Genomic DNA, 1,153,433 nt, shown 5'->3' with positions numbered 1-1,153,433 from the left:
TCTAGATAGCTTCACAATGGGGGGCTGGTCATCAGAAACACCAAGCCATAATTAGAAACTTGGAACTTTCAATCCCACCCCCATCATTTGGCAGGGGAGAGGAGCTGGTTATTGAGTTAATAATTGTTCATGTATGATGAAGCTTCCATAAAAATCCCTAAAGTATAAGGGTTTAGATTTCTTCTGGATTGGTGAAAACATCTACATGCTGAGAGGGTGGCATACTCCAACTCCACAGGGACAGAAGTTTCTGTGCTCAGGCCCCTTCTGGGTCTCTTACTACATATCTCTTCATCTAGCTGAATCCCTTATCATATTGTTTATAATAAAATGGTAATTGTAAGTTTTGAGAGCCTTTATAGTAAATAATCAAACCTGAGGAGCGGGATGTTGGAACATCCAATATATTGTCAGAAATACAGGACACAATCTGAGACTTGGGACAGGCATCTGAAGTGAGGGTAGGGGCAGTCTTGTGGGCTGTCCTTAACCACTGGGGTTTGTGTTACCTCGGGGCAATTAGTGTCATAATTGAATTATAAGACATTCAGTTGCTGTCCAGAGAGTTGGAGAATTGGTTTGTGTGGGGAAAAAAAAAAAAAAGAATCCCACATATTTGGTGTCAGAAGTATTGTGAACAGGGAAAATATTTTTTTTCTTTTTAATTAGTAAGAGAATATACGGAATAACTTAATGTCAATAAATTCAACAACTTAGATGCAATGGAGAAATTCTTTAGAAGACCCAAACTACCAAAACTCATGCGAATGGTAATATGTAACCTGAAAAGCCTTATATCTGTTAAATAAATGAAATCTATACTTTAAAATCTTCCCACAAGGACTCTGTGACTAGATGGCTTTACCTGTGAATTTTGCCAATTATCGAGGGAAGATAGCAATTTTTTCACCAATTCTTCATGAAAAATGGAAAGAACCCATCCCGCTTTATTCTATGATGCCAGAATCACCTTGATACCGAAATCACATGGACACACTTAAAGAAAACAACAGACCAAACTCCTTCATGATTTTCTTAAAATTCTAGAAATCAAGCAAATCAAGTAAGGATAATTTGTCATGACTAAGTGGGGACATGCATGGTAGTTCAATATTGAAAATCAATTAATGTAAATTACCATACTGAAGGTCTAATAAATATATGATCACCTTAATAGATGCGGAAAAATAATTTGACAAAATTTATTCGTGATAAAATTTCTCAGTGAACATACTTCCCTAAACTTATAGAAGGTTAAGGACCACTACTTTCTGATTTATTTTATTTCCTTGTTTTCCTTATAAAATTATCCACACTTTGTTGCTTAATTCTCTTTTTTAGTTAATCTAATGCATAGCATATTTTCTGTTATATAATTGACACGTGTTTGATAAGTTGCTAATGAGTGATTAACATCTGGTTCTTGGTTAACTGGGAGACTTACCACATTCACATAATGAGACTATATAATTCTTGGTTCTTATTGAGTATTTTTATGTGCCAGAAACGGTGCTAAGTGATTTACATGCAAAAATTTATTATTTTTACAACAACCACTACTCTTATAATTCCCATTTTACAGATGAGTAAACAAAGGCACAGAAATAGTAGCAACAGTATCCAAGGTGTCACAGAGGTGAGCTAGGACTCATCCCAGATGATACTAGAGCTAGGACTTGATCCCAGGTAATCTTATCCTGAACTCCACTTTCAACACTGTCCTCATTGACCCCCAAGCAGAGGAAAGTTGTAGACATGAAAAGGTTATAGAGGAAAGAGGATATGTTTAATCCTGGCCATAAGTTTAAACCTTTACAAAAACTTTCATCTAGCTGCTGTGTGTGACTAGAACATAAGTGGGCTGCAGTGTTTGCCCTCAATAAGATCAGAGGAAAGATACAAATGCAGCGATGAAGCTAACAAACATATACGTTGAGTAACTTTTATTTGCTATAACTGGACTGAGTGGGGATTTCAAAGATGAATAAAACATAATCCCGGTCTTTGAAGATCTCAAAGTCTATACAAAACTTGACAAATTAGGGAAGTATTTTTCCACCTCTTTATTCTTCTTATATTCTGACCTTATTTCTCTTTTGAATTTATAAGCATTAAGGTGATAATAAGAAAAAAATATTACTGTAGTTTTTCCCAGCACATAAAAATAACGTTTGTTTTTCTTCTTGAAAGTTGTGATAATTGAAATTTTCCAATGTGAGGAAGATTTAGATTGAAGGAAATAAAGCACATGCAGTTAAACATAGATCTTGTGACAATCATGTCACATCTCTGATTTTTCTTGGAAAAATATCTGAAAACTATACATCTGCTCAGAAAATCTACACATCTGCTAAAATCGACATCCCAAACTCAACTGATTCCCTTAGAGCAGTAGAATTCCATTTACCAACAGTTTTTCCTAATCACCCATAGACTAGTTAAATATCAGATGGTGTTTTCTACTGTTTCAAATTTTAAGACACTTATATTTCAGAGAATATAGAGAACAGACCTAAGAAAATCACTTGGTGCAAGAAAAATATAGAAAACTTACTGCTTCCTAAGACTTATTAACACTGAAACACATTGAGATGACCTCATATTGAGGGAATGGGGTTACCTGGGTCAACATCTACACTGGTATGTGTATTTACTTTCTTTCAGATCAGTTAGTTGAGATGACATCTAATTTGATCAGAGGCTTGTCAATGTAATTAGGGTAAACGATGCCCCCACTGCAGCTACACGACACAAAAATATCTGAATATATATGAATGTAGAGTGACAAATAGCACCCCAGATATTTGTTTAGTAAAAGCAACAAAACAAAAAAAAATGCCTGAGATGTTTAGATGAAAGATGTTTTGCTGTTTTGCTGGGATCAAGGAGCCAGAGATGGTATATTTTAGAGTTTTGGATTATAATCAGAAGGAAAGGACAACCCTTTGACAATTACTTGAAACCATATGTCTTAATATGAATGGTTGGAGTTGAAGTTTCTACTAGACATTGGGGATTTCAGAATTGGCAGAGAATATCTTGGAAGGAAGCGATCTGACTTTTATTGGAGAGGCCTGGATCCAGCAAAGTAGGTATTTAGCTATTTTGTGGACAAGAAACTTAGCAAGGTAATGCCCTCAGAAACTAGTAGATTCAAGGACAGAAGAATGGGTTTAGGAAAGACAAAGTGCCTAAAGTCATATTTACATCATGGGGAAAAATACAGTTATACTGACAAGACTTTGATTATGAACTTGGAGAGATATTTTGTGTGAGTTAGGAGAAAATACCATGTAACCAATACTCTAAAAAAAATGGCATAATTTGATTTCATATGTCCAAAAAATTTTTTAAATGCTAATATTCACTTATGCGTAGGTTTAATTGTATTGGTTCAAAATTCTTAAAAGAAGTCTTTGTTTTATTTTGTATACATTCTGCATATCTATGCATATGTATATTTATTATGTGTGTGCTTACATAGTTAAAAACATGCACCTTCCAGAGCCTATTCTTTTTTTTTTGTTTGTTTCTTTTTTTTAATATGAAATTTATTGTCAAATTGGTTTCCATACAACACCCAGTGCTCATCCCAACAGGTGCCCTCCTCAATGCCCATCACCCACTTTCCCTTCCCTCCCACCCCCCATCAACCCTCAGTTTATTCTCAGTTTTTAAGAGTCTCTTATGGTTTGGCTCCCTCCCTCTCTAACTTTTTTTTTTTCCCTTTCCCTCCACCATGGTCTTCTGTTAAGTTTCTCAGAATCCACATAAGAGTGAAAACATATGGTATTATGGTATTATAACTTATTTCACTTAGCATAACACTCTCCAGTTCCATCCACATTGCTACAAAAGGCCAGATTTCATTCTTTCTCATTGCCAAGTAGTATTCCATTGTATATATAAACCACAATTTCTTTATCCATTTGTCCGTTGATGGACATTTAGGCTCTTTCCATAATTTGGCTATTGTTGAAAGTGCTGCTATAAACATTGGGGTACAAGTGATCCTATATATCAGCACTCCTGTATGTATCCCTTGGGTAAATTCCTAGCAGTGCTATTGCTGGGTCATAGGGTAGATCTATTTTTAATTTTTTAAGGAACCTCCACACTGTTTTCCAGAGTGGCTGCACCAGTTTGCATGCATTCCCACCAACAGTGCAAGAGGGTTCCTGTTTTCCCAGAGTCTATTCTGACAATAAAGAACTTGCAAGTCCTCACCCCACACAAGAAAAAGGCTTAAAAAAAAAAAAAACAAAAACCTAAAACGACAATTCTTCTTAAATCTGTCAGTCGCAGGGCAAAGCATCATCCTCCAAACTACTTTTTATGGAGCCCAAACTGACACATCTATTCTTCGGAAAAACTGGGGCAAGTTTGGATTCCCTCTTTACATATGGGGAATAAATGATAGGGGAAGTCAGCTAGGTTAGGGATTCTTATTACAGAAAGATTGAAAGTAACAGATTCCACCCGATTAGTCAATTCTGTAGTATTTAGAATTTCTGTTTCTTCTTGCTTTAGCTAGGGGAAATTATATTTGTTAACAGTTTCTAATTTTTACCTAAAATTTATTTATTTTTTAACGTTTATTTATTTTTGAAGGGGGAGGGGCAAAGAGGGGGGGGCAGAGGATCCTAAGTGGGCTCTGTACTGACAACAGAGAGCCCAGTGTGGGACTCAAATTCATGAACTGTGAGATCATGGCCTGAACTCAAGTTGAACGCTTACCAGCTGAGCCACCCAGGTGCCCCATTATCTAAAATTTTAATTTAAATGGTATAAAATTGTTTACAGTATTATTTTATTATTTACTTAATGTCTGGTGAAGTGATGCCCAGTTTTTCATTCCTGCATTTTTATTCCCTGCTCTCTCCCTTTTTTCTTTAACCTGTCACCACCAATCTATTATTCCCTCCACCACTCTTCCCTACTGTCACAGTTCGGTCAGTTATTTTGAGGGGTTATCGATTTTTCTCGACATTTTCTAACAGCTAACTTTTGGCTTCATTGGTTTTCCCTATTATACGTTTATTTTCTATTTCGTTAATTTATCCTCATATTTCTTTGGTGTTGATTTGCTGTTCTTTTATCTAGCTTCACGAGATAGAAACTTAGATCGTTAGTTTTTCAGTCATTGTTTCTAACATATGAACATAAGACTATAAATTCCTTTCTGAGCACTGTTGTATTTTTCTTCATCATTAATCTGAAATATTGCTAAATTTTCCTTGCAATTTCTCTCTTAATTCATGAGTTATTTAAAAGTGTGTTGCTTAATTTCTGACCAACTGAGAATTGTGTATTTTCATTCACTTATTATTTTTTTCTTACTGTTTTCAATAATTTCTAGTTCATTTCCATTAAAGTCAGAATGTAATCTGAGCTTTTTATGTCTTTTAATATTTGTTGAGGTTTGCTGTATAGCTTAGTATATAATAATTTTAAATAAATATTCCACAGCCTGAGAAGAATTAAATTCTCTGTTTGTTGAGTGTAAGGTTCCTTAGATGCCAACTAGGTAAACACTTTGAAGTGTATTTTTTAGATTTCTATTTTTTCTGATGTTTTCTCTTTTTTTTCTGTTAGTCCTTTGAAGGAGATGTTAAAATCTCCATTATCTGAAGATTTGTTTGTAAGTTTGTCTACTTCTCCATTTAAGTCACCAAACTTTGGTTTAATATGTTTTAAACCAGTATTATTGTTGAATGATGATTTTCAGTTGTAAAAATTTTCTGTAGATTGACTTCTTTATCATTATGAAAGATATCTCTTTGTTTCCAGATTTTTTTTTGCCTAATCATTACTATGTTTTATATTACTATAAATACATGTCAGCTTTGCTTTGGTTAGTGTTTATACCACATATATACCTATCCCTTTACTTTTAACATTTCTGTGTTTTATATGTAAGATTTATATATTGTGAGCAGCATATAATTGAATTTTGTTTTTTAATCTAGTCTGACAATATTGGTCTTTTTCTTGAAAAATGTATTCCATTTAATATGATGTATTTACTGACATAGTTGAGTTAATATCTATAATTTCCCCTCCTTTTTTAAAAAATTTGAACCAATAGCTTTAGATTCATTTTGTCTTTCATTGCTTTTCTTAGACTAATAAATGTTTTTAAATTATTTTTCCCCTTTATTCATTACTTATTTTTGAATCATTCTTTTAATATGTATTTAGAGATTACAGTGTATGTCCTTAATATATTACATTCTTAAAAAAAGGTTTAGTTTTCCTAATATTAGCAAAACCTTAGAATGCATTAGCTTAGAATGCATTTACCTTGTCCCAACTTCTTATGGTGTAGTTGTTATGCAAATTTCACATAATTAAAATGTCTTATGACATAAGTGTTGTTTTGTATCATCAAAATTCACTTATATTTATTACATATTTGACCTTTCTATTACACTCTCTTTTATCCTTCATTTCTACATTTCAGTCCAAATAACTTTCACTAGTATTTCTTTTCAGTGCAAGAATGCTGGTGCTGAATTCTCAGAGTTTTTATTTTCCTGAAAACATCTGTATTTCACCTTCATTTCTGAACAGTATTTTTCTTTAGTACAGAAGTCTACATTTTCAGTTTTATTGTTTTTTACTACTTAAAAGATGGCTATCCATTGTCTTCTGGTGTTGCACAATTTCTGTTAAGATGTCAGAAATAAATCTTTTGAGGTGACTTTTCTCTCCCTGGCTGTTTTTAAGATTTTATCTTGGCTTTTGCTGCTCCTGCTACTGCTGCTGCTGCTGCTGCTGCTGCTGCTGTTTTTGTATGTTTGTTTGTTTTTTTTAGTTTTGAGAGAGAGAGAGAGAGACAGATAGAGGGCGGGGGAGGGGCAGAGAGAGAGGGAGACATAGAATTCGAAGCAGGCTCCAGACTCTGAACTGTCAGCACAGAGCCCGACGCGGGGCTCAAAATCATGACCTGAGCCAAAGTCAGACAATTAACGGACTGAGCCACCCAGGTGCCCCTTGGTTTTTGCTTCTGATTAGTTTTACTGAGTGTGCCTCAGTGTGGCTTTCCATTCTTTTTAGTTAGTGTGCACTTAATTATATATCTTCTATTATATGTCTCATTCACCAGTTTTGTGTTCTGGTATGTGTGATGTTATGTTAAATTTATCTATTACTTTCTTAATTTCTGTTATAGTTTTAAGGTCTAAGATTTTTTAATATTCAAATTATTTTGGGTAAGTTATCAAATATTTTTTTCTATTTTCTATCTTTTCTTCAATTGTCTTCAACATATTAATAATACTTATTTTAACATTCTTGTCTCTACTTCAATGTCTATATCGTCTATTGGTCTGTTCACATTCTGTGTTTTTTCTCTTGGTTTTCAGTTATATAGTCCTGTGTCTTGATGTAGTAGATTAAATATTACCACTTTTTTTTTTTTTTTTCTATTTATTCCATTCAAAGTTTGAGCCCAATTTCCTTCTCCCTGAATTCAGACTGGCCTTACTGATTGGCTTGGCCACTAGAAGTTGGTTAAAGTGACAGTCTGGGACCTTCAAAATTAGGTCATAAGAAATATTTCAGCTTCCTAGACCTCTTTTAACACCCCTGCAAGCTAGCAACCATGTTATGTGGAATCCCCACAACCCCATAGAGAAGTCCTTGTTGAAGAATCAAGACTTCCAACAGACTGTTGGAACTGAGTTCCCAACTAATAGCTAGCACTATTTGTCATGGTATCTGAGAGCCATCCTGGAAGTGGATCCTCCAGGCCAGCTGCCCTCACTGACACTGCGTAGTATCGAGATAAAGCATTTCTATTACACTATGCTCATGTTACAGATTAATGAGCACAATAAATGATTTATGAAGAATTTTAAACCACTGAGATTTAGGATTTTTTTAAATAGCAATCAATAACTGGAACATTTAGAAGTCTTTGTGATGTTTAAATATTGAACATTGTGTACAAAGAAATATAGATTCTCGGACCCTAGTCCTCATAAAGAATCAAGAAATGCCCCTAGAAGAAAATCAGCTCTATATCCTCAACTTGCTTTTCAGAGATTCTCCCCTCACTATAGCTTTGTTCCCTCTAGTCCTCATTACTTCCACAGTTTTGTGATTTTTGTACAGTAAAACCTGGGTTTGTGAGCATAATTCATTCCGGAAATATGCTTGTAACCCAAAGCACTTGTATATCAAAGCAAATTTCAAGAACCATTGGCTCAGTTGTGAACATGTGTTGTTCACTGTCATGTACTACTCGTATTACAAGACACTGCTCACTTATCAAGTTAAAATTTGTTAGACATGTTTGCTCGTCTTACAGAACACCCACATAAGAGTATACACTGAGTTCTTTACTACTAACAGTCTTGTGTTGATTTCCACATTTCCCCAGAATTCAGAGATTAATGTGATTTTCTATGCCTCTTCTCATCCCAAATGGAAATGGGCTCTTTAACATCTTGGAATTATTTAAGATGAAGTTTATAGAATACCATCGTAAGGCATTTGAAATAGCTTTTCTTAGATCAACCCATAGCTACTTATTCTTAGCCTTTTTTTAAAAAGGTATGTTTTATGTTATAATCTTTATTGTCAATACTTAGAGATCTTACAATTGAAAGGGTTTCGCATATCTCTTACAGTGGCAGTGAAACCCACTGCAGTTTTTGTGCAAATGTGAAAATACAACGTTAATAATACTTTTCTCCAAAATTAAAGTACAAATATAGAACCTAAAATTAATTTTTTTTTCAACGTTTTATTTATTTTTGAGACAGAGAGAGACAGAGCATGAACGGGGGAGGGGCAGAGAGAGAGGGAGACACAGAATCGGAAACAGGCTCCAGGCTCTGAGCCATCAGCCCAGAGCCTGACGCGGGGCTCAAACTCACAGACCGCGAGATCGTGACCTGGCTGAAGTCGGACACTTAACCGACTGCGCCACCCAGGCGCCCCTAGAACCTAAAATTAATACAAGTGTGCCATTACAAAGCTCATGTACATTGTCATTTCCTCTACTATCAATATGAGGTGCTACTCTGGGGTGCCTGGGTGGCTCAGCTGGTAAAGCGTCCAACTTTGGCTCAGGTCATAATCTCGTGGTTCATGAGTTTGAGCTCTGTATTGGGCTCTGTGCTGACAACTCAGAGTCTGGAGCCTACTTTGGATTCTGTGTCTCCCTCTCTGTGTGCCCCTCCCCTACTACCTCTCTCTCTTTCTCTCTCTCTCTCTCTCAAAAATAAATATTAAACAAATTTAAATATGAGGTGCTACTCACTGTGTATAGTGTATAAACCTATAAAGCAAAACTTTGGAAACAAATATATACATTAATGGAAAGTCTAAAATATTAAGAGCTTCCTGTTTTCTAATGGCAGGAGTTCTAAGAGGGTCTCTTCTTTGCCCAGATACTTTCTCTTTTTTCTCGCTGTTATCTGAAATTCTTCTGAAAAACGTCCATTTTTTCATGTTACCATTTTTGGAAAGCATTCATTTAAAGAAATGTGCTTCCTTGCCCAATCGTATTTTCAGTCTAAGTTGTTAAGTGGCCGATACCAAGTGGGAAGCAGGGATACATCCCAAGAATTCAGAAATATACCCGTGTCCCATGTGGCTTTCTTATCTGACATTTGGGTCTGTTAGGGAGGCCAGGAGGGTGCAGGGCCCTCAACCCACCGCTTTAGTTATAAGGGACTGAATGACTCCTGTTACAAAAGCTAATATATCCAGTTTATTTAAATATCTTTTTCTCAGTGGAGAGGTCCATTAGAAAATCATGTCTCTTCTCAGATGAATTTAGTAGTGATAGAATTGGATTAATCAAGGACAAAAAGTATCCAGGAAAAAACAAATCAAGTGAGATTAACAAAAAAAATATATTGAATGGTAAACAAGGAGATGTTCATATGGGCATGGCTCAGAAACGTATATGCGTTTAGTTAAAGCTTGGCCATCAAACAGAAATCAGAATCTGAGTGGCAGAGAAGGCACTTTAGGGTAAGAATCTCAGAGAAACACCAAGAATTTACCTAAAAGAAAAAGTTTGCTAGAAGTGACATATCCAATTTTTTATATCTAAAAATAGAAAAGTCTCTCTCATGTGCAACTCTTGATCTCTGGATGGTGAGTTTGAGCCCCACATTGGGTATAGACATTACTTTAAAAAAAGAAATTTAAAAAATTTTTTTAAAAAGAACAGTCTCTCTCTTTTTGAAAAGCTATTTACAAATTCCGGTTTCCTAGTATTAAAGACTACAGCTCTACCCACCCATGCTGTTAGTATTTTGATTACTTACTATTCCTTTATCATTTTGTGTGTCTCTTAGTTTTGTTTCAGATTCCCCCCATAAACTTTATTGTGATAATCGTCTTCATATCCCTCATTTTGTCTTCAAGCACCCAGTTAGATCTAGTCTTGCTTCACTCTTACTGTTATAGTGATATGCTTTAGAAACGATTCTAATAATTTTTACAACAAAAAAAAAATACAATTCTACAGTATCCGAAATATCTTTAACTATGCTTACTATGGCCAAAATCGTAGGCTGCCCATTTTATCATATTCTTAAATAAAAAATTACTGCACATGAATTCAACAAATATTTGTTTTATAGAACCTGTTTGCAGTAACACAGGAGGAAAATACAGAATAAATAATATAACACTGAATGCACATCATTAAACAGATTTAGAAGCTGGGGTGATGTGTATAGAAGTAGCATATGGCCAATATTACTGTAAGTGCTAGAAGAAAGATGATAAAAGTTCAGTGGAGTGTGAGATTTCATCTAGTTGGAAATGAGGGAGAAAGAATCTGTGGGAAGGTAATATTTGTTTTGGATCTTGAAATATGTGCACGATTTTGAAAACTGAACATGTTGGGGAATGTATTCCAGGTAAACATCACAGGAATAGGTGAGAATAGGAGTGCATGAGGCATGTCATTTTAACAGACTGGAGTTCAGTGCATGGATAGAATGTACTAAGGTAATTCATCCTAGTTTTTGAAGCAAATTCCAAATCTCAGTGACCTAACAAACCAAACGTCATTTGTTGTTCGCATCAGAGTTCTAGGATTTGTTTTATAGGCAGCATTCATTCATTATACATGATGCCTCAGGGGTGCTGGGTCCTTCCATTTTGATATGAAACTCTCTTCCAGGATCTCTGCAAAGAGTTCCGTTGTCTTAGCAATGAAAGCAATTAAAATAAAAAGAGTATTATTCAGAAGGTTGTAGATATCAGACCTGGATACACTGTGCATCATTTCTGATGCATATACTCCATTGATCAGATCAGATCAGATCAGATCAGAACTTAACCCGTGGTACTTCCAAATGCCAGGAAGTAAGGGAAATGACATTTTCCTATATATCTAAGAGTAAAAGGAAATGGTGTATTAAACACCTAGTGTTGTCTCTGCCACAGGGAATAATGGATGGTAGAAAGGAGAGTGTATTGAAATAATGAAAGGCACCGAATACCATGTTTGAAAACTTTTTAGTGATAGTTCTGTTTCTACTACACTATGTAGGTTCTACCCATAGCACAACATTGTTGGCTAAAATTATTTAATGATAGCAAGGTTGCTGGAAAAAAACTTATAGTATAACAATGAAGCTTAAGAAGGAATAATATGTGGAGCATATAAATTATGTGAGGTTATTATCTCTTCTTTTAGAAATCCCAGTCAGGAAATATAGGTATTTTAAAGCAATTATCACTCACTAATGATTCTTTTCAAGTCAGTTTAACTTACACTGGTTTCTCTCCTCCTTCTCTACATCTGAACAGAAATTTCTGTTCATATTTTCTTATTTTTCTGAAATTTATGAAATTTCTGCTGATTTTCATGTCTCATCACTGCTATGATATTAAATAGTCTTTTAATATAGAGCCTTTAACAATCAATCATTTTATTCACATCCAAACTTATGTCCAGTGCTTTGAAGATAGCAGACACTCAGTGAGTTCTTTTAATGAATAAATAACTCCATAACTGCCATATGAGAACTGCCTATCTTGATATTAACAACATTTTATTCTGTCTTTGTGACAATTATGGAAACAGCTAAAACGATGTCAAATTTGTTTAAACAGCAAACACTTAAGGAGCACTTGATATATGTCCGATACTATTATGTGTCTTAGGAAATCAAAATGAAATAAGGGAAAATAAAAAATAAAACAAGGAATGATGAAGAAATATGAAGAGATCTCTTTTGATATTTCAGGCCAAAGTTATAGCCCAAGAAGTTTGAAACACTCAATTTCTTTTTCCCCAAGCTTTCTCTGGATTCTATAGATTCCCCTGCCTGAAATGTATTAACTGATTTTTTTTTAAGGCATTATCTCAGGGGAAGGAATTGTGTCTTATTACTTCCAGTGAGGAAGAGTCATCCATGACTGAGAGTTTTTGGCTGTGCCTCTGCTGATAATAACCTATGGATAGTGGAGCAGGAACAAGAAATGAAAAAAGAAATTGGTGATAGACTTCCAACTTCCAGAAATTGAACAAGGTCATCTTCCCTTACATGTTTTAAAACTTTGATTATAAAACAGACTCCATTTTTTTTTGTTTTCTATTTTATTCTTTGATGTTCACTCCAGCCATTTTTTAATTGAATAGAAGCCATTTTCTTGTAGAGAAATGCTTAGTTTAGGAGCTTGAATAACCTTCAAGTTCATGGTTGCTGACTTTGCTGCAATTTAAATAACTCTTAAGTGATGTTACTGTCCCCATTTTCCATTGATAGTATGACCTACTGATGATTCATATTTCTGATAGTACTTTATAGTAAAGTCAGGTAGACAGTAGGGTATCAAGATTGTTACTATATATATTATTTTATCATTTACTATGATACTGAAAAAAAATATGATGAAAGATAAGGTTCCTAAGAACAAAATGAAAGATTTGTCTGGTTTTGTGAGATTATATCATTTGAGAAGATAGATATCTGAGGAATATTTACTGATCAGACAACTCTATCATAAGAAATTTAAAAGACATACTAAAATTTAAGAAGGAACATAGGATGGGTGTAAGTCTAAAAAAAAGGACAGATCAAAAAGAATGTGTAGGAAGGTCAGAGGTCAGACTAAGCATCAAAGAAAGAGAAAGAAAGCGTCCTTTACATGAAGAAAACTCCAAAATGGCTGAATGTCACCTTCTGCCAGTTTCCAGACTGGAGCTAAAACTCAGTGTCATTGTGATCCCTTCATTTTCTTTACCTCTAGATTAGATTACCTAATTAATCGTCAGTTTCTTTCAGGCTCAAAAATATATTTTCCTTTTAAAAAATCCTGCAGTCACTGGTCACTTTTCAGACTCATATCAGCATGTGACATACTACGTAATGAAGTTTCTCATAACTCACCTAACTAGCCTAATGGCTACAGAACCAGGCCTGTTATTGTTTGCAAATGCATCTCTCTAGAATTCATATCTACCACATCATTTCCTCAGCTTTCAAATATTGATAGGTCTCTTTCTTTTCCTCTTCTTTCCCTTCCCATTTACCTGTGTTTCCCTTCCTGGAAATTCACTCCTAAGGCCATTAGGTAGAACCTAGCAAGGACAGGATGCCCAGGGGTAGAGGGGCACTGAAGATTGGTGGGCAAGCTGGAGTAGTGAGCCCCCCCCCCATCTCCACAGGATATTGGAGACTGAGTAGGTAGGGTCTTGGAACTGTGGGGCATCCTGCTACCCATGTCAGGTAGGGTGGGTGTGGGAAGGCCAGCCAGAGGAGAGGTGTATGAGGCAGGGTAAGGTGAGGAGGAAATCTGTGCCATGTTGGGGGTCAGAGGGGATCCTGTTACCCAATGTTGGAAGAAGGTGAGGAAGGTAATGCTGAGGAAGAGATTTAGAGCTCAAGAAAGGTGATGGGAGCTTTCTTAACAGGGATGAGCCCAGCCATGTTTCTAAGCCTAGACAGAGTGGGGAGGGGACTTACCCCCATGGTTAGTGGTGGCCCCTGCAGGGGGCTGGAGTCAGAGTAGGGTAAAAGAGGATACTGGTAGGGTTGGTGGGGCAATTGTATGACAAAAAGAGAAGGGGTATGTGGGAAGATTAATAGAATAAGTAAAGATAATGATGGCCATGCTTATCAATCCCAGACAGTAGAACTACAAATAAGGAAAGGGGAAAAAAGAAAAATAAACAGAATGACCTCTGTGATACTGATTTGGAATTGGAGGTGGTGGTATATGCATGTATGCCCATACATATACAATTACATCCACACACATGTCTCCTGGCTCTACCCACTGAGAGGGCCTGGGAACAGCAGCACCCCAAAAGCCTGAGGCTTAGATCTTGATTAATAAATATAATTCTTCCCTAAAAAGAACTTGGCTGATTCCAGGTATGGGAAAGAGAAATCATAAGATCTCAGAATATCTTGTTTCTAAAACTAAGGAGACGAGTGCTCAAGGAATGGCAGGAACAAATAAAAGGACAGAGGGGCCAGTTTGTAGGGGCTCCCTCTGACAAAATATAGGGCAGCCTGAGCATCAAAATAAATAGTAAGAAGTTACAACCCACTGAATAAAATAGGACCCAGGGAAGACATTGAAATTTGATAAAGAATGGGAAATGTGCACAAATACACCTTCCTACAAAATATTTAAATGTGTTAATATTTAAATATCCTACAAAATAATTGCATAGTAATGAAAAAGAAATTTTATGATAGAAAAGCCTAGTAGGTACCACCTGGATGAAGTGATTAAAGTTAATATTTCCAGGCCGGGGACATATTTGAATCATGTATGCCTCTTTATAAGATGCAGTGAGAACAGTAGAACCGTGTTACTTACTTATGCAAAGATGCATAACCCAAAAATAGCCGTAAAGAGACCAAGGAGAACCCAGGTAAGAAACATTCTATGCAGTAACTGGCCCATACTCTTCAAAAGTGCTTGATTCAAGGAAATGAAAAAAAGACTAAGGAATTATTCCAAATTTAAGGAATCTAAAAAGAAATCTGGACAGATAAATGTGTTACATGATCCTGGACATGATTCATTTGCTGTAAAGGGCATTGACCAAATTTGGATGAGGTCTGAGGATTAGATGGTAGCAATGTATTAATGTTAATTTCCTGATTGTTCTGGTAGTATTTTCAGAAGAATACCCTTGTTTGTAAAAAATAACAATTAAAGGATTCAGAAGTATGTAAAAAAAAAAAAAAAAACCCAAAAAACCCAAAAAGATGGTTTTAATGATACAAAAGCATGTGGTAGGCACACGTAATGGCCAAATTTACTTAAAAAAATTTTTTTTTTTATTTTGAGTGGGAGAGAGCACATGGGCTAGTGGGGAAAGAAAGGGAGAGGGAGAGGGAGAGAGAGAGAGAAAGAGAGAGAGAGAGAAAATCCCAAGCAGGCTCTGTGCGTCATGATCCCATGAACCGTGAGATCAGGACCTGAGCCAAAATCAAGAGTTGGATGCTTAACCGACTGAGCCACCCAGGTGTCCCCAGTTTACTCTTTTAAGCTTCTATCTTAAACACATATCCTACTCTCCAGCCCGTACAACATGTCTTATAATAACATTTGATTTTGAGCGTGCAGTTTTACCTGATATTCCTCTGCTTTTCTAGTTGGAAAACTTTTGCTTTTTAGGGGACAACTCAGTGGTAATGTAATTGTATAACAACTTGCATGACTCCACTAGGCATGTTACATTGCTCTGTGCCTAATATAGACAATGCATTCTTCTCTAAAAATTAAGTTCACCTTGCTATTGCATTTTAATAATTTGTCAATGACACTTACCTCTCCTCCAGTACATAATGAGTCATTACTATTATTATTATTATTGACGTATTGTTACATTTCCAGTGCTCACTTCCCATAATATCTGAGTGTAGTAGGTGCTCAAATATATTTTGAATAAGTGAATATTCTGTGTTAACCTGATGTGTTTTGTACGTCACAGCTACCAGCCTTTCTGTGACAGTTATATTTTAATTAGATGAGCGTGTCGATATAATGCTGAACAAAATTGTGGATGTCAAAAAGGCTTTTAACAAGGATGTTATTTTATAATGCATTTTATCATTTTATACTTGAAGATCATAAAGAAATCCACCACTTTGTCTCCTGACCTTCTGCCAGCAGCAACCATCTCCTCAGGGTCCCTTTCGTATCCACAAATAAATCAAGAGATCACAGTGTCCCCTCCGCAGCCACCCTGGAATTGCAGAGGCCAGGGGTTCTCAGACTTGAGCATGTATCAGTATCACCTAGAGGGTTTGTTAAAAAAAAAAAAAAAAAAGAATTCTGGGCCCCAACTCCACAATTTCTGTTCCAGTAAATCTGGGCTGGGACCCAACAATTTGCATTTCTAACAATTTTACAGTTGTTAAAATGCTGCTGTCATGGTGACCACCCTTTGAGAACCACTGCTCTAGGTTTTTTCTCACAACTATGAGGTCAGCTAATTCTCAGCATGACTCCTATCATGAATCCTATCAGTCAACATGAAAAAGAGAATACTCCCCTGCCCCCCACAGGTCAGTCATACTTTCCCTAAGCAGTCATTTCCAATGGGTAAGCAGAAGTGATATCCACTGTACAAAATCTCTACTCCTCCATCATTTCCAGATTGTTCCACCAAGTTTTGGCTTAATCCCATAACAGACTTCCTAGGTCCTCCACCTAACTGGATATCGTTTGACTGGCTTGAAGCTCAGTTCTCCTTTCCACATCCATTCCTCCAAACACACGCTGAGAGACTAATCTTCCCTAAGGCTCAGTGTCTCAATTTCCAATAGGGCTGTTGCATCCCAGCAATTACTCCCTTATATTCTTGTATAAATCTTTGCTCCTTTAAGGCTCAAGACTTGATCATTTATCTACCACCTCTTTAGATATTGAAGACTTTGGCACACATTCTTCCTGTCTACTGAAGTACAGCTCTCCTAGCAGGAGACTTCATTGCCTAGGTTTTCATCAACCTGCTCAGTTCCAAGGACTCCTTACCCTGATTTACTTTAAGAGACTCCTTCCCAAAACCAAACTCTGAGCCTTCTCATCTCTGAAATTATAAAATCATGCATTCCATTCTCCAACAATCATGTCTGCTAATATGCTTCAGTTGCATTTAGAATAATGTCTACTGATGTCTCTACTATTTTCCCATAAAGAAGAATTAAAGGGCTTCCACCGTCTTATTTACCACTCCCTAGGCATACACCCCATATTTTGGGGCACCCTCATTCTTTTTCTTCCCTCCACAGTAAATGCCAAATGCTCACACTTTTTTTTTTTTAATTTTTTTTCCAACGTTTTTTATTTATTTTTGGGACAGAGAGAGACAGAGCATGAACGGGGGAGGGGCAGAGAGAGAGGGAGACACAGAATCGGAAACAGGCTCCAGGCTCTGAGCCATCAGCCCAGAGCCCGACGCGGGGCTCGAACTCACAGACCGCGAGATCGTGACCTGGCTGAAGTCGGACGCTTAACCGACTGCGCCACCCAGGCGCCCCTGAAAAGTTTACTTCTAATTGTGATACTTGTTCCTGACAATCTTCAATCCACATTCTTCCCCTCAAACGTCTGGCCACTACCCCAAAAAGGGTCCGAATACTCCCTTGACAAATATTTCTTGTGCATCTTCTATGGGTCAGACATTGTTCAGGCCACCGGATATCATATAAACGCAGTGTTCTTTTCAAGTTAAAGTCAAGTTCATTTCAAAATGAGAACAAGGAGATCAAGAATTGGAGGGGCGCCTGGGTGGCTGAGTCGGCTAAGTGTCCTACTTCAGCTCAGGTCATGAGAATTAAAGGGCTTCCACCGTCTTATTTACCACTCCCTAGGCATACACCCCATATTTTGGGGCACCCTCATTCTTTTTCTTCCCTCCACAGTAAATGCCAAATGCTCACACTTTTTTTTTTTTAATTTTTTTTCCAACGTTTTTTATTTATTTTTGGGACAGAGAGAGACAGAGCATGAACGGGGGAGGGGCAGAGAGAGAGGGAGACACAGAATCGGAAACAGGCTCCAGGCTCCGAGCCATCAGCCCAGAGCCCGACACGGGGCTCGAACTCACGGACCGCGAGATCGTGACCTGGCTGAAGTCGGACGCTTAACCGACTGCGCCACCCAGGCGCCCCATTTAAAAGATTTAATTAATATTTGTTAAATGCTTATTGGGTATCGGGTGCAGTGCTAAGCATTTTTATTTACTCTATTGGATATTTGGCTTTATTATCACTGGTTGCTCTAAGGATTCAAAATACGTCCTTAAGTTATTAGAATACACTTAGAATTGATATTATACCACTTGACCTAAAATATACAACAGTATAATTTCAATTACACACAATCCTTTGTGCTATTTTTGTCATGGTTTATCAGTGGATATGTAATAAACCCAAAATGTGGTATTGTGTTATTTTTAATAGTTCTTTGTCTTTTAAGAAGAAGTCAGTTTTTAATATTTACCCACTAATTTGCCATTTTAGGTGTTCTTGATTCCATCATGTCAATCAAAGTTTCCTCTATTATCATTTTCTTGTAACCACAAGAACACTTTTAGCACTTCTCATCATGGAGATCTTCTAGTGACAGATAATTTCAACTTTTATTTACTGAAAAAAACTTACATATTTCACACTCATACTTAAAAGACATTTTTGCTGGGTATAAAATTCTAGGATGGCTGGATTCCTCTTAGCAATTTTGTAATATCACTGCAATATCCTGTGGTGTCCGTTTTTTACCCAGTAAAAGTCAGTTACTGTTTGTTTTATGCTGTTTTCCGGTAATATGTGTAGGTGTGCTTTTTTTTATTTTTTTAATTTTATTTTTTAAAATTTACATGAAATTAGTTAGCATATACTGAAACAATGATTTCAGGAGTACATTCCTTAATGCCCTTTACCCATTTAGCCAACCCCCCTCCACAGTCCCTCCATTAACCCTCAGTTCTCCACATTTATGAGTCTTTTCTGTTTTGTCCCCCTCCCTGTTTTTATATTATTTTTGTTTCCCTTCCCTTATGTTCATGTTTTGTCTCTTAAAGTCCTCACATGAGTGAAGTCATATGATATTTGTCTTTCTCTGACTAATTCTACTTAGCTTATGATAAGTTCCATCCACGTAGTTGCAAATGGCAAGATTTCATTCTTTTTGATTGCCAAGTAATTGTTGATAGACATTTGGGCTCTTTCCATACTTTGGCTATTGTCAATAGTGCTGCTATAAACATGGGGGTGCATGTGTCCCTTCAAAACAGCACACCTGTATCCCATGGATAAATGCCTAGTAGTGCAATTGCTGGGTCGTAGGGTAGTTCTATTTTTAGAACTGTTTTCCAGAGTGGATGCACCAGCTTGCATTCCCACCAACAATGCAAAAGAGATCCTCTTTCTCCATATGCTTTTTAAAAATCTATTTATACTTCTTAAAATTTACTGAACCTCTGAAATTTGTAAGGGGTATTTTTTACACAATTTGAGGAAATTTTGACGTATGTATATTCCCATTATCTCTCTCATATCCTTATGCTATTCTTGTTTTTCACATTCAATCCTATGATGATGTTACACAGATCCCTGGGGCTCTGTTCATTCTCCCCCCCACCCTTCCTCCTCCTCCCCCTCCTAATCCTCCTTCCTCTTCCTCTTCTTTTCTTTTCCTTTTTAATGTTCTCATTTCTGACTCTGTATTTTCCATTTATTTGTTTCCAGTTCATTGATCCCTTCTTCCACAGTTATCATCTATTTTAGGTTTCCTTAGTTTATTTTTTTATTTCAGATATTTACATTTTAATTCTAGAATTTACATTTCATCTTTTCTTTATGTTTGCCTTTTTCTGCTGTAATATCTAGTCTAATTTTTCACCCTATACCTTCCTTTACATCTTTGAACATATTTATAATCTCTTTAAAATCCTTATCTATTAATTCCCTCTTAGGTTCAGTTTATATTGCCAAGTTCTTCCTTCCTTCCTTCCTTCCTTCCTTCCTTCCTTCCTTCCTTCCTTCCTTCCTTCCTTCCTCTTTCCCTCCCTCCTTTCCTTGATTATAGAACAATTGTATCTTGCTGGTTCACTGTCTTCCATTTTTTTTTTTAAATCTATCCTGAACATTATAGTTGAAAAATGAGCATACCAGAGCTATGTTGTCTTCCATTAAAGAATGCTGAGTTTTGTTCTTACATGTTCTTACAGTTGATTAAATTATTATGTTTTTAATCCTATGAGTTTTTAGTTATATTTGTTTTTTAGGTAGGTTCTCTTTTGGCTTCGTTGTTAGTCCTACCACATAGCTCTTGTATCTCTGTTCACCTTCCAGTCCTGCTGAAGCTTATCATTATTTGCATGCCTCAGAATACCAGCAGGAAATCTACACTAAGAATTCTATCATCCCTCTTTTGTGCAGATCCTTCTTGCCAGGGTTCTGCCCCACAAATAATTCTAATTGTTTCAATGGCCTAAATTCTGTACTCTCATCAGTGCCTCCTCAGCTTAGTGAGGTAATCATGTTCTGGTTGGGCTCCACCATCCTCTGCTGTGGTCAGGAAGGCACCCAGGCACAAAGCCAGACCAGATACGAAACATACCTCAGATGTCATCCTTCTCCACAGAAGTACAGTCTTGCTCTGCATGGAAAATAGTTACTTTATATATTTTGTCCAGACTGAGGGAAATTACTCTTATCAGATTGGGTTGCAGAAATCTGGCATTGAATTTTAATCCTCATTTGCTCTGTTACTGCTGGTGTACATTTTTGCAGAGTTTACCATTTTTTGATTTCACCAGTTTGAAAAGAGATTTTGCAGTTTTGTCTCTGCCATATTCCATTAGAAGTTTCCAGTTATTACTTTAATTTCTTTTATTTTAAAAAAAGGTTGACAGTATTTCCAGTATTTCCATGCATTTATAAAAAATGGAATTTAATGGGTATAAAATTTGATTTCCAATTCATTTTACTCAAAAGATTGTCGATATTTTCCCTTTGTCTTTTCTTTTCATATATAAAAGTCTGAAAGGCCTACCTAATTTTGTTTGCATGAATGTAACCTGTTTTTGCTACCTAGACTTTGATAGGATTCTTTCCTTGACTCTTTAAATACTTTTGTAAGGATATCTGGCTATATGCCAGTTTATTGATTTTTCTTGGCAAATGATAAATCTTATCAATCTTCATACACAAATATTTATTTGAATTGGGTAATATTTCACACATTAGATCTCTGTTGCATCCTCTCAGATGTTTTTCATTACATCTTTTTTGCTTGTTTTTGTGTTTTTATTTTAATTTGATTGTCAACTCAGTTATTATTGAATACAATATACATAAACGTTATCAGAGTAAGTGCCCAACCGGGATAGTGGGGTTTTTTAATATTTGTTTATTTTATTGTTTTTTAAATGAAATGTATTGTCAAATTGGTTTCCATACAACACCCAGTGCTCATTACATATTTTAAACAAATACAAAATCTTTATGTGTTTGTTCTTTTGTCCTTCATAACCATTGTTTCTCTATTTCTGTTGTTCTGTTCATTCTGATTCAGTTTTCTGAGGGATCAATCATGTTAATAAGACGATCCAAGTAGATCTTTGTTACACAATTGACTTATTTCCCCCCACATCCTCGGCATACCTTTCCATCTCCATTTTTTTTTTTTTAATTTTAATGTTTATTTATTTCTGAGACAAAGAGAGACAGAGCATGAGCAGGGGAGGGGCAGAGAGAGAGGGGGACACAGAATCCGAAGCAGGCTCCAGGCTCTGGGCTGTCAGCACAGAGCCCAACACAGTGCTTGAACTCACAGATAGCGAGACCATGACCTGAGCTGAAGTCGGAAGCTCAACTGACTGAGCCACCCAGGCGCCCCCCCCCCCCCCCCCGCCATCTCCTTCATTTCAACCTGATGACTTTGCAGGTCTATCTTTTACCTGTAGTTGACTATGTACTTTTGAACAGAAGTAGTTTACTTTCTCACATATGAGAAAGTAAAAATATAAAGGCAAGTTAGAAATTAGTAAACTAATATAATAAGGTTAATGAACATGTACAGGTCCTTAAATCCTTAAGAAGTAATAGACACAATAAGGAGAAAAATTTAGGCCTGTTTGCCATCACAAAAAAAGTAGAGAGCTGGTGTTTAGTCAAATGGAAGAAAAATTTCAAGTGAGATTTTTCAGAGCATGCTGCAGTGTGGATTGCCTTGACATTTGGATCTTATTACATTTTAAGCTTTGGTATAGCCAAGTAATGATTAAGATCAGTCTGATTAAAAAAAATAAAAAAGGAAACTCTAAGTAAAGCAAATAGTCTAAGTGGCCAAACACTATTTGGTCTAAAGCTCCATTGTGACGATTTTTTTTGGTTTTGTTTTTATTTTTTTTTTTTAATTTTTTTTAACATTTACTTATTTTTGAGAAGAGAGAGACAGAGCATGAGTGGGGGAGGAGAGAGAAAGAGGGAGACACAGAATCCGAAACAGGCTTCAGGCTCTGAGCTGTCAGCACAGAGCCCAACGCGGGGTTCGAACTCACGGACCACGAGATCATGACCTGAGCTGAAGTTGGATGCTTAACCGACTGAGCCTCCCAGGCGCCCCGTGATGATTTTTTTGATGTGTCAACTTGTGTAGTTTACAGTACCCAATTATCCAGTCAAACACTAATTGAGGTGTTACTGCAGACATAATTAAAATTTAACCAGTTGACTTTAAGTAAGATTATCCTAGATAATCTGCATGAGCCTGATTCAATCAGTTAAAATGCCTTAAAAGCAAAGCTGAAGCTTCCCCAAGAAGAAGAAATTCACCCTGTGGACAGTAGCTTCTGCCCATGCCTGTGAGTTTGAATCTACTCATGATACTCCCTTATCCCTTTTCTGGTGTCCTGGCCTACAGACCTCGGACATTCACAGTTGTTCTGTAAGCCAAGTCTTGGATTAAATCTCTCTATGTATCTGTCTGTTCCTCTTCATCCTTCATGTATAGGTATGTATGTATGTATATTATATATGTGTATATTTGGTTATATATCACATGTGATATATATAGCTGTGTATATGTGTAGATAGATAGATCAGCTGGGGTGCAACCAGAGAGGTAGAAAAATATATTCAGGAGTGTGCCTGGTTCATCCATCTTGAGGGAAGATCTTTGGATTAGATCCTTGGTTGTCCTGTAGATAGTCACTGAGGTTATGAAAAGAAGAATGGGTGTTAATAAATGAAAGGATTAAATTATACCTGCCTTCTCAAGAGCTCTCTGGGGGCTGTATTTATTGTTTTTCTACCTGATTTTGGTGGATCCACTCTAAAGAGTACAGCAGTTGGTGGATCTACAAATTGTCCTCAACCCCTCTCCCCACCTGGTACTGCACAGGCAAACACTTTATGGGAGCACAGCTGGGTATTACAACACACCCCTGTTTATTTTAAATCGTAATGATTCACAAAATCACTGTCACCTGATTATAGAAAAAAATTCCGGGGTACCTGGGTGGTTCAGTCAGTTGAGCGTCGGACGTCAGCTCAGGTCATGATCTCACAGTTCATGAGTTCGAGCCTCACATCAGGCTCACTGGTACCAACCTGTCAGCACAGATCCTGCTTCAGATCGTCTGTCCCCGTCGCTCTGCCCTATCCCTGCTTGCACTCCCCCCAAAAATAACTAAATATTTGAAAAAAAAGAAAAATATTCCACTTTGGATATTATAAACAATATGAGAAATAACAGTCAACTGAGAGTTTTCCCATTGAGCCATTTTTGAAACTATCTGATGCATCGATAGTAGTCTATTAAGGTTTATTAACCTAAAATTTCATTCATGAGGCATAGTGGAATGAGCTCTAAAGTTGTATGTTAATTACTGAAATATGAGTTTCTGTAAGCTCATTCGTTTTCACAAGTTATTTAGAAACCCTCAGGGGTTCCATTAACCCCATGCTGTAGCCATATTCTGAGGGCAGGGAGTAGGAACTGAGAAGACCACTTCTATTTATGTAACTTAAAGGTTTAGGGTCAGCCTTGAGTTTGAAGTCCAACTCTGCTGATTATTATCAGTCTGAATTAGTTAGAAAAATTCTGCTGTAGTATCATCATCTGCAAAAATGCAAGAAATATTTATAGTGCTGTGTGGATTAAATGCAATAGAGGCAACAGTTTAAAAGAAGTGAAATTTATCCCTTCTGTTATATTATGGGACTTTTCTAAGTTTTTATTTGCAAATGAAAAACCTTTCTTCTGGTTCTAAAATTATATTCATCTATGTAGATCTTTAGTATGTCACAAATCAATCAGCGTTTTTCCTAGTCAATTGAGGTATATATTTGTTTGTAAGAAGTATCAAAGCTTCTATAGAATGAGTGTGATCCCTCTATCCTAAAAAATCAAATATGAACACTTTTGTTTTAGTGGCAACATGTGTGATAAGGAACGTTTTTAGGGTAGTAGAGAATCTCAAGTACCACAGGTTAAGAGAATTCAAACTAAGGAATGTTGCCTTGATTTACTTACGGTTCATGGATATGTAAGGGAGACTGCTGTACCCTTCGGAAAATGTGGACTCCAAGGATAGGGTTCTTGATTTCCACCTCAGGAAAGCTGCAATATCTGATTGTTAATGTTCTTTATATTCTTCATTCTATTAAAGAAAACAATATTTCCAGAAAGTCAGAGGGAAGACTTGAGTACCTGCCTATATTTGTCAAATATCTTTTAATATATTAAAGATAATTATATGCCAGGGCTATTGTTTTTATACCAATTTCTTCTTTTTACATATTTACAACTGACATGTGTTCTCAGTCATTTGAAAATCTTCTGAATTACTCACGCATTAATTTTGAAATGAAACTTTCTCATGCACTCAGCCTACGTGTGTAAATCAGACCAGGAATTTTAGGTTTTATTTTTAAAAGCAGCTGTATCTTTGTGGTCTCCCAGTATTAGAAGTGGATCTTTGTGTAGTCTTTCAATGATATGAAAGTAGTGGACCTCAGATTTAAGGAGTGGTGGTAACAAGATCAATTAGAAAGGCACCATTGCTTCTTTGTTCTAGATGCAATGTATTTTCCAAAGTCATCCCACACTGCAGAGGCATTTCTAAGCCTTTGTCCATTTATTCAGAGAGGCAACATGGCTCAGTGGTCTGAAATAACAGGCTGGAAGATCAAGGACTGTGAGTTCTGGTGTTATATAGAAAAAAGAAAAGAAAAGAAAAAATGTTGCTTGGGCTTTTTAGATGCCTTAAAATGCTTCTTTAATATTGTGTTCCATTTATTCTTTCCTTTCTTGGTATTGTTGGGATAGCATTTATCGTATGGGTCATGGATACAAAAATAAAAGTCAAGGCTGTCCCAATGACTAAGAGACAGCATAGGAACACGTAGAGATGGGTCTTGCAGAGACAACAGCTGCCCCCCTGGTTTGATTAACACCTGGAAGATTCTCTAAACAGTTGAAAAGTAAGTATTGGTTGAACAGAAAGAATGAGATGCAATTAAGTAAGAAAGCTCCAGAAGCTGTCTTAAAAGCAATGCGTTATTGCAGAATTGAAACTATGGAGATATTTATGTAATGCTAATTTAAAATGGGGCATGAGGTTATGACCCAATTATGACATCCATTTCCTTCTGACTGTCAGAATAAGTCATTCCAATATCAAGTTCCCTTTTCAGATCATATGTAAATTTTAGTGTGTTCTGCTGAGTTATATCTGTAATCATACATCATTTTTTTTCCTCTTTCATGCTGGGTGTGGGCTTTCAACATTCTCAATTTCATGAAATTAAAAGTGGGGAAGCTATTTAATAATGTCATAAATTGAAACAGAGCCAAATAAACCCTGAGTAGAAATGAGCTTCAGTAGTTTCTGACAGATCAGAGTTGGATTTACAACCCTAATTTATAAGGCAAGGCCAATGCACTTCCTCCCTCCAACAATTTCTTCAGATAGTGGAGATTATTTACAAAACCGCAATATGAATCTTGCAAAGATTTTCTTTCTGCTGCTTTTGAAGGCCTCCTTTATGAGCCTAAAATATAATTAAACTCAGTTGCAGTCACGTGTATTTATCTGTCCTAGGCTAATAATGAGTTTTTATTTTAAAGGATCCACAGTAAGATTTCTGATGTGATTTTACATGCTACACATTATGAGGAAGAATTCTATTGTGTAAATATGATAGAAATTGCCGGTCAAGCTTTATCAGTGCAACACTATATATTTTAAAAGGGTAACTGTTTATACAGCTCAGTCTATTTTTTAATTTCAAAACAGGTGATTTTTTTTAATGTCAAAGAAACTTTAACCTGAAATAATTTAGGAACTGCAAGCAATAGGAAGTAGAGTTGTCATAGAACAGTAAACACTATGATTAACATGTTTGCTTCAGCCTTCCTCAGGAAAAAAATAAATGTGTGTAATTAAATGATGGATAATTTATATTTATTTGGAGTCCTGTCCCAGTGAAATCATATCACATTTCTCTTCTTAAATGTACCGTATTTTTCACTTTCGCCTTATAAGAATAAATGTATCACTTCTGTTAGTAATAGTTCATCAAAAAAATTTAATTCAGACTTATAAAATTTCAACATTTTGGCTGTTTTTGATCAGCGAACATCCATTGTGGAGCAGGTTGTCTAACATGCTCATGGTTGATTTCTTTTTCAGAAGCTCTAAAGCATAAAAATTATTTTCATGAACTATTTTAAAACCACAGACACTTTCATAGCTACAAAACAAGTTTCATTGGAAATGCTGACGTCATGGATCTTCATATTGAAATTCATAGAAGTTTTGTAAGACAGCAAAGTTTGAAATGAGTTCTTGTTAATCAAGTAATTTTATGTGGCTTAAACCAGTGTTACCTTCACAGGATAAGAGAAATCATTAATGATAAAAAATATTTTTAGACTGGTAAGCACTCAACAAGTATTAATTCTCTCCTCAGGCCCGGGAGGAAACTGATTAATCATCTTCTAATCGAATAATTTTCCAAATGTAGTAATTTCATTGCAGCATCTCTGATAGGTATCTTGGATATCAAAGGCATTCTATTTCAATCTTCTTGTTTTAGAAATGGAAAAACCACTTAGAAATGGTCCTATTGAAGTGATTAGGCCAAGATTACATAGCTAAGAGCTGATAAAAGACCATAATCTAGGTTGTTGTTGTTGTTGTTGTTTTTTCTTTCCCATAACAAATCTGCAACGTTATTTTCAAATCAGAGGATGCTTTTCTTTTGTCTGTTCTTTAAATAGCATTAAAACAGCTGAAAGTACCCTATTAGAACTAATGCAACCAAATGGATACAATGATCTGTTTCATTTTTATTATAAAATGTGTATATTTCCCTTTTTGGCAATTTGACAAGAAATATCTTTGTTCTGAGGCTATCTGCCATGAAGGTACACAACACATTCACACAGGTGTGCAGGCACACACTCTAGCCCAGCCTTCTTGTTAAAATTCTGTACTTAGACTAATCACTCCACCCTTCTGGCCTTTTGCTCTCAGTCCCTATCTCTCCTTTCCTCCCCGCTGCTTCCAGTTTAATATTTCTAGAATAAAAACCTGACCATGTGGCCCCTCCAATCAAAATTCTTCCAGTATCTCATCGATGACCTATAAAATCTTTTCTGACAAGGGCGTTAGTCTGCTGTCGAGCCAAACTTTGTTCCGATCTCTCCTTGATTTTTCTAAGCAGACTTTTATTTTGGAAAAAATTTAGATTTACATAAAAGTCGCAATGATAGTACAAGTTCTCATAGACATCCTCACCCAATTTGCCCCAAGGTAAACATCTCACATTATGGTGGTACAGTTAACAAAACTAGGAAACCAATATTGGTGCATGACTCTTCACGAAACTCCAGATTTTATTCAGATTGTGCTAGTTATTACCTAAGGTCTTCTTCTATTCCAGGATTCAATCCAGGATACTACCTTGCACCACAGCACCATCCTATCTCCCTAGTCATTTCTGGACTATTATAGTTTCTCAGTCATTATTTATTTGCCTTGACCTTGATGGTTTTGATTACTGGTCAAGTATTTTGTAGACTGTCCCTCAATCTGGGTTTGTCTGATGTTTCCCTCATGATTACACTGGAGTTGTAGGTTTGGGGGGAAGAACATTACAGAGATGAAGTGTCTCTTTCATGACATCATACATATCTGGAAGTATGTGATATCAAAATGATCTAGTTGACCTTGGTGACTTGGTCAAGGTAGTGTTAGAAAGGTTTCTGCCTGGGAAGTTATTATTTTTTCCTTTCCATACTCTATTTGATAGTGAGCTTTCCCATATTCAAAGAGGCTGGAAAGGGAGTTTATTAAACTCTATCTCCCAGAAGGGGAAATATCTACAGATATTTAGAATTCTTCATTTATATTAATATGGACTCACATATATCTGTTTCATACTTTGGGTTATAATCTAATACTATTTTATTTAATTTTTTGTTCAAATTGTCCAATCTTTGGTCATTTGGACCTCTTTTTGACTGGTGAAGGTGTCCATTTTACATGCCTCCGTTCTTTGGATTTTCTGGCCTGACCAGACCCTACAGGCTCGTCTTGTGTATTTCCTTCCCTAGCCCTAGACTCATCCTTTTCTCCAAGAAGTTTTGGGTCATTTTATTGGGAAATGAAGTTTAGTCCTGAACTATTTAGTCATGATTTGTAGCATTCCATCTCAGAATTTGTGTGCAGTATTTGTTTGTGCTACCCTCAACTTCATAAGTGTTTCCACGAAGCAATTAACATTTTTCATAGGATTTTCAAGTCTAACAGGATATTCTGTCAGAACTTTTCACTGTGCAGAAAATGTCTGCTAAAACACTATAAGGACCAAGATGCCCTGCATTTGAAATTGAGAGGGCCTCCAAGGATTTGTTATCATTCAGGATCAGGCATTTCACCACAGTTGTTGCTACAGTTGTAGGGCCGCTCCATAACCAAACTACCTAACTTCCCAGCCAACAAAAGAAGAACCCTGAGAAGAGAGGGGGCAGGGGAAGTAAGTAGAATTATTATAACACATAAAAATGTTTTCTTTCCTTTTAGATACTCCCTTTTCCCTCCCTGAAGCCAAGTTCAGGGAAGTCCAAGAAGATTCCTTGTGGCGTTCTGGCATACCAAGAAGAAGACAATGTGGCTGACATCTCTTCTGGTGCTTTCCCAACATACTCCGCCCATTTTTCTATCTAAAAACTTCCTACTCTGGTTTTACTTAAGTGTTTTGGTAATGTACTCATCCCCTGAGTATGAATCATGATGGTTCTAGGCTGGTTTGTCATTTCCTTCCCCTTTGCCAGGTATTGGTCTAGGTGTGGTCATGTGACTTAGTCATGTGGCTGTAGGTCCTCTATGGGACTCAGGGGCCTCCTTGACAAAAGTGAACACCCCATGAGAAGGCCCTCTGGTCCCCTTCTCTTGCAGATGGTTTCAAATGGATGCTATTATGTGAGAACACAATGCCTCATCCCGAGTCTTTCAACCATGAGGCAATAGTCATAAAGACAAAAATAAAACATGTAAGAAAAACAAATGATAAAAGATGTCTAGTTGCTTGATGATATTTTGAGTCTACTGGCCCCTGGATATCCTGTTATTTAAACAGTGAATGTTAGAATCATCCTCAGTGGGGGTTTCTGATTATTATAGATCAATAGAGAGAGATTGAGAGCTTTTCCTCTGGATGAGTGCCTGCTGAACTATAGAACCTGCTGGCTCACCTTGGTACTGCTTCCTGAGCAGGGATTAGTCGAAGAGAGTGTTCAAGGATTCCAGGAGTAGGTTTTTTGTCCCTCTTCAGTGGTTGGCATGTGTGCTGAAATTGGGGAGTATACTTGTACATATACAAGTGATCCTTTTCCGATCCACAGCCTTCTGAATGAAGGAGATCTACATTAGCATCCCATGACACAGGGCTTGAAGGAACTATGATATTTTGGATCTGGGAAGGGCATGGGGATACTCCTCACTCCATTCCAGTACTCTGTGAACAAGACAGCCTTATAGGTTCCTATGGCTCCACACAGGGGAGCCCAGAGGTACAGATGAGTATGAACCATAGGGATGTTCATATTATTACTCTGTCAAAACATGGCAAACCCAAACCTAGACAACAGATCGGGGATATCAGCTGCTGGCAGGGCTAAAGGGAGGTAATGGCTGCTTCTCTATGGAGGAGTTCCTCAGCCATGGGGATGCAAAGTGACGGGGAACAGCTGGTCCCCAGAATCAGACACATCCCCCCTACCTGGAGACAGTTCCTGCAGCAGAGGCCACGGGCACCAGATGGAACCAGCCAGACCAGCACAGTTAATTTCATAAGGGGGGGCCTCTGCCACCCAGCTGTCTGGCACATACCCTCCCTGTCACACCAAAGCTCTGGGAGCACAGCTCCAGGCTGAGCTCAGGAAAGAGAAGAGCTGTGCTCTAAGCTGATTATCACACATTAAATGACAGGACTGAGTGGTGGTACATCAATAAATGATTCCACTTGGCATATTTTTTTCCTGCTAGACTTGTTCATTGTTTGGAGTTAGGAACCATATTTTTTGTTTTGTATCTATAGCCTCTTGCAAGACTTCTCAACCTGGACGGGTGGGGTAGTGGTAGTTATTCTTCCTCCTCTAAATGGCCTGGACTGCAAGATACTGGAGAGATGATTGATTGAATGAATGAATGAATGAATGTATCTGTCTATTGTTCATATAATAAATTCAATGAAAGTTTTTTCTAACAATGGAAAACATACCTTCCAGAACAAATGTAAAGGGATTTTAAAGTCTTTAAAACACACATATTAATATAAAAATAAAGCCACACTTTATATAGAACAAAGAGGTAATCTACTTTGCGACCTTCTGTAGTTAACATTTTAATGTGAATTTTGTTAATTTGTTTACTAGAAGGCAGAAAATACTTTTAATCAACTAAAATTACAAATTTTCTTTCTTAAGTGTATCTCCCTAAGGATCTCCTCATAGTATAGCTCATACATACATACGCTGTTCTAAAAATAGAATTCCTATCCGATGTGCCCCTTTCTGCCACCTCCGACCTCTCACTCAGTGTCACTTCTCTGTGCCCTTCTTTAGTACTGTCTTCAATCCTCCCAGAGCTAACACTGCTGTATGGTTGCGATTAAGAGAGTGTGAATCCAAATAGAAGCTCTGCCCTGTGTTTTATTTTTGTTACTCAACATATTCAGCTTATTCCATCTGCATGATTGCCGAGCCTCTGAGAATGCTAATTCCTCACCCTATTCTTCTTAGTGCAGTGTGCTTTGGGAAGGATGTGGCTGCCCAACCCAGTAAAATGAGAGGAAGTAGAGGGAGTCGGGGAGCTGCGAGTGCTGACATTTCTTTAACAAAGTCACTACTGTCTCCTGTGAAGTGTCGATGCCTCGGTCTTTTTCTTCCTGCCAAAACTGTGCACGTATGTGACTCCAGCTTTCTTTACAAGGGGAGCCATGACCCCCATAGGGCCACCATCTGTCTGCCTGGAGCAGGTGGTCTCATCGGGATACCAGTTCGCTGTGGTTATAGTTCATTAGAAGATATGCTGACATTGATTTCAGGTCTTTGCATTCAATTATTTTCTTTAAGCTTGTTTACCTCTACATTGAGGGAATCTGTGGTATAATAAAAGGAAAAGAAGTATTCTGTGCTGAAAGATACTCTGGTACATAAATGTAAGCCACGGGTCTGACTTCCGAAGCAGCACTCATGTAGGGAACAAGTCTATTTCAGACATTTCTGTAATTTGAAATATTTAGCAGGCCTGTTCCCTGACTAGTAGCCACCACCTCCCAAATAAATAGGTAAGTATTTGGAAAGTCTTTGAAGTATTTCATGGTAAAGGTGTCTTTTTCTTTTCCTTTTTTTCTTACTTTTTCTCTCTTTCTTTTTCTTCTCCTTTTTCTTTTTGCCAGAATTCTAAATTCCATTTTCTTAGTTAAATCAGATTCAAGACGCGAATAGAAATAGTACAAGTACTGGCATACTGAGACATTTTAATTCCTAAAAGTTCTGGCTAGAAATTCAGCAAAATCTGTTTTCTCTTGGCACTTCCCAAGAGATGGCCCAGGTTTCAGTACAAAAAGTAGGGAACCCAACTACCTCCAAAACAAGTAGCAAGAACAGCCATTGAATGTTTTGGTATCTAAGGTTCAGGGGGGTTTTTTGTTGTTTTTTTGTTTGTTTTCTTTTTGTTTTTTTTGTTTTTTTCTTTTAGTTGCATCAGGAGAGTGGTCTTAGTTCCTGGGACTACAGATGGATAAAAACAGATTTGAAGAAAGGTGGAGACTTTCTTATTCCCTGGTTAGAAAACCAGCACCAGCGGGAGTATCTTACGTTATCCTAAAGCCTTTAATCCCCTGCCCGAGCCTCCCTGAAGCCCCTCGACAGTGAATTTGCATTGCTTCCCAGAATAGGTGGTGTGTAAATAGGGTCCCCTGAACACATTTCCTCCTCCTCCTCAGAACATCACGCTAGAGGAAGCACAATCGTTTAGTTCACAGCTCAAAACAGCCCTGGTCCCAGCTTCCCTGACCACTGGCTGTCCTCCGTGCCCCTCATAATTATGTATATCTGAATATCCTAAGAATCGAGTTTTAATGCTCTTGTCTTCATTGTTCCAAAGTACATTTGTACGTGGTATATCCTCAGCGTCACTTTTTTAAATATTAGAATACCATTCATTGTACTTAGATCCATTTCCTGGCCTGCTTTGCATGCTTGAGAAATCTTAAAGCCGTCATTTTTCTCTGGAAGTCTACCTTGCCCCCTCTCTCCTATTTTCCTATTAGACTTGAGTCGGACTTCTGTGGGCATGAGTGTGTGCATGCGTGTCTGTGTGTCTGTACATGTCTCCATGTCTGCTGGTCTGTGTGTGAGTGGCTGTGTGTCTGTGGGGGCGTGCCTATGTGTGGTGGAGAGTGGGGGGCAGAGAGGGGCATGGGAATCTGGACTGGGGATGGGACATAAGAGAATGTAAAACCATGGAGATGTTACGGATTCTCGGGTGGACTGAAATTCCACGGAGCTCCCCAAACAGATATTCTTTTCCGGTCAAACACATAAGGAAATACTCAGCAAGGCACTGCTTTCTCAGTCGAGAGAAGGAGTAACATTTCCCAGTAGGGTTGATGGTAATGGATCAGATGACAATGCAGCACAGTGGTTTTCTTACAGAAAATGCTCTGGAAAATTAACACTTTGCCACAATATAAAGAATAACCGCCTCAGTCCTTTGCCCTAGAAGGGCATAGGAACTCTGCATGTACACAGGCTGCTCTGAATCTCCAATAATGATTCCTCTGATGTGGTAATATTCCCGCTACCGTGGGCTCCAAGAGCGCAGGGCTAATTGTACGGTGTCAGATGGTAGGTGTGTCAGTGGTAAAATTTTAAGAGGCACATCAGTGAAGCTTTCTACAGCATAATAGCACTGATTAGCCAGCCTTGTGGTGTGGCCGCACCGCCGACTGCTCGCTGCCAGTGCTGGGCCAACCGGAGCGGCAGGAAAAAGCAACGATGCCCAGGGAGAAGGTAGCTGCCACTCCAGCGTTTTTCACGGGGGATTAGCTATTGCTCTGGGAAAAGATGAGGTGGGGAGCGATTGCAAAACTCCTCTGGCAGGGCTTCACAGATGCCTGATTGTTGCACTCTGGTCAGCTCTGACTGGAACAGAGGCCCCTTTCATGCTGTCCTCCCCGGGGCCTGCAATGCCACACCCGAATGGGGTCCTGTGAGACTGTCCAGTGCAGCCTCCTGTTCCCAGGCAAGGCTGTAGACAAACTACCGCAAATCTTTGACAAGGGTGGAAAGCAGGACTGTGGAGGGCTGTACTTACTGCCTCAGTCATAGGCAACCTTTCCTGATGACCCTGGTAGTGTAATGCCCCTGTTTGGCACGGAACCAGCGCATGGCTGTGGACGGGTACTGACTCCTTTCCTCATGCGTGTTTTACATGACGTCGCCCAGCTATGCCTAATGCTTCCTCTGTTGTTTCTGGTTTTGTTTTTGTTTTTCCTGACTTCCCCCATGCTTTCCGTTTCCAGAATTTTCCCCTAACCCCGGCCTTTGTACCCTGATTCCAGGCCCGGGAAATCAACCACACCAGAACTCACAACTGCCAAAACAGGGTTCCTTCCACATCAGGGGTCAGATCTGCCTTGTCTGCATTTCAGGCTGCATATCAACGATCTCCTTCCCTCTGCGTCCTCTGCCTCATCCCTTCCCCTACATCCCCCAGCAAAGCTTCTAGTACTGATAAGTCAGGCGATCTTCCTGTCTTGTACACAAGGTTTGCTGTCTTTCCATTGTGTGTCTCTGTTCTTGCTGCTCTAGTCCGTACGTGGAATACTGCTTCTCTGTTGCCTTCTGTGAAAGCTACAACATGGGCAAACTGTTCAAAACTTGTCTCCCTTAAAATCGTCTTTTCTGACTAGTCATTTTTATTGGAATAAGGCTGCATGCACTGTGGACTTCCAGGGGTTAAGAACCAAGACCCTGGCCTAGGTTTCTTATTTGGCGTATGTCTCAGATATCCGACCCATAGAACAGAGAAGACTGCATAGTATTGTAGAGAGGATTTAATGGAATGCCTTGTGTAAAATGTTTGACACGTGGCAAATATTCAAGAAACAGTACTGATCACTATTATTGTTCTTACTGTTGAGCTAGTCTTGTTATCCAGGTTTTTATAGCACTTCTGCACATGGGTTACACTTACTACCATTCATTAATAAAATATTCACATATGTAGATTCAGTTAAGCCTTAAATAGCCCAATGACAGAGACCATCACCCTGCATTCTTTGACTTTTTCCCCAAATCACATGGCTTTCGACTGTGCCCAGGGTCACCATTCAGTAAATGCAAGACGTATTGCCTGCTATTAAGAATTTGCAAATGGAAAATCATGCTCTACTTCCTCTGTTTATCCAAAAAATATAGTTGTTCGTTCATACCATTTTCATCTTGTCTCTTTTTATCTCAGAACCTATGAAAATTATGGGAAAGAGCTGAGTTGTATACATTTTCAAAAATTCAAATGTTCAATATGTGATAAGCCAGACTTCTTGTTCTTTTAATCTTCTAACATTTTTTCACCACGTCTCTAAAATCAGGATTTTAAATTTACATAAGCAAAATAAAAAAATTTAATCCCAACCATGGATTATAAATCATCCCTTATATGTTCTGTCGTTGCTGTTGTTGTGTGTATTTCGTAGTGTTTTTAAGTGACAATATTCCCTATGATAAGTGATTTGCTAAAGCTGTACATGTTTTCTCCTAATTTTGAATGTATATTCTGAATCCTCCCTACTTCCAAGTTTACCACTTTACCATTGTGTTTCTGGAATCTCCAATTTTAAGAATATAAAGACTATGAATAATAATAGCCAATATGAATCAAGCACTTACTCTGTGCTGAGCTCTTCATGTGTATTGTGTTACTGTGGGCTCTCCAAGATGGGATTAGACATGCAAGAGATTTATTGAGGAAACAGCTAGGAAGGATAAAGGGGAGGGAGTCAAAGAAAACAGGGAGAACCTTTATTGAGTGATACAGGAGATTGTGTAGCAGAGTCTCAAACTCTAAGGCTATCCTAAGGAAGACCCAGCCAGGAACTCTGAGAGGAGTTCTGAAGCCAAAGTTGTGCATTAAAGCTGTTCCTCATCTTATAGGCATTGGGTTTGCATTAGTACCTTTGCTGAACACGGGTGAATCCGGGAATTTGGCACCTATGGCTATCAGTCACTATGCTCCCTGCAGTGGGAGATCTGTGTGGTGCACATCCATGGTGCCTTCCTGCCCAAACTCAATCTGACAGCAGATAAAAAACTGGGAGGTTACACAGTTTACCCCAAGCCATACAGCTCATTTCAGAGCCCATAGCAGGTGGTAGCTAGTTAGCTAGAATCTTCACAAAACAAAGTAGTTATGGTAGATATGATATTCAGTGTTATCAAATTCAAATTTTAACTGAGTCTATTCCTTTTAGAAACATGATAAATCATTCTTAATCTCCTGAATTAGTCATGATAGGTCATGATCATTACTTTTGGAGAGGCCTGGTGCACTTCATTGTATTTTTATTTAGACCAAATGTTGAGATGTTTAGGAAGGAAATAAAACTTCAATCTCTTTCTTCTTTTGTCTTTAAAATCAGCCGCCTAGATGATAAATGGTAACATTTCATCCTTCAAATAAATGAATAACAGGAATTGCCTGAAATGATGCTGTATTTTTATCAACCAATTTCCTTTTGAAAATTATTATTTCTATGGCTTACTCATAAAGAAGGACAAGGTATTTCAGAAGGACCTCAGTATTTTGTTTGTTTGTTTGTTTCTTATCTTCATTTCTACTCTACAGACTTCTGTTGACTACTTGTAGTAGTTTGGATAAGCTAGGGTTAAGTAACAAAGAAATCCACACATAGAAGTAATCAGGTTGGCATAATTGTTCTCTTCCATGTGATTCTACAGGGATCCGAGCTCCTTACAGCTTGTGGCTACTCCTATGAGAAAAACTCATGGTGGTCTACAATCAGCGGATTTTTATGGATCAGATCTGGAAGTGGCACATGCTATCCTTGCTTACATCTCCTTTGAGGGTCCTAATTCATATGATCACATCTAACTATATGACAGACTTAGGAGATAGAGTTTAGTTTTAAGCCCAAAGGAGAGTCAACATGTTTTGGCTAGCTAGCTAGCATTCTCTGCCAAGCCTTTTATGATATTCCTGTAATCTCTTCAGTGCTCGGAGTTCTCTCAATTAGGACCCCCTTCCATCTTAATCTTCTCAGTTTGCAACAGATTCCAACAGCCTTTCTACACATATATGAAGCCTCATGTAAACATCTGGGTTAAAAAGTTATGACTGATTCAAGCAACTACAATATCCCTACCCATTATGGCGAACTATCACAGTTACTCCAGAAAATCTGGTTTATTCAGAAGTAGTTCTCATTCAAAAAGTGTTCGAAATTGGCCATTATGGGCAAAAGTCATAGTTTTCACTTATTATTGAACATTCCTATTTTTAACGATATTTTGTAGGGCACCAATAGGACTGTGGCCTCTTCAGGATAAAGACTATCTGTGTCATCACCAGAACACCATGAATGTGGTCGTTATTGTGTGTGATTCAGTAGAATGAAGACAAGATGGAAAAATTAGGAAAGAGTAGCACTGGTTTCAGACCTCCCTCTTGTTAGTCATGGAAACATAAAAATGTAATTGATCTCTCTTAGTTTATGTTCCCCCATCTGTACATGGGAATCTTGCCCCTCTAAGTTTCACAGTGACGGTGGGTTAGGTACATGAATGTGCTTTGGAAACCTTTACTCGGGTGCCAAGGCGTGGCAATCCTTGTTATATTCACATCAGAAGATAACAGATCACCCTTTGTTGAACTCCTAGTTTGTTCTGGTTCCGTACAAGGAACCGTAGAATGATAAACATGAATTAGGAGCCATAAGTTAAGTGTTCAAGATAAAAGAAACAGGCACAGAAATATGATAAAAGATAAAAGATAGAGGCTCAAAGAAAATATGAAAGCAATTGCAAACTAAACCGCTTGGCAGAGCTGAGAGGATGCTAGAGATAATCTTTTGATCAGTGTGGAATGGAATGAATTAGCAGAGCCTTGCTGATCACCTCTGCTGGAGTTTGTGGTCCATGCCTTGAAGTCACCAACACTGCTGAAGCTGCCAGTCCCACATCGGACTCCCTGTGTGTGTCCCTTGGGTTTCACAGACTCAGAATTTAAATCTTTCAAGTGTGCCACTAAAAGTTCTACCATTTGAAGGTGTGCTTCCAACACAGAAAAGCTGAAGATAACCACAAATATTAGAATAAAATAATATTGGCTAACATGTAATGATAATGCTTTATTGGCTAGGGCTATGATAGCTCCTGATCCAAATAAACTAAAAATTATCAATGCATTAACACAGTAGGGATTTAATTCCCACTTATATAAAGTCAGTTGGTAGCAGGAGAGGATGAGGACTCTGTTCCATGAAGTTATTCAGGTACCCAACCTATTGAAGGCTCTACCATTTTTTTCAATACATAGCTGACCTGGAGACAGAGAGACATGTATGGGATATTTCTTATCAGTTAGACCTGAAGGTACTCTGTGTCCTTTTGGCCCATCCCGTTGGTCATAACTCAGTTTTATGGACACACCAGACTTCAAAGGATGCTTTGGAATGTGACATATTTGAGCACCCCCCTCCCAAAACACACAGTTTTCAGGCTGAAACATTTAAGGTTTTGTTTTCACATAGGAACTTACATTTGTATAGTTCTTGTACCATATAGATCTCTTTTATCTACTGCGACTCATTAGATTACAAATGATTAGATTACAAAGAAGTAAAAATCCTGTGAATTCTTTTAGTCAACATCCCATTTTTTTTTTATTTTTTATATATTTTTTTTTATTTATATATGAAATTTATTGTCAAATTGGTTTCCATACAACACCCAGTGCTCATCCCAAAAGGTGCCCTCCTCAGTACCCATCACCCACCCTCTCCTCCCTCCCACCCCCCATCAACCCTTAGTTTGTTCTCAGTTCTCAACAGTCTCTTATGCTTTGGCTCTCTCCCACTCTAACCTCTTTTTTTTTTTTTTTTTTTTGTTCCCCTCCCCCATGGGTTTCTCTTAAGTTTCTCAGGATCCACATAAGAGTGAAACTATATGGTATCTGTCTTTCTCTGTATGGCTTATTTCACTTAGCATCACACTCTCCAGTTCCATCCACGTTGCTACAAAAGGCCATATTTCATTTTTTCTCATTGCCACGTAGTACTCCATTGTGTATATAAACCACAATTTCTTTATCCATTCATCAGTTGATGGACATTTAGGCTCTTTCCATAATTTGGCTATTGTTGAGAGTGCTGCTATGAACATTGGGGTACAAGTGCCCCTATGCATCAGTACTCCTGTGTCCCTTGGATAAATTCCTAGCAGTGCTATTGCTGGGTCATAGGGTAGGTCTATTTTTAATTTTCTGAGGAACCTCCACACTGCTTTCCAGAGCGGCTGCACCAATTTGCATTCCCACCAACAGTGCAAGAGGGTTCCCGTTTCTCCACATCCTCTCCAGCATCTATAGTCTCCTGATTTGTTCATTTTGGCCACTCTGACTGGCGTGAGGTGATATCTGAGTGTGGTTTTGATTTGTATTTCCCTGATAAGGAGCGACGCTGAACATCTTTTCATGTGCCTGTTGGCCATCCGGATGTCTTCTTTAGAGAAGTGTCTATTCATGTTTTCTGCCCATTTCTTCACTGGGTTATTTGCTTTTCGGGTGTGGAGTTTGGTGAGCTCTTTATAGATTTTGGATACTAGCCCTTTGTCCAATATGTCATTTGCAAATATCTTTTCCCATTCCGTTGGTTGCCTTTTAGTTTTGTTGGTTGTTTCCTTTGCTGTGCAGAAGCTTTTTATCTTCATAAGGTCCCAGTAATTCACTTTTGCTTTTAATTCCCTTGCCTTTGGGGATGTGTCGAGGAAGAGATTGCTACGGCTGAGGTCAGAGAGGTCTTTTCCTGCTTTCTCCTCTAAGGTTTTGATGGTTTCCTGTCTCACATTCAGGTCCTTTATCCATTTTGAGTTTATTTTTGTGAATGGTGTGAGAAAGTGGTCTAGTTTCAACCTTCTGCATGTTGCTGTCCAGTTCTCCCAGCACCATTTGTTAAAGAGACTGTCTTTTTTCCATTGGATGTTCTTTCCTGCTTTGTCAAAGATGAGTTGGCCGTACGTTTGTGGGTCTAGTTCTGGGGTTTCTATTCTATTCCATTGGTCTATGTGTCTGTTTTGGTGCCAATACCATGCTGTCTTGATGATGACAGCTTTGTAGTAGAGGCTAAAGTCTGGGATTGTGATGCCTCCTGCTTTGGTCTTCTTCTTCAAAATTACTTTGGCTATTCGGGGCCTTTTGTGGTTCCATATGAATTTTAGGATTGCTTGTTCTAGTTTCGAGAAGAATGCTGGTGCAATTTTGATTGGGATTGCATTGAATGTGTAGATAGCTTTGGGTATAGTATTGACATTTTGACAATATTTATTCTTCCAATCCATGAGCAGGGAATGTCTTTCCATTTCTTTAAATCTTCTTCAATGACCCTCATAAGCTTTCTATAGTTTTCAGCATACAGATCCTTTACATCTTTGGTTAGATTGATTCCTAGGTATTTTATGCTTCTTGGTGCAATTGTGAATGGGATCAGTTTCTTTATTTGTCTTTCTGTTGCTTCATTGTTAGTGTATAAGAATGCAACTGATTTCTGTACATTGATTTTGTATCCTGCAACTTTGCTGAATTCATGTATCAGTTCTAGCAGACTTTTGGTGGAGTCTATCGGATTTTCCATGTATAATATCATGTCATCTGCAAAGAGCGAAAGCTTGACTTCATCTTTGCCAATTTTGACGCCTTTGATTTCCTTTTGTTGTCTGATTGCTGATGCTAGAACTTCCAGCACTATGTTAAACAACAGCGGTGAGAGTGGGCATCCCTGTCGTCAACATCCCATTTTTTGATGAGGAATCAGAAGTTCATGGCTATATGAATTGCTGTGGTCACATCCCTGATAATTTGAGGTTGTGGTACTCACAGCCCACTTTCTTTATATTCCCTGCTGCACTTCCCCTTGTCACATGCTTTAGTGGGGAAAAAAGAAAAACCTAGGAATTAATCGATCCTACCTTAAAATTGTTTATAAAAAAGCACATAAACCTGCTTAGGAATGCTTATAAAGCAATATATACAGTAATACAACCTAATATATTAAGAAGCCAAAAGCAATGAGACTTGGTAAGATAATTCATCTAAGGCTACCATCCATATAGTATTTAGTCATTCTGAACCTGAGATTAATCTCTAGGTTTTCAGTAAGATTTCTTAGAAGTGGAGAATGTTCCAGACATAGCTCTGGAAGCTGTTTGTTGCCCTAATCCTGAAAATGGGTTCCACCAAAAACGATTTCCATTCCCGGCATCTGATATATCCTCAGGCACGATTCATAGAGCACACTAAAAGGAGAACAGTTCTGGAGGAAAACAACAAGAACAAAAAAATCCATAAAAATTAAAAAAAAAAAAAAAAAAACCTATGAGAAAAAAATAGGTTTTATAGTTTTAGATTCAGCCAACATATATTGAGTACCTAATATAAACTAGACACTGCAGATGATTTCACACATATTATTTTGTTGTTCAAATGAAATTATGTAGAAGCAAAATAGGATTTGTATTGTCTGGAGATATAAATTATTTATGTTATCCTTGGATCTCTTTAGTATGAGTAAATGGTATTTGGCTTTAGTATTTTTGCTAGGTTATTGCAAACTTTCCAAAAAGTTGGCTTTATTTTTTTTTTTAATAAAACCATAGATTATGCAGCAGGAGACAGTAAAAGCACATGTGTTTTGTTTTGTTTTTGTTTTTTGTTTTTTGTTTGTTTACCCCTCTGCCTTTAGAAAATGAGTGCTGTTTCCATACTCATTGGCTGTGAACAAGTCATTTATATGAGGCTCAGGATCTTCAAATGGTAAATGATAGTCCTAATCAACCTTTCCTGTCTCTGGTGCTGATTAGCTGTAAGCATCAAATGTTCACTGTGTTTTCTAAACTCTAAAGCATTATGTAGATATCAGGTGGTATCTGATTGCCATTGGACAGATGAGACAAGCGAGCCTCTGAGTGACATCAGGATTTGCTAGGTGTCACAGAGTCAGGTAGAAGACTGTGCCAACGTAGACTCCCTACTTCCAGGATGACCTTTCTCATTCATTTTTTTTACTTGAAATTTAATTGGTTTATATTCAAAGGACTTGAACAGAATGTTCATAGTTTCTTTTGATCTTTCCTAAGATTAAAGTGGATAAAATATCAAACCAGAAACATTTTGTTTAGTGGATAAAAGCAGCAGCAGCAACAGCTTCCCCCATTATACTGAGTGGCTGGCTCCATGAACCAGTGTTTGTGCATTTAAATCACAAAAAGCTCAAGGGGCCCCAACTTAGCTGTATTTGGTAATGAGCATTTGAACACAACACACACACATGCACACACTATTTAGGAAATTAGAGCTTTTCCCAGGAATGGCAAAATGGCCCACATTTGTATGGGGGCAAGTTTCAGGGACTCAGATGATAGGATTTTTGTCCTGTGATAAAATAAACATTAGCTCCTCCTTATATTCTCACCGCAGTTAGTGTCAGAGATCCATGTCTGAGGGTCAACTCTGAGAATTCAATTCATATTCTGGTAAGAATGAGCCAGTAACAATTTGGAACACAGAATGTTGGCTGAACAGATAGACACTCGAGGCAGGCTTTTTAAATAAATGGGGGGGAGAAATAGCACTGGTAAGTGTGCCCAGAGTCATTGTGGCATTAGGGGCATTTTGATCAATTGAAATAACAAAGTAATTAACACCTGCTGTGTGTTACAGCAGGGAATGAGGTAAGTTGCCATTCTCCCGGAAGCTTCTGCCTTCTACAAATGTTCTGTTAGAGGCACCCAGAAGAGCAATGTGCTTACATGCAGATCCCTTACAGAAAGAAGAGGCCTGCAGAACGTGTTTATAAATGTAAATATGCATGTATGTCTGCTCTTCCAAGAAGATTTTGGTCTCCAGGGATGAATTTAAAGGCTACGCCAAATAATACTTAATTCTCCTGGACAGCAGTTTCTCTCTTAGATGTAACATTTCCATCAATTTAAAAAAAAAAAAAAAAAAGAGGCTTCTTGTATGTCAGTAAATTGTTCCTCAAAAACCTGATGTTATGGGCTCACTTGTATCCCCCAGAGTGTATATATGTTAAAGTCCTAACCCTCAATGCCTCAGAATTTGACTCTATTTGGAGATAGGATCTTTAAAGAGATTATTACATTAAAATGAGACTATTAGAATGGGCACTAATCCAATAGGACCAGAGTCCTTGTAAAAAGAGAAGATTAAGACATAGATACACACAGAGGGAAGACCATGTGAAGACATAGAAATAAGAGAGACCAAGAAGAGGGGCCTTAGGGGAAACCAACCCTGCCAATACCTGGATCTGGGACTTCTAGCCTCCGGCATTGTGAGAAAATATTTTTTCTGTTGCTCAAGCCACCCTGTCTGCGTACTTTGTTGTGGCAGCCCTAGTGCCCTAGTAAATTAATACGTCTAGATTCCCAAGAAGAACACTAAGTTAGGTTCCTGGACCCAATTCTAATTGTTGGGGGGGGGGGGGCGGGGGAATGGGGGTTGTGCTCAACAACAAGCAGTGCATTCTAGAATTGAACTCAATTCTGACACTATCTAACCAAAGGTAGGATCTCATTCCATAGGTAAAGGGCTTAAAGGTCCCAATCCCAGAAGACTACCCTCCACTACAGAGGCTAGTCTCAAGCTCAGGTTGTTACTTGGGCTTCTGACTAACCAGCGACAACATGGAGATTCCCTTGACCTCCTCCCTAGGTTCAATTAAATGGCTAGAGGGACCACAGATGACCAGTTTATTACAAAGGATATTAAAGAACACAAATCCACAGCCACATGGAGATACATATGATCTGGTTCTGAACAAAGGGGCTTCTGTCCTTGTGGAGCTTGGGTCCAGGCACTGGCTCCCCAGTATGGAAACTCCCTGAAAACCCTCCTTTTGTTTTTCTATGGAGGCTTCCTTATGTAGGCATGACTGATTAAATAATTTGCCATTGGTAACTGATTGGACCTCCAGCCCCTCTCCCATCCTCTGAATCAGAAGGTGGGACTAGAAGTTCCAAACTTCCATTCATGGTTGGTTTGGCCAGCAACCAGTCCTCATTCTTAGGTGCTTCGCAGAAGACACCCTCATTAACATAAATCTGGTTGTAGTGGAAAGAGCTTGTTAGGAATAACAGTATATCCGTGTTACTTTGATGGATCTGAAGCGATTTGAGGAACTGATGTGTATATGTATAAAGAACAAAATAGTGACTTCAGATATGTCACTATATATGATATTGTGATTTATAAGAAATATATATACACATGTATATATACACCGTTTTGTTCTTTCGATTGAAATTTCTGGCATTATTTGAAAGATACCACTGAGGCATATAGGTCAGTGCTTGGGATGCATAAGCGAAAAGATGGTGTGTTTTTACCAAGACACAAACAGGTTATTAGAATCTGGCATCTCCATTATGAAGAGGAGTAAAAGTTAATTAAATAGCTATATTTTAAGATTCCATTATTCCAGAAATCATCATTGAAATTGTGGGGTAAGAAGAGAAATGAAAAAGCATGTTACATTATCAATTTAATAAATAAGCAAAAGATTGGATTTAGCATTGGGGTTGAAAAACTACCACCTTTTAAGTTAAAAAAAAAAAAAAAAAACTGAAGTTTTGCCCAGAGTCTAGTATTACATAACTACTGTGTCTTAGATAAATTTTGTCATCTTTTGGGCTTTAATTGACTCTCATACCCTTCAATCTGTTACAGTCTCCAACCCCTGACTTTCATCCACAAATGAATATTATGTTTTAAATATTAAGTTTAGGCCTGTATACTATTATACTACTGTGTACCTGCTCCTCTACTTGGAAAAGTGTATTTTCTTGCTTCTTATAAAAATACATACTCGTTGATGACACTTAAAAGTAAGGAGAAAAAGAAAAGTCGCCTATTCTGTAACTTTCCAGAAAAACAATAAAAACACAGTATTCATTCTGTGGTGTCTAAATGGGGTGTCTCTTCCAATGAGATGAGGGTCCCCAATGTGAGGTGAGTGGGTGGAAGTCAGTAGCAAGGGCAGTGAAAGAATTCACCTGAGGGAGAACAAAGGAGATAGAAGTTTACTAAATATACCACAAAAGAGTGGTGGGCAGGGCAGCAGGGGAGAGGCTGTCTGCAAGGAGGCAATGGCAGGGGGCTGTTTTTAGAGCAGGAAGGTGAAGAGGTATGGCCGCACATGGAATTTTCCCTTTTTTCAGTAACCGGGCCTGGTTGCAAGTAGCCCCCTGGTTAGTTGGGGCTTATGGATATTTTGAGGTGGGTCGCCCAACAGGCCTGTCTGGATTCAACCAGGTGGTAGCTGTGGACCCTTTCTACATTCCATTGCTCAACCCTGTTTGCCTCAAAGCAGCCTCTACACATTCCAGGCTCTTTTTTTATGTTGAGTATAGGTATACATTTCTGGTTTATTTTCCCATATTAATAGCACGGTGTTCTGTAACATGACTTATAACCTGATTTTCACTTATTATTATAGTACCCCTATTTTCAGTGTGATGAATAGTAATTAGTGCTGCTAACCAAATATTTCTAGTTTTCCTAATTCCACGTACAGGATAGGGTTCCTGAAGCCCTAAGGTTTTTGTGGATCCATAAGTTTTCTTTGGCCAGTGAAGTTTCAGTGGAAGTGACTTGTGTTACTTCTAGGAAAGAACATTTAATTTCCAGAGTATAACCCACCAAAGCTCTTTTTCTTTCTGCCATGATACTGGCAAGGACCAAGATGGTATCCGTTGGGTTAGCCTCTCTATGTGATTTTCATTGCTGCTGTAACAAATCATCACATGCTTGGTGGCTTCCCACAGCATAAATTTATTCTCTTATAGTTCTGGAGGCCAGAACTTCAAAATGAGTCTTACATGACTAAAATGAAGATGTCAGCATGGCTGTGCTCCCTCTGGAGACCGTAGGAAAGAACTCATGTCTTTGCCTTCCCCAACTTCTGAGATTACATTTCTTTACTCACGATGCCTTCCTCTTTCTTCAAGACCATCAGCAAAGCATCTCTCTCTGACTCTGCTTCTGTCATATGGCCTTCTTTTCTCCTGCCAGTAATCAAATCTCCCTTACCTCCCTCTTAAAAGGATATTTACAATTACATTTAGGACTCTCCTTGGATAATCTAAAGATAATCTCCCCATCTCAAGATCCCTAATGTAACTACCTCTAAGGAAGACTCTTTTCTGCTTAAGGGAATTCACAGATTCCATAGATCTGGATCTGGATACGATTGAGGCTCATTATCTAACCAACCTCAGGCTTTATTCCAAACTCAGGAAAAGTGGAGCAGATCTCCCATTGAGCCCACCATGGACATGCAATGTGAGCAATATACAAACCTATATTTCTATAATCCACTAAGATAAAAGAAGTTGTTGCTCTTCTCACAGCAGAATTTAGAACATGCTGACCGATAATGGTATTAGTTTAATATTTGTTGACAATATTACTTTTAATAGTTGAATCTATTTAGAAACTTGCCATATAACTATATCATATTTGATGTAATAAATACCCTACTGGAAGTTAAGTCACCTCTAATTTTTCAATGAATCTCCTAATTGATAAATTCATGTGCACATCTCTACTTACCCTCAGAGAGAAAAGTCCTAGATAATGAACTCCTGGATCAAAGGTCATATGAATTCCTAAGGATGTTTTGCCTGTGGTTAAAGGCTTTTCAGAAATGTTGTGCCCAGATTCCTTGACAGTAGGGTTTCAGGAGGATTGTTTTTCGTTTTGGTTTTGTTTTTACCCTCTCCTCAGGGAAACCTTTTGTTAACTAGTCCCATAAGATAAACTCAGGAAATTTAACTGATCAGTCCTCTGGGGAATTTCCCAGTTCTCTTGTGGGTTAGACTAAATAGGACAGAGGGTATATTTCATGATTAACCTTTTAAAAAGATCTACGCTGGTGCGCCTGGGTGGCTCAGTCAGTCTCGCAGTTTGTTTGTTGAGCTCGTCAGGCTCTGTGCTGACAGCTCAGAGCCTGGAACTTGCTTCAAATTCTGTCTTCCTCTCTCTCTGCCCCTCCCCCACTTGCACTCTGTCTCTCTCTCTCTCAAAAATAAACATTAAACAAAATTAAAAGAAAAAAAAGGTCTACACTGACATGTTTTCTGTCTATAGAAATCTTAAGAGCACTGGGATGAAAGTGGGGGTATTTATAAAAAAGAAGTAGGTGAATATATAACCTCGCTCAGGGAGAGAGTCTGACTGAAACGGGAAGCAGAGAGAACTAACATATATCAATCACATTTTAAGGGGGAGGCCCAGTGTTGCATACAGTCCCCTTCATTTGCAGTGGTTTCTCTTCTTTCCCCTTCCTTTGTAACTCTTGAATACCATCCACTTTTGTTTGCCGCACTGGTTCTCTGAGGGGAGGGAGAGAACAAGTTTGGGCCAATGGAGTGGTGACTTTGCCACCACCCCATCAATCACCAAGGTGGAACTGACAGCACAGCGACTCAGCCTCCAGCCCAGCAGGAACTAAGTATATCATCTGCCCAAGCACCTGATCTCCACTTGCCAGGGCTGAGAAAATCCAGGAGCCCTAGGAAGGCAGATGTCGAAAGGACATGCTGCCAGGTGGAGATGACAATAATTTTTCCATAAATTGACTATTTCTGCTTCTTTCCGCCTCCCCCATCCTTGTCACACTTTCCAGTACTATTTAGAACAGTCGTTTCAGCCTTAGTCTGTTTGATCACCTGCCCCCTTTGTCAGACCTGGTGAGCCATTTGGCGGGGATGGCATTGGCCATCTGTGCTGTTAGAATGAGGCTCTTTTTCATCACTTACCTGTCTCTCCCATTCCAGAGATTCTTGGCTTAAGGGAGTCAGGTGCCTCATTTTTCTGGGCTTCTTGCCACCAACTGGGTGGGTTTCAAATCTTAAATTGGCCTTTCAGGTAGGAAAATCTACAGGGGATTATGTTTTCTTGGCAATTTCCTTTCCATGCCCACAGTACTGAAATTCACTTGGCTGTCCCCATTGGCTCACTCTATCGAACCATCCACTTGAAAGGATTAGCTCTTATCTTAAAAGTCTAGTCAGCCAAAGTAAATGAGATTCCACATAATCTGAACAATAGAAAGTGATGAATGGGCTGCTTTCCATTTCTTGAGGTGAGGAGAGAAAAAAAAAAATATATATATACACACATATGTATATATACATATGTGTGTGTGTGTGTATATATATATATATCCGTGCTGAGGAGTGGAATTAAAATTATTGCACAGAGTTTTCCAGGTTTTAAAATACTATTAATATTAACAGATATTCAGGCCTGTGAGAATATCCTCACTTAAGTATGGACTACTTAGGCTGTTTTAGCTTTTCTTGGGTCACATACGCTTTCATTTTAAGTAAAAGGCAAACCTGGAAAACCAAAATGCTTCACTTATGGACGAAATAAATATAGGGGAGCCTATTTTGTAGAAATGTACCACCTGGGGAAAATGATCCTCACATAACCCGAAAACCACATGAGTTCAGCAGTTTTCTGCCACGGTTCAATTTTCTTTTTGAAGATATAGGCAAAAATCGGTAAAATTCATGATGGAGTTGGAATATTTTGGAATCTGTTTGGTGGAGTGGGAGCACGTGAAAGTAGCCATTCTAGGGCAAAGCACCGTAACCCAGGTTAAAACACTGTGTTCATGACTTGTCTCTATCTCATGAGGGGTCTTAACAAATTACTCCAAACCATCTATCTGTCCCTTTCTTTGTTTCTACTTAAACCAGGGGGAAATAATATTTCTCTTCTCCCTAGCTCATAGCAATATCTTAAGCATAAAAGTAATTAATGGTTATGAAGACCTTAGAAGGACTTCAGTGCCATAAAAAAGAAGAAAATGTATTGGATTGTAATAAATCCTCATTTATCTAGACACTTTTAATTTAGAATTTTGTGTAATAGAGAGAGACACACTTCTGAAATTTACATTTGTATTATATGGGAAGTAGTTTGCTAAGCAAATTGAAAGGGTAAATAGTCTTACTAGAAAAATATGTCTAAGAGATACACTCAATTAAAAGCTCTTGAGTAATTATTTAAAATAGAGGGTGAAAGATCTCCAAATGACAATCTATTGGCACAATTATACCTTTAAAAAGATCATTCTTTATTTGAAGTACATTAATAACATATTAGTCCTAGGCATGTATTAGTTTTGTTTCCCCCCTTTTCCCACAACCATTTTAGAACCTGGCTATACTATGACCCCAAAATTATGTTTTCATTTTTCATTAAAGTGTGAAGAAAGCAGGGCACCTGGGTGGCTCAGTTAAGGGTCCAACTCTTGGTTTCGGCTCAGGTCAGGATTGCACAGTTTGTGAGTTCGAGCCCCACGTCAGGCTCTGTGCTGACAGTGCAGAGCCTGCGTGGGATTCTCTCCCTCTCTCTCTGCCCTTCCCCCACTTGCTGTCTCTCTCAAAAATAACTAACTAAAAAAAAAAAAAAAAAAGTGTGAAGAAATCATGGCTCATGATTTAATGAAGGACAACCACCAATACATATGTAGTAAATATGGTTACAAAACAATATGTTATGGTAGTATGAAAAAGAGAGCATTTAATACTCCCTACTATGATTTAAATTGCACTTTAGAAATGAGTAGAATTTCAGTTACACAGATGGAAAAAAAGAGCATTCTGGGGGGCACCATAAAAAGACAGCATGGAAGTGCATGATGTATTCAGAAACTAGTAAATAGTTCACCATTGTTGAATAATAAGGTACAAAAAGTAAATCTAAAAAATAGACCATGTGACATAGACCTGATTTGGATACCATACTATGAAATTTAGAGTTCATGCTGAAGAAAAGGAGAACATCTGAGTATATATAAGAAGGGGATTGTATGAGATGTATGATTTTGGAAGAGCCTCAGAGTGACATTTTAGAATGGCCTCAAATATGGAGAGGAGTTTGGGGTTAGTATTAAGGTCAGGAATGAAGAATCGGCAAGGATATTTGTTGCAGACTTAGCTTAATAAAGTTTAATGGTCAGGAGCATGGGTGGCTAAGTCATTAAGCATCTGACCAGCTCAGCTCATGATTTCACAGTTCATGAGTTCGAGTCACACATGGGTGAACTCGAGCCCAGGTTTGGGTGAGCTCTGCTTCTCTTTCTGTCTCCTTTCTCTCTCCCTCTCCCTCTCTCTCTCGTTCTCTCTGCCCCTCAGTCACTTGTGCCCTCTCTCTTTCATAAGAAAGAAAGTAAAAGAGAGAGAGAGAGAGAGAGAGAGAGAGAAAGAAAGAAAGAAAGAAAGAAAGAAAGAAAGAAAGAAAGAAAGTTTGTTTAATGGTCTGCTGTGGAGGCTACCTCAAAGAAAGCCCTAAGATGAAGCTGTCCATCAAAACAACATCCAAATTTCATGTTTCATCCAAATTTCATGTTTCCTGTATTGAAACACTGAGAAATAGTTGAGAGTTTGTCTTTGTAGCTAGAAAGGGAAATAAAAATATAATTTGTGGCAATTAACTGAAAAATATTGTTTAAGTTCCAAAAATGTGTAAAATCAGGAGAAAAGAAGGTTGAGAACATACCAAAAAAGCTTAAAACAAATGGGATGTTAAGAAGAAGGGTCAAGGAAGGAGTCCATGAGGGAATCTTTATAGGGACTTTAAAAGCACAAGGTGCCTGGAGTGTTACTGAAGCCACGGAAAAATAGAATTCAGGAAAAAAACAACATTCTCAGAACTTCCAGATGCCACAGGTAAGGGTTAAGCCATTCGTATTTGATAAATATAAAGACGTTGATGACCTTTGAAAGTACAATTTCAGAGGAGAGAATAAGTAAAAATAGAGAACAAGGAGTAGAAAAAACAGTAAGAGGTTGAATGATAAGCAGCACAGGGAATAGACATTTTCCTTTAAAAAATAAAGGCAGAGAATGGAAGATGTTTATAGAGGATAAAGAGAAAACCGGTGAAGAGAGTTAGAGTAAAGATTGAAGAGATCAAAGAGGTAATTCATGGAGATAAGTCCTATGGAATAGAAGAGTAGATGGTTTTAAGAGTTCAGATGCAGGTGTAAATCTTGGAGAGAAAAATGGCTTCAAAGTTCTTGGAGGCATGAAAATACACAATATTACTGAAGCTTTGGAGTTCTGAAGTAATAACAAAAGAAACTGGAGGATTTCACATCAGTTGTACTTGCTTTTCTTCCCTGAAACCAAAACTCCATCAGTGGAAAAAAGTGAGCATAGGGTGGTTTGCAGATGCAAGGAAGATTACAAAGTATCAGATGTGGACAGGCTAGCGAATTAACTAGGGATGAGAAAGATGTTGGCTAGTTGCACCTTGAACAAAGCTAGTGTCGAATCACATGACCCTATCATTTCATTGTGCATAGTGATCTTTTTTTTTTTTTAATAAAAGTAAGACCTGATTAGCATGAAAGCATGGAAAAGATTAAAATAATCTTACTGTGTCTTTTTATCTACTTAACAATTTGTGTGTGTGTGTGTGTGTGTGTGTGTGTGTGTGTGTGTGTGTAAGGGTGATTATTATAAAGGTCATGGCAGGAAAAAGACAATGCACTACTCAAATGCAGTAATGGAAGAAAGTTTCACAAAGGTTCATTTACAAATGCATTGATAGGGTAAAGAGAAATCAAGAATTGTCAAAGTATCCTGGCGATGAGGTATCCTAGAGGTAACCAGGTTGGGGAGGGGAGGGCAGCTGAGGGGGTGATAGGAGAGAGCACCTCACAGAGCTGTAGTTTTAGGGGGAACCTTTCAGTAGGAGCTGTACTCCTTGGCAGACAGTAAGTGTGGGCGATCAAATCCAGGGAAGCCAGTCTCCAGCAGGACAGAGATGGCCCGAGTGGATCTGGAGGGAGCAGCAGACAATAAATACAAAATATGGTTTTCGCAATTGGAATTCAGCATTTCAGAGGCAGAAACAAAGAAATATATGGTTGAATTTTCCCAGTGTCTTAAATTGGGCAGTAGGGGTGTGTAGGGAGGAGCAGTAGTAAGATTTAGTGGGAGGCAAGGGAGTCTAAATTGTAATGTGAGAAGCTTGAATAACTCAAATCATAGCTCAAATATGTTCAAGGGACAAGTGTTCAAGTTCGATAAGACCAGAATTTTTTTTTCTCTTTATCATTAAATGGAGGGAAGAGCAGTAGCCTGCTGGACCCAGAAACTCTTTCACTGGACTGGAGAATGTCCTGAGTTATTTTGGGAAAAAAAGGAAAGACAACTCTGGTATGAGGTCATTTCAACATGTCAGGTAAAAATCTGAGTATTACTATAAATGCCCAATTTTTTCCATAGTTTTACTTTTCTGAATCAAAATGTATCTTACTGTGGAAATAATGTTTCTTTTTTCCTTCCTCTTCCAAAAAACCATTTTTACATTTATATTAACTCTTTTTTTTTTATTTTTTTTTAATGTTTATTTATTTTTGAGACAGAGAGAGACAGAGCATGAACAGGGGAGGGGCAGAGAGAGAGGGAGACACAGAATCTGAAACAGGCTCCAGGCTCTGAGCTGTCAGCACAGAGCCCGATGCGGGGCTCGAACTCACGGACCGTGAGATCATGACCTGAGCCAAAGTCGGACGCTTAACCGACCGAGCCACCCAGGCGCCCCTGTATTAACTCTTAAAATCAAGGACACTTTACCATATGGGAAGTATTGCGGTGGAGAAGTTATAAAAAAAAAGAAAAACAAGAAAGGCTGAGGTTGACATGATAATTACTAAAACAAACTTTCCATCAAAATGCTTCTAAATATTCTTTTGGCAGGTGCTTATTGATGCAAATTGAAAGGAAGATGGAGTAAGCAGATTGCCATTTAAAATTTAATTAAATTAAGACTTAAACATCAGTCCAGTCTCTTAGAGTTCTCAATAAACAGGGGACAAAACCAGGCTATAACCAATGAGAAGAGGAAAAACGTTAAGAAGCAGCTTAGCCTATTTTAAGTTTATCACTTCCAACCCAAATGAGAGTTGGGAAAAGGAAATAAAGAAGAGTTTCCTGAAGATTTTCTGGTGGCATCTTTGAAATTGCATCAATTCTGTTTATACCATCAGCATCCACTGCTGTCATCCACACAATGTAACCCCACACTTTTGAAGAAATTCCATATTACTCAGCTATGCATCTTTTAGAAATGCAAAGAGACCTTGTTAAAGGAACTCAACCCATAGGGACCTTGTTGGAAGGGGTGTATATTTGCTACAGAGACCTTGCTTTGAAATCTCCTGGGAATTGTGGAGTAGATGTGATCATTTTAGTCTCTTTACTTAATCAGGGTTCCTTATTCTGTTTCAGATACCAGGAAACTAGCCAGTGTAATGGTTGCCTTACATAAAATCTGTTTTAGGCCATCCAAGTGGTCTGTCACAGACTTTAAGTAGACTTAGGAGTTATCTCTGTCAGTCTGTAATGCTCAAAAGTTAAGTGACTTACCTGTAATAAGAATATGCCGAGGGGCGCCTGGGTGGCTCAGTCGGTTAAGCGTCCGACTTCAGCTCAGGTCACGATCTCGCGGTCCGTGAGTTCGAGCCCCGCGTCGGGCTCTGGGCTGATGGCTCAGAGCCTGGAGCCTGCTTCCGATTCTGTGTCTCCCTCTCTCTCTGCCCTTCCCCCATTCATGCTCTGTCTCTCTCTGTCCCCAAAATAAATAAACGTTAAAAAAAAAATTAAAAAAAAAAAAAAAGAATATGCCGAGCATCATTATAAACACTGCTTGCTGCAAAGCACTAGGATGATATAGATACAACAACATCTCTTTCCCTAAAGGAGTTTACATTCTGTTATTAAGAAGCAGTTGTGTAAATAAATAAATGTCACAAGGTGTATCACATGCTGCAATTACAGAGAGTTTGAAGTACTCTGGGAGGGTAACAATGGAGGAAGTGCCTGACCCTATCTAGGAATGCCTGCATAAGCTTTTTAAATGAGATGACACAGTCCTAGAACACCTGAGCAAAGTATGGCTTTTGGTCTCTATTTAAGCGCAGGTTTAGATTCTCTTTTATCTCTGTGTACTGGTAAAAATTCTTAGAGTTTTTGAAAGAAGTGGGTCAGAAAATTACTCCAACAGTATTTTTAATATAAATCATCACACCTGGGCACAGGTCTACTAATAATAGAAAATGGAGATATCTTCAGAAACTCTGAAGTAAAAATTGACATTGTTAAATTATATTTAATATACATGAATTGGAAGCTTGTGTGTGAAAATCTTGTATGAGGATATGTGAATATATTTGAAGAGACCTTAACCGCAGGGTTCTTCCCGTTTGAGAAAGGGAGATGTACACACACAGGAATAAAGACTATATCCAAAAACCTCTGTGAGATCAGTTTTGTGCAGATAAAAAAAGAGCTATAACCTGGTGATGGAAAGAGCAAAAATTCTATCAAAGAGAACTTCAGAAGTTTCTTAGAGGAAGTAAGGATTTCTGTTCACATAGTTTGAATTGTTTTCCCAACCATAGTGGCAGAATTGCCCCAGTGATAGATTGCTCTGATCCATATGTATCCAGGACCGACTTTGGAAAGATCATACATTTATAAATTGAGCATCCACAGCCATGTGTTCAATCCATAAGAAATGCAATAATGTGATGATCCTGTGCTGGAATCAGCTATGACCTTGATCTCAGTGTCTCATGCACGTGTGCATTTAACTTCACGTGTCTCTTTACACGATGGTACCAAGCCCTACCAACGAGGCCCAACCAGTAGAAGAGAGAGAATAGAGATACAGCCAGGTGTCTGTGAATAACACATAATATTCAAATTGTTTTATTTACTCAGAAAACTTCTAATCTAATGCAACAGAAGAGGGTGCGTTTTCTAGTCAATATTAATTTTTCAAGCAGGTATCAAGTGAAGAAGAGGGGTTGAGGATGACTGACACCAATTGACAACTAAAGAAAGTTTGAGGCCTGGCCAAGTTTCCTACCCAGCCTGTTTACTGACATTGGCAGGACATGGTCTTAGACAGCAGCAGACTTACAAGATCAAGCACTGGGATCCATATAACAATGTAGGGATTTCAAAATATCATAGTATCCTCAGCTGTAAAATGGGACCAATTGGCCTGTCAAAACTCATAGAGCAGATTAAAAATGACTGAGCAGAGTGATTTTTAAAAACAGCAAATAGAACGTGCCACATAAATGCTAAATAATCATATTAAATTTCTAAGCACTATGGAAAATGGCACTAGATAAATGCTGAGTAGATTAGGGCCTATTTGATTTGCATTTAACTTCAAGAAAATAGAGTTTTTGAAGTAATTTTGTTTTTTACACTATAGCTTCTAAAAAGCCATAAATCTTGTTTGTGTCTCCAAGGCTCTGTGAAACTCTTGATTGAAATGAAAGTATCATCTGGTTTCTGTGTTGATTTTTCTTGAGTAAAGAAAGTGAGTAGATTCTCCAGGCTGCAAAAGCATATGAGATAGAGCCACAGTTTTTCTCCTGCAAAATTTCACTGCCTGTTGCTGTGAGAAATGAAATTGTGCTTTCCTATAAAAACATAGAGTAGCATTCTAGTGTTTGGCAAGAAAAGACACAATTGTGAAAGGTGTGAACTAAATTCTTTTGCTGAATATGGTACGCTGGACCTAGTTTACCCCTGTGGAGACAGTGAACATGTGTTTGAGTGCAAGACACTCAAATGTATATAATCTCTCCCCTAGCAATTAGTTTATGGATATCCTTTGTATACATATTTGAAGCCAGCACTAAATTTAGTTGCCATATAAAGGACAGAGGCCCTGGAGAGTCAGCTGTAACCACACTGGGCAAGAGAAATAAGCTTTTGTTATATTTATCCTTTGCAGGATGGGGTCTATTTGTTTCTATAGCATAACCCTACCTATGCTGACAAAAACACCACCATTAAACTTTTTTTTTCTCATTAGAGCAAGATAAAATCAACAGATTTAAATTATTATCTAAATAAGGCATGCAGTTTTTATCTTGTACCTTTCAAGAATATTTAAACAATGAAGGAAAAGTTGAAAGTCTATTTTTTTCCCAATTATTCCCTCTTTTATGGAAATTATGCTTGCTTGCTTCTTTGCATTTCTATAAAGAAGTTTTTAATTCATCCCTAAAGCCCAAGTTTCAAATAGTAGCTTGGACAGAATTGTAGGGATTGCTGTAAAGCGTGGGCAATTCTGCCGTTCACATCTATTCTGTGAAAAAAAAATGTCAGCATTGGGCCTGAGGACCATGTGGACGTTTGAGAAATCCCCCCTTCAGGCAGTGAACTTGGGCAAGGCTGGCTTTATGGGGGTGTCAACTGTGTAAAGACACAATGCCCTATGCTTAGAAGAATCCCATAAATTGTTTAAAGCTCTGCTATCACTATTTTGAAATTCTTAATAATTTGCAAACAAGAGACCCTGCATTTCTAATTTGCCCTGGGAACTAAAAATTATGTAGCTTGTCCTGATTTGGAGTCACAGTTTGCATTGCCACACATTGCCTGGTACTTTATATTCTAGGGAATCCAAAATATGCTAAACTCTTTGTTAGATTTCTGTCTCTTGGAGTCCAGAAATTCTGTTCTCATTTTGATTTAGAAAGGCAAATTCTACTTTCCTCCGAAGAGGATAGGACACCTCAAGGTTGATACATACCTTATAAACCCACTTTATCTTTGGCATTTCAAACCTCAAAGAAAGGGAAAGAAATAAAATCTGCCTTGCATTTAGAATACCTAAGGCTTTGAAAAATAAGTATGGATATTTCTCAGAGTCCCTAGTATTATATGATTGATTTAAGTACTATAGTTAGAGAGCCCAGTAGCACAGTCTGCTGTTCAACTTGTACTGAAGCTGCTTACTCAGAAGCGTCATGGTAGACGCCATGAGTAATCAGTGGGGCTAATTGTAAAATAACAAAGTGAATTAGAGTAATCTTTGTTAAATAAGAAAATAAGTTAATGCAAGTTATCATTTACTGTAAACAAAGCATTTGAAATTGCCCCTTCATTGTTTTCAACTCCATATGAGTTGTTGCTAACTTTGTAGCCTCAAAATTGTGTTTTCACAGCACCAGACAGTTCCTTCCATCAAGTATGAGACGAGATGCCCAGGTTGCCGTTGTGCATTAAATTTAATTTTGAATCTTGTTTATTTAGATCTCTCCATATCGAATTTACCACTCCTCCTCCCTTCCCCTCCCGCCCCCTCCCCTCTCCTTCTCCTCATCCACACCCATACTGTTTTGCATTTCATGTGAATATTTGTCTCCTTCACTAGACAGTAAAACATCAAAGGTAGTAGTTTCTCATTCTTTATATTCCCACTTAATTGCACAGAGTAGCATTCAAAGAGTATTTGACCGACTGAATGAAACGTTTCCATTGTCAACTTAGGGAAACTGAGTTAATAGCCAGTGAAACAAATCTATGAAATTTTTGACAATGAAACAATATGACTTCATTACCAAGTCTTCCCTTCATTTCCTTTTATAAATATGCCATGTCTTTAATTACGGATGAATCAATCCTACTGGGTTTAAAAAATAAACCTAATAACTTTAAAGAGAAAAAGAGAAATATTTTAAGCACAAGAAAGGACAACCATCTGCCCGCTTAACAGGCACAGTGCAAATATTTAGGGAATGAATGGCTGAACAAAAACTATTGCTTTCACTTGGATTCTACTACTAATAATGATTGTGAACACATAGAGTATACCATGTGGCAGAGACATTGCTAAATGTTTCATCCGTGTTATCTCAGTTAATCCTTACAGTAACTCTAATAAGTAGGTAATATAATTATTGTAATTTTATAAAGGCATAAACTAATATAGAGAGAGGTTTAGTAATTTGCCTGAGGTCACCTAGCTGATAACTGGTAAAGACAAGATTTAAAGCTGACCAGTTCACCTCCATAGACCGTGGTCTTAATCAATAGGCAATACTACTAGGGGTAGGTTTTATTGTCAAATATTTGCTGTCCTTCCTTACCAGATGCACTCCTATGGCAGGATTATATTTCTCAACTTATTGAAGTCACATTTAGCCATATGAATTGCTTTGGTTAACTAAATGAGTGTAAGTGAATATGTGCTACTCCTAAGTCAATTTGAGAACCATGGTGGTGTTTCTCCATCCATCCCCCACACCCTTGAAGACTAGAAATGTTTTAGATAAGTATGCTTCTTCATCCTAGGATGGATCCTAAAATGAAGATTCAAAAATAGCCCATGATAACCATCTGTTAGAGAAAAATTATTCTTTGTTGTAAGCCACTGAGATGTGGGGGTATTTGTTACAAGAGGTTAATTTAGCTGATTAATACACTCCATTCCTTTTGTAAGTCCATTAAAATTTTACACATAGAAAAAGCAACTGACAATTCCATGCTCTATGTATAACAGCCTCTGTAGAAAGATTATTTTATGCACACAGCTTAAAGTAGTGTCTTCAGAAGGTGGGGGGAGAAAATAATGGGCTTGGAATAAAGAGATCAGAAATCTGACTTGAGCCAGTTGCTTCACATTGAGCAAGTCACTTAATATCTCTGATTTTTAGTTTATCCATTTGTAAAATGTGAGTGCCTCATAGAAAAGTTGTTTTAGGAACATTTTAGCTTTAAAATTTCATGAATAGCAAATTCAGTACAATCTCAATCAAAATTCCTGCAAGCTATTTCATAGAAATTTATCAACTGATTATAAAGTTTATATGGAATGTCAAAAGACACAGAATAGAAAAGAACAAAGTTGGAGAACTGAGACTACTCAACTTTAAGACTTACGAGTTATCTACAGTAGTCAAAGTGGTGTGGTATTGGTGAAAGAATAGACACATGATAGAGGGTAAAGAATCCAGAAATATATCGACTCAAATTTAGTCTATCTTGCTCCTTTGATAAAGGAGCAACAGCAATTCAATGGGAAAAAAAAAGATAATCTTTTCAACAAGCGGTGCTGAAACAATTGAACATTAATATGCAAAAAAAAAATCAGGAAAAAGATCTGACATTTGTCACAAAAATTAACTCAAAATGAATCATGCAACTAAATGTCAAATGTAAAACTTCTGGAAGAAAACAGGAAAAAATCTAGTTGACTTTGGATTTGAGATGATGAGTTTTTAAATATAACACAAAAATCAGAATCCATGAAAGAAAACATTTATAAGTTGGATTTAATTTAAAGCTTGTGTTTTGAATAATATACTGTTAAGAGACTAAAATGACAAGCCACAGACTAGGAAAAAATATTTGGAGAACAAACATGTGATAAAGGACTTGTATCCAAAGTATATAAGCAACTCTTAAAACTCAACAACAGGTGAAAAAAAAAAGTAGGCAAGGGATGCCTGGGTGGCTCAGTTGGTTAAGCATCCAACTTTGGCTCAGGTCATGATCTCACGGTTCGTGAATCCAAGCCCCACATTGGGTTCTCTGCTGTCAGAACTGAGCCCACTTTGGATCCTCTGTCTCCTTCTCTCTCTGCCCCTCATTTGCTCTATCTCTCTCTCAAAAATAAATAAACATTTTTTTAAAAATAGGTAAGAAAAAGAAATAAAAGATATCCAAATTGGAAAGGAAGAAGTAAAATTATCTGTTCTCATGGATGGCATGTCCTTATATAGAAAACTTCTTCCCCCTGCCTAAAGAAAACTGTTAGAATAAACAAATTCAGCAACATTGTAAGATACAAAATCAAGGCACAAAATTCCGTTGTGTTTCTATATGCTAACAATGAGTAATCCGAAAGAAAGAGAGAGAAAGTAAGCAAGCAATTTCATGTACAAAAGCATCCAAAAGAATAAAATACTTAGGAATAAACTTGAACAGGGAGAAAAGAATTGTACACTGAAAGAAATTAAAGAAGACACAAACAAATGGAAAGATATCACATGTTTATTAGTTGGAAGAGTTAATATTGTTAAGATGTAGATACTACCCAAACAAATCTACAACTGTAATGCAACCCCTATCAAAATCCCAATGATATCTTTTTGAGAAATAGAATTACCCATTCTAAAATGTATATGTAATCTCAAGGGAACCCAAATAGACAAAAGAATCTTTCAAAACAAGAACATGTTGTGCAGGTGACACCGGTTGCTTATTATCAGGAGTAAGAGTCTGAGCACTTCTACCCACCACATCTTGGTATCAAAGACGCCAAGGAAACACAACATGATCAGGCATTGAATGGAACAAGAACTTTACTCACGTACAGACAGAGCAAGGTTAGCTTCAGTAGTGGGAGTCAGTTCCTCATGGTTAGTGGGTCCCTCCCAGAAGCTGATGCAGGGCAGTTGGCCTGTACACACCCTTCTTGTGCCACTGCAGATGGACTCCACCCCCTCCCCACAAGGGAGAGTTATAGCAGTAGAGTTGGACGGATGCCATGTGATACACACACTTAAGCAGAACAAAGTAGTACACATTAAATCTGAAGCAGGGAAAGATGTTCCCACATAAGGTGGTAAGTTTGGCACAGACTGTGAGGATTCTTTGTCTATTAGTAAGGGAATATTCCAGGTCCAAGGCTCATTCTTACGTAGCTGAGTGTGGGTCAAACTTTATTCATGAGACTGCCTATGAAATTGGATGATTCACACTTCCTAATTTCAAAATTTATTTCAGAGCTACAGTAATTTAGTCAGTGTGGCACTGCATAAAGACGGACATATATACTAACAGAACAGAATAGAAAGTCTAGGAATAAACCCTTACATACATGGCGAACCCACAAAGCGTACGTATGATATGGAGAGGGAAAAGTGAGTAACTTTCCAATGGGGAAAACTTCCAAACTCTACTCAGCTGGTGAGCAAGGGCAACATCACAGAGATAAGTCATGATGCTAGTACATACTCTTAATGTGATGTGATGAAAATGGCACTATCTGTCTGATCCCCAAACAACCTATAGCTCCATCTAATCATGAGAAAAACATCTAAGATATTTTTCTAGTAGAGAAACATCTTACAAAATACTTGACCAGACTGTCTCCTCAAAACTGTCTAGTTCATCAAATACAAGAAAAGTCTGAGACACGGTCACAGTGCAGAGGAGCCTAAAAAGACATGATGACTAAATGCAATGTGGTGTCTTGGATGGAATCCTAAAATGGAAAACAAGGCATTAGGTAAAAACAAAAGCAATCAGAATAAACTGAACTGTAATGCTTTAGTATTGGTTTGTTTATTGTAACAAATAAATCATACTGGTATAAGATATTAGTAATAGTGGAAATGGTATATAAAGTGTATGGGAGTTCTCTGTACAATCTTAATTTTTCAGTAAATCTAACACTATCCTAAAAAATAACATCTATTTAAAAATAATAAAAATTAAAGTCTATTTTAAAAATTAAGCATCTGACTTGACACTGGCTCAAATCATGATCTCAACGTTGTGAGATTGAGCCCCATATTGAGCTACATACTGAGCAGTGGAGCCTACTTAGGATTCGCTCTCTCCTCCTCTCTCTCCCAGCCCTTCCCCTGCTCTCTCTTTCTCAAAATAAATAAGCACTTTTTAAGAAATCATTTTTTCTAGAAATATAAAATAGTTGTAAAAAATAAGGCCTCTGTAGAAATATTATTGTTTTAAATCCCATGATAGGAAGATGCAATAATTACAAATGGTTTACCTGGCACATTCCAAAGCTTTATTTTATTCACATTGTATTTGCATTTAGTAGTGGCAAGTGAACATATGATCTCAAATAACCCGAAAATATTGAAATCTTCCAAGATCATTCCATTTGATTTTCTCATGAATCTCAGGGACAGGAGTTCTCTTGGGTCAACCTAAATGTTTTAAGAAAAAAATGTTTTTCTTTTTGTTTTTGTTTTTTAAACAGGTCAATTCTTAAAACATACAAGATATCAGGTGCTCCTGGAAGGCTCAGTTGGTTAAACTGAGTTCATGAGTTTGAAACCCATGTCGGACTCTGTGCTGACAGCTCAGAGACTGGAGCCTGCTTCAGGTTTTGTGTCTCCCTCTGTCTTTGTCCCTACCCTTCTCGCACTCTGCCTCTCTCTCTCTCAAAAATAAACAAACATTAAAAAATAATAAAAATAAAATAAAATAAAACAAAAAATAAATCAAATTTAAAAAAACAAACAAAAATACAAGATACCAAAGTGTAACTTATAAATTACCCTGAACTTAGGAGTAAAATATTTAAGGTTTCTCCTACAAATCTGAAAATGACGTTAGTCAGTTTCCATTCTCCTGCATCAAAACCATCCTTCTTCCTCTCAACTTCTTCACCTAACTGGGCAAAACCTCAAAGTTCAGTGTTTGAAATCTTGGCAACTGAAAATGCCTGAACCCTACCTCTGCACACATGCACTCTGGAAACCTCACAACAAAACATATGGTTGTCGTTGGGAGGTAGTTGTAATCCTTTCCATTTTCTGAGAGTGGCTTCATTCTCTTCAGTGACTGTCATTTCCCAGATTTCAGATGTGCCAATTCTGCTGTTCTCCTACCCCACCATTTCTTATTTCAAATTCAGCATCTTATAAGAAATATAATTTGTATATCAGCAGGGTCAAAATTCAGTAAAAACTACCTTTGCTCCCATGTGCTTTGCTTCACATGTATTACTCAAGAAGGTTTTCCTCTTGTCTGTTTGATCCCTGATTATTGCTTTTGTAGGGGTCTGTTTGACCCCCAATTATAGCTGCATTTTACTCAACAGACTGGCCTTTTCCGCCATGTCATGTAGTTGGAAATCATACACTCTGTAGCTTTTTCAAATGGGCTTATTTCATTTAATAATATGCATTTACAGTTCCTCCATGTTTTTTCATAGCTTGATAGTTCATTTCTTTTTAGCACTGAGTAATATTTCATTGTCTGGATGGACCACAGTTTATCCATTCACTTACTAAAGTATATCTTGTTTGCTTCCAATTTTTGGCAATGATGAATAAAGCTGTCATAAACATCTATGCTAGGTTTTTGTGTGAAATAGTCTTCTGCTCCTCTGGATAAATACCAAGGAGCACCATTGCTGGGTTGTATGGTAAGAGTATGTTTGGTTTTGTAAGAAACTGTTGAACTGTCTTCCAGAGCGATTGTACCACTTTGCGTCGTTACCAGCAATGATTGAGAGTTCCTGTTGTTCCACATCCTCACCAGTGTTTGGTGTTCTTTCTCAGTGTTTTGGATTTTGACCATCCTAATAAGAGTGTAATGGCATCTCATTGTTGTTTTAATTTGCATTTCTCTGATGACATATGATTCGAAGCTTTTCAAGTGCTTACTTACCATCCATCTTCTTTGGTGAGGTGTCTGGTAAGGTCTTTGGTCCATTTGTTACTTGGGTTATTTTCTTATTGTTAACTTTTAAAAGTTCTTTGCATATTTTGGATAACAGTCCTTTATCAAATGTGTCTTTTGCAAATGTTTTCTCCCATTCTGTGGCTTGTCTTCTCATTCTCTGGATACCATCTTTCACAGAGCAGAAGTTTTTAATTTTAATAAATACTGTTTATCCAATATTTGTTTCATGTATTATATCTTTGATGTTGTATCCAAAAAGGAATCACCATGCCCACTTGGTGTTATCTTCTAGGGTTTTATAGTTTTCTGTTTTACATTTAGGTCCATGATCCATTTTGAGTTAATTCTTTTGAAAGGTGTAAGGTCTGTGTCTATATTTATTCTTCTGCATGAGGATGTTCAATGATTCCAGCACCATTTTTTGAAGACTATCTTTGCTCCGTTGTATTACCTTTTATCCTTTGTCAAAAACAAGCTGACTGTATTTATGAGGGTCTATATTTGGGTTCCCTATTTTGTTCCATTTACCGACCTATTTGTCCGTTCTCTAATACTACACTTTATTGATTACTGTAGTATTATAGTAAGTCTTGAAGTTGGGTGGGGTCAATCCTCCAACTTTCTTCTCCTTCAATATTGTGTTGACCATTCTTGGTCTTTTTCATACTCCAAATAAAATTTGCAATCAGTTTGTGCATATCCATAAAATAACTTGCTGGGCTTTGTATTTAGATTGAACTGAATCCAGAGATTCAAGTTGGGACAAACTATTGTTGTTGCAAATGGCAGGATGTCCCTATTTTTTATAGCTGAATAATACTCCACTGTACGTATACCACATTTTCTTTATCCATTCATCCATTGCTGGACACAGCTTGTTTCCATTTCTTGGCTCTTGTGAATAGCACTGTTATGAACATGGGTGTAGACATACATTTTCAACAGTATTTTCATTTCCTTTCCTTAGGAATTTCCTCAAATTCCCATCAGTGGAATTTTTGGATCATACAGTAGTACTATTTTTAATTTTTGGAGGAACCTCTGAACTGTTTTCTGTAGTGGCAACGTCTACTGGCAACCCTACCAACAATGCACACGAGTTCCCTTTTCTCCAAATCCTCACCAGTTTTTGTTATCTTGTGTTTTTTTGATGACAGTAATTCTAACAGGTATGAGATAGCTCATTAAGATTGATTTTATGTTCCTAATGATTAGTGAGGAGGATCTTTTAAAGTACCTGTTGGCCATTTGTAGATCTTTGGGAAAATGTCAAATCCAGTCATTGGCCTATTTTAAATTGGATTTGTTTTGTTTTACTTTGCTCTTAAGTTGTTTGGGGTCTTTATATGTTTTGGATATTAACCCCTTAACAGATATAATTTTCAAATATTTTTCCTATTCCGTTGTTTGTGTTTTCCATTTTGATCATTTCTTCTGTGCAGAAGCTTTCCAGTTTGACATAGTCCTACTTGTTTTATTTTGAGTTTTTTGCTTATATTTTCGGAGTCATATCCAAGAAGTCATTGCTCAGATCCATGTCAAGAAGATTTTATCCTGGATTCTTCCAGGAGTTTCATGGTTTTAGGTCTTACATTTACATCTTTGAGTTAATTTTTGTGAATGGTGTAGATATGGGCATAGTTTCATTCTTTTGCTTGTGACTATTTTTTTTTTAGCACCATTTATTGAAGAGACTGGCTTTACTGCATTGAACTTTCTTGGCTCCCTTGTCAAAAATCAATTGACCATCTGTGTGTGGGTTTATCTCTTGGCTATCAGTTCTTTTCCATTGTTCCATGTGTTGTTTTTATGTTAGTACTGTACTGTTTTGATTATTATACCTTTAAAATCTAGCTTGAAATCAGGAAGTGCCTCTCTGGCTTTGTTCTTATTTCTCAAGATTGCTTTAGATATTCAGGGGTTTTAATTTTTTCATATAAATTTTAGAATTATATTTTCTGTTTGTCTAAAAATGTCATTAGGATCTTCATAGGAATTGCACTGAATCTATAGATGGCTTTGGGTAGTATGAATATTTTAAGAATATTAATTCCTCTAATCAATAAACAGGGGGTGTCTTTCTATTTATTTGTGTCTTTTTTTGATTTATTTCATCAATGTCTTATAGCTTTCAGTGTACAGATCTTTTACCTCCTTGGTTAAATTTATTCCTAAGAATTTTATTGTTTTTGATGCTACTGTAAATGGGATTGTTTTCTTTCTTTTTCAGATGTTCTATTATTAGTGTATAGAAATGCAACTGTTCCTGTGTATTGATTTTGTATCCTGAAATTTTACTGAATTTGTTGATGTGCTCAGCAGTTTTTTGGTGGAGTCTTTAGGATTTTTTATACAGAACATGATACCATCTACAAAGACCATTTTACTTCTCTTTCCTATTTGGATGCCTTTTATATCTTTTCTTCCCTGGTTGCTCTGGCTATGATTTTCAGTACTATGTTGAATAGGAGTGGTGAGAGTAGACACCTTGGTCTTGTTCCTGATCTTATAGGAAGAGATTTCAACCTTTTACCATTGATTCTGATGTTGCCTGTGGGTTTTTCATATGTGGGCTTTAATTGTGTTGAGGTATGTTTTTTTCTATATCCAATTTTCTGAGTGTTTTTTTTTTAATCATGAAAGGATGTCATACTTTTTCAAATGCTTTTTCTGCATCTTTTGAGATGATTTTCATTTTTTATTCTATTAATGTAGTGTATCACATTTATTGATTTGCATATGTTGAACCACCTTTTCATTTCAGGGATAAATCCCACTTGATCATGGTGAATGATCCTTGTAATATTCACTGAATCTGGTTTGCTGAATTTGTTTAGAATTTTTGCATCTGTATTCACAGAGATAGGTCTATATTCTTGTAGTATCCTTATCTGGCTTTGGTATCAGGTAATGCTGGCTTCATAAATAAATGTGATAGTACTCTCTCCTCTTCAATTTTTTTGGAGGAGTATGAGAAGAAATGGCATTACTTCTTCATTAAATGTTGAGTGGAAATTCCCAGTGAGACCATCTGGTCTGGGGCTTTTTGTCCAGGGAGATTTTTTTTTTATTACAACATCAATTGCCTTACTTGATACTAGTCTGATAAGATTTTCTATTTCTTCATGATTCAGGTTGAATCATGTTCAGACCAAATATGCTGTATGTGGATTATGTTTCTAAAAACTTATCTATGTCATCTAGGTTATTTGGTTTGGTGTATGTTCTTAGAAATGTCTTAAGTTCCTTTGTCTTTCTGTGATATCAGTTGTAATGTCTCCTCTTTCAATTCTGGTTGTATTTGTGTCCCTTCTCCGTTTTTCTGAGTTTAGATGAAATTTTATCAATTTTGTTTCTCTTCTTTAAAAAATCTATTAGTTTTATTGATCTTTCCTATTGTTTTTTTGATCTCTTATTTATTTCTGCTCAGATCTTTGTTATTATTCTCCTGCTCACTTAGGGCTTAGTTCCTGTTTTTTGTTTTTTTTGTTTGTTTGTTTTGTTTTGTTTTTACTTTCTCGAGGCCTAAAGCAAGGTTGTTTATTTGAGATATTTCATGTTTCTTAATGTAGGCATTTGTCACTATAAGCTTTCCTCTTAGAACATATTTGGTAGCATCCCATAAGTTATAATATGTTGTGCTTCCATGTTCAGTTACTTCAAATAGTTATTGATTTCTCTTTTGATTTCTTCTTTGACACATTGGTTATGCAGGAGCCTGCGGTTTAAACCCATACATTTGTTAATTTTCTAACTTCCCCCTTGTTATTTATTTCTACTTAGCTTCTTGTTATTTATTTTTGTTTTGTGGTTGGAAAGAATATTTGGTGTGATTTGAGCCCTCTTAAATTTGCTAAGACTTGTTTTGTGACCTGTCATGTGATCTGTCCTGTGGGATGTTCCAGGTGCACTTGAGAAGAATGTATATTCTGCGGTAGTTGGATGAAACAAAAATAATATAAAAACAGGGAGGGGGACAAAACATAAGAGACTCTTAAATATGGAGAACAAACAGAGAGTTACTGGAGGGGTTGTGGGAGGGGGGATGGGCTAAATGGGTAAGTGGCATTAAGGATTCTACTCCTGAAATCATTGTTGCACTTTGTGCTAACTAATTTGGATGTAAATTTAAAAAAAATTTTTTTAAATTTTCAGTTGGGGGGAGGGGGGAGCTAAGATGGTAATGTAGTAGAAGGACTCTAGGCTTGCCTCGTCCCTCAAACATAGTTAGATAACTATCAAATCATTATGAATACCCAATAAATTGATCTGAGGACTGAGAGAACAAACTACAACAACAGGGAGAGAAGAGGCCACATCAAGAAAGGATAAGAAGTGCAGAGACATGATTTGGGGGAGAAATAGATCACAAGTACTTTGGAGGGAAGGGAGACTTGGTCACAGAGAAAGGCAAGAGAGTGTGGAGCACACAGGGACATACTTAAGGAGGACACTTCCCCAAAGTCATTGGCTGGGAAAACAAACAAGAAAGAGGGGCTGACTTTCATGAGTTTTTGCAACCAGCAAAGACTGGTGTTTTAAAGGTCCCCAGGTTTGGCTAGCATAGAGACCTGAGGACACCATCCTACTCCAGGAGAGAAGGCAGACAAGCAACCCCAGGGCAGATGGTTCTACCTGAGGATTGCCGTGCCTCACAGGGGAAGATGGTTTGCTCTTATTTGAGTGCATCTGTGACTGGTAGTGTTGCCTCTCTTGGGACAAAAGAACTGGCAGGTGCCATTCCCCGCCCCCACCACACACACACACACCCCTCAGCATAGGGGCAGAGACACTTGCTAAGGGCAGGTAACCTGGACACTGGCTCTTTAACCTGCTTTGTTCCAAATCCCACAACACTGTGTTCTGGCACAACTTCCCTTCTGGGTCAGACCTGCCCCCGTGCAGTGAGACCCTTTCCCAGAAGACCAGTGAAGGTCCCCACCACACCAGGTCCTTTAAGTTTAGAATTTAAAAGTCAGCAAGCGTGGCTGGGATAGAGCCCGGGGTGCACTATGCTGCTCCAGGCAGGCAAGAAACCCAGAGACAGACACTGTGAACAATGTGATCTGAAAAATGTCTGCAACACACTAGAGGAAATTATTTGCTCCTCTGAAAGTGCTTCCCTGAGAGTAGCAAGCATGGACTCCCCTCTCGGAGGACAAAGGAGCTGGCTGGCACCATTTCCCTCCCTCACCCCTCAGCATAAAACAACTTCAGTTATAGCACAGAGCCAACACTGACTGCTTATGCAGTGTCCTGCCTCACTGTGCTCTTCCAGTACTGCTTTTCTCAGGCAGGTATGCCAAAGTCCCAGAATAGTAAACCCCTTCCCCATAAGGCCAGCAGAAACCCCTGCATGAACCATGTCTACTGGCCGTAGAGTTCTACAAGTTGTAGCATCAGGTCTCATTTAATAAGCTGACCAGAGCACACCTATTTAAAACTCACCACACTCTGACCTAGGTCCAAACAGTCACCACTGCAGGCAAAGAGGAACTCTGCAGATGACTGGCCTGAAGGATAGGGTAGCCAAAACACACCAGCAGAATGCACGTAGCATACCCCAGCGACGCTGCCTGAAGTGCCAAGCCTTGACCATTATATGACCTCTTCTTCATAAAGCCATTACTCTCAGGAGCAGGAAACATAACAATCTTTTCTAAAACATAGAAGAAGACAGAGACCTAGACAAATGTCAAGATGGAGGAATTCATCCCAAAAGAAAGAATAAGAAAAAGTGTGGCCACAGAATTAATTGAAACAGATGTAAGTAATATGCCTGTTCCACAATTTGAAGCAACAATCATAAGGATACTGGCTGGGCTTGAGAAAAGCATGGAAGGCATCAGGGAGACTCTTTCTGCAAGGATAAAAGAGCTAAAAAAAACAGGCCAAAATGAAAAATGCAATAACTGAGATTGGAAACCAATTGGATGTAATGACCACAGCATAGAGGAAGCAGAGGAAGGAATAAATGATATAGAAGATAGAATTATGGAAAATAAGCTGAACAAACAGAGAAATAAAAATTATGAATCATGAGAGGAGATTTAAGGAATTCAGTGACTCCATTAAATGTAATAACAGTCTTGTCTTAGGAGACCCACAAGAGAGATAAACGGGGGCAAAAGGTTTATTTGAAGAAATAATAGGTGAAATGTTTCCTAATCTGTGGAAGGAAAGGGACCTCAAAATCCAGGAGGCACAGACTGCTTTCATCAAAATCTACAGAAGCAGGCCAATACCAAGCAGTATCAGTTAAATTTGCAAAATAATAGTGCTAAAAAAATCTTATAAGGAACAATACAAAAGAATTCCCTGAATTATAAGAGAAGACCCATAGGGCTAGCAGCAGATCTTTCTACAGAAATTTGGCAGGCCAGAAGAGACAGGCATGATATATTCAATGTGCTGAATGGAAAAATCTGCAGCCAAGAGTACTTGATCAAACAAGGGCTATCATTCAGAATAAAGGAGAGATAAAGAGCTTCCCAAACAAACACTAAAGAAGTTCATGACCACTAAACCGACCCTGCAGGAAATAATAAAAGGGATTCTTTGAGTGGGAATGAAAGACCAAAAGCAACAAAGACTAAAAAGTAGCAGAGAAAATCTCCAGAAACAATGACAAAACAAGTAATAAAATGGCACTAAATACATATGTTTTAATAATTACTCTGAATTTGAATGAACTAAATGCTCTAATCAAAAGACATAAGGTGTCAGAATGATAAAAAAAAAAAAAAGACCCATCTATATTCTTCCTAAAAGAGACTCATTTTAGACCTAAAGACACTGCAAATGGAAAGTGATGGAATGGAGAAATATTTATCATGGAAATGAACATCAAAAGAAAACCAGAGTAGCAATAGCTATATCAAACAAACTATATTTTAAGCCAAAGACTGTAACAAGAGATGAAGGAGGGGACTATATCATAATTAAGAGGTCCAATCAATAAGAAGATCTAACAGTTATAAATATTTATGCCCCCAACTTGAAATAACATCCAAATATGTAAATTAATAATAAACATAAAAGATCTCATTAATAATATTACAATAATAGTAGGGGACTTCACCCCATTTACATCAATGGACAGATCATCTAAGCAGAAAATCAACAAGGAAACAGTAGCTCTGAATGGCACACTGGACAAGATGGACTTAACAGATATATTCAGAACATTTCATCCCAAAGTAGCAGAATACACATTTTTTTCAAGTGCACTTGGGGCAATCGCCAGAACAGATCACATACTAGGTCACAAGGTCATACTAGGTAAAATCAGGCCTCAAGAAGTAAAAAAAAAAAAGATTGAGATTATACCATGCATCTTTTCTGATCACAATGCTATGAAAGTTGAGGTCAACCACAAGAAAAAACTTGGAAGGACCACAGATACATGGAGGTTAAACAATATGTTACAATCAATGGGTCAACCAGAAAATTGAATAATAAATTAAAAAATGCATGGGAAAAATGAAAATGAAAACAGGATGGTCCAAAACCTTTGGAATACAGCAAAGGCAGTCATAACAAGGAAGTGTATAGCAATACAGACCTACATAAAGAAGAAAGAAAAATCTCGAATACACAACCTAACCTGACACATAAAGGAGTTAGATATAGAAGAACAAATGAAGCCTAAAGCCAGCAGAAGAAGGGTAATAATAAACATCAGAACAAAAGAAAATGATATGGAAACTGAAAAAAACAGTAGAGCACATCAATGAAATCAGTAGCTGGTTCTTTGAAAAAATTAATAAAATTGATAACTCCCTAGCCACACTTAAAATGGCCCAAATAAATAAAACCACTAATGAGGGAGGAGAGATTACAACCAATACCACAGAAATACAAATTATAAGAGAACATTATGAAAAATTATATCCCAACAAACTTCCAAACAACAGCCTGGAAGAAATGGATGAATCCTTAGAAACATATAAACTACCAAAACTGAAACAGGAAGAAATAGAAAACTTGAACAGACCAATAACCATCAGAGAAATTGAATCAGTAATCAAAAAACTCCCAACAAACCAAAGTCCAGGGCCAGATGGCTTCACAGGGAAATTCTACCCAACATTAAAGAAGAGTCAATATATATTCTTTGCAAACTATTGAAAATAATAGAAATGGTGGGGAAACTTTCAACTTATCCTATGAGGCCAGCATTACCCTGATTCCAAGATGAGAAAAAGACTCCACTAAAAAAGAGAACTACAGGCCAATATCCTTGATAAACATAGATGCAAAAAATCTCAACAAAATACTAGCAAATCAAATCCAATAGTACATTAAAAGAATCTCTCACCATGATCAAGTGGGATTTGTTCCTGGTTTGCAAGGGTGGTTCAATATTCACAAATCAATCTATGTGAAATACCACATTAATAAAACAAAGGATAAGAGGATATCCTCTAAATAGAAGAAGAAAAAGCATTTTACAAAGTACGACATCCATTCATCATACAAAAAAACCTCAACAAAGTAGAAATAAAGGGACCATATCTCAGCATCATAAAGGCCATATACGAAAAGCCCACAGCTAATATCATCCTCAGGGAAAATCTGAGAGCTTTTTCTTTATGGTCAGGAACAAGAGAGGGATGTCCACTCTCATCACTGTTATTTAACATCATCCTGGAAGTCCTAGCCTCAGCAATCAGATAACAAAAAGAAATAAAAGGAATCCAAATTGGCAAGGAAGAAGTCAAACTTTCACTATTTGCAGATACACGATACTCTATTTAGAAAACCCAAAAAACTCCACGAAAAACTTGCTAGAACAATGCATTCAGTGAAGTCACAGGATACATAAAGAAATCTGTTGCATTTATGTACACCAATTATAAAGCAGCAGAAAGAGAAATCAAAGAATCAGTCCCATTTTCAATTGCATCAAAAACCATAACATACCTAGGTATAAACCTCACTAAAAAGGTGAAAGACCTGTACTTGGCAAACTATAAAACGCTGATGAAAGAAATTGAAGAATACACCAATCAATGGCAAAAAAAATTCCATGTTCATGAATTGGAAGAAAAAACATCATTAAAATGTCTGTACTACCCAAAGCAATCTACTCATTTAGTGCAATACCTATCAAAATACCACCAGCATTTTTCATAGAACTAGAACAATCCTAAAATTTGTATGGAACCACAAAAGGGCTTGAAAAGCCAAAGCAATCTTGAAAAAGAACCTGGAGGCATCACAATTCTGGACTTCATATTATTTATTACAAAGCTCTTGTGATCAAGATACTATGCAACTGGCACAAAAACGGACACATCGATCAATGGAACAGAATAGAAAACCCATAAATGGGTTGACTATATGGTTGACTAATAAATATTCAACTATACAGTTGGCTAATAAATATTCAACAAAGCAGGAAAGAATATCCAATAGAAAAAAGACAGTCTCTTTAACAAATGGTGCTGGGAAAATCGGACAGCAGCATTGCAGGAGAATTAAACTAGACCACTTTCTTGCACAATACACAAAAATAAATTCAAATAAATGAAAGACAGGAAGCCATCAAAATCCTAGACGACAATACAGGCAGTATCCTCTTTGGCATAGGCTGTACAACTTCTTACTAGTTATGTCTCTGGAGGCAAGAGAAACAAAAGCAAAAATAAACTACTGGGACTTCTTCAAGATAAAAAGCTTCTGCATAGGGAAGGAAACAGTAAAACAAAACTAAAAGGCAACCTTTGGAAAGGGAGAAGATATTTGCAAATGACATATCTGATAAAGGTTTAATATTCAAAATCTATAAAGAATGTATAAAACTCAACACCCAAAAACCAAGTAATCCAGTTAAAAAATGGGCAGAAGACATGAACAGACATTTTTCCAAAGAAGACATCCAGATGGCTAACAGACATGTGAAAAGATGCTCAACATTATTCATTGTCATGGACACAAATCAAAACTCCAATGAGATATCACTTCACACATGTTAGAATGGCTAAAATTAATAACACAGGAAACAATAGGTGTTGGAGAGGATGTAGAGAAAGGGGAACTCTCTTGCATTGTTGGTGGGAGTGCAAATTGGTGCAGCCAGTCTGGAAAACATAATGGAGTTTCCTCAAAAAGTTAGAAGTACCCTATGATCCAGCAATTGCACTACTCAGTATTTACCCAAAGAATACAAAAATGCTGATTCAAAGGAATACATGCACTGCAATGTTTATAGCAGCATTATTTACAATAGCCAAATTATGGAAAGAGCCCGAAAGTCTACTGACTGATGAATGGATAAAGTAGTGATATATACATATACAATGGAATATTACTCAGCCATAAAAAGAATGAAATCTTGTCACTTGCAATGACATGGATGAAGCTATAAGTCAGTCAGAGAAAGACAAATACCATATGATTTTACTCATACATGTAATTTAAGAAACAAAACAAATGAGGGGCTCCTGGGGTGGCTCAGTCGGTTAAGTGTCCACCTCTTGGGTTTGGCTCAGGTCATGATCTCGTGGTTTTGTGAGATTAAACCATTCATTGGACCCTGTGCTGTCAGTGCAGAGCCTGCTTGGGATTCTCTCTCCCTGCCCCTCCCCCACTTGTGCTCTGTCTCAAATAAAGAAACTTAAAAAAAAAAAAACAGAAACAAGACACATGAACGTGGGGGAAAAAAGAGAGGCAAACCAGAAAACCAACTCTTAACTATAGAGAACAAACTGAGGGTTTCTAGGGGGAGGTAGATGGAGGAATGAGTTAAATGGATGATGAGTATTAAAGAGTACACTTGTTGGGGTGCCTGGGTGGCTCAGTCGGTTGAGCATCCAACTTCGGCTCAGGTCATGATCTCACGGTCCATGGGTTTGAGCCCCTCATCGGGCTCTGTGTTGACAGCTCTGAACCTGGAGCCTGCTTCAGATTCTGTGTCTCCCTCTCTCTGCCCCTCCCCCACTCATGCTCTGTCTCTCTCTCTCTCTCTCTCCCTCTCTCTGTCAAAAATAAATAAACATCGGGGCGCCTGGGTGGCGCAGTCGGTTAAGCGTCCGACTTCAGCCAGGTCATGATCTCGCGGTCCGTGAATTCGAGCCCCGCGTTGGGCTCTGGGCTGATGGCTCAGAGCCTGGAGCCTGTTTCCGATTCTGTGTCTCCCTCTCTCTCTTCCCCTCCCCCGTTCATGCTCTGTCTCTCTCTGTCCCAAAAATAAATAAAAACGTTGAAAAAAAAAATAAATAAACATCAAAAAAATTTTTTAAATAAAAAAATAAAGAGTACACTTGTGATGAGCACCAGGTTTGTATGTAATTGATGAATCACTAAATTCTACACCTGAAACTAATGTTACACTGTATGTTAACTGTAATTTAAATAAAATAAAAACTTGAAAACAACAAAAAGAAATCAAGTGGTAATTAAAATTATCAATTATCGGGGCGCCTGGGTGGCACAGTTGGTTAAGCGTCCGACTTCAGCCAGGTCACGATCTCGCGGTCCGTGAGTTCGAGCCCCGCGTCAGGCTCTGGGCTGATGGCTCAGAGCCTGGAGCCTGTTTCCGATTCTGTGTCTCCCTCTCTCTCTGCCCCTCCCCCATTCATGCTCTGTCTCTCTCTGTCCCAAAAATAAATAAATGTTGAAAAAAAAATTTAATAAAAAAAAATAAATAAATAAGATTATCAATTATCAATAGTATTATCCTACTATTATTAGATTGTATTTTTCTCCTCTCAGATGTTAATATTTGTTTAATATATTCAGGTGCCCTGATAAATATATATGTTTATTTATAATTCTTTTATACTCGATTAGTTGATCCCCTTATCATCATATAATGAGGATCTTTGTCTCTTCTTACCATTTTTAGTTTAGAGTCTATTTTGTCTGATATTAGTGTTGCTGTCCCTGTTCTCTTTGTTTTCCACTTGCATGTAGTATCTTCATCCCTTCATTTGGAATCTTTGTATATCTTCAGAGCTGCGGTGAGTCTCTTGTAGGCAGTATAGTGGGTTTTGTCTTTTTCATCCATCTAGCCATTCATTACCTTTTGATTAGAGAATTAAATTCATTAACATTTAGAGTATTTTTTTTTAATTTTCAAAATTATTTTTTAAAATTTTTTTAAACTCTGTTTATTTTTGGAAGAGAGACAGCATGTGAATAGGGGAGGAGCAGAGAGAGGGAGACACAGAATGTGAAGCAGGCTCCAGGCTCCTTTGTAAATTCATAATTTTCCATAGTGGTATGCTGTGGTTCCCATGTCTTTATCTTTTGTGTACCTTTTTTAGATTTTTGGTTTGTGGTCCATGAGGTTTATATAAAACATCTTATAGATATAACTTTTTATTTTATGCTGATAATAATTTAACTCTGATTACACATAGAAAACTCTATTTTTTAACCCCTCTTCACATTTTCATGATACCATTTACATTTTTTATTGCTTATCCATTAACGAATTGTTGAAATTTTTGCATTTTTAATACTTTTGTCCTTTAAACTTTATTCTGTGTTTAAATAGTTGTCATTTTATAGTATTAGGGTATTAAGAATCTGATGGGGTTTTTCCAGTTTGAAAAGTCCTTTTAGAATTTCTTTTTTTTTTAATATTTATTTTTGAGGGAGAGACAGAGACAGAGACAGAGTGTGAGCAGGGGAGGGGCAGAGAGAGAGAGGGAGTCACAGAATCCGAAGCAGGCTCCAGGCTCTGAGCTGTCATCTCAGAGCCCGACGCGGGGCTTGAACCCAGGAACCATGAGATCATGACCTGAGCTGAAGTCGGACGCTTAAATCGACTGAGCCACCCAGGTGTCCCTAAAATTTCTTGTAATGCAGGTTTAGTGGTGCTGAACTCCCTTAGCTGCCACCATTATTATTAGTAGTAGTAGTAGTAGTAGTAGTAGTAGTACTAAGTCTTTATCTCACCTTTAATTATGAAGGAGAACTTTCCTATATAAAGTAGGTAAAGCATTCTTGGTTGGCCATTTCTTTCTTTTTTTTTTTTTTTCTTTTTTAATGTTTATTTTTGAGAGAGCCAGAGCATGAGTGGGGGAGGGGCAGAGAGAGAGAGAGAGAGGGAGACCCAGAATCCGAAGCAGGCTCCAGGCTCTGAGCTGTCAGCACAGAACTCGATGTGGGGCTCAAACTTAACAGACCCTGAGATCGTGACTTGAGCTGAAGTTGGATGCTTAGCCCACTGAGCCACCCAGGTGCTCCATGTCACTTTCTGTCTTTTAGCACTTTGAATATATTCTCATTCTTTTATGTCCTATAAGGTCAGTGCTGATAAATCTGCTGATAGTCTTATGAGAATTTTTTTCTTCTCTTGCTGCTTTTAAGATTCTTAGTGTTTGGTTTTAGACAATTTTATTATTATGTGTCTCAGAGAAGAATGTTTTGGATTGAAATTTTGAGGTGACCTATTAGCTTCCTAAACTTGTGTATTGAAATTTCTCCTGATGTTTGGGAAGTTCCCAGACATTATTTCTTCAAATCAATTTTCTTTCTATTCCTTTCTTTCTCTCTCTTTCTGAGACCCCAGTAATGCCTACGTTATTCTTTTAATGGTATCCCATACCCCCCATAGGCTTTTTTTACTCTTTCCTTTTCTTTTCTTTCTCTCCATCTTGTAATTGGGTAATTTCCGTTGATTGGTCTTCTAGCTCACTTAGACTCACTTCTGCTTGTTCAAGAATAATGGTCAGAGCTCTCTGTTAAATTCTTTAGTTTACCCATTATATTCTGGTCCAAAATTTATTTGGCTCTTTTTATATTTTCTTTTCTTTAATTTTTTAATGTTGATTTATTTTTGAGAGAGAGAGCAGGGAAGGGGCAGAGAGAGAGAGTGACACCGAATTCGAAGCAGAGTCCAAGCTCTGAGCTGTCAACACAGAGCTGGACACAGGGCTTGAACCCATAAACTGTGAGATCATGACCTGAGTTAAGTCAGATGCTGAACTGACTGAGCCACTCAGTCGCCCCTGGTTCTTTTCATATTTTCTGTCTTTTTGTTGAGCTTCTCCTTTTGTTCTTGCATTATTTTTCTCCTATCATTAAATTGCTTATCTGTGTTCTCTTTTATCTCTCTGAGTATCCATAGAACAATTAATTTTTAATTATTTCTCAAATTCTTTGTCTTTGGAGATCACTGCATTCCTTTAGTAGCATCATGTTTTCCTGATTTGTGTGTGGGTGTGTGTGTGTGATCCCTGTAGCGTTGCACAGTTGTCTGTGCATTTGAAGAAGCATCCACCTCTTAAAGACTTTATGGACTAATTTTGGTAAGGGAAGACTTTCCCTTTGAATGGGGGCATGCTGGCTTATGCTGTGACCCTGGATCTAGTGGTGTAGGGTGCCAAGTACAGGGTTGTGGGGCAGTATCAGGTGCAAGGTGTGGTGCCCCATTTGGGTCCATGGTGTCCACAGTTGTTTGGCTCTTGGCAAAAATTGTGGGGATTCTTCAGTAGCTACAAGTGCTGTTGGGCATCTAAGAGGTGCCTCCAGGACTTAGTTGGACCAGAACAGACATCAGTAGTGGCTACAGCCAGTGGTATGGACACACTTGGCTCGTGGGGCCAGTTTCAGCTGCCTGTGTGGTGGCAGAGGCCTCTCATAGACACATTCGTAGTGATGGAGGTCAGGAAAGGTAGCAAGGGCAAGGGCCAACTATGGGCTTTCTGGCATCTGCAAAGCTATGGATTTCAGTATGGTCTCCTATGCCTCAGAAAACCACAGACAGGGGTAGGGCTGGGAGGAATGCAGATCCCCATCTGGAAGGATCAGCTGCAGGTAGGCACTAGCCAGTGATAGAAGGCAGGGTCTGATCTGGACCTGCAAGCAGCTGCGAGGTCCCTGGATGTTACTGTGCTCTACTGTGGCTACAATCTCTCCCCCGGGACATGCATGCTGAAGTGGAAGCTGTTGACAAGAGTTGGGCAGACGGTTTGCAGGTGCACAACTTGAGGGGCTATTTACACGTGGGTGCAGTGGTGCTGGACAATGACAGAGGCAGGGCCTGATCAGCACCTGCTGTCAGCCGCAGGGTCCTTGGATGTTGGTGGGCTCTCCTCTGGTTGTACACTCTTCTTCCTGTGTGTGCACGGTATAATGAAGGCCAGTGATAGGTTGGATTGAGAGCACGCTGCAGTGAAGGTGAGGGAGGGGGTGCTACCCATAGGTGGACATGGTGTTGCCAGTCAGCGACAGAAGCAGGGCCTGATCTGGGCCCACAAGCAGATGTGGCTCTGGCTGTCAGTATATTCACCCATAGTTACTCTCTCCTCTATTTGTGTGTGTGTGCATGCACACACTGTAGCAGAGGCCAATGACGGATGTCATGCCAGTGGCATGCAGGTACACAGCTAGAGGAGGTAACAAGGCTGAGGGTCAGCCAAGAGCACCTAGGCTGGGGTCTTGTGCTGAGGCAGCTGTGGAAGCCCAAGCTGGCTGTGGGCATATCTCCCCAGCTCCTGTTGGGTCAAGGAAGGACTCAGGTGGCTTAGGTATTATACTTGCCCAGCCTTTGATAACTTGTCAGTTGGCTCCAGTGAAGTTGGTGGTGGCGGGGGGTGGTGGCGGAGGGAGGCAGCTATTGTTAATGAGCATATGTATGCATGGGTCAACTTCTTCTGTGGCAGAAGATTCTGAATTTGTCTGCAGGGCAAGTATCTGTGAACTGCAGTCATTCCCACTGTGTGTTTGCTAATAACAGCTTCTGCTTTTCTTCCTTTCTCCTATCCAGCTCTCTGATGACCTGGCTAGGGTAAAGCTCAAGTGAGACCTTCACACAGTGCCAGAGGAGGTTGGGTGTCTTTCACTCATCTCTTCCTGTCTTGGTGAAAGGAACCCTTGCTAGTTCAGAAATTTCGCCTTGGTGTTGAACAATGCAGCTTGTGGGAGCAGGGGATGGGCAGTGGGCAAAATGAGGTTTTCTTCTTTCTCTTCCGTGATTATTCTGTGTTTTGTGGTTGTTGTTGTCCCATGGCATTGTTAGAACTTTCTAAGTGGATTCTAGAGGTCTTCGGGAGCTGTTTGCTGTTTTCGTTTATGGTTAGCTATCTAATCATTGATCTTTGTTGGGGAACAGGAATGCTGGGATCTCCTACAGCACTATTACTTTCCTGAATCCTAAAACCTTAAAGCTTGTTTACCACAAAATCCATATATAAAAATCAACTGTTTTCTTACACTAGCTATGAGCAGTCAACAATGGATCATTTTAAAATGCTATTAACAATAATACTGAAAAGTATGAAATATTTAGGAATTAATCTGAACAATATATGCAAGACCTCTTTACTAAAAACTATGAAATTTTGCTGAGACAAGTTCAAAAGGGTCTTAAGAAATTGGAGAATATAACTTGATCATAAATTAGAGTGTATAGTATTGCTAAAATAACAGCTCTCCCCAAATTCATAGGTAGATTCAGTATAATCTCAGTCAAAATCTTAGCAGGCATTTTTTTTTAGAATTGTATGAGCTATAGTAATTTTTTTTTCTTTAATGCTTTTTATTTATTTTGAGAGTGAGAGAGTGAGAGAGAGTGCGCGCAAGCCGGAGAAAGGCAGAGAAAGAGGGGGAGAGAGAGAATCCCAAGCAGGCTCCACAGTGTCAGTACAGAGCCCGATGTGGAGCTCAAACTCACAAACTGCGAGATCATGACCTGAACTGAAATTAAGAGTCAGACGATAAACTGACTAAGCCACCCAGGTGCCCCAAATCTAGCATAAAATTTCTTATGGCAATATAGAAGACCTAGAGTAGCCAAAACACCTTTGAAAAAAAACAAGTTGTGTGTGTGTGTACAACTAATTTTTTAACAAAGTATAAAAGTAAATTGAGAATAGTCTTTTCAACAAATAGGGCTATAACATTGACATCCTTATAAAAAATGAAATTTCCTATCTTCATTGTACCATATACAAAAATTAACTCAAAGTGGATCATAGACCAAAATATGGCGTGCCTGAGAACAGAAATATAAAATCTGAAAGTTTAAAACTTCTATAAGAAAATGTGATAGAAAAACTTGTGGCACTGGATTCAGCAAAGATTTCTTGGCTCTGGTACTAAAACCATGATTCATAGAAGGAAAAAAATTGAAAAATTAGACTTCATCAAAATTAAAAATTTTTGTTCTTCAAAAGACATTGTTAAGAGAATGAGAGAAAAAAACAGAAGTCATGGAATGGAAGAAGTTATTTGCAAAGCATTTATGTGATAAAGGACTTATACCGAAGGTATAAAAAAAGAACTTCCACAACTCAATAATGATGAAACAGCCCAACTTAAAATTGGCAAGAACTGGGGCGCCTGGGTGGCGCAGTCGGTTAAGCGTCCGACTTCAGCCAGGTCACGATCTCGCGGTCCGTGAGTTCGAGCCCCGCGTCAGGCTCCGGGCTGATGGCTCGGAGCCTGGAGCCTGTTTCCGATTCTGTGTCTCCCTCTCTCTCTGCCCCTCCCCCGTTCATGCTCTGTCTCTCTCTGTCCCAAAAATAAATAAAAAAACGTTGAAAAAAAAATTAAAAAAAAAAAATTGGCAAGAACCTAAACACACTTTACTAAACATGATAGTTCTAGAGATATGGTACCTAAAGATTTGTTAAAAGGGTAGATTTCATGTGAGGTGTTCCTACTGCAATAATTTTTAAGTGAGAAGGATGTATAGTAGCAAAGGAGAAGATATTCAACACCATTAGTCATTAGGGAAATATAAATTGAAACTACTATATACTCCCTGTTGGAATGGCAGAAATCTAAAAGACTGATCATACCAAATATTGGTGAGAATATAGAGGAGCTGGGATTGTCATCAACTGCTAATAAGAATAGAAAGTAGTACAAGCACTATGAGAATCAGGGGACCAATTTCTTGAAGAGTTCAATATGTAGCTTCCATATGACTTAGACATTTTACTCCTGAATATTTACAGAGAAGAAATGAAAACAGACGTCCACACGAAGACTGGCACGTGATTGTTCATAACAACTTTGTCTCGTCACAAACAGAAAACAACTCAAATGTCCAGACATAGGTGAATGAGTAACCAAATTGTACTGTAACCATACAATGAAAAACTACTTGATGTGAAAAAGGAATGAAGTATTGATTCACACAACTATATGAATGGACCTCAAAAAAACACGCTTCATAGAAGAAGTCAAACGAGTACATGGTGTTTGATTCCATTCATATGAACTACTAGAAAATGCACACCAATCTGCCCAACAAGAAGCAAACCGGTGGTTGCCTAGGGCTAGGGACTAGTAAAGGGGAACATAGGCGTGAGGAAAGTTTGAAGATCATGAAAATGTTCATTATCTTGATTATAGTAATGACTTTGTGGGTATCTTTGTCTCTTCAGGCTGCTGGGAGAGAATACTATAGACTGGGTGGCCAATAAACGACAGAAATTGATTTAAGTTCTTGAGGCTTGGAAGTCCAAGATCAAGGCTTTGGCAGATTTGGTGTCTAATGAGACATTGCTTCTTTGTTCCTAGATGTCTTCTTGCCATGTCCTCACAGGGCAGAAGAGGTGAGGAAGCTTTCTAAGATCCTTTTTATAAGGGAACTAATTCTTTTCATGAGGGCTCCACGTTCATGACCTAATTGCCTCCCAAAGGCCCCACCTCCAAACACCACCACATTTGGAAGCATGTGTAATGCTCTGTAATAGAAGTCTGTAATAGAAGGCAAATGTATGAGTTCTAATTCATCAAATGTTACAGTTTAAATATCTGAAATTTATTGCAGTTCAATTATACCTCAGTAAAACTTGCAGGGAGGGGGATCACAAAAGATACAGCTTCCTGAATAACATATCCCTTTTTATAATCCTCAATTTTAAGTTATTAATTGTCCGGTTATTTATTTAGGGCCTACTATACTCCAGAAACTGTCCTCCTTGTGAAATATGGTCAAGGTCAAAACAGTCTCTCTGCTTCCATGGAGCTCTGTCTAGCAGCAGACGTGGAGACTGGGCGAGTCACTTCCACTTAGTGCCAAAAATGGGAAAAAAAAAAAAAAAAAAAAAAAAAACAGTGGGTCTCTACAATGGTGCCTGATTTAATCTAGGAGAGAGGACAGATCCCTGGCCAAGGAGTGATGTGTAAGAGAACTGTGAAAAATAAGTAGAATTTCCATCAGATGGGACAGCATGTAGGATGCCTTCTGATGAGAAAGAGGATGTAGTCTGGAGAACTCTGCTGGAAGGTGGAGACAGAGAGAAACAAAAGTGATGCTAGAGAATCAACCAGAGCAAAAATACATGAGGTTATGTTAGGGATTCAGGTTCGTATCCTAAAGGTGATGAAAATCACGTGGGACTTCAAAGTGACATAATTAGATTGGCTATAGAGGAGAGAGCTGTGCCCACAGCATTGCCGCAGTTCTGGAATTATGATCATAAATGCCATGTTGGGTCAGGGTCCACCTGGCTTCAGATTGTGTGTCTTACAGAGACATTTTCTAGGTGGGCATGGTTTGTGCTTGTCCACATATCAGAGATGCATCCCGATGGGATCTCTGTTTTCCCATATGTGTTTCCCATCAGGTAATTAACCTTTTCATGAAGCTTTTGTATGTCATGTTCCCGTCAGGGATATAATGCATTATATGTGCTGACTATAATATAATGTTTTGTGTTATTGATCCTTATAATACTTTGTTCCAGCTTGAATTGATGGTAATGAGTACTCTGATGTACTAGGAAAGCCTGTTCATCCTCTCTTTATACCCTTTGACTTAAACTCCGATTATGTCAGAAATAGTTGAATGGATGTCACCACCAGGCTAAACTTTACTCTTTCATCAAGCTTTGGAGGAAGTGAAAAGTGTCCTGTCCACAAACAGCTGCTGGGCACCCTGTCACTTAGTCAGTTACCTCCACATTCAAGCTGACCTGTAGAAATGGTTACTCTGCCAACACTTCCCTGCTTGCCCTTCTCCCCACTCCCCGCCACTCACTTTCCCCACTCCCAGCTTTTTTCCATGCATTCCACATTATCTGATTTACAGATAGGAAGAGATGAAAAGGGTAAATAAAAAACAACTTAAAATTTTAACACATCATTGTCATTTGGTATGAAAGCCAATGGTGTACTAAAATAACTAGATGCACAATTACCACATTGGTGAGTGAATTTTCAATGCTTGCTGCCCATTTCTGTTGGCATTTCAACCTTCTGCATGATGACATTCCATGATATGATATGGAATAGCAAACATTTTGCTTGCGTATTCATTATTGCAATTCTGAAAATCTAGGTATGTTCTCATGAATATTTAAAATTTTCACATATGACATTACATATTATTATTGTTATTACTATTATTATTTTAAATATTTATTTATCTTGAGAAAGAGAGAGAAAGTGCACATGCAAGAGCAAGGAAGGGGCAGAGAGAGAGAGGAGAGAGAGAATTCCAAACAGGCTCCTTGCTGTCAGCACAAAGCCTGATGCGGGGCTCAATCTCATGAACTGCGAGATCATGACCTGAGTCAAAATCAAGAGTCTGATGCTTAATGGACTGAGCCACCCAGATGCCCCAGCATTACTTACTATTTTTTAAGAGATAGTACATACTATTATATAAGATTAGATTATGTGATACAACTTGTTAATTATGTTTTAACTATTTATTGAATCATACACACCAAATTTGAAAGAAATCACATAAAAATTGGTTGGTGTTATCTAATGTGAAGAGATTGAAAAAGTGTAGTTCATGAGGACATTCTAATTATATTTAGAAAAATCAGTATTTTCATACTCTGCTTTGGTTGTTCCAAATTCAGAATATTTATCATGAGCCCAGCTTTCCCCCCATAATAATATGAATAGGATGGGAAAAGACAGAAGGACTTACAGGATTAGGGAGACTTCCCCCAAACCAATATTTGTACCTTTTTGGCTGCCCTTGAAACTTTGTAACCTAGCTAAGGATGCTATCATAAGATGTGGTATGGGTGAAGGATCTGCTTTCTTTTGAAAAGAAGAGAATTTTAGAAAAGAGGATGGGTCTAGAAACCAATGAGAAGATTATGCCGCCTGTCAAGTATTGTCTTTCCATGGCATATCCAAAAAAATGGGGAATGAAATCCAGATAAATTTGTGGACCCTCTGCATACATTGGGAAACAAAATCCAGAAGCCTGTTGATCACTCAACCATTGAAAGTCCCCACCTTGACTGATAGACTTCTTCAGGTTTAATGCCCCTTTAGAGTCAGGGTCCAGTAACCCCAAATATTTCCATTTCCCTTTCTGAGAGACACAATGACTTGAGCTAATGCCTCCAAGTCCCTTTGAGAAGGAAAGGAGAGAAGCACTGACAATCCACATCTGTGACAGCTTAGCAGGTACCTCCTCAAGAGGGCCTGTCATCATCCCATCCTACAGAGGATGTCTCCAGAGCTCTCAAAGGATGGCAGTGCTCCCCTCACCAAATACTGCTCCATGATTCTGTGGGAAGAGTGTCCTCTAAGTCCTCCCAGTTGGGTGAGTCAATCACACATTAGAAATCCATTCCAACATTCCTGTTTCCCTGAGCTGTTAGCTGTATTCCTCTGCATTATAGCAAGGAAATTGCACATTTTAGTTTCCTTTAATGTAGACAAATATAACTTCCAGGTTTTAGTCAACTATGTGAGCAAATTGTGAGGGCCTTTCTCAGTTGCTCAAGCTAACATATGGAAGCTAGAATTCCTCATAAGTGCACCCGTACTGATATAATTGGCCATTTCAAACTTATTTTCCCTTCACGCTGGACAAATATAGGTATAGTCCATTGATGTACATGTATATTAATTCCTGCTGATATAAACTAACCACATTTTGCACATTTTTCAAGGTGTAGGTGGACTCGTCCCAGGTCAGTCTTGGTACCCACTTCCCTGTGTCAGGTTGGATTTGACCCCAGTATGCATGTGGAGACCATGAGAGGTAGTGGACCTTTTGGGAACAAGCATCCCCTTGCAATGTAAGAGCATCACAGTATCCTTATGCTAGGAGAATCTATGTCCTCCTCAGAATGGAATGGAGGAGCACTAGCTAGCTGGTAAGGAAGGTCTAAAGGGACTTATAGGGAGGCTTCCTCTGAATCCACCTTCATTCATCTCCATCCCAATTCTTGGGCACCATCTCTCCCTACCAGTGCCCTAGCGTTCACATGAGAAACTTGGTAAGGATGAGAAATCAGTTTGAATCACAATTTGGAACTGAAAGAAATTATTTTATGCTAATCATAGAATTGCCTGTCCCAGATTCTCTTACAGGGTGCCTGGAGGTGTTCCTTTTTTCTTTCTAGCTCTCCAACACAATAATAAAAAGTGGTTAGCATGGTCTTTCTAAATGGCGACTTTGTTTTCTAAAGTGTTCTCTTTTATAAGCACATCATGTCAGGCAGCATTTGGGGCTTATGCCTTAAAAAAAAGTCCCCATTATGAACATTGTAGTAGGTTTCAGGAGATGATTAAAACAGTGAAGTAAAGGCTAGTGTTCTCTATTCAGAAGTTACCTATGTTAGTTTGTTAGGTTCTGGAAGCAAATTTTTCTTAGACACTTGACTTAAAATTGTGGGTTTTGCCTCCAAACAGTGAGACATTACTTTGAAGAGCCTCAACCTAAGTTCTTTGACTCAGTGTGAATATCAGAGAAAGCTCAAACTAGCACACAATTCAGTTTCTTGTATACTGACTATAATGCCTTAATTAAAAATATCCTGTTATTTTTAAGAGCAAATACAATTACTTAGCCAAAAAAGGGGGGGGGGTGGAGTTTAAGCAAATGCACCTGTGTCCTTGTTACTACCAGAGACCCCCCTGAAATGTTCCCTGAGTCTCTGGGCTTTCTGACTGTGCCCTTTGTCCTACTCCATCAAATTCTTTCTATTTCTGGCCAATTTAAGGTTTCAATGGATTATAAACAGCGCATTTTACTAGAAAGAAGACATTAATTTTCATCCTTGGCATTTCTAATTATCTCTGGAGTTGTTCTCCATTCATGTTTGACAAGGGATATGACTGGCTTTCTGCTTCTAGTCTCTATCTTCTATATCCCATCTCTGTTTTCTTTCCATTCCTTGGCGAGAAAAAAGAAGCCAATGCATTTTTTGTTTCTTGCTGAAAAATAGAAAAAAGCAGGATTGTGTCTGTAGACTAGCTTTCCTAATGGCGGTCTATTGATATCAATAGAGCATTCTCTTGCAAACTCGTCTACTTTAGGAGGTCACGCGTCTTACCTCATGATGCTCATCAATGTCACAATTTTACGTAGATGACTGAAGAAAACATAAGAGTAGTCTACAATCTCTAGTTAGTTTAATTCTGCCAACCAGTTTTCTCCTTTAAATATTTTTCAAGTAATTAAAACTAAAATGACTTAGATGTAAAATATAGAATTGTTTTATTAAAAATAAGAAAAATTGGCAAAACTCTGAGGTAAGATCATGTGAACAAAAATCTAGAAGAAACTTTCTGTATATATGTATTATTACTGGACTATTCTCTTGAATTATAAAAGAACATTTTTCAAGTTCTCATGATCTAGGAGATGATAGTTCAACCACTATGTATGTAACCTAGTCTTAAAGATAAAATCATGAAACATTTTGGATAAATTCATAAATACAAGCAGAATTATTAGAAATAAGAAGATGTTGCATATAAATAAGTAAACCAAAAACAAAAATCCTCACCAGTTAACTTTTCACTGCCACTTGCTAGACCTTCATTATCTTTTAAAGTACCTTCCAAAATGTGGTTTAAATGAGCCTGGAGTTTTCATTTTTTCCAAAGTAGTTTCCGGATTTAATTAGCATTCAATATAGTTCTTAAATGTTTGAAGAGTTTGGTTATGGGAAATATGTTATCTCCTTCCAAATCCAGGGACATAAAACAGTCTTTAAACACATTTAAATAAAATATAAATACTTTTAACAATTGCAACCCAAAGTGTATGTTTTTAAGAGCTGTGAGTAATTTAAGAGGCTCAGAGGCTTTGTCTTGAACAGATGCGTGAGAACCATCTGAAAGGGAGCACATCTAACAGGGAAACAGCGGATGATGAAATTATGTATGTATTTATAGTACTTATATTGTTCATGAGCTCTTTATATAACTACCTTTTCACTTGGGGATTTTTTCCATGGTGTGTGTTGTGATCTTATCTGTTTGCTTTTCTTTTCTTTAGGGACAATGGGTTATTTAGTATCTCTTTTAAAAAATGTGTTTAGGGGTGTGCATTTTAACAGCTTTTTCTAGTTGCATTATTTGCCTGATTTCCTCTCTGTGACATCTCTCCCTTATAAAGCAAACAAAGAAAATAATTTGGGGTTTGCATAGAAGAAAGAGAATATTGTGATATGAGTGGGTATAGAACAAACCAGAAGTTTTAAGTATCCTAAATGCGTTTTGCCAGAAATCTTTGCTTTTTTTTTTTGGATTTATCATAAAATTAATATTAAGTATTACTAATAGGAACTTTAAGTTAGTGTAAGCCTTCACTTTGAAGACCCCATTCTCAGTGCTTCCTATGCGTTTACATACATGCATTATTGTATTTAATCCTCGCAGTGACATAGAAGGCAGATGTTATTGTGCCCTTTTTTTCAGGTGAAGGAACTGAGACCCAGAGGCTGAACAGTTCCCCCGTAATCATATGGTCAGAGCATAAAAGAACTGAGAAGGTAGCCTGATTCTGTAGGACTGAAAACCCTGTGCAATTAATGACACTCAGACCATGTAAGCAGTAGTATAAAGATTAGTCCGTAGTCCTAGGTATAAGGATTTGCAAGGGCTGGAGGTAGAGAAGAAAACATGGTGAAAGTAGTAACAGAAGTAATAACGAGAATAATAACACTACACGATGGCCCTTAGAACCAATGAAAGGCCAGGAATCAACTAGGGACTTCACATAAAGTATATTTATGTTCCTAATGACCTAAGGAATGGGATTTTTATTCCCATCCTGAGATCACAGAATTAAAGTCAGGAAAATTAGGTATCTCATTCAAAGCTACATAGCTAGCACACTATAGGTGCACGAGTCCAACTGAGATCTTCGTTCCAAGTTCTATACTTAATCTGCTGCCTCATTGTAAGCTGCATTGCCTCCGTACCTATGATTTCATCTCAGAAAACCTGCTTGATGGAATAGCAGATTTGTGGGTTTTTTTTTATCTTAGTGTAATGTGCCATTTCTACAGCACAATGATTGGAGATATCATTGTATTTACAGACCTGTTCACCCCATCAATTTCCATTTAAAAGAGAAAGAAAAAAAAAAACACTTTCTGAATACAGTGGAGAGGGACTGGCCACAGGTGTGGAACTCTTCCATGTAAGCCACAAATCTCTTAGCAAATGACAATATTCTCACTGGACAAGGATAAAAAGTATGATACTAGGTCACCAAAATTTTGAGATTTCTCATAATACTAACAGAAAACAGAGCAAAAGAAATGTAAAGTTATCACTAAAAGCCTCATCTGAAGGCAGGGTTTAATTAAATGAATGATAGCACGCAGGCCAAATTATTTCATTGCAACCTAGAAATACTGGAGTTACCAAGGCCCAAGATCTGAATGAAGAAGAAACAGACCATTTTTTCTAAAACTTTCTTAAAGATCTGAAGGAAGTAATCCTTGAGTTACGCCGTTAATGTTTGGATTAAAAGTCATCAGATTGCATCTATGGATGCTTTCCATTTTGGATTAAACAAACAAACAAAAAGTATATCTGTATGTTGGTGTGTATACTGTATCAGTCTACTTGGGCTACCATAACAAAATACCCCAGACTGGGTGGTTCGAACAACTCAGATTTATTTCCCACAATTCTGGAGGCTGGAAAGTCTAAAATCAAGGTACCATCAAGGTGCGTTTTATTCTGAGTCCTTCTCTTAGCTCATAGATGGCTGCCACCTCCCTCTGTGCTCAAATGGCCTCTTCTTTCTTTGGTGTCTTATCTTATAAAGGCACTAATACCATCAGGAGAGTCCTATCCTTGTGACCTCATCTAACCTGAATTACTTCCCAAAGGTGGCATCTCCAAATGCTATCATAGTGGGGGTTAGGTCTTCAACACATGCATTTGATGGGGACACAAACATTCAATCCATCACGTCCTGACCCTGGCCTTCCAAAATTCATGTACTCACATGTAAAATACATTTATTCTATCTCAGCAGCCCCAAATGTCTTAGCTCATTCCTGATTCAGACAAAAGTTGAAAGTCCCCTCTACATATCATCTAAAATCAGATATGGGTGAGCCTCAGAGTACAATTCATCTTGAGGTAAAATTCCGCTGCAGCCATGAACCTGGGAAGTCAGACAACTTACGCATTTCCAAAATGCAAGGGACAAGCGTAAGATAGCCTTGCACACTCAAAAGGAAGAAACAGGAAAGAAGGAAGAGGTAGTGGATCTCACTCGAATCCAAAACTTAGCAAGGCAAATTCTATTAGGTTTTAAGGCTCAGGGATAATCCCCATTGGTTCTGTGCTGTCCACTGGAGGGCATCATCCTCAGGGCTCAGACCACATGGCTCTGTGAAGCCTCTGCCCATACACCTGGAATCAAGGTGGAGGTAGGCGGGCCACCTGTGCCTGGGAACTTTGGGCCAGTGTGGGGGTAACCCTGATGGTTGCTGAATCAGCTCTGGGATCTTTCTTTAGCTCTTGAAAGATAGGTCATATTCACAGCTAAAAAGCTCTACAGTCCCATCTTGCAAAATTCAGTAAGTCCAGGAGCCTTCCTTCCTTCTGTTTCACCTTCTCCTTTAGTTCAAACTGGCAGAGACTGCTGGTATAACCCCACCTCTATTCTTGACTTATTAATGAATCACACCCATAATTTCTTTATAAACTTGTTTTCTTTCTTTCTTTTTTTAAGCTTTATTTAAGAGAGAGAAAATATGAGCGGGGGGAGGGGCAGGAAGAGAGAGAGAGAGAGAGAATCCCAAGCAGAGCCTGATGCAGGATTCAAACCCACAAACCTTGAGATCATTACCTGAGCCAAAGTCGGACACTTAACCCACTGAGCCCACAAACCTTGAGATCATTACCTGAGCCAAAGTCGGACACTTAACCCACTGAGCTACCCAGGCACCCTTATCAAATGGTTTTCACCCATACGCTTAAGTGTTCTCTTCAGAACAAACTTTTCTCATTGTTTTGCAAAATAGAATTTTCCAAGTCCTGAAGTTCTGGTCCCCTTTTGCTTAACAATTCCTTCTTCAACTCCTCTCTCTCTCTCTCTCCCTCTCCCTCTCTCTCTCTCTCTCTTCATATTTTACTATAAGTGGTTGGGAGAACCAAGCCACATTTTCAACCCTTTATTCAGAAATCTCCTGAGCTAAATATTCCTGTTTCCTCACTCACAGCTGTCCCGCAATACATAAGCACACAGTTCAGCCAAATTCTTTGCTACTTTATAACAAGAATGGCCTTTCCTCCAGTTTCTGGTAGCGTATTCCTCATTTCCATCTGAGACCTCTCCAGAATCACTCTAAACATCCATATTTCCAGCATGCACCTCAAAACTCTCGCAGTCTTTACCCACTACCCAGTTGCAAAATGGTTCCCATGTGTTTGGGCATTCATTACAGCAGCACCCCACTTCTCAGGACCAAAATATGTCTTAGCTTGGGCTGCTGAAACAAAGTACCACAGACTTGGTGGCTTACGAACACAAAACATAGTTCTCAGAGTTCTGAACGTTGGAAGTCTAAGATTAGGTGCCAGCATGGTTGAGTTCTGATGAGAGCTCTCTTCCTGGCCTGTTGAGGGCCACCTGCTCACTGTGTTTTATATGGTGGAAAAGGAGCAGGCAAGCTTTCCACTATCTTGACTTCTAAGGACAGTAATCTCATCATGGAGGCCCCACCCTATGCCCACATGTAAACCTAATTACCTCCCAAAGGCCCCATCTCCAAATTCCACCGCATTGGAGGTGAGGGTTTCACCATATGCATTTTGGGGAGACACAGGCATCCAGTCCATAATATATACGTACATACGTACATAACTATTACGTGTGTATGTCTGTCTGTGTGTGTAGCTAGCTAGCTAGCTAGCTTGTGTAGGTTCTAACTACATATTCCAACTATAGATGCAGAAATACCATTAGTAGAATCAAGTATAAAAATAGGAATGATGGCACTTCCTTTCACTCTTAACTTGCATATTGCACCTAAGCTGTTTTTGAAACAGCTGGCAGAAGTGTTACCTTTTCTTCTTAGTGTGAAACTTAGCCGTGGTGAAACCAGCCATTTGTTTCTAATCAGCATCACAGATAGACTGACAGCGATAGCACCCAAAATTAAGCCTCCTGTGCCTTTTTAGAGAAGACTGGTCAATACCCCATTGTGTTATCTTAAGGTTAAAATCCACTGGTCACTGTCTACAAGCCGTCTCCATTTGTTACAAAGGGTATTAGGTAGTAATTTCATTTATAGTGTGCTTCTATGGGAGTAATTGTGGATATGTAAAAATGCATATCTCTTGAATTATGTCTACTCTAGTGTTATTCACATTGGTAAAAGATTTGGGGTAGCAAATGGTAGAGGATGTTTAAATAAACCACAGTGTAGTGACATACCCAATGTTATGGAGTTGTTAAAATGCTAATTTTATTTAAACCAATGAGAAAATAGAAATGTGGGGGGAAAAAGCATAACTGGATTGGGAAAATGTGGTAGAATGAACAGAAGTACCTAATTTCCCTGGCCACCAAAATTTCTCTGAAATGTCAGGTAATAAGTGGTTTTTAAGAAATTAAAGTCATAAGTTCACTGGAAAACAAGGAAAGACTGGTAGAAAAAAAGTTTCTGAGGAATTCCTAACAGTTAGAAATGAAGTGAGATCAGAGTCATAGAGAAACAAGAATAGAGAAGATGAATGTCCAACACGCATACAGGAAGAGACCATGGTGGCTTAGGGGGGTTTCCGGGAAGCTCAAAATTACCTAGACCAAGGGCAGGAGGGAACCATATTGAAATTGAACAAGGAAATGCAGTCTGACAATAAGCCATTGATTTGGTCACCCTTAAGCCATTTGGACTGAGCAGAGGGCAATGTGTCTGCATATGACCAAGCATCAGCTGTGACTCTTGGGTACAAGGCTCAGGCAGATCCCAGGGTGGGAGGAAGAGCTGTATGTCCAAGGCAGACTTTCCATCATGTTCATCAGATGCAGGTCCTTATACTGAGATCCAACCTCAACTAAACCTAGTGAGGCAAATGTCACAGAGAATCATGATACATGACCAAGAGTTAAACACACACACAGCATTAAAGAGACATGCAAACTGGCATGCCCAAAAAACCGTGCTTTCACTGCAAGTTGAATACCTCCAAATAAGGTCACGTACGATCCTTCTAACTTTTGTGTGACATATGGAAATTTAAACATATTTTCAAAATAAAAATCTCAGACTGAATTGCTGAAAATAACCAATGAAACCAGTCAATGAACTAGAATATCAAAGTATTTTCCCAGAATGTAGTACATTTCTTATAAAGTGAACTTAAAGTATCAAAGAAAAATAGACACCTAGGATATATCCAGAAAGTCCACCAACTATTCAGAAAGGCGATATTGTGTAAAGCTGTATGTGTATATACTTATAGCTACATTTATATGTATATTTAAAGACATACCTGACAGGCTAGAAATACGACTTTGAAAAAAAAATAGAATCTATAGAAGATTATGAAACAATTTTAAAAGCAGCAAACTGCTCTTAAACTGCAGAAATTCTCAGGAATAAAAAAATGACTGGAATAAATTCCAGTTAAACATGTATGACAAAAGAGTTAGGAAACTGATGAATGTAACCCAAAAAGTATACGATTTAAGAAGTCTAGAAAAAGAGATGGAGAAATATGAAAAAGATGAAAAATACAAATATGAAAAATAAAAATATAAAAACTGTGAAACACACAAAGTCAAAAAAAACAAAAAACAAAGAGTAACCAGTGTCTTGGAGTAAATTTAAAAGAGAATTGGACAAAGTGATATCAAAAATGTAGTAACTAAGAGTTTGCCTAGAATTGTTGAAATTCACCAGTATTCAAATCTTGGAACCCAAAAAAAAAATCCAGGGAGGAAGGAAGAGAGGAAGAGAGGGAGAGGTTGAGAGAGAAGAAAAGTCCCAATGTTCAACCTCAACTCATGCCAGTGAAGCCACAGAACACCAATGAAAAGTGTCATGGGCACTCACTGAGATTTCATTGATCATCTACCAAATTGATGCAGAATGAATGCACAAAGTACCCCTTTGCTTTGATTGCTACACCCACCAGAAGTGTCTTCCAAATATGAGGGTGACACAAAGATAATTTCAAACGACAACTGAGATATTTACTACCAGCAGAACAGTTTCAGTACAGGGACTCATGAAAGACATACTTCAGTCTCAAAGAAAAGTATTTCAGATGGAAAGTTTAAAGTGCAAAAAGGAATGGCAAACAAGGATGTTGGGAAATTTGTAGGGAAATCAAAATAAACATTGTACCAAACAACAAAATGTTAGGGGAAAAAAGTAGGATAGAACTAGAACACTAGACCACAATAGCATATGAATTGAGAAGGGGGTAGATGGAGCTAAAACTTTCTAAAGTCCTTAAACTCATTGAAAGTGAAGTAAAGGTACCTATAAAATTTAGATTATCTTAAATCTTTAGAAAACTGTAGCCTCCAACTTTCAAATGCATAAAAGAAGGGAAATGGACAAGAAAAAAATTGACAGAATCAATAGAGGAGAGAGCCAAGAAAGAAAATGACAAGCAAATGGAAAATGATAAGGAAGAAAAAATATCAGTCAAGAGAACATAAGAAAGGAAGAACAAAAAGAGAGAGGAAGGAAGGAAGGAAGGAAGGAAGGAAGGAAGGAAGGAAGGAAGGAAGGAAGGAGAGAAGGATATCAGGACAAGTAGAAAATGTTTAATGGTGGAAATAAATCAGAAATCAAATCAATTCAAATTCATTACAATGCTCTAGAGAAGAGACAAAGATTCTCTGAAAGGATTCAAGACAGTTAATTGATATTTCCAAATACAATTGTAGGATTCAGGTTGCTAACATTTATTTGGAGTTTTTCATCTTCATTCATGAGTTATGTTATGGTAATAAATTTTCTTTATTCATACTTTTTACTTGATTTTGCTAACAAAGTTATATTAGCTTCATTAAATGGATGTGTATGTGGTCCCCCTGCTCCTCACCACCTTTTTCTTTCCTGATCTTGGGAGTTTGTTTAATACTGAAATTCTCTCTCCCTTAAATATTTGATAGCAGATGCCTAAAACGTCATATGGGCCTGTAATGTTTTTGTTGAGTTTTTTTGCTGTTGTGGAGAGATAAATTCTTATCTATGGATTGAACATCTTTAGTTGTGAGACATGTCCTCAGGTTTTCTATTTTTCAGTATGTTTTGGTAAATTATATATTTTTATAAATGGCAATTTTCATCTATTTTCAAATTTGTCATAAAGGGATTTTTGGGGTATTTTCTCATGTAATACTTAAAACTTCTATAATTAATCACAGCTATAATTAATCCTTCTTTATATTTCTAATATTCTTTATCTGTGCTTTTTTTTTTTATCTTGATTTGGCATGCCAAAGATTTATCTACTTTATTAGCCTTTGAGAGGATCAGCTTTCAGCTTCTTGTTGATTCTTTCTTTTAGATCTTTATTTTTAATGTAATTAATTTCTGCTTGTATCTTTACAATTTCCTCTGCTCAACTTTTATTAGCTTTACTTTATCCTTTTACTGAAAGGACAAAAAACTTAGTAAGGACAGGGACACATAATGAAGTCCTAGCCCTGCGATTCTGCCACTCACTTGTCCTTGGAAAAGCTGGATACATGTTCTGGACCTGGGCTTTCTCATTATTCGGGAGAGGGTGCCATCCCTTCTTTCTGTCATCAAATTTAGACTTAATTAGAAAAGACAAATATGAATTTATCTGAGATTAATCATGCCAGTTTAAACCACAAAGTTTGGAAAGCCAATTAGAGTATTTATAAATTTTTAAATCAGTGTAACTCACTTGTAGATATGATCGAGCTCAAAGTGCCTTGACTAAACTTTTATAGTGCCTAAAACTAAAAAAAACAAACAAACAAACAAAAAAAAAACGGTTGCTACTAATTTCAAAAGTAATTGTTTTATGAGGTATATATTCAAAGAATTGATATTACTTGTTTCATACTAAGACACTAGGTTAACTTCACAAAGGAGTTATATAAAGTTATACAAATATAAAGGGAATAGTCTATTTCCATTCCATAAAAGAAAATTAAATGTTTGCTTGATAAGCAAAGTTCTTAGCATGATGTTTTTGCACATTTCTTGAAAGACATTTTATTAAAACACCATACAAATTAAATTCTTAAATTAACATTGATACCCCTTCCTTAAGGGAAGTATATTTAAAATTAAATTTGTGTGTGATTACCTCAAACACAGTCTTATTAACAGCCACCTAGATGTTTGTGGGTTTTCATGCATTAAATTTTTGTTCCAGATTATTCATGGTTTGTTAATTGGTGTGATACTTGATGAATATTGATGGTGCATATTGTGGAAATAATTTCCATATGAAAGGGGGTAAAAGCATTTCCTGCCTGAGCAAAACTCTGGAAATAGAAATAAAAGAATTCTGAAAGGCGGAATTTAGAATATGAGTTGACCCTCTTATTTAACAGTTAAGAATTCTCTATAACCAGGCATCCCAAAATGTATGTTATGCCAGATTATAGATGAATACTTTAATGATGTCCAAAACAAATTAGGAAATTAATTGATTCATTAAGGCCCTGTTTAAATGTCGAATGCAGAGGTTAAATGTTTGCTTTATTTAAATGAGATGTTCAGGCTTTAGAAAAATCTACTAGATTTAACTTCTAAAACACCATGTTCTAAGAGTGTTTATATTTATCATTTCACATATTTTATAAAAGATACATAGATTCAGCCAATATGTGTGTATAGGGAAGACCTTAACTCTTGGGATGTTCTTTAGCCAGCATATGATTATTATTTATCCAGCTGATAAATCCACAGATTATTGTATTTATAATAAGTAGTTTTGCAAATTTAATGAAATTGGAGTCTGTTCAATGTCTCTGTTTTCAAAGAACAACACATTAGGTGCTCAATAGATAGTTGTTGTTAGTTTCTCTCTTTGATATTTTTTTAAAGCGTTCTGACACTGTGGTAGGTGCCATTTAGACATTATTTCTTTTCATCTTTACCACTCCACTACCAAGTCAGTATAATTCTAACATTGCATGTGAAGAGACTGAGACTTGAGAAGTTGAGTTGCTCATTGTTTTATTCCAGAATCTTCTTTTTTAGGTAGCTATGACTTTCTTGGAATTTTCGGTAAGAGAACTTGAGATGTTTTAAAGGTATCTTTACTATTTTATTTGTCAGACTTGTGAGAATAAGGAAGAGATTATGATATGACACAGTCCCAGTAACCTCTTTCTTTGACATTGGATCGTACTTCCAAAGGATCCCATCCTTATAAATACACTACTTGTAATTTCATGTTAATTTTGTACCCTCGATTACTTTATAATACTCATGGAAGAGAGAATTGATGACAATGAAAAAAGGAGGGTGTATGTGGCAGGGAAGGAATATGTATTAAAACCGCTTCCCTAATTCTTTTTATTTTTGTAATGTGTATTTATTATTGAAGGAGTGAGAGACAAAGTGTGAGCAAGGGAGGGGCAGAGATAGAGGGAGACACAGAATCTAAAGCAGGTTCCAGGCTCTAAGCTGTACGCCCAGAGCCCGATGCAGGGCTCCAACCCAGGAGCTGTGAGATCATGACCTGAGCTGAAGTCAGAGGCTTAATCAATTGAACCACGAGGCGCCCCGAACACTTCCCTAATTCTTGCATGCATTTTGGCAGCAAGATCCCCTCTTGCAGACTTTTGCTTGATTTATGGTCAGCGTGCATTGCTTACCTTTGGCTTCTCTACTAGGCAGCTTCCTATCAGTTCAAGCACCTTTATTTTTTAATCATATGCCCATGCTTTGCCATTTTGTGCACTGTCTACTTTATCCTCTAACCAATAAAAAGTAATTAACCTCATGAATTCTACCCAAAGCAGCAACTAAATAGTTAAGCCAGGACTCAATGTCCAAGTCTAATTCTCTTCTCAAAAACAAACGTTCTCTTGAGATATCAGTCCTTTGGAGTCTAATCATATGCCTTGTTATTGATGTAAACATTATCTAATCTTGTTTTTCAAAAATCAACTATTAACATAAGCAAGAAGACTTGGTGCATTCTACATATCCTGAAATCATACTAGATTGGAAATGATTGAAGTACTCCAGACACTTTTCTGAATTTCAAACATAGTCCCCAGAGTTATACAAAACTCTGGAAATTTTTCTGCCCAAATCATCATCTGTAGATTTACAGAGTGCCCTAATCATTGTATAGTCTCCCTTGCTTCTGGTAAGGCAACTTTATTGCTGTCTAACAAACCACTTCAACACTTAGTGGGTTCCCAAAATAATCATTTTATTATCTTTTGCAAATCTGTGATTGATTTCTCAGTTAGGTAATTCTTCTGGTCCATGTGATGTCATTTGGTACTACAGCCGCTGGGCATTTCAACAAGCCGGAATGTCTAAGCTGTCTGTCACAGAAGTGGTAGATGTCTTGAGGGTGGGGGTCAGCTGCATGGCTGGACTTTTTTCTGTGTGTGTAGTTTCAAAATCGTGATTCTTCCTGTGGCCTTTCCACATGGCCTCTCCATAAAAGTAGCCCAGCTTCTTAGATGGCAGCTGAACACTCACAAAACAACAAAAAGAAAAAGTTATCATGTTTTGTTAAGGTTTAGATCCAGAACCACCTCAGATCATTTAAAGCATTTGCATGCCAGCCCAGTTTCAAGGGGGAAGAAAACAAATTCTGCCTCTAGAAGGGAGTAAAGACAAAAAAAATTGTTCCATCGTTAGTCCATCATAGGAAGGCATTCAAGGTCAAACCAAGAGCATTCGCCTCAATGCTAAGGAGAGACAAAGCACATTGTCTTTGAGAGCTTGGGTGTGGGAGGTGAGGAAAAGAATAGCGTGAGACTAGTCCAGAAAAATCCATGGTAATACAGGCCTCATTGAGTCTGTGAGACTTTATTATAGATGATTTGAAGGAAGTCATTAAAGAATTTGAGACAGGGTGGTTAAATAACTAGATTTTCAATTTTCGCAGGTTACGCTGGCTAGAATGGGAAATGGTTTGACAGAGAGTGGGACTGGAAGTAGAGAGACCATTCAGTAAACCACTGTGATAATATGGGAGGGGGGTGGTGGTTTCTTAGAATAGGGTGGGAAAGTGGAAATGGAGAATTTTTCTGCTTCAAAAGATATTTAAGCAATATAATCAACAGGACCTTCTGATTGTTTAAATGTAAGTATACCAGTCTTTGGCTTGAATCACTAGGTAGCTGATAATTCAACAGGAAACCTGCAGAAACAGGTTTGGAAGGGAATAATCATTAGTCCTGTTTTGGATTTGTTGTGTTTAAGTTCCTGTGAGATATCCAGATGAAAATGTTAAGCAGGCAATAATCTACTTGAGTTTGGAGCCCCAAAGAAAGGTCTAGGGTGTAGAGAAATGTGGTGGATGCAAACAATGAAATATAAAGTGGTCCAAATTGTAACAGATTCACAGTCAGTAGCCTAGTGGATCAGATACCTTTGGGGGGCTGCTCCCTAGTTGGTAGCTCTCACCAAGAACTCCAGTCACTGCTGGAACAACCACTTTTGCACTTAAGAGATTTGGCCAGCTACAACTTGACAGTTCCTGATCTTGATCCTTAAAACAAACCATTGTTTCCTGCCCTTCCTTCCCTTCCTTCCCTGCCCTGGGGCTTCTCAGAAGCTATGATATGGGACGTCTATGGGTATCTTCCCTGCAGGCGAGCAGGTCAATTCAAAAGTATCGGGAAATTAGTGCCTGTGAGATTCCACTTGCCCAATGGAGGACAAAAGCCAGTAGATAAGCAAGTGTTTCCCATTTTGATCCCCTGGGAATAAAATTCTGAACTTCATTTGATACAGTTCCTAAGAAGGCTGTGAGGGGTTGAGGGTCCATCATAGGGAAGAGCAGAGATGACTTGATAATCTGTCCATGTGGTGCACTTTCTTTCTCTGCTCACTCTTTTTGTCCCTCAATCAGTACTCAGGGGTTGTTCTCAAATAAACTGCACAGAAGCTTTTGTCTCAGCTTCTCTTTCAGGAGAAGTCAGTCTAAGATATATGAACAAATATTTAAAAACAAATTTAATGTTTATTTATTTTGGAGAAAGAGAGAGACAGCACATGAGTGGGGGAGGGCAGAGAGAGAGGGAGACACAGAACCTGAAGCAGGTTCCAGACTCAGAGCTGTCAGCACAGAGCCCGACACGGGGTTTGAACCCACAAACCGTGAGATCATGACCTGAGCGGAAGTTGGAGGTTTAACCTACTGAAATACCAAGGCACCCCTGGACAAGTATTTTTTAAAAATCACAATGTTGGGGCATCTGGATGTTTCAGTCAGTTAAGAGTCTGACTCTTGATTTCAGCTCAGGTCATGATCTCAGGGTCATGGGATCAAGCCCTGCATCCAGGGTCCACACTGAGCATAGAGCCTCTGTTTGAGTTGCTCTCTCTTCCCCCATGCTCCTGTCCCCCACTTGTGTGCTCTCTCTCTCTCTAAAAAAAATAATAATAATAATAAAAATAAATAAATAAATAAAAACACAATGTTGACTGAAAAGAGTAAGAAAAAAGAAATACATAGAACTGTACTATTTATGTAAAGTAAAAGTATATACACATACAACAGAAGTCCTGTATTTTAAAGGATATAAGTATATCCATATACAGATACACATACATAGGGATTTTTATATATGCACATATATGTTTATGAGACATTTCCATGTCTTTATATAAATATGTTTTTATATGTTTACATGTAAATTATGTTTATATATGCATAATGACATACGTTTTAAAGCATTACAGTGGAGATCTTTGAGGAGTTGGGGATGCAAGGAATTTAAAATAAAGGAGAGGGAAACAAAGTCATACAAAAGGGGGACTTATGATGATACCGAGTTGAGACTTGAAAAATTCTTTACTCATCTCAATACCCCTAAGGACCAATTTTTTCAATAGAAAAAGCAAGAGAGAAGCAGAAAGGTCGAAAAAGGTGGACATATTTCAAACAAAGAATATTTTATACCTAGAAGTATTCTTTAACTTCTTGATTATTTTTCAGAGGAACATACACTTAATAAGAAAATAAGAAAAACAGGAGTGATATGGGACTTTCTGGATGTCACTTACATTCGTGCTTCTCAGGCTTCTTTCTCTGCTTATGGAAGTACCGATTCCTGCTTAAGTATCTTGCTAGTCTTGATTTGCACTCTGGCTACAGCATAGAAGAGTTGAAAATGTAGAATGGGGATGTTGTTGACCTCCTAAATTCAAACCATTTACCTCATCTGTTTTTACTTATTTCATCTGCGTGTGCACGCTTTGTACTTGACCTGCTTGCTGAAAATATTGCTTACTGATGTTGGGGGATAGGACAAGGGAAAGACACTTTCTATCCTAAAATTAACAATGCCGCTTTGCTTCTTCATACATAAGCATTTTGAATTTTCATCCAGCCTCTCTGGGTATTTCAAGAACTACTATAATTATTTTGCCAGCATTTTTAAAATTTGCATTTGTTCTGCTTTTTTCTTAATGTGTGAAATGTTATCAGAAAAAGAAAAAAATCTTCAAGGCAAATGTGGCCCGTGCTTCTGGATTCATTGGTGAGATGCCCAGTTTCCACATGCTCTTTGGTTAAGTTCCTTCAAGAGTAGGGCATGTCTGGTGGTTGATTTGGCACAGATTCTATCTGCAAGAAAATGAGAGAGACTTCCGATCAAGAAAGATAATAGGACTTCCTATATCTATGGGGTGAGAGACCACATAGAGGGCATATGTATAATTTACAACAGCTCGATTGTCCTCTTGTAATTTTTCCTTGCCCCAACAAATTAAAGCCTTTTTCTGTCACCAGAATGAAGGGAAAGGAGGGGCCTGACCCTCAGTCACAGGTGTGAACAGCATGAACAGGTGAGCTGAGAGCTGAAAAATCTAAACCTCAGCAGGACTCATTCCCCAGGCAACTTGCCCCAGGGTGCAGGACTGCCATCAGGCAGGATCTCTAGTTCCAGTCACTGGCGTTTCTTGTCCCTAAATACTTAGTCACATGGCTAAAAATTTATAAGTTTCGAGAAAAAAAATTCCTTCAGCCTATTTAACATTAGAGTTTCCCTGCTAAAAGGCAGATGGCATAAGATTTCAATAAGCTCACCTGAAGTGTCTCAGACTTGCCTCATAATTGTTTCCCCCAGGGAGCACGAGACACTTTAGAGAGACAACCAGGGCTGGCAGAAAGAACAATAGTTTGTAGGAGAAGGCACTGTCAGAAATCTCATCTTTGCTGCTTATAAGCTGTATGAACATAGACAAATTTTTCATATCCTACAAGACTCTCCACATCTGTAAAAGTAGAGGTCATAGTATATATGTCTTTTAACACATAGCAGACCACCAGGCACATAGTAGGGTATTCTATTGTTATTTTTTCTTCTTACCTACAACCGCCTTGTCTCAATACCTAAAAGTTGAAGACTGCATTCCTATTGACTGAAAGCTTGTCGAAACTATTTATGATTCAGTACCTTATCGTCTCTCCTTTGGACTCTTTTTTAATAAACCCTTTATTCGTTGCATTTATGGGGGGGTGGTGGTCAACATAGTACCCTTCACACTAAAAGAGAATGAGTACGCAATGTGGATTTTTTTTTTTTTTTTTTTTTTTTTTTTTTTTTTTTTTTACTTTTAGAGAGAGAAAGACAGAAAATGAGCTGGGTAGAAGGGCCAAGAGGGGTGGGGAGAGAATCTCAAGCGGGATCCACACTCGGCACAGAGCCCAACACAGGGCTCAATCCTATGATCCTGGGATCATGACCTAAGTGGAAATCAAGAGTTGGACACTTGACTGACTAATCCACCCAAGTGCCCCTAGCAGACTTCACTTTGTAGCAGTGTGACCAAGATACATTAGATGGAAGTATAACCAAAAGAAAGAAAAATAAATAACAAATAATTTATTAGCTCTAAAATAACTGCTCAACATCTCCCAAAGAGTGGCTGATTCATTCATGAATAGAGAATCTATTTAAACCACATGTGCATGCCATTGCCTTTAATGGAATGGCCCATCCATGATATATTCTTACACGGTCGCTTTGCTATTGTCACTTCTGGCTCGGTTTCCCATGGCATACAAGTCTAGTGTCTAGTGTCTGATGTCTGATGAGTGTATCTTCAGTGATCCAGAATATCCACATAGAGTTCTGTGAGCACCCTAGATGGGGGGGGTACTTAAATATAGTGAATGGTATACCAGTCAGAAAACTGGAATTTTAGGGTGCCTACACTGTAATCCTCGTTCTTTTATTGGGTTGTATATACATTGGACAAATTACTAAATATGTCTGAGCCACGATTTCACGATCAGTAAGATGATGGCAATAACAACATCAATTCTCTAGGATAGTGTGAAGGTCAAATGGGTAATGAATGTAATTTATGCAGAGTACTCTGATCATAATATGTTAGCTATGGAAAAAAAAGAAGAAAGCATATACTAGTACAGCTGTTCCCTCAAAGCCCTAAATTCCTGTAGCAATTTAACCTGATCAGGGATCTCCTCTTCTTTGGGCTTATATCCTATGTTTTATATCAGCTTTCTTTTCTTCCTGGAGACTGCCCTAGAAATAGCTCTCCCTTAAAGTTCTTTATGTAATGTATCTTATTGGCTTCTCAAAGATCATGTATAAAAGGAAGACCTGTTTTCACTACAAAGGTGACATCTGGTCCCTCCTGGAATGAACTTTTGTGCAAGAGCAATTAAGGGTCATTGACTTGGTCTCTCCTGACACTTTGGATATATTGTCTTCAAACCCTGATTAAAATATTATAAAGGAATTGCCCCCCAAAAGAGCCAATTTTATGGCTCTCCTGAAGCCGTCAGATTTTTCCTTAGTTCTTAGTTCATGCCAGAGAGGCACTGGGGCTCATTATGCAAATTTAAATGACTTATACACAACCCAAATCACCTTAGGTTATACTAATGAGTTCTAGATAAGAAAGAATGAACACAAAATTGCATCAAGGGTATTTAGGAATAACTGCCCAACGGAAAGAATAATGAGGTAAATTGTAAAGGAGAGCTATGGAAAGATTTTTAAAATAATTTATCACACCTTCAATCATTTTTAAAAACATGTTCATCTGCTAATGCGTGGTACATCTAAACTGTATGTGTGAGTAGGAAACCTTTCAGAGTATTAAGCACCAGTGAGCTTGCTTAGGTGTGGTCTTGATTAAAAAACTGGATTTCGTCTTTTCCAGAACCAGCCTTGAGGGCAAGAGAGTCCCCTTCTACTCCCCAGAAACTGCAAAGTTGGAGAAAAGAGATTTCAGTAAGGTGATATTTCACTGTACCTAACTAAACAGGATGGAAACTGCCAATAGCTCTGGCTCTTCCAGAGGGAGGGAACTCTTCACTAACCCTATGAGTGCCCTGCCACATGGGAATGCAGACCTACATGAAAGTGCCCAGCACTCAAAAGAGCAGAAGGAACATGTGCTAAATTTATAACCAAAGAGCACAGAGATTTTTCAAAACTCTGCCCCTTCAGGAATTCTCAGTTTGGGGGTCTGCTTTAATGTTCCTCTCATAACATGTTAGGAAGGGTTCCATTTCTACGAAAAGAATCCATTTTAGAGAGTTTCCACCGAAAGAAATGTATTATCTAATGAAGTTTGAGCAGAAATGGTCGTAAATGACTTAAAACTAGTTCAGAGAGTGAAGAAACAAACTAAGCTGAGTTTCCAGGAATGGCTCCTAAATGCATACTGCAGAAGTGGGTCATTAGAGTGCTATTGCATCTACCATAATCAGAAAGCGGTAGGATTAAGAAAAAAAAAAAGTCAGGAAAACTTCCAGATCCAAGAGGACACTGTCTCAGCCTCAGTCCATTCTCAATGCATGCCCCTACTCCTGCCTCTGCCCTCATTTGACTCTTTCAAGTCCAGGACTCAAAGAGGAAATATGATTGGCAGAATCTCAAACTCACCGGGTCACTCTACCTTTAAGAGAGTGTTAGAAATAGAGGTTTTAGCCTGTCAGTCATTGTGTCCTAGAAGCCATCACACTGTGTGTTGAATGAGCAGGTTTCGTAGTATCTGCCAAACTGCCCTTGGAAACCCCAGATGGTCCTGATTTTACAGAATAGGATTCTAAGGGAGGGAGGAACAGCAGCATCTCTTGAGGGAAAGAAATAGTACAGAAGAAAATAGACCCTTCTGTGTATGAGAGGAGAGTATTTCTCCAAATGTGGATGTATACAGAAGTGCAGAAATATTTTTTTTTTGTCTTGTACTGTCTATTTCTTGTCATCTTTAGGTAGTTCTTTTCTCTGAGTTTGTTCTTATTACCCTACTTGTGGTTGTATTTGGGTATTTGTTAAGGCTAGGAAAGATGAACTTAACAGCTGTCCCTACCAGTAATGGCCTCCGCAGTGTGCCGAGCAGGTGTCCTGTACCAGGGTTCTTTCAGAGTTATTTGCAGAAAAACCTATTTGGGCACGGGAAAAATGTGCAGCGGGAGGCACTAAGGAAAAGCACTGGAACATTCTAGTGTTAGCTCATAAAGTGAAAATTTTGTGTAGTCAGATTAACCTTGAAAACTTCAAGTCACCTATAACATGTAGGATATTTGTATTTCGGCCCAGAGTCGAGTCTTTATGAACCCAAAGATTAATATCCACTGAGTTAGACCAAAAGAAGGAATAAAAGTAAAGGCTCCATTCAGATGTCTGGGCATTCAAACTACTGTCCTTTGGGAAAAATGATCAAATTCTAAGATGTGAATGGAGATTAGATAGAGACTTTTAAAATGTTTGCTGAGGGGCACCTGGGTGGCTCAGTCAGTTAAGCATCAGACTCTTGATTTTGGCTCAGGTCATGGTCTCGCAGTTTGTGAGATCGAGCCCTGCATCCAGTCTGAGCTGACTGTGTGGAGAGTGCTTGAGATTCTCTCTCAGCCTCTCTCTGTCTCTGTCCCTCCCCTGCTCATGCTCTCTCTCTCTCTCTCTCTCTCTCTCTCTCTCTCGCTCTCTCTCTCTCAAAATAAATGAATAAATAAACTCAAAAGAATAAAATGTTTGGCGCTCCTGGGTGGCTCAGTTGGTTAAGTGTCCGACTTCGGCTCAGGTCATGATCTCATGGTTCATGAGTTCGAGCCCCACATCGGGCTCTATGCTGACAGCTCAGAGCCTGGAGCTTGCTTCAGATTCTGTGTCTCCCTCTCACTCTGTCCCTCCCCCGCTTATGCTGTTTGTATCTCTCAAAAATAAATAAATGTTATAAATAAATAAATAAATAAATAAATAAATAAATAAATAAAAAACTTAAAAAAAATGTTTGCCTGAAAGGATTACTCAAATTGGTGTTTTTAAATTAAGAATGTTAATTGTAATATATGTTACTGTTTGGTATTATAAGGACTAATCAATACAAAAGAGTCAGCTCTTAGAAGTTTAGAAATGACAAAATCATTTCTAAAGTTATCATGTGCTTATGGAAAAACTACTAATTAGAATGGAGATGGAACTTAAAAAGTTTGGACATTATCCCTGATTCTGTCATTAATAACCTTAAAATAAGACATTTCCTTTAGCTTTCCATATCTTATTCTTCCTTTTGAGAAATGGGGTTTTAGCCATAGCTCCCGTCACCAAATACATTATTAGAGTGAATTTTCTAACCCCTCTGACTGCAAAGACCTTCTCCAACATGGCCATGCCACCAGGCTGCCCCTCATCCTTCATTACTTAGTTCAGTATTCACGTCTTCAGGTGACCTCCCACCTCTACTGATCCTGTAGGACATACTCTAATTACCTCTATTAAAGTTGGAACTGTTTATTTTCATTCTTCATTTGTTTATCTTCAGTCTAGGAAGTTCCTTGTGATTATTTACTGTTTCTCTACATCTTAATACAATGCTTGGTTAATTATAAATGCTTAATAAATGTACACTAAAGAAATAGAAGAGAAAATGATAGAAACTTAGGAATGAAAGGGGATAATTTTTAAATTTCTGATTCAGTGTTGAAATCTCTTTATCATATATTTTTAAAAAATTTTTAAGTTTATTTTAATTTATTTTGAGAAATAGATAGCAAGCAGGAGAGGGGCAGAGAGAAAGGGAAACAGAATCCCAAGGAGGCTCTGTGCTATCAGCACAGAACCCTATGTGGTGGTGCTCAAACTCACAAACCATGAGATCATGACCAGGGTCAAAATCAAGAGTCAGATGCTCAACCGAATGAGCCACTCAGGCACCCAATCATATTCTTGATATATGGTTTCTAGGCTTTTATATTTAATAAAATAGAAGCCCATACTTTTGGACAACTCACATTGTTACTTCTTCCTTAAATTAAATGAGGGTTTCCTTCCTTTAACCAAAAAGTATTTATCCAAGAAGATTGTGTTGGCCATGTTTTAGTTCTATTCTAGTTAATATAGGACCTTTCCGTTCACTTCAAGAAGCTCTAAAGTTAGTAAAGAAAATAGATATGAAAACGAGTAATAATTCATATTTACCAAGCTTTATATGATTAAAAAGTGAAGGTCTGTGCTGTAAGACCAAGGGGTTGCCTAAATATATTACTTCAAGTAGCACACTGAGTGATGACTAGCACATTACGTAGAAACTTCTACCAGATGGCATTCCAGATGTGTTACAGAGGAATACAAATAATAACAGTGTTTATTATATCCTAAGCACTATTCTAAGAAATTTACATTATTACATAATTTAATACTGACATAACATGGTGAGGCTCATATTAGGACACAAAGAAGCTGAGTAACATGCCCAAGGTCCCATAACTGGCATGCAGGAGGGTTGGAATGTCCACAGTAACAGTCTGGCTCTTGAGTTTGCACTCCTAGCCACCTTGCCACACTGAAAGACAGAAGCTCTTTCCCATGGGAGCTTCATGAAAAGAAAATGTCATTTTCTTGAATTATGCTATTACTTAGGCAAATGCAAAGTAGAAAAACAATATGTAGAATTTAGTAAATAAATATTCTATATGTTGGAAGTTTGAACAATTATATAAAGACAGAGATTCTCTGGGCTTTGCAAATGAACGCTGAACGGAGAGAGCATCCATATTAATTCTATTCTGAAAAGGAAGATGAACTAGGGGGTCCTGGGTTGCTCAGTCCACTGAGCATCTGACTCAATTTTAGCTCAGGTCATGATCTCACGGTTCATAATATTGAGCCCTGAGTCAGGCTCCAAGGAGCCTGCTTGGGATTCTCTCTCTCCTATCTCTCTGCCTCCACCACCCCCCCAACCCAGCTCATGTATTCTCTCTCTCTCTTTCTCCAAATAAATAAATAAATAAATGTTAAAAAATAAAAAGAAGATGAACTGAAGTAGAATCCCAACTGAAGGGAAAAGAAACTCTGGACAGAACAGGGCCACAGACAATGGTCACAGTCGCACCTACCAAATGATTGAGTCAGTGGAGATAAAGTGGGATGCATTTGCATGTATCTCACACACATACATGCATGATATATAGAGATTGCATCCATTGTTTTGAAAAATATGTATTAAATATTTCACAGCACTAATTCACTAATAGCCATGTAAAAGACCAGCATAAAAGAATGATAGGTAGCAGTCAAGATTCTGGTACCCAGAGAGGACAGGTCATGTAAGCTGCATGTCTCTTTTGAAGACTGAACAAAATCTTTCCTCCTACATGGTGTGCCACACTTTGTGACACCACATATCACACTATGTATATGTGATGTTGTGAAAATAGAGAGGAAGAAGGAGCCATTTGGAACTACAGATAAAACAAATGCATTTTCCTCCTGATGACCCTTCAAATATTATATCTCCCTGAGGCCCTTCTTTTCCAGCTTAATTGTTCTCTTGTTGTACAGGTTAATCCTTGATGGACATGATGTCTGAGACTTTTACCACCCTATTTACCCTCCTCTTAATGCATTCTCATTGGCAATATGCCACTTCAAACAACCCGGAATCGAATGCAATACAGCACATACAATGCATTCATGTGATGCCCAGAAGGCTGATTTATGCATTGACTTGGAATTCCTCACCCAGTTGTATTATTGGGGCCTAAAGTGTCTTTTACTATTGCTATCTGATGCACCGCTAGAGTAGATTGACCTTGTAGTCATTTTCACATGAATAACTATTAAACTGGGTCTCCCCCACTCTGTAACTTATTTCACCTTGTTAGGGTTAGCCTATCTTTCTGATCCAGGGTGATTATAGGCTGTTGGTTGGTAACTCTTTACAGTGATTCAATCAGCAATTCAAATTGGTAACCTTCTTAGTTTTCAGTCATTCATAAATGTGATAAGTAGATATTTACTATCAGTAAAGTCATTATTAAAAATGTCAACATGTGGTAAGTATTGCAAACATTTTTTTTTGAAACGTTTAGAGGAAAATATCATTACAAGTAAAAGGAGTATTTTGGTCTATTTACATTTAATGTAATTATTAATATGGTGGGGTTTAAATCTACCATTTTATTATTTTCTCATAGTCCTCTCTGGTTGATGTTTCTTTTTTTCCCTTTATTTTGATTTATCAAATATCTTTTAATAATTCATTCCATTCCCCTATTATTTTTTTTTATCCAAACTACTTTGTATAACATGTTAAAAATAGTTTCTTTTGGGTATATATATCTAGATTTAGATATAGATATTAATATTATACCACTTAGTGATTAATTTAAAATTTTTACAACAATTTAATTCCATTTATACCCCTTCATTCCTTTAAACTCTTATTGTGAGATAATTTATCATGAAAAAAAAAAGCTCTGCCTCCTCATGCTTGCAAATGTTCTACTGTAGGTCTGTTTTTGCACACTGGTTTTTCTCTTTATAGCTCCTTTAAAAAAAAATATGGATCATATCTTGTTGAGACTCTGGATTCTATGATCTCTCTCTGAGGAATCTGTAAAGTTTTATTCTAGTAGGTAGTTAAATTGCTGCAAATCAACTTGGACTGGTAGAAGCTTGATATTTTTGAACTTTATTAAGATAGGTCTGTTTTACTTTTGTACTTAATCCTAGCATAAATGCCTTAGTCCTTAGGTAGTACTCCTAACTCTTTTGGGATTTCAAAAATATTTACCAAGCCCCTCTAACTTTATGAGACTTGAATTCCTAATTCAATCTTCTATGTGATGTGCAGCTGCAAAAATCCCTACTAGCTCTCTTAGCCTTTAAGTGCTGTTACCTTCTTGAAGTCCTTGGTGCCTTGCTTCATGCATATACCATTCAGAATTTGAAGTATTTAAAGAGAGTTTGTATGCCAGTTTGGGGGCTTCTCCCTCTGTGACTCCATTCATTTTGGAATTCCCCTACCTCTTTTTGGAATTATCAGCTACTCTGCATCCCCAGACTTCATCCTCTTGTACATCAGGCTAATCAAACTCCCATCTGGGTCTTATTTATCCCTGGCTGGGAGAGGTTAGGAGTTCCCTTCAGGGGCAAAGCTATAGTACCAAGGTCTTACCCTCTATGGTTTCCTCCTGTCAAGTATTTAAGCCCCTCCAGTTTCTACCTGATTTTGGTCATTTTCCAGTGCTTCAAACACCTTATTTTATTTTATTTTATTTTATTTTATTTTATTTTATTTTTAATATTTATTTGTTTGTTTGTTTGTTTATTTATGACAGAGGCAGAGAGAGAAAGAGAGGGAGTCAGAGAGAGAAGGAGACAGAGAATCCAAAGCAGGCTCTGCTCTATCACCACAGAGCCCGACACAGGGCTTGAACTCACAAACCGTGAGCTCATGACCTGAGTCAAAGTCAGATGCTTAACTGAGTGAGTCACCCAGGTGCTCCAAACACCTTTTTAAGTATAATTGATATCAACAGGAAAAATAGTCCAACACAAGCTACTCTGCAATTACTGAAAATCAGAACCCAAAGATATTTTAAAGCATGTATTCATTTTTTATCTGAAAGAATGAATTATATATTTAAGGCAACAGAAGTACAGTCATACAGTATGAAGATCTGGCTCTGAATATCCATCTATCCATTCTACATCTGTGACTGTAGGCAAGTTGCTTTGTCTGTAGCCTTCATTTTCTTCCTCTTTAAAAAAAAATGGCCCTTTTCCTTGGAATGCCATGATTTTCAAAGGATATTAGTTCCTTATCCAGTCCCTCAACTGAAGGAGACCGAATTTAACATTTGGAAACAATATAAATACTACCTGGAGAGGGTAGAGCTCTGAGAGTTACTATAGCTCCCCAGGTTGCCTAACGCAAGTAAGGGAGGTGTATGAACTGTACGAATCTGATTCATTCAGTTCTACAAATAACAATGCTTACTTAGCCTTACTCATGTCTCACCCCTTGCTCTTGACTTCACCTCTTTCAGAGGAAAGGGGAAGGGAAAGAGAGATCCAGCTAAAAGTTACCTTACTCAGTAATTTTTAACTACAAGAAAAGGTGATGCTGCTGGCCTGTCTGCTATTGCTTTCATTAGATGCTCTTTGATAAAGAAGTTTAGAGAAATAGAAATTGGTGGGTGTTTTTGTTTTTGTTTTTGTTTGTTTTTTTGCTTGTTGTTTGTAGGAAAGCATAAGCCACAAAGAAAAGTATGGCAGAGAGAAGTTTAATAAAAAAGGAAGGGTTTTTTTTTCTGTTTGGATGTATCATGGAGAATTCTTCTCTTGATTGAAGCCAATAAATATGCCATGTGATTATCTTTTGGCTCACAAAGTTATTTTTCCAACTTGTGTATCGTGGTACTTTTTAGTCCTCTTAACTTGTTCCCTCAAATTAGTTGTATAATCTACTATTATAAAATACAATATTGCATCATCATTAACATTGCATATATACTAATCATCTTTACTACCAAGACAAATATCTACTTGTGAAATGTTGGATATTGAAGCTTTTAAACTAGAATTTGGATCTTTTATAAAATTCACATTCCGAAAATTTTGGAGTCTCTAGACCATGATTTTATTTATCTACCTTTATACAAAAGAAACAAATTAAAAAGGAACGTGGGAGCAAACCATGTATATTCCTACACTTACATTTAGGATTTATGCTTAAGTTTGTAAAGGAAGAGTTTCAACGATCATGAAGGGCAGTCCTGGAGTGAGGACACTACTGTGTTAGAGAAGAATCCCCCCTTCAGTTGAGACGGAAACCAGCAATGGCACCTCTCAAAAGTCTTTCCACATAAATTACTATACAAAATAAGTACCTAATACCAGATGGAAAAGGGAGGAACTTCAGGCAGGATAAATACACATGTGTGAAAAGACAGGGAGGGAGGGACTGACAGAGAAAGAGAGGGGAAAGAGTGGAGAATAGAGAATGCTGGGATTATAAAATTACTGTACTACTGGGAAGGTGAAGGCTCATTATATCATAAGCCAAAGTCTTATTAAAGAAAGACAATAGTGTCTGTTATTAGGCAGCTGAGTGTGAGTGAACCTTGATTCTGCCAGATTCTTCGTGTAATTGTGGAAATTGCTTCTCTGAGTCCTATCTGTAAAGATGGGAATAGTGTTTGAAAACCCACATATATTTCATTGTTGTTACGAGAATTAAATTATTTGACTGATGTGAAAATATGTGCCCTGATGTAGTATGGTGGAATCTCAACAGGGAGAATGCAGATGGGAATGAAATGAATGAGCCAGACTTCCAAATTCACTCTTGTTTAGACATGCGCTTTTGGCACTTTTTAAAAATTATTTTTAAAGAAAGAAGGATCAAAAAGATATTTGACTTCACCGTCTATATGGAAGAATAACTTTTTGTTTTATATAAATAGGTAATTGATCTGCACAATACAGATGTCACTAAAGTTATTTTAGCATTTTATGTATTTCAATAAACAAGTTAAAATTTCCATTTATAAGTTTTAAAGAGCAGGTTGAAAACCTGCTACAAAAGATACTTTTTTTTTTCAAATTACATGTTCCAACAAGGGTCAGATCTAAAGAGAGAGCTACAGTCACTAATGTTCAAATCCTAAGTGATGTTGCAGGTGGTAAAAGAATACATGAACTAATTCATTCACACATCCCATTGACCCAAACACTGCAAGGCTTAGCAGCATCATTCACTTGAGATGACCTCATGTGGATTGGAGCTACATGGCTCATCTCTTCATTAGCTACATTTTACTGAACATTTATTAACCTAAACAATCTTATCCACATAACCTCTTACACCTTCGTCAACAGTCCTCTAAGGCTGGTACTATTTTGTCTTCCTTACGAAAGAGGCACCTGAGGTTCAGAAAGTTTTCCCAAAGTCGCAGGATCAGCAAGAAGCATAGCTGGATTAAGAATCTCATCTTTTGTGTACCTTCCCCAAGTGGATGGTCATGGACATCTCAATCATTTCCATATTGGTTAAGAAGATCAGAGTAATACATATTGTGTGTGTTCCAAGTGTCCCACCCCGACCCTTTCAAAGTTTTATAGGCTGAAAGTATGTGAAACAGAGTACCAAGGGAGTCTTTGGTTGAGAAAGTAAGCCACAAAGTGATAGCCTCATGAATGTGTGAGTGGACGTGTACAAGTGTTGTCATCTGTGTAAATCAGGAGGGCTTCCAGATACTGTGCTTTGGTCATACTTTTGGTCATACTTGTTTGTGAAATAATTATCTATAAATACCGATCTCAAGTATTTGTTTCTGTAGGAAACTGTTAGATGGAATCCACATACTCCCCTGTCCCCCAACTTCATTCCCCATAATTGCTACCTGGACACATTGAATGAAAACCCTAAGGCTCTGTCAGCTCTCCAGAGTAAGCACTGTGAGAGTCCTCAAAGCATGTGGTCTAAGAGTATCTCTTGGGCATATTGGCCAGAGAAAGGCTTTGTCCACATCATTAAGCAAACAACATTAAAGAAGATTATTTTTCTACAGGTAGTTAATGGTTAGAATAGACACCAGGTGAGTTTTCAGGAGACATTTCAGTCTAAATTCTGGGAAAACATTACCTTTGTAGATGAGTATATGTTTGCTTACATCATACTCAACTTTTCAGCAGGTTTTTTTTTCACTCATACTTTGCAACTAACCCTCCCCCCCATATTACGTGAAGATTTCTTGTCATGCAATGTAATTTTGAAACGAAAGTAATATTGGACACATCCATAAGGTTAACTGCCAACAACTAGATTTTCAGTAAAGGAGATCAGAATGGACAAAACTGAAGAGATCGTCAAAGACTTCACAAGGCAACCATGAAGGAATAAGTTAAGGATTTCTAGTTAATGGTTTATTTTATGTACTGGTGTAGTTTCATTCACTTATGGCCCAATGCATATTTGTTGGGGGATAAAACAGTGAATTAAACTATAGGGTTTTGCCCTCTCACAATGAAGATAGCCAAGTAAATAGGCTATTACAATGCAGTAGGATACAGCCATTAATAATACAACATGCTTTGGGGCGCCTGGGTGGCTCAGTAGGTTAAGCGTCCAACTTCAGCTCAGGTCCTGATCTTATAGTTCATGGCTTTGGGGCCTGCATCAGGCTCTGTGCTGACATCTTGGAGCCTGGAGCCTGCTTTGGATTCTGTGTCTCCCTCTCTCTCTGCCTCTCCCCACCCCTCAAAAATAAATAAACATTAAAAAATAAAAAAATAATACAGCATGCTTTGATAACCCATAAGAGGGGGCCCCTGACTCAAGAAGGATGGGGTTCTTGAAGGAGTTTTGAAGAAAATGGACTGAAAGGACAAGTAGAAGATCTACTGAGAAGGAATCTATGGAAAGAAACACTTGAAGGAGAAGAGAGCTGAGCTTTGTACATGCTGTCTTTATGGTGTCTCAGCTACATACTAATAATAGCTAATGTTTCCACTGAGTGCTGAAAATGTGTCAGACAAGTTTTAAATGTTGTCTTCATTGCTCTCAACAGGCTGATGTGGTAGATATTTTTATCCCCCTTTTTACATCAAGGTTGAAATAAATATTTGTGAGTCATCACTGCATTGATAGTAATTGAAGCCACGGGAGGGCTGGAGGCTGCCCAGTGGAGATAGAAACTGGAAGAAGAAGAAGAAGGTTTACCAAATATCCTGAGGAATATGACAAAGTAGGCAGAGAATGAACAACTAAAAACATGGAAGAAAAGCAAAGAGAGTGCCATATAATGGAAACAAAGAGAAAATTCACAAAAAGAAGACATGAGTGGCCCACCATGCCAGAAGAGAAGTCAGGGACCATAACAACCAAGTCTGGTGACAGGGAGTGGGCGCCATTCTTGCAAGGAGCTAAGGACAGAAGAAAAAGTAAGGACATAGAGGCAGTGAGGAAAATAAAATTCACTCAAATACCAGGCTGAATGGAAAGGAGAGAGAAATAAAAGTACAAGAGTGGAACATGGGTTTGAGGGACTTTTTTGATTCGTTGGCATGGTCCTGTTAAAAGGTGCCAAAGGGTTCTGAAGAGGGAGGAAACTAAATCCAAGCAGGCTGGGAGGGGGAACATTTCTTTAACATAGCAGGAAGGAAGGAGAGAGAGAAAGTTGCCTCTGGATATGGGCAGGTGCATATATTTTTACCTTCTCTGTCATAATTCCTGCTCTTCACATAAGATTATATTATGGAATTTAGTCTGGTTATAGATTAGCCAGCCACAACTACCCCCACATCCTGTTGGGGTTCATGAACCCAATGATCTGTGTTTATTTCCTTTTTGTTTAGTCAATCACATACTAGTTAGTATTTACTTTCAATTATAAAGAGCATTTTTTTTATTTAGTAGTGAGCCTAAAATTAACATATTCCACACCTCATTTATTCATTTTTCTGATTTGGTCACTGTTCTTAAACATTGGGAAATGCTGTCAGGATCTCCTACCCATGTTAATCTTTTGAATTTAAGAGGGTGGTGGAAAAGTTTGGTGGCTTAGCTATAGCTTTGAAATGAACACGTCTACACCATCTTGGTTCTTGTATTGGAATCCTTTTTGTTCAGCATTGCTGCAGAAGTTATTTTCAGAACATCATATGGATTTTTCATTGAAACATCTGTGTTAACTTTTATTATCCCTGGTCTGCTTTGTAATTTTGGAAACAGATATAAAGAACGAGCAACCCAAAGCACAGTAATATAGTGGGAAGCATCCTTCATAAGTCAATTGAGGAATTTAATAATCTCTTTAGAAATAAGCTCTGTAGCTATGAGAAAAATGTGTGGGTTAAAGGCCTTCCAATTAAGAAAGGTTTCTCTGTGGATTTATAGGCTGGTGGTTCACTCTTCCTGTTCGTGTTTCCATAGCAACTGTCAGGTAGATTTTCTGCTACTTGCTAGGAAGTTGGAAATGTTGAGTCTGGTTGAGCCTTTTCAATTCAGTGAAGCTTAAATGAAATTCTTTGCAAGGAACTGGCATTTAGCCTGGGTCATTTATTCATATCTAGAAGAAAAAAATCAATTATAGTAATCAAATGTGCAAATTTTTTTATTGGGATTATTTTTGGTATATATTTTGTGCTGTAATCTATTTTTAATGCCAGGGTACTAAAGGTTTGAAGGGCTGCAGCTGGCCTCTTTGCTATCTGATGGCTTGTGGCTTTAATTACAGCCCAAGACATAGGAAAGCATGCCTTTTGCTGGTCTACTTTTGCAAGCTATAATCACCCCTGGTGATATTCAGAAGCAAACTAGGATCCAGGAGACTCATTAGGGTGAGACACATATACTGCACAAAACACAATGCAAACCTTTTATTCTTTTATTTTTTTCTGTCCCGTTGGTTATTTGAATTACATCCTGGGAAATAAATAATGTATGTGCTATTGTTTAATCTTCTTGGGAGTACAGTATCTTCATTTTTCCTTCAGATTACACCCACTTGGGCATCACTCACTGGTTCATATCAACCCACATTGACTGATGTGTGACAGCTCCATGTAGGATGGTGTCCTTTAATCCTTAAAAAAAAATCAAGACCTGTAGGTGGGTAAAGTGAGCACCATTGCCCCATATATAACGTGCATATATGCCATGGGAAGGACAGACATCTGAGGGACATTACTCAGTATATTCTTTTGTTACCATCTTTGCTTCCTGGCATAGAACTAGCAGCTCCTACAGAAAATAAGGCACAATCCTTATTTCACACTGTGGTTCTATTTATATATCAGCTCCCCTGTGGACACTTTTTATAAGATATATTATTTACAGCAATGGTTTTGAATGCATATTCCAGTTCATTTCTTTCTATCATTTGTTTCTATCGTTCATTTCTCCTGTCATTTGTATTTTTAAACGCCTTTAAATGTTTATCTTTTAAAATGCCTTTACCTATTATGGTAATGTTTCATATTATCCAGTATGATTGATTATTGGCAAAAACACAAATAAAACACACACACACACACACACACACACACACACACACACACACACACAGATTACTTTTTAAAAAGTCAGAGCTGAAACGTCTTTTACTTACTTGCCCTGCCTTGTCTTATTGTCTTCCCCTTTGGTCTGGAAAATGTGCTTTCTTCTAGTAAGCTAAATAAAAACTTTCTGAGAAAAGCAATTGAAGGTGAAGGAAGCTCAGTCTTCAGTCGCTACACTAGGAAGTAGAAATGAAGTCTCTCAGCTCTGCTCTCAGCTTTATTTACTCTAAAAGGTGGGCAATTTTCTCTTAAAATAAATCGTACTTGGAGCTGCATGGCTCCGTCCAAAAGATGCTCCTGTACCCAGGAGCAGAGAGAGAGAGAGAGAGAAGTGAGATTCTGAACATTTGTCTGGGTACAGTATACTGCAGAGGGAATGGACTTAGTTACAGAAATATATCAAAATGGATGCATGAAGGGATAAATCGTTGGCCACAGAGATCATTCTGACTCAGGCTTCGACCGTTCCGGGTAAAATAATGAAGTGAAAGCCTCTTGCTTTGGGAGAGCCCCAAGGATTAAATTTTGTCTGTCACCGCTTGGGAAAAGTGAGGCGGTCTCTGCTGCTGGTGTTTACACATTGGATCAGAGCTTTCTTGTGCCTTCTCTTCCTGCCAGGCAGGTGCCCCTTCTGCCACAAGTCCCTCTGGTCCAGCACGAGGCCAGGCTGGGCACCCGCTCATGGTTCTGAGGGGATCACTCACCCGGCCTCATGGTACTCCTTGGCTAAGTGTGGTTTTAGTTCAGTGGATGGGCTTTTCCAGGCTCTCCTGTTGTCCCTGACTTTAAAGTCCCTAGGTCCTTGAGGCCATAGCTCCTGCTGAATGTACCACTAGCCTCCACGCTAGCCTGCACTCTCTTCTAGACTTACTTCCTGGGTCTGATCGGGCCTCAGATCTACCACTTGGGTTTCACAGTGACACAGCAGCCAGAGGGCTGATGGCCAGTGTCTTACTTAGTGCTAAGAGAACTTTTTCCCAGCTTCTCACTTCTCTACTTCCCCACATTCACCCCATTATCCCATCCTGACCTCTTCTGCTTCCTTTGCTTTCCTTTGCTTTCCTTTACCCCGAGTCCTTCTGCTCGAGCTAGCTTGTCCTTCATTTTCTCTCTAACATCAGGTGCCCATTCCCTGCAGCTGGGGTCACTTCTCCCTACCCACACACCCTGAGACTTTGCTTAAATACCAATTCAATTCAGACATTAGTAAGAATCTCTCTTTAGTCCTAGCATGCTTCCATCTGATGTGTCTTCATCAGAGGTCTAAAAATAATTAGCTATGAGATGTTAGGCAAGTTTCTTAACGTCTCCAAGCCTCGGTTTCTGCATCTCTGAAATGGGTACAGTTGTACATAAATTATAAGATTGCCTTGAAGGTTAAATTAGTTAATACATGTGCAATCTGGAGTACAGTGTGTGGCACTTAGAATGTGCCTCATAAATGTTAGCTTTTATTACAGTTCTTGTGGGCTTTTTTGTTGCAAAGAACTCAAGATTTATAGTCTTTCCGTTATTTACCACCTATGTGACCTTGAGTAGGTTTTAAGAATTCACTAAGTTGGTTTCCTTTCTACTTGAAGGAGGAAGATCATAGCTGCCTTCTGGGACTGTCAGGGGCATTACCGAAGTGGAGGGATTTGTTGCATCCAGAACAATGCCCACTGCACAGTAATAGTAATAGTTTTCTTTACTCCCAAAGCACATCAACTGTCTCAACTTTTATGAATTTTCCTTACCTTTGACTCCCCATTGTTGTACCTGAAATACTTACTAGTAATCTTCCTCCACTGTACTCTTTTTTAAAAAAACAATCTCCCCTTCTTCTCTGATCCTTAGAGAAATCTGTTTGCCCAATGCCAAAAATCTTAAAATATCACAAGGCAAGCCATCTGCCCTCCAGCTGCTTCCCCCTTACAAAGCTGGGTAATATTTTTAAGAGGCTGCTTCCAAAGGCAAAAGAGCATCTTTGCTTCCTAAGGTAGGGTGGCAAGTTGTGAAGTGATTGTGTTTTACCATCGTGTGGGCAGTGAAGAGAAAGAGGGGTATCTTCTGAGCATCCCTAGCCCCAAGGAGCCTATTCCTGACTCCCAAGCATGAACGTATCCTACTGTTAGGCCTGGGAAGCACTGGGGGGTGTCCTATGTCCAATTTGTGGCCTCCTTGTCTCGGGTTCCTGTTTGCATTTCCCCCCCCCCCACCAATGCCGGATGTGGTCCTAATTTCCTTATTATGCCCGTGGTCCCTGGGAGTGCAAAATTTGAAATTGTTGTCAAATATACCCCTTCCAGATTGGCTAACTTGGAGATCAGAGCTTTCTTCACAAGAAAAGACTTTCTAGCTCAATGTGTCAGTTCCCTTTCATGTAGCTGGATCTTTCAATTTGTAGCATAACCCCTGCAGCACTATAGAGAAAAGATGATATGTCTGAAATGCTGAACCACAGTCACCCCTGCCTACCATTATGTTTCCACAGGCATTCTATAAAAAGCTGCAAAACCAAGGGGTCTGAGATCTGACACCTGAAAATGCCTGCAATCACTCAAAGGCACCCCTTTTCCTATCTCTTACTGATTGACCCCATCCCATTGTGCCTTTCAATACACAGCCCACAACTCTATATTTAGGGCGATGACCAACTGTACATACAGGCTCCAAATACTTCTCACTCTTCTCTTGGATAGCTTCCCCTGTGAGTTTGGTGTTAGACTCGGAAGAACTCCGTTCTTGTCTCAGCTCAGCCACTTGTGGTGTGATATTATACACTTTCCTTGAGCTTTCTGATGTTTCATGCCCTACACAATAATAAGCAGTAGTGACCATGAATATTGTTAAGTACTTGCTGCCTACCAGCTATTATTTTGGGTGTTTTCTGTGTGAGTGTGTATGGAGGCACCAATTCCTTTAAACCTCATCACAATATTATGGATGAGGTCCTTTTGCAAGAGAGAGAATTGAAATTCAGACCCAAACTCTTCCAGGTGGTAAGTGTGGAGCTGGAATTTGAACTCACATAGTCTTGCTCTAGAGCCTACCTGCTTAACCATGAGTTACGTGTTTGTAACATACACAGCTACAATTGAGTTTTATTATCCATATTATCTGTGTTCTATAAAGTCACTGTGAGCACTGAATTAGCAAATGCTGAGCACTGTTCTCAAGGGAAATACAGGATTGGGTTCCTGCAAGCCTCTGACCACATTTTCATCAACTCATCAATACATAACCATGTGTTATATGGGTTTCTTTTTAAACTCACCTCACTTAATATGTATTGTTGATTAAGTAACATTGAACTCACAGCCAGTGGCATTATAACTCATGCCTGAATGAAGCCTATTGAACACACCTCTGAGGCACATCACAGTTCCCTTAAGCTTGAGAATGCTATTGAGCATTTCAATAAAGCCATTTTAAACAGCAAAATCACCCAAAAAAGCACAAAATTGCAAAATATGTGCCATTAAATAGACCCCAAAAAGGACACTCACTTATATTATGAGAGCTGAAATAAGAAAGGAGAAGGTCGCCCTGCTGGACCTCAGCTGGGAATCTGTGCACATCAGGTGACTCCCAATTTTTTTGCTGTTCTGTGCATGTCCCTGAATGACCGGAAAAGCTCTGTAAGTTGTTGATTTGGAGGTTCAAAGAAATTTCAGTGGGTAGGTGAATTTGGAAATACAGAATCTGGACTTATGAGGATCAACAGTATACAGTGACCGGAAAAATAAATCTCAGAAAATCTTCAAACAAAAATAGAACTAGTAGATGTGGGTGACAGTCCAGTCCAGGTGGGGGCACCTCCATGCAAAGACCTGCCAACACAGGCTATGTTTCCCTGTCTCCCCAAATGAAAGAAAGAAAATGAAATATTCTGAGCAACTGTCCACAAATGAAATGAGCCTTTATATCCAAGAAGTATGTGTTTACCTTGAATTCTCATTTTGGAGATGTTTTCATTCATAGATATACAGCCTCGACATCTGCAACTTATATTTATCTTTCTCTGCAATAAATTGTAATGGCATATGGGTAGTAGACATTAAGGTATAAATTCTCCGTGGAGAGGGTAAATGATTGGTGGGATAAAGCGGTGGAGATTACTTCTTTCCTGTCCCACTTCTGGCTCTTGGTGTGCAGAGCTCTGGACTGTTCTGTAACCAGCACATCTGGCCATGTCTCCTCAGACATTAAAGGTAAAGAGATTTATAAACTGAGAAGTAGAGACGACTGAGCTGGAGGAAAAAAATCTGGGTTTCTGGAATGGTTTTTTTAACCTTGCTACTCCAAGATGGCACATGGGCCAGCAGCACTGGCATTACCTGGGGGAGCTTGTTAAAAATACAGAAGCCCAGGCCTTCACCCCAGACAGAGTGCATTTTTACAAGCCTAGGCATGTGTTTCATGTGCACATGGAAGTCTGAGAAGCAGTGCTTTTTGAGACCAAGCCTGGATCCCAGCTTCCATCTCTTCGTAATATTCAGCGCTTGCTAATTGTTTTCTTCTCCTCTCTGTAATCATAACTCTGGCCACAGCTTTTGCACAGTTCCAAGGTTACCAAAAACCTAGAACCCCTGTGGCTTTCTCACCAGGTCACCACTGAGTATCACACCCTTGGCCAACTTGTCCTGGCTCCTTTCATATTCATATATAAGTATATATTATATATTATAGATATTCACCCTTATTCTCAGGCACTGGTTGTGGTTTATTATCCATGACCAATACCTAAGCTGCAGTGTCTTCCATTTCAAAAAATCTCACTCTGACCTTTTGATCGACTATATGATGTTTTCCTTGTCATATATCCTAGATGTCAAATTGTGACTTTTTTAGCAATTCTGAAAAGAACACAGGTAGGAGAGTTTTTAATATTTCATTTTTTTTTAACCAAAGCTTCTATCCCCAATTTTTGCCTAACTCAGATGCCCTTGATGCTCAACACTAGGCAGTCATTAAGTATCAGAAGATTCAATGCAAATCTTAGCTTTTCCATTTAATCAGTCCTTTCTCCAATTTCCCATTCTGTAGGATAATAGGAATAGCAGTAGCCACTGCTCTATTTCACAGCTTCTATGTAAGGATCAAATTAGAAAGTGACAAATTACTTTCAGAAGCATAAAATGCTATGCAAATGTAAATTATTTTTATTACTGTTACTCCCAAGGATAACTCCCAGCACTAATGCTCTTAAAAGTCAGCAATTTACTAATCCACAGGAGAATATGCGTATATGTTCATTTTTAGGAAGGAAAATGTTTTTGGTATAATGAGTATTACACCTTTATAATCACTAGTTGAAGTTACAGAATCAGATCACATCTTGCCATTTGGATACTTGCTTTGACAGTGACTGGTAGACAATCAGAGCAGAGAGAAAGACACCCCACTTCTCTGTCTGTAATCCAAGGTTCATGCACTCCAACATGCAATGAAAGTATTTAGGCCATTTTTAATGGAAATGTCATCCTTGAAATTTATAAGACCGTCATAGAGATCAACCAACTCCCTTAAGCTTTTCTTTCAAGTTGCTTTTGCAAAGCACACTTGGTCCTTACATTAAATAGTCAGTCATGCAGCACACACAGCAACACATTTTCAAGCAAGCATATGGAGAGTTGTGATAGATAACCTTAACTCATCCGCACATTCAGAACCTGGTGGCCCCTCTGTTTTCAAAGGTTAAGTAAGATGTGTATCATTTGCAAGGCCGTTGTCTGGATAGATACTGAACATTTCAACTCCTGGGTACCCATGTAAGCACTGAACCCCTATTGGTTAAAGAGCAGAGGGATCCCTGGTGCCTAAGTCATTTCCTAGTGGTAAGTAAGTAAGGTTTGGTGGGGCATACTTACTCGTCGGAACCATTAGAATTCAATTTAGTGCCTTCTTGATTCTGGAGGGTAGAATGTAACCTGCATATCTGTCCATGTCTCCTCAAACACTAAATAGTGTCCAATGGAATGAAGTAAAAATGGAATAATGTACTTCCGCAAGCCAAGAATAGACTGGCAAACAGCCAAGTTTATCACTGGAGGTAACAGAACCCAGAAGTTGTTTTTTCTTGTTTTGTTGTTATTGACGGTTGGTCTTTTTTTTTTTTTTGTGTGTGTGTGTGTGTGTGTGTGTGTGTGTGTGTGTGTGTGTTTTACCTTTTTCTCAATACTGAAGGCACTGCTTTCTAGTTAATGCCATGTGTTTCTGGGGCTCGATATGCCCACCCAGCATGTGATTTTTCCACCCAGAAATGAGCATGCACACACAAAAAACATCCTGAAACTGCTCTTGTCTGTTCTGCAAGGAACAGGTGGATAGCATCTCCTGATGGTAGTCTTTTCTTCTCTTTTTCAGATGCTGCACACTGCTTTTATTCCAGGGTTCTGTTTGTTTTATTTTTGGTTTGGTTCAAAATGAGATGTCTAGTAAGAACTTTGTAACCATGTATTCTCTTTATTGAAAAAGAGCTGGCAGATAATTAATATCATATTAATAACATTAAATTTTGCTTCCTGGTATTTAAGCCTGTTAAAGCTCAGCCTTTTCTCCTCAGGGAAGTTTACTGCCAGACACTGAGGATTCAGAGATGGGAAAGACCTGTTTCTGACGTTAGAATGATTACAGTAGACGAAAGGATGGTTTCCAGTAGGGTGATGAGTACTTCTGTAAATGTTAAAATCAGTTGCTGCAGACACAGAAAGGGAGCTAGTGTGGAGGCTTCAGGGAGGCTTCCTGGAAGAGATGTTGCCTGCGTGTTAAAAGAATCAGCAGGAAGACAGCAGATGGAAGGGATGGGAAAGGAAATTCCAGGAAGGAGAAATTGCACAAGCCAAGGTGCAGGAGTGTGAAGAAACTTCATGCACAGTGAATGCCGAGCGGCTTGGAATTACTAGGTCATGGTAGTCCTTTGGAGAACAGAGGGTTGTTGAGGGTGGAAGGAAGGCAGCAGCCAGTAACACCATGTACATAGTTCCGGATTTAACTGTAGTCAGTTGGGGGAAAGGGGGCGGGGATGTTTGAAGACTTTGAGGAAATGAGGCGATGGGAATTTGTCAGACCAGCGCTGCCGGGCCATCACTCTGAGGAGCTGGAAATTTGTTGGGTGGCTTTGGAGGAGTGACAAGGGAGCCCTGAAGGAGAGGTTATAAAATGGCCATGATGTTTCCGGTTTCAGTCCCTGGGTGGGTGGTGCTTCCATTTATTGGAATAAGAAGTTCAGGAAGAAAAATTGGGGTGGTTGGAGACCCTAACTTCAGCTGTGGAGCCTGTGTAATGTCCAAAGGGAGTTGAGCATTTAGGGAATCCCTATGTCTAAAGCTTAAGAGTGTGAACTACGTTTTAAGACATTGTTAAACTCTGTATTGCTTGGTGGCTCTCCTAGTTTATCTGCATATTTTAATTAATATGTTAACCAGCTTAGACTCTCTGCCCTAACCGATATAATAATGATGCGGTGATCATTTCACTGCTGAAAATCTTGTGTTTTCTTGGGAGTTTCTTCCTTGTTTTCCTCAGTGGTTAATATTTCTTGCAATAAGGTAATTTTTGGTCATTGAATTCTTATTTATTTAAAAATGTAAAACATGCTCATTTGTGACTGCATATTATATCTAAAAAAGGAAAACATTTGGCATTCAAAGGTGTTATTCATAGTTCTAAGTTTTAGGTATTGTTCGCTTAAAATAAATCTGACTCCTTTTCAGATCCAAATAGCAAAAACAAAATATTACTCATCCTACACTGGAAGGTTTCATATTATTTGGAAGTATATGTCACTTGATGGTTTTTTGTGAATAGTTCAATGACTTTTTATTAAGAAAAAATCTTCCATTCCCATTTTAACATATTCTTTCAAATATCATAGATGATTGCAAAAATATTCCTCTAGACATCTATGGAAAAGTTTATTGTAAAATATTTCAGCTTCTGCTTATTTTTCTCATAATAAAAAACGAATAAGTGAATCTATATCTGTTGTTGCTATAGTAACTAACACATTTTATATATTGAGAAAGAACATGAACATTTCTAAACATATTTCCATCCTTCTGATATATGTCTCTGTATATACAAGACCATACACTTGGGGTGACTTTAAGTCCAGGAAGCTGTAGGATTTCACATCTAGTAGCTACTCTGAACCTTTGTCCCCACATAGAAACATGCTGTCAGACCTGGGTTTAGTTTGGTGCACACTAATTGTACACTTTGTGCGAGACAGGAATTGATCACTGTTAATTTGAAAGACGATTGTAAAACATTCCTAACAGAGTATTTATGTTTCAGCTGTTTATTAGGTTTCGTAAATATGTCAGATTTTTTTAATAGATTTCAAATCTGAAAATCCTTGGTAAACCACCTATCTACCTGAATCTTAGGCTGGCTCTAAATTAAGGGCATTGCACATGTATTCATTCATAAACAGATAGTTTTGACAAATGTCCCAGGTTAGCATTTGTGCTAGGTTAATAATCTAGAAGAGGTTACAAGTATATACCAGATAATTATACAAAGTGCACAAAGTAATAACTGTCAGCATGGAAATCTAGAGAAGGGTCACCTAAGCCTGAAGGAGTCAAGGAAGGTTTGGAGGAGGGTGTAGAGACGAGGCAATGCCTAAGTCACATCTTCAAGAATGAGTCTTAACCTAGAGGACATTCTTATCTAAAAAAATATAAAGCCTATATAGACAACTGAGCTAATATGTGGCAAATGCAACAAAGAACATCCACATGTACTTACAAACCAGTGTGTGTGTGTGTGTGTGTGTGTGTGTGTGTGTGTGCAATGAGAAAAAATCAAAGCGGCTGTATGATTGGATAATGAGAACTCAGTTTGCTTTAACTACATTTATTGAACTTCTATCAGGTATCAGGCACTCACTAGATTCAGAGGTGATTCCCAAGGGGTTCACCTTTATAAAACTTAAAAAACAACCTTAAAAAGGAATTATAATCTTGATCTACAATAAGACTTTAAAAATATGCCTATATTTAAAAGTAGAATTTCACTAAACACTTATTTTATGATAAATAAATTTAAATTCCCAGATCTTTTAAGTTATATTAATTTATTCCTTGAAAACAAGCAACCAAGTAAGGAGTACACAAAATCAGAAATCCTAGCATTTGCAGTGATGACCGGTGTGAGGACATATTTCTCTCTCTCTCTTTTTTTCTTTTGGTAGTCAAAGACTCAATAGAAATATGGCATCTACAGAAATAAATAAGAAATACAAGTGAACTAAAGAAGAAAGTCAAAGCAAAAACCACTAAACCACAAATCAAGAGACCTTGGAACTAATTGTTTCTCTGCTAACTTACCTATTTGCAGTGTGGCTTTAGGCAATGTCCTAATCTCATAAAATCAGGGATTTGGATAAAGCACCAGTACTTTGAGGGGCACCAAGGAATCTGGGATGGGTGAAAAGGGTGCTTGATCTTGAGACGCTTACATTCTAGTGTGGAGATAACAGGAATTTTCAATAGTGTAATGAGAAAACAGAAAACTTAAATCCGGTTTTTCCATGACTTCATTTCTTACACAAGATAAGACTAGACGAGCACTGGGATAATTTGACCTGGAAACCGTCTATTCACTCTAGGCTCATATATAAAATAAGAAAAAAAATAATTATATGGAACTTTGTATATTTATAATATTTAAAAGACTGTAACAGGAATATACAGAAACATCAATGGAAAAAAGAAACACAAAATGTTTTCAAAATGATGTTTTTACTATAAGTTTTATTCTAACCAATAAAAATGGAATATTATTTAATATATATCACTAACCAACTAGCAGAAACTGAAAAGAAAAAAAAAATTGACAAATGAAATACTCAAGACCATGAAAACTTTAAAAACCTCTCTAACATAAGAAGTCATAAAATTGAAAATGATTCCATAAACTGAGAAAATAATTGGAAAATGTATGTTAGGCAAAGTATTAAAGCCCTTACTAATTTTTAATGCATCCTATTTTCTCACCTATTAATTTAGCAATTAAAAAAGATTACTAATGCCCAGCATTGGTTTGCCCATGAAAAAACTGTCTGTTCAATGCATTACCCCAGGAGGTAAAAATTGACAAAATACTTTCGTGGAGTAATTTTTGAGTATGAATGGACAGTCTTTAAAAATATGAAAAAACTTATGTATATGTACCACATTTTCTTTCCATTCATCCATCGATGGACATTTGGGCTCTTTCCATACTTTGGCTATTGTTGACAGTGCTGCTATAAACATGGGGGTACATGTGTCCCTTCGAAACAGCACACCTGTATCCCGTGGGTAAATGCCTAGTAGTGCCATTGCTGGGTCATGGTGTAGTTCTATTTTTAGTTTTTTGAGGAACCTTCATACTGTTTTCCAGAGCACAACTACGTGGATGGAACTGGAGAGTATTATGCTAAGTGAAATTAATCAGTCAGAGAAAGACAAAAATCATATGACTTCACTCATATGAGGACTGTAAGAGACAAAACAGATGAACATAAGGGAAGGGAAACAAAAATAATATAAAAACAGGGAGGGAGACAAAACAGAAAAGACTCATAAATATGGAGAACAAACTAAGGGTTGCTGGAGGGGTTGTGGGAGGAGGGATGGGCTAAATGCGTAAGGGGCATTAAGGAATCTACTCCTGAAATCATTGTTTCACTATGTGCTAACTAATTTGGATGTAAATTTTAAAAAATAAAAAATAAAATTAAAAAAAATATGAAAAAACTTGATATAGCAGTTCCAGCTTGAGGAACATATTCTAATTAAATAGTTAAATAATCATGGATGTGTACGAAGATGCAGTCACCAGGGTTTTCAACACAGCAATATTAATAAAGGTGAAAAAATACCATTACCCAAAATGTCCCAAAATTAGGTGACCGTTTCAATAAATTATAGTATACATTATATATTGTTATGGAATAATTATTGTATAGATATTTAAATATTATATTTTTTCTCATGGATATATTTTCATCGAGTTTCACTGAACTAACCAAGCCCAACAGATATCCTATGCTTACATTTTTGAATTTTCTAAATTATGCGCTACTCTGAGATAACTATCATTGACATTGTCTATACTGCATTTTGTTTTTCTTTTTTGTTTTGTTTTATTTTTTTTAAATGTTTATTTAGTTTTGAGAGAGAGAGAGAGACAAAGTGTGAGCAGGGGAGGGGCAGAGAGAGAGAGGGAGACATAGAATCCAAAGCAGGCTTAAGGCTCTGAGCTGTCAGCACAGAGCCCACTAAGAGATCATGACCAGCTGAAGTGGGACACTTAACGGACTGAACCACCCAGGTGCCCTGCATTTTGTGTCTTTTTAATGAATTTTGTTAAGAAAACTGTGTTGAAATAGGCCAAAAACATCATGAAGAGGAAAAGGGAAAAGATTTGAACATGTGGCATGTTGGAGAAGAAAGTTGTAGCAATGGGTCAGGAGTCTCTTAGGAGAATTTATCTTGGAAGAGATTGTGATAGAACAGGTGTAAGAAAGATGGAGTCAGGAATGAGTTGCAGCTAAAGAATTAGGATAAATTTGCCTATGATCTAAGAAAACATGGCGGGAGTAGATGAAGGAAATGAGGACCAAGCAATTTATGCATCTAAGACTTCTGGTTTTGAAATTCAGTCATGGGATGGAAAAACTAGTTGGAAGAACAAAGATGGGTTCTCAGGCAGAGAGGAAAAAGACTTTCTGAGGAAGTGAAACAAGAGTCCTGTGGAGCCTCTAAAACAGAGGCTGGCAACTCTGACCTGCCTGTTTGTGTACACCCACAAGCTAACATTTTGTAATGGTTGGGGGAAAAAAATCAAAACAATATTATTTCTTCACATGTGAAAATATGAGATTCTGATTTCAGTGTCAGTAAATAAAGTTTTATTGGAAAGCTGCCATGTTCATCTGTTTGTGTATTGCCATGGTTGCTTTCACACCATCAGGCGGAATTGAGTAGTGTCAACACATGGCCTGTAAGGCTTAAAATATTTATAATCTGGCTCTCTACAGAAGTTTTTCTGACCCCGGATCTAAACACTAAAGGAGACATGAAGGAACAGGCAAATATTTAGGAAAGAAATCAAATGAGAATTGCTTACTTTGAATTAGGAGTAAAGGAGATTCTGAAAGGTTAATTGTTGTTCATGGTTTAGAAGACACGGACCATTAGAACCTTGGTTCACACGAGCTCTATCACCAGTTAGCTCCTCAGCAGCTCCATTCCACTTTGATGATACATTCAATCCCACATTGTCTCAAGGGTTCAACGCCTCCTGCTAAATCTCTAATACAATCAAGGCTCTTTTGGCTTCAAAAATCAGAAGTCATCCCTAACTTGTTCTAATGAAAAGTCAGATTTGTGAGAAAATTGTACAGTGAGCTTAAGGAAGTAAGGTTCAACTGGACCCTACAGGAACTGGAAAACCAACAGGTTCTGAGGGTTTCAGAGTTTCTCCATCCTCTTCCCTCCAGGGTCTGTATCTTCCTGCTCTTCCTCTCCTCTTGGAAGGCTGCCTTTCCCTGCTTACTCTCTAACTTTCACATGCCTAAAGGGAGCAGCTAACTCATTGTCTCTATAGTAACATCTCTACCTTAGAATCCAGCACCAAAACCGGACTGTCCTTCTTCAACCCTCTTCTCTCAGAATACTGGGGAGACACTAAGAAGCCTTATCCCAACATTTGATTGATTGCATTGGCAAAAGTGTGTGCCCCTGATCCTGTAGGTAGAGTGGCTGAATTACAAAGCCCACCTCACACTTACTAGGGCCTCACATTGGGTAAACAATGATAACTAAGTGTAGAAAATAGTAAAGTGTATACTACAAATATGTAGTGAGAAACCTTTCCTTCAAACTTCAGCATAAAGAAACACCTCTTCTGAAAAGCCTTTACTTACTATGCGATCTGATATAGGTGTCTTCTCTCTGACTTCTAGAACATCTTGTTCATACCTCAATCTTTGGCAAATACATTAATGGTAAAGTTGCATCTTTATCATTTGGGTCTTTGCTGCATTTCTAGCACATAATATGTGTTCAGTAAACACTCATTCAAAGGATTAATTAATAAGCAAATGAGTAACCCAAGCACTAATGGAGTTGAACACAGGCAAGGTTGATTAGGTAGATGAGACATAAGGGTAGATATTTTTAAATTTCTGTTTAATGTTTATTTATTTTGAGAGAGAAAGAGGGAGAGAACAGGGGAGGGGCAGAGAGAGAGGGAGAGAGAGAATATCCCAACCCAGGCTCCAACTCACAAACCATGAGATCATGACCTGAGCCAAAATCAAGAGCCAGATGCTTAACCAACTGATCCACCCAGGTGCCCCTAGGGGTAGATATTTTTTAAATGCAGGGATTTGATTGATTGTGAAATACCCTTTATATATTCTAAATATATATGAAATTATATATATATATATATATATATATATATATATATATATATATGTGTGTGTGTATGTATAGAAAGAGCACGCCATGATATATCTATATCATCTATATTTATATCTATATCTATATCTTTAACTATATCTCTGTATCTATAGATAACCAGATTGCACAATAGGCTTAACCCAATCCCAGTCAAAATCCTGTCAGGATTTTTTGTGAATATCACCAGCTAATTCTAAAATTTGTGTGGAAAAGAAAAGAAATTAACATAGTGAAAACAACTTCTGACAAAGAACTTGCATCCAGAATACATAAAGAACTCTCAAAACTCAACAAGAAAACATCAAACAAAAGTCCCAATTTGAAAAATGAGTAAAATATTTGAACATACCAAAGGAGATATACAGATGGCAAATGAGCTCATAAACAGATGCTCAAAATCATTAGTCATTTGGGAAATGCACATTAAAACCACAATGAGATACCATTATAAACATATTAGATTGGCTATTATCAAAAAACACTGACAATACCAAATGCTGGCAGGGATTTTGGAGCAAGCGGAACTCTTATATACACTGCCGGTAGGAATGCAAAATGGCACAACAACTTTAGAAAACAGTTTGGCAGTTTTTTAAAAGGCTAAACATGCACTCACCACATGATCCTGCCATTGCACTCCTCAATATTTACCCAAGTGAAGCGAAAACTTACATTCCCACAAACAAAAATTTACATCCCCACACTCACAAAAAAAAAAAAAAAAAAAAAAAAAGTTCCCGTGAGGGCACCTGGATGGCTCAGTTGGTTGAACATCCAACTCTTGATTTTGGCTAAGGTTGTAATCTCACGGTTCATGGAATTGAGCCCCTCTGTCAGGGCAGAGACTGCTTGGGATTCTCTCTCTCCCCCTCTCTTTGGCCCTCCCCTGCTCACACTGTAAACAGACAAACAAACAAATAAACTAACTGAGAAAATGAGTGAAGTCAGTATCATGCATAGCATAATTTGTCAATGTTTATATTTGATCAGAATAAATGAGGAAAATATATGAGGTAAATAAAATAATGGGAAAAATATTTGATATCATGTTTTCCTCAAAAATATATCTGTGAGACAGGAAGTAGAATAGTGATTGCCAGGGCCTGGGAGGAGGAAAGAATGGAGAATTATTGTTTAATGGATAGAGAGCTTCAATTTCACAAGATGAAAAGAGTTACGGAGATGGATGGTGATGGTGGTTGTGCAACATATAATCTCACAGAAGCGTGCACTGAAAAATAGTTAATAATTTTGTTATGTGTATTCTACCACAATACAAAAATTTAAAATATTCAAAGATACTAGTAATAAAATTCTAAAATCTCAAAAACTTTACAAACTAAAAACTCATTCAAAATTTAAAAAGTTACAAAACAAAAATTAAGCTGGGAAAATTTACCTTTATGTAGTGAAGCAGAAAACAAAGTTAATCATCTGGTTTGGCCCAGTAATTTAGATAAGTATCATTGGTATGGTAGATTCAAATTAAATTTAAAAATTCCTGATCTGTCACATGTCACATCATAGAAATATGAAGATACTTTACTGCATATCTCAAAAACAAATAGGCTAAGAGTTTGGTCATGATTTTTTAAAAATGTGCCCTGATTTAAAAAAAAAAAAAGAAGAGGAAAAAAAATGTGCACTGATTGAGACATTTTTGACCCTACCAATAATACAATGCATTATTCTAAAGAGTCTATGAGGGCTTTGAACTGTACCCAGCTGGGTTTTGCAGAACTGGGTATGTTCCACTTGCTTGTAACCTCGAGAGGTTACTAAAATGGTTTGCTTTATGAATTGCCATTTTGCTAATAGGGTTGACAAGGCTAATATCCCACCATGAATTCTTTCCCTGGCTTCAAGAGATTATAAAATGGCATTCAGTAGATTTTAGATGTTTAAACATACTGGTGCTTCTAACATTATTTTATTTTCCAGTTCCAAAGCTAACTGGATAAAAATTCCCAGGACCCTACCCAGGTTCCCATAAAGTAGAAGGAGAATTTGTTCCCCTGCCCCCATCTAATGTTCTTCTCCTCTTTAATGGTAAAACTTTCCTGTGCACTATTTCTCTATTTATAGCTCAGACAATTCAACTCCAGGCAGGTGGTTCTATTGAAAGATAAACAAACTTGTAATAAAACCCCCACTGGTTCCTAAATAGCCAGCTGTGCTGACAAAGCAGGCTACAGGTGACTGAACTCATCCAGAGATGTTGGTCATTTACTACAGAGCTGGGGACCCACAGCGACTTTGGCCAAGAAACAGCTGGTACTCCCAGCATTTTTATCTCTTAACAGAAATCAAAATCAATGGTCATCCAACTGGTTAAAAGTATCAGGTGGGTTTTCATCTGATATACCAAACTCCAAAAATGCCATATCATCTTTACTGCCTTTATATAATGTGCTTATTGATCTCTGAGGACTTTTCAGGAATTTTATTGAACATTCTTACCTTTGAAAATGTGATTTGGTCCAGTTGGAGTGGCCTCATGCATCTCAGGACACATGCCTCCTCACTTCCACATTGTTTCTTTTTCTGTCTGGGAAGAGATCTACATTCTTACATGATAAGATCTACATTCTTACATGACATGTCTTACATGACAAGAAGAATGACAAGAATTCCTCCCTCGAAGTGGATTTCCACAAACTCCCTTTTTCAATTTCCCATTTCCATCCACAGTCTCTTTGGACCTTTATACCACTCATTGAATGCACACTTGCATTGGCTCTTTTTATATCCTAATTAATTCAGTCTACTGCTATAGAATAAGCTATTCCTGTGGTCACAAATCTAGTCTTCAAAATTGTGGGTTTTTTTTTCCATTGAGATATAATTGACATAATTGAAACTAATTATATTAGTTTCAGGTGTACAATATGATTCAATATTTGCACAATGATCATCACAACAAATGTAGTTAATATCCATCATCATACACAGTTACAAATTTATGTTTTTCTTGTGATGAGGACTTTTAATATCTATTCTCTTAGCAACTTTCACATATGCAGTACGGTATGGTAACTGTAGTCACCATGCTGTCCATTATATTCCATGACTCACTTATTTTATAAGTGCAAGTTTATACCTTTTGACCTATTTAACCTACCCCCGACCCTACCCCCTGCCCCTGGCAACCACCATTCTGTTCTCTGTTTCTGTGAGTTGGTTTTGTTTTTATTTTGTAGAGTCCCCCTGCCCTACCCCCTGCTCCTGGCAACCACCAATCTGTTCTCTGTATCTATGAGTTGGTTTTGTTTTTATTTTGTAGACTCCACATATAAGTGAGATCATACGGTATTTTTCTTTCTCTGGCTTATTTCACTTAGATAATCCCCTTAAGGTCCATTCGTGTTGTCACAAATGGCAAGATTTCATTCTTTTTTTTAGGCCTGAATAACACTCCATTATGTGTATGTGTATTATTTTTTTTTAATTCTATTTATTTCTGTCTTTATCCATTCATCCATCATTAGACACTTAGGTTCTTTCCATGTCTTGGCTATTATAAATAATGCTAAAATGAACATGTGGGTGCAGATGTCTTTCTGAGTTAGTGTTTTTGTTTTCTTCAGATAATATCCAAAAGTGAATTGTTAGATCATACAGTAGTTCTATTTTTAATTTTTTTAGGAACCTCCATGTTGTTTTCCATAGTGACTGCACCAATGTCTATTCCCACCAGCAGTGCGCAAGGATTCCCTTTCTGCACAACCTTGTTACTTCTTGTCTTTTTGATAATAACCATTGTAACAGGTGTGAGATATCTCACTATGGTTTGGATTTGCATTTCCCTGAGACTTAGTGATGTTGAGCATTTTTTCATCTATCTGTTGGTCATTTGTATATCTTCTTTGGAAAAATGTCTATTCATATCTTCTGTCCATTTTTTAATTGGAGTGTTTGAGTTTTTTGTTGCTGTTGTTGTTTGCTACTGAGTTGTATGAATTCTTTATATATATTGAATATTAATTCCTTATCAGATATATGATTTGCAAATATTTTCTTCTATTCAGTAGGTTGCCTTTTCATTTTGTTGATGATTTACTTTGCTGTGCAGAAGCTCTTTAGTTTGATGTGGTCTCATGTGTTTAGTTTTGCTTTTGTTGCCTTTGCTTTTGGAGCCAGAGCCAAAATATCACAAAACCAATGTCAAAGAATTTATGACATATGTTTTCTTCTAGGAGTTTTATGGTTTTGGGTCTTATATTCAAGTCTTTAGTCCATTTTGAGTTAATTTTTGTGGGTGGCGTATGCTAATGGTCGATCTACATTATTCCTCTGTGGCTTTCACAATTACATTTTGGCTTCTCTCGTCCAAGACTTCTCATGTGTCTTTAAGTACGAAGAAGGTCTACTGGCCACTAGCATCTTTCCAAGGTATGGCCCAATTCAACACACAATTATTATTCATCAAGGAAATGGGGAATCTCTCCTTGAAGAGCATACAAGAGAAGTATTTAGACAATTAATTACAGTGTATTTGCCACATATGGATGTGACACATAAACAATACTTAGTGAAGCTGAGTACATTTTTAGACATGAAAGGGAGAAATAAACTGTGTCAGCAGATGAGGCTGTCAAGGTGTTGTAGGGGCCCAAACACAGAGGGTTTTATAGAATGATAGAGGAGCCTCTGAAATTTTATATCAGAAAGTCAGCATCATCAGATTTCCATTTTGAGAGTACACTCTAGTAGAAGTCTGGAGGCTGGGTTTGAGACAGATCAGAATCAGGTCAATAAAACCCTCCATTGGATTGCTGTCATAATTCAGGAGAGTATGTGCCAAGAGCAATGGATATGAAAATAAGTATCTGAAAGCTTTTTTGAGAAGTATTTGTTTAAATCCTAGGTTCTCAGTTCCAAAAGCAGTCTGTATAAGTAATAATAGATACAGGAACTTGGAAATCCCAGAACAAAATCTTCTGTCTTTTCATTTTTGCTTGTTAACTAAGATTACTTACTGGAGATATCAGAAGATAGTTTAGTAATGGTGTACAAATCCAGAGTGACAATGAAATGAATATTTATCAATTGTTGAGCCAATGTAGCTCACAACAGGAAGCATTTACATAAGATCTAAGATTTAAGACTGTTTGAATTTTTTAAACTTTTAATTACCAATATTACTGGGCAGTGAGAGATAGACATATACGTGCACATCGTTTCCTGCCTATCAGAATGTCTCACATTTAGATTTTTCTGAATAACAGGCAAAGCAACCTCTCATGTCCCCTTCATTATATTTTGAAAGAGAAGGAAAGAAGTTACATGTTTTCTAAAGACAAATTTTATTACATATGCTTCTTTTATTTTTCAGAGAGTAAGCTAATGTTTTGATTTACAATCCCATGCTTCTTGTTAAGTTTACATTGTTCTAATGCCCTTTCTGTGCTGCTTCAAAGTGGGACCCACTCACAATTTCTAAAAAGCAAACAAAAGTAAACCTACAATCCTTTATAGCTGGAGGTTTTATGGAACAAGGTATGGCACTACAAAGCTGTAATTGACATTCACCATCTTTCTGCACTTTCCATGCAAGTTGTCTCTCACCTTCAGCTATTCTTCTGCTGGTCTGTGTTTTTCGTCCCATAGAGTAACCCAGACTCATTTCTAAGGGAGCTAGCCCAGGCTACTATGTACTTCTTAAACCATGGCTGTTTCAATTTCCTATTTATAGCTATCACTAGGCATGGAAGCACCAAGATGTTCCCCCATAACTTCTGTGGATTGTAAACATTATTGTCCCCACTCTCATTGTATAGCAGTCCTATATCTTTATGATAATCAGGATCAGTGATTCCTGCCAATGTAAGAATTCTTCCTTTTCTACATGCTAGACTACAGGCATGAGGTGCCCCCAAATAACCACATGGTTAGTTTACTGATTTGGGTTTTGTGGAATTTTTTTTTGTGTACCCTGAAAGAAGTGTTCCCCTTCTACCAGGAGTCAGGATCTTTAATGCAGAAAAACTTAGACTTTTGTAGATGGCAAGCACAAAGTCTTCAAGTAAATTGATTAGAATTAATGATGAGGGTAGTAACTCCTCTTTCCATTCCTTGGATCTCAGATCCATATTGATCATTTTTATGACACAGCACCATGTAATGGCATCTGAAAGGATAGCACCTCCACTCACAGTGTCTTCTCCATGCTGTGGCTTAGCTCTGCTTTAAGATGGTTGGCTATCAGATTCCTGTTGATGCAATTCAAAGGAGGACAAGTGGCTCCATAGTCCTATGCCCATTGTCATATGAGCCTTCTGTCACTAAGGCACTGCAGGGAAGGAAGATACATCCATACTTTGGATATGTATCATTCTCAATAAAATGAATCATTGAAGGGTAGGGGCTGTCTAATATTACCAGCTCGCCAGAAAGTAGCTAAATCATCTCCTTGAATTGTGGGGGTAAATTTTTCAGTGGTAGCTAGAATAAACTCAGTGAGATGAATTTAATGCCAGTTCAACTATGCATAGCTTCCATCGCTGCATTCACGACTCCTTTGTTCATGGGAAAACAGTGGGAAAGCCAAGGACAGATGCTGACTAGCATCTCCTGAATGAGACATTCTGGACAGCTAGTATTCAGTCCTTTCTCTGGGATGAATATTCTCTGATTAGAATTGACATGAGACATGGAGTTCTACACACTTTCTGTCTGCTCCCACAGGTCCATCCATATACATCTCCTTGCCTCTGATCTCTAAGACTTTCACCACTGCCAGTGAGTCATGTTTATTCCTACCTCAGACTACTTCTTTCTTCAAAGTGCATGATCAAATGCACTACCCAGGCTACTGCTTCTGAGAAGATTTCCCCTAGTCACCGTTCTTTAGATACATCCTTTTATGGGTCTTTACTGGACCAGGAGCCCTTTATCACTTTGCATTAACAAACAAGCTGTTCTCATCATCAGCTGGTCATGGTGTGAACTGAGGTAAGGCATTGGTGTGACCCAGGTAGAAAAATGAAGTATGGACTCCTCGTTCCTGTAATTTATTTATACTCTGAAGACCTGAGTAGGAACAATTCTGAATGAAGCATTTCCATTGTTTAATGTATCACTGATGTGTACACTTGACCTTATGACTTAGTGATTATGCCAGTACTGGTTCATGAGGCTTAGCTCAGATCACATCATCAATTAAAATTGCCTGGTTAAGTATTCATTATTAGGTGCCAGTGGCGTGCTAGTAGTTGCCTTTCAAATTGCATAACTTGATTTCAGAATCCTATCCTTCTACATTGCCACTCTCCTATCCACATCTTTATCTGCCTTATTATTCACAATTCTCCAAATAAACAGAACAAATAGGTTGAATGAATGGATGGATAGATACGTTATAGAGATAGATGGATAGATAGATAGGTAGGTAGGTAGGTAGGTAGGTAGGTAGGTAGGTAGATAGATAGACAAGTAGGTAGGTAGGTAGGTAGGTAGGTAGGTAGGTAGGTAGGTAGATAGATAGATAGATAGATAGATAGATAGATAGATAGATAAACAAGTAGGTAGGTAGGTAGGTAGGTAGATAGATAGATAGATAGATAGATAGATAGATAAACAAGTAGATAGATAGATAGATAGATAGATAGATAGATAGATAGATAAACAAGTAGATAGATAGATAGATAGATAGATAGATAGATAGATAGATAGATAGATAAACAAGTAGATAGATAGATAGATAGATAGATAGATAGATAGATAGATAGATAGATAGATAGATAAACAGGTAGGTAGGTAGGTAGGTAGATAGATAAGTAGATGGATGGTTGATTGATTGATTGATTGATTGATTGTAGGTAGATAGTAAATAAATGATAGAGAAGATAGACAGAGCTTCCAAGAATTGGTTCATGCACACAGTTGTGACAGTGGAAAATCCAACATTTGTGGGCAGGCCAGCCAGCAGTCTGGAATTTCAAGGAGGATTTCTATGTTGCAGTCTTTAGGCAGAATTTCTTCTTCAGGAAACCTCAGTCTTTCCCTTAAAGCCTTCATTGACTGGATGAAACCCAAACGTATTACAGAGTCATTTGTTTCAATTGAATTTAACTGATAGTAAATGTATTGATTTATTTGAAGAAAAAAAATACCTTTATAGCCACACCTACACTAGTGTTTAAACAACTGGGCACCATAGCCTAGTCACATTGACATATGAAATTAACAGTCATATCCACTACATATTCTCTAGATCTTTGCATCTACCAGGCTACATTGACTAAAAAGAAGAACCGCTTTTATCTTTTATCATAGCCTAAAACTGGACTATAATCCTCTCTTACTCTCAGTTCTCCTAAAAAATGAACAGCATTCTGAGTTACTCAATGAACAGATCAGAAAAGAATTCCTAGGTATAGTACATGATACCTCCAAAACCAGAAAGAAGTTTTTAAGTGTTGTGTCCCCTTTTAGTGATAGAAGCTAAAAGATAGATTATCATGTCCTTCACATTGGGGGAAATGTATGTCACAGAACAATGGACTCCTAAAAACTCAAACCCAATGAGAAAGAACCCTTAATAATTGTAGATTTTTCTCTTACTCTCTAATACAGCGAGGCATTCAGAGTATTTGTCAAGTTTTCCTGTCTAGGTCTGAGTAGTAGGGTATCATCAATGTTGCAGACCAATATAATGAAGGAATGTCAAGTAGATCAAGTTCTCTTTGGACTGTATTGTGGCCCAAAGTAGGAGATGTAAGACAGCTCTGGATCAAGATTATAAACATGTACTATCATTCATCATAGTTGAATGTGAAAAGCTCTTGATTCTCTTCATCACAAGGATGGAAAATAACGCATTTTCAGGATGAATAGTCACACACCAAGTTCCAAAGGCTGTATTTATCTTTTCAAGTAAAAATATGCTATTTGACATGGCAGCTTTAATTGTTTAAGTATAATTTGTAAAGTTTATGCTTAGCCCAATGGTTTATAGAGGGCAATACCAGTGAATTACATTTTTCTGTGATGAAGAACACCACCCCAGCAACTTTGACTATAAAAGCAGTATTATTCAATACCATCCCACCTGATTTATATTACTGCTTTTGATTAATTCTTTGGTTGGTGGGAGTGGAATGTTCAGGGGCCTCCATATGACTTGCCTACTCTTTTGCCTCTTATTCTACAAGGAAAGTTATCACAGTCAGGAATTTACCCACTGTTAGGTACATTCATCCTAATTTTTCACTCAGATACTAGGGAAAAAACTATAGGTTAGGTGTGGGGACTCATTCAACTAAAGGTCAGAAAAACTCTTTCTCTAAAGGTCCAGAGTAAATATTTTAGATTTTGCAGATCATATGGTATCTATTGCAGTTATTCAAATCTGCTGTAGGAACACGGAGGCAGACACAGACATTAAAAAATAAATATGTCTGTGTTCCAATAAATCCTTATTTACATAAGTCGATGGTAGGCAGAATTTGGCTATGGGCCATAGTTTGTTGACTCCTGCATTAGACCTTTGTGAAATGAACTTGGGCCAGGACTCTATGTATCATCTGACCTCTATAGATTCTCACCTTAACAGGCAGGACATGGTGACATTTTGGTTCTAATATCGGTATCATCTCAGATCATATAAGCTATAGGCTTCAGAAGATCTGCGTATTCCCCTTTCCTTAGTATACTCTGCTAAATTGCCTTAGAGGAGAATTAGAGGGAAAGTACAATTATACTGTATGCTTTCTGTGATATTTCAGGGCTCTTCCTTTGAGGACTCCGGTTTCCTTTCAATAGATGGGCCCAGGATCTGAGAATGTGCTCATCTCTAGCATGCGGAGACGAGATCATGATTTTCCATTGCAACAATTAACATCTGCCTTCTGTTTCCTTGCTCTTGATATCTTGTCTTGTTATTATAAACTCAAGTATAGTACTCTTGCTGCTGGACCATCTATCTCATAGCACAGATTTTTGCAAGTCAAAAGGCTCTGGTTGCCATCCTGCCCTTGCTGTATGTTTCAGTATTTAAATCCATCTTGCTTTTGATAGTTAAATTTTGTCATTTGGCTTTGAATATTCTACACTCCTCTTATCACAAAGACAATAGAAAGTCCAGTTTCAAAGCAGCCTTTCCCACTATCAAGCTTGACTTACAAAGGACAGTCACCACTGATCTTTCTCCATATATAAAATGAGATTGAAAACAAAAGAGGTATGTCACTGGTTGATGTTTGTTTTAAAAGACAGGATTAAAACACTTGACTGAGTGTGAAGAAAGCAATTCAGTGTCTGTTACAAAACAAGTTGGGAGTGCTTCTAATCCATGTCTAGCATAACGGGGAAAAAAAGGTACTTAACATATTCCTCCCCCCCAGAAACCGTGAAGAAGTTACTTCTTGCTATCTCTCTTCATTTACTAGCCGAAGAATCACGTTTTCTTCCCCAAGTAGCATCTAACTGGTAGCATATATGGTGATGAAATTGGTTAGGTATGGAGTGTGAAGGCAATTTTAATACTGAATTTATTGAGTCCAGAACATTTCTTTTTGTACATGTAAGTGTAACTTAAACAAATCAATTCCATCTGATTAAACTCACTTTACATGGTTAATGTACCGTGGACACTCTTTCTCCTCTGGTGCTTTTCCCAAAGATCACAGGAAGAGCATTTAGATGTTTGTTTTGTATGTCACCCCAATGCACACAAAATCCAATAGATTCAAAAGGAAACATTGCATTAAATTAATTCAGCTTGATGTTCAAAGGCTCATCATGTATGATAAACAAAACCAAAGGAAATGATAAGATGCAGTGTCACATTTCATTTAATATCTAAATCCACTCACAACAAGGTAATATCTAATTCACTGTAGCCTTGCTGTACCCTCATATGGCACAGATCCTTGGGGAAAGAAAAAAGCTCAAAGAACCTGGAGTTGGCAAATATAATGTGAAGTTATAAATGATTTAGAGCCGTGGTTCTCCACCTTGGTTGCACTTTATAATCACCCAGGGAGCTAGTAAAATTCCCAATTCTCTGGCCTCACCCCAGACTAATTAATTCAGAATTTCTGGGGTTAAGACCAAGGCATCAATATTTTTTAAAGCTCCCCAGGTAATTCCAATGTGTGAGCAAGGTTGAAATCCTCTGATTCAGAGAGTGGTTCCCAAAGGTTGAGGAGCTTCAAATCACTTAGAAAGGTTGTTAAAACTCACATCACCGGGCCCCACCTCAAATTTCCCAATCAGTAGGTCCAGAATTTGCATTTTAAACAAGTTCCCAGGTGATGTTCTTGCTGCTGGTCTAGAGAGCACAGTTTGGGAACCACTACTTTAGAAGACAGCAGTGACTCTCAGATAAGAAGTAAATCCTATAATGTTGCCATTGATGTAGCCACAGAAAGATGACAAAAGATAACTCGCAGTAATTCTATGATGGGCATGGGTACATCTGCTACCTGTGAGTTCTATAGGAGGCAGATAAACTGGTGTATATAAATAAATGCCCCACTTACAAACCCCTGAAGTTCTATGGCAGAAAAAATTCAGCAAGCATGAGTATTTAACTATGAGTGTGGGGATGGAGAGGATAGAGGAATATATTGGTGATTCGAAATACGTGGCACATAAGTTTGGCAAACTGAGGAACAAATTATATATGGTTATATTATAGGTGGCTTTTATTATCAGTATTATCAGCATTAAGGGAACAAAATAAAACGGGAAATATGTCTTGATGATTACACATCTGAACTGGTCTTGGAATATATTTCACAAGCTATATTTGACTATTATGTTTTTGTGTTATACAAATTTAAAATATTTCATAGAGTATAACTATGGCTCGAACAGAAGAGGACCTAAATTAAACATTGATTTTTTTTTTCTTTTCCCCTATATGATACCAAGATTGGATAAAATTATCAGTATGGTGCCTATGTATATACTGACATGGAAAACAATCCAAGATATTTTGTTAACAAATAAATTATGTATAGTCTTGTATATTGCAATAGATATGAAATTGAAAGCATATGTGATAAACACAAACGTGTGTTTCTTTATGGTAAAGAATTTTAGAACTTCAGTCTCTTTTTTTCTATTTTGCTATTTTTGTAGTGTTTACTACAAATATACATATATATGTATATATATATATATATATATACATATATATGTATTTACTTTACACTATAGAAATAAAAAATACAACTTTTAAGATCACACTCACAAATTCTAAATAAAGAATAAGGATAAACTGAGAACACAGTTGCTAAAAGTAAAGACTAAATTTTACAGCCTCCTTTGCAAGGAATTATTGTGTGCCCAAACTCTGGTCAAGGAAATGTAAGCACATGTGTCATAAGTGCCTTTCATTGAGTATATTTAAAGGGACAGGGACATGTCTTCCTTCCTTCCTTCCTTCCTTCCTTCCTTCCTTCCTTCCTTCCTTCCTTTATTTGGTCCTTCATTCCTTCCGTCCATCCATCCTTTCTTCCATCCATTCTTTCTTCCTTCCTCCCTCCCTTCCTCCCTCCCTTCCTCCCTCCCTCCTTTTCTCCCTGTCTTCCTTCCCATTCATCCTCCTTTCCCTCTTTCCTTCCCTTCCCCTCCCCTTTGTTCTTTCCTTTTTTTATTCTCTTTTAAGTTAAAACTTATATTTTTTAGAGCAGTTTTAGGTTCACAGCAAAATTGAGAGGAAAGTACAGAGATTTCCCATATACTCGCTGCCCATACACATGCATAGCCTCCCCAATTACCAACATCCCCCATCTGTTGGTACTTTATTGCAACTGATGAACCTACATTGACACATCTTTATCAGCCAGAGTTTACATTACTGTTCAATTTTGGTGCTGTACATTCTATTGATTGGGAAAATGTATAATAATGTGTATCTATCATCCTGGTATCATTTAGACTATTTTCATTGCCCTAAACATCTGCTGTACCCTCCTCATTTACCCCTTCCCCAAACCCTCTGGCAACCAATTATCTTTTTATTGTGTCCACAGATTTACCTTTTCCGGAATGTCATATATTTGGGATTATATCATATGTAGCCTTTGTAAGATTGACTTCTTTCACTTAGTAATAAGCATATAAGTTTCCTCCAAGTCTTTTCATGGCTTGACAGCTCATTTCTTCTTAGCACTGAATAATATTCCATTGTCTGAATATACCACACATTATTTATGTATTCACCTACTGATGGACATTTTGGTTGTTTCCAAGTTTTGGCAATTATAAACAAAGCTGCTATGTGAAGATTTTTGTGTGGTCATTAATTTTTAACTTTGTTTGGTAAATACTAAAGAGTGAAATTTCTAGCTTTTATAGTAAGAGTATATTTAGTTTTGTAAGAAACTACTAAACTGTCTTCTAAAGTGGCTGTGCGGTTTTTGCATTTCCACCAGCAGTGAATGAGAGTTCCTGTTGCTCCATGTCCTTGTCAGCATTTCATGTTTTCGGTGTTCCAGATTTTGGGATTCTAACAGCTACATACTAATATGTCATTGTTTTTTTAACATATAATTTATTGTCAAATTGGTTTCCATAGAACACCCAGTGCCCATCCCAACAAGTGCCCTCCTCAATGCCCATCACCCACTTTCCCCTCTCCCCAACCCCCAGCAACCCTCAGTTTGTTCTCAGTATTTCAGTGTCTCTTATGGTTTGCCTCCATCCCTCTCTGTAACTTTTTTTCCCCTTTCCCTCCCCCATGGTCTTCTGTTAAGTTTCTCAAGGTCCAAATATGAGTGAAACCATATGGTATCTGTCTTTCTCTGACTTATTTCACTTGGCATAATGCCCTCCAGTTCCATCCACGTTGCTGCAAATGGCCAGATTTCATTCTTTCTCATTGCCAGTAGTATTCCATTGTATATATTAAACCACAACTTCTTTATCCATTCGTCAGTTGATGGACATTTAGGCTTTTTCCATAATCTGGCTATTGTTGAAAGCACTGCTATAAACATTGGGGTACATGTGCCCCTATGCATCAGCACTCCTGTATCCCTTGGGTAAATTCCTAGCAGTGCTATTGCTGAGTCATAGGGTAGTTCTATTTTTAATTTTTTGAGGAACCTCCACACTATTTTCCAGAGTGGCTGCACCAATTTGCATTCCCACCAACAGTGCAAGAGGGTTCACATCCTCGCCAGCATTTATAGTCTCCTGATTTGTTCATTTTAACCACTCTGACTGGTGTGAGGTGGTATCTGAGTATGGTTTTGATTTGTATTTCCCTGATGAGGAGTGACATTGAGCATCTTTTCATGTCTCTGTTGTCCATCTGGATGTCTTCTTTGGAAAAGTGTCTATTCATGTCTTCTTCCCATTTCTTCACTGGATTATTTGTTTTTTTCGGGTGTGGAGTCTGGTGAGTTCTTTATAGGTTTTGAATACTAGCCCTTTATCCAATATGTCATTTGCAGATATCTTTTCCCATTCTGTCTGTTACCTTTTAGTTTTATTGATTGTTTCCTTTGTAGTGCAGAAGCTTTTTCTGTAGATGAGGTCCCAATAGATCATTTTTGCTTTTAATTCCCTTCCTTTGGAGATGTGTCGAGTAAGAAATTGCTGCAGCTGAGGTCATAGAGGTTTTTTCCTTGTTTCTCCTCTAGGGTTGTGATGGTTTCCTGTCTCACATTCAGATCCTTCATCCACTTTGAGTTTATTTTTGTGTATGGTGTAAGAAAGTGGTCTAGTTTCATTCTTCTGCATGTTGCTGTCCAGTTCTCCCAACACCATTTGTTAAAGAGACTGTCTTTTTTCCATTGGATACTCTTTCCTGCTTTGTCAAAGATCAGTTGGCCATATATTTGTGGGATCAATTCTGGGTTCTCTCTTCTATTCCATTAGTCTATATATCTGTTTTTGTGCCAATACCATACTGTCTTCATGATTACAGCTTTGTAGTAGAGACTAAAGTCTGGAATTATGATGCCTCCCACTTTGGTTGTCTTCTTCAATATTACTTTGGCTATTTGGAGTCTTTTATGGTTCCATCCAAATTTTAGGATTGCTTGTTCTAGCTTTCAGAAGAGTGTTGATGCAGTAATGATTGGGGTTGCATTGAATGTGTAGATTGCTTTGGGTATTATTGACATTTTAACAATTATTCTTCTAATCCATGAGCATGGAATTTTTTTTTCCATTTCTTTGTGTCTTCTTCAATTTCCTTCATAAGCTTTCTGTAGTTTTCAGCATACAGATCTTTTACATTTTTGGTTAGGTTTATTCCAAGGTATTTCATCGTTTTTGGTGCAATTGTGAATGGGATCAGTTTATTTCTCTTTCTGGTGTTTCATTGTTGGTGCATAAAAATGCAACCAATTTCTGTACATTGGTTTTGTACCCTACTACTTTGCTGAATTCATGTACCAGTTCTAGCAGACTTTTGGTGGAGTCTGTCGGGTTTTCCAAGTAGAGTATCATGGCATCTGCAAAGAGTGAAAGTTTGACTTCATCTTTGCCAATTTTTGATGCCTTTGATTTCATTTTGTTGTCTGTCATCTGATTGCTGATATTAGGACTTCCAACACTATGTTAAACAACACTGGTAAGAGTGGACATCTCTATCGTGCTCCTGATCTCAGGGAAAAAACTCTCAGTTTTTCCCCATTGAGGATGATATTAGCTGTGGGTTTTTCATATATGGCTTTTATGATGTTTAAGTATGTTCCTCCTATCCCAACTTCCTTGAGGGTTTTTAATAAGAAAGGATGCTGTATTTTGTCAAATGCTTTTTCTGCATCTATTGACAGAATCATATGGTTCTTTTCTTTTATTAATGTGATATATCACATTGATTGATTTGCAAATATTGAACCAGCCCTGCAGCCCAGGAATGGATCCCACTTGATCATGGTGAAGAATTCTTTTTATATGCTGTTGAATTTGATTTGCTAGTATCTTGTTGAGAATTTTTGTATCCATATTCATCAGGTATGTTGGCCTGTACTTCTCTCTCTCTCTCTCTCTCTCTCTCTCTTTTTTTTTCTGAATCACTGTCTGGTTTGGGAATCAAAGTAATGCTGGCTTCATAGAATGAGTCCAGAAGTTTTCCTACCATTTCTATTTTTTGGGACAGCTTAAGAAGGTTAGGTATTAACTCCACTTTAAATGTCTGGTAGAATTCCCTAGGGAAGCCATCTAGTCCAGGACTCTTATTTGTTGGGAGATTTTTGATAACTGATTCAATTTCTTCACTAGTTATGGGTATGTTCAAATTTTCTATTTCTTCCTGTTTGAGTTTTGGTAGTGTGTGGGTGTTTAGGAATTTGTCCATTTCTTCCAGATTGTCCAGTTTGTTGGGATATAATTTTTCATAGTATTCCCTGATAATTGCTTGTATTTCTGAGAGATTGGTTGTAATAAATCCTTTTTCATTCATGATTTTATCTATTTGGGTCCTCTCTCTTCTTTTTGAGAAGCCTGGCTAGAGGTTTATCAATTTTATTTTTTTCAAAAAACCAACTCTTCGTTTCATTGATCTGTTCTACAGTTTTATTTGGATTCTATATTGTTTATTTCTGCTCTGATCTTTATTATTTCTCTTCTTCTGATGGGTTTGGGGTGTCTTTGCTGTTCTGCTTCTAGTTCCTTTAGGTGTGCTGTTAGATTTTGTATTTGGGATTTTTCTTTTCTTGAGAGTGGCCTGGATTGCAATGTATTTTCCTCTCAGGACTGCCTTTGCTGCATCCCAAAGGGTTTGGCCTGTTGTGCTTTCATTTTCATTTGTTTCCATATATTTTTTAATTTCTTCTCTAATTGCCTGGTTGACCCATTCGTTCTTTAGTAGGATGTGCTTTAACCTCCATGTTTTTGGAGGTTTTCCAGACATTTTCCTGTGTTGATTTCAACTTTCATAGTATTGTGATCTGAAAGTGTGCATGGTATGATCTCAATCTTTTATATTTATTAAGGGCTGTTTTGTGACCCAGTATGTGATCTATCTTGGAGAATGTTCCATGTGCACTAGAGAAGAAAGTATATTCTGCTGCTTTGAAATGTAGAGTTCTAAATGTATCTGTCAAGTCCATGTGGTCCGATGTATCCTTCAGGCCCATTGTTTCTTTACTGATTCTTTGTCTAGATGATCTTTCCCTTGCTGTAAGTGGAGTATTGAATTCCCCTGAAATTACCACATTCTTACAATAGGATTACTTATGTTTGTGATTAATTGTTTTATATATTTGGGTACTCCCGAATTCAGTGCATAGACATTTATAATTGTTAGCTCTTCCTGATGGATAGACCATGTAATTATTATATAATACCCTTCTTCATCTCTTGTTACAGCCTTTAATTTAAAGTCTAGTTTGTCTGATATAAGTACGGCTACTGCACTTTCTTTTGACTTCCAATAGCATGAAAAATAGTTCTCCATCCCCTCACTTCCAATCTGTAGGTGTCCTCAAGTCTAAAATGAGTCTCTTATAGACAGCAAATAGATGGGTCTTGTTTTTCTATCCATTCTGATACCTATGTCTTTTGATTGGGCCATTTAGTCCATTTACATTCAGTGTTATTATTGAAATATATGGCTTTAGAGTCTTTGTGTTATCTGTTGGTTTCATGCTTGTAAAGATGTCTCTGGGACTTTGTGGTCCTTGCAACATTTTGCTCACAGAGTCCCCCTTAGATCTCTTGTAGGGCTGGTTTAGTGGTGATGAATTCCTTCAGTTTTTGTTTGTTTGGGAAAACCTTTATCTCTCCTATTCTGAATGTCAGGCTTGCTGGATAAAGGATTCTTGGCTGCATATTTTTCCTGGTCATCACATTGAAGATTTTCTGCCATTACTTTCTGGCCTGCCAAGTTTCAGTGGATAGGTCTGCTACTACCCTTATGTGTCTACCTTTGTATGTTAAGGCCCGTTTATCCCTAGCTGCTTTCAGAATTCTCTCTTTATCCTTGTATTTTGCCAGTTTCACTGTGATGTGTCATGCAGAAGATTGATTCCGGTTACATCTGAGGGGAGTTCTCTGTGTCTCTTGGATTTCAATGTCTGTTTTCTTCCCCAGATTGGGGAAGTTGTTGGCTATGATTTGTTCAAGTATACCTTCAGCCCCTTTCTCTCTCTTCTTTTGGAATTCCTGTCATATGAATATTGTTTTGTTTGATTGAATCACTTAGTTCTCTAATTCTCCCACTCGTGATCCTGGATTTTTTTATCTTCCTTTTTCTCAGCTTCCTCTGTTTCCATAATTTTATCTTCTAATTCACCTATTCTCTCCTCTGCCTCTTCAGTCTGTGCTGTGGCCGCTTCCATTTTATTTTGCACCTCATTTATAGCATTTTTTAATTCATCATGACTCTTTTTAGTTCCTTGGTCTCTGCAGCAATAGATTCTCTGCTGTCTTCAATGCTTTTTTCAAGCCCACTGATTAATTTTGTGACTATTATTCTAAATTCTTTTTCAGTTGTGTTGCTTATATCTGTTATGATCAATTCTTTAGCTGTCACTTCTTCCTGGAATTTCTTTTGAGGAGAATTCTTCCGCTTCATCATTTTGGCTAATTTTCTGTCTCTTTAAAAGCTTGTTATGTGCTATGCACCTGCGAGTACTGCTATATTAAAGGGGGGGGGGGGTCATACACTGTCCAGGGCCTGCCCTTCAGGAGATGTTTTCTGGAGAGTGTTACTTGCTTTCTTTTGCTGTGACTTTGGTTGTTTTATTTCCCAACTCATAGTGATGTTTTGGACCCTCCACCAGGTGTGCTTTGATTTGTTCCTTGAAGTAGCCCTATGGCCCATCAGGTTGTCCCAATTTCTCCCTGGTAGACTCAGTCTCTTTTCCTCCCAGACTCTTGGGGTTCAAAGTCCTTTGGCTTCAGCCCTTATTTGTTTGAGAGATGCAGGAAGTACAGATCCCCCTACTTCTCTGCCATGTTGGCCCCTCTAATATGTCATTGTTGTTTCAATTTACATTTTGCTGATGACATAAGATGTGGGGCATCTTTTCATATGCTTACTTTTCGTCTGTACATCTTTTTTGCTGAGGTATCTGTTAAAGTCCTGGCCCATTTTTCAATTGAATTGTGTATTTATTATTGTTGAATTTTAAGAATTTTTTGTATATATTGTTTTTATTTTTTATTAAATATATTTTTAATATTTTATTTATTTTTGAGAGAGACAGAGACAGTGCAAGTGGGGGAGGGGCAGAGAGAGAGGGAGACACAGAATCTGAAGCAGCCTTCAGGCTCTGAGCTGTTATCACAGAACCTGATGCAGGACTTCAACCCTGAGATCCTGACCTGAGCTGAAGTCGGACACTTAACCAGGTGAGCCACCCAGGCACCCCAATTTGTATATTTTTATAACAGTCCTTTATCACATGTGTCTTTTTCAAATATTTTTCCCAGTCCATGGCTTGTCGTCTCATCATCTTGACATTGTCTTTTACAGAGCAGAAGTTTTTAATTTTAATCAAGTCCAGCTTGTCAATTATCTCTCTTATAGATTATGCCTTTTGTGTATGTATCTAAAAAGGCATCAACATACCTAAGTTATGTAAGTTTTCTTCTATGTTATCTTTTGGGAGTTTTATAGTTTTGTGTTGTACATTTAGGTCTGTGGTCATTTTGAGTTCACTTTTTTGAAAGCTGTGAGATCTGTATCTAGATGCATTGTTTTGCATATAAATGTCCAGTTGTTCCAGCACTATTTGTAGAAAAGTCCATCTTTGCTCCATTGAATTGCCTTTGCTCCTTTGTTAAGCACCAGTTGACTGTATTCATGTGGGTCTGAATCTTGGCTATTTAGTTCCAATTATCTATTTGTTTCTTCTTTTTGCAAATAACATATTGTCTTGATTAATGTAGCTTTATAGGAAGTCTTGAGGTCAGGTAGTGTCTGACCCACAGCTTTGCTCTTTTCCTTCAATAGTGTGTTGACTATTTTGGATTTTTTGGCTCTTTGTATAAACTTGAGAATCATTTTGCTGACATCCACAAAAAATGTGATATTGTTATATCCACAAAGTAATGTATTATCTATAGATGAAGTTAGAGAGAATTGACATTTTGAAAATACTGAGTCTACTATCCACAAACATGGACTGTCTCCCCATTTATGTAAGTCTTTGATTTCTCTCTTTCCTTCCTTTTTTAAGTTGAATTATAATTAACACACAATGTTGTATTAGTTTCTGGTGTACAATATGATGTACAAAGTTCTGTACATTACTCAGTGCTCATCAAGATATGTTTGCTCTTAATCCCCTAATTCTTTGGTTTTGTTCATCAGAGTTTTGTAATTAGCCTACTTTCGTCAGGTTTACTTATTTGTAGTATTCCTTTATTACCCTTTTAATACCCACAGGATTTGTATAGACACATCTCTTTCATTTCATTCATATTAGTAATTTGTGTCCTCTTTTTTTCTTAAACAGCCTGGCTAAATAAAGGCTTGTCAATTTTTTTTTTTTTTTTTTTTTTAAGGCTTGTCAATTTTATTGATTGTTTCAACAAACCAATGTTTGGTTTCATTGGTTCTTCTCTGTCAACTTCCTGTTTTTAATTTCATTGATTCCTGCTCTATTTGCTATTTCTTTTTTTTTTTTTTTTAATTTGCTCTCGTTTTAGTTTCCTAAGGTGGACACAGATTATTGATTTTAAAGTGTCTGTTTTAATATATGCATTCAATATGATAAATATCCCAGTAGATGTTGCATTTGCTGCATCTTACAAATTTGGAAAAGTTTATTTGTTTGTTTGTTTGTTTTTCCATTTTCATTTAGTTCAAATATTTTTTTAATTTTTTCTGGAGATTTCTTCCTTGACCCATGTATTATCTAGAAGCGTGAAGTTTAATCTCCATTTCTCTACAAATCAAAACCGCACTCAGATATCACCTCACTCCAAAGTGGCCAAAATGAACAAATCAGGAGACTATAGATGCTGGAGAGGATGTGGAGAAACGGGAACCCTCTTGCACTGTTGGTGGGAATGCAAATTGGTGCAGCCACTCTGGAAAACAGTGTGGAGGTTCCTCAAAAAATTAAAAATAGACTACCCTATGACCCAGCAGTAGCACTGCTAAGAATTTACCCAAGGGATACAGGAGTGCTGATGCATAGGGGCACTTGTACCCCAATGTTTATAGCAGCACTCTCAACAATAGCCAAATTGTGGAAAAAGCCTAAATGTCCATCAACTGATGAATGTATAAAGAAATTGTGGCTTATATACACAATGGAGTACTACGTGGCAATGAGAAGGAATGAAATATGGCCCTTTGTAGCAACATGGATGGAACTGGTGAGTGTGATACTAAGTGAAATAAGCCATACAGAGAAAGATAGATACCATATGTTTTCACTCTTATGTGGATCCTGGGAAACTTAACAGAAACCCATGGTGGAGGGGAAGGGAAAAAAAAAGAGGTTAGAGTGGGAGAGAGCCAAAGCACAAGAGACTCTTAAAAACTGAGAACAAACTGAGGGTTGATAGGGGGTGGGAGGGAAGGGTGGGTAGGTGATGGGTATTGAAGAGGGCATCTTTTGGGATGAGCACTGGGTGTTGTGTGGAAACCAATTTGACAATAAATTTCATATATTTTTAAAAAATCCCACAGAGTAAAAAAAAAAATCTCCATTTCTCTTACTGTTTTTTAGATTAATTCTAGTGTACTCCAAGAATAGACATAGGATTCATAATCTTTTAAATTTGGTAAGGTGCATTTAATGCCCCAGAATACAGTCTATCTTGGTGAATGTTTCACGTGAACTTGAGAAGCATGTGTATTCTGTTTTTGGATGAATTAGTCTGTAGTTGTTAATTATATCCAATTGATTAGAGGTGTTGTTGACTTCAACTGTGTCCTTACTGATTTTTCTGCCCACTGAATCTGTCCATTTCTGAGAGAAGGGTGTTGAAATCTCCAGCTATGCTAGCAAGTTCATCTATTTCTCTTTGCAGGTCTGTCAGTTTTTGCCTTGTGTGCATACTTTGTTGTTATACACATACATATTAAGGATTGTTATGTCTTCTTGGAGAACTGACCCCTCATTATGTAATGTCCTTTTTATCGTTGATAACTTTCCTTGCTTTCAAGTCTGCTCTGTTGGAAATTAGGATAGCTACTCCTGCTTTCTTTTGATTAGTTCCATCTTGGCATATTTTTCTCCATCCATTTACTTTCAATTCATATGTGTGTTTATATTTAGAGTGGGTTTCTTGTAGGCAACATGTATTTGGATCTTGTGTCTTGATACTTTATGACAGTCTCTGTTTTTCAATTCACATATTTAGATGATTTATATGTAAAATGATTTTCTATTGATATAGCTGGATTATTATTTACCATATTTGTTACAGTTTTCTATTTGTTGCCCTTGTGCTTTGTTCCTATTTTTATCTTCCAATGTTTTTTCTTTCGTGGTTTTAATTAATCATTTTATATGATTCCATTTTCTCACCTTTCTTAGCATATCAGTTATACTTTGTTTGTTTTTACCTTTTTCAGTGGTTACCTTAGGCTCTGCAAAATACATTCCCAGCTAATCCAAGTCCACTTTCAAATAACCCTATACCACATAATGTGTAGTATGAGTACCTTACAATAATGAATAATCCTAATTCCTCCCTGTTATTTTTTGTATCACTGCTGCTATTCATATAACATATACAAATACATATATACATAAGCGTACATAATTAAATATATTTTTGGTATTATTATTTTGAACAGTTATATTTTATAGCAATTAAAAATAAGAAACATAAAAGTTATCATTTTACCTTCACTTATCCCTTATTTGATGTTCTTTCTACATGTAGATCCAAATTTCTCTAAATAACTTCTTTTAACATGTCTTGCAAGACAGGTCTACCAGCAAAAAATTCCCTCAGTTTTCTTGTCTATGAAAGTCTTTATTTCTTCTTCACTTTTGAAGGATAATTACACAGGGTATAGAATTCTAGGTTTGTGGGGTTTTTTCTTGAAATGATTTAAATATTTTACTCCATTCTCTTCTTGCTTGCATGGTTTCTGAGGAGAAGGTGGATGTAATTCCTATCTTTGTTCCTCAGTCAGTGAGGTGTTTTTATCCTCTGGTATCTTTTTCCATTTTTTCTTTATCTTTAATGTTCTGTAGTTGGAAAATGATATGCCTTAGTGTATTTTTTTGGCATTTATTTTGCTTGGTGTTCTCTGAACCTTTTGGATCTGTAGTTTGGGTTTTGGCATTACTTTGAGAAAATTCTCAGTCATTATTATTTCAAATATTCTATTCCTGTCTCTATCTTCTCATTCTGGAATGTGCATTATTTATATGTTACACCTTTTGTAGTATCCCACAGTCTTTGGATAGTCTGCTTGGTTTGTTTGTTCTTGTTCTTGCTCTTGTTTTTAATCTTTGTTCTCTTTGCTTTTTGATCTTGGAGAATCCTATTTATACGTTGCCTAATTCAGACATTCTTTCCTCAGCCATGCCCATTCTACTAACAAGCCCATCCAAGGCACTCATCATTTCTGTTACAGTTGTTTTTGCATCTAACATTTCTTTTTTAGATCTTTATTTGGGTGTCCTTCCCTCTACTTACATCCCATCTACTCTTGCATGGTATCTACCTTATCCATCAGGAACCTTAGTGTATGAGTCATAGTTGTTCTAAGTTAACAATGATAATTCCAACCTCCCTGCCAATCTAGTTGTGATGCTTGCCCTGTCTCTTCAGTTTGTGCTTTTTCCCTTTTGTAGACCTTTTATTTTTTTCTTGATAGTTGAACATGATGGACCAGGTCTAAGGAGCTGCTGTAAGTAGACCTTTGGTCATGGTGAAGTGTGGGTGGAAGAGAAGTGTTCTATAGTTTATGATTAGGTCTCGGTCTTTTAGTGAGCCTATGCCTCTGGACTACAAATCTCACAAGTGTTTCTCAGATTTTTTCTTTCCCCTTCCATGGAACAGGATAATTAGAGTGGGCTAGAGCTGGTCATTGTTCTTCCCCCAGGTCCCTTAGGCTCTGATAATAGCCCAGCAGGTTAGGCTCTGGTTAACCAGATTCTCCTAAGAGCAGACCTTGTTAAGAACAGATCTTCTTGTGCATTCCACAATGGTTCTTTTCTTCTCCCCATATTGGAAATTTGAGGGTATTTTTTTTTCTCATAACCTTGGTTAAACTCCTGGAGTTAGATTTCACAACACTGCTGGGGGGTGGGGAGTGAAGGGGCCTATGACTGGGTTTCTCTGTTTTTTTTTTTTAACTCTCATACTTGCCCACACTGGGTCTCCAGTAATTTGTCAATTACAGTTCAGGTTTTCTTACCCTCAGCACTTGTTCCCACATTGCTTTCTGCTCCTTCATCCTGCATGAGTAATACACAACTCCCCATCTGTGTCGGCAGTACTGGGGAGAGTGATTTGCCCTGTTTCCTCACCTGTCTTACAGATTCAAGAAGAGTTGTTGATTTTCAGTCAGTTCAACTTTTTGCTTACTGGAAGGATAGATCGGTGACTTCTAAGCTCCTTACATGAAGAACTGGGAATGGGGGCATGTCTTTCTTTGCCCCTTCTTTGTAGGAATGAAGATTGGATGGCTGGAGCATGAGTAGCTAACAGACACCATGAAGCAAAAGCCACATGCTGAGTGAGGATGTTGGAGATATAAAAGAGAGAAGGAGCCTTGGTTTCTAAAACTGTGGCATGTCATTCTAGCCCTGCTTTACCTGAATCCAGACATCTTGAACATGAGACAAAAATGGACTTTAATTGCTTTTAGCCACTGTTTTGGGAGGTTTTGAGTCACTCGGAGCTGGAGCATATTCCAAATGTTACAATGATGAGGAATAAGGTTTATATTTCAAATCTTGGTTTCCAGGAGAATGATGATGAAATAAACATAAGTAAGGAAGTAAGGATATTACAACTAGGGTATGGCTTCAGCAGGGGAGGATAAACATTCTATGGTAATATCCGAAGTCCTGGTAGGACAATGAGGATTCTATTACTGTTTACAGAAGAGAAAAAAAAAATTCCTGCTGATGTCATGAGAGGATAAATTGAAAAGAGTCCTTTTGAAGCTGACTTCCAGATGTAGGAAGCAAGTCACACCTCTCTGTTCATTAAACAAGTTGCATTAACTTCCTAAAATACCAGAAAATTAATACAGAATGGAGGAAACTACCACCCAGTGACGACATTTAATTAGTAGAACTTTAAAAGTTACTTTCCTAGCTTTAGGTGTTTTTTTTTTCAATTTAGAGCTTTTCTGAACAGCCATTACACTATGTTAACAAGAATGTACAGAAAGTCAATAAACTGAAAAGTTCAATGTAGTATAATATGACTAAACTTGAAAATATTGTGCAATATGGTATTGCAGTGAGCTAATCCTACCAGATTTTTCCTTGTTACTACAATCCCTTTTAATGCATTGCAGCCCTTAGATAATGTACCTTTTGTTTTAAAGTCATTTCTGTACATCAGGGAATAATCCCTTGAGGCAACTTGATCTGAAATCCTTTTTTTTTTTTTTTTCTCCTTAGTAAAATGAATGTCAGGTAAAATTGTCTAGATAACCCCTAAAAAGTAAGGACTCATCCACAGTAAAATCTGTGATGTAAAATTAAGAATTAATGACAACATAAAACAATAAATATAACAGAGTTCTTTCTAGTGTAGTAAATAGGTTACACAATGCTGAAGTTTTAACTATATATATATATATATATATATATATATATATATACACTACATATACATATACATATACATATATATGCATACATATATATATTGCATATATATGTATATATATGCAGTATATATATATATGCAATATATATGCAGTATGTGTGTGTGTGTGTGTGTGTGTGTGTGTGTGTGTGTGTGTGTATTTCCCACTTCTTTGAAAAAGAGAGTTCTGCTCTTAAATTTTGAGGGAAAGTATTACTTTTATTATTTGAATTTGGAAGTAGTTAAATTTTACCTTCCTCTAAAATCAGCATGTTTGCCAGTGTAACTCATGGGTGACTCTCTGAATTACTGGACATTCACATATTCTCAGTTGCAAACCATTTCCTTCTTCCTTCAATACACCTCCCCCCAAATGTCAAGAAACTATTAAACTATTCAAAATCCTCAACTTTTTGGAATTTAGCCTAGCTGCTAGTAGTCCATTACATGTCAAGTTTGTCCAGGGTCACTCTATGTTGTCTCCCTAGACATAAAGTGGGACAGAGAAGCCAAGGTTCCACAGGCTTCCCTACTAGGATGGATCTGGAATTAAGTTAGCCGATCCTCCTTTGAGAAATGACAGCAAAGAAGTTACGAGGGGGAAATACATAATGCATGGTATATAGTTGTCTCAGAGCATGATTGTCATTGGTGTCTCTAAGTCAGGCAAGTGGAGACATCTGGAAGCTGGGTTCTGGCAAAGAAAACCAGAAGAGTAAGTGTGCCTAATACAAAGCATGTAGTTATTTCAAGTCATAATCATTGCTGGAAGCATTCAGAAGTGTGACTCATGTGTTTGAAGGCCAGGGGTAGTCACACAGGCCCTGAAGATAGACTGGAAAGAGCAGGACAACCAAGCTGTAAGAGATAGATGTTCTTAGGCAGGCAGTCAGACTGCCTGTCATTCCGAATGACAGTTTGTCATTCTGAAACACTGATAAAGGACAGATGTTCATTTGAACTTAAAGGGTTCAAGTTGAATAATTCTCCAGAACCCCCAACATCAAAATTGAGGTTAGCTTTGTCCAAGGGGTATCCTGAGACTTAGAACTAAATATGGAAACTTGGTGATTATGATAAAGAAAAAGAAGAAAACAGAAGTCAGAGAAGAGGAGGGACAGAGTTGGAGGAGAGGAAACGGAAGAGGAAAAATATTTAATGATTGACTGTCTTGTACAAGTAACTTTTCTAAGCATTTTATCTGTACTCACTCACTGAATTCTTATAATCCCATTCTATGGGTTGTTTGGTGGCTCCCTAAAAGGTATATCAGGTCCTAATCTCCAGAACCTGTAAGTGTTACCTTACTGGGGGGTAAAAAAAAAAAAAAAGCCTTTGCAGATGTAATTAAGGATCTTGAGGTCATTCTTGATGATCCAGCGGGCCCTAAATCCCCTGGCAGGTGTCCTTTCAAGGGACATACACAGGAGGCAAAGATCAGAGTGATACAGCCACAACCAAGGGACAATAGTAACCACCAAGATGCTGGAAGAGTCAAGGAACAGAATCTCCCCTAGAGCACCTAGAGGGAATGTGTCCTTTACAGTACCCAGATTTTGGACTTCCGGCCTTCAGAACCATGAGTAATTGAATTTCTGATGTCTAAGGCCACCAGGTTTGTGGTGATTTGTTATAGCCACCATAGGAAACTAATATACTTATGAAACAGAAAACATTGTCCATACTTTATAGATGAGGAAACTAAACCTCAGAAAGTTTGAGAGAGATACCCAAGGTGACCTAGCTATCCAGTAAAGGGGCAAAAATTGGAATCATTTTAGCTCCAGAGCCCACACCCTCATCCCTGCACTAGTCACTGATTCACAAACCATGAGACTTATACAGTATATAATCCTGTCAGGAGGTTGGAGCTTCCCTTCTACTTCCATCAGAGGTCAGGGCAGTGTAGGCTGGAACTTGCAAGTCAGGAGTGACTTTAGCTATGGGATAATGAAAATAGGAGATGAGGAAATGATTCAGAAAGATAGACAAATGATCCATTAATCAAACATCTGTTAGCTGTTTCTGTATTATCCTGTCTGGTTAACCTAATCCACAAAGAAAAAGCCAATAAGCATGATTTGGGGGATGTAATATAAAGCCAGAAAATGATAAAATATATAAATATTTTTTAAAAATATTTTAAAAAGTACAGGCTTTTAAAATACCATAAACATAGGGATGCCCGGGTGGGTCAGTCAGTTGAGTGTCAGATTTCGGCTCAGGTCATGATCTCAAGGCTTGTGAGTTTGAGCCCTGCATCTGGCTTTGTGCTGACAGCTCAGAGCCTGGACCCTGCTTCGGATTCTGTGTCTCCCTCTGTCTCTCTGCCCCTCCTCCTGCCCATTTTCTGTCTCTTTCTTTCTCTCTGTCTCTCTGTCTCTGTCTCTCTCGAAAACAAATATTAACAAAATTTTAAATACTAATAACCATAATGTAGTTATAGAGAGTTATCATCTTCTTTGTCAGAAGTACAATTTCTTAACATTACTAAACCCACTCAAAAAGGATAAAAATATCTTTGTGACTTCAGTTTGAAAACAGAAGATTAGAAATGAGATGTTTCAGTAGAACTGGGGTTTGGATTTAGGGGGCAGTAAGAGCACAGATTTCAAGTTCCAGATTCAAGATTCAAGAACCATGAACTGAAATGCAAGGTGAAGTCATGAAATTCAGCATGTGACTCAGCTCTTACAGGTGTTACTTGGTCCCTGGAGATTTTTTTTTTTTTTTTTTTGGTCCTCTAATTTCTTTCCCAACATGCCCTGGACTAACACTTATTGCTAAATCCTTGAATATCTTGTGTGTGAGCTGAGTAGTGAGCAGTGATTACTGGTAAATATTTAACAACCTGGCTTCCCAAAAAAATGTCTGATTTTTAGCATTTCAGTGTCCCTGGTGTAAATACTCCCATCATAGCCAATTTCAAAAACAAAATTTCAAATACAAAATTCAGGCACAGGAGTGCCTGGATGGCTCAGTCAGTTCAGCGTCTGACTTCAGCTCAGGTCATGATCTCACAGTCCGTGGGTTTGAGCCCCATATCAGACTCTGTGCTGACAGCTCAGAGGCCGAAGCCTGCTTCAGATACTGTGTCTCCCTCTCTCTCTGCCCCTCCCCTACCTCTCTCTCTGTCTCTCTGTCTCTCTCTGTCTCTCTCTCTCTCTCTCAAAAATAGATAAACATTTAAAAAAGACTTTCAAAATTCAAGCTATTACTGATTCTGTAGTGGAGAAGAGATGCATGATTGCACCCGCTTATCTTGTATTTCTACTATAGAGATACAGTAGACATAAATAAAATCTATAAATAATATTAAAAAGTACTAAAATTCTTAGGAAGTGATGTTTTGATTATTAATTACTTCTCTTTCAAATAGAATTTATTTAATTATGTTTATATAAGTTACTTTTAATAGTGACTAATTTTAATGAGACGCTCACAACATTTCTGAAAATTTAACAATCGACTCTCATGGACTGATCCCATCTTGGTTACTGTACCTACTGGCGGTAGTATATGTGTTCCTAATCATCTCGGTCTGTAAATTCCTATTTCAAAAGAATTCAAAGATGAGTCCACCTTCATACCTGCTGCTTCTTTGTAGCTCCACTCAACACTCATTCCGAACACTACCTGAATTCTTCATTCTCTAAGATATGACTGATATAATGCTATGTGAGTAATAGCTGCTTGTGGATATTTTGAGATGATGGGGCTTTTTATATTAGAACACTTGACATAACTAAAAACTGAATGTCAGAATACCTTTATTCTTAAAAGTTATATGGCCTCCCTGACCTTTGGAATTTCTCTCTTGACTTCCTATCTCCACAGGCTTTTACTTTTTTCTCCTTGATTAATGGACCACTTCCTTCTTGTTTCTCCTGTTTATTCCTGACTAAAAAAATCCTACTAATTTATTGTATAAGGTATATTTGTTAGCACTCTACCTCTAGTAACCTTTCAAGTCATGCCCACAAGTCTCAAACTTTCACATCTAAAGAAGTTTTATCATGGCATTTAAAAAAAAACACAAAAAACAACAGACAAACAAAAAAAAACATATTGATGGTTCTCAGTCTAAGAGGAATCCTAGAGTTATTGGGTAAATTAATATTGCTGCTCTTTGCCACAGGAACGAGCAAGGATAAGGACCACTTCATTACCAGAAACCATGACATGGTGGTCAGTTAGAGACCTTGATGGACACAGCAGGAATTAAGATACTGGGCATCATTAGGTGTTAGGGTAAATTGGAAGAAGGAAGGCATAGCAGAAGGTGGTTGAGTTCATGTAAACATCAGCACCCAGGAGTCCATGGGATAACCTCAAAATGGAGACACGATTCTAACTCAGAGAAGCACTTCTAATATGCTTCCTTTTAAAACAGAAACCATTACAAAACAAAGTCAACCCAAGCCTACAGATAAACAAAAATGGGATAACAGAAAAAGAGAAATGGGTAACCTTTGAAGACAAAAACTCTAGTCTGTGTCTATCTGTTCCATGATTCTAGAAGCCAAAGCTGTTACTGTTATCTTCATGCCTCCCATACTGCTCAGCATAAGTTGTTATTTAAGAACTCTGTAATTTCTAGATAGAGTAGTTAAATCAGACATTCAGAATGGCTGTGGGCACCACAAAGTTGCTACATTGCCCAACTCCCAGTATTGCCATTCAACGAGTCAATGACAGCATGGCAACCCCAGGCTTGCCACCATTCATTATATGAAAAAGTTATAAAACAAAAAATTAGCAACATATATTATTTCTATGGCTTTTATTATAATGTATAACTATGTCTCTGTGAGATAAATAGTAGTAATATTTCTAATGTCAGAGTGTAACAAACCTAGTGCAATGCTATACTATATTCACGTAGCCCATCGCATATTTTAACCCAAATTCTTGTTTTCCACAGTATAATTTTAACCATGCTTATTTTATGTCATTGAGATAGCACCAATTTTATATAAAAATAAATTAGTAGTCCTTAAGACTTGTGCTTTCTTGTTTCTGTAATCCCAAAGAGTATTGCAGAACATAAGCGTATTACCTGACTTCTGCGAAAATAACCCTGTCTTACTGTATTTCATGTAAGAGAAGAACATGCCATATTAGACATGGCATAATTGGCATATTAGTTTGAAATCCATTTAAGGTAAAACTTCCATTTTAGTAAGCTTGGTTGGATATCAAAATTGCTATAGTATAGTCAAACAGCATCAAAACAAAAGTTTATGTCTAAGGCCTACACAGGGGAGACTCCATTGTTTATTGGATCTTTTCTTATTTGTTTACATAAAGCAGATGTTTAATGCACACTCATATTACAAATAATAACACTTCTCTACCTCTCTTTGGCTTTTTAATGCCAAGAGGGGCATATTGTGGACTTATAAACTATGTTTCCTAGGAGCAAAAGTATATTTATATCTATATGGATCTAATTTTCTCTACTTGTATTTGAATGTAATGTGAGAGATTCTTAATGAAATTTAATGTTGTCTAAAATGCACTCTTGGTGATGTGTTCTTTTAAAATGTGCTATTATTTAAATTTGGTCTTTTAAAGCATGTTTTCCATATTTGCCTCTAGGCTGTGAGCTTTTTAGGCCAGGAATGCATCCTATTCATCTTTGTATCCAAAGATCTAGATATTTAATAGATGTTCATCATAAATTTTTGTTGAATGAGCAGGATTGCAATAAGTCTGAAGAGAACCCCAAATGCCAGAGCTGTTTGGTAGAAACCTGAAAAGTCGATAGGGCTCAAGGTCAAAGTTACCAGCTGAATGTGAGCATGTTGGTGGAGGGGAGGGAATGAGGGGTTGTAGGATGAACTTTGGCTGGAAATCATGATACAGAGGGGCACCTGGGTGGCTCAGTCGATTAAGTGTCCGATTTCGGCTTAGGTCATGATCCCACAGTTTGTGAGTTCAAGCCCTGTGTCCCGCTCTGTGCTGACAGCCCAGGGCCTGGAGTCGGCTTCGGATTCTGTGTCTCCCTCTCTCTCTGCTATTTCCCTGCTCATGCTCTGTTTCTCTCTCACCTTCAAAAATAAATAAACGTTAAAAAAGAAAAAGAAATCATGAAGCAGAAGGGTTGCCAAGTGGAGCAATATTAGGAGATACATCTCTCAGTAATAGACAGCTGTTGTTTTGTGCCAGTTTCAGCCCATCACTAGTGATGCTGTCACTGAGAAATGCCTGGGGGCACTCACCTGGGCCCCTGTGAGCTTCCCACAGACATCTCCCCTTTCCAAACCAATGCAGTGACTGGACTGACCCTTGTGGTTCTTAGGATTGCAAGATGCCCTTCAGCAACAACCAGCAGGAAACTTTGAAAATAAATAAATAAATAAAGGTTTATTACTTACAAGACCTGGAAATTGCACAGCACACCTGAGGCCACACAGCAAGGTCAAAGGGAGAGAGAGAGAGTGAGCGAAAGCACAGGCCTGTGGTTCTGCTTTTATTGGAGTTGAGGGTGAGGGTGCCTTGGGCTTTGTGGGCTCCCTCTTTATTGGTGAATTTGAAACATAAGAGCGGGAATTTGAAACACAAGTAGAGAAAACAGTGGCCCAAAGGACCAATTATTGAAATCAACAAAGATCTCTAAAATGAAGGAGCCTAGGGCGCCTGGATGGCTCAGTTGGTTAAGCATCTGACTCTTGATTTTCAGCTCAGGTCATGATCTCACAGTTAATGAGATCAAACCCTACCCCCCAACACCCCTGCTCCCCACATTGGTCCCTATGCTGACAGCACAGAGCCCCCTGCTTTCGCAGCTGTCTCTCTCACTCACACAAAATAAAAGTTTTTTAATAAATAAGTTTAAAAAAAAATAAAGTGAACGAGGCTCAGATAGGCAAAGTGGCCCAGGTCTTTATATAAGGGTGTGGCTCAGAATGTGTTTATTGGAGACGGCAAACAAAGCTTAAGTCAGATCCTTGCATTACAAAACAAACAAAAAAACCACTGTCAAGACTTTACACTATACCTGTGGATCAGGCAGAGGTCACAGGAAGAAATGGGACTTCTCCCCACCTTTTCTGTAAGGTTTAACTTTACTCCAGAGCTGGCCTCTCCGTATTTCAGTTTCTCCACTGACCTCCCGGGATCATTCTCCCCTGTTCTGAGAATTTCACCCTGAGTAGTGTAGATAGCCAGGTCTCAGCCACCATCTTTCATTTCCTCCTATATTTTCTATACCGTTTTTTTAGTCTGATGAAAATGAAAGTAGTGATGCAGTTGCTGACCTGTGAAACAACACACTCTCTTCTCATAGGTAGTACTCTTAATCAAAAAGGAAAGGAAGGGAGGAAGGAAGAAGGGAAGGAAGGAAGGAAGGAAGGAAGGAAGGAAGGAAGGAAGGAAGGAAGGAAAGAAGGAAGGAAGGAAGGAAGGAAAAGGGAGAGGGGCAAAGGGAGGGGGAGGGAGTGAAAGAAAATAAATGTTTATTTTCTTCCCGCTAAAAGAAAATTGGGGGGAAGAATCTAAAAGTAAAGATTTTTTTTTTAATATCTTATAGTGAGAATACATGTAAGTTTCTGCATAGAAACATTAAAAAAAGGGAATCTTAAATTTGTTCTCCGCATAATGACCAGATATTTGTATACATATTAATTAAATAGAATTTTTATTGCATCTTACAATATGTTCCATCTCCTTCGAAGCCTGACACTTATTTTCCCTCAGACGTGCCTATAGTTTAGTCACTAAAATAAAACTGAATAGCACTTACAGAATCAAGTCTAAATGAATTATCATGCATTCCCCTCAAAAAATAGACAACTAAACATGGCGTTTTTAAAAATCCCTAATACATTGCCTACCTTGAATGTAAGCAAGCATGTTTTATATTTTTAATTGTATAGTGCTGATTTTTTAAATTATATTTATTATTGATAATGGGGTAGAATCAATAAATTTTCTTTTTAATTATAAAACTAGAATTATAAAATATACCAATCCTCTGGAGACTTCATCTTCAATTAAATGTCACTTTTACCCATATTATTTAATTAATAAATGTATTTTGGGGTATAAGTTCCAGGCAGTGAGCTCAGCATGAGTTTTAAGGAAGGTGAAACATGTGTTTCCTGCCTTGAATGAACCTACATTCTAAAGAGGAAAACAAATAAAGAAGCAAAAGATGGACCACAGGCTGAGGAAGTCAGGGAACATTTCTTAAAAAGAGATGATGTTGGAATGACATCTTCTTTGTACATGGCCGGGGAGTAGTGGTTAAAGCCAAGCAGGTAATCTATTCATGAAGGACCATGCATGTTATATTATGAAGCTATAATATTTTAACATGTTTTAAGAGGGGAATTACTTTTTCACATTTGCTCTTTGGAAAGATGACTGTGGTGGCATTGTGGAGTATGGATTGGAGGTAGGCAAGAAGAGAGTCAAGTTAGGACCAATTAGGAAACCACTGCGGTCATATGAGTGAAATAGCAAAACTTGGAAGAGAGCGGGTATGTGGGATCCATTGGTATGTCACTCAGGTTTGTCTTCAAGAAAGAACTTGATACTCAGCTTCAAGTTCACCAACCCGCTCCAGCTGGAGTCTTCGAGATCTACTGCAGGGTTTCAATTAAGATCATGCTCATCCTGGGGAACCCCAGCATAGCTACAGCACTGGGATCAGGGCATTTTTGCCCAACATGGGACTCTTGTAATGGTCAGTCCCACTACTAGGTTCCTTATTGGATTGACTTAGATTTTGAAAAATCTGCCTTATTGTCTGAAACCCCCCACCCTCTCAGGTTTGCCACCCAACCCAATGGCCATTATTATCCAATTCCGCTTCTTTCCCTCTGTATGTTTCACAGGGGAAACCCCTGAATGAACTGCTTGAACTCATGTCTCCAGCTCAGCATTTACTCCCACGAAAATGTGATTGCCACAGAGTGTCTGAGAAATAATTAGAAGATTGAATTGACAGGAACATTTATTGATGGGATATAAAATAAATCAGAAGGATTATTCAAAGACAACTCAGGATTTGGGTTTGGATGACACTTCAGTTCACTGAAACATGGTTATAGAAAGAAGAGCACGTCTGGGGCACCTGGGTGGCTCAGTTGGTAAAGTGGCCGACTCTTGACTTCAGCTCAGGTCATGATCTCACTGTTCATGAGCTTGAGCCCAGCTGGAGAAAATGCTTGGGATTCTCTCTCCCTCTCTCTCTGTCCCTCCCCTACTCACACATACTCTCTCTCTCTCTCAAAATAAATAAGCATTAAAAAGAGAGAGAGAGAGAGCATGTCTGGAGCAGGTAGTGGGGCTTGGAGATGATGAAATTGAGATTCCCATGGAGCACGCAATAGTTCAGCCCCATAAATAATTGTAGACGTAGAGCTAAGAGAGGGGTCCCAAGTCTGTCTGCATACATTAAAGATGCATATCTTACAGTTGTAAGCATGTTGCTCACCAACTCTAATGAATGAAGATATAGTTCTAAAATGCAATAGTGCTATAATTCTACCACTGAGTAGTGATGAATATTTGTGATTATTTTATGTCACACAAGCATGTACACATGTCTTCAATAATAGAATCATGTAATAGCGCTGAGGCTTTTCCACTCATTTGTTGTACACATTACAAAATGTAAATATATTTGTACCTCAGGTTTGGTTGTTTTTGTTTGTTTGTTTGTTTCAATTATAAAATGGGATCAAAATAGTACTAACCTCACAGGGTTCCTATAAGGATTGACTGAAAAAACAGGTGACATGCCCTTAGATTAGTGCCTGGCATGGAGTTTTGTTTTTTGGGGTTTTTTTTGTTTCACATATTACTGCAGGCCTTTTATTTCCCATAGTGCCTGCCTAATAGTCCACATTCAATAAATATAACCTTGTCAAGAGAATTAATTGGAATGCAAGAGAAAATAAAAATAAGTATTTCTGAATTCCAGAGACTTGATACCCTAATTTAAAAATTGACTTATAAAGGTCAAAGTCTTACTGATTGAATTCCAAGCCGCTCTTTAGTTTTCCAGAATTCATAGCAAGAAAAGAGGCAAGGTACTACACCCCCCCGCCTCTGCCTACAAGCATAATTGTCAGAATCAATCTGCTCCCTCCCAAATGCCTTAGAAATTTTACAGTCACCCACGCCAGCCCCAAGGCTTCCAAGGAAATAAAAAGCTGTACTTTTTTAATAGATTAGTGGTGACATTCTTATGGAAATGATGAGTGAGTCACTATCAGCTCAACCACACACCATTTTTACCTATAAGTTTGTATTTCTGTCATAATCAGCTAAATATATCTGAGCATTTTGGAAAATGACCACTAAGTATAAGAACTTAATGTTTATTCTAGGTCCTATATTAGGATGTCAAGAAAGTTGATACATTTGGCTCTTTGTCCCTCTCTTGAAAATCTAACATAATCACTGATGGTATCAAGATCATAGTTTTATTTTTTTTCTTATTTTAATTGAGATATAATTGACATGTAGCATTATATTAGTTTCAGGTATACAATATAATGATTTGATATGTGGATATATTGTGAACCCACCCCCACACATAATTAAAAATTGCTTTTCCTTGTGAGGAGAACTTTTAGCATTGACTGTGTTAGTGACTTTTAATTGTACACTACAGCATTATTAACTTGAGACACCACTCCTTACATTACATCACTGGGACTCATTTATCTCACAATTAGAAGTTTGTATCTTCTGACCACTTTCATCCATTTTCTCCCTCTGTGCCCAGTTCTGGTAATCACCAATCTTGTCTCTGTATCTATAAGTTTGTTGTTGTTGTTGTTATTGTTTATTTTTTATTTTTACTTTCCACATATAAAGGAGATCATATGGTATCTGTATTTCTTTCTCCAACATATTTTACTTAGCATAATGCCTTCAAGGTGCATTCATCTTGTTGTAGTTGTCAAAATTTTCTTCTTTTTTATGTCTGAATAATATTTCATTGTCTCTCTGTGTGTGCATGCGCACACATGTATGCATGTGCATGAGCATGTGCACACGTATATCTATCCCACATTTTCTTTACGTGTTCACCCATCACTGGAAACAGATTGCTTCCATGTCTTGGCTATTGTAAATAATGCTGTAATAAACAAGGTGATGCTGGGTTTTTTTTAATTTTTTAAAAATTTATTTTTTTTAATTCCAGTATAATTAAAATACCATGTAATATTAGTTTCAAGTGTACAATATTGTGATCCATTACTTCCGTACAACACCTGGTGCTCATCACAACAAGTACACTCCTTAATCCCCATCACCTGGTTAACCTATCCCCCCAGCTACCTCTCCTCTGGTAACCATCACTTTGTTCTGTTTAGTTAAGGGTCTGTTGCTTGGTTGGTCTCTCTCTCTCTTTTTCTTCCATTGCTTATTCTTTTTTGTTTCTTATACTCTACATATGAATGAAACTATATGGTATTTTGGTTAGTATAATGCTCTCTAGCACAATCCATGTCATTGCAAATGGCAAGATTTCATTCTTTTTTATGACTGAATAATATTCCATTTTGTATATATACCACCTCTTTTTTATCCATTCATCTATCAGAGGACAGTTGGGCTGGTTCCATAATTTGGCTATTGTAAATAATGCTGCTATAAACATAGGGGTGCATGTATCCCTTTGAATTAGAGTTTTTGTATTTCTGGGGTAAATACCCCAGATTTGAGTACTAGATGTTAGGATACTAATTTGAGTACTAGATGTTAGGATAGTTCTATTTTTAACTTTCTGAGGAACCTGCATACTGTTTTCCATAGTGGCTACACCAGTTTGCATTCCCACTAACAATGGATGAGAGTTCCTTTTTCTCCACATCCTTGGCAATACTTGCTGTTTCTTGTGTTGTTGTTTGTTTGTTTGTTTATTTGTTTTGTTTTGTTTTTTAGCCATTCCGATAGGTGAAGGGTGATATCTCATTATGATTTCTATTTGTATTTCCCTGATGATGAGTAATGTTGAGCATTTTTTCATGTGTCTGTTTGCCATCGTTATGTCTTCTTTGGAGAAATGTCTGTTCATGTCTTCTACCCATTTTTAATTGGATTATTTGTGTTTTTTGTGTTGAGTTGTATAAGCAGTTTATGTATTTTGAGTACTAACTTATCAGATAGTCATTTGCAAATATCTTTTTCCCATTCAATAGGTTGTCTTTTAGTTTTGTTGATTGTTTACTTTGCTGTTCAGGAGATTTTTATTTTGATGTAGTCTCAGTAGTTTATTTTTGCTTTTGTTTCTCTTGCTTGGGGAGACATATCCAAAAATATATTGCTATAACCAATGCCAGAGGAGTTAAAGTCTGTGCTTTCTTCTAGGATTTTTATTGTTTCAGGTCTCTCATGTAGGTCTTTAATCCATTTTGAGTTTATTTTTGTGTATGGTACAAGTAAGTGGTTTGGTTTCATTCTGTTGCATGTAGCTGTCCAGTTTTCCTGGCACTATTTGTTGAAAAGACTGTCTTTTCCGCATTACATATTCTTCCCTCCTTTGTTGAAAATTAACTGACCATATAATTTTGGGTTTATTTCTGGGTTCTCTGTTTTGTTCTAATGATCTATGTGTCCATTTTTATATCAGTACCATAGTGTTTTGATTACTACAGATTTGCAGGTGATATATGGGCCTGTGATACATCCAAGTTCTGTTCTTTTTCAAGACTGCTTTGTTGTGGTTCCGTGAAAATTTTAGGATGATTTATTCTAGTTCTGTGAAAAATGCTATTGGTATTTTGATAGGGATTGAATTAAATCTATACATGGACTAGGTAGTATGGACATTTTTAATAATATGTGTTCTCCCAATCCATGAGAATGGAATATCTATTTGTGTCACCTTTAATTTCTTTCATCGGTGTTTTATAGTTTTCAGAATAGACGTCTTTCACCTCCTTAGTTAAGTTTATTCCTAGATATTTTATTATTTAGGGTGAATTTGCAAATAGGATTATTTCTTTAATTTATCTTTCTGCTGCTTCATTATTAGTGTATAGAAATGCAATGGATTTTTATATATTGATTTTGTATGCTGCAACCTTATTGAATCCATTCATCAGTTCTAGTAGTTTTTTGGTGGAGTTTTTGAAGAGTTTTCTATATATAGAATCATATCATCTGCAAATAGTGAAGATTTACTTCTCTCTTACCAGTGTGGATGCCTTGTCTGATTGCTGTGGCTAGGACTTCCAGTATTATGTTGAGTAGAATACATGAAAGTGGACATCCGTGTCTTATTCCTGATCTTAGGCAAAAAGTTCTCAGTTTTTCATCATCGAATATGATGTTAACTGTGGGTATTTCATATATGGCCTTTATCATGTTGAGGTATGTTCCCTCTAAACCTATTTTATTGAGAATTTTTATTATGAATTGATGTTGGACTTTCTTAAATGCTTTTTCTGCATCTATTGAAATGATCGTATGATTTTTATTCCTTCTTTGTTGTCATGATGTGTCACCTTGATTGATTTGAGTATATTGAACTGTCCTTGCATTCAGGAATAAATCTCAATTGATCATGGTAAGTGATTTTTTTTAATTTATTGTTGGACTCAGTTGCCTAATATTTTCTTGAGGAATTTTTGCATCTATATTCATCAGATATTTGGCCTGTAGTTCTCTTTTTTGCACTATCCTTATCTGGTTTGTGTATCAGGGTAATGCTGACTTCATAGAACGAATTTACAAGCTTTACTTCTTCCATTTTTTGAATAGTTTGAAAAGAATAGGTATTAACTCTTCTTTAAATGTTTGGTAGAATTCATCTGTGAAGCAACTGATCCTGAACTTTTGTTTGTTGTGAGTTTTTTTGTTGTTGTTGTTAATGCTTATTTATATTTGAGAGAGAAAGTGCACACACATGTGCATGCACAGGAGAGAGGCAGAAAGACAAAGGGACAGAGGATCCTAAGATGATTCTGCACTAAGGGCAGAGAGCTCAATGTCGGGCTTGAACTCACAAACCATGAGACCATGGCCTGAGCTGAAGTCAAATGCTTAACAGACTGAACCACCCAGGTGCCCTGTGAGTTTTTTGATTACTGATTCAATTTCATTGCTGGTAATCGGTATGTTCAAATTTTCTATTTCTTACTGATTCAGTTTTGGGAGGTTGCATGTTTCTAGGAAGGTATCCATTTCTTCTAGGTTGTGCAGTTTGTTGGAATATAATTTTTCATAATATTCTCTTATATTCCTTTGTATTTATGTGGTGTCAGTTGTTATTTCCCCTCTTTCATTTCTGGTGTTTTTTTTTAGTCCTTTCACTATTTTATTTTTCTTTTTTATGAATCTGACTAAAGGTTTATCAGTTTTGTTGATCTTTTCAAAGAACCAGATCCTGGCTTCATTGATCTGTTTAATTGATTTTTTAATTCCTATTTAATTAATTTCTTTTTAAAAAAATTGTTTTAACATTTATTCATTTTTGAAAGAGACAGAGTGTGAGTGGGGGAGGAGTAGAGAGAGAGAGAGGGAGGGAGACACAGACTCCAAAGCAGGCTCCAGGCTCTGAGATGTCATAACAAAACCCTACGCTAGGCTTGAACCCATGGGCCATGAAATCATGACCTGAGCTGAAGTTGGACGTATAACCAACTAAGCCATCCAGGTGCCCCAGCTATTTAATTTATTTCAGCTCTAATCTTTATGATTTCCTTCCCTCTACTGGCTTTGGGTTTGTTCGTTTTTCTTTTTCTAGGTCCTTTAGGTTTAAGGCTAGGTTGTTGATTTGAGATTTTCCTTGCTTTTGAGCTAAGCCTATATTGCTATAAAACTCCCTCTTAGGACAACTTTTACTGCATCCTAAAGATTTTTAGACCATTGTGTTTTCCTTCTTATTTGTTTCCTTGTATTTCTTTTTTATTTTCCTCTTTGAATTCTTGGTTGACCCATTCATTGTTTAGTAGCGTGTGATTTATCCTCCATGTATTTGTGTTCTTTACAGACTTTTTCTTGTGGTTCATTTCTAGTTTTCAGTGTTGTGGTTAGAAAAGATGCATGATATGACTTCAGTATTTTTTTTTATTTGTTCAGAGTCTTTTGGGGCCTAACATGTTATCTATTTTTGGAGAATTTCCCATGTACATTTGAAAAGAATTTGTATTCTGCTTTTTTCAGTTGGAATGTTTTGAATATCTCTGTTAGATCCATCTGGTCCAATGTGTCCAATGTTTCCTTGATGATTTTCTGTTTGGACGATTTATTCATTAATGTAAGTGGGGTGTTAAAGTCCCCTATTATTTTTGTATTACTGTCGATTATTTCCTTTATGTTTGTTATTAGCTGCTTTATCAATTTGGGTGCTTTCATGTTGGGTACATAAATAATTGTTATATCTTCTGGATGGATTGTTCCCTTTAAGATTATGTAGTATCCTCCTTTGGGTCATTTTACCTTCGTTTAAAAAATCTATTTTAACTAATGTAAGTATTGCTACCCTGGCTCTCTTTTCACTTCCATTTTCACGATACATGTTTTTACATCCCTTCACTTGCAATGTACATGTGTGTTTGGGTCTTAAATGAGTCTTTTTAAAGCAGCATATAGCTGGGTCTTGCTTTTTTATCCCCTCTATTACGCTGTGTCTTTTGATTGGAGTGTTTAGTCCACTTACATTCAAAGTAATCATTGTTATATATGAACTTATTGCCATTTTGTTACTTGTTTTATGGTTGTTTCTGTAGTTATTTTTAGCTTTTTTCTTCTCTTGCTCACTACTCTCACATTTTGCTAGCTTTCTTTAGTGATATATTTGGACTCCCTTCTCTTTCTCTCCACACACCCTGCTCTCTCATATTATCTATTACTGGGTTTGATTTGTGGTTACTATTAGGTTTATACCTAACATCTTATGCAGATAGCAGTCTATTTTAAGTTTTTGGTTGCTTAAGTTTGAATGCATTCTAAAAGCACTAAAGTTTCACTCTTCTCCCTGCCACATTTTAGGTATCTCGTATGATACTTTACATCCTTTCATTTTGTGAGTCCCTTGACTGATTTTTATAGATATACTTATTTTTTTCTTTTTTGCACCACCTACTTTTCTTACTTCTGCATATAGTCTTTCCTTTCTACTCAAAGAATCCCCTTTAGCATTTCTTTTGTTTTATTGTTTTATTTTTTATTTTTTTAAATTTACATCCAAATTAGTTAGCATAAGTGAAACAATGATTTCAGGAGTAGATTCCTTAGTGCCCCTTACCCATTTAGCCCATTGCCCTTCCCACAACCCCTCCCATAACCCTCAGTTTGTTCTCCATGTTTATGAGTCTCTTCTGTTTTGTCCCCCTCCCTGTTTTTATATTGTTTTTGTTTCCCTTCCCTTATGTTCATCTGTTTTGTCTCTTAAAGTCCTCATAGGGGTGATTTTTGTCTTGATTTTGTCAGGATTATTGTCTTTCTCTGACTGACTAATTTCACTTAGCATAATACCCTCCAGTTCCATCCATGTGGCAAGATTTCATTCTTTTTGGTTGCCGAGTAATACTTCATTGTATATATATATACCACATCTTCTTTATCCATTCATCCATCGATGGACATTTGGGCTCTTTCCATACTTTAGCTATTGTTGATAGTGCTGCTATAAACATGGGGGTGCACGTGTCCCTTCAAAACAGCACACCTGTATCCTGTGGCTAAATGCCTAGTACTGCAATTGCTGGGTCGTAGGGTAGTTCTATTTTTAGTTTTTTGTGGAACCTCCATAGTGTTTTCCAGAGTGGCTGCACCAGCTTGCATTCCCACCAACAATGCAAAAGAGGTCCTCTTTCTCCTCATCCTTGCAAACATCTGTTGTTGCCTGAGTTGTTAATGTGAGCCATTCTAACAGGTGTAAGGTGGTATCTCAGTGTGGTTTTGATTTGTATTTCCCTGATGATAAGTGATGTTGAGCATTTTTTCATGTGTTGGTTGGCCATCTGGATGGCTTCTTTGGAGAAGAGTCTATTCATGTCTTTTGCCCATTTTTTAATGGATTATTTGTTTTTTGGGTGTGGAGTTTGATAAGTTCTTTATAGATTTTGGATACTAACCCTTTATCTGATATGACATTTGCAAATATCTTCTTCCATTCTGTCGGTTGCCTTTTAGTTTTGCTGATTGTTTCCTTTGCTGTACAGAAGCTTTTTATTTTGATGAGGTCCCAATAGTTCATTTTTGCTTCTGTTTCCCTTGCCTCTGGAGACGTGTTGAGTAAGAAGTTGCTGTGGCCAAGATCAAAGAGATTTTTGCCTGCTTTCTTCTCGAGGATTTTGATGGCATCCTGTCTTACATTGAGGTCTTTCGTCCATTTTGAGTTTATTTTTGTAAATGGTGTAAGAAAGTGGTCCAGGTTCATTCTTCTGCATGTCACTGTCCAGTTTTCCCAGCACCACTTGCTGAAGAGACTGTCTTTATTCCATTGGATATTCTTTCCTGCTTTGTCAAAGATTAGTTGGCCATATGTTGGTGGGTCCATTTCTGGGTTCTCTATTCTGTTCCATTGATCTGAGTGTCTGTTCTTGTGCCAGTACCATACTGTCTTGATGATTACAGCTTTGGAGTATAGCTTGAAGTCCAGGATTGTGATGCCTCCTGCTTTGGTGTTCTGTTTCAAGATCACTTTGGCTATTCGGGGTCTTTTCAGATTCCATACAAATTTTAAGATTATCTGTTCTAGCTCTATGAAGAATGCTGGTGTTATTTTGATAGGGATTGCATTGAATATGTAGATTTCTTCGGGTAGTATCAACATTTTAACAATATTTGTTCTTACTCAAGAGCATGGAATCTTTTTCCATTTTTTTGTGTCTTCCATTTCTTTCATAAGCTTTCTGTAGTTTTCAGTGTATAGATTTTTCACCTCTTTGGTTAGATTTATTCCTAGGTATTTTATTTTTTTTGTGCAACTGTAAATGGAATTGATTCCTTGATTTCTCTTTCTGTCACTTCATTGTTGTTGTACAGGAATGCAACCAATTTCTGTGCATTGATTTTATATCCTGCAACTTTGCTGAATTCATGAATCAATTCTAGAAGTTTTTTGATGGAATCTTTTGGGTTTTCCATATAGAGTATCATATCATCTGTGATAATCGAAAGTTTGACCTCTTCCTGACTGATTTGCATGCCTTTTATTTCTTTGTGTTGTCTGATTGCACAGGCTAATGTTGTGTTGTTGAATAACAGTGGCAAGAGTGGACATCCTTGTCTTGTTCCTGACCTTAGGGGGAAAGCTCTCAGTTTTTCCCCGTTGAGGATGATATTAGCATTTGGCTGTTCATATATGGCTTTTATGATCTCGAGGTATGCTCCTTCTATCCCTACCTTCTTGAAGGTTTTTATCAAGAAAGGATGCTGTATTTTGTCAAATGCTTTCTCTGCATCTATTGAGAGGATCATATGGTTCTTGTCCTTTCTTTTATTGATATGATGAATCACGTTAATTGTCTTGCGGATATTGAATCAGCCCTGTGTCCCAGGTATAAATCCCACTTGCTTGTGGTGAATAATTTTTTCAATGTATTGTTGGATCCGGGGGGGCTAATATCTTGTTGAGGATTTTTGCATCCATGTTCATCAGGGATATTGGTCTATAGTTCTCCTTTTTAGTGGGGTCTCTGTCTGGTTTTGGAATCAAGGTAATGCTGGCTCAATAGAAAGACTTTTGGAAGTTTTCCTTCCATTTCTGTTTTTTGGAACACCTTCAAGAGAATAGGTTAACTCTTCCTTAAATGTTTGGTAGAATTCCCCTGGAAAGCCGTCTGGCCCTGGACTCTTGTTTTTTGGCAGGTTTTTGATTACTAATTTGATTTCCTTACTGGTTATGGGTCTGTTCAAATTTTCTATTTCTTCCTGTTTCTGTTTTGGTAGTGTATATGTTTCAAGGAATTTGTCCATTTCTTCCAGGTTGCCCATTTTATTGGTGTATAATTGCTCATAATATTCTCTTATTGTTTTTATTTCTGCTCTGTTGGTTGTGATCTTTCCTCTTTGATTCTTGATTTTATTTATTTGGGTCCTTCCCTTTTTATTTTTGATCAAACTGGCTAGTGGTTTATCAATTTATTAATTATTTCAAAGAACTAGCTTCTGGTTTCATTGATTGTTCTGTTTGTTTTTTTTTGGTTTCGATAGCATTAATTTCTGCTCTAATCTTTATTATTTCCTGTCTTCTGTGGTTTTGGGTTTTATTTGCTGTTCTTTTTCCAGCTCCTTAAGGCATAAGGTTAGGTTGTGTATCTGATATCTTTCTTCCTTCTTTAGGAAGGCCTGGATTGCTGTATACTTTCCTCTTATGACTGCCTTTGCTGTGTCCCAGAGGTTTTAGGTTGTGGTGTTATCATTTTCATTGACTTCCATATACTTTTTAATTTCCTCTTTAACTTCTTGGTTAGCCCACTCATCCTTCAGTCTCCAAGTATTTGTTACCTTTCCAAATTTTTTCCTGTGGCTGATTTCGAGTTTCATAGCATTGTGGTCTGAAAATATGCAGGGTATGATCTTGATCTTTTTGTCCTTACTTAAGGCTGATTTGTGTCCCAGTATATGGTCTATTCTGGAGAACGTTCCTTGTATACTGGAGAAGAATGTATATTTTGCTGCTTTAGGATGAAATGTTCTGAATATATCTGTTAAGTCCATCTGGTCCAGTGTGTCATTCAAAACCATTGTTTCCTTGTTGATTTTTTTATTAGATGATCTGTCCATTGCTGTGAGTGGAATGTTGAGGTATCCTACTATTATGGTATTACTATCGATGAGTTTCTTTATGTTTGTGATTAATTGATTTATATATTTGGGTGTTTACACATGTGGTGCATAAATGTTTACAATTATTAGGTCTTCTTGGTGGATAGACCCCTTGATTATGATATAATGCCCTTCTGCATTTCTTGATACAGTCTTTATTTTAAAGTCTGGATTGTCTGATATAAGTATGGCTACTCCAGCTTTCTTTTGGTGACCATTAGCATGACAGATGGTTCTCCATCCCCTTACTTTGAATCTGAAGGTGTCTTTAGGTCTAAAGTGGGTCTCTTGTAAACAGCATATAGATGGATCTTGTTTTCTTATCCATTCTGTTACCCTATGTCTTTTGATTGGAGCATTGAGTCCATTGATGTTTAGAGTAAACACTGAAAGATATGAATTTATTGCCATTATTATGCTTGTAGAGTTGGTGTTTCTAGTGGTGTTCTCTGGTCCTTTGTAATCTTTGTTGTTTTTGGTGTGTGTGTGTATGTATGTGTGTATATATGTATGTATATATATATATATATATATATATATATATACACATATGTATGTGTGTATATATGTATGTATATATATATATAATTTTTATATATATATATATATATATATATATATATATATATATATATATATAATTTTTTTTTATCTTTTCTCCCCTCAGAGTCCCCTTAAAATTGCTTGCAGGGCTGGTTTAGTGGTCACAAATTTCTTTAATTTTTGACTGTCTGAAACTTTTTATCTCTCCTATTTTCAATGACAGCCTAGCTGGATAAAGAATTCTTGGCTGCATATTTTTCTGATTCAGCGCATTGAATATATCCTGCCACTCCTTTCTGGCCTGCCAAGTTTCTGTGGATAGGTCTGCTGCAAACCTGATCTGTCTTCCCTTGTAGGTTAGGGACTTTTTTTCCCTTGCTGCTTTCATGATTCTCTCCTTGCCTGAGTATTTTGTGAATTTGACTATGATATGCCTTGTTGACGGTCGGTTTTTGTTGAATCTAATGGGGGTCCTCTGTGCTTCCTGGATTTTGATGTCTGTGTCTTTCCCCAGGTTAAGAAAGTTTTCTGCTATGATTTTCTCACATAACCCTTTTACCCCTATTTCTCTCTCTTCCCCTTCTAGGACCCCTATGATTCTGATGTTCCTTTTTAATGAGTCACTGATTTCTCTAATTCTTAAATCGTGCTCTTTTGCCTTAATTTCCCTCTTTTTTTCTGTTTCATTATTCTCTATAAGTTTGTCTTCTATATCGCTGATTCTCTGTTCTGCCTCATCCATCCTTGCCACTGCTACATCCATCCGTGATTGCAGCTCAGTTATAGCATTTTTAATTTCATTCCATTTTTTACTTCTTCTATCTCTGCGGAAAAGGATTCTAATCTTTTTTCGACTCCAGCTAATATTTTTATTATCGTAATTCTAAATTCTGGTTCATACATCTTGCTTGTATCTGTGTTGTTTAAATCCCTGGCTGTCATTTCTTCGTGCTCTTTCTTTTGGGGTGAATTTCGTCGTTTTGTCGTTTTGAAGGGAGAAAAGGAATTAATGAGGTAGAAAAAGTAAATTAAAAACAATTAAAAATTTTTAAAAAATATTAAAATTAAAAAATTAAAAACACACACAAAAAAATCGAAGAAATGATGCTAGACCCTAGGTGTCTTTTGGTCTGGGTGTTGAAAGTGGTTTGACAGATTGGAGAAAAAAAGGGGGGGGGATGAAATTGAGAATTTGAAGAAATGAATACACTGAAGTAGAGTAAAATGAGATGATGGGAGTAAAATAGAATTTGAAAAAATTTACACAGAAGTAAAGAATATAGTAGGAAAAAAATTAAAGAAGAATATTTTTAATAAAAATTAAAAATAAAAATGAATTTTTCCCTTTATTCAAGAAAAAGAAAAGAAAAAAGAGAAAAAAATCGTTTGAAAATTTGAAAAAGTGAATACACTGTAGTAGACTAAAATAAAATGCTGGAAGTAAAATAGAATTTAAAAAATTTTACATAAAAGCTAAAAGCAAAAAATATAGTAAAAATTTAAAGAAAAATATTTTTACTAGAAATTGAAAGTAAAAATGAAGTTTTTCACTTTCTGCATTCAAGAGAAAGAACAGAAACAAAAAAGAGAAAAAAGAAAAAGAAAAAAGCAAACAAGGAAATCATTTGAAAATTTTAAAAGGTGAAGTAGACTAAAATAGAATGATGGAAGTAAAACAGAATTTGAAAAAATTTACACAAAAGTAAAAAATGTAGTAAAAAATTAAAATATTTTTAATAAAAATGAATTTTTTCTCTTTCTGTATTCATGAAAAAGAATAGTGTAAAAGAGAAAAAAAGAAAGAAAATTGAATAGATGGACCTGCTAACAGATTGAAATAGGACTGAGATTACTTCATTTTCTCTTAGAAGTCAGACTATGTAGCACTTTATAATCCATAAACTAAGTAGGCAGTGAGACTTGTGTTCTTGAAGAGCGAGGTTGGCCCATTTGGGCGGGGCTCAGTGTAACAACACCGTTCTCCACTAGATGGCGCTGCTAGCCTCCTGGGGTGGATTGTTGCAGAGCTCGTAGGTGCGTATGCACATGCACAATAGTGGTGAAATGGTGTCACCTGGCTACCCAGTCTCTAGTATGGGAACTCTGTTCTCTCCGATGAGCAATCATGCACCCGTCCTCTGTCTTCAGCTTTCATCCACTCCCCACTTCTTCACTGTCTGTGACCAAGCCCCAGGCAGTACCTCTCTCCCGAGTTTTGTCTCAGATGCGGTTGTTTTCCCCAGCCCCTTACTTCTGAAGGACTGCGGCTTTGACCTGTTCCACCCCTCTGCAGGTGGGTCTCACTGAACAATGGCTGAATGCTGCTGCACCCAGGAACCCTTGCTGGATCCTGCTGCTGCCAGTGCCCTGAGACCGTGGCCAGGTGCCAGCCCTCCCCAGTAAAAGTTCGCGAGATAGTGTAGTAGCAGCTTTTCAAGGATTATGGAAAATCACAACACACATCTGGCACCAGGCTTCAACCTTAACAACCTTGTTCCGGCACCAACGAATGTGGCTTTTTTCTGGGGTCTGCTTGGACCAGGTGGCTTCAACAGTCTCTACCAAATGTCCTTCCAGCAGTGGAACTGCTTTTCCCCATGTGGCCCGAGAACCTCCCGGAACCCACTCTGTTCCTAGGGATTCACCCTTGCCACCAGAGCACCACCAGGTATCGAGCTGCGGAGTTGCAGCCTTTGTGCTCCCCTTATTTACAGCCTTAATGGAATTTAAACCCTCTCCTTTCTCCTTTCTCCCTTTTTAGTTTAGTCCCTGTGGCTGTTTCCAATTTTCCACTTTCTCTCCAGCTACTTTTGGGGAGGGGTGCTTTTCCCATATTCTCCCCCACCCCAGTCTCCGTCCTCTCTCTGCCTCCAAAGGCAGCTCCCTGCCTGCCGCTGGCTTCTCTCTCCCCAAGTTCACCTCTCCATGCCACATACGTGCTGAATTCTGTGGTTCACGTTGTGCGGATTGTTGTCTTAATCCTCCAATCAGTTTTCTGGTTTAGTGTTGGTCTGCCTGTATTTCATGGATTCAAGACACAAAAAACTTCCATGCTGTTCCGCCATCTTCTGAAGATTCCCCCTTTAGCATTTCTTGTAAGACTGGTTTAGTGGTGATGAATTACTTTAACTTGTTTTTTCTATTCTGAGTGATAGCTTTGCTGGACAGACTAGTAGGTTTGGTTTTGGTTTTGGTTTTGGCTTTGGTTTTGGTCTTGGTCTTGGTCGTGGTCTTGGTCTTGGTCTTGGTCTTGGTCTTGGTCTTGGTCTTGGTTTTGGTTTTGGTTTTGGTTTTGGTTTTGGTTTTGGTTTTGGTTTTGGTTTTGGTTTTGGTTTTCCAGCACTTTGAACATATCATTCCACTTCCTTCTGACCTGCAACGTTTCTGCTGAAAACTCAGCTCGTAACCTTATGGGGTTTTCCTTGTATATAACGGTTTCCTTTTCTCTTGCTGTTTTTAAAATTCTTTTTATACTCTGGTTTCTCTTCAGATCACATAAATCTTTCGTCTTTTAAAATTCTCTCTTTATCACTACTTTTTGCCATTTTAATTACTATATGTTTGGACTTCCTTGGGCTGATTTTGCTTGGGATTCTCTGTGTCTCTTGGACTTGGATCTCTGTTTCCTTCCTTAGATTCAGGAAGTTTTCAGCTATTGTGTATTCAAATGAATGTTCTGCCTCCTTTTCTCTCTCTTCTCCTTCTGGGATCCCTATAATGCAATAGTTATTACACTTGATGATGTCACTGAGCTCTCTCAATCTATTCTCATTTTTGTTAGTCTTTCTTTCTCCTGTTCAACTTAATTTCTCCTCCAAATTGTTGATCTGTTCTTCTGCTTCCTCTAGTCTATTTCTTCTAGTGTATTTTTAGTTTGTTATTAAATTCTTCATCTTTCATTGTTTCTTTTCTGAGTTTCTGTCTCTTTCTTGAGGGTCTCACTGAAGTTTCCACTCTTTTTTCTTGTCCACTGAATATATTTATGACCATTACTTTAAATTCTCTGTCAGGAATATTACTTACCTCCATTTTGTTTAGTTCACTTTCTGTGATTGTTTTTCCTATTCTTTCATTTGGGACACATTCCTCTGTCCCCTAATTTTGCCTAATTTTCTGGGTCTGTTTCTGTGTCTTAGGAAAGTCAGCTGTGTCTCCTGCTCTTGAACATAGTGGCCTAGTGAAGAAAAGGTTCTAGGTGCCCTGCAGTGAAATGTCCCTTGTTTACCAGAACCTGGTGTTTCAGAGGTGTCTCTTCTATGTGTGTTGTATGTGTCCTACTGTTGTGGCCTTGCCACATTTGCCTTCATTTCAGTGATCTGCTGTGGCTCTCTTTGCCTATTAGGGACATGGCTTGTTCCCTCTGTTGTTAGTGGGCCAGTCTGAGGCCACCTTGGGCTTGAGTTGGGTCAGAGAAGGTATTTGCCAGTGCTGTGGTCACACATGAACTGCAAGACACTCCTCCTGTATTGTGCCTTGAGAAGCTTTCATTGGTGGGCAGGGTCTCCAGTCAGACCAGATGTCTTCCCTAGGCCCACTAAGGGGCCACAGTTGAACTGCTGTATGTTGTTTTCTTCCCTTCTCCCCAGGTCAGAAATACCTGTGGGATGGTGCTGACCCCTGCTGAGACTCCTTCCACACTGCCATGCTTGTGGCACAGCTTTGGGTGGATTCCTGCCCCAGGTATATTGGAGAAGGTGGGTTCACAGAAGAAAGTGGGGTCAGGGCATGTGGTATTAGCAAGGTGTGTGCAGGTCTGCCATGGCAGGGGACCTGTACATGCTTTCCAAAGATCCTATGAAGGCCGTGGTAAAGGGGACAGGTCCATTGAAGAGCACAGGGGATGGGGCATGCTGTTAGCAAGCTAGGTGGAGACTGTTCATGCTCCACTGGTTCCTACAGATGTCCATGTGTCGAGTCTGGGAGAGTGGGGTAGGTAACAGGGGCCACTAACTCTTTTGTTCTTAGAGACATCTCCCAATGATCCCTGCCCCTCTAGCACATGCTCTGAGACTAGAAAACAAATATCCTTCCTGTATACTCCTGGCATTTTTCAAACTGCTGCTGTTATGCTGTATCTAAGTGGGACTGTTTGTTATACTGTTTTTTTAAGGCTATGGATTCAGTTTCTACCTTCTCTCCTGCTTTCCAATAGCCAAGCCTGCTGATTTTTAAAGTTCCAGGTGTTAATCCACACTGATTGTAAGAACTGGTGAAATTAGGCCCTTCTGCTTTCCAGAGCCAAATATTTTTGGGAAGTTGACTTCCCTGTGTAGGTCTCCCATTCCTGGAATGCCTGTTGTGGGGATCTCCTCCTCCCCAATCTCCATGCCCAGGGCATCCCTCCTTTCCATGGACAATCCTGTGGATCCGTTTGTCTCCCTAAAGCATCTCTGCCCTTTTTACCCACTTTGATGTGGCCTCTTCTCTACATTTAGCTGTGTAGGGGCTGTTATGCCAGTCCCGGGTCATTTTCTGGGTTATTTACAACGATATGGTTCTTACCTACATGTATCCATGGGATGAAGTGAGCCTAAGATCCTCCTATTCTGCCATCTTCTTCGGCAAATACATCTTGTTACCTTTTTGAGTTAGTGTATTTGTTTCCTTTAGATAAATACATAGAGGTAGAATTGCCGGATCATATGTTGGTTTTATTTTTACATTTTTGAGGAAACTTTGTACTGTTTTCCATAGTGGTTATACCAATTTACATTCCTGCTAACAGTGCACAAGGGTTCTCCTCTTTCCACATCCTCACCAACATTTGCTATTTCTTTTCTTTTTTTTTTTTATATATATATAATAGCAATTCTAACAGGTGTGAGGTTCTTTCATTGTGGTTCTTATTTGCATTTTCCTGATGATTACTGACGTTGAGCACATTTTCATGTACCCATTTGTCTTCCTTGAAAAAATGCCTGTTCATATCCTCTGCCCATTTTTCAATTGGATTTTGTTTTTGTTTGTTTTGTTTTTTGGTATTGAGTTTTATGAGTTCTTTATATATTTTTGGATATTAGCTCCTTATCAGATACATGATTTGCAAATATTTTCTCCCATTTGTTAGGTTGTCTTTTCATTTTGTTAATTCAAAAAAATTATTGCCAAGACCAGCGTCAAGGAGCTTACCACCTATGTTTTCTGCTAGGTATTTTATTGTTTCAAGATTTCCATTCAAGTCTTCAATCCATTTCGAGTTAATTTTTGTGTATGCCCTAAGACAGTGGCCCAGTTTCATTCTTTTGCATGTGGACATCCAATTTTCCCAACCCCATTTATTGAAGAAACTATCCTTTTCTCATTGTATATTTTTGGTTCATTTTTCATAAATTAATTTATTATATATGTATAGATCTATCTTTGGGTTCTGTATTCTGTTGCTTTTGATCTATATGTCCATTTTATGCCAATACGATACTGTTTTGATTAATATAACTTTGTAATATACTTTGAAATCAGGAAGCATTATGCTTCTAGCTTTGCTGTTCTTTCTCAAGATTGCTTTGGTTTTCAGTCTATTGTGGTTTCATAAAAATTTTAGGATTATTTGATCTATTTCTATGAAAAGTACCATTTGAATTTTGATAGGGGGTTGCATTAAATCTGTATACTGCTTTGGGTAGTATGGATATTTTAACAGTATTAATTCTTCTAATCCATAAGGATAGAATATTTTTTCCATTTATTTGTGACTTTATAATTTCTTTCATCAATGTCTCATAACTCCAGTGTATAGGTCGTTCACCTTCTCAGTTAAATTTCTTCCCAGATATTTTATTCTTTTTGATGAAATTGTAAATGGGATTGTTTTCTTAATTTCCTTTTCTAGTAGTTTGTTATTAGTGTACAGACATGAACTGATTTTTGCATCTTGACTTTGTATTCTACAACTTCACTGAATTTATTAGTTCTAACAGTGTTTTGTTATAATCTTTAGAATGTTCTATATATATTATCATGCCATCTGCCACAGAGACAGTTTTTCTTCTTTCTTTTCAATTTGAATGCCTTTTATTTATTTTTCTTGCTTAATTGCTCTGACTGAATTGAGTAAACGTGGCAAGAGTGGTCATTCTTGATTTGTTGATCTTAGAGGAAAAGCTTTTGTGTTTAGTCACTGAATATGACGTTAGCTGTAGACTTGTCATATATGGCCATTATTATGTTGAGATGTATTCCCTCTCTATGCCCATTGTTGAGTTTTTATGATAAACGGATGTTGTAAGATCATATATTATAAACTCTACGTTAAAACACATGACCTGGTAATATTTTTTTTCCATCCAAAGCTGCCTATAGGTAGTCTAGAAAAGGCAGCAAGTTTGCCAAAATGTTGGAGGGTTTTTTTGTTTGGTTTTCTGATATTCCAATTTGTAATACAATAGTAAAAGACGATATTTTAATTGAAGCCTATACCCAAAATTCTAGAGTAGATGATTGGCTTAAATATGGGATCTATTCAGTAACAATGTTCCTATAACATTACATCATTTTATGTGAATGAACTGAAAACCTGAGTAAAAACATAGAGGTGAAATTCTATATTATCAGAATCCACTGAATAATATACAAGAACACTAGTAGCAGAAAATAAAGGCTTTAATGTTGTCCACATAACATATTCTCTTCCTGCTACTCCCACATTTATTCATATACCAACCCTGTGCTGATGTTTTGTTTTTAGTGTATATATAATTTAGACTGTAACTTAGTGTTAACAACCTCTGCATTGCTTTATTTCAGATAACAGGAGCATTATAAGCTTAAATGCATAATTGTTATATATTCTGATTGAAGTATTGTATCTCTTTAGAAATACAATTTACATAATATTAATTACAGTTATATTCTGTGTTAGAGTTTGTTTCCCTCTAACATCCAGAGGCATGAAGTTCATTCCATATGTAATTTCAGGTCAACACAGGATGCTTAATTAGCAACTAGTTGAACTGGTAAAATTGTAAAACAATTCCACTCTGATCATTTTAGCACCTATAATAATATTTCATACACAGTTAACTCATAGAAATGATAACTGATACTATCTGGCTCAATTTTCCACCCAATGCAACAATTCATTGGCCACTGGCCATTCAGTTTCCAATTAACCTCAGTGATGGGGACTTTACTACTTGATGAGGTTATATATTTTATGGTTTGACAGCTCTGGATTTTAGACAATCCTACAGCATTTAAATGTTCAGAGTTCAGCCTATTTCTTTGCAATTGACTCTTATGGCAGAAATGAAACTATTAATAGTATTAAACCAACAAGTTTTGGGGGATACATGGGAGGCTCAGTTGGATAAGCGTCCAACTCTTAATTTTGGCTCAGGTCGTGATTTCACAGTTTGTGAGTTCAAGCCCCACATCAGGCTCTGCATTGACAGTGCAGGCCTGCTTGGGATTTTCTCTCTGTCTCTCTTTCTCTCTCCCTCTGCCCCTCCTTGCCTGCCTCTCTCTCTCTCTCTCTCTCTCTCTCTCTCTCTCTCTCAAAATAAGTAAACTTTTAAAAAATGACAATTTTTTTATTAATTCCCTTTACAGGTAGGGTGAATTTTATAAGAGAGGGTGTAGGTCATATAAACAAAGGTTATGCTGTGTGTCTTGTTCAGAAAAATAAGACGCAATCATTGCCCCCAAGTATCAAAACTGACACTGCCCTTTTTACGCTATTTCAAGGGTCTATTCTAAATCTCAATACTAGCCTCTAGTTCCCTATGTTCTTCTCCCTAAACACTCAACTGTTGTTTACCACTGTTATTTCTATTAACTGAATTTCCTTACCCCAAATTCTTGTCTTCAGTTTAGTGGCGTACCTCTTTTGGCTTGCTCTTACTTGAGGTTTCTTGACGCTATGATGTACCCTGGTTTTCACTGATACAACTCTTGATTCTGGACAAGAGGCTCAAGGCCTTTTGCTAACCTCCCTTATTAATGATTTACAAACAGATAAAAACTTTAAGGAAATATTTGGCAAGGATTTTGAGAGCAACAAAGGGGAAGATAGATGGGTCAAATCAGCACACTAGCCATAGGAACCATGGCTACAGCCGAGTGATGACAGAGGGCTCACTCACTGCTTTCTTTAAACTTGCCACGTTTCTCCTTAAGTGAGCCTGTTTGGGATTGGAATTAAGCAGAAGAAAAAAGTAGTGTATATGGAAGATGCTGTGTGCTTTTTGTGCTAATCTGATGCCCTTAACATTTTTAGCTAAAACTTCAGGACTCATGAAGATCAAGTATACAGCACATTACAACAAGTCCCACTGAGGCATGGGTGGCCCTGGAGCAGGTGAGTGTCTCGAGGGATCATTATCTGGCTGGAAGTACTTTAAGAAGAATGTCTGTGGCAGAGATCTAAGGAGCTCACAAAATTCAAAGCAAAGTGTTTGGATCTCTATTCGAAATTTTTTGACAAGCGCTGCAAGGTGCAGAGGTAAGAATTACAAAGGTCCCATTTCTCAGCCTCCCCTGCTCCCCTGCAGAGTTTCCATTGATTTCAAAGACTTGGCAGGCTTGGATCAGCTCTGTGGGGCATAGACCCAGGCAAGGAGTGGACCAAAGACGAGAAAAAAGAAAAGCTGAACAGGGGAAAGAAAAGTTCTATGGATGAATTTTAGTACAGAAGATTGCCCCTTTCTTCTGACCCACATAGGGGCTAATACAGCTGAGCTAAGCATCCAGCATATATATATGCATATATATATATATGTATATATATATGTATATATGTATATGCACCAGCATATATATATGTGTGTATATATATCCAGCATATATATGTGTGTGTATATATACACATATATATATGCTGGATGCTTAGCTATATATATATATATATATATATATATATATATATATATAAACATGTTTATAATAGAAACTATATTCTATGTAAGATACAGATACACATGATTATGTAGCATATGCAGAAAATAAAGTGCATCTGTTCTTTTTTCAGTAAAACTGAACCCGAGGGAAACTTGGATTGGATAGGAACAGTAAGGGTATTAGAGAATGTCACCATAAATCTTAGTGCTCTTTGTTACCAATTAACCAGTGATTATATTTCATCAGCAAGACTATAGTGAGAGATACCATATTATTCAAGTTGATTTAGGGCCTGAGTAATAAAAGCTCAGACAGTGAGAGATTTGCTATGAAAAAACTGTATTCTTATGAAGACTTTGGAAACTAGGTATATTTCTATGTCTATTCTGTAAGTCTTGGATTTTAATATTTTACATTTAGGTCTTTCACCCATGTGACATGTATTTCTGTGTGTACTGTGGCATAGGAATTTATTTAAACATTTTTATACAGGTAACCATTTATCCCAAATCATTTACTAAGTAACTTCCTTTTCTCAGTAATATACAATTGTACTTCTTTCATATTAGACTTCTATATTCTTGGGTTCATTTCTGGGCTGAGTGTCATTTGCCAATTTTCTACTCCAATGTTAATACCAAATGATCTTAATTCCTATATCTTTAAAATAAATGTTGACATACGGCAGTAATCCCCCCTCCCCACGCCCCGCATACCCTTTTCTCTTCAATTTTTTTTAGTATTTGTTTTGTCAAGTACATTTAAGCTAAGATGGTCCAATTCTGCTAAAACTCTATGGTGATTTCAGTTTAAATTACATTTAAATTCTAGAATAACTTAGCATCCTATACATCTTTATTAAGATTTTGTTTTCCTATCTATTACTAGGTAATCAGGAGATGATTTCCATAGATCCCAAACCTCACATCTGCTCTACCACTGATGTCTGTGTCAGTACACTCTATTTTAAAAGTTTACTTATTTTTGAGAGGCGGACGGGAGGGGCAGAGAGGGAGGGAGACACGCAGTATCAGAAGCAGGCCCCAAGCTGTCAGCACAGAGCCCGATGCAGGGCTTGAACTCATGAGCTGAGAGATCATGACCCGAGTCCAAGCTGGACACATCCAGCTGAGCCACCCAGGCGCCCCTATGTCAGTATACTCTAAATGCTGCTGTAGCTGAACAACCCTTGTCCCCACCTGAAACCAATCCTGCCAGTTTTGCACTCTTTTGCCTTATCAAGCACTTCTCTCCCGCCATTCTGTCCTTTACCTCTTACAACTCTACCAGATTATTCCCATCATTATATAAATATGTTTTCTGCCATCTTCAACAAATAACTTCTCTTGGCCTCATTTCTTTGTCTAGCTCCCACTGAAGTTCCCTATCTCCCCATGCCGCAAAATTACTCAAAAGCTTTATTTTCACTCCACTTCTTCTCCCTCTAACCTCCCTTAAACTCATTGGAATCAGGATTTCTTACCACTCTGTGAAAACGGTTCTTGTCAATATAACCAATGACCTCCACACTGATGCATGCCATTGGATTTCTGTTTTCCTGGAAAATGGTCCAATTCACCTAATTATCAAATGCTTGGGCATATAATTATTTATATACATAATTTTATAAACTTTTCAGTGTTTCTAACATTTGTAGATAGTGACTTTGTCTTTTTTTCCTACCTTATCTCTTCTGTTTTTCTCCTTTCTTTGCAAAGAATGAACGTTTTCCTTTGTTGCTCTTTTATCAGTTTCTACTTTTGCCTTTAATGTTTTGTTTTGTTTTACTTTCCGTACTCATTTTACTATTTTTCCCTGCCTTCCTGCAACTGAGACTTAGATCTGTCATTTTCTTTTCTTTTCCTTTTTTTTAAATATTTTTTTAATGTTTGTATTTATTTTTGAGACACAGAGAGACAGAGCATGAGCAGGAGAGCGGCAGAGAGAGAGGGAGACACAGAATCGGAAGCAGGCTCCAGGCTCTGAGCTGTCAGCACAGAGCCTGATGCGGGGCTTGAACTCACGAACCGTGAGATCATGACCTGAGCTGAAGTCGGATGCTTAACCGACTGAGCCACCCAGGTGCCCCCTTTTTTTTTTTAATAGGTTCCATGACCAACATGGGGCTTGAACTCATGACCCTGAGATCAAGAGTCACATGCACTCCTGACTGAGCCAGCCAGACACCCCAGATCATTCACTTTTAAACTTTTTCTCGTGAAAATATTTATGTTTTTAAAGTTTTAGACATGGCATTTTATTACTGTTAACTTCAAGATATTTTCTAAATTTAATTTTTTTTTTTCTGTGACTCATGAGTTACTTAGACATGTATCTCTCAATTTCCAAACATAACATTTTTCTCTTATCCTTTGGATGTCTACTTAATTGCATTAAAGTCAGGAAATATGCTCTATCTTCTTTAATTCCTTTGAAACTTGTTGAGACTTGCTTTATAATTCAGCATATGATCAAATTCCATACATCTTTTATGTGAGCTTGAAAGGGATGTGAATTCTGCAGCTTTAGTTTGCAGATCTCTATGTAAATCCCTAGATCAAGTTTGACAATTATGATGTTTACATTTTTTGTGTTCCTGCTTATTTTTTATCTACTTGTTCTGTCAGTTGCTAAGAGAGTTGTATTAAAATCTCCAGTTGTGATTGTGACTTTCTCGTTTTAATCTTGTAGTCCTATCTTTTTGTTTCATGTATTTAGAGTTCATGTATTAGATGACTACAAATTTAAAGTTTTCTGATAAATTGGAGGTTTTTTTCACTATGAACGAATCCTTTGATGCCTAATAATGCATTTGCCTCCAAGTTTCTTTTGGAAGGAATTAATCCGTCTTTCTCCATCCTTTCAATGTAACTTTGCTATATATTTTAGATGTCTCTTGTAGGCAGCATGTAGTGAGATTTTATTTATTCTTTTTTTGTTTTTCAACCTGAAGAACTTTTGGTTTTCTTCAACTAGAGCTTTTAATCCATTTCCACATAATATGATCAGTGGTATTGTGTTTATTGTGCTTTGTTTCCTTCCTCCCCCATATTCAGTATTTCCTTTTTCCACTTTTCTTTTTTTAATCTGTTGAGCATGTTTTCTTTCTTTCTTTTTCTTTATGTTTTTAGCATCACTAGACTGTAATTTTAACACTTTTCTTTTTTAAGAACCAACTAATTTCAGGTCACTTAGTGATATAGGCAGAGTTCTAAGATGACCCCAGTGATTCATGCTTTTGTAAAACTCCCTCCCCTTGAATGTATGCAGGATTTGTGAATGTGATGGGATATCATTCCCATGATTATATTACCTCTTAAGGCAAAAGGGACTTTGCGGATGTAATGGAGGTCCCTAATCATTTGACTTTGAATTGCTCAGAAGGGAGATTATCCTGGCGGAAGGGGGTACTGACATAATGAGGTGAGCCCCTTAAAAGAGAAAAGAAGCAGCAACAAAGAAAAAGAACATGTATTAATAAAAAAAGGATTTAAAAGGCAGATTACTAGCTGACTTCACAACAGCAACAATGAAAATCAGAAGTTACTGGATTCGTATCTTCGATGTGCTGAAAGAAAGTTCATCTAGAATTCTATACTAGACAAAAATGCTTTTCAAAATGAGAGAATGATAAAGAAAAGAGATTTTCAGGCAAGCAAAAAGTGAGTTTTTCACAATATGAAGTCACTAAAAGAAAACTCTGCAGTATATATACTAGTCAGAAGTGACATATTTTAGGTGAATAGCATGAAACATAAGACGGAATAAAGAGCAAAGAAAATGGCTTACGTGTGAAAAAATCCAAATGAGCATTGGAAGTATAAACCATGAAAATCACAATGTCTTATGGCACTAAAAATAAAACAAAATAGACAAACTTTATTAAAAGTTTAAATAGTGTTAAAGTTGCATTATCTGGTTAATTGTAAAATATGAGAAAAATATGCATTAAGCTTTCTAATGTGGTCACTGAATGTATTTTCTGTCTGTGCAGATTAGTACAAACTTAGGACCTTGTAACAAAACCAATAATTTTACAGTTTTCTTGGGCCACGAGTCCAACAAGTGTTAACTTTGTCTTCTGCTCAGGCTGAAATCAGTGTTGGCCAGGGCTCAAGATCTGATGCTCGGGATCCTCTCTCCAGGCCACTGTTTTGGGAAGAAGTCAGCCCCTTATATTTGTAGGACTGAGGACTCAGCTTCTATCTTTTTTTTTTAATGTTTATTTTTGAGAGAAAGAGAGAGAGCATGAGCGGGAGAGGGACAGAGAGAGAGGGAGACACAGAATCCGAAGCAGCCTCCAGGCCCTGGGCTGTCAGCACAGAGTACGACAGGGGGCTCAAACCCATGAACCATGAGGTCATGACCTGAGCTGAAGTCAGACATCCAACCGACTGAGCCACCCAGGTGCCCCCTGAGGACTCAACTTCTAAAAGGCCTCTTGTCATTTCTCAACACATGACCATCTCCGTGATATTGGCAGCCAGGTAGCACCATTTCACTACTAAGAGAACTGTGGGAAAAATGTAAAATGAACAAGCAAATAGTGGGGAAGGTAAAATGAAGCTTAAAGTATTTTATTAACCCAAATAAATAGAAAAATATAAATGAAATGTCTCATTTCTAGAAAAACCAAGTCATGAAATTGGCACAAAAAATAGAAAATCTGAGTAGACTTATACCCATATTAAAGATATTAAATCTGTAATTTAAATTCTTCCTACATTCACATCTATTAACCAGTGAATTCTTCCAAACATGGAAGGGAACAAGAATATCATAGAGGCTATAAAAAGAGGTAACATCATTTCATTTTATGAGGCCAACAAAACTGTAGTGGATGCCATACTAAATTCTTGACAGTCACTGATTCCCTCATTGATTTCAGTGTTGGCAGCTGATAGCTCTCAGTTTAGTATCCCTAGAGGAATTTCTAGTGACCAAAGAGAATGGTGTAAATGCCCAGCCCACAGACTTTACAGAAGAAGAATGCTGAAGACCATCCTGGGTCATGAACTCCTCTGGGTTGTCTGAGGCCTCTGTTGTGACTGTTTCACAACAAATGCTTCCTTTTTACCCACTACCCCTTTCCTCACTCATCCAAAGGAGTTCATTTGCAGGCAAATTTCTGTCTTGAAATTTTTCTGGGGAATCCAATCTGAAACAATAATCTTGATACCAAAAATTAGAAATGATATTATAAGAAAGAAATATTATAAGTTACTACCTATCATGAGCGTAGATGCAAAAATCTTAAAATTTAAAAACAGATTCTAGTGATATGTAATGGGGATGATACATCTTGACCAAGTTGAGTTTATTTCAGGAATTCATAGTTAGTTGTATAATTCACCACATTGGCAGGAGAAAAGAAGGAGAAAAATTATATCTTTCAAGAGATGAAGAAGAAGTCTTTGATAAAATTCAACATTTATTTAGGCCAAAAACCTCTCAGCCAATCAGTCATAGACACCGAGTTCCTTAATCTGATGGAGAAAAATCTAGAAATACTGTATAGCAAACATATAATTAATTGTGAAATATTGTATAGATTTTCTTGTGGTTGGGAAAGAGACAAAGACAGCCCATATCACAAGTTTTATTTATCATATTTTAGGCCCTAGCAATTGCTATAAGACAAGACAGAGAAATAAAAAATACAAGGATGGGGAAAATAACAGAATACCATTTTTTTGCACATCATAAACTTGTCTGGGTAAAAAACACAAAGATCTACAAAAATATCAGTATTAATAAGTGAAATTAGAAAGGTTATTGGATGCAATGCCCATATGCAAAAGTTATATTTTTATATATTAGCAAAACACAAAAAATAACTTTAAAAAATTCCGTTTATAATAGCTTCAGAAAGCACCAAATGAATACAAAACATGTGAAAGAATTCTTTACTAAAATTTCTAGATGTGGCTGAGTACAGTTAAAGAAAATATAAATAAGTACCTTGAGTACCTGGATTGGCAGACTCAATATCTCAGATTCTTCCCAAATTAAGCTATAGGTTCAGTGCAATCTCAATCAAACCCCACAGTATTTCTCTTCTTTCTTTCTTTCTTTCTTTCTTTCTTTCTTTCTTTCTTTCTCCCTTTCTTCTTCTTCTTCTTCTTCTTCTTCTTCTTCTTCTTCTTCTTTGTATTGGGAATATTGTTAAGCATATTCTAAAATTTATGTGGAAATGCAAAGAGTCCAGAATTGCTAAGATAGTCTTGAAGAAGTTAAGTTTTATACTAATAGTTGCCAATACTTGTTAAGTTTTATACTAATAGTTGCCAATACTTTTAAAAAAACATTTTTGCCTTTACTTATTTTTAACCTACAGTAATTAAAATATGGTGTTCTACTGGCACAAGGACAGATACCTAGATAGATGGAGAACAGAGAATTCACAAGTAGACAAACATATGTAGTCAAATGATTTATAACAAAGTTGATACTGTAGTGTGGTGGGGAAAGGATAATATTTACAATAAGTGTGTAAATCAACTGGATATCCATAAGGAAAAAAATACTATAAGACCTATCTCCTACCATATATTAAAACTCAGCTCCAGATGGACCTACGCATTTAAATGTGGAAAGGCAAAATATTAAAATTATAGAAGAAATTATGGGAGAATGTCTTCATGATCCTGAGGTAGGCAAGATCTTTTAAACATGACACATAAAGCATTAATCATGAAGGAAAATCTTACTAACCTGGACTATATTGAAATTAAGAGCTTAGGTACTCTGTACCTACAGAGTAAGGTACAGTCATTCTTTGTTATTCGTGGATTTCACACTTGTGAATTTGCTTTACACTAAAATTTATTTGTAACCTCAAATTAAATACTGCCAGTGCGGTTAAGGTCATCCATAGACATGAAGAGAGTAACAGAAAATTTGAGTTGCCCAGCATGCATGGTCCCAGCTAAGGTCAAACGAAGAGATACACTGCCTTCTTATTTCAGCAAGTGTCCTTTTTGCAGTATATGTAGTACCACATTTTTTGCATTGCCGAACTTGTTTTGTTATTTTGTCATTTCAAATGGCCTGCATCGCCTAGTGCTGAAGTGCTGTTTAGTGTTTTTAAGTGAGGGAAGGGCTGTTTTGTGCTTTACATGGAAAGTGTGTTAGCAAACTCTGTAGGCATGAGTTACGGTACTTTTGGCTGTGAGTTTCATGCTAATGAATCAACAACATATCAGATGAGGTGTCTTTAAGCAGAAAATACATAAAGCAAGGTAATGTATTGATCAGTTGACAAAAATGTTGTGACTAGAGTCTTATAGGAACCCAATCTTGTATGTCCCCCAGGAGCAATGATGCAGCATTCACCAATTCAGTGCTTATGTGACTTTATAGAACATAATTTATTGCAAATAATGAGAATTTGCTATATCTGTAATACATGTTTTTTAAAGGACTCATATACAGAATATATAAGGAAGTCTTATAAAACAATAAGAAAAAGGTGGGCAATCCAACATAAACATAGGTGAAATACTGAACAGGTACTTCTTGAAAAGAGATACTCATTGGGTCCATTTATTTATGAAATGGTAGACTTGGACATGTATGCTTTATCTGTACATTATCACCCAGTTTCACTCACAAAAATGATAACCTACAATTTGCATAATATAAAGTTATTTTTAAATGAAGCGATTTTAACTTTGTAGGTTCCTAATGCAAAAAGTCCACGTTACCATTATAATAGTTTCCTCTACAAACAATTGAAGAACCATGCCTAATAAAGTCTCAACTGATAAGTCAAAAGAATAAATATATGACTATAATTATCCAAAGTCAATCAAATACCACTTGAGCCTATATTTTATCTACAGAGCTTTAAAAATATTTGAATGTTTGTTGGAATTCATATAATAACTAAATATATAGAGTTTTAATTTAGGATCTTGGTATTTTCTGAGAAAATAATGGGGATGGTAAAATTAAATTCATGTGCAAAAAAAAAAAAGGTTTTAAGATTACCAAATTCTATCCAGACAATTTTGTCATAAATTTGTATATTTAATCTGCTGTTTTAATCTGCTATTTGCTTTGCCACTGCTGGGTCTTTGCTCATGCATTTCCCTGTATGCCTGTGCCTACTACAATGCTAACCATATTTCATTGCCCAGCTAAAAATGTTGCCACTATGTCCTTTTCTCGTTTCTCATCTAGGAGTAATTCCTTCTGCTGCTGAGCTTCCATTGTACTCTTCAGACATTTAGTCCTTCTCATTCCACTTGGCAATGTAATTATTTACATACCTATTCTATCTTCCACACTAGATTATAAATCCTATCCAAGGTAGAGGCAAGGCACACTACCTGTTTGAATCCCCATAGTACTGATCTCACACAGAGACTTCAAATTTGAGATTCATTCGATAAATACTTAAAAACCTGAAGAAAATTTACTTACTTGATAAAATACATTTTAACCATCATTTTCTAGAAAATGAAAAGTGACCAAAAGAATGTAGGGAATCAGTAGGGCAAAAACAAACAAAAATATCAACAACAACAAAAAATAAGCCTAGCAAAGTTGACAAAAGCAGTCAGGAATAAGGTATGATCAGGTGAAGGAAGTTCCTTTTGATGACACCTTTTCCTCCTATACCTCTTCCTGTCTCTCCTGTGTTTCCGATTTTCCTTGTTTGACTTCCATCTTTCACTCTGCCTTTGGCTAGTAGTACTGAATTCTGCTTTCCCAGCTCCTCACCACCCCCCTGGTTTAGGCTGGTGCCAGTCAGAGCTAAGTCAGACTGTGACCATGGCCAATCTCCCAATAGCCATGCTTTCATTATTTGTTTCCCAGCCGTAAAGCTGGGTGTCACAATAGCTCTTTGAGTACCCATCCAGTATGTCATGAGACAAAAGACATTTCCTGGCTACCTTCAATGAGACAGACAGCCTTCTTTTATTTTGATAGCCATTTTACCGAAAAACGATTCTAGATCCCATATTACCACCTGATGAAAGTATCTAATATGCGGAAATCAGTTGATTGTTTACCAGTAAGAATGGTCTCTCCGAAATATAATTGAGTACCTTCAATAAGTTATCTTACGGTTCTCACAATATATTAATACTTCTGTTCTCAGTACATATAGATAACTATGTTATTGGAGGTTTTACATGTTGAACTGGATAGATCACTGGTCTGCTGGAACAGAGATAAATAAATAACCCAACACCTGCTAGAGTGCCTGAGGCAAAGGATGATTAATGTGAGTGGATGATGATGTTTAAAGCAATATTTTCTTTTCCCTCAGTCTTGAGTGACTACACCATCCTAATGCTCTGGAGACAGCTGTTTTTCTCGTGGCAACAGCTGGAGCTGTAGTACCCTGTGGGTAGCATCAGCCCACTTCATGGACCCTGTGTTTCCCAGGAGAGTCTAGTTAGAGTCTCTCACTGCACACAAAGAACACATCAAAGGAAATGACAAGACAAAGAGAGTGAATAATTGAATGGAGCCATCCGAAATGTTTTAAGCCCATCCTCAGAAAAAAAAAAAATTCATTCTTACCTAAACTATCTCATGTGCTGAAAAAGTACACATCTGATTAAAGCTGCATCCTCATTTGTACCATCATTACTATCATTATCAAAGACCTGAAATGAATAGCCTCAGTGGCAGGGCCAGGCGGTGGGCTCAGGGGACGCACACCCAGGCTTCTACCTGGCATTCCACATCTATGCTTGTGATTGCCCACTGGGCGTTTGTCTCAGGTCATCCCACCAGTAGAAATGGGAAAAACTTTAACTTAAAAGATCCAACACAAACTTTCTGTTTTCCTCTCCATAAGGCTTCTCTGTCTACTGTCTCTTTCCTTTCTTTGTACTGGCACCAGCATTCTCCATGATACCCTCTGCAGGAACTTGGGGATGATTCCAGACCTCTCCATTGCCATCCCTCTCATTTACCAAGTTCTTTGATTATGTCAACTATATAGTTCTTCTTTATGCCCAGCTGCTTCCTCCTTAGTCAATTCTAATTGTATCTACTGGCCATATACATGGTCTTAACTCATTCAGCTTGCTATAAAAACAATACCATAGACTGAGTATCTTAAATAACAAACATGTATTTCTCACAATTCTGGAGGCTGGGAAGTCCAAGATCAAGGTACCAGCAGATTCTGTGTCCGATAAGTACCCACTTCCTGACATCTTCTTGTGTCCTCACATGACAGAAGGCGAGAGAGAACTCTCTGGGGTCTCTTTTATGAAGTTATTGATCCTATTCATGAGGCCTCCCGCCTCATGACCTAATCAATTCCAAAAGTCCTACATCCTAAAAATATCACATTAGGAATTGGGTTTTTGTTTTAAGTAATCTCTAAACCCCAATGTGGGGCTCGAACTCATGACCCTGAGATCAAGAGTCACATGCTCTACCAACTGAGTCAGCCAGGTGCCCCATTGCAGATTAAGTTTTAGCATACATTCTACAACATACACTTCCTCCAAAACGTTCTCCACACTTTACCCAAAAAATAATAGTAATTTTTGTTGCTAATCTGTACAAATCATCGTATAACGTCCTTTGGCCTTAGGATAAAATCCAAGCTTTTTAGCATAGTATGCAAAACCTTTAATCATCTGAGTCTAAGTATCATCTCCTGCTGATCTCCACTATTTTAAATTTTATGCTCTATTGCTGCTGCACTACTTTCATTTCCCCAAATGGGTCAGATATGACATGTTCTAGTCCTTTGCACATGCTTTCTTTCTGCCTAAAATAGGATTCTCTTTCCCTTACACTTGCCTAAGGGATATCAACTTATCCCAGAGCCTATCACAAATGTCACACCTGTAATGACCATTTCCCGACACCTATGCCTTCAGCCGTGTCACATCCTGCCTTGCTACCTGTTACTTTGGCCATACTTCTATGGTTGCACTTTTCCCACTACACCTGGATCATGTGCCAGCCTCCTCATCTATATATTAAAGTGTTTACGAGAAGCCAGGGACCATGTCTCAGGTATTTATTGCTGGCACTTCGCATAGTCCCTGACATGTAATAGGTACAGAATAAATATTTTAAACTGAATGGGATTAGATTGAACTGAATTACAATCTGTTGCTAAGGGAATGCATGCAAATAAAAACATTCACATGCAAAGTGCCAAATGAGGGTTTAGAGTCACCCAAAAGAGAGAGCAGTTCTTCTGGGCTAGGAAGAGTTGGATGAGACGCAGAGCATTCGATAATATGAGTATTGTATTTCGTGGACTCTTATGTTCATTTCAGTCTTCACAGAGATTGAGTAAATGTGGAAGCGATGAATTCAAAAGTACTGTGATAGTATCAATAGGCCCCTCTTCTGGTTTACAATGTGTTCCTTAAATCCCTTAGACAGTCAAACAGTCGTGGTGTCTGGGTATGCTTCTGCAGGAAGGAAAGGAGTGAGTCCATTCGCACAAAGGTGGAAAACTAGAAATGCTACTCACATTAATTTTTCTTCTATTGTGATAACCACTGTCCCTTCGCTACCATGGAACATGCTTTTACATGAATAAACAAAGCAATTAATATCTCAGTTTGAAGTACTTCCCTTTAGATTACTTTGCCAATATCCAGAGTTAATCTAAGGAAAATAAGTGGCTATTCGTCTTTGGTAGACCTTTAAGACCATTAAGGTCTACCAAAGTAACTCCTGCCAGCCTGTAAGATGGTGCCCACTTCTGTCCATAGAGCACTGAGACACACATTTTGGCACTTTTGGAAAAACACTTTGTCTTTTTTTTCCAGCCTTCAAGTTTTCAGTAATACTGAGTTCCAATTTTAGTGAATCCTGTTGGAAAATAAAGAATTTTAAATGGCAAAAGAAAAAAAGAATATTTACATCTCTGATTTATTTTTCAACCAGAGAGCTACATACTGGATGGCCTCATGGAAAGTTTGATACCTGTCATCCCTTAATCATGGTTCATTAAGGCATTACCTCTCTTTAAACCTAGGTCACCCTTACGCTAAACGAAAATGTCACAGGCCAGGAGACTGCTTCCAGAAATCCCAGGAAACTGGGGGTTCTGAACACCTCGCACATCTGAAAAGGCAGATCAACTGCCCTTTCTACCTCTGACAGATCTAGTCTTTTGAGTGGGGGAGAGACAGAGAGAGTCCCAAGCAGACTCTGTGCTGTCAGCACAGAGCCCAAGGCAAGGCTTGATCTCACCAACCCTGAGATCATGACCTGAGCCAAAATCAAGAGTCAGACACTTAATGGACTGAGCCACCCAGCTGTCCCCAGATCTAGTCTTGATACTTGCCCAAAGGGAGCATACTAGTTCCTGGAATACTAGCAGGGAGAAAAAGGCTGTCTTTCTTGGTCACATAATTACTCACTAGTTGACTAGGGCCATAATGGCCAAATCACTTCAATCCTATTGAGCAAACAAGCATGTGGCTGCCTGAGTAAAGGTTCCCAACTGGTTTCTTCCCCAAATGCAGGGTTATGCCCACTGTGGCCAGTAGAGAAGGTAGGAGGATGTGATCATTTTGTGAGGAGGGAACGTTACCTCTGATCTTAACAAATGCCACAACTCAAGCACTTACAACAAAGCCAACTCCAGACCCTCATCCTTAGGGGATTCATCCTTTCAGGAGAAGATAATACAGACTTGACCGTGCCCCCTTCTTTGTCCCCTGGGATCCCCAGGTCAGGACCATCCAGGTAAAAGATCCCATGCCATCTTGACTGAAGCTCAGACTTTCCTCTCAGAAAGAACTTCTCTCACACAGAACTCTGTTCGAAAGCCTGAAATGTTCGTTCTTTTGTGAGCCCTAGTGATTAAATTCTGCAAAAGAAAGGTGTTATAGGAATGCCAGTGTCTATTGTATGAAGGGGGGAGTTGTACGAAGGTCAAATGAATAGCAGTCACAGGCTGTGTGGACAGTTTTATTAGGGATATTTCCTCCTCTCTGAGAACCACATTGCATCATTCCAAAAAGCTCCCAGTGTGACTCGGGCCTGAGAAGCCCTTTCCTTTTCTGCCAGGTAATTTGATTCTTGCTGATCTCACCAGAGGGGACTGAGTCTTCTTACTGCTGTCGGCACCTACAGTGACCCTGCTTAGTAATTATTTATTCAATGGGTACGGGAGCAGTGCTTTTTCATTTCTGTCTGGACTGAGCAAGATGATGGAGACAGGAAATGGTCACCATCCTGCACCCAAACAGATTCCACTGTTCTAGTCTTGCTCAGACTAGATCAAAAACAAACTCAATGGAAGGACATAGAGTGTTCTAGTCAACGCCCAAGTATATCTCTAAAGAGTATATACAATTTATATAGTATTAATGCATGTGTGTATTAATTTATACACATATATAGTCATGTTAGTTCAGGCTGCTGAAGGAAAATACCATAGTCTGAATGGCTGATAAACAACACAAATTTATTTCTCACTGGTCTGAGCCTGGAAGTCTGAAGTCAGGATGCTTGCATGGTCAGGAGACCTTCTTCTGGATTGCAGATAGTTGCCCTTCATTATATCCTTACATGGTAGATAGACAATGAGGCAGAGAGCTCTATGGCGTCTTTTTTATAGGGGCACCAAAATCCCTTTCATGAGGGCTCCACCCTCATGACTTCATTACCTCCCAAGGCCCCACCTGCTAATACCATCACCTTTGCGGTTAAGGTTTCAACACATGAATACTGGGGAAACACAACAAGCCTGTAACAATAAGTATTTATGATTTCTAGCTAAAGAAGCTGTATTTAGCTTCTTGATCCCCTTGTCGTGCATATTGGAAGAGGGTCATACAGACTTAAGCTTTCAGAATGTAGGCCCAAAGAAGGGTGTTTATAAATCCTCCTCCTCTGCATCAGGACCCTTTCTCCCTCACCCTGTGCAGGCGTCTGTTTTATGGGGTTCAGAGTTCTCTTTTGTGCGTTCCAAACCCAGTTCAAGTTCCACTGAAGCAGGGCTGGTGAGTTTAACTCATTAGCCTCCCAGGGAGACAGTGCTCCTCAGCAAGGCCAGTGATATATTTTCTCAGAGACCACACAGTGTGGTCTCACCTGAGACAAGTCTGTCCCTCCTGCTAGCATGACTCCAGCTCCTTCAAAACAACAGTTACAATCATTTTGTTTTAAGGTGCATGCATTCTTTTCTGGGCCTGTCTTACATTGATAGATCCGCCAAATTGTTGTCAACGGCTTTTTCCTTAACATCAGGATTAAAAATATGATCTTAGGGGCGCCTGGGTGGCTCAGTCGGTTGAGCGTCCGACTTCGGCTCGGGTCATGATCTCACAGTCTGTGAGTTCGAGCCCCGCGTCGGGCTCTGTGCTGATAGCTCGGAGCCCATGGCCTGTTTAGGATTCTGTGTCTCCCTCTCTCTGACCCTCCCCCATTCATGCTGTGTCTCTGTCTCAAAAATAAATAAAAAACGTTAAACAAAATTAAAAAAAAAATATGATCTTAGATTATTTATTTATGCATTTATTTATTTATTTTGAAAGAGGGGAAGAGAGACAAAGAGATGGAGAAAGAATCTCAAGCAGGCTTCATGCTCTCAGTGTAGAGCCTGACATACTGCTCAATCCCCGAACTGTGAGATCATGACCTGAGCTGAAATCAAGTGTTGGATGCTTAACCAAATGAGCCACACAGGTGCCCCTAGATTATTTTTTATTCCAATATGGCTCGCCTACGTTCCCACACCATCCCCAATGGAACAGGAGTGTCTAGATTATACCTCCACGTCACTTTAGTATAAAAATATATTTTTAAAAATTTCTATTCGTATGTCTAAGGAATATATGCAGTGAGTCCATTTGAGATTGCATGCATGAGTCATGTAACAAATACAATTTTCATCTTTTCTTTAAGTTCATTATTTACTTAGAGTGGGGGAGGGGCAGAGAGAGGGGAGAGAGAGAATCCCAAGCAGGTTCCACACTCTCAACGCAGAGGCCGATGCAGTTCTCCAGATCATGACCTAAGCCAAAATCAAGAGTTGGCACGTAGGAGTGGGTGTTCTAGCTATGACTCCTACTGGACATGGAATGTTGGATTCCTAAGGTCCTGGACCTATGGACAAGCTAATTTAAAAAGGTCAAAGTAGAGTCTCTATAAGGCGGGGTGTATCCAGTTCCCAATGGGAGTGGTGGTCTGCCGATCAGGAAATCAGGGAAATTATTGTCATTTAATCAGAGAACTTAACTCTCATGTGATTATCATGGGATTAAGAGTGTAATCTAATAGGAGAGAATGTGTAAGGATTATTTCCCTTGGAGGAAAAACTGCATGGTAAGAAAGGGTTATTTACTTACTCATCAGAATACAGACCACTACCTTGGTAAGAAAATGGTCCTTTTGCAAAGTGCTCTATGAACACTTTATCATCTGTAAAGTATGCAGTATCAGTTTGAGGAGCTAAGGGCATGAGTTTTATTTTTTCCAAGTTAAAAAAGAATAGGTCCTTCAAAGTTGAACATTTTGAATTACAAATATAAAACAGAACTCATGGTTGGTAAAGTTGACCTTAGTATTATAGGGAGTAATATTGCTTTACCACAGAATCTGGACAAAATGTACTCTCTCTCAGAAATACTCCATGAAATTCTACAGCTGCTCAATGGCCCAACTTCACCTTTTATTTTCAGATATTTATTGTTAGAGTCTTTCATAATTCATAATTTCTTTCTTTTATTAAAGAGCAAAAAAATACACAAGTAAATGAAAAGTTATGTTAGAGCTTTAGAAACTGCTGTCTTAACTCTTCATAACTCTTTTATAATATATATATAACATATATATTATATATATATATATATATATATATATATATATATATATATATATAACTCTTTTATAAACGTGCACTGAATATTTCCAATGTTTGTGGTCTAGGTCAGGATGGAGACCATGGGGTGAAGGGTCCAAGAGGAAGCAAACAGGAGTGAGACACTAGTCCTGCTTGCAAGGGTCTTGCAACATCATGAAGAGAATTAGAGGAGAACACAAAGAATTAAAATATGAAGAAGAATGTCATTTTTACTGTGAGGAAAGTGCACATGAAATTCTATGCAGGTTTAGAGAATAGGTCCTTCATGTCCAAATAGTGACATTTAAAAAGACAGTAGAGGTTATCACATTTGAAATAGATCTCAGAAACCTTCCTGGGATATGTTGGAAAGTGTAGATCCATGGAATGGTGTGAAAAAAAAGATGTTTAGGGAGGAAAGTACAGGGTAATTCCATAGGCCATCAAAGGCTCCACAAAGTCATGCCATGAATTCTATATGTTATCCTCTGTTGGTAGAATCCTGAGCTTTTATCAAATTCTCATAAGGGGTCAAGGGGCACCTAGGTGCCTCAGTCAGTTAAGCATCCAACTCTTTATTTGAGCTCAGGTCATGACCTCACAGTTGTGAGATTGAGCCCCATATCAAGCTCCATGCTGAGCCTGCCTGGGATTCTTTCTCTCCCCCCCACCCCCCCACCTACTGCCCCTTCCCCACATTCTCTCTCTCTCTCTCTCTCTCTCTCTCTCTCAAAAAAACATCTCATAAGGGGTCCATATCCTAAAAATGTCTAGGATCCTTCTGGTATAGATCATGTTCTGGGAATAGCAGGAAATTTGAGGCATTTAATAAGCACTGTACAGTAAGCCAAAATAAACAGGTTCAACTCCTTTATTTTTAAGTCAAAGAAATGGGACTCTGAGGGCTGATGGATCTCGATCATATCAATGGGCTTTCTACTGGGGGTAAGGCTAATGTCTAGGAAGCCATTCTTAAAAATATGTGACAAATTTATTCTGCTTGAATAGTATTACCGTTAGCCTCTGTACTAGGCATTAGGAGTCATTAAATTGTTTTTGGACAAATAGTATATATAGAAGATGTGTCTGGCAGAACTGTTAGTTGTATTGCAGAGGGCAGACTCTAGACTTCAGAAAGCCAATTGGAAATTTATTGTAGTATCTGAAATCAGAACTAAAAATGGTCTAAATTAGAGTGGTGGTAGTAGGAGTGAAAATAAGGTAAAGATGCAAAAAGCTTATGTAGCAATATTTTCTAGACACGTCTCCTGAGGAAAGGGAAATAAAAGCAAAGATAAGTAAATTATCAGGACTACATCAAAATAAAAAGCTTTTGCACAGCAAAGGAAACAATAACAAAACTAAAAGGCAACCTACTGAATGGGAGAAGACATTGCAAATGGTATGTCCAATAAAGGGTTGGTATCCAAAATATATAGAAAACTTATACAACTAACAACCAAAAAACAATCCAATTAAAAAAAAATGGGCAGAAGACATGAACAGACATTTCTCCAGAGAAGACACCCAGATGGCCAACAGATACATGAAAAGATGCTCAAGATCACTCATCATCAGGGAAATGCAAATTGAAATCATGATGAGATTTCACCTCATACATGTCAGAATGTCTAAAACCAAAAACACAAGAAACAAGTGTTGGTGAGGATATGGAGAAAGGGGAACGCTCTTACACTGTTGGTGGGAATGCAAATTGCTGCAGCCACTAGAAAACAGTATGGAGGTTCCTCAAAAAGTTAAAAATAAAACTACCCTATGATCCATGAATTGTGATACTGAGTATTTATCCCCAAATATAAAAACACTAATTCAAAGAGATACATTCACCCCAATGTTTATTGCAGCATTATTTACAATAGCCAAAGTACGGAAGCAGTCCAAGTGTTCATGGATAGATAAAAAGATAAGATGTGATATATACATACAATGGAATATCACTCAGCCATAAAAAAAGAATGAAATCTTGCCATTTGCAACAACATGGATGGAGCTAGAGAGTATGATGTTAAGTGAAATAGGTTAGAGAAAGACAAATACCAAATGATCTCACTCATATGTGGAATTTAAGAAATGAAACAAACGAGCAAAGGAAATAAAAAGAGAGACAGAAATCAAGAACAGTTCTAAATTATAGAGAACAAACTGATGGTTACCAGAGTGAAGGTGGGTGGGGAGGAAAGGAGAAATTAAGTGATTACCTTGATGAAAAAAAATTAAGTGATTAAAAAAAAGAATTGTAATAATTCACCTAATATGAAAAAGCTAATAAATGACTGAGTTGGGACTTGAAAAAATAAAAGAGGATAAACTTTAATAGGAATAAATGTAAAGCCTTGTTTTTAAATGTGTTTTTAATGTTTATTTTTTGAGAGAGAGAGAGAGCAGGGGAGGGGCAGAGGGAGAGGGAGAGAGAAGTCCTAAGCAGGCTCTGCTCCGTCAGTGCAGAGCCTGACTCAGGGCTTGAACTCACAAACTGTGAGATCATGACCTGAGCCAAAACCAACAGTCGGTCGCTTAACAGACTGAGCCACCCAGGAGCCCCAAAGCCTTGTTTTTAGAGGCATAAAAACTAACCTCTCAAAAATGTCAAATGACATTTAGCTAGTATCTATAAGTTTGTAGAGAACATGATCCATTTGTAATTCCTAAATTGGCGTTAAAAAAAAAAAAAAGATTCAAAAAGCTTAACATGAAACTCACGGAGTTCAGAATGGAATAGCCATAAACAAGGAAGACTTCACTCTTGTAAACTGGGAGATACTGCTGAAATATGTAACACATAGGGAGAGCTGTTTCAGGAGAAAGGTGATATCTGGTGTGGGACATAAATGGTTCTATTAGCCAACAAATTATGCCAACCTCCCAACAACGTGTATGGTTCCACAAGTTAGTTTTCAGAAGAGAATTGGCATCAACCCTGTGACAATTTCATGGTCAGAGCTGACATCCGTTTCAGCTGACATTCCTAGTGGGGTACACACACCATGTGAAAGTAACAAAAATACAGTTAACTGAGTTTATCTTACAGCCATTGTACAGAATAGATATAGGAGAAATCAGAATAATTTTACCCTGCCCATAGGTTTATGAATATTTATTACCATAGCTGCATCAATCCGTATAGCCTATAAAGACCATGCTAGTGACTCAATGTAATGAGTATTTAGGGAGCTCCTATGATATACCAGTGACTGTCACAGATATTTTTAAAAGTAGGGGGTGTATGCAAAAAAAGAAAGATTAGTCCTGAACCTTAAATACTGGTACTTTTTTAGTTACGGTTGTCGGAAATAAATACAATCACTGATTTCCCATGGACACCACAATGTTTATCTAAACATAAAATGCTAAAAGCCTTGTCAAATATGCATATCCCTTTTGCCCTCCCCTTGAAACTAGTTTTAACTCTGTTGGAAGTGGGGGCTGGTAGGGATTAGCTAAGAAATCCGAAACAAACCCTGTCACTAGAGGATAAGAAGAAACACACCCTCAGCTTTGCAGTTGTTCTTGATGAAGCTCATGGCTCCTGTTGACTGCCAATGTCAAAAATCAAGTTTCAGCCTATGGGTGTGTGTGTGTGTGTGTGTGTGTGTGTGTGTGTATTCTGAGTTGTGGCAGTAATCAGTGTGGCCTGCTGTAGCGTCTGATTATTCCTAGGTCTGTGTCTGTGCAAACCCGTACGACTTGACAAGTTCACTCCACCTTAAACTCTAATTTCTGCGCCACATGAAAGGCCTACTTCCTCACTGTTCTTGAATTTCTACTTTAAGTTGTCTCCCTGTTCACTCAAACTTTCTCACCTTCCTATGCTGGTGGCTATAAAAGTTGTACTTTTCTTTCCATTCGATTTTTGTAAAGTCAGAGTGAAACTAAATGACTCAAAATGAAAAGATAAAACCGGGTTGAGTGGCAGTTGCTGAGAACTCTCCTGCCACCATGCCTTTGTCCTCCTTCGAGACGCTGGTTTCTCTGAAGAAGTTCCTGTGTGTGTCAGAAACCCTGGAGCTCTGGACCAGCAGCCGGTATATATCATAATTACTTTAGAGTTGTAGTATTCTGAGAGCATCAAGAAATAATGATATTTGCCTGAAAAATTATTATTAGTGCCATCTTAAAGGCTTAGATCAAAGTCTGCCTGTCCTTATTCTAAAGTGTTAAGTACGTTAATGGTGTGGCCCACTATCAGAATAGAATCCTCTGCCTGTGAATGTGAATAGCACAGAAGTAGATTGCTGAAAGTGAGAACACGTGAACCGTGAATATATGCAATGGCATTATGGGCAAATGGAGTTGGTTGGGGAGCAGGAACAGCCACTCCCTGATGGTTGAACTGAGACTAGAAGGGCATGTCTCAGGGGACTAAATGAGCTACAGAAGTAAATCATACCTGAAACTCTGTAGATCAATACCTTTATTTCAGCACCCCATCTTCATGAGATTTTTTTCCAGTAGAGCTATGGATGATTAAAGCTTTCCTTCATATGGGGCCTATGGGGAAGCAGCTTTGCCCATCTGAAGATGGTGGAATATAATTACTAAAAAAGTTAGTGCTCTGGAGTGAGATGGTTTGAATTTGAATCGAACTTCACTTGTTGTCACTTGCTCCTCGTGTGACCTGAAGCATTACATAACCTGTGTAAGCCATTGTTCTCATCTATAAAATGAGGATAACAATTAGCCTTACTTTATAAAGTATTTGTGATGGTTAAATGAGGTAATACGTATTAATTGCTTGACGGAGAGCCTGGCTCTTAGCAAGCCCTCAGTTAACAAGCACTATTATTATTGTGTATCCTAAGTTTCTTGTAGAGCGTTCAGCTATTTCTCTGTAAATTGTTTCCCCTGGTGACTTGGCTCAATAACCCCCGACACATGGATGAATCTTTCTTCTCTAAGAGTCTGCTTCTGTACCTTGATCCAACAGTCTTATGGCACTCCATTTATACCTACCTGAATCCTGCTACCATGACTGTGTAACAAGTAAATCATGATGAAGTCATTGGCTCACCTTTTTTCACTATTTCTGAGAGATGTCTATGGCAATCTCAGGGCAACATCTCTTTCTGTATTTTGTCCAACACCACCTTCTCAAGAATGGATATGTCTACATGCTTTCCCCTGCCAATAGGAATGATTCTATTCTGTATCACAAGCCCCCTGCTTTATTGAGTTGAAACAAACTAAGAAAATGCAATTAGACTTTAAGAAGTATAATTGCAAAAGGAAATCTACAAAGACAGGGTGTTAGCACATATTTAAGTTTTTAATTTAAGAGCGTAATTTGCTATTTAGACTTACAGGAGAAAAAAATCCTATTTTAATGATTCTTACTTTTAAAAACGGGTTTATTCAAATCAATTTCTAAGTCCCAAGAGGTGAATCATTACCCCAAAAGTTGGATCATGGAAAAAAGTTTTTTGATCTGTTTATACATATGGATTTCACCCTAAGAAACCATGTGTATGTAAATATTACATAAGGTAGTTAATTGGTTATAGAAGATGTTTAGATGAAGTGCTGTGGGAGCTCTGAAGAGAAAAAATAAATTTTCTAATACTGAATCAGGGTCAGCTTCAGAGAGAGAGGATGAGCTGAGATTTAAAAGATTTGGATGTGTGGTCATGGCTCACCTATTTGTTGAATAGATTGTAGAAGTGAAGTATATACAGTCAATTGGTTTATCTACAGTTAACTGTTAAGCTCCCTTCCATACTATCATTTAATATCAATTTTATCTTCATCTCTCTACTCCAAATATTTCTTTTTTTTAATTTTTTAATGTTTATTTATTTTTGAATGAGAGAGACAGAGGACGAGTGGGGGAGGGGAGGGAGAGAGAGGGAGACACAGAATCCGAAGCAGACTCCAGGCTCTGAGCTGTCAGCACAGAGCCTGATGCGGGACTCGAACTCATGAACCACAAGATCATAACCTGAGCTGAAGTCGGACACTTAACCGACTGAGCCACCCCGGTGCCCCTACTCCAAATATTTCTAAATCAACTTATGATAGCCTGGATTTTTGCCTTGGTTGCTTTATAACAAATGTCAGCAAACTTTTTCTCTAAATAGCAAGATAACAAATATTTTAGGCTTTGCAGGCCATACAGCATGTGTTGCAAGTCCTCACCTCTGCTGTTGTAGGTGAAAGTAGCCACAGACGACATGGAAAGGACATGCATGGTTGTGTCCAGAAAGGTGGAAAGCTGGATTTGGCCTACAGGGGAGCAGCAGTTTGCCAATCCCTGGTCTACAACATAAGCTCATTGATATATCAGTATGAAGGCAATATTCCTATTATCTGATATTCATAGGAATAGTACTATAACAAATAGGGGTTTGGCATTCCTACTACACCAAATACCCAGCTATCAAGAGCAGCAAAGGATCTGGGATTTCACTTGGAAGTGAATAAATTAGCCTGACACAGTTTCAAAGATGCTGGCATAAGATACAAGATTCCTGGGTCAGAAACAAAGGAAAATTTACTACTCATGGTAATAGCAGAGTCAGAACATCAACATTTCTTGTGCTGGTTCCCAGATTCCTAATCTCCATAAGGCAACACAAAAAAAGCCAGGTAAGAACTGCACACATAATGCATTGCTTTATAGGGGAAAAAAAACCCTGAGTTTAGAGAACATGAATCTTTTATAATGGGCAATAAGCCTGCCTGACATTTGCCCCAGTGAGAGACATTAACTTTATTATACTAGACAGTAAGTACGCCTGCCCTTTGCTCTGGAGAGAGATATCATCTGTATTTTCCAAGTCTTTTCACCATACAAACATCCTTAATAGATAATCCAGAACAAAAGTAGATAGTGCCTCTATTTGTAAGATGTGCAAAAATGCCAGAGACTGTGACAGAATTGTCTACTAACCCCAGCCTCCCAAACCATCCCATTTTCTTGTAAATCTTGATACAAGACCTTGTAGATCTTGATAGAAATGCAGAGTTAAATCAAACACACCTAAATGTCCACAGGATGTACCAAAATGAATGTCAAAAAAAATCTAAGAAATGGGCAGAAGAATTCTGAACCTTTTTAATTCAAGACCCCAGCTAACCAATAGCAAAGATGGACATCAGCTCTCTTTCATTACCATCTCTGGAAGTATATATATTTAAATAATATTATATTAAAATCAGACTGTTTCAATGCCACTTGTTTTACTATGAATTTTTAAAGTTTTATACGCTTGTATGCATGTTATATGTATATGTGTGTGCATGTATAGAAACGTATCTTTGATTACTTATCAGAGGTTACAGGCAAAAGAGAGAAAAAAATTGATGCTGAATTCAAAATAAGTTGGAATGCTTCCGATTTTAGATAAACTGACTAGAATTTCAGGTGGTTTTTGATGAGATTCACCCTCTCAGAATTTTTTAATTTTAATTAGAGTCTCCAAGAATTCAGGTGATCCAAAATCACATTTATACAGTGAGAGATGACCTGTACTATTCCTAATCTGCAGCACTGGGAAATAAAGGTGGGTATGTATAGAACTATTTGGCCAAGGACAATAGACATAGTTGGAACAAATTTCTAATTTTAAATATTTTTTTAACTAATAGATCTCACATATTTATTACTGAACCAACCTGTTAGCAAAGAGGTATAAAAAAAATTATTATTTTCCCTAGAAAACATGCCTAACTGTCCAGACAGTGGTGACTTTTTCAGTTCGATATGGTAAGATGTTAGTGACCTTGACACAGCTTAAATATGTGAGCCATCATATGTGGGATTCCCTATAGACTCACCTTGGTTCTTCTCCAACATCTCCTTTGCAGTTGTACTTGGTTTTATCAGCAGTTTTCATTCAAATCCATGGGGGAAATGGGAGGATTCTGCTTTTGTTTCTGGCCAAGAGTTGCTGATCCTGAAAGTCCTGTGAGAAGGCATAGCCAGGAAGAGGTCAACCGCACACACTGTGATGGTGGGGGAGGGGAGAGAGGGTCAGTCATTTTTTAACAGATGACTGTAGGTTTTTGAAAAGCAGAGCCCAGGGTATTTTATTGAAGTGAAAAATGTGTTAATGTTGCTCTTGCAGTCAGCGTTTTAGATGTTCGTATATTGCTACGTCAGCGTACTAGGTTCTGTGGAGGAAATGGGATGTAGGATTACAGGCAGCCCTACAGAGGGGCTATGCGACCTCAGGGCTCATACATCATACACCATACACAGAAGCAGAATACATGAACATGGCAGCAGCCTGGTCCAGGCAAGCACAATGCTAGTGGCTAGGGTCTGAGAGGAAGGTGGCCTGTGTCACACAGCTCCCCTCCAAGAACACATTTTTGCCTACTCTGAACAATTCACTGAATATGAGCAGAAAGGTGTGGCGGGGGGGGGGGGGGGGCAAATGGCAGATGGATGTAGGCATGTGTGCGTTTTCCCTTCTAAGGGCTCTTCTTCACTTTTAATCCCATTGGCCTTTTTGGAGTCATGCATCATGGAAATGCTAGCCATGACTTGGCAGTAGGAAAATAGAACTGTGGCAGGCACCAGGTTTCAGCTATATTTTCACCGTACCTATACTTTGTTTCACTTTTAGTAGCAGCATGATGTCAGTCATGTTTAAATCAGAGGAAAACCTGAATTTTTCATATTAATTAAAGTTTAGTGGGTTCGTTATAAAGAATACATGAAGAGATCAGTAGTGGTGGGGGTGGGGAAGTCACATGGGGTAGTTTCTGCAGCTAGACTGTGGGTGAGTTGAACTTCCTCTTGGATTTTCTGGACTAATTCCAAATTTGAGAAGAGATTAACAATTGTTATTTTATACTGCATGACTTTTTTTTTCTTTCCTCTTGTGAAGAGGAACATAAAGGAAGAGGGAGAAGAAATGGTCTCAGTGGGTACTGATATAGATAGGATCGTGAGTGTGTGTATATGCACATGGATGTGTGTGTGTGCGGGTATTGTGGTTCTCCTGTGAAATGACACAAATATATACAATATATATTTGTGTGTGTGTGTGTGTGTGTGTGTGTGTAGATATATATATACACACACACCAACAAAGCTACTCTAGTTGCACGTATCTCTAGCAGCATAAGGCAGGAGACACATTAAGGCCTATGCCCCCAACCTTCCTATTCCAGCTCTAACATGTAGCCTGAAGAATCAACTAAAGCAGTACTTGCCAGGTTTCTAGATCGTTGCCATGTAACCAGTTGAATCCATTTGAGTTCAATCATTTATATTCTTCTAAATAGATATATTTTTAAGTTTATTTATTTATTTTGAGAGACAGTGAGAATGAGCAGGGGAGAAGCAGAGAGAGAGAAGAGGGAGAATCCCAAGCAAGTTCTGCACTACCAGCAGAGGCCAACATGGGGCTTGATCCCAGGACCCGGGGATCATGACCTGAACCAAAATCAAGAGTCCTATTCTCAACTGACTGAGCCACCAAGGCGCCCCTAAGTGTATATTATTTAAGTGTTACTTGGGAAAGACATAGATTTTTTAAAAAATCAACCCTGTGGTGCATATTGTCTTACTAAAAACTAAATTTGAACTCAAAAGAAATTCATAGATGTGACTCTCCTTGAACTTCCTGTGACAGATACATCCTGAAGGTTTGTAAAATTTGTCACTGTAAATGGGAGAGATAGTCATTGTCCTGGTCTCCTCAGGTCCCACCTGCCACCATCCTGTCGGATATCTTCTTCCCGTAGGGTTTCCAGAAAGATCTGACTATAAACTGTACTCAGATGCTCTGTGCCTTTATAAAAACCAGATTCCTAGTGCCAAGGGCTTCTTGCTTTCACAATTACTGCTGCTACAGTTACTGCTATGTTATTACTATTAATGTGTCTACTTCCTCTATCTGTCTCTTGATATTTGGACTGCCTATTAGGACACAATTGTCTCTAGTTAGGAAAATCTGAATTATTCTTTTAATCTTTCACACTTTGTTTTTGGTACACTGCGTCCATCTGTGATGGCCTCCATTTCCCCACATTGAATTAATGCTTCTTGTAATCCCATTTAAGTCTACTTTCTTGGGGCTTCGCTTCCTGTTTGATCAGTTGGCATCATCAAAGTGGAATTTGGGATATTAAGTCCTTAGGACCCAGAATGTCTCTTGACAGTGATTCTCCAATTGTGGAACATGAACGGGTGATAGTAAACCAAAGTAAACTAGGTATGGCAGAATTAGCATAGCCATTATTGAGGCAATTAACAAAAATCACATAAATAAACAAGTATGCTAATCTTAAAAAAAAAACAGCAAAAGCTTTTTTCTTTCATGATGGGACCTAGATTCTTTGATATAATGATTGATTGACCTAAGACTTGTAAAACTTAAAAATAAAATTAAAAAATTTTTAAAGACCTGTAAAACTTAAGAAGCACATATCTGGTCATTGAGCAACAGTGGTTTCACTAGACCGTCTGCCTTCTTTACCATGTTAGTCACATCCTGACGTTTCATTTGTACCTCTGTTGTCATATGCTACAAGGAACAATTTACCCTGCCCTATCCTTTTGATAAAAATGAATAACTTCCAAGGACAGTGCCTCTTTCCTACAAACAATGTAAATTTATTTCTGCTGCTTTTTGCTATTTTTTTAATACCTCAAATCTCCAAGCAGTGGAGCAAAGGGTAAAATGGCCATGTGAATATGCATTTGAAGAGCTCTCATCATGATAAAAAATTGCCTTTTAAATATTTTTTTCATGCCTCTGCATTGTCATAACAACACACTTCTGAATGACTAATGGCAAATAAGTCAACTATTGGTAAGTTTTAATGGAGTATATTGATCTATTCAAGATCCTTACATTGTTAGAGGAGAGGGAGGTTTTCTAAACTAAATGAAACATGACCTAATGTGTAAGTAAAAGAAATAAAAAGGAAACAAAGGAAAGGAAAGTTCAGCAAAGTAGAAAAGTAATTGGCAGGGTGTATGAGGAAGAAATGAGTGGTATATACATCCTACAATTGTGTAATTTGGTAAAGATGAATTTTGTAAATGCCAGTAAATGATTCACCTAATATAAAATTTGATTTGTTAAATTAATAGAAAACAAATAAAGTCTCATGGTATTTTACACTGGTGCATACTACTTGAGAAATAATACACAAACCCATTCCTCTGTCTCTCTCTTGGTTACATCTAACTTTGTGCACCGCCCTTTTGGTGGGAACCTAGTAAAACAGACAAGTAAATAATCATAACTGAACTAATTGATAAAATCTGTGGAGATAAAACACAGGTTTTCAAATACGGAAGGTCAAAACACACATTTCTAGCATAAAGATAAATGTAACTCAAGCAATAGTTTGGAGCGCCTACTATGTGCCTGTCACTGTTCTAACCTGACATGCTCTTAGTAAGCAAAATAAAGGTTAACTCTGTAAGGAATAGTAAAATTAAAACACGTGCAGAATAGGTATTTATAATGAATGTTTGAACCCTTAAAAATCATAATGGTTTGTTTGTACAGATTTACATTGGAAGAAATAGAAAATTTGCTTTAAAAATTGTTTTTGAATGCTCAATGATAAATTTGAATAGAGCCAGCCATGATGAATCTGCTAAACTCTCTATGAATCACAATAAACAGGACTCTCTTGCCTTTCTTGACTTTAGTAGTGAAAGACATGACTCAGATGTTTTATTTGATAATAATTGAAAACCTTGGTATTGAGCAAATGTATTTTCTACCATGAGACATTTTTATAGAATGAATGCAATACATTTCCTAATCCATCATTCAAAGGCTATTTTCATTCATCAATGTGGAATGTGCTTTTCTTTTTAACATCACATTTTTAGTAAGAAAAATTAGAGGATAAGAAAATCTCCTTTAAAAATGCATATACATTTTTCTACTTTCTGATTGTTTGACCAAATAGAAATATAGTTTTCTGTATCATTCTTTGAGAGGTAGGGAAAAAAAGCTAACAACTATCTTGCTTTCTTCCTACTATAGACTGAATGTTTGTGTCCCCTCAAAACTCCTATGTTGAAATCCTAAGCTCTGAAGTGACAATATTAGGAGGTAGGACCTTTGGGAAATATTAGGATAGAGCCCTCCTGAATGGGATTAGTGCCATTATAGAAGAGGCGCCACTCTACCATGTTCTGTGTGAGGACACAATGAAAAGACTGGTTCATTGAAAACATTGAACCAGAAAGTGGGCTGTCATCACACATAAATCTGCCAGAGCCTTGATCTGGGACTTCCCAGTCTCCAGAACTGCGAGAAATGCATTTCTGTTGTTTATGAGCCACCCTATCTATGGTATTCTGTTACAGCAGCCTGAACGGACTAAGACACTTTCTCATTAATATATGTGTAGTAATAGAAGGTCAAAACAGATAATAAATTGAAGAATTCAACCCTGCTGACAGTATATTATCAAAAGAACACAAAGTATCTGGGTAATCGTTCAGCAAATCTCTACAGGAAAGCAGAGGATGGGAGGTTTTTTGATTAAGCCTTCTGTAACGTCACAGAGGTAAGAAGGGTTCCATCTCTACATCCTCTGCTCTCACCGTGAATGGTACCCGTAACAGGATCTCTGCTCCTATGCAAATCACTGATTCCATGGAAATACGCAGAAAAGGAGAAATTTTTTTTTTTCCATTTGCTCTGAAGGAGTCATTCTCTTGGATATCAAGAATGGGATGAACCAATTCATTTATGAAAACTTCTGTGGGGGCCAAAGAGAATTCCTATTCTGTTTGAGGATACCAGTGAATAGTAATTGCAACAGTTTATGCACTGCCGACTGCATATTTAGTGTTTTGTGCCCTTACCTTTAAATCTGCAATCACATTTCAAGTCAAATTTCATTATCATCATACTGGAGATGAACAAAATAAGCTTTGGTGAGGTGAAATGACATTCCCAAAGACAAACATTTAGTAATGTCTGAAGCTAGAATTCTAACACAGAGCTCCATGTCGAAAGATAAAGACCCTTCATAGCATCATACTAACACCTCAGTGGTGGATGGATTCCTGGCTTGGAAAAGGGTACGGTCCCTAAAAGGGCTGTACTACTTAAAACAAGGTAAACATAATGGAACAAAAAGCAGGGAAAAAATGTAATTTAGCAGGTTCGTTAAAATGTGAACATATATTTATCAATGTTTATAAAATCACATCAAGAGTTAATCAAAATATAGTGCATAAGCTACATTTGCCCTAGTTTGACATCCAGTTTTCCTAGATGCTAATACCAAGACCCTGGTAGTACTTTAACTTTTTTTTTAAAGTGTATTATTTGTGTAACTAATTAAGTTTTAAAAGACTTTGTCACTGATATGATGTGAATTTTTGATGATAGAAATTAGGAATAATGTTTCCCTCTTTGGCTAACCCATTCTTTTCTACATTCTGTTTTTTTAATTTTTTTAATGTTTATTTATTTTTGAGAGAGAGGGAGACAGAGTGCGAGTGGGGGAGGGGTAGAGAGAGAAGGAGACACAGAATTTGAAACAGGCTCCAGGCTCTGAGCTGTCAGCACAGAGCCTGATGTGGGACTCAAACCCACGAACCGTGAGATCATGACCTGAGCCGAAGTCGGACGCTTACCTGACTGAGCCACCCAGGCGCCCCTCTTTTCTACATTCTGAACAAATCGAATACCAGCATTAAAAATAAGCTTAAAATAAGGCTTTATTTTAAGCTGATTGCTCAGACATTCTTTGCATGCTTTGTATTCTTTGTAATGCTGACTTCTGTGGTTGGTTTTTCTCTTATACAAATGAGAACTGTAATGAGCATTGAGTAAGAGTAACTTGTAAGACTTGTAAGATTATGGTGAGAAAATTTAATGTTAAGACATAAAAAAACCAATTGCATCCCAATCTGTTATCCAATGAAATACTAAAAGTCCAGCTTAAACATGTAAACATTTTCCAAGATCAACTCTCTGGAATCTGGACATATAGGAACTATATACTATTCAGATGACAGGTAAATTATGAAAACTGCCACAATTTGAATAATTGATCCTAAATAAAGAGCAAACCTCAAATTTGATTTTTTTTAATCTGGATTCTTCAACAATAATTTATATATGATTCAAGCCTCATATTGACTGGAAGGATACTAACTTTTTTCTTTTCCTGTAGATATACTTTAATAGTCAGTTTGCAAGTGACATGACTTGCTTATGCAAATAAAGGAGGTTCTCTTGAAAATAGCCTAATATCTCATGGAATTAAAGCAGACGAGTATGGTTGGGCTCAGGAAAAACCAGAAGCGCAAATGGTATTGAATTCTGTCTTCTTACCTAGGTTTCTGTTCTTCACTGTTTTTCCGTCTCCTTCCTCCCCCCTACCCCTTACTAAAAACAGGCTACCTTTCTTTGTCTAGTCTATATGACAAGACTCATGATGACCTGTAACACCCAAGCTGTTTTTCTTAGAGGCACCGTCTGGGTTCTCAATATACCTACCTCCTGGAGGGGCAGAGCTTCAGCCAGCATGAGTCAGGTACCCGCTCCTGAACCAAACAGCTGTGTCCCGGTGTGTACAGGGTTATGTGTACAAAAGAGATCACAGTGGTGTTTATGTGGATGGAAGTTGTAAATCCCAAAATGGAGGCACAGACCTCTGGGAATAAAATCTCATAAATGTCACTATTCTATAAATTTCAATAACTTCTCCATTGTCAACCAGGGATAGTTAGCACATTAACGTTATCTTTCTGCTGCTTCTCCAGACCTTAAGACATATAGGCCTGTGGTACCTGACTCACCGCAAATCAACACTCCGTTTCAGATGAGCACTGCTGGGTTCAGTTGTTTTCAGACTTTGGACTCATGAAACATTCCAACTGTACTTGGCATGAGTTATTGAGTACACATAGGGAAGCTGCCAAAATGTGCAGAGTGTCTTTGGCAGAAGAAAAAAACAGATGGTCCCATCAAATGCATCACGTTCATGGCCATTAAGTTAGATTCGAAGAGAAAAGAGTGATATTTACCTGGGGAATATATTTTAAAGGGTTAAGTAGCTCAGTTATCATAAGCTCGAACATAAAGCTTCAAGAAACTGATTATGAATATGGGCATATAGGCCAGATTCCAGATACTGAAATAGTGGCAGGTAAAGGATGTTTCATGATCAAAAACTCTGCAACAGAGCTGCTGGGGGCTAGGAAGTGGTTGACAGATCACCCTGGCAAAGAGAGTCAGACATGAGCAGAGCCAGTGTGAATAAAATCGTCGGTGTGAATGACCGCAAGACGAGAGCAGAATTTCTAAGGTCTGAGGTATGCAAGCAATATTATAGGTTCCCCTCAAGTATAAAGAGAATTTGGAGATTGTTCAGTCTAAACTCTTTATTTGCATTGAGGAAACTGAGGTCAGAAGAGGGAAGCGATTTAGTACCGGGTCTCCTAATGACATGGATAGTGCTCTTCTGTCCATTATTGAACAGGAACTTTGCGTTAATAATCAAAAAGGGAAGCAATCTGCTTGGAAAGACTGTCTTCATATAAATTCATCCAGGAATGCTTTGTCTAATAACCACTTTGCTTCTGGCATGCCTTCTTATTTTCGTAATGAATGTAATGAGAGTCATTCAAGTCATAAATGGAGGAACATTGTTGTCAATCTTGGGACAGACCTCAGCCAAAAATTCCACTTATGGTTTAATGAAGTTGGTAAAAACTAATGTGTGGGTGGCCACTTAATAAAGAAACACAGTGGCCTGAACATTAAAGGACAGGCTTAACAAAAGCCTCCTAATATTAACTGATATATTGGATGGGACAGAGATAGCTGTTGACATCCATGCTTTCCCACCTCTGGAAAGTAAGGACCAGCCAGGGACTGCATTTCCCAGCTGCCCTTTAATTTTGACTAGAAAAGGAACAGAAATGATGTATGTGCTGCCTCCAGCCCAAGGGGTTAAAAAATGCTGTTCTTTCTCTATACTCTTTCCCCTTGTCTATTGGCAGGAAGCAGAGGACTCTATGGCCATGAAGGACAGTAGGGGGCTGCACGTGGAAAAGGGTGTAGGTCCCCATATCATAACACAGAGCAAAGTTTTTCATAGTCCACGAACATCTACATTCCACTGTTACTTGAGCAAGAAATAAACCTCAGCAGGGTTGAACTACTGAAAGTTTGGGTATTATTTGTTAAAACAGCTGAAATTACCCCACTTAATGTAACAGACTGTCTCTTTACGTGGTTGCCATGTTGGATGTGTCTGAAAATGCATGAGAATAGGCCACATTCCTAAAGAGATATATCTGAGTGAAATAGGTCTATTAGCAATGCATAATGTGCCAGAATTATAGGCCTGAGCATCTTTTTAGCCCCACCAACATTTCTTTTAGCGTTTCTAAGCTAATCTGTCTCTGTATAACAGAAGGTAAAGTTTTATGCTAAGATAATCACTTATAATTTGATGCTATGGCTTGAGTCAAAGAATATTGTTACAGTGAGATTTTCACAGAACTGTTGGGAACTACACAGGCTGCAATTTCTAACATGTGTTTCCAAGTCATCTCCTTTGGGCCCAAATAGCCTAATTTGTTTGTGCCAACAGAAAATCTCAGAGAATATGGCCAAGGCACTTAAATATCCCAGCAAGTGAAGCACAATCTTAAGGGATGTTAAAATAGTACAGAATACATGCAATATCAGGACAGGACCCTAACAGTGATATTGTCCAGTTTCTTCATTTATCATAGGAGAAAACTGACTTTGCTTTTTAATGTCACTCCACAAACAAATGCCTTAAAAATTCTGATATCCCTGAATTTTACTAGAAAACTCTAGAAAACTAGAATTGATCACAATTCATGTTTTCTTTCAGTTATCTCTTCTCTCCTCCGACTCCCAAACTGTTCTCTTCTACTGATTTATGTACACAGAGGACTTAAGCACCCCCAACACTGAGGTCTTTTCTGAGGATATAAGCTGTGTATAACAATGTCTGCTTCTTTGCGTCTTCAAAACCCTTCTATGGAAACTTGCCTTACCTCCAAATATTCCTATCAATAATGTAAATGCAAAAGCATGACTTTAGTATCCATATTATGAACAAGAAAAAATTCAGTGGTAACACAAGAATGCTGGAGGCACTTCTGCTGCATTCTTCGAAAACATACTCTGCGAGAGGTGGGTGATTTGCACGGTACTTCCCAGGGGAGGAATTGGTACCGACACCTAGAATTCTTGATTCTGTGTCCTGCAGTCCATTTCTCATGTTAGAAGGACACCAGCTACTTGTATCCTGACCATATCACGCAAGGTTTTTTTTATGTTTATTTATTTATTTTGGGGGAGAGGGGAGGCAGGGGCAGAAAGAGGAGAGAGAGAATTCCAAGCAGGCTCTTCACCCAGCACATGGAGCCCGATGTGGGGCTCAGTCTCATGGCAGCAAGATCATGAGCTGAGCCGATATCAAGAGTCCAGTACTTAACCGACTCAGCCATCCAGCCGCCCAGCAAGATTTTGTCAAAAGGAGTATGTTAGAGAATCAGTAATATCACCTTTGCATTGATGGCTCATAACTAGTTGTAGAGAAGAAAGTAGTTCAGTTCTATTTTACTTCTGAAGTGAAAGATACCAATTCTTAACAACATGATCACAAGGAGATGTTAACAGCTATACTTTCTTTGTCCTGATTGCTTTTCCAATCATTTTTTAAGAGGATTAAACAAAAGTCACCACAGTGCTAATGCAGTAAAATCTGGAGAATTTTTGTTTCTCCAGGAAAATAAAAATATGCAGTGATTTTTATACCAGACATTTTGATTATATAGACATTGCATGACACCCCTTAGGGCATGATCACATGCATGGCAGAAAATAAATTAGTCCATTGGCAAAACACTAGAGAAGAATTAAGATTTATAATCCCGATTATTGATCAGGAAAATGACAGCAATATCATTCTCTGCCAAGAGAAATTGTGTAGAGAGAGGAGAAACTGACAGAAAAGGAACTCTCAGCAATGGAAATAATACAAGATACAACCAGATCTGTTTCCTCAGTACAGATAAAGAAATGAAGATCATTTTAAGGCAAATATATATTATTTTTTTATCTGCAACTTAGACTTTATTTTTTTAACTTGTTTTATTTTTTATTTTTTTAAATTCACATCCACATTAGTTAGCATATTGTGCAACAATGATTTCAAGAGTAGATTCCTTAGTCCCCGTTATGTATTTAGCCGTTCCCCCCTCCACAACCCCTCCCGTAACCCTCAGTTTGTTCTCATTTATGAGTCTCTTCTGTTTTGTCCCCCTCCCTGTTTTTAAGGCAAATACAAATTATATAATTTTATATATAGCATAATTTATATATAGCATAAAAGTTTATATATATATAATATATATAAATTGTGTATATATATATATATATATATATATATATATATATTCACATTACCTACTGTGAAAATTGAATTATCCAAGAGGAAAAGAAGCCCCTCTTCGCCATATACTTTAATGCACCAAAAACTTGTACACCTTTTTGTGTGTCTGTGTATGTATCACAAGTACTGATTCTTAAGCTAGCAAGTGATTCGTTTATATAATAGTTAATATTACTTAACCCCCACTCTTTCTTCCATCAGGAAAATCAGCTTTCAGGTTCATACATCCTGAAATAACACTCTTAACTTTAAAAAGCAAGATGAGAGACCATATTAAGTAGTGGTACAAATCAAAATGATTATAAATCATCCAAAGAACTCTGTTTTTAAAAATCTACTCCTAAAATTTTCTAGGTTGTTTATCCAAACTTTAAACTTTTATTTAAAGTACTGAGTATCATTTTCACCTATATATTGGGAGAAGATACTGTAAGATGAAAGTGTCCATGTCAGTAATTAACTCATTCCATTTTCAGGGGTATCTAACTATCATTCATTGCTGGACCCAGTCACCTTCTTTTTTAGAAATTTATGTTGAAGAAATCATCCAAAAAGTAAAGATTTACAAACAAGGATATTAATTGCATTGTTATCTAAGTAATAGTAATCTTAAAGATTAGAAACTACTAAACATGTAATAGAAGGGAGTATATAATAGCATTGGATATATACGCATTATAATTTTAAACTGATAAGAACAGATACTACACTTGATTTTAGCCAACAGCCCCAAAAGCAATATACATTATAATTTTAGTTTTGATATTTTTAACTCTTTAAAAGTTATTTTATGTACATGGAAAAAAATTCAAAACAGTAAAAAAAAGAGGGGGGATTTTTCCACCATGAAAAGTTAATTTTCACTTGTACCTCCTAATTATCCTCTCTAGACGCAACTACATTTATCATTCCCGATATATTTTATATATATACCAAAGTTATGTATATATATCTACCTTTTGGGTTTATACAAATGGTTGCAAACTATTCATATTGACTGTTCTATAAATTGCATTTTTCTGTTGACAAAGTACCTTGAAATTCAATATAAATAGCATGTAAATATTATTCATTCCTCTTTTTAACTTTTTTTGAAGTAATAACATGCATAAGAAAATGTAAAAATCATCAGTAAACTTGGTGAATTTCCAAAAACTGAACACTCCCATGGAACTTGTACATAAATCAAGAACTAGAACATAATAGAAGTCAACTCTGTGGCCTCCTACAGTCACAATCCTTAAAGGGTTACCACTACCCTGACTTCAAATACCATTGATAAGTTTTATCCATGTTTGAACTTTATAAAATTAAAATCATGCAGTGATTTTATCCACTAGCTATTGAAACAATAATGCTGCATAACTAATCCCCCAAAATTCAGTGACTTAGAAAACCAAATAATGATTCTCATTATTAATCAATTTGGGGCTCTATTGGATTTCAGACATTTTTGTCCATTTTGTATGATAATAGAATAGTTATACCAGGGACAGCAAACTTTTTTGGTTTAGGGCCAGATAGTAAATATTTTAGGCTTTGGGAGCCATAAGGGACATTCTCAATTCTGCCATTGTAGCATTAGAGCAACAATATATAATACATATATGAGTGGATGTGGCTGAGTACCAATAAAACTTTATTAATCAAAACAGGGAGTGAGCCAGATTTAGGCTGTGGCCATAGTTTGCCAATTGTAGGGAGTGGATTCAGATTTCACATAACCTCAAATTTTCAGTGGCTTAATACAACCAAAGTTTTATTTCTTCAGCACAAGTCAGTGAAGTAGGATGTATTCTCAGGGACAGACTGCACACATCAACACTTACACTATCAGCATGGCAATGGGAAGCAAACATGGCTACTAAAACATGGGCTCAAAGTTACCATCCAGAAGTGATGCACACAAGCTTTTACTCACCTTTCACTGGCCAAAGCATATCAAATAGCTTTGCCTCACTTCAGAAAGGGCAGGGAAGTATAATCCTCTTCTGTGCCTACATACAGGAAGGATCCAAATATTTGTGAATATATTTCATGACAACCAGAGCTGTTGTTGCATCCGTGCAATATGGTGGACTAAGACCCGGCAGGACCATCGTACTAGAAGAACATTTGTATACATGTCTGAGTGTTGCAAATGACTGTAACTTACCATGTCACTGCCACCCAGTCAACATGATCTCCTCATAGCTATGCCTGCATCCTTATGGTGCAGTATGTTGCCAACCTCCCACACAAAGATCTTGCTGAGATATATGCTTTGGAGCCTCCAGCCTTCTTCCAAAGCCACAGAAGTCTTTTCAACTGTGCAGAAAAAAAAAATGTGGGGGTATAAACACTCTCAGGGACAACCCATGGGATAATTCTAATGTGTGTGGTCCATAGTCCCTCAGAGAGCTACTAGAAGGCTGGAACCCCTGTTATCCATGACCATAAACAGCTAATTAATGTATTTTGTAATTAATTGAATTCTTTCCGTATCTAATTTTTCCACTTCCTATTTCTGCTTCTTAGGAACCCTTCTCAAATTATCTATGTACACTCAAGGAATTGTTCTGTGTTTTGCTTTCATGGCAACAGAGAGCCAATTTCTAATTTCTAAGCCAATTAGAAAGCCTACATTCAAGATGGAATTCTAGAATTGGATCACTTACCAGTCAAAGGGCCTCTGTTATATTCTTACTCTATTCATCCTTATGGCCTCTGTGAAAAAAATTATATGTATTATGACTGGTGATTGTGGATTACTATAAACCTAACCAAGTTGTAGCTCTAATCTCTGCTGATGAGACAGATCATCACAGATTTTGACACTTTGGATTTTTGGCTATTGATACGGTGAATGCCAACTGATACAGCGAATTATTTTCAATATCCATAGGTAAAGAGGGTCAAAGCTATTTGCCTTTACGTGGGGAGAACAACAGTACACAATCACTCTCTGGCTCCAAGGCTGCCGGCCCTCTTGCTCTTTGTCACAATATACTGTATTGAAATTTTGATGATCTTGTCATTCTGTAAAACATCTTGGCCACTGTATTGATCACATCATATTAATGCCCTGATGAGGATATCATCAGAATCTAGATGGCCTGTAAAGGTAGATAATATGCCATAGGGTTTACATGTGCCCTACAAGATTCAGCATCTTCATACGATTCCAATAATCTGGGACCTGTTCTGATACTCATGTAGGGAAAAGGACTAGATGTTGAACTTTTGCCCTTTATCACTGAGGAAGAGATACCACCCCAGGTTTGGTGGTTTTCTTTGGGTTTTGGAGGCAGCATATAGCATATTTATACCTGGTGCTTGGATCTATGTATTGAAAATTCAAAACTCTGTCAGTTTTAATTGTACAGAGCAAGAGAGAACTTTGCCACAAGTTCAGATGATATGATCTGGCAGGTCCAATGGTGTTGGAGGTATCTGTGGTAGATAAGATACTGTATAAAGCCTCTGGCTGACTCCACTAGGTAAGTCACTGCAGAGAACACTAGGGTTCTCTGCATATGTTTGAGAAGCAGCTCCTGGCAAGCTACCTGGTGCAAGTATTTGGCAAATGCCTAATCATGGGACATCAATTGACTAAAAACACACTACAGTACATTAAAAAACTGGGTATGCTTAAATTCACCAAGTTATAAGGTTGCACAAATGCAATCATAGTCCATCTTACAATAAAAATTATACATTCAGAATGTGTCATTAGCAGGTCCAGATGGCCCCCAAAATGAAAAGAACAGATGCCCATATCACCAACATCTGTTGTATTGATGGCTTTCCCCAGTGCACAACCATGGCCTCCCAGAGTATTCCCTAAAAAAAAGGAGGAAAAAAAAAAGCATTGCTTCAAAAATGATTAAGTTCAATATGTTGGTACAGAGATGCGTTGACCTATAGACCTAATCAGGAATGACCTCCAAGAATCATGGTGGAAAATCTATTCATAGAGCCACAGACAGTAGACTTGGTTGTCACTTTGGTATGAGGAGAAGTAATCTCAAGTGAGAAGATACATGAATAAATGACGTGAAGCAATGACTTGGCTGATTGGTAAGGGCCAGGAAGCAACCACAGTGAAAAACTGAAAACAGAGAAGAGGAAAATAGACATGTGATGGATCCATGAAGTCAAAACCTACCAGAAAAGAAAGCACTCAATAGCTAGATAGGTTAGGTTTGGAGGTAAATATCAGGCAGACTCTGTCCTTGGCCAGTTTTTTGTCCTTGCACCATTGACCCATACATGGAGAAGCTAAGGTGATAGAGATGAGGCTAAGTGTGAGCCCAGTGACTGCTTTTCACCAAGGCTCTTCCTCATTCATGTTCAACTACCTTTTGCTGCTCTTAAATATCCAACCCTGCCAGCGGCAGAGACCAAACCTGAGCTCTCAACATGGTATCATAATGCCAGGAGGTGAGCCAGCCACTCGGGGGTAAAATCTGTTATATTAGACCTCTTCTATCCTAGAGGACCAGTAATTCATTCTTACCAGAACTGGTGCTTAATCAGGATACGGATTTTTCTTATACACTCCCAATGTGTCTGCCAGTACTATCTTGAGAGGGTTTAGAGAATGCTCTGAATGTTACTGACATAGAATCCCACAGAATGTAAGCTTGAACTTAAATGACCTATTTTATTGCAAAGTTGGTATGAAAAGGGACATCAGTTTTCATGGATGGATGGAACTATTTCTAAGTTCCGTATGTTGTTCCATCGATCAATTTCTCTATCCCTGAACAAGTACCACACTGTCTACTGCTTAATAATAGGTCTTGATGCCTGGTAAAGCAATCCTACACATATATTCACATCTTATTCTTTGTTAGAAATTTCTTGGCAGATTTTGGCCTTTGAGTCCTCTGTATAAATTTAAGAATTAACTTACAAAGCCCCACGTAATCTTCTTTTGGAATTTTGATCAAAATATCATTAAATCTATAGATCAATTTGAGGAAAAATTAAATATAATACCGAGGCTTCCAATTAATGAATGCACATATATTTCTTTTTTTAGATTGTTTTATAACATATTTTAAGAAAATTATCTTTTTTTTTCATTCCTGTCTTGCACAAATTTTGTTATACTTATTTCTCTAGCAGCTTCATTTCCAAACATCTTTATTGTTGATAATAATTATTATATTAATTCCTATGTTCTTTACACACACATATCTTCTGTGAATAAGAGAATTTGTTTCTTTCTCATTCTTATACCTCTGCATCTACTTTCTTTCTAAGTTTTAGGATCTAGTGCAAAGATGAAAAGATATGATGATATTAAACATTCCCTAGGAATTTTTTTAAGGTTTCACCATTAAGAATGATGTTTTTTGTAAGCTATCTTTTATTTAGTTAGAAGTGCTTTAGTTTTCTAAGAATTTTAAACATGAGTCAGGGTTGAAATTAAGTTATTTTTACATTTATTAAGATGATTATATAAATGTCTTTTAAAATATGTTAATGTGGTGATTACACTCCTCATTAAAATGTAACTTGACTTCTTGCATCATAATAGAGACAGTTTACACCAGGGGGTTGGCTACAAAGGTGATAGAATAGGCAGAAGCCAAATGGGACAAGGAGGCACCTGCCCTGGGGAATACTCAGTGAAAGTGGAGTCATGGCAAGGCCAGCTAGTGACAGCTGGAGACACAGGAGAGTCATTTGCTGCTAGAAAGTCCATCCAAAATAAAGCCAGGGAGAAGCATCCTGGCTTTCCCTATCCTTCTACTCTCCTGTCTCCCTTCCAGTGCCTCCCACTGGCTGAAGCCAGCCAGAAGCCAGCAGATGTAGGAATCTTTGAAACACAGGTGCAGAGTTTGGCCACCTGTAGTGGTCAGTTGGTTGCAAAATTCAGTGGTACTTCAAGTAAATAGAGACACATCCAGGGGAGTTTGTAATTTTTTTTTGGGGGGGGGGATATTGCATTAGGCTGTTTTAAGGAGTTTTGGATATAGGATCACAATTGAGATTGGCTTTAAGATTATGCTAGTTGCATGGAATTAGTTGAAATGAAATCTCCTCCATTTTCTGGAGGAGATAGAATAAAATTGGAATGATCTTTTCCTTCAAAGTTTTGTAGAATTTGCTGGCAAAATAATTTGAGGTGTGTGACTTTTCTGTGAGATTATCGTTAATACTAATTATGTTTCTTGGGTTATTATAAGAGTAGGCTTGCTATTTCTTCTTGAACATTCTATAAAAATTTATATTTTTCTAAAAATTTGCCTATTTGATCCAAGTTTTCTAATTAAATGGCATTGAGTTGCTCACAGTATTCTCTAACTGTATTTAAATCTCTCCTCTATCTTAATTATGTCCCCTTTTGCTGCTAATTGTTCATTTATAGGAGATTTTTCTGTTTTATTATTCTTTTGAAGAAAACAACTATTGAAATTTTGAATATCTGTAGTATCTTTATGTTCTAAGCCATTGGTTTCTAATCTTTGGCTTACTTAGTACCCTTTTTATACTTTCTTTGGTTTATTTATCTCCTAAAATGAATATTCATGACTCTCAACTTCCCTCCATTTACTATTAGTACTATATTCAACATGTTTTGACTTGTAATTTCATTTTACTCAGTTATAATTTTATTTTACCCAATTCTAACTATAATTTTTGTTGTAATTTTTTTTACTGAAATATGTGTAACTTAGATGTATATTTAATTTTCATGCATAGAAATACATGGAAATCATTATATAATCTTGCAATGATAAGAGATTATTTCAACATGATGACGTAAAAAATACTAAAAGAAAAACTGATAGATTTGAGTACATCAAACCTAAAAATTTCTTAATAACAAAAAACTTTGTCTATACAAACACAAGTTATCAGAAAACTTAAAATAATTTATACAAAAGATAGGGGTGCCTAGGTGGTTCAGTTGGTTAAGCATCTAACTTCGGCTCAGGTCATGATCTCACAGTTCATGAGTTTGAACCCCACGTCAGGCTCTGTGCTGACAGCTTAGAGCCTGGAACCTGCTTCAAATTCTGTGTCTCCCTCTCTCTCTGACCCTCCCCTGCTCATGCTCTGTCTCTCTCTGTCTCAAAAATAAATAAAATAAATAAATAAATAAATAAATAAATAAATAAATAAATAAATAAATAAAATGATATAAAATAAAATAAATAAAAACATAAAAATTTTAAATATATACAAAATATAAATTTTAATATCTTTAATATAAAAATCTCCTACAAGTCAAAATGAACATAAACACCCTAACAGAAAATTTGGTAAAACATGAAAACAGATTCCAAATAAGATATATAAATGACTAGTAAGAAAAAAATCTTATTTAAATGACCTAGAAGTCAAATTAAAATTAAGATAATATACATTACTCCATTTTATCTATATTGTTGAAGCCTTTTAAAAATGAAAATATGTAAAGAATTCTCATATATCCATTTGAATGTAAATTAGTTTGATTTCTCAGGAGGTAAATGTAGTAATATAGGTAATATATATCAGAACCTTGAGCATTGTGTACAACTTCTAAACCAGTAATCCATCCTTTTAAATAAAACTTAGGGGAAAAGTAATGATAATGAGGTAATTAATATCTTATTGGCAAAAGTGTCTATCGCCATATTTAAAAACAAAATGCTCGGAGGAGCCTGGGTGGCTCAGTCAGGTAAGAGTCCTAGTCTTGGTTTCGACTCAGGTCATGATCTCAAAACTCCTGAGTTTGAGCCCCACATCAAGCTCTGCGCTGACAGCACAGATTGCACTTGGGATTCTCTTTCTGTCCCTCCCCCACTCGTGCTCAAAATAAATAAACATTTTTTTAAATATTAAAAAATTAAAAATTAAAATAAGATGGGAAGTTCTACATACAAGTAATATTAAAACATAAAAATATTGGGCAACGTAAATTTTCCTAAGTTGGTGCTCAAGTTTCTATCTGAATTACTTCATCAGCATTTATTCACCGTTAGCATGGGCTGAACCTCAAAAGCAGTTTTGTTCATTTTTGTATTATATTTATGGGTCTATTTTATAAGATGCATACAAGTTTGCAGACCTATAACATCCAGGGGAATAGAATCCTTTTATTATTATGTAGTGATCCTCTCTATCCTTAATATGTTTTGCCTTAAAGTATATTTTTATATAGATGTAGCTATCCAATATTTATTTTGGTTTCTGTTTTCTCTATGTATCTTATTCCTTCATTGTGCTTTCAGCTTTTCATACTATACATATACCACTCATAACGGGATAGACATGTAACTTTTGAAATCCCCTTGAAAAATCTGTCTTTTGCCAGTAACATTAGTTATAATTATCACACATAATTGTACACTTATCATTGTCATTACTTTGGAATTCCTTTCATTCCATCTCTTTTTGGTTTTTTTCTGCTCCACTTTTTGGGGAACAAGAAGATTTTGGTTTCATGAACGGGTTTTGTAACCAAGCCGCCTAGTTTTCAATCTGCCACTTGGTAGCTTTATGAAATTTTGCGTCACACTTTCCTACTCTATAATATGAGGATGGTCATCAAGCCATAAAGGTCATCAAGCCACTTTGTGATCTAAGTAGTTCACATGTATAAAGTGATTAAACCAGCCTGGGTTGTAGGAATCACTATATGAGTGTCAGTTACAATTAGAATTCTTTCTCGCTTACGACCTCTTCATTTTGTTTGTTTGCCTATTTTATCTTCCATGTTTTTCCTCTACTGGTTTGAAATTTAAGCTCCCTATTTTTCTCTTTCTTTTATTATTATTTGTTTCTTGTGACTACTGTTGAAGTAGTTTTCATGAATATTTAACTTAAGAAAGGTAAAAACCAAAGTAAAGCCTTTCTAGAAAACAAGATTTGTTTCCAGAAAACAAGTTTCTAAGATTTTAACTCTACTCACCTTTCCCCTGACATACATACCGTTTTTGTCTAATATTTAAATTTTCACTTTTTGTGAAAATCTCAATAATTGGACATTAATAATATTTTATACAGAGAGAATTTCAATTCATATATTTGTTTAGGATATCCTTCTTTGTGTTTTAAAGTTAATATTCCATTTTCTTCAGACTTACATTGTTGTATTTAAAATATATGCAGTTCTTTCGATTGTCCTTCTTTTGTAACTATTCTACCTATTCTGTTTTCCAGAACTTTTACTATAAATTTTACATACAAAATATACAATAATGTGCTTAGATTTAAGTGTACAGTTCAATGCTAACAAATATATATGTCCGTGTAACAGCCACTCCCAAAATTTCCTTCTCCCCAGACTGCCTTCTTCACACCTTTGCATTCAGTCTCCCCCAACCCCATGCCACATAACCACTGGTCTGGTTTCTTTCAGCATTGATTAGTTTTGGCTCTTAGAGAACTTGATATTAACAAAATTAAACTCTGCATTATTGTATATCTGACTTCCTTTACTAAATATAATACCTGTAAGAGGCATTTATTTTCTTGAGTATATCTTCAGTTTGAGTATATCTTTCAGTTTATTTTTCACTGGTAAGTAGTATTCTATTATACAGATGTTGTTTATCATCTGTTAAACATATTCTTATTGCTAGTTTCTGGTTATTGTGAATAAATCAGTTATTAACATCAAGTACAATTCTCTTGGGGATATGTGTTTTCATTTCTCTTGGTTAAACTCCTAGGAGTTGTATTACAGAGCAGTTGGGTTGGTATATCTTTAAATCATAAGAGATTTTGGACTGTGCATTACTTTTCTTGTAATGTCCACGTCAGTGTTTGTTACTACAGTTATTATAGCCTCATAAATTGGGACAGTGTTCTATTTTCCATTTTCAAAAACACTTTGTATAACAATGGACAGTATTCATTTGATAGGATTCACCAGTATATCTGGGTCTTGACTTTTCTTTGTAGGGAGATGTAATATTACAAGTCTAATTATTTTAATAAATGAATAGTTTTCAGGTTTTCTGTTTCTTCTTGTGTAAGGTAAGTAGAATTTTTCAACAGATTTGTAAAATTGTATTTGATCTGCTACATGGAACTTTAGACAATATTCTCCTATTCCTATAAGGTATGGAGAATATGTAATGATATCTTCTCTTTCATCCCTATTAGAGGTAACATTTTTCTATGTTTTTTCTCATTAGTCTTTTGGAATTTATTATGGCCCCAAGTACGGTATGTCTGTCATTGCTTCATGTGCACTTGAAAAGAAAGTATATTTTTCAGTTACTGGGTATGATGTTCTGAGGTCAGATCTTCTCTGTCATTATTGATTTCTTGTCTACTTGTTCAAACCATTTCTGAGAGAAGAGTCAACATTGCTGACTCTAACTTTGAATTGGTCCATTTTACTCTTTAGTTCTGTCCGTTTTGCTTCATGTTCTTTGACATTCCTATACGAGATACATGCACATTTAAGACTGTATGTTTTCCTGCTGAATTTACCCTTTCACCAGTATAACATTTCCCCTTTTTTCTCTGCCAATACTTCTTATTTGGAAGTAAGCTTAATTTGATGCAAATTTAGCCTTTATGTTTTTATATGTTTCATGGTTTTCACATATTTAATGTTTATGAGGCATAAATTTGTCATTATTTTACTTTGAGCCTAGTTGTGGTTTATAATTCAAAGTGAATCTCTTAGAATATATGTTGTTGATTCTTACTTTTTTATACAATCTGCTACTCTCTGCTTTTTAATGAAAGTGTTTGATTCATTTACATTTAATGTAGTTATTGACATATTTGGAGTTTATTATGTCATATTTCTGTTTCTTTTCTATCCGCCCCATCTACTGTTGTCCTACTGTTTCTTTTTTCATGTCTATTTTAGGTTAAATAAATGCCTATATTCATTTTCTTGCCTATTCTACTGTATAGAGAGCATGCAATAATATAATTTGGGAAGGATGATCAGTTATAACAGGTGTGGTTTAATGTCTCTTTGTAAGGAATGTTGTGTTTTATTAAATGGGAAGTTAATTTTCTGGCACCTTTAATGATTTTGCTGAAACTTAGTTCTAGGTTTTGTTAAGAACCATCACAGTTACTTTGGGGCATGATTGTTACCCCTTAGGTATAACTGTGCTGAGATATCAGCTGAATGTCCACAGTAGTAACAAGGTCCTTCAATTATGGTTGAGTCAGGACATCAGTATTTCCTAGAACTATGCAGCCTTTTGGTTCCACTCCCAACCTTGAGGCAGCCACTCTCTCCCAGGCAATCCTAGGAAATCCTAGGATTCCCTCTCTCCATTGCCTCCTCCTTTCTGGGAGCCGTTATGCACATTTTAGCTGCTTCAGTAGCCTTGAAATCTGTTCTTAGCCTCCTCATGTCAGTGAGACCCTGATACTCTGCTTTAGCTCTACTCTTGTCTGTTGCATTTAGGAGTCACTTTCTATGCAGAGAGCTAGGGTAAATATGGTGCTTACCTCAGGGGTTTCTTTTTGTCTCAGGGATGACAGACCTGAGCTACCTATGGTTTAATATCTGTACACAGTTTCATACATTCTACCCAGATTTATAGTTCTTCATAGCAGGAAGCTAAGTCCAACACTTAGTTCTTACATTATGGCTGGAAACCGAAGACTCCTTTAACAGTGTTTTACCTTTTTGTCATCATTACATATCATCTTACGTTTCTTTTTATTCATTTTCTTTGGGTGCTTTCTGAAGCTGTGGTTTCATATTTTTTTTTTTAATTTTTTTTTTCAACGTTTATTTATTTTTGGGACAGAGAGAGACAGAGCATGAACGGGGGAGGGGCAGAGAGAGAGGGAATCAGAAACAGGCTCCAGGCTCTGAGCCATCAGCCCAGAGCCCGACACGGGGCTCGAACTCACAGACCGTGAGATCGTGACCTGGCTGAAGTCGGACGCTTAACCGACTGCGCCACCCAGACGCCCCTTCATATTTTTCATCATGGCATAGCTGGTAAATTTTCATGTATTACCCCTCCAAATATTAACCCTCATTGATTCTCTCCATTCTTACCTTCTGGAACTCTTATATATATGTTAAGATTCCCTACCCTCACCCCATATTTTAGCTGATCTGTGTTGGTGTTGCTTGCTAGGTGAGGGATACCAATCCTTTTACCTCTGAAAGATCTGGGGCTTTTATTGCCTTGCAACAGTGTCCACTCTCATAATAGCAAAATAACTAGAAATGTGCAATATTTGTTGTAACAATGACATAATATATGCAATTTTTATAATAACCAGAACCAAACAAAAATCTAGAAACAAACCAAATACCTATCAGTAGAAGAGTAGAAAAATTATGTAGTATTAAGAATGGAATCTTCAGGGGCGCCTGGGTGGCGCAGTCGGTTGAGCGTCCGGCTTCAGCCAGGTCACGATCTCGCGGTCCGTGAGTTCGAGCCCCGCGTCAGGCTCTGGGCTGATGGCTCGGAGCCTGGAGCCTGTTTCCGATTCTGTGTCTCCCTCTCTCTCTGCCCCTCCCCCGTTCATGCTCTGTCTCTCTCTGTCCCAAAAATAAATAAAAACGTTGAAAAAAAAAATTAAAAAAAAAAAAAAGAATGGAATCTTCTACTTGAGCGACTGTTCATTATCTACAGCTACAACTTCTATATGCTTAGTGGAAATCTAAGTGAAACAACAAATTTCAGAAAACTAAACGCAGCATGATATCATACATCTAAAACTCTAAAATAAACAGAAATAACATTATATTTGGGGAAGGATAGGATGGAGCTGTTCACAGCATGACAGTCCTCCCAATGAAATGAGTGTGAAAAGCCAGATACATTATAAAATTAAAATATTTAAATAGGCCATAGAGCTATAGAAGCAATGAGGACTAAAGGGAGTCAATTTCTAAAGAAACAGGGGTGAAGGGAAGTCCTAGGCTATCCGTACAAGCAGTTTTCAGTCCTAAGCGTATGATAAACACTAAGTCTGGTCCGGGCTCAGACAGGGCGCTACTCCTGGGGAAGGGGAAATGCACAGAGATTTTGGTTATTGTGAGGGATGTCTTCATATTTTCTTATTCCACTCTATAGTTTTGAATACATTTATTTAGATGTTTCCTATATTTACTACAGCACTCTATTTTTACATACATTTTGACAGTTTATAAGCTGACAGTCTTGACAATTTTACTTCATCTGTTAACACGCTCATTTTGTTTTCTCCTTTAATTCATGTAAATGTGAGAAAATTATTTTAAAATTACGAAATTGAAATCACTATTTTATAGAAAAGATATGGTGCACAGTTCAAGCAATAGATTTTAGATCTTCCCTGAGTTCTAATGTATCAGATTTTGACTAAAATTGCCTTGCATTTATAGATTAATTTGAGGAATATTAGATCTCTATAACCTCGTGTAACTTGTAACTCAGATTTTCATATCCTATATTATTTATTTCAGTAATATTTTGGGGCGCCTGGGTGGCTCAGTCGGTTAAGCGTCCGACTTCAGCCAGGTCACGATCTCGCGGTCCGTGAGTTCGAGCCCCACCTCGGGCTCTGGGTTGATGGCTCAGAGCCTGCAGCCTGCTTCTGATTCTGTGTCTCCCTCTCTCTCTGCCCCTCCCCCATTCATGCTCTGTCTCTCTGTCTCAAAAATAAATAAACGTTAAAAAATTTTAAAAAAACAAAATAATATTTTATAATTTTGTGCAAGACGATCTTACACATCTTTTGTTAAGTCTGTTCCTCAGGCTTCACAGTTTGCTTCCTAGTATATAGAGGGTTGTGTTTTCCACTAAATTTTACGCTTATTGATGAAATGTAGGAATATTCTTAAATTTTTATGTATTTTTCATCAATAATCTTGATGATCTCCTGTTAGTTATAAATGGTTATATTTATATGTATGGATCTCTTGCATTTTCTCTACAGATAAGTATATCATCTGAAAAGAAGAAATTACAGTTTCTTCCCTTTCAAAATATACATTGCTTATCTTTTCATGATTTCATTTCATTTATTGTTTAGAATCCTTAAGAAAATGCTGAATAACAAGGATAATAGAAATCACTCTTATCTTTCTGATTCTAATGGGAATGCTTCTGAGTTCCAAGACTCAATACAATACTTGTCATAAGTTCTGGGTAAATGACATTAACTGTTTTCAGCAAGTATCATTCTATCAACTTTTGTTAAGAGATTATTTGTTTTTACTTAGGAACTGATTTAGAATTTTTTTAGATTGCTCTGTTGTATGCATTAGAGATACAAATCCTAATTCATTTGAGGAATGTCATCCACTTCTTTGTTCCCTTTGAGTGTGACAGTTTTATCTATTTCCATTTTCCTAGTAACTTCTTTCCTTAGTTTTTTCTTCTTTAGGATGCTGTACAGAGGTCACTTCCCCTTGGAAGCCATCTTGGATTCCTTGAGTCTCAGTTGACACTATCCTTTCTTCGTCCACCCATATCAGGCTATATACTTTCCTATCCTTACACTTATCACTCGTCTTGGTTGTCTATCAACTTGTCTTCATCCCCACTTGTCTGAAAGAAAATATTGGTTCTTGTTCCCAGTTGTATCTCTAGTAACTAGGACAAGGTCTGACACAAATTAAGGTCTTAATATTTATTTAATTGGCTAGTTAATTGCTTACAGTGTTTTCCTAGTTTGTTTTAGCGCTGAGGTGGAGCATTTGATTAGTTTTCAGCCTAAATTATAATCACTTTAAGCTTTGATATAAGAAGTTTGGCCCATTCATGACTAAAACCAGGGCCATTGTATATAAGATATAAATGTTTGTGTTGAGGAGGTTTTTGGGACCTCTCTGTGAGAAACTGAGAGGAACAGCTTTCTAATTTCTCATCTCAAATATCTGTATTTCTCAACAGCTGTTATTGTGTTTCTGATTTTGTTTTTTTTTTTTTTTTTTTTGAAAGAGAGAGAGAGCATGTGTGAGCAAGTGGGGGAGGGGCAGAGAAAGAGAGTCTCAAGTAGGCTCCACACTCAGCATGGAGCCCGCTGGGGCTTGCTCTCACAACCATGAGATCATGACCTAGGCCAAAATCAAGAGGCAGACTCTTAAATGACTGAGCCACCTAAGTGCCCCAACAACTGGTTTATTTTAATCTTATGAACAGTATGACACATGAAGCTGATTGTGTTTTCTATTTCACATTGTTTGGGAATATTAGAACCAAATTGCCTCTTAACTTCTATGATATTACAGTATCATTGTGTTCACTAATTTAATTCCTGATTTCCTTTGCATATGTACCTTTATTTTTCTCTCTCCTCAGTATCATTAAATTATGTTTTATATTGCTGAATTATATGTTTCCCTGTAAACTACCTTAAATCTGTTTTTTAACCAAGCAAGATAAAATATTATTGGCGTAATATATCATTGAAGGAATTCTCACCACTTCAACCTATTGTAAATGCTGCTAACAGATTTGGTTTTCAACAATACATATATAATTATATCTTACTCCTGTTTAAAATACTTCAGTGATTTCCTATGATGAGACACAAACTTCATATAAAGGTGCACATAGATCTTTAAGACACTTTTACTCAGTGCAGTCTTGACATAGGATCATTTAAGTATATCATGTCTGCATTTGACTAAACCATTTGGAAAATAAAATATACAAATATATTTCTATGAAAATGTACTGGCTTACCTTTTCATCAAAATTATAAAGCAAGACCTTTTCTTTTCACAATAGCAAGCTTAGGGGTAGTTAGTTTTATCGTCGCTTGTTTATTTTGTTGTGTTTTGATTTTTTTACACAATGATAAATATTGGACTGCATTTGGCAAGTAATGGAAATGCTACAAGATTTATATCATGTTGCAGAAAAAGGAGAGGGCACAAGACAGAGCATAAAAAAAATGTAACTATGAATTGTTCAACTGCTGTCTAAATAAATAAATAATAAAATTGTAACATGTTATGCACAATGTAGCAAATGTTATCCAGAAGTTAACTCAGAATCCAGGAAAACTGTACCTACAATCCTCAAGTTGGAAACAGCTTTAAATTAATGACAATGGGAAATTATTTCAGAAAAAGATAAAGAAGATTTTCCGGATTCACATCTGATCTTCCCCACTGTATCACCCCCTTTGTTTCTCTTCCAATTTCTAAAAAAGAAGAATTATGTCAATTCTAATAGATGCAGATAATCATGGTTTGGGGAAAATAACTCTGCTTTGCAAAGACTTACTCACCACTGGCTTGGGAAGAAATTATGAGTTTTGTAATGAAATTCTATATTCCTTTGCTAATGTGCCAAAATAGCAAGTCATTTAAATCTGCCTTCCTAACAGTATCAGATAATAGAAATACGTTGCAGAGCATTTGGCAGAACATCCGTAACATGGGAGGGTTAAACTTCCTTAGAGATCAATTGATAAAGATTTTAATTTGGGAAAAGTCATGAGCAGTGACTACAGTGAAGAACCTGAAACAAGGATGGGATAATGCCAGTTCATATCAGAATGAACAATTATATAATGTAACAATTGAAGAGATACTTTACATGTGTGCTTGTGTGATTCCTGGGCTGTTTGTTTAAATACAAGATGCATTTTAGTGCCCTTCATATGTATAGACATGGCTATCCAACAAATATTCCCTTGGTCTATTAGGTGTGCCATAAATCATCTTTAAAATTAGGTACAAATACAGTTTCTGCCAAATTAAATGCTATATATTGGTAAGAAGGGATTGTCATATACACATTTACGTGTGCTGTCTTTTCAGTCATATCACAATTTTCTCCACATAAGAAAGATTTCTAAAATAAACCTTTAAAAATTAACATTTATTTATTTTTGAGAGACAGAGACAGAGCATGAGCAGGGGAGGTGCAGAGAGAGAGAGGAAGACACAGAATCCGAAGCAGGCTCCAGGCTCTGAGCTGTCAGCACAGAGCCAGATGTGGGGCTCAAACTCACAAACCGTGGGATCACGACCTGAGCTAAAGTCGGACACTTAACCGACTGAGCCACCCAGGCGCCCCTAAAATAAACCTTTAAATGTAATTGTATATACAGTTGACCCTTGAACAACCTAAGGGTTAGGGACACCGACCCCTGCACAGTCGAAAATCTGTGTAGAACTTTTGACTCCACAGAAACTTAACTACTCATAACCTATTGTCAACAGGAAGCCTTACTGATAACAAAAGTAGTCAATTAACATGTTTCTATGTTACATGTATTATATACTGTATTCTTACAATAAGGTAAGGTAGAGGAAAATAAAATGCTATTAAGAAAATCATAAGGAAGAGAAAATACATTTACAGTACTTTACTGTATTTATGAAAAAAGCCCAAGTATACTCCAAATAGATTTTCATATATTCTAACTAGATCGAGAATAAGAACCTGGAAGTCTTGTTTCATTGTATCCCTTACTATCTCAACCTAAACTGGACCACATTGCCAAATAGAACTGCTGTAAAATGGTTAATAAATTCTAATTAGATTAAGTTGTGTTGTAGTTAACTCCATGAAGTTTTGCCTTTGGCATTTCCTTTTCTTACCAATGCTATCCGGCAGCCGACCCCACCACCAGTATAACGAGATCGCTTTGCCAAGAGCCTTCAGCTTGCTGTTTCCTCAGCATTTTCTAGTCTATTCCAGTCCGGATTATATATATTCGCAATCTTTGAAGAATCTGATGCTCTGGAATCTTTTGACCCCATCTTGCTCCACATTTCTTCTCACCTCTGATGTCACTTCTTCATCTGTCACTTGAGCTCCACCTTTACCATCCCTGAAATTCTTCTCTCATTTCTTGGCACTCTCTTGAAGAGCTCATCATTATGTGCTCTCTGCCCTATGCTCATAACTCTCATCATTATCACCTCTGCACTGATCCCTGTCTTGGCAGCTAGAGTCAGACACCGGCTATCTTCTGTACTTTGTCCAGCTGAATTCTCAAATGGGCATGTTCCAAACTAGCCACACCATCCCTCACTGGGCAAAACTTGCACCTCCCTGCAGCCCCCACAGGGTGAATTGTGCTGCTGTCCACCTCTGTATCCAAGGGAGAAGTCACCCCTCCTTCCAGTGTATTCTATTGATCGTATTCTATAAGCCCTATGTCACCTTGGTCAGTACAGGGACCTGAATTTCCCTGGACTTTCATCTTTGCTTAAACTTTCTCAGACCATAATCTCTCACCAACTGATTTTTAAGGAAGCTTTTTCTCCTTTCCAATCTGTTCCACAAAATTCCAACAGCCAGTTTAATCAAGAAATGAGCATTTCTATAAAATGCTCTATTTTGGGGGTGCCTGGGTGGCCCAGTCAAAGCATCCAACTTCAGCTCAGGTCATGATCTCACGGTTCATGAGTTTCAGCTGCACGCCAGGCTCTGTGCTGGCAGCTCGGAACCTGGAGCCTGCTTCGGATTCTGTCTCCCTCCATTTCTGCCCCTCCCCCACTCGCTCTCTGTCTCTGTGTGTCTCTCTCTCTCTCTCAAAAATAAATATCAAAAAATTTTAAAAACAAACAAAGTGCTCTATTTTTTTACATGTCTAAGTTGGGTGTTCTTTTCTGTATTTTCTGTGGTTTACCGGGTCCTCTTCTTACATCTTGTGTGTATGCTATGCCTATCAGAAGAGCAATGTATAAATAGAATTTAACATTGTTTCCCATTTTAAACCACTGTTATTCTTCAGGTATCACGTGTTCCCGGCACCACTAATGAAGAGACATTATGTTTAGCCATTTGAGCTCATACCCAGAGGGGCTCCCTTACACTTCAGCATTGAATTCAATCTAAAAGCATACTTCCATTTGTCAGATGTTTGCTTGTCTGTGTGAGACTACGTTAGTTAGCAGGGTAGGGAAGTCTGAGGTACCCTACAGTCTTTGTTCTGTCCTAGGCCAAGTGTCAGTTTCTGAGTTAATACTTTCATAATCTGAACACCCAGACTGAACTGGGTATTTACTTGGTCCTAAAGAAATGATAGTGAAAACCTTAAAACCAAAATTCTGTGTCTGTGTGTGTAAAGTGTGTGTTCAAAAACTCAAACTTGCTTTTCATAAATTTAATGAAATTGATTTAATAATGGAAACATGTTTCAAAAGACAACCCAAGAGTGAGGCACCTAGGTGGCTCCGTTGGTTAAGTATCTGACTCTTGGTTTTTGGCTCAGGTCATGATCTCATGGTTTCATGAGTTCAAATCCCATGTGGAACCTGCTTGGGATTCTTTCTATCCCACTCTCTCTGCCCCTCCCCCACTGGCATTGTCTCTGTCTCTCTCAAAGTAAATAAATAAACTTTAAAAAAAGACAATCCAAGAGTAGCAGATATATTTTTATGACAGTGGTGAGGTATTTTTTAGTTTTTCACATTTAAAGGGATTAATCATATTAATTAAGTAATATAATAAATATAAGCAGTTTCTCAGAACCCTACTGAAATAAAAAACCATTATTCATTGGGTAGTGTAGTCAGTAAGACATCAGGATCACATTTTACCATTCACTAGGAAGTGCTTCACTGCCCCAAAGACAAAACAGTGAACTCACACTAAAGAGAGTTGATCCAGAATGAGGGAGACATTTATCAAAAAGTAATAAATAATTTTAAAATATGCAGTAAGTTTGAAAAAATTGTCAACTATAACTGAGAAGATAAAAATGTATTCGTGTGATACACTTTAAAAAAATGAACTAGCATTTCCCATCCTGACATTAAGTTTCTCTAAGAATGAACATTTAAGTAGTGTATGACATTAAAGCTATTGAAAGAATTTCTCTAAAAAACATTTCCAATACACTTGTTCAATGTGTTTCTTTAAGGCACTTTTCCATGATTTGAAAGCCATATAAATGTATATCCCTACCCAGAACTCCTAACGATTCAGTAGGGTATTTTTGAAGTGACTTTTTTCCCAGGTTAGTTATGAGATATGCAGTAAGATGATACTCGGCCCCCCAACACCAAGTAGTAACTTCTGCAGTCACAGGTTCAATGTCTAGTGAAATCACAGGGCTCATTCATACATTTCTTAAAGCTTATTCCTTTTCTAAGGTTCAGTGTCGGGATTTTTTATGTGCTTGAAACTGCTATTCTGCTAACTGCACTCAGTCAGCATTGACAATGTAAAAATATTCTTCTTCATTTAAAACAGAGATGTTCAGAATATAAACCAACATGTGCAGCTCTGTGTATATTTGTATATATCCTAATATGTTCTGTGTGTGTTATGTTTTCACAATGATACCAAAGTATTTAATACTGGCATGTCATCATAAAACTGTATAATTATAAGGTAAGACACCAGTTTTAAAAAGCCATTATCATTGCTTTTTTCTAGCTCTACATATTTTTTCCTTCTACATATTTTTCTACATATTTTTTTCTTCTACATATATTTTTTTCTTCTATATATTTTCAGCTCTACATATCTTCCTAGAAGCCTTCTTTTACAGAAAAGGATTGAGAAAACTCCACTTGGAATTACAGAATGCTTTAGGAAAATAAAATCTCTCTTCTGTTAAATCTTTTGAAAAAAATCTATGCATAACACTTTCCAAGCCAAGACATGGGTTGGTTTTATTGCATTTTATGCTGTGACAAAGTACCATAATTAGCACATTGGTGTAATTTACCACTGTTTCATTAAAGCTGATTGCCTAACTACCTGGGAAGTTAACATGGCTTCTTGAGTACTTGAGCTGCCTTATTTTTCCACGCTATAGCTGCTCATGGGAGTCGAGTAAAGGCATTCATTGCTACCAGAAAAGTAATCCTGATAAAGTTTATAATACAAGGCAAATATATAGTTTTACTCGATGCTTCCTCAGTCTTTCCATTTTTGGTTGGTTTGACTTTAGGGTGAAATTTCAAATGACAATGTGGATATCTGATATTCAGCTAAGTTTTTACCAATTGAGAAAGCCAAATCATGTTTATTTCAGTTACATTGCAAATCATTTCTCTTTTGAAAATCTGACTTTAAAAAGTCAAGTCCCTTAGGTCAGGCTCACTGTTGGCTTTCAGGGCTTCTCCATATTGTGCAGGAACAGTGAAATGCATTTAAATGGCTTGAGGTAGGGATAAGGGGAAAAGGTTTTTAAAAATACAAAAACTAACAAGTAAAAGTAAATTAAATGCTGTCACATCTGTACGAATAACTTTCCTTCATGTTAGCAGCCACTAGCAAAGAACCATGTGCATTTTATCCTTTACACCTTAACCGCCGCACCCCGACTATGTGACGTGACACACCGCTCAGCACAGTACTCGGTTGGAGCAGGAGGATTATCTAAGAAAGTCCGTGCTTTCATAGGAGACCCAGTGCTATGTATACCGTTCTAGAAGCAGTGCTTCAGATGAAGAGGCTAACGTGTAGATAATCCGTACATGTACAGGCATGTCATAGCTTCCATACCAAAGTAGCCTACAGCAGCCTCATCTGAAATGAAAGTTTAGCAAACAGCAACCACAACAACAATAAAACTTATTGAAAATCCTCCATAAGCTATTTACGTTCTGACAGAAGGACGGGCTTTATTATCTCCCATGATTCCTCCTGCTACACACTGACAGAATATGCTGCACATGAAGTAGCCATTTTATTTCGTTGGCTAAAATTAAAGTGGTTTTCTACGCCTTAAGGTTAAATATGCAATGTATACCCCATCTCCGTATATGGTTTGTAGCTATTTGCCTCATTCATAAATATGAAAATGAGCTTTTTGCCTTATTATCTCATCCTTTTTAAAAGTTTCTGGTGCTTATGGAATCTCCTTCCTAGGCCCTTCCGTCCCTTGAACTATTCTCAATACTAAATGCTCAAAAATAGAAAAAAAAAAGCATTCAAATGAGAAGTGGCAACTCTGTTAATCTTGGCATTTCTACCATCCCTAGAAATTTCAGTGTTTATGACTGAAAGGAAAACACAGGAGAGAACATCTCTTGGAGAGGAGGACAGGACAGTAAGAAATGCAAAGAATGACACTGAACAGCTGAAAACAGTAAAAATGTAAATAATAACAGTAACTATGATTATTATACATATTTAGAAAAACAAAACAATGAAAGGAAAAAAGAAAACCCAAACAGTAATCAAACCCCATCATCATGAGCTGTATGTGTATCGTTAACATGGAAGGGAATTGCATGCAAAATTCCTTCAAGTAGAAAATGTAGAATACCTTTCCACTGATGATTTTTAGTTGTCAGGACAAGTGAGACCCAAACAGCAGTCAGAATGGTCCCAGCATGCTTGTTTCCTTTTTTTGTTTGCACAGTAGCTGTCAATTCCAGCCTTGCAGGTAGTGGAACCCAGCGGGAAGAAGGGGCGGGACCCAACGATGCAGCCTGAACTGAGAGCAAATTTAAATTACTGAGCCTTTTTTTTCCCCTTTTTTATTTTTCTACTCTGCGACAAACTGAAAAGATTCCAGCACGCTAATTTAACCACCCTGCTTCTTCTTCTTTGCCTTTTTTTTTTTTTTTTTTTTTTTTTTTTTTTTTTGTCTCCCTGCTTCCAGGATAATTAAAAGAGAAACCTGTAAAGGCAACACTCCTGTGAGCGAATTTGTGCTGCAACGTGCTGGTAAGAAAACGAATTTAATTTTTTTATCTTTTCCTTTTTTTTTCTGCCCCCCCTGCTTTTTTTTGGCTTTTCTTTTTTTTTAAAGAGCTGAAGGCTTTGTCTGTCTAATGCAGTCATAAGCGTGGCATCCCTGCCGTGAGGGGTTAGCATGTAATGAAAAGGTGTAATTGCCTGATATGTGACCCTCGCGTCATACTTATAATGGGTAATAACAGCATTCCTAGGTATCCTGATGATGCTTCTGTCTGCGAATTGACTGGTCACCCAGTTTTAACAAGGTTAAGATTGTCGCACTATGGCAATGAGTTGTTGATCGTTTAGGGTTGACATTTCAGTGTCCTGTCAGGGAGAATTCTTGAGTTCTCCAACTTACTCGCTTGTAGGGGTGTTAGGGTTTTAATAGGTCCGTTACAGACCATAACTGTTCTGTTGTTTACTCACCAAACAGGAAGTACAACGATGAAACTTTTTTTTTTAAGTTACACCGTAATTATCCTAGACTTCCTTAGTCCAGATAACGAAACAGACACAAGTGAGTGCTGAGTAAAGTCATTTTAATCCCTTTGATCTGTAACTAGTCAGGAGTTCATTAGACAGTCAACTGTGGAGAGCCTAGATCATTTGGGGACCTTGAACTGGAGATGCCAACTTTATTCTTGAAAAGGACAAATTTTAATTCAACCCAATTAAATTCAACAAGTATTTCTATAGACTCTGCCTGGGACTGGGGCTGACAATGGTCTTGCCTGTTATTCTGTTACGGGGAGAAACAGAAGCTAAATGGTATAAATTTTCAGCAACATCTCTCCTGATTTCCATGAGAACTGATCTGATCCTTTAAGACACATTTCAAAACACGTAACTGTTGACTATGTGATGAAGTTCCCAAGGTTAAATCCACAATCAATGTACTCCTTCCTTTGACACGTGTAAATTTTATGTCAGTTGGCAACTACGGTCAGTGTATTTTTTTTACTGCATTTTAATATTATAGAGCAGGAAGAACACACACAAAAAAAAAAAAACCTTTCTTGCAAACCAAATATCTCATTTGAAAATATATCCATGTGGCAAACTTCATTTGAGCTTCTCCAGACTCTCCTCGGAAGCTGGAATATACATGGGAAGGTTTAGGCTTGTCTGTGAGTTGGGCTGGATTTGGGTCAAGAAACTTAGGAATAGAGATTTTCTCTTTTTTACCTTGAAAAATACATGTAAGATATCAAGGGATATTTTATGCTGTTCTCCATTGTTGTTTGTTAACTATGGTATTTTGTGTTTTGTTTTTTGTTTTTAATAGATAAGTAAAAAAAGTAATAGGGAGACTGTCGAGAATATAGTTGCCAAATGTCCATTAAGACCTTTTTTAAAGAAAACTCTCCTATGAAAGTTTGAAGATTGTATGTCATTTGCATCTGATATAGAATATGGCATTCTATGTGCTGGTAACATTTGGTCCCTAGTCTCTGTAGCTGTTTAATCTAATTGTGTCATTTCTACATTTAACAGCTCTGAACCATGCCACCCCATGGGTCCTCACTGATGCCCCCCAAATCACTTGAAATGTCTAAAAGGACCTCAGAACATTAGAAAGTGTCAATTGTTAGAATAATTTCTGCCTCTTGCATCAAGAGAAAATACTATGGATTTAGTAGTTCATTTTTAAAATCTGTTTTTATCCGCCAGTAACTGTCTATTAGGAACATTTCAGTTATAATTGGAATAAATTGTTGCCCAGTAACAAGCAAGTAACTCTGAAGCTACTTTCCATAGAATCGGTGACTAAAATAGCTACAAAGAGCTAACTGCAAGTTCAACCAAGGCACCGGCATTTCTTAATTTATTTTTTAATAAAAAAGATTAATTTCCTTATAATTTTACCATGCTACTTAAACTCTTAAACTTCTTACCAAGGTGTCACCTCCATGAAAATATCTAATTGACCAAAATCCCATAAAGGCCAGTACACCTCTGAAAAAAATTTATTTCTGATTCAAAATAAGAACGAGAGAGGATAAGCACTACCTCTCAGACTATGAGTGTTAACAAGATTCCGGGCTAGCGATACCATTATATGTGGAGAACTGCTATCATCTCTTGCAGAATGTAATGTAAAATTATGGGTTTCACTGTAGGACTCTGTCATTTGAACTAGTAATCAGTCCATAATTCTATAGATTGCTGCAGTTAAAATGATGCTTTCCCCCATTAATAAAATATTGAATAACACTGAAATTACTTTAGTTAGATTTTACCCTATCCATTTTTTTTTCAATAAAAAAGAACCAGTAATAACCCCACATCCCAATATCTAAGCACGCATAATATCGGAATGTCCTTTCGTCTTCCCTTGCTGAAATGCTATGACATTACAATTTCAAGAGCAAAATTCTTTAACAATAGTTCCGCATTTGCCATTTAGTTCTTGTGGTGTTTGGGAATAGTTTTCAGCTTGTAACTGCATGGATGTTGAAGTAGGAAATGCCTTAAGGAGAGGGTGAACGTTGTTTGACACGTAGACATACAAACAGATGGGATTATATATGATGCTGGAATGAAAATGTAAAGGCAATATAAAAGTATAAATAATGCTTTTTGAAAATATGACATTTGCTCAATTCATTATAAATGTTTATTAAGTATCAACTATGTTAGGATCTGTGGGAAACTGAAAAATGAAATAGCCATATCTTGGTCATCCAGGGATTTACAAATGTAGTAGAAGTTCAACTGGTAGACTAAAAAGTGTAATTTGATTAATTAGCCTATGACAAACTCAGCATAGTATGAGGCTCCCGGGATCAAGAAAAATTATGATGTATTGTTTCCGACCTCTTGGAACTGGCATATTCTTCTCACCTTTCCTTCAGCAATTTTTCTATAGCCACATAGGTGTTTTCTCTTTCTTGTGCTTTTTAAAAATTATTATTATTTATTGATACAGTCTCAGTTGTGTATTTTTTTTTCACTATAATAAGAAAAGAAGCAAAAAATACTGAGCTGGGCATCAGGAGCTATCCATCCTAATACTTGATTACCACTGACTTTGTTAATTAATCTTCTTGGGCCTCTGTCTCTTCATCTTTGCCAAGAGGAAGTGGCCCCATCAAATAGTCAAGTTTCTTGACTCTGCCCAGCTGAAGATGGGTAACTTTCAAGGAAGAGAAAGGGGAATGTCAGTTTGGGCAGCCACTGTGGTCAAGTGGTTCAAACAAACTACAAGAGGGCGATGAGTTAATTGACTACAAGTCCTGGCCTGTGCATTTGTGCTTAGCTGATGTGTGGTTAGGCCAGTCCCTTGAATTTGTGCCCTGTTCTCCCTTCACTGATGTGGTAAATGCCCACAGGACTAGAAAGACACATTGCAACAGAGCAGTCAGTGTGTATTAGGAATGCTGTTCTATCATCTGTTGAGATGCTTCCACATGTGACCCAAGAAAATAAAGAGAATATCTCTCTCCTCGAAACTAAGATGTATAGCAATGCTTTTTTCCAACACATAAAAATATTCTTATGTGCACCAATCCCTAACACTTCAGAGTGATGAAATAATTCAAAAAAGTCAGTTTATAACCTATGCATTAATTAGAATATTGTCTAATGCCTATTACCAAAACTGTTCTAATATACCCATCGTATATTTCCTCAGAAAGTATGTAAATGCTTAGTTACACTAAATCTTATAATCCTCTGTTTCCTTCCTGCCTCCTTGGTTTTCTATTGTTTTCACAAGGATGAAGATAGAGAGATACATGAGATATAGAGAGAGAGGTAAACTGGTCTAAGTTTTTTCCCTTTTATTCTGATCTAAAGGTTAATTCATCATTTAGAAACCCAGGTCAATGGAGGGAGGTAGAGAGAAGGCTAGTTGTCCCTAGATTATTTTTGTAGGAAGAGTGGCAAGATAGCACGTGTAATTTCCTCATTCACTCATTCATTCATTCAAAATTTGTCCTTAAATGTCTGTTCTGTAAAAGACACTGATATATACTGACTAAAGAAACATATATGATCCTCAAGAAGCTTAAACTATTGCAAATGACAATATCTTGTTCTTTTTTTGTGGCTGAGTAACACTCCATTGTCTATGAATGCCACATCATCTTTATTCATCTACCTTTGGACACTTAGGCTGCTTCCATATCTTGGTTAATGTAAATAATTCTGTAGTAAACAAGGGTGCATGTATCTTTTCAAATTAGTGGTTTTCATTTTCTTTGGGTAAATGCCAAATTGTGGAATTACTGGATAGTGTGGTAGCTCTATGCTTAATTTTTTGAGGAACCTCCATACTGTTTTCCACGGTAGCTGTACCAGTTTACATTTCCACTAACAGTGCACGAGTGTTCCCTTTTCTCCACATCCTCACCAACACTTGTTATTTCTTGTATTTTTGATACTAGCCTTTCTGAGAGCTTTGAGATGATAACTCATTGTGGTTTTGATTTGTACTTCCCTGATGAAGAGTGATGTTGAACATCTTTCCAGGTGTCTGCCGGCCATCTGTATGGCTTCTTTGGAAAAATGGATGGATGGACCTAGAGGGTATTATACTAAGTGAAGTCAGACAGAGAAAGACAAATATCCTATGATTTCACTTATGTGTGGAATCTAAAACACAAAACAAAACAGGAAGAGACCCATTAACACATAGAATAAACTATGGCGGTTTCTAGATGGGGTGAGGTTGGGGATGTGCAAAATGTGTGAAGGGGAAAAAGCGATACAGACTTCCAGGTATGGAATGGACACATCACAGGGATGAAAGATACCACACAGGGAATATAGTCAAAGGTATTGCAGAAGTGCTGTGTGGGGACAGATGGAAAGTGCACTTATGACGAGCAGAGCATAATGCACAGATGTGTCAGATCACTGTTCTACACCTGAAACGAATGTAACACTGTGTCAACTAGAATTCAATAAACTAAAAAGAAGAATGTAGGAAAAAAAAAGACTTAAAATGTAAGACATTTTTAAACAAATGGCCACTAAATATGTCCTTACAAGTCACGTTACGTGCTGTGAAGGAAAACTTCAAGTGCTCTGATAGAAACTATGGGGGAGACTGAGATTGGTGGGCTCAGAGAATGCTATTCTAACCCAAAGATACACATGCTAATTCTTTCTAAAGTGAAAAAAAATATATGATTCTATTTCCCCATGTCTTTAGGTAGCAGAGTTAACGAAGTTCTTTGCTAACCTGGATTATTGTAGTAACTTCCTAGCTGGCCCCGAGCTTCTACGGCAATCTCTTCTACCGCCTGAGTGGTCCATTAGAAATGTCAGTCAGGGGCGCCCTGGTGACTCAGCTGGTTAAGCGTCTGACTTTGGCTCAGGTCATGATCTCACGGTTTGTCTTTCCGAGTCCCATGTCGAGCTCTGTGCTGACAGATCAGAGCCTGAAGCTTGCTTTGGATTCTGTGTCTCCCTCTCTCTCTGTCCCTCCCCACTCATACTCTGTCTCTCTCTCTCTATCTCTCTCTCAAAAATGAATAAATATTTAAAATTTTTAATATATTAAAAAATTTTTAATGTAAGTCACATGGTGTCACTCCTCTGTTCAAGACACTGCAATAAAGATGCCTTAGAAACTTGTAACATTGGTTTCCAAGAAGGGAAACTGGAAGCCTGGGACATAGGGATGAGAGGAAGGCTTGCATTTACTATATGCCCTTTTATACCTTTTGATTTTTGATACCCTATTCATGTACTGCAAATTTGACTAAATAGGTTGACTGTGTAATTTGTCATTTAAACCTGGACACTTTTGAGAGTGAAAGCAGTAATATTAATAATCACTGTGGGACAACCACATAAAATGGAGTTGTCTGGGCCAACAAGGATAACATAACTCTACATATCTCCCTGACTCTTGCTTCTCACATCCCCTAATATTCTAGGCATGTTCATGTACTTGTACACACACAGAGCATTTGAGGTCTGCTCCCACCCCAGGACCTTTGCACCTGATCTTCTCTAAGCCTAGATCATGCTCCTTCTAGATATCCATATGTATTGCTTGTTCACTTCCTTCATGTTTTGCCCAAATATCACCTTCTCTGACCACTCTTTTTGTAAGTACAAGTCACTCTAACCTTCGTTATCCTCCTTCATGGCTTTCTCTCCAAAGTTATCACTTCTTTTATAGTGCATCATATACTGTGTAATTAATTTATTGTAGAACAGTCTCCATTAAAAAGATGTTTCATGGGGGCAGACATTTTGGTCTGTTTTGTTTACTGCTGAATCCCTAGGCAAGATATACTTAACACATAGCAGGTGTTCATTAAATACTTATTTAATGAATGTTGGATGTCACTATTATCCTAATCAGTAGACTTTAGGCTGTGCCCTGGGCTGGGCTCCAGAATTGGGTCTCAGTGCAGAAGTGCAGGAGATTGGCTCAGAAATGTGGGGAATGGAGTCAGGGAGGCTGAGAAAGATCCAGAAATAGAGCCAAAAAGTAAAATAGAATATCCAAATAAGTATCAAGTTCAAGAACTCAGATGAAGACACCAAGAAGAGTGGAGACATAAGGCATCATTGGAGATGATGAGACACAACCAGTGGGTTAGATGGCAAGTAGGGACAGTAGTAGACAGTTCTCTGATGTCCTGTGTATGTGCAGAATCTACTGGAATGTGGACCAGATCATCTAAAATAAGGTAGTTCTTTCTTACAAGGTAACTTTGGCTTTGCTGGGATCCCTACAAGACTTTCTTAAGGAACTATAGTTGACCTGAGTAACAATGAGCTGATCTAATGATTGATAATCATCCAAAAGAAAGCAAGTTTCAAGGGATCTGGGAAACGTTTTACTAAAGTTGCTTTTATAGCCACAACATACAATATAAAATTTTCTGTGTACCTTTTTTTTAATGTTTATTTATTCATTTTTGAGAGAGTGGGAGGGAGAGACAGAGAAAGAGGGAAGGAGAGAACCCCAAGCATGATCCATGCTGTCAGCATGGAGCCCAATGCAGGGCTTGAACTCATGCACCATGAAATCATGACCTGAGCTGAAATCAAGAGTCCGACGCTTGACCAACTGGGCCACCCTGGCACCTCTCTGTGTACTTTTTAAAGTAGCACTTGAGTAGTACAAATAGCATTCCTCAGAATCTGTGAGTTATAGGATGATGTAAGCGGACCACAGAGAAGTGGACAAAACTCGTTCTCTTGTTCATGTTTAATTCCACCACATTTATATGAATATGTATATGATACACATATTAATATGCATATTAAGTCAGCCCTACATTCTACAGATGACATTATGGGAGATAATGATTTCTGCATATTCATCTTCTTAAAGGTTCTTACAAGAACATAAAGATGGGATGGCTTGCTTTTCTGGTAAAGACATACCTCGAAGATGCACTACTTTTGAGTATTTCTATTATACTAGGAATATCTCTTATACAGCTGACCTATTTAATTGAGGGGTTGGGGGTGAATCCCGAAAACCCTTCATTTTGAAAGATATTTGATAGGGATTTTAATCAACTAAATTGATGTATAATTTACATACAGTAGACTGCACCCATGTTAAGTGTGCAGTTTGAGGAGTTTTTAACTAAAGGTGTTCACTGTGAAACCAGTACAGAAATTAAGATAGTACAGAACATTTCCATCCATACAAAATTTCCTTGTCTCCTTTGTAGTCAATCCTGTGCTCCACACCTAGCCTTTAGGCAACCACTGATTTGCTCTCTGTCGCTACAGGTTAATTTACATTTTATAAAATTGCATGTAAATGGCCTCATGCAGTATGTACTCTTCTGTGTGTGGCTTGTGTCATTCAGCATAACGCCTTCAGATTCATACATATTGTTATGTGCATCAGTAGATTTTTTTAAGTTTCTTTATTTTGAGAGAGAAATAAAGGAAGCACAAGTTGGGGAGGGGCAGAGAGAGAATCCCAAGCAGGCTCTGCTCTGTCAGCGCGGAGCTCCCTGCAGGACTCGAACTCATGAGATCATGACCTGAGCTGAAATCGGGTGTTGGATGCTTCAGCGATTGAGCCACCCAGGTGCCCCACATCAGTAGATTTTCTTTTGTTGCTGCATTGTATGAATATGCCATACTTTGTGTATCCATTCATCTGTTGACGGGCATTTAGGTAGTTTCCATTTGGAAGCTATTATCAACAAAGCTGTATGAACATTCACCTACAAGTGTTCATGTGGCCATAGGAGGAGTTCTTTGCACTCAGGTAATAGATAAAAGTGAGAATGCTGGATTTTATGATAGGCGTATATTTAACTTTATAAGGACAAACCAAGCATTTTCCTGAAGTGTAAAATTTTATGCTTTATCCAGCAGTGTACCAGGATTCTAGTTGCTAGATACCTTTGTCAACAGTTGAAACTGCCACTCTTTCCCATTTTAGCCATTCTAATGGGTATGTGGTGCTATCTCACTATGGTTTTAATCAGTATTCCCTGAGAAGTTAGGACGCTGAACATCTTTTTATATGCTCACTGCCTTATTGTGGGGTGTCTGTTCAAATCTTTTGTCCATTTTTCTCTTAATGTTTAGTTGTAGGAGTTCCTTTCATATTTTGGGGAGAAGTCTTTTTCAAATATCTGTATGGAGAATATTTCCTCCCAGTATGTGACTTCTCTTTTTGTATCTTTTGGAGCACCTGGGTGGCTCAGTCAGCTAAGCGTCCAACTCTTGATTTTTGACTCAGGTCATGACCTCACAGTTCATGAGATGGAGCCCTGTGTTGGGGTCTGCACTTGGGATTACCTCTCTCTCTCTCTCTCTCTCTCTCTCTCTCTCTCTCTCAAAATAAATGAATAAACCTTAAAAACATTGTGTCTTTCAAGGAGTATTTTTTTTCAATTTGGATTAATCCTAATTAAACATACTATATAATCAGTGTATGAATTTTTTTCTTCTATGGTTCATACTTTTTGTGTTCTCTCTAAGACATCACCTATTAGGAAGTGAAAAATATTTTTCTTTTGTTTCCCCCTATAAGTTTTATAATTTCAGTTTTAATATATAGATCTATGATCCATGTTAATTTTTATCTTTGGTATGAGGTGAAAAATCAAGGTTCATCTTTTTTTATGGATATGTAAATGCTTCAATAGCATTACTGATAAACTCTTTCTCCCAATTAAATGATCTTGAACTGTTTGCCAAAAACCAATCGACCATATATGTGTTGGTTGTTTTCTGGAATCTCTGTTGAGTTACATAATCTATGCTTTCACAGTTCCACACTGTAGAGATTCCCCTGGCTTCGTACTAAGTCCTAAAAACAGGTAGTGTAAGTTCTTTTTCAAAATTACTTTGGCTATTCTAAGTTGTTGTCATTTTCATATATTTTTAGGATTAGCTTGTAAATTTTTCCCTCAAAAAGGCTGCTGAAATTTTTATTAGAGTTTTATTTAATATATAGTTCAATTTGTAGAGCTGACATTTTAACTACCTTGAGTCTCCATCCATAAACATTTATTTAGTTGTTCTTTAGTTTCAGCAATGGGTTGTACTTTGTGTAAACAAGTATATTACCATTTTTGTTAAATTTATGAATTAAGTATACAATGCATTTGGATGTTATTAAGGTGGACTTGTATTTTCTTTTATTTCATTTCCAGCTTCTGTTGCTAGTATATATAAATACTTGTGGCTTTTGTGTACTCACCTCCCATAATGCTATCCTGACAAATTTACTTATTAGTTCTAGTGCATATTTTTTGCATATGTATTTCTTAGGACTTTCCAAATACAATGTCAACTTTTGATCAAAACACTTCATCTTTTCAAATTTATATTTCTTTTATTCCTCATCTTAACTGGTTGAAATAGCCAGGATTTCCAGTAAAACATTGAATCTAAATAGTGAGAATGAACATCCCTTCTTGTTCTCCGTCTTAGGGGGAGCATTCAGTCTTTCACCAGAGTATGATTTCCATGAAGGGTTTTTCAACACACCCTTTACCAAATAAGGAAGTCTTCTTTTCCTCCTTTGCTGAAAGTCTTAACAATGAAAGGGTATTTTCTTTCTATATACTGAGGACTTATTTGCTAATATTTTTTTTAAGGATCTTTGTGTCTTTGTTCATGAAGGTACGGGTTGGCTCGTTTCTTCTCTTTTAATGAATTTGTCTGCTGTGCTCTCAGAATAATATTTATCTTATAAGATAGGTTGGAAAGTATCCTTCCTTCTTTATTTTCTGAAAGATTTTGTGTAGGATTAGGATTTTTTTTCCCTAGATGTTTGATAGAATTTATCAATAAGGTAGCTGGGCCTGGAGTTTTCTTTGTGGGAACACTTTTAGTTACAAATTCAATTTCATTCATAGATACAGAATTATTTAAATTTTCTGTCTCATCTTATGTTAACTTCGGCCATTTGTGTTAGTCAAGGAATTTGTATATTTTATCTGAGCTATCACAATTATAACCATACAATGTTCATCATATTCTCATATCCTCTGAGTGTTATAGGATTAGTAGTAGAATTTTGGCTTTCTTAATATTAGTAGTTAGTGTTTTCTGTTTTGCTTTTTTTAATCCGTCCATTCATTTTCTACTTCTGCTGTAGCGTATTGCCAAAACCTTAGTGACTTAAGCAATTTAATAAGTTTCTTACTGTGTAGTTCTGTATATCAGAAGTCTGACAGATCTCACTGGGCCAAAACCAAAGCATCAACTGAACCACATTCATTTCAGGAGGCTTGGGAGAAGGATCTGTTTCCTCACTTGTTTGTATTTTTGGCAAAATTTGATTCCTTGCAGTTGTAGACTGAGACCCCTTTCCTTTGCTGATATCAGCTGGGGGTCATTTCCATCTTCTAAAGGTAATTTCTGGGTTTATGGACTCCTTCTTCTACCTTTGAAGCTGGAAATGGTGAGTCAAGTCCCTTTCACCCTTCAAATCTTCCTTCCTTCTTCCATCTTATTCTTTAACCCAACTGGGAAAGTTCCTCCACTTGCAGAGACGCAGGTGATGGCATTGGGCCGATCCAAATATTGCAGGAGAATCTCCTCATCTCAGGGCTGTAGTCACATCTGCAAAGTTTTTCTTGTCATCTAAGGTCACATATTTACAGGTTCCAGGGATTAGAGCATAGATATCTTTGGGAGTCCAGTTTACTTCCTTCTATGCTAGAAGCATACCTAATTGACTTTGCCCTTTTTTTCTTTTTCTAATATATGCCGTTGAACCTGTAAAATTTCCCCAACCACCACATTAGCTATGTTCCACAAATTTTCATTCATATTATCTTCATTTTTTATTCCATTCAGGATAATTTTAATTTATTTGTGATTGCTTCTTTCTCCCATGGTTTTTAAGAAGTGCGTTACTTAATTTCTAGATACTTTGACTTTTTCTACATATATTGTTTTTTGTTGCTGATATTTGTTTTAATTCCATTCTAGTCAGAGAACTTAATAATTTCATAATTTTTAGATTTATGTCCCAATGTATGGCTCACCCTGGTGAAAATTCCAAATGTTCATAGAAAGAATATGTATTCTGCAGTTTTTGGTGAAGTGTTCTATGACTGCCAGTGAGGTTGATAAATAATGTCCTTCCGACCTTATATTTTCTAATTGATTTTTCATCTGTTTGTCTTATCAATTACTGATTAAGTCTCCATCCATGATTAGAGATTCGTCTATTTCTCCCACTTAGTTTCTCTTAGATTTTGATCCATGAATTTTGAAGCTTTATTATTAGCTTTATTATTTTTGATTAACTTTTCCTTTCTTCCCTTCTTTGTGTTAATCAGATCTTTCTGAAAATTTCATTTTAATTTATGTTTTGGTTTTCTATTTATATCTTTCTGAATTATTTTCCCATGATTTCTTAGAAATTAAAATACACATTCTAAAATTAATTGTAACATTCTAATAGGATATTTCCATTTACCCTCTCTCTTCTAAGCTATTGTTACATAATTATATTTATATACATTATAATCTTATCTAGTTAGGAGATAAACTAGTAAATTAGTTTTGTTTTTTGTTTGTATGGTTTGCTTGTTTTTAGGGGTTAATTTTTTGTGGGGGTTGTTTGTTTTGCTTTAGACTACCATTTCTCTTTTAAAGAAATTAAGAAAAGAAATATGTTTATAGAGGCTGAACACCTTCCCTTACATTATTTGTAATACAATTCTGATAATAAATTTTCTCAGTTTTTGTTTATCTGAAAATGTTTTCATTTCACTTTATTTTTTAGGATGACTTTAGAATTTATTATTGACACCTTTTTTTTTCTTTTAGTATTTTATTGTGTCATTTCAATATCTTCTGGCCTCCATAGTTCATGTGTAGAAGTCAATAAATCATAGCATTCTGCACCTATTATTAATGTGTATGTTTTCTCTGGCTGAGTTTAAGATTTTATTTGTTATCTTTGGATATCAACAGTTTAACTACAATATTTTAAGAATATTTTTCTTTATTAAGTTACTTGTATCTGAATTTAACAGTTTCCATCAAATTTGGGAAAGATTCTGCTATTTTTCATTCAAAAAAAATGTTTCCTGATCATTTCTCCCTCTCTTTTAGGAACTCCAACTACGTGTATAACAGCTTACCCGATATTCTCTCATAGGCCTCTTAGACTCTATTTATTTTCCTTCGTTCTTTTTTTCTCTATTTTTCTAATTGGGTAATTTGCATTGGTCAATCTTCAAGTTTCGTGATAGCTTATTCTGCTATCTACAATATACTATTAAGCCTATCTAGTTAATTTTTAGAGTTTATTGAGTTTTTCAGTTATCAAATTTCTTTTCTATAGATTTATTTCTTTTTTTAAGTTTCTTATATTTTCACTCACTGGCATCATATTTTCTTTAATTATTTGAACATATTTGTAATCACTGCTTTAAAGTTTTTATCTCCTAAATCCACACCTGGGATCACTGGAAGTCAGTTTCTGTTGACTGTCTTTGTTTCTATTTATGGATCACACTTTCTGTATCTTTGCATGTCTAGTAATTTTTGGTTGTAAACTGGACATTAAAGATAGTACATTGTTGTGACATTGGATTTTGTAGTATTCTGAGAATTGTGCTTAATTCAGTTAATCTTCCTGAACATGAAACTCAATGTTTTTTTTCTTGTAGGATGCAACTACTGATATCTCTAGACTGTTCTTACGAATTCCAAATGCTTTTATTAGTCTAACCTCTTGGAGTTCTTCCCTGTGCTTGTGTAATCTGACAATGAGGGATTTTGGCCAAGATTTTATTCATATTTTGGGACTCCCCTTTCTATAGCCTTTTGCCTCTAGGAATTTCCTTCTAAATCTAGCTTGTGTGGCATATCCTTAGGATCTCACTTTTGAAACTTCAAATCCCTGAGGCTTCAGCCTTCTGCTGGCTATGTTTCATGCAACTGGAAAATGTATTCAGCTTAGAAAGCAGAAAAATTATATATCTTGCCCCATGCATCTTTTATCTTTCAAAAGTAGATTCCTCTCTGACCTCTTCCTGCTTTGTTGCAAGCCCTATAGAATTTTTCCTCACCATGCATAGTATATCTGTCAGCTAGACACTGCATTTTTGGTTTCCTTCCTCTGCAATTGTCTTGCTCTCAGAGCTTCATCTTTACATTTCCAAGTGCTTTGCCAGCCGTAAATTCTGATTTCTGCACACATTTGACAAGGCTTTGTTTTTCTACCACCATTTTCCTCTATTGTCACCATGGGAATTGGGAAATACTCCCAACTCTTACACTTTGTAACTATGTGTTTCTTTCTTTCTTTTTTTTAAAGAATAAACTGTTCACGGCTTTTGTACACTGTTGGACACATCCAGTATCTTGAAATTAATAGGGTTTTTTTTTTATGTTTTATCTAGTTTTTATCATTGTTATCTGTGGAAGGGTTGGCACAACCACTTAACTCTACTGTCATGACTGTAAGTTCCTTTTGTAGGCATATTAATGTATTTTCTGTGTCTGATATGTCATAGGGACTATTTAAAAAGTAAGAAAGAAACTAATCCAAAGAGAAAACTCTTTGACTTCTTCATGTATGACAATTTAAACCTGCCCTGTGGTTATTACATCTCTTATTAAATGGTTAATACATTCACAACTCACTCATTTTAAGAATTGAAAGCACTCAATTTTATGAAAAGGTATATGAATAAAGAGCATTTCATTAGGTTTTTTTCTAGTTTAGAACAAACTGACAAGATTCCAGTCCACTAATCTAACAACATCAAGGTCTCATTGTAGATGACTACGGACTCCAGTGATGATTATAAGTATGTTAGTGTCATATATAAGGTAGATAGTGAAGTAATCAGTTGTCCATCCTTATTCTTTAACTCGGGCTTCAAAGAGTGACTATCAAGTACCACTGGAAGAAACTGGGTGATCACAGTACCAATCGTTGTTTTTCTCCCTCGTCCTCCTCAAAATGCTGTTTACAATGATAACAAGCAAATACACATGAAAGAATATGCATTGGGGAGTAAGTAGTTCACCTGTGTCTATGAATATAAGAATTAAATATCCTTGCCATTGTGCTTTTGCCATTGTCGTTTCTTCCTCTCAACTTCCTCGCAAACCTAAAACCACTCGAAAAAAACTTAAGCCTTTTTTAAATTTTTTTTTTCAACGTTTATTTATTTTTGGGACAGAGAGAGACAGAGCATGAACGGGGGAGGGGCAGAGAGAGAGGGAGACACAGAATCGGAAACAGGCTCCAGGCTCCGAGCCATCAGCCCAGAGCCTGACGCGGGGCTCAAACTCACGGACCGCGAGATCGTGACCTGGCTGAAGTCGGACGCTTAACCGACTGCGCCACCCAGGCGCCCCCTTAAGCCTTTTTTAAAAAAAAGAAATAGGTCGTTGTAGATCATGGACAACTATAATTACAACTCTGTCTAGCATATATTGGTGCTGTTTTTGATTCAGAGAGTTTTTATGTGACTGCTGTAATATAATGGGTAAGCCCCAAAATGTTTCATCTCTCTGGTCTGCCCAAGTCATATTCATAGCTAAGTAGGTAGAGCAAATGGAAATATCTAGTGGGCATTCAGACATCCAAAATTTTGGAGATAATCTTTTCTTAATTAAAAACATTGTCAATCACATTTGCATACCCCTACCTGGTCCTTCTTATCTTTTTGACTCAGACATTTTCTAGGCAGAAGATTATCATTGTGTAATATCCCTAAAAATTAAATATGATTAACAGACCCATAGCCTGTCTTTGTATGGCCCATGAGCTAAGAATGTTTTTACATTTTTAAGAGTTGTAAAACAAAACCAAAAAAAAGCAAGAAAGAAAAGGAAGGAAAGGAAGAAAGGAAGGAGGGAGGGAGGGAAGGAAGAGGAGAGAGAGAGAAAGAGAAATTGGAGATAGAAACTGTGTAACCTTGCAACACTTAAAATAGTTGTAAACTGGCTCTTAATAGAAAACAAAAATTTTTCCAACCCCTGAACTATAGGATTTATAATATTTTAAACAGCATAACATAGAATCTTTATATTCTTCATATTATTTTAGTAAGCATATCAATAACTGCTCCCCAGGGAAAATAGATCCTTCACATAATGTGGCAGGCTATTTATTTCTGCCCTGACAATATCAGTAATACAATTTAATCCTGCAGACGAGATTCTTTCAGAAGTTGTTTTGATCTTCTTATGGTTGAGTCACTGCCAAACATCAATTAAAAATATCACTCAGGTATGAGTTTCCATATGAGCAGTTTTCTTACATACCCTTCAAGGGAAAAGATGGCCATCAGCTTTTCTATCTTTTGTCTGATAGAAGATTATGTTCTGCAGCACGTAAATTGCTTTTGTCAGCAGGTGAGCCAAGCCTTCAATGGGAAAAACTATAGACCCCAATGCTGTTTGCTTCTCAATTACATTATGGGTTTTCACCCACTAAAAGATGAAATCTGGCCGATGTGAGGCTGTTTTGATTTATTGAAGCCTACCACCCCAGTTATACTTCATTATAAACTGCATTAACATTACACATTTTGTTTTTTTTGTTTTTTGTTGTTTTGTTTTGTTTTTTTTTTTTTTTTTTATTTTTGGGACAGAGAGAGACAGAGCATGAACGGGGGAGGGGCAGAGAGAGAGGGAGACACAGAATCGGAAACAGGCTCCAGGCTCCGAGCCATCAGCCCAGAGCCTGACGCGGGGCTCGAACTCACAGACCACGAGATCGTGACCTGGCTGAAGTCGGACGCTTAACCGACTGCGCCACCCAGGCGCCCCTAACATTACACATTTTGTACAATTTGTGCCTACTAGTATTCAAATACTTTCCAGAAAATGCCCAATTTAGAAGGAAGGGCCTAACATATATACATTTCTCTTTATAGCAACTGAGGCATCTTTACTACATTTAATTTTAGATCAGGGAAAGCAATCCATTCTAGAAGACAAAGACCTCTCTAAATTTGCCCAAATCCAAAAACAGAGTTATATAGTAATTAGAGGAAAATGATTTTTCCATTTTGTTTGGACTCACCATGAATACAGTCCATGAGAAAGAATTCTAAATAAATTATTAAATCAAAATGACAGAAGTGACTGCCATTCAGGGACTGTGGCCATAAGAAGTCAGTAACTCATGAACACAATTGACCATGTCTTTCTTTAGCCCCAGACATTTCTGGAAACAGACCTCTATTATTTCTGGCTGGAACAATTTCAGCTTTAAAAGCATTCACAATAAATTACTGGCAGCAACTGAATATTTTATCTGGTTTGGGAGCAGTAAGAGGGTAAAAGCACAAAGAATAGGTTAAAGTAATTGTTTTTGTTTGGTGGGGTTTGGTAAAACTGGAAGGAGTTCTTAATCTTTCTTTTGTTCATGCTCCCTGCCCTGTGACCCCTGCCCCTCTATTACCACATTGGCAAAGCACTTGTGAAGCCCTGAGTTTTTACATAACTTTCTTTCTCTTCAAGCAAGGACTGCCACTCACATTCTGAAATGGGTGGAGAAGGAAAGAGACGCCCTCTCCTGCTTTTACCTCAGTCTTTATCTAGATTATTTCTAAACTGGTGGGAGTGAGAGAAACATCATGATGACTTTATCAACTTGTCTGTAAATCTCACCACCAAAAAAAGGCAAAGCCCTCTTGTTCTAAAGTATGACCTACTTGGAAGTTGTGATTAAGAACATGATATTTGAAACCAGACAGATCCTAGCTTAAAGTTCTGGATCTTCCACAGGACCTTGGGGAAGGTATTTATTATCTCCAAGCTTCAATTTATTCGCTTGGAAAATGGGAATATTCACACCTTCCTCAGTGACTCATTGTGTGAAATAAATGTCATGAGGTATGCAATCCTCTAATTTAATGGTTTCTTAATAAATTATTTATTAATATGACTATTCACAATTTAACCCTGTACACCTTTTTTCTGTTCAAAGAAAGTATAACTGTGCATTAAATATGTTAACCAAGCATTATTAAGCTTGACCTGTAAATTTACCCCGGTTCCAAAGAACTATTTCCATTGCCTAGAATCTTTGTGGACTCTGGACCTTGCCTGCTCTATGGAAATCGAGTTCCCAGCTCTTTGCCTACTCAATAGTTCAATGGTGGTTAATCTATTTAGAAATAAAACTCCCAAATGGAATCATACATGTAACCCCAGTATATAACACAGTCAAAGGAAAAGTCACTCTAGTTTCCACAGAAGTGGAGACCAGAGCTTCACCTTACAGGCCTCTGAATAATGCCTGAAGGACCCCAGACTTCATTAACCCCTTAGGAAAACCACTACTGTAGTGGATCTCCCAGACCAAGTTCAGTGTTCAGGTTCCTGGAGGACCGGCTCTCCCATTGTGTAACTCCACTCCTATCCCTGCACATGGACACCTGCAACGCAAGCTCTATTAGCCCAGCCTTTTGCTCCCTCAGTTTGAGGTTAAGTTAGAACAATTTGGGGATGTAGTTTTTTTGGAATCACTGAAGGTTTTGATGAGATATTCATATTTTAACAAGCTTCCCAAGTGGATAGAGATGCTGCCTCATTTGAGAATCACTGCTAAAAAGGCAACATGGTCGTAGATTTCCTAACTCCCAAATTGAAGGGAACGAACTCACTCTCTTATTTAAGCATTTGAGGATGGCTGTTTAACACCTGCTTTTGAAAATGAGGATCAGAAAGAATAACTAAAAATCTGGATATTTTATTTATTTTTTATATAAAATTTTTGTTTATTTATTTTCAGAGAGAGAAAGTGAGACAGAGACAGTACGAGTCAGGGAGGGGCAGAGAGAGAGAGAAAGAGAATCCCAAGCAGACTCTGTACTGTCAGCACAGAGCATGATGCAGGGCTCAATCTCACAATTCAGAGATCCATGACCTGAGCCAAAATCAAGAGTCAGATGTTCAACTAACCGAGTTCAACTAAAACTGAGTTTTAAAGAAAACTCAAAATGAAAAAAGAGTCATCTACATTTCAGTAAATCAACCTTTTGAGAACTGTTTTCTAAACAGTCCATTACTTATTTCTCATCTCAAACATAATTCATGTTTTTTGTTGTTGTTGTGTACACTTTAATATTATTTGTATAGTAAGGAGTCCTCAGTGTATTTTTAAAGAAGGAAGATTTGAATGTGCTACTTTTCTCTAGGTCCTTATTGTTTAGTTTAAACAACTGCCTCCTTAGAGAGTCCTCCCTTGAACACTGAATTCATAGTAGTGAACAAGTCATTCTCCTTGACATCAAACTTTTAATTTTCTCTATATCATTTTTTCCATATATTTTCATGTTTATTTATTTATGAACTTATTTATTTGTTTGTTCTTTCCACTTATTGAATTTGCTCCATGAGCACAGGAACTTGGACTTACATCAAGGGACTGGCCATTTTGGCTCATAATGAATATTATTGAATGAAGAATGAATGAATGAACTAGTTAAGTGAGCCCTTGCTTTGAACTACCACAAAGAGAATTCTTTGAGGTGAGAAAAGTATGACAAAGGAAAAATTGTCTTGGCAACAATTTAACTCCAAAGTTAAGGTAATCAGATTCCCCATTCTCCATTTCCCCCTTTTGAGTTGGGCCATTTCATTTCATTTTATTATTTTATTGAGAGAGAGCAAGACAGAGGGGCAGACAGAGAGAGAGAAAGAGAGAATCTTGAGCAGGCCCCATGCTCAGTGTGGAGTCCAATTCAGGGCTGACTCTCACAACCCTGGGATTACGACCTGAGCTGAAATCAAGAGTCAAATGCTCAATGGACTGAGCCATCTAGGTGACCCACGTTGGGTCATTTTAGACGTGAAGATATCATCCCAGTCACAGACTCTCTGAAAGGACTTTTAGACAAATCTTTGCCATTTGGGTTATATATGATACTATTGGAAAATTTGTAATTGTGTCAGCAAGACTTGGGAAGATGAGGGAGAAAAGAAACAAGATCATTCCTTTGTTTTCAGAGCACGAGATGTTCTGTGATGGGTTTTTCCCCCTTTTAATTGTTGACTCAATTCTGGAGTATGGGGGAAATCATGCAAATGTTATGCTTCATTTTCCTTCTAATAACTCAAAATAATTATTCACTGACAGAAACACAGGCTTAGCAGTACATGAAATAATACAGAATCAGGTCTCATTGCATATGTAGAAGGTCCAATTTAGGCAAAAGTTATTTCTGGCATTGCATGAGTCTGAATCCTCAATGGCCATGTTTTGGATGTTCTTAAACTTACTAATGTTAAGAATCATTTTCCTATCTTTTAAAGCAGATATAGGAGTTAGCATTATAGGATTCCTAAATGTAGGTGAACAATATTGATTTGCACGTATATTCACTGTCTCTGGAAAAGAATTGCAAGTGGTTTATATAGTAGATGTCTTTGAGGAGATGATCCCATTTTGGAAATGGTTGGTTATATTCAAACCTTTCATTTACTGGGGAAAAATTCTGTTTAGAAGGATAATTGTTTCAGAATATCCCAATGCATATTGTACTTTTTTTAACATTATAAATTATTGCCAATACACTAAGCATATGAAGTGTATGTTATAATTAATGTTCAATGACAGATTTATGAAAACCACTCAATTTAAAATATGAAAAAAGTTGGTTAAAAAGCTATAGTTCATAAAATTAATGCTCAGCTAAATGTTGATAGGTATTGGGTCAAATCAATTTAAGGACTCTGGGTTAAACAACATTAAAAAGGTTACTTTACTGTAGGACTTCATGCAAACTTAAATATGCTAATGAGCATCATGAATATTCAAGCCAAGTATGAAGTTTGCATGATTTACCAAATTCATACCAAAGACAACAGTGAGGGTTTTTTTCTGTATTTTATGATATTTTGGCATCTTGGGGGCCTTGCTAATCTTTGACAGACTACTCCCTGGACTAGCTAATTTCTAAAGACAGCAAACTTCCCAGCTGCCTCAGCCTGTTTGGGCTGCTATGAAAAGTACCAGAGACCAGGTGGCTTCTAATCAACAGAAATTTATTGCTAATAGTTCTGGAGTCTGGAAAGTTCAAGATGAAGGCATGAGAATGGTCCTGTTCTATTGGGCAACTTATTCCAGGTTCATAGCTAGCAACTTCTCTCTGTGTCCTCATGTCATAGAAGGGGAGAGGGATCTCTCCGGGGTCTCTTTTATAAGAACACTAATCCCATTCATGTGGGCTCCAATCACATGACCTAAGCCTCTCCCAAAGACCCCATTTCCCAATACCATCACATTGGGAGTTAGGATTTCAGCATAGTAATTTGGGGGAAAGAAACATTCAGACCTACTTGTGAACATGTCTTCCATATGCAAATATATCCACTGTCCACATCCAAGCTGCCTGGTTTTTCTAACTTGCACACTAGACCAATATTTTCCCTGTCCCAGATCACCCTAGGGCCAGCTAGTGGAAAACCACGGACCACCCCTATACCCTGGGGCCTGCTGAAATTATTCAAACCATCCCATCCTGAGGCTGTACTGATGTTTAACCTGCATCCTCCTTTCCCTGGAGAACACAATGAAGGCTCTGGACCATGCATTCCTCTCCTGCCTCTTGACCAAACCCGTGCTTCCCCATCTAGCCCTGCATGACCTGGCGGGCCCTCTTCTCTCAGACACTCCCATGGCATTGACCTCTGTGTGTCATCACTCAGTCTCCCCCAAAAGTTGAAATCTCACAGGTACAATCAGGATAAACAGTGTGTTAAACAGTTCGGTTTAACACCAGTAGAGTAAAAAGGAGCATAAACTTTGGAGTCAAGGTGGGTTCCAAGCAAGCCCTGCTTCTTACTACCTAAAATATCATGAGTTAACTTCGCCAAGCATCTCCTCTCTCATTCATAAGATGGAAAAGAAAGTAATAATCCCTCCGAAGGTACTCTGAAAATTGAATAAGACAAGATATTTAGAACACAGTTTCTGATAAAGCTAGGAGTTCAGTGTCTAAGTATTTACATAAATTCAGTATGTAAATAGAGAAATGAACACACCAAAGAGTGAGGAAAGTTTCATATTAGTCATTTATCATCCTTGAGATACGAAAAAGTCTCGTTTATTTATTTGCCCTTAAATAAAATCAACCAGTTTTTTGAAGGCAATTTTAAGATTGCTATCTGTGTCTTTGGTTTTGCTTAGTTTGGTAGTGGGAGGCAGCAGAAGTAGGTCTTTTTAAGATCAATTTCATTTTTTTATACATTCTATCAGCTAGGCTACAGTCTACAGGCCTGTGTTTGTTCGCTGAAAGGAGGACTCCACAAATGCAGGAAATTAAACTTAATTCAAAGTATTCTATAAAGAAAACACTTCCCCCTTAACTCTACAAGTTATAAAATTTTATTCCTCTTGAAAATGTCCTTCAGCTAATGTACTGGTGACCTTTCGGTGGGTTAGGGATATAAGCCATGCTCCGATCTATATGCAACTAGCCAGGTTTGCACATTTTAATGATCAAAATTTAACTCAACTCCCAACAAGTGAAGAATCTAAAAATGAAATATACCACATAAAATACTGTCATAAACTGCTGCAATGCCATTCTTAATTAGTATACCTAATAATTAAATTAGACAGGTGGTATATCTGCTTTTCTGGATATGGGTTTTATTTTAAAATCCTGCATTCCAAATCTGCCATGAGGAAAAGGGTATTTTCCAATGAAAATATGATCCCTATTGTTGAATTTTTCTTTTTAGATAGCTTCCTGGTAATGCTTTATGGGCAGCCTGTACTTTATATCTCTTTATGTACTCTTTCTGATGCTACAAGAAATTGCCCTCTAGGGACACTATGACATTTCAGTGGGGCATTTGAGTAATAATTTTTACGTGGTCTGTTAAGGGGATTGGGTTCACATAAGAGTTAACTCCTTACTCTGTGATTGATAATAGATATAATTACATTGACTGCCATTTCTGAGCCTCATTGCCAAGATAAAATTCATGTTGTTACAGCATAATCTTTATTAAAATGTTAAAAGCAATGATGACTAATACCAAAGACCTGCATTTGCAAGGTACGAATGTCCAGAGGTAACATGTATTCATTTCCTTGTTCAACAGATGCTGTTCTCTATAAGCAGTTCTACACAGTTTTATTTCAGTATACCACATTAACCTTTTTCAATTTGGTTTGCAGTGAGAGGCACCTGCATAAGTATAAACTTTTAAACTTGGGATATTGCTTTTCTTGCAAACCAGTCTTTAGGTCACATTTGTGACCGATCAGACAGATACATACAAGCTGGCCTTCACAAAGCCATCCAATGGATGATTCCCCTTAAGAAATGTGAGGAAAAAGTCGTCATTTCTCATGCCGTGAGAGAAAATCACCTCCGTTCTATTTGTGGCACTGGCAGCTTTGTATTAACAATGTTCACGGTGCACCCACCTCATGAGATATTATGAGGATGAATAAGACCGTCTTTGCAGAGTGCTTTGTGTTTATACAGCACCTCTTCCCAAAATACCCTCAGAAGCGCTGCAGCCATTGTCGCCTGAAGTTAGCGGTACCCATCCTGTCTATCTCCGAGCGAAGCATACAAATGCAAAGCCACATTTTAGAACCTCAGCATCATCAGGATGAATATAAAGGCTATCTGTATAAAAAAAATGAATAAATAAATTCTGAGGATTCCAGTGTAGAGAAATACAGGAGAGCAAGTAAAATCACCCACATAATCATCAGTGTTTATGATCAGAAACTTTCAGATTCTATACTTGGCAGTCATGTGAGGAGAGACACCATTTTAAAATGAGTTAATTGCATCCATTAGAGCATGGAGTAGAATTAGAATCGTAGAAATGTAGAATAACAGCATCTGGAAATTCAAGAAACCTTAGAGCTTCTGCAGGATTATCCTCTTTATTCTCCTGGAAAGGTCAAAGAGCCTCCAAGAGTGTGTGGAATAGCTGGTAGTGACGAATTGAGGGTCCTCATCCTCTTGCTGCTAAAGACGAAGAAATAGGAAAAAACAATGAGCAGATACTATGAACACAGAAGCAAGGAGTCCAGACCTTACCCTGTTCTCACTGATTAACTAAACACGCACACATGCACGCGCACGCGCGCGCGCGCGCACACACACACACACACACACACACACACACAAGCTTAGGTACTGGCCCCTCTGAAGATCTTTCAATACAATTATTTACTTATTTGTGATTCAGTGACAGCAACTGCTAACCATCAGAGCTCAAATGAGTCTTTCATAATAAATTATATATTTTTTCTTCTATACAAAAGTAACACACATTTCACACAGTTGTGTATCATTTTCTTTATTGTTTACTATCTTTACAGTGTTGTATTTTTTCAAAGGAATCTAGGTACACATCCCTGGGTTTGTTGTCCTAGTGTCCACACACTAATTTAGGAAGCTGTTGCCAGGATGTTAAAAGCAGAAAGATCCAACAGTGATGGGAAAGAATTAGTCAGCTGAAGGTCAGTAAATGCCAAAAGGAGCAAGAATGAATTATTACAAAGAGCTCAAAGCAACAAGTTGATAAAGAGATGAACTGTGTTTTTCTCCACCATCTCCTTACTCCCCCCAGTATAAAATGAAATTTCCTTTTCCATTGTATATGTCTAGGGATGTATTTCATTGGACTAGAGAATGTGCAAGCATTTTCCAGTTGGAGACATAAGGGTGTGTCTGTTTCAGAAGTAAGATGGTTTCCCCTATGGTTTCTGGAATTGCTCTCAGAGAACATGTTGGGTGCTTATTCTTTCCAGACACCTCTTCTATGTTTGCATTTTCTTTCATTATCATTATACACAGGTTGCCAGCATCACACTCACAGCACAGATGTAATATCTAAATTATAGGAGAGCCAATTGACCATGTCAGGAGCCAGTGCCACATGAAGGCTGGGTGGCTACTTGTAGTCAAAATGTCCCTCTCTTAGACCTCAGCTATTTAAAAAGCCAAACTGCCAGGTACCTGGGTGGCTCAGTTGGTTAAGCATCCGACTCTTGATTTTGGCTCAGGTCATGATCTCATGGTTTGTAAGTTCAAACCCCGCATCAGGTTCTGCACTGATGCATTTCCTCTCTCTCTCTCTTTCTCTCTCTCTCTCAAAAATAAATAAACCTCAGAGCGCCTGGGTGGCTCAGTCATTTAAGCATCCAACTTTGGCTCAGGTCATGATCTCACAGCTTATGAGTTCGAACCTTGCATCTGGCTCTGTGCTGACAGCCCAGAGCCTGGAGCAGGCTTCAGATTCTGTCTCCCTCTCTCTCTGCCCCTCCTCCACTCACACGCTATCTCTCTCTATATATCTCTGAAAAAAGAATAAAACAGTAAAAAAATATATTTTAATAAATAAATAAATAAATAAATAAATAAGCCTTAAAAAACCATATAAACAAAATAAAAAGCCAAACTGCAGTCTGATTTGTTTGGTCTCTCGTGGATTGGAGTGGTTCTAAAGGTTTTTGCATTAACCTCCAGAAATTTCACATCAAACAAACCACTGTACATTTGTTGGTGTTACTAACCTAGGGTGGTTTTTAGATAGGCTTTTCACGATTTTTTTAATGTTTATTTATTTTTGAGAGAGACAGACAGAGAGTGAGCAGGGAACAGGCAGGGAGAGAGGGAGACAGAGAATCTGAAGTAGGGTCCAGGCTCCAAGCTGTCAGCACAGAACCCAACAAGGGCCTCAAACCCATGAACTGTGAGATCATGACCTGAGATGAAGTCAGACACTTAACAACTGGGCCACTCAGGTGTCCATGGTTTTTATAATCCTATCTTCATACTGGGTGGCTCAGTCAGTTAAGCATCTGACTCTTGATTTCGGCTCAGATCATGATCTCACAGTTCGTGAGTTTGAGCCCCACGTAGGGTTCTGTGCTAACAGTGTGGAGCCTGCTTGGGATTCTCTGTCTCCCTCTCTCTCTGACCCCCCTCTTTCAAAAATAAATAAGTAAACAGTAAAAAAAAAAAATCCTATCCTCTGGGCCACCTGGGTGGCTCAGTCAGTTAAACATCCGACTCTCAATTTTGGCTCAGGTCATGATCTTGTGGTTTGTGAGTTCAAGCCCCATGTTGGGCTTCATGCTGACAACATGGAGGTTGCTTGGGATTCTCTCTCTCTCCTTCTCTCTCTGTGTCCACTCCCTCTCTCTCAAAATAAAAAAAAAAAAACTTTAAAAATAAAAAAAATCCTATCCTCCTACTAGAGATTCTGCTACTATATCTACCCTCTGAAGAAAGGAGTATGCTTTGGTTCTTTCCTTAACTTTGTCTCTTTCATAAAGAAACAAAACATTACACTTTGATACATATTTGAGAAGATATTGAAATAACAATAGACTATTTTTTATTACAATAGACTATTTAAGTGGTAAATTATAATGGAATCACTTAGAAATTATATATTATATCCACATTTATACCAAATTAATACATCATGATTAAAGGTCTTATAATGAATGCCAAATGAATTAGTAATGATGGTCTTTATGCATAACCCTTTAAATTATACAAGAGTATATTTGTAGCAAATAGTTCAACATAAGAATGAGAACTGGAAGTTAACTAAGTTGTACCTGCAATACAAAGATTGCAAACTTTTATTTGTGATCTTTTTAGGACTATATTTTTTTATTAACAGTTTTTCATTGCATGATACCTTTTATATAACATGAAAACCAGTATATTATTAATTTAACTGGGTTTTTTTGTTGTTGTTGGGTTTTTGTTTGGTTGGTTGGTTGGTTTTTCTATTAGTGTTGAACTGTTTAACTGTTTAAGTTCTTGATTTAGTGTGGATACTAACCCTTTATTGGATATGTCATTTGCAAACGTCTTCTCCCATTCAGTACTCTTCTAGTTTTGTTGATTATTTCCTTTCCTGTGCAGAAGCTTTTCATTTTGATGTACTCCCAATTGTTTTTTTTTTCTTTTATTTCCCTTGCCTCAAGAGACATATCTAGAAAAATGTTGCTATGGGCAATGCCAGAGACATCATCTGTACTCTCTTCTAGGATTTTTATGGTTTCAGGTCTCACATTTAGGTCCTTACTCCGTTTTAAATTTACTTTTTGGTGTGATGAAAAAAGGTGGTCCAGATTCACTATTTTGCATGTAGCTGTCCAGTTTTCCCAACACCATTTGTTGTGTTGGGAAACCAACACCATTTGTTGTTTTCCCATTGTGTTTCCCAACACCATTTGTTGTTTTCCCATTGTGTGTTTTTGCCTCCTTTGTCGAAGACTAACTGACCAAGGTAACATTAATTTAAATCAGTAAAATAATACAGCTATTAAACTAAGGAATGCACTTCATACCACATCTTTCAATTCTTCCCCTTCAAGACTTGGAAACACCACATAAAAGACAGGAAAGGGTGAAAATCTCCTACAAAGGCATGAAGATAATACATCTGAACTTCCCTTCCTATTTTATAAGTGGAAAAAATGAGTTCAGGAATGGTGATGGTAACCAACTTAACTGCTAAACAAAGCTGTGGAAGACCTGTCAAATCTTCATTTAACTATCAGGACATGGTTCTGATATGTACTGCAAACATTCAGCCCTGTAAAACAGCTTCTAGAAACTCCATAACACCTCACTGATGAATAACTTATTTCCAAACCAATGTTTTCACCAAAAATCCACTTCACCTTACTTATACTCTGGGGAATATAAATAGTGAAGAAGAAGAAGAAGAAGAAGAAGAAGAAGAAGAAGAAGAAGAAGAAGAAGGAGGAGGAGGAGGAGGAGGAGGAGGAGGAGGAGGAGGAGGAGGGGAAGGAGAAGAAGAATTCAACTTATTAAGAATGGAATCTCAGCGCTATAAAGCATCTTTCTTACAAACAGTCCAGATATGTTAGTCCTGTCATGTTCCTTATCCAGAGTGAAAAATGGCCCTTGGATTTCGGAATTTTAATTTAGAACAGTCTAGGTATACATATACAGAGAATCCTTGTCACTGTTCATGTAAAATTTAGACACATTTTTCAATGTCTGCTTAGTCTAGAACTTATTGTCTTGACAGTGTCCAAATCATACTTTATTTTTCATGTTTCTTCATTCATTCATTAATTCACATTATTTAATAATTTCACTTAGGGTCCCCAAAATATTCACATGATTCATTGGGTATACAGCATGTATTAGAAATGCCTTGTATTTCATTGTTTTGATTTTTATATAAGCCAGTCAAGTAAAAACAACAATTCTAATTGAAGATTTTCATCAAGGCATGGGAAACCAAAATTTTCTGTCAATTTCTTGGCAATGTTTGGGCTTTTTAATATTCTGAAGAAATTTTATCATAAAGTAGTCCATGAATTATTTGAGAGCAATTTGTGCTAACATACTTTCTTTGGCTTGTCCATAAAAACAAAATATGAGAAGAATTAGTAAAATGTCAGGATTTCAGGAGCGAAGTTGACAATTTCAATTAAACAGCCTCATGAGCTCAAGAATCTCAGCAAAATAACTCTTTCTCCATTCATTCTCCTTAATTTAAAAAATTTTAATCTACATGAGTATATCCCAGATTTGGGAGAAAGCCATGTATATATGTTTGTATCTCATGACTCTTGCCATTATTTAGAAGGAACATTTCTTTTTGTAACTATTTGGTATAGGGACTCAGATGTCAGAAGGGAATGCAGAGTGTTTTTATAACATTATTGAAATTTATAAACCTTTATTATCGGAAAAAACACATTTGATGATTCTCCCAGTAAAATTCTCTGGCATGTCATGGGGAAAATCACTTCTATCATATCATCAAAAAAATAAAAACTATTAGAACACCTGAATTTAAACAAATTGTTCACCATTTCTTAAGATGATGTCCATTTGATATTAAGACATGGGTAATGTGAGCCTTTTGGCTTGCTTAATTACCAGAGAGCAGAATAGGTCAATTTTGCCTAAATTGGAAACAATTCTGTTATTAAACGATATGGGGGCTAGGGGTAACTATAGTTGAAAATTTCAGTTTAAGACTTGCAAAATTACCAGAAGCAGGAATCATTTTTCTCTATTATCACATGACACCTTCCAGTTATTCTGACATGACTATTCTCTGGAAAATGTCCCTGTCTGCACCAGAAAATTTTACTATGGTTATTATTTTGGACTTCATTCAGCTGAACACACTAATGGGTACTCACTGTGGAGTCAAACATGTGTTTGATGGATTTAGAGGGGGAAAAAAACAGTTTTAAAGACATATAACTTATAGTCTATCTGGCCAAGGAGAGATCATATGCACAATAAATTGGAAATTATACACACACACACACACACACACACACACACACGCACACACTACATAGAATACAGAAAAAGAAGAGAGGGAGGAAGGGAGGGTAGTAGGAATATGTGAGCAGGTTACAAATTAGTGCAAGGCTCTGGGCTGAGAATGGTCATCTCTCTCCTATCTCTGAATCTGGAGAGGCAAACAGGCTTGTCATCAGGTGGAAACCAAGAAACAGAAATTGATGCAAGTCGCCTAAGGGAATTAATAAAGAAAGGCTACTTACTTGGAAGTGAAAATAAGCTTTGATTCAAATGGAAGAGTCTTAGGACCTGAGATGTTTCACCCCCAAAAGGTGATCTTCCAAACTGAAAATGAGAAGGTCACATAAAAATCCAGCAGTAGTCGGGCTGGATGATATGAAGTTTTCTTAAAATTAGTCATTATTTGCTCCCCAATGACTATTGTAAGGAAGTCAATCCTATTTAAATGTCTGTAGGGGGACAGGTTAAAGAAAACTTAAATCTCTTCACAGCGAGAAAACCACTTGATTCCTCCTTCTCTGAGGCGGTTTGTCTCCCAAGGTCAAGGTTAGAGGAACTTGCCTGGCAACAAGGCTTCCCCAGCAGAGCAAACAAATGTGTAGGTACTTCAATCCGGCCCCTTTCACTAACATTACAATCTATTCAATATATTTTATTCAGTAGGTTTCAAAAACTTCATCCAGACACATTCAATAAATGCAGAATTTTCTTGCACAGAAATTATACTTGTTTGCATAGCCTATCCATTCAAAAATATGACTAAATGAGATTTCCAGCAGTGTCTGCGCTAGAAACAGTTTCAAATTCATTTGGTGCCCTTTTGCTCCAGCTCTTCAATATCTTCAGGAAGATAAGCTCCATTCTAATCACACTTATCAGTGGATGACCCTCTCTTTCTCTAAATATGGGTGGCAACTGGACTCTATTTCTAATCCTGGGATTTTCTCAGCTGAAAGCTAAGGGCAAGAAATCCATTGCCCAAACTGTTTATGTTGATTTTCTTACTTTTGTGATTTGTGAATCCTTATGACACGTGGATTCCTATTCTAATCTGTAAAACAAAAGTGTGTTCTACATTCACACACAAAACCAGTGTGATCTTTTGCTCAGTTAAATAGTTGATCCAGTGAAGCCACAATGTAAAAGTCATGAGTTGGGTTGCCTGGGTGGCTCAGTTGGTGAAGCATCCGACCCTTGATTTCTGCTCAGGTCACAATCGCGGGTTTGTGGGATTGAGCTCTGCGTCGGGCTCTGTGCCCACAGTGAGGAGCCTGCTTGGGATTCTCTCTCTCCCCTCTCTCTGTCTTCCCCTCCCCTGCTCACATGCACGCTGTCTCTAAATAAATAAGTAAACTTTTTAAAAAAGTGATGAACTACCTGGGCTGCCCCATAACTACTCCATTTCTTATTTGAGAAGCACATGTCTTTCTGTTGTCAATTGCTTCGTCCACCACTTCTCAAGTACATCTTAATAAATTTCTTTTTTTTTTTTATTTTTTAATGGTTTATTTTAATTTTTAGAGAGATAGAGCATGAGCAGGGGAGGAGCAGACAGAGAGGGAGACACAGAATCCAAAGCAGACTCCAAGCTCCAAGCCGTCAGCACAGAGCCCAACGCGGGGCTTGAACCCACGAGCTGTGAGATCATGACCTGAGCTGAAGTCAGATGCTTAACTGACTGAGCCGCCCAGGCGCCCCCATCTTAATAAATTTCTTTTTAAAGTTCTGTGGTATATAAGACTACCTGATCATCTTTTCATAAGCCTTATCATAGGATCAGTGTCTCCTGGCCTTTTTCCTTTTTTTCCTTGGGTTTCTGTCTGACTGTCTCCTCCTCCTTTTCATATCCCTTTCTCTCAGTTCTTCTGCCATTCCCAGACAATTCATTTAATAATTTAGGATTTATTCTTTCCTTAATTCCTCCCCCAACTCCAGCTGGGGCTGGTTATTGGTGATACCATTACAAGAAAGCTTCATTAAGCACGTGATTGTACTTTTCAGGAATCTCTGCAGCTCCTCGTCTGTCCTCATCCACACAGGGCCAGCCTCAGGTCACAGCTCCCTCAGCCCTAAGCTGGTTGTCAGCATCCTAACGCCAGCTCCGCTGCCTTTCGTCCATCCTCCGCACAGCAGGCGGTGTGCTATCCACACCAAATGATCAGTCTCTCACTAGTTTTAACATCCTTTAAAATTCAACCCTTATTTAGGCATGCTAAAATTGTAAGCCACTGTGGAAAACAGTAAGGCAGCTCCTCAAAAAATTAAACATAGAATTACCACATCATCCAGCAATTGCCCTTCAGAGTATATATCCAAAGGAAATGAGATCACCGTCTTGAAGACATATATGGACTTCCCACATTCACTGCAGCCTTATCCACTTAAGGCCAAAGTTGGAAGCAAGCAAAGTGGCCAGCAACAGAAGAATGGATTAACACATTGTGGTCTATGCACACAGTGGACTACTAGTCACCCTTAAAAAGGACAGAAATGATGGCACATGCTACGACATGGATGAATCTTGAAGACATTGCACTAAGTGAAATAAGCCAATGACAAAAGAAAGGACAAATACTGTATGATTCCAATTATATGAGGAATCTAGATTAGTCAACTTCATGGAGACACAAAGTAGAACAGTGGTTGCCAGGGGATGACATAAGGGAAGAATGGAGAGTTATTATTTACTGGGTACAGAGTTTTGACTTCACAAGATGAAAGCATTCTGAAGTCGGATAGTGGTGATGGTTGCACAACCGTGTGAATATACTTAGTGCCACTACACTGTGCACTCGAGAACGATCAAAATGGTTAATTGTGTGTTATGTATATTTTAATAAAATAAATCAGACCTCGCTGCCCTTAGCAAAAGCCCAAATTCCTTACCAAGCCATAGGCTACTCTGTGCCCTTATTCCTCCAAGCCCTGCCCATGATGTTCCTGCTGCCTAGAAAATGCCATTTTGCCAGCCTACCTCTGAGCTCTTCTTGACAATTCAGAGCAGAATATATATTGCTGTCTTGTGGAGACCCAGTGGTTCTTGTCCTCATGAGCCCAATAGCATTACTATGGTAGAATCTCTAAGAGGTTTATCCTAAGATCTTCTCCAAGAGAGGATGAATTTCACAAATACAGAACAATTTTTCTCTGGCACAGAACAAAAGATGCTTCATAAACATTGAATTAATGAATGAATGTCAGTCTTATAGTATGTAGAACATTCTCTAAGAATTACCATATGTCCAATTTACTATCTTTCCTTTAAAGGGAAAGGGTAAAAAGGTAGCAACCATAAGATAAATGGAGAAGGGTTTTGAAATATTAGAATTAAGAATGTTTCCTTTTAAAGTTGAATCGGGTTGTGTAAGCACTTCCTTTCCTAACATCATCTGGACATTTTCTTTTGGTACATTTTGTTACTGATCAGTAAAATATTAAGAGTAAGTAACCCAACGTGTTTGACCATTCCCAGTCAAAGAAATGGGCATGCTGAGATACCACAGTACATTCCAAATTCTCTTAATATTGGAGACAATCATTTTCCAATACCTCATCTCACAAGTAGGAAGATAAGTGCATAGAAAAGATGATGCCTTTACTCCAATTACCATAAGGAAAAAGCAGTAAGTATGTGATTGAGAGATTTGACAATTTCTTCTTTAGCTCATTGTTTTATACAACTATCAAACTTCCTCACCATGATATTCTACTGTAGAGTTGTTTTCATAAACACTGAACCCATCAGTGAGGGTTTGTTGAGCATATATTATGTGTTCTGCCCTGTTCTTGACCTTGGGGAAAGGAGGGAGGGATACATAAAACATGTAAAAGGCCCAGTCCATGTTCTCAGAGTTTATCATCTAAACATTGCAATCACTATCAAATACATCTATGAAAGGCATAGCAAGGCATAGGCATAACAAGATTAAACTCTGGGCTTTTGATATCCCAGACAAACATTATATGGATCTATCCATACAACAAAATATATGGATTTTAGCCAAACAACAGAGAAACTCAAAGTAGGGAGGATTAGGATAACATCTGCTTGAACTATTTTAAGTTAATATCAGTCCTCAAGCAATCAAGGGTTGCATTCAAAATCTACCTTGCCCCATTAAAAGATGTATCTCTTTGTAAATAGAAAACAAAACAGTTCATATCATGTATGGAATATTAGATAGCTCTTGATCAGGTTAGAAAATAGCTGTGTGACTTTTATCTATCATCTCTTGAAAGGAAAATTCTTGAAAGGAAAATTGCCCTTTCTACTCTGTATCTCAAAACAGATAATTAGTATAGAGCTTAAGTTACTAAAGTAGATACTAGTAGATATATTGAGGACCTCAAAGGTGCCTTGAAAACTATCCATGTTGTAATGCATGTTCCCAAGAGTTGAGCAGGCAGCAGGATCCACAGACAACCAGAACTGTCCCACTGAGCACGAACTGCTTTTTCCCCTTCCTTTAAGAAAGAAATCAAAATTTCTGGCAGAAGAAATGGTTATCCACTGCTCTCTGGCAATACCATGATTAAAATGACTCTAAATGACATTTTTTTGCATAATGTTTAAAGCTACATGGACAACGAGAGACAGGCAGACAGACAGACTTGGGCACTTCTATTTGCTATGTTCTACAATGATCCCTTCTTGCCCCAACAGAACAAACTCACTAGTTATTAGTTATTATACTTGATTCACTTTCTGAGAACTGTAGGTATTTTCTCCTGACATCCTCATGTACTGGGAAAGAGGAGAAATAATATAATTGAAATAAAAGTTTGTATTTATTTCTATTTGAGTAGCTGACATTTCAACTTGTTGGGAATATCTACTTGTCACTCTATTTTTTTGTGATTCTTTAAATAGTCACATTAAATGTTTATTATAATGTAAACAGTGACCTATACATCACATAGTTTGTACCTGGCCCTGTTCACTTTACATGAATTTCCTTATTTAACCCCTGAAAAAACCCTTTGAGTTGAGTTTTGCCCACCTCATTTTACAGCTAAGGAAACAGACCTGGAGAGATTAAATAATTTGCCCACAGCCATACAGCTAGCAAACAGATGAGTTTAGGGGATTTAAACTCAACTCGATGCAACTTCAAATCCTGAGTTCTTATAAGCCAGTTTCTTCTATAACACATCAAATCATCTAGTAAAAACTATTGAGTGGCTATTCTAGATAAGTTTCTCATTGGATATTTCTCAAATCTGATTACTTATTTCCATCTATACCTTCCCTCCTTTAGAAATGGCCTTGATTTATTCTCTATACTACAGTAGTACTCTGCTAATTGGTTTTTTCTTCACTGTATCCCTGATCTCCATGACTTGAAACCTTTGAGCTTTTCTGGTTGTTCTTTTTTTTTTTTTTTTTTAATTTTTTTTCAACATTTTTATTTATTTTTGGGACAGAGAGAGACAGAGCATGAACGGGGGAGGGGCAGAGAGAGAGGGAGACACAGAATCGGAAACAGGCTCCAGGCTCCGAGCCATCAGCCCAGAGCCTGACGCGGGGCTCGAACTCACGGACCGCGAGATCATGACCTGGCTGAAGTCGGACGCTTAACCGACTGCGCCACCCAGGCGCCCCTTTCTGGTTGTTCTTAATACCATCTCAGGTTTTACCTAACTTTGCATTCCCAGAGCCTTGGGAAAAGACCTGGCACCTAGTGGGTGCCCTACAAATATCTATTGGTGAATGCATGCATGGATAGATAGAGGGAAGAATTGATGAATATAAACATTAATAATGTATGATTCTTGCCCCCCAGAAGCTTACCAGACAAAAGAAAATAGAACATATAAACTTATTCCTATAACCCAAGATGGAAACTCAAGGCCTTTATGGTAAACAATACTGAAATCATCTCAGTGCTCATGCTGCCTGTTCTCCTGCTTCTCTTGCCCTGCAGGGTCCAGATGTGTAGCACCCCTAACTACAGTCAGAGGCCTGGGAGAAGTGTAAGAGGGAAGGAGAGATATCTGTGCCTTGAAATCAGTGGCCAGTGGTCAAGGGAAGAAGGTGGAAGAGAAAAGGAAAGGGAAAAAGAATGTAATAAAAGATGAGGGCACCAAGGAGACACTCTTGGGACATACCTACATTTATGAAGCAGAGGAAGGAAAGAATAGCCAAGAATGGAAAGGCCATAATAAAGGGACACAGAAATGGAGAGACACAAAGACAAAGAAAATAATCATTCAGTTCACGTAGAAATATTGACCGTGAGTCTGCGCACCAGGCGCTAGTCTTGGTGCTGAAAACAGAGCATTGAAAAGACAAACAAAAATGTCTGCGGAGCACCTGGGTGGCTCAGTTGGTTGAGCCCTCACTTTGGCTCAAGTCATACTCTGACAATCTGTGAGTTCCAGCCCCGCGTTGGGCTCTGTGCTGACAGCTCAGAGCCTGGAGCCTGCTTCGGATCCTGTGTCTCCCTGTCTCCCTGCCACTCCCCCTGCTCATGCTCTGTCTCTTTCTCTCTCTCAAAAAGAAAATAAACATTAAAAAAAAATTTAAAAAAACAAAAATGTCTGCCCACTGAACTCACAGCCTAGTAGAAGAGAAAGGCACTAAGTAAGATTAAGTCAAATATATACTATGTAAAATAGGTGCTACTGATGAAAATTAAAACAGGAATGGGAGAGATGTCTGAAGTGCCTGGGATGAGGGCTTTCAGCGTCCCCAGAGGTGGTGGGGGGAGACCCTCTGAAGCCTGACATGAAGAAGTCAGACATGCCACTCCCTTGAAAGAGCGTTCAGGCAGAGGAAACCGATGGCAGGCATGAGGCTCTGAAGCAGAAGTCTGCATGATCAAGAAGACCAAGGAGGCCAGTGTGGATAGATCAGAGTGAAGGATCATGTAATAAGGTGGGAGTGAGCCAATGACACCAGCTAGCAGAAGGACTGGCTTTTACTCTAAGCCAGACAAGAAGCTGTTGGAGGATTTCTAGACGAGACTTGACCTGCTACAATTTAACATAATCACACTGGCTTTTCTATTGAGAATTAAGAGATGAGCAAGGGCAGAAGCAGAGACCCGAGGCTATGGCGGTGACCCAGGCAAGCAGAGAAGGTGGCACACATGGGGGTGGTGATGATGGAAGTGGTAAGAAGTGCTCAGATTCTACACATATTTTGAGGGAAAGCAAGGAAAGTTTGTTTATGAACCAGATGTAACTGGGGAGAAGAAGAGGGGATCAAGGAATGCTCAAAGTTTTTTACCTGAACAAGTGAAAGATTGGGGTTGCCATTAACTGAAATGGGAAAGCAGATTTGTGGTACCATCAATAGCTCAGTGATGGGCAAGTTTGAAATGCCAGTGACCCATCCAAAGGCAGATTATGAGGAGACAGTTTACAGGAGAACTGTAACTGCCTCCCATCTTCAGGAGAACCAGGGGAGGCAACATTCATGAAATCAGGGAAAGAGAGTGTCAAAGTAAGGAGGTGGGAGGACACCGGGGTGGCTCAGGCAGTTGAGCATCTGATTTCAGCTCAGATCATAATCTATTGGTTTGTGAGTTCGAGCCCCACATTGGGCTCTCTGCTGTCAGCCCAGAGTCCACTTCAGATCTCCTCTCCCCATCTCTCTCTGCACCTTCCCCATTGTGTTCTCTCTCTCAAAAATAAGCAGACATTTTTTAAAAAGTAAGGACATGAATAGTCAGGCCAAAACCACAGATGGGCTAATAGTGGCAAGACTGGGCCAAATCTCTTGGGTTTGATCAAGGGAACTATTTGAGCTCAGCTACTAGGGGCAGACCTCTGACTGCCAGTGGTTGAGGAAAGAGTAAAAGGTGAGGAAGAAAGCATGGCATAAAGAAGACTGCAGTTGGGTAAAAGAGACTAAATAAATCTAGCACAGAATGCCTTCTGAGTTCATGATACAGTGCCTTTCTGGCAAGGGTTATTTTGCAGACTATAGTCAAACTTCACCTTGCCCTGCCCTCTTTCTCCTTACGGGCCTAACAGCTAATACAGAGGCACACTGATGGAAAACATCATGTAACAAGCCGCGCAAGTGAGAACGTCAAGTCCATGAAAAATTAGGAGGTAGGGATTTGCAACTAAAATTTGATTAAGTCATTTCATTAAAAAGGACATTTACAAACAAAATAGTGTAACACAATTAATGGTCTCATTAAAATATTTACTCACAGATTAGGGAAGGACCACAGGGAGGTGGGAGAGAGTTGGAGAAGAAAGGGCAGTCCAAGCGTGCGCTTTGGTATTTTCCTAGCCCTTCACCATTCTCCTTGACTAAAATCAAGGGGGCGGGGGAGTCAAAGGGAGGCTCCTGGCTCCTTTACAACCACCAGTCCCATAGGGACAACTGGATCTCCTTCCGACAGTCTACCAATAGAAGAGTAATTGAAATCATTTTTGATTCTTTTAAAATATAAGACATCCAGAAGGAGGGTTAAACTGGTAATTCAAACCTGTTTATTTAGTGCTGTGATGAGTTTGCTTAGTAGTTTGGATTGGCAGTTTAAGTGGAGGCAATGGTGGGAAGGGGGGGAAAGAATGATAAGGTGGGTCTTTTAAAGGCATACTGGGAAGATGCTGTGCAGAAAGGGACATTCCGGAACCATTTAATGGCAATACCAGGAGCCATGACGAAGGGCAAAAGAGAGACATGTATGCAGGTAAGCTGAGGTCAGCGCAGTTTAGACTCCATGAAACATGAGGGTGAAATACAACCTCATCATGTAAACCAGAACTGGAAACAGTGTCTCAGTTACGTTGAGTCATGGGAACTAAACCCTCTACGTTGAAGCTTCTTGACTATCTCAAGTCTCATTTGGGCACTACATAATATTGATGTGGCATTTTGGGGTAGAATCCAGTTTACTCTATTGTCCCAAGCATTATTACCCTGTTTACTTCATTTTATATCATTTAGTTAAACTTTAAATGAGTTAATTGTTCTTTTTAATTGAGATTGTTGTAGATTCTAATACAGTTTTGAAAACTAACACAGAGGGACCCCAAGTATGCTTTATTCAGTTTCCCCCAAGGGTAACACCTTGCAAAACTGTAGTGCAATGTCACAATCAGGATCATTCATGATGCCCATTCATGATGCCCTTTTATATCCACTCGCACTTTCCTCTGTCCCTTCCCTAACCCCAGACAACCGTTAATCTGTTCTCCATTCTTATCATGTTGTCATTTCAAATAATTTTATATAAATGGAATCACACAGCATGTAACCTTTGAGGATTCCTCCAGATTTTGCATTTATTAATAGTTTCTCCCCCTTTTTTTTTTTTTTTTTTTTTTTTTTTTTTTCTGAGTACTATTCCATGCTACATACCACCCTGTACTACAGTTTAACCCCTTACCCACTGGAAAACATCTGGTCTGATTCCAGGTTGGAGCTATTATGAACTCGGTTTTTGTGCAAATTTAGTTTTCATTTCTTTATGATAAATGTCCAGGAGTGCAACTGCAGGGTTGTATGGTATTTATGCTTTGGTGTGTGTGTGTATGTGTGTGTGTGTGTGTGTGTGTGTGTGTGTGTGTGTGTGTATGTTTTATTATTGTTTGTTTTATGAAACAGCTTAACTTTTCTAAATTGGCTGTACCATTTTGCATTCCCACTAGCAATGTATGAGTGGTGCAGTTTCTTTGCATCATTCTTTGCCAACATTTGGTTTTGTCACTATTTTTTTTTTTAATTTCAATTATTCTGATAGGTATGTAGTGATGTCCCCTTGTGGTTTTAATTTGCATTTTCTTACTGGCTAAAATATGTTAAATCACATATTTTCATGTGATTACCTGGCATCTGTATATCCTCTTCCATGAAAGGTCTCCTCGTGTTTTTGCCCACTTTAAAATTTTGGGATTTTTTAATTTTTTTAAGGATATGTCAGGTACTGTCTCTTTGTTGGGTATGTGGTTCACAAAGATTTTCTCCCTCTCCATATCTTGCCATTTCATCTTCTTAACATATCTTTTATGAAACAAAATATTAAATTTTGATAAATTCCAAACTATTAGTTTTTCCTTTTATGGATCATGCTTTTGGTGTCAAGTCTGAAGAATTCCTTACCTAAAAATATAGTGAATAAAAAAATTTTTTTAAAGAATTATTTGCCTAGCCCTAGATCCTGATAATTTTCTCTTATATTTGTCTCTAAAAGTTTTATAGTTGGGGTGCCTGGGTGGCTCAGTCGGTTGAACGTCCGACTTGGGCTCAGGTCATGATCTCACAGTTCGTGGGTTCGAGCCCCGCATGGGGCTCTGTGCTGACAGCTCAGAGCCTGTTTCACATTCTGTGTCGCCCTCTCTCTCTGCCCCTCCCCCACTTGCGCTCTGTCTCAAAAATAAACATTTAAAAAAATAAATAAATAAAAGTTTTATAGTTTTGGGGCACCTGGGTTGTTCAGTTGGTTGGGCGTCCGACTTCAGCTCAAGTCATGATCTCACAGTCCGTGGGTTCGAGTCCCACGTCGGGCTCTGTGCTGGCAGCTCGGAGCCTGGAGCCTGCTTCGGATTCTGTGTCTCCCTCTCTCTCTGCCTCTCCCTGCTCATGCTCTGTCTCTCTCTGTCTCAAAAATAAAAACATTAAAAAAATTTTTTTAGGTTTTATAGTTTTATGTAGTATTACATTTAAGCCTGTGATCTATTTTGAGTTAATTTTTGTACAAGGTGTAAGACAGGTCAAGTTTATTTTTTTTGCCTACGCATATCTACTTGTTCTACCATAATTTGTTGAAAAAGATATCTTTCTTCCATTGAATGCTTTTGTATTTTTATCAAAGTCAATTGGGCATATTGTGTGGTTCTGTTTCTGGGTTGTCTATTCTTATCCATTGATTCATGTGTCTATTCCTCTACTAGTATCGCTTAGTGTATGTTATAACTCTTATAATTCATTAGATTGATTTCTCCCACTGAATTCTTCTTTTTCAGAATTTTTCCAGGTATTCTAGTTCTTTTACTTTTCCACATAAATTTTAGAATATTGCCTTATATAAAAAATAAAACATGGTGTTTTTTTGATAGCAATTTTATTCAACCTATATACCAACTTGGGGAGAATTGACATCTTTACTGTGTTGCATCATCCAGTCCTTGAATATAGTATGTGTCTCTATCCGTTTAGGTCTTCCTTGAAATTCTTTCATCAGCATTGTGCAGATTTCAGCATGAAGTCCTTTAAGTGTTTTATTAGATCTGCAACTAAGTATTTGAAATTTTGGGGTGGTTTGTTTATTAGTTTAGCAATTACAAATGGTATTGTATTTTTAATTTTGGATCCCCTGTGTTCATTTGTTCATACAAATACTATTGATTTTTATATTTTTATCTTATATTCTGCAGCCTTGCTGAACTCCATTGTTCTAGGAGTTGTCTATGTAGATAATCATGTTATCTGCAAAGAGGACACTTTTATTTCCTCCATTCTGATTTGTATGTTCTGTATTTCCTTTTCTTGCCTTAATGAACTAAAATTTCCAGCACTATGTTCAAGAATGGAGAGAAGACATCTTTGTCTTACTACTGACCTTTGGAGAAAACATTTAGTCTTTAACGATTAAGAATAGTGTATGCTGTAGAATTTTTTAATGCTCTTTGTCAAGGAAGGAAGTTGCCTCTATTGCTGTTTTTGTAAAGAGTTTTTATCAAAAATGATTGACAAATGGTTTTTCTCTGTCAGTTGATATTTTATTTTTCTTCTTTTGTCTGCTAATGTGGTAGATTACTTTAATTGATTTTCAAATACAGAATCAGATTTGCATCCCTGAAATGAACTCCACTTGGTCTTGGTGTACAATTCTTTTTATATATTGCTGAATTCCATTTGCTAATGTTTTATTAAGGATTTTTATGTCTACATTCATGAGGTATATTGGTTTGCAGTTTTCTTTTTGTGAACTGCCTTTTGTCGGATTTTATGAAAAGAATTGGAAAGTGTTTTCTCCTGGGTTTTGTTTGTTTGTTTGTTTGTTTGTTTGTTTTTGGAACAGACTTAGTAGCATTGGTATTAACCCTTTTTTCTTTAACATATTTGGCTTTGGGTTCCAGATTTCTCCAGGGAAACTCTCTGGGCCTGGAGATTTCTCTTTCAAGAGTATTAAAATTATGCATTCCCTTCATAGGTATAGGGTTATTCAAACTATTTCATGTGTGTGAGTTGTGCTACTTTATGCTTTTTTGAGGAAGTGGTCCATTTCATCTAAGTTGTCAAATATAGATGTATAAAATTGTTCATAGTATTTCCTTATAGCCTGTTTGATGTCTGCATGGTCTGTAGTGATGTTCCCTGTTTTATTTCTGATATTGGCAGTTTGCATACTCTTTTTGTCCTTATCAGTCTTGCTAGACATTTTTCACTTTTACTGATCTTTTTTTTTAAAGCTATATTTATTTTTCTGGTTCTAATTTAAATGTTTTCTGCTCTTTATCATGTTTTTCCCTTTGCTTGCCTTGGGTTTATTTTGTTCTGTTATTCCTACATTCTTGAGGTGAGAAGTTAGATTATTGATTTGAAACTTTTCTTCTTTTGTAATGTATTCATTTAGTGCTATAAATTTCCCTCTGAACAGTGCTTTCTCTGTGTCCTACAAATTTTGATATACTGTATATTATCATTCAGTTCAATTTTTTTTAATTTCTTTTGAGACTTTCTCATGACCTATAGATTATTTAGAATTAGGCTGTTTAGTTTCAACATGTTTGGATATTTCTTGTTATCTTTTTGAAATTGATTTTAGTTTGATTGCATTATGATTATAAAACACACTCTATATAAATTTAATTCTTTTAAATTTATCGAGATTCATTTTAGCCACAAGATATAGACCATCTTGATATATGTTCCAAGGCACTTGAAAAAAAACGTGTATTCTGTTGTTGTGGAATGTTTTATAAATGTATGTTAGATACCTATTGCTTGATGGTTGAGTTCTTCTATATCCTTGCTGTTTTCTAATTGTTCTATCACAGTCTTCTTATGTTTGTTTTATATATAATGTTCAGGAATTCCAGTAGGAGGAATAAGTAAAAGTCCATCTACTCTATCTTTCCAGAAATGGAAGGCAGTACTTACTAATTTTTAAAAAATATTTTACTTATGACTCAAATGTCTACCTCTTGCAACAGTCAAATCAAGGGGAAAAAACTGCCTCAGGCTATCCATTTCAGTAGGAAATGATCAGTTCTCTACTGTTGAGTCTCATGCTTTTTTTGTTTTCTTTCTTTTTTTTTTTTTTTTTTTTTTTTGCTTTTCACCCAACTCTTATCAAATCCTCAGGATACATTCAATGTGTGTGTGTGTGTGTGTGTGTGTGTGTGTGTGTGTGTGTCTGATGGTAAATAATTTCAACACATACTGAATGTCCATAGCCAACAGTGAGTGTCAGTCCCTAAAAGCTTAATCACATAATACCAAATGCTGTTCAAATATTTGATGCTTTTCAAATGACACCCAAGTAGCTACCAGAAATCACTTGGTGGAGCGTGAATTCCAGAGACAACCGTCATAGTTATCCACTCATTCCCTACCCCACCCCATTTTCCATTAAGAAAGAGAGGAGGCTACAGAACTTGCTGGAATTTAACCTTGGGGAGCACAAGTTCTCATCTTGAACTCTGGAAGAATGCATACATAGTGCACCTATGACTTACCACGTCACTCCAAGTCCTATTCTGGTTAAAACTATGTTCCATAGTGGAGACCCAGATGAGGGATGTGCTTTGTAGAACAAATGATGAAAATATGGGGACGTTTTGGGGTTTAGCCCAGAGGATTGACCAAAAGGAATCTCATTCCTCCACTTCAGCTGCTCCAGCCTCAAGCGTCAAGGACTTCAACAATGTGTTAAAATGAGCCATTTTCTTTCTTTCTTTTTTACCAGTAACCTGGCTACCATTATTTCCTGGTTCTGTAGCCCTCTGGGTCCAAAAACATGAAAGGCTACATCTAAGCATATATCATACTAATCTCCAGAAATACTTCAAGGGAACCACAATTTTAAGAAGCAGAATAGCCACCAACTTTTCACTGAAATCACCACCAATTTTGCAAGCTTATTTGCTTTGTTTTGTTTTCTTTCCAAGCAGCCCTGTGATAAGTAAAGGAGTCACTTTGCCTGGGCTCCAGTTCCCCACCCCATGGATCCCCACCCCTGTTGGGAATGAGACCATGGAAACCATCTGGCAAAGTACACAAGCCAGACGGTGTATGTTTTGCAGGACCCACTTTGCAATTGCCAAGATAAAAGAGAATAAGCAGCCACTTCATCTTCCTAAATCAACCCCTCTCCCTGCTATGACACTATTTTAGTGTATGTTATTAAGAAACACAGGGCATTCCTGGCAATCATCTGTTGGTAAATTTAAAGTCTGAGTATACGTGAGATAACATAAATAAAACAAGCTCGAGCAAACTAATAAACTTAGAACAGGCCCCTTCGGTGCCTAGTTGGAAAAAGTTGTTCTCAGAGACTCAATAAGTCAGATGCAAATGCCAAAAAAAAGTACACAAAATAGTAAGGATTAGGCCTGAGTGTGGGAAGTTCTCATAACCGCATAATCCAGGGGACATGGTACAAATTAGCATGACCCCATGTAGTTACCAAGTGAGTAGTGAGGAAGAAGAGATACAGAGTTTCCAAATAAGTTCATCCCCAAACCTGCATTGAAAATTTATGGCAAACTGAGGTACCAGGGAAGAGAAGGATGTGAAGTATCAATGTGGAATTTTTTCAGAAAGTGTTTGAATTCAATTTTCCTCCATCCAAATGAAGGTTGACGCTATAAAAAGGCAGTTTGGGGAGAAAGGTAAAAAGACAGAATACCTTCAAAAATTAGCAGATTCTAAGGGGTCAGATATGCTCTTTATTTTTGAGAACCCTCAAATATAGCAAGTGTTTGAATGGATCAAGCTCTGTTCCAGGAACACCACTTAGTTTAGTCTATAGCTTTCTGAATCAATACCAGACAGGTGATAAAATAAAATGGAAATAACTAGCTGCCCATAGCATTTACCTTTGGTTCTTGTGTTACATAAGGCACTAGGGGAAAGAACACGTGCAAAAATAAAAATAAATAAGCCCAGGACAATTTGGTAATGTTACCTAAATCTTGGACTGGTCCAAACCGGAACTCCTCAGAGGTGTCTGTGCTGTCTCACACAGACAAATCAAAAATTCATGTGCCTTGCAATACGCAGCCAAATTGTGCATCCTGCCTCCAGCAGATAAGCCTTTACTGTTGTGCAATGCTGTCTAGCAGGTAAAAGGAAAACCACTGACCCCACTGAGCAACTCACAATACTACTTGAACACGAAAATACCAGATGGATTGAAAGTGACAGACCTAATAAGCAACTTCCAGAATCTGCATGAACCTAATTGCAGAAAATCCTTAGTGCAGCTGCTTCTATTTGCTTCCTCAAATCCTGAAGCCAAACAACTTAGATCAGAGAGCCGCAGCATGCTCTTGAGCTGCCCCAGCCATCTTTAATGCACTGTCAGGTTTAGCTGGACCATTAGGAATTATTCAGAAAGATCTTCCAATATTCCACAGGAAGGAAAGTCAGTTAGGGATATTGGCTGTGTGTAGAGTTTTACTTCTTAGAGTTTCAATGCCTCTTTCATCTAGATTTCTCAAAAGGAAAAGAGGCATATTTTCAATTAATGAGACATTAATGATAACAAGTGCCTTCCTTAATACTTGTTATGATGAGCACTGAATGCTGTGTGTAAGTGATGAACCACTGAATTCTACTCCTGAAGCCAATATTGCACTGTATGTTAACTAACTATAATTTAATAAAAATTTGAAAAGGAAAAAAAAAGAAAGCCAACAACTTCAGAAAGACCAATCCGAATATCATCATCATCATCATCATCATCATCATCGTCACCATCATCATCATCATCAAATAACTTGAATCCTAAGGTAGATACATGGCTGGGAAGCCTAGATTACTCTTCCACTTAGAAATATGCAGTTGCTCAGAATTAGGCAAAGTCAAGGATTAGAGCATCTGTTTAACTTTATTTTCTACTGTTTTGCCCGTGTATTTGATTTCCCTTTCATAAATAACTTCAGGTACTAGAAGAATCAGGAGGTGGTTGCAGTGAGATGGAAAGGGATGGGTTCACCCACTCTTGTTGGAGGAAACTGCTCTAATTCCATCATGTCTGCTTGTGACTTTCCAGTACAGAAAAGTCCCCATCCTGTCCCAGGCGAAAACCTCCACTTTGGAGAATAATCTCTGAGAGTCCCTGCCATTCCACTGTTTCAGCTTTGGTTCAGTCATGAACCATTTTTACCTTGACAATAAGTTTATCTTCCCTGAGGTGATAGTTCGTCAATTTGTTTTATTTGTTCACTTCCCAAATACTTACTGGCACTGATGATGTGCTTGGCCGTGTTCTTGTCACTGGGGGTGGCAGCAGTGAACAAAATGAATATAACCCCTACCCTGTTTGGGCTTACATTCTGATAACCGTGACAGATGATAAATAAATACATAAGTTATGAATTGTCAGGTACTGATATACATCATTTAAAAAAATAATAAAACAGTAAGGGAATGGGCAGTGGGATGACCATTGTAGGTTGTGTCCAAGGAGGTGATATTGAGTCCCAGATGTGAATTTTAAAAGGTGAGCCATGCACAGGGCTGGGGTATGAGCCTTCCAGGTGGCAGAGAAAATGCAAAGGCTTGAAGAGCGAATGAGCATGGGGCATTCCCAGAGTAGAAAGGCCAGTGGCACTAAGGGGAGACAGTTAAGGGAGAGGAGAGGATGGAAAAGCTCAGAAAGGTGGGCAGCAGCAAACTTGGAGGCCCAGCAAGCCTGTGTGGAGGGTTGGATTGGGTTCTATATGAGACGGGAAGTAAAGCAAGGGTTTTGAACCAGAGTATCATATGATTGGTTTTACTTAAAAATATATATATTAAGCAATATATTAATTATTAATTATATTAATTAATTATTTAATTAAACAATATAAATTATATAAGTATAAGTATTTAATCTAAATATAAACTTATTTTATATTTATATTTATATTTATATTTTATATTTATATTTATATTTTATATTTATATAATCTAAATATAAAATAAGTTTATATTTAGATTTATATGGCTAGGACCCTGGTTCTATCATGAAAACTTGCGCCTAAGTTATTTGTGCCTGGGTTCCTTTGTCTATCAAACATGAATAATACTGTCACCTACTTCAAGGGTTGCCGTAAGAATCAAATGAGCAGGGGCACCTGGGTGGCTCAGTCAGTTAAACATCCGACTTTTGATTTCAGCCCAGGTCATGATGAGCCCCCCATCAAGCTCCGTGCTGAGAGTGAAGCCTGCTTAAGTTTCTCTCTTTCTCTGTCTCTCTCCCTCTGCCCCTCCCCAACTTGTGAGCTCTCTCTCCCTCTCTCCCTCTCTCTCTGTCTTTCTCTTTCAAAAAAATAAATAAAGAGAGACAATCAAGTGAGTAAATGTAAGTAAACCACTTAGAACAGGCCACAGCACCCAGTAAGAACCATACAAAGGTTTGCTATTATTATTTTCCTTATTGAGGCTGATATTTTGCACTCATGGTTTCTCTTTTCAAAAATATTAAGATTTGGGGATATGAGAACAATCTCTTTTTCTTCTGACTAGATTTTGAAGAGCCAACAAGAGATTGCAAATGTTAGACTGTCTGTAGATAAGTACTTGTTGAATCGAGTGATTTTAACCCCCAAACACCAAAACACAGAGATATAGAAGTAGGTAATATTCCTAAAGGACCATGGGAATCTGGCAAATTACCTTCAGTTTTCCTTCTGGTTATTCTTTTTTTTTTTTTTTTTTTTCATTTATTTTTGAGAGAGAGGGCTAGCAGGGGAGGAGCAGAGAAAGGAGGACAGAGCATCCAAAGCAGACTTTGCAATGACAGCAGACAGCCGGATGCAGGGCTCAAACTCAGGAACTGTGAGATCATCCCTTGAGCTGAAGTCCAAGGCTCAACCAACTGAGCCACCCAGGCACCCCATTTTTTAAATAAATGAACAAGCAAATGTATCCAGGGTATAAGTGAAGCAATCAGTTAAAGAAGTCTCTGATCAGAGGACATCTCCTCCTCTATCCCTGTAGTAGGAACTCAGAAGATATTTGTGCTTCAGGATTTGGAATGCCAGCCACCAAGTGTCAATAGTTGCCTGCCCTAACAACAGGAAAGAATGATTTCTCTTCTACCAGCGAACATGTACCATGAGACCTTCCTTCTTCCAAAAGGTCCAGTGTAGGCAGACACCTCTGGGAACTCTTAACAAGATCAATTAAAGACATTCTGGTTTCTACTGTTTGGTAATTCCTACTCTCCTGATAAAACACAGCCATCTCTTTAGTTCCTTTCTTGAATTTTCTTTTGCATGAGAAGATGGAAAGACGAGCTATTAGTCTTAGTGGGTGGTCAGATCATCAACACTCTGGCCTCTATCTTGGGCTTAAAAGAAATCATTTTCTGATGATTTTAGCATGCTACTTTATAAGAAGCTGCCTGTTGCCTAAAGTTGAGGTCCAACAGTTCAGTGACTCATCTGACATGATGATAGGGTCGTGAAGGTGGTTGTTTTCTGCAGCTACATAAGGTCATCTGGGAAACTCACTCTCTTATTTCCTGTTCTTTCTGAGTATGGCACGATGATAATAATCAGTGTCTATTAAAAGATTTAAGGTAAGCATTAATAATGGACCAAATGCTGTGGACCTTAACAGTTCATTGAGCACTGTAGGTTTTGGTCCCTTTTTATTTTTCTCATGAATTTTCTGACACACTTAAGAAATTACATCACCCCATCGACTCTGGTAATCAAAGGATGACAGATATCAGAACCAGAGCGTCCTCACAACTGGCCTGACTAGTCCTGATGTGTTCAAAGAGCAGCATTTCCTTTATCCTGGCACAATCAATTTATTAGGGTGAGAAGATTTCCCTCTTCTACTTTCAATTTCAAAGCTTTTTAAAGAGGAAGATGAAGTCCATCAATCAACAAATACTTTTGTCCAATTAAGTGAAATCCTCCTTCATTCAGTATAAAGTGAGACAGAGATAAAAAGACATGAAACCCCTCCAAGTAAGAGTCATACAAAAACCTCAATTTATCCTACGATTGTTCCAAGATTGTTTTAGCAGAGCTACCTACAAAGAATAGAAAGTTGTTCAGATTACAGTAAAATAGCCAAGATGACAGTATCATTTAATCTAAAATATATATTATAAACCTAAAGCATAAAGCATGTGTGTTCTTCAAAGACTTAATTTTGGAAAATATAAATGTTCAGATTCCACTTTGTCACAGACCCTGTCACTTTCTAAATTAGCTCCAAAGAAGGGGCAAAGGTAATGTACGTAAGCAAAGCTGGGTTCTTTCTCTAAACAAAGCCTAGACTCTTTCTCTCACCAGGAGACCTCCCACTTTCTATCACCTACTCAAACACTCCTGATGGTTGCCATCCTGACAGGCTCATTCATATTCTTGGCCAACCACACAGAACCCCTAAGGGCTGTAGAAGATGTTATCTCTAGATCCTCAGGGGATGTACGCAAATAAAAAGTTCTTGATTTCAGATATTTTGGAATGAGATATGGCAAAACTCAGTTTAGAATAGTGGAAACGGAGAAGTTTACAGAAAGTTCGCTTTGGACTGCAGCTGTAGACAAATCCATTCATGGAATTGATTTGCAGTTGGTTGGGCAGATCCATAATTGACCTACTGAGGGATGATGAACAACTAATTCAAACATGACTTTTGTTATGAATTAATAGTTGTTGGGGAGTTATGTTTGGTACACTCCAAGGGAGGGACAGGGGAAAGACCAACAAAAGGTATGATTTCTGCTCCTCAGCAAGGTGTTAGAGCAGTAACACAAGAAGCAACAGGCACAAGGCAGAGGATGGGTAAGGGCTGGGAACTTGGTGGTTCAGAAAGCCTTCTGAGGGCAGTGCCTTGACTCCTGGCTAACAGCAGAAGTCTAGCAGGAGCCCCGGACAAAGGATGGGCTTGGGTGTTCACCGCATGGTGAGGAGAGCAGCTGGCATGGTGGAGTAATAGAAGAGCTAGGAGAGCCGTGTAGGCAAGAGACATGGCCTCTGGGTCCCTTTCCAAAGAAAACAAATAGCCAGACTGTTTAATCCACAGCTTAAACAGAGAACTAACAAATCCAGAACGTGAGTGCTAATTCCTGAAGCCACCATTGTATCACCATTGGGTGCGATTCAACCTCGTGTTCACAGATAAATCTCACCCTCTATTTCCTCATCAGCAAAGTCAGGATAACCTCTGGAAGCCTTGCAAAGCACTGCTAATTAGCATCTATGACAACGTAGAAGTTATACAACAGTTTATGTAAATGTGTAATAGCAGCAAGGACCAAAATGCTTTGCCTGTGGCATTTTGACTTGAAAGGAGATCTGAAAATACAAAAGATAAAACAGAGAATCCCACCAAGTTTGAGAAGAGCTACTAAGGACAGAGAGTACTGAGCACCTGATCTACTCCCTCTGAGCTATCACAGGGACACTGAGCTCTACAATGGCATCTGGTCACATTCTATAAACACATTAAGTTCTCACAATTGATTTGATATATGTAATGAATCTGACATCCATTAGCTGTGTGAACTCATGACATCACACAATTATGATATGTGCTATTATGACCAGCCATGTTTGCCCAGTGAAGTCTTCCACATCTTCAGTGGCTTTGACTAAAGGTCATGCGTTTGAACTGAATTCTCGGCTGCGACTACACAGTCTTCCAACACTGATATCTAGTAGTTGAACATTTATATTCAATAATTAGGGGAAAAATGAACATCATTCCATCTGGTAAAAGAGAAACCAAGTGACCTTGAAGGGAGCAGAGGATCATTTGAATTCAAAGAAACTTTTATAGCCCAGTATCCCACTGTGCCTCACTAATACTCTATTATTATCACTGTGAACTTCACTTTAAACAAAGAAGAAAAGTAGCACAGAGAGAATCCGTGACCACTCAAGGTCACAGTGTTAGACAAGCTGAGTTGGAGAGATGTCTGGAGTCAGAAACACTCTCATCTCCTGTTTTTGTCACTTAGTAGCTCTGTGAACTTTGATCAGTCATTATACCCGTTTTTCTCCTCTGACACATGGACATCCCCTATTTCATGAATTCTAAGAACATTTTTTCTTCTCATTGAATATCACTTGGATGGGAAAACATCTTAACTACCTATGTTGTAGCATATTTTTGTGGGCGGCACTTTTTCTGTTTATGTCTCATAAAAACAAAACAAAACAAAAAAACGGAGGCACCTGGGTGGCTCAGTCGGTTGAGTGTCCAACTTCAGCTCAGGTCATCATCTCGCGGTCTGTGAGTTCGAGCCCCGTGCTGAGCTCTGTGTGGACAGCTCAGAGCCTGGAGCCTGCTTCGGATTCTGTGTCTCCCTCTCTCTGCCCCTCCTCTGCTCGTGCTCTGTTTGTCTGTCTCTCTCTCAACAAATAAACATTGAAAACAAAAACAAAAACGCAGCCATGCTTCTTAGATTTGATAAAAGAGAGTAATAACCAGTTCATTTTTTAAAATTTTTTTTAAGTTTATTTATTTTTGAGAGACAGAGAGAGAGAGAGAGAGCATGCACAAGCAGGGGAGGGGCAGAGAGAGAGGGAGACACAGGATCCAAAGCAGGCTCCAGGCTCTGAGCTATCAGCACAAAGCTGGAGGCGGGCTCAAACTCACAAACTGTGAGATCATGACCTGAGCCCGAAGTCAAATGCTCAACCAACTGAACCACCCAGGCGCCCCAGTAATAACCAGTTCTGATGAGAACACGCAAAAGAGGCAAATGTGGCAAGTATACGCATGAAGTTTGTTACATTGGGGAAGTCAGTCCAACCCAACAAACTTATTCAGCGACTGGAATTTGCTAGGTGGATGAAAAAAAAAAAAACTTTAAAATAATTTAAAAATAAAAAGCAAAACAACTCCCATGTTGGTCTAGTTCTAACATTCGGAATGCGTGACTGCTAAGTCTGACACACTGAAGATGCCTGGTCACGAGTGAGAAATAGGCATTGCTTGGTCAGTGCAAACAAAACCATCAGAAGTTTCATGGAATATATCTGAAAAGTCTATTATTTAAATCTGGGTGCCGTCGTAGCTTGTCATCTTGATATTTTTGACAGGTGCATGTGAGGATTTTGACACTAAGGAAGTTTCCAATATACTTTTACTATATAAAAAATGTAAAATACATAAATGTGTTTCTAAATTGCTACTGTTTATTTTAAGAAATAAAACATTCATCATCTTAAAATTCTGCACTTCTGTACACTGATTGCTATGTGGTAAGGGTAAGAGTGGCAGCAAATTATAGTCAATTCTGCAGCACAGATAAACCGCAGCTGTTTTTAGTTCTGTTTCTGCAACATCCATAGTGGAATTCAGAATTTACTGAGAGCTGGCTTTTCTCATTTTACTGGCAAAGGAATTGCTGGCTTAATTACCCTCGGGGTCCTGTGTAAATTATGTCCATAGATCTGGAGAGAAAAGATGGCAGAAAATAAATATTCAGCAGCATAAAAAAAAATGCAAACTTCACCTCTGCTATGTTTGCGTTCTCTTCCCCGAATCCTCTGAAGTTTGGAGGGGGACAAGTCCCCTCCCCAGTCCTAGATAAATCATTTGGTCCGACACACCCTACGCATCTCCGTCTCCGTAAAACGTCTCCCAGCCTGGCGTCTTCATTCACCACAACCATACACACCCAGCCCTGGAAGACTGTGTTTACCTCTTCATTCATTTACCCCAGTGCCAACAGGTGCACCCTGGCAGGGGCCCCCACAGTCTCATACTTTACCCTCCCTCATGTTTTAATGCTAGCATTGCCAGGACGGGTGCATGGAAACATTTATGCATGAATTAATTTTTCTCGTGTGAAACCAGGGGCCAGCAACACAACATTATCTAATACGTTATTATGTATTGAGGGTTGACCCCATGCCATTTGTCTCAGCCAAGGCTCACAAGCACTGTGGTCAAAGGTAGGTAGGCATTCTTTTTTTTTTTTTTTTTAATGTTTATTAATTTTTTAAAGAGACAGGCAGAGAGAAGGGGAGAATCTCAAGCAGGTTCCTTGCTGTCAGCCCAGAGCCCCATGTGGGGCTCAAACTCATGAACTGCAAGATCATGAACTGAGCTGAAGTCAAACTCTTAATGGAGTGAGCCACCCCAATGCCCCGTAGGTAGGCATTCTGAATTCAGTGACCGAATTTCGCTACAGCTTGAGGAGAACTGAACAGACACACCAGCCTCCCAGGCCGAGTAGGAGTGGCCTGAAGGAGTAGGAGGTGATGCCCATTTCCATCTAGACACAGGTTGTTTTTACCCTCAAGCGCATCCTTTTAGCCATTTTACTCATTTTTGCCTTCCTGCTATGAGGATTCTGGCCATGAAGGAGGAGAGGCAAGTGTCATAGTGAGAAAAACGGGAAGGCTGTCAAACCTTCATAATCGTGACCTTGGTCAGCTCGGCTCGAATAAGAAGTATATTTTGACGTGTGACCCTCTCCTGGAGTTTAGGCTGACACTCGGAGCCCATATTTTACATTTGAAGCCTGGATCCCTTAGTCAGGTGCATCGAAGACCTCGGCAAGGGCTAATGTCAGATTGTCTCATGAAATTAGCCCAGTTTTAGAAAGCGATTTTGATTGGCAGCATTAAAAAGATAGGTGAAGAGGGGAGCTGCGAGGGCGTGGTCCCACCAGGTGCTGAAATGCCGCTCTGCCTCTCCCAACAAGAGCTTTGAAGCCTTTCCGAAAGCAATCCCACTCTGGCAATTATGTGGGAGAGGGCTGCACTTTGCACAGAGCTCATGATCCTGCTGAGGAATTATGCGGTTAATGTGCTAGAAAAATCCTTTATAAAGTGGCATTTCCTTTTCCGGCTTTCCAGCCGCCCGCGCCCAGGGCGTGCCAGTTTCTCACATAAGTACAATGGCCTCACAGGTGCTGTTGCATTTCATTTCCATTGAAGAGGTGACAGACCGTGTCATAACCACCCACAGTCTCCTTGAAGCCCACCCCGCCATCCAGACACCCCCATCACGCTGGCGTCTATCTGCTTTACGTGACTACGAGACCAGGGGCCTCTCAGTGGCACCTGGCCCAACTTCTCCCAGCATCCTGCAAATGATGCTTCCCCTTGTCGTTGTGTCTTTATCTTTCTCTCTAATAGAAACTGTTGTGAGCAGTTGTGAGACTACGATTATTTTCCCAGGCCCATAGAATAGCCCTAAGACAAATAGGACAACATGTATGTGCATTATTTATACCAGACTGAAACTGCAAAAAAAGCAAAAATACAATAAAAGACAGGAGATTGTGTTTCCATGCCTTGGTCTGCTGCTGTGTGATCTCAGAGAAGTGACTTAACCTCTCTGGGCTCCTCATAGATTTTGGGAGAGGATTATACTAGAGAATGTTTATGGGCCCTTTCACTGTAATGATTCCATAATTCCAAACACTACAGGAGTAGGACTCCTCTCTTATTATCTTGAGCTGCAAATAATTTACTAAAACTCAGTAAAAATGCTTAATTATATAGTAGGTAATGATGCACAACACCTGATAAAATACAACGCTCATGCCCAATGTTGGCATGTGCTTTTATCCGGTGGACATCAGAATGGATAGAGCATCGCACAAATTGGAAGAGACAAACAGGTCCATACTCAGAGGAAGCCTCTTTTAAGGATCATCTTACTGGTGACCCAAGCTCCAAGGCTGCAGAAGAAGACAGATTGGCTGAGAGGCCATCTTTGAAGAAAATAAGTTTCTTCATGTGGTTGGGGAAGCATACTGCTGGGAGCTGGGCACCTGAGGTGAGCCCAGCAGAGCTTTGCAAGTGGCCAAAAATTTGTCAGGAGTTCAATCCAAAAAGAGTCAGAAAGGGGATGAATGGGAGCCAAGTTTTAGGAAAAACAGGTAGAATTTCAGGAAGTCAATCAAAAAGTAAAATAACATTAAATAGGATGATCCAAGGCCCAATATGAATAGCAATATGAGGGCAGCCTGGTGTGGACTTTGGGGTAGGAAAGCCAAGCAGTAAGCTGGGAACAGAATTTAGCAAAATGGTAAGTTATTTAGCTGTTTTGTGGGCAGGTCCTATTTGTTCATGACGCCTCTACTCATCTCTGGAAACAATTGTTCTTTTAAAGGGTCAGGCTCAGGAAGTCCTATTAAAGTAGGGATGTATGAATACTTTGAGTAAATCTAAGCAAATTAATGTAGCCTAATATTAGGCTACATCAAAAAAAGAATTCAGATCATGAATGGTTGGATCGGGATTTTAATAAATGAAATGACCCACACCTTCACTTTTGACAGTTTATGTTATGGTAGGTAAGACACGTCTGTCATATTATCATTTAGGATAGCATTAGAGAGCCTTTGGACCTCTACAGTCAACAGCTGATTTGACTTCCTAGTGGTAGAAAAAGAAGAGAAAATTAGTCCTGACAGACGTATCCCAGGAAAGCAGAGTACTAAAAGTGAAAGAGTGCCTACAGTATCCTGCCGGATCCAATTCTTCTCAAGCAAACCTTCTTGTAGGTGAACAATTTCCGGTTGTTCCATTTACACACACCACCTCCCAGACGCTCAGCGAGGCCAGACCACAGAGACCATCACAGCTTCAAAGACTCGTCAGAATCCAGAGTTGCACCAGCTAGGTTGCTTTCCTTGTGTTTACTGTGAAATCAGCAAACACTCAGTTCAAGAGACACACATGAGACAGGCGTGAGTTGCTAGCCAAGTTCCTCCAGAAGTGATCTTCCCAGAGCATGGAAGGTAAGGAGTACTTCTGTCTAGATAAGCCCAGACCCCCAGGCTGGTTACTGTATGTAAGAAGGTGAAGCAGAAGAGGGGCCGTGATTGGCCTTGTGGGTGCCCCATCTGATTGCCAGCTGAGGAAATCGACACCACGACTATTGACTTCTTTGTTCGACTTTTCGCTTCACAACTGGGTCTATTAAATCTTCCAGTGCACCAGTGGACGAAAGATTTGAGCCTGCTTCACATTTTAAAAATGACATGGCATGAGACTGTCCCCAGCAATTTTGTAAGCACTTATTTAATAACCTAAGGAGAAATTTTGAAACTTCTACCAGTGTTCACGGGAGCCAGAGAAGGCAAGAAGAGGTAGTATGAAGGCCCCTCTCCTGCCTGATGCCTCGTCCAGCTTTCACCCAAGTCAACCGAGGCTACCACTGAATGCCTTAGAATATCCCGACCTTGACCTAACACCGTGGCAAACCATCCAGACTGCTGGGTCTGGGTGGGTCAACTTTCCGGAACACACTGGAATGTTTTATATTTTGTGCTAAGCACGAGATACCATAGAGCCAAACGTTCCTATTCTCCAAGTGCTTAAGAGTTTGTCCTCAAGCTCTCACCCAGCTAGTGATTCTATGGAAAGCAAAACCCACGCTGAGTTTTAAGCTGCCAGGATGAAATGACATGCAAAGGGAAAATGAGGGCACACTGCTAAAGGCAAGGGTAAGAGAATTGGGCATGTATAATGTGGGAACAGCAGCCGGAAAGCCAAAGCACAATGTGAGATGCAACTAGCAAGAGAAACAAAGGGCAGCCAGACAATATTTCACAAATACATTAGGAACAAGACAAAGGAGAATGTAGACCCGCTAATTAGTAGGGAGGGAAAACAAATAGCAGATGCATCAGAAGGCTTGAGCTTTTAATACCTATTATGCTCTAGGCTTCACAAAAATGGCTAGCTATCATCAGAAGCTGAATATAAACCACAGTAATGAGCACATGGTGGGGGGAAAAGGAAGTTTAAATGGAAACCAAACAGATTAGTAACTACTTAGTCAAGCTAGATGGTTTCAAATCAGGCCCTGACAAGAGTCATGGTGCTATGGTAACAAAACCAGCTTGAGAAATGCAAGTTCCTGTTAAAAAATTCTGTTGAAGGAGTGGGAATATTTCAGGTGGCTGAGTCTGAGGCACATGCAGGGTTGGCACTGAGCAAGAGGAAAGGAGAAGTGACTGGAAACCAGAGCACTGACCCTGGGAGAGGAGCACAGGTATCCCCACCACAGGACAGTCAAGGTGAGTTAGAGATTGGGTCATTCAGCCCCAGACCAAGCACAGAAGGAAGGGAAACTCAACTGGCAAGGGGGCCACTGGTGATAAGAGCTAAGGCTGAGGCCATGGAAGTATCATATTCCAAAATAGAGCTGCTGTGTCTCCATAAAAATGTCAGGCACTTGACCAAAGAAGGCAAAGTGGGAGAACCTGGGATGGACTCCTGCAGATGTGGGGTATCATAGGGGAGGCAAGAACCTGAGAAGGTTCTGTGGCTTTAGTTGTCAGATTAATAATAGTTAAAGTAGTTTGCATTATTAATCGGTGTGGTGCATTGTGCAAAGTACTTTGTGTGCGTTTTTAATTTGATAATCTCATTAACCTGGTAAGATAGGTACACTTATTATCTAAATTTTATGAACTCCCAACTTCCCTCAGCCTGAGACTCATCATGTAAAGGATCCAAAGAGGGAGAGCTAGAATGGTGTAAAACAGGGAAGGAGCTTCATTTATCTGTTTTTTGTTTGCTTGGGGTTTTGTTTGTTTGTTTGTTTGTCTTTGTTGTTTACTGAAGTAGAGTTGACATGCATGTTACATTAGTTTCAGGTGTACAACATAGATTAGATGAGTCTATACAGTACACTATGCTCGTCACAAGTGTAGACACCATCTGTCACTGTACAATGCTACTACACTACCATTGACTCTATTCCCCATGTTGTACCTTTTCTTTTATCACTGTGACTTACCTAGTTTCATACTGTAACTGGAAGTCTGTATCTTGCAGGCCCCTCCACTCATCTTGCCCATCTTCCACCCTCCTCCACTCTGGCAACCATCCATTTGTTCTCTGAATTTATTCATCTGTTTCTGCTTTTTGTCTGTTTGTTTGCTCACCCTAGATTTCATGAAATCTATAGAATCTCTTTGATTTGTTAGCTAAAAAGCAAAGTACACAAAACTTAATTCTTTATGTAATTTTGTCATCTAAATGTAACTCCCAGGGTTCTGCCAAGATGTCCATCCTACTTAAAAAAAAATCCATAAGCAGATGTGTTATTTCAACAACAACAGCAACAAATATGAGGCTCTGCATGCTTATCACATCCTTCCCAAATACCAGATAATGAAGAAAGAATAAACAGGCGTAACTGGGCAGTGATCGTCCACACTTGGCTGCGGTTTATGAAAAAGAATGGCCATAGCCTGGCCAGGGTCTTGTAAGGTGGAAGCATCTTGGTGAGGTCACTTTTATCTGGGGCAAGGATGACAAAAATAAGTGAGTCCCTCATACTTGTTCCACCCTTGGCAAATATTGCTAAGTAATCCCAACAATCTTTGGGCCCCGAGAGTCCTTCTCCACACATAGTACAAGATTCTGTTTTTGCCAGAATACTTGCAAGTGCTCAGTGCAGTACTTCTTAGTATCAAGGTGTCTAGGGCATCCAATTAACTGTCAGTAAGATGTTTGTTGAACACGGACCCAGGAAGTAGAACTTCCTGGCTTGGGAAATCCATTCAGCAAACATTGGGAAATGTTGGGCTCAAAAAGGCAAAATATATTTCTTTACCATATCACTTTTCTGTCCTGGGCACGCCAATTTGAACTGTTATGTCTACATAAATTGGATATAGTATGCAGCATTTCCCAATACTGAGGATCGTTGGAACCATCTTCCCACAGAACAGGTAACATCCTGTAGGGCACTCCCCCGTCCTGATTTCTGAGAGGTCAATAGAATATTCCTTTCGTGGAAACAAAGGTTATTATTAATCCTACTCAACATATTTCTTCCTTGGATGACATTAGCACAATGGTCAGACCAGGATGGAGTTTAGGACAGAGCCAGGCAAACAGAAAAGATGCTGGATGCTGAGATCCAAAGGGCTGAAATTCTTTCAGTCTCCCTTGCTGAGAGGAAGGGTGGATTCTAGAGTCTTTTGCAGAATGGTGCCTCCTTGTGGAAAGCCACATGAGTCTGGCTCTGGGAGAGGAAGCAGGGAGGAGCTGGCAGGCAACAGTGACCTGACAAACACTGACGATTCCTCTTGTCAAATTTCCCCTTTTGCATGCACCATGCAATTCCTTCAGCCCATTGAGTTGTAATGCAATTTATTAGGTTACAACATTCTTCAGTAACACTCCAGGCTCGACTCTACATATATCTTTCAAAGGATATCTGGGAACATTTGAGTTACTTTAGCTGCATGCATTTAAGCCATTACTAATAATGGGTTAGTCTGAAGATGGCCACTTACATCCATTGTACTTCGGCTTTTATTGATTAGCAGTCAGAAGGTGACTCATCTCCAGAATTTGGAGGCATCATACTATAGGGCTATGTACACTTAACTAGATGTTGCTGAGGAGCTAGTGAAACCTTGTTAACTTAGTTTGAAACCAGCATAGGAGACCTCCTCAGCCTCTACCACCAAAGCTTCCATTTCCTGAAGTCAAATTAAGAAGTCCTTGCAGTGGGACTAGGAACATGATGCATCCACTCAACCTTCATTCAGCATTCATTCACTTAACAAATGTTCACTGAACATAATTCTTTGTTATTAATACTGAGGTTACCACAATGGAAAGAGACATAGCACAGTCCCTGCCCTCCCAGGGCTGAAGGTGCAGGTGCAATCTCCAGAGTGGGGCTGTGCGAGAGTGAGATCAGCAGCCCAGGAACTACCCACAATTTCCATTTAGTAAATGAAAGCCTTCACACTTCAATCTGGTTGGTCACACAAGACAAGAGCGTCTTACACCTATGAATGGCACCATCCAGCTTCCAGTCCAAATCCTTCAGCCAGTAAAATTCTACAGAGATGAAATTCTGTAAACTCTATGCATTAATGATTAAGGCAGAGTTGGTTTAAATTCTGCACAAATAGAGGTTGTAAGAGAGATTTGTAATCTGTATGTTCCTATGTGGCAGGAAAGTCTTTCAATAAAGGGCATCTTCTATAGACACTTGGTACCTAATATAATAACAAATGTGGAAAGATCAAAATAAGATCTGGAAGGAACAAAAATGGAAGGAACAAAAAAGAATTAGAATGGCAAAGTATATGGGGACCCTCAAGAGACCGTTTGCTCTTGAGCTAAGTATGTTTCAGAAGGCAAAGATCATGAGAGAAGTTTGAAAAAGTTCCTTCTGGGCGTGTATGTGCCTGTATGTATGCCTCTCTCTGTGAATACCTAACCCTAAAATAAAAATAATCTTCTCCTCAGAGATTTCAGAGACCTTGAGGCGGCAATCACTTTCTGCTTAGTATGAACACAAGATGAACAAACTCATGAATAGATAGATACTCAGCCATTATTAACATGGGATTGAGATCCAGGGTCTGTGGCCATTTGTATACCAATACCCCATGAAACTGCCCATCACACCAAAGGCAACCCATCACCTTAACTTTAAGTTGTTTCAAAGGAGATTTTGCATTCAGAAATAATGACTTAGGAGACAGTCATTAGCAGTGATAGAAGTGAGAGAATTTCTCCCACTGAAACTTCCAGGATTGGGTACATGGCTTTTTAAAGAGATTTCAAGCACTGTCATCTATTTTCTATTGTAACAGTATTCAAATGATGCCTCACACTGTTGGAAGATGTGAGGACATCCTTTTGAGCTAATAAGCTACCTAGGTAGTTTTGAAACTTGGGATGAAACTTAAGTTTTGTTTAGAAAAATAGGCTGTGTATTTCTTGAGGAGAGGGTCAGTATGTACTGCTTATTTTAGTGCCTGGAGGCCTACCAATATCACATGTGGATGGTGAATGTTATGTCTTTGTGTATGTATGTGTGTGTGAATATGTGCATGTGTTTCTGATCGAATCATTATTCTAGCCCTAACAATAGAGGGTTCTGAAATGGGGCTCTATTTCTAAGTTTCTCGGCTTTTTTTTTTAACAAAGATTTTAAAGATCTGCTTACTGAACTTCTTAGGTTTTTAATCTATTTATTAACCAAGTTTATACCCCTTTCTTTTCCAACTGTTTCTGCAAAAGCATTATAGAATCAAAAATAATAGACCGTCACATGTAATTCAGTACATAAAGGTTTCTCCGAAGACCTTTGTCTGGAATCAAAATGTCAGATAAAGTTTTATGGAGAGACATTACAGTAATGAGTAGTTACAAAGGAGCAAATGGGACTGGTCTTCCTACTGTCTGATGACTTCTTAGTAAGTTCCTTCCGTCCACCTTAAATTGTTGCTATTTGACAGGCTTCCCTCTGCCATCACTATTTGCCACTTCACTTAAATTGAAAGTGACTCCATACATAGCAGATACTGATGGCTTCTAAACCAGCCCTTAGGTTCAAACATCTATTCAACTGCCTGCTGGACATCTCAGATTCCACAGACCCCCTCTGAGCTCATTCCCCACCAACCCTACACTCTGCCACTTGCTACTCTTCTTTTACTCAATACATGTTTGTTGAATAAATAAATGAATTATCTCAACAACTTCTAAACAAATGTCATATGGAAGGCAAGCATTCATTTTTCTATGTAATGAGATGGATGGATGGATTCCTTTTAAATTGGATGGATCCTTTCTAAGTAGGGTTAGTTTGGCTATTCTTTCTGGAAATCAGAGGCTAGACAAGTAATGGGGACCTGGGATTCTGGTCATTTGAGCAAAGAAGCATATTCTAGGCTAGGACCAGACAAGGATATATTAAACTTGTACCACAGTTTATAAATCATCTGTAGCACTTAATTTTGATCCATTCGAGCAAAATGTTGTGGTTTCATTAGAAGCAGAGAAAGATCCAGATGTGTACCTTTGCACACATAAAAGGAGACCAAGTTGGTTAATATTTGGTTGACCATCTCCCACCACTGCAGTACTCAGTGATGTCATACTCCAATGATAAATGAATGAGGTTGTGAATCTGGCCTATTCTTAATTAGCCAAACTACAGAGTAGAATAATGTGTTAATGCATGATTCTCCTTTTAAAGATAATATATTTCATAGAGTATGTGGAATTTATTTGACTCTGCTGTGTGACTCCAATACTTGAGTTCTTCTAAATGATGTCTGTGTTTCTTTTATGAGTCTTTAGCTTTTTACATGGCTGTGACTGCAGAGGGTATTCTGGCTAAAGTCCAAGGAAACTCAAACAGCAATTGAAGAACCAATTACTGTGTCCAGTAGTTCATATTAATTCTTTACAGGAAGAACAGTGCTGTTACTTACATAGCTTTTCTGGAGTTTTGACCCCCTCAGGAGTAAGTGCATGGACAAGGCCACCCTATCATGAAGGAATTGCTATGAAGATTCCTAAGTGCTCATACTTCTTTGACTTGACTCTATAATCCTTACTCAAGAAAAGTTCGTATCAGAAAACCCAACAAATTGACTGTATGACATATACTCAGAGCTTCATTTAGTGTTGACATGTATGGGACTTTCCCATACATTGTTTTATTCCATGCCCGGTTAAAACACTTACCCAAGATCACACGGATAGTAGAGGGTCTCACATTAGAGCCCAGGCCTCCTCATGCTCATCATGCAATATTGCTAAGCAAACCACCTCACTGCATTTGATTTCAGTTCATAGGTGCTTGAATTTTCACAACTTGAGATATATCCGTTTTGTTTTGTTTTGGTCACAAAGCAAATGCACCAGGAAGGGATGAGCAAATGCACCAGACTCTCTGGGAGATGATACTAAGGTGGAAGACATAATGAACAAAAGGTACAGATCACCTGGAGGATGAAAACAAGACAGGCGTGCAGGCTTAGAAAGGTGATCCTGTGACAGTAGACCCCTTTAGCCTTCCTGTCACGTGGGCAGCTAGTTGACATTAGCATTCAAAATTAATGTGGGAGGTTTCCTGCCAAATACATAATAGCTCCATAACAAGAGGGAAGTCCCAAGCTTAGAGAATTCACTCTTGAACCTAAACATGAAATGTGCTAATCTACCCCCTGTAAATTAATGGGAGACTTTGGGGAGGAGGTATCTCATCGTATATACAGAGTCCATCAGCAGTGCTGGCCCGTGTCAATGCTGAGTTGATGTTCAGCCCATACTCGTGATCCATTCCCTTTATTTACTGAGTGGTGATAATTACTATGGTGTCACATTCTTGAAAAGACTTGTGCTATTACATGTGGCAATATCTGTTTAAGGTCCTTTATCATCAAACAAATGAAATAAAAATGTAGATAATTCATTCATGACTCAGTGGTATGGGAGGGACTTAAATAAAGGGGTATATTTTGATCTTAAATGGAGGATTTTGTCCTCTAAAACTTTACTATTGTCATTATTATTAGTTTTATGTTGACACTAGTATTTACCAAGGACTATCTATCATAGCATAGTCAAGAACGGTAATTGAATGGAGAATTGATTTTTATTGCATCTAATAAAAAGCAACTATTATTATCGTTACAAATTGCCCATAATTACAATTGTCTGGAGAATGTCTTATCAGCCCGAATGGGGTAGAAAGAAGCTAGGTGTACAATAGCACTTCTTCGTCTATGAGTTAAACATGTATGTTCATTAAAGGTATTGCAACTCAGCATCCTAGCAAATTCAGTCCATTTCACCCTCCTGGACAGAGTCTAATGCTGCTGCTGAATGATATTTAGTAGACATGCCATTTATTTCTGCCCTGTCACATTCTGAGGCACATGTGCAGAGGGGATAGTGTGTTCTTCTTAGCGAGTGGAGATTCTGTCAGCCTTCCCCATCAGAGCTTGGTTCATAAAATATTAAGCACTTGTCATGCTCTTTTTGTACACCAGTCTTAAAGATTAGTAAAGTATTTGCCACATTTTGGAGACCACTTACATTTATGAACGTGTCTTCCAGCCACCTCCATACCTGGTTCCCTGGTGGACAGATAAAGTCAATGAAATCTACCCCAGCCTCAGTCAGAACATTAAGAATCCCTTGCAAGGGCTACAGAGGCACTCTATCCCAGGGCCTTCCTCATCAACTCGGAAAGAAATCAAGGCAGTTCCAACATTTCTAGGCTGTGGCTTAACACGTATCTTTATTCTCAAGACAATATCCAAACCTTGTAGGAGCTGAACAATTTCTAGAGCTGCTCTGTGTTCTTAATGGGAAATAAGAGGGATGTTTATTCCTGTTTCCTACATACCATCCTCCTCCGACACCCATATACAAATACACACCTACCGTCCAGGGGGATTTCTTTGGGTGTCTAGAGCCCTCCCTGCCCTTCAGGTTGAGAATTCACGAAAGGTTAGGAGAGATCCAGGGCAGACCCGTCTCAGTTGCTACACAACTCTCATGTATTGATACCTGGTTACCTACAAAGCTGTTTGAAAACAGTGAATGCAGAGATGGAAGGGGTATATTGAATGAAGAAAGGTTTCTGAAGCAGTGAATAAGTACAGCATGCTATTCACTAATTCTTATTAAAAACTATTTTCAGGGTTGAATTGGTACTGTTCTTTTATCCCAGATACAGAATAGAATTGTCTCTTTAATGCCTGTCTTCAAATTACATAGGAGTAAACTAGAGGGTGGGCCTACACCTGCAGCTGATGATTGCTCATAGTATTTATAATACAAAATAGCTAATTAAGATTATGGTCAAGTGGTAGTTTTCTGCTGATATTAGCACACAAAATCATGGTTGTGTCTCTATGTGCTTTTACCCTGTACAGTATCAGCAAGCTAAAAACTAATGGTTAATTTAATGCCAGATCTTTCAAAAATAAGCTAGCCACACCTTCCAAAGAAATGCATTTGACTTGGCATTCAACTATGATCATACATTATCTCCATGTAAATTGGTATTCTTGTAAGCCACAGTCTCTCAAGGTCTCTCACAGTAGGACGTGAGAACCACATACATCAGAATCCACTGGGGACACGTTCTAAGATACAGATTCCCTGACCTCACTCTGGACCTACTGGGTTAAGCTCCACGAATCTGTATTTTAATATTTTCCTGAGTGGTTTTGATGGGTGCCATGTTTAAGAATCACCTTCTAAAACAAAGTAGGATGATTGACCAAAGTCTTATGGTGTCTTTATGATGATGAAATAAGCAACACAAATAGTCCTGTGAAAGGAAAATACTGTTTACTTGACCACATACCCCAGATCCTGACCTCAGATCCTATTCTGAATCATTCTTTCGGGTACATCTTGGGCAATTCTGGATTCAGGCATGAGCCACTCCTGAATCTTTCACACTGAGCCAGCTCTGCCCAGTCCATGGAACACTAGGCAGTATACTCTTCACATAGGGCTGAGATGTGATTATCCATGAATCCTGCAGGAGATGCCTAGCATTTAAGTCCCCTACATTCAATTTCTCTTCTCACTTCTTGTTTTTAAAATAAATTTTGAATCAGAATTAATCAGCTAAGTTTCCATTTAGACGTTGTTTAACTATCAATTCACCACTTGTAGAAAGAACACACTTTATCAACTGTTAAGAGAGGTAGCACCCTTTGGTCCTGTGGGCAACCAGGAACAGCTGGTATTCTCAGAAGTCCCCAGCATGACAGGGTGCCCCAACTACTCCCATGGTATTGCAGTTGCATTAAAGCTGCAGTTTTAGCCATTACCCTATGAGGAAAGCAGGCATCTGGGGAGTTGACTAAATGTTTGGACATCCTTAGCTGAAGATGGCTAAGAAAAAAAGAAAGAACATAATAGTTTAAGTCTTAGGTATTCAAATAGCCAATACAGTAGAAGTTACTCAACTTCCTCAAATGACAGGCAAGCAACGTCTTTTCAACCCTTACTGTCACTGCTGTGGTGGAGAACCGCAGGAGTGGAGAGGTCTTCTCAATAAAGTCCATTTGATACTACTGGAAAACTCCTTAGCCATACATTTGGAAAGTCTTTAGTAATCATTTGTTCCAATAATTTAATTAAAATTTAAGCCACACATCTGTTTGCAAACTTACAGACAGAGATAGAGAAGCTTGTTCTTGGGGTGGTGATTGACAGGGAGGAACAGATTGACTTGGCATGTATGTAGGACTCATTAATCTTCTTCAAGTATGTTCTGGGGAAACATGGAGTTCTCTCAACAAGCTGTTACCAAAACAGCACTTTTATTTGCACAGTTGGAATCCTAACAGTTTAAATGGGAGTCACAAGTTAAGGGAGAGAGGCGTACTCTCCTGTGATAAAGGTTTCTGTGATTATACAACTTAATATTGTAAGCAGCCCAACACAAGTTAAATAATATTGCATCATTGTTCTAGTTTCTGTAGTCTTGATCTCTAAGTAGGATACAAGCAGCTTGAAGGTTTGTCTTAGATATCACTTGTTAAGTGTGTGTCCCTACCTGTTAGCGAATTTTATATCTCCTTTAGCATCACATATTTCTATTACCAAAAAAATTATTTACTTACTAGAGATCTGGGAGCTTTGTGAGCTATCTTGGCATATCATTGGGAGATTAGATGCTACAATGATACGAGAGGGAAAAAAATTAAATGGAGATATCATTTTCTTAAAGAGATCAGTCAAAAGACAACATAAATGTAGAGCAGCCACGCTCAATCAGACACCCTCCAAATATTGGCGGGAGATTTGGGCTGATGGGAATTTTCATGAACTTAGCATTTCTGGCTTTGTTCTTTCTCTGAATGCTGTCTCTGCAGATTTAAATCCATCTTATTTCAGACTGCTGGGTTTCTAACTGAGAAGAAATAGTGCAGATGGCTAAATTATCTTCACTTGTTCGAAACCATGACAACTTACCATAATATAGCTTTAAACACCTGAAATTAATTAGAGAGAGCACATTTGAATGTGGAGAGTGTGATTTACAGTATGGGCTTAAATATGGGGACGTGTTTTGATTTCAGGTTGTCATTTATTATTTTAACCATAAGTGTTGATCAAACAGACTTGTTTTGTCTTTAAATAAAGACGATTTTGAGGGGCACTGGAAAGGGGCTACTGTCCAATATTCAGACCATACAAATTTTGGAAGACCCAGAATAAATTATTTTTATAATTATGACACAAACATTCACTGATTATTATGGGGAGGTAGGAAGGTAACACTAACAATTTTTTTAATGTTTATTTATTTTTGAGAGAGAGAGCACATGAGCAGGGGAGGGACAGAGGGGGGGTGGACAGAAGATAGGAAGCAGGCTCTGTGCTGAGACCAGAGAGCCCAATGCAGGGCTTAAATTCAAGAAACCCTGAAATCATGACCTGAGCTGAGGTCAGGTGCTTAACCGACTAAGCCACCCAAGTGCCCCAGGTACACTAACAATTTTTAAGAATCTACCAAGGGTCATTAATTTTTTTTTGAATAGTACTCCCTGAACTTTGTTATAGGTCCTTCAAGAGCTGAAACTAGGTCTTATTAATCTCTCCAGCCCAGAGTAGCTGATGAAGGAAAGAGTATCATGTAGTGGAGTCAGACATACTCTGGCTTGACTCTTGTATCACAGCTGACTAACTGTGTGACCTTGGGTAAATGGTCTAACCACTCTGATAGAGAGGTAAGATTCACAAATGAGGGAGAAATAGAATCAGAGGTAATGGGACAAAGACTATGCCCAGAGACAGAGAGACCTTTTTGGGGAAATAAATATGTCATTAAGGTCTTGGTATGTTGACTCGGAGATGCCAGCAGACCATCCAGGAAGAGATATATAGCAGGACGTAGGGTATCAGGGTCAAGGAGAGAGCTAGAATAGGAAAGAGTAGAGAGGGAAAAAAAAGAACTCTAAGGATATGGTTGGAAAATTGAAAGATCAATGGTAATTAAAGAACCAAGAAAGGATCCGCTGAAAATAGAAAGAAAACCAACTTCCATTTCACAGAGTGTTGGAGTGAGAGAAAGTAGACCACAAGATCAAGTGCTTTAAAGTTGTCAAAAAAGATCAGGGCTGGAAAAATAAAAGCCAAGAGGTTAGGAGTAAGTGTAGTAGGGAAAGGCAGGCACTAAATATAGACACACTTTTAAGAAGTTTAGAGTAAAAGGAGAGGTGAAAATAGCACAATGATTTGAGGCAATCCAACAAACTTCTTTTAAAGTTGGGAGGCCAGAGTATGTTTGTTGATGGGGCAAAGAGCTCAGAGAGGAAGAGAAATGCATCAAGCCAGTTTCCAGTGAACCAAGGAGGAAACAAGGTGAGGGACACAGAGTTAGGATAACCTTGGAAAAGAGAGAATCTTTTTCATCTGAGCCAGAGGGAGAAAGGTAAAGGGAAACACGGATAGATTTTGTGAGGGTCACGTGGACCTCATGCTCCACCTCAGTTTGTTTTTTCCTCACTTGTTCTGTGCCTGTTGTACCCCCTTACCAGACATCAACTAGAATCCTATCTTTGAAAGAAAAGAATAGGTTCATTTTTAAGAAATGGTTAACTTCAGACCACTGAGGCATTTCTTAGAAATCAAGAGGTCATCCTGATATATCATTATGGTCTAAAAGAATTGATGTGCTTTGAAAGGGGGGGCAACTTAATTCTTTCCCCAAGTAGGATTAAGCATAAGGTAGAATACTTAATACTTAAAGAGATCTTATTTATCAACAGTGCAATGTTAAAACAAATCTGTGACTGTGTAGGCACAGATAAAACACTAATCTGTTTAATACTACAGAATTCCTTGCTAAGAAAAGTTTACAGGAAAGAAAAAAATATTGTTTTCTGTAAACCAAATCCCATTATATCAGCCCCAGTATACAATTAGGGGGATCTATTATACCTACCTTTTCAACACCTCCCATTCATTTCGTTGGTGAAGGAAAGACCCCTGCCCCAGGGTTATGATGGTGTCTGTGAACACGGGACGTCAACACTGGACGAGTGAAACCACCTGTGGTTTATTGGTTACGTATATTCACAGCATGGAGGAGGAGGAAACTGCATGCCACATAGGGCCGTAGGGCTGTGCATTTGGGGACAGGGTAAACAACCAGGACTCTGGGAGGTAGGCCTTATGGTATCAAAAGGGTGAGATGTCCCCTCGTTGCCATATGGGAGTGTGCAATTGGTGTGCTTTGAATAAATCTATGAACCTACAGAGAACTGAAACATACTACTCAGAGGTGAGCAGGAATTGTGCCTGGTAAGGAGGACTGTTGAGGTGGAGACCTTACCCACAGGAGCAGAATAGGGAGGGAAACTTGTGGTTAGGCCATTCAAGGCCATTCTCATTGTGCCACATGTCAAGCCAGCATGTAATACTGAGCCTTTCTTTTATGCCTTACACCACACTCGTGACATAACCAACACGACATAATAAGTAGTCATGTTATAATGGGATCATGTTGGAATTTGAGGCAGCAAAGCATTTTGCCGAGGGCGGGCGGGCTCAGGAAAGCTCTGGACTCTTATTGGAGTGATTTGTATGAATGGCACTTTATGTGCTTTCCACATACACGGTTTGAAAGCACCACAAAAAGAATTGCTCCCATAAATACCTCCTAATGCTCGTGGTCTGTTTTGCAATGGCATCTGCTCTGTAAGCATATGTTCTTTGTCTAAGTGAAGTGTTCCTCACTGAGGAGAATTTAAGGAATCCCAAGCCACTGATTAAATATCAAGTCAGTTTTGTGGATGGCAACACTCATCATTTGCCCAAACTGTGATTCCAGAAGCAGGATTCTGGGCTTCACTCTTGGCTAGGAAAATCATTCAGGGTCCCAGCAGGTAGCACACAGCTCCATCAAGCAGGGCCATTCAAAAGAGTCTGATGGTGGATCCCATCAGAGACAGAAATTGCACCATTTTAACACAGAGAATTTAATATGAGGATGTGCCTCCTGGGTACGTGAAAGGGTAAAAAGAGAACACTAAATAATTGCAGAGGGTACATGAGCTTGGACTTGGAGAAATGATGGGCAGTAACAGGAAGTATTAACAGGGATTAGAGGAGGGCCCTCATGGGTGGGAACCAAGCCCCCAAGGAAGGGGCTCCATTGGTGGGTGCTGATGGCTTTTGGGGGGTCATGGTGAGGCTGGTTCTGCAAGTTTTGAAGAACAAATAACAATTAGACGGGGGGGGGGGGGGGGGGAGGTGCCTGGGTGGCTTACTAGGTTAAGCGTCCAACTCTTGGTTTCGGCTCAGATCATGATCTCACGGCTCATGAGTTCAAGCCCTGCATCGGGCTCTGTGCTGACAGTGTGGAACCTCCTTGAGATTCAATCTCTCTCTCTCTCTCTCTCTCTCTCTCTCTCTCTCTCTCTCTCTCTCTTTCTCTCTCTCTCTCTCAATCTCTCTCTCAAAATAAATAAATATACCTAAAAAAAATTAGACCAACGGGATTCAATCACTGCTATGGAAAAAAATGCCACCACCAGAGTGTCAGGTATAGCTGCCATGATACTAATAAGAACAAGAAATAAATAAGAGGGAGAAACCGCTTCTTCCTCCAGGCTTATCGTCTCCCTGTGGTGTGAAGAGCCTAACAAAGAGCTAGCTGGACTAGCAGAAATGCAAACCAGGTCCTGTATCACAAAGAAACATCCAGGGGGGTGAGTTTTGAAGCTGAGAGTCACTAGCTTTAAAACCAGTACAGGAACATTCCAAAAGGTGGGGCAGCATGAAGGCTGAGGCACGTGGGGGACACAGGAGACTTATCCCTAACATTTGTGAGGCCCAAGGCAAGAGCACAAATGGAGACCCACCTCCCCATAGATCTATAAATGTAAACGTTATAAAGTAAGCAGACCAACTGTGAACTAAAATCTATCCTGTCCACTTACCTAACCAAATAGCATTTCCTGCTGGCCCAGGAGCTGGCTCAAAAGGACGCTTCTGGGACTCCTTGGAGTTCTGCTGGAAATTTGTGGTTAGCGGGAGCCATCAACCTGTGCTGTCACTTTTCTTCCCACCTCAATCTCTGTACTGTCCCATGAGGGGGTCCCACATATCCCAACTCAGGTCACTCTCCCCCCACAAACAACTGAGCTGTAACCACTCCTTGAGCCTGAGGCTGAAAACACTACTGTTGCGGGACCAGGCCAGAAGAAAGTCCTGGCGGAACCTGCAACTAGGCTTGGAGCCATGTAGACAGAGAATTTGAGGTCCTCAGTACTTGAAGCCTGATATAGAAGGAGGTGGTGCCTGTCCTTCAAGTGGCATGACACCTTGTGCCCGAGGACTACGCATGGAATGAAGAGGGTTATGGCTAGAGGGGCAAAGCCGAACCGGTAAAAGCCCTAAAAGCAGTTCAGGCCCCATTATGACCTGTAGGCATGAAAGGGCAAGGAGAGAGAGTGGTCACAGGAACCAAGAGAGTCCAGTTGACCCTCGAACAACACAGCTTTGAATGGCACAGGTCCACACATGTAGATTTTTTTTGATGAATATAGTGCAGTACTATAAACGTATTTTCTCTTCCTTATGATTTTCTTAATGACTTTTTCTTTTCCCTAATGTGCTTTATTATAGGAATATAGTATATGATACATTTAACATGCAAAATGTGTGTTAATCAACTGTTTTATCAATAAGACTTCCAGTCAACAGTAGGCTAATTAGTAAAGTTTTTGAACAATCAAAAGGTACACATGGATTTTCAGCCGTGCAGGGGGTCAGCGCTTCTAATCCCTCTCATTGTTGAAGGACCATTGGGAACTGAAGGAGATGATTATCTGACAGAGAGTGTGGCCTTCAGCAGAACACTGCTATTGTCAACCACCACTTTGCCCATTAGGGACATAAGCAGAATATAAATACTCCATTCCCCCTCCTCTGTGAAATTTCCTCCACTCCCCATTGGTTGAACCCAACTGGAAGCCAAGCCAGTGGGCAAGAGAGTTCAGTTGACACAACCCATAGATCTCAACCTCCCTCAACAGAGGGAGATGGAGAATGGTGGGTCTGGAGGGGCAAGTGGAGGCCATACCACATACCTGATATACCAGTCCCACAAGCTTTTGTTTTGTGCTATGTCTGGCCCCACGTGTCTAGACATGGTTAAGCCCCTACATCTCTCTCTCTGTCCTCCTGGCTTTCATCCATCATCTGACAGCAGGGTCACCTCTCATGTGTCCCCCCAAAAGCCCAGCATGGTCATAATATAGTCAGAGATCAAATACCCAGCCCAGAACATTCTACAGAAGAGGGATGAGTAACAGTATGGTATGAAGATTGGATAACCTCAAAACAGCCATATGTGCTAAGCATGTAGGAATTACTGAAGGTAAGAAGAAATGTCAGGGGAAAGAGGTTGGTTATGCTGAATATATACCACTGTTCCCTGTCCTATTAACTGGAAGGAAGCATTTTGTTTCTCTTGTTCTCTCGGTCTCTTAGTTCTGATGTTCCCTAGTATTTTTTTAACCTTTTTGTGTGGGCAACATCCTTTTTTAAATCTTTCCCAAATTCTTTTAAAAAACAAGTAGGGTAAGGCTGTATATAATAAGCAGCAGCAGGACAGTGAATAGTAGTATAGTTCAATGTTTCTCATTAGTCTGATGACCACTGATTCATAACAGAATCATCCAGATGCTTTATAAAATGCCAGTATCTGGTCTACATTTCAAATTTCTAGGAGTTGGCCCTAAAGTCATTGATGAAGTGGTTAAAAGCAGTGAAGCTAGAGTTACAGTGTTGCTATGAGATTTAGGAAAGCTTTCTTAACCTCTCTGAGCCTTTTATCATCTATAAAAGAAATAACGGTATCTATTCTGTTTTAGTAAATAACAGATAATACGTGTAAGAGGACTGAGCACAGTTCTCACTGGTCACCACTAGGGACAGATGTTTAGTTTTTTCCCTTGTTCTCTATGGGGCTGGCCAGTGCAGAAGGTGACCCCCTCTGCTTGGCTAACTTTAGAGGGACTCTATGGTTTCCAAAGAACCAGGACTCTCCCTCTCTATGCTACTTTGGAAATTTACTCACCCATTCGGATGTCACTCATCATGACTGCAGCAAAAGAGGTTGGGTCAGGTATTTCACTCCCACTATGCAGATGGTAAAGCCAACACCCAGAAGGGCACACTCCCTGAACCAGGCTGGAGGATCTTGGCTGCTGGAGCTAAATGGAAAACTCTGGAACACCAACTCTCAAGAGATTATTTTTATTCCTCAACTGTGCTACTGCTTTTACTCAGCCTGCACTGAGAATGCCTCCCAGTAAGAAATTGTACCACCAGGCATTAGAAGTATGTGCGAAGTCCATCACTTGAAAAGGCTGAGGCATAATAGAACCCATTTGAAATAGCTCAGCAAATATACATGTTCAGTTACAGAAGCTTTCAAAGTAAATAACTTGGCTACTTGAAGCAGAAAGTAAGAAAATAAGCCAGGCTAAATAAGGGAATCTTTCCTAGATTTTTATTTCTTTTCCCTCGGGTCCTCAGGGAAAACTACCAGGTGTAGCTCTAACAAATTTTAAGAAACAGAGTATTTCAGCAGAGGTAAAGGGAGAACTGGACTTCTCTGGCTCCCTTGGTGTGTGTGTGTGTGTGTGTGTGTGTGTGTGTGTGTGTGTGTGTCTTTAAATACTCATACTCGAATTCTTTCCAAAAAAGATTGAGGCAGTAATAATTCCTGTTGCTCTGGTGTCTCAGTTTTGAACAGCAGAGTCGATATTAAGAACTCTGTAACTTCTTTTGCTGGAGGCAGCCTTCCTCAGTGAGGTGAAAAAGGACTTCAAGGTGAAGTTTTAATTCTTTAATTCTTCAAGATCAAGTCCGAGCTGTTTCATTGGAGAGTGTGGAAGCAGGCATGTCAGTGCACACAGCATAATACATCTACCCCCAAACCAAACACCCCAGGAACAGGTTCAGTTTAATGTGAGACAAAGGGCTGCATGCTCCTGGCTTTTCACACCTGTTCCCCTTATCTGCTGCCCACACAGGCCTGGGCTCTGAGGCTTGAAAGTGACATGCTCTTAGGGACTTTTTGCTAAGGGGGCCTTTCACAGTCACTGTCAAGATGTATCTCATGCCTTGACTATTTTCTAGCAAGATATCTAGGCTGGATTTGCCTTTTGACAAGAGCAAAAGGCTTTTTTGTTGTTGTTGTTGTTTGTTTTGTTTTGTTTTGTTTTGCTTTGTTTTGAAGGCTTTAACTCTAGGACCTGCCTACCCACACAATGACTAAGATCATGACTAAACAGGAGGTTGCAGAACAGCAGGGAGGGAATGGCTGATCCCTCTCAGTCCAAACTGGTGAATGTGACAAATGATAAATTATCCAGATAACGTCCTAATGAACAGAAATAAAAAATCTGCACAGGGAGCACTGGATATTTTCTGGAGAAGGGGGTTCATCTCTTGCCACCAATAATTAAAACCTATGAGGCTACCAGGACTGTGTCCGTCATCAAAATCCTGGCCTCATTAGGTGGATGGATTTCCCAGTGCTGGTATCCTCCCCCACAGTCACATGCACATCCTAAAAAATTCAATCCTCTCCCCGTTCTTGCTCCTTTGGTGTTCATTAGATGCCTACTGAAGTCCCTAACCACCTCATCACCCAAAAGACCACATGTGTAAAGCCTTTTTAAAGACTTGCTAATATCAAATTTTGGGATGCTTCATAGATTAATAAATCTCTTTTTCCTAATTTTTAAAGTGTATTTATTTATTTTGAGAGAGAGAGAGAGAGCAGGGGAGAGGAAGAGAGAATCCCAAGCAGACTCCACGCTGTCAGCACAGAGCCCGACATGAGGCCCAATCTCATGAACCATGAGATCATGACCTGAGCAGAAACCAAGAGTTTCTTAACTTAATAACCCCCACCCAGGGGCCCCTCTTAGGTTAATAAATATTATATGCTAATTAATTCAGGTTATTTTTGTGAATAAAGTCAAAGTTTCAAGTTCTATTTTTCCGAGATAGGATTTACATCTTTTTAGGATTTATACCTGTATAATGCAAGTCAAAGGAATGGGTGATGGGACAATGAACTTCATTGTAATAGGGCTGATAAAATGGCTAACAGTAGTGCTTAAACAGCGTTCTAGGCGCTTTAATGGGTACGACATCATCTAACTCAGTATCTTGTGAAGCAAATGCGATTACCAGCACCATTTATAATTGAAGAAACTGACACATAGAGGGTTCAGTAACCCACCAAAGGCCACACAGCTGGCAAGTGTTGATGCCTGTGTTAAAACACAGGTAATTAGTGTGTTGCCAGAGCCCCATACTTAATTACTATACAACAAGATGGGAAAAGAAGCTTTGGGGCATGTGGAAATAAACAAAGATCAAGCAAATGAGAACAGACACGGATTATTTATTCCAAGTTTGCTGCAGCTAAGAGTCAGCCACCATGTCTTATGGAAGTGGGGACACTGTATAGAGACAAAAAGAAAGGCTTCAGGTATGCCCTAATGGGGAGCTGTTGACATGGGAGGGTTTTATGCAAGCTCACTAGAACTGACTCATCCCATGTGATTGGTAGAGGTTCACATTTGGCTTTCTCTGGTTGACCCTAAGTCAGAAGCAGAGACAAAAATTAGGAAAACTCACAGTTATTGATTAAGTCCTGGTCATTTTAGCCAATCGTTAAAAGGGTTATTGTTTGGCTTCCTGGACTACTTTCTAGAAATATTAAAAGCACACTTTCTACAAGTCTGGCTTCTGGGTAGCTGGCTTCCAGAGCTGGTTACTGAAGGTAATAGGTTGGTTTCCTGAACCAGTTGCTACAGAGAGTAGGTAGCAGTCCTATTTTTATATATGGTCTGGCATTGTTAGTTTGTAGATGTAATCTCTCAGGCAGAAGGATCTCCTAGAATCATTCATTTTCCCCAAGCATGGAATGACAGACACCTCCTTCTGGAAGAGTCTTCCAGCTGTCAGATTCTTGCACTGAAGCAGGTTTGTGAATTAGGTCAAAGTCTTGATTTCTGACAAATAGATGTCCATTGAGTTTCCTGGTGATCTCTTCATTACAACTGAATATTTGCCTGGTGGTGAGGAGCCAAACGGTAGAAAAATTGCTGGCCTTACCCCTAATTGTGGCCCCAGAATAAATGCCAAAAGTTGACCAAGGTCTTAGCAGATAAAGAAGGAGGGGAGAATTTCTCTTTCCATTTTCAAGCTAAAATGCAGATCTCAAAATGACTGCTCAAGCGAAGTAGAGGATAATCAACCTGTTCATGAGGCGTTTGCTCCCCAAGACTGAGATCCTTTTCAGCAGCTGGTGACCTACACAGTAGCCTAAACCTCTCATTATGTTAGCAGATGGTTCTGTTTTCAAGAGAACCAAGCACATCCCAGAGAGACTGAAATATAAATAACACAGCTAATCAATATTTTTTTTCCTAAGAACCAATTCTGTGTTAATTATGATAAAAGTAAAATATAATGTCCCTGCCTTCAGAGAGTCTTATAGTCTTTTGTGTGAGATACCAATTTTCAATGACTGGAGTGAATGATAAACAAATTCAACACTAAGCATCCAGTAAGTTTTGCCTTGAGAAATACATGAGCCCCTAATGAGATATGGCTCTAGCTGTGATTTTATTGACTCTTTCTAACACAAAGTTAATATGAAAGCTAACACAAGTGCTTGCATTTGGGGACCTGAATCAATTATGTATCCACAACAAGTACAGACATATGTTCTAAAGATGTTAAAGGAGGAGAACACAATTAAAGGGATGCCAGCATCCTACCTATGAATGTTCTGATGTAACAAGTGCCAGTGACCAGTGTTAACATTGGAATCTAATATAAAATTAAACGATGGCTCCTTCCAGCTAATGGGTAAGCACAAATCCAGAAGCACATTACCCATTAGCAATGCAGGTAAAATGCTGATCAAGGCATGGAGTGTTTGGCCAAGGCCATGATCTTACTCACTCCTCCTGGCAGGGAACAATTTGGGACCAGGAAAAGAGTCCCAAGAAACTGGATGTGAGGACTATCCTGTTATATACAGCACAGCAAGGATAGTGTGAAGTTTGATAAATGTGGGTTCTAACCTGACTCAGTTACCTGAGGAATGACTTTGGGCAAATTGCTTCCATCTCTGGGCTTCAGTGGACATTATAAGACAATATATATTACATATGTACAATATGATTATATGATATATGTCCAATATATGGACAATATAATATTATATTACATATATAGGTAATATATGTATATAGACTTATTAAGTGTTTAAATATTTTTCAATGTTTATTTATTTTTGAGAGAGAGAGAGAGACAGAGTTAGAGAGGAGGAAGGGCAGAGAGAGAGGGAGACACAGAATCCTAAGCAGGCTCCAGGCTCCAGGCTCCAAGTTATCAGCACAGACCTGACACGGGGCTCAAACTCACAAACTGTGAGATCATGACCTGAGTCGAAGTCGGAGGCTTAACTGACTGAGCCACCCAGGCACTCTTATATAAAGTGTTTAAAATTAAAATAAGAATATTCCATGTAGAAAACTATTAAGATAATTTTGCTAGTATTATTCACCAAAATGATGGCTTCATAGAAGGAAAAGTAATGGAAGACTTGAAAAGAGAAAAGAACAAGCCAAAAATTTTGCAAACTCTTCTCACCATTAACTCTACAGACAGAAGAAAGAAGGAGCATTTTCCTTTAAGAAGCCACACATGTAATAAATAAAAAAGGAATTGTAAGAGATTGCTCACCAATAGGTATTGAAGCGAATCTGAACATCCCTTCCTTTTTTAAAAAAAATTTTAACATTTATTTATTTTTGAGAGAGACAGAGCATGAGCAGGGGAGAGGCAGAAAGAGGGGGAGACACAGAATCCGAAGCAGGCTCCAGGCTCCGAGCTGTCAGCAGAGAGCCAGATGCGGGGCTTGAGCCCACAGACCACAAGATCATGACCTGAGCCGAAGTCAGAGGCTTAACCAACTGAACCACCCAGGTGCCCCTGAACATTACTCCCAATAACACATGTAAAATAATTCCCTAGTTTAATATTCTATTGGCAAACAATGGCAAAATAAACCCCGTCGTCTTTCCAGGACCCTTGAATGAGTATCTAGTTCTACATCTAAAAGCAAATATTTTGTCCAAAGTCATCTTTAAAATCCTTAAACCTGAAGCACCTGAATTCCTAATCACCGTCATGCACACATCTCAATGGGTTTTCTGTTTCTCTTCAATACACATAGAGCCTTTAAGCAATCAGCCCACGCAATTCCTCTGCTCTCCTCGAGCACTTGATGAATAAAATGAGAGACCGCAATACAACCTGAGAGATGATGCTTTCTATTCTTTACATAAGGATGCCCATTTCCACCTTAAAGTAAAGTATTCTTTTGTGATTTATTTTCAAAGCCAGACACGATCTAGAGAGATGCGTGTCAGCAGGTGTGTGTGTGAGTGTGTGCACGTGCACGCATATGTGTGTGTAAGGACACTGAATCACACATCCCCTCTCAGGCTACAGCAGTCATTCTTAGATATAAACATTCCATTTCATCTAGTATGGCTGGTCGTCTTATACTTGGATTAACTGGATTTCTGCCTACAATCAAAAGAAACCCAAACAAGTCCCATTACAAAGACTTGACACTACGTATGTTTCTCTAAGTAAGAAATAAGGGTGTTTTAATTAAGGACAAATATTTCCTATCATATTAAGAAGGAGTTGATCGCCCACTGCATTATTCTCTACAGTGAGTCACAAAAACAAAGCACAAAGACACAAATAAAGTGATGCTTTGGTTGCATTGATATTATCCTCGGAATAAAATTATACATATAATCTTTTTATGTTAAGGAGGAGTAGCTCTTCAAATAGAAGATATATTTAAAAACAGAGAGAGAGAGAGAAGTTCATCCTTTTAGGATGAGGGAGGTAGCAAACCCCTCGAAGAGACATTTTTGCAGGGCACTGAGGAATATTAGCATGAGCTCTGGCAGAAGCCGCGTCTAAATGAAGAGCCTATCAAAATAAGGCCCCGTCTATGGTTCAAAGCACCAAGACGGGTGGGAATGCGTCCACAGAGGAGGTGTGTAATTTTGGCTGTGCTCCTGGAGAAAGGTAACAGCCCAGTGAGAGGTTCAGAGAACAGACCTTGTGCTAAAAACCCCTCAGGATACAGGATGACACTGATAACAATCAGGGAAAGAAATTTGACAAGCGCTTTAGAAAAATTATGCAGACCTCAGGTAGCCGGCACCAATAACCCATTCAGAACAGCGTCAGAAGCACCGGGGCTGTATAGCCAATGGCAGTCATCTACAAAATTGCCACTAAGCGCTGAGACCATTCCCACAGATTGTCATCCGGCGGGTGCCATGCAGATCCACACAGTGCAGGATAACGTGGCAGCCATCATCAAATAATCTCTACACTGCTAATTGTACCCGCTGAATTTTGATAAAGTACCTATAAATAGCAGGACAGGCGCTTTTGTTCGCAGAGTTCAGGCAGACACCTTTTTCAAGAGCTCATCCCGGTTTCGTTAATGAGGACCGGTTGCCGCAGATTGCAAGGAGAGGGTGCACACGGTCAGTCGTGAGTTTACGTCCAGGACACTTAGGTAGATGAACCCTGTGTTTTTAATGGTAAGCTGACGACATTATAAATAAACTGGTTGTAAGTGTCTGAGCGGGTCAGAGGGTGACCCACTTCCTCTCCACGAGGACACGTACTGGAGGCTAATGAGCCAGCCCAGCCACCCAACTGAACACCATAATTACTCTCTAGTCGAGAACAGGCTACGTGAGAATGGATTTATATGTTGCAGCTAAATTATTTTCCTGATTTTTGTCGGGAAAGAACGCGATACAGTCCTCTCCAAACAGGTGAGAAGAGAGGGAACAAGTACCTCACAGACGTTTTGTTTTTCTTAACGGTTGGAAACTTGATTTTCAAGGAAGCACCTATGAATAAAAATGATTTTGTGTGTATGTGAGCAGGAGGAGGAATCTTGGAGAGTCCCGTATTTTGCATCGTAACCCTACCCAAATATTTGCCTGTCAAGAAGTTTCCATTGTACACTTGCCATCGTTTTACCAAAACTGCAGCCCCACTGGGGGCTGACTGCCCAGCCAGGCTGTATGGTGGGTTACCATACCACCCAGCAATTACCTTAATTGGTTCTACAGTGGTCACAAATACGTCTTAAACAGCAGCGGATTTTATACCTACTGATTTTTCCAGCAGAAGAGCTAATAAGAGATAAATGTGGGCTTAACTCACAAATGGATACCACAGGATCTTCAAAGCACAGAAACAGGAGGTCGTATGCTGTAGATTTCAGTGTCTTTTCAGTATGCAATTTATTCTTCAAGTGTAGAGAGCCTTTGCCTCTTATGTCACCAGGAGTCACTTAGCCATGTGTGAGCCACTCAGTCTCTGTGGAGATCTCACCCCGGCTGGTCCCCTCTCCCACGAAATATCACTGATTTGTCCTTAGAATGGCAAAGAGTGCAAGGAGTCTTACAGTACAATGATGTTTTTTGTCACCTCAGCGCGAAGTTCTCTTTATGTCCATTTCATTAGACTGGTGAGATTATTGGGCCTGTTGTTCTCTAACCTTCATTGTTGAGCAAGTTTTGATCTGTTCTCTATAAAATATCTATCATCCCACCCTCAAAGAGCTAAGATTCTATTACGTGTTAGAGAACACAAGCAAAATGCATCGATTAATCCCATTTACAACATGCAGAGATGAACACCGTTCACCAAAATCCGTTTTAAAGATTATTTTCGGCTTTCATTTAATTTGGTCACCTTTTTAAGTTCAGTTTCCATGGAGAGAAAAGGCAGCAAGTCACAGGGGAGAGAACCCCGGATGAGCAGCCGGGGGCCCCTAGTTCCAGCCCAGGCTCCAGCACTAATGAGCGTGTGACTGCAGACACACCGTTCAATCTTCCTGGGCCCCGTCCCCTCATCTGTTAAGTGGACTAGAGCGTCCCCGAGGTCCCTCCCAGCCTAACATACAATCTGAAATCATTCACTGTCAACCTCCCTCTGTATAATTACCCCTGCAAGCATGCATGTGCTGGTCGTTTTTCCTCCTTAAGGGGATTTGTCAGTCTCGGCTTCAGATTTCAGCCTCACACTCCCTGAACACCAGGCTAACCATCAGCCTTTCTTTCCAAGTACAGGGGGCAGCAAGAGTTGGAGACGCGAGCCTTTAAGCCATTCTAATAAGGTTTTAGTTTTAATTATGAATATATATTCTAATAAATATCCTCGTAGTCCAAACAGTTTGGTATGTTTGACATTTTGAACATTGAAGACTTGAACCGAACTTATTTCATGGCTATGGGGACCACAGTATTTTGCAAAATTAAGTATAAATAGCTTTTCTCTTCCTGGATCAATAATTTTCCCTTGGCTAAGAATAGATTGTAATTTCCTGTTATCTGAGAAAATTCATCAAGGTTTTCTTAATCTCTCTTTTGATATGGTTTAAAGTTATTGTTAATACAGTTTTCTTAAATGAGTATCCATTTTCCTTCCCATAGTTATTTTTCAAGTCATATATTGCCTTTAATTTCATAAGTATGTTTGGGGTGTGGGGGAACATGCTTTTTTAAATGATTAGTAAAGCAAATAAATAGCAGTCTGTGGCTTATTCCTCTTGATCAACCCCAATTAGAAGGAGCCTTCATTCTGGACAGGGGCTAAATGCTATTGAGTGCAATTTAGTCCTTAGTGTCTCTAGTGGGGTTAATGATGGTTCCAGAAGGATTAGCAGGTGGCAATAGGAAGGTTAGATTTCATCTCCTGTAGCAGAAGGGCATAGACTTGGGCTCGTGACTCTCACTTTTGTGCTCTGTGACCTTAAACAAATTATTTAACCTCTCTGACCCTCGGATTCTTATTTGTAAAATGGACAGATAGAGCAACTCAGAAGATGTCTTAGGTGGTGTATTAATTCACAGGTGCTGCCATAACAAAATATCACAGCCTGGATGGTTAAGCCCCAACAGACATATTTTTCGCAGTTCTGAAGGCAGGTGCAGGCAGGGTGAGTCCTTTCAGAGGCCTCTCTCTGTGGCTTGCACATGGGAGCCTCCTTTCTCTGCCATCATGACCATCCCTCTGTGTATACAGTGTCTGGTGTGTGTGTGTGTGTGTGTGTGTGTGTGTGTCCAAATTTCCTTCTCCTATAAGGCCACCAGTCATTTCGATGGGCACCCATCCTAAAGACCTCATGTTAACTCAGTCACCTTTTTAAAGACCTTATCTCTGAATACAGTCATTTTGGGTGTGAGGACTTCATCATATGAGTTTGGGGGGGAACACAACTCACAACCGGCAGGTTCCCTGGGCATCAGTCCCTGAGCAGGCTATCTGCATGTGGCAGGCCTGCTGGGGGTGACGGGTTAGACAAGGTCTCAGGAACAAACTCAGCAAAGAAGCGAAGGAAACAGCATTGAGCAGTGGAAGAAGCTCAACCATGACAGAGTTGTAACAGAGGCCTCGACTGATCCCAGAGACCGCTGGAGCTAGGATGGCCCTTTAGAGTTGCCCCACGTGGAGGCCAGGTCTTTGTGCCCTGACATGGACCAGATGCCATCTTTGCACCCTGCCATTGACCCAGATGCTGTCTTTGCACCTTGACATGGACCAGATGCCCCCAGGGAAGGAAAGGAGGTATATCCTTGAGCCAGGAGACTCCCGGTAATTGAAGGTCATTCATGTGAACCTTCAGCTTGGCAGCCGGAGGGTTGAGTGCCTTGGTCCTGTAGGTGGGGTGCAGGGTGGTGCCCCCAACTTCCACTGGAGAAGTAGATTTCAATTTCACCATTTTATAGGATTTGGATGAGACTGACTGAGACCAGCATGTGGACTAATATTTAGAAGCTCGAATGATTTCCCCTCCATGGCCCCAATCTGCGCATGTCCACAAGGCCTTTCCTTGACAGCAAGATCCTCAAGCAGTAGAGGATCCTGGCCTCCCACACAAATCTACTTAATGAGTTTCTGCTGAATAGGAGCAGGGTGCAGGAGAGCTGGTTTTCAGCTACTTTCCAGTGTTGATATTTAACTTCCCTCCCCTCTGACCCCCTTCCTTCTGTCATCCATATAGCTCAAATCACAACCCATAAACCATCTGAACTCTTGATAAACGGAGCTCTTTAGGGAGCCACGTGCTGCTGTTCCACTACAAAGCTCTGTAAATTTCACGGTGTTTTTTTTTTTCTTTATTATTTTTAAATACCCTGCATTTAAAGTTTCACATCTGCAGAGGCACGGAGAAGAGCACGTGGAACATAATGCACAGTGAGCTCTGGAAGAAAACAAAAGAGGAGGGGGTGATTTCAGACAAAGAGGTTGCCTTGTATCTCTGACACGAGGCTTTTGTCGGTGCTGTTGATCAGTGCGAATCAAAGTCCATTTGGGAGAGCCACGTGCCTCTCCAAACCGTGCAATAATACTTCATGGCGGTGAGTCCTTGGGTTGAGGCACAGTGAGGCTTAGAGGGAGAAGCTAAATGGCAGGCTATTGTTCCGGAAAATGTAACCCAGCAATGAATGGATGGGAAGAAATAAAGAATTTTAAGTAAAGAAAGGCACCGTGTGGGAGTGAAAGAAGTACGTAGGATCCTTCTTGCCTGCAGCTTTTCCTAATGGAGACTAGCAGAAAATAAATGGAGATTTGCCTGATATATTTGTTCTCCCAAGGACAACACCTCAGGTGGCCTGTCCTTCAGTACCTCCCGGAGGTGGATCCTATTTCCAGGTGTAAACTCACACCCCCCAAGTAAGGAAGGATAAAGAAGCAAAGAAAAAATGCTTCAGGCTGTGAAATGAAACGGTTTGCTCTGACCACAAAGGTGTCTTTGGAGTGTTTTGTGTTTTGTGGCATAAAAGAGATTCACACCCTGCATAATGAATAAAGAGTAGAGAAGGCTATTTCCCATTACGTGAGTCAGGGATCAGAGACAGATCCCAAGGGATGCTGTTGGCTGGGTGGGTTGCCATTTCCCTTGTAGCCTTGTTTATTCATTAATTCTTCATTTACAGGGCACCTTCTGCTCAGGTTCCCATAACAAAATACTATAGACTGGGCAGCTTAAATAACAAACGTTTATTTCTCACACATCCAGAGGCTGACAGTCCAAGATCACGGTGCCAGCAGATTTAGTTTCCTGGTGAGGGTCCCATCCTGGCTTACAAATGGCTACCTTCTCCCGTTGTGCTCACATGGCAGAGAGAGAGGGAGCAAGCTCTCTGGCTCTCTTCTTATAAGGGCACTAATCCCATCATGGGGGCCCCACCCTTATGACTTCCTCTAAACCTTCCCAAAGGCCCCATCTCCAAATACCATCATACTAGGACTTTAGTGTTTTCCTTTTGAGGAAACGCAATTCATTTCATAGCATTCTGTCCCCTTGACTCCCAAAATTCATGTTCTTCTCACAAATTATAGTCATTCATTCCATCCAAACTACCTCACAAGTCTTAAGTCACTCCAGCATCAAGTGTGAAGTCCAAAGTCTCATCTAAATCAAATGTGAGGGAGTCTTGAGGTATAATTCATCCTGAGGCAAAATCCCTTTTGAGATGTAAAAACTATATAAAACTAGACCCTATAAAACTAGACAAGTTGTATGCTTCCAAAAATGCACTGGTGGGATCAGGGGAGCATAGGCATTACCATTCCAAAAGGGAGAAATAGAAAAGAAGGAAAGGGTGATGTGTCCCAAGCAAGCCAAAACCCAGCAAGGCAAATCCCATTACATCGTAAGTCTCAGAAAGACTAAATATGAATATGTTAATTTCATATGAGTATGAATATGTTGGGGAATATGGTTCAGTCCACAACACCACCTATGCCATGGAGAGAAGGGGGTAGAAGGGATATGGTCTCTGCTTTCAAAGATTGGGATGAGAGAGACATAACATAGTTAGGGAAGTCAGAGAAGACCTCCCTCAAGAAATGACTAAACCAGGTTCTGAGAGATGAACAGAGGTCAACTAGGAAAGAGCATTTGAGGCAAGTGGACAGTAGGAGCAGAGGCCCCATAGCAGGAGCAGATGTGACAAGTTCAAAGCCCAAAAAAGGTCTTCATTGTACTTAGAGAAGAAAGAGCTCAGGGAAGCATAATGGGCAGGGTGTGGTCAGAGAGGCTGGTGGGGCCAGACCAGGCAGGTCCTTGCCTACACAACCCAAAGTGAATCCTCTAAAGGAATTTACACAAGGTGGCAGCATGATCATTTTCACGGTTTGAGAAGATTATCCTGTCTTGGGTGTAAAGAACAGACTGAAAAGTGGCTCGAGTCTGAATGGAAGCCAGTAGATGGTAGGAAGTCATTGCAGTAATCCAAGTAGGAGTCCACAGTGGCTTGGACCGGAGTGGTAACGGTAGGAAAGGAGACATGTGAGCTGATTTGGGAGTCACTGGGGAGGTAAAGGCAAAAGGATTTGACAATAGACTAGATCCTGGGGACAAAGGAGAAGGAATTAGTGAATCTCATTATCCTTGACACCTGACAGAAGAATCTGGCCCAGATGTGTGTGCACACAGCACCTTCCAGATCTTATACCCGTCAGTCTTCACATGGAGCACTCAGGGTATGCTTCCTATATCAAGATGATACATATTCCCCATGGCCTTGGTGGGTCATGACCTGTTTGCTCTCAGCCCTCTTCTTTGACCTCCTGCTCTGCTCTAATTACAGAGAGGTTGGCCCCTGTAGTCTTTGTTTTCCAGGCCACTTCTGGCTGCATCTGGCCATTGAGAGGTTCTGCAGAGTAGAGAACAGGAAGAAGACAAGATACTGTCTCAGATAGTATCTTCTGGAGTTCCAGGTCCAGGTCTGCCTTGCCTCCAGCTGCCCTCAGATGGCCCCAGCCCTGGGTTCCAAAATCACTGCTTCTTCCATGGTCCCCCCACACTAAGTGCCATAGTATTTTTCAGGTTACCAGTCGCTGCCTTAGCTCACTAACCCCTATTTGGCTTTTCAGCCCTTCTATCATCTGTATAACTATTTCTGTGAATTAAGCTTCCTCTGTGTGCCTGGTATGACCTTGTTTCCTGTGGTTCTTACACCACTAAGGCCAGAAATGCATCCCTTCCAACCACTTCTCAATGTCTAAAACTCATTCGTTTTCCTCCACCGTGAAATAGAAGGCTTTAGATGCAAATAATCCTAGGAGGTTCTACAAATCGAATTATACATAGGACATATGTTTTCCCCCAGACAGCACAATGTATATATTTGGTACAAGAGAACAAGATGCAGTGGGGTTGGGATGGAGGAACATTAAACAGAATCACAAGGAGAAGGCCAAAGATTAGGTAAGGTATAGCAAAGTGTTATTAACAATTAGACAGCTAAAAGTAGGATCTCAAGAGCAATAATTAGAAAGCTATATTAGCAAAACATAGAAGTGTGGGAACCAAAAAGTCTATTCGGTGTTTTACTTTATCTATGATACAGTTAAAATAATTTCCACCTCAAGTCTATACCAAGCTGTGCTAGCTGTCCAGTCTCCATTCTATATTGATTGCCATTTACCAAAAACAAAAAAACATCATGTCTTTATAGTGTACACATCATTGGTAAATGCAAGGCTGATATACCAGGGCAGGACGTGAAAGCCTGAACCCAAGTCGTATTTGTTCAGAGCTGGGACCTTTATCCACTCATGAGGATAATTCTAGTGTAATACAAAATTGGATTTGCTCGGTTGTAAATATAACCTATGTATTAGCAATTTGTGCTGGGAATGACCCAGATTGTGGCTTTTATAAATAGCCCACATTGTTTGATATATAGTATACCCTGCACCATTTAGTATATTAAACAAGTTAAATTATGTAACCTCTCCACCTCCTCATGTGAGTGTACACACACACACACACACACACACACACACACACACACTTACATCAATCTCCAAACACCATTAATTCAAGATTTTCAAGTCAAGTTCAGTAAGCTACAGCAGCAAATATGTCACATACCAGGATCACAGCCTCGCCTAGCGCTCCTCAGTCGCTATCTGAGATGGTAGTCACTGGCCACAAACGGCTACTGAAGACTTTAAAAGTAATAGTCTGAATTGAGATGTATTGTAAGTATAAAATGCACACTGGATTCCTCTAAGACCTAATACAAAAATAATATGAAATATTGCATTAATACTTTTTGTGCTGATTATATGTTGAAGTAATTATATTGCAAACATACTAAATTGCATATACTTCTAAAATTAATTTTAATTGTTTCTTATTACTTTTTTAATGTGGCTACTGGAAAATTAAAAAATACATACTTTGCTAAGGGCAGTTTAAATTATCACCCATCTAAAGACAGATTGTAATAGGTACCATGATATTCAAATCTCCTCCCACCACCACCATTAAGCATATCTGGCCACCTCATTGGTGATTTGGGAAAATGCACTGTTTCGTCTGGGAGACATGAAGTAGGGCAAAATCAAATGAGATTGGTAGCTAGAGAAATCTGGCTTTGAATCTAGTGCTCAGTAGCTGTGTGGCCCTGAGCGAGTTATTCAACTCTCTCAGTCTTAATTTCCTCATCAATTAGACACCCCACAGGATGCTTAGAAGGATTAAGGATAATGAATGTCAAGTGCCTAGCTCAGTGTCTGGCATATAGTAACTGCTCGAGAATAATACCAATTATTTTATTTGCTTTTACATCAAGTGTGTGTGAGAACAGGTGGGTAGCACCGGACCGACAGCATCGGTCAGCATGGCAACTCAAGCAGCATCGGTGGTCAGTGAATAGACTGAGGCAGATGGAAGGAAGGGTCCCACCAGCAAAGTGTTATTTGGTAAAGTCTCTCTTAACTCTGTTAATTACAAATCATGTAAATCTCTAACCCATTTAAATGGCCTACCTGGGAATTCCAAGGTAGGATTTATGCCAATGGCATAAGGGAAAGGAGCGAGGCATGCTTCCCTTTGCTTAGTTGTGAACCACTCTCTGCTGCCTGCCATAGTCTCCCCTTGTCCCTAAGACCTCCACAGCCTTAGCTGTGATCTTTGCTAAAGAGCTCTAGGAGTATAAAAATGGGCACTGAAATAGTTATTGAATGCAAATTTGCTGTTTGATGAAGCTTCAGAAGTCTCTGATAGTTCTCTGTGCTTCTAAAAAATATACTACAAAGCCAAACTCACACTGCTGTAGGTTGGCTTTCCAACCATTTAACCAGGTAAAACAGGAAATCTTAAATGAATTCTCAATGTCATGAAACCCTCAATATGATTCATCTCTGTTGTGACTCTGGACAGACTTCCCAAAACTCAGGTCAGCTTTCCTGTTACTTAATAGCAGCCTACAGCCTATCCAAGAGAATTTTATTCTGAACCCATTCTTTCTAAGGTGCATAGCTCTCCTTATTCTTTCCTCAAAAGAATGATAGGCAGGCATAAATCAAATATAGCCATACTAAAACATACATGCTTATTTTTGTTGAAACATAGAAGTAATTTCTTGCACCACTACCATATTGCGTATATCTCTGAAACACACTGAACTATTACTGACCAAAAAAACCTAACCATTTTTCCCCATGGAAAAATGAGTCCAGAACCTAACATTAGTCTAGCATATACTCTTTTCTGTCCTGATGGGATTGAGGATGGTGTTCTCTTATCTGTCACATCCTTCCTTGATTCTCCTGCTTGATCCCTCCACTTACAAACAAATTCTCAGCCTCCTCTCTCTTCAAAAGAACCACATCTAGGGGCGCCTGGGTGGCGCAGTCGGTTAAGCGTCCAACTTCAGCCAGGTCACGATCTCGCGGTCCGGGAGTTCGAGCCCCGCGTCAGGCTCTGGGCTGATGGCTCAGAGCCTGGAGCCTGTTTACGATTCTGTGTCTCCCTCTCTCTCTGCCCCTCCCCCGTTCATGCTCTGTCTCTCTCTGTCCCAAAAATAAACGTTGAAAAAAAAAATAAAAAATAAAAAAAAGAACCACATCTACTTGCTCTGTCCCCTTCCCAGCCACACTGCAACCCAGTCCCACTAGAAGACTTACTGACCTGACTGGGTAGCGTCCCAGACCATTTATTTGGGCTGGGGTTTACCAGTTGCATGGGCTACTCTGTGTTAAAAGATACATAGGCATAATTCATGCCCTTCTACTTCATTCATTCATTCATTCATTCATTCATTCATTCTCAATACGTGAGAAGTGCCTTCTCTATTTTAGAGGCTGTTTTAGTTGCTGAGATAAAGCAGTGAACAAAACAGACCAAATCACTTTCTTTGTGGAATTTACATTTTAGTTGTGAGTGATCCTTATCAACAAGATAAATAACTAAGACATTGAGTATCTCAGGTGATAAGTGCTAAGGAGAAAATGAAGCCAGGAAATGGGGCGGAGGGTGGGAGTGGGGGCTATAGGTGTTGCATTTTAAAGACAGGACAGAGGAGGGCAACTTCACTGAGAAGGTGGCATTATGTCCTAAGATCTGGCTATAGATGCAGCCATCTGGCTCCCACCTTTTCCTTGACTTCATTTCTTTGTAAGCCTAGTTAGAGAGTGGTTCAATCTCAAGATTAAATTCTGCAGAGAAAATCTAAGCTGTGTGCTGTAATTCCAGCATTAACCAGAGGACTGTAAACCTACCAACATGACCAACCAACTCTGTTGTTCGTTACCTAGAATTCCCTTGACAATTTCTCCAGAGTTGAAGTTATTAGCAGGGCAGAATTTTAGAATTGCTGTATTTCCAGTTGTAATAGCTCTAAAATAGTACTCAAAAGCAACACTCTTACCCTCTGGCTTCTCTCTTCTCTTCATCTCCCCTAAGCTCCTGCAGAGTAGGGAGGAAGAACAGATTCCCAATCTAAAACTGTGAATAATGGCTTCTACAGCCAAGTCTGGGTTTCTAGTTCAGTGAAAACTAAAAAGGAGCAGTTCTGTGCAATTAGAGATGAATAATCATACTCACTCATTTTTATTGATCACTTACTTTCTTATTGAAATGCCTATGTTTTAGCACTTAACTAAAAATGTGTATATATCATCATATTTAATCCTCCCAATAATTTTGTTGTTTATGTATATAATTATCCATTTCTTACATTTAAGGAGGACAGACCATAAAGAAGTTAAGTAATTTGCAGTGAGTAATGGCAGATCTAAGACCCACACGTAGGCCTTTTGGCTCCAGAGCATTCATTCTAGAGACCATGCAGTATTTTCCATGGAATACTGGAATATGGCGATTTAAGAGGAAATATCCTCATTGGTTAAGTTACCCACATGAGCTACAAGCTTTGATCCCTCAAGCTTCCATGGTATTGTCCCTTTCTTCCTTTCCCTTTCCTCCCTTTCCCATTTATTTCCTTTCTTTTAATTTCTGGGTCAGATGTTGATTTCACATCTTTGCCCTCCCCTGCTATCCTGGTGCTTCCAGCCAAGGATGCTCTCATTCTTACCCTCTAGCACAGAACCTCTGGGGAGCCTTCCTAATACTTTTTCTACACACTAGTAACACAGATAAAGAGACAGAACATAAAGCTTCTTCCTAGGGCCCTTCCTCCTCACCACCTTCTCTTTCTCTTAAATCCTGCAGAGAAGGACAAAGTTACCATTGTAGGGGAGGGAGGAAATGTTATTTTTCCTTCCACCCTGCCGGGTTCTCCAGCCACAGCCTATACCTTGGTCTGACAGAAGCAGATCAACAAGAGAAAAACAGAAGCATTCTCACAGGTGCATCCTGCATTCACACGGTGCCCAGTCCTGAGTAACTCAACGGAGGGTTGGACTTGGAGGTCTGTGCAGCTAACTTAGCAGGGAAAGGGAGGGGAAGAAAGACACTGAAAAGCAAGGGACTGTCTGGAAAGATAAGTGGGCCCTTAGGAGAAGTGATGAACGATATGATAGTGCGTGGCCGTGTTTGGGTATGGTGCTGGAGAGAGCAGAGTTGCACAAGATGTTGAATATTTTGGAGAGGCTTTGCTTTCAGGCAGATCAGAGATTTCAGGAACTCAAATACCTTTTAAGTAGTTTTTTTTTTTTTAAGCTTACTTATTTGTTTTGAGAGAGTGAGAGAGAGAGAATGGGGGAGGAACAGAGAAAGACAGAGAATCCCAAGCAGGTTCAGCACTGTCAGTGCAGAGCCTGACAGGGGGCTCAGTCTCACAAACTGCGAGATCATAACCTGAGCCGAAAACAAGAGTCAGGCAGTCAACTGACTGAGCCACCCAGGTGCCCCGAGGAACTCAAATACCCTTAGATCAAAAGAATTCTTATGCCAAAATGGCATATTTGGGGGTGGCATGTCCTGACCCCCTTCACCATGTTAATTTTCAGGAAGCCACTTCTCCCCCCAAAATCCTGTATGTGTGCCACAGTGTCTCTGGCTGAGGGGGAAGAGCTGAATAGGGAGCCCCTTGTCACTGGCCCTTTATCCATTGTTCTCTGTCTCTCCCAATGCTTCTATCACCAGTCCTGCCTAGAGGGCACCCAGCCTGAAAAAAATCTTGGGTGAGAAAGAAGGTGCCAGGATTATAGAACCGTGAAGATGTGAGGAAGAAGAGAGAGCCTCAGAAATGGTTGATGGCTGAGGTGGGAATACCTTAATCACTGGCCATTCTTTGATCACCATTCAAATATAATGCACCTACTGAGACTATATATTCTGTGATGGTACATTTTACAGCTTAGGGTCATACAAAGTTGACAAAGCTCAGCCTGCCTTCTCAAGGATCTCACAATCCAGACAAACCTGATCATTAAACTGCCTTAAAAACATGTAGCATTCTTGAAGTGCCTGGGTGGCTCAGTCGGTTAAGTGGCCAACTTCTGTTCAGGTCATGATCTTGAGGTCTGTGAGTTCGAGCCCTGTGGGGGGCTCTGTGCTGACAGCTCAGAGCCTGGAGCCTGATTCCGATTCTGTGTCTCCCCCTCTCTCTTTCCCTCCCCTTCCTGCTCTCTGTTTCTCTCTCTCTCCCCCCACCAAAAGTTTTTAATAAAAAAAAAAGTATTTAACATTCTCATTTGCAAAGGTTTGAGTGAGGTGAATTGAGTGTTGACCTCAGTAAAAATATATCAAAATTACACTTAGTTCAACAGACAGGAGTGTTGCTCAAGGCTTAAGGCTTGATACTACTCATTTTTGGTGTTTTTTTTTTATTATTATTATTAAAAAGTCCTAGGAGAAGTGTAACATATTAAGTTAATTTGTGATTTTTTTTTAAACTTCCTCTCTCTGATCCTTTGCCCCCCACATTTTGCCTCCAATATCTCTGTGTGAAATATGAACCACTTCCAAACAAGTTAAACTTGAAGACCTACTTAGTTTCTCAGGCTCATTACCAAGGATTTAAAACCTCTCCTATTCATTCCACAACAATGGTTTCCATGGCAATTACTGCAACACATGATGTCCCCTGCAGCGCTGCTTAAAAATGCACCAGCAGAAATGGCTCCACATCAACACATTCGTCAGGAAAAGCTAGGCTGGGCAGGTCCCCCTCTTGGGGGGGGCACTGGGTCTAAGAAATTAATAATAATTTAAAAAAGACAATCGTTTTGATTTCTTTGTTCACTGTTGATCTTCTCTTTTCATTTCAACACATCACACCTGTGAAGATATTTCTTGTAGCAAATCATTTGAATTGCGTTTACGTGAAAGTGGCTAGGGACGAAGACAAGGGCTTACCACAATTTCTATCATCCTTTTACCTCTTTCATTTGTCCCTGACTCTTTTACTCATTACCACTTGCCCTTTGTCCTTCAAAGAGAGACATACATTCTGCAAGAGTAGGTAGAGTGCCAGAGTAGAATCCCAGAGAGAGAAGAGAAACACACACCACCCTGACTCACTGTCTGCCCTTCCTCTCTCTCACCAAGAAACACAAACAGAAGGTTCACTTAAAATACATCCACAAGAAATAACTAGTCAGATGAATACACAAAGCAGGGGCATCCCTTTTATTGAGGACCAGTAGTGTGCAGGTACCGTGGTGAGAGCTTTGCATTAATCATTTCATCATGTCCTATGCGATCAGCATCTTCACCCTTATACAAATTACGAACTGCATGCTCAGAGAGATAAAGAAATTTTGCCTAAGATCACACAGCCCTATGTGTCTGAATTGGATCAGAATTGGAACCCAAATTCACCTGGCTGCAGTGTCCATGCTCTTGACTTAACTGATAAAGGGACAGATTTTCTCACTGGGGTCTGAGAAATGATAGATGGGGAGAGGTGTGTAGTCAAGAAATCCAGGCTATTATCTGAGCGCTTGGAGTCCCTGTGCACTGGCTGGCACTATTCGAAATAAGTCTCTGCAGCCCTACTCCTTCATTTTTCTGGGAAATGTTAATAGCAACGTTGACCTGCTTCCTTGGGTTATGTAACAAGAGACTGAAATAAACAATAGGTAACAGTTTTGAAATGCTAAGTAGTAATGATGGTGACAATGAACCCACAGGCCCCTCTGTTCAGAGGGGAAACAAACATAACAAGAATATTTGAAAATAAATAGGGAGAGGGGCTTGCCCAGAGCCAATGAATGGTATAATCCAATTACCCTCATTCTGTCAAGCCCTAAGCATATGTGTTGGATGAGAAACACAGCTCCTGATTCTAACTTCTGTGAGACCTGGCTCTAGAGGGTGTGAAAAGGCCCTCATGAGAAGACTATCTGGGTCATTCCTAGATGTTTCTGGCCCAAGAATTTATAAGACTGTGGAAGCCTTTATGTATGTGCATTAATTTTTCCGCGGGGAGAATTTTGGACTCACCCTTTCCTTTTAACAAGCATGGTAGTAATGAAAATATCAGTTATCTTCAGCATGGGCCCCAGTTTGTGTAATCATTAAATAAGGAGCTATATTAGCTTCATATGAAGGTAACGGCTTTGCTTATCTAATTTTGCATTTACGTTACTTAGGCCCAGTTCTTAATGCTGTGCGATAAGGGTGGGCAATTAATGCAGCAGTTGAGGTTACCATGCTAGACTTTATGTTTAGTTAGAAATTAAACACGGTTGAAACTTTGCATCAGTTCCCCCTTTTCCTGCACTTGGACTGCTATGTAAAGGAAGACCTTGGAAATAACACAGAATTGTGTTCCAACACATCCCCATATAGTTGGGTGGCAAGAATGTATTCAGTACCTGAGGATACAAACAGAACCCCACATGGTCCCTTTGCTCAAAGAACTCAGAGTCTAGGCATAACCATAGAAGACTTCCACAGACATCATTTAAAAAGAAGGCTCCAGGGAAAATGGGAACGATAATCTATATAGATGCGATCAAGCTGAGTCCCAAAGTCCTGAGGATTTTGCCGGGCTTCCCATTCTCTTATACTGAAAACACGTAGGAAAAAGGTTTCTTGATTCTCAGCGATTGTGCCAAGCTCTTTTAAGGACCTCCTATGGCAGGTTAAAATAAAGAATTTTAACTTTCAGAAAGAAAGCAGATTAAGCAATCATATTTCGTAAACTTCTAGGTTGGTCATTTTTGTCCATTACTTAAATAAGTGAATTATAGCTGAATTCTAGGTTGAGTCCAAAAGGCTTTAGATTTTCCAAGGCTATTATTTTGGGATTTTTTAAAAAGACACCCCTGGAAATTGATTTAGCTTCTTGGAAATAAATAACTCTTCTGCAATGTGCTTCTTCCACATACCCATCCTTAAATTTTTGGGTTTGCTTAGAGTATCAAGCTATAGCCAAAGAACATGCAATGCATTGTGGCTTTCAGAGACATAAATACTTAAATATATATAAATAATTACACGTATTTAAATATTCGTCACATTGCTACTAAGAGTGAAGAGCATCGGTGCAAATAGAAAGACAGTGGGCATTTAAGAAAAGATACCATAACGATGTATGAAAGACTAAAATATCTGGATAGATTTATTCTAAACTAAACAAAATTGATGCATATAGATTTGATGAGTAAAATAAACACTCACTCTGTTGCTCTAAGTCAGTTTTAATGGTAAAGAGAACTAAAGAAGGAAAACAAAGGAAAGAGGTTTATTTATTTTTTTTTTAGCCTAGAAATCTAGGAAGATTTATTCAATTGCAAAATAATAACTAATTCTCTTTATTTTTTATTATGTGAGTGTATTTTATTGGCTTCAAAGCAGTACAGTTTTATTTTTTTTCAACATATGAAGTTTATTGTTAAATTGGTTTCCATACAACACCCAGTGCTCATCCCAAAAGGTGCCCTCCTCAATACCCATCACCCACCCTCCCCTCCCTCCCACCCCCCATCAACCCTCAGTTCTCAGTTTTTAAGAGTCTCTTATGCTTTGGCTCTCTTCCACTCTAACGGAAAGAGGTTTATTTTAAAACTACAGAATCACATAAGACTTCCAATAAACAGGTGAGAGAAAGTGCATTGACTTTAAAATCCAGCAGGAATTTGTTTGACTCCCAACTTGCCACTTACAGATCAGTTCAACTTCAGCCAACTGTTACAAGTTGAGTTCCCTAAAGAGGCTGACTCTACAATAGGAGATTTATCTGGGGTTGCACTTGGAATGAACATCCAAGAAAAGGGAGGAAAAGGAAGAGGTTGAAGCAGGATTGAGTAGAGAGAAGTTGAGCTTCCCTGTAGTCTCAGTGGAGGCTTCCAATTGCTTTACAAGAAGCTGGGTTGACCCTTTACAATGGTCCTGGGTCCAAACGGGATCAGGCCCTTGTAATTCCCACCCTGATGACTCACTGGATGGACCTCCCCACGAAGGCCATGACTTTGAGCAATACGGTTCCTTTCAGCAGAGGCACTAGCAAAAAGCCATCTGCCAGGAGCACTCTCAGTATCTGGAGAAATAAATTCTGGAAAAGGGGCACCTCAGTATCTGAAACAGTACACTGTACTCATTCATGTATTCAGCCAATGGATATTTATGGAAGTTTCCTAGTCTGCAATTCGTGTGCCTGTGATCAAGTGATAAACAAAGCAGACCAGGTCCTCACCCTCTTGGGACTTATGCTCTGGAGGATGGGGAGGAGGTTTTATAAAAAGGAAACAAACAAATGAAATAATTGCCAAGTGTTAGTCTTCTGAAGAAAATAGAGTGATTAAGACAGAGATGAGGAGGAGGAGAGGCCACTTTAAATCAAGCCATTTCAAAGAGAGAGGACCGATGAATGAATGGAGAGAGTGAGAGCAAATAATTCCTTTGAAAACATTGACTATGAGGTGAAGGAGAGAAATGGGACCATAGCTACAGGAGGACATGGTGTCTAAAAGGTCATGGGTTATTTTCATAATGTGTTTGCAAGGTTGATAGGTAGAAAAGAAGGGAAGGGTGAGTCAGGAGAAAAAAAAAGTAACTGAAGAAGCAAGGTCCCACATCAGGAATCAGCATACTAGGACCCCGACTCTGGAATCTGGTTTTGTAAATAAAGCTTCACGGGGCACCTGGGTGGCTCAGTCCATTAAGCCTCCAACTTCGGCTCAGTTCAAGATCTCACAGCTTGTGAGTTGGAGCCCTGTGTCGGACTCTGTGCTGAGCCTGGAAACTCAGAGCCTGGAGCCTGCTTTGGATTCTGTGTCTCCCTCTCTCTCTGCTCCTTCCATGCTCATGTTCAGTCTCTCTGTCTTTCAAAAATAAATAAACATTAAAAAATTTTTTCTAATAAATAAAAAATAAAAATAAAGCCTTACAAAGCCACACCCATTTGGTGAGTTATTGTCTGTGGCTGTTTTCCTGCTACATCAGCAGCCTTGAGTTATTGTGAGTGAACTCATGGCCCACAAAACCTACAAACCACAAAACCTCATGGCCCACAAAAACTTTTACTATCTGGACTTTCACCAAAATGTCTGCTGACCTGTGGTTTTGAGGAGGCAAGAGGGAATGGGATCCCAGGCAGATCTGAAGACGCTCACCTAAGGATGGAGAAGGTGCCTGTCTTGGGATGTAACAGGAGGAAAGGCAAAGAAAATCTACCCAGAGGTAGGTAAGTTTATATATTGGTGGTGGCAAAAAGAAAGGAGTTCCATTTTGATGGCATTTATTTTCTCAGTGGCAAATAAAATAAGACTGCAAAGGGAGGAGTTGGAAGTATTTGAAAAAAGGTAGAGAGGTCTTGAAGTTCTTGATTAATAAAGGCTAATTTACTATGGTAGTGTAGTAGAACTGAAAGAGGAGGAGATCGTGGCCTCAAATTTGAAGTAAACCCAAATTAATAAAGAGCACACTAGTTATGATGTTGTAATAAAGTTATACTTTGACAGCAGTCTCTCTCCTCCAACCTTAAGCAGTGAGAAATAAAACACTAATAGAATTTAAAAAAAAAAAAAGAAAGAGACTCAATTGAATTTAAAAAGAAGATAAGCATCTCCATATACCCAAAACAGCAGAAAATACAGCAGTATAGTTCACTTGAAGAATCCAGCATTGGTGCCTAGAGTTGGGGGTTATCAGGGTGAGGGATATATTAAGCTCAATTTCAGGCTCACTCTTTTTTTTAAATTTTTTTTTTCATGTTTAATTTTGAGAGAGAGAGAGAGAGAGAGAGAGAGAGAGAGAGAATCCAAAGCAGGCTTCAGGCTCCAAGCTGTCAGCACAGAGTTCGACGAGGGGCTTGAATTCACGACCCATGAAATCATGACCTGAGCCAAAATCAGACACTCTGCCTCTGAGTCTCACTGTTAGAGCTGAAGTTAGGGTGTGTGTATTGGTCAGGTTCAGCAGAAAAAATACAAATCATTCTAGAAACATAGAGGAATTGGGGGCGCCTGGGTGGCGCAGTCGGTTAAGCGTCCGACTTCAGCCAGGTCACGATCTCGCGGTCCGTGAGTTCGAGCCCCGCGTCGGGCTCTGGGCTGATGGCTCAGAGCCTGGAGCCTGTTTCCGATTCTGTGTCTCCCTCTCTCTCTGCCCCTCCCCCGTTCATGCTCTGTCTCTCTCTGTCCCAAAAATAAAATAAAAACGTTGGAAAAAAAAAAAAAAAAAAAAAAAAAGAAACATAGAGGAATTTAGTACAGAGAATTAGGTGCTTACAAGTCACTGGGAGGGTTGAAGAATCAGGTTTTAGGCTGGACATCTTGGAATGATGGCAGAATACCATGGAGCCAGATACAACAACCTCAGCTGCTCTGAGAACTGTCCTAAACTGGCAGCTTCACAAGTCTCTGGACATCGGAAGAATGCTCACCAGAAACTGCCTCAGGAAAGCTGTGCACGTGCATCCCAACAGAGGCAGACAGAGGCTTCCGGAAGATTGCCTCTACCTCACTTGCACTTTTGAAATCTAGCATGGATGTACCTATTTCACATCTGAGAAAGAGTTCACAGTTGTGTAACTTCTTCAGATAAAAGGAAAAAGAAATGGCAGAAACCAATCTAGTATCCACCACCATGAGGTATCATCATGTGAAGGGGTTGCTCCCTGAGGCCTGGGGTCTTCTGTTAAAGACAGCTGTGGGTCTTTTGGGGCAGCCAGAAGAAGGACAAAGGCCTCAGGGTCAGAAACGGAGTCAGATCACCTCCTGGCTCAGTGAATGGTCTGGTGAGCACAGAAAACCATTGTAAGACTCAGTGATAAGTTTTGCATCCAGGAGGCAGCTGCTAGGTTGGCACTAGTGAAGAGAAAGTGAAAGAAAGAAAACAGAGAACATCAACTCCAAATGAACTTAACAACTTAAATGCATTCGAAGAAAGCAACAAATCAGCAATTAGAACACAAATTCACTCCAGGTGAAATTAACTTTATACAAGCATTTAGGATGTTCAAAGACATAAATGAAAGAATAGTATCAATTTCAAAAGAACAATAACCTGTGAAAGAAAAACTGCCTAAAAATAGGTGGATATGAAAGAGAAACTTAAGGTCTGTGAATTAAAATGTAGTTGTCAAGTTAAAAAAAATCAATAGATTCCATAAATACAAAACTGGCATAGTTAAGGAGAGAATTAGTAAATTGAAACATGGTAATGATGAATTCACCTGGAACATGAATAGAGATATTAAAAACATAAACAAGAAATTAGGAGATGTGGAAGATCATTTCAGATGCTTTTATATCTAAAGGGAGTTTCAAAAACAGAGAATGCAAGAAATAATGGACAAATAATATTTGGAAACATGAGATTTTTGCAAAAAGAAAAAAGATAGTTTTTCTTAGATTGCAAGTGTACTGTGAATACTAAGCAGCTCAAATAAAAATAAACCCACACTGAGATGAGTTGTAATTAAATAAAAGCACTTCAAGGATAATGTTAAAATCTTAAGAGCCTCTAGAGAAAAAAAGAAAAATGGCTTAAAAGAACCAGACAAGTACATACCATCAGAATTCTCATCAGCAATAATGTAGTGTTTTCAGAAGTAAATGTCATGCTAGTTTCAGAGGACTGAAAAATATAAATGGCAACCACAACTCTGTGTCTAGTTTGACTAGATTTTTTTAAATGACAGCAAAACAAAATATTCAGACATTCAAAGACATAGAGTACTTACCACCCACAGACCTTTACTGAAATTATTATTAAACAATGTACTTCAGCAAGAACAATAAGTGAACATATTCAGTTGGCATGTATAAAAGAAGAAGTCACAAGTAAGACATTGATGAAAATGTCAGTAAATATTATCACTGTTAACAATAAAAAAGTGAATCCAGTCACCCAAATAATATATTTTTTTCTCCAAAATCTAGGCATATTAATCAGCTCAAGTGTTGGCATAAAGAATGTAAATAGTTGAGGCCCCTGTGTGGCTCAGGTGGTTAAGTGTCTGACTGTAGGTTTCAGCTCAGGTCATGATCTCATGGTTTCATGAGTTTGAGCCCTGAGTCAGGCTCTATGCTGGCAGTGTGGAGCCTGCTTGGGATTCTCTCTCTCTCTCTCTCTCTCTCTCTCTCTCTCTCTCTCTCTCTCCCCCCTTCCCCCCTCCCTCCCTTCCTTCCCCCCCCTCCCTCTCTCCCTCTCTTCTTCTCCCCCACTCATTCTGTCTCTGTCTCTCTCAAAATAAATAAATAAACTAAAAAAAACTTTTTTTTAAAAGAATGTAAGTAGTTGATATTTTACCACGTGAATTTAAAAGTTGGCAACAGAGGCCAGGTTGGTGATCATGTATCAGGAAACAAAAATAATGGTGGAGCATAGGTTGTGAATGGAATTATAAAGAAAATAAAGGCATCTGAGCTGTAATACATAGTGCAAAAATGGTAGGATCATTAGGAACTCTCAATGAGGTCAAGGAAAAGTTACAATCAGGACCCTGATAAGATAGGATAGAAAGCTGTGAAAGATCGGATCCTTGCAACAGATTTCAGAGGCATTGCTCTGATGGGATGACCATGGGTGTGAGTCATGAGATGAGGCAGAAGAAAAAAAATTTAGAAGCAAAATCTAGGAAGTGACAAAATTCTATCATGCCTCAGAATGAGATGGGAGTGAGAATGGAGGAGAAGGCAGAGGGTCAGAAATCCAAGGGTTCACAGGGCACCTGGGTGGCTCAGTTGGTTAAGCGTCTGACTTCAGCTCAGGTCAGGATCTCACGGTTTGTGGGTTCGAGCCCCACATCAGGCTTTGTGCTGACAGCTCAGAGCCTGGAGCCTGCTTCGGATTCTATGTCTCCCTCTTTCTCTGCCCCTCCCCCACTCATGCTCTGTCTCTCTCACTCTCAAAAATGAATAAATGTTAAAAAAGAAAAAAAAAAAAAGAAAAATCCAAGGGTTCAATAAGTGAGGGGAGTGATGGTGTGATCTATAAATAAAGGCAATAAGGAAAACATGGAGTTGGAGTAGCCTGATGGAGTGGTGTGTCTTGAAAGAACTTGGGTGTGGCCATGAGGAGCAGCTCTTGAAAGTTTGATGTTCTATCTTCCACCCAAATGATGACAACATGTATAGTGTGGGTTTCTGAGAAAGAGAGTCTGGGCCAATGAACCACACCACAAAATGAGTCTTTTTAGAGTTCTTATTTGCAAGGCTTAAATGAGAAATAAAGGGAATCTAGAAATTCATTTTTTTTTTTTTTATCGTTAAGGGCAGTTTGGTGTCATTGTTCTTTCTGGATGTCTCAAGTTAGATTTTCTGACTTAATGTCAAGATTTTTGGAAGAGCTCTTATGCCGTGTTCGCATTGCCTTACAATTTGATAAGTGTCCGAGGATTGTATGGAACTATATACTATTCTCCGAGGAAGAAATCTACACCAACAAGATTCAGAAGTCTATTTATCAAGGAATCTACAGTCCAATGAAAGAAGAGTAGGAAATATATCATTATGAGTACCTACACTTCTATGTTTTATTGCTTATATTGATTATCTATTGGTTATAAATAAACTATGCAAACATCCTGCAGTATATAGATAAAATCTATCTGTAATATAAATTTAAATCTAAAATTAGGCTCAATACATAAGGAATAGAACACCCTGATTAATCATGTACTTTATTTTTTTTTAATTTTCATTTATTTATAGAGAGAGAGAAAAGAAAAACATGGAGTGGGAGAGGGGCAGAGGAGAGAGAGAATCCCAAATAGGCTTCTCACTGTCAGCTCAGAGCCGTGGAGCTCAGCCTCATAAACACCAAGATCATGAACTGAGCTGAAAACAGGAGTCAGACACTTAATCAACTGAGCCACCCAGGTGCCCCAGATTAAATAAGTATTTTAGATTCCACATGATTTGAAAATAAACAAAAATATTTATTGACCTCCTTGAACATCTTAGGTGATGGTTTCTGTGTCACAGGTGATACAAAGAAGTATAAGACAATGTCCCTGCTTTCCAGAATTTCAGTTTATGTATTTTTAATATATGTAATATTTTAGAAAAGCTGATACATATTAAGTGTCAAAAGAAGTATTACCCAGATTATTATAAAAATTGCTCTGCATGTTCAGAGTAGATAGGGTCAATATGGTCTGATCTGCTCAAAGAGAACCTCAGAGAGATTCTGTATTCCAAAGATAAATAGAAAGTTAAAAAATGGCTTGAATACAAATTGAGAAACAGCAAAACAGAAGACTACTTCATAGAACCATTCCTAAATATAGAGTATTTGTGTGGTAATAATGTAAAATACAGATTACATGGTGAAAGGCTTTGAATGCCAAGGACATTAACCCATAGGCACTTTGGGCCAAGGGAAGGTTTGGGGGCAGATAATCAGGAATTCAAAAGAGTCCAACAGGAGTTCAATTTAATTAATAAATTTATGAACAGAGTGAAAAAGAGGAAAGAAAACTGTTTTAGCTCAAACTTAGTATTCTCGTGCTTGCAAAGGATAATATATACAAGCAACCCCAAAATTAGAAGCTGGCAGTGTGTATGTTAATGTTTTATTTCAAGCAAGTGACTTTTTATTTTGTTGTTCTTATTAGAAATGCTAAGTATGTCTTGGGGCGCCTGGGTGGCGCAGTCGGTTAAGCGTCCGACTTCAGCCAGGTGACGATCTCGCGGTCCGTGAGTTCGAGCCCCGCGTCAGGCTCTGGGCCGATGGCTCGGAGCCTGGAGCCTGTTTCCGATTCTGTGTCTCCCTCTCTTTCTGCCCCTCCCCCATTCATGCTCTGTCTCTCTCTGTCCCAAAAATAAATAAACGTTGAAGAAATGCTAAGTATGTCTAATAACTTTTAAAACCAGCGTTAACAGGGGCGCCTGGGTGGCGCAGTCAGTTAAGCGTCCGACTTCAGCCAGGTCACGATCTCGCGGTCCGCGAGTTCGAGCCCCGCGTCGGGCTCTGGCCTGATGGCTCAGAGCCTGGAGCCTGTTTCCGATTCTGTGTCTCCCTGTCTTTCTGCCCCTCCCCCGTTCATGCTCTGTCTCTCTCTGTTCCAAAAATAAATAAACGTTGAAAAAAAAAAAAATTAAAAAAAAAAAAAAAAAACCAGCGTTAACACTGGAAGAATAAATAGAGGCACAATCGATCACCATGCCAGGCATACGTGTTTCATTGCACCAGGTTGCTCCTAATAATGGCAACATAAACATAAATAAACACAAGAGTGCACACTACTCGTTAACTTATTCTTGATGGGCGTTAGACACTGAGTAAAGAGAATATATAAAGCCTGATGTAGAATAAGGGACAAATCATGGAAGAAATCTGTGTAAACCCATGCTTCATGTTTAGATTATGCTTTTCTGATTTTGCTTTATTAACAAACGTTATTGGCCTTGGTTAATTGGTATTTTGTATAGACTAAAGCACTGATAAAGCTTGCTTCATGTTGGAGATTCATGCTTGTGGAAATGGAAGATTTTCATTTTCAAAGTATCTGATCTAGACAGGTTTTTCTTTTGTTGAGTGTTTTATGTACCACGGCCAGGATTTTTTTTTTTTTCCAATGCAGGACCCATTCTACCAACATACAAAAGGAATACACTCTCAGTATGGAATCTCTGTCTGACCTTGCATCAAATAACTATCGTGCATTACCAGAATTGAAAGCCTAGCTTTCCTCTGGCTACTAAGGTCATGTGTTTAATTTTTTAGGTCAACATATCCAATTAAAACAGATTCAGTTCAGAATAGACAATAAAAGGTGGAAGGTTTACAAAGGACAAGACATTCACTTGTCTGAGGTTACATAATTAAGGGGGAAAAATGAAAGTTTCATATTGGTTTGTGCTGGAAGTGCTGGGTACTCTAAAATTCAACCACTCAAAAAACGTTTTTTCAAGATAGCATTAAAGGTATCCCGTGACCCCTGGCAAGGTCAATAATCATGAACAGGCATTATCTCCAGATTTGGAAAAGTAAATCATATCAAAGTAGACTTTAAATCAAATCAGAGTGGACATTTTATCAGTCTCATGGACTGATATAAAAGCTTCTGTATTTTGAATCCTTTGCAAAAGCCACAAAGTCCAACATAGACAGGCATCCACCGGCTTCTTTATCCCACAGGCATTTAGCCTCAGAGTTTTTCTGTTTCTCACATGGCGGGTACTCCAGGAGCCCAGTCTCATCTTTGCAGGGAGATAGGGGCTTCAGGCTGTACAAGAAGTTAAAGAACTTGGAAGGGTCAGATGACTGAGTATAGCTAACTGAAAGTTTCCTCCCCATTGCCTCTATCTCTAAAGTTCATAGTTAACACAAGCACAAGAGACAGCCTGGACAAATTTTTAGGTTCTTACCTTTTTTTTTTAAATCTTTTTTTTCAACGTTTATTTATTTTTGGGACAGAGAGAGACAGAGCATGAACGGGGGAGGGGCAGAGAGAGAGGGAGACACAGAATCGGAAACAGGCTCCAGGCTCTGAGCCATCAGCCCAGAGCCTGACGCGGGGCTCGAACTCACATAGGTTCTTACCTTTAATAAGATCAAGGTGAGCTCAAGTGTTTGATTTCTCTGGCCCAAGTTTTGACATACTATGCACTCACAAAAGAAGAAATTAACCCCCAAACAGGCCTATGATGCTCTTAGTTAGCTAGTCAATGTATTGTTAACTATGAAGTAATCAGTGGATAGATAAGGGAATCTCTGAAACAGTGCATGATCTCCTTTGAGCCAAACTACCTAGGTTTGAGGCCTGGGTCTACTACTTATGAATGTTGTTTCCAATTGTTTAAACACCATAGACCTTGGTTCCTCACTTGTACAAGATAAATAAAAATAGCTTTGGGGCGCCTGGGTGGCGCAGTCGGTTAAGCGTCCGACTTCAGCCAGGTCACGATCTCGCAGTCCGGGAGTTCAAGCCCCGCGTCAGGCTCTGGGCTGACGGCTCGGAGCCTGGAGCCTGTTTCCGATTCTGTGTCTCCCTCTCTCTCTGCCCCTCCCCTGTTCATGCTCTGTCTCTCTCTGTCCCAAAAATAAATAAACGTTGAAAAAAAAATTAAAAAAAAAAAATAGCTTCTACTCCAAGAAGTTGTGAAAAGCGATGAGCTAATACATACAGGGCATCTGGCTCAGTAGTTCTCTCTTACCAAGCTCTCAGTACATGCCAGCCATTCTGTGGTTACTCTGTGAGCCTACCCACAATAAAAACTTGATCGGGTACAATAATGACCTGCATTTGTGCAATTGCCTTCATTTGGGGGGGGGGGGATGGCTTACATATTCCTGTCATTGTGCCTTTACTCATGCTGTTTCCATTATTTAGACTATCCACCAACCATCTTTCACCAAACTATAAAACTTGGCATAAATGCATCTCCTTCGAGATTCTTTCTCTACCTTGCCCAATTCTACCCACTCTGATCCTTTCTCCCATTCCTCATGCACTCATGCAATGGTCCTGAAGATCCTATGGAAAGTAAATAAACTAACACCAGAATTACTCTTACCAGTGGGATGTTTCATTGTGTTGTACAGGAAACATAGTGTTTCTTATGCATAAGTAAGTGAAAGACCCATTTTCATTTTAGAGGCCAAATAGGAAAAGGCTATGCTATCCCCAAGCTGGCTTACCAATCCAATCTCATTACCACAGCAAAGAAAATACTAAGCACACAAGGAGACGGAAGCCATCAGAGCAGAGATCTCAGATCACAGCAGAGAGAAACTCAGAGTCAGAATGCTGTACTTTGAGGGACACCTGGATGGCTCAGTTGGTTAATCATCTGACTCTTGAACTCAGCTCAGGTTATGATCTCATGGTTCGTGAGTTCTAGCCCCGCATATGACTCTGTGCTGACAGTGTGGAGCCTGCTTGGGATTCTCTCTCCCCTCTCTCTCTGCCCCTATCCTAACCACCCCCCTCTCAATAAATAAATAAACTTAAAATGAAAAAAAAAGAAGACTGTACTTTGAGCAAGTGCTAAAAGCAAGCTGCCTCAAGCCAACAGTGAGTGATGAGAGTATTGCAGGACGCCCAGAAAAATATGTAGACCAGACTAGATCTATTTGCTGAGGTTCCATGGCCATGGGTTATTTTTCCCTTAGCAGAGAGGAACTAGAGTTGGAGAAATCACTTGGTCAATTCTTCATATGTTTTTGGTAGGTGGAAAAATCTGTATGTTGTTCTTATTGTGAAATTTAAGTTAAATTGTCCTCAACAAATCAATCTATCAGGTTTCGCAAGCTCTTCAATTTTCATACATCAGAGAAATAATCCAGTGTAAATGTATATCCAGGGTTTGCCTACAAGACTATTTCAAGTAGAATATTGATTTACAAAGTGAGCAAAGTACCAATTGGGCATCCTCCAGACATAAACTATAATCATCTTAACCAGATATGCTTCTCTTCGGATATTCTCTCACTGCATTTACAGCTTTAACTAGGATGACTTTAGTTGCTCATATTTCATGCATATATTGGGTCTTTCCATGGGTCCAGAGACTCTTTAGCCATTTAAATCTTTATATCAGTTCTACCTATAAAAAACAATAATTTTAGGGACACCTGGGTGGCTCAGTCAGTTAAGCGTCTGACTTTGGCTCAGGTCATGATCTTCTAGTTTGTGAGTTCAAGCCCCACATCGGGCTCTGTGCTGATGGCTCAGAGCCTGGAGCCTGCTTCTGATTCTGTGTCTCCCTCTCTCTCTGACCCTTCCCCCCCCCCCCACTCATGCTCTGTTTCTCTGTCTCTCTCTCTCTAAAAAACAAACATTAAAAAATTTAAAAAATAATTTTAATTTAAATAATAATTTTATTCTACACTGATTATTCCAAGACTTGGCATTTTTACATGTTTTTAAGGTTAGTTACATACATGCCCCTTAGCTTTTTATCTTATGCATGTCCTTGTTCTTCAATTACATTATAATCTCCAGGTATAGAACATTGGAACTGTATTTCCTTCTTTTGAAAATTTGAAAATGCCTGCTAATTCTGTACATATAGTAGAACAAACATTTCATGTAATAAGTGATTAAAGAAGCAAATACACTGTTGTAAAAGAATAACACAATTCTTCTAGGTTCTGATTTCTTGGAATTTTCAGCTGGCCACCTAGGAAAATTTGAATTCCAGCCACTGCATCAAGGAATGTTATGAATTTGGGGCTTAGGGTTCAAGAATGATGAAAATGTGTGAGTTAAACTCACGAAAAGGCCTCCATGTAAGGGCTGTTCATTGTCTTTCAGCATTCTTCATATGTTTGCCTTTCTCCATTGGTTGGAGGCTTTCTGGTAAAGATGAAACAGAAGTCTCATTTCAGCTCCATCTGACTAGATCCTCAAGGATCAGTATAGGTTGTTAAATTGTTACTTAAGACGACTTTTTCATTGTGTTGCATTTGTTATTAGCCTTAGAACCTCTGTTACACGGCTTTGGGATTAGGATAAAATGAAAATATGTAACCTAGAATAAACTTTCTCCCACTCTCTTGAAGAAGTGGCATCTTTAAGAGAGGGTAAACAGGCAGTCTTTCAACAGAAACAATGCTGCCCCAGAATAATAAGAATATTCATCTTTTAGTGCTACAGATTTCCCTCTCAGAATACACTGAAGGAATTTTAATCTCCTCTGGGAAACACTGAGTATCTGATACCCTAGAATACGTAGAAGCTCCATACATTTGGGGAGAAAAAATTGTTTTTGAGTGGGACCTGCAGAATAAAGAAGATATGCCCAAAATGCAATTAAGTAGTGATGGAATGACTTATAAATAGAATGCTTATGGGGTGGAGGAGAGATCTGAATTACAGGAACAGATAACAAAGAATGTAAGATATGGATTGACCTCTGGGGATCCAACAACATGTCTAAAAAGGTTAACATAAATCGTGTTCTGCTCCTACACAGTAGTAATAGTTGCCACACAAGAAAAACATAGTTAAATATTTTCCTTAAAATACCGCATCACAAAAAACACATTTTGTATGAACTTTAAAATGAGAGAATGAGTTTACAAATTCAAGCTGTTTGAAAAGCCTATGGTCATTTTTGGATTAATCAATACAGGATCAATTTTATGCAGAGGAAAGTAGAGAGGAAAAGAGTATCTGTTCCTTTCCCAGATTCATCCATGCACTTTGCAAGGGTTAGTTTATTTAATTTTGCCGTTAATCTCACAACTATCCGGAGCCCTTCATTGAAATGAAGACTCCAGGCCCTATTTCTCCCATGGATCCACTCAGGTGTGACTGTAGGAAGTCCTTTTTCTAATCTTCAAAGCTCACAACCTATTCTCAAGTAGAAACAATTTGCATTTTGTACACATACATGGAGGTTGGTTGAGCAGGAAGACCGTTCTGGCACTCTCACTAATCAACTGTGTAATCTTGAGAAAGCTCCTTAACTCTTCTGGGACTAAGTTTCTCCATGTTTAAAATAGAGTGGTCAAAACTAAACAATTCTCAAAATCCTGAAAGTGCTACAACTTTGATTTTAAGGAATTAATACATGGCACAGATCATAATACATGTGAGAAAATAGAGCCCAAATCAATGTATTTTGCAGTTTTCAAGCTCTCTCCTCTTGGAAATTCTGTCTCCTGAGAGTCGGAGACAAGGCAGTAGAAATGGCTTAACAAACTGTATTCTGTTGGGTCAGTAAATATTTACTATATGATTGAGTCAACAGGTGAAGAGATCTCATAGTGACGTCGTAAACCCTGTAGAAGTCAATCGAATTATCTGAAAATATAGTGCAGGTGGTAGGGAATGATTTTCATTTATAAATTTCACTTCTTTATGCTAATGTCCATGGGAAGGTTACAATTTTAGAGAAACAGATTTTTTCAGGTCACAATTACACTACCGTTACTATAGCCCTTTGTTGGCCCTCTCAGCTTAGTGTGGTCATTACTGCTTGTATGTCAGAGATAATGTGGTTTTTTTTTTAATTTTTTTAATGCTATTGAATTACATATATTTGAATCTCTTGCCAAGTATAAGATGTCAGCGCTTTCATGTAACGATTGTTGTGGAAGGTATGTGGTATTTACAAACAAACAAATGGGTAGTATTCACAAACTGAACAAAGGATGTGGCCCTATTCATTCCATTTGCTAATAGTTGCTCCCCACATAGTAGTTTAAGTATAACCTTCAGCTGTAACTTGCATATTGAAAATACTTTTATAAGTAGCCAATTATTTGAGTCAAGGAACAATCTGTGAAGGCTGAGTTGGAAATAGTGCCGATTTTGATCCATTTACTGCCAAGAGAGTGCCTTGATGGAGAAGCCCAAAGCTCTGGATCTGGGATTGACCATTGCAAATAGGAGATGACAGCCAAGATGAGAGATGATGGGAAGACTTTGGCAGCGGTGGATATTGCGTCAATAGTACTCAGAAAAGCTGACACATTGACACCAGTAACAGAAAAAGACCACTCCATCTCCTTCCCACATTCAGGCAAACGGGTATTTCAGTCACGCGAGGCTTCAAAGAGAAGGAGGGGAACGGAGACAGAAAGTTGGCAACGGCCGCCATGCTCACCCCGGAGACCATTGTTACATAGCCGTCTCCAAGTTCTTTTGAAAATCAAGAAAATATCTAACCTAAAGATTTGGGCAATTATTGAATTGCCTCACATACCTACTACTTACTATAAGGGTAAAAGAGTTCCATATTCCAACCAGCAGGAGCAAGATTAACTCCTTCCTGTGAATATTTCTCTAATTCTTTTTTTTTTTAATTTTTTTTAATGTTTAAATAAAATTAGCATGAGTAGGGGAGGGGGAGAGAGAGAGGGAGACACAGAATCTGAAACAGGCTCCAAGCTCTGAGCTGTCAGCACAGAGACCTACTCAAGGCTCAAACTCGGGAACACGAGATAATGACCTGAGCTGAAGTCGGATACTTAACCAACTGAGCCAGGTGCCCCTGTTTCCCCAATTCTTTATACAATCCCATTAAGTTTCTTTTCCAATAAAATTTCATTTCCACTTGACACAGTTTTCTTGCACACTACCCTGAACTTCTGAATCCCAGCTTGGGTACTAAAGCTATATTAACTACTTGATGTAATTAGTTACCTTTATAAGATTTTAAATGTTTTTTTCTTTCCTTTTTTTTTTGTTTTTTATTTTTTTAATTTTATTATTTTTAATTTACATCCGAATTAGTTAGCATATAGTGCAACAATGATTTCAGGAAAAGATTCCTTAGTGCCCCTTACCCATTTAGCCCATCCTCCCTCCCACAACCCTCCAATAACCCTCTGTTCTCCATATCTAAGAGTCTCTTATGTTTTGTCCCTCTCCGTGTTTTTATGTTATTTTTGCTTCCCTTCCCTTATGCTCATCTGTTCTGTGTCTTAAAGTCCTCATATGAGTGAAGTCATATGATATTTGTCTTTCTCTGACTAATTTCACTTAGCATAATACCCTCTAGTTCCATCCACGTAGTTGCAAATGGCAAGATTTCATTCTTTTTGATTGCCAAGTAATACTCCATTGTGTATATATATACCACATCTTCTTTACCCATTCATCCATTATTGGACATTTGGGCTCTTTCCCTACTTTGGCTATTGTTGATAGTGCTGCTATAAACATGGGGGTGCATGTGTCCCTTCAAAACAGCACACCTGTATCCCATGGATAAATCCTTAGTAGTGCAATTGCTGGGTCATAGGGTAGTTCTATTTTAGTTTTTTGAGGAACCTCAAAAACTGTTTTCCAGAGTGGCTGCCACAGCTTGCATTGCCATCAACAATGCAAAAGAGATCCTCTTTCTCCGCATCCTCGCCAACATCTGTTGTTGCCTGAGTTGTTAACGTTAGCCATTCTGACAGGTATAAGGTGATATCTCATTGTGGTTTTAATTTGAATTTCCTTGATGGTGAGTGATGTTGAGCATTTTTTCATGTGTTGTTTGGCCATCTGGATGTCTTCTTTGGAGAAGTGTCTATTCATGTCTTTTGCCCATTTCTTCACTGGATTATTTGTTTATTGGGTGTTGAGTTTGATAAGTTCTTTATAGATTTTGGATACTAACCCTTTATCTGATATGTCGTTTGCAAATATCTTCTCCCATTCCGTCGGTTGCCTTTTAGTTTTGCTGATTGTTTCCTTCGCTGTGCAGAAGCTTCTTATCTTGATGAGGTCCCAGTAGTTCATTTTTGCTTTTGTTTCCCTTGCCTCCAGAGACATGTTGAGTAAAAAGTTGCTGTAGCCAAGATCAAAGAGGTTTTTGCCTGCTTTCTGCTCGAGGAGTTTGATGGCTTCCCAAGATTTTAAATGTTTTATCAGAATTTAAATATATTAACAAAACCCATGATTAGATGGTTTTTGGTTATGTGTCTTTGGTGAGGCTTTCAATCATGCCGAGATAACCAGGATATTACAAAGGCTGGTATTATTTTTGCTAATGACTGAGTTCGCCTCTTGGCATCCAAATATATGTTTTCATAGAAATATATAAATTGAGACAAAGAAGAAACTAAGTGATTATGGGGTCCAGACTTCTCACTTTATAGATAGACAAACTTTATTCCCTGGAATTGTTTTACCAACCAGCTCTCCTAATCATCCCCCAGATAATAATATACAAAATAGTAAATATGCAACAATAAATATACAAAATAACAAATTTTATAATTTCCTCGGTTGTGTATGTTCTTAGACTTTCAACAATCAATAAGTTTTGAGTATTTATCATACTCCAAAGTCTGCTAGCTGATCTAGAGGATATGGTAGAACTATATGTATCATGATATTTTCCCTAAGATCATTAAAATCTTAGAAAAGAGGGTAAAATAAATGAAATATCAGGGACTGATGGTTCATGAGCTTCTATATATATTCTGCCAGCTTCAGCCTTCAAAAAAAAGTCGTGGTGATTTGTGTTAACAGAAGTATAGGATTTGGAGAGAAGGAAGTGATGGTTTCATTCTATGCAAAGGTGATCAAATCACATCTGGAATAAGATGGTCAGTCCTGGACTCTCAATTTAAGAGGAGTTAGACAAGCTGTATGTTCAGGGGATAACAAAAAATCCCAAGACTGTGTAGAATAACGGAAGACTGAAGAATAATACAGACCTTAACCTAAAGAAGAGAGTATGTAGGGGGATAATGAAAGCTGTCCTCAAATATGAGAAGGTCTTGTATGCAATTGTGTGAGAGAGCATAATGATCATATATAGCATATTATATGTGTGTGTGTGTGTGTGTGTGTATAGTATATATATAGCCTGAGTTATCTCTAAAAGCACCAGGCCAAAGGTAGAAGTGATTTTATTTATCTGCCCTTTCCCACTTTTATAACTGCAGAGTTGGGCTCTGCCCCTCAGACTCAGCCCTGTTTATGTCTGTGCCCTTAGGCTATTTTCCAAATACTTACAGTTTATTCCCTTCTGTATTTTTCTGCTCTCACTCCATTGCTCCTGAGTGCCATGACAGACTTACTTCATGAGTACCAGTGCTGCTGGTGGAAACTGTTTCTCTGCCAAGGATGTGGTCTTTGTGTGCCCCAAAACTTCAAACTTACTCAAATGCAAAAATCTATGGGCGTTTTAGGCTTAAAGTTGCTTCTGTGTTGCTCTAAATGAGGAGACCATCCCTTCTCCCAATAAAGCCCAAGACCTTGTTGTTGTGTCAAAACCAGAGACCAGATTCTCTCCTATCACACCCAAAATTTCTCTTTTCCAAAAGCCCCTTCCTTCTATAAAATATATGCACAGAGCATGACATCTGGAAAAGAGGGGCTGACTGGCATCTATCTTAAACACCAAAGTCAAGATTGAGCTCTGGCCAGAGAAAGCTCTGACCAATGAGAGGAAGCTACTGGGACATGCTTCCAAGTAAAGGAAGACTAGTAAATATTGGGGGCTTTTATCAGATCAGATGTGCCATCTTGAAAGTTTTCTCCCCACCGCTATTCCAGTTCAAGTGCATATCCCATGAGTGCTTGATGGAAAGTCATCTAGAGAGGATTCAAACAACAAATGAGTGTTCAGACTAGATAAGCTTAAAGATCCCATCCAACTCTAAGACTGTGAGAGTCTAAACCTTGGACACCGAATTAGGATGTTGGTCATAGATATTGATCAGTGGGGCAGTCATCATCACAGACCCTGAAACAAGTGGAAAACAAAGGGTCAGGATGTCTTGTGGTCCTCTTCTATGTGCCAGTCCTAGTGCTGTTTCTCCAAGTATGATGTGCAGACACTCTGCATCAAAACTCACCTCGGGAGCTCATTAAAAATGTAGATTATTAGAATGACAGCTTAGAAATCATTGTCTTTAAAGAGGTGCTATCCAACAGGACTTTCTGCAGTGATGGAAATGTTCCATATCTGTGTTGTCCAATACAGAAACCACAAGCCACATGAGCCTAATGAGCATTTCAAATGTGACTGGTGTGACTAATGGACTGAAGCTTTAAGTTTAGTTCACTTTAATTAATTTAAATTTCAATAGCCGTGTGTGACTAGAGGCGGCCATGTTGAATAGCACAATTCTAAAGTCTTAGAACAAGGAAGCTTAGAGAGGAATAAGTTTGCGATGCCTAAGAGTAAGGCTGGGCCATCGAGGCAATTAGAGGTTAGAGCAAAGATGCAGCAAAAACTGAAGAAAATTGTAACAGGAAGGGACCTCAGACTTCATCTCATGGAATAGTTCATAGCCTTTCTGAGTTTCTGGAACCCTTTGAGAATTGATGAAAGCAATGCATTTTCAGAGCCAGTAATAGGAAGGTACTAATTTATATGATAAATTTCTATGAGGTTTTGGGTAGAAGAGTTAGAAAATCCCTAAAGCATCCACTGTCCCCTTTCCAAACTACAAATCCCTGACTGGGAATTCCTGATATAGCAAACACCCTCAGTCTACAGACAGGAACACTAAAACACAGACTTTCAAGATTGGCCCAAAGCCATTCATTTATCGTCAAGCTTGGCTTTCAGTGCATCCCACCCTGTCCTCCATACATCTTTCTTTACCCTGGGTCATGTAAATTTCAAATTTTATGTTGCTAGTAGAATGAGCTTAGATTTATCCACAAAGGTTGGGAGTTCAGCAGGGTGTGCTGGAATAAGCACCCTTGCATTTATTTGAAAGTGCAATGTATTGTTGTAATACTTAACCTTGTTGTCCCATTTCTGGAAATGAAGGAACCATTAGTTCCATATTCCAAGTGCAGGAAGAACAACAAAGTGCTTTTGATTTTCTTTCCTGGCTCTTATAAGAATAAAATGTGGTTAAAAGGAGTCAATAAAGAGAAGTCTTGCTCCTTGGTGTTTGATTAGGGGAGCCTTTATGCAATTGATTTTGCAGCCTCTTCATCATATCGCAGGAAGGTCCCCATACATTTCAGGAGTATTAACTGTTAAAAATAGTTTGAAGTTGCTGGGTAAATACCAATTTGCAGCAATTGGGAAGAAAAATTTGGCATGACTGTTTACATACATTGTAGAGAGAATATTAACATCACCTTGAGCTATCTGTTGTTTGCTTGTATGTGTGAAGGGAGAAAATCCAACGCTTAATACAACACTTGGAACTCACATTTGCTATTGTGTGTTCATAAATATTAATCTAGAGAGATAATTAGCTCTATAAATTTTACAATTAGCCTTTCAGAAAAGAAGTGGATGCTAATAAAAATAAGACGTGCTTTTAAGCTTTTCCACTGCAAATGTTTTCCCTCTAACAACTCTGAGGCAGGTCTGCCTTTGTTTAATCTTTTCTTGAAATAGGCATGCTTTATACTTATTCCATCTCCCCCTTGGGACCATAACCTTGTAACAGGGAAAATAGGTTTTCTATTCTTAAAATCTAGTTACTATCTATTTTTAAAATCTTTCTTTTCTTTTTTTTTTTTTTTTCTCTGAAATATCCCGGGATAATAAAAGGCCATGGTTCACTCCCTCTGAGATCGCTCCAATTTAGGCCAAGGGAAATCTACATAAGTGTGTTGCCCAGGTGACATTAACATGTTTGTGTTTGTGTGTTCTTCTGCATGTATTGATTTTAAGCAAAACTCCAGCCCTGAAATCTAACAGTGAAATCCTACAATTTAATGTCAGTTGCAAATTAGGAAGATATTAGTCCTAAAGACATGGGCAATGCCCCCTTTTAGAAACTATACAATGTAGTGGAAAAACTATTCAGTTGGAAGTCAGCAGTGCTGAGTCCTAATCTAACTGATATGAACCAGCTGCGTAAGCTTGGGAAAATCATATAATTTCTTTTTCTTTGAAATTAAGAAGGTCATCTTGATCAGTGGTCCCTAATCTTTCTTTCCATTAGAATTTATTAACATACATATTCCTTGGCCTTTCTCCAGCACTACTAAGTCAGAATTTTCAAAGATTGAGGCCCATGAATCCATATATATATATATATATATATATATATATATATACACACACACACACACACACACATATACACACGCACACGCACACACACACATGTGAGTGTGTATATATTGTTTTCTCTGAACAAGTTCCTCTAGCAGTTCTCATACCCAAACAAACCCAGTGGATGGTATATGGCAGCTGGGGGACTCAAGGGTCTTCACTGTCCCTTCCTGTTCTAAATGTCTGTGATTGAAATGTATCCGTGCAGGGTATAAGCCAGAGACCTCAGGAAGAAAGACGTTACCAGTCTGAATCATGCAAATAATATATAAAATGTGAGCAGAACCAGAGTGGGCTGTGGCCTTTCCTGTTCACTCAAGGCCATTTCTTAGCGGCACAGTGAAAATGGTTGTAAGATGGGTCAAGTTTTCCCTTGAGGCAGCCTAGAACATTGCTAGGATGGGAAATAGTTTCCTGCTCTCATGTCAACTATAACTGACTAATGGTAGAACCTGGAACCTTATAAGAAGAATAGCAAGGCCAAGTCCAGGGCTAGGTGAGCAAGGTACCAGGATGAATGGTTAATGCAAGAGTGATCACAGAAGCCTCACTTACTCTGCTTTTAGACCCTAAGAGGTCTGAAACCCACAAACCTCAGAGGCCTAGATTCAAACCTGAGTTTCCACCATTCATGGCCATGTCACCTTGAGGAGGTCAACTCCCCTGCCTCATTAAACAATAGGAACAATAAAACATAGCTCATAAACTCCTTTGAACACTAAACTAATAATGGGTTAAAAGCTTGTAACATACCTAGCACTTAAAAGGCAAAAAACAAAAACAAAAACAAAAACAAAACTAGTTCTTCATTCCCCTACTTCCTTGAAACAAAGTTTTCATACCTGATCCATCGACATAGCTCCCAGGCAAGCCAGTACAACTCCTGGAACATGAGAGGTGCTTGAATAATTCCAAATGGGTAATGAATGAATAATAAAAGAAAACAGAGATACAACACTTTATGTGTACCTGGCAGTGATCTAAGCACTTGATAGCCTTGTTAATCTTACCATCCACCTTTTACACATGAATGAAACTGGGTCGCAAAAAGGTGGAAGCACTAGCCCAGGGTTACACGGTTAACTGTGTCCTGACATCCATGCTCATAACCACTCTGTCACACTACTGCTTAGAGGGAGGATGGAAGGGAAGGGAGTTCACATCACTGTGTAGAATCAGAAAACAATGCAGCCTACTTTGGGCAAAATGTATATTTTGTGTAGCCTGCATGGGATTTATTAAAAATTCAATGTGACGCCTGTAGGCGGGACATGCACATACTGGCTGCTCTGGCCTCACCATCCTATTGCCTCACTCATGTCAGTCATGTATGTCCCTGCCTAACCCTAAAAGGATTTGCATTTGGGATTATCTTTTGTACAACTAGGTGGGGCCCATGGAACCCTCACCACACAAGTAAATGCCCGTGGATGCTGGACAGTGGGTACCTGTTACTCCACGTTATTTTGACTCATGACACTCTTGTGCAAAAGAGATCATTTTGTAAACTTAAAAATAAAATAAGAAGCAAAACAATAAGTCAATTCTAGGGATTTATTTCCTCCTCTCTTTTCAAGTGAAGTTCCCATGAGCTTGGAGCATCAGAACTACACAGTTTAGTGCCAGTATTGCCTGCTGAGATTTCCAGCTCAATTCTTTTCTTGTTTGTTTGTTTGTTTTTTTTAATTTTTTTTTTTTTTTACTTTCCCCATCAAGATTTTTCTACTGAAGGGCCCAACTAAGCTAAATTCAAGAGAAGAAATTAGGGCTGAGCTAATATGGAAAACTAGCTTATGGGCTTTACAGGCTCCTGGGGAAGATCCTGGGGTAACTTATAAAGAGATATTTTCAGGGCCTGAGAAAATTTACCAGATGTCCCAACCCAAGCACACGTGAACTGGCCCCCACTCACCCTGAGAAGGAGGACCTAGGAGGGAAAGTACAGATTCAATTCTTATCTTTTACCTAAAACTGCCAAAGATAAAGATATGGCCCCCTTCTAACAGATTCCATGTTAAAGAAGCATAAAAAAGTTTCCAACAGCTGAGCCAGCAGGCCTGAAACTGTGCATGCTTTACAACTGGCAGACTCTTCATGAGCCAGTGGCCCCGCCCTGGGGTCTCCTGAGGATTGCTTTTGGAACTTTGAGCCACAGGAAGGAAACTGCATCAGCCTTGAGAGCTTTTCATCAAAATGAAAGAGCAGGTCAGTGAGACACGTGATCCTGGCTCCCATCTTGTCCCTAACTGCCTGGAAGGCAGGGGGACCATGTGCCTGTCATTAACTGCTCCAAACCTCAGTTGAGGTTTGATTGCAAGGTTGGTCCGGATGTACCACTGCACCATCCTGGCATCCCCAAAAGCCCTGGAGGGGAACCGTTGCTGTCATCTTAGGGTTGACCTCGGAGAAGTGACGCTCAGGATAGCAGTGGGGAAGGTGGGATACAGGGGCAGCTCTTTGAGGGGTTGTAGATGGTGCAGTTTGGTCTTGCTAGTTAATATATTTTGACATTTTAAACAGCATAAAAGAAGCACAGGGGGCACATTTTTATCGCAAGAGTTCATGAGTTTAAAAGGAGAGCAATCTTACCTCAAAGCCCATTGAGGGAACGAAGAACCCTCTCACTGTCCTCAGGGTGTTCCAGGCTTTGCTCACTAAGCACATCGCCCCACCTCATTCTCATGTGGATGCCAGGAATTAGCCCCTTATGTTGAAATACCAATTTAGTCTCCCTGGCGCTATCACGTTCCTTAATGCACACTGCCCTAGTGAGTTCACACACATTAACTGACTGGAATCCCTACACTTTTCCACTATTTATGTCCCGTGGCTGTGGCTGGTGCTGTTAGCCCCATTTAATAGAACACAAAACTAAGGCTCCTCGATGCCCAGTGACCACTCCAGGCCACGAGCTAGTGCCCAGCCCAGCTGAGGATGGAATGTGTCCTTTCCACCACCACACCAGAGGACGTGAGTCACTGTCTTCATTGTTCATGTGAGAAAACCTTAAGCCCCAGAGAAGTTAGGTGACTCCTCAGAAGTCCTTTAACCTGTTAGTGGCAGAAAGCAGGACTACAACCCTAGAACCCATCTTTCCTGAGTTTATATTCTTTTTGTGCATCATGCTGCTTCTAAAGCCCTGGCTAAAGTTCTAGACATTCCTCAAACACTAGGACCATTGTCCTTAGGATCATAAAAGTGCTGCATTCGAGGCGGCCCATGTGTGGCCGGCCAGCTTTCAGGAAGTCAGGGCAGCTGGGTGTGATCTGTTCACAGGCAGCTTGGGAACGTTTCCCCATCGCCAGAGCAGAAAGCACATGTGAGGCTGCTCTCCTGGATGCTGGTCGTCCTCCAGGAATATAAAGTAACTCTCTGATCCAGAATGTGACACACCAGACACACACACACACACACACACACACACACACACACACACACACACACACCCTTTCTATAACTGGTCTCTATTTGAGGTAGGGGAATGAAGAGAAAAAGCTCCTACAAGTTCATTTCTTATTTTTTGTGACAACAGAGGTTGAGAAAAAAGTTGCTTATTGGGAATCCACAGATAATCTCCAGCCCTCATGTTAGCCATTACTTTGTAACATTCCATAGAGGTACTGATGAGCAAGGACGTGTCTAAAACTCACCCTGGAGCAAGAAAACCCAGGAGCCAGAACAATTCACAAACTGAATTATCAGCTCCAAGTGGAGAGTAAGTTATATAATAAAGGCAGATTTACCAGCCCCAAATCAAGAATCAGTGTTATAAGGAAAGACAGAATGGCACTAGGCTATTTTTATCTCAGATTCTCATTTTCTGTAACTTTCTTGCACTGTTCCCACCAGCAGCCCAGAGCCTTCATGTCCCACTGTCAGCCTCTCTTGGGGACCCACACAGTCCTGCTCTCCCTGGCAAATCTCTGTCTCACCCCTAGTTCCATGTTAGATCTCCTGGCAAAGCTTTCAGAAAGTACCAATACCTGGCCTCTCCATAAGCAGTTAAGTCAAAATCTTCATAAATTCCTCAGCTGATATTTTTGTGCAGCTGTATCTAAGCTTTGGACGTTTCTTTCTTTTCTTGTCTTTTCTATCAAAATGTATTTGTGTGTGTCCCATTCAGTCAAATCCTCTCCCCTTCCAGAGCAAAATGCATAAGTTAAATTGCTATGGTAGACAAAATTGTCCCAACTAAGAGCAAAGGAAATGCAAATTAAAACAATGAAATAGACCTTTTCACTTATCACATTAGCAATATTTTTGGAATATTTAACTCCTTGTTTTTACGAGAATATGGCAAAACATTCAGCCTTATGTACCATTGAGTATAAACTGACACATTTCTAAAAAAAGTAATTAAGACAGAGAAGAGCTTAAATGCGCTGATGCCTAAATTTTATTTCTTGCACTTACCCAAAGAACACAGTGAAAGATATGCAGAATGGTGAAGTATGGGAACATTCAGTAGTGTGTTATTTATAATATCAGAAATGATGAATAAGTGAAATGAAGCATTTAATAATAATAATGGGATCATTAAAGACATCACAGTCTACCCACATTATGGAATAATATATAATCATTAAAAGTATGTCTACAGAGGCGCCTGGGTGGCTCAGTCAGGTGAGCGTCCGACTTCGGCTCAGGTCATGATCTCACGGCTTGTGAGTTTGAGCCCAACATCGGGCTCTGTGCTGACAGCTCAGAGCCTGGAGCCTGCTTCATATTCTGGGTCTCCCTTTCTCTCTCTGCCCCCTCCCTGCTCATGCTGTCACTCAAAAATAAATAAACATTTAAAAAAATTTTTTTAAAGTTATATTTACAGGGGCGCCTGGGTGGCTCTGTTGGTTGAGCGTCTGACACCTGACTTCGGCTCAGGTCATGATCTCACAGTTCATGAGATTGAGCCCTGAATCAGACTCTGACCTGACAGTGAGGGCCTTCTTGGGATTCTCTCTCTCTCTGCCCCCCTAACTCTCTTTCTCTGCCCGTCCCCTCACTCTCCCTCTCTCTTTCTCTCTCAAAATAAATAAGCATTCTTTTTTATTTTTTAAAGTTCCATTTACAAAGGCATAGAACATGGGGATATGCTTTCAATAGATCAATATTACTGAAAAGACAAGATGCAAAGTTGTGCATATGAATGTGTATATATATATATATATATATACACACACACACATACATATATATACAAACATACATATAAACAAAAAGTAAAGAAAATATGTGAAATTCTGAATGTTTATCTCTAGGAGGTAAGATTATAGGTAATTTTTATTATTTTTCTCCTTCAGATTTCATTTTCTAAATGTTCTGCCCCCACCTGCCAAAAATGCTTCACTTTTATAATTAGGAAAAACAAAAAAAAAATGCGTTTTTGATGAATCAACAGTTTGATCGTCCCCTTCGCAGACAACACATACGCACCTTTTTAGGAATCTCTCATTAGGACACAGGGGTTCCATGAGTAGAAGTCAGTGGCGATTCAAATAGAGAAGATAATGCTTCAGAGGGGGTATTTTCCAGCCTCTCGACTTCCCCAGCCTCTGGGCAGCTTTCTCCACCAGCAGTTCCGGTGTGCCTAAGCCAGCATTGGAACACAAACCCTCTCCTGCCCTCATTGTCACACATATGATTGTGGCTTAGTGTGTGTTTGCCACCTGTATGCCTGTGTGTGTGCTCGCGCACATACGCCCTCTTGTAATTGGACATGTATTTGTTTCATTAAATTCACTCGGTCAGCAGTTTCTCCTCTAAACAGTCCCCGAGGCCAAGAGAAAAAAAAAAAAATCAGTAATCAACATACTACTTTCAAGTACAGAGTACCGACCTATTTATAAAAGGAAATTAAGTAAAACCGGTAATTATAACTAGCGTACAACCTTTCAACATAGTCAATGAGAAATTCAATTTGCTTAAAATAATGAGATACTCTGGCAGGAACAATCTGTTCAAATGCTGTTCCCAAGAGCCTCAGGATGGAAGCGAAGCCCTGGCTGACATTTGATGCTATCTGTCAGTTTATCAACTCTGTCTCGGGGTGAGTTTTACGATGGCGCTAGGAGGTTTGGGATAGAGAAAGGAAAGAAAAAAATCTCTTTCTGTTTTCTATCCAGTTAAAGCAAACCTATTAGAAAATGGATTCAGATTTCCATTTTGAACACCTAAGCAAGCTCAGTAATCTACCTCAGACCTACTTCCTGTGCGTTTCTCGTAGCTACCTTCCATGCTTCTGCACCATCATATAAGCCACACAGTTGAATTCTCTGAGATATCTGCCCAAATTCATGTAGGTTTTCTTGCCAAGATCACACTTTATTGGGGTAGGACGAAGATATATAAAAGTTAAATTAAAGGGTGTTGGGGCACCTGGGTGGTTCAATCGGTTGAGCGTCCGACTTCGGCTCAGGTCATGATCTCACAGTTTGTGAGTTCAAGCCCCATGTCGGGCCCTGTGCCGACCGCTCGGAGCCTGGACTCTGCTTCGGATTCTGTGCCTCCTCCTCTCTCTGCCCCCCACCCCCCTGCTCATGCTCTGTCTCTCTCTCTGTCTCTCAATAATAAATAAATGTTAAAAAAAAAAAAAAGTGTCGACGCAAATCAATACCTTCGACTCAGGGGCCTTTCCCTAGCTAGCTACAGACTACCTCCTGATTCCCTTTATTCCTTCCATCATTCATTCATTCAACAAGTTTTATTGGCTACTACTGTCAGCCGTTCTGCTAGATACTGAGGAGATAGAGAAGAGAGAACAAAGCAAGTCTGTGTCTTCAAATACCCCAGCCTCTAGCAGGGGAATAGACCCACAAAGAAGAGATTATAAAATTATGTGGAGGTGTGGTGATAGGGAGTTGTGAAAATGGTTAGAAGAGGTAGCTACCTAACCCAACCTGAAGGGCCACAGGGATGGGTGAGAAGTGTCAAGGAAGGAACAAGGAGGTAAAATCTAAACAAAGTAGTAAAGGATTAATCAAAGTTAACCAGGCTGAGAGGAAGTGCAGTCCCAGCCAAGGGCTCAACATGAGTGAAGGCAGAGAGGCCAACAAGCAGAATGAATGTCAGGCAAGGAGTGGTGAGAGATGAAGATAGAAAATTAGGCAGGTGTATCAGCTGGCTTTTGCTGTGTAACAAACCACTCCCAAATAAACCATCCCAAAGGCTGGCTTAAAATAACCATCATTTCAGTCATTCATTCATGACTCTGTGGGTCATCTGGGTGTTTCTTTTGGTCTGGGCCAGCTTAGCCAGAGATGGATGTTCTAAGATGGCTTTGCTTATGCATCTGAGGCCCTCACCTAGGATAACTGACATGACTTCATGTGGTCTCCCATCTTGGAGGAAGTTAGCTTTAGATTCTTCCTGTGGAGGCCACAGGGTCCCCAGGGAGCAAGGAGATTCCCAGAATGCAAATGCCATGTGAGGATATTTTTCAAGACTTCACTTGCATCACACTTGCTGATGTCCCAGTGGCCAAGCCCATAGCCAGCGTGGGAGAGAACCTTCAAGGGCATGGATACATGGAAGTGTGATATGTTGCAAGTGAGTACTCTTCACAATCTGCCACAAGAGGTGAGATGATAGAGGGCCTTGAATAACATGCTAAAGAAATAGGAGACTCCTTCAGGCATTTAAACACAGGAAATGTATATTTTAAAAGGACTACCCAGGCAACTATGAGTTCAGAGAAATTATAGAGTTCGGAGAAATTATAGAAAGTATAGCGTGATAAAAACTCATGCTCTAAAGACAGGCAGACCTAGACTTGCATCTTGGCCATACCACAGTCTAAGTATGTGACTTTGAGCGAGTTCCTTGCCCTCTGGAATCCTCAGTTTTCTCATCTATCAAGTGGAGATAACACTGAATGCCTAATCCATAGGGTTATAGTGAGGATTACATGAGATAAGGCATCTAAAGCATTTCAAAATAGTCTAAAGCCTCTGTTAACCATGCATGAAGCATTAGCCATTATTAGTTTATTGTTATTATGAATCTGAGGGAGCAATCAGGACCCAGATATAGAAGTTCATAGGAGAGCTGATAAAAGCCTAGAATGAGCAATAGTAGCTGAGGCAGTGAAGAGAGGTTTGAGAAATATTTAGGAGTTACCATTGGAGGATGAAGGAAATTGATTGCGTGTGGAGCTCTAAGGAGAAGGAAAACTCAAGAGAAATCTCCAGATTTTCTAGCTTAGGCTACTGCGTGAGCTGTTTGCTTATAACTGACATAGTTAGGATAGGAGGCCAAGTTTAGATAGAAGGAAAAATGATGAGGTTTTGTTTTTTTTTTTTGTTTTGTTTTTTTTAAGGAGAGTTTGAGACACCTATGAGAGTCTAGGCTTATGGGCACCCATTGGACAAACACTGTTAGTTGAAGTTCAAACCTAACTGTGCCCAGCCGTGAGATTACATAATGTGAAAAGAAACTTTAATTGTAAATGTATATACTTTCAGGCAAAGGTTTCTTTTTTCCCCATTTTATTGAGATATCATTGACATATTGCACTTCATAAATTTAAGGTGCACAGGATCATGATTTGACTTACATATATTGTGAGATGATTTCCACAGTAATGGAATGGTTAACATCCATCATCTCATACAGATAGAAAGAAAAATTGGGTTTTTTTTTCCTTGTGATGAGAATACTTAGGATTTATGCTCTTAACAATTTTTAAATAGACCAATATAGCAGTATTAGCTATACTCATTATGTTGTCCATTACATCTCCAGGATTTATTGATCTTATAACTGGAAGTTTGTACCTTTTGACCACCTTCCTCCAATTCCCCAGCCCCCGCCTCTTGTAACCACAAATCTGATCTCTTTGTCTATGAGCTTGATTGTTGTTGTTGCTATTGAGTCCCACTTATAAGTAAGATGATAGAGTATTTGTCTTTCTCTGTCTGACTTATTTCACTTAGCATACTGCCCTCAAGGTCCATCCATACTATTGTAAATAGTAGGACTTCCTTTGTTTTAATAGCCGAATAATATCCCGTTGCATATATATGCCACAACCTCTTTATCCCTTCGTCTGTCAGTGGACACTTGGCTTGTTTCCATGTCTTGGCTATTGTGATTAGTGCTGCAGTGAACATGGGGGATGCAGATATTTCTTTCGTATAGTGTTATCATTTCTTTCGGGTTTATTCCCAGAAGCAAAATTGCTGGATCATATGGTAGTTCCACTTGTAATTTTTTTGAGGAAGCTCCATACTGTTTTTCATAGTAGATGCACCAATTTATAATCCCAGCAGCAATGTACAAGAATTTCAAAGGATTGTATTTTTAGAAGTGAATAGACCCTTATTCTTCCGTAAAATCCAAACCCTAATAAGCAAAAGTAAGTACCTATCATTCCTTGTTTTGTTCAGTGTTATTTAACTAATTGCAGCCTCCCTGGAAGTTAAGACAGTGCTTACCTCATGATCCCATCAGAGGTCTCCATTGGAAGGGGCTGACTTAGGGGAAATGCCTGGAAGCAGAGAAGACCAGAAGTGGTCAACCAGAGAGGAAAACAAAATCCTGGGGGGAACGAGATGGGATTTTGCCTCCTCTAATTGGGTACAGCAATGTAGACTGTTCCAAACAAAAGCACTGCAGATTCCCAATTACATGATGAGGATCAAGGATCACCTGGCAAGAAGAGAAGAAAGACACAACTTTGCTTAACAAGAACTGTAGAACTTTTACTAGAAGAGTAAAAGGTACACACTCGGTTCTTTTAGGAATTAATTCCCTCACCCCTTAATTCTCAGAACTCTGGGACCACTCCATCTCTCCCCTGCAGGTGGCCATAAAGTCTTTTAGGCAGAAGAGCTATCAGAGGGTGAGCTGGGTGCTCATCCGGAGGTCTGTCCCCAGACAGTGTAGTAGAATTAGCTGGAGCCTCTGCCCTTGGACTTACTGCAGATAGGAGAGTTCACAAACATGCTAGTGTATAGGACAAAGGGTCCTAAAATGTATGACTCCTAGATCATTAGTTCTTTTTTTTTAATATTGATTTATTTTTGAGAGAGAGAGAGACAACAGGGGAGAGGCAGAGAGAGAGACAGAGGATTTGAAGTGGGCTCTTTGCTGACATCAGAGAGCCTGATATAGGGCTTGAACTCACGAATCATGAGATCATGATCTGAGCTGAAGTCAGAATGCTTAACCAACTGAGCCACCCAGGTGCCCCAATCACTAGTTCTTAAACTGATGAAAATCATAAACTATCTCCCCATGAAAATTCACATTCACAGAAAATTACCCATACAATTTTAGAACTTGCATAAGACTCTTAAGAGACCACGCATGGAAAATAGACATACCTGAGGACCCAAAGCTATCAACATAGACACAGAAAGTGGGTAGGAGGAAACACAAGGGTCACCAAATGAGCCCTCATTCTCAAGAGTGGTACAGGGACCAGGTCAAGGCCAAGATATACAAGGGGTGCACAATTACACCAGGATGTTAGCTGGAATGATTGAGAGATTTGACCATGACATGCTGAAGGTAGTTTGGGAAAACCACTGTATTACTCCATTTTGGTCGTATCGGTACTGAGGCTAATAGGATCGAGCTTAATGAAACAGTAAAGAATTTTGGAATTTGAAAAGGGATTCTGACTTCTACCTGTTAAAAAAAAAAAGCAAAAAATCCTAACAATACCAAATTTAAGTCTTTGTTATAAAGTTTGCTTTGAAAGAGGCATTTAAGAAACTCAATTTTCACTTTCCTGGGTTTAGATTATCATTCCAGGCAACCCACCCACTCTCTGCCTTTGTCTTGGACTGGCCCACATGGCTCGGTGTCCTTTCTGGGAACATTGTGTGCATGAGACTTGGGTCTGCTTTGCTGTGGTGGGTAGGCAGCAATCTGTGCAGGAGACCCAATTGCTACTGCAAAAAGCGTAGGTGTCCCAGTAGCGTCAGGCAGCGCTATGTTATGGAGCAAATAGAAGGACGGGGGTTAAGCACCCTCAACCACCTCGCCACTTCTTGCTTCAAAGAGCATGATGTTCTCAGGCGTGGGCTCCTGCCCAGCACCCCTGCATGTATGCCTATATTGGCTTAATCTTTACCCAGTTGTCAGAGGGGAGGAAAGCCACCATCTCTGTTGTCTTCACTTCCTCCTCTTGAGCATTCCCCATGGTTTCCTCTCTTTGGGTTGAAGTTCAACACTGAAAACTGTGGAGGTGGCCCACGGACTCAACTCAGGGATGAGGGGTTTCGGCCTTACTGTGACAGCATCTCCCTAACTTCTCTGGGATCCCTCCCATGGATGTCCCTTCCTCCTTGGCCCACTAGAATACAGTGGTTCCTCCAAGTTCACTCAAGAGACGCACTCTTCTCATAATCCCCTTCCCATCCTCAAACCAAATCTGAGTTTCTTGAGTGTGTTAATCCAGGATAGAAAGACACACATCTCAGGGCACCTAGGTGGCCCTGTCAGTTAAGCATCTGACTTCAGCTCAGGTCATGATCTCCCGGTTGGTGAGTTTGAGCCCTGCATTGGACTCTCTGCGAGAGCCTTCTTCATATCCTCTGTCTCCTTCTCTCTTCCCCTTCCCCCCCACCTCTCTCTCTCTGTCTCTGTCTCTCAAAATTAAACATAAAAATATTATTTGTTTTTTTTTTAAAACAAGACACATATCTCTAGTAATTTAAATTTGGGAAGGAGATTGATGTTTTGATCTAAGAGAATGAGGGGCCCAATGAGTCAGAGAATTTGCCTAAAGATATTCAGCCACTTGTAATTGTCCAAGCTGAACTCTGAGTGGTGGTACATTTGGAAATGCCATTCCAAACAACAGGCATATTTTAAAATAAGCCTGGACACTGTCATTTCTTTTTGTCTTATATGCCAAAACCTCCTAGAATGTAAACACAAACAGCTGTGGAATGAGTACTCAAAGCTTGGGGTTTATTGACTAATAATGAGAAACCACACTTCTAAATCCTTTCCAGGCAGGCATAAATGTGACATAGACAAAATGAACTCTAATGACAAAAGGAACATTTTGTATAATAACCTTTGTATATTGCATAGTAATTATAATTAACTGTAGAGGACCAGTGTGTGATACACATCTCTCTGAAAACCCCTTGTAGTTGATTCCAAGTTAATGGTAAGATTGGGCAAATGAATGCAATGAAGTGTGACAACATTAGCAAAAATCACATTTTTCAAGTGCCCTGATCCCTAGGCCTCTTCTACCACAATGCACGATGTTTTCCAATCTTTCTCAAGTGCCTGTCCTAATGACCCCGACACTCAACTATAGATAAAGCAACCCATTTGCCCAATTAAATGTTTTCTCTTAAATATTCCCCAGTGCATTCCAAAGGAAAATGGTGCCCAGAATTAACACGTAAATATTACTTCTCAATAAAATCCAGGCGTGTGCCCTTTATTCTAATGAATCTAGTCTAGGGAGACTACCTTTGTGTGCAGAGGGGGTATCATTTATCAAAATAGTGCTTTGTAGTTAAGAGGGAACCCCTTGGTTCCTGGACTGAAGAGCATTTCAGATAATACTTTCTCTTAAACTGATAGAAACCTGTGTCCAGAGAGAGTAGGGGTCCTAATGAATGGAGCACTTCCAACGCAATTAATTTTCAAATCTTATATTCCACCTGAGTATTTAGTATGAGATGTTGATATGGCCAAAGATTGTGTTCTGGAACCTCAGATAGGCATGAATAAAACATGAACATATTTATTACATGTAGTCTCAGCCCCTCCTCAGAAAAGGCCCTTCAGAGATTTATGTCGGCTATCATTCTTTCAAGGAGCTTTTTTTTCACTTTGACCACAGTTCTTTAGGGATTTGGCAGTGGGTTATGCATGAAGGCTGTGACTCATGTTGGACAGCTGTAATAATTAATAGCAAAACACAAAACCGAGACGCCACAGTCAATGCCTCACTCTTGTCGTTGGGGTGTGGTAAAGTGGCCTAGGTCTCCGATGTGACAACATGCTGGTCAGGGGCCACCTGGTTCCATTTACACAATCACAGTACATGTGCATACAGCTGTAAGGGCACCCATACCTGGCAAATTATTGTGAATGTGTATGGATATTCAGAGTATACTATTTAGATTGATAACTTGCTAAAGCTGAAGAATTTAGGCATCCTCAACAATCTGTGGGTTCTTGGCACCTTTTGAAAATTAAGGGCTGATGTTCTAATTTGTGGGTAATTTAGCATTTTGCTTCTCTTCCCTCCCTGTGCTTGCTTTGGGGCCTGATTTTTAAGCTGGCTGGTGTATGGATGAAAACCGTTAACTAATATAAATGAGAAGAAATTTGCTGTGGTCTGAATATTTGTGTACCCTTAAAATTCATATGTTGAAATCCTAATCGCCAGTGGGATGGTGTGAAGAGGTGCAGCCTTGGGGAAGTCACTAGGTCATGAGAGTGGAGACTACCTGGTTGGATTAGTGCCCTTGTGCAAGAGGCCCCAGAGAGCTAGCTCAACCCTTCCACATGTGAGCTTATGGGGAAGCTGGCAGTCTACGATCCAGAACAAGACTCTCATCAGAATCTGACTATGCTGATACCTGAATCTTGAACCTCCAGGCTCCAGAACTGTGAGCAATGAATTTCTGTTGTTCATGAGACACCCAGTCTGTGTCATTTTGTTATAGCAGACAAAATGAGGCAATAGACCAACAGACTAAGACAAAAACGTAAAGAAGTCATTGAGAACCATGGTTTTTGATGAGACTTGAATTGCCATTTAGGCTCCACCCCTTATAAACTGTGACCAGAGCTTGTCACGGGCTCTGAATTTCTGAGATTCAAGTTCCTTACCTGTATAATGGAGATCAAAGTAGTTTCTCTCTCTGGAGTTACTGAGATGAAATGAGGAAGATACATTAAAAGCACTTAGTACCATGCTCAGCTCAGAATATGTACTCAATAAATATTAACAATCCATCTTTATGTTTACCAGCAATAGACAAAGTCATGTTATAAAGGGTTTATTCTGTCTCTGAATTCTAGGTGATAGCATGAAGCATGCCCATCAAGTCTATAACACTATGGAATGTTGACATCAGGAGATGCGTTAGCTTTGTGGCTGGTGGGCATGCAAAGGAGAAAATGGAAAACATGTCTGCAATGGGTGACAAGATTATCATATCACTATGCCCTTTGCTACCAAACCACCTGTGGCATGTTTTTCATTTTTTTTTCTGTTGTCTTTATTGTTTATTCTCTGTCCCTCTTATTGGTATGCCTTAATGCTGACTTCCTGCACAAACATGCTATTAAATCCTTAATAGTTTTTACCAGTTAACGTGGTGGGGGCTCATGAACATGTCATCAGGAAAATGCCATGTAGTTCATGCGTCCCGGGAGGGGGATGCGAGGGACGGGGAAGCTGGTTCATGATGTAGAGATAGAGGATTTTGCAGAGTAAGCTTCCATTTAAAAGTTATTTTCTCAATTGACATTCTTAGGGAGTCAATTACTCAAATCCATTTTAAAACTTCTTCATAGGAGTCTGGTCTATCTCTGAAGTCATTCTGAAGACCACAGCACCATTCCTAACATGTCCCTAACATTCCACTTTGTATTCCTCTAATTGAAAGGGTTGGAAGGATTTTTGCTTGTAATGTTTTTAAAGGAGATAATTTGGATAAAAACTGAGACACGGAAGTTGCTGGCATGGTGGTGATATTTGTAGCCATGGAAACAAATAAGATCCCAAAGTCAAGGAGGAAGCATGAAATCTGGGTGCAGACCTTTGGAAAACGCCTCCGTTCAGATGATGGATAGAGAAAAAGCAGACAATCCTAATAGTCTGAAAGGGAGGGAGGAACCAATATATTTATTTGACACATAAAGCAAGGGAGGGGGACAAACTTCAACAGAGATGTTCCAACTTTTTTAGACATAGATCCTCTTCTCAAAGGATTTTATGCAAGTTCAATAAATAAACTAACAAGAGAAAACGAGTAGGACATGCTATGTGGCATTTTTAAGCACTCTCTATAAATCTTATATAAAGTGCCTATTTATTTAAACCTTGTTTAAATAAATTAAATCACTTATTTAAATTTTGTGCCACCCTGTGACATAGGGACTATTATTACTCTCTTATATTTGCTTCTTTTACAGATAAGCAAACTGAAGCACGGAGAAGTGAAGTAATCTGCCCAAAGTCACACATCCAGTAAGGGGTAGATCCGAGAGTTTAGATCCAGAAAACCTAACTCCAGGATTAGAAAGGTCTGAGAAGATATTGTGAGGAGGAGGAATAAGTCTTAAAGAGGTCAGAGCAGCAACCAGATTAGGAGAAATGAGGAAGAACAGCAAAGAATAGTGATCTGTTAGCTCCAAAATGTTTAGCCAACAATGAAACTTTTAGAATTCCCTTTCCTCTCCATTCTTCACAAATAGGGTTTTAATTTCCCTGCCAAAGTCCTGTGAAAGATAGTCCCAGTCTCTCCATAATGCTTCCAACCCAAATCTCTAAAGTGATGTTCCAAGAGGGAATAAGGGGAAAGATAGAGAAAGTCACTTCAAGTCGTTGTTGCGTTGGCAGAGAGAGTGGGGGTGGAAACCCCCGGCAAAGGAGAGGAGAGGAAGAAATTCGTAGTGTCAGAATTGTGGTGGATCTCTAGTTGGGGTGATAGGATTTAATCAGGAATCATAAAGAACTTTCCACAGCCCAGACCTGCAAAAACAAAAACAAAAACAAAAACAAAAACAAAACCCTATATATGGGTACGTGGGAAACAGACCACTCCCTGAGCTTTGGGCTAGGAAAGCCCGTACTGAAATCAGGCACATTTAAACTGCAGTTTATTTCTCTTCAAAACATTCTGTCTCTAACCTTTTAAATGTCTAATTGGCTGCGTCGTAAATCTAAGGAATGGCCCATCTGTGCTCTCTTCCCTCTTACAAACAAAAAACAAACGCAGCTCCTAGATTTGGGCTCCCTCAATAGCAATTTGCTTTAAGCATCGGGTTTCTTGATTTCTGGGATTGGTGCTGCACAGCGATGATGAGTTTTGTATGTGGATATTTTTCCAAACTTCTCGAGGCTTTGCTGACCTTCAACAGTTGTACAAAGTCTTTGAACCCTGGCCTCAAGTCTGGGCTCCTTAAATAAGGGCTCTCTTTCATTATATCTGCTTACCCCTGCCCAAAAAGAAAACCATCCCGCATTTATGCACACAGTTGGCACCTAATTATTTAATTTTTAAAATTTTCTCAAGTGTTCATTTATTTTTGAGAGAGAGAAAGAGTGCAAGAGGAGGAGGGGCAGAGAGAAAAGGGAGACACAGAATCCGAAGCAGGCTCCAGGCTCTCTGAGCTGTCAGCACAGAGCCGGACCGGGACTAGAACCACAAACTGGGAGATCATGACCTTAGCTGAAGTTGGAGGCTTAATCGACTGAGCCACCCAGGCACCCCAGCGCCTAATTATTTTAAAAATAGAATAGAACTGAATTGCTCACAATAGTATTACGACCTGGATGAATCAAAATCAGCAAGTATACCATGACTTGAAAATTCTTAGTGTTCAGGTAAATTCATTACCATTTCACAAGTATTTATTAAGTGTCTACTCAAACTTTAGGTTTGGTGATGAGATTTCAAAAAATTAATAAATTATCATTTGGGCCGTGAGTTCCTCCCAAAACTGGAGGGAGATAAGACAATTGTATTTCCTACGGTGATTTTCAGCTATTTTTTGATTCATTGACACTTGGTGAGAACACATGTATTTATAAAAACTAGGCACGCATCACAAAAGTATCCGTGATGGCAATAGGGAACTGTTTTTTTGTTTTCAACAACTCGTCACATGTGAGCCACAAAATTGACAAACCATAAGGAGTAACTCACAGATAATTTTCCCTGTCTTTTCCTAACTGATGTGGTTTTGGGGGATTTGCAGTTGTCTCTAAAATATGTAACTATGCATATCAAAGAGGTACACAAAGAGGGAATATGCATTTACATTTAAAAATATTTTGGATCTCATTTGTATCTTTGCCAAGTAGTCCTAAAGCTGCCTTTGTACCAGTATTTTCATCAGCCCGTGCTGTAACCATAAATCTCCGATTTCATTTTCTATTATTTCTAACTAAAAGAAGTCAGATAAATGTGTGCATATTTGCAACACCTGGTATATCTTTAATAGCACACTGCTCTGTTGGATGGAGAATTGGAAATTCAGGCTTGTAGGGAGACTTAAATCTGTTTTAAAGCAATGTTAAGTGTAGTGGGAAGGCCCAAAATAGTTCCATGCAGCTTCAAAATGAGAAAAATAGCCAAGAGGACAATGAACTGGAGGTAGAATTATTTTCCATATATTTTGCAAATCCGGGCAATGCATTCTCCATTCAAGCCACAAAATGAATGAACAGCTAAGGGAGCAAGCTTGAGATGAAAGCTTAAATTGCTTTTACCTTGGGGCCACTGTCTTCCGCCTCCTGGGATGCATTTCAGTCTAAACTCTCTTTTTATTTGGGGAGAGTGGGGAGGAAAGGGGGCCAATTATCACAAAATTAGACTTCATCATTAATCTTATCACTAGAACTGCACCACTAACAAACCAAAACTTGGAATATTTTACTGTAAAAAAAAAAAAAGCCCCTTCTCTGCATAAAAGAAGGATAAATGTCTTTTCTTTAATAGTCTGCTAATAAACCTCTAAACCCTGAGTTCTACTACAGAAAGTGGTCAGATGTCTTGCTGCCTAAAGACACACAATGTAAGGAAACAATGTCTGGGATATTTTCACCAAAAAAAAAAAAAAAAAAGGAAAAGAAAAAAATCACCTTTAAATAGAAAACCTTTAACCTACAAAATTAATATTTTTAAAAGTTTAAAAAAATTTTTAACGTATTTATTTTTGAGAGAGAGACACAGAGTGTGAGTGGGGGAGGGGCAGAGAGAGAGGGAGACACAGAATCCAAAGTAGGCTCCAGGCTCTGAGCTGTGAGCACAGAGCCTGATGCAGGGCTCGAGCTCATGAGCTGTGAAATCATGACCTGAGCCAAAATTGGATGTTCCACTGACTGAGGCACCCAGGTGCCCCCAAAATTAATATTTTTCATGATATAAATGATAAAGGTTGCAGTGCTTTAGAGAGGAATACAATTGAAATGTTTACAAGATTCACAAATAATAATTGAGTCTCATAAGGTAATACAAATTATGGGGTGCATAATTGCAAATTGGGATGGTTCAGTCAGTTGAGTAGCCAACTTGGGCTCAGGTCACGATCTCCCACTTAGTTGGTTTGAGCCCCGTGTAGGGCTGTGTGCTAACAGTTTAGAGCCTGGAGCCTGCTTTGGAGTCTGTGTCTCCCTCTCTCTCTGCTCCTTCCCTGCTCATGCTCTCTCTTTCTCTCAAAAATAAATAAATATTAAAAAAAAATTAAAACATTAACTTAAGGCTCTGTATATTTAGTATTTTGGCTGTGGTTCACTAGGAACTAGCGAAGCCTTGTTCCGGTCAAAAAGAAGTTTGATGGCCTCCTATAGACAGAGCAAAATGGCCTCTCATAATGGCAGTAGTAGCAGAAATAATAATAATAATTCACTGACTTGTTATATAAATTATGATGGGTAAGCTGAGGAACAAACATAAGTGCATAGGAACAAAGATGTATTTTTTAATGTTTATTTATTTTTGATGGAGAGCACAAGTGGGGGGGGAGGGGGAAGGGAGGGGAACAGAAGATCCAAGCAGGCCCCAGTGTGGGGCCTGAACTCATGAACTGTGAGATCATGACCTGAGCCAAAGTCAGATGCTCAACCGACTGAGCCACCGAGGCACCCCAGAAAAAAGATGTATTCACTGTAGCCTGCTAGTCTTTCTACAAAGAGCTGCTCCAATAGATTTGGCTAAAATTACCTACCTCTTGTAGCCAGCAGCCCTTCGGTCATGAGCACAGAAGTCTTGATCAGCTAAGAGATAAAATAGTCAAAAAATCATGTCTAATATCTTCAGTGTTAGTACAAATATTTTGTTCAAATTAGTAATGACTAATAAAAACATTGCTTAACAATTGGAAATATTCTTGATGCCTGTCCTTTGTATCTGTGTACTTCGTATCACTATTCCATTACTGTCTTCCTAAGAATTTACAAATAAAAACATGTAATTCCAACTATTTGGAAGTTTTAGGTTTTCCATATGTTCAAGGAAACCTCTTCCTTTAGAGCTGAATCACCCATAATGTGATTACTCTTTTGGCTGGCTTATTGGTCAAGTCAGAGTACGTGGTTGATCCTGTGGTTTACCACATTGTCCAACATGAAATCAGCTTAAGGCGTTGGCACCCTGTCCAATTTGACCACATTGTACAAGCATGCTTACTCTGGGAAGAGTCCAGGAAAGGGAAGAGTGTGTGTGTGTTCACACAAATGGTCTGTAAAACCCCGTGCAAGAGCATAGGACCATATCAGCCATGTGAGAAATAGCAAAGTCATATAGCAAGTGCAGGCACACTTTTGGAAGGTTTCCTTTAATCAGTCCAAGGGACTTAGTACAGAAAGCGAATACAATGAATTATTTGGAACGGCGCTAGCGCCTTGGAAATTACTAGCCTGTAATCGTGAGCCAAAAAGCATTTGTATCATGTGCCTGAAATGCATGATCTATGCTGAATGTTCTGCCAACATTTTCAGGGCTATAAGTCATTTTACAACCCTGCACGTGACTCAGAGCTGGAACGTGCTGGTGTTTTGTTGTGCTCCGTGCTACTTCCTGTCTCTCCATTCCTCTCTGTCCCAGCCCTTGTCTCCCCTTTAAGTAGACATGGCCTCGGTTTCAGAGGTAAACAAAGAGACTGCCTGCATTCACTGGCTGTGCTGGGCTCTGCAACTGAAGATGCATTTAATAAAATATCTGCAGCACTGAGATATCTGTGTTTTAGAAAAATGTGACTTGAGGGGACTTGGCTGGTTTCACTCCTCTGGGAGTCCTTGGAAAGAGTTAGACTGTGATGTAAAATCCACTGGACAGAGAATAAAAGTTCTAAGTTTTGGTCCCAGTCCTGAAACTAAAGGCAATTTTTCTGAGCATGAATGTCCTTTGTAAATCAACATTGTGCTACTGACCCATGGTTACTTGAGAATGAGCTTTGGATTGGACAAGATTCACTAATGACAGAGTGAGGAGAAGCAGGCACCAAGGTCACTCCTCGGGCTGATGGCACATGTTTTCACAAGTTACAGGTACCGGTTATGGTCACACAAGAGATAATTAACTAGCACCGTACGGGGTTCAAATCCATGACTTGTTGCCTCGTAACATGTTCTAAGAGATGAGATTCTGTGAAGTAAATTCTGTTGAGCCCTTTTTGAGTTGTACCTTGAAGCTTTCTGAAGTCGCTACAGTAAAATTAGGACACTAAAATAAGAATTTATTTGATAAAATTGGGATGAAATACACACTGGAAAAGTCTGGTTCCACATTTATCTGGAGATGCCTGGCTTTGTAGAAGGATATCAAGACTGGAAGGTAACAGATTAGTGTTTCAGAGGGGATCTGTTAAGAACCAGCTGTGTAAACTAGGGAATGGTTATTCCCACTTTACTCTGAAGTTCTTTCCAGACCTGAAAGTCCATGTTTTTTTAAGTTATGTTCTATGCCCAACATGGGGCTTAAACTCATGAACCCGAGATCAAGAGTCACATGCTCCCACCCCCTGAGCCACCCTGAAACTCCATGGTTTTAATCGAAGGAGAAACCGAGGAAAAATATTACTGAGATCACCTTTAAGCATCACTATGATATTACGTGCTACCCATAAATATTCAAAATCTATTTAATGCTAGAAGATGATCCTTGACCAAGAGCAATTTGATTTCCTTACTCAGTTTATAACCTCAGTAATGCTCCTAACACTGAAAGATTCAGCGAAGATCATGCGTCATCCACTTGCTAGAAATGACTAATGCGAACGCTCTCTGGTGCACCTCATCGTGTGTTTTGTTCAGGTGTTTCATTTTTCACAGTGTTACATTTTATTTATGTAAAGAGAATGTTAAAAATAGGAAACAGCAGCAAAATGAGCTACCTGACAGGCTAACAAAACGCCTGCCACAGGAATTGTGACTTCCATTTGTAACTCGTAGGTTCAAACAACAAGGATTGAAATTACAGGTTTTACCCTTTGATGTATCTCAAAGCCCAGCATGGGTGGGATCCCATTCGGAAAAGCAGCAGGTGTTTTCCATTCGTCCTGAACTGGAGCCCCCAAAACACAAAGGTTTCCAAAGGAAAACATTGTCAAGAAAGAGGGTGGGATTAATAACTCTTTCTCTGTTAATTTTGGAACCAGACCATTAGGTAAATTTGCTTCCTCAGATGCAAGACACCAAGTGAGAAGTTTAAAAGGTGGACTACTTTAAAACTAGTGAGTGACTCATTTTCAGTCAGGTTTGACTACTTGTCCAGGATCATTGGGAATGAGAGTCCAGGCATTTTAAAGTGACACAGGCTGTTTTCTTGGATACCAATAAAGAGAAAGGTCTAAATGTCATTTGAATAAGGGGAAGCATTTGTTACAAACTGTGTTACGTCCTAGAAATCCATGGAATTGTACAAAAGATACTTGGTTTGGGGATGTCCAGATTCAGATAGCTGTTTGAGTTAAATGAGAGAGCATTTTTGAACACCGTATGTGTTTACCTTAAGCCAACCAGATTAATACTGGCCTGGGGACCTAAAATCATTCATCCTTAGTGACTGTCCATTACTCTCAGCGAAATAACATCCCGGACTTAGTGCATCCCACAGGATACTTAATTAGCTCCAAAGACAAAATCAGACACTGCTGATGCCTCTGTTATGTCATCTTAAAGCTTGAGGGGCTGAATGGATCTGAGAGCCAGACTATTTCATCATCTTTAATGGGCGTTCTTTAAGGAAAGATTTAAAACTCTATCCAGGTTGAATTGGCAGAAGGGGAAAAAGACCTGCATGAAATAAAAGCAAATGAGGCCTGACCTCTCAGACAGCACTCAACTTGGGTCCTACCATCAATACTTCCCCAGCTTTTCCAAACTCTCCGTAGCCCAGCCACCTGCCTAATGGGTAGATCTACACTCACACTGAGACCAGATAGAGGATGTGAGTGAAGGAGACTTGGGAAACCCTCGACTCTCTGTCAAGTATCTTCCTCTATTTTTTGGAATTCCTTGGTAACAGTAGTGATTCCTCACTAGAACCACCTATCTAGAAGGACCCATCAGAAACACCCCAAGATCCTTTCAAAAACATAGAGATAGATGCCCAAGAGATGCCCTGAATAAGCAGGCTTGGTATTAGACATTTCAAATGCTCTGGGGATGGGGGATGACTCTGATTTATGGGCAGAGCTGAGAACACCGGCTAAACTGAACCAAAATTGAAAAGCAGCCTTCCTGCAAATGTAATCTCCCTTGAGAGAACCATTGATCTTCCTCACCATAATTCAACACTTTCCATCACATTCTCCTATAATATCAGAGTCCATTCTGTCTGAGGGTTCATCTAGTCTACTGTGTCCTGCCTGTATTCCTGGTGAAAGAATTAAGTCCAGAGAGAAAAATATATATATGCATTAACCAAGGTCACACAGGTTTAGTGGCAACAGCCAAAGCCAGAATCCTGTTATTTTATTTCATTTCAGATTCAGTAAACATTCTACTTTGCCGCCACCAGCACCACCATCTTCAATTTATTTCCCCAGCATCTATCATGTACATTATGAAATATGGCGCCACTCCAGTAAGTTCTAATGAGGCTGGAATGAGGGAAGAGTACAGACTACCCAGAGCTGTGTTTGCAACACAGAAAAGGGGTGATAAATGTTTCCTTTTTCAAGGATCTCCTTTTACCACCTGAGTACACATAGCCCTCTTCTGGAGCATCACAGTAGAAGGCTTGAATAGTCAGTGAGAACGTTGTGGTCAGAAGCTAAGAGGGTGGGTCAGGAAGGCGGGTGCGGCAAGAACAAGAAACACGGGAGTGCAGAAGTCCAAGCAAACTTTGCCCGGGGCCAGCTCCGTCCCTACTAATAGAATCAATAGATTCTTCTTACAAAAGAACAGATAATTGGCTTCCAACGTCACTTTAAAGAACAGATGGGGGGTAGGAGTTGAGAACTCTATTCTGGGATTGCAGCAATCACTGTAGATACCGTGGTTTTAGCCAAATCACCCAACTGGCTTGTGGCTCAGTTCTCTCCATCTGCTAATGTGCTAAAATAATGGGCCGCATCATCTTCCGCACCTACTTGCCTCTCTGATACGCTCTGAGGAACAACATTACAAAGCTTCTCAGAGATTTTGGATTAATTTAAAACTCTTCAAGGTACAAGAAACCCAACTAATCACTGTGGTTAAGGGGAAATGAGTTTTCACCTTCAGATTCAATGTGTTTCTGAGGTCCTTTCTAAATGTGAATACTACTTTCTAAAGCACAATTGATCTGGGACCTATTCATGTGGATCAATATATTTTGCTGTGCATCATATCAATTAAGATAACTAGTTCAGGCTGAAGTACCTTTGATATTTTGATCAAAACTAAAAGGCTGCAAAACAACGTGAACCTTGCTTTTCTTCAGTCATTTAAATAAGATCTATCAAAATGAATATGCCAGACTGCATGTGCCTCAACACCCAGCATCACTAATTAGAGCTGTATCTTTATAACGTTCATGGTTCAAAAGTGTAAAAATATTCTTCCTACACAAGTAAAGATACATCTTCACATTCCCTCTCCCTCGGAGCTTCCTTAAAGTGGTGCCAAAGAAAATTTTTCATTCTAGATTTTAGAACATGTGTGAATATGATTTTATTCTGTGAGTGGCTGCTAATATTTTTTTGGAGTTGACATCTTTTTGACGGTTCATTTAAAGTGACCATTGCCCCAAGTTGTTTTCTGTAATGTGAGATAACTTTAAAATCTGAAATTTATCTTTAGACCAACTTACCTGTTCTTCGAGATGGAAGTTAAAAGTTTGGAAAAAGTCATTTTTCTTTGATTCAACTCCACTTCGTGTGCACAAAACTATTCTTTCATGCCAGTAAATGTTTTTGTCTATGTGATGCCAGAAAAAACCAACAGTGGATACAGAAGTCAATAAAAAATAGGGAAACTCGTACTTTGATAAGTATAAAGAAAACAAGTTAATTGGCTCAGCATCTCACTTTCAGAACAGTTATGGTGGTTGGGGGAGTAAATTGGAGAATTCTGGGTTGAGAAAACAAAGAGACACATACAGCCAATTGGGTTGTATTGGGTTGTATTGGGTTGACAATACAGCCAACAAACACAGGTTTGCAAGTTTGTACTGGTCCAAATAAAGATATCAGGAAGGAAAATGATCAGAGGTGCCTTAGGACTATATTATTTGCTTTCTCTCAGGAATGGGAGAGTAGAGGTAAGAGTGATGAGTATGGAGGTCATTCTTCTGGATGCCCTGCTATGTTCTACTACGGGCCAACTATGATGTGAGTTGGAAATACCCTGTAGTGGGGCCAAGTCAGGTGTATTCCTCTACACCCCATGAATTACTGTGTGTGGGAAGAAGGCACTGCTGGCCTCATGTAGGCATTTCTGGAAGAAGGCAGCCAGAAGCCTAAGCACCCCACTCTGCTGTAAAGAGTTACTATCCAAAAATGTCTGTAGCATCTGATCCTTCTAGGGGGCTGACCCTATAGTCAGACATCGAGGCCCAAGCACATTTACTCATCCTGATTATCTTCACTGAGCTACTTTAAGGAAACTTTGCGTCCTCTGCACCATCTCACTTGACTTTTCCTCTTTAAGCTGCAAGGATGCAACCTTCAGTGAACTTACTTTGGCAAAACACTTAGGAAAGTGGCACCAGTGTTGCCCTAACAATGCCCTCTAGAGCAGCAATGTCGCAAACACTTGAAATGAAGACATGGTTGTAACGAGCCATGTTTGTAACAAACCGTAACTGAGATCACTTCAAATTATTGCCCGTAAAAAATCCAACATGATTGTAAAGCCCTTTCCCCGAAAAGACCCTGAAAATCAGTGTCATCTGTGTCCATGTCTGAATGGATTTCCTGGTTAAGGTAGAGATTAATGACAAGGAGGCCAAAGACACATGAGGCCCCTTTAATTATATAAAAACACTTACGTACCCATATACACATACACACACATCCATATCTCTCTACCCCCCATACACACACACACACACACACACACACACACGTGTACACACACATATGTTTTACATGCATATATATTAAATATATCTAAAATCTCCTTTTATACCATTCTTTTATGACCAGCCAACTCTCTAGTAAAGGCAGCTATTTGTCAGAAGGCAGGGCAGGCACAAATTTAGCATATCCCATCATAACTGGGCAGAGGGAGGAAGCAGGGATTGTTTTCATCTACAGCATTATCTACACGTTAAATTTGTCTCCACAGAGTCTATTATTTCAGTTTTTAATTCAAGGACAAAGAGAAACACAAACACCCTGTCTACTTCTTACAGTATTTTGTAGCAGAAACAATCCGTTGGAAAAGTGGAACTTTCCCTTCAAGACTACTTATTGTAATATTAGGTCCCACCCATAAAAATGTGGCAGTAGCTTTTATCCCAAATACGGTCAGTGGTGTTTCCATACAGTAAACAACAGCAGAAAGGCCCCATTATATGTACTCTAGGATTCCAACTATAAGACATTCTGGAAGAGGCAAAACTGTGGAGACAGTTAAAACAAATCAGTGATTTCCAGGGGTTAGTGGGGAGGGAGAGATGAGTACGTGGAGCACGGTGGATCTGGGGAACAGTGAAACCACTCTGTGTCAAAACCATAAGCATAGATGCTTGTCATTGTATATTGGTCCAAAACCATAGAGCGCACAACACCAAGAGTGAACCTTCACGTAAACTGTGGACTTTGGGTGATAATGATATATCCACTTGGGCTCATCAGTTGTCACAGATGTCCCACTCTGATGGGGGATGTTGACGATGGAGGAGGCTGGCGGGCAGGGGTGGTGGTTGTAATGGGGCACAGGGGTATTTGGGAAACATCTGTGCCTTCTGCTAAATTCTTCTGTGAACCTAAAACTTCTGTGAAAAATAAAGCCTTTTTTTTAGAAGTCTCCACTGTCAAAAACAAAAACAAAAACAGAAACAAAAACAAAAACAAAAAAAATACCAGCTTGTTTTACGGATAAATCAAATCCAGCCATCCATTTTACTTCTCAGTTGCTTTATCCAGGAATCTTTTCTATAGATTGTGTGAAGAGGGGGAAGCACAAATAGGGGGAAACACACACACACACACACACACACACACACACACATAAATAAATATGAGTTTTAATCTCAGATCTGTTGCTAATTAGCTGTGTGACCTTAAGCATCCTATCACCAAACAATTATCAAGAATTTTATGTGCCAAGAACTCTGCTAGATACAGGGACATAGAAGCCAGAGAGAGGAAAGGGCAAATAAATCATTATGATTAACAGAGCCAAATCTCCAATAGACGTGTTACTTCCCTTTCCTGGACAGAGGGAACAACATGTGCAAAATTATAAAGTTCTGCAACAGAAGATAGTTAGCAGGACAATAGAAGGAGGTTGAACCATGGCCCACAAGCCTCTTAATTCCACCCGACCTCCGTTACAACAACTTTAAAGTAATTGATTGGCTCTGGCCTTCAGCCAACCCTTCTTCTGCTAACCCTTGCGATACCCTTTGTCATTCTCATTTGGGGCCTACCACGGCTGACCAACTTACATGTACTTTCAGAGGCACATTCTCGTATTGGGTCCTTGTGCCTTAGCAAAGATGGCTGGACACTTTATCCTTGTCTTCTACAAATAGAAAAGTCTTTTGATGTTTGAGTTGCAAGGAAAGAGTCCTTGCCGGACATTTCAATAATAGTCAAATGAGTAAAATTGTTTTAACTATCCACTTAACATGAAGTGACAGATTTAGAGGAAAATAAAATTAACATTAAACAACAGTAAAGCATCGTATGAAGCTTACAGCTGACCCTCATTAGAGACATCAGTGTCGAAAATCAACCATTCTTAGCTTATAAACTCTTAAAATCTTAGCCCAGTAACTTTTAAAAGCAGATTTTTTTTGGTATGGTCCACAAATCATGAAACAAATGTCAAGTGGAATTGCAAAGGGTATTCTCTTTCTTGGTAGTGGAAATGAGGGTGGGCTGTGGGAGGGAGAGGAATATTACTGCGGCTTGACAACATTATGCTCAGAAAATATCAAAAAGCAAAGAGAGTTTAAAATGGGTATTTACATATAATATCCATGCATATTTACATTTAATATCATATTGGATTTAATTTTATTACTTTCTGGAAGGCAATTGGGAGAAAAATAAACACAGTGGAATGTTAACTCATTGGCATGCAGAATCGATATGATAGTCACATGGCTGATATAAACTCATAAGAAAATGCTTCTGACATTTCATCAGAGCTTCTTAATTTAGTATTTACAATGTCTGTGTGAAATGATATAGTAGTTTTATTGTTTAATTACAGAGAATGTAGCAGATTCCTGACTTTTCCCCCTTAATTACTATTAGCTTGCTCTCAAACTGTTGAATACAGAAGTATATGAGTTGGTCTCTTGTTAGGTTTGCTATTGCTCAGATTTCAAATAATTTTTAATCCTCCCTGAAAATGCTTTTAAAAGAACCCACTTTTCCTCTCCAATATGTGGACTTTTATTATGAGCAATAATGTAACACAAGGGTATGATTCTGGTGAGATAATCATAATGCGAAATAGAAACGATGCTTTGGAGTACTATAACCTGCCTGAAATGCTTATTCATCTTGCTGATGTCCCTTAGATTTATTGCCCCTTCTTGTATAAGGTGATCAGCTCTTTTGGAAATGAGGGCTGCATTTTTTTATTGCACTCAATGTGTATAATTTTTGAATGTCATTATTTGTGCTAGCAAATGTGTAATAGAGAGTAAGTCAGAATGAGGGAATAAACAAATGCCTTGGCCCTCTCCCCACCTAATATAGAATTCATGACCATGGACTGTACCCAGAGTAATGTTTGTAGAAAGGGGACTGGGCTCGTGTTTCTAGAGTAATTTGGATTTGAGGATCTGGGTTAACTGATCCCTAGGGTTGAATAGGTTGACCAGATGTCCCTTTCTCCCCCATTGCTCTTTTAGTAATTTTAATAGTTCTTGTTATGCCCTTGGATTGAACACCTGTTAGATGCCTGTTAGTATTTGTACTCTACTGGAGCAGTAGAAGAATGACCACCTCCCATCCATTTCCCTCCCAATAAGCAATTTTCCCCATCCCTGGGATACAGGCCTCCACCATGAAGCCAATGTGAAATATGTCTCTCCATCAGCAGCAAATTTCATAAGGCAGTCTCCACAGAAGTTGTTTTTCTGATTGTAAAGGCAGATTTATCTTACAGCAAATGGCTCCATTTAAACAAAACAAAACAAAAGTTATAAAACCCCACTGTCTCCAGAACTGATTGTGAGTGATTAACATTCCCCACAACTTCACAGAGGCTGCCACAAGGAACTCCACGAGGGAGAATTGATTGAGTCACTTATTCAAGAATAAAAATGAGCAGGGTGCCAGGCCAGTTGACAGAAAGAGATAGGAGTCCAGCCTTATCTTCATGTTAGTGCCCTTGCCAGTTGCTATCACACTATTAAGATAAAGCAGGTTACCTGGGTTTATAAGCCACTGATTGGAAGTTGGATAGTGAATTCAGATTTTTTTTCCTCTCTGCAAGTATTGGCCAGAGCCCAGATGAAGGTGAGTTGGTACATGAAAAAGCAGCTCTCTAGGAAACAGACATATGAGCAAACCAAAGCACTTATGCAGCCAGACAGAGCCTTTTCTGTAGAATGGTGAACAGTGATCACGTGCTGAGAAGCGCTGGACAGGGAAGCTCCGAATAGCTCAATGGTACCTATAGGCTCAACTAAACAGTGTTCAGTTTGTCCGGCCTGGCTCCTGTCTCTCAGCTTGGGAGCTATCTTCCCATTAATAAATGAGGTCTGCTAGGTTCTAGTCCCTGTTATGTGACTGTATGACTCATTCACTGTTCTCTGTTCTAATTTATAAAAGAAGAGTTTAAAAATATTTCGTGCAGTTATTGGGAAGATGTATATTGAAGTCCAGCCCATTCTCATTATTCATTGATCCCAAATCTGTCAATAGGCCGACTCACTAAAATTATCTGTAACCCTAAAGTCACTACCTGCAGCACTTTTGTAATCATCTGTGGACATGTATAAAGCAGGAGGGGAAAAAAACCCCACTTGAGTTTCCAGATGTGCATGTTCCCAGCTGAGGTCCAACAAGTCCCGCTTGCTTTAGCTCCCATGCTGTACACATGGTCTGCTTTGCGCCACATTTTTTACATGTTTGTGCTTTTTGTGGGTGATTTCGCTGTTTATCATGCCCCCCAAGCACAGTGGTGAAGTGCCATGCAGGGGTCTAGGGCAAGAAGGCTGTTCTGTGCCTCATGGGGAAAGTAAATTGCGTTAGATCAGCTTCATTCAGACATAAGCTATAGTGCTGTTGGCCATGAGTTCAATGTTAATGAATCAACAGTATACATTAAATGAGGTGTCTTTAAATGGAAGCACTGGTGTCTTTAAACTTTAAACACATAAAACAAAGCTATATATTGGTTGTTTGATGAAAGTGTTATGACCAGAGTCTCGGAGAAACCTAACCTTATATTTCCCCTAGGAGCAATGGCTCAGCATTTGCTAATTTAGTGTTTGCAAAGACTTTTATAGCACATAACTACCACAGATAAGCATCAGCTGTATTTTGGAAGGTAAAAAGTACTATATGGACTCAAAAAAGTTTCCCATTATCTAAAAGTTCTTCTACAAAGCAAATTTAGAACCTATTTGTCAGAGGTAATGGGAGGATTCCATGGCCTCCCGTCCTAGAAACGACTATGCCGTTAAAATGATGTTGGTCTTTTGCAAGTCTCTACCTTTCTGGGTACATCTGGGTATATAAAATAAAGGGGCTCCATAAAGGTTTCTTCCAGGTGTCAGATTCTATAGACAGGTTTAGCAAGCCTTTATTGAATGAATGAATGAATGAATGGGATTCAGTAGTGATCCTAACATGAGGAATTATGCTCAGCTGCTAGTGTCATGATGCAGCCAAGCTGCTCCCCTCTTAGCAGAACGAGACTATCTACCTAATGCCCTCCAGGAGAACGAGACCAATAATATTGCTTCCTCCTCTCTAACATTCTCTTTTAAATTGGGAAAATCCTAGATTGGCCAATATCAATTCACATCCTTCAGATAGTTTCTCAGATGTCCAGCTGCTATATCTCCTAAAAGAACGAGAGTTTTGATGGTGATAGTTTGGCTTCATAACTTGGAGTATGGGTTTGCAAAAAAATGGGGATGAGGGAAAGTCAGGCTTACATGGAATGCCAAAATACTAGCTAACATTTACTCAATGCTCACTCTGTACTGGGCAGTGTCGTAGGTGGTAACTCATGTAATACCCTCAACAACGCTGTAAGGAACAGACTATTATCAACCCCGTTTTAAGGTGAGGCACAAGAAGCTAAGTAACTTACCAAAGGTTACACAACTATTCCATGGCTAACTTGGGTTTTGAACTTGGGTCTTCTGATTGTACATTCTTGGCTTTAGCCAGGAAATACAGCAGCCCCCAAATATCCTCTTAGGAAACATGAAAATATCAGAAACCCAAAAGTGCTCTGGGATTTGGGAAGAGAAGGGAAAGGGTCCAGAAGAGAAAAAAAAAAAGTACAGGAAGGGAAATCAGAGAGAGAACCAAAGCACAGCACTTTACTAAGACTAAGTAAACCGAGTGCAGTGGCATCACCAAAGTGGCATGTATCTACTTTCCATTAATATTCCAATTCACACCCCTCCGTTCTTTTCTCATTGGCACTAAATTTCTGTGCTGGAATCAGGCAACACAAGGCTCAGAAAGGACCCCAGACATTACCCTTGACTACTCCTTTCCCTGACTTTTTCTATAAAGCAAAGCAATCTTGAACTCATCAATTCACTGTCTTAATACTTCTGACTCTGACCAGCTCTCTCAACCTCACACCTTCATTTAGCCCACCACCATCTCCTATGTGGATTATTACCACAGCCCACTCTGGTTTCCACATCTTTTCCACCCATTATCTAGAATCCAGCTTAAAGGATCTTTTCAAAATGTACATTTAGTAGTTAAAACCTTCAGGTGGCTCCCAGTGTCCCTAGAGGTAAACCCATTTCAAAATGCGTGATGATGTGGGTCTTGCTTTCTGCCCAGCCTCTCTGCCATTCTCCCACTATGACTCAGTATTCTAGGTTTTTCTGTGAAAGGAGCATGTTCCTTTTTAGTTCAGGGCCTTTGCACTTGCTGGACCCTTGGCCTTCTGGCTCAGTACAAAATTTGCCTCATGAAAACCCACGTGTCTGTTGCATATCAAATGAGTTGGCACATCATCCAGGAAGCTACCACCACATGTGATCGAGTTTGATATCACTGCCATGCAAGTGCAAAGCACCCCAACCAGTCCCCCCAGGGCGCTTCTCAGGGTGCACTGGAATGGCCTCTCACCCCATTAAACTGCAGGCTCCCTGAGGACAGGAACTGCCCCTAGTCTGTCACAGCGTTTCTAAGGCCAATCATAGAGTTTGGCATATGCTAAGGCAGGATTTCGATTAGTATTTTCTTTTTTTTTTTTAATTTTTTTAACATTTTATTTATTTTTGAGACAGAGAGAGACTGAGCATGAACGGGGGAGGGACAGAGAGAGAGGGAGACACAGAATCAGAAGCAGGCTCCAGGCTCTGAGCCATCAGCCCAGAGCCTGACGCTGGGCTCGAACTCCCGGACCGCGAGATCGTGACCTGAGCTGAAGTCGGACCCTCAACCGACTGAGCCACCCAGGCGCCCCTTGATTAGTATTTTCTAAAGTGCTCTGCCACTTGCTAGCTGTGGAAAAAACACGCAGACTTTGAGTCTCAGTTTCACATGTGCAGAAATAACACCTAAAAGCCTTATGGACCAGCTTGCACACTGGCAGTCACTGGGCTTACCTTAGGCCACATGTGTGTTTTGTCAATGAACACACCATCATTTCTAAATATTGATGGGAATTCTTCAGACATCGCATGCCTTTCCAGTTCAGCTCCTGTTTCCCTACTTCCTGTGGTCTTACGGACCTGGCCACTGCCTGATCTTGAAGGTATTACTGTTTTGACAACTTATTTACAGGATTGTTGTGAAATTATAATATTGAATGAGGCAGGGGTGCCTGGGTGGCTCAGTTGGTTAAGTGTCCTGCTCTTGGTTTCGGCTCAGATCATGATCCCATGGCTTCATGGGTTCGAGCCCTGAATTGGGCTCCGTGCTGCTTGGGATTCTCTCTCTCCCTCTCTCTCTGTCCCTCCCCGACTCATGCTCTCTCTGTCTCTCTCAAAATAAATAAACTTAAAAAAAAAAAAAAGGTTGAATGAGGCAGAGAATACTGTAATCTAATCTAACCATTTACTGCCAGAATCCTTTTCAACAGGAGAATTGTTTTTGCAAAAACATCTGATAAGAGTTTAGAAGTTGAGACCCCAGGGGCTTGCGTACCATGTGATCTCAAGGTTCTGGAGAAGAGGATAGAATTGCTCTACCTAGGAAGTAAAGGTCATTTGGGGTTGTTGGTGAAGACAGGAATGAGACACAGGATTGACAAAGAGACAAACAGAGAAGGGAGAAAGAACCTACAAAATAGCCAAAAGAATACTCTAGGACAAGATTAACAATTTGTGACCCACAGGCCAAATTCAGCCTGCCACCTGTTTTTGAATAAAGTTGTATTGACTACAACCAGGCTCATTTGTTTACATACCGTCTGTGGCTGATCTCACACTACCAGGGCAGAGTTGAGTAATTGTGACAGAGACCATAGGGCCCACACAGCCTAGAATAGTTACTCTCCTGTCCTGCACAGAAGAGATTTGCTGATCCCTAATCTAGGGAAATAACCATTGGGCAAACCCTCCACTTATTAGAATGGCTAAATAGGACTTTTTAGATCAGAAAGGTCTCATACACAATTAAATGTATAGTGTAAACGTATATCAGCCCCCTTGATTCTTTGGAAAGAGCTACTTTGTTCATGAAGCATTTTTTGAGAGGCCTTCTTATAGCAAGTTTGAAGAAAAGTTGGAGTTTCGCATCTGAGACAACACTGCGTGTTCTTATACGTGGAGAAAAGTTGGTGCAGCAGCCCGAGCTGGCATTCTTGCTGAAAAGGCACAGAAATCCCCTAGAGGGATTTCCTGATCAGGAACTGAGTGAACTATAGATTGTGGGGTGCTGAGTCCAAATTTACCCCCCTTCATAAGGGAGTAAGAGCATCTGACCTAGGCTTCATACATGGATCCCCTAGCACAGTGCCAGGTCCATAAAGCATTCAAGGAATAGCAGAAAATATCATTATTATTTATTGTTAATTATTATTATTATTATTATTATTTAGCCCATTTTCACTCATGGATGGTTGAGAAAATTGAAAAGCAAACACAAGAAGCGACTCCCTCAAGAACAGTAAAATATGTAACAAACATATTTATAAGAGATATTAAAATTAAATTTAAAAAGAGGGGCTTGAATATACTTGCCGTGAGAGCTCAGATGGCTTCTGTGATTTAATCTTAAATTTACTCTAAGTTTCTTTACATCAGTTATAATAAGAAATGAAGTGTATTACATAAATCTTTCTATTTAGGAGAAGGAAGAAAGCTATGTCTTCATTAGAAAAAACATTCCTCTGCTCTAAATTCTAAAAGGAATTTCTCACGTTGGACCTTGAGGGTACTCAGAGTGGCAAAATGAAAAGCAAAGTGGTTCACAGGTTGGCTTGCATACTGTAGAACTTGTGGATGTTTCCAGAAGTACCCATTCCTAGGCCTTAGCACACCCCACCCCCATTGACAGTCTCTAGGGCTGAGGCCCAGATGTCTCCATAAAATCGGTGGTTCAGAGGCACAGCCAGGAGTAACCACCACCAGTTCAGAGCATCCCCCAATTTAGATTATCATAGAAGCAGAATTCAAATGAATATATTTTTGGTTTTGAGACCGACCAGTGTAAGACTTTTAATGTAACTCAGCAAAAGATTAAGCGTCTGAAAGGGCAGACTGGTTCTTGAAAGATGCCAAGGTTATGACTATACATCGGGAAAAGAATAGAATGTTTCAAAGTTGAAATAAAGGTTAGTAACAAGGCGAAGCAGTGGAGTCCAGGCAGGATATGTGTTTGTGGACCTGGTTTCAAAGTAGGTGGTTGGAGCCCTCTTTATGGCCATAGCAACCGTGCGTTAAACAATACAACAATTTGCTGAAATGCTGTCACTCACATGGGAGATGCAGCTTGTGGAATCTCTTCCTGTGAATAACAGCATTGCTGTCTCTATTTGCCAGAATTCGAAACCTATCTGCAGAGAGTATCCAGAGGAGGGTTCTTCTTTACTCTCCAGCGGGAGGCAAATGTGGGTAATCTATGTCATACGTGTGCATCCAAAAAGAGCTCCATATTTTACTAAAAGTAAAAGGGCAGTCTGCAAGTTGATTGCAGAGTAATCATTTAATTTACTCCGAGTTATCTCTACTACTGTCTTCTGATTCTGCAGAGATGCTAATCTTAGCAATGGGAAATTATGTCATGCCTCTTTCCCTTAGGCAGAATTGGCTATCACTCCACTTTCCCTGGCCACTGATGTAACCCAAAGCCACCGCAACAGGAAATTCCCTTGGAAACAGCATGCCCGAACCAGGGGCTTCTGGATCTCAGAGGAAGCATACCTGAACCCTGAGCATTAAGAAGCAGAATGAACGAAGACAAATCAGACATGATGAAGGGGAAAGACATTTAGATATAACAATGAGGATGAGCATTAAACGGGGCTTGTAGTTATTGAGGATTTATAATGCGTGAGGCACTGACATATATGAGTGCCTGACATCAGTTTATCTCATCAAATACTTGACACAATTCTAGAAGATAGGATCAATTGTATCTGATTTCCTGATCAGAAAGTTGAGATGCAGAGAAGTTAAGCGTCAGCTAATGAGTGAAATTGGCAAGCTTGGCCCGGAACCCAGGGAGTTTGAGTGTAGAGTGACATGTTTAACCCCATACCCAAGAAGGTGGAGGGCCCATGTGATATGACTGATAAAACTGGACTCAGCAAGTCATTTGATTGTACTCTTGTGCCTGCATTTCCATTGACCATTCAGTGTTTTTTGTTTGTTTGTTTGTTCGCTGGCTTGCTTTTACTTATTTCTGTGACTTGGAATGAGAAAGAATCGTGTGTAGGAGGCATGTACACTAGGCAGAATATTCCCAGGGGCAACTGGCAGCTTTCTCCATGGCCTTTGCTTTATTTCTGCCATCTCCTCTGCTTTCCTGACAGTTGACATAGATCATAGCTGAGCTTGTGTATAAATTTCTGCAATCCAAACCAGAAATCTGCTCCATGTCAATTTCCAAGCCATTAAGACTATTTAGCACCTTTGACCTCTCACCTTTGTCCCAGCACATTATGAACCGTATTGAGTCCCAGCACATGTCGCTTAAAATAGTCGCTTAAAATATTTGGTCTGTATCTACATAATCAAGACGATTTTTGTTTTGGTACAATCAATTAGTAAACTTAGCTTCTTTAATCAATTCACATCACATTCAGTTAATTTGGTCAATCGATATATAATGGCTTCTAAAAATGACCCACATTAATGCTGCACCATGTTTTTAGCATATAAGCCTAGTCCTGATGCTATTATATATGTTGATTGCAGAAAACCCTGGGGGATAGTCTCAAATCCCACTAGATCTAGAAATGTGTGAATAACATACTACGCTCAGATATATTCCTGGAATTTGACGAATGAAGGCAATCATCCTGAGATTTTTGAGAGAAATTCTGCACCGCTGAAATAACTAGTGGATAATCATCTTCCTCCAGGGAACAAGAGGAAAAAGAGCAAATTTAGGGACAAAGAGAGACAGATGGCAGAAGGAAAGTTCTTCATTCTGCCACTTTTGTTGTTCGTAATAAAATAAGATATCACATACCCACATGTATCCACTTAGCTAATGTCCTTTACCCATAGCACCATGGCCAAGTCTATGTGGGCGAAAATGTTTCATCAAATTTACAAATACATATATATATATATATATATATATATATGCGTATATATATATGTATATATATGCATATATATATATACATATATATGTACACATATATGTGTGTGCGTATATATGTATATATATATTAGAAAATAAAATCAATAAAACAACTAAAAACTTTGAACTTCTTACTGCCCTCTTGTGACCTTCTTTTGCCCTTATAGTTTTCCATGATTTGTTTTCAGTTTAATTAGACAGCAAGCTAAGTAAAAGTGTAGAGAAGGCGGTAAAAACTTTCCTAGTCCTGTAGGTATAGTATTGATAGAAGAGACAAATTTAAAATTTCCCCCATTGGCCTTTAATCCACTTACTGTGTTATCACTTACCTGCCTTCTGAGTATGGTGACTTAGCACAATTCTTACTGGTATGGAAATATGGCCACAATAACGACAAAAATAGCGGCAACAGCAACTAGATTTCATTGCCCTTGTCCTGTGTGAGGCTGCCATTATGAATTAACTCATTTAATACTCATGGCAACCTTTTATGAGGCACTTCAGCAGGTACCAGTGTTAATCCCATTTCATACACGAGGTTATATGGCATGTGTTAGAAGCACAGGAATAATGTCCTGTATTTTCATAGAACAAAGAGCATCATGCTTTTGCTGAATCAGCTGGGAACGTAGTCAAGTTTCACAACTTCACATCTTGAAGCTCTGAAAAGCACAGTTTTCCCCATAATGAAATAGCCTCAGGGCCAAAGTGAAAACTCCTTACTTGATCATTTGTAACTTGAGCTTTAGAAAGTGTCCTTGTGTGGAACCAGCTTCCTAGAGCTCCCCTTTCTTCTCTGTATCCTTCCCTTCCGTCCTTAGACTGAGCACTCCACTTGGACTTCTTACCAGCTCTTTACTGAGGAAAGGCTAAAGGTACAAGTCACATACAGCATCATCCTGAGCCCCAAAGGGAAAGGGTGGACCTCGGTATCCAGGTTTCAGAGCCAGCCTGGTTTTCCTCATTTGCTTTGTTCATGTATTTGAAAGCTGTAGCCACTGCATCTACTTCATGTGATTTTTTTTGTCTCTGAAAATACCAAGTTGTCTGCCAACAAGTTTCAAGCTTTAGAACAGCGTGGTTAACATCCGCCTCACCTGCCATTGGGGCCCCGCTTTCTCCTGGAAAGAGAAGAACATTTTGGCATTTGCTCCAACTTGAGCCAAAACAAAAAGCTAATGTCGACTTTTTCTCACCTTGAGTTTACTTTCGTTAAGCTGGTATTCTTTTGTGCCTGCATCCAATTGTGCAGTGTGGTAGTTGCTTTATTGATCTACAGTCTACTCCTGTATTGGAGCTTCCGAATCACACTTTCTCCTGACAGCTCAGGAATTGCATCGGGGGCCCTCAGTCACACGAAAAGAAAGGGTGATTGTCGAGTCGAGACTCACATATTCATGTTACAATGAATCTGTATTAGCAGTAGGAGTAGGGTAAATGAAATAAGACTGATCTAGGGTAGTAAATCTGCCCGACTTAAGTGAGTTTCATATGCAGTTAACAGCGTGTAAATTTCCTAAATGTGATTAACAGCTTCATGCATGTGAGACCCATCAACTACTGACAAAGCTTTCGTAAGGGAATGAGGAGGGGAGAAAAGATCACAAATAAACAGATTTTCTTGGATTTCCCTCTAGGGTCTCGTCTTTTTGCTATAGATTTTTATGCTTTCCACTCTTTTTTTTCTTATTTTAGAACTTAATATTTGATGCTTTTAAGGGTTCCTATATTGTTGAGTTGAAGCAGAATAATTCTTCGGCTGGCTAGCTCTGATAGCAGGCAGCAGTATATTTTCTATTTGGTGTACTTCATTGACAGCTTATTAAAATGTGCTGTCTCTTGTATATTAATTTTAGAGTCCTCAAATCCTGAAAAATCTGTCCTTAATCACCTCTTTACAGTTGAATATTAAGATGTTGAGTGTTTTTCTCTGTCAACAGCACTGATGTACCAATGTCATACCAAATGTTACAGGGCACAGAGGGTTTTATGTACTTTTTTAATTAAAAAAAAATTTTTTTTTAGCATTCCCTAAACCCTAGATGGAACTTTGTGAAGTCTTCACGAGGGTTTCTCTGATCCCAAACTCTAGGTCTCCAGCATTTAAGAAGCCACGGCTAAGTGGCTATTGAGGCTAAAAAAGAATTTGGCAGAGAAATCCAAGTCCCAGAACCATGCACTAAAGACATATGTGGGGCCTCCACAGCCCCTAAAAGAGCCTCATTTGATTCACTGAACAGAGGAGGAAAAACTTGCTTTCATAGCAAGATTTCCAACGAGTTAGGTCTGTAAGACTTCACATCTCAGGGTCTCACACTTTCCCATAAAACCTCGGAGTAAGTGCATGTACCTTCGGAGGGAAGTGTAGATGGGGGCGGGGTCTTTAGGAATGATTAGAATTAAAGTAGTTATATTCCAATGTTACTGACAGTCCTGTCTGCTTGTGGGCTGTTGTGACATGCACAAGTGGTCTCAAAACTCCTCCTGGAGCCCTCACCCCTGCAGGGAGTGTACCTCTGAGAGGAAAGCCCGCATGCAGGAGGGCCGGGCTCCCCAGGGCACAGGCGTGCAGATAGCTGAGGTTGACCAAAGTTCCCGTCTCTTGCTAGCACTTTGTATATTTCAAAACTCTATTAGCAGGTGAGCCACCTGACTCCAGGCCATCAGTGATCTCAGAGGAAGGTGGCGCCTCGGGTGGCCCGCTCAAGGGCACCATGTAGCTCGAGGAGAGGAATGTGTCTGATGCTGCTCACATCCCACCCTGAACCCAGCAGACCCACCCTCTCCCCCGTCTCAGAACACTTCAGCTTCTACCCTTCAAAGGAAACTTTCTACATAACCGCTTAAAATGGGATTTCTTTTCACCGTCTCCCAGAACGTAAGCCCCAGAACAGTAGAACCACATGCATGTAATGTCTTCATCACTATATTCCTAGTTTTTCACATATTATTTGGGACCTAATTCTTCTCTAACCCTCTTAAAAACAGTAAATGCCTCACGGCACGGTCAAAACTTTCATCAGGATCCTTGTGTTGATGGAGACAGATATTTTATTATCATGTACACTAAGCTGCTGCCATTCCAGAAAAGGAAACAGAAGGAAGGGAGGGAAAGAATCTCATTTATGGAGATGCTACCTTATGCCACCCACTCTGCTAGATCCTTGCTCTGTGTACATTTCACCAGTGCTTCCGAAAAACGGATGAGTGGGAAGCGTACTCTCCATTTTGGAGATGTATCAATCAAGTCTCAGAGACATGAAGGAGCTTGCCCAAGTCACTGCGCTAAAAGTGGCAGACATCTATAGTCTGAAACCTCATAGATACCTATAGCCTGAAATTTTCCTCTTTTACCGGACAGACTTCCCATACATTTTAATCCATTTAATCCCCCCATTTTTAATCCAATGGTATTAATAGTCTGTGATGGGCACATGTGAACACAGATGTTCCACTCCCCCTGGAGCTTGTTTAACAGTGAATGCCTCAGGTATTGGACCCTGGTGGATAATTGCCCCAAATTTCTTCAGCACCCTGACCTTAGATCTTTGCCCCAAATATCCCTCGACGCCGATCTTCCTTGTTCTCTTACCCTGGTTCATTTTCCTAATCTCTGAAAGTAGCCAGAAGTCAATAATTTTCCCCTATCGTTTTAGAGGAAAAACGTGCCCACAAAAGGCATTTCTCCACCTGGAATCCAATTCATACCTCATTAGACTAGTGAGTGCATTTGCTTTTTAATGTGAGGGTCCTTATATTCCCTAGAAAATCTGCAAACTGTTTTTAACCTCCTTTTTAAAAAATTTGATTTCCTTAAGCTTAATTAAAGGTCTCTTTACATCATCTTAGACAAATTCCTAACTATCATCCTTTCTGCAACATAAACTTCAAAATCATTGCTCCTTGAGCTACGTTCTTTATGGATTACATAAACCAAGATACTTGGGGAATAACAATCTCTCCAACAAAAGAACCAGTGTGCTTAAAGATCGCAGAACACTTCCAGGGAAATGTTTTCTAGTGAGAATATTGGAGAGGCCAGTGTATTCCATTTCAAAGTATTAATTGGAGGTATTTGTTTTAGGGGTCTGGACACATTGCACGTGATCTCATGGCTGTGCAGTAGTTCCTTACGTAAGCAAGCCATCGCAAAGTACAAAAGAAGACAAAAAGAATCGAGCTTTTGCAAACCTGTTAAACAATAGCCTATTAGTTGTTTTGGCCCTGGAGGAGTTTTACCTGATGTTTTATTACGGACAAATCTGTGTCTACGATTATGCTACGTTCTCCCATTTCAGAAGTTAGATCATAAAAGAATAATGGAATAATATCTTGCCAAGCAAGACACTCCATCTGCTTTTGTTTGTTTTTTTTTTTTCTTCCCCAACCCATCGCCCACTTTCCCAAATGCTTCCTCTAACGCAATAATTTTCCTTTAACACAGACCTATGATTTTAATCAGCCCATCTGTGTGGCTCCGTCTGGGGGAGAGGACTGAGGAATTCATGCTTGTTCAGTTCACATTTTGAATGTAAGGGCGTTCACAAGCACAAAGTTCCCTTCTGAATCTCAAAGTTAGCGATCGTAAAGACCACCCCACGGTCCTCAGTTCACACCACTTGTTCCTTTTGCTCAGCAGGGGTTGTGCTAAATATTAGGCGCGGAGTTTGTCTCATCTGGGGAGAGGGAAAATCCCTACACCCACCATTTGGATTGAAGGCCACTCAGATCTGTATTCAATAGTGACTGTTCCCCTAGATGTTAGAATGACAGAAGCCAAAAATCAGCACTCTGACAACTAGTTGAAACTAGATCCACTCGGTAGAGATTGTCACTAGATGCTATAAAACATTTTGTAGCCATTAAACCAACAGCTCATAAAATGAGTGAGATTTGGACAAGCGTAAACATAGAACCTGTTAATGGTTCCAGAAAATCTTATGGATTGGAAGGGAAATTAACGAGAGTCAGATAAATGGAATAGGAAAAGGAATTGAGTATTTTCTCTGTAACACTTAAAACATATGCAGTGTGTTAGGATCACTAAATTTTAAGAACTGCAAAAATATAGCTGCAAACAAAGAAACTGAAGAGATTAAACATTATAACTAAGATTTCAGAGGTAGCTCCCACCCCCCCCCCCTTAACTCTAATTCCCCCTGCACATGAATTTGCTGTAGAGTGCAAAAGTATACATTTTTATGCCTCATTACATAAAATGTGATGTCACAGAGTGACAGTTGCCAGGGGAGCACTAATTTGGAATTGCCAACGTTATACACCTTAAGATTCTCAAGTATAACACTGCGTTAAAACTCTTCTCGCTGAATTTCTCTAATAAAAAACACAGCTGTGAGCATCCATTCAAATATGTACTTACCATGTTTTATTCCTATGAGTAATCACTTCCAGATTCAGCCTGACATTTGGAACTTTGTTTCTAAATAGAAGTCTTTGGAGTAACAAAGTTACCTTTCCTCGTTAGAAACAAAGCCAAGCTGGTGGTGAGCTTGAACAAACTATACCAGGGATAAAGAGACATCTAGTTCAAAAGCATGGACATTATATGGAAATGGTAATTTCTGTGTGTACAGAAGGGCTCAGGACTAACCTACCAGCTCCAACCCAGAAATATACTTCACATTTGTCTCTACAGGGCATGCCAGTCCGAGGAATGTTAGCTTTAGAAGATTCCAGAAGCTGTCTTAAAGCAGGGGTAAAGCATAGTCATCCCAGCACTAACTGTTCCATTGAGAAATGACTTAAAACTTGACAATAAGATGGCTTAACTTGCTAAAAACTAATAAACATAAGATATTACTTTATTTGAGAAGATGAGGGAAGCTGTAAGTTCCTAGAATGTGAATGAGTTGAGATTTTGGTGAATCGCCATACTTCTTTCTTTTTGGAAGAGCCTCCACATTTGACTTTCAGCTCGTCTTCTTACAAGTTTTTAGCATCAGAATTTTCCCTAGCGCAGGTGAAATTCTACTCACAAAGGAAGGAGGGTATTCTATGAAATGCGAGCTAAGGAACGGGGAAAGTAGTGAACAAAGATACCAAACAGTGGCTGGTGCCCTGGGGCTGGGGACCTGGTTCTCCTCTTACCAGCTGCAAGGCTCACTTCTCTTCATGCATAAAGTGATATTGATGGTACATACTTCTCAGCGTCGTGAGGAACACGGGAAATATCCACGTGAACTACTTAACACTGTACCCACCATAGAGCGGGTGTTCCCGACGGTTAGTTCCCTCTGTTCCCACATACCAACCCCATCCTCATTCTGGCTCTCCCCTTCTGCTTTATTTTCAGATGCCAACATGTTTTAGGCTATATTCTCATAACTAAAAGCAAAGTGGATAAATTATGTTTTTGAGTTTATTTCAAGACATGAATCTGGTCCATACCTTCCACACCCAGGAGCAAGGCAGATGGTGTGTTCTTCTTTCTCAGGGACATGAGCACAAAGGACGGGGTGCAGCGAGGGATGAAATGGGGTTTTATATTCGTGGTCTAACCTTGTAAGTAATCACCTGGCTCACCCAGTAATTTCTTTGATGTTCACAGGTAGTTCTAGAAGCCTCATGTTGTGTATTCTGTAGGCACAACTCCATTTTCAGTTTCCCTCTAAAAATTAAAAAGAAAAAAAGGTATTAGCTTTTACTATATGGAAGAGTAGACAATCTAGATCTTCTAGGAAAGGTGAATAGAGAGCAGGCTGGGCCAGCTGGCAGTTAGATAGATCACGGTGAACAGTCAGCCCTCAGGTGCGATCTCTCTTTTGCACTTCTGTTAGAATTGCTAATCCGTCATAAATCTGCACTCTCCATAAAACCTCTAAACCCCCTTTTTGTCTAGTTGTGTTTGCTAATCTTTCTTTTAAAACTTACTTCCATTGTTTTAGTACATAAGGAAGACGTATAGCACGAAATTCATAGAAAGAATTTCTAGAAAGGAAAGCCTTCTTCCCACGTCTGAACCAACCAACATTTCCTGTCCCGAGAGGCAAGTGTGGCTACCAGGACTCTGGGATCTTTTTCCAGGATTATGCTCTGCACACACAAAGATACAAACATATGCCAATATCAGGTTCTGCACCTGAGGGCTGCATTTTGCACTTCACAGTGTAGCTTGTAGCTCACTCTGTAGTCAAGTAGAGAAGCCTCATTCTTTATAAAGGCTGTGTAGTATCCCAGTGTATGGATGTACCATGCTTTTCTTTAAACTAGTGCTCTTTTTATGAGCTTGAAATCATTCTTCAATCTTTATTATTATCGTTATTATTATTCATTATTACAGAAGCTATTTGGGGGCCTATACTTGGGCCTTACTCAGCTCACACTTGCATGAGTCTATCTATAAGACAAACTTAAAGAAATTAAAATAATAGTTCAAAGACTATGGGGGATTTCTTTTTAAGGTCAATAGACATGGCCAAATTCCTCCTAGAGGTTTTATCAGTTACACCCCCAGAAATGCATGTAAGTTCCTATTTCCCTACATCTTCGTCCACCCTGTCCGTAAGCTGCTTTGCTCTTTGCTCATCTGTGATGAAAATCTCTCAGGGAAGTGTTTGCTTACTTTTCTCTGGCCTAGTATCTTTTTTGTATGTTTCTATTCCCTTGTCTGTGCTTTGTTTCATATCCACTGCCCATCTTTCTACTGGATTGTTGTTGTTTATATTAATTTCTATCTTTTTTATATTAAGAACCATCTATAAGTTGCAAGGTTTTTTATAGTCGTATGAGTTGCAAATGTCTTTATAGTTTCTCATTTACCTTTGTATTTGATTTTTTTTTTTTTTTTTTTTTTTTTTTGTCACATAGAAAATGTTTTGATGTTTACGTAACTAGATTTTTCATTTCTAGCTTTTAGATCTTCTGGGCTTTGTGTCACGTTAGAAGGAACTTTCCTACTCTGAAATTATTGGTTTTTCTACTATCTTAGTGATTTTAGTTTTTTTAGCCTTCAATGATTTGACTTCTCTCCCATGTATATTTGTGTTAGTAGTGAGGTAGAGATATGATATTTTCATGATACCTATCCATTTGTTATTCAATGAGTATTGCATCTTTTCCCACTGATTTAAAATACAATTTTTACCATATATTAAATGTTTGTGTGTATTTGGGCTTATTTCTAAATTTCTAAACTCTGTTCCAACACTCTGCCTGTTCAGTTACCAGAATTACCAGTTTTTAATTATTATATCTTTATACTATGTTTTAGTAAGTCCTAAGGTCAGCCTACTCTCCCTTTCTCTGATTTCCTCGAATTTCCCTGGATTTTTTGTTTTTTATGTTACCATAGGTACTCTGAAATAAGCTTATCTTGATATTTCAATTAGATCAAAATGAGATATACCAATTAACCCACAGACATCCTTAAATCTTTATGATGTCGTGTCTTCCTAGCCAAGAACTTGACATGTTTTTGTATTCCTTCAAGTTTTCTTTTGAGTTCTTTAGTAATGCTTCAGATTTTCCTTTATATATATTATATACATGGCTTATTACTTTTATTCCTAAGTATCTTCTCAATTTGGGGCTGTGATTATAAAGAGAGATTTTTCCTTTACCATACTTTTGTTTTTAGTGTTGGTTGTATATATGAAGGCTCTTTGTTCTGTATATTAATTTTTTACCAGACCACTTACTGAATTGTCATAGTGCTTATAATAGTTTGTCAACTGATTCCCTGTGTTTTCCAAGTAAATAACATGCCAACTGCGAATATTCCTTCTTAGTTTGGTTTTTAGCCTCTATTGGGATAAGCTTGGTTAGACTGCAATTGTAAACACCTTCAGATTCTTATTCAGCACAACAAAAGTACATTTCTTGCTCAACCAATGTCCGCTGTGGCTCCGGGTGATTCTCCAGGACAGCGATCATCCGTGTGTTGACTGGGTGTTCCAGGCAGCCTGACCCTTACAACGCCTTCTTATTATTAGCACATGCTTCCGTGGAACCCATGCAGCAGAAGCAATGAACAAAGAGCTAGGTATCAGCAGTTAAACGAGTAGGCACATGCATCTCTGTGCTTACATTTCATTGTTCAAAGCAAGTGACACGCTGCACTCAAATCCAAGGGACCAGAGGGAGCAATCCCGCTGCATTTCTGAAGGTAGAGATCATTCAGATACAGTCTAATGTGCCTTCTCCCTAATTTCTTTGACCAACTTAGCAAACTGTCCTGTCACCCCCCAGCAGAACTGACTCCATTTATTTATCATCCTGCAAGTAGAAATAATTTACTTGTGAATGATTCAAAAAATCATTTCAGATCTTGTTCAAAGGAATCCTTATTAAAATCCAGTTCTTGGGGTGCTTGGGTGGCTCAGTCAGTTGAGCTCAGTTGGACTTCGGCTCAGGTCATGATCTCACAGTTCCTGAGTTTGAGCCCCGCATCAGGCTCTGGGCTGGCAGCTTAGAGCCTGGAGCCTGCTTCGGATTCTGTGTCTCCCTCTCTCTCTCTGCTCCTCCCCCCACTCATGCTCTGTCTCTCTCTCTCCTTCAAAAATAAATTTAAAAAAAAAATCCAGTTCTCAAACATATCTGGGGCATGATTCCAAGCTCGTCGGCCTTCCTCTGTGAAAGATCCCAAGTACCGTTTATCAGTGTTTCTTCCAGGGGGCCACTGCACATTCTAATCTTACCCCACTGCAGAGTTTATCTCTTTGAATTTTTCTTTCATGTTTTATCCCTTTCTAGATTAACTCTGTACACCTAAGGGGAGGAGACAGACTTTCTTCCGTTAAGCACTGTGTATTATATAAAATCTTGGTTTTTAAGATGTATGTGTGGAAGGGGAATGAATGTATGTGTACACATACATAGAGCTTCACCTCTCCATCTGCTGTCCTCAAAAGCCATGACATGAAAAATAAACATGTCCAAGTTGTCTCTAAATAATGAGCAAAATAAAAAATGTCAGCGTAGGAGAGATTCTACATGGCTATGAAAAGATTTTTAGGCATTATTTTCTTCAAATTCTATACAAAACAAAGTAATTACTTAGTTGCTAAACAGATACCATCCATGTGACCTCCAGATCCTTCCTTCTTAGTGGTGACGATGATAATATAATTTGACAACAATGTTTTAAGAATGCCTATTGTTTATTTGCATTTTCTTCCTTCTTCCTTGGACCCATTTGGGTCCATTGAAACAAAAATATACATGACAAATATCCTGAAGAAGAGATTCTTGAGTAGGGATGTTTTTCACCTAAGAAATATAGCAAAGAACTTAAAGGAATGGATTTGTAACGCTTTCAAAATACCATCGTAATGGCCAGTTAGTCAAAGTTTTATTTGTATTATTCCCTTCTGATCAATAACATATACACAAGAAAATATGTGTTTTAAAGAATTCCCTGCGTGATCAAAACAATATATAATTGCTACTTCACTTGACTTACTTTGTAACAGAGCTAATATTTGGCTTTTCAACCTGCAATAAATACCTTCTTCTCTATTCTCTTCTGATTGTGCCATAATTAACACCAGGGAAGCACAAGTTTAACTATATATGACAGATATTTATTTAAAACACCTTCTGCTGAATATATTAACATTTTTCTTTCTACATTTTAAAGTAGCCTTGAGTTCAGCACTAAAATCAGATTCACATTTCTATTATGTTAATAGCCCCATGCTAGAGCAGAGTATATCATTTCAGAGGAAGTCAGTGAGCTGCATCACAATAATTGTGTGTTTACTGCATTGGGCAATTTAAGTGGAAAAAATATGCTGTGGAAATATGGTACCCTCAATCTCCCCTACCATCAGCAAGGACAAACATGGAAGTCATATCCACACCTGCTAGCAATAACCCATTAGATAGGGTTCCTGTAGCCAGTTTCTTACCAATTTCTAAGAAAATGGAAATCTCCATTGCTTGAGATCCTTTACCCTGACATCATGAAATTAATGATTTAAGTATGTCAATTGTCAAAAAGACCTTCCCTGGGGTGCCTGGGTAGCTCAGTCGGTTGGGAATCTGACTTCGGCTCAGGTCATGATCTCACAGTTCGTCGGTTCGAGCCCCGCGTTGGGCTTTGTGCTGACAGCTCAGGGCCTGGAGCCTGTTTCGGATTCTGTGTCTCCCTCTCTCTATCTGCCCCTCCCCTGTTCACGCTCTGTCTCTGTCTCAAGAATAAATAAACATTAAAAACAATTAAAAAAAAAACAAAAAACAAAAAAAAACCTTCCCTCTAAAGATAATCTGTGAACAAGATTATGACAGGGTGTGGTTCACCAAATTCTGGAAACCCAGACTTGTGAGACATTTGCACATGTGGCAATGAAATTATTAAGATAAAGAGGAATAAGTGTTATTTTCATATTAGGATATGTTTCACAATGTAACTCTTTTGGAGCGCCTGGGTGGCTCAGTCAATTGAGCATCTGACTCTTGATTTCAGCTCAGGTCATGATCTCGCAGTTCATTAGATCAAGGCCCATGTAGGGCTCTGCGTGGAGCCTACTTGGGATTCCCTCTCTCCCTCTCTCTCTGCCCCTCCCCTGCTCATGCTCTCTCTCTCTCTCAAAATAAGTAAACTTAAAACAAAAATAAAATGTAACTCTTTCTAGGGAAGAGATTGAGGTGAAGCACATCAACAATATCTACAAGTTAAAAGATTTTCCGGGTGGAAAGTATGTTAGATATGATAATTGTGTAAGTGAGGGAACCAGGACTCAGAGAAGTCTGATACACACACAGCTTGTAGGCAACTGCATTTACATTGCAACCCAGTGTCCTGGCCCACCTCAATCCACTTTTCTCCACATGAATGGTCCATCTCTGGCGAGTTAATAAGGGAAAGCTAGAAATGTTGAATTACAGTATGCATACCTTGAGAATTCACTGTGCCCCCCCAAAACGTGCTGCATTATCCCGGAATCCCAGGCAGGGACATTCAGCTATAGATAAACGCTTGATTCACTGAAGATTGGGACTGGGACCCCCACCTGGTCTTGCTAGATCACAGGCCGGTGTAATTTCCACAGCAGTGTACTCCCTCCCTGACTACTACAGAAACAATACATCCTGCAGGCATTGCCTTTGAGCTTTTGTTTTCCTCAGAGCATGGGGAGAAATATCCCAGCTCAGCACTGGCTCTTGCAACAGGTAGTCAGAGAAGAGCTTGGTAGCCATCACTCAAAAGTCGGAGGACACAAGGCTTTCAGGACTCTGATATACCGTCACTTCTGTCCTTCAACGTGGGAAATGCCCAGCAAATATGAATGGAAACCTGTGCTCTTCCTTAGTGGGCATGCGATCACAATAGTTATCTGAAGATTCTGATTAAGCCTTTCAATTTGTCACTCAGTCTCAAATGAGTGAGACTTGTCATGGGATCTCTCCTCTGCTCGAATTAGCCTGAATAGAACACTGTGGACTGTTTTGGTCCTTTGCACCAGAAGCCCCTCTGTTGCAACTACACTAAATTCCATACCTTGACAAGGGGCTAAATAGAATTCCTGAGGTCCTAAAAACAAGCATCATATTTACTAAGCTCAATAATAGTTAGAAATTATACTTCTTTTGAAAAAGAAAAGAAAAATCATAAGGTTATTATGTGTGATCTCGCCTTGGGTTCAGTTTATGAATAGTTCATCAAAAACAGAATCTAGAGAAATATTCAGTTTAATTAAGGGCACTGACATGGACGGAGAGAATAGAATATTTAAAAATGTTGCCAGCATCTTCCTGGGCTATAGAATAAAACACCCACCATACTGCTTCTTCCATTTATATAAGTTAATGCCACCAGAGGAGCATCATGGACGCTCGATTACTGAAGGGCCCAGGCTTATAGAAATGCATGGATCCTCTTGGTTTCTGTGTCTGAAGTTGTGTTACAAGTATCCTCTATGCCAAGCCTATAGTTAATCTTACCATTGAAGGCTTCATTCATTAATGAATTCCTATGTGAACACATTTATTCACTCTCTCATCCATCCATTCATCCATTTATGAGTGAGGGGTAAATGGTCATATTGTGTTATAATAAGAGCTTGGAACTGTGGAATAATTTGTGCAATATCTACTGGAAGGTCGTGAATATCATGAATAAGATTAGCTCCATATTCTCTGCTTAAGACATTAAAAGAAAAGAAATGTTTTAGAGAAATGCCCATCTAGAGACAAATCCCCACTGCATTTAACTATTTTGGAGGGCATCCATTGCTATTAGGACCCAGAAGGTTCTGGAAGTAGGTGATCGCTAAAGAAGTTGCTGTTAGAAGTATATGATTAGAAGAGGTGCCTACTGATAGCATCTGCCTCAGAGCAGGGCAAGACCTACTGGCAAAGGACAAAATTCCCTACACTTTCTGGATTCAATTTTCTCTTCAAGTGTAGAACTCTCTTCAAGGCCATGAAGTGTTGGTTCATGTGTGGATGGAAAGATTCTATTTGGTTCTTGGTTTTACTCTTGAAAAAAAATTCAAACGAGAGTTTTTAATACCAGACTTTGGCTTTATGATCATGAGAAAACAAAGATATAGCCTAGATAAATGTGCAGTTGTTCTGGATTGTGTGGTTAGCCTGGACATCGTGAAATTCTTTCTAAACGATTGGATATCCTAAGTGTCTTGAGTGGTTTTGTTTTTGGTTGGTTGGTTGGTTGGTTGGTTTTTGGGTTTTGTTTTGTTTTGTTTTTTTAATAATATTATTTATTGCCAAGTTAGCTCACATACAGTGTATACAGTGTGCTCTTGGAATCTTGGTAGATTCCCATGATTCATTGCTTATATAACACACCCAGTGCTCATCCCAACAAGCACCCTCAATAGCTAATATTATTGTCAGCTTGTGGCACACAGTACTCTTGATTATGACGAAAGAATGTTTTCCAAACTGGACTATACCACAAACTTGTACCATACCTCTTGAGATTTCCCTCTGTGGATATTGAAATAGTGGTCGCAATTTACAGGACTTGTGCCTTTTTGAAAATATCCCTATCTTTTAGGAAATTAAACATAAAATGAAAGACATTTAGGGAGTTTTGTAAATGTTAGAGGAAATAATTATTGTCACAAAGCATTGATGCAAATGATAAGTTCACTCTTTATTTTTACCATTTACACTTGAGCTTTGTTCAAACAATATTTTACAAGAGTTTGGGGTGAGTAGATTTTAACAGCCCTGATACATGTGTGTGTGTGTGTGTGTGTGTGTGTGTGTGTGTGTGTGTGTGTATTCCTTCAAAAACATTATTGCAATAATGAAAGGGCTGTAGATGGTCTCCAGTAAACATTTGATAATGTTTTTTGCTTAGTATAGTTTCTCACTGGGGCAAATAATTACCAAATTTAAAAATAAATCTATTTTAGTTTGGCAACTGATTATTCCAAGGGTCAGCTTTGAAATATGAGGACTTCCCTGTTGTCTAGACCAAGCTAACGAGATTCTCTAGGGACAGTCAGTGAAAGTAAGACTGTGGGAGTGGATGGAGTCAACATGACCAGGCTCATCTGTCACCACCCCTGCTGCATGTGCTGGCCTCCAGTCCACAGAAATAGCTTCCATTCCTGGAATGGGTCACACCTTCCTATCTCTGTGCATGCTCTTCTTGGAATGCCTTCTTCTAATACCATCTGTTAAAAGCTTGTTCATCGTTCAAGCCCCATTTCAAATGTCATCTCCAAAAAGCGTTTCCCGATCCCTTAACTAATCACTGCTTCTCCTGTATTTCCAGCATGCTGCTCCCACCCCCTTTTAATACTATTTTTTATCACGCGTTTATTTATTTTATTTATGCCATTATGTATATCTCTGTCTTCCCGCTGAGATATTAAACATGCTGAGAATGAAAATTTTATCATATCTTTGAATCTTTGTGCCTTAACAGGATTTTGACCATGGTAGGTGTTGAGTAAATACTTGGCTTCAATCACTTTTGTAATTCTCTGAAGGTATCATTGTCTTTGTCACCTATGTGCCTTTAGCTCCACTGTTTGTTCTCTTTGACTGGAACACCTTTTCCCAAGTCCTACCCCCTTTGGTACCCAAATCTCTTACTCATGCATCAGGATTTCCCCAGTTGTCATGCCCCTGTATAAGTCTTCTTCAGTCTTCACTTTCCCCTCCACCAACAGCCATGAAAGTTTTGGGTCTCTCCTCCACACTTCCGTAGAAATCCCTATCTTCCTGAATCGTGGTAGGGATTGCATGATTCTATGATGGCTTGTTTACAAGGCAGTCTTAGTAATTTTGTGAGTTCCTTGAGGACAAGAATCATTTCTTGTATCTCTGAATTTCTAAGACTAACATAATAGGCATTCAATAAACATTTGCTGAACAAATGAATGAATGGATATTAAAATGAAATTTGGTAGATACATTAATGCATCTTGCTATCATTCATTCTTATGTTATTTTCTACATGTGGGTGGTTCAGTCAGTTGAGCATCAGACTCTTAATTTCCACTCAGGTCATTATCTCATGGTGCGAGGGATTGAGCCCCACATCAGGCTCTGTGCTGACAGCAAGAGCCTGCTGGGAATTCTCTGTCTCCCTCGCTCTCTGTCCCTCCCCCACTCATGCATGCTCACATGCATGCTCTCTTTCAAAATATAAATAAACTTAGAAAAATAAAATAAATATGAGAGAAACAAAGGCATTAAGAAAAGAAATTTTTAAAATTCTTAATTTTTATTTATTTTTGAGAGAGAAAGAGAGAGAGAGCAAGCATGTGCTGGGGAGGGGCAGAGAGAAAGAGAGACACAGAATCAGAAGCCGGCTCCAGGCTCAGAGCCTTCAGCACAGAGCCCAAAGCGGGGTTCGAACTCACGGAACGTGAGTGAGATCATGACCTGAGCCGTCATGATCAACCAAACTGAGCCACCCAGGAGCCCCAAGAAAATAAATTTAATTAACTAAGCATATTACAAAATCTTTGACTGCATTTTTCATCTACTTCTGCTATTCATTGCATAAGTATATTGGCCCAGTTATGGCGACGGATGGCACACCCCTCAGCCATCTTTGTTTTCTTCCACACTCTGCCCACCACCCAGTCCCATCTACTTGGCTGTGAGAAGTAAAGAAATTCTGGCTGGCAATACATGGATTACATGAGTATGCTATACCTTCCCTTCTTTAGGGAAAAAGAAAAATCTATCTGCATAGAATACAAACCATGCTATTGAGAGTTTGTGATACACCAGTCATTGTCATACCCTACTACACATTCTGAGTGAATTTGCAATTTCACCAACTTCCCATAATCTGAGCTCATCAACAACAATAATAAGGTTTATACTTAGAAGGCAGTATGTGGTCGTGGAAAAAATGATAGATTTGTATCTAGACAGACCAGGATTTAAATCAGTAACTCTGTTTCCTAGAGTGACCTTAGGCAAGTGATTTAGTCTCAGTTTCCTCATCTGTAAAATGGCAGTAATACAGTACTCTGTCATGTTGTTCCTAGGAGGTTAACATCATAGCACCTGCTTACACCTGGCAGCGACTAAAACATGCCAAGTACTCTTGTCCTTCTTTCCATAGGTAAAATGCCAAAGAGATTTTAAACAGATTTCTCTACATCTCAGTTTGCTCCCCCATATCCTTCAACCCTACCCCCATTATCATTTTTGGATAAAAAGTGGGTTAAAATCAGTATCAAAATTCAACTCGGTATCCCTCAGGCTGTATCAGGTCTCCCTCCTTGTTCTCCTGAGGCATTCTATATTATCTGCTCTTGTAATTTTTCATGTGTTTGTTTTAATAAGCTTTCAAACTAGATCAGAAACCCCTTGAGAGGAAGGACACTGCTTTTCTGATTCCGAGTGCCTAGTAAAGACCGGACAGTAGGTGGTCAGTAAACAGTTGGTTCATTCATTCATGTATTCAGTAGTCAACCAAGACCATCCTGCAATTAAACAAAAGACAACAGGAAGCTGGCTAGACATAGACGGAAGAGCAGAAAGAGATTCCTTTTGCCTTGGCAAGGATATTTATGAGTCCCAGGTTGTTGATTTTGCTATGTATCATCTGAGGCAAGTTTTTCTCCTTCATGCCATTATTGCCCAGGATCTTGTCACCATAGTGGTGGAGCCAAAGGGACTTGGGACAGGTCACATCGACCGTACTACCCTATGAATCATTTCTCCAGCAAAGTCCTGAAATCAAACTCAGATTACCTGAAAATTTACACCACCAAACAGACTTAGAATCTTGCTTGTTTGCCTGCATTAAATAATGATGTCACAGCCAGACTGAGGATGTCTTTCTAGCGAGGAAACAACTCGAGAGAGAAAGTGTTTATTGAAATGCAAATGAACCCTTTGTGCTTGTTCTTTAGCTCTTTTGAAAAAGAAAATCTGTTAGAAGATAGCATGTGTGTTGTTCCCCTCCCCCCATGCTTATCTCTACAATGTTAGAGGGCACTAATAATATGAAAATATGTAAGAATCTTGCAGAAGAAATGCTTATTTCAAAAAGGCAGACTTCCTCTAAAAATAGCAAAAGGAATAGTGAAAGTACCCAGAAGAGTAAATCAACATTGGCTCAAAATCGTTCTTTTTCCCCATGGGTCCATGGACAGCCTGGGTGCAGGTGCTGACCTGCCTTCTCCGGGCTCAGACCGGAAGCCAGGGAGGGGTGCGTGTTGAGATCCCCAGGCCCCAGGCAGGCCTGTCACCCTACATGGATTGCCTCTCGGGCAGCCTGGCAGTGGCTCCCCCTCTCAAAGAACAAGGACATTTCCTCATCTGCATCTGCGGTAAACAGCAGTCCTGAGAATTAGAGCTGCCACAGCCCTCTGAGTCTGCAGATTAGTAGGTTCTCTTGAAATGTAAAATATTAAAAAATGTCTTAACTATCACAAAGCTACCTTCCCTGTAATGCTGAACAGGGCTGGGAGAAGACATATGAGCTTTCGGCATCTCACTCCAGCGGTCCCTTTGCAAGGTCAGATTCCTGACAGTTATGTCATTCTTATAAATGTAAATTTTTGCAAAGTTGGACCACAGAGATTTAAATATTTTCTTGGCTTCCACCCGATTCTTTTGTCCAGTGCTTTCCTTTATTAATCATGCATCTTATGGAACAACATAGATATCCATCCCTTGGGGAGTCCCTTCTTCTAGAGAAAAGAACACCAGGAGTTCCTATAAACATACCCAACCTTCTCCTAGACCTGGAATTGAACTTCTGTGTTTTACTTTGTGTCTTAATGTAGCTTCTGAAAGTTTTAAAGTGCATCAGTCTTAAGTGGCAATTTCTTAGTCTCCATTTGCATTTTGAACATTTGACACAGCTACAATTTAATGGGTTATAAATAGTAGACTCCTATACTCCACAGTCAGAAATAATCTCTTTCTCCCCTCTCTTCCAAATGATCCTTTCTAGCGCATTGTCAGCCCTGAGGCAAAAATGCAGAAATATGGACACCTTCTGCTCTCCGCCCCGCAAACCCAAACCTTGCTTTGTTTTCTACCAGGAGACAGAAGAGGTTTACCAGGTGGCCGAAAATACGATGCTACAATTTAGACTTTCTTTACAAAAGCATGTCTCCTTTCTCCCACCCCATGATAAATAGAATCTGTGCTGCCTGACACTTGTGAACAATGGGTGAAATGGATATTAGAAAAATCTCATTTATCTTCTGCTTTATTTCTTGATAGGGGTCCTTGTCACTAGGGCTATTGTGTGACCAGCCCTGGAAAGGGCATCTCATTAGTTTTTCTTATCAAGATAGCAAGGTCCTTTTAAACGGCAAAGCACTTACATGTTAGATTCAATTAGGAAACTGCATAGTGGGTGTGTGCATGCACGCGCTTCCCTGTGTCTGCTTCGAGACAGAGCTGTGTCCGCTTGAGTCCTGTGGAATCAGCGTTCACCACGGTCAGTCTGGGGCCCGTCACAGCGCACCACACCCTGGGACCCTTGCTCAGCCCCTCTCGCGCAGCGGGATCTTTTGACAAGCGTGCTTTGGGACGACTCGCTGTTGTCACCCAGACAACTGGGGAAATGTCAACAAATCAGCAATGATTTCGAATATGTCAGATGGAATTCAACTTTTTCATGTCGTTTCGAGAATCCTAGTGACAGGCAGATGAAGTGGGACAAGTGTACATCAGGGCACTGTTTAGTAAATGTAGCTGAGACCGTAAGAAAGAGCTCCTCTCCACCAGCAGCTGTGAAAACAAACCGAAAATGAAAATATCCTGCCAGGGTTGTGAATGATCTCCTGGGGATACTGGCCTCTTTTGAAAGCACAGTGATTCTTTCAGGGCAGTAGGAAGCCATGTAGCTCACTTGTTAAGTGGATATGGGATATTATTGGCTTGCAAGATTGAATCCCCCCTTGATGAATGCTGTTAAATCCCTTCCTGTCCAATGGATGTTTCAGGGAGAAGGTCCCATTTACTCACCTCTGATTAGAGTCACCATCATGATCCACACTCCCCACAATTGTGATTAAGGAATGATTTCCGTGAGGGGGCGCCTGGGTGGCTCAGCCGGTTAAGCATTTGACTCTTGATTTCGGCTCAGGTCATGATCTCACCGTTTGTGAGATCCAGCCCCACGCTATGAAGAATGACTGAATGCAAAGAGGTTCCCATCTAAAACCTCCTTTCTCTTATTGAAGGGAACCTAGTATGAGACGCCAGGAATGTGCTGTGTAGGGTAGCTGAGTTCTGGTTCTGGCTTTGTGTCTTGCTGGCTGGGACTGATGTCAGGACGCCCACTTCCTGGGCCCTCAGTTTCCTCTCATGTGATGAAGGGTGTGCACTCAGACCTTTCCAGATGTTCCAGTCCTAGTCTCTTGGCTTAGGATCCTGGGGATCTTCACCTCTTATTCCTCTTTGTGCAAAGTCTCAGCCTGAGGTTGCTGACAATGTATTAAGGCTCAAATTGGTCCTATTTTGTCCTATGAGACAAGGCATCTGAGGCCCCTACATGTTCTGAGCACCTTAAGGATAAGGGATCACAAAGAGTAGGGGGCTTGAGGGAGGACAGAAAGGGAAGTAGACCACCAAAACCAAAATTTGCCTACTTCACAATCTCCCCGATGGCCAATCTGTAAACACCCACAAATAAAAACAGAGTATGTTCCTGGGAACGATAAAAATGAACCAATCCTTGCAAATGAAAGCCATGTGGCATTGATGCTAATCCTCCCATTTTCCCTGGCACTTGTCGCACCCATGCTCGGTTTCATGCCCATTGTCACTCGGTCCCTTACCTTGCTCCCTCACTGTTTAACCAAGCGTCTTCCATCACTACACTTGATAGTGTTAAATATTATAGCAGTCACATCTATCTTCATGCATAATTAAGAAATGGATTAGATGCTTTGAAAATGAAAATCGCTTCTCTGACTTCCGAGGCTAGAAAAATTATCCAAATCCAGTATTACTTCCTGAGTTTTGTTTCATGGAATATTTATGACAAGCTGTGATAAAATATTGAACCGGGATGTTCTGACTAGAAACAGGTGCCATCGAGGTACCACATCATTATGTGGAACTTGCCTGGCCCTTGTTTGCCAAGAGCCTCTCTCTGATATGCCAGCTTTGCTTCGCACTCAGTCAACTCCACCGTATTGATGCTCAGAGTGAAGAAATGGAGTCCAAAGGGAGGAGCACGTTCATGATTCCTCCCCACCCTTCAGCGAGCTGGGTACGTCCTGCCCATTCCACTTCCGTCCAGCCCCCTCTTTCTTGTGAGTGATGATGGCCTGAAGAATGCATGACATTTCCTGCCACGTAATACTGGCAGTCTCCGTGACTTTATATACAGGATCACAGACACGTTTCTGCCTCTCCTGTCCTTCTTGGATTCAACCCAGATTTGTAAGCCAGACGACTGGCTGGCCCTCCTCACAGCCCAGCCCCTTGCCGCCTTCTGTTTGCCCTTATTATCCTCCAGTGGAAACCCGAAGCCTCCTTCAGGGGTTGGCTGAACGGTCTCTTCGCTGTAAGACTTTGTTGCTAACCCAGTCCCTGGGGTTTCCTGTCCTCTGAACCCAGTCCCTGCCCCGTCCCATTTGTGGGATGCTGGGGATCTTGACCTCTTATTCCCCACATTTTCCCTGCCTTTAGGTAAAACCTGCCTTCAATTTGATCTCAACTCTTGTGTATTTTTAACAGATTAAGAACTCGTAAATGCAAAAAGAAACGTGGGTAAGATTTAGCCACCAAATTCCAAAGCCACGTTTCTGTAGTGCAGCTCTTGAGACGTGAGGATGACCTACCAATAAATGATGATGACAAATTATTAAGACCACCGTTTGGACACTGCCCTACGTTTTATTCAGTGCCTCCATAGACAGCACCTCTCAGAATTTTTTTCTCTCAGACACCCTGGATGTGTATCCCTAGGGCAGAGGGAAACAGCCCCAAAAGGCAGGCAAGCATAAAATATTTTCAGTCTCTTGCTTTATGTTAAAACTTTTTATAGGGTGCCTGGGTGGCTCAGTTGGTTAAGAATCCAACTTCAGCCCAGGTCATGATCTTGTGGTTCATGGGTTCGAGCCCCGCATCAGGTTCTGTGCTGACAGCTCAGAGCCTGGAGCCTGCTTCAGATTCTGTGTCTCCCTCTCTCTCTGCCTCTCTCCTGCTCTCTCTCTCTCGCTCACTCACTCTGTCTCTCTCAAAAATAAATAAAAACATTAAAAATTTTTTTTAACTTTATTTGAAACTTGTTATCTCCCATAATAAGCCTACTCATTTTCTTCTTTAAAATGTTGTAGCTTGGGGCGCCTGGGTGGCGCAGTCGGTTAAGCGTCCGACTTCAGCCAGGTCACGATCTCGCGGTCCGGGAGTTCGAGCCCCGCGTCGGGCTCTGGGCTGATGGCTCAGAGCCTGGAGCCTGTTTCCGATTCTGTGTCTCCCTCTCTCTCTGCCCCTCCCCCGTTCATGCTCTGTCTCTCTCTGTCCCAAAAATAAATAAACGTTGAAAAAAATAAATAAATAAAATAAAATGTTGTAGCTTACTGACCATTAAGTATAAATGCTAGTCCACAGTGATTCCGTGTGTCTATATGTCAGTTTGAAAAACACTAGAATGTCATTGAACTTGATCCTTTTCGATGCTCTATAAAAGAGATGAGACATTTCTTATTAACTCATTGTGATAGGAGACAAAATTGACCCTCAGCTTGATTCACTTCCCTGGGTCACAGATTAGTGACAGGCCAGGATTCAAACCCAAATGTGTCAACTCCAAACCTCATGTAAAAATTTCTTTGCCCCTCAAGAAGCTTCCAGCCGCACTGGCCTAATGATATGCCTTTTACCCACCACCAGCTGCTAAGGCAGTGAATGCAACCACCTACTGCCCAGACACGTCAGAGCCCAGGCCCATGTGGATTTAATCCCCTTGAGAACCTGGAACCCAGCTCTCAGCTCTGGTCCTGTCTGCAGCCACATCCAGCAGCCAAGCTAGAGACGGGGGTGCCCTCATCAGTCTCCCTGTCACATTCATGTATCATAGCCGGTTGGAGGACTTTACTGCCCTCATTACCATTTACTTCCTTTTTAAATTTTTTTTTAAATTTTTATTTTATTATTATTATTATTTTATTTTTTTATTTTTTGCTGGACTATAAAGCCCTCAGACATAGGGACCACCTGTTCTGTATCTGAATACATCTCACTCAGCTCAGGATCTGGCCTATCCTACGTGCTCTTCTGTACATATTTACCAAATGACTGAACTAGCTTCCTAGTTTTCTGAAACGGCACAGAAACGGTTGGAGTGAGGAAAAAAAAAATGTACCTTTTCCCCAGAGCCAGAGCTAAAGTATAATTGTGACAACGAACACATAACACAGTGTTGAGCCAGGCCAGTCTACAGCCTTTCTTCTCTACTCTAAGGGATGATAAATAGCGTTCTGGAAGTAATGGTCTGTGGCTTAAATGGGCCAGGTGTGTATTTTGATTTCCTCTTATTGCCTCTTGAAAAATATTTTACGGTTTTGTAATTTTGTTTCTTAGTATCCAAGATGATTGACCATACCTACCCAGCAGCCGGAAGGAAGATATTCTTAAATGTCATGATTATTTATCCCAAAATATTACAATAATCATATTTGATATTTGGTCTTCTCAAAAATATTACCGGAACTGCTTTTCCTTTGATTCGATGACTGAAATAAGGCCCTAGGGTCAGATGGGCAGACCTTCCTTTCCTGTTTCTGTACTTCTCACCCACCACCCAGCCGCAGAATTGAAATGTTACATGTTCCTCACCTTTTCTTATGATATATTGTAACTTCTCAAGGCTTGAGATTTCAATCCTGGATTTTCAGCTGCTAGACTATAACTGATTTCCCATCTATTCCTCTTTGAAAGAGGTACTATGTCTAAAGAAAACATTATCTCCTGATATTTTCACTCTGGTGGAACCATGGATGCTCATAGGTATTCTTACACATACTTCAGAGCCAAGAACGGTGAGGCTTTCGTTTTTCTAAGTGACCTAATAAATAAAAGGTAACTATCTCTTCTGAATATACTTGCCTTCATGATCTTAGAATAAAAATGCAGGTCTGGGGCACCTGGGTGGTTAAGTCGTTTAGGCATCTGATTTTTGGTTTGGGCTCAGGTCATGGTCTTGCGATTCATGAGTTCGAGCTCCACACCCTGCTCTGCTCTGACTACACCAAGCCTGCTTGGGATACTCTCTCTCTCCCTCTCTCTGCTCCTCCCCCATTTGCGCTGTCTCTGTCTCTCTCAAAATAAATAAATAAACTTAAAAAAAAAAAGCAGGTCCGTTTTTCTAGTGAGAAGGTTGGGAATTATAAGTACATGGTAGAGGAACGCCTGGGTGGCTTATTCGGTTAAGCTTCCGACATCAGCCAGGTCATGATTTCACAGTTTGTGAGTTTCAGCCCCGCGTCGGTCTCTGTGCTGATAGCTCAGAGCCTGGAGCCTGCTTCAGATTCTGTGTCTCCCTCTCTCTCTGCCCCTTCCCCGCTCACACTCTCTCTGCCTCTCAAAAATAAATAAAAATGTTAAAAAAAAATAAGTACGTGGTAGAATGTGTCTTTTCTTTTATATATACTCAGGTCAATATTACTAGCTCTTTTCTTTGGGAAAAAAATGAGCTGGACCATCCCCAAGATTTTTTTTGTATATTTCACATACAGATACGTCCGACAGAGAGGGATGTAGCACCAAAAGCCATATAACTTGTCTCAGATGACAATCCGAATTCACAGACATCACCTCTGTGTAATAATGGGCTTGCAGAGCAGATCGTGTGTTGAATCTACAGGTGCAATGATTCACACTTCTAGAAGAAGAAAGCAGATTCCCATAACCCCACAGTTCTCCAGAGTTCCCAACACACTGGGTCCTGACAACAGACTTTCCAGCCCTGCGAAAGACCCAGCATGCAGTGTAGATAAACTGAGTGTGCCCACTGGCTTTCAGGAATACTCCAATACCTAAGAGTCTACATTCAGATTCCCCTGGTCTGTGACAGTTCATCTGCTCATTTCTGCCACCGCCACATCGATCTCTGCAGGGGAATGATTTAAGTGGCCGATTAGATCAATTCTTAAGACAGCTCAACAAAGATATCCACCCTGCCATAATCTGCTCATTCTGTATGGACAGACATGGGCTTAGCTCCAAGAACTCCAATTGCATTCAATCTGCCGAAAACTTTCAGACTATTTAATGCTCTGCAAATACTGTTCCCGAATCCAAGGAAGGATAAAGAACAATGCAAAGTACAGCCTTGTCCCTTAATGGTGTTTTATTAAAGCCTCAATTTGAGGCAATAAAAGAAAATTGAAAACAAAAATAAAACAGAGCAAAACAAAAACCCCCGTTGAAAGCATTGTGAGCCTTCAGTCAAAGCAATCTGCAGAAATAGGCAAAGAGTAAGACCTCTTTAGCAAGACAAGCAAAATTATTTTCATTGAGCACATCCCAACTTTGCTATCCATCTTACCGTGAAAGTATTAATCACCTCATTTCACTCACTCGCTTAAAAAATAGTTGCCATAGGGGCATCTGGGTGGCTCAGTCAGTTGAGCGTCCAACTTTGGCTCAGGTCACGATCTCACAGTTTGAGTTCAAGCCCCACCTTGGGCTCACTGCTGTCAGCTCAGAGCCTGCTTTGGATCCTCTGTCCCTCTCTGTCTCTGCCTCTCTCCCTCCCTCCCTCTCTCTCTTGGTCTGTCTCAAAAAAGAATAAACATTAAAAAAATAGTTGCCATAATTTTTCATAAAGTTGAAGATACACATACTTACGAACCAGAAATCCCAATCCTAAATGTATTCCTAAATGTGTACAAAAAGGTCCATGTAAAAATATACACATCACATTATTTGTAAGAGGAAAAAGAAAAAAAAACAAAGTATTAATAAGAAAATGAATATTTTTAAAATTTGTTTAATGTTTTTATTTTTGAGAGAGATAGAGAGAGAAACAGAGCATGGGGGGGGGGGGGTACAGAGACAGGGAAGCACAGAAACTGAAGTAGGCTCCAAATTCTGAGCTGTCAGCACAGAGCCTGACACAAGGCTTGAACCCATGAACCATGACCTGGGCCCAAGTGAGATGCTTAACCGACTGAGCCACCCAGGGACCCCAGGAAAATGAATATTTTTTAACAAAATGGAATACTCTACAGCATTCAAAAGTGAAATAGCACCACGAGATGCCACTTCACATTCTCTAAGATGACCAGAAAAAGACAGAAAACGGTGAACGTTGGCAAGATTGTGGAAAAATTGAAACCCTCATCCGTTGCTGATAGGAATGTACAATGGTGCAGCCACGTTGGAAAGCAGTTTGGGAATTCCTAAAAAATGTTTCACATAGAGTTACCATATGACTCAGCAATTCCACTTCTGGGTATATACCCAAGAGAAATGAAAAGATGTTCACACAAAGGACTTACACGTGAATGTTTATAGCGACATTATTTATAATAGCCAAAAAGTGGACACCATCCAACTGATGAATGCATAAATGACATGTGGTATATCCATACAATGGAATATTATTCAGCCATAAAAAGAAATAAAGTACTGATGCATGCTACAACATGAAGCTTAAAAGCATTATGTTAAGTGAAAGAAGCCAGATACAGAGGGCCAAATAACATATAAGCCTATATAATAGTAATGCCCAGAACACATAAATATATATAGATGAGAAGTAGGTCAGTGGTTGTATGTAGCTTGGTGGTGAGGAGCAGTGGTTGCCAAGGGGTGCAGGGCACTTTTGGGGGAGGAATGAAAATGTTCTAAAATTAGATTATGGTGATGGTTGCACAGCCCTGTGAATATACTACCAAAACAATTGAGTCGTGTGCTTCCAGTGGGTGAATTGGATGGTATGTTAATTTTATCTCAATGAAGTTATTTTTTTTAAGTTACAAGAAAAAAATGAAATAGTGGCAAAGTGATCAATATGATTAACTTTCCCAGCATAATGTTGAGTGCAAAATGTTGGTGATAGCAGCACTATCAACCATAGCCGAATTATGGAAAGAGCCCCAAATGCCCATTGAATGACTAATGGATAAAGAAGATGGGTGGTATATATACACACTGGAATTTTACTTGGCGATCTAAAAGAATGAAATCTTTCCATTTGCAACAACATGGATGGGACTACAGTGTATTATGCTAAGCGAAATAAGTCATTTGGAGAAAGATAAATCTATGATAGGATGCATGTAATGTAATTCCAATTATATAAAGTTTAAATATCATGCCAAACAGTATTACATTTATATGAAGGATATGTGTACACAGGTAATTAAGGAGAGATAAGAGGAGGGGAGAGGGGAACATGCTTTGGAAGATTTGTGCAAGGCTTTTCAACTCTATTTATGATATTTATTTCTTAAATTTGGTTAAAGATAGAAGATATTCAATATAAAATCCTTTATGTCTTTTTAATTGTTTAAGAAATTTGGGAAACAAAAATAGTAATAATTACCAACAAGCCCATTCATCCAGAATGGTCAGCTGAATTTTATCAGAGTGCTTTGCCCTATGAGTAACTTTATGCTCCCATCAATTAGATTTACAGTGAATTATAAGATAAAAGAAAGTTAAATCCCCTATGATTTTTGGTTGCAACCTCAATATCTCACTATAAAACTTGGAGGAAATGAGCAATATATCCCCACACTTGCCCCATAAAAATGTTAAATCTTTAAGTTGTCATCATAATTCCCCTGGTGAGAATGATTACTTAAAAATTTTTGTCTGATGATGTCCTTCCTAAAATCCAAATATTGAGTCTTAAAAAATAATAACAACCCAATACATGGTCAGCTGTAGGCCACTAGGACCATCATGGTCTTCTTTTTTATTCATTTACTTTTCCCAGTCTTCTGCTGCTTGGGGCCTTCACAGTGCTGATGTATATGTTCTATCATAGATTATCACTTGATCATTCCTCTTTTGATCACATCTCCACTTTTTGATAGTATCTCAAATTTCGAACCTGGAACCTGAGATAGTATTGACAATTTTATAAATGCTATCATCCGTTAAGCTGCTTCATGAGAATGCTTTGTTTTTATTAAGAAAGTCAATATAAATCTATACATGCTGGATCCAGGACCAGATCTACAGACTCTCTAAGCAACTTTGTGTATCCATTTAACAGGACACCAAAATCTTGCCCTGTTTACCAATTGTAATAAGTGTTTTTGCCATCAAAGTATTTTAGGCCTATTTTCTGCATTGTTTTTTCAATTTTTCTGCAGTAGAGAAAGATTTAAATTTAGCAAATGTGACTTTGTAAAATATATCCTATACTGCTACAATTTCTGAATATAAGAGTCTATTTTGTATAGATTCTTCTCGATGCTTTTCCAAGTCAAGTTTTTAACATGCCAATTGGCCTAATAGAATTTGCTCTTCATAGAGTCTAGATGGTCATTATCCAGAATTTGTCACGTTCTCAGACTTTGTACATCTTGGCTGGATAACTCCAAGAAAATGCCAAAGCCTTTTTGAGGATTGTAGAATCTTAAGTGAGAGGAGGGGGTATTTTCTGTGTTTTCAGAAACATCTGTAGCATCTTACCTAGGGGTGATGTTGAGCTCATAAATCAATCTGCATTACTGTTTGAGGTGCTTAAAGTAATGACTGTTTGCCAGAAGAATGCTTAAAATTTATGTTTGACTTCTGATTATTAGAAAAAGCAAGCATCAGCTACCTTGTGTCTTGTAAAAATGCTGTTCAAATTATTTTATTGAATATAAAATGACCTCAAGAGCTTGATAATAAGGGTTTTGTTCTTTAAGATTTTCTTGACCCATCTAATCCCTCAATTCATAAAGAAAACAGGAGCATATCAAGGAGATCATGCCCTGTATACAAATAAGTTGTCAGTGTTTTCGTAATGAGGGGATCTTCTTCTGATCAGGTTAGTTGGTGAATTGTTTGCTCTTTAATAAAATATTTATGTTTCCAAGTCTAAAATGCCCTCAGTGTTGCAATATTTAAAGGAATTTCAAAGTCAGTAATTATAAATAATTCCCATGAAAGTTATTTTCCTTTTGTGATTACCGATTGCCAAAACTCTGAAAACAAGAAATCCATGCTTCTCCCTCCCCTCTCCTTTTCTTCTTCATATTCTTCCCTTTAAATCTCCTCCTTCATTGTGGTGATTAAAGATGGAATCCATCTTGGACAAGACTGAGAAACTGGTGAGCTTTCTTGTTCACACCTCGCCAGGCCCATTGTACTGACTTCCAAGGTTATGGCCTCACCACCAGTTTCCAGACCCTTGCAAGCCATCCCATACCCTAAGCAGAACTGGATCCCTGAAGCACAGATCTGAGCTTATCACTGTGGGACATCATGCCCTCAGCTCTGACTCCCTCTCAGTGACCTTTCCCTGGCCCCAACCAGCCTCTCATCTGCTCAATCCCACCACCATTGCCTCTCAGCTACTCAGATTCTATACAAAGGTCTCAGGACAACTCACATATATATTGTGTTGGGCTTAATGATGCCCCCTTCACAGAGATGTCCACATTCAATCCCCAGAACCTGGAATGTATTGCTTTACATGTAAAGGGGGTGCTTTACAGAGGTGAGTAACTCAAGGATCTTAAGGTGGAGGGATTTTCTTGGATCATCTGAATGTCCTCAGGGTTATCACAAAGGTTCTATAAGGACCTTCCTATAAGAGGGAGGCAGAAGGGTCAGAGGGAGAGGGGGTGAGGTGATGTGATGACAAACCAGAGAGAAAGTAAGAGATATGGCAGTGAAAGCAGAGATGAGAGATAAGGAGAGACCTGAAGATGCTTCACTGCTGTGAAAATGCAGGACAAGGCCATGGGCCAAGGAAAGCTGATGGCCTCTAGAAGCTGGAAATGGCAAGGAAAGAAATCTGATCTTTGGCCCCCCCAGATCAAAGTTCCCCAGTGATCTTTACTTCTGTTAGACTGGATTGTTAATCTGATGAAGCACAGTGTTAATAGCTGATCATGACTTAGTTACCTTTCCCAGATAATAATAATAATAATAATAATAATAATAATAGTGGCTAGATATGATGTTGTAGCAACACTGCAAGTGTTACTATCACAAATTAGAAATAATGAGATGGAGGCTCAAAACAGATAAGCCAACTGCCCAAAGTGACAGAGTATGCTGGAGCAAACCTCTCAACGGAGGTTTGCCTAAATCCATGGTCATCCTACCTTAGAAGGACCATGCTGTCTCCTATAGTTTACTAAAGCCTTGGGTTTACTAAAGCCTTACTAAAGCCTCCTATAGTTTACTAAAGCCTTGGGCGTCTTATTTCAAGCATCACCTCCTTTCAGAAGCTTGTCCTAGTACCCCTAGATGCATTTCTCCATCCCTGTTCATTCAAACTCTGCTGCACCCAGGCCAGTACTTAGTTCTGCCCTGATCCATCCAGTATGCTATTGACCGCATTAGCTACAGTGAACATCTTCGATCCATTCTTCAAGGCTGATAAAATGACTTCATTTTCTTTATATTCCTTGCATCTAATTCAGTACCCGCGATGCTATAAGTAAGCTACAGATGTTTGATAGAGAAAAATGAGTGAATGAAGAAACGTTTTGCATCTTTGCAAATAAAGTGTCATCAGAAAAAGTGACCTATATTGGGGCACCTGGGTGGCTCAGTCGATTAAGCATCTGACTTCAGCTCAGGTCATGATCTCGCGCTTTGTGGGTTCGAGCCCCATGTTAGGCTCTGTGCTGACAGTTCAGAGCCTGAATCCTGCTTCAGATTATGTGTCTCCCTCTTTCTCTGCTCCTGCTCTCTCTCTCAAAAATAAATAAACATTTAAAAAAAATTTAAAGAATGACCTATTTACATTCATTTTTTGTTTTTTTTTTATTATTTTTAAGTTTATTTTTGAGAGAGAGAGTACACAAACAAGAGGGGCAGAGAGAGAGGGAGAGAGAATCCCAAGCAGTCTCCACACTGTCAGTGTGGAGCCCCACACAGAGCCTGATCCCATGAACTGTGATCATCATGACCTGAGCCAAAAACAAGAGTCAGACACTCAACAAACTGAGCCACCCAGCTGTCCCTACATTCATTTTTAAAAAGCAATTTGGAGAATCAAACATATTTCTATCCTTCTTTCCTCTGCCTTTTCTCTTTCTCTCTCTCTTTTAATCCAAAGTCAACCTGAAGTAAATTGAAACTAAATGGAACACTCCATGGAACAGATGCATTGGTGTGCCATGCAACCCTGGGTAGCCACCAATCACTTCGGTTTCTCTCCCAGCTACCTTCGCCACAGTCCCTGTTCAACACAAGTTTATGATCAAAATAAGCAAAACTCAGAAAAGGATGCATTTCTCACATCTGCTTTTTTTTTTTAATTGAGGGATAATTTACACATAGTGAAATGCTCAGATCTTCAATGTGTGTCTTCAATCAGTTCTGATGAATGCAAATCGTGGGAGAAACATTTCTATCACCTTGGAAATTTCGTCCTGCTCCTCTCCAGTCACTTGCACATTCTCCTCCAAAGTAATCACTGATCTGATTTCCATCACTCTAGATTAGTTTTGTCTACTATAGACGTTTATTTAAATAGAACCATATAGTCCATATTTTCTTGTGTCTGGCTTCTTTCATTCTGCGTAGTATTTTTGAGATTCGCCTCTATTGTCGCCTTCACCAGTAATTCATTTTCTTTGTTGCTAAGTTGACTTTCATTTTAGGAACACACCACAGTTTGTTTTTGTCATTCTTCTACTGATGGACATCTGGGCTTCCAGGTTTTGGTCTTTTTGAATAAATCTGCTTTGAATGTTCTCATCCCTGGGTTTTTGTGGGCCTGTGTTTTTATTTCTCTGTGATAAATACCTAGGAGTGGAATTACTGGTTTACATTATAACGATGTATCTTCATTTTACCAGATGAATTATATATGCGTATATTTTAGAATATACATGAAATCAATTATTATAATTGTCCCATGGATGTGAGCATGTTGCATAGCATGTTGCCTGTGTCTTGGGTTCTGTTCCCTTTCAGTAGAGGCTGAGACAGGGATTTTTGTGGAGATTACAACATTGAGATGGTGCCCCTGGGAGGAACTTGTTGGGGAGTGAGGGAAGCAGGGTAGAGCAGGGAAGAAGCCAAGCAAAGAGGTGGTTTCAGCTGAAGCCCAGCTTCACCCCCGTCCCACCGAAAGCTCCGGAGCATCTCACCACAAGGTAGGAGAGCTGGACACTTCACAGTTGTTTGTGGAAGACAGCCCCCATCCAGGGCAGTGGAGTTTCACATGGAGGGAGGAGCCTCTCAGACACCTTTTTGGTTTGGTGGCTCTTATAAGGACCAAGGGTAGTTCACTGGAGAAAAAAGCAACTATGAGCCACGAACAGCCAACACACAGCAACGGGGGAATGGGAGCATCGGCCTGGTCAAGGACATCTGGGCGGGGCTCAGACAGCATCCATTCTACCACATCAGTCCCTAGAATGCATAAATTATTTCCACACCACAGTTTACCTGCATTGGCTCAGGATAGGACAATCCAGACAAAGAAATGTACTCAGACAGTACTCTGAAAGGCTCACTTCTGTGGCCCAGAGCTGATGACTCTAGATAACAGATATCTGCCCAGGCTTCTATCGAGCTGAAAACTTGCATGACTTCCCAATAAGGAAAAAGCCAACAGTAGCTTTCAAACTGGAACTTCTGCCTAGTGACCTTGCCCTTCAGGGATGATGTGGCTGCTTTCTGAGGTCTTTCAGCCCTGATGTAGCTCCTAGTGATGGCTGTTTACCCCTGTATCCTGGTGGTTCAGTCGCCACTTAATAACACTACAAATATAGTGCTATTAGTGTGATATAGTGCTACAAAAATAGATTTGTAGGCCTAGCAGGCTTGGCAGACATATGAAGAAGGGCATGGCTTGTGAAATTCATGTGCCTAAGAAGACTCATTTCGCACTAAAAACTGACCCCTCCTCCACAGAGCAAGTGGTATCTTTCTTTGAGGGCTATTTTAATCCTAAATTGACAGCGTAGGTATATAAAATGAATAAGAAAAGCTCACAAAATGGCAAAAAGTTAATACTATCTTTTTCCCAGCCAAACCAGCAATGTGGAGGGGTCGGTAGGTACAGGGGACTTTTAAGGTCCCAGATGATCTTTTGACCCAGTGACTCTGCTTTCTGATGTGTTCATTAGAGCACACATCAACCACTTCCTGAAAGAGAGGAGTGTCCCTGTAGCATCATAATGCAGCCATGGCAACGCCATGTCAAGATATCTTTCCATGACCTTTGTGGCTGTTTGTATGAAGAAAGCCCCATTCCGTCCTCACAGCCTGGACTCCACTGTTCTGGGATGTCTTATTCTCTGCAGTATAAAGAGCTGTTGTTCCACTTCTTAGAAATAAGATGGTGGTGGGAATGAGAGCTGTTATGGCAAACTCATCCCAGTTTATTATTTCCGTCAAAGAAAGGGAGGACATCCTCAGGCAGGCTTAGTTGAGGTTATTACAGGAGCTAAGAGGTGAAGCTGAAACACCTTTCATTTTAAGCCTGCAGCTGCTGTATACGCTCAAACTACTGTGAGGACGGACTTGCCCAAGGACAACAACCATGAACTTGAGCAAGGTTTATGAATCTTTGCTTATTTCTCTGGGGTCGTTCAATAGCAAGCAGCCACAGGTTAATATTTAAGGCCGTTCAAGAGAAAAGGCTTACAAGTTGCAACTCATCCCCAGTTTTCCCCAAAGAATAAAAACACAAGAAAAATGTAGGGTATTTATACACCAATGAAGAAGTGATCTTTCAATTTGAAATTGTGGTCATTATCAAAGTCCTATGATATTCGTTTTGGCTACTAAAGCTGTACAATCTATCTGCTAACTGTGGCCCGAAGAAAATCTATGTCAGCAGCTGAACCAAGAGGGAAAACAGGAAGAAGTACCTCAAGTTCATTATTTCTCACGCAATTGTAAGTCGTCAGGAAAGAGAGTAAGGCGGTTTGTGGATACAGGAAATGACATGGTAAGGTGATAAATAAAGCCTCAGTTGGCTGACCCTCTGAAAAACATCTTGAGGCTGACTATGTTTGAAATGACTTAGTAGTGAAATCAGAGACACATGTCCCTGGCCCTGGATATCTGTGCTGTCCCTCAGAGATGAATCACAGCATGTAGCAGAAATATTATTACATTTCTAACTCGATAGTAGCAACATGTTATAGAATTAGGGCACAAATAGATCGTTCAGCATGCCATCTCCTGTTTTCTACCAGTAGTTAACCTATTAAAGCAAAAGAAATCCATTTTGTTGTAAGTGACATTTTGAAAGATGTACCGACTTTGAAAACTTACATTTATTTAGCCTTCTGGAGCTTACCTCGAAGAACTTTGAACTCTCCAAACAAATTAGGTCAAGGGTAAGAACCACTGAAGATCAATGCATATTAACATCCTTAGGGTCAAAAAATTATGAATCCATTCAAAATCTGGGTAAAACATGGTAGACAAAAGCAGGAGGCCACAGTTTTGATAGCCCTAGCAGATCGCAAGCTGAAGATAAATTTTGAGCAATTGAAAAGGGTACAGATATCAATATAATGATGGTAACAGGGTGTTTGGGTGGCTCAGTCGGTTAGGCATCTGACTTCGGCTCAGGTCGTGATCTCATGGTCCATGACTTCAAGCCCCACGTTGGGCTCTGTGCTGATAGCTCAGAGCCTGGAGCCTACTTCAGATTCTGTTTCCGTCTCTCTCTCTCTGCCCCTCCCTTGCTCATGCTCCCTCCCTCTCTCTCTCAAAAATAAACACACACAAACACACATACACACACACACACACACACACACACACATAATGATGGTAACAACTACAATTTTCTCTTTAGAATATGAGGCAAGAAGAGAAACCACCACTCAATTCCAATATACATTGTAACGCTTTTTATTGGGACTGGTTTGAGACTCAACTTTTTACAATGAGTATGGAAATACAAACATGATATGATATAAAAAAAATCTCTGTGATGAAAGATTAATGATAATAGGACTGTTTTCATTGGGAATAGGGAAGTGAAAAAAAAATACCCTTGTAGTAACCCTGGGGTATTTGAAGCAATATCACAAAGATGCAAAGTGGGTTTTCTCTATTTGTGCAAAGAAGACAAAAGAAAAAGTACAGAAGTTGCGTTGGGCTAGAAATTGTTGCACCTACTTTGTAATGTTAGCATTGGGATAGCCCACCAAGGAAAAGTTTAGGATCCTAGAAATCTTTAAAAATAGCCAGGTATTGGGGCGCCTGGGTGGCTCAGTCGGTTGAGCGTCTGACTTCGGCTCAGGTCGTGATCTCGCGGTCCGTGAGTTCAAGCCCCACGTCGGGCTCTGTGCTGACAGCTCGGAGCCTGGAGCCTATTTCAGATTCTGTGTCTCCCTCTCTCTCTCTGACCCTCCCCCCGTTCATGCTATGTCTCTCTCTGTCTCGAAAATAAATAAACGTTAAAAAAAATAAAGTAAAAAAAAAAAAAAGCTAGGTATAAGACAAACTGGGATCAGAAACCATCTGAACCATCTGCCTTCATTTCTACTAAACACACGATAAACTGAAAAGAATTTTTATGTCCGCCTTCACGGTAGCAGGCCGAGGTGTGTGAATTCGTCTTCACAGGCATATCTTGGGCCTGCATTCCTTGCCTCACAAAGTTGGATATGAGTAGTTTAAAAAATTATTGAAATAGTTAAGACATTTTTGCGACTGCAGAGAGATGGTGGTGGGAATGAACTGTGCCAACTAAAATCATCATCATTCCAACAAATCAAATGTAACCAAGGAAAATAACAATACCAACAAATGAAGCCAGTGTGAAGCCACTCAGCACTGTGGTACTGGATTAATCATGTTGCTCTTTGAGAATTTAAAGCTTTTAATCATGTAGTGCTGTAAGTCTTTGGTTAAAATTCATGGGCACTTTACAGGTTTATTTGGCCCCCAGGGCCCCTGTATTGTTCACTAAGTACAATGAAAACCTGTTAAGAATAAAGAAGAAAAATTAATGTCAAACTGAATAAAAGAGCTGAAAAGGTCAAAACTTGTTCCTAGGGCCAAGGAGTATGCCTGCCCATGGAAAAGATCACAGAAATCAAATTTAAAAACAGAGCTTATGCCCATAAATTTGTGGAACTAGCAAAATTGTCTGCAAATCGGCTTTCCGATGGCTCTGCGTTACAAACACATAATATGCACAAGAATATATTATGGATATACATAAACATATGTGTAAGCAAGAAAGAAATTTCTACTTTTTCTTATAATCCAAATACCTTGAATTATCTCTTTAATTATCTGTCCTCAAGAAGATAAGAGCAGCCCCCCCTTGGAAGACCCATGTCTAGCCTGGATACATAAACCTACCGACGGGCATTAAAATTCTGTATCGAATGAGCACTCACTTTATAGTTGAAAATAAATATAATTAATACTGATATAATAAAGCAAATATCATGTTATTCTTTAATTTCAATTTCAATGCATCACAAGTTAGTTTTTTTTTTTTTAATTTTTTTTTCAACGTTTTTATTTATTTATGGGACAGACAGAGACAAAGCATGAACAGGGGAGGGGCAGAGAGAGAGGGAGACACAGAATCGGAAACAGGCTCCAGGCTCCGAGCCATCAGCCCAGAGCCTGACGCGGGGCTCGAACTCACGGACCGCGAGATCGTGACCTGGCTGAAGTCGGACGCTTAACCTACTGCGCCACCCAGGTGCCCCAACAAGTTAGTTTTAAAAGAAGGGTAATGCTCTATTTTTGCAAATCACTTATCACTAAACTCTAGGAGCTAGGATTGCTCAGGGGAGGTAGGGCTGGATATATCAGCACCTTGCAAATTGTTCCTAAAAGTTAAGGTGCACAGATAACTCATTTGGTAGAAAAGTTCATAAAATTTTAAGGAAGAAGAAAAGATAAAGTTCCACGGAAAGTATTTGTGCAAGTTTATCCCAGTCACCAGCAACTCATGGTTCAGGAATGGAGCTAAAGTCCTTGAAACCTGTAATAGGGTTCCAGCCCTCCAGTCAGGCCCCAGGGATCCTAAGGGTTGGGGACTTTCTCAGCAGGCTTCGTCCTTCTCCCTGGTTATGAAGGGAGAAGAATCTTCCTGTGGCTCTGTTGCCATCTGGGGTAGGTGTCCGGGCATCTCAGAGTTGCTGATTTCCATGGTCACCTCTTGGGTTCCTAAATCCCCTCGCCAACCAAGCAGTGCCAATCCATTCTTTCCATTCAGGACCCTCAGAGTTTTACCTTTCCCCTATTCTGGGAGAAGAGTCCCAGCCAGGCATCAGTGACTGAGTAGATTTGTAGAGTCCTACTGGTCAAATTAGTTCCGGGTCAAAGGGCCTACATGGATTCAGTGTCTCCCCAGGGGACAGGAGTCGGGGGAATGAAGGTCACAGGTCAGTGCCCTGCATAGCCCCAGGCAGCCCAACAATGGTGACACCTCTGCCTCCAACCGGCCCGTGACCTCAAGCAGCCCACATCAGTTCTGCCCTTTGAACGAAGCAGAAGAAACCAGGAAGGGTCTCAAGTGGTGATGTGAGTAGCTCAGAGGGCGAGGGAAGGAAAGCCTCGAAATGACTTGTCTCAGAATCGCCCAAGGTTCCTGCCTGAAAGGGAAGTTTGTATGCCAGCAAGAAAGAGGCTAGCTAGTTCACCTCACAGCCGAGTCTGAGGATTTTTCGTTGTGTATACATGTTCACACACACACACACACCTCAGCCTACGTTTATTAAGCCGAAGGCCCTCCAAAGTGTATCAGATGAGAACCTGATGGAGTTCTAAAGAATAGAAAGGGGAATGAATACACATTCTAGATAATCCAAAGGGTCCCTGTTTCATTTGAAAATGTTTTAAGATGTCAGGTTGAAAGGCACCATGCTATTTGAATAAATGAATCAATCCACCAGCATGGTAACTGTGGCAGTTAGAGCTATTATCGCTCAAACAGGCAACTTTAAAAAAAATATATTGTGCAATAGAATCAGGAAAAGTGTCTGGGGTCAGCCTTTTATTATAGTGACTGCCTATATCAGTGGATGTTGTGAAAATCAAACAAGTATTTGTTTTGGAAAAAAACAAAACATTCAAAATGCGTTCCTGCCTTTAGCTCCTTCCAAATAAATGAAAGCGTATGTATTTCTGACTTTGGGCTAGTGTTCTCAGGTGTTGGCACACTGCAATGAAGATGTTTTTAAGTGTTAAGAGGCCACGGGAATAGTTGCCAAGCTGGTCACAACTAAATCGGTCTTGAAATGTTTCCTATAACTCAAAAAGCATTATTGAAGTTTTTGAATATGTCCCCTAAATTTCAAGGAGTCATTTTATTTTTATCTGCAGGAGCAGTATTACACTTATTGATGGATCTTTTAAACACTCTGTGGTGTGTGTGGGCTTATGCAAATTTGATTTTTCAAAGGCACCCCTGTGAATGCACATGCCATTAGTCCCAATCCACTGGAACCCCTGGGATCAGTGCACAAGGTGGAATCAGAAGAAGTTCAGATGGAAATAAAATTGAGCCCTTTTAGCTCTCCAGGGGCATATCCCATACCATTTCCCAGTAGGGATTTTGCTGGGCATCTCGGAATGACAGCTCCTTTTAGCTTTTTATCCTGAAGCCTAACCCCGTGGTTCTCTGCACAACCTCACAGTAGTCCTTTTGACTACATTAACTGCTCAAATCATGTGCCCCAAAGAGGCACAGCTTCGCAATAGCAGCCAAGCAAGTATTTCCGTTTTCTCAGCTGTTCAAAGGGATGAAATGGACAATCGTGGCAAAACAGCAGCCTAGAGGGAGAGATGAGCCACCCAGAACTTAGAGTGAACATTTCTCGAGTACTGTGAATCGCTTCCCCTTTTAACATTTGTAGCAGTTTTATTGCAGTGTAGCTGACATACAACGAGCTGTACATATTAAAACATGTCATGTGTAAGTTTTACCATGTGTAGTCATCCCTGGGACCTTCACCGTTGTCAGGAGAGCATGTCACATTCTCCTCGGCTCTCTTTCCAATCCTTCCCTCCCATCACCCCTTGCATTGCTCAGCCCCATCCCCCAATTTGCGACCTTCATCTGTTAAGGAAGCCAAAAAAGTTGTCCCACCAGAATGCCCCACCTTCTGGATTTGACTGGTTACTCCCTCTTGGTGCCGTTTAGCTCATTCCTCTGTCTGCCACGTTTCCTATAAAGTGGAAGGTGCAATTTAGAGGCCTGATGAATTTGTGTTAAGCATTTTGGGCTAAAAACAACATATGTATTAAGTGTCATGTCCTATCCGAGATACTTAATATTGGGTTGACCCAACTGTTTCTATCTTACTTTCTCTGAAACTAGCTTTTATTTGTTGTTGTTTTATTATTTGCTGTTTTGTTTTTTGTGATTTCTTTTTTTTCCCCCCTAAAAACTACACGTAAAAAAAAACACCTAGAAACTTGAGCAAGAATATTACTTGGGTTATAGTTCATGGAGTTTTAACATTGTCTCTATTACAAACTATTTGTATGTCCACTCCTGACTGTGAGGAGAGGTAGCTTAATCGTGGCTTTCAGTGGCAATAGATGTGGGTTTGAATGGTGGCCCTCTCACTGAAAGTAAGTAGTGTGGTCTTGGAAGATGTACTTTTCTCCTCTCAGCTTTAACTTCCTCACCTGCAAAATTAGAGATTAAAATGTCAGCTCAAATTCCCTGAAAGGTTGGTTATATAAATTAAAAGAGATAACATATCAGTTGTTTTGAAAAGAGTAAAATCCTAATCAAGTAAAAGCTTTCATTATGCTGATGCTCCTTTGAGATCAGGAAGAATCCTAAGAATTGAATTGCACCGGTGGCAACACGGAGACACAGAGAGAACTAGTGTAATGACTTTACAGAGCTGGGAACAGAACATCATCTTGTTGGCTCCCATCAGACTACAATGTTAAAAGCTGAATGACGTGATTTTATTTCCAAACTATGCATGATATATTCTTCCTAAAGGGGTCATGCAAATCTTGGTCCTACTTTGAAAGTAGAGTTGCCTTGCTCAGAGCCACGACCCAAACACATAGAAGAATAACAGGGCTGTCATCTACGCTCACTCCCAAAATGCAGTCGGCACACTACCTAGGTCAGAGCATGCATTTTTGCAACACACCCCATGCTTACCTGCCATTGCTAATGTCACCTCTTTCATGACATATTCATTTATCCTCACAAGATATAATTTCCTTTCCCTCTGAACCCTAGGCAATTTACCTTGAACTTTTCTTAGAGATCTTACACATTTTTCATAGTATAATCGCTGCTTATTTAAGATTGCATTCTCTGGCAGGCAAGGACCGAGTCTCATACATGGTTTAAGCGGAGCACATATTCAGCATACACTTGCTGAATGCTGAAAGTGGACTTTTAGTCCCAGTCTGAGTTTCCAGTGAGAGTAATCACACCCTTACTGATGGGCCAGCCCAGCTGTAACCACCAGACAAAACAGGTCACTTACCAAACAACAAAGTTCTGATCATACCTTAACAAAAGATAAAACAGGTAGTTTACAGCTTAGCTCTTAGGCTTTTAATAACTGTGAATGCCATATTTAAATTTGGGGAATTAAATCAAAACTGTCTTTATAATTAGTCATTATTCTAAGGGCTGGGTAAGCTAAATACTTAACCTCTAATTTTCTCCATTTATTAACAATATAAAATCTTTTAATATAGTCCCAAGAAAAAAAGCAGACCAATTCAGGCCAGCTGCTCATGGTTTTATTTGACAGCTCTAAGGTAATGATGACCATTAGCAATGTATAGTCTGGGGAAAGAAATCTGCCAAGGATCATTCCCTGGGGACATTCGAGTATACATTTACATGATGTTAATAAGATGCTTTTAGAGGACCAAATCTTTTACATCCTTAAAATTATATAGAAGCCAAGTAAGTACCATTCATATAATGGCAAAATGAATCTTAAGGCTTGTGGACAGGGCCACGGGATGCAACCTTTTCTGCTTGGCCGTAGAATGTGAGGCCACCACAAGGTTCTGTCTGGCCTTAAGCACATGGATTATATGGCGACAGTAGGAACCAGCTGCCCCTTTTGGAAGCTTAGAAGCAGTTCTGACATTTTAGGGTTAGTGTTTTTCCAAGTTTCTTTGAGACCATCAATATCAGAATGACTTGGGTAGTTCTGGAAAGTGCATATCCCTGGGGCCCCCATACAAAACACTGAAGCCGTATCTCTGGACTGGGACCTAGGAATCAGAGTTTCTACATAAGTCCCATGAACTTGTGATTGTTACACACAAAAATTTGAGACCTCCCTTAGTGAATCTGAGTCCCATCTTCAACATGCAGTGCTGCTACCCAGCACTTTGCTCTCCATCACCACGTTCTTTCCTTGGAAGCAGCCTAGCGTTTAGTGCTTTAAATGGCCCAAATATGGCCGCCGCGGCTTTGGGAGAATCCTAACTGCTATCTGCTACACAATGAAACAAGTTACCACGGGTCAATTTGATTGAGTTGTTCTGTTGGCCAGAACAATCAATGAGAGTGGCCTGATTATTTGGGGCCACATGAACAATAGAATCAGATGAAGCCCTGCTAATGCAATTACCAGCAATTGACTTCCGACCATGGGTCCGGGTGAATTCAAAAAGGCAGTCACTTTATAAGATGACCTGGTAAGTTTCTGTCTTCGGTCTGTATGTATCCCTCTGTCTGAGCAGACCCCTGATAGAGGGCTTTAGCAAAATTCTACTTCTTTGGCATACTTTGACTATTCTACACAACTAGTTACCACCCATCCTTGTGGTGTCTGCCTTTGTTACCTATAATGTTATTACATTAAAAGAGATATTCATGGGGCGTCTTGATGGCTCAGTCAGTTAAGTGTCTGACTATGGCTCAGGTCAGTGATCTTGTGGTTCATGAGTTCAAGCTCAGCATCAGGCTCTCTGTTGTCAGCACGTGGCCTACTTGGGATCCTCTGTCTTCCTCTCTCTCTGCTCTTCCCCCACTTATGGTCTCTCTCAAAAATAAATAAACATAAAAGAGAGAGAGAGATTCATGCCCCTAACATCTAACAAAAATGTTTCTAAACTATTGATTTTTACGTTATTTTTAAAGGTCAGTAAATTATATCTGATACTTTGAGAAGTTAAATGAATACTTAAAATTGCTTTACCTGTAACCATATTAAAATATCTCTATTTGGGGGCTATCATCAGACTTATCAGATACTAAGCAGTAGCAATTGCTGAAGAAGTTCAGTGATCTGACTATAAAGAATCATGTACTTTTTTTAAGCTACTCTTTGCTGCTTGGAAGATGATAGTGGTCTTTCTATTTGACAGTATTGCATGTTCTGTGTGGACACTCAGTGGTTGCAAAAAGTCTGGAAACTGGGCACAAATGGATCTCTGTGGACATAGGGGACCAAGTGTTGATAGGTTTAAATCCTTCTTGCAGTCAATCAGTTTAAATTTACTTACCCACACACGTAATAGTCCCAGAACTGGGGTAGTGCTTCAAAGGGGAGAGAAATCTCAGTTCCTGTTCATGGAAGAGGTTATAGTTCATAGTTGTGATCATGTGTGACTCTCCTGTGTAACTGAGATGTTAGTCATTTCATCTAACCTATACAAAGGTAGTTCATTCTGTTACACCTAAATAAAAACAAGAGAAATCAAACATTACTTTCCAAGATACACATGTAAGTGGAACAGAGTTTCCAAGATTCCAGCAAATAGCAAATAAAACAAACTAAAACCAATGTTCTAGCACATGACCATGGGAATTGTGATTTTGATCCTTGAACAACAAAGTGACTTTTTTTGTGAAAAATAGGTTATAGTCCTTGAGTAATAAGACAAAGGACAAAATGGCAACATTTTGTGTAGCTGAATGATTCTGATGCTACACTGGACCGTGTGTGTGTGTGTGTGTGTGTGTGTGTGTGTGTGTGTGTGTTTATAGTAACATGCTCTATCGGGAGTTTTTACCTTTTTAAAAAAAATATTGAGATATCATAAATACAGGAGAGTATATAAAATGTATAAGTAAAGCTTGAAGAATAATTATATGTTGGGGGTGGCTCAGTTGGTTGAGTGTCTGACTTCAGCTCAGGTCATGATCTCACAGCTCGTGAGTTCGAGCCCCACGTTGAGCCCTTGCTGACAGCTCTGAGCCTGGAGCCTGCTTTGGATTCTCTGTCTCCCTCTCTTTCTGCCCCTCCCCAGCTCATGTTCTGTCTCTCTCTCTGAAAAATAAATAAACGTTAAAATAATTTAAAAAATAAAAAAGAATAATTACATGTTAGTATCCATTTAATTACCATCAGATCCTAGGATGCTAGCATACTAGAAACTACGTGTCATGCCCACTACCCAATCTTGGTAACCATTGACATGATTTTTTGTGATATATATGTATGTATGTGTATATAAATTTTTTTTAATGTACACATACTACAGTTTTTAGGAGTCCCCAAGCCCATGCTTACTCTGACACCAGCTCTAAGTTAGCAGGTCCCCCAAACCAACCTCAGGTTCCATAATTTGCTGAAAGGACAACACCGAACTCACTGAAGCTGCTATTCTCACAGTTATGGTTTATTACAGTCAAAGGACAGAAAAACAGCCAAGGGAAGCAGCACATGGAACAGGGTCCAGGAAGGCTCCAAGTACACAGCACTTAGCAGTCCTTTCCCGGTGGCATTGTGTGGACAGTGCTTACTTCTCCCACAGATGACACATGACAATATATACATAGCATTACCAACCACAGAAGCCCACCCAAGCCTTGGTGTTCCGAGTTTTTATTGGGGCTTAGTCACATAAACATGGTTGATCATCTGCTGGGCTAACCTTGGTCTCCAGCCCCTCCAGAAGTTGAGGTGATATGCATGATCCAAGGCTTCCCTATGTACCATAAATCCCATCGGTATTATAGACTATCTGGTGCAACCTGAGGCCCCCGGACAAACAATGATACTCTTATCAGGCAGGATATTCCAAGGGCTTCAAAATTATCTCCCAAGAGCCAAGGGCAAAGGCCAGACCTCTCTTTGAGCAAGGTTAACTCTTTACTACACATGGGTGAATATACATGTTATGCATATATATCTTTTCATTAAAAATATATTTTGGTTGTTTCTGTTTTTAAACATCATACAAAGGCTTCATTTAAATCATTATATATATATCATATATATATATATCATATATATATATATGATATATATATATTTGTGTTTTGCTTCTTTTTTATTCATTCCATACTGTGTTAATGTTCTAGGTATTTTTATCAAATATTAAGGAGAGTCTTGAAGTTTTATTATAAGATGAAAAGTAGATTTGATAAGTAACTATAGTATAGCAATAAAGCCAACCTAGAACTTCCTGCACAAACAGTTAAGGACTCCATTTTTTCATAAGTATGCCCTTTATGATCTGTGATGAGTGACTTAGATGACCCCAGAATGAAATGTAGTCATTTTTATTTTAATAAAAGCTATCACTCACCTATCTATATTGATTAACCTTAATTATTAGGGTCTCATCACATTAGCCTCCTTATCCTCAACAAAGATGAAATCAATCACAGCCTAAGCCAGGGGTCAATACATTTTTTCTTAAAGGACTAGGTAGTAAATAGTATAAATTTTGTAGGTCCTATCCCTTCTGTTCCTACTCACCTCTACAGATGTAGAATGAGAGCAGCCATAGACAACATGTAAACAAGTATGTGTGGTTGTTTTCCAATAATCCTTTATTAATGGAAACTGAAATTTGAATTTTGTAGAATTTTCATATGCTGTGAGATATGATTTTTCTTGTGATTTTTCAGGCATATAATAAGGTAAAAAACCATTTGGGGGTGCCCAGGTGGCTCATTTGGTTAAACATAGACTTCAGCTCAGGTTATGGTCTCATGGTTTGTGAGTTCGAGCCCCACATTGGGCTCCTCACTGACAGTGCAGAGCCTGCTTGGGACTCTCTCTCTCCCTCTCTCTTTGCCTCTCCCCCACTTGTGCTTTCTGTCTCTCTCTCTCTCAAAGTAAATAAATAAACTTTTTTTTTTTAAGGGAGAAACCATTTGTAGTTCATGAGTCCTATGAAAACAGGTAGCAGGCTGGATTTGGCCCACAGGCTATACTTTGACAACTTCTGACCCAAGCCAATGGATTCCGAGTTTCTAGAATTGGGTTCAGGTTTTCTATTTATAATAGAATACTCCTCACCTCTCACTAATTCATCAATCTTATACCTCTGACAATCACAAAAATGAATTGTAACTCATATAAAACACTTCAGAACCCAATTTTTATTGTCTGACCAAAAAAATAATGTTACATATAGTAAATGGATTTTAGTAAGCATTGGACCGGAATAACTAGCTGACGTTCTATATTTTACACCATAAGTAAAACAGACCAAGCAGATTCCCATAATAATCTCTGACATTAAGTCCCTGGATAGAATTTTGATGGCAGAAGAAAGGCATTAATTTTCCTCCTGCCCCCAATTCAATTGATATGGATCAAATAAAAGGTAAACATCAGACATCAAAATCCCCAAGGTAATATAGACAAACTCTAATAAAAATCTCATCAACACAGATGTGGCAGAAATCAGAAATCAATTAATGCAGTGCTATCGTTTTACTCTGAGAATTGAAGAGGTCCCTGACAAGTAAATTTCACTTCTGCCTTCACTTTAGGTCCATGAGCACAATGAGCAATCTGCAATAGCAAATCACACAAAAGTCATCTCATTTGCTTGTTATACATTGCTTTCACTGCAACTTTTTTTAATGAAAAAGTGAGCAATTTTTTTAAGGATATGTTAGCATAGAATATCTTTCTCAAATTCAGGGACTGAACTTAATTTCTTTTTTTTTTTTTTCATCTTCAGGTCTACAGAACTAAAGAAAGGAGTTATCCAGCTAAGGCAGGTAAGAGCTTCCTTCTTCTGCAGGCTTAAGATGGACTGCTTGAAGACACCTGTTAAAGGTAGTGGTGGTGGCTTAATCACATGGATTCGCTTATCTGATTTCTGCTTCCTAATATAAGAGTAGTGCTGTTGTTTCTCTTTGGATTTTTCTCTTCTGGATGTTGTTTACTATTGAGTCTGATCCTTTGTCTCTTTGGATCCCATTTATATAAAAGCCTACCTGTTGTTGGATATTGAAATTCCTGTATGACTAGTTGATTTCATATTCTACTCTTGGTTATTTTGTTGCAAGGTGTTTTGTTTTCTTAAAGCATTAGCTTCTCTTAAAATATTTTGAATAAGGTTATTGGAAGAATGTTCAGAAAATTAGGCACATGGGTATAGTTTTTAGGTTGTAAACAGTCGACTATACACCAACCCTGTCACTCCTCAATTGACAAAATGGCACACCACACCCAATGACTGTCAATATCACAGTCACCTGTTCATGCCACTCAGCAAGGCTCTGTGGAAAGAGGTCATATTTATTTTTTTTTGTTTCTGTGATTTCAAGTATCAAAACACTAATGTCCATATTTGAAAGAATAATTAAGTCCCCTTAAATAACTTAACACAGGTGCTTTCCTGACTGTGGTATTTCTGTATCTAGACCTGTGAAGATTTATACAGTGCCCATGTCTCAAGACAACCCAGAAGAACACAGAAACTAATCAACCACTTTCAAGTCATGCTTACAGTAAAGCTATTCAGAATCCTTTCCCTTTTTCTTTTAGGTTTTTAAATATCATTTCCATTGAGTATTGAGGACCACAAACTCAGGAACATTGTTACTGATAAATGATTTCTATTAATAGCCATTTTATTCATTAGAGCTTTTTAATTTGTTTTGGTTTTGTTGATTTTATGCTTGTGGTTTTTTTTTTTTTCAACACATTCCATTTTTCTGTTTCTTTTCAATGTTTTAATCCAATTACCAGCCCAGTAAACAAGCATTTGCCACATCTACAGTAGAGGCACTGAACTGTGAATAGAAGTGATTTCTGATTACAGACAGGCTAATTTTCAAGGGACAAGAGGAACAAAATGCAGTGAACTGAATAAAAGAATAATGGAAAATACCTTGTTAGGTGACATATGGCACAGATTTAGAGCCACAGATTGGAAAGGAAAAAGTTACTTAATCCTAAAATACATATGCATTGCATGGATCGTAGTTATGATCTGGATCATGTATGATCTCTTGGTTATGAGAGGAAAGATATTTTACACATTTTATTGTTCAGCAGTGTTCATTAATATTAGGATTAGCCTCTCTAATTGAGAGCGTGGCAAAAAAACCAGTTCAGAGCCTGTCAAGCCCCAGAGTTTTGTAAAGAGAGCCAAAGGCAGAGGCCATTAGGCAAGAGTGTCTCCAGAGATCTGGAGTTTCTTTTCCTTCTCGCTCTTTCTTGTCCCCTTTCTCCACCTCTTTTTATAATTTCTACCTCCATGGCCTCCTACTCTTACCAAACCAAACCAAACCAAACAAACAACAACAAAGAAAAAAACCCTCTCAAACTTCCTGTACCTAGAGGAATGATTAATAGCATTTGGGGACTTATCCATGTTGTGATTTTTCACACATTGCATGGCATTCATGCCTTGGGCTAAAGGGAGAAAGTAGTGATAATAGAGAATTATGATTGCTTTAATATGAGCCAACAGACGGGTGAACATTCTAGGTAGTAATAGGACGTTCACAGATCTGCCTAAGTCGTGGGGGTCTCAATGCAAAGTGGGTTTCTCCTCCATGAATGTGAGGGCTGACCATGATTACTTATTGGAGTCAGAGTCAAAACAAAGTGAATCTAGAAACTCGATGCAGATGCTTCTTACCAGTCTCGCCAGGAATATGAATGATAGAGGGGATGGGAATGGAAAGCCCTTTATATTGGCAGAGGGTTAGGTAAAATAAAAATCACAAATAATGAGTGCTTTGTCAAATTAGGCCACCTTCCATCACAAGAATAGAATGTCTTGCTTTGAAGCTCCGAAATCAGAGAAACAACATTCATGGGCTTCTGAATCTTCAAGAAAACTAGCAGGCACCTAATATTCATAGCACTGGAAGCTACTTCACTGAGCCTTTAACCACTGTGAGTTAAGATTCCTACCTATTGATGAATTCTCTTTGGTCACAGCAAAGCTAACAAAAGGCAGGAGGCTAAACACAAATGACCACTGGAGACCAAAATATCAATCTCTTAGGAGAAAAGAAGAGGTTGAGAGGGTTTTCAGAACAAATGGAATGCAGCAGTGGAAAGCAGATCAACTCTTAATTTGCTCAGTGCAATGCATGGATTTGATGATCCTTGGGGGAAGGGGTGTCCAAAGGTAGATAGATCAGCTCAAATTTTGGCCCTGCACTCCTCTTCTTAGAGGCCAAAAGAAACTAGATCGAACACCTGTCTTCTGATGGTTTTATGCAGTACAGTCTGATTCTACTTAGCAATGCAGCTTAACACATTTCTTTCCATTCTTTAGGCAAACATTGAATCATAAAACTTTGCACAGTATTTAAAAGACATTTAGCTGCCAAATTATGAATAAAATGGGTGATTTAGACACTGGAATCCAAAGCCTGATGTCACTTTTATCATCCCATTTCATTATATACTATAAACTGCAGAGCTGTAACTTATAATGACAATGACAATCACACACAATATATTCTGTAGATTTACTTCTAATGCTAACAGACTGTGTTTTAGACAGACTGTATAGTCCATATACATCTAACACACAGGACTTTTGAGTTTAGTTTCAGTGGTTTTATAAGATGTCTCATGGGGCCCGGGGTAGCTCAGTCAGTTAAGCATCTGGCTCTTGATTTTGGCTCAGATCATGATCTCACGGTTCATGAGATCAGGCCCTGAGTCTGGCTGTGCACTGACAGTGTGGAAGCTGATTGAGATTCTCTCTCCCTCTCTCTCTGCCCCTACCCCACTTATGTCCTCCCTCTCTCTCTCTCCCTCTCTCTCTCCTTCTCTCTCCCTCTCACTTTTTTTCTCTGTCTCTCTCAAAATAGATAAACATTTAAAAAAGAACACTTAAAAAAGAAGAAGAAAAAATGGTTCAGGTGCCAAGACCTAAAAAAATTAGCTGATGTTCATTTGAATCCTGACTTGATCGGAGACGGACTTTATAGCCCAGGACCCCTACTGATGAAACAGAAGACTGTTCTGGGTGTGAATATGAAAATAGTCAGTTTCCTAGTAGACCATGGACATTTGCATGAGTCGGGTAAAGAGTAAAGTGAGCCTTCAGTGAATAAAAACTGACATGTAGAAGGTGAACGATCTAGCTTGGTTTTCTACATTGATCAAACTCATTGAATAAATGCTTAACAGTCCTCTCCCTACTGGGGAGGGGAAGAATGGGAGGAAAGAGTCCAGTTCAGAATGGTAGTGGCAGGGCAGGGACTAGATTGCCTTCTGTAGTCTTTTGCACCCACAGCTGTTCCAGTAGTCCATGCAAACCATGGTTACATTTTCAGGACCTCGCTGAATGATGTGATGGGGAATTTTATCTACAATCCCCTGTCAACATGGGGATAATATTGTGAAACTTTAGACTTGCCTCTTCATTGGCAATTTGTTGATAAGATGGAGGGAGTGTTTCGCTTCGCATGGCCCTATGCTATTTGCTGATTAGCTGGAAAAGAGTTTGGAGCTGCCCCCATGGAAGAGTAAATCAGTTAGTGTTAACAGAAAAACTAGTTGCTAAAGAAACCTTAACTTTCTGTGTGTGGTGGGGGGGGGGGAGGTGCACACACATATGGGTATCACAGCCTCTTGTTAACTCATCCCTTCTCCAATTAAGCAGAGCAAACTCCCCATCACGTTATCAGGGTTGGTCCATCCTTCCATGACTGGCCCCATGATGTGGCTTTCTCATCCTGTATTTGGGACTGTGTCTGCCCCAATTTCACATTCTTGACTACAGCTTGAGTAATGGCCATCCTACCTAAATTCCTGACATCTGGTAATTCTGTAGTCCTTAACCCTTGTTTCAGAAACCTGTAGCATTCACTTCTCATCTATTTTGGTTCTGCTTTCTTGGGCCTGATTTATGCCTATTCCTTTTCCTGTGCTCAGCCCCATGAAAACACCCTATGCTTAAACGCTGGGGTGCCTTTTCCATTTTGGTATTTTACAAAAGAGTCTCTTACAGAATCACTGCATATATCGGCATAGTTGCAAAGCACTGTGATGCTGTGGGCCTAAGCTGCTTTTTAAAGGATGCCCATAGACTATGCCCAAAAGGACTGCCAGAGAAATACTAAAGGTTAACTTTCCTCCACCTGAGATTTACTGCTGAAATTAGCAGAGCTCATTTGAGAGATAAATTTGCTCTTTAAAAATTTATTTCCTCTGCATTCATTTTCCCTTCCTATAAATGGGAACCTGGGATCTCATAAAACTAAATTAAAATTATCAAATACTATTGAACCAACCTAATGAAAATTTTAACCAAAAGTCATTGTAAATTAGGTATGCGCTATACTGAGAACACAAGCCCTTGTAAAGTAGATATTGTTCTTATGTAAACTCATGAATGGAGACTTTCTTGAATAAATTACTTCTTAATAACATCAGAAAGTCATTGGCTGGGTAAATATCTCCCTGGGGCATTCGCTGATATTCTGGAATTTAAATGTTCAATAGAACTTCATATTTGTCACCTTTACTAACGAGTTTTGCTTTATGAAATCATTATTAGCATGAAAAGGTTAAATTTTGTGTCTTATTTCTAGAATTCATGCCATTTAAAAGAGCTCAAGGGATTGAAATTTGTCTTGCTGGAATGCAACATTTACATAATTTCTCTTACCCCAACATTTTCTCTCCCCCATCCACTGGCAGTTTGCTACCTGAAGCAGGAGGGAAACAAATGATCAGAACAGCTAGAATGTCTGGGAATTTCTGCCAAAAGGACCAGATAGATTTCCTTCTCAAAGGACCAGATAGCAAAATTATTTCTTCCATTCTAACTTGTGGTTCAACATCTAAAACTTTTAGGGTTGTTCTTTCTAAGCCACATATTCCCGGCAAGGGCACCCATGGCTGCTACATTTATAAGGCTCGTGAACACATTTATCAAAACTCCCTGAGTTGTGAGAATTTGCTTTGTTGTGCTCACGCTGGGGTTTTTTATTTGGAGATATTTTCCCTGCATTTCTTTCATTTCAACATTTCAGCAGATATACTAATTGTTCTTTTCTCAAGATGAGAACAGTAGGCCCTGTAACTTCAGCGTGGGGAACCCTGTGAGGTAGGAGACAATATGCTCATTGATGATTAGACCGAACTGCTTTTCCTCATAGAGAACAGAGAAGCAATGCCATGAGATTTCAAAGATGTGTCCCGATGACCACACTCAGCAAGAGAGATGCCAACAGATTATCATCACTCCTCTTCTGTGCTGCCCAGATCCTGCCCAGACTCCCCCTGTTTGTGGCTAACTATATTCCCAAATTTACTGCTGACTTTATATCAGCCAATAGGATATTTGCTGCATGTCCAGGATGGAGAAAGTCCAGGGTGCATTGCTCCCTGACAAGTAAGTAGGTATTCATGGCACCTTTATAATATTTATAGCATCTAGCTTCCCTAAAAATTGAATCAATACCTTAAGACTAATCCATGATGCTATAATTGGTTATAAGAAAATGAATGGTCTCCTTTTGGAGGGCCATCATCTTTTATCACTTTTGCTATTTTAGGTCGAAAAAGTATATTGAATAAGATCATAACATGAAAAACCAAAACTGGTATGTGAATGTACTTCATATTACTGTGAAATGTTTTTTAACACATAGGCTAAAGATATTAACAAAAGTTGCTCAAGGATGGTTTTATGACCATGAATTTGCTCCTACGCAAATACCTAAGAAAGCCATGGAAATCACCATGGCACAAGACAGATTTGCCAAGGACCCCAGATTAGTAAATAACTGAGTGTGTTCCCTAATGTCTGCAAAGAAAACCCTGTATTCAGCCAAAGATTTTAAACAGAAGTGAAAGTCGGTTCCACATTATGCTACAGATTCATTGAAATACATATATTCTAACAAAATTATCTCTATATACATATACATAACATTTTTCTACTGAATTTAAAATCAGATCAAATCAAATATGATTGAAATCAAATATGAAATCCCACAGAAAATATTTCCTGGGTTGATAATAATCCAAACATCAGACAGAGTCCCATGGCAGGAGTCAGAGTAGACAGGATTGAGAATGAGGTTTAAATAGTGACTAGCTCAGTGAGCGGGAGGTATGATGTGCACTTACAGTCTCTAGGACCCATGGTCTCTGATCGCTTCTGCAGTTTCTCCATCATTCCTCCAAATTCTGAATTCTCTCCACTTCTTCGTTACCCTCTGAGACATTATGGGTTTCCTCCATGGCAGAAGAGTCTCTGACCTCACACTTGAAATTCCCAGAACCCTGTACCTTTGTAACTTGACCGGCTCGTTCCCATGTCTGAGTGGCAGGTGTCACCCTCCAGGGTATGAGGTGCTCCAGTCTAAAATCCCCTTGTGCCCGAGGCTTGTGTTATACAAAGCATGTTTCCTGTCTTCCAACTCTGTCTTATTAAAATTATCTATGTATCTTTAAGCAAGAGTTATCCATCTCTATGCACAGCAGCACACTACATAGGGTATACTGATATGCCAAAATAGAAGTTGAAAACTGAGGGGTACCTGGGCGACTCAGTTGGTTAAGCATCTGACTTCGGCTCAGGTCATGATGTCATGATTCATGGGTCCGAGCCCCACGTCAGACTGTGTGCTGACAGCTCAGAGCCTGGAGCCTGCTTTGAATTCTGTGTATCCCTCTCTCTGCCCCTCCCCTGCTCATGCTCTGTCTCTGTCAAAATAATAAACATTTTTAAAAATGTCTTTAAAATAGAAGTAGAAAACTGAGTCAAGAATGTCCAACTGCACCTATCAGGTGCCCTGTCAGTGTGGATTGGTTGGCATTAGTTCAGATAAGACAGAACACCTGGAGACAAAAATTTCAGCTCAACCTCCTACCAGCTGTGTGTCCTTAAGAAAACTTGTTTTGTTGTTGTCTTAGTTTCTTTTTCAGAAAAAATGGAGAATTACAGTATTTCCTATATCACAGTGTGGTTTTATGGATTATGTAATAAAATATATTTAAGGTGGTTGGAATCATGACCAGGACGTGTTATTACAACATCTTGCCTTCGAACAAGGCAAAGAAATAGCCATCTACCTGAAGCTAGCATCCAATCTGGGTTTGGGAGGAAGTTGAGTATAAAAAATGATTGTAGGGCTTAATAAATAGCAAGACAGGAGTGACACCAGGGCCTGGGAATTGCCAACATGGTAGTGGTTGTTTATAAGATGTTTCTAACAGGACCAGGGTGTAGAGAATTGATGATGGATTACCAAAGCAGCTGTTGGATGATAGCTGTCCACTGCAAAGAAAGAGGACCACAGGAAACCCATCTCATTAAGAATGCTCCAAAGCACTGCTTGGGGCATGTTAAGAACTAGGAGCTGTAGGGGTGCCTGGAAGGCTTAGTCGGTTGAGCGTCTGACTTTGGCTCAGGTCATGATCTTGCAGTTCGTGTGTTCGAGCCCTGTGTTGGGCCCTGTGCTGACAGCCTGGAGCCTGGAGCCTGCTGTAGATTCTTTGTATCCCTCTGTCTCTGCCCCTCTCCCACTTATGTTCTCTCTCTCTCTCTCTCTCTCTCTCTCAAAAATGAATAAACATTAAAAAAAAATTTCTTTTAAAGAACTGGGAGCGTTATACAGAGCAGCTCTGTAGGCATCCCTGAGGGCTGGCATGGTAACCACAAGCCCTGACATGACACCAGCCATATCATTTCATAGATCCTAGAAACTATCTAATAGGATGGTAAGTCTACAGTGGAATACTCACTTTAACTGGAGAAAGGCCTTCAGAAGATCTTAAGACAATGGAATTGATTCACAGAGCTCAGAGTGGTAGAACAGTTCCACAAATCAGGCCACTTCTGTGACATTATGCAAATTAACTGACTTTTCTGCTATGTCATTAACAATACATATATCTCTTAGGATACACGGAGAGTTAAATAAGAGACGTAAAGCAGGGTGTCTGGGTGGCTCAGTCGGTTGAGCATATGACTCTTGATCTCAGCTCCAGTCTTGGTCTTGGGGTCATGGGTTTATGCTCGACCCTGGGCTCTGCTCTGGGCTCCACACTGGTTGAAAAGCCTACTTAAAAAAAAAAAAAAGAGAGAGACAGACAGAGAGAAAGAGAGATAAAACTTATGGAAGTACTGAGCAAAGTCCTTAAGGCAAAGTAAATAATACATACACGTAACTTTTTTGTTGTTGTTGTTCTTCCTAATCCCATGTACCTGAAAAGAAGACCATATGCCTTTCTTAAAATTATGTATCCTTTAGTTTTCAGGACAATAGTCCAAATAGTGGAGGAGCTTCCTCAATGAACTGTAGGTCTGGGGCTCTGGTCCAATAATGTGCTCATGCAGCAAACACATTCTGGGCTGAGCTGCTTCCTGACTGACTACTGTTTTATTTCCTTTCACTTTACAGAAAAGTCAGCAATGAAAGACTTCTCAAAGCATCCAACTATTTATTATCATAAGCAAACAGCAGAAGACAGTGCAAAAATTAAGGATCCATTTTCACACACGCCAACACGGAAGGAAGGGTTGTCTAGAGTCAGGCTTTTCAACAACACCCACATAGAGTCATCACCATCTTAACCATCACTCTTGATTATATAAGTCAGTAATGAATTCTGTCTTTGCTACTAGCCTACAGTGTGGCTTTTCATAAATATATGTAACATGCTGGTAAATTTGTATATCTATTATATATACAACATCTATATAGAATACATAATTATTATGTATTCTGTATTATGTACTAGTAAATTAGTATAGATACAGTATATATGCTATATGCATGTTATATAGTATATGAGATACATACTATAGTGTAATATGTATTATGTGCTATATACACTATGCACTAGGGTATTATATATACTAGTATATTATATATCTATTATATGCTATGGTAGAAATATACTATATACTGTAGTGTGTATGTGTATGTATATACACTACTATATACACTATATCCCAAATACTATATATATTACTGTATATACTATATACTATAGAATATATCTACTATTACTATAGTAAGATATGTATCTTGCTCTCAGATATATATATTATATATATATATATATATATAATTAAGATATCTTAATTTTTTCAAAGTAAAATGCCTTACTTTATTCACAAAGATTTTTTTGATAAGAAAATATGATGGAAGATGCAAAGGATCCTTTGAGAAATTAAATATTATCCCAATTATGCTGCACATTATTTGTGTATAAACATACACACATATGTATATCAGACTTACCTAAGAAAATAATACATGTTTTTTTTTTTTTTAATTTTTTTTTTCAACGTTTATTTATTTTTGGGACAGAGAGAGACAGAGCATGAACGGGGGAGGGGCACAGAGAGAGGGAGACACAGAATCGGAAACAGGCTCCAGGCTCCGAGCCATCAGCCCAGAGCCCGACGCGGGGCTCGAACTCACGGACCGCGAGATCGTGACCTGGCTGAAGTCGGACGCCCAACCGACTGCGCCACCCAGGCGCCCCGAAAATAATACATGTTTTGAAGACAACTCCAGTTAAGTTTTTTTCGATCATTAAACTATAATGATGATCATTCAATCAAGATAGGAGAAAATTTCTAGAAAACTTTAAGAGTTTGCTATAATTTACCAGTTCTTTTTTTAAAAAATATTTTTTAGGTTTATTTGTTTGAGAGAGAGAGAAAGAGAGAGAGAGTGTGGCAGAGGGGCAGAGAGGGAGGGAAAAGAGAATCCCAAGAAGGCTCTACACCATCAGCTTACAGCCCAATGGAGGGCTTGAACCCACAACCATGAGATCATAACCTGAGTCTAAAGCCAAGAGTTGGACACTTAACCCACTGAGCCACCCAGGTGCCCCTAATTTACCAGCTCCTTGATATCATAACTGCTACTTAGTGCACCTGGGAGCCAGGCAGTGTGCTAGAGATGGGCACATCAGTGGTAAATGATTCATATGCAGCTATGTCCTTGTGGAAACAGACACTTAGACACCTAGTAAATAATGGCACAAACAGATATATAATTGCAAATTGTCTCAGCGCCTGTAATGGATAAGATCACAAGTAGATGCGAACTGGTCATTAAAATAGTCCCTGAAGAAGTGACATTTGCTCCACTATCTGCAGGGTGATTTGTAGTCATCTAGAGAGACAGGGTGGGCTGGGGAATGGAAAGGAGGTGAGAGGTGAGGGTGACCTCTCATGCAGAGGAAGGAGGGACTGGTGTGGAGGAGGTTGTCTGAGGTCCACTGGATTGCATAGTTGGGGAACTGGAAGAAGCCCTGTGGAAGGTCGGGGGAGCTCCAGAAAAGGAAGGAGCCGGGTTGCCACAGAAGGCTGGAATCTCCTGCGGCCTTGCCGACCTTCCCAAGGGTTTTGATCTCTATTCTAAGAGCCATTATAAACTGCTCCTGACTTTCAATTGAAGTGAAGAGATTTGCGCTTTCCAAATAACGGCGCTGGTGACTGATTAGAGGAAGAGAATGGTGTCATCAAAATATTTCCAGATTTCACACTCTTCTTACTTTCATCTTAGGGGAGACTGGTCTTACAGAGAGAAACTGCATCTCACTAGTTAAATGTTGACATTTTAATAATTCCAGGAGAAATAAGAAAACTCCAACCTCTACTTTAAACTGAAAATATGGCCCCTGCTAGATAGCTGGAATCCCCAAACAAAAGGTTTACTCCTTTTGCCTAAAGGCTTTATCCCTATTAAAATGCTAAAATTAAAATAAAATGAAATAACATAACATAACATAAAACAAACGTGTGCTCTGAGAAGTAGCACATGAAGCCCATTTGTCCATTATACCCCAGTGTGGAGCCATCATTCTCTTCATAGGAAGAGGTGTTGTTTAGCGAGAGGTAGAATAAAACCCACATATGGGAATATAGATGGGTAAAATGACCAACACCATGGAGAAAGGAAAGGGAGACCAAGGGAAAACCCAAAAACCAAATTCCCAGACTTCGCAATTTTATAATCTGATCGCTACCTTGTTTGAGAAAAATTTGCACGAAGCCCTAACTACCGAGTTCTGGCTTCATTCATTGCTTCTGCTGTACCTCAACTCAAGGATGCGACCTTGAGGTCTCCCTTTCTCCTGCCCCCATAAATAACAACCATGAAGCAAAAACTTAGCTTATTAGTGGCACTCAGGCAAAACAACTCATAAACGCTCCGAGTAGTGTTTGCAATTTTCCTGGAACTGAAAACATCAGGCTCCAGGTTTGAAGCCCCAGCCGGACGGGATGAAGGCAGAACTTCAGGGAGCTGGTGCAGGAGGAGGGCCTTTGTGAGCCTTCTGCCACTGAAGACACTAATGCCGCTTCCCAACCTGCTCAGAAGGACTAGACAGACAAAACCCAAACACAGAATAAGATGCAAATGTCCCCAGGAACTGGGAAAAGTATGAGCCTCCGCTCCAAATGTCAATTACTGGAAGTCTCCAGAGCCTGGTTAAAAATAGATATGCAGGTTTCTTTGTTCCCATGTCAGAAAGGGTCATCCCATCAAATCAGATTCCCATCACCCTCTTTTCACCCAATAGCTGAGTGGTCAGCCGTTTGCAACTGTAAACCTTGGTTACGGCACTGTCACAGGGTCCAAATTAGCATGCGCCCTTTCACTTCTATCCAAATCCCATGGTCTCCAGGTTTTCACAGGGTGTGCACTATGTGGAGACGCATGTAGACATACTACAGGTAAACACTGCTAGAACCAGGCTGTTTTCCCCCAAATAGCCTGCGCGAGTTTGTGCAGAGAGAGAGTAGGGGTGGGTTGGAGTCGCCAGCAGGCAAGCAAAGGCAGACCAGGAGGCAGGACGGGGTGGAGAGGAGGAGAGACGCATGCAATTTTCCATTTCAGCTGCCATCTCACTTAGGGACCTTTAGAAAGTCCCTCACACTGCAGTTTTCCTCTTGTCCGTACTCAGGTGAATCCCTAGCTACCCACCTTTGCCCGAGAAATACCGTACAAATGAATTAGATTTCGTCTGAATGACTCATGAACTTCTCCTGCTAAAAGTACTTAAACCTGCAGCCAACTCCAAATTAGACTCGGTAATTGAAGGAGCCGCAGTGCAGATATTCCCAAATAACAGACAATCCAGAAGTCATTTTGACTTGATTCTGGTATGCAATGTTTCAGTTTTGAGGGGAGCAGCGGGTTTGCTTCCCTAATTAGTTTGGGCTTAAGCCAGTGTTAAACTTGTATTCTCTTCCCTGAGCCTTGCCTGGCTCAAAACAGAAAGGTACGGAACAGGAAGGAGAGCCCCCAAAACGGACATTTTGCCACCGAAAGGGGAAGCATTCGTCCCAAAATGAACAATTTACAAATTCTCAATAAATCTGGGCTTCACTTCGGAGAGAGGAATGCTGGTGGTGTGCTTAACTTTTTGTTCTTGCCAGAAATTTCCTTTTCATCTGACTCACTCCTTTATGGGTCTCTCACCTGTGAGTCTTTGGAATTTAGCCCTGCTGAGGAGCCCCCTCCCCAGCCCACCCCAACCCCTGCCAACCCAGAAGAATCACTGTAGCTGTGTCAGTGTTTGGGACAGCTTAACCGGGCTTATCACATCTCTGCCATAGGGACTTCTACAGATAAGCAGGCATTTTAAGAGCTAGCCCTCCCTCTAAAAAAAAGAAGAAAAAAAAAAAGATTCAGATCTGTTTGGGGGATGAACAGAATTTATTAGAGCTCAAGTATGCCTCCCTTTCAATACAAGCAATTGTATTCCCTTGACCCTTTTTTTCACGTAAGTTTTCTTTCCCCAACTAGGTATAAAATGGAAGAGCCTATAGAACTGACTCCATTTCAGACCATTTATGGTGCCTACCCAAAGGGCCATCCTCTTCTCCCTGACAGCTCTCAGCCATTCTGCTGTCTCCTGTGGGGCCCAGCGTCATCTTTTCAGAGCCCACAGGCCTTGGGAAGCGATGCCTTTTTCCTCCTCTGTCCTTGCCCTCTGGGTTCCCTCTGAATAACACTGAGCAAGTTCACAGTTCTTGCCGTGTACTGGGAACTGTTCTAAACCCTCAGTGTATATTAACTCATTTTATCACAACTCTATAGACGACGGTTTTATTATCCACATTTGACAGGTGAGGAGACCTGAGGAGAGAAATGTTAAGTAAATTTCAGTTCGCCGCACAGCTAGTAAGTGATGGGCTGAGAATTCAAACCCAGCATGCTGCTGCCCAGCTCGCCCTTCTAATCTATAGCGCCTCCTGACGGCCAGCCTGGCCCTACCCTACCCTGAGATCTACACTTCCCACGCTGAGGGTTCAGAAGGACACAGACTATAACACTGAAGATAAAAGCGTAGTTCTGCATGGGTCCTCTCAACTACGGTTTCTCGGTGGCTCTCAATCATCAATTAAGGCAGAATGTCTGCACGTGGGGAATGGAGTGTTTAAATAGCTCCCCAGGTGGTTCAGGACAGCCAGGGCTGAGAACCATTCATCAAAATTAATAGAAGGGAGAAGAGAAGGAGGTAACAGAAAATGATGGCTAATAAAAATCGAGGTGTGTTAGATGCCGAATCCCAACATTACCCCAGGGCCTGGGTCTTACTCCACACGTAAAAATGTGTAGCCCTTTCTCAGACAAGGGAGAATTGCGTGTAATTAAGTTGGGCCTCCCTCTTTCTTGAAGGAAAAATCATAAAATCATAATCAATACAGCAGTGTAATAGACTAGAAGGTTGGGCAAGAGAATGTATATGATGAGGTCTCTTCTGCCTCAAAAGATAGGTGATCGCAGAGAAAAATATTATAGCAACACTAAATGGCAACCATACGACGGATTAAAATATCTTCTTACCTCTGTCCTCACTTTGCGTTTACAGTGGAACTCGCTTCAGTACTTTGTAAGCTAGATAATTATTTGAAACCCCTGCAGTCCCAAAGCTATCTCTGAGCAACGATTTAATGTCTGAGTTCTATGGTGAGATTTCTGATTACCAAGACTTCATCATCTTTATGAAACAAGCGACAATACATTTACTGATATACAGGACAGTTTTATCATAGACTGTTAAGTCTGAGCTACCATTGTCAAAACAAATGGATAAAGCATATTGTGTGATTTACTTTCCTTGATTTTTTTCTCTCTGTTTGCATACCCACTCATCTGCAAAATTTGGTAATTCACAATGGGGCTCTCTGTCATTAGTCTGAATTAGTAAGTTTCTACTGTATTTTAGAAATCAAATTGAAGTCCTCAGGAGGTTGAAATACTCGAAATTATCTAAATGATTTTCATTATTGTAGCTCAGATTTTTATTAAACATGTTATTACTTTTCAGAAATAATGAACAATAATATAATAATTAATAATCAAATATACATCAAGGGGTACTTTATTTCAAACTACAAAATTAAAAGGCTGATCATCAGCATTGTAGTGATGGAGTATAGTCTCTGGTGTCTCTGTGAGATTTTTTTGTTGAAACGTTTGGGCTTAGTTAACTCTCAGGCAGGCACATTGCTATCTCTGTCATCTTGCCACCTGTTCTGATGACCAGTGCATCGTGTCTACTGGCTCCCAGCACAGGCTCTTATCCATAGAGAGAGAAGTTTTAATGGTGATCACAGTATCTAATGGTAAAAGAGTACCAGCATTCCCATTAAAGTGCCCTCCCAGCCCATCCTAGCAGAGACGAAAAAGCTTATATATTCTCTTTTACCAACCCCACTTCCCTCCAGATTCTTGCACGAAAGAACATCAAGTCACAAAATAAATGTGTGAGGTTCTCATGTGAATGTGTGAGGCCCGTTTTCTTCTCCTTTCTCCAATGGCTCAGCATCCCTGAACTCACGGCAGTACGGAAGTCTGCCCCCTTCCCTCTAAGAAACTGCAAAGACTCAGCAAGACTTTTCCTTAGCAACGGGGAAACCCTCTAAAGCATTTGCATTTAAAACATGTAATGCCTGCTCTGTAATGAAAGTCTGTGTTTAAATGTCAAGGTGGGGCTGGGGGAGTAATAGCAGTACAGGGTAGAGGAGCTCTACCTGACATTATACACAACAATCCAAAGTGGAGCCTCAAGCCTCTCACTTACTCACTCGGCACTTAGAAGATCAGAAAAGAGTATGTGCTCGTATTTTCCCCCCAAAGCTTCTTGGCTTTCTCCTGTTACTCCCCTGCTAAAATCAGGATGAATTACCTTTAACTGTTTTAAATTTCCTTAATTTGCCATTTATTCAGGATGTTCTGTCAGTCTGGAGCAGTCCTCTCTCCTCTATCTGTCCCCACCCACCTCTGGCTATTCCAGGTTTCTGACAGGTTTCTGACAGAGTAGATGTCTCTTCCTCCAAGAAGCTAAGCTAGGGCTGGAATCCCTTCTATGTGCACCTTTCCTGATAGTAATAAATCATGTCGTTTTCATGGTATCCTCCATGTAAACCACATGCTCTATGAAGGCAGGAATATGTTTGCTTATTTATTCTTTATTCTATTACCTAAGACAGTATCTTTATTCTATTACCTAAGACAGTACCTGGCACAAAGTAGACGGTCACCACGTTTTTGTTCACTGAGAGAGTGGGTGGATGAATGAGTGGATGGAGGTCAGTGATGCAGGGGAATCTTGCATCCTTCCTGTCTCTGTTCGTATCACCACCACTCTATCCGGGTGTCCCTCCAGCCCATCCCACCAGCAGTCAGTGTCCTCCACTTTACAGCATCTTAGCTCAGAGCGTCTGAAGGAAGCCCTCCAGCCTTCAGAACACTTGAGGATGGGAACGAAAAGGGTGTGCATGGGCCCTTACACCTCAACTTTTCCAAAGAATCGGATGTGCTTATCAAATGATAAAAATCATGTTGAGGGAGGGGAGGGGGAAAGCAAAAGAAAAGGAACTAGCCTGTGAAATAAGAAATCAAGGAAAATTAGTGACACTGGCACTGATTGTAGATATAAGAAAATTGAGCAAACGAGTAACTGTTAAAAACTTGGAATGGCTGTGCGGATGCAATTACAAATTGTATTCATTTACATAAGGTGCTTATAAATTTTGCCAAAACGTTATGCAGAAAAGAATAATGTTATCTATCACAAGACACAAGTCAATGTTTGTCCTGTGGTCAGTCTTCTCTTATTAGAATGGCAAACCCAACACACACAATTCTTTTTTCTTTTTCAATTATCTAGGTATTTAGCTTGGTCAACTCTCACAACTTTAAAATCTAGAGAGAACTCTGTGACTATCTATGCACATGTTGAATTCTAGAAGCCATTAAATGTTTTCAAATACTGAAATTAGCTTTATCTAAATGGATTACCCCTTTAGGAATAAGGTAATAGTAACAAGTAACAAAAACTTTTCTGTTGGGAGTTACCATTAATTCATCTGAGTTCAATTCAACCAAAATGGAAGGAGGGCCTTCCATGTAACCAATTGTAGAGATAGCGGAGAGAAAACTCTACCCAGGTCTCCATCCCCAACCAGATCTTTTAGGAGAATGGAGCCCACACTTAACTAGGACCAATCCCATAACCAAGACCTCAAAGAAATTGCCATCCTGTTATCAACCTCAACCCATCAGTTTCATACTGGATTCACAGCATTTGGAACACCTGCCTCCACAGTAATAAAAGACATAGGCCTCAACATGGTATAAAAAGAAGGTAACTAAATCATACTAGGAGGTGCCCAACCAAATGCAACAAACCTTTAGTTATTCCTGATAATGGGAAGCAAGAGGGCACTGGTATTCTCAAGTAGGTGGAGTGCCTGGGTGGCTCAGTCAGTTAAACTTCCAACTTTGGCTCAGGTCATGATCTCATAATTGGTGAGTTTGAGTCCCATGTTGGGCTCTGCGCTGACAGCTCAGAACCTGGAGCCTGCTCTGGGTTCTGTGTGTTCCCCACTTTTTGCCCCCTGCCCCACTCACATTCTGTCTTTCTGTCTCTCAAAAATAAACATTTAAAAAAATTAAAAATAGATAAAATTCTCAAGTAGTTTAAAATCCTTCCTTCCACACATTACTGTTGGGCATGAGTGGATAGTTGGGTCTTAATGCTACTCAACTAGATCCTCTCAGATTAAGTATTAAGAACCTTAAGATCCAAAGAACTCAAGTGAATTGTCAAAGGCCATACTAGTTAGTAGTAGAGTCAAGAATAATACTCAAGGAGCACCTGGGTGGCTCAGCGAGTTAAGTGTCTGACTCTTGATCTCAGCTCAGGTCATGATCTCACAGTTTCATGAGTTCGAGCCCTGATGTCAGTGCAGAACGTGCTTGGGATTCTCTCTCCCCCTCTCCTTGCCCCTGCCCTGCTCATGCTCTCTCTCAAAATAAATAAATAAACATTTTTAAAAAAGAATGTTATTCACACTTACAGATACATAGTCCAGTGGGCTTTCTTCACCTATATTTTACAACTTTAACTTTTACCAAAACTTGAAGCAGGTAGATTTGTTAGCCAACCAAAGATACCCTCTGTGTCTTCTACTAAATTGAAAGAGAGAAGATAAAGCAGATGAAAACACCAAAAAAAAACCTCAGAAAGGCTTTAATTTTATAATTTGGAGAGTAACTGTTCCAGAATGGCCTGGGACCCAGCCTTTTATCTTCCAAAATCTAGTCCATTTTTTTAGTAGAACCTCAGTCTTTGAAGTAAATACCAAAATCATGATCTCTGACTTTGAGGGTGATTGGCTTACCCCTACTTTATCAATCTGAGTTAAATATTCAAATTCACTTGAAATTCCAGTTCTTTGAGTACAATGCTTTAGTGGCAATATAAATAATAACTCAATTTTAGGGTGCTAATTACAGAAGCCAGACTCTATAATCAGTGTACAATTTGATCTAGAAATTCTCCAGTGGAGTGTGTACCTTCAATCTGCAGACACTTATTAAATGTCAGCAAAAGCCTAGCCATCTGATACTATTAGGGGCTTTTGATTATGTCAGGCAGGGTGAGAATAGATTTCTTTCCTTTATTTAAGATAGGAAAAATTGGTCAGTTGAATGCAGTTTATGTCACATAATGGTAATATGACAATTATCATTAAACACTTGAACGATGACAATGTGAGATGCATTCCTTGTTAAGATAGAGGCAAATTAGAAAAACTGGGTAGAGTACAGGGAGGCAGACCTTTGGTTCACGAACATAAAGAAAACAGTCCCTCCCCATCAGAGCTGATCAACCATGTAAATGACTTGCCTCAAGAATCAGTGAGGCAAACTTCTAAACTTTCTAAAAGCAAACTTTGCACAATGTAGCCTTTATAAATTTGTCTTTAGTAACATTTGGATTATGAGTTTAAATCCACTATTACTAAGCATCTAAATTTGCACTTTGCTTGATCCTATGTAGAGGACGCCAGGGACGTGAACATAATCCTTATGAACTGAAATACATGTATTCAACCAAAGGAATGGGTAGGATTTCACATCTTATGCTTTTGGAGCTGACGAGAGAGTGAAGTCATGAAAACACTGAGCATTTGAATCAGAGAGCAAAACCAAAAGGCATAAAAGAGGAAGGCATCAGCGCATTATTAAGTGAGATATCCTGGCTGCACCGTATCTCATAGCACTGGCTAAGTCCACCAGCTGGGAAACATAGGATCATGTTTCTATAATGAACATATGTTTAAATAAATATAGAAATAAAATCTCAGAGCTGGAAGACTTTAGGCTCCCATCATCTCACCTTGTAGATGAGGAAATGAGACCCAAGAAGGTGACTTGCCCACAGCTCTTGGGATTTACATGGTGCTTAGGGCTTCAGGCACTGTCTCTAGCCAAACCAATTAATTGATGTAAGGCCTGACATCTTGGGACACAAGACAATGACATTGAATGGCCCTGAAGAAGGAAAAGGAAGCAAATGACCAGGCACATGTAAAATACCTCCAAATCAAAACATAAAAATCATGTCAGTGTGCAAAACTAAGGGGAAGGAAAAGGATATTGTAGAGCGCTATGATAAAAGAAGTCATTGACTCAAGAAAGAATAGGAAATTATGGGAAAAGCGTGACAGATTACTCCATTTGAGAGCTATTTCTCTTGTTTTCCCCTCTTTTTATTAACTATATCTCATTGTGAGATCTTGCTTTGGATTCTGATATAAATGGTGTTATTGAGCCCAGAATAAACTTATATATGATTGAAATAATATCCTGAGAATGGTGAGAAATGATATTTAAGTTAAGAAATAATAATCCTGTGAGCATATTGGTATTCACCTTGACCCTTCCAAACACACACACACACACACACACACACACACACACACACGAAAATTTTATCTAAAAAATGAAGGCATAATGACATAAATTCTATAAACGCAAAGGCTATTTCTGGCCTGTGGTCTTTAAGCGGCCTGCCCTTGCAAGGTATTATATATGCAATATATGCTTAATAAATACTCGTATATGAAAAGGATGATGATGATAGCAGCCTTTGCCAAATGCCAATTACAGGACATCCAGTCAAAGCTTCATGGGTCAATACATCAGCAGAAAGGAAGCAGCAAATGGAATTAAAATAATGTATCTGTTTGTTCATTGTTAATGGCTGCTATGAATTTGAATTAGGCCAGTAATTGCTTCCCTGATATGAGAGCAAAATGCCAAGGTAAAGACTGTAATTAACATTCAGAAGGAATGTACTCCCGGAGTGTGGGGACTCCTTTGAAAAGAAATCTCCAGTTTCCTCTGTCCCTTTTCCAAATCTCTTTCTAATTTCTCAGCATTGTTTTCTCTCAAAATTTCATTTTTGTGGTTTTTGATCTCTCCCTTTCTTTCACATTTAATTACCGTCCCCGATTTTGAAGCTGGCGAAATCCCAGTGTTTAAGGAATGCTACTTCTTTTCCATGAAAAGTTGGAGAATAGGAGGTAATGGCCCCATCTTAGGCAAAGAAACGCAGGAGTCACACAATTAAACTATAAATTCGATAGTGTCATCCTTCCCAGCCTGTGTGATTTCTTGGTTTAACTTAGGCAACTGTGGTATATGAAACTCAGAGTTTGCTCTTACAGCCAGTAGTGACTCAGGATTCGCTTTCTGTCAGGCATCAATACACAGCAGAGGTTCTCAATGGGGATGGGGGAGAAGGGTATGATTTTGAACCCAGATACCTTAGGCAATATCTGGAGATGGAGGCAGTTGTTGTTGTCATGCTGGAGAGCTCCTCTACCTGGTGAGGGGAGCCCAGAGATGCTGCTGAACATCCCACAACCCACAGGACATTCCCCACAACAGAGAATTGTCTGACCCAAAATGTTGGTAAGTGTCGAGGTTGAAAAACTGATACACTCTAAAAACCATAGTTTTAGAGAAAACTCTAAAAACCATAGTTAACTCCCAGCATGAGACTTAATTTTAAAATGGATTGAGAGTACGGATCTTGTTAATTCGTTTTCCTGCCTGTTCTACCATTCTATAACAATATCAATGTCTCGGTTTTATGCCATTTGTTTCACTTCTGAAAAAAGAAAATGAGAAAGGTATTCCATTAGAAGTACACAAAAATGCCCATAGCGTTCTCCTGATTCCATTAATGTGTTTTAGCATTTCTTGTGAAGTTTTTGTGTCACTGATACTGCAAATGAAACCCCCACTGCTCCTGAGACAAAATTTGACATTTAAAGTCATTCCAAGAGAGGAACAGAAATAAGAGGAAAAAAAGTTATTTTTCAGATTTTAAGCTCACAGGGTAGTGGGTAGCCAATGCAATTGATTTTCAACCAAACAATTCTTTCCCTAATCATAGTATCAGATCAAAAACATACTTCTGCTGGACTCAGTCATGCTTAAAAGACAGTGCTATGCATGCAGCATGTGCTTAATGTATGCTTCTAGAGTAAGCGATGCCCAGTCACTAAGTAGTGCTTCTTGCTTCCATGTAATTATTCCTACTTAGAGATAATAAATCCTGGTCTTAGGAAATTTTTGCCTGGGACACTAATTATATTCAGATGATGGAGTCTCTTATTTCAAATCCATTTCTTCACCCCACTTTATGATTGTAAGAACTTCAACCTGCCTGAAGATTTTACACTGAGAAATGCATTTCCCTCCAATATCCTGTTTCAAATGTTCTGTTTTTGTTCCCCATACCCTAGTAGGAAAACTGTTTTTCGTTTGCTATTTTAAGCATTCTTTTATGGCGATGGGCGTTGAGTCCTTGCTAAGTGGCAGGCAGGGCTCTGTGAGTTTTCATGAGCTGTATTGCGGAATCCTCCATTAAAGCATCCGTATGGGTCAAGGAATCCAGCACAGAGCCAGAGGCCATGACAGAAAGAATGGACAAAGACATAGTGTTAGCTGTGCTCTTCACCCAATCACCAAGCCATCAGCTTCCCTTGGGGAGACTGATCTTCCTTCTGTACCAGTGTGATTTGGAGGGGAAATTGAGGACCTTCCAGCACATCTCAAGCAATAGCATTCCGAGTCAGTAAAAGTAGTAAGAGATAACAAATGGATCTCAACTGTAGGGCGTTTTTTAAAAACCTGAGTGCTCGATTTTTAAATTTTATTATAATGACTAGATGGACGTAACTGAGTTAATTGGTTTCCTCTGGACGGAAGATGTTCAGCCATAGTCCTCCCTTTCCTATTCAACAATGATCAGCTACGTCAAAAGGGGTCAGCTCACCTCCCCTTGGAGGGAGGAGCTTGGCCAGTAAGAGTTCTTTTTAAAACTGAGTCTCTCAGAGGCCTTTCCGTATTCTCCCCCATCAAGACTCGCAGTTGCTCTAAGTTAAACCAAGAAACCCCACAGGCTGGGAATGCTGATACTACGGAATTTAGAGTTTTATTGTGTGACTCCTGGTTTTTCTTTTCTTAAGAAAAAGAGGAAAGACATCATGATGTCCTGGCCTCAGGCTTGTCTTTCTGAGTCACAGTGAAGCTCTGGTTGCTTGGTGTCCAGAGTCCATTCCTCAACTTCCCTGAACAGAGACAACCACCAGCCTTCCCTCCAATTTGCACACCTTGGGCTTAATTATAAGGACTGACCGTGTGCACTTGGAGAATAGAGGGAAATAGGAGTGTATTTATCCCACTACCTGCTTTCCTCACAGGAAGATGGCAAACTGTTTGCCGCTGGATTTGCAATGAGGACGCCGTGATAGGAGTGCTGAGCTCAAGCAATCCTCGGCTTTTCAAGGTCTTCGTTTTCCTGTTCATAAAATAGTTTGGGAGCCCTTTATTCCTCTGAATTTTCTCCCCTCAAAAAATGTTAGCATGTCTCTGTAGTTTCATGAAGTTCTGTGGAGATTGGTAGGATGTAAAGATGAAGCACTGAAATCTGTCAGAGAGGGGAAGGTACATCGGTCACCTAGTGGCACATCAGCTCAGGCTTATGATACAGATCACCACTGATTGAAGGTGTCAAAGTCTGCATCCTCACAAGAGGAAGGAATTTTCAGAGTGGACAGTTCTGTCTTGACATTCAGTAGTACATATCATGACCGAGGACATTCTTCTCTCATCATTTTTTTAAAGTTTATTAATTTATTTTGAGAAAGAGCAAGAGAAAGCATGATCAGAGAGAGGGGCAGAGAGAGGGAGAGAGAAACCCAAGCAGGCTCCACACTGTCAGTGCAGAACCAGACACAGTGCTCAGTCTTATCAAGTGTGAGATCATGACCTGAACCAAAATCAAGAGTTGGATGCTTAACTGAGCCACCCAGGCACTCCTCTCATCATTTTATTCTCTTGACTTCTGTGATCAACATTTTCCCAGTTTTCCTACTATATTACTTTTTTTTTCCTAAGCTCCATTACTGGATCCTTCTACAAAATCTGTAAAATATTTCAGTGTTTACAGGATCATGTCCTCAGCCCTTCTCTCCTCACACCCCCTCCTCCTTTGTGATCTCATCCAGTTCCAATGTTTCAAATGCAACCCATATATCAAGGATATATTTCCACAGGCTAGACCACTCCACTGAATTCTATCTTCTTTTATCCAACTCCTACTTGGCATCATCATCAGGATACCAAATGGGCATCTTACACTGAACACGGCCAGCGGACAACTATTGATTTCCATCTTCATTTCTGCCTATTAGTCCACTCACAGACCCAACCATCTCCCAAACCTATGAGTCATCCTGACTTTGCTTCGCATTCATATCCAGCCCTCCAAAATATATCCCAAATCCAACCACTGCTAACCTTCTCCACTCTTCCACCCTAGTGTCGACCCCTGGCATCTCTCCCCAGGACCAATTCAATAGTCTTTGAACCATTGCTCTGTCAACAAAGTATTCCTCAAGCTTTAAACCCTCTCCTTCCCACTATACTTGGGGTGAAATCCAACCCTTATTAAAATCTGCAAGGCCTCCAAAACCTGGCCCTTACTTCCCACCACCCTCCGCTCACTTGCAACACAACTGTCATACTGACATTACTTCTGTCACACAGCATATCTGGTTTGTTTTGATTGCAAGGGCTCATTGCCAGTTTTTCCTTAAGTTTGCGAGATTCATTCTCCAAATCCTGGCAAGGTGTTCTCTTCTTATCATTAAGATCCCAACTCCAGTGGTTACTCCTGAAGAGACCTTCATTACCCTATAAAGAAGCCCCACCTTGACATTCATGTGAAACATTCACCTCTTTCATCTTAATCACAGCATGTGCTTCTGAAATTATTTATTTGCTGTATGTCTATTGTCTGCCCTCATGGCTAGAATATATTCCCCTTGCAAGAAATGACTCTATTTTGTTTATTGCTATATCCCTGGAGCCTAGAACATATAGGAAAGCTGATATATAGACGAGCTAAATCAACACTTCTGTGGTATGTAGACATAATCCAAACAGTGGGGAGAGAAACATAAGTTAAATGCTGTGTAACAAGGCAACTTCTTACTCTATCTAGTTCCTGCCTACCACCAGAGAGCATTTATCCACCTTGAGATTTACAGATAATCCCAGATTGCCCTTCAGTGATTGTAAGACCCATATATGAACTAATCAAGTGAACTGCTTCCAAATAGCTTGCTTCAAATTCTGGTATGTCATACAATTCTGCTTCCGTAGTTTGGGCTACCTCTGACATCCAGTGATGCCAGTGTTCTTATGCTATTTAATCAAGGACAGAATGAGTGAATCATTGTGAATGAACTGAACTAGCACCAAAGGAAAATATGGCTACTGGTGCTCTTTTAAGATTTTTTTAATATTTATTTTTGAGAGAGAGAAAGAGACAGAGAGAGACAGAGAGACAGAGACAAAGCGTGAGCATGGGGAGGGGCAGAGAGAGAGGGAAACAGAATCCAAAACAGGCTCCAGGCTCTGAGCTGTCAGCATAGAGCCCAACGCAGGGCTCAAACTCACAAACCGTGAGGTCATGACTGGAACCGAAGTCAGATGCTTAGCTGACTAAGCCACCCAGGTGCCCCGCTATAGGTGCTTTTAGAGCAATGAGATTAATATAAGACTCCAATTTCAGGCAACGTTTAGATGGTGATTAAAAATGTAAACCTCGTCCCAGAAAATATCAAACATTTTTTGGCCACTAGAAAACATGAAATGTCCTTCAAGATCAGCCTTTAAATTGAGGCAACTTTCTGAAGCTCCCATTTTGCATTTATTCCACTATTATTTTTCCCATAATTACCTTGTTATTGCCAACATCATCAGCACTATCACTGGTAAAAGAAATTTCCAACTGGAAAAATAAAGAAAGCATGCGGGCCAATTACCAATATTGACCTGAAATTTAAAGCAGGATGGTAGCTGAATTATAACTAATTAGAGGCTAGCCATGAGAATTAGGGAGGTCTGCTGGTTACACATGTTCAGCTTCAAGAGGAAAAGAAAGTGTGAATAGGGATGAAAATCACAGAATCTACCTTGCATCTTCCCACAGTTTGGCAATTAAATGAAATTCACACCAATTGAGATCAAGGATGCCTGTAGGCTGACACAATAAAAGAAGGTTATATATGCCCCTACGACATGTTGACAGAATTACAATCATTTCAGTGCTGGAAGGACAGGGAATTTTTGATGAGTTCCTTACAAGGGATATCTTTTAATCATAGGAAAAATGACTTCTCCAAAATACAAAAGCGGGCACATTGAAATGCTTCCTTTTGCATCCACATGCTTATATTTTAATTGACAAATAATTATGTTGGCTTAGATCTACAATGTGCTCTTTGCCTTCTCATCCCCACACCATACAAACATAAACATTTAAAAAGCCATATAGTCAACAAAATCTGACTTACCGAAATAGTTTATATTACAAAGCGTTTTTATTTCTACCATATGAAAGATTCATCACTGGATGACTTCATAGAGAGCTCTCCTGTGTTTTTAAGTGTTTGCTTAGAGATTATTACCGGACCAAGAATGACAGAAAGAAGGAAATTTAAAGTTCACATCCTAGAAGCCATAACCAATTCAAGAGCTATCAGAAATAAAAATAAAGCAACTCTGAAATCATTAAATGTGTCGATAGGAAAGTAAGTTAACATTTTAAGAACTTCATGGATCATTTTAAAGAACAAAAACACGATATAAAACAGGACATTGGTAGTTAATCAAAAGCCACGAAGGAGAGAAAATGCCTTTTCAGTAACTGGAACAAAAATATCCTTGTTCCACACTATCTCCATAGAATTTTCAACAGTCCGGCCTCAACCCATAAGCTAGACGATCAAATTCATATATGAAATCAGTTTTCATATACGAAAACTGTTATGCTCAGTGTTCAGTAACCGCTTTTTATGTTCGATTTGCTAAACGTTCTTAACCAAAGGATATATTCTATTCTTTCATGAAAGCACCTTTTCAATATTTATTGTTGACTACTTTATAACGAAAAGAAAAGGATCAAATCAGCTCCCTTTATTAATCTATGTTATATCACATTGTGGGTTCAGATTGTGGGTATCAATCACCACAGTGTTGTTCTACGAAACCAAACATTCCTGACACGTGAGCCAAAAATTCCTGTAGAAGAGCTGGTGGTGGGGCTGAGTTTTTATTCCATTACATAACCACCACTTTCCTCACCAGGAAAATAACCCTTATCTGCTTGCCCTATAGTGTTGCTGTAAAGATAAGATGGGCTGAGCTATCTGACTCTCTGAGATGCATAAATAGCTATACACAAATCTAGTAGAAAATAGTGCTATTTACTGCTGATATGTCATTTGCATTTATAGGCAACAGATGATTAGAAAGTGATTCCATGATGTCCAGGAAAGATTGAAACTTCTGGCATGTCCTTATTTCTCACGAAGGGTCACCACCTCTGCCATGTGACCTGTTCTTTTGAAGTCAGCTGAAGTTGATACATGCCTGATATAGTATACTCTGTACTTTAAAAACAAACTTCATTCCCCATTAGTTAGAAAAGTTCTATGTGAATATCAAATGAAACCATGTGAAGGGAAATGATAATGTATCCAGCTGATTTTCCTAGCTGGCCTGTAGATATAATCATGGATAGAAATTCTGTCACCATTGGCACTGAAAAACAATTTGATCAACGATGTTCTTCTATTAATATTCAAAAACTACAGGTCAGGGCATAGGCGGTTCAGTTGTTAAGCATCAGACTATTGATTTTGGCTCAGGTCATGATCTCACAGTTGGTGAGATTGAGCTACACATTGGGCTCTGCACTGACAGCATGGAACCTGCTTGGGATTCTCTCCCTCTCTCTCTCTCTGCCTCTTCCCTCCTCTCTCTCCCTCTCACTTTCTCTCTCCCTCTCCTTCTCGCTCAAAATAAATAAATAAACATTAAAAACAAAACAAAAGCTATGGGTCAAATAGTTCATGAAAGTTCCATCATATACACTATTTGTAAAAATTATTGGGATTCATCTTGAAAAACAAATTCCTTCAGTTTCCTTCTCTTTATTTGTTTGCAATTTCTTTAAAAAATTGCACCAGTTGGAGCGACTTTCTTTCAGTTTATTGTCATGCTCTTCTCCTTGTTTTTATTTTAACCCCAAGTGGTCACCATACCTGAGTATCAGAGACCAAAGTGGACAATTTCAACCAAAGCCTTGGCAAAAATAACCTGCTGTTGGAACTCTCCTAGTCACTCCAGCATTTTTGATGTTTGAGTTTTTCGCTTTTACTACCATACCCAAAGTTTGTACCTAAATTTCATGACCCAGATGCTTTAATTATGCCCAATATAAGTAATCAATACCAGTGAAGTGCTCCCATAATTTAATAGAGCAGATAAAGTCTGGATGTCTAACAGATAAGAATAAATCATGTGGGCATGTGAATCACAGTTTTTATCAGAGACTCAGTGGGATCATAATGTATTCTTTCAATCCACACCAAAGGTAGTAGTAGCAGGAAGCTATTTTATAGATTTCTTGGTAATCTGAGCTGATGTTATACCTGTTATAGGACTTTTCCAATAAAATAGAAACACAGCAGGATAAAAAAGATACAAATGGCGATTTTATAACAGTCAATAAAAGCATGACTCTATAGTAATGGAAAATTTGTTCATGAATTGTGAGGTATCAGTGACTCAGTTGGCGTGGTAATAAAATAATTTGTGTTCTGCCATTGGAACTTTTTTTAATGTGCTAGCATGTACCTTTAATTTACTGGGGTTTTTTTCCCCCTTTGAGAGAGGAGTCACCAAAGGCAATGAAACTTATTAAGAAAATAATGTATCATAGTCAAATACAGACACCTAATCAAAACAGCCTCTTGAATGGCTTTTTAAACTACTTTATAGGCCATTACTTTTATTCATGAAAGAAAATTTCAGCCCATTATGTGAAGAATAAATTTATATTTGGTTCTCTCCATTCATGTAAATGGGAATGAACCATTTTATGCATAAAATAGTTAACCTCGTGCCTCCCAAATTGAGTTTTCACTACCTTGTAAGTCATACGTTGACCCATAGGAAGTACGACGCAGAAAGAATGAAAAGGATGAATCACCATTTTATGTGATGATTTAAATTAAAACAAAGAAAAAGCAGAGGAAAATGAGTCATGGTCATTTGAGGGAAGAGGGCAGAAGTGATACAATGCTTTGTTCGATACCTCAGAGTATGTTCTATCTAATGGATTTATCCCCAGTCGTCTCCAAAGGGAATGCTATACAATGGGTTAGTGTCTTTGTGGTTATTAATTTGCTGGGAAAACTTTATTCCTTCACCTTACCCCCAGGGTTCCTAAACTATTATAAGTAATCAAAATAATGGCAGGATCCTGTTTCCTAGTAAGGCTAACCTGTCAAATTCATGAACTATGATTATTCTCTTTCAGTGACAAGACGCATTCACTTAAATTATATGACTGTATTTGGTATTAAGGACAGGGAGAGAAGATCATTTTTATCTCTAGAATGTAAGAAACAGCATCTCAAAGGGAGAAGAAGCCACTTATGAATGCTTTCTTGCCTAACAAACCAATCCAAGTTTATTTAAATTTCTAGTTTTATTTTATTTTTGTATTTATTTAAGCTCACTTATCTATTTTGAGAGAGAGAAAGAGAAAGAGCACACATGTGTGCACGTGAGTGGGGGGGGGGGCAGAGAAAAAGGGAGAGAGAGAGAGAATCCCAAGCAGGCTCCACTCTGACAGCACAGAGCCAGATGTGGGGCTCGATCTCACAACATTGAGATCATGACCTGAGCCAAAATCAAGAGTCAGACACTTAACCGGCTGAGTCTCCCAGGCTAAGATTTTAAATAAACACACCAGAGAACCATGTATGAAAAACGGGGTGCTATCTTGTTCTGAACAGGAAGCAAAAGAGCAAAGTAAAATCGAACCAAAGATACATAATTGTGTCCATTCTTTTTGCCCTTTTGGTGACTTCACTACCTGCAAGTCTAAGACTTTTTATAGTCATGTTTGTGGGATGGAGAAGCTTTAAGTGCCCAGCAACACAGATCATGACAATGCCCCCATCATACTGCACTTTACTTTGTGGTGCTAACCCGCCTCCACACTGCTGCTGACTTGTTCTGCTGATCTCGTGTCCATTCCTGTTGTCATTGCTTCTTCTTCCCCGGGGCTGGTTCCAGAGTGAATTCCACCGCTCAGACCCAGCCACGCCAAGGAGATACGAACATCAAAACCCCCACACACCAGCTGGTAGTGTTTGCAGGGCCTTAGAGGTAAGGTGGGAGCGCTCTGCCTCGCTGTGTTTGCACAATTAACACCATGTTAAATGTGCAAACAGGCGGAGCGCTGAAAACATGCCGCAGCAAACACAATCTTCGTCACGCGAGAACTCGACAACTCCTTGCTCAGGGGAAACGGGTTTGTTTTCCTTCCCTCAAGTCACTTAATGAGCAAACAGCTATAGGGGAGGCTCGCCACACTCCTGCTGAACAGTTTGGCTGAAAGCTAGGTGTCACTAGGAGGTCTCCAGGAAGCCAACCGAAGTCAGGCCACCAAACACCATACCCTGTATAGCTGTTGCACTTCCCTCACACCTAGGGGAAGAGCCAGACCATCAGGTTTCCCGTCCATGGCAGTGGACTTGTCACCCTGTAGTAGTGAGCCTGACTGCCCTCTGTACCAACTCCCCAGAATCTGTTAGCCCAAACATTTTAAGAAGCAGAAATAAATAATTACTTTTTAAGATTATTTATTTTGAGACACAGAGAAAGTGCAGGCAGGGGCGGAGCAGAAGGAGAGAGAGAGAGAGAGAGAGAGAGAGAGAGAGAGAGAGAGAGAGAGAATCCCAAGCATCTCCACGCTGTCAGTGTGTCAGCCTCATGAACCATGAGATCATGACCTGAGCTGAAGTCAAGCATTGGAGGCTTAACTGACTGAGCCACCCAGGTGCCCGTGATAAATAATTATTTAAATGTCCTCACTGATTCTGAGGAAGCCTAACTTCTTTCCAGAATATTTAATTACTGGAAGTTTTTTTTTTATTTTTTTAATGTTTTTATTTATTTTTGAGACAGAGAGAGAGCATGAGCAGGGGAGGGGCAGAGAGAGAGAGGGAGACACAGAATCTGAAGCAGGCTCCAGGTTCTGAGCTGTCAGCACAGAGCCAGACGTGGGGCTCAAACTCAGGAACAGTGAGGTTATGACCTGAGTTGAAGTCGGATGCCCAACCGACTGAGCCACCCAGGCACCCCTAATTACTGGAAGTTTTATATTGCTTTTGCATGTTTGTGACAGTGAGCAAGCTGCTTCCTTCAACTCTATGAACTGTATAATAGCATGAGAGCCAAGCTATATGGGCTTCTTTCTTGACCTTGACCTAGCTGTGTGACCTTAACCTTTCTGTGCCTCATCTGATCTGTAAAGTAGGAATTAAAGTAGTGCCTATCCCATGGGGTGATTATAAAGATTGATAGAGATAAAATAGCAGGGCATATAGCACATAGCAAGCACTCAGCAAATGTTGGCTATTGATCCCAATTTTAGCTGTGGGAATCACGGCAACATGTAACCTAATTTGAAAAGGGCAAAAGCAGTTGTTTTCAGTCCAATGACAGCCATCCAGTTAGTCACAGGTACTGACTTGTTATTAGCCGCTTCATTCGCCTAGATTTCCTCATTTTCATTCAGTCCTAAAAGGATATAGCTTAATACAACTGAGCGAATTCCCGTTGGGTTTCTTTCCATGAACCAAGGCAGGAAAACGCGATGGTGAGAACTGGGTTGTCGTCAGAGGCCCTGTAGGCTCTAGCACTGGCTTACCAATGGGTAGGAGATCTGGCAAGTAACTCATTTATAAATAGGGCTAATAATGACACCATCTCACAGTTTAATGGAATAAAGAAATTTTAACACAAGATAATATTAACTATAGAGTGCCAGGCAAATGTAAGGGACTGTTACCCTCTTCAATGGCATATTCCCTGCTGGCAATTAATTTGCCTGTTTCCTTCTCACTGTTTTGATGCCACCATCAGTATCCAATGCCTTGAGTATCATACCCCCTCTTGGAAAGCCCACAAAATGAGAGTAGAAATGATTACATGATATCACTTATGTAAAGCAGCTAACAAATAAGAGGACAATTTCTTTAGATAGTACCTGTCCCCATCCCCCCTACATTTTTCCACCTGTCCCCATCCCCCCTACATAAAATGGTAAAGAGGGGTGCCTGGGTGGCTCAGTCAGTTAAACCTCTGACTTCAACTCGGGTCATGATTTCGCGGCCCGTGGGTTCAAGCCCTGTGTCGGGCCCTGTGCTGACAGCTCAGAGCCTGGAGCCTGCTTCTGATTCTGTGTCTCCCTCTCTCTCTGACCCTCCCCTGCTCATGCTCTGTCTGTCTCACTCTCAATGATGAATAAGTGTTAAAGAAAAAAAATTTTTTAAATGGTAAAGAATCTGGGATGTGAGGGTTTTGAGAAGAAAAGGGCAATGCCAAGGACTAGGTAATCCTACATCTAGAATGTAGTAAATGTTGATTGGACATTCTTGGTTAAAAAATAAAGAAATTTGGAGATTATTTGAGAATCTTAAGAGTTCCCTTGAAGTTGGCCTATCTAAACTTCATTATCCAACAAAACCTTTTAATCCAGTCATCTGATCAAGACTCAAGTGAGTTTCATTTTTTACTAGTTACAATTTATTGAGATCCTACCACGGAGCCAAGTACCACACTAGGCTCATTGCATGTATTATCTCTCATCCTCACAACTGAACTTGGGATTGCATACTGTCCTGGGCATCTAGAGGAGAACATGGGCTTGGAGAGGTTGGAGAGCCTGCCCAAACTCACACAGGTGATGAGTAGCTATCTGGATTCAAACCTTGGGCACAGAAACACGCACTCTCCCCCGATGCCACAGAGCCTCCCCTGTGGGGAGGTGGTGTCAGACGCAAGTAATACACGGCTGGTGTCAGACCCAAGTAATACTCATGAGCAGCTTGCGCATGACCTATCCGGGTGTTTGCCTGAGATCAGGTTGCAAACCTTCTTACAGCCTCCCTCTCCACGACTGAATTCAGCATCTCACGCCCAATAAAGTGAGCAGAAATAATATCTTAAGAAAGCCAATTGGGACAAAAAAAGAATGCAAATCCTAAAACTATCATTTAAACCCCACCAACACTGGATGTAGAACAAAATGTTCTGCCTGGTAACACAGATTAATAAAATAATTAAGCCCTGTTAGACAGGTAACGTTTTAGTCAATTTCATGCGGGTAAAGCACTCTCGCACAGATTGCAACTTCTGCTCAGAGACCATAAACATTTGCATTTTATGAGTTTTTAAAAGCATATCTTATTTTAAATTCAAAACCTTAATGTCGCATACAACTGCATTTGATGAAAAGTTATTTGGGCGCCATTTGGAAAGAGAAGCCAAATACTCAGTTTTGGCAGAGGTCTTGAAGCAGGGAAAGGTCAATCTTTAAAAGTAGCCAAGTAGATATAGCTTGAAATATTAATCATTTGTTTACCCACATTTAATGCATTTTACCCCTGTTAATCTACACAGAAATCTCACTTGGAATTTAACAGCAATCTATACCCAACCATCAAATATTTAGTGTCTGTTTAGGAAAAGTAATAGGTAGAACTCAAAGCTACTATTTGTTCTGTTTGATTAATGTTTACCAAGTGGAAGTTTTGGAGCAAAATAATACATCAGTGTTCCACACTTACTGATGCTTCTTCTGCTTATCAATACCCTGTCTCCTGATCCTTCTTGGCATCGTCCTTTGAAAATGGAGCACAATGAATATTTTCTTGAATTAAATTTTAATTTCTGTCAAGAATCTGCATTTCTTGTGGACAACAAATGCATTACCTTTACAAAATTCACTCTAGGTAAGTTAATAGTATTCACCTCTCACTATATATTTGCCTTCTCTTTAAAAAAAAATCACTAACCACGGTCAGTTATAGACAAGAGCAGCATCCTTCTTGCTCTGGCTCCTTTCTGTTGCATTATTTCAGGTAAATGCCAATCTCTGGGGGCAGCATGATCCTACCATGTGCACTGGGTTCAGGGTTCTAAGAATGAATTAATTAGCATCTTCCCATGCATACTGAGGGTAATGGAGTCCACCCTGCCCGTTGAGCAGTGATTTCAGTGATTAAACAAAACAGGGAAACATTTTTAAAATAGTAAAATGGTATATACACAGACAGTCTTATTAAAATTGCAGGCCTTTGAGGACACCTGGGTGACTCAATCGGTTAAACGTCCAACTCTTGGTTTCAGCTCAGGTCATGATCTCACAGCTTTGTGAGTTTTAGCCCCGCATCAGGCTCTGCGCTGCCAGTGCAGAGTCTGCTTGGTATTCTCTCTCTCTCCCTCTCTCTCTGCCCCTCCCTGACTTGCGCTGTCTCTGTCTCTCTCAAAATAAATAAATAAACTAAAAAAAAAAAAATACAGGCCTTTGAATAACTCATGGTAAGAAATATTTGAAAGCAGTTGAAGGGTAAGACATACCTGCAGGCTCATAAAAATTTGCATAGCTTAAATTACTTTGTTCCCTGAAATAAATTAAATAAGTTAGCGTAGTTCCTTAAAGCCTGAGTTGAAAAATTGAAAACAAAGCCTTGCCCTTTTCTTTACTCCTCTCAGCTCTGACTCAAAGCCAACCTCTCCTCACAAAATTATTTTTGTAATTAAAAGGTTTTTTTTTTCAAGAATAGAATTTTGTAGGCTAATGCTTAAAGGGCATCAACATGTGAGTTTCAACAGGGAAAGATTCTGCTGTGTATGAACGGTAAATGACACCTGCACTGCCATGATGAGCCATACCCGGTGAGGACCAGAGAAATGAAGAATAGTTTGTATAAGTGAATTGGAAGTCCTTACTCTATTTCCAGAAGCACGCTCCAGCATTTCCTTTTACAATACCATCTAGGCTATCTTGACTTGGGCAAGATGATAGCAGTCCTGAGATTTAGGGACTGGACAAGCTAAAAGATTATGAAGCAAGACCCCTCCCTTTTTGACAAGGAAATGATCTCTTCCTCAATTTTGGATGTTGATATTAATCGTATCTTAATTCTTCTAAAAGGAAATGCTGAAGTCTTAACTGCAAAATTGATTCCTTATGAATCCGTGTGCACTATGATATTCTAATATTTTGTCTTTTCTCTGAATTTTAATTCATTGGTATCTATGAGCAGTGGGACTTTTGACCCAGTTGTAGTCAACTGGAAATGCTAAACACCCCCTAAATTCATCTTTTGATTATTGTGGCTATGTGCCTGGGTCTGTGCTTTCCCGATGATAACTGCTCTCATTGTCTTAACGGAAAGCATTGCATGAGGAGTATAGAAAAGTGAGTGTGGCTCTCTCAAAAGAAGGCCAAATATTTCTTGGCTCTTGGCAAGCCGACATACCAGAACTTTTGGTCTAAAAGGTTTTCTAGGCAGGGTCCCCAGCCTCCTAGAAAGGAAATTCCAAGTGGCTACTCAAACAGATCCAGTAAAAGTGCTGCTCTATCAGAGACTGGTAAAGACTCCCGGGTGTTTTGCAAATATACATTTTCAGCTCTTAGTTAATTATCATTTGAATATCATTTGCATTGCTGGAAATTCTTCCAGAAACTCCAAATAGTTCACCAATTAGCATTTACCTTGAGATGTGAGCCAGTTTTTTGAAGCATGTTGAAACCATCTAAAGTTCTACGTGGTCCCTCATTTTTTTTAAGCACAAAACCAGACTCCTTATAGGGACAAGAGAACTGATGATGTTAGGCAGGATGGAAGAATAAAGTAGAGAACTCCTGGAAGCACCTCTGTGCCATCCTGGAGAGGAAGAGAAAGAGAATTCTGGAGGAGATGAAAATTAAAAGTGACTGAATATATCCCAAGTACACAGCCAGTGCATCTGAAAATGATTTGTTACACATATTAAAAAAATCACATCTCATTGGCTGTATTCTTTACATCTTGGTTGGATAGTTACTTTAAATATTATTGAAAGGACACTAAGAAGACTACGGGCTTTTTTTTTTTAACAAAGATGATATTTTCATCTTTAAAGGGCCAGTAACCTATAAATCCATTCCATCAAAGCAATCCCGAATCAGTGATGGATATATTATTCAGCAAAGGAAAATTTGAGGTCCTCACATTTGTGTCCCAAGCCCAGCTCTGTGACGGCTGACAGAGCTGCCTCCTTGGGTACAACCATGGTAACTCACCTCATCTCTGTATGTTTTCATTAATAGTTCTGTTCCTTTTCTTTTGAATGAAAACCACTCAAAAACAAAAACATCCGTGTAGTAATCATGACACCTGTTTGTTCCAGTGCCATCTCTTCTAGGTTGTACACATTTGGGTCACTTCCCCTCCCTTTGGTTGCAGTGTCCTCAAGTAAAAATTAAATTCACTCTAATCATGGATTGTGTGGCAACTTTGTGATTTAAAGCACAAGGTACACTGTAACCTAATGATGTGGGTTTTGTGGGTTCTACTCTTGAGCATGGCATTCCTACTGAACAGGTGCTAACTGTTCATCTCTCCCTCAAATCCTTGCCTCCTGTAAATGTTGCTAGCCCATGGGTTTCTATCTAAATGACTCAAAATGGCCCAATGGAATTGTCTTAGTGACTCTGTCTGTTGGGGTGTTTATAAGTGACAGTAATTTTTATATAAATTCATAAAGCTCGGAAGGGAATATGGTTTTAGCTCCATTGTAAAATGTCCAAGATGGTGGCTCTCATTGAAACGTTTCATCCTGATTAGTGTAACTACTCTTCAATCCTAGTTTGATGCTGCTTTGAAAACATGTTCAATTTCAGCCCTACCTTTTATGAATTATTCTTGGATTTACTCTTGCTTTTACCAGAATTCCAATTCCTACCTCAATTATCGACTGTAATTTCCCTAAAGGTGGCTTTCTTTCTGTATTACTGAAAAATCAATTTTTTTGTTTCTGGATCTGAATTGAAGTGACTCTAATTAGCTGTCACTAACAGGAATAATAATAATAACTCTACTGGTAAGTGTTTACATTTATATAAGACTTTTTTTTTATCAAAGGAGGATGGAGTACTTCTCCTGTTTGACAGGGTGATGAACCACTCAGTCAAAGTGATGGATTCAATCACCTGGGGTGGAATGTAGTAGCTATTAAATAGTCCGTAACAGTACAGTATTGATGGGGGAAGAACAAAGAGGATTTCTTTCTTTATTGCCTTATGGTATGTGTATCCACCGCTGGTGATCCTCCTTGGTGGTCCTCCTTGGACTGCCAGAGAAAATCCCAACTTGCTTGTAATAAGTTTCTGGTAATTTGTGTTCCTGCCTTGGATGAAGTCTTAAGACGGTGTGTTGAAATGGGACAAGCACGGCGGTAGAGCCAGATGGACCCACCTCTATCTCCATTTCTTCCACTTATGGACTTGCCAACTTGGGCCAAAGATACAACTTCTGTGAGTAGTACTGTCCCCATATAGTAAATACAGGATGTGATGATAACCGCTCTCTTGGTGGGATATTATCACCATTAAGTGACATACAATATTCAGGATGGGAATACAGAATTGGCATCCAGGGCTGAGTGGGACTGTGGAATTTTCTATTGTGTTTGGCTGGTTATTGTCTACAAGTTTTCTGTCTTGCCTGTTCATCCCTTTCTAGTTTTTTGGATAGAAAGCAGACTTTTCTTCTGACATTTTTTGTCTGTATGCATTGAAGTGTCTAGGTTGTGACCTTCTATAGTCCCCACTTGGGGATACTTGAGGCACAAAGAAAATTTGGGAATTCACCACCCTGCTGTTAACCAGGTCCCAAGGAGCCTAGCTGGGCTACCTTTGTCTCTCCCCCTTTCCGGATCTTTTCATGTGTGTTTCATACAAACACTGTCCCAACTGTTTGGTTGTACTTCAAAGGAGAAACGGATGTGTTCCACCTTTGTCATGAAATTGGAACACAGATTTTTTTGTTTTTGGTGTTTGTTTTTGAAGAACACTTCTAATGTATTTGCCCAGTTTCCTACCTCTATACGCATTCTATACAAAACATAATTTAATCTTTTATAATTAAGAATAATGCTATATTGGCCATTACAAGTGAAGAGGATAGTAGATCTAGATGATGTAGGAGATGAGACCCTGCTATACATGAAATCCTGCAAATGACTTTCAGGTCCCTGTAACAGTGAAGTCTGTTTGCTTCCATTTTCCTATGCCACTTTTCCTGTTTTATGCAGCCACCTACTTTAACGTTATTAGAGGCTTTATTTTTAATGTTTATTTTATTTTTGAGAGAGAGAGAAAGAGAGACAGGGTGTGAGTGGGGGAGGGGCAGAGAGCAAGGGAGACACATAATCTGAAGCAGGCTCCAGGCTCCCAAGTTGTCAGCACAGAGCCAGTCCAACAAGGGGCTCAAACCCACAAACCATGAGATCATATCCTAAGATGAAGTCAGACGCTTAACCAACTGAGCCACCCAGGCACCCTGTTATTAGAGGTGTTTACACCTCCTTCCAGATATTTGCCACATCATTTCTGAACCACTCTGCTTTGTGTTGATATTGAACTGAACTCCTGGCTGGCTTTGTAAATCATCATCAACAACAACACTGAACACCTGCCCTTGATTGCTTGATAAAGAAAAACAGGGTGCCATCTTAAAGATTGCTTTCTAGTATACAATAACTTCGTCAAATAGAAAATATTTTATATTTATTCCAATCCATTTGTACTGAGCACTACAATAAGCCAGGCACCTAGCTGCTAGGGACACAGAGATGAATAAGATCCTCCCCAAGTTGCTCACAGGAGAGTGAGAAGGAGGTCATACACGCTAACAACAGGTAGACATGGCACGATTCATGCTGACTTGGGTTGGGAGGAGGTTGGGGAAAGCCTCTGAGCACAGGTGACCTTTGAGCGGGATCTTGAAATACGAGATTTGTTTCTTACTTCAGCTAAGTATAGGGATAAGGAAGAAAATGCATGCAAGAGCATAGAGGCGTGAAAGAATCAAGAATCCAGGATAGCCCAGTGCCTGGCATCGTGCCTGCCGCCCTGGAGGGTCCCAGCACACATTTGCAGAACTGGTGATTAAGAACTGGTGAATAGGAGAGAGTAGGAGAAAGTCAAAGGAATTTCGTGAAACATTTCTTCTATGTCATTTCCTATTTTACTAAATGCCTTTACTGCTTTATTTCCTTTCACCTGCCTCTGGTATGTAGTGATAATATATGCATATTGCCAACTGCACAAAGTGAGAATTCATTCTTTTAGGAAAGCAGGTTTCCTTCCCTTTTTTTAAGCCCTAAGAACATGAACTGGTTAAATTATTTTGCCGCCTCTAAATGTGGAATACAGTTGAGTTCTGGAGGGGGAAAAAATTGATTGCCATAACAAGGTCTACTGCTAAAGTGAACATATGTTGCTCATAATGTCACTTTCTAAATCAATGAAATTATCATTATAGAACATGTCGACAAATTAGACATGTAAAGTGCCGGCTGTATGTGGGAGAGATGTAATTTGGCTCCATAAAAAGAAAATTAAACAATAAAATATCAATGACAGATGTAGTTAGCTAAAGGTTTTGAGGTTTAAATACCAATTTGTGGGGAAAAAAATTACGCAGACAAACTGAGGGTACCAGATAAAAATACAAGTCTTCGCAGGAGAGGAAGATTCAGCCTTTGGACCAGATGTTCTAAGACCTTAGTGGTGCCCTTTATGTACCAGATGAGTATACTGACAAGTTTGTAACTTTTTCAAAGCTGAATCAACTAGACGCACAATGATAAAAGAAATAAAGCCAATCAAATATTTAATTCGTGTCTCTGATTTGAAAGAGTATGCATTAGGTTAGATTGATAAAGCCATGTTCTTCCTCAGCAGGGCTTCCTCAAGAAAGATTTGTCTCGTGTTTCTCTTCTTAGAAAGCAGGTTGCCAGAAACCACAGATTCCAACATATTTCTAGTTGTGGTTAATTCTCCCCAAAAGTAACAGCATTGTAGAATTATCTAATAAGAATCTTAAAGATAAGTCTAAAAATAATCAACATAGGGGCGCCTGGGTGGCTCAGTTAGATAAGCATCCGACTTCAGCTCAGGTCATGATCTCCTGGTTTGTGGGTTCCAGCCCTGCGAGGGACTCTGTGCCGACAGCTCAGAGCCTGGAACCTGCTTCAGTTTCTGTGTCTCCCTCTCTCTGCCCCTCCCCCGCTTGCTCTCTGTTTCTGCCCCTCAAAAATGAATAAACATTTAAAAGTGGGGGGGGAGGGGCCTGGGTGGCTCAGTTGGTTGAGCGTCCAACTTCATTCAGCTCAGGTCATAATCTCACAGTTTGTGAGTTTGGGACCCACGTCGGGCTCTGTGCTAACAGCTCAGAGCCTGGAGCCTGCTTAGGATTCTGTGTCTCCCCCTCTCTCTGCCCCGCCCATGCTCGTGCTCTGTCTCTCTGTCTCTCGATAATAAATAAACGTTAAAAAAAATTTTTTTTAATTTTTTTAAATCAACATACTCAATGATGATAAGCATATTGTTATTACCATGAAAACTGTGTACTACTACTTGGATAGTAGAACAGATTAAAGTTAATCTTTTTTTATACTCCAACTACATTGGGTTATTCCTACTGGGTCTCAGATTTATAATATCCATGGCTGGAAAAGTAGGTAGACCCAAACTTTTTTCAACATGGATGCCCCAGACAAAGTAACAAAATATAAGCAGTAGAAAACACTTGATTTACAAATTTTCAGCGTCACCTAAGGTTAAGGTAGGAAAAATGGGGCACCTGGGTGGCTCACAGTTTGAGATCAAGCCCCACATCGGGCTCCATGCTAACAGTGCAGAGCCTGCTTGGGGTTCTCTGTCTCTCTCTCTCTTTCTTTCCTCTCCCCTTCTCTCCTTCTCTCTCCCTGTCTCTCTCTCTCTCTCTGCCCCTCCTCTGCTCATGCTCCTTCTCTCTCTTTTCTCAAAAATAAATGAATAAACATTTTTTAAGATAGGAAAAGTGACATATCCTGCGATTATAGAAATAGTGGACCATTTCAACAACAGTGAACTTTTTTAAGGGACTTTTCCAATCTTTTGTAAGTCTTCTGCTTTCTTTTTCCACTATACCCACTGATCTCGGGGACCAAGAGTGGGTTGGTCATTCTGTGCCCTAACACTTAGCACAGTAACTTGCACATACTAGTGACCAAATAAACACAGGTTGAAGTAATATACAGATGGATAGATGCAGAAATCAAAGAAGGAAGGTTAAAATATACCCCACATGGAAACCATTAATCCTGCTCATAAAATAATTTTGCCTCTCTGTGTTCCAGACACTTGGGAGAGTTGGGGTCTTGGCCCCCACAAAGTTGAGTGGGGCCATGTGAGTAACTGCTTCTACGAACCAGTTGTCAAGGGAAATGACCTGGGTCACTTCCAGGCTGGACCGTCTAGTTGCTGGTGTGAAACCCAGCAGAGTGTTATTCTCCTCTCTCAGTGTTCATACCTGCTGCTCTGTCAGCCTGAATCCCAAGCTAATTATCATTTTAACTACAGTCCCCAGCTAACCTGGGGGCATAATTCATGGGTGAAAAATAACCTCTTGTTGTTCTAAGTCCCTGAGATTATTTTGGATAATACAGTAGGCAAAGATAGAGTGGCTACTAATATTTCCTAAGAAACACTGCTTCTCCTATTAAAATGTCACATGGCGGGGTGCGTGGGTGGCTCAGTGGGTTAAACATCTGACTTCAGCTCAGGTCATGATCTCGCAGTTCATGAGTTCAAGCCCCGTGTCGGGCTCTGTGTTGATAGCTTGGAGCCTGGAGCCTGCTTCCGATTCTGTGTCTCCCTCTCTCTCTGCTCTTCCTCTGCTCATGCTCTGTCCTCTCCTTCTTCAAAAATAAATAAACATTAAAAAAACTTTTTTTTAATGTCACATGGTATACATCTTTAAAATTATCTTAACCTTGTTCTAATCTCAGTCCCATTTCCAAAAGGGGCAAGTTTGACTAAACTTTAAATATTGCAGTAGTCCACACCTGAAGATTTTTCTCCATTGGAAAATCCCTTTCGAAAGTGGGTTTACATGTTAAGGAGACAAGGATGGCTGCAGAAAATTAGACACAGACGCAGACACACACACACACACACACACACACACACACACACACACCCATAAGTAACTTCATTCACTATCTCCTTAACCTATAGAGAAAAAAAGACTTGACATAAATAGCTGGATTATCTGGTCATTCAGGTAGATATTATTTTCCCGAGTTTCCATAGCTAAAGTTACTGAACTGATGGTTCCATTACACTGCACACACATAATTAATAGAAAAAAAAATGACATAATTATATAAAGTGGGAAGGAATGAGGATCTAACATAAATGGCATTCCCTTTTGAAAGTTGTGGATAGAAAACTTCTCCAGCATCTGTTATGGAAATATGGAAACTGATATTTTTAAATGCAGTGTGAAATGTAAAATAAGAGATAAAATGTGGTTAGTCCATATTTGAGGATCTTTGCTTGTCAAAACAACACTTCCAAAAAGAAAATTCTTTAGAAGGATTACCCTTCAGAATACTGCCACCAACAGTCCTACTTCCAAGAAGTGGTTTATTTAGTATATCCATACAATACTCAGCACCACGAACTCACAAGCCCAAGACGACCCTAGAGGAACAGAAGAAGGAAGGTACCCATACAAATAGGTAACCTCTGGACAGTGTGAAAGGAGCTGTATTTTAGGAGACCAGTTGAGATCAGAGAACCCACCCCCTAACTCCCCACGAGGAGAAAAGATCATAATGGGGGTCATTAGCTAAGCAATGGAAACTATAAAGGAAACATCAAGCAATGATGGAACATAGAGTAGTTATCTTCTGGAAGTTAACTGTAGGACCATTTTCTTTATTTTAAAAAGGAGCATCAGACAGAGTCAACACAGAAAGGTAGGAGCCGAGGCTCCATCTGGATTACTTCCCAGCCATGTGTCTGGGGCAAGTCATTTGCTCCTAGCTCCAGCTTTCTCATTTTTTAAATGAATCGGGGCGCCTGGGTGGCGCAGTCGGTTAAGCGTCCGACTTCAGCCAGGTCACGATCTCGCGGTCCGTGAGTTCGAGCCCCGCGTCGGGCTCTGGGCTGATGGCTCAGAGCCTGGAGCCTGTTTCTGATTCTGTGTCTCCCTCTCTCTCTGCCCCTCGCCCGTTCATGCTCTGTCTCTCTCTGTCCCAAAAATAAATAAACATTGAAAAAAAAAATTAAAAAAAAAAATAAATGAATGGCATTCGTCTGGTTGTTGCAATGAGCAAATAAATCCCATAAGCTTTGTGCCCAGTACACTGTACATATTCAATACATAGTCACTATCACTGATACTGAAAGTATGAATTTTAATCACATATTTGATGAGTTTGCTCTACAGCTCAGATCAGTGGGGCAAAACACTACTTAGAACAGTGAAAAGTTTGGGGCCTGGATGGCTCAGTTGGTTAAGCGTCTGACTCTTGATTTTGGCTCAGGTCATAATCTCACTATTCATGGGTCGGAGCCCTCTGTGCTGACAGAGTGGGGCCTGCTTGGGATTCTCTCTCCCTCTCCTTCTGCCTCTCCCCTGCTCACACTTGCTCTCTCTCTCTCAAAAATAAATAAACAAAAGTTTAAAAAAAGAACAGTGAAAAGGAAATTTTGAAAAGATGCAGGGATTCATACCTTTTGTTGAATAAGTAAGATTCATGTACATATAAAGTACAACGTAGACTTATGTTCCCTAAGATGAATCTCAGGCATGATGATTCCAAAGTCATTTCCAAATCATTTCTAAAGGAGTACAATATAAATACGATATTTTACATTAGGCATGTTAAATTTTACTGAATAAATTTTACTGAAATTTATGGGGAAAATTTTTTAACAGACCTGTCACTGATTCCAGAGGAGCCTTAACCAAGTACAGGAACATTCACTTTCCTTGACCTCTGTTACTCATGTGCATAAACGAAGGGAATTGAATTACATGGTTCTTGAAGTTAATTTCGATTCCTAAATTTTGTAGCCCCAAATAACTTATTTTATTATTCCTGAATATTGATTAGCTAGGCTATCTAATTTCCCAGTCACGCCAAAAGAAAACCAGAGTGGCTCATCTTCGTATGGCACACACACACAAAAGATCTTGTCATAAAAAGGAACATCAGAGTGCAATCTACTAACAATCAATCAGGCAGTGGACACGCCCCTCCCCAGGGAGAGGCAGAGTGCCTGGTGCATATTTCTGCACTTGGCTTCAGTGTGTCCACAAGTAGACTCTATGCCTGGGTCTGTTCTGCCTGTCAGCTTCTCTAAGAGCGTTGCTTTTCTCATTTCTCATCATCACATCCATAATTTATATTTTTTGTTCAAACTTTTCCTTTGTCTATCTGCCAGTAGAGATAAATGCCCCAACTGCCATCATCAAAGACAAAGATTTTAGGCATGTAAAGAAATGCAAAGTGTGCCCAGGGGGAGCATCAGAGAGAGGACAACCTGTGGAATCCGCTTCACCCGGGACCGTAGGTCCATCCAAGGATGGTTCCAGGTTTTGTGGGACCTAAAACTTAAATATGGTAGAGCGCCTTTAGGAAGAATACAAAATTACAAATACACAATCAGCTCAGAAGTATCTATTTAGAAGGGGAAATTACAGGACATTACAAATGTGTAAAATATTTAAAAGTCCAGAAAAAATAACATACATATATTTATGAATAACTGTTTTACATATCTCAATAATACTATTTTTCCCCTATCATTTTTGGCTGCCTAGTCTTTGATTACCTTTTGATGTGACAACAATCATGTGTTTCTTTTTTTATGAGAAAACAGAGAGGTAATTCAGTCTTCCAGGATGACTCACCAGAAACTGGTGGTGATTCTCATCATCACTGTGAGTTCTTCCAACTTGACAACTCGTCATGGGTAAAGGCATGTACGTATTCAGGATTGTTGTGAAATTTGGGAGAACCTTTTCAAGTGTCTTTCCTATATGAGCTGTGAGATTTTCTACATTTTATGCATTTTCTACAGCACAGCTTCTGGATCTGTGCATTTCACATCCTGTTTTCTCTCCACCTCCTCCATGCTTCCATGCAGACTGCTAACTGGGATGTATTTGTGGCACGATTGGACATCTGCCCCTGCATCATCTTGTCACAGTGCTAGGTAGGCTGGCCAAGTGGGCATAGGAGTAGTCCTGGAAGCCATTCCTAATGTGGGATCTCTGGCAAACAATTCGCTGTCCACAGAAGTAACTGAGGACTATGTAAGTATATCCCACTGTTTGCAGCTTAGCCCCCACTTTAGCTAGAACCTGAAAGTGTACGGGGGCTATTCCAGTATCATAAGGGGAGGTGGGATGGAGGAGAAGGAAATATGGGCAGGAGAATACAGCGGTTTTAATCCACTGTGATCATAATGTCTCACTTTTAAATTTTTTAAAGAACTATATGACCCTTTATAATAGTCTGGCCAACCATCCCAGGTTGCTAGGGCAGTCCCAGGGTTAGTGCTGAGAGTTCTGCACCCCAGTAAACACTTTAGTCCCAGGAAAACTAGGAAGTTGGCCACCTGTCTTGTAAACACATTTCTGGGGCATCTCCCAGGGCCTTGAAGGGACTCGTGTGAGTGAGGGGTCCCGAAGCTCACACTTAAACACCACCCTTGTGGTTAACCTACCTCTGGTCCCAAACCTTGTCCTACCAGCTATGAGGGTGAGAGTTTGGGCAATGTACCTTATCTTCTGAGTTTCCTTCTCTTTTAACAGGTATGAAAGAGGGTTGCTTGAGAGTATTATATGAATTTATAAGTTTAAAGAATCTGTCACAAAGTGGGAATTCAACCCTTGGGAATTATTATTACAGACAATTATTAACATCAGGAACCAAAAGATTTCCATGGGTGCATGGCTTCAATATTTTAGTGTGAAGTCCATAATAAAAAATTAAAAAGTTAAATTCTGAATTTAGCTTTACAGTTGACTTTTCAGAACTCCATGGGTATCATATTTCACAGACTATTTCTGTGCCGTGTGTTGTGAACACGGTAGCACAAGAGCGAAACTGTCTTTATGAATTTTAGCAACTTGGAGACAGTAACAATGACATACTTTATATCAAAAACAACTGTGCAACTAAAACCCAGGAATTAGTCCTCGAAACAGGACCTCATGAGAAACCAAATGAATAATTTGCAGCAAACTAGAATTGAAAACATGAATATCTCTTTCATTTCATACTATCAGCAAGTTCCCTCAATAATGGCATCCAGGAAGTGGTTCCTTATTTTAACTGAATTCTGTCCCACTGTAACATGAACCCATTTGTCTTGTTGGCATCCTTATGGTGATAATAAAGGGTCAACATCTTCCTCAGAATATTTCATATACTTGTGGACAATTATTGCACCTTAGTCTTTCCTAGGTTACATGAAGCCATATTGTGTCCCGTCATCATTTTTGAGAGAAGTGGTGTGGAGGTAGGAAAGTCAACAGATATTTTATAGTTGCCACTTACTTGCCACTCTCATTTCTGTGCTTAAAATTTAATAATACTCAACACAGTCAATATAAAGCCAAAAACCACCTGCTAAATGAATAAGCTTGCCAACAACACAATGTATGAATTTAGATCGGTCACCAAACCTCCATGGACTTAGCCATTCTCATCTTTAAAGTAAGAGAATTAGACTCGATTTTCTTGAGCATGCAGTCCAGTTTTGAAATTCTGCCATCTTAGAATCTTTTTTTTTTTTTTCATTGTTTGTCTTGGAGTCTTTCTGCACAGCCAAAACAAGATACAAAACCCTAACAAAGAGTCTGGCCCAATATGCTGGCAGGGCTTTGTCCTTGCCTCTTTTGTTGTTTTCCTATAAATGCTCATGATAGCCTGCTTGCTTTTAAAATAAAGGTGCTAGGAATGTAGCCCACTCTCTAGCTCAGAATTTCTTGCTGCTAAGATCATCTCTATTCATTTTTTTCCCATCTCCTAGTTGTTTTTTCCTGCCCAGTTACCGAAATATATCAAGCGTATCAAACTGGCAAAATGTGAATATCTGTAGATCAATTCTTGATAAAGTACTCTTTAGGTTAAAATTTTGAAACTTAAGGGCAGTAGATTAGATTTTTATTTTTGCTTGCTTGCTCGCTTGTTTTGGCTCACAAAGCCGTACCCATAGGGTGAGACCATTGAGTTAGAGGGAGGAAAGAAAAAGAAAACCTTCAAGCTCAATCTTTTCAGCCTTCTTACTGGCCTATATGTGCTGACCATCAATTTTTCAGGATTCAGTGAGTAAGATGATTTCATCATTTTTTCAAAAGTAAACCACGAAGACCAATCTGCTCAGTAGTTTCATACGAGTATTGACTGATAATCTTGCTCGTGATGATGTGGTGCCCTGACATACATGTTTCTAAAACTCTAGGGATTGAAAGAGTCAACATGCCTTCCAAATGGCACAACTTAATCCCGCAGAGAAAATTACTCAAGTAGGATGAGCTGCCCCTATCTGGGTAATTATAAATTATAAATAAGTAATTAAAGATTAATTCTAAATCTCAGTAGGCCCTATGATGGATGTGCCATCTGGTTGTTCCTGAGATGTTTAAAGAACCTTGGTACTTATATGTCCCAATCAATGGCAAGACCTTTTACAGAGAAAACGCGTGAGAAATTTTAACATTTTGTTCTTTAATATATTTAATGGCCCCGTCTAACTATTCCCTACATGTTTAAAAAGTTTTCTGAAGGGTCTTTTTAATGGCTCATGCACTGTTCCTATCATTCTCTTTAATCCTCATTTTTGAAAAGCTATGAAGATTTAGGAGATTGTAGTGCTTTCTATCAGCCCTCTGTCATCCCGAGTGTGATAAACATCTTTGCATGAGGAATTATTCAGTAGCACCAAAGGATAGATCCAGTGTCTCACGCGGAATTATCCCTGAACAGCTCTTTCTGATGCTACCTTATGTTCTCATCCTGGGTAATGTGTCGCTGCCAGGATTCAAAATTAGCAGAAAACTGTCAGCTGTCTGTGAGTTGTTCCTCTCATGTCCCCATTGCTCTTTGTTCTAATGAAGTACACGAGACATGGCAGACAAGGTGGAGTTCATTAGCAGCCATTTGGAAGGCCTTCAGCAGTGGGGAGGCTCTGCCCATTCTCTACCCCATCCCACCCCACCACCCAACTCCCTCCCTCTGAATAAATCATGTCAGCACTCTCTCCTCTCTTTCTGGCCCTATCTTGTGTGCTTCCCCACTTGATGGCAAGTTAGATTGGCGTAGGAAAGAAGAGGAGGTCATCTGTCACATTGCCTTGTTTTTATGACCTCGAGCCAAGGGCAAAGGGAAATACCCAGCCATAATCTAATTGGCCATTTTAAGAAACGAAGTCATGGCTTACAACACATTAAGCAGATCAGATCCCTCCCCTGCTAACAAGCCTCTGATGCCCTCCCATTACACTGAGAATAAAAGGCAAACTCTTTGTATACCCTGCTCCGTTGGGCCATCTCTCCACGCCTCCAACGTCTTCTTATATCACGCTTACCCACACCAGCTATACATAGGTGGTGTAAAGAAATGGTGTGCTCCGGGTGATGCATGCTGGTGGGACTATTGCCGCAGATATTCTAGAATCTGCTTTGCACTATGTGTCAGATGCCTTGCTGTACATATCCTTTGACCCAGCAATTCCACTTCTTAGTTTTTATTCTAAAGAGATAATCAGCAATACATAAACAGATAAATGTTCCTTGTTAGACACAATGTAAGGTTCTTTATAGGAATTAAAAGTTGAAAACCATCTCTGTGTCCACCAAAAAAAAAAAAATAGATAGGTTAGGTATACTACAAGACATTCATATTTCTGAAGCCATTAAAATTAGACTCTATCTTTAAATGTGGAATATAGGAATTTACCCAAGGGATACAGGAGTGCTGATGCATAGGGGCACTTGTACCCCAATGTTTCTAGCAGCACTTTCAACAATAGCCAAATCATGGAAAGAACCTGACTGTCCATCAACTGATGAATGGATAAAGAAGTTGTGGTTTATATATCCAATGGAATACTACTTGGCAGTGAGAAAGAATGAAATACGGCCTTTTGTAGCAACATGGATGGAACTGGAGAGTGTTATGCTAAGTGAAACAAGTCAGGCAGAGGGGGACAGATACCGTATGTTTTCACTCTTAATGTGGATCCTTAGAAACTTAACAGAAGACCATGGGGGAGGGGAAAAGGAAGTGCGAAAAAAAAGTTACAGAGAGGGAAGGAGGCAAACCATAAGAGACTCTTAAAAAGTGAGAATAAACTGAGGTTTGATGGGGGTGGGAGGGAGGGGAAAGTGGGTGATGGGCATTGAGGAGGGCACCTGTTGCGATGAGCACTGGGTGTTGTATGGAAACCAATTTGACAATAAATTTCATATTAAATAAATAGATAAATAAATAAATAAATAAATAAATAAATAAATAAATAAATTTTTTTTTCATTATGTATTTTTTTTTTTTTATTTTATTTTTGGGATAGAGAGAGACAGAGCATGAACGGGGGAGGGGCAGAGAGAGAGGGAGACACAGAATCGGAAACAGGCTCCAGGCTCTGAGCCATCAGCCCAGAGCCCGACGCGGGGCTCGAACTCACGGATGGCGAGATCGTGACCTGGCTGAAGTCGGACGCTTAACCGACTGCGCCACCCAGGCGCCCCTCATTATGTATTATAAATGCAAACTTTTTTAAAGTTAAGCTTTAAGGGTAAAAATCATGAAACTATGTTCATTACAAAAGTTTGAAATCTTTGGATCTTTAAACAACTAGGGTGAAAATTGTTAAAACAAATATTTTCTTTTTTTTTTTTAATTTTTTTTTTAATGTTTATTTATTTTGGGGACAGAGAGAGACAGAGCATGAATGGGGGAGGGGCAGAGAGAGAGGGAGACACAGAATCGGAAGCAGGCTCCAGGCTCTGAGCCATCAGCCCAGAGCCTGATGCGGGGCTCGAACTCACGGACCGCGAGATCGTGACCTGAGCTGAAGTCGGACGCTTAACCGACTGAGCCACCCAGGCGCCCCTAAAACAAATATTTTCAAAATTGTTGATATTATGAAGTTAATTAAGGAGTTCTTTCAATGTATAACATTTGAATATTTTATCTTTTCAAGTTTTACATGGATTTAGGTTTCAGACAGAATATAGAGTAAACCAGGATTTAGTAGATTAAATATTTAAACTTAAAACTGAAAGTTTTAGAAGAAAATATATTTCTCAATGGGAGGCATCTCTTTCATGTTTCATGAAGCAGAAAGAAGGAAACTGAAGATGAGACAACTTCAAAGATCATTTCTGTCTCCATCCAAAGTTGTATAACTTTTGTCAATGCTTTTTTAAAAGTCTTATTGAAATTATATATGTGCATATACATATATATATACAATTATTACAAGATAAAATTCTCTTATCTCTTTATAAACAATAAGACATTAAATAACAGTCTAAAAAATAAATAAATGTGGAATATATATAGTGAGTTCTTTTTAAAGAGTACAGTATGGAAAATGGGGTCTCTAGAGAGGAACTTTATAGTGGAGAAGGCTGAAAAACAATCCTCATCCAGGTGATCAACACTGATATCAACATGTTAATATAAATCATTTTGATAAAAAAATAAAAAAATTAAAATAAATAAATCATCTTGATGGTATAGACACTTGATATGTTATAAGAATAGCACTTTGGCTCTGTCGTCTTCCTCCCAAAACCCCATTACCCCAATCTGATCTTGAAAAAAATATCAAATTCCAATAGAAGTGCATCCTACAAAATACCTGACTGGTACTTCTCAAAATTGTCAAGGTCATCAAAAATAAGCAAAATCTGAGAAACTGTCACAGTCTAGAGAAGCCTAAGGAGACATGACAAGTAAATGCAATTTTTGGCCTCCTGAATGGGATCTTAGAATAGAAAAAGGAAATTAGGTAAAAAAAAAAAAAAAAAAAAAAAAAAACCTGAATAAAATATGGACTTTACTTAATAATCATGTGTCAGTATTGGCTTATTAACACATGTACCATACTAATATAAAATGTTAATAGTAGGAAAAACTCAGTGTGAAGTATATGGGAATTCTCTATATTATATTCTCAATTTTTCTGTAAATCTAAAATCCTTATAAAAATTAAAATCTATATAAAAGGGGAAAAAGTGAGATTTTAGGTGTATACAAAATATATACTAGCTTAACTTTAAGTGAAAAAAGCAAATTATCAGATGGAATCGGATTCTAACAAAAATTATGTATGTGCATGTATATTCACATTTTAATACATGCATATTTACATCCATTGGAAAATTTGGGCAAATGTACATTAACAGATTAACAGTGGAATGACAGATTTTTTTTCTTTTGCCTTATTTTCTATTTTTTCACAATGATTATTTAAGTATCGAAAAAATTGTGAATTTTATTCAAATCTTCAAATGTTTAGATACACCAATGCTGACCAATGATCAATGCAACCTCCTGAAAACTGTACCATGTGAGAACAAATTTTATTGCACCTTGCATTCTTTTTTTTTTTTCACTTTTTTTATTTTGAGATAATCTTAGACTTGCAGAAACGTTATAGAAATAGAAGAGTTCCTAAATACTCATCATCCAGCTTCCCCTAATGTTGACATCATCACCGTAAAATGAACATAACTGGTAAATTAAATTGATACAAGACTCAACAAAACTATGGACCATATTCGAATTTCACCAGGTTTTCCACTGCTGCCCTTTACCTCTTAGTTTCCTCCCATTTGTGAAGTTCGCTTATTCTTCCCTCATCATGTGTGAATTTGACATTTTTGAAGAGCTCTCGTCAGTTATTTTGTAGCATATCCCTCTTTTGGGGTTTGTCTGATGTTTCCTCCTGATCAGAAGAGGTTACTCATTTTGTCAAGAACACCGCAGAAATGACGTTGCCTTTCTCGGGGCATCATACTTGGGCCTTCATGAGGCTGATGTGCCTTATTACTGGGGAAGCTGACTTTGATCACTTCGTTAAGGTGTATCTACTAGATATTTCCACTTCTGAAGTTGCTATTCTTCTCTTGAAATTCCTTATCTTAAGACTTTGAGACTATGCATCCTGATTCCTCCTCAAGCCTTTGCACCCTAATTTTAGCATCCACTTTGTGGCTCTTGTCTGCAACACTTATTGCCATGTTATTTGCCCAGTGGTGATTTTTCTATGTCATTCTTTCTATATTTATTAATTGGAATTCTTAAAAAGACATTCCTTCTCCCTTGTTTATCTATTTATATCAGTATGAAATTATGCCATTCTATTACCCAATACTCATTTATTTTTAAATAAAACATATAAAAAGTATAAATATCTCAAATAGTTCCAGACTTTGCCATGAGGAACCTCTTGGGGTTGACTCATTTGTCCTCCAACCATTTGGAGCAATTGCTACTTTATAGAACCACAAGATGTTTCAGGCTCTTATATTTCTCTGCTCCAACTCTGGGACCTACCATGTCTCCAAGGAACCCCTGCTCCCTTTATTGGAAAATAGTGTTTAGAAACAAAAATCTTGACCCAATGTATGCAATTACTACTGAAAAACCACTGCTTATAGGACCTCTGAGCAGATAGAGCTAGTGAAAATATATGTATATATACCAAACCACCATACCCACAAACAGCTATTTTTCTATTGCCATCTGTTTGCATAGATAGATAGATAGATAGATAGATAGATAGACAGACTCCAATCCACACCCCACAGGTTCTTTTTCACCTTCCTTGTTTATAGCTTCTTTCTGTAACAGTGAAGAACCTAGTTCTCATTATGTACAATGCATTTACTTATTTATTCAACCCTAATATACATATAAAGTAGTGTCAGAATGTATAGCCCATACCCTGAAACAAATTTAATAATTGGATTTGTATACAGATGTGTGTGTGTGTTGTCTTTGGATTTACACCATTTAATCATAATATTGTTTCCTAAAGTTATTTTGGTTAGTTTTTCTCTCCACTCCCCCTTCAGTGTGGTTCTGTCACCAATTCATAATACATTTTATGTTAACTTGGTATTGTTAATATTTCATTGTGAGGTTTCCACATGTCTTGTTTTCTTATTCTTGATTTTCTTGACTAGGTAAAACAAAACTGTCGTTCTAAGAGTTAGAGCTATCCAAATGGGTATACTCAGAAAAGTGTCAATCCCTCCTTATCAAACCCCCTGTATCCCCATTCTCCTCACCCTTTCCCACCCACCCTCTGTTGGGAAACCAGTCTCTTAGTTTCTGTTTATCTTTCCGATAGTTCCTTTGCACGAATAAGCAAATACTTGTGCGTTTTCTTACATGAAGGTGGCATACTATAGATTCTAGTTTGCATTTTGTTTTTTTCACTTAACAATATATTCTGGAAATTTATTTTCTACAGTCGTATGGTATGCTATTGTGTGGCTATACACTAGTTTATTCAGTGATTCTCCTATTTGTGCGTATTTAGGTTTTTTCCAATGTTTTGCAATTACAAGCAATGCTATAAGGAATAATCACATGCATATGTATTTGCATATTGTTTTAGGTGTATCTTCCTAGAAAGTGAAACCCCTGTGTCAAAAAATAAGTGCATATGTAGCTTTGATAGATATTGCCAAATATCTCTTAGACTTTTGTTTATCAGTCTGCATTCCTAGTTGGAATGTGTGACAACAGGCTATGTTATTATATTTTTTAGTCTTTGCTAATTTGATAGGTGAGAAACACATCAGACTTGTTTTTCATTAAAATTTAATTCAAAATTTAAGATTACACTCTAACCATACTGTTTTTCCATATGTGTAAGGACATTTTCATATGTGTTTCATGAATTATCTGTTTGAATCTTTTCCCATTTTTCTACTGTGTTTTTGATCCTTTGTCTCTCAAGTTTTTAAAAGTTCTTTATATATTAGGGACCTTAGCCCTTTGTCTATGATATATGTTGCAAATATTGTCTCCCTGTTTATCAGTTGTCTTTTGATATTATTTATATGAGGTTTTTATCATGTAAAATATTCTCATTGTTATGTAGTCAGATGTATCAATCTTCTATTACCTCTTGATTTTAAGACGTCTTTGACAAGTCTTTCTCAAGGATAAGGAGAAATTCACTTCTCTCTGTGCTTGTATGGTTTCAGTCTTACACTTAGAACCTTTTTTTAATGTTTCTTTATTTATTTTGAGAGAGACAGAGAGTGCACAAGCCTGGGAGCAGCAGAGAGAGAGAGAGAGAGAGAGAGAGAGAATCTCAAGCAGGCTTCCTGCCATCAGCACAGAGCCTGGTGCAGGACTTGATCTCATGAACCGTTAGATCATGACCTGAGCTGAAATCAAGAGTCAGACGCTTAACTGACTGAGCCACCCGGGCACCCCTGAATCTTCCACTTAGATCCTTAATCAACTAACATTTATTTCTGTGTATGGCCACACACCCCTTTCTCCACCATCTCTTTACAAGAACATTGTCACTCAGGTAGAGTCAACTTGGAGTAAATCAAGTTAGCCAAAAGATGTAGCATTAAGTCATCCCATGGAGAAAGAGAGAAGCTTCCATTGAAATGGCAAGAGGAACCATCAGTGTGTGTCATGGCTTCCAGAATGGCTTGGTGTCTACCTGCCAGTGTAGCTTTGTCTCTGCATGACTAGGGCAGTGCTCCCTGCCCTGGCCAGGGTCTTCCACCTCACTGGGAATGTACGCTAGGACCACTTGCATTTGCTCCTTCATACTTTGTCAGTATCTACTATGTGCCCAGGACTGTTTCCATTTCTGGGTAAATGGGGAAGACAATAGCCTTGGTTCTTATGGGGTTCATCTCCTGGTTTAGAAAATATTTCCACAGTCCATAGATCCCTCTGAGCCCATAATAGCCTTAATCTTTCCAAAAAAAAAGTTCCTCCGACTTGGAAGGTACCCAAAGACGTTCCTTGTGATACAGCGTGTGAAAGCAGCTGGCTGTCTCCACTGGAATAAGGGGTGGTCTTTAGAAGCAAAGCAAGCTTCTTTAGACTAGGAGAAATTGGAGCGTTTTTGATGAAAAACTAAAATGACAAGTTACAGGTTACACACAATAATACACCCTTTCTGCAGAGTGTTTCATGCCATGCAGCTAGATAAAGGACTGTGCTTAGAGAAACTGAGAATAGCGCTAATCTCTAAATGGCTACATATAGTTGGGTCTTTCTCACCCCTGATGAGAAGACACCATCTGTCCAAACTCACATTTGAGGATTCCCTCACTGACAGGCAACTTCTAAGTGCAAGAAGTATTTTAATTGGAAAATACTGCTGTTCCATTTTGTCTATTTCCCACTCATTTATTTAATGCAAAAACAACATCTTTGTCTTAGTGATGTTTCATTCCTGTTGTTTATTCTAAAATGAAATCTTAATCCTCTTTGTGACATCTTAACCCATAGTGGTTGCTATGGAAACAATTAGACTATCACACAGAAAGGATAATTACCTTTGGTTGGGTACCATCCAGACCATATAAGCTCTTTATTTATTTTTTTAAGAGGTGGGGGGGGGGCAGAATGATAGAGGGAGAGAGAATCTTAAGCAGGCTCCACGCTCAGCACAGAGCCCAACACAGGGCTCGATCTTATGACCCTGGGATCATGACCTGAGCTAAAATCAAGAGTCAGATGCTCAACTGACTGAGCCACCCAGGTGCCCCCCTATAAACTCTTAAAGACACTATTTAAGGCAAATGTTCCAATGAGATATAGAGATAGAGATAGAGATAGAGATAGAGATAGAGATAGAGATAGAGTTAGAGATAGAGACTAGTCCCCCCTTTATCCATGGAGGATATATTCTGAGACTCCCAGTGGATGCCTGAAATGATGAAAAATACCAAACCCCATATATACTATGTTTTCTCATACGCATACATACCTATGATAAAGTTTAATTTATAAACCAGGCACAGTAAGAGATCAAAACAGTAACTAATAATAAGAACAATTTAAACAATATACTGTAACTACAAGCTATGTGGTGTCTCCCTCACTCAAAATACCTAATTGTACTGTATTCACCTGTCTTATGAAGTGCATAATGATAAAATGCCCACGTGATGAGATGAAGCAAAGCGAATGATGTAGGCATTGTGATACAACATTAGGCTACCAGTGACCTTCTGACCATATGTCAGAAGGAGGGTCATCTGCTTTAAGACCACCGTTGACAGGGATAACCAAAACCCTGGAAAGCAAAATGGGGGCTCAGGGGGCCCACCGTAAGTGAAATGACTCCTCAGCATCCTTCACCATCTTTGATAGTTCCAAGATGTGAAAGATAGAGGCAAAGTTTTTCTCAGTATCCTTTTCCTTCTTCACACCAATTGTATCATACATGCATTTTTTAAAAATCCATTTGTTCATAAGCGAATGTTTTCCAAATAAGTTGGTGAGACAGTTTTACAAATATCTGAAGCAGTGAAAATGATCCAAAACTGCTCAAAGAAACTCTAAAATCTCAAGTCCATATAAAGAAGTACAAATGTTACTAACTCACTCTGCCACCTGTATCACGAGAAAAGCATTAGAAGTCACGATCACTTCTAAACACCTATTTTCTCTCCTATTGAGTTTTGAAAAGATCAGTGTTATTTTGCGTCTTGAATCATTCAGATGCATGTAATTTCAGTGCCTGGAGATGTTAGGCAGAATTATTCACATTTGCAAAAACAAGGAGAAATCTTTTGGTCATAAATTAGCAGTAATAGTACATGCAATTTAGTACTTATTTGTATTAGTGCAGTTCCAAAGTGTCTAAAGAGTACTTTTACAAAGAAATTCCCTATGGTATCTACTGGTTCCCAATTAAGGAAAAGTTGACACCAGTGCTTGTATTGATCCTATGCCATCGCAGACATCTCTAGCAATTGTGTGACCCACCACTGTGGGTGTCACATACACCTCATCCCATCCAACCAAGAGTGCCCCACCCTCCATGTCAATTACCCAAAGCCTGTGCGATGAAAAGACATTGCATATTCTTACTTCAAAATATGTATTTATATCTTTGCCTATTACACTAGAAAAATTGTTCTCTTTTTTCAGCAAGCACTTATTGAGTATCTAACATGAGTTGGGCCCTTTCCAATCTGACATTAAACTGGCCAATACTGCCATTAATTTTTCCCCCTCATGTTATGACTGCAGGATCAAGATTGTTTAAGTCACAGAGAGGTTCTGTGTGAAGAAGAGGAATCTTTTCCTGCCTACATCCACTCTCTACCTAAATTGAAAGCCAGTGAGCAACCTTCCCTGTTTCCATCTTGCCAACCTTTCCTGGCACATGGGGTTCACACACGAGGTTTTCAAAACAGCCCATGCATGGCCAGCCTTCCTGGACATCACCAGAACATCAAGGCTCAGAAAAGTCAACTCACAGACATGAATATTAGTTTATTCCTGTGGGAAAAGTTCCTTCCCTAAAAGATATGCGGAAGGTGCTTGTTGTCAAATCCGTCAAAACTATGCCATGTAAAGCTATAGGGGGAAAAAACACCTCTGATAAAAACTGAAGAGACATTTGCAAAGAGGCCTGTTTCATGGACATGGCCTACTTGTGGTTCTTTTTCCCATCATCACTCAGCAAGCAAGAAGTTAGAGAACTAGAAATGGAAGTCATGTGTGCACAATAACATTCTATTGGTCAAAACTGCTGCTTCAGCACCTGGATTTCTCACTAAATTATTTTCCTTTCTTGGCCCCTATCTCATTTTATAGTTTTCAAGGCAATTTCCTAGTCCATGTGAATTTGTTCAGTCTCTTCTCCTGGATCCATGTAAACATTTTCACATGTCCCTCCAAAATTCTTCCCTTGGTCCGCACCCCTACGGAGCTCTCTTTGAAGTGGAGAACTTGGCAGATCCTTTCTCCGAAAAGCAGCAGGCTTCATCCTGGGGGTTTGAGATGTGTGTTGTGTTTAACCTCCTCCTAACTGGCCTGCTTGCCAATAGTTAGTATAATCTTAAACCAGTTCCATTTTCCTCCAGCGGATCCATCTATCCCCACATAGACCACCTACCTTCATTCTGCTTCACTACTTGTGGATATTTTTTTCTGCGGGTGTCCCTCCGATGGAAGATGACCTCTCTAAAAAGACCATGGAACTAGCCCATCATCAGTACTCCCTATCTCTGAGCTTGATGTAGCTATCTTTGGGTAAGTTGCATACTTCCTGGTAATTTCTCAATGCTTCTGTACTTGAACAAGGCTGATCATCTGTTCTTCCCATCTATCATGTGCTATTAGGAGGGTCAGCCATTTTTTAATGTGGTCTGCATCATGTTGATATTCTTTCCTGCCTGTCATTTGGACTGGGTGACATAAGACACGCAAACGAACATTCTAAAAGATAGTGTCCCTATTTTGCATTTTTGCATGATTAGTAATTCCCCAAACTGCTTGGCTGCTGTCTGTCTCATTTCTCATTTTAATTAGATGGCCAGTCCGGGGCGTGAATCCTTGAGTCGCCTAAATCTTCACCATTCATCTAAGGCAAATCAGCTGCCTTGCCTTTCACGGCTTTCATTCACTGTCTTATTTTTAAATCTTGCAGCAGGATTTCTTATTATGAAAACCGAATAGTCTGTATTTTTTGAGGGCAACAAGTAAATCTGCAGAAGACCAGGATAACAGAGAACGTGGACAATATTGACACAGTCTTTAAAAACCAGATGTTTAATGTTCAATTATGCATTTATTTGGCGAAATGTGCTATAGTCGCTCTCTTTGCGTATGGAGAATTTAAGAATTTCACTAGTGCTGGCAGCCTCTTGGAAAGAGGCTGTGTCAAATAAGGCTCAGCCAAAAAAGAGACCTAGATTTGGGATTGATTAGCCATCTGATAGAGTTCTAAATCAAAACTTTTTGAGGTGAATTATTTTAACTTTAGCTTCTGATTGAGGCTAGACCCCACAAAGAAGTTCCAATGTGTATTGTTTTTTGTTTTTGTTTTTCGGTGTTTATTTATTTTTGAGACACAGAGAGAGGCAGAGCATGAGCTGGGAGGGGCAGAGAGAGAGCAAGACACAGAATCCGAAGCAGGCTCCAGGCTCTGAGCTGTCAACACAGAGCCCGACGCGGGGCTCGAACTCATGAACCTTGTGATCATGAGCTTAGCCACAGTAGGACGCTTAACTAACTGAGCCACCCAGGCGCCCCTCCGATGCATGTTGTAAGAGAGAATCCTCACTCTCCTTCCACCATCTCTGTGCTGAACACTGAACAGAGACCAGCAATCTCTGTGAGGTGGTTCCTTGATTTTCTTAAACCTGTTACTAAACCTCTTAGGCCTCAAAACTGGCGATTTGGATCATATGATGTTGGTTTTAGAGTTGCTGTTCTTAATAAACATGAATAAAATAATTAGATTACTAAATGATTACAATAATGATTTCAATATCTCAAGCGCAGCAAAGTGGATAACTGCCCTGTCACCACCTAGCCATGTCCCTTAGTAGGATTGTGAGCCTAACCTTGGCTCCACAGTAGGGCCAGGTGCACAGTGAGAAACGTAAGACAAGTATGAGACAAAAAGTAGGAGACAAGTTACGTTCCTGTCTAAGGGACAGCTGGATGGCATCGGAGTGCCACACCGCCGGAGAATACAATGCACCTTGCAGAAAGAGCTTAGAAACCATTTGTTGAACTTACAAAATGGTGATCTAGATTTTTTTTCAAGGATAGGATTCTTTCAGGGATCTTTGGAAAAATAAGCTAAAGTAGTTGCTGGTGTTGCCCAACTAGGAGAAGATCCATCCTCTGGGAGCCTGGTGGGCCTATAGATGGAGACTGTTCTAAGTTGTCCCCAAACCACCCCGGAGTGATGGATCCTGTAGTCATGTCTATCCCTGCAACTACCCTTGAAGGGTCCACTATGTGCCACGCACTGTGCTAGGCATTGAATCAAACCCTATAAATAAAATAGATGGTATGGCCCTTGCTTTTCTGTGGCTTTCATCTAGTGAGAGAGACCAAGGAAAACCAAAAATAAGTGTATTTATAAATCATGGTCAGTGCAGTGAGGAAAATAAGAAAGGCACATTGATAGAGAGTGATGGGTGTTGTAGAAGGTGGGATATGTTCAGACCTGAAGTATAAGAAGAATACAGCTTTGTGAAGGGCCCCAGGGAAGGGGAAGACAGATCCAGAACAGAAAGGGACAGTGTACGTGGATTCCCTGAGGACGACAAACATCGGAATCGTCACAGAGCCTACAAGAGGACCTGTGTCAGGGGACAAATCAGGCAGTGACTTGTTAACCCTTAAAAGGAGTCTGAGTTTGTATTTTATTAAAATGCTCGGTGCAGGGGCGCCTCAGTGGCTCAGTCGGTTGAGTGTCTGACTTCAGCTCAGGTCATGATCTCCTGGTTCGTGAGTTCAAGCCCCACACTAGGCTGTTACTTGCTGTCAGCACAGAGCCCGCTTTGATCCTCTGTCTCTCTCTCTCTCTGTCCCTCCCCTGCTCATGCCCTCTCTCTCAAAAGTGGATAAATATTTATTTTAAGAATATAAAAATAAAATAAAATGCTCAGTGCAAAAGGCTGCAAATGAATTTTTAAAAAATGTCAGTATGAAAGAGGTCAGTGGTGGAGGTGGGACGACCGGAGAGAAGGGCTCACCGTGAGCTGGTGGTAGCTTGGGCCAGGGTACTTAGTGGCTGCAGCGACGGACAGAAGATGGGTTGGAAGTGACGATTCTGTAGAGAAAGCGACAGCACTTCCTGCATGGGGTGAGGGAGACAAGCAGGTCGGGGATGATTCCCAGCTTTCTGGTTGGACAAAACGTGTGAATCATGGCCCAGTTTGCTGAGATGGGGAAGAGGGAGAGAGAGACACAAAGGGTGTTATGTTTGGTTTATGAGAGATTCATGGCAGTTATTAAGAGTTCAGCATATGGACATTGTTAAGTTTGAAGCACCTGTAAGATAAGCAAGCAAAATGTCCAACAGATTCTTGGATATTCTGTTTACAAGGATTTGGTGCCTATCTACTCTGTGCCATGCACTGTTCCATTATGAAAAAAGGTAAGTGATTCTGGATCTTTTGGGAAGTTTGGGCTGGATATAAAATCAGCTTGCAGCTGCTCTGAGGGCTGGCTTCCTTACAGAGGGCACGTTGCCTTCCGCTGCCATGAGACATGAGACACATCATGACAAGCTGACAGTTACTCGGTGCTCCCAAAGAAGGAAATGCATTACAGCTTCATGTACTATCCATCAAACTGTGGATTAAATGGCCCCCAAAGGACCGGAATCAGTCAACAATGTTTACTAATAGTCGGTGTGCAGGGGCACCTGGGTGACTCAGTCAGTTAGGTGTCTGACTTCGGCTCAGGTCATGACCTCAGGGTTTGTGGGCTTGAGCCCCACGACGGGCTCTGTGCTGACAGCTCGGAGCCTGGAGCTTCTCTCTGCCCCTCCCCACTCACGCCCTCTCTCCCTCTCTCTGTCTTTCTCAAAAACAAACAAACATTTTAAAAAATTTTTAATTAGTGGACAAAGGTTATTACCATTTATTTATAATAGCAAGATATTGATAGGATCTACATGTCTAACACAGAAGAAAAGGTTAAATAGGATATATTCATCTAAAGGAATGTTAAGCGGTCATTGCAAATAATAGTTTTGAGGAATATTTAATGACGTGACATAATATTTAAAATCTCCAAGTGAAAAATAGGCCACTAGGGCATATTGATAGGATGATCCTAGTTTTCTTTAGAATGAAAGTAATATATGCGTTAAAAAAAAAGACAAAGGAAGTTAGTAAATAATATAAATTATGGCTATCAATAGTTGACATGATTTAAAGTGACTTTCATATTTTCTCTCTGCTTTTAAGTATTTGTAAATGTCTTATAATGAGCCTCCCCTACAGTTCTAAATTAAAGATGGGGGCAATTCCCTACAAGAAAAGGCGGCCTGATAGGAGGGTTGGGGAATTAGGAAGGACATGTAGACATGGCCCCTACCCCTAAGTTAAATGTATAAAATGGATCCATGAAAACCAGGGCCATTACTTTCTCTTAAGTCGCTAAAAAGATCAGTATGTTTATTATTTATCGCCAGTGTATCACATGGACAGGCTTGTGGGAAAAATGTGCAAGAGTGTGGAGAGATACTCTGAACAAAGGCAGGCAGGGGCGCCTGGTTGGCGCAGTCGGTTAAGCGTCCGACTTCAGCCAGGTCACGATCTTGTGGTCCGTTAGTTCGAGCCCCGCGTCAGGCTCTGGGCTGATGACTCAGAGCCCGGAGCCTGTTTCCGATTCTGTGTCTCTCTCTCTCTCTGCCCCTCCCCCGTTCATGCTCTGTCTCTCTCTGTCCCAAAAATAAATAAAAACGTTGAAAAAAAATTAAAAAAAAAAAAAAAGGGCAGGCAAACAAGACCAGGAAAATTGTTATTGTTAACTAACATTTATTGCACGTTTATCAGACACAAGTATTTTACGTTTGAGAATGACAACTGCAGAATGTTAAATTTATACTGGATTAATTTGGGTTAAATACTATTTCTTTCCCTTTCAACCCTCTGGTATAAAATCAGAAATTGGGAAACTTTAATTACTAAACAAATACATGTATGTGCCCATGTATGTGTGTTCCATCTTCATATAACGTTAATTAAGTAAGATAAAGTTAAAATTTAATTAAAACTTTGTCACTAACTCTAGCCCCAGTGATAAGGTGAAAGAATATAATGGTTGTCACCTGTCTGTTGATTTATCATTAATTAAAGCTCAGCTGGTAAAGTCGTCCTTGAACTGAAGTGGGAGACACCGTTCAGATGTAGTTGCCATGGGTGCGGATAGTGAGGTCCCCAGAGTCACCAAATCTGTTCCATTCTTATTCCAATTTAGAGACTAGCATCTGTAAAATCCAAATCCCTTTGTTAAAGCAGATATAAAGATCTAAAAAAATAACAAACGTCACTTCTCAAAATAATTGTTTCAGGATTTCAAAATGTTTTAGAGATGTCTAGAAATCCCTGAATATTCCTTATGCTCTTAAATAGAACCCAGTAGGCTTAAGATCCCATTGTGCTAACAATATCTCCTTCTCTGAGAAATAGTGGAGGGTCGGTCTTGTGGCAAATCTTTCCGTAATCTTGGTTTGGGGGTCTGTTTATAAATCAGATCTTCGGGTAGCCCCTCCCCCTATCCTTTTGTTTAAAACTAAGTATCACCACCGCCTTACAAACAATTGCATCAAATGCAGTGACTGTCTGCTGTGTTCATGAGGGTGTTTGCTTTAGAAAGCAAGGTTAGCGCACTCTTGTCTGGAGGTAGAGGAGAATCAACGTTCTGAAAAGTACAAGAACAAAATCCCAAGTCAGCTATTGATCCACTTCTGAGGCAGAATTAAGTTTGCCTCCGAGAGGAACAGAATTATAATGTAACTCCTTCAGGGCAAAATGGACCACCATCAACAAAGCCATTATACACATCAGCCACTTTGTAATTCCATCCAGATGGTGCCTTTTGCCTTTTTTTCTTCCAAGGTTCCTTTGAATAGAGAGAGCTTCATGCTGATGAGGCAAAGCATTGTACTCCATCTTAACATTGATCAGTCAGATCACCTCGCCTTGGGGCTGTAGATTTCATGACTAAGCTTTATTAGTTATTACCCCCTGCTCCCAGAGGAGTAAGGTGAAAACAGAGATGAATTAGCACAAATCTTGTATTGGTTTTGGAAACAATAAGCTTACTATTCTGCTTTAATGAGTTTGACTTAAGTGTATTTGTGAAATATATCATATTTCCAGTTTGTGAGTGGAAATTTTTAAAAAATCGAGTGAGAAGTTAAATGCTCCAGTGTGGTTTCCAACACTAATGTATTCATTTGTTGCCAAACACGCCTGACCCCCTGTTGTTTGATTACAAAGTTTAAAACGCATTCCCAAGCCGAATAGGCCAATAACCTTTCTGCAAAAAGATGTGCGTGTAACAACAAATCATGACCTGCTTAGGTCACTGAATTGATGAAGGTGAGGTTTTACCTAACCTACTGATGTGCTACCTAAAAACACACAAGCGGGTGCAGAGAAGTGTTTTCCGGCATTTACAACAGGGCACGCATCAAGTCCAAATCCTGGTCCCACTTGGCTTGTACTCCTCGTGGGAGAGAGTCTGTCCTGTAATCCAGCCCATGGATACTCTCCGAAGGTTTCCTGGCACTATCAACAATTGCTAATCTATTCATCACATTGTGGAATATTCTTTGCACTCGAACATGTCACAAGGAACATGTGCACAGCAAGAGGTCTTAAATAAAGTTGGTTCTAGAAATATGACGTGGCAGGAGTGAGCTGCTTTGGTATTTCTTTATGTTTCAAGAGATTTCTGGACATCTAAAAGAATTTAGGCTATATAATTTACTGATATTACCCAAGGGGAAAAAGTGTTGGCAGCACAAATATTTCTACCATGATGGCATTAAAAATGAAATACTGAGGAGCTCCTGGATGGCTCAGTCAGTATCACTATTAAGTATCTGGCTCTTGATTTTGGCTCAAGTCATGATCTCACATTTCATGGGTCCGAGCCCCCACATTGGGCTTTGGGCTAACAGCACAGAGCCTGCTTGGGATTCTGTCCCTCTGTCTCTCTGTCTCTCTCTCTGTCTCTCTCTCTCTCTCTCTCTGCCCCTCCCCTGCTGGTGTGCTGTTTCTGTCTCTCTCAAAATAAATAAATAAACCTTAAAAAATGAGGGGAAAAAATGAAATACCGAGTCTCAATATTATTCTAGTGGTAATCCCTGACTCAGGAGAATCCTAGTTCACATATTCACAAACCAATATGTGAATATGTTTACATGTGTTAGAATTGTCCACAAACATTACATCATGTACCTAAAGCCAGTGATTTTCAACTGATGTGGCCCATTAGTGAGTGACATGAAATCAGTGTTATGGGTTATAACCTTCCCTTGTTTATTTTTCAACGAAAGATACTATTATGATAAAAAAATTCTGAGTGCATCTCATATTAAAAAGGCAAGTATGGGGCGCCTGGGTGGCGCAGTCGGTTAAGCGTCCGACTTCAGCCAGGTCACGTTCTCGCAGTCCGGGAGTTCGAGCCCCGCGTCGGGCTCTGGGCTGATGGCTCAGAGCCTGGAGCCTGTTTCCGATTCTGTGTCTCCCTCTCTCTCTGCCCCTTCCCCGTTCATGCTCTGTCTCTCTCTGTCCCAAAAATAAATAAACGTTGAAAAAAAATTTTTTTTTAAATTAAAAAAAAAATAGAAAGGCAAGTATGGCTTAGTGAAATGTTTGTTTCAGTTAGTGTGTATTTAGTGGGTTTATATATGGTGTCACAACGTGAAATAAAATTTAAAGCCAATATCGTAGGAGGTTTATGTTCTTTTATTAATAAAGAGTCACACTTTTTAAAATTCTTTACTAAAAAAAGGATTCTAATTTCCAAAGCTCTGTGTGTGTACGTTTGCACACATAAGCAAAGGCCAGGAGAGTGGGTGGGTTTTTACCTATCCGTGGGGGGGGGGGGGGGGTGAGGGTAGGTGGGTGCTATGCGATTCTACAACAGAAAGAGTAATTCACACAAAAATAAACATTTTACCACAGAGTTCCAAATGTCTCCACCATTTCTTCCAATCTTATCCACTTAGAGGTAGTAAAACACCCTGGTAATGTTATGGGAATTTGCTAACAAACAGCGCCTTCTGAAAAGCGAGCCCACTCCCCAAAATGAAATGTGGCCAACGATTGGAAAGCACACCACGTGACTGATTATAGCTTTTATTCCTGGGCAGCTGAACAAGAATAGCATTTTTCTTTCTTATATAAAGAAATTCGCAAGTCTTTTGGAAAGACTTCTAGGATGAGCGGTTGACTTTTGAAATTATAAATTCTTTGTGATATCCCTACCTTGGGGACATGGTCCCATGCCTCTGACTTCCCTAACTTAAAGTAAAGTTAACGTAATGGACTGTACTTCCCTGAGGTCATAGAAACAATTCCAGAGCAAAACTTACAGCATCTAGGAAACAGACCACACTGCTTAACGCGGTTGCTTAATTTGTGTTTTCAATGTACATTTATAGGTAAGGGTTTATTGTAAACAGGATGTTCTCCGGATCAAATGCATGGATGTAATTAAATTGCTGCCTGTTGAGACATGTTTTATAGCTCTTATTAGAAGTAAATATAAATAAAGGTTGTTTGGAGATTTGTGCTTTCTTTTTAACATTTAACTTGAAAAACATTTTAAATTAACCATTTCAGTGATGAGGCAGTACTCTTACTCATGTTTCTTTAAGGTCCTAGAGGAAAACTGAAGACACCAGACCCGCTTCAAGAGAGAAACACGAGTATGCATAATCACAAGGCAGTGGCTTCACAGAGAACTCTGCCGTCTCAGAATTTGACGATATAGGAGCGCCTGGTCTCAGGTCTATTTTTGTTGCTCATGGGTTTAAGTCCAGATTCTGTGGCTTCTTTTCTTACCCTTCAACCATCTTGCCAAACATAGTCTCCTGCCACATTCCAGCACAAGCCCTGTTTGCAGATTCAAATTCCACTTGTCTTTGAAGCCCCACACGAGTGTCTCTGTCATTCCCAAGCCTCTGCTGGTTCCCAAAGCCTTAAATTATGCTGTCCTGAGTTTCTGAACCACAAACCATCTGCTTCAATCAGTTCCCAATAAGACTTTACTTCATGTGTCGCGTTAGTTACTACGGTGTTTTAAAATTTAGATGATTTCTTTCCCTAAATAGATTATTTGCTTCCTGTGAACACAGACCATCTTCTCTGGGTTCAGAAATGACATTAACCAGTCACTTTAAATGTATTTCAAGGTCATGTATACAAAAGACCAATACTAGGATGAAAACTTACAAGAGAAATGAAAAAAAAATCAGAAGCGATAAAATAGAGGTATAAAATCTCAAAATGTCATAAAAATCTTCATATTAGGACATATGAAGAATTAGGAGGCAATTAGCAGGTAATTAATACAACTACTGATCATTTTCAGCAGATATGTGAACTTGGAGCATGGATTTCGTCCATATTCATGTTCATCTTCTATTGCACCCTCTTCCTAGTTACTAATTGTCCAATTATTCAGGTAATAATAGGTATTATTTAAGATGACTCTGGGTGAAAGTAACAGAAAACACAATTCAAATTGGCTTCGACGATAAGGGAATTAATTGGCTTAAATCACTGGAAATACGGAGATAGGATAGGCTTCATGATTTGCCTTAATCTCCTGGCACTGCTTCATTTTCCTGCAATTCATTGGGTTCTACCTTCTTGTGTCTGCTAGCTTTCTCCTCTGACTGGTCTTGAGATAGAGCAATAGTTCTACACCCAATGCACAGGACAAATTGGCTGAAGGGAAAAGAAAAGGAGACGTTTTTGGAACCTTTCCCAGGACAGCAGGAAAGAGCTCTCCTAAGATGGTCCTGCATGTGATGTCCATGAGCCATTGTGCCAAATTCCATCACGTGGCCCCTCCTACAAACTTAACCAGACCAGTCACACTCACTCTTGGAGCCGTGGGTGGGTTTCGACTCACCTCAGACACCTGAGTCTGGAATGGAAGAAGGTACTCCAACAAATCTGGGGTTCTTTGGGGAAAAAGAAATGAGAGAAATGATGCTAGGTAGGCAACTGACAACAACCACTATGACAACTTTTCAAAGAAACCTTTCTTCCCCAGTAGAACCAAAGGCTCTAATGCTCATCTCTCTGTTGTTCAGTATCAATGAGTGTTGGCTCAGTTAAATATAAAATGCTCCCTGGACAAAGAGTCTATTTCCCACAATAATTTTACAGATATATTATTGGGGAAAGCTGGTAAATATTTACTTAGGAAGAGTCCCTTTCATATAACATCAAGAATAATTTTTTTCTCTGTATCCTGCATTCCTAAAATAGTGCCAGAAACCTGGTCATTCACCAAAAAATACTGATGCTGTTTCTTTCCACTTTTATGTAGTTTCTTTTGGAAAAGAAAGCTATACTTCTCAGGTCATTTAATATTCTGATGCAGAAGGTCTTTCGAAGGTGCTCAGTCTATATTTAAAAGTATTTAAGGGGCTCCTGGGTGGCGCAGTCGGTTAAGCGTCCGACTTCAGCCAGGTCACGATCTCGCGGTCCGTGAGTTCGAGCCCCGCGTCAGGCTCTGGGCTGATGGCTCAGAGCCTGGAGCCTGTTTCTGATTCTGTGTCTCCCTCTCTCTCTCTGCCCCTCCCCCATTCATGCTCTGTCTCTCTCTGTCCCAAAAATAAGTAAACGTTGAAAAAAAAAAAAGTATTTAAGAAAATTTGGCTCATTTAAGAAAATTTAGCTCACTGATTACTGATGATGGTAGTTATCTCACTATTGCCATGATAAAGTTTGGTAGTAAGGAAATTTTGTTTTCATCATTTCACTCATAAGGAATACAATAAGAAAATACCTCTGCTCATAAGCTAATATCTAATAGACCCATTATGAGACATTTGGGATGGAGTCATTGTATTCGGGGTAGAGGTTTTTTTTTCCTCCTGAAAATAATAGTGCCCTCATAGTTTTCAGCTAGAAAATTTATTTTGACTTCTCCTAAAGTAATATTATATTAAATCTTGATTTATAAAATCCATATAATATCACATAGGTTTGTTTTATAATTGTTGAGTCATTTTTCACTGAACATCAGTGAAAAAGGTACCAATCTCAAAGGAAGTAGATTTCTATTGACTATCTCTCTATGATTTGTTAACTTTCAATGGCTCAGTGGTATTGATTCAATTACATTAACCGGTGGTAATAATGATACCTTTATTGATCCTTTCATTTTTTTCTTTTCTTGAACTACCACTTTCCTAAGATTCATTCATGATTGGTAATTTTCTAAGAATCATCATCCTAGAACAGCATCAATATCAAGAACCTATAAATCAGATTGACTTAAAGAATCAATAGTTTTGCTGGGGTGCCTAGGTGGTTCAGTCAGTTAAGTGTCAGACTTCAACTCAGGTCATGATCTTGTGGTTCACGGGTTCGAGCCCCACATTGGGCTCTCTTCTGTCAACACACAGCCCACTCTGGACCCTCTATCTCCCTCTCTCTCTCTGCACCTCCCCCACTTGTGTGCATGCTCTCTCTCTCTCTCTCTCTCTCTCTCTCTCTCAAAGATAAATAATAACATTTTAAAAAGATCAATAGTTCTGCTAGTCACTAGACAAAAGGTCAGCATCTGTAATAAAAAGAAACTATGAATTCATTAAATTCAACAATGACAACAAATACACATGCAGATATGTATGTGGGTACCTGTGTATTTGAAAGGCCATAAAACCAAATAGGCAAGTGGATGAAAAAGGAAAAGAAATGATTAAGAAGCATGAAAAGACATTCAACAGCCAAATACTAAAAATACCAATGAAATTGACTATGAACTATCTTCTAAAAAACATAAGAATAAAAAAAAAACATAATAATAAGCTTGTTGTTAAATACATAGTTCGAAGGAATTGAATATACACCTATGATACAAAACCAAAATACGTTATAGCAAACACTCCTCTCTGCATAGAGTGAAAGGAGTGTAGAGAGAACTAGAAGGTAGAGTTCTCGCCCTTATTATCTTACCATTGAAGTTGTTAAAAGATGGTTACATTTTCCATCCTTTAAAACTTGTAAGGAATTCTTCAGTGATGAAGAAGCGAAGTTTGTAAACTAGGCCCCTTGTAAAACCAAATTGTTCTGAGCCCCAGGACTTTCTTTCCATTTATTGATGGGTTCAGATGCCTGCACTCTATCTACAGGTACCACAAATAAAGTGTTGTTAGCCGCTGAATGATATTGACAGAGCTATCAGCAATCTGCAGATTTTCATTGTGAACTGTGGCATCCTGAAATCAGTTGAAGCAGAAATAATATCTCTGTGTTGAAAGATTTCAAGTTCCTTTTATTGATAGGTGAAGTGCAAGACTGGATATGAGTGACTGAAGAATGCTTTGAGAGGGCAGAAATGACAGCTGGAGCACTGCCTACGATTGTGAAAGGGAAAACAAGAGGTAGGAAAAGAAACCAGCCATGCTCTGTGCTGTTTGGTATATTAAGCTTTAATTCACCTTAGGTTCTTTATCCAATTTTCATCAGGTTTACCTCTCTGCTTTATTCTCTTCTGAGCGCTGTAAGGAATTATCAGCACCACAACCCTTTGGCAACACTTAGTGGGAAGCCCTGGGAGGTCAGCAGTATGAGCTGGCGTAATGACATCTTCCTGACTGGAACAAAGATAGCATTCATCATCATTTAAGTAGACAGACGATGCTGCTGGACAGCACTTCAGCCGTGGATCACCTCAGTGTTCCATATGGAGCCAGCCCTTGTCCCTGTGTCTGTGTGGAGTAGGAAGCTCAAGGCTGGAGAGTGAGACTCTTGCTAGAACTTCCAGGAAAATTAATGCACTAAATCAGTTGGTTAATTATCTGTATCATTGACCTCGGTGCCTTAATGGGAAAAGATAGTTCAGACGTTGCATGGTGGTAAACAAAAAATTGTAGTGCAAGCGTCCATTGCATATTGACAGACTTGAGTGTCTTGATAATGTGGAAGGAAATCAGCCACCTGGTCCAAAATGAGTGCCTCTCTTTTTGTTTTCCTTTATTTTATGCATTTCTCTTTTTTTAATTTTTTTTAATGTTTATTTATTTTTGAGAGAGACAGAGACAGAATGTGAGTGGGTTAGGGGCAGAGAGAGAGGGAGACCCAGAATCCGAAGCAGGCTCCAGGCTCTGAGCCGTCGGCACAGAGCCTGACGCGGGGCTCGAACTTACAGAGCTGTGAGATCATGACCTGAGCCGAAGTCAGATGCTCAACTGACTGAGCCACCCAGGAGCTCTATTTTATGCATTTCTTATTCCCCCAACCTATGTGTCACTCAGTTTCCCTAAGATCAATGCCATGTGTCCTGTAAATTCATTTGTCTTTTGATTAAAGCTGCCTCTTTGAGCAAAGCTTCTCGGAGAGCTTTTTCTATCTCCTAACTGTCACACAGTCCTCTGAATGTTTTTAACCTTGTCAAAAGCTGGGGTTCTCCTTAGTTGACGTGGATCCTTGCTTCATGGTGATGTGAGACATCCAATCCTTGAATGCTTCCTAACACTGTTCTTGCCAGCCATCTCTGAGCCTGAGCACAACAAACAGATTTCATCATTGAAGCTGAATCTCAAAGAATAATATGGCATGAAGTCAAGATGAGATAGGGCCACATAGATGGAGAAGCCAAGCCTCACACACCCATGCCACGTAAAGTGGGTGAATATTAGCTGAACTCAGTGACCTCAGTTAGCAGCCAACCACGACTCACACAGGGCCTCACCCCCAAGGTGAGCCACATGGCCCCAGCCCTGCACAGGAGAATCACCATTGTCATGGAAAGTCCTTCCAGTGGCTTTAGAAATCTGAATGTTTATCTTCCCCTTCTCACCAAAAATTAGTATCAGTATGGGATGCCAGGTTTTTCCTGGCTGTATATGCCTTTGGAAAACCACAGAAAAGATAAATTATATTCTTGAAAAGAGAGTGCTTTTCCGAGTAGAAGTAGTAGCTAAAATAGCCAGGTTTTTATCATTTTATTACAGTAATAAGACTGTTCCTACTCTTACTCTTTCTGCCCTGGTACATCTATCCAGACCTCCTCTTTACCTCCTCCCACAGTCCTCCTCTTTATCTCTGAGGACGGGGGATGCTGGGAGATATCTGCTTTTGCCCTTTGGATTCTCCACATGATCCAGACTGACACTTGAATGGGGAGAGATTGTGCTACTGTCACTTGGTTTGGTATCTGATTGTACTAGGAGAGCCCATCATTTCATTGGTTCATCCATTCATTTACTCACGAAATCATTATTCATTTATTCATTAAATGACTCATACCTTGTGTGCGCCCTGCATAAGTCACAAGATGCAAATAGTTCAGATGGATAAAACTTACAGTCTGGTATGGGAGATGGGCATTAAAGATAATTACAAAAGCAGTAGAATTAAGGGTACCTCTGATTAGAGCCATAATGGAGAAGCACAAGGTGCTTTAAGCACATGTACACCTAATCAGGGGCCTCAGGAAGATTTCCCAGGGGAAGTGACATGCAAGCTGAGTCCCGAAGTCTGTACAGAACTTGTCCAGGCAAAGGCAGTAAAAGGCCAAGAGTGTTTCTGGCAGAAAGAACAGTATCTGTAATATTGTCGAGGAGGAAAAGAACGCTCTGTGTGGGAGGAACTGAAAAAAAAAAAAAAACCTCTCAGCAGGGCACAGTGAATGAAAAAGATCGACAAGATAAGGCTAATGATGTTGGCAAAGGTCACATCATGCAAGGCTTTGTAGGGCTTGTTAAGGAGTTTGGATTTATCATACAGGCACTGGGAAGCCATAGAAGAATTTTAAGCTGGGTGGTAACATGATTTAATGGGCATTTTAAATGATCACTTGGTGCTTTATGGAGTATGGATTTGGGTGGTGGGAGTTTAGAAGCCTGCTGATCATCATTTTGGCCGATAATTCTTACAACATATTATGACACCTGAATTAAGTAACAATAGAAATGGAAAAACTAGAAAGCTGCAACAAATATCTGAGAACTAAAATTGATGCTTTTGGGGGAATGTGGGGGAAAGGGTATGGAATGTGGCTCCTGGGTTTTGACATAAGTGGTTGAATGGATGACGGTGTCACTTGATAGTTTTTAGGAATATTTGAAGGAATAAATTTGAAGAAAAAGCCTATGTGTTAATTTTTTAACAGGTTAAATTACAGGTACCTATGTGAAATCAAAGTAGACCTGGTAATTAGGTAGTCAGAAAAGTTGTGATGGTTAATTTTATGTGTTGAACTGACTGGGCCTTGGGTCACCCAGATAGTTGCTCAAACGTTACTCTGAGTGTGTCAGTAGGGACGTCTTGTGGTTGAGATTAACATGTGAATCAGTAAATTGAGTCAAGCAGATTTCCTTCTCCAATCTGAACAGGCCTCATCTAGTTTGTGGAAGGTCTGATTAGAACAAACAGGCTGACCCTCCCATGCGGAAAAGGAATTCCTCCTGCCTGATGGTTTGAACTGGATCTCAGTCTTTTTCCTGACTTTAGACTGTAGAACCAAAACATCAAATCTTCTTGGCTCTGCAGCCTGTTGGCTTTCAGACTAGAATGTACACCATTGACTCTCGGTTTTTAGGCTTCACACTTGAACTGGAACACTTGAACATTGCTTCTCTTGGGTTCCAGCTTCCCAATGGCAGATGTGGCCTTCTCAGCCTCCATAATCACATGAGCCAATTACTTATAATACATTTCTTCCTGTGTGTGTGTGTGTGTGTGTGTGTGTGTGTGCGCGCGCACACACACACAGACGTGCATACACATATATCCTTTCAGTCCTGTGCCTCTGGAGAACTCTAATACAAAAGGTATCTGAATGGTGATATAAATTGAAAATTCTGAGCATATAGATGTTAAATGGAGCCATTGGAACTGATGAGACAGCCTGAAATTGGGAACAAGGGAGAAATTCTAAAACTGAGCCTTGAGGCATTTCAACATTAGAGGTTGGGTAGAGAAGGATGATCCAACAAGGACAAAGGAATGACCAAGGAGGTGGGAGGCAAAGTGGGAGATTGAGGCACCATGGAAGTAGGAGAATGCTTCAAGAGGCAGATGGGTATACCCTGTGGTGCATTTAAGGAGTGACTGGGCAGTGTTTGTTGAGTTGAGCAATACAAAAGTCAGTGCTTGTAACGGCATCTAATTGTGAATCATGCTGGCAGAAGTCAGATGGAAGTAATATGAAGCATGACTTAGAAGTGAGGAGATATAGATATTGATTAGGAAGTTCAACTGAGAATTGGTATAAGAGAAAAAAAGAGAGAACAGATTGTACCTACAGAGACCCTCGGAGTCCTGGAAGAAGAGTCACCCAAGCTAGATGTTTGCATGTCAGTAGCATTCAAACAAGTGCTCGGGAACGGAGACAACATTCTGGAATGTTCTGGGAAAGCTTAAACTCTAGCTTTGGAGGGGGAATATCTCATAAGGGTTCACAGCCTATATAAGATACACACCCTACGCCGGTGGGCTTTTACATGAGTACAACCACTTACCCTCTCAAACAAACAATTCCATAACGATAAAGCAAAGAAAGATTTGAAAAACAGCCATGTTTTTAGAGACGTCATTTCTAGTTAGTATTAGAACTTCAGATTACAAATTAGAACTTCATGTTAGAAGTCCTAGATTTAATCCAAGATTTTTTATATGAAATCTCTTCTTAATGTCTCTGAGCTTCACTCTTTAAAAAAATATACCTGATGATACTCACCCTGTTGAACTCAGAGAGTAGCTGTGGGAATTTAATGAGATAAAGCATGGGAAGGTGTGTTGGTACATTTAAAAATGCTGGCCAAACTTGTATTAATGGGGCACCTGCTTCTTTCCTGTGCAAATAAATCATTTGAGCAGTTCCAACTGTTTACAAAGCTTCTTAAACCCCCACTTACTCTGCACAAAAGCAGCCATATCCCTTGTAGTGAGCCTTGTGAAGTTGCTTATGAGATGTATTTGGTAATGGGCATAGAAATTAGATCGCAAAGAGTCTGAGTTTGTGATTATGAGAAGGAGGCCCCTCAGCTCACACGAACTGGCAGGCTTCCTAGGTCAAGAAAACTATCTCCAAAGGGTCTTAGAACTGAATAGCTCTTTTATAAGGAGTCTGTACCCTGAATATGAAAGAAGATGAAGAGGATCGTAGGGGAGGAAAAATAATTTTCCCTCTACCCTTCTAGGTCCTCAGCTGAGACTCCTCTGTAATAAAAAGACTGATGAACAGGAGAAAAACAAACAGAGGTTTAATAACGTGCATACCTCCTGTATACATGGGAGAGACCCGGGAAAACTGAGGAGCTCTTCAAAATGGTCCAAGCCATCACCTTAAACTCCATTTTTAGCTAGAAACAAAAGACAGATGTTGCAGTGGCCAGGCCGCTCACCAGGAGGTTACCAGGAAGTAACTAGTAACGAGAGTAATATAGAGATCTAAATCGTTGCCTTGTCAATTGAGAAGTTTCTAGAGACTTAGCCATCCTTCCCTTCCTAGTACACAGAGGGAGACAGCCTTCCAAATGGAGATTTCCCTTGTAAATCTAAATGCTTTTATGAAAGGGCGTATGCTTGGTTACTGTAACATATACTTGGTTTTTAGAGCTTTCCCCCTGTGTGCTGTTTCTTAAAAACAATCAACTCCAAATAATCCTTATGCCAAAGAGGCATGTTTTGGGGTGACCAATTCTGCTCCCCTTCAGGTAGATGATGGCAGGTGAAACTGAAGTATATAAACCATGTCCCTTTTGTACGTACTTGTTGCAATGGTGCGGCTATTCAAACCATGGAGCTATTTTAAATAGGATGAGGCATGAGCACGGGAACGGAGGGTCAGTGTATCTTCACCAGGCAAAAATATAAAATCCAGCTGGAAAAAGAATGGTAGACCCTAGGGAAGGAGGAGGACGATTAAAATGTAAAACGGAAGGAGACTGTCTCCTATAATATTTATTTGTGACAGGTAAGTCAGTCCATCATATCACCTGAACCATGGAGAATTGTGCTATTGTATTAATTACTCTCTTTAGTGACTCTCTGAGCTTTGGACTATTTAAATTCCAGGATGAGAAAGCACTAATGGATATGGTATTGTAGATGTAATGAATTAGTATTTCACGCTGTGCTACTATCTGAAAGAGTGTTAAATGGTAACCCACAGCCTGGCATCGCCCCATGCTTTTAGTGTGCATTCAGCCATTCGTTCCTATTAGTAACAGAGCCACTCTAGGGTCATGTAAAAATTCAAAAGGGAAGGAAAGGAAAGTAGATGTCAGTGGGACACTTCGGGAAGATTAACATGTTTTGCTGTGAGGCTGTTTATGATACATTTCATTGTGTACATTGACAATAAAACCCCAATAGTTCATATTTGAAAGGGAAATCATATGCCCTTTAAAAATTACATACCACACCTGCTTTCAAACAGGAGTTTTTAAAAGGCATACCTCCCCAAAAAATTCCATTTGGCAAATTGGCACAGATCGCATAGCATCCCATACTTAGCCATCTCCACCCACCTATCCTGGGCTTCCATATACATAACAGGGGTAAACAAAGAGGCTTATGGCAGGCCATTTTGAGGCTCCAACACAATCGCTCATTAAAACCTAATCAAACAGCAGAGGGACACTACAGTGCACTGCATAAAGTGTCTTCTGAGAACAGTCAAGGCCAAGTTTTCCAAGAAGTGGAACAAGCCTGCAGATGAGTGTCTCTGGAGGGGTAGGCGCCAGGCCAGGTGTTAATGTCAGAAAAAAACCCAAATGAAATAATCCCCTTCTCTACATGTCTCACAATCTTACTTTCCACTCTCCCTAATGTCTTTTTAATAATATTATAAATCCTCATGCCAATATTTCAAAACGTCTTGAATTGGAAAACAGTCAAGAAGAAAAAAGGTCCCTCTCCCACTTTCCAGGCACATCTCCCCCTCCCGCACTGCCCTGCCACGCATCTGCTTCTAGATCCTTTGTACAAACTCACTCTACTTCAAATCTCTGCATTTTTATTTCAGTTCAGCCTTGGCTAGGCTTCCCAGAAAGCAAAGCCTGAGGCAAAAGCTTATGTGTAGTATTTTGTTAGAGAGTACAAATCCCCAGGAAAGTGGGATTAAGGGGAAAAGGGGAATAAGAGGGAGATGTGAGACCCAGTATAGGGTAGGTTATCATTACCAAGCTGGCCACTTTGGTATTGACTGTCACTGGTTGCTTGATCTTGTAGGACTGATGTCCAAGGAGCCATGTGAACACGTCTAACTTCAGACCATGTGTCTGCGGAAAGAGAAAGGAAGATGTTATCTGCCAGCTCCTGTCTCTCACTGGTCAAGTTTCACTTCATGGGATAACTGCCCCATACATCTGAGTTGCACAAGAGTGGCAGTGAGCAAGTTTCAAGGCCTCTCTTGCTTCAGTTCTTATAAAAATAGAAGGCCCAGGGCATGATGGCAGGAATGCTTGGTTCAATGACAAAAGCTGTTCTTGGGTGCAATCTGTAGGAAACTGACCAGAATCCAAGCAGGTATCTGGCTGGTTATACAGCAGTGGCCAGGCCAGAGCCTGTGGCCTAAGGCCCCAAAGATAGATGAGTCTATCAGACTTATCCATCCCCTTGCCTTGTATTGGCTCCCCTGTTATAATTTGGGCTTCATTGCTGTAAGAACAAGATGCCCCGAGAGGGGACATACAACCAGTCTCAGAGTTTCCTTCAAGGTGGCAGCAAGTCCTAGTCTCTAAGAAGAATGAGAAGCTAGAAGGTGGGTGAAGGAACTACAACCCCATTCTTGCACTTGGTCTTGAAGCCATGACTGATCATTCCCCACCTCCCATTCTGGATTTCACTTATGCTCAATGAAGTGACAGGAGATGACCATTCTGTTGGACTTATGTTTAACCTCCATCCTTGGCACAATGACCACACTGTTCATGGGCCCACTACACCTGCACTAGGGCTGCCAAAGATGGAAAGGCTGGGTGACAAGCACAGAATGAGTCATCCTACCCCCTAGTTTTTAAAATCCTCTAATTCAGTCAATGTTCTCCCTTGAGCATTACCATGAGACACAAAGACCTGCACGCTTTGTGCTACCTCACAGATGCCCACCCACATATATCTTCCCCACACTACTTTGTCCCTGATCTTCCAATGTTTTTCTTCTAAGTCCCTGAACAACCACTTTGTTCACCATTCACAAGGGTCCATATATATATATATATATATATATATATATATATATATATATCTTAGACCACTTCTCTCTCACTACAATGGGAATAGCTAAATATACTGCCAGAAGTTTTGCACAGTGAGCATATTTAACTTCATCACTGTCTTTTGGGGATATGTTTGAATGGGTCTAAAATATAGCACTAGTCCAATTTATACTAGTGTCAATATATTATACTGACCTATCAATGAGCTGTAAGCCAACCCCAACACATTCAACTGATTGTAAGAAACCCTACTACTCCCACCATGATGCTATATGTGTGAGTTGAAGGACACGTATTAGCCCTTTAGAAGTGGATGCCAAGGTAGATTGAGCCACCTCTTCGTGTAACTTATTCGTATCCTCTGGATCTCTTAGGGCTGATTCCAAACTAAGAGTTTCCAAAATGCTATCCTTAGGGTGTATTTTCAAGGGCCACGCAGGGTACCAACTGGCTTATCCTGGGTCCCCCAGAGAGCAGAGGCTAGGATTAAAACAATAATAATAAAATAAGTAAAAAATTATATGTTACTGTGTTAAGGAGTACAATGCAAGGGAAACAAGATGAGGGAAAGAGGGAGAAAGGCAGAGAAAAAGAGAGCCTATGCAGAGAGTGTTAGTAAGCAGACCACCACTTGGTATTTAGCATGATTGATTATTCAGTCTCCTGGGGGTGTCCTTGAAAGGGCTGCGTGAATAGCTTCATTTTCAAACAATTCATCTGTAGGAAGTAGGGGGTAAAAATTTATCTTCCAGCTCCCATAACCAGTTGGTCAAAGACTTGCTCCATGCAACAATTGCTCCCAATCTTCCAGGGCTGCACATGCGTGGGTCCTTTACCCATGGGGCAATCATGAATCTTTGATGTATGGGGGCACCTCACATCTCAGCATCAAAAGCAAAGCTTGAGGGTGGGGGATAAGAAGTAATATGGTACATACTAGGACAACTGGGTGGCTCAGTCAGTTGATCTCAGCTTGATCTCAGCTCAGGTCTTGACCTCAGGGTCATGAGTTCAAGCCCCGCATTGAGCTCTGTGCTGGTCATGAAGCCTACTTTAAAAAGAAGAAGGAGAGGGAGAGGTAGAAGGAAGGAAAGAGGGAGAGGGAGAAAGGAGAAGGAGAAGGAGATGGAAAGGAAGAGGGAGAAGAAGAAGAAGGAGAAGGAAAGGGAGAAGGATAAGGAAAAGAAGAAGAAGTGGTAGGAACATGATGCAAAGTGCTATCAGGTTGAGGCTCCAGAAATTTGGTTGGAGCTCTTAAGAGTTTGCTGAAGAAACTACTGGGCAGGAACAAGTGGCCAAAAGCCTTGAAAACCAGTAAAGTCAAGAGGATTAGAAGAAGGGGACTGTATGATAAAAGTTCTTTCTACCTCTGTCATCCCCCTTCTCCAGATCCTGATTTTTCTTTTCCGATTTTTGCTTTCTACTAAAGTCTGTATCTTTACCCACAACTGTCATCTACAGTGATAATAATGCCCTCTCCCCTCCATCCTTCCTTCCACCCATGAAATATATGCTCTACTATAAACAAAATTATAAAATAAGCAAAGGGAGTTTTTGACTTCTTTCTTCTTACTATTTCCTATTGGGATTGTCTCACCAAGTTATCCTCAGCTCAGTACCACAGATATTTATTATAAGCTTGTCATCTGTGCTGCTGAATAAGAATGTGAATACAGATTAAAGAAGTGACCCTTGTCCTGGTAAGTTTACAATCTAACAGGAGAGATACTACAAAAGTGGGGCACTTCTCCTAACCTGGAGGGTTAACCAAGTTTTTCTGGAAAAGATGATTCCTGCCAAGTCTTAAAGGATGAGTAGCAATCGGTCCAGCAAATAAGGGGAAAGGAATTCCAGGAAAAGAGAATCACCTGATCAAGGCACAGAGGCTAACCAGGGTACAGAGAGAACTGCTATCAATTCTATGTTACTTACATATAAAACGTGATACATGTCTGGCTAGTGACTAGTAGATCATGGGAGATCTTTTATGTCATAATAAGGAACAAGATGATGATTCGGTGGGTGATGTCAATCACTGTAAAATTTTAAACAGAAGGGCGCCTGGGTGGCTCAGTCAGTTAAGTGTCCGACTTCGGCTCAGGTCATGATCTCACGGTCCGTGGGTTCGAGCCCTGCGTCGGGCTCTGTGCTGACAGCTCAGAGCCTGGAGCCTGCTTCAGATTCTGTGTCTCCCTCTCTCTCTGCCCCTCCCCTGCTCATAGTGTCTCTCTCTGTCTCAAAAATAAATAAAAACATTTAAAAAAATTAAAAAAATAAAAATAAAATAAAATTTTAAACAGAAAGCGTCAAAAGCAGAATTATCTCTTAGGTACACTACTCTGGCTGAAAAATAGAGGATCAATTTATAGCAGCAGAGAGAATAACTGTAGTGTTACTGCAGTTGTCCAAGCAAAGAATGATGAAGGTCTGAACCAGTAATGTGGTTACAGCAGGTCAGAGAGAAAGAAAGAAGTTAGAGATATATTTAAGTGTTAATATCAGTGAGACTTCATAATCAATTAGATATAGAGATTGAGGTGGGCAGAGGTACACTGGGTAGCTTGAAGTTTCTTAAGAACTTGAATTCCTGAGAGGATGTGGTATAATTAGCTGGGGTTGAGAATATAAAAAAAGATACAGCTTTGGTAGAAAAGATGATACAGTCAGTTCTGGATATGTTAAGATAGACATGCCTATGGAACATCCAAGAGACGGTCTAGAAGGGAGCTAAGGCTGGAAATATTTTGGAATCATCAGTCTGAAATTGGTGGGCTAAAATTTAAAAATATATGATCATCCAAGATAATTATCTGAAAGGAAGAGATGAGTATACCATGAATATATTCTTAACTAGGTCCAATGTGTAAGCAGTAAGCACACAGCAAGTACCCCACAAAGAGAAAGAGAAGGAATGTGGAGACAGAAAACAGGGCCTACGGAAGAGTTCTGTTGGACAAGAGCACGTAGAGATGCTACTATGAACTAGAAGAAGAATGTGTCATTCTCTGAGAATAAAGAGAAAGAGATAAGTAAGTGTCCACGTCTGGATTCAGAGAAATTTGATGTTTCAGTCGGTGGGCTGGATGGCCCCAATTTTCGAAGCAAAATAGGGAGGGAGCGATATGATGGGCCTGAATGTTGAGTGGGTGGCTGGATGAGGACAGGACAGGTATGGCCTACCTAGTCCCTTATGATAACAGGATAATGAGGTAGCATAATAAATCAAAATTTTGGAGTGTCACTGTACAGTTTCAACAGGTGGCAAAACAATGAGGGAATAGAGCAAAATATAGCACCGAACTAGGGCTGAGGTCTGGTGGGCTGTGAGCCCGAGAAGGATAAGGTTACAAAATAGTTGAAACAGCTCTATACTCCAGGCTGGTAGGGGAGAGATTGAGGCCACTATGAATTTAGGGGAAAAGAGAAAGAAAGGTAGAAAGAGAGAAATCATGAACTGGAAGTTTAAGACTGAAGACAAGTTGTAAAGAATGAGGATGTGAGAGAGTTGGAATAATAGAATGTGGTCAGAAAATGGAATATGAGCTTAAGATCATTCATAACTACACAGGGCCCCCCTGTAATGCCACATCCCACCTCTCTACACACACCCCCTGCTGACCAGGCCCCATTAGTGCCAGCTCAAATTCCTCTTTTCTTCATCAAATTGTATTCATCCTGCATCTCATGCTTTTGAAATCCAGCTAAATGAATTAGGCTAATGTGTTGAACTAATCATGATAAGATATTAATGGCTGATGAATGCTTAATATGTTATCCACCCCAGAAAATAGACTCCTGATGATAATGACTTAAAACAGTAGTTCTTAACTAGGGGTGTAGCAGAGTCCCCTGCGGTGCTATTTCAATAATAAGCTCTTCCTGGGCTTTATCCTAAGAAATTCTGATTCAGTCACTTTGGAATGGGAACGGAGCATCTGAATTTTTGCAAATATCTCCATTAAAGAGGCAGGTCAATGGAATAATGACTGGGGAATAGATGAACCTTCTTCCAGCTCCACAAATCAATAGCTCCTACTATATACAGTTGACTTTGGTTGTTGTTGTTACTGTCTCTCTATGAAGTTTTTCCATGCCCCATCTTTCATTTTTGTATTCACTCCTGATCCAACTTGCAATATCTTAGACAACTCTGGTGTCATTTTGGACACAATGAGATTTATGGCCTAAGAAGAACTCATCAGAGACTTTTTTTTTTTTAGATTCAGCAATAAATTTGGAAGCCACTGTATACAGTGGTATTGCTAATTCAGTGTTAATCTCAAGCCACTGGTGGCCATCTTCCCAGATATTGGTGGGAGTCAATCTATACAATGAAGCCAAGCAGAAATGACATATGAGGACCTATATCTGTCCCTAGTTTCTGGAATTTTTCCTTCAATCCTGTGTGCTGCCCCAGTATCCTTTCCAGTTATGGGAGCCAAAAACATCAATTTCAGTCACTTACAACAGAAAAAGGCCTGATTAATGCCTACATGGAAGACAGATTTTTCCTGAGAACATCAACCTGTTATTCATTTCTTGGGATTCATTTACCTGCATGGATAGGAAAGCCTCTTACAATTATATGTCTGATACTGCAGCAGAATAGAGTAAACCCTATTAATGTGACTGAACAGCAGGAAGGGAAATTGGGGGAAAGTTCTAGATTGTAGAATGCATTTTATGAGAAGTATTATTGCATTCAAGAACAAAACAACTGGACTTTCCTGAGAACCTGTTTTTGGTAAATAAATGTGAAGGCAGGGTGGTGCATTCATGAGTCTGCAAACTTGCCTTCTAACCTTGGTTTTGCCACCATCCGGACAGATGATCTTAGGTAACTCTCTTGAGTTCTCTCAATCCAGTTGCAACTATAAAGTATCAACTGTATGATTCTAGATTTTTTAAAATCAGTTTTATGATTATTAAACATAAATTATATAAACATTAAATAATTTTTAAATGTGTAAAGTTGCATAAAATTAGTTTTTCTCAATTCAAATGCTGTACTTTTTACCTCCTTTATATTTTACGAATTTTCTAAATAAACCTCTGTGACCTTCGTGAAACACACACCATCCACTTCAGCCCAGTCGCTCTCTGCATGTTCACAAATTAGGGTCTGAATCAATGAGCTTGGGATGTACCCAAGTGAACAGGTGGGATTAGTACTATCACAGAGGGAACTCTGAGAAATCTCTATCAACAGCCAAAAGCTATAAACTCACCATTGCTTCTTATTCCTCTTTAAGGCAGAGCTAGAGAGAAGCAGCTCTGGATTTCCCTTTAAATTGTCCCCATGAGATAATTAAACACAGATCCTTTATTTCTTAGGCAGTCTCCCATATGGGTAAAAGATGTGGAAGATCAAGGCAACATATGTGAAAATGTGTCAAGTAAAAAGAAAACTCACTTATTTGAACATCTTAAAAAATCAAGATAAAAAAGAAAGTACCAAGGGAGTCATAAAAGTTAGCTCTAGGCCAGAGAAATGTTGCTTTTAATTTCTATACAGTAGAAGAAAATTTAGCAGCATGATAACACTTCATTAAAAGGTATACTTTTAAAGATCTGTATTATCCAATTTGAATTGAGGGGACAGCATAAGGTAGTTTAAACTGACACATGCTGATTTAGCATTTATTCAGTAAACAGGATCTACCACTTGCTGAAAAATATATAGAACATCTCTTTCAACCCAAATATGGTGTGGATTTCAAAGGACTATGGAAGAAAGAAGGAAAAAATAACCCCCACCTTTTATATCCACCCACTTTTTAAGACTGTTCTCAGATAAGGGGCTTGTGTTATATGCACCTGAACAAGTCTGTCTAGGACCCCATCACTATGGGCATTAATACAAACACAAATAAAGGTATAAAAACTGAAAAAAGAGAAATTTTCCTGTAACCTTTGAAACTGAAATACTTCAACTGAAAGCCTTTTGCCTCATTTTGTATTGCAGGCTCCAACATTACATTTGGTGCTTTGGTTTAATTATGACACTTGAAGACTCCTATAGGCATTTATACATATATGAGCTTATTCCCCTGATTTAAAGCTTAGCATGTTGCCTCAGGAAAATAAATCTTTGGAAAAACCTAAGCCTCACTATTTGAGCAGCATGCTGACTCTTAACTTGGTCAATATGATACATTTGTTCTCTGGCTTCAGTGATTTTCAACCCTGGCTGTATATTAAAATTGAGTAGGGCACAGACATCACTATGTGTTTTAAAGTCTAGCCCACTTCCCACCATTCTGTGATTCTTCACTTTTGACTTTGACCTTTCCCCTGTTGGGTAGTGCCCTTCTCTCTTCCCTTCCTTCCCTACGTGGCCCAGACCACACTACCCATCTATTCTATCACATTCCTCCCAAGATTCACAGTAAAACGATGATGACTGCAGTTTGGAGCCTCGCTCAACATTTTCTACTCTCATGGAGAGAATTAGCCCAAATCGGTGCTACTAGAGATTCAAAGTCCCAACTCTAAGCCAGGGCTTCAGTACTGACTGATAAATTTTCTTTTTAAGTTTTTATTTTAATCCCGGCGTTATATTGGTTTCGAGTGTATGATATAATGATTCAACCCTTCCATACATCACCTGGTGCTCATCACGACAAGTGCACTCCTTAATCCCCATCACCCATTTCATCCGTCCCCCCCCTCCCCACCTCCCCTCTGGTAACCATCAGCTCAGTTCATTCTCCATTGTTAAGAATCTGTTTCTTGCTTTATCTCTGTCTCTCTCTCATTTTTTCCCTTTGCTTATTTCTTTGGTTTCTTAAATTGCACCGAGTGAAATCATATGGCATTTGTCTTTCTTTGCATTATTTTGCCTAGCATTATACTCTGTAGCTCCATCCATGTTGTACCAAATGGCAAGATTTCATTCTTTTTTTATGGCTGAATAACATTTATTTATTTATTTACCACCTCTTCTTTCTCCATTCATCAATCAATGGACACTTGGGCTCCTTCTATATCTTGGCTATTGTAAATAATGCTGCTGTAAACATAAGGGTGCATGTATCCCTTGGAATTAGTGTTTTGGTATTCTTTGGGTAAATACCCAGTAGTGCTATTGCTGGATCATACAGTAATTGTATTTTCAACTTTTTTAGGAACATCCATACAGTTTTCCACATTGGCTATACCTGTTTACATTCCCACCAACAGTACATGAGCGTTCCTTTTTCTCTACATCCTGGCCAAAACCTGTTGTTTCTTGTATTGTTGATTTTAGCTATTCTGACAGGTGAAAAGTGATAGTTCATTGTAGTTTTAATTTGCTTTCCCTGATGATAAGTTATTGTGAGCATCTTTTCATATGTCTGTTGGCCATCTGTATCTTTCCTTTGGAGAAATATCTGTTCATGTCTTCTGCCCATTTTTTAATTGGATTTTAATTATTTTGGGGGCGTTGAGTTGTATAAGTTCTTTATATATTTTTATTGGACATGTCATTTGCAAATGTCTTCTCCCATTCCATAGGTTGCCTTTTACTTTTGTTGATTGTTTTCTTCACTGAGCAGAAGCATTTTAATTTGATGTGATCCCAGTTGTTTATTTTTGCTTTTTTCCCCCATGCTTCAGGGAACATACCTAGAAAGATGTTACTGTAGCAGATGTCAGAGAAATTACTGGTTGGGTTCTCTTCTAGGATTTTTATGGCTTCAGGTCTCACATTTAGGTCTTCAATCCATTTTGATTTATTTTTGTGTTATGGTGTAAGAAAGTGGTCCAATTTCATTCTTTTGCATGTTGCTGTCCAGTTTTCCCAACACCATTGTTGAAGAGACTGTCTTTTTCCCATTGGATATTCTTGCCTCCTTTGTCTAAGATTAATTAACCATATAATTATGGGTTTATTCCCAGATTTTTTGTTCTGTTCTATTGATCTATGTGTTTATTGTTGTGCCAGTACCTTACTGTTTTTATTACTACAGCTTTGTTATATGACTTACAGTCCGGAATTGTCATGCTTCCAGCTTTGCTTACCTCCCCCTCACCAAGGTTGCTTTGGCTATTTGGGTTCTGTACAAATTTTAGGATTGCTTGTTCTAGCTTGGTGAAAAATGCTGTTGGTATTTTGATAAGGATTGCATTAAATATGCAGAGTGCCTTGGATAGTGTAGACATTTTAACAATATTTGTTCTTCCAATCCATGAATATCTTTCCATTTCTTTGTGTCATCTTCAATTTCTTTCATCAGTGTTTTATAGTTTTCAGAGTATAGGTCTTTCCCCTCTTTGGTTAGGTTTATTCCTAGGTATCTTATTATTTTTGGTGCAGTTGTAAATAGGATTGTTTTCTTAATTTCTCTTTCTGCTGCTTCATTATTGGTGTATAGAAATTCAATAGATTTCTGTATGTTTATTTTGTGTCCTATGATTTTACTGAATTCGTTTATCAGTTCTAGCAGTTTTTTGGTGGAGTCTTTCCAGATTTCTGTATATAGTATCATGTCATCTGCAAATACTGAAAGTTTTATGTCTTCCTTACAATTTGGATGCCTTTTATTTCTTTTTCCTGTCTTATAGCTGTGGTTAGGACTTCCAGTACTATGTTGAGTAAAAGTAGTGAGAGTGGACATCCTTGTCTTTTTCCTAACGTTAAGGGGAAAGCTCTCAGTTTTTCCCTATTAAGGATGATGTTCACTGTGAGGTTTTCATAGATGTCCATTATTATGTTGAGGTATGTTCCCTCTAAACCTTTGTTGAGGGTTTTTATCATAAATTCATGTTGTACTTATCAAATGCTTTTTATGCATCTAATAAGAGGATCGTATTGTACTTATCCTTTCTCTTATTGATGTGATGTATCACATTGATTCATTTGTGAATACTGAGCCACCCTCAAAATGAAGTACTAAATCCCACTTGATTGTAATAAATGATTTTTATATGTATTATTACATTCAGTTTGCTAGTATTTTATTTAGAATTTTTGCACCTATGTTCATCAGTGATTTTGGTCGAGTGTCTTTATCTGGTTTTGGTATCAGGGTAATGCTGTCCTCATAGAATGAATCTGGAAGTTTTTCTTCTTTTTCTATTTTTTGGAAACATTTGAGAAGAATAGGCATTAACTCTTCTTTTCAATTTTTTTAATGTTTACTTAGAGTATGAGCAGGGGAGGGGCAGAGAGAATGGGAGACACAGAATCCAAAGCAGGCTCCAGGCTCTGAGCTGTCAGCACAGAGCCTGACACAGGACTTGAACTCACGGACAATGAGATCATGACCTGAGCCAAAGTTGGACCCTTAACCAACTGAGCCACCTAGGCACCCCAGCATTAACTCTTCTTGAAATGTTTGGTAGAATTCACCTGGGAAGCCCCCTAATCCTGGGCTTTTGTTTGTTGGGAGTTCTTTGATTACTGATTCAATTTCTTTGCTGATTATCAGTCTGTTCAAATTTTCTATTTTTTACTAAATCATATTTGGCAGTTCATATGTTTCTAGGAATTTATCCATTTCTTCTAGGTTGTCCAATTTGTTGGCATATATTTTTTTTAATATTCTCTTATGATTGGGGCGCCTGGGTGGCACAGTCGGTTAAGCGTCCGACTTCAGCCAGGTCACGATCTCGCGGTCCGTGAGTTCGAGCCCCGTGTCAGGCTCTGGGCTGATGGCTCAGAGCCTGGAGCCTGTTTCCGATTCTGTGTCTCCCTCTCTCTCTGCCCCTCCCCCGTTCATGCTCTGTCTCTGTCTGTCCCATAAATAAATAAAAACGTTGAGAAAAAAAAATTTAAAAAAAAAAAATATTCTCTTATGATTGTTTGAATCTCTGTGGGGTTGGTTTTTATTTCTCCTGTATAATTTGTGATTGTATTTATTTGAGCTCTTTCTCTTTTTTTCTTGATAAGTATGACTAGAAGTTTACCAATTTTATTGCTTTTTTTAATAGAACAACCTCCTGGTTTCATTGATCTGTTCTATTGTTGTTTTAGTTTCTATATCATGTATTTCTGCTCTAGTCTTTATTATTTCCTTCCTTCTGCTGGTTTTGGGTTTTGTTTGTTGTTCTTTTTCTAGCTCCTTTACATGCTAGGTAGGTCGTTTATTTGAGATTTTTCTTGCTTCTTGATATAAGCGTGTATTGCTATAAATTTCCCTCTTAGAACTGCTTTTGCTGCATCCCAGAGGGTTTGGATCTATCTGTTTTCATCTTATTTGTTTTTATGTACTTTTTAAATTTCTTCTTTTATTTCCCGGTTGACCCATTAATTGTTTAGTAACATGTTATTTGACCTCCATGTATCTGTGGTATTTCCAGACTTTGCCTTCAGGTTGACTTCTAGTTTCATAGTTTATAGTCAGAAAATATGCATTGTATGATTTCTATCTTTGATTTGTTGAGGTTTGTTGTGTGAGTTAATATGTGATCTTTTCTGGAGGATGTTCCATGTGCACTTGGAAAGAATGTGTATTCTGCTGTTTTAAGATAGAATGTTCTGAATGTATCTGTTATGTCCCTCTGGCCCAGTGTGCCATTCAAAGCCATTGCTTCCTTATTGATTTTCTGTTTATATGATCTGTCCATTGATGTAAGCGGGATGTTGAAATCTATTATTATTGTAGTTCATTTATATTTGCTATTAACTGCTTGATGTTTTGGGGTGTTCTTATCATGGGTGAATAAATATTTATAATTATTATATCTTCTTGTTGGATTGTCCCCTTTATTATTATATAGTGTCCATCTTTGTCTCTTGTTACAGTCTTTGTTTTAAAGTCTATTTTGTCCAACGTAAGTATTGCTACTCCCACTTTCTTTTGACATCCGTTTGCATGGTAGATGTTTCTCCATACCCTCACATTCAATCTGCAGATGTCTTTAGGTCTAAAATGGGTTTCTGGCAGTCAGCATATAGGTGAGTCTTGTTTTTAATCCATTCTGTCACCTTCTGTCTTTAATTGGAGTGTTTAGTCCATTTACATTCAGTGTAATTATTGATAGATACGTATTTATTACCATTTTATTACTTGTGTTGTGGTTGTTTCCGATGATTTCCTCTGATTCTTTCTCCTTCATCTTTCTTTGTTTATGTTAAATATTTTTTTAAATTTACATCCAAGTTAGTTAACATATAGTATAATAATGATTTCAGGAATAGAATTTAGTAATTCATCACTTACATATAACACCCAGTGCTCATCCCAACAAGTGCCCTCCTTAATGCCCAATGCCCATTGAGGCCATCCCCCTACCCAACACCCCTCCAGCAACCCTCAATTTGTTCTCTGTATTCAAGAGTCTCTTATGGTTTATCTTCCTCTCTGTTTTTATTTTATTTTTCCTTCCCTTCCCCTACATTCATGTGTTTTGTTTTTTAAATTCCAGATATGAGTAAAATCATGTGATATTTGTTTTTCTCTGATTTATTTCACTTAGTATAATATACTCTAGTTCCATCAACATTGTTGCAAATGGCAAGATTTCATTCTTTTTGATTGCTGACTAATATTCCATTGTGTGTGTGTGTGTGTGTGTGTGTGTATATACACCATATCTTCTTTATCCATTCAGCAGTCAATCTCATCTTTCTTTCATGTTTTGACTTTATTTATTTAGTCTTTAGACTTTATTTATTTAGACTTTATTTATTTATTATTTAGTGATATATATGGATTTCTTTCTCTTTATTCTTTGCATATTTATTAGTGATTTTTGATGTATGGTTACCAGTATGTTTATATATAACCTCTCCTATATATATCAGTCTATTATATATTAAGTTGATGGTCATTTAAGGTTGAACCCATTCTTCTCTACTCCCCATGTTTTAGATAGATGTTTTTATATTTTATGTCATTTTTTGTGAGTTCCTTGACTATTTTTTTTACAGAAATATTCATTTGTACTGCTTTTGTTTCCTACCTCTATAGTGTCAGTTTTGGTCTCTCCTTTCCACTCCAAGAGTTCCTTTTAATATTTCTTACAGGGCTGGTTTAGTGGTCATAAACTTCTCTAGTTTTTTTTTTTTTTTTTTTGCCTGGGAAACTCTTTATCTCTCCTTCTATTCTGAGTGATAACTTTGCTGGATAAGTATTCTTGGCTTTAGATTTTTCTCATTCAGCACTTTGAATATATCATGCCACTCCCTTCTGGCTTGGGATGTTTCTGTTGAAAGTCTCCAGCTATCCTTATGGGTTTTCCCTTGTAAGTTAATAGCTGTTTTTTTTTTTCTTCTCATTTTAAAATGTTTTTCCTTATCATGAAATTTTGCAAATTTAATTAGAATATGTCTTGGTGTTGGTCTGCTATTGTTGGTTTTTTGGGGGGGATTTCCCTGTGCTTCCTGGATATGGCTATCTGTTTCCTTCTCCAGATTAGGGAATTTTTCAGCTAGTATTTCTTCAAATAAAAGTGTGCCCCCACCCACTTTTTGTCTCTTTTTCTTCTGGGATCCCTATAATATGAATGTTATTATGTTAATTGAATCACTGAGTTTTCTAAGTCTGTTCTCTCTTTGTATAAATCTTTCCTGTCTCTTTTGTTCAGCTTACTTTCCATTGCTCTGTCTTCTAGATCACTAATTTGTTCCCGTGCTTCCTACATCGTGCTATTCATTCCATGAAGTGTGTTTTTCATTTCATTTATTGTGCCTTTTATCTCCACTAAGTTTTTCTTCATCTCTGTGTTAAGGGTCTCACTCATGCCTTCCATTGTTTTCTCAAGTCAGGTGAGTATCTTTAGGATCATTGTTTAAAATCTCTATCAGGCATGTTACTTATGTTTGTTTAAATTCTGTTTCAGGCATGTTACTTTATCTGTTTCACTTAGATCTCTGGCTGTGGCCTTGTCCTGTTCTTTGATTTGGGATAAATTTTTCCGTCTCCTCATTTTGTCTACCTCTCTGTGTCTATTTCTCCATGTTAAGAAAGTCAGCTGTGTCTTCTGCTCTTGAAAGTAGGGACTTTATGAAGAAGAGGTGCCCTGCAGTGCAGTGTCCCCTGTTCACCAGAACCTGGCACTTCAGGAGCGCATCCTATGTGTGTTGTATGTTCCCTGCCGTTGTGTCTGAGTCACTTTTCCTTTCAGTGAAATCATCTGCACTGACTCTACCTATTGTGGGCTGTGCTTGCTCTCTGTGGTGCTAGTGAGACCCAAACGGGCCAACTCTGTGGGGGCGTGCCCACTGGGAAACTTGGGAGCATGATGATGGTGTTAGCAAAATTTACGCTGGGCCACTAGTCCTATGATAGATCCCTGGAGGCACTGTGGCAGCTGGGGGCCACATGCCAGTGCTGCAGGGGGCATGAGGCTGGGCACAGTGTGCGGCTGCAGCTGTGCACCTGGTGGTTGAGTGGGGTGCATGGATGGCTTTAACAAAATTTTCCAAGCCCAGGGCTGAGGCTAGCAGGCTTGGAGAGGGCAAGTCCTCAGGAGAAGTTGTATGTTGGGTGCACTGCTAATAGGTTAGGTAGCAAGTGTCTGTGCAGCCCTGCCCCCCTCAGGTGGCTCTGTGTTAATGCTGGGAGTCAGGGGAGGAAAATGGCACCCACCAGCTCCCTCATTTTCAGAAAAGTCCCCCAACATGCTCCTAAATCAGTATGACCAATTCTGTCTCCCATTTGTTCCCAACATTGTGTAAACTCCCCTTTTTATGTTCCCTCTCTGCGCAGGCTGCTATCTCTTTAAGGGCCACAACCCAGCTATCATTTGCCTTCCAGGTTCACCTAGTGCTGAGTCAGCTGACTTTGAAAGCTCCAGGCTCCAAGTCCCCCCCCCCCCCCCCACATTGTATAAACTTGTAAAATTCAGCCCCTCTGGTTTTTGAAGCCAAACATTATGGGGATTAGTCTTCCCCATGTGAGATTCCTGGTGAGAAGGCCCGTTTCTCTGCCTTCTCCATGCACAGAGCTCCCTACCTCCTGTAGGCAACCTCCCTCCACCTTTCTGACCTTCCTAACCTTCCAGATGCAGCTTCTTCTCTATATGTGGTTGTGGAGTTTGTTTTGCCAGTCTTCGGATCACTCGCCAGTTTATTGACTTGGGATGTGGATGCTGTCTAGTTGTAAACATGGGACAGGGTGAGCTCAGCATCCTCCTACTCTGTCTTCTTCCCAAGCTCCTGCCTGGTAACTTTTTAAAAGAATTTTCTTTCTGTGTTGCTAACACTTCCAGTCAACCAAGACATAATCTTTGGACACTTAGCACTGTTTTAGCATTGGAAGTATAATTTCAAACACAGTAGATGGAGTCCCTGACTTCAAGGAATGTACATTTCATGGAAGGAAACATAAAGTAAATATAGAGAAATAAATGAATATGAAAATATGGAGAACTGATACACATCATGAAGAAGCTCAAATAGGATTGCGTGGTAAAAGGGGGCAGTGAATGGGTAGTGGTGATGTGCTGTCTAGATTGCTTAGGGTAGGGCTCTGGGCTTGGGGGGACTTTTGAGTTAAGACTTGAAATACAAGGAGACAAGCCTGAAAATATCTGGGGGAGAGCATTTGAACAAAGAGGGAGTAAATGCAAAGGCCCTGGAACAGGAATGAGCTAGGTGTGTGTGAAAGGCAGAAAGGAGGTCCTGTAGCTCTAGGAGTGGTCAAGGGAGAAAGTAGGGACAATGCAGTCATAGAGATGGGCAAGGAATAGATCCTGGGGGCCTTTTAGATCCTGTAGAGGATTTCAGGTTTTATCCTAAATTTGATGGGAGACCAATGAGGGGTTTTAAGCAGGTGCTCCACAGATCTAATGATGACTTCTTTTTATCCCATTGACTCCTTGACCTCTGGCTCTGTTTCCATTGTTCTTCTGACAATGATCTGGCAAAGGTCATCCCATTCTCTTCCCTTCTCCCCATGGCATTTGGCCCAATCACCCTGTCTCTTTCTTAAAATCCTCTCTTCCCTTAAGTTCCATGGCATCCTCTCTCTGGAATTTTATTCCTAGTCTCTTCCTGACTTCTCAGTGTCTTTTGTGGGATTCTCTTTTCCATTTACTCGTAATGTGTTCCAGGCCCTAATTCCTCCTTGCTTCACAGACTCAACCAAGAAAATATCTTCCACTGCACAAACTTCAAATACATCTCTATGATAATGATACCCAAGTTTTAGCTCTAGCCCAGACCTCTTTCCCAGGCTCTGGTCCCATGTGTCTAGTTGGCCCTTTTGCATTCTCACGTGGATGTGTCCAGGTACAAGTTCACTGTACCCCAAACTGAATTCATAAGCATTTCTCCAAAGCAGTGCCTTCTTCTACACTTCTTTATCTTAAAGAATACCACCCCCTCTAACAAGTTGCTCAAGCTAGAGTCAGAGCCGTCACATCTGAATCCTCTCTCTCCATCACCCTCAATATCTGATGATTGGCTCAGTTCAATCTGATTCTCCCTTCATAGCATCTTTCCATTATGCCCACTCTCCTCTATGCCCACCATAAGTGCCCTGATTTGACCCTCTCTCATCTCCTGCCTGTGTCAATGCCATGCTTCATAACCAGTCTCACTCCCTCAGGTATTGCTTCTCTCAACTGCACTCAGGGTGTTATTTCTAAAGTACAACCCAATCACACTATCTTCTGTGAGTGACCCTCTACCCCAAACCCCTCTTCCTTGAGGATGAACCAAAACACCTAAGCATGACTTCATAACCCTTCATTATCTGGTTGCTGCCTACCCTGCTCCAAACTGATTATCACTCCTTGCCTCAAAGTCCATGCTCTGACCATAACAAACTATTGGCAGTCCCTAGGCTACCTGTACTCTCACTTCCTACAATGCTCTTCTCTCTTCCTGCACACGAGTCTTTGGGTTACACTTCTTTTCTCTTTGTCAACTTCAGCTCTCAGCCTGGAATTACCTCCTGCAAGAATTCATCAAACTCAACCCCCACCTCCAACCCCAGTCTTCCCCTCTCATATGCTCCAATCATAGCACCATCCACCATGTTTTTGAGTGATGTAGAAAAGCAAGCATCCCCCTCTCTATTTAGACCACCATCAAACAAATCTTCTTCCTGGTTACAGTAGATATTGGCACAGCTGGGTCCAGGAGAAAGGGACCCTGTATTCCTTTTTTTTTTTTTTTTTTTGAAAGAGCCCAGCATAGTAGCAGCAAAACTATGATTGATTTTATGAGACTAGCGAGGGGACAAGGGTGTTGGAGCATGGAGGGTCTATCCTACCTTCTTGAGCATGGTAGGATAACCTCACCAGTGAGGTTAAGTTCCCAGGGAAGATTCAACAGGAATATTATGCAAATACAATGACCTGAGAGAGGAAGCCATCTCAGGTGGGTAAGAATGTGAGATGACTTGTTGCCTTTCTGCATGGATGTCCAAATAAACACATGCCTGCACAGATGCTTAAGTATCAGGTGACCCTCCTGCTTCCAAAATCTTAGTAAATTGTAAGCTCCCAGAACTTAGACCAAAGCTAGGAAAGGGAGGAGACTTTATAAATTAACTGAGAGCTGAGCTGCCCTGGTGATATAGGAACTCAAAAAAATAAAGCTGAGTTAAAGAAAAAATAAAAACTTATTTCTTCCACATCTGAGTTATGAACTCAGATTTGTATTGGTCCACTTACTATTCTGATTAGTAATCACCTACTTATTTGTTGATCTCTCTAACTAGACCATAACATGCTTTGCCCAGAACACAGAGTCTGGCTAATAATGGTGATCAGTAAATAAATGTGAGAAGAATAAATGAGTGAAGACATGTTTTAGTACCAAAAATGAGCCACAGTTAAGAACTCCAAGAATCTCAGTCTGCTGGGGAGCGGGACAGGAGACAAGTAACTATGGTGCAGTGGATTCTAGTAGAGATACATTTATGGGGCAAGGAGAACACTGGAGGGAGCAACTAAACTCCTTGCTGGGAGTCCAAAAAGGCTCCATGGAGGAGATGACATTTGTGCTTAGACGTGAAGGTAGACAACAGATCTTGATAACCAGTTGGTTCCTGCATCAGGCCTGGCTGATGATTTCACCAATTTATAACTTGGATATATACTACTTTCACTGAGGGTCAACACAAAAAGTGCAAAGAGGAATCAAGGAGGACACTGAGTGCAGACCCTGGGAAGAGGCATCTGGAAAGAGCAGGATAGTGTGCATTTGACCAAGAGCAAGTCACTGTTTCTTCCTTCACCTTTTTTTTCACCTACCCACGCTGTGTCAGCTCTGCAACTAATATTCGTTTTGTGGGTTCACAAACTGTGTTCTGTGTGTTGACTCTCCCATGTCGTAGAATAGTGCTAAGGTTTGTAGTTAAAAAGTAGGCTTGATACTTAGGAGCTAGAAATGTTTAGGCTGGTTTAGCCCTATTTTCTCTGCCATAGTCTTTTCCAACATAGTCACTTAAGTAACTGCAATCTATGGCCCATCGGAAGGAGAACATGGTGCCACAGGCTTTGCAAACATAAAAGCCTCACTCGAGCCAGGGGCTGACCAGAGGAACAGCAGGCCCCTTCCGTTCCACCTTTACGAAACTCCCAGTCTCCCCTTCCTTCTTCTTCTGATTTGCTCTTTTCTTCCTCCTCCTCCTGTCCTTTCTCTCTTCTCTGACCCCTTGGTCCAGCTTGGAGCACGGCAGTGTGAAGCTTTCTGTTAGCAAGCACTGGTCACAGATCTGTTGCTACAAATTGAACAATTGGGCCCGTCTAGCCTAGTCGTTCCCATACTTCCATCGTCATCAGATTCATCTCAGATTTTCCAAGCAAGCGCGCATGGCCTCATTTCAAGATCTTTGAATTTAAATAATCTGGGGTAAGGTCCAGGCACTCGTATTTCTAAATGTTTCCCCAAGATATTCTAAAGTGCAGGCATGTTGAGAATCACTGATCTAAACTCTGCCTCCTTATTAGAATTTTTTTTTTTTCCCTGTAAAATGGTCATTGGCCTGAATGATATTTAAGAAAACTGACAACTTTCCAGTCTATGATGTCCCACTCAACGGCCTATATTGGTGGATCCCTGGGGAAAAGTGTGGTCATTATTGGGAGGTCCAGAGGATGAGAGAGTGAAGCTGGTTACAGATAAGATGGGAAGAGAGGTAGAGAGAGGTGAGTTCTGACATTCTGTGCCCGGTTAGTCCTGATATTTCTGATAGTAGAGGGTTTTGTGTTTTTGTTTTGTTTTGCTCTCTTCTGTTTTTCTCAACAGGGATAAGCATACTTTTTTGGGGAAAGTGACTTGTAAGTCATATCTTTGGACATATACTGATACGATTGAGATCCTCTGGCTCTTTTGTTTGTTGTTTATTTTGTTTTGTTTTGTTTTAATACAGAATCAACAGCCAAATAGCCATTTTGTGGAGCTCCCCAGCCCCACCCAAATTCTGTACATACAAACATCTGTCAAGAATAAGAATAAAATATTCCTGAAGGCAATTACCGTGGGTATTTTTATTAAGAGGAGAGACACCCAGTGCTTCTCCATGTTGCCACATGAGCAGTACAGATCCGTTACTCTATAAGTCTCTTCCCTTCCTAATTTAAGAAGTGGTTTGCTAACAGAGGGAACACTTCAAAAGCCAAGGATCTCAAACATCTGTGGCCTCCAGCATATGAAAGGGTTTCTGTGAGTGACACCGTTATCTAGAATCTTACACATCAACACAACTCTGATTAGTTCAATTTGTCAATAGGTATTAAGTTGGGGTTGTTAAAGACTCTGAGTAACTATTCCACTGAGGGCTCCGCATGCTTCAAGGTGCAATATGCCTTGTTGATCAAACATTCCGCTCTTCTTGAGTCATGACAGAAACACTAAGAAATCAAGCAATTCCATCAAAGAAAGCATTTTGTGAAAATGAACCCACTTAGCAAAAGGGGGAGTCTTCAGTGTCCTTGTCCTCTTGCCAGTGACCAGTATTTATGGGAAGGCCCATAAACTAGTGGCGTTGAGTTTCCTTTTTTTCCCCTCAGTGTCTCATCTTGAATACTCTGTTCCCGGAGGGGAAATATGTTCGGCTTCCTTTGCCTTTTTGCAGTCAGGTTCCATTCAGGTTCTTTGTGACATCAACTCTGTCAATCTGAGGTTTCCCAGCCATCCTAATTTATTTGAGGAGAGCAGTAGATTTTGGGGTTGGATGACTGAGCTTCAAACATGGACTCCCCCCGCCCCACTGGCTTTATTAGTTCTGTGGCCCCAAAGTGTTCCTTGAACTCTTTGATTTTACATTTATTTAGTAAATGTGAAGGGCTTCTGTGAGGGCCATGAGTTAGAGTGTCTAAGAGGATGTTTCCTAAGCTTTAAAATGCTTTACATAGGGGTGCCTGGGTGGCTCAGTCAGTTGGACGTCCGACTTCGGCTCAGGTCGTGATCTCTCAGTCCGTGAGTTCGAGCCCTGCATCGGGCTCTGGGCTGACAGCTCAGAGCCTGGAGCCTGTTTCGGATTCTGTGTCTCCCTCTCTCTCTGACCCTCCCCTGCTCATGCTCTGTCTCTCTCTGTCTCAAAATAAATAAATGTTAAAAAAAAATTTTTTTTGATGGTTTACACATTCACGGTATACTTCTTATCTTCTTTCAGAAAATTAAGAAATTTTCTCTCATTGGGGATTTTCACAATTTCTAGTGAGTGATAATTTCTTTCAGTTGGCAGACAGTATGTGTTGCAGGCTGAATTGTGTCCCCGTGAAAGACACACCCCCTGGATATGTCCCAACACTCAGTACCTGTGGAAATAAGGTCTCTGTAGGTGACCGAGTTACAATGAGGTCATTAGGGTGGGCCCCTAATCCAATAGAACTATGTCCTTATGAAAAGAGGGAATTTGAACACAGAGGCAGAGACACATAAAGAAAGACAGCCATCTATAAGCCAAGAAACGCCTGAGGCTACCAGAAGTTGGGGAAAGGCCTGGAACAGCTTCTCCCTGACAGCACTCAGAAGGAGCCAACCTTGAGGACACTTTGATCTCAGACTCTAGCCTCCAGAACTGTGAGACGATACGTGTCTATTGTTTCAGCTACTCAGTTTGTGGTGTTTTGTTATGGCCACCCCAGGAAACTAATACATTATTATTTCTGGAAGACCTGAAATGCCCTGTAGCTGAAGTTCTAAGCAAGAATCTATTCAGTCTCCAGCAGGGGCTGTTCTCAAGCAAAATAAGAACGGGAGGTCATGACCTCAAACTTGCTGCCTTTGGGAATGTTTCTGGGGTTTAGATGACCTGAGATATTTAGCCAGACACACTTGGACCCACATCACCTGTATGGGAGGCTTATGTGTGGGTACCCCTCCTCCACACGCCCTCGCCTCTCCTGCCTGATTCCATAGGGGCAGGCTAAGATCAGTGAATGCTTATAGCAAAAATTGAAAGCACTTAATTATATAATTTTAACTTTTTCAAGTCAAATTCCACTGTATTTGCATGTCTAAACCATTATGAAGGGTTATTCTCAAATGTAAAATGACGATTCCTAAAACCTCCCTATGTACTTGGCTCAAGTTTGAATTGCAGCCAATCCTTGTCTTGACTAGCTGGGGTGACTGATAAAGTCGTCCCTGTAGTACAGGGGTGTCAGCCCGCCCTGCACATTCGCATCAGCTGCAAGTTTTTAGAAACACGGATGCCTGGGTAATGCTGCCACCAGAGATTCTGTTTCACCCCTCATCTGGTGGGTGTCCTGCACATTGAGATTTTAAAACTCCAAGCCAAGATTGAGAACCACTGGTCAAGCATAGGCTCTGGACTCAGCCACAAGTGAGCCAGAATTGTGCTCCGCCCTCTAATGGCCATGCTACCTTGGACTTGCCTCCACTTCTCTTTGTGAAATGGGTGATAAGAATACATATCTCATAGTATTTATGTGAGCAATTAAAAGAGATAATGCATATAAAGTACTTGGCCCATATTAGGTGTTCTCAGGAGTAAACATTTCCTTTGACTGTCAACTTACAGATTTCTGGTCATGTTGGGTGTTTAGAAAAGGTGACATAAATGACCCTAAGCTACCACATCACAAAAGCATGTTGGCCAATCATAAAACTGAGATCTGGATGATGAGAAGTCCTCAGTCACAGCTTGTGATTCATCTGGAAAAAGAACAAAAAAACCACTTTTTATGAAAGGTTAATTCTTTTAAAAGGACGTTACAGAGCAGATACCCTTGAAGTACTTCCATATTTCTCAATCTGCTCTGACAAGTTTTCTGTACTCTGTGATTCAACTCAAAGAATGGAAATCAAATTAACAGGAAATAAATGGCCTAACCTTATTTTCAGGAGGTCACAGGAGGTCAAAGGTGCGGTAGGAACAAGAAGCATTTTCCTATTAAGCAAAGTGAAAATCATAGACATAGTGAATTTAACCCCTCTGGACCCTCTGCCCCTATAGAAAATACTAACCTGCTACTCCTTTTTTGCCTGTATGGATTATGTTATTAAATCCCCCCCCCACACACACACATTAAAGGAAAGGCCATAGAGTAATCTACCCTCATTTTCATAGAGAACTCATCTCAGAAAACTTTTCAAGTTTTAAGGTGAGTGATTTGGGATGCCTACTTTGTAGAGAAAGACCATGGACAAAATGAGGCAAGAACCACGTTATGTGGTTTATGTTGTAACTTTAAAATATGTTAAATATTCACTTACCAAAAGTTTCCCCTTGCACTTGTAATTGTCAACTGACACATTCATTTAAACGTTGTCAAGAAGAAATCAGAATTCTCACTTTTTAATGCTTCAGTGGAAAGAAAGCCCTTAAGGTTTGATATCACACACACACACACACACACACACACACACACACACACACACACACAAGGTTCTATCAAGCCTTTCTTTGAAAATGAATTACTCTATTTCCTGATCCAATAATGTCAGCCTAATGGCTAAGATACACTTGTTTTTATTCTATAATGAGGTGAACAATTTTCATTTTCTCTTTTCATTTAATACTTTCTAAAAACACAATATGCTTTCAGTAAAATAGGGGAATTAGAAAAACAATGGCTGGTTAAAAATGAAATCCAGATTTTTTCTCTCTGTTTTCCCAATTTTCATAAGCTACAAGCTCTGTAAACAAGAGAAATGGTCAAACAAGCTTGTTTCCAAGAAGCCTCACCCTTTAAGCATAAGACCCCCGGAGGGGGTGGTGAATACGGATTACTGTATGTGTGCAGCCGTAATTCTGTAATTAATTTGTTTTGAGCTTTGTGAAAAGCATGCTTTGTCCCTACATAAAGAGAGGACTTTGTAGTTTTCGCCAGTTATTTTATCATAACCCTCAATCGGCTGAGCCTGTTACATTCTTTTTTCCTAGAGTGAGTACTTGCTAGCTACATTCCTTTTTCCTTTTTTAATCCCCTTTTGTTAAGGTGACTGACTATCCAGAGAAGCATGTGTGAGGGAGGTGGCTGTGCTCACATAAACCTTAAAGCTTTCTTTTCTGTTCCAAAAGCCATGCCTGTCCAAACAGCTATGGAATGCCCTAATAATTTAAATAACAAAAGGCACTTTGGCCAGTGAACTGCCCAAATCCTACCATCAGTGGTCTCTACCACTGGATTAGAAAATTGCTTAACATCACCTAGCTGTAATTGAAAAGGTTAGATGTGATTTAAAGGAGAAAAGAAAAATGCAGCTGATTTTAGGCAGAAAATGATGAGAGTAAGCCACCAAGGAGCAAAAAATGAGACAAGGTTTTAGACCCCTGTCTTTCAAAGAAGCTTCTGATGGCTTAGAAGTAATGATTTCATAAATAAGAACATGACCTATAACCATGTAGATGTGTGGACGTATTTAGAAATATAAGATCAGAGACAAACTTCAAAATAGGACTGTGCATTTTTTTTAAAAAAAGAACTACTCTAGATCCCCTAAAAGGAATTACTAAATAGATAACAGAATATGAGAGGTCATGGTTCTCTGATTATAAAAAGAAACACATGGAGAGAACTTAGAAAATAGAAAAGGTGTAAAAAAATAAACTGAAATTATGCTAGTTGTCCACAGCCATACCACCCTGAATATACCCAGTGTTATCGGAAACTGCGCCAGTAATATTTTTGTAGGTTTCTTTCCAGTTGTTTTTACATTCGTGCACATAAGTGTGGATGTTGGAAGTCACAAATTGGGAAGTCTCTCAGTGTGTTTTGTTGGGTTCTTGCAGTCGCAGGGTGTGTGTGTGTGTGTGTGTGTGTGTGTGTGTGTGTAAAATATTAAGTCCACAACTAAAGTCAGAATTCACCTAAAAAAATAAGATTTCTATTATCCTTGAAGAAAGTGCAAGAACAGATTGGACAGGACTTCTGTCCTCAGAGGCTCGTCTCTCTAGCCGGCCAAACACCCCTCTTCTGCACGCTGTTTCTCAATATTGCTGAATTTCCATTGCCAGTAATTACTCATTTTTACAGTGTTGGTAGATTTTTCTGTGTCTGGTCTTCAATAAGAGTGGGGAAAAGAGAAATGGGTAGTAGGAGGAGATTACATAATTGTAAAAGAGAAAGCTAGATCAAGAAGACAGTATTCCAGAAACGCTGGAGAAAGCAAGATTGCTGCATTTTCACGGGTCATCTTCCCTGATGCCTCTACTCACTGTGATATCTCTGTGGACTGTTGGCAATTGAGTTGACAAAGTATCGATCATATGTTCTATATAACATGCTATGCCCTGCATTTTTCACTTATTTTGAAAGCCTGTCATCCACCAAAGCATGGTTTTAATGGCTTCATAATATCCCATCTTATAGTTCTAACATTAAATGCACATATAGTTTTATTTTTTTTTTAATTTTTTTTAACGTTTATTTGTTTTTGAGACAGAGAGAGACAGAGCATGAATGGGGGAGGGTCAGAGAGAGGGAGACACAGAATCTGAAACAGGCTCCAGGCTCTGAGCTGTCAGCACAGAGCCCGATGCAGGGCTCTAACTCACGGACCATGAGATCATGACCTGAGCCGAAGTTGGCTGCTTAACCGACTGAGCCATCCAGGCGCCCCACATATAGTTTTAATGTACCTTAATTTGTGGACATTTTGGTTGCCTCTAATAGTTCATTAATATCATTAGTATTGCAGTCAATATTCCTCTACATGAATATTAAAAATAAAAACTTTTAGAAGTGAAATTTCTGGGTCAAGTAGTAAGAATATTTTTTTTAATTTTTGTCACTTCTTAATCAAATGGCTTTCTTGACAGTGGCTTAAACATTCAGCAGTCATATATGAATGGGCCCATTTAATTGTACCTCATTCTGCCATCACATATAATCATTTAAAGATGTTTACCAATTTGATGAGTAAAACACTGTATCTCATTGTATTTTAACTTCTATTTCTGGATTCTTAAAGAGATTTTATATGTACATTTTTGCTTTGGTAGAGTATATGTAAATGACACATATGAGGGTGGAAGCAGGGGTTCTTTTCTCCTGTATAGGACCAGTTAGAGATGGATGTTGACCAAGGAAAGTATGAAGGCGACCGAGTGGTCATTATATTACTATAGTCATCTTACTCAGAAAGGACATAGAGACAAGTAGTTTTTAAAGGGAGGTGAATGAGCATTCAGTGAACCATCAGAGATCTGAGAATAACCCTATGGTTTCTGCTTTCTGCCTTGATTTATGAATCAGATATGTCCATGGGAAAGCCTTACTGAAATCGCCATGCTCGTTAAATTGTCCAGTTAAATTATATTCATGACTTAAAACTGCTTTACCCCTCTTTCTGATTGTCAGTTACAAGACACCTGCTGTGTATGGAAAGAGAGTGACTCCAAAGCTGGACCAGTGAGTGTCATATCTTACCTCTGCCACCCACTGACTACTGCAATCGGTTACCCTCTCTCCCCTCACTCACTATTGGGATCAGTTACCCCTCTGTGCCTTAGTTTCCTCACCTGTAAAATGAAGATGAAAAGAGAGTCTGCCCCATAGGTTGTTAAGAGGACTTTGTGAGTTAATTTTTGTAAAGACTTAAGAACAGCGTCTGGTACACAGGAAGTGCTATGGGTTTGTGAAATCAATACAGTGTTCCTCGAATTTTCACTTCCAGGCCTTTCTACTTTATAACTCTGTCTCAGTTGTTTAGTGATCTAAAAAAAATGCTTAGGTACACCAGAGGAAATTAAATATATTAAGGAAGCCCTCCGAATATGTTGTAATCTAAATGATCTTTGGGGAAGTACATTTGGATTTTCATATATTGAGATATCTTAAATTGTGACAAACTGGCAGCTGTGTTTTGTTTTCCTCTAATGAAGAATAAAATAGGAATTAGAGGAACCACTTGGAGCTGTGTCACAGGCAGTTAGTAATTTCCAAACTTGCCAGTCAACAAAGAATTATTTTCAGTGAACTCGAGTCCCAGTTCTTAAAGCATTAATGTAATTATAAGTGATTTGAAAATTTCTCAGAAAATGGTGACTTTAAGAAACTTTGGCATCAATTGGCTACTAAGTTAATTGATTTTCATTTCTAATTTTTTACTAGAAGAGTTTGGTGTATTTTTTTCATTTCATCAACAATATAAATGGATGTAGTTTCTACTCACATTAGATCATACAAGGCTTTATTCAATACAGACCCTAAAAGTCTTGTTTGAAAGTATCTAAAAATCTTTTTTTAAATAATTGTTGCAGTATACTTTTCATCAGTACTCCTCAGAGTGTGAAAAACAGAGCAATGCAGGTTGTAGATCATAACAAAGTGTAAACAAAGTTTATAATAATTAAGAGTAATGGGGCACCTGGGTGGCTCAGTCAGTGAAGCATCCAACTCTGGTTCAGGTCACGATCTCACAGCTTGTGGGTTGGAGCCCCGTGTCAGGATCTGTGCTGACAGCTTAGAGCCTGGAGCCTGCTTCAGATTCTCTCTCCCTCTTTCTCTCTCAAAAATAAATAAACATTAAAAAAAATTGTAGTAATTGAGAGGAAGAGTTTAAATACACATAGCGTTTTTAAAGAATAATTTTATGTCTACTAATTCAGTAATTTAAAAATGGGGTTTATACTTTTGTGTGACTCTGCTGTGTTTAATTTTTTCTAGTAATTCAATCTTATCGCACTTTACAAAAGTATTGGCCTACAATGCACTGGAAACTAACAAAAAAAAAAAAAAAAAACGAAAGAAAGAAAGAAAAAGAGAAAGAAACATGGTTCTTCACCATTGGAGAGAGTTCCTGCCTTGCCTAGCAAACAGGAGCCTGCTTTGGCAGGCTAATGAATCCTCTGATTGCCAAATAAACACTTTGCACAATCAATCATCATTCAATATGTTTTTGTCGTAGTGGTAACCACTTTGAATTAAATTAACAAGTTATGAAGTATTTTAATGTGTGTCTTCAAGTGAATTTGCGCACACCTAATTCCACCTAGGTCTGCTGGTTTTGATTCAGGGATAATAGTGAAAGGCTGATCTTTTCCTCTTAGTGATTCAAGGTCAATATTCCCGGTTAGGCATCCTTCTCCAGGAGCAGATGCTGACATTGTCTCATTGACTGGAAAAACTTGGCAATTGTGCATGGCTTTTCTCTAAAACTCAGATTTCCCTTTTAAAAACCACTGAGGAGGCCTGTCTTTAAGCACACAAACACCAGAGCAATCTGAAACTGCCATTTAAAGAAAAACAAAACAAGATTATAAGATCCATGTTACAGGTTTTATTCCCTGGCCTGGGATCCAGGGACTGTCTGAACAATACATCCTTCTTCTGGGCATTCGTTTGTCCCTGTTGGTGTAAGTGGTGAATCCTAACAAAAGCAGACGGGAACTTCAAAGAAGGACATTACGCAGCTTTGAAAATCTCATCTTCCGTGGCCGTACAGGAGTTAAAGCTTGAATTTTCTTTTTTCCCACCATATGTATCAAATTTGGCCTGTGATTCCTTTGCATGGCATGAAAAGCAGCCGGCTGGGTGTGAGTCTCCTCTCTCTTCCTTTCTCACTTGTAAAATATGCCTGGCAAGGACCCCACTCTCTACCCACCCCCCCCCCAATCCATTTTGCTCTCCCGTTCAGCTGACTACCACTCCAAATGCAAAAAGCATTCCTTCCCAATTGTTAGAAGGGCCTTTGCATCAGTAGAAAATATTCAGTACGCGCGTAGACCCTGAGTAACACATTTGGCCTTACCCTACCCTGAGCAGGTTTTGTAGCTGTCTCTTCAGAGACCCTTTAGAATTAAAATAATAAACAATAGCATTTTTTTCCTAGTGTCCCAGAGGAGCAATTCTCAAGTCATGGATGTAGCACCAATACCCACATCTCTGTTCATAGTCCCTTCACTGCATCAGGTGTCGGGAGGCAAATATGGACGTGCTTGAAATTCCATTCAAGTTAGATTCATTTATTTAAAAGAAGAAGAAGAAAAACCGGCCATCTTTGGAAGTTTGTCTCCATGGGCATCATTAATGTGAGGATATGTGGAATACACATTTTGTGTAACTGAAGATTAATGGTTAACTATTCAGGTACAGATTTCGTACGGCGGGAGCTGGTGCGCAGTGCAAAACAAAACCCAGCAGCTGTGTTCACCGCCAGGTCACTCTGTATAAAGTAAATACGATAGAGACACACTGCCCAATTTACAGAACGTCAGCTTCCGTCCATCTGAGCATATCGATGTTACCAACAGTTAAAAATTGGGGCGCCTGGGTGGCGCAGTCGGTTAAGCGTCCGACTTCACCCAGGTCACGATCTCGCGGTCCGTGAGTTCAAGCCCCGCGTCAGGCTCTGGGCTGATGGCTCAGAGCCTGGAGCCTGTTTCCGATTCTGTGTCTCCCTCTCTCTCTGCCCCTCCCCCGTTCATGCTGTGTCTCTCTCTGTCCCAAAAATAAATAAACGTTGAAAAAAAAAATAAAAAAAAAAATTTAAAAAAAAATGCATTCCACTAGCCTGTCTTAAGGCAAGAAGTCTGCGTGGCATTTCCTAATTCCCAATATTGATATCCAATATCTAATAAGATACAAGCATACTTCAGTCATATCCCGGCTTTGTGGAAAAAGCAATCTCCAATGTGGCTTTTTATGTTTGGCTTATAACAACTAACACAATAGAAAAGCTTTAAGAACACTTAAATACATGCATGTCGATGCCTTACCGAATATCAGGGTGCCTTTACAGACAGCCATAAATGAAAAATAATAATCACAGTGATCTCGCTATTTTTATTTAAAAGTCAGTCTAGCGTAGGGTTGCCAGATGCAAGAAATAAAAACACAGGACGCATAGCTGAAGCTGGCATTCAGGGGGAAAGAAGCAAATCATTTTTTTATTACAAGTATGTCCCATGCAGTATTGGGGAGGGGGGTATACTTCCACTAAAAATGTACTCGTTGTTTCTCTGAAATCCAATTTTAACAGAATGTGCTATATTTTATCTGGCAACCCCTGACTGCCATCTTCGCCACACTGAGGTTTGCTATGAAAAGCACGCAAAGCTGGATCCTGTTTTCAGGGTCAAGAGCAAGTGCTTGGAGTTGAACTCCTTCCACCTGCCAACTTTAAAACTCTGGCACATCAGCAAGACCAGGAAAGGTTCTTTTACAGAAATAGAGTGTATCTCCAATTAGTCGTTTCAGTTTCTTAAAGGGAGAGAGGAACCTTATCCACTTGAGGAGAAGTTAAGAGCTGGCAAATAATTAAAAGAAAAATTTGGGACAAGCAGAATGGGAAAGACTCTTTTTATCAGGAAGTAACAGAATTAGGAACAAATAAGTGCGAAGCAAGACTTTCTAAAAGAAAAAGAAAACAGTATAATTATATTCCTAGGAATCAGGAGACACACAGAATGAAAAAGAGGACATAAAAATGTATACTTTACCCCTTAGCAAAACTGCTTTTATTATTATTTTTGGTACTTCTTAAATTCTGGACCCTCAGGCAGCTACACATTTTGTGGGAGGGAAATTTCCTGAGACCTCACACCTGTTTTCCAAACCTCTGTTCAATAGCCGGTCGAACATCCAGCTGATGGAGAAGACTGCTTTCTGTTTTTCTTTAGCTAACTCACAGCCCCAGGTGCAGCCTGCTCCTCTAACATGTAAGATGAGCTTCCACAGATCCTCAGCTTTGACCATAACTATGTGAGATGCACTATGGCCTGGGTAAAACTGGGTTGCTTTTTGTTTGGATTTGGGTTTTGGTTTCTGTACCTGGAAAGAGGAAATTAGTTCTATGAGTGGGAGAAAATTAGTTCTATGAGTGGGAGAATGATGACTCTTTTGCTGGTAATTGTAGGACAATTAATGAACACTGCTTTATGTGGACTGAATCTGTCTTTAACACACAGGGACCATTCCAGACAGCCAACTATTGATGAGCCATTATAACCAACGACAAAATAATCTGATTTTTTAAAGGCGTAATTGTGTCAAAATATGAGAAAAAGAACGCAAGTAAAATTAAATCTCGTAGTTCATACGGTGACAGAGAGGAAGATTATATTTTTTGGCCCATGTCTTCTCAAGGCGAAGCGTAACCTTTTATGTTTTATGTATAGAAATTTTATTATTGCTTTTCCTGAGTTATAGGTGAATAGTTGGCCCAGTTTCGAATAGGGCAGTATTTTTGTCGGTTTGTTTGTTTTTAGTGAGCACCCCACAGGTGAAGCTGATGGGCTTTTTCTTAGTAGGAAGGATCCATAAGATGGGCAGCTGTTCAGAATCAGGAACATAGTACCTGGAGGACTGGGAGTGGGGCGGCGGGGGGAGGAATCTGCCATTACTCTAGGGGGCATGTAAGAAAACATGTGGTCCTCAACATTAGGAAAGAGAAGAGCAAAATATTCAGCCTGTTTTGGACTCAATGCAACCTTTAAAAGATTATTCACTTCCCTCACCACCAAATAGTTCCAGGATGTGGATTTTAAAGTGTGTCCCTGAAAGCTAGGGTCTGTCTAGGGAGCCCCGGGAGTGAAAGCATGAAATTCAAACAACCCCCTCTTACCCATCCCTAACCTGACGCCAGCCAGCCCCAGTCCTACCCCCCTGCAGGTGTTCTCCGCTTGAATATTCCTCTCCAAAAGGAGGGCACGCCTGCAGTAGTTGGTCCAAAGGCACGCCTTCTAGATCCCACACCTCCCCCTACAGGTGACCAGCCCTGTGAGCTCAGACCATTGGCTCACTTCACGCATGCCCAGATGTCCTCCTTGGCATTAACAAAATGGGGTTGCTACTGCTAATTTACCTCATTAGCAAATTAGTTATGAGGATTGAACGAGTTAATAACCCTAAAGAAATTAGAACAGTTCCTTCTACCTCGTAATAAACTTTCACGCTTATCTCTTTCTGTACTTGAACTTGGTGCCAGATTTAATGCCAAGGAAAGATTCTACTGCCTTTAAAAAGTTTCTTGGGGCGCCTGGGTGGCGCAGTCGGTTAAGCGTCCGACTTCAGCCAGGTCACGATCTCGCGGTCCGCGAGTTCGAGCCCCGCGTCGGGCTCTGGGCTGATGGCTCGGAGCCTGGAGCCTGTTTCCGATTCTGTGTCTCCCTCTCTCTCTGCCCCTCCCCCGTTCATGCTCTGTCTCTCTCTGTCCCAAAAATAAAATAAATAAACGTTGAAAAAAAAATTTTTTTTTTAAATAAAATAAAATAAAAAGTTTCTGGAAGGACTAAGCTTAAAAACATTATTTCATAATTTATGAGCACGCTTTGGTCCTTTTGTTGTTTGATTGGAAGCCAAGTCCCTCCCCCTTTCACCCATTAACCCTGAACTCCCAGAGTTAAGGATGCCTTTCTCTTCTTTCCCCAGATCTGAATTCAGGGGTCTGGCGGGTTAATGATAAAAAGACAATGTCATTATAGTCACAGTAACAATCTCATTCTAATCTTTTGTTTTTCTCTTGCTAACTTTCTAAACGGAGAAACATTTTATTAATTAAGCATTAGAAACCTTTTGGAGGTACACTGCACACATGCTATTTGGTGAAGGTTGGGGATTAGAAGCATTATGTATACGTTTACCCATTATTATGCTACGTAATAATGATGAGTATAATACATATAATGTTATGTATAAGGATACGGCCCAGGAAGAAGCATGAAGCCCCAAAGAGGCAATGATTTTGGTAAAAGAGATGAACTAATTTTTAATTTTAGCATAAAGATGGTTGTACTTCTGAAGCGAGTCATTTACAGCCACTAAGGAAAGTATATGTAACTATAGAAGAACAAACATATGTCAGCTGAGCGTCTGCTGAATATTTTAAGGATGGGGTCTGTGGAGAAAAGAGGGATGGGGAGCGGATTTGAAGTGCTGTGAGGAGCATCTGGAGTTGACTAGAAGAACTTCCTGACTATAACAGCAGGATGTGTCCAAGAGCTGTCCCGTCATCTTTCCTTATGGAGACTCAGGGAAGAATAGAGATCTTCTCTTTCTTGATAGGTTCTGCCTCAAGGCAAGAGACTGGAATGGAACCTTCCTCTTGGCTGACGATTTTTGGTAGTCAGGTCATCACAAACAACATTGAATTGTACCGTGAATCTTTACTCTTCCTGGTGGGGCAAGTCCCCAGTTGGTGCAAGTGTATCCTTACCCCACTCACACTGGTTAAACTCCCTTTTCAGCCAAGAGAAAAAAGACCCAGATAAGGGCCTTTAGTTTTACGTGTCTGGGGGAAATTCTTTCATTAGAACAGTGAAGCTGCTTTTCCATTTACGGTAATGATCTTGAAAATTCCTTTTAAAATAAGTGTAAGAAAAAAGAGAAATTTGACATAAAGAGAGAGAATCAAGTAAAGCTCATGTGGCATGCAGCTAGGAGGAAAATCTTGGTGACCCGAGAGACACTGGTCTGGAGCCCCCTGTACCGGATGATCTGAAGGTCTTCTAACTCCAGAGACCTGTGACGACGACGGCAGAAAGAGCTTAGGCTAGAACCCCAGCGAAAGCAGAAAATCATGCTTAAGAGGCAGTGCTTAGAAAAAGAAGGAATCCGTAGGCTCACAAAGAATCTACATCAGCACAGAGAGGAGGGCTGGAGATGCCAGAGGAAAATAATCCTGTTCCTGATACACGTTTTTTTGGTTTTGTTTTTGTTTTTAACATCTGCTATGCACGGTTTCAGATGATTATTGAAAGGATGTTCAGCTTTAAATAAAGGACAAAAGGTACACAACTTGAGGGAGAAAAGCCCACACCCTTTCCCCCTTAATGTTCAGAGAGATCCTACACCTGCCCCCCTTCATGTTATTTACAAACACAAGAAAGAAAGAAGACGAAGAAGGGAGAAAAAAAAAGTGGTGTCGCAAAATCACTGCCAGAAAACACACAGTAAATTCTAGCTTGTTAAGCAGCCCGTTTCCAAATTATTTTTAAAAAACAAATCCTAACAGTCATGTAGTTACAGCCTCTGAGGGAAGCTCTAAGCCTGATGCTTAGTGTCCCAGAACCCAAGCCACAAAAAAAAAGGGGGGGGGGGGGAGAGAAAGAAAGCTAACCAGTCTTCTGACTAGGAATATGAAAGCACAAAATCTGCGAGAGACAGGAGGAGTGCCCCAGAGGAGGAGGCTGCAGGCAGCTTGCCGTAATCTGTAAATGATTGCTGGTAAAGTCTGGAGGCTTCAGGCTTGATCTGTGTTTGTTCCAAAAGAAAGCCAAGGAGGACGGTGTTAATAAAGAGAGATTTAACCGAGAGCTGTGCTTGGAATAAAGTGGGCTACAAAAAGGTCAAATTTGATCAGTTGGAGCAGATTACAGGGGCTTTCAAAGGTGGTGTGGAGAAATGAGCCGGGCCCGGGAAGTAATATAGCGCGGGATCGCGGTGGGGGTGGAGAGCGGCCGGGGCGCGCGAGCGCCGCTCGGCCGGGGAAGTGGGCAGAGCCGGCGCCCCGCCGCCCGGCCCGCCGCGCGGCCGGCTCCCCCTCGCCCCGCTCCCCCCACCCCCGGCCTGCGCGCGCCTCCCGCCCTTAGACCATGGTGTCCCTAATCTCCGACTCGGAGCCACTCAAAGACTGGAAAGTTTTAAGGTAGGCCTGCTTTTCTTTCTCTCCCCCGGCTGCCCCCGCTCTCGGCCAAGTTCCTCGCGGCCCGCGGGCGAGCCGGTGCCGTCGGGGCCGCCCGCGCGGGTCCGGCGGAGGGACGGGCGGGGACCCGCCGCCCGCCCCGCCGCACACGCCGGGGCGCGCGGGGAGGCCGCGTCCGCGGGAGGGGGGGCGCGGGTCCGCGAGGGGCCCGCGCTCCCGAGGCGCCGGCCGGCTCCCCCGCGCACCCCGCGCCTGCGGCCCCGGGGCGCTCCGGGTGGGGCGGGGGCGGGGGGGGGGGGCGGTGAGCCTGGCTGTGTCCGACTCTCTGGGACTTTGTTCGAAGGGAAGCGAACTTCTTCCGGAAAACGGTATCCCTGCTCCTCTGGCGAGACAGGCTGGGGAGACAGTGTGTTCCTCCCCTGACCTCCTCCTCCCTCCTCCTCCCTCCTCCCCCCTCCCCCCTCCCCCCCTTCTCCTCCCCCCTTCTCCTCCCCCCTTCTCCCCCCCTTCTCCTCCCCCCTTCTCCCCCCCCTTCTCCCCCCCTCCCCTCCTCTTCTCCTCCCCCCTTCTCCTCTCCTCCCCCCTCTTCTCCTCCCCCTTCCTCCTCCCCCTTCCTCCCCCTCCCCCTCTTCTCTCCCCTCCTCCTCCCCCCTCCTCCCCCTCCTCTTCCTCCCTTCTCCCCCTCCTCCCCTCCCCTCCTCTTCCCCTCCTCCTCCCCCTCCTCCTCCCCCTCTTCTCTCCCTCCTCCCCTCCCTTCTTCCCCCCTCCTCCTCCTCCTCCTCCCCTTCCCTCCTCCTCTTCCCTCCTCCTCCCCTTCCCTCCTCCTCTTCCCTCCTCCTCCCCTTCCCTCCTCCCCTCCTCCTCCCCTCCTCCTCTCCCCTCCTCCCCTCCTCCCCCTCCTCCTCTCCCCTCCTCCCCTCCCCTCCTCCCCTCCTCTTCCCTCCTCCCCTCCTCTTCCCCCTCCTTCTCTCCCTCCTGCTCCCCCTCCTCCTCTCCCTCCTCCTCCTCAAGTCTAACTTGGAAAAGCCAGTATTAAAAGCTCAACTGACCCTAAAACTAAATGAGAACAGTTTATGAGCTGAGGTCTCTGCTCCTCTTCATCACTCAGAGGCTCAGAGAAATCGGAACCCATGGAGAGCAGAGTGGCAGAGTTCCTGCGTCCCTCCACCCCCCTACTTGGGTCTAAACTGACCCCTTTGGTAGAGTTCACAATGAATTTTAGATTTAACTTGACACCATGTGCTATTTTCCAGCAAATGAAACCACTTCGGTCAGTTTTTAAGATCTAAAAGCGTTAAATTGAGGGATTTTTATTAAACGTCGTTCTCCATGATGCCATGTTGTCCCAAATACCTAACTAACCCCATTGGGCCCAAATAAGGAATAGAAGTGTGTACCTTACTGGGACCTCTGTTTCCTGACATTTATCTTGTATTAATTAGCTGTTACTTATTTCCTTCGTACGAGTTCTCCCTTCGTTTTTGTGTAGTTTTATTATTTTTAAAAGCAACAACATAATAGAAAAGAGCAAATAAAAGAAAAAATGGCCAATCTTCATTTTCTTTTCTTCTTCAAAATTCTTACCTCTTGTTTTCTAGAACTTCGTGTGCTACGTGCTGTACGTCATGGAGTATGTGCCGTTCTATAATCTGCCCTTTCTCAAGTTAAATATCAAACTTCTTTCCATGCTTCTGCCTACCCTTCATAACCATAATTTCAATGTTTAGATAAAGCATGGTGACGTTGATGTACCATATTTTACTAAATTACCCTGTTTGTTGAAAATTTAGATCGTTTTCAGTCCTTCCCTTGTGTGAACAACAACACAATGAACATCTTTGTGCTTGTAGCTTTAAAATATACCTATGTATATGCGTTTCTTTACAACTCATTTATTGGGAAATAGTGCACTTGAGCTACTAGTGATGTGTTGGTAGCATTTACTTTTTTTGAGGGGTAAGAAAAAGGGAGAAAGTGTGTTTATTTTCCTACTGAAGGACAACATAACAGGATGTAGTCTTTATTGTCCATGTACCTGTGCTGGTATTTAGATTCTTTATTTGTTTGCAAGAATTCTAAGGTGTTCCACTCCATGAAGGACTTTTGATAGCATACCAAGCAACCCCCGCCCACCGCCATAGTGATGCACTGTCCTGGGTGCTTAGAAAATCAGAAAGGTTCTGGTGATGCAGACGGTGGCTGCAAGGAGTTGGTTGTTCAGAGGAGACGAGACTAGGTGAAACAGACCGAGTGCTGTGGGAAAGTACAGGCAATTACTGGGGTTCCAGAGGAAGGCGGTGTTTCCACCTGGAGCATCAGGAAGGGATTCCTGAAGTGAGTGACATTTTGAGAAAGGTTACTGAAGGATCTGTGCATATAGCTTTTTGCTTTCATCAAATAATTCCCAGGATTTCTAGACGAAAGGGCACGAACATTTTTATGGATCTGTCCGTGATATTTTCTTCTGTTTGTAGGTTTAAATTTTATTTTTAATCAAGAGATGGTAAAGTACTTCTGTAAATGTTCTCTGATGCAGCTATTAGAATAAAGTTTATTCTCCTTTTTCTTTAACTGGATTAGTCACCGACTCTTAAAATTGAAATATTTCTTAAGAGTGCTCTTAAAAACATTGTTTTGGGTGGTTAACTTATTAACATTATTGCACAAGTGGATAAGGTGGGGCCCAGCTTTAGGAATGTGTGTGTTACAAATTTTGGCAATGCAGCCCTCCAAAGGCCTTTTTAGATAATGATCCAAGTCTTAACCCATTTAAAACTCGGCGATAGTGTTGTCTTTCCCCTGAATGTGTGCCTAACATAGCCAAAGTTGATTTTATGCCTAGAATAAGTAAGGCTTCACAAGCTTGGACTGGCAAGTCCTGAGAAAGAGAAACATTTTTACACTGACCACTTTGGGTGAACACCAAGTTCATTCTGTCCACACCTCTTCTTGGCAAGCATCGTTCCATCAGCTTTTAACTGTGTTTGATCCTTTCCTGGGGTAAGGAATTAGAAAGGGGGTGGTGTTTGGGAATTGCATTTTAAATCCTTAATTGTGTACAGTGAGGCGTCTCTTTGGCTAATTCCCATTCATTGAGCCATTCACTCGCCAACACTGTCTGCCTACCATATGTGGGAGGAGCCAAGATACAATGTGACCTTGTAAGTGGGATGAACCAGCAGATGAAGACGTGTATGCTAATGCCCTCCAGGGTGGTGGTGACAGGAGTTATGTCAGTAAAAAGCTTTGCAAGTTCAGAGGTGAGAGACTCAGTTCCAGTAAAGAGAAGGAGCATCATTTCTGCCTGTGATTAACAAATGAGCAGAGTGCCTGGTATTCAAGGGTAGAAAGGCTTTTAACCTGCATAGCTTGGCGTATCGTCGGGTGTTTGCCCCAGGTCTGTGGCCTGGAGTTCTGCCAGACCTCTTGCTCCTGAAGTGATCTCAAGATACCATTTCTAAATCTGTTTACCTCACAGTTCAGTGTTTTAAGATAAGGTCTGGTGGTGGGACCCAAGTTCAGGTCCTCAACCTTTCTCGGGAACTTCATATTTGATGTCATTCCATCCTAGGTCCATTTTGTCAAATGGAAAAGTCAAGGCTGGGGATGGTGCTGTTGGCTGTTCTAATTATTGGCTACTTCAGGGGGCATGACTTCCTCAAACACGCACACCAACTATTTTCAACAGGAAGACTCCCCTCTCTACCATCGAGAAAGCGCAAACACGAAAGCTTCACTCAAAGACTCAAAGTCATCTAAATCAGGAAGAAATACTCTGAGCACATAGAGGAGGAGAAATGAAGTGACCGTGAAAGGAACCAGCCTGGCAATGGGATTGATATGAGAGTCAATATTCATTGATAGTTCTTGAGGGGGAAAAAGTTGACAGTTGGGGGAACTTAACAGGGTGGGGCTCTGAATACCTGGCCTCTCCTGCACCCCTGCCCAGCCCCTGTATCACTTCTGTGGAAGAGTCTGGAAAACCCCAAATCTAGTTTAAGTCTCCCATTTAGAGATGAGGAGGTTGAGGGCCGCCTGGGTGGTCGTTCAGTTGGTTGAGTGTCCGACTCTTGATTTCAGCTCAGGTCACGATCTCATTGTTCGTGGGATCGAGCCCCATGTCGGGCTCTGTGCTGACAGTGCAGAGCCTACTTGGGATTCTCTCTCCCCCTCTCCCCACCGCACAATAAATAAATAAACTTCAGAGGTGAGGGAGTTGAGCCCAGAAGATGAAGTGCTAAATGGTCATCGGGACAAGCTGTCTCCACTCCCCCCATCTTCTGTGCTGAGCAGCTTATTCACCACCTTTGCTTCTATTTCCATCTCTTCTCCCCTGGTTTAAGATGCTCAGCCCAGACCTGGCATTAGAGCTCCCCAGCATCTCCTCGGTATAGCCGATCCTATGTCCCCCAAATGACTCGAGGTCGCAGACTGTGCATGTAGTATCTCCCCCAAGACTGGCTCTGTTCTGTTGCTCACAGGCTTAGGAATCACATGGCCATCCAGCCGGGTACTCCACTCGGAAAGCCTTGCAGCCCGCCTTGTCCCTCACTTCCCCTCCTAATTCCATCCCCCACCATCACCAGCTCTTGTTGATTTCAGCTCCCAAACACTCAGGACTCTCCACTTGTCTCCACTTTCCTTGCTATGCTTTTGTATTGCTCGGAGCTCTGCACTGCTTCCTAACACATTTCTCTGCTTCCATTCTTGCTCTTATAGTCTGTTTTCCACACAAGAGGAATGAGACCACTTTGAAAGCCATGAGTCGGATCATGTGACTTTACTCTTCAAGTAAAAGCCAGTATCCTCGTCCTGACCTACAAGATGGCACCTGACCTAGCCCTCAACTACCTCTCCAGCCTACCTCCTTCTTTCCTACAGCTCCTGTTCCTCCAGCTCTGGTCTGCTTTCTCTTCCTCAACCAAGCCAAGCTTAATTTGGCCTTAGGATATTTGCATAAACTAATCACTCTCCCAGCCTGGAAATCTTCTCCTTTGCTCTTTGCAGGCAGGATGCTGCTTGTCTTTAGTCTTAGCTCAAATTTCATCTGCTAAGTGAAGCCGTCCCTGACCCCCCTAATTTTAAGCCACCCAGGGGCGCCAGGGTGGCTCAGTAGGTTAAGCATCTGACTTCAGCTCCAGGCATGATCTTATGGTATGTGTGAGTTCAAGCCCCGTGTCAGGCTCTGTGCTGATGGCTCAGAGCCTGGAATCAGCTTCAGATTGTGTGTCTCCTTCTCTCTCTCCCTCTCCCCCGCTCGTGCTCTCTTTCTCTCTCTCTCTCTAGAAATACACGTAACAAAAAATTAAAGTCACCCAGAAGTCTAGCATATCTCCCTAATAGGCTGAACCACATAAAATTGCCAGTATCTAGCCATTTTTCGCTCATAAAAATCTTAATTTCATATAATTCACTGCTATTCTCACGGTAGCACTTACCAATACTTACTATTTTCGTGTGTATTTATTCTCTCTTTTCCCCATTGGAATATATGGTTTGTGTGATAATTGGTGTAAATACAGTACCTAAGATATCTCCTGGTACATAACAGATATTGAATGAATTAATGAATGAATTAATGAAATGGTCAGTGTGTCCCCCTCATCGACTCTATACTCTGTGAGACCAAAGGCTTTATGTATTTTGTTCACGCTCAAATGCCAGTATTTATCCCAGTGGAGGCGGCGTGTTAGGTGGAATGAATGAATGACTCCTGACAGTTGAGTAATCCCATATTCAGGTTCTCATTCCTGTTCTAATCAGCAACATGTCCGGATTTGATAACAGGGAACATGTTTCAATTCTCTGAGAATTTGATAGAGGCCTCTTAATTAAGGAGAATTTATTCTTTCTACACAAGAGAATGATCTAGAGCAGGGGTTGGCAAAGATAGTAAATACTTTAGGTTTTGCTGGCCACACAGCCTCTGTCATAACTACAATTGCCATTGTAACATGAATGTAGCCACAGGCAATATGTAACTGATTGAGCTTGGGCGTGATGCAATAAAACTGTATATACAAAAACAGGAAGTGGGCTGGATGTGGCCCCTTGGCCACATAGCCTACCTTTCATCCAGTAGTGAGGCTAATGATTTGACGAACAAGAAAATAGAAGTGGTTTTGGCCCACAGATGTTTTCAAATCTCCTATGACAAAGTGCATATTATAAACTTGCCTCATTATTGGGGGGGATACATTAAAAGAGACTTATGGGTATTTCAAAGGTCAGAGATGTTACAGGTCATGAGCATGTGACCTCACAAAGATGCGATTATGGTCTGGAGAAAATTTACAGGTTACTGTATCCCTTAAGTGTTTGGATGAGTCGTAATGCTATAACAAGATACACTTTTGCCTGTTCCCTTACAGAGTGTGTGAGAAACTCCCATTAATGAGAACAGCACATGTTGATGGAAAAAATAGACCAGATCCTGACATGTTTTAAGTAACTGCTTGGCCTCGTTTTTTTTTTTTCCTCGTTGCTTTCTCTAGCTCATTTAGGAGACATTTCCCTTTCACATGCCTGATAAGTCTCCCAAGATGAATTCCAAATCCACAGAGGAAAACATGCTTTGTAATTTTGAATGGATGCCATGTGTAGATGCTCTTTAGCTCCCATTACGTGACATCTTGGAGACGCATGGAGTGGGGAGAGATTGTGTGGAAGCTCTCTGGGTGTCCCCCGAGGGCAGGCTGGCCATCTGCAGATCAGGGATTAGCTTCTTAGAGGGGGACCTAAGAACTATTCATGCTTTCTCTGTGCTAGGTATGTTGCTAAGTGCTTTATATTTAATATCTCATTTAACCTTTACAACAGCCCTGCGAAGTGGGTGGTGGTGGTGTTGTTCTCATTTGCCACAAAGGGGGCTTGGGTTTTGCTGTCTCAACTTCGAAGAGTCAGAGCACTTAAAAGATGATGTCATAGGGGCGCCTGGGTGGCGCAGTCGGTTAAGCGTCCGACTTCAGCCAGGTCACGATCTCGCGGTCCGTGAGTTCGAGCCCCGCGTCAGGCTCTGGGCCGATGGCTCGGAGCCTGGAGCCTGTTTCCGATTCTGTGTCTCCCTCTCTCTCTGCCCCTCCCCCGTTCATGCTCTGTCTCTCTCTGTCCCAAAAATAAATAAACGTTGAAAAAAAAAATTTTAGAAAAAAAAAAAAAAAAGATGATGTCATATACTGTCCTGACACAGCACCTTTCCTCGGTACATTGGTAGCTTGATGAAGCATGTTGCCTTAACTTAACTGTGTCTCAGATGGGAAAAGTGTGCACCACATCATTCTTCCTATTCCCTTAGGGAAGTTTGAAGAATTGTGACCCAGTTACTGCTGGGTACTTTCAAAAAAAAAAAAAAAAGTTTGCAGAGCAGAGGGGGGATGTAGGCTGTGAAAATAGAACATCCAGTCAGAATTCTCTAGGTAGAATGAATTACAGGTTTATGAAAAGCGAACACAAGACCTGGGCCTTTTAAATAATGTATTATATTGGAGAATAATCTAGGATTTTTCGCAAAGCGTGACTAATGTAGCCCGTGACATAACTAATAACGACAAGGGTTATTCTAAAAGTCACATAAAAATGTAGAGAAATCCCGTTACCTGTTGGTTAGATGCCACTGCCGTTGTGTTTTCGTCCAATGCCAGTGTTGAAACAAAACCAAAAAACCCTCATGAGTTGTTTCCACTCAGTTGACCCAAATAATCTATAGAGAAATATTCAGTTGACAAGCGTGTTCCCTGCCTCCCCCCCCCCCTCCCCCAGATTGGCCTTTTTCTCTCGTGGGCTGAACTGGCAGCATTAAGTAGATCGACAAATCCAGATCTTTGGAATCCCCTGTTAGGAAAAACACAGGAGGAAACTCCCCATATGATCAGATAACATCTCCCAAAGGTCAGAGACCACAGTGAAGCTATTTTCCCAAAGTGGAGAAGAATCCTCTGTCCCTTTTATCCCAGCAGTTGGGAACAGAAAGCAGAATGTGCCACATACATGCCTGTCCTCCCACACATGTGTTCACGCTCAAAGTGTGGGAATACTAGAATCACATGTTGTGAAGGATGCTTAAGGAGAGGGCTTGGGGTAGGGGTTTCCTCTCTGTTCTCATGCTCCTGTGTCACCTTCCCTCTCCACGTTAGTGCAACGAGAGAGGGCCCCTCGAGTGATCAACGAATCACTCTCCTTTATTCAAGTCTGTTAACTGCCCCCCCACACCCTATTATTCCCAGGTGGGGGCTGTGTGTCTTGTTTACCACTGTGTCTCCAGCAGAGCCTCGTCCTGACCCCAGTTTGATACTTAATTTGGGCTGAGAATTCTCACTAAAGCCTCCTCCATGCCTTCCCACGCCACCCCACCCTCCTCTCTACAGGAAGGAAGGTTCTCTTCCCCTCAGTGATCACAGCACCAAATCGAAACCTTAGATCCCCAAGTGCAAGTGCACTATTTACTATTCTGTGACATCTTAGTTTTATCAGCAGGCTGAGAACTCTCTGAAGATGGGGAAGGGCCTTGTCCGATTCATCTTGGCACGTACTTGCATCCTTTCTATCACCAGACGGTGCATTCGGTCGAGTCGGTATCTGCACGGACACCCATACATATCTCATTTGTAAAGTGAGAGATTGAACCAGATTATATCTAAGGATCCCCATCTATAAAATTATCTGATCAATGGGAGGTGGAACAAAGAGGCACCCTCCCACAGGACCCACCTCCGAGGCATGCCATGTATCCTTCTCGTGCACTGTCAAGTTTTTCTCGCAGCGAAGCAATTCTCTTTATATTGATCCTCATTTTCTTTCAAGGCTCTTTTATTCCCAATCCTTCTGTAGAGCTGATGGACTAAACTACAAACCTGTTTTCAGATGTTCTGTCTCTGAACCGGGGCTATAATGTAAATCAGCTGTTCCAGGGATGAGTTCTGCTGACACGTACTGACATTAGCAATCCTATGACTGGTCCTGTGGGGCTGAAGATTGCAATCCATCCAGGTTGCAGGTGTTTCAGTGAACCGGGGCTTTGGAACTCCATTTTGTTTTTCATTGCGTCAGTTTTTCATTCTTATAGAGACACAAATGTCCAAGCCAGAAAGAATTGTCAGAGGCCTGTGGAAACGGCAGTTTATATATTTTATCAGGTTTCCTGGTGGGGAAGTGGAAGGATTTTGCAAACTGGAAAAATGTTGCCCGTGTTTCAGTTTGGTACCTGTCTACACTCCCACACGTGTGTTCAGGCTCAAAGTGTGAGAATACTAGAATCACATGTTGTAAAGGGTGCTTAAGGAGAGGGCTCGGGTACAGGTTTCCTGTCTGTCCTCATGTCCTGTGTCACCTTCCCTCTTAATGCTTAATGCTTCATGCTTCTTCTGGGACTTGGCACATGACATTTCTTTCCCACCGTCATTAGCATCATTATGGACCATAACAACCACTGTCCAGGGTCCAAAAGCTGGAATGAGCTTGCCTTCTTCTCCATGAAACACAGGTGTTTAAAAGGTGTATTTTAACCTGAGCTCCTGAATGTAACTTTGCCTGATAATCCTATTCAAATCAGCCACTTGCCTCATGAGAGCTTCCTCAACATGTAGTGATAACTCTACAGAGATGCAGTTGATTTACTTTTTTTTTAATGCTTATTCATTTTTTGAGAGACAGAGACAGAGCATGAGTGGGGGAGGGGCAGAGAGAGAGGGAGACACAGAATCCGAAGCAGGCTGCCGGCTCCCAGCTGTCAGCACCAGAGCCCCTCTTGGGGCTCAAACCCATGAAAGACGAGATCGTGATCAGAGGGGGAAGTCGGACACTCAACCGACTGAGCCACCCAGGTGCCCACAGAGATGTAGTTTAAAGGACTACTTGGAAGGTGGGGGTTTTTCCAGGTGTAATTAATACAGATCATTGTCTTAGCTTCAGTTGTACAACACATTTCGATGTTTGCGTACCGTGTGAAATGATCACGGTAAGTCTAGTTCACATCTATCCGTCAGCGCACATAGTTACAGGGTCATTTTTTCTTGTGATGAGAACTTCGAAGATCTCTATTAGCAGCTTTCAAATGTGCAATACAGTTTTATTAACTGCAGTCGTCATGCTGTATGTGACATCCCAGGACTGACTTGTTTTATAACTGGAAGTTTGTACCTTTTGACCCCTTCACGCGTTTCACCAACTCCCCTCCCCCTCCTCCACCTCTGGCAACCACCAGTCTGTTCTCTGTATTATGAGTTTGGTTTTGGTGTTTTTTTCTTTCTGGTTTTTAAATCTGCATATAAGCCAGGTCATATGGTATTTTTCTTTCTTTGTTTCACTTAGCATAATGCCCTCGGGGTCCATCCATATTGTCACAAATGGCAAGATTTCATTGTTTTTTTTTTGTTTTTTTTTTATGGCTGAGGAGTATTCTGTTCTGTGTTTGTATGGTGTATATGTATACACGACACATCTTCTTTGTCCATTTATCTATTGGTGGACACTTGGGTTGTTTCCACATTTGAGCTATGATAAATAAGTCTGCAGTGAAAACGGGGGTGTAGAAATCTTTTCGAATTAGTGTCGTCGTTTTCTTGGGATAAATACCCAGAAGTGGAATTGCTGGGTCATATTTTTTTTTATTTTTCTATTTCTATTTTCAGTTTTGTTTCTAAGTTTTTAAGGACCCTGCATACTCTTTTCCACTATGGTTGCATCAATTTACATTTCCACCAACCGTGCACAAGGCCCCCCTTTTCTCCCCATCCTCGCCAACACTTACTATTTCTTGTCCTTTTGATAATAGTCGTTCTGGCAGGCATGAGGTGATATCTCATTAGGGTTTTGATTTACATTTCCCTGATGGCTTGTGGTGTTAAACACCTCTGCATGTACTTGTTGGCCATCTGTGTGTCATCTTTGGAAAATATATCTATTCAGATACTCTGCCCGTTTTTAAATTGGGTTATTTGTGGGTTTTTGTGGTTTTTTTGCTTTTGAGTTATAAGAGTTCTTTGCATATTTTGGATGTTAACCCATTGTCATATATATTATCTGCAAATATTATCTCCCATTTGGTAGGTTGACTTTTCATTCTGTCAATGGTTTCCTTTCCTGTGCAGCATGGAATGTTTTTTTATTTCCTTATCTGTTCCTTTGGGTTACCGAGTAACTTCCATGAAAGCAGAAATCCTGTCTCTATCACAAGGCCCACTGTATTGGGTGTTTATGAAATGTGCACATTTGAGTGTCACAACAAATGGAGTTCTTTTACATGCAGATGGAAAGGAGGATTGGGTGCTATTCAATGGCAGTATGCTCAGGGAACCCAGGAATATTTGGGCCCTGATCTAGACCACGGCTACCCGTCTCGTACAAGTTTCCAGAGGGACCAAAGATACAGGCAACAAGATGGGGCCGATCAGTTTCTCAACTGAGGATTCTGAAAACTGTTTAGGAATCTCTTTGTCGGGGGGAGGCTGGAACATTCTATGATACTTAGCCTCCTGTACCACCAGTTCTGCCAAACCCAGACCCTCATGGCCTGAAAGAAACAATAACAAGTTGAAGCAAAGTAATAGTTTATGATTAAATGTAGTATTGCCTCAAAACCCCAATATGTGTAAAGCTGAGGAGTTAGGCTAAACTATGTAGAGTATTCATTTTAACCCCCAAGTCTAATCTAGATGGTCCCAAATAACTTCCAGCCTGTGTCACATTGAAAAAACCTCAGTCTGTTAGTTAAGATTGTTTCAACTGCAGGTAACCAAATACTGAGTATTTCGACTCCATTTGACAATGGTCTAAACCCAACGGTTGGCAAACTTTTTCCATAAAGGGCCAGTCAATAAATATTTTTGGCTTTGCTGACGACCCATGTGGCGTCTGTCACAACTACTCAACTCTGCCATTGTAGCAGCAGCCGGAGACAATATATAAATGAATGGGCATGGCACCATTCCAGTAAAAGTCTGCAAAAACCGGCAGTGGGCTGGATTCGGTACACAGGCCATAGTTTGCCGACTCGTACGTTAGCCAACGGACTGTATATATAGCTCCACTGAGCTTTAGACCTTTCAAAGCCAAGGCAGCCTGGATAGCAGTAGGGAACTTGAATCAGAGAAAGCAGCAAGAGAGAATATGTTTCTACAGATATTATATGCTGAGCTGGCTTGAGCTATATTGGAAAGAAAAGAGAGAATATATACGGAATGAGAGAGGGGTAGCTGGACTTTCTCAGACTCAGGATTACCTTTCACTTTGGCCGTATTGAGGCAAGAAACAGGACACACTTTACCTTTTAAGGAAGACCCAACACTTCTACCCACCTGTCCTTTATAGTGACCTGGGATCTCATCAGTCCATAATAGGAGCTCATGCCTTTGGGGAAGGGGGACAGGTCATGAAATGAGACCAAGGAAGGGAAGAAAAGAGGATTTTTGCAAAACCTGCCCTAGAAGGATTATAGGAATCTGTGGACAGAAGGCAGATGGGATAATTTATTGTCCTATGCCCAAGAGAGATAGAAAGTGACTTTTGAAGAAACAGAACTTGATTCTTGGTGCCTTTGGTCTGTACCCACTGTTGCTGTCTTCATCACCACAAAACTGGCCTATTCTTCAGGATGTGGTTATACATTTTAGTATTGAACAAAAATAAAGCTCGTTTGTGGAACAGATGCTAGATCCAATATGTGCATGATCATTGCAAGCACAGAGGTGTAGCATTTCATGGGAGTCCATTTCCGGCTCACAACAGGTAACTGCCCCCACCGTGATGGGCCTTTCATCGCAGTCACTGCGGTATAGAAAGAGTATCTCTGAAGACATTTAGGATTCAGACCTGGCCCTGGGGCCAAATAAAGTAATAGGGCTTTCCCAGCCTCCTCTTGTGTTATACAGCTCTTCAGAGAAAGCAATCAGTTACAGCTTCCTATGAAGGTGAACCAACATAATATGATCTTAGGGAATTTACATTTTAAGACTTCCAGTTATGCTGCATGAAGTGGGGTGTGGGGACAGAAGAATATAGGAATTAGAAGAAGTTTAGTGAGGCTTTCTGTATAGCTGAAATCAAGCCACATAGGTTCTGTCTAGAAAGATCTGAGTCAGGAACACTCCTTGGCTAGGAGAGCTCTCTCCACTCTTAACTGTTACGTAATAAATTACCACTTCACAATAAATTGCCGTTAAATCACCAGATCAAAAGTGTCAGTTTCCCTTGTCAAAGAGCTAGAATTACACAAAAACGGGGCTTAGAGAAGACCACTGGAGAGGAAAGTGGTTTGAGGCAGAATTTCTTAAAGACTTTAATTTCACTTATAACTTCTTCCCTGTGGGCACCCGCCCCACCCTGGATTCTAACCAGGTCCCCTCCAGGCTGGCCGCCTTTGTCCTCCTCCTTCCCCTGCTGTCCCCTTGGAGCAGGAGGCAGATTTCATCTCTGGGCACCTGGCATTGCTGATGAAGGACAGAAAGTGGCAGGAAGGAACAGCATAATTTGCTCAACTCGGATTTCTGTAGGAAAGGAAGGGTCATTGTTTCCATCTTTGAAAGAGGGGTGAGTGTAGTGTGTTTGAGGCAAGCAGCTCCTGAGAACTTGGATGTTGTTTCATTTTAAACCAGTAGCCGAGTGGGAGACTAAAACCCAGTTCCCTGGCTCCCAGACTGGTATCTGGCTTCCTGTCTTCTCTCATTACGGAAGGCAGGCGGCAAAGGGGTTTTTCCATGTATTGAACGTATCTTGGGCAGAGCTCTCGTAAGGGAACTAATGTGTTGTGCTTCTGAATCCTGGTTTTAAGCTCTGTCTGCAATCAGGCAGAGCTCTCTAGAGGATAAAGCTATATTAAGCTTTAATTCTCTAGTTAATATATATATTTTTTTCTTTCCATAAAATTGGTTCCCTTGTCGTTTACTTATTCTCTGTAGGTCACCGTTCAGCAAATCAGCAGAATGACCCGCACTCTCTACGAGCCCGTTAGTTAGATGGGGATCGGAGAGAAATATTTTGCATATAAGCCATAGCGTAGAAAAAGAGAGACTAAGAGGATTTGCAGCCCTTGACTCTATTTCATAGCTTGGGTTTTTCGCCCCAGTAATTGGCTTAAATCCCTTTTGATCATCATTTCACATTTTTTTTTTTTTTTGGCAGACAATGTTTTTTCTTTATAAAAACAGTGAATGTTTTTAAACTTGTGGTAACACCATTCTCTCACATAGATCTTTTACTTTCCTTGACCCCCGTGACCGTATTTGCTCTGAACTTTTATCTCCAAACTGAGAAATAAAAGTTTAAGTCACATCTTGAGGCCATAAGTTTCTGCATTTGCCATTGCTACACACGGAGACTTTTGTGGATGTGAGTTCAGCTGAGGGAAAAATAAACCTGTTCTAGAAGGTCATGAAACATGCCCTAATGCTTCACAGATCCATTGGTTTACATTTTGATTTCTCTTTATATCTGATTTTGAGAAAGTAATTGGAGGCAAATGTAGTTAATGTTGTGTTATAAGGTGATTCTGAGAGCTGCCTCTTGCTTCTGACTTTAGATAAACCTCTGTTTAAAAAAAGTATTTGCTGAAAACCTAATCTACCTGATTATAGCAATCAAGATGTTTCAGGTATACTGAATGTATCTTGCAAATGCACGGTTTAATTATGACATTTCTCTGTGTCCCTTTTCCTATAATTATTTTTCTCTGCATTATGCACATGCTAAATAGCCAAAGAGCTGTCTGTGAGGAGGAAAATGAATCTGTGGAAAATTAAATGTCCAGCTACGTAGCGACAAGCCTCTATGCAGATATGGACAACGAGTCCTATCTTAAAAATACAGTCCATTCTTTTGAGGAGCCTTGGGTAAACAAACTTAATATTACTCAAGCTGATCATATGGCACTAATTTGCTGCCTTCCTTTTCCATTAAACTCTCCGCAGGTGGTGCCATATAACAACTGGGCTTAGTATATTCTAGATCCAGGTAATGGATTAAAGTTAAGCAGATATTCTTTTAAAAAGACAGCATGTAACCAGAGGCTGTAACTAGAGTTTTCAACATGAAAACCTCTAGTACAGGAAAGATAAAATATGTTCATGTGCACTATTCTGACTCTTCCTTAAGAATGAAAATTGGGAGCTGAAAAAGGAAACTGGAAATCTGTAGCTTAGAGTTACGTGGTGTCAGCAGTTCAGACAGGTGACTTGGAAACTGGTTCCAGAAGATTCCGGATGGTATACAGAGAACGTGACCGGCAATGGAGGGAGAAAGACTGTATGAAGAGAATTCACGTTTCACGTGAGTCAGAGGTAGGAGACAGGGAATGAGTACATCCGTCTATATTAAACTCTTTCTTCTGAATTTTGGGCAACAATACTATTATGTAGTCAAACAATGTTAGTGAACCTGTTGCCTTCCTCAGAATTTCTTGTTCCATAGTTTACTCACTCAACAAGCTACTGTTACTACTAATACCTCTTGTCCATGAAGCCAAACATTTCTGATGTTACTGACATTTACTTTGAGGTAAATAAAATTGTTTTGGCAGTATCTATTCAGAAACTACATTTTGATTGAGGCTTTCCAGCAGAATTTTACAAGGCAATCCTATGCCATTAGTTTGGTGTTAATAAGCATTCTCGAGACCTCGAGGAGCACCTTCGGTGACCTTCACATCTGTTCAGCCAGCACAAGATGTCCCTGTCACTGGAACATCGATGATACGTACAGGTGCCAAGAGCAGAGGACTTCAGCGGATCCAGCCTCCCAGCCACTTACATTGTACATCCAGGAGAAATGGTTTCTCTCTAGAGATGAGGTTTAACTTACATCGAAAGCATGATCACAGAGGCTACCTACTTATAGGGCAGATGAGAGAAAAGCGGGCAGCCTGTGTCCTGAAGTCTGAAGAAGGTTCTAGCCTCCATAGCTCTAGCACGGCAACATGGCTTCTTCCATGTGGAAGGTTGAACCTCTGAAGCATGGTCAGCTTGGCTTGCTGTGTGTGTGTGTGTGTGTGTGTGTGTGTTTCCTGTGGTAGGGGTGTGGTTGGCTGATACTGCTAGTAGCCTATCACCAAGTGGACCAACCGGGAAACATCCAGTGTGGTGACATGGGAGGAGCCCAGATTCGGGCCCACTGTGACTGGCACATACAACTGGTTGTATGACCCCTGAGAAGTCCTGGGTTACCCCGAGCTTCTGTATTCTTATCTAGAAAATGGGGATAATTCCTGTCCCATCTGCTTCTCCAGGTTGTAGCATATTCACATTATAAGAATATGAACCATTTTCACAATTACTCTTGCTTTGATTTTGTTTCAGTTATAGTTTAAGTTTTATTTGGAATTTCAAAATAACACTGAAGGAGAACGTGAGGTATTTAGGTTTAGTGAAAGGGAGCCCAAATTAACTAAGGGCAGAAGCCGTGTTCTGTGGTAATCCCTACTTATAGAAAGAGCGCTGAAATCGACCTGGCTCCAGAGCTGGAAACCATGAATTCTAGCCTGTTCCTCGTGAAACTGCCCCTGCTAAGGTTACTGATGCCAAATCCAGTGGCCTACTTGTCATCCTCATTGTACTTGAACTCTCGGACGTGTTAATAGTGTTGGCTCACCCTTTCTCTTTGCGAAGTTTCCTTTCTTGGCTTCCAAGAGACCGTACCCTACTGGTTCTGTCCCCTGGGGTACTTATTTCTTCCTCTCCTCTGCTGGCTCCTCTGTGTACCTAGGTCTTTTTTCCCTCTACTCTCCAAGATACCCAACAGCCCTCCAAAAGGGCTGGGTGGAATTTGCAGAAGTGTTTTGTCTCGCTGCAAAGAGGTTTTGTTTTGATCTGATTGTGCATGCCTTACACCCTCCAGTTCATGCACACTGCCACCTGTCTCCTGCTCTACCGTTGCACACACATGCCTTTTCCAGGGGGTCCCTGGAGGAATTTGAGCTTGTAGTTCTTCTCTGTATCTGCGCCCTTAGCACCGCCAAGTTTCAAGTACTGACGCATGACGATTCCTCAGTTTCTCTCGAAACTTCTCTCAAAAGTATTTTGTATATTCCGCCACCTGCCTGGGTATCCCATGGAGGTCTATAACTTGTCCCAGACTGAATTCATCTGCCAGACTCCCCACTGCCCAACTCTGTTCTCAACTCTGAGCAATGACTTCATCCATCTCCCTGTTCTTCCTTCGTTAGAAACCATGTACTTTTTCATTTAGTCTATTTTCATGCAGATGTTATTGTGTACCTAATGCGTGCCAGCTTTGTGCCAGAGGACGAGAATCCAGCGGTGAGCATAAAGAGACCTAGCCCCTGCCACATGGGGTTTACTATCCAGTCAGAGAGAAACACATTGAGGAGATAATACAAAAATAAATACAAAATAGAACCTGTACTAAGAGGCAAATAGAGAGATATGGCGTGCCATGAGAATTATCTATGGGTTTCTGACCTACTTAAGGATGTCCAGAAAGGCACTCCCGTGGGATAGTTAGGCTGACATCGGAACATACGTAGGGCTTACCTAGCAAAAAGAGCAGGAAAAGATGTTAAGGCACAGTCTAGGCCACATTGAGGATTTTGTTCATTCATCCTCAGAGCAATGGAAACCACTCACATTTTTCAACAGAAAGAGTACCACCATGAAGAGATGAACATTGTTGAAAGTTGAGCCAGATGGGGCCCCTGGGTGGCTCAGTTGGTTGAGCGTCCGACTTCGCTCAGGTCACGATCTCACGGTCCGTGAGTTCGAGTCCCGCATCAGGCTCTGTGCCGACAGCGCAGAGCCTGGAGCCTGCTTCAGATTCTGTGTCTCCCTCTCTCTCTGGCCCTCCCCCCATTCATGCTCTGTCTCTCTCTGTCTCAAAAATAAATAAATGTTAAAAAAAAAAATTTAAAAAAAAAAAGAAAGTTGAGCCAGACAATAGCAGGGAGGACAGTAGGGACAGCATTTTGGGGGCCATGGGGGATGTCCAGGCCAGAGATTGTAGTTGGGTGGGATGGTGGCATTGTTCCTGGAGGTAAAGGCGCAGGTTCCAGTGGCATTCAGGAAGTAAAATCTAAGGATCTGGAGTGACAGTGGATGCGGGGCCAAGGGAAGAGAAAGTCTCAGGGATGACTTGTGAGTTTCTGGCATAAGGGAGATGTCATTTGCCAAGATGGAATCCTCCGGGAGCACCAGATCTGGGGTAGATTTTGGACATCTTGAGTCCAGGGTGCCTCCAGTACAGCTTAAGAAGACCTCGCAAGCCATGCGTTGACCCCGTGCATCTGGAATTCCATGAAAATAGCTGGAGAAATCTGAGATTCATTTGTGCAGGGGAGAGAAGTGATTGTGTATGTGGCTGTTGAATGCCTCTGTGTGACATGGGCACAGACAGGGCACAAGACCTAGGGTGGAAGCTTGAAAAATGCCAATGACTTGGCTCCTGCCCTCCCACACATTTTTAGTTGTCATTAAACACTTGTTTGTCTCCTTGGAAGCACCTCCTCAGTTAAGGTCCTTCTCATCTTCCTTCCTGCTTCAGCCATGATGGAGATCCCCATTGTTTCTTTCAGACGCTCTTAGATTCTGACAAGCCTTCCTGCCACTCTCATTTACGACTCCAGAGCTTCCCACTGTGCTGCCGTCATTATCATCTTAAAAGATGAGTGTGCTCGTTTCTCTCCTACTTGAGAGGCCGTGGGGCTTCCTGTTCTCTTGCAGCCCCTGTTTATATATCTGCCTAGCAAGAGTCACATTGTGCTGTGGCTACTGGTTCAAGAGTCCGTTTCCTCCCTGGCTGGAATGCAACAAGCGCTCGGATAGGGGGCGCTAGACCTCGCCCACCTATGCATCTGCACGGCGCCCGGAACAACGTTTGGCATCTCCGAACGCACCTGATGTGAACCCTGCTGTCAGTGGACCTTCATTTCCCTCTGTACAAATGTGGGTACAACTCTGTGCCTCTTACTGACCTCAGAGGCACTTCGGCTGCCAGTGAGGGGAATCTCCCTGCCTAAAGGAGAGGAATTATATAAATAATGCTTACAAGAAATAAGAGTAACACATATGCGATCGTGTATGTTTAAGTTGATCGTCGAAGCTGCTTTACTGGTTTAGGCATGACATTATTTTTACTCAAAATAAAATGCCCTCAAAACCCCATTGGATTAAGTTCCACAGATTAATTATATGTGCTCAGTGAGAAAAAGTTCAGACTTCAATTGGAAGAACCTCAGGGGAAAAGGTGTCTTTTTAAGCAATTAACTATCTGTACTTCTTTTTTTTAAATTTTTTTTTTTCAACACTTATTTATTTTTCGGACAGAGAGAGACAGAGCATGAACGGGGGAGGGGCAGAGAGAGAGGGAGACACACAGAATCGGAAACGGGCTCCAGGCTCCGAGCCGTCAGCCCAGAGCCCGACGCGGGGCTCGAACTCGCGGACCGCGAGATCGTGACCTGGCTGAAGTCGGACGCTCAACCGACTGCGCCACCCAGGCGCCCCAACTATCTGTACTTCTTGCATGTAGACCTGACTTACTATTTTTCTCTACCCATTTTTTGCTTACTGTCTTTTCACATGGAAGAGGGACAGGGAGGGAGAGAAGGAGAACATGTATTTAAATGAGTTTTGAACCCTAATCATTTGAAGTAAAGAAAATTAGACTATTTATTACCAATTTTTATTTTTCGTCTTGCTCAGAAAGCAGCTGGCTGGCCCAAACAGGGTGCCTAAAATTGGTGCATTTCAAAGAATCCTCTGATAAGAAAATTTCTGTACGTTTCTAGGATTTTGACTTGTGAAGCTATGATAGGTGCAGGTAAATCCAAAATGGAAATTTTAGAAATCATTTACTTATATGGATAAAAGCCTGCATGTTTATGGACTCTTGAAAACGGAACATCTTCTTGCGATGGAGCATAATTCTATTATTCTTAACAATTCTTTTCTTCTGTTGTTTCCTTGGGGGGAAAAAATCACAATCAGGAGCACTTTTTCAAGCATATTTTTGGTACATAGAAACAGAAAAATATATATAGGTATGGTCTGTACTCTCTTGAGTTCTAGTTAAAAATAAATGTATAATGAGCCTGTAGTTGAAATTACATACTGTTAACTCACAATTCGATATCCGAGCAGTGTCCCAAAGCGTTTTAGTTGCACGGATTCTGCATTTACAGACCTTTCCGGCACAGTCTGAGAGGACGAAAGGGGAGGTGTGGGGACCGGAGCACTTGGAGGGATGGAAACTGGTTCTAGGACTATCACCCCATCTGGTTTGGGGATGGGGGTGTCCACATTCATCTCAGGCTACAACCTGTCAGATGTAGGTCTCCCTCTTCCCTGCACTTAATGCTTTCAAGCTGTAGGCAGGAGACATAAAGTCAGGGACATTGCGACCTGAGCCATGTGTGTGTGCACGTACAGGTGTGTAGATATGCTTTTTGATTTGAAAAACCAAATGTTTGTGTGGGTGTGCACGTGTGTGTTTTCCTACAGATGAGAAAGTAGAGTGACCGAGTTGTGTCAAATGTGTGTAAAAACCATCAAAACAATTTTAGTCATTCAAAAATACTAAGCTAAATGTGGGGAGATCATAGTATCCATAACAAATCCCTTGTAAGTATAGTATCAGCTGCTATCTGAATAACAATCATATGCCAAGCCCTATCCTAAGCATTTACATATATTATCTCATTTCATCCTTGCAACAACCCCATGAAGCAGGTACCATTATTACATTATCATCCGTGTTTATAGATGAGAGAAACAAGGCACAGAATTTTCCCCAACTCATGGTATTAGCTTATTTACTTCTTTCAGATCCTTTAACAAATGAACAATAACTACGTTAAACCACAAAATATAGGTACATATTTATTTTACATGTAAATTTTATTTTATGTTTTATAAAAGGTATATAATTTATAATATATATATATGCATACATTTTATACCTATATGGACAGAGAGGAGGAGAGTTTTATGGCTGATAGAATTGAAGCTCACCACAACGGAGAGATCAAAGTTCATTTTCCCTTTAAATACCATTTAGAATTTGTTCCTATTATACAAATAATCTTAGTTATGAAAGCTTAAAAGTAGAAAGCCTAGCCTATTAAAATCTATGGAAGAACTTTGTGAAAACCCTTTGTTTTATCATCTAAATAATGAACTGTGCTATATGGGTCAGCTGCACTAAGGAATGCTATTAAGTGTGATCGCTATTTATCTGGCCAGTGGAGACAGTTTCCTAGAATTTTCCATTGGTTTCATCTGACAATATTTCTCACCTCCCAGTTTTCTCCACCAAACCCCGAAAGTTCAAATGCATATCTGGAACCTGAAGAGTTCCACCAAAACTCTGAAAAGAATAAAAGGGAGCTGAACTTGAGGGTAGGTGAGACCCCACCCCCCCCACCCCCCAGTCCGACCAGCCTTCAGCACACGTGTCAGGCATCCCTGTTTCCTCCTCCACCTGACTTTGGGATAGTAATTGCACACAGTCTCTAACTGGAACATTTAACACTATTCCTGTTAAACCGTGCTTTCGATAAAAATGCCAAGTGTAAACCCACTTAACACGACTACTTTCTTAAGCAACGTCAGAAATATTTAGTCTCTGTTGCCGAGCATTCTGCGAGGGAACCTTAGCCAATGAAGGTCAGCTCAGATATGTGCCTGCACGTTCAAGCTGCCAAATAACATAAGAAAATGTTTACAACAATGGATTGTAAGTTGAAGGCTTCAGTTCTCATGGAAAGTCAAGTCCAGCACTCACTCACACTTCTTTAGCCTCTGATTAAGAGGGAAAACCAGGGGAAGAGTATGGTGCGGGGCTGCCTAATGGAAATACTTCATCAGGCGGTGACCTTTCTATGTGTCATTGTTTGTCCTCTCTGCTTTCTTGGGCATGCTGTTTTAATAAGCATTTGTAATTGTAATCTGCACAAGCATCTTAATCGTTTCCAAAGAGACTTGGATACTCATCTGAGCTGTTTCACAATTGGAAATTGGCATTTGTCTGGAGATGGCTCTACTCGGATCATTAGCCTCAACCTCCCTGGTGTTCCCTGGTATGATTTCAGTGGGTCTTTGTTGGGAAGGATGCCAAAGGTTTAAGCTTCCAGCGGTGATCGTGAAATCTCTGTGTTCCTATAAACTTTTGTAACAGTACAGCTAATATTTGCGCATGTGTTTGAATATGCCTCTTATTTTTGCATTGTAGGGGTAGAATGATTTCAGCTACCTACTACCTAGATACGTAGAGCATCACTGTTCATCTCCACAAAGTCTTATGATGGAACAAGGGAAGAACACCAAGGACGTTAGGCTGTGCACCTTCCTGGCCAGGAGACTGAGTAAATCACTTAATCTCCCTAAGGCCTCAGTTTCCTTATCTGTAAAATGACAAGTTTACACCAGATCATCTCTCAGATCTGAAGCTCTCATTGTAGGATGCTTATAAAGCCATCTCTAGGTTACTGGGTAGGTTATTCCTGCAGAGATGTTTGAAGACTAGTAATATTGTGGACCTCGAATGAGCGTAGACTCTGTGCCAGGAGCTCTACTAGGAGCTTAAAGTGTAGTCTCCACTCTCCATCCCTACAGATCCAGATGAGGGGGCCATATAACCAAAGAGATGCCAGAGTGATCAAGCCATCAGGTGCTTAGTTTCTGATAAATTTAAAGCTCTCATGTGAGCATTAGTTTATTATTAAAGTAAAACAGCTTATTCTTACTCTTACTAAATAAATTCCATGCAAGTATTTGATGAATAGTAATCAGGTAGAGGGAAAAAAAATTAGTCTTTCCAGGGTTCCCTTTGTCTTGAATTGGTCTTCCCTTGAGGAAGATGATGATTATTTATTTACATTCAATGGGTAAGGAAACCAAGAAGCATGGAGGTTGTGTAACCCATTCAGTTAATTCATCCACATGTGGCCAAAATGGGCTTCACGCCCTACGGGACCCACGCTCTGAAGGTTGCAAGATTTCAGCAAAGAAAAATAGAGGTTCTCCCATTACATTTGAATTTCAGACAAGCAACCAACAGCTTTTGTTAGTATAAGCATGTCTCAAACATTGTGCTGGACATACTTATACTAAAAAAAATGTATCATTCCTCTGAAGTTCAGATTTAACTGGGCATCTTGTATTTTTATCAGGCAGCCCTATCCACGAGAGCATTCTGTGATAGAATCTGGATCTCTGTGCTTTGGTGGATATATTGAGGATAATCAGGAGGCCCTATCTCTGAGAACTTTGAAATCCAGAGGACGAAACTGAAACACTAAATAGAAAAAGGAAGCATCCTCAAGAGCACCTGAATACCCTGAGAAAATCAGGAACACTTGTTTTGCTTAAGGAGCCCTGATTTGGATTTTTGCCTTTGGGGCCCAGAATTTGTACCTGGATATGTAGGTGCTATAGGCACCTTGATAGTTTATGCAAGGTAATCAAGAGAGGTAGAATTATGGAATTTCAGTGTTGGGAAGTAGATGACCTTTAGAATCCATAGATTCAGATCCCTTGTTTTATAGATAAGGATGCAAACTATGTGCAGAGTCAAAGCTACTTGGATCTAAAATACAGTGACTTAACTGCCTTTCTCAAGGAACTTTCAGGGAAAGAGGGTGGGTGGTGAAGGATGTTCTAAGTGGTATAGCACACTAATCAGATAGGACTAAATCATCCTCTGGCTTCCAGGAAATTTTATTGTAATCAGACTGTTTTTGTAGGTAGTTACGTAGGGAATTCTGTCCTGACCCATATCCCTGGTGCCACCAAGGGACATGTTCTCCATTTTACAAATATTTTATGTTCTCATGAACAGATGCCACTGTTCACTCACAAGTGTTCAAAGCTAAATATGTAAACAATAGGTTATATAAGGATTTTTCCCCTTCCTTCATTTTACTAACTGGCTAAGAATTATTTTGTAATTAACACTCTACCCTCTCAATAATGTCTCCTGAAGATATACAACAGAAAAAGAATAACAAAATAGAAATCATTTATCTTTGCAAAAAAATCACTCTGGAAAAGCCTTAGTGAAGAAACACATTTGAAGAAATAGCTAAATAGGGTTCATCCATAGATTTAACTGATTCATCATTTCATTGACCCTAGTTGCTGAGGGTGATGGGGGTAGACCATGGATGCGGTTACCCTTCCTCCAGACACAGAAATTATTCACGTTCCCTTGACTCTCACAGTGGAACTGGATTGGGCTTGGGAATCCTAGTTACTCCTTAAAATACTTCTGAAAAGTACTTGTGTCATATTTGGCATTGATTTTGTATTCCTGTATGCAGAAAATGCACAAAAGGGTATATGTGTGCGCATGTACTCATACGTGTGCGTGAGGGCGTGTGTTTATATTTATTGCAAAGATGAAAACAGTGCAGATGACGAGTAGAGAAGTGTGTGTTACAGATCTCATTTTTCCCACTTTAAAAATATGAAATGAATTTGGATTAGGAACACAAAATCATAAGATAACACATCACCTCCGTAGGATGACACCATCAAAGGAAAGTACGTAACAAGTGTTGGCAAGGACACGGACAAATTGGAACCTGGTGCACTGTTCGTGGGGATGTGAAAAGGTTCAGCCATTATGGAAACCAGCATGGTGGTTCTGCAAGAAATTAAAAATAGAATACCATACCATATGGTCCGGCAATTTCACTTCTGGTTCTATAACTAAAAGAATGGAGAACAGGGTAAGAAAGCTGTATTTCTATATATGTTCACAGCAGCACTGTTCACAATAACCAAGGGTTGAAAGCAACCCAAGTGTCCATTGGCAGCTGAATGGATAAACGAAATACAGTGTTGCGGAGTTCTGCACATCAGAATCTTACTCAGCCTTAAAAAGGAAGGAAATTCTGACACGGGCTACCACATGGACGAACATTGAAGGAGCTAGGCTAAGTGAAGGAAGCCAGTCACAAAAAGACAAATACAGTTTGATTCCACTTATGTGAAGGATTTATGGTAGTCAAATTCATGCAGACAGAAGGTAGAGTGGTGGTTTCCAGGAGCTGTGGGGAAAGGAGAATGGGGAGTTGTAGTTTAATGGGCATAGAGTTTCAGTTTCGCGACCTAGAAGAGTTCTGGAGATTGGTTGCACAGCAGTATGCGTGCATTTAATGATGCTCAACTGTACACTTCAGAGTGGTTAGAATAGGGGGCACCTGGGTGGCTCAGTCCGTTAAGTGCCCGACTCTTGATTTTGGCTCAGGTCATGATCTCATGGTTCACGGGTTTGAGCCCTGCATCGGGTTCCATGCTGATGGTGTGGAGCCTGTTTGGGATCGGTTTTCTCTCTCTTTCTCTCTGTCCCTCCCCTGCTCGTGCTCGCTCTCGCTCTCTCTCAGATATTTTTTTTTTTAATTTTTTTTTTCAACGTTTATTTATTTTTGGGACAGAGAGAGACAGAGCATGAACGGGGGAGGGGCAGAGAGAGAGGGAGACACAGAATCGGAAACAGGCTCCAGGCTCTGAGCCATCAGCCCAGAGCCCGACGCGGGGCTCGAACTCACGGACCGCGAGATCGTGACCTGGCTGAAGTCGGAGGCTTAACCGACTGCGCCACCCAGGCGCCCCTCAAATATTTTTTTAAAAATTTAAAAAGCGGTTAGGATAGTAAATTTTATGCTATGTATGTTTTACCATAACTAAAAATAAGTAAGTAAATACACAAAACTAATTTGGCCATTTGCTCATTTATTAAAGCAATATTTATTGAACGTCTGTTGTATTCCAAACAATATGCTAGACCAAGAACATCCAGGGCTAAAACTGATATTCTGAGGTACTTTAGACTAGACTCATTGGAAATAATGCTCAGTCATATGTATCATGGGTGCGAGGAGGCGGGGAGGTGGAAGAGCAATGGCACTTACCACTTACCTCCCTTCCATCACCATCCACTGAGTCACAGAGCGAGAGACACCATATCTCTTTAAGAGACTCAGAGTCTAGAAAGGGAGTAAACACGGAAAGAAAAAAATTCTAATGTGAAATTACAGGTTACAGTACACAAAATAAGCCCACAAAAATGATCTCCTGTGTTGAGGGATGGTTAATTATAATCTGTCTCATCTTCTACATGTGCTGTTTTATCAGTGTAATATGGACTAATATTTATCTTGAATATTGACTAATATTTATCTTGAATATTGACTTTCAAACCTACCCATGCTGTCCACTTTTGATTCTTTTTTTTTGATGAAAGCTAAGTAAGCAAGCAAAGAATGATACATTATACAACAATAATCACAATTACTTGCTTATTAAACACAGAATTGTTTAAAAATATTTTTAATTGGGAATCAATCCCTAATCCAGGAGTGAGGAAACCTGTATCCTTGTCCCTATCTAATCATTAAACTGTAGACCTTGATTGGATAGATCACATTCTCTTTGAGACTCACTGTAAGATCTGTAACATGTCTAGACTTCAGGACAAGGTTCTTTCCAGAGATAACTTTCTTTAAAAAATTTTTTTAAATGTTTATTTATTTTTGATAGAGAAACAGAGTGTGAGTGGGTAAGGGGTAGAGAGAGAGGGAGACACGGAACCTGAAGCAGGCTTCAGGCTCTCAGCTGTCGGCACAGAGCCCGATGTAGGGCTCGAACTCATGAACCGTGAGATCATGACCTGAGCCGAAGTCAGATGCTTAACTGACTGAGCCACCCAGGCGCCCCAAGAGATGATTTTCCTTGAATTTATGAATTTGAAATTTTGATTCATTCTGATCAATTTGTCTACAATATATAGTTTTTTTTTAATTTTTAATAATTTCATGTAATTTGGGTTTAAATATCTTCATTTCTCACAGGCAGTTAGTTAATCTAGGGGAATTGCTCTGTTAGATTTGTAGTACAGCAGGCTTTGGGATGTACGGTGTATGGATATTTTCTAGTTACCTTTCTATTAAAAGCTTTTAAACTATACTTCTGCCTCGAGGTCTTTGGGCAGCCAACCTCCAGAGGGATAAAAAGCAAACAGGGGAGACTGAGGTGCTTGGGACACATGGGTACCCTGCCGGAAGTGACATGGTGGACTGCCAACCCTGCAGAGACTCAGTTCTGTGAACATGACATATGTTCTAATGGAGTCCCTCAACATTCCGGGTCACTAGTTAATCTCTGGAACTTACGTAATATTTTCATCATACAGCTGTGTTTTCTAGAACCCACAGAACCAACTTATGACCCATTGGTCGGTTCTGTTTGTTTCTCTCACCACTATTTATTTGGTATTCTATCGAATTTACTTTTTTGCCTGTCTGGAACCAGTATGGAGAGGCTATTGCACTAAGCAGCCGGTTGAGGGTCAAGATACAGCAATTTCCATTGAAGAGGTTTATAAGACTCCTTTCTTTAAAATGCATGGGTGATATCCCGGAACAAAGTCCCTTCACTTTGATACATAAAAGGAATTATGTAGCCTAGGCTATGAAAAGATTTCCATAGGGAAGTACAAATTGTGAGCTATTAAATACCACGGATTAAAAAAAAAAGGATGAGGAGGAAGATATTGTAGAGTTACAGTAATAATACCAACAGTATTTATGGCAGATTCTTGGAGTCTGAATTACAATGTAATCAGAGCTATTTTATAGCAATAGTTTTTACTTCCACACCAATCTATTTCCTGAAAGCTTAAAAAAATATAACGTAGTTCGTATAATATGTAACTCCATAATGAAGCCAAGATTGACTCCTCATTTGATGATATTCTTCCTTGGGTCCTTAAAGGATATTTTTCTTTAAAAAATTAATAGCTTATGATACACTACCTTCTTTTCTTTTTACAGAACTCCCCACCCCTGATACCCTATGGGAAGGACTCACTAAGGAAAGAAAATAAAAGGACTGTGGGAGAGAATTCAGTCCAAGACAAGCCCTCTAAACCCTAAGGGGCTTTCTTTCTTTCATTTGCTGATTTCTTTCTTTATTTTTACATAGAGAATATTCACGTAAGGAACACAAGAGATTTGTAATTCCCATAATTTGGCTGGAAGAAGTACACAAGTACATACTTCCTGTGTGTTAGTCATTTTTCGTTGCCTAGCTGCAAAACACAAATATATTGCAAAACTATTTTTTTCATCACAATTGTACACATCTGTCAATGAGTCTGCTCTCCTAACTTGTTTTGTAATGTGTGAAAAACAAAAGACGTCACCATCTCAAATTCCAAATGTCTGATTACTCCAACCTCACTTAACTCTATGTTCGATCCCTAATCTAGCTTAAGCATCGGGCTGTCTGAGGCGGCATGAGAGAGAATTGCCTCAAATAAATCCACAGTGCTGGAAATGGGTAGTGGTGGTATCCTGGAATTTTTTTTTTCTCTTTTTCTGAAGCCAGCAGAACAAAGAAAGAAATGTTCTTATATGCTGGGATGAATTAAATTCCTAATTGCGAATCCCAAGTATGTTAGCATTATTCTAGAACAAGTTGCTCCAGTGTTGACTTCTTATGGTGTAATGCGTATTCTGAGGTACTTGAATAGGATCCCAGATTCCCTGGTGTTTACCTCCTCAGGGTTGACGGAGGGTCATGGCTGATACAAAGGGTAGCAAAGGCTCTTCTGGAACAGGGCTCACTGAGGCACTTTTGCCTCCTCTGTGCCACACCGTTGGCACATGCTGGTGTGTGCCCGCTCCCTACAAGGCCCTCAGCCCAAAGAGGTGATTCAGTAAGTCCTAAAGGAAGGTGTTAAAGGAAGCGTGACAATGTGGAAGCGAGCTCAGTTTTCTTGGACTTAACCCTGTCCACAAGGTAGGGAGGGGTCCAAGACAACTCTTTATTCCACCATATACGAGGGATCCCTGACTCTCAAAGGCACTTTTGGGACCCCTGATGATGTCCTTGAAGCCTGCCCTCCACCTAGGTAACCTATCCCGTGTTGGCGTACCCTCAGGGAAAGGCCAGTACAGTGCCTGGCACGTGGCAGGCATTTAATAAATATTTGCTGAGTGAATGACACTGTAGAGAACTTTGTGAGATGGGTTCGGCACAGGAATTCTGGAGCCACAGATACAGTCGAATGTGCTTGAGGCCTCTTATAAGACCCCAGATGTGGGAATAAATGGAATCACCCATGGTACAAGCAGGTTCTTCTTTGGGAGTTTCACCTTGGAACTCGACTTCTTGACAGCTGCCGTTCTAACAGTAAAACGAAGGGAAGAGGATCCCTGTCTAGGAGCAATTAATGCTCTGTGGTGAGTGTGCAGGTGAATGAGTTACAAGAAACACAGATGAGGAATCCGTTGTCGACACAGTCCACGATTCAGAGTGAAGGACCCATCCTGACTGCAAGATCTTCTCCCTAGGTTCCTTGAGAATAGTCTCAAACTTCCTTCTCCACCCCCAGTGCCTTGTTTTTAAAGTGGAAAAAACAAACAGAAACCAACCTCTGGGAACATGCATTCATTGCACTAGAATTGGAGGGGAGAGACAAATCAAATGCAAATTCAACCAGTTATTAAGAACGGTCATGAATGAGATGCCTCCCTTAGAAATCTACCTTCCTCAAGCATCTACGAACGTCCCTAGGACACCATTTCAGAGTTCTGGTGCTGGGTGCATCAGCTGGCAATGTTGGAGGTTTCTGAGACGAATACACACACAGAAGGTGTCAGGGGCATTTTTAAAATGTGAGTTCTGGGATGCAAAAATTTTAGTAAAGAGAAAGAGCGTAGCCACTTTTTACCCTTCGTATTTTTGAGGATCATCTCTCATGCATAAAACTTTTGTGATAATGCTGTATGTTTATGGTTTGTCTTCTCTCCAAAAAGCATTAAGTCTTTTCAGAAATATGGCATGTAGCCCATTCTAATCAACCTGGTTAATGTAAATGAAGCAATTCCAGACATAATTCAAAACCACAAATAATCTTAAAAGACATTTATGCTTGATTTTGGAATGTACGTGGTATTTGTGTTTATTAGACTGATATTCAATTTGAGCTCCTTTTCCATAGCATGCGGCAACTGATGGTATAAAGAAGCTGCCAGAATATCTCCTAAGGCGAGGGTGAGGCTAAACCAAGAGTAAGAACTTGCTGTAAATAAGCTACAAAGTGGATAATGAGGAGCCAACCGTATTAACTCATTTATTCTCACACTGTCCCTGGAAACTAGGTAGGAATATAATCAGGGATTTTGCATTGTGAAGATCAAGAAGATGGGAATGGACGGAAATTAGGACGGATGAAGGATGGGTTGGGATATACAAGACCACCTGGCAGGTGCTGTGCCCATTTCAGACCATGGGTGCTACCCAATATTAATTGTCTGGACAACAGGAAGTTGCGATTCTCATTGTACTGAAGATTCCAAGAATCGGAGAGGTTAATTAACATGCCAAGGCCACACACCAGGGAGTGGCAGACTGGGAGTAATACTCAATTTTTTACTTGATCTCCAAGCCTTTCGTCTCTGCAGAAGAGCTGGAAAGCTCAGTAGGTATCTTAAATATCATGCTTAAGACGGAAATTTGGTTTCATGTGATATGTAGTAAAATTATAGAATTCATTAACAGCACAGAAGGAAACCTGATTTATTTAAGGTGCAGAGTCCTAATAGGCAGGCAGTTCAAGGTGCTTTTATCCTACTTCCTCTCCAGAGGACGTGTGTCTGTGATTAGCCGGTGTATCTGCCCAGGCTCCACATCTTAGGATCATCTCTGGTCCTTTCTTCTTTCCAGCCTTGTCAAATTCGTGACACCGTGCTGACCGTCTTAACGTTCTTTTTTTTTTTTTTTTTTTTTTTCAACGTTTTTTATTTTTTTATTTTTGGGACAGAGAGAGACAGAGCATGAACGGGGGAGGGGCAGAGAGAGAGGGAGACACAGAATCGGAAACAGGCTCCAGGCTCCGAGCCATCAGCCCAGAGCCTGACGCGGGGCTCGAACTCACGGACCGGACCGCGAGATCGTGACCTGGCTGAAGTCGGACACTTAACCGACTGCGCCACCCAGGCGCCCCCGTCTTAACGTTCTTAATGTCTCTCTCTCCCGTTTGTGCCTCCGTCTTCTACCTGTTTTCTCTTATAGAGGAGGCTGGGGTATCATTCAGGGATGCAAAGCCTGGACTGTTGCATTTCTTCTTGACTTTGCTTTGAATCATGAAACCACCTATGCCTTGTGATCAGATTAATTTTTAAATGTTTGCATCCTTACAGTGCATCAGACCCTAACTTTGCATGACATGGCAGGCAAAACAGGTGTCTTCCTATCTTTTGGGACCTTCCGATCTAGTGGAGGAAATAGACCAAGACGTGAGCAAATTATAAGACCGCGGAGCTCTAAAGGGTGTAAATAGGACGGTGAGGACCCTGCTTAAATAAGGTGGCCAGGGAAGGCCTCCTTATTTAAGAGGTGATATTTATGCTGATATGGAACTCATTTTGTGAATAGTCAAGGGTGAGATCGCCAGGCAAACAGGCAACTGCATGTGCAAAGCACCAGGGCACAAGTGAGTTTGTCTGGCTGGGTAATGACGGGTGAGGAGAGGGGTATCCTGACGCGAGAGAAGAATCGAGCTGATCCCACAGAGCCTTGTGGCTCACGTCAAAGAGTTTGTGTTTTGTTCCCCGTGAGATGGGGGTTCATTGACTGTAAGGGTTGTTGTGTGACGAGGTGTGTATTTACCTTCTGACAGAAAGCTGGTGTGGTGGAGCAAGGGAAATGTGGAGCAAGGCGAGGCCGGGGGTGGAGACGGACAAGACCAAGCAGGGTGCGTTAAATATTTTGACTTTTATCCTAAGAGCCTCAGGAAGCCACAGAAGTATTTGAAATAGAGGGCGACTGGATGGCCTTTGTTATGGCAGAGATAAAGGATTGAAGTAAACAAGAGAGGAAATAGGAAGACCAGTTAAGAGGCTGCTTCAGGGCCTCCTTCAAGAGAGAACAATGGCTTGGGGTCAGGGGTGCCCGGTGGCTCAGTTGGTTAAGCGTCCACTCTTGATTTCTGCTCAGATCATGATCTCATAGTTGGTGAGTTCGAGCCCCACATTGTGTTCTGCGCTGACAGTGCAGAGCCTGCTTGGAATTCTCTCTCTGCCCACTCTCTCTCTCTCTCTCTCAAAAAAATAAAAAAATAAAAAACTTAAAAGACCACACAATGGGTTGGACTAAGGAATGGAGAAAATGGACACATTTAAGGTAATTAGAAATTATTATTGACTTGTTTTTAATGTTTTTACCTTTGTAATAACACTTAGGATAATATCTACCCTCTTAGCAAATTTTTAAGTATATAACACAGTATAGTTTAAGTATAGGTCCTGTGTTGTACAGGAGATATCCAAAAATGATTCATCTTGCGTAAGTGAATCTTTGTGCCTTTTGAATGACAGCTCCCCCTTCCCCTATCTGCAGCTCCCCGCTGACCACCATTCTCCTCTCTGATTCTGAGTTTGACTGTTTTAGATTCCTCTTGTAAGAGGATCATGCAGTATGTGTCTTTCTGTGACTGGCTTATTTCATTTGGCATAATGCCATTTAGATCCATCCACATTGTCACAAATGGCAGTATTCTTTTTTAAGGCCGAATAATTCTCCATTGCATGTATAGACCACATAATTTTTAAGTGCCAAACTGACAGGATTGGCTGATGGGTGGGATGGGTGGGGGGCAGTGAAGCAAAGGTCAGAATCAACATCTCCCATGTTTCTGCGTAGAACTAGGAGGAGGGTAATACTATTTAGGAAATGTGAAATATTTGGACACAATTTAAGAAGGAGGAAGGGGAGATCAAGAGAACAATTATGGATATATTAAATTTTTTTTTTTTAATATTTTTTTTCCCACATTTTTATTTATTTTTGGGACAGAGAGAGACAGAGCATGAACGGGGGAGGAGCAGAGAGAGAGGGAGACACAGAATCGGAAACAGGCTCCAGGCTCCGAGCCATCAGCCCAGAGCCTGACGCGGGGCTCGAACTCACGGACCGTGAGATCGTGACCTGGCTGAAGTCGGACGCTTAACCAACTGCGCCACCCAGGCGCCCCATGGATATATTAAATTTGACCCAGCTCTGATATAGCTCTGATATAAAAGGTGTCACAGACAGCTGTGTCTGTAGGAGTGGAGCTCAGAGAAGAATTCTGAGCTACAAACTGTGGATTAGAAAATCAAACAGATGGAAATGAACCAAGCCATGAGCATAAATGAAGTCAATCAGGGAGACAATATAGAGAAAGAAGAAGAGGGAGCAGGTAGACTGGAAGAACACCATCACTTGGAGGTTGGGTAGAGAAAGAAAAACCAGCAAAGAACAGGAGCCAGGGACATAAGGAGACCATCAGAAGGGGTGGTGTTGTAGAAGCTCCTTTCAAGGGGGAGCAATCACTAACACCGAGATGGATGATGACCGGTGGAGCAGTGGGTGGAAAGAAGCCATCTGGAGTGGACTGAAGTGGGAGAGAAGGAAGGGGAGACAATGCATGTAGCTAAAGTCCTTATCTGATTCCATTACTTCTTTAGTGGGAGACTATAGATGGCTCCCTACGTACTGCACTGCTCCTGTCATTTTACAATTCCTTGTTTACTTCTTTGTGTCCCAGCTCCCAGATGATTAGCCTGAATTTAACATCCTTTGAATTTTTATAGCACATTCTATCTGATATCCCCTGTTGTGGCATTTGTCTATTGTTTTTATTCATGTTATCTCTTTTTTAAGTTAATTTATTTATTTTGAGAGAGAGAGAGACAGAGACAGAGCAGAGAGAGAGAAAGCATGGAAGGGGCAGAGAGAGAGAGAGAGAGAGAGAGAGTGAGAGAGAGAGAGAGAGAGAGAGAGAGAGAGAGAATCCCAAGCAGGCTCCACGCTGTCAGCATGGAGCCTGATGCGGGGCTTAAGCTCAGGAACTGTGGGATCACGACCGGAGCTGAAATCAAGAGTCGGATGCTTGACAGACTGAGCCACCCAGGTGCCCCTCACATTATTATCTCTTATGTTTTATCTTACCAAAGGTTAGAGACTGAAATGGGTGTTACATTTAGTATTTTCCCAGCATGTAATCTTACACATATTAGTAGATGGGATTAATTGCCTGACTGGTGGTGACATTCTCCACTCATTTATTCCTAGTTTTGGGGTCAGTGTCAAGGAGAAGAGACCTGCTCATACACCCCCCTGGTTGAGGGAGAAATTCTAGCAGAATGACAAGATCCTGACCCATTAACCATATTTTATTTTGCTTTTAATACCTTTTTAAAAAGATTATGAATAGTTTTAGATTAACAGAAAAACTAAAAAGATAGTACAGTTTCAATATACCCCACATTCAATTTCCATGATTATTAACATTAAATTTTTTTTAAAGTTTATTTATTTATTTTGAGAGAGAGAGCAAAGGAGGGGCAGAGAGAGGGGGAGAGAGAGAATCCCAAGCAGGCTCTGAGCTCTCAGCATGGAGCCCCCAACTCAGGGCTCAGTCTCACAAATGATGAGATCATGACCTGAGCCAAAACCAAGAGCCGGATGCCTAACCAGCTGAGCCACCCAGGCATCCCCATGGTTATTAACATCTTATAGTAGTATGGCACATAGGTCATAATTATCCAGTATTGATACATAATTATTATTATTACTTGATGTCCATACTTTGTTCAGATTCCTTAGTTTTTCCTTAATGTCCTTTTTCTCTTCTGAGACCCCATATAGGGGTATCACATTACATTCAGTCATCATATGTCCTTAGTCTCCTCTTGACTGTGAAGGTTTCTTAGATTTCCTTGTTTTTGATGACCTTGGCAGTTTTGAGATGTGCTGGCCAGGTATTTTGTAGAATGTTTCTCAATTTTGGATCTGTCTGATGTTTGTCTCATGGTTACATGGGGTGATGGGCTTTTAGAGGAAGGCCACAGAGTTAGCTAAGTACCATTGTTCCCTTCATAAAGGTGCGTTCTGTCAGCATGGCTAGTCACTGTTGATGCTGATTTGATCACCTGGGGTCTGTCACGTGTCTCCATTATAAAGTTGGTCTTTTTCCCCTACTTTCCATGCGGTACTCTTTGGGAGAAAGTCATAACGTGAAGCCCATGCCTAAGGAGTAGGAAGTTGTGCTCTACCTACTTGAAGATGGAGTATCTACAAAAATTATTTGGAATTCTTCTGCATGGGAGATTTGTCTCTTGCTCTCCATTTAATTAATTATTGGACCATTTATTTATATCAGGATGAGTGGACGGATATTTATTATATATTTGGGGTTATAATCCAACACTACTTTATTCATTTTGTTTCTCAAAATTGTTCCATCTTTGGCCATTGGGAGCTCTTTCAGTTCTCTCTTTAGTTGCTTTGACATGACCCTGTCCTTGTGGGATTTTTGTTTATTTTGGGTACTTCTTTGCTCAAAGACAAGATGCTGCATGTGCGTCTTGAATTTTTCCCACCTCAGTCTTCAGCCATTTTTCTGAGGGGCCCTGGTTCCATTTATTGAAGGATGGCATTAGAACCAAGATCGGGGTAGAGTAGGCATGCTCATTGCTACTGGGTTGTCATTGCATGTGGCCCCTTGCCCCTGAGAGGGCTATGAAATGCAGACGTGTATAACACTGCATACATATACACATATCTCCAAATATTTGTGCGTATAACATTCCGTATCAATATTAAGCTAAAGATAAGTTCATACTAATGTCTCCACCTCTAATCCAGTACCTTCCCCCCTTTTATCTTCCAGATGCACTCTCACACTGAGACACCTGGTTCTCAACTATGTCATTCATTTACTGAAGTGTTCAATTTCACTTGTGTACTGGTTTCAGAATGTTAACCCAGGCTTCTACTCCATTGAGAAACAACTGTATCAGCTGGAGTACAGTGCTCATGTGTAGTTCCTTTTGTCTTTAGATTCCACTCATTTCCAAAGTTACTTATGTCAGAATTTTTTCCTTTTTGTGAGGTTGTTTCATATGTGTGAATACTGTTAGATTCTTTTTGTCCCATTCTGAATTGCATGCTGGGATCCCCTGAACTCCTAAATGATTTTTTTAAATGTATAGAAATTAAAGTTCACTCTTTATGCTATAAGATTCTAAAGGTTTTAGCAAATAACAATGTCATGTATCCACCATTAGACTATCAAAGAGAATAGTTTCACCACCCTAGACTTTCCCCTGTGCTACACCTATTCAAGCTCCCACCCCAATCCCTGGACAACTACCCAGATGTTTATTATCTCTTTAGTTTTGGCTTTTCCAGAATTTCATATACATATACTCATACAGTATGTAGACTTTTTAGCCTGGCTTCTTTAACTTTCCAATATGCATTTGAGATATGTCCACCTTTTTGCATGGCGACTTGGTAGCTCATTTCTTTCTCTCACTGAGTAGTATTCCAGTATACAGATGGACCACAGTTTATTTATCCATTCACTTATTAAAGGACATCTTGGTTGCTTCCCTTTTTTTTCGCAATTCATGTGCATGTTTATATGTGGGCATGTTTTTTTTAAATATAATTTATTGTCAAATTGGTTTCCATACAACACCCAGTGCTCATCCCAACAAGTGCCCTCCTCAATGCCCATCACCCATGTTCCCCTCCCCCCCACCCCCCATAAACCCTCAGTTTGTTCTCAGTATTTAAGTGTCTCTTACAGTTTGCCTCCCTCCCTCTCTGTAACTTTTTTTTCCCCTTCCCTTCCCCCACAGTCTTCTGTTAAGTTTCTCAAGATCCACATATGAGTAAAAACATATGGTATCTGTCTTTCTCTGACTGACTGACTTCACTTAGCATAATACCCTCCAGTTCCATTCACGTTGCTGCAAATGGCCAGATTTCATTCTTTCTCATTTCCAAGTAGCATTCCATTGTATATATAAACCACATCTTCTTTATCCATTCGTCAGTTGATGGACATTTAGGCTCTTTCCATAATTTGGCTATTGTTGAAAGTGCTGTTATAAACACTGGGGTACATGTGCCCCTATGCATCAGCACTCCTGTATCCCTTGGGTAAATTCCTAGCAGTGCTATTGCTGGGTCATAGGGTAGTTCTATTTTTAATTTTTTGAGAAACCTCCACACTATTTTCCAGAGCAACTGCACCAGTTTGCATTCCTACCAACAGTGCAAGAGGGTTCCTGTTTCTCCACATCCTCACCAGCATCTATAGACTCCTGATTTGTTCATTGTATCCACTCTGACATGTGTGAGGTGGTATCTCAGTGTGGTTTTGATTTGTATTTCCCTGATGAGGAGCGACGTTGAGCATCTTTTCATGTGTCTGTTGGCCATTTGGATGTCTTCTTTGGAAAAGTGTCTATTCATGTCTTCTGCCCATTTCTTCACTGGATTATTTGTTTTTCGGGTGTGGAGTTTGGTGAATTCTCTATATATAGATTTTGGATATTAGCCCTTTATCTGATATGTCATTTGTAAATATCTTTACCCATTCCATCAGTTGCCTTTTAGTTTGGTTGATTGTTACCTTTGCATTGCAGAAGCTTTTTATTTTGATGAGGTCCCAATAGTTCATTTTTGCTTTTAATTCCCTTGCCTTTGGAGATCGAGTAAGTAATTACTGTGGCTGAGGTCAAAGAGGTTTTTTTCCTGCTTTCTCCTCTAGGGTTTTGATGGTTTCCTGTCTCACATTCAGGTCCTTTATCCATTTTGAGTTTATTTTTGTGTATGGTATAAGAAAGTGGTCTAGTTTCATTCTTCTGTATGTTGCTGTCCAGTTCTCCCAACACCATTTGTTAAAGAGACTGTCTTTTTTCCATTAGATATTCTTTCCTGCTTAGGCAAAGATCAGTTGGCTATACATTTGTGGGTCCAATTCTGGGTTCTCTATTCCATTGGTCTATGTGTCTGTTTTTGTGCTAGTACCATATTTTCTTGATGATTACAGCTTTGTAGTAGAGGCTAAAGTCTGGGATTGTGATGCCTCCCACTTTGGTTTTCTTCTTCAATATTACTTTGGCTATTCAGGGTCTTTTGTGGTTCCATCCAAATTTTAGGATTGTTTGTTCTAGCTTTGAGAAGAATGCTGGTGCAATTTTGATTGGGGATGCATTGAATAGTGTAGATTGCTTTGGGTAGTATTGACATTTTAACAATATTTATTCTTCCAATCCATGAGCATGAAATGTTTTTCCATTTCTTTGTGTCTTCTTCAATTTCCTTCATAAGCTTTCTATAGTTTTCAGCATATAGATCTTTTGTATCTTTGGTTAGGTTTATTCCCAGGTATTTTATGATTCTTGGTGCAATTGTGAATGGGATCAGTTTCTTGGTCTTTCTGTTGCTTCATTATCAGTGTATAAAAATGCAACTGATTTCTGTACATTGATTTTGTGTGGGCATAAGTTTTTGGATCAGTTGAGTAAATACTTGGGAAGATGGTTGCTGGATTATAAGCTAAGATTGTGTATAGCTTTGTAAGAAACTGCCAAACTGTCTTCCAACATGGCTATGCCATTTTGCATTCCCACCAGCAATGAACGAGAGTTCTGTTGCATCACATCCTCCCCAGCAATTGGAATTTTCAGTTCTTTGGATTTGGGTCATTCTAAAACATGTGTAGTGCTATCTCATGTTATTTTAATAGGCATTTCCCAAATGACAAATTATACTGGGCATCTTTTCATATACTTATGTACTTATTTGTATATATTATTTGATGAGGTATCTATTCATACCTTTTGCCTGTTTTTTAATCAGATTGCTTATTTTATTGTCAGGGTTCTTTGTATATTTTACATTTAAGTCTTTTATCAGATATGTTTTACAAATATTTTTGCCAATCTGTGACTTGTCTTTTCGTTCTCTTCACAGTGTTTTCCTCAAACTAGATTTCATTCTGACAAAGTCCAAATTATCATTTGTTTCTTTCACAAATTGTGATTTTCATGCAGTGTCAAAAAAATGAAATCCTCATCACCAAACCCAAAGTCATATGGATTTTCTCCTATATTTTCTTCTAGGAGTTTCATAGTCTTATGTTTTACTTAATTTTTGTGGGAGGCACAGATTTGTGTCTAGGTTTACTTTTGTATATGTAGATATCCACATCATGTTCCAGCACCATTTGTTGAGAAAACTATCCATTCTTAATTGAACCTTGTACTTTAAAAAACAAAATCTGTTGACTATATTTGTGTGGATCTGTGTCTGGGTTTTCTATTCTGTTTCTTTGATCTTTATGTCTCTTCTTTCCCCAATACCATGCTGTCTTGATTACTATAGCTTAATTATAAGTCTTAAAATTGGATAGTGTGAATCCTCGAGCTTTGTTTTTCTTCTTCAGTATTGTTTTGACTATTCTGGATCCTTTGCCTTTCCATATAAATTTTAGAATCAGTTTGTTAGTGTTCTCAAAATAACTTGCTGAGATTCTGATCCCATTAAATCTATAGATCTGGTTTAGAACATTTCATATCTTAATAATACTGAGATTTTCAAAACACAGACTGTTTCTACATTTACTTAAACTTTTGATTTTTCTCATCAACATTCTTGTAGTTTTCAGTATACAGGTCCTGCATGTGCTTTGTCAGATTTATACTTAGTATTTCTTTTTCTTTGGTCTGTTAAACATGGTGTTTTTTTTTTTTTTTTATTTTAAATTTCAACTGTTCATTGCTGGTATATGGGAAAAATTGACTTTTGTATATTGACATTGTATCCTGCAATCTTGCTTTACTTCTCAAATAGTTCCAGGAGGTTTTTGTAGATGATTTATAATTTTCTACATAGACAGTCATGTCATGTGAAATTAAATACAGTTTTATTTTTTCCTTCCCAATCTGTATACCTTTTCATTTCTTTTCACTGCCTTTTTCCATTAGCTATGACTTCTAGTATGATGTTGAATTGGAACTATGCCTTGTTCCTGATCTTAGCGGAAGGATGTCCAGGATTTCACTATTAAGAATGATGTTAACTGTAGGGGTTTTTTTGTTTTGTTTTTTGTTTTTTGTGTGGGTGTGTGGATTTTCTTTATCAAATTAAGTTTCTCTACATTCCTTTATTTTTAGTTTTTTTAAAAATCATGAATGGGTGTTATAATTTTAAAATGCTTTTTCTGCATTGATATGACCATAAAGGTTTCTGCATTAGCCTGTTGATATGGCAGAATACATTGATTGACTGCGTAATGTTGAACTAGACTTATATACCTGGAATAAATCCACTTGGTCATGATGTATGCTTTTTTTTACAGATTGTTAGGTGTGATTTGCTAATATATTGTTGAGAATTTTTGTATTTATATTCATGAGAGATATTGATCTTCAGTTTTCTTTCTTACAATGTGTGTATATCTGGCTTTGACATTAGGATAATGCTGATCTCCTAGAATGAGTTAGGAAATGCACCCTCTGCTTCCAGAAGATAATGTAGAGAATTGGTATTTATTTCAAAAATGCTTGGTAGAATTCACCTATGGAGCCACCTGGACCTGATTCTTTTGAATATTATTAATTATTGATTAAACTTCTTTAATAGATATAGAGCTCTTTAGATTGTCTGTTTCTTACATTAGCTTTACAAACTTGTGTCTTTCAGGGAATTGGTCCATTTCAGCTAAGCAATCTGATTTGTAGCCATACAATTGTTTGTAATATTCCTTTATTATCCTTTTAATGTCCATGGGATCAGCGATGATGACCCATCTTATTTTTGATATTGGTGATTTGTGTCCTCTCTTTTATTTTTACTTGGCTAGAAGTTAATAAATTTTACTGATCGTATCACAAAAACAGCTTTTGGTTTCATTGATTTTCTTGTTTTCCTATTTTCAACAATTTTTTCTAATTTTTTTAATTATTTCTTTTCTTCTCTTGGCTTTCAGCTTAAATTGCTCTTCCTTCATTAGTTTAATGAAGTAGAAAGCAGCTATTGATTTTAGATCATTCTTCTTTTCTAATATATGCATTTAATGCCATAAATCTCCATGTAAGCACTGCTTTTTTTGCTGTGTACTACAGATTTTTTTAGGTTGTATTTTTATTTTTGTTTCGGTCAAATTAAAGTACTCTTGAAGCTCTTATTCAACATGTGGCTTATTTAGAGGGAATTGTTTAGTTTTCAAATAGTTGGGGTTTTTATGGCCATCTTTCAGTTATCGATTTAGTTTAATTCTATATTGTAGGTTGAGAACATACTTTGCATGACTTCTATTCACTTAAATTTGTTAAGATATGTTTTATGACCCAGAAAGCATCCTATCTTGGTGAATGTCCATGAGAGCTTGAGAAGAAAATGTATTCTGCTGTCACTGGATGAAGAATTCTATAAATGTCAGATCAAATCAATTGCTAGTGCTGTTCAAACCACCTATATCCTTACTGACTTTCTGCCTGCTTGATCTATCAATTACTGAAAAACAGTGTGAAGCATTGACCACATCTTGATCTTTGAGACGGAATCACCTTCTATCACTGCCGATCTGCTTCTCAGTCAGCCCACCCAGTTGTCTTTCCATGAACAATGAAAATGAGTATCCTTGAAAAGCGATGATCGTGAATTCCTTGGTGTTAAAGGGATGAAAAAAATGGCTTAGCGATCACATGTGAAGGATATTTTGGGAAAGAATCATGAATCAGGACAAAATTAAATCTGATGATTTCTAAGGGCCTTCCAATTCTGGAGTCTTGGGTGCTCTTAATGATACTTTTTTTTAATTTTTAATTGTTGTTTTTATTTTTATTTTTTTTAGAGAGAGGGAGAAAGAGAGAAAGCATGAGTCAGGGAGAGGGACAGAGGTAGAGAGAGAGAGAATCCCAAGCAGTCTCCATGCTCAGCATGGAGCCCAATGTGGGACTTGATCCCATGACCCTGGGATCATGACCTGAACTGAAGTCAGAAGTCGGACATTCAACCGACTGAGCCACCCACGCATCCCAGTGATATTTTTTACTCAACTTTTCTCCCTCTTTGCTCCCACTCTGTTTTCTGCCTCACAGTTCTGCTAATTTTGTCCTCAGCAATAGAGGTTATCTGTTAGGAAACCTAATCTGTGACTTCTGACCAATATACAGGAGTATCCTTATTGGGAGACCTAGGGGGTCAGATATCTTCCAGGCTTTTCCTTAGATCATCCTCTAATATAAAGTGCTGGTCTTAAAACATTCAAACCCAGAGGAAAGCAATCCATACCCCACTGTGAGCCAAAGGAGAGAGTCTGAAAGGGTCGGAGAAAATAAGGAGTCTTTATCAATACTTCTGGTCAAAACAGTGGTTCCCTTGCTGCCTTCCCCCAGAATAAAATTGTACAAGAGAGAGAGACAGAGACAGATGTAAAGAGAGAGGCCAAGAAAGGGAAAGAACTCTGCATGTAAGACGTCTGAACTTGGGTAGCACAGGAGATTCTGCTAAGTGGAAACAGTCCACACAGGACTTGCTCCATTGCTCTGTACTTTTATCCCCAGAAAAACGAGGAGCCTACGGCAACACTGGCAAACAGCTCTTTTATGATGTCTGTAAATCCATCGTGCGAATCAGTGTGTGTCTGATGCCCAACCCTAAGGAGGCTTCCTGAGCCGTTCTCCTCTAGGTACTCTTTGTTGACTTTTCTTGGGAATCTCTTCCTTTAGGAAATTGTAGCTATGTTTTAGGTCCATGAGGAAGGGGAGTTCGATTAAGGTTAGGAGAAAAGTCTGGCACAGAGCCTGACATATGACCTGACAAAGGGAGAGAAAATTTGCAACCAAATTTGTCTTCCAAACTAGGGAAAGTACAGCCATTTATTGCTATCCTCTCCCACAAGGACTTTCTTTTGAGAAAGAGCCTTGTAACTGGTCATTAGTTCTCAGAGCTTCACGATAGACAGATGAATGACCAGAATTTTCATTCCATTTCCATAGACGAGGGCGAGAAGCAGTGAGATTTTAATTATTTGCTCAAGGACAGGACTGATGTTCTCAGTTGGGTCCCTGTTCACTGTTTGAGCAGTTTTGTCTCCTGTATTATGGTAACCGGCTGCTTAAATGTTTTGTTTTGTTTTTTTTTTTAATTTTTTTTTTCAACGTTTATTTATTTTTGGGACAGAGAGAGACAGAGCATGAACGGGGGAGGGGCAGAGAGAGAGGGAGACACAGAATCGGAAACAGGCTCCAGGCTCTGAGCCATCAGCCCAGAACCCGACGCGGGGCTCGAACCCGCGGGGCTGGAATCCACGGACTGCGAGATCGTGACCTGGCTGAAGTCGGACGCTTAACCGACTGCGCCACCCAGGCGCCCCTTAAATGTTTTATTTAATGATGAGTGGCTTTTGCCATCACTGATGGGACATAGGTTTGGCGACTTTTCTTGCTTGAATAACTGGAGTCTCTGAGAGGGTAGGCTTATTCTTCGAGGGCCTCCAATGAGAAATTTGTTTTAAACATGTTTCCAAATGCAGAGTAGCTTTCTTAAAGGGGGGAAGAAAAAAGAATAGTCCCAGTTTTCTATCCATTATTAGCCTTTGCTCCAAAGAAAATGGGAGTTGTTTTTGTAAATAGCCCTCTGGTGTTGTGATGATATCTATGGAAACTCCCTAAAACTTTAAAACAAAATAAAATAATAAAACACCCCCCGCCCCCACCACACACACATAGAGTTAAAGTAAATCCTGCCATCTGCCTCTAAGCTATTTCTTCCAAGAGACGGTGCCTTAGGAAGAGGTGTCAAAGATTGATTCTGAAAGCAAAAGATGAAACTGGATATTATGTAACCATTCGGTTCAGTGATATGGAGATCTTTAATTCAGTAGGGTAAGTCAACATGTAAGTGTATCTACATGTCTCAGTTTTTGCATCTGTAAAATGGTTCATTGACCCGTGAGGCCCCTTTTATTTTAGGAGTTTGTGATTTGAACAGATCCTTCCATGCTCACAGAGTTCAAATAGGAGCAGACATTTCCTTCTACAGCCTTTGGGACTATTTACAGCAACAAATCTGTTCCCTCCTCTTCTCACACCCAGCATTTCCATGCTTGCTTTTATGGCTGTCTTGTATCTCCAGCTTTCAGTGCTGTTTCCCAGTGTCTTTGTGCTTTCCAGGACCTGGTGGTTCCTAGAGCTTTTTTGCTGACAATGAAATCTCTCCACTCACTGCCCAGAATCTCTCACAGATGTTCCCCATATCAACAGCCCAGCAGCTGCTGCCTGGTCAGTGAGAGTCTTAACAGAATCTGCTGGTGCCTCTTCATCTTGGCAAATATCGTTCGGAGAAGCAAATAACTTTCCCAAACTCCCAGGAGAATCTATGTATGTGATAGTTTCCCTGTCACTTTCTTTTCAGGAACTTGTCTTCATTTTGATGTTTTTATCACCGGGGCTAAAGATTTAGAAGGGATCCATAAATTGTGGGAGAAACTAGTAATTGCCTTCTGAGTGGAGTGCAACATGCAAAGCCGGTCTGAATCCCTGACTGGTCCAGATCTGCAAAGGATGCTTTATACCCTGAGTTTTCATTTAACACAAAGCAGAAAGACACCCTTATAGGTATGCCTGTAAGCGGAGTGAGGTACATGCGAATCTTGAGATAAAGCCCCCTTTTGCTGAAATGAGGTTTGAAAACAATCCAAGGAAAAGTTATGTTTTCCTAAAATAAAAATTGAGTTCAGGCATCAGATTTTGTACATGCTGTTTAAATAAGATTTGAGCACTTTCAAGTGATTGCAGGCTTTGGTTTTCTGTTTGTAATTCCCTCTTGCAATTTCCCCATACCTGCTTGCCTAAGGTTAAGAAAGATAGATCTGATGTGATTTCTCTTATTACTTATATATGTGATGTGCAATTTTGAGAGCCAAGTCTGTTATTAACTTTGAAGAAGGCAGTTAAAAAAAACTAAGCAGTACCTTAATATTTTTATTTATAGGAGATGTGTATATATTAGATATATAAACAAATATATGTATAAACAGAAGTGAAAGATATAGTATTATGCAATAATGTTATATATAAATACGATGGTATGTTATTATGGAGAAGTATATATTATACAAAAGTAACTCATATATAACAATTTATGTACATGGAGGGGGAACACTGCATTAGGCGTAAAGAAAGTTGCTAGTTCTGTCACAAAGATAATTCAAAAATGTCATTTCACTTCTTTCTGATTCCTCATTAATCTGTAACACCGTAATGCTGCTCTTTGACCCTACTTGTTATATAGGCTCAATTGAGAAAATGTTCTAGGGAAAAAATTTAATGTGGAGTCCAGGTGGTTTCCCCGGGATGCACGTGTCTAAAGAAGTGCACATTCATTCTGCTACAGACATCTCTCTCTGTAAACACTCGCAGGATTTGCAGCAAATACAATGTAAAAAAAAAAAAAATGAGATTCAACATTTCTAAAAGGGAGGATGGCTTTCCTGTTGAAACAACATCATTATAGAAGGACTTTCAATATCAACTTGTGGTGCATTGTAAAAGGGTTTCCATGTGTGGGAGCATGTTTATTTTAGAAAGCAGAATGCATATTTTAAAGCAGTGGTTCCCAGCCCTCATTGTACAACAGAATCACCTGGGCCCCACCCCCAGACATTCTCATTCACAGGGTCTCAGAGGGACTCAGACATGCTATAGTTTTAAGTTCCTCCGGGATGGTAATGGGCAGCCAGATTTTATAGCGTTCTCTGAATTTGAAAATACAGTATTTCATACACATCCAGGTAGAATGACTGTAGTACAATGACTACATTTAAGTAAATATTGTAAGCATTGAGGTTGAAGCAGGAGACCATCACAGCACCTGTATAGAATGATCTCCTCCTCCCTCCCCTACTTTCTCTCTCTCTTTTCTCTTACCCTCCAGGTATACAAGTCTATCAGATAACTGGAGATTACAATTTCCTGCTATATTGTGCATATCAGTTCAGATTAAATCCTTTAGATGAAATTTCATTTCCTATTCCTATAGGAAATTGCCCTTTTAAACAAGCACATTTTAGGTAAAAGCTTTTCTATTTGATATGTTCAGTACCTCTTTGTTGCAATAGAAATAGTATGGATCTGAATAAGTTTGAATGGTCTTGACTTAGGGAGTGAAACTACTTTGTGTAGCTCATGTGCATGCCGACACCTTCCCCTTGGTGCCCTGCAAGCTTTAAAATTAACAGCGGTACCTTGAACATCAAGGTGGGATCATTCTATGCCCTGCACTCTAGAAGCATGGCGTGTGAGCCTTAAAAACTGCTGAAGATTAGGAATGTTGCTTTTCACCAGAAGACGCTTCATGGGAAACTCAAGTTTGCTTTAAGTTTATGAATGGGATTAAGACAGCAGTCTTTAATTAAAGCAGTTCAGAGCCACACAAAACAGAAGGCCCCCTGAGGCAAGAGTTCTATTTTGTCTCCCTCTCTGGAAGGCTCCCATGGTAGTGTAGGAATTTCTGGTGTCTTCCTTTTAGAGTAGGAGGGGGAGTGTTTGTGTTGGCCTTCCTGTGGCCTCCATCATCCTCCCAGGCCGGTGGGGGAGACAGAGAAGGGGCACCAGGAAAGCAGGTTCCTGTTCCTAGCTCCGTCAACCATGTAAATTGTAAATGGCATTTCATTTGTCTCTACTGGGTTTCTTCGACCATCTAGAGAATGGAGATTATAGCACAGGGCCACAAGGAGGGGATGGGGGTCTGATAGGAGGAGGCACCATGATGTTTTAGGCAACATCTGTTTAAGGAGTCCCTCTCTTCTCCAGTCCATGACTGTCAACTGCCCTCACATGGGCTCAAGGAGAGGTTGTCCCGGCTATGGTGGGTGAAGGGGGAAAATCATGAGGACAGCCTCCCTGTCTGCTGTAGACTGGATGTTTGTGTCCTCCCCCAAGCCCCCACCAAATTCTCACGTTGAAGCCCTAGTCTCCAATGTGATGGTACTTGGAGGTGGTGCCTTGGGATGTGATTAGGTTTCAATGAGGTCACGATGGCGGAGCCCTCATGATGGGATTAGCGTCTTTATAAGAAAAGGAAAAGGGCTGAGTTTGCTCACTCTCTCTGTCTCTCTCTCCCTGCAATGTGAGGACACAGCAAAAAGGGAGCTGTGAGAAGAAGTGGTTTTCACAGACAGGACACTGCCAGGGCCTTGATCTTGAACTCCCAGCCTCCAGAACTGTGAGGAGTAAATGTCTGTTGTTTATAAGCTACCCAGTCTGTTTTTGCAGCCTGAGCTGACAAAGACAGTCTCAATCCTTGACTCCCCATTACTCTCATGTATTAATAGAGTTCTTAATTACAAACAATAAAATCCACTTCGACTATTTTTTTTACCCTTTAATGTTTGTATTTAATTTTGTTTAATTTCTGTAATAACTTTAAACTTGCAGAAAAATTGCAAGAACTGAACAAAGGATACCATATACCCTCCTCCCACATTTTTTGTATCTTAACATTTTGTCTCATTTGCTTTAGCATCCTTTCGTACATATTTTTATCTGAATCATTTGAGAATAAGTTACAGATGATGCCCTTTACTTATAAGTTCTTCAGTGTATATTTCCTAAAATCAAGAAAATTCTGTTATATAATCATAGTAAAATTATCAAAATCAGGAAATTAGTGTGAGATAGTAGTGATACAATCCACCTCATTCAAAGTTCTTTAATTGTCCCCAAAATGTCATATATATATAAATATATATAATCTATATTTTTATATATATAAATATATATATATATATTATCTATATATGGGTAAAAATATTTTCTGTATTGTGTATATATGTATGTGTCTAAGAAAATTTTATTTAAACCATACATGCAACCTTTTAAAAAAAATTTTTTAAATGTTTATTTATTTTTGAAAGAGAGAGAAACAGAGTGTGAGCGGGGCACGGGCAGAGAAAGACGGAGACCAAATCTGAAGCAGGCTCCAGGCTCCGAGCTGTCAGCACAGAGCCTGACACGGGGCTCAAACTCACAAGCTATGAGATCATGACCTGAGCCGAAGTTGGAGGCTTAACTGACTGAACCACTCAGGCATCTCTACATACAACCTTTTAAAATTGGCTAATTTAAATGGCCAGGGAAATTATTAAATAATATTAGGTAGGTTGATAATCTCCAAAAAGGCCATAACCACACTCTGAAGCTACACAACCAGGGGAAAAAAAGGCCAGAGAAAAGGTTGGGCTCTCCAGGAAGAAAAACCAGTCCTTCTCTGCTCACACCCATGTCATTTGGGACTGAATTCTAGAACACTGCTGTGGCTGCCCCTGGAAGTTCTTTGAAAGAGTGAATTGCTGGGGTGCCTGGGTGGCTCAGTCAGTTGAGCTTCCAACTCTTGGTTTCGGCTCAGGTCATGATCTCGTGGTTCAAGCCCTGCATTAGGCTCCACACGTTGACAGTGCAGAGCCTGCTTGGGAGTCTCTCTCTCCCCCTCTCTCTGCTGCTTCCTGGCTCTCTCCACCTCTCTCTTCCCCCCTTCCTCAACATAAATAAACTTAAAAAAAAAAAAAACAGTACCAATGTCATTGTACACGACTATCTGCTTTTATTGCCCACTCCTGAATCCGAGTTCTTTATGGCTATGCCTGATTGGTAAAACCAAGTCGCATGCCTTTGCCCCAGCTGCTAGGAAACATGGACATGCAAGTTTTCTGGTTTCTTCCTAGGATCTCATAATGCAGGAAACTTTCAATATATAGACAGGGTGTTCAAAGGTGATGAACAGCCAGAAAAGATAATAATGGCAGCAATACCAATTGCAAATAATACCAGCCAGCATTACTGACCTTGCCTTACATACCACACATTCTTTTAAATACCTTTATTTTCAGCCATACAGAGAAAGACAGATACCATATGGTTTCACTCTTATGTGGATCCTGAGAAACTTAACAGAAACCCATGGGGGAGGGGAAGGAAAAAAAAAAAGAGAGAGGTTAGGGTGGGAGAGAGCCAAAGCATGAGACTCTTAAAAACTGAGAACAAACTGAGGGCTGATGGGGGGTGGGAGGGAGGGGAGGGTGGGTGATGGGTATTGAGGAGGGCACCTTTTGGGATGAGCACTGGGTGTTGTATGGAAACCAATTTGACAATAAATTTCATATATTAAAAAAAATAATAAAAATAAATAAATAAATACCTTTATTTTCGATGCATTAAGTCCTCAAAGCAACCCAGTGTGGTGGGTATTATTATTCTCTTGTTTACAAATAAGGAAACTAAGGCACAAAGATATTTAATAAATGGCCCAAAATTCCTAAGAAGGAAGAAGCAAAAGCCAAATTCATAGTTTTTAACCCTTATGTCTCCTTTTTCCAAACACATACTAAAAAAATCGGCTGCTCTTAATAAAATTCAGCAATTGCATTTTTGGGCATCTATTTCAGAGAAATAAAAATTTAAATTCACACAACAAATGTTTATGGCAGCTTTTTGGTACCAGACCTACCCTCCCACCACAAATGACAGATGATGATGGGACAATTAGACCTCCATGTGCAAAGAATAAATTTGGATCCTCACAGCACATTAAAAAAAATTAACCCAAAATCACCAGAGACCTAAATGTAAAGCTTAAAACTATAAAACTTCTAGGGGCGCGTGGGTGGCGCAGTCGGTTAAGCGTCCGACTTCAGCCAGGTCACGATCTCGCGGTCGGGGAGTTCGAGCCCCGCGTCGGGCTCTGGGCTGATGGCTCAGAGCCTGGAGCCTGTTTCCGATTCTGTGTCTCCCTCTCTCTCTGCCCCTCCCCCGTTCATGCTGTGTCTCTCTCTGTCCCAAAAATAAATAAACGTTGGAAAAAAAAAATTTTAAATAAAAAAAAAAAAACAAAAAACTTCTAGACAAGGCCCTGGAGAAAATCTCCGTGGCTTCGTGTAGGCAAGAATTTCTTAGATGGGACTCTAACACTGTGACGCAAAAGTTGGCAAATGGGACTTCGCTGAAACAAGACGTAACAGAACAAAGCCTTCATTTTGAAAGATATCCTTAAGAGAATAAAAAGACAAGCCACAGCCTGGGAGAAAATATTTACAAATCATATCTCTGATAAATGAATTCTATCCAGAATATATATAGGACTCACAAAACTCAACAATAAGGAAACAAATAGCTCAATTTTTAGAAGAGACAACAGCTTTGAACAGGCACATCCCCCAGGAAGATATGTTGATGACCAACGAGCACAGAAAAGATTCCCAACATCATTAGCCATTAAAGAAATGCAAATTAAAAGTATAATGAGCAGTGCACCTGGGTGGCTCAGTCAGTTAAGTGTCCAACTCTTGATTTTGGCTCATGTCACGACCTCACGGTCGTAAGATCAAGCCCCATGTTCGGTTCTGTGATGAGCATGGGGCCTGCTTGGGATTCTCTCTGTCTTCCTCCTTCCACTCCTTCTTTCTCTCTCTCTCCCTCTGCTTCTCTCCCCCACTCACACTCTCTCTCTCTAAAACAAAATTTAAAAAATTAGTTAAAAAAAACTGTAATGAGCTACTCCTGCACATCCATTAGAATGGCTACAATTAAACAGGTGACTCTATCAAGTGCTAGGATGGGAAGGAACCGGAATGCTCTTATACAGGCTGGTAGGAATGCAAAATGACACAATTACTTTAGAAAAACAGTTTGGTAGTTTTGGGGCGCTGGGTGACTCAGTTGGTAAAGCATCTGACTCTTGATTTTGGCTCAGGTCATGATTTCATGGTTTGTGAGTTCAAGCCCCATGTCGAACTCTGTACTGATGGTGCCGAGCCTGCTTGGGATTCTCTGTCTCCGTCTCTCTCTGCCCCTCCCCCACTCACTCTCACTCTTTCCCAAAATAAATGAATAAACAGTTAAAAAAATTTTTTAAGAAAACTGTTTGATAGTTTTTTTTTTTTTTTTAAGTTAAATATACAGCTACCATCTGATGGAGCTATTCTACCCCAAACGCTCAGTACGGCTGTATCTGTAATAGCCCAAACTGGAAACAACCTGGATGTCTTTCAACACGTGACTGTTTAAATTAACTATGGTACATCCATGCCAGGAATACTACTTAGCAACGAAAAGAAACGAACTACTGATTTACATCATAAATTGGATGGATCCATGAGAATTATGCTGAGTGAAAAAACGAATTCCAAAAGGTTACGTGCTTGTATGATTCCATTAATATAAAATTCTTGAGATGACAGAATTATAGCAATGGAGAACAGATTAGTGGTTGCCAGAGTTAGAGGTGGAAGGGGGCCCAGGAGAGGCACGTGGTTATAAAGAAGGACAGCATGGTGAATCTTCACGGTGATGAATTGTTCTGTATCTTGACTGTGGTGATGGATACACAGTCCGACACATGTGATAAAATTGCGTGAAAGGAAACATACACACATGAACGATTTCATAGAACACTGGGGAAATCCGAATAAGATCCAAGGATTGTATGGATATCAATATCCTGCTTGTGATATTATACTTACAAGTTTTACAAGATGTTAACATTGTGGCTAAACAGTAAAGTATTTCTGTATTTCTTCTTATAAATGCATATGAATCTACAGTTATTTCAAAATGGAAAGTTTAAAAGTGTATATATGTGCATACATATCAAAACAATAGCACAGGATGAAATACCCTTATTTGTGTCTTTAATTTTTAAAAGCTGACATTGGAGGCAGGACAAGAAACATATAATTTATTTTTGTGTATCCTTTTTTAGAACACAGAATTAACATTTTAATTTTACTTGGGCACAGGATGGTTTGTGCATCTATGATACAACTATTAATCATTATTTTTAACTTTGTATTTTTCAAGTTTATCAGTCCTAGATTCTTGGCTGCAGTGATAAGAACAGGCTTAATTATCAGGCTGCTGTGAACAACAAAAAACAAAAAGATATTTAGTAAAAGGATCTGGGGAGCTCAGAGAATCCACTGGAAGGCTACAGAACCAGTTTCTGAAATGAACAGAGTCCAAAGCAGCTCTGAACGTCTAGGAAACAGAGCTATATAAATAGAGTGGCCTCATGGTAGGGACAGGTGGCTGGGGAGGCATGGTGGCTGGGAAGAATGCGTTCCAGCATTCTTCAGTCATAACATCACTTGCTCATGGTCCAAAGTCTAGCAAAAAAAGTCCTCCCATTGCGAGAATTACATCATATGCCTCCCATCCTGCCCATATAGAGACAATGGGAGCAAGGATCTGGCCTTCTTGGTTTCCTCAGTGAGGACCAGACACCCGAATTTAACATTGCACTACATTTTCCACAATGTAGAAGTCGTGGTTCCCCTGGAGAAAATCGGGAAGCCATTGGAAAGGAGGAATGAATGATGAATGTCTGCCTCAACAAGGATGTCAAAGGAAGAAAAAGACTTAGACATATACCAAAGTCAAGGAGTGTGATGTTTAAAGAGTACTGAGAAGCCAGCTTTTCTACCCCCCAAATTCCTTCTTTGTACAGTTTCTAAAATTCCATTCTTTGGGGAATTTTTTCCTGTTAAGAATTAACCCTCATTTGATAGTTCGTTTAAAAGAGGCATTCTCCAGATACCAGCAAATTACCAAGTCAGGAATACATAAATATTCACATCAGATTTGTCTGGGGGTGGGGAGGGGACATTGGGAGGGCTCTGTGTCAACATGGGAACAGAACCCGGACTGTGGAAGTTAAGAACGAGGCTGTGCCTGCTCTAGTTTGTCTGGAGCTGGCCCAGCCTGAGGAATGATTTAGGGACAGTGTACCTATTTCAGATGTTGTCAGTCCAAGGCTATGAAAAATTGCAGTGCAAGGTAGAACCAGGAGTCAACTTATGTATGTGCTGTGACTGCCCACAAGATGTTGTGCCAAACCTGCAAATGGCCCTTTCCGAATGGCCATTTACTCTAGAAATGAGAACACAGGTACCAGTCAGCAAGAAGGCCACAGGAAAGAAATTGATTCTATTCAGTCATAACCCAAGTAAAACCCCAGGATCTGTGAGGCTTATTCCTGGCACAGTAACTCATTCCAAGGAACACCGCCCAGGAACCAAAAATAATTACTTGCAAAAGTGATCACATTTTTATCTGCATTTCTCCCAACAAGTTTAAATGAATTGTGTCCAATTTCTATCCCCCGTTTCCCCAACAGAAGCTCTTTCTTTATTTGTCTACTCTCTGCCTCATTATACAGCAAACCGGACGACTGTGCCCTCCTAACCTTCAACTCTCAATCCAAACCCATCCTGACCCCTCATCTTTCTGTCAGCTGATACTTCCCCTTTCATATATAAATATTAAAACGTCTGAATGCAAGTCACATATCCTCACTGTTCTCCTCTCTCCACCCCAGCCCCTAGCTGATTGCCTTGATCTGTTTAGGGACATAGAGCACTTGGGGGACAAGAAGAATAAAGACCCTTTTCACTCATAATAACGTTGAATCCTGTTACACAAGGATTTAGTCATATGTGAATGGGCAGAAATGGATTTCAGGTGAGGAAAATTAAGGACAGAGTCCCCCTGTAAAGCATCGATGACTAAGTTCACATCACCAACACCATGAGAAGAGAGATAACTATGCCAAGCAGACAGAAGTCCATCAAAGCTGTCTTTGCCTGCTAGGAAACTTCATGTTCGGATCACAAATGTAGGTTTACCTACCTCTCTCAGGTTCCGGAATAGTGGATCCCAGGTGCAGTGAGAATCTGTGCGTGATGCACAAGCCTTCTGTATTTCCACAGCACTCACATTGAGGGTCTTCAGACCCCCTCTGCATGGCAAGATGTCCATTTGGCATCTATTCTCCCAGTCACTTCCTCCAGCCTTGTAACTCGGGTGCTTTTGGCATCCCCATCTGCAAGTGTGATCAGGTGTAAAAGAGGATGTGATACCAAAGTGACACTGCTGTCACCTAGGATGGACTTCCTGCAGCTGACACATGTACACACAACAGCAATGCACAGCCTGCTCATCTAAATCCATTGGCACCAGGGTGAGGGCCAAGGACAGGGGCTCCGATAACAGGAAATATAGTGCCCTGTCACCAAAGACTAGCAGAGCATAGAAAGATTTAATCCTTTCAATATCCCTGGCACATAAATCCTACACAGATTGTGACTTTAAAAGGTTTAGCTACCAGACTTAGGATATAGCCTCTCACTGACATACACAAAGAAAGAAAGCTTCCCATTCATTGTGCAACAGAAGGTCTCAACACAGAGAAAAAGAATCAGGGTGGTTAACTGAATTATTCTCCATGACCGCAGTTTCCAATTTGTTCCATGGAATACTAAGGTCCCTGGAGGTATTAGCAGGTACTGATATTCAGCATTAATTCCAACTTAATGTTTACTGACTTCCTACTGTGTGCTAGGCATGATTCTAGGACCCAGAGATCCATCAGTGAGCAAAAGAGACAAAAATCAGGACAGGTAGTAAGGGAATCACAGTCTGGAGAAACTGGATCTAAGAATAATACTAGTAAGAGTTTTTGGAGGAAAAAGAACTAAATTCAGTAGACTTCTTTGGTGGATGGTATCCAATATTGTCTTCCTAGCTAATCTTTCCAGAGAACTTAACATTTCCAAATGGAACACAGAACTATGTGAGCCAGAATTTCCTCTACCTATGGAGAAGAAAAGGAAATTGATATTTCAGTGACAACTATGATTGGCACATTAATTATATTTTATTTTAATCCGAACGTAACCCTATTATGCGGTTAGTAATCCCAACACCAAATTACATTCGTTTTCCTAATTAGAAAACAATAGAGTGTTGTTTTTTTAAAACAAACCAGTTGACCAGCACCAGAACCCAGAATTTATCTACAATAATTCATGTACGTGTAGAATTTGTTAAATCTTTTATTTGATCCTTTAGGATATAGAGATCCTCAAAAGACGGTGGATGTATAGTGGAACAGAGGGACTAAATATTTAAAGGTTTATAATTTGGAAGGAAAAAATAACTCCATTTTGACCAAAGATAAAGAGCAAATATTTTATTATATTTGCTGTTCTGCTCACTCAAATCATCTTATCAAAATATACATAATGGATATATTATTTCTATTGCAAAAGTTTTATTTTATTATTTTGACTTTGTTAGCATCTTACTTTAACTCTGAGTTAATAAATAAAATTCCCATTTCCTTATTAAAATCAACCCTTCTACTCATGCATTGGTTTACATCCATTCTCACTTTCTTAAAGGAATTGCTTCTGAAATACTTCTCTCAAATATCACCAGATTTCTCTTCTTAATTGGATCATTCCCACTGGCCTGTAACATTGCTATATCTTCCCTCTTCACAAAAATAATAGTCTTCTGAACTTGTACTTCCATACTTGTTGGGAAAATTAGTATTGGACTTGCCCTCTCATCATAAACAATTAGAAAATTGACTAAAATATATTAATCAAATTTGTTTGGATATTGGACAGCAGGCACCACAGGATTCTAATCCTTTAGAGAAGTGAAACCTAAAATCCTTAAGTGAGGTAAACCCCGTGATCACCCCAGATTTTTGCCTGAGGCCACTTTCTGGACTGTAGCACAGGAGGGGGGAACCCAAGGAGGGAACAGCAGTCTCAATGAATTGAGGACACAAAGATTTGAGTTCAGAGGGTCTTAGGCAGATGGAATTTTCAGGGAAGAGAACCAGAAAAGAAGCTTTGCAGAGAAAATGTTTTAAAAATCTACAAAATCACCTTAAGTCTTCAGCTGAATTCTAAGCTCTTCATGCATTGAGTGAATCTCCACAAGGTTGGGTAAGGAAGTACCAAGGATCCTGTAAACTACAAACTTAACAGAGAGCTGGAGATGTTTGAATTCCAATGAGATAGCATGGGAAGATGTTGTTGAACACTCGAATCATTCAGAGAAGACCCCAACAGTATTACTTCTTAGTAGTAGAACTAAATTAGCTCTGGAGTAAAGGCTACTGTAGACTCACCCTAATAAAGCTAAAACACAAATCTCAGAAGGATCCAGCTACCCCATAAGTAACTTAACTGCCTACTAAAACATACTTTAAAGGAAGACAACAGTGTAATATTGAAAATGTCCAACATCCTATCAAAAATTATTAGATGTACAAAGAGGCAATAAAATGTAATGCATAGCCAAAGAAAAATCAGTTAATAGAAGAAGACTCAGGAATGACTGTGATAATAAAATTAGCAGGAGAGGACTTTAATACAGCTGCTGTAAATATGCTGAGTGATTTAAAGGAAAACATGAATGTAATGAGTCAATACATTGAATATATAAAATACAACAAAGATAATTTCTAGAATTAGAAAATACGGTTCCTAAAAAATTTTAGAAGTCACTAAGTGGACTTAATGACAGATTAGAAAGTGTAGAAGAAAATATCGAACTTAAGGACATAGCAATAGAAATCATCCAAAGTTAAAAAAAAAAAAAAAAAACTCAGAATAAATGCTGGAAAAAAATGGACAGTGCTTCATTGAGCCATGATCCAATTTTAAGTGACCTTAAATGTAATTTGGAGTCACTGAAGGGAGTGAGAGCAGAATGAATAATTGGTGAAATAATGACTGAAATGTTTAAAAAAACATGATGAAAACTACAAGCCCCCAAATTTGAGAATTTCACGGATACCAAGCAGGAATGTTGTCATTCAGTAGTCTAGCCCTGGCTTATTTATATAGTAGAAGGAGTAGCAAGAGAGGGAAAATCCCATCGTGCAACTACTTTTCAAGACTCTGCTTATGTCCCATTTTCTTCCATCCAGTTGGCACAGCAAGTCATGTGACCTGGACTAGAGATAAAGTCTGGAGAAATAAACTGTCTTTTGATGAGAGAAACAGCAAAGTCACATTTCAAAGAGACAGGTACATTGAGATAGAATGTGTGGCCATTTGCAATCTACTCAGTCACTCCATCAGAGAAGCCTTTCTGAGGATCCTTTCTAAATATATTCCCTTCCACATCCTATCACACTCTATATTCTTGTTTTATTCCTCTGCCTGTAAGTAATCAAAATTATATTAAATATTAGTTTATCTACCCCATTAGAATATAAACTCCATGACGTTCATTCTTTCCCAGTGCCTTGTTTCCAGCAAAGGCATGTAGTAGTTGATCAATAAATAGTTGAATGAACTTGAAAAGTGCAGAAGTAGATACCTTTTCTGAAAAGCACATACGATATATAGTTTTAACTTTTCAGTAGGATATTAAATAATGTTATCCCTTTAACTCAAAAGATTCAGAAAGCTAAAAGAGTTTATAAACTAAGTAGAATGTAGTTTTGTCTCATAACTCTCGATAAAGCGCTATGCATACATGTACACTTTAATATTAAGTTAGGACAATGTGGTCTCTTTGCCTTTTGTACAATTGTTATATTCCCACAAGGTACTCAGTAACTAACAGATAATAAGTAAATATTTAATTTCTTCAAAGAACTGACTTTCAGAGAGCAAATTCAAAATTATGAGTAGGCCCTGTAAGAACTAGACTTTTTAAGAAGTCTTACAGAAATTGTGTGAGTTTTTTCTCCCTCCACCTTTTTTTTTTTTTGCCACACTTAGTAACTTTTCACTTGATTTTAAATAAAAATGTGGTTTTAAAGACCTGAAAGCAAGTCATCAAAATTAAAAAAAAAAAAAAAAAAAAAAAAAGAAAACATAAAAACAAAAAACCAAATCGCACATTTCCTGAAAACTTAATAATCAGATCAAGGCTTGGTTGAAGGCTCAGGTCGTCAGGGTGGTTAATTTTTATTATCCTAATTAGAATAGAATTTCATAATTTCTTAATCAAAAGCAATTCGGTATTTTCTTTTTACTGGTTAAGAGGCAAAAGCCTAAATGGAGTGAGTATTAGCACTTTGGAATAGGATTATCTGACCATTTTGCATATGTTTCATATTACCTACTTTGCTAAGCAAACAAGGAAATGATGAATAGTCACAATAGCATGACTTTTATCTAGTCTGAAAAGAGAAGAGAAGAGAGTTTTAGAGAGAAGGTAACCTAATCCTTCAATCAATAGTATTTCACACAGAACATGTTCGTTTGTTTGTTTGTTTTTAGTGTTTTTGATTTTTTTTATTTTCTGCCATCTTATCAAATAATCACACACACACACACAAACACACATTTTTTACTAGCTGGAATCTTTGGTTCAGAGAGCTTCAAGTAACTGTCTGGCCTAACCTAGGTCTGTCAATTAGGCCATATATTATACAATGATATTTCTCATTCTTACTAGAATTTTTGAGATTTGCAGCATAACACAGATTTAGAAGTTTTAATTTACCCAGAAGTATAGATGTTATTATTTATTATCAGTAAAATAATGTTTATTTCTTCAGATAAATTCCTAAATTCCTAGTTATCAGATGTTTTGATCTCAGTCCTTTTTTACATTTTGGAACAATTTTAAGGATTTTCAAAGAGTGTCTCAAACATCTATCAATATTTAACCTTGGAAATTAAAACTGGAAATTTTTAAAGTATTAATTCATTTAATATAATAATAAATCCATTACCTATTACTAGTTGTTTAAGCAAAGGTATTCATAATCTAAAATAGTTATATTTTACCAAAATTAATTGGTGATACAAGTGGTGATACAATTGGTGATACAAATTATTTTACATTTTTGCAAATCTTTTTAGTATCTTACATAATAAGACGATCGGATTCTCATGTATAGTTCTGCATTCAGTCTGTTTCAATATCACACCTCACAGTCTCTAGAAAATGCCACAGTGCACTAGAAAGAATGAGATCAAAACAGCAAATAGTCTTAACATTATTAGGAAAATAATTTGACTTCACAGACCTCCCGAAATAGTTTCTGGGACCCACAGGTGTCCCCAGGCCACACTTTGAGAATGTCTGTCCTAATCAGTTCAAAGAACTTCTCTCTCTGACCAGAGTCTCCTGATGGCAATTGTATGACTCATAAAAAAGGAATGACAAGTTATCAAAAATATAAGAGAAAAAAGTAAATTTTATTCCTTTTGATTCCATGGCAAAACTCCATTTTAATTCAGCTGATAAGTTTTGGTACATTTTTATAAAAGAAAAATACATTTGCATGGTCTTGTAAAAGTTGATGATTCCTAGAATGTTTCTCAGCTTTGAAGGGTGCAGTAGGTAAGTTGATCAAAATTATTAGCCTCCAGCCACTTATCAACCAATCAGCAACTCTGTGCTTTCCCAATCTTCCTTCTTATCTATAAATCCCAAATATCTTGCAAGAATTGGAAATTTCTACTTTAGCAATTATTAAAAAAAGTTTTGTTTTAAAGTGAAAAATAGTCACATTTTGTCTGTTAAAAATTCTAATTTTCCTAGAAGACATGATCAAGGCAGATAAAAATTATATACTTGACTTTGTGAAGCTAAGATGAGATAATTAATATGCTCAAAGGTAGACAAAGGCCCTCGACTACCTAATAATTATGTAATTAGAAATAATCTTTAAAACACAACAGGTCTAATAAAAAGAGTTGGCAGAGTGAGACAGTTTTTAAAAATTCTCATTGTGTCCAGCTCTCCAAAATGCTTACAGTCAAGGTTCTTGGGACATTTTAATGAAAATAAAGCTAGCTCTTCATATTAACATAGAACCTCTATCTGTAGAGGTATACTTCTTTAGAAATATTAATGTATAGTTTGCAAGGCTGTAAGTTAGACCAGATGGCAACGAATAGAGGATATTTAAGCATATAATGGGTCTACTATCCTTGTGTTCTCGTTACTAGCTATGAATAAATTATCACTGAGTTTAGCAGCTTAAAACAATCATTTTATTATTTTTTTTTTAATTTTTAAAAAAGTTTATCTTGAGAGAGAAAGAGAGCATGTGAATGGGGGGCAGAGCAGAGAGAGAGGAGAGAATGAATCCCAAGCAGGTTTTATGTCCAGCACAGAGCCCAGTGCAGGGCTCAATCCCACAAACCACGAGTTGATGACCTGAGCCAAAATCAAGAATCGGACGCTCATCTGCCTGAGCCACCCACGTGCCTGGCTCAGTTTTGTAGGTCAGGAATTCGTGAAGGATGTGACTGTGCAGTTTTTCCCTAGGGTCTCTCATGTTGGCAAGGTTGCAACATGATCTGAAGGTTCAACTGGGACATGTACATCCAATTTGGCTCACTCATCTGCCTGGCTGTTTGATTCAGGTTGTTAATTGGAATTCAGCTGGACTGTCAATCAGAATGCTTGTATGTGGACCTGCCAGTGTGACAATTTCAAACTTCTTATGTAGCACCGGGCTGTTTTACTTCAGAACAAACATCTTACAAGTACTAGGCAGAAACTCCTCAGCCTTTTCTGATCCAGCTTCAGAACTCACTTGGCATCATTTCCATTGTATTCTATTGGTTACAAGAAAGTTATTAGGGTCAGCCCAGATTCAAGAGAGAGGGCACATGGACCCTACCTTTCAATGGGAGGAGTGTTCAGTAGTTTGCAGACATGCTTTAAAATCGACATGCCATGCAAGTTTGAGAGTGCCTGCTTTAATATTTTCAAATATGTGCCATGGAGACAATGTAATGTCAGTAAAATTCCTTGTCTCTTCATTGTAATTAAAAATCTTCATGATCACATAGAAACAGTTTATGTTCAGAATTCTCATTTTGACTCTGTCAAAAGTGTTGTAGTCTGTGTAAAGGGAGCAACCTTTTTCAGAAAACAAATTCTAAAGAATTCTTTTATTCTAAAGTTAATTTGTTAAAAGCTGCAGGTTGCTAAGCCATTGGTAGAGTTGCTGTTAAAGTAAGTAGTACTGTATTAAAAATTGTTCAGGTAAACTCTGACTTAGAGAACTATTGAGAGAGGAATTGTTTCATTTTTCTTCTGATTGGTGAAAACATGAACATAAAGGGAAGTTTTGTATATTCTCAACAAAGGGTTGACTAATACAACCTCATTTTCTATATGGAAATAAAAATGGACAGAGAAGAAACTAAAAAGAAATCCCTCTGTTGGGGTGCCTAGATGGCTCAGTCAGAAGAGTGTGTGACTCTTGATCTCAGGGTCCTTAGTTCGAGCCCCATGTTGGGTGTAGAGATTATTTAAAAATAAATAATAAATACGTCTTTTTAAAAAAAGAAAAATTCCTCTGCAGAATTATAAACACTTCATCAGTGGGCAATAAATGAAGGAAGCTATAAGCCTGACTCCCAAAGCTAAAAAGATCTACCACCTATAAGCTGAAAGAAATTGTAAGGGCTTTGGACTCTGGGTTTGCCTAACGTCTAAGAGCTGAATCAGATCCGGGACAGATTAACCACCAAGGCAGAATTTAGGGTACATTAAAATGAAACATTCTAATTTAGGACCGAGAATGAGAACAAAGTTAAATTAAGTTGAAATTTGTAGTAATTTATGGAGACAAATGATACTTTTATTTTAGATGCAGAAATTTTATGATAAGTCATAAGAAAAAGCTTGAAAACAAAACCCCATATGAATTTTAGATAAAAGTCCCCCTTTACCTTTTGCCTGGATTATTGCTATTACCTCCTAACTACACTCCATGCTTTTTCCCTTGACAAAATTATTTTTTCAATGCCTAATGTCAGTGTCAGAATTTTCCAGGTGAAAAGCAAAGGCCTTACCATGATCTATGAGATTCAATATGATCTACTCCGACCACTTGCCTCCTTGACCTATTCACTCACCTTCTCACTCCCTTCCCGCCACAAACTCATTCTTTTTTTTCCCCTTCTTTCCTAGAATGCCACCGTGGGTTTGTTTAACCTACAGATGAGAAGTTAGGTCTAGAAATCAAAGGAACATTCCTGTGTGGAGATCTAGAGTCAAAAGTTGTGAGACTTGCCTTCATGCAAGTAGAGATCCGTGGAGAGAGGGCATCGTTAGAAGAAAATGTAAGGATGAAACTTAAAGGAGCTCTAGTTTAGAGGGGTAAATAGAAAAAAAATAAATAATAAAAGGAGAGTTCAGAAGAAATGAAGAGAGAAACATGGCAACCAAAGAAATGTAAAATTCTCTGAAGTAGTAATAACTGGCAACCATGACTACTTTTTCTGTGCTTAACTTGGAAAGACTCATTTGACTTGGTAATTGAGCAACTGGAAAGTTATATCCACGGAGTTTGAGACAACAATTTCAGTAGAGCCATCTGCTGAAACCACCCAGTTGGTGTGGTGGTATACATATTATAATGATAACGATAAGTGAGTTCATGTTATTTTTCCTCATCAGTTTTCAACTGTTGAGATCAAGACTCAACTAAGGAGAGAGACTGATCTAAAGTTGGGATTTTACATTGTTAAAGAACAAAACAAATGACAATAGGGCTTAAAAAAAAAATACAAAGCCAATTTTATTAACCTTCCAGGCAAGAAAACCTATGCCAACGAAGAAAAAGTCAGACATCTGTAAGTATTGGGAGGTCCACGGTGATCATGCTAATTAAGGATTAAAACCTAGAACTGTAAATAGAACGGAATGAGTCCATAGGTCTGTACAGGGTTAATTATTTTTTAAATCTTTATTCATTTATTTTGAGAGGGGGGGAGGGTGGGCAAAGAGAGAGAGAAAGAGAAAGAGAAACTCAAGCAGGTTCCATGCTATCAGTGCAGAGCCTGACTCGGAGCTCCATCTCAAGAACCGTGAGATCATGACCTGAGCTGAAATCAAGAGTTGGACGCTTAACCAACTGAGCCACCCAGATGCCCCTGTACAAGGTTAATTTTTTTAATATAATTTGTTGTCAAATTGTTTTCCATATACAAGATTAATTTGTAAACATTTCATTGCTTGTTAGTCAGGAAAGAGATCTCTAGCAGGTCCAGTAAAGTCTGGTGTCCTAGATCACTCAGAGTTTGTTATCAGCTTCCGCTGTTAGAACCAGTTGTGCTAGAACACAATATTCCATTTTGATACCTCTAGTCAAGGGCTTTAGTAAGTAGGAAATGTTCCCTTCATGCCATGTGGAGGAGAGGGAAGGAGGGAAAGACAGAATGACGCTGGTGCGGTGGGAGGATGGAGAACCACGGAATCTGAACTGAGTCAACCAGGATGTAACGATAAGAGGCTCCAAGCAAACGCATCTTCATGTTGGGAAGCAGTTCTCCATCCACTTGAAGGGCCGTTTCTGTGGGGCTGTTTAAGCAAGCGAGCTGGAAGGAGAGGAGGCTGTGATAGGGAGGCGCATGAACTTGTGGTTGCAGATGTGATGGCAAAGGCAAGGGCCTGCCGCTGGGTTGGGGGTGGGGCAGCAAAGCAAGTGATCAGACAGGACCTGAGAGCCAGACTGTCTCATGTGTCATCTGCATAGATTTTAGAGTTCCTTAAAATGTTGGCAGCATTAAGGGTACTTAGGGATGCTGGCAGCAGTTGTGGTGAGAGGCTTGTGCAGGCAGTTGCTGTGAGCCTCAAGTAGCAGAAGTTTTGCGAAGGTCTAGAAAGAATATGGATCGATGGGGAGGACCCTCATCCCTCCTCCCAGCTAGGGTCATGTGGGCTGAGACAGAGAAACGTTCTCAGTAGCATGGCATTCACCCTCACGTTAACCCTCTGAGGGAGGCATTACCCCAGTTTTACTGGTGAGAAAATCATACAGTCGATGTATGTTCATATGTGTGAACAGTGTGTATGCAGAGACGCTAGGGATCTACTGATCAGCATTTGTTTACAATTTAATTTCCTTCAAGTCATTTCGCATGTCTTACCATCCTAAAACATTGATGTTCGAGTATCTGGGTTCAAAGCCCAGCTCCTATTGTACTAAGCTGTGTGACTTGGGGCCGGTTAGTAAATCTCTGTGAATCTCAGTTTTCTCATCTGTCAAATGGGGCCAGTGTGGTTGTGAGGATAAAGTTAGATATTCCTATCAATGCTTATGCTAATAGTTAGCACAGGGTAAGGGCTTAGTAAAAGTGGAGTGAATGAGTAAAAAAAGACATTTATATAAGCACACATGCGGGATACCTCGGACAGTAGTCTGGCCCTGCCACCAACCATTTTTGACCCAAGCAAATCACTGCCATATGTAGGCACGGTTCCTTCACCTCATCACATATTAGATCTCAGAGAAGCAGGTAAAGTATCAGTGCCTTGCACTAACACCTCATGAGATACTGCCACGGCACTTACTGAACTCATGTGTCTACCTTCCCCCTCTGGATTGAGCTGTGTGAAGGCAGGGAGACTGTGAACGAATTAGCTCAGGCTGCCATAACGAACTATCGACCGGGATGGCTTAAACTAGACATACTTACTTTCTCACTGTCCTAGAGGCTGGGAGGTCCTGGATCAAGGTGTCGGTTCCTGGCGAGGGCTCTCTTCCCTCTTGCGGGCCTGCAGGCTGCCTCTTCTCGCTGCATCTCACGTGCTGGGCAGGAGGGGAGCTGAACAAGCTCTCCATTGTTCCTTCTCATGAAGGCACTAATCCCATCATGAGGACCCCATCCTCACGACCTCTTCCAACCCCAATCACCTCCCAAGGCTTCACCTCCAGATACCACCATGTCAGGGTTGGAACGTCAACATAAGGATTTGGGGAGGAAACAAACACACAGGTCATCACGGACTAGCTTTACTCTCCATGTCCGCTAACTTCACATGTCATTTTTCCCTCGGGAAAAGATGGTTGAAATGTTAAAGCCCCTTCTTTTGTGCATATTCTATCGTCTTGAAGTACAGTAATGAAAAATATATATCCACGATATAGTAGTTTCCCCCCTTATATAATAAAAGAACCTTGGGTATTTTCAAAATCTCACAGTGTGTTGTTGTTTTGATATAGCAAGTTTAATTTGCTGTATCATTGCATATTCATTTAAGAAATCCATTTTAATAAGTGCCCTTGGAAGGAAAAATGAGGAAAATTATTTTCCCCTGTTAGATAATTTTCATTCATGAAACAGAGTAACCATTAAACACAATTCACCATGTGCCTTACTTTTCATCTGTTCTCAGTAGGAAACATGGTCTGTTTCCTAGTGTATTCAAGGGAAAATATGGAAGGAAGCTTTCCAGTGACTAACGTAACACCTGCAGATGCTAATGGGATCATCGTTGAAGCCACCTGGATAGAGAATGTCACAAGACAGAGTTCAAGTATGGAAGTTTTGTTAGTGCTTTTCCTCTGTCTCGAAAACATCACCTTGCATTTCAACACCCATTGTTATATATTCATCTCTTCTAATCCTCCCCCCAAATAAAATACATTAATGTGTTCCCATTTGATAGAAACAGAACAATCTAAAATGCTTCTAATTTTAATGGAAGATTTCAAGTCTGTGTGGCAACTCTGAGAGTGAGTCACAAAGAGCTTTATTACCCTTATATCACATCTAAGTCATTCTCAATACGTTTTTATTGCATGAATGAAAAAAAATATTAATATGGTTTAGTATACTAAGGGACAGCTCAAAATTCCCAGGTTTGCTTTGCCTAGCAGATAACATTTTTGTGTCTTCCTTCACATTTATCAGGCTGAGATCCCCTGAGGATTATGCTTTCATTCATATTCTCAGTCACCTTTCCCTTCTGTTGTGCTAATTCATTAATTTTTGCTACTATCCTAAAGCAAAATGAGGGGGAAAGGAAAATGCAGACAGTATTTGAAAACTGGAAAAAAAAAAAAACTGAAACAAGATGAAGCGAGAGAATGAGTCTGTTTTGCTATAGCTTGTAATACACCAGCTACACTATGGGGCAAGTTTGAGAGGTTAAATGTTTGTTTGAGTGATTGGTTGATTGCCATTCTTTTCATTGCCAGTATTAATAGAGTTTGCAGACGAAACGTGGAAGGAACACAGACATTTTGGGGTGGCTTTCTGGTCCCGTGATTTTCAAGCAGCATGGGTGGGTATGTTTGCACAGATCAAGAAGAACGCTTCTCTTGACTTCCCTTGCTCTTTGCCACAAGGTCACCAAGAAGAGAGAATGAAGTACACTAGTTTTCCCCCTCTTAAAATAATCTTTTTAGAGTTAATCCTTTTTTCAATTCCATAGCTGTTATAGGACCTACAGCTTCACATGGCTGAACTTTGCTTACTTCAGCTTGTTCTGTTGACTTTTTCCTTCCGTCTTGGAATGTTCTGGCATAGGAAAGAGGGGGAAGTGTGTCTTCATGTGTAATAAATCACATATCTTGAGTTCAATATTTGTGCTTCATGCAGCTAATAAAATACAGAGAAGTAATGTTCCCGTCACATCCTTTGAAGAATAAGGCATAGGTTGGGAGATATACATTTGTAAGAAATGTACAAAATTAAATTCTCTCTTTCTTGTGGTAAATAGAGTATATGGAGGGAATGAATAGTGGTGTACTGATAAATGTTTAACAGCCCGCTCTCTGGGAGACAAAAGCCCCGAACTGTAGTGTCTGCAAATTTCTGTAATGTAAATATTCTGCCACGGTCAGTTTCCAGCTACAACATGATGTCACTGAGCACAAATCTAGGAAGGTGTGCAGAGTGTTGGGTATGGGCCAGCTCCAGCACACCACTGGATATTGGCAAATAAAGCCACGGTCTAACCCTTCATTGTGAATCATCTTCCCATCCGGGGATGTTTACAAATTAATGACAGGTGGAAATATTAACTGGTTTGTAGTTTTTAAAGTGTATTTATTTGGAGAGAGAGTACAAGTGGGGGGGGGGAGCAAAGAGAGAGAGAGGAAGACGGAGAATTCCAAGCAGACTCTGCACCATTAGCTCAAAGCCCAACATGGGGCTTGATCTCACAAAACCCATGAGATCATGACCTGAGCTGAAACCAAGAGATGCTTACCCAGGTGCCTCTGGGGTTTTTAGTCTATTAGTCTTTAAATATTTTATAAGTAAAACTCTTAATTATTACCAAGGTCATAAAAATTACAAGTACATCAAAGAATTCAATAATGGTCTAGTTTTGGATCAAAACTTCTCTCTCCAGCTTTCTCATTCCTTGCTCTCATATAGCTAATGCTTTATACCTCCATTTTCTGTATCTTCTTTTCTTTCACTTCTATAATCCCCCCAATTTCATTTCCTTTCCCTACACAGGTTAAAATCCATGATCCATCGCTTCAACCAATAAGTACCAGAACCCACAGCTGTGGTGTTCTCCCTTCCTTCCTCACCTGCTCTTTAAAACTGCAATCCGAGATCAATCCAGTCATATGATTTCTCTTCTAACCTGCACAGCCAGACACAGATGGAGAAAATCCCAGCCCCACACAGATGTTGTTCTTCATATAGATAGTTTACAACATCAGCACGGTCTTCAAACGTGTCAGTAACTTTTGCTGGAATGTCACCGGTTGCATGCATATGATATTCCAAGTATCTACCTCTTTCTGAAGCCTGATAGCCCATCTTTTGCTTTCTTACCAAATGCTGTCCCTTCCAGATTCTCACCGCATCTCTTACACATTCTATCTGTGAGTGTACCTATAATCTTGCTTGTTCTTGTCTCTGCTCTTGTCTCTCTTCCATCCTGTGAAAGTCACATTTCTGTGTCTGTATTTCGGTGCTTCTTCCAGTTATCTGTGTCTTGTTGGCATACTACCCCCACAATTGGTGGGTTTAAAACCATTTATTGTTATCTCTCATGGGTCTGGGGGTTGACTTGGCTCAGCTGGGCTTTGCTTTCTGGGCTCTCTCATGCTATCGAAGTCAGATGTTAGCTGGAGCCACAGTCATTTGAGGTCTTGACGGAGCAAGATACCCTAGATGGCACGCTCAGGTGGCTGGCATCTGATGCAGGCTGTTGGCTGGGAGTTCGGCTGGAGTATGATGGAAGCACCTATACATGGCTCCTCCGTGTGGTTTGGGCGACTTACAGCCCAATGCTGGGATCTGAGAGGGAGCATGCCAAGAGTAGATTTTCCAAGTGGCAGAAGTTGAAGCTACCAAAACAGTCAAAGGTTGTGCCCAGAAACAACGATGCCCTGTCTACTGTGTTCTGTTAGTCAAAGAGGTCACAGAGCCCACCCAGGTACGAGTGGAGAAGTCAACTCTACCTCTTGATGAAGGACTAGCTAGGTAGCATGGCTGTAAGGCATGTGGGATGGGAGGTATTATTACGGCCATCTTTGGGACGTACGATCTGCCATAGTACTGAAACTCTATTTCCATCTGCTTTCTTCCTATAGGCTCGTCTCCTGCCTTAGCCTATAAGCAAGCTCTTATCTCTGTGTTGTTAAAAAAAAATGTATAGCGATAATGAATTCATCATTGTGTATGCTTTTCTCTGTGTATTATACTTCAGTAAAAAGTTTGAACATAGTAGAAAAGGGGAGAAATTAAACAAACATGTGGATCTTCATAATAAGCATTTTTGGTACTAACTCCAATGCTAGATATTACCCCAAACTCAGCATCTTTCTTCTTAGACTAGGGAACTAATTAATTTTTACCACACATGTAAAAGTCAGAATGTTATAGTAATACATACTAATGTCAGGATAAATAAAACTACTACATAGACCTCTATTTCTATATCTCTGTCGCTGAACTATCCATCTACCTATCTTTATACTTATTTAAGAAAGCAAAAATTGTCGATTTTTCCATGCCTTATTTTCTTTCTTAGCAAAATGAGGTAATAAACTGACCTCTTAACTTGGATATGGAGGGATCTGATATGATGTGACAAAAGTTTTGAGGTCTACGACGAGAGTAAGCTCATGTCAATATAGCATATTTTATTTCTGTTATACTTCTATTATGGTTCTAGTATACTATATTTCTATTAAGTTAGGTAAAACAATATCCCTTACAAGTTGAAATAAAGATGGTCTTGTGTATACATTTGAGGATAGAATTTCTCTCTAAGCAAGTAGGACAAAACATTTCCTAAGCTCTGGTGTTGGGAAAACTTATGAACTAGCCAGTCTTCGGTATCTTCTCTCTTTCCTCCTGTGCTGTGTCCACTTTTTCTGCACATCTCCTCCGTATCGTGTGCTTTCATTCTGCCTCATGAGGTAATGGATCTCTGAAAAAAATCAGCGATTAGTCACTGAGATAATTTTACCCGGATGTGTAAATGTGTTACCACAGGGAATGTGCATTTAAATCTTCTCTATATTTATACAGCAGTTTGGGCTTTCTTTTCATGTGAAAGCCATTTGGGGATCAGGGCACAAGGGATAAATGTCCACAGGAAAGGTCCACCCTAATGGAAGCACCATTGAGGCTCTCCATGTGACTCTCTACTTCAGGGATTTCCAAAATACCAGCAAATCTCTGAAAAGCTTTAAGAAATCCATCCTTGTGGGGGCACCTGGGTGGCTCAGTCAGCTGAGCATCCGACTTCAGCTCTGGTCATGATCTCACAGTTTGTGGGTTCGAGCCCCGCATCGGGCTCTGTGCTGACAGCTTAGAACCTGGAGCCTGCTTCGGATTCTGTGTCTCCCTCTCTCTCTCTCTCTCTCTCTCTGCCCCTCTCCCACTTGCGCTCTGTCTCTCTCTCTCTGTCAAAAATAAATAAACATTAAAAAAAAAAAAAAAAAAAAAGGAAAGAAAAAGAAATCCACCCTTGAACCAGCCCTGTGTAAACAGTCAGGTCTTCTGATGCTCAACGTAAAGCTGTTTTGACACTCCGTATGATACGAACTGAGGTCAAAACTTGGAAGGAGGAGTCTCCAAATTTGCAAAATCCCTTCTCCAAATGCTTGAGTTGCTTCTTATTCCCATTTTTAAAACTTCCCCCTTGAATCCATGTGGTCCTTCTAGCCCGTCCCCTGCACAGCCCTCCCCAGCCGGGCATCAGCAAACATCCACAGTATCCCAGGCAGACCGGGGCAAAGAGGCAGCCCTGACAGCCCAAGAGCTGTCTCCAAACAGTGAAAAGTGATTTACTGCCTCTTTTGTGTTAATATATCTCGGTTGCCTCCAGCCTTGTTATTTTTCTCTAGACATTGCTGGACTCGGGAACGCAGTGGCCTGGAGTAGACAAGAGGCAGAATGCACTCCACCCCACCCCCAGCTCGCAGAGAAGAGCAACTCCCTGCTATTGCACCATAAATAATTTAAAAATCTCTTCCAGGCAACACAGTCAAGATGCAGATTTAATTTATTCCCTGGGAGGACTAAAGGTGGCTATATAGACCTGGTTCACAGTCAAGCTGAGTTGGGGACACTAGTTCCTTTCAAAATGTGTCAGACTTAACACAGCACATGCCCTGGGGCCTGGCACCAAATGCCATTGCAAGGAATGGTTGGGGGTTTTTGTTTTGTTTTTCCTGAGTCCTTGTCACCGTCACCAGGGAAGGAAACTGCTCCACAACAGAAAGGGAAATAATCCTGACGGAGCGGCGTGGCGTTTTGTGTATCTCCAAGTTCACAGGAAAATGTATGCAGCGGATCTAATGTCGATGGGTGACTGTTTCACCTCCTTGCATCTCCTGACTTTCTATAGAAGGCTCCTTTCTCAAAACCCACCTGTGACCTGATATCTGGAGTTGTTGTTTTGCATCCACACCTGGGAAGGGACACCTAGTAGGAGCTACAGCTACTCCTTTCTTGTTAGGCAGGTCCTAGAAGGAAAGGAAAGAAAGAAAGAAATTCAGATTTACAAGGCTCTGATGAAGGGCTGTGGGTGTGTGGCCCGCGGGGGGGTTGTGAAGGCACCCAGAGACCTCAGGCAGAAGGAGGCCCCAGGAGTGAGCACGGGACACGGTTTCTCCCAAAGAGGCAAACGTGCCAGAAACTCGATAACTCAGCCCGAAGTAAGGGGCAGCAGGGAAGAAATAGTCCCATCTCTCTCTCTTTCTGCCCTTATTTTTTATCTCCAGCTGCTGTCATCGGCCCAGCCCAACAGGGGCCAGCTGTCAAGGGCTGGGAAATGCAGTCTTAGGGCTCAACTTCCCAGAGCCCAGAGGGGCAGTTGGGCCTGGGGAAGAGGCGCAGAAGAGAGGGGCTACACAGTGAATAATGGACCCACCGCTGAAGCACCCAAGCATATTTAGGTCACCAGTAACCACAAAACTGAATAAATTCCCTTCCACATATTACCTTCCATCGATGTTTTACAAAAACATACTTTGCATTTCAAGAAAAGCATATGTTTTAAAGATCTTCTGGTCTGCCTTTTAATTCCTCGCTTTTAAAAAATGCTTAATGTTTTTCATGTGAGGTCTTTCCCTTTGGAAAGTGTTCCTCCTACCCTCTCTCCCTCCCTCACCTTTTTCTAGGAGGGCATTTGCAAACTACATAGATATAATATGGCTGGATTTTTTTTTTAACACGTACTTAATAACACTCAAACTTTGTTTTCAAGTCTGGGTTGCTATGATTGTATTCCTAAGGAAGTTTGTTAAGTTTTGGAAAGACTTGGATAACTCCGAGGCCTGACCTGACCCTCTGACCTCTGAGGTGTTTTGAGGAAGTGACTTACATTCCTGATTGTTTAAATGACTTTGAGATAGATACAGAGGGAAGATATGCGCTGCAGAAGTTCCAAGTAGTGATGTTTGGCTAACACTGCACAAAATTGTAAGTAAAAAGTTCCAAATAATGGAAAACACATCCCAAATAACATGTCATCTGATTCACTTCACACAGCTGTCAGCTGACTCCAAACATTTACGGTTTCCATTGAGAACTTGGGGGAGCAAGATAAGGGTTATTTCTGGTCAATCTAGACTACTGATAAAAGTCCAAAGTTCTGCGGACTCTACACATGTAAAATAAATCGATGGAAACAATAACAAAAAACTCTACTGAAATTGTAAAGGCTCTTTTGTAGGCTGGTGAGCTTTTTGGTTTTTTGGGCCCCTTTGGGTGAGGAAAGAGTAGAATGTTGTCCTTTTGTTGAAATCTCTTGTAACGTAAAATCACGTTGTTTCTGGAGTGATGTATGTGCTTTGTGTGACACATAGACTCTGGGGAGAAAACACACTTGGTTTTAGGGTTCTGAGGCCCCACTTCACAGGGTGCTTCTTCCAGTAGCTTCTGGGTGACCCATCTTGGCAATTAAAATAAAACGCAAACTTCAACCGTTCAAGTTTCTCCCTCGCTTCCGTTGAGTCAGCGCTCCTAACGCGGTGCATATTTGGGTAAATGCACACACATCCACTCATTGGCTTATGTATACACATATATTGTACCAAGCTGGCCAATGCAATATTTATGTTTGTACTTTGAGCTGCCTAAGAGTTTGTCATAAAATCTAAGGCTGCTGTAGGGGAGAGAGCACATAAAACTTTCATGACTAGTATAAAAAATACAAAATGTTATCATTAATATTTAATAAAATTTGCAGCAGTCAATGAGCAAAATCAATGTTTTTTAATTAAGTTATTCATTTGTAATACGAGCTGTACCTTGTTGTGTGTTAGCACGGAATTTAGTTGGCTGAACTTAAAATAAATAAATAAACCTAATTTTAGCCCTTGGGGTAATGGTATTAGTAATAAAACTATTAATTGGTTGCCTTTTCTTTGATAAGCAAACAGGCTTTCTTCAGTGACAGCATCTTGTATTCCGAGGTGTTTTATGATTCTCGAGCTGGATGTTGTCCAAGGTGTTTAGTAAGATGAATTGCAGTTCAGACTGTTTATAACAGGTACCCCCATGCTCCTAGCATATTGTTGGTCTCACCAGGTCTCTTTAATACAACTTGGGGCCGCTGAGGGCTGTAAGTTTATACAGCATGTGTAGGGTTTTCGGCAAGGTTTAGAGTTGTCGTACATTAAAGAAGTTAGCAGTGAGCCAAAGGCTTATTAATCTCCACCTCAACCTCACTCTGGAATTCATCTTCCTGCCCTCATAGTCTCTGTCCACTTCTCTTTTCCCTGAGTCCTTATGGTTGATTTTCAGAACCTCTCTCATGTCCAGCCACCTTTCTGAGGGTGTGGAGGAAATGGTGTGCTAGAAGCAAAGTTGACCTGTGGGGTGTTTTCTTTTTCCTTATGGCCATTTAAAATACAAGTTTGATTGGCATGATGTTAACCTAGCCTCTGCATATTCCCTAAACCTAGTTGATATAAATTATACATTGAAATTGTATATTAAAAGCCATACCACTCTCTTTCAGGTTACTTTACCCAGACTGCAGAATAAAGAAAACACCTCACTATGTTATACAACGGTGTCCATATTATTGAGTTGAACAGTATAAGCAGACCTCTAAGGACTTCTGACACAAGCTTTTTGAGGTTTTCAAGAGAAAAAGGCATTTTTTCCCATCACCCATAATCATTAAAGAAATATAAATTATTGGTATAATTTCTAAATGTAAAAAGATTAAGTACATTTTATTACAAAGTACCATTGGTTAAACTTACCTGTGGGGACATCATGAAATCCCTGAAGACTCAATGCAAACAAAATAACTTAAAATGAATAAAATATATATACTGGTAAGGTGTGGTGTATAGAATTTGGTATTAACTTGATAACTTCTAAGGAATAAGCAAAATGAAACAACATCCCGAAATATGTTCCAGATTCATTGATGTTGTGGCATCGAAGGTGTGTGTGGGGAGAACACAGATTTAGCAGGGTGGCCACACAAAAAAGCGTTCATTTTGGTTAATCTCAAGAAATAAATATCAGATATAAACTGGATTAAATTAGAAAAGATCCAAGAGGATTTCCTTGTCAGAATTAACCAAGAATACGGACTGTAGACCCTTTGGGGGTTAGGAGAGCACAGGAAGAAAGGGTACTTCCTTCTTATGCGCGTGGCTTTTTTAGTTTAGTGAAATGGGTCAACTTCACTGCTAATATTTCACAGTGGTTCTTTCTCCATCTCTTCAGTATAGAATTCAGTTTAAAATAAAACCCAATATTCTGTCTGAATATTTCAATTCCCACCACAAGTATAATTCAATTAAGCCCCAAATATTTCTTTTAAAAATACAAAATAAAGCCATTCTCTCTACATGTGCCATTTCTGCTCCGTTCCAAAAGGATAAAAAACCGCATTTGTTTTGTTTTGGTTCATCTATCACTTTGTACGTTTTCATGGATTTTTATGTGTAATCACATTTTCAGAGAGGATTTTTATATAGTCTGCTCCATTTCTGCAGAGTTACCATCTTTCAGCTTTAAAATTATAAAAATTGATACACAATCTTTGGTTTCTCTCTTTCTGGGAAAGTGATCGCTAGCCATTCATCATTCACTGTGACAAGCTAAACTTGCTTTGTTTGCTGTAGTGAAAGATGACTTTTATTCTTGTTTCTATTCTTTCCCCCCTCTTACTAACAATGGTGGTGGTGATCATAGTGGCTTTGATGTGAGTGTGTGTAGGAGTAGGAGACTGGGGATAGGCACCTTATTTCCAAGCTTCAGAAAGAATCTGCATTTTTCTTCTAACAGCTCAATAAAATATGTTATTTAAAAGGAATTTATAAAAGAATTTAGACTTCCATCTGCCTATCCTGTTGAGGCCACTCTCCATACATCGCTTTCCCCTGTCTCTCTCTACCAATTTGTTCTTTACAAGATGACTGCTCTATCAGACATAAAATGCTGCCTTTTTCACTTAACTATGCAACGGCCGCTCTCTGTACTTCTAGGACAGATTTAATGGTGCATTTATATTCCATTCAGACTTGAGCACAGCGAGAGAAAACCTACCCACAGGGATCATAAGTACTGGTGGCATTTGTGGGGATCTGAAAGCTCTGCATATGGCACTATATTTACCTGAGCCATTCCAAAGTGTTATCATTAAAACACAATTGTGCTTTACGGGTGTCAGCTGAGCATAGGTGAGGTTTAGAATCATTTTTATGCCTCTTCCTGATGGTTTATGTTGAGGCTCATTTTAATCTCTGGGTTGGGGCAAAGGGCCATATAAAAAAAGCCTCACTTACATCAGTGTCTTAGAAGTGAACCCAACATCAGTTTCCATTTGAATACCAACAGGAGAGATGCCTTCTTCCATAATAGGGCAGGGGAAATGCAGGGTGATGCTTTGGAGGAAGCTCCCACAATGGGGCCAGTCTGGTGAGATTTCATTTAACCCTACAGTTACTATTTCAGACCCAGAGTCCCCAGCTTGGCCCAAAGAGGCCCGCCACTGACAAGAAAGTAGTTGCACCATAGGTGCCTTTTCTCACTGTCCTCTCACGGGGTAAAGATTCACACACGTGAACGATCATATCCTACCACAAGTGAGATGTGGTAAAAAGTACTGTATTTTATAAAGCCGATCAGTTTTAATGCAGTTTGACCACTTAGGTTTTCCGATGGCTTCAAGACAAACTCCTAAAACATGGAAATGGCTCTTCACTGACCACTGCCCTCCCTACATATACCAGGTTTCCTGCTCCATGGAATGAACCTCCACTTAAAGGATTAATTCTCCCATGTTTTCCTCTGCTTCCTTCCTCCTACTAAAATGCTGCCGAGAGAGAATCATCATCATACATTCCTTTATATGAAGGTGAAATTTCAGGTATAAATTAAGAGATGCTTTTCCTAAAGTGTAGCTGTGTTCAGTCAGCATTTATATGTCTATGTGTGTATGTGTATTTGTGTGTGTGCAGATTGATCCTTCCTTGACAGTCCTAAATTTGCATGCTCAGCAGAATGGCATCTGGAAAGTTTATTTACACCACTCTTCTCTGTGAGCAGTTTTACACATCCCTTTCAGAAGAGTCCTTATCCACTGTATGGCTAAAAACTCCCAGGTATGGCTCCATGTAGGTGAGCAACTGATAGAGACCATGAATAGGCAAAATGGCAGTACTTCAGTGACGTAGGCAAGCAATAATTCAACCTTTCTTCTTCCCAACCTTCAAGGCAGTGTGACTAAAAATGTTTTGAATAGATGGAAGAATCTGGAGGGAGCCAGCTCACTCCCATCGTAGGGCCAGTTGGGTACGCCCTGCATGCATTCGCTTCTTCATCCTTCCACCCATCCATCCACCCACCAATTCTACTTTATGCCTATTATATTCAACAGGCCTGGTCCAGCCCCTGGCTTCCTTAATTAATTGCATGTGTCTCTTTTAGTCATTCAACCAGGAAAGACCTGGTTTTCAGCAGCCTGAACCAGAGTATGCCACTAAAGATGCGCCTTTCAAGGTAGAAGATTCACAGACCAAGGGGAATGTCTGATAGAGGAAAGACCAACAATGGGTCACTGGGCCTCCCTGCCTTCACAAGAAGCTCAGGCAATCCAAAATATTGAGATTGGTGGCATGCCAAAAGGGAGCTCCCAACTGTACACAGAATGATTACCACCCCTACACCGTCCAGTGTAAGGAGCCCAGAAGGCTCCCCCTCCACACTCACACAGTGTGACTATATTGGGATCCTTTATCCCTAAATTAGAGGGAAGAATATTGATTGCAATGTCAATGTCAATCACCATGCGCCCAAGAGTTGCCTTGTCCTCTGGTACATTGAGGGTTTGGGATATAAACCACAGACCTTTCTGTGAGTCTCTGAGGACTAAGAGTTACTCTCCTGAAGGCAGAGGAAGACACCAAGCAAATAAATACCTCCTATGTGTGTGAACCAGTTCCCTTTAACAAAACCTCGAGTCTAGCCTGCGCTTCTGTGCTACCTTCTGTTCTTCTTGTCCGTTCACCTTGGCAAGCCTGCGGTTTGGGGCTTCTGTCTCCTCTGTGGGTAGGATGGTACATAAAGGTCTTGTATACAAACGACCAAACGGGCAGGCCAAGACCAGCGACTCTGCCCTGGTAAGCACCTTCCACAGTTGTGAAGTACGTCCCCTTTGGCAAGGTATGGTGGGTGCTGACCAGACTCTCCTCATCTTGGGTGAGTGGAAGGTTTTCTGAAGAACAGTACATATCTACTTGTGGAGGAGAGTTTTTGTTTCTAATTAGAACTGAGGTCACATCATTGTTTATGACAGAACACATGACTTTCTTTCCCTCAAATGCACCGATGAGAGAGCTGTACCTGACATTGTGGCTTTGTCCCAGCACCACCTTGTCTCTGTCGTGCTCTGGGGGAAGGTCAGGGTCAGGGAAAATGAAGAACTGTGACTGGTTTACCGTGGAGTCCCTCCCACTGCCCTTAAATGCATTGTCTGAAGAAACAAATGAAGATTTTATCGCGTACTTTTCCCAACTCCCAGGGCTATTCCAGATCCTTTTGGCTTTGTGAAGATGCACAGGGGACCATGAAGTCCTTGTCTCTTCATGTCCAGGGGAATAACGGGGCTGATTGTACCTGTGGGTAATTATCCTGTAGGTAATCCAAGGAAAACAGTTAATTCCAAGTCTGCATAGCCCTGTACTTCCTCCTAATGGAAAGTAAACACTGTCACTCTTCTAAAACGGCTGAACATTTAAGGAAGAGGCTTGGAGAATCCAGTTCCACGCAAGGATGGAAAACAATGCTGGCTGCTGCTGTCTCTCTCCAGTCACCCACCCCTCAACACTTCTCAGATGTGTAGAAGAGGCAGTGCCACACTCTGGCTAATACTTTTAAATGCAACATAGGTAAACCCAGACTAGAAACTTGACTAACAGCTTCACTTTGGCTCTGCGTTTAAAAAGAAAATTAGAGGGGCGCCTGGGTGGCGCAGTCGGTTAAGCGTCCGACTTCAACCAGGTCACGATCTCACGGTCTGTGAGTTCGAGCCCCAGGTCACGATCTCACGGTCTGTGAGTTCGAGCCCCGCGTCAGGCTCTGGGCTGATGGCTCAGAGCCTGGAGCCTGTTTCGGATTCTGTGTCTCCCTCTCTCTCTGCCCCTCCCCCGTTCATGCTCTGTCTCTCTCTGTCCCAAAAATAAATAAACGTTGAAAAAAAAAAATTAAAAAAAAAAAAAAAAAGAAAATTAGATTGTCTAGAGCCAAGTTGTTGCAAAACTCATCCTTGACGTCGTCTATATCCTAGATTCTCAGAACTGTAAATACAATGTGGTGCTCGACTGACCAGTACTCTCCCAGGAAGGCCTGCACTGAAACCCTTCTGAATGGAGAGATGGCAATTCTATTTAAAAAGCTTTCGAGGAAAAATCTACAGGGCAGCTGTCTAAATCCTTTGACACCGAGTGGAGGACTCTATGTTCTGCCTGATCTAGATTTTTCCCAGTCGAACGTAATCCCATTAGCTCATGTCCACTGGGCCTTCTACATGGAAATAAATGCTGTCTCTCTATATCTCTTCTTCATAAGCTGAAATCCTGTTCCTAAGCCTTCTCTTCACCAAGTTGAATAATCCCGGTGTTTTCAGACGGTCATGCTGCCCCCACCCACCCACCGCCTCACCACACACACATTTTGCGGACTCTCTCGTCTAGTCCGACAGCATAGAGATGACCATCTTCCTAATTAGAAAGCCTGACATCTAACCTCCTGAGAAATCTGACATGGGGTGAACTCGCGCAGCTCAATTTTCATTTTTAAATCCATTTAGCAAATATTTATTCAGCCTGCTAAGTAGAAGAAAATGTGCTCAATCTAACAGGAGTCAGGAAGGGTAAGATAAGGTTCCTATCTTCAAGGGCTGTAAATCTTAAGTCTGTGAATAGCTACATAAAAGAACATAGTAGTGAGTCAGGGGAAAGCAGTTCCTTGTTCACTGAGGAAGGATCAATTCCTACACATTCTGTGGAGACTGGAAGTGGTCGAGCTTTACCAGGGAGGATACGCATGGGATTGGGGTTTGGGAAGAATTCTTCCATACCTACTGTTAGTGGGTATATATTGTAGTTTCTGCCGTATTTTAATTTACAGGTGGTTGGAAAAATATGTGTACTTACATGTTAGGCCTGAATATTCAGGGCAGAGAGACCATAGGGATGATAAACATACTCTGGAAATTCTTGGACCTCATTTCTTAGTACTGTCTGATAAAGAAGGATGTGAAAAAGCACATCCCTTTACCCAAACCTTTTTAGGAAACTATGACTGTAACCGGAAGGGTTCTTCAAATGAGATTTGGGCTATAGAGACATGGGCCATACACACTCTGCTGCTGAAATATGCGGGACATATGGATTGCAGAGGAAGGCCCCGTCTCCGCAGCATGAGGGCAGGCTAGGGGAAAAACGAAGAGGGGACTATGATATCACGTGTCCTCTGACGTGACCACTCTTCAGAGGAGGCACAATAAGACCAAAGCCATGGGAAGTGGAATAAGTGTCTGGGTTCCACAAAGGGACGGGAACACAGTTGCTTTGGAAGACAAGGAAATAACCCTCTCTACCCCCCGAAACACAGATCTGAGCAACACCTACTGTCCCAAGGGTGAGTGTCAGGGAAGGACTGTGGGTAGAGCGGCTGATTCTTGGGGTCTGAGAGAGCTGTGTAGGCACAGGACTAAGGATTCTTTCACAATACTGATTTTAATCTCAGTGCTTCTGATGTTACTCCATAAACTGAACAATGATCGTTGGCTTAAGGTATATAGAGAGACGTTTTTCATCCTGTTTAAGGAAGATTACTACTGATGCCATTTCACCTAAAGTTTTTTTTTTTTTTTTACGTCTATTTAAGTAATCTACTAATTCATAGATGACCAAATGTATACACAGCCTTACTTCTTGGTAGCAAACCCTGTGAATTCTTGGCTTGTGATTCTTTTAATGTAAGTTAAATGTAATTTCTTGAGATTTTGCTTAAAACGTTTTCACATCGATTGCCATGAGGAAACTTGTCTTTGATTTTTTTCCTTCTCGTTCAGATTTTGATACTAGAGTTTTGTTCCTTTCGCCAAATATACTGATTAGCTTTGCATTTTCCTGTGCTCAGGCACAAATTATATACTAGGGACTGATCAGTACCTATAAGTTTTTTGTTTTTTTTTTTTCAAGTGTGGAGGGTATAAGGAAAAAAGAAAAACCAGTACAACTTATATAGAAGCCTATTAAGAAAGTCATCTTTCCTACTACTTTTTAGTTTGTTTTCACTGTTTTCAGACCTACTGAGGTATAATTGACAAAATTGTAAGGGAAAGCGCACAAGGTGATGATTTGACATATGTACATTGTGAAGGGATCCCCCATCTAGTTAATTATCCTATCCAATCATCTCACATAGTTGCCTTTTTTTTTTTTTTTTTGGTGAGAACATTTCAATTCTACTCTCAGCAAATTTCAGTTATACAACATGGTGTTATCAGCAGCAGTCACCGTGTTATACATTCGCCCCTCAGACCTTATTCATCTTGTAGCTGAAATCTTGTACCCTTTTACCAACCTCCCTGTTTCACCTACCCACCAGCCCCTGGAAGCCACTTCTGTATTTCTCTGGCTTATTTCACTTATCATTTTCATAATACCCCCCAGGTTCATCAGTGCTGTCTCAACAGGATTTCCTTCTTTTTAAAGGCTGAATAATATTCCATTGTATTTTCATTGCACATCTTCTTTATGCATTCATTCGTCCATGAACACTTAGGTTGTGTCCACCCTGGCTGTTGTGAATAATACAGTGTAGGCATCATTAGTGAACATGGCAGTGCACACATCTCCTTGAGAGAGTGATTTTGTTTTCTTTGAATACATACCCAGAAGTGGGATTACCAGTTCTATTTTAGTAGTTCTATTTTAAATGTCTTAAGGAACCTCCATACTGTTTACCATCGTGGCTGTGCCAGTTTGCATTCCCACCAGCAGCGCACCAGGATTCCTTTTCTGCACAACCTTGTCAATCCTTGTTATTTCTGGTCTTGTGGAGAATAGTCGTTCTAACACATGTATGATGATATCTCATTGTGGTTTTGGTTTGCATCTCGTCATAATTAATGATGTTGTGCATCTTTGCATATACCTGTTGGCCGTGTGTGTGTGTGTGTGTGTGTGTGTGTGTGTGTGTGTGTGTGAAAAATGTCTATTTAGGTCCTTTGCCCAATTTTTAATTGTCTTTTTGCTGCTGAGTTGTATGTGTTCCTTCTCTATTTTAGATATTAACCCCTTAGTGGATATATGGTTTGCAAACATTTTCTCCCATTTGGTAGGGTGCCTTTTCATTTTGCTGAAGGTTTTCTTTGCTGTGTAAAGAAATTTAGTTCAAATTTACTTTTAAGTTTGATGTCGTCCCACTTGTTTGTTTTTGCTTGTGTTGCCTTTGTGGTTTTCATTGTCTTGATTTGATTTAGTTTTCTAGCCCCCAAATTGTTCATTACTTAACTCCTGAATTTATTTTTGTTTCCTTTTTCTATAATTTCTATTATCTCTTAGATCTTCCTGTTTTCTTGTCTTTTTTATTGTCATAAATATGTCAAAAATTTACTGTCATAAATACTGTCATTTTTATTCATTGCTTAATAAATCTACCCATTTATAAACTGTTATAGGTTGTATTTTAATATTTTGTTCTTTTAAGAGAAAAAAGTTCTAAAAATTTTTCTAATAGTGTGTAAATTTTAAAATTTTCTATCTGAGGGCTCTTTAGCAGAAATTTATTTTTTGTTTTGCCTTGTTTATTTTGTTTAGATTTCCAAGTGACTGAGTATGTTTGCTTATATTTTCATTATTAATTTCTGGTTTTATTGCATTATGGTTGGTCAGAATCGATGGCATTCACATTTCCTTCCTTTTTTAAGGATAAAAAAATGCTTTTGATAGCTTATTATTGGATCAAGGTTTATAACAATTCTATGATGGCTGCTTTGTGCAATACGAAGTTAAATATGTATTTATTCAATTCTACCCAATTTATAATATTCAAATCTTTTCTCTTTGCTTTTTGAAAATTCTTCATCTGTCAAAAACTGAGCAAGATGTAATTCTCACAGAATTTTGATATTGTCCATTTTTTTAATTTCTAAATTTTTGATTTATTGAAATACTACCAGAATTGTCACCTATGTGTTGATTAATTTCTTTAAGGATTTTAACTTTTAATAATGAAAATTATGCTCTTTCTCCTTTGTCTTTAGTTCAAATTTGCTTTCAGTTATTTTTGCCACCTCTGTTTTCTTTTTTATCTGTGGTTGCCTGGTAAATATTAGCTTTTATATTTTTTCCTTCTTACTGTTTATCTGTCCTCTTGTTTCCCTTTAAAACAGTTTACAGTTGGAATTTTGAAACAAATTCTTCAAGTCTTCATTTTTTTTTTTTTTTTTTTAATTTTTTTTTTTTTTTTTTCAACGTTTATTTATTTTTGGGACAGAGAGAGACAGAGCATGAACGGGGGAGGGGCAGAGAGAGAGGGAGACACAGAATCAGAAACAGGCTCCAGGCTCTGAGCCATCAGCCCAGAGCCCGACGCGGGGCTCGAACTCACGGACCGCGAGATCGTGACCTGGTTGAAGTCGGACGCTTAACCGACTGCGCCACCCAGGCGCCCCAAGTCTTCATTTTTAAAGGGGATTTTAAACCTTGTTCCCACATCGATTTTCTGTCTCAGCCAAAATGTTTGGACTGACTTCTGTCATATTATTTTATACATTTCATGTTTTATGTGCCTTACTGTTTGCCTAATCTTTTTTTTTTTTTTTTTTTTTTTTTTTTTTTTGCTTTTATCTTTCCAGTGATGAGGAGGGTACATTTCTGGAAGGTAGAAAAGCTTTATTCGCTCTAATGACACAACTGAAGAACCATGATTTTCTTTCCTCTTTACTGTATGATGAGAGATTTAGAATGTTTTTACTTCTCCCTACCCACCTCCTGGCTAACCCTTGTGTGGTAGAGAGTTTAGACCCTGGTTATGACTACTTCATAATGTTTATCACGAAGTGGTTCCTTGTTACGGAAAGATTTTTCTTTCAAAAATTATTTTTCACATTCACGTTTGGCTTTGCAACTTTATTTACAGCTGTGATTTGAATGTAATTTTATGGGTGTAGCTTGTTTAATTGCTTACCCCGGTCCATTTACATTTTGACATTCCCATGCTTTAGGTTTTGCCTCTGATTCCCCTAGCTTAGAACTGGGAATAGATTTGCATAAATTTTTAGAACTAGTACATGGGTGATATATTTTCAGAGACCTTGCATATCCAAGCAAGACTTAACTTTTGCCTTAAATCTGAAAGCCATCTGGCTGTGTACAGAATTCATGAGAAAGCAACCATTATTTCTTTCAGAAACAAGTTTGACCAAATTTTTTTCTGGAGTTTACAAGTTGAGAAAGAAGAGTTTGAGCAAGAAAGGTCTGCTTTTATTAACTGTAAGATATTTCAAATCTATGTCACTGTCCAAAGATTAGTATAATTAGACAAAGGGAGACCCATCATCCAGACTTAACATAATGAAATATTTTATTTCACCTGTACCTCAGATCACTTTCCTTTTTACAGACATAAAGTGTTAGCAACATTCCCAGTCTCACTTTTGATGAGAATATTTTGCTTTAGTCTTGACATTTTAAAATCTTGGTATGTGCATAGTTACGTGTCTCTTTACACTTAATATTGTTTTCTGGAACACAGATGAATCTTTTCCTGTTGACTGATTTTTCTTAATTCAAGAAAGTGGGGTTTTTTGTTTGTTTTTTTAAATATTTTTAAAGTTGATTTTATTTTTGAGAGAGAGAAGGAAACAGCATGAATGGGGGAGGGGCAGAGAGAGAGGGAGATACAGAATCCGAAGCAGGCTTCAGGCTCTGAGCTGTCAGCACAGAGTCCTACGTGGGGCTCAAAGTCCCATACTGCGAGATCATGACCTGAGCCGAAGTTGGGTCCTTAACCAACTGAGCCACCCAGGTGCCTCAGTTCAAGAAAGTGTTTACTGAACTTTTCTTTTTTCTATTTTAAGATCCCACCAATTATAATATACAATTATAATACAATATTGATTTAATTCTGGGTGTATATATACACATGGTACATGGATGTGTGTGTATGTGTGTGTATATGTGTGTGTATACATACATCAACAAGAAGATAGTCTCCTGCTTGCACAACTGTTAAAAAGTCTGTACAGGAGAGGGGAAACCATTCTGGCATCATAGAGATGTAGTATTACGGATCTGTTCTGCTTTGTTTTGTTTTCCTGTCTGCTTTCCTGGGACTAGTGGATTTGTCGTAGATAAGATTGCCAGTTTTTAAATTTGATCTTCGTTACTTAGTTGTTCTCCTACCAATTATCTGTAACTTTTCCTCGGCATCAGGGTACCTCTCTACACACTGTCCATTCTGTGTTTTCCTTGCCTTAAATGCACATTTTCATTTACTCAGGCAATCGTGTTTATTTTCTTGCATGAATTGCTTCTCTGCCAGTTGCCTTTCAACACCTTGGCCAGATCCCCTCCCCTGTAATTTTTTTAAATCTCTTATTTTATAAAAATCCATGCTTCCTTTCTTGACATTTTAAGAGAACCCAGAGTTCCGTAGTCTGTAGTTTCATGTAGTGGCGATGATCATGGTGATGCTGCTACTGCTGCTGATGACAGTGACAGCAAACGGTGTACCCTGAGTTTGTCAAGGAAATTATGTGTCTTAATTTATTTAATATTCTCACCACATGGTGCCGTTACCCTCTTCATTTCACGGATGAGGAATCGGAGTCCCAATAGGCTCCATAACCAGTAGATGGAAAACTTAGGATTTTAGGGCAGAAATTTGGCTTCCAACCCCCCTCCCCCCTTAATGATGAAATTACACCAGGGGGTGTAGTACTCTGGGTCCTCCTTTGTAAGGCATACTTCCGTTGCATCTGCAGGACAGCAGATGCTGTTATGCTAGCGCTTCTTCTCATAGACCCCCCACGTTACATATTTGTTGTTGTTTGAAAGGTTATTTATTTATTTTGAGGGAGAGAGGGAGAGCAAGAGTGGGGGAGGGGCAGAGGGAGAAGGAGACGGAGAATCCCAAGCAGGCTCCACGCTATCAGCACAGGGTCCTGCATGGGGCTCGAACTCACAAACTGTGAGATCATGACCTGAGCCGAAACCAACAACTGGCCACTTAACCGACTGAGCCACCCAGACACCCCTGTTGTTACTGTTTTAACTGACTGTTTAACAAAGAAGGATTTTTCTATACCCGATGTTTGTCCGTCGAAGATTCATCTCCTCTGAGATTCTACCTGGTGCCCTCAAAACCCCTTTTGCTCAGACCTGAAGCTTGAGAGCAAGTTGTTGGGTGTGTGCCAGAGGGCATTTCTGCTGCCCAGCTGTCCGGTATCCAGTATGCCTCTGCCGTGTTGAGCGTCAGAAGCCTGGGCATGCTGGGTATTACCCCATCTTCAGTTACCCCTTCTTCAATTGCCCTGTTTTGCAGGTGGGGCAATTTCTGACAAAGACCAGTGATGTTTTCAGTCGGTAATTTTCTCCGCTAGTGCTACTGCACTTTTGCATCTTTTAATGTATTTTAAAGGACACTGCAGACGAGAACTATAGCAAGTGTCCCTGGAACAGCTATCAGATCACCATTGTAATTCTGAAGAACACAACCGTTACCATCTCTGTTTATTTGGCTGCATTTCCCATTTCTTCCAAGGCGATCACCAGCATCTTTTAGACTGCTATTGGCTGGCATCTTAGTACTCACTTTTAATGTTGTCTCTTTAAATAAAGCCATTAGCAAGAAAGGGGAATTTGAAAAACTCAGTGAGGAAGGCAAGTGAGAAAAGAAGCAGAAAAAAAGACTCCAGACTCCAGACTCCCTGGAATGGCCCCAGTGCTGCTTATACTAACCACCCTGCGAGAGCAGAGTTGAAATGTGGTTTCTCTCCGAGTTTCTTAAATCCCTCTCCATTCTCATTACTTGACCACAAAGGGAAAGTGCTCTGTTGTCACTAAATTACTTGCCTGAACAGGGAAGGAAGTTTATATTGGTTTAATCCCCATTCACAGCTATGAAAATGGACCCTCTTTTTTTCCTTAGGAAATGCAATTCATTATTGGAAAATCCCACCGCTAACGTGAACAAATTGAATTATTCCATTGGGTTTTATTGCTCTAAAAAGCAATTCCTTCATCGATGAGAGCAACTCTGTAATATACTAAGGAGGAAAAGTATTATACTTAATGACAACAATATGCCCCATGTGAATTTCCTCCCCGAAGGTTTTCTTGCGATTTGGGCCCTTGATAAATAAATAAAATGCCTTTCATTATTCTACTCTTATCGTTTTATGATTCTGTTATTCCAAATCTTGAACCATTAAGTACAAACCATCGTGGTCTGGGTACAACAGTAAGCGTTGGACCATTTGCCTGTCCCCTCAGCGCCTACCTCAGGCTAAGTGTGCTCTGATATGTGATCTTGTCATGACTGTACAGCAGAATTTGTCCTCCCCCTAGTTTATAAGCTCTGCACTTTGGAGGATGACAGAAGTGCTTATTGTCATTCTGCCTGTCTCTCGAAATGTTAGTTCCAAACTTTTTAATTAAGATAAGATAGCACTTAGGGACGCCTGGGTGGCTCAGTCGGTTAAGCGTCCGACTTGGGCTCAGGTCGTGATCTCACGGTTCGTGAGTTCGAGCCCCGTGTCCGCTCTGTGCTAACAGCTCAGAGCCTGGAGCCTGCTTCGGATTCTGGGTCTCCCTCTCTCTCTGCCCCTCCCTCGCTTGCATTCTGTCTCTCTCTCTCAAAAATAAATAAACATTAAAAAAATTATTTACAAAAGATAAGCTAGCACTGGGAGTAAAAAAAATAGTTTACTTTCATTTTTATTGTATTTTAACAGGCCATCATGAGATGCCCACCAGTACTCTTGTCAGTTTGCTAATTTAGTAACAGGCACGTTGACTCTTCTGTGGATAGCATGCACATCTATACCAGTTTTCAAGAGGATTGCCTTTGGAAAGCTTTGCAAATGTAAATACTGACTAGAGGAGCAGATATATATATGTATATATGTGTATGTTGTATATATGTGTATATATACACACAGAGACACATGTATGTAAACAAACTGCAGAACAATAAATGAGACTGTATGTTAACTGTGCTTCACTATGTTTATCCATAGCTTTAAATTTCCCCATACAAATTGGGCATTTAAGAAATAAAATTTGAGGGACACCTGGGTGGCTCAGTTGGTTAAGCATCTGACTTCAGCTCAGGTCAGGATCTCACGGCTCATGGGTTCGAGCCCCACGTTGGGCTCTGCGCTGACCGCTCAGAGCCTGCTTCAGATCCTCTGTCTCCCTCTGTCTCTCCCTCTCTCTCTCTCTCTCTCTCTCTCTCTCTCTCTCCCTCTCCCCCTCTCTCCCTCTCTGTCTCAAAACTGTATGAATAAACATTAAAGTAAAAGAAATAAAATTTGAGAAGTACAGCATTTTTCATGTTCCAAAATTTCCTTTCCCGCATCATACGGACAGAAGAATGTTTTATGCACACGGCAGTGCTGAGGTTCCGTAGCATCTCTGAGGGGGTTCTCCCTTGAAACACAGGTTCTGTAGAGCAACTGGCACTCTGTGCTTCCCCACATGCTGCCACTAGTCCTCGTGGATGCTGCTGCCCGGAATAGCTTTTCAGCCGCGACTGACGCAGACTGTGTGCCCCTCAGGCTGCAGCCACGAGGGCCCCTGGCGGGTGTGTGCAGGGACCACACCGCCTAATGCTGCCTCCACTGAGGTGCTGTCCCTTGAGGCTGTGTTGCGCCTGAGATGACGTCGGGCCAGAGGCATCCAGGGGAAGCTCGTCTCAAGGGGGAACAGGAGAGTAGAGGAGAAGGATAGGTTTAACCACATTAAATTGCTGATATTTGACCATTTTTACTTACAAAGATGACTATTTCATGTGGTTAACCTGACACAGTCCCCTCCTGCCGCTGGTGTTAAAGAGGTGACGTGAAAAGTTAGATGCTCTCCCTGTGTATTCCCTTCCCTTTCTTCTCCTCCTCTGTTCCTCATCAGAAGCTGTTTGGGAATAGGATTCAGGAATTTAGGAATAGGATTTAGGAAGGAGTCCCAAGGAACCCCAAGGAACTTCTCCTTTTTCTTTCCGTTCTATTTGAAAACAAAGCAAAGCATCCCTTGAAAAAACAGCCCAGGCTGAGTAAACAGTCATCTCAAGGATCCCCTTCCAGTCTGACACCTCTCTCATGGTGACTCCAGGAAGGATCACCAGAACTAAATGCGATTGCACTGGGAGCAGAAGTCTTTTCCAGCGGCTGGCTTTGGGAGTGCTGGAACCTGTGCATGCCCGGCCCTGGCAGGAGTGATTGTGGCGATACAGAAGATGACCGACGTTTCTCGTCTCAATTCTGAATTTAACTGCCATCCCCTGCTAGCACTGCTGTACTTTGAAACATCCAAGGTCAGGCTCTCAGTTCACACAAATCTGAAGAACAGTGTGCCATCAGTGTTCCCTAATGTTTAATTTCATTCTGTACAAAGTGAGGTCTGCATTGTTTATTGTGACTTTTAAGACTAAGAGCAGAATTTATCCTACCCTTTCTTATGTATTTCATATGTTCTGCTCTTGCTCTGGGTCCCTCCCCGATCTCAACACACACACACACACACACACGCACACACACACACACACACACGGTGTTTTAACCATCTCATGACCCCATGTCCTTTCTAAAATATGCCTTGTACCTAAATGACCACAACTCCTTACTCATAATGTTTTCCTGAACTTGAGAAAAATATGAATAAATGAGGGCCCACATGAAGTTTTATCTTCTTTGTGAAAGCCTTCCCGGTAAAGACCAGCCTTCCAATGTCTTTGCACTTTTACAGGTACCACTGTGTAGTTCTTTGGACCCCTTGGTCTTTTTTGTGTCCAGTGCTTGTCTGTGTAAATGCACTTATCTGTAGTTTATTAATTGCTGCATTTTCTGCCTATGAAACAGTGTTTGGCACATGGTTAGTGCTAAGTGAGTGATTTTTAACATTAAATAATAGGTCTTTACAGAGGATATGTAGGTATCTCCTCACACACTGGTAGAAAAGGAAAAATGCTTTCTAGGGGTGCTAAAAAATGAAGTCAAAACAAAGCTGTCCATGATAGACAGCTGTCATTTATTATTATATAAGAAATGTCAAAAGTACAGTTTCAGTCTGAATCTAGAATCTAGGCTTTGGATGGGCAGGAAACAAGCAGAAGATGGGAATTTTATTGTGATGAGCTGTATGATGAACCTCAACTAACCTTATGAAGTTTACAAAAATAATTACATAGAAGAAAACTAAGTTAAAGAACAATGTTGTAAAATCACAAAAATGGCTCCATCGGCTCCTGGCAGGCAAGATAGAAATCTAATTTCTATTGTTGCTGTAACAAATAATCATGAGCTTTGTGGTAGAAGTAACACGGATGCATTACCTTACAGTTCCTGGGGTCAGAGTATCTTCCGGAGGCTCTAGGGGAGATTTGCCCCATTGCATTTTCCAGCGTCCAGGGGCCACCTTCACCCTTTGGCTTGTGGCCCCTCCTCCATCTTCAAAGCCAGAAGGGCTTCAGCCTCCTTCTCTCTGACCTCTGCTTCTGTGATCACCTCTCCTCTCTCCCTCCGAATCTCCTGCTCCCTCTGTTCCTAATAAGGACCGTTGTGATGAGACTGGGCCCATCTAGATCATCCAGGGAATTCTCTCACCTCAAAACCCTTAACTTAATCACATCTGCAAAGTCCCTTTTGCCATGTAAGGTAACATATTCATAGGGTCCAGAGCTCAGGACATGGTTATCTTTGGAGAATCATTGTTCTGCCTACCCTATCTCCTGGGACCAGAAAGGGCTGTCTTCTCAAATATTCCAATGGTCCAGACAGAGACTCTTTTATATTTTTACATCAGTGTTCTGTCCAGGGTTGTTTTCCTTCCTTCCCCTCTTTCCGTAGGTATTTACTGAGTCCCTGCCGAGTGTCAGGCACCAGCTTCAGCACAGCTGAGTGGTACCAGCAGGAATCACTTGACCATCCATCTCCCTTTTTGAAAAAAATATTTCAATGTTTATTTATTTTGGAGAGAGACAGAGCACAAGCAGGAGAGGGACAGAGAGAGGGAGACACAGAATCCGAAGCAGGCTCCAGGCTCTGAGCCATCAGCACAGAGCCCGACGCGGGGCTCGAACTCACGAGCCGGGAGATCATGACCTGAGCTGAAGTCGGACACTCAACCAACTGAGCCACCCAGCTGCCCCCATCTATCTCCTTTTTGACTGTTCCTTCAGGGCAAAGCTATTGGGATTTGGCTGCCTCAACCTGGTATTCTTCCATGAGCCTTCCATACACAAGTTTGAGCATTATTATGTTAGAACACTTATTGAACGTTTCAGAATCCAGAATGCTGGCCAAGTGCTGACAGAGGGCCTGCCCTCCTGATACTTACACTTCTTGACAGATGAGACTATTGCAAAGGGATACACAAGGAACAGTCTGACAACGGAAGGAACAAGTTCCAAACATTTCTGTGCAGTAAAAAAGTAAATGAGTAACATGTTGACGTTATTTATAAGCCGTTTGCAGCCTGCCAAGCAAGGAGCTGTCACAGGATTTGCATTTCTAGACAGGGTGGGATTCGGGGTGGGTTGGGGGGTACAGATTTTTGTCTGGGTGTCACAACTTCCTGAATTTGCAGTTGAGAACAGGTGCCTCGGCAGCCTCTCGTAAGCCCTAAACTCCCTGTCGCCAGGTCTAAAATAACTGGGGACTGGCAGAAGCCTGGAGCTAGTCCTTCCCAGATTTGTAGCATTGTTAGGTTTTTTTTTTCTAAACTCCACTTGTGGAATATTTAATGCCAATCCAACTTGCAAAGCCATCTGATATGAGCACATCATCCCGTAAGCATTTCTGACAGTGAGTGTCACTATGCATCTTTTTTATCACCCTCCTTTTTACAAGGTATCACAGATAGCACACTAAGTTCAACTGTGATTAATAGGTCTCTCTCACCATTGACTTCACTGGGCTCCAGCCTACTAAGAAAAATGTGGCTGCTGATAAATCTCATGTGATAAGAGCCGTGTTATGTAAGCAGTCTGGGCAGGCATTTCGGTACATATTATTATGACAGTGTGGTAGTTTGCAAAGTTCAATGGAATCGACGAGGCCTCTTGTTCCATTGATTTTCTAGGCTTCTGTAGAGTGAGAATAACAAGTACTTAAAGTATAGAAACCCATGTACACATAATAGAGATTAGACTGTGTGGCTGCTTGTGTGCATTTTTTTGGACCACTTTCAGGGCACGATGTACACTTGGAAAAAAAATTTTTTAATGGGTGTTCTTTTATTCTGTGTCTTAGAAATTCATATATCATAGCTCCAGGTAGAACATGAAGTTGAAAAATTAAAAATTGTCTCGGCAAGTCCTTGGAGCCAAGTCGGAAGTACTTGTGATGCTCTAGCTGGGTGTACAGGGACTGCTTAGCCCGTCAACTTGTATATGTGCCCACGATTTATGGATGAAATGGCACATTATTTGGGTTACTACATTTCTAAATGACAAGAGATTTAAATGGTGGGGGAAAAAAACCACTTCGGGTTTGAGGGGAACATAAAGAACATTCCTTCAAGGCATGACTGGCTTACTGGAAACATTCCGAAGGAAATTTAATTGTGCACACAGGGTATTAAGGGGCATGGAGGAGGCTTTCCTGTGAATTGAAGTCTGTTGGGAGAAAAGTTGGGGGAGCAGTTTCATGTCAAAGCGTAACTTTTAAGCACAGCTAAAACTTACCACTTGGTTATAGAGCAGCATGCGATGGTATTTATGCATGTAACACACAGAGAGTGGGGTCTTCTATTTTAAAAGCCTTGTCCAGCAGCTCTCATGTGGGTCCCGTGAACATAGGACTCTTGCCACACTGACAAGCCTGCCTTCCCCAAACTTGAACTTTTTCATTTCTCCCTGACTTGGCTTGAGCTATTCTCCTGTGCCTGAAATACCGCTTTTCTTCTGGTGACCTTCCACGTCTTCTGTGAGGTCCAGATGCCACGTCTCATCAAAGCTAATGAGTATCTCTTTTCTGAAATCCACTAACATGTAGTACTGACTCTTTTATAATCAATTCATTGTCACTTATCTACCACATGATCTGTCCCTCTTCCTCCTCCATAGATTGTGAGCTTCTTGGGGCCGTGAGCCTCTGGTGACTCTCACCCCAGTATTCCTGCCCTGCTCAAGCAAAATCATGAATTCTCAGTGAGTGCTATCCAATGATTGAATCAATCTGTGCCCAGAGAGAAGAAATACCAGCTAGTCAAAGGGGCATCCCATCACCCTCTTTTGTATTTCTTACCTGGCCCAAGAATGTAAAACTCTTAATGTAAAACCTTCTCTGATGAAGAAAGCAGAAAAAGGTTGTAGAATTTAAAATCCTCTAATATAAAATCTTCATGTGGGCAGATCCAACAGAGAAGAAAGTAAGCCTGGGGGATTTTCACTCTGAAATCCACGGATTTGCTTTCTTGTTGTTTTCACCTCTTTCCAGTAATTCCATGTGATAGAGGCATTTTGTAGGGGTTAATCTACACGTAATGAAGTTTCAAAGAAATCATATACTGTACTCTACTCACAGGGGCCCGGGGTTTTTCTTTTTCAGACAGCATGGTACGAAACAGTGATAAATATGCTGATGTTTATCACTGTAGGCAGTACTTTTTTTTTTCTTTTTTTTGTATCCCCAAAGCCAAGTGTGTATTATTGTGAGTAGTTTCTTCATTAAGATCAGTGGTTTTCTTTGCATATAGGTCAGCAGAACTGGAGAACCAGAGATATGCAAGATCTAGGGGTTGACAAGTTTTATTTCAAAAGACCTCCTGTGGGCTCTGGCCCATGTCAGTCAGACCTTTGCTTTCTCATAGAAGTAATGGGCAATGTCCAATCTAGCCTGCATTTGAGCACTGATAGGAAGAACGTGGTTGTGTCATCGCTAACCACACACCTGCTGGCCAAGAAAGCGCAGAACACCCCTCCCGCCGGGATTTGCAGCTGGACAGTATAACCGAGAGAGCTCCCCCAGAGAAGTACGATTCAAACCCTGCGCCTGATTCGGAGAAAAGTAAATAGCCCATCTGGACTCCACAGTAATTCCTTGTTGAGTGTAGAGTCTTTCTTGTGCATGAGAAATTTGGAGAAGTTACGGCTAGGAGAGTTCTACACAATTGTCGATCAACTTTGAACTTCATCTTCTAGCCTAAAATCAAAAGTTTGCAGACTCCTGAGATGTAAAGTGTGGGGTCAAAGTAATGAAGAGGAGTGTTTATTTTTTCCCAAATCCCAATGAAGAGAATTTTAGTGACTTACAGATGTGGCTAATTCTCATGACTGTCTTCTCTCCCATTTCAGAATGAGAGTAAAATTAATAGCCCAAGGGAATGAGATAATGACATACCCAAGATGGAAGAGCATCCCATCAATTATTGTCCGGACTTCTGGAAATTAGTGGTATTTCCATAGATCTTTAGATTGGGGCTGCTCTGGGCTGAATTGTCCGTATCATGGAGTGTGAGCTATGGAGGAAGGACCACAAATTTGGAGGACACAGAACCACACATCCGTCTGCCCCTCACCAGCTGCATTATTTGAGGCCAACTTATCAGACTGGCTGAGCTCTGTACGCTGTCATGGAAAGACTGCTTTGGAAACTAAAAAGCATAATGCAGCATTCAGTTGTTCAGTATTACAACAAATCCTTGCAAATGCTGCTTTATTGTTTCACTGAATTTTTCAATCCAGTCTGATTAAGATGAATGTAATGTCATTTACTGCTTGTCCATTTGTCATAAGACAGTGCCTTCTGGAACATTATGTTCCTTTCTGCCCTGGAAGGGAGGATGTTTCCTGGGAGAGGTAAAATCTGGTTTTGGTTGCTCTCCACAGCAGAAAAGAGAGAGGACAGTGATTAAAGAAGAGAGAGAGTGAGGCATCTCAGTGTTCAGAGTGATTTTCTCTTTTGTTTAAGATTACTTCCGAAAGATTAGACATACATACTTTAGGTCAGATCAAATGTAAATAACTTTTGGATTGGCTGTTCAGGAGCATGCATACTGATTTTCCTATATGTTAGTGTGAACGACTGGGAATTGATCACCCTTTCTGGGTATTGTCAACCCTCTCTGATGTAAATCTTTAGCCAAAGCAGGCCATTTGGGTGGGAAGCAAGCAGTACTCCCCTAATAACGTTCGCAGTCAAACTCAGTGAAAGATTTGCTATTCCTTCCTCTAAAAGAGGTTTGAAAGGGTAGTTGTTAGCACCGGGAATTGAAAGCTGGAAATGACAAAATCCAAAAGTGTTACCGTTCATCGTCTATAATGGTAATCATAATAATAGGCAGATTTTACTGAATTCTTTCTAGGTGCCAGATGTAGTATCAGGTACTTAAATCCATCAGCGCATGTAATTTCATTCTTATAACAACCCTGGGAGGTATGGATCATACCTCCCATTTTTCAAATGAGCAAACAGCAGCTCAGATCCTTGACGTAACTTGGACAGCTTTGAAGAGGCAGGGCGGGGACTTCAGCACACATCTCCGGCTCCAGGCCTCACTTCACTCCTCTTCGTTGTTCCTTCGATGTTTATTAGCTAGATGAGCCGGATGGATGGATTTACAGGGCTCCAGGCCTTAAGGTCAAATAACCTCTGTCTTCGCGTCTCAATTCTGTCACTTATTACCTCTGTGGTCTTGGAGAGTCTGTTAATCACTCTAAGCCTGTTGTTTCCTCTGTAAAGGGTTGTTAATATTGGGCCTTCAATCCTCACAGGATCGCTGGGAGAACCAAATGACATGATGCATACTGAGTGTTAGACGGATGCAAGGTCTCCTGATGACCCTTCCTTCTTGGTATTATTTGCAAGCCTTATTCTTAAAAACACATTTGTCTTGAAGGTTTCGTAAAGACACAGACATTTATCAAGTAGTACAAGCAATGATATGCAATAAAATCTTTAATTAGAGCCCAAACAGAGACTCCTAATTAGCGACATTGTTTTTTGTTGTTTTCTTGAACCCTGCTTTTGAGAGCAAGAAACAAAAAGAGAATAAGTGAAAAGCACGGATTTGGTAAAAATCTGGAGAGCTTATGTGGTTTTTTTAAGAGACTGAGATTCCAATGCTATTTATTTACTTGTTTAGAGAGCACACTGGGCAAGAGCAGAGAGACGGAGAGAGAGAATCTCAGGCAGGCCCCACACACTCGGCACAGAGCCTGACGCAGGGCTCAATCCCTCAACCCTGGGATCGTGACCTGAGCTGAAATCAAGAGTTGGATGTTCAACCAACTGAGCCATCTAGGTGCCCCAACTTCTAAGATTTTTCTAGGATCACAATCAGAGACTGTTAGAGCAGAAAGTTTCTCTAGGGACCACAGACATCACATCACTTGTCCAAAGTCACTTCTGCAACCAGAAGCCTCTGCAGCCCAGGTTCCTGGTGCTCTTTCTGTCTCATCTCCCCCTAATTTCTCTCTGTACCTCATCACTCCTTGGCCTGATGTTGTGCACACCCTCTTTCAGAGTGTGAGCTCTTCTGATCTTCTCCATTCACATGGAATGGCACACCTATCTGTTCTTGTAAGCTGTGTTTACTCTCAATGAAATGATTCCTTTTTAAAGTTGGTTGTTTTTGTTTTTGTTTTATTTTTGTTTGTTTGAGGTGGGGAGGGGGAGTAGAGGTAACGGGGGAGGGGCAGAGAGAGAGGGAGACACAGAATCTGAAGCAGGTTCCAGGCTCTGATCTGTCAGCACAGAGCCCAGTGTGGGGCTCAGACCCATGAACCGTGAGATCGTGACCTGAGCCGAGATGGAGAGTTGGACGCTTCACTGACTGAGCCACCCAGGCGTCCTAAAATAATTCCTTTTAAAAAGACTTTCAGTCACAAAGGCTGGATGTAGAACTTGCAAGTTATTAGCATATCCATCTCATGAACGGTCTCATTAATAGGGTTTTTTTTTTATTGTTATTTGCCTTATATAGTAATGGCAAAATCAGTTTGCATGGTGACCTGAACTATCCGGGGCACATATGGAACTTGAGCTAGTCATTCCTCTGACCCACTGTCAGCCTCTTCGTGTTGCCCCAGTTCACTGGAAAACTGCCAATGTCACTCCCAAGTTTTGTTTTCCATCATAGGGGAGGGCATCCTGCAGCCCCGGAGAAGATACAAAACACATGAAGATGATTTGGATTGTTATTGTCCAAGGCGAGCACAGGAAGATGTGTTTGTGAACAAGGGCCAGGTCTAGTCATTACTTACATCCAGATGGAGATAATAGTGCTTGAGAGAAGGAGAGAGGAAGGGCCAAAAAGCCGAATGTGAAATTACTTCCTATGGTCCTCCTCCTCTTACGATTATTTCCTCTCGATTGTTTTGCTTCTAACACTGGCTCCTTGGGGGCATCCTGGATAGCATGAGATCAGAACATTCTCACATTTTGCTTTGAAGCAAGGATTAGAATTAACTGCCCTTTAAATATAGCAACAAATTAATCCAGCCCAAATCCCGATGAGAGAGGTCAGGAAAACTCTTCGTCTTTCACAGATGCAGGGCATTTCACACAGAGACACAAGAGAGGGTAAATTACTCGCTCAAGGCCACACAGCAAGTTACTGAATGGCGCGGAAGCAATTACACATATAGAAAGATCTTAATTATTTGAGCCCTAAGATGATAGAAGTGTCAGGATATCTGAGGCGTCCAGCAGTTACTCTGCAGTCCACATGGTTGCCATATCAACTGCGATGAGGTCGGGAGCAAACAGCTTAAACCCCAGAGTCAGGCAGGGGCGGAACGCGAGATTTATAAGGGTAGAAAGCTGCCACAGCATTCTTGTACGTGGTTGCAGGACGTAAACCGTGGCCTGGCTCTCCCACACAGGGTTCCCAGAGCAAACTGAGTCTCGGAAGGTAAGCAACGGATGGATGGTCTTTATGCATTCTAGAATCAAAGTTCTTGGACTGGAATGACCGTGTTAATAATGGTGGCAGTAATAAATGTGAGTCCGAACCTTAAAGATAATTTTAACAAAAAATGTTTTTGACCTGATCCTCATAGGGCAAAGAGAGTGCAAGTGATAGATTTTTCCTTTGGGGCCCAAGAAGAATTGGAAATAATCTCAGAGGTTTACCTCTCTGGGCCAGAGGCCAAAATTTGCAGCTTAGAGAGGAGGTATAATGTGAGTTTTAAAATAGATTATAAAGAGCCAAATAGAATAAAATTGGAGTCTGAGTATAAGAGTTGGTAACATATTACTGGATTTCCTGAGATGAATCATCTGACCAGTTCAGTAGCACCAACATGATGGCTTTAATGTAATGTGTAAAATTGCTAAGCTTTGATATTGTAAGTAGCCTGACCACACAGTGAGATTCTAAGCGTAATTTGATTTTGCTGGTATTGTTCTAAAGCGGATCCTCTTTATCAAAGCCACAGCTACATGGGGCAGTTTAAAAGATAATGTGAAAATTCCCCTAGCATAGAGACCTCACAGCTACTGGTTTGTATCATCGACAATCAATCTTACCAATAGGTCTGGTTTATAGGCAGTTAGTTATAAAAGCTTGTCTGAACTTAGGGAAAGGATGGTTAACTAGAAAGAGAAATTTACTGTGATTAACTGTACAGTATGCCACCTGAAAACACATTGATGTTAAAAACAGACAGCCTGTCAGGCACAATGTTTTTAAATGGCACTGAGTCAATTCCCAAACTTACTCTCCCTGCTACCCTGTGGCGAGTCCCCATCTCCTACCCTATGGTGAAGCCACTCTGATGTTGGATCCCCTGGAAATCTAACATGATTTCACACTCTCTTTATAAACTGGAAAATGTCTGCTCATTGAGGAACCTAAAGCTTTATTTTTAAAAAATTTCTCCTACGTTTGCTCACACCTGTGGTCTCTAGGCAGGATTGCGAAGTAGAAGGAATAATGATCGCTAACATTTATTGAGAATTGAATGCCAGTTGCTACATGCCTGGCACTGTGCTGAGTGTAGGGGTATCTGATAGGACCTTACATCCTCACGGGAGTCCAGATTTAGCCACATTTTACAGTCAAAGACACTGAGGTGCCAAGGGGTGGGAAACTTGCTCAAGGTCACATGCACAACAGGGGACAGAACCGAGATTTGAACCCAGGCGTTCAGACTTGTGACCCACGTTATTGTGCCACTTCCTAATGTCCTTTGTGAAGTGCCCCCGTAAAGCTGTTTTTTTCTAGCAAAGAGATATCAGTCATCTTGAGGTGAATTTGACAGTATTACCCACCTGGCACATTTTAATCTTAACTATAATAACGAAATTGGAAGCTTATTTTCTAATTCACGACAAGTCAGCTGGGGGAGTTCTCCTCTGACCAACGTAGAGTAATGGGCACTAGATTTGCCTTCCTGTCTGATGAAACAGTGAGAAAAAGGGACAAGATATACTGTACAAGTAGAGTAAAACATTAAATAGATTTTTAAAGAAAAACACAACAGTTTTCAAGGCACTGGTCACCAGATGATGAAGGATAGTGATCCTTAAGAAATGAGAGACAAGTGAGGTGAGCTCTGAGTTGCCCCCAGCTCACAGGGTCGAGAGGACTTCCAGGCCAGAGCATGGGATGGGAGGAGCCAGGTAGGTGGGGCGGACCCCTCTGGGTTGAGGACACAAAGCTGGGAGCCTTGGAAGACCAACATGGCTAGGATTCACATGAGTACTGGAGAGCAGAGAACCACAAAGAGAAAAACCCAGACATCTCTGGAAGGTTCCTCTGGAGTACTCAACTGACTACTGGTCAGCTTATCAATATTAAGAAACTACTAGAGGCGGGGGCGGGGAGGGGAAGAGCCATCAGAAAGGATTAGAAGTATTAGTGACTGGCACTCACACAGGGCTACAAATACTGCCTGTTTCCATCAGCCACAGAGGACCACCTCAAGATTCACAGAGCAGTGGGTACCGTACATGGGAGGGTCTTGTCTTAACGATAGGGAATAATAAGCTATAAATCGAGCAAGACCCTGACTAACTGCTGCCTGTAAGAAAGGCACTGCCAATGTAAAAATGTAAATAGGTTAGAAGTAAAAGGATGAGAAAGGCACACCCTATATACTGGGTTGAACAGTGCCTGCCTCCCCCAAATTCACATCCACCTAGAATCTTATGTATCTTATGTGAAAATAGAGTCTTTGAGAATGTAATTGGTGAAGACGAGAGCATACTGGGGGAGGGTGGCTCTTAAATCCAACATGACTGGTGTCCTAATAAGAAGAGGGGAGGAGGGGTGCGTGGGAGGCTCAGTCAGTTAAGTGTCCGACTTCGGCTCAGGTCATGATCTCACCGTTTGTGGGTTCAAGCCCCACGTCAGGCTCTGGGCTGACAGCTCAGAGCCTGGAGCTTGCTTCAGATTCTGTATCTCCCTCCCTCTCTCTGCCCCTCCCAGCTCGCATTCTCTCTCTCTCAGAAATAAATAAACCCTTAAAAAAATAAATTTAAAAAAAGAAGAGGGGAGGAAACACAGACACAGAGCCACGGGGAAGAAGGACATGTGAATGCAGACAGAGACTGGAATGATATTGCTATGGGGCACTTGGGTGGCTCAAGTCGGGTAAGCATCCAGCTCTTGGTTTTGGCTCAGGTCATGGTCTCATGGTTTGTGGGTTCAAGCCCTGTGTTGGGCTCTGTGCTGATAGTGCAGAGCCTGCTTGGGATTCTCTCTCTCTCTCTCTCTCTCTCTGCCCCAACCCCCCCCCACAATAAATAAATAAACTTAAAAAAAAAAAAAAGGAATAATATTGCTACAAGCCAAGGAATGTTAAAGATTGTCAACAACAACCAGAAGCTAGGAAGAGGCAAGAGGTTCTTCCCTAAAGACTTCAGAGGGAGCATGACCCTGCCAACACCTTGACCTCAGACTTCTTGCCTCCAGAACTGTGAGGAAATACATTTCTATTGTTTTAAAAATTTTTTTTTTCAACGTTTATTTATTTTTGGGACAGAGAGAGACAGAGCATGAACGGGGGAGGGGCAGAGAGAGAGGGAGACACAGAATCCGAAACAGGCTCCAGGCTCTGAGCCATCAGCCCAGAGCCTGACGCGGGGCTCGAACTCACGGACCGCGAGATGGTGACCTGGCTGAAGTCGGACGCTTAACCGACTGCGCCACCCAGGCGCCCCCATTTCTATTGTTTTAATCCACCCAGTTTCTGGCAATGAGGTAAGGCAGTCCTAAGAAATGAATGGAGATCTTGGTACTGGAAGTGGAGTACCGCTGTCACCGATAATGTGGATGTGGCTTTGGGATCATATAAGGAGTAGAAGCTGGAAGAATTTTGGGTACCTGCTAAAAAAAAGTTTAGATTGCCTTGGAAAGATTGTTGGTGATATGTAGACATTAAAGGTGATTCGGGTGGAGACTCAGAAGGAAGTGAATGAAGGTCTTGGTGGAGAAAGCTCCTGACGTAGGGGACACTGGTACCACCATGAACAGAATGTTGGTAGACTTGTGAACCTTCAGGTGTTTCTGGTGAGAGGCCTCAGGACAGATGTGTGGTTGGACACCAGAGGAAAAGCAGTTCTTGTCACGAAATGGCAGAAAACTTGGTTGAATTGCATTCCAGTGATTGGGAGAAAGTAGAGCTTAGAAGCCACGAACTTGGATCTTTAGCTGAGGAGACTTCAAGTGGAGTGTGGAAACTGTGGCTTGATTTCTCCCAGTTGCTTATAGTAAAATGAGAGAAGAGAAAAAAATAAATCGGGGAAGGAACTGGTAAGCAGTAGAATCAGAACTTGATGACTGGGGAAATTCTCAGCCTCTCCAGAGGGTGCCCTGGAAACAAAGCCAAGGGTGTGGCAGCAGGGACCTGTGCTGAAGAGATCAGGCGTGTGACTCTCAAATCCAATCAGTCATCCCAGCAGAAGCCGGGAATATAGATGGCTTGTCCAAGAAGAATCTGTAGAGAACCCCCCTGTGTAATGGTGTGGATCCCCAAGATACACACGGAAGACCGACAAGATTTTGGAAAGCATCATATCAGCAAAAACACTTACAGTTTGAACAGAAGGGGACAGAGGCAGGGTGAAATGGCAGGAGGCTGTCTGACTTCTGGGATTCTACCAGCAGGAAGGGGCTGATGGAACGACTCAGCTACAAACAGGCTTCACTTTTCAATAAAATGGAAGAATGGCTCTGAGAACTGGAGCTACAGATGGAGAGGTCAGAGAGACAGACCCTAGGGAGGGGCTCTCGGGCCTCCTGTGGGCTCAGAGGCAGGGGTTGATGGGAACTCTGCCAGCCCAGAGGCCAGAGCTGGCTCAGCCTTTGTGGACCCGCAAGATGGACCAAGCATCCAAGAGTTATTCTCAGGCTCTGAAGCCTAATGGTACTTTCTCTGCTGGGTTGCAAATCTGTTTAGACCAATGGCTCCTTTATTCAATTTCTCTCTCTCTCTCTCTCTCTCCCTCTCTCCCCCCTTCTCTCCCTCCTCCCCTCCTCCTCTGCTCCTCTTCCCTGCCTCCCCCTACTCTAGAATGAGAGTATCTATCTTATGTCTGCCCACAATTGTACTTTGGAAGCAGATAACTTATTTTTGAGTAACACAGGTCCACACATGGACAGGAATTCTCCCAGGATATATTGTGCCCACAATCTCACCCATGCCTAATTTAGATACTTTATATAATGATATTTGGAGTTTTTTTTTGAGAGAGAGAAAGAGAGAGGATGGGGGGGGGGAGGAGAGAATCTTAAGCAGGCTCCATGCCAGCACTGAGCCCAATGTGGGGCTCAATCTCACGGTCGTGATGTCATGACCTGAGCCGAAATCAAGAGTCAGACATGTGAGATGCTTAACAGATAGCCACCCAGGCATCCTGGAACTTTTTTGAAGTGATGATACTTAGATGAGATTTTGAATTTAAAGTTAATGCTGGAATGGGTTAAACCTTTGGGGGATGTTGAGATGAAGTGAATGTATTTTTGCATATGGTATGAATGTGAATTTTGGGGGTCCAGAAGGCAGACTCTTCTGGATTCAATAGTATCCCCCCAAAATCATGTCTACTCAGAGTCTCAGAATGTGACCTTTTGTAGAAATAGGGTCTTTGCAGATGTAACTAGGTAAGAGGAGGACATTCTGGATTAGTTTGAGCCCTAAATCCAATATGACTGTTGTTCTATAAAAAGAAGAGAGGAGATGCAGAGACTTAGACACACACGGGAAAGATGGACATGTGACAGTAGAGACAGAGGTGCTGGCAGGTAACAAAAGCTGGAAGAGGCAAAGAAGTTTCTTTTCTGGAGTTTTCAGAGGAAGCATGGCCCTGCTGATACCTTGACTTTGGACATTTATCCTCCAGAAGTTGGAATAACTCTATTAATAGGGACAGAGTACATTTCAGAGCAAAGAATGTTACTAGAGATACAGAGGGTCATCTGGTAATGATAAAGGGGTCAATTCATCAATGTACCGAGAGTCCTAAACTTTTATGTATCTAACAGTGGAGATTCAAAATACATGAAGCACAAACTGATAGAAGAATAGACAATTCCACCATGGTGAGAGACTTTAACACTCCTCTCTCAATCATTGATGGAACACGTAGGCAAGCAATCAGTAAGAGCATAAAAGATTTGAACAACACTTGAACTAAATTGACCTAATCGACATTTCTAGAACATTACATGCAGCAAAAGAATTCATATTCTTTTCAAGCACATATGGAACATTTAACAAAATAGACCACATTCTGGCCCATAAAACAAGTCTCAATGAGTTTAAGAGTATTCAGATGGCACAGAGCACACGCTTGGACAAAACAGAATTGAATTAGAAATCGATAACAAAATCTGTAAATATTTGCAGGTAAAACAACATACTTCTGGAGAATCCATGTGTCAAATCAAGTGGAAAATTAGTAAATATTTTGAACTGAATAAACACGAAAACATAGCCTATCGGTATTTGTGCAATGTCACTAAACAGTTTTATGGGGACTTTTAACCCCCTATATTAGAAACAAAGATAAGTCTCAAATCAGTGACTTCAATTTCCACGTTAAGAAACTACAAAAAGAAGACCTACTTAAGCACGAAATATGTAGAAGAAAGGAAACAATAAAGTTGAGAGTGGAATAGAAGACAGAAAAACAACACAGAAAATGAATGAAACCAAATTCCACTTCTCTGAGATTAATAAAAGGAATGGCTAAGCCTCTAACTAGACTGATTGGGGGGAGGAAAAAAACCCTCACTTCCTAATATAAAAAATAAATGATGTGACATCACTAGAGATTCCATAGCTATTTTAGAGGATAATAAGGGGGTAATATGAACAACTTTATGCCAGCAAATTAAAAACTTAGATTAGAGGTCAAAACAGGCTTTTTTTTTGTAAAGGGCCAGATAGTAAAAAATTTAAGCTTTGAAGATCACATATGGTCTACGTCACATACTTTTTTTTCAATTAAAAAAAATTTTTTTTAAACATTCTTAGGTTGTAGGCTATGGACTGACTGCTGACTTAGGTAAAGTGAATACATTCCTTGAAAGCCAGATTACTCAAGAATAAATAAAATACCTGAATAGCCGTATATCTAATAAGAAATTTAATTAGGAGTTATATACTTTCTCACAAAGAGAACTCCAGACCCAGAGAGGTTTGTTTGTAAATTCTACCAAACATTTCAGGAAGAAATAATACAATTCTACACAAACTCTTCCAGAAAATCAAGAAGGAGGGAATACTTCCAATTCAATCTATGCGACCAGTGTGACCTTGTTACCAAAACCAGACAAAGATGCTCTAAGAAAACTGCAGATCAACATTCATGTGAGCATAGATGCAAAAATTCTAAACAAAATTTTAGCACATTGAATCCACAATATGTAAAAAAGGAAAATTCATGATGGCCATATACGTTTTATGACAGGCATGCAACATTTAAAAATCAATTACTGTAGCTCAATGTATTAACGAACTGAAAGAGAATAACTATACGATCATCTAATAAATGCCGAAAAGGATTTGACAGAATGCAACATCTATTCCTGAAAAAAAAAGTCTCAGCAAACTGGGAACAGACAGAAACTTCCTCAATCTGATATGAAAAATTCACTGCTATTGTCATACTTAATAGCAAAGTACTTAATAATTTGCATCTGAGATCAGGGACAAGCCAATGTCTGCCTTTCCACTTTTATTCAACATCATATGGATTCTCGCCAGTATAATCAGCAAGACTGTGGTAGAAAGGTGCGACGTGAAAGACGTGGATGAAGAAGAAGTGCAATGCCTAGTCAAAACCAACACAATTGCCTTTTTAGAAAATTCTACAGAATTTACAAAAAAGCTTTTTAGCACTAATAAACAAGCTTAGCAAGTTAGCAGGATATAAGATCTATATATAATAGCAAATTGTATTTCTGTTTACTACCTTTTAGGACACCATTGAAAATATTCAGTGCTTGGGAATAAATCCGACAAAAGAGATGTGCTGAAAACCACAAAAGATTGCAGGAAATTAGAGAAGACCTAAATAAACAGAGAGATGCACTGATTCATGGTTCAGAAGTTTCAATATTGTTAAAACGTCAATTTTCTCTGAGTGGATCTATAGATATAATGCAATATCAATCAATATCTCAGCACACTTTTCTTGTAGAAATTGACTGAAATTCATGGAGAAATGCAAAGGGCCTAAAGTAACCAAAATAACTTTGAAAAGGAAGAACAAAGATGGAAGGCTAACCCTACAAGATTCCAAGACTTACTATCAATCTGCAGTAATGACAACTGTGATATTGATACAAAATTAGACAAATAGATAAAGAGAACAGAATAGAGAACCCAAAAAGGGACCTACACATGTATGGACACCTGATTGATAACAAGAATGCAATGGGGAAATGATACATTTTTCAACATATGTTGCTGTACCAACTAGACATCCACATGCAATAATCAAACTTTGATCTTTGTCCCAGATGAAAAGAATTAACCCAAAATATCACGGGACTAAATACAAAACTTAAAACTATAAAACTTCTAGGAGGAAACATTGGAGAAACTCTTTGTGACTTTGAGTAGGCAAAGATTCCTAGATACAACTCTAAAAGTTGTATCCAAAAGTTGGTAAATAATCCAAAAGTTGGTAAATTGGACTTCATTAAAAAAAAAAAAATCTTTCTGAGAGTAACCCTTAAGAGAATGAAAAGACAAGTCGCAGATGAGAAAAATTTGTAAATTATAGGTCCGATAAAGAACCTGAAAATTCAACAATAAGAGGAAAACCCAATATTTTAAATACTGGGTAAATGATTTGAATAGGCACTTCTCCAAAGAAGTTATGTAGATGTCAAATAAGCATATGAAAAGATTGCCAACATCATTAGTAGTTCCCTAATAATTAGTTGTTCCCTAATTAGTAGTTCCCTAATAATGGAAATCTAAATTAAATCTACAATGAATTACCACTATACACCTATTCTAATAAGTATAGTTAAAAAGATTGTACCAAATCATGGTGAGGGGAGACATACTGGGACTGTTGTTATATGCTCTTGCACACTATAAGTGGGAATGTAAAATGCTCCAATCACTTCAGAAGACGTTTGGCAGTTTCCTTAAAAGTTAAGTACATACCTACCATATGATGTAGCCATTCCACTTCTAGATGTTTACCTAAGAAAAAGGCAATCATAAAATGTCTATACAAAGATGTGTACATGAATGTTTATAGCAGCTTTATTTGTAACAGTCATAAATGGAAACAACCCACATGTCCACCAAGAATGGATAAACAAACCATGGCATAATCATACAATGGAATGGTACTTAGCAATCAAAAGACCTTACTATTGATACAGTCTACAACATGTATGAATCTCAAAAGGATTATGCTGCATAAAAGAAAGCAGACAAAAAAAAGGATTGCTGTATGATTCTATTTATATAAAATTCTATGTAGGGTGACAGAAAGTAGATCAGTGGTGATTTGGGAATGGGGAATGGGAGGAAGGGGTTACAATGGGGCAGAAGGGAACTCTTGGGGTTGATGAATATGTTCACCAACTTGAGGTGGGAATAATTTCATGAGTGTATATGAATGTTGAATTTTACCAAATCCTACACTGTAAGTATATGCAGTTATATCAACTATACCTTAGGAAAGCAAAGAGGAACTCTTCTGGAAGGAAGGAGGAGGGAGGGAGGGAGGGAGGGAGGGAGGAAATTTCAACTTTCAGAGAAGTGGTAGGAGGCTATGTTAGTGAAAGGAAGGTGAAGGCTCCCCAATATCATTTCCTAATCTGAATGAGACTGGCCCTGACCATGCATGTAAGCCAAGTGACATTTTCCACTGGAATGTTTGCTCAGGTGGTTCTATTCACATTTACTTTTACAGCTTCTCTGTGATATTTTTAGAATGCCAGGGTTCCTACCCATCCACCATCTCATAAAAATCCAACCTTTCTACTCCCAGGATGTTAGATGAAAAAGTGAATGACTACATATAGAACCCAGGCATAGTGGTTATCTAAGTCTTATTTTTTTATTAGTATAAATACCTCCTTACTTTCTACTTAACCTTTACTTCAGAGAATTCTGTTAATTACAAAACTTTCCAATAAGCAAAACTGATTTATGAAAATACTAATTTTAAAACAAGTGAGAGATTGATCACATTCCTTACCAAAATAGATAGGTTCCCCCGAGGGCCCCTTGAAATAGCAGAGCTTCTTGGGGGCATCAAAAATTCATTCAGTACATTAAAAATTGGTTTTTGCACACATTTCAGGAATCTATATACATACTCTTAAGCCAAGCTGACCAAGTGAATGAGCTTTTTAATAAGCTTCTCTTTCTTTGGGTTGACGTTTCTGGACATAAATATCCACCCTGTATCCCCCCTACCGACTCCTGGCAGCCCCTGGTGGAATGTGGGCACAGGACTGTGTCACATGTGCTGCTGAGCCTTCTTGCAGAGGGGCCTCTAGGGATCTTTAGTGCCCCTAGAGGATGGGAGGCCTGGTGCATAGATCTGCAGGCTAATCCCCAGGCCCATGCCCATCTGGACACCATGAGCAACCTGCCGGCTGCACCTGGCCCAGCAGTGGGAATGGAAGTGTCCCTTCCACAGCCCAGCTGGCAGGTGGCATGCACAGACAATGGTGTGCACCACTTGTCCCTTCTTGGACCCCAGCCTATGGCCTTCCCCAGGAGGCAGGGGCGGAGGGCCTGTGCCCAGCTCCTACAACCTTTCAGCAGATGCTGAAGTCAGCTTATGGGCCCTGTAGGGCCCTGACGCCTTCTACCCCGGAGAGCTGGAAGCCATGCTGCTGCTCTGGAAATGACACCTTGCCCGCTGGGCCCTCAGGTTGGCTGGGCAGTCTTTAGAAAAAAGTTTTGTGTGTAAGACTGAACTATGCCCACTGCTGTCCTTTCTGCAGAGGCCAGCACGTATCAGTCTGCTGTTCTTCTCCAGTCCTGTTTCTATGTATTTCCATACTCAAATGTACTCATGGAACTTCTTGTTCTGGGTTTGTTTTTAACATCAGCAACATAAAACCCAACCTATTATTCTGAAACTTAGTCTTTCTCTAATTCAACGTGCCTTGGAATTCTGTTTTAGAACATTCTTTGTGATTGTTCCGTAGGTATTGTGCAGTGTGGGTATCACACAGTTTAGCCATTACCTTACTTGTGGGCATTTAGTTTCAGTTACAGACAGAGCTATGACAAATGGCCATGGCGATGCCTTCTTGGGCATTTGGGCAAAGGCGGATACCCAGGAGTAGTTTAAGCTAACCTTTAACCCTAGAGCTGACCCATTTGACAACCCTCTCATACCTCTAATACGTGTGGACCTTTCTCATAGAAAGTACGTCTGAGAACCAGTAAGATAAAAGCGTATAGATCTATAAGTAAAGTTCAGATTGAAACTTTTTTCTTAGATTCCTGTTTCTCTCATTTGTGCCATTGGATTGCTATATGTAGAGATCTGTCCCCTCCAGGTTATCATTCCTAATTTTGATGTCTTTTGACCGGGATTAGCCATGTGTTGTTTTGTTTTCTTGTTTTAGCTATTTATTTGAGAATTGGACAGGCCTGGGTTCAAACTGACTTGACTTCTCTGAGACTCAATTTACTTATCTGAAAAATGGGCATAATAATAACAAGCAGTTGTGGAGAATGAGAGAGAGTTTATGTGAAATGCTAAGCAAAGCAACTGAAACATAGTAAGTATGTAGTCATTGATGGCTGTTATGAAATAAGTGATAAACTTTATAAATCACATTCAGATCCATTTCAGTATTTTGGATATCGAGAGTATTTTTAACAGTAGCTATTTCTCAGTGTTTTAGCATCTTTGATACTAGTGGTCTGTCTTGTGGATATGATTGTACGTATTTGCTCCACACACTAGTACACGTGCCTGTTTTAGGCTTGTGTTAATGGCCTTTACACTTTGGTCTGTGTTAGGTATTAGATAATTCAGTGGAAAGGATGATCTGGTCCAACTCCCCATTTTCAGGTGCACAGACTTTGTCTAACAATGTCTCTCCTAGGACAGCTAATCCAACCAGATAAGCGGTGAAAACATCCTTAATTTCCAGAGTTGAATTACCTAATTTTCTTCTATCTTCAAGTCATTCGGGTGATTAATTTTCAATTATTCCCAACATAAATGGGAAAGACCTGAAAAAAAAGCCTGCTTCATTGATTCAGCATATTTAACTTAGCACTTTCTGACGGCCACTCTCTGACCTGGGTGCTGGTGACAGAGATGGACAAAAGAGATCATCCCTGCCCTCACAGACCTTCCAGTCTAGCAGGGGAGATAGTGATCGGGTAGTGTTGAGTCAGAGTCTCGATTTATGAGGAGGTAGCATTTCACTGATCCTGATGAGGCCCTGATCCCATTCAGCTGATACTCACCACGTGCTCCGTGAATAACTAAACCAAGGGACAGATTTGTCACAATGCAGAGACTTCATTTTGGCACGTATGGTTTGGGTACTGCATGAATATGTAGTCAATAAACAAAGAGACAGCGTTCTGTAATGTAGAACCAGAGAACGCCTCTTTCTAACACAAGCAATTTTCTTTCCCCCGAAAATCTTGAGCAAGAAAGCGTACTCTAAAAATGTAGCATATCTTTTGTTTTCTTAAAGGACACACACATGTGTGTATGCCTGTGTGTGTGCTTGAACATCCATGCACATAGACAACTAAAAGGAAAATGCTTTCATGGCTTGCAGCAGGCCCTAGAGATTTAAGTCCCGAAACCTCCAATTTGTACCAATAATTCATATACAGCCATATGGGGTGAAAAAGGTTAATGATGGAATTTTTTTAAAAGTATGTTCCATTGACTATAAATGGCAGATCTGACAGTTAAAATGAAAATTGTTCCAGAAGAAACTTTAGTCAAACTAATTATTTGAGACGTTATAAGGATGTATAATTATATTCTTCACCTTTAAAAAAAAAAGTTTTATTACAAATGTGCTTTTAAAGAACAAGTAGAAATAAAAGCTGTAATTGTTCTTAATTATAGCTAACTGTAATTGCACTCAATTGCAACATGCTGAATATCACCAATGGCTAAAGAAATCCTGGCATACAGACAGTGCCCCCACATTCATGAGATGAGGTATGGTTTTATGAATATTCTGTTATCTATAATTTAGCTCTTTTACTGTTGATTCCATTTCTGTTGGTTTTATTTTATTTTTTTTTTTTAGTGATTGTAGAGACATAATTGTCATCCGTGAATGTGTTGAAGGTTGGAGATTTCGTCTGGGACTCGTTCAAAACTGCTATTGCCACACACGCAAAAAAGGCACATTGGCGATTGTTAAATGAGAGATTTGGCCATGACCCATCGTGGTTGAATACACAGATTTGAATTTTCAGAGGTAGTGATGAATACCCCATTTAACTTGCCCAGCAGAGTCTAAGAAGCAACCAGGAAAATAGGAAGCATTAAGTACTCCTCTGTGGATAGCACTAGAGTTGTGCTATTTTGAATGGCTAAATTAAAGAAGGTGAAAGGGTCCCGTGAATGGGAGAAATTTCGTCTCGCCCGTCTCTCTGTGCCCAGAACTCAGATTGAATTCCGTGTTTCTGCCCAGACCTCTGAGGTCGGTGCCAGCCTTTATAGGCAGAAAGGCTGGGCTCCCTGAGGGGGCCGTTTGATCACGAACTCTGGACTCTCTTGGATCCCTGCTTGACTCCTCTGTGAAATGAGGGGTAACCACGCCATCCTGTTCTTCACTGAGGGCCGTACAAATGGGTTGATTAGAAATAAATGAATAAATACACTGTTGGAGAGAAGTAAGGTCTTTAGCTTCAAACAAACAAAAACAATAAGATTCCCCAGATCACATCAGCACAATATTTATTACTTTTCATTTTTCATGGATGGCTATTTCAAGCTTTTACCCCTAGAGCCAGAGTCAGCTTTGAAAGCATTTCTGGTTTTGATGGGTTTTTTTTTTAATTAAAAAAGGAAGAGGGTGGGGCTCAATACCTTGGCCTGAGCCCCATTCCGGACTGCAGGTGGAGGCCAGGTCCACGGAGGTGGAAGCTCTTGGAAGGGCTGTTCTTTTGGCAGAGGTCATGGTTACATCACACGCCAGATAGGAGCATATCTGTCTCTTCCTTTGGGATATTGAGCAGAAGCCAACAAGGCCGTGAGTCCAGAGTTCCAGCCTGTGCTCCTCAGAATCCTCCAGTGCAGGGCCTGAAGGTTGCATCTGTGAAGGGGCAGGAAGTCATTGATCAGACTCTTGAACAGACCAGGAGTCCAGGAACTGGTATAACCATCTCTCCATTTTTCCATTTTGTACTTTCATTCCACATAGGGTTTGACTGTGGCTATCAGAAGCCACCACCTTCTCTCTCCTCTCTCTTGCCCCACATCTCCCATCGCCTTGGGCCCTCCGCCGCCTTTCCCCAGGCCAGAGCCCATCTTGGGAAGGTGCACAGTGTCCAGCAAGTTCTCACATCCATCTCGATTGGACAGTGGTTTTTATATTTTAGGTTCTTGGAAAGGGCAACATCTGTGAGACAGAATTATCCTTCCTTTCCCTGAAGTCTGTTTCATCAGTCACGACTTTGACATTGTTATGCTGATGAAGTCTCTCTGAATCTGTTTTCCCAGAAACCTCCTTGAAGGGGATTCTCGGGGGATGGGGGCAGATAAAACCTCATCCTGCTACTTAAAGCCTAGGAATGCCTATTCCTTTGTATAAGTTTGCTGTGATGGCTTCCACACTACATGGTCAACCTTGTGAGGGAAGGGTCTATGTTTATTTATTCCCTTCTCAATCCCTAGCAGCTGGAAACTGGCACATAGTAGGAGCTTTAGAAAGCATTTGTTGAACAAATTTATAAATACATGCTAATATTAAATGATAATGAACTCAGTACCAATACTTGCCGGTTGATGGATTAGGCCATTAGTCAAACATTACAATGCAGGCTGCTTTTTGCAAATCCCTCTTTGATCCAGAAATTATCAGGAGTGGGGATGATTTTCTCTCATTAAGAGGACTTATTGGTGATATTACATCCCTAGGAGCTAATAGAGAAAAATTAGGCATTCTTGCAAAACGGGCTGCCTTTCAGACTGCTTTATCAAAGAAAAAAATTATTTTTGATTAATAATTTTTGGTATATTTTCCCTTAAGCCCATTTATGTATTGCAGTAAATTTTGGAGCACAATTATCCAGCAGTATTAAGTGCAGAGATCTTTTAGTAATCTGATACCCCTGCCCTCTGGCAAAAGCATAGTATTTGAAGAGGATACACCTCTTCTTTTTTGTTGTTGTTGGTTTGTTGTCTTGTTTTCGTTTGTTTTTTTGTTTCTTTGGAGAGATGTCATTTTCTTAACGAAGCTTTGAAAAAGCACACATACCTGCAGCCTTTTGCATGTGCATTTTCCGTTTTTCTTGTTTGGTTTTGTTTTTGTTTTGCTTTCTGGCTCTGAGAGTACAAGGTGCCCAATGAAATGTAACGTGCCTTCCATGGGGCACCTGGGTGGCTCAGTCGATTGAGCGTCTGACTTCAGCTCAGGTCATGATCTCTTAGTTCCTGGGTTCCAGCCCCGCATCGGGCTCTGTGCTGACAACTCAGAGCCTGGAGCCTGCTTCGGATTCTGTGTCTCCCTCTCTCTCTCTGCCCCTCCCCTGCTTGCACTCTGTCTCTCTGTGTCTCTCAAAAAATAAAATAAAAATGTTAAAAAAAAAAAAAAAGTAATGTGCCTTCGTTAGGCTCTGGGACTGCCCTCCAGGACTGGTTATATTTGCCATTGCCACAGTCTAAATGAGTGAGTTTTAATGAGCAGGAATTGTTACTCATGGCAGATTCGGGTTCTTCCTGGATATATTATTTAACTGTGGTGGACTCACCAGCACAAAGGATGATGATGAACAGGTAAACCCAAGTGCATGTGGACATTCAGTCCCACGGCTACCAGCAGTCTCGAGGACAGGCTTCCCCATCTCAAGTGCGTTCCTGAGCTAAGTGTCAAGATGACATTTTTGAAAGAAAAGAAAACAAAAGCCCTCGACGCCGTCTGGAAATGACCGGAGGGGCAAGCAGGGCCATTCGAACCAAGGCCCCTCACAGGTGACCATCGGGGCCTGGCCGGCCGTGTTGCACAGTTGAACCGAAGAAGCTTTTGGCTTTTATTTTCGAGGCGCTGGAGCACAAGAACACACACAAAGGCACACCGTGGTGGCTGTTTTACGTGAGGAATGCTAAAATGGTCTGAAGACGTTTTGAGCCAAAAAAAATTCCCAGCAAGGACTCCAAATATGACCTGCCTGTTCAGGAGGCTGGATAGGTCAGGGTTGAGATTAAATTAATCTTAACGTAGCCAGTCTGCTGACCACTCACACTGTGCCGGCGCCCTGCTGCCTGACGCAAATCCCTCCTTCCACACAGCCCTCCAGCGGGTCCCTGTGTTTTCCTGCGGGACTCGGTGGACGGGCGTCCCGTCTCCCCACGGTGATAACCCTCAGCCCGAGCCAAACACCAAACGTCATTTAAAGGGAAACACCACCTCGTCCACTTAATTCTGTGTGCCGAGGGCTCAGAAGAGGTCCTCTCCGCGGACGCGGGCAAGGCAGAGACCCTGGAGGGGGTCTCTTGTGGACGGGGCCCCGCCGGCCGGCCTGCTTCTGCGAGCGTCGCCGGCTGACCCCCCGGCGTTCTCACGCCCGAGTGGGTCCGGGAGGCCGGCCTCTGCAGCGACGTGAAGTCTCTCTCACCAGAATCTGCGGTTTCCTAAGTGACTGTGTGAGTGTATCTGGGGGCCCGTCCCCCCATTGAGGCTGCCAGCATTTTGAGTGCACGGATCCAGACGGCCTATCGTTTTTTGTTTTTTGTTATTTTTACACAAAGCAACACCTAGAATTGTCTGCTTCAGGCAGTGGGTCCTCGGTGAGTATTTGCTGAAAAGGAGTGTGAAATGCAGTGGCACCAAGGAAAGAAACAGGCCGAGAAGTTAAGGCGGAGGGAGTGGTGGTGTTTCACGCATTGACACGTTTGCTCAGTGCCCTTCCGGAGGTCCCTTCCTGACGGCCCTCCAGACAATAACAGCCCCACCTGCACTCTCCGAGCCTACCCTGTTCCTTTCTTCTTCATCACATATACTACGGGAGGCAGTAGTAAGTATCCATTCGCTCGTTTGTTTTTTGTCCATCTCCCCGTTCTACACTGCAGCCTTCCTGGTAGTGGGGCCATTTTTTTGTTGTTGCCTGCTGTAGCACACAACCCAAACCAAATAAAGAAATGTATTCGATATATATGTGTGTGCGTGTCTATGTGCCCCCATTTTATTACCTCTGGTGACCTTCCCAGGCAGCAAGAGAACACTGAGAACACTACCCATGGTCCACCCCATTTACCGGCCTGTGCTTCTGGGCCCCTCCCTCCTGCGCTGCCCACAAGGGGCTTTGCTTGAGCCCTCGGCCTGCGTTGTGTTGCAGGACAGGCCTGGGCAGCCTGTAGGTCTCAGAGGAGACTGGACCCCACTCTCCCCCTGCTGTGAACCTGACCCCTTTCAGCCACTGAGACCCCACTCTCCTCCCCTTCATTCTGCTGTCGTCGTGGGTTCAATGTGACCTCTGTCTCTGGGCCACCTCGGCTGTGGCTTCCTTTCCTACCCCGCTCCCCTCGGACCCTGCCACCGCCCTTCGGACGGATCCTGCAGATTTGCCTCCACCCCAGTCCATGTACTAAGGTCCTGTCCTGCAAAGAGAGAGAGAGAGAGAGAGAGAGAGAGAGAGGCGCCTGGGTGGCTCAGTTGGTTAAACATCCGACTTCGGCTCAGGTCGTGAGCTCACGGTTCATGGGTTTGAGCCCTGCGTCAGGCTGTGTGCTGACAGCTCAGAACCTGGAGCCTGCTTCGGATTCTGTCTCCCTCTCTAGACTCTGCCCCTTCCCGGCTGTGTGCTGTCTCTCTGTTTAAAATAAACATTGGGGTGCCTGGGTGGCGCAGTCGGTTGGGCGTCCGACTTCAGCCAGGTCACGATCCCGTGGTCCGTGAGTTCGAGCCCCGCGTCGGGCTCTGGGCTGATGGCTCAGAGCCTGGAGCCTGTTTCCGATTCTGTGTCTCCCTCTCTCTCTGCCCCTCCCCCGTTCATGCTCTGTCTCTCTCTGTCCCAAAAATAAATAAACGTTGGAAAAAAAAATTAAAAAAAAAATAAAATAAACATTAAAAATTTTTTTAAGAAAAGAGAGTGAGAAAGTATACATATATACGTATAGATGTATATGTATGTGTATATAATTTGTAGCTTGTACATACTGAGTAGCAATATGACTTCCTAATCAGAAGAATGGGCTCTGAGGCCAGAATGCCTTGGTTCAGATCCTGGCCCTGTCACCAGCCATGTGGCCTTCAGAAGCTACTTACATTTTTGTGTCTCATTTTTCTCATCTCTATTGTGTTTTAATCATAGCAATGACTGCATGAATCTTCAGTAAGAGTTAAGTGAGTAAACTCATGTCAGTGGCCTAAAGCAATGGCTGGTGTTAAATGAGGGTCTGATAAGTGTGAGCTTGTGTGTGTGTGTATAGTTTTCACCATGTGGGAATAATGCTTGTGTCGACATACAGACATGCACTTGTGCGTGGCCACACACACACTCCTATTTTACTCATGTGAGTGGAAATTGAAGAAGGTAGAGCAGGAGGGAAAAGATACAGAAGGGACAAAATAACAAAAATATAAAGGGTTAAGAGGAATGAACAGTATCTTTGGGCTTTTTTTTTTTTTTTTTGGAAATATGAATGAATTTTTTTTTTTTATTTATATATGAAATTTATTGTTGGGCTTTCTTCATCAGAGGAGAAATTTTAATCCCTACACTGTTTTAGATTTCCTGGAGCTAAGGCTCACCAGGTAAGACAAAAGTTAACGGCCCTAAATTAATATATGCATTTGTAATGATGCCTTTTAAGCCAATCTTCTTGTCTATGTAATATTTGGAAATAGATCCAACTTTATTTTTTAAATTTTTTTTAATGTTTATTTTTGAGAGAGAGAGAAAGAGACCAGAGTGGAACTGGGGAAGAGGCAGACAGCGGGGGAGACACAGAAGCTGAAGCAGGCTCCAGGCTCTGAGCTGTCAGCACAGAATCCGATGTGGGGCTTGAACTCACAAACTACAAGATCATGACCTGGACCAAAGTCAGACACTTAACCGACTGGGCCACCCAGGCACCCTAATAAGATCCAACTTGAAAGGCCCACACTTTGCCCCAAGCCAGGTGAGGAAGGAAGGAAGGAAGGAAGGAAGGAAGGAAGGAAGGAAGGAAGGAAGGAAGGAAGGAAGGAAGGAAGAAGGGAGGGAGGAAGAGAGAGGAAGGGAGGGAGAAAGAGAAGGGAGGGAGGAAGGAAGGGAGGAAGGAAGGAAGGAAGGAAGGAAGGAAGGGAGAGTGGAGGGAAGGAAGGAAGAAAAAATCTACTTAACTATAATATTTTCACTCTTAATTAAAGAAAACTTCCCTTCTATGACTGAAATATTAAATCATTTGCAAGACAAGCAAGAAAAATAAAATATATTTTAAAGTTTTTAAAAAGTCTTTGTACTTTTGGAAGAATCAAAAGTATCTACCATTGGAGAGAAACCTTCCAGGTCTTAAAAATATTTATCATGCCGCCACACAATTAGCATGGGGGCTCATGTCCTCTGTTTTATAGTTGTCGGCTAATTTTGGAAACTGGCAGGCTGCACAGAAATAGACGGTATGCTCTTGCTTCAACACTTCCTAAAAAAAGAACGGTTTGCATCGTTCAGGAATGGGAAGGGATAGGACATGATGAGGAAGAACGCTATTTCAGACAGATGATAAAAGCTTGCATCACTCTGTGCTCCAGCAAATGTTCCACACGTTTAAAATTAAAGTTTTTTTTTAAGGGATGCTAAATAATCTACAAAAAAAAAAAAAAAAAAAACTGTATAATACCCACGGGATACTTATCTGCTTTTGAAAGATGCTTGTCTCTTCTGGTTTTTTTCTTTGATAAAATTGAATTTATAGCACAACTTCAGATTTGCAGAGAGCGTTCTTGTTTGTTCACATTGGTGATTGATCCAACAACTCGAGATCAAAGGGCAGCATTGTTATTACGTTCTGGGATTTAGAGAGCCACCAGGCAGAAGAAATTGCCCAAGGATATGCACCCTGTCACATGCCTTCCATCATATTGGTCCACTTCGGAACCCCTAGGACAGCTCCGTTTCTTGGAACACGGAATTCTGCTTTGTTGTTTTTTTCATTGTGGTTTCACTTAGTTTTCAACATCCTGCTCTCTTCGTGAAGTCAGGTTATCTTAGTAATGGTAACTAAAGAAAGGAAGTGAATGCAACCCCAAATATTGATATTCCAGCAAGCATTTTAAGAAACGAATTGAGGAGACGGGAATTACCTGCAGGCAGAAAATGTGTCCCGGTCTGTTCCACTCATATTTATTGAGTGCTTGGCGTGTGCCAGGAGCTGAGTATTCAAAATAAATAAGTCATGATCTTTGACTTCAGGGAGCTGTCAGTTGTATAAAATTCAAAAGTCTCCACCACTGTCTACCTTATATATAATATCCTTTATTGGAGTATAAACACTTGGAAAGGAGGATCAGGATCTAATTCATCTTGGTGCCTCTGAAAGCACCCAGCATGGGTGTGTGCTGAACATATGCTAAGTGTTCAGTGAATATGTTGGATAAATAAATATTAGTAATGAAGATGAATTATACTTAGAAAGTCATGTTAATAGTGGACATCGTAACTCATACAAGTTCACTGAGAAATGCCTTGTCTTTATAGTACCTTCTTTTTTATAGACATAGACTTTATTTTTTAGAGCAGTCCTGGATTCCCAGCAAAATTGACAGGAAGGTACAGAGATTTCCCACATTCCCCTCTCCCCCACACATGCACAGCCTCTCCCATTATCAACACCTCCACCAGGATGGTACATGTGTTATCCTCGATGAACCTACATTGACACGTTATTCTCACCCAGAGTCCACAGTTTGCATTGGGGCTCACTCTTGGTGTTGTCTGTTCTGTGAACTTGGACAAATGGGTGACATGTATCCACCTTTGATGGTATCATACAGAGTAGTTTCACTGCCCTAAAAATTTTCTGTGTGATACTTTTTGGAGTTCTGTCAAGTGGGTCTTGATGGAGCATTATCTAAATGAAGCACAGCATATCGTGCTGAATTTATTTTCTTCAAGGATTTCTTCACAAAAGGTATACATTCATGAAAACGAATAATTCACATTTTTTTATTAGCAATAGTAAATGGGTTAAAATGAGCAGGTTAGCATTTTCAAAGCCATAATGTTTTGCCGATCTTGAAAATGACAACTGATTGGTGAGGCTTAGCTGTGTTATTGCAGTCAGGTATGGGGGCTCTTTCTTGCTTTGTATTCTTTCTTTAAATCATGGAGCCACATGTTCCAATGGAATCACCAGGTTCTTAGGTAACATCTTACAATTTAAGCTGTGTTCATCCATTCATGCACGTTCACCAAAAATTCCTTTTCCTATGAAAAGTCTATAATTCTAATGTAAATTTTTGAGTATGCAGTTTTCTAAAAAAAAAAAAAAAAAAAACCTGTAAAAAAAAAAAGATCAATTTCCCATGCTGGTGCTTCCTACGTGGAGAGCCTAACTTTCTTTCACAGCATTTTTTTGCTCTGAAGGTAAGGCTAACGCTCTGAGTGTGTGGATCCACTGGGTGGAGTTCTGCATTGTCTTTCATGCATATGTCACACATAGAATTCACCCCCTATTTCTAGTTTACTTTTTAAGAGGAACGAGAACTGAAAGTCACCTGTGAAAATCATGTCTTTCTTCCCCCAAGCCCCTAGATCTAATTCAAGATCAGCTTTTCTTAAGCTACTTGTCATTTTATTCCTTCCAAAGAATACAATTTATTTTTCAAAAAACAGAACTTCTCCACAGTCATTTTTCATTGGGTTTATATCTTGTTTAATTAAATTTGAAAATAAGAATGAGTATCGCCATCATAAATTGGTTGGGGAACAAACACAACGTACTCTCAGTAAGCACACACACGTAGGTGGCAGGAGCCAGAGCGAGATGGGCATTCTTGACAGGGTTGAGTCACCATGTTTTTCCCTAGGAGTGGAGAATGTTGCTCAATACACTAAGGTTTGGACAGAGAAGTCAATTATGGGTGCTTCCATTCTATTTTTCTATTGCACAGGTTCTCCACCGAGGGAAGTTTTGCCCCAGGGGACGTTTTGCAATGTTTAGAGACATTTGAATTGTCACAAAGTGGGGGGAGTGCATACTACTGGCATCCAGTGGGTAGAGGCCAAGCCTGCTGCTAAATACCTTATAATGTACAATACACCAAACGGCCTTCATGACAAAGGAAGATCTGGCCCCAAATGTCATTATAGTATGAGGCTGAGAAATGCTACTCTACTGCAAGTTCAGTGGATTTATTATAATGTATGTTCAACATTGTTTTAAATTTTTTCAGCATTCATTCATTTTTGAGAGACAGAGAGAGACAGAGCATGAGTGGGTGAGGGGCAGAGAGAGTTAGAGAGAGAGACACACACAGAATCCGAAGCAGGCTCCAGGCTCCGAGCTGTCAGCACAGAGCCCGACAAGAGGCTCAAACTCACAGACTGTGAGATCATGACCTGAGCTGAAGTCAGGCATTTAACCAACTGAGCCACCCAGGCGCCCCCTGTTGTACGTTGTTTTGAAAGATACCAGGGGGACTCATAATATTAAAATACATATAATCTGGAAAGTAAATATAAAGAGTTAAAAGATTAGAAAGAAGGGGAGGAATGTACCTTAACCTTGGGATGCTGCTGTTATTATGATCAAGCTCTAAACATAGATCAAACCCTGTGGGGCAACAAGAAGATCAGAAAAGTTCATTAATTCCTTCCTTGAAAATTTAACAAATACTTATTGAGTAATCATATATGTTGGCCTCAAGTTACAAAATAATAAATACTAAAATAGAATGTAAAAGATATTTCTGTTGTGATCATTGTTATAAAGGAAAACTAAAGGGAGGGGTGCTTCTTGGCTGGGGTACCCACAGCTCTGATTCTATCTGGGAAGAAAAATTTCTTTTGCAGGCATGGAATTCTTGGAAGAGACAAGTTCATGTAAAACATTCGGTGGTGTCGCCGACCAAGCTTTCAACTGTGGTATTTGCTAAGGGGATGAAAGCTTTCTCTCAAAAACTAGTTTCTGAAGCAGTAAGAGCTGGAGATTTAATATTATCTGGTTATTTAGGAAAGAATATTTCTATGGGAGCTCAACTTATATCATTCATTTATAAATCATTCATTAATTTAAGGTGGTATGGTTCTAAGGGAATCAGCGAGTCCCTATGGTGCCCGGGTATTGTCGCAGACAGTAGGTAGGAAAGAGTTCTAGAGGCTGGGAGGGCCAGAGAAGATTCCTGGAGGAAGAAGTCCTGAGATTCCTAACTCAGAGTTGATGTATTAGTTGTAGGAGGTCCACGAACCATCTATAAATGTGCTCTGTATTTTACATGCATATGTATGGGTGTATTGTTATTTTCCCCTATGTAAGGTGTTTGTAACTTTGATGAGATTCTTAAAGGAAATATATGACCTGAAGAAGATTATGTACCACTCTTCCTAAGAATTACACCTTTAATCCCCCAACACAAAGTGGAACCTGCCTTCACTTTTAAAATACCTCAGCATTAAGCCTCCATTTCTACCTCTTACTCCTTGCCCCCCATAATTTCCAAGAACACATCTCAGATTGAAAGATAGGATATTGCGACTCGGAAAAAGTTAGTTGTGAAATTTGTGTCTCATTGGTCTTATTAATGTACTGTAAACCCTTCAATTAGTGACTCGTCTTTTGTGCCCCTTGAATTATCATAGCATGTGCCTTCAAAAATCCCACCTGGTAGGACAGTATAATGAAGAAATAAGAAACGGCAATTTGCTACTAAAAGAATTGGATTTTGTGCTGTAGGTGTTCTTTCATAAACCTCAGGTGACAGAGATCATCAACACAAAGATACATTCTCAGAGGAATTTGTTCCTAAATGATTCTTGGAAAAAGAATGCAAGTGCTTTATTTAGCTGGAAAAGATCTAAAAGGTGGTTTGGGATTTTTTTTTTTCCTTCCCATTTTCTTTCTGTATGTTGTATATTTTCAAATTGTAATGTTTTAAACAGAAAGTAGCGGTATATTTTTGCATGTGTGTAAAATCACTTTGAAAGTAACCATTGAAATGTTTATGGGAATTAATCAGAAATGTCATTAGTCCGTGCTTCTACTGTATACTGCATATGCTGTATCTTCTTCACATGTATGATCTTACAATGCCTTGGTGCATTATGTTGTGGTTTTATTAAACAAATTTTTTTATGATTTACCAAAAGAAGCTAATTATGCGTATCTTCCTTTTCTCCTCCAGAGAGACAACCACAGAGTTAGCGGGAAATCTACCAAGGTGAGCAGGCTGGCTTTGCTTATTCTGTGCATGATTTCTGATGCCCCTCACAAGAAGTGCTGGATCTTCTTGGAGAGGCCTTTGTAATTTTCTCTTCCTTGCAGCAGATTTTAAGACCTCATATTTCACGATGTAAATGCCAGAAATTGTGTATGAGTCACATAGAAGAGGTGTAACCAAGAAGTAATGAGAGAAATGTCCATATAAGACTTAGAGAAATCATTCTCATTGTTTTAAAGTTACATCATGCATTTGGAGATGTATTTATGAGATATATTCTCTGCAGAAATCATAAACATGTTGTTTCTTTTATTATATTTGTGGGCATTAGTGCAATGAGTTGTGGTTTTCTCCACTATGCCTCCTATCATCCTTACAGTCAAGGATTTATAGATTTATGAAAGAATTCTGAGCCTCCATTCAAGAACTTACATCATAGTTTTGATGATTATATAAATACTTTTATATTTCTTATTGTCATTGAAATAAGTACTTAGTAATATTATCTCACTAGGAAAAGAAATCGGTATGTAAGTTGATCGATGTGTATTATATATATTTTTTATATTGTATGTTACTATACGAAATAAGATAGGATTAACAGGATGCATATTATAGACAACTAGCTATCAAAAATGATTAACACTATTTATTAGCAGAACAAAACAGGAGTGGCAGTATTTTAAGAGATCTTTTACTGGGTATTATATGCAGCACTTAGCATCTCACCTTAGTCTTTGAAGGTGCTCAAAAACCACTTGTGAATGAGTGAATAGGGCATAGGGTATTGCTTGGGAACTATTGGAAATGCAAACATGAGAATCTCAAGAACAAGGAAGAGAAGAGCCAGCAGAATGTGATAATGAACAGCACCAGGGAATAGGGAAAAAGTACATATCGTCACCATCTGTCACAGGAGATAAGCACATTTGGTTGCTTTTTTTATGTAAAGTAAATCTTTGCTTATGGGATCGTGATTAATATTGCCAAAAAAAAAAAAAACTGTTTACTGTGATCCAAATATCTAAATTACTATATGTCTTAATTCTTTGGATATCGTCCCAAAGAAACTTTTCAACTCCGTGCCGGTTGACTGGGTTAAACGCGGACGTGTGTGCTGGTGTGTATCCCCACTGAGTTTGTCTGTCATTGTGCTTTTGCTCTGGGGAAGGTCTGCTATGAAGACCTAAGCATTCGTCATTTTCAGAGAGCGAGGGAGAGAGTTGTGTATCTGCCCATGTTTGTGGTGAGGAAGTTAATCCCAAAATAATGGAATGCAGAATGACTTCCAAACTTTTCTAGAACGGCTAAGGAGCAGACCACCCTTGTATTGTCAGACGAAACCCACACGGAGCTATAATCACGCAGATAAAAATTACTCCGATGTCTGAGAGATGTGGTGCGCACCTTGAATTCTATTCAGTAGCGTTATGTTGTGAGTACTAAGAGGCAATGCCTATGTTCCCTGCGAATGATCTTCTCTTGTTCTGTTGTAGCTGGTTTATCACTCGAGGGAGAATCTGGTCTTTTCTGGAGTTTGGTAGGAGTATTTTGGTAATGAGCCTACTTATTATTTTTTTTTCATGAATGTTTGCTATCCTAATGGCGCATCCTGTTGAAAATAAACATGACAACAATCTCATCCTGACTGCAATTTACAGCCACTGCAATGCACGACAATTAGGGCGTGAGAAATAATACGTCAGTCCTTTCTCAATTATGCTTCTTCTAATGTAGTCTCAGGTATTTTTTTTTACTTTCTCCGGGGCGGTTTGGGACATATCCACTGACAATTATCTCTCTTCCTCACATTACTATGAAATAATGCTAATAATGTTGGTGACGAATCCTTCTCTTCTTGGTGGCAGACCCTTTCTTTTGCTAGCATTTGTTTGTTTGTACAGTCTCGTAGAATTCCATCAGTTGAACAGCGTTCAGCCCTTTTACGGATTTCTTCAGCCTGTCACCAGCAAAGTGCAAATGAGCCCCCCGGAAAACCTTGGTGCTATTTAGAACAAGGCACCTGTAGTTATTTTGTTTGTTTGTCGGCTAATGATTAGTGGAACATGACACTTTGTGGGTTTTTTTTTAAATCCGGTTAGTCATAAAAATATACTTATGCTGTGACATCAAGGAAAAATGGAAAATTCAGGCAACTGCTAAGTAGTGATATGTGGCTGGGAAGGAAGACAGTGGCATTTGAAAGCAGTTTTATGGTTTGGTTTTCACTGGCTTTTGACGGTCTTGAAATTTTCTGAAAGGCCATTTACAAATATTACACAGGGGTGGAGTATTTCAACTTTAATTGCCTTACATTGCATTAATTTAAAGTGGCTATGGGGCGCCTGGGTGGCTCAGTTGGTGAAGCGTCTGACTTCAGCTCAGGTCACGATCTCGCGGTCCATGAGTTCGAGCCCCGCGTCGGGCTCTGTGCTGATGGCTCAGAGCCTGGATCCTGCTTCCGATTCTGTGTTTCCCTTTCTCTCTGCCCCTCCCCTGTTCATGCTGTGTCTCTCTCTGTTTCAAAAATAAATAAACGTTAAAAAAAAAATTAAAAAAAATAATAAAGTGGCTAGCCACTGGGTGATAATATTCTGTGAAAACGTGCAACTCATGTAGCAGTGGTCTGTGTCTTGGTAGGTTAAAAATGCTTTGAAGTTGAAATAAGATACGTGCACAAGGCCATTGAGCAGACACCAGGTTTGTTTTTCGTTACTAATGATAACCTAAATGTGTTTTTGAATTCTTGCCATTGCTGAAATTAAAGCCTGGTAATAATCTGTCACAAGAAAAAATTAGATTATATGAGCAACATGCACGAAGCATTGTAATTATATTGTAAATATTAAAACCAATGATCTTGTTGGGATTAAAACAAATATTTAAACTGGCTACACGTACTACTTATGTTGCCCTCTTTGTCTTGAAGTGTCCTGGAAATGGAATGTATGGTTCTATCTCTTGAACTGTGAAAATGATCATTTTCAATATCACAGGTAACTCCCTGCTTGTATTTTGCGGTAGCAAAGGACGACGTAGCAATCTGAACAATTGGTGTTCTTTTTTTTCCGTTACAAGCCCGTCTTTCAAGATATATTTTTAATGGTGAAGGGTGTTTAGTTTAGGTAGATGTGTTTTAATTAAATTGTGGTAAAACCACAACTCTTCAGATGGAAAGGAGGCACTCAATTAGTTACGGTAAGCTGGGGTTTTAATCTAAATGATGCTTATACAGAGATAGCACTTTATTTTGTATAGCGGAGTAAAGGTATAAACAAGGTTTATATTAACAGAGGTTTCAGCACAATCATGTACTATTAGTGCCTATTTTTGAATAAGTGAGAGCATTTTCATTCTTTGCTAACAGAGTTCACTTTCCTAATGTAAACTAAATAGTATGGAAAATAAAGGGATTTAATAGACCTTAGTAGAAGTAGCAGAAGTGCCACAGTAGAGATTCACGAGCTGGTTCTTAAGGCACAGCACCCAGAGGTCAGGATGCTCTTTGAGGAACATGAAGTATGGGTAAATGAAGCTTAAGATAATTAAGCATATAGCTCAGATGCCATGTTTTACAAGATTTTAGCCATTGGAGACAGGGGCCAAAGGTTCATGTAATGAAAGAAAAACTTGGACTTTTTTCTTGTCTTTTAATCCAACAACTTGCTCTTTTTTCTATGCCTTCTTTGAAGGGATTAGGGAACGTAAGTATTAAATATATTGTACCAGAGCCCCTGATTCCTAGAACACCAGCATACCCTGTAGGATTATTATTTGAGATCCTGTGCCAGGAAGATAGAACTGCTTGTTTATGTGACTGTCAGAGATAAAAGTCATCATACTGCAGTTTCACAGATGGAATTTTGGTCTTCAGTTATTGATGTTTGTTATCTGGAATTTGAACTGAACGGATTCCATGTGGTGGAAGAGCAAGACTAAACTTTCTGATTGGCCATATTTCTCAGTCATGGGCGTTGGGTTTTAAATGAGATAGATGTCTGGTGCATTGTGGAGGGCTTTGGTACATAAAAGAATCTCATATCCCTTGTTGTCTTCATTATGAAATGCTATCTCCTTTAGAAATTAGGAAGTAAAAATGTTGGTGACATCAAAAGCAAAGGCAACAAAAGCAAAATTAGCAAGTGGGATCATATATAAAATGCAGAAGCTTCTGCACAGCAAAGGGAACTATCAACAAAATGAAAAGGCAGCCTTTTCATGGAACAGAGCAAATATTTGCAAGTCATATATCTAATAAGGGCTTAATATCTAACATATATAAAGAACTCACAAAAACCAATAGCAAAAACACAAACAATCCAATTAAAATATGGGCGGAGGACCCGAATAGGCACTTTTCCAAAGTAGACGTACAGATGGCCAACATGTACATGAAAAGGTGCTCGACATCACTAATCATCAGAGAAATGCAAATCAAAACCACAGTGAGGGGCATCTGGGTGGCTCAGTCAGTTAAGCGTCTGACTCTTGATCTTGGCTCAGGTCGTGATCTCACAGTTTGTGAGATCAAGCCTCACGTCGGGCTCTGCGCTGACAGCATGGAGCCTGCTTGGGAGGCGCTCTCTCTCTCTCTCTGTGTGTGTGTGTGTGTCTCCCCTTCCCCCACTCATGCATGCTTTCTCTCTGTCACCCTCTCTCAAAATAAATAAATAAACATAAAAAAACCCCACAGTGAGCTATCATCTCACACCTGTTTGAATGGCTATCATCATAAAGACCAGGGATAACAAATGTTGGTAAGCATGTGGAGAAAAGAGAGCCCTACTGCTGGTAGGGATGTAAATTGATGTAGCCATTATGGAGAATGGTATGGAGTTTCCCCTGAAAATTAGAAATAGAACTACCATGTGATTCAGCAATCTTATTTCTGGTTATATATCTAAAGGAAATGAAGAAAGGATCTCAAAGAGATATCTGCACCCCTATATTCAGTGTGGCTTTATTCAAAATAGGCAAGATATGGAAACAACCTAAATGTCAATAGATGAATGGATAAAGAATATGTGTATGTACACACACACACACACACACACACACACACTAGAATATTATTCAATCATGAGAAAGAAGCAGTTTGCCATCTACAACATGAATGGATATGGAGGGCATCAGGTTAAATGAAATAGGCCAGACAGAAAAAGACAAATAAGCCAGACACAAAAAGAGTCCCTGATACGTGGACTCTAAAAAAAAAAGTCAAATTCATAGAAACAGAGAGTAGAAAATTATTTTCCAGGGGCTAGGTAGTAAGGGAAATAGGAAAAAAAAAATGTTGGTATTTTCAGGCCAAACTCTTACTAAGTAGTCTAGAACGGTGAACATTTCCTGCCTCCCAACTTTCCTGGGACCCAAATCTTGTGCAGTTCAATATTTACATAAAGCTATCATCTGTTTATGAATTCAACAAAGACATACCAAGTACTATATACTGAGGAAAGTTGTAGGCTCTGTGATGGAAAACAGGCAGAACATTTTCTCTTTCCCTGAGTAGCTTAGTCTGGTTTAGCAGGCACAGATCATCACAGTGCTGGGTGGAAAGTGTTTAATGCCATAAGCCAAAAAGACATCTAAACAAACAAAAGGCACTAAGGGATTTCAGCAACAAGACGGGCCGCTGCTGATTAGAGGAAGCAAGGACAGCATCATGAATCAACGTCTGAGCATGACTTGAGAAGATGGTTCGGGATGGAGTATGTGTCCGTGGAGAGGGCTGTGCACCCCACACAGAGGAAAAGTCATCACGGAGGCCCAGGGATGGTATGCAGGGAACAGGAAGTGGTGCCATCTTGTCAGATATTGTACAGAGGTAGGAAAGGGAGTTCTGGGGGTGACTGGTTGATGTGGAGGGTTTAGAAACCAGTCTGAGGAGCTGTTATTCTCTTTGATACTGTTCATCCAGAGAATGTTCTATTCTGTTTTTAGGGCAATCTTGGGGGCGCCTGGCTGGCTCAGTCAGTTGAGTGTCCGACTTTGGATCAAGTCATGATCTCACTGTTCATGGGTTCAAGCTCTGCGTCAGGCTTTGTGCTGACAGCCCAGAGCCTGGAGCCTGCTTCGGATTCTGAATCTCCCTCTCCCTCTGCCCCTCCCCTGCTCACACTCTGTCTCTCTCTCAGAACATTAATTTTTTTTTTAAAAAAAGAGCATCTGGGCAAATTAATAGAATAGATTTGGGGAAAGAAAAGGAGTTAAAGTTCTCTACATAGAACTCCATTATACCCTTAGACCTTACAATCCCCAGAACCCTCCCTTTCAGATTCACTACCTAGCTAACAATAAAAAACAAGCCACACATCTTTGGGACACCTGGGTGGCTCAGTTGGTTGGGTGTCCAACTTTGGCTCAGGTCATGATCTCACAGTTCGTGAATTCAAGCCCTGCATCAGGCTCTGTGCTGACAGCTGAGAGCCTGGAGCCTGCTTTGGGTTCTGTGTCTCCCTCTCTCTCTCTCTGTCCCTCCCCTGCTGTGCTCTCTCTCTCACAAAAATAAATAAATAAAGAGCAAAAAAAAATTTTTTTAAATAACAAGCCACACATCTTAGATGCCATTTCTTCTATGAAAGCTTCTTTGCCCTGAAAGGTTTTATGCTCTTTCTGTTAATTCCCAACGCCCTGGGTGCTAAGTCTTATCCTAGCATTTGTGTTACCTGATACTGCAGTTTAATGGAGGACTTCTACACCTTCTCACCAAGTAGAAAACACACTGAGATCCCATTATTATTCATCATTTATCTTCAATGCCTAACAGTGCCTGCAACTTGGTAGGCCCAGAATAAATGTTTACATCACTCTTTGACCATCTGAGTGAATAGATGTTTGAATGAATGCATAAAACTTTGAATTGGAAAGTGTTTTAGTCAGCTCTGGATGCTATAGCAGAACTCCATACCATGGCTCGAACATTTATTTTTCAAAGCTCTGGCAGCTGGGAGGTCCAAGATCAAGGTGCTGGCCGATCCAGTACTTAGTGCCTGGGTGAGGACCTGATTCCTCGTAGGCAGACACCTGCCTTTTTGCCATATCCTCTTATGGCTGGGAGTTGGGGGAGGTTGAAAGCTCTCTGGTGTCTCTTCTAAGGGCTATAATCCCATCACGCAGACCCCACCCTCATGATCTCATCTAAATGTAATTACCTCCCAAAGGCCTCACCTCCTAATTCCATCACATTAGGGGTTAGGGCTTCAGTATATGGATTTGGGGATGTGGGGGCACAAATTTTCAGTCCCTAGGAGGAAAGGAGGGAGGAAGCACTGCTGAAGCCTACTCCCAGAGAACTAGCGGTAGACCAGATGTTATGATTTCTGCCTCCTCTCACTTCCCACACTGCTCACTGTGTTGTACACTTGGCACCGAGAACCATTCATCTTAATGGCTGGCGAGTTATTAACCTAAATTTGACTGTTTCTAGGCTGTCTGGAGTCGTTGCTGTTGAGTATGTGTTAGCATAGAGGTTAGGAGATTGGGCTTTGGGCTCAGACATGCTTGAATCTTGTATCTGCTGTTTCTTAATTGTGTGGCCATGAGCAAGTCAGTTAATATCTGTCTCAGGTTTTCATTTGTCATTTTGGGGAAATTACGATACCTGTTGCAAATTGCTGGTGGGAGAAGATAAACCATATAACGTGTTTGGCTCAGTTTCTGGCACACAGTGAATAATCAATACACGGTAGCTCTTATTAGCAGTCCATTTCAAGATGGATTTGTGCTAATTATTTTTACCAACACTTGGACACTGTCCGTCTGTGAGACAAGGCACCTTCAGTTTTGTTAAGAAGCAGCCTAGTGAGGGGCGCCTGGGTGGCGCAGTCGGTTAAGCGTCCGACTTCAGCCAGGTCACGATCTCGCGGTCCGTGAGTTTGAGCCCCGCGTCAGGCTCTGGGCTGATGGCTCAGAGCCTGGAGCCTGTTTCCGATTCTGTGTCTCCCTCTCTCTCTGCCCCTCCCCCGTTCATGCTCTGTCTCTCTCTGTCCCAAAAATAAATAAACGTTGAAAAAAAAAAAAAAAAAAGAAGCAGCCTAGTGAAATGGTTCGGCACATATACTCCAGCATATGTTCAAATCCCAGTTCAGCCACTTACTAGTTCTGTGACCTTAGATAAATGTCTTCACTTCTGTGTGCCTCATGTTTTCTATCTGTAAAATAGGGGTACTAATAGGAGCAGTTGTTCTGAGAGTAAAATGAAGTGATATGTGTAAAGTGCTCAACACAGCGTTTGCTTTATTGTTTTATTGTAGAGAAGTTCGAGTTACATGCTAGTTGAAATTTGAGGCAGGGAATGAAGGAGTAGCAAGCCAGAGGCCATACAGACCTCTGATTCAAACGTTAATTATTCAGTGGCAAGATTTTTTTTTTTACCTGGTGATGAATGATTATTGATTTACCGCAAAATACCCCAAACAGTAAATAAAAAATTCTCTTAACCTCGCTAGCATGCACGAAAATGGTGAGTACCCAAAGTAAGCCAGTATGCAGATACTGGCCATCTAACACGGGCAACTCACTCAGAAACATGATTTTCATTAATTCTCTAAATTACCTAAATCAAAACATTTCATTCTTTATAGATGTATATAAGGGTCTGTGGTGACTGAATTAAATTACACTTGTTTTATAATATAGTGTTCTGATGTGTAACAGACTATCAAAGGAACAATCTTTACAAGGAAAACTTTAGAATATTGTTAAGTTACTCACTGCATGACCTATTTAAACAGCTCAGATTCTTCTTGTTGTAGACTGCGTAATTAAATTTTAAATGGAACATGATAAAGAAATTATACTGGTGATCTCCAGAGATTTTGATACCCTATTTGGCTCTTTATAAGAGTATAGCAGAGGCATACTTTAAAATTTAATAAAGGCCTGCCCTAATTTTTTTCCTTTTAGATTTTCCTTATCTGCTCTGTAATTCAAAGCTATGTGATATTATCCATGTGTTCCCTGAAATAAATGATCAAAATAAAAATTCTTTAAAGCGCATTTATCCCAATTTGAGAATTCCATTATTTGCGCATGAGAGCTTTTGAGTAGTAGTTGAACTCTTTTAAGATACAACCTGCCATTTCCTGAATTTGTCACCATAGAGAATTGGGGCTTCATTCATTCTGTTTGTGGAAGCATTCATACCTTCAGAGCTTCTAGAGCAAAAGGGTAGGAAGATGGTTTCCATTGAAGGTATAATTTTGCAATTAGAATTCCTTATTTGCTATGTCAGAGTTGCTCTTCTTGGGAAGATTGAAGGGAACACGCACACCCTCACGCACACACGCGCACACACACATACAGGCACATACACACAGGCGCGCACACACATAGGCACAGCCTGCAGGAAGCAAACCTAGTGCTCCAGCATCCAAAGGGCCATTGTGGCCTCTTGGGTGAATAGTTTTGTTTCATAATCTTCCACTGTTCATTTTCTTTTGTATTCAGAGGGAAGCTGACAAGATAAAATTATGTGTTAAATACAATTTTTCTCATATTTACTTAAAACCACTTTGTTGTAGAAAGCATACACACTGGGAGAAAAAACTGCTCTCACTTCCCTGAAGGGTTTCAGATTTTGCTGTCCACTGAGCTTTGACAAAATACCAGGTGGGAGAATTTCTATCCCTGTTCAGGGATGGTTTGGTTTTTATACCTTCTCAAACATTTACCTCCACTGATGTTTGGAATTTTCAAGCTACCGATATTCTATAAATCAATAAAATTCATTTTTATTCATACACATAGTTTTAAACCTCATAAACCTTTCTTTTCAGATTCGGTTTTTGAATGTTCTGTTATGCATTTCCCTTTTTCCTTCTTTCTGGCAAAAATACAGATTTCCTTTTGGGCCCAAACCACTCAAGCATCCTATGTTGTTTTCATTTTTCAAATAAGCAATATTAAACTCACATAACACTATATAAAACCAAACTGAGGCAGTGACACAAGCCAACAGAGAAAATAAATTCACCCTTTAGCCTGACTATTCATCCTTAAACCTCTGCTTGTCATGCTTTTCTGGGGGGAGAGAGGATGGAACTTTAGCGAGTCATGCTGAGCTACATAAAAGATTCTAAAGAGAAATCTATATTGGGACCATGAGTATCCAGTGAATAAGTGGAAACTACCATTATAATATGATATTTGAGACCCTTCTTCATCCAGATTCAGACCAATGGAACTAGTATTTACAAGAGTGATGTCTGGTGGTTCATAATTCATTATAGTCACTGAGTTCCCCTTCTAAAGTAACATCATTCCCAAATGAAGCTTTCAGAGAAACAGGTTTCTGTGGTTAGTTCACAGTTAAAAAAATATGTGATGAGTAAGGAAGACGATTATTGACATAACAAATAGTGTAATTTTTAAATGACTCCATTGGTATTAACAATATCATTACGACTAGCTGCGTCATTGACTACCCATATGAGCAAGTAAATATATAAAGCTCTACAGAGGTTACAAGGTACCATGATCCCTGCCTTTGAGAACCAAAAGGCTGTAAAGGTGAGAACAAGAATTATAATAGGAGAAAGCATGCTCTTCCTTAGTTCCCAGCGCCTTGCACAGAGTCTATCACATGAGAAGTTGGGAATATGTTTATGGGATGCATTGAGTATTATGTAAATTGACCAAATATATATGTTCAGAAGAGAGAAAGAACATATTTTATATGACAATTAGAAAAGCATCACGATGGAGGATGTGGATCTTTTGGGAAAAGCAACAGCAGTCACAAAGCAAAGAGCAAGAAATAGGGAATGTTCTGAAATGGAGATTCAGCCAGCTGGTTTCAACCAGATGGTTTGTTGAGAAAATAGTAAAATAGGGGATTAGAAAAGTAGGTAGAAGCTAGCCTGCAAGCTTTAAAATGGTAGAAAGGGTTTTCCTTTGGTTTGCTTTGCTTTTAGTAAGCTGTTGGAGGCATTTGAGCAGGATGAATGTATGATTCAGAGAGTGTGTTAGGAAGGTAACCTGAATGTGTCCTGCAAAATGAACCCCAATGGGAAGAGCTCCACCAGCCCACAAACTACCTGAGCACTGGCTTGCTCCCCTTTTTATCCTCCAGCACCTAGCACAGTGCCTACAGCACATAGTAGGTGCTGAAATATGCACCAAAGGAATTAATGAGTAAATGGAAGATGAACTTTCTAAATAGCTCACATGAGGATAATAAATGCATGAACTAGACTGGGCTCTGTAGGAAGAAAAAAGCAGTGGTTGATTGCAGAAAATACTGGGAAGAACAAGTCAATAGTACTTTCTTAGACCTGAGCGACAAAGGAGAGAGAGCAAACGACTGTCAAGTTTCCAGTTTGGGAATGTCATGTCCCACAATGTTTTTGTCCCACAAAAACCAGGGAGGTCTGGAGGAAGAGTTTGCTGGAGAATGTGGTGCTACAAAGAGGGTTGTTTGATACTGAGTTTGGGATCAAGCCAGATATCTAGATGAACGTTCCCTGTGGTCTTGAGAGTTCTTTGCACAGAAGTCTTGTAGTCATTTCGAACACGCACACGGATTCTGTGGCTGCATAGTAGCATCCTTTGCCAAGTTAGTGAGATGCAAGTTTGATAGGAAGTCCTCAAGGACAAACAATGTTGAAGCAGAGATAAGTGTAATACATAACTGGTTTCTAATTCATTCTGGCAATTTCTCAGGGGAATAAAGCAAAGAATTCTCTGGGGTGACTTACACATTCGACTGTGCTTTCCTTTTAAACACCCACCTCAATTGCCATCTTGTTCCTAACATTCACTTTGAAACTTTGGTGCTTAACGCTGTGCAGAGGGTTCTGTTGGCCACAGAGTCATGTATGCAGCCTGCTCTCATTTGGCCTTGGCCTGGTGCTACTTGGCATCATGACTGGAGTTTTATCTTTTCTGGGTTCTTGCCTGAAGCTCTGGCAGCTGACAGCGTTCAGTTGAGAAAGTTCGATCCAAGTTCAACTTTCACGATGCAAGAGTTTCTCTCCTTAATATCACGGTGAATTGAAACCCAAAAGGAGTGCAACATTTTAGCTGTTTCTTTTGTAACCTAACTATAGTATTGCCTAAATATTATAAATTAAGCTTTCCTATAGAAGAGCAGAGATTAGTTTGGGAATGCTTTGGGCGAACTTTAGGTATATAGTTAAGGGAAATCAATCACAAAAGAGGCCCCCTGGTAGCTTACAGCCCACTGGTTGTTGAACCTTGTAGATTCAATGCGTGTCCATTCAGACATTGTACAGGGATGCTTGTGCAGGTGAAAACACTGTGCTCCTGTTGTAGCTAGGAGGTGGTCCCCCCTTATCCGTGGTTTCACTTTCCATGGTTTCCGGTACTCACAGCCAGTCATATCCAGAAGCAGATGATCTTCCTTTTGACATACGGTCAGAAGGTCACTAGTAGCCCCACGCTGTCACAATGCCTACATCATTCGCGTCACCTCATCTCATCATATAGGTATTTTATCATCTCGCATCATCACAAACAAGTAAGGGTGAGTACAGTGCAGAAGTCATTCATTTACCTTTCATTATGGTATCTTGTTATAATTGTTCTATTTTATTGTTAGCTATTGTTGTTCATCTCTGATGCCTGATTTATGAATTAAACTTTATCGTAGAAAAAAACAGCGTCTGTAGGGTTCAGTACTGTTCAAGGTTCAAGGCTTCAGGCATCCACTGAGGGTCTTGTAATGTGTCTCCCGTGGGTAAGGGGAGACAGCTGCATTATGTTAGAATCGGGAAGTGAGGCCGCACCAAAGAACCATGGTCTGGAGCACAAGAAGAAGTCAGAGAGGTCGCCATGATTTCTCAGCCCAGTGACTACAAAGGGCTCTTACATATTTCTCTGTTCTCTCTTCCTCTCTGCCTCTGGCTGGCTTCTGTCCCTTCTCTGATATACGTGTGTAGTGTAGTTGACTTTCAGAAAGTAGAAGGAAGCAAAAAGAGCTTTAGAAGGACCAAGGATAAGGAAATGGTTACTCTCGCTCAATACAAAAATTCTCCAAAAATAAATGTGTTCCCTTAAAAAGTTACTCTCTGTGAAACAATAGTCCTATTCTAATACAAAAATCGCCCGAAATCACAAAGTAATCTGTACAAGAATTGTGAAAATATCCTTGTGTTATGTGAATGTTCTGCCCCCACTATACACCCCAGCCTGTTACTTTTTTGTATGTTGAATGATAGAACTTTAGAACTAAATGGAGCTTATTTTGTGTCATCTCCTTGTTTTTACAAGTGACCAGACTGAGTGTCAGAGAGTCAAAAGGACGTCCTCATGACAACACAATTTGGGCTCACTGGACAAGCCAGTACTTGCTTGCTATGGATGGAGTCCAACAATCATTTCAAGCTTGTTTGGGGGGCCACAGACCTAGAAACCCCTTCAACTACTTTCTGGCTGTCTGTACCTCACCCCACCCCCCAACACTTCTCTGGTAACTTCCAGATCCCTGGCCCTGGGGACAAAAGCTTCATTTTCAGTATCTGTTTATACCATGTTATATCATGTTGTACAGCAGTGCCTCTCCAATTGTCCTGTGCCTGTAAATCACCAGAGGGTTTTGCTTAAATGCATATTCTGATGCAGTTGGTCCATAGTGAGACGTGACCTTCTGCATTTCCAAAGCTCTAAGGATTCCGGTCCTTGGACCACTTGGTGAGTGGTCACTTACCAACTTCTGATCCATGCCTTCAGGACTTGATGCTCTTATTCATATTATTCTACCTTATCTGTGGTTGGCTTGTCACTATTTACTTTTTAAGAAGCAAACAGTACAACAGTACTACAAGTACCATATCATGGTAAATAGTACAAAGCACTTTGGAAACTAGCACTGCAGGAGGAATTTCTTTCCAGACTCCGAGTAACTATAAAACCACTGTAGAAGCCTGTGGATTGAAAAGAACTAAATAAAGGCAGTGTTCTATTATCAAGCCCGTATGAGTTTAAGATACAATATCAATCAAGATCTGACTTTCAATTCTGAGTTTATGACAAGTAGCTATCATTGCAGGAGAGACCAGAAGTTTGGCCATGAGAAAGTTTTTATTTTGCAAATACGAAGTCTTATTTATGTCAAGTAATTGAGTTCCCAAGATATTATTCTCATTCTGTACAGTGACTGTAGACCATATAAGTCTAGGTAGTATGACAGTGTGAATAGATATATTCATATTCACATTCAGGAATCAGCTTCAATACCGTCGTCAATTCACGGGCTGTGGAGCTGATTTCTGGAAACTGACATTTATTGACTGTGCAGATGTTAAAATTGTCTTTGTTTTATTTATTCCATATGAAACTGCAAAGTATTATAGGAGCAGTATTGCTTCTCTCTTTCTACCTCTATTCCTATTCATCCTGTCCCTGTTACTGAAGTAAACTGAGGTGTCTCGGATAGCAATCTCATTTGGAATGACTCAAGAGGGATAGAGAGGGAGACAGGTAACACTGAATATTCAGAATTCAATAATGGAAAATAATCATGTTAGTGGAAAGCCAGCTGTTTTTCATTTTCTAATAGGCATGTGATGTTGATGAAAAACAGCATTCGAGTAAAGTTTACCAAGAAGAATCGGTTTGATTCAGGGTCTTATACTATTTTGCAGAATAGGAAATGTTATTTAGCTTTAACAAAAAGCTAAGCAGTACAGCCAGTCCAAAGACCCAAATGCCAAAGGATCATCTTTAAATTTGAAGAATGGAAAATGCAAGTGTCTTGTATTTAAGGCATCGCATGATAATTCTTTCAGAGAATATGCCTGTGTTTTCTATGTCCTTCAAATTTCATTTGAATGAATACTTTATGGGTTTGCCTGACACTTCGGGATATGTTAAAAATACCATCGCAAACATACCAGGCAGCTTAGGTTTAGAAGATTCTCAATTTGAAATTTTTTTTTTTAGCATTCTGCTGTTTTCCTACTCGGAAAAAAAAAATGGAGTTTTGCAACAATTCAGTTACTTTTCTGTGTCTCCCCAGTAAGTTTGTAAGTTCAGTGGGTTTCCCCCAAAGCTAATCCTGAGTCAAAGACTGGAGTCAAAGGACATGAGGGAGTGCGGAAGTGATGGAGGAAGAGAGGACAGCCCATGAACAGATGCTCATGAGGGTTACTTCTTGGACCACAGGGCCCCAAGCACAGGGGACACCTGTGGGACACTGTCCCACTGAGGGGTAAGCCAGATGGGGTATTTTCCACAATGCCTTGTCCGTCAGTGGTTGATGGCACCCTGGGAGCATTCCTTCTTGGGCCCTTCACCTTCCCCAGGCTCAGGCCAAGCACTCCAAAGGCCAGAAAAAAGGCTCTTTGACTCCCTCAAAGACCAAAAGAGGCAGGAATTCACAGGCTTCTAGGGAAGGATCTGCAGGACACCCTCAGGGCAAACGAGGAGCATTAAAGCAGGTTTGGACAGTACCTGTCTCATCGGCGTGTCACCATTCCGTTCCCAGCACTTGTCCTAGTGCCTGGAACCTGGCACTAGGTTTACTATAAATAGTAAATATTTATTCAGTGAGTGAAGGAAATAAGGAAGGGGAGGAGGAGAGGGAAAAAAATGCATGACAGGTAGAATTGGAAAAACTGGCATTGACCACACGTTAGCCAACAATATGGATACATGGAAGACTAGAGAGCGCCTTTTTTTTTATTTATTAATACGAAATTTATTGTCAAATTGGTTTCCATACAACACCCAGTGCTCATCCCAACGGGTGCCCTCCTCAATGCCCATCACCCACTTTCCCCTGCCTCCCACCCCCCATCAACCCTCAGTTTAGTGCTTTTTTAAATGGTACTTTACTTCTGACTTAGGTCCCCAAGCTAATATCTAAATTTTACGCCTGTCAGGTTTATTATGCATGTGGAAACGGGCAAAGGGAAGATAGGGTAAGCACGAGAGCAGAGAGCTCTGGGTATCAACCACCTCAACTCTAAGGGACCCGCACTAGGGGACTTACACTTTGGACATCCACAGTTACCCTGTATGCACTTAATTTTTAAAGAGATGGTCACCTCGGATTATTTAGTATATATGAATTTCCAACATTCCACTCAGTTTCTAGTTATTAGCAAATCTTCAAAGAGCTAGCTGTGTGGATTATCTGTGCTAAGTCCCAGATCAGAAAACAGGGAAAAGACTAGCTTCTTGGTTGTAGGCAGAAGCGTTGGGACAGCACATGACCAGCATCCAGACAAAAATGAAAAAATCACTTTGGTTACCGGAAGTTTGCAGAGAGCAAGTTCAGTACAACACAAGTGGGTTTCTTTACATTCTACTGACATTTTTGAACGAAGAGTCCAACACTCAGTAAATCACACAGATGTTTCAAATACATGGCACCAAGCGTAAGAATATCTAGAAACAGCGTATAATGCTTGCATTTCTTATTCTAAGAGCTCTCATTATGTGAGTAGGTAATTACCACTGGAGAGTGTTTCTCCTTAACCAGACATGAATATGAGTGTGTTTATATGTGTGTGTGGTGTGCAGGTACGTTGGGAGGAAGATTTGAGGGAGGGGTTCCTTCCAAAAATAAGTGTGTGGGTTTTTTTTTCAATGTTTATTAATTTTTGAGACATACACACACACACGCGCACACACTCACACAGCTGTCGGGGAGGGGCAGAGAGAGAGGGAGACACAGAATCCAAAGTAGGCTCCAGGCTCTGAGCTGTCAGGACAGAGCCTGACCTGGGGCTTGAACCCACAAACTGTGAGATCATGACCTAAGCCGAAGTCGGATGCTCAACCGACTGAGCCACCCCAGCACCCCATCATGTGTAGCTTTTGAAGCCCTCATGATTGTACCTTGATTCAGTGAATGTGTGAAAACATTCAGAGGGCCATTTCTCTAGCATACAACCTTCTCTCACTATGACAGCTGAATTAACTTCAGAACTTATAGCCCACATGTGCTCTTTTGTCCCTTTTTCTGGGGCGGTGAGTGATGTTGTTGCAGACAAATCACAGCAGAGGAAAAAGGCACACATTGAGAAAGCAACATCAAACATGCAGACTTTGACAGTACTAGCAAAGGGTTAATAAGTTAGAAATATGTAGTCCTTGCCAGAAACAGAAACACGAGCAAAAAGAGTTGGGCAATGATTGCTTCTTTTTTTTTTTTTTTTTTTTTCCTGAGTAGTGGAGAAATGTGCCACGGAGACACTGGGGCCCACATGGACCCAGAGTACTGAAGTGCTTTCATGCCCCCAGGCCTGCTGCACTCTCTCTCTCTCTCTCTGGGCCTCCCAAGGCCCTGGAATTGGGTGGCAAGCCAGTTACAGAGTGCTGTGGGAATTCAGCCCATAAACACTTGCTTTCTTCTCCAGGACTCCTAGCTCCTGACAATTTCCTTACACTGATTTATTGATTTAATTTTTGGTTGGCAATGGTGGTAGTTGTAAAGTAAATTTACCCCAGAAAAAAAAAGAATATTTTGGGAATTCATTAATGCTAACGCTGAATGTGGATGCTAGACTCACTTTCCATCTGCCCAAACAGCTACATAAAACAAGCAAGTGACACCAAGCAAGTGACAACTAATTATCTCCTCCATTTATTCTGTTGGGATGATGGGAATTCAATGTTATACTCTTCTTAATAGTTAACCTTGGAAATCAAAAGTCAAATGACCTTCACTAGCACCGCATTTGTCACCCTGTTTGAATTTCAGCAAATGTATTTCTCTATCTTCCTTTTGACTTAGGGTTCAGGAAAAAAAAAAAATCTTGGATGTATTTCTTCCCTACTCTGAATCCTGTTTATGTGTAACAAACTACCCCCAAAGCTTAGCAGCTTTAAGCAACAGACATGTGTATCTCAGTTTCTGCGGGTCAGGAATCTGGGCATGGCTTACCTGAGGGCTTGTGTTTCAAGATCTCTCACAGAGCTGCAAGTGAGAGTTTTTTTGGCAGGGGTATGATCTCATAGGAAAACTCAGCTGGGGAAAGACCCACTTTTAAGCTCATTTACATGGTTGTTGGAAGGATCCAGTTCCTTGTAGGCTATTAGAATGAGGCTCCACTTCCTGGTTTTCTGTTGACTGGAACCTCCCCCACTTTCCTGCTATGTGGGCCTCTCCATAGGTAATGTGGCTTCCAAGGTAGTGAGATATGGGGTATGGCCAATGAGATGGAAGTCACAGTCTTTTTTATAACCTAATCTCATCAGAGACATCCTATCACTGTTACTGTGTTCCCTTCATTATAAAAGAGTCACAAGATCCAACCCATACTCAAAAGAGGGATTATCCAAGGGCACAAATACCAGATGGTGAGGATCACTGGGGGCTATTATAGAGGTTGCTTACACAAATATGATTCCAAATCGCAATCTGATGGAAAGTTATTTTTTGCTGGAGTTGAAATGTTGTGTTCTAAGACCAACTCAATTGTTTGTGGTGATGTGGATTAATACCTTGATGGTGAAGAAGAAAGAAATCATAGGGCCAAGAAAAACGTGATCATTATTTCTTTGGTAATTGAAAACCATCTCACCATGGCTAAGAAGGAACCAGAGTTGAAGCTGAGAGTAGACTCAGAGTGGGACTCTATGTCTGCTCTAGGGTTTGATGAGACAGGTATCCCTGTCAAGGGATCCCCTGTGAGGGGCAGAACCCCCACCTGGCACTGAAGAAAGAGTTGGTTGAGCCCTGAAAGGAGCAGGATCTAGGATCAGGGATCTAGATAGATGGCAGGAGCAGAAACTTAAGTGTGTACCTCTTACTAGAATGAACAGATTCTGATAGGGAAAAACAGGGTATCTGCTATAAGACTGGATTTGGAAAGATCAGGATGCTTGGCTAGAGCCCTAGGCAAAACACTGTTCTCAAAAATCTAGTTCTGTCACTTACCCCAGATGACTCCTGAACCGGTTGACTCTGTAACTTGACCAGCTAGGGGCGGGCTAGCCATGGCCCAAAAGGGAGTGCTCTGTGTACGCAAGAGTGAGAAAGTCCAGACTGTACTCACTATGAAGGGATGGAGTCAGCATGTCTTGGGCACATATCACCCTGGAATCCTGTTCGAGTACTGGATCTGCCTAGGTGTGTGACCTTGAGTCTCTTTAGGCACTTAGCCTCATTGGGGTTAGGTAGTTGATCTACAAAATGAGCGCTTTGTCCCTACTGTCACCAACAGAACCTTACAGAGTTTGCCAGTGTCTCAGGTGCAGCTAAATCCAATCCCATGTATAGACACTTCAGTGCACATGTTGTTTAGCTTCTTGGAAGTATTTGATACCATTGGCCATTTCCTTCTTCTTGAAACACTACTTCCCTCAGTGTAGGTGTATATATAATTTCAGGTGTCATTAGCAAATAGATGACCTTTGAATCTCGGGAGCGTATTTGGCCTGGGGAAGGTATCTTGCGTATGAAGGGCAGAGAGCATAGACTAACACCTCAGTAATTACATGTACTAAGGAACAGGGGGATAGGGGTATCTAGCACAGGTATTGACTTAAGAGGTAAGAAGGCAGCCATATTGGAGTGGATTTAGAAGGGAGTTGGAAATGAGCAAGTCTGGAAAATTCATTTAAGAAGCTCAGCATCAAGGGGGACAAGCGAGACGCAGTGGTCGCTGGTGGGAAATGATGGACTTTGAGGTAGGATGTCTCTCAAAGACAGGAGAGATGTGCACATGTCTAAACGCATGGAAGGAAAAAGAGAGGATAGGGAGAAGGGGGTGCAGTCCTTGAGAAGACTGTATGGCAAGAGGGTATGGCAAGGATTAGCCAAAGAGAAGAGAGCCAACCCTTCCATTTAAACAGGATGGGGGCACCTGGATGGCCCAGTTGGTTGAGCGTCCAACTTTGGCCTAGGTCCTGATCTCATGGTTCATGAGTTCAAGCCCCACATGGGCTCCCTGCTGTCAGCGGAGCCCACTTCAGATCCTCTGTTCCCCCCTCTCTCTCTCCCTCCCCCGATCGCATTCTCTCCCTCCCTCTCAAAAAAAAAAAAAAAAAAAATCTAAACAGGATGGAAGAAAGAAAAGGTACTTGTGGTTTCAGATCAATCTGTGGGACTAGTGGCATCAGTGGGTCCCCCAGACATTCCATCCAAGAGTAGACTGGAACAGTACTAAGCCAGTGGCCCAGGAGCAGGGGATGCTGTTGATGAGCATGACACAGGGACACAGGGCAGGAAGGACAAGGTTAGAGGTAGTGGGTGGAGACAACTCACTCCATTTCCCCTCCTTCCTGTCTTGGCCACCTGCACTTGGGCAGCGGGACGAGGAGGTGTGTGCAGCAGTACAGATAAGAGGACGGAGAAGAGTTTCCAACGTGGCCAGGAAGGGAGCGGTGCAAGCTGAGAGGCTGGGAGGGCTCCGTGGAGGAGGTGAGGTGCAGCCCGGGCCTGGGAAGGATGGTCAAGACTTAGGTACTCCGGGGAGGGAGCAAAGCGGGTCACAGACGCTCAGAACCTGCTCCCTGCCAGACCCTGGCACGTGTTCCCCAGTCTTACCTCGGCCTCTTGCCACTCGGGCTCGCAGTAGCTGGGCTCGCCGGGACGGTTCTGATGTTGGCAGTCTCTGTGCCAGCTGCCGAAACGGGGTCGGGGAGCCCGGGAACGGCGTTCGGGTTCGTGGGAGGTGCTGAGAGCCGGGGGGGAGCGCCCCGTGCGGATGAGTGGCAAGTGGGGAGCATGGCAGCCCCTGGCACCGAACCCCCCGGGGCTATTTCTGCCCCTGACGTCCAGGAAGATGTGGCGCAAGGGCCCGCGGCCGGTATCGGCAGCTGTTCTCGGACGGAAGCCCGGGAACGTGGCCCTTAACAATGTTGACAAATTTCTGACGGGGCCGTTTCAGCATGTTAATGTGCTTGCTCAAACAATACGTCTCCATCTTGCGCTCTTTCCCCCTGCTGGTGCGATGGAGAAAACCATAGCGACCGAAAGTGCAGGATTTATACAAATGGCGTGGCGGGGGGTGGGGGTAGGAGCAGGGGGCCCCCTCTGGGAGGAATTTACCTTTTAGAACGAGAGGGGGAACAGGTGCTCTGGAAATGGCTTGTAACTGCATGAGGGCGGGGGTGGCGTCCCTGAAGGGAAAGGTTACTTAGATTAACAACACTCCACTGCAAGTGTTGACATCCTGGCTCAGTCACTAAAACAGGTGGCTGTCGTTATGGCCGCTCACTCATGATGGGAAGATAATACCGGCTGCGAGAGATTTATGTAGACCCCAGAAAGATGAAATTGCACATCAAGGAGGAAACAAGGCATAAAGAGGGCCAACTGGGGGATCTTCTCTCCCCACAGGACCGCACGCGGTGCTCGGTAATGCTGTGGCATGTGTCCCCTATGAGAGGGTTATGTTACCTACCCCACTTTCATCTTTCATTCGGGTTGATTCAGGTATCATTTGGGGAAGATTTTTTCCTCTTTGGATGTTTTTCTTCTGTTTAAGAGGGTATTAAGCACAAAAATGTACTGTGCATGGCAGAACTTACTCCTCTCCTTTTCTTACAAATAACATTGGCTGCCCCGTAGACCATCGGGAACGGAGAGTTGTCTACAAATAATGATGAGGTCATGAAGACATTCCCATGCCGTGTGGGGTGACTGATGGGCACAGGCGCCCTGTGCTTCTTTTCTTAAAAAGATTAAGTCTCAGGGCACCTGGGTGGCTCAGTCGGGTAAGCATCCAACTCTTGATTTCGGCTCAGGTCACGATCTCACAGTTCATGAGTTCGAGCCCCACATTAGGCTCTGTGCTGACAGTGCGGAGCCTGCTTGGGATTCTGTCCCTCCCTCTCTCTCTGCCCCTCTGCCGCTTGCTCTCTATCTCTCTCCCCACCAAAAAACATAAAAGATGAAGTTAAAAAAAAAAAAGACAAAGTCTAAAAAACACTGTAAACACTGACATGGTGCTAATGATTGCCAGGCGCCGTTCGAAGCATCTTATACATATTAATTCATTAATACTCATAACAACACTTCTGAGGATTGTTATATTATCTCCATTTAGAGATGAAGCATATAGAGGTTAAGTGACTCATGTAAGGTCACACAACTTGTAAGCTGTGGAGTTAGCGTTCCGGCCCAAGCAGACTAGCTCCGAAAGCTCCTAACCACTATGATATACTGACTACACGCTGTTCTTATTTTCCTTTTAGGGGGCATTTAAACTACTTGTTTGCCCCATCTTAGGCTTCTCCTGTATGATGAGAACACATTTTTTTTTTTAATATTTATTATTTTTGAGAGAGAGAGAGAGGGAGAGAAAGGGGCAGAGAGAGAGGGAGACAGAATCCAAAGCAGGCTCCAGGCTCTGAGCTGTCAGCACAGAGCCTGATGAGGGCCTTGAACTCACAAACCATGAGATCATGACCTGAGCCGAATTCTGACGCTCAACCGCCTGGACCACCCAGGCTCCCCGAGAACACATTTCTAAATCTCAGCCTGTTGGACGTTGTATCAAAGGTCAGTAACTTATCAGAATCATACCTGAGCTTGAGCGGACAGTTGTGTTGTCCATTTCACGGGGCGTCTTTAAAATGTGCGGTACATGTCCCAGTCAGACCTTCAGAGCCCTGTTCTGCTAGCTGTGTATACAGTCGGGGGAGGTAAGGTAACCTTTTAAATCCATTAGAAGTGCACACGCTCTCTCTCAAACATAAAAGATCAGCACAAAGTTTCAGATATGCTTACACACCTACTATAGCCAGCCCCTTTCCTACTGCACAAAACCCGACTTTTGGATGCACTGTGGGAAGGATCTGTCTTTGGAGATCCTGAGCACATTTTTCCTGGAGATTTAGAGCTGATTGGGCACAGATGGGAAGCAGGGTAATTTACCCTTTTCCTCTCCTCCCTCTTCACCATTTGACACAAGACATGAACAGCTCTTTTGCCTTACAAGGCCCAGCCAGATTGCCAAGTAATTACCTTGATTTATGAGGGCAGGAGTAGACGGGAGCGTGAAACATAATTGTTAACTGAGGATGGTCGGATTACCACTCCCGTAATGTGTAAATTATTTCATGTTGTGTTAAATACCTAACGAGCATATTGAAGAGGGGAATGGTATCTTATTACCTTGGTGTCCTCAATGCCTGGCTTTCAGTGTTTGTGGAGTAAAGAAGTTAATGAATAAGTGAGCACCTAGGTGCCTGGGATCGATACTCCGGTACCTAGCACCTAGGTATCTAGAGTACTCCCTGATAGACACTCGCAGACATTCAATAATGCCTTCAACTTTCTGCTTCCAAGGTCATGAAGAGTGTAATAGGACAAAAGTCCTCATCTGTACCACAAATGCATAAGACAACTATGTCATTTTAGAAGAGGGAGAAAATGCTTCCAATTGGGGAGAATAAGAAGGTCTTCATGAAGAGAGAATGAGGGAAAACTGCAAGAAGGCAGGTGTGGCTCCAAGAACATGAGGCAGGGATGTGCAGGATACGACAGAAGACTCACAAGTCACGTGCCATGCAGGGTCAGTTTCGTCAAGGGAATAATGAAGCTGGAGACAGACTTGGACGTATCTGGGGACTGTGGACCGCCACACTGGGGCACACCCGCACCGGGAAGTGAGGAACAGCTGGGGATTTTGCAGCAACGGTCACAGCTTGCCTTTGGCAAGGTTGAGCTCACAGGAATTTGTAGTGAGGGATGGGTCTGGAAGGAGAGCAACCAGTTGGGCAGCTCTGGAAATCATCCAGAGGGAGGGAAATGTCATCCAAGGGAAGGACGTTGGCATGGCAGTGGGAATGGAAAGAGAGGAAGTCTCAGAGGATAATTTATAGGAATCACCATCATTTGGACGAGAGCCAAAAACCAAGGTGGATTGAGGTCCAACTACAAATCTGGCCTCCTGGTCTGGTGGCCAGGAAATAGGGGCATCCGGAGGCTGTGGGGTAGGAAATAGGGAATCGTAGATGTGCTCGTGGAAGTTAGAAGTGTGTGGGCCGGGTGTGGAGTTCAGGGCTCTCCTCCGCAGAAGTAACAGTTGAAGAAAGAAGGAATCAGAGCCCTGAGGGGAAAGTGAGATGAGGTGAGCGAGAACAGCTTGTACCCAAGTCAATAAGAATGTCAGTCAGTGATATCTGGTGAGCACAAGGCAGCCAAGAACAGAAGCTCGTGTTTCCTCCGGTGTCCAGAATCTCCCAACCTTGCCCGCAGGTCGGCGGGTCTTTGTGAACAGTGCAGCCGACTGGCCCTGCACAGCCCGGGGACATGGGGCTTCAACGTGAGCTTAGGGGGGCCCTCAAGGCCTGCTGACCCCTTCTGTCCCTTGACCACCGCCCCCCCCCCCCGGCAGTGTTGTGTTGTTGGAGGTCAACAAGCCTCTGACTGGTTTCCCAGCTTCTACCCCAGAAATCCTTAGTGTATTCCCAGCCCAGCAGCAAGAACTTTAATGTGAACGTCAGACCGTGCCACGTGTCCCCTCAGACTCTCCAGACTGAAAGCCGCAGGCCTCGTCTACATTTCTGAGCCGCCCTCTGCAGCCTGGCCAGGACGCTCAGCCTGGTCGCTGCTGGTCCCCGCCTTGGTCACACTGCTCAGGCTAGGCCTGTCTCCCTCTGGCCTTGAGGGCTTTGCGAGTGAACGATCTTCCCTCGGATAGACTCCTGTCTCCTCCTCACCTCTGTGCATGGTTTTGCTCAGTTATCACCTTTCCCGTGAGGCTTTCCATGATGTCCCTCTTTCAAATCACTATTCCCCTTGCAGTATAGAGATGACCGAGAGTGTGGACTGTGGGGCCACACTGCCCCCCTCCCCCGGGTGAAAGGTTTCTTGGCTATTTGGTTTCCCAGTTGCAGGAAGTTGGGTGGTTACGTCACCCTCTTGAGGTCTCACTTCTCTCATCCATAAAATGGAGATACAACAATGATAGGTCGTAGTGAAAACAGAATAGGCTCACATATGTAAAGTGCTTAGAACACCACCTGACAAATAGGACTTCTCTGTAAAAGTTAGCAATTGGGGCGCCTGGGTGGCTCAGTCCGTTAAGCGATGGACTCTGGATTCGGCTCAGGTCATGATCTCACAGCTCGTGAGTCGGAGCCCTGCGTCGGGCTCTGTGCTGGCAGTGCGGAGCCTGCTTAGGATTCTCTCTCTCCTTCACTCTTTCCGCCCCTCTTCCGCTCGTGCTCGCTCATGCTGTCTCTCCCTCTCTCTCACTCTCTCCCTCTCTCTCAAAATACATAAACATTAAGGGGTGCCTGGGTGGCGCAGTCGGTTAAGCGTCCGACTTCAGCCAGGTCACAATCTCGCGGTTCGTGAGTTCGAGCCCCGCGTCAGGCCCTGGGCTGATGGCTCAGAGCCTGGAGCCTGTTTCCGATTCTGTGTCTCCCTCTCTCTCTGCCCCTCCCCCGTTCATGCTCTCTCTCTGTCCCAAAAAAATAAATAAAAAACGTTGAAAAAAAAAATTAAAAAAAAAAATACATAAACATTAAAAAAAAAAAAAAAAGAGGCTCCAGAGAGACTCCCAGCCTCTTCCACCATGTGATGAGGTACCTGAGCCGCTAAGAAGGCCTTTAGGAGAACCTGACCTTGCGGGCACCTTGATCTTGGACTTCCAGTCTCCAGAACTAAACTTCTTTTGTTTAAGTGCCACCGAGTCTGTGATGTTGTGTTATAGCCCCTGGAACAGAGTTAAGACAGCATGTGAAGTCTCCCCTCCCAGAACTTGAGGATGCCCCATATGGATGTTCCCTCCTCTCATCCAGCCCCTCCCACTCCTTCCCTTCCCATAGTCTTTCTCTCTCCATTCATCTCTGTCCTACTCCCAAAGCCCCTGCATTTTCTGGAATATCCTATCAGTCCCTAAACCTTGCTGTGTCCTCGTGTCTGCTTCCCAAGTGGGCTGTGTCTCCAAGAGGTCTCTCCCAAGCCTGATTTCACTGCCACAGACAAGAGAGAGGGGATGCTAAGTGCAGAGTGGGAGACAGGATGGCATGGACGGGGGTGGCAGGAGGGGTGCTTAGGGTTGCAGACGGTTGTTTTCTCAATCCCACCTGGAAATTCAGACTCACACCGTAAAGATCTGTTTCTGGCTAAAACCCCTTACTTTGTCTACTAAGAGATTCACATTCTTCAGGTTGACAGAACTTTGACTTTTTTTTATGTTAAAAGAGTATTTGTCCCCTTTCTGATTCTGGGTTGCTTGAGGGGCTTTTCTGATTACAAAGGAGGAGCCACCATCCCTCACCAGGCCTCCCTCCTCCATTCTGAGTTTATCCCCTGGGGTAGGGCTGGGTGGGTATCTGGCCACACTGGTATATCTTAATTGGTTTGCAGTTTCCGTAGGCCTGTGCCTCCATCTTTACTGCGTGCCCTTGAACGAAGCAGGAAGCTTGAGCTGGGGAAAGACCGTGATCCGAAGGGTATTTCTGAGAGTGTTCTGTAGCTTTGGGTTGCTGGAGCCCCAGAGAAAATCACTCTGAGGGAACACGGAGGAAAGTGGTTGCAGTTGAGAGCACGTGGCCCACACAGCCCTTTAAGATGGTCGGTTTCTGTCCGTGCCCCCCCCCCCCCCCCCCCGCCGCAAACATTGGGTCTGAGCCAGTGGGGCCAGAGGCTTAAACCACTCAGGATCTCAGATGGGGGGGGGGGGGGTCCAGACAAAGGGCAAAGGAAAACTGCTCGATGTTCTTGTAAATAGTAGCAACCACAGGGGGAGATGGATATAGTCCTTAGTATTCTGTTGATTTTATTCTGGGGGTAGGGTACGGGGCATGCTTTAATCACGGCATGCTACCCGGGGACCGCCCTTCACAGGGAAGTGTGGAGGAATTGCCAGGATTTCACCAGGGACCTGGGAACAGTGACTATTTCTAGGATTTCCCACGGCTGCCACCCTCTTTTGGAAACTGAATACCATTTACTTATTTATCAGTTTTTTGCATATAAAATTGCAACTGCTGTGATTAAGTTGCCTCGGGCCACAAGTATAAAACATACAAGTTCAGTTAAAGTCCTTGAGACAGAAGGGCCTCAGCCATCAGCACGTGTTAAGAGATCGCCTGTTCAAGGCCTGTTATGAAGGTAGGTCACGCATGGCGTCTGACAAGCTAAAGCCTACACCAAACGGAAGTAGAACTTCCATGAAAAACACCTCGTAAGTCACGTTTCAGGATGGTCAGACTTGAACTTTGTTGTATGGTACACGGCAACAGTAATTTTCTAGAGATAGCATTGTGGTAACTTGTGCAAATAGCTCTTGTGCCATTGGTGACCCTCTCTATTTTGTGACCTACTATTTAGCTAGACCTTGAGTGTCTATAAAAGCCAGTTCCCAAAGCCATCAGGACACATTCTTCAAGCCTACCAGGAACTCGTCTGCAGCACCTCCTTCTTGCTTACCCTCCAAATAGTGAAGCCCTGATTTTGGTAAGTTTCTGTTCAGCGAGTAGGCACCGGCCAGGAGAAGGGTGACTGGGTGGGTAGGCATGGCTCCATGCTGTTCAACTCCTCCGAGGACGCTGGTTTGTGAAGCTGAGAACTGGAGCATTCCTCAATTCCATGCCTTCTGTTCAGGCTTTCCAGTTCAACCAGTGTCTCTCCCCTAAAGCCAGCCCCTTTACCATTGGGCAAAGAGGAAAGAAGGCAGGTCACACTTTTCCATTTATTTTATTTTTTTATTTTTTTTTTTTAAATTTTTTTTTTCAACGTTTATTTATTTTTTGGGACAGAGAGAGACAGAGCATGAATGGGGGAGGGGCAGAGAGAGAGGGAGACACAGAATCAGAAACAGGCTCCAGGCTCTGAGCCATCAGCCCAGAGCCCGACGCGGGGCTCGAACTCACGGAGCGCGAGATCGTGACCTGGCTGAAGTCGGGCTTAACCGACTGCGCCACCCAGGCGCCCCCACACTTTTCCATTTAAATCACACTCTGGTCCCCCACGCGACACTGAGTCTTGCCTTTTTGGCCCGGCAGCCCAGATATAATGAAGTCACGGCCCAGCAACAGGCTGACACGAGAGAGGAAAGGCCCTCTACGCAAAGAGACGTGTAAGTCCCCTCTCCAGATAGCCAAACACTCCTTCTGATGACAGATTCCCTCTCATTCTTCCACACTGTGAGCTTCTGGAGCTGCCCCACCAGCCACAGGGCAGCTCTCGCCCCACCGTCCACGGTGAGGAGGAGAGTGGAGGAGCAAATAGGGACAGGATGGCATCGAGCCAGGGCAACGCTCAGGGTCAAGTGGGGGTGGGGCTGCCCTGCATCATGGGAGTGAAGGCCCCAGAGCTTCTGTGCAGGCCTCCAAGGAGAATATCTTTGGACATTTTCAAGTGTCGGGAAATTGCAACAGGGAATAACAATGCCAGAATTACCGTCTTAGTTGTACGTTCTGAAGGCAGATCCATGTCATAACAGACTCTTAATCCTTACACGTTGAAATTTGCACCTATCATGTACTTTTCTCATCATGGCTGTGCGATCCACACCAACTTAGAAAAGAGCCAAACTCCCATCTCCTTGAAAAACTGGGTACTGGACCAAACCCCAAAGAAAGCAGCTACAGTTGCACACAGCTTTGGAGTTGGAGACTCTGGAGATGGAGAAGGAAACCATTAACAGAGAAGGAAGACAGTGAGAGAGGAAGGAAGACAGAAATTAGACTCAGGGGACGAATCTGGCAGGACATAAGCCCAGGGGAAGAGACATTTGCTGGGGTGTTCCAGAGTCTCTGTGTGATGTTCCTTTCTCTACATAAATATTCTTACATTTACCTATATCTGTGTCTAGCTACGTCTATTTACTGATAAAGAAGTAGTGACTGTGAGAAGGTCCAGAAAAAAAGATTACAGTTATTTAAGTGGCTACTTTAAAGTGATTTTTATTCAGGTGCTTGTATGACATAATTATGGCCTATGGCTTTATGGGAAGAAGTATAGTTTAAAAAAAATCAAGCAAAGATGGAATAGGGAGGTAACACCCTGATTGCTGTTCACCGTTTGGTCCATGTGTCATTAATTCTCCTCATCCTTCCTGGAATCAGGCACCCAGAATGATCCCTACATCTTTAAAGGGCTCAGGTTGGGTGGTAGTGAATGATGATACCACAGAAGAGCAGACTGGCGAGTTGGGTCAGATGTCTACATAATAGAAAAACAGTAATAAAAATGCCATCACCTACATATTGTAGGAAGATAAAATGCAATGCTCCTCACGGTTGAATGGTTAGGCTCATTCTGTCCTCAAGCCATAATCAATTGTGCATCATTAACAAGACACAAAATCTTTACTAATTAGCTTTTATGATTATATTGTTATTGCACTGAGGCATTTAAAGCATTGCAGATAAAGGAGATAGGATTGCCCACACACAAAAAAGAATCATTCAAAGGGGGACAATAATGCCATCTTCAGAAATTTTCACTTACTGTTCCCATCTGTAATTTTTAATTCAATTCACTGTGAAGATTAATATTTTTAGTAAATGAGTGACAACTGTTGAAAAGGAGGAGAAGAATATCAAATGTGTTTTCACACCAGGAAAATGGAAGGAAAGTCAGCTGTTGAAGTTTTCTAACAAGAAAGAATAACTGTTCATTTTCTCTTTGCTTGGAATTTTCAAGGTTGTTTTTTGTTTTTTGTTTTCTTACCGTACAGATAATTTCTTATAAATTGCTCTTCTCTAAATATGAGAACTATATTAGAACTTATATTAGAAGTATGAAAACCATATAAATGATTTGAATTCAGTCAAGTAAACAACAGGTACGTACCTTACACCAGCATACATTTCAAATGGATCAAAGATTTCAATGCAGAATGTAAAACAATACATTTATCGGAGGAAACCGGAAGAGAATTCTCTGGTGACATCAGCACAGGGAAGCCTCTTTAAAACCATGATACAAAACCCAAAAGCCATAAGAGAAATAGTTGGTAAATTTAACTCCATAAAAAATTTCTACATGGGCAAACGAACAAATACAGGAGGACGAATTAGCAATAAGCAAAGTCAAAAAACAAATGACAAGCTGCCAAAAAATATTTGCAATTCATATCACAGACCAAGGCCTGCCAAGTCAAATATGTAAAGAGCTGCTATAAATCAAAATGACATAGTCCAACAAACCAATGGAGAAACAGGCAAAGGATAGGAAGAATCATTGCCTAGGAAAGAGTATTCAGAGTGTCCTAAAACATGAAAATAGGCACAATTGTACTTGGAGGGCAAATTAAACCATGGGATACCACTTCCTGACCATTGGATGGCCAAAGACCAGAGAGCTTGACAAGAGCGTGTGTTCATGGAGGTGTGGGGAGCAGGCTCCCTCTCATTCCTGATGGGAGTTACAAACTGGTGCAAAATCTACGGAGGGTGGGTGGGGGATTTTTTAACAAAATAACGAATGTACAAACCTTCTGATCTAGCGATTTCACTTCTAGGAATTTATCCTACAGATACATTTGTGTGAAAAGATTTATTTAAAAGTTAGTCATTGCTGCATTGTTTGTATGAGAAAATGCTAGAAAACCCCCTAAATGCCCCTCGATGGGGCGACTGGTTAAATTATGAGACATCATTTCAGCGGAATACCATGTTTCTGTAGAATAAAAATGAGGATCTTCCGTATGTACGGATTTCGAAAAAATCCCCAAGATATATTGTTAAGTAAAAAGAAAAGAAAAGAAAAGAAAAGAAAAGAAAAGAAAAGAAAAGAAAAGAAAAGAAAAGAAAAAAAAAAACAGTGTGTAGCAAAGAGTACATAAATTTGTTTTGTTCAAAAGGGAGAACATGTAACATACAGATGTATTTGTTATCTAAAAAAGACAAATTATAATTCATAGTTCTTAGAAGATTAACTGCCTGTTCCAAAGGCCCCAGATAGCCAGCACTTCTGTTTCCTTTCCTTCTGTTTTGAGCAATCTACGTAAGCATAAGTATACATTTTTTAAAGCATCCTGTACCGATTGCCTGCTGGAGCCTTCACAGATCTCTCTAAACCTCACGGCAACACTCAGTAAGTTGGTGCTATCTCCATTTACAGATGAGAAAACAGAGACTCACAGGAGATAAGTGATAAGCTCCAGGCCACGTGGCTGAGAAATTGCAAAACTGGTGTTTGAACCCAAGCCTATCTGTGTCTGAGGTGTGTGCTTCGCATTCCCCCAAAGTTTGCCTTACCTGTCTCTGGGGGCCTGCTGTGAACTGATGCCATGGTAATCTTTGTCTCCAGCCTTGCATCAGGGTCCCCCCTGCACGGACTTGGCAGCTTCCGAAGCCCCCTCCCAGATCTATTGATCCGACCCCTCTGGAATAGAGCCTTTACCTATGGGTGTTTCAAAGCCCTCTGGATGAGCCTGATACGCAGAGAACCACTGTCACCCCATAATAGTAATGATGGCACACACTCATTCCCTCACTTAATGGTGAGATGAGCACGTGACACAGGTACCATCCATAGCCCTGGTTCGTGGATGCAGAAACTCGGGCTCAGAGACAGAGGGAGGTTAAATGCTTCGCCAGGTCTCACAGCTGGTCCTGGGGTGCTGGCTGAGATTTAAGACCGAGTGGTCTGGTCCTGGGCTGTCATCCATTATGCGATATTCTTAGCCACGTATTGTGCTTATACACAGTAATATCAGTCACAGGACAACACGTGGGGATGTTGTCGTAGGGATGTGCTGGCGTTCATGGAGGCAGAGGTGAAAGAGACCACCAGGGTCCCCTCATGCTACTCAGGAGGAACCAGAAGCTCGGAGAGGCAGAGGAGGGCGAGACTTGAAATGCTCACCAGAGCTCCCGGCTTCCTGGTAGGCCCATCACTGCAAATCAAGTCGTCATTTGGAATTGTTCAGACGGAAGTTAGGAAAGATTGCGCTTGTTAGACAGAAATGGGAAAAGAAAGGGCAACTAAGAATCCATCTGCCCTGGCTTTTAAAGTGGTCTTATGTGGATGGATCAGTTTACAGGTATTTTTATAGCAACATCCTTCTTCCCTTTTTCCTCTGTGTTTGATGGGGAGCTTACCGAACATCGATACTGAGTTATTTTACTTTATTGCTGCCACAAAACTGCCCTTAATAAGAAGTGAAGGAAAGACAAATGACAGCTTACGGTCTCTCCACTCTGTTTCTTCAAGAGAAGCCCATAATCAACGTTTTAGGATTTTAAGATTCTTTTTAGACAAACGGCTTTCTGTCATGAATGGAAGCTATTCCAGGTGCTGTGTTTACTTGTATATTCCTGTCCCTTTTTAGCAGCTCTTTTCCCATAGGGGCCAGCTGTCAAATGGGCACAGCCTTGGGAGTGGCCTAGAGTTGGATCGAATCCTCTTTCTGCCTCTCGGAAGCACTGTGACCTGGAGCAAGTGTCTCAGTTCCTCTGAACCTCCGTTGTTAACTTCTCTACCACCATGTTAACTGATAGCTACTGTGCAGGGTGGGGACAGGTGGTTCACTGAGCTATCATTTGTAAAAGCACCCTCCAGAGTGGCTCACGCGTCGTAGATGCCCCTTAAATCTTAGATCCTTTTATAATATAACAGACTCTGCCTCCCTGTATCATCAGTGGGCCATCCCAGGCCTGTTTTCTGGGCGCTCAGGAGCACATGTAGAATCGTCCACAGGACAACCCTCAAACTATGTAAAAGCGGCCATCTTCTCTCCTGAATCCTCTCTTTGCTTCGGCACTCTGGAGTTCTTGACTTTTCCACGTGTGATAATTCGTAGTCTCTTTATCGTTTAACCAGTGTTCCCACTAATTCACTCAAACTGGTTTATGTATTTAGCTGTGACCTAAGGTACTGGTTAATTTATTGGAGGAAGCGTATTACTAGTAATGGTACATTAGCACTGTGATAGAATTAGCGTTCTTCTTGTGTGTATGTATCCTAAGGGAGTCATTCCGTCTCTGAAAGATTATCCCAGAATGCCTTTTGTTTGAATGTAAAAGGATGAATTGATTCACCTGTGAGGCAATGTGAGCTAAGGCTGTAAGAAACCACTGGAATCAACCAGGTTCTACTTTAAACAACTGTACAGGCATTTGCCTAATGGATTGTTGAATAGTCCCTCCTCCTTCCTTCCCTGTCTCTGTCTCTCTCCCTCTCTCTGTCTCTCTCTCTCTCTCTCTTCTGTCTCTCTCTCTTTCTCTCTCTCTCTCTCTCTTAGAAAGGAAGCAGACAGGTTAAGGTCAGTGGGAAGACGTTACATGAAAACTTCCTCTCTCCCTGCCTCATAGGCAAGTGGCTGATAACTGACACAGCTCTTCAGCTTTTCACTGGTCTCAACATTCCGACTCTTCAAAAGAGTTGGTAGCTGGTGGATAGGAACTGGTTTGGAGGCCAGAACAGAACCACACTGCTTTACTCACAAACTGACTAAGGTTTCTTTAGTGTCCTCATCTTCCTAATTGGGATCGTATCACCGACCCTATCTTCACGCCAGGCCACAACGATGTTCTACGAGACAATGTTAGAGCCGCTTCCGGTTGTTCAGGGAAAATCATTCTGTGAAGTCCTGTTAGTGTTGCTGTTTTCGTTGTCAGTTTCTGAGGCGTGTTGGGACTTGGGAATGTGTGTGAAGTGTTCCACAGGCTGGGGTGAAGTAGACAGATTGAATGTGAATGATTCCTTAGCAGCACGTAACTGAGCCTGGCGGAAAGCTATACTTCAGCAAAGAAGTGTTTAGACCAAAATAAGCATGTATCTGTCTCCTTGTCTGTCCATCTGTCTGGAGAGTAGGGTATATAGAGGGAATTGAACAGGTTTCAACAAGAAAGAAAAACTTGTTCAAGCATGAGGGAGATGTTCCACTGAAATCTGTGCTTGGCTTCTTCCCAGAGATTGCGCTTCTCCTGGGCTTTGCGGCTGACTTCTCGTGGATCTATCCTCAGAAGTACTATGTGTACCAATTCATCTGTTTCTAGAATGAACCGCATTTTAAAAGGGAAAGATAGAACAAACTGTGGAGCCAGGGAGATGCAAGTGAGAAGCCCAGCCATCTGCCTGAGATTCTGCAGGGCATGTGCCTGGAACGCAGAATGTCCTGGAAAAGCTGTGACTGAGGGCCTCTGCTTGGGAAAGCCGACTGTCCTCCCCTCCATTTTGAAGTGGGTTCTCATTGCTCTGCCTTTCAGATATGGTAGAAAACACACAAAGACTAGGGCCACATCATTGCCACTGTGTATGTATGTACCACGCTTGGTTGGCATGTCACAAACTAGGCCAACACATTTTTGCAGTCCCAAGAAGTTCCAGATCCAGTGTAATACTGCCATGGACTGCATGGATGTGTCTCCCCAAATTCATATGTCGAAGGCCTCATCCCCAGTGTGATGGTATTATGAGTTGGAGCCTTTAGGGCACCTGGATGTCTTAGTTAAGTGTCCGACTTCAGCTCAGGTCATGATCTCACAGTTCATGAGTTCAAGCCCTGGTCGGGCTCTGTGCTGACAGCTCAGAGCCTGAGCCTGCTTTGGATTCCGTCTCTCTCTCTCTCTCTCTGCCCCTCCCCCACTCATGCTCTGTGTCTTTCTCTCAAAAAATGAATAAACATTAAATTTTTTTTTTATATAAAAAGGAATTGGGGCCTTTTAGACATGATTAGGTCATGAGAGTAAAGCCCCCATGAATAGAATTTGTGTCCTTATACGAAGAGATATGAGAGAGCTAATCTCTCTCAGCCATGTAAGGATGGAGCTAGAAGGCGGCCATCTGCAAACCAGGAAGAGGGCCCTCACAAAGAGCCTAAACCTCCTGGAAACTTCATCTCAGACTTTCAGCCTCCGGAACCTTGAGAAATAAATGTCATTTAAGCCACCCAGTCTGTGGTAGTTTTGTTATAGCAGCCCAGACTAAGATAAATACCTTTTGTTGCACTTTACAACTATGATCTTCTGCATATCAGTCATTAATGTGGGTACACTTTCATTATAGTCCTTCCTAGTTTCTATGTGGCATTTTACTTCTAATGGGAGACTGTGATCATCATCCATAAATATTTGCTGAGCATTTAAGATACTTTGAGTTCTGTTCAGAACAAACAAATGTTTAAAAGGAAAATGGTTACATACACTTTACAAAGGAGACCGATAAGGCTCTAACTGGATGATTTGATGGAGGTGAGATTGCAAGAATGTTCTTGAATTTCCGGCCTGGGTTATTCAGTGCAGTTCTGAGACTGAATATTACATTTTTCCACCTTGGGTCTTTTTGGCCCATCTGCAGAAGGCGCTGTCATCACATAGGTATTGCCTGGCCTTTTCAAAGACAGAGAATGACCCATACCCCAGGGGAAGCTACCTTATTTTCCTTTGTAAAAAAGACATTTTTTAGTCTTCTGGATGAAAAAGCATGAGGTAGGTGAAAAGTGTTATAGCATCGAATTATCGTTTTCCTTTTCAATTAGCACCAGTAGCTGTCACCCTGTGTGACCCAAACTGAAAAAAGATTAGCACCAACACACTTTTATTCCAACACAGTGGTTATCAGCATACGCAGGAAGCTGTCAGGATCCCTGCTTCAGGCTCTAAAACTCTCCAACCACTCAGGAAGGCTTTAAACAGCAGTTTGGATTATATAGCCAGATAGTAAACTTGCCAGAACATTTTCCAGCCTGTGGCATATTCCTCCTTGAGGAGTCTAGAGCTCTAGAAGCCTGAGATTTCACAACTGGAAAGCTTTCTGTCACATAGTCAAGCAAGAAAAATGGTGGAGAAATCGAAGGAACTTGTACTTCTCTCTTGGTTCCTACCCATTGCTCACGGCAGGGAGTCTGGCCCCCAAATCTTTGCCATCCAAACCACATGAAGCGAGTACTGTCTGAGGCCCCGACCCAAAGGACTGTCTTCCCATGGAAAAAAATCCAACTGATTGGTATTCATGTTGTGTCTAGTACCCACCCAGTAGAAACAATATACGGTTAAAGCTAGTTGTTAGAACATTCTGTCGAACGGAAACCTCTATTAATTGATATAACCATGCTTCACTGGGCATAGTGAAAATTGAGGTTGGTAATGGTGACCTAGAGACAGTGAAATATTCTGAAATGTCTTGAATCATCAGAGAAAGACTAAAATACGCTCTGTGTATTTTAGTGTTAAGTATTTTATTATATTCCATATCTTGCAAATTGGTAAGGCATACCAGGTATTTTTTGATAGTAGTCTATTAAACAGTGTTTGATTGGACACAACATCCCATTTCCTAACAGAGCAGGGTAGCATATATGGCTGGTTGTTCTGCTAAAGGCAGAGTTAGGTCATTCTTATTTTTTATAGCGAACCTAATAGGTATGAGAATCTGCCTCCTTTTTCTTCTTATTTGGGCATTAGCTTTATAGATTTAAACATGCTAGGCACATTTTAGAGGGAGGTATTGTAACTAGTTGTGCCCCCAGCCAGACAACTCACGGCTCCTAAATTTCTTAAAGTACAGCATTCTCTTTGGCTAATGGGATTAAAGAGAACATAACAAGGATGGGAATCTCTTTCATTGCTCTGATATCTCTACCTATGTCTTCCGCGTAGCCCCCAGCTGCTCAGTGGACTTTGAATTCCAGTATAATCCTTTTATAAGCCTTTTTTTTTTTTTTTTTTTTTGAGGCCCGAGGAAGGCCAAAGAGTTAATTTGGAATTAAAGGCTTCTGTTCTTTTTCCAAAAAAAAAAAAAAAAAAAAAAAAAAAAAAGAAGAGGTAAGTTCTTTAAGTAGGTGAGGGGGACTTGGAGTAGGGGATCTCCAGTTTTATAGGAGACCCAAAGGAAGGCTGACCTCAATTTATTGGCAGATTACACTATGTGTTTACAGTTTGGGATATTCACTTCCTGAAGAAGAAAACCAAAAATATATGGCAAAATATTACTTTCTTAAAGAAGGAGTGTAAATTTCATGTAGGTAAATTTCTTCATTTGACTAACTAAACCATAAGTGGTGCCAGTGACACTGAAGATTTCATTAAAAAAAAAAAAAAATGTTGTGAGTTCGAGCCCCACGTCGGGCTCTGGGCTGATGGCTCAGAGCCTGGAGCCTGTTTCCGATTCTGTGTCTCCCTCTCTCTCTGCCCCTCCCCCGTTCATGCTCTGTCTCTGTCTGTCCCAAAAATAAATAAACGTTGAAAAAAAAAAAATTAAAAAAAAAAAAATGTTGGAAATTTTTTCCACATTATTTAATTTGGGCTTTTGAAGTTAATCTTTCCCTGTCTTCCTGGGTATACTTTTCCCTCTTTTTTTTTTTTTCCTCCTCAGATTTTTTTTTTTCCCAATCCAAGTACAGTGAGAAGTGAAAATCAAGTCACAAGTTGGGAAAGGCTGTTTCTTCCCTCCCACTTTTAACCCACAAGCCCCACGGGCACACGTGGTGGAGGCTTCAGAAGAAACAGAAGGTGGGGGCTGTGGGTACCAGTTCTGCAGCCCTACCCCGTCACCTTTTGCTTTTCTACGGCGACACACAGACTTTGAAGGGCCCACTTGTCCCAGGATAAGACCGTAATTCTGCCATAAGAGAGTTCTGTGCTTGAAGTAACAGAGAAAATATAGTCTAACAAGAAGTCTCTTATCAAAAACTGGAGTGAGGAAATGGAGGAGGGGAGATGATAGGAGGAAAGTAGGGGGAAATTTTAATATTTCTTCAGAGACCTGCAAAGGTCATCCAAAGCCTTGGCTAATGGCTGAGGTGGGTTCCACTCTCCTGCATGACCTTGTGATCCCGGCGTTACAAGGATCGTGTTTGAACCTTGGCCACTTCATAGGTTCTTTAACATTCCTCAGCATCGAGGGTTAGAGCTTTCCCTTGGAATTTGTCAGAAGTGCATCTACAGGTAACCTTTGAAGCTAAAACCTGGAGAGACTTAGGTGAAGAATGAGACAAGAATGCACACCTTTTTTTTTTTTTTAAGTTTATTTACTTATTTTGAGAGAGGTTGTATCAGTGGGGGGAGGCTGAGAGAGAGGAAGAGAGAATCCCAAGCAGGCTCTGCACTGCCAGTGCCGAGCCCGATGTGGGGCTCGAACTCCCGAACCTGTGGGATCATGATCTGAGCCGAAAGCAAGAGCCGGACACTCAACCAACAGAGCCACCCAGGCGCCCACACTGGCTACCTTTCATTGGATGGAGTGAAATCTCTCCATAGTACATAGAGATGTACTCACATGTAGTCATAGGTCCACTGTATCCCACATGCATTTGTAATGACGAATATTTCCTTCAGAGGAAGATTTTAGTCATTTGGTTTGTTGGAAAATGATAAGGTAGCTCATAAACGAGACTGAATTTGTGACTTCTGGGGAAGGGCACCAAACTGAGGTCAAGGTGAAAGTCACATGGATAGGTAAAGGTGCCCACCTCAGTGCCCATCTTCAGGCCCATCCTCCTGAAGTTGTCACCTGACCATGTGGATCCCAACCTAAGTGCACTAAGGAATCCTTAACCATTCCCATACCAGCCTGGAAATGCCTACTTACCCCTGGAGATGCCTCATGAACAAGGCTGCCGAGTTGCCACCGTAGTCACAAGTGTCCAAAAAAATTCAGGAAGATTTTCTCCTAGGCCACAATCTAAATTCTAATTCCCTATGCTCCCATTCAGCCTGAAAGCATAAATGAGAATCAAGAAGATATTAGACAAGATGTCTTCCTTGGTGTAAATAAAGCATAAAGCATGACCTATAAAAGAAGAAAGCATAACATTTGGGTATTATTTTGCAACTATTGGACAAATTTATGATTAAAATCTTTGAAGGCCATGGTATTCCTTTACCAGGGAAATTCTGAAAGCATTTTTGGGGGCTCCCCTTCCCCAACCTAACTTTGGTGTTAAGGATGAATTTTGTAATGGCTATAAAAGTACTTTTTTAAATCAGAATCTAGCACTAAAGACATTGAAGCTGTTTGGGTGGATGTTATTGGGGATTATAAGTTATCGGTAGACTGACCACTTTTGGAAGGTGATTCAAAACTTTCAGACCTTTAAGATTTCCTTTAGTGCCTTGGAAAAGGTAATTTACTAAATGGTACTTTTGTAACTTAAAAGAATTAATGACCACCAAAAGTGAGCAAATTATTCCTTTTTTTTTTTTTTTTTTTTTTTTTTTTTTTTTTTTAGTTTTAGGATCAGATCTATAGAATTAGATGTGAGGGTATCCACCATTCAAAGGGATTTGATTTTATGTCATTTCAGCAACTTAAAAAAAATATCTTGAGAGCAGCAGAAAGCCTGGGGCTTTTGATTTGTCTGTTGTACATTTTCAGACACATCCACAGAAAGAATAAGGAAATAGATTTTTTTTTAATTTTAAACTAAATGTGAACCTTCCCTTCACGTGTTGTCATTTTAGAATCAACAAAATCATTGAGCTGTCTCATGCAGAAACAGTGCAGCTGTTTAAATCAAACAGTAGTAATAATAATGATAGCGAATATCTGACTTCTGTATAACTTTTTAAACTTTGTAGGATGCTTTCACATCCCACTGTGTCACAGTGGCAATTATGAATTAGCTATGAAGAGCTTTTTCTCTGGTCAATAAGAAAAGCTTTCAGCTGGGCATGAAAATGTCTCTTAGCTCTCACAGTGGTAAAATACCGCCATGATTTGCTGGAAGGCTGTAGAGTCGCTGTCTTTGAGGATGAAAACAAAACGCATTTAGAGACAAGATTCACTTTAACCCTAGCCCAATTCTTCGGGTCCAGGAGAAAAGGTTGTAGCCTCTTTTTTCTCATTTACTAGGAGAACATCTTGCCTTTCCATCAATAGTAATTATATATTTGTAAGGCAAATGTTGAATCATATCCAAATAGATATAGTCAATAGTATGGTCCCCTCTCTTGAATATCCTGTAGTACCATTTGATTTTCACACATCTAATTATTTATTGTCATATCAGCTGTTAATCTCATGTGTGTGAGTTTCTCCAACTTGATTGAAAACTCTTTTAAAAGACAATGGGGCGCCTGGGTGGCGCAGTCGGTTGGCGTCCGACTTCAGCCAGGTCACGATCTCGCAGTCCGTGAGTTCGAGCCCCGCGTCGGGCTCTGGGCTGATGGCTCAGAGCCTGGAGCCTGTTTCTGATTCTGTGTCTCCCTCTCTCTCTGCCCCTCCCCCGTTCATACTCTGTCTCTCTCTGTCCCAAAAATAAATAAACGTTGAAAAAAAAAATTAAAAAAAAAAAAAAAAAAAGACAAGACTCAGGGCGCCTCAGTGGCGCAGTGGGATAAGCATCCGACTCTCGATTTTGACTCAGGTTATGATCTTATGGTTCATGAGTTCAAGCCCCGCATCAGGCTCTGTGCTGGCAGCATGGAGCCTGCTTGAGATTCTCTCCCTCTCTCTCTGCCCCTCTCCTGCTCATGTGTGCTCTCTGTCTCAAAGTAAATAAATAAACATTAAAAAAAAAAAAAAAAGAAAGAAAAGACAGGACTCCTTGGAGCTATTTGTGTGTTCTCCACAGGGATTATTAAGTACAGCACACTTAAAACAGCTTACGTGACCCATGATTGAGATCATCCAGTACATGACACTGGTGGTTCCCAAACTTGAACATGGATCAGAATCACCTGGAGAGCTTGTTAAAACACAGCTCTGGGCCCCACCCCCCCTGAGATTCTGATTCAGGAGGTGTGGAGTAGGGTTGATAATGTGCATTTCTAATCATTTCCAGGTTCTGCTGATGTTACTGGTCCTGAGGCCACACCCTGAGAACCTTTGCATCCCATTAATGTTTAAAAGTCTCTTTCAAATTTTATTTGCTGATATTTAAGATCTCTACCAACTTTTAATTAGGGCTTAAAAGCACAAAGCAACATTACTTGTAGAAACAAATGTTGTCAAGGAACTAACTGCTGAATGCAGAAGTTAAAAGACTTAAAAGAAATCAAGCTGAGCTCCAAGTATATCAGACAGGCCATGAACGAATAGCTCTGATTAATGATAATAATTTTATGTGAGGATGTATCCCGCATCGTTAGCACAGCTACTACCCAACTTATGAATGGATCAGATTCTGGTGTATTTATTATCTGTTGTTTGGAACTCAAAATGTGTTTTGCCATAGAAGAATTGTGATAAGCAATGGTAGCAAATGTCTCTCTCGCTCATGATTCACCCGAAGTTAGTTCTAATAGTACCATAGCCCAATACTGGGTTTCTAAGGGGAAACCCTTGGGACAGAAGACCAGGGAGGGAGGAGATGGAAGTCCTGTTTCGGACGTATGGAGCTTTCATTGGCACATTGGGATGCTGTCCACCGTGCAGTATTATGGGGCTACCCCCACGTCCGCTGCAGCTCACTGAGATTCCATTTGCACTTCCCTTTTTGTCAGCCAGACGGCGATGGATGAGACTGACGTGTCTTTCTCCCATGGCTGGTCACGGCAGATCACAGTGAGGCTGAAGGGTTCAGGGAGAGCTGCCTGCATGCCACGTGGTATAAACCACTGAGGATACTTCTGGTCTTCTTTTTCATAACTCCTGTCTTTCTTCTGAAGGTCCAGCAATGGACAGGCCTATCTAGATATTTCGGCCACAATCTCTTTTGCTCTGCTCCATCTCTCACCTTCTCCTGCAGGCTTCCTACTCTACCCCCAATCCTCCCCTTCCCTTTTCTTGTTCAGGTTTACAAAGGACTCACAGCAGATGGAGATTTTTGGGGGCACAGCCATTCACCTGCTTTTTAGGGGAAATCCCAAAGTACCTGGAGCTGAGCAGGTGTTCTACATCGAGAAAGGGAAGCGGGTCTGGGAATAGGGACTTGAGGAAACGGGTAGACAACTCCAGGTAACCTGAGACAGGACCAGGATAGCTGCGATGCAGCTTGGAGTTAGCATCAGCCCTGTCGTCCTGTGTCACTGTGTGGACTGCCTCAGAACCCACACTGGATCCCAGGTAACAGCATGTTCTCTATCATTGAAGGCTACGGAATAGGAAGGAATAGAAAGAAGGAAGTAATCATTGGCAGATCCGAAAGAAAAAGGAATTCCTCTAGCCACCTGATGGATATTGCTTGGGGTGAGCCAGACAGCTATTCTGAGTTGGCCATTGGCCATTTGTGAACCGTGGAATTCCTGAGTAAACACACACACACACACACACACACACGCATGCACGCACGCACACACACATTGTAATGCCTGAATGAATTTCATTGATTACTGATTCATTCTTTCCTACACCTGATTTCACAGAGAATTATAGTCTGTACGAGTTTGGGTACTTTGAGAAGTAGGCACCAAGAGAGGAATAAATGTGCAAGGATTTTATTAGGGGAAATGTCTGTGAGAGAAGACGGGGAAAGACCTGGAAGAGGCTGGGAGAGTGGCCAGACTGCAGTGCACGTCTGATCTGGAGGGAGGGGAAGGCTGGATAGAAGCTCCCAAACCCAAGTGCAGCCTAAGATTCCACCAGACCTCACAGAGTTCGTGAGTGAGAGCTGTCCCCTTCTGTGTCCCCTTCTGTGCCCACTTGTGGCTGGGAGCAGCCCGTGGCAAGTTTGACCTGAAGCAAGTGAGCTCATGGATTCATAACACAGCAGCTGGGACCCCTGGGCAATTATGCCTCCCGTAGCTGGAGTATTCCGGGAGGTGGGTGTCGCCTGTATAGACCAATAGCCAATGTGTCTTGGGTAAATGTGACAGTTGTACTTTGGTCTGATATTGGTTATTAAAGTCAAGAGGAGAAAAATGCTTCATTATCTTTAGTACTTAGACAGTAGAGAGCATAGGTCATTAAAATCCACTATGATCTGAAAATTCTACTTTAAGCTTACAGTTCCAGCCTCTGTGTCCCTCCGGACTGGTGTTAAGAGCTGTTAAGAGGAGCAAAAATGAACTGCCTTGGCCTCACTTTTCTCCTGGTGCTCAATGAAGGGGCAACGAAATGCGGTAGTGGTGTCAGCCAGAGGCGGGGGCTGGGGGGAGGGATGGGAGGTTCTGGGGAAAGCACCAACTTAATCATTACTGCTGAATAAGCAAGAATTGGCAATACATCTTTTTTTTTTTTAAAGATTGCTAAAACTTTCATTCTTTTGACCTAGAAAAAAAATCTTGGCCTTTAAATGTGGAGCACCTAATTTTTCATTTTATAAATAATCTGTATTCCATTGCACGGGGTAGAATGCATAATGATGTTTGGAATACCAGCTGCCACCTAGCGATGTTCCTAAAGTTAAATATACATATATACATATATCATGCTGTATTTTAAACTGTGTAAATAATTTACTTTGTGTCCCTTCTGATGTTGAAATGGAGAAATGAGGAGTTATGATTTCCAAAACCCAATGAGTACTGTATATTTCATGCTGTTTGTAAGAGGTGGGGGTGCCCAGGGAGCAGGATTGTCTTAGATACCTTGCTGTCGCATGCGTGTGTTCTAATTGTATCGCACTCCACTCTCTTAGGCTGAAAATACCGTGTCACAAAAATGTCACCATATGAATGGATTTTGCTTAAAAAGTGGTACAACAGGGTGCTTGGCTGGGTCAGTTGGTTGAGGGTCCAACTCTTGATTTCAGCTCAGGTCATGATCCCAGGGTCATGAAATCAAGCCCCGTGTTGGGCTCCACATGAGTGTGGAATCTGCTTGGGATTCTCTCTCTGTCTCTCTCTGGCTGTCTCTGTCTCTGTCTCTGTCCCTCTTCCCCATTCATGTGCTCTTTCTATCTCTCTAAAATTAAAAAAAAAAAAATTTTTAACGTGGTAAAAGACAGTCATCAGAGTGGGACATTTGCTTAATGTTCAATAATATCTTGGTAAAGAATCCAATCTAAAAGTCAGATAACCATTGTGATTACTGATAAAATTTCTCTTTGTGATGTTTAAAGAGATACACTTCTAATGATTAGAGTTAAAATTAATAATGTGGTAAAGACTGTAAGGTCTAAAAGACTTTTTTTTTTCTTGTTTGGAATGGAAATACTTTAACCCTAATACTACAGAAAATACTACAGGGTTTAACAAAGACCTTGGTTTTTCTGAGAGACAAGACAGTTGAAGTTGCGGGTATGATCGTGACAAAAGTATCCAGGGACAGTTTCAAAATGTGGGACTATGGGCGCCTGGATGGCTTAGTGGGTTAAGAAACTGACTTCAGCTCAGGTCGTGATCTTGAGGTTTGTGGGTTCAAGTCCCGCATTGTCCCGTGTTGCTGACAGCTCAGAGCCTGGAGCCTGCTTCGGATTCTGTCTCCCTCTCTCTCTGCCCCTCCCCTGCTCATGCTCTGTCTCTCTTTCAAAAATAAATAAAAATAAAAATAAAATTTTTTCAAAATGTGGGACTTGGGCAAACCCCAAAAGACATGGGCTGAATTCTAGTAAGTCGCAGGTTAGGGTGGGCATTAGGGGGAAACAGGAACAGTGAGGTGGCTCTAAGAACTGTGACTCACAGGGGCTTCCAGGATTTGAAGAAGGTGCATTTTCTTATGCGATATGGAGATTTAGCCATTAAGTGGAGCAATTAATTGCTTGTAGACCAACCAGTCTGTCCCCTTAGTTTACATAATAATGAGCAAACTACAAGCATTCCTATTTTGCTACACATACAAAAACACATACAGTATTGCATGGGCTTTGTGTCTGCCTGTCTCCTGCGTGCACACACACACGCACACACACGCACACACACACACAGTCATATATTCACTAACCCACTGTACAAAAAAGAATAGTCTCTATAGTCCTTTGCCTCAGAATACATATCAAATATAAATGCATTCCCTAGTTATACATCTGAGGTAATGTGCAGTTACTTGAGGTCTATTTATATAAGCTTCCCCACAGAAATGGAGATGTTTATCCTCAGATAAGCTTAATTGTCTGTGGCAATTAAAGATATGTACATTTTACGGTCCTGTTTTCAATAGGATGCTGGTGGTACTGGTGTCTTAGGTTACCAATTTACCACTTAATAATTGTTGTTTAAATACTTGTTTGGGATGGGGGACAGCTTCCCCCAGCTGCTACATAGACTAACAATGAGGCTTTATCCAGCAACTGAGTGGGGCCGGCTTCTGATTAAAACTACATGTTTAGAATGGAATAATTTCCATTCCTGTTATTATTTTTTAACATGACTTTAGCTGAAGAGTTGAAATGTTACAGAAGAAAACAGCTGAGAAGCTTCTGTTCATGCAGGCCGCATAGAACAAAAAGGTTTTGCAGAATTGTCTTCTGAATATGTCCAAACCCCGGTATTCACACTTTTTCCAAAACAAGAGAAACTTAGTGAGTTCTTGCTTTGAATTGCACAGGCAAGAAAACCTTTTAAAATCATTGTTTTTAAAACGATTACCAAAAATACTGATTATTTCATGCCTGTAAGTGGTAAACAGTAATCACCAAGAACAACTCGCATTTTCTTGTCTAGAAAAAGATGTAGTTCCAACAAGGTGGAAAATATAATCTTGTTCAGATCTATTACACACTTCTCTTTCCAGATACTGGTCTTGCATAAATCGCTTGACTGAACTCTTAGTTCCAGATTAGCAGAATGAACATGTAATTTTTTTACTCACAAGATTGTGGTTTGTTTTGACTTAGTTTGTCTATTTACACTCTTCAATCCCACCAAAAGTAAACTGTGTGTTTCTTTTTTTTTTTCTTTTTAATGTTTAACATTTATTCATTTTTTGAGAGACAGAGACAGCACAAGCAGGGGAGGGGCAGACAGAGAGGGAGACACAGAATCCGAAGCAGGCTCCAGGCTCCGAGCTGTCAGCACAGAGGCCGATGCAAGGCCTGAACTCATGAACCATGAGATGATGACCTGAGCTAAAGTCGGACGCTTAACCAACTGAGCCACCCGGGCACCCTAAACTGTGTTTCTTTGTTCTCCTTTTCTTTTTAATAGAAACTTGGGTTGTGTAACTTTGGATGTCAGGTATCAAATAATAAAATAGGACCCCAAACTTCAAATCAACAGATGGGTGAGCACATCATTATTAAGGATCCTGTAGTCAATTAGACATCTTCTTCCACAGAATCAATGACATCAAATGAAAAGGGAAATAGCTAAGAATGAAGAGGCCTGAAATTCCCAGAATGTCCTTTCTTGGGCACACTTTTTTTTTTTAATGTTTGTTTATTTATTTTGGAGAGAATGAGAGAAAGAAAGAGAGAGAGAGCACAGACAAAGAAGGGGCAGAGAGAGAGAGGGAGACACAGAATCTAAGGCAGGCTCCAGGCTCTGAGCTGTCAGCCCAGAGCCCGACCGGGGCTTGAACTCATGAGCCGTGAGATCGTGACCTGAGCCAAAGTCGGATGCTTAACCAACTGAGCCGGCCAGGCACCCCAGGCACACTCTGTCCTTTAGCACCTCCACACCTCTTCTTCTGGCTCCTGTCCCTGTGGAATGGCTTGCATTTCCGGCATGCCTCTCTCCTCTGCTTCTCTCCTGCTCCTTCCAAGCCCAGGTCAAAGACTGCCTCTTGCAAGGAGCCGTGCCCAGTCCTTTCCATCAGTCCTGAGCTCCTCCTCCTCCTCTGTATTCTCATCATGGGCTACTTTATTTGTATGCACCCCCTCCCTCCCTCCTCCATCCAGTTCCCGCCCCGCGTCTTCGGTGCCTTGTCCCCACACCTACCCTTTCGACTCACCCCACGTATTCTTGGCTTTTCTCCATCCCTGGTTTTTCCTTCCAGCCTATAAATTTGCACAAAGCTCTTGCAGCCTGAAATGTCTTGTTGAAGCTACAGGTTCTCTAATTCCTGTCCCTGTGTGTCTTGCCTTTCAAACCCAAGTCTCTTGAAAGAGTAATCAACATGCACTGTTTGCACATCCTCGCTTCTTCCTTATTAGTCCTTTGCTGCCTTGCCTCTGTCTTTACTGCTCCACTGAAGCTGCTCTGATAAAGGTAATCAATGGCTTGCTAATTGTCAAAATGTAACCCTTATCGAATACTCATATGTTGGCTCTTGCTGTGCACTGATGTCACAATTTGTTGTTTAGGGAAACTCACTCTTGGTTTTCCCAAAGTGTGCTCTAGGGAGCCTTAGTTTTGAGGGATGTGAATAGGTTTTATGTAAAAATGAAGAGTTCTGTGGTCAGATATTTTTAGAAAGCTCTCCCTATATAATCCTCTTTAGAGATTCACAATACAAATTAGCAAGGCAGTTTTATTTTAATCTGTAAAGCTTATCTTACTCTAAAACTAGGAATACCCTTGGAGAAATGCTGCTCTTTAAACCTGATTCCCCATCACTGTTCTCTCCTGGTTCTCTGATTTCTGTGGCTGCCCTCCTAATGTTCCTCTCTTTCTGCCCATGTCTCTCTGTCTCTCTCTCTTTTGTATTTCCCAGTGTTCTGCTTTGACCCATTACGCTTCCTTTCATATATTCCCACCTTGGGTGAGTTCATCCTCTGTGGTTTGACGGATCTCCTGGGTATCAATGATTTCCAGTCTAGATCTCCACTTCCGAGCTTCCCATGTACTTGAGACTCATATATCCAATTTTCTCCCCTCCGTCTCCCCTGGGTGATCCTCAGGCAATTCAGATCTAACATGTCGCAACTTGATAGGATTATTGCCACTCCCACCCCTCATTTTTGACCTGTTCCTGTTCTTGACTGTCTGGTAGGAAACTAGTGGCACCCATTGGATCACTCTCACCAGAAAACATGGGGCACGATCGATTTTGCCTGTGGCTTCACTCCTGATTCAGTCAGCCCTGTAAGGTTGTCACAACAGGATGGTCATGTGATGGGAGACTGTGAATGGAGGATGATGAATTTTTTTAATAGCAAAGAATACAGAAACCTAGGGACAGGACTAGACAGAGCAGAAGACAACAGAACATACTCCTAGATGGGGTATGACTTCTGGGGCCCCAGCTCTCTGTACCATGCCGTGTCGGCAGAGTGTGCATTCCACAGAGTGTAAGAACTTTGCCTGTGACATTTTTAAAGGGCATTATGCCCTGGCACCCACCCACGCCGGCCTCTTCTAGAGACCATGCCCGTAAGCCTGCCTACTCACCATGTGGGTGAGGCATGGCATGAGTGGGAAGATCGGTCACCAGCTCCTTCAAGACAGTCTTGATATAAATCGATGACAGTTTGACCCAGGTTTCCTTTTTGAGTCCCTGGGTCCTGCTGCCTTCCTGGTTTGGGCTTTCACTTTACAACTCCATTTTTGGTGCCTTCCACATACTTTGTTGTTATTTTCTATGTAGATGTGCAGTGATTGTAGGGCGGTGTATGTACATGGAATATCACGGACGTGTGATCAGATACACCTGGGTTTAAATCCTGTTCTCCTATTTCGGCTCATATGGTTTTGGACAGAACATGTGACGTTCTCTGTAAACTGGGTGTTGAAATATCTACCTTATAGGGGGGCCATGAGGATTGAATGAGAGAATTCACATGAAGTGCCAAGTACACGGTAGCCATTCAGCAAATGGCAGTGACTGTCGTGTGCTATGTTGGATTTGTCTCTGCTTCGTGGGCTGGATCTCCTACACCCACTCCCTTACCAATACTGGAAGATTGCATATATAAATTAAATAGCTCATGATTCCACCCAGATAGTCTCATCCTAATTAAAAGGTTTCACACAATTTCCTCTCTAAGTGCTAGGAAGGTGTTAAGAGACAGTGAGCCTGAAACTCAATATTTAGATAAATAAAAAGTACAAGGTATTTAGAGTCTCCATAAGATAAACCGGATTTGAGTTATAAAGCCTTATTTGAATCTCTCACATAATAAAAATCTATGAAATGTAATTGATCAAACTCAAGGAGATAAGGAGCCATACAGACTCTTCTGGGATTTGAACTTAGGGTTTTAAGCAGCCGAGGCATCGCAAACCTGAAGCTTAGTGCATTAAGCTATGCCCTCTGGCTATGGGATTATACGCAGCCATTTACTAGGAGTGAGAGGAGAAGAAATGCTTGCTGTGTTGCTCTGTTCCCTAGTCCCACCTCTCAACTACAGGAAGTAAATTGAATAGACCATCTTAAAGAAACATTGGGTCCTTCTGCGTCAGGTTCTCCTGGACCAAGACTGAAATTAATTTTCAGTTCGTGGTGTAGAGTTGAACTTCTTTTTTTCACCATAAAGGAAAGCACATAGTGATTTTTGCAGTGTTCCTTCTCAAAAACCTATCTTCCCATATTGTCAGAACACTATTCAGATATTTACCGGAAAATGAGTGTCAGTCACTTGTAATCAACAGTAGGTAGAGGGTGGAGAAGAAAGCCAGCCATTTTTAGTGTTCACAGCTAGTAAAACATGTAGCATAAGGCTGAGACTGTCCTCTTTTCTACGTGTGTGACTTGGGATACGTTATTTAAATGGTGTATTTCCCCCAGTGAAAAGATGCAGGGATGAGAAACTAGAAGACCTCATTTCTAATGCCAGGTCCACAAACTGACCACCCAGGTTCAGTTTTCCTCACTTGTAGGATGGGAACAACATCTGACTCATGGAGCTCTGAGACTTGAATTTGTCATCCTGAAAAACATTTATAAGTGATCGACTGAGAGGAATCTGATTACCATTTTAAGCTGACATTTTTGCATGCTTCCTAAATAGCAAGCAATACCGTAAATGCGTTTGCATAGACAACGGAAGGCAGATCTTTCTACTGTTGTTTTGCAGATGAAGAAGAGTGGGCTGGGTATGGTAAATGACACGCCCAAGGTGACACAGTTGGTAATTTACTGAGCCAAGTCTAGAACGTGTGTCTTCTGACTGAGATCTAGCACTTCTTCCGAGCGTCACAAGCCTGTGCCTCAGACACAGTTTGTAGCTGCATTTATCTTTGTGAAATGAACGTGTCTTGTCTCAAGTCAGGCTGATGATTCTTCTTACTTTCAGCTATTTTCCTGATCTTTTCTCATGTCGTCAGTTTCAGGGAGTAGAACTTGAAATCACCTTTGTCTTTGTTCCCTTTTATTTCTGTTCCCTTTTCTGGGTTCAGGACCTGGTTCCACTTTCTCGTCCCAGGTTCCTAATTGATCAAATGACACAAGCACCTAACAGGGCTCTGGAGATTGCAGAACACTTGTGGGTACAAGGTCCTGATGACCGTTGGCATTACGGCTAACCTTGCAATGCAAACCATAGTTGCATGTCTATTTATGCAGAATGTCATTTTCCCTCGCCTTTTAGGGTCTGAATTTTAGAAGTTTCCCCTATCTTCCCTTGAGGAAAATCAAAATACTGCTCATTTGCAACCCTGGGTCCCTCTCTGGGCCCCATCATGTATGTCAGTCCTCGTCATTCACCGCGCATTTCCCAGGTGACTCTTCTCCCACCTGCACTGCTCAGCCATAGCCTTTTCTGCTGTTCCTGTCCCTGAGTTATTTTTGAGTGCAGATTCCACCTACATATCTGTGTCCCGGAAAGACGTTCTGGCACCTAAAAAGTTCCCACTGCTTAATTTTCTTCTGTCAGGAGCATTGCCCTGATTTGGACCAACTCTTGACAGCTTCCCATGGGCAAACACCTGCAGAAACCTGCCGGTAGCCACAGGTGGATCCCGGGACCTGCACAGTGTCTAACGCTCCTCTCGGAAGTTGAAATGAGGATGAAAACTCATTGGTTCTTCCTGAAACTGTTGTGGAAAAGTGAGGGGGAACTTCAGCTCCCCCACAAGTCATTTTGTTATTCTAAGGGAACAGCAGGAGCCCAGAACATCTGTTGTTTCAGAGGCGTTTGTACAGACACTTAGTGATGCATCAGGTCCGAAGCGTTTGTGTGGTATTTCCAGATACTATATCAGCAAGGAGTATTTTTAGTCTCTGGGGAATATTGTACATGGTAGACTCATCGTTGACATCTGGCTGGTTCATATGCAGCCACAGAGATCTTTCAAAACAAAACTGTTGCAAAGGATAGTTAAACCCAGAATGTCATTTGGGAATAAAATGTTCCCTTCTCTGTCTTTCCTGGTGTGAAATGTAAAAATTTTAAAGATTAGGAGTCAGTCAGTTTAGATACTCTGAAGCACAGAAATGGAAAGAAAGCATTTTTCTGAATGTCATCCCCTTCCAAAATTAGGAGGGGAAACTTTGCAAGTTTTTAAAAGGGAAATGGAAGAATTCTGTACATTGTCTTCACTGGGCTTATTCAGGTTCATCATTGTCTCCTTGTTAGTTCACTGCTGTGTGCCCTGGAATTGGATTCAGCTCAAATTCTGCCTCCTCCGTCTCATAGCTGTGTGGCCGTGAACATGAAGTCTGACTCGTCAGGGCTCAGATTCTTCCTCCCTAAAATGGGAATGTCAGCGGTCCTCCCCATCTCCTAGGATTATTGTGAGGAATAAATGTCTTACCTACAGAGAGTTAAGATCAGTGCATGGTGCAGTGAATGCTCAAGAAATGTTAGCAGCTATTTTGCTATTACATGGAAGTGAATGTACTAAGCAAAGTATAAGGTGTTTTTTTTTTTTTCTTTCAGAGAAAGGACATCAGGTGATTCTTTTCTGAAGGTGATCATAGATTTACAAAAATGTTTCTGTGAAATCCTCACGCTTGACTCATATTGAAATTACATGATTCAAAAATCAAAATAAAACAACTGCTCTCCAAACATTGCCAGACTTACCAAGACACTGGTTTTGTACCATTGTTCAGTTATTCAGAAACTGAATGGCTAATTTTAGCCTAATGCTTGGCAAAACCCATCTCTGTGATAGCTTAACCATTTCACTGCCTTCTTGCAGTTCTGATCATTTAAGTGTCAGGGCTGGGTTGGGGGGAGGGCGGTGGGGACAATTAAATGTTAATCAGACATGATTTGCTTCTTTTTTTAAAAAGCTCAAGATTTTTGGTTTCAGTCTTCGTTGATGACCTTGATTGGTTGCAAATTAAGAAGGCAAGACCAGAAGCATTCCTTCTGGCACATAGGTCTCTGATGTGGTTTGTGTATTTTCAAGACATAAAGGCATAGGGGAATGGCAACTACAGGTTGACCAGCGTCCAGAGTAATTGACCAAATTAGAACTCAAAATTGTGCCATACATGCCAAGATTGCAGTAAAAACAATTTGGAATATCATCATAGCTTATGAATGGGATACCAGAACCGTATCTACCAATTGTCTAGGAAGCAGGGGGCAGGAAGAAATTGGCCAGACTCAACAGCTACTGATTATGTTGTGGGCTATTACCCTGAGCCTGGAAACTGAATGTGGACAAAGGAGACCAAGTTACGAAAACAGAAGGGGACAGCTGTAAATCCCAGTGTCCAAATGATATCAGTGTTACTGATGTATATGAGGGAAATTAACAAAAATATTCATGAGCAAGGAGTATCTTACATAAGCATATTTCATGCCTTTTGAGAAGTCGGTAACCAGACAGTTTGGGGTCCTTCACAGGAATCAGCTGGTGCCTACCTCTTAGCCCATTTCTAAGATTCCAGGCTGCTTGAGTCCCAAACCCTGGAAACTATATTCCAACTTTCAAGGTCCAGTCAGTTCTCTTGAGATTCTTCTGTTCATTCTCTGGTCCCAGGTTTGGCCAGCATTTTCTGGGAGAAAAAGTGATTGAAACATGGAAGCTTGAGAGCGAAGAAAGACTGAGATGGAGGGTATTTGGGGTCCCTCCAGCACACCCTCATTTTGCAGACAGTGAGTGATATCATTTCTATGCTCTCGACTCCAGGTACGTGCCTTCCAACTGTCCAGATTAAGATGAGGTCCAGAAAGTCACTGTTCAGCAAACTTCAAATTGTAAATCCAAGAAGGCATATGGCAGAGCATTGTGGGAATTGCTTAAAGAATCAGTAATGGTAGTGACAATTATAATAAAAATCCCATTGGATTATAACTTTACAATTTGCAGAGTGCTTCTGCTAAAGAGGAAGTCAAACTTTATGATGCTTGTAAGAGCGGGGGGCCATGTTTGGCAAAACTTGTGAAATGGGGGTGGGAGGAAATGAACTTTTAACAGTAATACACTGAAGGAGGAAAATTCTATAATTGCAAAATGTTTTACTAACTATGTCTCCAGTCCCTTTTTGATAAAAATATATATATATATGTATGTATATATATATACATACATATATATATATATATAGGTTATCATGGTGGTTTTAAGAAACCCAAAGAGGGTCTTGGGTGTCTCAGTTGGTTGAACGTCCAACTTTGGCTCAGGTGGTGATCTCGCGGTTCCTGAGTTCGAATTCCGCATCGGGCTCTTTGCTGTCAGCATGGAGCCTGCCTTAGCTCCGCACCCAACACCCCTGCCCTGCACCTTCCCCACTCACATGCTCCGTCTCAAAAACAAATAAAACATTGGGAAAAAAAAGAAAAAAAGAAAGCTAAAGGGCATTGTTTTTAGAGAGAATGTTGATAGCGCTTGTAGAGGCAAAGTGCAAGGTAATAAAGAAGGTAGTGAGTATTAAGTAGCACTAGGAAAACCAGGACTCTAGGCCCCATAATTCAGTTAAAAGACATCTGACTTTTTTTCCTGTGATAAATTGCTAAAAACAGAGAAAAGAGAAAAATGCAAGGAGAGAGAGAAAGACAAATTGCAATAGCTTCAGATGTCAGAGAACAATAACAGAGGAGCAATTACACATTACACTTGACCAATTTTTAAGAGTACAATGCAGTATTGTGGACTGTAGGCACAGTACAGCAGAGCTCTAGAAGTACTCATCTTGCAGAACTTAAACTTTATGCCCTTCAATTAGCAATTAGCCATTTCCTCCTCCCCCCCCACCCCAGGTCCCTGGCAAATACCATTCTACTCTCTTCTATGTGTTTGACTATTTTAGAGACCTCATGTAAGTGGGACTCATGTAAGCAGAATTTGTCCTCCTGTGACTGGCTTATTTCACTTAGCATAATGTCCTCAAAGTTCATCCATATTGCTGAATATTGAAGGATTCTTCCTTTAAGGGTGAATAATATTCCACCGTGAGTGTGTGTATGCATGTGTGTGTGTGTGCACGTTTTCTTTATTCCCTCATCTATCAGTGGACACTTACATTGTTTCCACTTCTTGGCTGTTGTGAATATTGCTGCTATGAAAGTGAGGAGAGAGCACATGTCTTTTTAACATCTTGATTTCAATTATTTTGGAATATGTACACAGAAGGGGGATTTCTGTATCCTATGGTAGTTTTATTTTTCATTTTTGAGGACACCACTTACTATTTTCCGTAGCAGCTGTGCCTTTTTGTCTTCTCGCCTGTTGTGTACAGGGTTCCAGTTTCTCCACATCTTTACCATTACATCCTGTCTTTTTTTTAAATAATAGCCACCTTAAAAAGTGTGAGGTGATATCGCATTGTGGTTTTGATTTGCATCTCTCTGATGATTGGTGTCATTGAGCATCTTTTCCTGCACCTCTTGGCCATCTGTATGTCATCTTTGGAGAAATGCCTGTTCACGTTGTTGGCCCATTTTTAAATCTAGTTGTTAGTTGATTTGTTGTTGTTGTTGTTGTTGTTGTTGTTTTGGTTTTATTTGGTTTGTTTGGTTTTGGTTTGTTTGTTTTGTCTTGTTTTGCTGTTGAGCTGTAGGAGTTGTTAATGTATTTTGGAAATTAGCTCTTTATCAGATACATGATTTCCAAATATTTTCTCCCATTCTGTAGGTTGCTTTTTCACTCTGTGGTTTCCATGTCTTGCACAACACACAAAAGTCAATAATTCAAAATGGATTAAAGACATAAATGTAGGACCTTAAATGGTAAAACTTCTAGAAGAAAATATGGGGTGGGGGACACTTTGTGACATCAGCCTTAGCTATGATTTCATGGCTATGACACCAAACGCACAGGCAACAATAGACACATGGGATGATGTAAAAGTCTTGGTCCAGTTTTATTTTCTAGCCTTTACAATGGCTGTGCTGGTGCTCTATTTTGTTGAGCATTAGGGTTTGTCTTCCCAAATCATAGAGTTCTATCTTTACAGATGGGCCTGTTTATTTAAAAGAAGCTGTGTTGGGGTGCCTGGGTGGCTCAGTTGGTTGAGCTTCCGACTTCGGCTCAGGTCACGATCTCACCGTCTGTGAGTTCGAGCCCCGCGTCAGGCTCTGTGCTGACAGCTCAGAGCCTGGAGCCTGATTCTGTGTCTCCCTCTCTCTCTAACCCTCCCCCGCTCATGCTCTGTCTCTCTCTGTCTCAAACCTAAAATAAAACATTAAAAATAATAATAATAATAATAATAATAAAATAAAAGAAGCTGTGTCTTTTTCTCTCCTCCCTCCCAAGATGGTATCCATCTTGTTTTATAGAGAATATTATCTTCAAAGACCTTGTTGGATCTGAGGCTCTGGTATATCTCTGTTTTTGCTGTGTCCTACAAAGCCCAAAGCCCACATTCTCTGCAGCCTAGCCTTCTCGTTTACCACACTGTACTCAGAAAATCTGCTCAGCTGTGTGGGCCGCCTTGTTGGTCCTCAGAAACACCACTGGGTCCTGCCTCAGAGCCTGTACTCTTGACTGTATTTCCTTGACTGGAATACTTTCCTGATGGCTCATATGCTCTCCTTCTCTCTCTCTCTGTCTGTGTCTCTCTCTGTCTCTCTCTCTCTCTCTCTCTCTCTCACACACGCACACACCCCTTATTCAAGTCTGGTCCGATATCACCCCCTCAGGAAGACCTTTTTTTTTTTCTTCCCCCAAATCAATACAGCTTTTACTTTATCTTTAAAACATGACAAATAAGTCTGAAAAGTCATCTGGCATCTTGCTGTTTCCTTAGCTGGACAACGTAGATCTTATTCATCAGCCTGCTGAACTGTTCCTTTTTCAGAAACCTAGACACCACCCCCAAATTTTTTGATAGCCTTGGTGTTAACTTGGTGGCTTGCTGAATCCAAGCAGCTGAGTTTGATACAAGTTCAATGTCATTTCCTTTAAGAATTAACTCATCTGTGGGGTGCCTGGGTGGCTCAGTGGGTTAAGTGTCTGACTTCAGCTCAGGTCATGATCTCACAGTTCGTGGGTTCGAGCCCCACATCAGGCTCTGTGCTAACAGCTTGGAGCCCGGAGCCTGCTTTGGATTCTCTCTGCAACACCCACTCCTGCTCATGCTGTCTCTCTCTCTCAAAAATAAATAAAAAACATTAAAAAAAATAATTAATTCATCTTCCTGGGCTTACTTAAACAAGCAACACCTGGCCTTATCTGAACCTTATGGATGTGTTTTTCACCCAAGAAATTTCAGATTTCAACAAGAGAACCATTTTCCTGAGTAACAACGTTGATGGGGAAGTGAGCATACATGGACCTCATCTTGTAATGGAAGCCCAGTGTGACGCCCTTGACCATGTTTTATATATGACTACAAACAAACAATAGCCGGTTCCTTCTGTTTCTTCACTACTTGTCAACTCAGAGCCCCTTCTTTCCAAGGAGACTGAATTCTCCATTCGTGTGATTGAAGTACCTCCACAGGATTCCTCTGGGGCCCTTCGCAATAACGGTGCATCCCTTCAGAGTGATAGCGACATTTTCTGGAACGTCGACAGTTTGCTGAGAATGGTCTTCCCTCTCACGATAGATGTGGCAAAGAGCAGAAAGGCCGTCTTTATTAGCATCTATAAAATATCCCTTAACTCACCCTACCCCCTCTCATCACCTTTGCCCTCCTTTACTTTTTTTTAATTGTTGTTTATTATTTTTGAAAGAGAGAGAAAATGCACAAGCACGGTAGGGGCAGAGAGAGAGGGAGACAGAGGATCCAAAGCAGGCTTTACACTGACGGCAGAGAGCCCAATGCAGGGCTCCAACTCACGAACCTTGAGATTATAACCTGAGCCAAAGTAGAACGCTTAACCGACTGAGCCTCCCAGGTGCCCTTCCTTTACTTTTTAAATCACTTTAATTTCACTATTCACTACCTGCCCTGGGATCACATATTAATTTGTGCATATCTACACATAGGTTTTTATAACAAACATGTTCACAAAATCCTGAACTGCTAGCACATGAGGGCTATGGGTTCGTGGCACATGGGGGCCTCATGCCATCATGACATGTCAACTGAATTCCCAGAGCTGGTATATATTAGCTGCTCAATAAATGAGCATTCATTGTTAAATGAATGAATGTTTCCCACTTATTTCAGTCCTTTCTTCTCATTTGGATTCCACTTTATTATATAGACTTCTATAAAATACCTGTAATCAAAGATCTTTTTCTCTTTAGTCCATGCAAACGTTAGAACGATGTGATTTGTCAAAAGGCTGAGTGGGAAATGAGCCCGCTAAACTTTCAAAGCCTTTATTGGCTTTTTACCACTCACTTAGCAATACCCCATTCCTGCATTTTGAGAGCACTAAAAAGTAATAGCTGGAAAAAGGATGCATATAGCCTGATATATCTAGGGTTACAGAATCTGCACCCACAGTAATTTGCACAAGTTAATAAATACCTTACAGGTTGACATCTATATTTTTAAAAGACTGAGTCTCTATACCTGCTTTCTAACTAACAAAAATATAGACATAGTAGTCTGTTGTCCACAGTGCATTATTTTCACTGAGACTCTTAGAAGAAGGACGCATTTTGAACAGTGCTGGTCATGGCTAGTCCCCTTTCTAGGGCCTCACTGATTTTATTACATTTTGCCCTCACCTTTTCCTGCCGGGATATTATAGATATAATATGAATAGCTAATGTTTTTGTGCACGTTCTACATGGTAGGCATTGTGCCAAGACCTTTTTGTGCATTTCCTCATTTAATCCTCTCTACTCTATTAAGCAGGTAAAATTATCTTATTCTCATTTTAGGAATAAGAGAGCTGAGACTAACGAGCAGCCATGCAGTTACCGAGGATTTAAACCTTGGCCTGTCACGTTTCTAAGCCTCTGCTCCTAACTGCTTTATAGACTACCTCCTCTACTTCCTGGTACCCTGACCCTCCAAATTTGGGGGCACCTGGATCACACAGAAATCATAGGTGGAGGGGTAGGAGGTCTATGGATGGCCCAGAACCCTCCAGATGCATGCCCCTAATGTTCTGTTTCTCAAGTGACTAAAGAAAACCAACTTCCCAGGGGCGCCTGGGTGGCTCAGTCCGTTAAGCGTCCAACTCTTGATCTCGACTCAGGTCATGATCTCCCAGTTCGTGGGGGATCGAGCTCCACCTTGGGCTCTGCACTGACAGCACGGAGCTTGCTTTGGATTCTCTCTCTCTCTCTCTCTCTCTCCCTCCCTCCCTCCCTCTCCCCCTCTCTCCCTCTCCCTCTCTTTCTCTGCCCTCCCCTGCTCGTGCACTCTCTCTCTCTCCCCTCTCTGTCTCTCTCAAAATAAATAAAATAAACATTTAAAAAGAAAAGAAAACCAGCTTCCAAACTAACTTGCAAAATGAATCATTATGTGCTACAGAAATTTAGGACCCTGGCTTTACTGGGAGCAGACTTGAGGTTAATCTAGCAACATCTGGGTCACTTGAAGAAATGTCAGGATAGAGCCTACCCCCCCCCCCACCGCCCCAGGCCAGAACCCTAAGAGAAACCCTAAGAGAAAGGAGGGGCGGCCAGAGCAAGTAGCAGTGAGATCCAGGAAAGAGGGCCTCATTGCATCAGAGGATGTTAAGAAAGTATATCTAACACCTTCTTATTACCTTGTACTCGCAGCTTTGATCTAAAGGAAAGAAGTTGGTTCTGTCTGCAGACTAGATTCATTTTATGACCTGAGGCATATTCATTCAGGCAACTGGGGTATGACATTTTCCCTGCAGCTATTTTCAAGCTAATTAACGTATCAAGCACTTTCCAGTTTTCCCATTCTTGTTCATGACTACCCCAAATCTTCCATTTCTAAAATGATTTTGTTTTTGAAGTTACTTTCACTTCTTAGGGCTTCCTAGAGCTTTCGCTAACTTTTTTTTTGTTGAAAATTTTATGGGAATATGCTGCTTCTGTATTGATGCAATTAAATTGTCAAAAAGTACCTTGTCAGGATTATATGCTGAAGACGTGTCCCTGGCCCCAGCAGTTGTGCTGTATGAATGGGGTTATTAACCCTTCACCGACCTGACGGCTGCTTCTTAGCCCAGCAGGTTCATGGAGGTACTAGTTTTCTCCAGCTTTTCAGAAGGTAAATGCAGACACACGGGCTTGTACATGATGAAAATATTAAATAAAATGAGTGATCCATATGAATGTTGTACTTTTAACACTTTTACTGAAATACCACCACACCTTCCCATGTAGCGTTATATACACACGGTGAAATTAACTAAGGGTGTTTGGGGCATGGTCTTCGTGAGTAGCCTGTACCTGAGTTGACACATCCTCCCTAACCCAACAGCTTACTTGGTTGGCCTATATAGCATGGTCCTTCCACCGCACAAGGAAATTCAGTCCGCAGTTTTTATTGTCTATAAAGACCCAGTGCCCTGCTAGGTACTCTTGAAGATCCATATTTTTGAATGCAGGGTTTGCATCATGCCCTCAATGATTTCAAAACCAGGCTCTCAATTTGCATGTAGCTTCTGAGTTCAGTTACTGTGCTCTGTCTGGAGGCCTCATCTATGTGAGTTTGCTGATTTTCTTTAAGACCTCAGAGTTGGGAAAATCACGATAAGGAACAATAACACTTTTGAAGAGCCAATTACCTGACAGGTCCTTGACACCTATTCAATTATTTTATCTTTGCAAAGTGCGGGGAAGGTATGCATCATCCCTGCTTTACGGATGGGGGAATCAGCTCAGATAAGAAGCTTGCTCAAGGAACCACAGGTTATTGAGTCAGAATTGTATTCTAAGTTCTGTCTCACTTTAAAACCCATCTTCTTTCCAGCACACTTGACATCTGGCCATCAATGTAAAATGAAATAAAGTTTTGATAGCTGCTTAATGTGATCAATGTAGGCGGCCAAATAAAATAAACTAAGAATCTGAAAGAGGTATTTCGCTTTGACTAATATGGCTTATTTAACTGTCTCACACTTGTACGTTAAAGGGATAATTGTAAAGTCTCTAAATTACTTTACGTTATGTGGACATAAGCCTGATGCTGTTTTATTCTGACTCTAATTATATTTAATTTCATATTCCTAATAGCTCCTTGTCTAGTGGGTGTCCTGAAGGATAAGGAAAGGTACGTTTTCAGCATGTTTTTCAGTAGTGTATGTTCAGTAGTTCTTAAGAGCAGGACAGCATGTCCCCCTTTAAAGGCACTTCGTTCAGACAAGTCAGGCTTACAGATACACTAGGGAGTGATTCGCTTACAAAACAGTTCTCTCTTAAAGGGGTTCACCACAAAGTTTGCTTAATCATTAAGATCCTCTAGTATATTTAAAATAGTATTTTAATACTTGAATGTGAATGACCCTTCTTTTAAGAAATATTTCTGTTAAATTTTGTGTTAAGTGGGGTTCATCTGTACCTAGAATTGATCAAGTGTTTGCCCTCACGAAGAGCACAGAACACTTCTCCCGTGTGATCTCATTCATTCTTGGAATGATTTTGGAAGCAAACAGGAACAAACACAGAGATGAAGGAAAACGTGTGTGAGTGTGTTCACCCGTTTATTCTAACGACCAACACTACAAACCTCGGGAAATTTAGGAAAGAGATGTAATATAATATGTTGCCCCAACTCCTTCCCCATCTTCTGAAGAAGGATTTGACTGAGAATTAGGTAAAATTTATTCTCTGTATAATACATATGAAGCTGTTTAAACTGTAATTGTGTGCAATTTGAAGGAAATGTTCTTCCAGCAGAGTGAAGATTGACCTACTCAGGAATATTAAAATGTACAGGGGTTCACACTCTTGTGATAGTGTTTTATCATTTTGAAAACTTATTCTTAATAGACCCCCACATTACATTTCAGTAAAGTGGTTTCATTTTCTTTAACAACCATTAATAGCTATTAGCGGTAAAAAAAAATATATATAAGGCTTTATATAGATCATTAAAGTACACTTAAGTAATATGTAATTGACAATTAAATCAGCATGGCAATGCATTATCCTAAGTTTGATAGATCTGCCTTTTCTAAAGTACTGAGAAGAAAGGGCCTTTGTAAGACACCCCGCTACAGACTATTCTTGTACTTTAATTGATCACAAAGAATACATTGTCTTCATGTATGTGCTTGGTAATCATCTTTTACAAGTTTCCTTTTGTGAGGATTTTGATGCAGTGTGTGGGAGTTTGGTTCATGCTAGAAACAGTGTTTTGGGTGAGAGTTGGAATTAGCAGCCACCTTTAACCCTTACTCCTGGCTATTATCACAATATAGAAAATAGTTGGAGCTTTCTTTCCAGTCTGAAAGCCCAGAGTCACCATTCTCTCGGTCCCTCTCCTTTCCTTCACCTCTCCAAAGACATGAATGTGTAGTCATGAGGCCGGGTCTCCGTGCTGCCTGAACGATGGCACACTGGTGATGCGAGCCCCTGTACCTGGGCAGCCAACGGGCATTGACCTGATCTGCTCAAACCATAGAGGAAGCATGCAGGCTGTGTTTGTTTGGGCAATCTGGAATCCCCCAACACCCTCCCCCACCCCCGGCCCGAGGAAATGTGTGGACTTACCATCTAGAAATTCTGGTTAACATAGTTCCTACATTGAGGTCAAAATATAGAAGCATAACAGCATTGGAGAGGGGGTTTTGTCATTCATATATTTTTTTTTGCCCCAGATGGAACCTCTAAAAATTTCAAAGATCATTGATTAATCCCCACTTTTCTTCATTTCCCTGTACCTGTAATAACAAAGGAATTTATTTAGTGTAAATCTTCAAAAAAAAGGAAGAATATATTTGCTGTATTTCAAACTATGAAAGAGGAAATGAAAAAATTAAAAAGATTAATTTCCATCTAATTTGCTAGACTCTGAGATAGGTCAAAGTATCAATAGAGTATTTTTACCCTCTAAAATCTTACAAAGATATTTTATAATCTGAACATAGTCAAGTTTAATGTGAGTATGATTAATCTCGTAAAGATTTCTCTGCTTTACTGCATCTTCCTACTCTTTATGATTTTTATGGGGTTTTAGGTGAGAAAAATGTATCACTTTAAAAGTAGAAAAAGCATGGGGCAACTGAGTGGCTCAGCCGGTTGAGCGTCCGACTTCGGCTCAGGTCATGATCTCGCGGTCTGTGAGTTTGAGCCCCGCACCGGGCTCTGTGTTGGCAGCTCGGAACCTGGAGCCTGCTTTAGATTCTGTGTCTCCCCCTCTCTCTGTCCCCCCCCCCCCCCGCTCATGCTCTGTCTCTCCCTCTCTCTCTCTATCAAAAATAAATAAACATTAAAAAAAAATTTTTTTAAGTAGAAAAAGCATGATGGGCAATTTTTAAGTAGTTATAAAAATATTGAGATTACTTAGATATTGATACCCGATTAGTGGAAATTAAATTTTTAATTGACCTAGGAAGGAGTAAGGGGTCTTGTATAAACAGACTGTGTTTCTTTATGCTGTAGTATGGTCCCGTGCACATGATTTTTTTAAAAATTAAATTGAATGAATGAATTCAAGGAATTTACACCACACTTAACATGACCAGGGCACAGTTGTGATGGGTGATTCAGCTGATGGCTCCAAGCCTACCGCACTGCAATGTGGCCAGACTGGCTGGAACATGTGTGATGAGTTAGCAGTCAGAACGCAGTCTCATGCATCCCTAATGCTATATATAATGGGTACATCTGAGCTTATTAAAGAGGGGCACTGCACCCACAGAAGGTCCCCTGCCCTGAGGACTTTCGGCAGCAGTAGGAAGGCACAAATCCGAGGGGTAACTGATGAAAATGACAAGAGAATGCTGTAGAAGTGTATAAATTGTGTTTATGGGAAGAAGCAAAAAGTTGCTGATTTTCTGAAGGTCAGCCATGGACAGACTTCTTGGCAATGATGATCTTTAATATTTTAATCCCGCCATCTCAATTTGATTCTACAACTTGAAACAGGCTTCATGGTGTTAACTAAAGAAATTAAGATTGGCAAGGTTATCAAGACTTGATTGCAAAAACCAGGCAGCAAGGTGGCTAGAAACTTTAACGTATCTGGTCAGTCGGCAGTGAAAAATGATAACCCATCTTTGAAGATTTTGTTTTTTATTCCTGGTAATGCACCAAAACCTCACTAATTCAAAACAGTCTTTCCTAAAATTGGAGAATTTCCCAAATGTAAACTATATTTGTAAATATTAACTAAGGCATACTTACACTACTTAGTTGAATAAAGTATGTTAAATGAAAAATAATGTCACAACAGAGCAAATTCAATGTTTTCTCTAAACTTTAAAACAGCAAGTTGCATCATTTACTTTTTAAAATTTTGCTCAAAATCAATTACATATTTTGGGGGATCTCTGGTTAGAATGGTGTTTTGACTTCTGGCCCCTGACATAATTCAAAGGTAGAATACTTTAAAAGAATAACCCTCCACAACCAATTATGGTTTGTGCCAAGAATAAAAAGATGTTTTTGTTTTAGAAAATCTGTTAATATATAATACATCACCTTTGCAGATAAATGAGAAAAAAAATGATCTTGAAAGACACACAATAAAATTAAACCCTAATTCCTAAGTGGGAAAAAACTCTTAGAAAACCAGGAATGCAAAGGAACTTTTAAAACTTAGTAAAAGACAGGTGTTTAAAAAAACTTTTTTTTTACATTTATTTATTTTTGAGAGGCAGAGTGAGACAAAGTGAGAGTGGGGGAGGGGCAGAGAGAGAGGAACACACAGGATCGGAAGCAGGCTCCACACTCTGAGCTGTCAGCACAGAGCCCGATGCAGGGCTCGAACCCACAGACCGTGAGATCATGACCTGAGCCGAAGTCGGACGCTCAACTGACTGAGCCACCCAGGCGCCCCAAAGATAGGTGTTTTAAACGAATCATTGGATGAGAAATGAGCAAGATTGCAAATTATCTTCATTCATTAAATGATGTTCTAGAAGCCCTGGTCAGAGAATAACACACGAAACTGAAATACGGATATGCTGATTAGAAACAAAGATGAAAAATTTATCATTTGCACATGACATGAATATAAACATGAAAACCTCTAATAGTTTAAGGATAGTATAATAAAAAATGTTTTAAATCCACAGCTGTACTAAAAGTCAGTAGTAATGGTTAGGTAAACTACTTGAAGAAAACATTAAGTGCTCCCTGAGAGAGAAAATAAATGAAGATTTTAGTAAATTTAGACTTCATCCATATTCCTAGGTGGAAAGAGCAAGTATTATAAAGATGTTAAATTTCCCCAAATATATCTAAGTTTTCTATTCAGATACCAATCAAAATCTCAGTAGAAAATTTTTGAATGGGCAATGTTCTCAACTTCAACTTGAAGTTCCCTTTGTACAGAAAGAGTACTAATTAGGGTACTTGCCATCCTAGATGATATAAAACACAGCTCCCAAGTTTTACTACTTAAATCAATGAGGTACCAACAAAAGAAATGACAGAGAAATTCAGTAGCACTGACTCTAATATATCAACATATTCATCATACCCTAAAAATGCTGGGAAAAGAATGGATCACGTGATCAGGGATACCGGCAAAACCACCTGTATGTGAAAGACAGAAAATTCAGGTTGAAGATTACTTTCCAAAATAATTCTAGATGAACCAGATAGTAAGAATAAAAATCAACAAAACACAAAGTCACAGATTAATCTTTTAGGATGGACAAGACCTTTGCTATAAAAAATTAAGGGAAGTTATGGAATATTTAGCTGTCTAAAATACTAAAATTTGGTACCAGAAAAAAAAATTAAGTAACATAATGATCTGGGGAAAGTTTATAAATTTACAAATCCCTTTTTTTTAATTTGAAAGAGAGAGAGTGCATGCACGAATGGGGGAGAGGGGCAGAGGGAAAGAATCTTAAGCAGGCTCCCCCTCAGTCTGCCAAGCCGTCTGTGGGGCTCGATCCCACAACCCTGGGACCTTGACCCTGAGCCGAAATCAAGAGTCAGACACTCAGCCAACTTAGCTATCCAGGCACCCCAATCCTTTTTAAAAAAGAATTAAAATAGAGAAATTTTGTAGAGCCGGTGCAACTTAATTAAAAAAATCACCAGTTTATGACGAAGGCACATGAACTGACCAATCATAAAAGAAGACAAATGACCATAAATATCAGGGTAAATATTTATCTTCAAATAAATAAAATATTTATATTTATATTTATATTTATATTTATATTTATATTTATATTTAATAAAACAGTGACATAACGCCATCTCCCTCTTCATGTTTGCAAATTTAAGATTAAATACTGGTGTGTTTGAGAGAATGCCAAGTCCAAGTGCCCTTGTCCTGTTGCAAATTCACAGAGCAATTTGGTGATAGATGTGAAGACTTAACACAGTTGTCTTCTCTCAGAAGAAAATCAGAAATGCTCACATTCACATTTAAGAATTCTCATTTCAGGGGTGCATAGGTGACTCAGTCCATTGAGAGCCCGACTCTGATTTTGGCTCAGGTCATGATCCCAGGGTTGTGGAATCCAGCTCCATGTAGGGCTCCACGCTGGACAGCGCAGAGCCTGCTTCAGATTCTGTTCTTCCCTCTTCCTCTGCCCCCCCCCACCCCCACACACGCGTACGCTCTCTAAATTAAAAAAAAAAGAGTTCTCATTTCAGTGTTATAAATGAAAGTAAAAACGGAGAAACGCCATAAATATCTAGCCTTAGGGAAGTAGTTGAATTATGTGACATCAGTAAAATGAAATAACGTGCATCCTTGGGCCACATTTTTAAAAATCATTACTTGTTCATATTGTGAAAACAACAGGAATAAAATTAGTATGATCAATACAACCCCAATTTTAGGTGGAAAGACTAGAATTGAAAATGACTGAAAGGAAATATACCAAAAGATAAACAAATTATTTTTTCTAGTCAGATTTAGGTGACGATAATTTTTATCCTTTATACTTATATGTATCTCTGAGCAACACTGTGAACGTGAACTGCTTTTATAATCATTAAAAATAGTAAATGTTATTTTTGAAAGAATCACCTTGTATGTCCAAATTATCACTAAATCTGAGTTAATGACATCTAAATTAAGAACATTTTAATAGTAAAGCTTGAATAGTATAGTATTATATGCACAGTGGGAATTCAGTATATTATATTGATAAGTTTCATTTATAGCGAGATGCTAAATATAGGCTTAAAAAGGAAATTATTTTCCAGAGATTTCAGGATAAGTAATTGTTGCAAAACAGGTTGTGTTTCAGCCTAAAACAACCTGGCAGCAGGATTCAGTAGAGTGCTTATAATCACATCAACTGGCACACTTTTCTAGGTATGTCAACACAGTTTGGGTAGCATGGGGGGCAGTTTGTGTTCCCCATAGCTTTGTAAAATCTTAACAGCTTCGCAGATAGTCTGACAAAAAGGCTACATTTATAGAAATGGGAGAAAATGCATTCAGGTACTTATAGCATCTTTTTGAGGTGTGTGTGTGCGTGTGTATGTGTGTGCGTACGTGTGGTTTTGGTGTGGTGTGTGTGCGTTTGTTTTCCAATGAAGTATTCCTTTTGAAGTTCAGAGCTTAGGCAGAGAAAGCATGAGTTTGGTGGGTATAACTTTCAAATGCTTAAAACAGCAACTTTAATCTCAAGTTATGATTGACATCAAGCAAAATGCAGACTCTCTTTGTTCTCTGTGTGTGTGTGTGTGTGTGTGTGTGTGTGTGTGTGTTGTTTAATGTAAGGAAAAGGTTTGAAAAGTTCAACTGTAGACACTAATGAATTTGGCATCCTTCAAGATGTGTCTCATAAGGAGCAACTCTAATGACAGGCCCATGACACATGCTCTAAGGGAATGTGACAGCAGTCCCAGTTGGGAGGCCTGCTGTTGCAGAGACCTGCTTTCAGCTCCCAAACTCTGCCCTGGGGAGACCAGGATGTATAGCCCTCTGGTAACCAGGCTGAGAGCCTCAGATATGGCATCACACAGGCCTTTCAACAATGACAAAAATGATCCGTGGGTCAAGGTGGCCATAAACCGCCCACATCAGATTATATCATTACACAGAGATGAGGTTACCTGAAGGAAGAGTAGGAAAGCTTTACCTTCTGGTAATTTTGTTTTCTTGATGTTTTTGGAAAAGGTTCAGGTTTTTTGTTTCTTTTGTCAACTTCCCTAATAGTATATAAGTGGCTATAGACGGGCACCACAGCTATGATTGAGTGCTGACCCCAAAGATTTATGAAAGTTTACAGCAGAAAAAAAAAAAAGCTCTTCGAAGATGACTCAAGTCACATGGAACCTCTGTGGCCTTTTGAACCTTTGATCGTCTCAAAATAAAAGGCAAATAACATTTGATCACATAATTGTGCATGGACCATATTATGCTTACATTGGCTTCTAGACTCAGCTCCCTCATTTCCATTTTACACACCTCTATTAGTTTCTACTTCCTAACGCCCCTGTCCATGCCTCTCTCCATTATGGTCCTTTGATCATTTGGTCATTTGTTTATTTATTTGAGTATGCAACAGGCATTTATTGAGCACCAACCATGTATCAGGCATCTTAGCATCAGAGATCAGGAAATTATCATCATGGTCCCTAATCTCAAGGAGCCAACACTCTAATTGGGGCACAGGAAAGGAAACTAATTCACTAGGCAATTGCTGCAATAAAGCTGCCTATAAATGATTACACAGTACAGTGGATTGCAACAATACACATTTACTCTTACACTAAAGAATCTGCAGGTCAACTGTAGTTAGGCAGATCTAGGTTGGGAGCTGTCTTTTCAGCTTTAAGTCAGCTGTGTTTGGCTCCAGACTGTGGGTTGGGCTTAGATCTTCTTCATGTGTGTTTATTCTGAGGCCCAGGTGGAAGGGACAGTAGATTCTCCGGGGCGTGCTTTTCTCAGGCAGGTCACAGAGTAAAGACCCAAACTAAGCCATGCGAGCACATTTAATATAACGCCTGCTAACATTTTAACAGCTGAAGCAAGTTACATTGTTAAGCCCAGTGTCAATGGAGTAGGGAAATCTGTTCCACCCACTCTAGTGCATTACAGGCAACATGGTAGAGGAAGGGCATGAATAATTGGCAAGATAAGAATCTACCACACAAATGATGACAATCAGGTATGATACACAGTACAAGAGAAGTATAGTCATGGGGCGCCTGGGTGGCGCAGTCGGTTAAGCGTCCGACTTCAGCCAGGTCACGATCTCGCGGTCCGTGAGTTCGAGCCCCGCGTCAGGCTCTGGGCTGATGGCTCGGAGCCCGGAGCCTGCTTCCGATTCTGTGTCTCCCTCTCTCTCTGCCCCTCCCCCATTCATGCTCTGTCTCTCTCTGTCCCAAAAATAAAATAAAAAATGTTGAAAAAAAAATTAAAAAAAAAAAAGAGAAGTATAGTCAAGGTTTTGAGGAGGTACAGAGAAATACCATAGAGGAGGGGCATGTCAATCACAGTTGAACCAGGAAAACAAAGGCAGTAGGATAGATAGGTGATGTATAGATGGATGAATAGATGAATGGAAGATACAGAGAGAGAGAGAGAGATACATACATACATACATACATACATACATACATACATAGTTGTTATAGGGCTTTAACTCTACACAGCATGGGAAAGCAGTGTCTATAAGGTTTTTCTGCATCTGATGATGGAACTTGACATTCACAGCCAAACAGTCAAAAAGGGGAAATGGATGCAGAGTAGGGGAGATCAAGGACAGACTGGAACCCCCAAACACTGAATGTTTGCATGCAAGGATGGACTGAGACATGAGTCTGTTCTTGTTGCCTCTGCCTTGGGGACCTGGATGATAGAGGTAAACACACACCTGGCCCGGAAGTCAGAGAAGCCCAGGGAGGATCTGGGGAAGGCAGAGTGGGCTTGGCTGCTCCTTCACACCAAGGAGGCAAGTCAGTACATCAGCAATAATGTATGCAAGCTACAGAATGACTGTTTTCTTCCCTTCTGTCCTTCACATCTCCCAAGAATCTTCCTGTAGCTCACCCTAACCAGAAACATTAAAAGTAGAAGAAGGAGAAGAAGGAGAAGGAAAAGGAGGAGAAGGAAGAGGAGGAGGAAGGAAATTGAAAACTGGGGAAATGTAGTTCAGCATAGCCCAGTGGACACATGACAGGGCCACCACAAGGGAAACCTAATCCAACTATCAGAAAGAGTAAATTAGAAAGTACTTTCAGTGAAGGTGATATTTGAACTAAATCTTTAAGGATGAGCGGGAGTTAACCAGGAAGGAGGAATGTCCATTTAGGCAGGTACAAAGCATGAGAAAGGTAGGCTCAAGAATATGGAAGTCCTGGTGTGGGAAGCAGCATAGCCAAAGCCACCAAGAACACATCATAGTCAAAGTTGGGTTTAACTTATTACAGCAAAGGAGAATGCACACCAGGAGTATGACAGGACATCTTAGGGAAAGAGTTGGAAGAGGCTTACTATAGAAAACAGGGCTTGTGCACATGCTGAGGAAGTTTAAAGATGTGAGAGTCAGTTCCCATTAGCTGTTTTTAAGAAGTATTGGGCTATTGTGATGGACTGAACCATTCTCCACTCCCCAAATCCATATACTGAAGTCCTAACCCCCAGAATGTCAGAATGTGCCTGTATTTGAAGGTAGGGCTTTTAAGTAGGTAACGAAGGTTAACAAGATCCTAAGGGTTAGATCCAATAGAACTGGTGTCATTCTAAGGAGAGGAAGAGACCCCAGGGATGTATGTGCACAGAGGAGAGGCCATGTGAGGACACAGAGCTACAAGCGGAGGAGAGAGTTGTCTGGAGAAACCAAACCTTCCAACACCTTGATCTTGAACTTCCAGCTTCCAGAACTGTTGCTTAAGCCCCCCACCCAGTCTGTGTTCTTTTGTTACAGCAGCTCCCGCAGACTCATACAGGTATCCTGGTAGCTTTTGTCTAGAAAGCAGGAGAATTAAAGCAGAGCTAGAGTCACCACTGGCAAAGAAGCAGTTGGGAGAAGGGGATGTGTCATTATTTTTGTGTTTGCAGTGCCTTTGTCTCTCTCCTGTTGCACATGGTCTCAAAGTCTGGTTATTTTTATATTCTGCGAGAGTTGTTTGTGTTTAGTTGGGAACATCATGGCCTACCTGTCAGCTACCAGCTGCCGAAGCTGTTTTTCGCCTTCTCGTTGGCATCTGCGGAGAGCGGTCTCACTCACTGATCCAGAAATTACACTGAGTCTCCAATGCTTATTTTGTTGACTACAGATGCCACTGCTCGATTTACCAGATTCGCCGCCTGGCCTTGCTCTTCCTCATTTCTCTTCTTCCCCCACATTCTCCAGTACTTGTGCTGTTCTACTCAGACTTTCTTTTCACTGTCACCCACGTGTGAACTGTCCTCAGATTGGTCTCTCCTGCTGGGGGTGTCCTCACACTTTCCTTCCACATCCTCCTCCAAAGCAGGCATACCTTTTGAGATTCTCCACGAAGGGCTCTCACATTACTCTAGCCAAGCCTTGCCGTGTCTCCTTCCTTGGAACTCCTGTGGCTCATAAAACATCACAGCAGTAGACACTCTTGTTCTTTGTCCCTTTGGATAAGTTCTGTGTTTCTAACAGGAATATCCACTCTCTGAGGGCAGGGGCCTTTCTAGAACCTTTTTTTTTTTTTTTTTTAAAGGCTGGGGCGTGGAGCCCAGCACAGGGCTTGAACTCAGGACCCTGAGATCAAGAATCAGCCGGTGGCTTCACCTACTGAGCCACCCAGGCATCTCTAGAACCTCTATTGAATTCAATTGTAGGTAAATAACATTGTAGTCCCTCAGCTACAAAAAGCGTAGTTGGTTTATTACATCATAGTTTTGTTTCCTTTTTAAGCTGGGACTGTATTATGACATCTTTGTGTTTCCTTTGCTGCTGGGATGGTGTCCTTGACTTACTCCTGTATTCAGCCAGCCAGCCAGCCAGCCAGCAAGTATTTTTGAGTGCCTATTTTTGTGCTCAGCACTTGATGTTTAAGCCAAGTCCTGAAGGATACGCAGAAATAAACCTGGTGAGGGGGTGGGATCACTGGAGAGTTTTGTGCATGTGGGAAACAGCCAACCCCAGTGCAGAGGCGAGGGAGACCCTGTGTGTGAGGGCCTGAAAGATGTTCCCGGTGCACAGGACAAGGACACCAGGGTACCAGCCGAGAAGACTGTGAAATGAGGCTGGAGATGTGGGTGGGTCCTGTGAGTCATGTCATGTGGCTTGGGCTTCAGTTTCAGAGCGGAGATGGAAGGGGGAACCCTCAGCGGGTGCTGAGCAGGTGGTAACTGTGACCATTTTTCAGTAGCAGAGACCTCACTGCTGAAATGGATAGCAGGGTTCAGAGCCAGTGAGACTGGAGGCAGAGAGGCTCCTTAGGAACAGTGGTAGCCTGAATTCGGCTCGTGCAGGTGGTGAAAAGTAGGTGAGCTGTTGAGAAAGTCTTCAACGCACTCTTGCTGTCTCTCAGGCAATTTTTACTTACAAGCATTCTAGTTCCTAGATATTTAGATTCATCAAATTCTTTTTTGGTTATGGAATTAAAAGCAAGTTTTGGTTTAAGAAAAAAAAAAAAAGGTTTTATTGACCTGGGTGCTGATTGCATGGCTGGATTCACTCTGTGGATATCAGGGAGCTGAACGCTTATGGGCACTTTTTTCTAAGTATATGATTCTTCGCTAAAAAGTTTAAAGCAATTGGTCCCAGAAATGTTATCCACGTCTAGAGTTTTATAGTTCCTTGTAGTTTTGGAAATCCTTATCTGGCAAAGTTCATAAACACCTTCAAAAAGACTTTTGCTCTGGGCCTTTTTGAACTGCTGGGTCCAGCTGGCCCGTCAGTAGTATATGAACTTGCTCCGCACGGGGGCTCCTGTTCTGTGAGCTGGATGCAGCACCCCCTGGCCCCTGGCCTTCTTGTTTTTAAAGTTCTGCATTAAAGGAGGCGGTGAAGAATGGCCGGGCGCCTTTCCATCTGTCTCAGGAGTCAGGGCAAGCATCTGAGGGTTCGGCTGGAGCCTGCCTGGAGCAAGCAGCAATTTCACCTGCGACTCTCAGGCAGCCCAGCCCCCTCTCCCTTTTCAGTGTGTGCAGGTGCGGGAGTAGCCTGCTTCCTTGTCAAACTAGGCTGCCCTCTAGAGTTACCACCATGGTTCGAAACTGGTTCCTGGAACTTTCAGAACGTTCCTGCCTCGTATTTGTACTGCCCTGCTTTTCCATTTAGCATCCAAACAAATAATTCATGCTCTCCTGGCCAACAAAGTCACTGCAAACTTCATGGGCAGATTTTTTCTCTCTCCACTGGAGTCTAAGCCCCTTAGTGATGTATCTGCCCTTCTCTTTCTCTGGGTATCTTTCTGTGCCTCCTCCATTTCTGATTTGTCCTGGGGTTCTGGCCTCGCATCACTTCTCGTTTTGTGCCCCCAGTGCTCCTTCTGGCTGATGTCATCCACGCCCAGAGGTAGTTCTGCCTGTTTCCTCCACGTGGGAGGGCTGCCGCCAGCCTCTCGGGCTCAGCGTGTTCCCTGTGGACCCCTCACCTTTCTTGTGTACCCCACTGTGCCTTTTTAGCTCCAGCTCAGTTAGCATATCATTTGCCAAACCATCATGTTAGCGCCATCAGAATCATCTTCCACTCTAGTGTTTTCTCTCTTCTACCCATTCAGTGGTCCATGTAACGGTTCCATCACCAAAATATCTTTTACCCCCCTTTCTGTCTTCTAGATAGCTACTGCCTGGACAGTGTGCGATAAAGAAGAGAAAAAGCCTGACTTCCATCAGGTTGGGAGCCTGATACCTGATACCTGATGAACAGCATTAATGTACACATTATTAATATACATGTTATACATAATATTAATATAATTAATATATGTAACAGTATATACTATATGATATACACACATATATAAACATATATAAATGTACATATATATTGTGCATATTATATATACATGTTATATATGTGGCATTAATGTACCTATTATATATACATGTTGTATATAACATCAATGTACATAATATATATATACATGTTATATATAGTATGAATATGATATATATATATCATATATACATATATGTATATATGGTATATATATATCAATCTATCTATATCAGGAATAGAAAGTCAAAGTAATGTTTAACAGCTAGCCCTACCACATCAAACGAAATCAAATTAATGCACTTTTAAAAGTGAGGACACATCTCCTGAGGAACTGACTTAAGGAAATGTGTGTTTTGTTTTGTTTCTAAACAGAGGATGGAAGTGATAAGAAGATAAGTTGCTATAGACCTCGGGGACCCCAGTGAGTGACAGGCAAGTAAGGCAGGACATCCCTGGCACAGATGCCTTTACTTGCCAGCTCCTGGAGCCGTGGCAGAGTTAACTACGGAGTTAAATACACAGCACAGATCTCCTCCTGAAACTGAGTGATATGAAAATGATACCGGCCTCTGATTCCTATTCCTTGTCCTAAGGACACTTGCTTTTTCTAGGACATCACAAAAAAAAAAAAATGCAATTCGCTTTGCTCTCGATGCTGAAAATTTTGTCTGTGCATCTCACCTTCAATGCTCAGTCCTACCTGCTTGGACTTTACTAACTCCCAAACTTCAGCATTATGGAAAATAAGGAGGCATCATTTTATTTTCTATGAACCCATATAAATGGTAATTTTATATATACACACACACACATACATTAAAAGCTTATTTATTTTGAGAAAGAGAGCGAGCATGATCAAAGGAGGGGCAGAGAGAGAGGGAGAGAAAGCCAAGCAGGCTCCACACTGTCAGGGCAGAGCCTGACGTGTGGCTCAAGCTCATGAACCATGAAATCATGACCTGAGTGGAAATCAAGAGTTGGACGCTCAACCTACTGAGCCACCCAGGTGCCCCTAAATGGTACTTTAAAGTTCAAAAAAACGTATTAAAACAGCAAGCTTATCTTCCCATCCCAGTGAATCTATAACATACTTAAAGTCAGGAACAGACCTTCCTAATCTTTGTGTCCCTCTGAGGTTCTCACCTAATGAGTACTCACAGCTGAGCCTGGAAAGCATCTCACAAATTGCATCCTATAGCTGTAAGCCACTGAGATTAGGTCACTTAACAAGAAGAATGTGCCTCACAGAGAAATCCAGCCATTGAACAAATGTTTATTAAGTGTCTACCATATGCCACACGTTGTTCTGAAGTGGATATAAAAGGGAGTAAGTTCCTGCTTTCATGCACCCTAGGTTCAGATGATTTAAAGATAATAAACACGTAAACAAGCAGATGATTGAATCTCAGAGTTATATATAAAGAAATGTAACATTTAAAGCACCTGCAGATTCTGTAAGAGCTGTGAATGTGTTGTGAGGTTTTCAGAACCACTTTCCCAGACCATCTGGGTTTCTCTTCCAAGATCTCTGTCATAGGGTCGTGTGAATCACCTTCCTGTGAGGACTCATCAGCTTCACGCACAACCTTTATTCTACGTGTGCTGTTAACTTGTTACAGTTCTCTAGGATCAAAACCACTTAAGCAACAGGGATCCCCAAGTGCACCAAATTCTACATGTCCATTGAGGACTCGTGGACAAGAGTCAAGTTACAGAACCTGTCCGACGTGGCAGTTTGCACAGGCAGAAAGGCAGGTGTGTGTGCATGGGTCTGTCTTAAAAACAGCGATGATAAACTTCGCCCATTTTCCGTGCAAATATTAATGGCTAACTTATGTCTAGTCACCTGTGGCCTTCTCAAGATTTCCCATCTGCCCGAGAGTGGTCCTTGACAAAACATTAGGTCAAAAATCACTGCTCAATTGTGAACATGTTGTTTGCTAAGTCATAAGAGTTCATGAACCAAAGTTAGTTATTTTATCAAGTAGGTAGTCTGTGTTTTTCATGGGAATTCCTTTACTTTCTTCAGCTTGTCCTCCATGGACCTTTTGCTACCTAGACAGAATTAGTTCTCCAAACCCACTTTCCAGTGTCTGTCTCCATAGCCCCTTTCCTTTTATAATAAGAAGTCATTATTACTCTTTATAATACCTCTTAAACTTATCTAGTGCATATTTTCAAGTGGCTTCTTGGAGTCTAAGTAATTTATAGTTTATTATTTATATCTACTTATTAATAAATACCACCCTTTATAATTTTAAGGGGCTTTACGATTATTCTTGCTAATTACTCACCCCATGCCCCACTCATCCTAGTAAACATCTCCGTGTTTGAAACGCGTAAGTAGTCCCATGGCTTGTAGAAGGAATGCCTCTTTAGAACTTAGGGGCCTTGGGCTTGTTACTGGGATAGTGGCCTCCTGTTTCTAAAGTCTGACTTGGAGGTAACGTTTGAGTGCTCCAGTGACAGGAACTCGTGTTACATAGATCCTCGGATTACCGTCAAACCCTTCATTTACCAGCTCTGCCAGGCTTTACTTTAAACCAACTGTCGGTTTTATGTTTCAGGTAGTGATTTGTGATACCTATGTCCTTTTGGCTTTGGAGGGTTTTCCCCTCAAGCAAGAGAGAGCCCTGGAGCCCGAGGGGACAGGATTCCTCCATAGTGCATTCATTCCATCTCCTGTCTCTAGTCGCCCCTGTGTGCAGACTTGACTATTTTGCTTCCCTTTTGCCCACAGAGACCTTTCCTCTGAGGCTGGTGAAGGTGATCAGAGAAACTCTGTGTCTTCTGCTTGGTACCAGCTCTGGATAGACAGTTATCCATTCACACACAGATGTACCAACTTTATCGAGCACATACTATGTGCCATTCACGGAGTATGCTAGAAATCCATTTCTTGGAGACCTCGGTTATTGCTTCATATTTACTTCATGCGTTCTCTGTGTGATCTTTCCATCTTTCGTAGCAATGTACTTTCTTGGTTAAATCTGGATATTCTTCATGTCTGCTATGGTTTGAATGTTTATGTCCCCCACCCACATTCATATATTGAAATCCTAAAGCCTAATGTGTTGGTATTAGGGGCTGGGGTGTTTGGAAAGTGATGAGGTCATGAGGGTAGAGCCTTCAGGCATGGGCTTAGGGTTCTTATAAAAGAGACCGCACAGAGATCCTCTGCTCCTCTCACCATGTGAAGACACAGCAAGAAGGAGCCAGCTATGAAACGGGAAGAGGGCTCTCACTGGAACGTGACCATGATGGCACCTTGATCTTGGACTTGCCAGCCTCCAGAACTATGAGAAATAAATTTCTGTTATTTATTCTGTTATTTATAAATCCCTAAGTCTGTAATGTTTTTGTTTTAGTAGCCCAAATGTTTTAGTAGCCCAAATGGACTAAGACAATATCTAAAACTAACAGCTAAAGAGATTTAATGTCCTTGGCTCCTGCAAATTCCAAGATTATTCTTTTTGGATGGGAATCTAAGAAGCAGATTAGAGTTTGGTAGTGTCTCATCCTTTATCAAAGAATGAATCTTGGGGCATCTGGGTGGCTCAGTCAGTTCAGTGTCTGACTCTTGATTTCGGGCTCAGGTCATGATCTCGAGGTTCATGGGATGAAGTCCTACATCAGGCTCCTCGATGGCAGCATGGAGCCGGCTTGGACGTCTCTGTCTGCCCCTTTCCCACTCGTTCTCTCTCATTCTCTCTTTCTCAAAATAAATAAATAACCATTAAAAAATAAAAAGAGAATCTGTACTGCCTGGCCCTTCCTCTCTAGCAAACTTCATATTGTACACTTCCATTGAAACGCTCTTTTCTACTTAACATTTTCATGCAACTTTCAAAGTGCAAAGATACGGTTTAGAAGAAAGAAGTTGCGAGTTGTTAATGTTGCATTTAGAAATTCAGCTTTTAATTCTAGAAGTTCCCTATAACATAAATAAATGCACATAGAATTTACCTTTGAAAACATTTTTAGGAAGCTCAAATCTAGAAAGGTCAAGAAGTCTGGCTGATTCTCAGTTCCCTCCTGTATTCCCACATTGCAGGAATTTTTCCGTTCCCCTCCCCCTGCCCCCGCAAGTTTGCGTTATTAGCTAAAAATTTAATTTATATAATTAAAAACAGAGGAATACAGAGGGCATTGAGATAAACTAAGTTTTTGTTGCTGTCCTTGGCCAATTACTGCTATAATCTTTTTGAAAAAAATTTCCCTACACACCAAATGTAGTAATCAGGGTTGCTAAAAATCAACTCTTGTTGTAGATGACCTCAAAAAATAAAAATCCCCCAAAGTGCTTAGTTTGTCTAGTTGCAACTCAATCTTCATTGGAAATAGAATTTTGAAGGGAATTAGTAAATACTAGTAGCCAAAACATAATCTTTTAATCAATTTTCCTTTAATTTACTATCCTCTACGTTTATCACTATTGCATTAGAAAAGTGTAATAAGATTCGTTGCACTCAACACTCCTTCAAAGCCATGCCTTGCTTGGGGGTGCTGTGAACCCCTGGGCAGAGCAGAAGCACTGGATCACTCTGTAGAGCAGTGGAAAGAATATGGGTCCAGGGTTTGGTTTAGACTGGATTCCCACACTCAGTTATCACTGCACCTTCTGGGCATGCTGCTCAGTCTTTCTGCATGAGAACTTTTTTAGCTGAGAAGGTAATGGTACCATTTCCACCTGCCCCACAGTATTGTTATGGGGATTGAATAAGTTGCTAGATGTGAAAAGGTCCTGTAATTTAAATTTTTTTTAACGTTTATTTGTTTTTGAGAGGAGTGGGGAGGGGCAGAGAGAGGGAGATACAGAATCCGAAGCAAGCTCCAGGCTCTAAGCTGTCAGCACAGAGCCTGACGCAGGGCTCAAACTCATGGACCACGAGATCATGACCTGAGCTGAAGTTGGATGCTTAACTGGCTGAGCCATCCAGGTGCCCCAAAAAGGTCCTGTAATTTAAAACATAGCAACATGTAAGGAATTCTCAGTGTTGTCGGCCATGCCAACTGAATGCATAAGTTAAAATAAAAAGTGAGGTGGGTTTGTTTCTGCCACATATTTGTTAAGGAAACTACATAAAGAATTTTGAAAATGAAATGGTCCTTTCCCCAAAGTTCCAATAGTTAAAAATAAATTTATTCCTTTATTTAACAAATACATATTAAGTACTAGCTTTGGGAAAGTTATTCTATTGGGTGGATTAAGAAGTACAAAGATTAATCCCCATGGCCTTGGAGCCAAAGCCTTACTGCACAATATATAAATGTTAGAAATAACACATCTTTCTATTCACTCATCTTTATAACCCCAACTTCAGCACATACAACTAGCAGGTGGAAGCCCCTCAGTCTGTTATCATAGTGGAGTTTGGACGAATATTAAAGTCTTACCTCGATCGCTTTCTCATTATTTAGGTCCCTAGACTAAAAAGGAAGTGGAGAAAATATTTAATGGTTTGATTCACTTCCGTTCCTTACTACTGTGGATCCATAATTCATTTCCCTATAGGAATATCTCCATGTACTGCAGCACTGGCTTCTAATGCCAAGAATCTATTTATGGATAAGCAAATGCATTCTTGTCATATATTAGTACTTGCCTCATAATTTAACCCCCATTAGAACTGTGAACAAGTATTCAACAAAGTGGGTATAGAAGGAATGTACTTTAACATGATAAAGACCACACATAACAAGCCCACAGCTAACATCATACTTAGCAGTGAAAAGCTAAAAGCTTTTTCAGTAAGATCAGGAACAAGACAAGGATGCCCACTCTCCCCACTTTCAAGCAACATAGTATGGGAAGTCCTAGCTAGAGCAATTAGGCAAGAAAAAGAAATAAAAGGCATCCAAATTGGAAAGGAAGAAGTAAACTGTCACTATTTGCAGATGACATGATATAAAGAAAACATGGGACTCTGCAAAGAATTCTGTTACATAATGGATGAAATTAGTAAAATTGTGGGATACAAAACCAATATGCAGGAATCTGTTGTGTTTTTATACACTGATAATGAAGTATCAGAGAAACGAAGAAAACAATTTCATTTACAATTGCATCAAAAAGAATAAATTACCAAGGAATAAATTTAATGAAGGAGGTGAATATTGTGTACTGGAAGCTGTAAGACAATGATGAGAAAAATTGAAGGAGACACAAATTAACAGAAAGATATACCATGCTCATGGATTCGAAGAATTAGTATTATAAAAATGTCCTTACTATCCCAATCTACAGATTCAATGAAATCCCTATCAAAAGTTCAATGGAATTTTTCACAGAAATAGAACAAACAGTCCTAAACTTTATATGGAACCACAGAAGACACCAAATAATCATAGCAATTTTGAAAAAGAAGACCAAAGTTGGAGGCATCACACTTCCTGATTTCAAACTATATTACAAAGCTATAGTAATCAAAACAATATGGTGTTATCCTAAAAACAGACACATAGATCAATGGAACAGAATAGAGTTCCCAGAAGTAAACCCACACATATATGTTCAATTAATGGATGACAAAATAACCAAGAATATACAGTGGAGGAAAGACAGTCTTTTCAAAAAATGGTGCTGGAAAACTGTACAGCCACATGCGAAAGAATGAATTTGGACCCCTATCTTATACCGTGCCCCAAAATTAACTCAAAATGGCTTAAGATGTGAATGTGAGACCTGAAACCATAAAACTCCTAGAAGAAAACATAGGCAGTTAAGTTCCTTGACATCAGTCTTGGTGATGATTTTTTTTTAAATCTAACACCAAAAGCAAAGGCAAAAAAAGCAAAAGTCAATAAGTGGGACTACATCAAACTAGAAAGTTTCTGTCCAGCAAAGGAAACCATCAATAAAATGAAAAAGCAAAGCACTGAATAAGGGGTCAAATATTCAAAATACAAAAAGAATTCATACAACTCAATAGCAAAATAAAAACCCAACCTGATTAAAAAATGGGTAAAGGTGGATGCTTTGTTGGCTCAGTCAGTTGAACGTCCAACTCTTGATTTCGGCTCAGTTCGTGATCCCTTGGTCATGGGATCGAACCCCACATCGGGCTCCACGCTGAGTGTGGAACCTGCTTAAAATTCTTTCTCCCTTCCTCTGACCCTCTCTCCTGCTCATGCTTTCTCTCTCTCTAAAAAGAAACAAAAAGGGGCGCCTGGGTGGCGCAGTCGGTTGGGCGTCCGACTTCAGCCAGGTCACGATCTCGCGGTCCGTGAGTTCGAGCCCCGCGTCGGGCTCTGGGCTGATGGCTCAGAGCCTGGAGCCTGTTTCCGATTCTGTGTCTCCCTCTCTCTCTGCCCCTCCCCCGTTCATGCTCTGTCTCTCTCTGTCCCAAAAATAAATAAACGTTGAAAAAAAAAATTTAAATAAAAAGAAACAAAAAAATGTAAAGGATCTGAATAGACATTTTTCCAAAGAAGAAGTACCGAAAGCCAGCAGGTACTACATGAAAAGATGCTCAACATTACAGTTCACCAGATAAATGCAAATCAAAACCATAACGAATATCACTTCATACCTGTCAGATTGGCTATTATCAGGAAGATAATAATTAATAGGTATTGGAGAGGATGTGGAGAAAAGGGATCCCTTGTGCACTGTTGGTGGGAATGTAAATTAGTGCAGCCACTGAGGAAAAAATTATGGAGGTTCCTCAAAAAATTAAAAAGACAGCTACCATATGATTCAGCAATTCCACTTCTGGGTATTTATCCAAAGAAAATGAAAACACTAACTCAAAAAGATGTATGAATCCCCATGTTCGTTGCAGCATTCTTTACAATATCCAAGATATGGAAACAACCTAAGTGTCCATCAATGGATGAACGGATAAAGAAAACACACACACACACATACACACACACACACAGGCATTTAAAAGAATAACATTTTGCCATTTGGAACAACCGGGTTGGACCTACATTATGCTAAATGTAGTTAAGTCAGAAAAAAACACAAGTACCATATGATTTCACTTCTATATGGAATCTAAAAACAAAACAAAAACAAAACAATCTGAACTCATAAATACAGAGACCAGAGGAGAAGGCGGGCAAAATCGGTAAAGGGAGGCAACAGGTACAAACTTGGCAGTTACCAAATCAAATCATGTGGATCTCATGTATAGCATGTATCCACTGTAGTTAATAATACTATATTGCATGTTTGTAAGTTGCTAAGAGAATAAGTCTCAAAAGTTCTCATTACCAAAATTTTGTAACTATGTATGGTGATGGGTGTTAGACTCACTGTAATGATCCTTTGGCAGTATATACAAATATCAAATCATTATGTTGTATATTTGAAACTAATATTATATGTCAATTATGCTCCAATTAATTTTTTTTAGTTTTTTAAAAGAAAGGAGTTTTGTGTCTGAGCAGCATAATTTTACCTTTTTTTTTTTCCTTAAGTTTATTCATTTATTTTGAGAAAGAGGGGAGCAGCAAGGGAGGGGCAGAGAGAGAGAATCCCAAGCAGGCCCCAGGCCCTCAGCACAGAGCCTGATGCGGGGCTCAAACTCATGAACCATGATGTTGTGACCTGAGCTGCAATCAAGAGTTGGATGCTTAAGCAACTGAGCCACCCAGGTGCCCCACCTTTTTCTAATAGACAAAAGTCTCACCAGTGTTCAGCCACTCATTCCACTTTTTATTCATCTTTTCACCAAAAAAACACACCCAGTTTTATTATAGGGTCTTCAGATGCTTTAAGACAAATTAGCATTTGTTGCCCACCCCCCATTTAAGAACAGGGGTCAAAGGGAGCCATGGAGAAGTTAAGTGCCTTCTACCTCCACAAATCACTAGGGAATGACTAACTCTCTCTCTCTCTCCAAGGTCTCTCTGTTTCCACACTCGTTCATATGATGTTTATCTTGCTTCTAAAGAATATCATAGGTTTTATGTGATCGCTTTCTTTGGCAAAGCAATTCATTTTTATATATTCATTCCACAACTTCCATGTGCTATAATGAAGGGAGGAAATGTAGAAATGTGATTATTTTAGGGACAAGCATTATTTCATCATTTGATCTTTGCTGAGTTATTCATCATGTTGTCTCACTGTCATTCAGAAATGGGAAGGGTCACTGCTTTCAGCCACTGCTGTTTCTTGTCATCAGTGCTAAAGTTGATAAACTGAGAGAGATTATTTTGCGGTAGGTGAAGGAACTCTTAACAGAACATCTCCATTTCCCTGGCTGTGGGCCAAGAGATCAGAGATCTAGCAAGATATTGGGTGGTTTTCCAGATCCTCAAAAGGGAGGGAAATGGAGCACGCCATTGTTTCCCCACCTCACTATTATTCCCATAGATGTTGTGACTCCGGATTCTTCCTGAGGTGCCTGGCCGTGTTAATGGAGGACAGGGGCGTACTTTGAGCCTGGGGGTGAGGAATTCAGTATTGAGTGATCCAGCTCTGTTTCGGGCCGCGTTCTGTATTGTACCATCTAAGCAGAGAGTGTTCTTGGCTTCCTGTGAGCACCCAGGAATGATGTCTTAGTTTGCACTTTTGGCCTACTGACTATTTTGTCCATAGCATCTTGTCTTCTCTCTATGGGATTCACCTGCTGCTTTACTTGGCTAATCTGCACGGAATTCTTCTAATTCCAATAAACAGAAGCATAATGCATATTTCCCCGGCTGACTGTCTATGCTGAGTCCATTGAGTATAATGAAGTAGGGAAGCTGATTTTTCTTATTTTGGAAAAGAACATCCAATTGGTCTTTTGAGGATGATGCACCAGTATCAACTAGGACTTCAACATGACCACACAGTCTTTGCACTGCCTGCCTCCTTTAGATGCCCTGCTTCAGGTGAATTATGCTGTCGTCTGCAAGAGCTCTGGTGTGCATAGAGTTAAAATATCTCCAGGTCCCCCAATCTCTGTCTTCTGCATCCATGACCCAGGGTGGGGCTAAGGGTCTTGACCTTGTCACTCTTCCTGAGGACAAGAGGAGAGGAATAGATGAATCCAACTGTGAGTTCAGTGTCCCAGAAAAGAGAAGCAAAAAATCCTTTTTAGCACACACTGACCTATCCAAATCCTCTGATGGTCGTCTGCAATGTGTGCTGATAGTGGGTAGCAAAAAGAAAATGTGACACTGGCTTTGCTATTATATGTATAAAAAAAAGGTAAACGAGTCACTTATTTTTCTTTCCAATTTTTTAAGATGGTAATTAGGAGAATTAACACCAGGCAGGCTTGAGTGAATGCACGCAAGACCCCTATAGGCAGCACAGTGTATTAATGTAAAAATATGCCTAGACAACATAACTTGTCAGAGAGGATTATTTCTACTTAGTGAATCTGCAGGAGCCCCTTTGCTCCACCATTCAGAATTTGACTAGAGAAGAGAGTGGGGAAAGAGAGAGAGGGAGAGAGAGAGGGGGAGAGAGAGAGGGAGCGCATTAGTGAACAGCTACTGTGGCATTGATGTTTGAGCGCACTTCTGAACTGGCTTTTGTTGAGACTATCAGTGTATCAGTGTAGAAAGCATGCGCTGTCCCAAATCCGCTGTTACTATGAGAAATGAAGAGCTGCTTTTAAGGTATGTTGTTGTGTCCTTTGTTTTTAATGTGTGCTTTTCTAGTTTCTAGAGCTGGCTGAGACAATAATCATGCTCGGCATCAAGTAGCTTCCTTATCTTAGAGGGGGAAAAAAAGAATCGAGAGAGAGAGAGACAGAGAGAGAGAGAGGGAAACGAAATCGAGACCAAGGACTGGGAGAAAGGGAGCCAGCAAGAGAAAGGAAAAGGATTGCCCTGTGCGAGTTATATTTGCACCCGTTGCCTTTTGAAAGCGTATCGTGTATTTGTTCCCTGCTATTTGTGAGTGGCCAGTGGATAATTTTAAAGGCTCTGAATCTGGCTCCTGGTTTGTCTTTTCCTTTGCAATGTCTAAGCCTCTTTCATTATCATGCACTCTGCATGGAATAATCACCGAAAAAGGAGCTAAGGAGACTCCATATTAGACTTGCGTTCCAAATACCGCTCTAATCTGGACTTAGCCTACCTAAATAGTCCTTCTGTGTTACCAGGTTTGGATCACTTTATCCTGTTTGCCAAAATGTGTACCTGCTTAAAGACCTCTGTTCATGCATGGCGTCCTGGGTCCCTATGTATTGAAAGCAAATATTTGTTTCTTGCATCTGTGTTAGGGTTCGATCACATACCGAGAGGAGCCACCACTGACCTTTGGGGAAGCAGAGAAAGAATTATGATAGAATTGGCATCCTGCTTTGAAAAATGTAGTCTTTTGTTTATTTGCTAGCAGACATTGTAGCACTGAATACATCTTTGGGTCTGACAATGGGACCGGTTGAACAATGGAGCTGTCAAACTAGCTTAATGCATGTCTGGGGCTTTTTTTTTTTTTTTTTTTTTTCTTTCTCAACACCCTTTTTATCTGCTTTAATCTTGTTTGTATAGACTCTACAGAATGAAGAGCTTTTAGAACTGCTTGTTTGTGGTTTTGTGCTTTTAAAAAAAATTAATATCTACCATTCATAAAGCTTTTTGCATTTTGCAGCTATGTTGGTTGGATTAAGTTAGAGATTTATTGCTTACCTCTCTGTTAACTACAGAAAGAAATGTATTGATTGAGACTGCTTGTAATACCATTATCATTCTGGCAAATACCTTGTTATCAGACATGCCTCTACAGTGTTTAGTGCTGGGGGATTTTAAATTTGTCTATTTGGTGGACTCACGGAACGTAGCATAAAAAAGAAGTTAAGGGGAATATTTCTAATGTTTAAGGAAATTATCATTTCTAGCTTCTACATCCTCTTTTGACATCCAGGTAGATAAAGAGTTTAGAAATTCAAGGACACGTGAGAACTTTTGCCCTTAGAATTTTGGTCATTAACCAAACCTATAAACTATTGTTACATAGCCTATTTAAGTTGTTAAGTTAAAGGTCTCTGTGGAATCTACTGATTTTTGACATATGGTTATGTGCTCATAAGATGCATTTTTATGCAGGGCAAACATTTCTCATGTCTTCAAAAATCTTTCATTTTATAACATAAGCATTGGTTTCTAAGGTGAAAACAGAGTTCAAAAAGAGAAAACGGGAAAATCTGTTTCAAACTTCTCAAATATTGAAATCATTTTTATTCTCACGTGTAATGTAAGAGAACTGGTCCTAGAATATTCAGTGGCCATTGATTTACATTGAAAATCATCATACCAATGTTGGTTTCTACATAGAATATATCTTATCTAATACGTTAGTGTTTTGTTTAATTACTTGTTCATGCCAGAGCAATACATTGAAAAATATTAGTAAATTTATGAAGGAAGATCAAGGACCTAATTTTTAAACACAGAAGGAAGGGAAATCACTTTAAAGGGCAAATTAAAAAAAAATATTTGGTTACAAATTTTCCTTTTGGGTTGTATTGTGGTTCAAATTAACGACACTCTCAGTAAATAAGGAAGAAAATGCATTCCTTATAAAAACACAGTATGGAACAGTAACTGTTTTTTAGAGTTTGGACATGCATTTTAATTTTTTTTTAACTTAAGTTGAAATGTCATGAAATATCTACTTCAAAACTAGTAAGATTAATGTTTCAGGCTAAATAAATTGCCTTCTCAAGTATAAATTTTCTGTTGGCAGTATATTTAGAGCCTGGGTGGACCCCAAAAGGGTCTGTATGGTATAAGAATATTTCGAAAGTTATCCATTGTGCATAGAGTGGATTTTAAATGCGTACTTATTATGTTCTCTTACTTCCAATGGGATCTGAACTGCTCATTCCATCGGGCACGCCAATAATTGCTTTTAGGATGAGCTCATAAAAGGTAATTGGCGAAGCTTTATATCTGAAGCCCACTGTTACCATCACACCTAGATTCTGCTTTCATGGGAAATTTTTATTCCAAACAAAGGCTGCAGAGCAATTTTTTTGTGGTTTGGGAGAAAAGTAGTCCTACGTGCTCCCTAGCTGCTTGTCAGTGGCACACCGAAATAAAGAAATAACTTGGAAACCTCCAGGTTGAATTTTTGACTATATTATAATTATTTACCTGTCATCCATTCACTTTAATTCCTGGGTGTTCATAATTAGGTACAAGAACAAGGGAAATCCTTTCTTACTTTGTTTCTCCTGTGGTTTGACCCATCAAACCACAGTATCCAGCACATGGGTGTCTTTTCCTTTAGCCTGCTGGGGACGGTGTGAGGCTGCCTGAAGTTGACAAACTTGCCTGCATCTAATTCCACAGCAGTAAGAAGATATGTAATCTGTATCCTTCCATTAGCCTCTGTGTGTGATGAGCCCCCTCCATAGTGACCTAAACACATGTCAAAGTAAATCTGAATTCTAAGCTGAGACTTGCAGGAAAATGAAGAGCAAAAGACTCAAACTGGGAAAATGGCTTCTTTCAATAGATTCTACCCAGACTCCCTTCACACATGAGCCCTGGGAATACTCGCATGGATGTGTTCAGCAGACCACAGACTGAGATCTGTAACCCCAATGTATTAATTCTCTTTTTTATTTGTTAAAACGACACCTCACTGTGTTTTGTTTTGTTTTTTTCTTTTTAAAAATAGGAGTTGTATGATTGCAAAATATCCCTTTGGGGCTGAAAAACAAAGGAGGGCATTTGATTAATATTTATATGTAGAACTTTATAGCAAGTGCAGATTGTGCTTGAATACCTAGGAAGTCATTCCAAGAGCGACTCAATACTAATTATTGTCATCAGGGTGGTTAATTAGGTGAAAATGTGGCTGATGGAAAGTTCATTGTGCACAGCCCTGGAAACACCCAGGTTGATGAAAAACAGGTAAAATGCAGAGGGAGTAGGGTTATGTGGGAATGGTGGCTCTGAAGGTAAGGGGTCAGAATTTACAGGTGAAAACCATATCATGAACTTGTAGAACGAAGGTAGTGGGGGAATGAGATATATCCAACTTCATTTCTTGTAGAGATGTCTGTGAAGTCATTAACAGAGTGTAGTTTGCTCAATGGCATCTCCCCAGCTCTGTTGCATTCTTAAAATGTTTATTTATTATTATTTATTTTGAGAGAGAGACAGGGCTCACGTGAGCAGGGGAGGGGCAGAGAGAGAGAATCCCAAGCTGGGTCCGTACAGAGCCCAATGCAGGGCTTGATCTCACAAACCGCGAGATCGTGACCTGAGCCGAAACCAAGAGTCGGATGTTTAACCCACTGAGCCACCCCAGCGCCCCACCCCCCACCCCCGCCCAGCTCCACTGCACTTCTTCCAGCAGGAGCAAATACAGTCCAATCAGTTGCAATAGTGCCTTGGTTCATCTTTATCAGCATTCACTGAATTTATTTCTACATACCGGTAATTCCTGGCAGATGGGTGTTGAGAGGGGCAGGCTTCCCCTTTCATAAAAGTATTGCTTCGTCTAATGGTTATGGGCTTTGGGAGGTGTTTGTTTGTTTTTCATTTTTTGTTTTTTGTTTTTTTGGTTCACGGTGACTTGTTCTGTAGGAAAGACAAGGCAGTGTTTTGGAAAGGATTGAAATTCATGGCATTTTAGTTAATTGACATTGGAAAGAGGGTGTCAGAGGAAGGAAGGCATATGTGAGGCTTTAGTGTTGTTGCCCATTAAGAACTGAAGCTGGAGCTGAAGCACCTTTCCAGTCACGTGGCAGCCATCTACAGAGATGGGAATGACGTGGAAGCTAGACAGATCCATAAGGGGGTGTGTGTGTGTGTGTGTGTGTGTGTGTGTGAACCTCCACTCCACTCAGAAATATGCTCTTTAACCTTGATTTGGGATGAGATACCCTTTGTCCCCACACTCCGAATGTTTCATGCAATGTCGTTAGGGATTATCGTGCACAGGTATCGTCTCTGCAGCTTTTCTTTCGGGCTGTGACTCATGTCAGCACATTTCCTTGTATGTCAAGCCCATCATGGTTAACGGGAAATGGTGTCTGTGGAGAGAAGATGACACTAGCCCAGAGTGACACCGATTACCAGGGCAGCTCGAGCCACCACCTTCAGTTCCATTCCAAGTTGACCCGCCCATGATTGGCTGCCTAGGATCGTGACGAATCACTGGGGTTTAGAGAGCAGAACTTGCCAGCATGCCAGCATGCCTCAGAGAAAAATAAAAACTTGAATTTTCAATTCTGAACGAACAGTCGTTCAGTTCAATAAACTTTGCTGTCTTGGTCAAGGAGAGCTTGAGGTTTAAAGTTATAACAATGATACACCTACAACATCGTGGCTTTTTTCATCCCTGGCTTGAAAGGTTGCAGCTGCAAGCGGCAAAAAAGGGTCCAAAGCCTGTGTTGAGCTTATGGATGGTACTGCTGGCCTCTGGCCCATGTGCGAACTAACTGGAACAGTAGAGACGGATCGGGTGCCACTCACCTTCCTGGAAAGCGGTCCATCCCGGCCACGCCAGGGCTGCAGGCCCTGCGAGGTCCTGGTCTGTAAATGTCTTGCTTCTTGCACGTCTTGGTCTGGGACCCCAGCTCTCTCTTGGGCTCTGTAAAATGGCTTACCTGTTCATTCAGAGATGATTTAGGAAGCAGCTCTGAACATGAAACGTCCCGGAGTTGATGGTAAGAGGCCTAAGTTCCTGACGGTAGTGATGAGGATTCATTTGGACCTTCTCTTTGGAAACTGACCTGAAGGAAAGGGATGGAGACCTTACCCCAAGCCCCAGGATGTCTAGTGACATCTGCTTTCCGTGAGCTATAGGCTTCCCCTTGCCTCTGACCTGGGCTGCTGGCCTTAGAAACAGAAGTGTCTGTGACACTTGGATGCTACAAGAAAAATAGGATTAGTCCCGGCTCTCTCTTTTCCTTTCCACCTGTCAGTTCCAGGTTTAAACAAAGATTGTGGATGGATTATGACTGGAAGTGAGGAATAAAGCCAAAATTTATTAGCCACCCATACCTGGGACTACACTAGGTGGTTTCTTTTATTTTATATCATTTAATCCTCACAGGATTAAATGATAGTGGTAGTTGTGTTATTACCATTTTAAAGATGGAAAACTGAGGCAGACCGAGGTAAAGGAATAGGCCTACAGACACACAGCTCACAGGGGAGGGATTCAAAGTCAGGACTCAACCAGACTCCTTCCCTGACAAGTGGAGAGTATAATTATTGAATGTCTGACACTTTAAATTTTTTTTTCAACGTTTATTTATTTGTGGGACAGAGAGAGACAGAGCATGAACGGGGGAGGGGCAGAGAGAGAGGGAGACACAGAATCGGAAACAGGCTCCAGGCTCTGAGCCATCAGCCCAGAGCCCGACGCGGGGCTCGAACTCACGGACCGCGAGATCGTGACCTGGCTGAAGTCGGACACTTAACCGACTGCGCCACCCAGGCACCCCTGTCTGACACTTTAAAGTCATGTCTTCCTCTGGTGCTGCGTTTCTGCCATGGCCTTTGGTTTGTACATGCTCCATAGTTTCACTACTGAGGAAGTTGTACAGTAACAACAGAAAAATAACGAACAAGAAAGGAAAAATCTCAGTGGTGTTTGCTTCTGACTTCTAACAACTTCCCTCATATCCTCACTCATCTGCCTTTTAGTTCATGAGGTCTTTGAACTAAAGCATCCTATGCCTCACTTTTCTAAGGCTTTAAGCTGTACAATGGGAATAGACATTGGCAGGGAAAAGAGAATTTTAAAGCGTTATGAAATTGAAATGTAACTTTTTATTTACAAGAGGGGCCAAAAGATGTCCTATTGTAATCATAACTGGTCAAGGCACAAATATATATTGTGCTCTACATGAGACGTAGTCTCAGCCTTCTAGAAACTCAAGACGGTCATGAAAGGAGAGAGAACAGCAGGTAGAAAGGAACCAGTGGTGCGATGCAGAGGAAGGGTAGTTCAACTGGCTGGAAGGGCAGGTGACTGAGAAGGAGAGAGCAGGTGTCCTTAGACACCCTGGAGATAACACCCTGGAGTTATCTTTGTTATTAAAACGAAGCAAAACAAAATCCTAAGCTTCCTCTCCTTTCTTCCTCGGACCCAATGTCTTTCCCATCTCTCCTGCTCCCTAACCTTGCCATATTCCTATGAAATAGGGCAAATATAGCTAGTAGCCTCCAGAGAGTATTGAGACGGAGCTATGGGTACTGTCAAAGTTGACATTCAGCAGTGGAGATAAGATAGAACACTTGCCACTTAGTGTGGGTAGATAGCTATGCCACTTTTCCACGAAGATTTTCGGTAGTTCTTATAAGGGGAAGAAAAACATTTTTTTTTTTTTTTTGGCCTTAATGGACTTCAGGGGAATTAGCATCAAAAGCAAATTTCAATAAAAAGTCATTGGGGATTTTCAAAACCCTCTATCATAAGCTAAAAATAGCTAGAGATTTGAACCATATTATAGGGAAAAAATAAATTTCCTGTACTCAAAACCTTAATGTATTTTCAACCTACATGTCATTTTAATAGCTTTGTTATATAATTGCTGTAGGAACAATTAGGTTAACACATTGCACTTCTTATAGGAAGATCATGGTAGAGTTTGAGTTTTCAGCCCTTCATCCCTATGAGGAAATGATGACCACGCATATGACAAAGGTCTAGCTGATGAATCAGTAAATTAAATGACGCGTTCCCTGGTGTCATTGACAGAATCAAATGCACAATCAAACAGGTTGGGCTCTTAAATCTTCTAATCTTTTTCATTCAGTTTGAAAGTAGCGTTTGCCTTCAAGAATCTGACCTGCACGCCCCGTATCAGGTGGCTTCTGATCCTGGTAACCAAAGCTCTTTGAAGGCGATCCGTCATCATTGTGGGTAAAGTGGATTCATGTGTTTTGTTTTACAGAAACCCAAGCTTTTGCTCTTAATCTTCACTCTTCCTCAAGATGTATTTGTTCAGAAAAAAAAAGAGAGAGAGAGAGTTAACATTCGGGCAAATGGGGCTGTCATGCCTTCTGAGATTGCCTCTCGAGTTGAGTTGAAGTTTTGATGGTTGCCAGGATCTGTCTCAGACAGCCCCACCCCAAGGCTTGAAACCCCCATTTCTTTTCCTTCACCCCCACCTGTTGCTTCTCTCTCTCTGGACCTCACGTCCGCCCCACTCCTGGACCCACCCAGCTGTTGCTACTCAGCTGTTGAGTTTTGTCAAGCAGAAGTTTCTCTTTTTTAATTGAACAACACGTGACAGTAAGATGAGAACTTGTGGCCAATTGGGGAAGACCTTTTGTGGGGGTTGGGGGGGGTGTCGGAGGGCAGATTGCCAGGGAATTAAACGCCTCATTCTGATAGGTATAAATTTTGTTCCTGCCGCCAGACTGGCACCAGATAAGGGTACCGCGTGTAGCCTGACACATCTCAGGATCTTCAAGAGGCCACTGGAACATTCCTTCAGAGGTTTTAACCGAGTGCCTTCATGTGCGAATCACCACGCTAGGCCTTTTTCCTCTGCCTCCAATTTCTCCGTTCTTCCCCATGCTCATCTCCTGTGTACTCACTTCATGGGACACAGCCTTGCATCCTCCCCCTCCCACCCAACGGTAATGTCTGGAAAGGAATCTCATGGCTCACTCCAGAGACAGCTGTTCCTAGTTCAGAAACCAGCTTTGGTCAGGGCAAGGCAAACTTGATTTCTCTCGCAGATAAGCAACCAACCACAACTCTCTTTACTTGGGTAGTCACCTGCCTCCTCAGACACACAGCTGTAGAGGGAAGCTTCTGGCATTGTTTAGCTTCCATCTGAGAGAGAAAGCTAAGAGGGGGGAACAAAAAGAAGGCAGCAGCGGTATCATGGAGAAAGGCAAGGGGAAAGGCAAGTTAGAGAGAGAAGTGATGAGCTGGTTGGGCTCTGGGTCTGACAGACCCACAGTGTTAGCATTTCATCCCCTTGGAATGGAAGCTTCTGGAAACTCTAGAGGGGCATCTCATTTCGGAGCACGAAGGTATGTATACAAAGAACCGTCTTCATTTTGAGGGCCTCTTCAGAAGGAAGATAAATTCACCATTATGTATTTTTGCTCTATTAAAAACAGATTCAGAAAAACACAAGATTGCAAAAAGCCAGTAGCAGCTGTTCTCAAGGGAGAGTGACTACTTAAAATTCCTGTAAAAATGTAAAATAAGACTCTAATAACTACTTCATCTTTATTGGCATTTAATTTTACTTAAGTCATTTTAGGGATGTGACAAAGTCACCATTCCAGAAGCTTTCAATGGAAAATGGGAGGGGGGCGTGTGTGAATAATAAAGTGATCACTTTAAATTTATAATTGGCGATAAAAGTCTTTTTAAGGGATGCCTTTATGGGATGAAGAAAAGATGTATTTCAATGTATCGCTTAAGGATCTGTTTGGGTGTTTTGAAGCACATAAAAAAACACCATTGTTTATTTTTGCAAGTTACTAATGAAACTGGAGAAAGCCAAGAACAAACACATGGCCACAAAGTCAGATATTCTCTCAGGTAGTTAACATTCATGTGGATTTCAAATTTATTGGCTAGAAACGATAGGAAATCCCCTTATAGGGCCTGTATGTCTTGCTCCAAATGGCCCTGAGCACATTAGGCTTTTTTTTTTTTTTTTTAACCGAAACAGCTATGTTAATAAAATTTGAATTCGAAAATGTGATAGGGCAAAGATGTTTTGGATTCCAGTTTGTAATGATGAGCCAGAAGTGGGGGGGCGGGGGGGAGGGGGAGACGCTTTTGTGAAGATGATATCTATAACATAGCTGATGGTGTTCTGCTTTTAAAGAGATTGTAATGTAGGACATTGTGTATAGGAACAATTAAAAAATGGAACTTTATCATGAAATATACAAGGTTATCTGTAGGGGGAAAAATTGCTTATAAACGCTAATCACCATATAGCAAGCACCAGTCTCTAACTTACGGTATAAACTTTCTGCAAAAATGTTGAAAGCTTTTTGATCAAGGGACTATATTCTGGTTTGTTGATTGAGTGGGGTGACTGGGATAGTATTTTTCCCTGCAGTGTGTACTCTATGTACAAATGCATTTATTAGCATGCTGTTTCTATTGAGATTTTTTTTTTAATGCCAGTGATAATTCAGTGCGCAAACAATGACCATTGGAGAAAACTCAGTTTGAGATGAGGCATGGGGTGGGGGGAAGCAGCTTGCTGAAACAGCACAGAGCACCCGATTGCCTTGGAAGGCCTCATATAAAATGAGGTCATTCAGAAACTTTCCCTTGAAGTGCTTCCAATTCTTGAATTGCCTTTTGTTTGGGAAATGAATAGCAAGTTGATTAAAAAAAAAAAATAGACAATTAGAGAAGGTAGGGGGATGGGCCTAGGAAAGAGCTTAAGGTTTTTCTACAATGAAGCTAAAACTATGAGGAATCTTCATTGTTCCCCACAGACCCGTCCCCAGTGATGTCAGCACACAGTGGTGTCACCAACCAGGTCATGTCCACGAGAGGGGCCCGCTGATGGCCTCATCCCTTTTCACTGCTGTTGATAAGATCCTTGGCTATAAAATAGCTCCATTGAACCCGAGTGAACAGCGGCCCAGCGGAGCTGTCTGCCAAATAACACCAACTGCCAAAACATGATACCTGATGGCTCATTACTGCATGAAAATTAAAAAAGGGGCCCCATTGAGTTGTTTCTAGATTTTGTTTTTTCCTTCTGCCAAAGCAGTGAAACGGGAAATTTACGCTTTTCATCAGGTGGTATTTGGTTGGGTGTTTTTGTTTTGTTTTCGTTTCTAGACTCAAGAGCTTTTGAAATTTGTATTTTTTAAAAGGACTATTGTGTATGTGCTATGATCATGGAAACAACACCCTGTGGAGGGTGTGTGTATGTGTGTATTTTGTTTCTCTTTGGCACCTGCATCAAGTGCCTGTGCAATCACTGTATTATTTATGTATTTGGCAGCCAAACGATTTAAACTCAGCTACACTCCATAAGCGTTCCTTGGTTCACATCATCACGGTATCCCATGTAAGAGTGGGTTTTCTTTTTATACTTGACCCTGGTTTTGCTTCTAACTTTAAATGTCAGAAGCAAATGTGCTTTGAAAACTCTGGTACATACACCGTAGTTGTTAAATAAGGCAATAACCTATGCACTTGTAATTCTTTCTCTATGACCTACTTACATACTACTTCACCCTCCTTATAGTGTGATTAAAAGCTGCTTTGAATCCACTATTGCCTCAAGGGATTTGAGACTAGAATTTAACAAACTGCTGAGAAGGCTTAAGTCAGTAAGAGGGCTTCCCTACAGCTTCTCCCAACTAATTCACATGCAATTAAAGAGAAAATAAATATTTCAGAAGTGTACATGTTAATGAAGCGTCTTATACCTTATAGAATGGAGGTACGTATGGAGCTTTATTCCACAGCTGATTTGAAAATATTTTTCTTTTTGATGAACGCGGCTGTGTTTTGCTTCTGTTCTGGAGGCCGGCTATGCTCATTCTGAAATGAGTTTGTTATACAGTTGGCTCATTATATACATTTGGGATTTATATAAATGTACGAAAACCAAGAACTGACCAGGTTGGTCTCATTTATCCAGTTAATTACTTTATTAAGGTTATTGAAAGACCAACAAAATTCTTATCACTTCAAAGGCAGCCAATAGTAGCGAGGAGAGGGAGTAAGCTGAACTCGATGCTATCAGGAAAAGTTTGGGCATTTTGGGTCTAAGAACTCATTTCATTGCATCTGTTTTTCAATTTCTGTTTTTCAATTCCTTGTGAACTTAGACCTCATTCCTCAGAAAGGCAATATTTTAAAATGAAGGTTAGTCCTAGCCCTGCATCTGTCTTGGAATTAGAAGTGCCTTGGTCAAAGCCAGATATACTGTTCAGCTGAAGGAGGAAATCAAGTCCATTAAGTATGTATGGACTTAATTGAATACTCCAGGCCTGTTACTTCATATTACTCAAGCCATCCATCAAGGCTGGATTTAAAATTGATAGGTGGATTTAAAATTGGTATATAAATATTTGTTTTCATTCATAATCTCAAAAGATGGTCAGGTCTCATGATCGCACAAGAAGTTGTGAGAAAAGATCGTTTCTCTGAATAATGGTGCCTGATACATCAGGCTTATACCTGGTGTATTTAACTACACGTGACTTAGTTGTTTAACCCTCTGGCTACCGTGACTGTATCCCCAGGCGTGTGCTATGTCCTTACAAAATGAGAGCGATTACCATAAGAGGCAAACTGTAATTCTGGTATGCAGTTTATGATGTTGCTTTAGCACATGAAATATGAGAAGTTTTACATCCTTGCATCCTGTGACCTTGTGAAAAGTTTGCTTTCATCTAAATAACCAAACAAAACAATGACAACAGCGAATTAGAACGTCACTGTATACTTACCTTTCAAGAATTGTTGCAAATCACTTGGGAAAATTCAACTCCCTGCTTTATTCCTTTGAGATTTTCGCCATTTTTCACCACTCCTATTAGTCAAGTCACACATCTTAAATGGATGTTTAGGCCTCATGGCCGTTACGTTACAGCTCTCACAGTCTTTCAGTAAAGTCCGTTGGTTTTTCATCCTTAAATACTAGAAAAGGACAAATTTGTTTCCTTTTTAAAAGAAAACGTGATTACCGTGATTCACATTTTTCAGTCCCTTATCTGAACTTGTGCGTTTTTCCAAGATGATACAAAGGAAATGTAATTGTGTGCAGATTGAGTCCTCTTTGTCCTTAAAGCATTGAGATAAGTCCCTAAATGTCACTTGGGCCGTTTATCTGATACTTTGGCCAACCCACGAATGCTAGATCAGTTATTGTTGCGAGTTCATACACTGGCTAGCAGATCGCACCGAGGTGCGTTTCAGCAAGCACTCGTGAGGGTGCCCTTTCTCCCGGCTTCGGCTGGGGACTTGGGTTTGGACCGTCATGGGAACTAGGCTTTGGCAATACAGTGGCACTGATCTACCACAGCGGTTATTCGGGCCTCGTGCCAGGCGCCGTGCAAATGGGGGAACTGAGCGGAACTGGACCGAGGCTGCGTGGTGAACTAGTTTGCCTTGCTGGAGGCTGGGGACCCCAGGAAAGTCTGGCTATTTTTAAAAGCTGGTGAGCTCAGCTTCCCCAGCCGCGGGCCTCGGGCGGGTCCCTCCCTCCGGGGGCAGGGCGGGCGGGCCCGCAGGGGTTAAGCGGCGGCGCGGCGGGCGCGGAGCTCCGCCTCCGCTCGCCGCACCTGGCGCTCCGCAGACCGTCGCCGGGGCGCTGGATTTCGGAGGGGATTGGCGGAGAGCGGGAGGGGAGAGAATGTGACAAGTGCCGGCTCGGGCGGCCGCCGGGAGGCCGCGCGCACCTGTCCCTGCCCATCTCGCGCCGCCCGCGGCCGCTCGGACGCGCGCACAGCCGCCCCCCGCCGCCCGAGCGCAGAGCGCGCGCCGAGAACATGACTTCTGCCTTCAAGCTGGATTTCCTCCCGGACATGATGGTCGAGGGCCGCCTGCTAGTTCCCGACAGAATGTGAGTGCAGCCCCGAGGGGCACGCGCGGCCGCTCTCCCCGCGCCCCCGGCCGGGCGGCTGCCGCCAGGTCTCGCTCCCGGAGCCCCCGAGGAGGGCGAGGGCGGCCGGCGGCTGCGGCTCGGCCGCCTCCCCCGGGTTTGTGAGCCGGCGCTGGACGCGGGGAGCGGGGCGAGTGTCCGGACGTGCCGCGCCGGGCGGTGCGGGGAGCGGGGTCGGGGCGGGGACCGGGACCCGGACCGGGGTCGGGGCGTGGGTTTCAGGCGGCGGCCGGCGAGCGGGGGACCAGGTGGGGACCGGCGAGCCCGACGCGGAGTCCGGGGGTCCGGGCGTGGGGTCCGGTCGGCGGGGCGCGGCGTCCCGGGGCGGGGTGCGCGCGTGCACGCTCGTGTCATTTGAAATGCGGGTCTGGTGGAGCTCTCGTGGCCCATTTAAAGATCCCTTCTTACCATATTACCCGCTCCTCTGACTTACATTTGCAAAGACTCTTCGCCGGCGGTGGGAGAAGTGGAAGGAGAGGAGAGAAGAGGAAAAAAAACGGGGGGAGTGGGGGAGAGGGGGGGTAATTATAAAGCGTTAAAATAGCCCGGTGTACTCTATTGCAGAAATTAGAGGTAATTTTTACGTAATCATGGTGGTTCGTCTGATGTGCAGTCTATAATTTAATAATTAATGTGGTTCTGGTTGTTTTACACGTCGCCAAACTAGGGTGGAGAGTTTATTGGGAGAAGTACGGAGCTGGGATTTCTGAAGAAAGGAAAGTATATCTAATTTTTCTCTGGCTCGTTAGTCTCGATAGGAAAGTTTCTTCTATCAGCTCGGGCGCTATCGAGTCAATAGCATCCACTTGTATTTCAGGCGTGTTACGAAAAAGAAACCTAAAAGGATTGCCAGAAGCGGGTCTGAAAGGTCTGTGTCCATTTTAGACTTGGAATGTACAAAATTGTCTCTTATCGGGCAAGAATTCTGCCAGTGAATCTAGGCTACAAGTAATCTAGTGAAAAAACGACGGTTATCCTTGCTAAGAGTACATATAAAATGTTTCCTATTCTACCCGCTCTACGACTTCACATCCATATTCTTTCTGGCACCTTATGTACCCTTTGCAGTTTTTAGACCATTCACAGCTTTCTGATCCATTTCTCTGGCAGCTCGCTTTCCCCTACGGTGCTAGATTCATTTGCTAGCATGTTAAATGTTATGAGTGAAGAGATTTTTGAGAAGTTCCACGGTGGCCAATTATTTGAGCCCCTAGGATTAAAAAAACAAAAGGGGGGGGGGGGAAGGCGGCTGATAGAATCTGTTAAGTGCGAATTGTCCTTCCAGTCGATATGAAGAATGTTAACTTGCTTGTACACACGATCAGGTTCATTGTCCCAACTAAGACAATCAGATAACGTAAATTAAAATATTGAATTTCCTTTTGGCAATTTTCTCTGGGAAATTAATCTTGATTAGTAACATTCCCGTGATACTTGTTTTACAAGATCTCTGTCCTGTCCCCCTTAAAATATACGTGTGTGTGGATATATAATACTTGTTTGTGCATTTGCTATTGAAAGTTTTGTGGTTTCTGCTCTCCGGAGGAGGAGCGTCAGGAGGAAGAAGTGGCTTGATCATGATTGAGTTTTCAGTCACCTGCTACTACTTAGGTGACCAGAAGATCTCCATCTAACGAATGCTCTGTGAATTTAATGTGTTAATGGTCTCCGAAAGATGCTGTCTCTTGTCAGTTAAATTACGAATTATGAAAGTTTAATTTGTCTTTTTCATTTGGTGGATGAATGTGGCTTTTTCAAACTGTTTGCTCTGAATAGAGCCTTTGTATCTCAGCCATGGAGTCTCCTATGCAAACCCTGGTATAACTTCCTACCCCCACTCCTCTTCCAGATGCTAGTTATTTCCCAATGATATCCTTTGGAATCAGACCCCCATTGTTTTCAGTGCTTGCCAACTCTTGCTTAATTGAACTTTTTAAAAAAAAAAATAAAAATAGAGGATTTGTAAATAATTTGTTTCCAAGATAACTATTATGTCCTCTTAGCCCTGAGTACTGTCGCATGCTTTCCAAAATAGTTTGTAATTAACTCACATTGGAGACTATCTTTGGGGAACAGAGGTGTGTGGGAGGGCGTGTGACAAGCTGAAAATGCTTGAAGCCCACCTAGCACTGTGTCTTATTGCCATATGCATGCGGTTGAGAAGATAGCCGTGCAGATTTATTGTTTTCGGGACCGGTTGTCACATATGGTATATTGCCATTTGGACTAAATTGCAGGCGGCTGAATATTGGCCTGTTCCTAAAAGGGACCTAAATAAAGCATAGGGGCTTTTCTGGTGTTGATTTTCTAAAGCAGTAGGACATATTTTCAATGGCATTCTCCCACAAGAATATATTACATAAGTTTGCAAGATGTAATATGTTTGAGTCCTCAAGGCAGATGAACAAATAGCTTTTGAGATGAATTATTACGCTTGATGGCCCCACGAGCCATCCAGTGTTTAAAGAGCCCAGATCATTTAAGGCTCTGCAGTGGCTCTGAATTGTTGGGACATATGCTTCAAAGTCTTGGCGTTTTAAGCCTTCAGTATCGAAACTGTAAATGCAAATAGACCTTTTAAATAATCTTAACTACTGACGTTTTGTTGTCTTTATGCTACTGTAGAATATCGATTGCAACAAAGCATAATGAAGGTAGAGTAGGAACTGATTTCAAAAATTCTGTTTTAAGCTTGGGCAGTCGGTTTGGGATGGGTGTGGGGATGAGGGTTTTCCTTTGTTTAACCTTTTCAATGATCACATATGCGTTCAGGGGTTTTAGATGCTTTTCAGTTTTTAAGCAGAAGAATCTAAGAAATCATGTCTTAGAAATGAGAAATTGCAGGTGGAAAAAAATCTATAAATGCAGCTTTAAAATTATTCCTATTTGTGTTGTTAGAATAAGACATCAAGAAACAAATTAAAATGAAATCTTATTCCCCCCAATCCCAACCACCCACATTCAGTAAGTAACCTTGTTGGAAATGAGAAAAATTATCCTGAGTGTAAATTCATCAGTTTGGTGAATTCACCATTTTTGTTCATTAGGTCCTCCCGAGTTAAGATAGCTGGAAAAATGTCAGTGTCCAGTTAAACTGAAAGGGGGGGAGGGGGGTCTAGGGGCTTTCACCGCTCAAGTTGAAAGGGGCTTTAGAGACCATCTGGACAGACCTCGTTTTATAGATGAAGAAACTATCGTAGGGGGCAGCGTGACCACTTCCGGAAGGCGTCGTAATTACTGTTTTCTCCCTTTCCCTCAAATGATGAAAACGTGAGTCATTAATGGAATACCTACTGTGTACCAAGGCACTTTATTTACCTGTCTCTAACCTTAGCAATAGATCTGCTGGGGGCGGGTTATACCCATTTTACAGGTCATGTTTAAAGGTGTTGTATGCTGCCCATGCCTCATAGGCAGTGAACAGCAAAGCTGGGGTTGGCTTGTGCGTGTGTTACATAAATGCAAGTTCACGTGCTGATGGGGAGAGAAGAGAGAACTGTGGATTAAATATACGACGTAGATTTTTACCAGAAATCCAAAATTATGCCACATGAGAATGGTTGAGCATTATAGGAAACATGTGTGACTCGTTCAGAGTTGACTTTCTAATTTGATTCAGATTCACACTATTATCCATATGTTCATTAAAGAGAATATGTTTTAATTAAAAATATTTTCTGGTTTACAAGGTACCAGTAAGATAAAGATGGGATTTGAAGTATGTTCAGAAAATGCCATTACCAATAATAAAATACAGCAATAACTGGGACTTAGCACCTGATTCTTTGATGATCATGCAAGGAATTAGAGAAGATTCTGCAAAAAGGGTTATGCATATGGATTTTTAAGGAAAATTTTTAAAGTCTACTTTCAAGTGGGATTTTTCAGTGAGCAATACATATTTTAGTATCAGCTGCTTCCTGAGAACAGAAACTCCTCCCATATTGGCATTTTGGAACACTAATGTTATCTTTGATCTGGGTTAGAGGTATTATGTTAATTGTTAAGTATTGCTGTTTAATTGTAATTTGCTGGATTGAGATTACTCTGGAATCTGTTGATGAGACACCGTGAACTGGGGGGAACAAGAACCTTGCGAGACAAGATAAAAAAGGAGATAAGATTTTCCGATATGAACCTAGTAATTAAGATTTCATGGGATCATTTAGGATGTTTCCACCTCAGAGCAGTTCTCACCCTCCCCCCTCCCCCAACAGCTGTAACAACAGTATATTTGGCCTCTGATAAAAGACTGCAATCTCCCTCCTTTTTTTTTTTTTTTAACACAAATTTGCGAACTTTTCATTTCTCCTTACCACCCTCCTTTGTGGTTTTGTTGCTTCTAAACTAAATGCTCATTCAAGACAGGTACTGTTGTGGCACGCAGAGCCATCTGATGAACTTGAGTGTTCTGTAGCCAGCACGGGGCGCGATCTAGCTCTTGTGCCAAAATTCGGGGTAGTGCTCATTTGTTGAGGCTGATATATGTAGACTTGTCCACAGCCCTGAACGTCACTGTCGCACATTCTCAGTCATCCTCACGACTGTTGAACAATACTGTAAGCATTCTCTGTCTGATTTGCATGCCACTGGAAAACCTGATATTTTCAACACGTTTCAAGGAGCTAAATTAATAAGCCATTGACGCGGCATACTTCCTGGGCCGAACTTCATCCAAACTTCAAAAGTCTTTATTTCCCACTTAGAGTATTAATACCAGAGGGGTTCTGTTTTTGGGGTTTTTTTGCGTGTTTGTTTTTTTTTTTTTTTTTTGGTTTGGTTTTTTTCAGAGGCTCACATTTTTGCTTTTTGTTTGCAGATTAGGACACCAGAAGGAGTCAGCTGTTTGTCTGGTGGAATAGGTGTGCTAAGCACTGCAGAAGGGAGGGTCTGGAAAGCACTAACGGTTTCCGGTTCATTCATACCCAAGAAGTTCCCATGCCCCCGTGTCTGTTTCCACTGTCAGGGAGGGACCGGTAACATAATGGGGCCAGCGTCACTGGCCACTTGTGTGGCAGTGCAGAAAACGTGGTTTTATTTTTCCTTAAGAGAAAGCTCTTGCTAAAGCGAAGAGAAATGGAGCTGCGCATTCCTGGAAAAACCTTTGTGGGAAACAAAAACTAATTAGCGCAGTAAATGTGATGCTCTCAGGTAATTGTAAAATAATTATCCCCCTTTAGCATCATCACTGTGTAATTGTGCCATCCAATATTCTCATGCTCTGAATCTAGATGCGGAGGGAAGGAAACCTCGCTCTCCTCCCGGGGATTTCTTTTTCATTTACTGGGAGCTTTAGTCTCCTTCTAGAAAAGACTTTTAAAGGAAAGGGGGTGACAGGGAGATTTTGAACCGCTTCACCCTGGCCATTTGTTCCAAATCGGGACAGAAAATGATTACTCCAACTGGTTTGATAGAAATACAATTCCAGTTACATGGCCGAAATGCCTGGTGAGCATATTTGAGATTTACACGTTCACAGAGCTACACCCGGAGTTTTATGAACGGTCTGTTTTATGAACTGCAGATTGTATATTATGTTCAGATACTGAGAGTGATACTTTAAAATCAGCTGATCCTTTAAAATGGAATGCTAATAAATATGTAATCCTACGGCTCTCAAAATGACAGATGAGTACAAATTCCGTTTTTGGTTAAATTTTAATTACTCCATTTGAATGAATGCCTCAGAGCCAACTTGCCAGCAAATTATTAGACCCATTTTTTTTTCTTCCTGAAGATTTATGTAAATTAAGTTTAGCCTGTATTTAGACTAAAATATCATTTGGGTTTATTATTACGAAGTTTTCTACCAGACTCATGGCCTTTTACTTAAGGTCAGGTTTTAAATAAATCTATCCTGAGGAGGACTCAGTTTAAATGATCAGTGCTCCCTTTTGGTCAGCCGAACGGCAGGAATCCTACAGACAGATGACCAGATCATGGGATTCCTTTAATAGTAACAGTGCCTTAAAATGGGGTTATGGGGAATGTTTTGATATTGTCTTTTTTTTTTTTTTTGTTAATGTTCATTTATTTTTGAGAGAGAGACAGTACACATAAGGGGGGTGGGCAGAGAGGATCTGTCAGCACAGAGCCCCATGCGGGCTTGAATTCACAAACCATGAGATCATGACCTCAGCCGAAGTCAGAAGCTTAACCAACTGAGCCATCCAGGTGCCCCTGATTTTAAGTCTTAATAATTGAAGAAGTCAAAGAGGTTTGTCTCCTCGGTAAGAGGAGGTTCTGCTCACGCCTTTGTTAGAACTGTGGACATCAAGTTCCCCCAACCCACTAGCTGCTTTGTCTGACATTTATAGGCTCCAGTAGCCTCAAGATCGCCCACTTTCACAGATGACAGTGGTGACTCCTCAGAGGGAATGCAGTTAATTTCAGCTGATTGATTTGACATTTTGACATAACTTTTGGACAGCTTAAAAGCATTTTGGGGGGAGGGGTACCATGGGAGAGTCACGAGTTCTCTCATAGTAGGATCTGAAGTTGTATGATTTTGTGCTGAAATTCTTAATTTTTATACTTTTTTGTAAAGACAGTTGGTAGTTTGACCTAGGCTCGTTAAGTTTTTTTATTTTTTTTATTTTTTTTTACATTTTATTTTTGATAGAGACAGAGCACAAGTGGGGGAGGGGCAGAGAGAGAAGGAGACACAGAATCCGAAGCAGGCTCCAGGCTCTGAGCTGTCAGCACAGAGCCCGACGCGGGGCTCGAACTCACAAACCGCGAGATCATGACCTGAGCCAAAGTCGGACGCTTAACCGACTAAGCCACCCAGGCACACAAGCTCATTAAATTTTAAGGTGGCATTTTTATATCCTTTTCCATGAATTGTGTCTCCGTTTCTATCTCCCCCCATAGCTTAGAAAGTTGTGCCACATTTATCTGCCAAAAATAAAATCAGCTGGTCCTTTCATAAGTTAAGAGAGCAAAATAGCATTCTTCACTTGGCTGTGGTCAGTAGGCATAAAATGTGTGTGTATGTGTGTGTTCATATGAGTACATATATGCACGTGTGTATGTGTGTGAAAGTACATATACATGACAAACTACCTCATTGGGCATAAGTCTTTACTTTCTTGAAATATCTGCCCCTTAGTGGTCTTTGGGTGTAACAGTTCTGAAGTTGTTATGACACAGCCAGTGTTTACAGATTATTATCTTCATAACTGAAAACTGTAAGATTTAGAAAAGTTTAGCATCTTGACCAAAGACGTATTCAAATGAGGTCTCAAGACGATGTTCTGACTCTTCGGCCCAGAACCCCCAAGTTTCTGTTAAAGGTAAGGGAAAAAAACCCCTCCTGATGTTGCTGTCACCTCTCACTGAGTAGAAAGCTGAGGGTTGAGTGGTCCTTTCTGTCCTTGCTGCAAAGTCCCTGGCCCTGGGGGCCCCCTCCTGTGGCTCCGTTGTGATCAACATGTCGCTCCCATCAGGATCTTCCAGGTTTGAAGGAGGAAGAAAGGCTCCTCGCAGAGCGATCTGGACAGTAGGCCCTAAGTGGTATTTTCTTGGGTGGTCCCAGCTGGTACTGGCCAGACCACATTACATCCCTTACCTCGTGCCTCTTGGCCCCTGCCCCCCCCCCTTCGTTGATGCACGTCATTATCCATGCCTTGCTGTCCTTGTTGTACAGAGCCCTTGAAATTTCCATGGTGCCTAAAAGGGAGTTCAGCACCTTACCAGGACATCTTCAGAAGGTTAACCTTAGAGCAGATGTGGGGACCTACGAGGGGGGAGAGTAAACTGACGTAAACCATCCGAAACCCACACATGTGCTCCTGCATCCACTTGGTTTCTCTCTGCATCTCCTGAGTAAGACGTTGGGTCGAGTAGGTAGAGCAAGTAATGTGGAAACCTGACATCCCCTTTGATCCTTGAAAACCTTAGGGGAGTGATAAAGGCAAAGATAAGGTGAAAAGGCAGGAGGAGGGAAGACTTGGGGAGAAGACTAAGGTATATTCATGTAGTCAGGCTGCTTTGTTTGGCTCTCCACTCCTGATTCTTTGCATCCGCTCATTTCCTTGTGGTCCTAAACAGGATAGCTGTTTCTGAGTTTGCTTCCTGCCTTCCTTAGGCTTTCCCGATTGATATCTTCTTGGCTCTTGTATTTGAATCTTCTCTAGGCCCATTTAATTAGGCCCTTCCCGAAGAGTTCTCCTCCGTGTGAAGAGAAGGGGCCACGTGTGTCCACACCACATCTCTCCCAACAGGAGCCTTGACGGGAGGGCAGTGTGGAAAGCCCTCGGCCGTCACTTGTAGTCAACTCCTACAACCAGAGTAGCTGCGCGTTTCTGTGCACGGAGCTGTATTTTGTCTTCATACGTTACAGAAGGGGTGTTGAGTTTTCTGGGCGAGCAGAAGGGGAGTGTATTTCAGAACGATTAACTTTACGGATGCCATTGTCTCGGGCGGCGGCTATATTTGGATCCTCGGCAGCTGTGTCTGCTTGCTCAGAATCGTCACCAGGAGGCTTCCAACTGCAATTACTCCCTTCCGTCCATGCTGGTGACCTCTTTCCTCGTGACTCCCGTTGTCCACGCAGCCATCTCTCTTGGGTGTCAGGATTTAAAGGCTACACGCCAGTTCTTAGAAAGCCTGCGTGCTGGTTACCACCACTGGTGCCTCTGCCAGGCACGTCTGTTTTACATGCTGACGCTACCTGTCAGGATTCTCTCTTTTCACAAAAAGCCACGTTTTCCCGACTCCTTTTCCCTCTTTCTCTCTCTCTCTCCTTTTACAGCCTTTTTTCTTACTCTTAGATGTCAAAGGGTCGCCTCCAATATCTACTTTCTTTCTTCCTGTCCTGTATTCACGAGGGCAGTCCTGAACAGGTGCTCCTTCACTCCTGGTCCTGCGAGGCCCCTTAAGAAGCACTCTGTTGGAGTGGAGACCAAGCAAAGCACTCTGTGTCTCTTTCCTGAATGGACCCTGGCCACAGAATTCACTTTTCTCCAGAGAAGAATTCAGGAAACCTTATTCTTCATACAGGAACCATGTTAATGCCGTGAGGCGTGTGTGGGTTTAAATTGTTTGTTAGAAATAACTTCCTGTTAGATTGTTTCTGCTCGTCAGGGACGTTTGCCCTGCCTTGGGTCCTGCATTGGGTCCTGCTTGGGCGTAGTAGGCCGGGATCACTAGGGATGTTGCTACAAGGTTGGAGGTTGCTCTTCAAGACTAAAGACCCTTTACTAAACAGCAGTCTGAAGCCTTCCCCTGGCTTGTCTTCTGGTTTGTTCCATGCCCACTTAAGGTCTTGGCTGACTTGTCAAGATTCCTCATCTAGAAAATAAGGATAATAAGATATGCTCCTTATCTGTCCCACAGAATTACTGTGAGGCTAACGTTGGGAAAGGAATGACAACCTAAATATTTTATTAGCTTCATGGTACTTAAAACTGACCACAAGTTCACCTCCATTTCCTGGGAGAGTCAAGTACAGTGAAACCTCATTACAATTGACCGGTTAATGTTTTCTCCCTCAGAACATTCGTGCTTTAAAGTCTCAGCCAAAGACCCATAAAGCAGTATTGCTCCCATATAAACTTCCAGAAAATGCTCAGTCCCCAGGACAACATTATAAAGACTGATTTTTTTTTTCTCTCCCTTTTCTGCATGATGATTGAGAAATGAAATGCAGTTCGTCTTCCAACCGTGAACTCGTGGTCCGACCTTCCATTCTGGGATCGGGTTGAAGCAAAAAGCAATATCTTCATCCAATATCCCCTTATGCGCTTTCTGGGGGGGGGGAGCCCATCTCTACACCAGCTGAAATAGATTTTGATTTTCTTATGGGGAGAGAATCAACCACACAATACGCAGGCTGGTTTCCGATAATGGGACTCCTAGCCCTAGCAGAAACCCGGCCATTGGGGAAACAATTTGGGTGATGTGAATATGGAGAGGGACTATGGTGCACACTGGTACCTAATTTCTCTTTAGGTGTTCAGGCCACAGAGTGCCTAGAGAACACAGAAGGAGAGTCACTGAGGGAGGAAAAGACTTGGAGAGGGAATCAGGGATTTTTATGAGGTGGCACAGTGGGTAGAGGGTGTGTATTCGGGTGGTGCCCAACAGCAGGAGGCGTCACAGTGACTCTGGTCTGTGCGTTGATAAACAGGCACTTCTCCCAACATAGCTGACCGAGTCCTTGACGTCCTAAGAGACTAGAGCTGCCTCAGCTAGGGTGAAGATTTGCTCCTAATGTTGTACGTCTCTTAATTGCTTGAGATCACACGTATTCAGGTTCAGTTGGGAAGCCTATACAGCCTGCCCGCGTGCGTGGGTTGAAGGGTGTTGTCAGTGATGGGCCAGGGGAACACTCGGCACCCGCTCCGGCTGAGAGAATGATGTTGACTGCGGATCTCCAGGTCACTAGCATGACCGCCAAAGCTAAGTGTCCCCTTCCTTGGGGAACAGACCGCTTGGCATTAGGGTGAACGTCGTCACCCTGATGCAGTGGGAGCACTGTCCCATCAGAGGTGACTGCTGGTCCTGAGCTTGTTGGGAAGGGAAAACTAGGCCTGTGGCCCAAAGCTGGCAAAGCCTTTGGAGAAGGGGCCAGCCATGCACATACTGCAAACATTCCTGGACAGATTGATCGGTACTTTGCAATCGCCTCATTTTATCATCACAGTATCAAAGAAGTCCAATTAACTTGTAGGCAGCCTTTCAGCTGGGCCAAGATTTTGTTCCAGTAGTTATAAAAAGTGACCAAGATAGGACCATGGTCAGCCACAGAAGCCACGTGGTGGCCTTTATCTTGCTCCTAACTGTGTCTTTTTTTTTTCAGGTCTACTCAGAACATGATACTTTTGATTCAGTTTGGGATTTCTAGTTGTCTGTTCAATAAAATAATGATGTCTGCCCAGAAGCCAAAAAAATGTTCTCTCATGTCAACAAAGCTATAATTCTTGGACAAATAAATACTCCTTTTTAAATGTTTTTCTCCTGATTATGGACGCTTTAAAGAACGCTACCTTCCTTCCTGAGTGTACTTTGTGAAATTTTTTATGATAGTAGCCGAGGATACCCTGGAGGCCAGCCATTAGGCTAAGGAATTTATATAAAATATCAATAATCTTCAGAAAAATTTTGCAAGATTAAGCTGTATCGTTCCTGTTTTGCAAACAAGAAAGAGGTTTGGGGGAAGGGGGATGGTATTCCTCTGTTTCCAAGTGCTTGTTTACAAAGCCTGAGGTCTTTCTCTCGGGCCACCTTGCATTTTGGTCCAGGAGGCTGTCTTTGCCTGTTGAGGGATTCTTAGACACTTCTAGGACCATAAGTACGCTGAATTTCTGGTTACTTTGGTGACTTGGCAGCTGACGATGCGGGTTCCGAGGATGAAGTACAATTTCTTCGCTGTGACCCAGTAATAATCTGCTTTTTATGTGCTTTTTCACATAAATTGCTTGTTCTTGATTTTATTTCATAGCGAGACCGATTTCTGAGTCTAGAAGGCAAGTGTGTTGTGAGCGATGTCACTAGAAAGGGGCACCATAGCAATGTCAAGATCTCTTAATGCCTCAGATTCTCACTTACTGCAGAGATAAAGAAGCAGTTAACATTGAATGTTAAGGCGGGTCCTTGTTCTTCATTCGAGATAGCCATATATTTCATGAAGAGGTTTCTCGTGAGGACTTCATTAGGCACCTGGCCTTCCCCCTGTGTACTTCCAACTTCTTAATTTTTACATCTAATTCAGATGAACACTTGGCCTTTCTCAGGGGCGCCTTGAGCCCAGAGCAGGCCGCCTTGTGAATTAGAAAAAGGCTCTCAGGTGGTATTCAATCTCTACTGTCCCCCTCAGTTGGTGACTTTTTGCAGAATCCTTTCTATGCAACATGCAGGTTTATCCCTCCATAAGTGGGCCAAGTAAGTAGGCAGTAGCATAAGGGAGTCCCTGAACAAATGGACTGACAGTTGTGACCACCTTGAACACGGTATCCCATGCATTTCAAGTGTCTGTAAACTTTGGCGCTCTTTGTAGCTTTTTGCTCAAGTGTCTAAACATTTGAGGGGACTCTGGATTTTCAGCAAATGGTAGATAGCTGTTTCATGACCACATACCCAATGTAAAGGAAGGGATACGGACAGGTTCGAGGAGAATTCGTGCATGGGCTGGTCTGACCCTCAAACCATTTCATATCGAGTATGAGCTTGTCAACGTGTCTTTACTCTTGGCAGGAGACAAGCGTCGTAACCTAAGAGGATGTGATTTGAGTGGAGTTTTCGTGCCCCGTGTGCTTATTGTATTCTTGCTACTGATGCAAACATTATCTATAATTACATTTTCAAGTGACTGAAAATTGCAGGCTTTGTTGAACAAAAATACAGCCAAAGAATGGAATGTATACCCACTCCACCCTCATTATAAGGCTTTCAGAAATCAGACTATAAGGCCCAATACCATGGCTCTCAACTGCGCGATATCAGCTCCGTTCTCCGATGTTTGAACACTTTGTCAAAACGCTAGGTTCCCAAGGATGATCACATAATTGGGAGAAAATGCTACTACTCTTTCAGCACTTGGTTCGCTCCATTGTCACCTAAGTCACAGTGGCACCTCCTCTCACGAACGCTCTATATCCAGGATGTAAAATGAGGAACCACAGTTGGATTTCGATCCACGCTTGAATGGGCCACTTTGAGAGAGTTGGTTGAGATACAGACACTGTTGCCTTCCCGCAGCAGTTCCATTCCATCGCTGTCACATTATGTTTTCTGATGACGTCGTTGCTCTGTTTATCGTTACTGTTTTGAAGGTATTATATTTGTCATTTATGTGATAGTTCAGAATGTCACAACTCCCTCTCCAGACCCTAGTAGAGTTCAAATTCGACAAGAACCTGAAGAAAAGTCATGGTGAAGCTTTAATCCACAGTAGAAGCAGAACCAATACTTGACTGAGGTTGCTCAGAAAACCCACAGACTGTTCCTGATTCTTTTTAATGTTGGTTTATTTTTGAGAGAGAGAGAGAGCGCGCGAGCACAAGCGGGAGAGGGGCAGAGAGAAGGGGACAGAGGATCTAAAGCAGGCTCTGAGCTGACAGCAGAGAGCCTGACGTGGGGCTCGAACTCACCCTTATGATCATGACCTGAGCCAAAGTCAGACACTCAACCGACTGAGCCACCCAGCTGCCCCAGACTGTTCCTGGTTCTATCAGGCCCCGCCCTGACAGGACAGAAATGTCATCGAAGAAGTATTTATCAGGTCATAATTAAATTGTGAATAGTTGAAATCTGTTGAGCTCTAGTGTGTACTTGGTGAATTGGATGTTCCTTCCTAGCATAAATTATAAACTCTTAAGGTGTGTTGGGTTTTGAATAGACCACCTTATATATCACGTGAAAGTAACTAACTGTGTTCAGTATTTTTAACATTCATAGAGTTGAAATCAACTCTGGTTTCCAAGTAAAATGCCTTCTGTGGAATACAGTACATCAACAAGCGTTGTGGGTTTTTATTTTATCTTTAAATGGATTGTTGCAGCTTTTGAAGCAAGGCCTCTGTGAGGTGTAGCCAGTCTCCATAATATAATTGCCCAGTTGCAAGGTATAAATGAGGGCAACTCAATTTGTGTATTTCATAAATTCCCTCTGTGAGTTACAAATAACCTTCTCTTATGTTCAGGGCTCTTTTTTGACAGGTTATGTGTTTATGTCTCTAAATACCTGGGCTTTTGATAGCTTGGGTTCTTAACCAATCAGCAAAACTTACTTTAGGAAATGTAATTAGCCCAGAACCAAAGTAAATTAGCTCTTAAAGTTATCTGATTCTCGAGGTTTCTTGTTGGCCCCTACAATAGTGAATTGATTCCACGGCAGTGCGGTAAATTCAGAGAAAGTCAGAAAGAGCACGGCAGTTTTCTGGTTTGAACCACAGATTGAATAGTTAAAATTAAGTTGGACAGCTGAGGAGTTTAGGATTTATGAGTCACAGCTGACCTATTATTTGGCTGAATCGATCAGTTTGTTTGTCATGTGGAAACCACCTAAACATTTTCTGATTTTCTGAACTGAAATCTGTTTCGGTTTTTTGTTTTTTCTCTAAACTGCATCTCCTTGAACAAGAGTTCTGCCTTAATCATCATTCTCAACAAAAATTTTTAAAGTCTCATAATGGACTGGATGGTTGCTGCCTGTTCCGCGTGTAACGGAATTTTATAAAGTGTTGCCAGTAATTCCTCCATTTGCTTACTTGAGCTTTATTCATCACTGTTGACTTTCTTTGGGGAAACACTGGTTTAAAGAAAGAGGGATCTGCACAATTGTGTTGTTTTGGGCAAATAAAGGATTTTCTTATTGGGAAATAAGAATGTTACTGTTCTATCTTTCTGACGACCTTCATTCTTCATCTTGTAGATCACATTGGATCAGTAATGTAATACTTGCTCACCAGTTTTTTTGTTTTGTTTTTTGTTTTTTTTTGCTTTATCTGGATCCTTCCTAGAGTTCTCAACAATCATATTTCACGTGTTCCTTACTACCAAGAACCCAGGAGAGAAAATATGGTTTCTCGGTGGAAGTGTTCATGTACATTAGCACTTTCATGATCTTGGCCATTTGGATTGTAGAATCCGGGTAGTGTGAGAGATGGGGGGAAATCAGCATTAATTATTAAAACCTGTGCTCTTGTAGGTCTTTCTCATCTAAAACAGCTACCAGAGCATAGCAGTGCCCTATTCCATGAAGTCAGATTGGATCTGGTGTGATCCACAGAATGCATTGTGCAAGATCTCACCTGTAACTCTACACTTTTGCTCCCTGAGCTTCCTTTAGACGTGCTCTTTAATTTACACTAGATCTGGAATCTTGAGGACAAGTGGGCACAGAGAATGAAAATAAGCCGATGGGATAATAGCCACTTAACTGGCATTCCATATCCGACCTCAAGCTCCTTGCCATGCACCTGGTGCTCAAGTTACAGGGAGTAGGTGTCCTGGTTAGCTGGGATGCTCCCAGTTCATACCAGTTGTCATGCAGTCATCATTATCGTCCCTCTTTCAGCCTAAAAAGTGTCCCAAGTTTGGATGATAAAATACATGGTCTTCTCGCATCTGATCCCGTGTCACTAGCCCTTCTTCAATATAGCACAAACGTATTTGCTGGCTTTTAAAAGTCTGTACATAGGACTAACCCAAACCTTCCCACAAAAAGGGTTATTCCTGCTTTTAAGCATTCAGGAAAAGGAATTTCTAGCCTTTCTTTCTCTGACCCATTCCCATACTTAAATCCTCCTGGATAGAAAATTTAAGAAATTTCACAAAAGCAAATGTAGCAAAACTTAACAAAAGCTTAGTCTGCGTTTCATGTGTGTGCACCCTGCCGGCCACTTCGAGACATGCTGTCTCTGTAACTTCTGTGTCTTTCTGACCTGAATCTCATGTACTGCGCTTGCCTCGCTACAGCCTTGTCTGAACACCCTTCCCACTGCCCAGGGTTTCAGCATCGGAGGACCCTGAGGCCCACTTTTTCAGGGCAACCTTTCCATTCAATTCAGTTACACTCATGAAACAACAGTACCTCGTTCTGAAAGCTCAAGTAGGAAGCTCAGTTTCTTCCGCTGACTTTGAACTGGAGCATGACCAGAGCGAGAAAATGATCTGATGGTCCTGCCTTTGTGTGTGACCACACTGCCCTTTGTGAAAGAGTAACAGGAGAGCCCAGCCTAGGTATGATGACACCGGGGAGCCCAGGTATATTTTTGAGTTCTAATCTCAGCGATGCTTTTGCATTCTTCAGTACTAACTGCTCTTTCTCATTCAGTGCTGGGATTTCAGAGGATTTGTGAAGTAGGTGTGTTTAAAATCGATTTCCTGATTTTTACATTTATACCCAGCTGTTTGTTATTCAGTTCAGCCATCAGCATCTGAGTCTCAATGGACCATGTAATGTGCAGCTGTAGCCAGATGTAACGCTTCTGTTCCCTATATGTTTCTGTTAGAAGCTTCGAGAGGCAGGCTAAAGACTGCTGATAACTGTGTTGCCTGCATTAATTTACCCTCTGGAGCTACACAAATTCTGCTTGGCAATTTTATTTCATGACCAACAAGCAGAGCAGTGTTTGCGATCTCCATGCCTGGTAGTAGTGTTGACACTATATATATCAAGTATATCTGCATTGATATGAAAGGTACTTGTACAGCTAATTCAAACTGCGGGAAGCTGTCTGATCTGCATGCATAAACACTCAGGAAGCAAGGTTGTACTTAAGAAACATCAGCCAGGATTCACATCAAACCTTGGCCTAGATTAAAATAGGTTCATAAACTAGTCCCTTGAACTGAGCGTTTCTTAGGGAAAATAATTTTAGGATCACTTCTCTTCAGTCTGTAGTCAAACCTTGTTTCTAATTTGCATTTATTATTCAAATCTGTGTTTCCTTTTGTATTTGTGTTATGTATCTTTGTTTAGAGGCTACAGCTTCTACTAAATTTAATTACTTCCCTTCGAGGCTTTAAATTGAGGGCAGCTTCTATTAATTGTTAATTACTCTCCCCTGTCATTTGCACAGCAAAGGTACAGTTACTAATTGAGGGTCTGTTCTGTGCGATGACAAGAGGCTTCTTCAGCCTCAATATTTACCTTTCTTTGGGGACCGATTTTTATTTCTCTAATCTTATCTTTTATTAAACATAAAAGTAGACGTTCTGGTGATACATTGGCCATTCCTGTGATCCAGTGTTGTCCTATATCCCAGAAGAATAAATGGGAATCGTATTTGGCTCTGTGCTGCCATCTGGTGGTGTCTTGGTCTCTTTTAGCCCCCTAAGACCAATTCCTGATGGGAACATGGTACCCTTGGGTCTGTTCCTTGGCTAGTTTGACCCTGAAGTCCTCTCTGGGGATTTAAAATGAACCTCATTCCTCACTGGTGGCTGAGGGAAGCATCAGTATGGCTCGGTGTTTTTTATGTCATTACGTATTCACTGCATGTCTTCTAGGTATTTGGCAAAATGCCTGTCTCCTTGGTATTCCTCACTTGACCTCTGTGGCATGTGGTTCTTTTTACTTTCCTGATGCTTCTTCAGGCCTCTCACCCCCAAACTCTCCACACCCAATTCTTCTTGCCCTCTTGACTGTGGGCATCTCGCATGACTCACTCTTTGGCTTCAGCTTGTTATTCTCAACCTTCTCTTTCTTAGAAAGCTTATATCCTCAACTACCCTCCCTAGCCTGATGGGGGTCAGTGGAAGCTGGGTCTCCCCATTTCATCTGTCCATTTTATGTGGGTGTCTTTTTGTGAGCTGTGTTCTGCCTCAGTAGCCTGGGCTTGCTGTCAGTCACGGGAGGTGGTGGATGGAGCCTGTCTGCTCAGCGGTGGCTGCTTCCAGAGTGTTCTTAAGTTGGCCACGGTCCCATTCCAACAATTTATTAAGAGCATTATGAATCCCACAAAGGGTTTTGTAATTTACTGAAAGAATAGCAAGAGTTGTTTCTTCATCTGTTTGTTACACTCAGTACTTCACAAGATGAAGTTCCCTCCCATCCCAGTTTGGGCTGTTTCTTACTGACATTTCCAGTCTCCATTTTGGAATGGATTTGCCATGATACTTGGCTTTCATGTCACGATGTGCTTCTGGTCCATAGCCCTAGAACTTTTAATTTTTTAAAAAATCATAAAGGTAGAGAGCCAAAAAAAAAATCAAGATACAGGTTGGGTTAATGAGGTATGGATAAGTATAAAACCTTAGATCCCTCGTTAATAGGCTTATGGCAAAACCAAAGTAATTTTAGTTTGTGATTTTTACTGGATGTTGTAAAAATGCCCCATGGCACCTCCAGGTAGGTAGCCACGCTGAATTATAAGTCTGCCTCCTCTGACAGTAGTAATGGGCAGGGGAGTCCCAGCATATGTGGGCAATGCTGTGTCCCTCTGTCCCTGGAGGTGGCTCCCCATGAGAGGGCCAAGCCACACCAGCAAGAGGGTACACGTCAGCCTCATTTGAGAAATGAGGTCTCTGTTCCCCACCTGTGTGCGGGCTTCTAGTTGAGTCCTCTTGCATATGCCCTGTGACCCACATTCTTTTTTTTTTTTTTTAATTTTTTTAACTTTATTCATTTATCCTTGAGAGAGAGAGAGAGACAGAATCCAAAGCAGGCTTCAGGCTCTGAGCTGTCAGCATAGAGCCTGATGCAGGGCTCGAACTTGCAAACATAGAGATCACGACCTGAGCCGAAGTCGGACGCTCAACCGACTGAGCCACCCAGGCACCCCCCCTCTACCTACGTTCTTAAGAGAAGAATGACTCTCTTCTTAGAATGCATCAGAGGTGGTTTTCGCTGTGTTACATCACCAGGGCATGCAGGAGTGTGTGGTGTGTGAAATGGAAGAGTCTTTCTAGCTGTAGTGCTTATTAACTTACTGATACAGGATGGTTGTCCGCTTAGGCAAGGTGTGAACAGTCCTATTAGAGAATAATCGCTCTTCGACCAAAATGCACCAAAAGAGTAGTAGTTATGGTGCAGGGACAGTGGGAATTCGGACAGGATTTCTGTAATCAATCTAATATTATGCACTACACAGCTCGAAAAATGAATTCTGGAGTGAAACTTAGAATATCCATTGTAGCACTGATTTCGTACATATTACACCTAAAACTTATGTATTCTACATAATTACAAATGGAGGGAGGATGAAACACTCTTTCCAAAGGATTACGGTTTTAAAATGTTCTATAACCTTTGTATAAATATCCCACATAAAACCATTTTAATATTTGGAACCCCGTATAAGAGCTTGAAATCACCATAATAATTTTAAATGACACTGGTTGGGTTCACTTTTATTAAAACATTTTTGGCAGTAATGAAACTTCCTTATTAAACATGATTTTGGAATTAAAAATGGAAGCCTTTATAAAATCTTTGAACTGGAGGAGGGGCACGTGGGCCCTTCAGTAGGAAACCAGCTGCATGGCTTCCTCATTCCACATCCCCCACCCCCACCCCAAGGTGACCACTGTGCCTGCGCATGTGCAGGGGACACGTAAACCACAGTGCGCACCCGTGGCATGTACCGTGGTCATGCAGCATCTTGGGTCCTAGTCACTCTCTCCCATTAGACTGTAGGACCCTGAGCGCAGAAACCAAGATGAAGTGAGAGCTCTCTGACCACAGCACCTAATGCTCCATATGGCACAGAGAAGGTGCAACCGTGTCAAATCAAAAGAAAAAGGGGGAGGGGCGCCCGGGGGGCTCAGTCGGTTGAGTGTCCAACTTCGTCCCAGGTCATGATCTCACAGTTCGTGAGTTCAAGCCCCACGTCAGGCTCTGTGCTGACAGCTCAGAGCCTGGAGCCTGCTTCAGATTCTGTGTCTCCTTCTCTCTCTGCCCCATCCCCACTCATGCTCTGTCTCTCTCTGTCTTAAAAATAAAACATTAAAAAAATTAAAAAAAAAAAAAAAACAAAAAAACGGGGGAAAAGTCGAGAACTCCAGTGCTGAGTATTGAAATGACCTGAGCACATGGAGCTCCTACCACCTGCCAGGATGTGGGACGTAAAGACAAAGAGTGTGTCGTCGGACCAAACACCAGCACTTCCTGAGATCTCTGCATTCCAGCTGTGGGGACAGGGAGCTCTGGGGTCACAGGGAGCGCTGACGGTGCCCCGGGACACCACCTGCGGGCCTAGGCTGTGGGCTTAATTACGTACCCCAAGAGACACGACTTTGCATATTCCGTGCTTGCCTACATACACGTTTTGTTCCTCACGGAAGCTTCGTGAGCTCCTCAGTGCACATTATTGAAGAAGAAATTTGAGTCCCAGGTTTATTTTTGAAGCTTTCTTGAAAGCCACTCATTGGAAGGTAAATGTTAAGTATGCTTCATAACGTTCATCATTGCATTGAGAACTTGCACATATCAGTTTTGCAGGCTAGTTTCATTACAAGATGAGGAATAATTATATATCTGTTTCAATTTACACTTTTATGCCAGTGCTCCTGAAGGAGACCCTGGGCCCAAGGCAATTCAACTATGCAGATACGTTTTTTTAAATTCCTGGTGACTTTGGGACGTGTAGTATATGTCGAGTGGCCGAGGCGGGGAGGACAGAAGGATTATTTTCTCTGTTATGCTTCCATCATGCTACCATTACTGTGTCATTTCTGAAAGGATTTCAAAACCATTCTAGGGATGGAGAACAATGTGTTGGGGGCATGTATTTGGGCTGTTACACAGTTTTAATTGAAGATTTCCCATCTTCAGAGTTCAGGGTCTCGTAGGAAAGTGGCAGATTTAGAAAAACTTTATAATTTTCATGTCATTGACGATGGGACCATGAGATTCCAAAGAAAGCCAGCCCAAGAGGAAGTGAAAGCCCACGCCAGGGCAGGGCAGAAGGAAATGGCAGTATTCGTATATCTGGCCACATTTTCACGGTGTGGCCTGTGTGATTTGCCTCCAGCAACATGGAGATAATACAGAATAAGCACTCACAAGACTGAGATGCTGTTTTGGAGACAATCTAAAATAGGCTGTCTGTTATATAAACACACTGACTTCTGTGTAGTACTTGATAAGACCTTAACCTGCTATAACAACATTTTCACGTACAATAAATTGCATCATAGAACGCAAGGAACAATGGTTTATGGAAACTTTAAAGGTGTAATTAGACAGAATTTTAATCACGGGGCGGTAGAACCCTGAGCTGCCAGGAAAACTCTGTTTTATGCTGTATTTCCTATGTAGTAATTTATTTCGTTTCCATTATTTGTCATTCTGGTCTGGTTGGTCTCTCCCTTTACCCTGTATAATGATCTTAATTGTTTTTCTTGGTTCAGCAAATATTTATTAAATGCTTACTTCTCTGCCAGGGACTATTTTAGGTGCTGGGGGAACCCTGCATCCTCAAAGTTGTATCCCCATTCACAGAAAATATCATGTTTTACTAGCCTCCTCTTTCGTGATCTCTCTTCCAACCATTTATCTTCTACCTTTTGGGCCCTTCTGTGATCCGGCTGTAGTATGCCTGCTCTTGAGCTCCACCTCTGTAATAGATTGTGTTAATGGCTAGTCTTCTGAGCTCCTGCCACTAACGGGGTCTTACTCAGTTGGGGGCGGGGGGAGTTGTAACAATTCCCCACAGACCGGGCAGCTTACGCAACATTTATTTCTCATGCTGTAGAGACTGGGAAGTCCAACATCAAGGTACCAGCAGATCTAGTGTCTGGTAAAGCCCCTCTTATTTGTAGATGGCCACCTTCTTGCTGTGTGTCTCCACAGGACAGAGAAGAGTGAGGGCTCTGGTCTCTTCCTCTTCTTAAAAGGGCACTAATCCCATCAGAGGAGCCCCACCCTCATGACCTCATCTCAACCTAATGACCTCACCAGAGCCTACCTCCAACTATCATCATTTTGACTGCTGGGGCTTCAACATAGGAATTTGGAGAGGGGAGACACATGTTCCATCCCTAACAGGTAGTGACATTATAAAGACATAGCAACAGACCCGAAAAGAGAGAGGAACCACAGTCGTCTGTCCTCCTAAGTAGGACAGAGCTGGGAAGGTGAATAGTGTAATATTAAGACCCATGCGCTATGAGTATAAACATACATTCTTTGGGATTTCCCTTTAAAGCTTGGAGCAGGAGTACTTAACCATGCCAGAGAAAGTTCCCAAACCCTCTCATTTCATGAGAAAATAGCATTAAAATTGCAGATGTAGATGGTATTGAGTGTAAGATTTCGTATTAAACATATAACTCTAGAGCACCTGGGTGGCTCTGTTGGTTGAGTGTCTGACTCTTGATTTGGGCTCAGGTCATGATTCCAGGGTCATGGGTTCAAGCCCTGTGTGGGATTCTGCAGTGAACATGGAGACTGCTGTGGGCACTCTGTCTCTTACCCTCTGCCCCTCTTCCCTGCATGTGCATGCACACTCGCTCTCTCTCTCAAATAATAATTAATCTCCTATTTCTTAGTTTAACACATGTTCAGTTTTTTCTGCTCAATTAAGTTACACAAACTTATCTTTCTGGGTTTTCCAGACTGTTTTTTTTGTTTTGTTTTGTTTTTTTAAGATTACTTTGTATAAAAAGATCTCCCTGGGCCCTTTTCCACGATGTTTACCCAGTAGGATCTTTGTAACCCTTCCATCAGGACATAACGGTAATCCCTCTGGAGTTGAATGGATCCTGGAGATTTTAAAGTGTGTAAGCTGATCTGTTTAGACATTCACAGTCCTGTTAGTATGTGTAAAAAGAGTTCTGTTAGGATTATTTGGATTTTCATATCTTTGGATCATACCTAGCACTGGCTTCATGAGATTAGTCTCATTACCCTGTATCTGGATTTTACTAAAATTACATTATGATCTAATCATTGGGACACAGTTGTGGGTACATGGTTAGCAGTGGTTAGAATCATGATAATCTGGAATGTTGGTGATGAATTGTATTTGCCTGATTAGAATTTATTCATAGGACAAACAGGAAAGCTGGGGGCTTAGCACTGGGTTGATACATCAGGAAATTACTAAGAGGTTTGTTTTCTGTTTTGGGGGGGAAAGAAAGGACATTTTATATTTATCCTCTTTCTGTTCATTTTTGTTAGCATTCCATAGTAGACCCTATATTTACTTCAGAGCTTTTCAAAGCCTGACAACTTTGCTCTAAGTCACACGACTTTACACCAGGTGCTCGAAGGTTCAAGTTGCTTGGAGGCCAGGGTGGTGGTTGAGGGGGACCTGAACACAGCGTTGGCAGGTGTCATGGACGTACCAGCTGACAAGTGACTTCGTCATCCTCTCGACTTGAAAGAGTCATGCTGAGGTTTCTCCCACAGCACATTTCAGCCTGCTTTTCTTTGTCTCTGAGAAACTGGGGGGATCGTTCTTCCCCCTCATATTTTTTTTTTTTTCAACGTCTCTATTTATTTTTGGGACAGAGAGAGACAGAGCGTGAACGGGGGAGGGGCAGAGAGAGAGGGAGACACAGAATCGGAAACAGGCTCCAGGCTCCGAGCCATCAGCCCAGAACCCGACGCGGGGCTCGAACTCACGGACCGCGAGATCGTGACCTGGCTGAAGTCGGACGCTTAACCGACTGCGCCACCCAGGCGCCCCTTCCCCCTCATATTTTAATTTGAGATATAATTCACATACCGTAAGAGCCACCCTTCTAAAGTGGGCAGGGTTTTGAGTATATTTACAAAGCTCTGCAACCATCATCACCCCAAAAGTGGACTTTGAGAATACTTTCCTCACCCCCTTCGTTGCCCCCCTCCAGCCCGCCTGCCATTCCCCTAGGCAACCGCTGCCTACTGCAGCGTGGATCGGTGCTGTGTTCCTCTTGATGGCTGAGTATTACTCCACTGTGGGTGGACCCCACCTGATCTCCACCAGCGGATGGGCGTTTAGGTGGTTTTGGCTGTTAAGGCCAACGCCGCTGCGAATATCCCCACGCAAGGGTTGGTGCGGATGTGTTTCTGGTAAGGTTTGTGCTTAGGAAGGCAACTGATGAGTCCCGCGGTAATTCAGCGTTTAACTTTTGGGGGAGCTGCTGGACTCTTCTCCACGGTGAGCGGGCCATCTGACTTTCCCACCAGCAGGATGGAATGAGGCTCCGGGTGCTCCGCGTCATCACCAACACCGGTCACGGTCTGTCACCGTGTCTTTCCTCGTGTTTGTTTTTGCAGATGAGAAGGGTAGGATACGGAAGGTAAACCCGAGCGTCCCGGGCAGAGCCGGGGATAGAATGCGTGTCTCCAGTTGTACCCACCATTCTCTCTGCCGCACTGCCTCAGGGAAAAGTGTGTGCGAAAAAACATGACAGAATAATTGTTGTGGAGTCACCTGTTTTTATTGGCCCATCCTAAGAATAGGTGGTTTGTGCCCTCGTTCTCCGTGGTGACCTCTGTTGTGTCTCTCACTCGGCCCTTTCTCCCAGCCGCAGCTTCAGTAGCCAACTGTCCCCGCTCCGGTATGTCTCCAGCATCTCAGACTTGCCCCAGAGCAAACTCTGGATCCCCTCCCACCTCCTGTCCCAGTCTCCCTAATACTGGGTGCCCAGCCAGCCAGGGCAGAGCCCTCAGCTCGTCCGTTTCTCGCATTCTCCACGTGCAGCTCATGGGCACGTCCCGTGGGCTCCGTGCCCATCACGCTGTCGTTCAGGCCCCTCTGCTCTCTCTGCCGCATGCCAGCCGCAGCCGTCCCCCCAGGACCTGGTCTTCCCTGGGGCTGTGAGTCACGCCAGTCCCCTGCCCAGCAGCTCCCCTTCACTCTGGCCCAGAAGTCCGCTGTCCTTACACTGTCCCGAGGCCTCAGTCCTGCCTTCTCCACCCCCTCTCAGGTGCCCTGCACCCCTTCCCCCAGACGTTTTGCCCCGGCTTGCACCCTCACTTCCTTTAAGTGTCTGCCTGAACTGTCACCTCATCGGAAGACTGTCCCTGATCCCCACTGTCAAAAATAGCCTCCCCATTCCTTTTATCCTCTTCCCCTCCTCCATCTCCCTGAATGCCGTTTCTCACCGTTGGAACCTACAGTGTCTGTCTGTTTATTTATTTGTTCATTTTCCGCCTCGTCTTCTGGGACGTGCGCCCCGCCCCCCACACGGCAGAGGCTTCTTGTCTCTGGGCCGCTACCGTGTGCTCCTGCCTGGAGTTGTACTCAGCACGTGCGGGGCGTTCGATAGATGACTGTGCAGCGAGCAGGTTATTTTATTCTTCCTGACATCACTTGGGATCTTTTTTGCTGTCAACCTATATTGGGTGGGCTTTTAATCTTTCCTACATTTTGCAAAAGATTTCCAAGCATTTACGCCTAAATTCGTGTAAGCCTTTTCTACAGCACGGTTTCTCCACCTATGCATTTGCGCTGATGCTAGGCAGGTGCTTTGGAGGCCTCATCTGAAAAATGTTTTTCCCCCCAAGTACCAAAGATGATGATTATATTATTGTCATTTTTATGACTCAATCTGGCTTTAATACATTATAACAGTATGGACCCTATTAGCCAAGTACGTGATAATAGCCCTGTATTATAATACCCTAGGATATAATATTGTACTAATATCTTATTACTGTGGTTCTACTAATAAGGACCTCACTTATATACACATAGAGCTCTAATAGTTTTATAATAAATATCCAAGGATAAGAATCTGCTATTGGGAATCTTACCTAATTGTGGTCTTGAGATACCGTAATACCAAAAAGGATATTGACAAAATAAGTCCATGTATTTTTGTACGTTAGTTTTATTCTGCTTGTGGTGTTGTGCATCACTACCTAAGATTCCAGATTTTTCAGGTACCTTCCAGCCTTCCTCTTATCTGTTTATTTCGTTTCATGCAGTTGCCAAAAATAAGTGAGGCTGATACTAACTTTGGTGAAGCTAATGTCCCAGTGCCTTCCAGTACACTAAATAATTCAGGAGAATATGATGCAGTGGTTAAGGACTTGCTCTTTAGAGTCCGGTTCACCCGAGTTTGAACCTTAACCTCGCTCTTGAGGGCGCTGCATACCAGTGAGATTTTCTCTCTGCCAGCTTCAATTTCCTCACCTGTACAATGGGATGAATCACAGCTACCCATGCGTTGGCGAATCCTAGGAGGTGATTTATATCAGGTACGTAGCACGTAATAAAATGCTCGATAAATGTTAACTGCATTTGTTATTACTATTATTATCTGACAACATTTGCACAGTCTGAAGAAATATTCTTGAGTAAAGGGATGTTACGATGGCTGTCAGGTAAAGAGTAGTAAAAGAACTTTAAATAGGGCAATAAAGTGCAAATGTATTCCCCTAGAACGCAGAACCGTATCTCATTCGACTCGTTGCAAATAACAAATATAACACAGATAGAGACCCCCTTAAGGTACCATATATGTTTATAGCCTATTTAAAGAATAGAAATCGATATTTCTGTAGCGCCGCATCTGGCCGAGATGCTTGGAATACCCATTAGCTTGTGTGTTCATTTAGTTGTAATGAGAGTCCACGGTCTTCTCTCTTTTTGCCGAAGCTTCTAGGGGTGGCGGGGAGCGAAAGAGAATAGAATTTCAGACGCCCTGGGTTTGTCCTTAAAGGCAACGGCTTGCTCCTGAGGAGCTGTACCTTCAATGACACTGAGCTGTCTGGATTTTTCAGCTCCGTTTTGTCCCCCGCTACCGTCTAAGGTTTTCCTGTCTTCCAACCGCACTGTAGGCCAGTGGTTCCCGAACACCACTGCACGCCAGCATTGAACCGCTGCGGGGCATGCGGGAAGCTCTGAATGCCAGGGCCCGTGCCCAGACTTTCTGATTCAGTGGGCCCCAAGTGGGGCTGAGAATTTGCATTTCTGATGAGCTCCCGGTGGTTCTGCTGCTGCCGATCAGGAAATCCGACATCACAAACCACTGCTGCTCGCCTTTGGAGACCTCCCCAGAGCGCTGGGCCCTGGGGTCGGGCACAGAGTACGCACTCAATAAATACTTGTTGGTTCGCTGCATCTAATGACACCAAAATGAAATATAAAGGGAAGATAAAGTATATTAAGGTTCTCATTAAGTGCCCTGCCTGAGTCTCATTAAGAGTGTCCTGATTTCTTTTATGTCCTGGGCATGTGGGCTCAGTGCTAATTTTCATGGCTTGTATGTCCCTGATGTGCTATCATTTTCATTTTCTCCAAGGTTCTCCTCATTTACCCTTTCTTTTCTTGACTCATTTTACAGAGAACACTAATAATAGCCAACAGAACCCTCAGGACTAATACGTGAATGAGAATCCGTATACCTACTTCCCAAAGAGTTTTGTTAAAGTCCCTTGTCATTGATCTCATTTCACCCTGTGTCTCCTCCCCATTAGCATAAAGCTGAAGCTTTTAGCTTGTTGTTGCTTCATTTTCTAAAATTTTAAATTTGATTGAAATTGCGTCCACCAAGCTAACATTTGATTGAGTCACTGGGGAGAAGAAAAAAGATTTATAGAGAGTCGATAAAAAACAAATCGGACTTGCAGAAGTAGGATTGTTTGGAATTACCGTATTCCCAAGCTCATTGTTTATTTCCTCCTGTTTTTCTGAGCTGTGAGCCCTTGGATATATCTTCACCAGAAAAGAATTTTGGGGGTGGTGGTTGTTTTGCACATCCTTTAAACTTCCTATTTGGCCATCAGATTATGCAGGAAAGTGATATTTTCCTTCACGAAAACAGAGGGGGGGGAACCCCTCTGAGTTTCAGTTTCTCGTGACCACTGGCAAGGAAGCCTTCTGTGCAGAGATATTGAAGACCTTTAAATATGTTTTCTGCTGAGTCTTTCAGTTTGACTTTCACTCTTTGCTCTCTCAGCTGACACGTGAGGGGTTTTTAGATTAGCGTTTCCCAAAGTGGGTTCCATGGAACACCAGGAGGGCATTGGCTGGATGAAAAGGCTTCTGGAGGAAGAATGAGGCAAGCTTGCAGATGCAGGCTTAAAGTGTCTCTGATACTTTAATTCAGGACTGTCAGAACGTTCAACATGGCTCTCAGGCATGTGGGCATCAAAGAGGGGTGTTTCTAGACTCTTTGGTGGTCCTGGAAACTTTTGATGGAGCATCTTCTGGAACCCCCGCAGAGCATACCTTGGGAGACAATGTGAAAACCCTTGGTAGTATCATCATCTCTGCTTCCTAAAGAAGCCTCAGAGATCAAGGATATGGACGGCTGCTCTTTTCTGTGCAGTCCGATGTGGTAGACACAATTTCAGTTCCATTTCCAAAGCAGGCAAACATTTAATGCTTTTTAGAAAATTTACAATACGAAAGAAACTACTCTGTCAGTAATTCTGTCACTCCCGAAGGTCTTGAATGCTGGCTTCTGGTGAAATTTTTCTGGAATATAGAAAATTTCATTCTGTATTATTTATATTGAGACAAAATTTCACTGCCTAATTCACTTGGCATTCTGTGGCTAAATTACTTCTAGGGTGAAATACTGCGGAAAGGTCACAAGTCTGGTTTTTGGGTTTTTTTTTTTTTACCCCCCTCTAGGATGTCAACTTCCAAATTTATGGAAAACTCAAGTTAATATTCATTTGAAGTCAGTCATTCATAATTTAAACAAGCCCATGAAGCCACATACCCAAATGTCAGAATTATTGCTTGCCGGTTTGTACTCTTTCAAGTTCATGGTTTTTCCTGTGACCCCCCCCCCCCCCCCCACCCCGGCCAAGGCCATATTCCAGTTAGCAACACCGTCATGTTGCTTTTCTCAGTCACTAGAAAATGCCAGGGAAGTCTAGTTTGAACTGGGGAGGCTATTAATCTCTGAGGCACTGTCAGAGGAAAGAGTAGAGTTTTCTAGCCGCAGGTTATTAACACTACCAAATATAGCAAAGTTGACTTTTTTTTTTTCCTTTGCATGGGGGCGATTGCTGCGTTTTTAGAATTGGCAATGAGCAGCATATGCATTTTTAGCTGTTTTGTATACATATATAAACGTGGCAGAAGATGAAACCACATGCCCTTTATACAGAGATGGTTGGCTTTCTGTACTCCGGGCGTCATCAGTTACTTGTGCAACTTTACTACATTTCAAGGTGTTCATTTGTGATGGTGGATGTTGCAGTGCTCCCCAGCCCTGGTTTTCTGTTGTCCCCACCTCCACCCCCAACGTGAGGAATATTGGCATCTGGAAGGAGTTACATCACCCCCACTGGACAGCAAGAGTATGCTCGTTAAGATCCGCTGAGCTGTGAAAACACATCCATAAAACATGGAAAGATAGAATTTAAGAACACGGTCTTCTTCTCTCTTCTCGAGGGGGCAATCCAAACTTTTTAAGATGATGTATTACAGAGCACTGTCATTTTTTGTTTCAGCCAATCTGGTTCTTATTCAATGACTCTAATTACCAGTGTAGGTATCTGAATTAGTTGGTTAAAAACTCCAAAACGCACACACACGGATGTGTTGCATGTAAATGTTCTGAGCGCAGAAGAGTTAATTGAAATGAATGACAGAGAGCACGACATCGTTGAAGCTGTCGTGAAAACAAAAATTAGGGATTTTACAGCCCTCTCTTTGTCCCTGCATGCTGCCTTTATGTATCAGAAGCTTAGAGGAGCTGCAAAATGTGTACAGAATTGAGTGGGATCTGGGGTGTAACCTATTACCCTGAAACATTGGCAAGAAGGACATCATTTCTTGTTTTCTGCATGTTCTTATGTAACTTTGAACAAACTGTTCTGTCTTTCCTTTATTCTTGCTGGGGGTGGGGGGAACAAATTTCACCCTTGTTTTTGATAGCTACCCTGGTTTGTGTGCCTTTTTAATTTTTTTTTGAAAGCACATCTCTGTGTATGTTCCCCCCACCCCCTAATTTCCTGAGTGTTGGTTTGCCGATGCAGATGTGAGCCTGCACTGAGAGTCCCAGCAACTTGACTTTTAACAGTGTTTTCATCACGGGGAAGATAACAGTGTGTTCAGGTGGGCTGGATCCCATCATGGCCCCTCTGTTGCCTTCTGGTGTCAGCAGGATTGCATGAGCATGGGTACCCTGCTCGTATCTCATCGTTTCATGGCAGAAATAGATGGGGAGGGGTTAAGGACACAGTCTGAAAAACACCACCACCAAAACAAACAGACGACTCCAAAAACAAACAGAAAACCCCCAAAATAACCACCCCCCCCCCCCCCCCCCCGCAAAACTGCAAGCCTGGGCCTTGATTTTACCTTAGCCCGAGCCACTCAACAACTGCCTTTCATTCCCTTTTTCTTCCAACTTGATGATTTTTTTTTTTTTTTTTGTCTCTCCCGTCCTTTGCTTGAGTTCTAATCTCTTGCTTCTTTTTTCCTGTCCAAAACAAGCTTACTTTGTCATTTTGTTTGTGACCCCTCCTGCCAGGTAGCAGCTCCCAGAGTGTACTTAGGAGGGAAAGGTCCACAGAGAAGTAGTTGATTGGAATGTCTTGCCTGCCTCCTTCAGGTGGTTGGGTTTTTCTCTTTGAACAGGTTGTATTTGCATACCTGGTGTTAGGGGGAGGAGGATGAGATGGTCTGTGGGACAGCCTTCACAGACTGTCTTGTCACAGCTGGGGGCGGGAACAGAGTGTCTGGAACAGATCTTGTGGGAGGAGGACAGTATGGAGCACTGGTTAGGTCCTCTTGGGTCTGCGCCGTCCCCGTGCCCCCTCACGGGTGTGATGGGCGTTCCTGGTCCCACGTGTCACCTGTGGGTTGGGTGCTGGGGGTCCGCAGGGACGGGTGGTTCCTCGGTGGTTACATTGGGGTCTGCAGCCCAGCTGCGCTCCTGTAGTTCTCGGTTCCCTCTGGGTTTACTGACAAGCTGGCCTCCCGCTAAGGGCAGAGGACCCAGTGGCATTGGGAGGAGTTAATGAACCACAGAAAATGTGGCTCTTTGAGAACAGAGCGTTGTCTGTGTCCCAGACTCTGTCCCTGCAGTTCCCAGAGAGAAATCCAGTTTAAGGGGCATGAAAACATCCTGCCTGTGTTGATCCCTTTTGAACAGTAAAAGAAAATACACTATGTAAAAATCATTACAGCACAGTGTTGGGGAATCTTGATGGATTTGGGTTTCACAGACTTCTGGGACATGTAGGAGATGCTTGGACACTACAAAGGGGTGGAAACGGAGGCAGGTAGGGGGTATTTGTATTATCAGAATGTGGCCTTTCTTGAGCCGGGATGTGGGCCTGACTTGGTTCTGCTGGGCCAGGTCCACTGCCACGGGACCCTTCTCCCTGACCCACATGGTCTCTTCCACGTGGTCTCTCTGTCCCCCGACTGTCCCCTCTCCAGTCCCTCCCATGCTCCCATGGCCAGACCGGTCGCGCTAAAGCCATTGGGGTTGGGGGTGGCAGGCTTCTTCTCTGGGTACCCATGCTCACACGTCCCCCTCTGGCACTCAGAGCTCTGCAGACTGTCGGGTGTCTCTTACGGCTTGTTGCTCCCCGTCACCCACTAGCCTGGTGGACGTGTCCCTCGCTTGCCCACCCCCTTGCCTGCGTCCTGGCTCCCTCTGCGCGAAGCTCCCATTCGTGAGGGAAGGGGAGTGCAAGGAACCCACCCCTGACGGAACCCACCTGCTTCTTCCCAAGACCGAGCCTGCTTTCAGCACGTGGAAGCCTGGAAGCCTAGTGGGTCCACCGTGGGGCCCCGCATTGTCTTCTTTAGGCACGGGGATGTTCTTAAAGGGGGAAGGTGCTCGGGTCTGGGAGAGGGCTCCAAGCTACATCTCCCTTGTCTTTTGTTTCTAATTTTTCTTAGAAAGGTAGCTCTGCTTGAAAAAGGTTAGCCTTTTAGATCCTCCTTGAGAGAGAACTTGTATTGGGTTGAATAGGGGCTGTACAATGGGGCGGATGCTATCTTGAAAGCATCCTTTCTGCCACATGCCATGTGGAATGCCAACTTACATTTTGGGCGTTGAAAACAACGGAAACGTACACGGTTGTCTTACGATTATCCATTTCTTACTTATGGGGAATATTGAAGCCCAGCAGGTCAGGGGCCCAGGCAGTATTCCTGTGGGCTTGCCTCTCCAGCTCAGCCGGCCGACATAAAACGTGGTAACCTAGCTAAGCAGTGCCTGTTTATGAAACTCAACTCAGCGCCTCCCCCAGTCAGATCCTGCGTTTGATATCGTGGTTCATTGCAGATGGAATGCCTGCTGGGGGACAGGCACCAAGCTGAGGGCTAGGTAGGGTTTCAGGACAGAAGTGACCTCCTTCGTGGTGCTTACATCGGAGAGGAAGACGGATGCTCATCAGATAATGACCCAAATCCATAATTATGAACTAGTTTCTGATGTATAAGCAAGGGATTTGATTTAATTCTGGGTGGAGCTGTGCTGAGGATGAAATGCTGAAGCTTCATATAAAATATCTTCCTGTTTGGGTGCTTGGGGGGCTCAGCTGGTTAAGTGTCTGACTCTTGGTTTTGGCTCGGGTCATGATCTCACAGTTCGTGAGTTCGAGCCCTGTATCGGGCTGTGCACTGACAATGCAGAACTTTCTTGGGATTCTTTCTCCCCCTCTTTCTTCTGCACCTCCCCTGATCTACCCTATCTCAAAATCAATAAGAACTTTTTTTCTTAGTTTTTTATGTTTACTTATTTTGGAGAGAGAGAGAGGGAGACACAGAATCTGAAGCACACTCTAGCCTCTGAGACATCAGCATAGAGCCTCAAGCGGGGCTCGAACTCTCAAACCATGAGATTGTGACCTGAGCCAAAGTCGGACGCTAAACCGACTGAGCCACCCAGGTGCCCCAAAAACTTAAAAAAAAAAAATTTTTTTTTGATCTTCCTGTTGTTTACTATATAGGATTGCTGTGCAATTTAATGACCCGAACTGCTTCCTAGACTTGCAAGATTTCATTTCTCACGTGTGCTATTTGTTGTTGTTCATACTTTTGGCTTTGTTAAATTGGGTCTGGGGACCATTCGGGGGAACCCGGAGAAGACTTTAGGCAATGGAGACCATTACCCTTGTTCAAAGACATTGCAGAATTTAGTTCATATGGTCTAGTTTGTAGTTGCTGTGACCCGACCTGGCTTGATCCAGACAAAGATAGACGTGTCTTTATACAGTTACCAACCTATGTTGTTTGGCCTTAGAAAGCACCAGACTGGAACGTGCTGATACGTGTTTGCTTCAGAGATGATCATTGTTGCAGGGGCCTTGGGTGCCGTCCTGTGGGCTTCATCAAATGGACTTTTGCCCTGTTCGGAACCAAGCAGTGCCATATTTAAAAGTGAAAAACTAAACTGCAGAGAGATAAAACATAATTCTCTTTATACAATGTCATGGTCTTGTTAATTGGCACTTATTTGGGTCCTTATAAATGTCTCTCACACAGGGCAGGGTCCTTTGCAAAAGAAAGCTCTTAAACAGCCTGTGTCTTGTCTGATCTAAACAACAGGTTGGTGAATTAGGTGGTCCTGTTACTCCGGTGGGATTCAGAGGGAGACTGTAGCCCAGGAAGGTGAAGCCTGCAAGTCAGGTAGCCCAGGTCTTCTGATGTCAGAATCTAGTGTTTTTCTCACACTAACACACTGCTCCATACTAATGCCTCAGAACCCGTTGTCCTTAGAGTGAGATCCCATGTTATTCTATTTAACTTTCCTCCTGCCTGAAGCCTGAGTTATTTTTTTTTAAATCTTCTTCAATATAATTTTGTAGTAGAGGGTTCATTATTTCAAAGATTTTTGAAACCAAGGTCATAACGTAGGAAGTTGAATTCTCACAGGTTGGAAGAGTCCTTCAGAACGAATCCAATTCATCTGTGCCTTTAAATTATCAACCATAAACACTATAATTATGTGACATTCTCTGGACACTTAGTATTATTATTATCGTTATTATTATTACAGCCAGTTTCTCAGCAAAATGTCACACAGGAGTATTCTTTTGTTCCTCAGATCAACAGTTGATTAGTTTCCTCAACAGAGTCTCTTCAATTAAGTAGATGCATGTGCTGGTCTGGTTCAGGGCTTCCTAGGGCGCGATTCATCCCTGAAAATGGCCGCCGGTCTGTGCTTCCCGCTGAGAGACTCCCAAGGGGATAAAACAATTCAGACACATTCCCCCGTCAGTTTCAGCTGTGTGCTGTGGCCGGATCAGGAGGAGACCTCCCGCGTTATCTTTTTCTTCCTGCCATTTGTAGGTTAAAGGATACTTTTTAAGTTTTGTCAACAAATTTCTGTCATTCTTCTTCCAAGAAGCACGTTGCAAAGAGACTGACCCAATTTACTTGAGCGTTCATCGACGTACGCCAGTTCTTCTCCGTATGAGCTCATCTTGAATGTACTTTTGGCAGTTTGGTTTATAGTTATTCCTGATACTATTGTAAATAATGGAACTACATTTGGATCGTTTGGAACATACAGAAAAACAATATTCCATTTTGGTCCTCTCCAAACATAGCCACATTTAATTTTGATGTATAATGGCCGACATCTTTAGAAAGCAGCAGATTCTTGAGCTCAGATCCTCCGATTGTGAGTAGTGGCATCATGTGCTTCAGTACAGAGCTTGCGCACGGGTTGTGCGCAGTCAGAGCCCTGATGATGCCCGTGAAGCCGGTGCGTGTTTATATAGCAGTGGTCATGGGATCCAGCCACGCCTCTTACTCCATCGTTAATCTCCTGCACCAGTGATTTCATCTGCCATCTTCCTTTGGGTTGTTTCATCATGTCATCAGGAATAGGTGGTTGATACTTGGGGCTGTGGCTCTTACACCCGGAGGGAGGGATCAGCATAAGGTGCTAAGATTTTATTTTGACCAGGATTTAAGAAAATCAAGGATGTTGAAGAAAATCTGGCATCAACTTTCATCATAATTTTTAAGTTTTTGGAGACCATCTCAGTGAATATTAATAGGACTGTCTTTTAACTTAAATAATTTTGCTTTATGAAAAATCTACTACATTGTCCTTCCTGATCTTATTTTACAACAGACCAGAGGAGACTCTGTGGCTGGGCCCTGCTTCGGTGAAATGTGAAGGTCAAATGAAGGTCTGAGCAAGAGGGTTAAGATACTAGTAATGGAAGACCATAGACTCCCTTTTCCAGAATATTCTGTGAGACACAAATCCATGAGCTAGCCATAGTAGATGGTGAAAATTGATTGAAATGTAGATATTAACATAATGGTCATAATCTTTACTCCATGTGTCAAATGTGTCATTCATACAAATTTCTAGTTGGTCTGAAAAACTGGGGGAAAAAATGTTGATGGGAAAGGTGTTAACTCAGGCTTCACGGGTCTTTTCTCTCTGTGTCCTTTGCTAGCATAGGGTGAATATAGGTGACGGATATACTCACATTCACACAAAACAATAGGTCGACTATACACATTTGTAGAATGCCTTTAAAGTCCAATTGATAGCCATTCTTATTCTACAGTTAGTACTACAGTTTTATCATAATAACAGCCGGTTATAAATACTGTAAATTCCTGATTCTACCAAGTTTCTGAATTGGAATAACTGAAAGAACGATAAAGGGAATTGTTGGCCTGACAGAATATAATCATTTCGTATGGAATAGTTTTAATAGGGTGCCTGGGTGGCTCAGACCATTAAACATCCATCTTTGGCTCAGGTCATGATCCCACGGTTTGTGGGTTCAAGCCCCACATCAGGCTCTGTGCCAACAGCTCAGAACCTGGAGCCTACTTCAGTTTCCTTGTGTGTCTCTCTCTCTGCCCCCGACTCCTGCTTGCCCTCTGCCTCTCTCTCAAAAATAAATATTAAAAAAAAAAATTTTTTTAAGGAATAGTTTTAACAGAGATACGGATAATATAAGTTCACATAAGTGTATTTCCTCCTTTCAAAAATTTCGATCTTATCTGGGTGCCCTCATGCCTTAGAGGCTCCTGAGTGGGTGAGTAGGATAGATGTGCTGGTCCTCAGTGGTTTTTAAGACCTAATCTAACACTCATGTTCTGTAGAATGGATTCTGAAGAGAAAAACACAATGTTTTTGGTAAACATGACCTGATTTTAAACCCAATTGCTCACTCAAACTCTTGAAAGCAATGGAAAAGCGTGGCATATTCCATAAACCCAGTGCCAACGCTGGCCACCATCTTGCGAACGAGGCTCTTTAGCCTTCACTCTCCCCATCTGGTCTGTCCCCTGTCTAGCCGTTTCTAAGGGTTCCTTTTCAGTCCCAATTGCTGTATTATTTAAATCCCATCGACAGCACTCACTACCAGCAATGCTGAAATCTGCTTTTGTATTTGAAAACAAAGCTTTAAAAGCAGCCAGGGGAGCCACACAGAAGAGTAGTGATTTTGTGACAATGGCCTAAATCCAAGAAATGCATTTAGAAAGAGTTTTTGTTTGTTTTCAACAGAACCGCTTTCAGTGTGTTTGTTCATTGAAAATGGAGAATACTGCGCTCCCATGTAGATAAAAATCTCTGAAGGAAACTGGAGATTTTTTTGTTGCAGGTAGAACTATACTCATATCATTGTATTTTATGTTCCATTAGCCTATACAACTATTTAAAATGTAGTTTATAATCATACAGAAATCGTGCAGGCAATTCATTCTTCATATAGGATATACCCTTTCACACTCGGTGGTATTTCTAGGGTTATTCCATAAATGAGGCCTGGTTGTTCCTAGTGGATAGGAATGGCTGGAAGGAATGGTTAGATCCTCTTCTGCCTTTTGTAAAATGCGTAGCTGGGAATACATGGCTAATAGCATGCTGTGTAGTTTGCGCTGAAGTAACTTGTCCGAGGTTCTCAGTACTGTGACCATCTCTGTACAAGATGAAAGTGTAAAATGCAGTTATAAGCATAAATTCAAGAAGATGCACTCATGATGCAAAATGAGAGAGAGGAAGAGAGGGCGGGTGGGAGATGGGATGGAGTTGGATCCCTGAGGAACCCTTACACAGAAAGGGAGAGTGTCTGCCTTGTAAAGGAAGGGGGTCAAGGGTGATACATTTGACGAATAAGAATGGAATATTTGCCAAGAGCGTGGTTTTGTTTTTTTGATAGAAGCCTCAGAGAACACGTAAGAGGAATCAGAGTTGGAGGATTTCTTTTCATTAGAAGAGTGGACCACGACTCTCAGCAGAGGTGAAGAAGATGCTAGGAAGGAACCAGGGCTCGAAGAGAATCATTGCGATCAATTAGGGAATTCAAAATAAAAAATTTTTTTGAATTCCGAAAGGGCATAGACATTAGAAATGACTCTGGAACCTTAGACGACCCCCCCCCCCCAAAAAAAAGCCCAAACCTAGATGTCCTAGGACTATGGGAATTTTATATACAGTGAAAGGTGAGGGTCCTGAGGGGAGAATCTAGTGCCAAGGCCAGGCTCCTAAGGGCGCTCTGGGGAGGGGGCCTCCCCCCGACCCCCAGGAGGAGGAGGGCGTCAGGACCAGCTGAGTGAGTGTATCCAGTCACCTGCTCTCAACTGAGTCCAGAACAGCTCGCCCAGGGGAGGCCGTGCTAGGAAGATCAGGCAGCTGTGCCAGTAGACTCTGGAACCATCTGGATAATAGGGAAGCCATCTGCCCTGATGAGAAATGGATCTCAAGAGGCAGCAGATAGAGCCCCGGAAGGAACAAGAGGTCCCAGACCCGACTTTTAGCTAGATGGCACCGGAGCTAATGAGCCCCGGACTTTGAGAGCCTCTCTCACCGCCTCCGGAAGGGAGTGGGAGGGGGCTGCCTGCCCAGGGTGGTGACACAGAGCGGGCTCCCAGACCCACTGCCCTAATTCTTGTGCCCAGTGAGCAGAATCCCTCACCAGAGGGAGCAGTAGTTTTCATGAATGCCTTGAAATACAGCCAGGTAATTACCTGGAGGAAATTTTCATTTTGCTAAATGTTCATCTATGGAGAAGACAAGAGGAAAAGGAAAAACAAGTTCGAGGCATGATAAACACCTACTTACCATGGAGCTCTTAGAAAGAAGCCCCAGACAGGGTCTTGTGGGGGAGGATTTCATTAGGATAAGCGTTCATCCAAGAATGTCTGGCCCGTATGGATACAAACACTAATTATACACTCAAAGCCATTGAAATATTATTCCTCCCCACACCCCCCACACCCCGAAGTCCTTGAACCTGGCTCTTTAAGTGTGAGGACCTCACGAGGGATGATGATTGTTGGGGTATTAACTTGGGGATACAAGAGCCAGGAAATATTTCTTCTTAGCCTGCTTCTCCAAATCTTTTCCCCCATTTTGTCAGAGTGATGCACTTGAAGAAACCGCATCCAGCAAGATTCTGACACGTGCCAGCAGTCCATCACAGAGAACAGTTATCAAAGTATAAGAAGCAAGACCAAAAAAAAAAAAAAAAAAGCAACCAAACCCCAAGACCAATTCCAATTCTTACTGTTAGCAGGACATGTGTTAAATGGAACTTTCTTCTCCTTCCTACCTCTCAGAATGCCTAGAAATAAAGAGGAGTCAACACAAAATGAAAAAAACTGCATTCCCAACCAAATGAGAATATATTATTTGAAGGGAAAACCCCACCTAAGTCTAATGTTCAAGTGCCCTCCTCTGGAGCCCCGGGAGAATTCAGTTTGCCCCCACCCTGTTTGACTTTAGTATTTCAATACCGTGCATGCCAAAGAGGAGAAACAGAACAGGCCCCATTGGCTGAGCTGAGGCACTCAGTGACCTTGTAAGCACCCTCTGCACCTCCTCCTGGAGGTGGGATGTATTCAGCTACAACGGCTCTCCACGTTTCTTTGATGAAAAATTTTAAAGGACTCCTTGAAATGGGTTACATCATATTTCCTTTCTACTTCGCTTCTAGTGGCTTTAATAGTTTGGGGTTTTTTTAATTTCTTTTTTAATGTTTTGTTTATTTTTGAGGGAGAGAGACAGAGTACGAGTGAGGGAGGGGCAGAGAGAGAAGGAGACACAGAATCCGAAGCAGGCTCCAAGCTCTGAGCTGTCAGCACAGGGGCTCGAACACGTGAGCCACGAGATCATGACCTGAGCTAACGCGTTATATTAAAGTATAAAGCGTGATTTTTCGGCCACCCCTGTGAGCCAGTTGGGTGAGGCCCTGCTTACTGTATTTGGGGTGTGAGAGCGAAGCTGGGGGACACGTGGACACAGGTGAGCAGAACAGCCCCTGGAATACAGGTGTTCTGCTCCCCATCTTCCTCTACTGAAGCCTGTGGCTTCACCGCTTGATGATGCAGTTTTAAGGAGCCACCAACATGATCTGTGGTCAGAGATCTTCGATCCCTGACTTCTTAATTTGATTTGAATCTAATATCTCTTTTGGTGTGGTGATGCTGTGCTTCAGTTTGTCTTTACGGTGGGCTTAATAAATTTGGCCTGCCTCGTGGGCTTTGTGGGGGGAATCGAGGTACGAGGTGGAAAGCAAATTAAAGAGCCCTTCGTAAGCAGGTGCTCGGGTAAGGGGGCCCCGGCCTCACCACGAAGGGAGTGCTGCTCGAGGCTGAGCCGGTGATGAAGGACAACTTGGGATCTCTTGTCTCCATTTCACCTGTGCCACCACTGTCCGTTCTGCACACCAAAGGCCTGAGACCTTGGAGAGGGGCAAGGAGGAAGGAAGGATGCGTGCAGTCGCAGTAAAGCAAAAGCCCCACAGTCTGGGATCGCAGCAGTCAGGCTGCAGAACAGCACGGGGAGAATTCCTTCAGCCGGAGGGAAGCTAGGAGAGATCAGAGGGGTTCTTCCACCTGAGGAAACTCCAGGCCTCCCAAACCCGTCTTGTCGAACGTCTGAAATCCCTCAAGTGGACGCATGGTTTTCGTGAGGGCCTAGAACCCTTGCCTTTCAGTGATTTGACTTGATGTGATGAACTGAGAGTTTCAGGCTCTGGGGGCCGGATGCAGAGTAGAAACGCGAAAACAGCTGACGTGGCCGTAGCTGTCTGTCCTGGGTTCTCTTCCTCGCAGAGCTTATTGGAAGCACTTATCTTTGCCCCGAGTTAGAAGCTGGTGCTCCAAATGGACGAGGAAGCGCGGAGCGATGAAGTCAGGCTGGGGAGGGGGCTGGGGACCCGCTGGGCCCAGCCAGCAGGGCGTTTGAAGAGTCAAATTGCAGTTCGTCTCCTCAAGTCACTGAACAGCCCTGTGGTCTCGGAGGTGCCCGAGGGCGTGGTACTTTCTTCCGATGCACCTTGTGATTGGATTCAGCTTCTAAATCCTGCGTGAGTGACCCTGAACCACAGCTGTGCCAGGACAGAGCCGGCTTAGAACGGTTTCCCCAACACAGTTCGTACCTCCTGAGGCGTGACCTGTCCCCATGCCAGATTTGGTCATTGCAGTCAAATAAAATAAGTACAGGAAAAGTTTAATCTATTTATTTTTGTAGGTGTATTTTGTTTTTTATTTTTTACCGTTTATTTTTGAGAGACAGCATGAGCTGGGGAGGAGCGGATAGAGGGAGGAGACACAGAATCCGAAGCAAGCTCCAGGCTCCCAGCTGTCATAACAGAGCCCAACGCACAGCTCGAACCCACAGCCCGTGGGATCATGACCTGAGCCGAAGTCAGATGGTTAACTGACTGAGCCACCCAGGAGCCCCCAGGAAAAGTATAACTTGAAGTATTTTGTATGGTAGAGTTTCTTGATGTCCTAACGTTCTCAGCATTTCATAGCCTCAGACCTGCCCCCTTTAACTTTCTCCTCGGCCCCTCCGAGTTCGAGCGCCCTCCTTGTTTAATGTGTTTGAGACCGACTGCTGTGTAGGAACACACTGCACGTAGGAGGAAGGGGCTGCCTTGTGCATGCCTGCTCCCCGCTGGAGATCGATTGGTGAAGTGATTTGAAATCGTTAAACAAGAAACGCTGGTTTGAGGTGGTCAGGCTGCTGCCACAACGCTTGGGGGTTTATTTGTAAAATGTTGGCCCAGAAACATGGACACGCCAGGAGTGAAAACTGTAGGGTTTTATCTCCCAAGTTTTCTCTGAAAGCATCACTGCGTGTGAGGCACTGTGCCGAGCATTTCTATTTCAGGGTAATTTGGGAATCACATTTGAAGTTAAAGCATCCTAGACATGAGGGTTATTTCTTGACTTGATGGGAAATGTCCTTGGAATATGCTTCTTGCTTGTCAGCGTAGATAAAACGTTATTATATCGAGATGTTCAGGTTTGAGAATTCAGTGTTGTGTATAGATCAGTGGTTTTTATTTTTCGCTATGCATTAGAATCACCTGGGTGATTCTGTAAAAACACTGATGCTTGGGTCCCGCCCCAACCCGTTAAGTCAGACTTACTGAAAGGTAGAGTCTGAACATCTTTATTTTTGGGGAGGAGGGTGGAATTTGTGCCTTTTACTGTCGATGCGAGTCCTCTAACGTAGCTCCTAAAGAACAGTGTTTGGGGGTGCCCAGGTGGCTCCGTCAGTTACGTGTCCGACTCTTGATTTCGATTCAGGTCATTATCTCACTGTGAACTCAAGCCTCACACCTGGCTCCATGCTGACGGTGTGGAGCCTGCTTGGGATTCTCTCTCTGCCCCTCCCCTGCTCTTGCGTGTGCTCTCTCTCGCTCGCTCTCTCTTTCTCTCTCTTCCTCTCTCAAAATAAATAAACATTAAAAACAAAAGTGTTCATCCAGTAAGGTTGCCCTCACTCAGCTGAACTACAGGAAACTTCATCACAGAGTCTGTTCCACAAATATTTTAAGGGTCCACCGTGTATCAGGCACTCTTCTAGCACCTGCTGGGGAGAGTCTTGATGGCCGCCTTCTGGAGGTTATATTTCTTGGTTTTGGTAAAAGATTCTCCTTCAAGCCTTCTCAAAGTCTGAACGTACCCCCAACAGCACCATCTCATTCCATTGATAACACTGAACCTAATCCTCAGGTCTGGGCGAGGCTGTCAGAATCAGAGTACTTGACGTCTTTTCTGACCCTGGGATTCCGTTTCTCCTCAACCACATGTAGGATTTGGATTAATTCACTAATTTTAGCAGGCGTGTTTCTAGCGTTCACCCCTCATCACGCTCTGTGGCCATCTAGCCAAAGAGTCATTTTTGTTTGCCTGTTACAGAGAAACAAATAACACAGTGCTTTCTTTTTTTCCAGAACCCTAAGCTTCACAGTTAAAACGCAGCAATACTTCTCAGTTTAAAAAAAAAAAAAAAAAAAAAGTTTAACGCTGTGGAACAGGTAGTATGTAAGCAAGTGACGTCAGCTTAAATGGTAGCGATTCGGTTTAAAAGCAAACCCAACGTTCAAGAATGAGAGACTTCAAATTACTCAGACGTTTTGGGTTGTTCCGTGTCAAACTGAGTATAATTATCACAGTCCTTCTGCACCTTGAAACCAATATTGTCTGTCTTCCCCATTCCCCAATAACTGTCTAAAATCCCGATATATAGAGCATGAACGCCAAGGATAAAATGCACATTCAATCAGGCAGAGACTCTTAGCTGACCTAAATAGCAGTTCACTCGTGCGATAATGTGACCTGAAGTCACAGAGATGAAAATCTGTCGCGTGAGCTGGGGTAAACCTGGCACCGTGCAGGCTCCCCCGGTGGTCAGAGGATCGTCTAAACTTAGACCGGGCAGAAAAATACTGCAAAAGCTTTGCAGGCCCGGTGCATATTCCAGGAATATTTCTTCCTCGAGATGTGTGTGTAATTTGTCACCTGGCCTATCCCTGTTAATCCTCTAAAGCTCATCTTTATTAGCACGAAGTGCTTTGGTAGTAAAAAAAAAAAAAAAAAAAAAAATGGAGCAGTTTAACAATTTATATATTTTCAGGTTGGTTTTCTATTTAGAACTTGAGAACTGCACCTTCTGTTCGAGAAGGTTTTCTCTTTGGAGACAGCCAGCATGTGCTGGGATTTGGGGGAGCCGTGGGCTTGACAGCCATTTGCATTAACAGCATCTGTACCTGTCTAAGAAACGGGTACTCTGCTGTATTTGCAAATGTATATTTCTTAATCACAGTGCTTTCTCTTGCCAAAAAAAAAAAAAAAAAATCATTTTGTTTCTTCAGGTTTCTTGCCGTAGATCTGACGGTAAATTCCTATACTGCTGAAGGGAGATCCCTTGCCGCTGAAATGACCTCACGTTTCTTTTGGACAGAGATGGATAAAAATAAGTTCATTTCCTACCCAGCAACCATCTGTTGGGATGGTTAGAGATTTCCTGGATCATTTGAATAGTAAAGGGTTTTGATGGATACGTGGCTGGATGGGAAAAGGGCAAGGATGAGATTTTTTTCTTCAAAGCAGTAAGGAAAAACTTAAAGGCAATCTAATACATTAAGTTCCGCAAATATTTATGGATGGAGCATCCGTGAACAAAACAGACAAATCCCCTGACCCTTCCGGAGCTTACAATCCAGTGGGGGAGATAGCAGATAGACACTAAATATAACCAGTAATTTACATTAGAAAGTGATAAGTGCCATGGGGGACAAATAAAGCAGAGGAAGGGAAATTGGGAGTGTCAGATCTGGTGGAGGAAGGGTTGCGATTTTAAACAGATGTCAGGGTGAGCTGCATCAAGGGGAGGGTGTGGAGACAAAAACAGGAAGGAGATGAGGGGTTTAGCCAGGTGGTTCATGTAGGGCAGGCAGTAGAATGGAAATGTCAGGAGTGTGCTTGGCTGGTTGGAGGGAGAGCCTGAGGGAGTAAGGGGGGTGGGGCAGGGGGGTGGGGAGCGGGCAGTAGATTAAGCAGATCAGGTCACAGAGGTGGAGGAGGTGGAGACCACATAGGGCCTGGAGGGCCTTGGAAGGACTTTGGCTTTACTCTCAGTGACAAAAGCCTTTGGAGCTTGTTTGAACAGTGATCTGGCTTCGCTTAACTGTCTCAGCACTCATCAGATGTCTGGGAACAACTTTTTCTTTCCTTGAATTTCATTTCTCTTCAGGAAACACAGGCTCCATCCTTCATTTTTATTTTTATGTCTACGACGAGTGTAACAATAGCTAACAGTTGTTTTGTTGGGTAAGCTGCCGGTCACGGTACGTGGATGAAGCCCTGTGACCCTTAAACAGGTCTAAGCAGTAGATATGACCACCTCCATTTTATCAGTAAAGAAACAGATCTAGAGGGTGTAAAGGACTTACCCAAGGACCTTGGGCCGCACAAGGGGCAGAGTCCATACTCGTTCCCAGGCAGTGTATCTCTAGGCTCCTGGCACTTGACCCCAGTGGTGAAACACTCGTGCCCTCCCTGCCCTGCATCATCCACAGACATCCTGTTGAGCAACCCACTTTTTCATCAGCCTCGGGACCCTTGGTCCTTCCTGTCCCCAGACCTGGTTGACTAAAGGAAGATCTAAGGCCAGCCTGGAGAGAGGGAGTACATGGGTTGTACCTTGTGGATCTATGTGTGTCTTCCAGAGGGTAGGAGGGACACATTTGTTAGAATCATCTCTGGGGTCATGTCAGATTATCCCCCAATTATGACATAGTGTCCTATGTGCCCAAGAGTAGGGGTGGGGGGAGACAAAGAACCCCGGCTGATTCCAAGAACCCCCCCCCCCCATTGAAACCACTGGCGTGCATGTTGCCGGGTAGTAAATACCACGGTCGGGGAGACATGCTTCTTGGGGTGTGCAGTAACCATCATGTGGCATGATCGATACTCTTGCCTACAGGTAGACATCATAACGAGGGAGTAGAATTTGCAACTTGACTTCACTCTCAGTTCCCTCCTACATCCAGTCATTAGTCACTTAATGTCACTCTAACCTTTTTATGGCTAGTGAGGATGTCGTCTCATGAATTTGCCTTTTCATTTTGAAAGGAAGGATGTAAGCATCTAATAGAAATGGATGAGGCGAAGTCGGTTCTAAGGAGGGAGCCGTTACAACCTTATGAGAGTGCGTAAATGTGCACGTCTGACAGATTTAAAAACACTGGGCTTTAAATTATTATGTTTTATGGAAACAAGCATTAAGATAGCCAGCGGAAATAGATTTTTGAGGTGCTGGTAAAAGGCAGATCCCTCATTGGGGAACTTCTGACTTTGCTGAGGAAAACTTCCACAGATACGTAACATCTACGTAGCACATGGCTGTCACTAATATGTCAGAGCTGACGTTCTGTTTTCCAAGGAAAAGAATGCCACTCAGTGCTTGTGTGGCATATACTCCACTTTTAAATAAGACGCCACACAAAAGGCAAGGAGAGTATAAGCTTTGCTTCCCTGCTGTATGTGTCATTGGATGGAATGGGGAGAATACAGGTTGGAGCCAGATCAGGCATGAATTTGAATCTCTTTTCCTGTTTGTTGGTTCTGTGACCTTGTGCAAGTTATTTAACCGCTGGATACCAGTTTCCCATCTATAAAATGAGGATAGTGTCATATACACTTTGCAAGACTGTAAAAACCAGTAAATCACCTGACCCCAGTAGGTACTTAGCATGTATTTCCTTCACGGTGGTCAGTGATCATGTAGCTGGGGGTGGGGTCAGGGTAGTGAATGAAAAAAGATTATCTTATAAAAAGAGAAACTCTGAAACAGTAATGGGTAATTACAGTTATTTCACACAGTGGGGAGCTAAAAACAGAACTGAGTTTGAACTCCTTTCCCTAAGATCCCTGTTGAGAACCTACCGTGTGCCGTGCCTGACTCCAGGTGCTGAGATTACCCTAGAGATCAAGATCACAAATACTCTCTGCTTTTCCAGTCTTGACAATTTAGTGAAAAAGCAGACACTGAGTAAATACTCTAATCTGACCAATAAATGTCAAAACAGAGCTGTGTGTAGTGCTCTGAAAATGATAGGGATAAACCGTAACACGGAAGTTTGACATAGTCGGGAAGATGGAGAAAACCTTCCCTGAATAGCAACAGTGCTGACTTTAAATGGGAGCTAGGTGCCCTTAACCCTCATAGTACCCTCAGGGACCGTTGGGTCCCATTTTGGGTTTTGGAATTTCATTTATTTTAATTTTGAGAGGGAAAGGTAGGAGCAGAGGGAGAGCGGAGCCCTGTGTGGGGCTCTATCCCATGACCCGGGGATCATGACCTGATCTGAAATCAAGAGTTGGGTGCTCAACCAAGTGAGCCACGCAGGTGCCCTTGGGATTCCTTTTTTGAGCGGCCTTAACTGTTTTTACAGATTTCCATTTCATGAGTTTTAGCTCTCCTAGAGGTCTGCCAAGGAACGGGAAAAGCATACTTACTTCTTCTAAAGCAGAAAACAATGGTTTCTATCTTACCGTTACCATATGGATCCACTGGACTCGTATAAATCTAAGATACATTATAGGATCATAGTGATCTTAGCTTTCCTATATCTTGAAACATTTTGCTGTTTAATCACCTGAGAATGAGTTCACCTCTACTTATCAATTATTCCTAACCATGCTAAAAAAGAATAAAACCAAAACACTAAAATTGTAAGAAACACAGAGAATAATGGAGTAATCTATAAAGTGATCCAATACTGAAATAAATGTTAATTATTATATTATCCTTGAGTTGTCCACCTGCACTTTTGTATCATCTCTCAAGAAGACGTAAAAGAAATCTGGAGACACCATCTTTGTACCTACTTTTTAAAAACATTTTTAATGTTTATTTATTTTTGGGCGGGGAGGGGGGTAGAGAGAGAGTGTGAGCAGGGGAGGAGCAGAAGGAGAGGGAGACACAGAATCTGAAGCGGGCTCCAGTCTCTGAGCTGTCAGCACAGAGCCTGATGTGGGGCTCCAAGTCACTCACGGACCGCGAGATCATGACCTGAACCGAAGTCGGACGCTTACCCGACTGAGCCACCCAAGCACCCCATACCTATTTTCTAAAAAAATCTTCAGTTGAACATAACTGAGCTTTCAGAATTTTACATTTTCTCCAATGATAGTAAAGAAAATTGACAGAGGAAGTCATCTCATGATTGTTTGGTGAATCGGAAGATAAGTGCAAAAAGATCTGTAGAATCACTCTAGACTCTGGTGGTGATCACGGTCAAATTGATTGTGAAATCTCAGACCGATTTTCCAGACGTAGATAGTCTTCATGAATTTTCCCCAACTCAGGAATCACTGAGCCAACAGTACATTTCTTTTTTTTTTTTTTTCCACCGTTTTTATTTATTTTTGGGACAGAGAGAGACAGAGCATGAACGGGGGAGGGGCAGAGAGAGAGGGAGACACAGAATCAGAAACAGGCTCCAGGCTCCGAGCCATCAGCCCAGAGCCCGACGCGGGGCTCGAACTCACGGACCGCGAGATCGTGACCTGGCTGAATGCGCCACCCAGGCACCCCACCAACAGTACATTTCAAAGGACAAAAGAAATAAGGTATTCTTATCCAGTCAGTCATCCAACAAGAAGTACTTTCCCATGCATTTTGCAACAAAAACCTAGACTGTCCCATTTGGCAAAAAGGTTGTGTGACAATATTCTCTCATCTTTGAGGATGTTTCTGTACCAAACATTTTCTTCATATGCTTCATGAGTGAACAACTGTGATGTGCACACAAAGGTAGTTGGAAGAAATAGATGGTGTGGAAATGAAAAATATAATCATCAGATTGTCATTCTAATCGGTGTGACTAAATCTAAAAAGGAAGATGTTGCGCAATTAAGCCAAGAAGATGATTGTGCTCATCGCAAAATTATAAGCCGTCAAAATGTTTGAAGATACTGTGTTTTGATGAAGCAACTGTCAGAAGCAGCAGAAGTAATGACAAGTTAGAACTCACTAGAGATGCATATTTGAACAGTAGAATCAGCATTTTCAAGATGGGTAAAGTCCACTTCCTTTAAGACTATTGATGGGCAGTTGGTTGCAGTCAAAGGATGCCACCCAGTTGGGGGGTCTGTACCTTCAGGGTCAGGAAAATAGGAGATACAGATTTGGGTTTGCTGTCGAAAGCCTTTCTAACATCTCTAACAAAGTTGTTTCCACTCTCCCTTTATTCTCTTGTAAATTATTCATTAAATTCATTCCAAAAAAGCTTTACAAAAAATTAAAGGGCTCGTTGGATACAGATGGTAAATGGTGTTGACCACTTTCTTGGAATATGGGGGGTTCAGGAAGCAAAAGGTGAGGGAGGAGGCATTAAGAGGAATCACATGTGCAAAAGTCCTGAGGTCGGGGGCAGGGTTTTAGTTCAGGAATTAACTCAGGCTTGTGGGGCCGCAGTGCAGAGGGCAGGCTGTGAAATGAGGCTGGAGACTGGAGCAGGGGGCGCCTGATGCCTGCTTGGTAGGCCTGTGGACGATTTTTGTCTTGATCCTCAGAGCAAGGGAAGCCAACATGGCATTTTAAGCAGGGACCAGCCTTACCACACTTACATTTCACAGGAAGATTGCTGTATTTGAGGTGATTTTTTGAAGTCTCCAAGACGAGGTGTCGAGTAGGCAGTCAGGTGTGTGAGACTGAACCTCAAAGAGATTTCTGGGCTGGAAATTTAACAGTGTGATTCACTCACATTTACTTGGGTGGAAGATCTTTAGTTGTTAAAATCTCGTGCAAGGATGCAACCAGCCCAGGGGGGATATAAAGTGAGAGAGGATCCATATTTGGCCCCTGGGAGGACCAATGATTTTGGCCCTGAAGAGGAAGAGGTGCTTGGAAAGGAGGAAGAGCAAGGTGACCCCGGTCATTGAAGAAAACCTGGGGCCGTTGTGTGAACGAAGATGGAGGGAACAGATTTCACGTGAGTGAGGTGTCTACAGTATTGTTGCCTGTCGGGGGCAGAAAAGAGAATTTTTAAAAAACTGTTTTGGGGGCACCTGGGTGGCTCATTCGATTTAAGCTTCTGACTTTGACTCAGGTTATGATCTCAAAGTTTGTGAGTTCGAGCCCTGCATCAGGCTCTGTGCTGATAGCTCGGAGCCTGGAGCCTGTTTCGGATTCTGTGTCTCCCTCTCTCTCTGCCCCTCCCTCTGTCTCTCTCTTTCTCTCTCTCTCTCTCTCTCTCTCTCTCAAAAATAAATAAACGTTTAAAAAAATGCTTAAAAAGCTAGTTTTGAACTGAGCAGCATGGAGATTGTTGGTAAATTCATTGGGTGCTGCTTCAGCAGAGCGATGAGGTTACAGGCTAGGTTTGGGTTCGTTGTGGAACCCGGAAGTGAGACGAGAGGGCGTGGATAACTTGTGAGAAATGTGGCCGTTGGAAGGGGGATAGGGAGAAGATACGGAAATACCACGTGGCCATGTGATCAATGCACCAGCCAACTGAATCTCATTTACCTTTTATTTATCCAGGCTCATTCTGCTTTAATTTCCATCAAAATGTTTTCCCTTTATCAGAGACTTGAATGCTGATGATGTTTTTGAGCTGTCAGGAGTTTTCTCAGATTCCATCTGGGTTTGGGGGGGGTTTTGTTGGGGATCGAGCCCCCAGCTGGGACAGGTGCCAGTTCCTGTCATCAGGCTGTGAAGGGTGCACAGGCCTGTTGGACCCAGTGCCCAGCCTGTTCCCTGCACTTTGTTTCTCAGTAGGGCCCTGTGAGGTTGGTTCATCACCTGCATTTTACAGATGCCGCAGCCACGCTCAGCAGTGGTTGCCCCGGTGCAGTCCAACATCTAGGAGGAAGGAGAGTGGCCCAGCCGATCACTGATGGGACTCCTACCCATGATAACATCTGAGTTACAGTAACAGGGGCGTCTGGGTGGCTCAGTTGGTTAAGCACTGGGCTCTTGATATCGGCTTAGGTCACGATCTTACCATCGTGAGATCGAGCCCCATGTCAGGCCCTGTGCTGACAGCATGGAGCCTAGCCTGCTTGGGATTTTCTCTCTCTCTCTCTCTGTCTCTGCCCCTCCCCTGCTTGATCAGCTAGCTCTTGCGTTCTCTCTCTTTTCTCTCTCCCCCAAAAGATAAACAATTTAAAAAAATCTCAGTTACAGTAACAGGCTGCTTCTCACAAAAGATTTTTTTTTTTTAATGTTTGTTTATTTTTGAGAGAGAGAGTGTGAGCAGGGGAGGGGCAGAGAGAGAGGGAGACACAGAATCCAAAGCAGGCTCCAGGCTCTGAGCTGTCAGCACAGAGTCCGACGTGGGGCTTGAACCCACAAACTGCAAGATCATGACCTGAGCCGAAGTCGGATGCTCAACCGACTGAGCCACCCAGGCGCCCCTCACAAGAGATTTTTAAAATCAAAACCCAGATTCCTGGGGTTGTTTTTACTGTTATTCTTTGTAATATAATCATATGGTCTGTCAGTATGGGACCGGCCAAAGGCCAGGAAGATCTCCTTCCTTCTTGCTGTTGCCATTATGGGACATTTCTCTTAGCCACGCTGGACTCAGTCCTTCTGAAGAATGGCAGTGGTAAGGTGAGTTTGCTTCCAGAGGCTCTGGGAACGTGGAAGGTTTAAGATTCGCTTCTACTCCCTCACGCCCTAGATTGTGTCATCTCTGCGCTCTGTCCAGGAGCCTGGGGCAGGAAAAACTCTGATCTGAAATCCCTGAGTACATGGGGTCATGTTAGTAAACTGTTTTAACCTCTATATATGGACAACCATGGAGTGAACAGGAGTCCTAGCCGGCATCATTCTGCTGGGTTGATGCCGCGTTGGAACAGAAGAGTTTCTGATGACCGCCGTGGCTTAGCAGTGGCCCTGCGCACGGTGTGGTTCCATTTTCGCAGAGGATCGAGCTGACCGAGCATGTGTGGCTGGATTTGGCACCTCTAAGTAGAAGAGGAAAAAGTTGGTGAGAGCAAAGTAGAACAATATTGCTTATTTGTTCGTGGGCCGGTTTTCCCCAGGACCAAAATACCAGTTTCATATGCCCTTGCAACCTGTGGAAGGCGCTAATTTGAAAGAAGTGCCCATTTTGCTTTCCTAGAGTTTTGTTCCTTTTCTGCAGCTAAGGGAAGCTTAAGAGAGTCTCTTTGAAGTGCATGTGACAAGGTGTTGCTTTGCCTCGAGGGGGAGATTGTGGTGTCACAGCCACAGTAAATGGTGTTAAGGAGTTAGGTGTTTATTTTCTGCACGTAAATTCACGTCTGTGCTCGTCTGTGAGGCTGGAGGATGACCATTGGCCTCTGCAAAGCCACAGCAGCCTCACATCTGAACACACGGGTCTGAGAACTGACCATCCTAACTCTGGGTGGCATTTCAGACTAGGGGCTCGTGGGGAAATGATGTCGATGTTATTTCCTGAGCCTAATCTTTCCTCCCTCTGAATTTTAAAACAAACAGCCCTTGCCACAGATAGATACACAAGAGTAGTTTTCTACCCAGATAAAGTTAGCCAACTATAATCATTAAGTTTGAAAGACATTTTGGGTTAGAATGGCTAAAATAAAAAAGACAGGAAATAACGAGCGTTGGCGAGGACGTGCGAAAAAGGAACCTTGGTGCGCTGTTGGTGGGAATGCACGTTGGCACAGCCCCTGTGGAAGACAGTATGGAGGCTTCTCAAAAAATTAAAAATAGAACTACCATATGATCCAGCAATTGCACTACTGAGTATTTACCCAAAGAAAAAAGAAAACACTACTTTGAAAAGGTACATGCACCCCTATGTTTGCAGCATTATTTACAGTAGCCAAGATATAGAAGCAACCCAAGTGTTCATCAGTTGATGAATGGATAAGGAAGATGTGTGGTGTAGGTGTATAAAATGGAATGTTACGGACCCAAAAAAAAGGGAGGAGATTGTGCAACTTGAGACAACATGGATGCACCTAGAGGGAATTCTGCTAAGTGAAATAAGTCAGGCTGAAAAAGACCATTACCGTATAATTTCATTCATAAGTGGAATCTAAAACAGCAACAAGTGAAAAACCAAAAGGCAGAATCAGACTTAAAAATACAGAGAACAAATTGGTGGTTACCAGAGGGGAAGGCGTGTGGGGGCTTAGGCAAAACGTGTGAAGGGGGCTTGGGGGATAAGGTTTCTAGTTACGGAATGAGTAATTCACAGGAATTAAAAGACAGCACATAAGAAGCACAGTCAATGATACTGTAGTAGCTGTGGGTCAGGACAATTGGGAAGTGCACTTGCAGTGAACACAGCACCGTGTGTAAACTTGTGGAACCACAACCACGATGTTGTGTCCCTGAGACTAATGTAACATTGTCGACTATACTTAAAAAAAAAAAAAAAAAAGAGAGACATATCTGAACAAGTATTACTGTCATTTTGAAAGATCCATTTAGGTGATGTCCTTTTAGGTGAGTTCTTTTTTCTCATTATAAATCAGAGGTGCATTAACTGGTCGTGGGAGCAAACGTCCCTGAAATATAAAATGCATTTTAATGTTTATTTTTGAGAGAGACAAAGCATGAGCAGAGGAGGGGCAGAGAGAGAGAGAGGGGGAGACATAGAATCTGAAACAGGCTCCAGGCTCGGAACTGTTAGCACAGAGCCCGACACGGGGCTCGAACCCACAAACCATGAGATCGTGACCTGAGCCGAAGTCGGATGCTTAACCGACGGAGCCACCCAGGCGCCCCTGAAATACATTTTAAAATGGAGGAAATATGAAAAGAATATATTTTGAATAACTATATTAAAATGCTATGATAATTCATACATTAACATGATTATGTTGCATTATGTATTTTGCAAATTATAATACTCCTATGAGAATATATTATATAAATATATACTAACATAAGTTATAAATTGTGTATTGTACAAAATGTATACGTATACAGTATATAAATTATAACAAATTATAAATTATATCCAAATTATATATAGTTATATGTAATAATGTAATTAATTTTATAATTAATATTAGCATACTTAAACTAAAATACACCACATTGTAGCCACAATACCTTAATCATAAATATTGGGACATCTCGAAAGTCAGAAGTATAATGCCCACCCTCAGTGTGACCTCATTTGCCTCCAAGATTGCTCTATGGACGCAACTATCCCTTAAGCTTTGACCACTTGTTCTCAAAGTATTGTAGCATTTTCCTCTAGGAAGGCTTTTTGGGGGGAGATCTTCCCCTCCCCCCATACTCAAGATTTTGTCTTCCCAGTAACTGTTTCCAGGAATATTGATCCATTTATATAAAAATAGACAGCAGCAGCAAGGAACTTTTAGGAATCTCTGCAACATACAAGAGCTACAGAAAGTTTCTAGCATTTTATATATTGATAAAAGCAAGATTCAACTGAGTGCATTTTAAGATCTTAATGGCTTTATCCAACTCTTCATGAATTGGTCAGTGTCTCATCTAGTAGGTAGAAAGGGGCTCCATGGAGCTGTACGATGTGAAAGACTTATTAGGTAGGAGGGAGCAGGAACAAGGAACCAGGCAGAAGAGCAGGTTGGTATTGCAAGGTCACTTTTCCTTAGGGGAGGGCAGGGGTCTATAAGTCAAATGGCCTAAGAAGGGCTGAACTGGCAATTCCTGATTGACTAAGATTCCATTTCTGGGAGAGCTGAAACTAAGTTAAGTCTGGGTTTGGTGATACGGGGCTTAGCATAAGCAACTCCATTTTGGACTTGTCTGGTTTTTAACACAGTCCAAATTTAATGAGTTACTAGCCTGAGACAGTTCCAGGACTGACCAAATTTGCTGCCACCTTCTGTAGGGCAGGCACTGTGCGTAAACACTTGCTACCCTGAATGTGCGCTTTCAGGTGGGGGGGCCTTTATATCTGAGTAGCTGTGGTTCACTGGTTGGGGATTGGCATGGCATGAAAATGGCCTTGAGACTTGCAGCATGCTAATCTGACTAACACCCACCTTGCAGAAGAGGAGGGGGTCTCTCCGGGGTGCAGGTAAGAGGTGATGGTCACAGAGTGTTGTCATGGGTACCCACAAACACGCTTTTGTATTTTACGTAGTTTTCTGAAGCAGAGTTAAGCTTTAGTTCAGAATTTCTTTACATTCATTATTTTGGCAACTTTAAAATAATTTAAAAAGCAGTTTCACAACATCACCAAATGTAAAGTGGGAATATTTTCCTAAGAGTCCTAGAACTTGGAATCTTGGGATTTAAAAGATATTTTTAAAGAAATTATTTCCAGCCATCTCTACCCCAGGTCCCTGAGGGGGCTGCAGAGTTAATACCACAAGTTCTAAAATCTTTGAACACATCAAGCCTTGGTTATAAACTCTTAGATGAAGTATGTGTAATATGTGAGTATATCTGTGTTAGAACATTTGTCCAATCTAGTTACTACTTTGATCAGTAAAAACAAAAACACAAACTTTTAACGTTATCACTAAATTCAACATGGCTTTGTATCCTTTTGTATATTCTCAGTCATCAGATACTGGAAGTTCAACTATTACCCCCTGAGGGGTCTAAAAATTTTTCAAAATAGACTCAAAAAGAGTGGGTATTACAGCTCAAGGGAGTTAAAACTAAAAACAATACAACAACCAAAAGATTGGAAATTATTTAGTGATTTTGGCCTTTAGCCTAGGTCTCCATTCTTGGAAAGTATGTCCGCTTATTCTAAAGTAAAATTTCATCATGGAAATTTTCGTTTCTCAAACTATTTGGCACTGATTTAGAAACAAGGTGGAATTAAGGACAAAGATTTCTAGCCCATGTCTGGTAGCTGTTCATGGTTTCCCTAATTAATATTCAGTGTGAAATAAATCACCCGCTATTCTTTGAAACATACTAAAAGATGCCTTCCATTCCCTGCGGTCACCCTGTGAACCAGTGTTATTGGCATCATTTGTGTAAGCAGAGATAAAAAGCAGGGGTACGAAAATATATCAAATGCAGTTGAGAGAGCGGTGGCAGTTCCGAATGCCACAAAAGGTATAAATCATGCATTACAAGTCTGAATGATCAAATGGGCAAAGTTCTAGTGGAATCTCTGCCTAGCAGAACCCCCACTTCTTTAGGAAAGACTCACCGGTTACCTTGCCCAGATGTAGGGACCGTGGCTTATTCTTAGGTTTGGGTATCCAAAGCAAAGCAATTTGATGGCCACTACGTAGCGGATTAGTCGAAAGTTTGTCACGTATTTGAACCTTGGAATTTATTTTCTCATAAAAGTAGTTGGTATGTAGGTTCCCCCCAAAACCTCCCTGGCTCCGAAGGAAACCGAAAGACGTTTTCGATGATGTTCTTCTACTGTGTCGCTGTTAAAACGGGGGTGGGGGGGGGGGAATGTTCTTCTGCCCTAATATTTTGGCCCTGCCAGCGAATGATCAGTCACTTGGCCAAGTTCCACGGAATTGCCCGCTTCTTCTGTGTGGCAGAGACGTGGTGAGCCCCACTGTGTGGAGGGACATTTGTAAGTCACCTAAGGAGGATGTGTTTGCATTTTATGAAAGAGTGAAAGAAAGCCTAACACCCACTCTGCCTCCACCTTCCAGCACCCCGTTGATTGATCACGCACACGCACATGTGCACGTACAGATTTTAAGCAGAAAAGAGTGATTGAAGGTGTGGGACTTGCCCAGTCAAAAGAGGGTGATCTGTGACACGACACTTCATGAAAGGGTAAAGAGGCAGTAAGAGCCTGGAGTCCCAGCATATGGATGCCTGACAGATGTCTTCAGGAAGGTTTGTGAGCGACTCACATGAGCCTCAGCACCAGCCTGTGGGGGCTCTTTTACTCTAGAAAGACCCGCACGGAGCCCAAAGGAAGGTTACTGTGTGGACAAAGCAGATTAATTCACGTGTTCAGGGTCTAAAAAGCGAATGTATGTTCTCTCTCCTTTGTTTCCGTTTGGTTTAGCACTTACTAGAGACCCGTCTTTGGGGAAAAAAATATGTGTATCCTTGCATCCATCAGCAAGCAGAAAATGGGGAGTGAGAAGCTGTAAGCATTCTTAGGATCTCAGGGTGGTGATCATCAAGGAGCCGGGTGGGCAGATACTATGAAATAATGGTTAGAAACTTTTTAGGCAAGCAAAAAAGACAAGTATGAGAACAGCAACTCAATTAACTGAAAATTTTACCGCTAACGTTAACAATCTTCGAATGAGCAAATCAAGAAAACTTTTCCTTTTCCTCCTGTTATGGCCAAAAGGTTCTTAAAAGTGATGTACCAGTCATTTTTTTTTTCAGTGTGAAAAAAATACTGATTATCTCAGAATTTTTTTTTTAATCTTGAGTTATTCAGAAATAAAAGTCATGATTTCTTGGTTTGTTGTTTAAAAAAAAATTTTTTTTTACATTTATTTACTTTTGAGAGACACAGAGACACAGAGCACAAGTGGGGAAGAGGCAGAGAGAGGGGGAGACACAGAATGTGAAGCAGGCTCCAGGCTCTGAGCTGTCAGCACAGAGCCTGATGCAGGGCTTGAACTCACAGACGGTGAGATCACAGCCTGAGCCAAAGTTGGACACTTAACGGAGCCACCCAGGCACCCCCTTTTTTTTTAACCTTTTTTTTCATTTGTTGTTTTTAAAGTTCAGTAGGCGTAAAGTATGAGTTTTTTAGGTTTTTTTAAAAAGTGGATGGAATATTTATGATTCTCGATGGAGGAAACTTGTTAACAATATTGCCAGGCGGACATATGCCCCACTTCCCTGAAGCAAAGTTGGCTGCTGCTGGAGGAAGGGCCCCAGAAACAGAGAATGCAATACGGGGCCCTTATGGTAGATCCTAAGTGATGGTCCGAGAGTCCAGATTTAGCAACAGGCACAAGGGGACAGAACCTGTCCTTCAGACAGTGTGAAGAAAAGACAGTTCTGAGGATGCGTCTGCCTTGCAAGGAGCGGGGCTTGACACATTCTCCCGCCAGTGTTGGGTAAATGTGGCCCGAGAGCCTTAAGTGTGCGCTGCTTGTGTTAATACCCATGGACAGATCTGGATCCGCGGCAGCTTTTCCCTGCTTGGTCGTTTCTTAAGTGAGCCTTATAAGGATGTTCTGCAGCCCAGAATTCGGTTAAGTAGTGACTGATAACAAGGGAAGTTTGAGTTTGCAACGTAACGAGCACCGAGCATGGGGTTGAAAGAGCGCCAGCTCCAGCCAGAAGGGTGCCCTGAGCCTCTCACGGCGTATGCTAACATGATGCATGTTCATTAAGTGAGACTTGATGGGATGTCGGGCGTTGCTTGGATTGTGGGCATTGTCTGTTCTCAGCTTCGGAGGCCTGAGGAAAATGTAAATGAGCCGGTTTGAGCTCCACAAATGGAGGTATCGGTAGCCAATAGCCAAATTTCAGGCTTGGGGGGGGGAGGGGGACAGGGAGGAGGGGAGTGGTGGGGCGCCTGCCTTGCGAGTGCAACTTGGTTATTGATAGCAAGAGGTTTTGCAGAAGGCGGGGTGAAGGAAGGGAGGAAGGCTGCGCGAGCCCTGCCGGACGTGTGTTGAAGATCTGGCTTGGGGTTCTGGCTCTGCCGTTGAACATGCCGTAACCTTCGGCAAACGACTTTATTTTTCTGGGCCTCACTTTCCTCTCCCGTAAGGTGATAATGTCCTGAGTTCTTGGCAGTTTCGAAAACTCTTAATTCTGAGCCAAGGGAATGCGTCCGTGGGGATGGTGGTCCATAACCATGCCTAGGGTTACCGTTACAAATGCCAGGTTTTCCGTGCACGGAATGGCCGCGGAGCAGGGTGTGAAAAGGTGTGGGAGGAGTGTGCCAACACCAGGACAAGCAGAGCAGGCTTCTCGTTTGCGTTTTATTCTGATGAACGTTTTTATCATGACTGTAATAGCTCTATTTTTTTTTTTTTTTTTTCTCCTGAAAGGCACATTCAGACGAAGTAAGGAGCACTACACTGGAAAAAAATCCTACATACTTCCAGTGTCATTAGTCCTCCTTGGTCCAGTTTTTAAAGTGTCCTGTAATGCTTTTATAACTAGAGACTTAACACCATAAATGTGAGCAAAATCTCAAAAGTAATTAGGTCAACTTGCTGGCGTTAGAAACGTCTATCTTCCAAATAAGCAGTCTTGAATATGTATTCTCCAGTCTCCTGGAAAATGATGCAAGTCCTCTGAGCCATATAAAAACAGGTGTCGTTAGATCTGTTGATAAAATTTAACGTCGAAACTGGAGACTCCTTATTTTCAAAGTTAGTTCTTTAGTGCTGAGTGTGTTAAACAGTCTGATGCCCTCTAAGATAGACTGTGAAGTACAGGGTGAGCCTCTTGACAGCTGAACGGCTCACCCATCATCTTAACCATACGGTACACAGAAACATAACATTAATTTCACTCGTATGGGCTCCAGTCCCGAGGCTCTAAGAAACTGTTGGGTGAGTAGACGCCACATTTGTAGGAGTCTGATTTTCAAACTGTTCCATCAGGATGTAGACATAAGTAATGCTTAGGAACACCTGTTATGAGCTTTGCAACCAAAGCCCAAAATGACCCTTGAGTTAAACATCCCACAGGGAGTGAAACCAACATGTGAGTGTTGAGTGACGGACTAGAGCAGACCATTTTCTACTCGTTCAAGGTCATTGTTGACAAGCCTTTGCTTTATCCATGTAAGTTGTGGGTGCATTCCCTTAGAGGGCAGTCCACAGTCTGATAGAGGTATGGAGAGTTTCCTGAAGACGTTCGCCCTAAATTTTCTTCTAATTTCCTCTTCCAGTTGCTGTGCAATTGCTCTCTCTTGTCTTATCCTAAAAGCACTTTGTGGGGAATGTATGCAATGGGAAACAGTTCAGCGCCGTTTCTCTCGTGGGTGCCACAAATTTCACCTTTCATAAATGTATGCTTTGCTCGGAGAAAATGATCACAGTGGGAATGAATTCATTGCTTTTCCACAGCTGAACAGGTTCCACCCATAATAAAGGTGCAGATAAATAGAGAATAAACTGGTCCCAAGTCCTGGAAGAGAGAGAGATTCCCTAAATGTGTTTTTCACACCCCCCCCCACACACACACTTCAGTGCTGGACCCAGTTCTAGAGTTGCCACTTGTATTTATCTCAAATCCTCCCATCTTCCGTAATCTGTCTATACCCCCTGCAAAGTTAATCCTCAGAAAGGCTAGGTAGAAATGTAACACCCATTAAAGGCTTGATGAACGAGTAATTGTACCAGATCACAAAAGTGTGGGTGGCTCTGTCTCTTCATGCCCTGCTTACAGAAATTATAAAAATAATCCAAGGCAGAAATCCCACGTTCCTGACCTACGGGAGGAAGATTCAGAAGCTTTGGAAGCTGGAAGCTTTGGAAGATTCTGAAGCTCGGTAGGCATGATCTGGGAGTGATGGTGCACTTGGCCGTGTCCACTGCCTTCTTGAGGGGAATCCTACTATTCCATCTTTAGTAGAAATGTGACATGATTAAAGAATTAAGTAAGCAAACTCTCCTGGACCAAAAGAGATTTGTTTTACAATAGATTAATTCACTTGAGCAGATTGTCTCCTGCTTTCAACTGTTATTTGTATTCTGTGAGCACAGCTGAGTTGTGATTGTGTGTCCTTCATGCCCTGAAGGTTAAAAAACTACGCTTCCTGGTGGTTGGTTGGTTGGTTGGTTGGTTTGTTTTTACCTCCCTGACCTGTGATTTTAAGGATCTTCTCTGATTGATTAGCCTAGGAGTAAAAACGAAAACATTCTTATATTTGTTCAGAGGGACTGGGGGCAGGGGAGGACATCCAAAAAACAGGTAAAGTCCTTAAGTTTTTCAGGATCTACATGAAATAAAGCCCCAGCACCTAAAGGATTTCTTACTCTATAATTTCTTCATGTCTTATCACTAGACCTTGGTTTTAGCACATACCTAGCTTTTGGGCTGATGGACAGCCATCACCTCAACAGAAGTATGGAGAAAATGCAAATCAATGGAATTTAGCTTTTCAAAATAGAAAGAGATGCTGTCACTCAGCCTTATCTCCTGGGTTGGCTTTTGCTATCACCCGGCTGTATCATTGTGTATGATCAGAATTACCACAGTACAGTGCAAACAGTAATACCGTTTAGTAATAAAAATACTACTTTGGGATCTGTTGGTTGCTAGCCATTTGTATGACTCGTAATACTAAAAGAAAAAGAAAAGGAAGAAGAAGAAGAATGTGGCCAATAATCAAGATTATAAGCCACAGTCATTTGCTCCCTGGTTTGTAAATGTTTTCTTCATGTGGATGAGAGCCAGTAACGCAGAATGCAAAGGGCTTTGCCCTGGGCAGACAGTAGTTCAGATGCTGGCTGTGCTACTGTAAACCTTAAGCAAGTCAGTTAACTTTTCACAGACTTCAATTCTTTCACCTAAAAAAAAAACAAAAAAAAAATACAGACTTTAGGATAGAATTAAGTGGGACAATATATAAAAAGGTCCAAGTAGAGACCCCATTAATGTGCCCCTTGTTTTTTCTGTCTTTGTTTAAATGTGTATAAGTCTTTTACCATCTTTAATGAATTGTATTTCTTGATAAGCATGCAGTTCCTAGCCCATCCTGATTGCTTAGTAAGTATTCATGGATTGACTGAACAGATGAGGACATATATTTACTGGGATGTGAGTAGTATTATTTCCTCCACTAGACAAGGAACATAGAGTTTGAAGCTTCCCCAAGATTACCCAGAAGGTGGATTCCTGACCTCCATGGGCATCTGGAGAAGTGTATGACCATGTGAAGTTCAGGCAAAGACAGTATTGGGAAGTTTCCATATGTGTTAATCATTACCTTCCTCTCAAACACTTGTCTTGCGAGCATATAATCTGTGCGTGACATTGAGTCAGGTATTGAGTAGCCTTTTCACTGTACTATCAAGAGAACCTCACTAAATGCTTAGTTTAAATCTTAGGTGGAAAGAGGGCACCTGGGTGGCTCAGTCGGTTGAATGTCCAACTTGGGCTCAGGTCATGATCTCACAGTCTGTGAGTTCGAGCCCCACATCAGGCCGGCTGCTGTCAGAGCAGAGCCCGCTTGGGATCCTCTATCCCCCTCTGTCTCTGCCCCTTCCCTGTTCTCTCAAAAATAAACATTACAAAAACAAAAACAAAATAACCTTAGGTGGTAAGGAGAGGAAGGTGCTGTCCTGGGGGTAGTAGGCAGTGGTGGATAGACTTTGATGGGACAGTGTTTAATTCGAATCAAAGTGCTAATAATCACTTAATGAAAAGGAAATTATATGAACTGTGATTTGACCCATGTCTGTTGTCCTTAGAATTAAGTCTAGACAGCTGCCAGTTGTTAGAGGCACGATGCTTCCATTTTCCGTTCCTAAGTTGGCTTTGTTAGATGAGTTTGTGGTGTTGATTTGAAAAAAAAAAAAATAGGCGTTGAATTTCTGAAATGTTGCTTGAGTATCTAGTTCGTAGAAATCAAACATGCAAAAATTGTTCTTTAAAAGGTGCTTATTTTGTAGGAGAGGGCCACCACCTTGAAATAAAGTGTATAGTAAAGTGAAGAATTACCAATTTACCTTTTCTTGTTACACATAAGTTTTTTCATGTAGCAGAGTTTGGTCTCACATTAAGAGCATCAGTTAGAAGGTAAGGTAACTTGAAGAAACTAGCTTTTACCAAGTGATTTCCTATTTACTAGGTTGGCAAAAAGACCTGACAGGGAAAGAGAGATGAAATCTTGAGAGTAGATGTTACAATCTCAATATCAAAATTGGAAGAGTACCTCTTGAAAATTCAAGTGTAATCAGCATCCAGGTTCTCTGTCTGGACTTAAACCAAGCTAAGTCAGACCCAGGATGATCCGAGTTTTCAAAACTGGCTAACAAATATTAGGGCAAGAGCATGGACATTCCTGAATAGAATTTCTTCCCAGGAAGGAACCTGCGTCAGAACCCTGCTTCACTGTTTTGCCACCGTGAGTTCAGATTCCAGCCAGAACCTGGAAGAGTTGAGATGGAAAAAAGAAAAAGAGAATTCGTTAAACAGACAGACACATTGGAGCTTCTATGTAAAGGTTCTCATGAGGTTCTCCATGTAGAAATCGATGGCAGTTGGGACTAGGGTTATGTTGATTGGTTTGTTTTTCTCTGAAGTACTTGACACGTTCTCTTGTCCGCTCTGGTAAATACGTATTGCTAAAGGGTTTCTAGTGCTTATTATCTGGGCATTCCTGATCTTCTTTCTTAGGAAAGAAAGACTTTCAGGGTATATTGGTCCTTTAACGGATACATTGTCCCTGGACTCCTATTACACCGTTATACTGGTGCTTTCTTCCATACACTTAGAATTCATTTTTTTTTTTTTTTAACTGATGCCAATATCACACTACCCAGGCCTGCTTTTCTTTTTTTCCCCAGAACTTCTGAATTTTCCTGCAACTTTGACCAGTTTATCAGAAAACGGTCAATACTCCAGTGGACTGGGAATAGGGCGCTGGGTTCCTTGCTTTCGGTTGGAGCCAGGGTTCCGTGGAGGAGGGGAGTAAGAAAGTAAAACAATTTTTGGACTTCAGCCCTGTCTGCTCCCGTCCCCATTTCCACCCCTGCTGTTAACCCCCAAGTGGTCTCTGAGTTCAAAACTATAACTACTCCCCCAAAAAGCACACCCCAGGATGATATCCAGCCTGTAGATCTTTCCAGCAGGGGACCCTGAAGCCAATCTGTCCACTTGGAGCCGATGGGTGAGCTCATGTCTTTCGTTGAAATAATGAGAGACATGACCTGGCCTCCCAGATGGTGATACCTCTCTCAAAACTCTCTCCCCTCCAGGTTTTCTAGATTTCCAGATCACCCAGCTGTTTATTCAATAGCCGAGTATTGGTGGCTGATAGGTACAAGGCAGCATGCTCGGTTTCCCTGCAGGGTAGAAAACATGGTGGCCTAGGAATTGTAGATGTTGGGTTCCAGAGGTCACTTTGTTGTGAGCAGCTGAGAACTGTGTGTGAATTCACTCGCCCGCCTGGCTTTCTATGCTCTCGTCTGTAAAAAGGAAGGGGTTATTTAAATGAGCTCTGAGGTCCCTTCCACTGCTAAACTGTGGTGATTGCCTGGGGCCCCTGGGTGGCTCAGTCAGTTGAGCGTCCGATTTTGGCTCAAGTCATGATCTCACAGTTCTTGAGTTCACGCCCCACGTCGGGCTCTGTGCTGACAGCTCAGAGCCTGGAGCCTGCTTCGGATTCTGTGTCTTTATCTCTCTCTGACCCACCTGCTCGTGCACACTCTCAAAAATGGATAAACATTAAAAAAAAATAAAAATTAGAATAAAATCAGATCAAATGTGCTGATTTCCTGATTCCAAATCTGTACAGCCAGTATTTCACATTTCCAAATATAAGTTGAAAACTAAATTCTTTCTGTTCTTGGTGTGAAGCATGCAGTGGTCTCTGGGTTAATCCTATGGTTTATGACTTGGTTGTGTCATCCGTGGTAGAATGTGCCCACCGCCTCTAAGATGCGTATTGCAGCTGACGAAGGAAGCCAGACCCCCGGGCAGATCCACCAGATAGCCTTCAGATAGCATGTGTTGAACAGCATGTAAGAATTAGGTATTAGGAACTCACTAGTGTCTTCATACTTAGAACAGGATGAGGCTCACTTTATACTAATGTCTCCAAATAGATGCCAGATAAAGAATGCCATTTATCCCAGGGGGAAAAAAATGTTCCTTTTCTCCTTTCACAGAACCTATCACCTGTGAGAATGGATCCTCACCCCAGGTCCTGTCCCAATATACATCATTTCCTTGGGCTGTGCTTTTTATTCTATCCTGACTGGCAGTGAGGTCAGAGGTCATAATGACCCTTCTGTTCATACCCCAGAATCTGTTGACAGCTGACACCTCTCTTGGGAGAATAAAAACGAGCTAGTGAAAGCACTGTTATCATTTTGACAGATGCCCATTATTGGGGGCCATGCCAACTGGCAAATTCCTAATAATAGGAAGCAAATGTGTACTTCAGTTTCTTGGCTCGCTCTGCGAATGGCTGATAGGAGCTCTTGAACTTAAATGTAATTGAATTTAAATAACAGAGAGGTGGAGAAGCCAGTGGAGACTGGTGCTCAGGGCAGTTTGGGGACTGTGCTATGTATTTGATTCTGTCACCGATGTGCCCAATAACCAGCCTGTGAACGTTGGAAAATTACTTGATTTGCACATGAAGGGTCTTAACTGAGGTGCTGTCGTTCACTCTCTCTAAAACCTCAGCTCAACCCTCTGCCTTTTTTTTTTTTTTTTTTTTTTTTTTTTTTTTTTTTTTTTTTGTGGTCTTTTCCATATTTCCAATTCCTCTTTTCCTGCAGTGGGTGAGAAATGCATCTGTCACCTGACCCCTCCAGCAACATTGAATGGTGCAGTCAGCTCGAATTGGAGTCTTGGTTCCACCATTTATTTGGGCAAGCCATTTAGCTTCTCTGTGCCTGGCTCAGTTCCTTTGTCTTTAAAAGGGGGTGAATAATGCTTTTCCCATTTGGTGGTAGGGATGAGGAAATTAGAGAAGGGACGGAGAGGCCTTCGAAACAGAGCCTGTCGAGTCACCATGTCTTCATACTTCCCGTTGCCAATCACAGCAACCAAAATATGGGCTCTTTTAGGCTTTATTTTGCATTCTTTCATTCAAGGGGGCCGAACCCCATGATGAAGGGGTTCAGAGTAGTTACCAACTCACTGTGAAGATCCAGTCCATGCCAATTGTCAGTGGTCTGAGCAAATAACTTTCTGGCAAAGGGAGGAAACTACCACTTGGATAATTCATTCCCCTCCAGGAGAGGGAAGAATCTGGAAGAATCCACTTTCTTGTTTTCTAGTTGGAGATAACCCCAAAAAGTGAGTTTATTGAACTCTACCACTCATGTTGAGCCGAGGCCTAGTGGACGGTATGCGTCAGGAACCGTGGTAGAAACGAACGTGAATGCAGACCTAGTCCTTGTATTATTGTTTTATCTAGTTGGGCAGAGAGAGGAATACAAAGACACAAGGTGGACTGTATCTTTGTGGGTTTTTTTGTGTTTTGTTTTTTTTCAATATATGAAATTTATTGTCAAATTGGTTTCCATACAACACCCAGTGCTTGGACTGTATCTTTGAGGACAGAAATGGTCCCAAAGCTTCAAGTCTCACTGGGCCAAAGGACAGAACGCAGCAGACACAGTTATGTGTGCCGTGCAGAATGCTGCACTCATGGTGTGAAGGCTTGGGGGCTCTGTGAAGGGGTAGCAGGTATCATCTGGAAAGGTGGTCAGTGATGTTTTAGATTAGGGTCCCAAAGAATGGTAGTATGTTAATAGACCAAAGGTGGGGTTGGGGGACAGAAATGAAGAAATCATACCCTTGAATTTGTAACTGGCATAATCCACAAGCAGCGAGTTCAGCTTTTAAATTGAAAATAAATACATTGCTGAAAAAAACTAGCCAATTTTCTGTTGGTGTTGAAATCGCAGCCTCTACCTGGTAATGAACCAGTCTTTGAGAAGAAGAAAAAAGAAAAAAAAGACCAATATTCTAAGTTCTGCCAAGAGAATGTGAAAATTATGGCCTAGATTATAAACCCCTTCAACAAAAAGGCCATTATCGTCTAACTGCTAAGGTCATCACTATATGTGCTTTTAAATAAACCCAATGGCCCTTTTAATATCATTATGGAAATGCAAGCTTGAGCACATTAAAAAGTACCCTATTGGGAGGCTTTGCTGTTCCTGTATTTTGCAAAGTAAGTTTTTAGAGGCTTTGGTTTACTAAAACATATACAAATAAACACCCTGTGGCTTTATTAGTTGCTAGGGGTAGTGATCTCCTAAATATTCAAATACACCTTTGATAGGATTTTCTTCCATTCATATAAAATTGCAGGTGTGTGGCATTGGATTTACTTTCACTCCTGGTACTGTTTCTCCCCCTAAAGAGTAGGGGGCGCCTGGGTGTCTCGGTCAGTTAAGCGGCTGACTCTTGGTTTCCACTCAGGTCATGATCTCACAATTTCATGAGTTCGAGCCCTGCATCAGGCTGACCTCCTTGGGATTCTCTGTCTCCCTCTTTCTCTCTGCCCTTCCTCCATTCACGCTATCTCTGTCTTCCTCAAAGATAAATAAATAAACTTAAAAAAATAAAAGAACAAGTACAGCCTATAGGTTTATGTGTTAAAATGTTCACCACCATTTGAAGATATTTGAGATCGTTTTCCAATTCTGTGTGGTATAGATTAAAAAACTAGACCTCAAGATAGGAAGTGCCTTGACCAACATCATAATGTCAGTTAGGGACTGACCTGGGTCTAGACCTTTTAGCTCCTACTTGGGACGCGTCCCTTAAGACCCTCATTCTGTCCATTGAAAACAACAACAAAAAACAACAGGCAACATTTATGAAGTTCTCTGGAGTACCAGTACATGTATTAATTCATTTGAGCCATCCTAGCAACCTTAGGATACCGGTACTGTTATTTTTCCCAGTTTATAGACAGGCCGTTGAGGTTCAAAGACTTTACATATGGCAGTTCAAACGCTGGTGGCAAAGACCCCTTTGCCCTTACTCTGCACCGTCTTCTGCTTCTCCCAAATGGGATCTGCTCCCTGGGAGCTGTTTGTTTCTCCCTCCCATCTGCCCCATGTCAGGAAATAGTCCTTGCAATTTTGGGTTAAGTACACGGTTGGTACAATACGGAGGCAATCCTGCCGAAGTTTCGTTTGAATCCAGGCTCACTCTTGCACCTCCAGAGGTGCATCGGGCACAGAACTGCCCTGAGTGAATCCAGACATTCAGAACAAAGGTACATTTGTGCCATGGCATTGCCATCTACGGCAGCCCTAGAGCTGAAGGGCAGTTCCGCAGAGGAGGAAATGGCACCTCCCTGGGTGAGCAAGCCATTGGAACTGCTTTGGCCCAGTCAGCGGTGTCATCCACATTTTTCTCTCCAGCTGGGATAAGTCTTAACTTGGAGACAGGACTTAACAGGGACAGTCCACGAGCCATGGCGGGTGTGAGCTAAACACTCCCTACCTGGGTCTAGAGCCAGATGGGGACTGGACTCCAACATCATTGTATAAAATAAAACCCTGTCGTTGGGAGAGAGGGGACTAAGCAGTCCTCAGTATTTGATAACATTGAAAGAGCTCTTTTCCTCTCCACAATTAATGCATGTCTCCATTTGCATTTGTAAAAAAACAAAAAAACAAAAACAAAAAAAAACCAACCTCCTGACAGCCCAACAACACAACAAGAGAAATGCACAGGCTGAGCAATAAATCTCCCGAGGCATTCAGCAAGTGCCACAGGGCTCATTAATCTTGATTATTTCCCGTAATAGATAACTTCACAAATCAGCTATTATTCCTAATCACGCACATAAAGATAACGGACGGGTAATAGCTTCCTGCATGGCGAGACCAAAATAAAATTTCATTTAAAAATATATTTCTGCAAATTCCAGGGAAAGGTGTTTTCTGCCTTCTTAAAGGGGCAGGAGCAACCAGCAAAAGAGAAATTGATCCTCGAGGACTGGGTTTTTAAAAGAATTTAGGTTTCTGATTTTCTGAGAGACGTTGGCTGGCTTGTGTGTCACTCTGTTGCCATGAGTGGTTTTGAGAGACTTTGGGCCCTAAGAGGCAACAGAATTATACAATTCCAGTCCCTAAAAGGAATTGAACCGGAATATCCAAGAACAAATAGAAAGCACAGGAATGTCAAGGCTGTCTTGTATCTAGAAAGTTATCGTTTGGATTTCAAAATTTTTGCTGAGTTTAGTGAAATCATTTATCTTCATGGGGTATGTGGGTCACTTCAGATGACAGCTACAAGGGAGAATGAACAACAAGAAAAGGGTTTACGGGTGATGAGAGATGTGCTTTCTTACATACGTAGAAACATAGGTGTCACCCGTTGAGAAAACACTTTACCTCAAACCTGAAAACTCCCAGCTCTTTTGCAAGGGGCAGAAACATGAATGGCATAGAATGCCGGAAAGAGCCAGCCAGAGTTTCCCAGGTGAAAGAAATTAGCAGCTGGCTTCCGCTCCTAAATGACGCCTTTCTGAAGGCAGTGCGATTGGCGTGGGAAATGGCCTTGTTATTATCCAACAGGCCGCACCTGTCCATCATTTCGTTATCAAATGCCAGCGCATTCCAGTGGGGCCCGGAATGAGATGCATCCCATTTATGATTGGATCAGGAATAACTGGCCTATCACAACAACACATACCCACAGAAACGGGCTCATGACGCGTGGATTGTATTTTATTTTTAGAAAAAATTTTTAACGCTTTTGAGAGGCAGAGACAGAGTACAAGCAGGGGAGGGGCAGAGAGAGAGAGGGAGACACAGAATCTGAAGCAAGCTCCGGGCTCTGAGCTGTCAGCACAGAGCCCGAAGCTGGGCTCGAACCCATGAATGCAAGGTCATGACCTCAACCGAAGTCAGGTGCTCAACTGACCGAGCTACCCAGGCACTGCATGATGCACGCATTGTAAACCAACTGTATTGTCAGACAGCGCTAGCAAAAGTATGTTCCTTTACAGACCTCTTCTCCAGGCACCTAAAGTTGAAACTACTCGAAACTTCTCTCTTGATGTAAAGTGAGACAGTGCTGCCTTCCCAGAACTTGCAAAGGAGGACAGAAGGCCATCATTCTGATGGCCTTGAACTTTATATGTGTTTATTAATGGTAAGGTGAAAGAATTTCCAGACCAGATGACTACATTTTTTTTCCTACCAACGAAGTCTACATTTCTGATTTATTCTCAGCAATGACAGAAATACCAAATGCCCTCCAAGTGCAACACACGTATTAGGCACTGGGGAGAGGGAGGTGTCCAAGAGGGGATCTGTGCTGTAAATGAAGTTGGTGGTACAGCAGAGGAGAAGTGATGCAAAACCAAATATCCGTACAAGATGAAAGGTGGACACGCCAGGATGCAGGATGAGTGCCGAGGGTGTTTGGTGAGGCAGAGCTGTGCATGAAAGGAAGTGTGCACGTGTCCTCGTGGCTGTGGGGAGAAGAGACATTTGAGGCAGAGCAGGGCAAAGCCATGGAAGAATTTGGGGCATCTCTGGAGAAGAGTGACTAACCCAGTTGGGTGGCACTGGGCAGTGTAAAATGAGAGATGAGGTGGGGAGTGTGAATTTGGCCCAGATTTTAGAGGACTTTGCATGCCGGGGTAAAGAGTTTGGACTTTTCTCTGTAGACATCGGAGGTCTACTAACGGCTCTGTAGCACGGGAATGACATGGTTAGGCCTGTGGTTTAAACAGATTAATTCAGCAATATGCAGAGTGGATTAGAGGAGGGAGAGCACAGGAGTAGAGCCAATGTGCATATCGCTGCTCACCTGCACCCTTAAAATGATCGTCTGCCTTAGCTGGGGGAATGGATATGCCAAGACCTATGCCTTAGGCAGCAGGGGGAGCCAGACAGAGTTGGTGGGCCAATTGGGTGTAGCAGTTACCTAGTGCTGCATAACAAACCATCCCAAACTTTGTGACATAAAACAATGACCCCATCATTATGGAATCTGTGGATCAGGAGTATGGACAGGGTAAAGTGATCCTGGCCGTGTCTGTTCCACAGTGCGGGGACCTCCGCTGGCAAGGTTTACATGACTGCCAGTGTCTCGGTGGGCTGAGGACTGAAATCAGCAGCTTCCTCACTTGCATGTGTTTGTGTCAAAGATAAACAATGCCTCACATCAGTTACAGTGGCCAGGGCAGATTTTAATCGGTAGTATACTGTTACAGTAGAAAAGAGAGTCCAGCATGGACTGAACTCAACTTTGATTTGTACAGAGGTGACTGGAGTTGAAAAGGGAGATTGAGGTCAGGGGGGCAGTGTCCACCCGGGGGGCTCAGTCAGTTGAGTGTCTGACTTTGACTCAGGTCATGATCTCCCAGTTTGTGAGTTCCCGCCCCACATCTGGCTTTGTGCTGACAACACAGAGCCTGCTTGGGATCCTCTCTCTCCCTCTCTCTCTGTCCCTCCTCCATGCCCCGCTCTTTCCCTATCTCTCTTCCCATGTGCACTTTCTCTCTTTATGTCTCTCTCAAAAGTAGATAAACATTTAACTTTTTTTTTTTTTTTTTAATAAAGGGAGATTAAGGGAACGGGGCAGGGCTGGGCCTCAGTAGAGTCAGGGAAGTAAAAAATTACAAAAAGCTGGAAGGAGGAGGGATTGGTCCATGTGACACCCTTGTGGGTTTGTTAGCTGGTGCTTCTGGAAGTTAGGCTCCTACCCTCCCCAGAGTCTGGGAGACAGAAACCCTTATCTTCTGGCGTTGGAAGAAATGGTAAATTCTTTCAGCAGTTTTGAGTTTTCCCAGGCAGATTCGCTAAGGGAGAGCTAAGGTCATCTAGGGATGGAGCTGTTAAAAACTCTTTGTGTTGAAGTCTCTCTTGGCGGGGATAAGGCCTAGCAGAGAAAGGGCTCAGAGGAGAGAGCCTTTGTCCCGTGATGTGTTCGGATGGGTTCACTAAAAAGCCGGGCTCAGCTGGAGCTGGAGGTGAAGCACACCCACGGTCTCCGTGCTTTTTGGTCTTTCTTGCAGCGGGACTGCTGGGTTATTAGCAAGAGCACTTCTGTAGGGGAGCATTCCAGAGCCGGCGAGAGCCACATGGCCTTCTCTGACCTAGCCTTGCAAGTCCAACAGCACCACTTCTGCCATGTAATGTGGGTCACAGGAGAGTCCTTGAGGCCTTCAGACTCAAGGGGAGAGAAGTGGACTCCTGCTCTCAATGGGGGTGGGGGGGTGGGGGCGGCAGGGCCCACAGCAGGAAGAGCAGGTGGGATGGGATGGGATGGTTATCGGAAGACAGTCTGAGGTCGGCCATTGACAGCAGCAAAGGTGACTGGTCCACTTTTGCAACCAAGAAGTTTGAAGTGCCTCTGGGACTTTGGACGTGAAAACGGTATCGTAACTGAAAATATCGGAAATAGATCCCAGTCTAGAGATAGCGCAGCATTTCAAGGAGGAGATAGTATGTGCCAGAAGAAGGTCAAGGACAGTCAGCAACTTCAGGCCCTGCATTGGGAAGGGCAGACTGAGGGGCCCCTGAGGAAGGGGGCAGGAGACCGGGAAAATAGGGTCATGGACGCTGAATGAAGGATGAGCTTTAGAAAGGACTTGTACTACGTGACCATGAGAAGAGTCCTTTCAGTGGCTGGTGGAGGCAGAAGCCAGACAGCAAAAGCTTGACAGAATAAGTTGTTAGTGAAAAGGAAGAAGGAACCAGGAGTGGCCTGGGTACATCTTAGCTCTGATGGGAGTTAGGAGCAAAAAGGTGGTTTAGAGACCTGGCAAGTTGAAGAGAAGATTGCTGTATATGTATAGATTTAAAGGAATATAAATGGCATTTTCCCTCCAGACTAAATTGGAGAATACACAGTAAATCATGTCTGATCCTGGATATTCCTCTTCTAAATAAGAAAAAGTTTTCTTCCCGCTCCCAATTAAAATTTAAAAGAATTTCTATTTTTCTTCTATTAAATATAATTAAAAAAGAAATGTGTAGTTTACATGTTCACACATTTCTACAGACTCACCTGAGAGAACACCAAAAGATGGTTTGGGATTTGGAAATGTAGGTAATGAAGTTATAGCATTATGATTATGAAAAATTGGGAGCAACCTACATATCCAGCTTAATGGAATATTTTGAAGCCAATTCTAAGATTAATAATCAGAAAAAAATGGCTGATCTTTATTTGCTATTTTCTATTTGCCAAAACTTGGCTAAAGACATAAGTGATCTCGTAAAATTTTACAAATGGCTCAGTCAGGGCGAGGCGTATACATGCACTGATTTATAGGTGAAATTGACAAGATTTAAGTGAAAAATTTGTGTGTGTGTGTGTATAAAAACTTTTAAAAATACAGGATGGAGGGGCGCCTGGGTGGCGCAGTCGGTTAAGCGTCCGACTTCAACCAGGTCACGATCTCGCGGTCCGTGAGTTCGAGCCCCACGTCAGGCTCTGGGCTGATGGCTCAGAGCCTGGAGCCTGTTTCCGATTCTGTGTCTCCCTCTCTCTCTGCCCCTCCCTCGTTCATGCTCTGTCTCTCTCTGTCCCAAAAATAAATAAACGTTGAAAAAAAAAAAAAAATTTAAAAATACAGGATGGAAATATATCAAAACAGTAATGGGGTTTTCTTCTGTTGCCTAAATTTTCTGTAATGTCATATTTTTTAAATTTTATTTTTTACTTTTTAAGAGAGAGAGTGAGTGGGGGAGAAGGGCACAGAGAGAATCTCCAGCAGAGTCCACGCTCAACACAGAGCCCAATGCGGAGCCAGATCCCATGACCCTGGGATCATGACCTGAGCCAAAATCAAGAATCGGATGCTCAACCGACGGAGCCACCCAGGCGCCCCATATGTGGTCATATTTTATTTTTAGAAAGATGGAATTGTTATATTCATCGTCTTTCTTTTGTACCCTTAGTTAACGTAAGGTCACGTGTAGACTTTCAAGTATCCGTTATCTGCCTTACTCTCTGAAATTCCTGCTGAAAAGGATGATTTCAAGGAAAAAGGTATATAGCAGTAAGCCCACAGCACAAATGTATGAGTCAACTCTTGTCCCGCTAATTCCTGAAGTAACGTGCTTCTGCTCCAGGAAAGCTGGCCTCTCCTACCCCACACATGCAGATCGCATCATTAAAAAAAATTTTTTTTTTAATGTTTATTTTTGAGAGAGAGAGAGACAGAGTGTGAGCAGGGGAGGGACAGAGAGAGGGGAAGACAAAGACTCCAGAGCAAGCTCCAGGCTCTGAGCTGTTAGCAGAGCCTGACACAGGGCTCAAACTCAAAAACTGCAATATCATGACCCAAGCTAAAGTCAGACACTTAACCAACTGAGCCACCCAGGTGCCCCTGGGTTCTGTCATTTGAACAAGCTGCTATGGCGTCCCCACACGTGAGGGCACAAAGTGAGATCGCTGGTGTCTCAGGAGGTGGGAGTAAGGCAGTTGCCCCTGGAGACTCCACGGCCAAGGAACAGACTTTTGTGAGAAACATGGCCTCCTTTAGTAGAAGTGAATCAACCTCTTTTGGCCTTGAGAGAATACTGACCCACATGCCCAGGACCTACAAGAAAAGAGGCCACGAACACGTGAGACAGCCCCTCAGAGAAAATTAATGTGCTCTGACTTTTCTTTTAATTCCTTTCCTGGCTTTTTTAAGTAGCTAAACTATACTTGTGAGGAAATATTAAAATGTAGGTTCCTGCAGTCAAATGAGCATGTTCTCTGCTGATAGGGGAGTAATACAAGGGAAAGTCAAATCAAAGATGGACGAAAAAAGTGGTTTTTTAATTTATTTTTATTTTTTTATACCAGCCCAATAGTTTCTGAACTCATTTTGTAAAATTTAACCTGTAGAAGAATTGAACCCATAGGAAAATGGAGACAGGTAAGCATCAGAATTCTCTTCAGTGACTAAAAGTGACCTTCCTGTCAGAATTGTCTCAAAAATTGTCAAATGTAACTCTCAGTCAAGTAGAGAATGAACAAGTGTCAAAGATTTAACTCATTGAGGAAACCAGTAAGGTGGTCACTGAGGTTTACAGAGCATTTGAAGAACTGGGTATTTATAGGCATTTGGAAAAGAATATTAGAATAAATTTTTTTAATGTTTCATTTATTTTTGAGAGAGAACAAGCAGGAGGGAGGGTGGGGCAGAGAGTGGGGGACAGAGGATTGGAAGCAGGCTCTGTGCTGACCGCAGAGAACCCGACGTGGGGTTCAAATTCACGAACCATGAGATCATGACCTGAGCCGAAGTCAGACGCTCAACCTACTGAACCACCCAGGTGTCCCTACAATTTCTTGATTGTATAGAAAACTGATTAATGTCCTAGAAGGTAATAAAGCACACCTTTGGGGTTCTCTTTTCAATCAAATGTATATCTAGAAGTTTACCTGTACCATCTAATGAATGGCTAAAAAGCAAAATCCGACACAGGTGCATTCTAGAGAATTTAAATAATCCTGGGACCAAACCATGAAATGTTGCCCTGGTATGTATGACAAGATTAAGGACATGGTATATTACCCCCACCTGTCTTTTTTGCAAGTTTAAGGTAATTTTTCTTACCAACACACAACATTCAAGGTTTATTTTTTCCCCCTCTACTTCTCTAAAAGTCTTAAGACATTTAACACAACCTCCGGCTCCCTTCATCAGAACAGTGACGGTGACCAAAACAGAGCCCAGCTCTTGCAAGAGGGTCTTGTGGCTACCAGTTCATTCCTTCGCTCCTTAATTTCAAGCCATGGCGTCTCAGACTGATAAATGAACACTCAAGCTCACAGCTCTGTGTGTGTGAGTAGCGGTCCACATGCGGGACCCAGATAGCTTATTTTTAGCCAAGTTTGAATTTGCGACTTCACTTTCCTTTGCGCTTCTCAGTCACAGGGGAGATGTGCTTCCTGGCGTTTGGATGCTGCCTGTTGCCTTCCCTCCCTTGCAGTGTGTGACCGGAGACCTTGCCTCAAGATTGGCATCAGTCTTAATTTCTTATTCTGTCATGGAATTAACATGCCAAGAGATGCAAAATGAGGTGGTCACTTAGAATGGTCTCCTCCAGCTTTTTTTGTTGTGGTTGTTGCCTCTGTAGTCGGTTGATTTTCTTGACAGAAGAAGGGGTTAATGCTGCTGTCAGTCATCATGCGGGACACTTGGCCTCTTCCCTTTTAGAGGGTGCTTATCGTATGGCAACGGTTGGGTGTTTGGGAATTAGTTAATGTGCAAATTCCAACTGACTGTTCCCAGCATTGGAGTTGAGCCTTAAAAGTCCCGACAGGCAACATTGTTGTCACCTCGGGGTGTCTCTGCCCTCTGGAAGGGTACTGTGAAATCCCAGCTAGTTATCCGTTTTAATTTATTTTGCTATTTAAAGTCAATACGCTCCATGTAAACTAAGAAGGTAGAGGAAGAAGAGTATGAGAGATGCCATCAGACTGGACGTCACCCTGACATTAGTATGTCATCCAAACTTTAAAAATTTTTCTTTAATCTTTATTTATTTTTGAGAGAGAGAGAGAGAGAGAGGCAGAGTGCAAGGAGGGGAAGAACAGAGAGAGGGAGACACAGAATCCGAAGCAGGCTCCAGTCCCCGAGCTGTCAGCACAGAGCCTGACGCGGGGCTCGAACTCACGAACCGTGAGATCATGACTTGAGCCAAAGTCAGACGCCCAACGCATTGAGCCACTCAGGCGCCCCTGTCATCCAGACTTTGGAACAAACTTGATGCCTGTTGTAATCCGCATACACAGAACGATTGAGCAATTTTGAATTCACTGGGGAATAACTTCTTTTTCACCTGTATTTAACCAGGCCTTTTTTTTCCAACTGAGTCAGCCAGGCAGCTCCGTTAACTCGGCCCAGATTGTCAACGTGATCCCAGCTTACCACTCCTTTCTTGATCTCTGTTTTACAGCTAGAATTCCAGAATGGCTAATTAATAAGGTCAGCTTGTGATATAATTATGATAGCTTCAGACTGCACCTCTACCGCGCAGACTAAATGAACTCTTCTGAGGTTGATGCAGTATTTTCCATCATTGTCATGGACAATTAGGAGCCACTTACAATTGGTTACAGTTCATTTCTGCTAATGGTATTGGGATGAGATCCTATCGACCACGTGACAGCCCACATGAGTTCTCAGAGACGGGGTGTCCAAATGGTAGGTTGGAAGCCAGTCCATTTTTCACGCCAGTTTGGAAAACTACTTTTTGTGGATTCCAGTACTGTTTGTACTGATGTTTATGAAAACGTGTCTTTGTGGCAAATTAACTTGCTGGAGACCTAGCTGCCTGACTGAATTGAATTGCAGGGCATTAACTTTACACTAAGTACATAACAATGACAGGAACTGCGTGCTGTTTGAGAAATCTCAGAATCTGTGTTATTTTTCTAAAATGCCATCATTTAGGAGAGTAGCTTTGGAAAGAAAAGTGTGTCAGAAGCAGCCGTGATTATGGAGATCCCAGCGACTGTGTTTTGCAGTCCATTTATGGGCAAAGAGTGCCATTGTTTTTTGAAATCACCTTGTCTGCCACTTCCTCATTCTTATTATAATGAACTTGGGAGTGTTTAGTAGATCAGGTGACTTGAAACGGTTGAATGTTTTCCAACCTTCTACTACTCAAGTGGGCGACAATAAAGCTTCCATAGCAACCAGCCTTTTCCTGAAAACATTTTCTCTGGAAGGGGAAAAGAGCAAGTGGAAGCCAGCGCCATGCCTCCATGTTAAATACATTTGATTTGTTTTTGAAGGTAAAAGAGTGTTTCAGGCACTGTGGGAAAGGGCTGCTTGCAATGTGTCCGTGCCAGAGTGTCTGTCATTTGGTTTCTGAATCTTCACTAGGAAAAATAGGTCCCTGGCAGATGAACCCTAAACATCAAATAAACATGTGTAAGACTTCTTGGTAGAAACTCCTAGAAGAGGGGGTGGGGTGGGGGTGACATTGGTAAGAATCCTAGTGCAAAACCTGAAGGATGGACTTGAACGTGTTTTAATTGAGTAGCATTTTGGCCCTTAATTAATGTGTCCGTTCCAATTTCCCAAAATGGCAAATAATGATGTGTGAAAACAGTATAATTGCATTTTGATATTTTTGGTAGAGTAATAACTGGATCCGATTTGCTTTTGATCTTGGAGGTTATTTATTATTCCTCTCAGTCATTCGTCCTTTTTAATTGTGTTTATGTTCATTTCCTGTTGATACTTTTAATTACACACCGACATCAGCACTGGCCCTGCTATGTTGCCCTGTGATACTTTGTGCAGGGGATTTACAAAACGGAGAGTTTCTTCCTGCTCGTTAGCAAAATACTTGGAGATTCTCCACGGTAAAAGAGGCACACGTGTGCACACACAGGTAGACACACACACACACACACACACACACACACACACACACACACGCCGGCTTATTCACCAGAGTTTGTGACTTAATTAAAATGAGAATCCTTGCTTTTTTTCTTTCTTTCTTTTTTTTCTTTTTTGGTAGCAGCAAACTGGTTGTCTGCTGCCTAATTTCAGAAGATGTCACTTGGACTGAAATGTCGAGCACCGGCGCGGGGTTGCTGTCTGTGGCCATGCGTGGCCAGCTCTCTGGCATTGGCTTACTTTCTCCATCCGCTGGCGATGGTTTACCTGTAGCCGGGAGCCAGCCGAGGGCTCTTTTCATCCGTGACCCACAGAGGGCCGGGGCAGCTGGGATTCACCAGAGGCTTGTAAACCCCCACGCCTTCTGCTCACATTTTAACTGTGACAAGGAGTTGTCACTTGGACACAGCCTCTCAGCTTGGGAAAAGGCCTCCTTGCCTTTCAACTTGAGAAAGGAGGTGGTGGAATTTTTGTTTGGAGACCAGAAAACGAGAGTGACAGAGGCAGACGTGTGATACTTCCCCGGTAGGAGAAGCCAGGCTCCCGCATTCATCATGATGACAGGAGACTTTGAGATGAAATTCTTACAAAGTAGGAGACCAACACTTAGGAGGAAAGGGATGAAGCCCTTTGTGAAACTCCTTTTGTGAAAGAGGACCTATTTATTTTAGCTGATTTTAGAGCAAGACTATTTAAAAAAAAAAAAACAAAAACAAAAACAAAAAACAGAAAAAGCCCCTGTCTTCACAATGCAGCATTTTGCCTTACATATTCTATATCGTCACAGAAATATGCTTGGGCATCTGTGTCAAATTTTTGGGTATTAATAACCCCTTTTATCTCCTCCTGCCTTTGTGCTGACATCAGAACTGATTCTGCAGAGACACGTTGCCTCACATTGACCTGCATTTACTCGAAAGGCATTATGCACCCAGTGCAGAGATGAATTTACCTCTCTCGTGCCAAACAACTAAGACTTAAATAATGCATTTCAGCAAGATAATCTATTAGAACAGCTCTCTTGAGAAGTGTTGTGTTATGAATGGATTCTGCGTTTAAAAATCTCCATTTGTTCCTCCCTCCTACTAATTACTTCTTTCTTTGTCTCACCTCTCATTTGCATTACTTTATCGTAAGAGAGGGAGTCTAGTTCCTTGTTTTCCCCTTTATAAACCCTTACACTTAGGAGTGGTAACTGTAATGTTGACTTAAGCTCATTTCCGTTTAAGGGAAACTGCTTTGCCAAGGAAAAGATGCTTGCTAATCGCTCCATCTAATTACAAAGAAGAGTAAATCACTAAAAACAAATTAAGTATCTTAAATAAAATGGAAAATGAAAGCAGTTAACAATCAAGGAGGGAAAATGGCACCTTCTCTCCAGTCTGTTTCCCGCCCTGATTGAAGCCAGCCTAGGTTTGGAGGGCTGGCCAGCCTGGGGCTTTGGCAAAGCTTTCCTCCATGGAACCCCTTTTCAAAGAATATGACCAAAATGATTTAAAAGAAGAAAAAAAATCTTAGATCTCAGCAATTCTGTTTTGTAAAAGAGGAAACCACAGTTAACTCTTCCTGTTGGGCTCTGTGGACCTCTTACACTTTTCCTTCTTAGCTCAGGATGATGGAGGTGACTTTCAAATCACAGCAGCCCTGATTTAAATAAACTGGAAACTAATGAGAATTTTATACTTGACCTTAATCTGAAGAGGTCTGAAATAAGCTTATTACTAACCAAATCCTCCTTCTCCTCCTTGCATTTCTTTATACTAGTTCCTTACGCTTTCAAATGCATGCCAATCTGCTAGATGTTAAAGCCAACAACGAAATGAAGTTTTTAATCACTGGTTCAAAAAACGTGGTCTGAGGAATACTATTGTTCCTCACAGAATTCTCCGGACCATGTTTTATCTTGACAATTTCCCTATTTTTCTATCTCCATGCAATTTAGTGATTTATAACATTTCCCATTAGTATCCCAGCAGAAGTTGGGCTGACCTTCTCATTTCTGTGGTCTGTAGGTATTGTAATAAAAATCAAGAGAGCGAAGGCAGAATTATTTCCTTGAACTGTTCATATAAGAAACTAACCTTTAAAAACGCTCATAGCTACATACATACCCATCACATCATTCCATTTGCTTTTCAGAGTGCTGTGCCTACTCTTGATCCGTGTGAAGAAAGATCAAAAAGGTTTTAGAGTAAATTTACACATAGGGAAGTTTAGGATAAGAGATGGATGGGAGATAGAAATCTGGCCTGGGAAAATTCAAATGCTCGATAAAATGACCTGCCTGGTTCTATTCCTCAACCTAGAAACACTTGCCTCCCTATAATAGGGTTCCAGTCTACCCTAAAAATGCAGGGTTCCTGGTAGGAACCAGGAAATTTGAATGAGTCCAGTGTTCCAATTCAGTGGTTAGGTCTCAGGCCACCTTTACTATTATCTTGGACCTTCAGCCTCAGTTGTGACCAATGCCTTCCTGTACCGAGCGTGACCTGTTCTTCCATTCCTGCTTTGAGGATCCTGCGGGGTACCTGAATTTCTCTGAGGTATTCTAATACTATGCTAACCTGCTAGGGTTACACCCCCAACTGGGGAATCTCCCTCATCACAGAGAAACTCTGCCATTACAGTCACCTGCAATCAAGGCCTGCCCAGACTGGCCCTAGTTTGAGACCTTCTCTAGGCTCTAGCCTTCTGGAGTATGACCCGTCTTGCCAGCAACCATATGAAATTCAAACGTGGCGAGTCATATAAAGCTGGGCGTTGCGTTTCCGTGGTTGTGCTTTAGTTGTTAAAGTCTGACAAGCAGTGAACACTCATCAGAGATGATGAGGCCTTGCCAGTAAATGACCTGTTGTCCCCAGATACTAACCAGGAAAGCAAATTCAAAATTATTATTCAAAGAAAGAGAGTTGGTGAAGGTTTAGAGTTTTGTCTTTTTGAACAGTGAGCTGTTTTTCTTATACCCACATGTTGTATTGAGCAGACCGAGCAGGACTGGGATAAAGAAGGTGGTGACAGAAGGTTCTTTGCTGTGGACAGAGACGGGCCGTCAGTAGCCATCGCCTTCTCTTTCTGTGAAGGGTCAGGATCCAGTGTGCCCTTGGCTCTGGTTCAGCCAAGAGCCATAAACGCAGGTGCACAAGCCTTTAGCAGATAGAGGGGGATACATCTGATTCTCCCTTCTGCTCTGCACTGTTCGCCCCTGGGGGAGCAGAACCTCATGTCTGCTCAAACCCGAGTGTGCCGGAGAGAGGTGAAGATGCTCGCCTTGGAAAACAGAAGTTCCGAGGAAGGAGGACATAGGGGGAGGAGAAGAAAACAAAACAAAACAGGTAAGCGGAGGAGGAAAAAGAAATGGTAGCTCCTGAAGTCATAGTCTGTGCCGGTAGAGACAAGACAGTTATCATGGACTCTCTCTCGTTTTTAAAAAATTTAAGACAAGGAGTCCATGATACATACAAACACGTATAATGAACGTTACCGTTTTTCTCTGCAACAGTAGTAAAGGCCCCACCTAGTAGTCTCTCCGATCTTTGTCTCTGTAGATGGGCTTCCCAGTCCTTCATCAGTGTGGTTAGTTTGGGGGCTGACAGGAAGCTCGTTGGACCAAGGCCGGATTCTGCCTGCCGGTGATAATACCGCATGGGCAGCTGGCCGGGCTCCCCACTCAACGCTTCATACGTCCCCCTCAGTTTTGCGTGGGGTGTCGAAACTTTGGGTGCTGTGCTGGAAGAGAATATGCAAAAACTATGTTTGGTTTAAAATGCTGATAACAGAAATACAAATAGGGTTGTACCGTCCAAAGCGCGCAGGGACGCCTTCACATGGAGATTTGGCCAGAGAATGAGGACTGTGCTCCTGGGGCAACTTGACACCCCTTTCCTACCAGCCAACCCTTGACTCAGGAATGACAGATAATGCAAGGAAGGACCTATTTGAAAATCCAGGGGATATGCGACACGTGACTTTATGAGGAAATGAATGTACTCTCAGAATACCCTCACCTTTTTAATAGCAGCATGTAGCATGGGCTATTCTGCTCTTCAGTAAAAATGATTAATAGCCCCCATCCATCACCTCGTACAGTACGGTACCTCTGAGTAGCAGAGAGCTTATAAAATAAACTTGGCAATAAGTCACAAAAACATTCGTATTTTTTAATAACATTTTTGAAGGAGAAAAATCTGTTTTTCAATAAATTCTGGCATGGCTTCCTTCCAGATTTTATTTCTCATTTAAGATTATCTTGGGGTCGATTTTTTTTTCCCCTCTCCGTTGGTGTTTTACTAGGTTTCTGCCTAAGACAAACACATTTCAGAGGTGGATTAAAAAGATGACTAGGGCCTGCACGTGAAGTTCCAGGTTTCCTTCTATTTCTGCTTTTGGTTAGTAGTGATGGAATTAACACCAGTGTAGTCAGTTAGATGTTACTGAAATTTTATAGTCCCTGTGACTCATGATCAAGTTAGATGATTTCTCAGCATGACACATTCCTATGCTATTACCCCTATTTATTTGACTTTTCTTCATGGAATATCTTCAGTGCTTTGCAAATTACAGTCTTCGTTATAAAGTGGTAGATGGCTACTGTCTTTAATGATAGAATTCTGGATTTAGTATGTATTACCTAACAATCTTGGTTATCAGAAACTCCCCGTTTCTACATTTTCAAAACACAATTTGTATTTATAACGCGTAATCTCCCAGGACCAACAAGGTAGTACCGTGGAATATCAGCTGAGGATGACACTAATTGTGGAAACACTTCTCTCCCCTTTTCCACTCCTAGAAAGTGAACACATTCTTCTCAAGTGACACAGGGCCGCCTTCATGCAGGGCCAGGTTGGAGTTCCTAATAAATGTAGGCGGATTATACTGTCTAGGAAATGGAAAAGGAACTCTTTTAGAAGTCCATGAAATTCATTCTTGTATGTGAAAGAAAAAATGACCCCCCATCTTCCATTCTTCACCCCCCAACCATGAGCTGAATGTTCAGTCTAAGTCCGTGAATATAACAACACATATGTCTGTCCAGAAAGAAGGCCCATGGCATTTTATATTCCGAGAAACGTTAGAAGTAGAGAAAAAGTTGCTAGCATTCATGTATGTTCCAACCCAGTGAACAGATAGCTCGGGAGATACAGGAAAAGCTCCTCTCCTTCTGTGTTTGAAATACTGGGAGGTTTCAGATACCATCCATCTTTTTTTCCTCCTATGAAATAGAAAATTTAATGCAGTGACACAAAATCTACATGAAAATGTAGATGACACAATGTCAAAACAGCAGGCCGAGAAGTTACTTCTTCCAGTAAGTACCTTGGTTTGTGAGCATAATTCGTTCCAGAAACATGCTTGTGATCCAAAGCACTCGTATTTCAAAGTGAATTTCAAGAACCATCATGTGTTGCTCAGCATCACATTACTACTGATACCGCTCGTCTAGCAAGTTAAAACTTACTAGAAATGTTTACTCTTCTTGCAGGATACTCGCAGAACAAGTTACTCGCAATCCAAGGTTTTACTGTACGTTGTTTCTGAATCTGGAGAGATTCTGAGAGGGGAAAGTCAATGGGACGTGGTAATGGATTGTATTAGGAGGGAGAGATTGGGAGAGAGGCCTAAGTGGTGGCTCAGGGTTTTTTGAGGACTTAGGTGAGTGAGTTTGGTAGTGGAGTGGAGGGCTGGTTGCTGGGAGGGAGCCAAGGTTGGAAGAAAATGATCAGGAGTGCTAGGTGTTACCTGTGTGGAACGAGCTGTGCTACTTTGAGACGTCCAAGTGAAGATGTCCTACAGGGAATAGGACACTGTAGGCAGTGTCCTGTAGGCATGGGACGAGCCAGGGTGGAGCTCCAGATTGTGCCTGGTATATATACAGGCATGATTTCAGTCCTGAGTGCGAATGAGGGTGTTTAAGGACTCCTCAACTGGTGAGAGGAAGAAGGGCCTGTATAGGAGACAGAGAAGGAGCTCCCATAGAAGGGAAATCCCAGGACGGAATATATCCTAGAACGTAAGGCAGGAGAGCATTGCAAGGTCAGAGAAATTGACAACCTAGACAGTGAAACATGTGGTTTTCTCTGTTAATGCTGGCATAGCCTGAACTTCTTTGTAGAAAATCTGCTGTGCTTCCTAAGCAGCAAAGAATTGCCCCTTCTGACTGGCTGATGGGTATATTTTCACCTCTCTGACACAACAGAAGAACTTCTAACCTCTACCTCCCCAGCATCATCTCTCCCTTACCTGGAATAATTCTGCTTTAACATCATCCTGTGGGGAATATATCTAGTTTATTGCTCCATTCTTTCTGTCTTACATGGGGTCATAATGATCTTCCCTTGTGTTGACAATTGGGATGACGGGAAAATATCATCATTGCTGACGTATCCAGGTTTAAAGCTGTTTCCTGGGAGAACCCCTCAAACTCCCATAATAAAGTTATAGTCCAGATTTAATAAATGCGTTTTTAAAAGTATGTTTTCTTCCATATGGAAGCAGTGGGGCTCTTTATTGAACGAATTATAACAGTGGAGCTCCTGGTAGAGTCACCGTGGTGAAGAGAACCTCTCCTGTCCCTTCTGTTCACCACGCAGAAGTTCCACAGTTTCAAAGTTTGACACTCACCAGTAGACCATAACCCAGTGGAATCCATTGCATGAGCAGAAATAAATTCACAAAAATAGCAATTGTTGTTTACTTAAGCTTTTCAGTCCGTGATAAAAATAGACTTCCAGTGGGTTGCCACCTACTTTCCCTAACATGCCAGTTTTAAAATCATCGATTGAGAGAAAAAGGCATTAACATTATTTTGGGGGGTATGAGGTAAGAAAAAAATTAAAATATCTAAGCAATTCTCAGTTCACAAAGCCTACTTTCCCCGTGTAAACAGTTTCTGCCCTGGCCGGATATGGAACAATTGTATGTGCTATTGATTCTTTGGGAAATTAAACTCTGTCTTACTGAGGCTTGTTTTATAAAGGTTTCAGAGTTTAAAATACATGGGCTTCTGTTCTGACATAAGAAGCAGACAGTGGCCTGTAACTTTGGTGGAGCTGCGTTGTTTGTCCGTGAAACTCTGGGCCCAGCTGTCCCCCCAGATGCCAAGTTCAGCCATGTCTGTGGCTTTAAACAGCACCCATACTGCGGTGACTTCCAAATCTGTATCTCAAGCCCCACTTTTTTTCTTGAATTCCAGTAAGTTTCTGTTAGAAATCTTCATATGTCCCATAGGCTGCAGCCTTCCACGTAAAATGGAACTCCTAACTCTCCCTCTAATTTATTTGACCACAAGAGTCTTAAAAAAGTCACCCATACAGTGCATCAGAATCCTGCTTAACACCTTCTCCCTCCCTCGACCACAGCTGACCGACCTCTCAGTCCTGTGTTTTCTTAATAAATGCATTTTAAATCTCAGTCCCCTTCTCATCACACATGAACAGACCTTCACTCCCTTGCAAAATTGCAGTACTCTCTTCGGCCCACCCTCCCTGCCTCTAAACTGAAGTCACAGATTTTTCTAGAACCCAGGTCCCAGCATGTCCTCCCCTATCTGAATTTCTCCAGCACCTCCCTAGGCCTAGTGACTGAAGTTTCAACTGCTTAGCATTTCCAGAGGCACTGCACAGTGTGGCTCTAACTTGCTCTTTTTGAACTTTTTAGTTAGCCACTTGTATACACTCTTGACCCAGCTACACAAAACTATTTATCGGTTTTTGAAGAAATGTCTGCCTTCTCACAGCAACCCCACAGCGTGCTTTCATCTTTGAGTTTCTATTCATCATTTAAGATTCAACTCAGATGAAGTGTTGCCCTGATGACTTCCTGTACATTCAGGGCTAGATTTTCCCCCTTTTATCTGTTTTCATGATAAGTATATAGCTGAATACATTTTTTTGGTACATTTTAATATTTTACAAGAGACCATATAGCCTAGTCCCTTTTTAAAGGTACACAATTTTTTAACCACATAAACCTGAACTTGAAACCCGATTTTACCATGGACTATAACACTGCATTTATTTGACTTCTCTGAACCTCATTCTTCTCATCTGTAAAATGGGGATCACAGCATAGACCTTTTGTACAGGGTCATTCTAATTACCTCTATAAACTTGGCAAAGCACTTGGCACATTAAACCCTGTACGTGCTACATATTTATTTGTATGGTCATTCTCTTCAAGATTGCAGGTTCCAATATTGGTCCAATAAATACCCAATGAATAGATAACCAGTAGGCGAATTCACCTGTGCATGTAGTTTTGCGGTCCCAGAGATCTAAGGTATAGTGTTGTTAGGACCAGAAGGATAGATTACTGGGTATTCTTAAATTAGGTGAGCAAAACTGAATAATTTCTGTTTTCGTCCAGCCACGCACAAGAAGTACTTGGACAAAGATACACAGACTCACACCTGAATTTCGCTCTTGGCCTTTCGTCTCCAGCACTGATCTGTCACTGGTGTGGACTGTTCTTGATATCATGCCACGATTAATAGACCATAAGTTACATCAGCATATACAATGTTTCTAACTTACTTGCTTGCATTTTGCCGTGTGCTATAAACTATTACAATTTTCTTTCAGATGATCACGTTCTGCAATCTTGATATAAAAAAAAAAACCTGGGTTTCATCTTCTAGGAAACATAAAATGTTCTGATGTGGCTTACTTTTTGAACTTAACGTATTTACCCAGGAGCAGTGAAAAATACCCTTGAACTAAGAAAAAAAAAAGTCCTCTACGTGGACTAAGAAAAAAAAAATCATTAGAAACAAGTTATAGTTCATTTTCTAATAATGCTCTTTGGAGTTGGTGGGTGTGGGAGTCTTCAGGGGAAACCGTGGGACGTTTCCAATGTGTGGAGTTGGTGTGTGGCTGGCTCGTGGCACATGGCAGGCATAGGTGACTTGGTGAATAATGTGGGACGTGAGACCCTGCAGCACACTGCATCTTTGAGGTGTATGGTCACCTTCTCTGAAGGTCTCAGGCAGAGAATGAAAACCCTGGTCGACTAAGACACCGTCTCTTCTTTCTGATCCTATGATTGCGTGATTGGCTGAATTGCAACAGTGATCCAAACGCACACTCAGTTGGGTTATGTGATGGGAAAGAAAAACTCTCCACAACCCCGGTTGATCAAGACGTTGCCACATTTTCACTGGGTGAAAAATAAAAGTCATCCTTCGAGAGTCCTACGTGAGTGATGAAGGGTCAGGGCCCCGTAGCCGGACTGTCTGGGTTTGTATCTGGCTTTGCAGGTTTCTAGCTGTGACCTTGAAGCAGTAGGTTTGCTTCTTGAAGTTGCGTGTCCTCATCCGTGAAGTGGAATGATGAAGGCCCTTCAAGGGGGTGTTGAGGAGACCGTGTTGGTAAAACGCGGTGGTGGCTGGAGTGAGCTGCTGCTGGCCTCTGTCAGGATGAGTCAGCCATGACTTCGTTTATCTCCAAAACACTGGAGCGTCTTCAGCCCCTGCCATATTTCGACATCCAGTGTGTTGTTCATCTACCCACTACAGGTCAAGTCTTAGTTTCCTTTTGGGGTGCTGTTTGACACCTCTCTGGTGACGTTCTCTCCTTGCCCCAGCTCACCGGAAGCCTTTTCTTCTTCTCCTGCTCCCCGTGTCTCCCGCTCGTTCTGCTTCTCACGACTGCCTCCCTGCACACCTCCGCTCTGGAGCCTCGGGTCTGCTGTTCCCCAGATCGCCACCCAGGTTGGAGGCCCTCTCACTTGACTGCAGACCACTCACTACAATATTACACCCCAGTGACACGCTAGCATCTACTTGTCGAGATTTCTTTATTGCCCTTGCGGTTACCTAACTGTAGCGCGTTTTGCACTTAGAAATGGTCTCTGACGGGAGACAGATCAGAACAAAGCATATGTAAGTCGTGCCTCTACTGTTTTGATAGAGCATTGCTGCTGGTACCAGGGCTTTCTATTTCAAAGAATTGACGCCAGGTCCTTGTCGATCCCTTACGTGCACCTTATCACATATGCCTGGTCATTTTAAGAAGACACTAGCCACTTTAAAGACAGTCCAAAGCAAAAAAAGGGTGTTTCAATTTGGTCCTCGACACGTGTGATACTAATCTTAAAACACAAGCAATGCTTTCATTTCCACGCAACTTTCGTAATAGGGGCAAGGTTCCAGCACCCTCAGGGCATTTGAAGGCCATGTGTTAAGTAAGAATGAGCAAATAAAAACAATTTAAACAGTGACTGGTGTGTGGAGCAAAACAGTCATTGTTGGTGTTTCTGTCATCTTGATGCACGGAGCTAATACCTGACTAGGAAACAGGATCTGTAGTTAAATTTACTGTAAAGGGGGTGCCAGCCCCCTCGGGGATGGGAATAGCCAGAGCGCAGGCGTCTCCTCCGTCTAGACTTGCTCTCGTGTCCCTTCCAAAAGGTCATTAGGGAACCCCATCTGCTCGAATACCTTCTAAACGCAGGAGAACTAGACCTCTTTGCTTTCCCTGCCCCATTTCCTCCACTAATTCTGGTGCATTCCAGAGGGAGTAAAGCCCTTCCAGATGTCCCACTTGAAATGGGCTTATGCTTGTTGGAAGCTAAGACTTCTGTCGTTTCCATTAGTGACCGCTCCGCTCTAACGCCCAGCTTCCTCTGTGGCTCCAGGCTGCAGAGTCGCCTGTCATGTCTGGCAGTGAGTAACTGGGAGCCACAGCATCACTGGCCCAGACATCTTGGGGCCCAGGGGAGTGCGGGCCCACCGAGGCCCTCTGGGCGGGTGCGCTCCTGTCATAGGAAGGCGGCTTTAGCAGGCATGCGGCCCACTGTCCTGGATTTCTCCAGTGCTCCGTGGACCGGGAAACTGTTCTTCACGCAAAATGTCAATATTGGCAGCTAATTCAGTGATGTCACCTAAGCTGGATGTGACCCCTGGTCCACCGGCCTGTGACCTTTATTCTTGGAAACAGACCTTTCCCTTCACCCCGGTTTCACACTGACTGCAAGTATCCCAGGTCGTCATGCGACTCGCACAGTGAGTCCTGTGGATTTGGGAGCTTAGGTAGCTAGGCTGCAGAGGACTGTGGGAATCCCAACCCACCTGCTCTTAGTTTGAATCTACACTTACCACAGTCGCGAGTACTTGGCAAACACGTATCAGTATTTGATTGGGGCTCAGTCAGCTCAGTGCCCGACTTCGGCTCAGGTCATGATCTCCCAGTTCACGAGTTCAAGCCCTGCTTTGGGCTCTATGCTGACAGCACAGAGCCTGCTTGGGATTCTCTCTCCTTTTCTGCCCCTCCCCTTCTCTCTCTCTCAAAAATAAACAAACTTTAAAAAAAAATCGATTGATACTCACTCATCGAATGCCATGCTGTGTTTTGACCAAACGCGTATTTTTAGAAGTTACGATACCTCACTTCTTTGATGAATCCTCTTTTCAAGTTCTTCAGGCCAGCGTTTTAGCATCTTAACCCCTTGGTTCTGTCCACACTCCAGTTTTCAAGAGAAGCAAGCAAGCCGCCCTCCAGTTTCCCCCCTTCCCCCGCCCCGTTCAGGTGTCCAGAGGTTGTTGATAGAGTCATTGTCCTGAATTCTCGGCACATCACCCTCATCAGGCCGTGCCTTTCTCTCCCTCCTCAGCCCCCGTCCCCATTCCCATGCCCTTCAGAGGTCACTGCTATCATATAGTTAATGTTGCGTTAGGTGCATATGTGTCCTTGGAAAACACATCCTTGTGTGAATGAATTTTAGAGTCTATATAAATGATATTCTAGATTCTGGTTCTTTTTTTTTTTTTTTTTTTGGTCAGCACTGCTTTTAGAGCTTAGACCTGCTTATGTCGCTGGGTGTGCCTCTTACTCCTTCCTGGTGGCTACTGCATGGCACACTGTTGCAGAAACCCTCCACATTTCATTCGCTTCAGTAGTTGTGTCCTCTTGGCCGCCTCCAATTCCTGGGTCTCCCGGGACAGCACCGGGATGCGCGACCACGTTTTCTTCTGGTTTTGTGGGAAAGCCTGTGTGGGTTGCACTCTCAGGATCGTGGGGCAAAAGCACACTTGGTCTCACCGGGCGCAGAGGACTGCTCTCCAGAATGGCAGAGCCAGCCCGTCCTCCCACAGCTGTGAAGGAGCCTGGCTGCCTCCCCACACTGCCATGTGGCTCTGTCTGTCCCGTTCAAATCTGCTGCTGGCTGCATCCTGGTCATTTAAATTTGCATTTCTCTGATGATGAGTGAGCTCGAACTTCTCTTTATATGATTCTTTGCCATTTGGGCTTTTCCTTCTCTGAACTGCCTGTTCCACATCTTATGTAAATTTTTCCATTGGTTTTTTTCTTCCTTGGGGACCTCCTGTATAGTCTAGATATCAATCCTTTGTCCGTTTTTAGAGATGGCCCGTATCTTCTGTCGATTTTGAATGGCAAGTTTTGTTGAAGGCAGATGCATCGATATATTCCTTTGTGACTTAGAAAAAAGTCATGCTTAAGATCCTTTTTCATCCCCAGTTATCAAGAATACTTTCCGGTAGCTATTTCTGGTGGGTTCATGGTTGTGCTTCACATCTAGACCTTTATGGCATTTGGAGGGGGTTGGGCGGGGGGGGGGGGGGGGGGCTTTGGGGGGATTTGCTTTTATGGTGGTGAAGTATCGATCCAACATTTTCTCTCTGTAGAAAGCTAGTCTTTACAACACCATCTCCTAAATAACCCATCTATTTTCCACTAATTCCTGTTGCCCAGTCATAAAACAAGTTGCCACATACACATGGATCTCCAGTAGGACCCTGATTCTGTTTCTAGAACAGCAGACACACTTGGGCCTCTGAGGGTCCAGGAACTCCTGGACCCTCACAAACCCCATGCATGGACTTGAGGAGTTCCCGTCCAGAGTTATTAAAGCTGTGAAGGCACCTTTAAAGCTGCTTCATGCTGTCGTCTTCATATGAAGAGTCTGAAACTTAGAGTCACATGCGGGCATGTGGCAGGTGCAGGGCTGTGACTCAGGTATGCCTCAGAGTAACACATGTTCCCTGAAGTACCCCAGGCTGCCTCCCTCTTCGGGACCAAAGAAGGTTGGTTTTCAGCCCCAATTTCTACTTCGTCCTGTCACTTTGATCAGTTCCTAATGATTTTGTTTAGTGATCAGCTTTTTTTTTTTGCTCTTTATGCCTATTATTTTTCATAACTACTGGGTGGCGATGTGCTGTAATTCTCTACTCTGTCCTTTTTTTCTCCCTCCCTCCCTTCCTAGCAAAGGTGAGTTATTGGTACAAGTCTAGGAAGCACATGGGAGTCCAGACAGGCTGGAAAGAAAAGATGACAGGATTGTCATTTGGATGCTTTGTATTTTAATATATGGCTCAGAAAAATTAATCTGTTATTCCTTCCCTGATGCACTGTCTTTGGAGACATTGCAAAGATCTGTTTCTCCATGTGAGAGCGAGCGAGAAAGAGACTGTCTCTGTCTCACTGAGTGGAACAGGAAAAAATGTTGTGGAACAGAATGATGTTTTAAACCACTCTCCCTCTTGCATTTTGCCCTATCTTTTGCCCAAGGCTGGGCTCCTGCATCATTGCTTTGCTCGGTCTAGACACTGGGAGGTTTGTAAATACGCTAATTCATGAAGTAGAAGTAGAAGCAGAAGAACTTGCATCAGAGGTAGCCTCCTGAGGGAGAGCATCAGAGACGAGAGCTAAGGCGGGCAGCCTGGTTCACTTCTGTCTGCTGTTTGCTGAGCGGGAAGGCAGGAAAGCAGCCAGGGTGATCTTGAAGAGGTTGCCTCATCAGCGCAGCAACAAAGGGCCACTTCTTCTAGAATAGTGGAGTACAGCGTGCCAAAAGGAAGAGTCTCATCCAGCGTGCAAGCCTGACTTTAAGCACTCCGTCATGTAACGCCTAAGGGTTTGGCCACCGTGGCCGTGACGAAGGAGGCACAAGGCATAAGGCCCCACAGCACATGTTTTACCTCATCCACGGGTTCAACACTGCACAGCTCCATGGATGTGTAGCAAGCCGTGTCGGGAGACGGGGCTGGCAGATCAGAAGGTACCCACGCTATGGAACATGCGTTTAGGACGGGCTCTTCAGTTGCTACTCTCTTGTCTGCCCCTGCAGTGGGAGCTGACGTCTGCAAGGGATTTGAAATCCTTTGGTGAAATACTAATTTGTAGCATTAGTGGACGTTTTTCCACTCTGGGGCTCCTAATGTTAATCTCCATCTTGCTGTTGGGTGTGTTATCTCTTGAGTTTCTCTGTTAACCAAGCAGAAACTATTGAACCACTTACCTATCTGCTGGGTAGGTCCTCTAGTGATCTCTAGAAAGAAAACAGCCACAGAGATTAGATGCAGTGTCTTGATGCTTTTGTAAATGATGAACGTTTGTCAGCATAGTTAAGACTGATTCATAAGAAGAATAAGCTTAGTTTTTCTATGATCCACATTCAGTGCAATCTCCCTTATAAACTAAGAAATGTTTCTCTTCCCAGCAAAGCCTAACAGAGTTGTAGAGGAAGGCTATTTTCAGTTATAAAGAGGATTTCTTTTTCTTTTTCTTTAAATGGGAAACTGTCCTTGGTTTCTGGATTGAAGACCGTCGTAAGTGCTTGTCTGTTGGATGTGAACACATTCTCTCTTTCACTAAGCAACTTGCCCTTATGTCATAGAGGTTATAGATGAAAACTGATTGAAATCATATAAATGAATCTTCCTCTGCTGTGTCTGTAGTACAGGCAAAATGCCCTGAGTTTGTGGTGGATACGTTGAAACTCAGTGTGTTTCCACAAGCAATTTGAGAACAAATCAATAATTCAAACAGTAATACATTTTAGAAGAAGACTTCTCATATAAAGCAGAAGCTGCATCTTATGAATTTGGTTGACTTATAATAATCAAATGTTTTGGGTAGGAGAGACCAGTTCTCTGACAATAGTTCTTGCAACCTGTGTGATAGACCTGGTTTTTGTAAAGCAAACACACTAAGTATTTGGGGGATACCCCAGGGTAGCTTTTTTCTTTAGACCTACTTATTTCTTATGTGCATTTTTGGCTTTCAAGGGGACTTTTCATATTTATACCTTCAAATATACGTGGAATACAACAGCAGAATTTTGGAAATGTCCTGTGTCAGTACAGGTTCTAAGCTGATGCTCTGCTCCATACTGTATTTTTATTGGACGTTAATGTCTTGTCTTTTTTTTTTTATGTTTTTTTTTTACTTTTGAGAGCGAGAGAGAGACAGAAAGAACATGGCTGAGCTGTCAGCACAGAGCCCATCGTGGGGCTCGAACTCACGAACCACAAGAGCATGACTTGAGCCAAAGTCGGATGCTTAACCAACTGAGCCACCCAGGCTCACACAGGAAATGAAAAGCATTTGCCAGAGATCAGTAACTAGGGATACAAATAAAATTTGAGGTTATGGATTATTCTGTTTTAGAGACTAAGAAGCTACAGAAGTTGGAGAGAGATGAGGCCAGATTGATACTTCTAATGAAGTGTGTGTGTGTGTATCTCTAACTCTGATTTTGTGTACACACACACACACACACACACACACACACACACACACACACTTACCTGGAGGAACTAGAGCTGTTGGTTAAGGTACTACTGGTTCCTCAATTTTCCAACTGGTAATCGAAGTGTAAGATTCAAAACGGACTATACTTCTGGCTTTTTGTTATTGTTGCTTTCTATATTTTTAATAGCAAAGGAAGAAGTACATGTGGTGAATAGCCAGAGAAATGCCTTTATGTTTATTTAAGGAGAAGGAATTCAAATGGCAATAAAGTCGACAACAAGACTTACTCAGGGGAAAGCACTAGTAGTAATCAGCTCTAACACAGGCATCTGTAAGGCAAAAAAGGTTCGGTCAACAAAAATGACTTACAGACAAAGATACGGCAAGTGAAATGAAATGATGGAGGGTAGTTTTGAAACTGAGACTTAATAAGTAAGAGCATTGCGTTTTCACACATGGAGCCCATAGCTGAAGGCTGTGCCCCGACTTCAAAAACACCTTATTGTCTTACTACTAGTATTTGGAAAGCCAGTGAACAGGGAAATGCAATTTTCAATTGCTCAGTGAATCAATATCTTCTTATTTTAAAATATAGATGGCTTTACCTTGCATTCTAACCTAGAGACCTTGGTGATTCTTCTCAAGGTAACACAAGCAGTTCGTTTCTTGGGAAATGTTTCCAAAAGGAAAATTCAAGATTATTTTCCACTCACTGTTAAAATGGCCCTTTTAGGTGTTTTTAAAATTCATTGAGAATACCATCATCAGCATCATCATTGCCGTTAATACAATTATCATCACTACTAGATGGTGCGTGGGGAATTGGGGGGCACTGAATATTAGAGGATTCACTCTCCTGTACGCTATCACTAATTGGCTGGTAAGGGAATATAGAGATGTATCCGAAGGTGGAAGAAGGGGATGATAACATTCGATGGACTTTTCTCATTAATTAAAATTATGCTAAAGACAGAGTAGTGGGGATAGCCATGGCAGGAGAGGGGGTCTTCATATGTGCACCTGTACCCACGCACAGCATACTAAAGTAGGGAGACCATGCTTACATGTCATAAATGTCCTGTAGCAGAAGCAAGTGTTGTGTTAATCAGACTTGGGAAGGGCCTCTGCTGTCCTGGTAAGGCTGGATCTTGAGAATCCTTACAAAACATGGAAGGCTGTCTTCACCTAGGTCCCCATGTGCAGAATTGTCCCAGTTGGGGTCCTGCCTTGTCCCCCCACCTCCCTGTAGCCAGCCCAGGACCACAAACGAACTCATGGTTCTGGATTTGTCAGATGTCATTTTCAGAACCATCACATGTTGATTTCCTCTTCCTTTTGGTGATTTTAATAGACTTGAGGGAGTTCCTGCTGTCAGAAACGTGCTGGCTTCTGGTTTCATGTGTAACATCTTACGTCTGGCTTCCTCTAGACTAAAAATATAAGTGGAAGGAATTATAGATGGTTCAATTAAAGTAGTAATTGGGCAAAAACAGCTCATAACAAATCCAATTCTGGGAAATGCTTCTATGCTTTGATTATTATGTTCCTCCCTATTTCTCCTGCTTAATTTTTGTTAACGTGATAGAATAGCTCAATTAAAGATGCTCCGTGTCTCATTTGTCTTTCTAGTCCTGGTGCCTAGCAAAGGGCCTGGTGCACAGAACATACTGAGAGTAAAAAATGAGATATGAGAGGGAATAATGATCAAAAAGTCCTCTAAAAAGGTTTTGAATGCAAAAATAATAACTTCTTAATATCCACAGCATTAGAGACCAATTATATTTATGTAAAATACCAGGACAAAATGGATGTGAAGGAATGTTAGTGAGAAAAAACTGACAGTATCAGTAAATATATAGTATGTTGAGGAGAACTTGACCGTTACAGATGTTACATCAAATCTTTTGATAACACCAAATTTGGATTTGACATAAGTCACTTGCAGCTATTTAAAAGTAGCTAACATGGCCACTTAGCTCTACTCTCTGTCGTAATCAGAGGAGTAGGTGAGGTTAAGACACGTGGGTGGGATTTCCGTGCAGTTGAACACTGCTCTTTGCGTGAGCTTGAGTAAGTGGATGGTGGGGTGGGTTTTGAGAGGAAACGTTTATTAAGCCATTGTCTAGTTGTCATGGGTTGGCAAAGGCCCTTTAATTCTTTTGACCTGAGAAACTTAAATGTATTCCTATCATCTTGGACCTCACAAAAATGTTTATACTCTGGCAAGACTGATTCCTTGTTGAATCACCCACAGCAGAAAATGCAGTAATCCTAGAAGCATGTATTTATAAGCTCCGATCGGCCAAAACATACAACCAACACATCAAAATTACATTTTTTTTAAGGTCATCAGTTCAGTGGGTAAATAAGTTGATGTAATTCTGTCCATTTTGTATCACCAGTGAGTTCCCAGCATGTAGTGTAGGGTGTCTGGCACGTATTGAGGGCTTAATAAACGTTTTTGAATGGGTGAATCCAAAATGCACACCTAGAGAATAAAGGTAATTCCACATAAATGTGTGGAGATCTGCATATTCCAAATTGTCCAATATGCAGATTAGCCACTTGAGTATCTGGAGGGCATTGAGGTGGAGCACTGAGATGTGTATACACACGAATTCATGATCTGTCAGCTTCATTTTGATTGGTAACATTAATTCAGATAGACTCCTAAGCCACATAAGAACAGACTTTTAATGGTGAAAAGGATGCGTGTCTTTTTCAGCTTCTTAGATCCAGCCCAGAAGCTTTATAGAACCTGATAGTACACGCAGGCGTTTCACAAATTTTTGTTGGGTTGTTGCAAAGGGGAAGGGGAGAACGTATTGGGTCATTAAGAATCCTTGCCCTTTCTCGTCTGGGAAAGAAAGGGCTTGCTTGTAGTAGGAGGGAGTTGCATTCGTGAGTCATAGGGATCCATTATCCCTATCTGCTGAAGGGCTGTCAGATACGAAGTAAATTTAGAGACCTACTTGTCTCTTTGGCTATTTATCACTGTTGATTGGCTCCGGTGGCAGGCAGCAGTATTTTTAGAGAAGCAAATGATACGGAATTTCTTCATGTACAGAACATTAGCTGATCCCATTACTCAAAGCTACTCAAAAAGTCACAGCTGACACTTGACTGAGCGGCAGAGGAAAAACAATAGCCCTAAGAAACAAAATACTGAAATGGGTGATGAAAATATACGTAGATTCCAGTTACTCATCACCATTGTTGATCCAGTTTGGTGCTGCTAGTTGTCAGTGGTATGAAAAATAGAATTTTCATAGGAATCGATTTTGTGAATGTCTCTTCATTCTATCGTAGAGTGAAAAATTGGTTGATTTTTCACATCGTATACCCCTCTCCTTTGAAACCCGTCTGACATTTATGCTTTGACAACTGTTACATGAAGACAAAGCATGAAGGACCCCTCTCCCTGTAGCAGTCAGCATGGTGCTAGGTTATTCTGGTTTTTGAATGATAAATGCAGGAAAATAGGGAATGATTTTTTAAATAGCCGTAATCCTGTGGGCTGGTATTAGTAATTTCTAAGGTAAAATCCTTTCGATACTATAAATTAATGCATTTGAATTGCTTCTCTGCGAGAACTCTCGACCACAGAAAGTTACAGATAATCCTTCAGAAGATCAAAAGACCAAGCCATATGCACTTTTAACTAGCAGTAAATGGCCAGGTCTCATCCAAATAGATCATTCTCAGCACTCTATCTTTGACATAGTTTTTGAGACTGATTTTTAAGATACAGAGATTTCTCTGATGAATCTGATAGGCTTGTTCCATGTGAAGTCTTTTATTCCCCAATACGCTGTACACGTGCGGTCTCAGGGGCTTAACCAAACTGGCAGGGCTGCATGCCTCAAGCCATGAGATACTAGTGTTACAGGGAGCCGTGGTGACCACTTGGACTGAACAGGCTTCTTTCTGGGATCAACCTATGTAACTATTTGGTAAAATTAGTCCTTGGTTTACCACGCTATTGAGAGAAGAGTGATCCTCATGAGCCTAAGGAAATGGGTTGGATGTCAAGTAGTGAGAACAAACTGATGGTTACCAGAGGGGAGATGGGGGATGGGTTAAATGAGTGGTTAAATGAGAGGGGGGAGGCGCCTGGGTGGCTCGGTTGGTTAAGCGTCTGACTTCGGCTCAGGTCATGATCTCACGGCTGGTGAGTTTGAGCCCCTCTTCAGGCTCTGTGCTGACAGCTCAGAGACTGGAGCCTGCTTCGGATTCTGTGTCTTCCCCTCACTCTGCCCCTCCCCTGCTCATGCTTTGTGTCCTCTCTGTCTCACAGTAATAAATAAATGTTAAAAAAAACTTTTTTTTAATAAGTGGTGGAGATGAAGGAGTGCACTTGTTGTGGGGCGCCTGGGTGGCTCAGTAGGTTAAGCATCTGACTTCAGCTCAGGTTATGATCTCATGGTTCGTGAGTTTGAGCCCCGCATTGGACTTGGCACTGACAGTGCAAAGCCTGCTTGGGATTCTCTCTCTCTCTCTCTCTCTCTCTCTCTCTCTCTTCCGACCCCACTTGTGTGCGCACCTCTCTCTCTCTCTCTCAAAAGTAAATAAACTTTATTTAAAAAAAAAAGTGCACTTGTGATGAGCACCTGGTGGTATTTGGAAGTGTTGAATCACTATGTTGTATACCTGAAACTAACTGTATTTTTAAAAATTTTTTAATGTTTATTTTTGAGAGAGAGAAACTGAGCATGAGTGGGGAAGGGGCAAACAGAGGGAGACACAGATCCGAAGCAGGCTCCAGGCTCTGAGCTGTCAGTACAGAGCCCAACGCAGGGCTCAAACTCATAAACCGTGAGATCATGACCTGAGCCAAAGTCAGACGTTTAACCAGGTGAGGCACCCAGGCACCCCTATTACACTGGATATTAACTGGAATTAAAAAAAAAAAAAACTGTAAAAAAAAACAAAACAAAACAAAAAGTGTTCTTAAAAAATTGAGTTCTACCTATAAAAAAACTTTTTTAAATAAAGTCTATGAGGAAAGAGGCCCTCTGTTCCTGGAGATTCTGTTATTGCTCTCATTTTAAATATAAGGAAATACACATACTTCATGGTGAAAAACTGAAATATTTCCTGTAAGATCAGGAACAAGGCAAAGATGTTGATACTCACCACTTTTATTCAACATAATATTGGAGGTCCTAGCTGCAGCAATCAGACAAGAAAAGAAATAAAAGGCATCCAAAGTGGTAAGGAGCAATCAGACAAGAAAAGAAATAAAAGGCATCCAAAGTGGTAAGGAAGAAGTAAAATTGTCACTGTTTATGGATGGCATGATGCTGTGAATGGAAAACCCTAAAGATTCCACCAAAAACGATTAGAACTAGTCATGAATTCAGTAAACTTACAGGTTACAAAATTGTGTTTCTGTACACTAAAAATGAAGTAGAAGAGAAATTAAGAAAACAATCCCACCTTTTACACCATAAAGAGTAGATACCTAGGAATATATTTAACCAAGGCGGGGAAAGACGTGTATTCTGAAAACTGTGAGACACTGATGAAAGAGATTGAAGACGACGCAAACAAATGGAAAGATACACCATGCTCATGGATTGGAAGAATTAATATTATTAAAATGTCTGTACTACCCAAAGCAATCTACACGTTCAGTGCAATCACTATCAAAATACCAATAGTATTTTTCAAAGAGTTAGAGCAACGAATCTTAAAATTTGTATGGAACCACAAAGACCCTAACTAGCCAAAGCAATCTTGAGAAAGAACAAAGCTGGAGGTGTCAAATCCCAGATTTCAAGAAATAGTACAAAGCTGTAGTAATCAAACCAGCGTGGTATTGGCACAAAAATTAGACATGTAGATCAGTAGAACAGAATAGAGAGTCCAGAAATAAACCCACGCTTATATAGTCAATTCATCTGTGATAGAGGAGGCAAGAATATACAACTGGGAAAAGATCATCTATTCAATAAATGATGCTAGGAAAACACCCACTTTCTTATACCATATGGAAAAATAATTCAAAAATGATTAAAGACCTAAATGTGAGACCTGAAACCATAAAACTCCTAAAAGAAAACATAGGCAGTAATCTCTTGGACATCGGCCTTAGGTGTATCTCCTTAGGCAAGGAAAACAAAAGCAAAAATAAACTGTTGGAACTACACAAAGATAAAAAGCTTATACACAGTGAAGGAAATGATCAACAAAATGACAAAGCAGCCTACCAAGTGAGAGAAGATACTGGCAAATGATATGTCAGATAGAGTTAATACCCAAAATATATAAAGAATTTATACAGCTCAACACCAAAACCCCAAATAATCCAATTAAAAAATAGAAGACCTGAATAGACCTTTTTCCAAAAAAGACATACAGATGGCCAATAGACACATGAAAAGACACTTAACATCACTAAACCCCACTGAGATATTACCTCCCACCAGTCAGAACGTCTAGTATCCAAAAGACAAGAAATAGGTGTTGAGGATGTGGAGAACAGGGAACCCTCATGCACTGTTAAGAATGTAAATTGGTGCAACTATTATGGAAAACAGTATGGAGGCTCCTCAAAAAAATTAAAAATAGAAATGCCATATGATCTTGTAATTCCACTGATCGGTATTTGTCAGAAGAAAACAAAAACTAATTCAGAAGTACGTATGCACCCTGTGTTTATTGCAGCGTTAACCTCCAAGCTACGGAAACCTCCAATAGCCAAGCTACAGAAACAACCTCTGTGTCCATTGTTAAATGAATGGATAAAGATTTGGCATGTGTATACAGACATATACATATCAGGGAACATTACTCAGCCATAAAAAAGAATGAGATATTTTGCCATTTGTGATGATGTGGATGGACCTATAGGGTATCCTATTAAGTGAAGTAGGTCAGACAAAGACGAATACCATATGATTTCATTTGGATGTGGAATCAAGAAGAAAAAAAAACGAAATAATAAACTCATAAATGCAGAGAAAAAAACTCACGGTTGTAGAAGGGGGATGGGTGAAATAAGTGAAGGAGATTAAGAGATAGAAACTTCCAGTTATAAAATGAATAAATCACAGAGATGAAAGGTACAGCATGGAGAATATAGCCAACAATATTATAATAAAGTATGAGGACACATGGTAGCTACACTTACCGTGGCGAGCGTTAAGTGATGTGTAGAATCGTCAAATCACTATGGTTTGCCAAAAAAAACAACAACAACAAAAACTACTTAGCCACAGAGAGTTGAGTAATTTGTCCAGGATCACACAGCTAATAATGGCAGAATGTCTGGCTCATGACTCCATGCCCAACCCTCTATGTTCTGCTTCCTCCTACTAATTCAAGCCACGATTTGTAAATCATACTGACAACCAGTGATAGTTCCTCTCACCTGATGTATTTTACCCCTTGATATCCTGTCTCTTTCCACTTGTATCTTTTAGAAAGACCATTAAGAGATGTTAGGTGGGAAGCGTGCTAGTTTCGAAGACCTGCTTGAATTCTGACGTTGACTACCTGTGGGGCTTTGGAAGAGTCGCCGTTCTGAGTCACTTTCATGGCCAAACAGGTAGAATGCTATAAATCCTGTGGCCATCACAAAAGTCAGTGTTCTTTAAAATGTAAAGCACTGTAGAAATGGGTGAGGCATCATTCAAAAAGACCAGTGTTTTTCTGACGTTGAGAAGTCCCTGAAGGGCCTCGCCTTCTTCCTGTGGCTCCAGCTTACCCGTTACTCTGTGCTCTGGAGGTCTCCTCTAGACCTGGGTCTAACTTGAAGCCAATGCTGGACAACCTATGGGGGGGTTTTTGTTAGACTGTTTAGTATTTATGATAGAAACAAAGATTGCAGATAAGATGGAGTCGGAACATGAACATGATTCCTAGAACAGAGTCTCTGCTTTAGGTGACAAACGGTACATTTGCCCAGATATTTTTAAATTCTCTGGCTCTCCAGAGAAGATACCTTTGAGTGGCCCTGTCACTGACCCCAGATGATGTGATACTGAACTTCCAAAGCATCAGGCTTAGGTTGAATAGAATTCATCTTAACTTCTCGTTCTGATCTTGTAAGAGCTAACTCATGCATGCACAACATGATAGGCCATGTCACGCCTCACAGCCCTTTTCTGTGCTGTCCTCTTATACACTTTTTTTATAAGGCAGAATGTATTCAAAGCATTCTCCCTTAAAAGGCATTTTGCTCTAATGGCTGTGTAGAAATGTTTACTCTCTACGTCTATGTTTTTAAACAACAAAAGGGTAATCAGAAGCATTTAATTGTCTTAGATGCTCCACAAATAGTAATTAAAAGCTTTTTTTTTTCCAGTTTTGCAGAAGTATAAGCATGTCTGTGAATTAAATAAGGCCCTGTGTCAGGCCTGATTTGCACAGAAAAAGGTGATCTATTTTTAAGAGCGCCGGAACTCTAGCCCAATTGCGTGATAAGGAACACCCAGTTAAGTGTGCGTTTATTCCCCATCCCTGTTCTCCGTCATCCTAAGTCAACATGCAGAGTAGTGATTTCAGAATGTCACCTTCTCGGGGCGCCTGGGTGGCGCAGTCGGTTAAGCGTCCGACTTCAGCCAGGTCACGATCTCACGGTCCGTGAGTTCGAGCCCCGCGTCAGGCTCTGGGCTGATGGCTCGGAGCCTGGAGCCTGTTTCCGATTCTGTGTCTCCCTCTCTCTCTGCCCCTCCCCCGTTCATGCTCTGTCTCTCTCTGTCCCAAAAATAAATAAAAAACGTTGGAAAAAAAAATTAAAAAAAAAAAAAGAATGTCACCTTCTCTTGATTCTGGTTTCTGTCATAAGGAGGATGCTCAGAAACCTTGTGTTCCCCACATCTTTGAATACCGGTACTCAAAGATACGTTACTTATGTTAAAAGGTTAGTATATTCAGTATGTGGTTCAGAACATCCCCATTTCATGAAAAACTTGAGGCACAGTGGCCTCACTTTTTTGCCTAAGGTTATAGCTAGTCCGTGGAGAAGCTGATGTTACTAATTTTTGGATTCTCGGCCTTTGGTGTTCCCCAAATTTCAACCACCTCACATTTGGGTGTCCATGAAAAACGTTAAGCCAAACAGGTGCCCCAGTTCATCTTCTTCAAGGATGAGAAAATCAAATGCCTGTAGCATTTTTTTTTGTTTTGGTTTTTTTTTTGTTTTTGGTTTGTTTTGTTTTGTTTTTACAGCTCAGGAGTCACTTTTCTTGTCCTTGAAGCATTTGAACAGGAGACAAGGAGGTCAGCAAACCCCGATTCTATTTTGGTCCTGACCAGTGACTGTTGGTTTGACCTTTCTCAAGTCACTTAACTCCTCTGTCACTCTCTATAAAATGAGGATGGAGGTGCTGTGGTCTCTTGCCTGTCTGAGAAGATGACTTCATAAGGAAAGGTGAGCAGAGACTCTCTGCAGAGGGGGCTGCTGAAGGCACTTTGCTGAGCCACCAGCCATTTGACGAGATGCATAAACAAAGCTGAAGCTAGATGGGGACTAATAATCTTTCGAGAAGCAGATGCACCAGAAAGGCAGTGTAACCTTGACACCTGCTGTCTCCCTGTATTAACAATGAAGGTATGATGGTCCAGATATATATTTTTTCCCTGAAACTTTAGATTTCTTCTGTAAACTGGAACAGATCAATTTAAGAGGATTTGATAAAACAGAGCAGTAAATTGAGTTGGTGGAATTCAGTAGATGTGCTCCCTAAAAATTCAGATTTCCCTTTACCATCCCCCATATTTCTTGAGTGATCAGTGTCATCCAGCTACCCCAGAGAAAGCTAGAAAAATTCCTGTGACTCAAGACAGCAAACATAACTTTTCGTGACAGCATGTGACAAGCACTCTCATGGACCTTTCCCTAGCATTTAAAATAATTAAGAGAAAAAAATTCTATTGCAACATGAATCAAATTTATGGTTCCCTCTAACATAGTCTATTAATTATTCTATCAATTCTAGGAGAAATATCTTCTTCAGAAATGTCATGTTTGCGCTATAAATCTTCAGTTTCTTTTCATTGACAAAGTTAATGTTTTAATATTTAAAAATCTTTTATAAATTATATCTTAGAATTCAAAAACCCAATAAAGAAATGGGCAAGAGATGGAAATAGGCTTTTCACAGAAGAAACACAGATTGCTAACAGGCACATGCAAATACCTTCAGCCTCACTCTGCAGTCGATCACAGGCACTGGAACACTTCATGGTCAAGAGGATGGCTAGATCTCCATCCAGATCGCGGCTGCACTGTGTACTTGACTGTTGGATCCCCACCGCACCCCCCGCCTTTTACATACAGTAGAATTCACTCGGATTGTACAGCTGATACATTTTGGTGATCCTACATAGTCCTGTAACACTACCACAGTCCATTTTGTTCCTCCTTCATCCTTCGGTTCCCCAACACTTAATTTTCCTGACCTAACAGAATTGGATGGGAGGCAGGTACAGTGCTAATTCTACAGGTGAAGGCAGAGGTTCATCCAAGTCAGCAAACATTCTTGGAGCATCTGCCGTGTGACCGGCACGTTCACCGGGGGCAGGGAATACTGACTTCGGTGAGTTTGCGTACCAGGAAGTACAAGCAGTTGCAGATAGAGAGTGTACACATTTAGCTGTTGGTTTGCACATTGAAGGAAAACAGGATGTCTGCTTCTAGTACTGGGGAGAACGAGGTCTTGAATAACTAGTCTACTAAATGGCAAAACTGTCCACATTCCCTGCGCTCCTGCCTTCAAGAAGCAGAAGGAAAAACTTTGTTGGGCTTCATTCATAGGTTCTTAATGTGTTAACAGGATTTCATTTCCATCGTTGAAAAAGAGGAAATTTACCAAGAGAAAATCAAACTTCAAGCTTACTTGATATTATTTAAAGACATACTAACCCCCACCATCTTTGAAGCTGAAATCCCTGTAAATATGAAGCATCTCCAAAGACCCACCTCCAACACCAGCTTGCACTCAGGGAGCACTCTGGCTCTTTAAAAAGCGAAGGACAATGGGAGCACTCCACTCGGCCGCGGGACTCTGGAAGAGCCTGTGCTTACCCCCCTCCAGCCTCTGGGGCCTCTTGATTCACCCTCCACCCCCACGCCCCACCCCCACCCAGTCCTTCTGACCCCTCCATCTGCTCTGGTGGTATGGCCCTTGATTTCCTAGATCACTACCTGGGAAAGGGCCATAGCAAGAGCTGCGGTAGCACTAGAGATAGCACTCGGGCTCTTACAGATACTTCACCGGTGCTCCTGTCTGAAGCCTGCCGTCCTTGAAGTGCAAAATGACTGCAGGTGTGGATCAGACAGTGCATGGGTTGGCCCGCCAGTGCCTCTCAAGTCAATGGCTTTTAGCGTGTCCGTTTGTAGAGGCGCCGGGGCTTGCAGGTAGACGTGCAGCCTGTAAATAGCTCACTGTCTACAGTTTCCGTGACGTAGACCCCAGGGCGGGTTCCTGTCAGGTACAGGAGTCACCGACTTCGACCGCATGTGGCCCTGGAAGTTGATAAGTCTACACAATTGGACCTTTCAACCAAATGCTATTTTGCAAATTCAGAAATAATGAAATTCCCACCAATTTCCAGGCATAGCAAACCAATTTCTCCCTTGATGGGTCCAATTACATGGTTGGTATAAAGTTTTCAGACCCATCTTCGTGTTTTCTGAGGCTAGCCGCCCTCTGCGGGCTTTGAATATACAGCACGTGGAAGGCATCTGAGTATCTGTAGGTCTGGACTATTGGCATGGAATGAAGTAGGCAAATTTCTCTCACGCCAAACCGTGAAGCAGCACTTTCTCTTTTGCAGTCCCCCTTTCTCTCCTTCCTCTCTGCTGTTCTCCCTCTCTCTCCTCCTCCTCCTCACAAATATTGAGACCCTACTAAGTGCCAGACTCCATGTTATGCTGGCGAAACCGTAATCAACATACACAAAGCCAGGTCGTGCTCTCGTGGAGCTTATGGTCACATCGAAGAGGCAGGTGTTAGCCCAACAGTCACAAAACTAGGCACACGTTACAAACTCTGATTAGGGGAATGGAGAAACCGTGCCTGCTGCTGAAAGGCTAGAGTCTTTGCTGCCTTGGACATGAAGAAGACAATGGTTTTGGCTCTTGGTCTGTGTCTGAATGCAGAGCACCCCCACCCGGGGCTTTTCTGCAGACGGTCTTTTGGGAGGTCTTGTTCTAGGTACACGGTCTTGTTCTAGAGCCTAGTGTGCTGAGACAAGTGGTCTGAAGACAGGAGAGAGTGGAGATTTTTACGTCTTTCATGGAACTCATTAGGGCTTTTACAGAGGAAATTGGTTCCTCAAGGAAGGGCTCTTACAGGTTTGTGTCATACAGATATTATTTTATCTATATTTGCCACGTAACCATATAGCCTAGAATGATGGCAGTATGTGATCCTCTGTTAAAGGGTCTGGTGGGCTTCACATCCAGCTGGGATACCCCCGGTGGTTTGGGCATCTCTGGGAACTATCTTCGGTTTCTATCCTGCCTCCCTTCGTATTTTTTAAGCAGCCACTGAATGGAACATTGATTTTTAAAATGCATCATCACACTGTTCAGCATTGAGAGCAGTGTTTTTTTGAAAATGGATCTCTGCAACAAGACCCGGGCTCTATACCTGGATCCTTTCTGAATATGACATCCTGACAGCCCAATACTGTGCAGAACATTCTTGCTCTGTAGCCTTACTCAACTATTTTTTTTTTTTTTGCAATAGCGTTGGTAACCATTAGAATAATATAAACCACTTACTGATCAGTTTAGTAACCAAGGACATCTGCTTTACACAATACAGAGCCAAATCAAGACGGCGTTTATGACGTTCAGAAATTGCCTGTTAGACAAAGTCAAAAAACCCGATGATACAATCAATTGACTCTCTGTGCCCGTCTCCAACCAGCTGTACCCTTCAAACCGTAACTGCAGAAAGTCACCAATTTCTGCTCATTCAAAACATCTTCAGAAGGTAATCCCTTCATAGATAATATTCCAGAATCTTCCTAACTTGATACTGGAAGGAGTGGAGCCCCCTTTCTCCCTTCTCTTATATTTGCTCATTTAAAACCAGGAGGAACGGGCCTCTTCAAAACAAGAAGTCGTGAAAAAAAGTGGTCTCCTGCAGATCTATTCAAGCTTCATGGACACATGTCAAGAACTGATGGTGGCCAAGCTCAGTGCCTAACAAAACAGGATTTTTGTCCTCCGGAAACATACAGTCTTGGACACAAATACAGGAAGCTGTTGCAGAGCCTGAAATTGCTGTCGTGAAATAAATAGCTGGCGTATGGTTGCTGGGAGCAGCTGATCCCAGCGTAGGCTGGGGGTGAGACAGAGGGAAGCTTCCCGGAGGAGTAGGGAAGGCATCTGCCTGTCCTAAGGATTTGTCTTACAGTTGCAACGTCTGGCACCGAAATGTACAACTTTGAGTGTCAGTCTTGCTCAAGTGGCCAAGTAAAAGAAGAAAAATAAGGGCAGATAAACTTGGCCTTTGGAGTTCCCCACATTCTCCAGGTCCCTCTGCTCAGTTGCCAATTTGTAGAATGAAAGCCACAGAAGTAAAGGGAGGAGGCGTCTTCCACAACCAGGAAGACCAGTGGTCTCCAACGAACGCACCCTTGTCTTTGTGACATTCTGAAAGGCCACCCTCAGATACATGACAAGACAGTTTCTGAAGCCACACACTACTGTGCACGTAGTCAAAGCTTGTGTGCCGTGCTTTCTATCTGCAGGAATTTTCTTTTTCTCCCTCCCTTCCTCCCTTCCTCCCTTCCATTTGTTTATTTTTTGAGAGAGCATGGAGGGAGACAGAGAACCTGAAACAGGCTCCGGGCACCAAACAGCACAGAGCCTGACCCCACGAACCATGGTGGGTGAATCATGGTTGTGAGAATCATGGGTATGAGAACACTCAGCCATGACTCTAGAAACTGCCCGGGGGTGTCTGAGACAGAGGGGCCCGGGGAGAAGCAAGAAGCATTTGGTGATGGCACTCTGTAATGTTAGCAAGTCTTCTGCTGCTGGGGAAAGAATTGGGGCAGTTGCTCAATATTGAGAAAACTTGGTCTTCCTGGAGAAGGACTGGCAGGAAGGACAGTGGCCAGCCTTCTGCAGTTAGGAGGATGCTGACAGGTCACAGTCTGGACGTACTTCTGCCAGATCTGAACCTCTGGTGGAGAGCCTCTAACAAAGCCGTGAGAATGGAAACAATTGTAAAGCTAATATACGCGGGAACTAATACAGGCAGGAACATAAGGCTGTGTGTCCTCTCTCTTCGATCTCTCTTGGTTGCCCCTTCCTCCCCTCCCTCCCTCCCTCCCCCCCCACCTTGTCTCTGTCTCTCAATGTTGAAAGATGAGACTTAGATCTCTATACGTACCTGTACACACCTAACGTGGCCGTGGTTATTACTCTCTTCTCGGTGGCTTCCCTGTGAAATGAGATTGGCTCCAGCTGTTTTTGTTCCTGTTCGAGGAAAGGATAATATCACTTAGCTCCTTTATACCTAATAAAGATGGAAATGGGTTGGGATAAATGTTGCTCAGTTGAAAATAAATCGCAATACAAATAATGCATGTAATTCACTTGGTGTCTTCGTATCCAAAACAGAAACTGATGCAGCACTTAGTAAAGCGTTGTCACTCATTCATTTATTTGTCGAACACCTATTCGTTGATGCCTGCTTTGTGCCCAGCAGTGCGAGAAGTTCAGGGTATGTAGCGGTTCTTTTTGGTTCAGTCTTTTTGGTTCCTCTCATGGAGCTTACAGTCTCTCATCACATGTGAAATTTCAAAAGATGCTCAATGGATTCAAAAGCCCTTTGATATGTATTTCAAAAATGTATATATTCTGAAATTCCTCTAATTACTTTCTGTAGCTTGTGGACAACATAACATTTTCCTCTGATTCACTTGTGCTCATTTGAAAGAAAAGCATGAGGTGGTTTCTTGTAGACCAGGAGGGAGAAGGGAACCGCTAACTGAAATTCTCTCCCCGACCGACAAGTAGATGACAAACAGGCTGAGGGCAGAATTTGCCCTCAGACTGCAGAACATTGTTTGGCAAATAGCTTCCATTTAAGTGACTCGCTTTCTAATGGGACCCACTTAGATGGACCGTTAAGGATGATGGTTTCAGGTTCAACAGGCTCTCTCTCTCTCTCCAAACTGACCTGATCAGTGGTGGAAATGTCCGGAACTTGCCCAGATGGGCTCCTGAGCGTCCTACCCTTGGCTCGGGAAGGACAGTCCTTTCTCTTGCCATCTGTACCATTAACCTGCTTGGATATCCATCTGCACTCGTGTGGGCCAGGAATTGGGATTATTCAGACTTGTGTTCTTTGTGATGTGGCCACAGGGAAAGGGCCTCCGGGTATGATACACTGATGCGGAGAGACAGGTGTAGGATGGGTAATTCGCTAAAAAATGAGAGTCTCACACAAGCAGCCGCATCACTCAGAAAAAATAACTCACCCTTCTCGACTAAATTTTGAAAATACTCCTCCTGTGAGGGATTGAGTGCCTCCTTTTGCTCCTGTTTTTAATAAACCAATGATCTATTATCCAATAACCTGGCTTCTTCATTTTCAGTTACTCTAAAATGGCACAGTGGTCCAGAGTCGATGCTATTAAAATAGTGATGGTGGCGTTTTGTCACACTGCCTGTCACCTCTCGGTGTCTCTGTCCCACCTCCTTCCTTTGTCACTATAGCCTTAAATCCCTGCTGCCCCCATTAAAGTGTCTACTTGTCTCCTAAAACTCATTTATACTGTTTGTTTTTGATGTCTTCCTTGGCAACTTAATTTATACGTCTGCTGTTTTTCAAGCAGAGTGATGCCCTGTGCTCACTCGAATTTCCTGTTTTTAAACTCGAAGCCTTTGGGTTCGTGTGGCTTCTACCCGTGTAAACTGTTCGTCTTACTCTTCTGTCAACATCCGCTTATAATTTTCAGTATATTTCCTCAAATCTTCTTGCCATCACTCAGAATAAGATCTTTCTCTCCATTTGACCAAAAAAAAAAAAACAAAAAAAAAACAGTTAACTGTTTTTCATGTGATGCTGGCAGCTAGAGCTGTCTTCCCCTCCTTTGAGTAACTAGAATGTGCTGTGTAGAAAACCACGACCAGGTGTCAAGAATTCACTGACGATGGCCAGTGTCTTAGAGGAGAGAAATACCTATACCTGAGTTTCCAGTTCTGTGTCCTGTATTAATTTCTATCACCTTTTTATTATTGTAGTCTGTACGATAATGTATAATAATATTATTATATTAATTACATTATATTAATATTATATATATAATGTATATATGTAATATATATAATATTATATATTATATTATGTATAATTATATTAATATTATTATTAATGGTTATTATTCCTTTGTAATAACCGAGGAGTCTTGAACCCTTCCAGAACCCCGTATCATCCCCTGCACCTGTGAAGCGCTCGCCGACGTGTGACTGCTCATAGGTTTCAAGATCCCAACGAGGGACTAGTGTACTTACGAGAATATCAATATAGCCCCTGCAGATTAGATTCGAGTAGTAAGCAAAGTAGGAGTAAGAGAGGAGTCTGACATAGCTCCAGAATTTTGCAAGATAGGATTATATGTACAAGTAGATACACATACCCATGTGTGTCTTTGTAGTTATCCCAGAATACAGGTATCAGCTTTTCAACTGTTTTCTGGATGAAAAAAAAAAAAAAAATCAAAACACGAACGATGTGTATAAAAAAAATTGCCTTTCGGGGCGCCTGGGTGGCGCAGTCGGTTGGGCGTCCGACTTCAGCCAGGTCACGATCTCGCGGTCCGTGAGTTCAAGCCCCGCGTTGGGCTCTGGGCTGATGGCTCGGAGCCTGGAGCCTGTTTCCGATTCTGTATCTCCCTCTCTCTCTGCCCCTCCGCCGTTCATGCTCTGTCTCTCTCTGTCCCAAAAATAAAAAACGTTGAAAAAAAATTTTTTTTTAAAATAAAAAAAAAAATTGCCTTTCCCCTGGTTAGCTCTGGTTGCAGCTAATATTTACACTCACAGAGTTGTGTCTCAGTCAGTGTGGAGACATGAAATGCAGTGTGTCAGTAAGAGAACAGAAAGAGTCATATCTGTGGCCAGTTTTATGATGTACATGTTGTTAGTGGTTAACATTTTATATTTCCTACAGCCGTGTAGTAATCTGAGTGTTTGACTTTACAGTTTAGTATAGACCCTATGGACCATTCTTGCTCTGCAGTCATGTAATATATATATATGTAATATATTTGTATTAATGGCCCTGAGTCCTGAAGTAAGAATGTTTTTTCATATTTCTAACAAGATTACTATTCTGGGGAGTACAGAGTGTTTTTTTTATTCCTCAAAGTGCCACTAGCTTATTCTTAACATCTGTATGTGTATGCATTGTATGTGTGCATTTGCATATGTGTATTTGTTTATGCCTGCGTACTTTTATGTGTGCCTGTTCATATATATTTATATTTGTCAATACTAAACAAGTAATTGTTGGGTGAATAAGTATTAATGAAACCTAGTCTGTTATTAGTGTACTAAATGTCAGTTCCTTTCTCTTTTCTGCTCTACCTTTTCACTACTGGTTTAGTCACAACTAGATGTTGAAACATGGAGAAAGGGGATCCGACATTAGAAATATGAGAAACCCCTAAGACTGTGGTTTAGTGCATTGACTTACTCACAAAGAGATATTCACTGAATGTCCCAAGACAGGCTCAGCTGTTGTTATGTGTTAAGTTACGGTTTTTAATGAAAAAGTTTTGTAAAGCAAAGTAACTTGCATCAAATTTCAGTTCCACTGACAACAGTTCACAATAAAACAGCTTGATAGTTTGACTATGTGACTTTTTCAAAAACTTGGCAGGACGGTAAGTGAGTTAGGGTCATGATGCCTTACTAGAGGCTAAAGTCCTGGATCGTGATGCCTCCTGCTTTGGTTTTCTTTTTCAACATAACTTTGGCTTCTTGGGTCTTTCATGGTTCCATACAAATTTTAGGATTGTTTGTTGTAGCTTTGAGAAGAATGCCAGTGCAATTTTGATTGGGATTGCAGTGAATGTGTAGAAGCCTAAGGACAAGAAGACAGTTTGAAAGATCACAGTACCTTTAAGTATGTCCTAAAGGAAGCCAGTTCTCATAGGTTCGGTTTCGTGGAGGGATACGCTGTACCAAGAGGCATGAGAACCCCTGCGGGGTTCATTATGGGCCTCGTGCGCTTGGTCACTTAGCAAAAAATGCCCTGCTGTCTTTGCAGGACTTGGGTTGTTAAATTTTAAGCTCTGAGATGCATCCTCCTGAGAAAGGCTCCAGTTAGCTGCTGGTAAGTTATCTGAAAGCTGACTTAGATAGCAGTCTTTGTAACTGTTTGTGAAATCCAAAGGTAACAAATAACCACCACGATTTTTGTGGATAACGAATCTGCCACTGTTCCTCAGACTCCAGCTATCTCCCCAGCATTGTCTACGTACTTTGCTCATATGGATCCGTCAACCAGGATGACCCATTCTCAGCTCTGTCATGCTTGCTGACTTGTAATGAATGGGGAGAACAAAATGTTCCCCACATGATATACTTTGTAGCTGGTTGTAGCTCAGTAGTAAGTTGGTCTTGGTGATTTCTTCAGGGAAAGAAAGGATTGCATGGCAAAAGAGAGAGATCATTTGAAGGGTTGCCCAGGATTTTGGTTTTGCAGCTGGTTTGACATAAAAGCCAGCAACTAGTTTTCTAACGCCAATTCACGGAAGAATTCATAACAGATTTTGAGTAATAATTTGGATGGCTATTGAGTTTTAAATCTTGCAACAATGATAAAACTAATTTTTTTTAAACAGTGGAAGATGTGATTATTATACATATCTTTTAACAGAACGTACAGTTTATGTCTGTGTGTAAATGTGGGCCCAGTTGAGTTACCCTCAGATCTTCCTGCTTTATCCACGTCCCCCGGGTCAGTCCTTCCTGCTTTGTTTTTAACAATTTCACTGCCATTCACACATCCGCCAGCGTGTAGTCTGTTACAAGGAAGAGAAAAATCATTCATGTTCTTGTAAAAGATTTGCTTTTGGCCACAGATCTCTTATCTAAAATACGTTTCTAGGCCAGTTTTAATTATTGTTACCTTCTTGTCCATTCGCACCAGTTTTTACAAGCAGGTTATACTTTTACACGGGCAAAAGCCTGGTTTACATGAGGGTACAGTTTCAAGGGGAGGAGGAAATACAGACATACTCTTATCACAGCGAAGCCGAAATGGCTCGAGAGCATAGCCAAGGAATGAAAATAAACCAACTTTGTAATTCAGCAAACGTGGGCAGTAGAGGTAATGTCGTAGAAACCCACATGATCCTGAGTACTCAAGGGACTGTGTGTTAAACAGTGACAGAGCCCAATGAAATTGTCTTTGTGTTATAAATTTTCAATTGCAGAAAGTTACAGCTCATTCAAGACCTAATATCCATAATACAGTCTGACGGCAGCAAAATCACTCCAGCGGCAAAAGACTTAAATGAAAAGCAATGCTAAATGCCTGCCTAGGAGAAAAATGGACAGAGTGTTAACTAATCCCATGTCCAAAGGGTGTCCTAGAACACAGAAGAACAGGGCCACCAAGTGGACCCGGGGGCCTCTGTTAATCATGCATCCAAAACACTGGTCATTTGTACAGTGAAATTTGCCCTGTTCAGGCACCAGCTGAAGTTTCTCAGCCTCAAAACAGGCCAGATAAAGATCCTGAATAACCTGAGGATTCTGGTACCGGTGGTTATACAAGCCACAGTGTTATTACAAGGGACAGCAGAAATGTTGGCCCACATGTGACTGTCGAAGACGCCATTAATTAGTGCTGTTACGTTTGAAGGTGGAACACTATAAGTAGCTTGATGGACACAGCAAGGCTACATGTACGCTCTACCCTAGAATTCCCGTGAGCTTTCTGTCGTTCGGTAGGAGACCCAAAAGTCAAAGAAGGAAGGCAGATGGCTATATCTTATTTCTCTAAGGAGATCCTTGAGTGCGTAAGGAGCCATTAAGGAAAAGAGCAGCCGGTAAAAATAGCAGTGTTTTGGAACCCCGAGTCGACAAGTGTTAAGAACCTAGATTTCTTACCCTTGATCATCAGAATTCTTTAAACAGGTAGCATCTGGAAAGCTAGAGCCATTCAGCGTACGCCATTCAGATATGGGTCTCCTGATGCAAATAGTCATTCTCCACCAATGCAATGCTGGCCCCTTTATTCACATGTTGACCTTTATCTCCATCAAAATACTGGTTCTTTGATCCAACAGCATCTGCTTTGGTACCCAGAACAGCAATAAGAGTACAAGGTGTTCTTCACGTTTTACAGCGTAGAGGCTTCTGCGATTATTATGCAATTTACGGTGGTCACAATAATGAGGATTGTGAAGAAGTCTTGTACATACACGTGAAGGCGCAGATTATGCTAACCTCTAGACATAAGAGCCAACCTCCTGTTTCTTCAAAACAAAAGGGGAATAATGTCCATGAGGCCACTCCCACTTGTATGTGTATCCCCGTATTTGATCCAGTAAGTATCCAAATTGGTTGTGATGCTCCTTGGAGCAGTCTCTGCTTTGTAGAGGAGATCTGAACGTGAAAAGGGCCGAGTAGCCTCTGTGCTGCAGCCTCAGGCCCGTGCTGGAGCATCTGAACTTCTTGCCTGACTTCCTAGCCTTCCCTGACCCAGCCTCTTCCTTGGGAAAGACACAGCTGCCTCGCTGAAGAGAAGTCGCCGTTCCTCAGGACTGAACCTGCAAAGAATTTTGAAATCTTTAGAGATGCCCCTGTCCCAGGTTAGCAAGTGCGAGGCGGAGACTGAAGAACGAAACACTTGAGCAGCAAAGCTTGTCATGGCTTCACAGTTGCCTTTTCTGACACACGTAGGTTCTTGGGGGTTGGGTTTTTTTTGTTTTTTTTGGTTAGATATTTATGTCATTGGCTATTTTCTGTAGGGTGTAGAGTTATGGGCATAAGGATACTTGCATGTATCTTACTAAGGATGTCATTATACTCCTTTAAAGAGGTGAATACTACTCTCCTCCCCGTCTCCTGCCTGAATGAAGGACATGTTGCAATAAAGCCAAATATTTGAGCGTCAGGAAACAGTGGATTCCACTACAAGGAGAATTGCACTCTCCCACTTCCCCGTGAGCTGTTCCCCGTTGCTGTTCCAAGAGCGGTGTTTAGACCCCACGGTTCTGCTTATTCATAGTGAAAAGGTACGACGGACTTGCTCTTGGGTGCTCCGAAAACACCAGTGATGACAGAGGCAGTAGTCAAGTGTCACCTGAGAAGATGTGCCTCTTGGAAATTTGAGACAGCCATAGGAAGGCTTTCCTTAGAACCAGTTCTCAACCCGACCGAAGGCGTGGGACTTGGGTTTGTTTGGGCATCCTTGTTAGGGTCTTCCGAGAAATCATGGGCCTTTCCTTTCTGCACTCTTCTTTCTCGTACTTACCTATGGGTGAGCCGGCCCTCCACGCTAGGCTTGTTGTGTGAGGGCAGCGGCTGTGTGTCTCCACATCACCACCATCCCGGCACCTTGATGAGCGTGCCTCCTGAATCACCTTTGCAACGAAAGCTTTTTGTACTAATTGTAGCTTCCATTGGTGGGGGGATCTGAAAAGTAGGGCAAGAGGAGAGAATCGGGAATACTTGGGTAACTTGCCTTGCCTACACCCTCCACCGTGCGCAGAGAGCCCCTCCTGGTTGGAGGAGATGGGCAGAACTGGAAAACCTAAGGGACGTGTGTCCACAGATGGGAATTGAAACCCTTTCCTTTTAAAAAAAAAAACTGAATGTGAGTGCACTCTGGCTTGAGTGGTTAAAACCCAGATCACATGAGGTTCTCATATGATCCTGAAATGCAATTTCTGCAGCTTTCCAGAGTTCGTAAAATGCAAGCGTCCGTACTGACTGATGCTTTGAGTTGAGTGATCCCAAGACTAAGACAGGGTCCCTGGTCCGGGCTCTGATGCACATTGTCTCCCAAGAAGTCACATGACCTGCACCGCCCAGTTGTGCTACAATGTACTGTGACATTTTATGCCGTCTTAGCTTAAAATACTGCCTAGTTCCACCCCCCACCCCCGGCCCCCGGCACCATCCATATTTCCATGCCAGTTTAAAAATCATTCATATGCATTTTATCCATATGTGTTAATATGTATATATTAACCTGCACACCAATTTTTAGCAATTTCTCCCTTCCCCAACTTGGTTTTTTTCTTTGTTTTTTTGTTTATTTTTGGTGCATGACATGAAATTGCAGAGGTCAGGAGCCCGGACCAAGTACACAGCTTGTACATTGTGTCTCTTTTGGTTCGTCAAAAAAAAATTGAACTTGCGTCTTTGAAAGACACATTTCTTCCAACTCGTCCCTGCTATAGTTCATTATTTAGTGAGCAGACTTTCTGAAAAGGAAAATGATTGTGTCAGTGCCTGTGACTTAAGCTGAAAGAGGACCCTTGCCTTTCTAAGAAATATTCTAAATGTCCACAGTTTTTTCTTCTTTCTCAAGAGATAACAAAACAGGATCACAGAGCAGGGGTCCTCTCAGCCGCTCTGCACCTACAACCTTGCTCATTGGTCTTCCCTTTATGAAATCGGCCAGCATTTCTCCCGCGCATCTTGACCACGTAGCGTAGGCTGCTCTGACCAAACGCCTTTCTCAGAATCCTGGTAGCAGATGGATAAGGTTGGTACTGGTGTGAGTTCTGTAAATATCAGCATCCCTGGGGACATTGGTGCAGATTCCAGGATCTCTCCCTAGACCACCAGAATCAGACTCTCGGGGGTGAGGCCTGTGATCTTGGACTTGTAAGCTTCCAGGTGATTTTTGGCCCTTTGAGAACAGTTGCATCCGTTGAGTAAATATTTATTACAGTCTCGCGTGTACCAGGCACTTCGCTAGGTGCTGGGAATAGAGACATGCCCAGAAGCAGATGTGGAGCCTGAATGTGTGGCTCTGCCCTTGTTTAGAAATGTGACTCGGCTTTGGATGGTAAGGTTCAGAGAGATGCCTGAAAACCTGGAGCTGACATTTCGAACCAATCAGCCAGTTAACCAATGTTTGTTCTGTTGCTCAGAGAAAGGCACTGTGCCAAGCACTTGAGCTAATAGAGAGTATAACATGGTTCCTAGGCTCCAGGAACTTTACGGTCTGCTTGGGAGAACAGCGTGTATGAAAGTTAATAGTAGTCAAATAGTTAAATACCGTAACAAAGAAACCACGGTCAAGTACATGGTTAATTGTGAGTGGTACTAACTTAAGTAACCATCACAATTTGGGACGTTAGCTCTTCTCCCTTTTATCTGGATTTTTCCCCGTGCTGAGTCCATCCTACTGGATGAGTTTTTTAATAAAAGTTAGTGGATAATATTAAGTAGCATTTAAAATGTTCCATATTACACCATAGGTTATTTGGAATTTTTTGAAACTGAGGCCACCTCTGCTTCAGACAGCATATCATTCCGCTGCCTTCGTGTTATCCAGCCGTAAAGTAAGGGTCAGTCACCTAATTATGTAAGGGTATATTCAGATAAAATCAGCGTTTTGGTTCTCTAGATGCTCCCTAGTTTGAATGAATGTGTTTGTGTGTGTTACGCACATGTACACACATATTATACAGACATAAGAAAAATCCAAGGAGAACAAAGGCACGTTTGGAAAATACGTGATTCCAGAATACATCAATTCAAATCAAAGTTATGATATAGGAGCTTTTTTTGATCATTTGAGGTATTAGAGATTGCTACAGGTTTGTGCTGCCGAGGATACCAGAACATCCTCTCTTGGGAATTTTAAAGAAGTCGGTAGATTAGAGTGAGTTAGAAATGTCCTACGTGATGTGCCTCGGTAGGTCTCCAGGGATTGCCTTTCTGTGACTTAAGGACTCTGAACGTAAGGTGCCATCTTCAGGAGTTGGATGCTGATAAATCCCAAAGGGTAGAGGCCACATCAGCTCAGTACAGAGCTGTGCGTAAGTACGATGCTGTGCATTGTTTTTAGGGTCAGACAGTTCTGTGTTCACATCGTGGCTCTCTCACTTCACTCTGTGGCCGTTACACTTCATTCTTAGGTTCGTATGTCTCAAGTATAAGACGGCCTCAAAATAATACCTGCGTAGTAGCTCTGTAGGATACATTAAGTAAGTTAATAGATGTTAAACACTTACCCAAAGGCCTGGCATAAAATAAGCTCTCAATTAATATTAGCTCTGATTATCCTTGCCACTATTTATTGTTAGGTAGAAGCACCCAGTATATATTTATTCACCTTTCCCCCAGGAAAGTAAGGCAAATTAAGTTCTACAAAATAACGACCTTTTTCAACAACTATTTCTACATGTATTCCAACAAGCAGGTGAGTTTTTTGTAATAGAATTATCCATTTTCTTTGGTGTGTTTGTAATCTGGGAAAATTCAAACGTGTCTCATTGCAGTATATACCCGAAGGATGATAGGAATTTACAAATGCATTATTTACCAGTGGATCCACCAACCAGTACATACGCTCCATTTTGGCTGCTAACGATAATTTGAACAAAGCTAGCTCACTGCAAAGCTGTACTGAAGCAAATTTTATGGCAGTTCCCATAAAAGAAGCATGGAAATATTGACAGTAGGAATCATGGGATTTTCACTTCCCACTAGCTGTTGCTGTTTGGAGCTGTGTACCTTTTAAATATTAGAATGTTTCTTTAAAAAAAAAACTGAGATGCGGAATAGAATTACCTTTGCCCTGAGGCTAAGGCCTAAGGCCCCAGAGGGGACTGGGCCATGCTGGATGACACTTGGTGCTCCATTCAACAGCTCTTGACCACCCAGGCCCAGCTTTCAGCTGACTCACAGGGAACTCGTGAGTGTCCCATGCTTTTCAAGGTAACACAGCTCTTACATGCTTGTCCTGCGTCGTTTCCTTTAGAAACTTTATTCACTCCACAGACACAAGTTCTAAGAGCATAGAATGTGCAGGATGGTGCAGAATGCCATGGTGGTTACCAAAATGAAGCTAACCCTCCAAGAATTTATAATCTAACAGAAGAGATTAGCCTGAATATGTGCTGCTGGATTTCTATGGTAGAAAGATCTGGGCCGGTATGATGAACCGCTTTGGTTGAATGTATGTCAAGCCTTATTCTCCTTTAGGAAGCTAGGATGCTAAAATGAATGGCAGGTGTTCATTAGGAAACCATCTCTTGAGCGTGTTAAACAGAGCCACGTTCTCTCCCTCCTAAACAATGTATGATTTAAGATGGGACCTTGGTTGGAAAAGAGGGAAAGTCCATGCGTATCATGTTAACTTGAGCCTTGAGCATATTGAAGGAATTAAGTGCAGTGGTATGTAACGAAACTGATGGGAGTTAATATGTAATTACTGTTTTTTTACAGTATGGTTGGAGTGATTATATTCTATTTATTCTGTTTTCCTTTGGAAATACAGTATAATGTAATTATAATTAATAACTCTAAAGATAGGCTCAATTACTTAAGTCATGAAAATGAATTACCATCATCACGTTGAGAATTTCGCAACCACCCCATCTAGAGAATATCCACAGAAACAGCAATGCTTCTGAGACTATTTCTTGTAAAGAAACCAAAATGAATAAATGCTGCGTTTGTATTGAAATCGGTACAATTTTAAACAATGGGGAGAAAGATTACTAGAATTTTGTAGCTTGCCAGTATCTGTAAATCCTTTTATTATGTTTTATGAATCTTCATACTTTAGCTGTAACTGTAAATTTTTAAATTATAAAAATTACATTTGAGGAAGGCTTATCTTTGCAAAAATATAGTTTAAAACAGCTTTAAAAGAATGAGAAAAATCCTGTTAAAATTCAGGATGATTTTTGAACCATTGATCTACTTTTTTGAGGAATGTTTTTAAATAACTAAAAAACCCGACATGAATATTAATAGCATTATGTGCTAAAAGGGGCCATATTACTGTTTCCTTATAAATATTTCAGTTACTTTTTGAGATGAAACTTGCTCGCAGATTATGTAATTTTTATGAAAACGCGAAACCTACAGGGAAGAAGTTACTATCAACAATTTTTGCGCCATTTCAGTGCGATTAATACATACGTTTCTCTGTTATTATTCTGGTCCCTCCTTTGGGGTACCATGATTGTCAGAAAGCTAAGAGGAATCCTCTGGAGTCTTCTAGGTTATAAAACCTATCAAATCTTTACCTCTTTCCTTTTCTCTCCCCCCCACCCCCACATCTAGTTACTTGCCTTATCCTATAAATCCTAGTTCTACAAATACCTATTCTGTACGCCTGGCCCTTTCCATACCCAGCATCCTAAATTAGGCCTCATCATTCAGTTATGTCTTATCAACAAATACTCCCTCAAGGCACAGACACCAGCCTCAATAAATCCTCCTTACTGCCTTCCCTGCTTGATCCTCTCCCTCCGTCACCACTGTTACACCTCTAGACTAAGCCACCTTCACTTTCCCATCTGCGTTATTTCCTAGGAGTTTAAGCTGGGGACAGTTTCTTGGGATTTCACTTCAAGTAGAGGTAAAAATGGACTCCTCCAGTTTTTAGGGGATGGCGAACTTGACATTCTGTCTTAGACGACAGCCTTACTGCTAAATCAGCTAATCAGAAATATTGAACAGTAACTTAACTTGCCTTAAATCTGGTTGGTAGGTTTTTATACTTCCCCGTGCATAGGTACCCAAAAGAACAGGAATTATACTTCAGACTTCATCCCTTGATGTTTAAATGGCCTGTTCTGTCTGTGTAGCATGGTTTTCTGTGAAATACTGTGGACACAGAATCATCTTCCACTCTTCCCTGGTCTACCTTTTAGCCTCAGGCAACTCTCTTCATTGCTTGCATGTGCTTTGACAAGGCTCCTTTCATTTTATAAGAACATATTTTTGATCGTAAAAAAAAAATGTTTTGATACGTTGAAAAAATTACAGAATACTGAATTCTGTTTATCACATAAATTTAGTGCTTTGAGATGTAATATCTTCACATTTGTTAAACTGTAATTCTCTGAAATAATGTCCATCATTTATTTGCATTAAAAATAGAGTAGCAGGGCACCTGGGTGGCTCAGTCGGTTAAGCGACTGACTTTGGCTCAGGTCATGATCTTGCGGTTCATGAGTTCGAGCCCCACAACGGGCTTTGTGCTGACAGCTTGGAGCCTGGAGCCTGCTCCAGATCCTGTGTCTCCCTCTCTCTCTGTCCCACCCCCACTCATGCTCTGTCTCTCAAAAATAAATAAATGTTAAAAACATTTTTTTAAAAAAATAGAGTTGCTAACTTAATATAAAAAAATTCATCCATAGGGTCATTTATTCAAATTTAAGCCCTTGCCCTTTGCCAGGCATTGTGCTGAGCTCTGGGGATGAATATTTGAAGGCATGCCCCCTTTGTCAGGAAGCCAAAGTCCTAGATCCGGTGCTGGGGTACTAAGTATAGAGCTCCCTAACCTTTTCTGGAGTCGGGACTGGAGTGAGAGAGAAGAGTTCCCTGAAGAGTGCTTCAGGGTCAAATAGGATTTGACCAGATGAATGGAGCTGAGGCAGCCTCGCACTGTAGGGCAGCGGAAGAGGAGTTCCATCTACCGGATCCAGTCGATCTGGAGCATACTTTGAGGGGTGTGCAAAGCGGTAATGGAGAGACCATGGAATTAGCCACAAACCAGATCCTAAAAGGTTTTGATCATTCTGAAGAGTTTGAAGATAATCAAAAGGAACTGGAACAAGAGGCAGGTTTGCATTGTCAAAAGATTCCCCCTGAGAGCCAAGTGGAAGATGAGTTAGTGTGGGGTAGACCAAGCAACCCTGGAGCGTAGGGAATACAAAAGCAACAGGCCTTGGTTCCTGGGGCCTTTTGCTGTAGACTTTGTAGTGCAAAATAGCGCATCGTTGCATATTTATTCAATTCCTGATGCATTTATTTAGATCCTGATGTGCCTTGATAGATGAAGTGGAGAATCCCAGGGACTGTTAGACCTGGTTCCTGCCCTCAAGACATTGAGAGTCTAGATGGGGAAAAAGTGAAAACCCAGGGTTTTGCCCTCGAACAGTCTGCGGGTTTGCGGCACCGGCCCCCATGCAGTCAGAAAGGCACATAAACTTTTGACTTCCCCAGAAACTTTACTAATAGCCTACTGTTGACAGGAAGCCTGGCCAATAACACGGTCAATTAACACATACTTCGTATGCTCTGTGTATTAGTTTCTATATCATTACAATAAAGTAAGCTAGAGAAAAGAAAATGTTACTAGGAAAAATCATGAGGAAGAGAAAATGCATCGACAGGGCTGTATTGTATTTATAGGGGGAAAAATCTGTGTATAAGTGGACCCGTTTAGTTCCAACCTGTGTTGTTCAGGGGTCAGCTGTATAATATTGTCGTAGTTGGAAAAGTTCTTTCACACGCAGTATCTCCTTTGATCCTTAAAGCAGCAGTGATGTATCACATTTTTACAGCGACATTTTATTAATGAAAGACTGTACCCCAGATTTATCTGTGCTCTATGGCCCTGTTTGTAAGCAGAGTTTTAACTCCAGCCAAGGTCTTTGTTGTAGCATGGGATCTTGCCACTATACCACACGGTCCCATTTGTTAAATAATACAATGATTAGGTAACTATGATTAGGTTATAAGACGAAAATATACGAGATTACGTAAAATGTGATTACCCATCAGATGGCTTATGTAGACAAGAACTACATGGTTAGTTTGAAGAAGAATTAATCACTCTCTATATCTTGAATGGTAATTTGCTTCTTGATGGAATAGGAAGCTAATTCTAGAGTACAGAAATGAATGAAGAAATGTGCAAAGGCAGACAACAGGATATAAAAGCTTGTGCCTGAGGGTTCTTGGAGGGGAAATAGGGAAAGAACTGGTATTATCACTTGGATCCAAGGGTGAGTCATTTGAATGTCAAGATTAAGAGTGCATAGGCTGTCCCGGGGCACCTGGGTGGCTCAGTCTGTTAAGCGTCCGACTCCGGCTCGGGTCATGATCTTGCGGTTCGTGGGTTCGAGCCCCGTGTCGGGCTCTGTGCTGACAGCCTGGAGCCTGCTTTGGATTCTGTCTCTCTCTCTCTCTCTCTCTCTCTCTCTGCCCCTTCTTTTTTTTTTTTTTTAATTTTTTTTTTTAATTTTTTTTTTCAACATTTATTTATTTTGGGGACAGAGAGAGACAGAGCATGAACGGGGGAGGGGCAGAGAGAGAGGGAGACACAGAATCGGAAACAGGCTCCAGGCTCCGAGCCATCAGCCCAGAGCCCGACGCGGGGCTCGAACCCACGGGCCGCGAGATCGTGACCTGGCCGAAGTCGGACGCTCAACCGACTGCGCCACCCAGGCGCCCCTCTCTGCCCCTTCTTGACTCTCTCTCTCTCTCTCTCTCTCTCAAAAATAAAAATAAACATTAACAAAAATTTTTAAAGGTATATCGGCTGTCCTGAAGAGAAGGTGGTAACAGAGACTTAGAAATACGTGCTCGGCAGAAAGAACTCAGCAACCATGCATAGAATGAACGGGCAAGAGAGATTTAAGGTCAGGTCGGTCAGGAAGGAGTTAGAGCAAAGCCAAGGTGTCCCTCCTCTGCCGTGAGCACGCGTGTGCTCCTCCTTCCTCCCCCTTTCCCTGCTCTCTGTGGAGTGCTCCAGCTGTCGCCCTTGGATTCCACATCACTTAGACATTTGGGATGCCAGCGGTGTCCTTGGCCCACCAATTCCTGAGGCTCCTCTTTCTGTCTCTGTCTCTTGATCCTGACACCCAGTTCAATCAAGGATCTTGTTCTTGTTCAATCATCGTGATTCTGGGGCGCGCGCACGGGTGGCTCCGTTGGCTGAGCCTCCGACTCTGATTTCGGCTCTGGTCATGATCCCAGGGTCCTGGGGTCGAGCCCCACGTCGGGCTCCGTGCTGAGCATGGAGCCTGCTTGGGATTCTCTCCGTCTCTCGTCACTAAATCTGTCTCTATCCCTCCCCCCCACACTCTTCTCCCCTTTCTCTCTCTCTCTCACATAAGAGGAAAACTCATGATTCCTCTATATTTGAAAATCTTCCACCTCTTGAAATGCTGGAGTGCACCTTTTTCCAGGTCCTGGGAACTCTGCCAGCACAGCTTAAGATTTCTGTGCTTGGTTTTCCATTTGCTTGAGGCCACACTTTGGCCCGGCTAACGCACCCTCACACCAGATATTTCTTGCTGTTATTATCTACCTACCTTCGTCAGCATTTAGAATACCTGTGTTTGGAGCACTCTTCACCCCAGGTGAATTAGTTGGACGTTTTCTAATGCACGTATCATGTTTTCCCCCTCCTGGCCCCATCTCTTGCCTGCCTCTTGTCGGTGACCTCAGCCCCACACACAGTTTATTTTTTTTTTTTAATTTTTTTTTCAACGTTTATTTATTTTTGGGACAGAGAGAGACAGAGCATGAACGGGGGAGGGGCAGAGAGAGAGGGAGACACAGAATCGGAAACAGGCTCCAGGCTCCGAGCCATCAGCCCAGAGCCTGACGCGGGGCTCGAACTCACGGACCGCGAGATCGTGACCTGGCTGAAGTCGGACGCTTAACCGACTGCGCCACCCAGGCGCCCCCCCACACACAGTTTAATATGCCCCGCAATATGTTATGCTGTTTATTCCCCATTCCAAATTCCTTACCAAGGCAGCAGTCGTAGCCAGAACCCTGCATCAACCACAGCAGTGCTCTTTGGAGCCCCTCTTTACAGTAGGAAGCCTCTTTGCTTTTATTGTCATCTTTTATTAAAATATATTTCTCTTCAAAGGCTACCTCCTGACTTTTTTTTAATTTTCAGAGTGGTGAAATGTCTTTATCTTATTCTTCAAAAAAAAAAAAAAAAACAGAAAAGAGGAGGGGAACTGTTCAATAAAATGCACAGACTTGCAGGTGACCACTCTTGAATATATTCAGTGGATTCAATGGCATCACCATGTGGCCCGAGAGCCCCTTGCCGCATTTCCACGGTTAACGCTCGGCCACGTGGCCCATCTCCTTTTCATTTTCAGGCTCACTCTCTAGGCCTCTGGTTGGTGCATTTAATATGGACATTATCTAGTGAAAATGCCACATTTCATAACGTCGGAACAAAGTTTCAGTGTAATTGCCTCTGAAAGACATCCGCGGCTCTGCATTTACAACTCAGTACCTCGCTAATTTATGGCAAGGTCAGAAAAGCGGCAGGCTTGGGAGGAAGAGGAGAAGAAGAAAACGTGTCCCTTCTGCTCACAGTGATTTGTGGAGTTGGGCAATTAGGCAAAGTCCACAAATTGTAGTTTGATGTGGTATTAATAGCTGTAGCCATGGGAGTTGGAGCCCCAAGGAATGTCATCCGCTCAGGACAAAACACAGCCCAACATAGGAAATGTTTAATGTTTGGCTCTATGAAGTGGGTAAGTATGTAGTTTCCAGGAGAATTAGCATGCTGCTTTTACTTGGTTCCCCAGACTCCTTTGTTAGCTTGATGTTGAGAAAGCAGATTACACAGTGGTAAAGGAAGAAAGAAACTTGAGGAACAAATTTACAGAAAACTAGACTTTTTTTGTTTTAAAGACCCTTCTCCCTCCTCCTCCAGAGTGAAGCCCCCCCCAGGGATGTGCCAACTGGGGGGCGGGGGGCAGGAGTTGAGAACGCACGATGCACTGAGGCTCCCTTGTTTATCTCTGTGTTTCCAAGCAAGGCGGCTCAACAGAATTGGAATATGGCTAAAGGAAGCCACTTAGTGTAACTGCCTGCATCCCTATAATGCAATAGCCAGAGGTAATCTGCTTGTTAGGCACTTTCCTTTATGATCCTAGCAAGTCCCACATTCTGGAAGCAAATGTTGTATTTACCATAATCCACGAAAGGAAAAAGCCGGGGCTAAAAATACAAAACCGAACAAATGTAAAACAGTGCTGCCGCTCCAGTCTCGTAATTGGTCTACAAATGAGTCTCAGGCATCTGTGTGGCAGAGATACTTTTATGTATCCCTGTCAGAGCTGGCTGCGCTTCAGATGGGTTTCCAGGGGCATCAGGATTCCTAAGCCGCTCTGAGATGGCGTTTTGTGCTGACCAAGCAAGTAATAGCAGGTTGTAGGTGGGGCTCCCACGTTCGAAAGCGTGATTGCCTGGTGAGTGATTACATTTAATATGAGAATCAGGTAAGGTTGCTCGCCCAGAACCGTTTGGTGGGTGGAGATATTAAAGGGTGGAATTGCTCTGGGAAATCTATATTCTCACATCAGCTGCTGAGGAAAGGTGGTGATGCTGAGGCAGGAAGCACAGAGAGGAAGTGAGCTGCGGGGAGATGCCTGGGCACTGCCCAGAGAGAGCATGGCCGTGAACTCCCTTCAAGCTGAGTGTGGCACAGCCTTGCAACCGAGCAGGGTTCGAACAATCCAGCCTGGCCTCTCTAGCAGAGAAGAAGGGGCATTTTTCTTCCTCCTTTGGCATCATCTTCAGTGCTAGCTAAGTTTCATTGAGCATCTTGGGTGCTTGGGATTCTGTTTGAGGATGCGGCTTCCATTTAAAATGTGGCTTTCAGGGGTGCCTGGGTGGCTCAGTCAGTTAAACATCCAACTTTGGCTCGGGTCGTGATCTCACGGTCCATGAGTTCGAGCCCCGCATCGGGCTCTGTGCTGACAGCTCGGAGCCTGGAGCCCGCTTCGGATTCTGTGTCTCCCTCTCTCTCTGCCCCTCCCCTGCTCACGCTCTGTCTCTCCCTCTCTTTTTCAAAAGTAAGTAAAGATTAACAAAAAAAATTTTTTTTTCACATGGCTTTTAGGGGCACCTGGGTGGCTCAGCCACCTAAGCATCTGACTTCAGCTTAGGTCATGAGCTCACGGTTCATGAGTTCGAGCCCCACATCTGGTGAGCATGAGCCCCACTTCTCTCTCCCTCTCTCTGCCCCTTGCTCATTCCCTCTCTCAAAGCTGAATTTAAAAAATTTTTTAAAAATTCAATGTGGCTTGTATCTACTGCTGCTTACCCTGCATGAGAAACGATTACTCCTTGCTGATGTATGCACTTGTTTGGATTTCCAGTTACTACTTCACTAAAAAAATTAAAGAATGTTCTGAGAGCACCTGAACTCTTTCCAGGTGCCGTGTCTCATTTAATCCTGACCACAGCACAGAGACAGGTGTCCTCATACTCATTCTCTGGCTAAAGGTGTTGGGACTCAGAGTAACTGCCCCAGGATTAGGTAGCAGGGTAGCTGCACCGCTGGGACGTCAGCTGGGGCCTGGCTAGCATCAGCACCCTCCCTCTTTCCCATTCATCACACCTCGAGAAAGAGTCCGTAGTATTGCCTAGACACTCAGTAAATATCGAATGAATGAGTGAATGAATGATTCAACCAATGGCATCTTGGTATTTTACATGCATTCATATGAATTTTTCCAAAAGGGCTCCATGTGTAATTGATGAAGCTTTTCACTAAGGGATCTTCCTTTAACATGACAAATGTGTCTGGGTCTCTGCACATGTTGTAAAAAACAAATTAAATGGATAAAATAATAAACACAGCTACGTTTCGGGTCTGAATGATCAGACTCTTTTGGATTTTTCTTCTGGCTTTATTGACATATCCTTGGCTCATAACGTTTTGTGAGTTTAAGGTGTACAAGGTGACAATTTAAACAGTCAAACTTTCATAATAAAGGGAGGAAACGTTTTTCTTACAATGCAAATAAGAAACTTTGTTTTCCCTCTTTGCCTTAGTGCCTCCTGCCCCTTGTGTGGCCTTGGTGTCTGCTCTTTTTCCTTAGCTGGCTGAAGAAACTTACACACAAAACACATTGGACGAGTATGTTGTTGAGTCACCGAACCACATTCTATCAGTCCCTGGGGACCACGTGCCTAAGTGCTCCATGTGTGAATTGGTGCCATTCACGTTCCTACAAATGGAATCTTTCCTACAATCTGAGAGGTCTTTTCCGGATTCTTTGCTTCTGAATCCAGAGGCCCTTTGTCCATGTCATTAAATAGCTCATTTTCCATTTACAAGCCACAGCCACGTCCCTAAGTGTACTTATCCACGTAGCTTTATCTTTGCCTGATCTCCAACGTCTATCTTAGGTGAAAAACCTAAGGCACTTTAGCAGCCAGCCCAAAGCCATAGCACACTGAAGACAGAACTGGATCAGAATGGATGTTTATTGAAAAGAAAAGGACAGAGCCAAAATGGTAGATAGAGTTTTACAAATTTGGATTCAGATCAAATGGTGCCTTAATGAAAGTCACAAGGAGTCATTAGGATTTTAGATCAGGACCTGAAGAGACAGATTATTTGTCTCATCCATCCATCCATCCATCCATCCATCCATCCATCCATCCATGCCTTGTATGTAACAGGCCCTCTGCTTAGGGGATGATGACATAGAAATGAACAGGAAGCAATGGGTTGAAGAGAAACCACTTCTTGAGATTTTCAGGTTTTTGTTTTTCGCAAAGGAGGATTCCTTGGAGAGAGGAATTTCAACTTTTTATTAGTTTCTGCCTTGTCCCGTCAGTGAGAAATCTTCTCATGCCTGCAGCAGTGGGTACGAGCAGAACACTGACGGCCGGCCAAGTCAAAAAGTCTGCACTTGGGTTGGTTTCTGAGTGTTTAAAGAATCCTTATTTTAAGATGTTAGCTTCAGAGGTAGAAGTAATTAAAAACCAATGCTACTTCCCTCCCTTTTTGTTTCTTTTAATATGATGAGCCCCAAGAGCTTCTACAGTCATTAAAAAATAAAATGCTTGTGCAAAGCTTGTCCCCATAAGCCTTTTTGAGCGTGGCCCCCATGCATACAAACCAGGATGTCTTTGTTAAGTAGGGTAAGCCTGTTAAAACGATTGAGCTCAGTGTTTCATAATCACGTGGCAATAGATGTGAGGCAAGTGAATTTCTCTTGCGTTGAATGTGGACTGTATTTACAGGAGTGTATATAATCACCGTTGACTGATTTTATTGAGAGGAAACTGCTCTCATCATATCTATCTCCATGGTGTAGACTGCAGATCACAAGCTACTGTGTCCCTTGAAAATTCGTTTTTACAAACACCTGACCACAAGTATGTAAAGTGGCCGAGCAGAGTCTTTCCCTGGGCTCCCCACGTGATGAGACTTCCTCCCTCTCAGCAGGGGCAGAGGTCACGCAAAGAAGGTTCTCCCCCGTGGAGAGCCACACATCAGAATGGCCATAGGCCTAATGGTGTCAGAGATAGTATACATATGTTAGGTTAAAATAAAATTTACACGAAAGGGATTCTAGAGTGGAGCGAAAGGTATTCTAACCATCCTAAAGTCGGTATTTTTAGCAACAAAGAGAATCCTACGCTGGGATGCATCATCGTGTATCACTGATGCCTTGCCAGAGGTTGTCCGCAGGCTCGTTGGCACCATATAGAAAGGATGGACTTGCTTTTGCTGACTGGTTGGGATACGCAAAGTGTAAATAGTGGAAGTGAAATTTTGCCTGATTGCTTCTTTCTCCTGTCTTTAGCCAACAGAAATACAGGGCTGTGACTAAATGAAGCTGAGACTCATGGAGTGCTAGAGACATACATGAATCATAATAAAAGTCAAGGACAGTTGATACTTTGGCCGAGTGGCAAAGTGACACGCCTTTTATATTTTGGGTCAGAATAACATTGTGTCCTTTCTAATTCTTGAGATGCTTGGCTTCCTAAAATGACCACCTTTATTTAGATTAAGGACCCATTTAGAGTAGTTTTAATAATGTATGGTTTCATACATAAGTGGTTCCATAATTTATTTCACCATTATTCTCTGTCAGGGTCTTGAATGTTGTTGTTAATTAAGGAGAAAAAAAAAAAAGGACAGTATCTCCCTCTGGTCGGCCAAGTGAGTTGCCCTCGTTGTCGATTGTCGTCCCAAAAACAAACCAAGAACTACCCTTGGAGCCTGTCAATGATGTCCAGTTAGTGAATTACAAATTGCCTGAGCAAATAGCATTCCAGGCTCACAGGTGAACTGCCTCCTAGCTAGAACCCATTTATCACAAGTAACCCATTTACCAGGGAACCTTCGACTGATTTACACCCAACGCCTCCTTCGCACACCTAAATTATTAATGTCCATATTAAGGAGATCCCCTGCCTTCGTCACCTGATGTGTTTTGACTTTCTCCACACAGCTGAAGCCACCGATCTTTAGGTTCGATGTCCTGTAGATGAAAATTCCCAAAGAACACATCCTTGTTGTAAATGCTGTACATGTGACTGTAAGCCTCGTGGCCAAAGGGGGCGGGATTTCCAGAAGCAGTGTCTGAAGTAAACATGCAGGGTTTGCTCTTCCTGAGCATAGCTTCAGGACACATCTAGTGTTCTGTTCCTTCTAGATCTTCCCGTGCTTTACGCTCACAGTCCCTGTGTGCTGAGGTGCAAGGTTGCTAAGCTGTCCGCGGAGATCCTGATGTCTTACGTTTCTAGAGACACCTCTGCATGGGGGCCTCAAAAACAAACCAATCTCAAAGCACATGTGTAGTTATCGGGACATGATTAGGAAGTGACCTCACCATCTTGGATTATCCCCTGATAGGAAAGCGCTCTGTCCTCAGGTGTTCACGCCTTCAGGTGCACTCTGTGGAGTCAGCTCATTGCCAGAATGAGTCATCCCAGCGACTTGGCGCTGTGAACTGTGTTCCTGATCCTGTGGACACAGGAGCCCTCACACAGTTCTATTTCCCAGGGGAAGTGTGGTTTCCAGAATTGGTGCCATATGACCTTGGGAGGGGAATTAAAATCATTCTCATAGCGTTTTGGGTGGTGGTTTTTAAAATTCCTGTGTCATCCTGTCCCCGATGAGTTTTCAGCTTTCAGAGTCCATCGTGTTTCTCTTTGCTTGTTGTTTTCGGTAACAGAAGACACGAATCTCTCCAGGTAGTTTCACTTTCCTTCCATCAGTCTTCTAGGAAAGCAAACAGCTCATGGTTTTCAAAGTAAGTCCAGAGCCAAAGGCAAGACCATAGGTATCACATGCTTTCCGTGGCTCAAAATCCTCATGCTTTTTTTTTTTTTTTGGCATAGTTACTGACTGCAGTACTATTTCTGTAATAAGTGTGTCCCATTTTCGTATCAGCACGAACCCTGTCACCCCAAGTCCCGGAGCAATTTACGATCTATTCCACGTTATCTTGGAAAGACCTCTTTCATGGTAGTTTTTAATGGCTTGATACCTCTTCAGTTTTTTGAGTTGATTGTCCTTGTCACATTGTCTATAAAAACTAACACGCAAAATTAGGCAGCTGTTTGTGATACCTTTCAAAGCAGAGGGTGGGGCTCTGCTGGTCACGGTGGGCACCTGTCCCCTGCCTGCATGTCATTTTAAGCTGGGCCGCCTGAATGTAGTTAAGCCTCTCAACGTTAAGCAACAATGAGAAGAAAACAAACAAAAAAAAAACCTAGGCAGCAATTTGTTTCCTGCTTTCACTTTTGAACTCACTGTTAAAGTTCTGCCGCTAAATTATAATCTCCTATTTATTTCCCACGCGTGTACCCTTCGTCTCTTCAAGGAGTCTATTTAGCAAATATTGTCAGTTCCGGAAAATTATGATCGTAATTTTGGTTGCCCCAGTTTAGAGCTATCATTTTAATATTGAAGAACTATTGTAATATGCTTCGTGGTGTTGTTATTAAAGATAACAGTAATTATTTCAGTGATTTTTAAATACCAACAATAATCATTGCAGGTGACTTCCTAGTCTCAAGATTGGACTCTCCAAAGCCTTTTAAGATTGATGGGAACCTGTGAAAGGTTCTAACAGGAACAAAAGGAAATTAGGGGTGCTAGTCCAAAGTAAGCTTCTAAGCGGTTGAGGATATTTAACTGATTGGTCAAAGGCATGCTGTGGACAGTCTTTTTGTTTCCATGACCACAGATGCTTCCTCATCCGGTGTTTAGTACCATCGTATTATGTTCCTTTATGCGCAACTGAAAAGTTTTCAGTCTCAAGCCCCGTAGTTCATGTTGAGTTATTAGATTTAAACGTTATGACTTCCCCGTTGTATTCTCCAGATTCAGAAGTGGCCCCTATTAAAGAATCCTTTTGCTAGCATCGTGGGCTTTGTGTGCTCTTGAGTTACTTTTCCTTTCATACCTTCTCCGTGGGTGGGTTAACAGGAAGGGAAATGAGGGAGCATGAGAGCATGTGATGATGCTGACGCTATAGGCTTTTATTGTTGTTATCGATAGTTTTTGGTTTGTTTTGTATGGTTTGTTTTGCTTGGAGATCATTCCTTACGGTCAAGGGACACGGAGAGGATTTTGGACCCTGGAGTCTTGCATGAGCTTCACTACTCCTAGGCACGTACCATCATATAGGCACAGGGGACACCGTGTGTGGCCGCAGGCCAAGGCGTGGGACCCCTGTGTCTGGAGATCCAGCTTAGCCACAAGAGAGCCAAAAGATCTTTATGTTTTGTGAGCTAAGGCTTCCGTGAAAAGGAAGTCCAAGGCTGTTTCGGTCAGGGAGGAAAGATTGTAGGGACAGACTATTAGGAAAAGTAGTAAGGGCTTTCTCCTCATAACCAGAGCGTCTAGCCTGAGCCATTCATTCTCTGCCCACTTCCCCCTGGACCTCACTCTGTCATGCTAGATCTCGCAAAGCTAGGAGAGGTCCCCGTCTCTCGGAGCCTGGAGACAGCCCTCCTACACGGTACACCAGCCATATGGAGTTACCAGGGGGCCTTCTAAAGAGGAAAAGAAAATGCTTGATGGGGAAACAGTAAATTGTAACTTCTTCAAAAGCTGCACCACAAGTTTCTGCCATAGCACCACAGCCGGTTACAGTTCACATCCTGAACCTTGGGTTTGACCCCGTTCATCTTCCTCCTGGAAAGTGGAGTGGAAGGAAGGGAGTCCAGAGTAGTAATGGTGTCCTTTGGACTGAATGCTTGTGTCTCCCCAAAATTCAAATGTTGAGACCTAATGCCCAGGGTGATGGTATCGAGAGACATATGCGGGCCTTTGGGAGATGATTAGGTCATGAGGGTGGAACCCTCCTAATGCGGTTAGTGCCCTTATAAAAGATAATGCCTTCACCCCTTTCACCACATGAGAACCCAGCAAAAAGGCAACCATCTATGAACCAGCAAGTGGGCTCTCATCAGCCCCCAAACCTGCCAGTGCATGGATCCTAGACTTCAAGCTTCCAGAACTGTGAACGATAGATACCTGTTGTCTATAAGCCACCCAGTTTATGGCATTTTTGTTAGAGCAGTCCAGACAGAGATCCAGTGGATAGAGGAGGGAGTGAACTGTTCCCGAGGTAGACTAGTGCAAATAGAGTTGCTTTGCCCCAGTCACGGGGTTACTTCGACAAGGACCAAACAAGGGCAGAATAGATATCTATATATTGTAATACTTTGTTCAAAACTTTGGCTGTTCGGTTGCCCTGAAACCATGAGAAACCTAAGGGCAGTGACTGTGTGCTACTCATCATTGTGTTGTGACATACGGCGGTGCCTGGCACTCCATACACAGTTGTTAACTAAATGAAGGAAAACATGTGGTGCAATGAAAGAAGTCCTAGTGGATGCTGTGGCAAGGTCAGAGAGTCCTGAATCGTGAGCAGTTACCACGTACAGGTTGTCTTTTTGTCTCTGATTTGCAGGATGATCACCCTTTTAACACTTCCGGGTCTTGAAGGGTGTTCCTGACGAGAATATAAAAAAAAAAAAAAAAAAAACGTGTTCCATGTCTGAATCATCTTTTCCAAACAAAAGGAAAGTTATTTTTCCTTCGGTTCCTTTTTATAAAATGTGTCCTTGAACGGAGCTGCTGTTCACACTTGCACAGTCTGAACCTGTATGTTCAAAATGCATCAAACTTACTTCAATCTGCAGTTGTCAATTTTTTTTTTGACCTGACTGAGCCTTCCTGGGAGAATTTCAGTGGCCCGTATTTGGCTGTAGACTACTCAAGGGTGGTTTTGGATTCTGGATTCTAGCAATCTAATTATAGTCATCCAACAACCTGGAGAGAGGGGGAGGCGGCAGGCTCAATCCTGCTACCATGAGCCTGCTTGTAGCATGTATTTCTCTGAAGCTCCCAATCTGCCGTGGTCAGACTTAGCGAGCTGAGCTCTTCGCTTCGAGAAACAAAAGAGATTCACCACCTTCAAAGAAAAAAGTTCCATCCATTACTAGGCGAAGTAAGGCATTTCTTCGTGACAGCTAAAGCCACCTTGGGACCCATGACTGGTACCTAATTTTCCCAAGAAACCAGCAATTACTTTTTTTTTTCCTCTCATTCAGATTGACCCACCAAATTTAAGCCACTCCAGGGGGGTCTCTCCCCTCTCCTCTTAAATATACATAGGTAGATATTTAATTTTTAATACTCTCTTCCAGATTTTTTGACAGGTTATACATATGCTAATGGAAATAAGCTTATTATTTGAAGCCCAGAGCTTCTTGTCACTGAAGCTTCATTAACACTGTTATCGCCACCTGACATTTATCTTATAATTTTCTAGAGCTGACTGTTGGGTCTCCATGGAAACCCAAATTGCAATTGAAACAAGTACAGTAATAAAGGCATCCACGGAGATTGACAGCATGCAAAGCCTGGTTACATTTGTTGATAGTAGCTTCAGTGGCTACAGCTAGAGAGGGGGAATGTGCCCTTTGGGTGTTTAGAATTACCTCTCTGGCTTCACGAGTGTCCTACCTGACTCCCCTTATATGGCAAGTTTACCCTAACATTGTGGGTCCTGATGTTAGTAATTAGGTCGCTCATTTCTACTGGAATCCTCTCAAGGCGTTGCGAATATTGGATGTGAAATTAGCCATGATCCTGTTTGGATCCAAAAGGAAATTCTTCCTGGATGATTCTGACCCAGCGAGATGTTGGTCAGGACTTAGGGTGGATTTCTTTCCAGGCATGGGGGCAACCACTGACTTGTACCACTTTCTCCCCCTTGATCTCAAGGAACCTGTGCTCTTTTAAGTTCATGACTTCACATCAATTTGGTTGATGCCTCAAAGCAAAGAGTCATGAGACTGGAGTGAGTCCAGAGTGAATTAATCTGAAATTAATTTGATTCTGAAAGACTCCATCTGGCTGTGTTTGGGAGAGGCAGTTAGACAGATACATAAACAAATGATCATCTGTATTCATTGTGCCAGATGTAGTGTCAAAAAATGAAGAAATGGCTTTAAAAAAAATCAGCTATGGGGAATTTTGATATAATGATATTCAGCCTCTTAGAATAACAGCTATTATAATTTAGCACATAATCCTATTTTCATTCTTATTTGTTTAGAGGGTTAGATCTGATGGTGTGTTTTTAAAGAAATAAGCAAATTAAATGTCAAAACCTATTTTAATTGGTGATTGAAGAGGCTAAATGGAATTTATGACATGCTGAGGGAGAGAAGGGGATGTTCTAGATTTCTGAATCAAAGTGTGGTATTTGGTATTGATCTCTTCAGGTGTGATGTCAGGATTCAAAAACTAGCCAAGTGGCATGCCATTTGGACTTTGCCCCTTGATACATGGTTTTGTAGCATGGCCACTGGTATTTTGTCTCATAGGGAAGCATACCCGTTGAGCTGCCGTGCATACAATTCCGGAAGTCTTCACTGAGTAGTGATACAGACTTGGCCCTGTTTTTCCATTACTTTTACCAATGTCTTCAAGCAGACCATCAGAGAGGCGAACGTTGTGGATTGCTATCTAGGAATCCCATGCAATCTCCGTAGGGCCTCTTGTTGCCTTTTTTTATGCTGGGACAGAAAGATTCTAGAAAATTCGTGGTTAGTGCCTTGAACAGTATCATAGGCACCTGTTATGGGCCTTTTATTTCCAATTTTCAAACCACAAACCTCATCTTTTGTGATGTCGTAAAGAGAAAGAATTAACGTTTACTTCTTAGTCAGTGAACAAACATAATTTACTTTAGAAAAACAAAATCCCCAAAGGGAGCAATTCCTCTCTCCCCCCAGACTCCCACCCACTTCCCTCACTTGTCCCAGCCCCAATGCAACAAGAACCGTAATAGCAAGCTGGTAAAATAGAGCAGATGACTGAGGAAAATTAACCCCCAAAAGCCGAACCGTCTTGGCAGAACTGGTCGCTGCATCCAATGACAGCAAATTAGACGGTCCCCAAATCTTGAATGTTGATGCTCACGGTGTGTTAGAACGAGAGAGTAATGTCTCAGATACCTGGAGCCCCTGGGGGATGAGTCAGCCTTATTAGCCAAGTTTGCAGGAGAGTTGAAAGCGTATCCCGTAAGGCACAGGCTCTTTATTGTCTCATTTTGAAGGAATCCTTCTTAAGAGTGAATTACATATTTCCCTGCCTCCTTAAACATAGTTATTGAGCATAATTTTGACCCTTTCGACAAGACAAGATCACCATTATACAAATTAATTATTCTGCTGTGCTGCTGTCCTTGGGAACTCCTGGAGAGTAGAATTCAGCCCCAGCTCAGAGCAGGCTTTCCACCGCTATGCCCCATCAGAATCGCCTGTCTGTCGGCTGTCACCCCACGGGCCACCTACTGCAAACCCTCTCATTTGCTACTTCAGTCTCCTGTGGGTTTGAAAGGCAGATGATCAAGGCTGTGAAAAACCAACAGAAAGTATAAGAAATCTTTGAGGAATGGATTGAGAAGCTCCCCCAAAGGATTTAAAGGGCGTAAACATCAGGGCAGGAACTTTGTGACATACATTTTGACCGCTCTGAGGTCCTTTCTGTCTTGATTCTCTTGTTGGCATTGCACGAACGTAGGAGTTTGAAGGCATTATTTAAAAAAAATACATCTGAATCAAACTGTTACTCTACAGAAATACATGTCTTCCTTCACAAATGGATGCTGTTTTGTGATCTCAACTGTCATTAATATGACGTAATTAGATCCTATATATGCTGTCAGCTTTAGATTTTCCAGATCATTGGAAGGAAACCGTGGCATCGCTGATGTCTGGTGCATTTATATAAAGCCTCACGCTGCTGGCTGCACCCCTCAGGCTGGCATTCATTTTAACTTGCACGTCTTGATTACACGTCATTTATGACCGAGGAAGGTAGGCCAAATGCAGGTTGAGGAGAGACCAGCCTGAGATTCAATTTTGCCATTGATAAATGATAAAATGAATAATGGATGGACAGATGATCAATATTTAACGGAAGGGTAGATAGAGTTCTAAGTACAAGGCCAAGGACAAAGGTCAGTGACATCTTTGTCCTTTTATCCAAAGTAGGAGACCCCCCTGAATGGATTTTGCAATGGTTTTATCACCAGAATAGCCAGAATCAGGACAGTGGCTTTGCCGGGGCAAGTGGACCCAGCGGGCATTTACAGAAAAATAGGCATGAGTCATCAACTCATTGGTAAATGGCATATCGACCCTTAGATTCAATAGAGGACTGTCAGGTGGAATTGCCTGCTTCTTTATAATCACGGTTCCGCTTTGCATAGCGCGTGACTTCAGTTTTACTACTTTAAAGACTTCTTCTATATTAAATTGAGGATACACGGTGTAGGCACCATACTCACCTTCCAAATGAAACCCTCCCTGAATGTTTATTCAGAATTGTACCCCTTCCCCCACACTCCCTATCTCCATCCTCTGCTTTATTTTTCTCCATTGAGATGATCTCTAATCTCTTGGAAGACTTGCTTATTTTGCCATTGTATGCCCCCTTGTAGAAATAAGCTCCATAAAAGGCAGTTTTACCTCCTTGTATTCACCGCTGTCTCTCCAGCACCTTGAATAGTGCCTGGATCGTGGGGTCACTTTATAAATACCCATTGAATTAATGATGGAGCAAGACATCGCTGTCATCGAGGACTCCACAGTCTCACTGTGCACCTGCCTGGGGGCTCAGTTAATTATCGTTTCTGTAGGTTCAGCTGTGAGAGAAGGGGGGAAGGTCTGGGCCGGCAGGCGATCAGCCTGCTGGTCTGTGGAAGACGTTCTTCCTGATCCCAGATTTGGGGCAGGGTGGGAGGCCGTCGGAGCCGGTGAGAAAAACAGGGAAGTCGAACATGAGACCAAACTGGAGGCAAAGCCGACAGGAAAGGATTCTTGTTAGATGTGCTGAGGTCGAGGCGGTGCCGAGAGCTTTCTGTTGGCCGCGGCCTTGGGAGAGCGGACTGGGGGGTTGAGTGGACCCAGGAGGGAAGGGATCCCCCCACACGTGGCTGGGAGTGGCAGGGAGCCTCGCAGGACTTAGTGCAGAGTGCTGGCAAAGGGAGTAAGCGCAGGGCCCCCCACCCCACGGCACTGCGAGTGCAGGTGGTGGACAGGGCTGTGCCATCCAGCCTGAGGGCGTGGTGCAGTGGTGGCCGTCCCAGCCTTGGGTCCCTCGGCGTGGCTCAGTCCCCGGTGTCAAAATGCAAGCTCCGTGGGAGGCAGGGGCACCGGGCCTGCGCTCTGCCAAGTGTTAGTCTCCTTTTCTAGCCTTCTGTCTTTGAATCTCATCGCCGACTCCGTGAAACGGTACGAACGCCTCCTCTTCCTTCCCCTCTGATTTTGTTTATATTCCCTTTAAACCTTTGACCACAGGGATGAAGCGTCGTTTGGAATGCCGCGTGGCGGTCCCCACGGCCAGATCAATCACTTGTTGCGAGCGTACCGCAGCCCCTCATGTACGGACGGCTCTCTTCTGGGCATTGGCGCTCTGTATTTTGATCTCACATTGTGCACTCTCTTTTCATTGGCCCGGAGCGGCTCCGGGGCATAAGCGACCTATTTTTCAACTCTCTCCTTCAAACCTAGCACGGTGCCTGACATAAAGCAAGCCTTCCGTAACTGTGTAATTTGCAGGAGAGAAACAGATTTTTGTGGGAGAGTAAACTTGAGGTGCGTTTGACGTCAGCCTGCCAAGGACAGCCGTCCGCTTTCACCACCGGTGTGTTTTCAAGCGAGTGGCCAGTGTTGTCAGTCTGCCCTGGTAGCTCCCTCTTGCTGCACAGGTAACTCCTGGAAAAATGTTGTCACCAGTGGCGGAAGCAGGAGTTACTGGTCTCGAGGCGTGGGGGATAGGACCGAGGGACAGGGCACCAGACAGGGTGCCCCTTATTTACATCGTTTGCTGCCAGCAGGTGAATATGGGGGACACTCTAGGTGAAAATTAGCGTTCAGTGTGGGGGGTTCCCCCACATTGGTCTTCACTTCATGATGATTCCCATTTCATTTACTCGATGGCACCAAACCAGTGTTTTCCCATCATCTAGAAGGACCACGTACAGTTGCTTGCCCAAGCAGACAGGTGCATTCTGCACCACTGAGCCAGGGGCAGGTGAATCGGACCGGGAGGGCACCTAGAGGGGGCGTGCGACCAGAGCTAGGGTGCCCCCCCCCTCTGTTTTCTCATCTACAAAGTGGGAGCAGTAATCCTGACCTCAGCCTTGGGGGGGGGGGGACAATTAATTAATGTGAACTCCTGGAGGACTTTGAAAATGTGAAGCCCGATATAAATCTTATATGTGACTATTATTCCCCTGTTGCCATTTCTAAAAGTTCATCTAAAAAACCTCTCCCTATGCAAATGCCTCCTGCTCCTGTCTGAAGTCCGCTGAACTATTTCTGATAAATCACTGAATGAAGTGAGTTCCTGGGCAGGGGCCATCCAGAGCCGATGCCTCACTGCCTTCCCAGCAAGGGTTATTGTATGTTCAGACTCCAGGTACCCCCTGGATGCCTCCAAATTTACCTCTTTGTGGGGGTTTTCCAGCTATCTGCTTTTTACTAGCAGTCAAGTTGAGAGAAGATAATAAGGTTTCCCTTTTACTCGGTGAGTCCAGATGCCTGTGTCGTGTGGCCTTTCCTGCAGGAATCATTTCCTACGAGTCAGGCTTACATTTCACCCTGGTAAACAAATGGATCACTTTGAGACCTCCGTCCAAATATAATCCAGCCTTAATTCCAGCAATCCAGAGGGAGGATGCCTACCACAGGGGTCATCTGTGAATGAAATTGATGTGCTACATGTTCTTAATAAAGTATGTATTTTTTCACCTTGTCAAAGCACAGGGATAAACATAATACATGTATATGTACTCACAGGGAACTTGAACTTTGTTCTAGAGGAACACAAACTAATTTACTTTACAACTGGACCATTTAGAGAAAGGCTTTGTCCTCTTCAGCCACTTAGGGTATTGTGTGCTCCAGTTAATATGCTGCGAGTTCACCAGCCAACCTCCAGATGTCTCACTTCAGAGATTTGGGGTCCCATCCTGTACTTGGAGTGGCCTGGGCACACAAAGTTTTGGTGGCAAACGGTAACAGTACCTTCCAGGTAAATACAAGAATGTCATTGGTTTCATCCTATTAGTGAGACAACAGATACCCAGAGTTTTACGAAGTTTACCAAAACCATTCAGCAACTCGGAATCCCGATGCAATTAAGATATAGCTGCAGGGCGCCAGGGTGGCTCAGTCAGTTAAGCATCCAACTCTGGCTCAGGTCGTGATCTCACGGTTCATGGGTTCAAACCCCACATTGGGCTCTGTGCCGACAGCTCAGAGCCTGGAGCCTGCTTCAGATTCTGTGTCTCCCTCTCTCTTTACCCCTCCCTCCCTCTCTTGTGCTCTGTCTCTCAAATATAAATAAACGTTAAAAAAAAAAAAGTAGCTGTGTCAGTCCAATGGCAAAGGTGCTCCTTTGAAAGGCAACTGTAGAAGATGGAGGTTTTCTTCATGGTAACCCTGAAACGGTGCATTTGCAGAAGGACATGAAATTGCCAGAACTTGAGGTTGTAGGACAGCTGATTCCTTTCCCCAAAGTGAGAGGCTGGGAAGGTTTAGAATAGAGGATTGTGCCTTCTGAACGTGGCCGCATCCACATCTCCACTGGGTCGAACACAATGCAGTGTAGGAAACTGTTGCTGCTGGACTCTGGCTGCCACATTGCCAGTCAATGGAGGAGAGAATTCCGTTTTAAAATTACTAAGCAGGGGCGCCTGGGTGGCTCAGTCGGTTGAGCGTCCGACTTCGGCTCAGGTCACGATCTCACGGTTCGTGAGTTCGAGCCCCGCGTCAGGCTCTCTGGGCTGATGGCTCAGAGCCTGGAGCCTGCTTCCGATTCTGTGTCTCCCTCTCTCTCTGCCCCTCCCCCATTCATGCTCTGTCTCTCTCTGTCTCAAAAATAAATAAAAAAACATTAAAAAAATTTAAAAATTAAAAAATAAATAAAATAAAATTACTAAGCAACAACAGCATGGACAATGTAGAAGATCGTTAGTAGTACTGACTTCCATGCCCATCCTGTAGCCCATGCCCACCGGAAGGCACCAGGCTCGTGGCCAGCTTCCTTCTGCCTTTGCCTTATGCAGCTCAGTCTTGGACAATTTCCTGTGATCACCAAACAAAGCCTTTTCTTCATGTGCTATTACTTAAGTACAAGTGATAAACACACACACACACACACACACACCACGATTCCTGAGCCCTTTGAAAGAGCAGCCTGTCAGCTGACTGAAATGATGGGACCACAGTTGGGATATTAGGAAAAATTGGAGCAAATTAAGAGAGATGATGCTCTGGTAGCAGCCCCGTCTGAGCCTGCAGGCTGCTGTGCACAGTGTCGGTGACACCTTGTCAGCTCCCCAGCCTGTGCCTTAGTCACCTGTGAGCCCCAGGGGACTGCATCAGACACAGATGGGGAATCACCCCCAGGCTTTAGGCAGCTGGTCATATTACCTAAATTATCTTCTCCATACATCATCATCCGGGCCCAACCCACAGTCGCAGACTTACAGAAATGAAGAGCCAGATGAGAACTATTTCTCTTTGTTTTTCAACTGAGGAAACTGAGGCACAGGCTGGGTACATGGTTTATTGGGATCCCACAGTTACATTAACGCTGAGCCAGGACGAGAACCCAGGACCATCCGGCCCACCAGCCCACAGACTTGCTATCAGGTGCCCCCAGCATTGGTGTCATTTTCCTGGCCCCTTATTCTGGTTTTCCCAAAACCTCCTGAGGAGATAATATTTTAGTAATCTCAACTCTACTTAGTTTTTTTTAAGTGTATTTGCAGTTAGAGGTATTTAATTACAGATAAAGTTAAAAATTGTCAGCTGCGATAATTTCAGGTGTAGCCACTTGTAACTATTGGCTACCATATTGGATTGTGCAGTTACAGAGCATTTCCACCACTGTCCAGAGTTGGGCAGTGTGGACACAAGACATTCTAAAAAAAAGACCAAAAAAACCAAAATAAGATGGATAAAAAGGATAGGAATAGTAAGATTGCTGGGAACCCTCAGGGAAATTAGCTGTCTTTAGACAAAATTTGTCCAAGACAAGGCATCCTTTTGTGTTGTTTTGGGGTTGATCTATATCCTGAAGGGGGCATTTTATGTCTTCTCTTTTTTTCAGCACTGGTACAATTGCTTAGAGCTCCTTATCGCTTCTTATACCCATTTTGTAAGTTTGTCATTCTTCCTTTCCTATAGATTAAAGGAGATAGAGTGCAGAAAGTTGCTTTCCAAGCAACAAGATGAAAGAATAGGTCTATCAATTCTTTTGTTACCACTCTCTAAAAGGAAACTTGCAACTCACTGGACCATATAAAAGCTTATTGTCTTGGAGTTAATGACAATAATATGTCGAATGAATTATTATAATTTTTGTAATATTTTACTGCTTAGAGGAACCTCAGAAGATTTTGCATATCCTCTGTTGATCTAGTTTTCTTTAAGCAAAAATAGAGTAGGGAAGTAGGTCAGTGCCTGTGCTAAAAGCAAAAAGCAAGTACTCTCATTTTTTCCCCCCAAACATCATTATATTTTCATCTTGGCTCTGAGACTGATACCACCAATGCCCGCTGGCTTGGTGCTCTCTAACTTGTGGTCCGATTCCATATGGCATCTGTCCTAGAGGAGCCTTACGTTTGGCTCCTTGCCAAGAGCAAAAGCAGAATTGGCGTTCAGCGTCTTGTCGTTTGTAGGTGAGGTGCCAACGGAGATGCGTGTGGTTCTGTCGAGGGCCTGAAAGTGGCCACAGAGTCTACAGGAAGCCTCACCCTAGAGCAGCCCTGTTTATGGGATACTAAGCAACCACAGGTGGTCTTTACGTCTGTGTCCAGGCTCTGCACAGACCTCTTCTCTGGGGTAGGACATCGGAAAAGCCACTCTGTCTTCATGACTTGCAGTTGCGTCATTTGCAAAATGGGGATGAAAATGTCAGCTTTGCGGGGCTGTTGCGGTATTTTATGTGACGTACCTGGCATAGTTTTCTGGCGGAGAGTAAGCTCTCGATAAACATTTGAATTTGCAGTGAATTCCTGCAATGTCCTGGGTGCTGAGGATGTCTAGGGAATGCACAGAAGTGAGCTAGTCTGATTTCCTAAGCCCGAAGTCAGATTCTAGTAAATAGAAGATCTTCCTGAGGTTTATGTTATCTGCTCCCGTAATTACCCCTACGTGAAGAGTGCCCAGGCTCTCCGTGGCCTCTGGCAAGTACCCCCGAAGGTTTAATTTCTGGCTTCCTTAGAGGTGTCGACACGTTCAGCCTCATGAGGACAAAAGAAGTCAGTAAGTCTCTGACTTCTAAGAATGAGCATCAGCCAAAAGAAAGCTGGGAGTCCAAAGGAGGAAGAGCTAAAGGGGGGCCTGGGAGGGCTCAGTCGGTTGAGCATCTGACTTCAGCTCAGGTCATGATCTCACCGTCTGTGAGTTCAAGCCCCACATCAGGCTCTGTGCTGACAGCTCAGAGCCTGGAGCCTGCTTCGGATTCTGTGTCTTCCTCTCACTCTGTCGCTCTCCTGCTCATGCTCGCTCTCTCTCTCTCTCTCTCTCTCTCTCTCTCTCAAAATAAATATTTTTTTTTTAAGTCCAGATAAACAAAGGAGGAGGAGCTTGAGTGCGTTCGAGCCAAGTTAACCAGTCTGTGGTAGTACCATTAGGATCCAGGTGTGGAATCCAGCAACATGGGGTCTGTGGGGCTAGGACCACCTGTCCTGCACACAAGCTTTTGATTGAGAAGCTCTGTTCTTGCAGCGGTTCGTAGGATAACTAGTCATTATTAGATTGACTTCCATGCTTTTCATGCTCTTAGCATTTGATGGTGATCTTTGGAACAGTTGTTTGCAAAATGGCAAGTAGTTGAGAAATGATGTGTAGATGTGTCTGAGAGGCGTTCATGGAAGTGACCCTGTGGTGATAGAGAGGAAGGGGGTGTGGAGATGGAGACATTAAGTTATTATTGAGAAAATGCGGCTTTTAACATAGTCTTAATGGACTGTCAAGTTCTGCCCTTGGCCCCCTCCTTTTCACAGATGGTTGAAAGGTGTGCGTGCGTGTGTGTGTGTGTGTGTGTGTGTGTGTGTGTGTGTGTGTGTTGCCTTTTATTCGGCAGTATGATTCCAGGGACCTAATGGGATTTGCTCCTGGCCTTGTCTTCTCTGAGATTTACCCTGAGCCATTCACTCTCAGCCCACGGGAGACCTGACACAGTGTTTGGCCACATGATGGATTAGAAATATTTTGTGCTTTGGAGTCCACTGGGCCTAGGTTTGAATTCTCCTCTCACAATATGTAAGCCAGTAATCTTAGGAAAGGAACTTCTTCAATATTTGCATCTAGAAAATACTACTTTCTGATAGGATTGTTATAGAGATCACTCATAATGAAAGCAAAGACCCTGACACCATACCTGGCATGTAAATCCTCACTAAAAGATACATTATTATTATTTAGGGTAGGAATTGTGTTTGTGTCTCTGCTAAAAAAAAAAAATGGAATGGAAAAGAAGGCTTGTAATGGTCACTCACTCTAGTGTATCACAAGCGCAAAGAAGAAGAGACTTAAAGGCAGAAAAAGCTAACACTTCTGAGACACTTACTGTGGACCGTGTTCTGTAATGAACACCTGGCTCTGTGAGGTGACGTCTGTTGCTCCCATTTTACAGATGAAGAGTTGAAGGCCCAGAGTGGCCCAGTTAGGAAGTACTGGTGCGAGGATTCAGAGCCCGTGCCCTGAGCCCTGACAGCCTGCCGCCTCAGGATGATCAGAGCTCTGAAGGCATCCCTGCAGGACCGCTGATAGGAGAAGGGTTATAAATACGCACTTACCGATATAAAGAGCAAAGGCGTAAGGTACAGGCCCTCTTGTCCGCTTCCCTCCCTTTATGTGCCTCCGTGAGTATTTTTGGAGGAAATGAAAATGGCCCCTCATTGGGAGGGCACTTACGGAATGCTTGCTCTAGCCTAACTCCAGACATTAGGACTAACATCCCAGCACCGAACTCCTCCATTGTATTCACCGTGCTCTTTACAGACAGGATGCAACAGCCCCAGTTTGGGAACTTCCGTTCCCTGTTAGCTGAGACCTGTGGCAATGCCTTCCTCTTTTCATCCTAGCTGATTGTCAGCAGCGGTAACCACAGCCCTTCCTGTCCCAGCACTACATCTTACCACACTCTCGTCTCTCAACGAGCTGTGAACACCATATTCTGTTCTGCACCATATTCTGGGGCCTCGCCACCTCCAGTGAGCCAATCCACATCCCTCCCCCTGGGGTTACGGTGCCCACTGAATTCTCAAAGGGTGATTTGTAAAGTACAGGTGCCCAGGAACAAGATAAACCATCAACCTCTAATATAAACGACCATTACATTGCACCTAAATTGTTGAAAGAAGATTTTGCGCTCAATGTTTTATTCAGCAGAACATTTTTTTGTAACAATAAGGTTGATTAGAGAAAGCTCTGAAAAGTGCTTCAAGTTAGTCTGATTGTTTGTCTCAAGGATTAAAAAAAATAATAAGTGGTAAAATAGAGGGAATAAGAAGAAGTAGAAATTGAAGCCAGGACCCTAGTGAAGAGTCTTTGCCATCATTTTCCTCTCGGGATTAAATTAAATTCAGGATTCGCGCTTTCCACAGCCTTTTTGTTTGTTTTTTAGCCATCAGGGGTGGGGGGGGGGGGGTCTTTTTTATCCAGGGCTCAGGACTAGCCTAGGTCCACAGCAGATTTAAGGTACACTGGTGGTCTTGGATTGTTTGTTTCAACCTAATAAGAAACCCTGCTTGAGATCCTCGACTGTCTTCTAAATTATTACCCCCAAGCCACCCTGAAATGACACCTGCCATTTGCACTGAGGTTTTCGCCCATGTGGCCCCCGTTTGACCTTTCGGCCTCCTGGGCTGGGGGCTGGCGGACCCTCAAGGACATGGCTCTGCAGGTACTTTGTCCGGCGGCCGTGCACTTGTTTGGGCGCGTTTTATTTTCACAGGATGAGATGCTACACCAAGGGCACAGTACTGCAAATGAAGGCTGCTTAGAGCATCCAGCCTTGTCACTTGGCAGAGTAGGTGGGTTTAGCCTGCAAGGAGGAGGGTGGGAGATGAAAGAGGTAGGGGATTTTGCTTTATTATTTACTGCAGCTCAAATAGGGATCCAGATACAAAATGAATGCCTTCATCATCGTAGTACACGATGTTGACTAGAATTGCAGAATTCTAAACAAGCATTCTTTCTTCCAAATGAGGGTTTTGGAAAACAGCATTAAAGAAGATTGATATGTAAAAGCTTATGGTCTTGCTCTTTGTATCAGCCCCAAATATTTACTGAAGCTAGGAGAAGAAAAGGCAGACTTTCCTCTTTTCTCTCCCAAACGTGTGATTGTTTAGAACTCAAGTGCAACATCTGGAAGTCAGATATACAGAGAGCAATTTATGGAGTGTGAAAGATTTGAAATATTCAGTGTCCTTTAGTGGGAACTCAACTTTCTGGGGCTGCATCCCCCCCCCCCACCCCCCCAGCACAAAGCAGGCATTTCTGAGATCGCCTTTGCCTCTCTGAATTAAACCCTTTGTGCCTGGATCCCATAAACAATGTGCTTTTTAAATGGGAGCCCCCTCCCCGCCCAGGCCCTTTTCTCCAGTGTGGGCAGCCAATCAGCTGCGCCCAGCCGCATTGCTGGAGCACTTTCCATTCTGAGCAGCAACAACGTACTAATTTGATGCACACATGGATGCCTCGCGCACTCTGCAAATTCATCACCAGCATCTTGCATTAGTCATCTGATGGGCTGCCAAGTGTTTCATTTTCTTTTCATGTGACTTTATTATTACCACCTCTCTCCTCTCTTCCAAAAACCTCCAAAAGGCGGGGCCGCAGGGAGGGCGGGGGGTTGGGGGGGGGGACGGAGGGGGAGAATCCAGCAGAAATCCAGCCCTGCCCTTCTTTGCACACGAGAGCCAATGTGGGGCTGATAACGCTGCGGATGCGTTGGTGGCAGCCTTGCAGAGCGAGACCTGCACTTAACTTGCAGCTGCCTCCCGAGCCGGGCTTCAAGATGTCCACGCCCCGGGTGACAGCCGGCGGGGCGCTGCCCTGTGCTCGGGCGGCGATGCTGAACAGCAGCCTGCAGTGAGAGCCCGCAGCCGCTGCCGCCGCGGAGCAACCTAATGGTGCCTGTGCTTTGTTTTAGTTCATCAAATTTCTCCGACTCATTAGGCACTTTGCCCCGTGCTCCTCTTCCTCCTCCTTCCGCCTCCCCGCCCCCACCCCCACCCCCATTTTTTTTCTTCCTGTCCCTCACCGTGCAGCCCTAACTCTGGCTCCCGGTTCCCTTTTTGACAGTAACGGCACAGCCAACAAGATGAACGGCGCTTTGGATCACTCAGACCAACCAGACCCAGATGCCATTAAGATGTTTGTCGGACAAATCCCCCGGTCCTGGTCGGAAAAGGAGCTGAAAGAACTTTTTGAGCCTTACGGAGCCGTCTACCAGATCAACGTCCTCCGGGACCGGAGTCAGAACCCTCCCCAGAGTAAAGGTACAGACCGTGGGGAACGCACGCGGTGGGGAGGGGGCAGGGCGCGCGGTGGGGGGCAGGGTGCACGGTCAGGGGCACCGGGGGCGCGGGGCCGGCGGGGCTGCCCTGCGCCCGCGGGAGGCAGGATCGCGATGGGGGAGCAAGCCGCCGCCGCCGCCGCCGCCGCCGCCGCCGCCGCCCGGGTGCTCCGGCCAGGCGGGCTCCTCCCCGCCCGCCCGCCGGACAGGTGGACCGAGCCTGCCCGGGACGCGGGAGGGAGGAGCGGCGGGAGGGAGGAGCGGCGGGAGCCCGCGGCCGCGCCTCTGTGCAGGCGCGTGATTGCTCTCCCGAGGTCACTTTCTAGGCAGCGCAGGCTCCTCTGGGGTGGAGTAGCTGCCTCTCTAAGGAACCGTGTTTCTCAGCCTTGCGTTTCCTAAGCGAACTCTTTCTACCCCTGCCTTCCCGTTTTTGCCCGTGCAGTTACGATGGCATTTTACTTTTCCGTAGCCTGTGGGGACCCTGAAATGCCTTCGGAACAGTTGCTGTAATACCACTGGGGTCAGGAATAAAGGGTACACTTTTAAGAGGGACATCAATTCTCGGGGTTTAAACGGGGATCATTGAGTGAAATGTGCCTTTTCGGGCGGGAAGAAGCACCCTAGCGGCCTGAAATAGTTAGCACACCTTAAAAACGCTTGTGGTTTACGCCCTTACCAGTGGTAGGATTCAAGTGTACAACCTGGTGCTTTTTACTGCCTCCATTTTAAGACGAGGGTGATGGGGGGCGGGGGGTGTCGGTTGTTAAAACAGAGACGAGAAACCTCTTTACCGGGTGGTTGAAGCTTCTGTGTTTCGGAGTCCTCCCCTGTAAGCTCCATGCAAACTAAATTTAAAATACCTTCTCCGCTGCTCCCTTTTGGTCTTTGTCGATGTTTTAACCTGGCTTTAGTATTTTTGTTCTTTCTCTGTTCTTGATTTCTTGGACTGTCGAACTAGGGCCCCTCTGTCTTTCAGTAGATCTTGCTCTTTCTTTTTCTCTGCACCTTGGAATTTCTGTCTGCCCTATTATTTTGTTTCTGTGTCGCCTCTCATGAGAGGTCCTGCAAACTCATTGTGTGGCTCGTATGTATACTTTAGTTGAACCCGTGAATGTTAGCACACGCTTTTCTGAGTCTCTTTCTTACTGTGAAGGTGAAGGGACAGGACTAAGTAATCATTAAGACTGATGCTCTGTGACTCTGAGAAATGCTGGGCCATCTCTTGTTCTCTGTAGTTGCTGAGGTCTGATGGCACGTTCGGAAACCTTTGAAAGAATGTTAAGGCCAATACTCGTTTTATAAAGCCGAGCAGACGTTCCTTCAGGTTAAGTTCCTAAGACTCCTGTTCTCTGTCTCAAACCATCTAACACCAAGGGTGTTTTCAAAATAACTTAAGGGGAATTTTGTCACCACAAATTTGGTTGTCCCATTATTAGAAAAAATATCAAATATCTGACATTCGATAGGAGTTAAGACATCGCAGACGGGCAATGTTGAGATGTTTGTGGGTCATATTTCCAAATTATTTACCCACATGTGTCCCAAATGTAGAAGACTAGAATTTGTTTTCATAATTAATTTCTGTAGTATCCTACTGAGGAAAGAAACTTCAGTGCACCATACCGGAGCAGAGAGTCGCCAGAAGGGCCATCCCACCATCTAGAACGGCACCCGCAGAAAACTAGGCTGGGGCAGTAAACTAGTGTTTTGGAACAGTAACCATGAGTTCATCCTTGTCCAGGAAAATGTGCCTCCAGATTTCAGTTTCTCAGCATTTTTCAGAATGACCTTTGACATAGTGATCAAACCTCATTTACTATTGTCTGATTACTTGCATTGTAGCTTTCACACATGTCTTGCCTTAGCCAAAAAGACCTTCTTTCCATCAAGAAAGTGTGCATGGTCTAGTTTTTCTACCATTTTCTCTTTTCCTCAGTGTTCCGCTGAGTACTGTCTTGAAGAGGTTACATTTGAGACTACACATTTTGTTAACTTCATTCACTATGTCTTGCAACTAACTTCGTTTAAATAGTTTGCTTCAGCCCAGAGTCTTGGAGGGAGGAGGAGACGCGATGAAGGAGCAAACTTTTTTAAGCACACACGCTATGCACCAGGCCCTGTTTTAGGAGTTCTTTCATTTCCTTCTTGCCAAAATCCTGAAAGTAGGCGCTGTTCGTCACGTTTTACAGATGAGAACATCGAGGCTCTGTAAAAAAAAAAAAAAAGTTAAGAAGCAAAACTCATTTGACCCAGCTAGTAAGTAGCAGAGTAGGAATTTGGGCACAGTCCGTCTTCATGTACTTGACCTCCATGTGTTCACTTCACTCAGATGAGGCCTCAAACCAACCTTGTTCTGCTCTGTTTCAGGGTGTGGGCCAGGGGGCCTTCTCCTTTACCTAAATGCTCCCCAAATGAAAGGAGGGAATTCTGACCTTTACGAGCAAGGTTGATTTGGTTCCTGCCTTTGTGTTTATTTAGTTTCGATGCTCATGGGTTTAGATTGTACATCATTCCCATTCTATCATGGGATAGAAGTTACAGATGAAGGGGCGCCTGGGTGGCTCAGTCAGTTAAGCGTCCAACTTCGGCTCAGGTCATGATCTCACGGTTCGTGGGTTCGAGTCCCGTGTCGGGCTCTGTGCTGCCGGCTCGGAGCCTGGAGCCTGCTTCTGACTCTGTGTCTCCCTCTCTCTCTGCCCCTCCTCTGCTCATGCTCTGTCTCTCTCTGCCCCTCAAAAATAAATAAATGTAAAAAAAAAAAAAAAAAAATTTTTTTTTTTTACAGTTACAGATGAAATCATTCAAATCTTACCTTTGGAAATATAGGTCATTTCCCATTACTGTGAACTCCAAGGCTCACATCAAATATTGCTTGAAGTATGTGGACTGTCAGCCGAAGCTTGAAAGGATTTTTGTTACAGAGATACCTCTGTTTTAACAGTATTTGTAGTGATGGGATTTGAGCTGTATGATGACATTCCCCTCCGAGGATTACAGCCCTTAGCCGCTTCCATATAGAGAGCAACCACCATCACTTTTCCACCGATGCCTGTGTGCGCCCTATGGTATTTTCCTGTGCACACGTACAGTAGGACATCACATTTACAGTGGTCCTGTCAGCAGAATATAGTCGTCGTGTGTTCTCGGGCTGATGTCACATCCTCAGAAATCAGAATTTTGGAGCTCTGTCTGAACACAGTCTAAATAGTCTAAGTAGGGCTTTTGGAGTGGCCGTGATTCATTGCCTCAATGACATTGATAGTTCCAAGGACAGAGACAAAATCCGGTTATTCCGTAATCCAGGTGAATTAGGTTTTTCTCTCGCTTTGCACCTGATGTTCTATTTAAGTCTCAAGGCATAAAAACTTTGTTTTTGTTTTTTTGGGTTTTTTGTTTTGTTTTGTTTTAATCACCCTTTAAAAATTAGAGCCTAAGCTGTTCGTGCCTGCTCCCTATTAGCATATGTGTTGACTAGGCAAAGTCTGCAAGCTGCGGAAGCTGGCTGTCCTACCTACTAGGACTCATGGAGAAGATGTTTTATTCAGTAGTTACCGGTCAAGTCTGTGGGTGCTGAGAAATACCCCCCAGTAGTTAAGAGCATCGGTTTTGAAGTCAGACAAGCCAAAATTCAATTTCTGGCTCGACCACTTCTTGGGTGTCGGCCTTGTGCATGTTTCTTAATCTCATCTGAGGGTGGAGACTGTCCAGTAGGGTCACCCAGATGAAGTTACATGCTTTGTTTGCCTAGTAGCTGGGAGATAGTAGGAGCTTGTGTGCTGATGGTTACTGTTATAATTGCTATTATCATCACTGTCCCCAAGAACTTGAAATCTAATAGGGACAGTGAGGCCAGTGCACAGGTAACGGAACTATTGAAGACCATGGGATAAGGGCAGGAAGGGGAGGAGCCTATCTAAACTCTGGAAGTTCAGTGTTGGGGGGGCGGGTGATGAATAATTGGTAGCTGTGGAGATAGGGAGACACGGCAAGTGCACCAAATCCTGAAAAAGAAAAATTGGATTTCAATAAGTAAAGACAGTGTTGAACATTGCAAGTGGATGGACTGGCCTGATCGTAGGCGTGGGGTGAGAAATGCAGGGCAGGTCCTGGGAACTGTGAATCCTGCCAGAGATGGAAAGAAATGTGAAGTCCATGAAATGAAACGGAAGGGGGGGAGGTCACGACATCTGGAAATAGAAGCTAGGGCCAGTTCTTAAAAGGCCTTAGTTCTCAGGCTTAAATATTAGCATTTTATTGCCTAGATAGTTGAGGGTCAGTGAAGGCTTTGTCAGCACGGGGAACAGAGACCAGGAGGCTGGTGCAGTGTGTCGGCTGAAGCACGTGGGGCCTGAGCAGAGACGCTGCTGGCCCTGGCCGTGGGCAAGGGGGTCCCGAGGGACACAGACCTGAGAGTGTTGGAAAGAAGGGGACTTGATAACTAAATCGAGGCAGGGATGGACAGGAGGACTTTGGCCTCCCTGGGAGGAGTGGAAAAGCAGTCGGCAGTGAAGAGAAGGGGTAAGGGGAGGAATATGGAGTCCGGGTTGGACCGTGTGCTGAGCCTGAGGTATCACAGAAGAGTCAAGAAGGATGTGTGTGGGCCAAGGAAAGCCACTGGCTCGGGTGTTTGGGAGGACGTGACAGCATTTGAGAAGGGTAGCAGTCACGGACTGTGTAGATTTACGTGCGAGGCCGCCCTTTCTAGGAGTCTGGCCATTTTTGCGTTAAGCAAACGATAAGGAGCTGAAGCCAACAGACATACTGAAAGCATAAGGAAGACAGGAATCGGGGTCTCTGAGGAGACAGAGTGGCCGAAGAACAATGAAACGGGACAAGGGGCCCTCATCTGAGACAGCCGGGCAGTTAGAAGGAAGTAACAGCAGATCAGATTTCGGTCTAATGGAGGGAAGTAGCACAGATGCCCTCCGTCTTCTCTGGAGATGGCCCGTTCCTGAGGAGGCCGGCGGAGCAGAAGACATAAGGAGAACGGAAAAGGTCTAAAACGACTGCTTTGGAAGAGCTGGTGGGAAAGAAGGGCAGGATCGCTGGAGAGCAGGGCGGCTCCTCCTGACACTGGGATGGTGCGGCTGTTGAGAGTAGGGTGCTGAGGGTTGCGCTTCTGGGAGCGAGCAGGGAGGTGGAATCACCTGTTTCTGGAGAGGGTCAGGAAGGGTGTTGGGTGTGTCTCAGAATGTTCTCTGAGACCTAAGACAGGGAAGCCGGGCAAGGCAGAGGGGTGGCCTCTGGCCTCAGATTGGTGGTTGAAAAGGACGTACGTGGAGGACGTGGCAGGTGCGGGCGTGGGGTTCATGGAACCCAGACTCCCCCAGAGCCTCCCCATGTTGGTAAATTGGGTTCCTTGGATCGTTGCTCTCTTGATATTTCTGTTCTTGTCAAGATTATAACCCAGGACCATAGCACCCTAAAAAAGTCTACTGGAGAATGAAGGCGAGTTACATTTTTCTAACCTCAGGCGTTAAATATTCCTATTTAATCTTGTTAAGTTACATGCTTGTTGTTCTGATTTTACAGGAAGGAAAACTGAGGGGTCTGTGCTAAGTAACTAGAAAGAAATCATCGAACGTTTGAAAGTAGAGGATCAGACCAAGCCCTGGGTCCGAACCTAATGCCTCAGTGATCACATTTCTCTCCCTCTCCCTCCCTGTCTCTCTCCCTCCCTCCACCCCACCCCTGCGATTTCTCAGCCAAAAGAGAGCTAGAAACGGGAAGTGGCTTGCGTAGACTCTCTCTGTGTGCCACAGGCCTGAAGAACAAAACTTCCTTTTTTCTTGAAATGTGCTCCGAGGTCAGGTCGTGGTAGAGCTTCTCTGCAGCTGTAGCTCCTCCAGTTCTAGAGCCCAGAACATTCTGGGTGGAACAAAAAGTAAATTCAAGGCTCCTCTGGGAAGAGTTATTAACGTTTCAAAAGAGCAGTTCTTGGAGCGGCTGTGGTGCCGGTGCCTTTTCATCTTCTTGATGGTCTGGCCGCAGTTGGGGTGGCCCGCGCCATGGCTGATGTGACCCTCGTCCCCTCCTGCTCGGTCTTTGACTCGGTGTCGCTCCTTCCCTTCTGAAAGCCCCTACTTCAGTCTGCAGGAATTCATTAATAAACTCTAAGTTGGTCCTAATCCCTAGGAGAAGGGTGCAAGGCACCAGTACCTAATGTTCCTCATTTCAGACTTTGACGAGAGGAAGCCCTGCATCCAGAACATTCTCCCGTGGTAGGGTGGAAGGAGAGCAGGCCCCGGGGCTTACAAGAGACTTAGCGCTATTTCATCATCACCAGCTCATTCAGGGAGCGCGTCTCAGTGGCTTCAGCCCTGACGTAGCGGCGTCACATGCTGCTGGAAGAGTCCGAAGAGAGGTGCTGTCTTATTGACCCATAATCCTTAAAATGTGAAAGGTTCGCAGAGAACACCTCCGACCTTTTTATTAAAGGAATCCCATTGGAGGACTGGGGTGGGAGCGTTTCCATGTTTCACGCCTTTCCTTTCTTCCGGAAAGGACTCTTGTCCGAAGCTTCCCTTAAGTAACAGAAATGGGCGTGGAACCGGTTTATTGAAGCGATGGCATCTTGAAATCCACAATTGAGAAAGAATTCAAAATGCAGGAAGATGAACCAATTTTACATTTCAACGCACGCAAGTAGGGATAGGATTTCTGCCCTCAATCTCTTGGAATCCAGGGTTGCTGCCCTAGATTTTCTGGGACAGCCCCAGTTTTGATAGTGCTGTCTCAGTGGCCCACAGGAAGGATCTCTCATCCTGAATTAATTTTACGTTAACAGAAATCACTGTGTAACTTCCTGTGACATCTTTTCATTGTTTGGCTGACTGAGTCCTGCAGGATAAATGTAAAATGCAGTCAGAATTTTTATATTCATGCAGGCGGGGATCCTTACCACATCCCTGGGAGAGGTGGGTTCAGTAGTTTTATCATATGGCTATATTAAAGATTTAACAATTCATGGTTTTTGTGGGGTTTTAAACTATTTTGACTTATACAGACTGCATCCACAAGCATTGATTGAGATGAATCAGAGAATTGTTAAATTAGCCTCTGTTAAGTTATAGCAAGAAGGAATCCTGTTAAATGCCCCCTACTCCGGAGCTGAGACTGGATTGTGCCTGTCTAGCCCAGCCCTGAATTTCTGTTGCTTTTATCAAAGGGTAGCTTCTCCCCTGGCAGATAATATCTGTCCTGGGCATATTTTGATCCTTATATCTCTGGAGAGAAAAAGAGGAAGAAAAGGAAGGAGGGAAACACAGAGGACACACAGAGCCAATATCAAAGAAGAAAATAAATTACTTAAGGCTGCTTCTGACCATTTTGTTTTCTCCTCCTCTGTCTGGGACATCAGCTGGTCCCCAGCCGTCTTGTCCCTGGTAGATTTGCGTTTCTGGAATTAACGTAGCAAAGGAATAAAGAAAACAGGATATGGATGAAAGGAGAATGGATTTTTTTTTTTTTTTTGGTAGAAATTTACATGAAAAGTAAACCCAGGGCGTCATGGCCTAGGTCTGTTGGGATGCCTCCCACACGTCTACAGGTTTACTGAAACAGCTAAATTTAGATCTCACAATTTGCATTTCCCATTGAGTACATTTATAGTTTGCCTGCCCAGAGGTCTTATTTGCCTTTTCATTTGCCCCCAACGAGATTTGTCCATGTTAGAAATGCTCTCCCATCAGTTACACAAGTGAACCACCCTGGTTTACGATACTGAGGGTCATTATGAAACCGGTCTTTGGAAATGAGAAGTCCAGTTTCCCAAGCAGAAGGAGAGTGCTTCCTGTAGGGTAGAGCTGCCCGTTGCTCTGACACACACGTGCGTGGCCTATGAATTGGCGTGGCGTAGCACGACCTGCCCTCCCTTACTGCTTCCACTCCATAGACCCCAGATGATCAGGCAATCAGGTTGAAAGGTTTTCTCTCTTCCTCCTTCAGTCTTTGCTTCTAATGAAAACTTACCGTTGACCATAGTTGAGTTAGATTTGGAAGTGTTTAGAATGCTAGTGTTAAAAATACAAATAAAGGGGGCGCCTGGGTGGCGCAGTCGGTTAAGCGTCCGACTTCAGCCAGGTCACGATCTCGCGGTCCGTGAGTTCGAGCCCCGCGTCAGGCTCTGGGCTGATGGCTCAGAGCCTGGAGCCTGTTTCTGATTCTGTGTCTTCCTCTCTCTCTGCCCCTCCCCCGTTCATGCTCTGTCTCTCTCTGTCCCAAAAATAAATAAACGTTGAAAAAAAAATTAAAAAAAAAATACAAATAAAGTCATTACATACCTTGTGAGAAAGTTTCTGGTCTTTAATGATTCCAACCATGGTCTTAGCACCATGACTATCCTTTTTCTTGTGTTCATGGATTCTTAAAAGACTGAATTTTCTTCTTGGACATATGGCCCCAGATGCTAACAAGATTTAGGCATGAGGTCTCGGGTTCTTTGTTCCTTGTCCAGACTTCACTGATCCTGAGATCATCCATTCACATGCTTTCTTTTCTGATAGTGGCTGGCTAGCCCAAACCTCTTACGGGACCCTTCAGACATACGCGTGCCAGAATGTGCCACTATGAATAAATGCACAACAATCATATGACCTTCAAATCCACTGGAAACTAAAAAGGGATGAAAAGAGAATTGGCCACATGGGAAAAAGTAGAAGCTAGACTAAAATAATATGATTTAGCAACAGATTGATTCAGGTTTTTATATTCTGGTAACAGAAATGACAGATGATGGTACACTGGCTTTCAGGACCCCTTGGCAAGAGAATTGGAAATGTTCTGACCCCTACTGTGAAATTCAGTGGAAAATCAGACATTAGGTACCTCAGTGATACATTAAGTATCACACTAGAGGAATTTGCAGTGAACTAGACCAATTATACGTATTAAAGAATTAGGGCCTTCCAATGTCTTGAGTTTATTTTCCAGTCTGCTTTGATGCACACGTGTGGTGGGGAAGGGAGCACAGAATAAAGGCATATGGGGCATGATGGCTTGGGAGGTACCTGGATTTCTCCAGGCCTCTTTTCCGCTGAGTCACGTAGACAGACACATAGGTAGCAGCACAGAAGCAGGTTTTGCTATAGATGGAAAAAAGAGCTAGTTCTCTGAACAGGGCCAGGTTATAATGGTAAAAACTAATGGGTCTGGGAGAATGAGGATGGCAATTGAGACGCCACAGGAATAGCTATTAGGATCAATATTTTTTCACTCTCTATGTAAATTGCTGAGAAAGATGCCCCTAATCCAGTTTCCACGTTCTGGCATTAATTCAGATTGGAGAAACCTGGTTGGAGAAGTATACTTTGGACAGTGATCAGTTTGAAGAACAAAGAAATGTAATTTCTCTACTTCCATTAGGAGGATCATGAATTGGTATCAGAGAAATGAATTGAAGGATCGAAAGGGAGTATCCACTCATCGCACTCTTTAATTGACCCAGATTCTGATCATTATAAAATATTTTGGAGTATGTTAAGGCCTCAAGTCTATGGAGGACGAGTCCCATAGCGGAATACGTATTTGGCTCAAGACCTGCCTCTCCATAGTAACCTTTAGTGTCGTCTGGAGTGTTCAGAGTCTCTTGCCAGCTAGGCCCATCGATTGTTGTTCCCTTATTGACTTCTTTTTAGTTTTAGGTGGAAAAAAAAATTGCTTTATAAATTCCTATGGTTTAATGGAAACTGCATCAGAGACACGTAGAGGGGCATCACGATAGGGAGGGTGAGGGGTGCAAGAAACCATGCCTTCGACAAGTTCATGGTCAAAATGGCCCCCGAAACCTAAACGTTACAAGTGAACAGAGCAGACACCAAGTGTTAAGGAACAGGTAATCCACCACTTTGCACAAAGAGCTTTTTCACTCCTATATAGGCCACTGTGCCCGATATCAGGAAATGTTATTGAAGATGCATCAAGGAGGTGGAGGCCTTCCAAAGGAGAACAGCATGAATCACCGAGGTCTGGAAAGGTGAGCCCATATGGAAAGGTCCAGGAGGTTAACTTAAAAGGCCTGAGAGCATTGAGTCACAAAAATGAAAAGGGAGGAAGCCTGTAGCAAAACATAAAAAGAGGGATTGTGCTGTAAAAAAAAAAAAAAAAAAAAAAAAAATGGAGAAGAAAAAAAAAGAATATGATTGAAGTTTTGAAGATGCTAACGTGCAGAGTGAGGCTATATATAGATAAGCTCTTTCAATTAATGCTAAACCCCTGGATTCCGCTGCTTAGACTGAAAATGTTGGCACAGCAGCAAAGTATAGAGTTTGAGCCAAACTTTGACCCAGAAGAGGTGGTGAACTTAGAACATGATGAAAGTTACAGACATGGCGAGCCCGCTAACTCACAGCCCCCAGGAGCGGACCTCTGGCCGGCGCTCTCCTGAGGCTTCGTGCCCGGCTCTTTTGTAGCAGGGATTTGGAGCCTTGAAAGCCCTGGGTCCTTTTTCATGTAGAACCAAAACGATAAAGAGGTGGCCCAGAAAGCTAATGAGATGTTTACCTGAGTACCGCTGTGTGGCCGTAAACATTTACTGGCGCCTACTGTGTGCAAGGCATCATACTTAGTGCTAGGAATATACGTATACATACAAAGAACGGACCATGGTCTTGGCCTCAAAAGGAGAGAAGGAATCGGACAGGTCAAAGACAGGATGACCATCCATTCTTTGGAAATGGAGAGTCAGCTTGGGGTTAAGCAGTGTCCATTGTGTGCATGGGTGCATGGTTTCTTTTGGAAAGTACCCTGAGGTTGCCCCGTGTGTGGTCCTGTGCTATTCACATAGTAAAGGTGAAGTGAGAGAGTTAGCGGAACCCAGGGTCACGTGACAGGAGGAGTTTTGGCTTCCAGCTACACACCCTGTATGTCCTCTTTCCCCTTTGTCTTCATCTTTGGTTTCCTTCCTTCTTTCTCCTCCCTGTAGGGAGTTGAGGACGAGAAGAGGCTAAAGCGTTCACTAAATGAAACTTTTGGAGGGTTCTCCGTAACATGCAAGGGTTTGCGGTTTGGTGCCATCCCTCAGCATCACGCAGACACGTGTGATGCGTCGGCAGGCCCTCAGTACCCCCCTTCTGTGTAACACCCTTTAGAACAATGCCTGGCCCTACCTGACGGCCCTACCATCCAGGTGATACCGAAGAGACATGAACAGCCTTATCCTCCGTAGGACGTGTGTGTGAACTTGTGTTTGCACACATATACAACACACGTTTGTTTTAAACTTTGTGGTGATGCAAAGATAATTTCTTTGAACGCCATTTCTTCAAATGGGCGTGTTATTGCCTACACAGTAGACCTCTGAGGAGTAAATTATTCATAGAATATTGAACGTCAGTGGCTTTATACAGTGCCTGACATATGGCGGGATATGAATAAAAGATAGTAAATAGTGTATGGTAGGTCGAGTAGAAGAAGACGGGGATGGAAAAAAAAATCACGGCGTCTAGATTTTGTAAGCCATGTGTTTTTGTTTTTTTAATTTTTTGTGCAAAGAAACCTAATGCTTCTTTCTCAGCTAGTCTGCTAGAACATACTATGCCTGATTTAAATCGGCATTTTATGGGGAAGGAGAAGGACATGGTAGAAGGGGGGGGGGTGGACTCCTCAGTAAAAACCAGAGGTCTCTGGGGAGAGATTATAAATGTTGGCAAAACAAATATTGGAAACTCTGTAGAGGGCCTCCTATAGATTTCCAAACCTAAGTAATTATTCCCAGTTCTTGATCCTCATGTCCTGGCCTCAAGGACAACAGGCTCTTTCAGAACAATTGTGTCTGATTATCTTGCTTTGGCCCAAATTTCCATGGACTTTGGATAATGACTGCAGGCCTTACGTCACATTGCTCGGCACATTGGACTGTGTTTGATATTGAGACACATTGTAGTAATCGACACTAGCCTAGTGCAGAGTTAATGCAGCCCAGTAGAGTGGTAAAGCTCTTATTTTTCACTGCCTGGATTGTTTCTTAAAGGTTGTCCTTTGGGGCTCCCGGGTGGCTCAGTTGGTTAAGCGTCCAACTTCAGCTCAGGTCATGAGCTCGCGGTTTGTGAGTTTGAGCCCCACATCGGACTCTGCTGATGGCTCAGAACCTGGAGACTGTTTCGGATTCTGTGTCTCCCTCTGTCTCTCTGCCCCTTCACTACTCCCACTGTCTCTCTCTCTCTCTCTAAAATAAAATAAACATTAAAAAGATAAAAAGATTCTCCTTCAAGTCAGGTGAGTTGGGTGTTTGTTTAGCTGAGTGGTTTTTGTTTGTTTACGTTCGTGTGAATATCTTGTAAAGAATTTTTGGCTACTCAAAGAGGATGTGAACCAAACTGTTCGCATATGTTAAGAAAAATCAGAGAACAGCGTTGCCCAATTTGTACGCTCCTGCCATGCTAGAGACCTGTCTCTCCTTCACGCCTCCCACTTCCGTTCGGCTGGTTGGGGTGGAGGGAGAACAGATCCGCTTAGTTTCACTCTTCAGATTAAACCGTTAACGTCAACGGCAAAACAGTCAAGTGGAGGTTTAGTTTCTTAAGTCCTCTGGAAGATGTTCATGAGCTGTCTTAGCTGTCCAGGCAGATGGGACTTTTTGAGATGAAGGACCACTATTTTTGCCCTTTCTCTTTAGGGTTCAACAATAACCTGTTCGTTTGGGGGGGCGAGAATGCTAATGATTAGCTCCGGAAAGGTTGACCAGGGCCCTTTCTCTGCCTGCCCTGCCCCGCACGGTCTCCCTAGGACTGGGGTGGAAGCTGGCCAGAGCGTCATAGCAGTTGGGATCTCCATCAGTCCCTGAGTGAGGTCCATACACCCTGGTGATGGTCCTCGGGGACCGCAGCCACTGTGCGGCTCAATAAGGCAAAACCTAGTTTTGGAAAAGGTCGCTTCTCAGTAGGGTGAGTGAGAAGTGTTTTGAGGTGTTTTCTCAGGAGTTAGATGGATCACTGAGCACGAAGCAGCCTTCCCAGAGCCCCCGCCATATCCTACCTGCCATCATCCCCCTGGCTCTCTTCCGTGCGGCGGAACCAGGAAATGCCATTTCCATGTCCAGGCGCCTCTCCTCTCTGCCAAGCCCGTTGCTGAGTGTGGTGCTCTCTTTGTGAAGTGGACATCTGTCTAATGGGAACTGGATTGTGACCACCAGTTCATTTTACACAGGCCACCGTACAGCTGCCAGATGGTGGCGGGGCTTAGCTGTTTTGCAAATCCAATGGGGGTGGTTCGCCACCCTGGAGGTAGGAAACGGAGGGGGCCCGGCCACTGAGCCCGCGTCCCTACCGAGGCAGTGCCTCCAGGAGCCCGAGCTTGGCTCTAATCTCTCCGAAGGAAGACTTACGAAAAGGTAATGAATAAATTAAAGCCACATTTTAAAAAATCAGGTCTTTGGGGTTTTCCTCGCGACCTCATTGTTGACTAATCTGTACTTAGGAGAACAGTTCTTAAGTGGGACATGTCAGGCTTTTTCGCTACAGATTAAACCCCAAGGCACATACAACTGTGACAGCTTCGGGGGCAACAGGAAGAGTCCGCGTCAAATGGCAGAGTCTGCTTGTTGAACCTGGACCGATGCGTGGTCGGGAGGCCCGCCTCCTCTCTCCAGGACGCCAGGCCCACAGTGCTCAGAAGATCAGAGAAAGGCCCACCTGCCTCTCTGTGGCTTGCTCGCCGCCTGCGTGAGCTGCCGAGCTATAAGGATTTGTGCAATCATTGGTCGGCCTGCCCTAGCAACACGAGATGCCGTGTTGACACATATACCATTCCGCGTTCGCGACCGCTTTATTTTTAGAACACTTCAAAGTGAGGAAACCGTTAAGCCCGATCGCATCCTCTCTTGCCCTCCAGCCACTTCTCCCGCTGCCCCAGGCAGATCCACCCCCATTTTGTAAAAGAGGAACCTGAGACAGGAGATTAAGCGATATTTTGAGCAAGGCTGATAATGCCTGGGAAAATTGCTGATCTGGTCTTAAAATCGAACACATCGTTCGGAGTAATTTTTATACTGCTGCCACTTCTTCTACCTAGACCATGTGCGTTCCATGTGACCTCACATCTAAGCCTTAATATTGTATGTGGAGTTCAAAAGACAATTCAGTCTCCCATTTACTTTCCTGGCATTCATTCAAATAAAAATAGGCACATAATACTGCTTCGTATAAATCAAAGCCCCAGGCACACTTTGAAAATCTTTGAGAATGCACAGTACTTATTTTCATAAGTATCTCTCATGCAACTAGCTTAAATTTGCTTGTGAGAAGTCTGTGTCTTTTTTTTTTAATCCCTGGAGCCGCTGTGCCTGGCTCAGTGCCTGGCGTGAAATGGTCACTCAGAATTAGCTGCAGATTGAATGAGGCGAACTCTTCATCCGTCCCGTCCAATACATTTGTATTGGACCCATTTGTACAGAGGTGCTCCTGGGAAGCGGAGAGAGGCCTTTATTCTTTCTTAGAACGTGTCTTAAGAGCCTTGTGTACCAGGCAGTGTGCAGTGTCCTGGGGATGCAGAGACAGGAGGTGTGGCCCGTGTCCACAGGGTGTCCAGGGGTGCGCCGTCCTGAAACAAATCATTCGCCATGGCCCCAGGGGTGACTGTCCCCACAAGTCACCTCTGTCAGCACCCCCAAAACCACAGGGCTGAGGTGTCCCTCACCCGAGGCTGTATTTGTTAGGCTCCTGGTGGCCCTCAGGAATGTAGTGTCCCAAGGGAGGGAAAAAAAGAAGCCAGTGAAAGAGTCGCATGAATTGTAAAACTCTGTACAAACGTGAGGTGTGATGTTGAGGTGTGTGCTTTCCCTGGCGCAGGTTAACGCCCATGCCACGTTTAGCTTTGTTTCCCCTTTCTTTTCCTACCAAATGAAACGCCAGCTTCCCATCAAACACCTGCTGGAACTGAACAGGGGTACCGCCGGAAAGGCAGCGCGGCGCCGCGATGAAGAACGGGGCCCTGGTGGTCAAGTGCTAGTTTCTGACCCACCCCTGCAGTCCACTTTGTGACCTAGAGCAAGTGACGTGACCGCTCCATGCCTCGGTTTCTTCATCTGCAAAGCGGATACGATTGCGATGCGGCTCCGCTGTGATCATCTGTGTAGCGCACTCAGAGCAAGGGGGCGCGTAGCGAGCCGTTCCCATTCCCCGTCGGCTCGAGGTGAGAAGACTCGAGTTCAGAGAAGTTAGGTGAGCCAGCGGCCTTTTTCTGCCAGCGACGCATCAGCCCGCGGGCAGTCGGAACACGCCGGCCTTTTTGCAAAAGCAGGATCAGTTCTCGGTAGGGTCAGCAGTCACAGCTGATACTCTGCAGAGGACATGCTGTGTGCCAGGTCCTGTACTAAGGGCTTAATACCGCAGTATCTTCCTGTAGCGCGCAGCCTCACACTATTCCCCTGAGGCAAATACTCTCTCTTGAGCCCATGCTACAGCTGAGAAAATGGAGACGAGGAAAACAAATGCGTCTAATGAAGGGGCAGATGAGGAATTCAGACCTAAGAGGTTCATCCTGAGAATCCATGCTCCTAACCACCTGCCTCAGGGGTTCCTGTAGCCCCTGGGTGTGCGTGTCTCCATTCTTGGTATTGGTGATGGCGCCGAAATGATCCATTTCACTTCAAAAGGCATACTTCTCTGGAGTAGAGTTGCCCCTGACGCCTCTCTATGCCTACCGCTTGGCACAGCAGCAGGCAACCAACAGGTGCTTACTAATGTTTGTTGAACGGTATCGAATGGCATTCCTTGGATGTCGGCCTCCGTGCCTTGAGTCCCATCCATTGCCTCTACCTAGAGGTGTTACTTCTCTTTCTTCTTTCCAGTTCTGATGGTTTATATGCTGGCCTCTCTAGTGATGTGCCACTTCATCCATAAAAGCTCCTTCGTGCACATAGCTTTCTGTGTCATGTTCCAGTTGGGTATGCACTGGTCTACTTGAACTGGAAGCTTCCGGCAGTTGGGGGTTACTTTAGTCAATTGGTGCATCTGATGGAACCTCGCAGAATTTCACACAGGGCTTTAATACCTGTCCTGGACAGGGGCGCCTGGGTGGCTCACTCGCTTAAGCATCCCGACTTCAACTGGGGTCATGATCTTACAGTTCCTGGGTTCGAGCCCTGCGTCTGGCTCTGTGCTGACAGCTCAGAGCCTGGAGCCTGCTTCGGATTCTGTGTCTCCTTCTCCCTCTGCCCTTCCCCCTCACGCGCGCGCTCTCTCTCTCTCTCTCTCTCTCAAAAGTAAACATTAAAAAAAAAAAAATGCCTGTCGTAGACATCAGTTGAGTGAGTGAATGTGGAACGTTAAGAGAAAGGGATACTTTTTTCTCCCCAGCTGTTCCACCTGGCTTTTTTTCCCCTCCTTTTTCTTTCTCACAGCACGTTGGAATAGAGTGCCCCATTGCATCCCTGGTTTTGAATCCGCTGGCGGACACTCTGTGGAGCATGAAAAAAATACTGTTTCAACTGAAGCAACGGAAGTAAGAGAATCATTTTAGGGTGTCACCGTAGTGTGAAAAGTTTTGACATTTAAAATAAAATCAGGAAGGAGAAAAGCAGTTCACTCTGGAGCCGGAGTCTCCTGCCGGCACAGGCTGGGAGCCCTCTGAGCGGCTCGCTCACCTGAAACCCCGCCAGACTTACAGATGTTTCCTTTGGCTCCGGCACGGAGCGCCACATTGCAGTCCTCGGGAGCAATTCCCTTCTGGCAGGGACTGATGTCACGGGGGGTGGGGCAGCAAACAGAGCAATGACTTCATAGGTCTCACCCATTGCTCGTTTCTCAGGTCCTGGGATGCACATCGCCCGCTCCCTTTGCCTTTCCGTACGTCACTTGATTCACATTTCGCCAACGCCTCCGGCCCTTTTAGGAGGCCGTAAAAGCTCTGCTTGGCTGAGTGCGTTTCTGGAACTCTGTGAGATGAAGACCTGGTGGGTTTTACCTCTGGTTGCGAGCCGAGAAATTCCCTGAGGGTCACACGTAGGTAAATGGAACGCTTCCAAAGTGAGGTTTTCTTCCCTCCTGGACTCGGATTATAACACAGCAGAAAATATATCCACCCAGGAGGGATGAGGGAGGGGTGTGAAGTGAAGAAAAGGACACGGAGCGTCCCAAGGCTGTCTCCTGCCTCTGATTTCTAGCCCGAGGTTTTAAACTTTCCTTTGGAATGCAGTGTCCCACCGGCAGGCGCAGTGCCTGCAGCTTGAACCTGCCTGCTGTTCTGCTGTTTGTCCCTGTTGCTGTTGATGGTGTCACCTCCCTTCCTATCAGCCAGGCTCCGTATCTCGGGAACCTGAGTCTGTGGTGTTCTTCCAGCCGCTTGTTCTGTTCCTCCCCCCACTGCCGTCTGTACCGCCATCTTGGGGTATTGTGTGCAGCCAACAGCCTTCTGGAGGCGTAATAAACAGGCACAAAATTGACACGACTGCAAGTGCAAAATTTGGTTAAGTTTTAAGGTGTGTGGGCCTCTGAAGCCATCACCACAAGGAAAGTAACATGTTCGCCGCCCCCAGCAACTTCCTCTTCTGTGGAAATCCCTTCCTTACCCCCACCCTCAGCCCCAGGCAGCCAGTGATGCTTTCCGTAGCTTGTAAGTTTCTCTTTCCTGGAATTTCATGGAACTACAGTCCCACTGCATGTGCCTTTTCCTGGCCTGATGTCTTTCACTCAGCATAATTATTTCAAGATTCAGTAGCAATAGTTCACGTCTGTCAGTACTTTATTTCTTCTAAGTGCTGAGTAGCATTTTGTTGAATGGACAAACCACCGTTTGTCAGTTCTCCTGTGAAGGGGCGTTTGGGTGGTTTCCAGGTTTTTACTATTAACAAGTACGGCTGCTGCGAACACTTACGTACAAGTGTTTGTATGCTCCTGTGTATCTTGGCTAAACATGTAGGAGTAGAAGGGCTGGACCCTATAGTGGGTGTGTATCTAACTTTTCCAGAAACTAGCAAACTGTTTTCTTAAGCTATTGTACTGTTTTACATTCTCACCTGCAGTAAAGGGGTCCCAGCCCTTCCATATCCTTGCCAACACTTGGTATAATCAGTATTTCTAACTTTAAACATTTGAATAGATTGTGTTGGGTGTATGTCACTGTGTTGTAGCTTCCATTGGGCTAAAGACATTAATCATCCCTTCATGTGCTCATCTGACACTTGTATTTCTTCTTGGTGAAGTGTCTCTTCAGATGTTTTGCCAGCTTTTTAATTGGGTTTCCTTACAGTGGAATTTTGAGAATTACCGACCAACTCTCCATCCAAGGCCTTCACCAGATCCAGGTTTTACAAATACGTACTGCCAATCTGACTTGTCTTTCCAGTCTCTCAATGGCTTCTTTTTAAAAGCAGAAGTTTTTCATTTTGATGAAGTCTTATTAATTTGTTCCTTTACTGATTATGCTTTTGCTTTCGTGTCAAAGAAAATCTAGCTCACAGTTACATGCGCACACAAAAAATCCGTTGTACCTCTTTTCCAATATAGGTGTCTTGTTTGTTTGTTTCCTCCTTGCCTGCTTGCCCTGGCTAAAATCTCCAGGACAGAGTTGAGTAGAAGTGGTGAGAGTGGACGTCATTATCGTGTTTTTGATCTTAGGAGAATATCATTCTGTCTTTTAGCATCAAGGGTGATATGAGCTGTAGGTTTTTTATAGATGCCCTTTATCAGGTTGAGGACATTTCCCTTCTGTTCCTATTTCACTGAAAACTATTATCAGGAATGGATATTGGGCTTTGTCAAATGCTTCTTCTGCGTCTGTTGAACTGATCCTGTGGCTTTCTTTTTTAGTTCATACATTTGGTGAACCGCACGGATGGATTTTTGATGTTAAAGTCACCTTGCATGGCTGGGAGATAAACCCCACTTTACCGTGATGTGCAGCCCTTATGAGATTCAAATTTTATTCAGAATTTTTACATCTGTGTTCAGGAAGGAATATCATTAAGTAGTTTCCTTCTAATTTCTTTGGCTGATTTTGGTTTGATGTAATCCTGGTCTCATGAGTGAGTTGGGAGGTATTCCCTCCTTTTCATTTTCCTGGAAAAGTTTGTGTTGAGTTGTATTATTATCTTCTAAAATGTTTGGTAGAATTGATGCAAAAGTCATCTGGGGTTCAGGTTTTCTTTTTGAAAAGGTTTTTAAGTACAAATTTAGTTTCTTTAGTGTATATAGATCTATATGTACTAAATGTGTATATATACATATACATAAACATATATATGTACACATATATGTATATGTACATATATTGTGTGTATATGTATATGTATTTGCATGTACCTATAAGTCTCTTCAGATTGTTTCCTGTTGAGTTTCTCTCCTTCAGTGAATATGTCTGTCTCATCACAATAGTCAAATTTATTGGCATAAAGCTGAATATAATGTTCTTTTATCCCTTTAATATCTGTAGAATCTATAGTGATGTCATCTCTCTCATTCCTGATATTGATATATTGTGCTTCATCTGGCTAAATGTGTCTCAATTTTGTCTGTTCAAAGAACTAGCCTTTGGTTTTCTTGATTTTCTTTGTGTTTGCTCTATTTTATTGATTTCCACTTAGATTTTTATTCTTTGTTGGTTTGCTTTGGGTTTAATTTGCTAATTTTTCTGGGGTTTTTTTAAGGTGGAAGCTGAGGTCATAAATTTGAAATCATTCTCCTATTCTAATGAACACTTAATACTTCTCTCCTAAGAACTGCTCTGCCTACATCCCACAAATTTTGATGCATTGTGGTTTCATTTTCATTCACTTCTAAATAATGTCTAGTTTCCTGTTTTATTTCTTCTTTGACCTGTGGTTATTCAAAACATGTCATTTAATTGGTAACATTTGAAAATTTTTCAGAGATTATTCTATTACTGATTTATAATTGCTTCATTGTGGTCAGAGAACCTAATGTACCTTGAAGGGCTTGAAGACTTAGAAATTTCTTGAGAATTATCTGATGCCCCGTAATATGGCCTGTCTTGGTAAGTGTTCCATGTGTGATTGAAAATATATATCATACTGTTATGGGACTGAATGTTCTAACAAATGTCAGTTTGGTTGATACTGTTGTGCAAATCTTCTGTATCCTTACTTTCTGTATCTTCATTCTATCAATTAATTTAAAAAGCTTTTGAAGGGTGCTGGCTGGCTGAGTCTGTTGAGCGTCCAGCTTCGGTTCAGGTCATGATCTTGAAGTTCGTGGGTTCGAGCCCTGGTTGGGCTCTGGGCTGACAGCTTACAGCCTGGAGCCTGCTTTGGATTCTGTGTCTCCCTTCTCTGCCCTTTCCTTGCTCACGCTCTGTGTGTGTGTGTGTGTCTCTCTCTCTCAAAAAATAAATATTAACACTTAAAAAATAATAATAAATAATAAAAATCTATTGAAATCTCCAAATATTATTGTGGATATTTTGTTTATCCTTTCAGTCCTATCATTTTTTGCTTTATGTATTTGCAAGTCCTCTTATTCAGTGCATAGATGTTTAGAATTTTTATGTCTTCTTGATGAATTGACCTCTTTATTATTTTTAAATAATCTTGATTTCTAGTATTCTCCTTATCTTTGAAATCAATTTTCGTAGATATCAATATAGGCACTTACTTTTAATGAATGTTGTAATGGTTTTTCTTTTTTCATGCTTTTGCTTTTAACCTATTTGTATCTTTATATTCAAAGTGAATTTCTTGTGGATAGCCAACAGTTGGGTATTACTTTTTTTTTTTAATATCTGTAACAAGTTCTACCTTTTAATTAAAGTATTTGCTTAATGAACATTAATTTTGATTGTTGATAAAATTGGGTGTCATTCTACCATTTCATGGTTTGCTTTTTATTTCTCCTTTATTCTTTCATCTTTTTCTGCCTCCTCTTAAGATTATTTTATCTTCTTTATGAGCTATAAAACTCTTTGTTAGTTTAGGAGTTGCCTTGTGGTTTATAATATATATCTTTACATTATTGCAATTTACCTTCAAAGGATAGTATACAGCTTCACATATAATTTGAGAATCTTATAGTAGCATACTTCTTCCTTTTTTTTTTTTTTACCTCCCAGACTTTATACTATTATTATCGTACATGTAACTTTGACATACATTATAAACCCCTCAGTACATAGTTATTTTTATTTAGGTAGTCAGTCTTCTTTTAAAGAGACTTAAATAAGAAAAATTTCTTATATATTTACCCATGTTGTTATTATTTCTAGTTCTTCCCATTCCTTTGTGTGAACCCCTATTTCCTTCTGGTATCATTTTCCTTTTGATGAAGGACTTTAGTCAACACATATTATTGGATAGTTCATCTCTTGGTAAATTCTTTCACCTTTTGTATGTCTAAACACATTTATTTTCCCCTTTTTCTTTTTTGAAACATATTTTCACTGAGTATAGAATTCTAGGTTGACAGGTATTTTACCGCCAGTGTTTTATTTTTTATTCTTTCCAGTTCTTTTGAGAATTAATTGACATACAGCATGCTGTTAGTTTTAGGTGTACAACATGATGATTTGATTTAGGTCTATATTGCAAAATGATCGCCACAGAAACTTTAGTTAACTTCCGTCACTTCACATAGGTACAAACTTTTTTTCTTGCAAGGAAAACTTTTAAGATCTCCTTTCTTAACAACTTTTGAATATGCATTACAGTATTGTTAACTTTAGTCACCATGCTGTATGTTACGCCCCCAGATCTTACTTCTCTTATAACTGGCAGTTTGTACCTTAGGCCACCTTCGACCATTTCCCCCATCCCCCAGCCTCTGACTCTGGCAACCACAGTCTGATCTCTGTATCTGTGAGTTTGTCTTTCAGTTTCTAAAGATTCACAGTCTTCCCACTTGTATTGTTCCTGACAAGAAATTTGAGGTCATCCTTACCTTTGTTTTTCCATTAATGACTCTTTTTTCTTTAGTTTGCTTTTGAGACTTTTTTTTTATTACTGCTTTGAAGCAATTTCACTATAAAGTGTCTTGATTTAGTTTTCTTCATATTTCTTGGGCTTTGGTGAGCTTCCTGGATCTGGGAGCTTATAGTATTCACTGTAACTGGAAATTTTTCAGTCCTTACTTTGTTCATTTTTTTCCTGTCCCCTTTCTCCATTCTTTCAGGGACTCCAGTTACTCACATATTTGGCCACTTGAAGTCACCTATGGCTCACTAATCTGCTCATCCTCCTCTTCCTCTTCTTAATTCTCCTCTCTATATTTCATTTTGAAACATAGTTTGCTAATCTTTTCTTAAATGTTTAATCAGCCTTTCATCCCATCCACTGTCTCATTTATCTCAGATGTTATAGTTTTTAATCTCCAGAAGTCCATTTTGGGTCCTTTTGATATTTTCCAGTTTCTACTTAGCTTTTGAAATCTACAAATCCAGGGATATAAAAGTCATTTTAATGTCCTTGTCTGCTAATTCTAACATCTGTAGCACTTCTGCATGGTTTCAGTTCGTTGCTTTTTGTCACTATGGACCATGTCTTCCTCCTCCTTCGCATGCCTAGAAATCTTGGATTGTCAAGATACCAGACACGAATTTCACCTTACTACGTTCTGGATATTTTTGTTTTCCTCTAAAAAATGTTGAGCTCTGTTCTGCAAGTAATTTGATTGTTTTGAATCTTCCTTTTGGGATGTATTAGGCAGATCTACCCAGCCTAGGGCTCTTGATTTCCTACTTCTGAGGTCAGGCCTTTCTGAGTTCTCTACCCAGTGTGCCTTGAAGTAGTTTTTTCTAGCCTGGCTGGTGGGAACGGCACTATTCTTGGTTTTTAATCCTTTTGGGTGCCCCCACACACACCATCTTTGGTAGTTTCTTGATACACGTGCACTGACCGGCATGCTCCTGAATATTCTGGGGGGGGGGGGACCCTCTGCAGATCCCTGGGGTTCTGTCTGTGTCGCATTGTCCTTTCCAGTATTCTTTCTCTGAGTTGTGTCTATCCTCCCCCAGACTCTCAAATCCAAATTCTCAGCTCAGGATGTCTGCCCAGATTCCGCCTGGCTTTCTGCTCCCTGGTCTGTGGCCTGGAAACTCTGTAGAGCAGTCAGCTGTTAACAGGCTGGAAGGTTATCCGTCTAGACCAGAAGCAGAGGTGTGTTCTTCGGGATTAGATTTCTTCATCCCGATTCTTTTCTCACAGTGCTTTTTATCCAGAGGAGTCACAATATGGGTAACAGTACATGAGCATTTGGTGGCACCCTGTTGCCTAGTCCGTAAAGCCCGGAGTCCTTGGCCATGTTTTTCAGATCTTCCCTAATCTAGCCCCCACTGTTTTTCCTAATTGCCCTCATTATCTTCATTCCTCCAGATCGATTCTTTATAAGATGGAATGCCTGGACTCCAGCTCCTTCTCTCCGTAGCCTGCCCTTTTTTCAGAACCTACCATTTCCAACAAAGTTGTATAAAATCTCTGGGTTCAAAATAACCTCTTTCTCCTACTCCTTTAAAGACTTACGTGTGTCTCTTGCATTCACTGTCACCTTCCACTGTGTATTAACTTACTTATGCACAGCTCTTAGCTCCTCTCGGTATCTATAAATCGTTTGAGGGTGGGATTCATGTCTCATTCGGAGGCTCTTAGAAATATATGAGGTATCCGATGTAAAGCGATCTTTTCATGTCTAGTCAACACACACTTACTTGGAATCAACCCTGAAAAGGTATTGATGAGATTTTAGCCCATTGATAAAGAATATTCTAGGCTAAAAAGTAAGCAGGGAGATTTGATTGTCTACAGGCTGCTTCAGTCCCACTCCTCCCTGAGCTACTGTCGCTCCTCTTTCTTCCCTGGGTCTCAGTTTGAAGATGAGCATTGACATTGTCCCTTTAAAGAATGTCTCTTGACGGTGGGGATTTTTGTGTTGCTCTCTTTGTCCTCCCTCAGCCCAGTGCTGTACCTGGTTCAGGAAGTAGCCCTCTGATCACAGCAGTGACTCTCAGTGGGATGTCCTCTCAATAGAATTGTTCTTTAAAATAAAAAAATTCCACAAAGTGGACTGGTCCACGGATGTGGGAAGGAGAGCTTTTTTTTGTCTTCCAAAATCTGTCTGAAATACTGGGAGCATTCAGGAAAGGAGAAAGCACAAAACTGAATTCTGACTCTTTGGATTTTCTGCTTCTCTTTTAAAATCCATTGGAATGATTCCACTTCTTTGAGGTGCCTAGAGTAGTCAGATTTTGAGAACGGGAGAGCAAAATGGCGGGCGCCAAGCACTGGGAGAGGGAAGGAGGAAGGGTTGTTTAATAGGCGCAGAGTTTCAGTTAGGGAAGATGAAGAACTTCTGGGGATGGATGGTTGCAGGGCACTGTGAATGTACTGAATGCCACTGAACAGTACATTTAAAAATGGTTACAGGGGCGCCTGGGTGGCGCAGTCGGTTAAGCGTCCGACTTCAGCCAGGTCACGATCTCGCGGTCCGTGAGTTCGAGCCCCGCGTCGGGCTCTGGGCTGATGGCTCAGAGCCTGGAGCCTGTTTCTGATTCTGTGTCTCCCTCTCTCTCTGCCCCTCCCCCGTTCATGCTCTGTCTCTCTGTGTCCCAAAAATAAATAAACGTTAAAAAAAAAAAAAATTAAAAAAAAAAATGGTTACAGTGGTAGGGGTGGCTGGGTGGCTCAGTTGGTTGAGCATCTGACTCTTGGTCTCGGCTCAGGTCGTGATCTCAGGGCTCATGATAGGGAGCCCCTGAGTCGGGCTCTGTGCTGACAGCATGTGGCCTGCTTGGGATTCTCTCTCTTCCTCTCTGTCTGCCCCTCCCCCGCTCACATTCCCATCCTCTCTCTCTCAAAATAAATAAATACACTTAAAAAAATGGTTACAGTGGTAAAGTATAAGTTACACATATTTTCCCACGATAAAAAAAAATCACGTCATCAAAGTCCTGGTCATGTTTATGGAAAGATAGTAGGTAAATCTGAGTTTAAAGTCCAGTTCCAGTACTTGCTGGCTGTGTGAGGACTGGGCGAGCTGCTTACCTGCTCTGAATCTGGGTTCTCATCTACAAGTGGGGCCTGATGTATTGAGTTCGAGGTGCCTGTAACATAGTGGGCACTCACAAACATTCATTGTATTCCTCCCTGTTCAGCTTTAGAGTGAATGTCTTCTTACTTCAAAAATCCTGCCCAGGTACCTCTAACTTGCAGAGGAAATGAGGCAAGACCAGTGGCTTGGGAAGGGGAAAGGTTTAGTTAAGCTCAACCTGTCTTCATGTTGATAAGAGGCTGAACCACAAGACCCAGGGTCTGTAGTCTCAGGGGGTGTCCCCAGACAGGGAGACTCTCACAAGTGTGCCAGTTTTTCATGCTATCGTAGGGGAATCCCCTCTGGACCAGGACTTGCCTTGGGACCAGCTCCCAACATAGTAGTCTCAGGAAAAGGACCCTTCGGGGGAGGGGGGGCACGAAATGGGGACACCACCTCAAAATCTGCAGCCCCTGAACAGCTGGAAGAAATAAGAGCTTCTAAGCTAATATCCTCTGCCTCTCCTTGCTTTTCATTAAGTGCGGACTCCCCAGCAATATATACCCTCAAGCATCCTCATTTTCAAAGCTTAGATCTTTTCCAAATCACCAGGCTTCTTTTGTAAATAAAAAATAGTAAGTGGTTATTTCATTAGTGTTTAGATTCCCAAGCAAAGTGATTATCCACAGTCTGAATGTAGGGACATCTGAAATAAATAGGGAGGGAGGGGATGTGTGTGTGTGCAAATGCTATTTCTCTGGTTTATCCTGCTGCCCTCCCCCCCCACCCCTGCCCTCACATGCAGATTCCCAGTCTCTTTTGCTTTCACTGAGAAACTTGACCGCCCAGTGAATTTTCCCATGGAGGTGTAGAGGCAGCACTGTTTTATGAGTTACCACTGTTTGCCCAGAGGAGCCAGTTAGTAGAGAGGAATCGTCATCTGCTCATCTCTCTGGCCTCACGTGCCTCCGTGGAAGCCCATCCGTCAATTTTAAGGAGCCAGCTGTCCCACGAGCACAGCTGTGTGGCCCCTTGGGCTATGATCTCGTCAAAACCACTCGCACTGAGCAGGATATGAGAGCCTGCTTCATGGTTCGGATGGGGCTCCTCCAGCGCATGGCCACTGCGCCCCTGCCCCCTGAGGGAGGACCCCCGCTTTGTCCCAGTGACATTGAAAGTGAGAGCACACGATGCAGGTCCTTAGAAGTGCCAACCACGCTGCCCCCTTTATTCTGGTAGCATTAGGGGGCACCTGCTGTCTTGATCACCGGCACGCGGTTTCTCACGTGCTTGTAGCCCGGAGGCAGAATGTGCCCCCACAGCCCTGCCTGGCCCTGCCACTGCGTGACTGACCGGCAGAGGGAAGCTGTGTCAGCTGCTAATACCGACGGACTAGATTTTGGAGGAGCTGGTGTTCCATCGACCACCAGCCCCCCTGCCATCACAACCACCCCTGTGATAGTCTGTTATAACAGAAGTGAGTGTGTTACTTGGGAGGAGTCAGGGACTTTCAGCTCTGATCCAGACTTAGAACACTCTCGTGTGTGGCCTGGAATAGGTCGTATACATTCTCAGGGCGCTTTTCACGACGATGGTGCGAGATTCAGATGAGATGTAAGTCTGTCTGTATATTAGAATCACCTAGAGAATGTGAGCAACAAAAATACCAGTGCCTGGACCCTACCCCTCAGGAGTTAGGGTTGAATTCCTCTGCAGAAAGGGCAAGGCAGCATCCAGAAAAATTCAGGTGATTCAGATGTGCAGCCAGACTTGAGAAGGACCTGGACAGATGAGGCGGGGACGGTTTGAGGAAGGGTAAGGCGCTGCCTGAATCCAGTTGGGCGTTCCAGTCATCACATTTTTCACTCTGGCGATCCCCAGGATTTCAACCCGATGTAAAGGTAATGTGATCGTGACCTGGTTCTGTTCTGTTTCTTTAACATTGCTTCCAACACCCACCCCAGGCCTTTTTTTGGTGAGAATTAGGCATGGTAATTCACCACCCCGAGCACAAATGAGCCTCTCAGTAAGCATGCAGGACGGTTCCCTGGAGTGGCCTACTAGCCTTTCCCTGGGGGGGGCATGGCCCCCCCACGGACTCAGAAGCAAGACTGGCCGCCCCAGGCAGCAGTGATCGTGTCCTGACCAGAGTCCTGTAGCGCTCCTTCGGGGACAGGGTGCCTGGTACTCGGGTAGGGAAATGGTTCTGATGGATAAGGCAGTTAGTTTCGGTGTCCAGATCTTACAACTAAAGGGTCTGCAAGCAAACACAGGTTTATGTGAAGGGAGAGAACAACTCAAAAGTTTCACCATGACAAGATAAGTGCAGCAATTATGTTTCAAAGACTACAGAAGAAAATTTCACCAGGGACTGCATTAACTAAGAAAGGTTTTCTACCAGGAAGTCTAATTGAATTAATGTTGAGATCCCTGCTCCTGCTAATGCCCTGCCCACTGGTGCTGTCACTCAGCACAGCCTCCTGTTTGCACCATGCAAGGACCGAGAAGGTGAATCAGACCTTCCCAGTAGTGGATTTTCGGCACAAGAGAGAACACCTTCTGAGGGTCCAGGACAGTTTTCGCTGCAAGAAAAAAAATAATGCTGACTTAACCTAAAGTCTGATCTTTAAAGGCACTGTGTCACTTGACACATGTTTGTATTACTTCGTTAATAGAATAGCTTTCCCAAGAAAAGCTGGAACACATGTGCTTATATGGGGCTGTACGTCACACATTGATATGGTATGAATTCTCCGTGGAATCCTGGGAAGGAGGCTGGAGAGTGGATTCATCCTCATTTTGTGGATGAGCAGATGGCAATTCACAGTTTAAATAACAGTCACAAAGCTAGGGATGTGGTCCCCTGGGGACCAGACTCATGATCTTAGGGCTCTTGTTTTGGTGCTTTTCCTGTTTTATAACTTTTCACATTTTTTTAAACTTTGAGCTTTAAAGTAAAGATTTTTCAGGGCACCTGGGGGGCTCAGTCAGTTGAGCGTCCAACTCTTGATTTCTGCTTAGGTCATGATCCCATGGTCATGGGATCAAGCCTCGTGCCAGGCTCTGTGCTGATTGTGGAGCCTGCTTGAGATTCATTCTCTCTTTCTCTCTCTCTCTCTTCTCTCACTCCCTCCCTCTGCCCCTCTCCCACACTTGTGCTCTCTTGCTTTCTCTCAAAAAAAAAAGAGTAAAGATTGTTCTATTGTTTTCATTTCTAAATGAAAAAAAAGGAGAAAATCACAAATTTTGAAGTGGGAAAATTGGCGTTTACCTAGTAACTCAAGTCCACTTTGACATTCGTTCTTCCAGGCCTTTAGAATCAAGCTTTCTGCACAGCGTACCCTGAAACATTCCAGGTCCAAAGACTGATCACAGAAGGGTAGGGGGAAAAAAAAAGCACAGGAGGCTGGATTAAGAGAAGCCGCCTGAATCCGTAAAGTGAACTCTAAGACAACGGTTAAGTTTCAATAGATTCAGAGTCAGTTTCTGAATCTGGAAGAAACTTACATGGTTCCAGACAGCTGTAGGTATTACTTGCCGTGGAGGAGTTCAACTCCGTTTTTATTTGCTGTCTGTTTTACAGAAAACAATAGACTGTCATTTTTTATAATGCCACATTGGTTATAAAAATACTCGTGGCTCTATGCCGGACAAGCCATAATCTCAGGAAGGAATGGAGGTGAGCTTTGATCTCAGTGGCCTCTGAATTACCATTTTCAGTGGACTGCTGTGGCACTAGTCCCATCCTAGGGTAGTTGGGGGACACCAATGTCCTTCCCTCCCATAGTTGAGAAGGAGCTTTTGAAGTGCCCTTTTGGAAGCTATAGAAACACACGGTACTTATCATCAGTGTTCCACTCTGAACTTAAGCTCACCTCCTATCACACCTCTAGGTGTGATACTATTTCTCATTCTGTTACCACAGAGTAAAGTCACACTTGGCACTTTTACTGTCCTTTTCCTAGAATATCCCCAAAGCGCTTTCCGAGAGTGTTAACTGCTGTTTGGCTCATTTTTCTGCCATGGAGAAAACAGAAACCCACCAGACACCAAGAGGATACTTAGTGTGTGTTAAGTAGGCGGTTCCGACCAAGCAGTGAGTCAAATCGGGCGTTCCCTGCCCCTGCCCCTTCGGTCGGTCTGTGCTGGGTCACCAGGTCTGAGAGCCACGCTTCAGAATCATTTCTTTTTTAAATTTTTCTTAATGTTTTTTTTTTTTTGAGAGAGAGAGAGGGACCGAGTGTGATCAGGGGAGGGGCAGAGAGAGAGGGAGATGCAGAATCTGAAAGGGGCTCCAGCCTTCGAGCCGTGAGCACAGAGCCCGATGCAGGGCTTGAACTCCAGAACGGCGAGATCATGACCTGAGCCGAAGTCGGACGCTTCACCGACTGAGCCACCCGGGCGCCTCCAGAATCATTTCTTTTTATCTCTTACTCTTCCCTGATGATCACACTCAGTTGTACACCCGCTGCGTTCACCCAGACCACCCTCTGTGCTTCCACAGAAAGCAGCATCACCAAAGAAAAGACGGAAGATGCGTTGTGTTCAAAGTGTTGACTGGCATCTGACTGGAATGAGGACAAACATTAACGTACCATTATACCCTCTATCAGCAGACCTCATCACCACAGCCCTGTGCTTGCCAGAAAAAGGGGGGGCGGGGGGAACCACAGTTACTAAGATAATAAACAGCCATTTCCAACCTGGCAATATTTTATATGAACTGGCCCTGCTCTGCTGTGTATCATTTGTCTTCTGATTCCTTGTTCAACGTTGCCTCCCACTCGAGGCCAAGTACATTACAGCTGTGCCAAAGAGTGGGTGGAAAAAATAGCCTTATTATTAACCTATGTTGAAAACATAATGGCTTTCTGAATGTCTTCATTCAGAGATGCAGTCACACAAGGTATTAATGCTCTTCCTTAAACATGGCAGAACAGAACCTTCGTTTAAACGTCTTTTGTCCGTGTCTGTGGCACACCCGCACCTCGTGAGAAAAAATGAGCCCCTTGAAAATGACTTTCCTCTTTACACATTCACGTAGCTGGAATTCATAATTGGGCTATTTTTATTGGTCCGCGGCCGTATTATCATATAACGCCATGAATATGTAATTTAGAGTCATTTAGACCAGTCACTCCTGGTCCCCCAGTGCAGCACACGAGCGAGGCTGGCCTCTTTGTAAAGGAAGAGGAGAAATGGAGAGTAATTTGGCCCAGAGCTGCTCAGCTCTGAAACGAGAGAGCTTTGGTAGCCTGTTTGGTAATAACCCCCAGCTGTGTAGACTCCTGGCCGTAGGGAGTTTCCACATTGCAGCCCTGAGAGGAGGCAGGGTGGGGTTCACATCTTCACTTGACCCAGAACAGGGATCTGTGGTTGAGGGAGGACGGTGACTTGGCTGTGTTAGGACATTTGGGGCTCAAACAACCACATGGGACTCGGGCCCGCACTCTAGCTGTTATCCTAGGCGACACCGCAAAACCCAGGGTCGTCCCTTGCATGGCGGAGTGACACCTGTCCTCGCCTACCTGGTCACATATATTAAAAAGGCCCTCTGGCCTCAGTCACCGCCGTTGGCATCTCTGCTTTCGCATCCCATAGAATCAGCAGGTGCCAGGGGAGCACAGGCTTCCTTATCAACTGCAACTGGGGAAAAAGAAGACGGAAATCATCCTCCGTGCTCTCCAGGCTACAGTTCCGTGTCTGGGTTCCTCCATGGAACGCAGCAGTGGTATTTACTGGCCATTTCTCCGTGAGCCACTTTCGGTTAAACGGTGCCCGGTGGCGGGGACACAGACCGGCCTCCGGACTGCCGGGCTCCGTCCCCTGAAGAGACTCTCCCTCCTGTCTGACCTGCAGAGTCCGTGGCAGGGGGAGGAGGGAAACACCTCCGAAATCTTCCTTCCCGAAAGGTGTCCTGATACTTAGGTGCATGTAGACCACATCCGTTCCAGTCCCTTCATGCCACGTATACGGGTCTGTATTTACTGCTGATTTTAATTCACGTGTTTATGAGGGATCTTCTGTATCTCTCTTGATGCTGACATTTTCATTAGGGATATTTCTTTTACTTTTAAAAGAACCCTTTTAAAAATATGCTGTGGCAGCTTGGAGGCGGTTGCAGGGTCCTCCTTTTTAATACAAGAAGTTGGGTTCAAACGTACAGTAACTGTCACCTGGTAAGCAGACGCCGTCTGACTATGTCAACATTGCCGGTGATTTATTGCTTTAAATTGGAATCAGCTGATATTTGGTTCCACAGTTTTTAACTCTGCGGGGTTAATCTGGAACCTGCTGGTACCCATGAAATAGTTGTTTATCTGCTGTTCTAAGACTGATGAAATGTGCAAAAGATGACTGTGTAATCAGCCTGGTATCTCTCTGTGTTACAGCTTAGTCCGTATGGCAGCACACGATCTCAAAAATAATTACTCTGCTGTAGTTAAAACATGGGAGCCAAATTCAGGAGCTGATTAAAAAAAAAAAGAAAGAAAGAAAAGAATGCATCCACCAAGTCCTTTCCTGAATTGGGTCATTCTGTTTTGTTGTCTTCTTAGAGGGAACAAGTGGGTTATGATGGTCAGACCTCCTAGGAGCCTGAAAGCTTAGGGCAAGGCCTGGCGGACAGAACACTTAATCTGTTGCCAGTGTCTTTTACTACCTTTGATCTTTTGTTTTAGATAAACTTGATTAGACTAGACTTTCATTCCCTCCTCTAGACCTAGATAGGGCCCTTGGAAGTAAGGATGCTAATGCTTAGAGGTTTCTTTTGTTCTGAAAGCAATCAAAAGATACCTGAAGTTATGGGAATCTGAAAAAAAAAGATGCTAGACCAGTATCTACCCTTTAACATTCTACTTTCATAGCCAGCTATTGAAGACCTGAGAGAGAGGTCATTTGTTTGGTCTGCTTCAGATCTCGCCTCTTCTACAAAGCCCATCTGAAGGAAAAGCACTGTAGGTTTTTTGGAGGTTTTTTCCCCATAAACTGTGAAGTCTCGAGGGATATTTATTTCTGTTTACCAAGACGTTAGGAGTAGTCCACAGACAACTTAGGTTTCAAGGAAGACCCAAGACTTGGAGTAAAATCTTCTGTATAAAGGTCTATTGATTAGATTATATGACCTGTCTTTGAATCAGAAGTAGGATGTAAGTTTTTCTGTTCAGAGGAGAGAAGAATACAATGGAATCTATCCTGAGGCAGTTCTCATCTTGTGGACCAAGACTCACCTATCTGTTGGGCAACCGAGGTTACCTTATGGACCAGGGTTTCTCCTCCACGGAGGAGTCTGATGTACAATAGTGTGATTACTTTGTACAGATGAGAGATTATCAGGGAAGAAATGACAGTCTTATGAGAACCCAAGAATATTATCTGTAGCACCAACCTCTTTTTTTGGAGGCAAGTGAGAAGCCCTTTGGTTAAGACATACGAGAGGCTTTCTGTTTGCTGCGATAAGTTTTTACTCTCCCTGATGCGGTTGCTGGCTGTCTCTTTGCCTCTTCTGTCCCTCTTGAACATACGGCTCCTTCCAAACAGACTTCCATCCCTTGCAGCCAAATGGTGCCTCCGTCATGACTCGAACACTGGCCCTGCTTGCTGTTACTGGTAACCAGAAGTATCAGAAGGTGTCAGCCTTGCGAGCAGAGCAGGCCCATACATTACTGCACTGTTTAGAGTCTGGATGGGAGACATCGGGCCTAGGAAGGGGGATTGATGGATGCTGCCCCCCACTCCCCTTTCTGAGCATGCCTTCTCTTGAAATATATATTTAATTACATGGAGTCATCAATTATATGTGATTTCTAGTCACAGTTTAGAGCAGGCCCTCCAGACTCCACTCAGCCTGTCTGTTATGAGGAAAAAGCCATCAATATTTTAAAAGCTGCTGACAGACAAGAAGTTAGCCCTGATGCCTGGAAACTTAGATTTTTTTTTTTTTTTTAACTCTCTACGACATCTATTCATTACACCCCTACAGCAGTACTGAGGAAGGCTTACCATAGAACAGGGGGCATAATGAAGACTAATGAGATCAAACCAATCAGAGTCTTCAGGCGTCAGGTAACCTAGATGTGTCCTGATTGTGTGGCCTGAATTTCCCACCTGGGAGCTTTCCGGAGCAGCCAGCACCCAGAGATGCCCCAGCGTGGATGTCACGAAACTGGGTCATGGGAGGTGCGGTGCGTTCTGGAGAATATATTTGAGGGCAGATTTTCCAGCGACAGATTTTGACAGGCCTTCCAGATTTCTCGTTGCATTTGGAGAGAATGAACGGTGTTCCAGTTCACCTAAACTTTCCAGCATTAAGGAAATGCTCCTGTGAGGGGTTTGAGGGAGGAGATTTACTCTCCCGGGCGCCTAAAGGAGCTTTATAGATAGTTTGCAAGAACCAGTTAGCCTGTTAGATTTCCATTCTGCCTATAAACTTGTTCAGGGGTCACGTTTATGCATAGCTATCTGTCTCATGTTCAACCTCACCCTTACCTCCTTTCAAAATAGTCATTTTGCTTTGTTCCTGTATCACAACACAAAAAGCCTCAAAGCCTCTTCTTAGAGCAAAGACTTATTAGTATTTCTGTACAATTGGGTTTTTTTATTTTTAATTTTTTTTTTTAATGTTTATTTTTGAGAGAGAGAGTGAGAGACTGAGTGCAAGCAGGGGAGGGGCAGAGAGAGAGGGACACAGAAGCAGGCTCCAGGCTCCAGGCTCCAGGCTCTAAGCCATCAGCCCAGAGCCCACCGATGCAGGGCTCCAGCCCAGGAATTGTGACATCATGACTGGAGCTGAAGTCAGACGCTTAACCAACTGAGCCACCCAGGCGCCCCCAGTTGCTTAGGTGTACATGAAATCCCAACTAAGGAGGATAAAGAAAAGAGGTGGATGTATTAAATTTTTTGGCGTGCCTGTTACCTAGATGTTCATAGCATACACCTTGATATCTCGTATATCCGTTATGTTTGGGCACGTGCTGATTTTTTCATGAATTCCTGAGAGGGATTTAAAACAGCGTTACCTAGGTACTAAAAGGGCTGGAAGACACCACTTGCTAGCTCATACCTCACCCCAGGAAGACAGCCCAGGATAATGCCCCTCTCCTTTGCCCGGTCCAGACCCCCTGAGACCTCTCCAGGTCACGGCACGCCCACCGGCATGGCACCCACTCACTTGAGAATGCTGATCGGTTAAAGGGTTAGGGTTAGGGAGTCGTAGGTGAGCCTGAATTACTGGGTTTGCACTTTGAAAAAGTGCTACTGGAGAAGACAAAGAAGAACTTCTCATTGTGGATCAAATGTCACCGTTTAAACAAATGAAATTAAGAATCGCTCATCACTGAGTACTGAAATAGTAGACATGTAATAGACATGTAATAGCAGTATTACATTCCTCCTCGCAGTGTAGCCAATTTTACCAAGTGTTCTGTTCAAAAAAAAAAAAAAAAAAACCATGAAGCTTGATTTCAATGCATAACGCACTTCATCTACCTGATTTCTCTAGAGTCATCCTCCACCTCCTGATTTTCTGAAACATACTCACTTCGACCTTCTGGTGTGTTTGTATCATAGCCACGTTGCCAAATGTGCTGAAGGTGAGGGTGGAGTGTCCTGACATGTTTGTCATTGTTTCTCCTCCCTCCCCACCCCTCTCTCTCTCTCTCTCTATATATATATATATATATACATATACATGGCCCGTTTGTCATTGTTTCTTCTCTCTCCCTTTCTCTCTGTCTCTCTGTCTCTCTGTCTCTCTCTCTCTCTCTCTCTCTCTATATATATATATATATATACATATACATGGCCCGTTTGTCATTGTTTCTTCTCTCTCCCTTTCTCTCTGTCTCTCTGTCTCTCTCTCTCTCTCTCTCTATATATATATATATATATATTTTTTTTTTTTTTTTTTTTTTTACTACTATGTGTTGCAGTTAACCAGGGTACGCTAAGATCCTGTGATAGAAACAAAAACATGTGAGGGCTTCAGACACAGCAGGAGTCTCTTTCTTGCTCTTTCTCTTTCTCTTTTCTCTTTCTTTTCTCTTTCTCTTTCTTGCTCATGGCAGTAATCCTCTCTGGGAATTCTTGGTAGTTGTAATGCGCCTTTCCTCTGCATGCAGGCGTAGGGATCCAGCCCTCTTCCTCCCGCTCTGTCTCCCCCCCCCCCCCCACCTGCCTCCCCCGCCTCCCCCCAGGGCCTTTTCTTTCCCCTATCTGATCCATCTAGAAGAAAAGGAAGGAAAATACGGAAGAGTTCTATCTGATCTATTAAAAGCTTTGGCCCTGAAGCAGCAAGTATCACTTCCACTCACATTCTCTTAGACTGCATAGAGTCACATGGCAAGATGCTAGCAAATGTGCTTCCGCCCATGTGCTCTGGGACAGTCCTGGCTCTGGGCGGGGGCGGGGGGGGGGGGGGGGGGAAGGGAGGGGAGGTGGGCTTGGGGCGGCAGCTGGTGTGTTTTCCTGCAGTGCTTCCCAGACTTCTTAGAGGATAAGCATCACTGGGAACACTGTTATACAGATTCCCAGGCCTTTTCCCTGGACATCCGTATCCGGTAGGACCCTGGGTTGGTTCCAGGAATCTGGTTTAATATTCACACTCCAGGTGATGATCTTCTTCAGGAAAGTTTGACAGACACTGTTATAAGATATAATTAGATTGTAAAAAGGTATTTTGTGCATTTTCGCAGTCTTGGGCTGGAAATCCTATGTGATAAGGAATGGTGGTAGACCAGATGAACAAAGTCTAAACCCTGGCACCCTTGCTTAACTCTCTTTAGCCTCAGAGTATGGCTGCAGGCCTCATTGCATAGACAAGGTTACGCTCTGACTCCAACATGGAACACCATTACATATGTCCAAACCCGAATTTTTCCTTGAATTAGCTGATTGCTTCATTTAGTTGAGTGTGTTTAGCAGTCATCTTGACATACGGTTATTTTATGGTTTATGTCAGATACTTGGAACATATCTGCTTACGACAGCTCTTAACACTTAGGCCAGTGTGTAAGATTGACTAGGAACAAAATCTTAGGTGTTCGCTTTCCCTCCTGTCATAACATTGAATCCTTTAGAAACTTACTACCATAGGAATTAAAAGCATAACTGTCTTCGACGAAGAGTGGTTGAATTATATATCAGTGACCTCAGTCCAAACACGAAGGACAGAAAGCTCTCCACCCAGCCTTCTGAACATGCCAGGAGAATGACACGAGATGTGAGGAATTCTGTTTGTTACCCTCATGGCACACCAGAATCCCGGACCACTTTCTCTGTGCTACCCAGCAGTCACGTGGACCATGTCCCTCTCAACAGATCGGAGTGGGCTCAGAGAATTCAGACCAACTTTAATATTAGCCCAAGACAGTCAAACGCAAGAAGGTAACCCTTCCTCTGGAGAGGCTAACCTAAAAAGCGCTCGAGGACAAACCAAAGGATATCTGTAATATCCACTGTCAGGGAGTTCCTGAATGCTTCATCTCCTGGAGATTGAATCACATTTAGAACTAACAGTGCAACGCTTCGTGGTGAGAGAAGATCTCACTGCAAAAAAGTATCATCATTTATTATCTGCACAATTAGGAAGCAGTAGTGTAAGGCAGAGGCTTGGCCGTGTAACTCATCTACGGTGCCCAGAGCCTTTTAGCTCACTGCAGGGGCTTTTATAACACACCCTGCCTCCGATCCCCATCTTAATAATAATGTGTGCAAAATCCAAACAAGCAGGGCCCTTAGGTCCACAAGAACTACACGCTTGGAAATCCATTTCCATCCAGTCATCTCAGGATGGAATGGGAGGCTGCTGGATATTCCTCTTCACTTTCCTCTAAAGATCTCGCAGAAGAATTTAAGTGTCATTGGCAGTGATCGAGAGAAATGAAAGTTTTTAGATCAAACACCACTTCGCTGTGTGTGCAGCGTGGGGAAGGCTGATAGATGGCATGTTCTTCTTGAGTGAAACCAAAAGGCTGCTGATCAGTGTGTGGCATGTAGTTTGCTATAATCTTGAAACCAGGGAAATATTTCATGGTTTCCCTCAGGTTTTCTAGGGAGAGATTCTGTAGGCAAAGAAGATGAATCTTCTCTCCACCTGCTAAAGAATGAGCAGTTAACTCCACAGCTAAATATTAAATACATCAAGTACACGGACTGTATTATATTTTTCTTGTATCCGTAATCTGTTATACTTACTTAGTTTCCTGAAAAATGGAAGGCCGTGCCCAGTAGATGTATGGGTTGAGATTTAAAACAACGAAGCACGGGGGTCTTGGACACAAATCGGTCTGTCCTTGGATTCAGGCCCCAGGATGGAAAGTGAGGGCCAGCGGGGAGAGTTTTGTCTGCGGTAGCCCCCGTTCTTCTCTGCTATTGCAGGATAACCCCTAAACTACCCCCTTCCACTTTCCAAACTGTCCCCACTGGGATAGATCTTCCAGTCACCCTAGATGTAGAGAGAAGCTTCCTGGTACCCCTACAGTGCCATCCTACAGTAGAAGGAAGAAAAGCCGCTAATTTTTTCCATGAGCTCTATGTGCTCTGTAGACAGTATCTTGCTAAATGGATAGAATAAAATCTGTCTGACCCAACCAGTAGACCACACCTATCTCAGCTCAGACATTGGTCAACGAAACCAGAGTCCTTTCTCCAGAACGAACCGAGTGTTGCACGGACAGTTTTTATCTCAGAGGTTGCCCCAATTGGAAAGGCTCGTAACACAAAGTCTAAAAGGAAGCCATGCTGCTGTGGGGCAGGCAGATGGGAAGATGGCCCCAGGACAGTCAATCAAGAAGTATTTAAAAAGTACCTGATGCCTGACACTGTGCTATGCCTTGTGAAGGGGACCAAGGAAATTCACGACATGTCCCCCCTGCCCTCCTAGAGCTTTGAGGGACCTCCGGTGGCATGATAATGCAGCCACACCTGAACTGTGATAAGAGACAGTTTATCAGGCGGTCAGTGATCTTCTTCTCGTGTCTTTTCGTTGTAATGGTAACTCTCAAAATGCCGTCCAGCCCCTGGGATCCCCTTTTCCGGAGGTGCCTAAACACGCTCTGGACACATGTACCCTATTCTCTTCCTGATGTTTTCCTTCCTTTCCTCCCCTGATCCTGGGCGTTTAGAGTGCCCCCTCCTTGTATGCAGCCTGGTGTCTCTGTTGTTTTCCCTCCTCTGTTGTTGCTGAGATAAAGGGAAGTGATAAGTCTGTGGTTAAACTCCTTTGATAACAGTGAAACCCGGGTGCGCCCATTAGAGATGCAACAGGTTTTATTTCAAATAACAAACTGTTTTAGGGAATTTTTGCCTCCTGGGGAAGTGCCATCAGGTGTTCAGCTTGGCAGAAATATTGTCGCACCCTGAATAGGTAAGTCATCAAAATGATTCCATTAAAATTGATTGGCACTGTAGAGGCCACCGAAATGGGTGTTCAGAAGACTCAAAGGCCATGCAAATGGGTGAACTTGGCTAGTTCCAAGTAATTACTTCAGAAAGCAAGACAACAAAATCCATTCCAAACCCTATTAGAGGGCGAATGGTCATCGCTTACCGAAGACGCCCGCTCGTCCCCCTTCTACCCAGACACCGCAGGGAGCAGCGTGAGACTGTGACACGTGTATCGATACTGCCTTCCGGTACCTCGGTTTCCTCTGGTGTAATGTTGGGCTGATGCCATCTCGTCCCTCCCCTGTCTCTCCGGGCTTGGGGCTTTATGGAGGAACATGTCCAATTTAAGGTGGACCGTAATCTCGACCACTTACTAAGCACTCTGAGGTATATGTCAAGAGCTGTGTTACACATTTTCATAAATTATCTTTTTAATACAGTAGCCCTGTGGTGTAGCTGCTGTTAACTAATCCCATTTTGTAAATAAGCAGAGGTTTAAAGACATTTGTCAAACACCCAGTCAGTCTGAAAAATCTATTAAGGGGGGGACTGCGTCCCTTCTTGGGAAGCTTTATGAATGAAGGACAGAAATATCCGTGTCACTTTGAAAACTGACATAGTCTCTCTCTGCCGTGAGAACTCTGGGCCCAAGGATACTTGCCTTTTATCCCTGGAACATCAATTTATACTTGGCCACAAAAGCGCGTTTCTCCTCTGAGTTTCGCTGTTCGAGGCAATTTGTAAAAATATCTCCCTCCCTGATCTCCATGCACATGAAGGATGACTCAGTTGTCATGGGAGTGAGAGAGACAGTTATCATGGCCATAAATATTGGCTCTTCAGAGTCCTGTACCACAGGAAAAGCACTAAAATCAGTTCAAATCTTCACTTTAGCCGGCACGCAGTTTTATGCCTCTCCATTTCAGTGTGACCATAAAGACCAGAGTAAGGCAGGAGATACGACTCTCCACATTCCGATTCCAGAAAAAACACTTGGGTTCTACCTCAGATTGAGACAGGTCCTCACACAGGCCCGTGAAACGTTAGAATACAACGATGCTGCAGATGAGTGCTGAACTGAGCTGCGCTTTATCTGACTCAGGCTAACGACAAGGGGCCTGTACTCGAGGTGTGCATGAGCGCACTTGAGGCAGGATCATGAAGCTGACGCTTGGGAGGCTGGTCTGGCCACAAAGCATCGTGTAGCCCAGTGTGCTGAGTCAAGAATCCTGGGAAAACAGACATGATTTTAACTTACTCTCATTGCCACTAGGCTCCTAATTACAATGCCATCCTGTCCTCCAGAGAATGCATACTACAAAATAAACTTATATTAGAAACTTCCTTTTAATGAGGTCTCTCAGTACTTTAGAACCTAAATCCTTTTTAATTGGATTCAAGCTAGAACTACCTTCTACCACATTTAACCCTGGGATGCCTTCCTCGTGTGAAGTTATCTCTGTTCGTTGGGCCCCGGGAGAAGGAACAGTTCCTGCCATCCCCACGGGGGCCCATCGCTGCCTCAAAACTCTGAGGAGGCCTGCCCGGCCAATCACACCGGTTTTAGGGAGACTGTTCCCATGTGGCCTTCCAGTTGGCTTATCAGACTCAACCTAAAGTTATTTTTTTCTTACCTTTAGAGAAAAATTACAGTCCTCCTTCTAAGTCCAGAATTTGTCTTTTCAAAATGAAAACGCAACCAAATCTGCAGTTTGCCTCTTACCTTGCATCCCCAAGATCTAATGACATTCTCCCACAAAGGAGGCTGCTTGCTTGCTCCGCCCTATCCGCCATGGCTCGTTGACAAGCACGTGCGCATCTGGCCTTCCCTTGCCTAGCGTGGGAGCGGTTGCGAAACGGCTAAATGCAGTGATGGGCCTATCTGGGGGAAAGGTGACATTAAAATTCTTCAGATACCTTTGCAGCTGTTACACATTTGAAGTGGTCTAACACAAGTGGGTTTTTTTTCAGAGGCCCGGGGACAGGGAGAGAGAGCCGATTCCAGAAACTTTGCCCTTGATGTCTTTTCTGTCTCTGCAGTGCTCTTGCTGGGATTTACATAATAATGGTGAGGAAGCGTTGCAATGCACACAAAGCTGTGCACATTCCTCAGTTGTTTTCCCAAAAGGCTTAAAAATGCGGTAGATTTAATCTAGGTCAAAAAAAAAAAAAACCAAACCCTCCATTTTCTTGGCAGAAGATTTAGAGAGTACTCCTAGGGGTACCAGGAGACAGTCCTCCAGGTGAGGTCCCCAGGACAGCAGGAGGCTGGGGGTGGCCTAGATCTTGTGGCCAATTAACAGAAAGTGGTCACGGCGGGTCAGGTGCAGGGTCTGAGGGCAGCGGGGCGGGGTTGTGCGGAGTGGGTGACATACGTTCTCTGTCCTCGGGTTGAACGGCCAGCTCAAGTTTGTTGTAGAGTAGTAACCCTGCTGGGGACGTGAGTCACGATTCTCGCTTCTCCCTTCTCGGAGGAACGCAGAATCCCTGCCCCAGGCACCCGGCCATGCTTTGTCCCCATTTTGTCCCTGAGGTTTCCCAGGGGATTCCCTCGGGATTGTGCCTGGCGATCCAAGCGGTGGGGTTCCCCCCTCCCCGAGAGCAGAATGGTGGCGGTGTCCCCCTGCTTCCTAGTTAATGGCCAGGTGGTAAGCCTTTTTTTTTTTTTTTTCTTTTTTTTTTTTTTTTTACATCAGGGCACCAGTTCGCTCAAACTCCACAAAGCGAAGCTGATTGGATACGGTTCTGTTAAAAGTTGATTGCTACAGGATGTGGCGTTTGCGCTGGGTAGCTAGGGAAGTCCCGCTCTTAGATAGACGGGGGTGAAAAGTTGGTCTCGGGAGGCTGGCTGAAGTTTCAGACAGAAGGTTTAGGTTCTAAAAAGGTATTTCTGGCTCCGTGAAAGCGGGCTGCGGCAGTTCTAGGGGTCTCAGAGGAAGGCAGAGCCCGTCAGGTGGTTGACGGCACACCCTGATGATCGGCATGGACACCGCAGAGTGCGGTCAGTCCCCAGTGACTGAGATGGTTATGCCTTTGCTCTTAGCCCCTTGTGGGTAGTCTGTTAACTACCTCTGGGGGTGACAGAGAGGCAAGTTACTAGCATTAACTGGTTGTAAAATTCCCTGAGGAGACGGTACCGAAGCCCAGAGAAAGCTGTGCCCCCTTAACGTCCTCTGATTTTTTTCCCCCTTAGTTTTGAGTTTAAAGCAGAAAAGGAGGGGAGTGCGAAACAAAACTCGTGTCTTTTCTTGCAGGTCTTTCCCATAGCTACCTAATGTTTGCTTTGATGGCTGCTTTTTTTTTTTTTTTTTTTAATTTTTTTCTTTAACGTTTATTCATTGCTGAGACACAGAGATAGAGCATGAGTGGGGGAGGGGCAGAGAGGGAGACACAGAATCCGAAGCGGGCTCCAGGCTCCGAGCTGTCAGCACAGAGCCCGACGCGGGGCTCGAACTCACAGACCATGAGATCATGACCTGAGCGAAATTCAGACGCTTAACTGACAGAGCCACCCCGGCACCCCATATTGCTGCTTTTTTTATTCCTTTACTTTATGTCTCTCATTCTGTCCTTGCAGCCAGCCTGGTTCAACACCCACGTCCAGAAGAGCTGCCATAAGGAATTCGCACACAGGAGCACGTAAACGTGCTCAGCGAGGGGGCTGGGTTTTCAAGGTCGCTGGTGAAATTAGAGCATTAATGGTTTGGTCCTATCTTGAGCTCCCCTAAAGCAAGCCAGATTTTGAGGCCTGAGAGGGAACAAACAGCTAGGACCTTGGAGGCCATGAGTTAACAATGTTGCATTTGATTGGGGCCTTGTTTCTTGGTGGGTGGGCTTCCGGCTGAGGAAAGGGCTACATGCCTGCCTCTCCAGGGTACTGGTTCGCCTCCAGGGTACTGGTTCACGTCTGCTTCTGTTTGAAGAATGACATTCTGTCATTGTCTTTTTCCTCAAGATGCGAAATGTCAACCTTCCAGCCACAGGAAAATTACTTCTCTCTCTCTCTCTCTCTCTTTTTAAGGTCATTGCTAAGTTTTAAAAATTTTAATTCAGGGGATTTTTGATGGGGCTTTTTGAACCTTTAACTGCTTTGTAGAAACTGAAAGTCGGGGGTCTTGGGAAAGATGAGGCCAGTGATTGAGAATCTAAACCTCCCGCATGTGGAACACTTACTTGAGCACAAAATGTACCACTTAGATCAACAACCTTTGAACTCTGAAAAAAAAAGTATTAAATTCTTTCTATGGAAGCTAAAATTGAGGAAGAAAATAGATTACCCGGGGAATCAAGTATGGGGACTATGTCCTCTTTTGACTTAGACTGGATCGTGTGCTACCGACTTGACCAGAAGCCAAGATCCCAATTGAGGGGACTTGTGTAAAGCGGGCACCTGTTTTGCTTACAAATGTGTGTACAAAAGAGAGCTTCATTCACAGAAAGGGGAAAAAAACATAGCGGGTTCACTAATTTAGCCTTCCAGGGCCTTCGGTCCCTTGATCTGTGGGCACCTCAGAATTCAAAGGCAGCCTTTAAAAGAGTTCTCAATTCACAACATGATGGCTTTGTCGATGTCCTGAATTCGAATATATCTTGAGCTAAATTTGTCTGCCAGAACTGTTAACTTTGTTTTTAAAAGAAATAAGTATAGTGTTCAGTCATCAGGTGATCATTCTCTAGTTGTCTTCAAGGGTTTATTTGCTTAGATTTAGAAAGATAAATTTCATAAGTTTGATATGTTGAATGGCCTTGGAGGTGTGGACAACCCTGCTCTTTACCCCACGGATGGAGTTCATGTGGGGAGACAGTTGTTCAGTGCACAACACCTTAAGCTCCACACATGAAATACTTTTATTTTGTCAGCTTAGCCAGAGTTGTGGGAAATTACTTTTTTCCTTGCCTTCTTTCTTCCATCATGATGCTACTCTTCAGTAATAATAACTTAATATGAAAGAGTTATGTATTTCAGAAAACGTTCCACAATTTTCCATATTAAGATGTTACTAAAGAATAGCATCAAAAAAAGAATCAACAGTTAGGACTAGAACATTCCAGAAAGGACCTTTCTCCCATTTATGAGAGTGCCTTTCCAGGAGCATTTTCCTCAGTCCACGAGATTGGTGGCTCCAGCAGAGTCATGAGGGGCTTCTCAGAGGGCTGGCTCCCTGTGCCATGGTGAGTGTAAATTGTGGACCTGGGGTCTGAGACTTCAACCCTAGGGTTGACAAGTGACTATTTCAATAATTGAAGACCATTCAAGTCACCGACCTCCCATCTTTAAGCCTGGGTTCTATAGTAAAAACTGCCTTATCATCCATACTTTAGAGTGAAAGACAACGCTGCCTTTTTAAAATGGCATCTCTACAGCATTAACCCTTAGTCATTCCCCCTCATGTGGAAGGGTTCAGAAAACTCAGAGGAAATTTCTTTAGTGAGTATGTTGTCAATTTTCCTAAGGGCAGAACTGGTTTTAAAATCTGGTTTGGGGGGCACCTGAGTGGCTCAGTTGGTTAAGCATCCAGCTTTAGCTCAGGTCATGATCTCACAGTTTGTGAGTTTGAGCCCCACATTGGGCTCTGTCTGACAGCTCAGAGCCTGGAGCCTGCTTCGGATTCTGTGTCCCCCTCCCCCACTCATGTTTTCTCCCTCCCTCCCTCTCTCTCTCTCTCAAAAGTAAATAATTAAAAAAAAATTTTTTAATCTGGTTTTTGGTATCATTCCCCAGGGCTGTGTCTACACTGCCCTCCACACTGAAGAATATAAATACAGTGCTGTTTCACTCAGGGCAAGCCATGATATAAAGTGGTTATGTCTACATAAGCAATGCATTTTTTTTTCCCTGTGAGTATTATTACCAAGAGTTTCCAAGTAAAGATTTTCAAGAGAAACAGCTGTGGTTTCAAAAGATTTGTGATAATCCAGATGGTTTCTTTGAGGATAAATCTACTTGATCATTTAAAATTAAAGTCTTTCAGTAGAGTTGAGTGTCTTTATGATTTTAAATACACTACGTGTGTGTGTGTGTGTGTGTGTGTGTGTGTGTGTGTGTGTGTGTGTGTGTGTGTGTGTAGATACCATTGGCCTGTCTTGCTTGGGGCTGTATCTTTGGAAACAACAAAAACCTCCTCACAGTGTCTCAAATTATTCTGCAATTAAGCTGGCAATGTACCTGAGGGAACTCTGGGTGACAGCAGAAACTATTTGTGAAGAGTTATAGTCAGACAGCAACTACTCTGTCTGGAGTATATGCACTTAGCCTCTGTGGGAATTGCCTCCCGCACCTTCCGAGACAAGATGCCTAATCATATTGCACAATTATAATGCTGATTGCACATTGCTTCACACGTCGAACACATGCCATCAGATTGCTAGCCTTGTCAACTTGTGGGAATCGGGGTGGCCAGAGGCCCCTAGTTCCCCTGACTCACTCCTTTGGGGCCCAGTGTTCACTTGGGGCTCACTGACCACCCACAGAGGCTCACCATGAGGTTTGCGCTGGTCAGCCTTCATAGACGGCACTCGGCACCCCAAGATCTTTCTAGACCTTCTCGCCCATCAAAGCTAATCTTCTGTGGCCTTCCTGGGAGCTTTCCTGGATGTTCCAACGTGAAGCAGCATAGTGAATTCCTCGGGAGATGTGAGTGGCCAGTGAGCTTTACCGCATTACCCTTCCCCAAGATGTGCATAGACTCCTCAGCATCTCTTCACGATCAGTAGAGGAGTCCTCACTGGTGGACGTGTTAGGCTCTGTGTGGGCCTGACACACTGGTATTTGGCTCTGGAACCTCTTCCCAAGTTTTACCACCGAACCTATTGCAGCCGTAAATTTAAAAAGCCCTGGTGAGGAGCAATGGGGAGGTGTTGATAAATAGAGCCATGGAAGGTGAGTTATTATTTGGGGGGCAGGGGGCTCTTAAATCCAGAGCTCTTAACTGATACAATGAATTGTCAAAAAGAAAAAAAAAAAAAAAAAACCTGTTAACATGGGACAACCATAAATTAACCTGTGGGCAGAACATCATGTTTATCTTCTCAAAATTTCTGCTACGGGCAGAGACCCCTGAATGGGTGGATAAAGGTGGCGAGAGTTGTACAGTCCACGTGCGTGTAAGACTGTGTGAAATGGACAAGGAAGAAACGTGAAAAACAGCACAACTCAATGGCGTTGAGTAGAAACTGGAGGGCGGAGACATGGCCAAAGCACCTGGCTCATCAAACTGCGCTAGTCTCTGCTAATCCCCCAGAGGCTCCTGCCAGGTCACTTCCCATCTCTGAAATGGAACAGAACCGTCTTTGGTACCGCCACCGGTGGCAGGGAGAGAGGGGCATTCCAGAGTGATGCTGACCCCTGAGGGGTCGTCCGCCCTGGTGCCTGCCACAGCCGCTGACCAATGAAGGGCATCTGTGGCCGTTGTCGGTGTTTAACTGCCCACCTTACAAGGGTGTTTGAAAAAGAAACGGGCTGGGGCGCCTGGGTGGCGCAGTCGGTTGAGCGTCCGACTTCAGCCAGGTCACGATCTCGCGCTCCGTGAGTTCGAGCCCCGCGTCGGGCTCTGGGCTGATGGCTCAGAGCCTGGAGCCTGTTTCCGATTCTGTGTCTCCCTCTCTCTCTGCCCCTCCCCCGTTCATGCTCTGTCTCTCCCTGTCCCAAAAATAAATAAACATTGAAAAAAAAAAATTTAAAAAAAAAAAAAAAAAGAAAAAGAAACGGGCTAAAGGGGGGAGGTCCATCCCCCGAATCGGATTGCTAAGCCATCTGGTGCTGCAGCTGACCTGAAAATGAATCCAGTAAATTTCAGACCTGAGTTACAGCTGGCATGGGGAAATCTAAGAGACAGGTGGTTCCCTTAACAGCTGTACATCCAGTTAGGGTAGGCAAGAAAGAAAATTCCAACTCTGTTGAACCTTCATGGATTTTCTGGGATCTTTAGTAGCCCCCGGCCCTTTTGCCATGGTAATGACCACATCAGGGCAAATAATATATCTCTCCCTTCCTTGGCTGAAATAATCTGTGCAGGTCAATGCATCTGAGATTTCAAGTGGGCATGTCAAGTGGTGGATGGAGGAAAAAAGACTATGGTTGTTAGCCAGGAGGGTACTCCCAGAAATGAGAGTCTTTCAAGCACGTTTCTACTCTGGATTAATACAGACTAGTGTCTCTTGAGGGGAATAACCACACATTGCTGTATCTAAGGGGGCTACTTAAATTTGTAGTTCCACATACCGTAAATTTTAAGATAACTTTAATCAAACACTGTTTTTATTCAGTGAATTAGTATGCATGCTGAATGAAGTGCAAAGAATAATTTTGACTTTAAAAAAAAATGTGTTGTGAATGGAACACTTCGGCTATATAGCCATGTTGTTTTGAGAAGGAGTTGAGGCAGACCTGGTTTTTATTCACTGATTGAGAGGTAATGAAACTAAGGTACAGAGGAAGTAAGATGTTTCTGTCTAAGTCACTCAAGAACCCAAATGTGTGAAACCAAAAGTAGAATCTTGGGGTGATATTCCCAATCCTAATGTCTTCCCCCCAGAACACCCACGATTGTACATATTGTTCATTGCATGCGGGTGCCCAGCTGAGACCACAGGTAGAGGCAGAAATCAGCTCGGACCCCGCTCACCAAGCCTTGGGCCATGGCAAGGGGCTGTGCCCATCTGGAGATGGGACACCTTTTCACAAGGTGCCAAGTCTGTTAGTGGAGTCTGAGGGGCCTGCGCTGTTGGGTTGGGGTCGGGAAGCAGATCACCATGTTAGCCAGGATATTCTTCTGTGCGTTACAACGGGAAGCATAGCTTATCTTGGCTTAATCTCTAAAAACTCTTGTCTAAACGGATATAGAGTCAGGGAGGCGAGAGCTGTGCACAATTTGAAGGGGGTCTGTTGAGGCGACCCTGATTTCACCGTAGCAGTTGTACAGGCAGAGTGGGCCCTGGGTGAGACTGGTAAGTGTTTGAGATGTGGGGTATCTTCCCATCTCCCCTTTTGGACATGAGGCTCCTTTCCCCATTCCTTTCCCCTCTGCCTCCCGATGCCGCATCACTCTGACATCAGCTTCAGACTTGCCCTTTCTACACACACAGTGACACCCACACACACCTTGTGCTCACTAAGGACGTCGTTCAAAAGGAAAGCGCTTTAACCAAATTCATACTAACATGTAAATAGCTGGGAGCGATTAGATGTTTCCATCCCCAAGGGCAGCATTTTAATACTTAAGTAGGAAAGGAACTGCACCTTCCTGGTGGATGTCAGGCAGTGAGAAGGCGTAGGGATTCTGTTGCAGGGTTAAAGGCAGGAGAGCTTTCTTTATTCCCAAGACCATCGCGCATTGGTCTGAGCTCTTCCCGTTGGCCCCACACATGGGGTTCACTCACTTGGATCATCGTGCTTCTCACTGCTTTCATCTTACTGTCTCCAGCTGTCTGTGTTCGGGGCCCCTGCCCTTCCACGGTCCCCGTGGGCCAGAATGAACTCCGTTCTCAGCTCTGAGCCTGGCCACGCTGGCCTGTGTTCCTCGGCTTCTGAATTGCCTTCTTTCCTGGCGAGCCTTACGGCCTCACACCTTCCCCTCCACCCCTCAGCCTTTTTCCTAAGTGTCCCACTCCCGAAACCTGTCTGCTTGAGAGCATCAGACTCTGCCTCAGTTTTGAAGCTCTGGTGACCAAGGCTGAAGTCAGGGGCCTCCCCCATTGCCCCTTCTCCGGCAGCCAACGTTGTAAGCCCGTGAGACGGGGAGAGGGAGAGAGGGAGAGGGGGAGGCGTTACCGAGGTTCTGTTAGGAGCTTTCAGAAAACAGAGGTTATGTCTCTCTGCACTTTTCTTACTCTAGCAAGCCCAGTGAAGCATAGTTGGTATTTTTTTTTTTTTTCTTCTTAGGGTGTTTATAGTGGTTTGCTGGAAGCTGGGATTTGACTTCCCTGTTTAAAGTTACTCCTGGATCCAGGGCGCCTGGGTGGCTCAGTCGGTTAAGCATCTGACTTCCACTCAGTTCATGATCTCACCATTCATGAGTTTGAACCCCGCGTCGGGCTCTGTGCTGACAGCTCAGAGCCTGGAGCCTGCTTCGGATTCTGTGTCTGTCTCTCTCTGCCCCTTCCCCCCTGCCCTGAAAAATAAACATTGAAAAAAAATTACAAAAAAAAGTTTACTCCTAGATCCTAAGCACATCCTATAGCTCATCTTGGGTTCACTTCATGCCACTGAAGCCAAAGCCACTCATTAATTTGAAAAAGTTTTGTTAAAAAAAAAAAAATCTACCATCAGGCCACATAACTCTGGTCAAAGAAGTCAGGATAGCTGAAGCAAAAAGCACGCTAAAAATAAAAATGGTCAGTCTGTCCATCTGTGATTTTTTAAATTTTTTTAATGTTTATTTTTGAGAGAGAGAGACAGAGTGTGAGCAGGGGAGGGGCAGAGAGAGAGAGAGAAAGACACAGTATCTGAAGAGGCTCCAGGCTCTGAGCTGTCCGCACAGAGCCCGACGCGGGGCTCGAACTCACAAGCTGTGAGATCATGACCTGAGCCGAAGTCGGACGCTTAACCGACTGAGCCACCCAGGCACCCCTGTCTGTGATTCTTTCAAGAAACTGCATAATGTTCACTTTCTTCCATTGTGCCAATGAATGCCTACATTTTAGGAGTTCCTAATCCTTGGATGCATGTGGTATGAGTGCCAGGAAGCTATGATTGTTTTCTGCTTTCTCTAGAAGGTGAGGTGTTGTATATTTAATCTCAGTAGACTGAAACAAAATCAAATCTGCAACAAGTTTCCAAATTTCTTTTCCGAACGAGGAGGAAGCATCATAGATGTATTTAGGAAGGCTGAAGGAATGGAACTGCACTTTATTTTCCCCTACGTTTTTAAGTGAGTTTTCTTTTCAAATTTGTATTTAAATTCTAGCTAACATACAGTGCAATATTGGTTTCAGGAGTGGAATTCAGAGATTCATCCCTTACATACAACATGCAGTGCTCTCACAACAGGTGCCCTCCTTAATGCCCATCCCCCACCCACCTCCCCCCCATCAACCCTCAGTTTGTTCTCTTAAAGAGTCTGTAGTTAAGAGTCTCTTATGGTTTGTTTCCTCCTCTCTCTCTTTTATCCCCCTCCCATACATCCGTTTGGCTCCTTAAATTCCACATGAGTGAAATCATATGGTGTTTGTCTTTCTCTGATTTATTTTGCTTAGCCTAATACACTCTAGCTCCGTCCACGTCATTGCAAATGGCAAGATCTCATTCTTTTTGATGGCTGAGTAATTTTCCGTTGTATGCCACATCTTCTTCATCCATTCATCAGTCGATTTACCATTTAGGCTCTTGCTATAGCTTGACTATTGTTGACAATGCTGTTGTAAACATCAGGGTGCATGTGCCCCCTCAAATCTGTATTTTTGTATCTTTGGGGTAAGTACCTAGTCGTGCAGTTGCCAGATCATAGGGTAGTTCTATTTTTAACTTTTTGAGGAACCTCCTTACTGTTTTCCAGATGGGCTGCACCAGTCTGCATTTCCACCAACAGTGCAACAGAGTGCCCCTTTCTCTGCATCCTTGCTGACACCTGTTGTTTCTTGTGTTGTTAATTGTACCCCTTCTGACAGGTGTGAGGTGGTGTCTCATTGTGGTTTTGATTTGTGTTTCCCTGATGAGGAGTGATGTTCAACGTCTTTTCCTGTGTCTGTGAGCCATCTGGATGTCTTCTTTCGAAAATGTCTATTCATGTCTTCTGTCCATTTTGAATGAGGCTTTATTTTGAAAAACCAGAATGCCAATTTATGATTCTGAACTTCTGCTGGCTTATGATGCCAACCCCCTGCTCTCAGCTGTGCCATGTTTTCCAGCTCTTTGCCATACTCCCTTCGGTCCCCAAAACAGAACCGAGGTCGATGCCTCAGTTACGCATTTCCTTCATGCTCCTTGCTCTGCTTGGTATACGAGGACCTCTCAAAGCCAGCCCCAACTCTGTGGCTCCATGCTTCAGGACCCTTCAGTACAGTCAGGCTGAAATATTTACAGTCTTCATGAGTGCGTCTCCCCACTTTTTTTTTCCTCCGTCCAGCTTACAAAGACAGCTCAGAGGCAGCATCTTTTTTCTTTCAATTTTTATTTTTATTTTTATTTTTTTAACATAATTTATTGGCAAACTGGTTTCCATACAACACCCAGTGCTCATCCCAACGAGTGCCTTCCTCGATGCCCATCACCCACTTTCCTCTCTCCCCCACCCCCCATCCACCCTCAGTCCATTCTCCGTATCCAAGAGTCTCTTACGGTTTGCCTCCCTCCCTCTCTGTAACTTTTTTTTTTTCCTCTTCCCTCCCCCTTCCACCTGTGAGTGAAAACATATGGTATCTGTCTTTCTCTGACTTATTTCACTCAGCATAATACCTTCCAGTTCCATCCACGTTAAATTTTTTAAGATTTTGTCCACTCCCTTTTCCTGAGCCTAATTGTGCTAAGAAACTGTATGCTAATGAACAGATCGTTAACTGGTTTCTTTATCCGATTTAAGCAGCTACCTTAACCAGTATCTTTAGCTACAGGTTGGAGGTCAGCCATCCTTCAGAGGACAGAAGTGATGGTCTAAGGCTTCCACACCATTTTCTTTGGTAGAGGACGTTGGTTAGGAAGAGGGGTTTTGCTGGCCTCTCCGGGGTGGGGGGCGGGGGGGGCATTCAGCCTGGACTCCCATCAGCTCTTGGAAATAAGGAATCAGAAGGTTGCCCGTTGATGTGCTATAGCCGTATCTAATAATACATGGGACAGTGTGTCCAAACAGACGTTTGGAGACGTGACCACCCATCCTGTAACTAAATTTCCAAACTGGTTAAAATAGTCTTTCATTTTGGCCGACAAAAACTAAGTATCTCTCATATGGACCTTTGCATTATGATACCATGGTGTAGATAAGGAATAAAGCCCTCTTTTAGCTTTTAAGAACCTTATAATCCAGTGGTCTAAAGTATTGGGTTTAAGAGAGTGTTTCAAAAGTGTGACGTTCTGGAATATCCCTTCAGGAAATTATAGTAGCTGTAAGTTTCTGCCTTTGTCACTGTGATTAAACACTTCTCCATCTGTACTCGCTACACACGCCCCATTAACACGTCACCCACCACTTCTGCCCTCATTCCTGAAGAGCTGTGTTCCAGGTAGTTGGTGCATAGAGTTATGAATTGATCTCCAACGTGGGTAAAGCTCATAAATGTGGTTTGGGTGAAAGGCATTGGTAAATGCTTTAGATGTTACTACTGTTCTCATGCACTTGATTATTTTTAAATTGTGCATCCTTTTAAGTAGATTATTTGTTCGTCGTAGTCTCCATTATATCTAAGCAAAGCACTCACAGAAATTTCTAAAACCTTTTCATTTCTCTCTGTAGGTTGTTGTTTCGTAACATTTTATACAAGAAAAGCTGCACTTGAGGCCCAGAATGCACTGCACAATATTAAAACTTTACCTGGGGTGAGTCGGTTTACTTTTGTACCAAAATCACTTTATTGCTTGAAAATGGTCCTTTCAACTGAAGGTTCTAGTGGCAAAAATGACTTTGGTCTTTTGAGGAGTGTGTGCTAACCCTTCTGTTCCCCTGCAGTAGCCAAAGCAGCTGGCCGACCCATAAAGGAGCATTGGCATTAATGCTGATGGAAAGAGTTCTCAAATAGTATGTCCCCTGGTTAGAAAATCAGAGTGACCCCACTGCGCAGCAGCGGCCGCCAAAGAGTATTGGGTGGGCTGAGATTTTAAAAGGGGAAAAAAAAAAACCCGATACACACGACAGAAGCAGATGGAAAAGGAAAAGCTTTTACTCACCAGGAACCCCTTTTGAAATTTAGTCTTAGATTTTCCTTTGAAAGGGCAAAATGTACCCTGTATGGCCATAATATTAAACCTCCTCATGGTTTCTCAACAGTCAGTGGCGGTTAACAACAAAGTCAATGTTTTAATGCCTAATTTGTGACTTCGTGTTGATAGAGAACGGAAAATACAAAGCTTAACAATTTTTTGCCATTTCCTTCCTGGTAATATTGGACGATTAGTACAATTGACAAGAAACGAACTGATGCTGTATATAGCTGCTTCATCACAACACATTATTTCTGGGGTTTCATGGCAGTGTTATTTATTGCATGCTGGTATAAAGTTCCTGGGCTGTTTGGTGTTTTCCCCACTGACCCAAATATCAGTGATGAGTTCATTCAATGTCGTGACAATGTGCGTTGGTTATAATGAAGAAGGTGTGGTGAGCAGAACAATAATGATTTTATTGAACTCTGGTTTGATCAAAAGAAAAGAAAGATAACCCAGTGTCCCCGATGTTTCCAGGGCATAATTCTAGCTGTCGTTTTGTTGTCTCTGTAGACACACACGAACACACAAGCTCACACACACGCATTTGCTTAGCTACCTTAGATCCGTTGAAAATTTCATGGGATTTGTCACGGCAAGATACTCAAGAAAAAGTTTTCAAAACATTAGTCACCCGAAAGTACTAAATTATGAACCCTGGTCTTCAGTCACACCACTGTGGCTTCTCCCTTTCCCTTAGAGCAAATCAAATAGTGGAAGATTCAAAAAAGCAAGCATGTGATACCAGAATTCTCTGTCCCTATTTCACGACTTCTTCCTCAAACCCTTTAAGTGGTTTTATTTAGTAAGGCAGCTTTTAGTACATCTCAGTGCTTTGCTCCATGACTTTTAAGTATTATTTTTTAAAAAAATCTTTTTAAATGTTTATTTTTGAGAGAGAGGGAAATAGCATGAGGGAGACAGAATCCAAAGCAGGCTCCAGGCTCTGAGCTGTCAAGCCCGTGAATGGCGAGATCATGACCTGAGCTTGAAGTCAGACACTCAACCAACTGAGCCACCCAGGCACCCCTAACTATTATTTGAAATAATTTTATTATTTAAGTATTTATTTTGCTTATAAATGGCTATATTTTTTCCAATGGAAATTTTAGGAGGTTACAGTGTTTGGTCACATTTTCAAATGAAGCAACCAAGGCAAATATTTACTGGTTCGGCCAACTGTAGGATATTCTTGTTTAAATTTCTCAGTCTCCTGATCAAACCCAAAGGCTACTTTGTATTCCCGCTTTTGAAAAGAAATACTTTACAGTAATCCGTACACAAAATCCGTTCTAGGTATGTTTAAAAAAAATACTTGAGATGATGAATTTATTTAGCATTTAGGGTATATTGATGCCAAATCGCATTCTATTTTAAACTAATGCAAAGCTTGAGTAATTTGAATTCATCTGCTCCACTAAAACTTGCACAGCTACCTGTATGCCATCCTTATAGGTGAAGACACTCTCAAGAAACCCAGAGTCAATATGATGAGTGAGCCATGTTGAAAAACATACAAGGGACTAAGTCTGCCTCTGTTGGGGACATCTTATTCTGACCCTTTCTTAGCAAACAAGTAGCATCTTCCGTATTAAAAAAAAATTTTTTTTGGTGCATCTATCTGTTTTTCTCTTCCTAAAAATTCTACATGCAAAAGTCGGGAATGGTGATGTTGGAGACATGTTATTAAGGGCAAGAACTCTGGAGTTGGAAAAGATGGTTTGGGGATTGTTTCGGTTTTCTTTCATCCAGTTCAGTTTCATTTGCCCAATGACTTCGGGCGGGTTAAATGGAAATTTTGAGAAGACAGGTCTGATTTGTAGGCTGATAGCCTTCACAGTGCACACACTGTAGCTACATTTGACACTTCAAATTCGGTAACTGGGAACAGGGTTTCACATCTTGCATTTATGTATATCTTTATCTGATAAACATCACCCTGAACAGCCATAGGAAGAACATGAAAGTGGTTTCCTTTCAGCTGTGAGCTTTTGGTGGACAGGAGGCAGGGGGACCAGACATGAAAGATTAATGCTTATTTTAGGGGAAAAAATATTACAGGGTGCCTTGCTGTTTGATTACAAGCCTTGGAATTAGTCAACATTTCCATAATTCTAAACCAATATACACCTGTTTTCCCACTGTGATGTGAAGGCACAACTTAATTTAACAGAAACCCTGCTGTGCTAAATCTCTCATTAAATACCAAGTGAGTTCGGTAATTTAAAGTTGTAGCACTACTATTTTAACTGGTTGCCTTCATATTATGAAATTAATAAGAAATTAATGATGCACTTTGCCATATGCCTTCAATTTCTTTCTGAATAAAAATAAAAGGGATAAAGAAAAATGCATCACCAGCTGACACTTTAAAGCTTTTCTGGTTGTAATCATTTTTCCTGCGGATAAAGTCCATTAAAAAGGCACTTGATGCCTTTTTTTTTTTCTAAAGTATCCAAAACTTTCAGTTGAAAACAAGATCAAATAGCGCTGAGGTTTCCGCGCCCCACCCCCCCGTTTCATTTTCTTCTGCAGTTGATGTTATGTATCATAGGGAACTTTTATCATGCAACCAAACTTGATTGATATTTAGGGACCATCTTTGGGTCTTGAGAGAAAGAACTCAGTATGGCAGAGGACAAAGTGCTGATGGGACCGTCTGTTATTGAGTTGAATGTGTTTGCTCTTAGATTTCTATTGGAAGGCACCCTTCCTTCGTGCGGTGTACGGGTCATAGAGACCCTTTCCTTAGAGGACGGGTGATGAGGTGAAGGACCAGGGTCTTACTCAACAGTGCAGAGTCACTGAAGACACGTTTTTCACGCCATGTGACTAAGGAAGAAATGCTCGTCATAAACCTAGAAATACAGTATTGGGAATAGGGAGCAAATTCAACAGCTCAGCACAGGGAGAAGCAAAGACTGAGCCTCTGGATGGCATTTCCCTGGCGTGACCAGCTCTCCTCTAGAAATGGAGGCTTGACGCTTAGGCAACAGATCGCATCTCAGGCACGCTGCCTTATTTATTCCTGACATCTCATTAGATTAACAAAACGCTACTAATTATTGAGTGCCTACTGTATGCAGTAAGCTGCAGGCACTAAGCTGTGGCAGTTTATGCCTGCATGCCTGTCTGCCAGCCCTTGAGATGCCTAGTGAGTAAGACTTCCATCACCTGAAGAGAAGACCTTCCGTGTGTCTGCACAGGCAGAGCTTCTGGGGGAACCTGTGTGTTTCCTGCAGAACTGTTAGCCTGACTTTTTCTACAGCTGAGCCATCGGTGTTCCCGGACAGATTTTGGTTGCCTCTGCCTTGACAAGTTTGGCACGTTGGGCTAACACATAGCTTCTTTTGTTTAGGATGGCACAACCTAACTGGGAGAATTAGTCAATAGAAATGTCATCGTCTGCCATTGTATTGCCCAGAGAGAAAAATCCTTGTAGAGGCAACTTGAGAGATTCATTTTGTGTTCACTGACCTAATTTAGCTTAATTAAAAAATAAAGTGAAGACCTTAATCGAAACACAGAAAAACTACCACGATCTTTTCAATAATCACGTGTCCAGGACCAAATATCCCCATGCCAGTGACAGCACTGGGCCTTACGTTATTCTTTTCTCAAGGTCTTAAAACATATTGTCTCTCGCAGTAAGGCTTTCTGATTGAAAACCTACAGCAGTATCATTAGAGCATTCACTGTATAAATTAATTTAATTAAGGATGTAATAACAGAGAGGAATACAGTTTTGGAAAAGCTCTTAAATTTTAACAGCAAGGAGGAATCAGAATCTAAATGTCTTGTAAAATATTAATTGCAAATTTCTTCCAGACATTTTCTCTGCCTATGCCTTCCTCCTTCCTTTCTTTTTAGAATCACTACCAGTTTTATTAAGTGCAGTTTATATTAAGGTGTTACTTCCCTAAGAGAACATTTGTTTAGAGCATTCCATTTCAGCGGTGGCTTACCAAAAGGTGTTTTATAAGAACACTTGGAGTGTGAGCGAGGGCTCCACGTAGATTGGAGATATAAAAACAAATGAGGCTGATCCAGTAGGAAGAAGCTGTAAATAAAACTGCCTCTTGGGACGGGTGTGTTCACCCACAGGAAGTGAATGAGCCCCTTCTTGGCTTCCCTGGAAGGGATCATTTACCTACGCGGGCAGGCACTCTCCTTCCTGCCAGGCGGCCTTCCACACAATTCTCCATAGAATTGTCCCCCTGTGTCCTTTAAGAGCAGAATGCTGGGGTTTAATATTCTTCCAGCAGAACAGCTTGGCTCTCACTGGGACCAAATTCAATTGGCCCATTGTAATGCATTTTGAGGTACTCTTTTTCTTTGAACCACCTCTTCTAATTATTAATACGTATTTAATGCCTTTGTGCTCAGAGCCATGATGATTATTTTATCATCACCATCATCGTCATTATTTCTGTCGTAAAATCCCTCCAACCCCATCTCATCGTATCATGAAAATCGTGCCCCCCACCAAACCATCTCATTTGAATCCAAGCCTAACTAGACCAGGCTAGATAAAGTTTTGTCTCAGATGCCATTTATTTAGAACAGGAAGACACGGCCAAAATGTCTACATAAGCAGAGTTAAGTCTTCAAAAGCATGTTATCATGTAGAACAGAGCATTCATACACTCGTTCATCAAATATCTACTGAAATTTTTTTTATTTTAAATGTTTTTATTTATTTTTGAGAGAGAGAGAGACAGAGTATGAGTGAGGAGGGGCAGAGAGAGAGGGAGACAGAGAATCCAAAGCAGGCTCCAGGCTCCGAGCTGTCAGCACAGAGCCCGATGCGGGGCTCAGATTCATGAACCGCAAGATCATGACCTGAGCTGAAGTCGGACACTTAACCGACTGAGCCACCCAGGTGCCCCAGTATTTACTGAATTTTTATTGTTTGCCAGGAACCGTTCTGGGTACCAGGGAATACAGTAGCAACCATGCTGTTTATAACTGAATCACCCAAAAACAAAGCCAGCCACCATGCCTGTACTTGGTTAAGGTTTAATAACTAGCTCTTGGATATTTCATGCCCAGATGAGCTACTTTCATAAAGTGTTTCCCAGGGAGTCCACCTTTGTTCCCAAAAATGGCACCTTTGCCCACACATCTTCCAAGTGCTCCAAAATAGAGGGTGAATGTAGATTTGCTGTGTTGTGCACTCCTGTGTGTGTGTGTGTGTGTGTGTGTGTGTGTGTGTGTGTGTGATAGAATTTGTATCCTCTACACAGACCCGTATGTATGTCTCTATATACTTAAGATGGGCATATATTCACACACATCCATATGTGAGTATTAATTCAGCCAAATAAAACCAGGAAGATATAGCTTAAAATCCCCCCCCCCTTTTATTTGGCCTACCAACATATTCTTAACTACTTTGCAGTCACCTTTCTTATATTAGGCTTTGTGAACTATGTAATTCTCATGTTTGTTTGTCTGTTGGTTGGTTTTTGCTTTGAATCGGGATCATGGCTAATTCATAGTGCATGTGTGAGGGTACTTGAGAACCACCATTTAATGGTGATAATCCCTGCCTTCCACCTCCTTAACAGAAGAGTAGGCGCCGAATGAGATAATGTATGTAAAGCTTTCTGAGCCCCTGAAGAAATGTGCTTAGAAGACATTGTTTCTACTTGACAGATTCTGTAGGTGTGAACTCTTCTGGGGTTGCAACCCAACATATAAAATGTGTGTGCTGTGGAGTGTGTAAATCGGGACATTTGGTGTGCATTCTTCAGATTTGCATTTGCGGGACTGGGCCTGGGCTGAAATGTTTGGCCTTCCAGCACTTCCCCAAAGCAACTATTCCCCTGCTGTCGGTGCTGTTTTAGCAGAACACTTCGTCCTGCCGAAATGAAAGCTAAACAAAAAGTGAGGACTTTTTTTTTTTTTTTTTTTTTTTTTTTTTAAAGTAGGCTTCATGCCCAGAGCAAAGCCCAACACGGAGCTTGAACTCACGACCCTGAGATCAAGACCTGAGCTGAGATCAAGAGTCAGGTACTTAACCGACTGAGTCACCCAGGTGCCCCAGAAACTTTTTTTTTTTAAGATGACCTTGTAAGGGACTATGATGGAGAGTGCCATGTTGTGCCTAGAGGGCAGCCCCCCAGGGCTGTAGCCACCAACAGGAGCTAAGCCAGTGTGGAGGAGAAGCGCTCAAGCTGCAGAATCAGGCCCACATGGGATTCAGGCAGGCATGGCAGGGGTGCTGGGCTGCTCATTGCTTTGGGCCTGAGACAGAAAGTTGGAGGATGAGGGCCGCCTGGCTGGCTCAGTCGGTGAAGCATCCGACTCTTAATTTCGGTCATGATCTCGTGGTTCATGAGTTCAAACCTTACGTTGGGCTGTGTGCTGGCAGTGTGGAGCCTGTTTGGGATTCTGTCTCCCTCTCTGTGTTCCTCCCCTGCTCACTCTCTGTCTGTCTCTCTCAAAATGAAAAAGAAAGAAAGAAAGCCGGAGGATGAAAGAAACTCCAAGCCCAGTGGTTCCCAGTCTGGAGGCCAATCGCAAGGGGTCTGGGAAAGCATATTTTAATATTTCACAAAAGGCCACTGGAAGTAATCTGTTTCACCCACCGTAACATTTTACATGCCACCTCAGCAAGGCTTCTTTTGCTTTAGGCTGGCAGCCAGTCAGGTCAGTAGCTTTGATTGGCAGTTATTGACCTATGGCTTTGATTTTAACCGTAATAAAAAGCTAGTTACTTTTATTTATTTTGAGAGAGAGAGAGAGAGAGAGAACACGTGCACAAGTTGGGGAGGGGCAGAGAGAAGGAGAGACAGAATCCCTAGCAGGCTCTGTGCCATCGTCATCAGCACGGAGCCCAAGGTGGGGCTTGAACCCACAAACCGTGAGATCACGACGTGAGCCAAGATCGAGAGTCCGATGCTCAACTGACTGAGCCACCCAGGCACCCCAAAAACCAGTGACTTTTAAAATAGGGCCCGCTCGATACAAGGAAATCTGTGGGAGAAAATTCATGAGGGGTCCTTACTGGTGAAATGTTGACAGTGACTGAGCTGAGCGGCCCAGGTAGCACGGGGTTAAAACAGGGAGCAATTACACCAGTTTTTGATAATGAGGTTTCCGTGGAATGCCGTGCAGAGGCTCAAGTGCATTCCCTCGTCACCAGGACTGTTGTGAGGGCTTAGGAAAGCATACGTGCAACCTACGTAGCCCAGGGGCCCAGCCAGGGGTGCACAGTTGCCCTATGTCATTGAGCAGCACCGTGGTCTCATTGGTAATGTATGAGGCCACAGTAGGATAGCACAGTGGCAGAAAGAAACAAGAGTCGGATTTCAGAGGTTCTCCTTTCTCTCTGATATCCCAGGACTACATTGGGAATATTAAGTTCACTTATTAGATCTCAGTTCTATTAGAGGTTGATAAGCTTTCAAAAGAAGATTGTAGGGAAAATCCATGAATTGGATTAAAGGTCTGGATGGAATTGCATAGGAAAGGACTTGTGACAATCAAATGAAAGGGAAAAACTTTTTTCGAAGAGTTTACTTTTAAGTAATCTCTACACCCAACATTGGGCTCGAGCTTACAACACCAGGAGAAATGTTTTTGTTTTTTTTTTAAAGTTGGAAAGTAGTCCAGATTTTTCCCGGGGACTATGCGGTCCCCATGAGAATTCATCACCTGAAAATATTACTGTGGTGCCGGACAGACCGTGAATCCATCACATGTGGGGTGGGCACAGCTCAGGGGACGGTGTCCAGTAGAGGTGGGCTGTCCAGTTCTTCAGTCTCAGGCTCCAGGCCATGAAAAAGTATGTGACGAGGGTGGGTATGGAGAGAGTTCTCCCAGGAGCCCCAAGGTCCTTACCCACCCACCAAGACACGGAGAATGGCTGAGCTGGGGGACGGGACATGAGGATCAGAGGGAGTCTTGGGAACCCCGCCTGGGCCACATCTAGGTTGGTGAGCGCAAGGGAAGCAGGCTGGCCATGGCCACTGGGAGGCAAGGAGGGAAGGAAGTTTCACGTATCCTTTGCTCATTTGAGCCATAGACTGTGACCGTACACAGGTGCTCAGGAAGTCTCATTAGTATTGTGACATAAGCTATTGAAGCTGTTTTGGTAATGAAGCAGTACCTCAGGACCATATCGTTACGGCTCTCCCTACCCAAAGTCTCCAAGATGAAAAGATCATAAACAGCGCCTGTGGGAGATTGCAGAAAAGGGACACCACGACAGATGTTCTCTTTCACGTTTTTTATTGTTCCTGACTGTCATTTCTTCCCACCAGTAGTCAAAACGCATATTTGTCCTGTCATCCCCTTCCCCACCTGTCATTAAGAACTCTTGAAAGCCCTTCCTGTCTTCATCTGCAAAAACGAAATGGTTGGACTCAGTGGTTCTCAGAGTCCTTTGCAGTCTCGTAGGACCAGTCTTCCTCCCGTGCGTTGTCTGCGGTAATGTCCTGCTTAAGGAAAAACATCTCTCTGTACATCTATCTCTCTGTCTGCCTGTTTATCCAAGTGGGTAGCCAGGCAGACAGCTAGGACTTGACTTGCTTCAGGTATCTGTTAGTAGTGTTAGAGTTACACTTGACCCTTGAACAACACAGATTTGAACTGCGTGGGTCCACTTACAGGTGGATTTATCTTTTAGAAACGCAAAACTGTAACACGTAGTTTCTCTTCCTTGTGATTTTCTCAATGACCCTTTTTTTCCTCCAGCTTACTGGATTGTAAGAATATAACATATAATGCAGAGAACATACAAAATATATGTTAATGGACTGTTGATGCTATGGGTGAGGCTTCTGGTCAACAGTAGGCTATTAGTAGTTAAGTTTTGGGGGAGTCCAAAGTTACATACAGATTTTTGACCACACAGGGGGTTAGCGCACCAACCCTCGCATTGTCCAAGAGCCATCTGTACCTTACATAGACTCATCTGGCCCGTTCGGGGCTTGGCTTCCCACTTTGAGGTTCTCTGGACATCTGCTTCCCACTCCCCTCTGGCTGAGAACCAACAGGGAGCTGAGCACTCGTAATTTTTTTCCCAAGGAACAAAGAAGGAGGGAGAGGCGATGAAGGCTTAACAAGTCCATCTAATTCCTTGCTTACAGCCTTGGTTTGATAAGTATGGGTGTTTAACCTAATGAGGTTTCGGGATTTTTGGTGGATTTCTTGCATCTGTTTGATTCCTGTCCCCAGTTCACATGGATGAGTGAATCGCCTGTGTTTGTAGATGGCTTTATGGTATTCTTTGTCATCCCTTCTAGAAATATGTCAGGTGCTGTATTGACAGTGTTCAACTTGTTATATGGAGGACACTGGGGCACCGGGAGATTAAATTAACTCCTCTGACCTCCACTAGCCAACAGTGACAGCACTAGAATTAGAAGCCACCGTTGCTAAAACTCCCCAGTAGCATGGCCGCCTACCCCTGGCCCTGCCCCTGGATCAGGCATGATGTCCACCACGTCTTAGGGGGTAGGGAGTGGGACCTGGGTCGCCAGCACAGCACAATAATGCAAATCACTGCAAAAGTGTCTATTGATGGCCCACGTATCAGGCCCCACGTGAGGGCTCTGTGACTATATTTCTTTGCATTGTCACAGCACCTCCACAAGGTCTGTGTCATATGGCCCTGTTGGCTGGTGAGGAAACTAAAACTCAAGAGTGACCTGTCTGGGGTCAGACAGCTGGTGACTGTGAGTCTGACCTCGGACGCCAAGGGCCCCGCCGTTGGAGACCCCCAGGAGCAGGTGTTCTCTCTCGGCACTCCCACTGCCGCATGGATAAGCTCGGGATGCCCACGTTTGCCCCCTTTGGAGCTGTCCTGAAATCGATCTAAATCCTCAGCTCTTTTACTCCTACAACTAGCGGCGTCTCACGATGCGCTCGCCTGAGAGGCAGGGCGCCCGGGTCCTGGTGCTTCGCTAAGCAGGCCTCCCCAGAAGGCAGCTGGCGCCCAGAGCCGGTCCTGATGCCACATGGGGCCCGGGCACTGTGCTGTGCAGCTTTGCCAGAGATGCGGAGCCCTGCCCTCTTGCCCAGCCGGAGACCACTGACGTCGCTGGGCGGGTGTGGCCAGGCATTTGCTCCTGTCTTGGGCTGGAGGCTCCTGGTCCCAGGCTCTCCAGGAAGGAGCTACAGATCAAAGGCAGTCACTCTTGTAAGAGGAACTGCTTTGCAAAAATGATTATAAATGCAACACCTTTCTTCAGAGGAGTGCAGCTTTACCAACACCATCTCATTAACATTCATGTTATTAGGGCGCCTTGCTTTATCTGCATCCCCAGGCTTTCGGTCCCAGTCCCCAATCTGCATCCTAATGCCCCGCTCTGTCCAGCTGGCCTCCCCGCCCCCCATCTCTTGGCTCTGTGTCCTTCCGTAGGGGAAGGGCAGAGCGCGGCCCGGCTCATCCTGGAAGATCGGGCACGAACCCTGTTACTCAGCACACCAAGCAGGAAGCGGCAGGACAGCCAGCAGGCTGCGGCTGGGCACGAGGACTGGGAGATAAATAGGAGTTCTCCGCCCTCCATCATCGCGCCTTGCTGCCCCAGGAGCCCTGACGCCTTTCAAGAACAGCTGAGCCCTACCCCCTTATCTCTGCTTCTGGAAACGGGGAGCCAGACCCCGTACCACAGACGAGGGCACCAGGAAACCAGTGAGCGCTGCACATGGGGTCTACGCGGCCCCCTCAGCAGCCCCACGGCCGCGCTCTCAGCCGTGCTCTCTGCCTTGGCAAAGTCAGGGGCAAGGACACTGGATCAGCGCAGCGCTTTTCCTCGTGTCCTGGGAGCTCAGGTGCCCTTCTCTCTCCGTCCCCAGCCACCCACCTGCTCTGTCCTCTCCCTTGGTCAGGAGGTGAGTTAGGACCAAAGGCTCAGTGTTGACTAAGACATTTAGGGTAAACCACGTGGTTAATTCTGTCCGGTCGTCGTGCTGTCATTGCTGTGTTGATGTGAATGTAGATATGTGGGCATGTCTTGGAGACTTGGTGGTACATCCCCCCCAACCCCCAGTGGCCTGGTCTTGGGAGCAAGAGCCGGGATGCCGTGTGACAGCATGTGGGGTTAGACCGAGACTTCTGTGATCTCTGGGCCACCAAGTCCTGCCTCGGGGGCCAGAAGGCCCAAGTCAAAGTGAAGAACAGGTTCCCTGGAAACTCACCTCCACCCTGAAGACTAAACTTGGGTGACCGCAGGCCACTAGGGTATATTTCAGTCTGTCAGATTCCACGCTTTGTGCGCTTGCCCACACATACACGGTTTTTAATTTCTCTAGAAAAGCATATATTTAAATTTTTTTTTTCAACGTTTATTTATTTTTGGGACAGAGAGAGACAGAGCATGAACGGGGGAGGGGCAGAGAGAGAGGGAGACACAGAATCGGAAACAGGCTCCAGGCTCCGAGCCATCAGCCCAGAGCCTGACGCGGGGCTCAAACTCACAGACCGGAAGATCGTGACCTGGCTGAAGTCGGACGCTTAACCGACTGCACCACCCAGGCGCCCCAAGAAAAGCATATATTTAAATGCAAACCGGGAAACTGTGCCAGATGCTTTGTGCTGAGTGGTGCGTGAGGTCCAGTGTAAGCAGACCGGCTGTCAGCAAGTCCTGTAGACCAGGAGACGGAAAGCTAACTGCTGTCATTGCCCGTATTACTGCAGGCGGGTGTAAATTCAGAACAGTAGTTCTAGAACTCCAGAAGTATCTCTCTGGCAAGTTCTGGTTTTGTAAATGTTCTCTCTACGTGACTGGTATTTTTCAGTGACTTTTGGAATTTAGATAACTTTAACGGAATAGCAATAGATGTTTGATTAATAAAACTAATTGTAATAGTCAACGTGTACCGAGCACTTACTGCGTCTTGGGCACCATGCCAAGGGTTTTTATATACGCCTGAGCTCACGACCATAATAAAAGGCTAGATAAATAATAAGACAGAGAGTCATAATTTGTTTTCCCGCTCTGGTTGCCTTTTCAGTGAGAAGTCTGTCATTCCAAATTTAAGGGCATACTTTTGGCCATTAGAGGAAAAATTCTCTAACAAATCACTGAGTGTCGCTTACGTCTAATAATTGGCCTCTTCCATCCAGATACAAGGAGATGTGAAAGACAACTGCCCTCAAATTCAGCTTAACTTCACCTGTAATCCTACTCCGTTATGAGTGTCTGATGGTTTTTACTAATATTTATAAGCCATCATTTAAATAGGAAGAGGCGCTTCAGCCTAGATTTGGATGAGTTGTATCTTAACATTTCTTCGGCAGCTCATGGAAGGCATTAACTATAATCACAACTCCTACAAAAAGTCATTACGTGCCTCTGAGGCATTTATTAGAGAATCCTAATCACTGTGTTGCCCAACCTGTCCCTGAGTCAGCATTGCCCAAATGTAAAACCCCTGGAGGTCATTAACCAAAACTAAATATCATCAGTAAGGAAGATCAGAGTCCCAGACCTAGGAAATCCTGGGGCTAATCTCAGTAGATTTCTGTCTAGTTGAATGCGGTTCTCTGGGTCAGCAGAGGAAGAGAGGGCATGCTGAGGAAAATAGACCCTATTTCGTCAGAGGTCATGGACTGTGGAAGCTAAAAGTTTTTTTTTTTTGGAGATAGTACTGCTGCCCTTCAGATGACAGATGAGGAAGCAAAAGCCCAGAACAGTTCGGTGGCGAGGTCAGGATGGGACAGCAACATGTATCTGCCGACTCCCAGCCTCTTGGTCTTGTCAGCGTCTCAGGCCCCCGTGATTTCTGTACGAGATTATGCCAAACACGTCACTTAAAGAAGCAGCGGTTCAGGGCCCCTACGACCCATCTGTCAGTGACATTACACTGTATGATGTGAGGCCACTGAGCGTGGTGATTCCTTTTCTCATTTCTACCCTCTGAGAAAAGACTCTGATAGTCATAATATTCTTCCTGGCCATTTACCTAAAATGACACAGGAACTAGACAAATTTTTACAGAAGGGATGAAGAAAAAACCAAAGTGGTCCTAAGTTTGAGTCCATTTGCATCTAGAGCTAGTTCTGTGATTAGTAGCCCCGACTGGGGAGCTTTTGAAATGACACATGCCCAGGCCATGCCTCAGGCAGATTAAAGAAGAATCTCTCAGGGTATTTTTAAAGCTTTCCAGGTGATCCCAGTGTTCAGGTTCGAGAACCACTATTGGAGAACGACCGCCATCAGCCCCAAGAGTAAGGTGGTGGCGATTAACCTGTTTCCTCCTGCTCATCTGGCTGTGCGGGAGCCCTCGCACCTGCTGATGACCCTCCCGCAAGTACAGGTAGCCTTGCTGTTCAGAGCCTGGTCGGCGGCTAGCAGCCCCGGAACCGTCAGGACTGCGTTCGTTGTGCTGACTCTCGGGCCTCTCCCTGTACCCGGATTTGCACCAGATCCCGGGGACTGTGTGTGCACAGCACAGTGCGATGGCCTGTGTGCTGGCGGGAACAGTCCTCACCGGTACCGCCATCCTGGGAATCGATCACAGTTCGCTTTAAAGACCACACTGACTGTGTGTGCACACCTACCTCCCGCAGCAGAATCGATAGGTTTCCTCGGTGCTCAAGAGGGCAGAGCTCCTCTGTCACTGCAGATGCTGCCACCCTCCCAGATTTCCTTGCAGACGTTCTAAAAGGGATCTGGGTGACCTGAGCATCTGGGACAGGTCGGGAAGGAGGTAAAGCTGCGAACGGCATATGAGGAGGTCTTTTGTTCGCCAGTATCTTTGTGTGGGCAACTGTGTGTTTTCCGTCCCATCAGCTCTCAAAGACCTGCCAGAAAATCTCACATGAGTGAGACTTACGTAGAATTAATATGTCCCGGGCTGTAAGAGGATGAATGGAGTTAGTGCTATTTTTAGCACAGTTTTTTTCTGGCCAGAATAAGCTAATTCTAGAGAGGAGCAATTTTCTGCCACACAGAGTTCATCTGTAATACTCGGCAGCCGGGTCCCACCTTGCAGAAACGGTGGGCGTGCGGAGTCCCTGCTGGTTCATCCTCCATGGACCTGCGCTTTCTTCCTAGGGAAGCAAAGCACTTCTTATCCTGTCCCTCTCCATAGCCACCGCTTGAGAGACTCTGGCTGACAAAGAAGATTTCACTGCCACAGGCATGTGAGGGTAGAATGCACTGCCTCCTGAGAAGAGGTACTTTATAAACACATATAATACATGTGTTAATTTGGGAGGTCTACGAAGAATGTCACCTGTCCTAAATAGTTGTGAGATTCCTCTGGAGTGGGTTCTGGCATTCCATCCCTACTTCTCGTGGATCGGGAGACGTGTTTCACGTGTTGGGTGGTTCACGATCACTTGAAATACAACAGGCACCCCAGGGGCAGTCTCTAAGCACAGAGTCATTTGTTGCCACGAAAACACTAAAACCTACATGGCCACCGTTTGCCTGAGTCACACCGTTGTCTGTCAGACCAGCATCAAAGCGTGAGCTGCGGCTGGTTAACTGAGTAGGAAGCAGAAGGTGAACAGAGGAGCCAGCTGGGAAAGGAGGCCAAAGGGGCAGGACAAGAGATCAGTGCCCCGTCCCAGGAGGAGGACACGTTCGGGGTGTAATACCTGCTGATGGTGGGTTAGATCTGCGTGGAATAGGGGACCAGGAAAGGCACATAGAAGGCAAGAGTAAAATTACCAGGCCTTCCCTGGAACTTACAAGCAGACACCCGTGTTTATTTCACTCAGCAGAACCGACTGGCTGACTCGTGAGGACGAGCCCGCGGCAGAGTGCATATGGCCCCCAGGACTAAAACATCCTCAGCCTTGCTCTTTGCTGACGTCACCTCAAAGTCAGGCCACACCTCTCTCGCAGGCTTCTGTCAGCTCACAGTATAATCCCCAGCCCAGCCTCCACCTCTTGATGGGGGAGATCCTGAAATACACGTGAGGGCAGGGCTGTATGTCAGGTGCTGTCCTTGGACTTCAAGTCGCCCTCCCCACTTCTGTATTTCACTGATTAGAGCTGAATTAATAGATTGGGGCTGCAAAGGAGCTTCTCCTTCCTAATTATGCATTTTTGGAGATGCACAAATGGTGCTTTTCCCTCACTGCGCCTCTGAGTCACATGTGCCAAGCCCCTCACCCTTGGTCTTGGGAAGAATCACGAGTCAGTGATTGCAGGCTGCCGTGACCGTGGTCAGCACATCAGCTCGTTAATGGAAATGAGCTCTAGGCTCTCAACCCAGTTGACTAACCATGAAATCTCCTTACCGCTTGAAAAGGAGGGAGTGAGCCATGGCGAGGATGTTTCGGTCTGCGTGGCCATCTTTGGTAACGCCTCCTGAAGGCGCTTTGGTGATGTTGGCTAAGAAGAAGGGTGTTGTGCCGGTTTTTAAGGGCACACCCATGTTCTTTTTCCATGTAATTCGTCTCACGGACGGTAGCCACTCAGGTTCGTGGGTGGGAAAAGGAAAATGGAAGAACACTTTACTTACAAGGCAGGGGCCTCTTGGGAGGCAGGTCTCTCAAAGGCATCTGTATACGGTGCCTGGTTCCCAAAATAGCCTCGTATGGACCATGACCTTCAGTCTCTTTGACAGCATTTGGTTGGACAGATGTCGTAGTTGGGATTCTTTGGGTGTGTTCGTAGGCATTTTATCTTGACTCTCTTCTCTAAACATGATATGCCCTTCAGTTTTATGGCAATCCGGACAATAAATATTTCCCATGGTAACTTTCAAAGACCTTAATGGGAAAACAAAAATTTAGCTTAGACTTTAACAAAATTCCAAATAATGAAAAAGAATAAATACACCAGCTGGCTAGGCATGGTGTTGTTTTATGAAAGGGAAGGTTGGGTCTGGCCTAAAGCTTGAAATGCTGAAGACACTGGATTAAAGCAGAGCCAAGTGCAAAAGAGAACCTTTAAAGACATCTCAGGCCATAAGCCTTCCAGGCGCCTTCCTTACACAGCACAGTGACAGGCAGTCGACTTTTCTCCCAATAAAAAGGAATGTGCTGTTTCTCATAAGGATGGCGGGCAGAGAACTAGGCCTTAACCACAGATGTGCCCCCCACCCCCGGGTTCTGTTTTTACCCCTTCGTTCTCACTGCACGATTTCTGTCAATCATCCTCCTGTCTTCCTCTGCCTCCTGGGACCTGCCGCCTCCCAAACCTTGATCTTGAAAGTCAGACTTCTCTGCCAGGCCCCAAACCTAGATGTCCGATAGCTGTTACTGCAAAGTTGCATGCAGTTGGTCCCCAGGCAGTTGCAATGCTAAAGTCCTCTTCTGACCAGCCCCCAGGCCCTCTTCAAGTATGGTTACCTGTCCACGTGGACGGGTGCACCACCCGAGACCAAAAGCCAGGAGTCATCCTCAACCTTTCCTTCTCCCCTACTGCCTCATCTCAGTACCCCATTTGTGATCAGCGAGGAAATCCTGTGTTCTCCCTTAGCATCTCTGGAATTCTGCCCTCTTTATCATTTGGGACTATGGTTGTCCCCACAGCTAGGAAAAGCACGGAAGGGGTTAGGAGATATTTGAAGTTATCCCGGTCATAACTGCGATCTCACTCATCTCCCAGGTGCTCCCTTGAGTCGGAGAGGATGGAGTGGAATTAGGACCCTGGAATTGCACATCACCCCCAGCGCACTGCGGGAGTGTGTGAATATGGTTGTGTTGTGTCTTGTGGCAGAAAAAAATGGACACCTGCTGGGTCCTAAGGGTGAGACTCGACCTCCACGCTGTGTCCCTGACTTTCTCTCCAGCGTCTATGACACTCTTGCTCGCACACTATAGTCCAGCCATAGGATCACACACAGGTGCTGTTTCACTTCTTGTGAAGGTAGAATCGAATATTCCTTCATGTGAATCCACCGTAGTGGGGTGGTGATTTCATCCTGTCATGCTGAATTTTACTCCCCCTGGTTATTTACCTCTTAGTCTCTCCTGGATTAAGCTCCAAATGCCTCAAAGAGAGAGAAGGTTCTCAGAGCCCAGCCTCATACCATAGATGCTGCCCAACAAATGTGTGTTGAATAAATGAGCTCTCAGGAAAAGCTTTTATTCATCGACACTCTCTGACTATAAAATATCTCGAGAGTTGTTTACAAACCGAGGGCGGGGGGTGCAAGAGGGAGATGGGAGAGTGTCCTCAGTACTTTGATTTTCCATTGCAGTCCTTTTAGTCAGGTTAGACCCCTACTCCACAAACTACAAGCACAAGGTGAGACAAAGCGTGGATGATCACAAAGCATTTTTCTACTCTAGTAACACCTGCGTCAATTAAGAAACTAAGACCTTACCAAGGCTTAAAGAGGTCAAGTGACTTGACCGTAAGTACTGGGAGTTGGCAAAGCCAAGTCTCAAACCCAGACCTTGTGATTGTAAGTGTGATATTGTTTCCACTACAGAACAAATAAAGCCGGCCAAATTTCCCAAGACCTCTTCCGTAGAAGAAACCATCAAAATAGATGAGCCACTGCAGATCAAGCATTGTCAATAAAGAGTTGTTACCTTATTCCCTTAATTTAAGATGTCTCCCATATTCATTTTTTTAATTTATTTTTTGAGAGAGAGAGAGACAGCATGAGTAGGGGAGGGGCAAAGAGCGAGAGAGAGAGAGAGAGAGAGAGAGAGAATGAATCCCAGGCAGGCTCCACACTGTCAGCACAGAGTCCAAGGGGCTCAAACTCACGAACCGTGAGATCCTGATTTGAGCTGACATCAAGAGTCGGACGCTTAACCGACTGAGCCACCCAGGCACCCTAAACGTCTCCCGTATTCTTAATGTATCCCCTATCTGAGTTTATCTCTGCCATTTGAATTTTGGTGACAGTGCTGTGTATATGAAGGCCTAAACCTGCATCCGATCTCTAGAAGACTGAGCTTCAGGGCAAGGGTATTTATAGAACAATTGAACCGTCATAATTTCCCTGAGCTCTGCCAACAAGTAATTTCCAAAGTTGGTAAACCATCTCACACATGAGAGTAGAAGGTAGAAATCAAAATGAGACAGTAAAATTAAACTCGAACTCATAAAGAATTAGCGGCACTGGAGGGGAGTTCTTCATTTGGCAAAATATCAACCAAAGTTTAGTGCTGTTGTGGAAAAGGAGATGAATAATAGAGTCGCTAAAAACAATATCAGATGTCTTGCTCAGATGTTTAATGGATTTGCATTTTAAACATGGCTAATATGAAATAGCCCTTAAGGCATATTTTTTTCAAACTTGCCGACTATTTTTAGTATAGGGAATAATTTTTTAGAAACCAGCTTCATTTGTTTAAAAAAAAAAGGTACTTAATCATTTTTGCCTAAATATGATTAAGAGAGGAAAATTGCACTAGTTATCTGCTCTCATTCGCTTAGTATAAATCCCAAAGGCCATGGAGGTAGCTAAATAAATAAATGGAGAAAGATCACTGCGCGAGGTATGGTATTTATATGTCTGTTGTAAATGAAGTTGTCATTGCTAAGCCAATCAAACCATGCATTTTTTATGAGAGGTTGCAACTTGCAGAGATGGAAATGTTAGACACTAATTAATAAACGTGGCTGGCAGAGCAACTCAAACAAGTCAGGACTCTGACGCTAAGCTAGGGAAGGATCAGTAGAATACGAAATTCAGTGGGGCTTTTCCGTGGATTTGATGAGACGTCGGTACCCTGTCAGAAGGTTCAAGGGAAGATACGGTTGGCTTAAGTTTTCCAAGTTAGTTTTGAACCAGAGGTTTTAAAGATTTGCTTGATAGAGGGGTATCCTTGTGGGGGCTTTAGTCTGCCTTGAAGTTGAAAGGAAACCCGAGATTACTGGATAAAGCATCACTAATCTCAGCAGCGTTGAAGCCGCAGAGACTGGGTGAAGGGAGTCCAGCAGTGCACGTGGAACACCCATTGATTCTGCGCCTGGTGTAGGGGGTGGTTTTGCTTTGTGTCATCAAGTTCACGTGTAATTGAGCTCATACCCTGATAAATATTGCAGACGAATTGCTGGAAAGCTCTCCAAACCTTACAAAGGAGAAAAACCTACATGACTTGAACTCGGGGAGCTTTTCACAAGTCACCCGAAAAGAAAATAATGCAGTTCTGTTGCTGTGCGGTGTACGAGGTTGTATCCTATGAAATCGTCACCCTTCAGCTATTCACAATCTACAAAATGGGAATTTCACATGATTCAGCCTAAGAGCATATAGGTGTTCCTATGTAACATATACAGTGGTTATATTAGTGAAGGAAGTACTGTGTTTATATGTGAGAAAGGTCGTTGTGCCTTTTTGTGGAGAAGCATATGGATGAGGTCCCAGTAAGAGGGAGTTGTCCAGTTTGACTAGAGTTGAAGACAAGTGTTGAGCAATCAGGAGAAAGAAGCCTGGAAAGGTAATTCGGGGTCAAAGCTTGGAGTTGTGTGAAAGGCAGGCCAAGGAGCTGGAATTTAATTTGGCAGATCATGGAAAGTTTTGGGGCAAGGGACAGAAATTACTAGAGCAGAGTTTTAGGCAGATTAAAAAGGTAGCCGTGTATGAGATGCTTGGAAGGCAGGGACCAGAAGTAGAGAGGGGGCCACGTCCGGAATGTGAGGGACCAGGAATCAGGAGCTAACAAGGTAGCACCAGTGGAAACAGCAGGGGGCAGGGTAGACAAGAAAAATGGAGCGGAAATTCTAAACTGGGAATTGAAGGGGAAGAAAAATCAGCAAATTTAGGGCCAAGCCAGAGCGTCAGTCGGGTGAGGGGCTGGGAAAACAGACCCGGCAGCTGTCTCTTCCAGCGTGCAGGTTTCCAGCCGGGGTTGGAAATTCAAGTGCAGGCTGGCAGGTTGCACTGTCCAAAGGGTGTTTCCGGCGGGGATGCGGCAGGGGTGTGGCTGAAAGCAGCTGAGTGAGAGGGTTCTGGGAAGCAGTACCAGGGATTGCCAGTAACTGGGTCGAGCCCCGGGCGGCAGGTGCGCTCCTGGCTTGGCCAGGACTGGGGGCTGGGTTTGCACAGAGTGAACAGGTGCACAAGGACCAGGTCAAGCAGCAGGCATCCCCACACAGAGTGAAGGTGAACAAGGGAGGCACAGCGATCCACTCCCCAGTGCACAGGGCCCAGCTCGTCCCCGTTCATGGGGCGATGACACGTGGGGAGTGGCGAGTGACCTCAAAACAGCTGGTGTTGGGGACGGAGCCCCCGTGAGCCCGGCAGGCTGGGTTCTCCTTTATCCCAAGGCTTTGACAGAGCCGAGCCCAAAGATGGCCATTATAGGCAGAGGCTAATGTCAAAAGGACAATTTATTTTTAAAGCAGACTCCTTTGTCTTAAAATACGAGATTATGCTGAGTTTGTGGCATGTGGAGTCATAGTATTGGAAATATAAATGAACTACCCAGGTCATTAAACCACCCCTTAATGGTTGGCCTGGCCAGGCGTTATTATTCAGTGTGTATTTTGCATGGCTCAGTTAGGCAGCATGTCTAATTTAGCATCTGGGTAACATCTGGAAGAATGACTCTCGGAGCATCCATCACTGGTTTTGGAAGACAATTCCACAATCAAAAAGAAATCATGATTAGAAAGGATATCTGTACATTTCCCATTTAGTAATAAGGGCAAATTATTACCTTTCTGCTAATTTTGGCTCTTTAATCAGCGGTGATTGTACTCCCAGCTGTCACACAAAGTCCTCGTGCGGTCTTTTGCGGTTCTCGGGGCTGTCCCAAGTATCGCCTCAACAGCGCTGTAATCCTACAAGCCTTTTGTTACATTGAGTCTTCCTGTTTGCCTTTGTTTCCGAAACTTTTCATGCCCTCCAGTTTTCTCGTCATTAAAGCATATGGATCTCAAGAATCGAGACAAAAGTAAGGTGTGCCTGCAGCCTTAAAGTTGTAACTCATTTTGCTGTACTTTTCACCAAATTTATTTGGGAGCTCAACTGATCGGATGAATTGCTTATTGTATTCCAAAGATGCAGTGACCGAGACGTGAGGACTGAAATGTTATCAAAGAAAGGGCTTTCTGTTCACGAGAATGTTGCGAAACACAATAGCGGTGCCTTGTACAGAAATAACAGCTAATGAGGTACCAAAGTTGAAGGACTGGAGGGGTTACAAAGAGACCTAGATTAACCTCTCCAGGTAACGTAGTGTAAGAGCTCCGAGAAAAAATCAAACTATGAAAAGGTGAACATTCTTCGTGAATAGCCGTGCTCCGGAGAGCGTTACACTCCCACGTTGGTGTAACAATTCTTTTTCATTCACATGCCCTGCCTCCTACTTTGAGCCCATGCATTTTTCTTGTAATTTTAAGAATAAATAAAGCACAATGGAAGCTTGCGTTATTACTTAATCTGAGAACACAGAACCTAATCACAGCTAATGAGTATAATAAGTGCCGGGCTGTACCTCCTCTTGTTTGTATGTGTTATGTATGTCCAGAAGGTAACACTGGCTGAGTAACTAGGACGCCAAGTTACAGATGGGGTTGCGGAATGTTACTTGACAGCCAATTAGAGTAATCTGTCAGAAATGATGACTTAATCACCATAACAGACTCCACATTCCCTCCTAGAATTCCACCCAAGGTAATCTAATTTTCCCGCCATATTTTGTTTTATTGATTTTATTTAAAAAAAATTTTTTTCCCAGGACTAAATGGCTATATTGCTTGTTTTTCCCCCTCTGGTATAGCACACGATTGTAGGAGAAATGTAAGCCATTGTAGCTAAACGAGCTTCCCTACAACTCAGCGGGCCAAACGCAGATCTATAATTTGGGTTCTCTAGGTTTTTCTCCAACACTGGATTGTAAAAAAGCTGAGAGTTGAATGAACCTAGCTGCATACCTCCCAGGTGAGCAAGAGAAGCTGTTCCCTTCCAGTATGTTATCTTGGCTTTTGAATGGGACCTTCCACCCCTCCAGGGAAACCCTTACGCTTTGTAAAATCGTAGTGGTAGTGATGACTTCTTTCAGCGCCTAAGCACTCAGTGCTGTAAGCATTTCACGCGTATCAGTCAGTGACTGTCAGGAAGAAATAGTTGTTTCCACTCTGAATTTTCTCCCCTGGTTGTGATTTGCCATGGGAAGAGAAAAGGTAACTTCGGTTTCCTTACTGTTACCATGTTCAAAACCACTTTTTTCCTTGGTTGAGATCACTTTTATAAAAACTGTGGTTAGCAAATACTGGTTGAAAGTTTTCTACGCACCTGCTTGTGTTAACCTGGCTGATGGGAATGCACAACAGCAATTTGGAGTAGCCCTGGGACTCCCAAGTGTAGACAAATCCTACGCACTCTCTTCCCACCAAGAAGTTCCATCTTCAGAGGGCAGTTATGCACTCTGTTTTCTCCAGGATTTCCAAAGCTTATTCAAATACACAGGCATCGTACAATCCAGTCAGTTAACAGAAAGTCAAATGCCAGGCTCTTCTGGTGTGAATGATGGCTTTTCCAACAATAAGTGGTCCACACTGCTAGGGTGCCTGGATGGCCCAGTCGGTTAAGGGTCCGACTTCAGCTCAGGCCATGATCTCACGGTTTGTGGGTAGGAGCCCTGCTGACAGCTCAGAGCCTGCTTCAGATTCTGTCCACCCCCCCCCCCCGCACCTCCCCCATTTGCGCACACGCTCTCTCCCTCAAAAATAAATAAACATTTAACAAAAAACCAAGTGGTCCACACAGACTGATTTTATGGATTCTAGTGTACTTTCTTGCCCCATCCATTTGGAAGGAAAACGCAAAATGTAGGCTCAATTAATGTCAGGGATTCAAAATTATTTTCCTGAGGATAACTGATAGCTAATCTTGTTCCTCATCAGTCCATTTATCATCGATGGAAGTGGGGAATGTTTCAGATAGCTTGGCCCATGGAAGACACCTCTGAGTGTGATTCTGTCGTGTGTATCTTGTTGAGGAGGGGCTGACGAGGGGGTCGTGGAAGAATGAGCCCCGAACCCCTGGATTAGGATGCACAGCCCCTCCACAGTCAAATGGCACATTGGCCACAGTAGCACTTCCCCGCCGTGGCCACAAGGCTACGGTTTTTTTCCCTCCATTACAGCCTTTGGGGTTGTCTTTCCTGCCCTTTTTCATGGTGAAAACACAGACAGTAATTCTTGTTCTGAAGCTCACTTAAAATGTTTTTATGGACGTGTGAAATACACATAGTCCCAGACATCTGTGCACGCACGCGCGCGCACACACACACACACACACACACACACACACACACACACTGCACACATTTGCACACGATTCTAAGTGGGAAGAAATTTAGACAACCTTTGTGTTTAGTAAGGACAAGGGAAATTCTGGTGATTTTATTGGTTCTTAGAAACCCGAAATTCACTTGCAGAACAGGTGTCCGGTTATATGCTAGGGGAAGTATTGAGGAGTAGTCGGGGACTTAGGCTCCCGTGAGACAGTCCTGAGTCTGAACCCCTCCTCCACTACTGACTTGCTGTCTGGCTTGGCCCAGGTTACTTACGCCTCCCTCTCTCGCTCCCCTCTCCCCGCTGTCTCCCCGTATGGACCTGTCTCAGGGTTACTGGGAAAGTTAAGATATGTATGGAGCCTATACAACAACATTTGGCACAGGAATATTGAGAAGAAAAGATTTCCTCTGTTTCTCACAAAAATAGTTCCCCAAAATTGCCTGAATTCTCCACTTAACAGGTGTTGCTACGGGCTGGTTGTGGCTGATGCAACACGATTTGTGTCATCGATTTCTTGCAGAGGTGTCTGTCATACTGTTACTGAAGTTCTTACTCAGCGGGGATAAGTCCACATTCCTAAAGCTACCTTTGTTTCTCCCCACCCCCCTCACCCCGAGCGGAACCGTGACCGAAATGGCACAGTTAGCTGCTGCCTGGGGAGGTGGGCCAGCCTTCACTGCTTCGGGGCGCCTAACTGTCACAGAAGACCCTTAACCATACACACAGTCTAACATCTGGGGCCACGGCATGCCTCCAAGAGGAGGCAAATCTTTCGAAACTTATTTTTGCCGTTTATAAAGGCTTTTCGAGACAAATGCAGAAAGTACAGGTGCTGTGGGTATTTGACGGCCTCCTATACAGTGAGAGGGGAGGTACTCCACGTGAGCTGTGTCGGCATTGCCACAGAGCGCGAGAGCTCTGCTTTGTCTTGAAGGGCCGGGATCCTGTCGTTTTCTCATTTGGTGCGTGGCTTTTGTGTGAAGTCACGTCTCCCCCCTCGCCTTTTCTTCCTTTAAATATTTTATGGGCAGTGAGCTTATAATATGTACTATCACGGCTGTTCCCTCAGGGGTCAGGACAGGCTTAATAATGAGATACAGGAGAGTGACTCTGTAAAGCCCACTTCAGGTTAAAAATGGCATGTTTTATTGAATCTCGTGTTAAAGGTGGTTAACTCATCAGTCGGTGATGGCTGGGGTTAGACAAGTTTCTACACGAGTTCTGACTCTGTGCGGGAACCCAGTGTCTCTCTCCCCCAGGCCCTCCAGCTCCCAGACTCGGCCTGTGTTAAACATTGGCTGCTGCAACTCAGAAGCTCCCTGTGACTCATCACAGGACCAGGGCAGAGAGGTTTGGAGAAATCACGCCAGACTTCGGATATAATGGGAGCTCTAGAGATTGCGGCCCACGAATGCTAGTGCGGCCCACGAATGCTAGTGGATCTCTGCCACTGTGACATGGCAGGACCCTGTACGTGCAGGGACACCCCCACCCCCCCCCCCCACCCTCCGCCCTCGGACTTGGCTTAATGGCTTTGCTCCAACGTTGTGTCCTCATTATCATTTTCATGAGCCACAGCTGGGCACTCCTGTGACGATTTGAAGGTCAGCACATTCAGGAGTGAGGATCGTCGGGCCCTATCAAGAGATCTGCAATTCCGAAGGCTGGGGGTTGGGAAACCCAGTTCTGGGGCCCTTTGTGTATGTGGGGGGATGAGAGGAGGAAGGGCCACGTGCTGCTCCCTCATTAGGATGTGGGATAAAGGGGGAGGCTTTAGATCGCAAGGCTGGCATGCCCCAACGCCGACCCACAGCTTCCCAGGAGAGTTGAAGGTGTGGGATAGCAGCTGTCCCTGAGTCAGAGGGGAGCAGGCTCTGGGTTGCTGTTGACGCCATTGCTCAGATCGGGCATGAGATTCGGTCCTGAACCTCAAGAGGCTCCAACTCCCTGGAAGCCTGATCAGGTCCCCAAGAAATGGACGCCCCTGAACTGCAGTAACTGTCTTCTTCTCTGGGAGTCTCCACCTTCCATAAGTGGGATGGAACGCCAAATCCGCAGATGTAACCGAAATTAACCAATTTTTGAGAAACCTGCTTGGCTCCGGTCCTGCCCCCTCCCCCGCCCCTGCCAGGAGGGAAGGAGCTCTTAAAATTTCCCCTTTTGTTGGAATTCGTTTGTTTTTAAACAAACAGGGCTAGATAGAGACCGAGAAGCTGACCGGCACCTTGATGTGTCACTTGAGGCAAAATGTTGTTCTACAATAAAATGAAAAATTCACGTGGAAGTCTTTCTTCATAGAAATGCAAACTTGATGAACTATGTTAAGTCACGTTCACTGCCATGAACAGGATCCGTTTCCAAAATGATTGATCTTGGCATTTCCCCGGGACAAGCGCTCTGCCCACAGGGAGCCCTGTCGTTGGGTTTGCTCCCAGGACAGCTGGCTTGACAATAACAGACTCACTACTCCTGTTTCCCTCCTGCCCGGGGAAAACCGCCCTGTGGATGTCACAGGCTGGTGTTTATGACACTCGTGGACTCCTCCAACAGTGTAGACACATCATGACGATACAGACCACTCAAGACTTTTTCAGACACAGCTGACCCTGGATGCTTAGGGAGATGCGGATTCAACTTCATTAGTGCGTGTCTCTTAGGAGACTCCTTGCAAAACTTCTTGAAGATCACCCTCCCCTAGGGAACTAGCCTCAGCCTTAACTTTGAGATGGCCTTGCGACAGGTGAGGTGTTAGGAAACTGGAAGAGGGACTGCCAGGTCCCCCGGCCCTTCCTCTGGTCCGCTGCTGTCACCTGGGACCTCCAGGTGCAGACACAGCACGGGCTCCCCGCCCCATCCAGCTCTGGGGGCGGTCCAGCCAGCTTCCCCAGAGTCTAGAGCTAAAAGCAGCAGTTCGGACACCCTGGAGTTCATCTCTAGTTTTCGTGGAGGCGGTCAGGGTGTGGTTGTTGCTGGCCACCCATCCGGCTCCCAGTTTTAACTCAAGCTTGAGTAGATCTGCATTGTTTTCATCTTGAAATTCTCCAGTCTATGAGCACGTCCCTCACTATCAGTCTTGTGCTTTAGGTTTTCCGTATTTGGTGAATGATCGTCAGCGACTTCTCTCGTTTCCTGTGTCGGTGAGAAGGTCGTCACAGCATTCTTCAGTAGCACATGGCCTCTTCCTTACTCTGTGCCTTGGAACGTGTCCTCCACTCTGAAATGTCCTTCCCTCAGGCCCTGGTTAGCGTTAGGATTCCTTCAGGATTGAACCCAAACACCGCTCCAGCTGAGACGCCTTCTCCGGCTTGCCCTCCCTTCGTCTGTACTGGCCACCTCTCGGTCCTCACGCTGCGTGTCTCAGCACGGCACATGGCACCGGTGTGTCCCTCGCAACCCTCCTATTACAAGCTCCACTGGGACCAGACTCTTGCATTGTGTGTTCCTAGCGTGTAACTAATAGGGCATCTGGAAAACACAGACATAGGTGAATGAATGCTTGGTCCTGGTCATACCGGGTCAAATCTTTGAAAGCATTTCCTATTACAGGAAAGGAATCCCTTTATTACACCTTGAAACTCAACACAGGAATGCCTTCTCCTTTCCAGTAATTTCCCTGTTCCACTCAACAAACCTCCCCAAGTTCTTAAGAATCATGAGATTTTGAGGCAGTAAAACAACATTATGAGAACAACTCCTACAAACCTTTTTTTTGTTTGTCTTCCTTGACATTTACGTCCCATATCTGATCAGAAATTTGTAACTCAAACGAACTGTTTGTGATGATGAGCCATTCTTAACACAGGACTGATGGAACACCTCTCTCCCCGAAGGTCACAGTGCTGTGCACACATGATCTGAGCAGTCCAGAATACACACGAAGGAGGGCGACCACCTGTTCAGAATTTGCCGTGCTCTGACCATCCAACTACGTGAAGTTGACTTTTTGCCTCTCTGGGCCCTGGAAAGACCAGAACCGAGTTCAGGTCTGCAGTGGCAGTTGCTGTGTTCTGACCGCCACTGTTACATTCCAGAACCTTCTGGGTAGTGTCAGGTCAGAAACGGAGCTAATTCAGCAGCAGCAGGAAAGCGAGAGTCAAGTCTTAGAGTAATGCCTGTCATAAAGCTACACGAAGTGGCCTGGGGGCGGGGGGGGGTGTTGCGCGCAGACTTGACAGGTTATTACAGCGGCTTCGGTGGGCAGGGCCTGTAGTCCTTCATCATAGTCTCGTATGTCCAGGCCCCACGTTGGACATTTTGTGGAGAAGCGGTGTGATCTGGGGGAATCGGCTCTGGATTAAGAAGAGACAGCTTAGGTTGTTTGATCGCAAAAATTGTGTCCTTAGTGAAGTCCTTATTCCCTTCAGACCGATAAATGGAGAGCATTGGACTGAATGCTCCCTGGGCCTCTTACCGCCTTAGAGTAGAAGGCTTTCTTGCAGAATGAAAGCTTCCAGAACTCCCGCACTTCAGAGGTTGGTCTCACCGCCTGCAGCGCTCCGTCTGGGCTCCTGTTCTCAGGTTGACCACCGTTTATTCTTCTTCATACGTGTCCGTACCAAACACCGTGATGGATCATAAGCTTGCTGCGGGCAGAAGGCCATTCGTTCGCATTTGTGTCCGTACGTGGTGTCGGCACACATACCCCTCTCCTTGCCTTGACCTGTGACTCTCCTCTGAGTCTTCTCTGCACTTTCACCTGTACGTCTTTGCTGTCTGGGGAAGACGGACTCCACCTCCCCACCTCTGGCCCTGACTCCACGGAGCTTTTTATATTCCCACCCACCCTGGCGGCTCATCTTGAGAAAGCCACGTACATTTCTCCTGTCTCCTGCTGCTGTCCCCCCTGTCACGCCCCCGCCACCCACAGTGTGGCATTCTGGCCCCACCGCCCCACAAAAACTGCTTTGGAGAAATTTCCAGAATATCTTATTGTCGAATCCAGAAGGATCCTGGGGCGTTTTCATCGTCGCGGCTAGAAGTGCCTTGTTCTTCAAGCTCTCCCATGAGGCCCTGCCTCTGACCGCCCTCTGCCCTGTCCCTCTTAGATTCCTCTTTCTTGCTATTCTCTGTGGTGCTCTCCTGGGCTCTTGGCTCTTTCCACTTACACCCCCTCCTGGACAGTTCCATGCATGCCTGTGGCTCCTGCTGCGGGGAGCACCCCCCAGAGCTGTCGCTGCAGCCTGAAAACCACTCCCGCAACTGCTCTCCAGCCTCAGTCACGTTGAGTGGGGCGTGTCCAGACCTGGGCTCATCAGTCTCCCCCCAAATTGCTTTCTCGTGTTCCTTCTACTGGGGCCCTGATCCCACAATGGTGGTCTCTCCCCCTCACCCCCACAACCAGCCAGTTGCCTCTGAGGTTTAGACCTTCGGCAGTTTCACACGGACGCTCGCAGTAGCCTCTTAGCTGTCTCCCTCCATATCCCTCTTGCATAATCCATCCACCACGTTGTAGCCAGAAAGGACTTTTCTAGAATTCAGATTTGACCTTGTGGCCCTCGCTACTCAAATCTTCTGTGCCTGACTTGGCTGTTAGACACGACTTCTGTTCCTTAGCGTGCAGGATCATCTGAGACCCGGGCGCCCACTGCGTCCGCAGCTCCGCTGGTGTCCTTCCCCCCACGTGTGCTGGCCTTCTTGCCAGGGACAGCTGTGTTCCTTCTCACCACTGGGCCTGGCCCAGGACACTGTGTCGTTCGGATACCGTTTCTCCCTGTCCTGCCAGCAAGTCCAGCTTGGCCTTTAGGACTCGAACCACTTGCCCCCTTTGCTAAGAAGCCTTCGCCTTGCTGCCCGGGCAGGAGGAGGTGCCTGCTCCGCCCGGGCCCTGCCGCACCCTGTCCTCGTGTCTGCCATGGCACTTGACGTGCTCGGGGGGCTGTTTACAGGTCAGCCCCCACCCCCGTACACAGTGAGCCCCCGAAGCGTCAGAGCTTCTTCACTTGGCCTTGTTCCCCAGCTCTTCGCCCAGAGCCTGGCACACGTTGGGAGCTTCACATGCCGCTCAGGGACTCGGCCCGTCTTCCCCAGGCATCACCTATAGGGGAGAGCCCACACTCCTAGCCCAGGCCAGGGCTTTGCACCGTTCACTTCTGCCTGCTTTTTGAGGGGTGTGTTCCAGGCTTTTCCAAAAAAGACTGGTCTACTTCCTGACCCCCGAACATCCCGCTCCTTCGCAAATTGAATATGTTAATGGAGTGGAGACCCGAGTAGACCCCACACGTCAGGGTCTATGTTCAGGGAGTAAGAGCGCCTTGCCTTTTAGAATAAACGGAGCAGCTCTGCATTATGTAGCCTCTTGTCCCCTGATAGCACTCCCTCACCCCTCTTGTGAAGACCCTGGCAGGCGTCAGCTGCACGTGGGCCAGCCTGCCTGATGACGATTGCCCGTCATTTAAGGGCCAGAGCCAAGTACCATTGCCCTCTCCTTTAAATTAGATAAAACCCAGGGCTGTGGCTTGCAAGTGATGGAAGTCCGCTGGGCGAGTTAAAGGTTCAGAGAGAACGGGACCCATCATAATGAGAGCATTTGCACAGCCAGCCAGTGATTCCATCGACACTGTGGCTCCGAGGTTCCTTGGGGTATGCTGAAATACGAAGCCAGAGGACCTTTGAAAGTGGTTGGAGGAATTTATTTTAATTGGAAATGGTGGTAGCGTTCTTGCGCTTGGAGTGAACTCTACGGACCATGCACGGGGGTGAGACGGGCTTTGTGTAAAGAGCCACAGAGGAGCTCAGGACCTTGGCCCCACGATGTCTCTCTCGGGTTCCTTCCGCTCCTGCACGCCTGCAGAGGGGACAGGGTCGTGAGATCGTGCCTCCCGCCCTCCCTCCCCAGTTCCCTTCTCCTCCTTCCTTTCCTGGGTCCGCATTCCTATTTCATACTCTGTATTTAATAAAAATTACATAACGGTGCCTAAGTCAATCTAGATGAGAGGCCTTCAAATGACAATGAGATCTAGGGAAAATCCATCAGAATGGCCCCAGGAAAAACGAAGACAGGCTTGTGTTTAGATTTGTAAGAGTTACAAGGTAACAATAGATCATTTTTCTCAGCAGGTCCCGTGCCCTCTTAACTAAGCCCTTCACGTGCGTTTCCTTATTTCATACTCAGCGTTCACAGATAAGGAAACTGAGGCTCAGAGAAGTTGAGACACTTGCCCAAGATCAGTGGTGACGATGATCGGCAGAGCGAGAATTACCTATAAGATACAGGCGGAAACTCTTTACCAAATGGCAAACCAGGTGTAAACTCCAGTCTGACTGCAAAGCCCAACCTTTTAAATACTGTGCCGTGATGCCCAGTGACTCCAAAGAATCCTGTTCCTGCATGTAACTGCAGGCTTGCCTCCTAACGGCGCTGCTGTTCATGGAGAGAGATCCTGTTTTTGTTTCTGTGTCCTCATGACAGTATCCGTGCTCAAGTTGAACAGCGTGGGATTTCTGAGGCCGTTCGTACACTTGTTCAATCTGCCTTTACTTTCTCACTTTTGTATTTTTAGATGCATCATCCCATTCAGATGAAACCTGCCGATAGTGAAAAGTCAAACGGTAGGTGGTGACCAACTGTCTCTTTTAATACTGTCTGTTTCTTTCAATTAAGAAGTCAGGTGGGGGGAGGGAGGCGGCGGCCCCACTTGCTTCGGCTCTGGGAGGGGAGGGGAGAGCTGCTGCAGGGGACTTGCCCTGCGGGTGTCTTAGCTGGAGAACCGCAGGAGCCACTCCCCTGCCTCAGTTCACCTCTGGTGTCAAGATCTGTGAAGACGTTACAAGAAGTGGTTTTCGGGGTCCCTCCGTTTGAGGCTTGCTTCGTGTGGTGGCTCTGTGGCCTTTGCATCTTGCTGATCTCCTGGCACAGAGCAACCCAGGACACCCGATGGGGAGGAGGGACCTCACAGTGTGTGGAGCAGATGAGTTGGAAAGGGCTCACCCGCTGAGGATCGGGCCGGCTGTCTCTTTTCTCCCTCTGGCGTGTTCCTCAATGGCACTCTTTTCTCTCAGTTGTACCGATGCATTTGCATCCGAATTCATTCAGAATTCAGTGGGCTGATTAAATAAACGGATGCCCGGTACTAAAATATGCATGTGATGAGGTCCGGGAAGTAATTGAGATTTAGCTCTCCGACACAGGGGAGGGCTGATAGCCACATTTCGCTCTCATAAGTTTCTGCTTCCGTTTACACCCGCCTCTGTCCCGGTTTTGTTCTTTGACTTTCCTGAAGTGTATGTTGAAGGAACCCTCTACCTTCTCAGACCTGGGCGCGGCTCCGCCCCACAAGACTGACACAATCATCACTGTTTGCCTCCACGAGCAGGTCTGCACCTCATTAATTAGTAATCAGGGCAGAAGCCGTGCGCTTGGAGAGCTGCATATCTGCAAATGTAAATGATGATTGGGGTCTAAGGCTCTCCTCAAGGTACTTGGGGTGTTTTTTGATTTTTTTTTTTTTTTGGTTTTTGTTTTTTGGCTGATTGTAGTGCATCCCATTTTCTGGCTTCTTCACAGATGAGGTAGGAAGTTTTGAAGAAAAGGCCAGGTGGGAGCGTGGCGTTAGTAGCACCCAGTTTGTCTGTAAGGGAGTAGGCTTCTGCGCCCTGCCCACTGCCTTCTCACCTGCCGCACCCCTGCCCCAGGGTCTCTTCCCATCCCCTACCCCTACTACCTTAACCGCGAACACGGCATCCGGCGTCAGAGGGTCTGAAGTCCCCCGGGACCTCAGGCAGGTCTCTTGGGTCCTTTATTCAGCAGTTACTCATTGGTGACCGCTGCGCACCAGGGGCGTTGCCAGGGGCTGGGGCTGCTGCAGTGAATCTGAAGACGACGGCTACGGAGACACTGACCTGACCCTTGGAACTTCCCGACCTTCAGTCTGCTGATCCGGTGGTCACTTAAAGACCGAACTTTAATCTCCTCGTTCATGAAATGGGAATAAATGTAGCTGCCTCGTGTAGGTTGGCTTTTTTTTTTTTTTTTTTTTTAGATTCATATAGGGTCTTCACAACAGTGCTTTGCAAAGGATAGAGCACCACTTCTATAAAATGCAGATTATCGTTATGACCCAGGTTTTTCCACGGCCTCAGAGAGCTCTGCACTGAGAGTGTCTACAGGAAGAAGGCCAGGTATCCATGCCGGATCCTGAGCCTTTTTGCTCCAGAAGTACCCACTTACAGTCTGGTCTGTTCTATTCCTCGTGGAGAGAGGACTCATGTATTTGGGATGAACGCTGCCCGTGAAGGTCATCTTGGAGCTTCTGGCCACCTAGAGATGCTCTCTTTCCTTTGGACTCCTAATTCTCTCAACTGTGTCAGGACAAGGGCCACGGAGGAACGTTTGTCTTATTTCTGAACCTTAAATCGCGGTTGTTAAAACAAGATGAATTGGAGAATTGAACTGGAAATATTTGACCTGAAATACCCAAGTAGTGGGACCACGAAAAGGTTTCTTCTTTAGCATTTGCTGCTGTGTGGGCACAGACCTGACTTAGAGAATCCATCCCGTAGGCTGGCCACCTGGAGGTCTCCAGAGTGTTGGTCGCCCTTGTTTCCAGTGGCAGCTCCGGACACTGAGGGTGATCTTTGCTCTGGGTCTAGAACCACAGCAACAGAGTGGATGTGCCATTGGCGAGCCCAGCAGGGCACGATCTCAGGTGCCAAGCAGGATTAGACACCGTTTTACTAAGATGAGAGCATCCCTAAAAATGCCATTGTCCAAGAAGCAACTCAGGGTGGCAGTTAAAAGCTCTCTGGGGGAGTCCAGACTTGACCCCTGACCCTGCATACATTAGCTGTGTCCGTGGGCATGTCCCGTGACCTCAGCCGACCCCGTATCTCCAGCTGTAAGAGGAGGCTACCATGGTCTACAGTCTGAACACTTCCTGTATGGCCCACCTTACAGGGTTGTTCAAGGAGCACATAAGTTAACATCTACAAAGAACTTAGCATAATACCTGCCAAGGTATTCACTCTGTCCTCAGCGCATTTGTGGCCTCCCGAGGCAGCCGGTTTAGTGCGTTCTGAGCAGCAGAGGCCGGCACTTCCAGCCTTGGGTTTTCATACCAAAGCACAGATCTGTATACACAAGGGAAAATTCACTCCCACATACCTTCTCGTTGGGCCAGCTCCTCCTTTGCTTTGTAGATTGACCTTCATTTTCTGAGTTCTCAGAAAAAGAAGTCAAAAAATATAAGTGGACTGAAGCAGCTCCTTTTAAATCATGTGTCTTTATGGAGGTGCAAAGTCTGTGCCTCACCTTGCATAGACTGAACCGGCTTCAGGGTTCTCCTTGGACCTGATTGAGGAGTCAGGAGAAATGTATCATTTTCGAAAACAAGTGATAAAAGCCACAAGCCCTTTCTGATTGCACATGGCAGTTTTGACAGGTAAGCATAGTTTCCAAAGCTCCTAGAGCACAAAGATTTCTTTGGCTCAGATGCTCTCAGTAGTTGTGAAAGAAGAATAACGAGGTCTAATTGCACCTTTATTGAGTTTGCTGACATTTATGGATTGCACAAAGGACTCATCACAGTTAGACAGTTACCGTCTTCATTATCAGTATGTTCGGCTTTCGGAAACTTTGTATTTGCTCAGCAAGAAAGGGCTGCTAATCACAGATTAATTAGTGATGGACAAATGAATTCCAGAAAGCAATCACTCTTTGAAGCCTTTGTCCATCTAGAGATTCTGACAAAGGGAACTGCCATGGTGAGCCCAGAAATGTTAGGCTGCTCATAGATCTGCCCTGCCCTTCGGTATTTTGCCGACCAAACGGGCTTTCCAAATCTCCAGGCTTCCTATAGCCTGCCCTCTTAATTGGCTGTGATTTAAGCTGCAGCCTCTAGCACATTTCTGCAAACTCACAGCATTATACTTCTGCCCTGGTGTTTCTAACTGTGCCAGGTGTCAAAAAAAAAAAAAAAAAAAAATCCATTCCGGATCAGCAGTAAAATATTGGGGCCTTTAAGAAGAACACACGCATTGAATAAATACCCAGATTTCCACAGAATCCAAGTTGTCTTGTTTTTCCATTGCATCCGGTTGAGTCATGGCAGGGGAAGAGGCTTGAGGAGGTGTGGATTCCAGGTCACAGCTTACCCTGGCACAAACACAGTTACTTACAGTCTTTCATTCTGTCTACCTTGAGAGGGCTGCTTTTCCAGCTCTCTTTGCGATGCAGAAAAAGGTACCAGCTGCGCACAATTCAAAAGTAAGCGCAGTTGCGAGATCTGAAGTTTGTGTAGCAGTAAGTGCTAAGAAAAGCGTAGAGGTTGCCTTTGGTTCTGTGCTGGGGGTCTCAGCGACCAACCAGCGTTCACTCTTCTGTCATGCTCCTGGTTGAGAGGGGTTTGTTTTGTTTCTTTCTTTTTTCACTCTGTGGACAGAGCATAAATTTATTCTGCTTTAACCTTAACTCCAACCTCCCAACTTGGCAGGGGTCCTTAAACCTCACATCCAGAAATGCCACGTCAGCCCTTTCTCTTTTCTCAAGGCCTCCGAAAACCCCTGGTGTCCCTGTGTCAAGTTCAGAGCTCGCAGGGTCAAGATAACTAAATGTTGTCTGGGAGGTGCAGGCCTGCAAGCCTCCAGTGAAAATGGGGTTCACAGGGTGTTCCCATCCGGTCACTTTCTGACTCACTGGAAGAGGAAGAAATAATTTTGAAATTCAAAGCAGAGAGACTCACGGATTTGGAGGCAGTAATTAAATGCCATATGTTAGCACTAACACATTGAAAAGTTGTTAATTAATTCAGGCCGCCCTGAATCCAGGTGTGACTTTGACAGATTATACACCGGGGTGTTAGCGCAGACTTACAATTAGGGATTTTTTTTTTTTTCATGAAAGTTTCTATTCCCCAAACTGAAAAATCCCCCCTTAAAAACCTAAAATACTAACCCTGTCTCCTACCACCGGAGGAGAACTTGCAACGGTTGCCGGTATGGAACACCTTTTCGGCTCTGTGGTTGTTAGTGATGGCACTTGCCCCACACCTGCACAGAGTTCTCTACACAAAGTATCTGCCTTTACTCATTCAGGGGTTATCCTGAAGGAAAGTAGACTTTCCTCCTGGAAGGCAGAGACGTTTCCTTTTCATTCTTTTTTTTTTTTTTTAATTTCCGTAAGGCACTTAACACAATGCTATAAACACAGTAGGTATATTTCAGCAATCTGCATTCCCGGGGATAGAACACAGACACTGACTGCCTAGGAGTACTGACGAAAAGCCCCACCAAGAAAGTCATCAGAAATTGATGAAAAAAGTTAAGTGAAATGCTAAGATAATTATGTTTATGTAAAATGGTGACAGAGCTGTTTAGGGGTCCTCCGAGTGGGAATCCCAAGAATGAGTCTTACACATAAATTTCCACTGGGAAAACTTGAAGGAGGTTAAAGCTGGCACTGGGTCGTTATCCCCATTCGCCACTAAAGCACAGGGAGCCCTCTGCTAAAAACGACAGAGGACTTCCGCTAACACGACTGTGAACATCCGGCTTCTCTGACGCGGCGCATGCGCAGGAGGAAATCTGCTTTTTGGAAAGCCTGTGGATCGTGTAGGTTTCCACTTTATTTCCTCAGCGGCTGCTCGTTACTGGAGAAAGAGTTCGCCTCCTTCACCCTGCCCAGATTTGGCCTGTCGTGATGCCTGGGAAGCCGGGGCTTGTTTACTGGTGATTTCCAGCAGTTCGTACTCTTCATCTTGGGTTAAAAATTATTTTTTAGCTTAGTCACGAGTTGCCCATTTAGTCTGCTCCGGCATCACCCCGAAGCTCAAAACCGGCAACATGCTTCAGCTGCGTACCACCGTGATAGGTTTACCAGTGAAACCAGGGACTCACTGGGGATTTGTCATTGGCTTTTGTTGGAAAGAACTAAAGCTGGATTCTTCAGGATGAGAAGAAATTCGACAGGATTTGTTTTTTGAGTTGTGTTTTGTTTTGTTTTGTTTTTAACTCTCAAGAAGCTATCAGCCATAGCTTCCTCAAGTAGGAGTCCCAGAGATGGGGGTGGGGGGAAGTTAAGGCTGCGACTGGAAGAGTTTCCCACTGCCTGCTCTGCCAGGCTTCAGTCCGGTCCTGCGCATCACGGGGATGCCTCGTTCCCTTGGGGCCACCGTGTACTCCTGGTCACCCTGGTGTTGGTGAGCACGGATGCTTAACTCACTTGCACCGCTTCCCAGTACCGCACTGGTGGCTCACCTGCTCCGACGGGAGAGAGAAGAGCTTCTGAGGCGTGAAATCGTTCATCTGCAGGAGGGAAGTCAGTGACGCCATTGCCCACGTCCACCTTGCTGAGGCTCAACGCAGGCAGCGGCCGTGGACCGAGTTTTCCTTCCCTCATACCTTGAGCCACCCTGCAGAAGCCGCCGGAATTGCTGCCCCCGTCCTTCCGCCAGGCTCTCCCCAAGCTCTTTAAAGTCCACCTTAAATGCCACGATCTCCGCCCGTCAAACCTTTCTCGAGCTCTTGGCGCACGCTCCGCAGCTCACAGTCCTGTGGCATCGTGGTCTCTGCTGGCGTCCCTCGGAGCCCTTGTTTTCCTGCCGGGTCTCAGGAGCTGCCAAGTGCAGAGGGTGGCTGGCAGGTGGGATCCTGGGCTCTGGCGTTCTCCCGCCCCAAACATGCAGCTGGGCCGCCTTCTCTCTGTTACTGAGGAGAGACAGCGAGGAAAGAGAAGACTTTAAACCTCATTCTGTGGGTGACAAGACTGAGGTCCACAGAAGTCCACTCACTCACTCCCCAAGGTCACGCATCAGCGTGACGGCAGTGCTGGGACCAGGCAAGTCTCCCGCCCCCGCCCCACGCTCCTCTGGAGGCCACCTCACCCTCCTCTGCTCTCGTAGGGAAGGGCTGGGAGTAGGGCATCAGGTACGGCCCCGGGCAAGTTCCTTCACTGCCCCGCTTCAGAGCCAACTAGAACCACGTCTTTCGTGTCTTCCTTCCGGTCTGGGGCTCCGTGGAGAGAGCATTTAGCTGCCTCACTGAGGCCCCTCGGAGCTGCTCCATCCAACATAGTGTCACATGTGGCTCTTTAAAATTAGATTAAAATTAACTCACAGTAACAGTTCAGTTCCTCAGTCACGCTAGCCAGGTTCCAGGTGCTCACATGGCTTTAGCTACTGCAGCGGACATCCGAGACGGAGCGGTTCCCTTCCTGCCGGGTCCTCCGAGGCTGTCTGCTCCAGAGCAAACCTCCCTGTGTCATGATGCCCCAGCATCACCAGCGGCTCTCTCCCAGCTCCCCGGACGCCCCGGGCCGGCTTGACTCAGGCACCAAAAGCACCTGGCCCTGGAAATTCTATAACACGGTCTTGTCGGTTAAGTGGAAATGAGACACTGACTCTCCAGGGAAAGAATAACCGAGAGATAAAAGCCAGTTAGATGGCAGTGATGAGGTTATGGTACAGCTACGACAGCAAGGGTTCCTACACAGGGATGGATGGCAGGGCCCCTCCCGAAGCCAGGACTGCCTCTCAGGTGCTGGTGCAGCTGGTTGTCCTTTCTTTAAATTTCAAGAAATGGGTTAAAATGCAACATGGGAAATAAAACTCCCCATGGGCATCTAGGGTGGTTTTTTTGTTTTGTTTTGTTTTGTTTTCATTGTAAAATGGAGGCAGGGGAATGTTCGGTGTTTTTGTTTTTTGTTTTTTGTCTTTTCTCTTTCCTAAAGAGGACTGCAAACACTGTCCTGAAATCAGTTATAATTGTGCCTTTGAGGCTAAACGTAGGCCAGTTATCCTGAGCACAAGCTTGTAGATTTTGAGGAAAATCTCCCAGGTCATCAGAGGTAAACCTTCCCTAGTCTGTACCTCCTGGCAGGTTCCACGATGGAATTGGTTTCTTGTTGTCATGATACCCAAAATGTATTTTTGCTCATCAAGAGTCCTGCCTCTGGGTTGTAGAACAGTATTATTCCCTCCTTGTTACAGGTTCCCGATGGGGTCATCCTGGTGCGATCCTCAGGTGGCCCCAGTCCCATTCTTTCCTTGGAATTGCCATCCTCTTCGCTTGCAAACCCTGTGTTGTCCTGGGTAGAGCTGCACAGCCAGTGCAACGGACAGACGGACAGACAGACAGACAGCCATGGAAGGTCTTTACTGGCTCTCCAGAGAGATGAGCATCTCTCTTATCTCTTCTTACTGTCTGGATCCATGGATCCAAAGCTATTTGAAGTTGGGGGAGAAGGTTTTCCCCACTGAATGCTTTATTAAAAGATCTGTTTCCTATCCCACTCCCTCTGTTCCTTTCTTTCCCTGACCTTTTTCTTTCTCTGCCATTCTTCAAGTTAAAAGAATATCTACCAAAAAAAAAAATGTTTTTAACCTGTATTCTAAAGTATCTCTGTGGAATGGTAGTATTTTAGCAACTCCATGGGGCTTGAACAAATTAGGGAAAACCGAGTTTCCAAACAGGGTTGGGAAGAGAGGACCTCACAGTGTTCCATGTCCTCTGAAGATGTCATGTTGGTAAGAACAAGCGCCAGAAAGAGGCAGTGTTCAGGAAGGGAGAGTAGAGGCAGGACGGGGTGGGGTGGAGAAGGAAGGCAGCCTGGAAGTCGAAAGAGCTGGCTTTCGGCCCATGCTGGGTCTCACGTGGCTGGGACCCGGTTTGATGTGGTAATGAAGCCGTGATTACAAGAAACGGGATAAAATGGCCTTTGCTCATTCATTATTTTTATCTCCTAGCCGTGGAAGACCGAAAATTGTTCATAGGAATGGTTTCGAAGAAATGTAATGAGAATGATATCAGGGTGATGTTTTCTCCATTTGGCCAGATAGAAGAATGCCGGATTCTCCGGGGACCCGACGGGCTGAGTCGAGGTGAGTGTGCTGTCTGCAAAGTCTCTTCCCTCAAGTGCTAATTGGAACTCTGTGTCCCCATCAAGGTAGATGTAGCCACCGCACACAGCAAGAGGTCACCCTGTAATGCGTCCCGTGTGATCAAGTTGTCCAACCTGAACTTTTCACCGTAGTCGAAGTGATCACCTTGTATTTCTCAGGTCGACAAGGTCTCGATGCCAACTTATTAGCTCAGGCTGTCCCGGCCAGCCCAGAGGCCGACAGGCTGTCCTGTCGTTCACATCCCTTTCTATCTCACACTGAAGTAGATGTTGGCGGATGAGGGAGAGATGGGGAGGAGGAGAGAGAATATTTGTTGTTTTCATCCGAGTCTCCAGCTTTCTGCCCATGCCTGAGAGAAATGGGGAGGGGACAGGCCGCTTGATGGCGATAGAAACCGAGGACAAACATCAGTGGTTCCCCGTAGCACAGAGCAGGTAGGGACTCAGAATAACTGGGCCTGTCCTGGGGTCTCAGGCTTTGATTTCAAAGAGCAGAACTCCTGGAGGCCTGAGCGCAGGAAGTCCATGAAGTGGCAGAGATGACGCGGTCCCGGAGATGGCAGGTTCCTCTTTGTCACCGTGACGGAACCGGCCGCTGTGGCTTCGAGCATTGATGAAAACCAGTATTTTTGCCAGCAGCCATCCACGGCAGCTGGAGCTAACTGTTTTCTTTCCATGTTTGCCTCCCCTTGGACAGCGCCACACAGACCCTTCCCTCCACCGCTCGCAAGCGCTCCAGAATTCACCCTCATCTGACCGTGATTCCCGAGACAGCCCAGGAGGCCTGAGTCAGAGTGTATCTGTAAAACATATCCTCCAGTTCTTCTAAGAGCTCCGTACGTTTGCAGTACAAAGAGCATTTCATTCTCTTAATGTGCTTATCGATACAGTTTCCGCGGGGCTAATTAGAAACTTCTTTTCATTCCTGGTCTCAGGTTCTGGGACAGCACTGCCGTCTCGAGCCACATGCCGAAAGCAAAGGTTGGCCCTTGAGTCCCAAAGCACTAATTTCCACCCATTTCCCTCATTTTAGCTAAATTCAGCACCATGTGAGGAAGAACATTGGTTCTTTTGACTTAGAGACGTGACACTTCCCGGTGTCAGCTGGGGGAACCGCAGGCGCAGAGAACCGGAGTTTTCCGCCCACGTCCACCTCCAGAGCCCCACAAGGAGGTAGTCTAGGGGGACAGGAGGAGGAAGCCACGAGCCTGCGGTCCCTGTACTTTGCTCCGCAGGTGGCTTGGGAATGACGGCCGGAGCGTTCCCTGATCGCTCCGAAGGTTGTCACTCGCCGCACGGAAAACACGTGCCGCTCTGAAAGCTGAACAGGTCCCGCGCGGATGCGGTGCCCGGGGCTGAGCCGTAGCATAGCACCCACGCTGTCGCCGGCGGCACCCACAGCCGCGCCCCATGCCAGCGACCGCACAACCTCCGGTGCAAGGGGACGCGGGGGGACCTCGGTCCCGGGGCCCTCTGTGCCACCGCAGCACGTGGACTCCGTGAGAGCTTCCAGTCACGTCGGATCGTCTGATTGTGCCACAGTCGTGATCGATTCGTGCCCACTCAGGTGGGCCAGCAGGGGGGAGAGGCCCCGGGGACCGGCGGTGCGGCTAGACAGAATAAAGTAGGGAGGCAACGCGAGATCGCATTTTCGTGGTCCTTTCCCGCTGCCCTTGTAGCAGTCAGAGCCACCGTCCCCGCCTGTTCTTATTCACCGTCACGCTTCCATGTTGGCAGCTTTTCATGCACCAAGGCATGCAGCGCGGGGAAGGAACAGAAAGGCAGGCCCCTGAGGAAATCCTAGTGACATTTATAGTGGCTTAGAGGTCAGTGACCCCCGACGTCCAGTCCCAGGACTTCTGACATGAACTGTAACCAGAGTCAGTTCGTTTCCCTGTCTCCGCCCCTCGGTCTCCCCCTTTGCAGATGGCAGCAGTCACAACACGCGCCCCGCTCACCTCCTCGGGCGTCGCTAGCTCCCCGGTGTGGCAGATGTCCTGTATAAGCGGACGATCCCCAGGGCCTAGCGACACTGTGACCGCTGCTCTCCCTCTGCCGGAGGGGGCGCGCTACGCACTCTCTGTGTCCGGCCAGCGCAGACCACAATGAAGAGCGCTGTGCCTGCAGTGTGTAGAGCTCCTTCAGCGTCCGGGAGGGATTCCTGCAGATAAGATTTTAAAGCAGCCCCAGCTTTCGCAGGAAAGAGGAGGACGCAGTACTCGACAAGAGCGCTTGGCTCATTTGATCTGCCGTGTGGTTGATGAGCCAGCACTGGAAACCCGGAGCAGCTGATTTCTAAGACAAGTTATGGGAGCAGCCTCATCCGTATTTTATGCGGATGCCGGCCCGGTGTGAAGAGTCAGATGCTCCTCCCTGCCCTTTTTCTTCTTCTTCTCCTTCTTCTTAACAGAAAAGTAATTTCTGGTGAACTGATGAGGATTCCCTGTGGCAAAAAGGAAAATACTCATTTATAACCATTTGTTCTGAAATACAAAGGCAGACAGTGGTAGGTTTTTCAATTAGCGAGACCCGGGGACTCCTGGGTACAGGGGACTGCTCCTGAATCAGTGTATTTGTTAAAAGAACAATTCTCTTTCGTGCTACTATTTTGCTTTCATTAAAGAATTGCAGTTTTCAATCAAATATTAATAAGTGTCTCCCGTTAGTGGCTCTGCAGAGAAAGGGTGCTCAGCGTTTCTGTTCTCAAGGCCTGTTGTCGGCTCAGCCGTTGAAGATGTAAATAAATACATAAATTGGTGAAAGGGAAAGCTTGGCTGCTCTGAAAAGCACCTTCTAATACTAAACCGAGTATTGAACTAGTCAGTAAAAAAGTTGTCAAATCAAACCATCCGATCATCAGGGAGAGGGACAGAAAAGTGGTTCACCTCTCTGGCTTTGCCTTTGCCCTTGCCCAGTTCGGCTACGGGAACGCAGACAAGAGAGGCAGTTAGTGAGTGGCGCTAGCTCCCCTGCGGGTGTCTCCTGTCATCTCTTCTCTGCTACTTCAGTAGTTTCTGCCCCTCCCCGCAGGCTATGAAGTGGAAGCTTCTCCGCCCCACTGATTCGGAGTAGCGAGTTGCCAGGGCCCACGGCTCTGCTATACTTAGAATCACCATCTTTAAAACAAAATCCCTCATCTCCATGTTGGCAAGAAGGGCTATTTACAGAGTCCCATCAGTACTCCCCAGCGTCCAGATTTGTGCCATGACACCCCCCCCCCCCCCCCCCAGGAATTGTCATGACTATCCACGGACCGCAGCCATTATCTGCCAGGCACACTGAGACCAGCACTCAGCAGATGTCAGGAGTCTGACTCTCTTGACGCAGTATGCCCGCATCTAAGTGCGCATTTTCCCCTTTTGGGGGGCAGTGACCCGTTCTGCCATCTCTTCTCATTTGGAAAACCTGGTTTGGGCTGCGTTCAGGCCCCTTCACAACACTCTGATCCCTCTGCAGTGGCAGGCCAACCCCCAGGCTTGCCGTATGAACCTTGTTTGAGAAAGCGAGCAGGAGGCCACGGAGTCCATGCGTGGGAAGTCACATGGGATGTTTGCTCTCAGAAGCAAAGCTCACGTCATCCAAGCCAGTGCAGTTAGTTGTCAGCGTCCCCTTAGCATGCTGATTTCCTAAAATACACATGTTCTCACTTACCCATAATCCCACAGTCAGAATGGACTATTTGGGTACAGTCTACAGGGTTTTCTGCACCATGGCAACGATTATCTGTAACTCGGAGACAATGAAAGAGTTTATTTCATTTTTCTTTCCCATAAAGTATAGTCAAATCTTCACTGCCATTTAAGGTAACTTTCTGCTTGTTTAAGAATATTCCAGCTGTGTTTATGGTGTTCCAACATTCTCCTGCCAAAACCCTTGACAAATGAATTGGCAATATTTTCGGGGATGTTGGCGAGCACAGACTGGTTGTAGCCATTAAATCCTCATTTGTTTCTGTTATATCTGATCAGAATATTAGGATCGGGCTTTTGACTTTAAAAGCATGTACACAGAGCAGACTCCGTTTTGATCACGACATTGTAGGCTTGCCCACAAAGTAGTATCTAAGCATATGTGGAAACTCGTATCAAATGCCCCTGGGTTATTAACTGCATTCTGTCATCTTCTTCTGAATACAATCTTCAAATCTCATCTCAGGGGTGAAACTTTGTAAACTCTTAAGTCCTATTCTGCCCTCAGCCTCAGGTGCCATAAACGAGTGATCTCTCCATGCCAATTTTAAATAAACTAACCCAACATCAGGGACAGTGCATTGGTGTGTTAGTTTTGATGCTCTCTTATTATACTGGTAGCGTGTGTTTTAATAAATCGTGCCACTGCTCAAAAGATACAGCAAGGAAAATTGGCTGCATTGAGAACTTTCTTTGGGAATTTATAAACAAGTTTTCCATAGGCTGAAAGCTCCTTCATGCTGCACAAGTTATTTTAAAGTATGCTTCCCTCAGTTGAAACATAGCAGGCTGCTGCTTCTCTTGCAAAGAAGCAGCAGAAAAGCAGGAGGCCCTGGCATTGTATGTGCCTTAAAAGTGCCTGTTCTCTCTCTTTCTGCAGACCAAGAATTCATCAAGTTCTCTCAAAATTCTCTTGCAGCTGAGAGAAAAGGTAGAACACCTGAGTGAAGACCGCTTTTCAGTTGAGGTGACAAGTGTAATAGATGTGTTCCAGAATCTTCTCTGTGACAGGGCCACGTGATTTCCTTAGATCCTGTCTGTAGGAGGAAATTACTTGGAGAAACCTTTCCCCAGTCAATCATTTATCTGTTTTAGCAGCAAGAAGGCAAAACCTCACCGAACAGGGAGGAGTTCAGCTCCTTTCATTTCTGTTAGCAATCTGTGACATTCTGAAAGTGGAGAGCATAAATAATTGTAAGGTAAATTACAGGTTGGCCACATTTAAGGAGGGAATTTTTCTTTTCCTCCCCACCCCCCCCCCATTATGTTTTTGGAGAGGCTTTAAGACAATAATATACAGGCTATCTTACCTAACAACAACAAAAACCCTTCATTTCCTTGGTACCTGTGTCTTTTTCTCTGTTGTAGTGTTTCCTGCATTTTGGTCAGTAGCCAGAGAACTTACTACTGAGACAGTACATCCAGTAATCTAGAACAGAGGAGGGCTGGCCCTGTAAGGTCAGAGCAGTTAATTCTGTCAAGACCCAGTGGGCTCCATTGTACCCCAAATCTTGTTTTTCATAAAAAGGGGCCAGTTGACCTAAGTTACTTTTGTCCAGTGGAAAGCCAGTCCTTTGGCTTGTAGAAGAAGCTAGCAGCCAGTCTTGATGCAAGGAGCTTATATGACCCTATATTCTTGAAAAGTCACAGATCTGAGGCCTAATCCTAAAGCCACATAGAAAAGAAAAATTAAAATCCAGCCATAGGACTAATACAGCCTCCTGTTTTAACAGAAGCCACAAAGGTTCACAAGCTACCAAACCATGAAACATTCAGTCCTGAAGTTGTAGAACTTCATCCAGAATGGCATAGAGAGGGGAATTTTCGACAAGTGCTCTCACTTTATAAACGACAGTAATTGTCTCTCCTAAGTAATTGAACACAGCACACGGTACCAAAGTTGACAGAGCCCCTGAGGAGATGGGTTCTCTCTTACTGCACCACTGCCAATAGAGTAAAAAGGTTAAAGAAGTCATCAGATTTGTCAGATCATTTTTCTGGATGCAGTAAGGGTTGTATAATTAGAAGCATCAGTCGAGCTTTTAATTGCAGGTTTCAGAAAGGAAAGAGCAATGGTTCGAGTTTATAGAGATGGAATTTTATCATTCTATTGCTAATCCTTCTGAGACCAGCTAATTGCTATTTCTTTCTCACTAAGTTACTTTAAAAAGTTGTACTTGTTCTGAAATCGTGGTAAATGCATCAACTGTGCCTTATTGATTTCTGTTGACATTTTACATGTGTGGTTTTTTTTTTTTTATGCATTCTTAACCTCCTTTTGGAAACTGTCAGTTTGGCACATGTTCCTGGATAATAAGAGCAAACGAAGTGAATGACACAATCTCCATGACTGTTAAAGGCAGAGTTAGCCCAGGCTTCACACGATGTCCAAGATCTCTCCATTAGATTAATTGCATTTGCCCCCATTGTAGTCTCAAGAAATGGAAAAAGAAAATTCTTAAGTGTTACTTCTTTCTGTTAATGATGTCGGTGATATTCACAATGTTCTTGAAAGAGGGTATTACTTTGAGGTGGATGGTAAATTTGGGGCTAATTGTAGAGCTGAGTTGGAATACAGAAGCCAAGTAGAGGTGGTATCCTATGTCCCACACTCTTACCCACATCTTCTAGATGCCTTAGAGAAGGCTCCAGATAGCTTTACTGATGACAGAAGCTACAGCCAGTGGAGGTGCAGACAGTGTGCTTCACTAGTGAGTTTCACTAGCTGCTATAATGTCAGAGAAGTGTATGAAACAGCTCGGCATTCATAGCAAGCTAGACTTCAGGCTTCATAAGGCCAGCTGGACCGGGAGGTGAATGAGAGGTGAATCTCCCATGTACTAAGAGTTTTGTTGTATTAAAAATTACAGCATGATGCAAAAAAAAATGCATTGACTTATTTTCATGACTGGATGTTTTTGTGCTTTGGGGAAAATGGACAGGTGTTGCTTTCTCTTATTGCTGTTTGATTAAAAGGTGCTAATGCAGTATTGACTTGATAATCTCACCAGGTACACATGCAGAGCAAATGAAGAAAATCTATTTGATGGCTCAGAAATTGACTTACATAAACCAAACAGTCCACTGGCTGTTTGGATGCGGAACAACCTATTTGGCTTACTGGCCACAGGGCAAGAGCCAGAATCCCACTTCCCGCGCATTCACTCCGAAATGACAACAGGCTTCAGCCACTCAGTGTTTAGATCTGCCTCATTTGGAAATCTTTTAAGTAGTAATAATAATAATGTTTTGAAGAAATTGAGTGGAACACTAAATTATTCTCTGATACCTAAGTTCAAACTGTGCAAAGCTAAAGAAGCTGAAAATCAATGCACTTTTAAAGTCATTAGAGATCATAAGTGAAATAAGTCTGCACTGCTTTAGCTAAGCTTTTAGTGTGCTGTGCTATTATTATAAAATCAGCCTGAATCTGCATTAATTTCACAGTCTTTTTCTCGAAGAAGCCCAAGGGTGCATGATGAATAAAATGTAAATTTCAGAAGGCCGTGTTTTTATTGGTGAAAAGGGCAATGAGCCATGTAGTTGGAGCAGTGACCTGCATGGTGGCCAGCACTTGTACAAGGAGCAGGCAATATAGATTCTGGTTATTTTCCAGCATGAGAAATAAAGAACCACGGAAAGTTGAATGGGTCTCCCAGGAAGCATTCAGAGAACTGTACATTGTCTTGTGTACGTGAGACGTTAGGCCAGATCTCTGATGCATCTCTGAAATCACAACTTGGAAAAGTCATAAAGATTTTATACAACTCAGAAACCCAATGCAGATAAAGGTTTGCCTTATATGCACTGTTGAATACACTCAGAGTAATAGAGCATTTGTTTTTGTTCGTAATCAATAATTACAAGTTTGTGCAGGATGTGGTGTATTTCTTTGCATTTAAATAGCATCAATGTATATGTATACATATATATGTTTTAACAACCCAGAAGAGATTAGATCTATTTATTTGCTCACATTTCGAGCTCTTGGAATTTATTTGCTAATTTGCCCTTGGTGTGAGGATTTTATTATTTGCTGCTTAAAAATCAACGCTAAAATTTGAAATCCAAAGCCCAAATGTGTGGATGCCCTAAGTAAAGATAATCAGCCAAGGAGAAAATGTAAAATAGCAACTTTTTATTTTAGAAAATGCAAACTAGATCTTGCTAATTTCAACCCCCCCCCCCGCCCCCGTGGCTAAAAAAAAAAAAAAAAAAGGAAAAATAAAAGATAAAAGTACCTAACTGCTTTCCCCTCATCTCCATTTTAAAAAAGAAACTAGTCAATAAATAAATCTTTCTGCTTCGGTCAGATTAGCAAGTCCGCACTGTGAGTAAAAAGCCAACTAAGATAAAGCCAAGAGAGAAGTTGTTGATTTTTATGTACTACTGAGAACAGTGTCGTCCTGTGGCAGTTCTCGTAGACTGTGTTGGTTTAACAAGCGTCCAACCCTTTTGTCTTGTTGTTTTTTGTCTTTCCTGCTCCCTGTCCCCTTGTTCCCCACAGGCTGTGCGTTTGTCACATTTTCTACAAGGGCAATGGCACAGAATGCAATCAAAGCCATGCATCAGTCTCAGACCATGGAGGTACTGTATCATCTGCCCTTTCTTTGTTTTCTTTGTGCAAATGATGGGGAATGATAAAGCAGCTCTCTCCTGCGCGGATTGTTCACGTGACAATCACGGATTGACACTTGCACTATCTCTTCATTCATTCATATTCATCCTCTCTCTCTCTCTCTCTCGCTCGCTCTCTCTCTCATCCTCTCTCGCTCTCTTCTCTCTCTCTCTGAATTTTTCCCCTAATGACTTGAAATGCATTTAGTAAAACCTTCCACTTGCTGTACATTATTTTTTGAGCCTTTTATTGCAGTGGCCCAGGCCCTGCAACGTAGTGTCACGATGCAATTGAAACCAAGAATCATTCTCGATCTCTAAAGGATCGAATCTGTTCCTGGTCCAAGGTTGGTATGGAGTAAACCTTAACAGCCCTCACTCCAAATTGCAGCCTGCCCTGTGTCCATCACAGGGTTCTTTTTTTTTTTTCTTTTTTTTTTTTCCTCTCTCTCTTTTTTTTCTTTTTTCTTTTTTTAAATACGGGGTCATGTTCTCTTCAGTCCAACAGAATTGTGCTTTTGCATCAAGAATGTTGGGAGAAAATTAATACTTCTCCTACATTGTTTAACCAGTGAAAATATTAACGTTTGAGAATTCCTTAAAAAACGAGATTTGTCTTTTTACTAAAAAATGTGCAGTAAAAGAAACATAAAGGCTCAAATTTGGTCTCCTAATGAGAGATAGTGGCTTTGGGGGAAGATAAATACGCTGATGCGGGTGTTCACCCACAAACGTAGAGAGACAGCTCTGTCTAGCCTGTGATTTGAGTCTGGCCTTTCAGAACTTTGCACAAAAGCATTCCAAGAGTGATATGCTGTTACTTACTCGGTATTGTCTGATAGAACCATTTGGGAATGCATGTTCTGCCGTACTTGTATACCGTGCCTCTGTGTATGGGTGATCTGTTCCAGAGGTGGCCCTGTGGCGTTACCTGAAGTTACGTTTTCATCTTCCGAAAAGCAGAATATTTTCGATTTGATTTAATGTGCAAAAATTTCTTTATGGATTGTTTGCGCTTCTTTTTTACCTCCATTTTTGGGGGAGGGGTTATTTTTTATTTGTTTGTTTTGTTCGTTTTTTGCAATGCTGCATCTCCCAAAGCATGCTGGGAGCTAAGTGATCATTCTGCGTCATGTTTTGTGGGCAACTTTTTTTATAGTGAGCCGAAAGGTGGGTGGACAAGGGGGGCAAGAGTGTGCATGGCCTTGTCATTAAGTGTTCACTGTACTTTTCTGAGTTTTGATATCAGCATTGCAAAGCCTATTGTCTTTTTCGAGCTTCATTTTGACTTTGATATTCCTAACATATTTTATATAATCACTGTGTTTTCCTTTCAGTGCAATGCATTTTTAAGATACTCACACCCCCCTACCTGAAGGCAAGCTCAGGTGAAAATCGGCCACAATAGGAGATAATTAGCAGGACTTTGAAATTCCTAGGGATGCAGTCTTGTACGACACGCAGTCACAGGTTGATGCTGTGTTTGTCCCCCACTTTCTCTTCGGCTGTTCCATTATTGGGGATCAGTCTGAATCCCAGCTACATTTCAGTTTGGAGAGAAAAATGAAAGTACCATTAGGGAAAAAAAAAAGTCTTCACCTGTATTTACTATCTTCCATACATGTGCTTCATTCATAATTATTTTATTTCCTGTAACTTAGTGATTTGTACCTTAGATGATTTTTTAACCTACATTCTTTCAGCTCTAACCCAAGTACCTTCATCTGGGCCCCTGAGTACAGCTACAGAGGATGCTGGTCTGTGTTCTCCTGTGTTCCTACAGGGAGAAAGTTCGGGAACGTAGCTCAGACCTGGGTATGAACCCGAACTAAGGAAGAATAGGCTCAGAATGAAAAGAATCTGCTATGGAGAATGGGGCATATTCTAAGAAATCCTTGATCCTTTGGTTATTAACGTCTCTATTATAATTTAAAATCAAATTTGGTACATTTGTTTTTCATTCTGAACACCCATGCTCAAACAGAGGGGCCTCAGACATTTAAATGTCTTGTTGAATTGAAAAATACTGAAATAGAAGATTATATATTATGCAGTCACGTTATAGTTGTCCAACTGAAGTTCATCAGGGGTTTTTTTTTGTTTGGTTGGTTTTTTTTTTTTTTTTTAACTAATTTTGTTATTTTCAGGACTCTGGCTCACATCTTTAACCAAGATGTGTAATCTAAGAAAATTGAATTCAAAATTATTTGAATGTTAAGGTTTAAACGAACATGTTCTTAAGAATAATTAATTTTTATATCGTACCTTCTATTTTTCCACTTTCCTCCGATCTATGCCCAGCCCATTTTTCCTTTTTATGGCTTAAACAAGTTCTTTTGGGCCTAATTTTTTGCTTTTATATCATTTTTTTTTTGTATTTAAGGAAGAAAAACACAACAGTAAATGTCCTGTTAGGAGGAGATGCTGTCATTTGTTATGGAACAAATTTGATACAGCAGTAACAACCCTTTCCATACAAAACCCTCCCTCTGTATAATCTCCATCTTCAGAGTATTTTGCTCACTTTAAAGTGGAAGTACTGAAATATGGAGCGGAAGAAGAAAAATGAAGTATAGATTTTTTTTAAAGGTGGAAATATTATTTTTGTGTGGTTGACATTTAACATTGTGTCCTGTGACCGTGGCTCAAGAGCTGAAGACCGATACGCTCGCTGGAGGTTGACCACTGAAACAGCCACCTCATTTTTCTCACGTTGTTTTGGTAATACCAGACCCGCTAGCCTCCCACCTTCACAGCTACACCCCCAGTAACTACCCAAGGTGATGGGGGGGGGGGGCGGGAAGGCACACAGGTTTGTTTTCGAGGAGAGAGAAAAATGACCCAAAGGAAAGGGAAAGAGCTCGTTTAAATAGGAACATAGAATTTCTGAGAGGGGAGAAAGAAGTCTGTTATCATGCTGAGTTTCAACAAAAGTTGTTTTTTTTTTTTTAATCAGCTGGGTAGAATTATTTCTTTGTACCTCAGCAAAGTGTAAAGGACTTTAATGGTGAGGAGACGTGTAGGCAAGCCATGGTAAGAGGGAGAGGGAGGGAGGAGCTCGTGTCTCTGCAGAACGGTGGCCAAAGTCTCAGAGGTGTTCTGGGAAGGAAGTCTTCATGCTGGAGGCCATTATTTTCCCAGATGATCTTAGCCACTTCAAACATGACATGAATTCATCCTATTCTAGAACCCTGAGCCATTCCCTCACGCACTGCCCCTACTCCTTGCCTTTTAAAGGCAATGAAAACTGAAAAGCGTCTAGAATGGTGAGGTCCAGTGAGACAAAAAGCCAAGTCGGCGCCTCCTGCCATTTCAGATCCAGCTCCTCTTGCTAGAATATGCTTCTGAGGCTGGTGGTTTGTGGTAGCCCCAGGCAGGGTGGAGAGAGGAGATGCGTTAGAGAAGGAAGGGAGGCCCGTCTGCAAACACCACAGTTAGGTTGGTCGGGGCCTGCGTTCTCTCTCTCCTTCCCTCATCCACATTCCTAAAACAATCCACTTCTCCCCACCGATAGTGCCCAGTCGGGAAGATCCCCGCGCTCCTGAGTTCAAAAATGCATCACTGAAAATGGGAAAGAGTGAACAAGATACATGAGCGAGGGACGTTTTCGTCCCCATTATGGCATCTCTCCTTCTTTGTCCCCTGCTCACGTGTGGAAACAGGCAGACACACAGACGACTCTGTCTGTCAGACGAGCGGAGCACGAAGCTTAATTAAAGAACGTTGATAAGGTGTCTTGTCTCTGAGGAGGTCCCGGAAAGGTTGGAGGAAGACACACGAAGAGAGGAGGAGAGGCAGTTTAATAATCAGAGCAAGAAAGCAAATGGCTGCACCGACCACCAGATCCCCAGAGAAACCAGTGACAGTATCTGGAATTTTCTGTTGATGGTACTGGTCAGAGAAGAAGAAGGAATATCAAACCGTTTTAAAACCATTCCAGACCGTTCCGTGTGCTCCACGATAGTGGAGAAAGCTAGACCCGGTGCTGAGTGTCACGAGAGGCTTCCGCCAGGCGGTAACCCCCTCTTCACTTTCCGCTGTGTCTGACCACAGGGCTGCTCCTCACCCATCGTAGTCAAGTTCGCGGACACTCAGAAGGACAAAGAGCAAAGGCGCCTCCAGCAGCAGCTGGCGCAGCAGATGCAACAGCTCAACACTGCCACCTGGGGGAACCTGACGGGCCTGGGCGGACTCACCCCGCAGTACCTGGCGGTAAGTGCTGGGCCCGGGCCGCGAGGAGGGGGCCGTCCCGCCCCCCTGAGTTCAGAAAGAGTTCGTTTGGGGGCTCGTCGAGTCCCAGGACGTTAGTGAAGTCGGCGTTGACGCCCGTTCCTTTTTCCAAGTTAAATCGATTAGCTTCGGGATGTGACTCGTTTAACTCTGGCCTGGCCCAGGCCGCGGAGTCCCACGGGGCGAAATTTCTGACCGGTGTGGCAGAGAGACCGCTCGCGGCCTGGTCTGAGAAGGGGGCGCGGCGCGCTTGCCAGTCACGGCGACACTGAGGCGGGCGTGTCGCTGAAGAGAGGTTAGTGCGGTCCACGTGGGGACCGGCGGGATCCCGTTCCGCTTTGATCGGCCGTCTCAGCTCTTCCCTGTGGAACTGTGTTGACAAGATCAGATGTTTCCTCCTGTAGTTGAAACCCCCAAATTAGATCCTCCTTCAGGACGAATAAACCCAGTTCCCTCAACCATGGTTACATCGGTTTAAACTTTCATTTTCCTGTCATTCCTTGTGCTCCCCGTTTCTGTCAATATCTGGAGTAAAATACAGGGACCAGAATCTAAGACATTCCCCCGGTGAGATCTAAACAGCACAGACCAGTGGCCCCTAGTGTGGACTTGAAACTGTCTTTTTATTATTACTATTACTATTATTATTATTATTATTATTATTATTATTATATGAAACTTATTGTCAAATTAATTTCCGTACAACACCCAGTGCTCATCCCAAAAATGCCCTCTTCAATACCCATCACCCACCCTCCCCTCCCTCCCACCCCCCATCCACCCTCAGTTTGTTCTCAGTTTTTAAGAGTCTCTTATGCTTTGGCTCTCTCCCACTCTAACCTCTTTTTTTTTTCCTCCCCTCCCCCATGGACTTCTGTTAAGTTTCTCATGATCCACATAAGTGTGAAAACATATGGTATCTGTCTTTCTCTGTAGGACTTATTTCACTTAGCATCACGCTCTCCAGTTCCATCCACGTTGCTACAAAGGGCCGTATTTCATTCTTTCTCATTGCCACGTAGTACTCCATTGTGTATATAAACCACAATTTCTTTGTCCATTCATCAGTTGATGGACATTTAGGCCTTTTCCACATTTTGGCTGTTGTTGACAGTGCTGCTATAAACATTGGGGTACGAGTGCCCCTATGCATCAGCACTCCTGTATCCCTTGGGTGAATTCCTAGCAGTGCTACTGCTGGGTCATAGGGTAGATCTATTTTTAATTTTTTGAGGAACCTCCACATTGTTCTCTAAAGAAACTGTCTTAATGCAGCCTTACAGCGGCCCTTGTACTAACCATGTCGCACGTGAGGCAGAAGGCAGCTAACGCCGGTCTGGGTTTTCATTGGTTTTTACTTGAACTACTGCCGAACCATGGTGCTCCGGCCCCTTTTTCCGCCTTGGCACCTGAACACAGGACTTCACCTTGACTAGTATAACTTCCCCTCTTGAGTCTGGGTGGCGTGTGCTGGCCTCTCTCGGCACGCACGTGTGGGTGTGAGTGTGTGCATGCATGCGTCCACATGTGTTCTGTCCCGATCCTGTTACTTGACACGGTAACTGTCCCCCTCGGGATCGCGTGATCCGTTAGCCTCACCTTGTAACAGCCCGTGCACTTCCGTACAGCAGTCCTCCCTGTGATCTTGGAAGGGAAGAGCCTGCCTGTACCAGTGCAGACGGAGAGGCTCAGAGGGGCTCCGCAGCGTTTCCAAGACCGAGCTGCCGGGGGGCAAGTGGCACCTCAGCCCTCCGTGTGCTCTCTGTGCAGCTGGCTGCGGCTGTGGCTCTTGGCCCTCTCCTGGCCCACCCTGCCCGCCTTCCGGCGGGGTCTGGCTGTGATAGCTACTCGATACGTGTTTTCTCACTGAACGAGGCACGCTCTCCTCCCGTCTTCATCTGAGCCGTTAACAAAAGTGTGGCCTGAGTTGACTAGGCGCCTTCTAGCCATTTCTCTGTCATAGCCACAAAGGCACCATGAGAGATCTCCTCAGATGTCTTGCCGAGATCCGTATATGCCGTGCCGCATCGTCTTCTTGGTCTCGCCACCTTAACTCGTACAAAACGAGAAATGAGTCCAGCTTAACGGTGATTCGGTTTTCCCGAACTTGTGCTTTTCGGTCGTTCACAGGACACCTGTTTAATTGCATGTACCAGAATTGGTATCAGAGATCAATGTCAGGCTCACCTTCTTGTGATTTCTAAGAAACCAGCTTCCTACTCTGTCATTTCTAAAAACCAAGACACCTGTGCCTGTCCCCAGTCTCCTGGCACATCTCCCATGCCCCACGGCTCACAAAAATCTGTGGCACGTTTCTTTGATTGCATCTGCAGATTAGTTCTGTACCCTGAAAGAGAATTCATCTCAGCCTCGCTTGCAAAAACATACTTTCATATGCTCTTAACTATGTTTGCTTCTGCCACGGGCTTCCATTCTTTCTCTGCCATATCGGTTCTGCCCCTTTCAGTTGGAAGTCCCATTTCTTCGGAAGGGCCGTTGGCTTCTCAGGCCTTCCCTCCTTCTGTGTCGAGGGGTAGATTCTGACTCTGTCCCACCCGAGGATGGTTATCAGTGGGTGGAACCCTTGGCAATCGTTTAAGGACACTTCCCACGAGTTCCACACACCTCAGTTGGCATTATTAATTCCTCAAAATGGCCTCAAAGCTAACTTAATTTTACTTCTCTTTAATTTTTAAGCATACCTAATAGGAAAGGGAGTAAGGGCTCACAACTGCAAGAGAATGGGAAACCCAAGATACCAGACCCGAATAAAGGATTTCTATCAGAGCGGTTCATCTCTAACTTCTTCCTCCTCGTGTGTGTCTCTGGGTCTGTGTGTAATCCCTAGACAGTCTATCTCAACAAGCCAGGAGGGATGAGTGAACATCGCTGGCATTTTTTGTTACCTGTCACTGTTAATCCCCGTAATATCATTGTAATTGAGACTCGGGTTGAATCAGCCACTGATACTCCACTCCACTTGGTGATTTTAAGTCCATGGAGAGATGCTCAGTTTTGAATCCTACCCTATTGTAGGCCCGGTTTTGCACTGAACTGAAAAAAAAAATCTACCCTTACCCAGAGCAAGGACAGTGTTGTGTGGTTCTGCAGCACTCCAAATAAATTCTGAAAGCTGTTTTTGAAGTCATGAATTGGTCCTGTTCCTCCTGAGCATATAGTATCATAACATCCCTCAGTAATAAATTTGATGAATTTGGTATCCACGTACATTTGCGTATAGGAGAGAACTACGTGCTTGTTCCTATGTCTTTGTTGATCTACCTTATCCAAAAGAGTATCAGTAAATCCAGGTTAGTGGTATAGGACGGAAGTTAATCTATAATTCAGCTGAATCAGACAGATAAAGGAGCCCTTGAGGACAGCAGCCACCTGCCTTTACCTTGCGATACCCACTGATTGAGGGTGGGATGGGAGTGGGGTGTTTTTGAAAGCTCTAAGGAAAAGCTCAGAGATCCTGATTTTAACTTGGGCTTTAAAAGATGACAACACATCTGCCCAGCGTCATTGCACATCACACCAGATACTTGTAAGTTTTGACAAATAGTATGTTCCTCTCTGACGGTGAAGACCACCTTAAAATTGTGACCGTTGTCTTGGTCGTGTGGTCACCGGCGTAGCTGTGCCTACCTATGCTTATGTCCGTAGTTACCGTGGTGATGTCTCTGTTGGCCCAAGAGTCTTTGAGTTCCGTGTGCTTCTCATGAAGGACACCGAGCAGGGAAGGAAAGTGGGAGAGCGAGGGATGGGCTTTGATTGGCAGAGATGAGTGGTGGTAACCACTAGGCTACAGAGAGAGCATTAGTCACGCCGCGTTGGTTTCGATAGATTTAACACCTGGTTGTTAAAAAGACTAAATTGATTGTTTTAAGGCAGCAGTGTTAACTGAGTTTCCCCGGTGTCTGTGTTTCTTAATAGAGATTAGACATTAATATGGATTTACAGCCCCGACTCTGGGAGCCTTCTGTCCGTGAATAGTCGCAGCAAGCGGCTGGGTACGCGCGAGGGAGAGCGGGCGGGCCCCCGTGTGGCTCGGCGTGGCCCTGTCCTGTCCCTGCCTTGGTCTGACGGTCCACTTTTCTCTCTGCAGCTCCTGCAGCAGGCCACCTCCTCCAGCAACCTGGGTGCGTTCAGTGGCATTCAGCAGATGGCTGGTAAGTCCTGACACGTGCCTTTGCTGTTGAGCGTGCTGCTCAACCCCGTCTGCGTTCGGGGTGGGTTCAGAGGCAGAGAACGCCAGCAGGGAAGACGAACAGACAGCGATTAGCAGCCCTGTTCACTTTCTGACTTGGGTGTAAACATGAGAGTCTGCTGCTGGGGAGTCACTCGGGAGTCACTCTCCCACCTTGGGCTTCTCCAGCGGTGGGTGGGAGCCAGAGAGGCCGAGAAGCCCTGCGTAGCATCCGCAAGTGTTGTGTTTTGGTTTTGGTTTTGGTTTTTAACGGGATTGATTGCGGGGGAATTTCCAACAAGGTTCCTCTATCCGGGGGGCAGCCACCATGATTGACGTCCTTCTAAAATTTTAATAAGAAGCAGTCAATAAATATTCTGACCTCCATAATGAAAGCCAGGATCGCAGGCCTATCTTTGATACAGTTTGCCATCCCTTGATAACCACAGACAATTAACAGGGTGCCTTTTTTTACTTCAGTACCCCGGTTGACAGAATTGTGCATCAGAAGCTTTTATATGGAAGTATAATCTTTGTTCTTAAGAAAATCAAAGTGGGGCTGGATTTGAAAGCTGGCTCGTAAAGGATTTCTTTTTATAATGAGCTGTGTCAGTAGTAACTGAGGTGCAGTGATTAGTGAAGAAAGGTCACTCCTACTGTGTCACCTTCCAGGCTGATATCCTAACTTACACGGGGCCAGGGAAGGCGGCCCACGCAATAAATCAGAACACAGGTGCCATTAACCTGCCGTGAGGAACAGCGAGAAGGCTCTTCCCTTGTTTGATTCCAGAAAGATGGGGGAGAGAGGGCAAGGGGAAGAACAGATTTTTGGCACATTAGAATCAAGCACCATTTGTTTTTAATGAAGGACAGACACCCTGAGTCAATGAAATGAAACCTGAATATGCAGAATAAAAGCCAGATTTCTTTTGCTGTCACTACGAAAACTCCTTTTTTCTCATTTTTTTTCCTTTTTTTTTTTTTTTGCTCCCCAAATAAATATCCTTGGTTTTGTTTGTTTGTTTCACTTTGAATGGATCTGGAAGGACTTCCTCCTCACATGGGTTCTGTGATCGTCAGCCCAGCCTTCCCCTGCGGCCCCACAGGCTCATGGGAACCTGTTGTCTGATGGGATGTATTGACCTGTAGGGGGAAAAAAACAAACTGCCAACTTACTCATTGGGCTTTAAATCTTCTCGCACTGCCAGCTTATTTTTTGTTTTTTGTTTTTTTGGGGGTTTTTTTGTATAATACTGCTTTTCACTTATTAGGAAAAAATATATGTTAAAATGGTAAATTAAATCATTCAGCAGTATCTTTATGAACACAGTTTGGGAAGCTGGCTTTGGAGCGAGGAATCCCATTGAAGGGTTAATTTTTAGTTCTGTGAAGGGAATCAGAGAGTCATAAGTAAAATATTCAGGGAGTTTTCTGCGTTTTAAAGAGAAAACCTCCAGATTGCAAGCTCTAAAATAAATGTGAAGATTTGTCATATTTTCAGCCAGTGCAACATTTATTCTTCCTCCTAATAGTATGGACCCACCCAGATCCGAAATTAGGGTCTTTCCTTCGAGGAAGCCTCCGGCTCTTCCACTGCGGCACTTGAATTATGCAGAGAAGGTCACTGGGTCCTGAGGCTACTACCAAGTGCGTCTTCCCAGGTGGACACAGCGCCCTGTCATTTGTCATTAGACTCTGTGCTCCTCTGCCTTGACCACTGCAGGTCAGGGTGTTAGCATTTACATGCTCTGTGTGCTCATTTAAAAACTAAGGGTATCTGGGAGTGACCTTAGAAGGCGCATGAGCAGATGGCTAATTTAAAGCAGTCGGTAAATGCTCTGGGCCTTCCAGAATACCCCACTCTTGAACCTTCTTGAACCTTCCACATAGAAAATTCAGCACACTAAGTCCGTACAGGCTGTGAAATCAAATGCTGAGCGCTCCATTAGCTGCCTTAACATCACCTTGAATGTTTAGAGTATCAAGGATGTAAATGTCAAGGCTGCATCTGCTTGGTGAATTCCAGAAAGGGGGTTTCTTCCTTCATAGGGATAATCAGGTCTTATCCTCCTGAGTAGTTGAAGCTCTGTAGTTGGAGGGTTTTTTGTATATATATAAAATCAAGTTGTACGGCCTCCTGCTCTTTTGTTTTCTCCTGAAGTAGGACTTAACTTTTGTGTCTGCCAGTGACCCAGACCAGTATTCTAAAGTGAGCTGGGGGGCTGGGAATAGAAGTACCTCTCTGAAGGAGGCTTCCCTGACTCCCCACAGGAGGGTGGGGCACCCTAATGCCCCTTCCTTCCTCACTTTCCTCCCCCACCTCCAAGTCACCAGGCCCCAAGACTGGAATGGCCTGGGCTGAGGAACTCAGCCAACTCAGTAGAGACGTGCTACTGACTATTTCTGAGTGGATGTGTGAATAAATTTATAAATCGACAAACGCAGATTTGTATTTTGGATACATTCCCAGAGGAGCTTAACTTAAATGCCCTGTTTTTTTCAATTTAAGAAATTTGACTTTAGCCTTACACCTAAGCCCAGAAAACATTATATCAACTAATGGCAGTATCTTCACGGGTGAGCTGGCGAGGATTTGGCAGTAGTCGGTGCAATATCAAACATGTTACCAAGTGCGTGGACGTGGACATGACATCCGGTAGAAACGATACGAAGAAATCCAAGAGCCCATTTATCCCAAATCCCACCTAGGTTAAGATGCTCGTGGAGGCCTGAGGATGTGGCACAGCTCAGCTGGGCACCTCCACAGTTCACATGCCGTCTCTATGTCTTACGGAGCCACGTAATAAACCCACTTGTAAAACTCAGTCCAGCTTGGAACGCTGTCCCCAAAGAGAAAGAAATGTCATTTCAGAAACCAATAATATTTTTTTGTGAACAACTCTCAAAATAGAATGGTCTATCCTTCAGGAGATTGAGGTTTATCACTAGAATCTAAAGTGTCTCATTTCAATGAGTAAAACACTTTCTGCTTAAGGAGAAAATAAAGCCAAAAAAAAGAAGAAGAAAGAAAGAAAAGAAAAGAAGAAAAAGAAAGTGTAGATGACAAGTCACTAAGTATTTGTGTCAGGAGAATCGAATGAGACATCAACTATACTTTTTTCCCCAAAATAATTTACCATTTTCCTTTCAAGCTAAAAATAACTTCACATGTGTTTCATGATTTTATAGAAAGGGGCCTTTAGTGAATATGGAATTGAAAAGCAGAAGCTGGGGCGGCCCCGGGTGGCTCAGTCAGTTAGGCCCAGGTCATGATCTCACAGTTCGTGAGTTTGAGACCCATGTTGGACTCTGTGCTGACAGGTCGACGCCTGGAGCCTGTTTGGGATTCTGTCTCCTCCTCTCTCTGCCCCTCGCCTGTTCATATTCCCTCCCTCCCTCCCTCCCTCTCTCTCTCTCTCTCTCTCTCTCTCTCTCTCTCTCTCTCTCTCTCAAAAAATAAACATTAAAAATTTTTTTAAAATAAAAGCAGAAGCTAGATTAGGATCAAATCTTTAGAAGCTGAATGCATTCACTTACACTTTTGAAGCATCCTTGATTGATACTATTTTCCCTGTAAGAAAACCTCTCAGAAAAACTTGCCCATTCCTCCCTCAACTGTAATCTTTGTCCCATGAATTTCTGTAATCTCAGAAACTTGAGCTAAGAGTCTGGATTTTTTTTTTCTTTTTCCTGAAGAAAAAGGAACAAGGGAAAAGTGACTTTTCGGTCATTAATTTCTTTATAACAGCTACCATCTCCAAAGAGCATCGTGGTACATAAACAAGGGTAATATTTTACGATTTTGTTTTGAAAAGAGCTCCTTGGAATAATCATGCAGTTTATCCTCACAGCGGGCCAAGCACAAAACCTGCACTTTGTTACTACGTTGCAGTTGGGAAAATGAAGTATGTAAAGGTTAAATGACTGCGTGGGCCCACAAGTCCAGTAAGGGGCATAGTATGGGTTCCCAGATAGCACGAGGCTGAGAGGGTCATTAACAAACTTGCCCAGAGTCACTGTGCCAGTAAGTGGCAGGTCCAGATTGCAAATACATCCAAACCCTCAGCTCCCTACTGCCCAGAAGCCTGAAACGGCGCTCCGTGTCTCAGCAAATGCAGATACATTTGCATCAGCACGGGCTGTGTCGACTTTCCTCTGCAAAAGGTTTAACAGGCCAAGTAACAAATCCAAGCCCTGGATCAGTGATGCAGAGAGTAGTCCAGAACTGTGCGAAAGGAAGAGATTCAGAGACAGTAACAGGAAGAGTGCCTCGCTTCATTCTGGAAAGCATTTCACGAGCCTTGGGCTGTTTTTTGTTAGGGCAGTTGTTTTCTTTTCCCAGCGTGAGGAAGTGTTATCAGAGAAGTTAGAGACTTCACTACGGAGCTACAAGGAAGAGTTTATCTGTTGATACGCGAGAGAGGACTGCTGTATTTCCCATATTCAGTGCAGCTGGCAGTAATTCTCTCCCGGAATATCTGGTCTCGGTTTTAAAAGTATCAATGAGGGGGCACCTGGGCGGCTCAGTAGCTTGAGCATCTGACTCTTGATGTCGGCTCAGGTCATGATCTCACTGTTCATGGGTTCGAGGCTCAAGTGGGTGTCTGCACTGGTAGTGTGGAGCCTGCTTGGGACCCTCTCTCTCTCCTTCCTCCTCTGCCCCTTCCCATTGTCATCCGCATGCGCTCTCTCTCAAATAAACTTCAAAACAAAATTTTTTTTAATAAAGTAACACTGAAATTGTACGGTGCAAATGTTGGCTTCCAACAACAAAACAGGTCTCCTTTCATCAGTTTGCCATCCTCCCTCCAGAGAAGACCATCCTGGACCGTCTGTGACGAGGGGAGCAGAAGGGAGACTTTTGTAGTGGCCTGTACACGGGAGGGCCAAGGGGCTCGCTCTGGAGGCCCCCCGAGTGGTGGGGTGCGCATTTTGGATTCGCGAAGATGGCCTGGCCTTCCTGGAGCGGAGCCTCCCACCCTCTCACCGCAGACGCTTCCTGCGAATGTGCTAATAGGCCTTATGAGAACATTCCATAACCACCCATCTGTCACTTTTTAACAGACCTGATTGGCAAGCACTTGTAACAACTGACATCTGTTCTCGCTTATTGATATGCAGATTTATGGTAATTGCTACGAACAATAAGACACAAAATTACCTAAGGTGAACATTAAATTAAATTTTCATGCCCTTCTCCTTATAAATAATTTTTTTAAATCTTAAATTTCAAGTAGGCATATTGCACATCTGTTTCGTACATCATTTCTTCGTTTTGGGAAGGAGTTTTCTTTTCCCAAGTAATGAATGAAAAGTTGGATGCCTGTATTTCCCCAGTTATTTTTTTTTTTTTATCACCTTGATCCTGGCACACTGTGGGATTTCATAAAATATATTTAAACGTTTTCTATTTCTAGTCACCCAGATTATTGCCCCTAGTTTGCAGGGTGCCCCTCTGAGCCGAGTGCCAGGTGAGGTTAAAAATGGTTGCGATATTGCCACGTGCCAGGCCCCAGCCCGCTTCTTGGTGAGGCCGCCCGCCCCGTCTGGTCACCCCTTCCTATCGCTGTGTGGGTGTGACCGAGAGAGCCACCCGCAGGCAGACAACCAGGAGGGTCCGTGACTCAGGGGAGAGAGGAAGGAACAGGGTGGCTCACCTACCCCAAATAGACAAGAAAGCGACCGGAAAGGACAAATAGGAACGCAGAGAGCCCCAAAAGAAGGCTGGCAGGCAGGGGCCGCCAGTGTTGTCTGGGCCCAGGGAGGGAGCAAGTCTGTGGAGGAGAGGACCCGCGCCTCCCGAGCAGGCCAGTGTGCAAGCGTCTGGAGGTCAGAGAGCCTGCGGACCGTCCCATGTGGGTCCAAGGGAGAGGAAGGCTGGCCTCACGTAGCTTCTGGGTTGCTTTCCCTAAACGGGGCAGGTGCCTTTTCCAGAACAGCATGGCCCCCAGTGCCCTACCCTCATTAGGACATAGCACACGTGGGATGTCCACACTGGTCACAGGAGCACGGGGGCCCAGAAGAGCCAATACATCCACTTCCAGGCTTGTGTGCTGTGGGCAGTGAAGGGTCCAGATCCGTGTGTCCTGGGGGAATGTCTGGGGCTCTCCACCCACCCAGGACGGGCCCTGTGGCCAGGGTGGTACAACAGTAGCACCTAGAAGGACCTCGCCGCTCATGGGAGGCTATCTTCCCGGAGGGGTGCACAGGAGGATGAGCCTCGGTGCTCTGCCACATCGGACAGAAGGCCACAGGGAGGGGAGCAGGTGCCTCGCTGCCCCGCAGCCTGGCCAGTGAGACCCACGGCGGGGGTGGGGGGGGGGTGCTGTCCTGCTGCCTCAGCCCAGAAGTTCTTGGAGAGTCTCTGGCTTCCTTCACTTGAGCTAGAGCTGTTTCTGTCCTCAGTTTCTCTCCCCAGCAGGCAGTCCCATGCCTTGGTTTCCTCCGATTCTCCATCACAGCCACTGCTCTCCTCGGGCCAGGGCCTCCCCCCACCCGCTATCCCCCCGAGACTCCCGCCTCTCACCTGCCACGTGGTAGGCGGGAAGTTCTTAGTCCCTAGGATCTGTCACCAGAAACAGGCGCATGCCGGGCCACACACACCTTCACACGTGATCTTGGGGAGTTCGCAGCCCCCGTGCATCCCCTCGGTGGACTGCGGTTAGGAACGCCGAGTTAAGATGATGAACGTGCGGGAGGGACACAGTCGTGCGACACACTTGGGGCTTTGAAGGAGGTCACGGCCCATCTGTTCCCTGAGGAAACTGAAACCAGTGATCTGTGGTGTCAGGGATTCTGGTAATGGCTGGAAAAGGAAACCACGTTAAGCAGTTAAAGGATTGAGTCTATAGTCTAGAGAACAAGACGTAGGACACAGCTATGTGTGGTTCCTGGTTAACATCTTAGCTCCCGATGGAGATGGCGCACCCAGGGCCTTGCCCCCCAGGGGCCTGGAGCACCAGGCCCAGCACCCCTCGCCCATCCCCCTAAACCTAAGGGTGCCACGTTGAGTGAAGTAGAGCCCGAGCACCAGGAAGAGGAGGAGGGAAGAGCTCCAGGTGGAACCAGAAGAACAAGGAGCATGCGTGGGGAGGCCGGGTGGCGGGCAGAGGCCAGGCTTGCCATGAGAGAAGGCACGACGCCCCTCTCCTGTCCAGGCCTCCGTGTTCTCTCTGCATAGTGTGTACAGTGTCGGTAGTGGCTTGGTCACGTGGGTTTGTTACCAGTGCTGAGCAAGGGCGCACATGTAGCGTGAGGAACATGCCTGGCACATGCTTTGTTCTTAGCACCGTCATTGTGGTTGAGGCGATGTCGCTGCGTTTTTTTACCTGGCTAAAAGAGCCTGGGCTGTTGGCTTCCTCTGCGCCTGGCATTGTTCTCTGAGCTTTGCGTGTATCGAAGACTTTAATCTCTCAACCCTCCAGAGGGGTGTCGTGTTTTGGTCCCACCACACGCCTAGAGAATCTGAGGAGCACACAGCTGGGCCAGTTTGCTCAAGGTGACGGAGGCTGTCGGGAGGTGGGGTGAAGCCAGGATTTAAACCCAAGGGTCTGAGAGCAGGGCCCGCACTCTTGATAACCAGCCTGCACCGGCTCTAATGTGGCTCCTGTCACCAGCAGAGGATGCTGTGTGATCCCAGCCCTAGCAGCACAGGACAGGGTGAAGGAAGGGATACCTGCCTCTGCATTAGGAGAAGCAGAAATATGGGGGTCAGGGCTGGGAACTGGTCCTCACTCCACAAAGTTGGCAAGGAAGCTGCCCTGTCGGCCACCGCTCACAGGCTCAGCGCTTATTTCTCAGGGGTCGGGGGTGTCGTGAGAGCTTTGCAGGGTCAGCACACAGGACCACAAAAGGCCTAGAGTGGAAGGATTGGCATGGTCCTCCACTGGGAAGCCCCTGCCTCCTTCAGCTACCCAGTGCAGTGCTCATCCCCATCAAAGACTACGGAGAATGAGCTTCTGAGTCTGGGCCTCTTTCCAGAAACAGATGAAGTAAGATCACCCTCCAGTCCCTGTCTTCTTGCTCTGATACAGAGCAGCCTTTCTGGGGGCAGGCGCTGTCTGGTTTTCCACTTAATCCTTCCTACTGTGCCTAGGGTCTGGCCTAAGGTGGCCTCTCCATAACTGCCTAGTGGATGGACGGATGATGGTTGGATGGATAGATGATGGATGGTTGGATAGATGGGTGGGTGGATAGATAGGTGGGTGAATGGACACGCAGATGGATGGATGGATGGACGGACAGACATGGGTGGATGGTTGGATAGGTGGGTGGGTGGGTGGATAGATGGACAGATGGATGGATAAAGGGACAGATAGAGAGATGGTGGGTGGACGGATGGGCAGATGATGGATGGATGGACAAATGAATGGATAAATGGATGGATGGATGGATGGATGGATGACAAGAACGTGGGCGAATGGACAGACAGATGGATGAGCTGGCAGACACACACAGGTCCTCCTGCTTGCTGCCTCTCTCCATCTCATCCTTCTCATCTTCTTTTTTCCCCAGATCCCTCAGATGCTGCCTGTCACCATGACCACTCCTTTCCACTCTTGGTCTCTGCTTCCCTTGGCCCATATTTTCCCTTCCCTTGCAGTGTGACCATTGAACACAGTTGGCCCCACACACACTGTGGCGCCCCAGAGCTGCAGTCCCCTGTCCAGTTTGCCAGATGGAGGCAGGGAAAGGCCAGATAGGATTGCAGACACTCTCGGGTGGCAATGTGTGGGAACAAAGGTAGAGGGGACACTGTGGAGGACACACCAGGCTTCAGCCCTGGGTTTCCAAGCAAAGAGGACAGTGAAATACAGAACCCAGTGTTGTCAGCTGGGCTCTCAAGAATGCCAGTGGGTGAGATTGGGAACACGCATAGTTCTGATAAATACTTGTAAAATGGATTAATGAACAACTGAGGGAAACAGTAGGTAAAGCTGTTACAAATACTGAAGGACTAACAGTGGAGAAAATGAACACTCGGTTGGGTCTATGGATGGTACTCTTACCTGGCGTTAATGAAAATTTCATCCTGTTCGATGCCCCGTCCATTCATTCTGTGTAGATTCACCCGTCACCCACCATGTGTACAGCTGTGAGTGTGTATGTCTGTCTGTTTAGGTGGACTTGAATATCAGACAGGCTATTTGTTCTCAAAGAGCTCAGTATTTAGTTCAGAAGGTAAGAGATACATATGCATAAGGTCAAGGTAAGATATGGTGACTGCCACGGGGTTATAAACACCAGGACAAGTGAGTTTGCAGCTGACACAAAGAAGGGGTGTGTGTTGAAGGCAGACTCTCAGTCTTCTCCTAGGGAGGCTGGGAGGTGTGGCAGGATCAATGCCCCAGACTTGGGGAGTCCACCACCATTTGCCCTGATGCCTCGGCCCAGGACCTGAGTCCCTGACCACTTATTAGTTAGCTAATAAGTTCCCTCCAGCTCTGGAATTCCCTCCGTGCCGATGCTGTGGCCCACACTTGGGGCGGGTCAGGGGCGATGTCTTGGAGGGCCCCCTGACCTCACCAGGAGAGTGGTTCTGCTCACCATTAACTGATGCCAGGCGTGTGCTGCAGATTTTCATTTCGGTCCTAAACCATCCCCTTGTCAGCACAGCTCTCGGTCAGGGACACAGTCGGTCACGTGGTTTACGTCATTACAGCTTTAGAGGGACCGTCAGTCACAAGAGGGCCAAGAGATGACAGATGAGTCAGAACAAATGTACCTCAGTCCTCTCAGCGTCGCTCAGGTGTGAAGCACGTTCGAGCCCCTGTCCAGAGCTGAGCCCCTGGCTGTGTCCAGGTGGCTCTGCACTGAGGCTGTGCAGCTCCTGTGCTTCCCCCATTTGCCTCAAGCACCCCAGAAGAATAAGACCAGTGCTTTCTCAAGTCACACGTTCTTATAGATAGGACCCTGTCTGACCCTTGATCAGAGGGAAGGAGGGAGAGCCTTGTTCCAGGTTGCACTGACAGGAGAAAACAAGGTTGCAAAGTCTACACTCTTCTTGCAGAAGTTGACAGGATCCCTCAAGTACTTGTGTCCTGCCTCAGAGCATCCTCAGGACCTAAGTGGATTTTGAAAAACAGGTGTTTGGCTTTCACCCTCAGCCAAGAAGGCTGGGCATCTTCTGGAAGAGGACAGAGCATTGTTCTCAGCAAAATAAGGAGCCCTCTTGCAGCAGAGGCATCAGGAACTCTTCTCTGAGCAGAAAGAAGATGGAGGCAGCCAGGACGGAGGAGCAGATAAGTGAGCCTAGCTGCTGTGCTGTGAGCGGTGCTTAGGCAGAGGGCTCCACACCCATGGCTGGTAGCTTTCACGGAAATGTTGCTAGAACATTCTCTCACCATTCCATCCACCACCACCCCCAATGAATAAGGACGCTGTGATCTGGCCAGTCTCTCTAAGGCAGATTAAATTGCTCGGTACGCATTTATTAAGTACCTGGATTTGAGACATGAGAAGAAGGTGAAATTAAGCTGATTACTTAACTCTAGTGTTTGTCTGTATAAAATTTCTCTGTACAGGGAGAGAACCATTGTGTCCTGCTTCTTAAAGGTACATTAGTGTGAAGTGGAGAAAGACTCAGAGACCCTTGGATTGAGAAATAAAAATGGAAGAGGCCTCAGCCGATCCCACCCTCACGTTCTTGTAAAGTTTCACTTCTCTCTGCTGTTCTTTTCTTAATTTTCACTAGCCAGAGATTTGTCCTGGGTAAACATGATCCTTCTTTAAAAATAGATGCCTTTAAAATGCAAATACAAGCACATTACAAATAAAAATATAACCACGATGCCATTTTTATTCACCCATTTTCTTTTTATTCATGAGATGTTATTTGAGTCTCTACTAGGGTCCCATTTAGACTTCACATTTAAAATAAGTCTGGAGAGAGGATGTCGGTGGCAATAACCACCATGAGGGTCCCTAACTCTTATTGGGTGTTTACACTGTGCTGAGTGGTTTGCATCCATCATCTCTTTAAATCTGCACACTGCCCTTGGAGGCAAGGCGCAGTTAGTGGTGCCACTCACTAAGCAAGCAAGAAAGAGGCTAAGTCATTGGCCCAGGGTCACAGGGCTGGTACAGTGGCAGAGGCAGGAAGCCATCATAGCAGTTCAAGTTCAGAGCAGGAGTGAAGTACTGCTTCCTCTGGAATTCCTTCTTCTCGGTGCAGCTGACGGGCTTCCCGGGAGCCCTTCCTCCAGCCACGGGGCCCCAGTCTCACGAGTTCTGTACTGCTGCCCTGTCGTGGTAGAAGGCTCCGGTGTGGCCAGTCTGCACAGAACCGTCCTGCTCTTTCCTCGAGCTCTCTGAAGCTCCAGGACAGGGTGGCTGGGACACATCCTGGGTTGGGACACATCCTGGGTTAGGACTGGCAGCGCCTCACACGGCGGTGGCTCCACTGACAGGTGTGGTGACTCACGGGTCACCAGGGCAGCGGCACAGAGTGCGCCATCCCAGGACCCGCTGCCCGGGGCCTCTGATCCTGTCACCCGCCCTCACGCTTGGAGCCGGGCCGCGCGGGCCTCTTGCTAAAGTGGCGTTTCTCTCCCTCCACAGGCATGAATGCTCTGCAGCTACAGAACCTGGCGACGCTGGCAGCCGCCGCGGCCGCGGCCCAGACCTCAGCCACCACCACCAATGCAAACCCTCTGTCCACCACGAGCAGCGCCCTGGGAGCCCTCACAAGTCCGGGTAAGGCGGCTGCTCTCCTTCCCGGGACGCGGTGGGGATGGCACCCGGGGTGGGGCCGGATCCCTGGAGAGTTTCTTAAAGACACCAAGTTCGAACGCACGTGGGTTTGATTTTCCCACGAAGACAAAGAGGAGGGTTTTCCAAGAGGGAACCACCCGAGCCGGTGGGTCTCCGGCCTTCACCGTGCTTGGTGGCCATGCTGTCGGTCTCGCTGCTGCTCAAGCTGGCACCTGGTGTGGGTGTGGGAGGAGCCTCCCTCGCTTCCTGGTGTTCGCTCTGCTTGTTAGCGGTTCGAGCGTCCTCTGTTGACTCTCAAAATCCCTAATGATTCCAGGGTTCTGTTTCACACCAGCTCCATCCTTCCCGCTGGCTCTCAAAACCCACGGTCCGGAGGGGACCGTCCTTGCCATCGCCTCCCGGTCGCGTCCTGGGCTCTGTAATTTCAAGTCCTTCTGCTCGGAAATGTTGTCGCCTTATTCAAAAGCAGATGCCGTTTTCCTTTTCATACGAGCCAGACATAACGCGGTTGCTTAGATACCAGCATTTGTGTCTTACAAAAATGTTTTGCTGGCTTTTCTTCCCCTCTGAATTTTCGAGACCTTGCTGGATGAGCTCCCTTCCCCACCCCCACCTCTGCAGATCCCGTACCCTCTGCCGCCTGTGCCCCAAAGATGAACTGCTTGGTGACCGAGCTTGCATGTGCTCGTGCGGGGCTCTCTTTCGGGAAAACACAAGATGAAAACACGACTTTCTTAAGGCTTTTGGTGGCAGGAAGCGGTGAGCCCGCGCCACAGCCAGAAGCCGCGGCCCGTGGTTCGTTGCTGAAACACTGGGTGTCTAATCCGTCTCCCCATGAGGACCGTCTGCAGGGAACCTCAGAGACGCTTAGGCGAGGCTGGGGGCTGGGGGTGGGGAGGGCATCCTCAGGCGCGGTGCTCTCCTAGCAGCACAGGGGTGTGTGGACTCCGTTTTCTAGAATGCCTTCAAACGTGTCCGTTACTCCATGGGGGCCTCATTTGGGGCAATAGATGGCATTTCCGAAAAATCAACTTGAGGCCCTTTTTTCCCCAACAAACTAAGTTACAAATCTAATGCAATACGTAAACCTGTTATTTATACAAATCCTTAAGTGACCCTTGGTAAGCAATAGACGTTTTGACAGAAACTCCCCCTGTAAAAATAATAGTGATTTTTCTTAAGAGCAAATTAAAAATTTGACCTCACTAATTTACCTGTTTTATAAATCAGATTGAAAAGTAATTTCTTGGGATACCTGGGTGGCTCAGTCAGTTGAGCGTCCGAATTCGGCTCAGGTTGTGATCTTGCAGTTAGTGAATTCGAGCCCCGCGTCGGGCTCTGTGCTGACAGCTCGGAGCCTGGAGCCTGCTTCGATTCTGTGTTTCCCTCTCTCTGCCCCTCCCTGACTCGTGTGCGCATGCTCGCTCTCAAAAATAAATATTAAAAAAATTTTTTAAAGTATTTTCGTAAATAAGAATGTTTTTCTGTCCACAAGGACAATGAAATGACTACGTTAAAACAGCACAAAGTATCTGTCATACACACATTTTATTGTGTCTTTAGTTAGAAGTTCGTGTTTTTAACTATAACTTATTTGGGGAGAAAAAAACGTAAGTCATTTACAACCTGTATGCTCCTTTATTTGCTTATATAAAAATAAAGATAGCTGTGTTTTTTAAAACACACTTTACCTTTATTTAGCAAAAGTATATTATTATAGTTTTCCCAACCTTGGCCTTCATCTTGTCTTCCTTTTATCAAGAGTGACCAGCAGAAACTAACCAAATCATTGGTAGTAAATTGGAGGAAAAACAAGAAAACTTTTCCTTAAATGGCAATGAGCCACAAAGCCCGCAGCTTGGACCACCAGCCTTTCAGGGCTTTAACTTTGATATATTCAGTATTGTAATGATGTTAAAATTGTCCTGCCTTTCCAGAGATGGACAGACCATTATCATAAGTGGACATTTTGGTTAAGGGTATGTGGCCTATTACTTGCTTGTGAGGGTTCATTTGACTTTGTTGAACTGTGTTCTCCCGTTGTGATATTTGGGCTGGAATGTGCCTTGGCTGCAGGGAATCAGAATTAATATTTGAACATTTTGTTGTCCTTTAAAAGAAGACTGGTCAGTTTACGAAGTCAAGTGCAAGTGGGATGTAAGTTGGTCGGTGTACACAACGGAGTTGATACCTAACAGCTGTCCGAGTGGCTGTACGGTGTCAGGCACCGGCCCCGGGCACGGCACAGACCTGCCCCTGCCCTCGCGCCCTCCACTTGGTCAGGGCATCTGATAGCGAGCGAGTCCGCGTGCCCCGTAGGTGCCAGGCGGTGTTGTAAGGACACACCAGAGTACGGTGGAGAGTGAAGGGTGTTGGAGGGAGGCCATGGGGGTATCCAGGGCAAGGGCATTCGGGTGAGGCAGGAGCAAGTGTGAAGGTAGGAGGCAGATGGCACCTGCTGGGCGGGGAGGGGTGGGGGATGGCCATGTCCCCAGATCCACATGCAGTCCAGCCAGTAGGGTCAGAAGCTCAAATAATGTAACCTGTTTCAAATGGGGGGTTACTCAGACAGCCAAGGAAGATGGCCTACATACTTCAGAAATTTTAAACATATTTGACCACTTTCAGGTTTTTCCTGAGCTCTTAGTGAAAGGGAAATTGTGTCCTGAGATCTGCTTTGCTTCTTCTCTCCAAAGCAGAGTGTCCTTACCTTTGCTCAAAGAAACATTCCGCCCTTCCATTAATTCTGCTGAGGTGCCAGACCACCGAACGTGGTTTTTCTCCTCTCTGTTGAGCAATGCTTTGCATAATAGCTGAAAGTATTTCATTAGAATCCTGAAGTGTAGCAGCCGAAATGATTTAAATCTACATTTCAATTATTTTTCTTAAGCGTAACTAAAAAAAAATCTGACATTTAAGTGGAAGTAAATTATTTGTCTAATTTCCATCAGGGACTTTTTCAAAGTCACAGAAAATGTGGTTGGTAGAATTCACGACCCTCCACTCCATCAAAGCAATTTCCTGTGAAATAAAAGGGGTACACGGTAGTTCCCAAGGCCAATGCCATTATTTATCTTTTAAATAATAAAAAATAGGACTTACCATTGTTGTACCTCTAGCAAGACCAGTCCAACTGTGAAACGCACTGATGCCCCATCACTCAGCTCCCACACAGACCCTGGTTTTACCCTGTTTTTAAAGATGTCCCCTACACTTCCGACCAATCCATCTCGAAGGGAAAGGGACAATTCAATCCCCCAAACTATTAATTTTTTTAATAATTGTAAATTTATCATTTTAATTTTGCATACCCAGGCACAGTCTCCCTACAGCATTATTATAAATGATTTTAAACAGTCTGTGCTTTAAAACATGAAAGATTAAGCTTTAATTTTTGTTAAAAAAATCCCCTTAGGCAATAAATAGGTTCCTTTGTCTCACGGCCTTGAAATAAAAATTAAAATAGTTTAAATTGCCCATGGTTAGAATAAGTGTTTCATGCAATTATCAGATGGTAGTGAATAAAATTAGAAATTAAATCATGAAAGAATAAAAACCAGGTAAATGCATATTATGCCTTTCATGGGTTTCTCATGGGGTCTTTTGAAGCCTAATTTAATCGTGTTTCTTGTCTTTTATTTTGATATGATAATTTTTCCTTTGTTTACTTCATTCTCCTCTTTCATTAATTAATTCCTGGGTCGTTTCTTCTCCAAATTTTGAACTTGTTTTTGAGGAATGTGTCTCTGTGTTGGTATAAAGAAGACATTATCTCCAGGGTGTGCAGCAAGGTCTTCAAGAGAGATGATAATATTTGTCTTCTCCCCAACTCGTGGATTTGTTGGTTTGGGCTGGCAATTCTGAGAACTTGGGAGAGAGCATTATAATTACCACACAGGCACGTGTCTTTGGCACTTTCTGTCTAAAACATAATACTGCGTTGGTGTGCCACATTATTCCTCTGACCTTCTTCTGTTTTCTTTTTTTTTTTTTTTAAGAGGTTTTCACATTCTCCAAATGCTTCTGTAAGTGCACTCAATCAGGTGCACACTTCAGGATAATAGATAATTTCTCTTGATAGGATAAGGCAGTTTAAAATGCTAAGGAGGATCCCCCCCCCCCCCGTTTCCACCGTTGGCTTTTCAAATAGTTTTCCCCTTAAATTCTAGCAATATTTTATCCCCCACGTCTTCCAGACGTTACCTGCCTCCTTGAAGGCTGTGACAGACACAAAGTCCCCAGGACACGGTGGCACCTCCTTGTGGACTGTTTGAGGTTCACGGAGCCTGGAAGTCTTTCCGTGTGAGCCTCCCTTCCGGAGGTCATCACGTGGGAAGGACCCGTGAGTGGTGACCTTCAGTGTCACACACCCCTGTCACCGGGGCAGCAGTGGAGAAAAGCCGAGTGGGAAACGAGGAGTTATCCTCGGGGTCACTCCAGAGGCTTTCGGGGTGACGAGAGGTGTCTGTCCCCCGTGTGTGTACCTGCGCGTGTCCCTGGGGGACCCGTGTCGGGTGAGGAGGTGCGATTCACAGGCCGATTTAGCCTACATTGGTGGTTTGGGCCCCACCCCTCCGCCCGCCAAGCCGTCACGCACAGGGGACAGGAGCACAGGTGGAATTAAGGCGATGGGGCCAGGAAAGGCCGTCTGCCGAGGCTGCCACCCTGACCCCACGACCCCAGGGGTCTGCCCGTCCATGTCATCCACGCGTCCAGACCTCCCCCTGCCCTCCCTCATCCCACTCCCCTCTCCTCGGCCAGCCGTCTTGAACCAGCCTCTGGGTTCGTTGTGCGTCTCATCAGCCGCGCATCCAGGCCGTTCTGGTGCCTTCTCGGGAGCATCGTATGGTCCCGCTACCCCCGGTGAAGCTGCGATTTTGCCCTCTTCCTGCCATCAGAACGGCCTTCAGCTTCACGCTCGCCCTCCGTCCGTTTTGCATGCCGTCGGGGACACAAAACAGCTCCGTCGGACACTTTCCGCGTGGTTCACACACGGTCGAGAGGAAGGCAGATGGAGGCATTGGCGTGGTATTCAAGGCGCTCCCTGGTCTGCCTCCACGCTTCCCTGCCAGCACGACCCCCCCCCACCGCCCCCCTGCAGCTGGATCAGGCAGGTCTTCATCCTCCCCAGACACTGTCGGCCTTTGTTTCTGCTGGCTTCTCTGCCTGAAGTGCCTTCTCCTGTTTCCTCCTGTGAAAATCTTCTGCCGCTAATTTATTGCAGTGTTGGTGCTTAGGGAGATTAATGTATAGGTATAAATTCAGTGTTCATAATGCACATCATAAAAAATAGAGTTTATGCTACATAAGTTAAACTGCAGTAAAAAAAAAAAAAAACATTTGATAATAATTGATGCAAATTGCTTTAAATTCTCTAGTACTTCTAAGAACCAGGGCAAATACCCCCTCCACCATAAAGCCCCCTAGAAAGAATTAAGAGCCTCCACATTACATTTCTAGCATAAATACTTAACTAGGTCTAAACCTGGGTTAAAGGCAGACTCCTTTTTAAGGAGCTCCCTTAGATGCACCTTGCCAGTGGAGACGGAGAGAAAAGTGCAGCAGCGAAGAGGCTTCTAGAAATGCCGCCTACCCTTCTGGGCTACCCAAGTATATTCTCCATCCTTTTCCTAGAACGCTTCACCTATTTTCTCTGCAGGATAGTTGTTTGGACACATGCCCTGTTTCTCCCTGTCTCGAGGGTAAGTTCTTTCAGAGTAGGAAAAGTTTATTTACCCATAATCCCCCTTGCTTTTGGAAAGTACATCACAGGCCCTCAAATGGTTTTCAGTTCAGCAGAGTAGCCAAGCAGCCAATAGCCAAGTGCTCTAAGACGGGGTCTCAGAGCCATCTGTTCAGCCCAGTGCAGTGCATACATCTCTAAGGAGGAACCTGGCTCTGCCCTGCTGACATATGACAGGGTCCACTCACCACCTTGGACCATGATCCGGTTCCTCAGTAATCCCAGAATAGCCACACCCTACAGGTGAATACACAGGTCTGACAGCTTCCTGAAAAATGAATCATACTAATTATATTAGTACAGAATCACATAAAGTGGTTTTTATTGCAGTCATTACAAAGATTGGCTTTCAAAATGTTCTCCTGTCACGATATAGACGTGAGAGTCTCCTATCAAATACGGGCATTCATTTTTCAGAAGCGCCATCTACTCTAGTGTGGGCTTTTGAAAGATCATCCTCAGAAAACTCCCGTGCATCATGCATGCCTCACCAAGGCCACGTGCCCCCATTGCGCCAGCGTTGGTTAAATACAGCAAGAACCCAGCCAACTGTTGAGGGTGTTTTTACTTACACTCTGTTCAACCTTGACTGCGTCTCTGACCTTCCTATTTTCCTCCATTCATCTTTTTTCACTGCTTATTACCAAAGAAAGTTCTCAAAGCCGTCAGTGTTCCCCATCATTAGCTATGCTTTTAAGTGTTTTCATCGGGAAGGCTGTTAAAATTGCCTGTTTATTTGTGGGGTTGAATCAGACAGGTTTACACCCTATTGCTACAGAAAGAGAACAGATAATGCGATTCTTTGCTCATTTCCTGCGAGTTTCAACATTTTATCTTTCTAGAAGGTTTCCGTGTGTTGACTTGCTGCTGACTTACAGGGCTCACTTTATTTTCATTGATGTTAATGGAGTTGAACATGATGTAAAAGCCCTGTAAATAAAATATCACCATAGCGACTGTAATTTCTGGATATATTTTTTCATTTGACAAATATTTCCTGAGCATCTTCCATGTACCTGGGACTATTCTAGGCATTTGAAACACATCAGTGGACAAAGTAGAGAAAATCCATTCCCTCATGTAGTTGTTATTTCTAGCATTAGCTCTTTAAAAAACGTCTTTTACCAAATTTCTGCTATCATCAAATGACTTGGTGAGCATTGAAATATAAGCTATAACTTCTACACCCTTTAAAATAACCATTTCATAACCAACTTTTTGGCTTATGTTATGTTAAAATTTTGTGAAAGACCAAAGTGGAAAAGGGGGGGGGGGGGGAATCTTCCTTCCCTTTCTGTAAGCCTTGCTGTTTCTCTTCACATTGAATGAAAGCAAAGCATTCACATTGAATGAAGCAAAACGCTAAGAATAGTATGCACTAGTTAGTAAATTTGATGATAAAAGTCTAATGATGAAAGTCAAAACAAGAAGAATGCACACACTTCTGTGAGTGGCTTCTCAACAGAAGCATTTCGTGAAGGGGTGCCTGGGTGACTCCATCAGTTAAAGTGTCTGACTTTCAATTTTGGCTCAGGTCATGATCTCACGGTCATGGGATCATTGGGCTCCTCTCTGAGCATGGAGCCTGCTTAAGATTCATTCTCTCTCTCTCTCTCTCTCTCTCTCTCTCTCTCTCTCTCTCTCTCTCTCTCTCTCTCTCGCTGCCCCCCTCCCACTCACACGTGGGCTCTCTCAATAAATAAAAAAAAAAAAGCATTTCATGAAAACCAAATTACTTCCAAAGTTCTTAGGCATTCAGAACATATTTGTGGGGTGGGGGGGGGGAGGTAATTGGCTGTGGTCTGTCTTTTTGGTAAGTGGTTCTTTATTTGTTTGGCATTGATCGTCCTACTCATAGGGTTTACAAACAAAAAACATGCAAATACCTCCCAGAGGAATCTCACTGGCTCCTGCACGTGCTGGGTGTTTCGATGCAGAATTCACCTTAAGTTTTACTTGGCATCAGGAAAATGGATGTCTGTTGGGCTACATAGTCCAAACCGCGGCTCATCCCTAAGTCATCCCGGTGTCCTGAGCTGCCAGAGGGTTCTCCACTCCTGGCATCAGAACGACTCTGCATAGTATATGGGCAGCCCATGCAGATGAGGTGCTCTTGACGTGGAGCAGAGCCACAGTCTCTGAACGGTCCTGAGCTCATTTAAAGCTTCGTAAAGCTGCCGGGCTGAGGGGCTAGAGCTATTTTTGGATCACCTGTCTTCTCCTCGGAGCCCGCACTCAGGTCTATGTGGCCAATTCTACCTGTGCCCCGAGTACGGTTTGTCCTCCTGTCCTGGGGGCTGTCACTCACCACTCAGTGCTTTGTTCTTGCCTTGCTTTGGGTACGCTTTTTAATACGTTTAGATACCGGCTGTCGTTCTTTGCACGTTTGCTTTTAGCGGCTCTGGAGTTGGAGCTGTGCCAAGCGTTAGTGATTCGTTGTAAATAGTGCTCTATACGGTCTACGTTGTGTCAGACCCACATCGGATCCCATTGTGTTGCATGTATGAGCTCACAGGTGTGTTTTCTGTACAACACAGTCACTCGGTGTGCTTCTGTTCCCACTGAATCATTGATGTTGCTGTCTGATAGAGCTATGTTATCACTGCTAGCACTGGGGGAAAGCCCATATTAATCACATAATGATATATTAAGGAGGAAAAGCAACCAACTTTTGCTAACAAATGTTGCTAGACACAGCTTCCCAGAGGTTTATGACCAAAGGTCCGTGTTTTAAGACCTGAAAGCCACAAAGTATGATCACTGAGTTCACGTGTGGTTTAATCCCACGAACTGCTTAAACCAGATGCAGTGGCCACATTCAAGGAACAAGCAGAATGCACCAACCCGGTCAACCTAGTTGAAGGGCGGAAAGTCAGAGAGATTGTGTCTTGAGGAAACGGGAAATTTTGAATAGAACGGCTGACATTTAAGCCCAAATTTTAAGACTAGGTAGGGTTTTGAGACATAGAAATGGAATGGGAGATCTAACAAATGTGTCAAATGTGCAAAAAATAAAAAGGATTTGGTGAGCAAATGGAAATTGGTCTCCTTTTCACAGCCATGAGATGTATGGAAAATAATGACCAGAGTGGGTCCTGAAAGGTGTGGTTAGGGAGCCAGAACTTCCTCGTGCAGGCAGTGAAGAACATGTGAGGACTTTGAGAACAAGAGAGTCCACCATGGGACTTGAGCGCTGACTGGATGTGAGGATAGAAGGAAGGAGTTGAAAGTGACAGAATCACATTTCCTCTGGGGGACAGGTGGCCCAGTGTTTTCATTGGTGTAGAGGGGAGGCAGGAGAAGGGAAAGTTTGTAGTAGACAAAGATTGGATTTTGTGCTGCACACGTGAACAGGCCTTTTGTGTACATATATCCACCGTGCACACGGTTGGCCATCTGACCGTGGAGTTTGTCGCGGAACTAGAAGAGTGGGTTGGAAACTGGCGGCAGAAGTGAGGTGGACTGATATCAGCTTGGGGTGGGTGATACCTTTAAGTTAGAATCACCAAACAGAGCAGAGAAGGAGACCAGGCGCAATGCTCTGGCTGATGGCTGTATTTGTGGGGCAGACAAAAGGAACCACGTGGTGGTAGCGTGGTACCCAGGAACCACGCAGGAAGGTGACAAGGGAGAGCAGGGAAGGGGCATTTGAATTTAGCAGTTAGGCAGCCCCACCTCCCACCCCCTGCATGGCCAGGTCACTGTGGCGGAGTAAATGTCCCAGTTGTAGAGGCAATGAGAGAGGAGGAATGTGGGACTGGAGGTGAGAATTGTATCTTTATAAATGACATTTTCATGAAATTTAGTGTTTTTTTTTTTTAAAAGTCTACAGAAATAGCAAGGTCAGGAGAGAGATGAAGATGGGGAAACTTAAAAGTACTTCTAAGCTAAATAGAAGGAGCCAGAAGGAGAGAGAACAGGAAGAGGCCAATGAGCGATGAGACTGATGGACCGAGTGGGAAGGCGGTCAGAGGAAGGGAACCAGACCCTCCTTTATGCCTGTCTGTGGCACTGGAGCAGCGCGTGAGGGTCTGTGACGAGCTGGGAGGGGGACCCTGCCACCGAGCTCCTGGACGGCGCGCCCTGCCCTGCTGTCCCACAGCATGGTATGTGTGTGACCATGTGCCTGACGGGGCATAAACCCATAATAAATGCTGGCAACGGGCTGTATAGTCTTGAAAGAGGGAACGCCTTCTTCGCCTCTGAGACGCGAGCACACAGAGGCCAAGACTGGGGAGGACGCAAGGAATTTAAGACACAGAGGTATTTACATCATGTGTAGGCTAAGAATTTAAATATCTAGCGCTACAAACAGAAAAGTTCATACTTGGGGCAGAAGTTTAAAAAGGAGGTACACTGAAGAATGTACTAGAGGAGTTACAGTTTCATTTCCTTTCTAGAATATGTGGACATCTTGACCAAGAATTGGAAGACTGATTTGGAGCAAGTCATTTAATTTAATCTTTATCTAATTTTCTCAGTTGGGAAATGGAGTTGTTCACTTTACTGAAATATTGAGGTTAATACATACATAGAAAGCACGCTGTTGCTTTTATTTGAAGACAACGTTAAATTACCTTATGAGAAAGATGATTTCATTATTTTGGAATGATACTAAATTCCCCTGTTGACAACAGGAAACTAGGTTAAAACTAGAATAAGATCAGTGATATTTTTCTCTGAACCTTTTACCTTTGGAAATGAGTATCTCCCCCACCCTTCCTAAAAAATACCAGCATATAAATGCAGAAGTAGACCCACTCCTTCCTTCCTTCTGCTTTGGGGCTCAGCTGAACAAATTGTCAGTGACTTTCCCACGTACTTCGAGTGTGACTCCAGGTTATGGAACCAACACACCCTTCTTACCAAAGACGGCGTGGCACTGTTGGATTCAAGAGTGCCAGCTAACCGTGACGGGGCAGGACTTCTGGGTAGCGGCCACCATGGAGGGTCACGCACTGAGGCTCTTGGAGAGCTGGGGGTTATGACTGAGTGTGTGCTCATGGTGGGCCATTCGCAGAGGCAGCCGCCATGCCAAGGCGCACGCTCAGACCGTGCCTGCGGCCCACAGCTCTTCGTCTAGAACCCTGCTGGCTGAGCACTTGACCCTCGGCAACCGTGCCATCTTATCCAAAGGAAAACGCTAGAAATGAGCGTTCGGTCCCTCTGGGCAAACTGCCCCCTTTCCAGGAGATCCTAAGACCAGACTCAGCCAGGTTTTCGGCGACCTGCCAACAACACACAGCTGGTTACCACGGAGGTGACTTCTCCCCAGGGTGCAGAGCCTGGTCAGATCATCAAGTTTTACAGTTACGAGGAGTCTTCGGGATAATCTGTCCAGGTGCCTCACGCATGATCCACACGGAAGCCCGCAGGGTTAGTTAATGATTGGCTGAGGAAACACAGGCGATTAGCAGCAGATGTGACGGCAATCCTGCCACACCGCGAAACATGCAAAAGCAGGAACTCTGGGAGAACTGGAATTGTGTTTCTGGATTTTTCCACTTACATGTTCTCACTCTTGTGAGGAAATCCACATTTGTTTTTTTCAATCTGTGTTGATGACCATCTGTAAAAACAAACATCTGGAGCCATCCAAGTACTTGTATTTTCTTTCGTAAATCGTTAGCAGAATATCGTCGGAAGGGAAGACAGGTTGTTTTCTCTCTGCTCCCTTCTTATTAGATCCGTATTTACTGAGTTTACATGAACGAACTTTTTCAAACTCGCAGCCCCAAATTACACCTTCATTCTTCAGTGTCTGTCTTCTTGGGACCGGGAGGACACTACAAACAAGGCAAGACAAGGAGGTACCCAAGTTTGCTGACAACTAATGAAGCCAGTTTCTTCCTTAGAAATGTCAACTAGTGTCAACTAAGTGTCAACAAATGTCAACTAAGCACCTGGGTGGCTTAGTCGGTTAAGCATCCAGCTCTTGATTTTGGCTCAGGTCACGATCTCACGGTTTGTGGGATCGAGCCCCACATCGGGCTCTGCACTGACAGTGTGGAGTCTGCTTGAGATTCTCTCTCTCCCTCTCTTTCCGCCCCTCCCCATGCTGGCACACACATTTTTTTTCTACGTGTGTCTCTCAAAATAAATAAAGTGAAGAAATGTCAACTAGCGAGGACTCCCAACAAGCATTTGCAAAAAAGAATTAAAATGAAGGAAACCATTTCCGCTTCCATTTCTGCACCGCTTTCTCACCTTCCAGTGTGTACTTTCCTAGAATAATGCCTCAAAAGCCAGTCAGGGTCCAGACGAGGGGCTTGCTTCACCCAGCCCTCTAGACTGAGAGAGAGTTCTTCCTGCGCGTCTTCCGGAGAACCAGGAGAACCAGGGTGGCCTGTCTGGCCCGGTGTCGCCCGAAGCCGCATCGTCAACTGTCCTTCTGAGGTGAAGCGATGTGCTGGGAGAAGAAAATGGGACGGAGGATATGGCCATTACAGACCATCTGGTAGTGACATCGGTCCACCTCAGACCCTTTTAACACCATTTTCTGATAGCAGCAGCCTCCCCCTACCCTGTCATTCCTCCCCGCCCCCACAACTTGAAAGTTAAGGGAGGAGACGTAACTGTGGAATAATTGGTCCCCTGGGAGAAGAGTCACTCCGTGTGTCACTAATGCCCTGGGGTTGTGATTAGCTAATAAGGCTAGTGCTTGTGTCATTGCCTAATTCTGCCTCCTCACAGTCTTCTCTGCGCCAGCCAGAGACCGCGTCCGAGCTCCTTTGAGGCAGGGTGGCATCCTCAGTAGGTTCGCGCAGTGTAGACGGTTTGCTGTTTCCTAAGCCGCAAAGCCACTACGCTTTCACCGCCCGATGGCTCCGAGCAGATGTTCAGTGAGCGCACTGCAGGCAGTCTCCCCGTCTTCGGTGGTGGTTTGTTGTAGCTCGGGGACAAACCTCGTGCTGTCCAGGGGAGGAGGGGGTGCTTAACGCAAGGAAGCGGGTGCCTCTGGTTCCTAGAGAGCACGGTGGGTCGTTCCTCCTGCCCGTGCAAAGACCAGGAGGCGGGGCGGCCTTTGGGGAGGGAGAATGTTGCCGGCAGGGAGTGAGGTGCATGAGAGACTCCTAGGCCCCCCGATGGCCGTCTGTCTGCTTCCCTTGCTGGGCCTGGAATCTGTGGAAGGACAGAGGGGTGGCCGTGTTCCCCCTGAGCAGTCACTTCACCCAGACCGCGCCTCTGGATCTTTGTCCCGCCTTCCGTGCGGAAGGGGAAGGAGCCGCCGTTTACCCGCGTGTCTCTGATCCCGCGGCAGGCGAAGGTGGGTATCGAGGCCAGTCTTGGAGCCGGGCCATGCCTGCCCCCCGCCACAGAGGCGCCACTCCCCACGGGAGTGCCAGCTGGGACAGTGAGCGTGGGCGTCTGCTGCCCTCTGTGTAAGAGTTCTGTCCCAGGACCAAAGGGTGTCTCTTGGTGACAAGGCAGCAAGTGGCTTTGTCCATTCTGTTATTTTTTCAACTTTGATTTATTTTTGAGAAAGAGCACAAGTGGGGGAAGAGAGAGAGAGAGAGACAGAATCTGAAGCAGGCTCCAGGCTCTGAAAAGTCAGCACAGAGCCCGAAGTGGGGCTTGAACCTGCAAACCGTGAGATCATGACCTGAGCCAAAGTTAGACACCTAATGGACTGAGCCACCCAGGCGCCCCCGTCCATTCTCTTTTTTAAAATAACCACACTCGTCGTGGCCTGTGAGCAGAAAGGGACAGTCTGGGGAGAGTCTTTTTTTTAGCAGCTCGGCTGTGTCCTCAGGGGCCCTCATAAGGTGCAATGGGATCCCCTTGACCCGGCTCATGAAGGCCTTCGATTGGCCTCATCCTAAGAGAAACTACATACGGCGTTCAATGTACCTGCCTCAGCCTTCAGTATTATTTTCATTTATTCATCCGCTCAGCCAATATTTGGTGCCTGTTACGTCTTAGTTACTCCTGTAGGTTCTAGGAAATGAGGCAGAACTTCTCATTAATAAGCTTATCTGCTGGGGGGATTTTTTTTTTTCTTCGGGAAGATAGAACCATAACTCGGGAAACGTTTTACTCCTGGTTTCCTGCCCGCCCCCCCCAGCATCTGTTTCCCTTTTTATCTCAAACCAAACCTCACCTCCCCTATAACCTTTACCTTCTCAGGCCCCAGACTCCCCACACACAGCCGGACAGGGTGAGGTGCCACTGTGCTTGGAGGCCTCTCAGCCCGGTGGTTCCCACACTTCACTGAGGGAGAGACACACCAGGAGGGCAAGTCCTGGGCCCTGCAGCCACGGATGTTGGTTCAGAGGGTCCGAGGTAACCTCCAGGCGAATGAGGTGCCCGAGGGCCTAGACTCTAATTTTTAAAAAGTGACTTTGCTCCATCTAATGTGTGTACGGATACCACACCCTCACAGGGTAACGTGGTCCCTGCCTCCAGCAGACAGAAGATCCCTCACCACACGGCCGGCAGAGCAGGTCAGCGAGTCTTCACCCCCAAAGTCTGGCCTGTCTCTCCTTACATCCTTTCCTCTGTGACTGGGTCATTTAGGATTCAAGATGGCTGTGCTGGGTGGGGCGGCTCTTCTAGCAAAGAAGGTAGAAGCTGTTGGTGTCTGCAGCTTGGCTGGGCTCCTGTCGGTGTAGATCCCTGCGGTCTCTAAATAGACCCTGGGTTCTCACATTCTTCAGTTACACCGTGAGCAGTGAAAATTGGAACCTCCACAAAGTGCCGCCTTTAAACCAGTAGAATTCTGCCTTCTCTGAGTCCTGGTTTTCCCTGCCAGGAGAGGCGGCCAGCCTGTGTTTGGTACTCGTAGAAACAGTAAGAACTTTTCAGGAGTTGGAGTGTTGGACCTCCAAAGCCATCAGGCATATGTCAGGGTCTGCAGAAACCCCCTGAAACGTGACCACCTGACGGCCTTTGCTTTCATAGTTCCACAGACAGGGAGGACGTGCTTCTGAGGCCACTTCCGGTCCACAACCGGCCCTTCATACTGTGCCTGCCCCCTTACGGCTTTGACCCATTGACCCATCACTTTGGTCTCCTGAGCTACGGAGTGTCTTTCTGACGACAGCACCTAACCCTGGCCCTTCCCTTGGTTGTCTCCTCTCTGGGCTAAATTTGACCTTTTCATCAACGGTTTCTCTCACCGGCATGACTGGCAGGCCTGGTCACCCTCTTCCTGGCTCTCAGAACGATACACATAGACCGGGATTCCTGACGGCAAGACCAGTGATACAGGCCGTGGGATTGTCGGTCATCTGTGCACTTCCTTCCATCTCTCCTACCGGGAAATACTGAATCTGCATGAATCTGAGGACAGGATGACCAGATTCTCATCCTTCGGATAGACATCGTCAGCAGTGTTTATCAGTCACCTACTGTGTGTCAGGCATCATTGCCACCTCATTTGTTTGATTATCATGTCAGTTCTCAGGGTGGGTCACATTATTCCCATTTTAAGCATCATTCGGAGCCTCAGCTAAATTGAGGGATTGCCCAAGGTCTTACAGGTGGAAGGGACAGGGCCTGAAAATTAAGGGTGAATATGAATAACCGCAAGTTCATTGCTTCTGTAGATCTCAACAGCAGCCAAGATAGACACAAGATGCAAAACAGGAATTTAAGTTTATACGCGCATAGTGTTAACATTCTGGAGCCAGAGCTAGGTGAAGTCCTGGCTCTACAACCTACAGCTGTGTGGGACCTTCCACCAGTTACTTAGCCGCATAGGCTAACCATAAACAAAAGAGCTGATGCACAGAAAGTACTTAGAACAAAGGCCGGCCCCCGGGTAAATGCTAGCGACCGCCATGATTAAGCTGTATTCCTGGTGAAGCTGAGTTGGAAAATGTATTCGTTTTCCATTGCTGCTGTGACAAATTACCACACACGTAGTAGCTTGAAACAACACACGTGTATTATCTTCCGACTCTGTAGGCCAGAAGTCCAGCATAGTCACTGGGCTGACACCCCACATAGTCAGGGGTATCAGCAGGGTGCAGTTCTTTCTGCAAGCCCTAGGGAAGAATCCACTTCCCTGCTCCTCCAACTTCCGGAGGCTGCTGGCATCCTCGACAAACAGCCCCTCCTTCCAAGTCCTTGTCGCGCTGCCATCTCCCTGGCTCTTGCGAGCCCCTCTGCCATTGACAGGACCCCTGAGATTACACTGGGCCCAGGCAGATAATCCTGGACAGTCTCCTCATCCCAAGGTCCTCTGAAGAGCAGCTTATAAACCCTGTAAGCTCTGTGTCACAGGCTGCAGGAATCCAAACACATGCATCTTTGGGGGGAGCCATAGAGCATGTAGTAGTAATTTTTGTCTCCCTCTGCAGACGTAGTCCTGGGACCCAAATGAACTTACCTGCCCTCTCCAGTAATGCAGAAGTTAGAACAGAAAGAGAATGGAGAGCAGGAAGGCCTTCATCAAGCACCTACTGGTGTCCTGTGTTTTAATTTGGCGGCCCCATGGATATTAGATCCTTCCCAGTCTCTCCAGCTACATTCGTCACCTGCTTCATTGTTAGGGAGATCAAGGCTGGTGGGGGCTGGAAGGGAGGGAGTCCGGCTTATCCACATGGCAGAGAGAGGGTGACTTTTTCCTGAGAAATGAAGCCAAGGGCCTTTTCTCTCTGGAAAGCTCAGAAAGAATAAGCATTTATCTCTGGAACAAATAAATATAAAACAAATGAAGCATTTTTTTTTTAATTTAGGTAAGATTCAGCTTGCTTGTTTTTTGGGGCTGCTTTGAGAAAGTTTCCCAAAGAGCCCTTCTCCCACAGCTGTTAGCTATCCCGATGGCCTCCTCACCGAGGACTCACCCACAGAGCTACAGCACCGGCCCCATCCTGTGCCACTGCTCGCTGTGTGCCCTGGGCAGGTCCACTCAGCCTCTGCTTTCCATCTTCTAAGTGGAGAAGACTCTCAGTCTAGTTCATGCATTGCCTCAGAGGATCCAAGTTGAAATGAAGGAACATATGTGCAAGGCAGTGCTGTCTGTCCCTGTCGATGGGGATTAAGGGAGAGAAACAAATCACTGGCCAGGGTAGGTGAGCCAGCACTCGGCTCTCCTGGAGATACTGGACATTGGATATTCCTCCGGCTCGTCTAGCACTCTTTTCTCTCTTTTCTCTCCCTCCTCCTTTCACCTTGGCATAGCAAGGAAACCTAGTGATCTAGGCATGCCATCCATGACCTGAAGCTTTGACCTGGGCCAAGAAACTCAGTGTATTATTGATCTAAGACCTAGTGCAGTTCAAGGAGAAAGAACCCGTCTTCTCACTTAGATTGGGAGAGGCATATGGGAATTGTTGAGCTTGGCGTCTTCCCAGCAGTGAATTAACCTCAGAAGAGCAGAGAAATCCTGTGATGCTCACCACCAGTCTTCCTTTCCCCCACCCCCCGGTCTCTAACGCTGTTCCCTTCCCTCATTCTTTCCTACGAAGGCACAGAACTGTGCTGCTGTACGAGGTAATGAAAACAGGACTTGTGTTTATTGCATGGCCATTTTAGTTCCTGGTTAGCCGGCCAGTCACAACCTCTTTGGGTTCATCGGTAGTTTCTAAGCAGTAGTAAAACAGGCTGAAGATGTGACCTCTGACAAGACACGTCTGCACTGCGTGAGCAAGGGCAGCCGAGCTTTGCTCCCCTGGCCTGTGTGCCTCTGGGCTTTGTCATGTATGGAGCAGCCTACTAAAAGAGGTGCCGTGGACGATGGAGAGTGCAGGTTTATTTACCACCCTTCTCCCAAAATGTGCCTTTGGCATGTCATAAACAGTTTAATGGAGAAATTGAAGGATACAGTTCTTGGTGGAGACCAGAGGGAATTTCAGATGGGCAGAATCCTCTTGCCAGTTGGCCAACACAGAAATAGGAAAATATGTGTGTTGTTGGCATTGAATTTGTCTCTGTCTTTCGTGTCTGGGGTCTCTTTCTCTATTGTGTGTCTGCTGAATATTTGGTTTTGGAGCACATGATTAAGATTGGCTGTGTGACAAACTTGAGGCTTTTTGCTTTAAAGCGGTTATTTGCTAGAATTCAAAAGATTCTTAAAGGTGGCTAGATCGCAATTGAGCCATCTTTTCCAAATGAGACTCCAGTTGGGGTGAATTTTCAGAGTATTGTCTGAAGCTGTGGGGCACACAGGGTCGTCTCGTTTCAAGGTCAGTTACTTAGTTCACTCAGCATTTTTTCTGTAATTTTTTTTTTTTTTTTTTTTTTGAGAGCACACAAGCAGGGGAGAGGGGCAGAGGAGGGGAGAGAGGGAATCTTAAGCAGGCTCCACAGTCAGCACAGAGACCAACAAGGGGCTTGTTCTCACAACCCTAGGATCATGAACTAAGCTGAGATCAAGAGTTGGACGCTTAACCGACTGAACCACCCAGGCGCCCCATTGGTCCAGTCGTCTTACTGTCACACTTGATCCCTGTCCCTCGTGTCCTTCACCCACTCCCCACCCTTCTACTGGGTCTAGCCCTCAACCACATACTAAGAGGCCCACTTGACTGTATCCAGTCTTCCTGCGGTTTTAAATAAATAGCAAACCAAGACCTAAAGAGACCTCTAACTTGCATACTGTTTGTATTATCAGTGACAAGTGGGCCTGCTGAATTTCCCAGCTCCCCACCTCACTCGTATCCCTTATGCGTCCATGGCTCGTGTGTGTGTGTGTTTGTGTGTCTGTCTGTCTGTGTCTGTCTACATCTACGGTACACTCTCTCCAGCTTGCTGCTCACCACCGTAATTGAGAATTACCCACACAAAGCAGAGAATGGCTTAAACCCACCTCTTCCTCAAGACCATCTTACAGACATGGAGGGTGTGAAAGATCACCCACAGTGTGAGGTCAGCCAGTTCTGACGTCGCCCAGCTCCTGCCCCCTCTTGCCCCCTGTGAAGCTCCAGCTAGAAGTAGATGACAGACAAGTCTGCCCGTGGCCGTTCTGGGTTTCCCTGGGTGAGTGAAAGCAGGCTGCATCTACGGCCTGTAGTCCCTGACATGGCTGCTGAAGAGGGAGAGGGGCCTGGACCCTGCACACAGGCTTTTCTCTGTGACTGGTGGTGAGGAAGAGGAGGGTCAGCCAGCAGAAACAGAACCAATGGCCATCCAGTCATCAGTAACTGAAACTGTGTAGGCAGAGATTGGAGAGAAGCTTACCTCCTTCCTTGTTTTACAAGACATGTCCTACATAGGTTTGTCCTCTCAGTTCGGTGTGTACCCAGTAATGGACTATTATCTGAAAGTCCCCAGATGGTACCACTGTGCCAGGTTCATTACCTAGATCACCCTACTCAATCTTCACAACCTTTTAAGTTGGGTGTTCTTTCTTCTCCCATTTAAAAATGCTGAAATGGAAGCTTATGGAGAAGAGGAAAGGTTGAGTCCAGAGCACTCAGCTTCAACAACAGCCCCATTGTGACTCCAGATTTCTGTCTGTAAACGGGGGTAATGAGATTGTAATGGTTTGTTGCTTAGAGCAGTAGTCTCACTTTGTGGTGTCTGTGAGGCCATGTTGGAAGCTTTCCCCTGACCTTCTCCAGGATGCCTATGCTAACCTCAACTTTCATGATCCTTTTCTGCCACCAGAGGAGATGCAGGGTGACCACCCAGGGGGCAGCAGAAAGAATTAGAGACTAATGATGTCTGTGCTATAAACAAGGTCTGGAAAATGTAAGTTGCAGACACTGAGGTATTAAGGTCCGGTCATATATTTCCTCTCCAGCACTTACAGTGAATACTCCACAGCAGCATGACGACTGGTGTCATAAGTCTTTCTAGTAATGTGCTGGTGTCCCTAACTGATAGGCACTTTCTCCAGGTCATTGACCTTAGTGCTTTGGCACCTCTGCTTCATCAGTGATGTGAGCAGCAATGGAGTTGGAGGCCTTTCTGATAACGGTAGCTTGTGTTTCTCAGATGAATGAGAGACTGTTCTGATCCATTACTCGGCTGACTCCCTCCACACCTTATCCCAGTTTGCTTCATTTCCACATCTCCATCATTTCCTGTGCTGTCTGAGGAATATCTGCTCTCCTTATCCTATTCCTTTCCATCCTTTCCCTTCCGAAAGATCTCAGTGAAGAGTCTGAGGGCATAAAGAAAAAGAGTGCTGAATAAAATGAGGGTTTTCTGACGTACCCACTGGTAGTAGTGTTCTCTTATGAGCTGTATTTCATCCGGACAAAGACACAGATGTTCATAGAAGTGTATCAAGGTCCTTTGCAATGCAAGCAGTTGACCCACTTTTCTTTTTCTCTCTGAAACTGATGCAAAACTCTTCTGTCTCATTATAGCGTATAGTTTGTTGTTTGCATGGTATTTATCTTTCCATCCTTTTACTTTCAACCTATTTGCGTCTTGGAATCTAAATTGTGCCTCCTATAAGCAACACAGACAGCTAGGTTTTGTTTTATAATTTTTTAAGCCAGTCTAACAATCTCTACCTTTTGATTGGATTGTTTACTTCATTCACATTTAATATTATCAGGTTGCATTTATATGTGACATAAATTTACTTTTCACTTTCTGTGTATTTCAGTTGTTTTTGTTTCTCCTTTGTGGCTTTATTTTGCATTAAGTGAATATTTTCTAGTATAATGTTTGAATTTCTTCAGTGATTTTCATCCATATTTTTGAATTTTCTTAGTGGTTGCTCTAGGGTTTACAACATATATCCTGTCTTATCAGAACCTACTTCAGATATGTACTAACCTAATGCCAATGAGATGCAGAAACATGCCTCCTATACATAGCCCTCCTTTCCTCCCCTTTTTTCTACTATTTATATATATATTATATCTTTGTATGTTATAAACTTAACGTATAGTTACAATTATTACTTTATATATTTTAAATGAACTGAAAGAAAAAGGGGAGCAGATACATGTATCTCTAGAGTTTGTTTATAACCTCCTTATTTATCATTTCCGGTTCTCTTCATCTCTTCTTGTGGTTACTGTCTGGTATAATTTCCTCACTGCAATACAACTTTGTCCCCCTACCCACTTCCTTTGTGCTTAAAATGTCAAATATATTTCTGTATATTAGAGACTCAATGATACAATTAATATACATACTGCTTTAGGCAGTTGATTTTTTAATCAATTAAGAGAAGAAAAGAAAAATGCAACTATACAGTCTTTTATAAGTATCCACATAATTACCTTTATTGGTGTTATGTATGTATATGTGTGTAGGGATTTGAATTATTGTCTTGGGTTATCTGCTTTCAGCCTGTAGAACTTGCTTTCGTATTTCTTGTAATACAATGACTGCTGGCAACACATTCTGTTTTTGTTCATCTAGAAATGTTATTTTTCCCTTGGTTTACCGAAGATAGTTTTGCTGGATATAAAATTCTTACTTCATAGTGTTTTACTCCTTTCAGCATTTGCCGTGTGCCATGCCACCTTCTGGTCCACTGTTTCTGCTGAGAAGCCAGGTGTTAATCTTCTTGGGATCCCCTTATACACGATGAGTCATGTTGTCCACTCTCTCCTTGCAAGATTTTTTTTTTCTTCATCTTGGGCTTTCAGTATTTTTACTATCACATGTCTGGGTGTGGATCTTCTTCTGTTATCCTACCTGCAGTTTGTTGACTTTCTTGGATATATAGATGAATGTTTTTGGTCACGTTTAGGAACTTTTCAGTCCTTGTGTCGTTGAGTTATTTATTCTTTTCTCTGCTCGTGGTACCCCCAGTATCTGTACACTCCTGTATCTCATGGCATGCCACACCTCTGACGTTCTGTTCCTTTTTATTCATTGTGGTTTCTCTGATTTTCAGACTGCATGATCTACATCATTCTCCAAACTCATTTGTTATTCTGCCTTTTCAAATCTAGTGTTGAGCCCCCACAGTGAATTTTTCATTTCTGTAATTTACCTTTCAAGTCTAGAATTTCCATTTTGTTAATTTTTATAATATCTCCCTTTTTATTGGTATTCTTTGCTTGATGCAACTTTGTCATCATACCTTTCGTTAAGCGTGTTTTCCTTTAGTTCTTTGAACATATTTATAGGACCTGTTTTGATGTCTTTGTCTGCTAAGTACAGTATCTGGACCCTCTCAAACACAGTTTCTGGTGCCTGCTCAGTGAGCAGAAGCTACTTTGAGGACAGGACTCCCACACTTCCTGGCCCGGAACAGAGCTTCCATAAGACAGAGCCAGGGGTGTGGTTAAAAATGCCAGTGGTCTGCCCTTCCCTGGGAGAAACCATAGCCCTAGGTTTGGACCTGTGGGGAGAAGAAGCCCTTAGCTCCTTGGCCACAACCACCTGGAGTTGAGCTTCCATTACATACACTGACCTTGGGGAAGTGGGAGAGGAGCAGCTGAAAGGGAGGGAGCAGGTTGTGGCTCAAATGCCACAGACTCTTGCTGTTCATTCTGAGATTTTGCAAATTTACCTGAATATCTTCTTTCAAGGACCTTACAATACTTTAACTGAAGGGCGCCTGGGTAGCTCAGTCCGTTAAGCAGCCAACTCTTGATTTCAGCTCAGGTCATGATCTCACAGTTGTGAGATCAAGCCCCCAAATCAGGCTCTGCACTGAGCATGGTGCCTGCTTGAGATTTTCTCTCTCTCTCTCTCTCTCTCTCTCTCTCTCTCTCTCTCTCTGACCCTCCCCCACTTACTCTCAAAAAGGGAGGGAGGGAGGGAGGGAGGGAGGGAGGGGTAAAGAAGAAGAAACTAGTTTAATTCAGAAGAGCCTCTCTCCCAACCCATGTGTGGTGTATTCACATTGTCATGTATTGCAGTTCTAGCTCCAGTGTGTTTCATCCCAGTACACTGTTACTTTATATAAACAGCATTTATTTAAATCTGCCTGCATATTTAACTACTTCCTTTGCTTTATTATTTATTCCTTCTTTCATCTGGGATCATTTCTCCTTTAGTTTGAATCCTATCCAACAGAACATTTAGTGAGGGTCCACTGGTTAAAAAGTCTTAGCTTTTATGTGACAATTATTTATTTTGTCCTAGTTTCCAAAATATATTTTTGTTGGATGTTCTAAGTTGACAGTTAATTTACCTCAGCACCGTGTCCTAATCTGTCTTACATTACTATTGATATGATTAGCAATATTTTAAAAGATATCTTATAGTGCTTGTTACTCTTTTGGTGTTTGCTCCCCACCCCCGAGTCTCTCTGGTCACCTAGACCAATAAACTGCCAGAAACAGAAGTCCTCCTTTCTGGGCTATTTCCCATGGAAAAAGAGACTTAAATCTAGTGTCAGTCTCCATGTAATAGCCCTTCCCACACTGCTGTGCCAGTGAGTGAGGGGTAAAAACTATCCCTCATGCATGTTCTGATTCGAAGCCAGTAAGAAAAGCCTGAAAAACTTCCACACAATTTTAGGTGACACCAGGGGAATACTTCTAGAATGGTAATGTGAGGATACCTGTGAACCCTTTACCCCGTGAAACCACCATTACTGGTAAAAGTTGTAAAAGTCAACCACTTAAAATCTCTAGAAATTGTCCTTAAAAGTCCGCAGATGGAGAAACATTCTCGCAAATGTTCTGGCAAGAAATAAAGGTAATGATTACCTTTGATTTTCATAAGTTATGTTTGTTAAAATTGTTATGGTAATATATAAAAGAATAGAAATAATATACATTACCTCCAAAGTAGCAGAGGGGGAAATGGAATGGGGGAAAAAAAGTAAATAATAGTCCTAAGAAGGAAGGCAAAAAAGAAGAGGAAAAAATATAGGCAGGACATAGAACACAAAATTTAAACATTTCTACTGAAAGACTGTTAGATTATTAGGCTGTAGTTTTTAAAACCTCTTTACATATTGATTATAAGAGAGCAGAAATAGACAAAAAAGCAAAACGATGGTGAAAGATACATCATGCAAATAACCAAAAAAATCTGATGCTTTTATTTTTTATCATACAAAACAGACTTGAAGAAGAAACTAGAAATAAGAGCTGCCACAAAAAGTTGATTGCACCACAAGATACAATAATTTACAAACATCTACACAAGTAGTAACATAGCTTCAAGATGTATTCCAAAAAATGTCCATATTTACCTGGAGAAATTGACATTACCACAGTGGGAGATTTTCACATGCTTCTCTCAGTAACGGACAGCACAAGCAGACAAAGAAGTAGGATTTAATTGTAAATGTTCCTGATTTTAAACATTTATTAAGAGCATGTTATGAATAATTTTTGCCAATATAAACTTGAAAACTTAAATACATAAGTTCCTAGAAAGCTATAACTGAATACAACTGATTAGAGAAGAACAAGAAAAGTTGAACAATCTTAGTTAAGGAAATGTAATCATCCCATGAAGAAATATCAAGTCCACATCATTTTTACTGGCATATTCTATGAAACACTGAAGTTAGAAATAATTGCCATCTTTTACAGTTTATCCCAGAAAATGCAAAAATAAAGACACTGCCTGAGTCATTTGATGAGGTTAGCAAAAGCTTATTAGCAAAACTAAAGACACACAGGAAGGAAAATAAATGCCAATCATACTCATGTACATAGACGAAAAAATCCTAAACAAGGTATTATTACATAATAAAACCAAGGAACTACTGTTATTTTTGTGAGGTGTAATACTGGTTTTGAGTTTTTAAAAAAATGTCCACAGTTTTTAGAGTTGCATACTGAAGTATATAGGGGAGAGACAACAGAAGGTCTGAAATTGGCTTTAAAATAGAGATTGAGAAGGGGCGCCTGGGTGGCTCAGTCAGTTAAGCATCCGACTTTGGCTCAGGTCATGATCTCACGGTTCACGAGTTCAGGCCCCGCATCAGGCTCTGTGCTGACTCTCAGAGCCTGGAGCCTGCTTCAGATTCTATGTCTCCCTCTCCCTCGGCCCCTCCCCCCCTTGTACTCTGTCTCTCTCAAAAATAAATAAAATGTTTTTAAAAATTAAAAAAAAAATAGATTAAATTGCTTCTCAAATATTCTAGAATGTGGCTATGAGTTTATGGGAGTCTGTCATGTTTTTCTCTTGTGTATTTGAAAAGTTTCATAATACAAAAGGACTAAAGACACTGGATTATATATCATTTTCTTTTAAAAAGAGATATGCATTATGAGGTGTGAGAAGCTAATGGCCTACATGGACTGAAATGTGACAAGGTGAGGAATTCATTTTTTAGGCATTTGATCTGGCTTCATCCCAGAGGGATCCCAAGCAAGGTGCTTTTCAAGCAGTGCTGTTTGTGGTTTCTGAAGGCAGAGGAAGGATGAGCTCCCGCTGAGCAGGAACATTCCAGGAGATGGATGAAGTTCCTGGCCATCCTGGATCTCACAGCTAGAAAAGGACCAGGTGCTGCTTTTGGCACTGGTCGGAGTTCAGTTCAGCTTTCACCTCCATCACCAGGATAAAGCGAAGTGATGTCCATGGAAAAAGTCAGCGGAGTGTGAAGCTGTACAAGTGTATACAAATGTAAGACATGTGACATACTACTTACAGACGCCATTATGTAATGGTGTAAAAGGGACAGAGAGTGCAGCTGCTCTGGAGAACAGTCCAGCAGGTCCTCCAAATGTTAAGCAGGAAGTTATCATCTTACCCAGCTGTCCTGCTCCTGGGTGTGGTGTGGTGTGTGTGTGTGTACTCAAATGAAAATGAAAGTTTATGGCTATGCAAAAGCTTGTGTTGATGTTCATAGCATCATTATTCATACTAGCCCAAAAGTTGAAACAATCAAAATGTCCACAACTGATGAATGGATACACAAAATGCAGTGTTTTCATACAGCAGAGTATTACTCTGCTATGAAATCCTGGCCCGTCCTACACAGAGGGATCTTGAGAACGTCTTGCTAAGTGAAGGAAGCAGTCACAAAAGATCACAAATTATGTGATTCCACCTCCATGAAATATCCAGACTAAGCAAATTCATAGAGACAGGAAGTGGGGGGAACGGGGAATGATAGCTAACAAGGATGGCTTTCTTTTCGGGGTAAGAATATTCTGTTAGATGGTGGTGCGGCTGGATAACTGCGAACATACTAAAAACCACTGACTTGCATGCTTCAAGGGCCAAATTTTATGGCATGTGAGTAATCTGTCAGTAAAGCTGTTACCTAAAAGGCTGGGGGGTAAGAGAGAGTTTGGAGCAAAATGGTTTTGTCTCCTACCACTCCTCACCCCGTTACCACCACTGCCTGGGCCCTGAAGTCTTCTGTCAAATTCAGGAAGATGTAGGATTTTTTTTTTTTTTTTTTTTTCAGAATTTCAGTGAGAAAAGAAAATGCTGAGTCTGAAGCAGAAACAGTGAGAAAACCAAGGACTGCCATTCACTCCCACCCCCTACCCCCTTCTGTGCCAGTCACTGGTGAACAGGAGAAGGCCTCGGCCTGCAGGACTGAGGCTGCCCTCCTGTGGCTGGTGGGGGGGTGTGGGGGGCAGCCTACCCAGAAGACGGCCTCCTGTTTGCCGATTCACCCCCACTAGCGAGCAGTGAGCATATTCACTGACTGGCCGAACAGAGCTGTGATGGCTTACTTGAATCACCAAACCTAACCGCCAGAATTGCCCCCAAGCACAGCCCCACATGTGTGTCTCCAATGGGAAGCGTTAAGCGTGGCTCGCAGTTCAGCCCCCAGCTCCAGCTGCCGTGGAGAGGACGATTACTTTCCGGGCCACTTGGCCTTCACTCATCTTGTGTTTTGTCTCCCCGTTTTCCTGTCTTGTTTTGTTTTTCAGTGGCTGCTTCAACCCCCAACTCCAGTGCTGGTGCGGCCATGAATTCTCTGACCTCTCTTGGGACTCTGCAAGGGCTGGCGGGAGCCACTGTCGGACTGAATAATATTAATGCACTAGCAGGTACCATAAACAGTGAGTATTTGCTGCTCTGGTGGACAGCCTTCCCCCAAATTCTCCCCAGAAAATGGTCAGCCAGCCCTGAACTGCAAAGGATACGTAACAGGGAGAACTAAAGCTTGGGATGGAGGAGCACATACCCCGCTAGGCACATGCGATCTACATTCGTTTTGCCTCAAAGGTACCCAGCCCTCGTCGCCCCGGCTTTTTTCTAATCCTCAGAACGTGTGTTCGTTCACTCGTAGGTTTCTGTGGCTGACAGCTAGTTGCAGCTTTCACAGGGGCGTGCTTTGGTTCTCTTCTTCTGAGAGGCAGTGTGTTTTAATAGAAAAGTGGACACGTGGGTCCAGTTCCAAATCTGGCAGGCACCTGCAGAAACCTCAGCAAATCACTGCCCACCCACCCCAGGCTTCAGAGTCCCATTTGAAAACTGGAAGTTCTGGATTAGACGATTTTATTGGTACCCTCTTGCTCTAAAGACTGATGACCTATATAGAGAAGCACGAGGCCTTGGAAAGGAGGAGATAAGGCTGAGTGGAAAAGGCCCCGGCTGGCAGTGGTACCGTGTGGAGTCTTTAAGCGCTCACAGACGGCTCACTCAACAGCAGTTCATCTCTGAAGAGGCTCATGTCACCATGGCAGGTTGAGGCAGAGTGAGGCAACTCGCTTCCAGAAGTACTTCAGCCCAAAACCTAGGGACTCCCTGGAGAGCTCCAGGTTCCGTCCCACACAGCCTGCCCATTTCTGCCACGTTAGAGCTGTGGAGGATAAAGTCATGTTTTAGGCTTGTGCTCGGCACTGGCTTCTACACTGGGGAGAACTGACCCTCCACGCACAGAAGGGACATCTCGTTTGCCTTTCCCTCAGTTCAGTCCTGAGTCAAGAGTAGCCAGTCCCAGGAGAGCCCAGAGCAAATCTGATTTCTGATTTGGGGGCCCAGTTATCTTCCATGCAGTGCAGGCAACACAGCACCTTCCTGCTTCAAGCTTTAAGAAAGGGTCCCTTGGCAAGTTAGTTTACCCCATGACTCAACAAGTGAACAGTTTTCAAGGGGTGATCAGATACTACCATTTTTTTTCAGCAAAACAAAAACAAAAAATCTAGACCTCATCAAATTTCCAAGTTTTAATAAACACTTGTTCAGATGCTCTGGGAAAAACAAACAAAAATTGGGACTGAGTTTCATCTGACCATAGGCCAAAAAAAAAAGTGGGGGGGATCGTTCTTTCTAGATAAGATAGCTCTTGATTAGCAAATAGCGTATTAAGTGGCAATCATGTGACAACAGAATGTCTTATTCCAGTAAAACGGCCTCCAGCTGCCCACCTCCAGCAGCCCAGGAGCCCTCATCACGTTTACTCCTGTTTCTGACCTTGTTCTGCAGACGCTCCAACCCACTTCCTCCCCCTTGGTTGCAGACATGGGTGTTTACACACATCCCTTCATGCTGCTTCTCTTGCCCCAGGACCTAGTTCCCCTAAAACAAGGACTTTGATTTGATCGCCTGCCTGTCCTGTCCTTGGTCTGCAAAGTAACAGGCCAGTGGGAATGGCTGTCCTCCTCAGCACGTGCTCATGACTGCTGTGTGTTGTCTCGGGTCCGTGTGTCCACCTCTCTCCATCCTCGTCTGTTGTGCTTTGCTGGTATTTTCCCATCGTTACCATGAGTACTATAGAGGGACTGTGTTGAATGGCCAAGACTATGACTAGTTCTTGTGTGGGGTCTATGTCATACAGATGTTGCTTCTGGCAAGGACAGCAGGCTTATTAAATTGTTTTGTTTTTTAAATTGTTTGCAATTGGAGTAATACAGGTATGTATAGTTCATGGGGAGTTAAAAATGTGTCTCATTTCGAACAGTCCCTACCAAACAGTGTGAACCAGGAAAAGTGTTTAATTAAACCAAAAACCATGAACAAACAAAACCACATTCCTTCTGATCCGGTAAGTGTTACTAGCACAGAGCTATTTAACAATCCCAACGTTGGCTTGGAGCAGATATTTGTTTCTTTTCAAATACCAAGGAAAACCCAAAATATATAGTGTCCTCTTTCAGACCATTCTGCCTAAACAGACATGATGATGCTACCTGTCCTACTGGAAAATTCTCAGAGAAGGTACTCAAGAAATGGGTACCGGAATAGAGGCAGCTTCTGAAATAGTTGGCCACAGTTTCCCTATCATTGCTGTTTCCTACCCTACTCCCCATCCCAGGAACAGTTACTTGGTACTGAAAGAATTCTCTGGCTGTCTGAATAGAGTCCTCTTTCCCAGGGACCAGGGAGCCAGGAGAATGTAGGTAGACGGAATCCGATTAATTCCCAAACTCATCTTCCTATAAATTTTACCCCTTTCACTTCACTTCACTTCTCCTAAAATAAAGTTTGGGGTCGAAGAAAAGAAGCTAAATTAAAGTGTTCAAGTTTGATGTCCCTTTCCTTGCTCCATACATTCATGAATGGAGGGGCTAAAAAAGTACAGTTGAACCCTAAAGCTAAAAGCAGAAATTGTCAAGATCATAAGTAAGGAATGTGGGTGATTCACTTCTGGATTATCTGAGGGTTCTCCAGGCATGTTTTGTGTATTAAGATCTAAGCTAAGACGAAGAAGATATTTTTTGTAGATAGAACTGCCCAAAAGTCTGTGTCTGACTCTATTTAAATGTATGTCAGGTGACACACTTATTTTTCCTTGTTCCAATCAACCTCGTTCTTCCAAATGGCTTAGCATACAGCCCTTAAAATTAGGATTGTCAGAATATAATCAGGCACAAGTACCTGATGAATAGTGTTTGTGGAAATACTTGGTCCTTGAACACACAGGTTTGAAATGTGCAGTCCACTTATATGCAGAATTCTGTCAATTAATACTGTAAGTAGGATACTACAAATGTGTGGTCATTTTCCTTATGATTTTCTTAAATTTTAAGAATACGGTGTATAATACATATAATGTACAAAATATGTGTTATTTATGTTAGCGGTAAGAGCTTCTGGTAAACAGTAGGTTATCAGTAGTTAAGTTTTGGGGGAGAAAAATTAACAGAGACTTTCATTTGAACCCCCACTTGTTCAAGAGTCAACCGTATTTTATGTAAAGGAGAGAAAAGATGTTTGGGGCATATTATTCTGGCTTGTCACTCTTAAGTATGCATTATAAAATCACTCTCAATCTGTATTCTTGGAATATGTGAAATGTACATAGGTAGATACACATATAGGCACATACAACTTCATACACACTTGTGACCATAATAACACAAACACACATATAAATGCCGCTAAGTGCATATTCATACTCCTCTACCATGGTTCTAGACATTTTACACTTCTTATCAGCTTGCAGCTTAAGAGGATGTATATCTTGTCTACAGCAAGGAAAACATCCCAGGAAATAGATTATAAACCTACAGGAATATAATACATTCCTCACTTTTGCCCTTTCGCGGGGGGGGGGGGGGGGGGGGGGGCACTTACGCTGCTTCCGCCTCTGCCTTCAGGACCATCTTCACAGTGGCCACCAAAAGTGCTCCTGCTCACACTGGTGGGTCCTTCTGTGTCATTTGCAGATTTACTCAGGCATCTCACAGCTCCTCGGGTCCCTCTCAGTTGAGGACCTTTGGAGAGTTAAAGCGTCTCACAGGCAGGGTATGCAGACTTTGTTGCCCATGCGCAGAGACCTCCCCTTGTTGAGGTTGCCACATCTGTCATTTTGTTCCTCATCCAAACAGCATGCGTGGGAATTTAGATTACATGGGATGAAATGACCGATCCTTTTGGCTTTTTGAAAGAAAATCCCTACTCTTTTAAGGGGAAGCATTTATTCAATTTAATTTTCTTCAAACTTCTTTTTCTACTGCCCACAGTTTTTACATGTAATCAGATACCAGCAGCTGAATTGACAGGGGTTATCTTTGACAGAATAATTATTTAATATAAATCTTCCCTGGGTGATTTTTTCAAATTCTACAAGGTAATCAATTACTTCTTGTACCTTGTCTTTGACAACCACATACCCCCAGAATCTCCAGGATAGTTTTGGTTTTAAATATTCTCACTGCACTTGTACTTGTCAGAATTTTGACACTTATTTTTTGCTCAAAAGGGTGGTTATACCATGAAGAAGGAAAGCCCCAAGCCGGAGAGCCCTTGCTAGTCCCCTCTTTGACATCAACACCCCCTTTGCTTGATGCCTCCGATACCGTTTCCCTCCCCACCTCAGGCAGGTCAGGCCGGCCACGGCTACCTCCCACGTGCATGGAATCAGTTGAAGCAAGCCAACCCTTCAGAAAGGAGATCTGCCCTGAGATCTAGTCCAAAAACACAGTCAACCACTGTGAAGTGTAGGCAGAACAGCGGCGATGTGCCGGAAGCCTCACAACAATTCTGGTCCTGAAACCCATCCGGTCTTTCAGGAGCACTGAAGTTCATTCTGCTTCTGTGTTTCAAGAGCGGGGGGAACAATTGGCGAAAAGGGGGAAAGAGAAGAAAATTCTCCTAACCTGGATGACTAAAAAGAAAGAAGAAAGAAAAAAAAAAAAATCCCATGCCACAGAAGGAGGGAGTCAGGGGCACCAAAGACCACTGCAGCGAAGGAGCACCTCTTGGAGAAGCTGGGCCTCGGAAACTACGAAGGAAGGCACTCCGAAGGCTCTTACGCGGCAGGGCCCGCAAACTCTTAAGGCCCTTAGCTGACCGGGTACCAGCAAGTGGCGGCGCTCTGTTCCAGTGACAGCAAGGGGACTCGGAGACGTGGATGGCAGCCGGGCTGGTCTTCGGCTGTGCTCTACACGGCCCTGCGGGCTGTGATGCACCCTTGCCCCAGGGTGTAAGTAGAGCGCAAGGTCACCACTCACTCTTACTAGAATTTCCCCCTACACGGGAATCCGGCTTTCTGGAGGGCTGGGCCACGTGGCGCAACCACTTGTATCCCTAGCACCTGTTAACAGCCTGACAGAAATGAAACACAGGGCACTTAACTGTGCCCAGCTCTTCCGGAGTTATTTTACACCCTCCCGCCTCTCTAGAAAAGAAACACCGATGTTTCTTTGCATTCACACCAATGTTGGGAGGTGAGGATAAAATAAGACCAGAGGAGAAAAGAGAAATCACCCCCCAGCCCTTCGGCAGCCGTAAGAATGGCAGGGGTGGAAGAGAGAAGCCTGGGTGAGGTAAATGGGATTAGCTGGTGTCTTGAGGGATTAATTAGGAGGCCACACTAGTTCTAAGCTCCTTAACAGTATTTATTTCCATGACTGAAAAAAAATTAAGAGAATAGACTCCTTCACAATAAGAAACCTCAGGCACAGTCCTCAGGATCTCTGCTGGCCAACACCTTTTTGCCTAATTTGAATTTGCTAGATCTGCCTGCGAGGACTTCCTCTCTGCGGGCTTATTATTCCATTCTCCTGTGCTTCAGACTCTCCTCAGCACCCCAGCCCAATGCCGTGTCTGTACCGAGGACACTGTGCTTGGTAATTTCTCTTAGGGCCCACTGTGTCTCCTCAAGCCCCCCACCCCCCAGAGAATACCAGGCCCGAGGCGCTACGCATTTCCTCTGCTGTTAGGCCATGGTCTGACTCCTTCTAAGAGATGAAGTTATCGGAATAACAGTCGTGTCGAGAGTAAGAACATTCCCCACCTGCTCTGTCTCCTGTGGATGGCAGGCAGGAGCACTGATGGATGGTGACATGATTCTAGTGTTGGATTCCTCTGTATAATTTCTAAGCATCTTTAGTCCTCTATCCTCATTAGACTCCTTACCGCTTTTTTTTTCAGTTAGTCATCTCAGGTGTTTTAACAGCCCTTATCAATAGCCCTAATCTGTTCAAGTGTTTCATTAATGTTTTCAATAATTTCTTGCCAGAAACCTTATTTTTTTTTAATGTCTCAGTCACAAAGGGAACTAAAAGCAATTATGATGTCACCTCTTCCATTTCCTGAGTTCATATGAAAGTTAACACTCTATAAAAGTATTGCTTGTTTTGACTCCATATTCAGGGAAAATGTGGCACAGTCAGCAACCATAACAGAGCAAAAGAGCAGCCAGGATCCAAGAAAAAGGTGCTGGACAGCATCCAGTTCCCATCCGTTACTGGCCAAGATCCAGCTTACAGACGCGAGTATCCCTTCAGTTAACTGAAAAACATGACCTGGAGCTCCTTCGTGGGTAGAAACTCCGGTTACGTGGGCACTGATAAATCCTTGCACGTGTGCACGCGTCTACTCGCTGCTAAAGATGGCCCCGTTCTTTTTTGAGCCCCTTGTACTACGTAAGCAGCTTTGGTTCTCTGCAATTAGAGTAAGGGCCCACATTTTTTCCTCGCCTTAATTCTTGATCAGCTTGAGTATTCTCCCTGAGGTCCTCCTCCTCGACACCATCCCTCCGCTGTTTCGTAGAGCCAGAAGGGCACTGCCCGCACGCTGGCTCACCGAGGACAGAGCTGGCCTCCAGGACCGTCTCGTCAGATGGCCTAGGGACACCAGTTTTACCCCTTTCTCCTCCAACCCGTGAGCCATCCCCTGGCCCTTCAGAGGGCCCAGGAGGTGGACTGAAGTGTACAGATGTTACAAGCCTCTGTCACTAATGTTTTTTTCCAAGCTTCTAAGCTCCAAGGAGAAGGCTCTCATTTCAAAAAGATAGCGGGACTTGCCAGTAGCACAGCGCATGGAATGGAGACGTGTTGTCTGTCGGTAGTGCCTCTGTGAGTTTTGATCGCTGGCCTTAGGGAGTGAGGGTGTCATTGCTCAGGGGGCTTTGGGGGGCGTGGTCTGTTTACCATCATGCTGATGTATTCCTGCATCGTTGCGTTTTTCCTTCCGTGTCGGTTTCACCGGTGTGCCGGCTGCATGCACTTGCTGTTGTACGTGTGTCAAATGATTCTCTAACTTCCTTTGGAAAGCACTAATGAAAAGTGCTGTTTCTCTTCTCTATTGTTGGGTTTTTTGTAAAGTTGCTCAAATGCTCTCAGGTATGGCGGCTCTGAACGGAGGACTTGGCGCCACGGGCTTGACGAATGGCACGGCGGGCACCATGGACGCCCTCACGCAGGCCTACTCAGGGATCCAGCAGTACGCGGCCGCGGCGCTGCCCACTCTGTACAGCCAGAGCCTGCTGCAGCAGCAGAGCGCCGCGGGCAGCCAGAAGGAAGGTAGGTGCCCGGCCCGGGCCCGGGCGCGGCGGGCAACACCCACTGTGGCGGCGGCCTTCGGAGAAGCTAGATGGGGCCGGCGTCACGAGAGCGCAGTTAGCGTACTTCTGTTCTTCCTGGGGTTTGTGGTGGTTTTCTTTTTTTTCGGGTCTTTGGGGTTTTTTTTTTTTTTCCTTTTAAGAAACACAACAGGCCTAAACCATTGGTTTGAATCTTCTCTCCCCTCCTGTTCAGCCTTGTCCGTTTATCTTTGAATTTTTCGTTCTTTTACCTCCCAATATGGATTTCTCCCCCACTGCACCCTTACACACAATCACTTAGGAATTGCTGTCCTCAAAACACTGCAGGAACCCCCTTTCCCGAGTCGGCGTGGACCATCTAGGATTTCTCCCCTTACACCTCAACTCCGCATGAGTGCAGGGGGTGAACGGAGAGTCTCCTGTGGGCAAAGCGCTCTCGGGCACATCCCGGGTTTCTCAGCGTCCACTAGCCCTGGGACCACAGAGCCTGCCTCTCGGCAGGTGAGGCTTTCCAGGGTGATGATCAGATCCACCATTAGGATTGACTGGGTCCGTGTTTAATCGGGGGTCCTTGGAGCAAGTAACTAAGTGACTGATTGTCTTGCTCCTCTGCCAATAAGGCAAATTGAGTATCAGGAAGTTAATACTAAGAATGAGTTAAAGCTAATTGTAAAATAGTTCATGAGCCACTCCAGAGAGGGACAGCTTGTCTTTTTCCCTTTTTCCTTTTGGTTTCTTTAAAGCAAAATCTGCAACATTATGTTTATTCTCTTTCTGACCTGTTACAGTATGGGGGAAGAAGCTACGGTAGGGAAGTACTGAAGACATTTTAATTTCTTCCCCTTCTTTATCCTCACCCTACAGTTCCAAACTATTCTTGTGTGCAAACTTCGACTTGAAATCTGGTGTTCTACAAGAAATAGAATAGTTTTACTTTATAAAGTGAACCTTAAAAGGGACACAGCTTTAAAGAGACTCATGTGTAAAAAAAGATTTTTTTCTAATCTTAAGAGATCGTTAAAAGTGAAAGATAGATGAAAGTTTCTTTACTCTCAGCTGTGACTGTTAATGTAGGTTTTTAAAGAGCTGCACAACTGTTCAGTCCACTGTGTCTCCCGAGGTGTGGGGAGACTGCACGTCATATATGCCTTGTTTCCCCAAGAAAAGCCTGCACTGAGGTCCCTTTGTCCAGGATCTAACTACCCAAATAGTGACAAATAAGGGTGGTAGGAGGCCTATATGAGATAAGAATGTTCTCAGAAAAGAACATAAAAGCCAGGTCCCTACGTGATTTTTAGAGAATGCCGGTCACTTCTCCACTGTCCCATCAGGGCCTTCCAGCAAGCCACATAACCCTTGTCGCTGAAAAACTTGAGTCACGGTGGCCTCAGCATGTAACAGTGCAAGGGTGAAGTCTAGGCCCCAAGCACTTCCTCCACTGCCCCCAGTGTCCATGCCTTGAGTTTTCAGGATAGCCTGTGCGGTAGCTCACTCTCGGGGATTAACATGAAGAATGGCCACCCACTGAATGATTATTGACATTTAGGTATCGGGCCTACCAGTAGCAAGGTTCAGTGCTTGATTTTTGTGGTTGGTGGTGTTTTTTGGCTTGTTGAGTGTTTTTAAATAATTTCCCACTTCCTCCTACCTCTCCTCTGATCACCTTCTTCTCACCCAGTGATGTGTGCTCAAGAAATTTAAACCATCTTAATATTAGTTTTACCTAAATTGTTGTTTTCAAGGCACATTATACTGGAAAGGGGAAGAAGAAGAAAAAAGATGAATTCCACTACTGAATAGATTTTTAGCTTTTCTACTCCATAGTTTTGTTCTTTAGTCAAGAGAGTTGAAAATCAAGTGATGTGTTTAGTCATGTATCCTAGTGTATATTTTCCCAGAGGAAAATGAGCCAGGCTGGCTTTGTTTTTTAAAGTAGGTTTGATATTTTGCCCAGCTAAATCTTCTGAAAGTTGATGAGGAACACTGACCACCTTTCCTGTCCCTCCTAAATACCCTCTGACCTTCTTTATACCTTCCCATCCTCCCTGATTTACAGGAGGCAAGTCTCTCGCTTATACACACACACACACACACACAGAGGTAGAGCCTCTGGAGGCCTGAGCAGAAGCTGGTGGGTGTAGGCTGGCTGACACAGATACCTCAGCACTCCATGCTAGACCAGGTGCCCCATGAGAAATACAAAATGTGAGCACCCACCCAGCTGGGGCCAACCATGTAAGCAACTCTAGGAAGTAAAAAATAATGTGTACTAGGAAACTCCAAGGAATGGGATTTGTCAGGTTTTTACTAAACGTAGAGGTGGATACATAGGGGGAACCCTCAGATTGTTTTAGTGTTCACGATTTTGGCAGTTTGCAAAATCAAACTGTTGCTGGGTAAAGAAAAAACAGGGAGGGAGTGGGGTCATACACTAGGAGATGCTGGTGGCAGTTTTACCTGAGAAAATAGTGAACAAGAAGACAAAACCTCCTTAGATTTACCATTTTGTATTTTCTTGGTCCCGTCTCTGGCTCAGATACAATCAGAATGTCTAGCGTTCTAGAATGCCAGGATTATCCAGGCATGGCCAGTAAACCTGTCAGAGCACATTAAACTGCATTTCTCCCCAGGCTTCAGGAATTGAGATGACTTCACAGATCAAAGTGGGTCCCCTAAATCCTCATTTGTGCACTTGGATCTTTTATCTAGAAGGAATATGAAATCTGGATGGCACCAGATTTGCCCAATATACGTATTGCAAAAGATGTGCCTGGCATAGTACCACTCAGAGCACCCATTTCTACTGTTTTGGTTTTACATCTATCCATATTAAGTTTGGATTGCTTAAGAATTTTTTTAAACCAGGAAACATGTGGGGCCCTAAGTCCTGCAAGCATGTCCCTTTAAATACAGACTGCCTCCTTTGCACTGGAACATGGCTTTGTCCGTGCAACCTGTGACACCGAAAATTAAAGTGGTCACGTTGGCACTTAAATAAGAAAGGCTTCACCTGTGTGGCTTTAGACATTTGCCTCAAGAAGACTTCCTTGTGACAAGTCCTACGCATTAGAACACTCCTGTTTTGTGGGAAGAAACTTGGTTTGACTCTTCTTTATGAAGATGTTTCTCTTATTTTCACAAAGTTCTTTTACCCCAGTTTTACTTTTCGTAGACCCATATATTGTCCCCGCCCCACGGGCAGTGCCGGTTCCAGGGGACACCAGGCCCAGAACTTGGAACATCCTAGAGGCATCTAGCCCCGGGGCCTCTGAGAACCAGTGGGGGGAAGATCTGTAACCACCGCAGGCAGCCTTCAGCCTAGAAAGTGTTCTTGCTGGTTATATATTAGAAGATGGGTACTTCCCACCAGGTCATTCAGATTCCCTCCTTTTCCTTTTTTGCTCCTTTTAACCTTCAGATGGTTCTTGTGCAGGTGGCTATAGAGAGAGGGGAGAGTGCACGGGAAGACACTTAGGAGAGCCTACCTTTCTAACCAGCATAGCGAGGAAGACCTTCCCTACTCTGCCCTTGCTTCTTGTTTCTCTGGAAAGTGACAGTGGAGCGTGAGGAGCTTGGATGAGCTCAGTCTCTGACTAGAGTCGGCACCTTGCGCGTTCATTTCCAAGGCTAATCCCCAGTGGTATAATTCCTATCACGCCTGTGAAACTCTACCTACCTATTTTTCCCTGCTTTGACTCATTGCCAGTCATTTCTAATAAAAATGATTATTAGACTGTGTGTTAAGAGATTTGGCAAATCAAAACTGGATGGATAATTAGGTAAATGATTGAGAAATCCAAGCAACATTACTGCTATATCCATTACTCTAAATTGCTGCAATTTGCTTAGAACACACAGGATACTCTCAACTCCCGAGAAACAGTATATACATACAACAAAAACACAGCCACCCGGGAAAACCCCACACCTGCATTCTCCTCCCCAGCTCTACCCTACGGCAGCCACCCTCATCCCCACGAAGAAGAGACTAAAACTATGTGCCCTAAGCAAATACGAGCCACAGACCAGTGTCTCTGGAAATTGGAACATCTGAAAGGTGATTCCCATCTTGAAAGACATACCAGCACTTGACATGTATACATCTGTTTCGTTCCCTTTAGTATGAGAGGAAGGCACACGCTTAGCCTGTTGTTAAAGCAGTCCTAAGAAGAGGCCTGGGGAACTAAGAAGCGAAGAATACCTTACTCTGATTTCTTTTTCCTCTTTAGGTCCAGAGGGTGCAAACCTCTTTATTTACCACCTTCCACAGGAGTTTGGAGACCAGGACATTCTGCAGATGTTCATGCCTTTTGGAAATGTTATCTCTGCTAAAGTCTTCATTGACAAACAGACCAATCTGAGCAAGTGCTTTGGTATGCAAAAGAAACCAAGCCAGAATATCACAGTTCATTCCCAAGTGAGGAGTCATGGGAAGGAAAATGTAAATGGCAAACATTTAGACGTCCAGATAGGGCCTTCCCTGGGTGGTGCCGTTTCCGGTTTTCTGGATCCATGTAAGCAGATTGGGCAAAGTCGTGTAATCAAAAGCAGAGGTAGGGGCTATATAAAAAGGATCTGGGAAATTAAATGCCTATACATTAGGTATTGCGGTATCCTGTGCTATTAGAGCGTCTTGCTCCATACATCTAATCATCTTTCACTATAGAGCAGCAGCAATCTCTTTAAGCCCCAAGGTCTGAAGCCAGCTTTAGCAGATGGAAATACACTTAACAGACTGTACTGTAGTTTAGGCTACCCTGATACAGAAGGGCACTACAGACCCTTTGCCACGGTTTCCAGGCCCTTCTGGGTCCAGTAGGATTCAGACACTGTGGCTTTGGGTAGCATGTCGTACTGGGAGGCTCCTGTTCAGCACCACATACACTCACATGAACCCTCACGAGAATGCACATCCCGTCACAGCAGGCCTGGGGCTACGCTGCCCACCACAGCTCCTTGAGCCCCGGGGCAGGCCGTGGAGGTATTTCACAGTCACATGAAATGCTGCTTGTGCTGAGATTCAGGAGCCAGAATTTGCAATGACAGGATCTGCAGGGACTGAATGAGTGGAGGCAGAGCACAGGAGTTACAGGAATTCCGAGAACGCTGGAAAACTCAGGTCCTCGGTGGCTTGACCTCCTTCCTCAAGGAGCCCAGACCCTGCCTCCTGGGGCAGTGTTTCCTCCCTGAGAGAGTAAGGCCCGCTCTCTCCTTGCTCTGATGTTTTATAGCAAAAGCACAGCATTCATTAAGTCTATTTCGTGTTTTACTTTTTGAACCCTTCTGGGCCCCCAAAGTGGTTTAGAGGCCAGAATGTTAAGAGTATATGTTATTCACTTGACAAGTCGTGGCCCAGTTTAATAGAACATTTGCCTGAATCATTCCTCCAGTTTAATAATTCACGTGGGTAGTAGGCAGTAGCCGTACAAAACAAAGCGAAATAGATACAGACCAGTGGAAACGCAAAGGAAAGTGAATGGTATCAACAAAAACAGCGAGGTGGGAGGGGTGGATCAAACTTAAGATCCTTCTCACTGGTAATGGGCAGCTCATCTAAAGACAGTGTTTCAGCTTCTAAAACCCCAGTATCATATAACACCTTTCTAATTTCTGTGCTATCAACCAGCAAGGTCTGAAGCCTCTGTGTTTAGGGGAATTAGTATGGCAACCACTGAAAGTCACTGTTTTCACCCAACTGGAAAGGCTGTCAGCCTGAACTCAATACACTATGGCTTCTGCTACATAAACCCCCTTGTGATGGTTCGTGAGCGAGTGAAGTGGAAAGTAAGTGGTTACATAGGGGGTGAGTGTGCACTTGGGTAGCTTACCGTTAGGAGCTTCCCTGCACAAGGTTTTGAACCAGATTTTTATACTCATTGCCAAACAATGTCCTGGGCTTATCTGGAGATTGGAAAGGGATTGTGCTTCAGGGTCTGAATGTAAGAAAATATGTACAGCCTTGAAAAGAGATTATATCAGCCCACAAACTATTCAACCAGTGTGTAATCAACCTACGCCTATGAATATCAGCAGACAATTGTATGCAATGCTACGCACTGTTTTCAATTTTTGTCACAAGCTACAGCATCCCATACCTACGTTTCTCAGTGAGCCAGCCTAATGGTGGCAGGGAGAGGGGAGGCCAGAGTTGTCATAAGCTGATACCCCATTCTTCCATGCTAACTAACCTCGTGGCCAGGTTTCGTTGTCCATTTCACCCTTGATCCATTTCCATTCTTTAACTATCTTGCTGCTTCTGGATAAAGACCTAGAAGGAAAGGAGAAAATCATAGCAAAAATCTTGGATTCAAGATCACCCATACCAGGAATTAGATTTAGTCAAAAATCCATACGCCCATTTTGCAATACGGCCTGACTAGGAAAAGCTTTGCTGCATTACACCATATGCTCATTTTTATCAGCTGAGAACTCTGCTGAAGGTATATTTTATGTCCTTGTCTTCCTCCTCTAGTTTGTAAAGGAATTTTCTCTTTAGCTTTAGACTTTTAATACTAGATCGTTGAAGAAGCCTAATACAGAACGTTCTTAACAGAGCGAAGATGCACTCCGTATAATGGCTTCCTTTCAACCCCAAGTAGGGACAGTACAAGCTCAACAGCTTTACACCGGCATTAACTAAAGAAAGTTTTGCGTGTATCCTGCCACCCCCACCCCCAGTGTCTGAACAAACCATATGATCAGAATTGTTTCTGGGTCTTTGCAGAGCATCACTGGTTCTTTGTCAGAAGCCTGCCCTCCCTGCCATTTTGGTGCTGAGTGTTGGTACAGAGAAAGATGCTAGGAAGTCTGTTAGGGTGGTTCTTATGCCCTGAGCTGTTCACTCTTAATATTCTTAGAGGTTGCAAGGCAGAGATTTCCAGTCTGTTGAATTCAGTGGAGCTTTGAAAATGGAAGTTGAGCTATGGAAAAAAGGCCCAGCATTTCCCTTGGATCCCTAGGTTCCTCCCAGAAATAACTCCACAATGTTAGAAACCAAGTATAAATTACTCCAGAGTTAATTCACTAACTGACCCCATCTGACAGAGGAACAGGTATGGGCTCTGTGGATACAGATGGAGAATTGGAATGAAAGTCAGGATCTTTGCAGGGCACCGTCACCAGCCCTGCCTTTAAACCTCACCGGGTTGGGACCTGTGAGCCTCTGGGGGGCCCTCTGAACCCTGGAGTATGTATCCCTATGCTCCCATGAGCACCACTTCAGGGAACCCGGGGCTCTCTCAAAAGGGTTCGGTAAAGAAAAGAGGCCGGGAGTTGGGAGATGTAGCTTTTCACAGACGGGCTTTGTTGCCGTGATGCATCAGCTTTTCTCCCTGCTTCTCAGCGGAGATTTCCGGTGCTGCCCATAAACACCGCGTGTCCGTACATGGTAGGCACACCGTGAGCTGAGTGGCGCAGCACGGAGCCCACAGGACGTGCACATCACCTACCACTCCGCTAACTCTCCAGCCACCCCGTGACGCCCTGCTCCCTCTCCATGTTGATTCCCACCCTCCTTCCCCTTGTGTTTTCCAGGTTTTGTTAGCTACGACAATCCGGTGTCTGCACAAGCTGCTATCCAGGCTATGAATGGCTTTCAGATTGGCATGAAACGCTTGAAGGTCCAGCTGAAGCGCTCCAAAAACGACAGCAAACCTTACTGATCCTAACCCCAGAGGCTCCCTGCTCTTATTTTAGCTTTCTTAGGGTAAGTCCCACAAGCCAGCCTGTTCTCAACAGGAAAGGCAGAGGAGGACCACATTGCCAACTTTTACCAAGAGAGACGGTTATTTTTACAATAAGGCCTCCATGTCCCCTTCCCACTCCCCCGTCCCCGTTCGCCATAATTAAAACTCGGGCTACCTTGTTTCTATTGAGTAAACTCCTCTTGCAGTTGTGCCACTGTATTCTCCTTTGTTTTGCAATTTGAATCTCCTTTTACCTTTGTTTTGTTTTCGTATTTTGTTTCTTCGGTTTTGCTTTTTTTTTTTTTTTTTTTTTTTAAGAAAAACACACATAAATAAATGACATCTTGAGAATTTAAAAGGCAAACAAAGGCTAATGTGCAATTCTAACTCTGAGACCCCTGGTGCCCCAGAGCACTGCCTGGAGAATTCACCCCTCCTTGTCCACGCCCACCCTCGAGGAGGGCGCCAGCCATTTAGAGGTTAAGGTGGTGGCGTAGCGCAAGAGAGAAGCCAGGAGAAGCACTTAAAACAACACAAACGTCTTTCCACTACATTTGGTTCTGTTTTAACAAGTAGGATTTTATTTTAGGGTTCAAAGAAACATGACATTTATTGGTCAGATTATTACACTGGTTGTCTATTTCGTTGTTTTATTTTTAGTTTTTAGAAAGGATTAATGTAAAAAAAAAAGATTTAGAGATCTGTTTCTTAAAGCTACAGGGTTTAAAAATAAAATAAAAATGAGTGAAAATACTTGATGTTTCTTGAAAGATAAATTTAATAATAAATAAATAATACATAAATACATAAATAAAAAAGAAAGCCACAGGCCTGTAAATTTTATTTGTAAAAAAAGCATTTCTATTTTTGTACAAAATTTTTACTGCCTCAGAAATAATGGAAGTTATTTATTGCCTATTGTTAACTTATTGGGTACCTAAAGAGCAGTTCTCTGTGCTAGCTAGATCCTTTTGAAGTAGTCTCTAGAGGAATCGTTCTAGGAATGGGCTTTTTTTCACCGTTGAACCCTAGGCCTACAGTTCATGCTTTATCCTCTCGTTGTTCGTATCTGTCTGATTATTTTGTTCGTAACTTCCATTATCTAGTTTACAGCTCAGTCGTCTGACTCTCCCCATATGTTACATCCGTTGAAACTGGATCCTCTCCCCTTGTCCCTTGCCAGCCCCCATCCCAAAACACCCAGAATCCATCCCCTCTCCTCCTCCGGATGGATTCTCTTGGGGTTCCATTGTGCTGTGGATAAAGATTGTAAGAAATGCAAATTACGCGAATGGCTCGTAGACTCCCTAATGACCTAAGATTTGCATTAGTTTTTCTCCTGCACCCTTAAGAGTGATTTTGTTGCTGCTGCGTAGATTCTGTGTAACTTTTTACTCTCCCTTGTTTTCTCCCTAGACATCTTCATGCCCGTTAGTTCACCGTTTGCCTAGCATGTCCCTGTGGCGTCTCAAAAAAAAGTTTCATCGTCCCGTCATTGTTTCTGATGTCTTTCTGACCTCACATCACATTTGGTTCTCCTACTGACCTTTGATCTAGTTTGACCTTTGAAATTTGCATGTGACCTCATCTAGCTATTGAATTCTGGGAAGTCAATGTGAAAAACATTGCTGCATTCATGCAAGACTGAAATTTATTATTAGACAAATTAATTATAGAAAAAACCTGTGGCAAAAACGTTTCTTTCTTATTTTTTTTTTTTCTTTTCATAAAACAGACTTGAAAGTATTATACAGGGATTGGCATTCTTCCCGGTCACTGGTAACAATAGCAATATGTGTCCAGGGACACAGAATGTTGGTTTCTAACAGACTACTTCCAAAAACAGTTTGAGAAAAAAACTGTCTGATTTTAAGTCTCTAGAGGTCTGTAATAGTTTTTACATTTTTCAGGCAGTGTAAAGTTTTTTGATAAGGCCATTTTAGGTGGCTCACTTTCTCATTAAGATATATATATAGAACCACTTTTTGTAGATTAGTATAAGAAAAATATTTACCCTGTTTTGGGGCAAATGCTACCTATTTGTGTCACCTTTTGCTGAACTGACTCACAGTTAGACAATCCATGGTTTAATGCACATGAAATTACCTATATTTTATACTGTTTCAATGTACAGGAGAAAGGTTACTGTAAACTGTGTTACGTTGGTGCTTCTGTGAATTAAGTTGTGGCTTCATCATGAGTCTTACGGTCTTAATGTTCTCTGTTGATAAGACAAGTTTAGAATTGGTTTACTTAAAAGAATTTCAAAAAAAAAAATGTTTGCTTAAAAAAAAATTTCATGTGAGGGGAAAAAAAAAAAAAAAAAACCTATTCCAGAATAAGTTTTGTGTTGGCTTGTAAAGCATTGATGTCATTTTTTTTTTTTTATTGTGGACTATTTAGATGTGTTTGTGTTCAGCAAAATGTGATTTTTTTTTCTTTTAAAGAAAAAAAGTGAAAATATATAGTGCCAAATTCCAAAGGTACTTCCTTCCTAGAGCTTCAGTGTGTTTCTTGTGAGAAGTAATTTGATAACATGGGTATTTTATTATGTGTTTTGTATAAATCCCTAATATTTAAAAAACAAAAAACAAAAAAAAAGAGGTTAAAAAGTTTGTTAACTTGCTATCCTGTGGTCTTGTTGCCTGAAATTGTTATTGTTTGTTATTTCTCTATGATGTTTTTTGTAAGACATTGTATAAGTGCCCATGTCTCACTTTTTTAACCGCTCTGCACATCAATGCTGTGACGGCAACCTCACAATGTATTTTCTTCATAATATATGGAAACCTCTAAGGTGAGAAAGTTTTGAACTTTTAACCCTTTCTACCCAGAGCTATCTGGAATGTGGGTAACTTTTTATACTGTCATCATTTTTCTTTGTTCCGGGGTGTTTCTAATTTGGATCCCCCCGGATACATCTTTTTTTGTTTTTGTTTTTGTCTTTCCTACTTTTTTTATCCATTGGTTGAGACCCAAAAGAAGAAAACTCTGCAAGGCAAATCTGAAGGAAAAAGAATATACTTTAACCCTCTCTGATTTTTTTTACCCTACACCATTTTTTTGTTGTCGTTTTGATTATTTCTCATCATTTAAAAAAAAATCAGTATGCTCCTGAATATTCCTTCTCTGGTTTTCATTAAAAAGTTTATTGGCTAAACCTTCTAAAGGGGGATGGATGGTAGGTAGATTCAGCACTTACATTAACCTTAACTCATGTATGCTTTTGAGATCAGGTTCAGGGGTCTGTTCTAGTGCAGAATATTTTCATCCTACTTCCAATTAAGCGACTTTGTGTTGAGGTAGTATTTTGAGGAATTTTTGTTTCTTACATGCTTAAAAAGTTAATGATGTTTCTCATCAGCCGTTGTGCTGAGCATTCTCTGATCCCAGCAGATACCTCTGATTAAGCAAGGTGTCTGGGGTTAGAAGCTGATAGCCCTTTCCCTTTGGGTTAACTTTATTAACTGAAATCATGTACAAGGGACTGACCACGGAAGTAAAACTCTGTTCTTTATCACAGTTACTGACCAAATACCTAGTACCAGGTCCTCCTGCCACTTTGTCAAGTGCCATAGTACTTGGACTTCGACTTCACGTTGAACAGCTCTCTCTGGCTGTCTTGACAAACCCCTAGGTCATCCCTCAAGCCCCAACACAAACTCCCGCCTTCTTGAAAGAGGCCCTGGAAGCTTCTTAGTCTCTAAAGGAGTTCAGAAACTGCTGGCTCCCTTTCCTTCCTCCTTTTTCCCACTCACCACTCTGCTTGGTTTCATGTGGATGGGATAGCCCTGGGATGGAAAGGACTAGCCTCTAATGATGCAAAAAACACAACCACAAACTCAAAACAAGTTTCCTTCTTCCAGCACATGCACTTACAACGAAACGATCTGTATTATCCTCACACGTGTTTACTACTGCTGGGGCCTTCCTTCATCCTTTGAGGGCTATTTTGTACTTCCTGCAGCAATCAGCTTAATACCAGAAGTTACCGCACGTGTCTCTCACATACAGCACAGGGTGGCTTGTGGATGCACAGAACACAAGAGAACACCATCTGAGTTTCAGACTGTCCTCTCCTTTCACCTGCCTGCATCTCCCCAAGAGGAGCCTGAGTGCCGGTGACGGTGACCGCAGGCTCAAGACGGGCACTTCGCATTGGGTGTCTCTTCCTTTGCAGGCAGCCAAACACTGAAGGGCAAAGTTTGGGGGTTTCTCTTGTTTTGGTTTTTTGTTTTTGGGGTTTTTTTGCATGTTTGCATTGTTCTTAAAGCTAACCCTCAGAGACAAACTGTCCTTTTACTCACTTTATCTTTTAATATAAAAAGGAAAAAAGCTGCAAGGGTGCAAAGGGCCTGTGCCAGAAGAAAAAACACACAGGAAACTGTTTTGTTTTTTTTTTTTAAATCGAGTGTAGAGAATAGTCGTTTTTAAACTAAATTCGAGAATTGTGAGAAAATGGCCGTCCTCAAAGGCGTCACAAGTTCATCTTTCTTTCACCATAGGGGTTACAGTTCTTTGGCTTGTGCTACTCTGGACTCATTTTACTGTTTGTTTTTATTATCTTAAGTGCTAATTAACAAGAAATAAAATTTTAAAAAAACCTGTAGTTTCATTACCTTTTTGAATAATGTCATACAAAAAATGTATTTGTGTTTTTTTGTGCTGTGAGAATTGTTGTTTGTAGATTAATAATATCATTTTGTTTAGAATTACAAAATAGTTTTTAAATATTGTCTGAGAAAAGCCAAAGTTAATGCAACCTAGTGGAAACTGTAAGACCATTTGAGTATTGTTTGTTTTATTGATGCATTTGGATTTTGTTGTTTGATGGAATTTGAGCCAAAAAAAAAAAAAATACGCAGGCTTTCCTATTTCTACAACTGATTGTACTTACGCATTTTGTACCAGTGGAACTTTTTATACTGGAGATTAAAAAAAAAATGGAAATTTTTGTGGCTTACTCTAGTGGGCCCCCTGACAATGACTGATTTCAAGTTTGATTTCTGGTTGATAGAAAGAAAGTTGCTTTTCTTTTGAGAATTAAAAACTTTGGCTTGATTTCTTTTTTCCCTTTGCTTATATCTAGCATTAGAATTTTGTCTTAAAATACAGCGGTAAGTTTCACTTTTTATTCTGTATTGTGCAGTTACACAATAAGGTAATTAGATTTAGAAGTACTCAGTCACTTTAAGTGGATAAATGTATTAGTTACAACTTTAGGGGTTTGCTTTTTTGCTGTTTAGATCAAAGTTTTTTCTGATTCTTCTGTCCTCATTGTGAACATAACCGTGTAGTTGAAACAGTCAAACTTATTTTTGTAACGTATGTTATTGTGTGATGCAGTTTTTTGCTTCTGTCTCCAATATTAAACCATTTTCCTAATACTTGTTTCTCTCTCTGCGTGTTGTATTGTTGGTAGTCATTCTGTGTTGGTGATGCATCTACACACCTCACTGTTTCACGTATCTGTTTTTTTTCTCTATGTTGTGTAAAAAGATACAGTCGATTCCACCTAAGTGAATATCTGATTTGGGGAAAGAGAAAACCACACACCAGCCACCTCCGATTTATGTACAACAAACAGCCCATTTTAACCACTGCTTCCAAGACCGCCACGACTTACTGCTATCTTTCACCTAAATAACTGCCTCCGGTGTCGGATTTGCCAAGACCTTTCCCGGTCTTGTGAGCACAGTGTTACATTTCACCCTCTGTCCTCTCGCCCTGTCCCCCTCACGGGTGCGTGCGCGCGGCTCCTAACACTCCCCCACAACCGCTCTGCTGCATCACCTTAAGAAACGTCCCAGCAGCAGAGCCAGGGCTCCTCCCACCTCCCCACAAGGCTAAAGGCACGTGGGTGCAAAACCTGCTTAGAAACTAATCACGTATTTTAAAGAGGTGAGCTCTAAGGGAAGAACCAAGCAACCGACCTGGCGAACAGAAGATGGGAAAAGGGTTCAACTTAAGTTCATGCGTTGCTATTAATCACTACCTACGTATAGAAAGGGAATTTATTTTTAAGAGCTAACTGAATCCAGGGGCAGCTTTCATTATTAAAAATAACAGAAAACAAAGGAAATCCTTCCAAGTGCTCAATCTAGAAGCTCTCCTCGGAGATGGGAGGGGAAGGAGGTAAAGGTTCTCATGCTCACATCTTCATAATCTATCATCCATCTCCAAATGAAAGCCAGGAAGGCCATATGCATCCACACACTCCCTCCTGAACGAACATCTGTTTTTTAAAACCTTGTCCCCCACTATCACCCCAACCCGTTACCAAAAAAACGAACGAAAAAAAACTCTTCCTCGTAGGCCCTCTGAAGCTCCAAGCCCCTCTCCCTTTTCTGCCCATCTCTTAAGCTCAGGAATCTGACCGCTCTCCAAGTGCTCTTAAAAGATTCCACTGATGTTTGCTCCCTCTGTCTTAGCTCTCCTACCAACCTTTCAGACGCACAAACTCTGTCTGACTCAGGCCACCCGGCACCGGGCAGCGTTCCTCTGGCTGCCAGTGAGGTTTTCCCTGCAGGTGCTCAAGCCCTTCACCCTCTGGTTTCGGCGGCCCCTCTGCCCCCTAGGTTGCCTTTTCTAGTCGGCTCAACGACAGAGGGGCCCGGTGAGGCGGAGGAAAGGAGGCTCTTTCCCCCCATAGGCCGAACACCTCGGTGAAGTGACTTCTGCCAGCTCCAAACCTGCACGGACAGGAGCTGACTTCCAGCCAATACTTCCGCTTTAAATCTCACACTTCATGAGACTGCCTGAGAACCCACCGCTTACCTCAGTGGGGAAAGATGGCTAAGGGTGTGTTTTGTTTTCTTTTGTTGATGGGGGAGGGAGGGAGAAGGGGGTAAGGAGGGTGATTAATTCTTTCCGAGATGCAAGTGTTTCTTTTTAAAATCTGTAAGTAATACAACTATATATATATCCACCATTTGGCACAAGGCAAAATACTCATGCTAAGTAAAAGAAGGGGAAGACAAAGCCAGTTTCTTTTGTTGTTGTTTTAGAAAAACAACACAAACAGGAATTCTCCAAAGAAGGGAACAAAACTGCTAGTTCCCTGAAGTGCTCATGATTGTACAGCTGGTCCCTGCTTGAATTCATACTTCTCATTTTGATTCTGTAAAACACCACTGCAGTGTCAGTTAGCGAGGTGTATCTGTTTGCCACACACGGCCACCTTGGGAAACTACAGAACTGCCAACATTTACCACGCTGACGGCAGCCACACACGTCTGCCTGGCCCACAGCACTTAGAATAGTCCGTGGGCTGGGACTCTTAGCTGGCAGGCTAGGAAACACAGTGAACATAAATGTACTGTGAATCGTTCCTGATAAGTGAATAAAACATTGTGACCAAACAATCAGCTTATTCACTTATCAGGAATCGACTGTTCTGCTAATTCGCTGTTTTGTTTTTCATCTCTGTTGTAGCTCACTATTTTTGCTGTGTTCTGTTTTCTCCTCTCATGCTTGGGCAGAATCACTGGGAATACTATCTTCATGTGACCATAAAACGTTTATATCGAGTGAAATGATATCTTAACAAAATCTATGCACTTGCTATCAGGAACACAATACTGGATGTGTCTTATATATATTGAACTATATAGTACTCGATTTCTTAAATAAAGCTTAAGAAAGGACTCTGTTGTGTGTAAAGTTAATGTGATTATTTTTCAAGGCAGTGTTTCTAAGGGGTATCTTTGTTCTTTTAAGTCTTGAGTGATACAGGATATTTTTCATTAAAATTATATCACTGGCTTTATGACTTACTATTCAATAAATTTTCTTTGGAAACAAAATGGAGTGGGGGGAAGTTCTTCCGAGTACATTTTAGCAGATGTCTATCTGGAAAACCATCCCCTTACTGGTGACCATGGCAAATCTCTACCCAGGGCACGATGGGTGGCAGAAGAGAGCAATCCCTTCACTGCCAAAGACCCCTGGAAAGCATCTAGAACTGGCCCTACACTAGAAAACCCAAGTGCCTTTCTGAACGTGATCTCTTCAGGCCCAGAAGAAAGGGGACAGAAAAGAAAGATCCGAGAATAATGCTGGTTTGCGTCAATGCTTTCCCAAAATGCTGTGACTCTAAAAACTATACCCTGCCGGAGAGCAATGGCAGTTCTATTCAGGACTGCAAAATGAGAGCAAGCAAGAGAGGGCGTTTGATCATTCAGGATGAGAAGGGTAACATTTCAAAGCGATATGTGAGAGAGACATCCTATAACAGCTGCAAAGCTTAAATGGGAGTCCTGCTGCTTGGCCCCTTGAAGAAATACTTTTGAAATTTTTCCTACAGGCCACAAGTCTGAACAGAATGGAGCGTTCTCTTGGATTTTTTTGCTTTGGGGTTTTATGTTACATTTGTTTTTCTTGATTAATGTTTGATTCTAAGAAGAACTCCTAAACTTCTACTTGAAAAATGGCACAGGCATCCTAATCCCTTATAAAACAAATCTTTGTAATCCCTGAAAATGAGGGACAGAGACAGCATGGCTAATGAAAATCCACAGACAATCCAAAATTCTTCCAGTCTCTGCCTCCTCCCACATCCTACTCATCAATTTGTCACAAAAACAAAAACTTCTAGTGAAAGCGAAGGATCAGAGAAATCGCCAAGGGTAGTAAAATCAAAGGGTCTAGACAGACTGTGCTTGCTGGAGCCATGGAGTTCGGGTTAGGGGAAAGAAGTTCTGTTTAAAAAAAATTTTTTTTAACATTTTGAGAACCATAGTTCTAAATGACCTGGGTTCAAGTGTTGAACAGGTGCTTACACATGGAGGTACCCTAGGAAGTACTTTTTTCAAAGTCTTGCCCTGAGCATCAGTCACATATCTAGGAAGCATCTTTTTTTTTTTTTTTTTTTTTTTAAAGAGAACCTATCCAAGGCGATAACGGGTAGGAGAGCTCTGAGGCTCCGTCAGGAAAGAAGGAAAACCAGCGCGTGCCCTCTCCCTCTCAGCCCCAGTTCAGTGGTCCCCCCACTACTGACTCGCCACCCCGGGCCTACGTACGTGCTGGGAGACCTGGCTCAGAATGAGGCTCGCGGGTCTGTCAGGCGGGAGGTGCTTCAGGGGAAAGCTACACTTCTTCTTACCTTTCTCTACAGGGCGGGATGTTTTTGAATATGAAACATCTGCGGGATGTTTTTGAAAATGAAAAATGATTGCACAAATCTATACATATGAAATATATAAATGTAAAAGACTGGTCACTTATAGTTAAAGCCCCAAATAAGCATCCCCACTTCTGAGACAGAATGAACTTTCTTACGTGAAGCTGGCGTTAAAGGTACGCAACACTCTTAGGAGCATTCTCTGGTGAGCCACGCTGCCTCAGTTGGGATGCCAGCTCTACCACTAATTATCCACGGAATCTCTCGGTGCCTTACCCTCATTAGCAAAACAGGGATGAAAAAGTACCTTCCACGTGGGCTTCTTGTGAGGATTAATTAAGCCAACACACAGAAAACACTCAGAGCAGGGTCAACCACACTGGGAGCGCTCAGTAAAGTCAACCAGTACGTAGCAGTGGTAGCATTTACTGACACGGCCAGCCAAGCTCCCCTCCGCGGGCCTGGTCTGTTACTCTCTCCTACCACGTGTACTCTCAGCCAACCCGAGAGCCCCACAGCTCTCCCTGGGTTCTTGAGACAAACATGGACAAGGCGAGACCAGATACCACAGCTCCTCAGGTACAGATCTCTGCACTAACAAGACCCGGAACAGGCTCCTCGCATCATGAGAAACTATAAACCAGAAGCATGCCCACCACACGTTACAGGCCAGCACACCCACACAGTCCTGCCCTGATCCAGGGAGACAAAGAACTAACTCCATCCCAAAAGGGGTAACTGATTCCTTGCTCTAATCCACCCCTTCCTACCTCTAAGTATTATACTTAGGTCTCTCTTCCACAAAAGAAAAACCCAGCTATCCAGTATGGGTCCTAGGTGGGTGTCAAAATCACCTAGAGATTTGCCTGTTAATAGCCTGTAGGTTCTCTGCCCTTCCAAGGCAAAGCTGTGTCCACAGCAACAACCAGAATCAATACAACTTTGACCACCTTGGGAAGAACAGAGGTCAGGGCTCAGAAGCTTGAATGTAGCCAAGCAGAGATCTTTCTAGACCACCAGCCCCATCTTCACCCCATCCCCGATGTAACCAAAGATACTCTGCTTTTGTTTATTTACTGGTTGTCTCATGTAGGATTTCATTTAGAAAAACCATTTTCCTACTAAAAGCATGAAGATTTTTAAAACACTGTTTTAGAAGAGCATAACTGAGAGAGAGGCTCATCAATACCTAAGCCTTGTGACAAATACTGATTGCCTTTGGAGTCATTCTCTCCTTTCCTCTCTCGTCTCTCCACCCTTCTATATTCTCATAGTTCTTTGTCTGCGATGCATCACGACATTCACTATTTACTGTGCACTGTTTACACGTTGCTTATGTCTGTCTCCTTACACTAGAACATGAGCTCTCTGGAGGTGCCTGTCTCTCCTTCATCACTGTATATTCGGTGCCTCACACAGTACCTGCCATATAGTCAGTGTTCAAAACTGTTGGGTGGATGGAAGGATGGCGACAGAGAGAGATGAGTGGATGGATGGGTTGGTGAATGGATGGATGGAAGGAAGGAAGGAAGGAAGGAAGGAAGGAAGAAGGGTAGATGGGTAGAAGAGTAGATGGGGGCATAGACAGATGGATGTATCAATGTAACAGGTGATCTTGCTGGGACCAAAGAAGGGCGTTCAATATTAAATGGACAACTCAAGAAATATCTGTGGAGGGAGTTCTGATTATGCTATGGTCTGGATTATGGTTGACGATGGTGGAAACTGGACACCTCTCGGCAAAAGTCAGGAGCCACGATGTGAGGCCTGGGACATAGGTGGGGACAAAGAAGAATACTCCCTGCTTGAGGATCCAAAATATGCAGGTTTTTCCTTACTGCCACAGGGCCAATCAGCCACTGAGTCCTGAATGGAAGGACATTCCTACCATCAGGTCAAGCCACCTTCGGTACGCTGTCATCTCTTTCAGGCTAAATTTTGCACCCTCTCAGAAATATTTTACATGTAAGGACTATTCCTAGAAAGATTTTTAACATCTAAGAGACCAGAAAAGCTACAGAAAGGAATACAAATCAATACCAAAAAAAACTATGAGTAAAGGCATATGATTCTTCGGCATTCCTGAGCAGCAAGTCAACTCCCATTTGCCGCGTCTCCCATTTGCAGCTACTGTTCAATGTGCCAGGATAGGGCCCAGACCAGCCCCAGGCAGTATGGTACCACTCAGTCATTAGAACGGCCTCGAAAAGGCAAAAAGTTGGTGCTGCTACCGGGATGCCATTTAGCTCCTGGCATCCAGGAAATGCATCCAGTGATGTGTTAGCTACCACAGAAATATTGCATCATCAATTAATGGTTCATTTATTCCAAAGATACGTATTAAGCAGCTACCACATGCGAGGCCCTCTAGCAGGCGCTGGGACTGCAAAGACAAGCAATAGATGGTCTTGCCTCCGGGAAATTGCCATCGTTAGCAAATGTGCCAGGTAAGGAGAAACCCTTCAAATGAGCCTGTGGACCGTCCCAACAAAACATCGTGTCTGCACCGCAGTGTTATCACACACATGAAGCTTCGTACTGGAGCTCCACCCAGATGACAGTTCTTTCAGATATTTTAGTCCTTGGCGGGGCTCAGCACCACTAGGCACGTCTCCCTGGCTAGAGCTAAAAGGTCTGTCCTCAGAATGAAGTAACATGGGTGATGGGGGCAGAGGAGCTGGCTCTAAAGTCTTCTATACACCAAAGTCTCTACAAAGGACAGAGCTGAGCGAAGCGGCTCTATGTGTTCAAGAGTCATGTTTCCAAACCGGCCAACTGTGGCACATTCCTTCCGGTCTACGGAATGTGTTCATCCACTAAGTTCATCTCTTTAAACAGTATGACCTGAAACAAAGGAGAACCTTCCCATTATTGAGTACAAGGAAGATGGGAGGGGACTGGTGAGGGGAGACAGAGCCTTGGCATGACAAGACGTCCTGCAGAGCTGACGGTGGAGTCACTGTCCACCTGTATGAAGTCCCAGGCCCCACAAGCTAGCTCTGCACCCAGTTCTGCCCACCCACTCTGCCCACCTTCCCATCCCACTGTGAGTGTGTGCTCCACCATCCAAGAGCCTCACCGAGTTCTCCTACGGAGGTAGGTCCACCCCAACCCTAGTATCAGCTTCAGCCCAGATGCAGTAAAATGTTGGTGACACCTGCCAGCTTTCCCTGGTGTCCCACCCTCTGCAGGGCGGGCTTCAGAGAAGAGAGATTTCTAATTCGACTTCCCTGTTCCTGGGATGAAAGGTGAGAAGGGCTTTCATCAAGTTGGCTGGAACAACCAAGAAGGAAATACGGAGAGGACTCTGTCATTAAAGAATGCGATAGGAGTGACATCACCAAGACAGGCAGAGGCTGGAGGCTTCACTCCCCCTCACAAGAACCACTAACAACTATTCACGGACAAGACGCCACTAGAATCCACAGACAAGATGCCACTAGAATCCACGGACAAGACACCACTAGAATCCCAGAACACAGGAGTGAGGCTGAAGCACCCACCGGCACCACAGAGACCAAGCCAGACGGCACCTCAAGGGTGAGGGGAACACTACCTACTGACCACACTCCCCCAGGCCAGCAGGCACGATGCTGACAAGTCTATCCTGAGCATAGGGTTCCTCCAGTGGGAAAAGAGAGCCCAGGGATGACATCCAGCCCCACCCCCAACACTATGGGTCACTTCATGGGAGCCCCTACTCTGGTTTTGCCCCATAGGGCATACAGGGGATTCTGTGGGACTCGATCACGAGGTATCTGATTGTGATAGAGAAGCAGGGAGGGTCCTGCAACAACCAGCACTCAGATCTTGGGAGACCAAGTTCCTACCTGTAGAGCCCAAGCAGTATGCCCAACCAGCGGATTTGCTCACGGGCAAAACCAAATTGGTGGCACAGTCTGACCAGAGAACTCAGGAGGAGCCCGGTCAGCCTGACTCAGGTGCTCACGTAAGGAGTTCTGCTGGCCCTGGAGCCTGGTCTACCCATCCCCAGGCAGAGGAGCTGAGTCACCTTACCCGCTGGAAAACATGGCTCCCAGACACTCCCAACCAGAAAGCCTGTGAGGGAAAATTGGGGAGTTCCCCTCCCAGTCTCACCCAGGCAGGAGAACTGAGTCACAGCCCCATCTTCTGCAGAGTATGGACCCCGCCCCATCTGACAGGAAGAGCTGGCACATATACCTTGAAGCTGCTGCATAACTCGGCAATGCTTGAGCCAGGAGGCAGGTGGGCAGAGCTGATCACCTCCGGAGCAAAGCCAGTGGTCTTGTCTGGCCAAGGAACCTGGGGCACAGGTCAGCCTGAGTCAAGACCACAAAAAGCCTCAGTGGCCGGGGAGCTGCATCTCCCACCGTGCCTAAGCAGGAAAACCAATTTATAACTCCACTTCCTGCTGAATACAGCCTTCAGTCCGCCTGACAAAGAATCTCACCAGCAAGTAGCCCATCTGAAAGCCCTGCTTTCGGTGGCATTGGGACGGAGAGTACAGCAGATGGCTTTCCCCATCTGCTCAGCAAAACCAGTGGCCTCACCTAACCGGGATATTCAGTGCACACTCCTGGTCCCCAAACAGCAGAGAGCTAATTCACAGTCCCACCTACTGCCGAGTACAGTACGCAGCCCAGACCTTCTAGTAAAGCCTGACCAATGAATCCAGGCAACCAAGGAACCCATCCTGCATCCTCACTTTGGCAGGAAACCAAGCCAGAAGTCCTATCCAGCCATTCTCAGCAAGGGGCCCATCCTCCATTCTGACCTCAGAACCCAAACGGTTCCCTCCCCCAAAAACAGACCCTAAAAGCCGGCCCGACCTGCCCAAGGACATTACCAGCAGACACACCTAGAAACCCAAACTGAGCTGATGGGTGAAGACTGCCTCTGCCAAAGCAAACTTGCAAAATCTTAGAGATCACTTACTCAGATGGACAGAACCAATGGAAAGAATCAAGGATCACAAAAAAGGAGGTAAATAGGACACCACCAAAAGAAACTAGTAAAGCTCTAATAACTGACCCTAAAAAAACTGGACATCTATGTATTGTGAAAAATTCAGACTAGTTACCTTAAGAAGTTTAGTGAACTACAAAAAAAAAAAAAAAAAAAGACACAGAAAAGTAAATAATACTAGGAAAGCAATGCATGAAGAAACAAAGAAACCATAGAAACCATTCCACAAAAAAACAGAAACCATACAAGAAAAAAACCCAGAGCTAAACATACAATAACTGAATTGAAGAATTCAACACAGAACTTTAAAAGCAGATTCGACCACACAGAAGAAACAATCAGTGACCTGAAAAATACGACATTTGAAATTATTCAGTCATAGGACCAGAAATTTAAAAAGAATGAAAAAGAGTGATAAAAGCCTATCAGATTTATGAGACACAATGAAAACAATATTCACATGATGAGAATTCTAGAAGAAAAAGAGAAAGCAACAGAAAGTACATTCAAAGCAATGACTGAAAACTTCCAAACCTGGCAGAAAAAAAAAGACATCCAGATCCAAGGATCCCAAAGGACCCCAAAAAGAGTGAACCACAATATCACAAACCACATTAGGGCTGCAGAGAAATACATTATGATTAAACTGTCAAAAGTCAAAGGAGGAAGAGGGGCACACCTGGGTGGCTCAGTCGGTTAAGCATCCAACTTCGGTTCAGGTTATGATCTTGTGGTTCTAGAGTTCAAGTACCGCATCAGGCTCTGTGCTGACAGCTCAGAGCCTGGAGCCTAATTCAGATTCTGTGTCTCCCTTCCTCTCTGCCCCTCCCCTGCTTGCTCACTCACTCTCTCTCTCTCTCTCTCTCTGTCTCTCAGAAATAAATAAACATTGGGGCACCTGGGTGGCTCAGCCGGTTGAGCATCTGACTTCAGCTCGGGGCATGATCTTGTGGTTCATGAGTTCGAGCCCGACATCAGGTTCACCGCTTTCAGCAGAGAGCCCACTTTGGATCTTCTGTCCACCTCTCTCTCTGCCCCTCCCCCACTCACACTCTCTCCCTCCACAATAAGAAAAAAAAAAACCTTAAATAAATAAACATACATTTAAAAAAAAAAGTCAAAGGAGAAAGGAAGAATTTTTAAAACAGCAAAAGAGAGGAGTTACATGTAGGCGAATGCCCATAAAACTATTCACAGATTTCTCAATAAAAACTTCTCAGGCCAGGGGCACCTGGGTGGCTCAGGCAGTTAAGTGTCCAGCTCTTGATTTTGGCTCAGGTCATGATCTCATAGTTCGTGAGATTGAGCCCTGTATCAGGCTGCGCACTGACAATGCAGAACTTGCTTGGGATTCTCTCTCTCCCTCTCTCCCTGCTCCTCCCCCACTCACATGCATGTCCTGCTCTCTCTCTCTCAAAATAAATAAATAAACTTGAAAAAAAGAAAAAGAAACTTCTCAGGCCAAACTAGTCACATGATATATTTTCAAAATATTAAAAGAAAAAAAAAAAAAAAGGTCAACTAAGAATGCTATGGTCAGTGAAGCTGTCCTTCAGAAATTGAGGGATAAAGCCTTTCCCAAACAAACAAAAGCTGAGGGAATTCATCACCATTAGACTTGCCTTACAAGAAATGCTCAAGGGAGTTGTTTGAGCAGAAACAAAAGGACGGTATGTAACATTATAAAAACATAACAAGCTAGTGTAAAACATAATGGTAGGTATACACTCAAAGTCAGATTCTGTAATATGGTAATGGTGGTATGTAATTCACTTACAACTCTAGTTTAAAAGTAAAAATGTAGTAAAAATAATCATAACCACAATAATTATTAGTTACACAATATAAAAAATATGAGAAGTGTGACACCAATAACCTAAAATGTCAAAGGGAGAAGAAATAAAGGTGTAAGGCACAGAAATTATATGGTAGTTAAGTTGTTAGTTTAAAACAGGGTGTCATAATTTTAAGATATTTTATGTAAGCTTCATGGTGGCAAGGGAAAAACCTGTAGTAATTACACAAAAAGGAATGATGGTGAAGTCAAAGCACAATAACACTAGAAAACATCAAAACACACACAAAAAAGGCACCACAGTAATAAACAAGGAACAATAGAGCTACAGAAAAAAATTAACAAAATAGCAATAGTAAGTCCTTACTTATCAATAACTACTTATATGTAAATCGGTTAAATTCTCCAAATGATGAAGAATAACTAAATAGATAAAAAGACCAGATCCAACAAACGATTCACTTTAGTCTTAAAGACAAATGCAGACTGAGAGTGAAGGGATGGAAAAAATATTTCAAGCAAATGGTAACCAGAAACAAAAATAAAAACTGGGGTAACTATCCTTATATCAGACAACATAGACTTTAAACTAAAAATGGTTTTAAAAGAGACAAAGAAAGTCATTATACCATAAAAATATCAATACATCAAGAAACCATAATAATTTAAATATTTGTGCACCCAACATCAGAGTACCTATATACATAAAGAAAAACTAGTAGAGCTAAGGAAGAAATAAACAAGGAGTACAATAATAGTTGGGGACTTTAATACCCCTCTCAACAATGGGTTGATAATCTAGGCAGATAATAAAGATAATAAAGAGAATAAAGAACCACGGATTCGAAACAACAATACAGACCAAATGGTCCTACAAACATAAGAGAACATTCAATTCAACAACAGTAGAACCCACATTCTTCTCAACTGCACTTGGAACAATTTCTAGGATAGTCCATGTTAGCCACAATACAAGTCTTAGCAAATTCAGGAAGATTGAAATAATACGAAGCAACTTCTCTGACCACAATGATACAAAACTAGAGTTCAATAACTAGAGTAAAACAGGAAAATTCACAAATACATACAAATTAAGCCACACTCTCCTAAACAAAGGATCAAAGAAGAAGTTAAGGAAAAATTAAAAAGTATTTTGAGAAACAAAAATGAAAACAAAGCATACCAGAACTTAATGGACGGAACAAGCAAAAAGGTTCTCAGAAGGAACTTCGTAACAATACAGGCATATCTTATTCTATTGCACTTCATTTTATTGTGCTTCACAGATACTGGATATTCTACAAAATGAAGGGCTGTGGCAACACTGCATCAGACAAGTCTGTCAGTGCCAGTTTTCCAACACCATTTATTCACTTCATGTCTCTGTGTCACATTTTGGTAAATCTCACAACGTCTCAAACTTTTTCATTATTATATTTGTTGTGCTCTGCAGTGATCTTTGATGCCACTATTATAATTGTTCTGGGGCACCATAAACCACACCCATATAAGATGACACACTTAACTGATACAAGTTATGTGAATTCTGACTGCTCCAACAACCAGCTGTTCCCCATCTCTCTCGTCCTCAGGCCACCCTACTTTGAGACAAAACCACACTGAAATGAGGTCAATTGATAACCCTACAATAGCCTCTAAGTGTTCAAGTGAAAAGAAGAATTGCACATTGCTCACTTTAAATCAAAAGCTAGAAACGATTAAACTTGATGAGGAAGGCATGTCAAAAGCAGAGACAGACTGAAAGCTAGCTCTCTTGTGCTGAAGAGTTAACCAAGTTGTGAATGCAAAAGTAAAAGTTCTTGAAGAAAATTAAAAGTACTACTCCAGTGAATACACAAATGATGAGAAAGCAAAACATCCTTATTGATGATATAAAGTTTTAGTGGTCTAAATAGAAAATCAAACCAGCCACAACATTCCCTTAAGCCAAAGCCTCATCCAGAGCAAGGTCCGAGCTCTCATCAATTCTATGAAGGATGAGAGATGAGGAAGCTATAGAAGTATGAAGCGAGCAGAGGTTGGTTCATGAGATTTAAGGAAGACACCATCTCCATAACATAAAAGTGCAAGGTGAAGTAGCAAGTGCAGATGTAGAAGCTGCACCAAGTTATCCAGAAGATCTACCTAGATAATTAATGAAGGTGGCCACACTAAACAACAGATTTTCAATGCAGATAAAACAGCCTTCTATTGGAAGAAAATGGCATCTACGCCTTTCATATCTAAAGAGAAGTCAGTGCCTGGCTTCAAAGCTTCAAAGGACAGGTTGACTCTTTTGTTAAAGGCTAATGCAGCTGGTGACTTTAAGCTGAAGCCAATGGTCAATGACCATTCAACAAACCCTAGGGCCCTTAAGAATTATGCTAAATCTATTCTACCTATGTTCTATAAATGGAACAAGAAAGCCTGGATGACAGCACATGTTTACAACATGATTTACTGAATATTTTAAGCCCATTGTTGAGACCTACTTCTCAGGAAAAAAAAAAAAAAAAAAAAAAAACTCTTTTCAAAATATGACTGCTCGTTGACAATGCACCTCATCACCCAAGAGCGCTGATGGAGATGTATGATGAGATTAGTGTTGTGTTTTCATGCCTGCTGACACAACATCCACTCTGCAGCCCATGGTTCAAGGAATCATTTCACCTTTCAAGTCTTACTATTTAAGAAATACATTTCACATGCCCATATCTACCATAGATAATGATTTCTCTGATGGATCTGGGCAAAGTAAATTGAAAATCTTCTAGAAAGGATTCACCATTCTAGATCCTATAAAGAACATTCATGATTCATGGAAAGAGGTCAAAATATCAACATTCACAGGAGGCTGGAAGAAGTTGATTCCAACCCACACGGATGACTCTGAGGGTATCAAGACTCTAGTGAAGCAAGAAACTGTAGGTGTGGTAGAAAGAGCAGAAGAACTAGAACTAGAAGGGGAGCCTGAAGATGTGACTGAACTGCTGCAATCTCATGATAAAAAATTTTAATGGATGAGGAGTAACTTCCTTTGAATGAGCAAAGAAAGTGGTTTCTTGAGATGGAATCTACTCCTGGTGAAGATGTTATGAAAAATGTTCAAAATACAAAAAAGGATTTAGACTATAACATAAATTTAGTTGATAAAGCAGTGGCAGGGTTTGAGAGGACTGACTCCAATTGTGAAAAAAATTCTACTGGAGAAAAATGCTATCAAACAATATGGCATGCTACAGAGAAATCATTCATGAAAGGAAGGGTCAATCAATGCAGCAAATTTCACTGTTGTCTTATTTTAAGAAACTGCCTCAAGGATCCAAGGTGGCTCAGTTGGTTATGCGTCCAACTCTTGATTTCGGCTCAGGTCATGATCTCACAGTCCAGGGGTTCAAGCCCCGCTTTGGGTTCTGCGCTTACAGTATAGGGCCTGCTTGGGATTCTTAGCTCTCCCTCTCTCTCTGCCCCTCCCCCACTTGCACAGATGAGCTCTTTCTCTCTCAAAATAAATAAACATTAAAAAAAAAAAAAAGAAAGAAAGAAATTGCCTAACTATAGAGAACAGATAGTTACCAGCAGGGGTGGGGTATATGGTGGGATGGGTGCAATAGGTGAAGAGGATTAAGAGTATACTTATCTTGGGGACACCTGGGTGGCTCAGTTAAGGGTCTGACTCTTGGTTTTGGCTCAGGTCATGATCTCACAGTTCATGAGTTCAAGCCCTCATGGGCTCCGTGCTGACAGTGTGGAGCCTGCTTGGGATTCTCTCTCTCCCTCTCTCTCTGCCTCTCCCCTGCTCATTCTCTCTCTCTCTCAAAAAATAAATTTAAAAAAATGTTTTAAATAAATAAGTAAATAAAGAGTACACTTATCTTGATGAGTACTGAGTAGTATATGGAATTGGTGAATCACTATATTGTATACCTAAAACTAATATAACACTGGATGTTAACTACAGTGTAATTAAATTTTTGATTAAGTTAATTAAATAAGAAATTGACACAGACAACTGAACGATTAGCAACCACCACCCTGATCAGTCAGCAACCATCAACATCAAAGCAAGACTCTCCACCAGCAAAAAGATTATGACTTCCTAAAAGCTGAGATGATGGTTAGCAGTGTTAGCAATCAAGTATTTTTTAATTAAAATAATCATAATGATAAAATAACAATTACATTTTTAAATATAATGCTACTGCATACTTAAAAGACTGCAGTACTGTACATGTAACAAAGCTTTGATATGTTCTGGGAAAGCAAAAATGAATTTGAATCACTTTATGGAGATACTCACTTTATTTTGGTGGCCTGGAACCAAATCTGCAGTATCTCCAAGATATGCCTATGAACACCTACATTAGGAAGCAAGAAATATTCCAAAAAACAACCTAACTCTACACCTTAAAGAAGTGGAGAAAGAAGAGTAAACTAAGCTCAAAATAAGCAAAAGGAAGAAAATAATAAAAATTAAAGCATAAAGAAACAAAACACAACAGAAAAGATTAACCAAAGTAAAAGTTGGTTCTTTGAAAAGATGAACAAAATTGACAAAACTTTAGTTAGATTAACCAAGAAAAAAAGAGAGAGGACCCGAATTAACAGAAATATAAGTGAAAAAGGAGACATTACAAGTGATAACAGAGAAATACAGCCATAAGACGCTACTATGAACAACTATATGCCAACAAATTGGACAACCTAGAAGAAAGTGAAAAATTCTTAGAAAAAGGCAAACAACTGAGACTGAATCAGGAAGAAATACAAAGCCTGAACAGAGTTAAGTACTACCAGACTGTACCAATAATCAAAAATCTCTCCCCTCAAAACAAAACAAAAACAAAAAAACAAAGCCCAGGACCAGATGGTGAATTTTACCAAACATTTAAAGAACTGGGGTCAATCCTTATCAAACTCTTGGGAAAAAAATCAAAGAGGAGGGAACACTCCCAAAGTCATGTTACAAGGCCAGCATTATGCTACTACCAAAGCCAGAAAAGGACGCTACTGGAAAAGAAAGCTACAAACCAATATCCTCGATGAATATAGAGGCAATAATTCTCAATAAAATACTAGCAAACAGAATGCAGCAGCACATTAAAAGGATGATTCACATTCACCATGATCAAGTGGGATTTACACCTGAGATGTGCAAGGATGATTCAACATGTGCAAATCAAGTGAAGTGGTTCATCTCATTAATAGAATGAAAGAAAAAAATCAGATGATCATCTCAATAGATGCAGAAGAAGGCATCTGACAAAATTCAGCATCTGTTCATGATAAAAACTGTTAACAAATTAGGTACAGAAGGAACATACCTCAACACTATAAAGGCCATATATGATAAGCCCACAGCTAACATCATACTCAGTGGTCGAAAGCACTTCCTCTAAGATAGGAACAATAGAAGGGTGCCCACTCTCACTACTCCTATTCAATATAGTACTAAAAGTTCTCCCCAGAATAATCAAACAAGAAAAATAAAAGGCACCAAAGGAAAGAAGTAAAACTACCTCTGTTTGCAGATGACATGATTTTACATATAGAAAATCCTAAAGACTATACACACACATACACACACGCACAACCATTATAACTAATCAACAAATTCAGTAAAATTGAAGGATACCAAATTAAAATACAAAAATCAACAGCATTTCTATATATTTACAAAAAAATTATCTGAAGGAAATAAAACAATCCCATTTACAATAGCATCAAAAACAAAATACTCAGTAATAAACTTACCCTAACCTAGAAGATGAAAGATCCCTACTTTAAAAACTACAAGACAATGGTTGATAGAAATCACAGAAGACATGAATAAATGGTAAGGTATCCCATGTTCATGGTTTGGAAGAATTAATATTGTTAAATTGTCAATACCACCAAAACTATCCAATGATTCAATGCAATTCCTATCAAGATGACAACAGCATTTTTTAGAGAAGTATGAAAAAACAGTCCTAAAATTTACATGGAACTACCAAAGACCCTAAATAGCCAAAGCTTTCCTAAGAAAGAACACAACAGAAGGCATCACACTTCCTGATTTCAAGCACAGCCTCAAAACAGTATGATGCGCTGTCATAAAAATACACAATGGAACTGAATCAAGAGTCCAGAAATAAACCCAAGCATATATGGTCAATATTTGACAAGAGAGCCACAAAAACTCAATGGAGAAAAGCTGATCTCTAGAATAAATGGTGCTGGGAAAACTGGATATTTGCATGGAAAAGAATGAAACTAGACCACTCAAAAAAATGAACTCAAAACAGATTAGAGACTTAAATGTGAGACCTGAAACCATAAAATTCCTATAAGAAAACATAGGAAAAAAGCTCCCTGACATAGGTCTTGGCAATGTTGTGGATATGACACCCAAAGCACAAACCACAAAATCAAAAATAAACAAATGGCACTACATCAAAGCACACAGCAAAACAATCAATCAACAAAGTAAAAAGACTATCTACAGAATGGGAAAAAATATTTGCAAAGCATATAGATAATAAGGGTCTAATATCCAAAATGTATAAAAAATTCATACAATTCAGTAACAAAATAATAATAATCCAATTTAAAAGATAGCAAAATGGAAGAAAGAGGAAAGATTGCAGAGTAGGAGGATCCTGAGCTCACCACGTCCCAGACACACCGAGGCAACAACATATATTACAACTCACCTTGAAAACAACTCGAAGACTGGTAGAATAGATCTTCGACAGCTAAAGTCATAAAGAGAAATGCACACTGAAAAGGACAGAAGTAGAAACATGGTCAGGAACCAAAACACCAGTGCAGCTACCCACAAGCGGAAGGGATATCACAAGCATGGAGGAGCAAGAGGATCAAGTTCCACAATGGGCCCCTCCAACCCTGGGGGGGTGCACTCAGAAGATGAGTCCCCATGATATATGGCTTTGAAAATCAGTAGGTATTAACTCCCAGAGGTTTAAAAATCAACAGGGCTTACCTCCAGAAGAACTGGAGGGCTATAGGAAACCAAGTCTCTTCTCTTACAGAGCCAGCATACAGTCTCATTCAGCACAAGACCCGGTTCAGAAGTAGCCAAATTGGTAAGGGAAAAGTAAAACTGTCACTACTTGCAGATGACATACTATATAGAGAAAACCCTAAAGACTCCACCAAAAAACTATTAGAACTAATAAATGAATTCAGTAAACTTGCAGGTTAAAAAATCAATATACAGAAACTGCTGCATTTCTATTCACTAATAATGAAGTAGCAGAAAGAGAAATTAAGAAAACAATCCCATCCACAATTGCTCCAAAAAAATAAAATACCTAGGAACAAATGTAACCAAGGAGGTGAAAGACCTGTACTCTGAACACTGTAAGATACTGATGAAAGAAACTGAAGACTACACAAACAAATGGAAAGGCATACAATGCTCGTGGCTCAGAGAAATTACTATCATTAAAATGTCCACAGCACCCAAAGCAATCTACAGATTCAATGCAATCCCTATCAAAATAACAATAGCATTTTTCACAGAACTAGAACAAAAATAATCCTAAAATTTGTTTGGAACCACAAAAGACCTTAAATAGCCAATGCAATCTTGAGAAAGCAGAACAAAGCTGGAGATAGCACAGTCCCACATTTCAAGTTATACTACAAAGCAGCAGTAATCAAAACAGTATGTACCGGCACAAACACAGGTACATATACCAATGCAACAGGATTAGAGAGTCCAGAAATAAGCCCACACTTATATGGTCAATTTATCTACAACAAAGGCAAGAATACACAATGGGAAAAAGACAGTCTTTGTAATAAATAGTGTTAGGAAAATGGGATAACTACATATAAAAGAATGAAACTAGACCACTTTCTTATACCATACAGAAAAATAAACTCAAAACGGATTAAATAAATACACAGATGTGACACCTCAAACCATAAAACTTCTAAAAGAAAACACAGGCAGTAATCTCTTGGAAAATAAACTCAAATTGATTAAATAAAGACCTAAATGTGAGACCTCAAACCATAAAACTTCTAAAAGACGACATCAACAGTAATCACTTGGACAGCAGCCTTAGCAACATATTTATGGATAGGTCTCCTGAGGAAAAGGTAAACAAAAGCAAAAATAAACTAATGGGACTATGCTAAAATAAAAAGCTTTTGCACAGTGTAGGAAACCATAAACAAAATGGAAAGGTAACCCACTGAATGGGAAAAAGTATTTGTGAATGAAATATCCAGTAAGGGATTAAAATCTAAAATATACAAAGACCTTATATAACTTAATGCCAACACAAAAGGAAAAAAATCTGAAAAATGGGCAGAAGACCCAAATAGACATTTTTCCAAAGAAGACATTCAGATGGCCAGCAAACACATAAAAAGATGCTCAACATCACTAATCATCAAAGAAATAAAATTAAAACCACAATGAGATATCACCTCATACCAGTTAACGAGAAGTAGTACCAAAACGACAAAAAATGAAGTGTTGATGAGGAAGTGGAGCAAAGGGAAACCTTGTGCACTGTTGGTGGGAATGCAAACTGGGGAGACCACTGTGGAAAACAGAAGTTCCTCAAAAAATTAAAAATAGAAATATCACAGGATCCAGTAATTCCACTTCTGCATATTTACCCAAATAAAATGTAAATACTAATTCAAAAAGATCTACGCACTCCTATGTTTACTGCAGCATTACCTACAATAGCCAAGATATGGAAGCAACCCAAGTGTCCAAGAATAGACGAATGGATAAAGAAGGTGTGCTATATACATATACGATGGAATATTACCCAGCCATAAAAAAAGAACAAAATCTTGCCATTTATGACAATATAGATGAACCTAGAGGGTATCAGGCTAAGTGAAATAAGTCAGAAACAAGCACCATATGAGTTCACTTCTATGTGGAATCTAAAAAACAAAACAAATAACCAACCACAAAAATACAGAAACAGAGCCAAAAATATAGAGAATAAATTGGTGGTTGCCAGAGATAGGTAAAAGGGACTAAGAAGTACAAACTTCCAGTTATAAAATAAATACATCATGAGGATTAAAAGTACAGCATAAGGTATATAGTCAATAATACTGAAATAACTCTGTATGGTGACAGGTGGTAACTACACTTAATGTGATGAGCGTTTCATAATGTTTATAATTGTTGAATCATTATGTTGTACACCTGAAACTAGTATTATAGGTCAACTATATTTCATTTATTTTAAAAAAAAAAAGTGGGCAGAAGAACAGACATTTTTCCAAAGTCGATATAAATGGCCAACAGGCCATGATGAGATATCACCTCACAGCTGTTTGATGTCCATCATCAAAAAGACAATAGATAATGAGGATGTGGAGAAAAGGGAAGCCCAGTGTGCTGCACTGGGACTGAAAACTAGTACAGTCACTATGGAAAACAGTGTGGAGAATCCTCAAAAACTTAAAAACTGGACTACTCTTGGTCCAGCAGTTCTACCTCTAGGAAGACAGCTGCCTCCTGAACAACATGGATGTGAACTGTGTGAGTCCCCATATGTGTGGATTTGTTTCAATAAATATGTGTACAGTACTGTAAATGGATTTACTCTTCCTTATAACTCTTAACATTTCTTTTCTCTAGCTTACTTTATTGTAAAAATACAGTATATAATACACATAACGTGCAAAATATATGTTAATCAACTGTTTATGTTATTAGTCAGGCTTCTGGTCAGCAATAGACAATTTGCAATTAAATTCCGGGGGAATCAAAACTTACACAGATTTTTTACTCTGCAGGGAGTCGGCGTCCATAACCCCTACACTGTCCAAGGGTCAAGTGTCTATCCAAAGGAAGGAAAACACGGACTCAAAAAGCTGCATCCTTATGTTCACTGCACCATTATTTACAAGAGGCAAGACACAGAAATAACCTAAGCATCCAACAATGGATAAATGAAGTTGTAGTGTATATATACAGAATATTACTCAGCCATTAAAAAAAAAAAAAAAAAACCACACAGGAAATCCTGCCTTTTGTGACAACGCAGATGGACCTTGAGGGCATTATGCTAAGTCAAGTAAATCAGACAAACACTGTATGATCTCGCTTACATGTAGAATCAAAACAAACCAAAGTGATGGAAAAGAGACTAGATTTGTGGTTACCAGAGGCGGGAGGATTGGAGGTGGGGACTAGGGTAATTGGAGGAAAGTGGTCACAAACTTCCATTTATAAGATAAATAAGTACTAAGGATGTAAGGTGTTGAGCATAGCTAACACTGCTGTATAATATACAGGAAGTTATTAAAAGAGTAAATCCTGAATTCTCCTCACAAAGATCTTTTTTTTCAGCTTTTTCTTTTCTTTTTTTTTCTTAGATTTCTCTTTTTATTATATCTAAATGAGATGATGGATGCTAACTAAACTTACTGTATCATCATTTCACAATAGATTTAAGTCAAACCATTAAGCTGTACACCTTACACTTTTAAGTGACATGTCAATTATATCTCAATAAAACTGAATGTGATAAATATATAATATACACACACATGACTGTCCAGTTTAAAATTTGCATAATTTATTAAATACAGTGTGGTATGAATTTGGAAACAGTGATCTAAAGCACTGTTTTCCAAATTATATTTCACAAACATTAACCTGCAAGATAATCTATGGGAAAAAAATAAGGTTTGGTAGCCAAGAAAGTACAAGGAATGCTGTTAACTATAGTCTCCCTTTGGAAATTCACAAAGTGCATTAACACATAAAAAGGTCTGAGAAGTCAAGGGGCGCCTGGGTGGCTCAGTCAGTTAAGCATCCCACTTCAGCTCAGGTCATGATCTGACAGTACGTGGGTTCGAGCCCTGCGTCGGGCTCTGTGCTGACAGCTCGGAGCCTGGAGCCTGTTTCAGATTGTGTGTCTCCCTCTCTCTCTGTCCCTCCCCTGTTCACGCTCTGTCTCTGTCTCAAAAATAAATAAACATTAAAAAAAATTTTTTTTAACGTACCCTCTCTCTGTACCCTGCAGCAAAGATCCACCCATGTAACTTGGCTTAATCCAGTGTTTATTAAATTGGGCATTTGTACTTCAAACTTTGTATCACGTAATTCCTATCAACTCAAGGGGCGATAGACCTGTAGTGTGATGGTGAAGACAATACTGCCTCTATTCAACCCTGCATGGCTCTGCCCTTCAGTAGCTATTATTTTCTTCATCTAGAAAATGGATAGGGTAACAATACCCTCCTTCATGCAAAGTATTCATAACAGTATTTTTATAACACCATGAGCACTTTATAAATGTGAACATCCAGCAGAACCACTGTTGTAAGACACTTTGGCAAACACTGGTAGAGAAACTAACCCTTTAGTGTTCTGGGGCTCCTAAGAGAAGATTACAGACTAGTTGGAGAGAAGGTATGTAATTATGACACAATATGGTAAGTCCTGAACAAGGAGTGGGTGAGGACTTTTGGAGCCCACAGAAAGGAAGGAATATTTCTAAGAGTGAGGGAGGTTTCAGGAAAGAAGCCAACTGAGAGGATTTCACCAAGCAAAAAAGGAGACAACGACAGGAGCCCAGAGTTGGTCTGGATGAAAAACAGTGAGGAGCCTGATTTGATTAGAGTGCAGAAGTTACAAAATGGGGGATGTCCTGAAAATGAGGTTGATGTTAGATTGCTAAAGGTCCTGTATTCCATACTGGGGACCTTGGAATTTCTTCTACAAGCATGAAGGAGCACACACGTTAAAGACAGCCAGTCAACCAGGCAAGGATCAGAGAATCAATGTGGGAAGTGAGAAGACAAGACGAGGCTCAAGGATATTATAAAACTTCAGGGAAACAGAGAAGGAAGGAGCAGTCACACTAGAGAAAAGGAAAACAGGTTTAATTTTTTGTTTAACGTTTATTTATTTTTGAGACAGAAAGAGACAGAGCATGAACGGGGGAGGGTCACGGAGAGAGGGAGACACAGAATCTGAAACAGGCTCCAGGCTCCGAGCTGTCAGCACAGAGCCCGACGCGGGGCTCGAACTCGCAGACCGCGAGATCATGACCTGAGCCAAAGTCGGATGCCCAACCGACTGAGCCACCCAGGCGCCCCACGGAAAACAGGTTTAAAGGCACTTCAAATGTAGCAAAATATCAGGTATGGCGTTTAGAGAAAGTTTAGACACGGCAAAAAGACAAAAAAGGACACTAGGTGTGGGGGATGAGAAGGTCCAAGGTGGTAGCAAATGTCCTGGAGATGGATGCAAGAAGAGCAGATGCATGTTCTGAGAGGGGGGACGGGCGATTAAATGGGTTCACGTCAGGGCTAATGTCTCCCGGTCTCGATCTCAGGGGGAGGGGGCACAGAACAGCGCTGGGAGACAGGAGTAATGGGTGGCCATTAGAGTTACAGGAATGGCCGGGCTCACCCTTCAAGAGTGTCAACAGGAGGGAAAAGGGCCTGTACTGAGTGAGATGCAGGATGGGGCTTTCTCTCTCCCCTTCCCCAAAAGAGATCAGTGTGGATACTCTGGGAAAGCTGGGATGTAACACCTCCAAGCTACATTCCATTCAAACTCCCATTTTGCTCCCTGGGCCTTCCTCCCCTCCCCACTTGATGGCAAAAGCCTGGAATTTCTATCAGGTGGGTAACGTTTTAGTCCCTTCTCCCTCGGCACACTCACCATCCGTGAAACTATGTCTGAAATGGTTACTTGACACAGGAATCTTTCATAGAGAAATTTACAAGCCTATGCATTTTCATTTTCTGAATTTTTATTGTTTATTTTTGACAGAGAGACAGAGCGTGAGCGGGAGAGGGTCAGAGAAAGGAGGAGACACAGAATCCGAAGCAGGCTCCAGGCTCTGTCAGCACAGAGCCCGACGTGGGGCTCGAACTCACGAACCTCGAGATCGTGACCCGAGCAGAAGTCGGACGCTTAACCAACAGAGCCACCCAGACGCCCCTTCATTTTCAATATTTATTTTATTATGCTCAAAAACCCGCACCCTGTCCCTGACGCCCTTCACATCCTCATCCCTCTCTTGGCTTACGTGCACCCCTGAACTTCACGCAGGAGTAAGAACGAGGTTCAGGATGCGTTAAGGGTCAGCAGCGTCTGAGTACGCACCCTCCTCGGTAACAAAAAACACTTTCTTTTTTTCCCTGTTGCCATGCCTGCGTCAAAGTGACTGTCTCAAAACCACCACAACAAAATTTCCTACGTGGAGCTCTGACCCTTTCTACCCCCACCTGGATCGGCTGAAATCCCCAGGTGGTACCACCTCGTCTAATTAGCTGCCTTCCTCTCCTGCAGCCCAAACTGAACCGAATGTACGTCGGTCATGTCCCTCCCTCCGTGAAGTCCCCCCGTTCTCCTCCTGCTGACTTTCCACTGTCAGTCTAACCGCCCCAGCCAAGAACAGACAGCTGCTGCAGGGTGACCCTGAACGTAAAGTCCCTGTGGACTTTCAGGGTCACGGGGTGCAGTTTTGCCCGCCAGCTCCTAGCACCCAGGCATCTCCCGGCCCACTGCTGGACACACCGGAGCGTCACCACCTGCCAGCGGCAGGGCCCAGCCCTGTGCGACCCGGCGCCTCGCAGGCTGCACCTGCCATCTACGAGGATTTCCGCAGCAGGGAAGGGCTCCCTGCTGTTAATTAAAAACTTCCTTCCTGACAAGCTCCACTTAGAAACCGAAGCCTCGCACCCCACAACGAGATAAAAGGCCATGCTCCTGAAGAAATCAAACAACGGTTTCTCCCAGAAGCCTGAAAGGAGAGAGGATGTGGTCAGGGAGCTGCTTCCACCCAAGACAAGGGACCTTCGGCACCTCGGCGATGTACCAGCCATTGCACTATGGACTGGCTCTATATCCATGGTCTCAATGCGTCCTCAGAGTGACCCAACGAAGGGGCATCACCGTTTCCGTATTACCGTTGCAGGGTTTTTTAACGCAATACCCGGGGTTCGTTGCCTCACCACTTGGAAGGATGAAGAGGGGGACACAAAATGAGCAGCAGGCGAAGACCAGAAAGGAAGAACAGTGGGGAACCTCCCTTTACAGAGAGGGGACATCGGAAAGTGAACTGCCTGAGGACAGGGGTCCTTGTTTGATAAGGTTCTGCTCGGCCCTCCTCATCCCCTTCCCCCTGGTTCCTTCTCAGGTTCTACCCTTATTGGCTTGATAGCTCTAAGTGCTGGGTTGTCCATTCCTGATTGGCTCCTGTCCATTGTACAAGGGGTGGTCTATGGCCATACTTAGGTCTTGGGTCAAATTCCTGAGGGGAAACCTGAGAGGGAGTAGGTGGGGTCTGTTACATTCTTGAGAGGCACCTTATGCCTGCGGGGTTTGCTGCGGACATTCCCAGCATCGTTCCGAAACAGGTGTTTTTTCCCCCACCCAGGAACCTCAGGCCCTAATCCTTCCCTCTTTGCCGAACTCCTACGTTCTCCTAGCACATTACAGGTAAGCAAGCTGAGTTTCAGGTGTTAGTCTGAGCCCACACGGCCCCGCAAGTTTCCTTACGTGGTTTCCCTGTAACCATCAGGGCGCACGGGTGCTAAAAAGCCTAGATCCGGAGAGCAAGTGTGGTTCATTCCCACCACCCCCCAGTTGTGCCCAGGCGGCTTCCGGGGCACGGTCGGCTGTCAAATGCAAAGCGACAGTGCACGCTCCTGCAGCTCCCGCACCGGCGCAGGGGAAGGGCTGGCCGGCGCCCCGCACCTGCTACCCCTGCGCTAAGGGTCACCGACCCCAGCCTCAACACGCCTGCGAGGCTGAAACCCTTCGCGGCATGTATGACCACGTCCTTGTGGCCTCCTGCCACTAACTGGGCTCCCGCAGCTCTCCACGAGGCGGGCCCCAACGTCTCCCACCACAATTCAGGCGCGCAAGGACCCCAAGTGTTTATCCGCTGCTCACAAACTCACTCGGCCTCAGGTTTTCACCTGGAACCCAGTTTCAGGTTTTCTAGGTCGCGCTCTACACGTCGGGGGTCGGCTTACCTGCTGACAGGCCAATAGTGAGGCTCCACGCGGCAGGCGCTTCCTGCGTCCTCGGGTCCTGCGGTGGCTTTCCCAGCAGTCGGCCCCTGACCCAGCTCTTGACCTTGGCTGAAGCCCTGTGGGTCCCCCGCCCTGGGGTGACCTCCCAAAGGTGGGGCTGATCTGCGGCGCCGCGAGGAACGCTGGGAAGTTCCTTGCGCACTGCACTCTGGGACTGGGGGGCGGGAGTGGGTGGTGCTACCGCGAGCCACGCCTCCGTCCCGGTTCCCAAACCCGGCTGCTCTAGGATCCTCCAGGGTAGTTGGGGAAAGTATTGTTCTTTGCGGAGCAAGGAACCGTTACAGTCAGCACCGTCTCTTCCTTTTCTGGCTCCAGCCCCTGCCCCTTACCCAGGCCACGGTTCTTTTCTCCCATGCAGATAAATAAAAACACTCGGCAAGCAGTCTTCCCAGTGTTTTTATTTTACACTAAGTCACAGTTTTTAAACTTAAAATCCAAGCGTTTGTGGGGTGCCTGGGTGGCTCAGTTGAGCGTCGAACTTCCGCTCAGGTCATGATCTCTCGCGCCTTCAGTTCGAGCCCTGCGTCAGGCTCTGTGTTGACAGCTGAGAGCCTGGAGCCTGCTTCAGATTCTGTGTCTCCCTGTCTCTCTGCCCACCCCGCCCCTCGGTCTGTGTTTCTGTCTCAAAAATAAGTAAACGTAAAAAAAAAAAATTAAAAAAAAAAAAAAGCCAAGCATTTGTTACTTTTCTTCTTTGATTTCACCCTCCTTTGGGGTTGGGTTGTCAGAGCAAATACGAGTCACCCAGTTACGTTTGAATTTCAGGTAAATGACAAAAAATTGTTAGTATATGTCCCAAATATTGCATAGGATATAATTATGCTAAAAATTATTTGTCATTTTTCTGATTCGGAGTGAACTGAGCATCCTAGATATGTATTTGCTAAGTCTGCCAAACCTACCCTGGGAAAACGGAGGCCTGTTTGCTGACGCCCTCCATCAAGGGTGGCACTGAGGAGCAAAATGTGTGTGTCCTTGAGAGGTGCGAGATTATGTTAATATTTCACAATATTACCCACCCTCACAAATAAAAATGCACACGTTTCCTAAATGTTTTTAAAGGAACCATAATAGGGGCATTTTATCAGCAGAATCCATGGTGATGGATAGTGTTAGGAATTTATTTGGAACAAATGAAACTGTCATGTATCATGCAAGGTGGGAAGCACACGTTTCCGTAAGCACAGTTACCGAGAGCTGCTCTCTTGTAACTGTGTTTTAGTCGCTGACATTCAGACCATGTAGTCACCCGGGAATTCAACCAAAGAACATTCAGCAGAGCTCCGGTGGCCCTTCGTCACACACATACAAGCTGGCGCTTGTTTAAGCGAGCAGAATGGCAAAGTGCTCTAAAGTGCGGTGTTCACTCTTTGTGTGAGCCTGGACAAGTTACTTCACAAGTCTGCACCTCGGTGAAGGATCCAGCACGAGAATAAACACACCATGATATGAACTCTGATAGTCAGAATCGGTGACTGAATTCAAGTAGTGGATGTGACACTTTCTAAGCAACTGAGATCCACGGAGACAGTGCTCGCTCCGGCGGCACAGACAGTAGAGCCACCAGGACAAAGGAATTAACTGTGGTCCCTCACCCTTGTCAGAGATGCCTGAGTGAGCGACAATGAGACTAGACGGAACATTTCAAACCAGTTATTCCTAAAAGTAAAAAGGCCGTGTTTGGGGATGTCCGCACCTTGCCTCATGCTTCTTAGTACCTAGTTCCAGAGGCGGCCTCTGCCCTAGACTCGGGATGGGGGCGTCCAGGCGGAAAGGTGGGGCCCGAGGCAAGACAAGGGAGACCAACAGTGCATGATGGCTTTTCCCGAAAATGCACCAGAGCCGGCCCTACCCAGCCCTCTTGGGCCCCTCTGCCACTCCCATCCCTTCCGAATGCATCTTCCTTCCCCCGACCTGATTAATATTCCTTCCATTTCACACTTCTCCCTCGGGATTGAAGTTGCCATAGTCACAAGCAGCTGCCTCCTGCGTGATAATACTGTGACCGCTCACGCGCTAACCTGGACCTCCAAACCCATTTTCTTTCTTTATCCTTTCTTTTTAAGTGTGTGTGTGTGTGTGTGTGTGTGTGTGTGTGTGTGTGTGTTTGTGTGCGTGAGCGTGGGCACACACATGTGCACATCCAAGGACAAGAATCTGAGAAAGAAGATAACTTTAGCCTTGAGAGAGAGGTTGGTTTTCTTAGAACTAATGGGCTTTTTTTGGCCTGTATTGCTGACATAACCAAGGCTCACTCTAGGTCTGTGTCTATTGTGCCCAAAAAGAGATTCGCCCAAGAAAGGGCCTTCATTCTGCCCTGACCTTTAGGCTTGACTCCAGACCCCCTGGGCAGTAAAGGACAACAGAAGGACATCTTTTGTAATGTTTATTTATTTTTGAGAGAGAGAAAGAGAGAGAGTGAGGGAGGGGCGGAGAGGGAGGGGACAGAGGATCTAAAGTGGGCTCTGTACTGACAGCAGTGAGCCCAATGCAGGGCCTGAACTCACAAACGGTGAGATGACCTGAGCCGGGGTCAGATGCTTAACTGACTGAGCCACCCAGGTGCCCACAGGACAGGTTTTAAATCTGTCACGAACCAGGGCCTCTACGGCACTGATCTTACACAGTCACTAGGTGGAGGTTCCCTACACGTTCTACCCCAACCTAGAAGAAAATAGACAAAGATCATCTGCAGCGCTGACTCTTGTGAGAAGGGTCAGAAATATCTCTTTTCCTTCTATCATCTCTGGAACCACAGACACTCTAACATGGGCGCAATCCACCAAGAGTTGTACATTTTTAAACAATCTTCCCGCAGTACTAGGATGTTCTTTAGATATGCTACAATGACCCAGACAATGAACGACTGAAGTTCTGGAGTTTCTCATGTTTGCCCTACATTTTTCTAGGGATGGTGGGCTGAGAAAAGGAGAGGGAACAGCAGCTGCCTTCAAAGAGCTTACAACACCAGACAGCCCCAACGGGCAGCCAAGTGGGTAAGTTTATTTAGTAAGTGGGAGAGAGGCGTTTCCCCCACACAAGCCTCACCATTTCAGTCACCTTGTGACTCAGCAGATTGTGGCCTGTGATGGCTGGGGCAGTAAGGACTTCAGTCAAAGAAGGCTCTGAGTATCTAACCTTGGGAATAGGGTAAAATGGAAGACTACCTCGGGGGACCATCACCCCAATTCTCCATTTGTCGTATCGATTTCCACACAACTGCTTCTAAGGCATAAATTCTTCCACCTCTCTTTTCCCCAATTTCTCAGTTTCTCTTCATCTCTCCCAAAGGATGTTGGGCCTCTTATTCAGGTTTAAAAGACAGGACTGGGGCAAAGAAAAGAAGGAAAATTTATTCCAGGTCCTGCTTTGTTTCTAACCAAGACTCCTGACTTCAAATTGCTCTAAAGATTGGGGGTGGGGAGGGCGCCCAGGTGGCTCAGTCGGTTGAGCGTCCGACTTCAGCTCAGGTCATGATCTCACAGTCCGTGAGTTCGAGCCTCGCGTCGGGCTCTGTGCTGACAGCTCAGAGCCTGGAGCCTACTTTGGATTCTGTGTCTCCCCCTCTCTCTGCCCCTCCCCTGCTCATGCCCTGTCTCTCTCTGTCTCAAAAATAAATAAAAACATTTTTAAAAAGTTAAAAAAAAAAAAAAAAAAGATTGGGGAGCAGAGGGGAGGAATAAGCATAAGGAGTCGTGATGTCATTAGGCATCTGACCAAAAGTCCCTATTCCTTCCTGCTGTGAACTATAGGACAAGTCAAGGTCAAAAGCAAAACCAGGTTGAAAGGTGAGCAGAAAAACCATTAGCAAAAACCAATAGCAGTTAACCCTCCTTAAGCAAATGTTAAATACACTTATTATAGCAATAAATAATAATGCAGGATGGAGTGTACATGGTGTAAACACCTTTAATACAATTCTAATTTTCTCTTTGCTTCAAGAGCCACAGATTGTTATGGCAACAAAACAGAAAAACAGATCACAGTATTAATTTGATATCTCAGCTTCATTTGTTCCACATTTGCAATACAACACATGCATTAACAAACAGCCGGGGCTGAGCCAAAGCAGAGAAAACACGTAAAACACAGAAGGGCACAATGGAGCACACTCTCAGCCTTGACTTTTGTTAAATAAAAAAATAAAAAATTATTATTTTTTCTATTTCTATAACGAAGAGAAGTTTGGTTGCCCACACAATTCGCCATCTGATGGATAACACTTGAGAAGCACATCGTTCCGTTCTTGCTAGCCCCATGATACCAGGGAGAATGTGAACAGACAATATGGCCTCCCTTTGCAGAAAGTTCTTGACCGCAAGTTTTGACCTGAGGAAACTCGGCTGACCTGGCTCTTAACTCCCATGTGCCTGGGCCCCTGTTGTGCCCCCACCCAATTCACTCTTTACTTTACAGAATAGCCTTTGCAGGACAAAAAGCTGATTCTTCTGTGTGGAGAAAAGGGAACTTTCAAATTGCTGGGGAGAATAAAGTGGTAGAATCTTCCTTGGATAAAAACTTGACAAGATCCAGTAAGGTTGAATATTCTCCTGATCTGTGGCCCAGGCATTCCCTTCTTGAGTAGAGAACTTTTGCTCATGTCTCCAAGGAAACGCGTCTGAGACTATTCGTTCCAATGTTGTTAAAAGCAGAAAAAAATTAGAAACAATCTAATTTTCCATCAACAAGAGAAAAGATGGGTTATGAGTGTATAGATGTTATGATGTGTGCATTTTAACCACAATTTTTTCATGTCATATTTTATTTTATTTTTGAGAGAGATTGAGAGAGAGAGAGATTGGGAGAGAGAGCATGAGCAGGGGAGGGGCAGAGAGAGAGGGAGACACAGAATCCGAGGCAGGCTCCAGGCTGTGAGCTGTCAGCACAGAGCCTGGTGTGGGGCTCAAACTCACCAATTGTGAGATCATGACATGAGCCAAAGTTGGATGCTTAACCGACTGAGTCATACAGGCTCCATTGTTTAAAGTAAATAAATTAAATAGGCAACACAGGGATCCTTGTGATATTGGAGTTGTTCCACATCTTGGACTTTATCAGTGTCAGTATTGTGGGTGTGACCTCGTATTATTATTTTGTAAGAAATTATCTGGGCGCCTGGGTGGCTCAGTCGGGTAAGCATCCGACTTCAGCTCAGGTCATGGTCTCACAGTCCGTGAGTTCGAGTCCCACATCGGGCTCTGTGCTGACGGCTCGGAGCCTGGAGCCTGCTTCGGATTCCGTGTCTCCCTCTCTCTGACCCTCCCCCATTCATGCTCTGTCTCTCTCAGTCTCAAAAATAAATAAACATTAAAAAAAAAAGAAATTATCAATGGGGGAACTGGGTAAAGGGGATACAGATCTTTCCATATTATTACTTACAACTGCAGATGAATCTGTAATTATCTCAAAACAAAGAAAAGTATAATTAAAAAAAAAAAAAAAGACAACTCTAGGGGCACCTGGATGGCTCAGTCAGTTGAACAACCAACTCTTGATTTCTGTTCAGGTCGTGGTCCCAAGATCATGGGATCGAGCCCTACACTGGGCTCCACACTGAGCATGGAACCCACTTGGGATTCTCTCTCTCCCTCTGTCCCTCTCCCCCTGTCACATTCTCAAAATAAATAAATAAACTTTAAAAATAAATATAATATAATATAATATAATATAATATAATATAATATAAACTCTATTTTTAAAAAAGATAACTCTAGATGTTGTGCGGGGTACAGTTTGGAAGAAGCAGTATGTGGACAGGAAATCCAGCTGGGAAGCTGTTGTAGTTGCCCAGCTGAGCCCTTTGAACCTGACCTGAGGCAGGAGAGGGGCAGAGGAGAGGGTGGGCACAAATACACTTAGGGAAATGGGCAGACAGGCTGGACGGGGTGAGATAATGAGGGAAAGCGAGGGGCGGTAAAGATAATGCCAAATTTTCTTCCCTAGGTACCTGGGCAGATTGTCATGTCAACAACATAGAAAAATCATCCAAGAAGAGGAATAAATTTGGGAATAGGAGTGAGTGGGGTTGAGTAGATCAGTTGGGACAAATGAACTTTGAGCTGTCTCCCAGGTCATACACTGTCAGCTGAATGCCTGGCACTTAGTGTTAACTGAATACTTGATCCTTGTGGTGATAGCTCTCTAAAGATGTCGGTGTCCCAATTCCTGGAACCTGCAAATATGTTACATTACACACGGCAAAGGGGAATTAAAGTTGCAGATGGAATTAAGGTTGATTATCAACTGATCTTAAGTAGGGAGATTACGTTGGATCATCTGGGTGGGCCCAATGTAATTACAAAAGTCCTTAAATGTGGAAGTGGAAGGCAGAACACTCAGTGTTCAGAGTAGTACATTGCGAGAAATACTCGCCGGTCATTGCTGGTTCTGAGGACAGAAGGAGGCCATAAGCCAGGGAATGCACTGATTCTAGAAATTAGAAAAGGGAAGAGAAAGATTCTCCCCTAGAGCCTTCACAAAGGAATACAACTCTGCCAACACCTTGATTTTAGCCCAGTGAGCCCTATTTTGGGCTTTTTACCTCAGAACTTAATGATAATAACTTTGTGTTGTTTAAGCCATTAAATGTGTGTTAATTTATTACCTCAGCAAAAGGAAACGAATACAATCCTTAATGGGTAATAGGACCACCTGGCTTGGGAATTTGCTGGGTGAAATTCCTGTCAAGTCCCAAATCCTTCAGTGAGGAAGGGAAGGTCAGATGGATGAGATAAAAATTAAATATAATTCAAAATGATAATGGAATGACAAACTGGTGACTAAGCCCATGTCCCACCGGGCCATCAACATCAGATGACAGGACACAGTAGAAGCATACCTTAGAGGGAAAAACAGCAACTCGACACAAGGAATCTCGGGCAAAGTACTGTCTTCTCTGGCCTCATAGAATGAACTGTTACCCTTGGCCCATGACAGAGAGGCCTGAGGCCCTTCCTCTTTGTGGGCTGCCTAAGAAGGGCCTCGCTTTGAGAAAAAGAGACCTGACCGCCCCAAGAATTCTCTGAAATTGGAATTCCAAGGTATTTCTTTCACAACAAAAATAGCATTTGGTATCACCATGATTTTAGCTTTGTGGATTTTAGCTTTGTGTGCGCAGGTAGCCTTCAGCGAATGCCTGCTGGTTGGATCGATCCAAGAGCATTTGTCTTATAGGGAGACAATCCCAACTTCCCATGTCTTCACATCTCTTCAGGATCCATCATGGAATATCTCCCATATACACACCCAGGTTGGATCTAGAGGCAGTCAGTATCCAGGGAGGAGGGATGGAAGTGGGCAACCAACACTTAGAGTATGGTGAATCCATAGACCACAGAGCTTTAAAAAGTCTGGGCTCTGCGTCTCAAAGTGGGTTGATTCCAAAAGTAGGAGATCAGAGATCAGGGTTCCAGGTGTGGGTCAAAGGTGATCTTTTGTTCCTCAAAACATCCAAGTAAGTGGTAAAGTAGAATCATAAAAGCGGTTGTGGGCACATGACCTTGCTCTGCCACTAATTTTCTCAGAAGAGCTGTTGAATAAATCACTTACTTCATCCAGACCTCACTTTCCTCACCTGTAAAAGGCAAAGACTAAATTAGACCTATCATAAGAAATGACCAAATCTGGTGAGTCAAGTGGGCATACACCAAAAATATAAATTGTGAATATGTATGCAGTTATCAATTCTTATTGCCAACATTTGACTTATTCATTTCAATAACTCTTTGATCAAAGAAAACATTTAAAACGATAGGATAAGAGAACAAGAACCAAGAGTGGATGAGAAAGAAGAAACAAAGGCAAAGACGAACAAGTAGAGATAAAATGTCAAGAGAAATGAGACGAGAACACAAAATTCAGTTCTATATGCTCTAAGCTATAGAGAAGCCAATGGGAAAAGAGAAGCTTACCCGAACCAAAAAATAAAAGCAAACCAGCCTTTCAATAAAAAAGAATTAGATACCACTCAAGGATAAGACAAAGCAATTCTCTTGAGGATCCCTGCAAGAGAAGAACATTTAATGTACTGATCAATGTCCTCAAAAGCTTCCTTCTGGGACACACAATAACGAGTTCCTTGGGACTTATTATAGGCTGTGGCTTCATACCAATATGAAACTCGGCAACTTGGGAACACAACATGCTAGGCTTCAGGTATGTAGCTTTCAAAGGCTCTGGCTAAATTCAAAGAATTCTTTTAGATCATTGAGATGTATGGAAGGACCACATATCTTTCAGTGATCTTTATTCAAATTGTTTCCAACTAGCTTCCAGATATCACATAAAGACATTTCTGTTAACTTTTCTTCTCACGTTCATCCCAAACAGTAAAGAAAAAAACCCCAGAAATATGGACTTCATCTTCAGTGAGATGAAAGGATTTTTGTAACCAGAATGACACAAAGTAAAGGGGAAAAAAAAAAAAAAAGCAGATGGAAATGACCAAGCTGGGAGCAGGAAGGTCATACCTAAAGGGCCTACAGTAAAGTGTCGGATTTAGAAGAAAGCAGATTTACAGTGAAGCTCAGAAAGCCCCCAGGACCCGAGGCACAGGCACAGTGAAGGGCAGGGAAATGTAGGAAATGAAAGCAGAAAGTGTGTTCGAAAGTCTGTAGGAGGAGAACTTAAACTCCCAGGCCCAAAGTCCACCCGTTCTGGCAAGCGATGTGCCCCACTGCCCCCCAGGAATGCCAGGATCTTGAACCAGAGAGGGGGACTCACAGTTGGCAGGTATTGAGGAGGTGGTGGTGGAGGGTCCAGGACTGGATGTAAGGGAATTGAAGGAAGGCTTGCACACTGACAGGCGAGACAGCTCGCCCTCTGCTCCTTCCTGGCTCCAGAACGCCCACACATGGGGAAATCCCAAGCCAATGGATAGACGATCCTTCTCTAGAGGAACTGATACACCCTTGAGAAAAGACAGACCCACAGGTAATAACACATGGGGGGCTCCAAGGAGAAAGGCTTCTGGCTACGCATTCCACCCCCAGTACAGCTCCCAAGGCAGGCAGCCCCATAAGTGTGCACAGGGCTCCGATCAATTGCTTCTACATCCCTCTTAAACGTGAATGGACTGCAAAGGGTCACAAGGCATAGGAGGAATGTCTTCATCGTGAAAGAGAGATACCAAAACAAACAGAGCGACAGAACTTGGGGGAAAATACAAATTTCAAGCAATAGAATAAAACTTGGGGGAAAAAGCCTACCTATAAATAAAATCTGCAGCTGGATAAGGAAAAACCTAACAGACAATAGACTAATGCAGTTACTAACTCCAAGAAAAATAAAAGTTGAACAAGAAATAAAATACTGTCATGGAACATCATTTGACTCAGCAATGAACAATATTCACAGAGTCACAAAAGAAAACATGGAAGAAAGAGCTAATACAAGATGTGATTTAGGGGAGCCTGGGTGGCTCAGTTGGTTAAACGTCCAACTTCAACTCGGGTCATGATCTCAAGGCTTCTTGAGTTCAAGCCCCACGTCGGGCTCTGCGCACTGGCAATGTAAAGCCTGCTTGGGATTCTCTCTCTCTCTCTCTCTCTCTCTCTCTCTCCCCCTCTCTCTCGCCGCCCCTCCCCCACTCGTGCTCTGTCTCTCTCAAAATAAATAAGTCATAAAAAAATAAAAAATAAAAGTTTTCTTTAAGGAAGAAAATAGGATGGAAATAGGAGCCAGAAGACTCTTTTGTCTGATTAAAATTTTTAGTTATCATCTAACTTGTTTGATAATGTGCATGCTTTACTCTGATAAAATAAAAAATTGACTAAAACATGTAATGTGTTGGGGCACCTAGGTGACTCAGTAGGTTAGGTGTCCAACTTCGGGTCAGGTTATGATCTCATGGTTCGTGCTCATCAGGCTCTGTGCTGACAGCTCCGAGCCTGGAGCCTGCTTTGGATTCTGTCTGTCTCTGTCTCCCTCTCTCTCTCTCTGTTCCTCCACCGCTTGAAATCTGTCTGTCTCTCACAAAAATAAAAATTTTAAAAATGTAATGTATCTCGGGGTGGCTGGGTGGCTCAGTTAGTTGAGTGTCAGACTCTTGATTTCAACTCAGATCATGATCCCAAGGGTCATGGGATCAAGCCCCACATCATCAAACTCTACACTGGGCATGGAGCCTGCTTAAGATTCTCTCTCTCTCTCTCTCTCTCTCTCTCTCCCCCTCTCCCCTGCTCACACTCTTTCTTTCTCTCTCAAATAAAATTTAAAAATAAATTTAAAACTGTAACGTGTTGGGCACCTGGGTGGCTCAGTCATATAGCGTCTGACTTTGGCTCAGGTCGTGATCTCACAGTTCATGGGTTCGAGCCCCACATCAGGCTCTGTGCTGAAAGCTCAGAGCCTGGAGCCTGCTTTGGATTCTGTGTCTCCCTCTGTCTCTGCCCCACCCCCACTTGAGCTCTTTGTCTCTCGAAAAGTAATAAACATTAAAAAAAAAATTTTAATGTAATGTGTCTGTCAGCCACACATGAAATGTGTTAAGTGATGGTCAACTTACAATTGCATTTCCTAGGATTCAGCCATTTGGCACACCACTACAGCAGGGATATTTTGTCATCACAATCCACTGAGCTAATGAATGGAGGGAATACCTCGTAGCACTAACTATAGACCCCGTGATGGTGGGGATCATGCCAATTATGTCCGCTTAGCACGACGGCCACACCTCCCACACTAAATAATAATAGCTAATGTTGTTATTTACCACTTGCTATGTGCCAGTCACTAATGCAAGCATTTTGTATATAGTAAGCCATTTAATCCTGCCAACATCCCACCGTTATCCCCCATTTCATGAGACAACCAAAGGGACACAGAGAGCAAGTTGTTCATGCAACATTGCCACCTAGTAAGTGGGGAAGCCAGGATCTGATTCCAGTCTGACACCTTCCCTCTCAATGACTGTGTGCTCAATAAATACCTGTGCAAGTTTGAAAATCCTTATTTGAAAATACTGGGGCGCCTGGGTGGCTCAGTCGGTTGAGCGTCCGACTACGGCCCAGGTCATGATCTCGCGGTCCGTGGGTTCGAGCCCCGCATCGGGCTCTGTGCTGACAGCTCAGAGCCTGGAGCCTGTTTCAGATTCTGTGTCTCCCTCTCTCTCTGACCCTCCCCTGTTCATGCTCTGTCTCTCTCTGTCTCAAAAATAAATAAACATTAAAAAAAAATTTTTTTTTTTTTTTAAAGAAAGAAAGAAAATACTTCCTACCCATCTCCAAATGGCAGGTCCTGACTCAGCATTGAGCCTGGGGGCATGACCTTCTCTTCCCCAATGATTCTTTTTTCCTCCTTATTTCCTCGGCCAGCAGACCCTTGGGAATAATCCTAGGAAAGGGATTTGACAGCAAAAACACACAGACTGTCCTTTCGGGAAAGAGAAGACTTTTGCCAGCTGAGTTGGCCTACGGCCACTTTGGAGAACAGGTAAGCTGTAACTGAGTCACGGAGAAGGACAGGGTCCAGGTAGAAGTGGCACAGGCTTTCCAGGAGAGCGGGGTCCAAGACAGGGGTGTAATAGAGCACATGGTGGCCTGGTGCTGAGAAGCTGGGAAACTGGTTGTGCTCAGCCAGAGGGGACACGTAGGAGAAAAGGCGACAAACAGCTTGTACAAGAATCCAGTTCTGGGAGTCTCTCCAACAGCTCTACTCACATATCCTGCGGCAGGTGAATGTGAGGACGGCTTAACACGCCATCCCAACCACCTTCTCCCTCCTGCCTGCCTTTACAAGCAAGCTGATAAAACACACCCATTTCCAGCCTCTTAATGTTAAGAGGCCATGGGACAGTGTCTGGCCGTTTACACGGACGTGTGACCCTGTGGCACCCCAGCACAGACACGCTGAAAGGCAACTTCTCAAAAGCAGAAACGCTTTGGGTATCACCTTCACTTTCTTCCTTCCTGGCTGAATCACAGGCGCGTACCCGGGCGCTGCAGCCTTCTTTCCACCAGGAGGACCAAAGCCACACGGGAAGACAGTCCTGGACTGCCTGCCTCCAGGCTTCTCCTTACATTTAAGAAAAGGAAGGAAGAAAGGGGGGAAGGAGGGAAGGAAGACACAAGGATGGAGGCAAGAATCCCGTGTTGTTGTTTTTTTAAGATTGATTTTCTTTTGAGAGAGAGAGAGAGTGTGTGAGCCGGGAAGAGGGGCAAGGAGAGAGAGAGAGAGAAAGAGAATCCCAAGCAGGCTCCACACTCAGCATAGAGCCCAATGTGGGGCTCAGTCCCACGACTCCGGGATCATGACTAGAGCCCAAATCAAGAGTCAGACGCTCAACTGACTGAGCCACCCAGGTGCCCCTCTTATTTAAACCATTAGAAACATATTTACATTTATATTGATATTTATAATCTATTACTTACAGAAAAATGCATTCCCAGACACCGAAGGGTCACTTGCAGTATCACAAAATGGGAACAGTTGACCTGGAAGTGGTGACATAAATTGTGAGCCATCCACTCTATGGAACATTATGTCGTGGTTAACAAAATTGTGTAAACACACATGTACATACAGACAGGGAGAGATCTTACAGTATATTGTGAGGTAAAACAAATCGACAGAACAATATGGACTATTGATCCGTTTATGTGATTTTTAAAATTTTATGGGCGCATAGATTTTTATATCTATTTACTTACCTACCTATGAGTGTATAGATAAAAGAAGTATATACAATGACTGTTAACGATGCTTGTTCCTGAGGCTGTGGGAGAGTAGGGTTGGGTTGTGGGTGAAAAGGGGCTTTCGCTCTTCCCTCCATGCTTCTGGGGAAAAGTAGTTGAAAACTACGGTGTTAGTTTGCTTCCTTCGCTTTGGGTAATTAAGTTCCAGTCTTGTTGAATTGAACAGAGTTAAATGCCTTGGGAGACCATCCTCTACATACCTATGACTCTAGAATTCCAAATACCCCAGTCAACCCCCCTATCAGAGAGAGAGAGAGAGAGAGAGAGAGAGAGACAGCTGGCTTCATGGTCAGGGAGCCCACTGGGACTGCCACGTTGATGGCATGACCTCTGTGCTTCTGCCTCCTAGAGACCCAGACATGGAGTTCTAGCACAGCCAATCAAAGAAGCTATTGGGTCAAAGAGCTGGGCTTCTAACACCTGAATCCAGCCAAAATGCCCTTGCCCCAGCACGTCTGGCTGAGGCAGGGTGCTACCCATGAGGTTGGGGGGAAACCCCCCTTGGACCCCAGCCCTACCTCCTCCCCACGGGTCTAGGAATCTGGATGGAGGGATCCCCACCACTCCTCTACAGCACCAAGGAGCGTCCTGCTGCTAAGGCATCCGCCAGTTTCCGACGTCCTGGGCTCTCCCAAGTGCGGGTCTGCTGAACACCATTTAGCAAGCTGAATGGATGTGACCTGTGAATTACGCAGCCGCTCAGAAGGATAATTGCTCTGTAATCTAAACCATAATGGGTGTGAGCGCGGGAGAGTCTTCGACAGTGGCCGCCCTGCATGCCTGAGGGTGTCCACAGGCACGGTTCCCTGTGAACGGGTCCCCGGCTGGGCACAGGGGGTGGGGGTGGGGGGTGGTCCCAGGGGAGGGCACCGCAGGGAGAAGGATCCAGGAGGAAGGCTCCACATGCACACTGGTGCAGGGAGCAGACCGAACCCTTCAGAGGCATCATGTCAAGTGAGTGCAAATGAGTAACAGCGCAGATGAGTGGATGAGAGGTGTGTGGGAGACATCTTCACGTCAAGGGTGGCATGAGAGTCTATGGGAGAGACCCAGATCTCCCGCCATGGTCCCTGCGGTCCTCTCGCACTGGATTTCCTGCTGCTGAGGGCCAAGTCACCCTTCGGTCCGACACTCCAGCCGCTGCACACTAACGGGCCTCCTACCGAGTGCGCCACTCAAAGCTTGGCAGACACAGGGGGGCAGCTTGGCGCCTGTGCATGTATGGGCAGGGGCGGCTCTGAGCCCAGCAGGGGCCACAGCGGGGCTGTTACCCGGCCGGCCAGGGAGCTAGGCAGGGACAACAGTGCCACAAACGGCGCCAGGCACCTGCGGATGGGGAGAGCTGGGCCGCGAAGGCCGTGCAGAAGGCTGCAGCGGAATCGTGCCTCTCCACCTTCGGGTCCGCTGGGGGAGGCGGTCAGAGCCCGGACTGGGCATCCTTCTGTCTGTTCCCCGGGCTCGGTGACCAAGGAAGGTCCCCTTCTCATGCCCAAGAAGCCCCTTCTCTGGGGCTTTTGCAGAGGCCGAAGGGTCAGTGGGAAGCATGTGGTAGGGGGAGACTGAGGGGCCGGGGTTCGCCTTGAGGATACCGTGGGTGCCATAGCACTGCACCCCACTTCATGGTGGTTCCACAGACCCCAGGAACAACCTCCCCCATTGCCTCCTCCCCCACAACTCCCCCTCCATCTCTCTGACCCTTCTGCGCCCCAGGCGCCGTCCCCCACCCTGCTCTCTTCTTCTCCAGGACGGTGGAAGGATACCACTTAGCAGGGCCCTGGAGGAGAAAGAGAGGGCGCCGCTCTCCCTCACCTCAACCCCAGCCACTCCGCCACAACCTGCACCCCCGAGGATGCGGAACCCCCTAGCGGTCTCTGGTCCCGCCCATCTGCCACCTGCTTTCCCCACCCGCCCACTGAACCGGAGCTTTTAAAGGAATCAGCTTTAAATGTGGGGGAAACCCCAACCCTCCAAGTAACAAAGAATCGTATAATTACTTTGCAGCTACTTGTCCCTGGTAATTTGATGCTTGTGTTGCTATAATTACACATTCGGTGGAGTTAGACAGTCGCGGCACTTGTGTGGCCCGTCCGTGGCATCTGTTTTCAGATGGAGAGAAAGTCTGACAGGGAGCCTGGTGGCTGGAGGGCCCCAGACCCAGGCTGGGGGGAGGGAGGGGGAAGGCAGGAAGTGCCAGAGCACAGGTGAGGCTGGGGGGAGCCAGGAGGGACTGGGGCGAGCATTTACTGGGCGCCCACGGCGTGGGGGCACGCGGCCCCGATATCTAGAAGCGAACAAGGCCTGTGTGTGACCCTCGTGCCTGGCAGCTCCTAGTGCCCACAGGCTCTGGTCCCCATTCACCTCTGAGGACAGCTCTCACCTGCCCCCCACCTCTCTGCACCTCCAGGGAGGGGACTTCCCACTCCGTCCTCACCAGCCTCCTGCCTCTGCCCTCCACCCGTCCATTCTCCACACAACCTTTAGACCGCCTTCTAAAAAGGCAGGGGCGCCTGGCTGGCTCAGTCGGTTAGGTGCCTCACTCTCGATTTCTGCTCGGGTCATGATCCTACCGTGGAGCCCCGCGTCGGGCTTTGCACTGACACACAGAGCCTGCCTGGGATTCTCTCTCTCCCTCTCTCTCTGCTCCTCCCCCACTCGTGCTCTCTCCCTCTCAAAATAAACTTACATAAAATGTTTTTTTAATTTAAAAAGGTTTTTAATTAAATTATTTTTAATGTTTATTTACTTCTGAGAGAGAGAGACAGAGTGTGAGCAGGGGAGGGGCAGAGAGAGAGAGAGAGAGAGAGGGAGACACAGAATCCGAAGTAGGCTCCAGGCTCCGAGCTGTCAGCACAGAGCCCGACGCAGGCCTCGAACTCACGAACTGGGAGATCATGACCTAAACCGAAGTCAGACACTTAACCAACTGAGCCACCCAGGAGCCCCTTAAAAAAAATTTTTTTAAGGCCATTGGTGCCATTACTTCCTGCCTGGCATTCACTGGCTTAGCACTGGCTTCAGGAGAAAATGCAGGGCCCTGGCGTGCCCCCCGCTCCCACCAAGGTCTGGATGCCCTTGTGGCACCCAGACTAGGAGGGGTGGGGCTTCCTTGTCTTGCCTGGTGGGAGATGAGATGTGCCCACCTATCCAAGTAGACCAGGCGCTTGGCTGAGCCCATACTCGGGTTCCGTCTCACAAACCCCGGCTTAGGGCCAGTCCAGAGCTCAGTGGCCACAATGAGATGGGCAAGAGAGGGCCAGACGGCAGGTGACTTCACCCCCCATCACAGCCTGTGACCCCCTCACCCTGCATCTCCTGACGGCCCAGACCCTAAATCCACTGCCACTCCCTCTTCCCCTCATCTCTGCAGGCCGTCCATCAGGAAATCTAGTGCTGCCCTAAAAGGACCTGCTTCTGACTAGCTGTCACCCCTGCACGGCTGACACCTGTGTCCCCGCCTCCCTGGTCTCCCCCTGAGCGGTCTCCTCCCCTCAGAGCCTTCTTCCGCTCCCCTCACCTGGAGGGGCTCCTGACTCTCCAACCGACCCAGCACTGGGTTCCTTGCTTTCCCAGCTCCTCCCCACCAGGACCTCTGTCAATGTCCCCACACCAGAATGAAAGTTCCACGAGCAGAGGACTCTTCACTGCTTTCTTTCTGGGACATCTTGTCACAGGTTCTTAGTACAGAGGTGCTGCGTGACCTACCGACAGGTCCTGGTTCACAGAACCCTGTCCTGGTTCTATGGAGGGCCTGTCAGGAGTGTACCCGCGGTCAGGGCAACACGGGGTTCGGGGGCTGGCTCCCTCACTGCCTCTCTTCCTTGGACCCTTGAGTTAGGGGGTGGTTTTGTGGAGACATGGCTCTTCAGACAACGACGCAGGAAGAGGGGGCACAAAGGACGGACAGACAGGAGGCGGTGTGCCCGGCGTTTCCGCCTGCAGGTGGACAGCAGGGCAAGAAGGGGGGCTACATGGTCCAGGCGGTTTCTGAATCCAGTCAGAGGGGCGAGCAAGGGCTGCCCCCACACACCCCCCCCCCCAGCACAAAATGTTGGCCTCCTGGGGAGCTGTAGCCCCGGGAAACATGGCTGAGCGGGGCCAAGGACGGCCTGACTGTCACAGATGAGGGCCGAGCAGCGGGGTCTGGAGGGGCTGCCCTGGGGCTCAGGTACAACAGAGCACAAGTTGACAGAGGTCCCAGTGCGGTCTGCTCGGCTACAAGGACCCCTGGTCATGGGGGTGTGTTTTGACCTCGGCAGCCCCGCCCCTCCTCTTTTGTGGGCACTTCTCCTGTTCCTGGGGACACTGTGGGTCCAGCTTGGTGAAGATCTTCCAGTCCCGGCTCAGGAGGGCCCGGGTTCTCTGACAGATGGTTGGCTCTGTCTACGGGAGCCCCTGGCCCCACCCCCAGCCCAGAGTGAGTCACCTTCTTCCTGGGTGAGAGCAGGAAGAGGGGGACACGTTGACCTTTCTGCAGCATTAACTCCCCCCACCCGTCCCACCCCTAACCAGGCCCCGCTGGACCCCAAGGGAGCCTCCACCAATCACCCACCAGCATTCTGGGGGCTCCCTCCAGGGACGCCCCTGCTCCTCTCCCCGGGAAGCCCATCCACGCGTCCAGTCTTTTCTGTAAGAGGAAGAAGGTAACAGCTAGCTGCACCTTAGGGAGAACACATCAGATTCGTTTCCTAGAGCAGCCATAACAAAGCACCACAGACTTAGCGGCTTAAAACAACAGAAATTTCTCTCTCACAGTCCTGGAGGCCAGAAGCCAAAAGTCAAGGAGTCGTCAGGGCCACACTCCTTCCGAAGGCTCTGGGACAGAGTCCTTTCCCGCCTCTTCCAGCATCTGGAGGCTCCTGGCGTTCCGGGGCTCCATCTTCACACGGCCTTCTCCCGTGTCCGTGTGTCCTTTTCCGTCTCCTTGTAAGGACACTCTCATTGGACTTAGGACCCACCCTAACCCAGAAGGATCTCATCTCAATTCTTAACTTACTTCCATCTGCAGAGACCCTATTTCCAAGTGAGGTCAAATTCTGAGGTTCCAGGTGGACACGAACTCGGGAGTGCCACGGTTGGGCCCACTACGGCGACCATGTGCAGGCCTCATGCTAGGTGTTTACCTCATTACCTGACCGACTTCATGGGCCATGGTTCTTATCCTCACTTTCAATAAGGAAACTGAGGCTGGAAGAGAGGGGTTGCCCCAGGCCACACACACACACACACACACACACACACTGGAACTGCCACCAGTGTCCTTGTTTACCCTGCTCTGCTGTGCTGTGGCTAAAATGTGGTGCTTCCCAGGACAGGGGCCACAGCTAGGGAAATGGCCAGGTCCGCCCAGCACTCTCCACTACAGACCTTCCTTGGTCCATATTGGGTGAGGGGCTAAACTGCTGAGTATTATATAAACCCAGACCACAGAGAGGCAGAAACCAGAGAAGCCAGCGCCCAGAGTCAGCCCTCCTCTGCGAGGTAGGTAGGATTATTTCCACAGGAAAGGCTGTGGTCAACCAGGTCTGTTCCTCTGCCGAGGCTAGCGATGACGAAAGGGCGAGTTCAAAGGATCCCTTCATTCAGATAGCGATTGTGTTCAGCTGTATGCAAGCACCGTTTTAAGCCCTGGCTTCTAGGACAAGTTTTAAGCACATGGTCCTTGGAGCTTTGAAGAGGAGTTAGTCAGCTGGTTCCCATGCAGAGAGCACAGATTTGCAGAAAAATAGGAGACAGCAACCCTCTAAGAACCGATGCAGAGATCTGAGGCAAAGAGGCAGAGATGCGGACAGGAAAATGCACCAAGAACACCACACGGTGGCCATTTTTTTGGGGTGGGGGGGAGCCTCTCGGCTGCAGTGATCACGCAGAAGAAAAGTGAAATTAGGCCAGAACTCTCCATGAAAATGACCACTCAAGAACAGAAGGGAACAGCATCTCTGGTTAAGAAAAAAATCAAGTGGTAGGTGTCAGGCCACTTAACTAGGCTCTTCCTCGGTATCCCCAGGGTTCACTTTGAGGATGAATCTCATGTTCCCAGAAGGAAGAATTAAGAGGGTCTCACAGTGATGCAGCCTGGAGAAGGCTTATCTGTGACCAGCTTATCTTGAGGGTGAGCGATGAGGGCCACGGGCCTGGGAATATCTGAAGGGTGAGGGCAAGGGTAGCCTGAGCAGCACCATGGACAGCAGGCAGGCAGTCCCCAGTGCAGACCAGGCTGGGCCACATGCTTGGTGGCACGTTTCTTTGGGTTCTGGTGCTAAAGTGCCCCACAGTCTCTCAGGAAAGTCGGATACCACCTCCTGCATTTCCCGAGGAATAAAGGGAGGCCAAGGTTTGCCCAACAAGTGAACAGCAGAGTCTCATGGATCTTGTCTGGAAGTCTGGGATTGCATGGCGTTGGGGTCAGCCAACCCTCGGGTCTTCCCTGCAGTTTTCCCTCCAGAAGCCAAAGACATTCTTTTTCAATCTTTTTTCTCCTAGAACCCTTCTGTGATCTGACATTCTGATAGATTTTTTTTTAACGTTTATTTATTTTTGAGACAGAGAGAGACAGAGCATGAACGGGGGAGGGACAGAGAGAGAGGGAGACACAGAATCGGAAGCAGGCTCCAGGCTCTGAGCCATCAGCCCAGAGCCCGACGCGGGGCTCGAACTCACGGACCGTGAGATCGTGACCTGAGTTGAAGTCGGATGCTCAACTGACTGAGCCACCCAGGCGCCCCTCTGATAGATTTTTTCAAGACAATTTGGTTCTCCTAGAAGCTCATGCTCTCTGGCCCGCATGTCCTAGGTGCCCAGTAAACATTGCTCAGTAAGTCTGAGTCCTGTCACCATCTCTAACCTCTCCCATCTGCTAATTACTTACTGTGCATTTATCTGTGTGCAGAGTTGCTCACCAGACCATGTGGGGACACAGAGGCCAGGGCATGGTCACTGCCCTCAAGGGGCTTAGACCCCAGGTGGATGGCAAGACCTCCTGTTAGGACAGCGAGCTGGACCCAAGGCAGCATGGGAGAGGCGTCAAATGGGTGACCTGTATAGGAGCTCCTGGCGGTGCTCATGGGAGGAGAGAGTCCGCTGAGCTGGAGTGGTTCTTTCTGCAAGATGCCCAGAGTGGGGAGAATTTGAGCCGACTTTGAATCATGATTTCCAGGGTTTTTTATTTGGAAAAGAAAATAATTTCTTTCTGCTTCAGTGGCCACTCATTTTCCATCTTCTTCACACATCCTCAAGTTGCAAACATTGGGGTGCCCAACACGTGATCACTTAATCTCTCCTAGGGGTCGTCTATACTCACTCATTTGCTGGCCTCGAGTTAAATACCAGCCATACGTGGACAACTCTCACTCTTAAGAGGGAGGCAACTCTCACTCTCACTCTGGAGCCGGGATCTCTCTTCTGAACTACAAACTTGAATATCCAACTGTCTCGTCAACATCTTTCTTGCGACTTCAAATAGGCCTTTCAAACTATTGTCAAAACTCTATCTGATCTTCCCTCAGTTGATCACAACTCCCTCTCTGCAGTTACTCAGCCCAAAAGCCTGAGCACGTGGCTCCCGCCTCTCTTTGCCTTGGATTCAACATCCGATTTGTCAGCATATCGTGGTGGCACCACTTCTTCTCATGCGTCCGCTGTGACCTGAGAACAGAGCTGCCATATTTTCCGCCTGGAGTTCTGTGGTAGCTTCCACTCCTGACTGTGCTGCCCACAGTCTGTATCTCTTCCTCTCTGCCTACCCATCTCAAACCCAATCTTCTGCCATCTTCCCTCTTGCTGACTCCCCGCAGCCACCTTGACCTCCTTGCTGGTCCTCCAGCATGCCACACATGTTCTGCCATAGCTGCTTTCTCAATGTCAAAAATCTCTCTCCCCAGATAGCCTTCCAGTGTTGGCTCAAGTGTCACTGGGGCCCCTCGTAACCAGTCTTTCAGGTGCTGAACCCCTGCACTTTCCATTCCTTATACCACTGGTGCTCTGGAAAATGGTCAACAACTGGTTTCCCAGCCACCACTCATTTCCATGGGGTAAAGCCTCGCATCATGGCCAGTTTCCAGCAAACTATGGCCCGGGTCAAACCTGGCCTGCAGCCTATTTTGTTGAATGTGCTCATTTGATCATGGATTATCTATGGCTGCTCTCAAATTACATGGCAAAGTAGTCATGACACAATCCATAAAGACCATCTGGTCCCTTACAGAGAAAGTTTGCCAACCCCGGACATAGAGGAGTGCCTGGTACAAAGTGGGTTCTCAAGGGACACCTGAGTGGCTCAGTCGGTTAAGTGGCTGACTCTTGATTTCAGCTCAGGTCATGGTCTTGGTGTTCGTGAGTTTGAGCCCCATGTCAGGCTCTGTGCTGACAGCGCAGAGCCTGCTTGGGATTCTCTCTCTCTCTCTCTCTCTCTCTCTCTCTCTCTCTCTCTGCCCCACCCTGCCTCTCTCTCAAAATACATAAATAAACTTAAAAGAATTATTAAAATAAAAAACAAAAAACCCAAGTAGTTTCTCAATAAACATCTGTTGAATGCATGCATGAATGAAAATCACCCCTCCCCCCCAAAAACAATGTGGAGACTTTTGTTCTAATCCTGCTTCGTCCAGTAGTCCCTCCCATTCTACTGAAAGAACAAGATGTTGCCCCTTGTGTTTGAGGAAGGTGAGCCTGAGACAGGACACCTGCTGTGTCTTCCTCCCAAGGATGCCCCAGAGCGTGGAGGAAATACCTGCAGGTCACAGCTGGAGCTGTCTTTTCCCCCAGGGCTGGCACTGAGCCCATTCTGCCTCTTCTGGCCAGTCAAGGCTGGGTACGTTTTATGCAATTGTATCATTTTATCTTCACACAGAACCCTTGCAAGTGCCACTGTTTAATTCCCATTTTAGAGAGAGTAAAACAGAGGCTCCAGAAGTTTAAGCAACGGCCTCAAGGTCACATGGCTAAGGAGTAGCAGAGTGGAATGGGACCCAGCCCACTAGACCCCAGAGCCCTAGACTGTCTCACTTCTGCCCACTTGTGAAACGTTTGCCTCCACTGGGGGGTATGTGACCAAGGGCCCAGCCTTCTTGCTGAAAATAAAGGGACAGACTCAGTGACATTCCAGGGGGACTTCAATTTCCTCACGGGGTGTCATGAATGATTTTTAACAGCGACAACTGCTACAGAACCGAAGTTCATTTCAGCCTGGAATAACGTACCATAAGGTGCTAACAAAACTGAGGGCAGAGGAAGTTGGTCTGTGCAGAGACAGCTGGTTTAATCTATCAGTCCTCGTTGCCCGGCTAGACATCCCACCTGGGTTTTACATTCTCGAAAATTTTGCTGAGGAGGCAACACCCTATTTGCCAGAAGAGAAAGTGGGGTGGGGAAGGGAAAGAGGAAAGTGGTGTCTCCGTTTTCACAGTAACTGGGCTGGCACGGGGCCAGGCTCAAAACTGGGAACACCTGATTCCAAGCTCCTGCCCTCATAATCGGGCTACTTCCCTAGGCGCTGGTTTTAATTCAGTTCAAGGGTAGATCATAAATTAATTTGACGCTGGAATTATAGTAGACACTCAATAAATTATAAAAAACACAGCAATCTGGAGCTGGCAGGGACCCTGGAGGCCACGGGGCTGGCGGTTCTCAGCCATGTGCACATGTGATTCACTCACGGGCCCGGCAGATCAGTCTGGGGGTGGGCCTGGGCATAGAAATATTCGAAAAGCTTCATTTCATACATGAGGATCTGATGCTGGAGATTTTAAGGGTTTTCCTCCATTAGCACAGAGCATGCAGGCATGACCGAGAGACCCAGGCAGGCCTCCCAGGCCAGTGACCTCTGTGCCAGACTCTGTCCAGGCCAGGCAATCTGCTAGTGGAGCAATAGTCGTTGTAGGGGGCTGGTAAAATTGAGCAGATTTGGAATTTTCCTCCAAAGAGCCTTCAAGTTCCCTTAGCCCCATAGTATCCATGTGAGGGAGGGTAGAGACCGACATCATTGCCCCATTTTACTGATCTGGGAGACCGAGGAGCTGAAATTCTAAGTTCTAAGAGGCAGCACAGTCCTATGGTTAATAAGAATGCTGGCTGTGGACACAGACAGACCTGGCTTCCAGGCTGCTTGTGCGCTCCACAGCTATGTGATCTTGGGGAAATCACTGAACCCCTCTGAACTTTGGATTTGTCCTGTGTTAAGCAGGTTATACTGAGTTCTGTGAGTGTGAAGCGGCCTGGCCCACATGGGCACTGCTTAATAAGCATTTGCACCGTTTGGACCGAGGGCTCCCCCATCACTGTGTCAGTTCCCGAAGAGCCGGGAGTGGGGGCGTAGACCATTTATGAAGGAGAAAGCTGAGACCAGAAGTCACAGGACCAGCCTCAGGTGGCACAGGAGGCCGGGTGACGGGTCTGGGACTAGAGCGCAGTCCTAGATACTCCCACCTGGCCCGGAGCTTTACGTAGACGCTTCGGCGGCTTGGGCGTGGAAATGCTCTCCCGGGGCCCCGTTCACGTGAATGTGCTACTTTCAATGAGACCAGAAGATCAGCACTTTGTGGCAACTCCTCTGGGGTGAGCACAGGGAAGAAGGAATCCACCAGCCCAGCAGCCTCCACAATAAACTCAGACCCCTTGAAGAAACGTAATTAAAGTCATGAATCCCGGGAACGGTGGCTGCATCACACGTTCACAGGGTCAGGGGGGCAGGACAGAGAAGAGCTGATTTGCAGGTGAGTTCAAACTGCTTACTTTGGGATTTACAGTCTGGTAAGGGGCCATCCATCACGTTTATGGGGGGACAATCACCTGAGATCACGAGGAGCAGCAGTCTGGGCCACCGTGGAAGGCCAGCCCATCCAGCCCCAGCCGGGCCTCGGGATGATGATAGGACCACCTCTGCAAACAGTGAGAACGAATGGGGCACAGGTCACCAAGGAAATGGAAAAAAATAACAAAAAAAAAAAAAACCACCAAAAAACCAACGACCCATCACCCATTCTCCATGTGTCTCTCTTCCAATAATACCTGTTCACGCTGACTTCACTTCCCCTTACAAGCCACCGTCAGAGACAGTGGAGGAGAATCGGCCAGGGGAGAATAATCAACCAAGGAGAACTTAGGAGAGTAACCCCAGGCTCCCAGCATGGCAGCGGGAGACACAGCCAGTAGCTGGCTGGGTGATGTGCAGTATGCCCCTGGCCCTCTCTGGACCTCACTATCTCTTTCATAAAGTGGCCAGGTTAGACCAAGCTCTGACACTCCATGACTCTGAGATCTCTGGTAGGAGAGCCAGGGGCTCCAGAGCAAGGCTGCCTGCTGGGCTGGGCTGAGCCCTCCACTCTGGCACAAGAAGGGACACGGCACCCTGGGTCCCCACCCGGCCCACAGAGGGTTTGAAGATGAGAACATCATGTACTCCTAGGAAAATTTTTTTTTTTTTTTAGAAACGGGGCTTAGCTTGACCTGGAAGAATGGGGAACCACAGAGGACTTTTGGATCCCGGTGGGGGGCATTTGGATCCTACTCTACAGGGAAGTGGAGACTCTAGGAATTTCTGAGAGCACTGAAAACATCCAGTCTGTGTGTAAGGAAGATTATAGCAGGGAGGCCAAGGGAGAGAGGGTCTGGGCTCCGTGCTTTCCAGGGCAAGGTGTGGGGCCTGGGAGCCTCTTGGATCCCCTCCGTTCAGCCCTGTGTGTTTCTATTCCATTTGAAAACTGGAGCCTCCCCAAAAGCTTATGATTATTATGATTATTATTTAGTCTTTTGCAAAGACTTAGAGGCATGAAAAACAAGGAAGCAAAAGAGCAAAAATCTGTGCATCTGGCCAGAGGGAGTTCTATTTGCCATCCTGAAATCTCTGCTTCTCATTAATTAGAGGAGCCAAGAAATCACCCTTGGAAAACTGGCTTTTCCACCAGTAATGCCAGCTGCTCAACCTTTTGTGGGAATGTGCGGCTGGCCCCTTCTGGAGCCCAAGCCCTGATGGCACCGTGCCCCAGCCACAAGACTGCAATATCCACTTGGTGCCACTCTGGCCTGTTAATTGCTGCGTGAAGAGTGTTCCTCGCTGGACCTTTCTATCTGTGTTCTTCAAAAGCAGGTCCCTCCCCAGCGCTCTCCCCCGGGGGCCAGGCGAGGTGAGCCACCCTCCCTAATGCCAAGCCCTAGCAGCAGCATCTGGTGTCTTGCTCCTCGGCGTCTCCACTCCTGGCCACGCAGAGCAGAGGGATAGCTTGGGAAGCCGCGGAGGCAGGCGACAGAAGAACATGGTAGCCTCCTCTCCGGCTCAGCTGCCCTGGGGTGGTCTGAAAGGGGAGAGCAGGACAGTGTGGCCACCCAGGGTAGCAGGTGACTGTCGGGACTCTGGGCCTGCCAGACAATATCTGGATCTCAGCCCCACATGGACAGGAAAGAGGAGCCCTAGGAATGAGGTTTCCCACAATGGAAGACTGTGATGTTGTGATTTATTGATAAATATAAATTTGGTCTTCGTCCCTGTTCCTGGCACAGAGCTCCTAAAACCCTTGGAAGTTCCTAGGGGGTGAAAGCAATAAAGGTGTCATTGTCATGTTAATGAGGCGACTTTTGGAAAGCACCAAGTTCACCTAAGGTTGGAGGCTGGTCACCAAGGGAGCCAACCATGTGATTGGATGGTTGGAACTTTCAGTCCCTCCACTGACCTCTGGGTCAGGGAGAGGAGCTGGAGATTGGGTCAGTTGCCAAAGGCCAGTGACCTAATCAATCATGCCTATGTAATGAAGCCTTCATAAAAACGCAAAAGGACATGTTCAGGGAGTTTTGGGTTGGTGAACGCATAGAGGAAGCACAGAGCCCTTTCTCCATTCTCTGCCCTGTGCCTCTCTCCCATCTGGCTGTTCCCTTAATATCCTTCATCATAAACCGGGAATCTAGTCAGTAGAATGTTTCTCTGAGTTCTGCGAGCCCCTCCAGCAAGTTCACTGAACCCAAAGCAGGGGTTGTTAGAACCTCTGACCTATATAGCCAGTCAGAAAAGCTGAGTAACAACCTGGACTTGCATGGAGGGAGGGGCGGTCTTGAAGGAGCCAGCCCTCAACCTGTGGGACCTGAGGCTCTCTCTGCAAGCAGACCACGTCAGAACTGAGGTAACTGGTGCTGTGGGGAGAGAACCACACATACATCAACATTAGCTTCAGCATCATAGACAGGAAACAGGGTTGTTTCACCTGAAGAAGAGAAAACAAAGGGACAGACTGCAGGCTTCCTATGAGAAGTGTGGTCACTGCAGGAGGGATCAGAGTGACTCTGTACAATCCTGCGAGGCAGAACCAGGTGCAAGCACCAAAAAGACAAATTTCAGTTCGGTAAAGAAGAGACATTTCCATCGAAGGTGTGTGGCCTGCTTCAGGAGATGGCATTTCCCCGATGAGGGTGCTGGAGGAGCTGGGTAGCAATGCCGGAGGCTTTGGAAGGATGGGCTCTGCCTCATTAGAAGTCATCGGTGCTAACCCAGCCCAGAAGTTGTGCCTGTGCGCAAGATGGAGGGGACAGAAAGAGCACTCGGCTGTAGAGTGGAGTGGGACGGCTTCCACTCCTGGTTCCGCCACCAGTCTGTTGACAATGGGATTTGGCAGCTCACTTGACTTCTCTGAACCTCAGGCTTCTTGTCTACAAGATGGCAGGTCTCAGAGAAGATCAGCTCTGAGTAATTTCCGATTTTAAGTGTGCCCCACCCCAACCCTCACCCTGTCCTATGACCAGAGAGGGGCTGGGCCTGGGCCCTTCAGAAGTGCCAAAGTAATGGAAGAAGTTTTCACAAAGGTAACCCAAGGTCAGGGGGCAGAGCTGGGGGTGCATTGTGCAGACTTTCTACAGCATAATAAGCTCATTTCCACCAGCAGAGCGGCTCTGAATCTCAAATGTGAAAATGATAGGACTTGGGGCAGAAATCACCCCTTGCGATGTGAGATGAATCTGATTGGCTTTAGGAACTTCAAGTAAATACAAGGAAAAGACAGCTGTCACTGGGAGCAGAAGATCACCACTGCTACCCCCTTTCATTCCGCCGAGGAGTAGAATGGTTGCTGTAAGTGGCTCATGGCTGTATCCACAGGCAGTGAAAGCTCACAAGACAGTGGAAAAAACTTGAAATTCCTCAAATTCTGATGGAGGCTGGGGGGGGGGGGAGGAGAATAAGGGGTCTTGGAGAAAGAGGAAGGAGTTAAAGGGGCAGAAAAACTGTGTGGAGAGTAAAGACGTAGCCAGTAAAGCAGAAAGGGTGGCCCAGGGGACACCTATGAGGGGTCATCCCAAAGGTCTGGGCCAAGATGGCCACATTCTTTGATGATATAAGGCACAGGAATTCTAGACCAGGGTGGAGGATTCGGGGTGAGGGTAGGTGTCTAACACCTGATTTTTCCTCTATTCCCACCTCTGAAGTTTAGATCTCTCACCAAAGACCTTAAGATCTATCTGAACATCCTTGGTATCCCCCTGCTCACGTGTGTTTGCTTTAGAGGGATGGTGGCCGAGTTGGTCACAGCTGAGGGTGTGGAGTAGGTCCCAGCTCCAGTCAACCCAAGTAAGAGAATCATCTTGAGCATGGGCCATGAGCCATTGTTAATGGCTAAAAAAAATAACAAGTCCTTTGGGTCCTCTCCTAGCCACACTTTGCTTCATATCCTGGGAGCTAAGGAGCTTGAGAGCCATGAGAAGTGTGGGAGAGGCCACCATCTTGGCTCTCCAAACTTTGATTCAAGGTCCCACTGTGTTAGAATCACGCTGAGGGTCCCACAGAGCTAGAGTGTGAGCCTCTTCTTCTGACCCCACATTTTCAAGCCAAGATATCTTCCAGGAGGGGAGGCAGGTCTGTCGGAGAAAAGAGTCCTGGGAAAAGCCAAGTTAAATTTCTTACCTGCTGGCAGAAAGGGGGTGAAGGGCCCAGAGTCAGAGATGAGACTGGAGAGGCTCCCGGACAAGGCAGTGAAAAGGAGGCAGAGAGTGTCAGCAGGGCCCAGCCAGGAGTTCACTGGAGACGGTCACAGTGTTAACAACAAGCCTCGGGCTTCATGAACCGCCTGAGGGTCCTCCAGAGTCTTCAAGATCATTCTGGGCAGAGGAGGAGAGAGAGAGCAGGCCACAGGTATTTTAAAGAAAGAGAAATGCTACAAGCTCAGGTCTTAGAGACTAAAAGAGAAATAGCACAGAGAGAGAGAGGACAGCAGCTGCCCCAAACAGAGTGGGGGTGGGGGAGCTCCAAACTCCACTCTTAGGACAGGGAGCCAGGCCCGACTCAGGGCACCACCCTCCCATTCTGGTTTCCTACGATATGGATAGTGGGGTATTAAGGGGGTATATGCAGGGCGCATACAGCCTGAGAAATATGCTTGGTGTTGGGGAAGATGTGAGTCAGTCAGAAGATAAGTTAGGGTCACAGGTTGGACAGGTTGGACCAGGCCTCAGTGATGATCAGTGCTTCCCCCACGGCTCCTGTGCCCAGCTCCCCGGCTGGTGGCACCAGAGGGGAGACAGGTGCAAATCAGAGAGGGGGAGACATGCCTCGCTACGCCAGATGTCAGATCCCATGCTGACACCCTTCTCCGGTCATCCCCAAGCAGTGTCTTGCCCCGGGGTCCACTGCGGGACTCCAGAGAGTCCGGCCCCTGATGCAGGTTCAGGATAGACGCCCGGCGAAGTACACTGTGCCGAGCCACGAATTCCAGAGGTGGCACAAGGGTAAGAGAAGTTGTGCTGCACCCCAGCCTGGCAAAGTGGCCCAGGTCATTAGGACAAATGCTCATCCCTCCCAGGTGTTAGCCGTTACTCATAGTTGCATCTCTATCTGGCAACACTGTGGCTTCTGACCTTGGCTATTCATGCCCACAGTTTCCAACTCAACCCAGCCAGTGGGGAAGGCCTCAGGCAGCAGGGCCAGGCAGTGTAGACTCCTGCCGCTCCCAAAGATTTGCCCTCCGTGGACGGAATGTGGGCTTGGAGAACAGGCCCTAGTCGAGGACCGTTGAAAGATCCTAAAGTACTCAAGAGACCGATAATTTAAGGAACCACGTTAAGAACACCCAATTAATGGCATTGTATGGGAATAACCAGTCTGGCTAAAGTGCGGAAGTGTGGTAGGAGGTACCGGACCGCCATGGGCCTCGCACACCAGGTCAAGAGGTGTGAGCTTTTCCTCATCAGCAATGGGAAGACTTCAAAACCAGGCAGGAGCTGGTGGATTCTCCACATGGCCTCCCCTCCACTCTTCCAAGTTGTCCCCAGCCAGCTTTCCAGACCAGTGCTTGGCAAAGAGAGGGTGTTAAAAAAGAATTTTCTGGGGCGCGTGGGTGGCTCAGTCAGTTGAGAGTCTGGTTCCAGCTCAGGTCATGATCTCACAGTTCATGAGTTCGAGCCCCATGTCGGGCTCGTTGCTCTCGGCTCAGAGCCCGCTTCGGATCCTCTACCACTCTCTCTCTCTGCCCCTCCCCTGCTCACACACTCTCTCGCTCTCAAAAATAAACATTAAAAAAAAAAAAAAAAGAATTTCCTGAACGCATTAACGGACAGCATGATATTTATGGGAATCCAAAGGGGTAGAGTCTAATGAGTGTTAAATGTGACACAGCATTTACAACCACCAAATAAAAAGTCATTGATGAAAAAATTTCTTTCAATTATTTCTCTCAGGCAGAGAAATCTCCTTGAAATCAGTGTTTTGAGAAGTTACTTATGGAGAGTGACATAATCATCAGAGACGATCATGTAACCCCCTTTTATAGAAATTGGGTCTGGTTAACCTTGGAAACCTGGAGCGAGGGTTTTGGGGCAGGTTCGGGAGTAGAGGCTGGGGCAAACCCACTGTGTGCTGTGTGAATGAGGAGAGGGCAGCCACCCAGGTCAGGTGCCTCCTGGGGGCAGGGAGATAAAAAAGCACTCAGAGAAAAGGTTTAGAGCCACAAAATATCTCAAAGGTCTTTACATAGTGTGCTGTGATGTAAACCCCCATCTCCCCTACGAGGGTGCCTGCAAATTCTACTATGGAAACAACTGCTGTCATATGAAGGAATGAATAAACACTTTGAGTTCTGCTCCCAAGTTGGTGCAAGACAGAAATAGAGGCTGTTCCCACAAATGCTGGGGCCAGAGGACAAGGGACAGCTGATATCTAGCACCAGTAGGTGGGCCATGGAGTCACCCATTCGAGACGTAGCCTAAGGGACCCTGAAGACATTCCTTGGGAGGAGACAGGGTGATGGATATGAGGTGATGGCAGACACGGATATCCTTCGGGCAGGGCTGGCACAAACCAAAGGCATACTGACCCATAAACCACCAATGCCAGCACCTGCTTGTATCCCCGTTCTATCCGTGTGGGGGTCTGCTTTTTTTTAACGTTTTAATTTTATTTTTGTTTCATTTTCTTTAAGTTTATTTATTTTGAGAAAGAAAGAGACAGCATAAGTGGGGGAGGGGCAGAGAAGGGCAGAAAGAGAGAATCCCAAGCAGGCTCTGCGCTGATGGCACAGAGCCCAATGCGGGGCTCAGACTCACGAAGCAGTGAGATCATGACCTGAGCCAAAACCAAGAGCCTGACACTTAACCGACTGAGCCACCCAGGGGCCACTATGCGGGGGGGGGGGGGGGGGGGGGTCTTTGATTCCCACAAGCCAGCAGGGACACCGGGAGGGCAGGAAACCAATGGGACAACGACTCGAAAGGAAGTTTTGTCGTGGAAAAATAAATAATAGTAGGCTTTCACACCACTCAGTGCTCTGGAAATCCTGTTTGCCCTGTATTGTATTGTATTGTATTTATTTTCGCCCTGTATTTTAAATGTACATTCACTAAAAAAGAAAAACTAAGCTAGATAAAGGGAATCGAGATCCCCCCAGGGGAAGAAGGCTTCCCCTGCTCGCACCCAGCCACCACTCCATTCCGCGACTCTGAGGTCCGTGTGCTCGCCACTCAGATGGAAGGCGGTGATTAAAGCCAGCCTGACCAACACTGCTGCTCAAATTAAACTCCTTAAAAAAGCACAACATTTTCAATAAAAGAGGCCGAGCCCAGCATGCCTTAGTCATTACTGTAGTACTTTTCTTCCAGAAAGATTAACAAATGTGAAATAGAGGGCTGAGAAATTTTGATCAAGCAAAGTGTTTTAAAGGGTTTTATTTCCTCCCTCTTTCATTAAAATCGCACCGCTGCGATTCTATTCTATATATAACATAGATATACACATGCATGCTGTGTCGCTTCTACCCGATGAGGACAATAGGACCCTCCTTGGGAACTAATATCTTCTTTAGGATCTGCTGGGGAAAAGCAACACATATAAAAATATAAATGAAAATGGCCCCAGCTATAACTATATAAAAATGAGTGCTTATTTCCATTGCTAGGATAGCAGCTTTGAACTTGGGAACACAAGAGAAATATACTTATTAGCTCAAAGAAAGCAGATCTGGATTTGGGGATGTGAGTTAGGGGAGGCCAGCAAAAGGAGTGTGGAAGCCCCCTCCAAACGGCTGAGGCCCAGAAGAACTGACCACAGTGCCTTAGTTCCTCCCCAATACTTCCCTTCTCTTAGACTCAGTGAGGGGAGGGAAGGGGAGAGGAGGGGGAAGGGGGAAGGGGGAAGGGGAAGAGAAAACAAAGAGGTAGGGAAGAGAAGGGGAAGGAAGAGAAGGGAAGGGGAGGGGAAGGGAGGGGAGGGGAGGGGAGGGAAGGGAAAACAAAGAGGCAGGGAAGAGAAAGGGAGGGAAGAGAAGAGAAGGGAAGGGGAGGGGAGGGGAGGGGAGGGGAGGGGAGGGGAGGGGAGGGGAGGGAAGGGAAGGGAAGGGAAGGGAAGGGAAGGGAAGGGAAGGGAAGGGAAGGGAAGGGAAGGGAAGGGAAGGGGATGGGGAAGGGGATGGGGAAGGGGATGGGGAAGGGGATGGGGATGGGGATGGGGAAGGGGAAGGGGAAGGGGAGGGAAGAGAGAGGCCAGCAGGGGAGAGAGAAAAAAGCAAAGAGCAGGAAGAAAAGCAAAAGGTCGCAGGTGCCTTTGGTCACAAGGAGAGAAACCAGTTAACACAAGCCTAAGAGACAAAGAGTGACAGACTATAGGGACAGAGTGAGATTCATGGAAATAAATGTGCTTGGGCAGGCCCAAGGGAAGTTCTGAAACAAAGACCTCAAACATCTCCAGAAACGTAGGCCTCCCCGTTTCTTCCTGCTCCCATCCCCTCCTCCTGCACCCTCTTCTCCTGCTCTGTTCCCCTCTCTCTGTAGCTCAGTGCCCTCACCTCTCAGCCCACGCAGCTGGACATGACCTGTGGTAGGCAGATATCCCACACACCAGGGATGTCTGTGTGCAGAAGCCAGCTGGCCATCTCTGAATCCCGGGGCTGAGAATCTGGCCAGGCCCCTGGGCCCATCTCAGTCCAGTGCCAGCAGAAAGGGGTTACGTGATGCACATGTGGGCCAGAGCCCAAGCCCAGAGGGGAGGGATTTCAGGGAGGGGTGGGCTCCTGGGCTAGAGGGATCACCCTAAAGGTGAGGAGAGGGGGTGCTGTGGAAAATGAGAAAGGAAGACCAAAGATTGGTGCCTCTCCCAACCCGAGTTTGAAAGGACAAAATACCGCAAGGGGAAATTGGTTCTACACGGACGTGTGCTGAGGTGTGTGTCACGAAACCTTCTGGAATCCCTCCCTCCTCATCTATCTCACTCAATAGCTACTGAACAGGAACAGCCTGTTGGACGCCCTCTTTGTTCCAGGGAGACCCTAACGGAGAATGAGTCATGGGTGAAGTGTTTTCCTGGCAAAAACCTGCCTTTCGTGCAGTCTCCTCCCCACACCCACCCCAGGCTCCCAAGCCCACCCTGCGGCCCTCTGGCTGCTCTCCCGAAGTCCACCTCCCTTCTGTCAACACCCTCCTCCTAACTGTTCTTTTCCAGCTAGGTTCCTCACCCAAGAGGTGAGTAGGATCTGATTATCAACTCCACACCACCATTCTCTCCTATAATATCTTAAAATTTTGTTCTCATTTAGCTTACTCCAAAACAAAGCGTGCAAAAGATACAGACATAGAAGACCAAGGAATCAGGGCTCTGCGCTGCCATCCTCACACCTGCTCACATCAGCTTGCATGAAGCAGCTGGTTTTCCACTCGGAGGATCACCCCTTCAATACTTTAAAACCAGTTCTCTTGTTTATTCAGCCAGTCATTTCACCCACACTAACTGGTACGTCTTCTAGATACCAGATGGTGCGCTAGACGCTGAATACAGCCATGAGCAGGACAAACACAAGTTTCTTTCAAAAAAATTTAAAAAAAATTTTAATGTTTATTTATTTTTGAGAGAGAAAGAGCATGAGTGGGGGAGGGGCAGAGAGAGAGAGAGAGAGAGAGAGAGAGAGAGAGAGAGAGAGAGGAGACAGAGGATCTGAAGCGGGTTCTGTGCTGACAGCAGAGAACCTGATGTGGGGCTTCCAGCCCACGAGCTTCGAGATCATGACCTGAGCCAAAGTCAGACACTCAACTGACTGAGCCCCCCAGGTGCCCCAGAACAAACACAAGTTTCTACTGTCAGAGAACCCTGAGGACTTGCAAGGACACCAGAAGTTGGCAGGGCAGCTCTCTTCCAAGGCCTCTCCCCTTGGCTTGTAGATTACCGCCTTCTCCCCGTGTCCTCACACGGTCTTCCCTCATCTGTGTCTGTGTCCTCATGGCCTCTTTTTATGAGGACACCAGTCATAATGGGTTAGGGCCCACCTAACGACCTCATTTTAGCTTAAGTACCTCTTTAAAGGCCCTGTCTCCAAATACAGTCACATTCTGGAAGTTAGGGTCCACGGTTCAGCCCCTAAGAGCCTATTACTTGCTGGCCAGGTACCCAATTCTGGAAAGAGTGTTCCAGAAAGAACGCAGCTGGAGAAGAGCAAGTGTGATCACGAAGGATCCAGTATGTCAGGTTAAGTGTTTTCTTTAGACCTTACCTGAAAGGGAAAGTTGAGATCATGGAAGAGTTTCAGGCAGAAGAAGGATGTGACAAACGGCGTGCTAGAAAGATCCTTCCCGTCTGTGGTGGAAAATGAATTAAAGGAACAAGGGTGGATGCTGCCGGCAGTCCAGGCGGCAGATGGAGGTGACTCTAGGTTTGGGTCGCTGCGAGGACGTGAATGCCAGCTGAAAGGACAAGATACAGATGAAGAGGCAGAACAGAGCCCTGGGAAGCACTGATCTTGCAGGACTGCAGAGAGAGGTCAGCAAGGGCCAACCAGGAAGTCGAGAGCAATCTGGGGGTGGGGGGGGGGGTGGGGACCAGAGTGGGTGGTCAGCAAGGGAGGATGGCCAAACAGGTAGGGGCAGAGGGCAGCTGTGGGGATTATTAACTGTCTTGGGGCCACGGTGCCCTGGGTCAGAGCAGTTGCAAGGGAGGGTAGGACTGGAGGCATGATTCCACAGGAAGAGGACGTATATTGTATATTAATCTCATCGGAGACGTGCTACATTCATAAGCCATCCCATCCCTAGGCCTCAAAACTGATGCCATTCCAGGCCGACTTAATCAAACAACCCTAATGGGCACACGACCTGGACTATATTATAGCCAATGTTCAGAGATTTGAGGCTCTAATCGCAGCTTCAAACCTATTGTACTGGAACTGGTTCCGTTCACATATTTCGAAAAACGATCACCATCTCTACCATAAAGTCATTAAGAGGCTATATAAGCATTAACCTTTTAAGTTAAAGATTGAAAGTTTAAATCTCCCCTTAATGATATGCCACCACTAGATACATCAACTTGATTTATCACTCTGATCAGTAATCATTAACGCTATTTACCATATTTCAACCAAAAATCTTGCAAAATTTATATCTGTGAAATCCAGAACCCAAGTCAGCAGTTGCACAGAAACAAACCAACCCTTGAGAAAAGAAAAGAAGGAAAATCTATCCGCCTCTTTCATTACAACAATAATAGGATTACCTATTGTTATTCTAATTATTAGTTATTCTGTTATTCTAATGCTCCTGGCTTGTTCAGGCTAAAGGACAGAGTCACATATGGGAGGCTAAGGAACCCAGTGGAATTTTTTTAAATGTTTATTTATTTTTGAGAGAAAGAGAGAGTGCGAGCTGGGGAGAGGCAGAGAGAGAGGGAGACACAGAATCCGAAGCAGGCTCCGGGCTCCAAGCTGTCAGCACAGAGCCCGACACGGGACTCGAACCCACGAACCATGAGTTCATGACCTGAGCCGGAATCAGACGCTTAAATGAGTGAGCCACCCAGGAGCCCCCCCACCGCCAGTGGAATTCTTTGAGTGGAGAAAGCTTTCAACACACTTAAATGATGTTGGCAAAGAGCCAGTAGAGAAGCACCTTTGGACCCCAAGGAAGCCAGAGGGAACACTGAATTTGGGGAAGAGAAGATCCAACTGCCCCGTTTCAACACAAAAGGAGGAGGAGGAAGGGGACCAAGCGGAAGCTCTAATCAGAGCGACGGACCCCCAGCGAGGTGGTGTATGCAGTAGAGGGATATTTCATGCAGGTCGTGAATGTAAGTGGAATGGATGAATCCATGAGGGATGTACTTGATGGAATGTACATCCACGGCCATGTGGTCTCTAGACCAGCAGACAGGAACCATCCCCTTAGCATACAGAAGTAGGCCATTGAGCTGCTCACAAGCAAGCCAAACTTTTTCTCCAGAACATTTTGAACTAACTATAAAAGCTAGAGGAGGCTGACTAGTTCCCTAAAGCTGCAAAATCACAGAGCATGTAGGAACTGTCGCCTGGGCCTGGATAATTTTAAAGGCCACTATCATGAGCAAAAACAACAGGCAGGACTTCCTTGGAGCAGGTCTTCTCTCCTCCCTCCACCCTCCCTCCGCTTTCCTCCCTCTTCCCCTCTCCTCCCTTCCCTCCCGGCCTCGGGCTGCCCTCAACACCACTTGCAGGTCCTGGATCTGACTACAACGGGACACCCCTACCCTGTGGGCTCTGGGGTCCAGAATAAAGCCCACTAGAATAACTAGACCATTGAGTTTCAAATTAAATCTCCCCCATAGGCCCTTCTTCTCCAGTTACTGGGCTCATTAGAGCTCAGATAATGGAACATCTCCTCCCACTAATGGCCCATGAGAAGTGAAGGAGAGAAACCAGCCCCTCTACAATGTCACTACAGAGAAACGGAGAGAAAAAGGTCACTGACTATAGCCCCAAAGTTTTTAGTGTTTTGGAAGAACTTTCTCCTGACCATGGGAGATCTGGAGCATGAAGAATGGCTTTGCCAGGGCGTGGTGGTTGTAAACAGACTAGACATTCATTTGTGCATCCTTGTGACTAAGCCAGAGTTCTGGAATTTGTCATTCCAGAAGGTTCCATGGCTAATCTCATGGGTAGGGAGGGGACACGTGTGATCGATGGAGCCAGAAGAGGCTTTTAGAAGCTGTGGGGGCTGCTTGTCAGGAAAAGGGAAGACTGCTCGCCACAGCCTGGTTTGTGCTGATTTGTCCCACGTGAAACACAGGGTCTGAGCAAGGACTCTGTTTACAGGGACGGGGAAGGATTTGACAGTGACCGTGTAACTGGGATACGGACGTTCACCAAGATGCTGTGAGCATTCGGCCATGTGTGCCAAACAGACTCCTATGCGTCTGCAGCTGCTAGAAAGTGGTGAATGTTCTGGGTTTGGAGTACTCGCTAACCAGGGCTCCACCATGACCTCTGCCAGGGGCCATGAGAAAACGGAACACCCCCTATTGCCCACCAGTCTGACCCCGAGCTCCAGCCCCCGCCAATCATGTTTCATGGCTTAGAAGTCAGCTGATTTTAAGAAAGTGCTACCTGATGGGGCGCCTGGGTGGCGCAGTCGGTTAAGCGTCCGACTTCAGCCAGGTCACGATCTCGCGGTCCGGGAGTTCGAGCCCCGCGTCGGGCTCTGGGCGGATGGCTCAGAGCCTGGAGCCTGTTTCCGATTCTGTGTCTCCCTCTCTCTCTGCCCCTCCCCCGTTCATGCTCTGTCTCTCTCTGTCCCAAAAATAAATAAACATTGAAAAAAAAAAATTTAAAAAAAAAAAAAAGAAAGTGCTACCTGATAAAGCAAAGGAATTAAATTCCAGGCCCAAGAAAGCTATGAGCAGCCCCTAACTGCATGCGGACTGGCAAGATTTCCCCGAAAGGACAGCAGCAGAGAGGTTCTTACCACAAACGAGAAGTGTTATCAAGTGCCTTACACACATAAAGCGGATCGTCTCTAACTGGTCCCTCGAAAGTCACTCACACTAAAACAAATGGAAACAAAGAGACCCACAGTTGCGGGCCTTCCCGACCCACCAGGCTGGGAGTCATTTCGTGCAGGTGGTGATGTCAGCAAGGGAATGGGGACCCCCTAGAGCAAGTTCCCCTTTAGTCCCTGAAGGTCTGTGGGTCTGAGGTACAGTCTCCTGTCTGGGGCACAAGCAACGCAATGACCCAGCTCAGTCTCCTCCCTCCTAGTGTCCCATCCATCACAAAACCTGCACAGGGAGGAAAGGGGATGTGTGGGGTGTGGGGGCTGCTAGTGGGACACGGAAGTTTCACAGCCTATGGCCTTGGCCAGCTCTGTCGCACGCTGGGGGACACAGAGCATCACCACGGAAACCAGAGGAAACACAAGTAGGGCTCAGGAGGCCCCCGGGACTCGGAGAGCTCTCCTACTGAGACACCCCAGCAGACCCCTTTACAGCCCGCCAGGCAGGGAAAGGGGGGTCACCAAGAGGAAACTCTGCCAAGACTTCCTGCTCCTGCACCCTGGCCCCCCAACTCACACTCTCTGTGTCCCCGTGGCCTCCTACTCCCTCTTCTCCCAAGTCCCTGGGCCCCCGTCACTCATCTTAGAGGAAGTGACCGATTGATAAATCATCTGTAAGACAATATGGAAAGGCTACTATTTGCTGGGCACCATTTTTGGGTCGGGCACTGCTTTCCTTCCCAGATGACTTCACTCTATGCCCAAGAAAGCCCAGTGACGCAGGCACTGCCGTCACCTTGCAGATGACGAGACTGAGGTTCCGAGAAGTCAAGCAGTCCCAACTCGCTGCTGGCACGTTTAAACCCCGCCATCTGGCCTCTGAGCTTTCACGCCTACCTTTTTCGTCTGAGAGCTGACATCAGACACTCAGGAGGAGGGCACTGCTTAGCTGGAAGTCTTAACCGTTACTGATGATTCTGCACAGGGCTCCTAGATAGATAGGAAGAGAACCTCTGTGGACCCCCTCACGCCCTCCCTCACCAGGCTATCACGGGCATCCCCTGTCGCTCACTGGGGTGGGTAGGGGTGTGAGGGGACTCCTCCTAATCTCCCACTTCATTCTTTCTTGTGATTCCTTTCCCAGGGCCCCGGGTGCTTTGAAGTACTTGCCATTACCATTTTGGCGGGTGGGTTTCCCGTCTTCTTTGAAACCAAGGGTTTAGACCATGATATTTGAGGGGGAGGACTGTTAAGAAGCCTTCCAGGAGAATGAATGGCCAGGTCTCCACCCACATGCCTAGCTAGGTCAGCAGGAAGCAGCTGTCCCTGGTTCCAGATGCTGACCCACTCTGCAGGGATCCAGAGACATTCTGGAGAATTGTTCCAGCCAAGCCGGGTTCCTCCTGTTTATTTACTAGAGTGTCTGCCTTTGGATGCTGTCTTCCTTGATTGGGTGTGCCATCACGTAGCCAGACATGAGCACTGACCTCTCCTGGTCTCCAGACCCACAGCCACACGAGGGGTGGCCCAGCCTGAGACAGGGGGCCATGCTGCAGGTGATAGTTACCCTATCTCCCTGCTCACACATCCAGAGGTGCTGGAGGAGACAGAGGGGGGTCTGTTTGTGCTGTGGGAAAAGTCTGGACAGGTCATAAGGAGAGCTTCTGCCCATCAAGAGTGTGTGACCTCAAGCCTCAGTTTCCCACTTGCAGAATGAGGAAGTTGGACCAGGTCGGTGGGTTCAAGCTGTGCTCTGAGGAGCCCCAGGATTCTGCCTCATTGCACCGCTACCCGGACCAGGAGACCCCGCATGAGCCGCACTGGGCGTGAGACTCAGTGCCCTGAAGGTTGGGGAAGGAGAGCGTGGGGGAGGGGAAGGAATCAAGCAGCCCCACTTTGCTCTCTGCTACACACGAGTTTCAGGAAGGTTCTGTGGCTCTGCAATGTCTGACATTTATCGGGCTGGATATTCTCTAGGTCCCTCTGACCCAGGGGTCGGGGGTGCCGTGCCTGCGGGAGGCCCCTGATCTGCTCATTCTACCCTCATTCAGCTGCCATAAAGCCAAAAGAGCCTGGGGGAGGGGGCAAATGGCTGGCCTGGAGGGAGGCGACCCGATTTCACCGACTGAAACAGTTCTGTGACTCCCAAGTGCCTCATGTTGAAATCAGGAGACATCACAGAGGTATCTCCTGTTCAGACAACGCACCCTGCCCCGTATCACACGGCCGGGCTGGGCTGAGCCAGGCTGGATCCGGGTGGGGGGCTGCCCAGCGGGACCCACACTGTGCGTCTGTCGCTCAGAACCACAGCCCCCTTGCTCTGCCCCTTTGTGAGCTCAACAGGACAAGTGGACAGAAAGGTGCCCAGCACCTCCTCACCCCGTCCACCAACATCTGTCCCCTAGGGGTCCCAGTCCCCAGCAGGGAGGGACAGGGACCGGAGTTCCTGAAGCAAGGCCCGGGGTTCTGCTCCGCGTCTCCACCTTGTGAGACAGCTCCCAGTGGCACAGCCTTGCAGACGTCACCCTGAAAAGCTGATTTGAGAAAGCAAACTCAATGACAACAGTATCCAATTGAGACCGCAGAGGGAGTTTAACAGGCAGAATGTAATTACTGAGCCTGGAACGGGTCCAAGACGTGGCGTTCCCACGGAGGCCACGGGGACTCAGCACTAGCAGAAGGGGGCACCGCCAGCAGCCCATCCCAGACATCTCCGCAGAGCCTGGGATGTGGCACCCAGGCCTTCTCCCTCATGCTCCCCTCCAGCTCTATCGCTGGACCTTCTCCCCGGGTTCCCAGGGCAAGGCTGCCTATAATGGCACCTTCTGAACTCCCAGAGCAGAGCGTGGGGCACATGAGGTGCCTGGACCCAGAGCATGACCTGATGGGGAGCACCTTCAGGATCATTCTCCTCCTAGGTCCTCAGTGCGCTTGACTTTGAGGAAGGGATACAGAAGCATCTGCCCACGGGGCCATGGAAACAGCTGAGGGTCTAGATTCTGGCAGAGCCTCTCCTGGCCAATGTCAAGACTGTCTCTTCTTGTCCAGTCCTCCGCCCTCTGCTTAACTATCCTCGCCTGCCAGTGGGGAACGAGGGGGCTGTTCGTTTCACAGCCAATAGGCAGGTCCCACATGCCTCCCATGTGGAGCCGCTCTGGATTCCCTGGTGAGTTCTGCCTGCCCCAGGGGGACATGCACCGGGGATGACAAGGGACTGAACACAACCTACCGAAATGCAGGTGAGACTGTGACCCGGGCCAGTCTGAATGAGGACCAGGGGAGCCCGGGAGGGGGCATGATTGCCTCCAGAAGACGGCACAGCTGAGGTGGCCTTGGAGCTGGGATTCTGGCAGATCATTAACAATTGGCAGACGGTCCTCCGGGTTGGGCGGGCAACACTTCTCAGCACTTCCAAGGCAGAAGAGCTTGTCTGCAGTCAGGAGCTGGGTGGTGATGGACCATATGCTGCCAGCACACTGATGGGGGTCAGGGGCTTAGACGCATCCATGCCTCGTCCTCCCCCGGTGCCCCAGATCCAGCTCTGGTTCATTCTCCTGTCTCTTCTAAACCTCCCCGCTACGCACTGCTTTCCCTTTGCCACCTCAGCAATAGCAGCATCCCATCCGAGGCACATTTTCAATAGATGCCAAAGTAGAGAAGACGATGCCTTTCTACCACCTGAATTCAACACTTTTCAACTCATAGCCAGCCTTGTTGTATCTACAACTACCCCCACCTTCCAAACTCCCCCCTCAGACATCGTATCATCTCATCCGTAAATACTCCAGAAGGTTTCTCAGTAAGACCACAGTTTGTTTTTTGAGCACAAATCTACAAAACCCATTCCTTTCAAAAACGATATCAATTCCCGATGAGTATCAGATATCCAGTCAGTGATCCCGCAGTCTGGATTTTGTTGATCGCATCCCCAAGATGTCCCTTAATATGTTTCTCTGTCCTTTGAAATTCCTGCGAGTTCATATTTAGATCTAGAGGCTTAATCCAATTCAAGCATGATTGTTTTTGGCCAGAAACACCAAAAGTGGCGGTGTTCTTTCCACGAGGAGGTATATGGTTATCTACCTGGTTAGCTCTTCTTGGGATATTATTGGGCACTGGGGCCAGATCCATTCATCCGTGAGAGGCTGGCACACGGTGATGTTCTAATTCTACAGCTCCTTCTTCAGTTATTAGCTAGAAGGCTTCTGAAAAGAGAAACTTCATATGGGAAAAGCAGAAGGAATGCTTGAGAATGCTGGATATTTTCCTTTCTTAGACACGTTTCCCAAAGAATGAACTCCTCCAAAAGTGGCCAGTGAGTGTCTTACTTTTAGCATTGTGACAAAGGCCTGGAGTTCAACATATCTGATGTATTTTAATCCATTGCGATCAATCCCCTGCAGCTATTACCCTAATTGATGTTTGCATTGTCTCGTCTTCGGCCGGTAGGAACCACTTTGGCTCCTGTGTCCACTTTGATGGTATCCTTGCTTTCTGATGTGACATGTTCCAGGCTCATCTTGTACATTCATCTCACTCCTGCTTATTTCAATAGAAGGTCCCCTGACCCCAGCCTCCAATCTGTCTGTGTCTTCACTGCAGCTAGATGAATCTTTCCTTAAATTAATTTTAGCTCTGCTGCTGTTCTTGGGAGGCAATGTGCTACAGGGAACAGACAGGAGCTTTGGGAACTGGGGGAAAGTGAGTTTGGAACTGGCCACATCAGTTACCGGCTGCACCACCCTGAGCTGGTAATACCATCTAGCTGAGCCTCGGTTGCCTCATTGGTAAAACTAGGAATAATATTTTCTTGCCTTACAGGACTCTGGTGAAGGGTAAATAAACGTAAAGTACCTGGCACAGAATCTGGTGACTAGAAAGCATGTCAATGTCCGTTCCTTTTCTTCTTGTCCTTTTCAAGAAACATCAATGGCATCTAATGTCCACCCCATTGTGGAGACTTTCAAGCCCCCTTCAGTCTGACCCGCCTTATCTGCCAGACCTTGTTGCTGCGACTGTTCTCCCGAACTACCTGCCATTCTGGTCCCACCAGCCTGCTGTCACCACTCACCAGAGCCACTAATGCCCTCAACCTTTATTTACACGGCCTCCTGTATCTTAAATGCCCCCATGCCCTTTCATTTATTCAAATCCTACCTGTCTGTGAAGACCCAGCTCAGATCCCCGTACTTCCCCAACCCCTCCAAGCCTCACATTCTTCCCAACCCTTGAAGGGCTGCCTGCCCACACAAGTCTCACTGGGGGGCTACATCTATTATAGCCATTTTCACCCACCACCTACAGACTTGGACAGAATACACTTCACGAACGGTTCTTTCTGCAGCTAAACTGGTCTGCACACAGATCCCTGGGTACATTATCTATGTGTGTGACTGTGACCATAGCAAAGACGCTAAGTTGCGTATGCGTACACGGGTGCGCACGTGTTTGCGTGTACACATGCATATATGTGTGTCTGAGTATGTGCACACACATGCCTGTGTGCACATGTGACCAACACCCTTCAGGAAGCCAGTGTCCTGGCCTGTCCTCTCTGACTCAGAAGCACTCAGAGTCCCGGAGGCTCTGCCCCCCCCTCAGACTTCAGCCAGGACGTGGGAGGACAACTGGACCCTGGTCACAGAGACCCAGTGATGATCTCCTCGGGGACCTGGTTTTCTGAACCAGATGTGACCCCCATCCGGAGGAACATGGAGGAGAGCCATAAATGACTAGGGAAAGTTGCCCTGTCCAGACCTGACAGCCGGGTCCCAAACCAAAGATGATCTCGGTGCAGAACTTTTCCGTGAAAGAGCCATCCTACAGAGCAGTGATGAGTCAGGACGCTTGGCGAGATGGCCTCTGCTCCCCAGGCAGGATTACCCCAACTGCCCCAATGTGCCACAAAATCGCAGGGGGCTACATGACATGTGATGTCCACCTCCCTCCCTGGACCCTAGCGTCTGTCTCAGGCTGGTGCCCACAGGCAGATGGCGATCACTGCTGTGTAGGGGCAGGAGACAAAACGGAGCTGCAAGGGAAGTGGAAAAACCCCACCTGGGCTTTCTTGGGTCTTTAGGGTCTAAAACTCCTGCTTCTTCCCTCAGAAGGCATCACTCAGATAAAAGAGATCTAGCCAAAGCAGTGTTCAAGGCTCAGCTTTAAAAATCAAGAGCCCTGCAAACAATTAAAGTGGAATTTCCCCGGGTGATAGGAGGGACAACTATGAAGAGGGGTTGGGCAGCATCCTGACGGGAAGACGGCTTCTGGAAGGATGGCAGGGGCCCGTCAGCACAGGAATGGCTACATTTCAAGTGGCCACCTGTCCGCTCTGAACCCAACCCACCTCTTGTGGTCCGGGAGCCATCAGGAAGACATCCTGGGCTGATGTGCCCCCAGGGGACGAAGGAAGTGGGCAGAATCCCTGGGGCTGGTAGCTCTGTGCCCAGCGGCATCGGAGAAGCAGGCTGCAGCATGGCTGGAGCAGAAATGAGACAACCCCGAATTATTCTGGAAGAAAGTGGCCTTTGGAATGAGTGTGGATGGGTGTGCTCTTTCCACCAACTGAGTGTAAATGGGGTCTCAGGTTGTTTCATGGGGTGTTAAAGGCACGGTGTCACCCTCCCGACACTACTCTGGGGGAGCATGTGAGGACATCTGGGGGGGCAGCAGAGTTTGGCTGGCAGGTGTTCACTGATTAACGGAAGCCACGCGGGGGTAAAGGCTCTTTGGAGCCGGCTGATGTGCGCCCCCGCTCTGATCTCAACCCCACTTCCAGGGCTTTGTGGGGGTGGAGAGCAGGGGGAGGAGGTTCCCAGCGAGGGACACGGCTCCGCTAATCACCACGTGCCATCACATAATCACATTTAATAGCAGCGCACAAAGCACCAGGTTGCATCTGAACATCAAACATCGGCTTGAAAATGCAGCCCCCCTTCCCTCCACGGGCTCGTCACAGCAGCAGCATCTGGGGGCGTGACGATGCGGCCCTGCCCCAGCTGCCAGCGCCCCCCGAGAGGCCCTGCACCCAGCCCTGTGTGCCCCTCGGAGCAGGGAGGTTTGCCCTCGCCCACCCTCCTGGGGACGGCCTGATTGAGGCCGCGGCTGGCGCATGCGCCTTTCGAACCTCCTGTGACTGCTATTTCTAACATATAAATAGAACGTGCTTTTGGTGCAGCTTTCTGGAGCAGGTCATGTGCGCAGGCTCTCTCCCCCCACGGCTCACCCTACACAGGCTGTTCGATGGGGGCCACTGAGAAGAGTCGGGGGCGCCCCTGGGCCAGGCCTCCCAGAGGCTCTGGACTCAGAGCCCTCCTCCCTGCTGTCAGCCTGGGAAATCCAAGCTCAGAACCGGCAGCGTAGGGCCCTCCTGCTGGGGTGCCCGCAAACTCTTTATTGTCAGCTTGCTTTCTTATTTCAGCCGTCTTTAAATGTGCCAAAGCTCCCCGCACCCGCACCCCCACCCCCGCATTGCTTTTCTGCACTTATCCAGGGGAATGGAGCTCACAGTTACGGAGCTCACTGCCTGCCCCCCGCCGCCCACCCCGGGGCAGGTGCACAGAACCCCAGAAAGAACCAGGCGCCCTTTGTATTCTTAGGCAGCTCTCTTCAACCTTATTTCTTCCTGGTTCTTATTTTTTTCAGCCTAATCTCCCCCTCGTTTTTCAGGCTCCGTCAGAGGGATGAGTTCCATGAAACCCCCCGTTAGCATTTTATTTTCCTCATAGACATCCCTTTCCTTTTCACTCAGTGCCCATTGGGTGCAAAGCCCCGGACAGGGGGCCCCGAGGATCTGCATTGAGCACAGCAGATGGCGGCGCCTCGCGATGACCTTCGTGGTCATTAATATTAAATCAAAGATTAATATTAAAATTTATATTAAATTAATATTAAAAAGTATATTTTATGACTCTGTTGGCACAAAGATGAATACATGAATAGCATATATGAAAGCATTTTCTTCTACCTAAAAGTTCATCTGTTTCTTCCGATTTTAAAAGAAGTGAAAATTAAACCTTATCTGGGGCCCCTGAAGGTGTCCTGGATCACAGACACTGAGCCTGACGGATCCTGCAGCCCCAACAGACCGGTGGCACCTGCTTCAGGGACCCCACGTCTGGTTTACAGCAGAAGCGGCACACGGAATGTTCTGGGCAGCTATTAGAAACCCCGCAGCCCAAGGGCACTCAAACCTCGGGATGGGACCCAGACCAGCTGTACTTTTTAAAGGCTCCCCAAGTGGGGCGCCTGGGTGGCTCAGTCGGTTAGCGTCCGACTTCAGCTCAGGTCATGATCTCACAGCTTGTGAGTTCGAGCCCCACGTCGGGCTCTGTGCTGACAGCTCAGAGCCTGGAGCCTCTTCAGATTCTGTGTCTTTCTCTCTCTCTCTGCCCCTCCCCTGCTCACACGCTGTCTCTCTCTGTCTCTCAAAAATAAATAAACATTAAAAAAAAGAGAAATTAATAAAGGCTCCCCAAGTGATTAAAATGTGAGGTCAAGGTTGTATGTAAATCAACGGTCCTCAGCCCTACCTGCCCAACAGAATTACAGAGGAGCTTTTTTTTTTTTTTTTTTTTTTTTAAACAACCCAGAAAGAAGGTCCTGGGCACCACTGTTTTTAAAGCCCCAGGTGATCCTAAGGGCGATGGGTTGAGAGTGCTGGGTCCAGGGTCTGCTGGGCCTCCACCTCGGCCTGTCCTGTCCACCCCTGTGGGATCACTGTCCCCGGCCTTCTGTCATGTGGTTTCTCCCAGACCTGCCTCTGGGCTGGGACACAGAAGGTTAAAGAAGGCAGGGTCAAGGTGGGGGGGTGAGAGAGAGAGAGAGGGTGAGAGGCTGGAAGGGGTGAGGTAGAGGGGCTGCTCTGTGACCAGGGGGCTGGAGCTCTTGTGTCACCAGGACTCCAGGTGCTACTGCCCCTCCGAAGAGCCCCACTCCCAGGTGACACCTCCGAGGCACTAGTCTTGGGCTTCTTGATGAGGAGCCTGAGGACAGGGTGGGACTCAGACTCCCAGGAGCAGGCTGGAATGCGGAGACAGCAGGGCGGGGGGCAAGGAGAGATGCCTAAGGGGGAAACGCACCTGTGTGATAGTTCAAGGACCCCTCAGGGTGTCAGCATGTACCCCCGGCCGGCGCCCAAAGTGAACATGGGCGCGTACTTCACTCATCCGTGCGGGAGCCTCAGCAAGGAGAGCATGAGATCATCACTCTGAACCCCAAGTCCGGTGCAGCCGCTGGACCAGAGACGTCTCCTCTAGAACATGGACCCCTCGAGAGCAGGTACTTGGTCTCTCTTTTTAAAAAGAGGAAAAAAAAAAAAAGAAAAAAAAAAAGAAAAAGAAAAATTGTGTTAAAATACACATAACATAAAATTTACTATTTTAACCGTTTTGAAGTCCAGCACCATTAACTACATTCCCATTGCTGTGCCACCATCACCACCATCTATCTCCAGAAGTTTCTCATCTTCCCAAACTGAAACTCTGCCCCCATTAAACACAAACTCCGTGTTCTCCCATCCCCAAGCCCCTGGAAGCCACTGTCTCTGTGAACGTGACTATCAGTACCTCATGTGAGTGGGATCATACAGTGTTCGTCTGTTTGTGCCTGGATTATTTCACTTAGCGTCTGTCCCCAGCATCCATCCACGTGGCAGCACGTGACAGGGTTTCCTTCTTCTTTAAGGCTGAATAATATTGCATTGCGTGTATAAATCGCCCTTTGATTCTCCATGGGACTTTGTCTCTTTTGTCCACCGCTATCTCACAGCACCTAGAACCTTGCTGGCATTTCGGGCGTGTGCAAATAAGTGTTGAAAGAATGGTTTAAGTGAAATAATCCACTTAAATTTTTTTTAAATGAAAAAAAATGTTTATTCATTTTTGAGAGAGACAGAGAGAGCACAAGCAAGGAAAAAGGAGAAAGAGAGGGAGACAAAGAATCTGAAACAGGCTCCAGGCTCTAAGCTGTCAGCACAGAGCCTGACGCGGGGCTCGAACTCGGAAACGGCAAGATCATGACCTGAGCCAAAGTTGGAGGCTTAACCGACTGAGCCACCCAGGCGCCCAGCTGGCATTTTAAATAGGTCATTTCTCATCATACTAGAGAGCGCCCTCACCACTTCCCCTCGAAACAAATTCCAGGAGATTCGGGTTATTCTCCCTGAAGGTGGTCAGCTGGCAGCCCCCGGGGCCCGTTTTCTCGGCCCGTTTTCTGCGCACAGACCCAGGCCCCGAGATGGTGCCACCGTCTGAGGGCATCAGCTCCAACGCAGAGGGAGGCCGCGGGCTGGTGAGATCTTATTTAGGAGGCTAGCAGGAGGCAGCGCAGGAAAGGCTGTTACGTCTTTCCACAGAACATTCCAGAACCTTTAACCCTCCGCTGGAGCTTCGTGGCCCAGAGTTTGATGGGGGCCGCTCTATCTTTTCCTGTCAGATTTAGACAGCTCAGCACGGCGCCCTTTCGACATGAAGTAATAATTGTCAGAGCGGGTCAGGGCTTCACCAGCTGAGAAAACACCAGAGTGACCCTCGAAAGGAAGGCCGAATCGGGACACAGCCCATTAGCGGGTCAGAGGAGCTCCCCCGCTGACATTTGCGTTGACGCTCCCTCATCCAGAAATCTGACGTGGGAGACACCCTCTGTGCAGTCACCTTGACGGGGGCACGTGCGAGCTGTCCCTCAGAGTGGCGCTCAGCAGACGGTCTTAAATGCCACGGTAAAAAAACAAAAGAAGGCATCTCACGGTTATTTTTGCCTTAATACAAAAGGAATAAATAACCATAGAAATGGTGGAGAAAACCGCACAGATGGATTCAGTCCTCTGGGATTTCACCCCAAAAGGTGAGCAATGCTCCCACTTTAGCACAGAGTCCTCCAGTATTTGTCGATGCCCATATACGCATATACGCGTGTGTATGTAGGGTGGGTATACACCTGTGTAAGTGTGTGCACATGTGTGTATGTGTCTGAGCACGCGTATGGGTGTATATGCATGTGCGCATGTGTGTATACATACACCTATGTACGTGTATATGATGTATTGCGTATATATGTGTATATGTACGTGTTTGTATGTGTGCGTATGTGTATACATGTATGTGTGCACATGCCTGTATACAAGCATGTGTGTCCATCTGTGCATATGCATGCAGATGTGTCTGTGTGTATATGTATATGCATGCAGTGGTATTTTTATGAACAAACACTTTGTAACAAAAGTCAATCACCAATATAAAAAAAGAGGCTTATGAGACCAAATACATTTTAATATCTAAAGTTTCAAAAATGTTTGTAGACATTTTTCATATTTTTCTACCTGCAGCATTTCCAAACTGTGTTCCACAAAACAAATGCATGCACTAAAATAAAAGCTAGGGGGGTGGTGCCTGGGTGGCTCAGTCATTTGGGTGTCTGACTTTGGCTCAGGTCATGATCTCATGGTTTGTGGGTTTGAGCCCACATCAGGCTCTGTGCTCACAGCTCGGAGCCCGGAGCCTGCTTCGGATTCTGTGTCTCATTCTCTCTCTGCTCCTCCCCCATCTGTACTCTGTCAAAAAAAAATACATGTAAAAAAAAAAAATTTTTTTTTTAATTTAAAATAAAAGCTGGGACGTGCTACAGAGTGCAGCAGGAGAAGCAGGGAGGCAAAAAAAAAAAAAAAAAAAAAAAAACCCTCAAAACCCAGAACCAGGAACATGGTTGCTAAACATGGTCTAACCAGCACTGTCGACCACAGGCCACTTTTTTTCTCAAGAACACCGATACATGCTGATCTACATAATAAGGAGAATCATATTTTCTCACGCCCTTCCTGAAGCCAGTGTACAAATCCTTTCCAATCCTTTTGGGTCTGAGGGGAGGCCAGTCCAGCACCGCTGGGGGAATCCTGAGAGCAAAAAGGATGAGGAAAGTGGCAGACGAGTATTTGTCGGCTGTGATCCGACATAGCTCAGCAATAACTTCGCTACACCTTCTTCCCAACCCCTCCTGGGTGAGGGATGAGGCGGCTGACAGGGAAGGAGCTAAAGCCCTCGGTTCTCTCGTATGTGAGGTGACTATCCCGGCCCCACCGATTTCTCACTCTCTTATTCTAACCAAACAATGGGAAAGGGTAGGAGGGGGGTTGACAGGCAGGAGGAGGAAGGAGAAGAAGTTCAGGAATCTTTTTCTGCTAAACGAACACCTTTGCTCTTTCTCTCTCTCTCTCTTTTTTAATAAAATTAGGGTACCGTTTTAATAAAAACAGGGTGCCATTTGCTTTTGTAACTGGGTTTTTTCACTTAAGGTATTGTGAAAACTTTCTTAAAAAAGGAAGTAAAACAGTGTTTTAAAACATAATATTAGGGGCACTCGGGTGGCTCAGTCGACTGAGCGTCCGACTTCGGCTCAGGTCATGATCTCACCGTCCGTGGGTTCAAGCCCCGCATTGCGCTCTGCGCTGACGGCTCAGGGCCTGGAACCTGCCTCGGATTCTGTGTCTCCCTCTCTGCCCCTCCCCTGCTCGCACTCTCTCTCAATCTCAAAAATAAAGAAACAGTATTAAAAACCACATAATGTTACATTACTCCATATAATTTTACCTTGTGGATAAATACCACAATCTTTACCCCGTATGCCCGTTACTGATTTCCTGTCGGTCAGTACTTCGGTACACCCTGCAGTACCTGCTCTGTGGTAACAGGCCAGACCCCAGCATTTCCCCTTTGTAGTGAGGGTAATGTTAAGCTTTGCCAGTAGAGGGCGTGAGAGGGACACTGAGAAGGAGGTCAGCCTCCCTTCCTCATTCAGCGAGTGAAGCCGGGTTCCAGCCCGGTGCACAGGCCCCCGGGAAGTGTGCTCCAGGACTCACATGGGCAGCAGTGGCCCCTCTGCACCCACCTAGAAGTCCCTGCTCACCTATATCCTAGAGGATGACCTGGGGACATGGACCAGCTCTGACCGGAGCTACCAGCGAATTTCCGTACCATCCGGTGATCCCCAACCACACCTGTTCAATGAAAGGTGAACTCCCTTCCAAGCCCTTCTTAGGGGGCCTCCCCCAACCCTAGGACACCCTTGAGAGTTCTTGTTCCATCTTCATTCCATCTTTACTCTTCTATCACTAACTTCCCTTGCTCAAATTATTGTGTGGTTTCTGTCTCCTGATTGGACCCAGACTGAAACAACCCAGCAAGCACCATGCTTTAAGCACTATTTTTGAAGCATTTTAATTTGCAGTTGGGCACAAGGAAAGGATAGTGTGAGAGACGTGTCTATTCAAACAGCAAATGTGTACTGAGCAGATCTACTATATCTACTATGAACAACTGGGCCGCAGACATGGGCGGTTAGAGAAGAGTAACATTTACTAACCCTGGGTTATGAGAACTCACTGTCACAACAGCCGGTGGGCAGGCAGGGTGACAGGCGAGAACGAGGCACACGTGGGTGAAGTCACTGCTCCAGGGCCCACGGCTGGTGTGGAATTCACGCCTGGCCATATGCCTCTGCCCACTCCTCCTGCTGCCCAAGATGGCACAAATGTGATTGTTCAGACTTCTTTGTCTGTGAGTACGGGAGTTCTAGACAGAACAGAGAGAGAAAAAATAGAATTTGGGGCAGAGGACATGAAAGACTCAGAGAATTTAGAAACAGATCCCATGAGGCAAAATGAGAAGATAGTGATTCTGGAAAGTTCTGTGGCCATGTTTGTCGATTCTACTCAGATAAGGAGTGGCAGTTCTCCCTGAAGAGATAGAGAGAGAGAGAGACGGGGGGCAGCCCACTCTGTGCAGGACAGGGACCCTGCAACCTCATTATTAAGATAGTCTTGATTTTAGGGGCACCTGGGTGGCTCAGTCAGCTGAGTGTCTGACTTCGGCTCAGGTCATGATCTCGCGGTTCATGGATTCAAGCTCCGCATTGGGCTCTGTGCTGATGGCTCGGAGCCTGGAGCCTGTTTTGGATTCTATGTTCACCCTCTCTCTCTGCCCCTCCCCCACTCACACTCTCTCTCTGTCTCTCTGTCTCTCTCGAAAAATAAACATTAAAAAATTTTAATAAAAAAAATAAAAAAGACAGTCTTGATTTTATATTTTTCTACCCTTTTCAATGTATACTGTAAAGTGAATGACCTGATGTAAGTTAGCCTTTATGCTTTTGCGTGACCCTTCAGGTAAACACCTTCGCACCTCAGCAATGACGTCCTCATTCTGGACTTGGGGGACACGGCCTGCTGTATCCCAGGGGCAACTCGATTTTTCTGTGACTAGGCCAGTTTCTAGCAGAAAAGAGACAAACCCTGGCTATGGCTAGTTTTTCTGCTTGGAGAAGGTAAGGCTGGGCCTGGAGGAAGGGGAGAGAAAACTCTCGTGGAAATTAAGCAGGAACAGAGGGGGAAACCAAGGCGAGATCAGAGAATGGAGGCCACCGCTGCCTCCACTGACTCCACCCCCCGGGGCCATTTCAACCTCACGGAGCAGCGGGTGGAGACCCGGACACCCGCAGATGGACAGAGAGAAGCCCTCGCTTTCTAATGAAGACGAGACTGAGCTGAACAAGGCTAGGTTCCTCAGGCACCAGGGCACATTTGTCGGCTGAGGCTGCCATAACAAAGCACCAGCTTCATCACGGAACCTACAGTCTCACAGTTCTGGAAGCCTAAGGCCAAGATCAAGGTGTGGGCAGGGCTGGGTCCCTCTGCGAGCAAGGAGGGAATCCCGTCCAAGAGTCTCTGGCGGTGTGCTGGCAACCCCCTGGGGTTCCTTGACCTGCAGGTCCCCACCTGCGTGGTCACATGGCCTTCTCCCCCAGTGCGTGTCTGTCTCCCAATTTTACCATTCTTGTAAGGACATCAGTCATGGAGAATTAGGGCTCACTCTAATGACCTCACATTAACTTGATGGCCTCTGTAAAGATCTTACCTCCAAATCAGGCCACATTCTGAGGTACCCCGGGAGTTAGGACTTT

The 1,153,433-nt window shown here is 41.8% G+C and overlaps 1 protein-coding gene, 8 long non-coding RNA genes, 1 other non-coding gene and 1 pseudogene across 26 annotated transcripts; 3 read left to right on the top strand and 8 right to left on the bottom strand.

The window, feature by feature from the left end:
• Nucleotides 1–97,596: 97,596 nt before the first annotated feature.
• LOC147579530 (uncharacterized) lies at nucleotides 97,597–122,640 on the bottom strand. Its single transcript, XR_015253184.1, has 3 exons — nucleotides 122,551–122,640; nucleotides 100,434–100,995; nucleotides 97,597–97,883 (listed from the first exon to the last, which is right to left on the bottom strand). It is a non-coding gene; the product is annotated as an uncharacterized LOC147579530 (long non-coding RNA).
• Nucleotides 122,641–196,366: 73,726 nt separating this feature from the next.
• On the bottom strand, nucleotides 196,367–242,550 carry LOC147579529 (uncharacterized). 2 transcript variants are annotated; one of them, XR_015254048.1, is made up of 5 exons: nucleotides 242,234–242,550; nucleotides 222,784–222,832; nucleotides 222,048–222,123; nucleotides 209,519–209,646; nucleotides 196,367–197,742 (listed from the first exon to the last, which is right to left on the bottom strand). It is a non-coding gene; the product is annotated as an uncharacterized LOC147579529 (long non-coding RNA). The 2 variants fall into 2 exon arrangements; XR_015254050.1 differs by lacking the exons at nucleotides 196,367–197,742; nucleotides 209,519–209,646 and adding an exon at nucleotides 218,862–219,257.
• LOC112868058 (U2 spliceosomal RNA) lies at nucleotides 220,769–220,866 on the bottom strand (annotated as a pseudogene).
• Nucleotides 242,551–242,552: 2 nt separating the features above from the next.
• Nucleotides 242,553–1,073,326, top strand: CELF2 (CUGBP Elav-like family member 2). Of its 15 annotated transcripts, XM_086714988.1 has the most exons (15): nucleotides 242,553–242,637; nucleotides 438,051–438,090; nucleotides 668,408–668,443; nucleotides 909,582–909,778; nucleotides 961,463–961,545; nucleotides 992,555–992,603; nucleotides 1,000,730–1,000,864; nucleotides 1,009,081–1,009,160; nucleotides 1,013,244–1,013,402; nucleotides 1,017,529–1,017,592; nucleotides 1,029,169–1,029,303; nucleotides 1,055,728–1,055,847; nucleotides 1,062,796–1,062,993; nucleotides 1,067,243–1,067,386; nucleotides 1,070,547–1,070,908. In XM_086714988.1, the coding sequence occupies exons 4-15, from the start codon at nucleotides 909,601–909,603 to the stop codon at nucleotides 1,070,672–1,070,674; spliced, it is 1,473 nt and encodes a 490-aa protein (XP_086571114.1). In that variant the 5' UTR covers nucleotides 242,553–242,637; nucleotides 438,051–438,090; nucleotides 668,408–668,443; nucleotides 909,582–909,600; the 3' UTR covers nucleotides 1,070,675–1,070,908. The 15 variants fall into 15 exon arrangements, with proteins under 15 accessions (XP_086571114.1, XP_086571116.1, XP_086571107.1 ...); XM_086714990.1 differs by lacking the exons at nucleotides 242,553–242,637; nucleotides 438,051–438,090 and adding an exon at nucleotides 503,528–503,659; XM_086714981.1 differs by lacking the exons at nucleotides 242,553–242,637; nucleotides 438,051–438,090 and adding an exon at nucleotides 547,833–547,949.
• Nucleotides 427,408–427,492, top strand: TRNAR-UCG (transfer RNA arginine (anticodon UCG)). The gene has a single exon. It is a non-coding gene; the product is annotated as a tRNA-Arg (tRNA).
• On the bottom strand, nucleotides 697,213–698,411 carry LOC147579527 (uncharacterized). Its single transcript, XR_015254046.1, has 2 exons — nucleotides 698,121–698,411; nucleotides 697,213–697,487 (listed from the first exon to the last, which is right to left on the bottom strand). It is a non-coding gene; the product is annotated as an uncharacterized LOC147579527 (long non-coding RNA).
• On the top strand, nucleotides 853,114–863,219 carry LOC147579526 (uncharacterized). The gene is made up of 2 exons (XR_015254045.1): nucleotides 853,114–861,210; nucleotides 861,257–863,219. It is a non-coding gene; the product is annotated as an uncharacterized LOC147579526 (long non-coding RNA).
• LOC147579525 (uncharacterized) lies at nucleotides 903,811–907,405 on the bottom strand. 2 transcript variants are annotated; one of them, XR_015254044.1, is made up of 3 exons: nucleotides 907,188–907,405; nucleotides 906,841–907,036; nucleotides 903,811–906,150 (listed from the first exon to the last, which is right to left on the bottom strand). It is a non-coding gene; the product is annotated as an uncharacterized LOC147579525 (long non-coding RNA). The 2 variants fall into 2 exon arrangements; XR_015254043.1 differs by having other exon boundaries at nucleotides 906,841–907,405.
• Nucleotides 1,073,327–1,105,506: 32,180 nt separating the features above from the next.
• LOC147579524 (uncharacterized) lies at nucleotides 1,105,507–1,114,050 on the bottom strand. Its single transcript, XR_015254042.1, has 3 exons — nucleotides 1,113,984–1,114,050; nucleotides 1,110,337–1,110,523; nucleotides 1,105,507–1,109,188 (listed from the first exon to the last, which is right to left on the bottom strand). It is a non-coding gene; the product is annotated as an uncharacterized LOC147579524 (long non-coding RNA).
• A 9,103-nt stretch (nucleotides 1,114,051–1,123,153) lies between these two features.
• Nucleotides 1,123,154–1,139,010, bottom strand: LOC147579523 (uncharacterized). The gene is made up of 5 exons (XR_015254041.1): nucleotides 1,138,458–1,139,010; nucleotides 1,135,241–1,135,430; nucleotides 1,129,180–1,129,373; nucleotides 1,125,090–1,125,179; nucleotides 1,123,154–1,124,914 (listed from the first exon to the last, which is right to left on the bottom strand). It is a non-coding gene; the product is annotated as an uncharacterized LOC147579523 (long non-coding RNA).
• A 2,326-nt stretch (nucleotides 1,139,011–1,141,336) lies between these two features.
• Nucleotides 1,141,337–1,150,077, bottom strand: LOC147579522 (uncharacterized). Its single transcript, XR_015254040.1, has 3 exons — nucleotides 1,148,051–1,150,077; nucleotides 1,147,565–1,147,776; nucleotides 1,141,337–1,144,962 (listed from the first exon to the last, which is right to left on the bottom strand). It is a non-coding gene; the product is annotated as an uncharacterized LOC147579522 (long non-coding RNA).
• Between the last annotated feature and the right edge of the window lie 3,356 nt (nucleotides 1,150,078–1,153,433).

The sequence above is a fragment of the Puma concolor genome, chromosome B4 (genome assembly GCF_028749965.1).
Source record: "Puma concolor isolate L17-30 chromosome B4, mPumCon1.1.hap2, whole genome shotgun sequence".
NCBI classification, from domain to species: Eukaryota; Metazoa; Chordata; class Mammalia; order Carnivora; family Felidae; genus Puma; species Puma concolor.
Note: the sequence above shows the minus strand (reverse complement) of the source record. Positions and strands in the feature narration are given on the sequence as shown.

Bases quoted from the DNA above. Each gene is read 5' to 3' on its own strand.
- CELF2 (XM_086714978.1), top strand. From the start codon at position 759,851: ATGGAGAAAGGCAAGGGGAAAGGCAAGTTAGAGAGAGAAGTGATGAGC. The intron at 760,003-909,581 runs GTATGTATACAA...CCTTTTTGACAG, and splicing joins TCTCATTTCGGAGCACGAAG to TAACGGCACAGCCAACAAGA. The intron at 992,604-1,000,729 runs GTAGGTGGTGAC...TTTATCTCCTAG, and splicing joins CGATAGTGAAAAGTCAAACG to CCGTGGAAGACCGAAAATTG.